At 44.6% G+C, this 1,096,895-nt stretch overlaps 24 protein-coding genes across 32 annotated transcripts; 13 read left to right on the top strand and 11 right to left on the bottom strand.

Moving 5' to 3' along the window:
• Positions 1–36,480: 36,480 nt before the first annotated feature.
• LOC119648634 (trypsin theta-like) lies at positions 36,481–37,203 on the bottom strand. Its single transcript, XM_038050404.1, has 4 exons — positions 37,078–37,203; positions 36,863–36,979; positions 36,668–36,808; positions 36,481–36,612 (listed from the first exon to the last, which is right to left on the bottom strand). Exons 1-4 carry the CDS (start codon positions 37,174–37,176, stop codon positions 36,481–36,483), a joined length of 489 nt encoding a protein of 162 aa, XP_037906332.1. The 5' UTR covers positions 37,177–37,203.
• An 11,157-nt stretch (positions 37,204–48,360) lies between these two features.
• Positions 48,361–83,817, top strand: LOC119648740. Its single transcript, XM_038050557.1, has 3 exons — positions 48,361–48,813; positions 70,995–71,190; positions 83,223–83,817. The coding sequence occupies exons 1-3, from the start codon at positions 48,808–48,810 to the stop codon at positions 83,492–83,494; spliced, it is 474 nt and encodes a 157-aa protein (XP_037906485.1). The 5' UTR covers positions 48,361–48,807; the 3' UTR covers positions 83,495–83,817.
• Positions 83,818–111,078: 27,261 nt separating this feature from the next.
• On the top strand, positions 111,079–141,577 carry LOC119649424 (ninjurin-1). The gene is made up of 5 exons (XM_038051571.1): positions 111,079–111,608; positions 111,678–111,758; positions 140,360–140,447; positions 140,512–140,960; positions 141,161–141,577. Exons 2-5 carry the CDS (start codon positions 111,699–111,701, stop codon positions 141,338–141,340), a joined length of 777 nt encoding a protein of 258 aa, XP_037907499.1. The 5' UTR covers positions 111,079–111,608; positions 111,678–111,698; the 3' UTR covers positions 141,341–141,577.
• A 9,963-nt stretch (positions 141,578–151,540) lies between these two features.
• LOC119650120 (early nodulin-75-like) lies at positions 151,541–153,972 on the top strand. The gene is made up of 5 exons (XM_038052646.1): positions 151,541–151,648; positions 151,741–151,852; positions 152,119–152,378; positions 152,435–153,441; positions 153,658–153,972. The coding sequence occupies exons 1-5, from the start codon at positions 151,634–151,636 to the stop codon at positions 153,806–153,808; spliced, it is 1,545 nt and encodes a 514-aa protein (XP_037908574.1). The 5' UTR covers positions 151,541–151,633; the 3' UTR covers positions 153,809–153,972.
• Positions 153,973–169,664: 15,692 nt separating this feature from the next.
• Positions 169,665–172,149, bottom strand: LOC119648750 (alkaline phosphatase-like). Its single transcript, XM_038050573.1, has 4 exons — positions 171,908–172,149; positions 171,076–171,392; positions 170,001–171,006; positions 169,665–169,940 (listed from the first exon to the last, which is right to left on the bottom strand). Exons 1-4 carry the CDS (start codon positions 172,002–172,004, stop codon positions 169,747–169,749), a joined length of 1,614 nt encoding a protein of 537 aa, XP_037906501.1. The 5' UTR covers positions 172,005–172,149; the 3' UTR covers positions 169,665–169,746.
• An 8,655-nt stretch (positions 172,150–180,804) lies between these two features.
• LOC119648633 lies at positions 180,805–181,662 on the top strand. Its single transcript, XM_038050403.1, has one exon. The coding sequence runs from the start codon at positions 180,805–180,807 to the stop codon at positions 181,660–181,662; it is 858 nt and encodes a 285-aa protein (XP_037906331.1).
• A 20,800-nt stretch (positions 181,663–202,462) lies between these two features.
• On the top strand, positions 202,463–231,100 carry LOC119648107 (importin-7). The gene is made up of 15 exons (XM_038049622.1): positions 202,463–202,794; positions 216,672–216,907; positions 216,973–217,073; positions 217,136–217,532; positions 217,597–217,773; positions 217,841–217,986; positions 218,056–218,322; positions 218,381–218,911; positions 218,981–219,204; positions 219,291–219,467; positions 229,169–229,314; positions 229,417–229,619; positions 229,688–229,809; positions 229,878–230,031; positions 230,100–231,100. The coding sequence occupies exons 1-15, from the start codon at positions 202,705–202,707 to the stop codon at positions 230,294–230,296; spliced, it is 3,168 nt and encodes a 1,055-aa protein (XP_037905550.1). The 5' UTR covers positions 202,463–202,704; the 3' UTR covers positions 230,297–231,100.
• A 10,588-nt stretch (positions 231,101–241,688) lies between these two features.
• On the top strand, positions 241,689–246,680 carry LOC119648199. Its single transcript, XM_038049795.1, has 5 exons — positions 241,689–241,825; positions 241,888–243,770; positions 243,832–244,028; positions 244,092–244,229; positions 244,291–246,680. Exons 2-5 carry the CDS (start codon positions 241,895–241,897, stop codon positions 246,622–246,624), a joined length of 4,545 nt encoding a protein of 1,514 aa, XP_037905723.1. The 5' UTR covers positions 241,689–241,825; positions 241,888–241,894; the 3' UTR covers positions 246,625–246,680.
• A 6,281-nt stretch (positions 246,681–252,961) lies between these two features.
• LOC119647477 (fat storage-inducing transmembrane protein) lies at positions 252,962–254,833 on the bottom strand. The gene is made up of 2 exons (XM_038048417.1): positions 254,683–254,833; positions 252,962–254,624 (listed from the first exon to the last, which is right to left on the bottom strand). Exon 2 carries the CDS (start codon positions 254,444–254,446, stop codon positions 253,262–253,264), a length of 1,185 nt encoding a protein of 394 aa, XP_037904345.1. The 5' UTR covers positions 254,447–254,624; positions 254,683–254,833; the 3' UTR covers positions 252,962–253,261.
• A 67-nt stretch (positions 254,834–254,900) lies between these two features.
• LOC119647476 (eukaryotic translation initiation factor 3 subunit L) lies at positions 254,901–260,507 on the top strand. The gene is made up of 3 exons (XM_038048416.1): positions 254,901–255,057; positions 258,744–260,204; positions 260,264–260,507. Exons 1-3 carry the CDS (start codon positions 255,028–255,030, stop codon positions 260,399–260,401), a joined length of 1,629 nt encoding a protein of 542 aa, XP_037904344.1. The 5' UTR covers positions 254,901–255,027; the 3' UTR covers positions 260,402–260,507.
• Positions 260,508–269,085: 8,578 nt separating this feature from the next.
• On the top strand, positions 269,086–285,133 carry LOC119649368 (tumor susceptibility gene 101 protein). The gene is made up of 10 exons (XM_038051484.1): positions 269,086–269,328; positions 269,405–269,489; positions 269,549–269,614; positions 269,689–269,852; positions 269,912–270,020; positions 270,162–270,203; positions 270,265–270,461; positions 270,521–270,733; positions 270,793–270,926; positions 284,537–285,133. Exons 1-10 carry the CDS (start codon positions 269,284–269,286, stop codon positions 284,721–284,723), a joined length of 1,242 nt encoding a protein of 413 aa, XP_037907412.1. The 5' UTR covers positions 269,086–269,283; the 3' UTR covers positions 284,724–285,133.
• An 8,231-nt stretch (positions 285,134–293,364) lies between these two features.
• Positions 293,365–293,956, bottom strand: LOC119649674 (transmembrane protein 258). Its single transcript, XM_038051933.1, has 2 exons — positions 293,800–293,956; positions 293,365–293,744 (listed from the first exon to the last, which is right to left on the bottom strand). The coding sequence occupies exons 1-2, from the start codon at positions 293,806–293,808 to the stop codon at positions 293,505–293,507; spliced, it is 249 nt and encodes an 82-aa protein (XP_037907861.1). The 5' UTR covers positions 293,809–293,956; the 3' UTR covers positions 293,365–293,504.
• Positions 293,957–294,145: 189 nt separating this feature from the next.
• On the top strand, positions 294,146–295,239 carry LOC119649673 (2-aminoethanethiol dioxygenase). The gene has a single exon (XM_038051932.1). The coding sequence runs from the start codon at positions 294,334–294,336 to the stop codon at positions 295,030–295,032; it is 699 nt and encodes a 232-aa protein (XP_037907860.1). The 5' UTR covers positions 294,146–294,333; the 3' UTR covers positions 295,033–295,239.
• Positions 295,240–312,462: 17,223 nt separating this feature from the next.
• On the bottom strand, positions 312,463–900,300 carry LOC119649404 (potassium voltage-gated channel protein Shab). 5 transcript variants are annotated; one of them, XM_038051534.1, is made up of 17 exons: positions 900,163–900,300; positions 898,266–898,600; positions 834,258–834,275; positions 737,771–737,812; positions 639,296–639,450; positions 564,980–565,346; positions 563,744–564,914; positions 510,502–511,351; positions 438,964–439,175; positions 438,659–438,901; positions 438,035–438,058; positions 414,098–414,217; positions 339,850–340,693; positions 339,536–339,729; positions 328,406–328,691; positions 327,966–328,104; positions 312,463–314,751 (listed from the first exon to the last, which is right to left on the bottom strand). In XM_038051534.1, exons 7-16 carry the CDS (start codon positions 564,902–564,904, stop codon positions 327,977–327,979), a joined length of 4,062 nt encoding a protein of 1,353 aa, XP_037907462.1. In that variant the 5' UTR covers positions 564,905–564,914; positions 564,980–565,346; positions 639,296–639,450; positions 737,771–737,812; positions 834,258–834,275; positions 898,266–898,600; positions 900,163–900,300; the 3' UTR covers positions 312,463–314,751; positions 327,966–327,976. The 5 variants fall into 5 exon arrangements, with proteins under 5 accessions (XP_037907462.1, XP_037907466.1, XP_037907465.1 ...); XM_038051538.1 differs by having other exon boundaries at positions 328,502–328,691; XM_038051537.1 differs by having other exon boundaries at positions 438,964–439,100.
• Positions 852,198–899,600, bottom strand: LOC119648632 (nuclear valosin-containing protein-like). Its single transcript, XM_038050402.1, is given in 5 exon segments — positions 852,198–852,332; positions 853,857–854,131; positions 854,133–854,577; positions 854,639–855,350; positions 899,376–899,600. Coding segments are annotated over 5 exon segments (1,782 nt in total). The 3' UTR covers positions 852,198–852,207.
• A 20,143-nt stretch (positions 900,301–920,443) lies between the features above and the next one.
• Positions 920,444–921,056, top strand: LOC119648752 (39S ribosomal protein L36, mitochondrial). The gene is made up of 2 exons (XM_038050576.1): positions 920,444–920,559; positions 920,619–921,056. The coding sequence occupies exon 2, from the start codon at positions 920,621–920,623 to the stop codon at positions 921,008–921,010; it is 390 nt and encodes a 129-aa protein (XP_037906504.1). The 5' UTR covers positions 920,444–920,559; positions 920,619–920,620; the 3' UTR covers positions 921,011–921,056.
• Positions 921,057–935,213: 14,157 nt separating this feature from the next.
• On the bottom strand, positions 935,214–965,014 carry LOC119649229. Its single transcript, XM_038051288.1, has 11 exons — positions 964,815–965,014; positions 964,513–964,758; positions 949,992–951,468; positions 948,927–949,920; positions 948,717–948,868; positions 937,473–937,595; positions 936,762–937,417; positions 936,337–936,702; positions 935,877–936,271; positions 935,619–935,808; positions 935,214–935,550 (listed from the first exon to the last, which is right to left on the bottom strand). The coding sequence occupies exons 1-11, from the start codon at positions 964,836–964,838 to the stop codon at positions 935,422–935,424; spliced, it is 4,752 nt and encodes a 1,583-aa protein (XP_037907216.1). The 5' UTR covers positions 964,839–965,014; the 3' UTR covers positions 935,214–935,421.
• Positions 965,015–971,358: 6,344 nt separating this feature from the next.
• On the bottom strand, positions 971,359–973,406 carry LOC119650095 (lariat debranching enzyme). The gene is made up of 3 exons (XM_038052613.1): positions 973,004–973,406; positions 972,763–972,938; positions 971,359–972,640 (listed from the first exon to the last, which is right to left on the bottom strand). Exons 1-3 carry the CDS (start codon positions 973,198–973,200, stop codon positions 971,502–971,504), a joined length of 1,512 nt encoding a protein of 503 aa, XP_037908541.1. The 5' UTR covers positions 973,201–973,406; the 3' UTR covers positions 971,359–971,501.
• Positions 973,407–974,953: 1,547 nt separating this feature from the next.
• On the bottom strand, positions 974,954–976,351 carry LOC119649370 (protein ALP1-like). Its single transcript, XM_038051487.1, has 4 exons — positions 976,243–976,351; positions 975,614–976,186; positions 975,424–975,559; positions 974,954–975,190 (listed from the first exon to the last, which is right to left on the bottom strand). Exons 2-4 carry the CDS (start codon positions 976,135–976,137, stop codon positions 975,005–975,007), a joined length of 846 nt encoding a protein of 281 aa, XP_037907415.1. The 5' UTR covers positions 976,138–976,186; positions 976,243–976,351; the 3' UTR covers positions 974,954–975,004.
• A 769-nt stretch (positions 976,352–977,120) lies between these two features.
• Positions 977,121–978,646, top strand: LOC119649371 (transcription factor BTF3 homolog 4-like). Its single transcript, XM_038051488.1, has 2 exons — positions 977,121–977,661; positions 978,100–978,646. Exons 1-2 carry the CDS (start codon positions 977,383–977,385, stop codon positions 978,310–978,312), a joined length of 492 nt encoding a protein of 163 aa, XP_037907416.1. The 5' UTR covers positions 977,121–977,382; the 3' UTR covers positions 978,313–978,646.
• An 8,722-nt stretch (positions 978,647–987,368) lies between these two features.
• On the bottom strand, positions 987,369–999,342 carry LOC119649509 (tRNA (guanine(37)-N1)-methyltransferase). 2 transcript variants are annotated; one of them, XM_038051680.1, is made up of 3 exons: positions 999,204–999,342; positions 997,455–997,612; positions 987,369–988,017 (listed from the first exon to the last, which is right to left on the bottom strand). In XM_038051680.1, exons 2-3 carry the CDS (start codon positions 997,590–997,592, stop codon positions 987,841–987,843), a joined length of 315 nt encoding a protein of 104 aa, XP_037907608.1. In that variant the 5' UTR covers positions 997,593–997,612; positions 999,204–999,342; the 3' UTR covers positions 987,369–987,840. The 2 variants fall into 2 exon arrangements, with proteins under 2 accessions (XP_037907608.1, XP_037907609.1); XM_038051681.1 differs by having other exon boundaries at positions 999,135–999,209.
• On the bottom strand, positions 997,640–999,128 carry LOC119649508 (tRNA (guanine(37)-N1)-methyltransferase). The gene has a single exon (XM_038051678.1). The coding sequence runs from the start codon at positions 999,122–999,124 to the stop codon at positions 997,706–997,708; it is 1,419 nt and encodes a 472-aa protein (XP_037907606.1). The 5' UTR covers positions 999,125–999,128; the 3' UTR covers positions 997,640–997,705.
• A 5,689-nt stretch (positions 999,343–1,005,031) lies between the features above and the next one.
• Positions 1,005,032–1,040,660, top strand: LOC119647791 (transportin-1). Of its 4 annotated transcripts, none has more exons than XM_038048990.1 (11): positions 1,005,035–1,005,202; positions 1,005,717–1,005,826; positions 1,016,391–1,017,242; positions 1,017,314–1,018,114; positions 1,018,172–1,018,279; positions 1,018,340–1,018,513; positions 1,018,577–1,018,748; positions 1,018,809–1,018,904; positions 1,030,631–1,030,706; positions 1,039,984–1,040,158; positions 1,040,248–1,040,660. In XM_038048990.1, the coding sequence occupies exons 2-11, from the start codon at positions 1,005,728–1,005,730 to the stop codon at positions 1,040,353–1,040,355; spliced, it is 2,661 nt and encodes an 886-aa protein (XP_037904918.1). In that variant the 5' UTR covers positions 1,005,035–1,005,202; positions 1,005,717–1,005,727; the 3' UTR covers positions 1,040,356–1,040,660. The 4 variants fall into 4 exon arrangements, with proteins under 4 accessions (XP_037904919.1, XP_037904918.1, XP_037904917.1 ...); XM_038048989.1 differs by lacking the exon at positions 1,005,035–1,005,202 and adding an exon at positions 1,005,244–1,005,491 and having other exon boundaries at positions 1,040,248–1,040,380; XM_038048988.1 differs by lacking the exon at positions 1,005,035–1,005,202 and adding an exon at positions 1,005,244–1,005,548 and having other exon boundaries at positions 1,040,248–1,040,380.
• A 23,494-nt stretch (positions 1,040,661–1,064,154) lies between these two features.
• On the top strand, positions 1,064,155–1,071,647 carry LOC119649771 (putative glycerol kinase 5). Its single transcript, XM_038052071.1, has 9 exons — positions 1,064,155–1,064,443; positions 1,069,647–1,069,740; positions 1,069,802–1,070,061; positions 1,070,129–1,070,241; positions 1,070,295–1,070,421; positions 1,070,480–1,070,911; positions 1,070,971–1,071,134; positions 1,071,201–1,071,334; positions 1,071,405–1,071,647. Exons 1-9 carry the CDS (start codon positions 1,064,339–1,064,341, stop codon positions 1,071,557–1,071,559), a joined length of 1,584 nt encoding a protein of 527 aa, XP_037907999.1. The 5' UTR covers positions 1,064,155–1,064,338; the 3' UTR covers positions 1,071,560–1,071,647.
• The last annotated feature ends 25,248 nt before the right edge of the window (positions 1,071,648–1,096,895 follow it).

Genomic DNA, 1,096,895 nt, shown 5'->3' with positions numbered 1-1,096,895 from the left:
TAGCGTGTTACGCAATTGCTCCAACGCAATAACTTTATCTCCATTACCACAAAGCACCGTTCATTGTCTTTGATAGTCTGCCAGCCCTCAGAACCATAGAGGGCGAAATGCGGATAACATGCATTACAAAGCGCTCCAGTTGTGGAAAACCACTTCTTCCAAGTTGCCCTGATGCCTGGAGCAATTTCATCACGCAGTTCAACGTTGCCTCAGAGCATTATTCGAGATATTTAAAACATTGAGTTCCCGGCAGTTGACGTCACTAACAGTTATAGTGTCTATTTCATTGGGGTCGGTCGCCAAAAACTTTATTTTGTTCTGATTGAGCCCATGCTGCATAAGACGATCACTCCACTTTTGGACAAGTTGTTCGAATAAAGCTCTCTTATGAGACATTAAGAGAGGAGTTTTGATGTACCTGTCATACTTCGGATCGCAGTAAAGCAATTGTCACCGCGCGCAAATTTTTCTGACACTAGGTATTCCCGCAAATCATACCCGGCTTGGATCATGGTTGCTTGAACAATGTCGCAAATACAGTTGTTAAGAATAGGTTCACTGAGCCAGAATGTTGTATTCTTGTTTTCCCCAAATTCTGTCATCTGATTGCTTCGTGCTGACAGATGCACATCAGACAAGCCCGGCGGTTTAATCCATTTAAGTGCATTGATAGCGGAGATGATTTCCCTTCTCCTTGGAGGAACAGTCGATATTCGTATATTGCGGGTACTAGCGGTTTCTTCGACAAGAGGAGGAACTTCACTGGATTTGGTAAGGTTAAGGAATGCACATTATGTTGAACTTCTAGGGATTTCCCTTGGCATTGGAGTTTAAGTACGTTATATTTAATATAAATACACACTCGCATCACTCATAGCTGTCAATGGAGGTTTGTTCATCGATCTGCTTTCACGATTCCGCAGCCAGCCACTTCTCGTGACACCCTTTCTGGACATAGCCAACGACCTGGGTAATCCCCAAGTAAGAGCGTTTTTAATTGCAAGTCCAAAACTCATCAATATTCTTAGGGGATTACTCAGTGTATCTGCCGTTCGATCAACAAGATCACTATCTCACTATCAAGCGACACCTGGATCATACAAGTGGTTGATGTTGAACTTCAGGGGTTGCAAAGAAGACAACTCCTAAGTTTGCTACTGATCGCAAATTGGTCAATTAGATTGCTTGTACAGTGTTGGTAAATTGAAGCCCAACGGACTTTGCGACAGGCTCTGTGCTGGCATAATGTTGCACCAATGACCAGGCAGTACCAGCTGTATCCATTATCGATCGCTACCGTCCTTTTCCATCTCTTGTCCGAGGTGTTGTCAGAGCTCAACATGGCATTCATCACGATCACAGTGTGGGATCCCAGAAGACCCGGAGCATGTGCTGTTTGAGTGCCCAAGATTCCAGGGAAGTCGTGAACCCCCAAAACTTAATCCGGGAAATGTTCAAGTTGCAGGCAAACTGGACTTCGGTCATCCACACAATTGTGCCGATACAGACCCAACTCCTGGGAGAAGTACGCGAAAGAAGAGCGCAAAAAATGGAAAAGCTATACCCTAAGGCCAGAATGGAGCTGCTGAAGGTAGCAAAGAAGTGTAAGACTACAGAGTTGGAAAGATGAAGGCCTACGGAAGGCAAGCCCGCCCCGCAAAGTAATGCCTAAATGGTGGTCCCGTGGGGCGAAGGCAGGAGTGAAATGGGGGTACGAATCCCACACTACATCCATGCCAGCTTAGACGTTCACACAGGAGAGCTGGAATGGATGTATTTTTCTAAGATTTTTTAACACCGCCGTGTATTGAAAAAAAAGCAAGTGTCGACTTCAGGAGAGCCATGACTTCCGCCCACGTCTTATTTGGGGCCTTGCAGGCAAAACTTTCAAGTAACATAGGGTTTGGGCTGAGGATTTGTACTCAATCCTTATGAATAGAAATGACGTTGATGTAATCGTTAGTATTCTTCCCCCTGCAGGAAAAGAAATTTCACCGTGTTCGTTTATCAATAAGGTTACATCCAAGGAGGAAGACGTTGAGTTAGGCAGTGTAGCCAAGCTCAACTTAATAGTAACCAACAAATGTCAAGGACATTTGAAGACAAGGGCCAAAAACAAAAAATACGTCAGAAGCCACTCTCTGAGACGTCAGGAAGGAGATAGGTTTCAGCGGTGCAGGAGCTGAATGGTATCTGCGCTTTCTGAAAAAAGACCAAAAGAGGCTAAGGATAGACCAAAGCCTTCAACAGCGAAATGGATTATGAAGGAATCAAAGGAAATCAGCCTACAAAAGGGGAATCCTTCTAAGAAAGATAAATTTGAAACAAAGAGTGGCAAAATCCCGGGTAAATCAAGGATGAAGGAGCCAGGAAGCCCGCCGTTAGACATTCTAATGTGGTGAAGGGCATTCTCGAAATGTGCTGGAGATCATACATCAGAGCACATTGGGTGGGATGCCTATCAAGATCCCCCAAAAATCGGGGAGGTGACAGAGGCCAAAAGGGCAGGATCGACCATGGAACAGCTCTACTACCAAACCCTATCTCCACCTCCACGTGGTGACCGCTGGGAGCTCTTTCTTAATGAAAAGCTGCAGACGGAGAAGGATGAAGGCGAGTCTCCCGTGCCTAAAAACGGGACAAATTGTACCAACTGGTCCTCCAGATTGGGGGTTGGGTGGGGCTGAAAACGCTACACGGAAAACAACTCGTTACGAAGCCACAGACAGAAGAAAATATTTCCGTTGAATTCTGCTTGGAGCATTTTCGCCCGCTGCCCATTGCGGTCCTTGAGCAAAGAACTCTTCTGTCATTAATGCAGCAGTAGTGTTCGGTATCCTGTGCGATGTGTAGATACACATCTCTCTCACCATTCCCAATGTCCAGTTTATCATAATAATTTCTATAATGGGAGGGGAATCGGTGGATAAAGATTAATTATAGGAAGAGAAACTAAAAAATTGAAACAAACATGGAAGGAGAGAAAGATATGTTTTTAACGATGCAGGCCTTCAGAAAAACGCAAAAGTGTCAAGTGATAAAGTTACTCTAAGGACATACTTCAGATAGCATCATTTCGGTCAGCATTCGGTTAGCGACATGCACCAGTCAACATAATAGTTCAACATATAAGGTCGCTGTTTTCCTTTAATGTAAAGTATCTGAATGTGATTCTGGGTCCTAAGTAAAATCCAAGGTTGAACATACAAATGAGGGTTAAGGTGGCCTGCATAGTATTTTAAGCCTGCAAGAGGACCTTTGTAAGGAAGTGGGATCTTCGGCTGAGGATAATTCCCAACGGATTATGCAATACGCAACCCGCACTTCAACGGTAATTTTGCAGTGGACTTTTCAATGTATTGCGAGGCTTATGACATAGTGTTCTTCCCCGATGGATGTGATGATCTTCTAGGAGTCATTAGTGTATTCTAGGCAGAAGTATTGGCGATACTGAAAGCCTGTCGATGGCTGGAATATAGTCCGAGCTCTAAATGGGGGGATGAAAATAGACTTCGAGCTCCGCGAAGGGCACGTTGAAAATATCTGCGTTACGTGTGTCATAAGACGCAGGACGGCAGGTGATCTCGTCAGCGGCGGAGCAGACCATCAGGCCCGAGGAAAGTTTAAAGAATGTGCATAGATCCAGATAGGATCTACGCTGTTGTAGGAAGGGAAGGTTTAGAAAGCGGAGGCGAGAGGGATAATCCACACGAGGGAAGCTTTTCTTAAAGAAGAGAGAACGGGTGAATTTACGTTGCACATTTTCAAGGGCAAGACAATCACAGTTACGAGTGGGTGACCAGATCACGGAGCAATACTCGAGGGTATTCCTCACCACGGAATTGAAGAGAGCTAAGGAGGGTTGAATGGAGTCAAAATCAGAGGAGGAGCGAAGAATAAAGCCTGACAATTTTGCTGCTCGATTGATGACATCGAGGCAATGGGTGTCAAAGCGGAGCTTATTGTCGAAAGTGACTCCGAGGTCTTGAGTGGAATTTAAGCAGGATAAGGAATGTCCGTCAAGCGAGTATGAGAAAGAAGTGGGTGAAGATTTTAGGGAGTAGCACATAGAGTGACACTTTCTGACGTTTAGCGCTGAACCATTAGTCGAGCACCAACGAACCAGAGTGTCCAGGTTATTATGAAGGGAAACACAGTCTATAGGCGACGATATAGCGGAGAACAGCTTAAGGCCGTCTGTATAGAGCAAACAGGGACAAGTAAGGAGGGGAGGAAGGTCGTTAATAAAAAATAAAAATAGCAAAGGACCCAGAATAGACCCCTGTGGGCAGCCAGAAGAGGGGGAGAAGGAGCGGGAAGTACAGCCGTCAAAAGAGACGCGGCAGGATCGGTTGGAAAGGTAAGAGGCAAGCCATAAAACAAGTGGTATGGGAACGTTTAGGGACGAGAGTTTGGATAGAAGTATCTTGTGATTTACAGTGTCGAAGGCTTTCGCGAAGTCAGTGTAAATGGTATGCAATTCTTGCCGTGAATTTAGACATTTGGCGACAAAGTTGGTAAAGTCAAGCAGGTTGGAGGCAGTGGACCTACATTTAACGAAGCCGTGCTGTTCTTTCACTATGTGATGGCCAAAGTGGGCGGACAACCAGTCGCTGACATATCTTTTCAGGATTTTGGAACAGGAGGAGAGGAGGGAGATGGGACGGTAATTCTCGGCAAGCGAACGATCGCCACTTTTGTGAATGGGGATAATGAGAGCCTCTTTCCACAAGCTGGGAAAATGATTCTCTTCAAGGCTTTTGTTGAAAATAAGAGATAGGGGAAGGGAGATTACCAGTTTTAAGCAAAAAGAGGTTTGGAAGACCATCGTGGCCAGGTCCGACCTTGGCATCAAGTTCGCCAATCAGGTATTCGACAAGGACAGGGGTAAGTAGAGGAATGGTAGGCGATGCGGGGCAGGCTACATCTACTATCGGGAGGGAATCGGAGGAAGGGGGAGGAACATATACTGACGAAAAGTAGCGGCAGAGTAAATCACAAGATCGTTGGGGGGAGTTAGCTGAGAAGCCAGAGAATTTAATGGACGGAGGGGATAACTGGGCAGGGCAGCGGGAGTTGCGAATGTGGGACCAGAAAGGTTTCAAATTTCCGCGCTTTAATGAGTCTTCCACGCTGGACAAATATTCGTGTCTGGACTTACGTATTAAAGATTTGACCGAGGAACGAAGGGATTTGAAAAAAACTAAGTCAGCAACGTTTCTAGAAGACAGGAACTTCTTTCTCGCAGTCTGTTTTTGACGTAGTTTTTTGTGAATTTCAGTGGTGAACCAGACGGGATAAGAGCGTAAGCACTTAGGAGAGGAGGTAACGTAACAAGGAAGAAGTTCAGATAAAATGGTATAGAAAGTGTTGAGTGCTTGGTGACATGTAAATGGAGAGAGCAGGGGGACCCAGTTGATTGACGCCAGGGCTGAGTTCAGACCTTCGAAGTTCGCCTTACGAAAGTTGAACTTGGTAGGCTTGCGAGCGACAGAAGAGTGGAGTCGGGATATCTGAACATCGAACTCGAGAGCAGGATGATGGGCGTCAGGGGCAACGTAAGACGGAGCATGAACGGATTGGGAAAGATAACGTACAGGAAGGTTAGAGAGGACAAGGTCAAGAGTGCGATCTAAGTGATTTCTAGAAAGGTTAAATTGGAGGGCCCCACAGGTGTACATGAAAGTGGATAGAGGAAGGGAAGGGTGTGTCGAGTTATTAGGGAGGGAGGGATATAGTTGGTGTGGTGAGATCTACTCACATTCTTAACACTCATTGGCGAAGGCTCACCATCTTCGTCAAGCTGGGGTGGATTTGGCCCTCCTTTAACAAAAATTGATTGCGACAGCTTGTAGGCCAGACGCAAATACATTGCGGAAGTTGCGGGGAAAAGGGAGAAAACCTCATTCATTTCTTGACGGTTGCCCAGCTCTAACTAGAGCCAGGCTACGAAACCACGTAAACTATTTTTTGGGGGGCTCAAAGAGATCTCTGATTGCAGGCCGGAGAGAAGAGGCTCCAAAGATTTCAACCAGCTGCGTTCAGCTCCCTATTAATCTTCCCACATCAGTCATGAACTTAGAAGTTTTTGAAGTCAAAAAAGCACACCACCACGCTAATTGGACTCCTCGGAGTGCCACAGATACCTACCTACCTGCCCTAGCTGAGAAGGTCAACAGAGGTGCTCAACAATCAACTATAACCCAATTTTTTTGAAGGTTTCAATGTCAGCGAAGCTATGTACTAATTCTACTTCAATTAGTGCCCTCACAACTACTTATCTACCTGTTCGCGCTTGACAGTCAATGACTCAAATTACAGTCAAAGTCTTCATCCCCCTATAAAAATGTTTTTCTTCTCGTTAGTGTATGTTGGATGAAGGAACATGGCATTAACACAAATCAATGTTTTCAAACATACAACATCATTCTCAATTGTCACATTGTCTTGAAAAATCGTTTAATTGGTGTAATCATGCTTTATGTGGTTCAGCTGAAAAGTTACACATGGACGTAGACTCAGATTAAGGAGATAGTGAGAGTTATTCCCGGTTATTCTTCCCCGGATTGGCACTGCTTTGGGAGTACTTAAGCGTATCAGGGCTTCAGATAGGTAGAGGCATGTTTCTTTGATTTTTCGAAACCCCAGGTCAAACTAATATTGCTATATAATGGGAATTAAATTTTGAGAGGCGGGTTTTCTATAATTTAGTTATGTTATTTATGCTGACAGGAATTCATAGATAAGACTGATCCGAACATCCAAGTTGATTGGAAAAGACATAGGGTCTGTTGACTGAAACAGCGGTGGCTTTATACATTAGGTGATCATTTGAAAACCTTTAGATTCCATCAAGACTAAGCTTCCAACCGACGTAACCAAACCAATCCAGACGACCGGGCCCCAATGGCAAGTGGGACGATAAAGAATGGGCTCCCCACACAGAATTCACAAACAGACTTTGAGTCACCCAGGAAAATGAATTATGTATACAGAAATTCCAACGAACTGACTGGTCGATTAATATCATTCCAGCAAAAACAAAATCCGCTACCAGCTCTTTCCAAGTAGTGTTTTAGATACCTCGGAATTCCTGAATACAAATATCATATAGCTGTAACCGTATCATTACATCATAGACTTTCCCAGTTATTCGTTATTTTGAATGATAATGTAAAAAGAAAAAAAAAAAACAAAAATAAACAGAGAAAACAATCAATCAATAGTGAAATATCATTGTCAAAATCGTATTATCAAACGTTATTATGCATCTGATGATGTTTTAATCATCTTCATCTGATTATCTTGCTTTGTCATTACATTTGTAAAATTCAACAACTTGTATCATATATTTCACGCTTATTCACAGTTCAAACTTTTAAGGTTTTGTATGAAACTAAGAAGGTGCTTGACTGTTTCTTTCCTGGTCCATTAATCTATCCATCTTTTGAATTTCATTGATGGAATTGTGGTGAATAACAAATCGGAATTGCTTGGTATAGTGCAACATCATTGTCTAGTGTTGATGTTAATATCAATTATTATTAATATCACTTGTCTGTTACGTCTCTATGGGTTTAACATGAGTACCTGTACGCGGTCCTCTTAAGACACAGATTGATTTTGTGACCACAATCAGAGCACCGCTGAGGCACGCATAACGGTAGCAGTCTATATTAAGTACGTGGCTGAGGTTATTCATACTGGCGGATACAAGACCTATCTAAATCTCTAGCGAAGTTTGGAGTGTAGCATCCGTGTTGAACCGCAACACCACGTTTGAGGCCCGAAGGTCTCTTGTTTGCTTGAACGTAAACAAAAACCCCCGTGAAGCTCCCACCAGGGGGCCAATCGCAAACAACCGAGCTGAATTAACATCCTCCGGAAACATGTGAATTTAAGGGTTATCCCTGTTCCCATGGTGGCAGTATACCTCTGGCAAAGTTTCGTAACCGTAACCAGTTCGGATGAGCCCCTGTGCAGACTTTGGTCTGAACGCCCTACATAGGCCATGAAGCATTCGTCTACGTCATCGGAATATAGCGTTTCCCTGTGCCACCACGAGGAGGTTCCCCACAGCCACTTGGTTTTGGTTTGGTCGACAGGGTTGCTACCCCGTCTTCCTCAACGCCACCTTGAGCACCACTTGTCTGGAGTGCAAGAAGAAATGTAAGACGTTTTCGATCGCTGATTACGAAAGTTTGTTATCAACCACGGCAAAATTGAGAATACACGCCGCAAACCGAACAGTCAAAAGTCCAGCACCTTATCTCTTGGTTTGATGATAACAAACAAAATATAGTAAATTTTCAAAGTATGTCGATCTTTCCCGTCGGCTCATCTGAATCTCTCAGTCATAAGCTTCATGCGGGTGGAATCTGGAGGTTCTATATATTACTGGTTTGGTTACCCTTTGAATAACTTCCCACGTATATGTTCAAGCCAATCTTAGCTAGCAAATTTCATGAAAATACCGTCGAAGATACCTTTTTCCTAGTTTCTTCACAACACAACGCCAAATCTATCGTGAATATCTTAATTTTCGGCATGATCGTAGCGTAGCGTAGCGTATTTCATTGGCTGCGGAGCAACGTCCATTCCCTTTAGTGTCGTCAATAATCGGGAAATAAAGAGTAACAGTTAAAGCGTTGGTAGACACATTGATCGCAAAGGACTCCAGTTGGAGTACTAATTAAAACCATTCCTTTGATGAAGAAAAATGTACACTGCGAGTTTAAAGAGTACTCCCCATACATGCAGAAGGATGTGTGGGGAGTCCTCTTTAAACTTGATATAAATTCATCTATGCATGCGTGTGATTTTATATTTCCCATATGTCCACCGAATTTCGATTGAAGCGATGTAGTCATTTTCGGGAAAAGTGCATGTGACACACAAACAGACACTCCGTCAACCGATTTGCTCCATATCTCCGACAGATTTGGTTGGCGCGAGTGAGCAGAAGGCTTTTCACTTTTTGAGCCGTTTTATGGCTGCAGTTTCAAATCTTTCTATATTATTGCGAGATTTGATCCTAGAGACCACTTGTTCAATTGTATCCAGCGTCAAGTTCTCCAGCTTGAAAAGATACTGAAGTATTTCCTCGTTGCTCAAGTTCCTATCACCCGGCGCAATTGTACTATCTTTTTCCCCATCAAAAGGTGGGCATTCCTATCGATATCCCCGAATAAACTTCTATCGCTATCTATCGGTAGAAGGCGAACTCTTCGTCCATCAAACAGAACCTCAATAAAAATAGCATTATGGTCGCTATCAGAAGGAAGGAAGGAGTCTGTAGTTTCCGTTGAGGATTCCTAAAATTAAAGTTCAGGCGTGCGTCAGCAATGCACAAATTCAGACTATCTGACCCGTATAATTCGCATTTATACTCTATCTGGTATTACTCTATCCAAGATTTGAGGAATACCTCTCTGGGATTGTTTGTGGCGTTTAGCCACGAGGTATGCTTAGCACTCAAATCACCGGCTATAATATAATAATTATGCAGCCTGTTCAGTTCGAGTATCATAAACAGAGAATGGAATTCCTCCTTGAGCTTGGCTCGATTTGGTCCGGTCCAGTATTAAGTTGATGCGGACTTAGGACCCCATCATTCTCAAAACGAATATTTTGGCTCGATTGTTTCCCACTGCACAGATTGACAGAATGTATAAATTCCCTCCTCCTCAGAGACTTCCATACATTCAAGGGTTTCAAATTTAGACCTATTAATATGCCTGAAACGATAATGCGACCCACAAGTATTCCGGTACCACCTCCCCCATCACAATTTCGTCTATCCTTGAATGTTATGGAATGCCTCGGACTGAGGTGAGTTTCTAAAGTCAAGACAATGTCAGGCCCTAGCAGTAAAATTAAGGAGCTCCGCTCCTGGATTCCCCCGATAGAATTCACAATTAATCACGATGATTAGGAGACCATCCAGTGGAACCGCTACGATTACAGACCTAGCGACCGGCATGCTGTTTGTATAAATGTTTATTTTTTATTGTATATGTGTAGTGTATGCTGCATATTTTCACAAATGATTAGTATTTTATTGAGGATGGTGTTCATCCCGCCACTTGCAAGATGCAAGTACAAGTTGGGGCTCCTTAGTTCCCTCTTGTCGGACTACTTCTGCAAACGGGATCCCCGGGACAATTGATGCCGAAGGGACGGTACCGTTCAACACCGCTGACGCCTTCGTCCTTTCGACCGATCTCGGCGCCTACTGCCTTGTGGCCTTAATATTGCGGTATACAAGACAACCTACTGTCCGAATAGCTGAGTGGTTAGAGCACAAGGTTCAAATCTCACTCGTGGCAGTGGGATTTGTATCGTCATTTGATGTCGGATACCAGTCGACTCAGCTGTGAATGAGTACCTGAGTCAAATCAGGGTAATAATCTCGGACGAAGCGCAATGATGACCACATTGTCTGCTACAGCGTACTACTGGAGTGTACAGTTACGATCTTGAGTGAAGTGCTCTAACACACTTCAAGGCCCTGATCCAATATGGATTGTTGCGCCAACAATTATTATTATTATTATGCAAGACATCGCCGGTACGAAGCTGGATGCGCTCCGCTGACATAGAAGGTTTTTTCTTTGCCCTCTGCTTCAGTCAGCGAACACTGAGTTTCGACATGGCGTTCCCTCCACTTAACACACCGTAGGGTCATTTGTCAGTTCACTGCCGATTGACCATAGCGCTAGCATCTTCGGCACTAGGATATTTCGCTCCTTCAGCAGGCGCTCAATACGAATTGCCTGGTAATTAAGCGACCTGATGCCGATGAGATCGCTTCCCCGGCTCTCCGACTTATCTGCACGAGGAAGTGTGGTAGAATTCGTTTTTCCAGAACGGATCGGCTCGTACTAACACAACACTGAGAGGAGCTTGATCTCAGTTCTCGTCTTCCGGAGCACTTTGAACACCTCATCGGACTCTTCCTCCGCATCCGAGCCTTTCAGAAAGAAGGTTTCTACTTTCTCTTCCTTTTGGTTATGGTTGAAGTAAGGAACCTTCGTTTGCTCGAAGACCTCCGGTGCTTTCTCGTAATCCTCTATTTTTTATATTTGATTTAAACTCTCTCGCCCCCGTCTTTTTGATAATAAAATTCGAGAGCCCCCCGCTCCCATTAAGTAGAGTGGCTAAATCTCTACCACCTAATTCATAGACATTAATGGGGGAACCCTTTCCCCTTTTCTTTATTTCGGGCGCTCATTGTGGCGTCCGACCATTTTTTAAATTTTCAGTCTACTTGTGTTATTCTTTTCATCAGTTGTAATTTTTTCAACATTTTTGATTTTCTTTCTTAATTTTTTTGATACAACTCAACCAGTTTTCCTTCTTCAGGGCTATAATTGCCGCACTTGTTACCTGCAACCAGCATGCTCTTCTGGGACATTTACAGCGCCATCGTTGTTAATGTCTCTCGTACCGTCAGCATGCTCGTTTTCTATGTCCTCCATACGGACAGATTCGCTGTCGCAAACTTGTTCGCCCTCAAGACAGTCCGGCTCCTCCATGGCTACAGAAATATTCGAAGAAAGCTTCACTTTTTTCCTGGCTACCTTTAGAGATGGAGGGCTCACCTCCCCAGCCGTTAGCTGCTCCATAAGCTTTCCATTTTTCTCTATCAATATTGACATATGATTTCTAAGATCTTCGAATGTCTTCGCCAGCTCGCCATTTCTTCTTTCAAGGTTGGCTATCCTTATTTTAGCTCTTTTGAGATCTGGATCCTCCTCGTTGAAGATTCCACGACCGATCCGAGTGACCCTAGGTCTTATGGTGGAGGCCGGTCTAACCCGTCACCCGTCGGCGGTTCGCTGCTCATAACCGTCAAGCAACACACAAGTCAGAAAAACTTTTTTGACAACATTCTTTTAAATTATATTGTATTAATTAAGTAAAGTTGTTACTAATATTAATATGTTTTTATATTATTAATAAAATTTAATTTAATTTAAATTTTAAACTCTTTTTATTAATAATCACGTACACCATCCATCCAAATTTATCACAATAATTAACAACTTGATTGACATCAAACAATAAATAGGGGAACGAAAAGGACATTTACTCAAGATCTGTACGAACTACTTCATCAACATCATGTATTGGTTCGGTTGTTCATTGATTCTGAGGCGGTTCGGAATTCATTGGATCAGCTCATCTATGATACAAAACATAAATCCTATTAACCAGATTTTGCTCTTGTAAAATAAACTCAGGTGGTCAAAGAATAGTATAGGTCTCAGCGCGAAACGTGGATTGGTACCCACGATGGAGCATAAAACCTGGGAAATGCCTGCTGAAACAACACCAACAGCTCTACTACCAAACCCTATCTCCACCTCCACGTGGTGATCGCTGGGAGCTCTTTCTTTACGAAAAGCTGCAGACGGAGAAGGATGAAGGCGAGTCTCCCGCGCCTAAAAACGGAACAAATTCTACCAACTGGTCCTCCAGGTTGGGGGTTGGGTAGGGCTGACAATCCTACACGGAAAACAACTTGTTACGAAGCCACAACAGGAGCCTCGGGCTGGACGGATTATACAACGACGAACCCGGCAACGACAACGGAATAACGATTTCCGCATTTTCTCATGGAACGTGTGCTTCCTGGACAGAGAAGAAGCTGCCAAGCAACTAGCCGATACCCTATATTGTAGGGCTGATTTAACAGCGTTACAGGAAATGCGTTGGGCAAGGACCGGTTTCCTGGAGAAGAGTCGCTACACCATATATTATAGCGGCCATCCAGTAAACCATGTACTCGGAGTAGGTTTCTTAGTCAGCCAAAAAATGAAACCTGCTGTCATCGGCTTTAGAAACATAAGCGAAGGAGCCCGTACTCAGGCGATACAATACAAATGATAACGGACTGTGGATTATTCAATTAGCAGGGTCACACGAAATGGTTGTTGGAAGTACCTGGTTTGCGCGGAAAGCGGTCCACAAACATACGTGAGCCTCTCCAGACGGGACCACTTTCAACCAAATTGACCACGTGTTGATCGAACGCCGCCACCTCTCAGCCTTGATGAATATCAGAACATATAGGGGGGCCCATATAGACTCGGATCACTATCTCGTTGGCATGGTGCTCACAGCTCGAATAACAACACCACCTAGAATCTCCTCTGACAATCAGGTGAGAGTTAACACTGAAGCCATCCATAACACAGCCCTCCGCGACACCTATAAGAGGGAAATGGGTGCCGCAATAACCGCGGAGGAAATGGAGATGAAGCATCAACAAATGATCTTCACAACCCCCTCAAGAACGTTATCATGGCTACGGCCACAAACATACTTGGTCCCAGCCGCAAGAGGAGTCGGGCCGGTTGGTTTGACGATGAGTGTAAGCTAGCAACGGAACAGAAGAATGCTGCATACCAAGTACTGGTGCATTCTCAAAGAACGCGGGCATGCGCAGAGACTTATCACGAACTCCGTCGAGCGGAGAAGCGACTTCACAGACGGAAAAAGAAAGCCTGGGAGAAGCAACAAGTCTGTGAACTAGAAAAATACAGGGAGCAACCGCACCAGGCGCGCAAGTTTTACCAACAAGTCAGCAGGATGAAGCCTTATACACCTCGATGTTCATCCTGCCGAGACAAAGAGGGAAATCTGATTTCCGACAGAATGGGCATATTAGAGTGATGGGTTGAGTACTTTGATGAGGTACTGTACAACCAGAACATCGGCGAGTTAGAGGTCCCGCCAACTGAATACGACGGACAAATACTGCCACCACCAAGTTTAGGAGAAACAGTCCGTGCAATTCATCGGCTAAAAAATCATAAGTCGCCAGGAGCCGATGGAATTACAGCCGAATTGGTTAAATATGGAGGCGATCACCAAGTGGTTCATCAACTTGTGCTCAAGGTATGGGACAGCGAATCAATGCCTGACGATTGGCAACGAGGCATTATCTGTCTCATACATTAAAAGGGAGATATCACACAGTGCAGCAATTATAGAGGTATCACGTTGCTGAGTACCATCTATAAGATATTCTCCGCTATCTTGCTAGGCTGGATAGCCCCATATGCCCAGAACATCATTGGCGCATACCAAAGAGGCTTCACTCCAGGCAAATCAGCAACAGATCAGATTTTCTCGGTGCGGCAAGCGATGGAAAAACTGTTAGAATATGGACAACAGTTGCACCATCTGTTCATCGATTTTAAAGCCGCCTATGATAGCATAGTCAGGGTAAAACTGTACACGGCCATGAGAGAATTCGGTAGCCGGACGAAATTAATAAGACTGACTAGGCTGACCCTGACCAATGTGCGAGGCCAGATAAAAGCAGCAGGATCACTCTCAAGATCATTCAACATCAACAACGGTCTACGACAAGGGGATCATGCGTCCTCTTTAATCTGGCCCGCGAGAAAGTGATTCGTGATGCTGAGGTAAATGCAAGAGGTTCGATCCTCTTTAAGTCCACCCAACTACTGGCCTATGCTGACGATATCGACATCATGGGAAGAACCACCCGAGACGTACAAACTGCCTTCATCCAGATCGAGCAGGCGGCAATCGGGGCGAGATCTTGGGCTGCACATCAATGAAGGCAAGACAAAGTACATGGTGGTAACGTCAGCACCGAAGACGACCCAACCAAAAACATCAAACCGCACTGGTCAAACACGAAGAAGAATAAGGATAGGAGAATACAACTTTGAAACCGTTGACAATTTCTCCTATGTAGGGTCGAAAATCACAACCGATAACAACTACGATGATGAAATCTGCGCACGATTGTTGTCAGCCAACAGAGCCTATTTCAGCTTACAAAGACTGTTCCGCTCGAAACGTCTCACCATAGGGTCAAAGCTCTTACTGTACAAGACAATGATCTTGCCAGTCCTCATGTATTCCTCGGAAACTTGGGTTCTTAGCGAGAAAAATTGCGAACTCTTGGCCGCCTTCGAGAGAAGAATCCTCCGAAGAATTTTTGGCCCCCTACATGAGGATGGACGATTCCGTAGCCTACATAACAACGAAATCTATGAGCGCTACCGTACGGTTGTGGATAAAATCCGGCTCAATGAGGATGATCCCACCCGGAAAGTCTATGGTAGAAAAAGAAGACGAGACAAATCCTGCCTGAGATGGAGCAATGGCGTAGGCCAGGACGCCAGACAGCTTTTAGAGATATCGAATTGGTGGACCTCGGCCCAAAACCGGGATGTCTGCAGTTCCTTATTAAGGCAGGCCTAGACCGGATACCGGTTGTTGCGCCGTAGATGATGATGATGAAAATAAACTCGAAGGTATCCCTAGACAAATTCTTGCGTACATTCCTGGTATAATGAGTGGGTCATTGGTATTCTGCCGTCCCGAAGGCTACTTAAGTATCACGACATTGCTTCTGAAAACCTAAGTAAGTGATTCAAATCAAATATTCTTCAACCACTATACTTTTGATGTCGATGCTAACCTTTATGCAATATAATAAGTTCATCCTTCCTCCAGTTTGTGAGTGAAAATATTTTGCACATACCCCCTTTAAATATCCTCAATTAAATTTTTCTCTCCACACATTTCGTACTTAATATTGAATGACGAAGCTGGCATATCAATTTCTATAAACCCTAGAATGTCTATTCGTATATGCATATCGATTCACCTATATACAAGGTCCTTCTTTTAAATTTGAATTAATTTCTTACTAAAGTACCAACAGCGAATCTCTTGCCGTTCAAAGAATCATCCCCAGACGAATTTCTCATGAAACCAATAGCGTCTGAATTACCTGCAATATTGCAATATGACTAATTCTCTGCGAAATTGGTTTACACCATTATCCCTTTGAAAATACATAAATTTCATCAGACATAGGTCGATATACTTTACCCTTTTCACAAGAATCCGCCGAAGAAGTCATTGCCATTTTGGTTCTTTCTAACAAAAAATCCACTCAATATTTCATCAGAAATCGAAAACTCCTTGATTACGGATGAATTACAGGTTCCACGCAGAAGTTGCCACTTTCGATAACAAAGAGTACGTGATCTTTATCTTGTACCTCAACAAGGGAACGGTCTTACTCACCTGAGAATCCTTAAATATTCCGTGAAATGATCACGATGCTACTAAGAAAAATTGAACAGGTACATCTTAAATGCTTATATGTATGTGCATATGTATAAAAAACACTGAATTTACTTACATATTCATGTGTATTTATATATCGGAAGTCCACAAACGATGGTCTGAATCATGTCTGTGGCTTGCAGATAAGCCTTCCAAGGCATTTCCGTTTGGCATTTAATACACGAGGCCGCTGTGACGATTCAAAGAAAACTCCAGCTACGTAACACACATGTGTATATACATAGTCGTACTGCTTGCATCTAAGTATAGAGTCCGAATCGTTAGATTCTGATGGTTTTTGAACTGGAGCCACAATTTAATATAATAAGAACCAAAAAGCAATAAAAAGGAGATCAGATTGACTGCCGCGGACTGGTTGAAGATGTGAGAATGGTCGTTGGATGCTGATGACTGTCTGCGAATGCGTGCAGCACAATGGTGGAACTTAGTCAAAGCGGCGTAAAGAATTCTGTTCCCAATGCTAATAATATTCTCCTTCAGCACATTTCACTTTATGAAACATCGTGTTAAGTGCTGAAATTACCATTGAAAAATTGGTTGACAGTAAAGACATTTTTTACTAATTTCTATGAAGAACATTTGAACAAATGAACAGTCATAAAACAAGTCGGGAAACCGGAAGCTGGACGCTTCAGGTACGAAAGGTTTTGTGTATTTCTTAGGACGTAGCACGTAATATATGCATATGTCCAATTTCGGGTGATATTGACATTGATAGTCTTCAATTTTCAAAGAAGCAACAACTTCGACGTATTATAAATTTGTTAGTAATAGTGCGATTTCCATCAAACTTGGTATGATCATGCTCTACATTATAGCCTACATCACGTGCCGCTAGGATGAATTTAAGGGGGGTTTCCAGCCAATTCCAAAAAATTATAGTAATATACTATTATTAACTTTCTTTGAACAGATATCGGTATGAAAGTTATTTCGGAGCCAAGGCACCATATAGTGGCAGCCTCCTGATTTTTTTCAGATTTGTCGGTTTGGTAGTTTCTGAGAATGGCCCCCTTAAAGAAATGATCACTTTCAACCCCCCACACTGCCCACGTTTCCAAGAAATGTCAAAACTGAGACCGACTTCCAAAAGTACTAATTGAGACCTTTAATTTGATACCCCACGTGACTATATTTGATGACAAAAAATTTTACACCTCCCTTTTGCATGAATGGGGACACCCCCTTAAATTCACCGTAAAAGGATGTAACTCACTATATGTGTGAGCGTTCACAGTTCCCACCTTTCTACCAAATTTGGTGTCAATCGCTATAACCGCCTCCGAGAAAAATGCGTGTGACGGACAGACAGACAGACGGATAGACAGACAGACAGGCAGACGGTGTAGCAGAAACCGGTCTGAGTCTGAAGAGTTGCACAACCAATATAAGAAGGCGAGGAAAGCATTGCAAGCAGCCATCTCTAGAAGTAAAACTGAACACTTCAAGAGATTATGCAAGGAAGCGGACTTCGACCCATGGGGAGATGCATACAAGGCAGTTATGGGAACAATCAAGGGAAAGCGCTCACCGCCGATCACCAACTCTGATTTGCTGCGGGAAATCATTAGCACTTTCTTCCCATACGTTTCAAGTGAGTCGAACCTACCCACTGTCCAGGTAGATCCCGGTGAAATTCCCGAGGTAAGCACGAAAGAAGTCCTGGAAGCCGAGAAGAAGGTTGCCGAAAATAAAGCCCCAGGTTTAGACGGCATTCGGAATAAAGCACTGACAGTGGCCGTCAAGACAGTTCCAAGGTGGTTCTCTGAAACATTTACCACGTGCCTCAAAGATGGGATTTTCCCGGAAGAGTGGCGGAAACAGAAGCTTGTGCTAATCCCGAAGCCAAATAAACCTTTGGGTGAATCTTCGTCTTATAGACCTATATGCCTGCTAAACGGCATCAGCAAACTTTTCGAACGGATCATCTTCAATAGGCTTGTACCAATCACAGAAAGGGAGGGTGGTCTCTCAGACAGGCAGTTCGGATTCCGAAAGGCAAGATCTACTGTCAATGCCATCAGCACGGTGACGGAAATTGCGGAGAAAGCAATGGAAGCCAATAAATCTTGCGCGGTAGTTACTCTCGATGTGAAGAATGCCTTTAATACGGCAAAATGGAACAAAATAATTGCGGCTTTAACCAAATTGGGCGCTCCTAAATATCTGGTGCACATAGTCATGGAATTTCTCCGGGAGAGGATATTGTGTTACGATTCGGATGATGGACCTAAAACGTATACAACAACCTGCGGGGTTCCACAAGGATCAGTCCTCGGTCCTCTCCTGTGGATAATAATGTATGACGGAATTCTAAAGTTGCAACTACCCAAAGGAGTGACACTTATTGGCTTCGCAGACGATATCGGAGTAACTATCGTCGCACAAGACATTGATGAGATCGAGGTACTCACAAACGAGGCAATTTTTGAAATCAGGTCTTAGCTAGAGGAAGCTGGTCTGACACTCGCGGAGCATAAAACCGAGGTAGTTTTGATTACAAAGCGAAGGAAGCAGACGTCGATAAAGATCAGGATTGGAGACCACATAATACAGTCGCAGCCATCGCTTAAATACCTAGGAATTATGGTTGACCAAAGACTGAAATTCAAGTCTCATCTTGAAAATTTAGCCAGAGTGGCTACATTGTTGGCAAGAATGTTTCCAAATATAGGTAGTCCTAGGCAAAGTCGTCGGCTCCTGATCTCGAGAGTTGTTAGCTCCATCTTGCTTTATGCAGCTCCAGTCTGGGCATCGTCTTTGAAAGTGGAAGTAAACAGAAGAAAAATCGCAGCCCCATACCGATTGAGCGTATTACGTACGTCATGCGCTTACCGTACAACTTCAGATGAAGCAGCTTGTGTCATAGCCGGCATGATCCCCATCGACATCTTGACGAATGAGGGTCGACGCCTGTATGACCCATCATATGCAATCGGTGAGTCTTATACCAATCGTCGGCAATTGGCGCGAAGTGATTCTATTTTGGAATGGCAGAAAAGGTGGGATGATTCACCTAAAGGACGCTGGACACACAGGATTATTCCAGATGTCTCTAAATGGATCAAGCGAAGACACGGTGAGGTTAGTTACCACCTAACTCAATTCCTAAGCGGACACGGAGGGTACCGTGCATATCTTTATCGCTTCGGGCGTGATGACTCCCCGTATTGCCCAACATGCGTGATGATTCCGGAAGATGCGGAGCATGCTGTTTTTAACTGCCCGCGGTTCGCTGCACGCAGAGCGGAGGCGGAAATTGACGCCGCGACACGGTTGACACCCGAGAATATCGTGGACTACATGCTAGCCTCTGAAACATCTTGGAGGGCGGTGGAAAAAGTATTGAAGGCGATCCACAATCTACTGAGGAGGGAGGAGCTTCGGAGGAAAGTGACAAATAACGACAGAAGTCGCAGTTCATAACTGATCCTACCCCGCGATGTAATACCGAAATGGCAGTCCCGCGGGGTAAGCGAAGGAGAAGGAGGTGGTTTTAGTGAGTAAAAATCTCACATAACCGTATGGCAGGAGCCAGCGGTAGGTTTTGAACCTTTCCACCTTCCAACGTATAAAAAAAGCCAGACAGACGGTAAACCGATTTTAATAAGGTTTTGTGTTTATACAAAACCTTAAAAATAACTTCTAGTTCGACACAGTCCAAGTGAAACATTTCGGAAGAACCAACCAAGATTATTATTTCCTTTACGGTATAAGATTTGTTCTATTTTTAAATTTTCGCAGGGCATCGGTGCAGAATGTATCTGGAGTACAGATGAGGCAATCCAACAAATTTGCATTTTATCACCAATTCTATTTTTTCTTCTTATCTTTGTCGGTCTTCATGCTAACTTGACGGTTGATGTGGAATCATAACATGACATCAGATATAAGGTATTAAACAGTTTGTATATTGTATTTGAAAAGAGGGGTGTCTTAATACCAACATCAAAGTGAGGTTGTTCCGCGACAGTGTTTTATTCTGTTCCATCTTATTTTTCTTCAGCCTTTGTCCCGTTCACAAGCGGGGTCGGCTCGTCGTGATCGGTTTCGCCATTTGGCTCTATTGAATGCCTGATCTGGGTGCAATCTCGAGGCTTTCAAATCCCCATCCAGCGTATCAAGCCACCGTTGCTTAGGTCTGCCTTTTGGTCGTTTACCATCGACTTCGATGTTCAGACCAATCTTGGCAAGTGAATTCTCGTTTGCACGAATTGCGTGACCATACCATCGAAGACGCCTCTCTCGCAACTTTTCGATAATGATCGCGGATATCCTCATTTCGGATGTGATCTAAATGTGTGACGCCACTAGTCCAACGTAGCATCTTCGTCTCCATTACCGCAAGACGCCGTTCATTGTCTTTTATGGTTGGCCAACACTCAGAACCATAGAGAGCGACTGGACGGAGGATATTGCGTTTTATTCTGTTCCATCTATGCTGCAATATAAGAGAAGCATGCAGAAAATAACCACTGCTGCCAGTCGAAACCTGTAAACTTTCATCGACATTTGTCTCTATCGGAGTACTCTATTTTGGCATAACCTCCAACAAACAGTTAAGGAGGCGTGCAATTTTCTCGAAAAGTTCTGGAGGCAACTGAAGCGTATTTTCAAAAACTGAAAATAAGATTGATACAAGTTAATCTCAGTCAATTTGAGCTGGTTCAGTACTTTCATAGTCCTCAGTCCTATCGGAGCAATAAATGTGAGAAAATGCAGCCCAAAAAGCACAACCGACGATAAATGGAAAAGAGCAGCCTCGCGACAAATATCAAAGGATTTGGCCTCTTTGCTCTGGGGCGTATAATGAACCCTGAGCATACATTACCAAAGAAAAGGCACCACAAAGCTCGGCACTAAACTACCTACAATTAGGGGGAGGGGGCTCCACCGCCGTTCTCTACCAGCTAACGCAAGGGTTCGCAGAATAATTGATAAAAACTTTGCCTTATTTATAACTACAATGATAATATTAGAACAAGCATGTGCAAACTTGGTATTTAAAGTATAAAAATATTTTTCCTAAATTAATTACCACTGTCAAATTATGATTAAGTATCATACGGTACGGAAAATTTTTCTAAGCTACGCTGGTAACAATACCAACCAATTAATGGTGGAAAGACCGAACCAGGATAACCCTCCGAGTCCGCATGTCAAAGATGAATCCCTGTGGGAATTTCATGGTGGCTGTGATTGTGCTCACACGGCAGACAGAGCTCCTTGTCTGCTCAAGACTGAGTTATTACGTTGTGCAGCTTGGGCGCGGTCCTTCTTAGCTGTGGTAGGAGCCGGTGGTAGGTAGAACTTGCATCCATCGATATGAATACTGAACCTGTACTCAGTGTAGACTGGCACCGCTGTGCCAACCACAGCAGGGCTCTGATTGAGGTCTCCAAATCAATTCCTGTCCGAAGGGGACCATGGGGTTAGACCAATAAGTAGGGTACTTCAGGGGGGGTGGTGGTTAAGTCCTGGTAAAATCACGAGAACTTAACAACCCAATAATAATAGCTGGCTAACACTTGGGTTGAAAATTGGTGCATTCGAGTAAAGAAGTAGAATCAGATTTTCGAGAAACTATATTTTTGTAAAGATACAGAGAGCATGTGACTCTTCATACCAAGCCACATTGTATTCAAGAAACGAATGCTCAATTTTTGTTAGAATTTATAAATCGAAGAAGCCAAGAGATGAAAAAATTGCATCCAGGCATTTCTAGTAACAAAACTAATCACTTCAAAAGATTATATAAAGAAGTGAATTTCGATTTATGTGGTGAAGTGAGGTGCCTACAAGGTGGTCATCATTTAAGCGTAAAAGTCACGGGCCGTCACCAATCCTGATATGGTGTGGGACATCATTACCATTCTTTTCCCAGTTCCGAATGAAGAACATCTATCACTGTTCAGACAAATTCCACTGAAATTTCCGACATAACCATGAAATCAGTCCATCAGACCGCGAAGGAAAGTACCCCAGACTTAGATAGTATCCTGAATAACAGACTGTCACGCCCAAATTGGTTTGTACAAACATTTGCAGCATGCTCGAAACAGGAGCTTGGGCAAACTATTCGAACGTGTTTATTTACAATAGACTTACGTTTATCGCAAAAATCGAGGATGATCTCTGAGACAGGTAGTTCGGATTTCGAAAGCCGAGATTTCAATGCCCTCACTACGGTAACGATGGTGCCTTTAATTGTGCGATATGGAGCAGAATAATTGAACTTTTAATCAAATTAGGCGTTCCCAAAAGTCTGGTGCTTACCGTCCCTTTGAAGAAGCTAGTTGGATTACGATTCGGACAGTGGATTTGAAACATATCAGACAACCTGCGAGGTTCCACAAGCATCGGTTCCCTGTTCTCTCCTGCGGGTACTGTATACCGACATTTTTGCGTCACAGCTCTCTAAAGAGATGTCAGCATTCACTTTGCAGACGATATCAAAATCACTACCGTAGTACAACATGTCAAGGGAATGGAGAACCTCACGAGACTATACAATTCGGTGTAATTAAATCGGAAATCGCAACTAGTGCGCAAATACCTGGAAGTTATGGTTGAATAGAAACTAAACTTCAAAGCATATCTTTCATTTCCATACCGACTATGCATCTGACGAAGTAACATGTTATATATCAGACGTCGTTCCCAAGGGCACTTTGACGAACGAGCGTCAATGCTCTTATGATTCAAACGGCAGACCTCATACCTTTTTTTCTTTGTGCGTAAACGGAGGTGGAAAATCTTAGAAAGACACGTCGCCGCAGCTCCGCCGCCCAAACGGCGGAACTACAGCTGGCGCGTGTGGGATTCACACCCACTAAAAACCACCCCGGTCTCTCCAGCCCCAGCCCCGCGGGACCACCATTGAGGTATTACTTCGCGGGGTAGGTTTACTCTTAGGCACTCATCCTTCTCCTATTTGCAGCTTTCCTCCTTCTTTGTTCCTTCTGCAACTCCTCCTGCATTTGGATGATTGCGGAGCCAACCGCAAGCCACTTCTGCTCGGACTCCAGCATCTCAGTAACCAAGCTCTCCGGGGTCCCGCTCCTGCCCGGCACCTGGTTTAAGCTCCTTCTTTCCATCGCAAATCGTGGGCAGTGAAACATCACATGCTCTGGATCCTCCGGTATGCTATCGCATCTGGGACAGTTCGGAGAATCATCCAACCCAAAGCGGTGCAGATACTGCCTGTAGCAACCACCGTGTCGCATGAGGAACTGGGTAATGTGGTAGTTGGTCTCCCCATGTTTTCGCTCAAGCCACACCCCAATGTTGGGAATGAGCCTGTGCGTCCACCGACCTTTCGCAGACTCGTCCCATCTGCGTTGCCAGAGATCAAGCGACTCTGACCTTGCCGCATTTCTACGCTGTGCATGCCCCTCCATATGTCTTGCATTGTACAGGACACTCATTTCTTTGGCCAGAATGTCAACCGGGATCATGCCTGCCACCACCAATACTGCCTCATCTGATGTGGTTCTAAAAGCACTGCAAACCCTCAAAGCCATCCGCCGGTAAACCGAGTTAACCTGCTTCCGTCTCTGAGAGTTTGCAAGCGCCTCTGCCCACACAGGCGACGAGTAGAGCAGAATGGAGCGCACCACTCCGGCTAGCACCAACCTCCGCCAATGTTTCGGCCCACCAATATTTGGCAACATTTTTGCAAGTGCCGTGGTGGCACTGGCTACCTTTTGGCATGCATATTCTAGGTGTTCCCTAAAACTCAATTTGGTATCAATTATTACCCCCAGGTATTTGATAGCCGGTTTTGATACGACCGTATGTCCACCGACCTCCACTTTTACAGTGTTATTTTTCCTGCGTTTCGTTATTAAGACCGCTTCCGTTTTCGCGTCCGCCAAGGTCAGCCCGGCCTTTTCTAGCCAGGACTTTACCGCTCTCACTGTTTCTGTTGGGTAAACCTCCACATCTTCTGGGTGTTTTGCTGCAACAACCACAGCTAGGTCATCAGCAAAGCCGACAATCGTAGTCCCCTCTGGGACGGGAAGAGCAAGCACCCCTTTATACATGATATTCCACAACAGGGGACCAAGTACCGATCCCTGTGGTACTCCGGCTGCGACAATGTACTCTTTGGGGCCCTCATCCGTCCCGTACCAGAGAGTCCTCTCTGAGAGGTAGTTTTCCACCAAATTCGCTAAGTATCCGGGGACACCTATGTCAGCCAACGCCCCTTTAATTCTATTCCAGTTGGCCGAATTGAATGCGTTTTTGACATCCAACGCCACCACGCCACAGCAGCCGCCAGAAATCAGTGCACCTTTTGCCAGGTTTACCACCATGCCAATTGCGTCCACCGTAGAGTGGGCGCGTCGGAAACCAAACTGGCGTTCCGACAAACCATTGCTGGCTTCGACTGTGGGCAGGAGTCTGTTGTAGATGACTCTCTCCATCATCTTCCCCATTGTATCCAACAGGCAGATAGGACGATAAGACGCTGGGTTTCCAGGTTGCTTGCCAGGCTTCGGAAGCAACACCAACTTTTGCTTTTTCCACTGGGCAGGGAATATTCCTCCTTTTAGGCACGCCTCGAAGGTGTTGGCGAAAAGGTCGGGCCTAGTCTTCACTGCCAGTTTCAAAGCTCGGTTGGGGATGCCATCGCAACTTGGAGCCTTGTTGTCACCGAACCTACCACATATTTCCCGCAGCTTCTCCACAGTTACATTATTATGCCGACATTTGGCTGGACAAAAATTTGCCTTCCCCTATTTTCATGGTGAGGGGACAGAGTGGTAACAATCTGTTTCAGGAGGCGCGGACAGGACACCTGGGGTGATTTCCGCAGCCTTTTCATCACCACTCTGTAAGCCTCGCCCCAAGGGTTTATGTCGGTATGGTCGCACAGCTGTTTGAAGCAGTTCTTTTTGCTCCTCCGAATGGCTTCTTTTAGGCGGCCACGCAATTGCTTGTGTGCCTCCTCTCGACCGTCGCCACCGGGTTTTCCCCTGAGCCTCTGGCAAAGCCTCCTTGCCCGAAAACATGCGGCTCGCAAACTTGCGATTTCGTTGTTCCACCAGTAGTTGGGTTGCCTATTGGGGAGCAATCGCCTTCTGGGCATAGTAGCATCGCATGCTTCCGTCACCCATCGAGTGATCTGGGTGACTTTCTCTCCAGCCGTACCATTCAGGGATATGTCGGATTTGAGCACCGCGGAAAACATGTCCCTCTCGAACGCCTTCACTGTTCAGCCAGGCATACCACCCGGCATTTTACGAAAACTCTTTTTCGAGCTCGATCCGCCCTTGATCTCTATGCAGATTGCCTGGTGGTCGCTGTGAGTTTAGTCCTCACTGACATGCCAGGCGATTGTACTGGCTAAAGTGGCACTCACGTATGTCAGGTCCACTATAGACCCCAGGCCCCTTCCCCGGAAAGTGTACGAAGACCCAACATTCGCCAGTACCACGTCCAGCTCCGCGAATGCTTCGAGGAGAACACGTCCCCTGACATTAGTTATCCGGCTGCCCCATTCAAGAGACCTCATACCTATCGTCGAAGTTAACTACGACCTAATTTAATTCCCAAACACTCGAAATTTGTCACGCATATGGCAAAAATGGAAGCGGTTGCCGAGACGCTGCTGTCACAGAGAATATCGTGGCGTATACTGGGTTCAGAATTTCAAAAATTTCCAGGAAAGATAATTAATACCAACATAACTACCAACAACTGATCCTGCCCCGTCATGTAATAAGGTAATGACAATTCCGCGGGGTAAGCGAAGGAGAAAAAGGTGGTTTTAATGAGTAAAAGTCTGATCTAGTCAGATGGCGGAGCTGGCGGTATGTCTTTAACTTTTTCACTCACAGGCAGATATTAAATAGATTTGACGCAATAAGAATCATTTCCTATGATGTTAGGCTCAAGATAGCGAAGTTGGTTGGGCACGAAACCTTACAGGCCGCGCCAGTTTTAGAACTTTTTTGAGGCATCTGACGAAAATGGAATCCTTTTTGCCTCTCTTAATTCCCTTAATCGCCGCCTATGGCTTCGAGTCTTCTGGCTAGGTACGCAGTTTTTCTTATTATTAACTTTTCGAAGTTCACTTGGAATTCATGGAATTTGCGATCTGGTACGTATCTTTATATTTTCGGATAGCCTTGCGCGAGTAATTGGCCATAACCAATCAAAGCCAGTCGCCGATTACAATGCGTTCAATTTTTGATTCGGATGCAATGGTATTTGGTCACTAATCTGTTCATTCATTCCCCATTTATGTATAATCCTAATACTTATAACACTTCTCGCAACTTCACAACTGCCAAGAGGAAGTTTACTCCCAAATCAAAGTAAGTCTTTATTGATTAACTGAAGCAACTTAAACAATTACCTGAAAAAAAAATTTATACAAAAAATACGAACCAATGCACCCTAATCTTCTCTAATTTTTTTCTATTTCATTCATAAAACTTTTTTTCTGGCTCCTACATTTCCAAGAATAGCTTAAAGAACTAGAAGACCTACTAGCAAACTGATGACCATCCTACATATCTTTTTTGGTCAACAACGAGATCTTGAACTCGTAGATTCTGAATGAAGACAAATTTCCAGCAACAATTGAGTTTCGTCACAACTTCTCAAAAGCCACATGTGAACCACTCTGGTGCCGTCACTAACACGTTACTGTTACCCCAGCATTGATCTCGAGGCGAGTCCATTAAAAAAGGAAGGTCAGCTATTCCACGATACAAATCTGTTAGAAAATATTCTTCATCATGGAAATGAGTTACCATAGACACTTTTGGGTATAAATTCGCTTCATGGAATTTCTGCCACTTAATTAACTATTCAAGAACAAATTCTTACTCACCTAATCCGGGCGGTCAGTCGCCACTCAAGATGTTCTTCAAGACAGGATCCAGTATGAAACCAAGATTTATAGACGATGATTCACATTAGCTTGTAAGGCGTCAAAGAACAAGCGAAGTCTATAAAATTAATTTAGAATTAGTTGGTGGGTGTACGTACTGTTCTTTTTCTATGAAAAAGAGATAAATCAGTTGACTCAAATTATTAGCTTCATCAGTTCAAACTGCAGATTAAACTGTTGGTTGAACGTCATCCTCTCGATATCGTATTTTATGTATGTATTTCCATTGTTGGTCAAAGGTGGTCAAAGGGTAGTATAGGTCCCAGGGCGAAACATGGATTGGTACCCACGATGGAGCATAAAACCTGGAAAATGCCTGCTGAACCAACACCAACAGCTCTACTACCAAACCCTATCTCCACCTCCACGTGGTGACCGCTGGGAGCTCTTTCGTAACGAAAAGCTGCAGACGGAGAAGGATGAAGTCGAGTCTCCGGCGCCTAAAAACGGGACAAACTGTACCAACTGGTCCTCCAGGTTGGGGGTTGGATAGGGCTGACAACCCTACACGGAAAACCGAAGTTACGGAGCCACGAAAGGAGCCTCGGACAGGATGGACTTTAAAACGACGGACCCGGCAACGACAACGGATCAACGATCTGCGCATTTTCTCATGGAACGTGCGCTCCCTGTACAGAGATGAAGCTGATGACAAGCTAGCCGATACCCTGTCCCAATATAGGGCTGTTATAGCAGCATTACAAGAGATGCGATGGACAGGAACCGGTTTCCTGGAGAAGAGCCACTACACCATAGCGGTCATCCAGTAAACCATGTGCTCGGAGTAGGTTTCTTAGTCAGCCAAAAAATGAAACCTGCTGTTATCGGCTTTGAAAACATAAGCGAACGGCTATGCACTCTGCGCATGCGAGGCAAGTTTAGATATATAAGCCTCATTAACGTTCACGCCCCTACAGAGGAGACTGCAGAGTCGGAGAAGGATACCTTCTACGAGGCAGTAGAACGAACCCTCGAAGCCTGTCCCAGATATGATATCAAAATCATACTTGGGGATTTTAACAGCCAAGTAGGGAAGGAGCCCGTATTCAGGGGATACGTTGGCTCCCATAGCTTACCCGAAAACACAAATGATAATGGACTGCGGGTTATTCAATTAGCAGGGTCACACGAAATGATTGTTGGAAGTACCTGGTTTGCGCGGAAAGCGGTCCACAAACATACGTGGGCCTCTCCAGACGGGGCCACTTTCAACCAAATTGACCACGTGTTGATCGAACGCCGCCACCTCTTAGCCTTGATGAATGTCAGAACATATAGGGGGGCCAATATAGACTCGGATCACTATATCTGGGATGGTGCTCCAAGCTCGAATAACAATACCACCTAGAATCCCCTCTGACAATCAGGTAAGAGTGAACACTGAAGCCATCCACCACACAACCCTCCGCGACACCTATAAGAGAGAAATGGATGCTGCAATAACCGCAGTCAACAGAGGACCTGGAGATGAAGCATCAACAAATGATCTTCACAACCACCTGAAGAACGTTATCATGGATACGGCCACAAGCATACTTGGCCCCAGCCGCAAAAGGAGTTCGAACGACTGGTTTGACGATGAATGTAAACTAGTAACGGAACGGAAGAATGCCGCAGAGACTTATCACGAACTCCGTCCAACGGAGAAGCGACTTCACAGCCGGAAAAAGGCAGCCTGCGAGAACCAACAAGTCTGTGAATTAGAAAAGTAAAGGGAGCAACCGTACCAGGCGCGGAAGTTTTACCAACAAGTCAGCAGGATGAAGCCTTATATACCTCGATGCTCATCCTGCCGAGAAAAAGAGGAAAATCTGATTTCCGACAGAATGGGCATATTAGAGCGATGGGTTGAGTACTTTGATGAACTACTGAACAACCAGAACATCGGCGAGTTGGAGGTCCCGCCAACTGAAGACGACGGACAAATACTGCCACCACCAAGTTTAGGAGAAACAGTCCGTGCAATTCATCGGCTAAAAAATCATAAGTCGCCTGGAGCCGATGGAATTACAGACGAATTGGTTAAATATGGAGGCGACCAGTTACACCAAGTGGTTCATCAACTTGTGCTCAAGGTATGGGACAGCGAATCAATGCCTGACGATTGGCAACGAGGCATTATCTGTCTCATACATAAAAAGGGAGATATCACACAGTGCATCAATTATAGAGGTATCACGTTACTGAGTACCATCTATAAGATATTGTCCGCTATCTTGCTAGGCCCCATACGCCCAGAACATCATTGGCCCATACCAAAGAGGCTTCACTCCAGGCAAATCAGCAACAAATCAGATTTTCTCTGTGCGGAAAGCGATGGAAAAACTGTTGGAGTATGGACAACAGTTGCACCATCTATTCATCGAATTTAAAGCCGTCTATGATAGCGTAGCCAGGGGAAAACTGTACACGGCCATGAGAGAATTCGGTATCCCGACGGAACTAATAAGACTGACTAGGCTGACCCTGACCAATGTGTGAGCCCAGATAAAAGAAAAGAGTGTTCCGCTCGAAACGTCCCACCATAGGATCAAAGCTCTTACTGTACAAGACTATGATCTTGCCAGTCCTCATGTATTCCTCGGAGACTTCGGTTCTTAGCAAGAAGAATTGCAAACTCTTGGCCGCATTCTAGAGAAGAATCCTCCGAAGAATTGTTGGCCCCCTACCTGAGGATGGACGATTCCGTAGCCTACATAATGACGAAATCTATGAGCGATACCATGACCGTCCGGTTGTGGATAAAATCCAGCTCAATAGGTTACGGTGGGCGGGTCACTTAATCCGTATGGATGAGGATGATGCCACCCGGAAAATCTATAAGGGCAATTTCTATGATAGAAAAAGAAGACGAGGCAGACCCTGCCTAAGATGGAGCGATGGCGTAGGTCAGGACGCCAGACAGCTTTTAGGGATATCGAATTGGTGGACCTCGGCGCAAAACCGGGATGTCTGGAGTTCCTAATTAAGGCAGGCGTAGACCGAATACCGATTGTTACGCGGTTGATGATGATGATGATTTCCATTGTTGCACAAAGTTATCAACAAGGAACATACTTAGGAAAAGAATTGAACTTTGTAGCAGCGATAGCAAAAAGTCCGAGCAAGCCCCTAACGCTTTAATTATTGCAATTGCGCGAAACTTTTCCTGGATCCCTCTAAATATTATCTTATTGGGGCAGAAAGTAACCAAAAGCTAATAGTGTGCAGTGGCATGTCTACAAAACAATCATAAACATGACAAACAAAAAACAACCGACAATATATGATACATACAATGCGACGCTCCTCGTCAGAAGAAAGATATGAGATTTCCGCTACGCATATTCTTCACCTACTTTCTTATCTAAGCAAAGTTATCTGATCATTCGAATCTCATGCCACATCCATCGAGCCTGCCTACATACATATAGTATGTACACCATTGATATCCATATGATAAACATTTGAGATAATCTAGTCAGCAAAAAAGTTATGAACTTGAATGTTTCCTTCATTATTTCCTTTTTGGAACGTATTAGATAATTCGCTGATTAACCGGGGATTGAGAGTTAAGAGTCTTAAATTTCAAAAGGTGTTGTAGTTGTCTCAAGAAAAGTCATTGGTTTTATGAATGTTTCGAATCCAAAAGAGATTTCAAATTAAAATGTAAAGAATGGTCCATGAGCAGTGTTTTTCATAATTACTTTTATTTCGCAACATTAAACAGAAATACGGTTACATTTTTTGGATAGATTTAAAAGCCAAGTAACTTGCACCGAAAGTTAAACTTTTGCATAATTTGCTGTGTTTTTGAGCTTAATTTAAGGATGTAAGGATGGGTAGTATGCAGGATACGAATGCGGATAGTCCCCACCAAGGGCTACAGGTGTCTCGACTATGGACACACGTCAGCAGCTTGCAAGGGTCCGAACAGGAGAACAGCATGCCGGAGATGCTGCCAAGTGGGTCATCAAGTGAAGACTTGCAAGGAAAGCGAAAGTTGTGTTCTCTGCAGGGATCGTGGCGCGTCTGGCGAAAGCGTCGCACACACTGCGGGCTCGGGACGGAGTCCGATCTTCAGGATGGAATTGGAGAGGGCTAGGGTGCGAACGCCATGATCCGCATTTTGCAAATTAACATGCACCGGAGTGCAACCGCTCACCAGTTGCTGGCACAGTTCGCTGCGGAAGTAAAGTGATCTAGTGCTGATTAGCGAGCAATACCGAAACAAGGACCCGTCCTCATGGTATCTCGCCTTATCGGGCACCACTGCCATCTGGGTTCGGGACAACGTTCGACTTTGTGTTCTTGCCGAAGGCCGGGGGGACGGATTTGTCTGGATCCGGTGTTTAGGGATAACGTTTTTTAGCGTTTACCTGACGCCAAATGAGACGACTCTCGGCGCCGGCTTGATGCCCTGGAGGACGCCGTTTCGAACACGGGGGGACGAATCCTGGTTGGCGGTGATTTTAATGCCAGGGCTCTAGAATGGGGCATGCCTCAATCAGACTCCAGAAGGAAACGGATTCTGGAAATGGCGGCGGGAACCGGGCTCGTGATTTCAAACATCGAATCCACGCCAACTTTTCGGCGCCCAGGTTGTGAAGGTAGCATTCCTGACATCACTTTTGCGTCGGAATTTCTGGCATCACCGGTGGACGGGTGGCGAGTCCTAGAAGACTTATCGGCAAGTGATCATCAGTACATTGCGTTCGAAGTGTTTGGTACTACTTGCCGGCGAGCACCAATACGACGTTCCCCTTGCGTGTGGAACGTCGCGAGGGTGAACATCGGAAAGTTCGTCGAAGCTCTTGGAGCAGGTAGGGCCCCGCTGGGAGCACTCCGGGGGAGGGGGAGGGGGGGGGGGGTAGTGTCGCAGCGTCGTAAGTTCAGTGATGAATCTGATAACGATGGCGTGTAAGGCTTCCATGCCCCGGAGAGGCCCCATGCGCGACAAGCCTTCTATGTACTTGTGGACGGCAGAAATTGCCGACCTACAGAAGGAGTGTCATAAGCTCCGCCGTTTCGCACAACTTTTGCACGCCAATGAGGAGGCATGTGCCATAAAGGCACAATATAAATCAGCAAAAAGGAGACTCCGCAGCGCTATAAATAAAAGTAAAGCTCGCGGCTGGCAGAATCTTGTTAATGAGGTGAATGAGGACCCGTGGGGACTTGACTATAAGCTTGTCACTCGGAAAATCGGGGCTCTGCGGAAGGCCTGCATACTGAGCACCGACCAGATGGACCGCATTGTGCAGGCATTGTTTCCCAGACACCCTGTACGGGTTGATGTAAATGGCGCGGAAAGCGTTGTGGACTGCCCCCTTTTCACAATGAGAGAGCTCGAAGAAGCGGTTCTCACTATGAAAAATAGGAAGGCGCCAGGTCCTGATGGCATCCCGGCGGAAGTTTACAAACTGGTGTTCCGCCAACGGCCAGAATTGCTGCTTGAAGTGTTCAACGCGTGCTTGAAGGAGGGCGTTTTTCCATGTCGCTGGAAAGTGGCCAGACTCGCATTGATTAGTAAGGGTAAAGGAGACCCGGAGCTCCCGTCTGCATACCGACCGCTGTGTATGCTTGACGCAGCCGGAAAAGTGCTCGAGAAGCTCATCAAGGGTAGACTCGCTGAAGCGATCCGTGCTGCCGGGGACTTATCCGCAAGGCAGTTCGGGTTTAGAACAGGGAAATCTACAGTGGATGCTGTTATGGAGGTCGTAGATGCGTTTAATCGAGCCGGGGCACACAACCGCCAATCTCGACGGATAGTGCTCCTCATAACGCTTGATGTCAGAAATGCCTTCAATTCCGTAAGATGGACAGATATGCTAGGCACACTAGAGAACTCCTTTCACGTGCCAAGCTATCTCTTGCGAATATTGAGGGATTATCTGAAAGACCGCTCCCTGCTCTATGAGACGCTAGAGGGCCAGAGGAGGATGGAAATCACGTCGGGAGTAGCACAGGGGCCGGACCTCTGGAACGCTTCCTACGATAGTCTGCTGAGACTCGATATGCCCAAAGAGTCGCGCCTGGTCGGTTATGCAGACGACGTTGCGGTACTTGTTGTCGGACGCACTGTTCAACAAGCGCAAAGCAGACTTGGCATATTGATGCGACGGGTAAGCGGATGGATGACTGCTCACGGTTTCAACCTTGCGCTGGAAAAAACCGAAGTAGTCATCCTGGCCAGAAGAAGAATTCCGACCCTGCGTCCCATATCGATCAAGGAGTTGATTATAAAGTCAAGACCAGCGATTAAATACCTTGGTTTAATGCTCGACTCGAAGATGAGCTTCTTCGAGCAAATCAAAGCAGCAGTGGACAGAGCTGCAGCTGGAGTCGCGGCCTTCAGTCGGCAAATGGCGAATGTCGGGGGCCCTATATCAACTAGGAGACGTCTTCTCATGAGAGCAACGCAGTCCGTTCCTTTCTATGGTGCGGAGGTATGGACTGATGCCCTTGACAAGGAGGTGCATCGTAAACGCCTCGCTCAAGTGCAGAGGCGGGAAGCTTTGTGAGTAGCGTCTGCTTATCGCACCGTCTCCGAACCGGCTGTGATGGTGATTGCGGGAGTGATCCCCGTTGCCCTCCTTGCCAAGGAGCGCAAAGCTATCTATCGCCGTAAGGGCGAAAACTTAAGAGAAGTGGTTGCCCGTGAAGAACGTCAACGCACCCTTAGCGAGTGGCAACTTTCTTGGCAAAATGAGCCAAGGGGCAAGTGGACTGCGCGGCTCATCGACAAATTAGACCCATGGTTGAACAGAACGCACGGTGAGATTGATTACTTCCTTACCCAACTTCTAAGTGGGCATGGAGGTTTTCAGTCTTACCTGCACAGGATTGGAAAGGCGCGATCTCCTGATTGTGTGTTCTGCAATGGAGTGGCGGATGACGCTGAACACACGTTTTTCTCTTGCGAGAGGTGGGACGGCCTTCGCCAGCAGCTTTATGCAGACGCAGGGGAGCTCTCTCCAGACAAAATTGTGCGAGAGATGCTGAAGAGCGCTGGCAGCTGGAATCGTATTGCGCATTATGTTCGGGCTCTTCTTATTACGAAGAAGATTGAACTCGACCGGCGGATGGATCGGACGGTAAGGGGTTCTCTGAACTAACAAAAACTCCCTTCTTCCTCTCCCCTCCCGTTGGTGAAAGGAATTCCCTGACTTGAAGGCTCCCAAAGCTGGGAGAGCGGGAGGGCTAGCCCGAAGTAATGTGTCAAACGGTTCCAGGCTAGTTCTCTGATGACAGGGAGGTGTTTAGTTGGTAGTTCGCCAGCGTACTGTTGCGGGAGTCCAACACTCTTTGCGTAAACGCATTCACCTACCCTATTTCCGAAAAAAAAGGATGTAATAAAAATCTTATTATGAACTCTATTTAATATCGAAATGGTCTGCATTATAGAGTTGTAGAGTTTTCTATAGAAAAATGGTCATTATTTATATAGTTGACTCTCGATAATTCTAAATCCAAGGAACCACCGAAAAGTTTGAATTATCAAGACGAACAACTTTCTAAGATAACAAATACACAAATGTATTTTAAAGCTTTATTAATACAGGGCAATTAATTATAACATATAAAGTGTATTAATTAAAGTAATGGATTTTTAAATACAAGTGGGGATTTACGTATGTTATTATGTGCAAGCCTAGCTTTAATTAGTCTTTAAAAAATATTCAAGCTTGCTGTGTACGATCTAAAGAATTTTCGAACATGACGATTATCGTCTACATCATTTTTCAAAAAGAAATTTCGAAATATCTCCAATAATTTCGTAGCCTTACTTGATGATGCAGATGGTCTGGACTCAAATTTGTCAACATCGTCTTCCTCATTTTCTGTAACACTGGCTAATATGTCGATGTCAGACCACAAGCCGCCAACGGCTACATCATCGTCAAAATGTGTCTATTCATCGAAAGTCAAATCCGTGTATATTTCAGCAAGCAGCTGTCAAGTGTATATCATCTGTGTCTGTGACATCCTTTTCTGTTCTTTCAATTGCCTGCACCTCCTATGGAATCTGTGAATCCCTGATGAAACCGCATTTCATGAAGCAGTTTGATAAGGTAGACTGCATGGTGTTCTTCAACGCTTTATCAATCGTCATCATTGCTGTTAGTACAGAGATGTTTACGGTTTCATTATTTTGAATACCGTCCAGAATAATTCTGACAACTTTTTTTCTATAATAGTTTTCACATTTTGAATTATTCCTTAATTTAGGAGTTTTATCGTAATTTAGAAGTCATGTTCGTTGGGGAAAAAATCAATTTTATGTTTTGTAACTTGGGTGGGTTATTATGGACGGTTCAATTATCCAGAAAAAGGAGGATATTTCTGTTTTGTTTTTTGAAATCGTTATCAAATTTTAGAAGCCAATCATTGGTATCTCTGTAGTCATCCACGCTTTTTTATTTGCTTCCTAAAAAGTAGAAAAAGTCTTGATACTTTTGAAGCATCGAGGGATTTTCGCCTTACCCAGAACTAAGGGTTTCAGTTTTTCCGTCCCATCCATGTTGTTGGCAAGCAGCAACGTAATTCCTTCTTGGCCAGATTTAACGTATACAATATTTTGACATATTGTTCTTATATCTTGTTCAGGTACATATTTGAGAAAATTACCTGGCATAATTTGGGTATTGTTGTGCATTTTCGACAAGATTTTCCAGTCAGTTTAATTGTTAAACAAAGTTCATTTTGGTTATGAATATCTACATTAGAATAGGCCACGACTACGTCTGTTACCATCAATTTGTTCGACAATAATGAAGATGAGCCCTAAATTAGCGACAGATTTTTTAAGAAGTCATCTCAGTAGTAAGCCTTGCTGTAAATTAATTCCTTTTCTGTGTTGAAAAGATCTGCTGTTCTTAAATTTAATATGTGTATCCACTTAGCGGTTTTTGTTAAAAAAAAAAAGTTTTCTTGAAAGAAAGACTTATTAAAGAAATGATTACTCGATCTGTCTACTGTATGCAAAAAATTAATAAAAGATTGGAAACTATGAAACTTGGACGTGAACAATATAGTATTATAGTCTTGATGGTAACGTTGTTAAAAATTTTAGAGTATAGCCTGCTAGGTACACTATTTGTCCTTTTTGGGAAATATATTAAAACTATTACCGATTATAAAATAACCGATTATAAAATCTTAAAGACAAATGATATTTTGCTAAAATTAACATGACTCTAGCGAAACTATGTTAAGATACTCCCAACAAATTTTGACTTCTCCTGACAAACAGTATTTCTCGATCCTGCTAAATTTCACTAATGTTGATACAAATTAGATCTAAGTTTGAGTAATTTTATTATTGCTAAACTCATCTAGAAGATACTCTAGATAAGCTCTAGAAGATACTCATCTAGAGATGTTTTTAGGGTGCATTTTCACATTTTACTTATTCACGTAAATGTGTCTAGCTATTCAAGACCATATTATATTAAACACACTTTCATATTATTTCTCGATCCCCAACCAACAATTTGACAAACAATTCCAGAAAGAGTTGGACCTCCCTGTCGACTTACATGGCTCAAGGCAAAAGAAGGCTTCACGCTATTTGTAAGCTGGAAAAAATCACCATTAGTAAAACATGTAACTCTTAAAAATAGTTCAATTTACGCGCATGAGGGCAACGTTATGCGTTTTAGTTTTGGGGTTGAAAAGTTCGTGAATGATGACAGTGAAACCAAAGCGTTGCCGCGTTGCCGCCACAAAGCCTACACTTTCGTATAAATAAATGTCTCCACCCATGATCTCAAACTTTAAGAAAATTCTTTTAGTTCAAGATTTGTTTCACAAATGACAATAACTGACTCCAGAGGTGTTATCTTTGATCGGATATAGGCAGCACGCAGCTGTAATTGCATGGATGGTGTCTACCAATGATCCACCGCAAAAATGAGTTTGGTTTTGTTTTGAGCGTATTGAAATTTAAATAGGAGCAAAGTCGTTTCGAAATTACTGTTCTAGATAGTCGCTGGCCAAAATAAAATTAATAAAATTTCTAAAAAATCACATGGCAGCATTACCGTAGATGGATATTCACCCACTTTCGCAAATCTAAAGGCCACAAAGACATGTTTTATGCATGTGAAATAAAATAGTATAAATCGCAAAAGTAAAATCATTTCCAAGAGACTAAAACACCGACTAACTGCAAATTATCGATCGAATTCAAAACTCTGTAACTAAAACGTCTACTTTTTTGGCAGCCCCAAAAAGTCTTTCAATATTTGATTTCATATTTATGTTCGTTTTGAGGAGACTGACAATTGTAATCATCATACTAGCACATCACCTAAATTATATTGTTTCGTAGTTTTGCGTATCGCGGTCAGGGTGAAGAAATTACTATTTATCCAAATCAAATGTGAAATTACTTTTCATTTCTGGTCGTTCGAATAGTTATTCTTTTTTAAATATCTTGAAAAGCACCAAAATTATTATTGCTACAATTTGAGATAATACATTAATAATAGTAATCGCTGGCGCGACAATCCATTAAGTTTCTTGGAAAGCACTTCCCCCGTAACATTTTTCATTTTAAGTTGTTAATGTGCAAAGACATTTAAAGAAAGGACCTGTCTCATCTGTATTGAAAATATGGTGCATAATTTTGTATGAAATTCTTTAGTTTGACTTTCCATTCCAACAAACATCCTCATTGACACTTTGAAAAAAATGTCGTATCGAGTTTGGAAATTGGTCAGTCATACTTTGCTTGCTTTGAAAGAGAAATTTCCAATTGTGAAGCGTATTCAAGAGATTTTGACGTTATTAAAGACCCTCCAACAGGTAAATTTTGACATCTACATTGTCTAAACCACTTGATAAAGGAGTCCTCTAAAAGTGGAAACCCGTCTCTGGCCCGCTTGCGCTTGTCATGCAATCTGCTTCCCAAAATGATCGCTTTGTTTTTGAGAATTTTAGATAACGTGAATGATGGAATTGGGGACCCATTTTGACGGGAAACTATGGACGGACTAACAGAAAAATGACTTATCTGAAAGGGAAAACAATTAGCGGAACCCGAGGGTCCCAAGGGTAAACATCACTTCGAAAAGTTCAAATTAAGGGGGGGTGGGGGGTCAATTTCGAATTAACGAGTGGGCACTATACAGAATTTGTGAATTGAATTGTGAATTATTGTAGTTATCGAGGTTCGACTATATATTCTATGAAGATTCTAGAGACCGCTGTATTGGCTCCATTTTGAACCTACGTTTTCTTTAAACTATCGTCGAAAAGGGAAGTATTAATCCATACTAATGGTCCTTTAATAAATATTCCAGAATAGTTCGGAATATTCTACGGAAAAAGAAAAAGTTATTTACCACAGACATCTAGGAAGATTGATTGACAGACGACAAATGGATCTAAATACGGCTTTAGTTTATATGAATGAAAACATTAAACGTTAATAATTTCAGTTATGTTTCAAATTTTGTCATCTTAATAATGAATGCAAGCCCTATGGAAATTGTTTTCAAAAACACGTTTTGATTCAACGGGCACGAATAAACATCAGCGCACATAATTTCAAAATATTCACATATTTCAAATTTTACTACGCGGAAATATCCAAAATTTAGATAGACTTTACGTTATAAAAGCTATGAAGAGTTGTGTTATTAGTACGTGCATAGTGCACAGTAGTATCTAATCCATGTTATTATTTAGTGTTTACTACTCGAGGCAATGATTGCAACTACGCAGTATCTATGTTAATGAATATCTATTCTTTTATTCTATCATTAAATATGATTCGAAATAGTTGGGTCAATAGGTAATATACACTGTGCCTATTAAGTCATTACACAGAGACGAATTAACAATTAAATTAATTAAATTAATTGGCGCAGTGCATAATAAGTTAGAGGGTGAAGTATCATAATAAATTCCCCATTCGTAATGATCAGAGCAGAGTAAAACAAAGGTAAAAGCTTCAAAGGTAGAAGCTTCAGAAAGTCCCATATCGGTCCTTGATCTTCCGAAATTTCTATCTCAATTCTCCTTGGTCAAGTGACCATATCCCTCCCTTCTGTTTCGCGGTTTTCCTGGGGTTCGTATAGCTCTTACCTCACACATGGGAATCCTTTCGACGTCCATACGTTCTACACGACCTCTTCTTTGGAGTTTTAGAATCCTAATATGAATTCAACTTCATCGTGTAATAGGTGTAACCCGCTGTTGTATTTCATTTGGCATCTCACCCCACCATCTCACCCACATTAGGCCTAAAATTCTCTGACTTATAAACCATCCCTCTCGCTGCTGTAACACAGAAAGGGCCAAATCAAAGATTTATTGTGTTTCCCTGCATTAGCATTGTCAGTATGAGATAGAATGAAAAAAACAGTTTTTTTCTTGCCGCAAATACGTTTTTCGGAAGCTATTCACTTCCTTCTTCAGTGCTCAGTTATTAAATTATTGCCAAGGAAACCCAATTACCAATATTGGGTTTCCTATCGGGGTTGATTTTTTCTAACTCCGTTACTAGCCTAACATCTCAATCCAACCGGAACTACCACGAAAATTTTAGAAGTCTTGCTTACTTTTAATTGCTTTAAGTTTTGATGCACACACAGAACAGGGTCTTATGGTATTCCCCAATAAATTGTTGAGTAAGTAACACTGTGACAAAATACTCACCACAACTTCAGGATAAACAGTGAGCGAAAACAGAGGTGGTCAAAGGGTAGTATAGGTCCCGGGGCGAAACGTGGATTGGTACCCACGATGGAGCATAAAACCTGGGAAATGCCTGCTGAACCAACACCAACAGCTCTACTACCAAACCCTATCTCCACCTCCACGTGGTGACCGCTGGGAGCTCTTTCTTGACGAAAAGCTGCAGACGGAGAAGGATGAAGGCGAGTCTCCCGCGCCTAAAAACGGGACAAATTGTACCAACTGGTCCTCCAGGTTGGGGGTTGGGTAGGGCTGACAACCCTACACGGAAAACAACCTGTTACGAAGCCACAACAGGAGCCTCGAATAGGACGGATTTTAAAACGACGGACCCGGCAACGACAAAGGAACAACGATTTGCGCATTTTCTCATGGAACGTGCGCTCCCTGTACAGAGATGAAGCTGATAAACAGCTAGCCGATACCCTGTCCCAATATAGGGCTGATGTAACAGCGTTGCAAGAGATGCGATGGACAGGGACCGGTTTCCTGGAGAAGAGCCACTACACCATATATTATAGCGGCCATCCAGTAAACCATGTGCTCGGAGTAGGTTTCTTAATCAGCCAAAAAATGAAACCTGCTGTTATCGGCTTTGAAAGTATAAGCGAACGGCTATGCACTCTGCGCTTGCGAGGCAAGTTTAGAAATATAAGCCTCATAAACGTTCACGCCCCTACAGAGGAGACTGCAGAGTCGGAGAAGGATACCTTCTACGAGGCAGTAGAAAGAACCCTCGAAGCCTGTCCCAGATATGATATCAAAATCATACTTGGGGATTTTAACAGCCAAGTAGGGAAGGAGCCCGTATTCAGGCGATACGTTGGCTCCCATAGCTTACACGAAAATACAAATGATAACGGACTGCGGACTATTCAATTAGCAGGGTCACACGAAATGGTTGTTGGAAGTACCTGGTTTGCGCGGAAAGCGGTCCACAAACATACATGGGCCTCTCCAGACGGGACCACTTTCAACCAAATTGACCACGTGTTGATCGAACGCCGCCACCTCTCAGCCTTGATCAATGTCAGAACATATAGGAGGGCCAATATAGACTCGGATCACTATCTCGTTGGCATGGTGCTCCGAGCTCGAATAACAACACCACCTAGAATCCCCTCTAACAATCAGGTGAGAGTGAACACTGAAGCCATCCACAACACAACCCTCCGCGACACCTATAAGAGGGAAATGGATGCCGCAACAACCGCAGTCAATAGAGGACCTGGAGATGAAGCATCAACTAATGATCTTCACAACCACCTGAAGAACGTTATCATGGATACGGCCACAAATATACTTGGCCCCAGCCGCAAAAGGAGTCGGAACGGCTAGTTTGACGATGAATGTAAGCTAGCAACGGAACGGAAGAATGCCGCATACCGAGTAATGTTGCATTCTCAAAGAACGCGGGCACGCGCAGAGACTTATCACGAACTCCGTCGAGCGGAGAAGCGACTTCACAGACGGAAAAAGGAAGCCTGGCAGAACCAACAAGTCTGTGAACTAGAAAAGTACAGGGAGCAACCGCACCAGGCGCGGAAGTTTTACCAACAAGTCAGCAGGATGAAGCCTTATACACCTCGATGCTCATCCTGCCGAGACAAAGAGGGAAATCTGATTTCCGACAGAATGGGCATATTAGAGCGATGGGTTGAGTACTTTGATGAGCTACTGAACAACCAGAACATCGGCGAGTTGGAGGTCCCGCCAACTGAAGACGACGGACAAATACTGCCACCACCAACTTTAGGAGAAACAGTCCGTGCAATTCATTGGCTAAAAAATCATAAGTCGCCAGGAGCCGATGGAATTACAGCCGAATTGGTTAAATATGGAGGCGACCAGTTACACCAAGTGGTTCATCAACTTGTGCTCAAGGTATGGGACAGCGAATCAATGCCTGACGATTGGCAGCGAGGCATAATCTGTCTCATACATAAAAAGGGAGATATCACACAGTGCAGCAATTATAGAGGTATCACGTTGCTGAGTACCATCTATAAGATATTCTCGACTATCTTGCTAGGCCGGATAGCCCCATACGCCCAGAACATCATTGGCCCATACCAAAGAGGCTTCACTCCAGGCAAATCAGCAACAGATCAGATTTTCTCTCTGCGGCAAGCGATGGAAAAACTGTTGGAATATGGACAACAGTTGCACCATCTTTTCATCGACTTTAAAGCCGCCTATGATAGCATAGCCAGGGTAAAACTGTACACGGCCATGAGAGAATTCGGTATCCTGACGAAATTAATAAGACTGACTAGGCTGACCCTGACCAATGTGCGAGGCCAGATAAAAGCAGCAGGATCACTCTCAAGACCATTCGACATCAACAACGGTCTATGACAAGGGGATGCGCTATCATGCGTCCTCTTTAACCTGGCCCTCGAGAAGGTGATCCGTGATGCTGAGGTGAATGCAAGAGGTACGATCCTCTTCAAGTCCACCCAACTACTGGCCTATGCTGACGATATCGACATCATGGGAAGAACGACCCGAGATGTACAAACTGCCTTCATCCATATCGAGCAGGCGGCGCGAGATCTTGGGCTGCACATCAATGAAGGCAAGACAAAATACATGGTGGCAAGTCAGCACCGAAGACGAATCAACCAACAACATCAAACCGCACTGGTCAAACACAAGCACGAACAAGAATAAAGATAGGGGAATACAACTTTGAGACCGTTGACAATTTCTCCTATCTAGGGTCGAAAATCACAACCGATAACAACTACGATGATGAAATCCGCGCACGGTTGTTGTCAGCCAACAGAGCCTATTTCAGCTTACAAAGACTGTTCCGCTCGAAACGTCTCACCATAGGGTCAAAGCTCTTACTGTACAAGACTATGATCTGGCCAGTCCTCATGTATTCCTCGGAAACTTGGGTTCTCAGCAAGAAAAATTGCGAACTCTTGGCCGCGTTCGAGAGAAGAATCCTCCGAAGAATTTTTGGCCCCCTACATGAGGATGGACGATTCCGTAGCCTACACAATGACGAAATCTATGAGCGATACCATGACCGTTCGGTTGTGGATAAAATCCGGCTCAATAGGTTACGGTGGGCGGGTCACTTAATCCGTATGGATGAGGATGATCCCACCCGGAAAGTCTATAAGGGCAATATCTATGGTAGGAAAAGAAGACGAGGCAGACCCTGCCTAAGATGGAGCGATGGCGTGGGCCAGGACGCCAGACAGCTTTTAGGGATATCGAATTGGTGGACCTCGGCGCAAAACCGGGATGTCTGGAGTTCCTTATTAAGGCAGGCCTAGACCGGATACCGGTTGTTGCGCCGTTGATGATGATGAAAACAGAGCGTTACTAGCTGACTAACATTCTAAGATTGTTACGGTGTACATACCTCTCGTTATGGCTCACCTACGAACATCCAACATTCAGCTCATGCATTTCTCAGACAAGCTTGAGATAACAGCCAATCATATATAAAACTTTAGAAATTTGCATCTTTCCCGATAACCAGGCTTTATCTAGGTTTTACTGTTACCATATTTTTCTGGATTGGCAATCAAATAAAAAAACTTCCTTTAAGGGTAGGCTGTTGCGTGTCGGGGAAAACAAGCAAATTTTAAGAACTAAAGTATCCCTCAATTGTACATCTCATAAACTTATTATTAGCCAAAACGTGAATTAGAGCTTATATTTAGACATTTTTCCCATTTTAGCTCTTGAGTGTGTCATTTTTAAGGCCTCAGAGCCCTTTTCAACAAAACAGAAAAAGTCGTTTTTTTCAATTTCTATTATCGCCTAATCCCTTACTTCCCCAAACTTTTGTGTCTGTTTATCAACCGTGGCTGTTAGTAACTCGGTCATACTAATCGTTCTCTGATTTTCCTTACTTATTTAGCAGACTCTTTCATATCAGATAATTGTGAGTTTGATATGCGCTGACTTATCTCAGCAATTTGAAGCTTTAATTGCAACATTTATTTCGTTTATTCGTTACCTGTGTTTTTTTTTCTAGTAATGCAGCTCTCCTTGCCCAAAACACTTTCTCTGAAATTAGAGAGAGCTTTAAAAATCTGTTTCTTTTATTGTGAGTTATATAGGAAAGCGCATGAGTTCCATTTGCATCTAGCATTCCATCCGGGAAATTGATTTTGATATTCTCTACGGTTTCCAAGGATAAACTTTTGAAATTCTTATTCTGTTTATCTATATTGACAAAAGATGAATGTGCAATAAACATTACAAGATTTCTCTCAGATTTTTTCTCGATGTGGTCAAATTTTCTTTAAATCTTCCACTTTCCACCTAATGCCAGGTAACCATATAATATCTACTGTACTTTCCTATTAGGAAATAATTTTCGAATACTTGTGAGAGGGTGTCCTTTTCATAGTTCCAGCATGATCCTCTATCCGCGATGTGAATAACTTTTCACGAACAAGCTGGTTTACAAAGTTTTTAGCTCACAAATTGGTCCTCACCCATCTAAACCGCATTTATAACCCTTCATTCGAATAGATGTAGTAACAACATGATGGTCTTTATTGACACGTGCTATGTTCGTCACCTATTTGAGGCGCCTAGGGATTTTTTGGTTATTCAGATGACAGTGATTGGCTTCTTGTCGCCTTTCAAAAGAGGCCAACTCAGACAATAAATTTCGAAATCGGAATGGTGCGAAGAAATTTCATAGAAGTGATGATTGGTGTCAAAAGTATCTCTTTCTTGTAAGCGTTTAACAGGTTGTACTTTTTCGAAATCTGAGAATACGAAGAAGCCAAATTTTTCCAATAACGTACCTTAAAATACTGTGAGGGCACTGAATGCTCAATACGGGGGACCCTGTTGACAAACAGTGGGGCTTTCTCCTTTGCCGGGTACTCATGGTGCAGGCTGCAGGTGGAGATGATCTCATCGACAGATGTCCGAAGCCAAGCGGTATATTTTGTTGTGTGAAGTAAAATCCTTTTTGTAATACAGGTTGGCCTACACTTTTGAGTTAATCAACGCGGTAGATGCAGAGAAGATATCAAGTAAGAGGTATTGTGAAAATTCAGCTCTTTCTCTTTGATGTCTCTTTATATCAGTTTCATGTTGGCTCTGGTTAGGATTTCTCAGTGGAGAAACACAACCTTTTTTTCGATTCGAAATCTTTTGGTAAAAAGCAATTGAAGTATTCCTCATCAGTAATATAGAATTATTGTTTGGATAGTGAAATTATGAAGTATTTATTTGACGTTTTATTTCAATTGCTTACTTCCTTTCTGAAATGTTTAATTTTGTGGCTTGCTCTTGGCTAAGGGTTTTGAGAGATTGAGTTTTTCTCATTTGTCTCAGATTGAATTTAAACAAAACTGAATTTTTGACGACCGATCCCCATGAAACAGGCACAATCACTGTCAGCGGCAGTGATCTGCCCAGAACTGAGCGATTTAAATACCTCGGGTCAACGCTATCAGCCAATGGAGAGCTGCGTTATGAAATTGCTTCACGCATTAACGCAACCTGGATGAAGTGGCGTTCCACAACTGGTGTCCTTTGTGATCGACGTATCAACGAACGTCTCAAATCTAAAATTTACCGCAATGTCGTCCGTCCAGTCGCTCTCTATGGTTCTGAGTGTTGGCCGACCATAAAAGAGAATGAACGGCGTCTTGCGGTAATGGAGACGAAGATGCTACGTTGGACTAGTGGCGTCACACGTTTAGATCACATCCGAAATGAGGATATCCGCGATCGTTATGGGGTTGCACCGATCGTGGAAAAGTTGCGCGAGAGGTATCTTCGATGGTATGGTCACGCAATTCGTGCAAACGAGAATTCACTTGCAAAGATTGGTCTGAACATCGAAGTCGATGGTAAACGACCAAAAGGCAGACCTAAGCAACGGTGGCTTGATACGCTGGACGGGGATTTGAAAGCCTCGAGATTGCACCCAGATCAGGCATTCGATAGAGCCAAATGGCGAAGCCGATCACGACGAGCCGACCCCGCTTGTGAACGGGACAAAGGCTGAAGAAAAAGAAGAAGAATTTTCAGCCTTTGCGATGTGTTAATCTCTCTCGCCTACCAAGGTGTACCATTACTGAATTGAGCTTTTTTGTAATAGCTAGATATTGAATTTGAAGTCCAGATTAGCATTAGGCAAACTTTACAGAGAAAGGGTTTATATTGAAGGCCTTGTTTAGAACTTTTATTTAGATGCCAATACATACTTTCAGCTTCAGTTGCTCTTGTCTCTTTCTAGGTAGTCTATCCAGGTATATAACAAACAATTTTTGACAAAGCGAAATTTCTTTCATTCCTCCGCCTGGTAAACCTGTTTTTAATTCATCCTAAATGAATTTGTAGATTTTTTAACGCAACTCTACTCAGAATGTTATAATCCCGAGACATATAGTATGTGTATATAATTTACTGTAAATTCACGCTCCAAGAGGAAACATTCAATAACTGCTTCATTTTGCAAATCAGTCCTTTTCACCAAAAACTTCCGAACGCTTACGCCACATCTAAGAAAGCAACTAAAACAGTATTTTCTAGCCTTCAGAGACATATCTTACCTCAAAACTAATTCTGCACACTAACTTTCCAAACAAACTGACTTTCCAAACTAGTGATTTTTCGAAAGGAGGGGTGGAGCTAACTTCTGAGTATGTAGGATGAAATCTTTCAAGTTCTGGAGTAATAGCCGAAAAAGAAGATTACGTTGTGGATGATTGTAGTCGCTGTAGGTTCAGTCCGAGGTTCCTGTTGTGACTTCATAACAGGTTGTTTTCCGTGTAGATTTGTCAGCCCTACCCAACCCCCAACCTGGAGGACCAGTTGGTACAATTTGTCCTGTTTTTAGGCGCGGGAGACTCGCCTTCATCCTTCTCCGTCTGCAGCTTTTCGTCAAGAAAGAGCTCCCAGCGGTCACCACATAGAGGTGGAGATAGGGTTTGGTAGTAGAGCTGTTGGTGTTGGTTTAGCAGGTGTTTCCCTGGTTTTATGCTCCATCGTGGGTACCAATCCACGTTTCGCCCTGGGACCTAAACTAGGGACCTAAAGAGATAGCCATCCCAAATTATTATTCGTTTCTCTATGTACTTTTAACCAAACATAACACTAGGCTGTCGTACGGGAAGTCGTGGTTCAAATCTCACAGGTGGCTTATAATTACAAGACTAAAGGTAGCATCTGAAAAAAAATCTGCATCGAAAACTCATTACAAATAAAAAAATAATTTATAAAATAGTTTGCTTCATTGGTTAATTGTAATTTGAAGCACACAAATATGTATTTCAGGGACCAACTGTCCCCTTTCTTAATGTTTTATCTTAGCCAATAAAGGAAATTATGTTCCAAATCAATCTTTCACTTAACATTTTGGTTAACTAACCACCTCTTAATTCAAACCAAAAGCCCATTATATTCTCGACGAAATTTTCAATTATGTCTATTACATACAACTCAAACCACTCACTATTATGAAAAAAGAACTTTCTGAAATCTTTAGAATCCATCAAATTTCAAAATTATCACGATGGATTCTCTAACAGCTATTCTAAATATGTATACACTTTTATACCAAGCTTCTATTACATGTATTATATATTTCTAAATTATCCGCAAAGGTATATATTATACAATTGTAGAGCGCCAATTGTCTTTCGTACAAATAACGCAACTACCACTGTTTGCTTAGATCGCAATAACCCACAAGTTTACTTTGATTTTTTTCTTGAACTTGGACCAGTTAAAGAAATATTTAAATTTGAAATTTAATTTCATTTAAATTTTTCCCTTAGCAACCACAAACCTAATTAAAGGTTGAAGGACTGTGTAAAAACAAACGATTTAAGCCAGTAACTTTCTTTCCTACTCAGGAATTTTGTATGCTTTTGAAGGAAAATTTTTCCGAACAAATAAAACAAGAAATGTAATTTGCATATTTTATTTATTGATTTATTTATTCAACAAGGTTTAGTAATATTCGCAATGAACAGAATGAAGGGGAATTGTATTATATAAATATAAAAAATAAAAAATTCGCATAGCTTTAATAATATTTTATTTAATTAACCAAAAGATTGAGCCTTCGTGAACATGTCTAAATATATTCCAGCCTAAAATTCGTGCGTGCACCCACTTGACCTTATTCAATATTGTACTGCGTAACACGTGGCGTTTGATGTAATTCACTGCATTTTCGCCGTAAGCATATTCTATAAGTACCATCAAAAACTATTCATTATTTTCATATATGAAACTAGACTATGACACTGAACAAATATTAACAATATCAATTCATGAATTTATACTCTCCACACCGATATTTATTGCACAAATGAATCACGAACTGAAACAGTCGTACTATCCGGAAAACTAATCGCGATAATACTCCCAAACAAACTGCAGATCTGTGTTTCAGAAGTATCTCTGTTGCAATGCAGATCTTGCATCTTCATCTTCATTCACTTTCTGTGCGCTCTCCGTTCACTCTTAAGTTTGGCACGCGTTTATGTTCAATATCACAGAAACTATATGGCCCAGTTGGGTTGATAAAATCCAAAGTCCCTGCCCCACCACCACCCTCACTCTTTTCGGCCGATCGATATTTCTCCAGCCGTTCACATTCTGTACGATTGGAAACATATTGTGAGGCAGATAGATGTATCTTTTGGGGAGTAAAAAGTCAGTTTTATAAGAAGTTTCAAGAAATTCCGCAAACATAGTTCCAACACAATAAGTATTACACGTAGTATATAAAAGAGGAAGCAATCCATCTTTTTAGGTCATTTAAAATTTTTAGCTAATATGAAATGGTGGTGTAAGATCCTATTGAAAGCGTGTATTATACTCAAATTTATTTATTATTTTAATTCCTAATCCCCATAGTGCGTGCGTGTGAAAAAGTTTTGTGAAGTATTAACAATATTTTTTTAAACATTTGTTTTCAATTGTTGTGATTCAATCATTCTGAGAAAACTTTAATCCGGAGGAAGTTATTTGAATTATTCAAGTTGTGTGAATTTTAAAGAAAAGTTGAATCCATTCCGGCCAACGTTCTCAAGTTTCTGCATTAAAAAAAGAAGATCAAAATGAAGGTAGGTGATGGTTTCAATTTAAAACGAACAAAAGCTATGACAAATATTCAGAGCGAGAAATATACCAGTATCTTAAAAGAAATGTTAAATAAATTCCTTGCCAATGACTCATGATGGATACTAAACGTTCCGCTTTCAGGTTCCTAAACTCATTCTTAAAAAAAAAAATGAAATATTAATTAGATTTTGCCTAGCAACAGATTTAGAATTTAGACCCATGCTTACGTCTCAAAATTTTTTTGATTTGAGTGACGTTCAAGTTTTAAGTTATTGCAAAAAATTAGAAATTTATAGTTTCTAACATGGTGACTTTCTCAGTATAATCAATTTTGATAATTTTTCAAATTAATTTTTTTATTTTTTCAAAATTAGTGTGTGTGAAATGGTTTGATTCATTCATACATTACTTTTGATTAAAATATCAAAAAAAAAACTAAATTGTCAGCAATTATAATTAGTTGGAGAAGTAGAATATACAATTATCTTTTTGAAGTTCATTTATGTATATAGAACTGTTGATATGTCGGAAAATTGTTTGATTGTTTGTAAATTAATATATTAGCTGAGATGCTGCACTTCTTCATAAACTGATATCCAAAAAATTCCATAAACACAGATTTCGTTTTTCGTGTTTAGAATGAATGCGCTAACAATCCACGCTTTGATCGATGCTACTACTCTTTCAAGGTTTTCCTCTGTCAAGAAGCTGAAAATGCTAATCCTTAATTATATTCTAATTTAATTATCTCCTCTGGGGCATCATTGAAAACAGACATGAGTGCGCTTTACTCATATCTGTGTCCAGACGGTGCTCTTTATGCTCTTTCCGATGGAAAAGCTCTCGTAAGGGTTCAATTTGTTATGTTTAACTCCTTTGAACACCATTAAGATACCTCCTCCATTTTATGACTTTGTTCCACGATGTGCCTTACGTCCTTAGAAGTGATGTGAGTTTTTCGGCACTGTTCTGCTAATTTAGCTTCTTTTAAATGATCTTTTCACTGTTGACTAAGAGTTTGGTTTACCTTATTTAGGTGCGTGGGAAATCCTCGTTTCTTAGAATTTTGTCGATGCCTAATAACCCTCTGAGCGTGTGATTTCTGCTTGATCATTCCTTCTTTGGCCATAATATGTCGCAAGGAGGGGGATATTTCCGCCGAGTATGTTTAACTGGCTCATTTTATGTCTTTCTTCATTCTCTTTTGTTTAAAAAAAGTTATCAAGCGATTCCGTTCCATCGTTTCTTTACTTTACTAGTAGAACTTGCTCACGTTCACTATTTTCCTGCTTGTGGATGGCCTACCCAATTGCAGTTCTTCCTCCATGGATTCTTTGATATCCATAAAACATACAAACCAATCGAATACCAGTTTTCTACTCATACTATTCCGCTTGTAAGCTTACACCATCATTTCCTGCATTTCCTTTGCTATTTTTCTCAATTTGAAGCAGAAGTTAATGTTGACTCGCTGGTCATAACTTTTCAAAGTGAGCTGATTCAAAAACTCCAATCAAATGATTCAGGAATATGCTACGAAGAGGCTCGCATGATCTTGACTTATGAATATATGTCCATATACGAGAATTTTCTCTGGCCACATAGGGCATCAACTGAAAGGCTTTAATTAGAAGGTACTTTATAAAATAGGGCCTAGTTTTGAAATTGGATGTAAACTGTGAGAAATCTTCTTCTTTTTCTTCAGCCTTTGTCCCATTCACAAGCAGGATCGGCTCGTCCTGATCGGTTTGGCCTTTTGGTTCTATCAAATGCCTGATCTGGATGTAGTCATGAGGCTTTTAAATCCTCATCCAAGCCTCAAGCCTCCGTTGTTTCGGCCGCCTTTTTAGTTGCTTACCATCTGCTTCGGAGTTCAGACCAATCTTGACGAGTGAATTCTCGTAAGCGTAGCGGAATTAAATTTTTCGAAACACAATAGACTACAACGATAGAAGTGAATAAGCAGTATACCTGCTCGACAGCTTTCCTAGCGTCCGCCCCTCCCAGAGCTACAGAAAGGACAGGAGATTAACTAGACAATAACTTCTAAAGTTTGGCTCAGATCGATTTAAAATTTTGGGAAAATATTCTTCAAATATTTAACAATAAGCATCGATTTTTTGAAAGTGCAAACCCTTAACTCTACGCCCCCGCCCCCCCTTAATGCATGCTATTGCCAAGTATAAAGGCGATCAAGCGACCATGGACGATGGATTCGTCAATTTCAAGCTGTTGACACGAATAGACAATTTGCATGTTTTGAAAAGGAATGCATTGCTTTCATTGTAAAGAAGAAATAATATTTTTTGAAAAGGATTCTCAGGGTTGAGGTCCTAAGAAGTTTCCCAAAAACACAGAAAATGTTGCACTGTTCATTTTGACAGTAAAAAGAAAGGTATATAACAGATAATCAAATATAAAAGTGTTTCTCAAAGAAATATTTAAAAGCAAAAAACCACCAATTTTCACGCAAACAGATGTCCTCAGCGTAAGGATTTGAGGAAAGATGCCATCGTCATTTTCCAGGCAAAGGACGTATGGCATCAATAACAAGAAGAAATAATATCGGTTAAAAGATGCAGCCCTGACGGACTCCACTTTGCAGAACGTGACATTTTGTAGCTTCAGATGTCATTCTGATAATAGCCGTAATGCTCTACACGAAGGGAAGGGGGGGGGGAGAAACACTCCAAAGACGCTTTTGAAAGCGCGAACAGGGCGCTATCGAAAGCTTTCTCGAAATCGATGAAGAGCGGGTGAAGCGATGTTCTAAACTACGTGCACTGTTCTAAGATGATCTCTAGGGTGCTGATGTGATCAATGCGTTGGAGGATCTGGAGAGCGAAAACCAGCCTGCTCTTCATCGATCAAACTTTCGGAATGTTCTTTAATGCATTCCAGGATAATTTTAGTTATTATCTTTGCAAGGGTAGGGAGCATGCAGACACCTCCTTAATTTTCACACTCAAAACGTGTGGAATCTTAACGATCATCCCCTGCTTCCACTCTCTTGGAAAGGCCTTTCCGTATAAGAGGAAATGTCAAATCTGCAATAGCTGCAGTACAGCAATAAATAACTCGGTAATTAGCCTTTTCATCCACAAGAGGAGGATCTCACGGGATGTGATACGGTTAAGAGCCGTGGTGAAGGGTTCTTTCTACCTCTTCATTGAAAAAGAGAAGTCGACCATTAACGTGCTTCACAGGACCATCGAATGATGTGTTACCCCATGCAAGCTCTTTAGTGATGGGTGTACACCCCTGAAATCATGGCATTCTGCAGCATTTCCTGCTTCCCTGACCAGCGCAGTAGCAAGTTTCCACACACTACACAGAACTTCTCGGTAATTAGTTCGGTATCGGAGGTGATCAGTCTCACTATCACTCATTGATGATTGCTGATTTTAAATTAATTAATGACCTACCAGCTGCTTACCTTTATTCAGCATCATTCCAATTTAGGATATCTTCCATGGATCCATAGATGTTCATCCTTGTAGTTCCTTGTAGTTTATTTGTCAGCATGTGGACGGATTGCGGCCCTGTCGCCGCCTACCGCTTTTTTATGTGCTCTATCTTCCAAAACCCATCCTGAACACATGTATGATTTAACCTACTACATTCCACACTTTTTGTAGAATTATCATCTCAACTAGTTGCTTTTGTTCAATTGGACAAAACTCCAGGAATTCATAGCGGCAGTCAACAAGATGAGTAACACATTAAAGAAGCCACGGGCGAGCTAAGCTCAACGACCGAGTGGGAGGACCTCCGCAAACTCCAACTATTAGGTTGTTGCATATGAAATGGCCGTTTTGGCAATCAAGTGAAGTTAATAAAGATTTGGGTGTATCAAACCATCACCAGTTGGCGTTGTTGGTGTTGAATATTGAAGTATACATACTCCTACACTTAATCAAGGAGTCATTTCAGTTTTGACCATCGTTGGGATAACAGGGAATAGAAAGGAAAAAAAGGATGGAAAAGAGCCAAGAACGTATACTTTTTCTGTATGAGTTCAAACTCGGTCATAAAGCGGCGGAAGAGATCAAAAATATTAACAGCGCATTTGGAGCTGATACGGTAAGCGAACGAACCACACGGCGGTGGTTCGAAAAATTCCGGTCAGGGGACATAAACCTTCAAAGTGGGCCACGTGGACATTAAGAACCATCGATTGACAAGGACGAGCTGCGTTTGCTAGTCGAATCCGACACACGCCAGTCTACCAGAGATATTGCAGAGAAACTGGGCGTACACTATTCGACAGTTTCCCGGCACTTGCAACAACTTGGAAAGGTGAAAAGCTCGACAAATGGGTTCCGTATGCCCTTACGGAGCAAAACATGGCGATTTGAATGGAAATTTGCAGTTCTTTACTCTCTTGCAACAGAAGCGATCCCTTTTGGCACAGAATAGTGACATGTGATGAAAAGTGGATATTATACGACAATCGTCGCTGAATCGCCGCCGATCAGCACAATGGCTGATGCTGATGAGCCACCGAAGCACATGCCGAAACCGAGCCTCCATCCGAAGAAGATAATAGAGACTGTTTGGTGATCTACAGCTGGAGTTATCCACTATTCTTTCTTGGCACCTGGAGAAATGATAAGTGTTCAGAAATACTGTGCCCAACTCGAGGGAATGCCCCAAAAGTTGAGTATTCAACGGCCGAGATTAGTCAACAGCGATGGTGTGATACTCCTTCACGACAATGCACGACCTCATGTTTCCAGAACAACGGTTCAAACGTTGAACCAATTGCAGTATGAGACTTAACCTCATCCATCATATTCACCGGACTTTTCGCCAACCGACTACCACTTTTTTAAGCATTTCGATAATCTTTTGGCGGAATAACAATTGAGGAAAGAAGAGGTCATCAAAATTGCCTTCAATGAATTTATCAACCCCTGAAAATTGGACTTCTACGAAACTGGCATAAATGCTCTTGAATCTCGCTGGGAAAAGTGTTTTGAATCGAGTGGCACCTATTTTGATTAAATAAATAAATTTTTGTAAGCTTTACAGTCATTTCAAATTTTTGTACAAAAACGGCCATTTCATTTGCAACAATCTAATATGAGAGCATTGGTATTAAAATCATCGAATGAACACTCAGATAAAGACCAACAAAAAAGTCCAGAAGCTCTAAACAGGCAGTATCGGAAAAGTTTAATGTTCCAGAACATAATGGAAATGAAGAAAGAAAAAACCTCATCCGGAAGACGTGTGAAGAGCAAGGAGAACCTTGTCTACGCAGAGGAGAGAACTCGTTAAAGAACTCCAGAAAACGAAGGACAAAAAGATGTCCAACCCCCAAAATTTGGTAGGTAGATACTCAGGAAAGGAAGATGCAGCTAACCTACGAAGCACCTATGATGTGCAGGGACCTCAACGAGTTTACAATGAAACATATATGGAAGAACCTCGTGCACAATTTCAAATTCCAAACGAAAGTGTTAACTCAATAACAAACTTGCGAAACGCACACGACAGTAGTCAAATAGCAATCATCAGCATGCTATCTGTAAGGGTAAATAAATTGGTAAAGTACGCGCCGCCAATACTAGCGTCTCACCTTGTGATATTGGAAAGATCATAGCTAGGGTTACTTTTTTTTTTATGGATGGAGGTGGAAATCTTAGAAAGACGCTGCTGCGCCAGGTTGCAGCAGTGTGTGGGATTCGCACCCACTAAAACCACCCCCACTCTTCCGCCCCTCCCCGCGGGACCACCGTGAAGTATTACTTCGCGGGGGAGGCTCTGATTCGCTATACCAGCTCGTCCATGTCACGTCTCCGTCGAGCCGCCTTCCGAGCTCGATCCAACTCCAGGAGTTTTGTCTGCACCACGGCTACTGCCTCATTTACCGCCATCCAGTTTTCCTCCGACTTCAGCATCTCTTCTACCAGGTTGGAGGGCTCGATGTCCGCCCCTAAGATGCTGTTCAACCTCCTTTTCTGCTGCAGAAATCTGGGACAATGGAACATAACGTGCTCCGGGTCCTCGGGTGTAGCACCGCATTCAGGACAGTTGGGAGACTCGTCCAACTCAAAGCGATGCAAGTACTTCCTATAGCCACCGTGTCCTGTAAGGAACTGTGTCAGGTGGTAATTCAATTTTCCGTGCTTTCGGTTGACCCATTTCTCGATACACGGGATCAATGTATGGGTCCACCGGCCCTTGTCGGAGTTATCCCATCGTTGTTGCCACTTGCCACACAACTCTCTCCTGATGGCTTTTCGGAAATCCGCATTCACCTCGGCTGGATTTGCCTTCTGTTTTTCGTAGAGCAAGTGCGCCTCGTCCGCTAGAAGATCTATAGGGATCATTCCTGCGATGACACACACTGCCTCCGTCGACGCCATCCTAAATGCGCTGCACACCCTTAGCGCAATCGCCCGGTATGCCGAACTTATCTTCCTCCGGTTGACAGCGTGGTTCAACGCTCCCGCCCAGACAGGGGCCGCGTATAGCAGGATCGACCTCACTACTCCCGCGATGAGTAGCCTGCGACTATACTTCGGCCTCCCACGTTAGGCATCATCCTTGCAAGGGATGAGCTGGCATTTGCTGCCTTCTCTCGCGCACAATCCAAGTGTCCCTTGAAACTCAGTTTGGCATCGATCATCACCCCCAGGTATTTTACAACCGATTTTGAGACGACCTCACGATTACCAACCTGGATGGTAACCGTGTTGTTCTTCCTACGGTTGGTAATGAGGACCGCCTCCGTCTTTTCGTCCGCCAGGTCCAGCTTGGCCATTCGTAACCATGACTTGATGGTATGAATGGCTTCATTTGCATAAAGCTCCACGTCCTCGGGATGCTTTGCAATTGCAACTACCGCCAGGTCGTCCGCAAAACCAATCAGCGTTGTCTCCTCCGGCACGCGAAGGCCAAGCACTCCGTCGTGCATTATGTTCCACAGCAGCGGTCCCAATACAGAACCTTGAGGCACACCTGCTGTCACAATGTACTCCTTCGATCCGTCGTCCGTTTCGTACCAGAGAAGTCTGTCCGAAAAGTAACTCTCGATGAGCCGAGCCAAGTAGCTAGGAACACCCAGTTTGGCCAAAGCGCCCTTAATCCAGCCCGAGTTGGCTGAGTTAAAACCATTTTTGACGTCCAACGTCACCAGAGCACAACATTTGCCCATGACCATTGCATTTCGAGCCAATTCCACGACCTTTGCTACTGCATCGACCGTAGAACGGGCTCGCCGAAACCCATATTGCCTCTCTGAAAGACCACCCACAAGCTCGATGAACGGGAGCAGCCTGTTGTATATCACCCTCTCCAACATCTTCCCCATGGTGTCTAAGAGACGAATAGGGCGATATGAAGAGGGCACGTCGGGTTGTTGTCGAGACTTCGGTAGCAACACCAACTTCTGCCCCTTCCACTGGGCGGGAAACACTCCTCCTAGCTAGGGTTACTTACCTGAATAAGTGTTGTCGATCCAATTATTTCTATTCATTTTCATGCAAAGATATTCGTAAATATATAGATACGTAGCTATTTCAGGCTGTACTGATCGTAAACCATTCCTTGCAGCTTAAATGCTGCAAATATCATGACAAACAACTTTGTAATTGCAAGCAATGTCGCAATATGATATAAGATTAGTAAAAGCAGTAAACGAATAAATATTTAGCAAATATTATCTTCACTCTTTAATGAGGTATTAAATTGAAATTATGAAGAATGCATTTTTTTCGAGTAAGAAGCAAAGTTCCAAGTTTGTAGTATGTACTACATGTTTGAATACATGCATATAACACGATTGAGCTTCGTGGTCAACATACACGATATATATAAAAATGGATTAACTTCCATAAAATAGCTACCGCATTTATCTACGTCAGGAATTCCCCATGATGTTGTTTCTGATAGCTGCTTATCTGAAATTACATTATACTATGCCACCTGCTAATTTCTATTTGATACGATTCATTATGACAATCAGCGAGATTAACTTATGTTTCTAAATTAAGATTTTAATTTTCTAATGAGTAAAGATTTATTTTTAAAAAGAAATGTTAGACAAACATTGAATAATCTGCTACTGATTAACAGCCATTTTTCATAAAACATTTTTAATTCGATATTCCCTGAAATTTATGATATAGATAGATTTTCTTACAAACCACGCTTTTCTACTACGAGTCCAACCGCCTACCATGATAACTATTCTAGATTAAAATCACGGAAATTCCATTTTGGTTCACCTTTAGAAATTATTTTCGAACCCCAATCTTCCTACTGGGCGAAAGCCCAGATGGTCCTGGTGGTCCTGCCCTCATATTGGGGGGCGCATTCTGGACAATCAAAGAACTCATCCAATGCGAAAAAAATATTTCCTTTTCCAACAACCGGTATCCGGTCTAGGCCTGCCTTAATAAGGAACTCCAGACATCCCGGTTTTGCGCCGAGGTCCACCAATTCGATATCCCTAAAAGCTGTCTAGCGTCCTGACCTACGCCATCGTTCCATCTTAGGCAGGGTTTGCCCCGTCTTCTTTTTCTACCATAGATATTTCCCTTATAGGCTTTCCGGGCTAGATCATCCTCATCCATACGAATTAAGTGACCCGCCCACCGTAACCTATTGAGCCGGATTTTATCCACAACCGGACGGTCATGGTATCGCTCATAGATTTCGTCGTTACGTAGGCTACGGAATCGTCCATCCTCATGTAGGGGGCCAAAAATTCTTCGGAGGATTCTTCTCTCGAACACGGCCAAGAGTTCGCAAATCTTCTTGCTAAGAACCCATGCCTCCGAGGAATACATGAGGACTGGCAAGATCATAGTCTTGTACAGTAAGAGCTTTGACCCTATGGTGAGACATTTCGAGCGGAACAGTTCTTGTAAGTTGAAAGAGGCTCTGTTGGCTGACAACAACCATGCGCGGATTTCCGCATCGTAGCTGTTATCGGTTGTGATTTTCGACCCTAGATAGGAGACATTGTCAACGGTCTCAAAGTTGTATTCTCCTATCCTTATTCTTCCTGTTTGACCAGTACGGTTTGATGTTGTTGGTTGGTTGGTTTTCGGTGCTGACGTTGCCACCATATATTTAGTCTTGCCTTCATTGATGTGCAGCCTAAGATCTCGCGCCGCCTACTCGATCTGGATGAAGGCAGTTTGTACGTCTCGAGTGGTTCTTCCCATGATGTCGATATCGTCAGCATAGGCCAGTAGTTGGGTGGACTTAAAGAGGATCGTACCTCTTGCATTTACATCAGCATCACGAATCACTTTCTTGAGGGCCAGATTAAAGAGGACGCATGATGGGGCATCCCCTTGTCGTAGACCGTTGTTGATGTCGAATGGTCTTGAGAGTGATCCTGCTGCTTTTATCTGGCCTCACACATTGGTCAGGGTCAGTCTAGTCAGTCTTATAAGTTTCGTGGGGATACCCTGGATCTGGATATCTTGCTCACAACTGTCTTGATTTGGCGACAGCGGCTTCAGTTGAAACAATCAAGTAAGTCTGTCTCCACTGTTCTCCCACCGCATACCTGGCTTTTTAATACCTACACCTACTACACATCCTGATATCTAGCATTTGTTAGTTAGTTGATATCTAGCATTTGTTAGTTAAGTCCTTGGGTGTTTAACGTAGGTACTTGTCGTGGAGACTTAATCCTACGGTCTTCTTAAGACACGGATTGATTTTGCGACCACAATCAGTCTATACCAAGTGCATGGCTTAGCATTCATACTGGTGGATGCAAGAATTACCTAAATCTCTACCGAACTAAGGAGTACGGCACCCGTGTTGAAACGCAACACCACGCCTAGGCCCAAAGGTCTCTTCTCGCTTGAGCATCACCACAGCCCCCAGGAAGCTCCCACTAGGGGGCCAACCACAAACAACCGAGCTGTACTCATATACGACAGGAATTCTCCCGAAGTATTATATATGAGTCCAGAGGCTACCCCGGTTCCCATGGTACCAGTATACCCCTGGTGAGGTTTCGTTACCAATTACCACTTCAGACGAGTCCCCGTGCAGACTCGGGTCTGATCGTCCTAATTAAGCCTTGGAGCATTCGCCTACTGCATCACGGCCGGCAAGCCAATGCGATACAGCGTTTCCCGGTGCCACCACGTGGAGGTTCTCCTCGGCCACTTGGTTTTGGTTCAGCCGACAGGGTTACCGTCCCGTCTTCCTCCCCGCCACCTCGGAGCACCAGCATTTGTTAGTGATAACCATTAAATAATACAGTTCACCTTGTACCTAAAACGTCACACATCTCCTTATATTACGGATTCACAAATTTTCCGATGGAACCATGATCTTTGAATGGTGTGGTCACCAAGGAAGCTGGGCATCATCCTTTCAACCTCCAGTTTTAATTTTCATCCTTGATTACGTAATGAATTTTTGCATTTGCCTTTATGCGAGTCCCACTGCTATAGGATACACAGCATCGAACACATCGAAATTATTGCCCACGCACCAAGCTTGTAATGGTTGCTAGGTATACCATTCTGTTCTTTTAAAAAGTTTGTTTGACTTAGAAGATTCGAATATTCTTACTCCGCTACCGTGTAATTTGGGTTTCTTTTGGCAGGACTGATGATTTATTCTGCGCTATTGTTCTTTTAGTGCTGTTACCTCTTTTTAAATTTATCGGGAAGTTTTCTGACATCCACGTGGACAACCCAGATACATAGAATATTCTCGCTCTCTTTACTTAAATCTTCTTTTCTTAGTTTCTGTTTTCTCCAATATTAAGTATTACAGTCAATCCTAGCAGTAATAAACACAAATTCTCTCTATGTGCTGCTTAGAATTAAGTCCTCCGTCTATCATTTGATGGCCAGCTTGGAAGTGATGATACGATTCGAGGCGTAATTTCTTTTCCGGCGCTTAGTGATGAGACCCTTTCCGTCTTTTTTTCCTCTAACCAAGCCTTAACAACACTGATTGCTTCGCTTGAGTACAACTCAGCATCCTCGAGATGTTTTGCGACCACAACCAGTGCTATATCATCGGCGTAACCCACCACCGTGGCCTCCTCCGGAACCGGAAGGTTAAGTACATCATTATACATGATGTTCCACAGTAGTGGGCCTAGTACAGAGCCCTGTGGGACACCCGCGGAGACAACGTACTCCTTGGGTCCAACATCGGTATTATACCAGAGTGTTCGCTCATGCAAATAGCTATCTATAATAGCGGCGAAGTAGGTGGGAACACCAATGGCCGCCAGAGACTTTTGTATAAGGTTCCAATTGGCCGAGTTGAATTCATTCCTCACATCCAGGGTGACCACCACACAACATTTGCTGGTACAACCCCTTCCGTGAATTGCATTTTCGGCCAAGCCAGTAACCATTTGGATGGCAGCAATGGTTGATCTGGCTTTACTGAATCCATACTGCCTATCTGAAAGGCCCCCTTAGCTCTTGACGACTGGGAGTAGTCTGTTATAAATAACCCGCTCCAATATTTTCCCCATAGTGTCTAGAAGATATATAGGTCTATAGGAGAACGGTTCCCCTGGCGGTTTGCCAACCTTAGGCAGCTGCACCAGCTTTTGCCGCTTCCACGGTGCTGGAAAGATACCCTCGGACATGCACGTTTCGAACAGCTCCGTGAACATATCTGGTGTACATTTGACGGCAAGTTTGAGGGCCTTATTCGGTATGCCGTCCAGATACGGGGCTTTGCTGTCGCCTATTCGACTGCAGATCTCCAGCAGCTTCAGGGCACGCTGGAAAGTGTCAGTACCCCCTCTTGTTGGGGAAATAACTCCTGGATTATTTTTAACATGAGTATAGGGCACGTGATCTGCGGAGATGATCGGCCTCTAAATCACCCTGTCACGATTTTATAGGCGCTACCCCACGGATTTATGTCCGCTTCCAAACAGAGCTCCTTAAAACATTCCCCCTTACTCCGCTGGATGGCGAGCTTGAGGTTTTTGCGAGCTTCCCTATAGGCATGCTCCTTTTGCCCTTGATCGATTCTTCCTATTGCCCTCTGAGCCGTTCATCTGGCTCTATGGCAAATCGATCGAAGACTGGCAAGCTCACTATTCTACCAATAATTGGGTCTTCTAGTGGAGAATGAGCATCTCCTAGGCATCGACGCGTCACATGCCTTAGAGATGCTTTGTGTAACATGGAGAGCTCTATCAGTGGAGGTGCCTGCTTTGCTAGGCAGGTCTAGCCACACTTCCATGAATGTTTGCTCATCCATCGCTTTTGCTGACCATCCTGGTGTTCTTTGGATTTCGGCCTCCTGAGTGCGGGTATTCTGCCTTGTGGTTCCGTCCTCAGTTCAAAGGTGATAGCTTGGTGGTCGCTGTACGTGAAGTTCTCGCTAACTTGCCAGGACATGTCACATGGCAGCGCATCAGTCAAATCTACAATTAAACCAGATCCCCCTTTCCGATAAGTGTTTACATCGCCTTCGTTGGCCAGAACTACATCTAACTGGGCAAATGCTTTTAATAAGCACCGCCCCCTTGCGTTAGTCTCTTTGCTGCCCCACTCAGTAGCCCACGCATTAAAGTCACCGGCTATCACCTTTGGACCTCGTCCCCTTGCGTCGTGAACAAGATCGTCTAACAGTTCTTCAAACTCAGGAAGTGTGAGGCTCGGTGGGGCGTAGCAGCTGTATACGAATATACCGCTTATTTTTGCCCATACTACCCCCACTAGCCGCCTGACGCATGCTATATTGTATGGCTTGACAACCGCACGCCCATATCGCCACTCCACCAGTCGAATCTGTGTGTGTGATACACCCCCGTAGAGATTTCTGTACGGTTCACTAATGATAGCGACCTCCATCGCGAATTCGTAAGTGATCTGCGCTAGCAAATCTTGTGCGACCCTGCAATGATTAAGGTTTATTTGTATTAGCTTAATTTTTTCACAGCAGTTAACGCTTTCCTAAATTCCGGGCATTTACCGCTTCCGGCAATACGTCGGTTATCCTGTCCCTCCTTTCCTTCGCAAAAAATGCATCTGGGGTCTCCATTGCACTCCTTGGCAATATGTCCCTTCTCCCCACACCTCCGACATCGATCGGACCGATCGATGCCGCTAGTGCATGTCGTCGCGAAGTGTCCAAACATTAGGCATTTAAAGCACCTCTTTAAAGAGATCTGTTCCCTTAGCCGGCAAACAACACTGCCACATTCTCTCTCTCTTGATCTGGAGTTGCTTTCTGACATGATCATGACTGCAGTTCCAGGGTATAGAGTATCACACCCACCGATGTAAACTTTTGAAGAAAAAGAACAATTACATGCACTTAAAGAATGACTTCTTAAGGGTGTCATTGAGATTATTATGGATGATCTGAATGCTACGGTGGGCTCAAACAACACCTTCCTCAGACATGTGATGAAGAGGGATGACCTTGGTTACTGTCACGACAACGATGAAATGTTTATAGATTTAGCTACTTTCACTACCTCGTCATAAGCGTCATTGACAATAAACTATTCAAGCACAAAGCTGAACACAGTTTCAACTGGGTTTTGAGTAACCTCATCAGATTGACCACCAAAACCCAGGTTCTCAGTCTGACTGGTTATCAGACTTTTCCTGTTTACGTTAATGGACACAACATCGAAGGCGTCGATCAATTTGTATATCTAGTAGCGTCCTTTCTGTTGGCGGTGGCATCTACTTTGATGTCATTCCACCCATTGACATCTACTCTCACAATTTTATTCAAAATCTAGAAATGTCTCTGTCTCAACACCAATAGCAACTGGTCGCTGTTTCATTCCAAATTGCAAGCTCTCGTTAATCCATGTCTAGCTCCTGTCATTGGAGTATCCTAGCCTCAGACAATAACTAATGACGAGCTTGTACTGGTCGGATACCCCTAGCCGTGTTGATCAGAAGTGAAAATGGATGGATCGCTCATTAAAAAGGAGCGATAACTCCTTTACCGGTAATTCCACCCAAGGAACCCACTATCCCAAGATCACCGAAGACTAGGTCGCCCTAGAACTACGTAGCGTAGAACAGTGGAGTAGGAGGGCGAAATTTGCATTATTGGATAAACTCCTTTCTATCACACTTACTTTGCGCGCCAGATTCCAATCTCTCGGTTGAGGGCTGTATGCACCTGTTGGCCCCGAGATTAGATTTTGAATGCTGCCTGGGAAGTGTACTTCAAGCAAATGGTTTGCCGTTTCTTCATCGCTTTCTGTGTACTTCCCATTCTGTAAACGTAAATAACCCAGTTTCTGGGTACGTTCTTTGACCAGAATCCGCTTCAGCTTTGAGGTTGCCTCAAGGGAGTTGGTCTCTTCGAAAAAGCGTCTCCAAGATGATCGTTTAGCCGATCTTCTGCTCTTCTTTAGAGCTTTCTGTGCCTCTTTATAGCGATTCCAGCTAGTGCCTGATTCACCCTTCAGAGCACGGTTGAGTAGCATCCTTGTCGTTCTCCTCTGTTTTGCCAAATACGAGTGCCACTATGGTGTTTTACCCTTCTTTGACATCTTGAGTGGACAGCTTTCTTCGAAAGTTTTTCTCATGCTAGTTGTGATCATCTCGGCTGTCTTCTCAATTCCAGCAATGGATTTAATGCGCTTCCCAGGGATCGTGACTCGGGCGCTCAATTCTATTTAATACATCACCCAATCTGTCTTCCTCGGATTCCGAAATGGAGTGGGTGGAGGTGGATCCATGCCCATAACGAAATCAATGCGTCTGTGATCCGAGAGTGTGATATCGTTTGATACTCTCCACTCTCCGATCAGAGACGCGATGTCAGGAGATGCCATCGTGATGTCGATGACCTCTCGCCTGACCACGTTGAAGAAAGTGGGTTCATTACCCACATTTAGGATCTGCAAATCGGCTCCTACTAGATACTCCAATAGTCTCGATCCTCTTACATTGATGTTCGAACTTCCCCAGCATATGTGGTGAGCGTTGACATCACATCCTGCTATTACCCCCATGCCTCTACTTTTGGCATATTGGATAGTTCTGATGAATGTTCCACTGGGAAAGTCTTCTGCGTCGTAGGGAAAATATGCAGAGCACCATAGTATCTCCTTATCTCCCTATTGACTTTTTATGGTTAGCTTAGCCGATGTGATGTCGTCATCACATAGGTCGTTAACCAAATTAGCCTGGAAGTCTTTAGGGACTACCATGCAGGTGCGGGCTCGCTCGCTTCCATTGGCATACAAAAGGTCAGCATGTTGGAAGTTTAGGTCACTGACTACCCGCCAACAACCCACGGTTCTTTTATGAGGTATATAAATGTCTTGCAGCTATTGATCCGACGACTGATGAGTGCAGTCGCCGCTTTACAATGTTGCAAATTTATTTGGGAAATGAGGCACCTCATCTACGTTTCAGATGAAAATGTCGAGGGCTGCATGTCCCCTTCAATGGTTTTAGGAGCCGACACTTGTAACGTGACGGTCCCCAACCCATAGTAGAGCCGGCAGCCCGATTTTTCCCGAACCTTCTTAACATCGGGTTCGGGAACGCCGCTAGTGAAAAAAGTTCCCGGCCTATCGGCTCTCTCTCCTGTTTTGCTACCTAGCAGCAACCAGGTGGAAGTGTTGAGATTGTTCTGTACACCAAGTTGTTCCAGAACCCCAACACCATTTCGCTCTTCTTCTGGAAGCCAGACAAAGCACTTTTTGATCGTCGGAAGCTCAGAGACCCTTTTCAAGATTAGTCGCGCACCCTCCCACACATCGTTAAGGGAGGAGCAGTACTGCCTGTGCCACTCATTCGTGTCTTCGTCGGCAAAGTTCAGCCGTAACATTTTACGGTATACACTTACCGACTCAAAGCAAAGCTTAGTGCCTTGCGCGGACGCAGCCCTTACAGCTAGGAGGAGTTTCCTCCTAAGCTGTTCGCACTGCTCAGTATCGTAGCCGGATGGATTAGAGTCGTCATACAGGACCCATCCATCGGTTTCGATAGCCTTGGCTGCAAATGAAGGCCTAGCCGTTACCGGCCGAGCCCTCTTTGCTGCCTTTTGTGTCGAAGAGTTAGGATCGTCTGAGGACCGCTGCCGCTTCGGTTTCCCATTAGCCGCAGGTGCCCCGAATGCTCCTTTCCTCTCAACCTTGGATTGTGCGTTGCCCGGAGGCGGTTTGCCCGCAGGCGGTTTGCCCGGAGGCGGTTTGCTCGGAGGCTGTTTGCCCGAAGGCGGTTTGCTGTCCGTGGACAGGTGCTTACCCATGGGCAAGACTTTAGCATCAGCAGGTAGCGCCGATTGGAGCCTGGGGTCAGGAGTGCTGACAGAAGGGTCCTGCTTCGGCTCCTTCGTTAAGGACTGGGTCCCAATTGGATTGGTTCTCACTTGAGTCTAGACTCAGGTTCTCCATCGATGAGCTCAGGGTAGTCCCTTCATTTGGAGTTGGATCGTCACGATCGAAGTTTAACTGTGTTTACTTATGTTTTTTTTGTTTTTTCATAGTTGGCTGCCATGGCCTCAATTTTTTCCGGGGAAAGTAAGTCAATCTCGGCAGAGCCCCTTTTTGCCGAGACAAGGCTAGTTGAAACTGGGGGTCGCCTGGTACCCAGAGTTCACCGTTTACGGCCACATCTTAACCCCTGTGACCATTCAGCCCTCGGCACGGTAGTCACACCTTGGCTTGGGGTTTTGATTACCGCTTGGCTTCAGGTGTCACCTCCCGTTTCCTGGAGGATCTTCCTTACTGAGCTCTCTCACCTCGACAAGGTAGGTAATCGTCGAGGGAGAAGTCCAGTGCTTACTTTAACTCCCTAATTTAATGTGTAAACTTACAAAACTGCTAATTCATCGATATATGTATAATGTGTATATCATATATGGTAGAAGCGCATGAATGAATAGTAAACTTCCATCCATTCATATGCACATCCAACTTAGTTTGACTTCTTTTGTCTCTGCAACCTCTATAAAACCATCAGATTCCACATGCATGATAATCAGAAAACCTCCAACCTCATAAGAAGACTCCAATCTTCCATCAGTAGACATAATCCCAGACAGCAGCAGATCATTAAAACCACTTTTCTCTGCCCATAATTCCAGACCTTGCAAGAAGGACGATGCCGTATCGGTGAACCATTGAACCTGATCTTTTCAAAAAACCGCAAAAGTTCATTAGCCGACACCGTTCTGCTGGTCAACTGGTTTCCAAGATTCCTTTACCCCATCGCATGTACGCTATAGACGTACTGATCCAGTCGGTGTCCGATCTTACGGGAATATCATGTTTTAAACAATTGGTTATATAAAAAGATTGAAAACGATGTATCTGAGGTAGACGTACCTTTACGCCTTCTAAATGTACTTTTTACCCTGTCCGATCCGCATGAAATCGCTGCTGACATTCATCGCTCCTGGCGGTCTTGAAGATACCACAAGGTTGACTGGGTATCTTAATATCTTCTGCTTGGAATTGAAGGAAAAACGAACGGAAAGAAATTGAAAGCCATTCAAGGAAACTCCATATGTATACCAACAACTAATGACGATGCTGATTCATGCGGAATTCATATCAGAAAGTCTAAGGCACTCGGACGGAAGAAACGTTTCTGGAATCGCAAAGCCACCTCAAATTCTGAATTTCGGATTAATGTCTTTTAAATAAAGCTTGGAATATCTTATCACGTCTACATTCGGAAGACTATTTCGATCGGTCAGTGGTACAGACAATAAAATTTTAAAAAGAAGCAAAGATCAAAAACCATTCGCGCTTCCCCAATTTTTTAATTTCTGGTGATTTTTGTGGAATATCAATTCCGATATATGCAATTCATGAAGTCATCGTGGACTTACCCCATTGTGTTCACCATAAATTGCGAAAGGTGTTTTTGTGATAGTGCTTGTGTTTTATGACGCCTCACTGGAATTTCTCGATATTAGGCCTACTTTGGTTAGTTAACATTAATAAGGTTAGTTTGAAGCTTAACAATCTGATTTTAAAGGACAAACCATGACAGCATTTTCGATAGTCATCATCATCAACGGCGCAACAACCGGTATCCGGTCTAGGCCTGCCTTAATAAGGAACTCCAGACATCCCGGTTTTGCGCCGAGGTCCACCAATTCGATATCCCTAAAAGCTGTCTGGCGTCCTGGCCCACGCCATCGCTCCATCTTAGGCAGGGTCTGCCTCGTCTTCTTTTTCTACCATAGATATTGCCCTTATAGACTTTCCGGGTGGGATCATCTTCAGCCCGAGATCTCGCGCCAATCACCGCCTGCTCGATCTGGACGAAGGCAGTTTGTACGTCTCGGGTGGTTCTTCCCATGATGTCGATATCGTCAGCATAGGCCAGTTGTTGGGTGGACTTAAAGAGGATCGTACCTCTTGTATTTACATCAGCATCACGGATCACTTTTTCGAGGGCCAGGTTAAAGAGGACGCATGATAGGCCATCCCCTTGTCGTAGACCGTTGTTGATGTCGAATGGTCTTGAGAGTGATTCTGCTGCTTTCATCTGGCCTCGCACATTGGTCAGAGTCAGCCTAGTCAGTCTTATTAATTTCGTCGGGATACCGAATTCTCTCACGGCCGTGTACAGTTTTACCCTGAATATGCTATCATAGGCGGCTTTAAAGTCGATGAATAGATGGTGCAACTGTTGCCCATATTCCAACAGTTTTTCCATCGTTTGCCGCAGAGAGAAAATCTGATCTGTTGCGGATTTGCCTGGAGTGAAGCCTCTTTGGTATGGACCAATGATGTTCTGGGCGTATGGGGCTATCCGGCCTAGTAAGATAGTGGAGAATATTTTATAGATGGTACTCAGCAACGTGATACCTCTATAATTGCTGCACTGTGTGATATCTCCCTTTTTATGTATGAGACAGATAATGCCTCGTTGCCAATCGTCAGGCATTGATTCGCTGTCCCATACCTTGAGCACAAGTTGATGAACCACTTGGTGTAACTGGTCGCCTCCATATTTAACCAATTCGGCTGTAATTCCATCGGCTCCTGGCGACCTATGATTTTTTAGCCGATGAATTGCACGTATTGTTTCTCCTAAACTTGGTGGTGGCAGTATTTGTCCGTCGTCTTCAATTGGCGGGACCTCCAACTGGCCGATGTTCTGGTTGTTCATTAGTTCATCAATGTACTGAACCCATCGCTCCAATATGCCCATTCTGTCAGAAATCAGATTTCCCTCTTTGTCCCGGCAGGATGAGCATCGAGGTGTATAAGGTTTCATCCTGCTGACTTGTTGGTAAAACTTACGCGCCTGATGCAGTTGCTCCCTGTACTTTTCGAGTTCACAGACTTGTTGGTTCTCCCAGGCTTCCTTTTTCTGTCTGTGAAGCCGCTTCTCCGCTCCACGGAGTTCGTGATAAGTCTCTGCGCGTGCCCGCGTTCTTTGAGGATGCAACATTACTACCGTTGCTAGCTTACATTCATCGTCAAATCAGCCATTCCGACTCCTTTTGCGGCTAAGGCCAAGTATGTTTGTGGCCGTATCCATGATAACGTTCTTCAGGTGGTTGTGAAGATCATTTGTTGATGCTTCATCTCCAGGTCCTCTGTTGACCGCGGTTATTGTGGCATCCATTTCCCTCTTATAGGTGTCGCGGAGGGTTGTGTTGTGGATGGCTTCAGTGTTCACTCTCACCTGATTGTCAGAGGGGATTCTAGGTGGTATTGTTATTCTAGCTCGGAGCACCATGCCAACGAGATAGTGATCCCAGTCTATGTTGGCCCCCTATATGTTCTGACATTCATCAAAGCTGAGAGGTGGCGGCGTTCGATCAACACGTGGTCAATTTGGTTGAAAGTGATCCCGTCTGGAGAGGCCCACGTATGTTTGTGGACTGCTTTCCGCGCAAACCAGGTACTTCCAACAACCATTTCGTGTGACCCTGCTAATTGAATAATCCGCAGTCCATTATCATTTGTATTTGCGTGTAAGCTATGGTAGCCAACGTATCAATGCAATTGCTGCTTGCTCCTGTTAATCATTGGTACCAATCCTGTTTGCTGTTGCAAATTTGTCGTGCTATGGCATTATGAGTTAAAGATGGCACTTGATTATGTATGAGTATATTGGAACTGCGTCGGCTATGAATGAATACCTGAGCCAAATCAGGGTAATAATCCCGGCCCCGCACAATGTTCATCACATTTCCTGTTACATTTCCATTACAGTCTTAAAACGAATCATCCTAAGATGCTTCAAGGCCAAAAGGATTGTCAGTCAATCGGGACAGAACCAAATGATTGATCACCTTACTGAGATTTTTCTTCGAACTTCTTTTTTTCATAGCCTCGCTGTACCGATTTAAATCTCCAGTTTTTTGTGGCTCAATTAAGAAGTGCCCTTGCTATTCTTCTGGACTATATGTCTACCATAACTGAGAAGGCAGCTTCTCCCAAGTGCTTTCTTTTTTATGATGCCGGTAATCATATGGGTTGCATTCTCAATTTCGCAGGGGTCGTAAATGAGGAGCAATGCGAGTTTTGATTTTGCCTATTTGTCTTCTACGGATTTCAAAATGGACGACCTGCATATGGTTCTGTATCAACAAGAAACCAATGCGTCTGTGGTCCAAAGCTCATAACTCCGTCTAGAGTTGCTATGCCAGAAGACTGTGTTATCGATGACTTATGTAAATGTATTGACCAAAGTGGATACATCATCTAAGCTAAGGGCCTACTATTGTTAATGCTAGAACCTTCCTAGCATTAATGGTGGGCGCTAACATCAAAGCCCGCTATTAGCTGCATACCTATACTCTTGGCATACTCAGCAGCGTTCCGCCAAGAACTTCGTCCTTTTCTCATCTAAAATAAATAGAGCAACAAACAATTTCTTTATCTCTCTGTTGACTGTTTACGGTTAGTTGGTTAGTTGTGTTATTGTCATCACATGGGTCATTAATCAGGATAGCCTAAATATCTTTGAAAATCACCATGCAAGAGTAGCGTCTAACATTTCCGTTAGTATACAATAAATCCTCCGCATATAATTTCCCAATCATTCATGGTAGGTGGTTGATACAATAACTGACTAGTTCGCTTTTCAATGATGCAAATTAATCTGTGATTTATAAAAACGTATTTACGTTTTACATGGAGGTGTTTTGGGCTGTCCACCCACCTCACTATCTCTAAGGGCCAATACTTATAAGTCGCGATGATGAGCTCATAGAAGGCATAGTAGTCCGTTTGCTCCCGACCCTTTTTAACGTCAGCCTTGGAAACGTAGTTAGGAAAATTCGGTCCAGTTTCTCTGCCTCCTATCTAGCAACATCTAAATGGTGGTTTTAAGTTTTTTCAACACACCGAATCGCTCCAAAACTTCAGGGCAATTCCGTTCCTTTTTATGTAAGCGTGAAAAAGCGCTAGTTGAAAGGCGGCACTTCAGTAACTTTCGTCAGGGTTAGCCATGCCCACTCCCAAATATCAATTAAAAAAGAGCGGTTCTACTTGAACTATCCGTTCGTGCTCCCGTCCTCAAACTTTAATCATATCATTTTACAGTATGCACCTACCAACTGCAAGCAAATTCTAACATTCCTTAGGCTATTCGAAGCACCACCTATCGTATTCCGATGGGTGGGTGCCGGGCTTTGATAGTCTAAGCTACAAATGTAAACTTAGCTACTGCCTTCCGAACCTTCCTTACTGCTATTTAAGTTGACGAAGTAGAATCGTCTGAAGTTCTCCCACGCTTACCGGTTTACCTATAATCACCGGTGCCTAGACGGATTCTTTCTCCTCGCCTTGAACAACCTTTGGCTTGTGGGGCCCTAAGGTGGTTTACCTCGAGGCGATTTTCCTGAAGGTCTCTTGTCTGGAACTCAAAATTCTCCTATTGCTCAGGGTTTGGTCATTCAGATAGAAGTTTTGTTTTCTATTTCGGGGAGTCAGTTTTTCCAGATTATTGAGTAGGTCTCACCAAAATCCCTTTCTACCGGGGTAAAGCTAACTGAAGCTGAAAATCCCCCGGTACCCACATTCATTCCTACATCTTGAATCCTGTGATCGGTTCAGTTTTCCCCTACAATTGTCCCGGGAATATCTTCTGCCAAAAACCCTTACCACTGTAAGATAGTTATCCAATTCCTTACACTTTGAGTCAAGCATAATTGCAAACATAACATACAGCACAATATGAATAAGCTAATACCGACAAGTATGTCATGAGTTATTTCTGGTCAGTTAATTAATCACTACATCCATTCTTTACAGATTCAAATGCGAATATTAGTTGCAATGAGTGTCATCACACTAAGCATACAAAAGTCAGTGAGCACTGGTTCGAGAAGAGTCTGTACATTGGATGAAATGCGTGAATTGGCTGCTAATGCCTGTGATCATATGTTTATGCGAGAAAAGCGACAAATTTCTAATAGTCTTCTGAATTCGTGGGATCATCCAAAAAGTGGTAAGTTCTAGTAAATGTTCAAACTTCCAGCATGTAGGCCTGGCAAGAGAGGGATGGAAAGAGAAAGATTTCCCATCTCAATGGAACAAACTGGAAAATGGGGGAACTTCCATCATTTTACAGCCAGGGTTGTATATTTTTCATGCCGGGCCTGAGGATAAAAATTTGTAGGCTAGTTACCTGCAAAATTCGAAATTCTATTGTTGTCGAAACGTCAATAACGCCTGAATGTCTGCAGATTACATGCTTTCTACAGCTCGAGCGAGAATCTGGAGAGTACTCCTCTTCTCCTTGCGAAATTGTGCGTTTATATTGTTAAAGACCAAGTGGTAGCATGCGCGAATCTGATGTCGGACGGCCTCTAACGACTATTGTACTGATTATCGGTGACGTTCTTCATATGATACACTAATGCAATCTTTTAGCTCTCTCACCGACTTATGGACATTGGAAAAATGGATCTGGAAAAGGAAGCAGAGCTGAACTGAATATATACACCTACAAAACCGAAGTTCTCAGTCTGACTAGTCATCGCGATGGTGCCACTTACATCAATGCGTAGAACGTCGGGGATGTTGATCACTTTCTATGTTTAGCGAGCGTTTTTTCTGCCGACAGCGGTACTATACTAGATGTCCTTCGACGCATTTACGAAACCTCATCATATTTAGAATTCATCATCATCAACGGCGCAACAACCGGTATCCGGTCTAGGCCTGCCTTAATAAGGAACTCCAGACATCCCGGTTATGCACCGAGGTCCACCAATTCGATATCCCTAAAAGCTGTCTGGCGTCCTGACCCACGCCATCGCTCCATCTTAGGCAGGGTCTGCCTCGTCTTCCTTTTCTTTTTCTACCATAGATATTGCCCTTATAGACTTTTCGGACGGGATCATCCTCATCCATACGGATTAAGTGACCCGCTCACCGTAACCTATTGAGCCGGATTTTATCCACAATCGGACGGTCATAGTATCGCTCATAGATTTCGTCATTGTGTAGGCTACGGAATCGTCCATCCTCATGTAAGGGGCCAAAAATTCTTCGGAGGCTTCTTCTCTCGAACGCAATCATCAAGTTCGTCAAAATATGTATTTAAAGCACTGATAACTCTCTTATTTGTCCCCAATTTTTCACCCCCATTCCACTTTTTGAGGTGAGGGAAAAAAACAAATGATTCTCGCTGGGGACCAAATCCAATGCATATGCTGGATGGGAGAACAATTCGAAATTCAACTCGTTGATGGGTTGGTGTGTCGATGTCGCCTAGATGGTTTTCTTAACTGTGTTTCCCAATCCTATCCAAACGGGAAACAGATGCATTCAAAAGATTAATCTTGGATGCATCTACTTATTTGCTTCTCACTTCCTAGGAGAGTCACCGTGGATCTTTTGCCCAGAATGTTGCGCGTGTTTGCTTCGACCAAGCTTCCCATAGAGGAATTTCAAAGCATCACTCGCTCAGTGATTCCATTAAGATCCATTAGCATTAATCCGAAGTAGAACTTTAAGGAAGCTCTGCCTTTGGTTGCCACTGGAATTTGCGAAGCCATAAACAGTTGTGCAACGTCTATTGTTATCACAGCAACTGGCAACTATGTGCTTGCAACCACATGAGCGCACACAAATGCACACATACGTTACATACACGGCACTCGGACCGCAATTTCCATCGCGATCGAAGATGTGCAATGGTTTCCCGTTACCATAAAATTTCAAACAATGTCCTGGTTATTCCTTTTGCATCCCACAGACCTGTCGCAATAACCATGGTTACCAAAAATAATGTTTTTACTTCCTTAGTCATTGGTTCACCTGTCCAATCCCTTGTTTTGCTATTATTTGCTTTCAGAAGTGGAATAGTGAACCCGAATTTCATCCATACATTTTATTTATACAAAAATTTCCCGAAATTTTGCTTGTAAAGTGTCAAATCCGCGATTTAAACAGTTTTCCAGCTTAACTTCTGACCAATCGTTTACTAACGCAGCAACTAGAAAGGGAGCTCCTTCTTGTGAAAATGTTCATGTAAGATATTGCGCCCACGTTCAGTTGATTTCCTGGTTTTCTTAGCTATCTGACTTTCTTCTAATCGGTGGTCTTTAACCACAATTTTAAAATTTTTTTCCGACAGTCGTGACCTCAACCAGGCGTCCTGAATTTGATGCGTCGTCAGGGCTTGTCCGATTTTTTCAAATTCAAAATCCCACTATTTAACTGTTGAATATCATGGGGAGGAATCTTTCAATGTTGAATCCATCTTTTCTTTGATTTGAAATGGTGTTAGACCTTTCAAATAGAAGTATTTGAAGAGAACTCGTTTCTCTGTTTCCTCCATTTTCACGTACACAGCCAAGGCGTGTTTTTCAATAAACTCCCAAACGTATATTAACCGAGCAATCGTCCTGAAAGTTGGTATATCAACTAGTCAGAGATATACTTATAGAATACTGGTAAACATCAGACCCCGATTCTTATTCACTCCATCCTCGTATGTGCAAAAATTTCTAACAGGAAACATTTCTGTGGTAGCGTCTGATGAGTTGCCTCTGCTCTGGACGAAACCTTTTTCGTTCTTTTTTGAAAACTTGGGTTCAACTCAAAAAAGAGAAGTCCGTGGACTACAAAAGAGAAAGTAAGTTGTTTCCCAAGTGGTCCGGTCCGTCGCCAAGTGGGTGCGGACTCAGGACTCCCAGCATCCTCAACAAAAAAAAAATACTTCGGCCTAGGTCTGGACTTATGACGGATTTCACTTGAATATATTTCGTACCCATTATGTATTTGCGATTATATTTAAGTGGAGCGATTTCCATCTGTCGTTACTTTCAATCACGCTGCTCTCAGGGCAGAGGTGAGACAGCGTCTAATGAGTTGCCAGGGCAGAGGTGAGCCAGCGTCTGATGAGTTGCCTCTACCCTGGACGAAACCGTCAGTTAGCTTTTTCGTTCTTTTTTGAAAAAGTTGGGTTTAACTGGAACAAATCGGGAAACCGGAAGCTGGACGCTTCAGGTAGAAAAGGTTTTGTGTATTTCTTTTATAAAGACATTTGAGTGTGAATTTATCCCATTAGTACGTAACACATAATATACGCATATATTATATGAGAATATCCACTTCCGGGTGATATTAACATTCAAAATCTTGAATTTCCAAAGAAGTGACAATTTGACCTATTATAACTATGTTAGTAATACTGCGATTTTCACCAAACTTGGTAGGATCAGACTCTATATTATAGCCTACATCACTGCAATATCGTGGTGTTAGGGGGGTTCTGCAGCCAATTACTGAAAATTATGGTAATATACAGTTATTAACTTTATTTGAAGGGATATCGGTATGAAAGGTATTTCGGAGCCTAGACACCATGAAATGGCAGCCTCTTGATTTTTTTTTCAGATTTTTTGGTTGGGCTGTTTCTGAAAATGACCCCGTTCAATAAATTATCAATTTCGACCCCCCGCACTCCGTACCTTTCCAACCAATATCAAAACTAAGACCGGCTTCGGAAAGTACTAACCCAGGCCTTTCATTTGGTACCCCACATGATTATACTTGGTGAGAAAAAAATGTACACTCCCCTTTTGCATATATGGGGACCTCTCCTTAAATTCAACGTAAAAGGATGTAACTCACTGTATGCCTGAGCGGTCACAGTTCCCACCTTTCCACCAAATTTGGTATCAATCGCTGAAAAAGGATCGTTTTCACCCTAAATCTTTCAGACCAATTTGCCTAACATCGTTTGTACTCAAAACGGTGGAGAAGGTCATCGACAACTATATTAGAACTAACGTTCTAAAGCGTAATCCCCTACATCACTGTCAGCACGCCTACCGGGCAGGACGGTCAACTGAAACTGCTCTGTATCAGCTGACAGAGGTACTACGGGATGCCATAGAAACAAAAGAAATTGCAATGTGCGCGTTTTTGGATATCAAAGGAGCATTCGACAACACATCGCACACAGAGATACAGGATGCCCTGAGCCGCAAAGGAGTGGGAAACACCTTGGCACTCTGGATGGGTAAAATGCTAGAAAGCAAACAAATAGAGGTACAAACAGGTACAAATTCTATTATCATGAACACCACTCAAGGCTGTCCACAGGCTGGAGTACTATCGTCGCTGATGTGGAGTATGGTAGTGGATGAACTCCTGGACGTGTTAACTAATACTGGAATACAAGTCCAGGGCTACGCGGACGACATTGTTTTAATCTGTAGGGGCAAATATGAAGATACCCTATGCGATAGAATCCAAACTGGATTAAGGGTTACTAGTGCCTGGTGCAGGAAGGTGGGACTGCGGATCAACCCAACCAGAACCACCATAGTACCATTCACTAGGAGGCGTAAGCTGGATCACCTGAAAGCCATAACATTACATGATATGGAGGTGAAACGAGAAACAGAGGTAAAATATTTGGGAATTACGCTAGACCAAAAATTATTCTGGAAGACACATGTCGGAAAGCTACGAGGGCTCTGATGACTTGCAGATCCATAGCAGGAAAAAATGGGGTTGCAGCCCGAAGATACAACTTTGGATATATACTGCAATAGTAAGGCCAATGATTACCTATGGAGCGGTAATCTAGCCAGAAAGAACCGAACTCAGCACATAAGCCAGGGAATTACATAAGCTCCAAAGGCTGGCTTGCGTGTGTATCAGTGGGGCAATGAGGACATGCCCAACGGCATCCCTGGAGATCCTTCTGGGATTAACCCCTCTCCATCTGCACATACAGATGCAGGCAAGGAGATCAATATTCAGGATGGCCGGTAGTATGAGTGAGGCGGGGAGCTGCCTAAATCAAAGGAAGATTGATATCCTTTCTAGGCGGTATCCCGAATTACTGATACCAAGGGATAACATGACAACGAGGTTTCACTACGATAAGAAGTTTGAAACACGTTGGAGTAACAAGGCAAATTGGGAGAGCATGGCTGCTACATACGGCTTAAACCAGCAACTGATTACTTGGTACACTGACGGATTCCTCACGGCAATGGGAGCGGGTGCCGGTGTCATTAGTCCAAGGAAAATGTACTTTGAGCCAATGGATAGGTACACTAGCATATTCCAGGCGGAAATATACGCCATAGACAAATATGCCTCCTTTAATCTGCAAAGGAACTACAGGGGGCAGAACATAGCTATTCTCACCGATAGCTAAGCAGAGATCTAGGCACTTAGGTCCAACCAGGAGAACTCTAAACTGGTATGGGAATGCCTTGAGAGACTAAATACACTCGGCTCGTCCAACAAGGTCTAGATACTTTGGGTTCCAGGCCATGCTGAGTTGGAAGGCAACAAAGTAGCGGACGAACTAGCCAAGAAGGAAGCAGGGATGCCTTTACACGGGCCAGAACCCTTCTGTGGAATCGGAAACGGTTTCATGGCTATGAATGTAAGAAATGAAGAGAAACGGTTGAGGGAACTATACTGGGTGAACCTACCAGGGATGGATCAGTCCAAGGTGCTTATTGGAGGATACAAACCCATGCGCACAAAGGATTGCTTAAACCTCACCAAAAAGAACCTCCGAATCATAGTGGTGACTTTAAACTAACAAAGATTTCAACCGACCGACCCAATATTATCAAAATCCTTGAATTTCTTCCTACGAGCATGTGTTTTGAGTGCAGCTTCATAAACTGCCTTGACGTCACCAACGTCACTAACAAAATAAGATAAATTAGTTATCAAAGTAAATATTCTTAATCTCCATAGATATCGTAGATAAATGAAAATCTTAATATTTTATCTTTGGGGACAACCAGTTTACTCAAAAAACCGCAAACAATATTGTCTAAGGTCGTGTGTATCAATGAAAATCGAGAGTCACTCGCATTCTGAAGCCAACGCAAATTGATTCATTAAAGTTCGAAAAGAATTTATTATAGTCAACGCCAACGATCCGATTATGCAAATTATCATTGAATTGAAAAACCCCCTATGAATATTTATAAATTAATGGAGACGTAGATATAAAAATAAAATGTTCTAGTCGCAAAACAATTTCGAGAAAATGTTCATGAGTGAATGATACCGGCAGACCTCGACGAAAGTATTGAACTTCAAAATTTCATTTCCTTATTGTTCGGTTTGCAAATCAAACTTGCTTATTAGCAATAATTTGTGCATTCTAAGGTTACTAACTGGCTAGTGTTCTTAGTGCGCTAATACTTGACGGCGAGAGGGTCGACTGCACGTCAAGCTTAATTCAATCTTGTCTGTATAATTTGCATTAATAAATGCACAAAATAAACTGTTGATCTTTATTTGGAAGCACTCGTCTAAATTTATAAAATAAATCTAATTCAAGGATATCGAAACGATCGCAGCTTTCAGGAAACACCTGGTCATTGATTTCCATTCTATATTTCAAGAAGAACCACTTACATATCCTATTCCATCTAAATTCCAAAAAGTACACATTCGAGTTATGCAAGAAATCTTTCCAGACTGTCATTTTCAGATTTACATACTATCTAGCTTCATACCCGCATTCCCTTGAACCCCAGAAATGAACGCCCGTGTAAATTTATCGCTTTACTATTGGCAGTCATCCATTATGCATGCGAAATTTGTTTCAATGGTTCCGTGGACACTGGCACTTAGCGAGTTTAGTAACTTGTAATAAATACTGTAAATCGGAAGTTACATTCGCGAAATAATTTCTCTTTCGCACATTCCATATTTACAAATGCATTCACACGGGTTCAGTTCAAAATTCAATGGCCGACCAGTTGCGACCATGGCCAAGGCTTGACATTGATTTGTTTACGTAAATAAATTTTATTGACTTTTACATTAATGCCATTTTCGGAACTCCGGCATGCTATTAACATAGTATGCTGGTCCCAAGCCCAGGTAAAGGAAGAGGGTTTGAGGCAACGTACTCTGTACTATCCTCAGTAAAACAAAAATAAAATGCTGAGATCAGGGAAAGAGATAAATAGAGTATAGTTGGAGTTATTCTACTATGCTAAATCCTACCTGATCTCTCTTGGTGACAGGCCCCGCGACAGGTCGACCAAGAAAATGCATACAATGTCGTTACAAACATGATGATCGAATTGAGTCACAAGCCTCGGAGAAATGCTAGGGCGTCCACCTCAGTCGACGCGGCAGGACGGGCCCCGGTCCTGTCGAGAAATGAGCAAGGGTTCTTGACGCATGGACGGCGTCAGGACGTAAACAACTTAGTCCGAACACAACGAACTAAACAAATACGTGTCTGCACGCTAAAAGTTGGTACCCTAACTGGAAAGACCGAGGAACTCACAAAAGCCCTTCGGAAAAGGCGCATTGATATCTGCGCTCTGCAAGAAACCCGATGGTCTGGTGCCAAAAGCTGTGACATTGAACGCGAACGCGGTAAAAATGGCTACAAACTTCTCTATTTTGGTAACCCACACACTCAATATCGTGCTGGCATTGCCATCTCAGAGGGTTTCCGTGATGCCATTAAAGAAGTCGAAACGATTTGATGATCGGCTGATGAAGCTCACCATTATATCAGCTGATCGCACTATTCACTTCTTCACCGCGTATGCACCACAGACAGGTCGACCTGATGCCGAGAAAGATGCCTTCTGGCAACTTTTCGATGAAAAGACTTGCCACGTGCCTGCTGGCGATTATATAATCATTGCCGGCGACCTTAATGGTCATGTGGGTGAAAAGGCAGACGGTAACAGGTGCCATGGGGGAAGGGGGTTCGGAGCGCGCAATGAGGGTGGCGAGCGTATAATCAATTTTGCGGACACCCATGACCTTGTACTTATGAATACATGGTTCATCAAACGATTGTCTCATCTTCCCACATTTTATAGTGGGAACAGTAAAACGCAAATCGACTATATTCTCATAAGACGCCAACATTTTACCACTGTCACTGATTGCAAAGTCGTTCCCCATGAGACCATCGCACCTCAACATCGGCCGTTGATTGCTGTCCTGCGAATTAAGCCACCGATAAAACATCGTGAGGAACGCACTAGCCCGCCGCGCATTAAATGGTGGCGATTTGGTGAGAAGAAAGAAGAAACGATCTCACTCATACAATTGCCAACCATTACGAGTGTGGAAGAATCATGGAACCAAATGAAAGACACGATCCACAAAGCGGCCTCTGCAACCCTCGGGGTCACCAAGCCGGGTAAGCGGTACATCAACCGAGATACTTGGCTTTGGAATGATGATGTTAAAATGAAGGTCCGTGAAAAGAAACGCCTCTACCACAAATTTCTCGACGATAAAACGCCTGCTAATTGGCAAATTTATAAGAATGCCAACCGGGAAGCAAAGAAAGCAGTCGCTGTTACCCGAGCGAACCATTTCAAAAATCTTTACGATAAACTGGACACTCGGGATGGTGAGAGAGATCTGTATCGACTTGCTAAAAGCCGTAATGAACGCATACATGATCACTTCTGTTGCGTTAATGACAAGAACGGTACTTTGCTTACCAACCGTCGAGCCGCAACGGATAGATGGCGAGAATACTTCGAGCAGATTTGAACTGAAGAATTTGCTCATCCTCCACTTCCACTATCATTGCCGACATTTGGAGCAGTTCCACCAGTCAGCGCAACTGAAGTCGAGCAGGCAATAAAACAAATGAAATCGGGGAAAGCAACAGGACCTGACGACATCGCATCTGAGCTCTGGAAAGCAAAGAGCTAGGACCCAACACTGTGGCTCACTGAATTCTTTAACCGGGTTATTCAGGAAGGGGGAACACCATCTGACTGGCAAGAAAGTACCACTGTTCCAATATGGAAAAAGAAAGGTAGTCCAGCAGAATGTTCAAATTACCGTCCGATCCGGTTACTTTCCCATACCATGAAGATTTTTGAACGCATTCTTGACAACCGTATTCGCGAAATCGTTGAAATAACCGTGAATCAAGCCGGATTTGTCAAGAACTGCGGAACTACTGACGCAATACAGGCTGCGTGGTTACTCATGGAGAAACACCGTGAGAAGCATCGCCCTCTTTACATTGCCTTTCTGGATCTAGAGAAAGCGTTTGACCGTGTACCACACGAACTCATCTGGTATGCTTTACGACAACACTTCGTGCCAGAAGAACTCGTGCGCTGGGATTCAATTGCTCTATCACGATTCGAAAAGTAAAGTTCTAAGTATGGCGGGTGTATCAAAACCGCTTCGTGTCTCTGTTGGTGTTCATCAAGGAAGCGCCCTCTCACCACTCCTCTTTGTTCTTATTATGGACACCGTCACACGGGATATCCAACGTCCAGCGCCCTACACACTGCTTTATGCAGATGATGTTTTCCTAGCATCTGATAGCAAAAATGATCTCGAGCAACTTGTTCAAAAATGGAATGATCGCCTCATGCAACACGGTCTCAGATTGAATCTAAACAAAACTGAATTTTTGACGACCGATCCCCCTGAAACAGGCACAATCACTATCAGCGGCAGTGATCTGCCCAGAACTGAAGGATTTAAATACCTCGGGTCAACGCTATCAGCCAATGGAGAACTTTGTTATGAAATTGCTTAACGCATTAACGCAACCTGGATGAAGTGGCATTCCACAACTGGTGTTCTTTGTGATCGACGTATCAACGAACGTCTCAAATCTAAAATTTACCGCAATGTCGTCTGTCCAGTCGCTCTCTATGGTTCTGAGTGTTGGCCGACCATAAAAGACAATGAACGGCGTCTTGCGGTAATGGAGACGAAGATGCTACGTTGGACTAGTGGCGTCACACGTTTAGATCACATCCGAAATGAGGATATCCGCGATCGTTATGGGGTTGCACCGATCGTAGAAAAGTTGCGAGAGAGGCGTCTTCGATGGTATGGTCACGCAATTCATGCAAACGAGAATTCACTTGCCAAGATTGGTCTGAGCATCGAAGTCGATGGTAAACGACCAAAAGGCATACCGAAACAACGGTGGCTTGATACGCTAGATGGGGATTTGAAAGTCTCGAGATTGCACCCAGATCAGGCATTCGATAGAGCCAAATGGCGAAGCCGATCACGACGAGCCGACCCCGCTTGTGAACGGGACAAAGACTGAAGAAAAAGAAGAATATTAATGCCATTTTCGGATTATTCATTCGAAATAGCCAAAAAGACACCGCTCTGCTGGCGTCAAAAAAAAAAACAAATATAATTTTCGTCCAGCAATAACATGTGTGTGTGTGTGTATGGTGGGGAGAAGCTACAGCTTCTGAGCACTCAGGCCGTGTTGGCCCATTGTACTCGCCTCCCCCGTCTAACGGAATATTCCGGACTCGTTAACGTATGCCAGGATTTCCGTTAGAGGATGTGATGCTACCGTCGCAATTGGAGAACATCGGCACCAAAGATCTGATGCCTGATGCGTCCATAGGCAAGGCATTCACATAGGAAATGCTCCGTGGATTCCGCTTCATCATTACAGGAGGGACACGTATCATCTTCGGTAATTCCTATTCTGAACATATGCCCAGCTAGTGAATTATGGCCTGTCAGAATGCCCACAATACACCTGCAAGTCCTCCTGCTTTTCGACAGGATAAACTTTGCGGTACGTATGTTCAGTTTGGTGTGTCGAGCAGCATTTAGGCTCCTGTCCACCTGCCATTACAGGAAGCTTGTTCCCAGTTTTTGAAAACAGACTTAGCCAATGCCACTGATACTCCAATTGCTGGCTCCGGTCCCGGCATAGGGGAGATTGACCCCTCTTTCGCTAAAGTGTCAGAGATTTCATTTCCCTCTACGCCACAGTGACCAGGTACCCAGAGTAGTTCCACCGTGTTGAATCTAGACATAGAGTTCAAACGGTTTCTGCATTTCTGAACCATTTTCGAGGTGATCAAAGGACTGCTCAATGCCCTCAGTGCAGCTTGACTGCCACTGCAGATTGCGATGCGCCTGCCCTTCAACTGCTCGTCAATCACCCAGTTTGCCACCCTTAGGATCGCATAAACTTCGGCTTGAAAAACCGTTGCATATTGTCCCAAAGGAAAAGCCCACTTCTCGTTTTTATTCGAGAGGTAGACTCTGACTCCAGAACCCTCTTCTGTTTTTGAGCCATCGGTGTAGAAGACTTCCGTATATCCCGCCACACATTCCCCTAGGTCTTCCCAGTCCTCTCTACGCTTCAGGGTAACTTCATATCTTCTACCAAACAGATGTATGGGGACACGAGAATCAGAAGGCATTGTAAAAATTGGAATCAGTCCTCCCAGTAACTCTTCCAATGCCCCCCAACATCCGTTGTTTTCCCATAGATCTAATCGAATTAGTCTATGAGCTGCTCTCATTGCAGTGCTTTGGATAAATATATCCAGGGGCTGCAAATTGAGTAGTGCATTCAGAGTTGCGCCGGATGTCGTGCTCATGGCACCAGTGATACCCAGACACACAGTTCTTTGCAGTGCGGCTAGTTTACGGTGAAAACCTTTTTGTCTCACCTTAACCCACCACACTACGGATGCATATACGAACATCGGCCTAATGATGGCAACATATATCCACATTACCACATGAGGCCTGAGTCCCCATGTCGAGGCAAAGGTCCGTCTGCACAGCCCATAAGCTGTGAGATCTCGTTTCATCTTTACCTCTACATGTTTGTTCCAGAAGTTTTTTTATCTAGAGTGACTCCCAGATATTTCATTTCTTCGGAGAGTTGAAGGGTAGTACCCCTCATCTCAGGGAGGCAAAGTCCATCCAGTTTTCTCCTTTTTGTGAATAAAACAATTGCGGTTTTATTTGGATTATGTCTGAGGCATCAGCTGTCTGTGTGCAAAAGCACACTTCTTTGGAGCAGCCGTTCGTTGCTTCTGCCGTCAGGTAGCGATCGACACCTACCTCAGCGCCCAGCAATCTCTCCGTTAGCATAGCATGGATCCACTTAATTAAAGCATCATCAACACCATGCGCTCTGGCGGCATCACAAATTTTTTGAAAAGGCGCAGCAATAACATAATATTTGTATTAAGGATGTCTGAATTTGAATAACAATTAATAATTTTCTTCTCTACTTTGTAGGTACTGCACACCTCCACCACCCCAGCAAAGGAGTGAAAGTGCGGCGTCGTGACTTTCCTGATGGAGGGTACCTCATTATCGAGCACAAATACGCCAAAATTCTAAGTCAGCGAAGTCAAAAACCAAAATATCACGTGGTCGACTGGCATTCCAAAAAATTCGCCAACATGGACTATCGCAGTAAACGCGCAAATAGTGCAGGAATCGGGGTGACCTATTGCTGTACGCATAAATGTTCACCCCTAGACATATGTTTAGCTAGCAGAAAGTAAATTTATTTTTTTTCTTTAATAAGTTTTATACTATTTATGAGTATGGAGTATGTTTAGAAAAACTACATAACAGTGAAAGCAAGAGAAGAAAATATTTATTAAAACATTTAAATTAATGTTCGTCAGTATTACGATGCATCGAGTGTATCTTAGTTTTTTTCCTCATTTCATTTTGTTTTATTAAATATTTTTATTACACGTGCCATCACAATTTACGCATTGTGAAGTGTTAAGAATCAAATTTGTGATTTGAAATACTTAATTTTACTGAATTAATTGTAAGGTAAATTTTTGTGATTAAAATTTCAAATTGTGTATTATTATTGTTTTTTTACTTTTGAAGGAAGTTCCACATCGCTTTAACTTCAAGTCCCAAAGGCAAAAGGGGAAGAGACACTACAGGATGAACCTCCCCCCCCCCTACGAATGATTAGAACATTGTCAAATTCAATCCAGCGAATGTCTTACTAGAGAAGGTATTAACGCCCTACCTTATTTTACAATATATAACATTTAAAGTGGCGGAAACAATAAGGCTGAAACACCGCCTCAGCCCACCTTCTCTGTACATCCTCTGTGGGGACTTTTAATCTTCCTATGCTTTCCTGGCCCATTACTCCTAGCCTTGCCTCACTCTCTACCCTTCCTTTATCTACTTTCATATGACCCGTGCCGACCTCCAGTTTAACCTTTCTAGAAATCACTTAGATTGTACTCTTCACCTTGTCCTATCTAACCTTTCTCTAACCCGTCATCTTGTTCTCGAGTTCGATGCTCAGATATCCCGACACCAGTCTCCCCTTATGATTCCAGGATTGAATGTGATGAAAAGATGAACTTAAGGGGCTGTATATGTACTAATATACTGTTCCTTTGAGCGCTTTGATCCCTCACGCTTCATTACTAAAAACCAACGTGTCTATTCCGATGCGTGGGTCCGCAACGGATTCTAAACTCGACACTAATTAGGATTTCGCGACGGCCTATCGAATGAAAAACAGAACGCGAAATAAATTGGAAAATAGAAAAGAGAAAAAAAAAACCGGCTCGATCGCGCGCGTGGAGCCGTAAGTCTCCGGACCCGAGTGCCGCGATCAAGGAGGGGAAGATCCACGACGGATCACCGTCTCAATTGCTGTCTCTTCCGCCTCAGATCTTGTATGAGGCGCGGCCTCTGAGATTCCCACCCTTCCTCGACATCCTCAGGCCAGTTATTCACTTTGAGGATGCCCCTTGATAGAAATTCCGCGGGAGTAAGGAGGAACGAAAGGGAGGAAGTCCTCAAACTACGATAAGATTAGTCAACCACCATTGTTCGTTGTTCAAGCATTCATTAATTATTACAAAAAAAAAAATGAAAATAAAAATAAACAAAATGTAAAATTTAAAGAAAAAATGAAAATAAAAATAAACAAAATGTAAAATTAAAAGAAATAAAATCATAGAAAAAAAAGAAAATAGAAAAGAAAATAAAAAACAATGACTTACCCAGATGTCACTCTGAGCTCGGATTGATGCTGGTTTACTTTGTTCAAAGTTGCTTACTCTCTATTTTTAAGTAATTGCTTGGACGCCTTTCTACATTATGTTCTTATTCTAGTAACCTTAGTATTATGTGATGCAGATGAACAGCAGCACACTGAAGTCGTCCTGACGCCAGGAAGTATATGAAACACTTTTACTGAATATTCATCCAGATATCAAAATTCCAAGCCTCAGTACAGGGAACTGAAATGATTGGGGAGGACAGTACTGCAAAAACCAGATCTGCGTGCGTCCTCCAATTGAAAGCTCGAACTTATTGTGCCAAAAAGAAGTGAATTACCAACCTACGCCCGACTCCAACAGGACAGGACGAGAGATTTTGTAAGTTGAGTTTGGAATTCCGTCCTGGTCAAAATGTAGGTGGGAAAACTCAATTTACACAAGATTTTCGTTTGTTTTCGGGGAGTGTTTAACTTGCACCCCGTTCACTTCAAGGAGGGAGTGCTAGCAAGTCCACGAATAGTCCTGGAATGGACCCCGTCAAACATTTGCAAAATCACTGAATTCACTCAGCGAAAGTTCCGCTCATCCATAAAATAACGTATCGAACCAGTTATTCCCACAAACTGTTCTGGCGGTTCTGCTATAAGTAGGCGAGGTGAAGTTTTAAGTATCTTACGGAATCACAACGCAACTGGCAAATCACTCTACTACGCTCACGACCCTTCATGCACTCTTTGAAGCCGGCGTTCAACCCTTTCTTCTGCAAAACGTCACTTCCTTTCTTCGATCCCAAAACTTCCTATTTCCTTCCTTCGATCCCAAAAACTTCTTTGTCCTCTCCACTCCGCCAAAAATCCAACCCCCGGTTATTTTTCCGCGCAACGCTTTCCAATCCACATTATAAATTAATCTCAGGAATGTTCATGACCATAATGAACTTCTAGCAACCTTCTCCTCACTCCATATTCAACCTCCGCAGAACTCACGGATGACCAAAAAACCATCCCAACCTCATAATTTTTTTCATCTGTGTGCAGAAAACTTCCACACACAGTGTTTTTCCAAGAAGAGACAACAATCGAGCTGCTCCCCGTTGCGGATCTTCCCCTCCTTGATCTGTCTGACCCAAAAACTTTTGAAATGGGGCCTTATTATAGGTGGGCCAATTCCTCCTTAACAGTGGATGCTAAATAGTTCCAGCGAGATACGACTAAGAACAGGCTCTTCCTGGACAGTCCGTTACCCCCCTCATTTCCTTCTATGTTCTTATAACCAGGAACACTAAGGGGGATGACTTTAAGCGTATCATCCAAACTGTTTAGTGCGTCCCTGTACTACCCCATCAGCGTGAAGTATGTCGCCAGGGAGTACAAGGCATTATTGACTTACTGCCTGGGGGTCAGAACGAAGTAAATCGCCAAGGAGTATAAAGCCTCCGGTTGCCTGTTGGCCAGAATGACTAGCCGTCGACAGGCTGCCGGTACTTTCACCTGGAATATACTAACAAATGCAAACACCACAAACACATCCAAAAACAACACGATTCGACTACACTGTGACCCGCTCTTCTTATAAATGGTCCTCTTGCTGACGTAGAACGCTACGTAGACCTTCTTAACATTTCCTAATTAAACTTGGGATCTACTTCGTTCACATTATAAGAAAGGACCGACCTTTGTTCATTTAACCGCGGGAGGTGAATAATTAGGATGCTCTTTTCGTGATGATAAATTGCATCAGTTCCTTTTTGTTGGATTTATGCCGACTCTACATCTTGCAGCCCAAAGGTAAATTTTTTCCAACGCGCCCTCCATGGTTTCACTCACCACGGAGGGAAACATCTTGATATCACCAAGTCGTCTGCATATGCCACCGCCTTCGCGCCGCTCCTGTCCAATATTCGTAGAATTTCATCTATCACTATTAACTGGCTACCTTCCAGATCAGATTGGATTACCATGGTTCTTAGCGTTTATACTATCTACTCCAATCCTATTCTGGTAAGAGCTTCATTGATGGCTTTGGTCATTGTTGCTCAATCTATACCCAGAAAGGAAGCTAGGGTATATTGCTTGTAGTAGAGCGACCGCTCAACAGCCCAAATTATCCACATGACGCGAAAATTTTCAGAGACGGCATAAAACGATGATGACAACCGTCCCTCCAAAGTTTCCATGTGCTTTTATTGCTAGTGAACGATCCTTGCGAGAAAACCTATAATAACTCTTTGAGTCCCCAAAAGTAGACATCCCCACGAGCATACAATAAGTTCCGAGAGCATAAGAGGGTGTTCTAATGATTCTACTGTCATTCTAACCGCTTTCTAAAACTCTTCAAAATTTTCCAAAGATGTTACTATTCGCCGGGAAATTAGATTCAATAGACCCTGATCTGGCACTGAGTCCCCGTCATGTCCTTCTGATGCCACCTACTAAACGGTAATGCCTCTAATACTCCTTCAATTGTTACTTAGCGTAGAACGTACAAAGTTCCGCCATCGACCTGACGGTCACCCGAACCGGTTGAGAAGAAATTTTCTTCTATAATTTGTCTTCCATGGACCCCTCTGCCCTTAGTTAACAGTCAATTTCATGCATCTGAGCTCTTGGAATTTTATTGAAAGGTTGACAGTTACACTTTGGGTTTAGTACCCCAAGTACTAGCAAAGCTGAGATAGCCCTCTATCATTGGCGTTGGAAGACCAGTTTGTTTCGGTTCGACGACGATCAGGAGAAAAGTACTAGCCTTCCTGCCTTTAAGTAGCCGTATAAAACACTCTCTTTCAATGATGGTTTTGACGTGGTATTGAATAAAACTCCTGGACCTTTGCACTTTGTGGAAGGCAGCAATAACATTTAAAAGTATTAAAGGATGGTCTTTCGTCATTTAAACAAAGAAACATTGAAGACTCTTCAATCTTTATGCAAGATAATGCGCTCTGCAATATCGCAAAATGCCACCCTTCCCAAGTCTCCTGATATTAACCCAATTAAAAATGATTGAATTGTTTCAAAACAACCCCCAACCCAGAGGCAACCCTACCAAGAAAATGTAACGCAAAATACTCAGGAAGTGTGCATTGGCAATGCATTTATCTCCTAATGCATAATGCAATTTTCGACTCCTCCTAATATGCACGCGGTGCATATTAATAATGGTTGGCGCAACAATCCAATTGGATCAGTGTCTTGAAGTGTGTTAAAACACTTCATTCAAGACCGTAACTGGACACTACAGGATTACAATACCCTATAGGAGGCAATGTGGTCAGCATTGCGCTCGCCCGAAATTATTACCCTGATTTGAACAAATTCCACTGTCACCAGTGTAATTTGAACAGCGATCTTCCGTACGATAGCCTTGTGCTCCAACCACTCAGCTATCCAGTGCATATTAAAAACAGATCGGAATACCGGAAGCTGGCGCTTCGTGGTTGGATCAACATGATAAAGCAGGCGCCTCAACGGAAAGAGCTGTCCATCTGGCTCAATGCATCGCCAAAGCATGTGACGCGTCCATGCCTAGGATCTACTCATTCTCCAGTAGAAGACCAAACTACTGGTGGAATGATGAACTAACCCGCCTTCGATCAGCTTGCCACCGAGCCAGAAGAGCGGCTCAGAGGGCGGTAGGTAGAATCGATCAGGGGCAAAAAGAGTGCGCATATAAGGCAGCCCGCAAAACCCTCAAGCTCGCCATCCAGCGAAGCAAGAGAAAATGCTTTACGGAGCTCTTCTCAGACGCCGACATAAACCTGTAGGGGAGTGCTTATAGAATCGTGATGGGACGATTCAGAGGTCGTTCCTCTCCGCAGATCACGTGTCCCACCCTCTTGCTGAAAATCATTCAGGGGTTATTCCCCCAGCAAGAGGAGAGCACCGACATATTCCAACCACCTCTGAATGTGACGGCAATTCCCCCAGTCACCAGAGACGAACTGCTGGAGATCTGCGCAAGAATAGGAGACAATAAGGCACCGGGTCTGGATGGCGTTCCGAATAGGGCCCTTAAGCTTGCCATGAAATCCAGGCCGGACATGTTCACTGAGTTGTTCGAAGCGTGCATGTCCGAGGGAATATATCCAGCGGTGTGGGAGCGGCACAAGTTGGTGCTTCTGCCTAAGCCTGGTAAGCCCCCAGGTGAACCATCCTCATATCGACCCATATGTCTTCTGCACACGGTGGGGAAAATGTTAGAGCGGGTAATCCATAATAGATTACTCCCGGTTGTTGAGAGCCAAGGCGGCCTTTCAGATCGGCAGTATGGATTCCGTAAAGCGAGATCAACCATTGTTGCCATCAAATTGGTTACTGGCTTGGCCGAAGATGCAATCCACGGAAAGGGTAGTACCAGCAAATATTGCGTGGTAGTAACCCTGGATGTGAAAAATGCATTCAATTTGGCCAATTGGAATCTAATACGCAAGTCCCTAGCGAAGATTGGTATTCCCGCCTATCTCGCCGCAATTGTCGACAGTTATTTAACTGAAAGGAGGCTCTGGTACGACAGTGATGATGGACCGGAGTACATCGTTTCAGCCGGTGTCCCGCAGGGCTCCGTTTTGGGCCCACTACTGTGGAACATCACATACAATGATGTACTTATTCTTCCCCTTCCGGAAGAAGCCACAGTGGTGGGTTACGCTGACGACATAGCACTGGTTGTTGTCGCAAAGCATCTCGAAGATGCTGAGTTATACTCAAACGAGGCAATCAGTGCTGTTAAAAGTTGGCTAGAGAGCTCAGGTCTGACACTGGCGAAGGAAAAAACCGAAGCAGTCCTCATCACCAAGCGCCGGAAGAGAAACTACGCCTGTATAAGAATCGGGAATCATATCATCACTTCCAAGCCAACCATCAAATACTTGGGGGTGGTGATAGACAGGGAGCTCAGTTATAAGCAACACGTGCAGTATTTTTGCGATAGATCGTCCACTGTTAATATGGCCCTGGTGAGGGTGATGCCGAATGTGGGAGGGCCACGGTATACCTCTAGGTTGCTTATAGCCAGGGTGGTGACCTCAATCATGTTCTATGCCACCCCAGTTTGGAGGGAGGCGTTGCAGACGTCAGTTAACACTAACAAACTGAGTGCAGTATACAGAAGGACAGCCTTGAGGGTATGCTCTGCCTTCAGGACTGTCCCAGATGATGCAGCATTCGTCATCTTTAGAATGATGCCGATTGACATCTTGGCAGATGAGATGGCGAATATATACAACACGAAGCCAATTTCTTCCTTATTACAGACGAAGAACACTGAGAGGGAGAGATCCATAAATAGATGGCAAGAGCGGTAGGAATGATCGGGAAAGGTTCGGTGGACTCACAGGCTCATTTCTGCCATCAAGGAGTGGTTGGAGAGACGACACGGTGTGATTAATTATAATCTCACCCAGTTTCTCACGGAGCATGGAGAATATCGCCAATACCTGCACAGGTTTAAATTGGAGACCTCACCCGACTGTCCAAATTGTGATGGAGTCCCAGAGGACCCAGAGCATGTATTCTTCCACTGCCCGGGATTTGTGGAACAAAAGAGGAAACTAGAGGACACTCTAGGAGAAGTGCTGGTACCAGAAAATCTGGTGCCAAAAAGGCAAGCACATCAAGAAAATTGGGATGCGGTCAACTCCATGATTGCATCTATCCAAACCAAACTGCGAAAGGCAGAGGAGAGGAGAAAAGCGCGGTCGCGTGCGCCGCGTATAGATGAAAGGTGACGAAGCTAGAATGAGCTGACTCCGCCCCGTGATGTAATACCTTATGGTGGTTCTGCGGGGCAGGGAGGGAGTCGGGGGTGGTTTTAGTGGGTAAAAATCCCACACGCTGGTGTGTCCAGACCAGTGTCTTTTGACGATTTCCACCTCCTCAAAAAAAAAAAAGACAGACAGACAGACAAACAGACGGACAGACAGACGTCGACTCGATTCTAATAAGGTTTTGTTTCATACAAAACCTTAGAAAGTGGCAGACAAACTACTCCTTGTCATGGTTTATAAAATTAAATAATTCGATGCCAAAACCCAATCAATCAAACCACGTTCGAAATCAAAGAAGGATAACCCATTGAGAGAACAAAAGGTGCTATGCATTCGCCAAAAACTCAAACCTATTTGTCATTTCTTAACAACATAAAAGATATATTGTGTAAAGTTTAGCATCTGAAGTGAAGAGGGATATCATTCAGCAAAAAGGCAAAGAATGACACCTCTAAGAAATTCGAACTGGAAATAATTTTCAGTGTGTATTATTATTATTATTTTGTTAAGGGAAAGTCGCACCGCGTCCTTCAAGAACTATTGTGCCCCTTTTACTGGTTATAGTGTACCTATTGATCATAGTATCTCAAGCAGGCCTGTAACCGTTAGGAACTTTAGTATGTTCCCCACTTCCAGATGTTTCAGCTTTGCATCTGGTATTAAGTGTTCTCCCAGATGTCTCGACCTACTTTGCACAAGTGCCGGACACTGTCCCAGGATGTGCATATAGGTTTCGTCCTCCTCCTCACAAAACCTGCAGGCAGTGTCCGTAGATATCCCTAGCTTCCCTAGGTGATAGTTCAGCCGACAATGACCAGTGAGAATTCCCACTATGATTCGGAGGTTCTTTTTGGTGAGGTTTAAGCAATCCTTGGTACGCACGGGTTCGTATCCCCCAATAAGCACCCTGGACTGCTCCATCCCTGGTAGGCCCGCCCAATATAGTTCCCTCAACCGTTTCTCTTCGTTTCTTAGATTCATAGCCATGAAACCGTTTCCGATTCCACAGAAGGGTTCTGGCCCGTGTAAAGGCATCCCTGCTCCCTTCTTGGCTAGTTCATCCGCTGCTTCGTTGCCTTCCAACCCAACATGGCCTGGAACCCAAATATCCAGACCTCGTTGGACGAGCCGAGTGTATTCAGTTTCTCAAGGCATTCCCATACCAGTTTAGAGTTCACCTGGTTAGACCTAAGTGCCTTGATCGCTGCTTGGCTATCGGTGAGAATAGCTATGTTCTGCCCCCTGTAGTTCCTTTGCAGATTAAAGGAGGCACATTTGTCTATGGCGTAAATTTCCGCCTGGAATATGCTAGTGTAGCTGCCCATTGGCTCAAAGTACATTTTTCTTGGACCAATGACACCGGCACCCGCTCCCTCTGCTGTGAGGGATCCGTCAGTGTACCAAGTAATCAGTTGCTGGTTTAAGCCGTATGTCGCAGCCACGCTCTCCCAGTTTGCCTTGTTACTCCAAACTTCTTATCGAAGTGAAACTTCGTTGTCATGTTGACCCTCGGTATCAGTAATTCGGGATACCGCCTAGAAAGAATATCAATCTTCCTTCGATTTAGGCAGCTCCCCGCCTCACTCATACTACCGCCATCCTAAATATTGATCTCCTCGCCTGCATCTGTATGTGCAGATGGAGAGTTGTTAATCTCAGAAGGACCTCCAGGGATGCCGTTGGGCATGTCCTCATTGCCCCACTAATACACACGAAAGCCAGCCTTTGGAGCTTATGTAATTCCCTGGCTTGTGTGCTGAGTTCGGTTCTTTCTGCCCAGATTACCGCTCCATAGGTAATCATTGGCCTTACTATTGCAGTATATATCGAAAGTAGTATCTTCGGGCTGCAACCCCATTTTTTTCCTGCTATGGATCCGCAAGTCATCAGAGCCCTCGTGGCTTTTCGACAAGTGTTTCCGACATGTGTCTTCCAGAGTAATTTTTGGTCTAGCGTGATTCCCAAATATTTGACCTCTGTTTCTCGTTTCACCTCCATATCATGTAATGTTATGGCTTTCAGGTGATCCAACTTACGCCTCCTAGTGAATGGTACTATGGTGGTTTTGGTTGGGTTGACCCGCAGTCCCACCTTCCTGCACCAGGCACTAGTAACTCTTAATCCAGTTTGGATTCTATCAAATAGACCCTAGAAAGGAGAAATAATCAATGGTTTCAAAGTTGCACTCTCCTATCTTAATCTTTCTCAGCTGACCAGCGATATTTGTTGTTGTTGCTTTGTTTTTGATGGACTTGGTGATCTTGTTATATACAATAAATTATTATTGAGTTCAGATCATCCTTCAATTAACGTGAACCAAAGAAAGGAAAGAAATTGGAAATTAGATATATTTTTTGTTCCATAAAATTTTATATTTTTTTCGTTCTTTCTTTTTGTATCTTATTTTTTCACCTTTTGGTCGGACACATATGACATTTTAAGAAAGGACAATAAATTCCATAAAGATACATAATTTACACTATAAAATAAATACCTAAATCAGGCAAATCACAAATTTCTGGTTCCCCGTATAAATCGAATCCTAACGATGAGAATCCATACCTTCTACGGTTAAATAATTTTCAAAGTATCTTTCACTAATAAAAGTTCACATAATCCATGGCGGAATTATTTTAATTAATTATTTTGCTTTTCCATATTTTAGATCAAATATGTTTGAAAGCTCTCAGTTTGCAAAAACCATTAATAAAATGAAAGCTCAATTAGAAACTTTTACGGTAAGCTGGGAATAGGGAAAGCACAGAATCAGATAATACAGTTTTAATTTTCATGGAAAGAGTTATTAATGCTGGTAATAAATCCTTTTCAACATTGGCCCCTGTTGAATCGAAACACCTGGAAATCATGTATTCTAAAAATAATGTACTCGAGAGCCGGTATGGACCAGTGTTTTGTTATGCACATGACCCAGCCCACCATAAGGGCACCCTAGATTTGCTTTTTTTCAGTATGGAATAAATTCGCAATCATATCTCCATTTTTCACGCCTTCTATATAAAAAATATAAAGTACAACTGAATGAGGCATAAGGAAGGAAGTTTTGCACCGACACTATTACTCGATAGCTCCAAATCTTTGTCGACACTCGTCTATGTGTCATGGGGGCACTCTGCTTTGTCACAATTTCAAGCGAAGAACTTCGCCGGCTGACGGATCAAATACCCGTAAGCGTGTTGATCAGAAGGTGAAAGTGGCGGTCCGCCAGGTTGGGGGTTGGGTAGGGCTGACAACTCTACACGAAAAACAACTTGTTACAAAGCCACAACAGGAGCCTCGGACTGGACGGATCATACAACGACGAACCCGACAACGACAACGGAATAATGATTTGCGCATTTTCTCGTGGAACGTGCGCTCCAGAAGATGCGTTGGACAGGGACCGGTTTCCTGGAGAAGAGTCGCTACACCATATATTATAGTGGCCATACAGTAAACCATGTGCTCGGAGTAGGTTTCTTAGTCAGCCAAAAAATGAAACCAGCTGTTATCGGCTTTAGAAACATAAGCGAACGGCTATGCACTCTGCGCTTGCGAGGCAAGTTTAGAAATATAAGCCTCATTAACGTTCACGCCCCTACAGAGGAGACTGCAGAGTCGGAGAAGAATACCTTCTACGAGGCAGTAGAACGAACCCTCGAAGCTTGTCCCAGATATGATATCAAAATCATACTTGCGGATTTTAACAGCCAAGTAGGGGAAGGAGCCCGTACTCAGGCGGTACGTTGGCTGTCTTAGCTTACACGAAAATGCAAATGATAATGGACTGCGGATTATTCAATTAGCAGGGTCACACGAAATGGTTGTTGGAAGTACCTGGTTTGCGCGGAAAGCGGTCCACAAACATACGTGGGTCTCTCCAAACGTGATCACTTTCAACCAAATTGACCACGTGTTGATCGAACGCTGCCACCTCTCAGCCTTCATGAATGTCAGAACATATAGGGGGGCCAATATAGACTCGGATCACTATCTCGTTGGCATGGTGCTCCGAGCTCGAATAACAATACCATTTAGAATCCCCTCTGACAATCAGGTGCGAGTTAACACTGAAGCCATCTACAACACAGCCCTCCGCAACACCTATAAGAGGGAATAACCGTAGTCAACAGAGGACCTGGAGATAAAGCATCAACAAATAATCTTCACAACCATCTTAAGAACGTTATCATGGATACGGCCACAAACATACTTGGCCCCAGCCGCAAAAGGAATCAGAACGGCTGGTTTGACGATGAATGTAAGCTGACAACGGAACGGAAGAATGCCGCATACCGAGTAATGTTGCATTCTCAAAGAACGCGGGCACGCGCGGAGACTTATCACGAACTCCGTCGAGCGGAGAAACGACTTCACAGACGGAAAAAGGAAGCCTGGGAGAACCAACAAGTCTGTGAACTAGAAAAGTACAGGGAGCAACCGCACCACGCGCGCAAGTTTTACCAACAAGTCAGCAGGATGAAGTCTTATGCACTTCGATGCTCATCCTGCCGAGACATAGAGGGAAATCTGATTTCCGACAGAATGGGCATATTAGAGCGATGGGTTGAGTACTTTGATGAGCTATTGAACAACCAGAACATCGGCGAGTTGGAGGTCCCACCAACTGAAGACGACGGGCAAATACTGCCACCACCAAGTTTAGGAGAAACAGTCTGTGCTATTCATCGGCTTAAAAATCATAAGTCGCTAGGAGCCGATGGAATTACAACCGAATTGGTTAAATATGGAGGCGACCAGTTACACCAAGTGGTTCATCAACTTGTGCTCAAGGTATGGGACAGCGAATCAATGCCTGACGATTGGCAACGAGGCATTATCTGTCTCATACATAAAAAGGGAGATATCACAAAGTGCAGCAATTATAGAGATATCATGTTGCTGAGTACCATCTATAAGATATTCTCCGCTATCTTGCTAGGCCAGATAGCTCCATATGCCCAGAACATCATTGGCCCATACCAAAGAGGCTTCACTTCAGGAAAATCAGCAACAGATCAGATTTTCTCTGTGCGGCAAGCGATGGAAAAACTGTTGGAATATGGACAACAGTTGCACCTTCTGTTCATCGACTTTAAAGCCGTCTATGATAGCATAGCCAGGGTAAAACTGTACACGACCATGAGAGAATTCGGTATCCCGACGAAATTAATAAGACTGACTAGGCTGACCTTGACCAATATACGAGGCCAGATAGAAGTAGCAGGATCACTCTCAAGACCATTCGACATCAACAATGGTCTACGACAAGGGGATGCGCTATCATGCGTCCTCTTTAACCTGGCCCTCGAGAAAGTGATCCGTGATGCTGATGTAAATGCAAGAGGTACGATGCTCTTCAAGTCCACCCAACTACTGGCCTATGCTGACGATATCGACATCATGGGAAGAACCACCCGATACGTACAAACTGCCTTCATCCAGATCGAGCAGACGGCAAGACAGAATATATGGTGGCAACGTCAGCACCGAAGACGAACCAACCAATAACATCAAACCGCACTGGTCAAACAGGAAGAATAAGGATAGGAGAATACAACTTTGAGACCGTTGACGATTTCTCCTATCTAGGGTCGAAAATCACAACCGATAACAGCCACGATGATGAAATCCGCGCACGGTTGTTGTCAGCCAACAGAGCCTATTTCAGCTTACAAACACTCAACAACGTCTCACCATAGGGTCAAAGCTCTTACTGTACAAGAGTATGATCTTGCCAGTCCTCATGTATTCATCGGAAACTTGGGTTCTTAGCAAGAAAACTCTTGGCCGTGTTCGAGAGAAGAATCCTTCGAAGAATTGTTGGTCCCCTACATGAGGATGGATGATTCCGTAGCCTACAAAATGATGAAATCTATGAGCGATAACATGACCGTTCGGTTGTGGATAAAATCCGGCTCAATAGGTTACGGTGGGCGGATCACTTAATCCGTATGGATGAGGATGATCCAGCCGGGAAAGTCTATAAGGGCAATATCTATGGTAGAAAAAGAAGAGGAGGCAGACCCTGCCTAAGATGGAGCGATGGCGTAGGCCAGCACGCCAGACAGCTTTTAGGGATATCGAATTGGTGGACCTCGGCGCAAAACAGGGATGTCTGGAGTTCCTTATTAAGGCAGGCCTAGACCGGATACCGGTTGTTGCGCCGTTGATGATGATGATGATAATAATTGCGCTTAAATATGATTGACGGGCTCTGATAACATTTAGGGGTAAAAAACACCCATGGACATAAACCGTTTGAGAAAATTATTCTCGGATACATCTTTCCAATTTTTTTTATCTTTCAAAGTAAATACCTTTTTACACTAAGTTTCGCCCCCTACGGTTCCACCCAATTTACTTTTACTATTGACTGACTACTTACTACTGACTACTATTCTGTGTACTCTTATTCAGATCACAGTGTATTCTCATAGTGAACACACTTCGTAACTTAATAGGTAATACTCCCATTTGCGTTACGTTCGTTTTACGCTACTACAAATGTGGTTTGAAAAATTTCAATCTCACACTCCCCCACCCTCACTTTAGCGAAAGAGGGGTCAATCTCCCCTATGCCGGGACCGGAGCCAGCAATTGGGGTATCAGTAGCATTGGCTAAATCTGTTTTCAAAAACTGGGAACAAGTTTCCCATAACGACCGGTGGCAGAACTTAAATGCTGCTCGACACACCAAACTTTTCCTGCCAGAACCGAACATACGTACCGCAAAGTTTATCCTGTCGAAAAGCAGGAGGACTTGCAGGTGTATTGTGGGCATTCTGACAGGCCATAATTCACTAGCTGGGCATATGTTCAGAATAGGAATTACCGAAGATGATACGTGTCCCTCCTGTAATGAGGAAGCGGAATCCACGGAGCATTTCCTATGTGAATGCCCCGCCTATGGACGCATCAGGCATCAGATCTTTGGTGCCGATGACCTCCAATTGCGACGGATAGCATCACATCCACTAAAGGAAATCCTGCGATACGTTAACGAATCCGGAATATTCCGTTAGACGGGCGAGGCGAGTACAATGGGCCAACACGGCCTGAGTGCTCAGAAGCTGTAGCTTCTCCCCCACCATACACACACACACACACACACCCACCCTCAGTTCCCGACTTCCAGCGTGCAAACTGGAAACATATCAACCTGGCCCTCAAAACCAAACTTCAACCTCTTCTACTCCCATCCTACGGTTGGCCCCTAATGAATCCATCGATCTGACAGTCCGCCAATACACCGAAGCAGTTCGGCAAGTATGCGACGAACTGATCCCTTCCCGCCCCTTAAATTACCGCAACCTAATCATCCTTCCCGACGATATCCTATCCGATATCCAATTCAAAAAGACCCTCAGGCGGAGATTATTTAGGAATAGATACTCTTCGCAATCTTCCCACCTCCTCGCCGAAATCCGCGAACTGGACAAGTCCATTCGCGGACGAATCCTCACCCTATATTCCCAATATCTACACAACCGCCTCTCCAACACTGAACTGAACCCTGGTACATACAGGGAATTCAGAAAGACCTGCCCGTGTTTGGGCAAGTCAGTCCAACAAAACGCGATCCTTCCCCAAAACATCCCATTCAAAGAAAAAGTGAAAGTCCTCGCTGACCACTTCCTACAAGCTCACCACTGCACCCTCCACTTCCGTGAACCAAGTTTCGATAACGAGGTAAACGGAAAGATCTCCCAACTTCTAACCCACCCTTCCTACCTCATTCCCCAACCCGCACAAAATCCCTTCACCCATGCCCTCACCGACCCAAGTCAGCGAGAGAATATCCTACCCATTCAATTTGTCAATCCAGACTCCGTCAGGGCGACCATCGCCGCCTCCAAAAACAAGAAATCGGTTGGGCTTGACAAAATCCTCTCCATCGTCCTTAAGAAATGCGCCCCAAGCATTGCCCCCATTATGTTTTCCATCATCAACCACTGCCTTATCAACGCCCACTTCCCAACAGATTGGAAGAGTGCTCGAATTGTTCCTATCCCCAAAAAAAACCGAAACCCACTAAATCCCGATAGCTACAGGCCTATCTCAATCCTCTCATCCTCCGCCAAGATTTTCGAGCGGATCATCAAATTCATTATCGACGAGCACTGTGACTCCAACCATTCAATCCCACAATTCCAATTCGCCAACCGCCCCAAACACTCAGTCGAGCATGCACTACTCGTGCTCAAATCGGACGTCCTCCTCGGCCTCAACCGGAACGCATCGACCATAGCCCGTCTCCTCGACATAAAGAAAGCTTTCGACTCCGTATGGCAATACGGACTCGCATACAAGCTTTCTGAAGTCCTCCAGTTCCATCCGCACCTCTGCAAGCTAATTCTTAGCTTTCTTGATGGGCGGAAATCCCAAGTCCAACTCCGTGAACACCTCTCCTCCCCATATTCTAGCCCGGCTGGCATCCCTCAGGGGTCAGTCCTCTCTGCTACCCTCTTTTCCCTCTTTACCCCCAGACTTTCCTAAACCAACTCCTCACCCAAATCCAATCCGAATCCTTCAATACGCGGATGATCTCATCCTCTACACCTCCACCAGAAACATCCCTGCCGGTGAAGCCCGCCTGAATTCCTATTTGGACGAGCTCTACCGGTATTTCACCCGCTGGAAACTGTCCCTAAATCCACAAAAATGCGAAACCATCGTATTCCGTGGTACCGCTAAGATCACGCCGAATATGAGGAAGGACATTTCAACCCTATCCCTGAAGATCCACAACGACACCATCCCAACCGTCAAAGAAGTCACTTACCTTGGGGTGACAATCAATTCCCGCCTATCCCACGTCCCACATATCACGAAGGCACTGAACCGTGCAACAGGTGCCTTCAAATCCCTCTACCCAATCCTAAAATACAGTAGCCCAACACCTCAGAAAGTCAAGCTGGGCGTAACCTCCTTTTCGACCCCGGCGGTAGAGTAATCTTCTACAACGGCATCTACTCCTCATCCCAGTTTTCAAAACCTACCCATCCTTAGCGCCACTCCTAGCTTCCTTTCCCAAACCCCTCCTGCATGCCCCCCATCCCAACCCACATCCTAGTTCCTTCCCCGCCCGCCCGCTTTTCCCAGATAACTTTTTATGTAGTTTCAAATTTATTCTTTAGTGATAAGTTAGTTTAAGCCATAGTTTGTATCTTAGATTAAGCTCAGCTGTTAAGGTAGTACATAAGTTAGGTTAATTTAGAATTGTATTATTATAGGTTGAATAAAAAAATTGTTGTTTTTTTAATCTCACACTCGCCTACATCAACACAAATGTAAACATCTACATAAGAAGATACGCTTCATTTGATTGCCCACAAGATTGTATTTGGAGAGAATATTTTAAAATAAATTAATTCATTTAAACACAAATCAACATAATGTTGTTTACACCTGTGCGATTTCATACCTCATATCCCCGAGAACTAGCCCCACAATTGGCCGCGGCAGACAGTGAGATTCCACCAAGTCTTAACAAATATCTAAAATAAATTTAGATCAATAGAAGATGTATAGAAACTATAGGCAGAATTTCGAAGAAAGCTCGCATCTGTATCCATGCAGTCTGCAACCAATTAATCTGGCACATATCTACAAATGTATGTATGTTTTTATTTACGATTTCCCGTGACGCCTGCCAGTTTCCGGACGGGGAATTCCACATCATGATGCAACATAACGTTTGGGAAAATCTGTCTTTCACCAACGGTATTCATATGCGAGATAGATAAAGCGGTTCAGTTTTAGCACATCATCCGCTAGACCAGTTTTCGGTCCATTACTGCGGTCGATTTACCTTGAATGATTCACGCTGATGACGCCGGGGAATACACGCTTCTGGCACAACAATGTTAACAATTTAGTTAGCATCAAGTTCATTAACGTCATTCGAATATAGTGCACCGTGTGAAAGTGAAAAGCCAGATTTTATCTTGCAGGTTCTTATGCGATTGTTAGATGACGAATACTTGGAAGCTGGCCAAGTCATGTTTACAGAGGGAAGAACTCTTTTCCATATTGTGAAATCTTGTGTAGTTTCATCAGTGTTTACAGGGGACTTTTTATTTAGAACTCGAGCATCCCCTTTTATGAATCCATATTTAGATTTATTTCAATACATTTGTAATTATGCATATTTTTGGAAATGCAAATGCAATCAAAACATTGCACTTAACACGCGCAATAAGTTAATTTTGTGAATATCCAATTGCTTTCAGTTATGGTTCCGTGAAAACTGTCCAGAAATATTCCATCTGTCAGCAGTCCTCAGCATCTCTTCAACAATGTTGTCTGGAGAGAGATCCCCTGTGTTTAAATAGAGCTGCTGACGAACCCCATCCCACCTTCCACAAGAAAAAAAGTGTGTTGGGCGTCGTCCACAACTCCATTGCAAAATACACAATCCGGAGAACGCGCCTTTCCAATCTTGTGCAGGTAAGACTGAAAACTTCCATGTTCACTTAAAAATTGGGTAAGGAAATAGTCTCACCATGCTTCCGATTCACCCACGCACCTAAGTTGCCGATGAGCCCCGCAGTCAATCTGCCTCTAGTTTCATTTTGCCACGAGAGCTGCCACTCGTCTAGAGTGTGATGCCGTTCTTCGCGAGCCACCACCTCCCTTGGCTCATCTCCCTTGCGCTTGTATATGGCCTGACGCTCCCTAGCAAGAAGGGCAACGGGGATCACTCCCGCGATCACCATCACGGCCGGTTCAGAGACAGTGCGGTACGCAGACGCCACCCGTAAAGCTCCCCGTCTCCGTACTTGCGCGAGGCGTTTACGATATACCTCCTTGTTAAGAGCGCCAGCCCATACCTCTGCGCCGTAGAGCAACTGCGTTGAGCTCATCAGGAGACGTCGCCTACTGGACGTAGGACCACCCCCAATGTTTGCCATTAGCCTACTTAACGCCGAAACTCCAGCCGCAGCCTTGTTCGATGCTGCTTTGATTTGCTCAGAAAAGCTTATCTTTGAGTCAAGAGTCAACCCGAGGTACTTTACCGATGATTTTGATTCGATTATCGACTCGCCGAACGATATGGGATGCAGGTTCGGAATTCTCTTTTTAGTCTTTTAGGATGACTACTTCGGTTTTATCCAGTGCAAGGTTGAAACCATGAGTAGTCATCCATCCGCTTACCCGTTGCATCAATATCCCTAGTCTGCTTTGCGCCTGTTGGACAGTGCATCCAGTAACAAGCGCTGCGACATCATCTGCATAGCCGACCAGGCATGTCGAGTTTAAGTAGACTGTCATAGGTAGCATTCCAGAGGTCCGGCCCTAGGATGGATCCCTGTGCTACCCCCAACGTGACCTCTATCCACCTTTGACCCTCTAGTGTTTCATAGAGCAGGGAGCGGTTCCTCAGATAGTCCCTCAAAATCCGTAAGAGATAGTTCGTCACGTTGAAAGTATTGTCTAGTGTGCCTAGAATGTCTTTCCATCTTACGGAATTAAAGGCGTTTCTGACGTCAAGTGTTATGAGGAGCACCACCCGTCGAGTTCAGCGGCTATGTGCCTCTGCTCGTCGAACGGCGTCCACGACCTGCATGACAGCATCAATTGTCGATCTCCCTGCTCTAAAACCAAACTGCCGGAGAGATAAATCTCCGGCAGCGCGTATCGCTTCAGCGAGTCTACTTCTAATGAGCTTTTCGAGCACTTTCCCAGCAGTGTCAAGCATACATAGTGGGCGGTATGAAGACGGCAATTCGGGGTCGCCTTTCCCTTTATGGATCAGCGCAAACCTCGCAGCTTTCCAACGAGCAGGGAAAGTGCCCTCTTTCAGGCAAGCGTTGAATGCGCCCAGCAGTAGGTCTGGCCGGCGTTGGAATACCAGTTTGTATACCTCTGCTGGAATACCATCGGGTCCTGGCGCCTTCTTGTTTTTCATAGAGAGGACTGCCTGTTCCAACTCTCTTATAGAGAAAAGTGGACAGTCCTATGCGCTCTCCGCGCCGACGTCACCATCCCATTCGAGGTGCGCAGGGAAGAGTGCCATTACAATGCGGTCCATCTGCTCGGCCTTAAGTGAACAGGGTTTCCGCAGAGCCCCGATTTTTCGGGACACCAGTTTGTAACCGAGTCCCCACGGTTCCCCGTTCACCTCGTCGACCAGATCTTGCCAGCAGCGAGCTTTGCTCTTGTTTATTGCGCTGCGGAGTCTCCTTTTGGCTTATTTGTACTCCATCATTATGGTACATGCCTCCTCCCGATCGCCTAGTCGTTGTGTTAAGCGTCGGAGCCTGTGACACTTCTTCCGGAGCTCTGCGATTTTCACTGTCCACCAATACATGGAAGGTTTGCCGCGCCTCGATGTCTTCCTGGGCATGGAGGCTCCGCAGACCGTCGTTATCAGGTTTATAACTAAATTTACGACAGTGTCAGCTACGGCGACACCGCCCCCAGGAGTACCCTCCAGCGTGGCGCCACCTGTTCCCAGAGTTTCGACAAACTTCCCGGTATTCACTTTCGCGACGTTCCATGCACAGAAAGATCGCTGGGGTGGCGCACACCGAGAGTTTGTGTTTAGAACTACCAGTCCTGTTCTCGACTTCGCGCCGCCATTTTCAGAATTCGTTTCCCTCTGGAATCTGTGTGAGGCATGCCTCATTCAAGTGCCCTAGCATTGAAGTCTCCCACGACTAGGATCCGCCCATCCGTGCTTAAGATAGCGTCCTCCAAAGCATCAAGCCTCCGACGAAAGTCCGGCATCGTCTCATTCGGCGTAAGATAGACACTAAAAAACGTTATCCCTGAACACCGAATCCACACAAAGCCGTCCCGTCGGCCTTGGGCAAGAACCCTAAGGAAGGTGCCGTCCCAAACCCAGATGGCAGCGGTACCTGATATGTCTGGGTGCCATGAAACTGGGCCCTTGCTTCGGTACTGGTCACTGATGAGTACTAAATCAGCTTTGGTCTCCGCAGCGAACTGCGCTAGTAACTCGTGAGCGGTTGCACTCCGGTGCATATTGATTTGTAAGGTGCGAATCATGTTGACCGTGTCCTAGCTCTTTCCAGTTCTGCTCTGAAAACTGAACACCGCCCCGATCCCGCAGTGTGCGCAACGCTCTCATCAGTCACGCCACGGTCCCTGCATAGGACGCAGCTTTCTTTTTCATTGCAGGTGTTCACTTTATGGCCTGCCTGACCGCATTTACGGCATGTTGCCCTTCTGTCAGGTCTCCAACAGTTTGCAGATGTGTGCCCATAATCTAAACATCTGTAACATTTGGTTGGGGCGGCCCGAATTCGTATCCTACACACTACCCAACCAATTCTTATTTTCCCGCTGTTTAGAAGCTTCCTCGCGTATTGCTCGGTAACTTCCACCACAGCGAGTTTTTGGCCTCGGGAGTTCGCGGAGGTGATACCAATCCGGACATTGGTTACCTCCGGGCATTCGCGTTTGATGTCCTCTTCTACCTCGTTCTTTTCCGTGAAATAGTCAAGGTCTCGGATTTCCAAAGCACACGTGGGTTCCAGGCTGGGAACCAAAGCTTTTTCTCCCAGAAGCCCCTTGACTGCTTCACAGAACGTTCTTCCAGGTTTTTGCGATCCTATTGTATCCCCGTAGCACTGTATTCGTGGATTCCATTAACTTATCGTTGATCCTGTACTGTTGATTATTGTTAGAGGTAATGTCGTTTTGACTTTTTAATATAGAGTCCCAGTCAGCCAGTGGCGTCGGGTGATCCCGCTACCCATTTCCACGCGGATCCTAGCCAATTGATCGATCTTTTGCTTTGTTCTCTAAGCTCGTAGATCACACGTTATTTGGTGTTCCAATTGGGGTTTCAAGATGCTGGATTTACGCTTCCACTAATCACTCGTCCGTTTCCATATTTAACTCTCGCTAGTTGCCCAGAAGATTTGAATATGTTGGTCGACCGGGAGGCATGTATTAGTAATAATCTGAAATGGAATTTTCCTTACCAGGGGTATACTGGTACCATGGGAACCGGGATAGCCCCTGGACTCTCACACTTCGGGTGAACTCCCGTTGTATGTGAGTACAGCTAGGTTGTTTGCGGTTGGCCCCCTAGTGGGAGTTTCATGGGGGTTGTGGTTGTGCTCAAGCGAGAAGAGACTTTCGGGCCTGGTGTTGCGTTTCAACACGGATGCTGTACTCCTTACTTCGGTAAAGATTTAGGTATGTCTTGCAACCACCAGTACGAATGCTAAGCCATGCACTTGGTATAGACTGGTACCGTTGTTGCTTGTCTCAGCGGGGCTCTGATTGTGGTCACAAAATCAATCCCTGTCTTAAGAAGACCGTGGGATTAAGTTGTCCAAACAGGTGCTCACGTTAAACCCTCAAGTACTTAACTGTCCTTTTTATCTGTTCTGGGGTGTCCTGTAATGCAGGTTTGTGCGGATAGCGGTCGTATTTGCTAGTGTTACAGATTTCGCAGTTTTTCACGTAGTTTTTAATTTTCCTTGCCATTTGCGGGAAATAGTACTTTTCCAGGATTTGAATTTTATTTTCTTCTGGGCTTCCATGGGCGCTTTTTATATTTTCCGCAATTCTTTGGGTCCAATGAATCTTGAATTTACCGAAATGCTCCCGGTATATATTCTAAACTTATTGAATATGATGTTCGGGTACCTTGAGTCCGTTTAGGATGTTCGGGTTCAATTTTTTCTTGAACGTTTTGATGAGAGCTTCTGGAGTTATTTGCCGATGGTTTCTCATAAGCGTAGATATCTTTCCCTTCCAAAATAATTAGCTGGTTTTTAAATGTATTAATTGGAGCTTGGCAAGAAGGAATGAGATCCGTACTATCTTCTTCGGCGTTATGCATCGTCTTGGCTGAGGATGTCAGAACGTTGGCTTCGGTCTTTAATCTGGATAATGCTTGTTGCTCTTGTTACTGAGGCTAAACGTAAGAGGTTGATGGTCCGTTAATATCTTAATTTTCTTAGTCCCGTAAAAATAATTCCTTAGATTATCCAAAGTCCACACTATCGTTAACATCTCTTTTTCGTTAGTAGCGTAGTTTTCTTCGGTCTTATTGAGTGATCGCGAGATATAGATGATAAGGTTTGTCCTTTCCGATTTCTCCTTGAAAAATCACAACTCCAATAGCTTAGTCGGAAGCATCCGATGTTAGGATGTAGGGTTTTGTAAAGTCGGGGAAGATCAATATCTCGAGAGACGATAAAAGTTCCTTTAGGTCATTGAATGCCTTGAGTTCTTTTTCGACCATAAGAATTTTCACTTTCTTTGACTGATTAGATTTTATTTGTCCATTATCCTTATCCCTTTGTAAGAATTGTCAACGGCTTGGCGATTTTGGAGAAGTCTTTAATAAAGCGACGATAATAAGATGTTAATCCGAGAAAACTTTTCAACTCCTTGAGATTTTCTGGAGGCTTAATGTTCTTTATTGCTGCTACCTTTCTTTCATCTGGTTTAATTCCCTTGTTGGTAATTTTGTAGACCAGAAATTCTGTTTCTGTTTTTAGGAATTCTATTTTATCAAGATTTACCCGTAGGTTAGCCTTTTCTAGTCTTTCGAATACCTTTTCGATATTCGTTTTGAGAATGATGGGGTCCTAAGTCCGCATCAACTTAATGCTGGACCGGACCAAATGGGGAGCAACTTACTCCCTCTTTCCTGGTCCACGAACCCCTCGTTCAGGGCTTGCACCCAAACTTTTAAAAAAAGTCAAGCGACGACGGCTTTACGGTTTCTTACCAGGGCAGAGGCAAATCGTCAGACGCTACCTCACCTCTGCCCTGGGAGCAGGGCAGACGCGTGTCACGCGTAAACGACGTAAAGCCGTCATCGCTTGACTTTTTTTAAAACCTTTTCGATGTTATTTAGATGTTCGGCTTCCGTTCCACCAAATGTGATTATGTCGTCGATATAGACATAACATATTTTTCCTATGCATTCCTTAAGTACATCATCAGAGGGCAATCTCTGGAATATAGATGGAGCGTTTTTTAACCTGAATTCATCGTGAAGAAGACTGTTTTCGGAATGTCCTTTTCATTCATTTTAATTTGGTGGAATCCAGAAGAGAGGTCGAGAATTGTGACAATTTCCGAGGCTGGCCATAGCGCTGAATATATCTGGTGTGGGGTAAGTGTCAGATACGGTTACAGGATTCAATTTCTTGTAATCCATTACCACACGATATTTTTTCACATCTGATTTGTCTATCTTTTTCTCAACAACCCAAATAGGAGAGTTTTACGGGCTTTTTGATGATCTTGTTATTCTATCACTTAACAAATGTTTAATTTGATTTTCCACTTCTTGCCTCATATTAGCCGAATAGGGATTGGATTTTGAATAAATTGCTTCAAGGTGGTTGTCTCTGAATTAGATGCTATTGACCTGAATCGATAGCTTCTATTTTAAAATAACCGTGATATTCGGTTTGATTTTTAACAAATTGTTTTTCCTATCGGTGGTGGCCTCTAGTTCCTTTAGGGTGTCGTCTCCTTTAATTCCACCGAAGCTCTTCATGCCAGGGAGAATAAAGAAGCGGATAATTGTAACACATCGTTCAATAAGTCCCGGGACTAACTATGAAAACAACATTTTATCGGCAAAATTCTTTATTATTCATCAACATAATCTCCTTCGAGGGTTATACAATCATTCCAACGCTTCTCTAACTTTTCAATGCCATGTTTGTAGAACGATTTGTCTTTTGACTCAAAATGAGCCTCAGTAGCAGCGGTCACCTCCTCATTTGAGCCAAATCTTTTTCCCTGGAGCATCTTTTTGAGATCCGCAAAGAGCCAGCAGTCGCTAGGGGCCAGATCCGGCGAGTACGGAGGATGAGGAAGCAGTTGGAACTCTAATTCGTTGAATTTGGTCATCGTTTTGATTGACTTGTGGCACGGTGCGTTGTCTTGATGAAAGATGACTTTCTTCTTCTTCATGTGTGGGGGTTTTTTCGCTATTTCGGCCTTCAAACGATCCAATAACACCATGTAGTAGTCGCTATTGATGGTTTTTTCTTTTCGAGGTAGTCAATGAAAATTATACCATTCGCATCCCACAATACGGACGCCATCACTTTACCGGCCAACTGCTGTGTTTTTGGGCGCTTCGGGCGGCTTTCACCGTTTGTACGCCATTCAGCTGACTGCCGACTTGACTCCGGAGTGAAATGGTGAATCCATGTTTCGTCCACTAACACATATCGACACAAAAAATCCTGCTTATTGCAAGTAAACAGTGCCAAACAGCTCTCCGAATCATTGATACGTTGTTACTTTTGTTCCATTGTGAGCAAACGCGGCACCCATTTGGGAAAACCTTTTTCATAGCCAATTTTTGGTGCAAAGCAGTAAATGCACTACCAGTTGATATATTCACCATCTTAGCTATCTCGCGCACTTTCATTTTGCGGTCACCCATCACGATTTTCAATACTTACTTGGTGTTTTCGGGAGTTACTGCCTCATTTGGCGGACCCGAACGTTCCGCATCATTTGTATCAGCACGACCGCGTTTCAAGTCAGCATACCACCGACAAATGGTTGTTTTCGACGGAGTAGAGTCCGGATAACGTTTTTCAAGCCATTGCTGAGCTTGAACAGTGTTTTTTCCCCATTAGAAAACAATGTTTTATCAACACACGAAACTCGTTTTGGTCCATTTTTTCACGACTGCAAAGGTAGCGTCACTTTAACCACTATAGCTTTCTTGATTATGTTTCGAATTACATCAAATTTTGACACATCTTATCTGAAGGTTGGTACTTCTGGACCGTGGTATATAAATGGCATTATTAGCGCCATCTCTACGATAGTCCCGGGACTTATTGAACGATGTGTTATTTATCTTGAGTTCGACTCCGTTTGCCTCCTACCTCAATTTGGTCAAGGTCCATGTTTTCGTGGGAGAGCAAACAGACGTCATCAACTTCCTCAGAAACTAATAGCAATAGAACCGCGAACCCTCCTTAATGTGTGACCTAACCACTACCACTTCCGCCTACCACACACTGCGATAGGTGGCAGGCCTGTGGGATGACGCGTACTACAATGATACGTGGCAGAAAGGTGTTGACAAAGCCTTAGAGCTTTCGAGTGATAGTAGTGCTCACTTTTCTTGAATACAGAAATACAGAAAGAACACTAGCGCAGAATGGTCTGAACATGATCTTGGTATAAACATAACTGCATCTAACAGAATCTAACGTTTTTAATGCATCGAGCGACATCTAGTTCGGCAGGAATCACGTTTTTTAGGAATAAAAGTCAATCGACGTGTGTGATGCTCTGCTCATTATAGAAGGTAAAGGGAGGGAGTGATGACCAGCCAGACTGTCATAATCTTAGTTGAGGTGTTTGAAAAAAGATATTATAGTCAACTGAACTTCTCCACGTTCTCCAGATATGGTATCATAAAGAACGTTGCTGCTGACAAAACGAAATAATATCGGCGATAACGTGCAACCCTGACGGGCTCCGGTTTGGACTTCAAACTCATTTGAGTTTTTACCTCATAGTTCACAGTTTCTCCGGAATGCCCCTCCTGCGTAAAGTACGCCAAGTTAGACTGACCAGTCGGAACTTTTTGTATCCGTGGTGGTGGATTGTAAACGGCCATGGGAGAATTCGGTATCCCGATGAAATTGATAAGACTAACTAGGCTGACCCTGACCAATGTGCGAGGCCAGATAAAAGCAGCAGCATCACTCTGAAGACCATCTGACATCAACAACGGTCTACCACAAGGCGATGCCCTATCATGCGTGCTCTTTAACCTGGTCATCGCAATCCGTGACGCTGAAGTAAATGAAAGAGGTACGATCCTCTTTAGGTCCACCTAACTACTGGCCTATGCTGACGATATCGACATCATGGGAAGAACGACCCGAGACGTACAAACTGCCTTCATCCAGATCGAGCAGGCGGCGCGAGATCTTGGTCTGCACATTAATGAAGGCAAGACAAAATATATGGTGGCAACGTCAGCACCAAAAACCAACCAATCAATAACATCAAACCGCACTGGTCAAACGGGAAGTATAAAGATAGAAGACTACAACTTTGAGACCGTTGAAAATTTCTCCTATCTAGGGTCGAAAATCACAACCGATAACAGCTACGATGATGAAATCCGCGCACGATATAAGGGCCATAGCTATGGTAGAAAAAGAAGACAAGGCATACCCTGCCTGAGATGGAGCGATGGCGTAGGTAGGGATATCGAATTGGTGGACCTCGGCTTAAAACCGGGATGTCTGGAGTTTCTTATTAAGGCAGGCCTAGACCGGATACCGGTTGCGTCGTTGATGGTGATGATTATGTATTATGATGATAATACAATGGGCCTATTGTAGTCTGAAATCTTGGAAAAGCAATTTCTCTAGTTATCATAATTCTACATATGTACCTAAATTAACACCCTACTCTCTTTGCAACAAAGTTAGCGCTTAACGTGGGACCATAGTTATTGCGTACTTAACAGAGTTGGCGCCCAATGTGGGGCCACAGTTGTTGCGTACGTAATGAAGATCATCCACCCCGTTGTGACAAAAAACCAAGCACATTACAAAAAATGATAATGGAGACGATGACACAGTTAAGAGTACTTTGGTGACCATTCAAAATATTGATTAATATATCAATATATTTTGTCATTAAAAGTAAAAGGAGCTACATACAACGATGATGTGTACTCTATAATAAGAACAATCACAGAATGGGTACTTGTCCACGAAGTGCAAACGATTTTGGTAAAAGATGACTGAACCGAAACTGCAGACTATCCATAATTTACCCACAATCTTAGTCATATTCATCCCGTTTCATCCAGATGCTAATATTTTCGACACTTGCGGCGAGGTGCACCCACACCCAAATTCGAATAAGGAACCATGGTTGAGATACTTGCTTCTAGGTATTACCAAAACTAGTTAAGGCAATGATAACCTACTTATTAAATATTATCTGTTGACTCAAGAACTACTAGTATATGCTAAGGGTCCCATTGAACCTACCCACACGCATGAATCAATAGCCGGTTTTTTGTATATGGTTCATTTTAATTTTCAAAGGCTCTGCCGTTATTATGCGCGAACTTGGAAGAACCCAATAAAATTCACATGATATCATCAAAAGGTTTCCCCGAATCAACAGAGAACAATAGCGATGCAACAAATTGCCTGCAATTCGAGGGAAGACATTTGCGTGGTTTGTAAAGTTGCCAATTAGTGTCACGCTTACTGCACGCTATATACAGTATCTTTCACTAGAAGCTTTTTATCGTATGCAGTGCATTATCTAAAATTATGGATGTGGCACACTTCTAGCTAGTTCTTTTATAAAAACTTATCCGAGCGGTTAGCCAACATTACACTATTCAAACTTCAGCAGCACAGTTGGGTTTAGTTGTGTATCTTAACACGAAAGCTTCTGGTGTTCGCTAGAGAAGAAGAATTCAAATCAGATAAATCTAATTTTGAACAAAGTTTTCCCCGGAAAATTCGAAAAAGTAGCTGAACTGACCTGTGGTACTTTCTGCAGAGTCAATAGCAAAATCCAAACTACGTTTCACAGATTTCCTCAAATTTTGGACAAAAATAAATCAAAGACTCATTGGTCCACGGTCCGGGGAGCCCCGCAAGCTTTGAATGTATTCTTAGTACAGAGTTGTCGGTACAACGAATCTACAGACGCAACCGAACTTTTATATGAAACTTAAAGATTTAAGCTGAGATCAGTGCTAATCGAGGAGTCAAGTTTTGCTGGTGTTTCGGCGGATTGCTAAGAGGCCACGCGCAAAGAGAACCTGTTCTTGGTAGAAACGCATTTTGAATATTTTATTAGAATTGTCGGGAGTGCCCGAAAACCGGCAGTGAAAATTTAGTGAGTTAATCCGATCGGAGCAGAAAAGCTGGAAAAGTGTTGATAATATTAACTTGTGCATTTGCCTAGTTTGCTGAGTTGGCTGCAACAATGGAGAAAAACGGACAAGTTACAATAAACATGGGGATTTTTGAAAAGAACGCCGAAAACGTAAGTAGAAATACTGGAATAGTGCCATTAAGTTTTTTTTAAAGTTTCAAGCCAAAGAAATATGGTTGTGCTAAAATATTTGAAAAAATGTTGAACCGTGGCATTTTTGGCAAACTACATACAACAGACAAACAGATACCCATTCGTTCGGCAAATTCAATTACGACTAACATTCTTATTCGAGTTGAGTTAATTTATGCAATTTAATGAGACGACATGCGTATTCATGGAACTATTGACTTCTTTATAATAGTCTGTGGCTGACTCAGTGTTTAGACTTGCCGGCTTTGATGGATGACTTTTAAGTTAGTCGGCTGTAACCCTTTATCACCCGTTTTCAACGTGACTAGAAACCACATAGATATGCTCGTATACATGCATATACATATATACCCGGGCCAAGCAGCGCTGTGGACTTGTGGAGAACAAGCCTTCCAGGAAATAATGGAGCACCCGGAGGAGGGCTTCATCAGAGCGAAGGTGAAGGGCATCCACATCTACAGCGCTACACTCGTCGAGTATTAGCGGATGCTTGCCGCTCTTGTTTTGGATGCAAGAGGACGTTGGCCGATCATAATAGGAGGCGATTTCAATGCGTGGGCTCTTGAATGGGGCAGCCGGATAACTAATGTCAGGGGACGTGTTCTCCTCGAAGCATTCGCGGAGCGGGACGTGGTACTGGCGAATGTTGGGTCTTCGTACACTTTCCGGGGAAGAGACATGGGGTCTATAGTGGGCCTGACATACGTGAGTGCCACTTTAGCCAGTAGAATCGCTTGGCATGTCAGTGAGGACTATACTCACAGCCACCACCAGGTAATCTGCATAGAGATCAAGGGCGGATCGAGCTCGAAAAAGAGTTTTCGCAGAATACCGGGTGGTATGCTGGACAGTGAAAGCTTTCGAGGGAGACACGTTTTCCGCGGTGCTCAAATCCGACATATCCCTGAATAGTACGGCTGGAGAGAACCCAGATCACTCGATGGGTGACGGAAGCATGCGATGCTACTATGTCCAGAATGCGATTGCTCCCTAGTAGGCAACCCAACTACTGGTGGAACAACGAAATCGCAAGTTTGCGAGCCGCATGTTTTCGGGCAAGGAGGCTTTGCCAGAGGCTCAGGGGAAAACCCGGTGGCGACGGTCGAGAGGAGGCACACAAGGAATTGCGTGGCCGCCTAAAGGAAGCCATTCGGAGGAGCAAAAAGAACTACTTCAAACAGCTGTGCGACCATCTGACATAAACCCTTGGGGCGAGGCTTACAGAGTGGTGATGAAAAGGCAAATTTTTGTCCAGCTAAATGACGGCATAATACCGCCTGTAACTGTGGAGGAACTGCGGAAAATATGTGGTAGGTTCGGTGACAACAAGGCCCCAGCTTTGGATGGCATCCCCAACCGAGCTTTGAAATTTTCAGTGAAGACTAGGCCCGACCTTTTCGCCAACATCTTCGAGGTGTGCCTAAAAGAAGGAATATTTCCTGCCCAGTGGAAAAAGCAAAAGTTGGTGTTGCTTCCGAAGCCTGGCAAGCCACCTAGAAACCCAGCGTCGTATTGTCCTATCTGCCTGTTGGATACAATGGGGAAGATAATGGAGAGAGTCATCTACAACAGACTCCTGCCCATCGTCGAAGTCAGCAATGGTTTGTCGGAACGCCAGTTTGGTTTCCGACACGCCCACTCTACGGTGGACGCAATTGGCATGGTGATAAACCTGGCAAAAGGTGCACTGATTTCTGGCGGCTGCTGTGCCGTGGTGGCGTTGGATGTCAAAAACGCATTCAACTCGGCCAATTGGAATAGAATTAAAGAGGCGTTGGCTGACACAGGTATCCCCGGATACTTAGCGAATTTGGTGGAAAACTACCTCTCAGAGAGGACTCTCTGGTACGGGGCGGATGAGGGCCCCAATGAATACCTTGTCACAGCCGGGGTACCATAGGAATCGATACTTGGTCCCCTGTTGTGGAATATCATGTATAATGGGGTGCTTGCTCTTCCCGTCCCAGAGGGGACTACGATTGTCGGCTTTACTGATGACCTAGCTGTGGTTGTTGCAGCAAAACACCCAGAAGATGTGGAGGCTTACGCAACGGAAACAATGAGAGCGGTAGTCCTGGCTAGAAAAGGCCGGGCTGACCTTGGCGGACGCGAAAACGGAAGCAATCTTAATAACGAACCGCAGAAAAAATAAGACTGTGAAAGTGGACATAAGGTCGTATCAAAGCCGGCTATCAAATACCTGGGGGTAATAATTGACACCAAATTGAGTTTTAGGGAGCACCTAGAGTATGCATGCCAAAAGGCAGCCAGTGCCACCACGCCACTTGCAAAAATGTTGCCAAATATTGGTGGACCGGAACATTGCCGGAGGTTGGTGCTAGCCGGAGTGGTGTGCTCCATCCGACTCTACTCGTCGCCTGTGTGGGCAGAGGCGCTTGCAAACTCTCAGAGACGGAAGCAGGTGAACTCGGTTTACCGGCGGATGGCTTTGAGGGTTTGCAGTGCTTTTAGAACCACATCAGATGAGGTAGTACTGGTGGTGGCAGGCATGATCCCGGTTGACATTCTGGCCAAAGAAATGAGTGTCCTGTACAATGCAAGACGTATGGAGGGTAGAAATGCGGCAAGGTCAGAGTCGCTTGATCTCTGGCAACGCAGATGGGACGAGTCTACGAAAGGTCGGTGGACGCACAGGCTCATTCCCAACATTAGGGTGTGGCTTGAGCGAAAACATGTGGAGACCAACTACCACATTACCCAGTTCCTCACGGGACACGGTGGTTGCTATAGGCAGTATCTGCACCGCTTTGGGTTGGATGATTCTCCGAACTGTCCCAGATGCGATGGCATACCGGAGGATCCAGAGCATGTGATGTTTCACTGCCCACGATTTGCGATGGAGAGAAGGAACTTAAACCAGGTGTTGGGCAGGAGCGGAACTCCGGAGAGCTTGGTTACTGAGATGCTGGAGTCCGAGGAGAAGTGGCTTGCGGTTGGCCCCGCAATCATCCAAATGCAGGAGAAGTTGCTGAAGGAACAAAGAAGGAGGAAAGCTGCAAATAGGAGAAGGATGAATGCCTAAGAGCAAACCTACCCCGCGAAGTAATACCTCAATGGTGGTCCCGCCGGGCTGGGGCTGGAGAGACCGGGGGTGGTTTTTAGTGGGTTTGAATCCCACACGCGTACGCTGTAGTTCCGGCGTTCGGGCGGCGGAGCTGCGGCGGATGTGTCTTTCTAAGATTTTCCACCTCCGTGTACGTACAAAAAAAAAAATATATACATATATACCATTATGAAACTATAAATTAGAGAAGCATATAATTTTGAACCTGATAAAAATAGGAGTATAGAGTAAACTCAAGACCCAATGATATGACAAAATTCCCAAATTTCAATTCGATTTAAAAACACTCCTCACAATTAAAGTGGCATAGCGGAAATGGACAAACGATTGGCTATCATGATTATTAACTGAAGGATTAAAAGCATACCTTAGCCTTTGAATAATTTTAACGATAGTGCCATAAACAGTGGTTCCTACCACTCTAACTGTTTTCTATCACATATAAGACTACGCTTATGTCAAAAGACATGAAAGTTTGTCAAAACTTGCAGCATGTCCAAACCTCTTCCTTTCTATTGACAGCAGGGCTGACAAAGTTGCAAGACTGTCCTTGATATCTTTCTGGTACAAAAGCAATGGATTCAGTCTAGGATCTTTCATGATGAAGGATCCACAAGATCGACAACCTATGTCGAGATGCCAAATTTGTTAGAAGCAAAAATACTGTGGTCAACGGTAAAATTGACTAACGTACGCTTCTACCCTGTATGCTTCTCTGTATCCTCCGCCGACGCTAGAGATCTTAGGTTGTGATACAAACACTCAACATATTGGGTCTAATGACTACAGGCGTACAGTATAGCCCAACGTTCGCCAGGCCAAGGGGAAATGAAGTAATTGTAATGATCAGGAACTGGGTAGGGACCTTAAACCGTTTGGAACCATTTGCAAAAGATTGGATTCCAAAAAAAACTGTATGTTTGGGTGCCACACGAGTTGAGTTGAGTCTTGGACCGAATCAACGCCTGCAACGCACTGCTGAAACGGAATGAATTCGACCCATTTTTTAAGTGGACCACGTACGAAAATCTCAAGCCGAAAAGATTGTGGTCGAAGCGCGGCGAGCCGGCCCAAACGATCACCTAGCCCGGATTGACGACCAGAAAGGTTTTGCTGTGTGTTTGGTGGTATTGGAAGGGGTTCCAATTACTTCCAGTAACCACGGTACCCCACAAGAAAGTGTGTCAGATTGTATTTGTGTTTTCATATTTTCACTCCACCTATCTCTCAATACACGGTCCTTCCCTGAATTATCCCACCGTTCCTGCCATCTCCTGAACAGCTTTCTGGTGACTTTTCCGCAGCCGGTAGTTAAATCGAGCAGATTCGCCCTTCTTTTCTCGTAGAAACAATGCGCCTCCTTTGCTAGAAGATCCAAGGAAACCATTCTCGCGATGACACACACTGCCTTACATTGTCTTATGGCCCCCAACACCCTTGAGAAACACCTGCTGTTACAACATATTCTTTCAGTCCGTCTCATATCAAAGAAGTCCCTCCGAGAGTTATCCCTCTATTATCCGAGCTAAGTCAAGGAGCCCTTAGTCCAATCGAAACCCATACTGCCGCTTCGATAGACCACCCGCTAACACGAGGAATTGAAGCACCCTGTTCTATACCCTGTCCAACATCCTCCCGATGGCATCTAAAAGAAAAGGCGATATGAAGAAAGTGCGGCAGATGGTTTTTAGGGCTTCGGTGGCAAAACCAACCTTTGCCTGGAAGGGAAACACTCTTCCAATTAGGTGAAATTTAACTGCGTTTATGAACCATGTGGAACTGATTTCAGCAGTAAGCTTCAGTACTTTGTTCGGTATCCCGTCCAACCTCAGAACTTTATTATCCCCAATTCTTCCACAGAGTTGTAGTTTCTCCTTGGTCACCCCAAGGATCGAAAAGACGTCCTGTTGAACTAAAAGAGAGTTGCAATTATATTGATTAACTGTTGAGTGTTAGTCATTAACGTAATCAAAGTTTCCATGATTTTTCCCTGGACATGACTGATTCTATCTGGTGAGTTCGTACATAGTTTTCTTTGTAATCGTCGGTATAACAGTGCGATAGTCGATACAGTTGAGCGCAAGTCTTGCGATCTCTTCGCCCAAGGTTCAAACCCCGCTTCGTCACGGATGTTTATCTTCGTCTTTACACTGTCCTACTCTTGTGGGTTTATCATTCACACAGCATTAAATGTGATGATAATGAAATTGACCTAAAACTGGGATTATATAGATGTCCTTTACTCTACAAACGAGTGTTACCTCAGCATAGGATTGTTGCTGATGGACGCTCCCTATCGAAACTACCGGGTCTTCAGGTTGTTCCGTGGTACTTGGTTGGAGAGTGTACTGCCAAGATCCAGTATTATTTTAATAAAGACTGAACGTCTTCCGTAATGAGCCCTATAGTTGCTGATGCAGTAATTACACAGTATTGCAAAATGGGATATTCCTTGTTGGGTTTCTCGATCGTGAATTTTTCTATATGGAAGATATTCTGGCCTGCAAATGAGGTGGACTTTGTTTTTTGGAAGCTGGCTTTAGTCAGGAGAAAGCTTGACTTCGAATTAGGGCTGAGGAAGTTTATATTTATTTAATAACTTATGAACTGACTTGAAAACGTAACTTTGTATTTTCTAGTATACTTGAGGGTTGAATCAGTTCTTCAAAATTTATTTATTTACTAAGCCGAACAAGGCATAATACATAAAAAAACTTAATGCAAATTGTTCAGTAGGTAACCTTGTCTAAAGTTTAGGTCAACGCAGAAGAAAGGAAAAACCATCTATGAATTTGTATGATAATATATACACGGGGTCAATGATGATGAAAAAATTGGCTAACCAAGGTTGGTCTCTTCATTTTAACCCTCAAACCCTTCTGTTATCAGCTATTAGGCATCTTTACTCAAACTCGCTTCTTTGATTTTTTAGTAGCCTCACAATTTTTACTGATGAACTCTCTTCATAAATTTCATTTAAAATCTGTGGTTTTTATCGTGTTGTAAATGATCAGTTAAACTATTCAAAAGAAAACTACCAGCAAATCTAGCACATGCGAAAGATGAATGAATTTATTTAGAATGCTAGATGAAAATTTGTACTCTTTTTACTAGTTATTTATAGATAGGAGCAAAGTAAATAATGTTTGTATTCATATTGCAAGTATTTTTTATATTGGCTTTGAAAAAACTGTTCATTAAATTATGAAATCACTTCATAATTTTGTGGATTAAAATACTAAAATTCCTGTAATTAACATAAATGGCAATAAATAATAATATATTAGCATTTAGAAGAAGAAGTTAATTTTTGCCTATCGTATCTATATTGTATTGTATCTGCATCTCTTCATTTCGGGGTTTGAGGGTTAAAACTGATGCCAAAGAGTGCAGTTGAAACCTTGTTTTTTTTTTCATTAGTGAGATTGACTTATTTCCTGTGTATTCTTAACGCTAGGCTTTGCTAAATAATTTATGAAAATAAAAATATGAAAAATAGGATTCTGGATGACGACTATCTAGAAATATTGCACTTCAGAATGAAGCAAGTGGTTTTATGTAAAGTGAAATGAGTAATAACCTAGTTAGGCGGATATCCCCTGGTATAAAAGCATTTGCTAGAAGCAAACCCAGGAAACAATAGGTTGCGACATCCATAACACATAGAATAATAAAGTATTACGTACCTGCATGCAATATTAAGGGGGTCATCCCGTGTAAATGCTGTTTTTAAGGTTTTGTGTAAAACAAAACCTTATTAAAATCGATTCAATGTCTGTCTGTCTGTCTGTCTGTCTGTCACACGCATTTTTCTCCAAAACGGCTAAACCGATCCGAACGAAATTTGGTGGACAGATGGGAACTATGAAATCCCACGCATACAGTGAGTGGCATAAATTTAGGTGGAGTAAACTCCAAGGGGGGCTGGGGGGTGGCGATTCAAAAATTTTTTTCACCGGATATAGTTGTGTAGGGTATCAAATGAAAGGTCTCGATTTGCACTTTCCGAAACTGACATTGGTTTTGGCATAAATTGCAAAGTGCGTGAGTAAGGAGTCAAAATGTACGCACTTGAAGTGGGACAGGACTCATTTTCGGAAACTACTCAACCTAAAAATCCGAAAAAAATCAGAGTGGTGCGTCTAGATGGAATCTAGGCGCCAAAATATGTCCCATTCCGATATCTGCTCAAATAAACTTACTAATAGTATATTAGTATTAGAAATTTACTGAAAAACCCCCCTCAGATTCATCCTAGGACTTCCGAATTTTGTACCAGCATAGGGGACAATATTTCGTATATACGTGCTAAATTTCATGGAAATCAGGTAATTAACGCCAAAGTTATAGCAGTTCAAACTTAGCAATTTCGCAGGAGTTTACTGCTTCCAAAGCCATGCAAATCAGATGCTGACGTCATAATTACCCGGAATAATTGACATTCGAGTGGAATATTAAAGTCACATTTATGAAGAATCTATTTATCTGCAGCCCTTTTTAAGGTTTTTTGTAAAACACTTATGTGAAATCTAATCTTCGAGAGATGTCCCATTCCGGTATCTGCTCAAAAAATTTACTAATAGTATATTATCAACTTTTAGAAATAGACTAAAAAACTCTCCTTAAGTTCATCCTAAGTGTACTAAATTTTGCACCGACATAGAGGACAGCCTTGTGCATACACATGCCAGGTTTCATGAAAATCTAACTATTAGTGGGAAAGTTATAGCAGTTCAAACTTATCAATTTCGTGCTAATTAACAGCATACAAAAAGCCATACAAATAAGATGCTGACGTCATAATTAACGAGAATAATTGAAATTCGAGTGAAATATTAAAATTCCATTCAAGAAGAATCTAATTCTCCCTAGCCCTTTTTTATATTTGATGTTGGTTAAATTGTTGGCATTTTCTAATAATATTAAACTCAGAGTGTGAAGCGTATGAGGTTGACCATTATCAACACAGGGCTTTCCATCAAATGATTTACTTAAATCGCTTACTAGAAAATGGAGGGCAATGGAATTTTTAGCTATATTACACGGAGCTGTCATGCACTCGTCGCTCTTCACATCTTTTTCTTTTTCTTCAGCCTTCAGTTCACAAACGGGGTCGACTCGTCGTGATCGGTTTCGTCATTTTATTTTATCAAATGCCTGATCGGGATGTAATCGCGAGACCTTTAAATCCAGCGTATCAGGCCACCATTGTTTTGGCCGGCTTTTTGGTTGCTTTCCATTGCTTTCGATGTTCTGACCAATGTGTGTGTGTGTATGGTGGGGGAGAAGCTACAGCTTCTGAGCACTCAGGCCGTGTTGGCCCATTGTACTCGTCTCCCCCGTTCTGACCAATACTGGTTGATGAATTCTCGTTAGGGTGAATTACGTGACCACACCATCGAAAACGCCTCTCGCCACCAGTGCAATGCAACATCTTCGCCCCATTACCGCAAGACACCGTTCATTGTCCTTTATAGTCGACCAACACTCAGAACTATAGAGAGCGGCAGACGGACGACATTGCAGTAAATTTTAGATTTGGGGCGTGCGCTGATACGTCGATCACAAAGAACACCAGTTGGGGAATGCCACTTCATCCAGGCTGCATTAATGCGTGAAACAATTTCATCACGCAGTTCTCCATTGGCTGATAGCATTGACTAGAAATATTTAAATCGCTCAGTACTGGCAATGGCAGTAATCTGCCCTTCGAGATATTAAAATCGCTCAGTTCTTGCAATGGCAGTAACCTGCCCAGAACAGAGCGATTTCAATATCTCGGGTCAATGCTTTCAGCCAATGGAGAACTACGTTACGCTCCTTACATAGGGAAACACAAAACCTTTTATACCTGAAGCGTCAAGTTTCCGGTTTCCCGACTTGTTTTTGCCTTTCTTTGAAAAATTATTTTGGAGGACTGGATGAAGATAGAAACGTGACTTTTTCACCATATGTTTATTGAAGTAATAAAAACTTGTTGTTTCTTTTTCGTTGGTGTGGGTATTTATTCTTGCAAATACCGATATTTCGGGAACCACTTGTTCCCTTCATCAGTGCTAACAAGTTTGCTCATCTGTAGACATTAAGGTTCTATTTATACTATTCTAAATCTATACTATATAGTATGATATTATAATTATGACTAAAAGCTTATATCTAGGTCCTGAAAAAGAAATAAATATTTAATTAACTTCCTAATAGCTAATTTATCTATCCTAAAACTAGAAGAGATTATTTTACTTTAAGAGTTTTCTAAACAATGGGGAATAGCAGTTACCCAAATCTGAGTTCAACCTAGTGTCAAGCGGTTATTTGCTAATGAACCAGCTTTCATAAGCATCCAGCTGGTTAATCTTTCTTACCTGCTTTAGGACCTTCAATTCCTCAGCGCTTACTTTATGGCCGCATTCGACTATATGTTTTGCCACCATAGATTTAGCGGGTTTTCGGGAGTGCTCTACAGCCAGCTCTGCCTCCTTCATGTACTCTCTAAATCTGGTGGTTGCCAATCTTTTTGTTTGCCCGATATACACCTTCGGACAATCTGAGCAGGCGATTTTATAAATGCCGCTCATCTCTTCTACCGTTTTTCGATCTTTTTCCCCCGCCAGCTGGGATTTTAGCTGGTAGATACGGCTTGATCCTACCAGCTGTATGTCAAACCTTTTCAATGTTCTTTGTATGTGTTTGGACAGATTTGAGAAGGTGACACTTGATCTTTTTTGAGCAATTAAGGGTAATTGTTGGCTATAGAGTGTAGTAAGATTACTACGTTCTAACCTTCGGGTGTGTTTCTTAATCATTGTTTCTATGGTGGCGCTGGGGTACCCGTTCTTCATAGCCGTGTCCAAGATGTAGAGTTTTTCGCTCTGGTAGTCTTCCTCTGTGAGAGGAATTGTTAGGAGGCGGTGGATCATAGTGTCATAAGCAGCCATTTTGTGCTAAATACCCACACCAACGAAAAAGAAACAACAAGTTTTTATTACTTCAATTAATTAATCGTTGGAAACACCGCATAATTTCACTCTGATATGTTTATTAATATCTCTGGTATATGCGATAAATTTTCAGCTTGATATCGTAGCTAGTTTTCGGAATACATGTCAATTTATGCAACCATCTCCAAAAAAAGGTGTTTTTCTGCTGCCACGCTGGAGGGCGCTGTGTTCATCTGAGGAAAAAAAACTAAACGGCATTTTAATATGGACAATATTCTACGGTCCGCAAACTAGGATAATTAGAAAATATTAAAAGGTAAATTTTTGGTGGGCTTTTAAAGTTAATTTTTTGGATTTTAGCGTTTTTTTACCGCTTTTTTATGAATAAAAAAAACGACCCGTCCGATTGCAATTATCCTAGTGTACGGACCGTAGAAATATGTACAGGGTGCGGCAGCATAACTTCCTTTTTTCAAAACTCAGTAAAAACTATTGTATGCATCGGAAAATATTTATTTATTTTTTATAATGTAGGTACATGTCTAAAGTTTTTATTTACATTGTTTTGAAGATCAAATCTGTTAGGTGACGTCTCCCATTCTCCATACATTGCGTAAACCGATTTCTGGCGTTTGTCATGACTCTTGTTAGCATAGCAGGTGTTATGTTGGCAATTTCTTCTTGGATGTTGGTCTTCAAATCTTGTAGGGTTCTTGGACGGTTCACATAAACACGGGATTTCAAAAAACCCCATAGAAAAAAATCACAAGGGGACAGATCGGGAGACCGTGCCGGCCATTCCAAATCGCCTCTAATTGAGATAAGGCGCTCTGGAAAGTGTTCCCTCAAAACAGCCATCGATGCTCTTGAAGTGTGTGCTGTTGCACCGTCTTGTTGGAACCAAGTGTCCCCCAAATCCAAATTTTCTAGCCGTGGGAAAAAAAATTCTGTAGCATGTTTACATACCGGTCCGAATTCACTGTCACTGTAACCTCATTTTCCTCAAAAAACCAGGGAGCAATAATTCCAGCCGAGGAAATTGCACACCACACTGTGACTTTGGGTGAATGGAAAGGGTTTTGATGCAATTCTCGAGGATTGGTGTCAGCCCAGTAGCGTATGTTTTGTTTGTTAACCGACCCACACAAATGAAAATGGGCTTCATCGCTAAAAAAAACAATAACACCCTCGGGAACGACATCAAGAAGAAGCTCACACGCGTTCATCCGAGAATTGAAGTCACGTTCTGAAAGTTCCTGCACTATCGCCATCTTATAGGGATGAAAATGAACATCATCACGAAGAATTCTTCTCACAGAACGATCGGATAGTCCAATGGCAGCTGCGTGTTTGCGCGCAGAACGCCGTGGCGATCGCAACATTGACGCTCTCACTGCTTCAATGTTCTCAGGTGATCTAACGGGCCGAGGGACTCCAGTTCTTCCTTTTGTCGCACTTGCAGTTTGTCTGAATGTAGTGACCCATGTAACAATTGATTTGCGGTCTGGGACGGGAGCCAACGGGGCCAAATTAAAGCGATTCCGAAATGCACGCTGTGTTGCAATAACCGAACATCCGCTTGAAAAGTAAACCTCAACGGTAAAGGCACGCTCCTCATTATCCCAACGCATGATGGCGACTGAACCGTGTCGGGACAAAACTTTACAGTATCCCCTCTTGAACTAGATCACTAGCGCTCCGCTATGACATCAACTAACTGAGTGGCGCGTATTTTAAAAAAGGAAGTTATGCTGCCGCACCCTGTATTAAAAAAGTCGTGAAAATTTCAAAGAATTTGGTTGGATAGATTTTGAGCTATGGTGGCAGCCGATTTTCAAAATGCAGTTTCGAGAAAAACGCATCTGAAAATTTAAATGTGATTATCAACAGTAAAATTTTAACTCAACATTAATCTGCTATACCTGGTCCATAGAGAGCACCCTACGTTTCTTCAAAAAAGTCTTGTAAGGCCGATTGTTGCTCTCTGGTTTCAATTCTGGCTCTTTTAGCGAGGTCAGTCGATCGTCGTTCGGACCGCCAAATTCGTGCTTCATTACGGCGGTTGACATAAACCTGACATATGTGACCAACTTGACATCCCATTGTCACTAGGATTTTGAGAATGCCATTGAATCTTTCATTGAAAATAATTACAGTCAGAAAAGTGGCTATTTATACTACCTTGGCCCCAGAATGAAGGTGTTTAGGAGCGAAAATCCAGATCAATGCATTTAACGACTCATTGTTATTCTGGGTCTCTGTTCCTAAACATCTGTTCAAGCCGTTCAAGCTGTTCTCGTGACAAATCTTCGTAGATTGGTTTGATGACTGTTTGAACTTCTTCAGTCAAAGGTGCCTTCTCGTGGTGGAAACTATCCAGTTCTCCTTTAGCTTCCACTTTGCGCCATTTGCACCAACTGTCCTCGCCTGCTGGACAATTTTGATGCTGAGAATTTTCGTCTGTAGAACATTTATTGAAGAAAGTTGCCCAAATTTTTTGATTCATTCATTCTATCGAATTTGCGTGTCGACGAATAGCTAGCCCAAAAAATGTAGTGAGGTCGTTGATAACCTTATCAGTAAGTTTTCCAGCCCCTTTTCCACCAATGTCTTTGTGATTCTTTTTTGCATTTCTAAGCCGCCCTTTGCGCACAGATTCTCCACTATATACAGATACAATTCATACAAAAAAAAAATCGATTTCTCCAACCCGACACACGGGATGACCCCCTTAAGTGGTCATACTAAGCGCAGATGCACTCAAAGATACTTCGTCACGCGAAGCCTGAACACAAAAAATTTACTCTGGACGCTCTTCATGGGAAATTTATATTTAGTATTCTGGGTAAAGTTGATGGCACAGCCAAATATATAAAATTAGTGTTCAGTAGAAATGTTATTGATGCAAAATTTCTTATCACGGCCCATACACATACCCACATATGAATGGTTCTTATGTATAGAAAAGAATGCTCTAAAGAATCTCTAAAAATAGGATGAGTTCATAGGTAATCTTGAACGCTTATCAGGTTTTCAGTACTGCACAGAATGGCTGTGTATTCAGAGCTTTGTACTGCTTTTAATTTAAGTAGATATATAAACAATTCAAATGATCATAAACAAACATTTGGGCACTTAGAAACAAAACGGGTATACATTATTTTCAAAAGGCTGATCAAATGCTGAATTAAAAGACCCACAAATGTTTGTATCTAGATACCCAGCAATGGTATCGGAATGCTGCCAGCTGGTGTTGTCTAGTTCTGTCCGAATAGCCATTCATACTTGCAAGCCGGTTCTCAGGTTACTTAAGTAAGTGTATTCCACACAACTGTCCAAAAGATGTTCACATGAATGTATGTGCCACCATTGTATCTTTCGATTACCAGTAAATTAATTTACTAGAAATGTTTGTCGTACTCTGCTGGCGGTTCGTGTTCATTGCATGAACTCTTGCGTCAATAGTTGTTTTCCCAAACATGATTTTCAGTTCAAGGTAAAGAAACAGTCTTAAAAGGTGGTAAATCTTATTAATAATAAATATCTATTGGACAACCTAAAACTCTGTATATTTCTAAACAGGGAGCTTTCTTAGAAGAACATTATTTTAATTTCACGGTGCACAATCAAATTCCCAAAATCATTATTAATAATCCGCTTTAATAATTAAATAAACAGAGAATAACAACAGAAAAAAAACAGGAAGCGCAGTATTTGCCTAAAAGTGTTACACCTTTTAAACACATCACTTGTCTTATACAGATTTTAAATGGCTCAGCAACAAAAAAAAATGTAGCGTGTCTGACCTCGTTAAAATTTTGGAATCAGACTAATGTAAAGTTTGAAGAACTTCTCATGTCTGTCAAGGCTTTCAATTCTGGTTAAAAAACAGTACAGTGCCACTGGTAAAAACTGCAACGTCTCAATTTTCTAAAGTAATCTTCCCTCGCTACTTCCTTCCACTTCGAAAAGTAACTCTCGATGAACCGAGCCAAGTAGCTAGGAACACCCAGTTTGGCCAAAGCGTCCTTAATCCAGCCCGAGTTGGCTGAGTTAAAAGCATTTTTGACGTCCAGCGTCACCAGAGCACAGCATTTGCCCATGGCCATTGCATTTCGAGCCAATTCCACGACCTTTGCTACTGCATCGACCGTTGAACGGGCTCGCCGAAACCCATATTGCCGCTCTGAAAGACCACCCGCAAGCTGAACGGGAGCAGCCTGTTGTATATCACCCTCTCCAACATCTTCCCCATGGTGTCTAAGAGACAAATAAGGCGATATGAAGAGGGCACGCAACACCAGCTTCTGCCTCTTCCACTGGGCGGGAAACACTCCTTCCGCCATGCACGATTCGAATGTGCTTGCGAACCACCTTGGTCTGGCCTTGACCGCCACCTTCAGAGCCCTGTTCGGAATTCTGTCCAATCCCGGAGCCTTGCTGTCCCCAGTACGTCTGCAAATTTCCCAAAGTTCCTCTTCGGTAACATCAGGGATCGAGAAGACGTCCTGCTGAGCTGCCAGTTGGGGTTCTCTTTCGTCCTGCTCCTGCTGCGGGAAAAGAGTTGTAATTATTTGCAACAAGAGCCGTGGGCATGTCACCTGAGGTGATTTTCGCCCGCGGATCTTCTTTATTACAACTAGGTAGGCTGTACCCCACGGATTCGTATTAGCCTCCATGCAGAGCTTCTGGTAGCATTCCCGCTTGCTTCTCCGAATCGCCTTCTTAAGGTTGCTTCGCAGATCCCTGTATTCCTCCTCACGCTCCTGGTGCTCCGGCCTTCCCCTTGTCCTGTGGGAAAGTTTCCTCGCTCGGAGACAAGAGGATCTCAAGGCAGCGATCTCCGTGTTCCACCAGTAATTTGGCCTCTTGCTGTGGTGCAAACGTCGTCGTAGCATCGTAGCGTCGCATGCTTCGGTTACACGCTGAGACAGCTGTGTGACCCTTTCCACCGCTGTTCCATCCGAATCATGGGCTCCCTCCAATGCGGCCAGGAATGTCTCCTCGTCGAAAGCTCCGATAGACCAGCCAACCGCCTTAGCCTTTCCACCTCCAGAGCGTCGTTGACTGCTTCCCCGGTTCCTAATGCGGAGGAAGATGGTCTGGTGGTCACTGTGGGTGTAGTGCTCACTCACTTGCCAAGCCATCTCCCTCACCAATGAAGTGCTAACAAATGTCAGGTCAACGATCGAACCCGACCCTCCTCCTCGAAAGGTGGGCACAAATCCAACGTTGGCCAGCACGATATCCAGCTCCGCAAATGACTCCAACAGTACCTCTACTTGAATGGATTTGGAGTCTAGAGTTATCGGAGCAAGCATGAAAGCTACATCCAAACAAACGCGAGGCTAAATTGGGAAGAAAACAAAATGACGGCTCGACCACGCACTTAGCCGGAAAACCCCCGAGCCCTAATTGCATTCGAGATATGGAAGATCAATGATGAATTGTATCATAGCTTCATTCGATACTTCGTACTGCTTCAGATGACGTTGATTTAGTTCGGCCGGTGGAAATCCCACCTTTCGTTGGCTCCTCAAACATGAAAAACATGACGTTTTTGTTTTATTGGGTTCATAGACATGACGGTAACTGTCGAGTTCTCATTCGAAATGACGAGTAACTGAATAGCTGATTAGATTTTCGTCTGCTACTTGTAGTCCAGCCTAAAATTAAAGTTACTTCTTTGTAGCTGTACTGAAGAAGGCGAAATTGTAGTTTGGAGAAAGCTTGCCCCCTCCTTGTCTATTAATTTTGAAGAGGTAGAAAAAAACTTCATTGCGTGGTGAGGTAAGGTTCCTCCCCTCTTGGATGAAAAGGCTAGTCACCGTGACATATCGATACGGACTGTTGCTCCAAGAAGAAGAGAAATCATTTCGGCCATGAATGCACTCAAACGGAGTAAAGTCGCTGGACTTGACGGTGTCGCCGCAGAATTATTTATCACTGCATCTGCAGTTACTGGAGACCTGCTCGTTCGATTCGTACGGAAATCCTGGAAATCCGAGACCTTTCCCAGAAAGTGAAGGAAGGAGGAGATCGTTAAAATACCAAAGAAGGTCACGCGCTATGAGTGTGACAATTGCATGAGTATCTGGATGCTCCCTGCCGCGATAAAAGCTACGATAGTAGATAATAGCTAAATAATTCTGGAACGCATCAAAGAACATTTCGAAAGTTTGATGGAAAGAGAGCAGGCCAGTTCCCGCTCCAGATTTTTTACCAATGCGCAGAGTTTTGATTTTCGCTTCATCTGCTTTCTATCGATTTCGAAAAACTTTCAATAGTGTATTCAGGGCCACTCCAGAGAAACTAATAGCCATTATCAGAGCGACATATAACGGCGCAAAGTGTCCCGTGCTGCAACGAGATACAATCGCAGAGAATTTTGAGGTCCAAAGCGAAGTTCATCAGGATTGCATCTCGTCACCGAAATAATATCTTATTATCGTGGATGTTCTTCAGACTGGCTTGCCCAAAAGACGTGCAAGAGTTTAATGGATTATGTTATGACATCTTTCCTTAAACATCTCGACAACGCTGATGACATATGTTTGCTCTCTCACCGAGTCATGGATGTTGGCCAATTGGCCCGGATTAGGTAGGAGAGCCAGGTAGAGTTGGATCGAAGATAAACGCCAACAAAATCAAGATTCTCAGTTTGAAGGGTCATCGCACTCTCTCTATCTGCATCACTGGGCAGGGCATCGAAGGCGTCGATCATTTTATATATCTGGGAAAGTGTGACGGCGACACCGACCTAGATGTTCCCCGATACATTAACAACGCGAGATCCCGTTTCTCTACCTTCTCCAAAATCTGAAAATGCAGTTATCTCAACGACAATATTAAAGTGAGACTATACTTTCTGTGTTGCTATATGGGAGTGACCCCCACTGTTACTTAAAAGCTCCAAACCTTAGTCAACACCTATGTCGTATCATCGGAATACGCTGACCTGATACAATTACGAACTAAGAACTTGGTCAGCGCACAGGCTTGGCACCTCTACGCATTGTGATCGGAATGCGGAAGTGGCAGTGGATAGGTCGGACATTAAAGATTAGCGACAATTGCTTTGCTGTATATACCATGCAGTGGAATCCACTCTCCCAAGATGGTGCCTCAAAGGCGCTTGGCGCAGAGAAATAGAGAACGAGTGCAGGCGTCTCTCTCTTATATACATATGTAAACACAAAACCTTATTAAAATCGATTTACTGTCTGTTTGTCCGTCTGTCTGTCTGTCTGTCCGTCACACGCATTTTTCTCGGAGACGGTTATAGCGATTGACACCAAATTTGGTACAAAGATGAGAACTGTGAACGCTCACGCATACAGTGAGTTACATCATTTTACGTCGAATTTACATGCAAAAGGCGGATGTAAAATTTTTTTTCATCAAATATAGTCATGCGGGGTATCAAATTAAAAGTCTCGGTTAGTACTTTTCGAAGCCGGTCTTAGTTTTGACATTTGTTGGAAAGGTGGGGAGTTCGGGGGGTTAAAAGTGATCATTTTTTTAAGGGGGCTATTCTCAGAAACTGCCAAACCGAAAAATCTGAAAAAAAAATCAGGAGGCTGTCACTATATGATGCCTAGGCTCCGAAATACCTTCCATACCGATATCTCTTCAAATAAAGTTAATAATAGTATATTACTATAATTTTTAGTAATTCGCTGCAAAACCCCCCTTAACTTCAACCTGGTACCACAAAATTGCAGTGATGTAGGCTATAGTGTAGAGCATGATCTTACCGAGTTTGGTGGAAATCGCACCATTACTAACAAAGTTATATTACTTGCCCAATTGGCATCTACAAAGGCTTTTAATTTAGAATTACTATCAGCAGTATATCTTAAACAATAGCTTTTGGTTGTTTTTAAATACTTTAAAACTCTTTTAGCGTATGCCCAATGATTCTCACCATAACATTTATTGAACTGACTTAAATAATTTACTGAAAAAACAATATCTGGTCTAGTTAATATTGCTAAATACATCATACAACCAATCAGCTGTTGATAAGGATATTGAGTATTACAATTTTCACTTTTATCTAAATTTAATTTAGGCTCTATAGGTTTTTTTATAGATTTACAATTCTTTACATTGAACTTTAACAACAATTTTTCAATATATTGTTCTTGATCCAAAGTTATTGTTCTATTTACCTTATCCACATTGACTCTCATACCTAAGCAGTATTTTACAAATCCTAAATCCTTTATTCTGAATATGGAAGATAAATTATTCTTAGAGATTCTGTTTCCAACTGACTGTAACTATCTTTATTTTATCATCCATTTTAGTATAAAAGCATGGCTCTAATGGAGATCTTTTAAAACCAATTTTCCGCAAAAAATCATTCACCCTGTCATACCAGGCACGAGAGGCCTGCTTTACAGGCACGAGAGGCCTGCTTTAATCCATAAATTGCCCGTTTTAATTTAAGAACTTTATTGCTTACATTTTGACAGTTTAAACCCACTGGTATTTTCATAAACACAGTCTCATTTGAAAAACCATTGAGGAATGCAGTCTTAACATCAAGATGAGTTATATCAAGATTCATTTCAACTGCCAAGGCAAACAGAAGTCTCAATGAGGAATGTCTCAAAACAGGCGAGAAAGTCCCATCGAAATCTATACCGGGTCTTTGGACAAATCCTTTAGCTACTAACCTAGCTCGATATGTAATGTTATTGTCACTATCCACTTTACGTTTGAAAACCCATTTGCATGGCACTACAGTACTATTAACAGGTAAGTTCACAACTTCCCAAGCATCAGTCTGTTCAAACGAATCAAGTTCTTCCACTGAACACTTTCAGGTCCATTGAGAGCTTCTTCTAAAGTAATTTCACCACAGTCTATTCCACTGTTCGCACAAACACTTGAAAAACCATACCTGTCCGGCTGCTTTTGAACTCTGGTCGGTAGTGAAGTCTCTTGTTCTTCAGGCACTCCCACGGGCTATTCAGTGTCCGAAACATCTACAAACTCTTCATCTGCAGTACTATTATGACTACTGACCGGAGCATCCCCCTGTGTTACACTTGACGAAGGTTCTCCATCTTCTTTACTTTCTTCTGGTACAACTTCTTGTTTCACACTTGTTTCTTCTGGTGACTTTTTTCCCACTTGATCTGGTATCACCTGATTCGTGTCACCTGAAGTCTCTGCACTCACTTCTGGCATTTCCTTCTTTACTTCAAAATTGATACTTTCCTGGCTTATATGTACTGGAACCACTTCATCTTGTTCCTTCTCAATCCCCTCCTCAATCGGATGAGGGAATGTTGTAAATCTGAATTTCGAATTCAACATGTATTTTTATACATTTTTCATAAATAAATGGTTCGTTGTAAGAATTTAATCTTATTGTCCTGTATTCAAATTTCGATCCATTATGGATATTTGCGTTCGTCTTTGTCCTCTCCCGCTCGCCAAAACTCTGATTTATTCCTCTTAAACTATCCCAAAAGACTATAACAATGCTCATTCGAAAGCCTAATGTGACTAGCACATTTTTTGGAGTGGATAACGTCTGTTATAAGTCTAAATTTAATTTAACGATCGTGTTTATAGTTTTTAGCCGTCGGGAATGTTAGTCGTCACCCAATATGGTGACCAGCAACCATATTACTAGCATACGGTAATTGTTACTGGCTGCCTTTGACATGGAGTTACCTCCGCAATTGTAAAGATGCAAAACAAAGTATGGTAAATAGTCTTCCCGCAGGATCAGAGCTGGAGAGATTTTTAGTGGATGCGAACACACACCGACACTAGCTTTAACATTCATGTAACAAAACTGAAGCATCGACTTCGATGTTCAGACCAATCTTGGCAAGTGAATTCTCGTTGGCACGAAGTGCGTGACCATACCATCGAAGACGCCTCTCTCGCAACTTTTCCACGATCGGTGCAACCCCATAACGTTCGCGGATATCCTCATTTCGGATGTGATCTAACCGTGTGACGCCACTAGTCCAACGTAGCATCTTCGTCTTCATTACCGCAAGACGTCGTTCATTGTCTTTTATAGTCGGCCAACACTCAGAACCATAGAGAGCGACTGGACGGACGACATTGCGGTAAATTTTAGATTTGAGACAAATCTAAATTAAGTCCATTATTTCATTAATTATATAATAAAGTGTCAGTTATGATTCCTTAAGAAATTCCACTATACTTTCATCTGAAATGTTTGCATTTGAAAATATTTTTATTTTACTCTTTTCTTCCTTCCGTATCTACATCCGCTAGGGCGTCTTTATCAAAAATATATACATTTTATCTATGAATCGGATCAGTTCGTATTAATTAATTTCCGCCAATAAAAGTCTTGAAAAAAACTAAAAAGCCCCATTTTCTATGCACTTGCGGTCACCATCTTATCGTAACAGGAAATTCTGGTTTTATTGTGAGATTATTAAGAAACGAAACAAGTAAAACATTTGTACAGAAAAAGATTATGTGAAAATGTTTAATTCTAGTCCCCAATAAATTCAAAAGAAGAGTTTTGGCATTCCAAATAAAATTAGACACAGACACAGTCTTGATTACTTCAGATGAAATCCTCAAAATGTAGCTTCTTGATTTTTTTAATCAAATTCAAACTGTCCACGAGGAGTTTTGAATATGTCGCAAAAAATGCAATATATATAATGCAAGGAATTTTTTTAATCATATCCAATGAGGAGATCAGAAAAGTATATCTTTTATTTTCGAAGCGAGAGCTTTGAAAAAGTCGTCATATTTCATACAACTTGTGTCTGCCATTAATAGCCGCCTACGTCTGTCGAAAAGATATTCAGCATCACAGATGCCTATTGGCATCGTATAGACATAAAACCAGAAATGAGAATGGTTACTGAAAATCATGGTCCAGCTTCTTTACGATACCACGAATTTTTGCTTCCAGCATTGATTACGAACAAGTTCAAGGTAAATTTCATCTAGAAAAGATCCGAAATCGGGAGTCAATGTACTGAAAAGCTTTAGTGAATTTTCTGCCATGGAGATGATGATGTGGGCACATGTTTACATTTGCTTTTAGACCATCAACCAAATGTTTGCTAATAATGGAGTCAATAGTATGAAAAAAGTGAGTTTGTAAATAACATTAGAAGCACTTGGGTGGAATTTATTCCAAGAAATTCCCAACTCTACTCAAATTCAATGGTACTTGGAACTACAATCGGAAGATTGTATAGAATCCCCAATCCTTCAACAATAGAATCCAACCCGCTTCGTTAGGCACTCATTTAAAGAACGGTTGACGTTCGTCTTGCCACCACTTCACTTCAAGATACTTTTCATGTAGCTATTGTTTCTATCTCCGAGTTTCCCGCGCCTAAAAACGGGGCCAAATGTACCAACTGGTCCTCCAGGTTGGGGGTTGGGTAGGGCTGAAAACCCTACACGGAAAACCGATGTTACGAAGCCACGAAAGGAGCCTCGGACAGGATGAATCTTACAACGATGAACCCGGCAACGACTACGGATTAACAATTTGCGCATTTTCTCATGGAACGTGCGCTCCCTGTACAGAGATGAAGCTGATGGGCAGCTAGCCGATAACAGCGTTACAAGAGATGCAATGGACAGGGACCGGTTTCCTGGAGAAGAGCCGCTACACCATATATTATAGCGGCCATCCGGCCAATATAGACTCGTACCACTATCTCGGTGGAATGGTGCTCCGAGCTCGAATTACGGCACCACCTACAATCCCCTCTGGCAATCAGGTGAGAGTGAATACTGAAGCCATCCACAACACAGCACCTATAAGAGGGAAATGGATGCCGCAATAACCGCAGTCAACAGAGGTCCTGGAGATGAAGCATCAACAAATGATTTTCACAACCACCTGCAGAACGTTATCATGGATACCGCCACAAACATACTTGGCCCCAGCCGCAAAAAAGGTCGGAACGGCTGGTTTGACGTTGAATGTAAGCTAGCAACGGAACAGAAGAATGCTGCATACCGAGTACTGTTGCATTCTCAAAGAATGCGGGCACGCGCAGAGACTTATCACGAACTCCGTCAAGCGGAGAAGCGACTTCACAGACGGAAAAAGGAAGCCTTGGAGAATCATCAAGTCTGTGAACTCGAAAATTACAGGGAGCAGCCGCACCAGGCACGGAAGTTTTACCAACAAGTCAGCAGAATGAAGCCTTATACACCTCGATGCTCATCCTGCCGAGATTAATTAATTAAATATGGAGGCAACCAGTTACACCAAGTGGTTCATCAACTTATGCTCAAGGTATGGGACAGCGAATCAATGCCTGACGATTGGCAACTAGGCATTATATGTCTCATACATAAAAAGGGAGATATCACACAGTGCAGCAATTATAGAGGTATCACGTTGCTGAGTACCATCTATAAGATATTCTCCACTATCTTGCTAGGCCGGATAGCCCTGTTATGAAGGAATCCAAGGTCAGGGATTCCCAACAATGATTGCTTCCGGAGGAGGTGATGATCTGGTCGAATTATTCGCTGTTCCAGTTGATCAAGTGAACTTCCTTCTTCTAGTAAAAATAGACACAGATCTAAATTATTTCCGGAGTAAGTTTTATTTAAGGTTCCAAACCGACAGAGCTTCCGCTGAAGTTAGTTAATAAAAACTGGGCGACATGTCTAGCCCGCAAGCTACATTTAAAAGAAAAAACCGATTACTAAGCATTATTGAATTTGGAAAAGGAATGAATTCCAAAGTCTGCGAAAAAATTGAACGTAGACAAAAATTTTAAAGCGCGTGTAATCAAGTCACGTTTTTCTTCAACGTGATAATGTGATTTTAGAATCGTAACAACTCCCCTTTGTTACACGGAAGTTGGTCCCTCAACTTAATGAAATTTTGTATCCTTTTGTAATTGCTTTTTCCTTTTCACATTATTCTTTACAAAAATATTTACTTTCTTATTTTCTAGAATTTTACAGTATTTTATTACAATTAATCATTTTTTAGTTCACATAAGTTACAGGTTGATCCTTAGACGTGGTAGATTCTCAATAGTTGTTTCTCTAGATGTGTTTTCTTTCAAATATTCTACCTTTGGATGAATAGCAAGTTTTTTCTTTCTGTTTATACAAAAGCACTTCTTGAACAAGGTGAATTTAGCATTTTCTCGAAAACAGCACTTAACTACAGAATAGATGATACCAATTGCAATTATAGTTCCAAAAGTTGTACTATACCATTTATTTTCATACATCAATTTAGGCAAAGGTTTGATATTATTTTCCCAAAAATTGGATTGTTCTGCTACTTCAGCCGTTAAGTCTTTCAACTCATGGATATTATCAGATGCTAATTTATTTATTTTAACGTTACTTTGCTTTATATCATCAAGATTCAAATTGAAACAACAATTTTCTAGTTCTACTAGTCGGTCTTTTACAGAATTTACTTGTTCTCCTTTCTTAACTGGGATATAATCATGGTTTACATAATGTATAGAACAATCTTCGGCAAGTGTTACTAAGTAAGTTCCTAATAGTTTTGAATTTTCAGTTTTATTACATCGATGTTCGTAATTAGTTTCAACTGAGTTAGAGATAATGAGTTGTAAATTGTTTATTTTGTGCATTATATCTAATTCAAGGTTTAGTGTTCGAAATTGACAAAATTTATCATGATGTCTAAAATACAGTTCTGTGATACAAGTTTTTGAATAGATAGATTTTACAGGTATTGGTCTACAAATATTTTTATTTATGAAAATTTTACAATCAATGTCATTTGACGTTGCATAATGTTCATGATCTTTGCTGACTATTAAATATCTTGGAAGATTTTCTAGAGTTATTACATTATTTTCTTTTATATACGGGAAGATAAGAACTTCGTATAAATCAAAATTTTATTTCGTGACTGTATCTATGCTTATCACAACATATACTTTCTTTTCTTTAATAAAAGCTTTCAATTTTAGATCCTTCATTAATTGTTGGTAGTTACTTTAATAAGTAGGATCAATGGCTAAATTATCTTTTTCCTGCAATTTGTTCAGTTGTTCCAGAAGTTGCTCCGGTTCTAAAATAAACGGATGTAGAATTCCCGTTTGTAAAAATAATAGAGAGTCTCGAAAAGTTTCAATTTTCATATCAGTAACCTCGATTTTATGATTTATTTTTGAGAAAAGTTCTTCGTAGTATAATCAGTTTTTCATGATCATTTGCATGATTATTAGCTTCCTCGATTTCATTGATGATTTCATTTATCCGTGATTTAATTGTGTCCTGTTCCATATTTATCATTTTAGACTGTTTATTGATTTCTTTTATCAAAAGTAAATTTTTCTCCATCCCGATTTTAACATTGAGCTCATTCTTTTCAACTGTGTCTAAAACTGCTCTAATTTTTTCAGAGTCGGTTGCATCCATAGTACCAAATAAAAATTTCAAGCCTGAGCCCACCAAATTAACGAGTCCACGTTTGAGTCGAATGTTTGGGCTGATTCCCAAAAGACCATAGACGCTATTTAAGTTATTATTTAGTCTTCGAATATGAAGTTCACTGTTTAATTTAAGGGTTTTACATTGTTTAAGTTCCTCGATACATAGCTTATTAATACTCAAAGCTAATTGTCTTATATTCGCTATTTCCATTTCTATTTCCGTTATGTCTAATGTTCTGATTAAACTTACTTCACTATTTATGAAATGAGTTTCCCCCATATGTTTAAAATAAACGCCAGGAAAGTCCCACTTTCTAATATTCAAGGCCTCGATGGTCCAGGTTGCGGCGATTCTGTAATATGTTCATCGTTACGTTTCATATACGATTTAATATTTTTTTTATTAAAAGTTTTAAATTTATTGCGAGTGTCTCTTGAATCTTTTATAACTACACTATGTGGTCCTAACTTAACTATCCTATAAGGTCCGATCCATTTTTGTTTAAGTTTATTATTTGAAATGGCTAAGTTTTTCGCAAATACTAGTTGACCTAGTTCATAGTTAATGGTTTTACTAGTTGTTTTCTTGTCATATCTTTCCTTGGATTTATTTTTCTTATTTAAGTCATTTTTGGAAGCATTTTTTCTTATGTTTCCTAAGTGGTTTGTAATGACATCGATTCTGTCCTCTGCTATGTCCCTGGTATGTGGAACTTTAAATACGTTAGGCTTAATACCAAATAGTAATTCATGAGGAGAATAGCAGGTCGTGCTGTGTATTGTCTGGTTGTAACAAAGACAAGCAAGACTCAACCTAGTCTCCCAGTCCATGTCATCTTTTAATTCATCCATTGTTGTTCCTAAATATTCGGCTAGTCTGGCGTGTGAGCGTTCTACTGCTCCATTTGTTTGTGGATGATAGGAGCTGGACGATATCATATTTATTCCCAGCTTCTTACAAAATTTTTGCAAGCAACCAGCTGTCAGATTTGGTGCATTATCTGACAGTATTTCAACTGGAGCTCCAAAGTATGAGATCCAATATTTCAAGATTGTTTCCATTACTGTCTCGCCAGTTGTATCCTGCAATGGTGCGAAGCGAATATACTTAGAAAGATTATCCTGTATGGTAAGGCTATAGATAGCGCTACTATTCGCCCCCGAGTATCTGTATGGTCCCGCGATGTCGATTGATATACGCTCGAAAGGTTGACCTTTCAGTTCACTAACTACCATTGGTAAGTTCTTATTTTGGCGTATGATTTTAAATTTCTGACAATGTTCACAATTTTTCATGTATTCTGAAATATCTTTATGCATACTAGACCAATAATAATTTTCCTTTATGGCTGTTTCCACCGCGTTTATGCCTCGGTGCCCGCCGATGTATCCATCATGATGCTTCTTTATAAGTTGCAGTCTGTCTGTTTTGTCTACTACAATAATTTTATGGTCTGGAATTTTGTCTAATTTTCCTTTAGAAACTCTGTTACCACCTATTGTTCTGGGATTGCTATCAATTTCTTCGAAGGATAATTCATGATTCTCTGGTTGATTGTGATCATCAGACTTGGTAACCCCTTTGTTGGATTCGCCCCGGTCATCGATCACGTTGGTTATCATTATGTTTCTGTTACGACTTAACTCGTCGGCAATATAATTTTCTTTTCCAGGCAGATACTTAATTTCGTAGTCATATTCCTCTAAAATTGTTCGCCATCTACCTTGTCGACTACTAGGTTCTTTTAAGTTTTTGAGCCACTGAAGTGGTCTGTGATCTGTCTTGATCACAAATAGCATTCCGTAGAGGTAAGGTCGGCATTGCTTTACTGCCCATACGACAGCAAGGCATTCCTTCTCATATGTGCAATAGTTTTTCTCGGCTAAATTCAAGGATCTGGATAGGAACGGAATTGGAAGGTCTTTCCCATCGTATTCTTGACTAAGGACCGCTCCAATGCCGTATCCACTGGCATCAGTCGTAAGTGTAAAAGTTTTCTCGAAATTGGGATATTTTAATATTGGTTCCTCTGTAAGTTTTTGTTTAATGATGTCAAATGCCTTTTGGCATTCGTTCGTCCAAACGAATTCAGTATCTTTCTTTAGTAATTTATTAATGGGATTGACAATTTTTCCATAATCCTTCATGAATCTCCTATAGTATCCCGTCATACCCAGGAAGGATTTCACTTCCTTTTGTGTCCGGGGTGGCTCTAGCGTTACCACCGCTTGTATCTTTTTCGGGTCCATTTTAACTCCATCTTAGGTAATGATATGCCCTAAGTAGGCAACCTCCTTGCGTAAAAATTCGCATTTGTCAGGTTGTAGGCGCAGATTATTAATTTTTAATCTCTCAAACACTTCGCGTAATCTAGTATTATGATCTTCGAGATCATAGCCGTACACAACAATGTCGTCCAGGTAAACGAAACATCTCGTTCCTTGGAGACCGCTATCACCTTTGATTTGTGTTTGGATGTACCGAAACAACACAGGCTTTTGCTCCTCTGTGGCCAATTCCATGGCCTGCGTACAACTGTTTAAAAAGTTGAACACATCGTCAGATTTCCCTGAGAAGGTCTGAACAAACTTGAACAAATCCCCTAAAGAGCACATACTGTTTTCAGTAATCGTTGTTTCACCACGTGTATCCGAATCGGAACTCAGACTATTAACACAACGGTTACCGATTTCACTAAATGTGGATCTACCGTAAAATGTGATTTTAGAATCGTAACAGCCCCATACGCCCAGAACATCATTGGCCCATACCAAAGAGGCTTCACTCCAGGCAAATCAGCAACAGATTAGATTTTCTCTCTGCAGCAAGCGATGGAAAAACTGTTGGAATATGGAAAACAATTGCACCATCTATTCATCGACTTTAAAGCTGTCTATGATAGCATAGCCAGGGTAAAACTGTACACGGCTATGAGAGAATTCGGTATCCCGACGAAATTGATAAGACTGACTAGGCTGACCCTGACCAATGTGCGAGGCCAGATAAAAGCAGCAGGATCACTTTCAAGACATCAAGACCACAACAACGGTCTACGACAAGGGGATGCCCTATCATGTGTCCTCTTTAACCTGGCCCTCGAGAAAGTGATCCGTGATGCTGAGGTAAATGCAAGAGGTACGATCCTCTTTGAGTCCATCCAACTACTGGCCTATGCTGACGATATCGACATCATGGGAAGAACCACCCGAGACGTACAAACTGCCTTCATCCAGATCGAGCAGGCGGCGCGAAATCTTGGGCTGCACATTAATGAAGGCAAGACAAAGTATATGGTGGCAACGTCAGCATCGAAAACCAACCAACCAACAACATTAAACCGCACTGGTCAAACAGGAAGAATAAGGATAGGAGAATACAACTTTGAGACCGTTGATAATTTCTCCTATCCAGGGTCGAAAATCACAACCGATAACAGCTACGATGAAGAAATCCGCGCATGGTTGTTGTCAACCAACAGAGCCTATACCAGCTTACAAAAACTGTTCCGCTCGAAATGTCTTACCATAGGGTCAAAGCTCTTACTGTACAAGACAATGATCTTGCCAGTCCTCATGTATTCCTCGGAGACTTGGGTTCTTAGCAAGAAGAATTGCGAACTCTTGGCCGCATTCTAGCGAAAAATCCTCCGAAGAATTTTTGGCCCCCTACTTGAGGATGGACGATTCCGTAGCCTATATAACGACGAAATCTATGAGCGATATCATGACCGTTCGGTTGTGGATAAAATCCGGCTCAACAGGTTACGGTGGGTGGGTCACTTAATCCAGCCCGGAAAGTCTATAAGGGCAATATCTATGGTAGAAAAAGAAGACGATGGGTGAGGATAATCCAACCCGGAAAGTCTATAAGGGCAATATCTATGGTAGAAAAAGAAGACGAGGCAGACCCTGCCTAAGATGGAGCAATGGCATAGGTCAGGACGCCAGACAGCTTTTAGGGATATCGAATTGGTGGACCTCGGCGCAAAACCGGGATATCTAGAGTTCCTTATTAAGACAGGCCTAGACCGAATACCGGTTGTTGCGCCGTTGATGATGATGATAATTGTTTCTATTTCGGAAAAAAAGCTAACTAGTATCGTTTCTTTTCAGGCTGATCGGCGTGCAAGAAATATTGAACTGGCAGAAGAAGACGCTGAACCTCTAGTGCCTAAAGACCCTACAAAACCTCCGATTGCCCGTAAGTCCTGCCCACAATTACTCCAAGCATTAGACCTATAGTATAACACAATTTTTTTTTTCAGATCCTGAACATGATTCTGATGAAGGTCCAGACGATGATGTACCATTCACTCCAGACGCACGTCCAGGTATCGACGACGGTTTCTTTCCGCCCGACACAGATATACCACCATCATTCCCCGAAAATCCTGACACCGAATTATCACCTGAAGAACCAAATGGTATTGTACCACGAGGTCCTGGCGGCGACGAAACCGACTCAGATCGTCCTGGACAGCCATTCCCTTTTGCACCAGAGTTCGGTCCAAATGTTGTCAACGTGAATGGCGTACCGACGATTATTCCAGATGTAAATGAATACCAGCATAAGAAAACTTTGGCACAAGGGATGATGGACTTGGCGCTACTTTCGGCAAATGCAAACCAACTTCGATACGTACTGGAATCATATAAAAGACATCCCTATTATTATGCCAGTCTCATTTTCATTGTAATGAGTTTAGTGTTCCAGGTAAGGATCCAACGCTCTCCCTTTAGTTATTGTTATTAAGTCAATCTATTCGCTGGAGTATTCACCAGAGGATTCTATTTGCATGCTACATACCATATACTTTGCAAATTTTCTTTTCTTGCAAAATTCAAAAATTTCCTTTCTAAAATTATTGTAAATCTATCTTAAATATTCTCTAATTCTCCACTTCAATCTTCCAGATTGCCGTTGGCGTTGGACTCATTCTGAACAGTCGTTATAATGTGAAAGACAAGAAGGAGATATGCAAAGCAAACAGAATCAACAATTTCACGATAATTGGCATTTTTATCGTAACAATAGTGAATGTCTTCATATCGGCATTTGGGGTTGCTGACCCGCCCCCAGAAATGAGGGCATAATTTTGTTTGGAATTTGTTTTCGTTTATAGCGTAGGATCTAGTTGTTAAAATTAAATTTAAGATACTGAAACATTATTTATATTTTTTTATGAATGCCATTATTTGATCAAAATGATTTATATGGAATATTGTGTGATATATACTTTAAGTATAGAAATATGTTAAGGAAAGAATATTGTGCAAAGTTTTGGACGAAACTCATGCTTTAAATACAAAAGTCATAAATTTAAGTTTGAATGTTTGTTTGAATTACAATCGTATTATGTTTCCTAAAAATAAAATGTAGATAAAAATCCAACTTGAAAGATATTAGAAAACGCCACCTGCAACGCAATCAGGAAAATATTCAATATAAATCCTTCAACCATTCTTCTGAAAGGAATCAAAACCTAATAACGTTAACAAACTCCAGAAGGGTGAAATTAAGTGCAAGGACATTTCTCAACCGAACTCTGAAGGTCGATCAACTGAGAACTAGAATCAATACAAATAGGTTAGGAACGCTCTGATGAAGAGCATTTTCTTCTAAAAGGATTGGGAAGATCAAAGGGGGGAAGATACACCTGTCCATAAGGGATATATATGTATCTTTCCAAGTCGTCACTTCTTTGCAGGAAGCATGTCCACTAGAAAGGCCAATCCATGGAGGCGGCAATTTACGAGCTCACATCGAAAACCAGAGGGTGATATCCGAAAAGGTATACGCCTTGGGCGTGTTCATGGACATCACTTTATTCACAACGATTTGCTACATATTTCAACGGAGATTGATTTGTAGTTGCAGGACTGGAATAGCCAGGATCTGGGGACTATTGCCACAACCGGTTCACTGGTTCACTGGAAGCTAAATTTTTTTATTAGCAGGAAGTCGTTAACATAGGCTCAGAAATGCATTGGTGGAGTGACGGCAACTACACCGGTACAGGTGAAGCAAAAAGTAGTTATTGACGCATGTAGGCTTAGTACCACTGGCACGCAGAAAAGCCATTAATCGGTCTTACATCCATGCAACTATTTCAAAATTCTCCCGTTCTGATCATCACCGATATCCGCTCTAGGTCCGCTTTAATAAGGAACTCCAGACATTCTGGTTTTGCGCCGAGGTCCACCAATTCGATATCCTTAAAACCTGTCTAGCGTCCTGGCTTACGATATCGCTCCATCTCAGCCAGCCAGTGCTCGATCTAGATGAAGGTAGACTGTACATCTCGGGTTGTTCTTCCCATGATGTCGATATCGTCAGCGTAGGCCAGTAGTTGGGTGGACTTTAAGGGGGTTGTGCCTCTCGCATTTACATCGGCATCGCGAATCACTTTCTCGAAGGCCGACGCATGATAGGGCATCCCCTTGTCGTAGACCGTTGTTGATGTCGAATGGTCTTGAGAGTGATTCAGCTGCTTTTATCTGACCTCGCACATTGGTCAGGGTCAGGCTAATCAGTCTTATCAATTTCGTTGAGATACCGAATTCCCTCATGACCGTGTACAGTTTTACCCTGGCTATGCTATCATAGGCGGCTTTAAAGTCGATGAAAAGATGGTGCAACTGGAGTCCATATTCCAGCAGTTTTCCCAACGTTTGCCGCACAGAGAAAATCTGATCTGTTGCTGATTTGCCTGGAGTGAAGTCTCTTTGGTATGGGCTAATGATGTTCTGGGCGTATGAGGCTATCCGACCTAGCAAGATAGTGGACACTATCTTATAGATGGTACTCAGCAAAGTGATACCTCTATAATTGCTGCTATTGGTCCAGGCTTCCTTTTTTTGTCTGTGAAGTTGTTTCTCCAATCGACAGAGTTCGTGATAAGTCTCTGCGTATGCCCGCGTTCTTTAAGAATGCAGCATTACTCGGTATGCGGTATTCTTCCGTTCCTTTGGTAGCTTACATTCATCGTCAAACCAGACGTTCCGATTTTTTTTTGTGGCTGGGGCCAAATATCTTTGTGGCCGTATCAATGATAACGTCCTTCAGGTGGTTGTGAAGATCATTTGTTGATGTTTCATCTTCAAGATATCTGTTAGCTACGATTATTGCGGTATCCGTTTCCCTCTTATAGGGATTACAGAGGGCTGCATTTTGAATGGCTTCAATATTCACTCTCACCTAATTGTCAGAGGAAATTACAGGTGATGTCGTATTTCGAGCTCGGAGCACCATGCCAACGACATAGTGATCCGAGTCTATATAGCCCCCCTATACGTTCTGACATTCATCAATGCTGAGAGGTGACGGCGTTCGATCAACACGTGGTCAATTTGGTTGAAAGTGGTCCCGTCTGGAGAGACCCACGTATGTTTGTGGACCGTTTTCCGCGCAAACCAGGTACTTCCAACAACCATTTCGTGTGACCCTGCTAATTGAATAATTCGCAGTCTGTTATCATTTGTATTTTGATGTAAACTATGGGAGCCGAGGTATCGCGTGAATACGGACTGCTTCCCTACTTGGCTGTTAAAATCCCCAAGTATGGTTTTGATTCATATCTGGGACAGACTTCGAGGGTTCGTTCTACTGCTTCGTAGAAGGTATCCTTCTCCGACTCTGCAGCCTCCTCTGTAGGGGCGTGAACGTTAATGAGGCTTATATTTCTAAATTTGCCTCACAAGCCCAGAGCTCATAGCCGTTCGCTTATGTTTTCAAAGCCGATAACAGCAGGTTTCATTTTTTTTGGCTGACTAAGAAACCTATTCCGAGCACATGGTTTACTGGATGGCCGCTATAATATATGGTGTAGCGACTCTTCTCCAGGAAACCGGTCCCTGTCCAACGCATCTCCTATAACGCTTTTACATTAGCCTTATATTGGTACAGGGTATCGGCTAGCTGCTCATCAGCTTCATCTCTGTACAGGGAGCACACGTTCCATGAGAAAATGCACAAATCGTTATTCCTTTGTCGTTGCCGGTTTCGTCGTTGTGTAATCCGTCTAGTCCGAGGCTCCTTTTGTAGCTTCATAACTTCGGTTTTCCATGTAGGGTTTTCAGCCCTACCCAACCCCCAACCTGGAGGACTAGTTGGTACAATTTGCCCCGTTTTTAGGCGCGGGAGACTCGCCTTCATCCTTCTCCGTCTGCAGCTTTTCGTTAAGAAAGAGCTCCCAGCGGTCACCACATGGACGTAGAGATAGGGTTTTGTAGTAGAGCTGTTGGTGTTGGTTCAGCAGGTGTTTCCCAGGTTTTATACTCCATCGTGGGTACCAATCCACGTTTCTCCTTGGGCTCTATACTACCCTTTGGCCACCCAGCAAAAGTGTGGCGTTTAAAAACGACGACCTATTTCGGTCTATTTTGATAATCGACATTTTGTAACATAGTGACTGATTGATTGACACCCATTGCCTCATGCTTGTTTGTGGCTTGCATGGTTGCTGATTTCGAGATAATCCAAAGATATCAAATTGATGTTAGCCGCGATGATGTTGAGGTTGGGAAGAACAATGTGGGGGTTGGTAAATGAATGTTAATTTTATTTAGTTTTGGTTGAGGACATTAATGTTGATTCTGCATTAATCACAAAAAAGATATTCACGAAGCAGCGAGGATAGGAACGTGCTGGAATTGGGTCTGCTTTGATAGTAATAAGGATGAATTTTTTATGAGATTTGTTTTCTTCCGCCTGACTTTATTCTGAGACCAACTGAAATCTTTTAAATTTCCATCAAATTGAATATTTCATCAATACCCGAAAAACAAGGCTGAATGACCGGTTTGTTGTATACAGCCCCTTCATCATTAGGACCACAGCGACTTTTTCACATTTCTTCGAAATTTTTGTCGCTGACATTATAATATTACGGGATTTTCTAATAACGGTAATTTTATGTTATTTGGGTGACGATTGTAAGCAGTAGAAAATTATCAAGTGTCTCTAATATCGTTTTTCCTTTTTTCGAAGACTCTTTTTTTCATCCAACTTCCTTTTCGCTTGTCATCCAAAATGTTCACAAATATATTTAAACTTATTTATACGACGTAAATTCCCCATTATTTGGCAGATATTTAAAAGTTTAATACCAGTCAACCACAGAAGAGTGTGTTAAAAGTGAAAAAGAGTAAGTTAAGTGAATTAAAAGAAAAGAAAGTGGTTTTAGTCGGATAAGAATAAACATTTAGAAGTGCTTTGGATTATATATATAAATTCGAAAATGGGTAAACGTAAAGACATTAATTCTGAAAAAATAAGTTCAATAACTTCATTATTGGAGATGAAAATGTTTAGCTTTCGAGATATCGCTAGAAGGGAGAAAGTTTCTCACCAAACTGTTAGCAGAATCAATCAGGCGAATTTGGCTAACAAAGGACAAGTCGAAAACAAACGACAAAATTGCGGTCGTAAAAGGAAAACAACGCCTCGAACGGACCTCAGAATTGTTAATCAAGCTTGCGAAAAGCGTTTTTCTTCCTTGAGGAGCTTACATCAGGATCTCCAAGAGGAAGGGATACATGTTTCGCAAATGACTTTAAGGAGAAGACATTACGAAGCCAATCTTCGGTCGAGAAGGCCTGCAAAGAAGCCTAAGCTGACCGCTGGAATGAAGAAAGCCAGGCTAGAGTTTGCAAAGCGTTATCGGCACTATTCCGTTGATGACTGGAAAAAAGTGAATAAGATATAATTTTAATATATATAATCGCCTAATCCCCCAAAAGCATATTTTTAAAAAACAAAACATATTTTTCTCCCCATTTAGGTAGCTTTTAGCGACGAATGCAGGCTGGAAGCTGTTACAGAAAGGCTGCAGTATGTTCGCAGAAGACCATCGGAGCGATATCAGGAAGACTGCGTCGTAAGAACTATCAAACACCCTCCAGCAGCGATGATATGGTCCCTTATCTCAGCCGATGGACCAGGACCGCTATATTTTGTAGAGGGAACAATGGATGCCTGCCAATACCAGTTTTTGATTGACGACATTTTGTGCCCTCATTTTAATTACCTGCGATGCTGCCGACATTCAACAACCTTTATGCAAGATGGTGCACCTTGTCATCGTGCTAAATCTACAATTAATATGTTGAAAAGATGTGACATTCCGATTCTAGCGTGGCCTGGTAATTCCCCGGACCTCAACCCCATCGAGAACGTTTGGAGCCTATTAAAAGCTAAGGTTTACGCCTCTCCTAATTCAAGTTTAGATGTTTTAAAATTAAAAATTGCCGATTTCTGGGAAAATGACGATGAAATCAAGCAAATGATAGATCGATGCTATGAAAGTATGCCTGACAGAATAAGGGCAGTTATTGACACTAGAGGTAGTTTCACAAAGTATTAGTGTTTAAGTCAGATTCCTTTTGATTAAATGAATTATATATAAGATAGGGAATCTAAAAATAGCATTTTCTATTTTATCTCTATTTTCTGTAATAAGCTTTGGAAGAAAGAAAACCAAATTTCGGAAAAAAGTAGTGTGGTCCGAATTTAATGAACAGGGTCTGTAAGGCAAACACTGCACTCACCACAGTAAAGATAGCTGATTTCACTATCGAGAGCGAAAATTTAAGTATAGACCATTTGACAAATGATAAGTACCTCTGCTTCTACAATCTATTATTATTATTATTATTTTGTTAAGGGAAAGTCGCACCGCGTCCTTGAAGAACTATTGTGCCCCTTTTACTGGTTATAGTGTACCCGTTGATCATAGTATCTCAAGCAGGCCAGCAACCGTTAGGAACTTTAGTATGTTCCCCACTTCCAGAAGTTTCAGCTTTGCATCTGGTATTAAGTGTTCTCCCAGATGTATCGACCTACTTTGCGCAAGTGCTGGACACTGTCCCAGGACGTGCATAGAGGTTTCGTCCTCCTCCTCACAGAACCTGCAGGCAGTGTCCGTAGATATCCCTAGCTTCCCTAGGTGGTAGTTCAGCCGACAATGACCAGTGAGAATTCCCACTATGATTCCCACTAGGTTCTTTTTGGTGAGGTTTAAGCAATCCTTTGTGCGCATGGGTTCGTATCCCCCAATTAGCACCCTGGACTGCTCCATCCCTGGTATTCTACAATCTAACTTTACTTATATAAATATTTTTGATGCCTCTTATATTTGTATCAAACAGCTTAAATTCTTCGTTTCCTAGTCATGTACCTACGATACAACGCACTCATTTTACGACTCCTTTCTTCTGAGATATAGTTAGTTAGTTTAGTTAACTGGGGGGAGCCGCAGCTCCGAGCACTCAGGCCATTATTAGGACCATTGTACTATCCCCGTAAGTTGCCTATTCAACGGCTTCCCGCCTACGCTGTTCGCAGGCTTTAGCGAATCTGAGAACATTCTCAAGAAGCAGAGAGTGTGCAGATTCTTCATTGAAGAAAATTTTGCCAAGGTGTCTTCGTCTGAGATCTGAGGATGCCGGGCAGCTGCATAAAAAGTGCAGGGCTGTCTCCTCCTCCTCCTCACATTGGCTGCACACAGCCGAAACCACTACCCCAATCTTTTCCATATGGCACATGGAAAGTTTAAGGGGCAGTGTCCCGTCAAAAGCCCTACCAGGGTTTTCGTGTCCCACTTCTTAAGGGACAACAAAAATGCCGTTCTAGTGGCCCTAGTCTCTTTCACAAGGATTTTCGCTTGCCGGCAAGAGTCCAAATTTCTCCACTGGGTTGCGTGAATCCTTGCAATTTCACTCTTCAGAGTAGACTTGACAATAGATGGTCGGATTCCAAAAGCTAGTTCTGGCCCCACCATTGTGGATCCAGGCCCTCGGCGAGCCCAGTCTATCAGCCTCCTCATTACTGGCGATGTTAGAGTGCCCTGGCACCCACATCAGGAATGTTTCGTTCAGTCGGCCAAGTTTCAGCAGCACCTGATGACAACTCCACACCAACTGGCTTGATATGTTGTTGCCATTTAGTGCTGATAATGCCGCCCGACTGTCGGAACAGATTCGAATGGTGCGTCCCCTCCATTTTTGTCGCAGACATTCTTCTGCTGCCAATGAAATGGCATACATCTCCGCCTGGAATATGGTCGTCATTTTTCCGAGGGGTCGGGCCAGTTCTATAATCGGATTCTCCGAGAACACACCTGCACCCGATCCATCCTCCTTGACTGACTCGTCGGTGAAGATTATTAGGTCTGTAATCTGAAAAGACTCATGGCCACTTGTCGACCATTCTTCTCTTTCGGTGATTACGACAGTGTATGCCTTTTCAAAGACGAATCTGGAAACCATATGATCGGTCGGCATCAGGACTACCGGATGTTTTTCAAGGAATTTCCATATAGACGCATGCCCGTTGGATTGGCCGCCTTTCCACGCCCCAATGGTATCGAGCCTATATGAGTCGTTGGCCGCTTTCCGTTTCACCTCCAAGTGAATGGGGGGTAAATTTAGAATAGCTTCAAGTGCCGCAGTCGGCGTAGTACTCATTGCTCCAGTAATACTTAGGCAACCAAGTTTCTGAATCTGCGTTAGCAGCTTCCTGCTGTTAGCAAAGTTCAATCTTTTCCACCAGACGATGCATGCATACATCAAAATGGGTTTTATTATGGATGTATACATCCAATACATCCGTTAAGGTGAAAGTCCCCAGGTCTTACCTATCGCATTCCTACAGCACCAGAGCAATCTGCAGGATTTCTGATATTGTTTCTGGATATGATGCTTCCACGTTAACTTGGAGTCGAAATGTACGCCCAAGTACTTGACTGTTTGTGCCAGCTGGATTTCTGCCCCTGCTAAGGTGGGTAGCGTATAGCTGCCCCACCTGACGTTCCTAGTGAACATAACTAGTCCAGTCTTCCTAGCGTTCACCGTGAGTCCATTGCGGAGGCACCAGCTGTGGATTACATGCAGAGTTGCATTCAAGCGGTCACATACTGTGTCCACAAACTTGCCGCAAACTTACGGCTAGGTCGTCCGCAAATGCTCGCGCGAAGACTTTTTTGTCCTCCAGGAGCCACAGCAGGGTATCCATCACCAAGAGCCATAACAGTGGAGACAGAACCCCTCCCTGTGGGCAGCCCCTGAGACATCCTGCTTCAATAGACTTCTGGCCGACCGAGATGTGGATTTTTCTCCACTCTAGCATGTGAAGGATCCAACTGATTAGCAGCGGTTCGATTCCATGCTGTCTTGCCGCATCACAAATTGCCGCAAATGAGGCATAATTGAAGGCACCTTCGATGTCCATGAATTCGCCTAAGGCGTATTCTTTCTCGGGCATCGCCTTTTCAATTTTTGCCGTAAATTCATGGAGTGCTGTCTCCGTGGATTTGACTTTCTGGTAGGCGTGTTGCCTATGGTGAAGTGGCCATTTAGGAATGTATGTATCCCTTATGAACCGATCTACTAGTCTTTCTAGTCCTTTTAGCAGAAAGGACGTTAGGTTGATCGGTCGAAAGCTTTTTGCGTCTGTGTAGGTGGGTTTTCCTGGTTTGGGAATGAACAACACCTTCACATCCCGCCATTTAATTGGAATATAAGTGTGTGCTAGGCATGCACAATATATATTCCGAATGTGTAAACCCAGGGCATCAATTCCTTCTCTTACCAGCGCAGAGATGATGCCATCCGGACCTGCAGACTTGTATCTATGGAACGAGTTAAATGCCCATTTCACTCGCTCCAGTGATACTACTTTGCATGCCAAATTCCAGTCTCTCGATTGAGGGCTGTATGCACTTGTTGACCCCGAGATTAGATTTTGGATGCTGCCTGGAAAGTGTACTTCAAGCAAATGATTTGCCGTTTCTTCATCGCTTTCTGTGTACTTCCCATTCTGTAAACGTAAATAACCCAGTTTCTGGCTACGTTCTTTGACCAGAATCCGCTTCAGCTTTGAGGTTGCCTCAAGAGAGTTGGTCTCTTCGCAAAAGCGTCTCCAAGATTATCGTTTAGCCGATCTTATGCTCTCCTTTAGAGCCTTCTGTGCCTCTTTATATCGATTCCAGCTAGTGCTTGATTCACCCTTCAGAGCACGATTAAGGAGCATCCTTGTCGTTCTCCTCTGTTTTACCAAATCCAAGTTCCACCATGGTGTTTTAGCCTTCTTTGGCATCTTGAGTGGACAGCTTTCTTCGAAAGCTTCTCTAATGCTAGTTGTGATCATCTGGGTTGTCTTCTCAATTCCAGCAATGGATTTGATGCGCCTCCCAGGGATCGTGACTCGGGCGCTCAATTCTGTTTGATACATTACCCAATCTGTCTTCCTCGGATTCCGAAATGGAGTGGGTGGAGGTGGATCTATGCCCATAACGAAATCAATGCGTCTGTGATCCGAGAGTGTGATATCGTTTGATACTCTCCACTCTCCGATCAGAGCCGCGATGTCAGGAGATGCCACCGTGACGTCGATGACATCTCGTCTGACCACGTTGAAGAAAGTGGGTTCATTACTCACATTTAGGATCTGCAAATCGGCTCCTACTGAATACTCCAGTAGTCTCGATCCTCTTGCAGTGATGTTCAAACTTCCCCAGCATATGTGGTGAGCGTTGACATCACATCCTGCTATTACCCCCGTGCCTCTACTTTCTGAGATATAGCCGGAAACTCGTGTAGCAAACAAATCCTTGTCTATGCATCACACACTTTTCGGCCAAGAATATACTAATTTTTTTACCCACAAATACGTGTACATGTAAAGCTGGAAAAGCTCGATTTCAATGAGTAAAGGCATCACGTAAAGTAGTTAAGTACTTCCCAGGTTAATTTCGTTAGTATTGAAGGCGGTACTTCAAAAGCCTGCCAATGCAATTCGAAAGGTCAAGTTTATTTATGCAGCTTAAGACATTTTCGCAAGAACTCACGAATCTGAAATATTCCACTGTACGTCATTTCTCCTTTCTCCTATCTTAAAGTTAATCTTTTGTCATATCTAAATGGTTGCTATTTAAAATTGAACCCAAGAAAATGCTTCTCCGCACCAAATATTTCTGTGAGGAATAAACAAATTACCCTGCATGGCCACGTACTACAAAAAATCATATATTTGATTCCCAACATTACCATCACATGATCATTGGGTTTGCATGAATACTCCGTCAATGGTCCATACACGAATATCTTTTTACATAAAGCAGCTTAAAGCAGCTTTCACTCGTATCTACCACCAATAAAGTAACACCAGTATATTTGTCCAAATCCTTTGAATCCCTCTTATAAACCTCCCCTCAGATAACAGTTAGATAGTGATGCTGTGGTACGTAGATGTATCTACCATTTTTGCTGATAAGTAAGGAGATATAAAAGAGAATGCTATGGCGTAATTACGAACCAGTTTTGATTTTTTAATGAAACTCGAAAAATAGTGTTACGAACAATCGTATAGGGTGTGCTTCGAATGCAAATATGCAAAAGTTGGCAGTAAGTGTAGCGGATTCCCTCTCTTGAATATCTGCAATTCCGGCAAAGTCAGCAGATATATGTGTTCCTGGCTCATGTGTATTTTCTTGTAGATTGTTGTAATTGCTGCAGTCCTCACTGTCGGCTGGGCGGAATTCTGCAATGTTTGTCATCCGGCAGGATTCGCTTGTGATTCCGAAACCTCATACAGAGTATGTACTGGAGGTAATGTGTTTGGAATATATGGTGAAGTGGAAATCTTATGAATAAATTATATTTGCACCAGTGAGTGGAGAAATGGCCGCTTACGCTTTGGAGATTAGTAAATGGATAAAAAAACAATGAAAACCTATATTATTATCTATTTTCCCATAGTAACAACTCCGGTGTACTGATTGCGCAATATATATGTACAAATCGCCTTTTTATATGGCAAATCTTCGGTTCATTCTGGGTAATAGATAATATACCATCTGCTTTTCATTATTTAGGTAAAATGATCGGGAAATCGATACAATGCGAATATGGAATGAATTGTACTGATCATCCTCAAATTTGTGCATTGAGTCGACCGGCATGTACCTACAAGTGCGGCAAATGTAACGAAGGAGGAGGAATTGCATGCGTGGGTCCCAACACGTTCGCCTTATGTTATGGTGGATCAACACCATCAACCATGAGAATTGACTGTCCTGAAAATGGTGTTTGCAACAATTATCTTGAAGGTGATTTCTGTGGTCCACCTACACCAGTAAGTTTTGCACACTTTAAAGAATATTAACACTAACTAACACAGTTATTTGCCAGGGTTATCGGGAAGCAGTTTGCAAAGAGAATTTGCCTTTACTACAGCCTACCCAACCGACACAACCACAGCATCCACATATGCCATCGCATCATTTACCTCACCACCCTCCCCCTCTTCAACCGCCTCAGATGTCATCTCAGATGCCTCAAATGCCTTCCCATCAAATGCCCCAGCATCCATCACAACAACTCCCACCGCAACAGCACCAGCCCCAACAGCACCAGCCTCAACAGCACCAGCTCCAACAACATCAACCCCAACAACATCACCCCCAACAACTTCAGCCTCAACAACACCAGCTCCAACAGCTCCAGCCTCAACACCAACCACAAGAACACCAGCCACAGCAACACCAGCCACAACAACACCAGCCACAACAACACCAACCACAACAACACCAGCCACAACAACACCAGCCACAACTCCACCAACCTCAGCCTCATCAGCCTCCTCATTATCAACCCATTCAGCACCAACCCTCCCATCAGCAAACGCCGCATCAGCCGTCACATCAATCCCCCCTCCAACCCTCATTTCAATCTCCCCATCAACCGTCACTCCAATCCCCCCACCAACCTTCGCACCAGGCCCCCCTCCAACCAACTCACCAGCAGCCTCATCAACAACCTCTCCAACCTTCTCATCAGTCCCCTCTTCAACCAAGTCATCCATCCCATCATCAGCCGTCTCTCCAGCAGCCCCATCAACCTTCACATCAATCACCCCATCAACCTCAACATCAGTCTCCCCATCAGCCTCTTCCTCCACCCCATCAAGCACATCAACAACCTCACCAACAGCCCCCACATCATCAGTTACCCATCCACACCACACCAGCCCCCACTCCTCAAACTACACTCGGATATCCCACCACCTTCAACTACCCGTATCACACATCAGCCCCCACAACTGCTGCACCGCCTTCGAAACCCTTAACTCCACAACAGCGGTGCTCTGTACGTGGCAGGCCAGGAAGATATCCCGTCGACGCATCAATGTGTAGAAGGTAGGTATCGATGAAACTTGCCTATTATCAAATAATCCTTCAACGCATCAGAGAACCCTAGCCATCGGTAAAGCCATAATGGCATCACTACCCCACAATATCATATCTTCGATTTCCTTACCACATCCTTCCCAAAAAATACTCGTATACAATTCAAACTTTATCTCATCCAGATTTTGAGAAAAAGAATAAATCCAAACTATCTATCTATTGCAGCTATTTGTACTGTTATGTAACTGGTGGTTCTCTGACCGGACAAGAGCTCAAATGCCCAGGAACAACCGCATTTAACGCCGACATGCAAAAATGTGTTCCACCGGATACGTACTCTTGTACTGGCGGGGGTACCGCAGGACAATTTGTCTAACCTTAACTAAAGCTGTAACTGCAACAAATAACAAATTAAGTTAATGAAATTGTTAGAGTTTATTGCATTGTTTAAATATAACGAAAAGAGTGAATTGTTAATAAATAATAAAGTTATAAATGATTCGTTTCCAGGAGGCATTAACTGGAAGGAATAGTGCAAAATTCATGTCGAAACAGCACTTACTAATGTTTGGTTTATGTATTCGAACAGACGGACCGACGGACAGATGGACAGATGGACAGAACTAAAACAAAGTAGTGAAGGGAAGAAACAGGGAGAAACAGCAGCACTGCAGGCAACGCCTAGAGTCCTGCTTCCATCTAGGGACAGCCCCTTCACTATTAAGGAAACTCCGGAGCTCCGTAAAAGACCGAGAGAATCTAATGGGGAACCGGAATCTCCTCGACGTAGCCAAAAACGCAAAATGGAGAAAACGCCTCCACGGCAAATTCGCGAAAGACTACTAGAGCCTACGGCGAAAGACGGTAACTCCAATCAAGGTTCCACTTGGACTAAGGTGGAAAAGAAGAAAAAGCTGCAGAAGAGAAGCAGGCCCGATGCGCTAATAATAACAAAAACAAGTGAGCTTACGTACGCTGATATTCTGCGCAAGGTCAAAACAGACACCTCGTTAATGGAGCTAGGTGAAAGTGTGAACCGCATAAGGCGAACACAGAAGGGCGACCTATTGCTGGAATTCAAACCAGGCGAAAACAAGTCAGAAGACTTGCAGAAAAAAATCGAGTCGTCACTGGGTGAGGCAGCAGAAGTGAAGCTCAGTCAAAATCGAGTGGTTATTGAGTGTAAAGACTTGGACGAGATCACAACGAAGGACGAAATTTGTCAAGCGCTACGATCCCAGTTGGGAATACAGTCGGTCCAGGAGCGAGATATTCTACGGCTGAGGAAGGCATATGGCGGCACACAAACTGCGTCCATAAGCCTAACACTTGAAGCGGCCAAAAGGGCTATCACAGCCAGTAAAGTTCGGATTGGCTGGGTCGTCTGCCGACTACGAGATCAGATAACTCTGAAAAGATGCTTCAGGTGTTTGGAATTTGGGCACGTGGCGAAGAGATGTACTAGCGTTCACGATAGGTCCGACCTGTGTCGTAAATGCGGAAATAAAGGCCACATTGCAAAAGCCTGCGAAGAAAAACCCAATTGTCTGTTCTGCAGGCAAATAAACGACATTGACAGCGCCCATGTCACAGGCAGCAGCACATGTCCGGTGTATAGGAAGGCGATCAACACTATGCGCAAATGAGGTTCCTACAGCTAAACCTGAACCATTGCCAAGCGGCTCAGGACCTGCTCTCCCAGGCGATATTCGAAAACAAAATCAACGTTGCTATTATCTGCGAGCAGTACAAAAACCTAGACAGTGGAGTATGGGTCGCGGATAAGAGCGGAAAGGCAGCGATATGGACATGCGGAAATCGGGCATAGAAGGAACCACCAAGATCCTCGAGAATGGCTTCACTAGAACAAAAATAGGCGGAATATCTATTTACAGCTGTTATGCGGCTCCAAGCCTTACGACAGAGGAGTTCCATTCTTTGGTGGAGAGGCTAGCAACAGACGTACACAACCATAGTCCTAAGATAGTGGCTGGAGATTTCAACGCATGGGCTGAAGAATGAGGCAGCCGAGAAACGAACGCAAGAGGACGAATATTACTCGAAGCTCTTTCTCGTCTGAATCTTGTAGTGGTTAACACTGGATGCGTGAACACTTTTCGTAAGAGAGAAATGGGGTCCGTGATAGATGTCACTTTTGTTAGCGATGTTTTAGCTAAGGATCTGCAGTGGTATGTCAGTGACGAATATACACATAGCGACCACCAGGCCATCATTTTTGAAATCAGACATGGAAAACGAATGAAACGGTCTCGGACGAGAGCTGAAAGGTGGGCAGCTAATAGGTTTGACGAGGAGATTTTCGAAGAAGTTCTGCAGCAAAATACAGCGCTTGAAGGAAGCGCAGAAAATAAAGCTCTGCAGATTGGCGAGAAGTTGCAACGAGCACAGAAGCGAGTTCCGAACTTTTGGTGGAATTCTGAAATCGGAGAATGCCGCAAGGCCTGCCTCAAGGCCAAAACGCACAGTCAGCGAAATAGAAACCGATCTGGAACACGAGCAATTACATGAAGAATATAAAAACGCTCGGAAGAAACTACATGTGGCCATCATGAAAAGTAAAAGCGAACACTTTAAGCGACTGTGTAATGAAGCTGATACGAACCCCTGGGGTGGCGCCTATAAAACCGTAATATCGAAAGTTAAAGGCAAACGCTCCCCACCGATCTCTTCCCCTACTCTGCTTAATGAAATAGTAACGGATCTTTTCCCACAGAATGTGAGTACCGCTGACCTTCCCACTGTCGAGATAGACACCCCCGAAGTTCCAATGGTAAGCGAAAAGGAGGTCCTCGAAGTTGCGGATAAAATTGTTGGAAACAAAGCACCTGGCTTGGATAGCATCCCCAATAAAGCTCTGAAGGCAGCAGTAAAAATAGCTCCAAATATGTTTGCCGAGGCGTTCACCACATGCCTTAAAGAAGGAGCATTTCCTACACAATGGAAGAAGCAAAAATTAATTCTAGTCCCCAAGCCAAACAAACCTTTGGGTGAAGCTTCGTCCTACAGGCCGATATGCCTTCTAAATAATACTGGCAAACTATTCGAACGAGTAATCTATAACAGATTAATTCGAATTGCCGAAAAGGATGGCGGTCTCTCCGAAAATCAGTTCGGTTTTCGAAAGGGGAGGTCTACAACCGATGCACTTGTCCTAGTAGCTAACACAGCTAAGACCGCACTTGACGAGGGCAAATGTTGTGCAGTGATTACACTTGATGTGAAGAATGACTTCAATTCCGCTAGATGGAGCAAGATACTTGAGTCCCTAATCAACTTAGGCGTGGCGAAGTACCTGGTGCGTATTGTTGCCGACTTCCTAATCGATAGGACTCTGTGCTGCGAGTCAGATGAAGGAATGAAATCCTACCAAACGACATGCGGAGTTCCACAAGGGTCTGTCCTAGGGCCACTCTTGTGGATTATTATGTATAACGGGGTACTGACCCTAGACCTTCCTACTGGTGTGGCCTCCATTGGTTTCGCGGACGATATTGGTGTGACGGTTGTTGCACGCCTTCTCGAGGAAGCCGCGCTCTATGCAAATGAAGCAGTCTATGAGATTAAATCCTGGTTAGAGAATGCTGGTCTACAGCTCGCAGAGCATAAGACGGAAGTAGTACTTATTACCAAGCGGAGAAAGTGCACTTCCATGAAGATCAAAGTTGGAAGGCAAACAATTTATTCCAAGCCTGCACTTAAGTACTTAGGTGTAATGATTGACCAGAGGTTGAATTTCAGATTGCATGTGGAGGGTGCAGCAACCAAGGCATATAATATCGGAGCGCTGGTTGCGAGAATGCTACCAAATATAGGTGGCCCAAGGCCGAGCCGTCGACTCCTTATTTCAAGGGTGGTCAGTTCGATCCTACTGTATGCAACCCCAGTATGGGCAGATGCACTGGAAAATACAATAAATAAGAAAAAGATTGGAGCTGCGTATCGCATAAGTGTACTCCGAACATGTTGCGCTTACAGAACAATATCTAATGAAGCAGCTTGCGTGATAGCAGGAATGATCCCGATTGAGATTCTGGCGAAAGAAATACAACGACTTTACGATCGAACGTACCTCACCAGAGAATCTCCTGCCCGTCGGCGACAATTCGCACGAGGTGAAACTGTCGCGGAATGGCAAGAGAAGTGGGACGAGTCAGAAAAAGGCCGTTGGACTCACAAAATCATATGGGATATCCGGAAATGGATCGAACGACCTCACGGCGAAGTAGGTTTCGACCTAACTCAATTCTTGAGCGGACACGGAGGCTATCGAGCATATCTGTATCGATTTGGGCGTGATGATTCGCCATATTGCCCACAGTGTGCAAACATTCCAGAGGACGCAGAACACGTCTTTTTTCACTGCCTCAGATTCGAAACCCAAAGGGCTACATTAGAAGCTACAACCGGGGAGCACTTTACACCCGAAAATATCATGGAGCTTATGGTGAAAGCCAAGGGGATATGGACCGAAGTTGAAAAAGTTATTACAGCCATCGGAAAGAAGCTTAGGCAGGAGGAAGTCATCCGAAAGAATGAACGCGAGAGGAACACGAATGTTGACATGAGCGCAGAATAAATTCTGATCCAGCCCGCGACGTAATACCAAACGGGAGTCCCGCGGGGAGAGTGGAAGGAGAGGGAGGTGGTTTTAGTGGGTAAGAGTCCCACATAACGGTGTGGCAGGAGCCTGCGGTAGCTTTTGAAGCTTTCCACCTTCCATCGGGACAAAAAAAGGACAGACGGACAGACGGACAGACGCACAGACGGACAGACGGACAGACGGACAGACGCACAGACGGACAGACGGACAGACGGACAGATGGACAGGCGGACAGACGGACAGACAGACAACCTTAATAAAAAATGACAGCAGTTTTTCCAAGATATCATAAAAAGCTGAGACATACTGGTTGCAAGACAGATTATGGAGGGCAGTGGTCAGTCAACCGAGCTAAGGAAGAAATTCCTTAGGGACACGAAGTAGGCTTTGTGGAAGCTGAGTTTTGGACCCTCTAAGAGAGGAGATGGTGTGCAAGATAAGGTAAGATAAGCGGATTTATTGCGAGATACTAAGAAATGAAAGTGAAGAATGTTGGAGAAATTAGATCGAGGAGGCCGTTATTATGATCGGAATGGATGTTAAATTGTCAAGGCGTAGCACGAGCAAGAATTCATGAATGTTAAGAGAGCTTGGGACGAGAGGGTGATATGTTTACGGAGAACGGGCAGTCCGAGAGAGAGCATTCGCCAACGCATCAAAATATTCTTCCACTAGAGAAGCTGGACAACATCGCGGAAAATGAAGACAGGAAATAATGAACGAGGCACAATTCAAAGGAGAAATATGAACAGTGATTGCCTCATGGGGGCGAATACTTAACAAGGCGATAGGTAAAAGAAACGGCTGTTTCACGGGAACTAAATCATGTCCATCTATGAGTTTGCCCGAACCTTGCACATAGAGAACGAAGAATTGAGAACCCATCAAGAAGCTCAGAGTATCGTGCAATACGGACGTGGCCGATGTCCGCAGATCTAGCAGCTTAGTTCTGAGTCCTCTGACTTTTCGATATTGTGAACCGAGCCGCCACTCAGGGCATTCAAGGTTAAATGGTCAGATACGATCAGGTCTCAGTTGGTTTAATGATGATTTCGAGATCCACGGATAGAGCTGCGATAAGTTCACAGATGGGAAAGGTTATAGAGTAGGCGGCGAACATAAAGGATAGGAAATGAATATTGAACCTTGGGTCCTGGGAACCCGGGGAAAGAAATTAGCCCATGGTGAAATATAGTGGGCAATCATCAACCTCTAGGCGGAGGAGGTGGTTATGCTGGTAGTGGAAAGGGTAGCGAAGATATATTGAATATTCGATCTTCTTATGAAGCTGGGAACGTGATTATAGATAAAAGCTATACAGCAACTACCTCCTATTCAATGCTATTTAGAGAGATGGAACGCTTAATGATAGCTGATGACGAGCAACCATCTGGATCGACTATGGTAATCCATGTACCAAATTATAGAATACATGTAAGCACTTATAAGGCAATCTGAAAGACATTATAAGGAGGAACAAAAATTAATTCAAAAAGTTTTGTGAGAAGGTAGATATGAAACATTGAAGGATGGTTTACATTATAAAGAGGTTATGGCAACAAAGGGTGCTCTGCTTTCACCCTGTTCAGAGAATAATACTTGTCCTTTCTCTTCACCAACAGAACTGCAGATATCAAACTTCTGAGCAATTGAAGGAGTACATCTCGAAGATATCGCATCTTTAGTTATTTCGATAGAGTTTGTCAATAAAGAGTTTGTCAATAACGAGCTCTTCGCTTGGATGGTATTCCCAATAAAACTTTGAAGGTGATTGTAAAGTTTAGGCCCGACTTCTTTGAAAAGAATCTTGAAACCGTGTATGATATCCTATGAAAAACCAGGGATTGATACTGTTATCTTAATCTAGTCAACCTCCAGGGCATTTAGTATCAAATTGCGCTATTTGCCTGCTGGATACGGTAGGTAAAATTACAGATAAGTTCATTAACAATAGGCTTGCCCAATTTGTTGAAACCAGTTTCATAGTGTTGTACGCATTTCGGGGTGCTTTCTTCACAGTGAATACAATAAGTAGGTGTTGGGAACATGGCAAGAAGCGCAGGCAATCAGTCCTGGTCACAGTTATGTTGTTTTGATGTTGGAGCCGAGAAATCTGCATATTTCCCCAAATCAAAGATACATTGGCTGAAGAAGATGTTTCTGGGTACATGGTAGGGTTACATTTTGGTGTTGATTGTGGTACGGAAAGATCGATGCTCCTAGAGAGTACATACGTCGTCATAGTGTTGTGTAATGGAGTTCTCGTATTTTTCGTCCTTGAATAGGTCAAATTCGCAAATAATTTGATTAAATTTGTTACCATAAAATATTTGAAAGGTATAGGAGGTTACATAACGTAGACAGTTACTGGGAAATGCTGATTTCAGTCTGAATGAGAATACGGAAGTAGATATGATTACGAATGATAGGAAGGGAAATCCTATCACAGTAAAAGTTTTCAATTCGGTTATGAAAGCTAGGGGTAGTGATTGATGCAGAGTTGAAGTTCGCGGAGCCTCTAGGGTATGCCAGTTAAAATGGCGCCAATGTCATCACGGGATATGTACTATAGGTATGCTGTCGGATGTCAGTGGGCCGAACGACAAACAGAGATTAGTCACACGCTGTTCAATTAGTCGTCCGTATGGGCAAAGAACTTTGAAAAATTCGATAGAAAAAGAAAGAAGTGCGTTTAAGATTCCATCAGAGGAGGTAGTGCTGGTTATAATTCATCTGTTCATCTGGAGAAAACGGAGAATCTTCTGCAGCGTGTACAGAACAGAAGGATGTTAGGCAGTATGCCATCGTGTAAAGGATGATGAACAAACAAACTCGCCACAAATATATAGAGAATGTATAAAATGATCTCAAGTGGGAAATTTAAATACAGTTCATCATAGGACCTGGCAGCTGGTATGAATCGTGTCTGCATCATTTTTAGTTAGACGATTCTTTGAATTATCCTGGCTGCACAAGCAAGGCTAGAGGACCCAAAGCACATGCTTTTCTATTGCCCCAGATTCGGTGCAAGGCTATCCCACGAAGTTACATTTAAATGATGGGAGTAAAGGCTGGAGTGACAGAGGTGCTTTTTGGAAAATGAACTTCTCAAAAATGTCTTGTCTAAATTAGCCGTCGCCTTTAGATACTCCAACTGAATCGGACGGATGTTTTTAAAATGTGTACACCTCCATGCCACAAAGAGGGAACATTTAACGATATCGGGGACTTGCCTTTCAGATTTTACTTTGAAAAACCTACATAGAAAATTGTATGCCAACAGCTTTTCGCACTGAGGCCTTCAGCTGGCTGTTATTGGTTATAATAATTAGGTTGTCATAATGGCGAAAGGAAACGAGTGCTCCTTAATTACTATAAAGTTGAGCAGATAAAATGCCCGTCAAACCCATGAGCGTTGACGATTTCGTAAACTTTGATCTTTGTTTGATCAATCAAATCCTCTAGTTGGCTCGCTAATAAATCATAAAAATCAAAATCATTACGCTTTCATGCATTCTCGCTAAGAACCGAGTCGCAAAAAGTCATTCCCTCGCCGAAGGATAATTGTCCTTAGCGAATTCGGTTTTAGTTCGCGTTGCCGTTGCTCCTCGCATTCAAGGTCGCCGCATTATCCGCACCCGCCCTTCAGCATAGATAAAATCCAACACTGACATATCTCCAATTTCAACTCTTACGCTACCCAAGTCCATAGTTTGGTGAAAGTTTATCGAATTAAGGATTGGATCAATATGACTTCGGGACTAAAATAAAAACGTGAAAAAGTCTGTCGAAGGAGGCGACTGGCATGAGGATAAGCGGATTTGAGGGATGACACCCCGTTGGAGCACAAAGTCGGATCCTGATCTTCCAGTCAAAGTTTTTTGCCTTCAGTTTCGTTGGAGAGCATGACTTTAACATTCTACGTCACCTACGCAGACGGATTTCGATACGGAGGGTTCATGGTGGTTGCGGTGATGGGATTTTCTTTGCAATAGAATCGTATACCTACTTTGAAGCGTGCTAAATGGTTAACGTCCTGATGTATGCATCCTGTGTACATATGGGCGTGTGTGAAATTTCATCAAATTAAATTTAGGAACGTGGTGTGGTTTTGTGCGAGCTACAAAGTTCTCAATTGGGGGGATTTCGATCCACGTTCGCTGACAAAGATGCGGGAGTTAATGGCCGGTAGGAGGAGTAAGTTGGAAATTCATTATCCATTGATTTTCATTGTCGGTTTTTTGAATGAGAGCGGATCATTTGAATTTTGGAAATTTATCTGGGGGTAATTGCGCAACGGTAATTTCCACAATGACTTCGAATTCAGCAAAGGAATTTTGTATAATTATCCTGGGAAAGTTTGCTAAGGAGAACCCACGTTATCTGGAACGCATTTAATATTACATTAGCCGAGTTCACTTTGAAGGTTTAGACCGGGGAAGTGAGTCAATGCTAAATTAAGGACGAGGAAATATTGTGGCATAATCAAATTTAATCGAGGCCGATCTTGGAACTGCTGACGTGGAGGACCTTGTTAAATTCCAGGTATTACATAAAATATAATTTATTAAAATATGATTATCTGCGAAGAAGATTAACGAGCTATGTTTTAGCCGGGGTCAATTACACTATCAGAAGGAATTAAGGGCGACCTACATGCGTACGACATTCTTTCAAAATCTTCTTTTTCTTCTTCTTTTTCTTCAGCCTTTGTCCCGTTCACAAGCGGGGTCGGCTCGTCGTGATCGGTTTTGCCATTTGGCTCCATCGAATGCCGGATCTGGGTGCAATCTCGAGGCTTTTAAATCCCCATCCAACGCATCAAGCCACCGATGTTTCGGCCTACCTTTTGGTTGTTTACCATCGACTTCGATGTTCAGACCAATATTGGCAAGTGAATTCTCGTTACCACGACTTGCGTGACCATACCATCGAAGACACCTCTCTCGCAATTTTTCCAAGATCGATGCAACCCCATAACCATCGCGGATATCCTCATTTCGGATGTAATCAAAACGTGTCAGGCACTAGTCTAACACAACATCTTCGTCTCCATTACCGCAAGACGCCGTTCATTGTCTTTTATAGTTGGCCAATACTTAGACATTCTTTCAAAATATTTAAGCAAATTACACAAGGTACACCGTCAGGTGTTTGGTGAATGCTCGTGCATGTATGTATTATATCAAATCTTTCTATAATGCCAAAAAGGATTTGAAATTCTATATCAGAAACCACAGTGAACTGTAAATCTTTCATTCTTCCCATACTTTTAATCTATTTTTCTGTATATTCCCGGTAATTGCTACAGACATGTGTCATGCTCAAGAATCTACATTTTCCTACATTTCTAATAAGTCTAATCACATCATCGGATACATTTGATATTTCACCAAAATGCTACCCAGCATTGAAAACAAAAGCCTGGAACGTTCCCTAATCGTCTACTAAAATCTACTAAAAGTAACGGCAGTGGGAGGGTACAGTGCACAGAGGCAACTAATCAAACGCTACCTCACCTCTGCCTTAGAAGCAGCGCAACTCTCTACAATTGGTCCGGTGGTAAGACTCACGACTCATCCAAAAACGAAGTGATATTTTCCTAAGCCAGCCTCGCGCTGACAGACGTGGCGGTGAATGTGCACTGCCACAGAAGGCGCGTCTGTTATCTTAGTATACCCAACTTATCTTAAAATAATCTTGGCAAAGCCGCAAGTACTTTTAATTCAAAAATATTATTAATTAATTAAATTGAAAGTACTATTAATAATCGTTAGCGTGTCAATCGTAATGGTACACTATAGAACTTCGATGCACTGTAGGAGGTAATGAGGTCAGCGTTTCGCTCGCCCCCGTTTATTACCCTAGTTTGTCTCAGGTACTGATTCATAGCTGAGTCGATTGGTATCCGACATCCAGGCACCATACAAATCCCTCTGCCACCAGTGTGATTTGAACCACGACCTTCCGTATGACAGCTTGGCAACAACAAAAATACCAACCGACAAAACCAGAAGAACCTCTGAGCCGAATGATACACCTTTTTATGAAGTTCTCAAACAGATAGTGGCGAAGTTCCTCACCGAAAAAGGTAAACCTCATCTGGCACATAGGAGCAGAGAAGGACAGCATATTCAAGAAGTGCTGAGCGGTCTTAAAAAAAATCTAGCACCATCGCACAGGGTCCCACTGACGATAGAGAAACTGTTGAACTTTAATGTATACCTTTAAAGCTGCCATAGCCCCCAGTTGCGTGAAATAACAGACGAAATAAAGAGAGGATTAAAACGACGAATGTGGCCTTTAAATTTTGCAGTACCCTTTATACTTTCTTATCCCCGCCTCTCACATCCTGCACAAATTATGACAAACTGAGATCCGCTTCACAAAATACTAATCAAGAATTTCATTTGATGCCCACACGACTATATTCTGAAAAAAAATGTAGATCACTTTTTTGAATGCATGCGACCCCTCTTGAACTTAACCTGGAACGGTGGCAATCACAGTTCGGCTTTCCCACCAAATATGGTAATAATAGATGTAGCCGTTTCTGAAAAAAGTAGGTGTGACAAGCAAATAAATACTAAACTGATTTTAATACACATTATTAAGATGCAAGATACTAATATCTGGTCACTTGTGGCCACGCTGGCAGCATTCTTGCTAATTGGAAACTACCAGTACTCCTGCTTAAACAAAGTTCATTTATTAATACCGTTGCCAATGATGGGCAATGTATCGCTTCTTTCCCGAAGTTCAACAATTCCGAAAACTTACACTATTTCAACTGTTCTACACCATGTGGCCGTAGGTCGACTCATTTGTAGATTCAGAGACCCCGCCCTTTTTGCCGCCTCCTTTTTGTCCACTAGTGAACCCCGCAATAGAGTTGTCGCTGTTTCACCCTGTGTGACATATTCACTTCCACTTTTGCCTTCTAATCAGCATTTCTACAAGTATATGACTTCGACGAAGTTCTTTATTTTTTACTGTCTCAATGACACAGAAATATATATTGGTGGAAACTTGAAGCTTTCCATTAACAGTGGCTATCACTTTACATGTACTATTACCATATAGAAGTTTGAAGGGAAGATTGGCACGGAATATTCCCAGCTTTATTTTAGTACTGAAATAGCTATGTTTACAGATCCTAGTATTTAGTTCGTATTTATCTCCAATCTGAGTTCACTTTCTCCAAATCCAGACTTATTTAATCAATATCCATAGCTCAGTATCATCAACCTAATCCTACTCTTTGAAAATAGATTACATCGTCCATTTAACCAGCTACGGCCTTCAGTTAAGGCAACACGATCGATGCCATTGGAAACAAGAAGAAGAAGTAGCAGTGGCATAATGCAACTGTGGCGCACTCAACTTTGGACTTCAAATTCCGAAGTGCTCGATGCAGGAAGCGACAGTTTTTTCATCATATGAGCAGGGTCTAAACTGTGCGCATTGGCCAACGATGATGCGAAGCGCGTTCATTTGTAGTAGGCCATTCACCCACCTGATGTCTGGATTGCATGTCATACTCATTAACTCATGTACCGTTTGCAGCATTGTAAAGCGGCGACTGCACTTATCAGTCGTCGGATCAATAGCTGCAAGACATTTATATACCTCATACAAGAACCGTGGGTTGTTGGTGGGGCAGTCAGGGGCCTAAACTTCCAACATGCTAACCTATTGTATGCCAATGGAAGCGATCGACCCCGCACCTGCATGGTAGTCTCCAAAGACTTCCAGGCTAACCTGGTTAACGACCTATGTGGTGGCGACACCACATCGGCTAAGCTTACCATAAAAAGTCAACAGGGAGATAAAGAGATACTATGGTGCTCTGCATATTTCCCCTACGACGCAGAAGACGTTCCCAGTGGAACATTCATCAGAGCTATCCAATATGCCAAAAGTAGAGGCATGGGGGTAATAGCAGGATGTGATGTCAACGCTCACCACATATGCTGGGGAAGTTCGAACATCAATGCAAGAGGATCGAGACTACTGGAGTATCTAGTAGGAACCGATTTGCAGATCCTAAATGTGGGTAATGAACCCACTTTCTTCAACGTGGTTAGGCGAGAGGTCATCGACAGAGAGTGGAGAGTATCAAACGATATCACACTCTCGGATCACAGACGCATTGATTTCGTTATGGGCATGGATCTACCTCCACCCACTCCATTTCGGAATCCGAGGAAGACAGATTAGGTAATGTATCAAACAGAATTGAGCGCCCGAGTCACGATCCCTGGGAAGCGCATCAAATCCATTGCTGGAATTGAGAAGACAACCCAGATGATCACAACTAGCATGAGAGAAGCTTTCGAAGAAAGCTGTCCACTCAAGATGCCAAAGAAGGGTAAAACACCATGGTGGAACTCGGATATGGCAAAACAGAGGAGAACGACAAGGATGCTCCCTAATCGTGCTCTGAAGGGTGAATCAAGCACTAGCTGGAATCGCTATAAAGAGGCACAGAAGGCTCTAAAGAAAAGCATAAGATCGGCTAAACGATCATCTTGGAGACGCTTTTGCGAAGAGACTAACTCACTTGAGGCAACCTCAAAGCTGAAGCGGATTCTGGTCAAAGAACGTAGCCAGAAACTGGGTTACACAGAAAGCGATGAAGAAACGGCAAATCATTTGCTTGAAGTACACTTCCCAAACAGGATCCAAAATCTAATCTCGGGGCCAACAGGTGCATACAGCCCTCAACCGAGAGACTGGAATCTGGCATGCAAAGTAGTATCACTGGAGCGAGTGAAATGGGCATTTAACTCGTTCCATAGATACAAGTCTGCAGGCCCGGACGGCATCATCCCTGCGCTAGTAATAGAAAGAATGGATGCCATGGGTCTATATATTCGGAATATATATCGCGCATGCCTAGCACACGCTTATATTCCAATTAAATCGCGTGATGTGAAGCTGTTGTTCATTCCCAAACCAGGAAAACCCACCTACACAGACGCAAAAAGCTTTCGACCGATCAGCCTAACGTCCTTTCTGCTAAAAGGACTAGAAAGACTAGCAGATCGGTTCATAAGGGACACACACATTCCTAAGTGGCCACTTCACCATAGGCAACACGCCTACCAGAAAGGCAAATCCACGGAGACAGCACTCCATGAACTTACGGCAAAAATTGAAAAGGCGATGTCCGAAAAAGAATACGCCTTAGGCGCATTCATGGACATCGAAGGTGCCTTCAATTATGCCCCATTTGCGGCAATTTGTGATGCGGCAAGACAGCATGGAATCGAACCGCTGCTAATCAGTTGGATCCTTCACATGCTAGAGTGGAGAAAAATCCACATATCGGTCGGCCAGAAGTCTATTGAAGCAGGATGTCTCAGGGGCTGCCCACAGGGAGGGGTTCTCTCTCCACTGTTATGGCTCTTGGTGATGGATACCCTGCTGTGGCTCCTGGAGGACAAAAAAGTCTTCGCGCAAGCATTTGCGGACGACCTAGCCGTAATAATTACCGGCAAGTTTGCGGACACAGTATGTGACCGCTTGAATGCAACTCTGCATGTAATCCACAGCTGGTGCCTCCGCAGTGGACTCACGGTGAACGCTAGGAAGACTGGACTAGTTATGTTCACTAGGAACGTCAGGTGAGGTAGCTATACGCTACCCACCTTAGCAGGGGCGGAAATCCAGCTGGCATAAACAGTCAAGTACTTAGGAGTACATTTCGACTCCAAGTTAACGTGGAAGCATCATATCCAGGAACAATATCAGAAATCCTGCAGATTGCTCTGGTGCTGTAGGAATGCGATAGGTAAGACCTGGGGACTTTCACCTAAACGGATATATTGGATGTATACATCCATAATAAAACCCATTTTGATGTATGAATGCATCGTCTGGTGGCCAAGACTGAACTTTGCTTACAGCAGGAAGCTGCTAACGCAGATTCAGAGGCTTAGTTGCCTAAGTATTACTGGAGCAATGAGTACTACGCCGACTGCGGCACTTGAAGCTATCCTAAATTTACCCCACATTCACTTGGAGGTGAAACGGAAAGCAGCCTACGACGCATATAGGCTCGATACCATTGCGGCGTGGAAAGGCGGCCAATCCAACGGGCATGCGTCTATCTGGAAATTCCTTGAAAAACATCCGGTAGTCCTGATGCCGACCGATCATATGGTTTCCAGATTCGTCTTTGAAAAGACATACACTGTCGTAATCACCGAAAGAGAAGAATGGTCGACAAGTGGCCATGAGTCTTTTCAGATTACAGACCTAATAATCTTCACCGACGAGTCGGTCAAGGAGGATGGATCGGGTGCAGGTGTGTTCTCGGAGAATCCGATCATAGAACTGGCCCGACCCCTCCGGAAAATGACGACCATATTCCAGGCGGAGATATATGCCATTTCATTGGCAGCAGAAGAATGTCTGCGACAAAAATGGAGGGGACGCACCATTCGAATCTGTTCCGACAGTCGGGCGGCATTATTAGCACTAAATGGCAATAACATATCAAGCAAGTTGGTGTGGAGTTGTCATCAGGTGCTGCTGAAACTTGGCCGAATGAACGAAACATTCCTGATGTGGGTGCCGGGGCACTCTAACATCGCCGGTAATGAGGGGGCTGATAGACTGGCTCGCCGAGGGTGTGGATCCACAATGGTGGGGCCAGAACCAGCTCTTGGAATCCGACCATCTACTGTCAAGTCTACTCTGAAGGGTGAAATTGCAAGGATTCACGCAACCGAGTGGAGAAATTTGGACTCTTGCCGGCAAGCGAAAATCCTTGTGAAGAAGCCTAGGGCCACTAGAGCGGCATTTTTGCTGTCCCTTAAGAAGTGGGACATGAAAACCCTAGTAGGGCTTTTGACGGGACACTGCCCCTTAAACTACCATATGGAAAAGATTGGGGTAGTGGTTTCGGCTGTGTGCAGCCAATGTGAGGAGGAGGGGGAGACAGCCCTGCACTTTTTATGCAGCTGCCCGGCATCCTCAGATCTCAGACGAAGACACCTTGGCAAGGTTTTCATCAATGAAGAATCTGCACACTCTCTGCCTCTTGAGAATGTTCTCAAATTCGCTAAAGCCTGCGAACACCGTAGGCAGGAAGCCATTGAATAGGCAACTACGGGGATAGTACAATGGGCCTAATAATGGCCTGAGTGCTCGGTGCTGCGGCTCCCCCCAGTTAACTAAACTAACTAACCCATGTACCGTCTTTAGTTGGGGCTCGTTTGATCAATTTTGGATCAAATTCATACATGGAAATTATGTCTTTGTCTCGCAAAATTTGATACAAGCTCGTTGTTGTAAATTTAATTTCATTTTTAGCATTGAAACAAATTTAAAACACGTCCTCAAACAGAGGAGATGAAAGGTGCTAAGGCCTGTATAGAGATTTTGTGTAAAGCTTTTGTGTAAAATGGAATTTTTTAGTTAAACATGCACAGACAGATGACGTACCATTACGGCTTGAATATTAGAAATTTAAATGATTTCTTAGCAAAATACACAGCTTCTGGGAATTCTTGACAAGGATCCTTGTTTTAGACAAGGCAGGAGACTATTCTACATCGCAAGTTTTTCCCTGAGGGGTTTGAACGCCAAATATTAGAAACAGTCATTTTAAAACGTATTTAGTTCATATAGTTTATTACCTAACTTAACATATTATTCTACAAAACAACATCATACGAGTCTCCTCAGTTCTTTTTACAAATTGTAAAACCGTCTCCAATACAAGCTGCATAAGCCACAATATGTGGTATAACATTCTGCTCCATGACACCTGAGACCAAATGAGCTTGAGGACCCAAAGCGAAAATTCCAACATCATCTCCACCGTGGGTTTCAGCTGGCAACGGAGCTAAGCTTGGATACTCATAATCCTTGTTGGCTGTAAAAAAAAAAAGTAAATTTGTGCATCTTTTCTGAAATCACAAAGTGGAAAACTTACTCATATCTTGTCTTCTCAAGTCCAATCGTCCATTCTGCTCAGCACGATACCCGGGACCGTTCGCATAAGTTAGTGTCGCATATGGCAAACCATCGATTGGGCTGATTTCACTATTCACACCCAAAATATCTGTACCACGGAAGGAGTAACCGGCAAGGGACATACAATGTGCGTGATCTGAGGTGACTATGATGAGTGTATCTTCACGATTGGTCAACTGAATTGCACGGTCGATGGCTTTCGAGAACTCAACAGTTTCATCTAAGGCTTTTCTAGCTTTGGTCTCATGATGAGCATGATCGATACGACCACCTTCAATGAAAACAAAGTATCCATTTCGGTCTTTCTGCAACATTTTAATGGCAGCTTCGGTCATTTCAGCCAAGCTAGGTTGATCGGTTTGTGCTGTCTTATCCAAATTGTATTGCAGATGACTTGGATCGAACAGACCGAGAAGGTATTGAGTCCTATCGTAATCAGTTTGCAGCAAGCCCTTTCGATTGTACACGTAAACTCCATTACTATGTTTTCGTTTCCATTCGTCGATCAGATTCACACCGTCTTCACGTTCGCCAGCGTTGCCTTGTTCATCTTGCATGCTATTGGGCAGGAACTTGGTACGTCCACCACCAAGAATCACTTTGAACTCTGTACCAGTTCTATTGTTAACTAACTGACTTGCAATATCTTGGCAAATTGCGGGATTGTGTCCATATGTCCTTACATCAGCATCGCACTCATATTCACGATTGGCGACGTGGGCATAGGCTCCAGAAGGACTTGCGTGGGTAACGCGAGCCGTTGTAACAATACCAGTTGATTTTCCTGCTTTCTGAGCCCAAGCGGCAAGGGAATCCACCTGATTGGCGGGATCGGCCTGTATCCCACATTGATTGTAGCGAACTTTTGCAGTTACTCCGATTGTACCATAATTGGCTTTAACTCCGCATAGATAAGCTGTTGCCGAGCAAGCAGAATCGGCTACTTGACGGTCCACGCAATATGTCTGTAAATATATTTTTTTTTAGTAATACCGACGAACGTTATCAATGTAAAATAAAAAATCTCCGTGTACCTTCGATAATCCGGTGTGAGGGAACTTATCAAACGCCAATTGGGATTCTTCACCTCTCAATTTCTGTTGCTGCCCCATGTAAGCTCGACTAGCTGCATAGGTGGGAATAGACATACCGTCACCCAAGAAGAATATAACATTCTTGGCTACGTTCAGATTCGGTCTACGGAACACTTGCTCCCGAAGTCGATCCTGCGCCAGAGAATTCCAGAAAGCAGCATTTTCTTCCTCGGCATCCACATGTTGCCAGCGATTTTCAACTAAAACTTCTCCAGCTTCGTTTAGTGCGGGTTGTGGATGGTATGGATCCTTCGGGACTGTATGGAGTGAATAATATAAAATTATAATTTTCCTTTCGATCGAAGAGCAAATTTATGGACCTAACAGAGTTTATTTTTTTTTTATTGCAAATTTTGCATCGAAATAAATTTAATAATAATCGTTGGCGCAACAATCCATGTTGGATCAGGGCCTTGAAGTGTGTTAGAGCACTTCATTCAAGACCGTAACGGTACACTAGGAGGCAATGTGTTCAGCATTGCGCTCGCCCCCCGAGATTATTACCCTGATTTGACTCAGGTAGTCATTCACAGCTGAGTCGACTGGTGTCCGACGTCAAATTACGATACAAATCCCACTGCCACCAGCAAAATTTGAACCGCAACCTTCCGTACGACAGTCTTGCGCTCTAACCACTCAGCTATCCGGACAACCGGATAAATAAATACATTTAATTGCAATAATTGGTAGGTACAGGATCACGACAAGATTTACACAGCAGATAATGCAAAATTCAGGATGTTCACAAAAGTCACAAAAATCAAACACTTACCAAATTTACTAATCTGCCTCTTTTCACGGATTGAATGACCCAACGCCAGCACAAAACATCCCAAAACCAGGAGAAACCTCTTCAAAATGTACCCCATTTTGACTTAAAACGCAATCACCGTTTCACTCAACACTCCCAGAATTAAATTCTATGGGAAAATCACTTTAAACAAAATTGCGAATTTACTCGGGAACAACACTAACCCACGCAGCTCAATTGACCAAATGGCATTACTTTTCAGATTGTTACAAACTTTTATACACAATTCAAGGCGCTAAGGTTATCAACAAGTTTTTTTTTCGTATGCAAAACTTGTCTCCCAATGTCTCACGTCGGCCGTTGGGGAATTCTAGATTCATAAAAACAGATTAAAGTGAAAAGTTCTTACTTTCTTTATTTTTTTTCCCCAGGGGCCGATTATTCTTCTTAGATTTTTTACAGGAAAACATGTATGAGTCAAATTTCAAGGGTGTGAACCGTATTCAGATTTAAGATACAGAAGAGTTACTGGCCGCCTTGTGAGACACAATAGGCGCCTGTGATCTACCCTTACCTGCGTAAGTCAGCTTTGATATGACTCTATTGGAAATTCGGAACAACTAACCACAGGGGTTACCCTAATTTAGATTCTAGATAGTATTGTCTTAAGGAAGATAACACCGAAATAGTTCATTGATAGTTTGAAAATGTTTTTGGTGTTTGGAAGTCCGATTACCTGTACTCCAAATATGATTATAGATAATTACCTCCCCGACTCAAAGGCGCTCTTTTGGAGAGCCGAATGAATGCGGTTGGAATATTCTCCGTAGCTAATTGAGTTTAAAGTGCATTATGAAACAAAAAGACTAGAAAATGCGACAGGAACCGGTTGAACGCTTCTTGATCTTGTAGATACATTAAAGGCAGCAGCAACAATCTTAATAAATTATGAGGAGTTGTAAGAGATGATAAATCCAGACGCTTTTATTCTATTCCTTTTAAATTCCGTAGTGGTAGACTTGCTGTTATTAATTACCGCGGAAAACCTGTCGGTATATTTACTTGAATGAAGTTAAGATGCTTTTCTCGTTTGTTTGCCACTTACCGGTCAGTCTCTAGATTAGTAATTTCATCCAGATTCTATGGTGCTTATTAAATATGAATATGTTCTAAATCGATTTTTAATTATAAGAAAAATAAAATGCAGTAGCTACTTTTTACAAAAATACCGTATTTCTATTCAATTCGTTTGATCGATCTCAAAACTGAAATTTCGAAAATCTCACCCCAGTCAATAACAGACTCTCAAACATGGGGAGAGTACTATTTGTATTAGAATAAAAGTAATCTGCTTCATCTGTAAAGTTGATTTTCCCTGTCAATTTTCGAAAATTGATAAGTTTTTGAATTAATTTAACCCCACAAGATTGGCAGCCATAGTATACAAAGGGCGGAACACTTCTTAAGGGGGTCATCCCGTGTAAAAGCCGTTTTTTGCCTTTTTTTAGAATGTGTTTGTGAAGAACTGGATAAAGATACAAATATGAATTTTTCACCATAGATTTATTAATATCTTGAGCGGGCATAGTAATTTTTCCAGCCCGATCGCATAGTTCATTATTGAAATACAGAGCAATCTATACACCCATCTCCAAAAAAAGATCTTTTTCTGCTACCACGCTGGAGGGCGCTGCGATCATCTTAGAGAGAAAAAGTAAACGGCATTTTAACGTACAGACTTAACTATAGTCCGCAAACTAGGATTATTAAAAGATATTAAAAGCTAAATTTTTGGTGCCCTGTTAAACTTTTTTTTGTGAATTTTGGTGTTTTTTCACGGCTTCTTCAATGAATAAAAAAAACTTCTGAATGTATTATAGTTTGCGGACCGTAGAAATATGTTCTGAATAAGTTCTGAAAATTTCAAAGAATTCCGTTGGATAGATTTTGGACTACGGTGGGAGCCGATTTTCAACATGCAATTTCGAGAAAAACGCATTTAAAAAGTAAAATGCGATTTTTAGCCATAAAACCTTAACTGACTATTAATCTGCCATACACCTTAGGTTTCTTGAAGAAACACATGTACGGCCTTGGTTTCAATTCTTGTCCTTTTAGCCAACTCATTCGAACGTCATTCAGACCGATAAATACGAGCTTTATTACGGCGATCGACATAAATTCGGTATGTGACTTATCACGTGGTTAACACTATAATTTCCGAACGCCTCCGAATATCAAAAAAACACTTCTTTTTTTTTGAGGGAGGGGGAGGTAAGGTAGGTGGATGCATTTACGCACACAGTGTTGGACCCCCGATTCGGTACGTCGTCGGACTACCAACTAAACACCTCCCCATCGTCAGAGAGCTAGCCTGGAACCGTTTGTCACATTACTTCGGGCTAGTCCTCGAACTCTCTCGCCTTGGGGAGCCTTCAAATCAGGGAATTCCTTTCACCAGCGGGAGGGGAGAGGAGGAAGGGATCTGTCAGTTCAAGGAACCCCCTGCCATCCGACTCCTCCACCGGTCGAAATCTATCTTCTTAGCAACGAGAAGGGCCCGAATGTAATGGGCAACAAGATTCCACCTGTCAGCAGTCCTCAGCATCTCTTCCACAATGTTGTCTGGTGAGAGATCCTCTGTGTTTAAATAGAGCTACTGACGAACCCCATCTCACCTTCCACAAGAAAAAAAAGTGTGGTGGGCGTCGTCCACAACTCCATTGCAAAACACACAATCCGGAGAATGCGCCTTTCCAATCTTGTACAGTTAAAACTGAAAACTTCCATGCCCACTTGAAAATTGGGTAAGGAAATAGTCAGTCTCACCATGCTTCCGATTCAGCCACGCACCTAAGTTGCCGATGAGCTGCGCAGTCCATCTGCCTCTAGTTTCATTTTGCCAAGAGAGCTGCCACTCGTCTAGAGTGTTTTGACGTTCTTCGCGAGCAACCACTTCCCTTGGCTCATCTCCCTTGCGCTTGTATATGGCCTGACGCTCCCTAGCAAGAAGGGCAACGGAGATCACTCTCGCGATCACCATCACGGCCGGTTCAGAGACAGTGCGGTACGCAGACGCCACCCGTAAAGCTCCCCATCTCAGGAGATCAAAAAATCACTTTGCCCATATATTCTACACTATATCTAGATATAACTGATGTCAAAAAAAAAATTCGATTCAGCGGATCCGACACACGGGATGACCCCCTTAAATAAAAGTTGACATGGTATCGCATTCAAAACCTAGTGATCGACTTCTTTAAGAAAGTAAATATCAACCACAAAGTATGCATGCCCGGAACAGTGTATACAGAAAGTCGATTGCTTCAGCTAAAAAAAACTTTTCGAACTCCTAGATAATACCCCAGACCATCAAAAGAAGCAATGAAAAGGAAATGTTCATTAGCAATTACAAAATTATTATCCGTAATAAAAATATTTGATCACTTTTCTATGTAATGGGTTTCGTCTGAGTGGAGCCCCTTAAATCATCATTTAGCGTATCAAGCCATCGTTGTTTCGGTTGACATTTCCATCGATTTCGATTTGGCCATTGAGTTGATCATAACACTGAAAAATACTTCTCCACGATGGGTGCAACCTCATATCAATTGCAGATGTCATCGTTTCGGACATGATCATGGCGAGTTATACCAGTAACTGATCGCAACATCTTCTTCTCCATTACCGCAACGCGGCGTTATTTGTCTTTGGTAACCGACCAGCGCTCAGAACCTTATATAACCAATGGCCAAGAGCTTCAATACGAAATACCTAAATTGCTCAGTTCTGTGCAGAATCTGCCATTGGGATCAGTCGTTAAGAACTCTATTTTATCCAAATTTAGAGACTGCGCTGTATGAGGTGCCCTCTTCGAACTTTGTTTTTCAGATCGCCGTAGACGGTTTAACCCATCGCACGAGTTCGTTGGTCAAACCTGTTCTCTGAATCCAGGAATGTCATATAGAGAGAGGGATACTTCTCACGGTGTTTCCAACGAGTAAACGATTAACATACCTTTCGTCAGTAGTTCCTTAGTTATTGACAAACCCGACTTGGTTCACGTTGATTTCATTGATATTGCGAATGCTAAAAATCTTCAGTGCCTTAAAGAACAATTGTATTGGATAGTAATTTGAACATTCTACCGTACTGCCTTTCTTTTTATATATTGGAACGGTCATGCTCTTTTACCAATCAGATAGTTGTTTAGGATTTTTTTTTTTTTTGGAGTAGGGTAGGTGAATGCGTTTACGCACAGAGTGTTGGACTCCCGCAACAGCACGCTGGCGGACTACCAACTAAACACCTCCCTGTCATCAGAGAACTAGCCTGGAACCGTTTGACACATTACTTCGGGCTAGCCCTCCCGCTCTCCCGGCGTTGGGAGCCTTCAAGTCAGGGAATTCCTTTCACCAACGGGAGGGGAGGGGAGGAAGGGAGTTGTTGTTAGTTCAGGCAACCCCTTACCGGCTGATGCCTCCGCCGGTCGAGTTCAATCTTCTTCGTAGTAAGAAGAGCCCGAACATAATGCGCAATACGATTCCAGCTGCCAGCGCTCTTCAGCATCTCTCTGACAATGTTGTCTGGAAAGAGCTCCCCTGTGTCTGCATAAAGCTGCTGGCGGAGGCCATCCCACCTCTCGCAAGAGAAAAAGGTGTGTTCAGCGTCATCCGGCACTCTATTGCAGAACACACAATCAGGAGATCGCGCCTTCCCAACCCTGTGCAGGTAAGACTGAAAACCTCCATGCCCACTTAGAAGTTGGGTAAGGAAGTAATCAATCTCACCGTGCTTTCTGTTCAACCACGGGTCTAATTTGTCGATGAGCCGCGCAGTCCACTTGCCCCTTGGCTCATTTTGCCAAGAAACTTGCCACTCGTTAAGGGTGTGTTGACGTTCTTCACGGGCAACCACTTCTCTTAAGTTTTCACCCTTACGGCGATAGATAGCTTTGCGCTCCTTGGCAAGGAGGGCAACGTGCCTCCCGCAATCACCATCACAGCCGGTTCGGAGACAGTGCGATAAGCAGACGCCACTCGCAAAGCTCCCCGCCTCTGCACTTGAGCTAGGCGTTTACGATGCACCTCCTTGTCAAGGGCATCAGCCCATACCTCCGCACCATAGAGAAGGACGGACTGCGTTGCTCCCATGAGGAGACGTCTCCTAGTTGATATAGGGCCGCCCACATTCGCCATTAGCCGACTCAAGGCCGCGACTCCTGCTGCAGCCCTGTCCGCGGCTGCTTTGATTTGCTCGAAGAAGCTCATCTTCGAGTCGAGCATTAAACCAAGGTATTTAATCGCTGGTTTTGACTCTATAGTCAACTCGCCGATCGATATGGGACGCAAGGTCGGGATTCTCCTTCTGGTCAGGATGACTACTTCGGTTTTCTCCAGCGCAAGGTTGAAACCGTGAGCAGTCATCCATCCGCTTACCCGTCGCATCAATATGCCAAGTCTGCTTTGCGCCTGTTGAACAGTGCGTCCGGCAACAAGTGCCGCAACGTCGTCTGCATAACCGACCAGGCGCGACTCTTCAGGCATATCGAGTCTCAGCAGACTATCGTAGGAAGCGTTCCAGAGGTCCGGCCCTAGGATGGATCCCTGTGCTACTCCCGACGTGATTTCCATCCTCCTCTGGCCCTCTAGCGTCTCATAGAACAGGGAGCGGTCTTTCAGATAATCCCTCAATATCCGCAAGAGATAGCTTGGCACGTGAAAGGAGTTCTCTAGTGTGCCCAGCATATCTGTCCATCTTACGGAATTGAAGGCATTTCTGACGTCAAGCGTTATGAGGAGCACTATCCGTCGAGATCGGCGGCTGTGCGCCCCGGCTCGATTAAACGCATCTACGACCTCCATAACAGCATCCACTGTAGATTTCCCTGTTCTCAACCCGAACTGCCTTGCGGATAAGTCCCCGGCAGCACGGATCGCTTCAGCGAGTCTACCCCTGATGAGCTTCTCGAACACTTTTCCGGCCGTGTCAAGCATACACAGCGGTCGGTATGCAGACGGGAGCTCCGGATCTCCTTTACCCTTACGGATCAACGCGAGTCTGGCCACTTTCCAGCGAGAAGGAAAAATGCCCTCCTTCAAGCACGCGTTGAACGCTTCGAGCAGCAATTCTGGCCGTTGGCGGAACACCAGTTTGTAAACTTCCGCCGGGATGCCATCAGGGCCTGGCGCCTTCCTGTTTTTCATAGTGAGAACCGCTTCTTCGAGTTCTCCCATTGTGAAAAGAGGGCAATCCACGAGGCTTTCCGCGCTGTTTACATCAACCCGTACAGGGTGTCTGGGGAACAATGCCCGCACAATGCGGTCCATCTGGTCGGTGCTCAGTATGCAGGGCTTCCGCAGAGCCCCGATTTTCCGAGTGACAAGCTTATAGCCAAGTCCCCACGGGTCATCATTCACCTCATTAACAAGATTTTGCCAGCCGCGAGCTTTGCTTTTATTTATAGCGCTGCGGAGTCTCCTTTTTGCTGATCTATATTGTGCCTTTATGGCACATGCCTCCTCGTTGGCGTACAAACGTTGTGCCAAACGGCGGAGCTTATGACACTCCTTCCGTAGGTCGGCAATTTCCGCCGTCCACCAGTACATAGAAGGCTTGTCGCGCCTGGGGCCTCTCCGGGGCATGGAAGCCTCACACGCCGTCGTTATCAGATTCATCACTGAATTTACGACGGTGTCAGCTGCGACACCACCACCCCCCGGAGTGCTCCCCAGTGCGGCCCTACCTGCTCCAAGAGCTTCGACGAACCTTCCGATGTTCACCTTCGCGACGTTCCACACGCAGGGGGAACGTCGTGTTGGTGCTCGCCGGCAAGTAACGTCAAACACTTCGAACGCAATGTACTGATGATCACTTGCCGAGAAGTCTTCTAGGACTCGCCACCCGTCCACCGATGATGCCAGAGATTCCGACGCAAAAGTGATGTCGGGAATGCTTCCTTCACAACCTGAGCGCCGAAGCGTTGGCGTGGATCCGGTGTTTAAAATTACGAGCCCGGTTCTCGCTGCCATTTCCAGAATCCGTTTCCCTCTGGAGTCTGATTGAGGCATGCCCCATTCAAGAGCGCTGGCATTAAAATCACCGCCAACCAGGATTCGTCCCTCCGTGTTCGAAACGGCGTCCTCCAGAGCATCAAGCCGGCGTTGAAAGTCCGGAATCGACTCATTCGGCGTGAGGTAAACGCTAAAAAACGTTATCCCTAAACACCGGATCCAGGCAAATCCGTCCCCCCGGCCTTCGGCAAGAACACGAAGTCGAACGTCGTCCCGAACCCAGATGGCAGCGGTGCCCGATAAGTCCAGATACCATGAGGACGGGTCCTTGTTTCGGTATTGCTCGCTGTTTAGGATAGTGAGGGATCCTAAGTCCACATCCACTTAATGTTGGACCGGACCAAATGGAGAGCAACTTATTCTCACGTTTTTCGGTCCACGGATCCCTCGTTTGTGGCATGGCACCCAAGCATTTAAAAATAGGGACTAACGGTTTCGTCGAGAGCAGAGGCAAATCATCAGACGCTGCCTCATCTCTGCCCTGAGAGCAGCATGACCCTAAGTGGCAACAGATAGAAAACGCTCCTATTCGCAAAAACACGCCAAAGGTGCGAATTATATCCAAGTGAAATCGGCAATAGTTTGAACCTAAGCTAGGTTAAAGCTAAATTATTGTTTAGGATAGTGAGGGATCCTAAGTCCACATCCACTTGATACTGGACCGGACCAAACTATTCAATGCGTTTTCTTAGTCAATCTGTTACACTCTGACCTATTATAGCGTTGGTAGTAACAGCGCGATTTCTACCAAACGCTCTGTATTATAAGCTATATTGCTCTAAATTTCATAATTCTAGAATAACATATTAGAGTTTTGTAGCCAATTTCTCAAAAATATAGTCGCATACTATTATTAAACTTATTCGAGAAAATGTCCGTATTTGATACCCCACATACATATATTCAGTGAGAGCACTGGATGGGAACCATTTCTCCCCCTCACTGGATGCGTACAGGTTCACATCTCAGGCAGAGTCTGTTTCGTCTTCTTTTTCTACCATCGATATTGCCCTTATAGACTTTCCGGGCTGGCTAATCCTCATCCATACGGTTTAGGTGACCCACCCACCGTAACCTATTGAGCCGGATTTTATCCACAACCGGACGGTCATGGTATCGCTCATAGATTTCGTCATTATGTAGGCTACGGAATAGTCCATCCTCATATAGGCGGGGAGTCTGGAGTTCCTTATTAAGACAGGCGTAGACCGGTTACCGGTTGTTGCGCCGTTGATGATGATGTGGCGCGGCAGGATTCGCAGCACTTCAGAGCCTCAAATCCAACCCCAAATACAAATTTCGGGAGTTGCCCATCTTCGGCTCGAACTTCTCTCTCTGCTGCGAAGACTCGGAAGAGGGACCTCCGCCATACATTCCGGCCACCTTTCGCAAGGAAGTGTTCCACGCAGTTCACGACTTAGCGCATCCAGGCATCAGGGCAACAAATCGGCTAGTCACCGAGAAATACTTCTGGCCCTCTATGAATAAGGATGTCAATTCCTGGGCCAGAGAGTGCATCGCATGCCAGAAGTGTAAAGTCAGTCAGGCATGTAAGGAAAGAAGTGGGCTCATTCCCCCGCACTACCAGGCGGTTCCACACAATACACCTCGACATAGTAGAGCCTTTGCGAGACTTTGCGAGGTTATAGGTATTGTCTCACAATCATCGACAGGTTTAGGCGGTGGCCTGAGGCAATACCTCTGAAAGATATTACGCCGCAATTATGTGCCGAAGCCCTCTATCAAGAGTGGATACCTCGCTTTGGCGTCCCTGCAGTGGTCATCACTCATGTATTGATGAGATGGAGAACGCATCGATACGTGATAGCCGCTGACATAGAAAAGATGTACCGACAGATAAGTATACATCCTCAGGATAAGGACTATCAACGAATCCTGTGGCGAAGTCATCCATCCGAACCGACTAAACATTTTAAGTTAACAACAGTTACATATGGCACGGCCAGCGCCCCGTACTTGGCGGTGCGCACTGTGCATCAGCTATCGGATGACGAAAGGGTGCACTATCCAAAAGCGTGTCGAGCCATTAAAGAAGACTTTTATGTGGTTGATGTCCTAACAGGCGGAGATACAATCAAGGAAGCGCAGACCTTACAGCAAGACCTTATCAAAGTACTACAAAAGGGAGGGTTTAAATTACGGAAATGGGCAGCAAATTTCGATAGTCTGTTGGAGTCAATTCCTGTTTCCGATAGAGAAGCGAACCCACTGTTAAGCATCGACGAGGAAGATCACATCAAGACTCTAGGACTACGATGGCATCCAGCAAGGGATTGCTTCTTCTTCAAGGTTACCTTAGAAGAGATCACAGGTACTGTGCTCACGAAACGAAAATTGCTTTCTGAGGTAGCAAAATTATTCGATCCAATGGGATGGTTGCAGCCGTGTATTGTCGTAGGGAAAATAATGATGCAGCAGCTGTGGTTACAACACAGAACCTGGGATGAACCAATCACAGAAGAACTTGATGCGATATGGCGAAACTTCCGTTCACAGTTGCCGTTTCTCCAGGAAATTACTATTCCAAGGTGGCTACACTGTAATGATACTGTAACTATTCAAGTCCATGGATTTTGTGACGCCTCAGAAGCAGCATATGCGGCAGTCATCTATGTACGCATTGAGGAACGTGACGGTTCCACAACTGTTCAACTCATAACGTTGAAAGTCGCACCGTTATAGGTCCAATCGATTTCACGGTTGGAGCTGTGCAGCGCTACGCTCTTGTGCGACCTGATGTCAACTACGTTAGAAGCCCATGGTTGGAAGGATGTCATTCCCTATTATTGGACAGATTCGATGGTCGCACTACAATGGCTCCAAAGTCCAGCAGCTAAATGGAAAGTGTTTATCGCCAATAGAGTCAGCCACATTCATTCCTCCTCCGATTCCAATTTCGAATGCTGCGAATCGAACAAATAGATGTGGCGCGGCAGGATTCGCAGCATTCGAAATCTATTTCGAATGTTGCGAATCCTGCTGCGCCACAATGAGGATTATCCTCTTTAAGTCCACTCAACTACTGACTTATGCTGACGATATCAACATCATGGGAAGAACAACGCGAGATCTCCTCCGAAGAAGTTTTTGCCCCCTGCATGAGCATGGAGAATTCCGTAGACTACATAACGATGAAATCTATGAGCGATACCATGACCCTCTGGTTGTGAATACAATCCGGCTGAATCAGTTGCGGTGAAGGGGTCACTTAATCCGTATGGATTAGGATTATCCAGCCCGGAAAGTCTATAAGGGCAACATCTATGGTCGAAAAAGAAGATGCCTGGAATGGAGCAATGGCATAGGCACAGGACGCCAAATAGTTCTAGGGATATCGAATTCGTGCACCTCGGAGGAAAACCGGAATACTTGCAGTTCTTTATTAAGACAGGCCAGTGGATGCCGGTTGTTGCGTCGTTGATGAAGTTAAAAAAACAGAGAGACAGTAAGCCGACTTTAATAAGGTGTCGTTTTACACAAAGCCTTAAGCAGGACGAGGAAAAAGTAACGACTTCGTGTATTTGTACTTAGTACTATATGCCATTATTATTATTCTGTTAAGGGAAAGTCGCACCGCGTCCCTGAAGAACAATAGTGCCCCTTTTACTGGTTATAGTGTACCTGTTGATCATAGTATATCAAGCAGGCCTGTAACCGTTAGGAACTTTAGTATGTTCCCCACTTCTAAATGTTTCAGCTTTGCATCTGGTATTAAGTGTTTTCCCAGATGTATCGACCTACTTTGCACAAGTACCAGACACTGTCCCAGGACGTGCATAGAGGTTTCGTTCTCCTCATCACAAAACCTGCAGGCAGTGTCCGTAGATATCCCTAACTTCCCTAGGTGATAGTTCAGCCGACAATGACCAGGGAGAATTCCCACTATGATTCGAAGGTTCTTTTTGGTGAGGTTTATGCAATCCGTTGTACGCATGGGTTCGTATCCCCCAATAAGCACCCTGGACTGCTCCATCCCTGGTAGGCCCGTCCAATATAGTTCCCTCAACCGTTTCTCTTCATTTCTTAGATTCATAGCCATGAAACCGTTTCCGATTCCACAGAAGGGTTCTGGACCGTGTAAAGGCATCCCTGCTCCCTTCTTGGCTAGTTCATCCGCTGCCTCGTTGCCTTCCAACCCAGCATGGCCTGGAACTCAAAGTATCCAGACCTTGTTGGATGAGCCGAGTGTATTCAGTCTCTCAAGGCATTCCCATACCAGTTTAGAGTTCACCTGGTTGGACCTAAGTGCCTTGATCGCTGCTTGGCTATCGGTGAGAATAGCTATGTTCTGCCCCCTGTAGTTCCTTTGCAGGTTAAAGGAGGCATATGCTAGTGTACCTGCCCATTGGCTCAAAGTAAATTTTCCTTGGACCAATGACACCGGACACCGCTCCCTCTGCTGTGAAGGATCCGTCAGTGTACCAAGTAATCAGTTGCTGGTTTAAGCCGTATGTCGCAGCCACGCTCTCCCCGTTTGCCTTGTTACTCCAACGTGTTTCAAACTTCTTATCGAAGTGAAACCTCGTTGTCATGTTGTCCGTCGGTATCAGTAATTTGGGATACCGCCTAGAAAGAATATCAATCTTCCTTCGATTTAGGCAGCTCCCCGCCTCACTCATACTACCGGCCATCCTGAATATTGATCTCCTTGCCTGCATCTGTATGTGCAGATGGAGAGGGGTTAATCCCAGAAGGACCTCCAAGGATGCCGTTGGCCATGTCCTCATTACCCCACTGATACACACGCAAGCCAGCCTTTGGAGCTTATGTGATTCCCTGGCTTGTGTGCTGAGTTGGGTTCTTTCTGCCCAGATTACCGCTCCATAGGTAATCATTGGTCTTACTATTGCAGTATATATCCAAAGTAGTATCTTCGGGCTGCAACCCCATTTTTTTGCTGCTATGGATCTGCAAGTCATCAGAGCCCTCGTGGCTTTCCGACAAGTGTTTCCGACATGTGTCTTCCAGAGTAATTTTTGGTCTAGCGTGATTCCCAAATATTTGACCTCTGTTTCTCGTTTCACCTCCATATCATGTAATGTTATGGCTTTCAGGTGATCCAGCTTACGCCTCCTAGCGAATGGTACTATGGTGGTTTTGGTTGGGTTGATCCGCAGTCCCACCTTCCTGCACCAAGCACTAGTAACCCTTAATCCAGTTTGGATTCTATCGCATAGGGTATCTTCATATTTGCCCCTACAGATTAAAACAATGTCGTCCGCGTAGCCCTGGACTTGTATTCCAGTATTAGTTAGCACGTCCAGGAGTTCATCCACTACCATAGTCCACATCAGCGGCGATAGTACTCCACCCTGTGGACAGCCTTGAATGGTGTTCATGATAATAGATTTTGTACCTGTTTGTACCTCTATTTGTCTGCTTTCTAGCATTTTGCCCATCCAGAGTGCCAGGGTGTTCCCCACTCCTTTGCCGCTCAGGGCATCCTGTATCTCTGTGTGCGATGTGTTGTCGAATGCTCTTTCGATATCCAAAAACGCGCACAATGCAATTTCTTTTGTTTCTATGGCGTCCCGTAGTACCTCTGTCAGCTGATACAGAGCAGTTTCAGTTGACCGTCCTGCCCGGTAAGCGTGTTGACAGTGATGTAGGGGATTACGCTTTAGAACGTTAGTTCTAATATAGTTGTCTATGACCTTCTCCACCGTTTTGAGTACGAACGATGTTAGGCAGATTGGTCTGAAAGATTTAAGGTGAAAAGGATCCTTTTTACCCGCTTTCGGAATAAAGACCACTTTTGCCCTTCTCCATGCCCTTGGTATGTAACCCAGTGCTATGCTCCCCCTTACCACCCTCAGAAGAGACTCTAAGATAATTCCTAGGCCTCTCTGGATAAGTGCTGGGAAAATGCCCTTCTACTCCGGGAGATTTCATGGGTTTAAAAGCTCCCACTGCCCATCTTAGCCTAGCTTCTGAGCATACCTCTTTTGCTAGTTTCCGGCTCTCGTTCCTTCCCCTTTTATACGTTGTTGGGGTGCCAGGCAGATTGTTGTCGGCTGCCGCCGAGGGGTAGGACCCCGGGAAATGAGTTCTGAGAAGCAGGTGTACCCTGTCCTCCTCATTCTCGGTGAATGTCCCATCTTCCTTTTTCAAGCAGACAGAGGATATTAACCCGTCTTTGGCTACAGCCATGTACAGCCTGGTTGCTTCTGTGATCTGTTCAATCCCTTCACAGAATTCCCTAAAGCTGTTCCGTTACGCTTCCCTGATCGCGTTGCTATACGCAGTCAGTGCATTTTTATACCTCCGCCAGTCGCCGGTTTGTTTTGCCCGGTTAAACAGTTTTCGTACCTCTGTTCTCATTCTGGCTAGGTTCTTGTTCCACCATGGTACATCCCTTGATGACTTGACTGTCTTGGCAGGACAGCTGGCCTCATATGCGTCAATGACGATTGTGTTAAGGTTTTCCACCACCGTTTCTAATTCCAGTTCGCTCCTGATGTCACCGCCCCCTTGAAGGTGGGCAATGTTGTTGCTCAGATGCGTTGTGTAGGATTCTCAATCCGTTCTCTTGGGATTCCTTATTATTCTTTTTATTTCGGAGTTACCCTCAATGTCGAATCTGATTATCCTGTGATCAGACATTGAGGGTTCATCCGACACCCTCCAATTCCTGACCATCCCGTTCATTAGGGTATTTCCTAGAGTTATATCTAGTACCTCTTGTCTGGTACTGGTCACAAATGTTGGAGTGTTCCCTACGTTGTATATTTTTAACTTATTGCTAAGAATAAATTCGAGAAGGTACTCACCTCTACGATTAGTGTCGCTGCTTCCCCATACTTCGTGGTGGGCGTTGGCATCGCAGCCGAGAAGAAGTGGTAACGCCCTCTCCTCGCAATACTTCGTCAGCTTTGCAACTTGTTCCGGTGGAGTCCGGCTCTCGTCTCCTGGGAAATATCCCGATGCTACAACTGCCTCTCGAGTGCTCCTCCCGGCTTCCAATGAGACTTGGATAGCCACAAGGTCCCCGGTTAAGAACTCTGAAAGACATATGTATTTTAAATTACGTTTGAGAATTATGCAAGCTCTCGGTTTTTCACAAGAGGAGTCCCAAATTACCTCCATGTCTCCTCCTTGCAGACCGCGAATCTGCCCCCGGTACACCCTGGGCTCCTGAGCCAGCACTATTCCAATGTTCTCCTTGGAATTTGCCCTTGCAATCACTGCAGATGCAGCTCTCGCATGGTGGAGGTTTATCTGGGCTGTCTTAGTGCTGGCCATTGGCTCCGTTATTGTTTGGAGCTCTTCTCCACTGTCGGAGTGTCACCCTCCTCCTCCGACATGGCGCTTTCCTGCGCGTCGCTGTCCACCCCGAGCCCTAGGAGTCCTAGGTCTAGGTCGTCCAGCTTCTGCTCTTCACTGGGCAGTAGGTCTATTTCCCTGGTTGATCCAGTTCTTTCCGCCTCTATGGCTTCCGCGACTTCTTCAGGGACCTCGGTAAGTTTTTCACCCGATGCCTCCTCCGAGGTCTCTTTCCTTGGCTTTTCCTTGTGCACATGCACGGGTATGTTGCCAAATCGGTAGTTGATCATAACTCCGACGTTTAATTGCCTCCAGGGATCGGTCATTTACCCCAATCGTGAGGAGTTTACCCTTGCCCTCCGTCTTGCTTCTGAAGACTCTCCATAGTCGAGTATGGAGATCTTCATTCTGAGCAATTAGAAGTCTCATAAGGTCTTCCGTTTCTATTGCCGCGGCCTTTGGCAGAAAAACTGTCACCATGTGGGCTCCTGGTATATCATCCCCAGCACATGTCGACAGTTCTACCCCTTTCCAGCCTGGCAATCTAGGAACTATGGTTCTAACCCATTCTGCGGTTCCTTCCGTCGCACAGTCCACCAGTATAAGGCCTGGTCGAAAGCGTATCCCGGTGAACACCAGTTTCGACGTCCAAATCTTGATCATCTGCTTGACGACAAGTTCCTCAATGATTTCCTGTTCCTCCCGAGTGAGTATTTGCTCGGGAAACCTTTTAGGCAGTATGGCCAGTCGAATGCCCTTGACCGCACTAGTATAGCTAATGGCGGGCTTCCTGGGTCCTGCCTTCACTCCTGACCTGCCCGGGTTTTCTCCTCCCTTGGGTTCAGGTCTGGATTTTTTGGGAGCATTCCCTTCATGCGGGCTGATCTCTGCTGCTCCCCGCTTTCTCGGCTCCGGTAGAAATGGCTTAGGTCTGTCCTGAGCCTTCTTAAGGGTCTCTTCTGGTTTCAGGCCCTCCTTCAGATAGCGCAGGTAACCCCGGCGCCACTGAGACCTGTCACCTTCCTGACGTCTGTTATATTTATCTCAGACGTGCTTTTGCTGGTCCCTGCTCTTTAAGCAGTGGTGTTCGTTGGCTGTAGTCCACGCAGTATACCAATGCTCACCTTGGATCCACTGCTTGACGACCCAACTTCTCCCTTCTTGGGGGTAGTCACCTGGCTTTCAGTAATTCGGAGACGTGCCTCCGCCTGATTAACCAGTTTTGCTGCGGTACGGGGCCCCGCTTTTTAAGGTTTTGTGTAAACACAAAACCTTATTAAAATCGATTTACTGTCTGTCTGTCCGTCTGTCTGTCTGTCTGTCCGTCACACGCATTTTTCTCGGAGACGGTTATAGCGATTGATACCAAATTTGGTAGAAAGGTGGGAACTGTGAACGCTCACGCATACAGTGAATTACATCCTTTTACGTCGAATTTAAGGGGGGGTCCCCATACATGCAAAAGGGGGGTGTAAAATTTTTTTTCACCAAATATAGTCATGTGGGGTATCAAATTAAAGGTCTCGATTAGTACTTTTCAAAGCCGATCTTAGTTTTGACATTTGTTGGAAGGGTGGGGAGCGCGGGGGGTTGAAAGTGATCACTTCTTTAAGGGGGCCATTCTCAAAAACTACCCAACCCAAAAATCTGAAAAAAGTCAGGAGGCTGCCACTATAGGGTGCCTGGGCTCCGAAATACCTTCCATGCCGATATCTGTTTAAGTAAAGTTAATAATAGTATATTACTACAATTTTTTGTAATTGGTTAGAAACCCCCCTTAAGTTCATCTTAGTACCATGAAATTTTGTAGTGATATAGGCTATAATATAGAGCATGATTTTACCAAATTTGGTGGAAATCGCACTATTACTAACAAAGTTATAATACCTAAAATTTGTTGCTTCTTTGAAAATTGAAGACTTCATAGTCAATATCACCCGAAAGTGGATACTCTCACATAATATATGGATATATTACGTGCTACGTACTAAGAAATACACAAAACCTTTCGTACCCGTAAGGAAAGGACTGGGATAGGATGGGTGAGGTGCGGGGGAGGGATGGTAATTAAAAGCTGGGAGGGGTGCTAATGATGGGAAGGTTTAAAAAATTGGGAGTCGGAGAAGTTGCCCGTGTAGAAGACTACTCTGCCTAGGGAATCGAACAGATGGTTCTGTGACTGGAGGGAAAGGAGGATCTGGGGAAACAGATGAGTCCGGAGAAGGTTATCTTCAACGATCTCAATCTGCATGGCATTGGCGACAAGAGGATTGGGATGGGATTGGCACTTGGCCAAGAAGTTGAGGGCAAGACGAGCAAGGAAGGCGTCGATGCGTGGGGTTTGGCAGGATTCATAGAGGATCTGGTTGGAAATGTACTTGGAGCGGTCCTCGTTCTTAAAGATGTTGGCGCAATGGCGAAAGATCCTGCGCTCTCTGAGGCGGACTCGCTCCATTTGGGATGGGGAGCAATCGGACCAGAAAATGAAGCCGAAGATGAGGAGTGGGCGGATGAGCTATTTATAGCAAAACAGCTTAACTCTTTTTTGGAGTTGGGATGTTGTATTTAAGAATAGGATACAGGGACCGGAAGGCACCAGTTGCACGGCCTAGTGACTTCGTTATGTGTGGTACGTGGGAGAGGCGGGAGTTCATTGTCACCCCGAGGTAGGTAACTTCTTTAACAGTGGGAATGGGCTGGTCGTGGATTGTGAGTGATAATGATCTAGTGTCACTCCGCATCTTCGGAGTCATCCTCATGTCTCCATGGAAGACGATGGTCTCACACTTTTCGGGATTTAGGGAAAGTTTCCAAAGCGTGAAATAGTGGTAAAGTTCGTCTAAATAAGCATTCAGACGCGCTTCACCACGGGAGATGTGTTTGGTGGCCGTGTATATGATTAGGTCATCCGCGTATTGGAGGATCTGGATGGGACACGGGTGTGGAGGTGGTTTGGGGATGTCTGCGGTGAACAGAGAGAAAAAGGTTGCAGACAGGACTGAACCCTGGGGAATGCCGGCGGGGCAAGTATAGGACGAGGAAAGGTGCTGCTGGATGTTGACTGAGGATTTCCGCCCATCTAGAAAGCTAAGAATTAGCTTGCAGAGGTGCGGATGGAAGTTGAGGACTTCGGAAAGCTTATACGTGAGTCCGTATTGCCATACGGAGTCGAAAGCTTTCCTTAGGTCACGGAGACATGCTATGGTAGGTGTCCTCCGATTGATACCTAGTAGGATATCAGTCTTGAGGACAAGCAGTGCATGCTCAACCGAGTGTTTAGTTCGGTTGGCGAATTGGAACTCGGGCAGGGTGTTGTTAGAAGTGCAATGCTCATCTATGAGGGATTTGATAATCCGCTCGAAGATTTTGGTGGATGAAGAAAGGATGGAGATAGGCCTGTAGCTATCAGGATTAAGTGGATTAAGGTTCTTTTTTGGGACGGGAACTATGCGAGCATTTTTCCATTCGGTGGGGAAGTGTGCGTTGAGGATGCAGTGGTTAATGATCGAGGAGAGTGTGGTGGAAATGTTGGGGGCGCACTTTTTCAAAACTATGGAGGGGATTTTGTCGAGACCCACTGATTTTTTGTTCTTGGAGGCTGCAATTGCAGCTTCCACTGAACTTGGGCTGACAAAGTGGATGGGAGAAACATTATCATGTTCATCGGAGTGGATGAGGGGTTGGACGAAGAGGTTTAGGTTGGGACTGGGTTGGTGGGAAGTGGGTGTGGATTGGAGTTTTTCTATGGTTTCGCTCACAACACTTTCGAAGTGTTGATCGCGAATGTGGAGAGTGCAGTGGTGCGCTTGAAGGAATTGGTCGGCTAGGATGTTCACCTTTTCGGGAGTTGAGATGTTCTGTGGGAGGATGGTTGTTTGTTGGAAGGACTTGCCTAGACGAGGACAAGTTTTTTTGAGTTCGCTGAAGGTATCAGGGTTCAGCTCAATGTTGGAGAGGCGCTTGTGGAGGTGTTTGGTGTAGAGGGTTAAAATTCTATTGCGGATTGACCTGTCAAGGGAAAGGATTTCGTTGCGGAGTGGAGAGTATTGCGGAGAGTATCTATTCCTAAATAGCCTCCGCCTTAGGGTACGCTTGTATCTGATATCCTCGAGGATAGCGTCCGGGAGAGAAATAAGGTTGCGGTAGTTGAGGGACTGAGATGGTATCAGCTCGTCACATACTTGCTGAATTACTTCAGTGTACTGACGAACTGTCCAATCTATAGTGTCGTTGGAAACTGTTTCGTTGGTAGGGAGGAGGAGAGGTTCAAGTCTTGATTTAAGGGTGCGGTTGATGAGTTTCCTGTTCGCCTTCTGGAAGTCAAGGACTAAAGCGGGTGAGGGCCTGGTGGCTCTGTCGGGGAGTGAAACCTCTAAGACCACGGCATCAACCTAGCCGAAGCGTTTGGCGAAAAAAGATATATATAGCCTTTCGAGAATCTAACTCGAACCTAGTCTGGTCAGTGGTAAACTTTTCATATACTGTTAAATATGCAAGTGTTAATAGATTATCAAGAAAACAACATTTGTCTCATTTGATAGGAAAAATATTTCACGCAATTACAATCTCAATCGCATCAACCTTTCAACTGAATAATTTTCGATTTAAGTATCTCTTACTCATAAAATAAATTATTTGCTAATTAACATTTAGTTATTCTCTTATTTCTGTTATTTACAACAAAAGCTGGTAAACAGAATCAAAAACGAGTTTGAGAACTTCACCCGAGAAAATTTGGCGTAATTAGAGCTTTTAAAGATACCCCGCCAGCTGAAGGTTAAATCTCTACGCATTTCGCCACTGGACCCCTTATAAACTGGAACATATTAATTAGAAAAACCTAGATACAAACGGAAAAATCTGTACTTTCCATGTCTCCACTAATATTCGCTTCTCGGAATTCCCACTCTGTGTCGATAGTATTACTAAGAAAATAGATTCAGATTTATTCTACTTAGATAAGTGAATCAAACTAAAGTAATATTTTATACGTATTAAAACTGGTTTAGTGCTCCCTCGCGTTCTATCCATTTCCATGAGTAAGAGTCTCCAATATTGAATGGCTCGCAGTTGATCTTAGCGTGATCTTTCCGTACCTACCTCGGTTTTCTCACTGCATCATAAACAAGCAATAAATAATCCTGAAAGCCTTGAACTTGTAAGATTAATTTAAATCTTCTTCGTATTCACTGAGCGTTGTCGCGCTGAGAGCATACCAAGTGTACATAAGCAGATGAAATTTAGTAGATAACAGAATCATTCACGTGATGGGAGAATAAAAATTCTTTAAGCTACATTTTATGCACGTCAACTTCTTGGTGTGAAATGTTCCATGAATCGCTCCTATGTTCCGGAGGCATGAATTTTATTATAGTAAGTTACCTCATCTCAACTTCTGACACCGCTGCTTACCTGAAGACATGGTGAGTTCCGAGTCGTTTGAAACAAAATCGGTTTGAACCTTTCGGAGGATGGGTAGGTAGGTATCAGTGGCCGCTCCGAGGAGCCCAATTAGCGCTTTGGTGCGCCGTTTTGATGCCACAAACTCCTAAGACCGTGACTGTTGTTATAGGAACAGGGAAGCGGAGTCCAGCTGGCTCGGATCTTCAGAGCCAGCCCGTAGCATTCACGAAGGAAAGCAGCTCTCCGACCCTGCAGCTAGAAATCTGACTGAGGTCCCCAAAGAATGGTTTACCCAGTGTCCGCAGCCTGACTCGAGCCAGAGCTGGGCAATCGCAGAGAAAGTGCATGAGGGTTCCCTTCCTTCTCCGCAGCTCCGGCAATGCGAGTTGTAGGGTAAGCCGAGCCTAACGGCATGGTCCCCAATGGGCCAGTGCCCCGTGCAGACCGCCGTAATCTTGAATGCATTTGCACGCGTCTGGCACAGGAGCTCTCGTGATCGGGCCATGTTATAAGCGGGCCAAATTCTCCTTGATTTGGCACAGCTTGTAAGCCTTCGCCATCTCAGGCCCGCGGCTGTTAGGTAGTGCAAGTAGATTCGGCCCCCGACAGCCGCCAGCGGAACACCGACTGTATTCCCCGAGGGACTGCCAAGAGCAGAGCCTTGCCTGGACAATCCGTCAGCCCGCTCATTCCCCTCTATGTTCCTATGCCCGAGAACCCAGAGGAGAGTGATCTTGAGCGTGCCGCCCAGATGGTTGAGCGCGTCTCTGCACTGCCCCACCAACCGGGAAGATGTCATCGTTGAGTACAAGGCCTTGATGGCCGCTTGGCTGTCGGTCAGAATGGCTATGTTACGCTTGGGGCTCGAATCACGCTCTAGCCATCGACAGACTTCCAATATCGCCAGTACTTCCGCCTGGAATACACTGGTGAAACCTGGGAGACCATACGACTTGGATACACCGTGTATATTCGAGAAAACCCCCACGCCGACTCCATAGGCCATCTTTGATCCGTCCGTAAAGAATACCGTGTCATAGTCTTGCAACACGCCGCCGATCTTCCACTTTGCCCTAGTTGGAAGGTCCACAGCAAAGTTTCTCGTGAAGTTCAGCTTGCGTGTGACATAGTCCGTGGGGGATGCCAAGATTTCTCGGGGTATTTCATCTAGGATGCTGCTGTGGCCGTAGGAGTTCGCTGCCCAGCATTCGGGCTCACGTAGTCTGACGGCACTACATGCTGCAACATATTTGATGTGGAGGTCTAGGGGGAGGAGATGCAGGAGTACATTGAGAGCATCTGCCACGCAGGACTGCAGAGCCCCCGTAGCACCTGCACACGCGGTTCTTTGAATCCTATTAAGCTTCGTTCTATTGTATTTCTTCTTCAAAGCCTGCCACCATACAATAGAGCCATACGTCAGGATCGGACGCACTACAGCGGTGTACATCCAGAGAACCATCCTCGGCCGGAGACCCCATTTCTTTGCAAAGGTTCTCTTACAGGCATAGAAGGCTATACAGGCCTTCTTAACCCTCAGTTCTATGTTCAACCTCCAATTTAGCTTAGGATCCCGGATTACACCCAGATATAATACTTTACATTAGAGGAAAGAACCAATCTTTGTTCATTCAGCCGTGGTAGATGGAATTCAGGTATCCTTGTCTTGGTGGTGAATAGCATCAGTTGCGTTTTGGTTGGATTTATGCTGAGTCCGCATCTTGCGGCCCACAGGCACACCTTTCGCAACGCTCCTTCCATGATGTCGCTCATAATGGACAGAAACATCCCTGCTACTAATATCACCAAGTCGTCAGCATACGCCACCACCTTCACCCCGCTGCTGTCCAATGTACGTAAAATTTTGTCCATTACTATTAACCAGAGTACCGGTGAGATGGCACCACCCTGGGGCGTGCCTCTGTTCACAGCTCTGGTCAAGTGGTTGCCTCCCAGATCGGACTGGATTATCCTGGTACTCAGCATGAATATAATCCAATGCGTGAGATACCCCTCCAATCCAATACCGGTCAAGGCTTCCTTGATGACGTTGGTACTGACGTTGTTGAAAGCTCCTTCTATATCCAAGAAGGCAGCAAGGGTATACTGCTTGTACTACAGCGACCGCTCAACCGTGCCAATTTATTCGTGGAGGGCGGTTTCTGTGGATTTTCCTTTGAGGTAGGCATGCTGGGACTTAGAGAAAGGCGTTCTCTCCATAATCGTCCTTAAGTGAATGTCCAGGACGCGTTCAAGGGTCTTCAGCACGAAAGAGGTAAGGCTGATTGGCCGAAAGTCCTTCGCGGACTCATGACCGCGCCTACCCGCTTTCGGTATGAAAACCACCCGTGCGCGCCTCCAGGACAGCGGTACGTATCCTAAAGTGATGCAGCTCCGGTAAATCTCAACAAGCCACGGCACAACCCTTTCCTGCTGCTTCTGTAGCATGACTGGCATTATGCCATCTGGGCCTGGAGATTTGTATGCGGAGAAGCTGTTTATAGCCCAGCCGATCCTATCCCCGGTAATTACCGATTTGATAGCCTCGCACAGCTGGGGTTGCCGCAAACCCTCCAAGCGAGGTTCTGACTCACAGTCCTCCTCGCTGGAGGGAAAGTGCATTTGCACCAGCAGCTCCAAGGTTTCGCTAGAAGATTCCGTCCAGGAGCCCTCCGACTTTTTAAGGAAGGATGGACTCTTATGTTCCTTGGACAGAATCTTACTGAGCCTCGCGGATTCACTAGTGCTTTCAATGTTCTGACAATAGTCTAGGCAAGACCGCCTCTTGGCGGTCCTGATGGCCGACTTGTACTTCTTTAGGCAGTCCTTGTATGGCTGTCAGTATTTTTGCCTGTAGCAGATGTCGAAGATTTCTCTGGTCAGCTTCCTGAGACTAGAGAGATCTTCGTTCCACCACGGTGGCAGGGTCTTTTTGGTGTACTTAGCAGGGCACGAGACTTTGAAGGCGGTATCAAATGCCTTCTCCAGAGCCCCAACCTTTGACTCCAGTTCGTCTGTCGTGCCAATCCTACCAATTTGCGCACCGGAGAGTTTGTTCTTAATTACCTGACCAAACTTTCTCCAGTCGATCCTCCTGGGGTTTCTAAAGGGCTTGAAGACCTCTGCGGCGAGATCTAGACTGAAGAGTATCCAACTGTGGTCAGAGAAGGATCTCTGGTCAGACACTCTCCAGTCCTCCACCCCAAGAATCCCGTTGTCGGTTATTAGGGTGATATCAAGGACCTCCTCCCAACCGTCACAGTTCTCCGAGCAGGGGAAATGAAAGGTTGGTGTACTGCCCCTGTTACACACCGATAGATTTGAAGTAATAATAAAATCAAAGAATGACTCACCTCTTTCGTTGATTTCGGAGCTGCCCCAAAGCGTATGCCTTGCATTCGCGTCGCACCCTATCAGCAGGTTGACTTTCTTTGCTGTTATGGTGTTCGTCAGATGTTGTAGTTCTTCTGGCGGAGCTAATCGGTCGTGAGCCATGTACGCCGAGGAAATATACACGTTCTCTGGCCCCACCTGCTCCAGCTTGACCACAACTAGGTCACTGGAACTCAGGTCCGGGCACAGGAAAGCGTGCAGACTCTTCCTCGCAAGAATACATGCTCTAGGTTTAGCCTGATCAGCGTCTCCTGTGCTGTGGAATAGATTAAAATATTTGCTTTGGAGCCCTTTGATGGTTCGGTCGCTTCCGACCCAGGGCTCCTGTATTAATGCGATGTCGATGTCTTCCTCTAAGAGGAAGACAAGCAGATTAGCCGAGGCGCACTTCGAGTACTGCAGATTTATCTGCGTTACCCTCAGCATGATGTGCTTGCGTGGGGGGTTTGTCAGCCCCCGTCGGACCGTCGATCGTCATCACCTCCAACAGCTCGTTGGCGGCGTCGATTGGGTCAAGGTCGTCGTCCGGTTTTGCAGAGCGGGACACTTTTACTTTGGCATTCCTGACTCCGAACCACACTTTATAATCAGCCTTTTTCAGTGCCTCCAGGCACTCCTCGTTTATGCGGAGTAGTACGGGCTGGCTGTTTATCTGAGGCTCCTCCTCCTTTATAACAACCCAGTCGTCCATGGGAATCCCGGGGTTGTGAAGGCGCAGGAAAAGGACGAGCTTGTCCTTCTCCATGCGGATCTTCGGCAACCAGATGCGAGCGACCGGTCTCCTGGGAATCTCGTCGTAAGGGATAATCTTGAGCTTAACGCCCTCCCAGGCGTCGCTGATCTTAGCGACACACGAACCGAGAAAGTCCTTAGAGAACTGGTCTATGCAAGCTATTACGTGGAACCCACGAACCACCTGAGATGAATCAAAGTGGGGAGTGAGTCCCGGGTGTTTGCCTCCGGTCTTCACGAGATGTTCATAGACCATGCCCGACAGCCTAGCCTCAACACTGGTCCACACCTCCAGCGTTAGTTTGCCGCTAGCAGAATTGCCATCCGCCAGCGCCACACGTAAGTGACTCCTGGCCACGTCGCTGAAGGGCTTCGCAGTACTTGACCCGCCGGCTGACTGTTGCTGTACAATTTCCTTCGTATGTTGCTTGGCGTCTGCGCTCTTGCCCACTCTGCTCCGCTTCTTATCTTGTTCGACCTCGTCTTGAGATCGGTTGCGTTTTAGAGCGATGGGCTTCGCCTTCTGCTCGTCAGCCCGGCTTTTGCTGTTGTATTCATCAACAATCGCCTGGTATTTAGCGAGGTCTTTTTCATCCCGCTCGTCGACAGTACCGGCCTCCCTATTCTTGGCAATCTTGCCGAGAATATGCATGGCCTTCTGGTAATGGCTCTTGAGCAGGACACCCGTGGACCTTCGCTTCTTAGCCGGTTTCCGGCGACCGACATTATTGTCGGTTTTCGCTTTCGAGGGATCCCCCGACGCTGAGCGCTTCGGGTCAAGAGTACTATGTCTGGTACTCGCTACACCCAGCTTGACGGCAGTGGGTTCCAGACTGAAAGCCACTAGTCCATCTGACGCCTCGCTCCGGGAGGTCCCAGCGGGTGGTTTCAGCACAACGGTGTTACGGCTGGCACCGAGTGTACTGCTCTCGACGACCACTGTCTCCTGGCTGGAGGCCAGCAGCTCGTCCTCCGATGATGCGCCTGGCATCATCGCCTCCTCTTCTATCGTCGTTTTAGTTTTTTTGTTAATGTAAGGGTCTTATTGAAACTGAAGGTGCCCGAGGTATTCAGAGTTCGCATACTAAAGACCAAGCTCCCCATTGGCCACGCAGCCCTCGGCGTATGCTGTTCCACCTTGGCTTGGGGTCCTATTAGCACCTTCTCCGGTGCAGGGAGGACGATCCCCGGGCTGTTGCTTCAGTCCATCCCCCCGCCAGATCTACTTGCCCCTAACACATGACCAGCAGACAAGCAGATCCTCGTCAGTTGGATGAGCCTACTCCCAGCCCGGCCCTACACACTCTTGGCCCGCCCGAAGACGGTTTCCAGCGGCCACCACGCGGAGGTCGTATGAGGGCTTGCCGAATTATGCAACTTTAACCTATCAGACCGGGCAGAATCTTACATTAGCTAAGAACGCTTTGAGTTATCGAATTGTTTCCATAAAATGCCAATACGCCAATTAATTCCCTCAGTCGAGTAGGCCCCGAATGCTGGTCGAATTTCATGCTTCCTAAGGTATAATAATACGAAACGAAATAAAGCACTTGATGAGTTGTCCATGCTGCTGGATGACCAGTTTTTATTTTCGATTATTGAGTGCTTCCTAGTATCCGCATCTTTTCTTTCAGATTATTATTTATTTTTAATTCATTTTTGATTGCGACTACATTTCAACTTGATTATCTTCAAAATTATTGGTGCTCCAGTGATAAGCCTTCACCCATGACCTAAACTGCTACTGGAAGCTGGACATAGCTGTTCACGGGCGTTCCCATAAGGCCACTGTTCCGTCAAAATAAAACAATAAATTTGCAATTAAGCAATCCCCATCGATATCTAAAACTTGGTCAATTGAAAAAAGTGGCAAGCGGTCAAAATCCCCAATAAATTAATAATAAATTTATGAAGTAAATCTTTGATAATGACATCAAAATTGACGATGTCATTATTATCAATTGTAACTTTCCAAATATTTTTTTCGGAAAAAAAATAAATTCATAATCAATTTAGAAACTATTAACATTTATAATATTTTTTCTGAACTAATGCTTTTCATGAAAATAAATCAAAAAAACGTTTGTTTTTTGTACTTTACGTTCTTAGAATTGATAAAGGAAAATCCTAAACTTTGTAACAATCACAAGGTTTTCATCTAAAATGATAATCTAATTTTAGAGTCAACAACCGTCAGTGCTTCTAAACAACTGAAAAGAACAAAAATCACTATAATACAAAATCAAAAAATGGAATGGCTGTACGCCACCGCAGCGTCTCAGGGGGTAGGTGAGGAAAGTGCAGGAACTCGTAATGGACAGCACGGCGTCGAAACCGCTAGTCGTGGGGCGATTCGACGTCTAGGCGCTACGACGACCAGGAGCACAGCTCCGCCTGCTGCAGCTGTTTCGCCACAATCTGCGGCGACCACTTCAGCAGGTTCGCGTAGGAAGCGGATGAAATGGACTGAAGAAATGAACCTCTTCATCATCCGCTCCTACTACGAAATAACGGCGGGGGCGGGTACAACATCTTACCGCCCCTTGTTGCACCAGAGATTCGTCGAGCGTTTCCCGCAATTCGCGCACGTGACTGTGCAGCGAGTCGCAGACCAGTACCGCTTTATTACTCGCAGCGACACAATCTCCACCGTCCAGCTGAGATTTCCGCTGAGGTTCGGGACAAATTCCAAAGAGCGTGTATCAAATTCTCGGATATGGATCCTTTGCGTAGACCAGGTGCTCCCAGACTCTATGCATCTCCAGCAACTCCGGGAATTCTATCTCAAATCAATGATGAGATTGCATCTCGACTGTGTGCTGATATGTCGCTGCTGCAACTACAATCACTTGTGTATTGTGGTGCAGTTGCGGCTATCAGATTGCACAGTCAGAAGATTCGCTTTCGCGTTATTGGTTTGAGTGACAAAAGAGATTCACCATGGAAAATTCGTCTGGAACGTCGGCAGGACTCACTAAGGCAGGACATTGCTAGACTGATTCAGATCAGCACTGGCAACGCCAGCCGGCGGGTGAGAAATAAAGTGCAGAGGGTTTACCGGAACTATGCCATCCCCTGTGAGACACCCGTAGTTGAAATTCTGGACACACTAAAACAGAAACTTTCTGTCATATGCAGTCGGTTACGACGGTATGGCGAAAGTTATTCCAGACGTGTCCAGAATGCAACATACGCGAAGAACCAGCAGAGCTTTTTCAGATCTCTCAACGAATCCCAACAGAGCGCCCAGACAATACAGTTCTCGGTGACGGAAGCGAAAGAGTATTGGGGTGGACTTTGGGGGTTACCTGCCCAGCATGCTGAGTGGATCACCGCTGAAGGCACCCGCCATGCCAATCCACCTGGCATGAATTTCCCGGATGTTACCGAAGAGGAAGTTCGACAAGCCATAAACATCTCGAAGAACTGGAGGGCCCAGGTCTGGATCGGGTGCAGAATTTCTGGTATAAGAAATTTACCAGCGTACACAGTCGGTTGGCACGCAGTATAAATGAGGTCATGAGTCGGCCGGAGGAATTTCCACCTTTCCTCACTGCGGGAATTACCTACCTTATCCCTAAGAAGGACACGGTTCAGGACCCCGCAGATACAAGACCGATCACTTGCTTACCCACCCTCTACAAATTCATCACATCCATTATTAGTGGAAGGATCAATGCGCACCTCGAGACCAACAACATTCTGTCCGAGGAGCAGAAGGGCTGCCGAGTTGGGTCAAGGGGTTGCAAAGAGCAACTCACTATCGACTCGGTAGTTGTAGGACAAGCAACTAGAGGTCAAAGAAACCTCTTCAGTTGCTATATCGATTATGCCAAGGCTTTTGATAGCGTTCCGCATACCTGGCTAATCGACATCCTACATCTGTATCGCATTGATCCGAAACTAATAAAGTTTTGGCGACAGTCATGGAAGGGTGGCATACCACCTTATCAGTCCGTACATTTGAGGGTGCTAATACCTCAAACCCCAAACGGAGGGGCATCTTCCAGGGGGATTCATTGAGTCCTCTTTGGTTTTGTATAGCACTGAACCCCCTTTCATGGCTACTGAATGATGCTAGAGGGCATGGTTTTGCAATAAAATATGACCTACGTGCTAAGTGCGAACTGACACACTTGATGTACTTAGATGACATCAAGCTGTATGCTGGTACTGACAACCATCTTAGAAGTCTGTTGCGAATAATAGACATGTTCAGCCGTGATATTCGGATGGAGTTTGGATTAGACAAATGTCGAATCCAAGCCATCCGCAAAGGTCATCACGAGCTGCATGCCGGACATAGCATTGGTGACCTCCACATCGAAGCTATGACCGAGACAAACTTCTACAAGTACCTAGGAATTCTGCAAGGAACCCATGCTCGAGTTGGTGATCTGAAGGAAGCTCTGCTGTCCGATTTCCTGCGACGTGTAAAGCTGGTGCTGAAATCACATCTCTTGGGGAAGAATAAAATAAGCGCGTTGAATGTATTCGCTATCCCTTAACTGGCTTATGCTTTCGGAATATTGCCGTGGACGAAGACCGACCTGGAAAACGTCCAGTGGCGGATACGGACAACTATGTCCAAATTCCGGATGCATCACCCAAAGTCTGCCGTGGAGCGGATGAACCTGCCTCGTGACATCGGAGGTACGGGCGTGGTTGACGTGGCGGCACAACATCATCGCCAAGTCGACTCGCTGCGCGCTTATTTTTGCAGTAAAGAGCAGGCGAGCCCCTTGCATGCGGCTGTCTGTAAGGCAGACTGTGGACTGACTCCACTTAACTTGAAGGATCGATCTTTCAATCCTCTGAGTGGGGTGAAGTCGGACCAGGAGCGGATCGAGGAATGGAAGTCGAAGGCAATGCACGGTAAACACGTGAATTGTCTTTGGCAACCATTTGTCGATTTGCATTTGTCGAACAGATGGCTGTGTGCTGGGGAGCTCTTTGCTGAGACGGAGGGGTTCATGTGTGCCATTCAGGATGGCGTGGTCGCCACCCGAGCTTATAAAAAGCTCATCATGAAAGAACGGGTGGAGAACGACCAGTGCAGAATGTGTGGTTCGACGTTAGAGACGTTGGACCATCTCATTTCTGGCTGTACTGTTATGGCACCGGTGCAATACATCACTAGGCATAATGCTGTATGTAAGGTTATCTATCAAAACCTTGCATATAAGCATGGGCTGATCACGGGAACATGTCCGGTTTACCGATATGAGCCGCAGGCAGTACTTGATAGTTCTGCTTACAGCATGTATTGGGATCGGCAAGTTCTGACTGATCGCCATACCGCACACAACAAGCCTAACGTACTGTTAGTTGACAAGACGGGTCGCTCCGCGTATATTATTGATGTTGCTATTCTCTATAATCGCAACGGAAATACGTGGAGAAGAAGGTGAACTATGAGCCATTGGCTCGTGAAATCAAAAAAATTTGGCGTCTCGAGCGGGTGGTTGTAATTCCCATAATATTGTCAGCTACAGGTATTGTACCTAAATCCCTGACGGCTTCTCACCGTTGTTATTACGGTCCCTAGGGGCGGGTTTGTTCATCGAGACAACTTTCACAATCCCAATGTCATCTTTCCAAACCATAAGAAAATTCTTTTGTGTTTTACACAAAACTTATTTTGTGCAGAACAAAGGCTGATTAAAGTCGGTTCAACATCTGTCTGCCCGCCTGTTGGTATGCCACAGCATATTTAGTCGGATACAGCTGAAGTTATTGTCATTTAGAAAATTTGATGAGGATATGTGTGCGAAACGAAATGGTCGTGTTGAGAGATCCTAAGTCTAGGAGAAATGTTAGGGCGTTACCCTTAGTCGATGCGGTAGGACGTATCCCGGCCCTGTCGGGAAATAGGCAAGGGTTTTTCATACATGGACGGCGTCAGGACGTAAGTAAATTAGTCGCGTCTGCACGCTAAATATTGGCACTGTCCCTGGAAACACCGAGGAAAAGGCCTTCGGAAAAAGTGCATTGATATCTACGCTCTGCGAGAAACCCAATAGTCTGGCGCGAAAAATTGCGACATAAAACGCGAACACGATAAAAATCGCAACAAACTTCTTTATTTTGTAGTCCACAGACTCAATACGATATTGGCATTGCCATCTCTGAGGATTTCCGTGGTGCCATTAAAGAAGTCGAAGTATTTGATGACCGGCTGATGAAGCTCACTATTTAATTCTTCACTGCACCCCACAAGGCTACATTCATTGGGGAAATTGACCCCCACTCCCTTTTTTTGAGCATGAGGACGTTCCCCGATCCCTTTAAACTAAACGGAAAATGATGTTACCCTCTGAGAGGGATTTGAAGGTTCACAGTTCCAACCTTGCCAACAAATTTCAATGTCATTTCAATGAATCGATGCCAATACAATATTGTTTAAGAGCTTTTAATTCGAAGTAGTATTAAACGGCCAAACCTTTACGTAGAATTATCTCAACGTTCAACTACCGAATCGAATTTAATACAACTCAAGTCCCGCCAAAATTGCCAGTCGAACTGCATATCCAGCAATTCGTTGAGCTTGCAAAATCAACTCCACGACGATGCATGCAACAGGGAACCGAAATACGTCAGTGCATCTATATCACCATCCCGTTCGCACCAGCAGATTTACTGTCATTTAGCCAGCTGGCATCTCCTTCACGACTGCTCGCCATATTTCTTGACGAAGCTCTTGTCGGAGCAGCATACAGGTCGCCGTGGTCGGACGTCCGTGTGAGTGTAGCGCAAAAGTCGTCGTCTGCTTGAGCCGGGGAATCGCCGCCGCGGCTTTGCTCGACAAAGTTTTCCTCATTTTGACGTTGAAAAGTAGACTTTAGAATAATTTGGTGTTCGCGTGCCGGACAGTAGCAGTTCCCGGGAGCATTTTTGTGGCGGAGCACAGTGAAACGCTGAGAACAAGGCAAAATGGACCCACGCAAACTGACTGAGCTTCTACGGGCCACCATTGATCCCGTTCCCGAACAACGAAAACAGGCAGAGGAACAATTAACACAGGTTCGTCCTCGCTCCAGCGAGTAGTTGTCCGCCGTGGGCGATAATTGCATGCTAATTAGGTTGCAGTGCATCGTAATTTAAGTGAAATTTCGCGATCTTCCGGATGAGCGATTGCGGGCTTTGTCCGCCGCGTGTTGACCATGTGGTTTTGGTGGAAATGTCAAAAGCGCCGCAATCAGCCGCGGTAGCGGGTCGTACTTTGTGCGGGGGTTAGTAAATGGTGCAGTAATCTGCCAGGGAGGCATAGGAAAGGGGGCTGAGCACTAAATCCTAAAGTCCAGAATCTCCTACCCCCTAGGATTTTAAAAAGAATCTTATTGGAATCATCGTCGCAGCGAGCCATTCACGGCGAAGTTACTCACGCACACATCTGCGAGTCGAAGTGACAGCAGAGATGACATTGGCTTACTTTTCGCCGCGAGTTTCGCACACGCCGGCACTTCGGCCGAAATTGAAAACAAAAAAAATCTGAAAAGTGTTTCGTATCGCTCTGGTTTTCTCCATAACTGTCATCTCTCCTGCATCGACCTAAGATGCTTAGCATTTCGTTACGAAACATCACGACAACGACCTGAATGATTTGCACAGTTTTTTATCCAATAAACTTGGTGAATTTAGCGCCGCCTACCCAGCGGGTTAATCGCTCGCGGAGACGTTCAGTTTTCCGTGCATGCTTTATGCGATGACCACGTCGATCTGCAATTATCGCGCTAAATTTAGCTCGGTACAGAGAAAAGCTTATGACCTCGTCGCCATTCTCATCTCATAGTGAACGTGACACAAATTTTTGATTTCCTTGTTCCATTTCAAAACGAGCAACCATCCCATTTCGTCGAGCACTGCCATCATATCATCGGTGACTGCCTGCCTGATTGACTTCATCGCTGCGGCTCTCCCATAAAGATTGCACAAATAGAACGTTCCAAGCTGTTTACTAATTACTATTTGAAATCGACAATGACATGATGGCGAACACGAGGTGCGATGACATGCCGACTTGCTCTGGAGTGCCGTCAGCCGATCCCACGACGAGAAAGTTAAGACTTGCGGTCGATAGTCGACCTTGACAATTCTACGCCCAAGGGGACTGAATTATTGAGAATGTTATCCACCCTAGTTGACGGCCCGAAAGGGGTTGAACTCTTAACAAAACATCGATCAAACATAATTTCGGTGGCGACGTGACCTTCACGTGATGTCGGATTTGCGTTCCGGGTTGAACGTTATCTGGCTGCTCCATCGTATGTGGTAATTGGAATGTTGGATCTCGGGTCAAGGGAAGACCTTGGACAGTAAGATCTAATACTGATGCTGAACATGAAAAAGCGCTACTGTTCTGCGAAACGTACAATGGAAGCAAGACTAATCAAGCTTGTGCCCATGATTCATCATTTAAGCATATGGTGATGACGGAGATGGAGTATGTACACAGATAACATTATTTGTATTCCTCGCGGGAGGGGTAGGAGTATGTGGCGCTCGCCTGTATTGTCTATAATTGAGTTATCTGTTGCCGTAATCAATTTTATTATCCGCGCTGTGGAGGCCGGAAGATTTCAGCGATTGAATAATTCTATTTTAGTTTCTCCTCTCAAATACTCCAAATGAATTTCCATGCCTACATAGAGTGGATTTTTACTCCTCTGAAGGGCAGTGCTATGAACATAGTATGCTGGTCCCAAGCCCAGGTAAAGGAGGAGGGTTTGAGGCAACGTACTCTGTACTATCCTCAGTAAAACAAAAATAAAATGCTGAGATCAGGGAAAGGGATAAATAGAGTATAGTTGGAGTTATTCCACTATGCTAAATTCTACCTGACCTCTCTTGGTGACATGCATACAATGTCGTTATAAACATGATGATCGAATTGAGTCACAAGCCTCGGAGAAATGCTAGGGCGTCCACCTCAGTCGACGCGGCAGGACGGGCCCCGGTCCTGTCGAGAAATGGGCAAGGGTTCTTGACGCATGGACGGCGTCAGGACGTAAGCAAGTTAGTCCGCACACAACGAACAAAACAAATACGTGTCTGCTCGCTAAATGTTGGTACCCTAACTGGAAAGACGGAGGAACTCGCAAGAGCCCTTCGGAAAAGGTGCATTGACATCTGCGCTCTGCAAGAAACCCGACGGTCTGGTGCCAAAAGCTGCGACATTGAACGCGAACGCGGTAAAAATGGCTACAAACTTCTCTATTTTGGTAACCCACACACTCAATATGGTGTTGGCATTGCCATCTCAGAGGGTTTCCGTGATGCCATTAAAGAAGTTGAACGATTTGATGATCGGCTGATGAAGCTCACCATTATATCAGCTGATCGCACTATTCACTTCTTCACCGCGTATGCACCACAGACAGGCCGACCTGATGCCGAGAAAGATGCCTTCTGGCAACTTCTCGACGAAAAGACTTGTCACGTGCCTGCTGACGATTGCATAATCATTGCCAGCGACCTTAATGGTCATGTGGGTGAAAAGGCAGACGGTAACAGGTGCCATGGGGAAAAGGGGTTCGGAGCGCGCAATGAAAGTGGCGAGCGTATAATCGATTTTGCGGACACCCATGACCTTGTACTTATGAATACATGGTTCATCAAACGATTGTCTCATCTTCCCACATTTTATAGTGGGAACAGTAAAACGCAAATCGACTATATTCTCATAAGACGCCAACATTTTACCACTGTCACTGATTGCAAAGTCGTTCCCTATGAGACCATCGCACCTCAACATCGGCCGTTGATTGCTGTCCTGCGAATTAAGCCACCGATAAAACAGCGTGAGGAACGCACTGGCCCGCCGCGCATTAAATGGTGGCGCTTTGGTGGGAAGAAAGAAGAAACGATCTCACTCATACGATTGCCAACCATTACGAATGTGGAAGAATCATGTAACCAAATGAAAGACACGATCCACAAAGCGGCCTCTGCAACCCTCGGGGTCACCAAGCCGGGTAAGCGGTACATCAACCGAGATACTTGACTTTGGAATGATGATGTTGAAATGCGTGAAAAGAAACGCCTCTACCGCAAATTTCTCAACGATAAAACGCCTGCTAATTGGCAAATTTATAAGAATGCCAACCGGGAAGCAAAGAAAGCGGTCGCTGTCACCCGAGCGAACCATTTCAAAAATCTTTACGATAAACTGGACACTCGGGATGGCGAGAGAGATCTGTATCGACTTGCTAAAAGCCATAATGAACGCACACAGGATATCCAACATTTCTGTTGCGTTAATGACAACAGCCGCAACGGATAGATGGCGAGAATACTTCGAGCAGATTTCAACTGAAGAATTTGCTCATCCTCCACTTCCACAATCATTGCCGACATTTGGACCAGTTCCACCAGTCAGCGCAACTGAAGTCGTGGAGGCAATAAAACAAATGAAATCGGGGAAAGCAACAGGACCTGACGACATCGCATCTGAGCTCTGGAAACCGAAGAGCTGGGACCCAACACTGTGGCTCAGTCAATTCTTTAACCGGGTTATTCAGGAAGGAAGAACACCATCTGACTGGCAAGAAAGTACCACTGTTCCAATATGGAAAAAGAAAGGTAGCCCAGCAGAATGTTCAAATTACCGTCCGATCCGGTTACTTTCCCATACCATGAAGATTTTTGAACGCATTCTTGACAACCGTATTAGCGAAATCGTTGAAATAACCGTGAATCAAGCCGGATTTGTCAAGAACTGCGGAACTACTGACGCAATACACGCTGCACGGTTACTCATGGAGAAACACCGGGAGACGCATCGCCCTCTTTACATTGCCTTTCTGGATCTAGAGAAAGCGTTTGACCGTGTACCACACGAACTCATCTGGTATGCTTTACGACAACACTTCGTGTCAGAAGAACTCGTGCACTGGGTTCAATTGCTCTACCACGATCCGAAAAGTAAGGTTCGAAGTATGGCGGGTGTATCAAACCGCTTCGTGTCTCTGTTGGAGTTCATCAAGGAAGTGCCCTCTCACCACTCCTCTTTGTCCTTGTTATGGACACCGTCACACGGGATATCCAACATCCAGCGCCCTACACACTGCTTTATGCAGATGATGTTTTCCTAGCATCTGATAGCAAAAATGATCTCGAGCAACTTGTTCAAAAATGGAATGATCGCCTCATGCAACACGGTCTCAGATTGAATTTAAACAAAACTGAATTTTTGACGACCGATCCCCATGAAGCAGGCACAATCACTGTCAGCGGCAGTGATCTGCCCAGAACTGAACGATTTAAATACCTCGGGTCAACGCTATCAGCCAATGGAGAACTGCGTTATGAAATTGCTTCACGCAGATCAAGCATTCGATAGAGCCAAATGGCGAAGCCGATCACGACGAGCCGACCCCGCTTTTGAACGGGACAAAGGCTGAAGAAAAAGAAGAAGTGAACGGACCAAAGGCTAAAGAAAAAGATAGGTCACTTACTCGATCAGCCTCGATGAAGTCAAGTCATTATATTGAACCAGCAGATTCAAATGCATCCGATTTAGATGAATAGTTCCCCAAACGTATCCTTTCTCGGCTAACTATCGACGATAGAACGTTTAAACCTCTTCATATGCTGGAATGGTGTGAATCGAAGTCATATAGGAAGCTTTGCGGATTGAAATTCACTTCCACTGTGTTCCTAAAGATAAACTGTGATAGTATTAAGAGGAAACCACATAGTTATCTTCCATCATAAGGTTGAAAGCATTTTTTTAGAAGAGTTGGCATTACCGAGCAAGATCTATTTATGTTTTAAACAAGTCGGAAACCGGAAGCTTGACGCTTCAGGTACGAAAGGTTTTGTGTATTTCTTAGTACGTAGCACGTAATATATCCATATATTATGTGACAGTATCCACTTTCGGGTGATATTGACATTCACAGTCTTGAATTTGCAATGAACCATCAACTTTGACGTATTATAACTTTGTTAATAATAGTGCGATTTCCACCAAGATGGTAAGATCATGCTCTATATTATAGCCTATATCTTTGCAAAATTTCATGGTAGTAGGATGAACTTAAGGGGGGTTTCTAACCAATTACAAAAAATTGTAGTAATATACTATTATTAACTTTATTTAAACAGATATCGGCATGGAAGGTATTTCGGAGCCCAGGCACCATATAGTGGCAGCTTCCTGATTTTTTTCAGATTTTTCGGTTTGGTAGTTTCTGAGAATGGCCCCCTTAAAGAAGTGATCACTTTCAACTCCCCGCGCTACCCACCCTTCCTACGAATGTCAAAACTAAGATCGGCTTTGAAAAGTACTAATCGAGACTTTTAATTTGATACCCCACATGACTATATTTGATGAAAAAAAATTTACACCCCCATTTTGCATGTATGGGGACCCCCCCTTAAATTCGACATAAAAGGATGTAATTTACTGTATGCGTGAGCGTTCACAGTTCCCACCTTTCTACCAAATTTGGTATCAATCGCTATAACCGTCTCCGAGAAAAATGCGTGTGACGGACAGACAGACACAGTAAACCCATTTTAATAAGGTTTTGTTTTTACACCAAACTACCAAACCGAAAAATCTGAAAAAAGTAGTTATTCAACCCGGTTCCAGTGAAAAAAAACCAAAAAGATATAAGGCCTACAAATAAGTTCTGTCGGTTTTCACAATAGATGGCGTAGCTTGTTTTTTATTCCATTGATCCACATTTCCAAACATTCATCGGAAAGCTACTGTCAATAGGCACAAACGTCAGTATAAATTATTTAATTAAAGTGTAAACAACACTACTTTTTTCATCAACGAAAATGGCCAATTTTGTACCAAATAATGTGTTTTTGGCGGGGAGTTCTACTTCATAATTTCAATATGAAGAAAAAAGCAACCGAAAGTCATCGCATTTTGATGGAAGTTTATGGTGACCATGCTCTATCTGAACGAACGTGTCAGAGGTGGTTTGGACGGTTTAAAAGTGGCAATTTTGACTTAGAAGACGAAGAGCGCGCCGGACGGCCAACAATTTTTGAAGATGAAGAATTAGAGGCATTGCTCGACCAAGATCCATCGCAAACGGAAGAAGAACTTGGAAAAACACTTGGAGTCACTCAGCAAGCCATTTCCAACCGTTTAAAAGCAACGGGAATGATCCGAAAGGTCGGAAATTGGGTTCCGTATGAACTGAAGCCAAGAGACGTCGAACGCCGTTTTTTCACGTGGGAACATCTGCTCCAACGACAAGAAAGGAAGGATTTTCTGCATTGAATAGTTACTGGCGATGAAAAGTGGATCCATTACGATAATCCCAAGCGTCGGGCAACGTGGGGATACCCCGGCCATGCCTCATCATCGACGGCCAAAGCGAATATTCATGGTGAGAAGATCATGCTGTGTATATGGTGGGACCAGCTGGGTGTGGTATACTATGAGCTGCTAAAACCGAACGAAACGGTCACGGGCAAACTCTACCGACGTCAAATGATGCGTTTAAGCCGCGAACTCAAGAAAAAACGGCCGCAATACCAGCAAAGGCATGATAAAGTTATTTTGCAACATGACAATGCTCGTCCACATGTTGCACAGCCCGTTAAAACATATCTAGAAACGTTGAAATGGGAAGTCCTACCCCACCCGCTGTACTCTCCAGACATTGCTCCTTCTGATTACCATTTGTTCCGGTCAATGCAACATGACTTGGCTGACCAGCACTTCTCCAATTACGACGGACTCCAAAAATGGCTCGATGAGTGGATAGCGGCCAAGCAGGCCAATTTTTGGCGCGATGGTATCTATGAATTGTCTGAAAGATGGAAGAAAGTTGTGGCTAGCGATGGGCAATACTTTGAACAATCAATGTATAACCAATTTTTCACAATAAAGCTTCAAATTTAAAGAAAAAACCGACAGAACTTATTTGTAGGCCTTATATAAACAGCAAAAATCATCAAGGGAAAAATTAAAACGCGATTAAAATGATGTTATTTACCTTAACACAAAAAAAAAAACCGCAAAGGCCGGAAAAGAGCTCGCTCTCCGGTGGAAATCCTGGGGGTGTAATCATTTGGCCCCAAGATTGCAAAGGCAAGAAAGTTGCTCTTTGTGGCACCTTTTCGTAGTAGTGAGGCCAGTAGAGGCAAGAAGATACGCAATATTATCAAAGAAGTAGAAACGTTGGTCGTCAAGTTATTTTTGATAAATAATTTGACAATAAGGGGAGCAGAAATATCTTCTCCGAACGTGCTGTCCACATATCCCTAAATACTACAAGACAAGAAAACACAGAAGAGCCCAAGAAGACATCTATTGTAACTGATCCAAAGATAATTTCATAAATGAATCGTTCTTTTGGCTATCCTTCTTTTTCTTAGCCTTTGCACCGTTCACAAGCGGGGTCGGCTCGTCCGGATCGGTCCCATTTTGTTTTATCAAAAGCCTGATCTGGATCTACGTGACCATATCATCGGTATTGATTTATTCTGCGTACAGGCTAAGCATTCGTACCAGCGGATGCTGCCTGCGATGTAGGCATTATCACTGCCACCATGAAACTCCCACAAGAGGGCCAACCGCCTCCTGGAGCATGTGTTCTCAGAGGGCATCCCGGTTCCCATGTTACCAGATAACCGCCGGTGAGGCTTCGTGGCAAGAGCCACTTCAGATGAGTCCCTTGCAGACTCGGATTGGACCAGATCGCCTCGAGTACGTGGGAACGGTACTGCCCAACGGGTTGACTGGAATTAGAGTTGTGCTGACAGTTACGTCTCTGTGCTTTACGTGGGTACCTGTCTCGGGGACTTAATCCCACGGTCTTCTTAAGACATGGATTGATTTTGTGATCTACAGCGGTATTAGTCTATACCGAGTGCATGGCTTAGTATTCATACTGGTGGACACAAGATCTACCTAAATCTCTACCGAACTAAGGAGTACGGCACCCATGTTAAAACGCAACCCACGTCGAGGCCCAAAAGTCTCTGTTCGCTCGAACGTAACCAACAACATCCATGAAACTCCCACTAGAGGGCCAACTGCAACAAACAACAGGAATTCTCCTAAAGTATGTGAATTCAGGAGGGTTCCGGTTGCCATGGTGGTAAAGTGTCGTAACCTATTGCCACTTCAGATGAGTCCCCGTGCAGACTCGGGTCTGATCGCCTTAATTAGGCCTTTGGAGCATTTGCCTAATGCATCACGGCCGGCAAACCAATGTGGTATAGTGTCTCCCGGTGCCACCATTATGGAGGTTCTCCCTGGCGTCTTGGTTTTGGTTCGGCCGACAAGGTTGCCGCCCGTCTTCTTCATCGCACCAGTTGTGCTCACAGGTGTAACTACTCCAAATGTCGGCCATGCTTGTGGAAGTGGAAGATGAATCCTTTGTTCCTTTGAAATCTGGTCGAGATATTCTCGCCATCTATCCGTCACTGCGCGATGGTCGATAAGTAAAGTTCCGTTCTTGTCATTAACGCAACAGAAATGTTCGATATCCTCTGTTCTATCTTCCCCAATAACTAACAGCGAGTGTCATTCCAAAGCCAAGTATCTTGGTTGATTTGATTCCTCTATACCCATCATTGAACATCCTGCGGAGGTCCAAGTCTAAGTCAACTTAGAAAATGTGGAAAATTGTATATACCTAGGTGTACAACTGACGAAGAATGGAAAGGAACCTGATGAAATAAAATGCTGAATTTAACTCGCAAACAGCCGAGTATACAAAACGATAATATGACCTATGCTACGAAAGTGAATGACGGACCCTAACAGAAACTTCCGAAAACTAGTCAATACTTCGAGAGGAGGTCCTGAGGAGAATAATAGGAGCTACACGAGACGACGTCAAATGACCAATCAGATACAACCATCAAAGATTTGAAGACCCTGAAATCTCGAAATTAATAAAACTTCTGAGATTACAATGCGCAGGCTACGTTTAACGTATGGACGATACTCAGATGTCTAAAATTCCGACACGAAGGCCGACAGGAAAACCCCCAAAATTGCTCAATATTTTCTGTTGACGAAGATAGTGCATCGCTGTATGGATTTCAAAATTAAGGACACGATCGATGGATCGAGATTGTTGGAATAAGGATATCCTGAAGGCCAAGGCCCGAAATGGGCTTTAGAGCCTCGATGACGATAAATGCAGTAGTCTCTCGAAATAACGAACCCCAATAAGCGGACGCCCGTTTTTTCTACATTGGGTGCTCTAAATATCACTCAAGCCCAGGTAAAGGAGGAGGGTTTGAGGCAACGTACTCTGTACTATCCTCAATAAAACAAAAAGAAAATGCTGAGATCAGGGAAAGAGATAAATAGAGTATAGTTGAAGTTATTCTACTATGCTAAATCCTACCTGATCTCTCTTGGTGACAGGCCCCGCGACAGGTCGACCAAGAAAATGCATAGAATGTCGTTACAAGCATGATGATCGGATTGAGCCACAAGCCTCGGAGAAATGCTAGGGCGTCCACCTCAGTCGACGCGACAGGACGGGCCCCGGTCCTGTCGAGAAATGGGCAAGGGTTCTTGACGCATGGATGGCGTCAGGACGTAAGCAAGTTAGTCCGCACACAACGAACAAAACAAATACGTGTCTGCTCGCTAAATGTTGGTACCCTAACTGGAAAGACGGAGGAACTCGCAAGAGCCCTTCGGAAAAGGTGCATTGACATCTGCGCTCTGCAAGAAACCCGACGGTCTGGTGCCAAAAGCTGCGACATTGGACGCGAACGCGGTAAAAATGGCTACAAACTTCTCTATTTTGGTAACCCACACACTCAATATGGTGTTGGCATTGCCATCTCAGAGGGTTTCCGTGATGCCATTAAAGAAGTTGAACGATTTGATGATCGGCTGATGAAGCTCACCATTTTATCCGCTGATCGCACTATTCACTTCTTCACCGCGTACGCACCACAGACAGGTCGACCTGATGCCGAGAAAGATGCCTTCTAGCAACTTCTCGATGAAAAGACTTGTCACGTGCCTGCTAACGATTATATAATCATTGCCGGCGACCTTAATGGTCATGTGGGTGAAAAGGCAGACGGTAACAGGTGCCATGGGGGAAAGGGGTTTGGAGCGCGCAATGAAGGTGGTGAGCGTATAATCGATTTTGCCGACACCCATGACCTTGTACTTATGAATACATGGTTCATTAAACGATTGTCTCATCTTCCCACATTTTATAGTGGGAACAATAAAACGCAAATCGACTATATTTTCATAAGACGCCAACATTTTACCACTGTTACTGATCGCAAAGTCGTTCCCTATGAGACCATCGCACCTCAACATCGGCCGTTGATTGCCGTCTTGCGAATTAAGCCACCGATAAAACAGCGTGAGGAACGCACTGGCCCGCCGCGCATTAAATGGTGGCGATTTGGTGAGAAGAAACGGTCTCACTTAAACGATTGCCAACCATTACGGATGCGGAAGAATCATGGAACCAAATGAAAGACACGATCCACAAAGCGGCCTCAGCAACCCTCGGGGTCACGAAGCCGGGTAAGCGGTACATCAACCGAGATACTTGGCTTTGGAATGATGATGTTGAAATGCGTGAAAAGAAACGCCTCTACCACAAATTTTTCGACGATAAAACGCCTGCTAATTGGCAAATTTATAAGAATGCCAACCGGGAAGCAAAGAAAGCGGTCGCTGTCACCCGAGCGAACCATTTCAAAAATCTTTTCGATAAACTGGACACTCGGGATGGCGAGAGAGATCTGTATCGACTTGCTAAAAGCCGTAATGAACGCACACAAGATATCCAACATTTCTGTTGCGTTAATGACAACGGCCGCAACGGATGGATGGCGAGAATACTTCGAGCAGATTTCAACTGAAGAATTTGCTCATCCTCCACTTCCACAATCATTGCCGACATTTGGACCAGTTCCACCAGTCAGCGCAACTGAAGTCGAGGAGGCAATAAAACAAATGAAATCGGGGAAAGCAACAAGACCTGACGACATCGCATCTGAGCTCTGGAAAGCGAAGAGCTGGGACCCAACACTGTGGCTCAGTGAATTCTTTAACCGGGTTATTCAGGAAGGAAGAACACCATCTGACTGGCAAGAAAGTACCACTGTTCCAATATGGAAAAAGAAAGGTAGCCCAGCAGAATGTTCAAATTACCGTCCGATCCGGTTACTTTCCCATACCATGAAGATTTTTGAACGCATTCTTGACAACCGTATTAGCGAAATCGTTGAAATAACCGTGAATCAAGCCGGATTTGTCAAGAACTGCGGAACTACTGACACAATACACGCTGCGCGGTTACTCATGGAGAAACACAGTGAGAAGCATCGCCCTCGCCCTCTTTACATTGCGTTTCTGGATCTAGAGAAAGCGTTTGACCGTGTACCACACGAACTCATCTGGTATGCTTTACGACAACACTTGCCACGTGTCAGAAGAACTCGTGCGCTGGGTTCAATTACTCTACCACGATCCGAAAAGTAAAGTTCGAAGTATGGCGGCTGTATCAAAACCACTTCGTGTCTCTGTTGGTGTTCATCAAGGAAGTGCCCTCTCACCACTCCTCTTTGTCCTTGTTATGGACACCGTCACACGGGATATCCAACGTCCAGCGCCCTACACACTGCTTTATGCAGATGATGTTTTCCTAGCATCTGATAGCAAAAATGATCTCGAGCAACTTGTTCAAAAATGGAATGATCGCCTCATGCAACACGGTCTCAGATTGAATTTAAACAAAACTGAATTTTTGACGACCGATCCCCATGAAACAGGCACAATCACTGTCAGCGGCAGTGATCTGCCCTGAACTGAGCGATTTAAATACCTCGGGTCAACGCTATCAGCCAATGGAGAACTGCGTCATGAAATTGCTTCACGCATTAACGCAACCTGGATGAAGTGGCGTTCCACAACTGGTGTCCTTTGTGATCGACGTATCAACGAACGTCTCAAATCTAAAATTTACCGCAATGTCGTCCGTCCAGTCGCTCTCTATGGTTCTGAGTGTTGGCCGACCATAAAAGACAATGAACGGCGTCTTGCGGTAATGGAGACGAAGATGCTACGTTGGACTAGTGGTGTCACACGTTTGGATCACATCCGAAATGACGATATCCGCGATCATTATGGGGTTGCACCGATCGTGGAAAAGTTGCGAAAGAGGCGTATTCGATGGTATGGTCACGCAATTCGTGCAAACGAGAATTCACTTGCCAAGATTGGTCTGAATATCGTCGTCGATGGTAAACGACCAAAGGGCAGACCTAAGCAACGGTGGCTTGATACGCTGGATGGGGATTTGAAAGCCTCGAGATTGCACCCAGATCAGGCATTCGATAGAGTTAAATGGCGAAGCCGATCACGACGAGCCGACCCCGCTTGTGAACGGGACAAAGGCTGAAGAAAAAGAAGAAGGTGCTCTAAATACCAAACAACAAGTCGATACAGAATACGAAAAGGACTTTTCTAAATGTGTATCTGCATAGTGAACTGTATGACTGAGTGCAAGCTATATGCAATAAGAAATCTTTCAGAAACCATTGAATAATTTTAAACCCGATGTGCACATTAATCAGGAGAGTTACTAAACCTGAACACAATCTCCACTCATCAAAGTAGTCAAGAATGCGCTAAAATGCGTAAAAAAGCGCCGAATGTTAGATACGGTGGGTAATAAGAGTTACCGTAAATATATAAGACAAAATACCCGCACCTCCCCTACTTCTTACAAGTTATATACACAAAAACACATTAGTAGGTCATCAAGAGCTTCAGCCCTTCTAGAGTAATAGAAACAAGAATTGGACCCTTTTCAAAGAGAATTGCCGATAATTAACAGGGAAGGAGAATTCTGGAGTAATTTTAGCAGCCTGAACTAGATCGCTTCACGCTTCAAGCTGCAGATGGGGTAGGTAGGTATCAGTGGCCGCTACGAGGAGCCCAATTAGCGCTTTGGTACACCGTTTTGATGCCACAAACTCCTAAGACCGTGACTGCTGTTATGGGAGCAGGGAGGCAGAGTCCAGCCGGTTCGGATCTTCAGAGCCAACCCGTAGTATTCACGAAGGAAAGCAGCTCTCCGGCCCTGCAGGTAGAAATCTCTCTGAGGTCCCCAAAGAATGGTTTACCCAGTGTCCGCAGCCTGACGCTAGCCAGAAAGTGCATGAGGGTTTCCCTTCCTTCTCCGCAGCTTCGGCAATGCGAGTTGTAGGGTATACCGAGCCTAGCGGAATGGTCCCCTATGGACCAGTGCCCAGTGCAGACCGACGTAATCTTGAATGTATTTGCACGCGTCTGGCACAGGAGCTCTCGTGATCGGACTATGTTATAAGCGGGCCAAATTCTCCTTAACTTGGCACAGCTTGTAAGCCGTCGCCATCTCAGGCCCGCGGCTGCTATGTAGTGCGAGTAGACTCCGCCGCCGACAGCCGCCAGCGGAACATCGACTGTATTTGCCGAGGGACTGCCAAGAGCAAAGCCTTGCCTGGCCAATCCGTCGGCCCACTCATTCCCCTCTATGTTCCTATATCCGGGAACCCAGAGGAGAGTGACCTTGAGTGTGCCGCCCAGATGGTTGAGCTGCAGATAAACCCAAATAAATGCTGTTGACCAAATGTCTAAAATTATTAAATGGTATAATCGGATTAAAGATAAAACGAGCCAAATTCCTGAATCGAGCTCTGCGGACTGGTGACGCAAATTCTATTTAGTCTTCTTTTCTCATTTCGATAAAAATGGAGAATTATTTGTTTTGTTATCGGCCGCACACACCTCACCTTACAATTTATTATATCAAGTAAAATCCATTGTGTATCCGAGGAATCACTGAATTCCAATTTCTAAACTCCAAAGTTCCCATTTGTGGAACAAACGACGTTCTTTCTGATAAAAACAGGAATAATGAAATTGCGCGTTACATTTACAGATTCACAAAATAATCGGTTTTGTTCCTACACTTTTGCAAATTGTCATGCAAAATGATCTGGATTTACCAGTGCGACAGGCGGGTGCTATCTACCTCAAAAACTTAATTACCCAAAACTGGTGGGATCGCGAAACAGAAGCTGGTGAACCAATGGTATATTCTATACATGAACAGGATCGGGCCATGATACGAAATAGTATTGTTGAAGCTATAGTTCACGCCCCTGACTTGATAAGGTATGTGCTCTGCAGTTCTACTAGTTTTCGCAATGGTGCTCACTACTTTTTTCGTGAAATTCCAGGCTTCAGCTGGCGGTCTGTGTGTTTCATATAATCAAATATGATTTTCCAGGACGTTGGACTCAGGTAGTGGATAAAATTAGTATATATTTACAAAATTCAGGTAAGTTAAGATGTCGGATGGGCTTCAGTTCATGTAGATCACTTGGAATCTTGAAATTTCAGACGTTAATGCATGGAACGGAGCTTTAGTTACAATGTACCAATTAGTTAAGAATTATGAGTATAAAAAGGCCGACGATCGAACTCCACTCACCGAAGCTATGAATCTTCTATTACCATTGCTTTACAACTTGATGGTGAACTTAATGGGCGACCCATCCGATCAAAGCCTTCTTCTGCAAAAACAAGTTCTAAAAATCTACTACGCCTTGACTCAGTACTCACTCCCATTAGAATTAATAACGAAAGAGATGTTCTCGCAATGGATGGAGATATGCAGGCAAATCGCTCATCGGGACGTGCCTGACTCGTCGCATATTGATGAAGACGAGCGGCCCGAATTGCCTGCATGGAAAGTGAAAAAATGGGCCTTACATATAATGGAGCGAATGTTTGAGAGGTAATTAGGCGTTAATCTTATCTACATGACCATATCATCTACTTTGCTTATATGAACTCTTCAGATACGGAAGCCCAAAAAATACGGTCGAAAAGGAATATTCGAAATTCGCGGAGTGGTATTTGGCGACGTTCACTGCTGGTGTTCTAGAAGTGCTACTTAAAATCTTGGATCAATATCGTAATAAGATCTACGTTTCACCTAGGGTTCTAACTGACACATTGTCGTATTTGAAGAATGCGTAAGTTGAAAACAAAACTTTTATGTTAATTTCCTGTGCATTGACGGCTTTTCTTACTTGCTCACAGTGTTTCTCATGCACTATCTTGGAAACTGATTGAACCACATATAGGTGCTATCATTCAAGACGTTATATTCCCAATTATGTCATTTACGGAAGCAGATCAGGAACTTTGGGATACGGACCCCCATGAATACATCCGTTTAAAGTTCGGTAATAGAAAGCTTTACAACCTGTTGCTACTGAGATATTACATGCTTACCTTTTTCCTTGCTTGTTTAGATGTTTTTGAAGATTACGCGACTCCCGTGCCGGCAGCTCAGACCCTGTTGCATGCCGCATGTAAAAAACGGAAAGGTGTCTTGCCGAAAGCAATGGAAGTTATCAAGCAAGTCATCACATCACCAAATGCAGACGATAAGCAGAAGGATGGCGCCCTTCATATGACGGGCACACTTGCTGAGATCTTAGTAAAGAAAAAAGCGTACAGTGATAAATTGGAGCCGATGATTGTAAATTATGTGTTTCCGGAATTTAATAATCCGCATGGTAAGTAGATATAGACACTTTGCTCAAAGTAGCACCCTAACGAGATATTCCTCATCAGGACACATGCGAGCTCGTGCCTGCTGGGTATTACATCATTTGTGCGAAACTCCACTGAAAAACCCGCAAATTCTACCGGAAATTATGAGACTAACGTCGAATGCACTTCTGAACGACGACAACCTACCTGTGAAAGTGGAGGCAGCAATTGCCTTACAAATATTCCTATCATCCGACGATAGAACTGCACCCTATATTGAGCCGAAAATTAAGGAAATTACTGAGGAACTATTAAAAACCATTCGTGAGACTGAAAATGAAGATTTAACGAACGTTATGCAGAAAATAGTTTGTACATTTGCTGACCAATTGCAACCCATTGCCGTGGATATTTGTCAACACTTGGCAACGACATTCAGCCAGGTACTGGAGAGTGAGGAAGGCTCTGACGAGAAGGCAATAACAGCAATGGGATTGCTCAACACCATAGAAACACTACTGACAGTTATGGAAGAGCAACCAGCTATTATGGATAGATTACGACCAATTGTAATAAATGTCGTAGGACACATATTCACACAAAACATAACTGGTGAGTTGATGACCACACATCACCAAATTTTTCGAAAATCCTGCTGAATTCGTCAATTGTCCATTTCAGATTTCTATGAAGAAACCTTCTCGCTTGTGTTCGATCTAACTTCAAAAACGATTTCGCCGGAAATGTGGCAGATGTTAGAGTTGATCTATCAAGTATTCAAGAAGGATGGTCTGGATTATTTTGTTGACGTGATGCCAGCGCTTCATAATTATGTCACAGTAGATACCAACGCGTTCTTGGCCGACCCGAATCGATTATTAGCTATATTCGATATGTGTAAAACGGTGAGTAAGAGTTTGTACAAATGCCGGGACGTTCTTTAAGAAGAAGCAGAATTTTTAATAATAAATTGTAAATTATCTACTCATAGGTAATGACTAGTGATGCCGGGGACGATCCAGAATGCCATGCAGCTAAACTCCTGGAGGTCATAATTCTGCAATGCAAAGGGCAAATAGATACAGTAATTCCATTATTTGTTGAATTAGTGCTGTCACGCCTCACGCGACAGGTTAAATCGTCGGAGCTTAGGACAATGTGTTTACAGGTTCGTAATTTTAATAGAAATGTAAACATAGGTTGAAAGAGAAATTTACTGAAAAAAATGTTTCGAATTATAACTGAGAGCCAATCAAGTTCGATTAACGCGAAGGTGCACGCTATTGAATAAGCCACTTCAAATTTCTGGATGATTTTCTCTTCCAGGCAAATATGATAAGTTAAAGTCGTTCTAGTAACAGAAATCATCATCATCAACGGCGCAACAACCGGTATCCGGTCTAGGCCTGCCTTAATAAGGATCTCAAGACATCCCGGTTTTGCGCCGAGGTCCACCAATTCGATATCCCTAAAAGCTGTCTGGCGTCCTGACCTACGCCATCGCTCCATCTTAGGCAGGGTCTGCCTCGTCTTCTTTTTGTACCATAGATATTGCCCTTATAGACTTTCCGGGTGGGATCATCCTCATCCATACGGATTAAGTGACCCGCCCACCGTAACCTATTGAGCCGGATTTTATCCACAACCGGACGGTCATGGTATCGCTCATAGATTTCGTCATTGTGTAGGCTACGGAATCATCCATCCTCATGTAGGGGGCCAAAAATTCTTCGGAGGATTCTTCTCTCGAACGTGGCCAAGAGTTTGCAATTTTCTTGCGCAGAACCCCCCTGGGAATGCATAAGGGGTGACAAGATCATAGTCTTGTACAGTAAGAGCTTTGACCCTATGGTGAGACGTTTCGAGCGGAACAGTCTTTGTAAGCTGAAATAGGCTCTGTTGGCTTACAACAACCGTGCGCGGATTTCATCATCGTAGCTGTTATCGGTTGTGATTTTCGACCCTAGATAGGAGAAATTGTCAACGGTCTCAAAGTTGTATTCTCCTATCCTTATTCTTCTTCGTGTTTGTGTTTGACCAGTGCGGTTTGATGTTGTTGGTTGATTCGTCTTCGGTGCTGACGTTGCCACCATATACTTTGTCTTGCCTTCATTGATGTGCAGCCCAAGATCTCGCGCCGCCTGCTCGATCTGGATGAAGGCAGTTTGTACGTCTCGGGTCGTTCTTCCCATGATGTCGATATCGTCAGCATAGGCCAGTAGTTGGGTGGACTTAAAGAGGATCGTACCTCTTGCATTTACCTCAGCATCACGGATCAATTTCTCGAGGGCCAGGTTAAAGAGGACGCATGATAGGGCATCCCCTTGTCGTAGACCGTTGTTGATGTCGAATGGTCTTGAGAGTGATCCTGCTGCTTTTATCTGGCCTCGCACATTGGTCAGGGTCAGCCTAGTCAGTCTTACCAATTTCGTCGGGATACGGAATTCTCTCATGGCCGTGTACAGTTTTACCATGGCTATGTTATCATAGGCGACTTTAAAATCGATGAATAGATGGTGCAACTGTTGTCCATATTCCAACAGCTTTTGCATCGCTTGCCGCAGAGAGAAAATCTGATCTGTTGCTGATTTGCCTGGAGTGAAGCCTCTTTGGTATGGGCCAATGATGTTCTGGGCGTATGGGGCTATCCGGCCTAGCAAGATAGTGGAGAATATCTTATAGATGGTACTCAATAACGTGATACCTCTATAATTGCTGCACTGTGTAATATCTCCCTTTTTATGTATGAGACAGGGAATGCCTCGTTGCCGATCGTCAAGCATTGATTCGCTGTTCCATACTTTTTTTTTTTTTTTTTTTTTTTTTTTTTTTTTTTATAGGGTAGGTGAATGCGTTTACGCACAGAGTGTTGGACTCCCGCAACAGCACGCTAGCGGACTACCAACTAAACACCTCCCCGACATCAGAGAACTAGCCTGGAACCGTTTGACACATTACTTCGGGCTAGCCCTCCCGCTCTCCCGGCTTTGGGAGCCTTCAAGTCAGGGAATTCCTTTCACCAACGGGAGGGGAGGGGAGGAAGGGAATTGTTAGTTCAGGGAACCCCTTACCGTCCGATCCCTCTGCCGGTCGAGTTCAATCTTCTTCGTAGTAAGAAGAGCCCGAACATAATGCGCAATACGATTCCAGCTGCCAGCGCTCTTCAGCATCTCTCTGACAATGTTGTCTGGAGAGAGCTCCCCTGTGTCTGCATAAAGCTGCTGGCGGAGGCCGTCCCACTTCTCGCAAGAGAAAAAGGTGTGTTCAGCGTCATCCGCCACTCTATTGCAGAACACACAGTCAGGAGATCGCGCCTTCCCAACCCTGTGCAGGTAAGACTGAAAACCTCCATGCCCACTTAGAAGTTGGGTAAGGAAGTAATCAATCTCACCGTGCTTTCTGTTCAACCACGGGTCTAATTTGTCGATGAGACGCGCAGTCCACTTGCCCCTTGGCTCATTTTGCCAAGAAAGTTGCCACTCGTTAAGGGTGCGTTGACGTTCTTCACGGGCAACCACTTCTCTTAAGTTTTCGCCCTTACGGCGATAGATAGCTTTGCGCTCCTTGGCAAGGAGGGCAACGGGGATCACTCCCGCAATCACCATCACAGCCGGTTCGGAGACAGTGCGATAAGCAGACGCCACTCGCAAAGCTCCCCGCCTCTGCACTTGAGCGAGGCGTTTACGATACACCTCCTTGTCAAGGGCATCAGCCCATACCTCCGCACCATAGAGAAGGACGGACTGCGTTGCTCCCATGAGGAGACGTCTCCTAGTTGATATAGGGCCGCCGCCATTCGCCATTAGCCGACTCAAGGCCGCGACTCCTGCTGCAGCCCTGTCCGCGGCTGCTTTGATTTGCTCGAAGAAGCTCATCTTCGAGTCGAGCATTAAACCAAGGTATTTAACCGTTGGTTTTGACTCTATAGTCAACTCGCCGATCGATATGGGACGCAAGGTCGGGATTCTTCTTCTGGTCAGGATGACTACTTCGGTTTTTTCCAGCGCAAGGTTGAAACCGTGAGCAGTCATCCATCCGCTTACCCGTCGCATCAATATGCCAAGTCTGCTTTGCGCCTGTTCAACAGTGCGTCCGGCAACAAGTGCCGCAACGTCGTCTGCATAACCGACCAGGCGCGACTCTTCAGGCATATCGAGTCTCAGCAGACTATCGTAGGAAGCGTTCCAGAGGTCCGGCCCTAGGATGGATCCCTGCGCTACTCCCGACGTGATTTCCATCCTCCTCTGGCCCTCTAGCGTCTCATAGAACAGGGAGCGGTCTTTCAGATAATCCCTCAATATCCGCAAGAGATAGCTTGGCACGTGAAAGGAGTTCTCTAGTGTGCCCAGCATATCTGTCCATCTCACGGAATTGAAGGCATTTCTGACATCAAGCGTTATGAGGAGCACTATCCGTCGAGATCGGCGGCTGTGTGCCCCGGCTCGATTAAACGCATCTACGACCTCCATAACAGCATCCACTGTAGATTTCCCTGTTCTAAACCCGAACTGCCTTGCGGATAAGTCCCCGGCAGCACGGATCGCTTCAGCGAGTCTACCCCTGATGAGCTTCTCGAGCACTTTTCCGGCCGTGTCAAGCATACACAGCGGTCGGTATGCAGACGGGAGCTCCGGATCTCCTTTACCCTTACGGATCAACGCGAGTCTGGCCACTTTCCAACGAGAAGGAAAAATGCCCTCCTTCAAGCACGCGTTGAACGCTTCGAGCAGCAATTCTGGCCGTTGGCGGAACACCAGTTTGTAAACTTCCGCCGGGATGCCATCAGGACCTGGCGCCTTCCTGTTTTTCATAGTGAGAACCGCTTCTTCGAGTTCTCCCATTGTGAAAAGGGGGCAATCCACGACGCTTTCCGCGCTGTTTACATCAAGCCGTACAGGGTGTCTGGGGAACAATGCCCGCACAATGCGGTCCATCTGGTCGGTGCTCAGTATGCAGGGCTTCCGCAGAGCCCCGATTTTCCGAGTGACAAGCTTATAGCCAAGTCCCCACGGGTCATCATTCACCTCATTAATAAGATTTTGCCAGCCGCGAGCTTTGCTTTTATTTATAGCGCTGCGGAGTCTCCTTTTTGCTGATCTATATTGTGCCTTTATACATGCCTCCTCGTTGGCGTACAAACGTTGTGCCAAACGGCGGAGCTTATGACACTCCTTCCGTAGGTCGGCAATTTCCGCCGTCCACCAGTACATAGAAGGCTTGTCGCGCCTGGGGCCTCTCCGGGGCATGGAAGCCTCACACGCTGTCGTTATCAGATTCATCACTGAATTTACGACGGTGTCAGCTGCGACACCACCACCCCCCGGAGTGCCCCCCAGCGCGGCCCTACCTGCTCCAAGAGCTTCGACGAACCTTCCGATGTTCACCTTCGCGACATTCCACACGCAGGAGGAACGTCGTGTTGGTGCTCGCCGGCAAGTAGCGTCAAACACTCCGAACGCAATGTACTGATGATCACTTGCCGAGAAGTCTTCTAGGACTCGCCACCCGTCCACCGATGATGCCAGAGATTCCGACGCAAAAGTTATGTCGGGAATGCTTCCTTCACAACCTGAGCGCCGAAACGTTGGCGTGGATCCGGTGTTTAAAATTACGAGCCCGATTCTCGCCGCCATTTCCAGAATCCGTTTCCCTCTGGAGTCTGATTGAGGCATGCCCCATTCAAGAGCCCTGGCATTAAAATCAGCGCCAACCAGGATTCGTCCCTCCGTGTTCGAAACGGCGTCCTCCAGAGCATCAAGCCGGCGTTGAAAGTCCGGAATCGACTCATTCGGCGTCAGGTAAACGCTAAAAAACGTTATCCCTAAACACCGGATCCAGGCAAATCCGTCCCCCCGGCCTTCGGCAAGAACACGAAGTCGAACGTCGTCCCGAACCCAGATGGCAGCGGTGCCCGATAAGTCGAGATACCATGAGGATGGGTCCTTGTTTCGGTATTGCTCGCTAATCAGCACTAGATCAGCATTTACTTCCGCAGCGAACTGCGCTAGCAACTGGTGAGCGGTTGCACTCCGGTGCATGTTAATTTGCAAAATGCGGATCATGGCGTTCGCACCCTAGCCCTCTCCAATTCCGCCCTGAAGATCGGACACCGTCCCGAGCCCGCAGTGTGTGCGACGCTTTCGCCAGATGCGCCACGATCCCTGCAGAGAACACAACTCTCGCTTTCCTTGCAAGTCTTCGCTTGATGACCCGCTTGGCCGCATCTCCGGCATGCTGTCCTCCTGTCCGGACCCTTGCAAGCTGCTGATGTGTGTCCATAGTCCAGACACCTGTAGCACTTGGTGGGGACTATCCGCATTCGTACCCTGCATACTACCCATCCGATTTTGATTCTCCCGCTGTTAAGGAGTTTCCTCGCATATTGCTCGGGGACATCCACCACGGCAAGTTTTTGGCCTCGAGCATTTACAGAGGTAATACCTACCCGGGCATTGGTTACCTCTGGACATTCACGCTTTAGCGCCTCCTCTACTTCGACCTTTTCTGTGAGGCAGTCAAGATCCCGTATTTCCAGAGAGCACATGGGTTCTAGGCTGGAAACAAGGGCCTTCTCCCCCAATAGCCCCTTGACCGCTTCGCAGAACGTGCTCTTGTCGGTCGTCTTTGGGCCCAGTTCGACGAGAACTCCACCACTCCTCGTTTTCCGTATCGAAGACACCTCTGCTCCGTTCTCCTCGGGTTTCATCCTGTAGCGGATTTCACTAAGGACTTCCGCAAATGTCTTGCCTTCCGTCGGCTTAATGAGCAGAGCCGACGATCTAGTCCTTCTTCGTTTCCTCGTTTTTTCCGCTACTGGCTTTGGGTTGGCAGCCTCCTTGTTTTTGGACAGACGTGTCTCTGGCGCCGGAGTCCGTTGTTTCTTTTTATCCTTTTTCGCCTTCTTTTTTTGGGCCTTGGAGACTACTTCGATAAAGTCTCCTTCAGGCACGTCGTCCTCTTTCCGCTTTTTCCCCTGTTCACTTTGCAGAGGGCTATCTGCGGTCCGTTTGACGCAAGCAGCATTCTCAGCGGGGAGTGCGACTGTTTCTGCTCTACAATCGTCTTCCGCTGCTCTCCACGTGCGTCTATAATTGCTGCACTGTGTAATATCTCCCTTTTTATGTATGAGACAGGGAATGCCTCGTTGCCGATCGTCAAGCATTGATTCGCTGTTCCATACCTTGAGCACAAGTTAATGAACCACTTGGTGTAACTGGTCGCCTCCATATTTAATTAATTCGGCTGTAATTCCATCGGCTCCTGGCGACTTATGATTTTTTAGCCGATGAATTGCACGGACTGTTTCTCCTAAACTTGGTGGTGGCAGTATTTGTCCGTCGTCTTCAGTTGGCGGACCTCCAATTCGCCGATGTTCTGGTTGTTCAGTAGCTCATCAAAGTACTCAACCCATCGCTCCAATATGTCCATTCTGTCGGAAATCAGATTTCCCTCTTTGTCTCGGCAGGATGAACATCGAGGTGTATAAGGCTTCATCCTGCTTACTTGTTGGTAAAACTTGCACGCCTGGTGCGATTGTTCCCTGTACTTCTCGAGTTCACAGACTTGGTGGTTCTCCCAGGCCAGCGATAACAACAAGTAACCTTAAAAGTCGGTCGATTGAGATTTCAAGATACTGAAACTTGCCTACTTACACTACCTGCAGGATCGAAAGAGCGCTAAATTTGAGCTAAGACCTCAATTCATTCCATCGTCTACCTCAGTTCAGCAGTACTGAATTGATCCTCGTGCTATCTCACGGCAAAATATTAGGTTGAGGAAAAAGTTATGGCGCGGCAGGATTCGCAACATTCAAAATCACCAGTCCATTTTGAACGCGTACTTGTCTGGCCCCAAAACTAAGGACACACGAGAGATCGTGTGGTCTGAAGAGGCGATCCGCGCGTTTGACAAATCCCGTCAACAACTGGCCGACGCTACACTCTTGGCATTCCAGATGCACCCCTAGCCGTTTTTGTTGATGCCTCTGACATCGCAGTAGGTGCTGCCCTTCACCAAAAGGTGGATCAAGTTTGGCAGCCGTTGAGCTTCTTCTCGAAGCAGTTGAATTCCGCTCAACGGAACTACAGTACCTACGATCGCGAACTGCTCGCCGCGTACTTGAGCATCAAATACTTCCGTTTCTCCCTAGAAGGCAGGCCGTTCACAGTGTTCACGGACCATAAGCCTCTCACGTATGCTTTGAAACAGAAGCCCGACAAAGAGTCCCCTCGTCAGCTTCGACATCTGAGCTTTATAAGCCAGTTTACGTCAGATATCCAGCACGTGTCCGGCAGGGACAACATAGTTGCTGACGCTTTGTCTCATGTCTCCGAGGTTAACATCCCCGCCTCACTCGATTTCTCGGCTATTGCCAAGGCGCAGGAGGATGACGCAGCACTTCAGAGCCTCAAATCCAACCCCAAATACAAATTTCGGGAGTTGCCCATCTACGGCTCAAACCTCTCTCTCTGCTGCAAAGACTCGGAAAAGGGACCTCGGCCATACATTCCGGCCACCTTTCGCAAGGAAGTGTTCCACGCAGTTCACGACTTAGCGCATCCAGGCATCAGGACAACAAATCGGTTAGTCACTGAGAAATATTTCTGGCCCTACATAAACAAGGATGTCAATTCCTGGGCCAGAGAATGCATCGCATGCCAGAAGTGTAAAGTCTCCAGGCATGCAAGGGAAGAAATGGGCTCATTCCCCCGCACTACCAAGCGGTTCCACACAATACACTTCGACATAGTAGGGCCTTTGCGAGACTCGCACGGTTATAGGTATTGTCGCACAATCATCGACAGGTTTACGCGGTGGCCTGAGGCAATACCTCTGAAAGACATTACGGCGCAATCATGTGCCGAAGCCCTCTGTCGAGAGTGGATACCTTGCTTTGGCGTCCCTGCAGTGGTCATCACTAACCAGGGAATGCAATTTGAGTCCACCCTTTTCTTCGAGTTAGGCAAACTCCTTTGTTTTAAACGCCAGCGGACTACTGCATACCACCCGCAATCCAATGGGATGCTAGAACGTTGGCACCGGACGCTGAAAGCCGCCATTATGGCACGCGACGATCCGTCCTGGTCCCAAGTCTTGCCTCTCGTCCTACTCGGCCTACGTACAACCCGACGAGAGGAATTTGCTGCCAGCCCCGCAGAGCTGGTATACGGGGAGAACCCGAGACTCCCAAGCGATCCGGTCTTCGACAAGAGATCGGGTCTCACAGATTCGGGGTTGGTGCGTCTGCTGAGAGACAATTTCCGACGCATAAAAGCCCACCACCCACCCGACACTCGTCCACACCTGCCTGTTCGCCCAAGGAACTGGACACGTGCACGCACGTTCTGGTCAGGACGGATGCCGTCCGGAAGCCGCTGCAGCCTCCACCGTACCGCGTTCTCGAGCGGGGAGAACATTTCTTCCAGCTCGAGATCGGTGGACACAGGAAGGCGGTCTCTCTGTCCAGGCTGAAACCCGTGTCTGCCCCGAAGCAGCGTCGTGTCCGTTTTGTGGATTGACGGTGAACGAAGTTCCGGGATCAGTCGCCGAAACCCCTAGGTTTCGTCTGGGGGCGGAGTGATGTGGCGCGGCAGGAAAGTAATGTCGTAGTTTGTCAATAGGTGGCGACACTTAAACATATCTTGTGTTGTACTTATCGCATCGGGTCATACTATACGGCGATTTGAAGACGACAATCTGGGCTAAAGGTGTTTTTTTTTGACAGTTTTATGATCGTACGTTTCAGTCTCAAGTTATAGCGCGTCAAAGATGGGGTCCACTAAGGGAAAAAATCGTCATATTTTACATTTTTACTAATTGAGAGGTAAAAATGCAACGAAGGCGGCCAAAAAAAATTGTGAAGTTTATGGGTCCGATACTGTAACGATTCGCACAGTACAGCGTGTTAGTTCGATCGATTTGGTTCTGGTGTAGTGGATGTCGAAGATACACCCCGTACTGATAGGCCAATCGTCGTAGAAACCGATAAAATCGTCGAAATCATCCAAGTAGACCGGCATGTAAGCATTCGCTCGATTGGTCAGGAACTGGGTATAGATCATAAAACCGTTTGGAACCATTTGCAGAAGATGGGATTCCAAAAAAAGCTGGATGTTTGCGTGCCGCACGAGTTGACGGAAAAAAATCTCTTGGACCGAATCAACGCCTGCGATGCACTGCTGAAACGGAACGAATTCGACCCATTTTTGAAGCCGATGGTGACTGGTGATGAAAAGTGGATCACGTACGAAAATCTCAAGCGAAAAAGATCGTGGTCGAAGCGCGGTGAGCCGGCCCAAACCATCGCCAAGTCCGGATTGACGGCCAGGAAGGTTTTGCTGTGTGTTTGGTGTAATTGGAAGGGAGTCATCCACTATGAGCTGCTCAACTATGGCCACACCCTCAATTTGGTCTTCTACTGTAAGCAACTAGACCGTTTGAAGCAGGCGATTGACCAGAAGCGGCCAGGATTGGTCAATAGGAATGGTGTTCTGTTTTACCAGGACAATGCTCGGCATAACACATCTTTGATGACCCGCCAGAAGCTGCGGGAGCTCGAATGGGATGTCCTATCGCACCCACCGTATAGTCCGGACCTGGCACCAAGTGATGCAAAACGCTCTTGGTGCTACTAAGTTCGCCTCAAAAGAGGCTTGCGAAAACTGGCCGTCTGAGTTTTTTGCAAATAAGAAGGGGGGGTTATAAGAGGGGGATAATGGAGTTGCCTTCTAAATAGCAACAAGTTTGCGAACAAAACGGCGCATATACGACACAACATTCATTTTTTTCCAAACTATTTAACAAATTTTCCAATTTAACCCTCCTTTGCTTCAAAATCGAGTCAAGCCGAGTAATCCTTGCTCATTGCAGGTTGTCATAGCCGCCCTTTATTATAATCCACAATTATTGCTGCAAATTTTACAAAATATGCAAACACAAATGGGACAGCCAAATGCCGAACCAATAAGTTCGCATTTCATCAAACAATGGCTTCACGACACAGACTGCTTTTTAGGGTAAGTAGGAAACTGGCGACTCCATCATCCAACGACAGTCCAGTACCAGATAAATTTTTAAACCGTTGACAAACATTATACTGTGTTTTCTTTTCGACGCAGTGTTCACGATCGAAAAATCTGTGTTTTGGGCCTATGCACGTTAATATCATTAGGAGATGCTAAGCCGAAAGTTTTAAGCGAAATAGCTGCTGAGATTATTCCAAAATTAATTTTACTTTTCGATGGCTTGAAGCGTGCTTATCATTCGCGTGCACAAGAAGAGGAGGAAGAAGAGACCGATGAAGAGGATGATGACTGTGAAGGTTAGTATCCAAGAGTCTTCTGGATTGTAAAAAGAAATCTAATCTTTTTTTGTTCTCTGAACGTACAGAGGCGTTATCAAGTGACGAGGACGCCATCGACGATTTCGCGCCGGGCTATTTAGAACAAATTGGAGATTTTGCGAAAAAGAAGGCCGATGAAGCTGGTTTCGAAATGAAAGTTGAATACAAGGTAAACTGGTGCTAAGAAAATGAATTATTGTCCTTTTTGCGAATTCACACTATTTTGTCAATGCTCAGGATGACGAAGAAGATTCTGACTCCGATGACGATGATCTATCAGACGCAGATCTAGTAGAAACTGCTTTGGAAAGCTATACAACACCGATCGATAATGAGGAGGATCTGGAGAACGCTGTTGATGAATACGTCAGCTTTAAGGAAGTAATGTCCGGTAAGTACACAGAAAAACGACGGCTTAAGCTGTATGAAAAATATTCAAATTGTTCTTCTTACCAACAGCTATATCCTCACAAGACCAAGCCTGGTATGCACTTCTCACTAGCAGCCTAACACAAGAACAGGCCAAGTCTCTTCAAGAGATTATGGTCACGGCGGATCAAAAGAAGGCTCAACGAGAATCAAAAATCATCGAAAAGCGCGGTGGCTTCGCTTTCACGCAACAAACAATTCCCACATCATTTAAGTTCGGCTCTTAATGTTTAATAGTATGTTATTGGTTTTAATTACTTTTTGTCCTAAATATATTATAATTAATTTCTCTTTAATTTGATCAAATTAAGCAAAAATGAAAAACAGCTCTACAGCTATTCAAAACAAAATATATAAAATTATTTTAAATAAAACAATGTTTTGTATCGAGTACGGAGGGAAGGCAATTCGGCAGCACCGAGTTTGCGAAACTGTTGCATTCTGGCGCTTAGCGGAATACCGTGGAAGTATTCTTACCACTGAATCTTCATAATTTCGCTTTCCACCGTCTTAAAAAACCAAACAATTGAAAAGGCCATTCTAAAAGCAGTTAAAACTCGAAATTCAAATAATTGTTTCTAGCATTAGCAAAATTTCGATAATTGTAAAAAAAGAATAACCGACCAATAAGAAAGTGGTGAATAACTGAGAAGATAGAAGTTGCTTTGTAGCTTCTTTGTTTCATCTACACACCACACAACTACATACACTCATTTTTTTAATATTTATTATTAAACTTCTTTTTGTATTACTTTTGCATAGTACACACTAACGAACGATTGAAAATATTGAACCGGTGGACTACCAACCATTTTTTTACTCGTTTTCGAACACTTAGAACCCCTGCAAATGGTAGTTTTGCAGACACGATCAATGAAAACAGATTTAATGAAAATTGTATGTAATGGCTGAAAGCAAATTTCAACTTGTGAAAGTATAAACAGATATATAGAAACAAGTCATATTTATATTTTGTAACAACCTTACGTGGAAAGAAAAGAAAGAAAATTATTACGCTTGCAAAAAGTCCATACAATGATTTTTTATTTGTGAAACATTTCTGATTTTACCATGATCTATTCATACCAGAAAGTTGAATAGGATCCCTCTGCCTCCCGTGGTAATTTCAATTAACTTCTCAATAGTTGTAAACCATACCTTGATCATCATCATCAACGGCGCAACAACCGGTATCCGGTCTAGGCCTGCCTTAATAAGGAACTCCAGACATCCCGGTTTTGCGCCGAGGTCCACCAATTCGATATCCCTAAAAGCTATCTGGCGTCCTGACCCACGCCATCACTCCATCTTAGGCAGGGTCTGCCTCGTCTTCTTTTTCTACCATAGATATTGCCCTTATAGACTTTCCGGGTGGAATCATCCTCATCCATATGGATTAAGTGGCCCGCCCACCGTAACCTATTGAGCCGGATTTTATCCACAACCTGACGGTCATGGTATCGTTCATAGATTTCGTCATTGTGCAGGCTACGGAAACGTCCATCCTCATGTAGGGGGCCAAAAATTCTTCGGAAGATTCTTCTCTCGAACGCGGCCAAGAGTTCGCAATTTTTCTTGCTAAGAACCCAAGTTTCCGAGGAATACATGAGAACTGGCAAGATCATAGTCTTGTACAGTAAGAGCTTTGACCCTATGGTGAGACGTTTCGAGCGGAACAGTCTTTGTAAGCTGAAATAGGCTCTGTTGGCTGACAACAACCGTGCGCGGATTTCATCATCGTAGTTGTTATCGGTTGTGATTTTCGACCCTAGATAGGAGGATCGTACGTCTTGCATTTACCTCAGCATCACGGATCACTTTCTCGAGGGCCAGGTTAAAGAGGACGCATGATAGCCCATCCCCTTGTCGTAGACCGTTGTTGATGTCGAAAGTTCTTGAGAGTGATCCTGTTGCTTTTATCTGGCCTCGCACATTGGTCAGGGTCAGCCTAGTCAGTCTTATTAATTTCGCCGGGATACCGAATTCTCTCATGGCCGTGTACAGTTTTACCCTGGCTATGCTATCATAAGCGGCTTTAAAGTCGATGAACAGATGGTGCAACTGTTGTCCATATTCCAACAGCTTTTCCATCGCTTGCCGCTGAGAGAAAATCTGATCTGTTGCTGATTTGCCTGGAGTGAAGCCTCTTTGGTATGGGCCAATGATGTTCTGGGCGTATGGGGCTATCCGGCCTAGTAAGATAGTGGAGAATATCTTATAGATGGTACTCAGCAACGTGATACCTCTATAATTGCTGCACTGTGTGATATCTCCCTTTTTATGTATGAGACAGATAATGCCTCGTTGCCAATCGTCAGGCATTGATTCGCTGTCCCATACCTTCAGCACAAGTTGATGAACCACTTGGTGTAACTGGTCGCCTCCATATTTAATTAACTCGGCTGTAATTCCATCGGCTCCTGGCGACTTATGATTTTTTAGCCGATGAATTGCACGGACTGTTTCTCCTAAACTTGGTGGTGGCAGTATTTGTCCGTCGTCCTCAGTTGGCGGGACCTTCAACTCGCCGATGTTCTGGTTGTTCAGTAGCTCATCACAGTACTCAACCCATCGCTCTAATATGCCCATTCTGTCGGAAATCAGATTTCCCTCTTTGTCTCGGCAGGATGAGCATCGAGGTGTATAAGGCTTCATCCTGCTGACTTGTTGGTAAAACTTCCGCGCCTGGTGCGTTTGCTCCCTGCACTTTTCTAGTTCACAGACTTTTTGGTTCTCCCAGGCTTCCTTTTTCCGTCTGTGAAGTCGCTTCTCCGCTCGATGGAGTTCGTGATAAGTCTCTGCGCGTGCCCGCGTTCTTTGAGAATGCAACATTACTCGGTATGCGGCATTCCTCCGTTCCGTTGCTAGCTTACATTCATCGTCAAACCAGCCGTTCCGACTGTGGCCAAGTATGTTTGTGGCCATATCCATTATAACGTTCTTCAGGTGATTGTGAAGATCATTTGTTGATGCTTCATTTCCACGTTCTCTGTTGACAGCGGTTATTACGGCATCCATTTCCCTCTTATAGGTGTCGCGGAGGGTTCTGTTGTGGATGGCTTTAGTGTTCACTCTCACCTGATTGTCAGAGGGGATTCTAGGTGGTATTGTTATTCGAGCTCGGAACACCATGCCAACGAGATAGTGATCCGAGTCTATATTGGCCCTCCTATATGTTCTGACATTCATCAAGGCTGAGAGGTGGCGGCGTTCGATCAACACGTGGTCAATTTGGTTGAAAGTGGTCCCGTCTGGAGAGGCCCACGTATGTTTGTGGACCGCTTTTCGCGCAAACCAACTTCCAACAACCATTTCGTGTGACCCTGCTAATTGAATAATCTGCAGTCCGTTATCATTTGTTTTTTCGTGTAAGTTATGGGAGCCAACGTATCGCCTGAATAGGGGCTCTGTCCCTACTTGGCTGTTAAAATCCCCAAGTATGATTTTGATATCATATCTGGGACAGGCTTCGAGGGTTCGTTCTACTGCCTCGTAGAAGGTATCCTTCTCCGACTCTGCAGTGCCCTCTGTAGGGGCGTGAACGTTAATGAGGCTTATATTTCTAAACTTGCCTCGCAATCGCAGAGTGCATAGCCGTTCGCTTATGTTTTCAAAGCCGATAACAGCAGGTTTCATTTTTTGGCTTACTAAGAAACCTACTCCGAGCACATGGTTTACTGGATGACCGCTATAATATATATATAATATATATAATATATATCTTCTCCAGGAAACCGATCCCTGTTCATCGCATCTCTTGCAATGCTGTTACATCACCCCTATATTGATACAGGGTATCGGCTAGCTGCTCATCAGCTTCATCTCTGTACAGGGAGCGCACGTTCCATGAGAAAATGCGCAAATCGTTATTCCGTTGTCGTTGCCGGGTTCGTCGTTTTAAAATCCGTCCTGTCCGAGGCTCCTGTTGTGGCTTCGTAACAAGTTGTTTTCCGTGTAGGGTTGTCAGCCCTACCCAACTCCCAACCTGGAGGACCAGTTGGTACAATTTGTCCCGTTTTTAGGCGCGGGAGACTCGCCTTCATCCTTCTCCGTGTGCAGCTTTTCTTTAAGAAAGAGCTCCCAGCGGTCACCATGTGGAGGTGGAGATAGGGTTTGGTAGTAGAGCTGTTGGTGTTGGTTCAGCAGGCATTTCCCAGGTTTTATGCTCCATCGTGGGTACCAATCCACGTTTCGCCCCGGGACCTATACTACCCTTTGACCACAAAGCATACACTGGTCCTAAATTAGTGTCTCACGATCTACAAAAAAAATCGCTAACAATGGATAAAGAAATGTGGGGAAAGAGACGTTTATGTTTAACAGGAATTTAATATAAAGAATGTAAGATCTAAAAACCTCTTATTGGTAGTGCTAAAGGTCAGATGATTTCGAGGCGACAACTTCCCTTGCAAATGTGAAGCCCAGAGCTTATTGCAATTTGAGTAATAGTGCACTTCTGCCAATTGATGAAGCCAGAAAAGTGGTTCAGAGAAGCTAAACGCTAAGTTGAAGACAGAGCGCGGATCACAAAAGCCAGGGATAGGTCGTGATCGTTTTACACGCAGTGGGGATTATGCGATTCATGTATTAAGAATTGATGATGACAGCTTGAGAGCGTCGAAAATCAGAGGTTGGAGAGGTTCTCTTGATTTGCCTCAGTTAATGTTCAAAGACATAAGTAAGCGGTTGACAAACGCAAAGGCCAATCCAAACAGAGCTACAGCGTAGCGAAATCGACTAATTAAAACTGATCTCTGACAACCTGAAATTCGAACAGTGACGCTAAATGATTTGATTGATAATGGCTTACTAGCAGCATCTGTCAGGATAACACGGGCGGATGGCAATGAGTGAGACTTATAAATTGCCTCAAGCTTAGGCGGATTCACAACGCGTGAAAGGCGAAGACGGAGTAACCCTTAATCGACGGTGAATAACTATGACATGATGAACTTGAAGATGAGCTTCTCAAGAACACCGTAGACAAAGCCGCTTTTGGAATGTTTGGATATGGTTATGGTGGGTAATGTTAGAAGTTCCAACGGCTTCTTTTACTTGTAAGCAGTAAATAGGTATACCCCAAACGCCTATCGTGGATATATCGTCTGGAAACTGCGAGCAGTAAGCAAGTAGTCATCGTTTTTGTAATAGCAGGAGCGATTCCAATCGTTCTTTACGCTGTGGAGTGGAGGCCTTTATACATCTGAGTTGGAAGCACGGTGTTAATTGCATGATGGAACCCTCTGTCTCTCGACTGTATTCATAGCAAGGAGGGCCCCGGTGGAGAAACTTTGAAAATCCTTTTTCCATTTTCCAGATTTTGAAATAAGAATAGTAAGACATTGGGACATTATACGAAATATTGAATATAACAAGTCGTGATAAATCCAGTGCTGACCTATGAAGCACTAGTGTGGTTGGCACTAATGACGGAAATCACTCCTATAGTCTGAAAATCCCGTGCCATGTTGTGTAACGTCACAAGTCAAGTCATGAAATTTCGGTGGACCGGCAGTTAGCAGTTAAAAATCAAATTCTTAAAATTAATTTCGGCCTTGAAATGTCAAAAAGGACGGTAAAATATTGTTTCATACCTTGCTCCACAAATAATTCAACAAACTGCACTCCTGTACCTTAGTAAGGAGCTCAAGACATTCCGGTTTTTCACCAAAATCCGCCAATTCGATATCCCAAAAACTGTGCGGCGTCCTGACCTATGCCATTGTTCCATCTGAAGCAGGATCTGCCACATTTTCTTTTTCTACCATAGATATTGCCCTTATAGACACCCATACAGATTAAGTGATCTGTCCACCGCAAGCTATTGAGCTGGATTTTATCCACAACCAGAAGGTCGTGGTATCACTCATAGATTTCGTCGTTATGTAGACTATGGAATCGTCCATCCTTATGAAGGTGGCCAACAATTCTTCGGAGGAGGAGGAGGCCAAGGAATGCATAAAGATTGGTAAGATCGTTGTCTTGTACAATACGAGCTGTGGCCTTATGGTGAGATGTTTCAGGCGAAACAGTTTTTGCAGCCAACAATCGTGCACGGATTTCATCATCATAGCTGTTATCGGTTGTGATTTTCGACCCTAGATAGGATAAATTATCAAAGGTCTCAAAGTTATAGTTTTCTATCTTTATTGTTCTCCTTTGACCAGTGCCAGTTGATGCTGTTGGTTCTTTCGTTTCTGGTGTTAATATTGCCACCACGTACTTCGTCTTGTGCAGCCCAAAATTTCGCGCTGACTATTCGATCTGGATGAAGACAGACCGTACATCTCGGGTTGTTCTCCCCAGGCGTTGGGTGCACTAGAAGAAAACGGTACGTTTCGTACTAACATTTACATCGCGAATCACTTTTTCCAGGGCCAGATTAAAGAGAACCCATGATAGGTCATCATCTCAAACAAAACGTTAACGCTCTGGCGGCTCTGGAGGAATATCGGAGCACAAAGGCACTGAATTTGCATCCAGTTGTAGGATCGAAACTCACATTCATTCATAATATAGAAAATTAGTCTTCAGTCGTTTTGCTTTTCCTTTTGAATGGGTATGGGCATTGATAGACTAAATTAGAAAGAGAATTTGCTCATATTGAACTCTTCCTTGTGCTGAATATCTATCAATATTCTGAAGGTTCCAAGTTTTGAACATTTCGCATGCTTTTTCTATCGAAATTTGGGTTCAATCTCATCATTAGGCACAATCATTCAAGAAGAAGGAACCCTTGTGACTAATATAGATGCAATCAAATGGGATTAGATTTTAAAATACTTCCCAACAAAGGCTTGGTATCAAAGGAAACATTTGCGACACCAAGACACAAAAAAAACAAACAACGAATGACCATTCTAGTGTGATCAAAGGTATTCGGAGCACAAAAATGTCGTTTACTTGTGATAGGAAAAGCAAGAAGGAAGGAGACCCAGAGTTACCGGGCTACTAACCTCTTCCAAAACTCAGAAATTAACTTGAAGGAATAAAACGTCGAATCCAGCTCGCAAAGAGAACCTACTACTCGGTTTTACCGATCTTAAAAGCTAGCAGCATACACAGAAAAAACGAAGCTCCGAGTATACCAAACTATAATAAGACCTGTGGTATGCTACAAATGTGAAACATGAACCCTAGCACTAACTTCAGAAAAACTGGATACTTTCGAGAGGAGGGTCCTGAGGAGAATAGTAGCAGCTAAATGAAAACACGACCATTCGCGAATCAGATACATGCATGAGATATGGCAAATATTTCGAGACACTGAAGCCTCCATGTTAATAAAACTTCGGAAGTTGCAATGGGCTCGACACGTTCAGCGTATGGACGACATTCGGATACCTAAAATGTATTGGAAGGGAGAGACCCCAAAATCCCTGGGCAGATTCTGTTGACGAAGATAGCGCATCACTGCTCGGGTTTTAAAATTGGAGGATTGATCCGCCGATTGATCGAGATAGTCGGGGGAAGGACATTCTACAAACCAATGCTATTCTGGCCTGTAGCTGGCTGTAGTGTCTCAGCGACGACGAGGAATAAAAAATATCTGATTACATGAAAATATACATCCGGATCAACCAGGGAAATAGACCTGCTGCCCAGTGAAGAGCAGAAGCTGGACGGCCTAGACCTAGGACTCCTAGAGCTCGGGGTGGACAGCGACGCGCAGGAAAGCGCCATGTCGGAGGAGGAGGGTGACACTCCGACAGTGGAGAAGAGCTCCAAACAATAACGGAGCCAATGGCCAGCACTAAGGTAGCCCAGATAAACCTCCACCATGCGAGAGCTGCATCTGCAGTGATTGCAAGGGCAAATTCCAAGGAGAACATGGGAATAGTGCTGGCTCAGGAGCCCTGGGTGTACCGGGGGCAGATTCGCGGTCTGCAAGGAGGAGACATGCAGGTAATTTGGGACTCCTCTTGTGAAAAACCAAGAGCTTGCACAATTCTCAAACGTAATTTAAAATACATATGTCTTTCAGAGTTCTTAACCGGGGACCTTGTGGCTATCCAAGTCTCATTGGAAGCCGGGAGGAGCACTCAAGAGGCAGTTCTAGCATCGGGATACTTCCCAGGAGACGAGAGCCGGGCTCCACCGGAACAAGTCGCCAAGCTGACGAAGTATTGCGAGGAGAGGGCGTTACCACTTCTTCTCGGCTGCGATGCCAACTCCCACCACGAAGTCTGGGGAAGCAGCGACACCAATCGTAGAGGTGAGTACCTTCTCGAATTTATTCTTAGCAATAAGTTAGAAATATACAACATAGGGAACACTCCAACATTTGTGACCAGCATCAGACAAGAGGTACTAGATATAACTCTAGGAAATACCCCTAATGAACGGGATGGTCAGGAATTGGAGGGTTTCGGATGAACCCTCAATGTCTGATCACAGGATAATCAGATTCGACATTGAGGGTAACTCCGAAATAAAAAGAATAATAAGGAATCCCAAGAGAACGGATTGGGAATCCTACACAACGCACCTGAGCAACAACATTGCCCACCTTCAAGGGGGCGGTGACATCAGGAGCGAACTGGAATTAGAAACGATGGTGGAAAACCTCAATACAATCTTCATTGACGCATATGAGGCCAGCTGTCCGGCCAAGACAGTCAAGTCATCAAGGGATGTACCATGGTGGAACAAGAACCTAGCCAGAATGAGAACAGAGGTACGAAAACTCTTTAACCGGGCAAAACAAACCGAGGGCTGGCGGAGGTATAAAAATGCACTGACTGCGTATAACAACGCGATCAGGGAAGCGAAACGGAATAGCTTTAGTGAATTCTGTGAAGGGATTGAACAGATCACAGAAGCAACCAGGCTGTACAAAGCTGTAGCCAAAGACGGGGGAATATCCTCTGTCTGCTTGAAAAAGGAAGATGGGACATTCACCGAGAATGAGGAGGACAGGGTACACCTGCTTCTCAGAACTCATTTCCCGGGGTCCTACCCCTCGGCGACAGGCGACAACTATCTGCCTGACACCCCAACAACGAATAAAAGGGGAAGGAAAGAGAGCTGGAAACTAGCAAAAGAGGTATGCTCAGAAGCTAGGCTAAGATGGGCAGTGGGAACTTTTAAACCCTTGAAATCTCCCGGAGTAGATGGCATTTTCCCAGCACTTATCCAGAAAGGCCTAGGAATTATCTTAGAGTCCCTTTTAAGGGTGGTAAGGGGGAGCATAGCACTGGGATACATACCAAGGGCATGGGGAAGGGCAAAAGTGGTCTTTATTCCGAAAGTGGGTAAAAAGGATCCTTTTAACCCTAAATCTTTCAAACCAATCTGCCTAACATCGTTCGTACTCAAAACGGTGGAGAAAGTCATAGACAACTATATTAGAACTAACGTTCTAAAGCGTAATCCCCTACATCACTGTCAACACGCTTACCGGGCAGGACGGTCAACTGAAACTGCTCTGTATCAGCTGACAGAGGTACTACGGGACGCCATAGAAACAAAAGAAATTGCATTGTGCGCGTTTTTAGATATCGAAGGAGCATTCAACAACACATCGCACACAGAGATACAGGATGCCCTGAGCCGCAAAGGAGTGGGAAACACCCTGGCACTCTGGATGGGCAAAATGCTAGAAAGCAGACAAATAGAGGTACAAATTCTATTATCATGAACACCACTCAAGGCTGTCCACAGGGTGGAGTACTATCGCCGCTGATGTGGAGTATGGTAGTGGATGAACTCCTGGACGTGTTAACTAATACTGGAATACAAGTCCAGGACTATACGGACGACATTGTTCTAATCTGTAGGGGCAAATATGAAGATACCCTATGTGATAGAATCCAAACTGGATTAAGGGTTACTAGTGCCTGGCGCAGGAAGGTGGGTCTGCGGATCAACCCAACCAAAACCACCATAGTACCATTCACTAGGAGGCGTAAGCTGGATCACCTGAAAGCCATAACATTACATGATATGGAGGTGAAACGAGAAACAAAGGTCAAATATTTGGGAATCACGCTAGACCAAAAATTACTCTGGAAGACACATGTCGGAAAGCCACGAGGGCTCTGATGACTTGCAGATCCATAGCAGGAAAAAAATGGGGTTGCAGCCCGAAGATACTACTTTGGATATATACTGCAATAGTAAGGCCAATGATTACCTATGGAGCGGTAATCTGATCAGAAAGAACCGAACTGAGCACACAAGCCAGGGAATTAAATACGCTCCAAAGGCTGGCTTGCGTGTGTATCAGTGGGGCAATGAGGACATGCCCAACGGCATCCCTAGAGGTCCTTCTGGGGTTAACCCCTCTCCATCTGCACATACAGATGCAGGCAAGGAGATCAATATTCAGGATGGCCGGTAGTATGAGTGAGGCGGGGAGCTGCCTAAATCGAAGGAAGATTGATATCCTTTCTAGGCGGTATCCCGAATTACTGATACCGAGGGACAACATGACAACGAGGTTTCACTTCGATAAGAAGTTTGAAACACGCTGGAGTAACAAGGCAAACTGGGAGAGCGTGGCTGCGACATACGGCTTAAACCAGCAACTGATTACTTGGTACACTGACGGATCCCTTACAGCAGAGGGAGCAGGTGCCGGTGTCATTGGTCCAAGGAAAATGTACTTTGAGCCAATGGGCAGGAACACTAGCATATTCCAGGCGGAAATTTACGCCATAGACAAATGCCATACTGGGTTGGAAGGCAACGAGGCAGCGGATGAATTAGCCAAGAAGGGAGCAGGGATGCCTTTACACGGGCGAGAACCCTTCTGTGGAATCGGAAACGGTTTCAAGGCTATGAATCTAAGAAACGAGGAGAAACGGTTGAGGGAACTATATTGGGCGGGCCTACCAGTGGTGGAGCAGTTCAGGGTGCTTATTGGGGGATACGAACCCATGCGTACAAAGGATTGCTTAAACCTCACCAAAAAGAACCTACGAATCATAATGGGAATTCTCACTGGTCATTGTCGGCTGAACTATCACCTAGGGAAGCTAGGGATATCTACGGACACTGCCTGCAGGTTTTGTGAGGAGGAGGACGAAACCTTTATGCACGTCCTGGGACAGTGTCCGGCACTTGTGCAAAGTAGGTCGATACATCTGGGAGAACACACCAGATGCAAAGCTGAAACATCTGGAAGTGGGGAACATACTAAAGTTCCTAACGGTTACAGGCCTGCTTGAGATACTATGATCAACAGGTACACTATAACCAGTAAAAGGGGACACAATAGTTCTTCAAGGACGCGGTGCGACTTTCCCTTAACAGAATAATAATAATGTTGATGAGATCACCAAATTTGTATTGCTGGCAAACTTTATGATTTCAGTTAATGTTCGGTAACGAACGCTACAGTCCCTAGTGTTTCAATTGAAGAAAAACACCTTTCCAAACTCATTAAAAATTTTGAGCACCTTGCAGTTTCCCGTTCAAACCAAGAAATATTTACTATTTCTTTTCGTGAAAACTTTTACGTTCATTTTCCTTAAAAGAAACATATAGCCCAAGTCCCATATAATTTATTTCATATATTTCAGCACAACTGCAATGGCTGTTGAAAAAAATATTTTCCTTTCAAATCAAACTGATTTCCGGTTTATGGTTATGGTCTTCATTGCGAAACCAGCGCCACGTTTGACCGACTGGCCATAACCTGTCCTCTCTTCGACTGTCATCTTCTCAAATTTGTCGCGTGTTCTAGACGGGCAAGTGTATCGCTTCTGTCTAAAATTTTCCTTTGTTGAATCACTAAACTAATCGTATGTCAAGTAAGTTGTATTTCTTAGTAAAACCGCACCTGTAAGCTGTCAACAATCGATGCATATTCTAGGAAAAGTATGGAAAATGACGAAGATTTGCAAGAACTAGAAGTGCGCCTTTACAGTCAAGTGCATCATGACGCGGTCGAGCCTGGGGAGACGGCGGCAGCTGAAAATGCTGTCGACCTTGGGCAGTCGACCGGTCCTGTGAATGACAATGGGCAATCAGGTAATGTAGTTGATAACAGCAGCCGATATTGGGCGAAGGGAGATAAGCCAGCGGTCTCGCAACACAGGAAATTCGTGAGAAGTGGGCCGGAGAGCTCCATAGGGGCTACAGCCTCAACGTCAGGCGCCGCTGCTCCACCATTTGAGGCAGTCGTAGACAATGAACCGGACGCTGGGGCCACCCTTTTGGCTTCTGGGGGTGGTCCAGAGAAAAAAAGAAGCATTAATCCATTCAGCGTAGCAAATGCACGCAAGAAACCGAAGTCTAAAGGGGCGGCCCAAATTAACCAGAAAAGTCGTCCCGGAAATTTTGAGGACAGGAAACTGCGTAAGCTCGAACAAAACAAGAAAATCCATCAGAAGCGCCTCAAATCACGGATGGCGCGAATGAAAAGCAAGAAGACCCAAGAGACGATTGTTCTAGAGTCGTCGGATGAGGATGATGGTGACGTAGTGGTTGTGCCCATTCCGCCGCCTCCTATAGTAACCTTAGAAAGCTCTGATGAAGGCGAAGACGACGGCAATGGAGAGTCGTTTGCTAAACCATCCGATCCGAGACAGCCTAGCGAGCGGAAAGTAGGCACGGGCGGTTCGCGATGCAACAGTCCTAACTCTGTTATGTCTGACGATTTTATTGGGCAGCAAGACAAAACCCGCCTTCTGAGCGAGACAAACATACCCGATGACCACGAATTGCAATGTCCCACCTCCGAACCAGGCTCTGCTCACGGATCGGAAAAGGTTCTCGACAGTGCAAGTCACCAGTCAGGAAATTTTGCCACTCCTACGAAAAGGGTAAGTAGACTGACACGGCAGAAACAGGCTAGCGATTATCAAGTCACTCAAGCGAACATCGGGGCAGTGGATGTTTACGAAAGCGAGAGCTCGGATATGCCAGAGAGCGTGTACCAGAAAGGCAACCGGAACAAAGTGGGCGCAGTGAACAAATCATCTGGTTCAGATGTAGAGGAAGTAGAGGCCGTTGCAAAAACGAAAAGACTGCGGAAGAGGCGGGCGTCCAGCAGTAACAAAGGATCAGAGCCGAACGATGATTCCACAGATTCTGAGGAAGGAGATCATTCCGCTACATCCATTCCGTACATTGCTCGTGGCGAGGCGATAGAAAACTGCAAGCGGAAGATGAAGAGTCGAACAATTTCAAGTCGAGATGCCATCAACGCTGACGACAGGGAATTCATCGATAAGTTGTCGAACATTGCACGCGGCCATGACGACACTGTAGCCGATTTGGATGAAAGCCACGGATCTAATCATAGTGCCGAAGCTGACATAACGGCTCGGGAGATCGCGGAGGACGTTCTGAAGCAAGCAAACAAGGAATCAAACAGCAACGATGACGAGAACGCAATTCCTAGCGATGCTATAAAGGATTTGGCGTTGTTCGACGTAATTGATACGATTAGCACTCAGTTGGACGATTTCAAAGAGCCGCCAAGGCACGGCCGTGACCCTACTCCCGAGCTGCAATTCGAAGACCTTACAGAGAGATACCTTTCATCAGACGAAGGGAACAGTGCGCTTGGGGTTGTTGCGGAGAAATCGCCATCTGCTCCGAAAGTAACTGACGAAAACAAGTTGGATTTCATGCATGTTGTGTACACGAATCGTGATCACGTCACTTGGAATGAGGAAATGGTGCGATTCTATGAACATTCTTGGCAACAGGAGCGATTCAACGTTGACAGGATCCTCAGGCTTATGGATCGTGGGTGTCGAATATGTTTTCATTATAATTTTACATTCTAATTCGATACTTCTTATTAAAGGACGTGCCGACTGGCATATACTTAACGCAGACAGATTCCCAGTATCTAGAAAATTCACGAATATGAAGTGCAACAACTGCTGCGAGTTCGGACATCATCGCAATAAATGCCCTCTCCCACGGAAGGATCTCACCTGTTTCGTGTGTGGTGACGTTGGCCACAAAGAGCCCAGGTGTCCTAATGCGGTCTGCCTACGAGTAAGGCAATATCCGGATTTGATTTTAACTTTAAGGATTACTTTTTATTATTATTATTTGCAGTGTGGAAAGAAGACCAACGTTTTTACCCGGTCCTGTCAGAATTGTATTATGGAGAATTCAAAGATATGCCCGATTTGTAAAATTCGTGGTCACAGTATTGACCTATGCCCGGACAAGTGGCGCCGCTACCACTCCACGGTAATTTTATTTATTATTCAGTAATGCCTTCATCAACAGATGCGTGCCAATCTCTTTTCAGACTGCCATCAACGAGCACCCGAACTCTCAAGTATTCTACAACGAGCGCAAGGCTTGTTGCATTTGTGGGGGGCGCGGTCATTTGCCAGAGCATTGTAGAAGCTCAAACAAGTTAAACGAATACCATGCACCGCTCAGCGAAATCCGGTACCATTCGAAAACCTACGAAGACATCAAGATTAAGGAACCCTTTTTCAGCGGAGCTATTGGAGTTCACTTAATGTCTTCACCAGAAGAAACGGTGACTTTTCCTTTCTCAAAGAAAGTAACCAAAAATCAATATTACGGACGTTTTCTGGCTGCAGTAGATCTTTTCGATGCTCCAGAATCGAAAATTGTGCGAAATTACGTTCTGAACCCATTCGCGAAAAGGTTAAAAAAAGAGGACAAAAAGATTATGAAAAAACAAGCGAAACGTAGGAAACTCGATAAGGACGATAACAGCATCCAGTTGAATATAAGCGGAGGGGTGGAAGCACGCGAAGAGATGGATGTCACGGAGAATGTCGATGTTAACCTTGATGAAAATGCGTTGGATGCTTTAGAACAAAATAAAGTCGGAGTTACTGAGGATTCTGCTGAAAGAAAATCTGTCCAGGAAGGAGGCAAGGCTATCGACGTGGTAGCTTTAGACACTGATTCAAATTACAGCTTCTCTGAACACTTTCCCAGTAATGAAAAGAATGATGGTGAGTCACTGTCTACACTTAAAATCGACAGAAGTAAAAGTGTAGGTCAGTTGCCGGATTTCATACCGATTTCCGGCGACTCGGAAATGGAAACCGCTACCAAAAGTGAAAGAAAAGTCGGACCATTACCTGACTTCATATCATTAGGCGACTCAGATGAAGATAATGATAGTAAGACTCTAAACCCCGAGGGAGAGAATATCGAAGGAAAGGGACAGTCAGAAGAATCTTGCGAAGGTAAAATCTACCCGAGCAAATTCCACAGTCAATTCCTACTATCGCCAGAAGGGACAAAGTTTTTGGTAGAGTCATCGCGAGAACATAATGTAAAGGTGATAATGGACTGGTCGGCGGTCGGCAATGTTCTAGTTATCCACGGACTACCAAGTAATCAGGACAAATTCCACACCGCACTTATGGAAAAAATGAAAGCTGTATCGGACGATAAGAACCGCAAGACCCTGGAGCAATCGCAAAAGTTGCCGCGAGCCCGCGATAATCTGATCAAGGTGTTGCAGGAAAGTATTCTACAGCTGGAAAAGGACCTTGGAGATGTCATCGATTTGCATAAGAAAATGAAGTTCAATGAGGGTCGCTCATCAAAATCCAACTTTAAATTAGCTGAGAAGTATCGTCGCACTTTGAATATGGTCTTGATGGGGCAAGCAGGGCTACGCGATGGCCAAATGCATTTATCGAATCTTCAGGATAAGCTACGAGAGCTAAAAGGATGCACAAACAATGAGCCTGTGACGCTCGACCTACGCGAACAGATTGAGAAGCACTATCGGTATATTTTCTCATCCTTCCAACATGGTTGCTATGAGCAGCTTATTCGTGTGTATATGAACATGAAGAAGACCAACAACCTGCCAGAGTTGAAACTGGATTATAAATTGCTTGGGAAGAAAGTCTTGGATACCAATTTCACGAAGGAACAAATGGAAAAGCTGATGCAGCCGCCACAACCTCCTAAAATTAACCAAAATATTAAACAAGAGCAAACTTTCGAATCAATTAAAACCCCAAGAACTGAATTTGGCCTGAGTCCGCAGAAACAAGTAGGACATGCCCGGCAAAAATCTGGAAACCAGAGTCAAACTCCGTCTCGTCAACAGCAGCAGGCTGGGCAAAGTCCACTTTTCAGGAGGAAAAATCAATTCCAGAATGTGCCGCTTCCCCCACCATTCCATATCCAGCAGCCGACCACATCTAATTCACCAAATTACCAGCACCCTTCTCCCAATATGTTGAGCCAACCAATGAAGCCCTCACATCGACAGTTTCCATTTAATGCAGGCCCAAGAAGCGGCTCTGGCACTTTTGTCGCCAACAAAATACGCGAGATCAACAAGAAATGGGACAACGAGACCAATAATTTGTTGAATCAGGTGTCATCGACTCCAATGAAACCCGGCATGAAACCATCGAAAAATTCATCATGTTTCTGGTCCAGGGAATGTTTGAAGTTTATAGCCCATTGTATGAGCATTCAGGGTCTACAAGACTCTATTACGGAGAAGCTAAATCAACTATCGCAACGAGCGGCAGGGAATATGCTGTCCTTCGCAGATTTTAAAGCGGTAAAGCGAATTTATTTCAACTTATTGAAAGCGGAACAGAAATCGCTTCATAGTAATCGATAAACCTTAGAAGTAGTCTGTAAGAGAGTGGTCGAATAAAGAATATCCATTTCACAATGTTTGTGTGTTCTGAATTCTCGAAATTAGCATTGTGCATTCGAAATGATACCCACAGCAACAACACATCAAATCACCGATGCAACAGCTCATATTCGACTTTTTCCACTATGTCGGAGTAGTTACTTACAAAGGGAAAATTACTTAGTTCAGGGAAGGCAAAAGTTTTGATAATTTGCAGCTAGACAGGCTCGGAAATGCGGGGGGAGAGGGCTCATCTGAGCGCTTCGATCTCTCACGTGTCATTTGCACAAAAATTTACGTGTTCTTGCCGGTGCGTGGATGTGCACCGGATCCTGACAAATGTTCAACCATGGAAATTCGCATGCCCCTAACGTAAAAAACACACGCGAGCTAAACCTTAAAATAAAAAAAAAATATTTCCAGGTTTAGCTTGCATATGTCTATTTCGTTGGGTCCACGCGAATCCCCACGTTTTTTTAAGTATTTTTCAGGTTCCGTTCCGGACCCATCGACCCATAATATTTTTATATTTTTTTCTACTCCTACTTATTTTCTCGGGTCGATGGAACACTTCGATTGGAGCTTCCAAGATTTGCGGGCTTACCTTTACGGTCAATTTCAACAACTTTTGCTTTTTAGGTTTTTGGAATAGCTCTCTCCTCTAGGTCGTCTCCGGCTGCTCAGGATGGTCGTTTGGCCATCAGCAATCCCATTTTTCGTCATTATAAACAAATAACTCGGTTGTATGTAATGTAATTAACAAGTCAGGAAACCGGAAGCTGGACGCTTCAGATACGAAAGGTTTTGTGTATTTCTTAGTACGTATCACGTAATATATCCATATATTATGTGAGAGTATCCACTTTCTGGTGATATTGACATTCATAGTCTTCAATTTTCAAAGAAGCAACAAATTTGAGGTATTATAACTTTGTTAGTAATAGTGCGATTTCCACCAAACTTGGTAAGATCATGCTCTATATTATAGCCTATATCACTGCAGTTTCATGGTACTAGGATGAACAGTTTCATGGTACTAGGATGAACTTAAGGGGGGTTTCTATCCAATTACAAAAAATTGTAGTAATATACTATTATTAAATTTATTTAAACAGATATCGGCATGGAAGGTATTTCGGAACCCAGGCACCATATAGCGGCAGCCTCCTGATTTTTTTCAGATTTTTCGGTTTGGTAGTTTCTGAGAATGGCCCCCTTAAAGACGGGATCACTTTCAACCCCCCGCGCTCCTCACCCTTCCAACGAATGTCAAAACTGAGATCGGCTTTGAAAAGTACTAATCGAGACTTTTGATACCCCACATGACTATATTTGATGAAAAAAAATTTTACACCCCCCTTTTGCATGTATGGGGACTCCCCCTTAAATTCGACGTAAAAGAACGTAATTCACTGTATGCGTGAGCGTTCACAGTTCCCACCTTTCTACCAAATTTGGTGTCAATCGCTATAACCGTCTCCGAGAAAAATGAGTGTGACGGACAGACAGTAAACCGATTTTAATAAGACTTTGTGTTTACACAAAAGAAAAATGCGTGCGACCGACAGACAGACAGACAATAAACCGATTTTAATAAGGTTTTGTGTTTACACAAAACCTTAAAAATGGTTGTTGAAGAGTGACTGGAACGATAACTCTTTGGTTTTAAAAATGTATCCTCGGGTAGAGAATTTAGTTTGGATTTCGATTGGCCTTTGTTCTTTAGTTTCTCCACAAATTTTCCAATCTCTGGATCCCTCAATATTTCTAAATTGAGAACGTGGGGATTGTGCTAATTTTTTCATCAAAGATCTAGTGTACTCTGCCATAAAAGAAGCTTTCCATTTGTTGCAACGGTTGAATTGAAATTCCCGAAAAGTAATTGCTCTAGAACATTTGGTTGTAGAATCCAGTCAGAAAGGCTTCGTAGGAATCCACTTGTGCCGCAACCTTGGGAGAGGTGGCGGAAAAACCGACATAAAACCAGTGGATGGATTTTCGAAGGATCAAAATTAGAAAGAATACACGGTCTTTGCTGTGTAGATCTTCCTCAGTCTTTCTTCGGAGAAGTTGTACTTCTGACTTTGTAGTCTTCGCAGAGATTTCATTTTTCTCCTTTCCTTGTAATAATGAGAAATGATAAATCCCACTCGCTTGACTTGTTTTTAGTCATAATTATTGCCCCTTCCAGTCGGTGCAGCTTCACCTTCGAATTATGAATATTTGGCTTCACAAATGATGTATGGCCGCACATGCCCCTTTCACGTAGAATTATCACATTATAACCATTTTTTTTCGCTATGCATGATGCAATGCAAAAAAAAATGTTTTCTACTGAAAGCAAAACAGTTGTTCACATGTGAAAAGTTGTTGTTAGACATCGTTCGGCTGTAATTTGTATGGCAATAAATGTCCTGGTTTGATGATTGAATTCTTTATTGTTTCGTAAAATATTCGAATATTTCGGAACCGTTGTGTGATTAGCTTTTAATGATTCTTCAATCTTTTTCTTTTCATAAGAGTATTTTTCATCTTCAAAATCATTATGTTTGAAGCGTTTAAATTTATTTGTTCCAACAAAGCAACAAAGCTTACACGAAAAAAACAAATGATAACGGACTGCGGACTATTCAATTAGCAGGGTCACACGAAATGGTTGTTGGAAGTACCTGGTTTGCGCGGAAAGCGGTCCACAAACATACGTGGACCTCTCCAGACGGGACCACTTTCAACCAAATTGACCACGTTTTGATCGAACGCCACCACCTCTCAGCCTTGATGAATGTCAGAACATATAGGGGGGCCAATATAGACTCGGATAACTATCTCGTTGGCATGGTGCTCCGAACTCGAATAACAATACCACCTAGAATCCCCTCTGACAATCAGGTGAGAGTGAACACTGAAGCCATCCACAACACAACCCTCCGCGACACCTATAAGAGGGAAATGGATGCCGCAATAACTGCAGTCCACAGAGGACCTGGAGATGAAGCATCAACAAATGATCTTCACAATCACCTGAAGAACGTTATCATGGATACGGTCACAAACATACTTGGCCCCAGCCGCAAAAGGAGTCGGAACGGCTGGTTTGACGATGAATGTAAGCTAGCAACGGAACGGAAGAATGCCGCATACCGAGTAATGTTGCATTCTCAAAGAACGCGGGCACGCGCAGAGACTTATCACGAACTCCATCGAGCGGAGAAGCGACTTCACAGACGGAAAAAGGAAGCCTGGGAGAACCAACAAGTCCATGAACTAGAAAAATACAGGGAGCAACCGCACCAGGCTCGCAAGTTTTTCCAACAAGTCAGCAGGATGAAGCCTTATACACCTCGATGCTTATCCTGCCGAGACAAAGAGGGAAATCTGATTTCCGACAGAATAGGCATATTAGAGCGATGGGTTGAGTACTTTGATGAGCTACTGAACAACCAGAACATCGGCGAGTTGGAGGTCCCGCCAACTGAAGACGACGGACAAATACTGCCACCACCAAGTTTAGGAGAAACAGTCCGTGCAATTCATCGGCTAAAAAATCATAAGTCGCCAGGAGCTGATGGAATTACAGCCGAATTGGTTAAATATGGAGGCGACCAGTTACACCAAGTGGTTCATCAACTTGTGCTCAAGGTAAGGGACAGCGAATCAATGCCTGACGATTGGCAACGAGGCATTATCTGTCTCATACATAAAAAGGGAGATATCACACAGTGCAGCAATTATAGAGGTATCACGTTGCTGAGTACCATCTATAAAATATTTTCCGCTATCTTGCTAGGCCGGATAGCCCCATACGCCCAGAACATCATTGGCCCATATCAGAGAGGCTTCACTCCAGGCAAATCAGCAACAGATCAGATTTTCTCTCTGCGGCAAGCGATGGAAAAACTGTTGGAATATGGACAACAGTTGCACCATCTGTTCATCGACTTTAAAGCCGCCTATGATAGCATAGCCAGGGTAAAACTGTACACGGTCATGAGAGAATTCGGTATCCTGACGAAATTAATAAGACTGACTAGGCTGACCCTGACCAATGTGCGAGGCCAGATAAAAGCAGCAGGATCACTCTCAAGACCATTCGACATCAATAACGATCTACGACAGGGGATGCGCTATCATGCGTCCTCTTTAACCTGGCCCTCGAGAAAGTGATCCGTGATGCTGAGGTAAATGCAAGAGTTACGATCCTCTTCAAGTCCACCCAACTACTGGCCTATGCTGACGACATCGACATCATGGGAAGAACCACCCGAGACGTACAAACTGCCTTCATCCAGATCGAGCAGGCGGTGAATGGCGTGAGATCTTGGGTTGCACATCAATGAAGGCAAGACAAAATATATGGTGGCAACGTCAGCACCGAAGACGAATCAACCGCACTGGTCAAACGCAAACACGAAGAAGAATAAGGATAGGAGAATACAACTTTGAGACCGTTGACAATTTCTCCTATCTAGGGTCGAAAATCACAACCGATAACAGCTACGATGATGAAATCCGCGCACGGTTGTTGTCAGCCAACAGAGCCTATTTCAGCTTACAAAGACTGTTCCGCTCGAAACGTCTCACCATAGGGTCAAAGCTCTTACTATGTATACAAGACCAGTCCTCATGTATTCCTCGGAAACTTGGGTTCTTAGCAAGAAAAATTGCGAACTCTTGGCCGCGTTCGAGAGAAGAATCCTCCGAAGAATTTTTGGCCCCCTACATGAGGATGGACGATTCCGTAGCCTACACAATGACGAAATCTATGAGCGATACCATGAACGTCCGGTTGTGGATAAAATCCGGCTCAATAGGTTACGGTGGGCGGGTCACTTAATCCGTATGGATGAGGATGATCCCACCCGGAAAGTCTATAAGGGCAATATCTATGGTAGAAAAAAAAGAAGACGAGGCAGACCCTGCCTAAGATGGAGCGATGGCGTAGGTCAGGACGCCAGACAGCTTTTAGGGATATCGAATTGGTGGGCCTCGGCGCAAAATCGGGATGTCTGGAGTTCCTTATTAAGGCAGGCCTAGACCGGATACCGGTTGTTGCGCCGTTGATGATGATGATGAACAAAGCAGGGTCATCAAATAATTTCATCCTCATAGCTGTTATCGGTTGTGATTTTCGACCCTAGATAGGAGACCGGTCTCAAAGTTGTAGTCTCCTATATTTATTCTTTTCGTTTGACCTTCTTTGGTTTTTGGCGCTGATGTTGCCACCATGCACTTCATCATGCCTTCATTAATGTCCAGTCCGAGATCTCGCGCCGCTTGCTCGATCTGGACGAAGGTAGACTGTATCTCGGGTTGTTCTTCCCATAATGTCAATATCGTTAGCATAGGCCAGTAGTTGGGTGGAGTTGGGAAGGATGGTGCCTCTCGCATTGTCATCTGCGTCGCGAATCACATCTACAGGGCCAGGTTGAAGAGGATACATTTTTGATACTATGAAAAAAAAGTTGTTATCACTTCGATAGCTGAGTGGTTAGAGCGCAAGGCTGTCGTACGGAAGGTCGCGGTACAAATCTCGCTGGTGGCAGTGGGATTTGTATCGTGATTTGACGTCGGACACCAGTCGACTCAGCTGTGAATGAGTACCTGAGTCAAATCAAGGTAATAATCTCGGTCGAGCGCAATGCTGACCACATTGCCTCCTAGTGTACCGTTACGGTTTTGAATGAAGTGCTCTAACACACTTCAAGGCCCTGATCCAACATGGATTGTTGCGCCAATGATTATTATTATTATCACTTCGACACCCAGAGCAGTAGAGAAAACATCTGGCCCCGGGGGAACATTATGAGGAAAAACGAGGCTCGGGGTAAAAACTATATAGATCGGGGGTGAACATTATGTGGGGCCTCCTATTACCTCTTTTTATCATAGAAATTTCTATTCCGGGCCCTCAAGAAAACTCCGGATTCGGAGGGAATCCCCCTGCCCCCTGATTACTGCCTTAAATTCATTCAAAGTTCTAACAATATCTTAAAGTACGTTACAATGACTACAAAAGGCCAGATTGTGTTTCCGGTTTTTTTTAAGAGCACGCCGTAACTGGTCCTTAATATTTCGAAATCCTTCTTCACTTCTAATCAAATTAATCACGACTGTACGAGCGTAAAAATTGAAACCAAGCGGTCGTTCAAATTAAGCTAATCTGCGCTACGCTACGTTTGCGATGTGCGCAGTATCAAAGAAACAATGGGTTTGGAAAGACACCCGCTTAGCTACGCTGTTCGTTTGCGCTCGGCTTTAGCCTCAGTTTCAAAATAACACATTCTGCAAGCACAACAAGGACTAAGGTAAAACTCATCAATTTCTATGTCAAATACATTTTTATTTACAGAACTCTCCACCTTAGGACAATTTAACATTGGGACCACACAAAAATTAAAAACCTTCACATTATTGAACCCAATAAAGGACCAACAAACCACCAACAGTAATTTAACAAGTTAAGTGTGCCGTGCAACCGTGAAACTAATATTTAAAACAAGACCGAATACAACTAACGAATCTCCAATAAATAAACAATTATGGGGCAAATGAATGAAACCTTTAAATGAATGTTTCTTAGGTAACTAATAGCTTTATTATATTTAAAACAAGGCGAGCATCAAGTGGCTAAGTCGGTTGTGATGACTGAACTAGGATTCGTTGCGCTAGGGTTCGGTTGTTGTTGTGTAGCCCGTCCCGGTGGGCCTGTGTACAGTGGCATACCCATAAACTTGGGTACTTGTTGACGCGACGAAGAAGTTGATGTAGACGATGCACTAGGTGTCAAGACAGATTGGCGCCTCATTGGTACGGATTCAACCTTTCCCCGTTGATATGTGAAGTTTCCGCTGCCAGCAGGATCAGGAAGTAAGCTCGTCGACGGGTACCAGGCACGATAAGTAAAAAACCATGTTAGGATTGCTACAATCCCGCTTACAACTTTCTCGATCATTTTGTGATAATAAAGCATTGTGCAGACCAACATCACGTCCCACAGCACCTGCAAAATGGTCATTCCAATGAAGAGTGTGCGAATGGCGGGCGTGTAGCGCTTGTATAAATATTTCAGCGTTTGAATTTCTTCGTCGGACAAGTGTCGCAGAGGATTGTTACTTGAAGTTTCAGCCACACTCCGACTGTACTGCTCGTTGCGCAGATAATCACTGATTGATTCCCACTTGATGATGGGTTTAGCCTCTTCTATCAAAACCAGGCTTGAATATATGAGGATGAATGCGTGGCCAGAAATATCGAAACCATGCCAAAAGTGACCTGCCTTTAGGCAGCTTGATTTCGAGGAGAAATTCTTCACATTACAGCGTCCATATGCCACCTCGACTACGTTGAACAATTTTGTCCACACGAACCAAAAAACCGTCGCTATTATAATCCGAGGCAGGTGATGTTTCGCAAATTTGACTATGTCTCCGCAACAAAGTGTGTAGGACGTCATGAACAGGAACGGGCCACTAAATGCTAGGGTCCAGGCCCAGCCCATCTTAACAAAGTAAACATTGAATAGGTTGTCGGACCGCGCGAAGTAGGTCTTCGGGAAAGGTATAAAGTCTCCTATGAGGGAAATAAAGAAAAGACAGCCTAGATAGAGAGCAACTTTCAAGTTGGTGTCGAAGAATATAGCTTTCTTGCAAACATGCAACACCATCATGATGAGCACTTCTTTGATCGAGGTAGGCTTAGCCGTGGGCCGTGTCCCACGGGCTTCTGCCTTGGTCGTCTCCGGACCAGGGGGTCTGAAGTTCATATTGGTCGCTTGACCGTGCAAAGGTCGACGTTTCGTAGCCATGATTATGCAGTTAGCATGCAATTGTGATGTTTCAACTGTTCGTCTATTCCACCTCTGTCAGCATTCAAATATTATTCCTACTATAGTCTTTGGAAAATGCAGATGTCCACTTACATTACTGCGAGTTGTCTTAATGTGTATTTTGCTTTGTCTTGTCTGTTTTGGACAATGAAGGCGCCTGCAATGAAAACGAGAGTTGGGAATAGTTGTTATATTCAGAATGACGTAGGATTAACCTTTCTATCCATACATCCAAAAGGGAAAGTATGAAGTTCCAACAGGAACGGGAACACGTAAATGTAGGCGAATGCCAAATTGGAGGTAGTTGTCATGATGACATGCTCATCTGGGATCTGGGTAAAACTGAACGAACGGCAAATCTACTTCTTTTATTTTTCGTTGTATTTTTTAGATCGAATTTGGTTGACATTGCCGATCCGCTTAGTGTACACTTCATTGATAAATCACTTGTCTCTTCCTTCATTTGTGTAAGTGACACGGTGCAGCGTGTCGTTGTCATTTTGCAGTTTGGTATTTTTGGTGATTTTTCCGGGCTAAACGTGTAACTTACGCATCAGAAAATGTATACTAACGATGAATATGGTGGCCCGGTAAGTATAAATACATTTCAAATGTTATAATGCGAATATTAATAGGGAATTTTGTAAGAAATGGGGCTTGGTTCGGGCAACATAACCTGAACGAGTCTGCCTTGACTCGCTGTCACTTTCGTGAAGAATTCTGGATTAATTTGCCGGCCACAAAGCTAGCTATGGATACGTATTCGGCGGATAGTTAATGAACAGTTTATGCAGTCGAATGATCCTCTGTGAAGACTGAACAGCATATGCATCGTTAGATATTGATTGAGTGCTTGTAAACATTCGCGGTTTCTTTCCAAAATTCTAAATATGTCGGATGCGTCCCTTCTAAATTTATGTTTTAATTTATTGAGTCAAACTATTCTCCTGGGTTATACTTAAAATAAACGCTATAGTAATGACTCAACTACAGAGATCAGGGAAAGAGATAAATAGAGTATAGATGGAGCTATTCTACTATGCTAAATCCTACCTGGTCTCTCTTGGTGACAGGCCCCGCGACAGGTCGACCAAGAAAATGATGATCGGATTGAGTCACAAGCCTCGGAGAAAAGCTAGGGCGTCCACCTCAGTCGACGCGGCAGGACAGGTCCCGGTCCTGTCGAGAAATGTGCAAGGGTTCTTGGCGTATGGACGACGTCAGGACTTAAGCAAGTTAGTCCGCACACAACGAACAAAACAAATACGTGTCTGCACGCTAAATGTTGGTACCCTAACTGGAAAGACCGAGGAACTCGCAAGAGCCCTTCGGAAAAGGTGCATTGACATCGGCGCTCTGCAAGAAACCCGATGACCTGGTGCCAAAAGCTGCGACATTGAACGCGAACGCGGTAAAAATGGCTACAAACTTCTCTATTTTGGTAACCCACACACTCAATATGGTGTTGGCATTGCTATCTCAGAGGGTTTCCGTGATGCCATTAAAGAAGTTGAAACGATTTGATGATCGGGTGATGAAGCTCACCATTATATCAGCTGATCGCACTATTCACTTCTTCACCGCGTATGCACCACAGGCAGGTCGACCTGATGCCGAGAAAGATGCCTTCTGGCAACTTCTCGATGAAAAGACTTGTCACGTGCCTGCTGACAATTACATAATCATTGCCGGCGACCTTAATGGTCATGTGGGTGAAAAGGCAGACGGTAACAGTTGCCATGGGGGAAAGGGGTTCGGAGCGCGCAATGAAGGTGGCGAGCGTATAATCGATTTTGCGGACACCCATGACCTTGTACTTATGAATACATGGTTCATCAAACGATTGTCTCATCTTCCCACATTTTATAGTGGGAACAATAAAACGCAAATCGACTATATCCTCGTAAGACGCCAACATTTTACCACTGTCACTGATTGCAAAGTCGTTCCCTATGAGACCATCGCACCTCAACATCGGCCGTTGATTGCCGTCCTGCGAAAAAACAGCGTGAGGAACGCACTGGCCCGCCGCGCATTAAATGGTGGCGATTTGGTGAGAAGAAACGATCTCACTCATACGATTGCCGACCATTACGAATGTGGAAGAATCATGGAACCAAATGAAAGACACGATCCACAAAGCAGCCTCTGCAACCCTCGGGGTCACCAAGCCGGGTAAGCGGTACATCAACCGAGATACTTGGCTTTGGAATGATGATGTTGAAATAAAGGTCCGTGAAAAGAAACGCCTCTACCACGAATTTCTCGACGATAAAACGCCTGCTAATTGGCAAATTTATAAGAATGCCAACCGGGAAGCAAAGAAAGCGGTCGCTGTCACCCGAGCGAACCATTCCAAAAATCTTTACGATAAACTGGACACTCGGGATGGCGAGAGAGATCTGTATCGACTTGCTAAAAGCCGTAATGAACGCACACAGGATATAGAACACTTCTGTTGTGTTAATGACAAGAACGGTACTTTGCTTACCAACCGTCGAGCTGCAACGGATAGATGGCGAGAATACTTCGAGCAGATTTCAACTGAAGAATTTGCTCATCCTCCACTTCCACAATCATTGCCGACATTTGGAGCAGTTCCACCAGTCAGCGCAACTGAAGTCGAGGAGGCAATAAAACAAATGAAATCGGGGAAAACAACAGGAACTGACGACATCGCATCTGAGCTCTGGAAAGCGAAGAGCTGGGACCCAACACTGTGGCTCAGTGAATTCTTTAACCGGGTTATTGAGGAAGGAAGAACACCATCTGACTGGCAAGAAAGTACCACTGTTCCAATATGGAAAAAGAAAGGTAGCCCAGCAGAATGTTCAAATTACCGTCCGATCCGGTTACTTTCCCATACCATTCTTGACAACCGTATTCGCGAAATCGTTGAAATAACCGTGAATCAAGCCGGATTTGTCAAGAACTGCGGAACTACTGACGCAATACACGCTGCGCGGTTACTCATGGAGAAACACCGGGAGAAGCATCGCCCTCTTTACATTGCCTTTCTGGATCTAGAGAAAGCGTTTGACCGTGTACCACACGAACTCATCTGGTATGCTTTACGACAACACTTCGTGCCAGAAGAACTCGTGCGTTGGGTTCAATTGCTCTACCATGATCCGAAAAGTAAAGTTCGAAGTATGGCGGGTGTATCAAAACCGCTTCGTGTCTCTGTTGGTGTTCATCAAGGAAGCGCCCTCTCACCACTCCTCTTTGTTCTTGTTATGGACACCGTCACACGGGATATCCAACGTCCAGCGCCCTACACACAGCTTTATGCAGATGATGTTTTCCTAGCATCTGATAGCAAAAATGATCTCGAGCAACTTGTTCAAAAATGGAATGATCGCCTCATGCAACACGGTCTCAGATTCAATTTAAACAAAACTGAATTTTTGACGACCGATCCCCATGAAACAGGCACAATCACTGTCAGCGACAGTGATCTGCCCAGAACTGAGCGATTTAAATACCTCGGGTCAACGCTATCAGCCAATGGAAAACTGCGTTATGAAATTGCTTCACGCATTAACGCAACCTGGATGAAGTGGCGTTCCACAACTGGTGTTCTTTGTGATCGACGTATCAACGAACGTCTCAAATCTAAAATTTACCGCAATGTCGTCCGTCCAGTCGCTCTCTATGGTTCTGAGTGTTGGCCGACCATAAAAGACAATGAACGGCGTCTTGCGGTAATGGAGACGAAGATGCTACGTTGGACTAGTGGCGTGACACGTTTAGATCACATCCGAAATGAGGATATCCGCGATCGTTATGGGTTTGCACCGATCGTGGAAAAGTTGCGAGAGAGGCGTCTTCGATGGTATGGTCACGCAATTCGTGCCAACGAGAATTCACTTGCCAAGATTGGTTTGAACATCGAAGTCGATGGTAAACGACCAAAAGGCAGACCTAAACAACGCTGGCTTGATACGCTGGAAGGGGGTTTGAAAGTCTCGAGATTGCACCCAGATCAGGCATTCGATAGAGCCGATCACGACGAGCCGACCCCGCTTGTGAACGGGACAAAGGCTGAAGAAAAAGAGGAACTACAGAAGTACGACAATCGCTTAGGGGCCGACTTTCGATTTCGATAACACTGGCCCCGCTCGTTTCGTACTGAAATTACCTTTGACTAAGTGAGCTGACAAAATCTGTCACTGCTACAATTCACCATCCCCAAACGCATTATTAGAGTTACTTCTTCTATGAAAACATAAACGTTTCATCTTTTTATGGCAACTAATGAGAATACTTCCCGCAGGACTACTACGATGACTACGGTCATACAGGAGACCCGCACTTGGACATGGAGTACGAACGGGCGTACTATTCAAACCGCATGCCGGAAAATGTGAAAACCTTCATTCTTAACTTTCGGGCTGCCATCAACGAGGGCGTGATGTTCGATATCCAAAACATGTACGAGAACACATTCCCCCAACTGAGCGATCACCATTTCGACAAGAGCGCCTGGCCCGATGAGACAGAAGTTGGACCCCTCGTTGATAACGACAAGGTCTTCATGATTCTGTACAAGGAATTGTACTATCGTCACATTCACGCACGAATCCCAGGTGGACCGAAACTTGAGCAACGCATTAATTCGTTCTTCAACTACTGCGACTTCTTCAATTTGATCTTGTCGTCGAAGAAGCCTGTGCTGTTGGAATTGCCCGACATTTGGCTTTGGGAATTGGTCGATGAATTTGTTTACCAATTCCAGAACTTCGCACAGTATCGCGCTCGGCTGACGGATAAAACGCAGGAGGAAATGGAACAATTGTTGAACAACAATAGCAATGTCTGGAATATCCTTTGTATTCTCAACGTTCTGCATTCACTTGTAGACATTTCGAATATTAAGCAGCAACTGGAAGTTGAGACGAATGGAGGCGATCCTGCCACCGTAGCAGGCGAGTTTGGCAGCCAATCGCTGTATAAAATGTTGGGGTACTTCTCGCTTGTGAGTTTATTGCGGGTACATTCGTTGCTCGGCGACTACTACCAAGCCATCAAGGTTTTGGAGCCCATTGAAATCCACAAGAAATCACAGTATTCGCATATTCCGGCTTGTCAAATTTCGACTTCGTACTACGTTGGGTTCGCGTACATGATGATGCGTCGCTACGCCGACGCCATTCGCACATTCTCCTCTATTTTGTTGTACATTCAGCGCACGAAGCAACTATACAGCGCCCGGTCGTACCAAAACGATCAAATCAACAAACAAACGGATCAAATGTACCATCTGCTCGCTATTTGCTTGGTGCTCCACCCTCAATGCATCGATGAATCTATTCAGCAAGTGTTGCGCGACAAGAACTACCACGACAACATGTGCAAGATGCAATGTGGTGATTTGGATGCCTTCAAGAGTTTCTTCATATTTGCCTGCCCGAAATTCGTTAGTCCATGCCCCCCACCAGCAGACGCCCCGTTCGAAGACTACGTCAAGGATGCGATGGAGCATCAACTGCAAGTGTTTATGGATGAAGTGAACCAACAAAAGGATTTGCCAACCATTCGTTCGTATCTGAAGTTGTACACAACCCTTCCGCTTGGCAAATTGGCAGCGTTTATGGATCAAAGCGCAAATGAGGCTGACCCACGCGAAATCGCCAACTTGATGATCCATCTGCTATGCTTCAAACATAAAATGAAGAACATCGTCTGGACGAAGGGTTCAAGCGGGTTAGAGGGAAAGTTCCAGTCTGGCTCGGAGGTAAGTCTGACGGTGATGTAGGCTTTGCTATATTTGACGAATGAACTGTTTGTTTTCAGTTGGACTTCTACATCGACAACGACATGATCCACATCGCTGATACGAAGGTGGCACATCGATATGGCGACTTCTTCATTCGGAAAATTGTTAAGTTCGATGACTTGAATCGACGACTACATAACATCAACATCAAATAGAGTCTTGGATTATTTCAAATTTTGTGATTGCATCTGATACATTAATGTTTTGTAAAATTTTACCACCACTTTGGGTCGTAATAAAATATATTACGATTCCAAGATTGGTTTTCCTTTAATTTGTATTGATAGATTAAGCGAGAGGTACAGAGCAAATTATTGAGTTGATCCCTGTATGGAAGCTTATATACTTATAAACGCGAAATAGTAAAACACATTTGTCAATTTTGTTTTGTATCGTTTGGTATAATCATTCCCTAGATGGGATAGTGACTACCACATATTCTATGAGTTTTAGTCGGGAATTGCGAAGTTTGATCGGACAAAGAAGGCAGCACTATCCTCCTGATTCTAAAAAGTAGCGTCCACCACTTATGGATGGAATTAGGGCCTGCAATCTTTTGTTTGTTGAATTGCCGATCAGCGTCACGAAAATATGGAACTTCATGTTCAGGGGAAAGCTAGCTTAACTGTGTGTCCGGATAGCTGAGTGGTTAGAGCACAAGGCTGTCGTGCGGCAGGTCGCGGTTCAAATCTCACTGGTGGCAGTGGAATTTGTATCGTGATTTGACGTCGGATACCAGTCGACTCAGCTGTGAATGAGTACTTGAGTCAAATCAGGGTAATAATCTCGGGCGAGCGCAATGCTGACCACATTGCCTCCTAGTGTACCGTTACGGTCTTGAATGAAGTGCTCTAACACACTCCAAAGCCCTGATCCAACATGGATTGTTGCGCCAACGATTATTTCCGAGTTATCACAATCTCGGCAGATGCCGGATTTTACCTAATACTAGCACTAAGTGCCAAGCATTTAGGCTCGGACGATCCTACCTACTTAAAAACTAAAGGGGCACTGGTGGTGGTGGCCGGTGGTAGGTCAGGGGGAGAATCCGTCGAGTACTCCCCGCAACATCGAGCACGTATGCAGAATGGTGTACTTCTACAAGGTTTGAACCAAACTGTGCGAAAGTCCCAGGACATCAAGGGAAGCCGTCAGGGATTTAGGTACAATACCTGTAGCTGACAATATTATGGGAATTACAACCACCCGCTCGAGACGCCAAATTTCTTTGATTTCCCGTGCGAATGGCTCATAGTTCATCTTCTTCTCCACGTATTTCCGTTCAATGTTGCTATTATGGGGGATAGCAACATCAATACAATAATATACGCGGAGCGACCCCTCTTGTCAACTAACAGTACGCCAGGCTTGTTGTGTGCAGTATGGCGATCAGTCAGAACTTGCCGGTCCCAATACATGCTGTAAGCAGAACTATCAAGTACTGCTTGCGGCTCATATCGGTAAACCGGACATGTTCCCGTGATCAGCCCATGCTTATATGCAAGGTTTTGATGGATAACCTTACATACAGCATTATGCCTGGTGATGTATTGCACCGGTGCCATAACAGTACAGCCAGAAATGAGATGGCCCAACGTCTCTAACGCCGAACCACACATTCTGCACTGGTCGTTCTCCAACCGTTCTTTCATGATGAGCTTTTTATAAGCTCGAGTAGCGACCACGCTATCCTGAATGGCACACATGAACCCCTCCGTCTCAGCAAAGAGCTCCCCAGCACACAGCCACCTGTTTGACAAATGCAAATCGACAAAGGGCTGCCAAAGACAATTCACGTGTTTACCGTGCATTGCCTTCGACTTCCATTCATCGATCCGCTCTTGGTCCGACTTCACCCCACTCAGAGGATTGAAAGATCGATCCTTCAAGTTAAGTGGAGTCAGTCCACAGTCTGCCTTACAGACAGCCGCATGCAAGGAACTCGCCTGCTCTTTGCTGTAAAAATAAGCGCGCAGCGAGTCGACTTGGCGATGATGTTGTGCCGCCACGTCAACCACGCCCCTACCTCCGATGTCACGAGGCAGGTTCATCCGCTCCACGGCAGACTTTGGGTGATGCATTCGGAATTTGGTTGTCCGTATCCGCCGCTGGACGTTTTCCAGATCGGTCTTCGTCCACGGCAATATTCCGAATGCATAAGCCAGTGAAGGGATAGCGAATACATTCAACGCGCTCATTTTATTCTTCCCCGAGAGATGCGATTTCAGCACCAGCTTTACACGTCGCAGGAATTCGGACAGCAGAGCATCCTTCAGATCACCAACTCGAGCATGGGTTCCTTGCAGAATTCCTAGGTACTTGTAGAAGTCTGTCTCGGTCATAGCTTCGATGTGGAGGTCACCAATGCTATGTCCGGCATGCAGCTCGTGATGACCTTTGCGGATGGCTTGGATTCGACACTTGTATAATCCAAACTCCATCCGAATATCACGGCTGAACATGTCTATTATTCGCAACAAACTTCTAAGATGGTTGTCAGTACCAGCATACAGCTTGATGTCATCTAGGTACATCAAGTGTGTCAGTTCGCACTTAGCACGTAGGTCATACTTTATTGCAAAACCATGCCCTCTAGCATCATTCAGTAGCCATGAAAGGGGTTTCAGTGCCATACAAAACCAAAGGGGACTCAACGAATCCCCCTGGAAGATGCCCCTCCGTATACGGATGGGCATCTTCCGTTGAGAGATCTGAAAAAGGTCCGCTGGTTCCTCGCGTATGTTGCATTCTGGACACGTCTGGAATGACTTTCGTCATACCGTCTTAACCGACTGCATATGACAGAAAGTTTCTGTTTTAGTGTGTCCAGAATTTCAACTATGGGTGTCTCACTGGGGATGGCATAGTTCCGGTAAACCTTCTGCACTTTATTTCTCACCCGTCGGCTGGCGTTGCCAATGCTGATCTGAATTAGTCTAGTAATGTCCTGCATTAGTGAGTCCCGCCGACGTTCCAGACGAATTTTCCATGGTGGATCTCTTTGGTCACTCAAACCAATAACAAAATAGCGAATCTTCTGACCGTGCAATCTGATAGCCACAACTGCACCACAATACACAAGTGATTGTAGTTGCAGCAGCGACATATCAGCACACAGTCGAGACGCAATCTCATCATTGATTTGAGATAGAATTCCCGGAGTTGCTGGAGATGCATAGAGCCTGGGAATGCCTGGTCTATGCAAAGGATCGATATCCGAGAATTCTATACACGCTCTTTGGAATTCGTCCCGAACCTCAGCGGAAACCTCAGCTGGACGGTGGAGAAGAGTGCTTCGTTGCGCCAACGATTATTATTATTAGCTTAACTTTCTTGACTTGTCGTCCGTCAACCACCTTCCTCCTTTTCCAATCACCACTCAAAAGACAAGGGAAGATTGTGTTATGTATTTGTGAGGGAGAAGCATAATCTCTGAGAACTTAGACCGCAGTGGTCCATTGTACTCGACTCCCTCTCTAATGGAATATCCCAGATATTTCTTTAGTGGATGTGATCCTACCCATTGCAAGTTGAGAATATCAGCGCCAAAGATTTGATGTCTTATGAGTCCATCGGCGGGGCATTTACGTAGAAAATGCTTTGAGGTTTCCGCCTTCTCATTACAGCCCATCCTGAAGGTAGACTCCTGCTCCAGAACCCCGTTCTGTTTTGGAGACAGAAGTTTTTTACCTTAAAATAGAAAAGTTGGGTATTCAATACCATTATGGTCTTATTTGGATTTACTGAAAGTCCATGCCTAACTGCCAACTGTCAATGAAATCAACAGCGTCACCTGCATAAGCTTGACCGTGTCTTTGGAGATTATAAAGTTCACATAGTAGTGAGCCGATCAATATACTCCACAAAAGTGGCTATACCTCCTTGGAGGTCGTTGGTTTTCATGTAATGGGTGCGATCCTAGCACTCCTAACATTTCAGTAAGAATGATTTTAACCTGATCTGTCCGAAGTTTTTTGGGTTTGAATAGTCATATTTATCAGGCTTAGGTATGAAGGCTACCTTAACCTTCTGTCCAGAGCAAGACCTGCTAGAAAAATATTTCTTAGCACAGCCACTCGAACATCTATGCTTTTCTTTAGCATTGCTGGATAGATGCCTTTGAAGTGCTTGATGGACGGCATAGCAGCTCTCATTGTTTCATTGGTAACCACCGCTCCCACAGTGTTTCAATTTCCTTTTCAACACTTTCGTGTTGAAAGATTTGCCGAAACTGCTCTGTCCCTTTCCCAGTTGGGTTACCCACAGATGGTGTACTTCCAAAAAAAATTTAGACTGATTCAACTCTGGAGTTCATGAAAATTCCATCTGGTTTTCTAACAGAGGCAGACTCATCTTACTTTGCAAAGGAAATTTATCTTTGGCCTTCCAGTTCTAAAGTAGTCTCGTTCCGAGTACTTAAATAGCTTCTTATATTCACGCTGTTCGAGACGCTTAACCAGTCCCATTCTTAAGATTCAGAAGTTGTTGCTTGAAGAAAAAATTAGTACGAAAGCTATAGGTGCCGTGGTAGCAAACAAAACTATCCCTTCCCGTTAACCAAGCCTACGCGACATCATTGTTGAAATGTGTTTCAATTCCCTCCAAGACTTCCCGCAAACACAACACAAATGTACCTCTATTAATATTCTTAACAAAAGAAATTGTGAACTTTTGGCCACGTTCGAAAGAAGAATCCTCCGAAGAATTTTTATGCCCCCTACAGGAAATCGGCAATTCCATAGCCTATATAACGATCGATTTTGTGAACGATATCACAACCGGTTGGTCGTGGTTGGTGGGGTTAACAGTTAACCCGTACGGATGAGGACAAGCCAACCCAGTCCAATCATCTATAACATTTTCAAGGCTGACGTTTTGACTTCTGGGAGCGGTACCGATCAGATTCAAATTCCCTTCCTTGACGATTCTCTGTTTCTTCACACTGGGAAAGAATTTTAATATCCTGGATTTACAAATAAGTGGAGAAATTATAGGGACTACATATAATATGCGCATGAAGACCGTCAAAGCTATCAACTGTGCTCCCTTTAAGTGCGTTGATGGCAGAGATGATTTTACTTTTACTTAGAGCAGTACTCCGTATCCACATATTACGGCGTTTACCATATCATCTCCAACATTCACGATTGAAAATCGTGGTGACGTGCTTTTTTTGACTTTTCTGTTGCTCATCAAGAGCATCGACCAGCAAATCTAGCCTGTAGCCGTGGATTTTAGACAACTATTCCTTCATCATCATCATCAACGGCGCAACAACCGGTATCCGGTCTAGGCCTGCCTTAATAAGGAACTCCAGACATCCCGGTTTTGCGCCGAGGTCCACCAATTCGATATCCCTAAAAGCTGTCTGGCGTCCTGACCCACGCCATCGCTCCATCTTAGGCAGGGTCTGCCTCGTCTTCTTTTTCTACCATAGATATTGCTCTTATAGACTTTCCGGGTGGGATCATCCTCATCCATACGGATTAAGTGACCCGCCCACCGTAACCTATTGAGCCGGATTTTATCCACAACCGGACGGTCATGGTATCGCTCATAGATTTCGTCATTGTGTAGGCTACGGAATCGTCCATCCTCATGTAGGGGGCCAACAATTCTTCGGAGGATTCTTCTCTCGAACGCAGCCAAGAGTTCGCAATTTTTCTTGCTAAGAACCCAAGTTTCCGAGGAATACATGAGAACTGGCAAGATCATAGTCTTGTACTGTAAGAGCTTTGACCCTATGGTGAGACGTTTCGAGCGGAACAGTCTTTGTAAGCTGAAATAGGCTCTGTTGGTTGACAACAACCGTGCGCGGATTTCATCATCGTAGTTGTTATCGGTTGTGATTTTCGACCCTAGATAGGAGAAATTGTCAACGGTCTCAAAGTTGTATTCTCCTATCCTTATTCTTCTTCGTGTTTGCGTTTGACCAGTGCGGTTTGATGTTGTTGGTTGATTCGTCTTCGGTGCTGACGTTGCCACCATATATTTTGTCTTGCCTTCATTGATGTGCAGCCCAAGATCTCGCGCCAATCGCCGCCTGCTCGATCTGGATGAAGGCAGTTTGTGCATCTCGGGTCGTTCTTCCCATGATGCCGATATCGTCAGCATAGGCCAGTAGTTGGGTGGACTTGAAGAGGATCGTATCTCTTGCATTTACCTCGGCATCACGGATCACTTTCTCGAGGGCCAGGTTAAAGAGGACGCATGATAGCGCATCCCCTTGTCGTAGACCGTTGTAGATGTCGAATGGTCTTGAGAGTGATCCTGCTGCTTTTATCTGGCCTCGCACATTGGTCAGGGTCAGCCTAGTCAGTCTTATTAATTTCGTCGAGATACCGAATTCTCTCATGACCGTGTACAGTTTTACCCTGGCTATGCTATCATAGGCGGCTTTAAAGTCGATGAACAGATGGTGCAACTGTTGTCCATATTCCAACAGTTTTTCCATCGCTTGCCGCAGAGAGAAAATCTGATCTGTTGCTGATTTGCCTGGAGTGAAGCCTCTTTGGTATGGGCCAATGATGTTCTGGGCGTATGGGGCTATCCGGCCTAGCAAGATAGTGGAGAATATCTTATAAATAGTACTCAGCAACGTGATACCTCTATAATTGCTTCACTGTGTGATATCTCCCTTTTTATGTATGAGACAGATAATGCCTCGTTGCCAATCGTCAGGCATTGATTCGCTGTCCCATACCTTGAGCACAAGTCGATGAACCACTTGGTGTAACTGGTCGCCTCCATATTTAACCAATTCGGCTATAATTCCATCGGCTCCTGGCGACTTATGATTTTTTAGCCGATGAATTGCACGGACTGTTCCTTATGATCCACAAATAGGTTGGACAAGGTAGCGCGCTATTTTCCCGTCTGTGGAAGGGAGAAGGGAGCCCACAACCACGTGGATTATTTAAAACAGACAACACACCATATGAGGTGATTATGAGCTCATAGTTGTGAGAAGATGGCCCCCCGCAGTGAAAGCACTGCGGGATCGGACAAGACCATTTTATGAGTATCAATAATTGCTGGAAGGGTTAAGAGAGTACGGCAAGCAGCTCCGCGTACTTACAGCACAGCCTCTATTTAATAAGGAAGTGGGCAGTAAGAGCCACTGACCGAAAATGCTCGAACCTAGTTTCAAATAAAACTCTTATACATACTGCTTTCTATTCCCTACCTTTGCGATATTAATTAATTAATATTGAACTAGGCCAGAGAATGTAGATCCTGAAGATATAAAAACACGGACGAACATAGTAGAAAATCATTTTAATGCATAATTTTTAATTAAAACTAGTAATCGGATACATATATGTCTTTGCCTGCATTACTACTAACACGTTCAAACTATAACCGCACCGCGATGGGATTCGTTTTGCTATGCTATGCGATGCTGCCTTGGATGAAACCACAAGTCATATACTTTTTGCAACTTAAGGTGGATCATATGCATGTTGTTTTCCGGTTCGGTCGTCATCAAATGTATGGCGGACTCAGGAACCCCTCAGGAATTCTCAAATAAAAGAGCATGAAGGCAGTTTTTTTTGGCTTTATCTAGAAATTTTTTGTGAAGAACTGGATACAAATACAAATTTTTCACCATAGATTTATTAATATCTTGAGCGTGCATAGTAATTTTTCCACCCCGATCGCATAGTTGGTTATTGAAATACAGGGCAATTTATGCACCTATCTCCAAAAAAAGGTGTTTTTCTGCTGCCACGCTAGAGGGCGCTGTGATCATTTTAAAAAAAAAAGTAAACGGCATTTTAACGTACAGACTTAACTACAGTCCGCAAACTAGGATTATTAAAAAATATTAAAAGCTAAATTTTTGGTGCCGTATTAAGCTTTGTTTCGCGAATTTTGGTGTTTTTTCACGGCTCCTTCAATGAATAAAAGAACGCTACTGAACGAATCGGAATTATTCTAGTTTGCGGACCGTAGAAATATGTTCTAAATAAATCGTGAAAATTTCAAAGAATCTCGTTGGATAGATTTTGGGCTATGATGGTAGCCGATTTTCAACACGCAGTTTCGAGAAAAACGCATTTAAAAAGTAGAATGTGATTTTTAGCCATACAACTTTAACTGACCATTAATCTGCTATACCTAATCCATAAACTTTAGGTTTCTTCAAGAAACACATGTACAGCCTTGGCTTTAATTCTTGTCGTTTTATTGAAGTAATTCGAACGTCATTCGGATCGATAAATACGAGCTTTATTACGGCGATCGACATAAATCTGGCATGTGACTTATCACGTGTTTAACACTATAATTTCCGAACGACTTCGAATATCAAAAAATCACTTTGACCATATATTCCACACTATATCTAGATACAATTGATGCAAAAACAAAAAAAAATCCGACTCCGCAAATCCGACACACGGGATGACCCCCTTAATACCTACACGGCGACTTCCCTTCTAGAAAGACAGTAGATTGCTCGCTCTAGCTTAGCCATATGAATAAATTTGCATATTAATATCCTAGCCTGAAAAGCGACAGTGCCCAATAAAATGAAATATATATGCAAGACGGATATATTCGGACAAGCCATAGGTTTGTCATAATTAGGGAATGCTTATAATTTTCAGACTTGAATTTGCACAAGGGTCTCTGGGCATTTATATACTTGGCAAGTATAGGAAAAGGCACCAGGGAATCAATAAGATTTCAAACTCAGATATATTTGTAATTCAGATTTAGCTAATAAACATATATATTGAGTAGAGTAGATGTTGAAGGTCTATGGGTGTCTTAAATTATTTTTGTTATTCAGCAAATGAAAGACTAACCATAACCACAAGCGTGGCCAACTTCATAAGCAAATAACTTTCAGAGAAAAGTATGTTCTTGATGAATTAATCATCTGTCAATGGAAATGGAAAAATCGCAGTAGAAGTCTCCACTGAGTTACAAGAGTGTACAGACCAGTTTGCGTTGGAAACTAAGAAAAGTGAAAACTACGTGAACTTCATCACCCGCCGCCAGGCTAGTGTTAAACACCCCAGACTGCAAGATGATGCCTTGGGAAGAAACTAAAATCGTAAAATGTTTATCCAAAGTAAGATTTGTGAAGCAGCTTGGGTTGCATTGTTTTTATCTTTACTTCAAATTTCAATTGCCTACTTCCTTTCCAGTATAAAAACGTACAAGAAACAAAGAAAGATGTTATCGACGCACTCACAAACTACAAAAGCCTCGTTTATCAGCTGGAGAAGTTTGGTAAGAATATTGACAGGTTTTGGTGGTTTATTGATGATTTAACAATTATTCCCATGTAGTTTTCAACGACGGAGTCGTGCGAGATCTTTTCAATCTGCAGGGGACCATACCGGTGATTTATAAGAGTTAGTATTTGACGACGATGACTAATCAAGTACCGAGCACCTGGCATTGATTTGATTGTTGCGATTCATTTCAGATAACACGTATCACATTCCGATTTGCATTTGGCTGATGGACACTCACCCCCTGAACGCGCCAATGTGCTACGTGAAGCCGACCCCCACGATGGAGATCAAGGTCTCCATGTATGTTGACCATACGGGGAAAATCTACTTACCATACCTGCACGACTGGAAGCCGGTAATTAGAGCCTCTGCTTTTGATTGAGTGAGTGAATAAACTTTTGTTGCATTCTACAGTCGAATTCGGACTTACTCGGGCTGATACAAGTGATGATAGTGACGTTTGGCGAATATCCTCCCGTTTATTCCAAACCTAAGGACCACACGACTCCGTATCCTCCACAACGTGAGTTTCGGTACATTTCGGTAGTTTGGTTGGTGAACGTTGTACTGCAGAACTGCATTTTTACATTCTCATTTAATTCCACCAAACTACTTTGTGATTTCTGTTAATATAGTTGTCACCCCGTAAATTCTTCTTTTGCAGCGGTAGCTGATAGCCATGGTGGCGTACCATACCCCAATCAATGTAAGTCTGCAAACTGCGCTGACTTGAACCTAAATTCATTTAATCAAATTCGTCCTTGCAGCTTTTATGCCCATGCCGAATAATTCGTATCTGCCATACCCGACGACAGGATCAGGTTTCCCGCCGTATCCTACCTCGAACTCAATGTTGCCGTCGCTGCCCGGCTATTCAAACCAGACTTTCGGTAGCAGTGGCGGCAGTACGGGCGGTTATCCTCCCTACATGCATAACTTCCCACAACCGCCTCATTCCAATTTTGTAAGTATTTTTGTGGTGTTTGTCAAGTTGGCAGAGTTTACTGTGTTGGATCTCATTAGGACCAAGGATCGAATACGAATCAAGGAACGATAACGGAAGAACACATAAAAGCTTCATTAATTAGTGCCGTCGAGGATAAATTGCGACGTCGAATTCAGGAGCATGTGAATCAATGCCAAGCGGAAATCGACACACTCAATAGAACCAAGCAGGAATTGACGGAGGGGCGATCGAAAATTGACTCCATTATATCGCGTTTGGAGAGGGAAGAGGTTCGTGGGTTAATATGATTATCGGGACCGTTTCCACATTTGCCATTTTGCCATTACAGGTGGAATTGAAGAAGAATATCGCTGTCTTGAAAGATAAAGAGCAGGAGCTAGAGAAGAGTTTAGAATCTTTGGAGAAAACAGATGGAATCGACGTAGATGAAGCTGTTGTGACGACAGCGCCCTTATATAGACAGTGAGTACATTTGTTAGTATTTACATTCATAGAATGGATATTCGATTTTATTGGAAGATCTTAGAAACCTCGTTTTTATCATCATCATCAACGGCGCAACAACCGGTCTAGGCCTGCCTTAATAAGGAACTCTAGACATCCCGGTTTTGCGCCGAGGTGCACCAGTTCGATATCCCTAAAAGCTGTCTGGCGTCCTGACCTACGCCATCGCTCCATCTTAGGCAGGGTCTGCCTCGTCTTCTTTTTCTATCATAGATATTGCCCTTATAGACTTTCCGGGTGGGATCATCCTCATCCATACGGATTAAGTGACCCGCCCACCGTAACCTATTGAGCCGGATTTTATCCACAACCGGACGGTCATGGTATCGCTCATAGATTTCGTCATTGTGTAGGCTACGGAATCGTCCATCCTCATGTAGGGGGCCAAGGGGCCAAAAATTCTTCGGAGGATTCTTCTCTCGAACGCGGCCAAGAGTTCGCAATTTTTCTTACTAAGAACCCAAGTTTCCGAGGAATACATGAGGACTGGCAAGATCATAGTCTTGTACAGTAAGAGCTTTGACCCTATGGTGAGACGTTTCGAGCGGAACAGTTTTTGTAAGCGGAAATAGGCTCTGTTGGCTGACAACAACCGTGCGCGGATTTCATCATCGTAGCTGTTATCGGTTGTGATTTTCGATCCTAGATAGGAGAAATTGTCAACGGTCTCAAAGTTGTATTCTCCTATCCTTATTCATCTTCGTGTTTGTGTTTGACCAGTGCGGTTTGATGTTGTTGGTTGATTCGTCTTCGGTGCTGACGTTGCCACCATATATTTTGTCTTGCCTTCATTGATGTGCAGCCCAAGATCTCGCGCCAATCGCCGCCTGCTCGATCTGGATGAAGACAGTTTGTACGTCTCGGGTGGTTCTTCCCATGATGTCGATATCGTCAGCATAGGCCAGTAGTTGGGTGGACTTGAAGGGGATCGTACCTCTTGCATTTACCTCAGCATCACGGATCACTTTCTCGAGGGCCAGGTTAGAGAGGACGCATGATAGGGAATCCCCTTGTCGTAGACCGTTGTTGATGTCGAAAGTTCTTGAGAGTGATCCTGCTGCTTTTATCTGGTCTCGCACATTGGTCAGGGTCAGCCTAGTCAGTCTTATTAATTTCGTCGGAATACCGAATTCTCTCATGGCCGTGTACAGTTTTACCCTGGTTATGCTATCATAGGCGGCTTTAAAGTCGATGAACAGATGGTGCAACTGTTGTCCATATTCCAACAGTTTTTCCATCGCTTGCCGCACAGAGAAAATCTGATCTGTTGCTGATTTGCCTGGAGTGAAGCCTCTTTGGTATGGGCCAATGATGTTCTGGGCGTATGGGGCTATCCGTCCTAGCAAGATAGTGGAGAATATCTTATACACTAATGATAAAAAAAAAGTGGCCACCCAAACTTTTTCCGAAAATCCAAACTTGAACCCTAGTTTCTCCCCAATTGATAACAATTTCAAATATCTGTTTTACAAATACTATGGTAGGAAGTGTAAAGGCTATTTATAAATAAAAAACAAATTTTTTATTATTAATAAGAGGTATGTCCTCCTTTATTTTTAATAACATTATCAATTTTGTTTGGCATAGAATTAATTAGTACTTCTAAATACTCCTCGGAGATTCTATTCCAGGCACCCAAAACAGCTTCCCATAGCTCGTTTAAGTTGTTAATTGTCTTGTCGTGAATCTCACGATCAATATGGTCCCATATATTTTCGATGGGATTTAAATCAGGGCTTTGAGCAGGCCAATCAAGAGTCCTTATATGTTTTTGGGCCAACAAATCGGATATGAGCCTTATCTTATGGCATGGTGCATTATCTTGTTGGAAAGTTAATAGGCGAGGTGTTCTGAACCTCGCTAGACTTGGTACCAGTGATGTTTCTAAAATATTTTTATATTCAGCTGAGTTGATTTTTGTATTCACTGGTACCCGGTGCAGTACACCTACTGTTTTTGAGGAAAAACAGCCCCATACCATTATTCCAGGGTTGCCTTTCTGCGTTTCCTGGATGCAATCCTCACTGTATTCCTCGCCTGACCTACGAAGACAGCGTTGCGGCCTGTCCGATCGAAGGCAAAATCTTGATTCGTCCGACCAAATGATTTTAGTCCAGTCGGTGTTTCGATGGTCTTTGGCCCAAACCAATCTTGCAGCTTTGTGCCTCGGTTTAAGAGCCGGAACTTTTCGACAGCGCCGACTGCGAATGCCAACATCTTTCAAACGGCGTGAAATCGTGTGGCGACTTACTAAGTTTCCGCTGGCTGGCACAAAATCTTTAGATATTTGTGCGATCGACGATTTCCGATTCCTCAGCGCGTGTTGTTCCAACGCTCTCGTGTCTCTGCTATTCATTTTTCGTGGTCTTCCGGAGCCTTTCTTACGTGCTACACTGCGGCTTCATCCTGCTGACTTGTTGGTAAAACTTCCGCACCTGGTGCGGTTGCTCCCTGTACTTTTCTAGTTCACAGACTTGTTGGTTCTCCCAGGCTTCCTTTTTCCGTCTGTGAAGTCGCTTCTCCGCTCGACGGAGTTCGTGATAAGTCTCTGCGCGTGCCCGCGTTCTATAACAATGCAACATTACTCGGTATGCGGCATTCTTCCGTTCCGTTGCTAGCTTACATTCATCGTCAAACCAGCCGTTCCGACTCCTTTTGCGGCTGGGGCCAAGTATATTTGTGGCCGTATCCATGATAACGTTCTTCAGGTGGTTGTGAAGATCATTAGTGGATGCTTCATCTCCAGGTCCTCTGTTGACTGCGGTTATTGCGGCATCCATTTCCCTCTTATAGGTGTCGCGGAGGGTTGTGTTGTGGATGGCTTCAGTGTTCACTCTCACCTGATTGTCAGAGGGGATTCTAGGTGGTATTGTTATTCGAGCTCGGAGCACCATGCCAACGAGATAGTGATCCGAATCTATATTGGCCCCCCTATATGTTCTGACATTCATCAAGGCTGAGAGGTGGCGGCGTTCGATCAACACGTGGTCAATTTGGCTGAAAGTGGCCCCGTCTGGGGAGGCCCACGTATGTTTGTGGACCGCTTTCCGCGCAAACCAGGTGCTTCCAACAACCATTTCGTGTGACCCTGCTAATTGAATAACCCGCAGTCCGTTATCATTTGTTTTTTTGTGTAAGCTATGGGAGCCAACATATCGCCGGAATACAGGCTCCCTCCCTACTTGGCTGTTAAAATCCCTAAGTATGAGTTTGATATCATATCTGGAACAGGTTTCCAGGGTTCGTTCTACTGCCTCGTAGAAGGTATCCTTCTTCGACTCTGCAGTCTCCTCTGTAGGGGCGTGAACGTTTATGAGGCTTATATTTCTAAACTTGCCTCGCAAGCGCAGAGTGCATAGCCGTTCGCTTATGTTTTCAAAGCCGATAACAGCAGGTTTCATTTTTTGGCTGACTAAGAAACCTACTCCGAGCACACGGTTTACTGGATGACCGCTATAATATATGGTGTAGTCGCTCTTCCCCAGGAAAGCGGTCCCTGTTCATCGCATCTCCTGTAACGCTGTTATACCAGCCCTATATTGGGACAGGGTATCGGCTAGCTGATCATCAGCTTCATCTCTGTACAGGGAGCGCACGTTCCATGAGAAAATGCGCAAATCGTTGATCCGTTGCCGTTGCCGGGTCCGTCGTTTTAAAGTCCATCCTGTCCGAGGCTCCTTTCGTGGCTTCGTAACTTCGGTTTTCCGTGTAGGGTTGTCAGCCCTACCCAACCTCCAACCTGGAGGACCAGTTGGTACAGTTTGTCCCGTTTTTAGGCGCGGGAGACTCGTCTTCATCCTTCTCCGTCTGCAGCTTTTCGTTAAGAAAGAGCTCCCAGCGGTCACCACGTGGAGGTGGACATAGGGTTTGGTAGTAGAGCTGTTGGTGTTGGTTCAGCAGGCATTTCTCAGATTTTATGCTCCATCGTGGGTACCAATCCGCGTTTCGCTCTGGGACCTATACTACCCTTTGACCACAGTCTTTACAGTCTCTTAATTCTTGTCATAGAGAGTTGGTTAATAGACAGAAAAGTAAACTTCGAAGTATGACATGTATATCAAAGCCGCTTTATGTCTCTGGCGGTGTTTATAAAAAAAACGTCTTCTCGGCACTCCTCTTTGTTCTTGTCATGGCCCCTGTAAAGCATTCGGCGCTCTAAACACTGCCCTATGTAGACGGTTGCCTAGCATCTCATAGCAAAGCTCAAATTAAACAACTTGTCCAAAAGTGGAATGGAGTATCAGTGCAAATTAGTTGAGGTAGCTTTGCACAACGATGGTTTTTTTGTAATTGACGCATGAACTAACGTTTCAAATCCAAAATCAGCCGCTATGTCCTTGTTGGCTTAAACAATTTTGTGTGTTGGCAATGAATATCGCCTTGCGGTAATGGAGAAGAGAATGCTGTCTTGAATTGGTAGCGTAGCACATATACACGATTGATGTAGGGTTGCACACATCTTCGGAAGTCGGGTAGTCTTCGAATTCGTTGGGGAAAACACTAATAAGCCGACCGAAGTAATGGTGATGATTTTAGATTCTGCCGATTCTACCAGAATCAAGCCTATAATCGGGAGAAGTGGCGAATCCAAACTAGCCCAGCGACAGCACTACCGAACGGAGTAAATGCTAAAGAAGAAGCAGTTCTAAGAGTCGCTTTTGTATCTATGATTTTCTATCAGAAATTCACTTTCATTGTCCGCCCCATGTAAGCCAAATTCATCCCTCCTGAAGTCATTGCCTATACCTTTCAGGCAAACTGCATACAGCAGAAGAGCGACTAATCGACTACACAACTTCAAAGGCAACTCCCTCCTGATTTTGCTATTTAATTTAAAACAATTTCACGATAGCCGAGGTGGGTGTTAGGAGAATCATTTTACTATTTGGACGGCCTCCAGTCGGCAATGGAAGTTTTTGGTGAATATTAGGAGTAGCTCATTAGACTATTTCAATTAGTGTTTGATCCCCAGTGAAGTCCTCGGTGTTTAACGTAGGTACCTGTCTTGAGACTTAATCCTACGGCCCTCTTCAGGCACGGATTGATTTTGTGACCACAATCAGAGCCCCGCTGAGACAAGCACAACGATACCAGTCTATACCAAGTACATGGCTTAGCATTCATACTGGTGGATGCAAGAATTACCTAAATCTCTACCGAACTATGGAGTACGGCACCCGTGTTGATACGCAACACCACGTCGAGGCCCGAAGGTCTCTTCTCGCTTGAGCACAACCACAGCCCCCATGAAACTCCCACAAGGGGGCCAACCGCAATTAACCGAGCTGTACTCAGATACGACAGGAATTCTCCTGAAGTATAAGAGTCCAGGGGCTACCTCGGTTCCCATGGTACCAGTATACCCCTGGTAAGGTTTCGGGACCGAAGCCACTTCAGATGAGTCCCCGTGCAGACTCGGGTCTGATCGCTCTTACTAGGCCTCGGAGCATTCGCCTACTGCATCACGGCCGGCAAGCCAATGCGATACAGTGTTTCCCGGTGCCACCACGTGGAGGTTCTCCTGGGCCACTTGGTTTTGGTTCAGCCGACAGGGTTGCCGCCCTATCTTCCTCCCCGCCACCTCAGAGCACCTGTTTGATCCCCATTAAAAAAATACTTTTGATTTGATTGATTACTCAATCTTTAGTTGCTTAGAGGCGGCGAACCTATGACTCTAAGGTGCAGTCGTTGCCAATCAACTATATTAAGTCCGAGTTGTTCATACAAGACAACACGAGACCTTTTACTATTCCTCCAAAAATGAAAAGGTAAAAACGGAATCCTTAACCCCTTGATTACGCTGATGACATTTGTTTGTTCTCTGGTCGAATTATTGGCCTTGGTCAAATGGCTCTGGTTTTGGAAAGAGAAGTAAGTATAGTTGGACCGAAGATAAACACCAACAAAACCAAGATTCCGTATCTGTGTTAATGAGCAGAGCATCGAAGATGTTGATCAATTTGTATATCTAGGCGATGTGATCGGAAGGCGAAAGTGTCTAGCGCTGTTAGCCCGTGGGGCAACACCCAGTTCGGTGCCACCGTCGGATGAAACCACGCTTAGATATATAAATTGATCAACGCGTTCGATAATAATAATCGTTGGCGCGAGGATTCGAATAGGTATAGGGGTGTGTGTGTGTGTTAGGGCATCTCATTCAAGGCTGAAACGCTACAGTGCAGGATTGCAGTACCCTATAGGAGGCAATGTGCTCAACATTGCGCTCGCTCATGATTATAACGCAGATTTGACTCAGGTACTCATTCACAGCTGGCGTCAGTGAGATTTGATGGGGGGCGTCAAACCCAGTCGCTTTACTCCGTGTGAATGCATCGATGGCCGAGATGATTTCTCTTCTGATTGAAGGAACAGTCCGTAGCTATATGTTACGGCAATAGTCATTCATCCACAAGAGGGACCTCAGTGGATGTGATACGGTTAAAAACCGTGGAAAAGTGTTCTTTCCACCTCTTCAGTTGCACGTCATCGTGAAAGAGGAGTCGATCGTTAACGTCTTTCACAGGACCATCGAGAGATTTGCGACCGCATGCAAGCTCTTTCGTGATGTAGTATATATACACTTCTGAAATCATTGCATTCTGCGGCATCTTCTGCTTCCCTGACTAGCGCAATAGCAAATTCGCCCATATCACGTCGCACACTACGTTGAATTTCCCGCGATTTCGATCGGTATTGAAGTTCGAACACTCACGCCCATCATCACTTGCACCAGTCCATAGAGCTTTCAATCCCTTCTGATCATCGATTCACTTCCTCAATTCCGTAGTCACCCACGAGGGTGGTTCCAAAAGTAATGCACATAGTCACTGTATGCTGTTAAACAGTTATGAAAACGAGGGCGAGGAATTCCTAAAACGTATCGTCACTGTCGACGAAACATGGATTTGCAACTTCGAGCCGGAATTAAAGTCACAGTCAATGGGGTGGAAGGGGAAAGGCTCGCCGCGTGCCTCGAAATTTCGTTTCCAGCCGATGAAAGTGCAGCAGATGGTAATTATGGCGTATGATTGGGAAAGTATCGGCGCAATATAACTTTTGTTTCTTATGCTACTTGCTACTCTCACCCCAAATTTCATGTCAATCGGTCCTGACTTTTTCAGCTTCAAAGACTGGAGAATTAGTGGCTGGATCCTGGACTGGAGGATTAGTGGCTCCAGCCTGATTGCTAGTCTCAATTTGAGAAGTAGATTGTCATATTTGGCCTTAGGAAGCCTTATGCCCCTGCATGTGCTACGTCCAGTTTAGCTATTATTTTTCGCGTCCTGTGTATATAAACTGACCGACGCCTTCAATCCTCTGCCTATTAATTGGGGTAGGAATCGTGCGACGACTCAACAGACAGAACCTTGGCTTTGCTAGTATTAATTTTCAGTTTAAATCTGCTTGTTTCCTTTATATTCAACGCTATCTGGCGAAGGCTCAATTTTCGGTGGACTTTCCTTTAAGCTGGGGTTTAAAAATACGATCAAGATATTCTTTGCTGTTCATAAAAGGCGATGATTGGCAGCTAAAGGAATGGAAGGAGCACTTCACGATTTTGAATCGTATAAGATCCAGTGAACCCCCAGTTTTACGCTGATTTATTGTCTCTGTAGAATTACTCATTCGTAAATATTCGAATTCGGAGATCTTTCCCGGTGAGTGGAAAAAGGAGATGATCGTTAATTTGCCGATGAAGGCCATCCGGCTTGAGTGCGACAACAGGAGGGATATTTTTTTATTTTTCTTGTCGTTGCCATGTTGATACCTAAAATAGCCCTGGCACGTATCAAAGGGCACTTGAAAAACTTGAGAGCAAACTGGTTTCCGTTTCGGGAAATCCTATACCAAACACATCAACATGTTTCGGATTATTCTGCAGCAGTTTATATAGTTTAAATCCTGCTTTTCATCAATGTATAGAAAGCGTTCGACGGGATCAACAGGGAGAGTATTAGGAATGCTTTACGTAAGAAATACATTTTGGAGACACCAGCGATTGTTATCAGAGTGACGGCAGAGGAAGCGGAGTTCGTTAGGTTTGCATTTTGTCATTGATCATTTTTCGTATCATTACGTCCTTCATGCTGCTTGGCTAGAGGACGTGGTGGGGTTCAGTGGACCATGTCATCTTTCCTGAAAAACTTGTGACTACGTTGAATACATTTGGTTTCTGTCTCATGAGGACAAGAACCTTGACCAAATGCTTTTGGATTTGGAGAGGTAGGCAATCAGAGTCGGACCGAAGATAAGCATCAACAAACACAAAAATGTCGGCCTGATTGGCCATTGGACTTTTCCTATCTGCATTAATGACGTTGAACGGTAGCGGAGGAGGGGCGAAGGCATTTCGGAGTGAGGCAGCTGCAGATCATTGCCAGGGACCGACAGTGATCATACGTAGGCATAGTTGACGTGGTATCCCCACATAAGAGATTATGGCAACCATATGTATGTCCTCCGGAAAAAGCGGTATGAAGAAATCTTATCAATGACAAGATGCAACGCCCGAAAAGTCACTCCTGCACAGAGCATTTCATATACACGCCGTTCACGTACCTTTACAGTTAGAGGCCACCAAGAATAGTCTGACTTGGGTCAGTTATCACGAAAAATGGTTGGGCCGCATGATAATGTGGCAACGTTTAGGGGCTTGACAGGCTGTGTCCACTAGTTTCAGAATGTACGGATTGACCAGGCGCTTAATTCTACTTTCATTCCGATTGCGACTGTATGCTGAGACAGGTGCAGGCTTAATGTTATTCTTGAGTTGCAACTGCACTTTAGTTCTCACGCATTTTCTCAACGAGTTTTCGAATAATTGGTAGTTGCAAATGTTTCGTGTGTCCCAATTAAAAGCCTCTGTATGACAAGAAGTCTACATAACGACGAAATCTATGAACGATACCATGACCGTCAGGTCGTGGATAAAATCCGGCTCAATAAGTTACGGTGGGCGGGTCGCTTAATCCGTATGGATGAGGATGATCCACCCCGGAAAATCTATAAGGGCAATATCAATGGTAGAAAAAGAAGACGAGGCAGACCCTGCCTGAGATGGAGCGATGGCGTAGGTCAGGACGCCAGACAGCTTTTAGGGATATCGAATTGGTGGACCTCGGCGCAAAACCGGGATGTCTGGAGTTCCTCATTAAGGCAGGCCCAGACCGGATACCGGTTGTTGCGCCGTTGATGATGATGATGTATGACAAGAATAGAATCCTTTAACGTTTCGTTAGCTTTTTGCGTGTTTACTAATCAATAGTCCAATTTGGACCCAAGCTTTGAATCATGTTAGAGCACTTCATTTCGAGTCCCCAATAATACGCTAAAAGTCAATGCAGTCAGCAGTGCGCTCGTGCCAAGTTATTAGCCTAACTTCATTAAAATAACATGTTAGATATCGCCTTCAGTTTGTAGTTAAGTCCAAAATTAATAGACCATTAGCTTAATCCCAACTACAATTTTATTTTATTATGTATATATATATTTCGGGAGCAACTTACTCCCTTCATCAGTACAAAGCTAATGAAAACAATTACGATTCTATGGTTCTATTTATACTAAAAACACTAATTACCTAAATTACTTTTACCAAGAAAGAAAATAGAAAAAAGAAAAAACATTAAATTATTAACTTAATTATCTATTAATTACCGCGGCAAGTCTTATTAGTTTTGAGGGGCAATTACCGGAATCTGTATTTAATAACCGCGTCGCGTCTTCTCTTAGAATTTCCAGACTTTCCCAAGGGTCCAGGGTTGTCGTTCGGTTTGTATGCCTCAAGAGCTCAAGGTTATCGCGTTGGATGCTATGGGCTTCTTCGACTATGTGCGCTGCCACTGATGACCTTATGGACGATTTTTGTTTCCGAACACAATTTACCGCTTCCCTAATATGCTCGTCAAATCTCATCGTTATCAGGCGTTTCGTTTGTCCTATGTATATTTTGTTGCAGTCGCTGCACGTTATTCGGTAAATCCCACTTTTCTCGTTCGCTCCCAAGGGATCCTTAACGCTGCCCAGTAAACTCCGCAAGGTGGATGATCGACTGGAACCTACGATTTCCAGTTGGTACTTTTTTGCCCAATTCTTGATGTTGTTGAATAGGTAGGAGTATGGGATACTTATTCGTCTAGTGGTTGCCTCCTTCTGCTGCGAAAATAGCGTTGTATAGGCATGCCTATTGTGTTGCCTAACTTTCCTTCCAATCAATTTCTCAATGGTCTGGGAATTATACCCATTTTTAACAGCGGTGTCAATAATGTACTCTCGTTCTTTATTGAAACCACTTATTGAAAGAGGGTATGTGATCAGTCGGTGAATCATGCAATTATAGGCAGCCATTTTTTGGGAAAACGTGTGATGTGAAGTTACCGGTATCGTTCTCTGCGTTGCTGTAGGCTTACGGTATATCTCGAACTTAAGCTTTCCGTTAGAGTTGACGACATTTAGATCCAGGAACGGTAGAACCCCATCCTTTTCTACCTCTAGTGTAAACTCGATTTTATTATGAATCTTGTTTATAGAGGAGATGACCATGTCTATGTCATCCCTACTAACGATCGCAAATACGTCGTCTACATACCTAAACCATACTTTAGGCATTATTCCCCTCGATTCAATTTCTTCTTCGATCGATGACATAAACCTTTCAGTGAGTAATGGCGAGAGGGGGTTCCCCATCGCTACACCCGAAGTAGTTTTGTAGAATTTGTCCCGAAATGTAAAATAGTTTTCGTTCATGCAGAGCCTGGCAAGGTTAGCATAGATACGAACTTTTCTTCTCCATTCCGGGCCAGATCCAAACTGGTTCAGCCATCTTTCGAGTTCGAAAATTGACTCTTTTACTGGTGTGTTGGGAAACAATGCCTTTACATCAAACGACACCATCACCTCGTCATCACCCATCCTCTCAATGCGTTGCAGCTTCTCTATTAATTCATGGGAGTTAGCAACTGAGTACTTGCTATTCGTCGTCCCCAGGTTCTGGCACTCATTAATCAACCACTTGGCTATGTTGTACGTCGGTGAGTTCGAGTCAGCAATAATTTCTCGCATCTCATCTCCTTCCTTGTGGATCTTCGGCTGACATCTGATTCTTGGAAGCGCAGGATTAGGCATTCGGAGTCGTCCAATATTCGGGAACACCGCACTAGCTTCCTTCAATGCTCGATCAACCCTTTTGATGGATTCGGGCAGTGGATTGTTCCTTAGTTCGAAGAAATTGCCACTCTCCAATTTTCGAAAAACAGCCTGGTCATACTTCGTTTTTTCCATGACAACGACGTTGTTCCCCTTGTCCGCCTTGAGAAAGTATAGCGGCTTCTCACGAAGTTCACGTATTGTTTTTAATTCGCGTTTACAAATCTTTAACGGCGCGTTATTCCGAATGATTTTTGTCAGACCCGAACGAATTTCATCCTTGGTTTCGTTATCCAAGAATTTTATACCCGCCTCAATATTTACCACGGTTTCGTCGACAACCTTGGTTGGTGGTACCGCGAACGCAAGCCCGTTGTTTAACAATTTAATTTCGTTATCAGTCAGTTCAATATTCGTTTTATTTATTACAAAGTTATCGATATGCGCGACGTTATTAGTATTTGCCTGCGGACTCGATTGGTTTTTTAGGGTGGCGAATTTTTTGTTTAGAACGCGGCGTCTTTTTATAATTTCACATTCAAAAGCCCGGTGTAGTTTCGCGTTTAGGTATGTAGACGACGTATTTGCGATCGTTAGTAGGGATGACATAGACATGGTCATCTCCTCTATAAACAAGATTCATAATAAAATCGAGTTTACACTAGAGGTAGAAAAGGATGGGGTTCTACCGTTCCTGGATCTAAATGTCGTCAACTCTAACGGAAAGCTTAAGTTCGAGATATACCGTAAGCCTACAGCAACGCAGAGAACGATACCGGTAACTTCACATCACACGTTTTCCCAAAAAATGGCTGCCTATAATTGCATGATTCACCGACTGATCACATACCCTCTTTCAATAAGTGGTTTCAATAAAGAACGAGAGTACATTATTGACACCGCTGTTAAAAATGGGTATAATTCCCAGACCATTGAGAAATTGATTGGAAGGAAAGTTAGGCAACACAATAGGCATGCCTATACAACGCTATTTTCGCAGCAGAAGGAGGCAACCACTAGACGAATAAGTATCCCATACTCCTACCTATTCAACAACATCAAGAATTGGGCAAAAAAGTACCAACTGGAAATCGTAGGTTCCAGTCGATCATCCACCTTGCGGAGTTTACTGGGCAGCGTTAAGGATCCCTTGGGAGCGAACGAGAAAAGTGGGATTTACCGAATAACGTGCAGCGACTGCAACAAAATATACATAGGACAAACGAAACGCCTGATAACGATGAGATTTGACGAGCATATTAGGGAAGCGGTAAATTGTGTTCGGAAACAAAAATCGTCCATAAGGTCATCAGTGGCAGCGCACATAGTCGAAGAAGCCCATAGCATCCAACGCGATAACCTTGAGCTCTTGAGGCATACAAACCGAACGACAACCCTGGACCCTTGGGAAAGTCTGGAAATTCTAAGAGAAGACGCGACGCGGTTATTAAATACAGATTCCGGTAATTGCCCCTCAAAACTAATAAGACTTGCCGCGGTAATTAATAGATAATTAAGTTAATAATTTAATGTTTTTTCTTTTTTCTATTTTCTTTCTTGGTAAAAGTAATTTAGGTAATTAGTGTTTTTAGTATAAATAGAACCATAGAATCGTAATTGTTTTCATTAGCTTTGTACTGATGAAGGGAGTAAGTTGCTCCCGAAATATATATATACATAATAAAATAAAATTGTAGTTGGGATTAAGCTAATGGTCTATTAATTTCATTAAAATATTCATTCTCACTTATTTGGACTGATTTTCGACATTCAGCCTCTGATAAAAATCACTTTGCCATTAGAGATAATTGGACCTCAATTTTTCCGTTGTCACGGATTGGCGATCTAATCAGTAATACCATCCAGACACTGCCTTAATTAAAGTTATTCGAATTTAGATGTTTAAGCGTTCGGTGACTGACAAATAGGGAACCCTCTCAGAAAATTAAATAATTTATGGGGACTTGAGGGAGTCAGGCTGCGGACACTGGGTAAACCATTCTTTAGGGACCTCAGAGAGATTTCTAGCTGCAGGGTCGGAGAGCTGCTTTCCTTCGTGAATGCTACGGGCTGGCTCTGAAGATCCAAGCCGGCTGGACTCTGCCTCCCTGCCCCCGTAACAACAGTCACGGTCTTAGGAGTTTGTGGCATCAAAACGGCGCACCAAAGCGCTAATTGAGCTCCTCGGAGCGGCCACTGATACCTACCTACCTACCATGGGGACTTCCAGTATAAAATCAAAGGGTGGAGTGTGCATGATGAGCCTCATAGATAGTTTTTGCATATTGGGAAGCATTCGAAAAGGTTCTACATATAACTCATGGAATAGGTTTAGAGATCTTTGAGGAGCTTTCGATATTTTGTTAATTGAAAACTGTCCGAAATTGAAATGCAATTTCTTCCCGTTTTTTTTCTCCCTTCAGATTACTCAACGCTTATGCCGAAGAAGCAGCTACTGAGGACGCAATCTACTATTTAGGTGAAGCTTTACGGAGTGGTGTTATCGATCTAGAAGTGTTCCTAAAACATGTTCGACAATTATCCCGTAAACAATTCATGTTGCGTGCGATTATGCAAAAATGTCGACAAAAAGCTGGTCTTGCCGGCTGATAAGGAAGGAACAAATCAAATACAACGAACAATTCGTGTGTGTGTATGTGCAGGAAACCGGAACAAATTAGAAAGCACCTTGAGGAAGAGACGATGTGAACTTACCGCGGAAATCTATTATTAATCGCAAGACTTTGTTATTAGTGATTGTTGAGATTAGTGGAGGAAGAAGGCGAAAGGGCTGAAAGAGTGTATTAATATAGAGAAATTATTAAAAAGAGCACGTTGCCATCCCAATTATTATATAGAAATTTTACTCTATCTTTTCCTGCGATTTTACCATGATTATTTCCACAAAGAACTTTTGTTGTCAACGTATTTCGGTTTCATCTTATAAATATGGGAAAGTGTCATGTTTACTCTCAATTTAACTGCTATTTTTATATTATATATTAAAATATTGAACACAGCAATGTGTCCTTTTATTTAGAATGAAAAAATATACAGAAATGATATAAAAGTTATTTAGTGAGTTTCGTGTTGCAAGGGCGTTTCAGAAGACTTCTCTGAGACAGAAGATTCGAGACGTTGTGTTACTGGCGAACTTAACCTATGACAGAAAACCTCCTATTTAATGGACCGGAGCATCATGCTCAAAGGTATGTTGGCAACATCAAAATAATGATACCGGGAAAGTCCCTAGGGTTTGTGTAAAGAACTCTGCGTTATGTCCCGGAAAAACTTATGATAAAGCTTTGAAAGGATCAGCCTCTTGGTGTGGACCAAAAGGAGTAAACTGGATAAACTCAAATTATTAAATATTACTACTATTAAAAAGTAGTTGTTTAGGCTCAGACCAGCAGAAGTTGCAAGCTGGCGGTTTCGGTCAATATGGTTCATACCCTTGCCAGTTTTTTAAATTAACATATACGGAGCCAATAACACCAGTCGACGACATGGAACCGCCTTAGAAGAGTCGACAGCATCGAGCCGCCTCAATTGATGCGACAGCACAATCTCAACGGCACAGTGAGCACGCTACACACCCGGCTCAGCAAGATGCGAGTCGACTCATTTAGATGGCTTGTAGATGTCCTGTCTAAAATCTGGAAATGCAGTTAACTCAACACCAACAACATCGAGTTAAGACTGTGTTGTACTAGTGTTTTTTCTGTGTTGCTCTATGGGAGTAGCACATGGAAAGTGAACTCCCCTGTTACTCAGAAGCTCCAAGCTTTCGTCAATATCTGTCTGCATCGTGTCATCGGAGTGCGCTGGTCTGACAATATCTTAAACAAAGAACTTGGCCGGCGCACAGGCCTGTCATTCGTACGCCCTATAATCGGAAGACGGAAGTGACAGTGGAGAGGTCACACTTTAAGAAGGGGCGACGATTGCATTGCGCGCTACGCCATGCAGTGGAATCCACCCTGTCAAGATGGCCGACAAGTGGGGTGTCTCAAAGGCAATTGGCGCAGAACAGTAGAGGGTTGAATGGTAACCATGTATATAAATGCATCCAATATGAGCATTGTACGTAGGTATGTTTACAGGGCAATCTCGTACCGTGCACGTCGAAACGATCATTTTAAGGTTATGTGTAAAAACAATTATAAGTTGAAATGTGTTATGAACAAAATGTGTACGAATTTCAATGTGGGATGAAGTAGATAACTTAAATATTCATAGATTCGAAATGTAATATTACATATGAGCGACATTTTAGCAAGTCGAAAACGTATCACGTTTTAGTAAACAAGATGAGATAATAAATACACACATGCATGCTATTGTCGGAAGCAGGAGCAATGTAAAATATGGAGACTCGAATGAAACAACTTGAATTTCGGAATTGTATCTTTTTTTATTCACGGTTTGAATGCAACTAATTACTATTTCACTTGTTAATTGAAACGTTACCTCATTACGGAAATGCATAATAAGTGTTGCATTTTATTTAAAACGTTTAGGGCATACGTTATTCGATCGCGGGAAAAGATCTCTAGGTAAATTCGCTTGAATTTTATAGTTTTTGGAGTATGGAAGTGGACCGAGTGATTGTATGTAGGTAGAAGTGGAAAATATCGTTCTTGGAATTGAGGTATGTGCTTCTTGAGTTTATCGTGTGAATTACAGGTAAGTGCTGAATGGAAGAGTGTGTTTATTGGGGCAAAGATAGGAATGTGTTAATTTTTATACTATAACCCCAGCACACCTAGACTCACACTCAAAAAATAAATCTATTTGAAATAATAAAAACTTGTTTCTCCTAATCGCTAGTGTTAGTTTATTGGTCTTGCAAATACCGATATTTCGGGAACCACTTGTTCCCTTCATCAGTGCTAGCAAGTCCGGTATTTGCAAGACCAATAAATTAACACTAGCGATTAGGAAAAACAAGTTTTTATTATTTCAAATAATTTAATCGCTAGAAGTACCGCGTAATTACACTCAAATAAATCTATTGTTTTCCAAGACTTCTTTCTAATTTCTGAATGTCAAATACTAGGAAACAGAAATCACAATATATTAGGCAAACTGGTAGTTCTGAAATTAATTTAGAGGTGTTTAAGCTGATTTTCAGATTACGATACGATTCATAGTGCTATTGACGAAGTGAAAATAATGTTGACTCTTTTGAGGCACTTTTTTGTGTCGGCTCAGCTAAGTGAGCGAGTCGAAATGAGTCGACTCACGAAAAAGAGTCATATTTCCCACCACTAGAGCAAAATATGATGAATGCGAATGCAAATGATGAGATGTTCCAGGAGTTTAGTTGTTAGGTATGAGGCGGTGCTTTGTTCAAGTTGAAGTTGATTAGAGGCAGTTGGTCGAGGTCTGTTGCTGGGGTAGCAGTGTCTTTGTGGTTTCTGATTTCTTAAAATCTGGATCCAATGTAAGTGAAGTGGTTTCGGTATGAAATTTGCTTACTTCAACTGAAGTAGAGATAGTTGTAAAGTGTTCTAGAGATAGTTGTAAAATATTGAGTCTGGGATGTGACGAGAGAAGACCAGAAAAATTAAAAAAAAAGAAATCGAGCGGCAGGTACAGAAATGTTCGCGCAAAATACTGCGGCTTTTTTGTTTGCTTAAAGGTTTTTTCCCTAGTGGCCCGGAAGGGCATTCAAATGAGGAAGAGTGAGTGATTGTTAGTGGGAGCCTTGGATTTTCTATAAGAAAGGAAGAGGCATAGATAGTTGTACATCAGCTGAAGAGATTGTAGAAGTACTGCAATCCGATATCCTGCGACGTTGACGAAGGGAAATACATGAATCAATTACAACTACAATTTCTTCCATCTGATTTATGCAACTATGCTTAACGGTTGTGACGTGTATTTAAAGCTTCGTCTTGGCTTACCTCCTTTGCGACATGTACATCTTTTTGGAGTACAACCTCTTCTTTTTCTTCAGTCTTTGTCCCGTTCACAAGCGGGGTCGGCTCGTCGTGATCGGCTTCGCCATTTGGCTCTATCGAATGCCTGATCTGGGTGCAATCTCGAGGCTTTCAAATCCCCGTCCAGCGTATCAAGCCACCGTTGCTTAGGTCTGCTTTTTGGTCGTTTACCATCGACTTCGATGTTCAGACCAATCTTTGCAAGTGAATTCTCGTTTGCACGAATTGCGTGACCATACCATCGAAGACGCCTCTCTCGCAACTTTTTCACGATCGGTGCAACCCCATAACGATCGCGGATATCCTCATTTCGGATGTGATCTAAACGTGTGACGCCACTAGTCCAACGTAGCATCTTCGTCTCCATTACCGCAAGACGCCGTTCATTGTCTTTTATGGTCGGCCAACACTCAGAACCATAGAGAGCGACTGGACGGACGACATTGCGGTAAATTTTAGATTTGAGACGTTCGTTGATACGTCGTTCACAAAGAACACCAGTTGTGGAACGCCACTTCATCCAGGTTGCGTTAATGCGTGAAGCAATTTCATAACGCAGCTCTCCATTGGCTGATAGCGTTGACCCGAGGTATTTAAATCGCTCAGTTCTGGGCAGATCACTGCCGCTGACAGTGATTGTGCCTGTTTCATGGGGATCGGTGGTCAAAAATTCAGTTTTGTTTAAATTCAATCTGAGACCGTGTTGCATGAGGCGATCATTCCATTTTTGAACAAGTTGCTCGAGATCATTTTTGCTATCAGATGCTAGGAAAACATCATCTGCATAAAGCAGTGTGTACGGCGCTGGACGTTGGATATCCCGTGTGACGGTGTCCATAACAAGGATAAAGAGGAGTGGTGAGAGGGCACTTCCTTGATGAACTCCAACTACAAACTGCCGATCGTATCACTGTTAACATATAGGAGCTTTTGGACAAGAATTTCTCGTTATATAGTTGTTATATACATGGAATAGGCAACGGCATGTATACTTAATCCACGTTGAATAGAGTCTATAATTTTCTTGAGGAAATGAAGTAGAAGTTTTCATTTTGGTTTTGTTCGTTCATCGAACACATTGTTTCTGTGCTTTAGCATCACATATAAAAAAAGGAACATCCCTGACAAGAAATTATCATCAATCAAGCAACCAGTAAACACATCGAGGATGTCTCTTGCTGCGAATAACTAAACGTTTGTCTTCGTATCTTTTCGCCGACTATAAGTTCGGAACGTTGTTTTCCAAGCGAAACAACGTCGGCAGGAGGTGGAAAAGAAGGAGTACAATGATGGGGATTTAAGCAAATGGCATATCCAGTGGCATTTCCTGACATTCAGTGTCAGCTTGTTAACCGAATTCCAACGGACCAGAGTATCAAGGTTGGACTGCAAGATAACACAGGCAAATAGTTTAAGGTCGTCGGCGTAAAGCAAACACGGCCCAGCAGAAACCCTTCAGGAACAATATGAGAGATGGGAGGAAATTCCGGAAGATGATTTAGGGAGGGAAGTTGAGTAAAGAGGGTTTTGAGACGATCAGTATAAAATAGCATGTACCCCTGGTCGTGAATTAAAGAATTTAGCATCGAAATTGTTAAAGACCAAAAGGTTTGAAGCCGTAGATCTATGTTTCACGAAACCATGCTACTCTTTGACAATGTAGTGACGGAGGTGGAGCAACAGGAGCGAGATGGATCGGTAGTTCACAGCACGAGAAAGGTTTCCGCTTTTGGGGATAGGGATGATAAGCGCTTCTTTCCAGAGATGGGGAAAGTAGTATTCTTCTAGACTTTTGTTGCAGATTATACATTTGGGGAAATGTTCTTTTTATAGTTAAGAAAGAAGAGATTAGGAAGCCCATCGGGACCAGGACCAACATTGGCGTCAAGATTACCAATGAGGAACTCAAAAAAGAAAGGCGTAAGGAGAGGAGTTGCCAAAGATTTGGAGCAGTCTGCAGTTAGAAGAGGCGTAGAGGGTGGAGTGGTCGAGGGAGAAAACACGAAGGAGAAGTAAGAGCAGAAGAGGTTGCAAGATGTTGTGGGGAGTTGGTAGTGGATGGAAGAAGGAAGGGATTGTGAGAATAGCGAGTGTGGGGCCAAAACGATTTCAAGTTACTGCAGGCAAGGGCGGCATCCACGCTCAACAAGTACCTTTTATGCGTTTTTTTAATCGTGGACTTCACAATGGAGCGCATAATCTGAAAGTGAGCAAGGTTGGCGTCCTTCTTAGAAGCCCGGAACTTCTTCCGCAATGCATGTTTTAGGCTTTTTTGTTATTAAGGACCTCCGTTGTGAACCAAGTTGGGTACTTACGCAGGCAAGCACGAGAAGAAGGGACATTACAGCAAAGGAGATTGGACAGGATATTGTAAAAGGTGCTAAGAGCTTGGTAACACGTTGAGGCTGGCAAAGTTAGCATTGTAGAAGTTGATCTTAATAGATTTACGCGCACTTCTGGAGTTTGAGCGGGGAGCTCCGCTTCAATTTCAAGTGGGGGGCTGGTGAGCGTCAGTTTTGAAATACGGGGATGTGCAAGGAAATAAAGAGAGGTGGCGTTCGGGGAGGTTGGAAAGGAAGAGATCGAGAGTACGGGTCAAGAAGTTTTTGCTGATATTGAAAGGAAGAAAGTAGACGGGAAGAATGGGAAAGGTTTTTGGAAGGAATTGTAAAAGGGATGAGCGGACTTGGAATGAATTATGACGCGGTTAACATGATTTACATCCTACAGATCAGATACGATTAACATGATACCCATCGTATCGGAATGCACCCGCTCATAAGCTACTTAGGCAGTTCGCGGGGGTAAAAGTTGATCTAGTGCTAATCAGTGAACAGTATCAACACAAGGACCCAGCTTCATAGTATCCCGACCCATCAGGTGCCCCTGTCATCTGGGGTTCGAAACGGCATCCCCCTTAGGATTCTTGCCCAACGCTGAGGGGAAAATTTTTTCTGGATTTGATGCTTAGGGATAACGTATTTCAGCGTCTATTTAAAATCGAATGAGGCGATGTTGGATTCTCGAGACAAGCTTATATGCTCTGGCGGACGTTGTCTTGATCACCGGACGGCGGATTCTGGTGGCAGATACTTTAATGCTAGGGCACTTTAATGGGGCATGCCTCAACCAGATCCCAATGGGAAACAGAAATTCGAAATGGCGGCAAGAATTGTTAGTCTTGAACACCGGACCCACGACAAGGTTTCGGCGCTTAGGCTGCGAAGAAAGCATTACCGATGTAACCTTCGCATCAAAATGTGTCGCTGGTGGTTGTGTGGTGAGTTCTGAAAGTTCGGCAAGCGACATAGCGTTTGAAGTGGTTGGCGCTACTTTTCGAATGCACTAGCCAAGCGCTCTCGCTGCAGGTGGAACGTCATGAAAGTAAACACCAGGCAATCTATCGAAACTTTTCAGACAGGTAGACCTACCCTAGAGGACAATCCGGGGAGGTGGTAGCACTAAAGCTGACACAAAAATTTAGCTATGAACCTGCTGGGTAGATGACGGAAACTGCCGAGCTCCGGAAGGAGTGTCGCAAGCTCCACCGTTTGACACGGAAGGCCAGGATGACGCACGCAACACAATGACAGAGTACAGATTATCGTAAAAAAGCTCGTTGCTGGCAGGGCCTAGTGGACTTCCCTTACGGGTTGATGATAGCAGCGTGGAAGGCGCTAAGGACTTTTCTCCATAAAAGAGTTGGAAGAGGCAGTCCTCTCTATGAAAAAACAACCAAGGCCCGATGGTATCCCGGCAAAGCTATATAAAACGATGTTTTACCTTAGGCCTACTGCTCAGTGCATTCAACGCTTGTCTGAAAAAGGGCATTTTTCTTTCCTGCTAGAAGGCAGTGAGGCTTGCTGTAATTAGCACACGGAAAGGATACCATGAGCTGCAATCTGCATACCAACCACTCTGTGAGGTGGACATCAAAAAGTTCATAAGGAGCAGATTTGCTAAAGCGGTACGTGTTACCCGGTAACTATCTCCAAATCAGTTCGCATTTAGAGCGGGGATATCGAAAGCGGATGCTGTCATGTAAGTCATGGAGTTGGTTCATCAACCTGAGACACATAGCTTGCGCATTGGACTTTCCTCGTAACGCTTGATGTGCTAGGCACACTGGATAATTCATTCCATGTTATGGACAATCTCCTGACGATATTGAGGAATTACCTGAGAAACCTACTCTGTGAGACGCCACAGGGCCCCAAGAGGATGCATGTCACTATGGGGGTAGCGCAGGCATCCATCCTAGGGCCCTCCTATGATAGTCTGCTAAGACTGAACATGCCAGAAGAGTCGCGGCTGGTTGTCTTTGCAAATGCAGACCTTGTTGCCGAACGCACTATTGAACCGGCGCCAAGTAGACTCGGTAGATTGGTGCGACGGGCAAGCTGATGGTCATGGTTTCAGCCTTGCGCTTGAAAAAAACTGAAGTAGTCATCCTGACTAAAATGTCGATTGGTGAGTTGATAATCGAATCAAAACCAATGGTCAAGTGCCTTGGAATGACGCTCAACTCAAAGATGAGCTTTTTTGAGTAAGTCGAAGCAGAAGCTGACAAGGCTGCAACTGAAGCCTTAAATTAAACGTCCTACTTCTACCAGAGGACGTCTTCGAATTGGTGCAACGCAGTATTTTTTGCTTTACGACCCCGATGTAGGAGCTGATGCTCTTGGCAAGGAGGTATATCGTAAACACTGTTTGTAAATACAGAGACGGGGAGCGTTGCGGGTGGCGTCTGCCTAACGCATTATCTGTGAACTGACTGTGATCGCGGGAGTGATTCCCGTTGCACTTTTTGCAAAAGAACGTGAAGCCATGTACAAGCGTAGGGGAGAAGACTCAAATGAGGTCATTGCTCGCCAAGAATGACAACACACACTAAATGAGGAAGGAGGGAATGGAATCCGCCAGGAAGGAGTTCAGACAAACTGTCAAATAATTGTTTGTGTTGGTGAGAAGGGCACTCACAGGGGACGTATATACAAGATACCATGAACGGGAGGGTGTTGGGCAGGGAGACATGAAGAGCAACACAGTCTTATGGTGAGCCGGAGGAGGAGAAGACGAGTTCGGGGCGGAATGCATGTTTTATTGCAATTAGGACCCCACCGACGGTGGACTTACGAGATGCATTCCGGTCCCTGTCATAGCGGAAAGTGGAGTACCTTTCGGGGAGCTTGGAATTCAATATGGTATCGTCTAGCCAGTTTTCGGGGATACAAATGGATTGGTGTTGCTCATCCAGTGCGAAAGAATCGAGCCTAATATAAAAAGGATTAACTAAAAATCCGACCGTCGATTTCACAAACTAGTGAAGAATTTATTGCAATACCTTTGGTGGTTACACAAGGATATCAAAAATGAGAAAGTGGACAAATCACCAGACTATCTTATGGAAAATCAGAGGAGGCTATTCTAACTTACAAAAATCTTCTTAAACATAAATCCCCACAGACAGACACAGGAACAGGATGCCAACACCTAAAAATATTGCAGCGAAGAAGCTTATCGCTAGCTCCTTGACAATAGCTTCTTTTCCATTGGTTTTCGGCCGTGAAACTTCCAACACGAAAAACCACGCAGTGAAGAATGTCCCAATGGCTAGCAGGACAGTAGCCAGATGAGGGAAAACTGCAGGGTTTACGGGAGACACGTACCTTTCGTAAGATTCCATCTGAAAGTAGACATCTTGTACATGGCGCTTATCAAATTATTTTACGGCAACTTACTTTTAACATTCGAATAAGTTACAAATTAGGAATTCCTGATATTAAACAATACGTGGCCCGCCCGGCAATTTGGATAGAAATGTCAAATGGTGGCTGAATTGCTGTCGCAGCCGGTATGGCGTTACCAGACATCAATATATTCAAGAATTCAACAATAATTTTGATTTTTTCCAGCTAAAGGAAGTTTTTTATAAAAATTTCATATTTATGAGCAAATTAAGGATAATCAGATTAATTTAATCCATTGAAAATAACAATATCATGCTAATGATATTAAATTTGTGTACACAACACGCTGAATTGCGTGTACGAAAACTTGGTGCACTTACATTTTTATTGTAAGAAGAACTGTCACGATGACAGTGAATAGTTTGGCAACTGTCGAACGTCTCTGCTTGAACCGGTAAATTGGATTTAGGAAAATTGTGGACATTCGCTTGTTCTCGTTGAAAAGTAAGAACAGGAGATTACTGGTTCCGAAAGAATTGCAACTGCGCCATTAGCTCCGGCCGCTTTTATGATCCTGCTGTCTAAATGTCTCAACTATTCGCTCGAGTTGTCCGTCAAGCTATCGCCACGTTCGACAGGAAGAATGTAGCGTCCTTTAATAAGAATTTTAGTGTTCTCAAGCAACTAGTCGACCAACTAACCCCTTGTGATATCAACCTGAATATGGACCTGACCACTGACGAGGCTTTCAGCCGTGTCGGCAAAGCACCAGTAACCTACGTAAACCTGATGGAAGACGAGGAGTTCGAGTTCAGTGTGTTTATCCTCCGTTCTGGGTTCACTATGCCGCTCCACGATCATCCTGTTATGCATGGCATCTTGAAAGTAATGAGCGGCAGCGCGATGATTGAATCGTTCACAAAAGAAGAGGCTACAGGCTCTGCTGGGCAGCAGTTACTTTACGACCCGGACGCTGTTCGCATTGAAGTCGTTCAGGACGAACCGAGGCTCTGTACAAATAATGACGAAAGCGTAGTATTAACGCCGACCAAAAGGAATTACCACGAAATCACGGCGGTTGGGGGTGTCGCCGCATTTTTCGATATACTCAGCCCTCCGTACGATAGCAACATCCCCTTTTATGGTCGTCGGAAGTGCAGTTATTACAGGGTGATTCCCAGGAATGGTGAATCAGGGAAGCGGACCCTAGAACGGATACCGCCGCCGCGGGACTTCTACTGCGATAGGGGAAATTACGAGCCGCCTGATTTCCTGCGGGCATAGCCCAGTGCATTTATATATCATACTCAAGGACGTATGTTTGCTGTCTGAACAACTTTTTTTCTAAGCTAAGCTTCAATGTTGGTCAAGAGGTCTAACTTCCTTTTTTTGTTCAGTCTTATTAGTATTAAAGGTAAAATCCAGATGTTTTTAATATATTTACACACACATCACTTTAAATAAATTATTCGAATCAAATTTAATTTGAAACATTTCGTTTTACTGTGGGAGCGGCCTCCCTGACTGGGAATTAAAGGAAATTTAAGAGGTAAGTGCGAAGCACGATAGCCTACTCAGCCTAGATTTGCAGGAAAGCTGAGTATTGAGACAAGGACTGCATTGCATATTGATTTCACGAGGTTAAGTTAGGTGTAAGGGATAAACGGGCTATGGAAGGCAATTTTTTCCACTAAGTGCCTCAGGCAGGTTAATCCAAAGCATCTTCTCCTGGAATTTATGACCGAAAGCAATAAACCGTTGATCGACTATATTCTTATAAGGCGTCGTCATTTTTAAGGTTTTGTGTAAAACAAAACCTTATTAAAATCGATTCAATGTCTGTCTGTCTGTCGCACGCATTTTTCTCCAAAACAGCTAAACCGATCCGAACGAAATTTGGTGGACAGATGGGAACTATGAAATCCTCCATACAGCGAGTGGTATAAATTTAAGTGTAGTTTAAAGGGGGGCTCTTCATACATGCAAAGGGGGTTTTAGTTTAGTTTTTAAAGTCATTTTTATTTTTAAGAAATAGGTAACAATAGTATATAGATTGGAAAAATGAACAATAAAAAACAATCCTTTAAAATAACAAAAATAACTTAAATCTAATGGCCACTGTTGGCTCTCAAAGTTTTCGAATAACAATTTACAGACAGAGAGAACAGTTAGAAATAAAAATCTAATTTTACAATAAGTTGTCGGGAAATGGTCAAAAACCCGACAGGATTCACTTGGCCTTAGTGGCAAATAAAGAAATATAAAAGTAATAATAAATATTTGATCGCTTCAAAAAATACTTTTAACTTAAATTATTGTTCTTAAAACTATCATAATTATATATTTTATTTTATATATTTTTTTTCAAATCAGCACCCGTTCAATATGTACATATTTACAAAGCCCCACCAAGAAACAAATGGCAGAACTGAGCACGGCCACCGCTAACCGGCATCCCGCAGCCACCAGTACCAAGATTTCTCTTTTTCATCCCGCTTAATATCAATTGCTCTCGCTCTGGAGTATCTCCAGTCGAATCCCAGAGCCCCCACTGTCAAATTCGGGGGGTATTCTATCCTTTTGTCCGTGGCCCGTCTATGTATATGATACATAACCGGATCACCGGCAGAATCAAGAATTAGACCATTCCTGTCAAGATACACGAAAGCTTCGGAAGGAATGAAGCCTGTCGTGAGAGTTTTCTCGAAATACCCATCATTTGAGTAGAACGGCTGCGAAACCCAAGGGTTCTCACCATGCGAAGCAGATCGCACTATATGATTCCGAATCAATCTGACGATAACTGTGTCGATTCTTGGCACAGCAGCAGCTGCATACATCACTTCATTAGTTATATAGTGCTCATAGTTTGACGAAGCAGTCCTATTAAGACCCGTGCAAGCACGCAAACATTTCCTTTCAAAGATCCTTATTTTCTCCATTTGGCTAGCACTCAAATTAAACCAGATAGCACACCCGTAGGTGAGCACCGGTCTAACCAAAGTAAGATAGCAAATAATCTTAACCTTCCGGCTAAGATGTGGAGCATAAAAGAGTCCTCGAAGAGACATGAATGCCTTGCGAGCGCTCCCTAGCGCGACTTTAACGTGCTCGTTAAATTGGAGACGCTCGTCAAGACGCACACCCAGGTATCTAACGCACTTCTTATGAGGAATGCCTGAAAATCAGTCCACCCAACCAGACGGTATCAAAGGCTTTCTCCATGTCTATAAGGCAAGCGCCTACGCACTTACCATTGTTAATCCGCCAGCAAATATCAGATGTTACCTTCGTTATTGCATGTATTGTGGAATGTCCAGATCGAAATCCGAATTGGGCGTTCGGCAATAATTCCTTCTTCTTGATATGCCCGTTCAAGGCTTTGCTGATGTTAGGCAGCAAACTGATTGAGCGGTAGCTTTGAGGGCTGGATGAATCCTTCCCTCTCTTTAAAATCGGGAATACTCAGGCTTTCTTCCATTGTCCTGGAAAGAAGGAATTGTTCAATAAATTATTGAACAAAATGCAAAAATTACGAATGGCGATGTCTGGTAAATGCCTGAGGACTACGTTGGGAATGCCATCCATACCGGATGATCTCTTATTGTTTACTCTTCTGAATATGGAAGTTAACTCAACACATGAGACAAAGTAATCAAGCAGATTATCACTCGGTATGAGATCAGCCTGCAACGCAGAACTAAATTGGAGAACTGTGGTGCCGTTCAGGCTATATTTGAAATTGTGGACATCTCGTTCTACAATTTCCGAAAGTCGCGTTGGCTCTAAGTCCGCTCTGGGCCGATGCACCGATTCAAAGTGCTCCCCTATAAGTTCGAGTTTCAGAGCATCATCCATCACGATGTAATTGCCTTGCGCATCAGCAGTTACACTATTCGTGTCTATACCTGAGTCAATAAGGTGTTGTATCTTGCTGCCACCGACTTTAATTCTCGGCACAGTTATTCGTGACTTCTTCCGGAATAACGTATTTATCTTAGTAAACATGGAATTTGGATCGCTTGGTGAAATACCCTTTAACTTCTCCCGCCATTGGAAGTTCACTTCATTTACGTAATGTTGACGGATAAGATCCCGCGCGATCTTTAGAAGTGATTTGAACTCAACCAATATGGGATGATGATAGTCCCCATATCTCCGATAGATTTTGTTGACGCGAGTGAGCAGAAGGCTTTTCACTTTTTTCAACCGTTTTATGGCTGCAGTTTCATATCCTTCCATATTATTGCGAGGTTTAATCTTAGGGATGACTTGTTCAATTGTTTCCAGCGTCTAGTTCTCCAGCTTGAGAAGATACTGAAGTATTTCCTCGTTGCTCAAGTTCCTGTCACCTGGTGTAATTGTACTATCGTTTTCCCCATCAAGAGGTGGGCATTCCTCTCGATATCCCCGAATAAACTTCTCTTGGAATTTCTTCCAATTTGTTTGTTTAATGTTCAGCCTGTGGACGCCACTGTCCATCGGCAGAAGGCGAACTCTTCGTCCATCAAACAGAACTTCAATAAGAATAGCGTTATGGTCGCTATCGTAAGGAAGAGTCTGTAGTTTCCGTTGAGGATTCCTAAAATTAAAGTTCAAGCGCGCGTCAGCAATGCACAAATCCAGATAGGAATTTGCCCTGGGCCATATTGGACTCTCTGACCCATATAATTCGCAGTTATACTCTATCTGGTATTGCTCTATCCAAGATTTGAGGAATACCCCTCTGGGATTGTTTGTGGGGTTTAGCCACGAGGTATGCTTAGCATTCAAGTCGCCAGCTATAATATAGTAATTATGCAGCCTATTCAGTTCGAGTATCGTAAACAGAGAATGGAATTCCTCCCTGAACTTGGCTCGGTTGTTTCCCACTGCATAGACTGACAGAATGTATAAATTCCATCCTCTAGGCAGTGAAAACAGAATACATGAGACTTCGATACACTCAAAGGTCTCAAATTCAGGCCTATTAATATGCCTGAAACGATATTGGCGACCCACAAGTATTCCGGTACCACCTCCCCCATCACAATTTCGTCTATCGTTCCTCACGAATTCAAAATCCTTGAATGTTATCGAATGCCTCGGATTGAGGTGGGTTTCTGAAATCAAGACTATGTCAGGCTGTTGTCTGGCAGCGAAATCAAGGAACTCCGCTCTTCGATGGATTCCTACGATGGAATTCACATTAATCGCGATGATCCGGAGACCATCCAGTGGTACCGCTGTGACTGCAGACCTAGCAGCGGGCATGCTGTTTGTGTAAATATTCTGTTATGCTATTTATTTTTGTATTGTGTACGTGTAGCGTATGCTGCATATTTTCACACATGGTTAGTATTTTATTGAGGATAGTGTTCATCCCGCCACTTGCATATTGTTGGGGCTTCTTAGCTCTCCCTTGTCGAACTACTTCTGCAAATGGGATCCCCGAGACGATTGGTGCCGAAAGGACGGTACCGTCCAACGCCGCTGACACCTTCGTTCTTTGGGTCGATCTCGGTGCCTGCTGCCTTGTGACCTTAACATTGCGGTATGCAGGACATCCACGGTACGAAGCCGGATGCCCTCCGCTTCCGCAGTTAACACAGAAAGTTTTTTCCTTGCCATCTGCTTGAGTCAGCGAACATTCAGCTGCGGTATGGTCTTTCCCGCACTTTACACATCGTAAGGTCATTTGACAGTTCACTGCCGAGTGACCATAGCGCTGGCATCTTCGACACTGGACTATTTCGCTCCTTAGCAGGCGCTCAAAACGAATGGCCTAGTAATTAAGCGACCTGATGCCGATCAGATCGCTTCCCCGGCTCTCCGGGCTTATCTGCACGAGGAAGTGCGGCAGGATTCGCTTTTTCAAAACGGATCTCCTCGTACTAAACCGTGACACTGAGAGGAACTTGACCTCAGTTCCCGTCTCCCGGAGCATTTTGAGCACCTCATCGGGCTCTTCCTCCGCATCCAAGCCTTTCAGAAGGAAGGTTTGCACCTTCTTTTCCTTTGGAGTGTAGGTGAAGTGAGGAGCCTTCACTCGCTCGAGGACCTCCCGTGCTTTTTTGTAGTCTGCAATTTTATTACATTTGACTTGGGCTCTCTCGGCCCCCGTCTTTTTAATAACAAAATTTGAGAGCCCCGCGCTCCTATTAAGTAGAGTGGCTAAATCTCTACCACCTAATTTATAAACATTAATGGGGGGCACCCTTTCCCCCTTTTCTTTATTTCGGGTGCTAATTGTATCCCCAGTCGGACCATTTTTTAAATTTTCACTCGTACTTGCATTATTTTTTAAATTTTCACTCGTACTTGCATTATTTTTTACATTATTTAACATATTTACTTGAGTTTTGTTTTTTTTCTTTAATTTTTTGGAAACATAGACCAAAAACTCACCCAATTTTCCATCTTCACTACTGCAACTTGCCTGGTTAGCATCCTCTTCTGGGACATTTCCATCGCCACCATTGTCGCTGACTCTCGTATCGTCTGCTTTACTGCTCTCTATGTCCTCCATACGGACAGATTCGCTGTCGAGAACTTGTTCGCCCTCAAGGCAGCCCGGTTCCTCCATGACTGCAAAAGTAGTCGAACAAAGCTTAACCTTTTTTCTGGCTACCTTTGGAGACGGCGGGCCCGCCTCCCAAGCCATTAGCTGCTCTGTAAGCTTTCCATTTTTTTTTATTAACATTGTCATTTGTTTTTTTAAATCTTCGAGTGTCTTCGCCAACTCGCCATTTCTTCTTTCAAGATTGGCTATTCTCACTTTGGCTATTTTCAAGTCTGGATCCTCCTCGTTGCGGACTCCACGGTCTGGTCCGCCACCCGCCGGCGGCTCGCCGCTCATTCCCGCCAAGCCAAAAAAACGAATTTTTTCTCAAAACTTTTTAAGAAAAAGTAACTTAGATAACAACTCAAAAGTAAATTAGTTTCAATTAAGTTTTAAATTATATATTATTAATTAGGTAATATAAGTATCTTTTTATATTCTTGATAAAAGTTAATTTAATTTCAATTTTAAATTATTTTTATTAATAATATCAATTTGTAGACACGTCCGTTCTCTATAAATGTCAGCCTACTCCCCATGCAAAGGGGGGATTCAAAAATTTTTTTCACCGGATATAGTTGTATAGAGTATCAAATGAAAGGCCTCGATTTGTACTTTCCGAAGCTGACATTAATTTTAGCATAAATTGCAAAGTGCGTGAGTAAGGAGTCAAAATGTACGCACTTGAAGTGAGACAGGACTCATTTTCGGAAACTACCCAACCTAAAAATCCGAACAAAATCAGGGTGGTGCGCCTAGACGAAATCTAGACCTCAAAATATGTCCCACTCCGATATGCTCCGAGATGCTCAAATAAACTTACTAATAGTATATTACTACTTTTTTGAAATTTAATTAAAAACCTCCCTTAAATTCATCCTAGGACTTCCGAATTTTGTACCAGCATAGAGGACAATATTTCGTATATGCTTGCTAAATTTCGTGGAAATTTGACAATTAACACCAAAGTTATAGCAGTTCAAACTTAGCAATTTCGCGCGAATTTACCGCTTCCAAAGCTATGCAAATCAGATGCTGACGTCATAATTACCCGGAATAATTGACATTCGCGTGAAATAATAAAGTGGCATATATGAAGAATCTATTTATCTGCAGCCGTTTTTAAGGTTTTGCATAAAACACTTATCTGAAACGTAATCTTCGAGATATGTCCCATTCCGGTATCTGCTCAAATAAATTTACTAATAGTATATTATCAACTTTTAGAAACTGACTAAAAAACTCCCCTTAAGCTCATCCTAGGTGTACCGAATTTTGCACCGGCATAGAGGACAGTCTCGTGCATACACATGCCAAGTTCCATGAAAATCCAACTATTGGTGTCAAAGTTATAAAAGTTCAAACTTATCAATTTCGTGGTAATTAACAGCATCCTAAGCCATACAAATAAGATGCTGACGTCATAATTAACGAGAGTAATTGAAATTCGAGTGAAACATTAAAATTCCATTCAAGAAGAACCTAATTCTCCCTAGCCCTTTTTAATATTTGATGTCAAAACACAAGCTATACACTTGCCCTCAGACGCTGACACCCTCAGATCTCAAGATCACAAATCAGATTCCTTTTCATTATTTCGTAAGTACTAAGCGAGAAATTAACGTTTAAATCCTCGAAAAGGGATTTTTCAGCTTTTCCCCCATTTTCTTCACCTTGTGTTAAATTCTTGGCATTGGCTTATTAATATTAAACTCAGAGTGTGGAGCGTATGAGGTTGACCATTATCAACACAGGGCTTTCCATCAAATGATTTATTTAAATCGCTTTCTAGAAAATAGAGGGCAATGGAATTTTTAGCTATATTACATGGAGCTGTCGTGCACTCGTCGCTCCTCACATCTTTTTCTTTTTCTTCAGCCTTCAGTTCACAAGCGCGGTTGGCTCATCATTTTATTTTATCAAATGCCTGATCAGGAAGTAATTGTGAGACCTTTAAATCCCCATCCAGCGTATCAAGCCACCATTGTTTTGGCGGGTTTTTTGGTTATTTACCATTGCTTTTGATGTTCTGACCAATACTGGTTGTTGAATTTCCGTTAGCGTGAATTACGTGACCACACCATCGAAAACGCCTCTCTCGCAGTTTTTCCACGATGGGTGCAAACCCATATCGATCGCCAATATTCACATTTCAGACGTAATCAAAGCGTGTCATGTCACCAGTGCAATGCAACATCTTCCTCTCCATTACCGCAAGATGCCGTTCATTGACCTTCCAATACTCAGAACTATAGAGAGCGGCAGACGGACGACATTGCAGTAAATTTTAGATTTGGGACGTGCGCTGATACGTCGATTACAAAGAACACCAGTTGCGGAATGTCACTTCATCCAGGTTGCATTAATGCGTGAAACAATTTCATAACGCAGTTCTCCATTGGCTGATAGCAGTGACTCGAAATATTTAAATCGCTGAGTTTTGGCAATGGCAGTAACCTGCCCAGAACTGAGCGATTTCAATATCTTGGGTCAATGCTATAAGCCAATGGAGAACTACGTTATGCTCCTCACATAGGGAAACACAAAACCTTTTATAACTGAAGCGTCAAGCTTCCGGTTTCCTGACTTGTTCATTGCTGCTGGTGGCAAAATTTTACATCCTAACATCAACCGTTGCTATTCTGCGCATTAAGAGGGAAGATACCTGTAGCCGGTTAAAAATACTCAGGATTTCTTTTCCATCTAAATCCTTATTTAATGACCCTAAAAATTTGAATTCGAAATGATTTTGAAGTGATACTGTTCGAAGTGTCAGCACCAAACAAACCAAGGTTTTCAGTTTGACAAGTCATAGCACTCGCCTTATCTACATTAATGGGTAGAGCATCGAAGGCGTTGAGCAATTTATAATCTAGGAAGCCGATGGTGGTTCACCGATGCAATAACAGCGCTAGATCTGCCTTCGCTGTTTTGCATGAAATCTGGAAATGCAGTTACCTCAACACCAATCTTAAGTTGAGACTGTTCTGTGCAAATGTTTTTTTCTGTGTTGCTATATGGAAAGTGATCTCTACTGTTACTCAAAACCTCCTAACCATCGTGAACACGTGTCTGCGATGTGTCAGCGGGATAGCCTGGCCTGAGTTGATCAGAATGCGGAAGTGGCAATGGATACGTCACATATTAAGGAAGGGCGACAATTCTGTTGCTGTAAACGCCATAAAGTAGAACCGATTCTTTCAAGATGGTCGACGAGTGAGTCTCCCCAAGATCTATTGGTGCAGAACAATAGAGGACAAGTGGAGGGTATTCAGGAAGTCCTGGAACGAGGTGCTATCAAATTAGTGAACCACTACGGGATGAGTAGCAATCATATATGCATATGATATCAATTTAAAATAGTCTTTCTAATGCAATTTTGGCAAATTTGAATATTTTTAAATGGAATAAGGAATATCTATATCTTCCTTTATGTATTTATTAAAACAACTAATTCGAATATTTACATCCCTAATATTAACATATTATTTAAAAAAATATAATTAATGAAGAACAAATAAAATTTTCACATTATTTTTCCAACTTTCTCCAATGTTGCTTGTATTCAAATAGGTTCACATTTCCTTATACAAACGAGGGGAGACACGCCTGATTGCTCCAGTTTTTCTTGACTGTTCTCAGGAAAAGTACCACATTTGGTTTGATTTCTACAAATATAATACTTATCGTAGTCGTGAATGTGCAGCATCGTAAAGAAAAAATCGGGCCCGGGGGTGAAAATTGTGTGGAAGGATGGAGTTGGGGTGAAAACTACGCGGCAGACTTGACATGACGTAATAGTGTTTTGCTGCTAGTTTCGCTTTTTTGATATGTTCTTCGAATGTATTGTTATCGACGGTTTAGTCTGGCCTATATATATACTGGTGCATTCCGGGATGTGATCTTATAGATTCCGCTCTTTTCTTCCTTAGATTTCTTGTCCTTTACGCTCCAAGGTCGAGTTTTAAGTTGCGCATGCCTGCTTATTGGATTGCCTCTATTTTAAATTCTTTAAGTGAATTATTAATCCTCGGCCACAACGAGGTATATGTAATGTTGGATCTCACTGTTGTCTTGTCGTTGGTGCCTAGCAATGACGTCAATTGTTTCCTATTATTGACATCCTGTTTCTTCCTTATTATTGCGTCTATAATGTTGGCGTTGAATCCGTTCCTTTTCGCGGTGTCTTGCATATAAGCCAATTTTTTAATATATATCGTATCATGCTGTGGAAAATCGCAAATTTATGCTGATATGAATGGAAGGAGCTGCTAGGAATGACTCGTTGTGCCTCTGTGGATTTCCTGAATATACCGAACTCGAAGTTTTCCCCATTTCTAATTATTTTGATGCCCAGGAATGGTATTTCTCCCATTTGTTTAGTCTCTATAATAATAATAATAATAATCGTTGGCGCAACAATCCATATTCTATCAGGACCTTGAAGTGTGTTAGAACACTTCATTCAAGACCGTAACGCTACACTACAGAATAGTCTGTAGGAGCCAATGTGGTCAGCATTGCGCTCGCCCGAGATTATTACCCTGATTTGATTCAGGTACTCATTCACAGCTGAGTCGATTGGTATCCGACGTCAAATCACGATGCAAATTCCACTGCCACCAATGAGATTTGAACCGCGATCTTCCGTACGATAGCCTTGTGCTCTAAACACTCACCTATCCGGACATTCTCTATGGTGAATGTTATATATATTAGCCCCATAAAAGCTGATTGATTTTTTCTAGCAATCCATTCTACAGCGATTTGTCCACAATGGCGAGTACGCCATCGAAATATCTAACTCAAAACCGGTATTTATCCCACGCTGTTCCTCCAGGTCTGCCATAAACATTTCATGCGTTACCATTGCCGTGTCTACGGTGGTTTTTTAATATTCTTTCCAAAAGGTGAAGCAGTTTTCACTCATACATAGTGACATTAGCTTTGTACAATGGCGTTTCTCCTGTCTTTCCTTGGTTTTGGCATGATGTTTGTTAAGCCTGTTTAACAGGTACACTCGGAAAAAGTGCTTTTACATCAAACGAAACTAGAATTTCATGTTGCCTAATCTTAGCATCCTTCAGCTTCTTGACCACCTGGAAGCTGTTTTTACGGCATATTTGCTATGATAATCACCGGTAGCGTTAACTTCTTTTAGTAGTCATTTCGCCATATTGTGGGTAGGGAAATTAGTGTCCGCGATAATCTCCCGTGTTTCGTTACTATTTTTATGTATTTTGGGTTGTATTCTGAACCTAGGCGTAGAGGATTACGCATGCATAATACGACTATATTCTTCACAAGGTCCGCAGAACACTAAGGGATCTAATCGACTTTTGTAGATTATTTGTTCTTAGCTTGAAGAAGTTGCCGTTATTTAATTTTTGGAGTTCCAGGTTTTTGTATGTCGTGCGATCTAGTATTACCAGTTTGTTATCCTTGGCGTCTATAAACGTGTCTTCGACGTTCTTCTTCGAGCCCGGTGTTGCGTAGTTTAATATTTTATTCAATAAAACAATAAAACAGGAAGTCATCGCAACCGTTATCAATCTAAAAATGCTTTTAAGTTAATTGACTTAAACATATTCGCAGTCCAATTAAATCGAACTGGGATCGAAGTCCACTGAACTTCCTCAGGGATAGAGTGTACAAAATGTAGTAGCGCAATGGCCTCAAGAGAGTGTACTCAGTTCCATTCTCTTCAATATCGCAACCAAAAGGTTGTACTCCATCGTAGGTGCGGAAAATAAACTGTTCCAATTCGCGGACTATTTCCTTTCGAAAATTTCGAAAGACTGGCTGCCAAATTTGTTACAATAATAGAAGCGCTGTGCCTTAATGAGCAAAAGCTTCAGTTTATAATTTTCAATAGAGTCAGAATCACCAGCAGAACAGTCAAGAGGTTAGATATTGTCTTCTATTTGTAGGCAAGCTTTAAAATTGATAGATCAGTAGCTTACTCCAAACTACATTTTTTTTTATTTTTCAGTGTAAATATATATTTCGGGAGCAACTTACCTTCTTCATCAGTACTAAGGTGGCACTGAAAAATAAAAAAATGTAGTTTGGAGTAAGCTACTGGTCTATCAATTTTAGAACAGTCAATTTAGCATTAAATATCTGGGTTTTCGCCTCAACAATATCCTAAGCTGCTACAGACACTATCAGGAAGTTATAAAAACCAACTACCTTCCCGTAAAACCTTTCATTCTGTCAACGGCAACAAAGACGGTCTTTCCCCTTCTAAATGTCTATGGATGTACAAAACTTCCATCAGACCCACGATATCATGTCCAAGCAACATGCTAAAATCTACACGCAACAAACTTGTCGCTTTCAACAATAAATTTGTAAAGAAAGTCCTTGGATTTACTCCACAAGCCCCACACTATTCACGCCTTAATTAATGAAATGCCACCCAAATACAGGGCAGATTTCATCGCAGCAAAAGAAATTGCGAAAGAGATCCTCTCCATTGAGAACTCCAAAGAGTCACTGGGCACTAGTCATAGTCCACGAAGCAGATGCCAACCATCTGCGACCACCATCAAACAATTCAATAGATAACGAGATCTGTAGTCCTTCCTGGAATAATATCACATTGGGTAAACAAACCCCCGACCTTCCTGGAACATTATCACCATGGGTAATAAAAGTCTTAACCCATATAGTAATAAAGATCGCAGGTCATAGGGAAACATGTTTTGTATAATTTCCCTGTGTTAAAGATAAGATATACAATAAGAACCCTGAGTCATAAGGAAATATGTGTTGTATTATATATTTCCCTATCGATTCATTAGTAAGTAAGACGTAGTATTTAAGGAGGTGTAGAAACGGAGATCATTCTTGAGAGTTCAGCCGAACGCAGCAGACGTCTTTGGACAGCAGCAGAGTGGCAAAAGTTTTTGAGAATTTTTAATTACAAATTTATTTTCTTTTTTCAGGAGTGGTTATCTTTTAGGTACCCTTTAGTGATAAGCGTGGATAGTGTTAAGTTTTTGTGGGTAGAAAATAGTTTTTGTTTTTGAAGAATTTTTCAGCAGAAATCGTTATGGAGACGAGGGCCCAGAAAGCCCCAGAGGTCCGATTACTATCGGACCAATCCCAAGAAAAGCTAATCGCCAGTCTGCAACGCAGTCTGGACGAAATTAACAAGCAGCTAGCCGCTGCGAAAATTGAGATAGAGGAGCAGCGGAAGCAGAACGAGGGTCTGACAGCCCTCATTAAAAGCTTGCAGGAGTCAATAGACCTGCAAAACAGGGAGAAGAAAGAAAACGGCAAGCGTTTGCGTATCGAGAGTCCACAAGTGTCGGACTCTGAAAGTAACTCCTGATCGGAAGAGGAGATGTCCACCGACAACACGGACAACACCGCCACCGAGGAGGAGGAAGATGTGGACTTTCCACCTCTGCCGCCACCGAAACCAGTGCCAACTCTTCCGCCCACTTTTTCTTAAAAAAACCGTAGTGAAGTCACCGGAAAAGTCAAAGCCTTCAGGACAAGAAAGTCCTAAGGCTAAAGAAGCCGAAAAGGGCACGGTACCCTTGATTTTAAGGCAGCCATCAAAATGGCCAGCCATCGAGAAAGAGTTGCGAAAAAGGAAAATTAATATCCTTCACGCGAGGAGGATACACCTGGGAGTGAGAATAACTCCAGAGCAGCCGAGGGACCACCGGAAGATCACTAAATTCTTTAGAGAAAGTGGAATTCAATTCCACACATATCTTCTCCCAGAAGAGAAGAACATCAACATTATAATTAGGGGGCTCGAGGGAATAGCGCCCGAAGATGTGAAGGAAGACCTTGAGGATCAGGGCTTCCATCCTATAGAGTGTTTCTTCATAAAAATGTAGAACGGGCCCTCCAGACTGTTAAAAGTGTTAATGCCGAAAAACGAAACCGGCATATACAATGTCAAATCGATCTGCCACCTGATCGTGAAAATCGAGTCCCAAAAACCGAGGACTTCCCAATCGCAGTGCCATAACTGTCAGCAGTTTGGACACTCTACGAACAACTGTTTCGCCGACGCACGTTGCGTTAAATGCGAGGGATCGCATCACTTTTCCAAATGCGAGAGGAAGCAGGAGCAGAAGGCAACCTGCACCAATTGCAAAGGGGATCATCCAGCCAGCTACGGCGGATGTCCAAAAAACCCTAAAAATATTAAGAAAACCTTCGCCCAGATGGCGAAATCTAATTCTTCTCCACAGGTATCACAGGTAACACAACCAATCAACAAACCGACAGGAAAAACTCTAACAGCACCGAAAACTCCCTCTTCCTCAGCGAACCCGAAGCCTGTGCAAATGGATCAAGTGCTGAGCAGCATGCAAGCACAGATACAAAACATGATGGAGTCAATGATGACTAAAATGATCCAAAACTTGTTTAGCTCTCAGATCCCTCTAGGCAACCCAACTAAGAACCACCATGGTAAACATTAAGCTTAACATTATCTCATGGAACGCAAATTCCGTAAAAGGAAAAATGGGAGAATTGAAAGAATTCCTTTACGAGGCAGAAGTAGATATACTACTCATCCAGGAAACGTTCCTCAAACCAACAGACCCACTCAAAGTACCCAACTACGACATATATAGAAACGACCGACTTACTGGCCGTGGAGGAGGAACCGCAGTCCTCATTAAGAGAAGCATCGAGCATCACCGCCTGGAAACACCACTCATCACTGGAATGGAAGCTACAGTCATCGAGGCAAGGACAGGACCAGCTGATATAAAAATTATATCAGCCTACCGTCCACCATCAGCAGATAATTTTTCAGAGGACCTTCAACTGCTACTCAACGAGGACAAACCGACTTTTCTCGCCGGGGATCTCAACGCGCGTCATCGAGACTGGGGAGCAACCCGAAACACCAAAGCGGGGAGAGAACTGCTCACTTTCCTAAACGGAAACGAAGCAACTATCCACGCACCAGAGGAACCAACACATTATGGACGCAGCACGACCGGCACCATAATCGATGTGGCTATTACAAAGAATTACAACAACCACATCACAATCAACGTGTTGGACGACCTCTCGTCGGACCACAAACCGGTGTTATTTTCAATATACAACATATATATTGAAAATCCGTCGAAAATGGTAAAAAGCACCAACTGGGATACCTACCGCCACATTCTAAGATAATACACCACAACCTCAAAACTAGAAACTTCAGAGCAGGTAGAGACAGAGATTCAAAACCTAACCGCCCAACTAACTTCAGCCAAGCAGGAGAGCTCAACGGAGACAGAAGTAAACGACCAACAATACTTCCGGCTCCCAAGAATTATTAAAGAAAGAATAAGGGAGAGAAATCGCATCAGAAAAAGAGGAAGAATGACAGGAGATCCCAATCTGAAAAGAGAAGCGAATCGGCTCACTAACGTTATCAGAGCTGACATTGACCGATTCAGGAACGAACAGTGGGAATACTTTCTCCAAAACCTAGAGCCGGGAAGCAACAACTTCTGGCGGCTCAGCAAATATTTTAAAAGAGGCTCGAGAAGGCAAATGCCTACAATTCATGGTCCCAATGGCCTTGAATTTTATAAAGAGGGAAAGGCCGAAGCGTTCGCGGACTCACTTGAACTCCAGTTCAGGGAGAACACCGCATCGGACGACGAATCTGAAGAAGAGTACGAGTCAGAAACAGAGACACAAGGTGACTCAACACAAAGAGAAGACTGGGAACTGCAAACAGATCAGGTGGAAGTCCAAACCATCATCCATGGACTAAGCAGCAAAAAAGCCCCAGGATGGGATATGCTTACAAACGAATGCATCAAGAATGCACCGAATAACATCGCCGAATCAATCACCGCAGTAATAAATGCAGTACTCCGTCTCAGAACATATCCAAAAGCATGGAAAAAGTCCATCATCATCCTTCTGCCGAAGCCGGGAAAGAACCCAACCTTCCCACAGAACTGGAGACCCATCAGTCTACTTCCAACAATTGGAAAAATTGCAGAAAGGGTAATACGGAGCAGACTGCAGGATCAACTCAACGAGCTCAACATCATCCCAGAGGAACAATACGGATTCCAAAGAGATCATTCATGCGAGCTTCAACTGGCCAGAGTAGTCCAGCACATTCGCAGTGGTTTGAACAAGCGGAAATCGACCGGACTAATAATGTTCGATATATCGAAAGCTTTCGATAAAGTCTGGCACGCAGGGCTCGTAGCCAAACTAAAGAAATTTGAAATAACTGATTCAATGATAAGACTGATCCAATCCTTTATTGCAGATCGAAGTTTTAGGGTGGCACTGGAGGGGCACCAATCAACGGAAAAAAGAATAGAGGCAGGAGTACCCCAAGGATCGCCGCTTTCCCCGCTGTTATACACAGTATTCACGGCGGAAATTCCAAGAAAATTTAACCGCTTCACAGGGATCTCCTTATTCGCGGACGACACATGCCTCTTCCACACATCGAAACAGGCACGCCTCATCACTAGCAATCTTCAGAAGGCAACCAACACAATGTTGGAATACTTCAAAAAGTGGAAGATAAAAATAAACCCGGAGAAGACCCAGGCAATCTTCATCACAAGAAAGAGAGAACAGAAACCGGGGAAAATCAAAATCGAAAATCAGCCCATCGATTGGAAACCAACAGCGAAATATTTAGGACTGACTTTCGACAGCAGGCTAAATTGGAGAAAACACATCAAGTTGAAAAGAGATGCATGCACAGGTACGGTGAATTCCCTTTACCCTTTAATTAGATCTAAGAAACTAAACATTAAGAATAGACTTTTAATTTATAAACAATTAATTCGCCCATCTCTGCTATACGGGAGCAGTATTTTTTACCAAACATGTAAGACATATAAAAAACAACTGCAAATATGTCAGAATATAGCTGTAAGAAAAATTTTCAATGTCCCGCATTATATAAGAAACCTAGACATACATAGCGATCTAAGATTAGAAACTATAGATAAGTATATTAAAGATAAAGCCCTGAAATTGTTCCAAAAAATTGATTCCCCCGAGAATAAAACTCTAAATATTTTAAAAACAGAAAATCGGAAAAAAGAAACTTATCCTAGCCTAAGGGCATTAGTATTATAAGAATATATAGTATTTTAAGGTAATTAGTGTTATAAAGTAATAGTGTTAATATTGTTAGTTAAGATAAGATAAAATTATTATTATTATAAGTATTGTAAGTAATTTATAAATAGTATAAGATATACGTATTATAACGTTTGGAAAAAAGGGGGGAAAAAAAAAAGAAAGAGGAACGATAACCAACCAGAGTAAAGATGGACAACAATGTCCACAGCGAAAAGGGGAGCAAAGGTGTCGAACACCAGCTCTAGATTCATCACAGTTCCAAGCGGATATCAGGGGGTTCCCTCGAGTACTACCAGAGCGTAAGCACTCTGGCCCTCGTGAATAAGAGAATACAAAAACAAGTACCGTCTTATCTGTTAACTCACTATAGCCGCGGGCCTAAGATGACGAAGGCTTACGAGCTGTACCAAGTCAAGGAGAATTTGGCCCGCTTATGACATAGCCCGATCACGAGAGCTCCTGTGCCAGACGTGTGCAAATGCATTCAAGATTACGGCGGTCTGCACGGGGCACTGGCCCATAGGAGACCATGCCGCTAGGCTCGGCATACCCTACAATTCGCATTGCTGAAGCTGCGGAGAAGGAAGGAGGGAAGGAAGAAGTGTCCAGCTCTAGCTAGAGTCAGGCTGCGGACACTGGATAAACCATTCTTTGGGGACCTTGGAGAGATTTCTAGCTGCAGGGTGGGAGAGCTGCTTTCTTTCGTGAATTCTACGGACTGGCTCTGAAGATCCGAGCCGGCTGGATTCTGCCTCGTTGCTCCCATAACAACAGTCATGGTCTTAGGAGTTTGTGGTATCAAAACGGCGCACCAAAGCGCTAATTGGGCTCCTCGGAGCGGCCACTGATATCTACCCACCCCATAGCCCACCTCACAAAAATCACATGGGGGTAGGCTTAGCTTTCATAGTACTAGAAAGTAATGGAGATCTACACAGCCAGTGAGACCTCCAATTAGATAGACACATCAAATTGGGAATGTGGTAAAAGTCGGTCAGCCATATACTACCTTTCCTTAGATTTTACTATTTGTAGCCAGCTTCGATTGCAAACCAAACTAAGTTAAATTTCTTTATTCGCATTTATTTATCATCTGATTTAACTTTTAACTTCTTTTATAATAATTCTTTTCAAGTAATAATATTTTCCTTTCACTTCATCATTATCATTTTTCATAGTAATCACAGATAAAAGCCATAAAATTTAATGTGATTTAATAATAAAAATAATTGTTGAATATTAATAAGTATTTCTATATAGTTCTTTCTTGTTCTTGTAATATTATATATTAAAAACTTCTTAGTAATAAGTTGTAGTCTGCTTAATTTGTTTTCTTTTTTTTTTCAATCGCATTAGAGCTCCATATTTGTTATATTTGAAAGAAATAAACGTTTACATTGCATTGCCTTTTGTATTCGTGTCAATTCTATGTTAATTACCAAATAAATATCTTAACTATTAAATAAAATATATTTCAAGCCATTCTTAACTGAATATTCGAGATACGAAATGGAGTTTATAGTTTCTGAGGAGTATTAAATCTTAAATGGGTCGATCTGAATTAAAGTTAGAATTGTATCTGAAAGTTAGGTTGCTTCTGATAGTTTTGAGGATTCTTTTTGAGGGAGATGTCCTGGAAAAGTTTGTTAAGACCTCTGCGGTAAAGTTTGCTTATCAACGGTTCTAGCTTCTGGATTGTTCAGAAAGTATAGGCCACTTGAATGTAGGTTTATGGTGTCGCACTTCAGGCACTGGAATTTTGAATCTAAAGGACATTTATTCTCCTGAGGAAGTAGTTTTGATTGTTTTCAAATTGGGGGATCAAATTAATGGATGAATTCGAAGAGGTTTGAACGTTTTTGAATGAAAATTTGGATTTATTGCTGTGTTATAGGTCAGATCAGAAGAGAACGTCTGGACTAGTAAGAATAAGACTTGAAAGTTCCTTTGTTGTTGGCCTCTGGATGAAAAGATAAACTTCATTGCATCTCTCGGATACCCTCGAATGGTTGAAATTCAAAGCACTTAGCCTACTCACAGGTGTCCATTTGGAAACAATATTTACAAAATGTAATAAATTAAGAGAATATACACGGAATTCAATAATAAAATTACAACGTAGTGTATATTATGCATTCGCGAACTAGATTAAAAATATTAAACAGTGTTTTAGGGTAAGTAAACGGGTTTCATTACGTATTTACATTGCTATCAGTTTAACCCTACGTTTTGCTCAATTGCCTTCCTAGCACTTTAACTGACACAAAAACCGTAAGTAAGTAGAACACAATTGAACTTATGTTTCCATACTATTCGCAGTTACACGAAATCTAACGTACGACCTACATTCGAAGTTGCTTCTTTTCACCATTATCATAATTTGTTTGTTTTGTTCTGCTCTGATGTTAAGCTTGTCGCTAACTCCCAGTTAAATTTATATAATAATTACTGCTTCTGAGTAACCCCTCCTTCTCGAAATCTGCTAGTATTATTTATAGATAATTTACAGCATTACGGAAATACCTAAATAATGTCACACAATCCTCTCCTTTCTTGCTGTGGTAAGGATAATTTTTATTGCTCTCAAAATGAAATTCCTATTGACTCTTTAGTTCTGCAGTTTAGTATTTCTAGTTATATTCTATTACAAATATGCATAATAATAAATCTCGGATAATTGTTGTCCTAGGCTATGACCTCCCCTAAAATTCTGCTTATAATATTTGCAGTTCTATTCACTCACTTTCCTATAGTCGTCCATGCTCAACGTGACTCGCAAGTCGCCATTTTATCAATTCAGAAGCGGATATAAGCAGCAATGTGTTTAGATATAATTGTTTATCACTTTCCTTAGTTTTTTAAGTTCTCTTCTTCAGATATTTTAATGTAAACGTTTGGTTTTACTACGAAGAATATAAGTAACGGATCTCGCTTGTCTATTATGTAAAATAGTATTAAAAACATTGTTCTTTGTTTATACAGAAATCTTGCAAATTTTTAGTTGCATTTAAATTTTATCTATTTGTTTAATAATAGCCTACTTAGAATATAACGGTGTGATATTGATTTGTTCTGCTTTTACATTATCTTACTCTTAGTTTTATGTCTCGTAGTTTCCCTTTTTACGCTTCTAGTGTGAACATACTAAGTCCTTATCATAGTACTTTTACGTTTCTGCTCCTTTCAAAGTGATAGTTATGCAGGTGTGGTTGCAGGAGTCCGCAATGGCCCCCTGGCTTGGTACAATGATGATGATGCTCGCAGAGTTGAAATGGTCAATTGGTATAGAAAGTGATTTCAATATCGATGTCTTATTATACATAGAGTAGTCATTTAGTGCGGGTGTTTTAAAAAATCTGGAAAAGAAAAAGTGAGTCAGTACCGTTTCATTCTAGTGCTGTTCAGTGTAGTTTCACTCAATAGGATTCATAGAACCGCGAGTGCAGGTGCTACTAGGGCTCTGTAGTCCTGCCCGACAGATGCTCTCAATGTACTCCTGCCCTCCCCCTACACCTCCACATTAAATACGTTGCTGCAATGGTGTCAGACTACGTGAGTCCGGATGCTGGACAGTGAAGCCCTACGGCCATATTAACATCCTAGACGAAGTACCTCGGGAAATCTGAGCATTCTCCACGGACCATGCTACACAGTTGAACTTCACCAGAAACTTTGCTGTGGACTTTCCAACCAGGGCAAAGTAGAAGACCGGCGGCGTGTTGCAAGATTATGACTCAGTACTCTTTACCGACGGATCAAAGATGGCCTGTGGAGTTGGAGCTGGGGTTTTCTCGAATACACACAGTGTATCAAGTCTTATGTTCCCCAAGTTACGCCAGTGTATTTCAAGCAGAATTACTGGCGATATTGGAGAGCCAGCTAGACTCTGCCCCCAAGCTCCCATAACAGCGCTGTCGCGCTGTGGTGCGGCGTTTGTGGCATCAAAACGGTGCACCACAGCGCTAATTGGGCTCTTCGGAGCGGCCACTGATACCTGCCTACCCACCCTTCAGTCAATTTTGAAAAGTGTACAGTCTCTGCTGTTTTGTGTCCTGCCGAAGGATAGTATGATATGGACAGTCTGTATACATAAATTGTTCTTTTATATTATAATAAGTGCATAATCTGCAGACGTATTGGGGACAGCAAGGCCCCGGGATTGGACGGAATTCCGAACAGGGCTCTGAAGGTGGCGGTCAAGGCCAGACCAAGGTGGTTCGCAAGCACATTCGAATCGTGCATGGCGGAAGGAGTGTTTCCCGCCCAGTGGAAGAGGCAGAAGCTGGTGTTGCTACCGAAGCCCCGAAAACCACCCGGCGTGCCCTCTTCATATCGCCCTATTTGTCTCTTAGACACCATGGGGAAGATGTTGGAGAGGGTGATATATAACAGGCTGCTCCCGTTCATCAAGCTTGCGGGTGGTCTTTCAGAGCGGCAATATGGGTTTCGGCGAGCCCGTTCTACGGTCGATGCAGTAGCAAAGGTCGTGGAATTGGCTCGAAATGCAATGGCCATGGGCAAATGCTGTGCTCTGGTGACGCTGGACGTCAAAAATGCTTTTAACTCAGCCAACTGGGGCTGGATTAAGGGCGCTTTGGGCAAACTGGGTGTTCCTAGCTACTTGGCTTGGCTCATCGAGAGTTACTTTTCGGACAGACTTCTCTGGTACGAGACGGACGACGGGCCGAAGGAGTACATTGTGAAAGCAGGTGTGCCTCAAGGTTCTGTATTGGGACCGCTGCTGTGAAACATAATGTACGATGGAGTGCTTGGCCTTCGCGTGCCGGAGGAGACAACGCTGATTGGTTTTGCGGACGACTTGGCGGCAGTTGCAATTGCAAAGCATCCCGAGGACGTGGAGCTTTATGCAAATGAAGCCATTCATACCATCAAGTCATGGTTACGAATGGTCAAGCTGGACCTGGCGGACGAAAAGACGGAGGCGGTCCTCATTACCAACCGTAGGAAGAACAACACGGTTACCATCCAGGTTGGTAATCGTGAGGTCGTCTCAAAATCGGTTGTCAAATACCTGAGGGTGATGATCGATGCCAAGTTGAGTTTCAAGGGACACTTGGATTATGCGCGAGAGAAGGCAGCAAATGCCAGCTCATCCCTTGCAAGGATGATGCCTAACGTGGGAGGGCCGAAGTATAGTCGCAGGCTACTCATCGCGGGAGTGGTGAGGTCGATCCTGCTATACGCGGCCCCTGTCTGGGCGGTAGCGTTGAACCACGCTGTCAATCGGAGGAAGATATGTTCGGCATACCGGCCAATTGCGCTAAGGGTGTGCAGCGCATTTAGGACGGCGTCGACGGAGGCAGTGTGTGTTATCGCAGGAATGATTCCTATAGATTTTCTAGCGAGCGAGGCACACTGGCTCTACGAAAAACGGAAGGCAAATCCAGCCGAGGTGAATGCGGCTTTCCGAAAAGCCATCAGGAGAGAGTTGTGTGGCAAGTGGCAACAACGATGGGATAACTCTGACAAGGGCAGGTGGACCCATACATTGATCCCGTGTATCGAGAAATGGGTCAACCGAAAGCACGGAGAATTGAATTACCACCTGACACAGTTCCTTACGGGACACGGTGGCTATATGAACTACTTGCATCGTTTCGAGTTGGACGAGTCTCCCAACTGTCCTGAATGCGGTGCTACACTCGAGGACCCGGAGCACGTTATGTTCCATTGTCCCAGATTTCTGCAGCAGAAAAGGGGGTTGAACAGCATCTTAGGGGCGGACATCGAGCCCTCCAACCTGGTGGAAGAGATGTTGAAGTCGGAGGAAAACTGGATGGCGGTAAATGAGGCAGTAGCCGTGGTGCAGACAAAACTCCTGGAGTTGGATCGAGCTCAAAAGGTGGCGCGACGGAGACGCTACATGGACGAGCTGGTACAGCGAACCAGAGCCTCCCCCGCGAAGTAATACTTTACGGTGGTCCCGCAGGTAGCGGCGGAAGAGTGGGGGTGGTTTTAGTGGGTGTGAATCCCACACACTGCTGCAACCTGGCGCAGCAGCGTCTTTCTAAGATTTCCACTTCCATCTATAAAAAAAAAAAAATATTATAATAAGTGATTCGACCATCAGGGGTTGTCTGGGTTCCTTAATGGGTCGTTCACGATAACGGTATTGTCGTTCTCGAGATATTTGAAACAGTAGTTTTCACCGCCTAAATGGTATACCTAGGTATTATCCTTTAGAACGTTTCTCGGTGAAGAGTGAAGCACATCAATGGGGTGATGCAAGCTACCGGTATGAATAGACGGCGTCGCCCCGAACAAGCCCTCATCCGTCCATGAGTTTCGGAATCAGTTGAGCTTAAGCCAGCATGGGGTATCAGGCAGGGTATGCACGGTCAAATACAGAGGAAATTTCATGAAGTAATGCGCCCGCCGTACAGTGCATCGTTTAGTGGACCAAAAACGAAAATCGAACTATAGTTTGACGAGTTTTTTACTAGTTGGTATTAATAAGGGGACCTTAGACAGTTGTTAAATTCGAATGTGCCATAGTTTACATTTCTTATTAAGCCGGTAACAATGGCGAAAGTTAGGCAATCGTTCTTTTCAAACTTTTGTGTGAAACAAAAGTTTATTAAAATCGATCCAATGTCTATCTGTCCGTCTGTCTGCTTTTTTTTTGTAAGGAGGTGGAAATCTTCAAAAGACTCTGGCCTGGACACGCCAGAGTGTGGGATTTTTACCGAATAAAACCACCCCCAAATACCCCTACCCCATGGAACCACCATAAGGTATTACATCACGGGGTGGAGTTAGCTCATATTAGCTATTTCTTCACACTGCTATGCGCGACGTTTTCTCACACCTTCCTCACCTCTTCCGCTTTTCGCAGTTTGCCCTGGATTGATGCGATCATTGACTTGATCGCATCCCAATTTTCCTGCGATGTTAGCATTCTCCTCACCGCATTTTCCGGTACCACTGCTCCACCTAAAGTTGTTTCCTCTAGATTTCTCCTCTTGTCCATGAATCTGGGACGTTGGAAGGAAATGGGCTCTAGGTCCTCGGCGACTTCCTCGCAGCATGGACAGTTGAGCGAATTGTCCAATTTCAACGTGTAGAGGTACTGGCGATATACCCCATGCGTCGTCATAAACTGGGTGCGATTATAATTAATCTCCCCCATGTTGTCTCCCCAGCCACGCTTTGATGTTTTCCGAGTTTTCCCAACGCTCATGCCATCTATTTACAGATCACTCCTTTTCGGCGTTCTTCGTTGCCAAAGAGAGACTGACTTCGACTGCGAAGATGTCAATTGGCATCATTCCGGAGATGACGAATGCAGCCTCATTGGAGACGTAATGCAGCCTCATCTGAGACGGAGACAGAGCATACCCTTAGGGCTGTCCTCCTGTAGACCGCACTCAGTTTAAGAGCATTACATGATATGCGAAATGCCTTTCCCCAAATAGGAATGGCATAAAGCAAGATGTAGCTCACTACTTTGGCAATAAGTAGCTTACAAGTATATCGTGGCCCTCCCATATTCGGCATTACTCTTTCCAGGGCCATACTCGTCGTATACAAGCAAGCATATTGCACGTGTTGTTTAAAACTTGACTTTGTATCTATCATCATCCCCAAGTATTTGATTTTCGGCTTAGAAGTGACGATGTGATTGCTGATTCTAATTCGGACGTAATTTCCCTTCTGGTGCTTGGTGATGAGAACCAAGGTCCCAATTGGCCGAATTAAATACATGCTTCACGTCTAGGGTCACTACCACGCAATATTTGCAGGTACTGCCCCTTCCACGAATTGCATTTTCGGCAAAGCCCATACTGCCGGTTCGAAAGGCCACCCTGCCTCTCGACGATCGGGAGTAATCTACTATAAACTACCCGCTCCAACATTTTCCCCATAGTGTCTAGAACGCATATGGGTCTATACTAGGGTGGTTCACTTTGAAGTTTAGCAGCCTTAGGCAATAGTACCAGCTTCTGCCGCTTTCATGCTGTAGGGTATATCCTCTCGGACATGCATGCTTCGAACAATTCAGCGAACATGTCCGGTCTGGATTTTATGGCGAGCTTAAGGGCTCTGTTCGGTATGCCGTCCAGGCCCGGAGCTTTGTTGTCACCTATTCTACTGCAGCTCTCCAACAGCTCATCCGTAGTTAGGAGTGACCACCTCCTACGCATGGATGCGTCACATGCCTTGGCGATGTATTGTGTGACATGAAGAGTTCTCTCCGTGGGACCTCCTGCCTTAGTAGGTTGGCCCAGCCATACTTCCAAGAAGCTTTCCCCGTCCAATGCTTTTGCAGACCAGCCTGATGCCATTCTCTGCTTTAGGTATCCCGTTTCTCTGGACTGTCGCTCCCTCCTCAGTTCAAAGACGATTGCCTGGTGATTGCTGCCGGTGTAATCTAGCTAACGTGGCAGGACATACCACGTACCAGTGCAAGGCTGACGATTGGGTGTTTGTATCACCTTCATTGGCCAAAACCAAATCCATCTGGACAAAAGCGTCTAAAAGGCTTTGGCCCCTTGCACTACTCTCCCTGCTTTCCCATTTGGGGGCCCAAGCGTTGAAGTCACCGGCAATCACCTTTGAACTTTGTCCCTTTGCATCGGGAAGAAGGTTGTCCAACATGTGTACATATTCAGCCAATGTGAGACTGGGCGGGGCGTACCAACTGTACACGTACACACCGCTTATTTTCGCCCACACAAAATCACAGGCCGACTGACTCATGGAGCATTGGATAGCTTGGCGACCGCACGCCCATATCGCCGCTCCACTAGTCGAATCTGTAATCCTGAATCTGTAGGGTTCACTTATGATAGTAATTTCGATCTAAGATTCATTTGGTACCTCATTAAAATGTTGGTATGCTCGCGCAGATTTTTTGTAAATTTTCCGCGAATTATCTCGTAGTTGGCTTCTATAAGAGAAATCTCTTCGCGGAAGTCAACTAAGAGTTAATTCGCAGCCAGACACCCTTCGACCTGTTGCTTCTCCAAAGTTGAATCATATATACTCGTCCATATTCGTCAGTAGTATCTCATCGCGGATTCTTGAGAGTTCAGCTGAACGCAGCAGACGTCTTTGGACAGCAGCAGAGTGGCAAAAGTTTTTGAGAATTTCTAATTACAAATTTATTTTCTTTTTACAGGAGTGGTTATCTTTTAGGTACCCTTTAGTGATAAGCGTGGATAGTGTTAAGTTTTTGTGGGTAGAAAATAGTTTTTGTTTTTTGAAGAATTTTTTCAGCAGAAATCGTTATGGAGACGAGGGCGCAGAAAGCCCCAGAGGTCCGATTCTTATCGGACCAATCCCAAGAAAAGCTAATCGCCAGTCTGCAACGCAGTCTGGATGAAATTAACAAGCAGCTAGCCGCTGCAAAAATTGAGATAGAGAAGCAGCGGAAGCAGAACGAGGGTCTGACAGCCCTCATCAAAAGCTTGCAGGAGTCAATAGACCTGCAAAACAGGGAGAAGAAAGAAAACGGCAAGCGTTTGCGTATCGAGAGTCCACAAGTGTCGGACACCGAAAGTAACTCCTCATCGAAAGAGGAGATGTCCACCGACAGCTCGGACAACACCGCCACCGAGGAGGAGGAAGATGTGGACTTTCCACCTCTGCCGCCACCGAAACCAGCGCCAACTCTTCCGCTCATTTTTTTTTTAAAAACCGTAGTGAAGTCACCGGAAAAGCCAAAGCCTTCAGGACAGGAAAGTCCTAAGGCTAAAGAAGCCGAAAAGGGCACGGTACCCGTGATTTTAAGGCAGTCATCAAAATGGCCAGCCATTGAGAAAGAGTTGAGAAAAAGGAAAATTAATATCCTTTCCTGCGAGGAGGATACACCTGGGAGTGAGAATAACTCCAGAGCAGCCGAGCGACCACCGGAAGATCGCCAAATTCTTTAGAGAAAGTGGAATTCAATTCCACACATATCTTCTCCCAGAAGAGAAGAACATCAACATTATAATCCGGGGGCTCGAGGGAATAGCGCCCGAGAATGTGAAGGAAGACCTTGAGGATCAGGGCTTCCATCCTATAGAGTGTTTCTTCATAAAAATGAAGAACGGGCCCTCCAGACTATTAAAGGTGTTAATGCCGAAAAACGAAACTGCCATATACAATGTCAAATCGATCTGCCACCTGATCGTGAAAATCGAGTCCCAAAAACCGAGGACTTCCCAATCGCAGTGTCATAACTGTCAGCAGTTTGGACACTCTGCAAACAACTGTTTCGCCGACGCACGTTGCGTTAAATGCGAGGGATCGCATCACTTTTCAAAATGCGAGAGGAAGCAGGAGCAGAAGGCAACCTGCACCAACTGCAAAGGGGATCATCCAGCCAGCTACGGCGGATGTCCAAAAAATCCTAAAAATATTAAGAAAACCTTCGCCCAGATGGCGAAACCTAACTCTTCTCCACAGGTATCACAGGTAACACAACCAATCAACAAACCGATAGGAAAAACTCCAACAGCACCGAAAACTCCCTCTTCCTCAGCGAACCCGAAGCCTGTGCAAATGGATCAAGTGCTGAGCAGCATGCAAGCACAGATACAAAACATGATGGAGTCAATGATGACTAAAATGATCCAAAACTTGTTTAGCTCTCAGATCCCTCTAGGCAACCCAACTAAGAACCACCATGGTAAACATTAAGCTTAACATTATCTCATGGAACGCAAATTCCGTAAAAGGAAAAATGGGAGAATTGAAAGAATTCCTTTACGAGGCAGAAGTAGATATACTACTCATCCAGGAAACGTTCCTCAAACTAACAGATCCACTTAAAGTACCCAACTACGAAATATATAGAAACGACCGACTTACTGGCCGTGGAGGAGGAACCGCAGTCCTCATTAAGAGAAGCATCGAGCATCACCGCCTGGAAACACCACTCATCACTGGAATGGAAGCTACAGTCATCGAGGCAAGGACAGGACCAGCTGATATAAAAATTATATCAGCCTACCGTCCACCATCAGCAGATAATTTTTCAGAGGACCTTCAACTGTTATTCAACGAGAACAAACCGACTTTTCTCGCCGGGGATCTGAACGCGCGTCACCGAGACTGGGGAGCAACCCGAAACACCAAAGCGGAGAGAGAACTGCTCACTTTCCTAAACGGAAACGGAGCAACTATTCACGCACCAGAGGAACCAACACATTATGGACGCAGCACGACAAAGAATTACAACAACCACATCACAATCAACGTGTCGGACGACCTCTCGTCGGACCACAAACCGGTGCTATTTTCAATATACAACATATATATTGAAAATCCGCCGAAAATGATAAAAAGCACCAACTGGGACACCTACCGCCATATTCTAAGACAATACACCACAATCTCAAAACTAGAAACATCGGAGCAGGTAGAGACAGAGATTCAAAACCTAACCGCCCAACTAACTTCAGCCAAGCAGGAAAGCTCAACGGAGACAGAAGTAAATGACCAACAATACTTTCGGCTCCCAAGAAATATTAAAGAAAGAATAAGGGAGAGAAATCGCATCAGAAAAAGAGGAAGAATGACAGGAGATCCCAATCTAAAAAGAGAAGCGAATCGGCTCACTAACGTCATCAGAGATGACATTGACCGATTCAGGAACGAACAGTGGGAATACTTCCTCTAAAACTTAGAGCCGGGAAGCAACAACTTCTGGCGGCTCAGCAAATATTTTAAAAGAGGCTCGAGAAGGCAAATGCCTACAATTCATGGTCCCAATGGCCTTGAATTCTTTAAAGAGGGAAAGGCCGAAGCGTTCGCGGACTCACTCGAACTCCAGTTCAGGGAGAACACCGCATCGGACGATGAATCTGAAGAAGAGTACGAGTCAGAAACAGAGACAGAAGATGACTCAACACAAAGAGAACACTGGGAACTGCAAACAGATCAGGTGGAAGTCCAAACCATCATCCATGGACTAAGCAGCAAAAAAGCCCCAGGATGGGATATGCTTACAAACGAGTGCATCAAGAACGCACCGAATAACATCGCCGAAACAATCACCGCAGTAATAAATGCAGTACTCCGTCTCAGAACATATCCAAAAGCATGGAAAAAGTCCATCATCATCCTTCTGCCGAAGCCGGAAAAGAACCCAACCTTCCCACAGAACTGGAGACCCATCAGCCTACTTCCAACAATTGGAAAAATTGCAGAAAGGGTAATACGGAGTAGACTGCAGGATTAACTCAACGAGCTCAACATCATCCCAGAGGAACAATACGGATTCCAACGAGATCATTCATGCGAGCTTCAACTGGCCAGAGTAGTCCAGCACATTCGCAGTGGTGTGAACAAGCGGAAATCGACCGGACTAATAATGTTCGATATATCGAAAGCTTTCGATAAAGTCTGGCACGCAGGGCTCGTAGCCAAACTAAAGAAATTTAAAATATCGGATTCATGGATAAGACTAATCCAATCTTTTATTGCAGATCGAAGTTTTAGGGTGGCACTGGAGGGGCACCAATCAACGGAAAAAAGAATAGAGGCAGGAGTACCCCAAGGATCGCCGCTTTCCCCGCTGTTATACACAGTATTCACGGCGGACATTCCAAGACAATTTAACCGCTTCACAGGGATCTCCTTATTCGCGGACGACACATGCCTCTTCCACACATCGAAACAGGCACGCCTCATCACAAGCAATCTTCAGAAGGCAACCAACACAATGTTGGAATACTTCAAAAAGTGGAAGATAAAAATAAACCCGGAGAAGACCCAGGCAATCTTCATCACAAGAAAGAGAGAAGAGAAACCGGGGAAAATCAAAATCGAAAATCAGCCCATCGATTGGAAACCAACAGCGAAATATTTAGGACTGACTTTCGACAGCAGACTAAATTGGAGAAAACACATCAAGTTGAAAAGAGATGCATGCACAGGTACGTTGAATTCCCTTTACCCTTTAATTAGATCTAAGAAACTAAACGTTAAGAATAGACTTTTAATTTATAAGCAATTAATTCGCCCATCTCTGCTATACGGGAGCAGTATTTTTTACCAAACGTGTAAGACATATAAAAAACAACTGCAAATATGTCAGAATATGGCTGTAAGAAAAATTTTTAATGTCCCGCATTATATAAGAAATCTAGACATACATAGCGATCTAAGATTAGAACCTATAGATAAGTATATTAAAGATAAAGCCCTGAAATTGTTCCAAAAAATTGATTCCCACAAGAATAAAACCCTAAATATTTTAAAAACAGAAAATCAGAAAAAAGAAACTTATCCTAGCTTAAGGGCATTAGTATTGTAAGAATATATAGTATTATAAGGTAATTAGTATTATAAAGTAATATTGTTAATATTGTTAGTTAAGATAAGATAAAATTATTATTCTTCTTCTTTTTCTTCAGCCTTTGTCCCGTTCACAAGCGGGGTCGGCTCGTCGTGATCGGCTTCGCTATTTGGCTCTATCGAATGCCTGATCTGGGTGCAATCTCGAGGCTTTCAAATCCCCATCCAGCGTATCAAGCCACCGTTGCTTAGGTCTGCCTTTTGGTCGTTTACCATCGACTTCGATGTTCAGACCAATCTTGGCAAGTGAATTCTCGTTTGCACGAATTGCGTGACCATACCATCGAAGACGCCTCTCTCGCAACTTCTCCACGATCGGTGCAACCCCATAACGATCGCGGATATCCTCATTTCGGATGTGATCTAAACGTGTGACGCCACTAGTCCAACGTAGCATCTTCGTCTCCATTACCGCGAGACGCCGTTCATTGTCTTTTATGGTCGGCCAACACTCAGAACCATAGAGAGCGACTGGACGGACGACATTGCGGTAAATTTTAGATTTGAGACGTTCGTTGTTACGTCGATCACAAAGGACACCAGTTGTGGAACGCCACTTCATCCAGGTTGCGTTAATGCGTGAAGCAATTTCATAACGCAGCTCTCCATTGGCTGATAGCGTTGACCCGAGATATTTAAATCGCTCAGTTCTGGGCAGATCACTGCCGCTCACAGTGATTGTGCCTGTTTCATGGGGATCGGTCGTCAAAAATTCAGTTTTGTTTAAATTCAATCTGAGACCGTGTTGCATGAGGCGATCATTCCATTTTTGGACAAGTTGCTCGAGATCATTTTTGCTATCAGATGCTAGGAAAACATCATCTGCATAAAGCAGTGTGTAGGGCGCTGGACGTTGGATATCCCGTGTGACGGTGTCCATAACAAGGACAAAGAGGAGTGGTGAGAGGGCACTTCCTTGATGAACTCCAACAGAGACACGAAGCGGTTTTGATAAAATTATTATTATTATAAGTATTGTAAGTAATTTATAAGTAGTATAAGACATATAATAAGTATTATAACGTTTGGAAAAAAAAAGAGGAACGATAACAAACCCGAGTAAAGATGGACAACAATGTCCACAGAGAAAAGGGGAGCAAAGGTGTCGAACACCAGCTCCAGATTCATCACAGTTCCAAGACAGTAGTATCTCAGAAATTGTTGAGTGCATTACATTTACGTGTTTCTTGGGAAGTCGTCTCCGAACCTGAAGTTGATTCTGAATCTTAAGACAATGGCGATGATTTCCACCCAACAGCATCAAAAGCGAATCATAATTTGTGGACAGAAAATCAACAAAATCCTGAATTATTTATTTTCCAAGAAAATGTTGGTGTGAAATTTGGTAGGACAAAATTTACATTATAAACGCTAGTGGACTGCTTTTTCCGATGAATGCTGCACAAGAAATTGAAAAACGCATAGCAATAAAAAAATCTAATAAAAGATGAAAATTTTCATTGGACTTTTCTTGCAAATGGGACCAACAATTGAACATTATTGGAGCACAAACAAGCTTTATAATGTAAACTTTTGGTGCTCACATATGAGTCGAAATCGCCCCCCATTCCGCTCATTGATGGGATCTTGAGTCGGTTGCCTAAGGCTCAATACATTTCCAGAATGGACTCCAAGGACGCCTTCTTGCAGATACCCCTCGATGATTGTGCAATGTTTCACAGTCATTGTGTAAGTTTATGGACAAGGATTCCAGGCCATCTGAGGAATCAAGTGTTCGTCTATCTGGATGATTTGTTGGTCGTGTCTGAGACGTTCTAGGACCACATCCTCATCCTTCAACAGGTTGCGGCTCATCTGAAGTACGCGGGTTTGACTATCAATGTGGACAAAAGCCATTTCGCATGAAAGGAGCACGCCAGCATGCGTTTTCCAGCCTGATAGCATGGTTCATTATTGAAATATAGAGCAACTTATACACCCTCCAAAAAAGTGTTTTCTGCTGCTACGCTAGAGGGTGCTGTGCTCATCTTAAAGAAAAAAAATATAAACGGTATTTTAATGTGCGGACTTAACCACAGTCCACAAACTAGGATTATTGAAAAATATTGAAATATTGAAAATTTTTGGTCCCTTGTTAAACTTTTTTTTGTAAATTTTGATGTTTATTTCAAGGTTTTTTAATGAATAAAAAAAGTTACTGAAAGAATCGCAATTATCGGAATTATCCTTAGAAATATGTTCTGAATGAGTCTTGAAAATTTCAAAGAATTTTGTTGGATAGACTTTGTGCTATGGTGGCAACAGACTTTCAACATGCAGTTTCGAGAAAAACGCATTTAAATACTACAATGCGATTTTTAACCATAAAATCTTAACTGACCGTTAATCTGTTATACCTAGCCCATAACCTTTGGTTTTTTGAAGAAACACAAGTAAAGCCTTGGCTTCAATTTTTATGATTTTAGCGTAGTCATTCGAATGTCATTCGGACCGATAAATACCCGTTTTATAATGGCGGTCGTGACATTTAACCTGTTTAACACTTTAATTTCTGAACGACCCCGAATATCAAAAAGTCACTTTATCCATATATTCTACACCATATCTAGATACAATTGATGCCAAAAATCGATTCCTCGGATCCGACACACGGGATGACCCCTTTAAAGCAGGCGTAGGCGACGGCATGGTAGTTCTAAGAAAAAGTCTCGGATGGTTTACGAGTTGGTGCTGATCAATTCCTAGATAATATAATATGAAGGGTGGTGATATGAAATGGAAACTGCCTCCACACCTGCAAGTCCCTCTGCTATTAAACCAGGTTCCTACTTCAATTTCTACCTTGATTTGTTTGAAGCAGATGCATGTACTGCAATGGACGTATTCCTAACATTCCTGCATCAAGGCCGAAGTCACAGGTGGTAACCTAATCATGGTTTATTGATGAAAAGTTGAAAATTCCAGGAGGTTCTAGGAAAATTTCAAAATATTCTATAGTAGCTGAGGATATGATCGAAATTCATTAGTATGGGAGGACCTGTTGCCCCAAATTTTCAGGACCTAGTAAGTTTCCTTCCAAGTTTTCTACTGCGGTAATTGGGTTGGTTTGCATGATAACTCTGGAACTTTGACCTGAGTTCAAGTTACTTTCCCAAACTTTCGACATTGTGAAAATAATGCATTTTAAATGACACATTCATGCACTTTTATTGTGCTTTTATTGCAAGGATAAACTGATATAAACGTTTTGATAAAGTTTGGGCTTGCGGCTGAAAGGGAGGCACTGGATTGATGGACTTACATGTGCTAGTGCTACGATGTTGTTCCTGATTCCGATTTTTCGTATGAACTTCCACGGTGTAAAAGAGATCTGTTCTCGTCGCTGGACCCTCCGCCATCATCCCGGTCTCTTCCGCCTGATATGAATGCCGTTTCAGATTCTGCGGGAGTAATATCAGATACACTTTGAAAATAGGCAGGATGTGATGATTGCATGGAATGGTTAATGGACTTAAATGTTGTGAGCGATGGATTTTTAACATGTGGTTGCGGCTTGAATGGAACGTGCTCTTAGCTATGAATTGCATAATTTACTCGCCCGACTGGCGATGAATTGTAAATGGTTGTATCTATCTATGAAACTCGAATCTTGTGATAATGAGAATTTTGAAATTGCAGAAAGCCAGATAGAGTGATGATCGTGATTTTAACTTTCTCATAAGTTCTAGTTTCCAAGCTTACCCAAACTACTCTCTCTGGTGACGGATTCCGCATGATAATCTCTAGTTAACTGTTCGACGTTGTTATAGCCCAGTGACCTGGACATTGATGGCTTACCTTGTCGGGCCATTTGTTCCTCCGGATAGCGGGGTACCTGGAATTTAGATGGTTTCGATGATGATTGTAATGTAGCCGGACCTGAGCGTTGCTGTATGAGTGTTCGATGTCTTAATGGTGGCGGCGATGTAGATTTGGCTAAAACACTATGAGGTAATTTGTTTGGTGAATAGTCACTACCTGTGTCGCCCTGTTGAAATATAAAAGTACAATTTTTGAACATTTTTATCAGTGATAGGGTTAAATGTGAAACAATTGTAAAAACTGAGATAAGATAACTTTAGATAGGTCATTTTGGGGCCAGCTTGTATGTAGGCGACAGCGAGAATCTAGTAGTGGACCCTTTCAAAAGAAGCTTGATCCTCTAGAACTTTCCACTTAAAAGGATAACAAACTTTCAAGTTCGACGTGATTCTAGAGGGCATAGAACGAGTCTATTTCAGCGCACAAAAACTGTTCCGCTCGAAACGTCTCACCATAGGGTCAAAGCTCTTACTGCACAAGACAATGATCTTGCCAGTCCTCATGTATTCCTCGAAGACCTGGGTTGTAAGCAAGAAGAATTGCGAACTCTTGGCCGCGTTCAAGAGAAGAATCCTCCGAAGAATTTTTGGCCCCCTACATGAGGATGGACGATTCCGTAGCCTGTGTGAAGCTGACGAAGGATGGCTCTCTTGACCGAGTGATAGCTTCCTTCAAAGTGACTTCGATGCTAGCGTCCAATCTTCCTTTTGGCCACAGGGGGTCTTCGTTAAGCCTTATCAGAGGTCTAAGCTTCGTGAAAATTTCCGGCCCGCCCGCCTGCCTCGCCGAACTTGAATGATTCCAATAACTATACGCTATTTTATCAAAATGTAAGGGGTCTAAGGATCAAGCTGTCGGATTTCAAACTGTCTGCCTTACCATTCCAACATCATGTCATCTGTATTTGTGAAACCTGGCTGGATGACAGGATTTTAGATTCTGAGCTCCTCGAAGGTTACTCTGTGTTTCGTTGTGACAGAGACTGCGTTGCGCTTGGCAAGACAACTGGCGGAGGTGCCCTAATAGCTGTTAAGTCTCCTCTCCGTGCCGAAATCATCTTTTCCTCCTCCTCCTCCTCCTACGATTCTGTTACCATACGTGTCCTTCCGCCAAACGTATGTCCCTTTATCATATCGTGTGTATATTTTCCCTGCCTAAGCCCGCCTTCTCTGTACGAGGATTTCTTCGATAGATTATCGAAGGCCCTAATCGTTTTGTTTTCCTCACTTCCTTTCATCTTCTGTGGTGACGTTAATCTTCCTATGCTCTCCTGGCCTTGCCTCCCTCCTCGACCCACCCTTCCCTTCCTTTATCCACTTTCATGTACACCGGTGGCGCCCTCCAATTTAACCTTCCTAGAAACCACTTAGATCGCACTCTTGATCTTGTCCTCTCTAACCTTCCTGTACGTTCTCTTTCCCAATCCCTTCATGCTCCGTCTTACGTTGCCCCTGACGCCCATCATCCTGCTCTCGAGTTCGATGTTCAGATATCCCGACTCCACTCTCCTGTCGCTCGCAAGCCTACCAAGTTCAACTTTCGTAAAGCGAACTTCGAAGGTCTGAACTCAGCCCTGGCGTCAATCAACTGGGTCCCCCTGCTCTCTTCATTTACGTGTGACCAAGCACTCAACACTTTCTATATCATTTTATCTGATCTTCTTCCTTGTTACGTTCCCTCCTCTCCTAAGTGCTTACGCTCTTACCTCGTCTGGTTCACCACTGAAATTCACAAAAAAACTACGTCAAAAACAGACTGCGAGAAAGAAGTTCTTGTCTTCTAGAAACGTTGCTGACTTAGTTTCTTTCAAATCCCTTCGTTCCTCGGTCAAATCCTTAATACGTAAGTCCAGAAACGAATATTTGTCCAGCGTGGAAGACTCATTAAAGCGCGGAAATCTGAAACCTTTCTGGTCCCACATTCGCAACTCCCGCTGCCATGCCCAGTTATCCCCTAGGTCCATTAAATTCTCTGGCTTTTCAGCTAACTCCCCCCAACTATCTTGTGATTTACTCTGCCGCTACTTTTCGTCAGTCTATGTTCCTCCCCCTTCCTCCTATTCCCTCCCGATAGTAGATGTAGCCTGCCCCACATCGCCCACACTTCCCCTTCTTATCGCTATCCTTGTCGAATACCTCATTGGCAAACTTGATGCCAATGTCGGACCTGGCTACGATGGTCTTCCAAACCTCATTTTGGTCAAAACTGGTAAGTCCCTCCCCCTTCCCCTATCTCTTATTTTCAACAAAAGCCTTGAAGAGAATCATTTTCCCAGCTTGTGGAAAGAGGCTCTCATTATCCCCATTCACAAAAGTGGCGATTGTTCGATTGCCGAGAATTACCGTCCCATTTCAATCCTCTCCTCCTGTTCCAAAATCCTGGAAAGATATGTCAGCGAATGGTTGTCCGCCCACTTTGGCCAACACATAGTGAAAGAGCGACACGACTTCGTTGAACGCAGGTCCACTGCCTCCAACCTGCTTGACTTCACCAACTTTGTCGCCAAATGTCTAAATTCACGGCAAGAAGTGCATCTGGGGGCAGAGGAATTTGTTATCGTGATTGGATGTCGGACACCAGTCGACTCAGCTGTGAATGAGTACCTGAGTCAAATCAGGGTAATAATCTCGGGCGAGCGCAATGCTGACCACATTGCCTCCCACAGTGTACTGTGGTGTACCGTTACGGTCTTGAATGAAGTGCTCTAACACACTTCAAGGCCTAGATCCAATATGGATTGTTGCGCCAACCATTATTATTATTATTAAGAAGTGCATACCATTTACACTGACTTCGCGATAGCCTTCGACACTGTAAATCACAAGATACTTCTATCCAAACTATCGTCCCTAAACGTTCCCATACCACTTGTTTTATGGCTTGCCTTTTACCTTTCCAACCGATCCTGCCGCGTCTATTTTGACGGCTGTACTTCCCGCTCCTTCTCCCCCTCTTCTGGCGTCCCACAGGGGTCTATTCTGAGTCCTTTGTTATTTTTATTTTTTATTAACGACCTTCCTCCCCTCCTTATTTGTCCCTGCTTGCTCTATGCAGACGACCTTAAGCTGTTTTCCGCTATATCGTCGCCTATGGACTATGCTTCCCTTCAGAATAACCTGGACACTCTGGTTCGTTGGTGCTCGACTAATGGTTTAGCGCTAAACGTCAGAAAGTGTCACTCTATGTGCTACTCCCTAAAATCCTCACCCACTTCATTCTCCTACTCGCCTGACGGACATTCCTTATACTGCTTAAATTCCACTCAAGACCTTGGAGTCACTTTCGACAATAAGCTCCGCTTTAACACCCATTGCCTCGATGTCATCAATCGAGGAGCAAAATTGTCAGGCTTTATACTTCGCTCCTCCTCTGATTTTGACTCCAAACTTCCTTAGCTCTCTTCAATTCTCTCGTGAGGAATACCCTCGAGTATTGCTCCATGATCTGGTCACCCTTCCGTAACTGTGATTGTCTTGCCCTTGAAAATGTACAACGTAAATTCACCCGCTCCCTCTTCTTTAAGAAAAGCTTCCCCCGTGTGGATTACCCCTCCCGCCTCCGCTTTCTGAACCTTCCCTTCCTACAACAGCGTAGATCTTATCTGATGGGCTGCTCCGCCGCTGAGGAGATCACCTGCCGTCCTGCGTCTTATAACATACGTAGCGCAGACATTTTCAACGTGCCCTTCGCAGAGCTCGAAGTCTATTTTCATTCCCCGATTCCCAGGCTTTGCCGAAATTATAATGTAAAACAGCTTGGTCCTTTTAACTTCCCTACTTTAAGTAGTTTTAAACGTAGGATAAGTTTTTTGCTTTCTCCTCCTCCTGAGGACAATAATTAATTGTAATTTTCTCTGTTTGTTGTCCGTTAATTAAATAAATAAATAAATAATGACGAAATCTAAGAGCGATACCATGACCGTCCGGTTGTGGATAAAATCTGGCTCAATAGGTTACGGTGGGCGGGTCACTTAACCCGTATGGATGTGGATGATCCAGCCCGGAAAGTCTATAAGGGCAATATCTATGGTAGAAAAAGAAGACGAGGCAGACCCTGCCTAAGATGGAGCGATCGCGTAGGTCAGGATATCAGACAGCTTTTAGGGATATCGAATTAGTGGACCTCGGCGCAAAACCGGGATGTCTGTCCTTATTAAGGCAGGCCTAGACTGGATACCGGTTGTTGCGCCGTTGATGATGATGGTGATGATGATAGAACGAAGGTTTGGCGTCCTTACCGAGTGGGAACTCTCTTGGTATAATGAGCCAAGAGGCAAATGGACTGCGCGCTCATCGACAATTTAGACATGTGGCTGAACCGAACGCAAGGTGGGATTGATTACTTCCTTACACAAACTCTAAGAGGAAATGGAGGTTTTCAGTCTTACCTACACAGGATTGGGAAGACGTGATTTCCCGATTGTGTGCTCTGCAACGCAGTGACGGCAGACACAGAGGAGCTCGCTCCAGACAACATTGTCGGAGAGATGCTGAAGAGCGCTGGCAGCTGGAGTCATGTTGCACATTATGTTCGGGCTCTTCTTATTGCGAAGAAGATTGAACTCGGCAAGGGGTTACCTGAACTAACAACTTCCCTCTCCTACCGTTGGTGAAAGGGATTCCCTGATTTGGAGGCTCCCAATGCCGGCCGAGCGGGAGGACTAGCCCCTAGTACTGTGTTAAACGGTTCCAGGCTAGTTCTGTGATGCTAGGGAGGTATTTAGTTGGTAGTCCAACAGCGTACTGTTGCAGGAGTCCAACATTCTGTGCGTGCTGTCTTTCCTTGAATAGACAACGTGTCGTGCGGATTTTTAGCTGTTTCTCGAAAAATGACTAACCTCGTCTTGAAAGCTGATGGATTTGTCAAGTATGAATTAGTCGAATTCACCGTACTCCTTCTCCTCCCCCTTCCGTGATTTCCAAGATGACCGCACCTGAATCTTGTTAATGGTCATTGACAGGGTTCTAGAAAGGAAAATCGGGATTTGTGAAAATTATGCGGGCTCTTCTATTATCCCTTTAGCTTTCGCCATTTCGTTATGTCGCAATTTTAGGCCTCCGAGAAAATTCCGCATTTATGGAAAACCTCCCTCTCTTTCCTCCTCTGCTCAGGGGTGACCAATCTAAAAGTATGCCGTATATCTTTTGTGTCCGGCATACGGTCATTTCCTGTTTTGTAACTAGTATTCTGTTGGAGGAGCTAGAAATTGGCATCATTTCTCTTATAGTGTTTTGTTGATTTTGGTTGTCTTTACATGAGTTCAATTTGACATCTAGACGTTTTTGTGAAAATAACCAATGCTGTCTTTGGCCTTATCCGTCGTAGAGGTATCCTAAATATTGGGTACACCGTTGTACATGAAGTTATACAATAGCAAGCACAGTACAGAGCCCTATTGTAAATCTGCGGAGACAATATAATCTTTGACTCCATTATCAGTGCCGTATCAGAGCCACCTTTCTCCTCCGGGCTGTCAACGAAAGCATTGAGATAACTGCAAATATCAGTCGTCATTAAGGATTACCCAATGTGGTTCCTACCAAATTGGTTACAACCCAAACATCTAGACTTTTCCAGCTAAGCCAGTAACCAATTTTTTGGTTTTGGTTTCCTCTAAAAAAGTTCGGTGGTCCATTGTTCTCGCTGAATAGTTCCAGGTTCCCCCTATTTTAGGCTGAAAGGCCTACTTCCTTCCTAGCTTGAATAAAATTACCTATTGAGCACTGTGGAGCTAATCCCCATTATGTTATGTCCCCTTGATCGCCAGTTCCACAACTGAATCAAAACCACCACCATTTTCTTTGGACATTATCATGTCTAACTTTGAAGAGCCGAACTATGTCCTTGGGCTACTAAGCTAGGTAGCTTTGTACTGAAGCAGGGGGTAAGTGCCTATTGATTTAAGGCTGGACTACAAGCACTACGAAAATCTAATCTCAGCATTTTCAGGCCTAGATACCATGTGCGTGCACGCCATATTTTTTTCAGATATTTAGAAGACCTGTTTCTGAGATAATAGGTGTGGCACACGGACAGACGGACGGACAGAGGTTTTGTTTTAGACAAAACTTTAATAAGAAAGGAGGGGGTCTGAGGTGAATATATCTAGTTTGGTAGTGTCTATTGAGGGCCTCTGAGAAAACTCTGAGCCCTGGGGGGGGGGGGGGGTTTACCTCCTTGCCTCCTCCCTCTCGTCAGGTCTGGTCATTGGCTAGCATGTACGAGAATAGTAACCAGTGTCGTCATTATTTTCGTTGATTTGAATTTCAAGACAAAATCGAGGTTGAAATATGTGAGTTGATCAGCGTAATTAGCCATCGGTGCTGGTTATTGCTTTGTTAGTTGCTGATTGTCATGTTAGCTGCGGTGAAATTAGGATGGTCTTGATATGCTCATACGCTTCGCCGGTATTTTTATTCCAGTGGAAAATACTTTCCTTCGGCAGGTTTCGTAACGAGTCGACTATAGAGTGTGGACTTCTCAGTCTACTGTCTGTTTGACGAAATGCACATGTGGTGCAATCGACTTGTGAAATGATTGATCCATTTTCGTTTCACCAATCTGACGAAGTTACGCTCTGTGACATTGAGGTTTTGCTTCCCTGTTGATCCTCCAACGGTGACCTTGATGAGTACTTGTCCCAGAAGGTGGATTTTATGCCCATTTTGTTGTGTTTGATTCTAGGCTTGATAAGTTGCAACGTTTTCTCGTGGGAGATTGTAATAGCTCGTGGTCTGCCATTCTGTTTTCCACTTCCAGCAACACTTTTACTTCTCGAGTCCTTTATTTTAGTACACAAGTTGACAGCCAAAATATGAGGTTAAAGTTACTGAATTGAATGTCAGCAACAATATAGCAGCCAATTTGAATGCCCCTGTGCTGGCCGCAAAAGGCGACCAAACGGGATGAAAATTTGTGGGCTGGCAACCTACAAATGTCGAAACTTCACTGCTACCGAAACGTCAACAACGCCTCCAGCGTCATTATCTTAACATGGCTAACGAGAAGGTCGCTCCAAGAGCACTTGGCGCAGATCAGTAGAGGAGTTTGGGCGTCTTGGTTAGTCTCGGGGGGAGTTGACGCGCATTTCAGCGTACTGCAAGCGATGGCGCGAGGATGTGGTTTACGCGGTATACCCCAAATGGACAAAAAGCAACCACATAGAATCCGAATGATTGGCGGAACTGTTTGCCATATTTGAATATTAGATTATTATATTCAAATGTGGAAAACAGTTAGGAACTCCAGTTTTTCAGATCTAATCGCTATAAGCTCCCTCGGAATTTATATGAAAGACAGCGATTTGGAGGTGACCATTTCAATTTGATAAAACACCATCATGATTTGCACACTATGACATGATATTAAGGCTAGATTTAATGCAATGGAGCCCTGGGTGTACCGGGGGCAGATTCGCGGTCTGCAAGGAGGAGACATGCAGGTAATTTGAGACTCCTCTTGTGAAAAACCAAGAGCTTGCATAATTCTCAAACGTAATTTAAAATACATATGTCTTTCAGAGTTCTTAACCGGGGACCTTGTGGCTATCCAAGTCTCATTGGAAGCCGGGAGGAGCACTCGAGAGGCAGTTGTAGCATCGGGATACTTCCCAGGAGACGAGAGCCGGGCTCCACCGGAACAAGTCGCAAAGCTGACGAAGTATTGCGAGGAGAGGGCGTTACCACTTCTTCTCGGCTGCGATGCCAACGCTCACCACGAAGTGTGGGGAAGCAGCGACATTAATCGTAGAGGTGAGTACCTTTTCGAATTTATTCTTAGCAATAAGTTAGAAATATACAACACTCCAACATTTGTGACCAGCACCAGACAAGAGGTACTAGATATAACTCTAGGAAATACCCCAATGAACGGGATGGTCAGGAATTGGAGAGTGTCGGATGAACCCTCAATATCTGATCACAGGATAATCAGATTGGACATTGAGGGTAACTCCGAAATAAAAAGAATAATAAGGAATCCCAAGAGAACAGATTGGGAATCCTACACAATGCACCTGAGCAACAACATTGCCCACCTTCAAGGGGGCGGTGACATCAGGAGCGAACTGGAATTAGAAACGGTGGTGGAAAACCTCAACACAATCGTCATTGACGTATATGAGGCCAGCTGTCCGGCCAAGACATTCAAGTCATCAAGGGATGTACCATGGTGGAACAAGAACCTAGCCAGAATGAGAACAGAGGTACGAAAACTGTTTAACCGGGCAAAACAAACCGGGGACTGGCAGAGGTATAAAAATGCACTGACTGCGTATAACAACGCGATCAAGGAAGCGAAACGGAACAGCTTTAGGGAATTCTGTGAAGGGATTGAACAGATTACAGCAGCAACCAGGCTGTACAAGGCTGTAGCCAAAGACGGGGGAATATCCTCTGTCTGCTTGAAAAAGGAAGATGGGACATTCACCGAGAATGAGGAGGACAGGGCACACCTGCTTCTCAGAACTCATTTCCCGGAGTCCAACCCCTCGGCGGCAGGCGACAACAATCTGCCTGACACCCCAACAACGAATAAAAGGGGGAGGAAAGAGAGCTGGAAACTAGCAAAAGAGGTATGCTCAGAAGCTAGGTTAAGATGGGCAGTGGGAACTTTTAAACCAATGAAATCTCCCGGAGTAGATGGCATTTTCCCAGCACTTATCCAGAGAGGCCTAGGAATGATCTTAGAGTCTCTTCTGAGGGTGGTAAGGGGGAGCATAGCACTGGGTTACATACCAAGGACATGGGGACGGGCAAAAGTGGTCTTTATTCCGAAAGCGGGTAAAAAGGATCCTTTTCACCCTAAATCTTTCAGGCCAATCTGCCTAACATCGTTCGTACTCAAAACGGTGGAGAAGGTCATAGACAACTATATTAGAACTAACGTTCTAAAGCGTAATCCCCTGCATCACTGTCAACACGCTGACCGGGCAGGATGGTCAGCTGAAACTGCTCTGTATCAGCTGACAGAGGTACTACGGGACGCCATAGAAACAAAAGAAATTGCACTGTGCGCGTTTTTGGATAGCGAAGGAACATTCGACAACATATCGCACACAGAGATACAGGATGCCCTGAGCCGCAAAGGAGTGGGAAACACCCTGGCACTCTGGATGGGCAAAATGTTAGAAAGCAGACAAATAGAGGTACAAACAGGTACAAATTCTATAATCATGAACACCACTCAAGGCTGTCCACAGGGTGGAGTACTATCGCCGTTGATGTGGAGTATGGTAGTGGATGAACTCCTGGACGTGTTAACTAATACTGGAATACAAGTCCAGGGCTACGCGGACGACATTGTTCTAATCTGTAGGGGCAAATATGAAGATACCGTATGTGATAGAATCTAAACTGGACTAAGGGTTACTAGTGACTGGTGCAGGAAGGTGGGACTGCGGATCAACCCAAGCAAAACCACAATAGTACCATTCACTAGGAGGCGTCAGCTGGACCACCTTAAAGCCATAACATTACATGATATGGAGGTGAAACGAGAAACAGAGGTCACATACTTGGGAATCACGCTAGACCAAAAATTACTCTGGAAGACACATGTCGGAAACACTTGTCGGAAAGCCACGAGGGTTCTGATGACTTGCAGATCCATAGCAGAAAAAAAATGGGGTTGCAGCCCGAAGATACTACTTTGGATATATACTGCAATAGTAAGGCCAATGATTAGCTATGGAGCGGTAATCTGGACAGAAAGAACCCAACTCAGTACACAAGCCAGGGAATTACATAAGCTCCAAAGGCTGGCTTACGTGTGTATCAGTGGGGCAATGAGGACATGCCCAACGGCATCCCTGGAGGTCCTTCTGGGATTAACCCCTCTCCATCTGCACATACAGATGCAGGCAAGGAGATCAATATTCAGGATGGCCGGTAGCATGAGTGAGGCGGGGAGCTGCCTAAATCGAAGGAAGATTGATATCCTTTCTAGGTGGTATCCCGAATTACTGATACCGAGGGACAACATGACAACGAGGTTTCACTTCGATAAGAAGTTTGAAACACGTTGGAGTAACAAGGCAAACTGGGAGAGCGTGGCTGCGACATACGGCTTAAACCAGCAGCTGATTACTTGGTACACTGACGGATCCCTCACAGCAGAGGGAGCGGGTGCCGGTGTAATTGGTTCAAGGAAAATGTACTTTGAGCCAATGGGCAGGTACACTAGCGTATTCCAGGCGGAAATTTACGCCATAGACAAATGTGCCTCCTTTAATCTGCAAAGGAACTACAGGGGGCAGAACATAGCTATTCTCACCGATAGCCAAGCAGCGATCACTTAGGTCCCACCAGGTGAACTCTAAACTGGTATGGGAATGACTTGAGAGACTGAATACACTCGGCTCGTCCAACAAGGTCTGGATACTTTGGGTTCCAGGCCATGCTGGGTTGGAAGGCAATGAGGCAGCGGATGAACTAGCCAAGAAGGGAGCAGGGATGCCTTTACACGGGCCAGAACCCTTCTGTGGAATCGGAAACGGTTTCATGACTATGAATCTAAGAAACGAAGAGAAACGGTTGAGGGAACTATATTGGGCGGGCCTACCAGGGATGTAGCAGTCCAGAGTCCTTATTGGGGGATACGAACCCATGCGTACAAAGGATTGCTTAAACCTCATCAAAAAGAACCCCCGAATCATAGTGGAAATTCTCACTGGTCATTGTCGACTGAACTACCACCTAGGGAAGCTAGGGATATCTACGGACACTGCCTGCAGGTTTTGTGAGGAGGAGGACGAAACCTCTATGCACGTCCTGGGACAGTGTCCGGCACTTGTGCAAAGTAGGTCGATACATCTGGGACAACACTTAATACCAGAGATATCGAATTGGTGGACCTTTTTGCAAAACCGGGATGTCTGGAGTTCCTTATTAAGGCAGGCCTAGACCGGATACCGGTTGTTGCGCCGTTGATGATCATGATGTTGTGGATTTAATTTTCAATGAGGGTTGACTACTAAGGAAGGAACATAATCTTATTTTGAGCTAAACTTACCATCACAGTTCCATTATCTGATATGCCTGAGCCTGACATGTTGTCAGCCAAAAGTCGTTCACTTTCCGGATCGGCTAGGATCTTTGCTGCGTCCGATTTGTTTTTCAGGATCGACTTCGAACGTCGATGATGTTCGAGGTTCGGTGAAGCATCGATCGAGTCAATCGATGACGAATGCTTGCTTTCAAGTTTGGCTAAGATGAGAAGAAAAATATTCAATTTTTGTTTTTATTAGAGTTTAGATGCTCAATGACTCCCATCTTTTTATTTAATCCTTAATATGAATTTCAATCGAATTGAACTAGGGTGCTCACCTTTTGATCCCAGACTTTGTATACCGAACAAATGCTGATTGATAAGTTTCGTCGCTGATGCTAAACTTTTGGCCGGCATGAAGGAAGCACGACGTTTTTTACCTTCACCTAAACTCTCTTGAGATGCTTTAGAATCTTCGAAACGTGCTCGTGGTTTTGAGCTCTGCTGGAATCTTGTTTTCCGATGTTTTGGCACTGGCGTCTCATTTAAGCTAACTCGACTTCCACGCTCAGGAGCATCGAAATGTTGGAAGCCTTCGTCCATTGGGCTTGCACCTAAGCTTCGAAGAGCCGTATCGCCCGATGCACTCTTCTTGACTTGCGAACGAATCGTTCCTGTGGCTGATGATATCGGAGGGGTACTGTGAAGGGCAGTTGAGGTGGCGGGATCCTTTTCAAGTGGGTTTATATACAGATTGTTCATATCAATGTCTAGAGCGCATGCTTCATCGACATCGGAAGTGAGGTCACCTTGTGACAAGAATGGGTGGGTTTGACAACTGGCATAGGTATCTGAGCTATCTACACTGGCTAGGTCGGCGTTATTGTTGTAGTTTATTGCAGCACCTCCACCCATACCATTCGCTCCTCCGTTTCCAGTGTGATTGTTGTTATGGTAGAAGGTTCCATTCGTATTTAGAACTGCGTTTCGAAGTGGTGTTTCCAGTGGCAGGGTCACCGTGCTTTGTCCGTATGATAGCGAGGCCACTGGAGCAGGCATCAACCCCAAGTAGCCATTGTTCTGGGCACTCTTAATTGTCCGCATTTCTAAGCAAACGGGTTTGCGGAAGTCTGACGTGGGAAGCGGCATTAGCCCTTCAGCATCGATAAACTCTTTATAGTCCTGTGAACAAATAGTTAAGACAAATTATGCATTCACGCGAAAGTCTACCGGTATCGATTGACTGACATGGAGCTGAGTGCCTCACGCTAAGCCAACTTTTAACACTTCATTCAAAGAATGGAAAACATACTTACTTGTTGCACGGATTGCACTCTTTGATCACTTGGGTGGCATGTTTGGCTTGTTTTCAAACAAACAGAACAAAGTGTAAATGGCGACCATTCTACAAAGGACGCAAATTGTAGTTTGTGCTCGTATCTTACAGGGCTAATCTGCTACTATTTTTGAAAATTCAGTTTGCATGCAACCTACCCCCTTGGTGGTATGTTTTTAAAAGGGACCTGTTACATCATTGTATCCTATTTAATGGGTTCCAGAGCTTGCGAACGTGAGGGATTCTAAGGATTTGGGAATACGTTCTGATGTATCAGCTCCCTCAAAGGACTAGGTGCTGCGGCTGGATTGAGGGCGCTTTGGCCAAACTGGGTGTTCCTAGCTACTTGGCTCGGCTCATCGAGAGTTACTTTTCGGGCAGACTTCTCTGGTACGAGACGGACGACGGGCCGAAGGAGTACATTGTGACAGCAGGTATGCCTCAAGGTTCTGTATTGGGACCGCTGCTGTGGAACATAATTCGCGTGCCGGAGGAGACAACGCTGATTGGTTTTGCGGACGACCTGGCGGTAGTTGCAATTGCAAAGCATCCCGAGGACGTGGAGCTTTATGCAAATGAAGCCATTCATATCATCAAGTCATGGTTACGAATGGCGAAGCTGGACCTGGCGGACGAAAAGACGGCGGCGGTCCTCATTACCAACCGTACCAAATATCTGGGGGTGATGATCGATGCCAAGCTGAGTTTCAAGGGACACTTGGATTACGCGCGAGAGGAGGCAGCAAATGCCAGCTCATCCCTTGCAGGGATGATGCCTAACGTGGGAGGGCCGAAGTATAGTCGCAGGCTACTCATCGTGGGAGTGGTGAGGTCGATCCTGCTATACGCGGCCCCTGTCTGGGCGGGAGCGTTGAACCACGCTGTCAACCGGAGGAAGTTAAGTTCGGCATACCGGCCAATTGCGCTAGGGGTGTGCAGCGCATTTAGGACGGCGTCGACGGAGGCAGTGTGTGTCATCGCAGGAATGATCCCTATAGATCTTCTAGCGGGCGAGGCACACTGGCTCTACGAAAAACGGAAGGCAAATCCGATTTCCGAAAAGCCATCAGGAGAGAGTTGTGTGGCAAGTGGCAACAACGATGGGATAACTCCGACAAGGGCCGGTGGACCCATACATTGATCCCGTGTATCGAGAAATGGGTCAACCGAAAGCACGGAGAATTGAATTACCACCTGACACAGTTCCTTACGGGACACGGTGGCTATAGGAAGTACTTGCATCGCTTCGAGTTGAACGAGTCTCCCAACTGTCCTGAATGCGGTGCTACCCCCGAGGACCCGGAGCACGTTATGTTCCATTGTCCCAGATTTCTGCAGCAGAAAAGGAGGTTGAACAGCATCTTAGGGGCGGACATCGAGCCCTCCAACCTGGTGGAAGAGATGCTGAAGTCGGAGGAAAACTGGATGGCGGTAAATGAGGCAGTAGCCGTGGTGCAAACAAAACTCCTGGAGTTGGATCGAACTCGGAAGGCGGCGCGACGGAGACGTGACATGGACGAGCTGGTATAGCGAACCAGAGCCTCCCCCGCGAAGTAATACTTCACGGTGGTCCCGCGGGGAGGGGCGGTAGAGTGGGGGTGGTTTTAGTGGGTGCGAATCCCACACACTGCACACTGCAACCTGGCGCAGCAGCGTCTTTCTAAGATTTCCACCTCCATCCATAAAAAAAAAGGACTAAGTACCTATCATTTTTCGAAAGACGGCAATGCTTTTAAATAAAGCTAGAGGTCCTTTCGAGAAAATAAAATTAGGTTCTCTTTCGCAACACTTTTGCATTCGTATGGAAATATACGCCTACGAACAATGAGAATTTAAATTATTTCTTCGATACTATTCCAACAGTTCTATAATAGTTGAATTATTAGGCCAAAGTGAGAGGAACTGAAACTGCCCTAATTTTACTGGCCTAAAGGAAATGGAGGCGCTACAATTCTACCGATAACAAAGCAAAGTTTCACAATTTATTGGCACCGGAAGGGGGTTAAGTGCTGAGGTTGCGTGTGTTAAGTTCCGAACAGGCTACTTACTCAAGTCCATGGTTTATTTCAGCCCCAAACATATGTTTGCATACGTTTGGTGCTATGTCCTGGAAATGAACATTGAAAAACGTGCCAAGTGTGATTTAGTTAATGTGCAAACTATTACGGAATTGCAATGGCTTAGGATGTCTGTTTGTATAGCATTCGTATCTTGTTGGGATTTCTCGTGGTTACATTAGAAATAAGATGATATCTCCTCAATTCAGCCTCATTTAGGCATATTCAAATGAGTTGCATTCCTGTGGAAATGAAGAATTGCATTCCTAAGGAAAAGAGTTAAACACCATCAGATCCTTTTTCATCAAGCCACCGACTGTCGGTCTGGGGTATAAATTTTAGAAGAATAGTCACGCCGTCAGTGAAGCTAGCGGATGCCTCGTAAGGACGAAATCCCTCCAGCGGGACTCTTGTCGAGTTTTGGTCAACCACTTTTTATTATGAGCATCTTGAAAACGAAAGTTTTGGTATTCAATTCGAGCTCACTTGCAACTAAGATGGAAGGGAGATAGACTGTCTTGTGGAGGAGGCTCTCAAATCAAGTTGGGACATACGACACGTTTGTAGTGACTAATTAAAATTGGTCGCTACAAAGGGCGCCCAATGTGGGGCCCCTCAGGGATCGTTAACGATCCTTCACGGGTCGTTTACGATACGGGGAGTGGCGTCCCCAAGGTGCCCGAGCAAGTAGTTCTGACCCCCTAGCTGGCATAATACTTGCGTCCTAGGTAGTAGCTCCGAGAAAATTTCTCGGTGAAGAACGAACTGCTAATGACCGATACACGCCAGGACACACTGGGAGTCCCCGGAGCCGTCGACAACTCCCTGTCGACGTCGATGGGGTGATGTGAGCCTAGCTCTGCCAAGGTGGTAGTTGTGGTGTGTATCAGGAGCCAATCCCTTCGGGACCCTGGTCGGGTAGTGTGCATTGAACCCGTTTTAGTAGACCGCGTTGCCCCTAGCGAGCGCTGATCCGTCCGTGAATTCCGGGATCAGCTAAGCGTAGGTCAGGCCTCAGGGAACTGGGGTAGGAGCTGTGTCCCCGAGGGTATACCCGTTCCTGACTATTACGCCCCGCTCCTTTAAACACGATGCGCTAGTAAACAACTCAAATGGAGAATAAAAACGAACGAAACGAGGAGATAGTGGAAATGGAGAGTGAGCTGGCTGCGTTTATTCGCAGCACGAAAATGCGCCGTTCGCCCCAGCGCCCAGCGAAGGACGCAACAAGGGTTGAAATACCCGACGAGACATCGGGACGCGCAGACGGAGAGAAAGACTCGGAAATTGATGCGGCACCTGCAACACAGATACCATACCGCACAGTGCTTTAATTGGGGAAAGAGGCACAGTGGAAACTGCCGAAACTAATAAAATGGTTTCGAATATAAGCCGAGTGGGAGGACTGTCGATTACTTTGGCGCAAGCTGAAGAGGAAAGACTTATTAAGAAATGCACGGCAGTTGTGTAGCACATGCGATCTGCGACGTTCCTCCAGAAAAACGTCGGCAAGGGGGTGAAAAACGGGCTAATGGAACTGGAAGAGCTCCTGGACAGGATTTCATACTATAGGCGAACATGGAAAGTAAGACAAAATCCGCAGGAAGCAGAAACAACCGCGCTTCCCGAGGAGAACACCACGAGTACCAAACGGGTCGCTGACAGCCCATTGCAGAGCGAACTTGATAAAAAACGAAAGGAGGAAGGGACATCTGAAGGAGACTTCACTCAGGTACTCTCCAGGGCTGAAAAGAAGAAGGCGAAGAGGATCAAAAGACAACAACCCGTCGCGCCATTAGAAAAACCTCTGCCTAAAATTAAGGCGGACACGAATGACGGAGTACCAAAAGAAAAGGTGGGGAGACGAAGGAGGACTAGACCGCCAGCTTTGCTTATTAAGCCGGCGGAAGGCAAGACTTTTGCGGAAGTCCTCAGCGAAATCCGTTACAAAATCAAACCCGAAGACAACGGAGCGGAAGTGTCTTCCATACGTAAAACGAAGGGTGATGGAGTATTAGTCAAACTAGGCCCGAAGACTATAAATAAAGTCACGTTCTGTGAAGCAGTCAAGGGGCTTCTGGGAGAAAAAGCTTTGGATTCCAGCCTGGAACCCACGTGTGCTTTGGAAATCCGAGACCTTGACTGTCTTGACTCTGGAAAAGAACGAGGTAGAAGAGGACATCAAACGCGAATGCCTGGAGGTAACCAATGTCCGGATTGGTATCACCTCCGCGAACTGCCGAGGCCAAAAACTCGCTGTGGTGGAAGTTGCCGAGCAATACGCGAGGAAGCTTCTAAACAGCGGGAAAATAAGAGTTGGTTGAGTAGTGTGTAGGGTACGAATTCGGGCCGCCCCAACCAAATGTTACAGATGTTTGGATTATGGGCACACATCTGCAAATTGTCGGGGACCTGACAGAAGGGCAACATGCCGTAAATGCGGTCAGGCAGGCCATAAAGCGAACACCTGCAATGACAAGGAAAACTGCGTCCTATGCGGGGACCGTGGCGTGACTGATGAGAGCATTGCGCACACTGCGGGATCGAGGCGGTGTCCAGTTTTCAGAGCAGAACGGGAAAGAGCTAGGATACGGTCAACATGATTCGCATCCTACAAATTAATATGCACCGGAGTGCAACCGATCACGAGTTGTTAGCGCAGTTCGCTGCGGAGACCAAAGCTGATTTAGTACTCATCAGTGAGCAGTACCGAAACAAGGGCCCAGTTTCATGGCACTCAGACATATCAGGTACCGCTGCCATCTGGGTTCGGGACGGCACCCTCCTGGGGGTTCTTGCCCAAGGCCGAGGGGACGGCTTTGTCTGGATTCGGAGTTCAGGGATAACGTTTTTTAGTGTCTATCTTACGCCGAATGAGACGATGCCGGATTTTCATCGGAGGCTTGATGCTTTGGAGGACGCTATCTTAAGCACAGATGGGCGGATCCTGGTCGGGGGTGACTTCAATGCTAGGGCACTTGAATGGGGCATGCCTCACACAGATTCCAGAGGGAAACGAATTCTGGAAATGGCGGCGAGAAGGCGAGAACAGGACTGATAGTTCTAAACACCGGATCTACCCCAACGTTCCGGCGCCCGGGCTGTGAAGGAAGCATTCCAGACGTAACCTTCGCGTCGGAATCGCTGGTGCCGCTGGTGGACGGGTGGCGAGTTCTGGAAGACTTCTCCGCAAGTGACCACCAATTCATTGCTTTCGAAGTGGTGGACACAAACTCTCGGTGTGCGCCACCCCAGCGATCTACATGTAAATGGAACGTCGCGAAGGTGAACACCGGAAAGTTTGTCGAAACTCTGGGAACGGGTGGGGCCACGCTGGAAGGTACTCCTGGGGGCGGTGGCGCCGCAGCTAACACTGTCGTAAATTCGGTCATGAACCTCATAACGACGGTCTGCGGAGCCTCCATGCCTAGGAAGACATCGAAGCGCCGCAAACCTTCCATGTATTGGTGGACAGTGGAAATCGCAGAGCTCCGGAAGGAGTGCCACAGGCTCCGCCGTTTAACACAACGTCTAGGCGACCGGGAGGAGGCATGTACCATAATGATGGAGTACAAATCAGCCAAAAGGAGACTCCGCAGCGCAGTAAACAAGAGCAAAGCTCGCTGCTGGCAAGATCTGGTCGACGAGGTGAATGGAGATCCGTGGGGACTCGGTTACAAACTGGTAACCCGAAAAATCGGGGCTCTGCGGAAACCCTGTTCACTTAAGGCCGAGCAGATGGACCACATTGTGGGGTACTCTTCCCCGCCCACCCCGTATGAGATGGCGACGTCGGCGCGGGGAGCGCAGAGGACTGTCTACTTTTCTCTATAAAAGAGCTGGAACAGGCAGTCCTCTCTATGAAAAACAAGAAGGCGCCAGGACCCGATGGTATTCCAGCAGAGGTATACAAACTGGTATTCCAACACCGGCCAGACCTACTGCTCGGTGCATTCAACGCTTGTCTGAAGGAGGGCATTTTTCCTGCTCGTTCGAAAGTTGCGAGGCTTGCGCTGATCCCTAAAGGGAAAGGCGACCCCGAATTGCCGTCTTTATACCGCCCGCTATGTATGCTTGACACTGCTGGGAAAGTGCTCGAAAAGCTCATCAGAAGTAGACTCGCTGAAGGAATACGCGCTGCCGGAGATTTATCTCCCCGGTAGTTTGGTTTTAGGACAGGGAGATCGGCAATTGATACTGTCATGCAAGTCGTGGACGCCGTTCGACGAGCAGAGGCACATAGCCGCCGAACTCGACGGGTGGTGTTCCTCGTAACGCTTGATGTCTGAAACGGCTTCAATTCCGTAAGATGGAAAGATATTCTAGGCACACTAGACAATACCTTCAACGTGCCGAACTATCTCTTACGGATTTTGAGGGACTTTCTGAGGAACCGCTCCCTGCTCTATGAAACACTAGAGGGTCAAAGGTGGATGGAGGTCACGTCGGGGGTAGCATAGGGATCCATCCTAGGGCCGGACCTCTGGAACGCTACCTATGACAGTCTGCTTAAACTCGACATGCCAGAAGAGTCGCGCCTGGTCGGCTACGCAGATGATGTCGCAGCGCTTGTTGCTGGACGCACTGTCGAACAGGGGCAAAGCAGACTCGGCATTTTGATACGACGGATAAGCGGATGGATGACTACTCATGGTTTCAACCTTGCACTGGAAAAAACCGAAGTAGTCATCCTGACTAAAAAGAGAATTCCGACCCTGCGTTCGGCGAGCCGATCTTCGAGTCAAAATCAGCGGTAAAGTACCTCGGGTTGACTCTTGACTCAAAGATGAGCTTTTCTGAGCAAATCCAAGCAGCAGCGAACAAGGCTGCGGCTGGAGTTTCGGCGTTAAGTAGGCTAATGGCAAACATTGGGGGTCCTACGTCTAGCAGGCGACGTCTCTTGATGAGCTCAACGCAGTCTGTCTTGCTCTACGGCTTGCTCTTAAAAAGGCTTTACTTGTGGCGTCTGCGTACCGCACTGTCTCTGAACCGGCCGTGATGGTGATCGTGGGAGTTATCCCCGTTGCCCTTCTTGCTAGGGAGCGTCAGGCCATATACAAGCGCAAGGGAGATGAGCCAAGGGAGGTGGTTCCTCGCGAAGAATGGCAACACACTCTAGACGAGTGGCATCTCTCTTGGCAAAATGAAACTAGAGGCAGATGGACTGCGCGGCTCATCGGCAACTTGGGTGTGTGGCTGAATTGGAAGCATGGTGAGACTGACTATTTCCTTACCCAATTTTTAAGTGGGCATGGAGGTTTTCAGTCTTACCTGCAGAAGATTGGAAAGGCGCGTTCTCCGGATTGTGTGTTTTGCAATGGAGTTGTGGACGACGCCCACTACACTTTTTTTTTCTTGTGGAAGGTGGGATGGCGTTCGTCAGTAGCTCTATTTGAACACAGGGGATCTCTCTCCAGACAACATTGTCGAAGAGATGCTGAGGACTGCTGACAGGTGGAACCGTGTTGCCCATTACGTTCGGGCCCTTCTCGTTGCTAAGAAGATAGAACTCGACCGGTGGAGGAGCCGGATGGCAGGGGGTTCCTTGAACTGACAGTTCCCTTCCTCCCGTTGGTGAAAGGAATTCCCTGATTTGAAGGCTCCGCAAGGCGGGAGAGTTCGGGGACTGGCCCGAAGTAATGTGACAAACGGTTCCAGGCTAGCTCTCCGACGATGGGGAGGTGTTTAGTTGGTAGTCCGACGACGCACCGAATCGGGTGTCCAACACTGTGTGCGTAAAGGCATTCATCTACTCTAACCAAAAAAAAAAAAAATGTGGGGCCCCAACGTATTCAAGATGCAGACATACACATTTCGTAATTTCAGGTTCTTTGAATTAGTGAAAGGTAGTGAATTTCGGCCCACAACTTCGTTTTGTTGGTTCGGATAGAGAAGCAAAAGTTTGTCGATATTGTTCCCGCATAGGTTCCGCGTGCACTTGTCTTCATCTTTCAAGCTTTAGGTTTCACACTTTTTCCCGAGAAGCAAGTGTTCCTCAGCCTCAATTTTCCTTCCCACCTTGTAGAGTTTCCTGTCCTATGTCCTTGGTAGTATATCACAAGAGTTGGTCGTTTGTTGTGTTTGTCGTTGAGATATACCGTCTCGTCGGTGATTGCCTTCCAGAAGTATCTTGATCTACGGGGCCTTTGCGACTATATACCGAAAGTTACTGCCGTTCGAGCTTCTGAGGTGTGTCTTTCCTTACTTTTGAACGGTTATCTCTTCGGTTCAGAAATTCAAAATTTAATATTCTTTGTTTAGGATATGGGGGATCCTGAGTCCACATCCACATGATGTTGGACCGGACCAAATGGGAAGGAACTTACTCTCACGTTTTTTGGTCCACGGATCCCTAGTTTGGGGCATAGCACCCAAGCATTCAAAAACCAAAAAAAAAAAAAACAAAAAGGGACTAACGGTGACGCAGCGTCTGAAGAGTTGCCTCTGCCCTGGACGAAATCGTTAGTCCTTTTCTGTTTTTGTTTTTGGTTTTTTTAATATTCTTTCTTCTTCGTAGGGAAGAAATGACGGGTGAGATGAACCTTTGATGGAATATGGAGGTAGTCGGCTACATGCTGTGCCGTTCCAAACGAAGAAGATTGAATTCTCGCGATCCTTTTTTATTTGATTTATTTTCAATTAGTCTGCGAGTGGGGGGGGGGGGGAGGACAACTCGCTTGATATTCCTCCGTCAATAAGCACTGTGAGCGGAAGTAGTTTTCTGCACACATGTGGCAGCAAATTTATGAGGCTGGGATCGCATTTTCGTCATCCATGAGTTTTGCGGGAGTTGATTAAAAGAGTTGACAATTTAGGGTGAAAGGAGTCCTTGAAGTTTATTGTTGAGAATGATCGTTGATGTGATTTTTCTCATTCTTTTCGTTATTTTTATTTTCTTTGGCTTCTTATCGTTTTCTTTGATTTTTGCTTCACGAACATAACGACAGATCCGAACTCAACTATATGCACGACATTTATGACTCTGACGATTCGCCTTTTGGATATCAGACACGACCGATTAATAAATTCTCAACGGATTGCATCCTGTGATCTGGTCTTTGATGGCACATCAACATCTTTGGCTATCAACCAGCTCCTCTTCCGTGTGAAGGCTTTGACATGCTCTACCCTACAGGGGTATTTCGACCTGCTATGTACTTATGAATACACTCCTTTCAGAGATAGAACAGCAGATTGGTACTGGGATTACCTCCAGTTTGTCGGACGAGTCGAGTAGACCTCTTTTCGTGGGGCTAGTGGGGATTTCCTGAGTGTGAGACCGCTCGCAAGGCCCGTCCGAAGACTTCGACAGCTTTTATAAAGCTGTATGTTCGCTAGCCAATCATCATCATCATCAACGGCGCAAAAACCGGTATCCGGTCTAGGCCTGCGTTAATAAGGAACTCCAGATATCCCGGTTTTGAGCCGAGGTCCACCAATTCGATATCCCTAAAAGCTGTCTGGCTTCGCTAGCCAATAGGCTAGATAATTGCTTGACGGAAAACAAAAAGGTTGAATTGCTACGTCGTGGGCTGAGACCCGACGTTCAGAGGTAACTTCTCTACTTTCTGTCTAGTACGTTCGCGAGCTGCGTAAGTTAGTGCAGCAGAGCGAAATTTTAGAGGAGCGTCTCACAAGCAGGTTTTCCAACCAATTGTGCAGCTATTCTGCTGAATATGGAGAGGGTGTAGACATGAAGTGCATCTCAGGAAATCCCCAGTCTGAGATTCAGAGGTGTGACTTAGATTTGGTCTGCTGGAATTGTCGCCCGATTGGACATTTGTTCGAGGACTGTTGGAAGGATCTCAAAGTCCTCTGTTACGGTTGTGGGCTCCAGAATACGCATAAGCCCCTATGTCCAAACTGCTGAGTCCCAGAGCCCAACCTCAGCCATCACGGCGTTCCTGTATTGGACGCAGGTGACTGCGAAGGCATTGCGACTATGTCTTCCACAGTAACTCCAAAAGTTACCGTATTGAAATGGTCTGACAATTTATAATTGACCTATCTGGATTTGACCTCATCACCTATTATTTCTATGATGGAAAACCGATGTAGTTCTGAGTCCGTTGCATGTCAGACTGCAACAATACAAGCAACCAGAGAACAGATGTTCGGAGTAGTAAAGGTGACAATGCAAAAACCTAAGCTCTCTACGCTTGACTTACGTCAATACTGGCTGCGAATAATGCGCAACCATCGTCGTCTCCACTACTCTGTCGTTCTCGCAAGTCGACCCAGCAATGATATTCGCGCGTGTGCGGATGTCAGGTATTCTTCAGGATCCGGACACGTGAAATTTTGTATAATGATAGGCGAGGGATCGAAGTGCTAAAAGGACCCTCCACATTCCTGAGCTTGGCTAGCAGAGAGGCGTGGAAGCACGGAGCACTTCGATGAAGCTTCAAAATTTGCGGGCGGATCTTCACAATCAATTTAGCCAATTTTTTTCGACTTCTGGGATACCTTTTCTTTCTAGGTTGTTTCCAGCCATTCAGGATGGTCGTTTGACCGCCGCAAGACCAATTTGTTCATTATAAATGTCCCCACGTTGGGCCAGCCTATTTCTGGTATGTAGGAGATAAATGTTCGCTAGGCTGTAGGAGGTGAAAAAGACGCTCAGCTTAGCCCCGGGACAGACCAATTAAGAAGACGTCCCAAATATTTTTAAAATTCGATCCAGCAATTTAGCAAGTCGCCGAAAATTGCAAAAGCGTACACCTCAGTCGCCACGGTTGGACGAGCCCCAATTTTAGTTCGCCGTGCATGATCTCATTCGCGCAACCGATCATTACGAACATCGAAGAAATGTGGAACCAAGCTCCGCTTTGGGAAGTGTCTTAAAGGTTGACGAAGTAGCAATGGCTTGATGCGCTGGATGGTGAATTGTAACCCCCTCAACTCTATTTGGAGCAAGCCTGATCGAGGAAAATTGTGAATTCGATCTAGACGAGCGCACCTCTCTACTGAAGGGGAGAAAGGTTAAAGAAAGGAAGAAGTACATGAGCCAAATTCCAGCCAGTTTGGAGTCAAGAGAAATTGTCAACAGAAACAAAAGTTGGGTTATTATTCTCCGAGACTTCATCCATTTCCGTGACTATGATAAGTCATGCAATCAGCAGATGCCTCAGTTTTAAAGCTTTTTCAAATTAGGAATTCAAAATCTTCTGAAAAGCTGTAGGAACAAAGGCTGGATAGATCAAAGTGGTCCTTGACCTGGTGCTGAAGGGGTGATCTCAAGTTGAGTATGACGCAATTTTCGTCATTGGCTGGAATTTATCCCGTACTCAATGCGAAAATATCGGGGTTCCCTCGGTTCTATTATGAACATGAATGAATTTGCGCCGCATATCAAAGAATTTGCGCCGCATATCAAAAAATTTGCGCCGCATATCAAAGAATTTGCGCCGCATAATAGTTTTGATCTTAACTCCTCTGTCGCACGAATGATTTCCGTCAATATATATATATATAGGTGGGCAAACTGTTTTAAAGGAAACTAGGGCAATCAAGGAAGAATTTTGAAATGCTGAAAGATAGTTGGCCTTTCAATGCGTGTTATAAGAACTAGGCAGGTCGTATCCATCTTACGGAGGCTGCCAAACAGATTTGAAAATCACCTTAAGTTGTATGCTACCAGATAGTATCACATCCTGTGCGGAGTTGCTAAATCTCCCATCAAGCGCGTCCCTTCGTGCGGATAAGGGAATGCTCGGCGAATGAGTCATGGGCATGCACATGCACGCATCCGGAGATGTGCGTGTATGGGCATGCTTATGCGCAGGCCGGGTAGGTGGGAAGTAAACGCCCACCCGCGGATCAAAATTGGCTATGGGAAGGACACCCAGCAATTATACCAAATATGGAAGAGGAGAAAAGTAGTTTTTTTACGGTGCAGCGCTTCGGAAACCCAGTGCCGGCGGTTTTTGGGAGTGAGCAAGCGGGCTCCCGGCCGTCGATATCCAACGACCGCAGTGCCTCAGTGGTGGGAAACTTGGCTACTGTGGCATCTAATGCTACAAGAGATAATGGTGGAGTGGAAATTAGGTCCACACCGGATCCTTTTAGGAGGAGTTCGAAGCTTGGGAGATCACCACCATCTTTTTGGTAGTCGAGATTCGTCGCGGGACTCTGAAAGAAACACGAATAGTCCCTTAATCGACATCATTCCTTGTGGCGCAAGGCGCGAAAGCAAACGGGAACATACCGGAATGGCGTTCGTTACACTCGGGGAACGAATAAATGAACTGTGCGAGTTCATCAAGGAGAGGCGGAATATCCACCAAAATATTCGAGCCTTGATAAGAGGCATTAAATTGTCTTATATCAAGGCACACGAAGAAAAGAATTCCCAAGCGTCAGTTGGCAAGGTCACAAGGGAAACGCAGCTGACGCCTCCCCATGATAAGGCAGGCGGGAAGACAGGAAAACGGGCTAGACATGGTACCAGCGAGCCTTTTGGACCACAGCAAGTCCCGAAGAAGAAAAAAGCCTCTTCACCAAAGAAGGCGGAGCCGGCGAGAGTACCCGCGAAAGTCGGTAATCCCACGATTGCAGCCACAACACCTACAAAAGTGGAAGAAACCAACGCCCAGAGGCCTGACCAATGGACTAAGGTGAGCAACAAGAGGAAAAAGGACAAAAAGAAGCTCCGCCCGGAAATAATAATTATTTCCAAGAAGGGAAATATGTCATATGCCGACATCCTCCGAAAGGTGAAGTCAGACTCGGACTTGAAGGATTTGGGGGATAGTGTGAGCCGTATCAGGTGAACACAGAGAGGGGATCTGATGCTGGAGTTAAGTAGATCCGCCGACAAGTCGGCCGATAACTTCCGCGGGCAGGTGGAAAGTGTACTAGGAGAGGAGGCTGAGGTAAGAGCTCGAAAACAGGAGATAGTGGTTGAATGCAAGGACCTAGATGAGGTCACCTCACGGGAGGACATCTGTGCTGCGCTAAAGCAACAGTTCAACCTCAACGATATAGACCAGAGTGCCATAAAAAGGATGAAGAAGGCATATGGTGGCACACAGACCGCTATTATTAGTTTGCCGGCGGAATCAGCTATTAAGTTAATTACCGTGGGCAAGGTAAGAGTAGGTTGGGTCGTGTGCAGGCTCAGGGAGCAAATATCTCTAAAGAGATGCTTCAGATGCCTCGATTTCGGCCATTTCGCGGCGGCATGCACTAGCCAGCATGATAGGTCGAGGAGTTGCAGGAAGTGTGAGGAAGAGGGCCACCTCATCAAAGATTGCACCGGAGATCCACGGTGTGTGCTATGTAGTGGGAAAGAGGGCGTGGACGACCGGCATGTTGCGGGAAGCAGCAGATGTCCGGTATATAGGAGGGAGCTGAACCGCACAGGCAAATGAGATTGATACAAATCAATTTCAATCACTGTGAGGCAGCTCAGGACCTGCTCTCGCAAACCATTCGAGAGTCGAATGTGGATGTCGCGGTTATTTGCGAGCCGTACAGAAATCAAGGCGGTGCGACTTGGGCGGTGGATGCGTCTGGCAACGCCGCAATCTGGGTGTACGGAAGACAGGCCATTCAGGAAGTCATGACCACCCCGGCAGCCAGTTTTATAAGGGCGAAGGTCAACGGTGTCCATATTTACAGCTGCTACGCTCCTCCTAGTGCAATCTTAGCACAATATGAGGAGATGTTAGACAGTCTGGTGTTGGACGCTAGAGACCGCAGCCCTAAAATCGTTGCGGGCGATTTCAACGCGTGGGCCCTGTAGTGGGGAAGCCGATCGACGAACACCAGAGGTCAAATTCTGTTGGAGTCATTTGCGGAGCTGGACATCGTGCTGGTTAACGTTGGATGCGTGCCCACCTTTCGAGGAAGAGGGTCGGGTTCGATCGTTGACCTGACATTTGTTACCACTTCACTGGTGAGGGAGATGGCTTGGCAAGTGAGTGAACACTACACCCACAGCGACAATCAGGCCATCTTCCTCCGCATTGGGAACCGGGGAACCAGTCAACGACGCCCTGGAGGTGGAAAGGCTAAGGCGGTTGGCTGGTCTATCGGTGCTTTCGACGAGGAAACATTCCTGGCCGCATTGAAGAGAGCCCATGATCCGGATGGAACAGCGGTGGAAAGGGTCACACAGCTGTCTCAGCGTGTAACCGAAGCATGCGACGCTACGATGCCACGACGACGTTTGCACCACGGCAAGAGGCCAAACTACTGGTGGAACACAGAGATCGCTGCCTTGAGATCCTCTTGTCTTCGAGCGAGGAGACTTTCCCACAGGACAAGGGGAAGGCCGGAGCACCAGGAGCGTGAGGAGGAATACAGGGATCTGCGAAGCAACCTTAAGAAGGCCATTCGGAGAAGCAAGTGGGAATGCTACCAGAAGCTCTGCATAGAGGCTAATACGAATCCGTGGGGTACAGCCTACCAAGTTATAATGAAGAAGATCCGCGGGCGAAAATCACCTCAAGTGACATGCCCACGGCTCTTGTTGCAAATAATTACAACTCTTTTCCCGCAGCAGGAGCAGGACGAAAGAGAACCCCAACTGGCAGCTCAGCAGGACGTTTTCTCGATCCCTGATGTTACCGAAGAGGAACTTTGGAAAATCTGCAGACGTACTGGGGACAACAAGGCTCCGGGATTGGACGGAATTCCGAACAGGGCTCTGAAGGTGGCGGTCAAGGCCAGACCAAGCTGGTTCGCAAGCACATTCGAATCGTGCATGGCGGAAGGAGTGTTTCCCGCCCAATGGAAGAGGCAGAAGCTGGTCTTGCTACCGAAGCCCCGAAAACCACCCGGCGTGCCCTCTTCATATCGCCCTATTTGTCTCTTAGACACCATGGGGAAGATGTTGGAGAGGGTGATATACAACAGGCTGCTCCCGTTCATCGAGCTTGCGGGTGGTCTTTCAGAGCGGCAATATGGGTTTCGGGGAGCCCGTTCTACGGTCGATGCAGTAGCCAAGGTCGTGGAATTGGCTCGAAATGCAATGGCCATGGGCAAAAGCTGTGCTCTGGTGACGCTGGACGTCAAAAATGCTTTTAACTCAACCAACTGGGGCTGGATTAAGGGCGCTTTGGCTAAACTGGGTGTTCCTAGCTACTTGGCTCGGCTCATCGAGAGTTACTTTTCGGACAGACTTCTCTGGTACGAGACGGACGACGGGCCGAAGGAGTACATTGTGACAGCAGGTGTGCCTCAAGGTTCTGTATTGGGACCGCTGCTGTGGAACATAATGTACGACGGAGTGCTTGGCCTTCGCGTGCCGGAGGAGACAACGCTGATTGGTTTTGCGGATGACTTGGCGGTAGTTTATGCAAATGAAGCCATTCATTCCATCAAGTTATGGTTACGAATGGCCAATCTGGACCTGGCGGACGAAAAGACGGAGACGGTCCTCATTACTAACCGTAGGAAGAACAACACGGTTACCATCCAGGTTGGTAATCGTGAGGTCGTCTTAAAATCGGTTGTCAAATACCTGGGGGTAATGATCGATGCCAAGCTGAGTTTCAAGGGACACTTGGATTATGCGCGAGAGAAGGCAGCAAATGCCAGCTCATCCCTTGCAAGGATGATGCCTAACGTGGGAGGGACGAAGTATAGTCGCAGGCTACTCATCGCGGGAGTGGTGAGGTCGATCCTGATTTACGCGGCCCCTGTCTGGGCGGGAGCGTTGAACCACGCTGTTAACCGGAGGAAGATAAGTTTGGCATAGGGTGTGCAGCGCATTTAGGACGGCGTCGACGGAGGCAGTGTGTGTCACCGCAGGAATGATCCCTAAAGATCTTCTTGCGGGCGAGGCACACTGGCTCTACGAAAAACGGAAGGCAAATCCAGCCGAGGTGAATGCGGATTTCCGAAAAGCCATCGGAAGAGAGTTGTGTGGCAAGTGGCAACAACGATGGGATAACTCCGACAAGGGCCGGTGGACCCATACATTGATCCCGTGCATCGAGAAATGGGTCAACCGAAAGCACGGAGAATTGAATTACCACTTGACACAGTTCCTTACGGGACACAGTGGCTATAGGAAGTACTTGCATCGCTTCGAGTTGGACGAGTCTCCCAACTGCCCTGAATGCGGTGCTACGGCCGAGGACCCGGAGCACGTTATGTTCCATTGTCCCAGATTTCTGCAGCAGAAAAGGAGGTTGAACAGCATCTTAGGGGCGGACATCGAGCCCTCGAACCTGGTGGAAGAGATGCTGAAGTCGGAGGAAAACTGGATGGCGGTAAATGAGGCAGTAGCCGTGGTGCAGGCAAAACTTCTGGAGTTGGATCGAGCTCGGAAGGCGGCGCGACGGAGACGTGACTTGGACGAGCTGGTATAGCGAACCAGAGCCTCCCCCGCGAAGTAATACTTCACGGTGGTCCCGCGGGGAGGGGCGGAAGAGTGGGGGTGGTTTTAGTGGGTGCGAATCCCACACACTGCTGCAACCTGGCGCAGCAGCGTCTTTCTAAGATTTCCACCTCCATCCATAAAAAAAAAAGATAGTATCACATTAGATCAGGGCATAGTATGCCATGTATCTATAGTTGAACTTTGAGCAAATGGAATGGTTTGAAGTAGTAGTTTCCGTTTGACCCTATTTTTTGTCCTTGTAGAGTAGAATGTATCTTTGCAGTCGCCTTCTGCGGATCCGCGTTTCAAGATCCATGAAAGGGTATTCAGATAATATGCCTTCTAATGGGCAAACTTTCAGCAGAATTAGAGAAAGTTTTTATATTTGGAATATCTTAAAAAGATAAAATCAATTTTCTTCTAAACTGGTAGACATTTCACCGTTTTAGAATGAAATAATATTTAAAAAGAATCCTGTGGTGTGGTGTGGTGTTTCGCAAGTGGCTTGGCCATATCTGAGTGTTGCTAAATAACTGACTCTTTTAAGAAGTAAACCTAGACCCTATTAGAGACAGATATTGAATAAAATATGCGAATTGGAATAAATGCAATTGAAGATCAACATTGAGTTCATCAAGAAGGTGGAAGCATTCTACCAACAGGTTCGTGTGTTGTTTGAATCCGAGATATTTTTGAAATCAACCCTTCGTGGATTTCCTTAAAAAGATATTGGAAAGAAAGAACTAACACAAATACACGTGTAGAATGTTCTAAAGGACTTTCAGTATTTGGATCACGTCCTTCATCTGACACATTAAAGTTTAGTTTCGAGAGACAAACGATGAATTTTAAATTCGATTCAGCGATACGTACGCAATCAATATCGTGGCTGTCCTGGTTGTTGTTCTGCGGTGAATAGTGTGTTATCCTTTTGCTGCCAGCTCGCTTGAAGTAATCATTTGACTGAGGTTAGGTTTATAAAAATGGGTTTCCTTAAAACTGCCGGGCTTTTTTCAGAATTCTTGTGGGTTCTGAGTATTATCACTAACTATTGAATCTATCCTCACATATATGTATATATGTTAATATCGACTGAAGATACTCGTTATATACAATGCTATTCAAGACTAATTTGCCTGCAGACACCCTTAACATTCGCCGTGGAATCACAGGCCAAAGAGTAAACATATCAGTGGTGCCTCCCTTCCGGATCATGCAGCCACTCGTAGCTCATCTATCACCACTATCCTTGCTATCATCCAAATGAGCAACCATTCAGCATTCTGCCGTCGATAAATCCCGAGATAACTAGAAACGTATATGTTATTTTCATTATAATATGAATTATTCTGTGTGATGTGACATCCTTCTGTCGTCTGAAGTGGGATTAGTGTTGTACGTGTGCAAACATTGGAAGATTTCCAAAAGGGTTCCTTCGCTTCAAATTACCTCGTTCGATTTACAGAGGCATGGGGGGCAGCGGAAGGATTCATGAATGTCCTAATCCGCTGTTAAATCGCTTTAAATTGTTCTGTTTCTTCGAATAAAACGAGCATCATCCCCTTCTGGGCTTAGTGTTTTGAAGGACATTTTCTTTGCGTTTGCAGAATGTGATTGGAGGCGGATTGAATTATTCTTAACTTCTTTATTCCTTTTCAGCTTTATGCGGAGATTCTTATATGTATAATTTTGATGGGAATCTACATACGTATGCGGAGCGGAAAGTGGAAGGATCGATAGATTTTTGCATAAATTGTCGGCAATGGAGGTGCCGGATTTGAGGCAAGTGTTTATTTCGTCGGCAGCCGTTGATCCTGGAATTACTGGGAGTGTTTGGCGGAAATCGCCAGACAATGAAATCATTGCGCCACCATTTCCATCATCAATTGCCTTCATTAATGTATCATAAACTTCCTTTTGTTGGGGATTCAACAGTGGTACATCCGTTTGAACGACTAAAGCTAATTCCTGGTGATCATACTCACATTCCCGTTCCAATTCTCGATTAAATACGTCATTCATTTCGCGATTTGGCGCTGACATTCCTAACCTGACTAATAAACTACCGCACATAAGGTAACACATGTCTTCGATCAAGAGTAAAGCCCGATTATGTATCTCCTCATTCATCTCAAGATCGGGATTTCTGAAACTGACACGTATTTGATCTCAAATATCTTCTGACATATGACATATGACCTCGCAGTAAAGCAAAGTTCGTGCAAACGGATCGCTTTCGGGGATCGCAAAGAAACTGGTCAATGTTGTTGCTGGAGGTGTTTCAGCACGTTGAACGACATTCGAAGGCGTGAAATATACTCGTTGACCATTCGTTGCACCGCCAAATGCACAAAAATAGGATGACGTTCGTGAATAGGGAATGCAAATATACGCCAAATCGCTTCATTGCAGTTCACGTAACGATCAACTTGATAGCGCGCAATTTCATCGTTGGTATTGGAGGATTGGATGCCAAAAATCGCCATATCGCTGTCTTTCGTGACATATTTGCAAATGTATTTTATGGACTTTACTGAATTGCAATACTCAACGTTGCAATGTGTCTTGATCGTTTTGGAAATATGTGGCGAACATGGAACAATTCAACTGTCGTCGACAACGAAATTCATTCTTTTCAATTTTGTTGTGACAGTTCGACCGTTATCATCGGGTGATCGACGGCGATACAGCGGATAACCATCGTTGCCAGTGATGGTCTTCGCCGTTAATTTCCATGGTTATCGTTTGGAATACTTGCCGTCGATCATATATCGAAACGCTGCTCGATTCAAATCAGCACTTGATAAATCTCTTCTTGTGCGTCGAAAATTATCTACTTGTTGATCTCTGTTATTCGCTCGATGATTTCGCATTGCCAACCGAGCCGTTCCACGGGCTGCCTCGCTTTGCTCTTGTGATTGAGAAGCACGAAGTCGAGCCATACTAACGCGGCGCTCTTCAGGGCAATTCCTTGTGCTTCTTCAGTCACTTCATTCGTAATGTTTCGTATCCTTCTTGCATTACGGCTTTGTCGGGAAAGATTCGATCGTCTTGGTCGCGGCATTGTTAATAATGATTCAAAGAGAATACAAATTACTTATATGATATTTCTGACAAAATTTATATTATCAAACTTTCTACTTAACGTCCAGTCGCTCTCTATGGTTCTGAGTGTTGACTGACTATAAAAGACAATGAACGGCGTCTTGCGGTGATGGAGATGAAGATGCTACGTTGGACTAGTGGCGTTACACGTTTAGATCACATTCGAAATGAGGATATCCGCGATCGTTATGGGGTTGCACCGATCGTGGAAAAGTTGCGAGAGAGGCATCTTCGATGGTATGGTCACGCGATTCGTGCAAACGAGAATTCACTTGCCAAGATTGGTCTGAACATCAAAGTCGATGGTAAACGACCAAAAGGCAGACCTAAACAACGCTAGATGGGGATTTGAAAGCCTCGAGATTGCACCCAGATCAGGGGGACAAAGACTGAAGAAAAAGAAGAAGAAAGTTTCTACTTAACCATAGACAAAATTACGTTTAACCGTCAATTGCGTTTTGTTATTCCATGTCAGATGCGTCTTTACTATACCACGTTTTATAGGGACTTCACGGAAACGCGGTCGAGCGAGATAAAAAGTATCCTATGTCCGCCTCCTGGTTCTAAGCTATCCTTTCACCAATTTTCAGCCAAATCGGTTCAGCCATTCTTGGGTTATAAATAGTGTAACTAACACAACTTTCTTTTATATATATAGATATATGCTCTATGGAGGGAAGTTGTTACAACAGCAAATATAAATATAAACATTCTCTGAAGTTTGATTGCCCTAGACAGTTTCGTCCGCATTTGGTTTGTTAAAAATAATGAAAAATTGAAATCTGTAAATACATTTTTGTATAGTGAGTGTGCTCCTTTTGAATAAACGATGAGACAATTGAGGATTCCACAATTGCCCAGAGGGCAGGAGGTGCCCTTCACTTGCTTCGCGAAGAGACATTCGTCGATGGGTTAGAAAAATCCAGGATTCTCCGTCTAAACACGATTTTACTACGATGCATAACGTTTCAGTCAAAATGTGCGAGTCGGTGTTACTGTCGTTTACAAAGCAGTTTGACCATGTGCCGCACAAACTCATCTGGTATGCTTTGCGGCAATACCCAGTCTCAGAGGAACTCGTGCGCTGGGTAAGATTGGTCTATCGCAATCGTATGACAGGTATATGAAAATTGCTTCATGTCTCTGTCAGTGTTAGTCAAGGAAACATTCTGTCGCTTGTTATGGAGACGGTCATACGAGACATTCAAAATGCAGCGCCCTATATACCGCTCTATGAAGATGATATTTTCCAGATATCGCAAAACAAAGATGATTTCGAGCCCCTGCCCAAAAGCAAAACAATGATCCTATGTGGATTTCATGGTGATTTCCATGTTCTGGCAACAGTCCAACCAAGAGCGCCTCTTGGCGGTCTTGATGCCTGATTTGTACTTATTAATGCAGTCCTTGTATGTCTGCTAATATTTATGCTTGTAGCAGATGTTGAAGATCTCCGTAGTCAGCTTCCTGAGGCTGGACAGGTCTGGTGTCTCTGAAGGGTTTGGAGACCTATGATCTGAGAAGGATCTCTGGTCAGACGCTCTCCATTTCTCCACCCATTCCCATTGTCGGTTAATAGGGTGATATCAAGCACGTCCTCATAGCCGACACAGCCCCCGACCCCAAACCGCACCTGACAGTCTACCTTTTTCAGTACCTCCAGGCACTCTCCGTTTATACAGAGCAGGAAAGGTTGGTTGTTCGTCTGAGGTTCCTCTCCTTGATAACTACCCAGTCGTCTATGGGAATCCTGGCGATTTAAAGCCACACACGTGGAACTCCCGGACCATCTAAGACGAATCAAATCAGGGGATGGACTCCGTGTGTTTCTCTTTGGCGTCCAGGAGATTCTGACCACCTCCGACAGTCTAGCCGCAACGGTGGTCCACACCTCTGGCACTAGTTTCTCGCTAGCGAAATTGCCATCCGCTTCTGGCCACGTCGCTGACGGATTTTGCAGTTTGTGGCAAGTCGGCTGGCTGTGGCGACCGAGCACTTGTCAACTCCGCTCCCCTTGGGCTTCTGTTCGACTTCGTCTTGAGATCGATTGCGTTTGAGAGCGATGGGCTAGTAATATACTATTATTAACTTTATTTCAACAGATACCAATATAGAAGGGTTTTTCGGAGCCTAGGTACCATAAAATGGCAGCTTCCTGATTATTTTCAGATTCTTCGGTTGGGTAGGTTCTGAGAATGGGCCCGTGAAAGAAATGACCATTTCCCAGCCCTCGCGCTCCCCCTTGTGAATTCAATGTCAAAACTGAAACCATACCTTTCATTTGATACCCCATATGACTACATTTGGCGGAAAAAAAGTTATGCCCCTCTTTTGTATGTATGGGGACCCCCCTCAAATTCCAAGTAGAACGATGTAACTCACTTATGTGTGAGGGTTCACAGTTCCCTCCTTCCCATCAAATTTGGTGTCAATAGTTGTAACCGTTTCCAAGAAAAATCCCTGTTACAAACAAACGGATGGACAGACAGACAGTAAACCGATTTTAAAAAGGTTTTATTTTAAGCAAAACCTTAAAACTGACTAGGCTCGGATTCATGGTCTGAGTTTGCGACGTACAGTTTCTGCGTCGGCGTATGCATAGGCGCGATTGACAGCGGATAGGTCACATATTCAGAAAGGAAAAGAACTCTATTGCTAGCTATGCAATACATGTTATCTCTATCGCATGATCTTCCTAGAAGAGTAGGACTACGTAGTACCTACAATAGTCGAGGACGAGCTTAGGTGCTTCAGGCTATCTTGGAAGGTGTAGAAATTTATTATCAGAAGCCCCAGAACCAGAATTAGAATAGAAACAAATTACATAATTTCACTCACTAATGCACTCATTTGCGACCAAGGTTTCAAGTCGGAGGTCTGCGAATTCTAATTCGCTCCTACATCATTCCTGCAAACAGATGTCTTATAGACCCATTTTTACTCACCCACTAGGATATTGCAGGTTAGTCGAAGCGTCCATCACTATGCTAAGATACTTCTTACTGGGGGACAGTGATAACCTCTGGCAAATGGGCTACTAATGAGCAGAGAAAAACTGATATCCAGTATTTTGCTTTTCGTAGTGACAGCATCGTGATCTGGTTTAGCTCGTAGCCAACGAGTAAACCTTAACGTATATCAAGGTCCGTTGATAGGCAGAAAATCGCCCGATCTCCTTTGTTGGAGGTGGTGACAAGAGCCATCATTACTGACAAAGCCTGGATCGGTTGAGTCACCTGCGCCTGGTGCTCGGTCTTTTTTCCGAATTCTGTTTCAGTTTCCATTTTCTCCATTTGTAGCCGTGGGGTAGGTAGGTAGGTATCAGTGGCCGCTCCGAGGAGCCCAATTAGCGCTTTGGTGCGCCGTTTTAATGCCACAAACTCCTAAGACCGTGACTGTTGTTATGGGAGCAGGGAGGCAGAGTCCAGTCGGCTCGGATCTTCAGAGACAGCCCGTAGCATTCACGAAGGAAAGCAGCTCTCCGACCCTGCAGCTATAAATCTCACTGAGGTCCCCAAAGAGTGGTTTACCCAGTTTCCGCACAGCTGTGATTTGGCACAGCTTGTAAGCCTTCGCCATCTCAGGTCCGCGGCTGCTAGGTAGTGCGAGTAGACTCGGTCCCCGACAGCCGCCATTTGTAGTCATATTCAAGTTTTTTTCTTTGGCTAATGTTGGTGAATATGTCTCCCAATGAGTGTTAGACTCTCGTAACCGTGAACCGTGGCAGTACCAGCTAAACATCTCCCATCGCTGGAGAAGTAGCCTTTAACCGTTTGACACATTACTTCAAGTGACCAAGTAGGGGCGACTCCTCTGTCTTAGCAGAGCATCGTATTGTATCAATTAGTGTCAGAGATCCTAGAGGGCCTAGGGTGGGTGTTTGTGCTGCCTCCGACGTAATTTCTCAATTAATGCCTCAAAATCCAGGCAGAGGCAACCAGAATGTGGAATTCATTTTCTAGCATGCCTAGTATATATCTATATATGTAGCTGATGGAACCGAAGGTATTTTTGATATCAAGCGTTACAAGGGGCTAAGCTGGGTACCTCAGCTCAACGAACGACACTTACAACTTCTATAACCGCATTCGCTATATATCTCCCTGTTATAGGACGGCAGCATGTATCGCTTCGGCGAGTCTAATAGGCCTTTCGAATATTTTCCGGCTGTGTCAGGCACAGAGTGGACATAATGCCTTCCACGTTTTTGTCATCAATCCAAATGAGATCCATTGGGAATTATGTCCGCACAATTTTTTTGTGGGGTAGGGTAGGTGAATGCATTTACGCACACAGTGTTGGACTCCCGATTCGGTACGTCGTCGGACTACCAACTAAACATCTCCCCATCGTCAGAGAGCTAGCCTGGAACCGTTTGTCACATTACTTCGGGCTAGTCCCCGAACTCTCCCGCCTTGCGAAGCCTTCAAATCAGGGAATTTCTTTCACCAACGGGAGGGGAGAGGAGGAAGGGAACTATCAGTTCAAGGAACCCCCTGCCATCCGGCTCCTCCACCGGACAATTCGGGCTAATAGTTCGGCGTTAAGTGAACCGCGTTTCAATATTCTGGGTTTATGACTGAGTTTCCATGATTACTCATCCACCTCGTCGACTAGCTCCTACTAACAGCGAGCTTTACCTTTTGTTTTTCGTGCAGCGGGATCTGATTTTAGCTGATCTCTACCTTGCTTAGGTGGTACATGCCCCGGTCGTATAAACCTTGTAGTAAAGGACGGAGTTTATAACACTCGTTTTGCAGGTGAGCAATTTCCGTCGTCCACCAATATGTAAAAAGCTTGCCATGGACGGGTGTTCCGGGTCATGGAAACTCCGAAGGCTGTCATTCCCAGGTTCACAACTGAGTTTACGACAGTACCAAATGTAGCGCCACCACGGTCTAAAGATTTTTCTAATGCGGCTCTGCCTGATCGACGAGTCTCCCGATGATCCTTTTGTGACATTCCATGCGCAAGGAGAGTACGGGGTTGATGAACGCCGCAATCTATTGGTGGAAGTCTTCCACAATTTTCTACCCGCCCATCGACGGCAGCATTTATTTTGACGCGAAAGTTCCGTCGGGAATGCTTCTTTCGTAGCCTGGATCGCGGAACATTGTCTGGTATTATTCTGGCATTGAAGTTAAGTTGGCCGCGTTCGAGAGAAGAGTCCTCCGAAGAATTTTTGGCCCCCTACATGAGGATGGACGATTCCGTAGCCTACACAATGACGAAATCTATGAGCGATACCATGACCGTCCGGTTGTGGATAAAATCCGGCTCAATAGGTTACGGTGGGCGGGTCACTTAATCCGTATGGATGAGGATGATCCAGTCCGGAAAGTCTATAAGGGCAATATCTATGGTAGAAAAAGGAGACGAGGCAGACCCTGCCTAAGATGGAGTGATGGCGTAGGTTAGGACGCCAGACAGCTTTTAGGGATATCGAATTGATGGACCTTGGCGCAAAGCGGGATGCCTGGAGTTCCTTATTAAGGCAAACCTAAACCGGATACCGGTTGTTGCGCCGCTGATGATGATGATTGAAGTTAAGGTTACAGTCTGCAAAGTTATTCTATTTTTAAAGCTTATCTGGGATTCCGTTTCTCAAACTGTACTGCAATAGAGGTGAAAGAATGGTTTGCATTACTGTGTCGATAGCACTGTCATAAAATGGCCGTGGAAAGTGACTTTTAAGGAAAGGACAAAGTCCCATTTGCTATTCTTAGGCTTAGGCAAGGAGCATAGGACTGTTAAAACTTGTGGAATAGGTAGATCATAAGTATGCAAGGATTTATGATTCTTGTAGGAAGTAGGAGCTTGGGTGGAATGATGTTGTTCGAGTCGACGACGAAAATCACTTTGGGAAAAATATGTGTGACGTCAATTTAAATCGTAGCGAGGACACTCTAATTGTATAACGGTAGGGCAAATATTTAATTAGGATAATTGTTAACAGATAACTTTAATGCCAGTAAAGAGATCTTGTCAAAGGTGGAAAGCAGATTTTTAGGAACGTATTTGCATGCCTTTAAAGGGCCGGAGGGTCAGTTCGTTCTGAGTTCTCCTAGAGGAGCTATCATCAGAAGAAGAGGGAAACATGAATCATTCGTAACAGAAGGAAGACAACGCGAGCTTCCGTGAGTAAATCGAGGAACTGAAGTAGGAAAAGGTCGCCATGGCCCAGTAATTGGATTGCGAGCAGAGAATTATTAAACAATTGGAACAGCGCTTGGCCCCTCTCGAAGGGAGAATGCCGGTTAACAAAGTCGGAGCAGCAGAAACAACAACGTCAACAAAAACAGGAGCAGCAACAAGAACAATAACAACTCCAAGATGGAGCAGAGTTGTGCTTGGAAGTACTAATCGAACAAGAGGAAGGCGACAAATTCAACTTCGTGCAGCGGAAGAAGAGAAGAATGGAAAAAGATAAGGTCAGTGTTAGTCGTGTAAGTGCCCCTTCGATAAACTCACAGGCACCCTTCTCCCCAAATACCCGCCCAAAAAAAAAAGAAATAAATCCCCCGATAACTGAGTACAAAATTAATTTACTTCATTTCCTTCGAATATCAAAAGAAAAAGGGTTGAAAACAACCCTAAAGAATACAAGGGCCGACAGGACCCTCCTATTCGCACAGAGCGTTGAAGATCATTCGGCGATCTTCAATCTTATTAAAGAAAAGGGGTTACACGCCACAACAAACACCCCACCAGCCTTAAAGACCCAGTCCTTGCTAATTCGCACTAATTATCCCCAGAGAGACAGACTCGGCTGACATAATGCGAGAGCTCAATGAAGAGCACCCGCACTTGAAAGTCAAAAACGTGTCGAACCGGGTCACGTGAGCTGACAAGCATCTCCATAGCCAAAACCCAACGTTCTCGTTGAAGTCGTAATCGCTGTTGTTCATGGCAACCTTCGAGCCCTCTCTAGAGTTCAATGAGACTAATTCGCTAATTGCTAATTCGCACTAATTATCCCCAGAAAGACAGACTCGGCTGACATAATGCGAGAGCTCAATGAAGAGCACCCGCGCTTGAAAGTCAAAAACGTGTCGAACCGGGCCACGCGAGCTGACAAGCATCTCCATAGCCAAAACCCAACGTTCCCGTTGAAGTCGTAATCGCTGTTGTTCATGGCAACCTTCGAGCCCTCTCAAGAGTTCAATGAGACATTCAAGGTGAAGTATATACTCCACCCAAAAATTTCGCTTGAGAAAGTCAAACCTATCCAGGAAGTGCAGTGCTACAGCTGCCAAAACTTCGGGCAGATTGCCTTCAATTGCTGTGCACAGGTGGGTGAAGTGCATAAAAACCCATGTGCGAGGGGAATGGCCAGAGCCAACATGCGGGGACTCAGATGTTACAAAGCTTGGCCCAATCAGGCGTATCTTACGCTTAAGCAGCCAAAAATACTCTTCCTAGAGCTGCAGGCCCTTAAGTTTCGTAAGGCAACAAATTCGCCTTCAAAAACTCCAACTTATAATAAGTCAATGGAGTTAAAAATTGTCATATTTAACTCCGCATTATTGGTCTCACGCGCTCAACGTGCCACCGTTTACCACAAGAGTTGGTGAATTCTCTGAAAGCCAACCTCTACTGGGTTTCAGAGGCACGATTAAGAAGCAGGCACAATATAAACTTTACCGACACCAACTGCGATACCGCCTCTGTTAGTCAGAAAAGACTGTGAATTTGAGGGAGTTGCCATCGGCAACCTGGAAACCTATTCCGCGACAGCGACTTTGGTTATAACCACCGACAATAGACGCATTTTGATAGCTGCAGTCTAATGTCTATAGAAGCTACACTCACATTACAGGTGTTAACGTGCAAAACCTTGCCAGGCATGTCCGATCACTTTGCAGTTGAGCTCAAACTTTCCTTCGCCTCTTAACTACAGAAGCGAGTACCCAACAAAATTAGATACTTCGCCCACACTAAGATAAGATGGGATAAGTTTAGGCCAGTATCAGCACCAGAGTTGCACCTGAAAAAAAACTCACAGTCTCGCGAAATCTAACGGACGAAGAAATGGATAAGGCCATCACTTTGGCTACCGATGCTATACGCAGAAACACAAAGCTCCTCAAAGTCCATGAGATTCAGTTTAATAAACTGCCGCAGGAAATAATGAAGCATCTGAAACTCAGGCAGATTTGGCACAGAAATCTCAGCAGCAGACTTAACACCGAATATAAGGTATTAATTTCTCGGATCAACTGCCTGAGCACACTAACTCGTCAAATGGCTGGACAATTCCGTAACAAGGAACTCATTCGCAAGCTAGCAGATGTGAAGCTGGGACCTAATATGTTTGGACACATAAGTAGGTTGACAGACAGAAACAGTTCCAGAAACTTCGTTCTCACCAAGAAGGATGAAAACATCTGCAATGACGTTAGGAAAGCTCAAGTATTAGTGGAAAATGGCTCAAGCTCAAGTAGTAGGAAAATGTCTTCCCTTTGGGACTGATTTTCATTTTTCCGCTTTTCGAATAAATATTATCCACCTTCCTTGTCCTTGTAAAGAACTTCTATCGGCTACTGCAGGGTCTCCAGCTTAGATTTCCGTTTTCTTGGATTGACAATATTTGACAATTGCCAATTTGAATTTAAAGATCTGGCCAAATTTTGATCAGTTGATCCTGCTGAGGTTCCAGAAAGGTTTCGGAAGTTTCGGAAGTGGTCAAAGGGTAGTATAGGTCCCAGGGCGAAACGTGGATTGGTATCCACGATGGAGCATAAAACCTGGGAAAAGCCTGCTGAACCAACACCAACAGCTCTACTACCAAACCCTATGTCCACCTCCACGTGGTGATCGCTGGGAGCTCTTTCTTAACGAAAAGCTGCAGACGGAGAAGGATGAAGGCGAGTCTCCCGTGCTTAAAAAGGGGACAAATTGTACCAAGTGGTCCTCCAGGTTGGGGGTTGGGTAGGGCTGACAACCCTACACGGAAAACAACTTGTTACGAAGCCACAACAGGAGCCTCGGACTGGACGGATTACACAACGACGAACCCGGCAACGGCAACGGAATAACGATTTGCGCATTTTCTCATGGAATGTGCGCTCCCTGTACAGAGATGAAGCTGATGAGCAACTAGCCGATACCCTGTCCCAATATAGGGCTGATGTAACAGCGTTACAGGAGATGCGTTGGACAGGGATCGGTTTCCTGGAGAAGAGCCGCTACACCATATATTATAGTGGCCATCCAGTAAAACATGTGCTCGGAGTAGGTTTCTTACTCAGCCTAAAAATGAAACCTGCTGTTATCGGCTTTGAAATAACCGCAGTCAATAGAGGACCTGGAGATGAAGCATCAACAAATGATCTTCACAATCACCTGAAGAACGTCATCATGGATGTTTGTGGCCGAAACATACTTAGCCCCAGCCGCAAAAGGAGTTGGAACGGCTGTTTTGACGATGAATGTAAGCTAGCAACGGAATGGAAGAATGCCGCATACCGATTAATGTTGGATTCTCATAGAACGCGAGCACGCGCAGAGACTTATCACGAACTCCATCGAACAGAGAAGCGACTTCACAGACGGAAAAAGGAAGCCTGGGAGAACCAACAAGTCTATGAACTTGAAAAGTACAGGGAGCAACCGCACCAGGCGCGCAAGTTTTACCAACAAGTCAGCAGGATGAAGCCTTATACACCTCGATGCTCATCCTGCCGAGACAAAGAGGGAAATCTGATTTCCGACAGAATGGGCATATTGGAGCGATGGGTTGAGTACTTTGATGAGCTACTGAATAACCAGAACATCGGCGAGTTGGAGGTCCCGCCAACTGAAGATGACGGACAAATACTGCCACCACCAAGTATAGGAGAAACAATCCATGCAATTCATCGGCTTAAAAATCATAAGTCTCCAGGAGCCGATGGAATTACAGCCGAATTGGTTAAATATGGAGGCGACCAGTTACACCAAGTGGTTCATCAACTTGTGCTCAAGGTATGGGACAGCGAATCAATGCCTGACGATTCGCAACGAGGCATTATTTGTGTCATACATAAAAAGGGAGATATCACACATATCACACATCAGCAAGGACTGCGGAGCTGACCCAAATTGTCTACTGTGCAAAGGAAAGGAGGGTGTGGACCATCTGCACATTGCAGGCAGCAGCAGGTGCCCGGAATACAGGAGAGCCCTTAGCACAAATCGCAGATGAGGTTAATACAAATCAACCTCAACCACTGCGAGGCGGCGCAGGATCTACTCGCGCAAACCATCCGCGAGAAAAACGTCGATGTGGCCATACTAAGTGAACCATACCGAAACCGCGGTGGTAGCGTTTGGGTCAAAGACCAAACGGGCCAACCAGCGCTGTGGACTTGTGGAGAACAAGCCTTCCAGGAAATAATGGAGCACCCGGAGGAGGGCTTCATCAGAGCGAAGGTGAAGGGCATCCACATCTACAGCTGCTATGCTCCACCCAGCGCTACACTCGTCGAGTATGAGCGGATGCTTGCTGCTCTTGTTTTGGATGCAAGAGGACGTTGGCCGATCATAATAGGAGGCGATTTCAATGCGTGGGCTCTTGAATGGGGCAGCCGGGTAACTAATGTGAGGGGACGTGTTCTCCTCGAAGCATTCGCGGAGCTGGACGTGGTACTGGCGAATGTTGGGTCTTCGTACACTTTCCGGGGAAGGGGCCTGGGGTCTATAGTGGACCTGATATACGTGAGTGCCACTTTAGCCAGTAGAATCGCTTGGCATGTCAGTGAGGACTATACTCACAGCGACCACCAGGCAATCTGCATAGAGATCAAGGGCGGATCGAGCTCGAAAAAGAGTTTTCGCAGAATGCCGGGTGGTATGCTTGGCTGGACAGTGAAAGCGTTCGAGGGGGACACGTTTTCCGCGGTGCTCAAATCCGACATATCCCTGAATGGTACGGCTGGAGAGAAAGCCACCCAGATCACTCGATGGGTGACGGAAGCATGCGATGCTACTATGCCCAGAAGGCGATTGCTCCCCAGTAGGCAACCCAACTACTGGTGGAACAACGAAATCGCAAATTTGCGAGCCGCATGTTTTCGGGCAAGGAGGCTTTGCCAGAGGCTCAGAGGAAAACCCGGTGGCGACGGTCGAGAGGAGGCGCACAAGAAATTGCGTGGCCGCCTAAAGGAAGCCATTCGGAGGAGCAAAAAGAACTGCTTCAAACAGCTGTGCGACCATACCGACATAAACCCTTGGGGCGAGGCTTACAGAGTGGTGATGAAAAGGCTGCGGAAATGACCCCAGGTGACCTGTCCGCGCCTCCTGAGACAGATTGTTACTGCTCTGTTCCCTCACCACGAAAATAGGGGAAGGAAAATTTTTGTTCAGATAAATGACGGCATAATACCGCCTGTAACTGTGGAGGAGCTGCGGGAAATATGTGGTAGGTTCGGCGCCAACAAGGCCCCAGGTTTGGATGGCATCCCCAACCGAGCTTTGAAACTGGCAGTGAAGACTAGGCCCGACCTTTTCGCCAACACCTTCGAGGCGTGCCTAAAACAAGGAATATTCCCTGCCCAGTGGAAACAGCAAAAGTTGGTGTTGCTTCCCAAGCCTGGCAAGCCACCTGGAAACCCAGCGTCGTATCGTCCTATTTGCCTGTTGGATACAATGGGGAAGATGATGGAGAGAGTCATCTACAACAGACTCCTGCCCATCGTCGAAGCCAGTAATGGTTTGTCGGAACGCCAGTTTGGTTTCCGATGCGCCCACTCTACGGTGGACGCAATTCACATGGTGATAAACCTGGCAAAAAGTGCACTGATTTCTGGCGGCTGCTGTGCCGTGGTGGCGTTGGATGTCAAAAACGCATTCAACTCGGCCAACTGGAATAGAATTAAACGGGCGTTGGCTGACATAGGTGTCCCCGGATACTTGGTGGTGGAAAACTACCTCTCAGAGAGGACTCTCTGGTACGGGACGGATGAGGGCCCCAAAGAGTACATTGTCACGGCCGGGGTACCGCAGGGATCGGTACTTGGTCCCCTGTTGTGGAATATCATGTATAATGGGGTGCTTGCTCTTCCCGTGCCAGAGGGCACTACGATTGTCGGCTTTGCTGATGACCTAGCTGTGGTTGTTGCAGCAAAACACCCAGAAGATGTGGAGGTTTACGCAACGGAAACAGTGAGAGCGGTAAAGTCCTGACTAGAAAAGGCCGGGCTGACCTTGGCGGACGCGAAAACGGAAGCGGTCTTAATAACGAACCGCAGAAAAATAACACTGTGAAAGTGGAGGTCGGTGGACATACGGTCGTATCAAAGCCGGCTATTAAATACCTGGGGGTAATAATTGACACCAAATTGAGTTTTAGGGAACACCTAGAGTATGCATGCCAAAGGGCAGCCAGTGCCACCGCCGCACTTGCAAAAATGTTGCCAAATATTGGTGGACCGAAACATTGCCGGAGGTTGGTGCTAACCGGAGTGGTGCGCTCCATCCTGCTCTACTCGTCGCCTGTGTGGGCAGAGGCGCTTGCAAACTCTCAGAGACGGAAACAGGTGAATTTGGTTTACTGGCGGATGGCTTTGAGGGTTTGCAGTGCTTTTAGAACCACATTAGATGAGGCAGTATTGGTGGTGGCAGGCATGATCCCGGTTGACATTCTGGTCAAGGAAATGAGTGTCCTGTACAATGCAAGACGTATGGAGGGGCATGCACAGCGTAGAAATGCGGCAAGGTCAGAGTCGCTTGATCTCTGGCAACGCAGATGGGACGAGTCTACGAAAAGTCGGTGGACGCACAGGCTCATTCCCAACATTAGGGTGTGGCTTGAGCGAAAACATGGGGAGACCAACTACCACATTACCCAGTTCCTCACGGGACACGGTGGTTGCTACAGGCAGTATCTGCACTGTTTTGGGTTGGATGATTCTCCGAACTGATGGCATACCGGAGGATTCAGAGCATGTGATGTTTCACTGCTCACGATTTGCGATGGAGGGAAGGAGCTTAAACCAGGTGCTGGGCAGGAGCGGGACCCCAGAGAACTTGGTTACTGAGATGCTGGAGTTCGAAGAGAAGTGGTTTGCGGTTGGCTCCGCGATCATCCAAATGCAGGAGGAGTTGCAGAAGGAACAAAGAAGGAGGAAAGCTGCAAATAGGAGAAGGATGAGTGCCTGAGGGCCTTAATGGTGGTCCCGCGGAGCTAGGGCTGGAGAGACCGGGGGTGGTTTTTAGTGGGTGTGAATCCCACACGCACCCGCTGTAGTTCCGGCGTTCGGGTGGCGTCTTTCTAAGATTTTCCACCTCCGTGTACGCACGAAAAAAAAAAAAAAAGATTGTTACAGTCTTCAATATCTAGGTATTGCTATCTCAGTGAACCTTTCAGATAAATGTCCTGAAACTTGTTTAGTGATAATATATTTAGGGTCATTCTAAGATCAAAATCAAGACATGTGAGTTTACTTTTCTGAGGTAAGAAGGGTCTCCAGTTACAAGGTTCTCTTATTGCACTTATTAGGGCCGAAGACCTTGTAAGGAACTTCTATCGCCTTCTGCAGGGTCTCCAATGTAGATTTCAGTTTTCCTGGAGTGACAATATTTGATAGTTGCCAATTTAGATTTAAAGATCTGGCCAAATTTTGACCAGTTGATCCTGCATAGGTTGCGGAAAGGTTTCAGAACCTTCATTTTAAGATTCACATTGAAGAGTATGAAGTTGTGGTTCTAAAAAATCTTTTCTGCTGCATGCTCACCGTATTGCTCGCTACAAAACAGGGAATGACGCGTGCCAGTAGAACTTTTATGAATTTGCTTCGTGTAAATTTCCTGTAAAAATTAATCAACCATTTTGAAGATGTAGGAACATTCTTTTTAAAAATCCACAAATCATCTGTTCAATATAAGCTGGTGGTAGACCATCTTTCCTTAGATTTTATTTAATCCACTTTTGCAGAAATAAATAGTCACCGAATATTTTGCAGTTAGTAAAGGTTTAAGCCCATTCCCACCTTCAGGGTATTCTGTCGAATCTTTTAAGAGTGCAATTTACCATAAAATGTGGTATCGGTGCTCTATGATCATTCGCTATTCATGCAAACCAAAAGGCAAGATACATTCACACCAAGAGCAAAAATCTAAATATCTAAACAATACTCACCAACTTTAGATACTTCTCGTCGCTGTGGTCAGTGTGAGCGAGTGCGTAGTCTAGGATATCGTATTTAAATTTTTTCGGAACACATCTCATTCTATATTTCTGCCAAAAAAGGTGCAAACTATAATTAACTATTTAAATTTAGATCCAGCGGAAAAGTTGGTTGAACATGATCTTGAGTTCTTCGAGGGGGGGGTTAGTGTACAAGTTCTGCTGGATGGCTCTCTAGATTCTTCTGTTTGACTATGTATTAGTAGAATAGCTGTCCGGACTTGAAGTCGGTACGAGAATTGAATCTTTTTGAATGTAGATCGGCTTGTACGCCTTCAGAAAATTTGAATCGGACATGTTGGAATTTTCAAATAATAACGGTCAGTGGGAAACAGCGTTCCCGCTTATGTGTGTAGGACACAAAGTGCTCTTTCTCTCCTTTCAGGTGCACGCACACTATGTAGATTATTTGAATATTTTACGTAAAAGTAAAAAATGATTATTCTGAATTAGTCATATCGGATTTCGTTGTTATTTCGTTTAAATCAATTAAGTTGGGTTTTGATTTTTCAACTTATGATAGTTTATAAGCTCATAATCAAGGTTCGGGTCGAATTTTTAAACGCTGTTTGCTCGAAGCGGAATACATTCGCCTTGACATCCATCACTTTCCTTTAAATGAAAAAAGAAATTAAATATAATATAAAACGTATGGAAAAATACGGTCAAAAGAAAATAAGGTTTAAAAGAAAACATAGACTGTGTAAGGTAACTATAAAGTGATCAGGTCTTAAATGTTAGTTTTTATTCACTGAACCGCTTCCAAGTTCTATCTTTCATGACCAATTTGAAGATAGAATATTCGAAGCAGTTTTGTACTCAAGTTTGGAAAACTAGTGAAAGCTATAAACACTTTTCATTTTGCATTTGTTTTGGACAAACTTGAGTACAATATTTTTCGAGATTCTGCGCTTATGTCCATATTTGTTTAGGTATTTAATTGTAGTGCCATTTAAACACATAATTATGTTACAAATAAAATTACCGAAATTAAAAATATCCTAAATTAAATTCAATCATAAGTACAGTACTGTGTGATGTAGCAAGTATTTGGTATGGAGGTATAGTCACTGAAAAATGGAATTAGTGACAATTTGTGTGAGAAAATAATGATCAGTATTAAATTGTTAGGTTTGATGGTAAATGGCTCGTATATAATATGATCAGAGTCAATCCCGAGACTAATACATATACAGATGTCACCTCCAATAGTTCAAACTTTTGTCAGTTAGTTTCAAAATGCATATGATAAGTACTAAACTTGGATGACAATTCGTCCTTATAAAACTGTCCTGGATAAATGTAAAAAACATTTGGTTGAATTGGATTGATATCGTAAAGACAATAGGGGAACGTATAAGTTACACCGTTTCGATGATTTAGGACGGGACAAATAAAGGGAGTTATTATGCTGAATGTAGCAACGAATAAAGTCCCGATCAACCGCGGATTCGTATTTTGTCGCCATAATATTTTGGTTTTTAACACATCGTTCAATAAGTCCCGGGACTAGCGTAGAAATGGCGCTAATAATGCCATTTATATACCAAGGTTCAGAAGTACTAACCTTCAGATAAGATGTGTCAAAATTTGATGTAATTCGAAACATAACCAAGAAAGCTACAGTGGTTAAACTGACGCTACCTTTGCAATCGTGAAAAAATGGACCAAAACGAGTTTCGTGTGTTGATAAAACATTGTTTTTTAATGGGGAAAAAACACTGTTCAAGCTCAGCAATGGCTTGAAAAACGTTATCCGGACTCTACTCCGTCGAAAACAACCATTTGTCGGTGGTTTTCGACGTGAAACGCGGTCGTGCTGATACAAATGATGCGGAACGTTCGGGTTGGCCAAATGAGGGAGTAACTCCCGAAAACACCAAGCAAGTATTGAAAATCGTGATGGGTGACTGCAAAATGAAAGTGCGCGAGATAGCTAAGATGGTGAACATATCAACTGGTAGTGCATTTACTATTTTGCACCAAAAATTTGCTATGAAAAAGGTTTTCTCCAAATGGCTGCCGCGTTTGCTCACAATGGAACAAAAGCAACAATGTATCAATGATTCGGAGAGCTGTTTGGCACTGTTTACTCGCAATAAACAGGATTTTTTGCTTCGATATGTAACAGTGGACGAAACATGGATTCACCATTTCACTCCGGAGTCAAGTTGGCAGTCAGCTAAATGGCGTACGACCGGTAAAACCCGCCTGAAGCGTCCAAAAACACAACAGTCGACCGGCAAAGTGCTGGCGTCCGTATTCTGGGATGCGAATGGTATAATTTTCATTGACTACCTCGAAAAAGGAAAAACCATCAATAGCGACTACTACATGGTGTTATTGGATCGTTTGAAGGCCGAAATAGCGAAAAAAACGCCCACACATGAAGAAGAAGAAAGTCATCTTTCATCAAGACAACGCACCGTGCCACAAGTCAATCAAAACGATGACCAAATTCAACGAATTAGGCTTCCAACTGCTTCCTCATCCTCCGTACTCGCCGGATCTGGCCCCCAGCGACTACTGGCTCTTTGCGGATCTCAAAAAGATGCTCCAGGGAAAAAAATTTGGCTCAAATGAGGAGGTGATCGCTGCTACTGAGGCTCATTTTGAGTCGTAGTTAGTCCCGGGACTTATTGAACGATGTGTTATTTCTGAGTTTTCGAATGGATAGTCTCCGATACTCCCGACTCACCTCCTTTATAGCTAATATCAAAAGTAAGAGCTCCTTCGGGAATGCCTTCAATTTGGGGCCCCCGTGCCTATATTCGTAGAAATAAATTGTAGACCAACGTAAGATGGTGCCATTCATAGTTATTTCACTAAATTCTGTGTCAATAGGGGAAGCGTTTTCGAATAAATCGTATGTGATAAATGGACAGGAGTGCAGCCAGTTAGACAAGAGCAAATTTATAAGGAACATCCAGATAGCTTATTAAATACGCCTCTGAGTGTCCTATCTGGATGTAAGGTCTAAGATTAAGTCAAAAAGGGGCAAAGGGGGGAGGGAATATTAGAGTTCGCCTCAAAGCAATTGTCATTTGAAGCATCAGCAGTAGGTCTCACGCAGACGTATTGAAGAAGGGTAAAATCAGATCCTGATCTAAAGGACTTCGGGGAAAAGATACTTGCTGCGCATCTTCAAAACCATATTCATGGAGTGAAAGTATTTGAATGAGGTGGGGAGTCGTAGATTCTCCTCGTAAATCATATCCGTAGGACTGACCGTGGACTCCTCTCGATGGGCGACTGTGCGAAGGCCGAGGATGACGAAAGGTAAGGACTGGATCGTAGCGAGCCATTAAGGTGGCTTTTTACGTCCGATACCAACGTTCCAGCATCTCATTGGACTTCGGATATTATGCAGTGATCCTCCGAGAAACGAGATGACTCAAACTGCATTCCCTGGTTCGTGTTGATTACGGCTGATACACCGAAGTGCGGGATCCATTCTCGACAGAGGGCTTCGGCACATTATCGTGCCGTAATGTTAGACTTAGGTATTGTGTTCAGGCCATCGCGTAAACCTGTTGAAGATTGTCAGGCCTAGATCCCTTGTCTGAGGTCTCGCAGAGCAAATAGGAATTCGAGCCGAAGATAGGAAACTCCTTAAACTTGTGTTTGGAGTTTGTCTAGGCTCTGAAGGTCTGCATCGTCTTTCTGTACCTCGGCGATTGCCACATAATAGGCCGCGACGGGGTCTACAACCTTCGAGATTCGTGACATAACATCTGCAACGACGCTGTCTTCTCCATACACGTGTTGGATAGCGTAACATCAACAAGTTGTTGTTTCACAGTTTCAAATGCCTGAAAGGCCTCAATTAAGCGTTGATGATAGTTTGGTGATGAGCGGCCTTGGGCAGGAAACGACGAAAGAACTTTAACATGCTCAAGAACCTTCGCAAATCCTTCCCCGTGGTAAACAGAGGAAAGTTTTTGATCGCTTCCACCGAGTTTGGGTCTGGTTGAATTTCATCAGGGTGATAATGTGGCTGCGAAATTTCACCTGCTTCTGCAGAAATTTGCATTTTTCAGTGTTTAGGATGGTTCGGTTTCAAGGAGACGTTGAAAAATGCTCTAGAGATAGTCCACAAATTTATATTCGGAAGAAGAGGCGACCAAAACCTAATCCATGTAGACGAAACAGAAGTTTAAATTTTGTAGGACAGAGTGGATGAATCTCTGAAATGTCCCCACATCGTCACACAAGCCAAATGTCATCTTGGTGAACTCGAAGAGTCCGAAAGGTGTGCAGATAGTCGTTTTCGGTATGTGTTCGGGAGCAACAGGGATTTGGTGATACGCTTTAGCCAGATCCAAAGTCGTGAAAACAAACAAACAGCAAGAATAGTGCAAAAGTTCCTGGACATAAGGAAATTTCGAGAATAGAATGGAAACGAGGCACACTACTGGAAACCGCAAGAGTCTTAAGTTAAAAGGGGCGTCTACCACGGTGCGAAAACCAGGTTGTTTCAAACCCAATTTAGCTATTGCAGGAACGCACAAGATTTTTTCTTGAGTTGGTTGTAGTGAGGCGGTGCAAGAGGGCGTTATCTTTTTGAAGTCTGAGGTTAGACATTATTGTGGCTAACGTAGTTGAAATTAGTATCGCCATCGTGCGATATGTCCTGGAAGATTAAATACATAGCGATCGTTTTCAATCTGAAAGTAAGCCAGGCGGTTACCCAAAAGGAGGATGATGTCTGGGTGGCATGCGGAAGCAACGGATGACTTAAGCATTTATGGAAGCTTCGTTGAACCAGGACATCAAACTGGACAAATCCTTGTAGAAGCTCTATCGTATCATGATGGCATCCGAATCTAATACTGGTTAGTGAGTGAGTGCTTGTGAAAAACTGAGTCGTTTGACTTTCGTCATGTCAGCGTACTAGAGATGAGCCGCCAAGAAAGAAATACGTATCATTTACCTGGAGCTGGAGGATGGTTCTCTGGATGTACACCGCTGTAGTGCGTCCGATCCTGACGTACGGCTCTATTGTATGGTGGCAGGCTTTGAAGAAGAAAAACAATAGAACGAAGCTTAATAGGATTCAAAGAACCGCGTGTGCAGGTGCTACGGGGGCTCTGCAGTCCTGCCCGGTAGATGCTCTCAATGTACTCCTGCATCTCCTCCCCCTAGACCTCCACATCAAATATGTTGCAGCGTGGAGTGCCGTCAGACTACGTGAGTCCGGATGCTGCGCAGCGAAGTCCTACGGCCACAGCAACATTCTAGATAAAATACCTCGAGAAATCCGGGCACCCCCCACGGACTATGTCACACGCAAGCTGAACTTCACGAGAAACTTTGCTGTGGACCTTCCAACCAGGGCAAAGTGGAAGACCGGCGGCATGTTGCAAGACTATGACACGGTATTCTTTACGGACGGATCAAAGATGGCCTTTGGAGTCGGCGCGGGGGTTTTCTCGAATACACACGGTGTATCCAAGTCGTATGGTCTCCCAGGTTTCACCAGTGTATTCCAGGCGGAAGTACTGGCGATATTGGAAGTCTGTCGATGGCTGGAGCGTGATTCGAGCCCGAAGCGTAACATAGCCATTCTGACCGACAGCCAAGCGGCTATCAAGGCCTTGTACTCAACGACGGCATCCTCCCGGTTGGTGGCGCAGTGCAGAGACATGCTCAACCATCTGGGCGGCACGCTCAAGACCACTCTCCTCTAGTTTCCCGGGCATAGGAATATAGAGGGGAATGAACAGGCTGACGGATTGGCCAGGCAAGGCTCTGCTCTTGGCAGTCCCTCGGGGAATACAGTCGGTGTTCTGCTGGCGGCTGTCGGTGGCCGAGTCTACCCGCACTACCTAGCAGCCGCGGGCCTGAGATGGCGAAGGCTTACAAGCTGTGCCAAATCAAGGAGAATTTGGCTCGCTTATAACATAGCCCGATCACGAGAGCTCCTGTGCCAGACGCGTGCAAATCCATTCAAGATTACGGCGGTCTCCACGGGACACTGGCTCATAGGGGACCATGCCGCTAGGCTCGGCTTACCCTATAACTCGCATTGCCGAAGCTGCGGAGAAGGAAGGGAAACCCTCATGCACTTTCTCTGCGATTGCCCAGCTCTGGCTCGAGTCAGGCTGCGGACGCTGGTTAAACCATTCTTTGGGGACCTCAGTGAGATTTCTAGCTGCAGGGTCGGAGAGCTGCTTTCCTTCGTGAATGCTACGGGCTGGCTCTGAGGATCCGAGCCAGCTGGACTCTGCTTCCCTGTTCCTATAACAACAGTCACGGTCTTAAGAGTTTGTGGCATCAAAACGGCGCACCAAAGCGCTAATTGGGCTCCTCGGAGCGGCCACTGATACCTACTTACCTACCTACTTGGAGCTGAGGGAGTATATCTACAGGGAAGCTTGCAAAAACTTGAAGCTAGGGTTTCAAACAATTTTTAAGCTAAGATTTTATCTAGACTGCTGCGCATGAAAAATTTTCTTTCACTACTTTACTCTCTTCTGGGTATTGGTGAAACTTGAACCACACGTGAGGTAGCAGTACTAGAATCGAGGAAGATCATTGACGTTATGGTACCTATTACAAAGAAACTCTATTTCACGTTATAGCTTGTGAATCTTCGAGACTAACTAGGCTGACCCTGACCAATGTGTGAGGCCAGATAAAAACAGCAGGATCACTCTCAAGACCATTCGACATCAACAATAGTCTACGACAAGGGGATGCCCTATCATGCGCCCTCTTTAACCTGGCCCTCGTGAAAGTGATCCGTGATGCTGAGGTAAATGCAAGAGGTACGATCCTCTTTAAGTCCACCCAACTACTGGCCTAAGCTGACGATATCGACATCATGGGAAGAACCACCCGAGATGTACAAACTGCCTTCATCCAGATCGAGCAGGCGGCACGAGATTTTGGGAGGGGGGCTAACTACGACACTGCTCTAACTAAGTTAGGACAACATTGAAAGAGGAAAAGAACTTATGCCCAATAATTATTCTAGTTTGATAAAGATTTTTATGGCTTTTAAATCTTTCATGAATCTGTTCATCATTGTGTGAGCATAACTAGTTAGAAGACCCGGATCTATCAGTCTGACATGCCAAGCAGCCAAGGTCCATCAGATTCAAGGATAAAAGATGTCGAAATTTCGAAAAGTCTTTACTGATCCCCGGAGGAGGCGGTACCCACAAACCTCAATTCTGATACAGGGTTGGGTTGCAAAGTTTAACGTTTCCAAATATTTTTCATTATTTTTTTTGTCAACAGGTCAAGGGAGAGTCTTGAGGATTCGAAAGAATTCTAATAAAATATTGAGAAATTAGTTTCGAAACCGTTCAGGGGAAGGAACTAGTTATCTATGATGAAAAAAGGTTAGTCTCAAACTGGTAGCGCAAAGCTATCTATCGCCGTAAGGGCGAAAACTTAAGAGAAGTGGTTGCCCGTGAAGAACGTTAGCGCACCTTTAGCGAGTGGTAACTTTCTTGGCAAAATGAGCCAAGGGGCAAGTGGACTGCGCGGCTCATTGACAAATTAGACCCATGGTTGAACAGAAAGCACGGTAAGATTGATTACTTCCTTACCCAACTTCTAAGTGGGCATGGAGGTTTTCAGTCTTACCTGCACAGGATTGGGAAGGCGCGATCTCCTGATTGTGTGTTCTGCAATAGAGTGGCGGATGACGCTGAACACACCTTTTTCTCTTACGAGAGGTGGGACGGCCTCCGCCAGCAGCTTTATGCAGACGCAGGGGAGCTCTCTCCAGACAACATTGTCAGATAGATGCTGAAGAGCGCTGGCAGCTGGAATCGTATTGCGCATTATGTTCGGGCTCTTCTTACTACGAAGAAGATTGAACTCGACCGGCGGAGGGATCGGACGGTAAGGGGTTCCCTGAACTAACAACAACTCCCTTCCTCCCCTCCCCTCCCGTTGGTGAAAGAAATTCCCTGACTTGAAGGCTCCCAACGCCGGGAGAGCGGGAGGGCTAGCCCGAAGTAATGTGTCAAACGGTTCCAGGCTGGTTCTCTGATGACAGGGAGGTGTTTAGTTGGTAGTCCGCCAGCATGCTGTTGCGGGAGTCCAACACTCTGTGCGTAAACGTATTCACCTACCCTACTTTCAAAAAAAAAAAATGGGCGAAAGATCCTCAATAATTTTCCAAATTTCAAATTATTTTCCTGAACTTCTCAATCATCTCAATGATTGCAAAATAATATCCTTTTTCGAAAAGATAGTTTTGAATGTTAGAAGGAATCTAATAATTCACATAAGGCTCGAGTACACCTTTGGAGTGTAGCAAGCTGCCCCTGAAGTGAATATTAAAGGAGCGCGCTTACTGGGACCGACACGATACGACAATTTTGCTAACGCCCACTAAGAACGGCACGATACGACAGGTTTACTAACGCCCACTGGGGACGACACGACACGACAGACAGAATATTGTCTAGTGTATTTGCAAGGTAAACATATTGAAAACACTATTTTTAACTTATGTTTATCGTAGGAAAATGCCTCAGGCTGCCTCAGATAACAGACACACAAATGTCTGCGTCAGACAGATAGGTCTGTAAGAGGTTGACTCACTTGGACGTTTATCAGCGTTAGGCAATAGTACTAACTTATGGTGCTTCCATGATGCAGGAAATATCCTCCCGGGCATGCACGAACAACCCAACGACATTTCCGGTCTGGATTTCACGGCAAGCTTAAGGGCTCTATTCGGCACACCACCCAGCCTCGGAGCTTTGTTATCTCCTATTCTAGCGTAGATGTTTAGCAGTGCGTCACTGGTGACCAGCGATATTGCCGTCATATTCATAGGTCGCTGGAAGCTGTCAGTGCCCTCCTTTTGTTGGAGGAATAACCCATGGATAATTTTTAACAAGAGTGAAGGGCACGTGATCTGCGTAGATGAACGGCCTCTAAATCGCCCCATCATGACTCTATAGGCGCTCCCTTACAGGTTTACATCGCAGAGTTCCTTAAAGCATTCCCTGTTGCTCCGTTGAATGGTGCGCTTGAGGATTTTGCGGGCTTCCTTATAGACGCGTTCTTTACAGACTGCTCTTCGTCTGTTTCGCACAAAATTTTTTTCTGCAACAGACAAATGTCTCAGTGTGTCTCACGTATCAAACAGACCTTTGTCAGACAAATGTCTGAGCCAGAGTCAGACATCAGACCACGCTGGCTGAGACATTTGTCTGACAATTGTCTGTTTGATGCATGCAGAAAAAGAATTTGTGCGAAACAGACATTTGTCTGACATGACGCATCTGATGTCTGAAACATGTACAAACATTTGTCTGTCTGTTGTCCGAGGTAGTCTGAGGCATTTTCCTACGCCAAACATAAGTTAATAATAGTGATTTCAATATGTTTACCTACATTAGGGAATATTCTGTTGTGTCGTGTCGTTCCCAGTGGGAGTTAGCAAATCTGTCGTGTCGTGTCGGTCCCAGCGTCTTGTCATGTCGTGTCGGTCCCAGTGTACGCGTTCCTCAAGTGTTGCTTAATGGAAACGTGTCATATTCTGCAGCTAGGACTGTGGGTATCTGATGTTTGCAGATAGATAGTTCAGCAGGTTTCGTAGAGCTTTAAATGTTTAAAGGCTATGTATGCTAACGCTAATTCCCTTTGATAATTTAAAACGAGCTTACAATGCATTTGAAAAAGCCAAGGTGACACCATCGATAATTAAGTCGCAAGACAGTTATCACTCACAGTACTGTACCAGATTCTCTCCTAAAACAAAGCCCTTGATAATGAACATTTACAGCAGATTTGTTTCTGATAAAGCTAAGCACACCTTTGCCTTCAAGCGAATGAAATTTGGACAAGTTCTATGAAGATGACTCCACAAATACAAAATGTATTTTGTGCAATACAGAAAGCGTTTTTCAGTTCAGCTCGAAAGGACTCTCACAAAAGCATAGTTTTTTTGTTATCTAACACATCGACATGATTTTCATAATACATTTAAGCCATATATGTATATATACGATATTTCCATTGAAAAATAAAACACGAAATAGTATCAAGAATACTTTGTCAGTTAGTCCTGCTACTTAAAGTAAAATCCTTAATGTCTTCCTGAGGTTGTAGATACATTATAGTTACACGTTATGTATATACAGAAGAGAGCACTAATTACAGCAACAATTTTTCGGTTACTTGGTTACCGGACTTATTAAAAAAAATTACTCAAGTTTCTTACAAATCTCACCTTATCAATATCATTTTGGAGATAGTAACAAGAATGTGGAGGATGGAAGGTCTGATTCCTATCACAATATTCACAAACAGTCGCGGTACCGTCAGTTGAGGTTGGGTAGTATGGCAGAGTGCTCGTCGTTTCCTGCTATAAAATGGAATTTCAAATAAGATACTTTCCTCGAATACTTATCTGAAGTTTGTAAGATCAAGTCGATTAGCTCTGTTAGTACTCAATATTCTTTGCTTTGCTAGTACCAACAGTAGTTAGTAGTGGAACACGAGTTAGTTCGGGTCAATGTTATGTAAAGCCTGCTTCATGTTAAGTTCTTAATTTCATTCTTACAATTCGCCACTTACAATAATATTGCTATAAAATTATTTTATTTTGTAGACTATCCGCAATCTGTGTTTTAAAAAACTGTACTAAAGAGTTCAATTGATCTCAGATTTTTGTTACGACAATTACTGTCTTTGTAGTAAAAATAGTTGAAATTCGTTCGAAAGCATGATAACTACTACGAAGAGACATTGCTTGTATTTCTTTGTCGAATTAGTAATTCGACGAGGAAAGGGAAGAGGGCCACCTCATCAAAGATTGCACCCGAGATTCACGGTGTAGTGGGAAAGAGGGCGTGGACGACCGGCATGTTGCGGTAAGCAGCAGATGTCCGGTATATAGGAGGGAGCTGAACCGCACAGGCAAATGAGATTGATACAAATCAATCTCAATCATTGTGAGGCAGCTCAGGACCTGCTCTCGCAAACCATTCGAGAGTCGAATGTCGATGTCGCGGTTATTTGCGAGCTGTACAGAAACCACGGCGGTGCGACTTGGACGGTGGATGCGTCTGGCAGCGCCGCAATCTGGGCGTGCGGAAGACAGGCCATTCAGGAAGTCATGGCCCCCCCGGCAGCCGGTTTTATAAGGGCGAAGGTCAACGGTGTCCATATTTACAGCTGCTACGCTCCTCCTAGTGCAACCTTAGCACAATATGAGGAGATGTTAGACAGTCTGGTGTTGGACGCTAGAGACCGCAGCCTTAAAATCGTTGCGGGCGATTTCAACGCGTGGGCCCTGGAGTGGGGAAGCCGATCGACGAACACCAGAGGTCAAATTCTGTTGGAGTCATTTGCGGAGCTGGACATCGTGCTGGCCAACGTAGGATGCGTGCCCACCTTTCGAGGAAGAGGGTCGGGTTCGATCGTTGATCTGACATTTGTTAGCACTTCACTGATGAGGGAGATGGCTTGGCAAGTGAGTGAACACTACACCCACAGCGACCATCAGGCCATCTTCCTCCGCATTGGGAACCGGGGAACCAGTCAACGACGCCCTGGAGGTGGAAAGGCTAAGGCGGTTGGCTAGTCTATCGGAGCTTTCGACGAGGAGACATTCCTGGCCGCATTGGAGGGAGCCCATGATTCGGATGGAACAGCGGTGGAAAGGGTCACACAGCTGTCTCAGCGTGTAACCGAAGCATGCGACGCTACGATGCCACGACGACGTTTGCACCACGGCAAGAGGCCAAACTACTGGTGGAACACGGAGATCGTTGCCTTGAGATCCTCTTGTCTCCGAGCGATGAGATTTTCCCACAGGACAAGGAGAAGGCCGGAGCACCAGTAGCGTGAGGAGGAATACAGGGATCTGCGAAGCAACCTTAAGAAGGCCATTCGGAGAAGCAAGCGGGAATGCTACCAGAAGCTCTGCATGGAGGCTAATACGAATCCGTGGGGTACAGCCTACCAAGTTGTAATGAAGAAGATCCGCGGTCAAAAATCACCTCAAGTGACATGCCCACTCCTCTTGTTGCAAATAATTACAACTCTTTTCCCGCAGCAGGAGCAGGACGAAAGAGAACCCCAAATGGCAGCTCAGCAGGACGTCTTCTCGATCTCTAATGTTACCGAAGAAGAACTTTGGGAAATCTGCAGACGTTTTGGGGACAGCAAGGCTCCGGGATTGGACGGAATTCCGAAGGTCAAGGCCAGACCAAGGTGGTTCGCAAGCACATTCGAACCGTGCATGGCGGAAGGAGTGTTTCCCGCCCAGTAGAAGAGGCAGAAGCTGGTGTGGCTATCGAGCGTTGAACCACGCTGTCAACCGGAGGGAGATAGGTTCGGTACACCGGCCAATTGCGCTAAGGGTGTGCAGCGCATTTAGGACGGCGTCGACGGAGCCAGTGTGTGTCATCGCAGGAATGATCCCTATAGATCTTCTAGCGAGCGAGGCACACTGGCTCTTCGAAAAATGGAAAGCAAATCCAGCCGAGGTGAATGCGGATTTCCGAAAAGCCATAAAGAGAGAGTTGTGTGACAAGTGGCAACAACGATGGGATAACTCCGACAAGGGCCGGTGGACCCATACATTGATCCCGTGTATCGAGAAATGGGTCAACCGAAAGCACGGAGAATTGAATTACCACCTGACACAGTTCCTTACGGGACACGGTGGCTATAGGAAGTACTTGCATCGCTTCGAGTTGGACAAGTTTCCCAACTGTCCTAAATGCGGTGCTACACCCGAGGACCCGGAGCACGTTATGTTCCATTGTCCCGGATTTCTGCAGCAGAAAAGGAGGTTGAACAGCATCTTAGGGGCGGACATCGAGCCCTCGAACCTGGTGGAAGAGATGTTGAAGTCGGAGGAAAACTGGATGGCGGTAAATGAGCCAGTAGCCGTGGTGCAGACAAAACTCCAGGAGTTGGATCGAGCTCGGAAGGCGGCGCGACGGAGACGTGACATGGACGAGCTGGTATAGCGAACCAAAGCCTCCCCCGCGAAGTAATACTTCACGGTGGTCCCGCGAGGAGAGGCAGAAGAGTGGGGGTGGTTTTAGTGGGTGCGAATCCCACACAATGCTATAACCTGGCGCAGCAGCGTCTTTCTAAGATTTCCACCTCCATCCATGAAAAAAAAAAGTAATTCTCAGCTTCTGCTAGCCTTGTCTTGACAAAACTGGGCATTGTCTAGAATTTAACCAAGCTCCATGACTTGGCGAGAGATCAAGCAGATGTCATCAGTGTAGCCAAGGCGTTTGGGGAAAGGTGAGAACGGTTGGTAACGGAACCGTACCGAATTCCGCTTCGAACTTCAAGTCGTCTGAGATTTTACCTCGATGTAGTATATGCCATTTTGGGTCATCATATTTAGCTCTGATAAAGCAATAATTTTCTCCGGAATGCCTGCGCTCACCCTCGCTTGTAGGCACCAATAGAGACCTTAGACTCCTACCTTCATCGATTCGCCTCCATGTTTTCACAATCTGCCAGGAATTCTAGCTTCTTTTTGAGGCGTGATCGATAACTTTATCCTCACCATAGATAAAGGCCTAGGTGATTCTGCCTTTTGGGCAGTAAGAAGATTTTCCTACTGTTGGGCGACAGCTAGATCGCCGAAAAGTATTGAATTTGGAAACCAATGCTCTCTTCTGTTGGTGGGTAGTCTTGCAGTGAGGAATCAGTCACAAACCGGTTTCCTGGTTAAGAATACATATTTTACGGTAGTCGTCAGCAGGAGTCTGATACCGGATTCGCGCAAGAGGGAGAGGGGTACTCTCCAGAGTCCCACAATTTTATTTCGTCCAGTCCCAGAATGTCCAGCTTGAATCGCTGAATTCCTCGTCGAAGTTAGAGAAAGCGTGCATCCTAAGGTTCCTCGATAACGTTGTCGATAAGCGTGCATATATTCAAGAAACCAATCATAAATCGTTTTCCAAACAAAAAAAGTCGAGCCTGTGAAGTCAATTCCTGCTTGAGGTGTTGATGACGTTTCGGCAGCAATAGAGTTTTTAGTTAAGAGTGTATTCTTGAGCTCCAACTCATTTAAAAGAAAATTGGGCTGAAAATTTTCTTAGCTGTGAGGACTGTATCATCAGAAGGCGTCATCGCTCATCGTATTTGTTGAGAAAGTTTTAACATCTTTTTAGAAACTAAAACTAGACACCGTCTCCTTCGCTGGAAGTATTTTTTATTTGGCATATATCGATATTTCGGGAACAACTTGTTCACTTCTACAGTTCCGGGTGTATATTTAATGTTTTAACATCAACACGTGGAGATTTACACTTCCAGGATATCTAATATGAAGGGGTTTATATATCCTTAACTTAGGCAATAAGACCCCTTTCATTGATACGGTCAGGCGAGAAATTATAGATACCGCTTTATAAAATATGGTAATCTTTTTCTTTTTCTTCGCAAGACGCCGGTCATTGTCTTTTATAGTCGGCCAACACTCAGAACCATAGAGAGCGACTGGACGGACGACATTGTGGTAAATTTTAGATTTAAGACGTTCGTTGATACGTCGATCACAAAGAACACCAGTTGTGGAACGTTACTTCATCCAGTATGGTAATATGCCACTATTAACTTTGAGTAGATATGTTTGTGATTTGTTTCAGATTTTTCGGTTGTATAGGTTCTGAGAACGAGACCTGTTTCATTACTGGGGGCTCACACTTTGCGTCGTCATTCCCCTATGTTTCACTAATTATCAGAATGAAAAGCACTTTCGAAAAATACTGGTTGAGCTCTTTGATTTGATTTACCTCTTTCCGAATGTTCTTGCCAAATTTCGTGAAAATCGGTTCAGCCATTTCGGAGTAAATTGGGTGTGATAGACAGACAAACATTGAATCGATTTTAAGATGGTTTCGCTTCACATAAAACCTTAAAAATGATAGGGTTGCGTAAAAAACCTCAGAAAAAAATGCAAGGACGTTCACCTGAGTCCACGTGGCAGGACGGGACCCGGTCCTATCAGAAAATGGGCATGGGTTCTTGACATATAGACGGTGTTAGGGCGTAAGTAAATTAGTCCGAACCAAACAATTACGTATCAGTACGTGACATATTGGCATTCTTACTGGAATCAGTTTAGGTTTGTTGATATTTATCCTCAACAAGCAACTCGAAGGTGTGGTGCCAAAAGCTGCGACATAGAACCCGGACGCGGTAAAAATGACTCTAAACTTTTTTGATAGCGCATTCAAGATGGTTTCGGCATTGTCATCTCAAAGGGTTACTCTACTATCCCAAATCCTGAGAAACGCACCATGATGCGGATTAAATGGTAGCGATTTCGTGGTAAAAAAGGAGAAATGATCTCACTTACGTGGTAATCGCTTAAGTGTTGAAGATGACGAATGCTGAAAAATCGTGGAAGCAAAGTGGCCTATGTAACCCTCGGGGTCATCAAGCCAGGTAAGCGATTCATTCATTCAACTTGTAATGATAGGAGTGCAAATAGGAGATCAAATCGATCATCCTAAGTGGCCGATAACGACCTAGAGGGCAGAGCTATCCCAAAAATCTAAACAAATTGGCTAAATTGACCGTGAAGGTTCGCCCACAAAGATTGAAGCTCCATCAAAGTGCTCGGTCGACACGTTCTTGCACGCCTCTGTGCTAGCCAGGCTCGGGAATGTGGGGGAGTCCTTTGAGCGCTTTGATCCCTCACGCTTCATTACTCAAAACAACGTGTCTATTCCGATGCGTGGGTCCGCACCGGATTCTACAATAGACGTTAATATGGATTTCGCGACGGCCTATCGAATGATAAATAGAACGCGAACTAAAATTGGAAATTAAAAGAAAAAAAAAAACACGGCTCGACCGCGCGCGTGGAGCCGCAAGTCTCCGGACCCGAGTGCCGCGATCAAGGAGGGGAAGATCCATGACGGATCACCGTCTCAATTATTGTCTCTTCCGCCTCAGATCTTGTATGAGGCGCGGCCTCTGAGGTTCCCACCCTTCCTCGACATCCTCAGGCCAGCTATTCATTTTGAGGATGTCCCCGGGTGTCACCTCCACGTGTCGACCGAGCACTTTGATGGAGCTTCAATCTTTGTGGGCGGACCTTCACGGTCAATTTAGCCAATTTGTTTAGATTTTTGGGATAGCTCTGCCCTCTAGGTCGTTATCGGCCACTCAGGATGATCGACCTGATCTCCTTTAGCTTTACGGGTGGCGTCTGCGTACCGCACTGTCTCTGAACCGGCCGTGATGGTGATCGCGGGAGTTATCCCCGTTGCCCTTCTCGCGAAGAACGGCAACACAGTCTAGACGAGTGGCAGCTCTCTTGGCAAAATGAAACTAGAGGCAGATGGACTGCGCAGCTCATCGGCAACCTAGGTGCGTGACTGAATCGGAAACATGGTGAGACTGACTATTTCCTTACCCAATTTTTAAGTGGGCATGGAGGTTTTCAGTCTTACCTGCACAAGATTGGAAAGGCGCGTTCTCCGGATTGTGTGTTTTGCAATGGAGTTGTGGACGACGCCCACCACACTTTTTTTTCTTGTAGAAGGTGGGATGGGGTTCGTCAGCAGCTCTATTTAAACACAGGGGATCTCTCTCCAGATAACATTGTCGAAGAGATGCTGAGGACTGCTGACAGGTGGAACCGTGTTGCCCATTACGTTCGGGCCCTTCTTGTCGCTAAGAAGATAGAACTCGACCGGTGGAGGAGACGGATGGCAGGGGGCTCCTTGAACTGACAGTTCCCTTCCTCCTCTCCCCTCCCGTTGGTGAAAGGAATTCCCTGATTTGAAGGGTCCGCAAGGCGGGAGAGTTCGGGGACTAGCCCGAAGTAATGTGATAAACGGTTCCAGGCTAGGTCTTTGACGATGGGGAGGTGTTTAGTTGGTAGTCCGACGACGTACCGAATCGGGAGTCCAACACTGTGTGCGTAAATGCATTCACCTACCCTACCTCAAAAAAAAAAAAAAAATAACAAGAACGGTATTCTGCATGCCGACCGATCACCCGCGACGGATAGGCGGGAATATTTCGAACAGGTTTCAACGGAAAAATTTGTTCATCATCGACTTTCACAGGCACTGCCGGTATTTGGATAAAGCCCTCTCTCACTGGACACTGTCAGATGGGACATCCAATATCTAGCGCTCAACACAATACTCTATCCAAATGGTGTATTCCTAGTGTCTTACAACAAAGCTGATCTCATCCAACCTGTCTAAAAGTGTAATGATCGCATCATGTCACATTATCTCAGACTGAATCAGAATAAAACAGAAATTTTAACAACTGACCCCAATAAAACAGGCACTGCCAGTGTTAGTGGCAGGTAGTGAGCGATTAAAATATCTCGGATCAATGCCAATTGTGAACTATTTTACGAGATTGCTTCACGTGTTCTTTGTCAAACATTTATCGCAGTGTCGCTCACCCTGTCACCCTCTCCGGTTGTGTGTGAGTGATTGGGAGTGTTGACCGACTATAAAAGGCAATGAACGGCACCTTGCGGTGAAATGTGTCGCTGGACCAAAGTTGAAACGCGCTATAATCATATTAGAACTGAGGATATTCGCATTCGATATGGGGTTGCACTTTTCGTAGAGAAATTGCTAGAGAGGCATCTTCGATGGTATGGATATGCAATTCGTGTTGATGAAAACTCACTTGCCAAGATTGGTCTGAGCATAGACATCAGTGGAAAACGATCGAACTTCGGCCGAAACAACGATGATATAAAAGATGGTGATTTGAGAGCGTCCCAATTCGATCCAGATCAGGCATATGGACGAACCAAATGGCGTAACCGAACAAGACAAGCCGACTCTGCTTTCGAACGGGAGAAGTGCTGAAGAAGAAAGAGATAAAATGGCATCTGGAGGCTTGAATTGAGAAAACAATCCAACAGATGACTATTAGTATGAGAGAACCTTAGCTTAGTTCGTACACTAAAGAATGGGAAGAAAGGCAATGGCACCAAACTTTCAGCATCAAGCAGGCTAAACGACCCTCATGAAAGGCTAAGAGCCACGATCTTACGGTTAACATTAAGAAGGCTGACTTGGATTCATTTATGGATTTCGAAACTGCCTACGGCTCATTCGAAGCATTTTGTTAGGCAGAAAGACAGTATGGTATCAATATAGTGTTAATCAGTTGGATTCTCTACATTCTAGAATGGAAGATAATCCAGATTGTGGTTAAACGAAAGCCCGAAATGGAGGAGTTCTCTCTTTATAACTGTAACTTCTGATAATAAAAACCGCATGCTATGACTTCAGAAGGACGAAAGGATCTTTTCAAAGCGTGAGGGTGAATTAGCTGTAGTAACTATCGGCAAGATGGAGCCTAAGATGGAGCGATGGCGTAGGTCAGGACGCCAGACAGCTTTTAGGGATATCGAATTGGTGGACCTCGGCGCAAAACCGGGATGTCTGGAGTTCCTTATGAAGGCAGGCCTAGACCGGATACCGGTTGCTGCGCCGTTGGTGAGGATGAACTATCGGCAAGTTTGCTTGCTGCAATCTCACCGCTGGTGAACCAGCTTACGCTCCAGGGTGACTGTTAGGAAAACTAAACTAGTTAGGTTCATTAGGGAAGTTGAACGGAGCAGTTACACGTTACCCACTTTCTCCGCTTGTGGGAGGGAAGGGGGTGACAATTAGTAAGTCGTCTCTGTTTTCAACGAAACTGCGAGTCGCTTTTCAAAAAAATTGGCGGTCTACCTGTAATAAGTGCCTATATAACGACACAATTTACGAGCGATACCAAGACCGTCCGATTTTGAATAAAGTCCGACTTAGTAGTTCGCGGTGGGCATTCGTATGAGCGAGGATGATCTAACCTGCAAAGTCTGCAAGGCCAATCTCTAAAGAAGACATGGCAGACCATGACTCAGATGGAGCGATGCGTAGGACAGGATGACAGATTGCTTTTAAGGATATCGAATGCAGTGATATGATTAAAGCTTAGTTAAGGTACTTTCTGGATTTAGAATTGCGATACCAATATCTATTTCAACCCCAAGTTAATTTACCCATTTCTTGCAACATCTAGTATACCAATTTCCACAACAGTAACCTATTAATATTAAGCCACAAAACTAGGTTATGTGAAAACTTTTCTGTTTGATCCGATGCCAAGCCGATAGACGACAGGAGAATTCAAAAGTATATACACAGATTCCATCTCGCGACTCCTTTAAGGATAACCCTAAACCCTCACGTGCATATGGACGAGTAGTTTCTGTATTCGAGCCGTCTGGTTGGGATTCAATACATTCCCGGAAGTTTTATTAAAGGAACAATGCACTTTTTACACAATATAGGGGTTGAAATCTGTTGGCGTTACAACATCCTTCCAATTTACAGAGAACTCGTTAAATGGCAATATTCACGCTGATGGAATATTAAATTTTCGCAGCAGGGATTATTATTTTGTACTGGAGAATATATGTATATACGAGTATGTTCCTAAGCTTAGTAAGAGCAGGATTATGGAGCTTTTGCAGTCTGTTTTCTGGGCCTTTAGTTAGTTGCACTTCCACATATCCGATGAACATTATAACAAAAATCAGATATTGTGCACTTCACAAGACGAGTAGGATTACGATTTGAAGCAGGAAGCGCAATGTAAACCTAATATTGTCATTGAAAATGGATGCTCAGCAAATGACCCGATTATTTAACTGCACTCCATTCATGTTCCCGGGAAGTTTTCCTCTTTCTAGCTAAGTCTGTCATTGTATATGATAAATTCAGTAACGACAAAAAACTTTCAGGTGACAAACAGCAGAAAGTTAGGGGGTGGAGCAGAAAAGGTAAAGTTTTTGTTTAATCAAAATCAGAGATACTATACTTGGTAAAACGCTGCCTGTGGCGGTCGAAGAATAAATCATGGAGGAGTGCACGTCGATGAAGGATACAATTATATTCTGAAATAATTTCAATGAAGGAATTTTATTCAATAACGGAAATTATCTTGAAATTTGTTCCTTTTCCTTAGTTAATAATAATAATTGTTAGCGCAACAATCCATATTGGATCAGGGCCTTGAAGTATGTTAGAGCACTTCATTCAAGACCGTAACGGTACACTACAGGATTACAGTACCCTGAAGGAGGCAATGTGGTCAGCATTGCGCTCGCCTAATATTTTATTGTTCAATTATCTTCCATAACATACCCAGTACTGTTATACGTATAAATAATATCAAAATTGTTGAGATCAGGGAGAGAGATAAATAGATCACTATCCTAAATTCTATTGATGACAGATCTGGAGATAAACTGACCAGAAGAAAGCATTCAATGTCGTTAAGAAAAATGATCATGTCACTGAATAATATCAGCAAGAAGAGCGCGGAGTTACCAGCATGTGGTGCTCCTGCTGACTATTGTTAGATTTCCATATCTGCTCAAATATTCCCTTCAAATTTCAGCATTATAGCTCAAGAGTGGTGAAAGCGACACCGTGTTGAGTACATCTGGATGCGTGTGTTTTCAATTGAATGGAATTGAACTTGTAACAACGAATTTGTATTAAATTTGGTGAGAAGAAGATATAATCTCTATTGCTGAATCCAATCCATTAGTGGAGATGAGATATGGGTTTATAAGTATCTAGAAATTCAGTGGGTGAATGACCTTCTATGAATAAAACGGGAACGAAAAAGCCACATTTTACGCCCAAAAAGAAGGTGATACTCAACTCCACAACTTATGCCAGAATTTCAGAATGTATTTATGAAATTCTTTGTATTAAATTAAATTTCAGAAACTTTTTGATTGAGGTAGTATAAATAATTCCGGAAAAATTCTAGAGCGCCTCAGTCAGCTCCTACTTCTATTAACTGGAAAATATACCAGATTCCCAGGATTTTGCAATAAATAGAAGTAGAATGTTCCCCCTGGAGACTGTCAAGCCTGTTTCCACTTGAGTGTATTGATGGCACAGTTGATTTCGCCTCCGTTTGGAAAAATAGTTTGTAGTCTATATCATCTATGAGATGTGGAACTTCACCAGATATTATACGCCTTTAGCTATTCACCTTTGTGGTTGGGATACCTACCATTAGCGTTCTTCATAGGACATCCAAAGACCTTCAATTACCGCCAAGTTTTTTTGTGGTGCTCTATGAGCAAACCTACCACACTCATGTAAGTGCAGGAGACTCTTAGATAATGGTTCCTTTCAAGGCCGAAGCCAGCACGCCTTTGGTAACCCAAATTCAGAAGACCATCTCATGAGATTAGTCGAAACCCAGCTGATCTTATTGTATGCCTTACACTGGAGCAGTGTATCGCCCATGACGAGATGGTAAAACCTTTTATCGTTGCTGTTGTGGTCAGTAAAATCGTGCCTCCTCACCACATGCCGGAAAAAGGTGTTGCTCATAGAAAATATTTTTCTCCTTTATATTGGAAATTCTCATTGGCCCGTAGCAGTGCACAAGTGTCATGCTCCTTAACTAGGATTGAAATCTCGCAGTTTTGATGAGAAACCTACTCCCTGGTTATGACAGAGCCTTGCAGCAATAGTCTAATACCGGATTCACCTCTACTACCACAAGGTTTTCGAAAGTATACATACACATAGTGCTCTTGAAGTTCCACCAGGGTCAGAAAATTTTGCCGATATCGACCGGAAATATCGGACAGGTTGGAAAAAACGAGTAGTCTGGAAACTCCAGTCGAGGAAAATCGTTTTTGGTAGTCAAAAGAAATACTCTGTAAGTCCCCATCCGGAACCAGAATATTTCGAATTACGTAGGATTTTTGTTCGCAAATTTCAATCCTTTGAGGGCAGTCGCTTTTTCTAATAAGCATGTGTATTCTTAATCCCCAGCTCAATGAGCTTGACTTGATATGTTTTATCAAATTAGGTTGATTTGGAAGCTTACTGGATGCTGGATTCAGTATCAATAAAGAATGTCCTCGGTTAATTTGTGATGCAGATAAAGGAATAGAAATAGAAACAACCTAAGCTAAAGAGAATGAGTTATGAATCCCTTCCGTTAGGACTCATATTAGCTACTTCGTGATTGTCCTGCAAGTGATTTGGTGGACTGAAAGAGGAGAAGAAGAAGTGGTGCTGAATATTTTTGAAGGTCATATGTGGAGTTGGAAGCGTTTCCCTTGGGGCGAATAAGGGAATGCTCGGCGGATGTGTTATACGCAAGTACATATACCCTTCTGGAGGGATGGGTATTTGGGTAAGCTTATGCGCAGGCCGAGTAGGTGGGAACAAAACGTCCAACCGTGGAAAAAAATTGGCTATAGGAAGGATATCTAGAAATAAAAGCAAACATGAAGGAGCGGAAGAGGAATAAAGTTACGGGGTCGGAGCCGTTACGACAGCTTTTGGGAGTAGGAAAGCGGGGTCTCGGCCGTCGATATCCATCCCTCCATCCGCAGTAATTCAGCAGTGGTAATCTTGGCTAACGTGGTATCCAATGTTACGAGCGTGCAGGACAGGCTAGAACGGAAGCGGAAGGTGTGTAGGGGAAGTATATGTGATTTCACCAAGGAGCGCCAAAATATTCACCGGAATATAAGGACCATGATAAGAGGCATCTACTTGGCGCCTGACAAAGTCCAAGATGAAAGAGAATTCCCAATTGAGCGAGAAAGTCAGCCAGACGACAAAAGTCACGCTTGTTCAAAACATGAGGGGGAGAAACCGGAGAAGAGGCTCAACTCTCAAAAAAATGGAACACGTAAAAGAATAGGTTGAGTTATGTATCGGCTCAGGGAGCAGGTGGCGCTGAAGCGATGCATTGCCTTCGGCCTTGGCTTCGGTCACATTGCGAAGGCATGCACCTGTCCAAATGACAGATTGAAATCATGCATGAAATGCGGAACGGAAGGCCATATCAGCAAGGACCGCGGAGCAGACCCAAATTGTTCACTGTGGAAAGGGAAGGAATGTGTGGACCATCGGTGTATTGCAGGCAGCAGCAGGTTCCTGGAATACAAAGGAGTCCTCAATTGCTGCCATTTGCCTATAATTAAAGAGCCATATCAAGGTGATGGCATTTGGGTCAAAGACCACAAATGAATGTAGCCCCGGAGGAAGGATTCGCCAGAGCAAAAGTGAAAGGAATCCACATATCTAGCTGCTATGCTCCACTCAGCGCTACACTTGCCGAGTATGAACAGATGCTGAGTGCTCTGGCTCTGGAGGCAAGAGGAAATTGTCCAAAAATCATAGCGGATGAGTTTAAGGCATGGGCTCTTGAATGGGGCAGCCGAACAACAAATGTGAGAGGACGTGTTCTCCTTGAAGCATTCGCCGGGGGTTTATAGTAAACTTGAAATACGTGATCGCTGCTTTAATCAGTAGAGAAGCTTGGCAAATTGGCGAGAATTATACTCACAGTGCGCACCAAGTAATCTGCAAGGAAATCAAAGGCGAATCGACCTCGAAAAACAGCTTTTGGGCGGAAGGTCAGAGTCAAATGATCTCTGGCAACGGAGGTGGGATGAGTCTACGAAAGTTCGCTGGACGCATAGGCTCATTCCTCCGTTTTTGGTTGGATGATTGACCAAATTGTCCTAGATACAGTGGCATGCTGGAGGATCCTGGGAAAGTGATGTTGCACTGACCAAGGGTCGCAATGGAGAAGAGACATCTTAACCAAGCATTGGGCAGGAGTATGAGTCCGGAGTATATCGTTGTAGGGATGCTGAGGTCAAAGGAGAATTGGCTCACGGTTTCGTCCGCAATCGTAAAAATACAGTAGGAGTTGCTGAAGGGAGAAAGACGAAGGAAAGCAGATACAAGCAGAAGTACGAGTGCCTAATGACGAACCCATCCCGTGAAGTAATACCTACTTGGTGACCCCGCGGGGTTGGGTCTGGAGAGACCGGAGGTGGTTTTTGGTTTTTAGTGCGACATTCTAGGTGGCGGAGTTGGAGCGGACGTGCCTTTCTAAGATTTTCTACCTACGTGCACGAAAAAAAATATTACCGAAGGTCGGACATCATTATTATCTTCTTATATTTACGCTAAAATCAGCAGATTGTCATAGTTTAGTTAATGAGCGTTATGCAATTTTTGATTGTCCCTGGTGTAGATGAGCATAGAAAATGGTCATTAACTGGAACAATGGATAAGACGACGAAGGAAAGATGCTCAGCGCGCCATTATCTATTCTTGCTCAGCACTACGCGTACAAATGGTGTCCCCGATACAAGAGCCTCATTCAAACTCCTTACACTACTCTATTGCCCTCCAGCTTTCCAATATGAGGTTATGAAATCAATATTTCTTTCATAAGACACAAGAGCATACGAACGTATCCACATAAATTGCTTAAGCTCTCGTATATCGTCCTAGAGAGTGTTCTTACATTATTATTTAATCTGGAAGGAAGAAATCTTTTTGTTTAGATGATGCCTGTTACAATCGATTTAATGAATAAATAAAGAGAACTGTTGTGGAGAGGTTCCATGGTACTCATATACGTGTACACATGTCGCCTACGATTTTGTATTGTATTTACGTGTATGGCTGATATTCGGCGAGTGGATGTCATGTTTATATGAGATTGCGAAAGGATATATGGAACAATACTATTTTTAGCAGGGAAATGCTTAAGATTTGTTAAGTGGGTATACTTGGTTCAAGAGCTCCCGCTTACAATACAAGCATAGTATGCACATCAACTTAAAAAGAGCAATATCAGCCAAAAATTCGAATACTTTTACAATGGGGAGTGTCACTTGCTGCGATGATATAGTTGGAGGAATTCATTAGCTTACGTAATACCCAAGATTAGTACCTTGAATATGGTTAGATGATTATTATGGACTCCGTAAGGTCTTACACGTAGGCCGTCAGATCAAGTGTTCTTCTCCATTCCTTCCTTGGATAGATTTGATTTCGTTGCATTTTCTTTAAAAATTTATTGATTCATTATTAGTTGATTTCGAGGAATTAGAGATATTCAGATTCACTGAATTTAGTCTAGCAAGGATACCAAGCGAACTAAAAATTTTGAGCCTTGTGTGGGAGAAGTGGTTTTGTAGCTTTATACTATCTATTACATAAGAGCGTGGTCACTGTTAAATAATAACAACAATTGATATTTCGAAAATTCGGAAATTTATTGATAATTTGGTCGTCAATACTCAATGCAAATATCTCAGTAGCAAGTCCAATCTCCTCATCATCATCAACGGCACAACAACCGGTATCCGGTCTAGGCCAATCTCCTGCATTGTCAATTATGGCCTGGCACCGTCGGGGCATACTTTCCACCAGTTTTTCTGCATATTCTATCGGAAAAGACCTCCAAATTTTCCGAATTTGTCGAGAAAGTTCATGTAAATTACATGGCTTGCGTCTGCAAAGCTGCATTTTCATCAGAGCCCACACATTTTCTATGGGATTTGCATCCGGTGACTGAGATGGCCAATCTAAAGTGACAACTCCGTTTTGCGCCTTCCACTCGCTACACGCTCGACTCCGATGTTTCGGATCGTTGTCCTCTTGAAGGATCCAGCTTTCATTTTTCTTGATATACCATTGCTTAGCAGATGGTAACAAAGCGTTTTGATATATTTTATTCATTTTTTCGGCATTTAAATTCTCGGTAAATAAGAACAAAGTACCGAAACCTTTGTTTGAGAAGCACCCCCAAACATGGACCTTGACGGGGTATTTAATAGTCCGTTGAAGCCTCCTACTGGTGGAGGTTGTCCAGGCGTGTTTGATGCTCGGAAATGCCCAGAAGGAGGATTCATCAGAAAAAATCACGTTGCTCCAATCGCGGTCCAAGTTTTCCTTCGCCCATTCCACTCGTTTTTCAACGTGTTTTGCACTCAACATTGGTTTTTCCAAAGTACTGCGATATTTCAGTTTATTGGCAAGCAAGTGCCTGCAAATCGTTCCGTAAGATATGTCAACACCTTTTGCTTTCAATTTCACAGCAGCTCCACGTAAAGTCAAAGTTGGATCTTTCGAGAACAATGCGAGAATCTTTTTTTCGTCTTTTTTTGAGACTTTGCTTGCACTTCCGCGATCAGGAAAATCATCAACGTTATCGACCTCTTTATAGCGATTTATCCACTTGCTAACGAACTGCTTCGACTTTCCCATATATTTCGCAGCAGCAGTTTGCGTTAATTTGGGTCCTTTTTCATGCAAACATAGAAAAATTGCTTCAAAGCGAGACGCGTAAACAGCACTCATTTCGAAAAACCACTCAAGTGAAGACTAAATTTGACAGAGAGCTGACTTTTTATAAAAAGCATTGTAGCGACATGGTAATGACATGACAGCACCAACATGGCAACACCTTTCAACAGCTGATATGCTCAACAAAGTAGCGTCACTATATGGATCGGCAAGGATATAAATTCGACGTCATCCGACTCTTTTACACACTCTTTCCCTCGACCTTCTCGGTGTTTGTTGAATAAATGGGTAGAACCTTAAAAACATACTTTTTCATGTTTCTACATTGGTGACCCCGACGAGTAGAGTTAAAATAAAAAGTGCAGTGATCTTAAATTTCCATACGTTTAATCGACACCAAGCGCGAGTTTCAAAATGACCACCGAATCCAAATCGCCAGAAACGCCGAAAACATCCCTTCAGAGTGATTTCCTGCCGTCGATAGCTAATCGACCAGCAGGCGTATTCGTGGAAGCGGCACGCATACAAAAATTTCCGTCATTTTATCGACTCGACCCGGCATTTTGATTTGAGCAAGGAGAGGATATTGGCAGCATTTGCAGAGTCCGCCGAATCCAAGCTGAGACGACTTTTCCAAGGGAAGAATTTGGAAGGAAAGAGACCATCGCATTACCTGCAGGACTTGCGAAACACTGGCGGAGAGCAGGTAACTGACGCCATGCTAAGATCGTTGCTACTTGAGCAATTGCCCGAAAATATTCGAATGGTGTTAGCGATTTCTAACGAAGCAGACGTCCATAAATTGGCGAAAATGGTGGATTTAATGATCGAGATGCAACAACTGCCTTGCATTTCCACCGTTCAGAAGGCATCCACGGAAAATGATGTCTTGGAGCAAATATTGAGCTGAATTGACCGGCTGGAAATCACGACACGCAACCGGTCCCGATCCAAACAACGGAGCACCAGGAGGCAAAGATCAGGTTCACGGAATCGAGGGTTTTGCTTCTTTCATCAACGGTTTGGGAAACAAGCGCGTAATTGCCGACCGCCATGTAAGTGGCAAAATAATTCCGCGACTTCGGAAAACTAAATTCGTCGTCCCGAATTTCGGCAGTCGAGGACGACCCCTCTCACAGTAAACCCAGCCGATTATTAGTACTCGATCGGAAAAGCGGCATGCATTTACTGGTGGATACCGGTGCTGATATTTCAGTTTTGCCTAAAGACAAAAATCAGCACACGCCAATGCAATTTCAGCTTTATGCCGCCAACAATACGCCGATCAAAACATATGGACATCGCATCATAACGCTCGACCTCGGCTTACGACGACCGTTTACCTGGAGGTTCGTTTTAGCGGATGTTCGTCAACCAATAATCGGTGTCGACTTGCTGCGCTATTATGGCTTATTAGTGGACCTACGCAGGAGGAGGATAATCGACGAAAAGACCAACTTATCCTGCATCGCAAAGCTCACCGGCACCATAACTTGTGGTATGACAACACTGAAGTCTAGCGAAAGTTATCATGACATTCTGAGAGATTTTGTCGACATCACAATTCCATCTGACCGAGCGAAAGTGATGGCTCATGATATCTACCACCATATCCTGACTAAAGGACCGCCTGTTTTTGACCGATCCAGACGATTAACGCCCGAAAAACTGCGCGAAGCACAGGCCGAATTTGACTACATGCTACAACAGGGAGTTTGCCAACCATCGAGTAGCCCATGGGCGAGCCCGTTACACTTGGTACGGAAGAAAAACGGACAATGGAGACCATGTGGAGATTATCGGCGTTTGAACGCTATCACCGTCCCAGATAAGTACCCCATCGCTCACATTAGTGACTTTGTGCACAAACTGAGTGGATGCAAGGTATTTTCCACGATTGATCTGACGAGAGCATACCACCAGATTCCTGTAGCACCCGAGGACATTCCCAAAACAGCTGTCATTACTCCTTTTGGGCTTTTTGAGTTCCGAGTAATGACGTTCGGTCTACGTAATGCCGCACAAACTTTCCAGCGGTACATTGATCATGCACTCCGCGGATTGGACTTTTGCTATGCATACATCGATGACATTCTTATCGCTTCTAAATCGAACGAGGAGCATCGGAAGCACTAATTGACGATATTTAATCGACTCCGTGAATACGGATTATCCATCAATGTCGACAAATGCAGCTTCGGAAAATCTTCTGCCGAATATTTAGGATATTTGGTGAGCGAAAATGGCATCAAGCTCCTTCCAGGACGCGTGGAAACCATTTTGAATTTCGGAAAACCGTCAACAATTGCCGATCTGCGACGATTTCTAGGAGCTGTTAATTTCTATAGAAAATCGTTGCAGAATGCAGCCGAAATTCAAGCACCTCTTCACGAGTATCTCATTGGTGCAAGGAAACGGGATAAACGCAAAATCGAATGGAATCCACGAGCAGATGTCTCATTTGAAAAGTGCAAACAGCAAATTGCCAACGCTGCGTTACTACGACATCCCATTGAGAATGCACCATTGGCCATCAAATCAGACGCATCGGACACGGCTATGGGAGCAGTTCTCGAACAGTGGAACAACGATGTTTGGGAACCGCTCGGGTTCTTTTCGAAGAAGTTCGCCGATACACAACGTAGGTACAGCACTTACGATCGAGAACTCCAAGCAATCTACAGTGCAGTCAAGCTTTTTCGCTACATGGTCGAAGGTCGTCAGTTATTAATCAAAACCGATCATAAGCCGATAACGTTTGCCTTCCAACAGAAAGCCGATAAAGCTAGTCCACGGCAATTAAGGCAACTGGACTATATCGGCCAATTCTCGACCAATATCATATACGTCACTGGCGAGGAAAACGTTACAGCAGACGCCTTGTCCCGAATTAGTGCTGTTACATTGCCGGTTGCCATAACGCCCGAAGAATTAGCTACAGCGCAACGAAACGATGAGGAACTCCAACATCTATTGCGTTCTGAAACGACCTTGGATTTGAAAAAGTTGCGAGTTGACGACAAGGATACAATGTTGTACTGCGACGTGTCAACTTCCCAAATACGGCCGTATATCCCAATACTTCTCAGGAGGAGAATATTTGAGATTACTCACCGACTATCTCATCCCAGCGGACGCGTCACGAAGAAGCTGATTTGCCGAAAATATGTCTGGCCTAGTATGTCCAAGGACATTCTCGAGTGGGCACGAACATGTCTAGCGTGTCAACGAAGTAAGATTGGACGACATGCAAAACCATCGCAATGGCCAAATCGATATGCCGGACACGAGATTCAGTCACGTACATATCGATATTGTCGGACTGCTAACGCAATCACAAGGTCACTCGTATGTATTGACTATGATCGATAGATTTACGAGATGGCCTGAAGCGGTTCCGATACGATCAATTACGGCAGATGTTATCGCAGACGCATTCTACACCAACTGGATTTCACGATTTGGTGCACCTACTATATTAACATCGGACCAAGGATCCCAGTTCGAATCCTTGATCTTCCAGTCGCTGACGTACTTAGTGGGTTGCAAAAAGATTCGAACCACTGCATACCATCCTGCTTCTAACGGATTGATTGAGCGATGGCACCGATCGATGAAAGCAGCTATTATGTGCCACAACAACCGTGAATGGGTCGAAGTTTTGCCAACGGTTTTGCTCGATCTTCGTACAAGCGTTAAGGAGGATATTGGCGCAACAGCTGCTGAACTAGTCTATGGGACAACGATTCGTATTCCTGGAGAGTTTTTTCTTGACGAGGAAATGCCTCCCGATCCGAAATTTTTCGTTGAGAAATTTCGTCACCATATGACGCAAGTTCGTGCAACGCCAATCTCTCGACATGATAGAAGGAAGGTGTTCGTCTACAAGGATCTTTCTACATGCTCACACGTGTTCGTGCGGATTGATCGAGTGAAGAAGCCGCTAGAGCATCCGTACGAAGGACCATATAAGGTGTTAGAAAGACTTTCCGACAACGTTTTTAAAATGGAAATTCAGGGCAAAGCAACAAATATCAGCGTCGAGCGACTAAAACCTGCCTATTTCGAAGTAACATCTGATCCAACGGAAGCAGCCCAACGACCAATAAGTTTGGCTCCCAAAACGTATGTAGGACCAAGAGCGAAACCAGCAAGTGAGAGGCGAGTAATATTCGATACGTAGTTTTCCAGCCGTTAACCGTCAAAACTACTCAGGAGGGAGCAGTGTAGCGATCAGGAAAATCATCAACGTTATCGACCTTTTTATAGCGATTTATCCACTTGCTAACGAACTGCTTCGACTTTCTCATATATTTCGCAGCAGCAGTTTGCGTTAATTTGGGTCGTTTTTCATGCAAACATAGAAAAATTGCCTCAAAGCGAGAGGCGTAAACAGCACTCATTTCGAAAAACCACTCAAGTGAAGAATAAATTTGACAGAGAGCTGACTTTTTATAAAAAGCATTGTAGCGACATGGTAATGACTTGACAGCACCAACATGGCAACGCCTTTCAACAGCTGATATGCTCAACAAAGTAACGTCACTATATGGATCGGCAAGGATATAAATTCGACGCCATCCGACTCTTTTACACACTCTTTCCCTCGACCTTCTCGGTGTTTGTTGAATAAATGGGTAGAACCTTAAAAACATTCTTTTTCATGTTTCTACAGCATGAAGGACTGAGGTGCCCTCTATGTCATAGAAAAAGAAACAGGACGCTCTGATTTTTTATCTACGTGTAACAGTGACCACGCTCTTATGTAACAGACTGAATGAGTGTGTAGTGTATGACTTAATGATTCTATTACCAAATGTATAAGAAGAATATAAAATCAAATAAATAAGAAAAACTAATTTGTTGATATTAACAAAAAATCAATATTATTCGAAACTGCTGAGCGCTACTAACTAAATTCCCGCCCTTTATTACTTTCTTTCAGAAAAGAGAGAAAGAGGTGGACAACTAGTTTCAATTTTGATATTTCCAAGAAATTCCTTGGACAGTAGCACTTCAGGGAAGTTATCTCTGGGATTATGGAACAGACATTGTAGTGGAACGTCGTTATTACAATCGTTGGGGAGTGGCTACCTCACAAATCTTCAAGGCTAACATAAATTGAGTTTTCCTTCGTACCGACGAAAAAATTCTAAAGATCACTTAAATATTACAAAAATGTCCTGTGAAAATTATATAATTGCCGAAATTCCCTCTTGACTACCGCCGTTGCCTGATAACGATTGATTAAAAAAGTGAGAAAAATCGCGATAAAATTTGTAAGCATGCGAGAATGAAATTAATTTGCAAGCAATCAATACAGACGTAACAAGAAAATGAACTACTCTAATTAAATATGCATAATTATATGGCACCATTTTCAGGATAGTATTGTCCTTATTTCCACTGTTTCATTTAAATTCTAAGCGGATCTATTGGCAGAACCCTTATCATGGGAGAGGAAATCATTTTGAAGGAGACATTCGTCCCCATTCCAAGGTGGGTAAAGTATAGAGAGAGCATACGTGTTGATTAGATTTTTTCACATTTTAGTAGGCACTCATCAAGAAGATTATACACAGGAAGCGAACCTGCCCACCAAAATGCTTTTTGGTGTCGGCTTAGCCTTGAATTTTTACGTGACAAAAAAAAATGGCGTCCGGTGGGCGGGACTTTACAGCCAGACTGGTCGTGCAGAATCACTTCGTTTTCCGCAAGCTATGGTGTAAGTTTTTAAACCCATACCTTATGGAGGATGGGTAGTAGACTTATAGGCCGGTAGGATGCAGCATGGGGTTGATTCTCCCAACATTTAGTTTACATCCTGTTAACTCCTTTGTCGTGTATAGGGCATCCACCCAGTCTATTCGTTGTTATTGTTATTTTGACTACTTTTTATTTTCAAGTATTATAGATTGTGCTTCAGTTTTGTTAGCATCACATTTAATGCTGTGCAAGTGATAATGTTATAGCAGCGGAGATAAGAATAAAGACCAACGTAACACCATTAAGACCGAAGTTCGAACCCGGTGCAACGGGGTCGAGAGACTTACGCTTTACCCCCTCAACCATTGCGCCGTGGGATAATAAGTGGGACCCAGAATCGCATGCATAGTAAACTATACGTATAGTATCTTGATGTGTCTAAACCCAAATTTTAAATGTCAGTATTTCTGAAGGCTCCCTGGACCAAAACAATAGGTAAACGATAAAATCGAAAGTAAGACTAAACAATGATTTTAATAAAAATAACCCCCAAACAAAAAGCACTTGAAAAAAACCAAGTGACTGAAAGGTGTGCAATGCTATAGGTCCTGTTCGGTCAACAGCCATAGCACCCTATTTATAGTTATGTCTAATGGCAACGGCGATGTAGATATTGACGGAATCCGCGAAACTGATGAAGTCCAGGACAATAGTGAAACTGGCGGCCACAAAGTTAAATATCATATAAAATCCATACTAACTGATATATATGCTGGTTAGTGCCGGGAACGTGCTCTGCTTTATTGGAGGATCTAAACCTCATCTGGTGCAATTTAAGTCCGCCTGAGAACTAGTCTATTATTAGGGTGATCATCATCCCCAAAACCTTTAAGGAACCCGAACATTTGACTAATCAATTAGCCACTGGAAATGATTGGAATTCGGCCTCCAATTGTTTGGAAATACAGATGAAAGCGATCGTGGCTGAATCTCACAGATTGGGCCTACCTTTTAATCTAATCAAATACAAATCTATCTCTTTTAAAAGAAGCAGGGTAACACCCCTACTCATGCAAATTAATGACCATACCCTCACCCATGTTAAATTCATCGCCTTTTTAGGTAGAGAGATAACGAGGCCGTGGTCTGTAAGAGACCATTTGAACTCTATCAATCCTGAAACCCTCAACGGTGGTAGGTTGATCAATTTTTCAACTGGTTTTTTGGGGTTTTCCAACCCCAGCGGCTATTAACCTCTAAAGATCTTTGGTAACGCCCATTATAGAATATGCCGCCACTTCCGCCATGAACCCTTCAAAGTACTTTGAAAACAAACTCAACTCAAAATCTCCTTGTACGTTGAGAAGATGTCTGGGGCTGACCAGAAACACCGCTTTACACCTGGTCTTTGCACTGGCTAAAGAGTCACCACTTCGTTTCAGAAGGCCTTTTCTGGCGGTCAAGGCACTTCTTAAACTAAAGGAAAGGAATCCTAAAACCTATCAATTGGTGGTGCAACACCCAGATGCTGACAATGATCTGCCCTTGATTTATAAGTTTTTTAAAAGCTAGTTCGATACTGTAATTCCCAATGTTATTCGCACAACCTCAAATTAGTTTCAGGTTATCCTGTCCTATGACTTGGGTGGCACTTGTGGCAGAGCCCGTGTGGGCCGTGAAGGGCCTCAAATTAAGGGGTTTGGAAACATAGGGTCGGACAAATGTAACACATAATTTTTTGGTGTAAGGATTATGACCAGGTTCCGGTTAATACTCTTAAACAAATTTTTTGGGTAGATGCATGTTTGATTACCTTATATATTTTTTAAAGAGGCTAGATTCAGACACATGTGGGGTCTTTTCACAGTTTCACGGCACAACATTTCCTACCCTCCTCTTTTCCCTTTTCTGCATTGACCTATTCTTTGGATTTATTCCACTATGCTAAATCCTACCTAACCTCTCCTGGTGACAGGCTTCGCGACAGGCCGGCCAAGAAAATGCATCCAGTGTCGTTAGAAACAAGATGATCGGATCGAGTAATGAGCCTCGAAAAAATGCTAGGGCGTCCAGCTTAATCGACGCGGCAGAACCCGGTCCTTTCGAGAAAGGGGCAAGGGTTCTTGGCGCAAGGACGGCTTGAGGACGTAAGCAAGCTAGTCCAAACAAAAAAATTACGTGTCCGCACGCTAAATATTGGCACCCTAACTGCAAAGACCGAGGAACTCGCAAGAGCTCTTCGGAAAAGGCGCATTTATATCTGCGCTCTGCAAGAAACTCGATGGTCTAGCGCCAAAAGCTGCGATATTGAACGCGCACGCGGTAAAAATGGCTATAAACTACTCTATTTTGGTAGCCCACACACTCAATACGGTGTTGGCATTGCCATCTCGGAGGGTTTCCGTGATGCCATTAAAGAAGTCGAACGATTTGATGATCGGCTGATAAAGCTCACCATTATATCAGCTGATCGCACTATTCAGTTCATCACCGCGTACGCACCACAGACACGTCGACCTGATGCCGAGAAAGATCCCTTCTGGCAACTTCTCGATGAAAAGACTTGTCATGTGCCTGCTGACGACTATATTATCACCGCCGGCGACCCCAATGGTTATGCGGGAGAAAAAGCAGACGGTAACAGGTGCCATGGAGGAAACGGGTTTGGAGCGCGCGATGAGGGTGGCGAGCATATAATCGATTTTGCTGACACCCATGACTTTGTACTTATGAATACATGGTTCATAAAACGATTGTCTCATCTTCCTACATTTTATAGTGGGAACAGTAAAACGCACCGTCACTGATTGCAAAACCGTTCCCTATGAGACCATCGCACCTCAACATCGGCCGTTGATTGCCATCCTGCGAATTAAGCCACCGAGAAAACAGCGTGAGGAACGCACTGGCCCGCGGCGCATTAAATAGTGGCGGTAAAGAAGAAGTGATCTCACTTACGCGATTACCAACCATTACGAATGTGAAAGACACTATCCACAAAGTGGCCTCTACTACCCTCGGGATCACCAAGCCAGGTAAGCGGTACATCAACTGAGATACTTGGCTTTGGAATGACGATGTTGAAATGAAATGAAAGAAATGAAAGAAACGCCTCTACTACAAATTTCTCGACGATAAAACGCTCGCCAATTGGCAAATTTATAAGAATGCCAATCGGGAAGCAAAGACAGCGATCGCTGTCACCCGAGCGGACCATAACAAAAATCTTCACGATAAACTGGACACTCGGGATGACGAGAGAGATCTGTATCGACTTTGCCAAAAAACCGTCGAGTCCTAACGAGAATATTTCGAACAGATTTCAATTGAAGAATTTGCTCATCCTCCACGCAGCTGAAGTCGAGGAGGAAATAAAACGAATGAAATCGGGGAAAACCACAGGACCTGACGATATCGCATCTGAGCTCTCGAAAGTGAAGAGCTGGTACCCAACACTGTGGCTCAGTGAATTCTTTAATCGGGTTATTCAGGAAGAGAGAATACCATCTGACTGGCAAGAAAGTGCTACAGTCCCAATATAGAAAAAGAAAGGTAGTCCAGCAGAATGTTCAAATTACCGTCCGATCCGGTTACTTTCACATACCATGAAGATTTTTGAACGCATTCTTGACAACCGCATTCGCGAAACCGTTGAAATAACCGTGAATCAAGCCGGATTTGTCAAGAACTGTGGAACTACTGACGCAATACACGCTCAGCGGTTACTCATGGAGAAACACCGTGAGAGGCAGCACCCTCTTTACATTGCATTTCTGGATCTAGAGAAAGCGTTTGACCATGCACCGCACGAGCTCATCTGGTATGCATTACGACAACACTTAGTGCCAGAAGAACTCGTGCGCTGGGTTCAATTGCTCTACCACGATCCGAAAAGTAAAGTTGGAAGTGTGGCGGATGTATCAAAACCGCTTCGTATATCTGTTGGAGTTCATCAAGGAAGTGCCCTCTCACCACTCCTCTTTGTCCTTGTTATGGACACCGTCACACGGGATATCCAACGTCCAGCGCCCTACACACTGCTTTATGCAGATGATGTTTTCCTAGCATCTGATAGCAAAAATGATCTCGAGCAACTTGTTCAAAAATGGAATGATCGCCTCATACAACACGGTCTCAGATTGAATTTAAACAAAACTGAATTTTTGACGACCGATCCCCATGAAACAGGCACAATCACTGTCAGCGGCAGTGATCTGCCAAGAACTGAGCGATTTAAATACCTCGGGTCAACGCTATCAGCCAATGGAGAGCTGCGTTATGAAATTGCTTCACGCATTAACGCAACCTGGATGAAGTGGCGTTCCGTAACTGGTGTCCTTTGTGATCGACGTATCAACGAACGTCTCAAATCTAAAATTTACTGCAATGTTGTCCGTCCAGTCGCTCTCTATGGTTCTGAGTGTTGGCGGACCATAAAAGACAATGAACGGCGTCTCGCCGTAATGGAGACGAAGATGCTACGTTGGACTAGTGGCGTCACACGTTTAGATCACATCCGAAATGAGGATATCCGCGATCGTTATGGGGTTGCACTGATCGTGGAAAAGTTGCGAGAGAGGCGTCTTCGATGGTATGGTCACGCAATTCGTGCAAACGAGAATTCACTTGCAAAGATTGGTCTGAACATCGAAGTCGATGGTAAACGACCAAAAGGCAGACCTAAGCAACGGTGGCTTGATACGCTGGATGGGGATTTGAAAGCCTCGAGATTGCACCCAGATCAGGCATTCGATAGAGCCAAATGGCGAAACCGATCACGACGAGCCGACCCCGTTTGTGAACGGGACAAAGGCTGAAGAAAAAGAAAAAGAAGATTACCAACGTAAATAGCAATCCCTCTTTGGAGAGAGAAAAGAGGCACTAAGTGGTAATCAGGGACGTAGTACTGGTTAATAGCAGCATATGGGCTGACCTTAGTTTCACTTAATGAAAAAATAGCCGGTTTACGGGTAGTCAAGAGCACATATACCGACAAAAAATTCTCCCTTATCTCGGGAATGTTACAAAAATTGACACAGAATTTCTGCGTCATAATTCCATTAGAAAATCAATAGGAATAAAAATAGACTACAATAAGGTGGAATATTATACTTAGTAGTGGTGGAAAACTACCTCTCAGAGATGACTCTCTGGTACGGGACGGATGAGGGTCCCAAAGAGTACATTGTCACGGCCGGGGTACCACAGGGATCGGTACTTGGTCCCCTGTTGTGGAATATCATGTATAATGGGGTGCTTGCTCTTCCCGTCCCAGAGGGGACAACGATTGTCGGCTTTGCTGATGACATAGCTGTGGTTGTTGCAGCAAAACACCCAGAAGATGTGGAGGTTTACGCAACGAAAACAGTGAAAGCGGTAAAGTCCTGGCTAGAAAAGGCCGGGCTGACCTTGGCGGACGCGAAAACGGAAGCGGACTTAATAATGACATACGGACATACGGTCGTATCAAGGCTGGCTATTAAATACCTGGGGATAATAATTGACACCAAATTGAGTTTTAGGGAACACCTAGAGTATGCATGCCAAAAGGCAGCCGGTGCCACCACGGCACTTGAAAAAATGTTGCCAAATATTGGTGGACCGAAACATTGCCGGGGGTTGGTGCTAGCCGGAGTGGTGCGCTCCATCTTGCTCTACTCGTCGCCTGTGTGGGCAGAGGCACTTGCAAACTCTCAGAGACGGAAGCAGGTGAACTCGGTTTACCGGCGGATGGCTTTGAGGGTTTGCAGTGCTTTTAGAACCACATCAGATGAGGCAGTATTGGTGGTGGCAGGCATGATCTCGGTTGACATCCTGGCCAAAGAAATGAGTGTCCTGTACAATGCAAGACGTATGGAGGGGCATCCACAGCGTAGAAATGCGGTAAGGTCAGAGTCGCTTGATCTCTGGCAACGCAGATGGGATGAGTCTACGAAAGGTCGGTGGACGCACAGGCTCATTCCCAACATTAGGGTGTGGCTTGAGCGAAAACATGGGGAGACCAACTACTACATTACCCAGTTCCTCACGGTGGTTGCTACAGGCAGTATCTGCACCGCTTTGGGTTGGATGATTCTCCGAACTGTCCCAGATGCGATGGCATACCGGAGGATTCAGAGCAGCCCGCTGTAGTTCCTGGCATTGGCATTGGCTCTGGCATTGGCACTTTACTAAAACTAATTTAGTGCAATAGAAACTAGATTAAGTTTTGCAGAGATGAAGAGCGATCCCGGTGCACGTCCGCTCCATTTGACAGTACAACTTGAACTCCCCCTGCGTCCCAGGGGACAAACAAAAATCGACAACAACAACGAATGTTTTCTCAGACCCATGATTTGGTACAATAAGGGAAAATGGTGCCACATAAAACTGCAAATCTACGAAATTATTAAAACTGTGAAATTTTGCATAAACAAACACTCGGACAAATATCAACTGTTGAAACTCGGACAAATGTCAACTATTTGAATTATTCTACGTCTTTCTACTGGCATTCTCCTACTACAATACAAGAAGAAAAAAATGTAAAAACTTCACGATTAGCTACTTGGAACATATTCAAAATCACTTACTTTCAGTGTCCAACCATTTTGTTATTGTAATTTCGCCCGAACTCGTCTAACTTTTGCATTATATTCAATTTAACGGGCATGCACAGCGCTTCTCTGAAGTTATCTTACATTTGAATGTTTGTGTTTGTCTGAATGCAGAAAACAAGGTGCAGAAGGGTGGGCTGTAGGTGACCAAATGTCGTTCAGGCTTTTGCATTTCATGCGGAAAAAAAGCTCCTTTTCTTACTATTATTCTGAAGAACATTCCTATGGCATTCATTGGTTGTTGGTATGAGACTTGTTTGAAATTTAGTTTGTGACGAAATAAAATGACAAACAATTTTGTCTCCCCAATGGAGGAAACCAGGCGACTGGAAAATCAACTTGAAAAAAAATTACTTTAAGGGGGTCATCCCGTGTGTCGGATCGAATTTTTTTTTTGGCATCAATTGTATCTAGATATAGTGTAGAATATATGGGCAAAGTAATTTTTTGATATTCGGAGTCATTCGGAAATTATAGTGTTAAACACGTGATAAGTCACATGCCAGATTTATGTCGATCGCCGTAATAAAGCTCGTGTATAAACTGCTCTGTATTTCAATAACAAACTATGCGATCGGGCTGGAAAAATTACTGTGCGCGCTCAAGATACTAGTTAATCTATGGTGAAAAATTCGTATTTGTATCTTTATCCAGTTCTTCATAAAAAAATTCTAAAAAAGGCCAAAAAAAACGACCTCACACGGGATGACCCCCTTAAGTTATAATAACAAAAATTTTGATAAAATTTAATTAAAAATTTCTGTGTAAAGTAGGGTTTTGATTGAGGACGTTTACTGTAAAACTGGTTGTTTCTAGCGTTTAGGAGGATTTGTTGAAAATATTCTGGGTTCTTTTTGTGTAAAAGATTGATGTATCTTCGGATTGCCCAGTTATGCATGGAGATTTCCTTTACCTAATTCGCTTTTCACGATTTACTTTAGGCTAGGATGCTGAATAAGCTGGGAACCAGGCGAAGAACTTGGAGGAGGCACAAACAAACAAATTGAAGTTAACTATCGAAGGGTGCATTTCATGAATAACTTTTGACTTGGAAGGGACACTCGGAATCATGAAGTCACAAAAAAATGGAAATGGTTGCTCCACTGAAAGTGAGTTGCGAGTACTGCAGTCTCTAAAACAACTTCAACTCTACGAATTTTTGTTAGTGAGAGGTTAACAAGAAACAAATACCTTTGTAGTACAAAAGCAACACTCAAACTCGGTTGGAACGTCTGATTCAACTTTGTCCTTCTTTAGGCCGTGCGCTTGTATCTTTTCGATGGCGACCTGACGTCGTAGCTCGGCTACCTCCTATAATGGGTTCGATTTCGGGAAGGTTTTTGTTTAGAATTAATGTGAACGCAAGTTTAAAATAAAAGCATTGATGATTTTAATATTTTGACAATTTTTTTTGACGATTTACATATTCTGATTCTAAAAATTCTATGGACTAATGGAAATTAAATGTCGAAAGTAGAACTGAATAAGATAAATATCTTTGTAGCAGGAATGACGCTGTGTGTTTTGTGTAAACATCGTTAGTTCTAGCTTGCACTAAGAAAAACTGCAGAAATGGCTAAACTACGGAAAGCAAAAAAGAAAATCCACTTTTGGTACGGTGGACAATAGACACCTCCTCTGCATTATTATGAGCTGCAGGCGGGGCGAAATTAAAGAATTGGTCTGAAAGCTAAAATGTATATGAAAATGGGGCTTTTCTGATAAGAAAATAAATTTATATCTATGACTGCAAAGCATAAATATGATAATGCGACATGGGCGAATAGCTAAGCGATAGATTAATAAACAAAAATTGTGCTGCTTCTCACCTTTGGACAGAGACAGTTCCGATTGTGCAAGCAGACAAACACAGGACAGGGAACACTGGTTAAAGGAGTTTTATTTCTTCACAAAGAAAACAGTCATAAGTCCATTCAAAAAGAAAGACAAGTCGGGAAACTGCACCTCCGGAAACCGGCACCATATAGAGACAGTTTCGTGATTTTTTTCAGATTTTTCGGTTGGGTAGTTTCTGAGAATGGGTCCGTTAAAGAAATCATCACTTTCCACCCCTCCCACTCCCCGCCTTTTTAACAAATCTAAAAACTAAGACCGGCTTCGAAAAGTACTAATTGAGACCTTTCATTTGATACCCCACATGACTATATTCGATGAAAAAAAATGTTACACCCCCCTTTTACATGTACCCCCCTAAATATCAGCATAAGAGGATATCACTCACTGCATGTCTGGGCGTTCACAATTCCCACCTTTTCACCAAAATTGCCTGTCAATTGGTATAGCTGTTTCTGAGAAAAGTGCGTGTGACAGACAGACAGGCAGACATACCTGAGAGGAGTGGCCAGATCTCCCATCAGGCGCGACTCCAGCTGGCGGATTGGGGCATACCTACTGATGTGTAAATATGTGTTCATGCACTTTTCTTTTCTGACTGTGCATGGGCTAGTGTTTGGTCATCTCTGGTGCGTGGACCAAAATGGCTATGGGAAGGATACCCAGAACATAAAACCACCATGGAAGACGAGAGAAGGTGGAAACTTACAGTGCGGGGGCTCAGAACCTCAGTACCAGCGGCTTTTGGGAGTGAGTACGCGGGCTCCCGGCCGACGATATCCCTCGACCGCAGTGCCTCGGTGGTGGACAACTTGCCACCTTGGCATATAATGTTACAAGTGATTTGGATCCGGAGAAGGGGGTATTGAAGCGAAGTACGACCTTACCGAGAACACCAGTAGCAGAGATGAACTGAAGGCAGATCGTTGGACGACAAAAACCGTGATAACATCCACCGCATATGTTCAAGATGCGCAACAGCAGGAGGTGCTCCAGGAACAAGAAAGGGATCCATTCAAAAAAAGCTCATCAACTTTGAGATCTCCAGCAATGCTAAAGACGGTGAAGGATACAGTACAGGCAAGATCAATAAACGCCAAAATTGAAGCAGCATATAAAAGGAGTAACCCTGTCGGGGCTTATATGGAGCAGAATTCCGACCCCGAGGAATTACCCTTTATCTAGTTTGGGGCAAAAATAGTTGAGCTGTCCGAGTTCATCAAGGACAAGCACACCAAGTCATAAAGAATATGGTGAGGACTATTAGAGTCCTCTATAATAGATCGCAGATGGAGGAAAAGAATACTAAGGATACGCCAGACCCCGCTGCACCAACAGCGCCACAAGCGACCCAAGTGACACCTAACCGTACTACCATCGAATCACGGCGAAATAAGCGAGTACCTGAAAAAGAGGGGATCCTGTAAAAAGTCAGCAGGCGCCTAAGAGGAAAAAAGGCCGACAGGAAACTCTGAAAATCAGCACAAATAGCTCTGAAGAAGGAAAGCGTACAGCGAATGTAGGAAGTTCGACCAGCGTTGCGTTGCCCAAGACGAACGGAAACGATGGATGGAATTAAGGTTACGAGCAAAAAAACGAAAGGAAAAGCAAAAGTACGAACCCGTCCAGATACGATTGTTATCTCCAGTAAGGGCAATCTGTCCTACGCGGAGATACTCAGAAAGGTCAAAGCGGATCCCGACCTAAAAGATCTGAGCGGAAATGTGAATCGAATCCGAAGAACCCAGAAAGGGGATCTCATGTTCGAACTGAAAAGATCCAGCGGGGCCAAGGCTGATGACTTTCGGACTCGGGTGAAGGACTCACTTGGGGAGAATGCCGCAGTGCGTACCCAAAAACATGAGATCTACATACAATGTAAGGATCTCGATGAAGTGACATCGAAAGGAGAAATTTGTACTGCTCTGAAGGAGCAATTCAAGTTGGAAGAACTTGCCGAGGACGAAATGCCTATGGCGGTACTCAAACGGCCACAATACGAGTGCCAGAGGAGGCAGCGCAGAAGTTGTTGGCGGCCGGAAAAGTTCGGATTGGATGTGTTGTCTGCCGTTTAAGAGGACAGACTTCATTAAAGAGGTGCTTTAAATGCCTCATGTTTGGGCACTTTGCGAAGGTATGCACCAGCAGCATTAATCGATCCGATCGATGCAGAAGGTGTGGGGAGAAGGGCCATATTGTCAGAGAGTGCAATAGCGACCCCAAATGCCTATTGTGCGAGGTGAAGGAGGGACAGGATAACCGGCATATTGCCGGAAGTAGTAAATGTCCGGAATTTAGGATGGCGCTCACTGCAGTAAGAAAATGAGGTTTATTCAAATAAACGTCAATCATTGCAGGGTCGCTCAAGATTTACTTGAGCAGACCACGTTCGAATCTGAGATGAAAATCGCCATCATAAGTGAGCCGTACATAAACCGTCACGGTGGCATATGGATCACAGATTCAACTGGCGGAGCGGCGATATGGGCTTACGGTCGACAGGCCATACAATGTACTGCAAGTCAGGCAGCCAGTGGCTTTGTGTGGGCAAAAATAAGTGGTGTATATCTATACAGCTGCCACGCCCCACCAAGTTTGACACTGTCTAAATTCGAGGAAATGCTTGATAATCTTGTTCTCGACGTCCCAAGTCCAAAGGTGATTGCTGGTGATTTCAACGCTTGGGCCCTTGAGTGGGTAGCAGAGAATCAAATGCCAGGGGTCGCAGTTTATTAGAAGTCTTTGCGCAGATGGACATAGTTTTGGCTAACGAAGGTGCTGTGAACACCTTTCAAAAAAGGGCGCCCTGCGCTGGCGCGTGGTATGTCCTGGTGCGTCTGCGAACGCTACACCCACAGCGATCACCAGGCGATCTTCTTTGAGACATGTATCCAGCCACAGGGCAAAGACTCATAATGCCCGAAACAGAGAAAGATTTCAGGCTGGTCTGCAAAAACTTTGGATCGGCAGACCTTCATAGAGGTGTGATTAGATCAACCTGATAAAGCAGGTCCCTCTACGGAAAGAGCCGTCCATGTGGCCAAATGCATCGCCAAAGCATGTGACGCGTCCATGCCTAGGAGGTGCTCATTCCCCAGTAGAAGACCAAACTACTCGTGGAATGGTGAACTGGCTGGTCTTCGATCAGCCAACCACCGAGCCAAAAGAGCGGCTCAGAGGGCGGTAGGTAGAGTCGATCAGGGACAAAAAGAGCGCGCCTATAAGGCAGAACGCAAAAACTTGAAGCTCGCCATCCAGTGAAGCAAGAGGAGATGCTTTAAGGAGCTCTGCTCAGAAGCGGACATAAACCCGTGGGGGTGTGCCTACAGAATCGTGATGGGACGATTCAGAAGCCGTTCATCTCCGCAGATCACGTGTCCTACCCTCTTGCTGAAAATCATCCAGGGGTTATTCCCACAGCAAGAGGAGGGCACCGACACATTCCAACTACCTCTGAATGTGACGGCAATTCCGCCAGTCACCAGAGACGAGTTGTTGGATATCTGTGGTAGAATAGGAGACAATAAAGCGCCGGGACTGGACGGAGTACCGAATAAGGTCCATAAGTTTGCAGTGAAATTCAGACCGGACATGTTCGCTGAGTTGTTTGAAGCGTGCATGTCCGAGGGGATATTTCCAGCGGCATGGAAGCGGCAGAAGCTGGTACTTCTGCGTGAGTCTGGTAAACCTCTAGGTGAACTATCCTCATACCGACCCATATGTCTTTTGGATACTGTGGGGAAAATGTTAGAGCCGCTAATTTATAATAGATTAAACCCCGTTGTTGAGAGCCAAGGCGGCCTTTCAGATCGGCAGTATGAGTTCTGTAAAGACAGATCAACCATTGATGCAATCAAATTGGCTACTGACTTGGCTGAACATGCAATTCACGGAAAGGGTAGTACCAGCAAATATTAAGTGAGTACTAACCTTGGATATGAAAAATGCATTCAATTCGGCCAATTGGAATCTAACGCGGAAATCCCTAGCGCTGCTATCTTTGCTAGTAATTTAGCTGAAAGGAGGTTACTGGCTTGGCCGAAGATGCAATTTACGGAAAGGGTGGTACCAGCAAATATTGCGTGGTAGTAACCCTAGATGTGAAAAATGCATTCAATTCGGCCAAATGAAATCTAATACGGAAATCTCTAGCGGAGGTTGGTATTCCCGCCTATCTCGCTGCTATCGTCGATAGTTATTTAACTGAAAGGAGGCTCTGGTATAACACCGATGACCCAAGGAGTACGTTATTTCCGCGGGTGCCCCGCAGGGCTCCGTATTGGGCCCACTACTGTGGAACATCATGTACAACAATGTACTTAATCTTCCCTTTCCAGAGGAAGCCACAGTGGTGGGTTACGCTAACGACATAGCGCTGGTTGTTGTCATATAGTATCTCTAAGATGCTGAGTTATACTCAAGCGAGACAATCGGTGCTGTTAAAAGTTGGCTAAAGAGGTCTGGTCTGATACTTGCGGAGGAAAAAACAGAAGCGGTCCTCATAACTAAGCGCCGGAAGAGAAATTACGCCTGCATTAGAATCGGAAATCATATCATCACTTCCAACCCGACCAACAAATACTTGGGGGATAGACAAGAAGCTTAGCTATAAGCAACATGTGCGGTATGTTTGCGACAAATCATCAACTGCAAGTATGGCCCTGGAAAGGATGATGCCGAACGTGGGAGGGCCACGGCATACCTCTAGGTTGCTTATAGCCAGGGTGGTGACATCGATCATGCTCTATGCAACCTCAGTTTGGAGGGAGGCGTTGCGGATGCCAGGGAATGCTACCAAAGTTCAGTAGAGTTCAGTCTACAGGAGGACAGCCCTGAGAGTATGCTCTGCCTTCAGGACTGTCTCAGATGATGTAGCATTCGTCATCGTTGGAATGATGCCGATTGACATCTTGGCAGATGAGATGGCGAACATACACAATACGAAGCCAACCTCTTCCCCATCGCGGACGAAGAAGACTGAGAGGGAGAGATCCATAAATAGATGGCAGGAGCGGTGGGAACGCTCGGGAAAGGGTCGGTGGACTCACAGGCTCATTCCTGCTATCAAGGAGTGGTAGGAGAGACTGCACGGTGAGATTAACTATAATCTCTCCCAGTTTCTCACGAGGCATGGAGGATATCTCCAATACCTGTCCAAATTGCGATGGAGTCCCAGAGGACCCAGAGCATGTATTCTTCCACATGCGCCGCGTATAGAAGAAAGGTGACTAATCTAGAGTGAGCTGACTCCGCCCCGTGATGTAATACCTTATGGTGGTTCCGCGGGGCAGGGAGGGTGTCGGGGGTGGTTTTAGTGGGTAAAAATCCCACACGCTGGTGTGTCGAGACCAGTGTCTTTTGAAGATTTCCACCTCCTCAAAAAAAAAAAGACAGACAGAGAGACAGACCTACATTGAACCGATTTTAATAAGGTTTTGTTTTGCAAACAAAACCTTCCCTTAGGGAAGACGATATAAAAACCGCAGTACACCCAATAACACTGGACTAAGTCTTGCGCCGCAAACAGTTTCTTTGGATCTCCTGACCTGCATGTCGCACATCGTTTTCACTGGTGCAAATTGTGCATATCCCGACACTAAACTCAACAACTCACTTGAACTTAAAGAACCTGATCCTGCAAAAAGCGTGTAAAGGGTTTTGTCCCCTTGCACAGCCGACCCGCACTCAGCTATTGCAGCTACCACAGGAAAGCCTTTGTCCTTTCCATTTCTCTCCGCAGAATTAACGTTAACACTAAATACGTTCGGGGGAAACTTGCTTTGTGTTTTTGGCCCTACAACCGAAAACTCCCAACTTTATATCATAATTTTCTGTACGAAGAGGAAATTATTTTTGGGGTTGATTTTGTAGGTAAAATGGAAAGGGGGTGTGGATATGCGATGATTAATTACCATCCAATAAGTGGCATTACAAGATGAACAAGGTCCGGGAAAGGCTCATTTGGGTCAGCGGTTGGTGGGCTGGGGAGGGGTTCATAATCGTACAATCTTGGAAAGTTTCCTGGCGGCTATATGGTGCCACGATTTGTGTTTTGCAAGGATATTTGCTTATGGAAAATTTAATGTATTTTTGATTTATACGAAAATATGTGTGAATTGGAGGAAATAAGAATCTGATAAAGAGAAATATCAGTTTTTGGGGATGACTAATGAGCAACATGACTTTCTTACAACTTTCAACCAGAGTGTAATCATTGAAAACCAGCGACAAAGAGCATGCTTGATGATGGGGGGTGATTTCCCCGATGTGGGGGTTATATCGGAGGCTCGGAAAGGAGATTTTGATAAAATACAGGATTTCGATAGAAAGAAATTCATTGGAGTAACCTTGGCAATAGTACATGATTCGGAGACTCGTTTGTAAACATTTTTACCCTGAAAGATTGAGTTTGAAAATTCGACCTAAATGATGACCTCTCTCTAGTAGTGTTCAAGGATCGACGAACACCAGAGGTCAAATTCTGTTGGAGTCATTTGCGGAGCTGGAGATCGTGCTGGCCAACGTCAGATGCGTGCCCACCTTTCGAGGAAGAGGGTCGAGTTCGATCGTTGGCCTGACATTTGTTAGTACTTCACTGGTGAGGGAGATGATTTGGCAAGTGAGTGAGCACTACACCCACAGTGACCACCAGGCCATCTTCCTCCGCATTGGGAACCGGGGTACCAGTTAACGACGCTCTGGAGGTGAAAAGGCTAAGGCGGTTGGCTGGTCTATCGCAGCTTTCGACGAGGAAACATTCCTGGCCGCATTGGAGGGAGCCCATAATCCCGATGGAACAGCGGTGGAAAGGGTCACACAGCTGTCTCAGCGTGTAACCGAAGCATGCGACACTACGATGCCATGACGACGTTTGCACCACGGCAAGAGGCCAAACTACTGGTGGAACATGGAGATCGCTGCCTTGAGATCCTCTTGTCTCCGAGCGAGGAGACTTTCCCACAGGACAAGGGGAAGGCCGGAGCACCAGGAGCGTGAGGAGGAATACAGGGATCTGCGAAGCAACCTTAAGAAGGCCATTCGCAGAAGCAAGCGGGAATGCTACCAGAAGCTCTGCATGAAGGCTAATACGAATCCGTGGGGTACAGCCTACCAAGTTGTAATGAAGAAGATCCGCGGGCAAAAATCACCTCAAGTGACATGCCCACGGCTCTTGTTGCAAATAATTACAACTCTTTTCCCGCAGCAGGAGCAGGACGAGAGAGAACCCCAATTGGCAGCTCAGCAGGACGTCTTCTCAATCCCTGATGTTACCGAAGAGGAATTTTGGGAAATCTGCAGACGTACTGGGGACAGCAAGGCTCCGGGATTGGACGGAATTCCGAACAAAGCTCTGAAGGTGGCGGTCAAGGCCAGACCAAGGTGGTTCGCAAGCACATTTGAATCGTGCATGGCGGAAGGAGTGTTTCCCGCCCAGTGGAAGAGGCAGAAGCTGGTGTTGCTACCGAGGCTCCAAAAACCGCCCGGCGTGCCTTCTTCATATCGCCCTATTTGTCTCTTCGACACCACGGGGAAGATGTTGGAGAGGGTGATATACAACAGGCTGCTCATCGAGCTTGCGGGTGGTCTTTCAGAGCGGCAATATGGGTTTCGGCGAGCCCGTTCTACGGTCGATGTAGTAGCAAAGGTCGTGGAATTGGCTCGAAATGCAATGATCATGGGCAAATGCTGTGCTCTGGTGACGCTGGACGTCAAAAATGCTTTTAACTCAGCCAACTGGGGCTGGATTAAGGGCATTTTGGCCAAACTGGGTGTTCCTAGCTACTTGGCTCGGCTCATCGAGAGTTACCTTTCGGACAGACTTCTCTGGTACGAGACGGACGACGGGCCGAAGGAGTACATTGTGACAGCAAGTGTGCCTCAAGGTTCTGTATTGGGACCGCTGCTGTGGAACATAATGTACGACGGAGTGCTTGGCTTTCGCGTGCCGGAGGAGATAACGTTGATTGGTTTTGCGGACGACCTGGCGGTAGTTGCAATTGTAAAACATCCCGAGGGCGTGAAGCTTTATGCAAATGAAGCCATTCATACCATCAAGTCATGGTTACGAATGGCCAAGTTGGACCTGGTGGACGAAAAGACGGAGGCGGTCCTCATTACCAACCGTAGGAAGAACAACACGATTACCATCCGGGTTGGTAATCGTGAGGTCGTTTCAAAATCGGTTGTCAAATACCTGGGGGTGATGATCGATGCCAAGCTGAGTTTCAAGGGACACTTGAATTATGCGCGAGAGAAGGCAACAAATGCCAGCTCATCCCTTGCAAGGATGATGCCTAACGTGGGAGGGCCGAAGTATAGTCGCAGGCTACTCATCGCGGGAGTGGTGAGGTCGATCCCGCTTTACGCGGCCCCTGTCTGGGGCGGGAGCGTTGAACCACGCTGTCAACCGGAGGAAGATAAGTTCGGCGTACCGGCCAATTGCGCTAAGGGTGTGCAGCGCATTTAGGACGACGTCGACGGAGGCAGTGTGTGTCATCGCAGGAATGATCCCTATAGATCTTCTAGCGAGCGAGGCACACTGGCTCTACGAAAAACGGAAGGCAAATCCAGCCGAGGTGAATGCGGATTTCCGAAAAGCCATCAGGAGAGAGTTGTGTGGCAAGTGGCAACAACGGTGGGATAACTCCGACAAGGGCCGGTGGACCCATACATTGATCCCGTGTATCGAGAAATGGGTCAACCGAAAGCACGGAGAATTTAATTAATTCATACCACCTGACACAGTTCCTTACGGGACACGGTGGCTATAGGAAGTACTTGCATCGCTTCGAGTTGGACGAGTCTCCCAACTGTCCTGAATGCGGTGCTACACCCGAGGACCCGGGGCACGTTATGTTCCATTGTCCCAGATTTCTGCAGCAGAAAAGGAGGTTGAACAGCATCTTAGGGGCGGACATCGAGCCCTCGAAACTGGTGGAAGAGATGCTGAAGTCGGAGGAAAACTGGATGGCAGTAAATGAGGCAGTAGCCGTGATGCAGACAAAACTCCTGGATTTGGATCGAACTCGGAAGGTGGCGCGACGGAGACGTGACATGGACGAGCTGGTATAGCGAACCCCCCCCCCCTCCCGCGGGGAGGGGCGGTAGAGTGGGGGTGGTTTTAGTGGGTGCGAATCCCACACACTGCTGCAACCTGGCGCAGCAGCGTCTTTCTAAGATTTCCACCTCCATCCATAAAAAAAAAAAAAAATTTGCTGGAATGGATTCCCAAGTCAGTCGCCAAATGAAAATGGACGGCCTTCATAATAGTTCATGTTAGTACAAAAGAGACTGTAGAGTCGAGAGGGAGCCTATATTTAGATAATATCTCGCTACTTATGACTTTCATGAATGTACCAATGACAACGGGTTTCGGACCGTTCATCTTGGAGTACTACAAGAAATGGTCGCGAAAAGAGATAAAGAAAAAAGATTTTTTATTTTTAAATATCAAAATATACAGGGGGGGAGAAGGTAGAGTCTTGTTGGAATGGTGCTATTTGCACAAATAATCACCTCACACCCTCTATGACAATTATAAGTCGAAAATGGATGCCGAAAAACCTCAGCTAGGAGATATCCTGGAGATGAAGCACCAATAATCGGCCATATAGTGGCAACCTCTTGATGTTTTTCAGATTTTTTGGTTGGGTAGTTTTTGAGAATGGGTCCATGAAAGATGTCAAAACTAAAACCGGTTTCGGAAAGTACTAACCGAGACCTTTCATTTGATACCTTACATGACTATATGCCTTTTGCATGTATTGACATCCCCCCCCGAATTTGACGTAGGATGATGATTCAAGCTGCCACCTTCACGTCAAATTTGGTATCAATCGCTATATCTGTTTCTGGAAAAAAAAAGCGTGTGACAGACAGTCATACTAAGAAGTGTGAAAGTTGACCCTGATCTCTAAGACTTGGGGGGAATGTTAGTAGGATCCGGAGGAACCAAAAGCAATATCTCATGTTGGAACTAAAAAGAGCAAAGTCGAAGGTTTCCACAACCAAGTCACTAATTTATTTGGGGAAAGTGTTGCCGTGCCTGTTCAAAAGCATGAGGCCGTTATAAAGTGCAACGACCTAGATGAGGTCACTTCTTAGGGGGAAATCTGCACTGCCTTAGCGGAGCAGTTCAGGCTGCACGGATTGCAGCAGGCATCCATTGTAAGCCTTAGAAAGGAGTATGGAGGTACACGGACGGCGACCATCCGGCTACGAACAGAAGCTGCGCATAAGCTGCTGGATGTCGGGTAGTCTGTCGTCTTATAGAGCAAATCTCGTCTCTTGTACGGACATTTAGTGAGAGTGTGTGCAAGTGCTGCTGATCGGTTTGACTGATGTAGACGTGGTGGAGAAACAGATCACACTGCTCGATATTCTAACAAGGATCCCAAATGCATGTTGTGTGATGAAAAGGAGGGCCTGGACAGCGGGCATATTGCTGAGTTCAAAATGGCGCTAAATGCAAGGAAAAAATTAGGTTGATCCAAATCAACTTCAATCACTGTAGGGTCGCTCAAGGCTTGCTCTCGCAGAACACCAATGAATCAGAACTGCAAGAAGCTATAATAAGCGAACCCTATAGAAACCCTAGCAATAATGTATGGGTAGATGATCCAACAGGTGGGGCGGACTTGTGGACATGCGGGGACCAAGCCATACAGGAATGTATGAGGCAATCTACAAGTGGGTTTGTATGGGCAAAGTTAGACGGCATATACGTCTGCAGCTGCTATGGTCCTTCAAGCCCGACTTGGGTAGAATTCGAAGACATGTTGAATAGATTGGTCTTGGATGCAAAAGGACGGAAACCAAAAGTCATCGCCAGTAACCTCAGTGCATGGGCCACAGAATGGGGGGAAGTTCACTGGCGAATGCAAGAGGACGTTGTCTTTTGGAGACTTTCGCGCAATTAGATATCATATTGGCTAACGACGGTCAGGTTATTACTTACCGGAAAGGGAGGTCCGGTTTGGTTGTGGCTATAACCTTTGTTAGTCGTTCACTAGTTCGCGATATGTCCTGGAATGTCAGTGAACAGTACACCCACAGTGATCACCAGGAAATAGTCTTTGATCTGAAGAGCAAGTCTAACGGTTGGAAATCTGCTCGTCCAAAAATGAGGAGAATGTCAGGTTGGTCTTCGAAAGCAATTGACGAGCAAACATTCATAGATGTGTGGTTGGACCAGGACACTATGCTAGGTACACACCCGGAAAGATCCCTCCATATCACTGAGTGTATGGCGAAGGAATACGACTCATCGATGCCGAGACGTTATACTTTCCCCAGTAGAAGGCCCAACTGTTGGTGGAATAGTGAATTGTCTGATCATTGGTCGGCGTGTCATCAGGCTAGAGCGGCTCAAAGAGCAATGGGTGTGGGAGCAGGAAGTGAAGCAGCGAGCTTACAAGGAAGTTCTAAGGCACCGTGCTTCAAGCAACTCTGCTCAGAGGCGGATATAGACCTATGTGGAAGCGCCTAAAGGGGCTGTGATGGGGAGATTTAGAGATCAGGCAGCTCCGCAAATTACACGTCCCGATTTTCCACTGAAAATCGTTGACTGGAATTGCTGGTAAAATGCACGAAATGGCATAGAACTCCCCAAGGGAGAGATGATTACCAGGGTGTCATCTAAAAAGAAGAGAGAGAGAAGGTGAAGATGCGACCGGAGGTGATCACCATTTCAAAACAAGATGAAAGGTCATGCGCCCAGATTGTCAGAAGAGTCGAGGCAGATCAAGAATTTACCAGGTAGCGAGACATAATGGTTAACAGATAGGAGGTCACTAGACAGTAAAAAAGAAGGATAAGATCGCGGGCCATTGGAGAAGGAGTCCGTAGATAATAGATGCAAATTAAACTCAACCACTGCGGGGTGATGCTGGATTTAATACCGCAGACCACCCGTGAGAATGATATCGATGTGCCACTGTAACTAGTGAAACAAGTGCGGGCCAAACAGATAGTAAACAAGGCGAGTATCGTTATGGGTTTTCAAAGCCTAGGTCTTTCAAGCTTCACAAAGTGAAAGGTATCAGCTCGAGAGGGAATAGCTTGAAAGTTATAATGGCATAGGGTTTGAGTTTGAGGTCACGTTAACTAGGAAAGTTGGTACTCCGAGTAACACCAAGTAATGGTGATCAAAAGGAAATCGAGCAGCAACAAAAAGGTGGGGAGGTTGTTCGACCCAATAGTGAAGGCCTTTGAAGAAGACACGCTTTCCGCGTTGCTTCAGGTCGATTTGGCCTCATGTTTGGATGTCATTTCTGATACAACTTTCAAGCTGACAGTGGATACTTGTTTTAACCTATTCGCCAACACTTTTGAGACATGTTTAAAGAAAGAATATTCCCAGTCCATCTGCAAAAGAAAAAGTTGGTGCTGTTTTCCAAAACTAATAAATAAATCACTTGGAGACCTAGCCTGATATTGTGCGATTTGCTTGTTAGATACAATGGAAAGGACGATGGATCGACAACCGGGATGACCTCTTGGGGCGACTTTATGGCTTTTGGCGGGCTCCCTGCACCGTGGATACAGCAAACACGGTGGTGAACCAGGTAACGCAGTGCATTCTAGGAGGTTTTGTGCCGTGATTACGTTAGATGTAATAAAACCCATTTAATTTCGCCAGCTAGAGCCAAATTAAAAGCTTATTGACTGAAGTTGGTGCTGCTGGATTCTTGACGAAGTCTTTCCAGGATTGCCTCTGATATGAGACGGATGAGGGTGGGAAGTACGTCGTCGCATCGCTAGATGGTATCACAACGTTTGGTGTTGAGTCTTTTGTTGTGGTATATGGCGTGCTTGTGCTTCCTGTCCCAGAGGAGGCCACGATTGGCGGCTATGCGATTTTATTTGGTAAGGATGGTAAAAACACGGCCAGAAAGGGTCGGCCCACATCTAGTTGATGAGAAAACGGAGTCAGTCTTGTTCATGGTCAACAAAAAACGAAAAAAAAAAATCGTTGCCAATCTGTACTGTAACTCAGCACTCTAAATAGAGAAGAACAAGTCGGGAAACTGGAAGCTAGACGCTTCAAGTATGAAGGGTTTTGTGTATTTCTTTTATGAAGAGATTTGAGTGTGCATTTGTCCCATTAGTACATAACACATAATATATGCATATATTATGTGCAAATATCCACTTTCAAGTGATATTGCAAGGAAGCGACAGCTTTGACCTATTATAACTTTGTTAGTAATAGTGCGATTTTCACCAAATTTGGTAGGATCATGCTTTATGCTGTAACACTACTGTAAAATTTCGTGACTCTAGGATGAACTTAAAGGGGCTTTTCTGCCAATTACTAAAAATTATAGTAAGGTACTCTTATTAACTTTATTTTGACAGATATCGATGTAGGGTATTTCGGATCCTAGGCACCATATGGTGGCAGCCTCTTGATTGATTTTTTTTCAGATTTTTTGGTTAAGTAGTTTCTGAGAATGGGTCCGTTAAAGGAATGAGCACTTTCAATTCATTTACATTACCGCCAAACCGCCCAGGACTTGCTAGAACATAAATTATATGAAAAGGAAACCGATGTTGCTATTGTCTGCGAGCAATACAAAAGCCTCCATCACAGCGTCTGGGAAACAGACATAAGTGGAAAGGTTGCGGTGTGGGTTTGCAGTAATCAAGCCTTACAGCAAGCAATGAAGCACCGCGAACATGATTTTGTAAGGGTAAGATCGATGACCTCTAGATATACAACTGTTATGCCCTTCAAGTATGACAATATCAGAATATTGCAACATTCTAGATAGACTGGAGAGAGACGCCAGAGATCACAACCCCAAAATTATTGCTGGCAACTTCAAAGCTTGGGTAATGGATTGGGGAAGCCAGAAAACAAATGAAAATGGAAGAATCCTTCTCGAGGTTTTCTCCTGCCAAAACGTCACCCAGGCTAACATCGGAAGCGTAAACACCTTTAAGCGTGGAGAGCTAGGCCACGCTTCTATGCCAAGACGTGCCTACTCTCGGAAGCGCAACCCTAACTTCTGGTGGAACGCTGAAATAGCGAAGTGTCGTACGGAATGCTTGAAGGCCAGAAAGCGGAGTCAACGCCGAAGAAACCTGCCAGAGTATGAACAAGGGTACTTCGAATATAAACAGGCACGAAAAAAGTTGCAGGGGGCCATCACGAAAAGTTATAATTATTGCTTCAAGCGACTCTGTGATGAAGCAGAGTCCGATCCATGGGGAGAAGTGTATAAGTCCGTTATGTCAGCAATAAAAGCCAAAAGGTCCCCTCCTATTATGTGCCCTAGATTATTGTGGGAGATAGTTTCGACGTTGTTCCCCCAACATCCGGAAACAATCTTCTCAATGATGCCAATGGGCATCGAAGACATACCTCCAGTAACCACAGATGAAGTCTTGGACGCAGTGAAAATAATCCGGGATGTCGCAGCCCCCGGCATTGATCGAATCCCCAACAAGGTCCTGAAACTAGCAATGAGAATGGCATCAAGTATGTTTGTACGGATATTTACAGACTGCCTAAAAGAAGGGTCCTTTCCCGCAGGGTGGAAAATACAAAAGCTAGTATTGATCCCGAAGACAGATAAACCGATAGGTGAACCAACATCCTATAGACCTATCTGTCTTCTGAATACAATAGGCAAGGTCTCGAGCGGGTAATCTATAACCGGCTATATCCATTAATTGATAGTGGCGTTTATTTATCGAATAGGGTTCCGGAAGACTCGATCAGCGGTTGATGCTACCAAATTGTTTTTTTGGCTAGCCAGAAAAGCCTATGACAAACGGAAAGGGGGAATGCGCACTAGAGATTCTTGACATCAAGAACGCGTTCAATTCTGCCAGATGGAACCATATAATCTGTTGAAATTTGCATCGGGGCGCATGTTGTTAGCTCTCAGCTATCGCTGAAATATCTGGGAGTAATATTCGACCCCAAGCTGAGCTTTAAACTCCACTTAAAACTTACTGAGCAGAAAGCGGTGACTATCAGTTCAACACTGGCAATGTAGGCGGCCCGAAGCACAATTGACGATTACTCTTATCGCCAGTCGTCAGCCCTGAATTTTATACGCGGCACCAGAGAATCAGGAAGCGAGCCTAAACAAGCAAAGTGAGCGTATGCGGTCATTGGCTCCATGGCAAACAGCATGGGACCAGGCGAAGAATGGCCGGTGGACACACAGGCTTATCCCAGACATAAGTATGTGGACTATTCAGTTCTTTACCGGACACGGTGGATACAGGAATTACCTCTATAGGTTCGGTCAAAATGAATCGCCCGATTGTCCTACGTGTGAACGTGCAGCCGAAAATGCAGAACATGTTTTCTTCGCCTGCCCAAGATTTAAAAGTTCAAGGAGAAAGCTGAAATCTGATAAAGTGGATGGTGCAATCAAATACAGCATGGGACGCGGTAGTTGCAATGGTGAAACGAATCCACCAGCAGCTAAAAGCAGCAGAATCGCAACGGAGACACAGAAGAGAAACTATTGCAATTAACGGTGGTCCCGCGGGGAGAGTATTTTTGTCGGTCAGAGTCGGACATGCGTGTCCTAGATTCCAGATACGTATCCATGATGGATTTCCTCCAGCCAAAAAAAAAAAACAAGTCAGGAAAGCGGAAGCTTGACGCTTCAGGTATAAAAGGTTTTGTGTTTCTCTATGTAAGGAGCATAACGTAGTTCTCCATTGGCTTATAGCATTGACCCGAGATATTTAAATCGCTCAGTTCTGGGCAGGTTACCGCCATTGCCAGAACTCAGCGATTTAAATATCTGGAGGGGCAGATTACTGCCATTGAAAGAACTGAGCGATTTAAATATCTCGAGTCAATGCTATCAGCCAATGGAGAACTGCGTCATGAAATGTTTCAAGCATTAACGCCACCTGGATGAAGTAGCATTCCGCAACTGGTGTTCTTTGTGATCGACATATCAGCGCACGTCCCAAATCTAAAATTTACTGCAATGTCGTCAGTATGCCGCTCTCTATAGTTTGAGTGTTGACTATAAAGGACAATGAACGGCGTCTTTCGGTAATGGGGAGGAAGATGTTGCATTGCACTGGCGGCATGACACGTTTTGATCACGTCTGAAATGAGAATATCCACGATCGATATGAGTTTGCACCGATCGTGGAAAAACTGCGAGAGAGGCGTTTTCGATGGTGTGGTTACGTAATTTACGCTAACGAGAATTCAACAACCAGTATTGGTCAGAACATCGAAGTCAATGGTAAGCAACCAAAAAGCCGGCCAAAACAATGGTCGCATGATACACTGGATGGGGATTTGAAGGTCTCGCGATTACATCCTGATCAGGCATTTGATAAAATAAAATGACGAAACCGATCACGACGAGCCGACCCCGCTTGTGAACTGAAGGCTGAAGAAAAAGAAGAAGATGTGAGGAGCGATGAGCCTGACAGTTCCGTGTCACATAGTTAAAAATTCGATTGGCATCTATTTTTTAGAAGGTAATTTAAATAAATCATTTGATGGAAAGCCCTGTATTGAAATAGTCAACCTCATACGCTTCACACTCTGAGTTTAATATTATTAGCAAATGCCAACAATTTAACCAACATCAAATATAAATAAAAAAGGGCTAGGGAGAACTAGATTCTTCTTGAATGGAATTTTAATGTTTCACTCGAATGTCAATTATTCTCGTTAATTATGACGTCAGCATCTTATTTGTATGGCTTAGAATGCTGTTAATTAGGACGAACTTGATAAGTTTGAACTGCTATAACTTTCCCACTAATAGTTGGATTTTAATGAAACCTGGCATGTGTATGCACAAGGCTGTCCTCTATGCCGGTGCAAAATTTAGTACACTTAGGATGAACTTAAGGGGAGTTTTTTAGTCAATTTCTAAAGGTTGATAATATACTATTAGTAAATTTTTTGAGCAGATACCGGAATGGGACATCTCTCGAAGATTAGATTTCACATAAGTGTTTTACACAAAATCTGAAAAAGTGCTGCAGATAAGTAGATTCTTCATAAATGCGACTTTAATATTTCACGCGAATGTCAATTATTCCGGGTAATTATGACGTCAGCATCTGATTTGCATGGCTTTGGAAGCAGTAAATTCGCGGGAAATTGCTAAGTTTGAACTGCTATAATTTTGGCGTTGATTGCCAGATTTCCACGAAATTTAGCACGTATATAGGAAATATTATATTCTATGCTGGTGCGAAATTCTGAAGACCTAGGATGAATTTAAGGGGGGTCTTACAGTGAATTTCTAAAAGTCAGTAATATACTATTAGTAAGTTTATTTGAGCAGATACTGGAATGGGACATATTTTGAGGCCTAGATATCATCTAAGCGCACCACCCTGATTTTTTTCGGATTTTTATGTTGGGTAGTTTCCGAAAATGAGTCCTGTCTCGCTTCAAGTGCGTACATTTTGACTCCTTACTCACGCACTTTGCAATTTATGCCAAAACTAAGGTCAGTTTCGGATAGTACAAAGCGAGACCTTTCATTTGATACCCTACACAACTATATCTGGTGAAAAAAATTATTGCATCCCCCTTTTGCATGTATGGGGAGCCCCCCTTTATACTCCATCTAAATTTATGCCACACGCTGTATGCGTGGGATTTCATAGTACCCATCTGTCCACCAAATTTCGTTCGGATCGGTTTAGCCGTTTTGGAGAAAAATGCGTGTGACAGACAGACAGACAGACAGACAGACAGACAGACAGACCTGTGCGGAGTTGCCAAATCTCCCATCAGGCGCGTCCCTTCGTGCGGATAAGGGAATGCTCGGCGGATGCGTAGGAATATGCACATATACGCATTTGGAGGAGTGCGTGTATGGGCATGCTTATGCGCAGGCCGGGTAGGTGGGAAGTAAACGCCCGCCCGTGGATAAAAATTGGCTATGGGAAGGATACCCAGAAATAAAACCAAACATGGAGGAACAGAAGGAGAATAAAGTTACGGTGCAGGGCTTCGGAAACCCAGTACCGGCGGCTTTTGGGAGTGGGCAAGCAGGCTCCCGGCCGTCGATATCCCTCGACTGCAGTGCCTCGGTGGTGGATTACTTGGCTACCGTTGCATCAAATACTACAAGTAGCCTGGAGAAAGAGGCATTTAAAAGGAGTGCAACGCTCCCGAGAACGCCTGTTCAAAACCCAAGAAAAGATGGGGCACAAACTGGTCAGGTATTAGCCCATAGCGGTGCAACTACACCTGGTCGAAATATGTCGCAGGACTTAGTGGTTGATCCATTTAAGAGAAGCTCGACGATAGTGCGATCTCCTCCGAAACCAACCTTGATGAAGGAAGGAAATCTGGGAAGCATTCGGAAGGCTAATAAGTACGTAAGCGCCCAATGTGAAAACCAAGCGGAGGAGCTATGTCAGAGTCCGGAAGAATCATCGTTTGCCCTACTTGGAGGTAAAATAGTAGAGTTGTCTGAATTTATTAAGGACAAACACAACGTGCACCAGGCCATCAAAAACATGGTGCGTACCATTCGGGTACTATACAATGGTGCCAAGGAAGAAAAAAACGCCCCGAAGAAATCAAGCGTCACCCAGGCAACACAAGTGACACCCCCTCAACATCCAAAGGGCGGTAAACTTGAAAAGAGGAGTAGAGAGTGCGCGAACGATTCTTTCGGATGCTCACAGGACGCGAAAAGGCAAAAAGGCCTCTCACCGGCAAAAGGCAAGGGAAACAAAGTTACCAACATCGTGGAAACTGCGGCGCCGGCTCCAATTGACCCAAGGTAGGCAAAGCCTCAAAAAGGGACCAAGGAAGCATGGACCAAGGTTGGTGGAAGGAAAAACACGACGCAGAAAAGAAGATTACGGCCCGAATTAATCATCATCTCCAAAAAAGGGGATATGACTTACGCCGATATCCTTAGGAAGGTCAAATCCGATCCTGAGCTGATGGACCTTGGAGAAAACGTCAGCCGAATCAGACGCTCCCAGAAAGGAGACTTGATGCTGGAGCTGAAGAAGTCTCCGGGCAAAACGGTAGAAAATTTCCTCGGCAAAGTGGAGAAGTCCTTAGGAGAAGAAGCTCAAGTACGGGCCAGAAAGCAGGAGCTTGTCATAGAATGCAAGGACATTGACGAAATCACGACCAAGGAGGATATCCGTGACGCCCTAGAAAAGCAGTTCGGACCACTTGGCTTGCAAGATTCCGCAATCAGGGGACTGAGGAAGGCATACGGAGGCACGCAAACGGCAACTATAAGCTTACCAACTGAAGCAGCGTTCAAACTGCTGGCGGCTGGGAAAGTAAAAATAGGTTGGGTCGTTTGCCGACTCAGGGAGCAGGTATCCCTTAAGCGCTGCTTTAGATGCCTGGAATTCGGCCACATAGCGGCGAAATGCACCGGTGACTGTGACAGGTCAAAATGTTGCAGAAAATGTGGGGGAGAAGGCCATATGTTCAGGGAATGCAAGGCTGAGCCTGAATGCATGCTCTGCAAGGAAAAAAAGGGCGTCGACTGTCGGCACGTTGCAGGCAGCAGCAGATGCCCAGTGTTTAGGCGAGCCTTGAATGCAGTAAAAAAATGAGGTTGATACAAATCAACCTCAACCACTGGGAGGCAGCGCAAGACCTTCTCTCGCAGACCATCTATGAGAAGGGATTCGAAGCTGCCATAATCAGCGAGCCCTATCGCAACAATAAGAGCGGTGCCTGGACTGCAGATGAAACTGGTAAGGCGGCAATATGGGCGTGTGGAAATCAGGCCATTCAAGAAGTGATGGAGTTTCCAGAAGTAGGATTCGTCAGGGCAAAAATAGCTGGTATCTATATTTATAGTTGCTATGCTCCACCAAGCGCGACGATAACAGAATTCGAAGGAATGCTAGGTATGCTAGTCTCGGATGCAAGAAGTCGAAACCCCAAGATCATAGCTGGTGATTTCAACGCGTGGGCCGTGGATTGGGGCAGTCGCACTACGAATACCAGGGGCCGTATCCTGCTCGAGGCTTTCGCGGAGCTAGATTTGGTGCTTGCCAACACGGGAAACGTTTCCACTTTTTGTGGGACAGGGTCGGGCTCAATAGTCGATCTGACATATGTGAGTACCACATTGGCGAGGAGAGTGACATGGTTTGTCAGTGAGCATTATACTCACAGCGACCACCAGGCGATTTTCCTCCAGATCGAATATGGGCCATGCGTCGATACGTGTTCCCGTGAGGCTGGAAACCGGGGCTGGTCCGTGAAGGGGCTTGAGGAGGATGCATTCATAGAGATGCTATTGGGAGGCCAAAGTCCCGGTGGTGCGGCTACGGAAAAGGTAGAGCAAATGATGGGACGCATAACAAGAGCATGCGACGCTGCTATGCCGAGGCGACGAGTTCTCGCAAAAAGGCGCTCAAACTATTGGCGGAATAAAGAGATCGCGGTGCTACGGAATGCATGTTTTCGTGCTAGAAAGATCTGCCAACGAGCTAGAGCAAGACCAGACTTCGACGAGAAACGGCTAGCATATGTGAACCTTCGAGGTAGGCTTAAGCAGGCTATATGGACCAGCAAGCGAGAATGCTTCAAGCAGCTTTGCACAGAGGCAGACCAAAGCCCCTGGGGAACAGCGTACTGGATAGTTATGAAGAAGATGAGAGGGCGAACACCACAATTGACCTGTCCGCATCTTCTGCTCGATATCGTGACGGCGCTCTTCCCCCCGGATAAAGGGGAGCGCAAACAACACAAGCGAGCACTCGACGTCTACACCACACCTGCGGTAACTGAGGAGGAACTTATGCAAATTTGCCGGAGAATTGGTGATAACAAAGCACCCGGTCTGGATGCTGTTCCCAATAGAGCCCTTAAACTCGCTGTTAAGACCAGACCCGACTGGTTTATCAGCGTGTTTGAGACATGCATGATAGAAGGAATTTTCCCCGATCGGTGGAAGAGGCAAAAACTAGTTTTGCTCCCGAAGCCGAATAAACACCCAGGACACCCTTCATCATACCGACCGATTTGCCTTATCGACACGGCAGGAAAGATGCTCGAAAGGGTCATCTACAACAGACTGCTCCCTATCATCGAATACAAGGATGGACTATCGGAGCGACAATTTGGATTTCGTCAAGCCCACTCAACGATCGACGCCGTAGACGTTGTTTTGAAGCTGGCTCGAGACGCGATGTCGTCTAAAAAATGCTGTGCCGTAGTGACATTGGACATCAAAAATGCTTTCAATTCCGCAAGCTGGGAATGGATAAAAAGTTCACTGGCTAACACGGGTGTCCCTAGTTACTTGACTAAGCTCCTCAACAGTTACCTTTCGGAGAGGACACTTTGGTACGTCACGGATGAGGGATCCAAGCAGTACACCGTCACCGCAGGAGTACCACAGGGCTCAGTGTTGGGTCCTCTCCTGTGGAACGTCATGTACAATGGGGTCCTTGTCCTTCCCGTGCCAAAGGAGGCCACGATAATCGGTTTCGCAGATGATCTAGCTGTGGTTGTCGTCGCGAAAGAACCTGAAGACGTCGAAATGTACGCTAACGAAACCATTAGCGTCATAAAAGCGTGGCTGGAGATGGTTCAGCTTGACCTTGCGGAACAAAAGACGGAGGCGGTCTTGATTACCAATCGTAGGAAGAGAAATACGATTAATATTCGCGTTGGTGGTCACGTCATCACTTCGAAGCCGGTTATCAAATACCTGGGGGTGATGATTGACGCTAAGATCAATTTCAGGGGACATCCGGACTATGCCTGTGAGAAAGCGGCAAATACCAGCGTATCATTAGCGCGGATGATGCCTAACATTGGAGGTCCAAGGTATAGTCGCAGATTACTTATGGCCGGAGTGGTTCGCTCCACACTATTATACGCGGCACCAGTTTGGGAGGAAGCATTAGCGTGTGAGAGTAATCGTAGGAGAGTAAATATGACTTACCGCTTAGTGGCGCTAAGGGTGTGCAGCGCCTTCAGAACAATATCAGGCGAGGCAGCGTGTGTTATTGCGGGAATGATCCCGATAGACATTCTGGTAAGTGAGACACGCTGCCTGTACGAGACAAGGAAAATGAATCCTCTTGAAAAGGATGCAGAACGCCAAAAGGCGGCAAGGCGAGAGTCGCTGGAAAAGTGGCAGAAACGGTGGGATGACTCGCAGAGGGGTCGCTGGACCCACACTTTGATTCCCCGTATTGAAGAGTGGATCCAGCGACGACACGGTGAGATTAACTACCATCTGACGCAATTCCTGTCAGGACATGGCGGTTACAGGAAGTACCTGCACCAATTCAGGCTGGATGATTCTCCCTTGTGTCCTGAATGTGGTTGCACACCTGAGGACCCGGAGCATGTTATGTTCCACTGTCCACGATTTCTCTCAGAAAGCAGGAGTCTGGAAGACTCCCTGAAAACCACTCTAAGCCCGCAGAACATCGTCGGGGAAATGTTGAAATCGGAGGAAAACTGGTGTGCGGTGAACACCGCCATCAAACGAATACAAGAAGAACTGGCAAGAGCGGAGCGCGAAAGGAGGACGCGAAGAACGGAAGGCATGGTCGCGTAAAGCACAGTCCACCCCGCGAAGTAATGCTTTGCGGCGGTCCCGCGGGGAAGGAAAAAGGAGAAAGTGGGGGTGGTTTTAGTGGGTGAGAATCCCACACGCTGCTGCAACCTGGCGCGGCAGTGTCTTTCTAAGATTTCCACCTCCATCCATAAAAAAAAAAAAAAAAAAAAAGACAGACAGACAGACATTGAATCGATTTTAATAAGGTTTTGTTTTACACAAAACCTTAAAAAGACGCTAACCAAGGTGGATGGAAATGATACATCTTGGAGACTAAATCCACTATAATAAAGGCTTAGGAAACTCATCAAATTATGCTCTCAGATTTTCATACAGTCCTTCGTCCTATTAAAATCCTTAGCAAAAAGGAATTCTGTCACTTGGTGCAGAGATAATAATTATGAAAGAAAAGATACATTTGCGCTAGTAGCGGTGCAGAAAGCAGGAAATATAAATGCAGATTTAAGCTTAAAATGTTTATTGTTGTAACATGGGCAAATGAAATTTAGCACACGAAAATGCTAGCGTGAGAAAGCAATGGTGTGACAAAATAGTGGGTACTAAGTATCTAATTTTCGTAACGTTAGAAACGAGCTTTTCTTGGTTACCGACAAAGCAATGAATTTTGTCACACCTTCTGCTTCTACTGATGTGCATATACCACCTTGTTCTGAATGGAAAATGTGGCGAAATAAAACTGACAAAATACTTGTGACAATTGAAAAAAAGATGAAATCGAAATCACCTCTTCACTCCTTGCCTGTAAGTACTAAAACAGTTAAGAAAGATATAAATACAAGATACACATATAAAATATCATTCATAGTTTGGGGATGGTGGGAGATTTTTGGCTGGGGATAATTCAGGACTTGTTTATGGACAATTCCAACTAAACATCCAAAGAACATCGAAACCATAGAAACGAGGAAATAAATCGAGCATGTGTTCTAAAAAGTACACCCTGAAATCACTCTACCAATTGCAAATGCTAATTTCGATCTACCAATCAGAACTTTTTACAGAGTCAGTGAACCAAACTAAAGATTGATCGAAAAGTAAACAGAACATCAGTTTTCAACATGAACGCTTCCATATGTATCTTTGTATCTACATTTCATATTTATACTCGTAAAATAGAAACACAAAATTTTGATATACAACATCAAAGGCTACATTGAAACATTTTGAGACACATTAGCTGGTTGTCGATAGCTCAAACGAAATATTTATACAGAAAATGATAAAAGTAGGAACAGAACGTTTTGGTGTTAGGTTTAAGATACAGATACTTTCTTTAAATCGAAACTTTTTAGTTAATTCAGAGAATTAGCTTTAGAGATTGATTGTTTGCTGTAAGATGGGTACTTACCGCTGGCGTGACCATCATCTGGTTGGGCAACTGTGAGGGAGTATCGTCGCCTGTTAGGGGTAAGTTTTCATCAAAATCAACGTCTCGGTAAGCGTCCATTAACATCAGCGCCTGGTGGTTGTGATGTTGCAGTTGCTGTTGTTGCATCTGTTGAAGTTGTTGCTGTTGTTGTTGATAGTGTTTGTGTTGCATTTCAGGACTATAAGGTGGTACGGCTTCCTGGTCAGGTACTGCGATTTGTTGCTGGAATTGGAAGATTGAAAGGTTGTAATGGGATGATATTCGCGGGTGTAGGAGATACAAACCTGCGAAACACTGTCTGTTCGGTGCGCGGCTACGTGGTCGAAATTCTTATAGCATCCAGTCCCCGTATTGGATGGATTTCGTCCAGTTGTGGATTCACCTTCTGTACTATTCCCGTCAGCCTGTGAGAGGTTATGTCCTGTGGGTAATCCGCGTATCGCTTGAGTCAATCGTTTCCAATTTAAAAGCGACTTATCGCGTGTTTTACGCTCATCTACATTTTTTTTTTGTTTTTTTTTTTGTTATATGTGTGAATATTAGTTAAAAATTTTCATTATTTTTTTTTTCAAAGTAAGGATGCGTGTTCCATATTATTTTCGTTAATATTTTTATAAGCATTTGTTTTCCGATTTTTGCCGATTTGTAGATGTGACGATTTTACATTTTTTTTTCAGAGAGGATTCGAATTTTCCGATGCATTTTGAATTTGATTTGGTTTGAAATCCAATTTTAATTTGTATTTGGATTTGTTTTTCGATGAAATCGAAAAGAAGAAAAAAAAAAAAAAGAGAAAACATTTCAATTAGTTTGGTTTGAGAATTGCATTCAATTTTGTTTCAATTGCAAGCGTTACACGACATAAAATGCTCACACTTAACACAGTCGATGTGGAGACGAGCGTAGTTTGGTTTGTATCTACAGGGATGTAAATTTATGTCGACGGGATGTCCCTTTTCCTGAAGGTATTTGATTGATTATTTGGGATGAGGTGCCAAAAAGAACAGTTCGGCTTTTTTTTGGGAAGGGTCAAAGCTAGGACAATGCATGGATCCGTTCATAATGGGGGAGGGTGCCTAAGTATAGCCAACTGAATTATTGACTGTTTGAATGGGGAAGTATCCGTTGATGGTTTTGTACGTACACTAAGTATGGACATATATCAGAATGTAGCTTATGTGTGGCCAACTGATGACAAACGACTGAGGTACAATTTAAAACGCGGCGTGAAGGAAGGATCACTGTCAGCACGCTTACCGGGCAGGACGGTCAACTGAAACTGCTCTGTATCAGCTGACAGAGGTACTACGGGACGCCATAGAAACAAAAGAAATTGCACTGTGCGCGTTTTTGGATATCTAAAGAGCATTCGACAACACATCGCACACAGAGATACAAGATGCCCTGAGTCGCAAAGGAGTGGAAAACACCCTGGCACTCTGGATGGGCAAAATGCTAGAAAGCAGACAAACAGAGGCACCGACAGGTACAAATTCTGTTATCATGAGCACCACTCAAGGCTGTCCACAGGGTGGAGTACTATCGCCGCTGATGTGGAGTATGGTAGTGGATCAACTCCTGGACGTGTTAACAAGTACTAGAATACAGGTCCAGGGTTACGCGGACGACATTGTTTTAATCTGTAGGGGCAAATATGAAGATACCCTATGTGATAGAATCCAAACTGGACTAAGGGTTACTAGTACCTGGTGCAGGAAGGTGGGACTGCGGATTAACCCAACCAAAACCACCATAGTACCATTCACTAGGAGGCGTAAGCTGGATCACCTGAATGCCATGACATTACATGATATGGAGGTGAAACGAGAAACAGAGGTCAAATATTTGGGAATCACGCTAGACCAAAAATTACTCTGGAAGACACATGTCGGAAACACTTGTCGGAAAGCCACGAGGGCTCTGATGACTTGCAGATCCATAGCAGGAAAAAAATGGGGTTGCAGCCCGAAGATACTACTTTGGATATATACTGCAATAGTAAGGCCAACGATTACCTATGGAGCGGTAATCTGGGCAGAAAGAACCCAACTCAGCATACAAGCCAGGCAATTACATAAGCTCCAAAAGCTGGCTTGCGTGTGTATCAGTGGGGCAATGAGGACATGCCCAACGACATCCCTGGAGGTCCTTCTGGGATTAACCCCTCTCCATCTGCACATACAGATGCAGGCAAGGAGATCAATATTCAGGATGGCCGGTAGTATGAGTGAGGCGGGGAGCTGCCTAAATCGAAGGAAGATTGATATCCTTTCTAGGCGGTATCCCGAATTACTGATACCAAGGGATAACATGACAACGAGGTTTCACTTCGATAAGAAGTTTGAAAAACGTTGGAGTAACAAGGCAAACTGGGAGAGCGTGGCTGCGAGATACGGCTTAAACCAGCAACTGATTACTTGGTACATTGACGGATCCCTCACAGCAGAGGGAGCGGGTGCCGGTGTCATTGGTCCAAGGAAAATGTACTTTGAGCCAATGGGCAGGTACACTAGCATATTCCAGGCGGAAATATACGCCATAGACAAATGTGCCTCCTTTAATCTGCAAAGGAACTACAGGGGGCAGAACATAGCTATTCTCACCGATAGCCAAGCAGCGATCAAGGCATTTAGGTCCAACCAGGTGAACTCTAAACTGGTATGGGAATGCCTTGAGAGACTGAATACACTCGGCTTGTCCAACAAGGTCTGGATACTTTGGGTTCCAGGCCATGCTGGGTTGGAAGGAAACGAGGCAGCGGACGAACTAGCCAAGAAGGGAGCAGGGACGCCTTTACACGGGCCAGAACCCTTCTATGGAATTGGAAACGGTTTCATGGCTATGAATCTAAGAAATGAAGAGGAACGGTTGAGGAAACTATACTGGGTGGGCCTACCAGGGATGGAGCAGTCCAGGGTGCTTAGTGGGGGATACGAACCCATGCGCACAAAGGTTTGCGTAAACCTCACCAAAATGAATCTCCGAATCATAGTGGGAATTCTCACTGGTCAATGTCGGCTGAACTATCACCTAGGGAAGCTAGGGATATCTATGGACACTGCCTGCAGGTTTTGTGAGGAGGAGGACGAAACCTCTATGCACGACCTGGAACAGTGTCCGGCATTTGTGCAAAGTAGGCCGATACATCTGGGAGAACACTTAATACCAGATGCAAATCTGAAACTTCTGGAAGTGGGGAACATTCTAAAGTTCCTAACGGTTACAGGCCTGCTTGAGATACTATGATCAACAGGTACACTATAACCAGTAAAAGGGGCACAATAGTTCTTTAAGGATGCGGTGCGACTTTCCCTTAACAGAATAATAATAATAATGAAGGAAGGATACAAAAAGCAGGGAATCGAAAAGAAGTACAGGAAGAGTCAGGACCATTTTTTGCATCAAGGCTCTTTTGTTTCGGTGTCTTTTAATGACAAAATGGAATTGCGATAGTCAAAAGACCATCCTGAGTGGCCGGAGACGACCACAAGGGGAAAGCTAATCAAAAAAAAAAAATTTTGAAGCCCCATCGAAGTGCTCCGTCGACATGTGGTTGCACTTCTCTACCCTAGGTAGGCGCGGGAATGTGCTTCGATCCCTCACGTGTCATTTTTACAAAATTTCACGTGTCCCTTCCGGTGTGTGGGTTTGCACCGGATCCTGCAAAATACTCAACCATGGGTAGACGCGTGCGCGGATTGGCCAGGCGGGGCTCTGTTTTTGGCAGCCCTTCGGCTCGCTGGCGACTGTCAAGGGCGGAATCCATTCGGACTACTTGGCAATCGTGGACCTTAGATGGCGAAGGTTAACCACCTGTGGTAAGTCAAGGAGGATCTGGCCCACTTATAACATAGCCCGGCACCGCAACTTCTGTGCCAGAGGGGTGCGAATGCATACAAGATTATGATGGTCTGGACCTGGTTCTGGCCCATAGGGGACTATACCGCACAATTCGCTTTGCCGAAGTTGCGGAGAAGTGGGGGAAGCCCTCACGCATTTCCTCTGCCTTGGCCCAGCTCTAGCTAGAGTCAGGGTACGGACACTGATTAAACCATTTTTTTGGGGACTTCAAAGAGATTTCTAGCGACAGGATGAGAGAGCTGCTTTTCTTCATTAATGCTACCGGCTGGCTCCCTGCTCTCATAGCAACAGTCACTATGTTTGGAGTTTTTGGCATCAAAACGGCGCATCACAGCGCTAATTGGGCTCTTCGGAGCTAAGAATGTTAGTTATTTCTTGAACGGCAAGGTAATGTCTCGCAACCGCGTGCTGAGGATGAAAAGGACTTTACATGATGTTCTTCTAGTTTTATTATCAACGTTTATTTTATGGCTTCGATTTCATTATATTCAATTTGAAATAAATCTGAAGGAACTTGCATTTAGGTAGAATTCTTTGGCGTTTATGACAGTACGAATAGTATCGTCTTCAAATTGTAAGCTACTTAAAAATTCATCATCTACTTTAAAATCCTTGGAGTACCATCCCCTTTCATTGACATAAGAGGAAATTAGAATTTGTTTATTTTATAACCCTCATTCTTCGTTGGTGGTGGTGGTCAAAGTAGAGTAGCATAGGTCCCAGGGCGAAACGTGGATTGGTATCCACAATGGAGCATAAAACCTGGGAAACGCCTGCTGAACCAACGCCAACAGCTCTACTACCAAACCCTATCTTCACCTCCACGTGGTGACCGCTGGGAGCTCTTTCTAAACGAAATGCTCTAGAGGGAGAAGGATTAAGGTCTCCCGCGCTTAAAAATGGGACAAATTGTAGCAACCGGTCCTCCAGATTGGGGGTTGAGTAGGGCTGACAACCCTACACGGAAAACCGAAGCACCGAAGCCACAGAAGGAGCCTCGGACAGGACGGACTTTGCAATGGCGAACCCGACAACGACAACGGATTAACGAATTACGCATTTTCTCATGGAGCGTGCGCTCAAAGTTTCGAATTTGCACAGAAGCGACAACTTTGACCTATTATAACTTTGTCAGCAATGGTGCGATTTCCACCGAACTTGCTAGGATCATGCTCTATGTTATAGTTTACAGTTCGTGGTTCAAGGATGAACTTAAGGGGGGTTTTGCAATCAATTACTGAAAATTGAGGTAATATGCTATTATTAACTTTGTTTGAACAGATATCGGTATGAAGAGCATTGCGGAGCCTCGGCATCATATAATGGCAGACTCTTGTTTTTCAGATTTTTTCGTTGGTTAGCTTCTGAGAATGGGACCGTGAAAGAAATCCCTTCTCACATTCCCAACAAATGTCAAAACTAAGATCAGCTTCGGAAAGTGCTAACCGAGACCTTTTATTTGAGTCCTCCCCCCCCCCCCGCACATGATTATATTTCATACAAAAAAGTACACACTCCCCTTTTGCATGTGTGGAGACTCCCCTTAAATCCGACGTAGAATAATGTAATACACTGTATGCGTGAAGGTTCACAGTTCCCTCCTTTCCACCAAATTTGGTGTCAAACGCTATAACAGACAGACCGACGGACGGACAGATAGTAAACCGATTTTAATAAGGTTTTGTTTTACACCCACGCATCGGAAAGTAGACGAGAATTTTTGTGAAAACGATACGTGAGAGATCGAAGCGCTCAAAGGACCCTCCCCACATTCCCGAGTTTGGCTAGCACAGAGGTATGCAAACACGTGTTGACGGAGCACTTTGACAGAGCTTCAATATTTGTGGGCGTGATGAAATTGGTACACAATACTTTGGGTGCTTATAGCGAGTCTTGAGGAACACACTCGCCAAATTTATATTAAAGAAATCGCACAGTTGAACAGTGTGGGGAACTGACATAATTGAGCAATCCTGTGGCTTGGATTCTTCTTTTTCTTCAGCCTTTGTCCCGTTTACAAGCGGGGTCGGTTCAAATCCTGTGGCTTGATTATACCAGGTTAATATATTTACCCAGCCACTCCGTATTATGGAGAAATGCAGAGGCAGCCACATCTTCTTCTTTTTCTTCAGCCTTTGTCCCGTTCACAAGCGGGGTCGGCTCGTCGTGATCGGTTTCGCCATTTGGCTCTATCGAATGCCTGATCTGGGTGCAATCTCGAGGCTTTCAAATCCCCATCCAGCGTATCAAGCCACCGTTGCTTAGGTCGGCCTTTTGGTCGTTTACCATCGACTTCGATGTTCAGACCAATCTTGGCAAGTGAATTCTCGTTTGCACGAATTGCGTGATCATACCATCGAAGACGCCTCTCTCGCAACTTTTCCACGATCGGTGCAACCCCATAACGATCGCGGATATCCTCATTTCGGATGTGATCTAAACGTGTGACGCCACTAGTCCAACGTAGCATCTTCGTCTCCATTACCGCAAGACGCCGTTCATTGTCTTTTATGGTCGGCCAACACTCAGAACCATAGAGAGCGACTGGACGGACGACATTGCAGTAAATTTTAGATTTGAGACGTTCGTTGATACGTCGATCACAAAGGACACCAGTTGTGGAACGCCACTTCATCAATATTCCACCGAGGACAACAAAAAACATTCTGTCTACAAAGAAATGTTTTCTTGAATCAACGGAGTCCGCATATATAACTTGCTTGAATTACGTCGAAAGAAGCGATAAACTCACTCTTGACAGGTACACATCAGCATACTCAGTGTGGAAATGGTTTCCTTTCAGGTAACCCCCCTTTTTTTTGGACTGGGCCGAAAATGAAAGAATACAAAGTAAGAGTACGTAATACAAGCAAGTTTGAGATATCATCACGGTTACTGAGGAGTAACTTGCGGAAATTTGCCAGAGTATCGGTGGCCCTTATTTTTGCTGGTTTATAAGCGTAGGTGAGACATGAATGGTGGAAGGATATTTCTTCTTCAGCGGAAGAGGCGGAGTATATTTTTGCTTCCGAAGTCCAATATGAAAACAGGGCCCTGTCAATACATCAATCTAATTGACAGACACGATATGGAAGATGTTAATCAAGACTTTCGCGATGGAATGGCCCTAATGTGTATCCTGGAACGAAAAAGTCGCAAAATAGCGAAGAGCGGTCAAACAAAAAGTATTGAAAATGATGGGGTAATTGTCAAAGGGTCGTTGGGTAGTCAGCGATGACAGGCTGAAGTTAACTACCGCCTGACGCAGTTATTGACAAGAAAACTTGTTCTGGTTCAGGCAGGATGATTGTCGCTTTGGGTCTGAATATGATGACCTACCTGAAGGCCCAGGCAGGTGATGCTCCACTGTTTGCGTTTTCAGTAGTGATGAGGATTCAGGCGAAGCTTCACAAGGCGGAACGTAGAAGAAATTCACGAAAAGGAGAGATGGTGGGGTGTAATGATATGAGTGGAAATAGGGGGATCAGGTCGATCATCCTGAGTGGCCGACAACGACCGCGGAATTTCTACAAGGGACATCCTCAAAATGAATAACTGGCCTGAGGATGTCGAGGAAGGGTGGGAACCTCAGAGGCCGCGCCTCATACAAGATCTGAGGCGGAAAAGACAATAATTAGGACGGTGATCCGTCGTGGATCTTCCCCTCCTTGATCGCGGCACTCGGGTCCGGAGACTTACGGCTCCTCGCGCGCTGTCGAGCCGTTTTTTTTCTTCTACTTTCCAATTTTAGTTCGCGTTCTGTTTATCATTCGATAGGCCGTCGCGAGATCCTTATTAATGTCTAGTTTAGAATCCGGTGTGGACCCAAGCATCGGAATAGACACGTTGTTTTTTGTGGTAGTGAAGCGTGAGGGATCAAAGCGCTCAAAGGACCTCCCCCACATTCCCGAGCCTGGCTAGCACAGAGGCGTGAAAGAACGTGTCGACCGAGCACTTTGATGGAGCTTCAATCTTTGTGGGTGGACCTTCACGGTCAATTTAGCCAATTTGTTTAGATTTTTGGGATAGCTCTGCTCTCTAGGTCGTTATCGGCCACTCAGGATGATCGACCTGATCTCCTATTTCCACGCCTATCATTACAGGGGGTTTTATTTTATTGGGTATGAATCTTAGATACTGTTGCAACTTTGACTCATAAGGAAGAAAGACAACAAAGCAGGATGCATTGCAAGTGTCCTTTAGGTACTTCGCTCCATGGAAATATCGAGTTAATGAAAAGGAGTCGAACTTTCAATTGCTTTTTGCCTCACCCCCCAAATATTCAATCAAATTACATTCATGCCGAAATTGTGCTGTTTTGGAAGGGAGAAAGTCATATACAAGGAAATAATTCGGAGTCCACTGGAAGACTCCTTCATTCGTACGGAGTTCGTATCTCTTCTCAGATGATACAATCGATACTCAGTTGTATCTACAAATACGGCAAATCACCATGACACGACATTTACTTCTGTATGTACGTAGGCGTAAAAGTGCTACCTTATTCGCAATATATTCGGATGTTTTACAAGAATAAGAAGTGTTAATAGATTATTATACTTTAATCATCTTTGTCTGTGAATACTTTCCAAAGTTTATCGAAATTTTAGTAACGTGTATATGCTGTGGCGTGACGCGGATAGTGTGGGTGGCACTTCTAATTTTGCTTTGTAATATATTCCGGAGCCAAATGATTAGTCACATGGACACAAACAAGGATCATGCTACAGATATTTTAGCAATTTCTTTCCAATTTATGCAGTCTTTCGCCAGAAAGGCTCCCGACTCGACAGGGTACAGAATATCCTTTATTTGCAACTCATCATTCTGTTCCGGACTATAATTCGTGTAGTGCGGGAAAGTAGTAGTGTTTTGAGTTAATGTTAAAAATGAAACACATTTCATCAGATACAATTAATCATGATCATTCTATATAAATCTGTTTTTTGTTTGTCTCTCGGTCATGCTGTAGCGAATGGTTTAGTGAGAAGGAAGTAGAGCTAAGTAATATGGATGAATGGTAATCATGAAGAAATGCAAAAATAGCAGAAGAGATGTAATATTCAATTGGCGGAAACTAGCACAGATTTGCACGAATTTCGAAAAGGGCGAAATGTATCTTGAATTTGATAGTGGTGGTGTGTACAGATCGATTTGTTTAGAGTTTAATAGATCGGTATCGAAGGTATCGAAGGATCTAGCCGCGCATTCTACACACCTACATATACCGCAAAACATTGAGCACGTTACAAATTTGAGAAGCAACAAAACATGGGAAAAATGAATAGATCGCAAAAAAACGAGCAACTGAAATTGGTGATAAATTATGATATGCAAATGCTGTGCAATGGAGCTTTGTGATTTAAGTGATTTATTTACTGTGAGCCACAAGGACTGTGTTTTATATTAGTAATGGGAAGACAAGAACATCGCATTGCCATCAAGCTACCCATTGTGTAAGCTTAGTTAATTTTTTGAAGTCCCTTATGAGACGGAGCGAGGCGTCAGACGGACTAGTGGCTTCGAGCCTGGAACTCACTGCCGTCAAGTTGGGTGTAGCGAGTACCAGACATAGTACTCCTGACACGAAGCCCTCAGCGTCGGGGGATCCCTCGAATGTGAAAACTGACAAGAATTTCGGTCGCCGGACACCGGCTAAGAAGCGAAGGTCCACGGGTGTCCTGCTCAAGAGCCAGTACCAGAAGGCCATGCATATTCTCGGCAAGATTGCCAAGAATAAGGAGGCCGGTACTGTCGACGAGCGGGATGAAAAAGACCTCGCTAAATACCAGGCGATTGTTGATGAATACAACAGCAGAAGGCGAAGCCCATCGCTCTAAAAGGCAACCGATCTGAAGACGAGGTCGAACAAGATAAGAAGCGGAGCAGAGTGGGCAAGAGCGGAGACGCCAAGCAACATACGAAGGAAATTGTACAGCGACGTGGCCTTCAGCGACGTGGCCTTCAGCGACGTGGCCTTCAGCGACGTGGCCTTACGACGAGATTCCCAGGAGACCGGTCGCTTGCATCTGGTTGCCGAAGATCCGCATGGAGAAGGACAAGCTCGTCCATTTCCTGCGCCTTCACAACCCCGGGATTCCCATGGACGACTGAGTTGTTATAAAGGAGGAGGAGCCTCAGATAAACAGCCAGCCCGTACTACTCCGCATAAACGAGGAGTGCCTGGAGGTACTGAAAAAGGCTGATTATAAAGTTTGATTCGGAGTCAGGAATGCCAAAGTAAAAGTGTTCCGCTCTGCAAAACCGGACGACAACCTTCACCCAATCGATGCCGCCAACGAGCTGTTGGAGGAGATGACGATCGACGGTCCGACGGGGGCTGACAAACCCCCCACGCAAGCAGATCATGCTGAGGGTAACGTAGATAAATCTGCAGCACTCGAAGTGCTCCTCGGCTAATCTGCTCGTTTTCCTCCTAGAGGAAGACATCGACATCGCATTAATACAGGAGCCCTGGGTCGGAAGCGATCGAACCATCAAAGGGTTTCAAAGCAAATATTTTAATTTATTCCACAGCACAGGAGACGCTGATCAGGCTAAACCTAGAGCATGTATTCTTGCAAGGAGGAGTCTGCACGTTTCCCTGTGTCCGGACTTGAGTTCCAGTGACCTAGTTGTGGTCAAGCTGGAGCAGGTGGGGGCAGAGAACGTGTATATTTCCTCGGTGTACATGGCTCACATGCTACAGATACAGATACAGATTAGCTCCGCCAGAAGAACTACAACATCTGACGAACACCATAACAGCAAAGAAAGCCAACCTGCTGATAGGCTGCGACGCAAATGCAAGGCATACGCTTTGGGGCAGCTCCGAAATCAACGAAAGAGGTGAGTCATTCTTTGATTTTATTATTACTTCAAATCTATCGGTGTGTAACAGGGGCAGTACACCAACCTTTCATTTCTCCTGCTCGGAGAACTGTGACGGTTGGAAGGAGGTCCTTGATATCACCCTAATAACCGACAACGGGATTCTTGGGGTGGAGGACTGGAGAGTGTCTGACCAGAGATCCTCCTCTGACCACAGTTGGATACTCTTCAGTCTAGATCTCGCCGCAGAGGTCTCCAAGCCCTTTAGAGACCCCAGGAGCATCGACTGGAGAAAGTTTGGTCAGGTAATTAAGAACAAACTCTCCGGTGCACAAATTGGTAGGATTGGCATGACAGACGAACTAGAGTCAAAGGTCGGGGCTCTGGAGAAGGCATTCGATACCGCCTTTAAAGTCTCGTGCCCTGCTAGGTACAGCAAAAAGACCCTGCCACCGTGGTGGGACGAAGATCTCTCTAGTCTCAGGAAGCTGAATCTTCAACATCTGCTACAGGCAAAAATACTGGCAGCCATATAAGGACTGCCTAAAGAAGTACAAGTCGGCCATCAGGACCGCCAAGAGGCGGTCTTGGCTAGACTATTGTCAGAACATTGAAAGCACCAGTGAATCCGCGAGACTCAGTAAGATTCTGCCCAAGGAACATAAGAGTCCATCCTTCCTTTAAAAGTCGGAGGGCTCTTGGACGGAATCTTCTAGTGAAACCTTGGAGCTGCTGGTGCAAACGCACTTTCCCTCCAGCGAGGAGGCCTGTGAGTCAGAACCTCGCCTGGAGTGTTTGCGGTAACTCGAGCTGTGCGAGACTATCAAATCGTTAATTACCGGGGATATGATCAGCTGGGCTATAAACAGCTTCTCCGGACACAAATCTCCAGGCCCAGATGGCATAATGCCAGTCATGCTACAGAAGCAGCAGGAAAGGGTTGTGCCGTGGCTTGTTGAGATTTACCGGAGCTGCATCACTTTAGGATACGTACCGCAGCCCTGGAGGCGCGCACGGGTGGTTTTCATACCGAAAGCGGCCAGGCGCGGTCATGAGTCCGCGAAGGACTTTCGGCCAATCAGCCTCACCTCATTCGTGCTGAAGACCCTAGAACGCGTCCTGGATATTCACTTAAGGACGATTATGGAGAGAACGCCTTTCTCTAAGTCCCAGCATGCCTACCTCAAAGGAAGATCCACAGAACGGCCACAGTAACATCCTAGATGAAATATCTCGAGTAATCTGTGCATCCCCCACGGACTATGTCACACGCAAGCTGAACATCACGAGAAACTTTGCTGTGGACCTTCCAACCAGGGCAAAGTGGAAGACCCGCGGCGTGTTGCAAGACTATGACACGGTATTCTTTACGGACGGATCAAAGATGGCCTATGGAGTCGGCGCGGGGGTTTTCTCGAATATACACGGTGTATCCAAGTCGTATGGTCTCCCAGGTTTCACCAGTGTATTCCAGGCGGAAGTACCGGCGATATTGGAAGTCTGTCGATGGCTGGAGCGTGATTCGGGCCCCAAGCGTAACATAGCCATTCTGACCGACAGCCAAGCGGCCATCAAGGCCTTGTACTCAACGACGACATCTTCCCGGTTGGTGGGGCAGTGCAGAGACGCGCTCAACCATCTGGGCGCCACGCTCAAGATCACTCTGCTCTGGGTTCCCGGGCATAGGAACATAGAGGGAAATGAGCGGGCTGACGGATTGGCCAGGCAAGGCTCTGCTCTTGGCAGTTCCTCGGCGAATACAGTCGGTGTTCCGCTGGCGGCTGTCGTGGGCCGAGTCTACTCGCACTACCTAGCAGCCGCGGGCCTGAGATGGCGAAGGCTTACAAGCTGTGCCAAATCAAGGAGAATTTGGCCCGCTTATAACATTGCCCGATCATGAGAGCTCCTGTGCCAGACGCGTGCAAATGCATCCAAGATTACGGCGGTCTGCACGGGGCACTGGCCCATAGCGGACCATGCCGCTAGGCTCGGCTTACCCTACAACTCGCATTGCCGAAGCTGCGGAGAAGGAAGGGAAACCCTCATGCACTTTCTCTGCGATTGCCCAGCTCTGGCTCGAGTCAGGCTGCGGACGCTGGTTAAACCATTCTTTGGGGACCTCAGTGAGATTTCTAGCTGCATGGTCGGAGAGCTGCTTTCCTTCGTGAATGCTACGGGCTGGCTCTAAAGATTCGAGCCAGCTGGACTCTGCTTCCCTGTTCCTACAACAACAGTCACGGTCTTAGAAGTTTGTGGCATCAAAACGGCGCACCAAAGCGCTAATTGGGCTCCTCGGAGCGGCCACTGATACCTACCTACCCCCTTATGAGAAGGATGTCATTCAGGAAGAAATTCTTTTAAGTGTAAAAAAGTGGCATTTGCTAACACATGACCTTGACCGAAGACCGGTCGAAACTTCAGTCAGCCAATTGTATGATTATGAAGCATCATTCGCTTAGTGATTCCATTAAGACCCATTGCCACTAATCCGAAATGAATCCTTAAATTAACTCTCCCTTATGCGTGGAATTTGCCTCACGGAACTCCCGGCGCGGTGGAACAAGTGCAAGACTTTTCCGTCTCTATAAAATTTCTAAAAATGTGTTGGGAGATGACACTCCGGGGTATCATGTCAGAGCCTAGTGTGGAATATTGAGTCCACAATTGTATGTCAAACGGAAAGATTTACTTTACATTGCAAACCCAAAAGCACCAAGTTTTAAAAACACGTAAATTTTTGTATGAAGTATATTGGATTAAAATTTTCAAACAACTTGATCCCGCTTGATGAGTTTGGCTAGAATAGAGGTGCACTCTGCTGCTGGCAAAACTGCGCGGCCGATTTAAACCACTTTTTTTTTGGATTTTAAGAAAGCTCGGTCCTTCGTAGTTGTAATTTCAAATCAACTTGAAGCTCGAACCTATGACCTTGAGCTTAAGAGTCAGTCGGGAAAACACGAACGAGGGGCTCAGACAGTCCTGCTCTTCTCCCTTGCGATGTGTGAGAGGGGTCTCTGAAAGGGTCTCTAAACTGCCATGGTTCAAAAAGTGTTTTCTCTGGGTTCCAAAAAAGAGGAGTGTAAAAGTGCTGAGGTTTGGGAAAAACTTGGTGTCCAGAATAGCCCCAACACGTTCACCTGGATGTTGCCAGGCAGCAAAGCAGGAGGGAGAGTCGATAACCCGGGAACTACCTTACTATCGGCGTTGATGAATCGATTCGGGAGCAAACGGCCTGACGGCCCTACTACAACTTTTCCTCAGGTGAGAGACCATCGACATCACGGTGACATCCCCGGATATCGCGGCTTTTATTGGAGAGTGAAGAATATCAGACGATATCACACTTTCGGATCATAGTCGCATTGATTTCGTAATGCGGATTGGGTCCATCTCCACTACTCCATTTAGGAATCGGAGGAGGACAGATGTCGACATTTAAAATAGAATTAAGCGCTCGGGTTACGATTCCTTGGAGGTGCATCAAATCGATTGCTGGAATTGAGGAAACAGCCCAGATGATCACAACTAGGATGAAAGAAGCTTTCCACCCAAATCACCAAAGTAGGGAACTTGAATTTGGCAAAACTGAGGAGAACGAAAAGTCTCTAAAGGCTGTAAAGTCTGATTTAGTGGCTGGCTGGAATCGGCACAAACAGGCTCAGAAAGCTCTTAAAAACGGCACACCATTTGCTCAAGGTGCACTGCCTAGGCAGGATTCAAAATTTAATTTCGGAGTCGACGGATCAGTTTAGCCTCATTTATACTAAAAGGTCCGTAAAGGCTAGGCTAATAGGTTCTTAAAGGATATATACATTTGTAAGTGGCTACTTCGTTGTACGCAACATGCCTACCAGAGAAGCAAATCCACGAAGGCAGCCCTCTATAATCTTATGGCGAAAATTGATAGGACGATGTCCACAAAAGTATACGCCTTAGGCGCATTCATGGATAAGGTGCCTTCAATTATGCCCCTTTCGCGCTGATTTGTGACGCTGCAAGTCAGCATTGATTCGATCCGCTGTTAATGAGTTGGATCCTTCACAGGCTGGAGCGGAGAAAGGTCATGCATACACATACTGGTCGCACAGAAGTCTATTAAAGCAGGATGTCTTAGAATCTATCCACAGGGCAAGTTAGTCCCTTACGAACGTTAAGTGGGGCAGCTACACAGTGCCCACCTTATCAGGGGCGGAAATCCAACTGGTGCAAGCAGTGAAGTATGAAGGAGTACATCTCGACTCCAAGCTAAGGTGGAAGCACTACATCTAGGAATAATATTATATTAGAAATCCTGCAGAATGCTCTGTTGCTGCTGAACTGCGATAGGTAAACCGGGGGACTTTCACCGCAACGGATTCATTAGATGTATACATCCACAAAAAATCCATTTTGATGTATACCAGCATCGTCCGGTGGCCGTGAGTGAACCTTGGTAACAGCCGAAAGTTGCTGGCGCTGATTCAAAGGCTCGGATGCTTAAGTATTACTAGAGCAATGAGTCATACATCGACCGAGGCACTCGAAGCTATCCTAAACCTACCCCCTATTCACTTGGAGGTAAAACGGAAAAGAGCTAAGAGGCTCGGAAAGGCGGTCAATCATACGGTCATACGTTTATCTGGAAATACCTTGATAAACATTAGGATCTATTGCCTATCAATTATATGGCTGTAACATTCGTCCTTGGACATACTCCGTAGTAATCACTAAAAGAAAAGAATGAATCTTTTGGGATTACAGACCTTATCATTTTCGCCGACGGGCTAGTCAAGGAACATGGATTGGGAGTAGGGGGAATTCAATTCTGGAACCAACCCGATCCCCGGAAAAATAACGACCAAATTCCAGGCAAAGTTCCAGTTCATTGGCAGCAGAAGAATGTTTGTTACAAAATGGCGGGTCGCACCATTGGCAATAACGTTAAACAATTATAACATATTGGGCCAGTTGGTGTAGAGTTGTTGCTGAAACTTGGCCGACCGAACAGAACATTCCTGATGTGAGCCCTAGGCCACTAAAACATCACTGGAATTGAGGGAAGCTGACAGGCTGGCTGGTCACCTCTGAGGAGTGGCCAGATCTCCCATCAGGCGCGACCCCAGCTGGCGGATTGGGGCATACCTATTGATGTGTAAATATGTGTTCATGCACTTTTCTTTTCTGACTGTGCATGGGCTAGTGTTTGCTCATCTCTGGTGCGTGGACCAAAATGGCTATGGGAAGGACACCCAGAAAATAAAACCAACATGGACGAATTGAGAAGGGTTAAAGTTACGGTGCAGGGGCTCGGAACCCCAGTACCGGCGGCTTTTGGGAGTGAGCAAGCGGGCTCCCGGCCGTCGATATCCCTCGACCGCAGTGCTTCGGTGGTGGACAACTTGGCCACCGTTGCATCTAATACTACAAGTGTTTTAGATTTGGAGAAGGAGGTGTTCAAACGAAGCACAACTCTGCCAAGAACACCAATTGCGAAGGCAAAGAATGATGGGCTAAAAGGAGAGAGCTGGCCAAAAAAGGCGATTTCGACACCCATCGGATCTGATCAAGAGGTACTCCAGCAGCAGCAAATAGATCCATTCAGGAGAAGCTCATCAATTTTACGATCTCCTCCGATATCAAAGCCGGCAAAAGAGAAAGCTCATGGGAGCTCAGCAACTGAAAAAGGTGAAGGAGTCAGTAAAAGGAGTAGTCTGGCCAGGACTCACCGAGAACAGAGCCCTGACCCAGAAGAACTACCTTTTATGCAGCTTGGGACTAAAATAGTTGAGCTGTCCGAATTCATCAAGGACAAGCACAACGTGCACCAAGCCATTAAGAACATGGTGAGAGCCATCAGGGTGCTTTATAATAGATCACAGGAAGAAATAAGAAAGCCTAAGGAAAAGCCGGACATCCCAGCCTCAACAGTGTCACAGGCGACCCAAGTGACACCCAAGCACAAAGTCGCCGACCTTCGCTCAAGTAAAAGAGTGAGAGACAAGGAGGGGGAAGCTTTGGCGAATCAACAGGCCCCAAAAAGGAAAAAAGGGGTCTTGACCAGTCCAACAAAGGGAACTAAAAGTTCAGAAGGGCCCAAAGTACCAAAAGTAGGAAAGTCGGCTAGCGAACCGAAACTGAAAGAAAATAAGAACGATGGTTGGACTAAGGTCGTGAATAAAAAAAGAAATAAGAAACCAAAGGTGCGAATTCGCCCGGAGGCAATTGTAATCTCCAGCAGAGGACATCTAACATATGCGGAGATACTGAAGAAGGTGAAATCTGACCCCGACCTAAAAGACCTAGGCGGAAATGTTAGCAAAATCCGGAGGACCCAGAAAGGTGATCTCATGTTTGAGCTGAAAAAATCCAGCGTGGGTAAAACTGACGACTTTCATAACCAAGTTTTAAACTCACTTGGGGAGAATGTCGCGGTTCGATCCGAAAAACATGAGATCTATATTCAGTGCAAGGATCTCGATGAGGTAACATCCAGAGAAGAGATCTGCACTGCCTTGAAGGAACAATTCAAGTTGGAGGATTGCAGGGAAGAATCCATCCTGAGCCTAAGAAAGGCTTATGGCGGTACTCAAACGGCTACAATGCGACTGCCAGTGGAGTCAGCGCAGAAGTTGTTGGCCGTGGGGAAGGTTCCGATTGGATGGGTTGTTTGCCGACTAAGGGAACAGATCTCCTTAAAAAGGTGCTTCAAATGCCTAATGTTTGGACACTTCGCGAAGGCATGCACTAGCGGCATCGATCGGTCCGATCGATGTCGAAGATGTGGGGAAAAGGACATATTGCCAAGGAGTGCAATAGAGACCCCAAATGCATTTTGTGCGAAGAAAAGGAGGGAAGGGATAACCGACATATTGCCGGAAGTGGGAAATGCCCAGAATTTAGGAAGGCGTTAACTGCAGTGAAAAAATGAGGTTAATACAAATAAACCTTAATCATTGCAGGGTCGCACAAGATTTGCTTGCGCAGACCACTTATGAATCCGCAATGGAGATTGCTATCATTAGTGAACCGTACAGAAATCTTGACGATGCTGTATGGGTCACAGATTCGACTGGTGGAGCGGCGATATGGGCGTGCGGTCGTCAAGCCATACAATATAGCATGGGTCAGGCGGCTAGAGGCTTTGTGTGGGCAAAAATAAGCGGTATATTCATATATAGCTGTTACGCCCCACCGAGCCTCACACTGCCCGAGTTTGAAGAACTGTTAGACGATCTTGTTCACGATGCAAAGGGACGGAGTCCAAAGGTGATAGCCGGTGACTTTAATGCGTGGGCTATCGAGTGGGGCAGCAAAGAGACTAACGCCCAGTTGGATGTGGTTCTGGCCAACGAAGGCGATATAAACACTTTTCGGAAAGGGGGAACTGGGTCAATTGTAGATCTGACTTTTATCAGCCCTGCGTTAGCACGTGACATTCCTGGCAAGTTAGTGAGGACTTCACGTACAGCGACCGCCAGGCAATCACCTTTGAACTAAGGATGGAGCCACAAGGCAGGACACCCGCACCCCGGAAGCCGAAATCCAGAGGAACACCAGGATGGTCTGCCAAAGCGATGGATGAGCAGACATTCATGGAGGTGTGGCTAGACTTGCCTAGCAAAGCAGGCACCTCCACGGATAGAGCTCTCCATGTCACACAGAGCATCTCTAAAGCATGTGACGCGTCGATGCCTAGGAGATGTTCATTCCCCACTAGAAGACCCAATTATTGGTGGAATAGTGAACTTGCCAATCTTCGATCGATTTGCCACAGAGCCAGACGAATGGCTCAGAGGGCAATAGGTAGGATCGATCAGGGGCAAAAGGAGCATGCCTATAGGGAAGCTCGCAAGAACCTCAAGCTCGCCATCCAGCGGAGTAAGAGGGAATGTTTTAAGGGGCTCTGTTCGGAAGCGGACATAAATCCGTGGGGTAGCGCCTATAAAATCGTGACAGGACGATTCAGAGGCCGATCGTCTCCGCAGATCACGTGCCCTATGCTCTTGTTGAAAATAATCCAGGGGTTATTTCCCCAGCAAGAGCGGGGTGCTGACACCTTCCAGCGCCCCTTGAATGTGACGCCGATTCCACCAGTCACCAGTACTTGAAAGAGCGGACACTCTGGTATGATACCGATGACGGATCCAAAGAGTACGTTGTCTCCGCGGGTGTCTCCCAGGGCTCTGTACTGGGCCCACTACTGTGGAACATCATGTATAATGATGTGCTCAACCTTCCGGTTCCGGAGGAGGCTACGGTGGTGGGTTACGCCGATGATATAGCACTGGTTGTGGTTGCAAAGCATCTCGAGGATGCTGAGTTGTACTCAAGCGAAGCAATCAGTGTTATTAAGGCTTGGTTAGAGAGTGCTGGACTGGCACTCGCGGAGGAAAAGACGGAAGCGGTCCTCATCACTAAGCGCCGCAAAAGAAATTACGCCTGCATTAGAATCGGGAATCGTATCATCACTTCCAAGCCGGCCATCAAATACTTGGGTGTGATGATAGACGGAGGACTTAATTTTAAGCAGCACATAGAGCATACTTGTAAACGAGCATCCACCACGAGTATTTCTCTGGCAAGGATAATGCCGAACGTAGGAGGCCCGCGGCTTACTTGCAGGCTGCTCATAGCCAGGGTGGCGAGCTCTATCATGCTGTATGCAGTCCCAGTTTGGGGAAAAGCACTGCATGTTTTAGGCAATACACATAAACTGAGTGCGATCTACAGAAGAACATCCCTAAGGGTGTGTTCTGCCTTCAGGACCGTCTCAGACGATGCAGCGTTCGTCATCTCGGGAATGATGCCGATTGACATCCTGGCAACCGAAATGATGAACATTTATAACACCAGGTCCATCTCTCCCTTATCTCAGGTGAAAAACGCCGAAAGGGAGAGATCCATAAGCAGGTGGCAACAGCGATGGGACCAGTCAGAAAAGGGTCGTTGGACTTACAGGTTGCTCCCTTCCATCGGGGAGTGGCTGGAGAGAAAGCATGGGGAGATCAATTATAATCTCACCCAGTTTCTCACCGGCCATGGAGGATACCGTCAATACCTGTACAGGTTTAAATTGGACACCTCGCCTAATTGTCCAAATTGCGGGGTCGCAGAGGACCCGGCGCACGTTTTCTTCCAGTGTCCTAGGCTCGTGGAAGAAAGGAGGAACCTGGAGGAAACTCTAGGTGAAGTGCTATCACCGGAAAATTTTTTCCGAAGAATGGTAGCCTGTCAGGAAGACTGGGATGCGATCAATTCTATGATCGCTGTCATCCAGGAAAAACTGCGAAAAACAGAAGAAGTGATTAAGACGCGGTTACGAACCCCGCGGGTAGACGGAAGGAGACCTAGCTAAAGTAAGCTAACTCCGCCCCGTGATGTAATATCTAAAGGTGGTTCCACGGGGTAGGGAGGGAGTCGGGGGTGGTTTTAGTGGGTAAAAATCCCACACTCTGGCGTGCCCAGGCCAGAGTCTTTTGAAGATTTCCACCTCCTCAAAAAAAAAAAAAAAAGGCTGGCTCGTCAAAAGCCTGGATCGACAATGCTGGGGCCAAAGCCAGTTTTGACATCCGCCCATCCACTGTCAAGTTTACTTTCAAGGGTGAAATTGTAAGGATTCACGCAGCCGATGGGGAAATTTAAACTCTTGCCGACAGGCAAAAATCTTTATTAAAGAACCTGTTTTCGCTATAGCGGCATATTTGTCGTACCTCAGTAAGGTACGGTTATCTTCAACGAGAATCTGTCTCTGGAGAATGTTCTCAGATTCGCGAAAGCACCCTTACGTCACAGGCGGGAGGCCAATGAACAGACGATAGTACTGTAGGACCAACAAAAGGTCTGAGTGCTTGGAACTGCGGCCCCCCCCCCAACTAAACTACTAGGGACTGTTGTTTCACACTCCCCCTAAATCCCACGAAGGCTAGAATATTTTAAAAAGGGCATTTCCATCAAATGTGGCTAAAAGTTGCCCAAAGATGATACTGGAGAAGTATCGGATGGGGATGTGATCCGTGGTAGATTTTTCATCCGATGAACACGGGCTTCGGGTTTCATAGTAGATCTTCAAGTATGCAGAAGGGTCAGGGTATATCACATGGCTATATTCGGAAAAAAATTGTTCACCCCATCCCCATTCAACGAGCCCCTTAAATTCAGTCGAAATTGATGTCATTTACTGCATTCATGAGGATTAAGGATTTCAATATCCTCACTATGTCAATAGGTGGCATAGTTTTCGGGAAAGCTGCATTTGATAGCCAGATGGCTGAATGGAGTAGGGAGTTGCTCGATTTTCCATCACGTTGCTTTTAAATCCTTGGTGTGTGACCAACATGGCAATGGGAAAGATACCCAGAACACAAAACCAAAATGGAAGAGGAAAGAGGGAGAATACTTACGGTGCAGGGACTCGCAGACCCAGTCCTGATCGGCCTTCGGGACTGAGAAAGTGGGTTCCCGGCTGTCGATATATCTTGACCGGACCACTATAAGTGATTTAGAGAAGGCAAATCAACAACAGATCAGATTTTCTCTCTGCGGCAAGCGAAACATCTCATAATAGGGTTAAAGCTCTTACTGTACAAGACAATGATCTTGCCAGTCCTCATGTAGTCCTCGGAGACTTGGGTTCTTAGCAAGAAGAATTCCGAACTCTTGGCCGCGTTCGAGAGAAGAATCCTCCGAAGAATTTTTGGTCCCCTACATGAGGATGGACGATTCCATAGCCTACATAACGACGAAATCTATGAGCGATACCATGACCGTCAGGCTGTGGATAAAATCCGGCTCAATAGGTTACGGTGGGCGGGTCACTTAATTCGTATGGATGAGGACGATCCAGCCCGGAAAGTCTATAAGGCCAATATCTACGGTAGAAGAAGAAAAAGAAGTCGATGCAGATCCCGCCTGAGATAGAGCGATGGCGTAGGTCAGTACTTAGGCGCAAAACCGGGATGTCTGGAGTTCCTTATTAAGGCAGGCCTAGACCGGATACCGGCTGTTGCGCCGTTGATGATGATGCCCTAGTGGCCCAATCGTTGTAGAAGCTTTGGAAGAAAAGGTATATCGCGAATGACTGCATCAAAAAAATAAGAGACGGTATAATCGACATGTTGTCAAAAGTTATCGGCAACTTCAACGTTTAGGTCCTTGAGTATGAAACTAGGAAGACAAGCGGAAAGGGACATAATTTACAAAGAGCTTTTATGCAGTGTCCGGATAGCTCAGCGGTTAGAGCGCCGGTTCAAATCTGACATCTGCTCATGACTTGTCGTCAGATATCAGTTGACTCAGCTGTGAATGAGTACTTGGGTCAAATCAGGGTGAAAAGATAGATATACCGGCGAACGCAATGCTGATCACAATATCTCCAACAGGGCTCTAAAATACTGTAGTGTACCGCGACGGCCTTGAATTAAGTGTTTGGACAAACTTTAAGGCCCAGATCTGATTGGATTGTCGTACGAAGATTATTTTATTATTTTAGGGAGTGCAGTGGAATTTAAATAGGATCAGCGAGGGTGTGGAAAGAGGGGTATTTCCTCGGGTCTGAACTTCTATCGGGGGCCTAAAATAGAAATTTTAATGAAAACAGGAGGTAATATGGGTCCCGGCATATTTGTTTTCCAGACTCGCATAATTTTCAAACCGGATCCGATTTTTTTGAATAGTTTTCACCACGGATCCAGATATCCTCTGTGAGGCCCTTCCGTGGAGATAGTTCTCGCATCATGAAAGTTGGCAGGCTCCCAGGGGGTAGTTTGGTCCATAGTCCCATATGTGTTTTAGGCACTGTAGCAAAAATTTTCGAGCGGGAGATCTGCAATAGATTCCTCCCAGTTGTCAAGGGGCAAATCTGTCAGATCGCAAACATTGCTGCCATATAAATGGATAAACCTTTCTTTTTCGCCTTTTTTTCAGCTTCGAATTGATGCAATCGATTTGGTTACTGGGTTAGCTGAAATGTCATTCACGAAAAGGGTAGCATTATCAAACATTGGATAGTTGCCAACCTGGTCGTGAGAAATGCATTTAATTCGGAAATTCGTTGTTTAAATTAAGGTCCTTGCGGCACTGCTATTTCTGATAGCTATTTAGAAAAAATAAGGGTCTGGTTTGATAGTGACAACTGAAGAAGTATGTTGTCCCCGCCGGTGTTCAATAAGGTGTGTTACTGGTCCCTTTGTTGTGGAATGTGACTTATTAAGTAAGACGACAGGCGGTTATGTCTAAGGCGGAGGCAGTGGCTATAAGCTGTGGGGCTTGTCACTCGGAAAATCGGGGCTCTGCGGAAGCCCTGCATATTGAGCATCGACCAGATGGACCGCATTGTGCCGGCATTGTTCCCCAGACACCCTGTACAGATTGATGTAAATAGCGCGGAAAGCGTCGTGGATTGCCCCCTTTTCACAATGGGAGAACTCGAAGAAGCGGTTCTCACTATGAAAAACAGGAAGGCGCCAGGTCCTGATGGCATCCCGGTGGAAGTTTACAAACTGGTGTTCCGCCAACGGCCAGAATTGCTGCTTGAAGTGTTCAACGCGTGCTTGAAGGAGGGCATTTTTCCTTGTTGCTGGAAAGTGGCCAGACTCGCGTTGATCAGTAAGGGTAAAGGAGACCCGGAGCTCCCGTCTGCATACCGACCGCTGTGTATGCTTGACACGGCCGGAAAAGTGCTCGAGAAGCTCATCAGGGGTAGACTCGCTTAAGCGATCCGTGCTGCCGGGGACTTATCCGCAAGGCAGTTCGGGTTTAGAACAGGGAAATCTACAGTGGATGCTGTTATGGAGGTCGTAGATGCGTTTAATCGAACAGGGGCACACAGCCGCCGATCTCGACGGATAGTGCTCCTCATAACGCTTGATGTCAGAAATGCCTTCAATTCCGTAAGATGGACAGATATGCTACGCACACTAGAGAACTCCTTTCACGTGCCAAGCTATCTCTTGCGGATATTGAGGGATTATCTGAAAGACCGTTCCCTGCTCTATGAGACGCTAGAGGGCCAGAGGAGGATGGAAATCACGTCGGGAGTAGCACAGGGATCCATCCTAGGGCCGGACCTCTGGAACGCTTCCTACGATAGTCTGCTGAGACTCGATATGCCCGAAGAGTTGCACCTGGTCGGTTATGCAGACGACGTTGCGGCACTTGTTGCCGGACGCACTGTTGAACAGGCGCAAAGCAGACTTGGCATATTGATGCGACGGATAAGCGGATGGATGACTGCTCACGGTTTCAACCTTGCGCTGGAAAAAACCGAAGTAGTCATCCTGACCAGAAGGAGAATCCCGACCTTGCGTCCCATATCGATCGGCGAGTTGACTATAGAGTCAAAACCAGCGATTAAATACCTTGGTTTAATGCTCGACTCGAAAATGAGCTTCTTCGAGCAAATCAAAGCAGCCGCGGACAGGGCTGCAGCAGGAGTCGCGGCCTTGAGTCGGCTAATGGCGAATGTTGGCTGCCCTATATCAACTAGGGGACGTCTTCTCATGGGAGCAACGCAGTCCGTCCTTCCCTATGCTGTGGAGGTATGGGCTGATGCCCTTGACAAAGAGGTGCATCGTAAACGCCTCGCTCAAGTGCAGAGGCGGGGAGCTTTGCGAGTGGCGTCTGCTTCTCGCACCGTCTCCGAACCGGTTGTGATGGTGATTGCGGGAGTGATCCCCGTTGCCCTCCTTGCCAAGGAGCGTAAAGCTATCTATCGCCATAAGGGCGAAAACTTAAGAGAAGTGGTTGCACGTGAAGAACGTCAACGCACCCTTAGCGAGTGGCAACTTTCTTGGCAAAATGAGCCAAGGGGCAAGTGGACTGCGCGGCTCATCGTCAAATTAGACCCATGGTTGAACAGAAAGCACGCTGAGATTGATTACTTCCTTACCCAACTTCTAAGTGGGCATAGAGGTTTTCAGTCTTACCTGCATAGGGTTGGGAAGGCGCGATCTCCTGATTGTGTGTTCTGCAATAGAGTGGCAGATGGCGCTGAACACACCTTTTTCTCTTGCGAGAGGTGGGACGGCCTCCACTAGCAGCTTTATGCAGACTCAGGGGAGCTCTTTCCAGACAACATTGTCAGAGAGATGCTGAAGAGTGCTGGCAGCTGGAATCGTATTGCGCATTATGTTCGGGCTCTTCTTACTACGAAGAAGATTGAACTCAACCGGCAGAGGGATCGGACGGTATGGGGTTCCCTGAACTAACAACAACTCCCGTTGGTGAAAGGAATTCCCTGACTTGAAGGCTCCCAAAGCCGGGAGAGTGGGACGGCTAGCCCGAAGTAATGTGTCAATCGGTTCCAGGCTAGTTCTCTGATGACAGGGAGGTGTTTAGTTGGTAGTCCGCCAAAAAAAAGGTGGAGGCAACTCATTGGCTGCCTCAGGTTGACCGAAGCAGATTTTGTGTTTAAGGATTCAGGAGAAGCAGTATACGATGCAGTTAAAAAAATGGGGGAAACAACACATGACTCTGTTTAAATAAATCACTTAATGGATAAGATGGAACATTGACAAAGATATAACATACACAACATAGAATTACACAGTTCACTTGAAATTTGAGAATTAGTTAAAACGGAAAAATAATTACATAAAGAAGTCTGATTAGAGCAGGCACAAAAATATAAAAAAAAAAAAAACATTTAAAGGCAATGATGTGAAATTGAAACAGTATTTAAATGAAATTGGACTTTTTATTGTTACTTTTGAGTTGACTTATACCAAATTTTTCGATTTTAGATGAATTATTTTTGAAATAACCTCACACTTTGAATACATATGTCTCTACATATACGTATCTCTCGTTAATACAATGTATGTACTATACAACAACGTAGCATATATAACTTCTCTCTATTTATATACGTCTAGGCATTCGTCCTGCTATATAAATAGCAACTCAAATGGTTCGATTTATGTATACATTTATCACTAGCTGTAAATTTTCTTCTATTTTTTTTTATATAAACGATTTTTCAGATATATAACAATGTTGGATGCGATTCTATTAGTTACTTCTGTTGCTTGTCATTGTTTTCTTTTTATATAATAATATTTTACAAGGGTAATTGCCTTTCAATTGCCGGATAATCTGTTTTTATTCTGTCTTGGTTTCAAGATTTGCTTTTGTTATGTTTCAGTTGAGAGTGTTGGTGTTCTGAACAAATTCAATTTTCAGATAAGGATATCTTTTTTCGACGATGTGGGTCTGCATCGAAGGGGATACTACAGAGGACACAGAAGTACATGCAAGACTGGCTTGGTTTTGGATTTATTTGATTAGCCTATAATTTATTCGCCAGTCGCTCGTTAATTTGATTGTCAAGGTGTTTGATTTCTATTTAGCCCATTACGTTTAGAGGTCCAGTGCTAAGCATCTTTGGAGGTGAGGATGATTACAAAGTTTGCAACAATTTTTCAAGGGTTTCATTGCAGTTAACGGAAAAATATTGACGAAAATGTATAACGATTTTCCGGAAAGTAATGCATAAATCCTTTTAGATTGCAGTTTTTGGATAAATTAGGAATAAACTTTGATCCTTTCAATGAATGCTAACACATCGTTCAATAAGTCCCGGGACTAGTGTAGAAATGGCGCTAATAATGCCATTTATATACCAAGGTTCAGAAGTACCAACCTTCAGGTAAGATGTGTCAAAATTTGATGTAATTCGAAACATAACCAAGAAAGCTATAGTGGTTAAAGTGACGCTACCTTTGCAATCGTGAAAAAAATGGACCAAAACGAGTTTCGTGTGTTGATAAAACATTGTTTTCTCATGGGGAAAAAACACTGTTCAAGCTCCGTCGAAAACAACCATTTGTCGGTGGTATGCTGACTTGAAACGCGGTCGTGCTGATACAAATGATGCGGAATGTTCGGGTCGGCCAAATGAGGGAGTAAATCCGGAAAACACCAAGCAAGTATTGAAAATCGTGATGGGTGACCGCAAAATGAAAGTGCGCGAGATAGCTAAGATGGTGAACATATCAACTGGTAGTGCATTTACTATTTTGCATCAAAAATTGGCTATGAAAAAGGTTTTTTTCCAAATGGCTGCCGCGTTTGCTCACAATGGAACAAAAGCAACAACGTGTCAATGATTCGGAGAGCTGTTTGGCACTGTTTACTCGCAATAAACAGGATTTTTTGCGTCGATATGTGACAGTGGACGAAACATGGATTGACCATTTCAGCTGAATGGCGTACGACCGGTGAAAGCCGCCCGAAGCGTCCAAAAACACAACAGTCGGCCACCAAAGTGATGGCTTCCTTATTCTGCGATGCGAATGGTATAATTTTCATTGACTACCTCGAAAACGGAAAAACCATCAATAGCGACAAAATAGCGAATGAAGAAGAAGAAGAAGAAAGTCATCTTTCATTACGACAACGCACCGTGCCACGAGTCAATCAAAACGATGACCAAATTCAACGAATTAGGCTTCCAACTGCTTCCTCATCCTCCGTACTCGCTGGATCTGGCCCCCAGCGACTGATGGCTCTTTGCGGATCTCAAAAAGATGCTCCAGGGAAAAAGATTTGGCTCAAATGAGGAGGTGATTGCTGCTACTAAGGCTCATTTTGAGTCAAAAGACAAATCGTTCTACAAACATGGCATTGAAAAGTTAGAGAAGCGTTGGAATGATTGTATAACCCTTGAAGGAGATTATGTTGATGAATAATAAAGAATTTTGCCGATAAAATGTTGTTTTCATAGTTAGTCCCGGGACTTATTGAACGATGTGTTAGCAGTTTTAAAGAGAAACATGTCCTTAAATATGATGTGCAAATTGCAAACAGTACTTGATGAAATTAACGAAAGGATTATGGTTGACAATAAAGTTTTGAAATCGTGGAGGATTCTCCGTTTGTTTTCGATCCTCAAAGGCGCAAATTAATCCATATACAATACTTGAATTATTACCTAATTTTTTTCACGTATTTGATTCTATGATTGGCAAAATTTTTCAAAATTTTCCAAAAAAATTTCACTCAGTCTTTACGTTGAGAAAAATTTAAAATTTTGGAGGGAGTTGAGTTTCACTATTAATTAATATAATAAATATCATTCATGTATGAGTGATATTTGAAAAGTTTGGAAGGATGCGCAATAAAATTAAAATAGATATAGTTCTTTGATGATTATTGGGATCGACTAATAGCCAGAATATATATGATCGAAAAGACGTAAATACAAGCAGCAAAACTATGTATTCTTATTCCCTGCTTGTGAATATGAATTATGAATACTTCAATCAGATGAATGAGTAGTTTTTTCCTACTTAAGCTATTGGAAGGACATCAGATTTTTGTAGCTTTGAATATAGATTGCCATCATTCTCATACTTTCAAAATCGCAACTATACAAACATATTTTCTGTTACTTAGTTCTGAGCCACACATAAAAATGATACTATTAGAGTTTAAGTACTTTGTTGATTGATAATTCCTGATTATCTTGTTGCATTCTTGTTATGTTTAGCAGTTAGAATCGTGTAAATGGTAACAACGATGTTCCAGAAGTTTTGCAGTTTGGTATCCGTTTTAATAGCTACATACATTGCAAGCAAGTCTCTTTTAGGCGAAGCAAATGTTGCTATATTACATTATAATATTAATTGAAGCACAAAGTTATGGTGAAATGGAATATATACGAAGGCACAAAGCGCGGTTACTATTTGGTTAAATTAGCAATAAGGAGAAGTTTTGCCTTTTTGGTCAACAAAAGTTCGTAGCGACCCAACATGGTATGGTTTGCAAGGGCAGAGGCGCAGTTCTGTACTCCCAAAGTTAACATGGAAGTCCTTGTGACTCTTGAACGGAATCTTCTAGCGAAACCTTGGGACTGCTGGTTCAAAGGCACTTTCCCTCCAGCGAGGAGGACTGTGAGTCAGAACCTTGCTTGGAGAGTTTGCGGCAACACCAGCTGTGCAAGACTATCAAATCGGTAATTACCGAGGATAGGATCGGCTGGGCTATAAACAGCTTCTCCGCATACAAATCTCCAGGCCCAGATGGCATAATGCCAGTCATGCTACAGAAGCAGCAGGAAAGGGTTGTGCCGTGGCTTGTTGAGATTTACCGGAGCTGCATCACTTTAGGATACGTACCACAGTCCTGGAGGCGCGCATGAGTGGTTTTCATACCGAAAGCGGGCAGGAGCGGCCATGAGTCCGCGAAGGACTTTCGGCCAATCAGCCTGACCTCTTTTGTGCTGAAGACCCTAGAACGCGTCCTGGACATTCATTTAAGGATGATTATGGAGAGAACGCCTTTCTCTAAGTCCCATCATGCCTACCTCAAAGAAAAATCCACCGAACCCGCCCTCCACGAGGTAATTGGCATGGTTGAGCGGTCGCTGCAGTACAAGTAGTATACCCTTGCTGCCTTCTTGGATATAGAGGGAACTTTTAACAACGTCAGTACCAATGCCATCAACGAAGCCTTGACCGGTATTGGATTGGAGGGGTATCTCACGCATTGTATTATATCCATGCTAAGTACCAGGATAATCCAGTCCGATCTGAGAGGCAACCACTTGAGCAGAGTTGTGAACAGAGGCACACCCCAGGGTGGCGCCATCTCATCGGTGCTCTGGTTAATAGTAATGGACAACATTTTACGCACATTGGACAGCGGCGGGGTGAAGGTGGTGACGTATGCCGACGACTTGGTGATATTAGTATCAGGGATGTTTATGTCCATTATGAGCGACATCATGGAAGGAGCGTTGCGAAAGATGTGCCTGTGGGCCGCATGATGCGGACTCAGCATAAACCCAACCAAAACGCAACTGATGCTGTTCACCACCAAGACAAGGATACCTGAATTCCATCTACCACGGCTGAATGAACAAAGATTGGTTCTTTCCTCTAATGTAAAATATCTGGGTGTAATCCTGGATCCTAAGCTAAATTGGAGGCTGAACATAGAACTGAGGGTTAAGAAGGCCTGTATAGTTTTCTATGCCTGCAAGAGAACCTTTGCAAAGAAATGGGGTCTCCGGCCGAATATGGTTCTTTGGACGTACATCGCTGTAGTGCGTCCGATCCTAACGTACAGCTCTATTGTATGGTGGCAAGCTTTGAAGAAAAAATACAATCGAACGAAGCTTAATAGGATTCAAAGAACCGCGTGTGCAGGTGCTACGGGGGCTCTGCAGTCCTGCCCGGCAGATGCTCTCAATGTACTCCTGCATCTCCTCCCCCTAGACCTCCACATCAAATATGTTGCAGCGTGCAGTGCCGTCAGACTACGTGAGTCCGGATGCTGGGCAGCGAAGTTCTACGCCCACAGCAACATCCTAGATGAAATACCTCGAGAAATCTGGGCATCCCCCAGGGACTATGTCATATGCAAGCTGAACTTCACGAGAAACTTTGCTGTGGACCTTCCAACCAGGGCAAAGTGGAAGACCCGCGGCGTGTTGCAAGACTATGACACGGTATTCTTTACGGACGGATCAAAGATGGCCGATGAAGTCGGCGCGGGGGTTTTCTCGAATACACACGGTGTATCCAAGTCTTATCGTCTCCCAGGTTTCGCCAGTATATTCCAGGCGGAAGTACTGGCGATATTGGAAGTCTGTCGATGGCTGGAGCGTGATTCGAGCCCCAAGCGTAACATAGCCATTCTGACCGACAGCCAAGCGGTCATCAAGGCCTTGTACTCAACGATGACATCTTCCCCGCTCAACCATCTGGGCGGCACGCTCAACGTTACTCTCCTCTGGGTTCCCGGGCATAGGGACATAGAGGGGAATGAGCGGGCTGACGGATTGGCCAGCCAAGGCTCTACTTTTGGCAGTCCTTCGGCGAATACAGTCGGTGTTTCGCTGGCGGCTGTCGGGGGCGGAGTCTACTCGTACTACCTAGTAGCCGCGGGCCTGAGATGGCGAAGGCTTACAAGCTGTGCCAAGTCAACGAGAATTTGGCCCGCTTATAACACAGCTCGATCACGAGAGCTCCTGTGCCAGATGCGTGCAAATGCATTCAAAATTACGGCGGTCTGCACGGGGCACTGGCCCATAAGGGACCATGCCGCTAGGCTCGGCATACCCTACAACTCGCATTGCCGAAGCTGCGAAGAAGGAAGGGAAACCCTCATGCACTTTCTCTGCGATTGCCCAGCTCTGGCTCGAGTCAGGCTGCGGACACTGGGTAAACCATTCTTTGGGGACCTCAGAGAGATTTCTAGCTGCAGGGTTGGAGAGCTGCTTTCATTCGTGAATGCTACAGGCTGGTTCTGACGATCCTAGCCGGCTGGACTCTGCCTCCCTGCTCCCATAACAACAATCACGGTCTTAGGAGTTTATGGCATCAAAACAGGGCACCAAAGCGCTAATTATGCTCTTCGGAGCGGCCGCTGATACGTACCTACCTACTTTGAATATCATGTTGTGAAAATATTCGCACGATCTGATGACACTGAACTTTGGGACCTTTATACTGACGAACACCAAGCCCACACCTCCGCAGTACTTAGGTGGAGTCAGCGAAGTATCTCGAGGTTAACAAATCAAAATCTTACGGATACAAAGTTGCCTGTGCGGTTACAGGCTGTCTTTTCCATTTTCATCACTTCTCGATACGGTAAATATCAAGATTGTCCTCTCCGGGACACACGGATCTGGATCCATTGTTTTCAACTTCTGCATATCATAGCATTTTAGAGTATTTCAAGCATTAAACGAGTTGTTATCGACATATTGCGAACTCCGCCATGCTATTAACATAGTATGCTGGTCCCAAGCCCAGGCCCAGGTAAAGAAGGAGGGTTTGAGGCAACGTACTTCGTACTATCCTCAGTAAAACAGAAATAAAATGCTGAGATCAGTGAAAGAGATAAATAGAGTATAGTTGGAGTTATTCCACTATGATAAATCCTACTTGATCTCTCTTGGTGACAGGTCCTGCGACAGGCCGACCATACAGTGTCATTAGAAACAACATGATTGGAAAAATACTAGGGCCATCTCAGTCGACGCGGCAGGACGGGCCCCGGTCCTGTGGAGAAATGGGCGAAGGTTCTTGACATATGGACGGCGTCAGGACGTAAGCAAGTTAGTCTGAACAAAACAAATACGTGTCTGCACGCTAAATGTTGGCACTCTAACTGGAAAGACCGAGGAATTCGCAAGAGCCCTTCGGAAAAGTCGCATTGATATCTGCGCTCTGCAAGAAACCCGATGATCGCGGTAAAAATGGCTATAAACTTCTCTATTTTGGTAGCTCACACACTCAATATGGTGTTGACATTGCCATCTCATAGGGTTTCGGTGATGCCATTAAATCGGGGAAAGCACCAGGACCTGACGACATCGCATCTGAGCTCTGGAAAGCGAAGAGTTGGGTCCCAACACTATGGCTCAGTGAATTCTTTAATCCGGTTATTCAAGAAGGAAGAACACCATCTGACTGGTGAAAAAGTATGTTCTAATATGGAAAAAGAAGGCATTGCACAGGACAGCTGGCACAGCAGGAACACGTTAGGATGGCCGACTAACTATTCGAACAAATATAGCTGGATTTAGTTGAGACAAATTCCTTGCGAAGGCGAGGAGCTGTATCTATTATGAGCCCAAGGGCACAAATTTCCACGTCCTTTTCGCGCGGTTGACCCACGAACCATAACGCTTCAAGGACAATAAGCCAAGGATTTGGCTCCAGTTAAACACGAAGAAAGGGGAATATCATTAGCAGGGAAAGTCAACTGCAGTTTCAAACCTTGGTATCTCCGATATAAAATCCGCTAAAATAATTGACAAACGCTGGTTCAACAATTCATCAGCGTTTCGAAGATCCAAATACCAGTTGTGTCCTCACCATCTAATTTCTAACTTAGTTCATCGGCTTTGGTGAAAGCGCCTCTCGATCTCGTTGCAATGGGTTCAAATCCCAGTCATCCTGGATATTTGTGTTCGTCTTTTGTTGTGGACGAGACAAAAGATATAGTCCCGTTACTTGCGAGTTCAGCATTTTTGTCCTCCCACAGCTTACGGTGAAGTTAGTATGTTCGAGTTGTGACTGGTGGCAACACCCCAAAATTGTGATTTTAACATGGAAGACAAGGATAATACTGGAAGAAACGAGGCTTTGGAAGATACAGAATTGGAAGTATTACTTGATCAAGACTCACGACAAAAGCAAAAGAAATTGACTCGTATGAAAAGCTAGTAATGGAGGTTATTTTATTATCTCTAAACTGAGGGGGGGGGGGGGGGGGGAGGAGATATACAGAATAATAAAATGTATTTAAAGGCATAAAACTATGGTTTTCTTATACATAGTAGTACCAACAGTTCTGTTAGTAACAAAGAGAAGAATTAGAGCCACAAAAATGGCAACACTTCTAAAGGAAGGGTGTTAACTCTGATGACATCCCTCAATGAGAATTGAATGTGACTATCTACATTAGACGTACGTGGTGAACTCCGATAGTTTCGTTAAACTTGGGTTAAACGCAGAAAATTCAGTAATAACCGAATTCAGAATAGGATATGTCAATCAAATGTCATAGGAAATGTCATTTGAAATTTGTGTGGTGGAAGCCAGTGAGAAATGAGATGTTCGAAACGTCAAGTCGAAATGATAAGTATTTAAGCGAGCCTATGCCATTATGGGCGAGAATGAGTTTTGATAGATCTCTAATTTACGTTCGTTAAAATTTTGACATTTTGAAATGCGCATTATATGTGTATGGTAGTTCCGACTTAAAGTCATCAGTGTGGGCTATCTCACAAAAGAATAATATGGAGTGGGGTGTCTGCGAGAATCGTAGCGCAATGATTGTGAAAACGTTAAGTTCGCTCAGTATCAAAGAATGACTGGTGTTTCAAACATTCGCTTTTTCGGCAAGGTCCAAGGAAATTAACGACTTGTCTGATCAACCCGGGTCTGGTTAGCCTCCTTGGAACGGAAGAAGTGGTACGGGTTGTGAGTAGATGGGTGTGGGGGAATCCCGTTCTCAAACAAATAATCATGGCCCCAAAGATGCCAGAGAGAGATATTAAAGATATTGAAGAAGCATTCAATAAACAAAACGATTGCCTATATTGCTCAATCATCGTGCAAACCAGGAAGAAAGTGATATGCGTCCAGCGCGGACCCTTTTCTGCGAGCGTAATAGTCTTGCTCAGAGTCAATTGGTGATGCAGTTTCACCGACCTTTGCTTTTGTTAGAAAGGAGTATGTTAAAACACTGGAGGGACAACTCAGGCCTGGTTCCAGCGAAATGTGGTTTATCGCTACGGAGGAGTGGTCTAGCGGCGGTCTAGGTTTGAATCCAGTGGGTTATTCCATATGGGCAAGAATCAAGTCGACATTGGCGTAAAAACTACGGTAAAAAAAATGCGGTTCCTAGTTTCGTTTCACGTAAAGATTCTGGATTGAAATCGTTATCTCTGAGGCCAGATAGATATTAAGCAGAGATTTGAAGGCGTTTGTTCATGTGGCGTGGATTGGATTTCAGAACACCATCTTAGTATCTGTAGACCTCTCAATAAAGAATTTGGAGCACGAATGAGCAACACGGCAGATAGGGAGAGTGTTAACAAGCCTCTACTGCTTATACCAAGCAATGATAGTTTTGCAGAAAAGAAAGCAGCAAAATATTTGAGTCAATTCCCTGAAAAAACAACCACAACATGACCAAGAAAAACTAAAAGATGCTATACATGGTACGAGGAAAACGGACGTTGAATATCCTGGAAAGTTTGGAGATCTTCGGGCTACCGCAGTGGAAAAGGAAAAATATGGACCTTGGGATCGTTTCGTCATGGCTTTTCAGCTTTTACTGACAATGTATTTTAACACTCCTCTGGTTTTTGGTGAAACATACTGGCATGATCCGAACCTAACTTTCCGCTGGAAGATGACTAGAGACGTAGGCTGGCAAGATCGATCTTGGCTTTGGTCTGTTTGTTCTGCATTTAGAGAAGGAGGCAAGCAGAGTCAGTTCCAAGACAAACATCAATAAAACCAAGACCCTTGGTCTGGTTGGCTATTGCCTTGTTCCTATTTGCATTAGGGGAAGAATATCGAAGGTGTCACTTGATGCATTAACGGAGATAGGTCCGATTTTTGTGTTTTGCGCAAAATCTGATAATGCAGATATCTCAACATCCATATTACCTTAAGATTACACCGTACTAACTCTCTCTCTCTCTCTCTGTCCAGCTATATGGGAATAGCAAATAGAAACTGAGCAAGACTGTTACTTGAACGCTATAAGGCTTCACTAACATCAGTTTTTGTCTCCATTGTATTATCGGGATACCTAGGTTAAAAACTTCCGAATGAATATCTATGTCGGTATACGGACCAGGTACCGGTCGATATGTTGACTAAAAGTCAAAAGTGACAGTAGATAGGTCACATTGTTCCAGAGTGGTCGCCGAATATGTCGCCTCCGAAACCCTGCGATGGTGTGTGGGCTTGGTTGAGGCGCTATGTCTAATTAAGGGGGAATACCATACAAGGGCCAAACTTCATCGCTTCTCTCTCCAAATGCTAAATTGAATATTAAAAAACCGTTGGAGTATCGCAGCATCAAATTTCCCAAGTGCAAAGTCAGCCGGAAGCTAATGATAGTGTGAGCCAGAAGTGGAAGCACTTGAAAAATGCAGTAAAAAGCGCACTGGAAAATTCCATCGAAATCGTTGCGAAAAAAGGGGATGAAACGATGAGGAATGGCAGACTCAAAACCACAAACTCAAAAAAAAGTTGTTAATAAACAATATACAGGGTGCCCTACAAGGGCCAGATATGTCGAGATTTGGTAAAAAAAAGGGCAACGACTGCTGTTAATTGAACAATGACTTTAGAGAAAGACTTTAAGATCCGCCCACCTTCCAAGCGTAAGTCGAGAGGATTTTAACTTCGGAGGATATAATGTAAAGTAGGTAAGACTCTTCTCCCTCTTCTTAAGCCTTTGTTCCGTTTGGTAACGTATCGATCAAGTTCGGCATTTTTCTCGGTTATAGGCCCGATTCGACTCGTGAAAAAAAAAATTATTTGACATATGTATATGCTGCAGGGTCGGAGAGCTGCTTTCCTTCTTCAACTGTCATGGTCTTAGGAGTTTGTGGCATCAAAACGGCGCACCAAAGCACTAATTGGGATCCTCGGAGCGGCCACTGATACCTACCTAGAGAATGATCGTCAAAATTCCGAAACAACACCCAAGTGCTGACGGGGGAATTTGCATGATCTCTTTCATCCCAAAGAATATTTTGCTTCTGTCGACAGTGCCAACGAATTTGCTTCGATGTTTTTTTCAAAATCTGGAAATGCAAGTATCCCATTACTAACTAATGTTGGTTGCAAGAAAGAAGCGAGGAAGAAGCTTCAGGCTGTCATTAAATCATATCTACTCTCTCTAAATCACGAACCTCGTTGGTACCCTAACCACGGCTATCTAGACAAGTTGATTAGAAGCCGAAAGTGGCAGTGGATAGGTCACATATTGAGAAAGGTAAACCCTTTATTCCATGATGGGCAGCAAGTAGGAGCTAGATTTCGCAGAACAGTTGGAGAAGAGTGCACGGTACTCGCAACGTTCAAGGTGGAGGACATTACTAGGAAACAAAACAACAACGACATGTGGGCGTGGTTGGCGTGCTATGGGGAATATAATATGAAGAATGAAGGGATGAAACTACTGCAGGCTTTCATTACATTGCGACCAAGCGTTAAGTTGGAATTGTTGAAGAAGGAGGAAAATTTCGTTCCTCATTGCTCTTTAGGAATTGAGGCGCAACCTGGTAGCACTCCATCTACGCAGTGAGCGCTCGTCTCAGGAGAAAATACGCAAATTGTTAACTTATTTTCGTTGCCGGGTTCGTTGTTGTGTGGTCAATCCAGTCTGAGTTTTCTTTTGTGGCTTCGTAACAATTTGTTTTCTTGTAGGATTTTCAGTTTTACCCAACCCCAACGTGTTGGTCCAGCAGGCGTTTCCCAGCTTTTATACTCCATCGTGAGTACCAATTCCCACTTCGCCCTGGGACATATACTACTCTTTGGCCAACAAGATCTTTTTGTTTGCTGATTATGTGGCAAGTGGAAGCAACAATCCGGGAACCGTTTTGCCGGGGCGCTTTGAATACCTTAGGCACCTTCAGTTTTAAGTAAGACCCTTATACTCGTAGTCGGAGTTATGAAATAGTGTTGAAACCAAGCTGGCGCAAATAGTTATCGAGCATCTCCTGGACGGTAAGGATTCCTCCCAGGTTACGGTTCCCTACCTATCTATGTATATGCATATAGAGAAGGGGAAAAACTTTGTTGCGAAAATTACAGATACTTTTTATTGTTGCCCATAATTGGTCAAGATGTGGTCAAAAATGATTGGAAAACGTATAGGGCCTTACCGAAGGAATACAACTGACGAATATCACGTAAGATTGCAGCTAGACCAACCGAAGATCAAGTAAATGGTCTCAGTGATATCTCATATATAAAATGTTACTAGAGATTGGAGTCCTGTCGAAATTGGTCATATTCATTGGCATGACTATAGGTCAATCATCAGGTAAAGGTTCAAAGCCATTTGGCCCGAAGGTTCAGTATAAAATTTCCGCTCAAACATAGAGGCTCTGGGGAAAATAGCGTAATGCAAATAGACGAAGCAATGAGAATAGTCGTCCTGACAATAAACGAGAATTAGACGAAAACGAATATATTTCACAGTTAGAAACACAACTTGTCGCTATCTAAGTCCCACTGGAACTCGGGAGAAGCACTCAGGAGGCAGTCGTGGCATCGGGCTACTTCCTAGGCGACGACATCCGGATCCTACCGGAGCTATTCACTAGACTGGTGAAGTATTGCGAGAGGAGGGCATTACCGCTTCTCCTCGGCTGCGATGCTAACGCAGCGCACGAAGGGGAGAAGAAGGGAAGCAATGACATCAATCGACGAGCAATAAGTACGAAAGATATATAATATAGGGAGGACCCCAACATTCGTGACCAGCACTAGACAAGAGGTACTAGACATCACTCTAGGGAATACTCTGATGATCGTACTGGTTGGGAATTGGAGGGTATCGGATGAGCCCTCTATGTCGGATGACAGAATAATCAAATTCGACCTTGAGGGCAACTCCGAAATAAAAAGAATAATAAGAAATCCCAGAGGAACGGATTGGGATGCCTATGCAATGCACCTGGTTCACCTTCAAAGGGGCGAACTGGAACTATACAGAATGCTGAAAAACATCACATATGAGGCTAGTTGTCTCGATAAGAAAGTTAGCTCAACTGATGTACCCTGGTCGAATAGCAACCTAGCCAGAATGACAACAGAGGCACGAAAACTCTTCAAGCGGAGAAAATAAACCGGAGACTGGTCGAGGTACAAAATGCACTGACAGGGACGCAAAACCGAATAGCTTCAGGAAACTCTGTGAAGGGATCGAACAAACCACAGAGCAACCAGCCTATAGAAAGCTATAGCCAAAGATGGGACAATTTCTTCTGTCTGTCTGAAAAAGACGGATGGGATTTTCACCGAGAGGTGAAAATGGAGAGGATGGAGGATGGAGAGGACAGAGTACATCTATTTCCCGAGGTCCTACCACGGTGGAAGGCGACAATATTCTGCCTGACACACCAACAACGAATAAAAGAGGAAGAAAGGAGAACTGGAAACTAGCAAAAGAGGCATGCTCGGAAACTAGGGTAAGATGGGTGAACTTGTAGACCACTAAAATCACCCAGAGTAGATGGCATCTTCTCAGCACTAATCCAGAGGGACCCTGGGATATATACAAAAGGGTGGGCAAAAGTGGTCTTTATTCCGAAAGCGGGTGAAAAGGGTGATTTTCACCACAAATCTTTCAGATAAATTTGCCTAACATCATTCGTCCTCAAAACGGTGGAGAAGGTCGTAGACAACTATATTAGAACTAACGTTCTAATGGGCGGTCCCTTACATCAATGTTAACACGCTCATCGGGCAGTATCGACAGGTACAAATTCTATTGTTATGAATACAGAAAATAGGTTCTGGGTTACGCTGACGACATTATTTTAATCTGTAGGGGCAAATACGAGGATAGCCGGTGTGAGAGAATTCAGACTGGCTTAAGGGTTACTAGTGCCTGATGCAGGAAGGCGAGGCTGCGTATTAATCTAGCCAAAACTAACATAGTACCATTCATTAGGAAGCGTAAGGTTGGTCACCTAAGTGCCATAAGGTTACATGGCATGGAGGTGAAACGAGACACGCAACATGTTCGGAGAGCGCTTAACCGATATGCAGCTTGAAGCTGACAGCAATTTTTATACTAGTGCCGCGTATAGGGCTAAAGACTCGCGATAAAAGTAATCGTCGATTGTGTTTCGGGTCACCTACATTTGTAAGCATCGTTGCCAGTGTTGAGCCGCTTTCTGCCCAATAAGCTTCAAGTGGGGTTCGAAGCTCAGCTTGGAGTCTAATGCCACTCCCAAGTATTTCAACGATGGCGTTAACGACACGCACCCCGATGCACCAACTCCGTCTTGTATACGGGAAGCTCCAGCCCGTGGGCTTTAAGTCAGGACTTGAACTCCCATATAGTCTTGTTCGCATAGATCTATACTTCGTCAGGGTGATTGGATGTGATGACCATTCCAATGTCATCCGCGAAACCGACAGCAATGGTTTGTTTAGTTACTGGAAGCCGCAAAACGACATTATACTTTAAGTTCCATAGCAAAGGGTCCAGAACAGACCCCTGCGGAACTCCTGCCGTTATTACATACATCTTCGACCCTTCGTCCGTATCAAAAGTAGCTTCCACTGTCGGAAATAATCGAAGATTATATTTAATATATATAATAGTTTGGCGTTTGTGCCGTGATGAGCACTTCAATGATATGGTTCCATCTGACAGAATTGAGCGCGTTCTTCATGTCAAGAGTCACCAGTGCGCAGTATTTCTCTTCGTCGTATGTTAGGCTTTTCTGGTTAGCTCAAAAACCAGTTTGGTAGCATCAACCACTGGCCTAGCCTTCCGAAAGCTAAACTGCCTATTTAATAAATAACCACCACTATCAGTTAATTGATATAGCCGGTTAATGATTACCCGCTCGCTGTTGTATTTAGAAGGCAGATAGGTCTATAGGATGTTGTTTCACCTATTGGCTTACCTGCTTTCGGGATCAATACAAGCCTTTGTATTTTCCACTCTGCGGGGGAGAACCCTTCTTTTAGGCAGTCGGTAAATACCCGTGCGAATATCCTTGGTGCCATCCTCATTGCCCGTTTCAGCGCGTTGGTCAGGATTCGATTTTTGTCGGACCCTTTTCACCGCGTCCAAGACTTCGTCTGTGGCTACTGTCTTCGGCGCTAATTGGTATCATTGGGAAAATTGTTTCCGCATGTTGTGGGAACAGTGTCGAAATTACCTCCTAACTATCTGTCTGTCTGTCCGTCACACGCGTAACCCGTTGGAGAGTTTCGTCCCCACGTACACGAGGAGGGCGATCAGACCCGAGTCTGCAAGGGTGTCATTTGAAGTGGCTCCGCCACGAAGCCTCACCGGAGGTTATCTGGTACCATGGGAACCGGGATGGCCCTCTGAGAGCATATGCTCCAGGAGAATTTCTGGAGATGTTTTGGTTATGCCTACATCGCGGGCAGAACTCCTCGGAGCTCAAGTGTGAAGTTGCGCTGACCAACTCGGGTACCGTACCCCCTAATTGCAGCAGAGGTGCTAGATAGACCTCGCATCCACTGGTATAAATGCTGAGCCTGCACTCAGTACAAACCAGTACCGCTGTGCTAGTCATGGCGGGGCTCTGATTGTGATCCCAAAATCAATCCGTGTACGAAGAGGACCGTGTGATTATGCCTACACGGCAGGTACTCACGTTAAACCTCCTCAGGATTTTCATGTCCGTCACACGCATTTTTCTTGGCGACGGTAATAGCGATTGTAAATTTTTGTGTAAATTTTTTTTACATCAAATATAGTCATGTGTTGTATCAAATGAAAGGTTCCTGATTAGTGATTTCCGAAGCCGGTGTTAGTTTTCGCATTTGTTGGAAAGGAGGGAAGTGGGAGGTGGAAAGTGATCATCTCATTAACGGGCCTATCATCACCCCTTCCCTCCCACCCCTAGGCTCCGAAATAGCCCCCAAAATGATGTCCTTCCCTCAGAGGTCGTTAGCGACCTTTAACGAGTCGGGTTGTTGGGAAGTTATGCATGTCAGAACCACTTGTCGGAAACCTACGAGAGTTCTGATGACTTGCAGGTCGATAGCAGGAATAAATGGAGTTGCACCCCAATGTACTACTTTGGATATATACTGCAGTTGTAAGGTTAATGCTTACCTTTGGGGCGATAAACAGGGCAAAAAAGAATTCAACTCAGCACACAACCCAGGGAGTTACATAAATTCCAAAGAATGGCTTCCAGCATCCCTGGAGGTCCTTCTGGGATTGACCCCTCTTCATCTGCTTATACAGATGCAGGCAAGGCGGCTGTGATATATGGCTTAAACCAGCTGATTACTTGGGACACTGACAGATCCCCACAGCAGAGGGAACGGGTGCCGGGGCCATTGGCCTAAGGAAAATGTACTTGGAGCCAATGGGTAAACACACTATCACATTTTAGGTGAAAATATATGCCATGAACAAATGTGCCTCCTTTTACCTCGCAAGGAACTACAGGGGGCAGAACATTGCTATTCTGACTGACAGCCAAGCGGTGATCAAGGCACTTAGGTCCAATCAGGTGAACTAGAAAACTGCTCAATAAAGGTATGAGCTACGCTGTTAGACCTGTACTACCAATTGAAACTACAATAATGGATATTGAGGGTAAGATAAAACATTTCGAAGCAGAGAAAAAATACAACATAAGAGGGAGGAAGTGGCCAAAGTTGCAAAATCGGTGGTTTACAGTAAGCCCAGTTTCTCTTCCACAACTGAAGTAAAAGGACGCATACTATTTAAAACCGGACAAAGGTAACGCGTTGGTAGTTATGGACAAACAGGAATATGACAGGCGAGCATTCGAAAAACTAAAATCTAAAAACTTGGAATGTCTAACCTGGCTCTTCCAAGAAGTAGGTTCCAACCGAAAATTCACAAAGATGGGGAAGAAATGAGATAATAGCAGATACGAACTCCCCAACATACAACATAGCCATATGGGTGATATGTGAAATGTAGAAAACTGGTGGTATTTGCAATACCACAACAGTAAGAGACACAGCAAAAGTCGTGGAGAGATTGAAGCAGTGCCGTATAGAGAACGACGGAATCTCGGTCTCATACGATGTAAAGACACTTTTTCTGAGCAGTCCGGTGAAAGAAGCTCTAGGTAAGCTAGAAGCATGGATTGAACAGCACGATAGTAGTCCGGAGGGTAAAAGAAAGCCCCTTCCCCCCGCCCCCTCACAACTATTAAGTGAAATTTTCATGGTAGCCCTAGAAAAGAAAATGGAACGACAGACGACCAAACCTAGAGTTTGGTTACACAATGTGGATGACGTTTTGGTCATTGTAAAAGAGGGGGATAAGCAAGTTATACTAGATCAAATCAGCAAGTGGCACTCTAATATAAAATTCAGGATAGAAAAAGAATCAAACGGTGGCATCCCCTTCCTCGACATCAAAATGCTAAAGAGGAATAACGTGAAAGAGGAGACATGAGATCCAAACTGGTATGGCAATGCCTTGAATACGCCCGGCTCGCATAATAAGCGCTGGATGGGAATGAGGCAGCGGAGGAACTGGCCAAGAGGGGAACAGGGATGCCTTTACACGGGTCAAAACCCTTCTGTGAAATTGCAATGACATTAAACAAATCGAGAAGCCGGAAGCTGGACGTTTCAGGTATCTTTCATACCTGAAACGTTTTGGGTATTTCTTTTATAAAGACATTTGAGTGTGCATTTGTCCCATTAGGATGTAGCACAGATATATGCATATATTATGTGAGAATATCCACTTTTAAGTGATATTGACACACAAAATCTTGAATTTGCAAAGAAGTGACAACTTTGACCTGTTATTCTAGATGAAATATATTCTAGATGAAATTCCTCGAGAAATCTGGGCATCCCCCACGGACTATGTCACACGCAAGCTGAACTTCACGAGAAACTTTGCTGTGGACCTTCCAACCAGGGCAAAGTGGAAGACCGGCGGCGTGTTGCAAGACTATGACACGGTATTCTTTACGGACGGATCAAAGATGGCCTATGGAGTCGGCGCGGGGGTTTTCTCGAATACACACGGTGTATCCAAGTCGTATGGTCTCCCAGGTTTCACCAGTGTATTCCAGGCGGAAGTACTGGCGATATTGGAAGTCTGTCGATGGCTGGAGCGTGATTCGAGTCCCAAGCGTAACATAGCCATTCTGACCGACAGCCAAGCGGCCATCAAGGCCTTGTACTCAACGACGACATCTTCCCGGTTGGTGGGGCAGTGCAGAGACACGCTCAACCATCTGGGCGGCACGCTCAAGATCACTCTCCTCTGGGTTCCCGGGCATAGGAACATAGAGGGGAATGAGCGGGCTGACGGATTGGCCAGGCAAGGCTCTGCTCTTGGCAGTCCCTCGGGGAACACAGTCGGTGTTCCGCTGGCGGCTGTCGGGGGCCGAGTCTACTCGCACTACCTAGCAGCCGCGGGCCTGAGATGGCGAAGGCTTACAAGCTGTGCCAAATCAAGGAGAATTTGGCCCGCTTATAACATAGCCCGATCACGAGAGCTCCTGTGCCAGACGCGCGCAAATGCATTCAAGATTACGGCGGTCTGCACGGGGCACTGGCCCATAGGGGACCATGCCGCTAGGCTCGGCTTACCCTACAACTCGCATTGCCGAAGCTGCGGAGAAGGAAGGGAAACCCTCATGCACTTTCTCTGCGATTGCCCGGCTCTAGCTCGAGTCAGGCTGCGGACACTGGGTAAACCATTCTTTGGGGACCTCGGTGAGATTTCTAGTTACAGGGTCGGAGAGCTGCTTTCCTTCGTGAATGCTACGGGCTGGCTCTGAGGATCCGAGCCAGCTGGACTCCGCTTCCCTGTTCCTATAACAACAGTCACGGTCTTGGGAGTTTGTGGCATCAAAACGGCGCACCAAAGCGCTAATTGGGCTCCTCGGAGCGGCCACTGATACCTACCTACCTACCTACCCTTGACCTGTTATAACTTTGTTAGTAATAGTGAGATTAGTAATAGTGAGAATCATGCCCTATATCATAGCCTATATTGCTTGGTGCTAGGATGAACTTAAGGGGGCTTCTGCGTCCAATTACTGAAAATTATAGTAATATACAATTAACTTTATTTGAACAAATATCGGTATGGAATGTATTTCGGAGCCTAGGCACCATATAGTGGCAGCCTCTTGATTTTTTTTTCAGATTTTTCGGTTGAGTAATTTCTGACAATGGGCCCGTTAAAGAAATGATCACTTTCAACCCCCCTCATTCCCCACCTTTCCAATAAATGTCAAAACTAAGACCGGCTTCGAAAAGTACTGATCGAGACCTTTCATTTGATGACTATATTTGGTGAAAAAAAAATGTACACCCCCCTATTGCATGCATGGAGACCCTCCCTTAAATTTGAACTAGAATGATGTAACTCACGGTATGCGTGAGCGTTCACAGTTCCCACCATTCCACCAAATTTGGTATCAATCGCTATAACCATCTCCTAGAAAAATACGTGTGACAGACAGACAGAGACGTTTCTGTCATTGCTCCGGATTCGAAGCCCAAAGGGACATTGGAAGCTACAACTGGGGAGCACTTTGCACCTGAAAATATAATAGAATTGATGGTGAAAGCAAAAGGGAAATGGACCGAAGTCGAAAAGGTGATTGCAGCCATCAGAAAGAAGTTTAGGCGGGAAGAAGTTATCCGAAAGAATGAACGCGAGAGAAACACAGATATCAATACGGGTGCAAAATAAATTCTGATCCGGCCCCGCAATGTAATACCAAATGGGAGTCCCACAGGGAGAGTGGAAGGAGAAGGAGGTGGTTTTAGTGGGTAAGAGTCCGTGTGGCAGGAGCCTGCAGTAGTTTTTGAAGCTTTCCACATTCCATCGGCAAAAAAAGACAGATAGACAGATGGACAGTCGCTTAAATATTTGGGAGTAATAACTGACAAAAGGCTCAACTTTAAAAAACACATTGAGTGTGCTGCAACTAAAGCGTCTTCCATCGCTGTAACAGTTTGGAGGATACTACCGAACATTGGTAGATGACAAAGTCAACGTCGTCTTATTTCAAGGGTAGTTAGTTCCGTGTTACTCTATGCAGCTCCAGTTTGGGCAACTGCTCTCGAAAACAAATCAAACTGCGGAAAACTAGGAATGGTGTATCGACTAAGTGCACTCTGGGTATGCATTGCTTATCGAACAACATCAGGAGAAGCAGCATATGTACTGGAAGGGACAATCCCCATAGACATCTTGGTGAATGAAAGTCGGCGTCTTTAGGACAAAATGTATACAATCGGGGAGCCTTATCGTATTTCAACAGCAACTAGCACGGCAGGAATTCATTACAGAATGGCAAAAGAGATAGAACGAGGCACGAACTGGCCGTTGGACTTACCGTATCATTCCACACATTCAAAGAAAGATTGAAAGGAGCCACGAGGAACTAAGCTACGAGCCAACACAGTTTTTAAGTGGACATGGAGGTTATCGGGCTTATCTACATCGATTTGGACACGACGAGTCACCACGCTGCCCAAGATGTGATAACGTGGCTGAGAATGCGGAGCATGTTGTATTTGAGTGCCCAAGGTTTACAGCGCACCGAACTAGACTGGAGGCCATGTTTTATACAAAACCTTAAAAATGAAGAGGAACGGCTGAGGGCACTATAATAGGCGAGCCTACCAGGAATTTAGCAGCCCAGGAAGCTTATTGAGAGATACGAACACAAGTGCACAAAGGACTGTTTAAATCTCATCAAGAAGAACCACCGAATCATGGTAGGAATACTCACTGGTTACTGCCGACTAAAATATCACCTAGGGAAGCTAGGTATATCTACGGGCATCGCCTGCAGGTTGTGTGCAGAGTGTGTCAAAAACTCAGTGGACAGTGTCCGGCACTTGTGCAAAGTAGGTGGTAGAATACGTAATGCCAGATGCTAAGTTGAAAAATTTAGATGTAGGGAATACACTAAAATTCCTAGCGGTTATAGGCTTGCTTGGCATAGTTAAGAGGTACACTATACCAGTAAAAGGGGCACAATAGTTCTTTAATGACTATTCCATTTCTATGTTATCACAAAAACTACCATAGGTCCACCACATGAAATGGATGGGCGATCCGAGGATTCTTAGACGACTTCTGAAAGGAAAAATGTTCATAGAAAAGCAACTATCTGGGAATCTGCGAAACAGATGGGGGGGGGGGGCGGGGTTCGATTAATAAGGCAAGCTATGGATTGCTATGCTTTTCAAATTGGAGGACACTGTTGCGTGATATTGATGAATGGAGGAGAATCTTTCGAAAGCGTCCTAGAAGAAGACCTGTTTTGATTATCAAACTCAGGATTCTGAACTGGGTGGAATGTTATTCTTTTCCTTAGGCAAGGTCACCTTCATTTGTGGTAATCGGTATTCGAAGAGCAGCCTTTTAAAATGTATATATTCAAGAGATGATATGAACAAAAAAGAAAATACATCAAAACAAGAACATCAAAAAAGCCAATAAGATACAATTCGTAAGCAACAAAGGTTCAAATCTGTCTACGAATTTTAGATAATTTTCAGATTTTCCTGATACGAAGATTGTAAACCTTGAATTTTCTTTGAACAAAAAAAATAATTTGAAGTAAAATACCGAATTTTAGGGTGTAAGTTCTTATAGAGAAGTTTTGAAGTTGTCCTGATGTGACAGCTGACTGCGGCATGATATCATGATAAAGCATAGTATCTAGTTATATTAGAGGAGCCAGTCGTGAAGATGAATCATTATATACATAAAATGGTTTCGTGGAGATGTTTTAAAGAAATTTTATAGCGTCTTCATTTAGTTCTGCCTCCGTTCTATTGAAATATAATAAATGTCACTCCTTGGTGGAGCATAGGGCATAGTTAATTTTCCTTAATATTACTATTTCTGTACGCATTAACTACGAGACAGTATAGAATTAAATCTAACAACGTTTATGTTGTCGATCTTGTTGCCAACTGTTAGCAACTTGTATGCCACAGTTGAGTTTTGAGTGGTCATCATTGGAATGCTCTATTTTAATATGCGATCGTCCAAGTTGACAACAGTCAAGGTGAACGTTGTTAGATACAGACATTGAGGACTCAACCAGAATTTAATGCTAATGCAAGTTCGACAGGCTGCGTTCAACCAGTTTGGCCATCATGTGATACTTTTTGGCAATTTGGGATGTGTGTAGATCACATTACGTTACGCCTTTGGCCAACGATTAAACGCGATTGCAATAGATGTTACGCCCAGCTCGCGTTGAATACTATGTATGTATGCTTGGAATAGGATGTGTTGTACAAGTGGAACTAAGCAGATAAGGACGGTATATGCAAAGTAGTTTGTAAGAGGACTGTACTTTGTATATTTCCACTTTACCAAATTCGCGTGAGTTAGAACTGCAAAACTTCATGGAACAATAATTTCGTACTAAAGTAATATTCCATATGTCTATGTAATCACTAATTAAGCTCATGATTTGCAGTCATCTATAGTTTTTCATTAATTCGTAGATCAAGATACAAATTTCGTTTTTCTCGACATTTCACGGATTTTATCCGGGACTGTTTCGTAATAGCTAAAGCCGTAAAATCATATGCAACAATTGAAGCTCCGATCAAGAGAAACTAATCCGTTAAATCTTAATAAGAAAGGAATCCTCTAAACAGGGACATCTCTTTTACAGTATCAAATGCATTTTTTTTGTGGATTCGCTATGGCCACATCTGGCACTTCTTGATTTTCCTCAATTTTTTCTTATTCTTATTTTAGTTTTCGTGTAAATTTCTCATTCTAGGACTATCTGCAGTCGATTATGTTTTGCTCCTCCTCATGTTCGTTGAGAATGCTTTTGTTCAGCTCTTGAATGCGGGCTGATAGTGCACGGCGACGCGGCGTACTGGACATTTGCGGTGGTTGCGTCTCTATTAGGACATTCTTATCACCTATTTCGCAAAAGTTTAAGATAGAAACAGAAAAGAAGAGAAGAAGAAGAAAAAAGTGATGAACATATTTCAGGGGAAATCGGCTAGGAAGTATCTTTTTTTGTTGATTTTTTTTATGTGTACAAAATAGATGGAAATATTGCGAACATGAAGTATCAAATTAAAAGGAAAACGTTGGGATCATATTTGCCAATTTGCTGTTTCCGAATTGAAAATGAAATTGTCATGTCACAAAACAAATTTGATATTAAAGTGAAACGCGGAACGGTGGAGTCGGTGGGGTTGTGGGGATGAAAGGAGAATGTTCTGCAGTGGCCTCTGAATCTGCATACACAAAATATGTACATAACCACCTACGTATGTATATCCTTTATATAAAACTCAACATTGCCTCACTCTCGACTTTCCCTTTTTAAAGAGAATTGGGAAAAAGATTTGAAACTGCGGATATCGGAATGTAATTTTATTTGAATTTTCTCCCACAACCCTGAAGATGCAGAAATTTAGGAGCGCGTATGGTCCGAAATTTGTTTTGTGATGCAAGGATTGCTAAATCTAACATCTTTCCGAACTGTGCCCAGAATTTGTAGGAAAATGAGTGTGGTGTGGTCGTGATGATTTTCAAATTGTACTGTAACTGTGATCTCATGCTGGAACTCTATATTTCAATTAATCTAAGTGATAAAATCTTTTATGATCTTCAATTAACTCCTAATTTGTCGAGAGTTCAGAGTTGTCCTTCACGTTAAGCTAGATACTTTCGTTATCTTTATATCGACAATTGGATAAGTTCCATTTTCGATTTGAAATTATTTGTAACGTCATGCAATAACTAGATATTCAACTGATTTGCTACTTTCCAAAGTTTTACTGGTTCAATACTTAAGTATGTATATATGTTAACACCGAGAGGCAGCTCCTAGGTAATTTATAATACAATTGTATGTATAAAAGCTAGTGTGCTAGTACGAATTAAATATAACCTTTGTTGCTTACGATTTATGTAAAATATAATATGTAATCCAATTATCTTTTTTCTCGAACTTAAATATACATATCTCTAGAAACTCTAGTGATTAACTTTTTTGTTCATTTCAAATTGTAGATATATATGTAAAATATCAGAATAGAAATATCATTGTGACTTTTTCCAACTGCAAAATTGAATGAATCTTTGCTAAATGATAGAAACAAATGCAGAAAACAGCAATGAAAAGCGAAAACAATGAATCGTTTTTCCCTTAAAATGAATTTCCAATCATCCTGAAATCGCAAAAAAATTGATTTATGAAATATGGGAATACTTCTATTTGGGAACAAAATACGATGATCTTTGAATGGATAACAGATAGCTTGATTGATTCCTTCATATACGAGTTTCAATCAAGGAAATTAACCTATCAGAACAGAAGATAACACTATCAGAAAGTCTTAAATGTCTTCAACATCTTCGAGAGACTAAAATACCAATATCAAAATTCTAAAGCTGTTAAAGCCAGTTTTAGAATTTTGAAATGGATATTTCAGTCCCTTGAGGATGTTGGAAACATCTAGAAATATTCGTGTTGCCAACTTGTTTGCTACAGCAAGCTTTGAGTGCAACAAGTGGGCAACAGGTCGAAAACAGGTCCGCGAAAGTTGCAGCAACGGTGGTAAAGGCTATGCAACCGATTTTTCAATATTCGAAGGAAATAATTCTAATGGAACTTTCGGAAAAAAAAAGAATGTTCACGGACCCATCCAAAAGTTTTTGCGGTTGATATGATGAGAATTGAAAAAGACGTCAATGTCCATCGCTGCAACGTCTGGACAGATTGTCGCAGGAATTAATAACTAATTGCGAACTATTTAAGCTCGGACGACCCTACTTATTTAAAAGATAAAGGGGCGCTGGTGATGGTGGCCGGGGGTAGGTTAGTGGGGGAATCCGTTGAGAACTCCCCGCAACATCGAGCACGTATGCAGAATGGTATACTTCTACATGGTTTGAACCAGATTGTATGTGACTGGATGCCAAATTTCTTTGATTTCCCGAGACAGTGGCTATAGTTCACCTTCTTCTCCACGTATTTCTGTTCAATGTGGCTATTATGGAGGATCGCACCATCAATGACGTCAGCTTTGGCCAAATACGTGCTGTAAGCAGAACCATCAAGTACTGCTTCCGGCTCATATTGGCAAACCGGAAATGTTCCCGTGATTAGTCCAAGCTTGGATGCAAAGTTTTGATCAATGACCTTACAGACAGCATTATGCTTGGTGGTGCAGTCCAACGGTGCCATTGCAGTACAGCCAAAAATGAGATAGTACAATGTCTCAAAAGGAAGGCCTGAAACCAGAAAAGGCCTTTAAGAAGGCTCAGGATAGCCCTAAGCCACCTTTACCGGAGCGGGAGTAGCAGAGATTAGCCCGCATGAAGGGAACGCTCCTAAAAAATCCAAACCTGAACCTAAGGGGTGAGAAAACCCGAGCAGGTCAGGGGTGAAGGCAGGACTCAGGAAGCCTACCATTAGCTATGCTAGTGTGGTCAAGGGTGCCAAATACTGCCAAAAATGTTTCGCGAGCAAATATTCGCTCGTGAAATTGCCAGGCTGGGAAGGAGTAGAACTGTCAACATGTGCAGGGGATGATATACCAGGAGCACACATGGTAACAGTTTTTCTCCCAAAAACCGCGACAATAGAGACGGAAGATCTCATAGGCCTCCTAATCGCTCAGAATGAGGATCTCCATACACGATTACGGAGAGTCTTCAGAAGCAAGGTCGAGGGTCAAGGTAAACTCATCACGATCGGAATAAATCACCGATCCCTGGAGGCAATCAAACGTCAGAGTTTCCATATCAACTATCGATTTGGCAACATACCCGTGCATGTTCACAGGGAAAAGCCGAGGAAAGACACCGCGCGAAAAGCATACTGAGGTCCCCGAAGGAGTCTCGAAAGCCATAGAGGCGAAAAGGACTGGATCAACTAGGGAAATAGACCTGCTGCCCAGTGAAGGGCAGAAGCTGGACGACCTAGACCTAGAACTTCTCGGGCTCAGGGTGGACAGCGACACGCACGAAAGCGACATATCGGAGGAGTAGGGCGATACTCCGACAGGGAAGAAGAGTTCCAAACAATAACGGAGCCAATGGCCATCACTAAGACAGTCCAGATAAACCTCCACCATGCGAAAGCTGCATCAGGGGAATTGCAAAGGCAAGTTCCAAGGTAATTTGGGACTCCTCTTGTGAAAAACCAAGAGCTTGCATAATTCTTAAACGTAATTTAAAATATATATGTGATTCAGAGTTCCTGACCGGGGACCATGTGGCTATCCAAGTCTCATTGCAAGCCAGGAGGAGCACTCGAGAGGCAGTCGTGGCATCGGGATACTTCCCAGACGAAATCCGGGCTCCACCGGAACAAGTCGCTAAACTAGTGAAATATTGTAAGAAGAGGGCGTTACCACTTCTTCTCGGCTGCAATGCCTACGCCCATCACGAAATCTGGGGAAGCAGCGACACCCATCGACGAGGTGTGTACCTTCTACAATTTATTCTTAACAGTACGTTAGAAATATATAACTTAGGGAATACTCCAACATTTGTGACCACTAGACAGGAGGTACTAGACATAACTCTAAGGAATACTCTAATGAACGGGATGGTCAGGAATTGTAGGGTGTCGGATGAGCCCTCTATGTCTGATCACAGAATAATCAGATTCGACATTGAGGGCAACTCCGAAATAAAAAGAATAATAAGGAATCCCAGAAGAACGGATTGGGAATCCTATGCAATGCTCTTGAGCAATAACAAACCAGCAATTGATTACTTGGTACACTAACGGATCCCTAGGAGCAGAGGGAATGGCTGCCGGTGTCATTGGTCCAAGGAAAATGTACTTGGAGCCAATGGGTAGGTACACTAGCATATTCCAGGCGGAAATATACACCATAGACAGATGTGCCTCCGTTAATCTTCAAAGGGACCCCTGGGGCAGAACATTGCTATTCTCACCGACAGTCAGGCAACGATCAAGGCACTTAGGTCCAACCAGGTGAACTCTAAACCGGTATGGGAATGCCTTGAGGGACTGAATACGCTCGGCTCGTCCAACAAGGTCTGGATGCTCTGGGTTCCAGACCATCCTGAGTTGGAAGGCAATGAGGCAGCGGACGAACAAGCCAAGAAGGGAGCAGGCACGCCTTTATACGGGCCAGAACCCTTCTGTGCCATGCAAAACTAAAGGAGACTCAAAGAATCCCCCTGGAAGATGGCTCTCGTAGTTTAAATTTATTTTTTTTTTACGATCTGCAGGAGATTCCACCCTTAGGGAGTGCTGAAATTGGCATGATCAGTGTGGTAAGTCTACCACCGCCTAACTTTATCTCAAGTTTACGATTGTAACAGAAAGTACGATGCTTAAATGATAAAAATCCTTTGCAAGGTAGCATTAAATCAGAATCCACAGTTAAATAGCGTTCTTGTCTGGATTTTGGACTTCTGTACTACTGGTTTTCAGTATTCCATGCATTGTTAGATATAATGCTTTCCAGAGGTTAATAAACGTATAGGAGTGGATTGGATAAATTCGATTTGTCACCCCTATCATGAATGAAGGTCGAATGTTAGAACACATTAAGGAATGAGCCAAACAATTAACAAAAAGGGAATTATGACGGTCCAAGCTCAAGCACACTCCTCATATTAACAGATACTCGAATGGAGAAATAATTAAAACCACTGCCACCCTGGTACTGGTGATTTTTGGAAGCGGATAGATGGCTCCTGGCTGTCGATATTCAATGACCGCATTACCTTAGTAGTGGGAAAGTTGGCTACTTTGGCATCTAATGCTGCCCCTTTCGTAAGAGTGTGGCGCGGCAGGATTCGCAGCATTCGAAATTTATTTCGAATGTTGCGAGTGCGAGCAAATAGATGGCGCGGATCTATCCACTTTGCGTGGCACGCCAAGGGAGTGGAAGATCTCAAAAAAAAGTGTGCGATGAATAATTTTGTTTTAGGAGACCTGTCACAAATTAAATATATCAAGTTGGGAATTGAACACCGAAGTCTTTTTGAGTTCGTTGAATTAAAAAGTAATGTTAATTGTATATTAATGAAAATAACATATGAATTGTTAATTTAAAAATATCTTAAATATTTATAAGAATTAAACTTAGAATTTCAAAAATACATATATGTAAAAAATTACTTAATTGGTGACCCCGGAACTCGCACCAAAACATCAACTACGTAGAAAAGAACCTCGAAGACTCCAAAGACTACTTCAAACGGAAAGTGGATTACGTCCAAGAACAAATCGAGAAGATCGATATGCTCCAAATGCAGAAGTCTCAATTCCTCAATGCTGTGCACGAGGTGTCATATAATTGAAAAACTCAAGCACATCATCATCCCCATCAACAAACCTTCTCTACACAGTGTACTGCGCGACACACGTCGGACCATCACCAGAAGTGGATTTTCACGCGACTTCCCGTACGCACGTCCTCCTGCACAACACCCTTTTCTACTTTCGCTACCATTAAAACGGCAGCCCCACCGCTTGCGGGGAGCGCCCGTCGCAAGATCTAGACTCATCACCATCAGATTACTCGGCTATCGGAATAAGAAGACCCCACGACGAAATACATACCAAGTGTAACCGCTGCAACTTAACGACCTGAGGAAATTCTCTTTAGTTTTACTTTAAAATGCTCGCGTGGCACGCATGTATTTTTCACTCTTCTTTAAGCGTAATGAGTTTGTCCCAACTTTTTGTATAAATAATAATAAAAAAATTGAAATCGCTGCAAGAGACGGCGTGCAAGTGTTTAACATTGCGACCCCTCCATTCTCATTGGTGGTGTTTTTGGTCTGCGCTGGATAGCCTCCGCTTCGTTTTTTTTTCGTTTCGTGCGTGCATTTGTGGGTGCGGCCTGCCGTGTCGGTGTAAAGTCCACCGCGTTTCAGAATAAACTCACCGCGTTTGCATTTCAATCTCGTACTTTTCGTGAAACAAGATGTCTTTTGACAATAGGGACGCGGCGGGCCCATCGAACCCGCAAGTGACCGCCCTCGCCGTACGCGTTCCTCCGTTTTGGCGGCGGAACCCCGAACTGTGGTTCGTGCATTTGGAAGCACAATTCCAAATGTCCGGCATCACATCGGACGCGACCCGCTTCAACTACGCGGTGGTCGGCCTGGACGAAGAGTCCATACTTCTGGTGTCCGACGTGGTGAAGTCGACATCGTATGTGCAGCTCAAGAGCGAGTTGATCAGGCGCCTGTCGGCAAGCGAGTCGGCAAAATTAGACCACTTGCTGGCAGGTTTAACCTTAGGTGATCGAACTCCCAGCCAATTGCTTCGTGAAATGAGGCAATTGGGTGGGAGTAAAATCGGCGAAGACCTGATCAAGTCGCTCTGGCTGCGTCGGCTCCCGGAGGGCACCCAGGCGATCCTCGCTTGCGTCTCCGGTTCCTTGGAGGAACTGGCAGCGACGGCCGACCAGGTTCAGGAGGTGTACGTACGCCCAACCTTGGCGGCCGTTCAACCACCGTCGGATGAGGTGGGTGAATTGAGGCGCGAGATTGCTGCATTAACAGCCAGTATGGCCGAGATGCGGGCGACGTTGGACGCTCAGCGTTCGGGCGCCAGATCGCGAGCACGCTCGCGGTCTGCCATCCGAAAAGGGCGATCAGGTAGCAGGTCGTCAAGACAGTCCACGGACCCAGGGATTTGCTGGTACCACCGCAGATTCGGGGATAAAGCGACAAGATGTACGCTACCGTGTAGATTCTCTTCTACCGCAAAAAACTAGGTCCGCGGGGGGTTTTGGCGGCGGCCACCCAGAACGCAGCACCACGTCGCCTAACTATTTTTGACCCCCTCAGCAGGCGCAACTACCTCGTCGACACGGGTGCGGAGGTTTCGGTTCTTCCCGTACCCCAGCATCATCAACTTTTCCCTCAACCGCTCAAACTTGCGGCAGCAAATTCCTCCCGCATAAACACGTACGGGTATAGGCAAGTGGACGTGAGTCTTGGCTTGCGTAGGACGTTTTCGTGGCGTTTCATCCTGGCGGATGTCAGCTTCCCCATACTAGGCGCAGACTTCCTGTGTCACTATGGATTGCTGGTGGACTTGCAAAACAAGTCTCTTATAGATTCCACGACCAAACTTAATTCGTCGGGACATATGGTATCTCACCCAGGCAATAATCTTTCCGTTCTTTTAGAAGACATTACCGACTCTCGTGTTCGGGCACTTCTCCAAAAGTTCAGCCAGATTACTACCAACTGTAGTCTCTCCAAACCAGTGAAGCACAATGTGCAGCACCACATTATCACTACTGGTTCCCCGATCTTCTCGAAGGTGCGTCCTCTACCATCTCAGAAACTGGCAATTGCACGGAAAGAGTTTGAACAACTCGTTCAACAGGGTATCTGCAGGCCCTCAAACAGCTGTTGGTCTTCCCCACTGCATATGGTCCCTAAGCCAAACGGCGAATGGCGCCCATGTGGGGATTACAGAAGACTAAATGCACAGACTGTTCCTGACCGATATCCAATTCCACTCATCCATGACTTTGCGCATCACCTCGCGAATTGCCGCATCTTTTCGACCTTGGACTTAACCAAGGCTTATCACCAAATTCCAGTAGCTCCTGAAGACATTCCAAAGACGGCAATATGCACACCCTTTGGACTCTTCGAGTTCACCCGAATGACTTTCGGATTGTGCAATGCGGCGCAAACCTTTCAAAGGTTCATTCACTCAGTCCTGCGAAACCTCGAATTCTGTTTCGTATATTTGGATGATGTTTTGGTCGCTTCTACCACTGAGTCTGAGCACTTAGCCCATCTCGAGTGCATTTTTCAACGTCTCCTTGAGGCCGGTTTAGTCCTAAACGTTGAGAAATGCAAATTCCTTCAACAACAGGTGAGATTCCTCGGCCATTTCATTTCCCCTGAAGGAATACAGCCCGACCCAGACAAGGTGCAAGCGATATCAAGCTTCCCGCGTCCAAAGACAGTGAGGGAGTTGAGGAGGTTCTTGGGCATGCTGAACTTCTACCGTCGTTTCCTGCCCAAGGCCGCCCATCTCCAGTCCATTTTGAACGCGTACTTGTCTGGCCCCAAAACTAAGGACACACGAGAGATCGTGTGGTCTGAAGAGGCTATCTGCGCGTTTGACAAATCTCGTCAACAACTGGCTGACGCTACGCTCTTGGCATTCCCTCTGCAAGATGCACCCCTAGCCGTTTTTGTTGATGCCTCTGACAACGCAGTAGGTGCTGCCCTTCACCAAAAGGTGGACCAAGTTTGGCAGCCGTTGAGCTTCTTCTCGAAGCAGTTGAATCCCGCTCAACGGAACTACAGCACCTACGATCGCGAACTGCTCGCCGCATACCTGTCCATCAAATACTTCCGTTTCTCCCTAGAAGGCAGGCCGTTCACAGTGTTCACGGACCATAAGCCTCTCACGTTCGCTTTGAAACAGAAGCCCGACAAAGCGTCCCCTCGTCAGCTTCGACACCTGAGCTTCATAAGCCAGTTTACGTCGGACATCCAGCACGTGTCCGGGAAGGACAACATTGTTGCTGACGCTTTGTCTCGTGTCTCCGAAGTTAACATCCCCGCCTCACTCGATTTCTCGGCTATTGCCAAGGCGCAAGTGGATGACGCAGCACTTCAGAGCCTCAAGTCCAACCCCAAATACAAATTTCGGGAGTTGCCCATCTTCGGCTCAAACCTCTCGCTCTGCTGCGAAGACTCGGAAAAGGGACCTCGGCCATACATTCCGGCCACATTTCGCAAGGAAGTGTTCCACGCAGTTCACGACTTGGCGCACCCCGGCATCAGGACAACAAACCGGTTAGTCACCGGAAAATACTTCTGGCCCTCCATGAATAAGGATATTAATTCCTGGGCCAGAGAGTGCATCGCATGCCAAAAATGTAAGGTCTCCAGGCATGTTAGGAAAGAAGTGGGCTCATTCCCCCGCACTACCAAGCGTTTCCACACCATACACCTCGACATAATAGGGCCTTTGCGAGACTCGCACGGTTATAAGTATTGCCTCACAATCATCGACAGGTTCACGCGGTGGCCTGAGGCAATACCTCTGAAAGACATCACGGCGCAATCATGTGCTGAAGCCCTCTGTCGAGAGTGGATACCTCGCTTTGGCGTCCCTGCAGTGGTCATCACTGACCAGGGAATGCAATTTGAGTCCACCCTTTTCTCCGAGTTAGGCAAACTCCTTGGTTTTAAACGCCAGCGGACTACGGCATACCACCCACAATCCAATGGGATGTTGGAACGTTGGCACCGGACGCTGAAAGCCGCCATTATGGCACGCGACGACCCGTCCTGGACGCAAGTCTTGCCTCTCGTCCTACTCGGCCTTCGAACAACCCGCCGAGAGGAGTTTGCTGCCAGCCCCGCGGAGCTGGTTTACGGGGAGAACCCGAGACTCCCAAGCGATCCGGTCTTCGACAAGAGATCGGGTCTCACGGAGTCGGGGTTGGTGCGTCTGCTGAGAGACAATCTCCGACGCATCAAAGCGCCACCACCCACTCGACACTCGTCCATACCTGCCTGTTCGCCCAAGGAGCTGGACACTTGCACGCACGTGCTGATCAGGACGGATGCCGTCCGGAAGCCGCTGCAGCCTCCATATGAGGGCCCGTACCGCGTTCTCGAGCGGGGAGAACATTTCTTCCAGCTCGAGATCGGTGGTCACAAAAAGGCGGTCTCTTTGTCCAGACTGAAACCCGCGTGCGCCCCGAAGCAACGTCGTGTCCGCTTTGTGGATTAACGGCGAACGAAGTTCGGGGATCAGTCGCTGAAACCCCTAGGTTTCATCTGGGGGCGGAGTGATGTGGCGCGGCAGGATTCGCAGCATTCGAAATTTATTTCGAATGTTGCGAGTGCGAGCAAATAGATGGCGCGGATCTATCCACTTTGCGTGGCACGCCAAGGGAGTGGAAGATCTCAAAAAAAAGTGTGCGATGAATAATTTTGTTTTAGGAGACCTGTCACAAATTAAATATATCAAGTTGGGAATTGAACACCGAAGTCTTTTTGAGTTCGTTGAATTAAAAAGTAATGTTAATTGTATATTAATGAAAATAACATATGAATTGTTAATTTAAAAATATCTTAAATATTTATAAGAATTAAACTTAGAATTTCAAAAATACATATATGTAAAAAATTACTTAAAGAGCTCGAAGTTTAGCAGGTCATCATCGAAGGCAATGGTACCTCTTGATAGCTGAAATTCGTGACGGCACTCGGAAAGAAATGCGGGTAGTCCACGGACAGTAATCACGATGTTTTCTATCAGAAAATTAAAGTGGACCCAAAATTGACAGACTTAGACGGTAAAGTGAGTCGTGTCAACCGGCCAGGTGGAAAACCTGCTCGATGAGCAAGCAAAAGTGAAAGCTCGAAAGCAAGAGATAGTAATCGAATGGAAGACCCTAGACGAGGCTACATCACGGGAGAGTATCTGTATTGCGCGTAGGGAACAATTGATCCTTAGCGGTATGGACCTAGAAGAGAATGCGATTAAGAGGATATATGGGGTACATAGACCGCTATTATTAGCTTACCGGTGGAACCAGGGGTTGAACTGATTACCATATACGGACTTAATGAGCGAGTATCACAAAGGAGATCTTTCAGATGTCTCGATCTCATTCACTATGCAGCAGCATATACTACCCAGCACGATGTACCGAAAAGGTGCAGGAAGTTGTGGAGAAGAGGACCATGTTATCATAGATTGTACTGGAGACATACGGTGCATGTTGTGAAATGGAAAGAGGAAGTGAATGACGGCACGTTGCAGGTGCCTCACATATAGGAGAGAACTGAATTGTAGGGCTAAGTTAGCCCGATTGTACTAACCAACATTAGTTGCGTGCTCGCCTTCCAAGACACAGGGTTAGGCTCTATCGTCGGTGTACTTTAGTAATTCGTTGGCGAGAGGAATAGTCTGGTGAGTAAGTGAACATTACACCCACAGTGTGCACCAGGCCATCTACCTCCACATTAAAAACGAAGGAGGCAGCCGGTCCATGCGTACTGCAGCGCATGCAGAATGTGGAAAAACCCGGGTAGGTTGCTGGCCTATTGGCACTTTCGAGATTGACACAACCCCAGAACATCAACATAAGAGAAAGAATAACCAGATCTTAAGAGTAGTCTTAAGATGGCCATATGGAAAAGTAAGTGGAATGGCTACATTAGCTGTGTCCTGAGGTAAATGCGAACCCGGGGAATACTGCCTACAAGATTGTAATGAAGAAGATTCCTGGGAAAAAATCACTCCAATGTACATACCTGGAGGTGCTGCTCAAAATAATTGCTATTCTTTTCCCTTAACACGAAGAAATTGGAACTCAGCTAACAATTCAACAGGGTGTCTCTCGATTCTTCTCGGTGCAGCCGAGGAGGAACTACAAGAGATCTGTGGGCGAATTGGAGATAATAGGTCCCGGGATAGGACGGAATTTCGAATAAAGCATTGAAATTAGCTGCTTAAATCAGGCCCACATACATAAGTACTTTTGAATCGAGCATGGTGTAGGGAGTGTTTCTCGCCCAGTGGAACAGGCAAAGGTGGACTGTGCTGCAAAAGTCCTCAAAGCTATCTGGCGCACCAGCTCCATATTGCCTTATATGGCTTTTTAACATTATAGGGAAGATGTTGGAAAGGATGATATATAAATATTACTTTTGTTTGTCGAGCAGCATGGGTTTCGGCGAGCCCTTTTTACGGTCGATGCAATACAAACAGTCATGGATCTGACTGGAGAGGCGTTGGCCGTTGGTAAGTGCTGCGCGGTGGTGAAATCTATCCCATTGTCTGAGGGGGATCATTATACAACGTGGTAAACCGGAGAAGGGTGAGCTCAGCATACTAGCCAATCACGATGAGGGCGTGTAGCGCATATGAGACAGTATTGGGTAGGGCAGTGAATGCCATTGCGGGAATGATTCCTTTGTATCTTCTAACGCATTGCCTCCCATTTGCTTCATTGACTGTGGACTTCCGAAGAGCTACTAGGATACACAGGAAATGGCAGGAGCGGTGAGTTAATTCCAGAAAGGATGCTGGACCCATACACTGATCCCATGCACTGAAAGATGGGTCAATGGAGTTCGCCGACTTCCCCTAATGCACCACAACACCCGAGCACTCGGAGCATGTTATATTCCCTTGTCATATATTAGCGGATGAATGAGGGGGGTTAATCGAGGAGGAGATGCTGAGGTAAAAAATCAAATTGGAGACGGTAAACATAATAATAACTGCGATACAAGAAAAATTCCAGGAATTTTATCGAATTCTGAAAGCCCGAAGGACGTGGGATTTAATCGTTCTGGTGTAGATCAGAGCTCGACCCGCGAAATCACACTTCACGATGGTCCCCCGAGGATATGGATGGAGAAGGGAGGGTCATCGTATGCACCGGTTGCTTGGAAAGGGTTGATACTTCTTTACGATAAGGGCCACCCAACCAACATGGGGACTCTAGGATTTCATATAACCGAAATAAATAACCTTATTTCCCATTGCCAAAAGTATATTGATTCTAATTCTTTGAACTAAGATACATACGTATATGAATTTGGATTTGAAGGTTGAAACCCGCAACAACTTCCTTAACAATCTAATAGGTATGTTGTTATCTCGCCTTTGGTAAATGGTTATATCGTGAGTACTTACTTACTCGTAGCTCAGCATAGCATTTAACTTCCGTCGAACTACATATGGCATGTACAGTATATCGAATTTCAGTACGCAGATTGCCTACATAGAATAGCAGCCATGACTTGAGGCTCACACCGCTTAGCCCCTATCAAGTTAAGCGTAGGCTCAAATGTTAGCTAAATATTGGTGTAACGTAATCCCGTCCTTAGCTGGCTCTTAATCCGCATTTCATCCAATTGCGACAAGTGCTTAGAAGTGTCATTCCGTTCCATCGCTCGTTCAATGGAGAAAATGGGGAAAATAGAAAAGATGGAAAACGTACAAAATAGAAACGACGACACTCGAAATTGAAAGGTGCTCAAGCGTAACGGTGGCATTATGATTTAAAATATTTAGTGATGTGTACAGAAGAGTTTAGGAGGCCCCTCCAGGATTTCGCAAGCGACGCCCCGCACTATAGATACAACGGAATCCGTTCTCCTAACAAAATGGATGTGTGCAAAACCTTTTATTTCTTCACAAACGTTTGTCTGCTTTCTGCTTTTTTCCTCCATTGTAAGAGAATACTTCTGTGCCCTTTTGTCTGGTTAGGCTATTGTCTAGGATGGAGTCTTGTTTGCCGTTCCATGCAAATGAGCACATTTGCCCCGTCTCTACGTAAACACGAGTTAGTTTTTATTGTATATATAAAAGGAAGTGCAGATTGTGATTATAAATAACAATAACTAACAAAGCACGCATTGAAGACACTAAATGGGGGCTTTCATCTCTTTGTCTCGAAGATTAGGCGTTTGAAGAGGAAGACTGCGGGAAACAAGGGAGCAAAGACAGAAGGTAACCAACTTTGTTACAATCCCTGCGGCAGTACTGCTACATTGTAGCACACAGTGCAGGAAGTAATTCGTTTGCTTCAGGATTTGCCCTTGCTGGGGAAGTAGAGATGCTAAACCGTGAGACTGTAATGGTGCTTGCTCCTTAGCGAGTCCTCGCACGTCAATAGTAGGGAAGGACTTATTGGGACCGTTAATTAATGATTGGTTATTTAAGGGAACGACTCTTGGAAATTAAGGGTAAGCCACTTGGATTCAAACCAGCATCATTTGCATATTTCACCTTCCGCTAATTAACTTCCGGCATTTGACCTCCTGGAAATAATGGCAGCATTTTAAAATGCGACCTTCGAGATATTTCAAAACTATTTAGGCTTCATGCCCTTTTGTTAGGCGGCTAGTGCAATTATGTTGCACCCTTTCCCCACTGAGGATTGTAGAGCGTGCTCTTTTGGAGAGCCTATACGAGGCTGCATTCAGAATAGATTAATCGACCGTACGACGTTTGCTTCCTTTTGGTGTTCCCATTTTGCCTTAAAGTAACCTTGAAACCGTTTCGAGGATTTATGCGCATCTTTACACTCTATCGCCGCTATCATGTGTATGGACGATGAGTGCAGCCACTAGTCCGAAAGTATGTACACGTTTACTGGACTAGGACTTTCTATGAATAGATAGAAGACGACGCGTTTCAAGGCGGACTCGGTAAATTATAGGAGAAGGAATTAAGGAAATAAATGGCTTCGAATTTACCACTCAAGTAGTGAGGACTAACTTTGCCTTGATTACTTCTGGATGGATCAGTGTTACATTCCCAGGACTATTTTCTTTTGTGTGTGAAATGGAAATGTTCTAGGGTCAGATATCTTCTTTAAAAAAAAAAACACAAAAAGTATACATTGGTCCGGAAGTTTGAAAGCGGAGACCTACAACCATAGTAATATCCTAGACGAAGTACCTCGGGAATTCTGGGTATTCCCAACGGACTAGGGCCACACGCAAGCCGAACTTCATGAGGAACTGTCGCGACATTCTCCAGGCTGGGGGAGCAGTTCACGACCGTGCTGAATATTCTGGGCGGTACGCTCAAAGTCCCCTTCCTCAGGTTTCCTGGTCATAGGAATATATGGGATTGAGCGATCTTACGGACGGTATTTGCACTACTTAACAGCCGCTGACTTCAGATGGCAAAGGCTCACCATTTGCACCAAGTCAAGCAGGGTTTGGTGCACCTATAACAAGACTCGACCGCAAGAGAATTTGGGCCAGACGCGTGCAAATGCGTGAAGGATAACGTCGGTCTGCATGCTGAAGCAAAAGGGAAAACCCCTCAGGTACTTTTTTTTGCTATTGTCCAGCTAGTGCTAGGCTGTGGACGCTAGGTTAACAATCCTTTGGAGACCTCAAAGAGATCTCTAGTTGTAGGATTGGGACGGTGGTATTCTTTATGGATGTGTGTAGTGGGGGAGAAGCTACAGCTTCTGAGCACTCAGGCCGTGTTGGTCCATTGCACTCGCGCTTTTCTTCTTCTTCTTTATGGATGCTACGGGCTAGATCTGAGCCGGTTAGAGTCTATCTCGTGTTCTTGCTCTTTCAACAGCAGCCCCGGTCTTAGGAGTTTGTGGCATCAACATGGCACACCACAGCGCTAATTGGGTTCCTAGGAGTGGTCACTGATACCCACCTACTCCATGGTATATTAACTTCATTCAAATAGATGTCGGGATTCAAGATCCATTTTACTAGTCCTAGATTTTAATTTAAATTTACCTTTTTTCACCTTTGTGACCATTTATATTTGATAAGACTGACTAGGCTGACCCTGACCAATGTGCGAGGCCAGATAAAAGCAGCAAGATCACTCTCAAGATCATTCGACATCAACAACGGTCTACGACAAGGGGATGCCCTATCATGCGTCCTCTTTAACCTGGCCCTCGAGAAAGTGATCCGTGATGCTGATATAAATGCAAGAGGTATGATCCTCTTTAAGTCCACCCAACTACTGGCCTATGCTGACGATATCGACATCATGGGAAGAACCACCCGAGACGTACAAACTGCCTTCATCCAGATCGAGCAGGCGGTAATCGGGGCGAGATCTTGGGCTGAACATCAATGAAGGCAAGGCAAAGTATATGGTGGCAACGTCAGCACCGAAAACCAACCAACCAACAACATCAAACCGCACTGGTCAAACAGGAAGAATAAAGATAGGAGAATACAATTTGAGACCGTTGATAATTTCTATCTAGGGTCGAAGATCACAACCGATAACAGCTACGATGATGAAATCCGCGTACGGTTGTTGGCAGCCAACAGAGCCTATTTCAGCTTACAAAAACTGTTCCGCTCGAAACGTCTCACAATAGGGTCAAAGTTCTTACTGTACAAGACAATGATCTTGCCAGTCCTCATGTATTCCTCGGAGACTTGGGTTCTTAGCAAGAAGAATTGCGAACTCTTGGCCGCGTTCGAGAGAAGAATCCTCCGAAGAATTTTTGGCCCTCCGCATAAGGATGGACGATTCCGTACCTTACATAACGGCGAAATCTATGAGCGATACCATGACCGTCAGATTGTGGATAAAATCCGGCTCAATAGGTTACAGTGGGCGGGTCACTTAATCCGTATGGATGAGGATGATCCAGCCCGGAAAGTCTATAAGGGCAATATCTATGGTAGAAAGAAAAGACGAGACCGATCGTGCCTAAGATGGAGTGATGGCGTAGGTTAGGATGCCAGACCGCTTTTAGAGATATCGAATTGGTGAATCTCGGCGTAAAACTGGGATGTGTGGAGTTCCTTACTAAGGCGGGCCTAGACCGGATACTGGTTGTTACGCCGTTGATGATGATGATGATAGTTGAGCACTGGGATTTGCTGCTCCAAATGAACGATTATTGAGTGTAGATCTTCCTTTCGTTTTTATGGAGAGCAAAAGGGCAATCATTTGGGCGTAAATTTTACTTGACAGAAATTGAATTTATATTATCAATTTACACAATGAATAAATGGGCCAACCAACAAAATGTCAGGATAAAAAGGTATTATTTAATGAAAATGCAGGTCAGCTGATGGAAACATTTATGCATGCGTTAGAGGTTAACATAATGCCGGTCTGCAAAGGCTTAGAAAAGGAGGCGGATACTGTAAGAATTCCAAATTTAAAAGCATGCAACCAAATTTGGAACTGTCTTAGAAAATATTCGGGTTAGCCTAAGCCAATCACTCACATTCATTTCATTTACTTGCGCTTGAAATTCTGTGAGCTGAAACTGAAAAGTTCAGAAGAATTTTGAATCTAAGCTAAGTGAGATTCAAACACTGGACCAGAACTTAATGTTACTCATTGGTAAAACTAAACAGCGTTGTTAGGTTGACGTGAGAGGAAGTATGGTTAAGTAGTGAAAGTTTAGGACAGACTAAAGCAAATATAGCTCTCCGTGGGCTTTGGGTACTTATTTGCCAAGATTGCAAATGTATACTGACTAGCCACATTATAGAAGTTATAGTGTTAGACCTCTGTTTGTGTACCCACTGGATAATTTGAGACTAGGGAGTAATTGACTATATTTAGCCAGAGCCTCACTAATGCCTAGTCGTCTTAGTGAGAAATTCCTGCTGCGCTGTCAGCGGCTTTACATTGCGTAAATCTTGGCCCTAAATTTGTATATATCCAGTCAAATAAACGCAAACAAGAATAAGAAAACTAACGAATATCCAAACGAGACTCAATTACCTCGTCAATCTGGGCTACCGGGTCAAGCCAATATTAATAACTATGAATTGATATCAAAAGGAATAGAAGGTGGGTACTTAAGAATGATGCCCAAGCTCAACACTGGTACGAAGATCGTTACTGACGCGAAACAGCGAATTAGGTATACCAGACGTCAGAAAAAAGTTAGGTTTGGTAGGCACAGAAGCTAAATTGAATCTGCTTTATTTGAAACTAAGTATGTAACCAGAAGAAGCCCTCAAAACGGTTCACGAACCACGTGGACCTTTGATATCAAAACCGAAAAAACTGTAAGATCAAAATTAAAGTGAAGTGATGAAGCCTCGGGGAGCTCAAGAGTGGAGGCAGAAGACAGAAGATCGGCATTAACTACGCTAGTGCTGTCAAAGGTGTCGACTGGCAACAATACAGAAGCTGCATGCGGAGCCAAGGAAAATCAAGAACCTTATCATTGAGTACATGCAGGTATTAGGATAGAAAACGTTGCTCATCTTCAACGGCAAATATTTTCGAAATAGTCCAATACAGGCGCACTGTACGACGGAGTACATAGGCAACTGCCTTAAGACCATAGTTCCTTACTCATTTAGCTGAGAGTAGAAAGAAATATCGACACATGCTGGAGGCGATATACCAGGGGTACCCATGCTGACGGTTTGTCTGCCTGAAACCATAGGAATCTAGATGAAGAAGCTCCTCCATTATTGATCAAAAGGAGGGTCTCCAGATACAATTATGAAGAGTATTCAGGAACAGGAATGAGGGCCAAGATAAGTTGCTCACGATGTGGATGAATGATTGGTTACTAGAGGTAATTAAAAGGAATACCTAGTCAAGGAGATATAGATTCGGCTTCATTCTAGTGAAGGTGCACAAGAGGAAATCGAAAAACGAAGCTTCTGGAGAAACATTGGTTAATAACCATTCCGAAATCTCCCAAGGAATTACTAAACAAATGGAAACCGATGGAGCAGAAGGCAGCAAGGAGATATAGCGTAGACTTGCTCAAGACTATGACAATGAAATAAGGTTCTAGAGTAGTGAGTGGCTAACACAACAAACTGGTATCGCGCTACTTCCCAGGTGACGACTCTCGGTTAGCCCGGAGCAAGTTGGTAGACTGGTAAATTTTCTTGAGTGGACGTTATTATCACTTCGGATTGGCCCCGATGCCAATACACATAACAAAGGAAGTAATGACACCAAAGAGGCTATTTGAAAGCCTCACGACTGCATCCAGATCACACTTTTGACAGACAGAATCAATCAAGATCGGCTGGCTCCGATTCTGAACGGGACAAAGGCTGAGGAAGAAGAAGAAAAAAAATCAAGAGTGCAAAAAAAAATCCCAGGCAAAAAGGGGTTGGAAATCAATCCGGTGAAGATCGGACTAGAGTCAGGAAACCAAGAGAAATTAAGGACCATTAAGTTACCAAGTACTACTGAGAAGCAGGAAACACAAGTGCTGATCACTTTAGACCTAATTTCGTTTGGATGAACCTATGTCAGCAACATACGTAAGAAACTCACTGAAGCATTAATGATATGTAGGTTCAGCGCAGGTAAAATTTTTGTAATTACTAAAGATTCGGCAGAGAGAGAATTCCAGTACAGAAAACAAGAAACTAAATAATCCTGAGAGAATAACATATGTTGGTATTACCAGGTCTATGCGAACAACCCTTGCGATTGATTCCTCTTCACATCTGTATACAGATGCAAGCGAAGAGGACTTGGCAATCTTCAAAACATTTAGACGTAGGGCCTAAGTCTAAAAGCTTGATATCTTTTCCAGGCAATACTGATATTGAAGCGCCGCAGCATCATTTTACCAAGGGGCTTGAGGCTGAACATCTAAGCCAGCAAATGATAGTCTGGTATTCAAACGAATCTTTTATAGAGAGGAAGACAGCGCACCAAGGAGAAAATACCTTGAGCCAATGAGGTATGTTTACCAATAATTTTCAGGCGAAAAAATACGCCAAGAATAGGTGCGCTTACTCAACGTCAAAAGGAACTTTAGGAAGTAGAACATTGCTATTTAAAGTGATAATCGGCAGTCATTGGAGCCTTCCAATCTAGTTTCCAGATTGTTATGAAAGTACCTTAACAACCTACTTAAATACTCTCGTTTAGTAAAACGAAGCCTGGTCATTCCGGGTTCCGGGTTCATATTGGATAGACAGATGCTGGTTGAACTAGAATCGGTCTGGGGGTAGTTGGGAAGAGACCCAAAATCAATCAGTTCAAGGGCAAAGAAGACCAATGGAGTAAACCTGCGTGGGATGAAACTATCAGAAACGCTCGCGGCTCTTTTGGAAGCATATAAACCAAAGCAAAATAAGCGCGCCTCGCTTATAGTGGGTATACTTATTAATGTTGGGCATTAGACTATCTTCTATCTTAATTGGAGGAAATATTTGTAGATTCTGCGAGGAGGGCATTGAAACTTCCGTGTATAGTCTTGGACAATGTCAAGCACAGCCAAAAACTTCACCTGAAAATCTACGTAATACCAGGCGAGCTAGATGATATTATAAATTGTCTGTTGATTATATGATATATATATATATATACATATATATATTATACATCCCGTGTGGAGTTGCCAGAGCTTTTTTTCGTTAACACCTTTGAGGCATGCCAAAAAGAAGGAATATTCCCTGTCCAGTGGAAAAAGCAAAAGTTGGTGTTGCTTCCGAAACCTGGCGAACGACTTGGAAACCCAGCATCGTATCATTCAATCTGCCTGCTGGATATGGAATGGGGAAGATGATAGAGAGAGTCATCTACAACAGACTCCTACCCATTGTCGAAGCCAGCAATGGTTTCTCGGAACGCCAGTTTGGTTTCCGACCTGCCAGCTCTACGGTGGACGCAATTAGCATGTTAGTAAACGAGGCAAAAGGTGCTGGATGTCAAAAACGCCAACTGGAATAGAATTAAAGGAGCGTTGGCTGACATAAGTGTCCCAGGATATTTAGCAAATGGTGGAAAACTACCTCTCAGAGAGGACTCTCTAGTACGGGACAGATCAGGGCCCCAAAGAGTACAACGTCACAGCCGGGGTTCCACAGGGATCGGTACTTAACCCCCTGTTGTGAAATATCATGTATAATGGAGTGCTTGCTCTTCCCGCCCCAGAAGGGACTACGATTGTCGGCTTTGCTGATGACCTAGCTATAGTTGTCTACGCGACGGAAGCAGTGAGAGCGGTAATGCCCTGGCTAAAAAAAGCTGGGCTGACCTTGGCGGACGCGAAAACGGAAGCGGTGTTAATAAGCAACCGCAGGAATAATAACAAGATGAAAGTGGAGGTCGGTGGATATACGGTCGTATCAAAGCCGGCTATCAAATACCTGGGGGTAATAATTGACATCACAATTGAGCTTTAGGGAACACCTAGAATGTGCATGCCACCTAGAGTATGCATGCCAAAGGTGCCACCACAGCACTTGCAAAAATGTTGCCGAATATTGGTGCGCCGAAACACTGCGGGAGGTTGGTGCTAGCCGGAATGGTGCGCTCCATCCTGCTCTACCTGTCACCTGTGTGGGCAGAGGCGCCTGCAAACTCATAGAGACACACCATGCAAGAAGTATGGAGGGGTACGCAGAGCGTAGAAATACGGCAAGGTCAGAGTCGCATGATATCTGGCAACGTAGATGGGACGAGTCTACCAAAGGTCGATAGACGCACAGGCTCATTCCCAACATGTGGCTTGAGCGGAAACATGGGGAGACCAACTACCACATTACCCAGTTCCTCACGGGACACGGTGGTTGCTACAGACAATATCTGCACCGTTTTGAATTGGATGATTTTCTGAATTGTCCCGGATGAGATGCCATACCGGAGGATCCAGAGCATGTGATGTTTCACTGCCCAAGATTTGCAATGGAGAGGAGGAGCTTAAACCAGGAACGTGACCTCGGAGAGCTTGATTGCGGAGATGCTGAAGTCCGAGGAGAAGTGGTTTACGGAAATGCAGGAGGAGTTGCTGAAGGAACAAAGAAGGAGGAAAGCCGCAAATAGGAGAAGGACGAGTGAAAAGCAAAGAATGGGATCCCATGTCGAATGTTACTTCAGTCCAACAGAAGATCGACATGTAGAAAGAAAAACTCATTGACGGAGGTCATATCAAAAAATTTTATTGCCAGGCATTGACATCGAAGCCTCCAACAAATGTTTGACTAAGCTGTACTTTTCTATGAGACCGAAGCATTCCTAACTTCAATTCAGGATGCTTCGCTCCCAACAAAAAAATACAAACGGTACATTTTTCATGTCTCCTCAATCACCAACTCCAGTTGTGGGTTATGCAACTGTGAACAGGACACCATCCAGCACATGACATCTGCGTATAGGATGTTGAATAGCACCGAGTACACTAATCGTCATAACTCCGTCTGTAAGATACTTCATCAAAACCTTGCGTTGAAGTATAACTTAGTGGCAATTTACCATCCTTACTATAACTATACTCCGGAAAATGATCGGGTCAAACTACTGTGGGATCACACTATTGCCACCGACCACAGTGTTAATCACAATAGACCCGATCTGGTTCTGTTTCTCAAGGAACTTCATAATCGATGTAGTCGTACAGTTAGACCGGAATACTGTTGAAAATAGCAAGAGAAAATCCGGAACTATGGCTCCTTGGCGGATGATATGAAGCAGACTTGGAGACTACAAAAAATCGAAGCAGTCCCAGTGGTAATTTCAGCGACGGGATTAGTCCCCAAAGATATACATAAAGCGCTGAAAACGTTCGTTCAAAGGGCCGGGCTATAGATGGAGATGCAAAAAGCGGTTATCCTAGCAACCTGTGCTATAGACCGAAGAGTCCTGTCCGGTAACAATCTGACCTAATGGGCTTCAGTCTTGATTCGTACTGTGTTCCACTTAGGATCCATGTCTCTGTAGTATAGAACCACGCATCATCGCTGTGATACTGGCCTTTGGATGTTGCCTTCGGCCCATTCTTAGGTTGGTCGGACCTCGGTCCGGTTGGGTGGGAAGAGGGTCCGCGGGCTTTTTTAAATATATATATGATGAGCTGATATAGGAACACTAGGTTTTCATAACACGGTTCTGCGCAGAAGGGGGGGAGAAGGACCCTGACAACTGTCAGAGACCCCAAATAGTAATTTCAATGAGAAAAAGAGGGCGGATTTTCATCGCGGGCTCGGATTTTCTCCCTAGACCCTGACCAATCCGTGTATTTCCCAGAAAAGATCGTCGGAAGCCGAAATACATCGCATCGATAGTTTTCTATGGCAGGCGGGGGTACTGCCATTTTGAAGCACATTCCTCAAATACCACATGGAAGAAGTTGATTTAAAACAGTGAATGAACTTTTTGGATTGGGGACAGATTACTGAAAAATTTAGATGTTTGTATCTTTTAGTCATAAACAACTTAAAATGAATATATTCATCAGTTTTTTGCTGATATGAGGGCTCTTACTAGTCAGAACGCCGTTGCGGTATCGGAAGATTCTAGGAAGAGCACCTGGTTTGTGAATAATGACGTTTAGGGTCAGAAATGACAAGAACTCCCTCTATTCCCTCGACTCAGCTGCCAAAGTAAAATGCAGTCGCGTGGCAATTGAAGCTTATCAGGAGCTACAGTGAAGGTCTTCTAGCCTCTTCAAAAATCGAGGTTCCTTATAATTTCGATAATATTTAGAATTATATCGGAGCAATAATGAACAAAAAAAAAAAACAACGTATAACTTCGGAATATTTTGATATAGTTTTCTAAAATTGCGACTGTGATTATACTGTGGAGCCATTGAAAGGCCTAGATGAAGATACGTTGTAACGGTGCGATAGTTAAGGTGGCAATTCCGCAACCTTGGCCTCGTGGCCCAGGTTCTAAACTCAACCGGATTCATGGATTTTGTGCTACCTATACAATGGGACCCGTTAAAGGTCTGAGTACTGACATTATGGTTCTTCCCCTTTTGAAAGCCACAAATCTATGGTAATTCTACTTTAAAAATCCCAAAATCTTACTTACTACTGATAAGGCCTATGCGGTACCCTAGCTGAACTTGTTCTATTGCTATTTTTGAGTAATTTAAAAAATCCTGGGGTACTGAAAGCAAAATAAAGTAAACTGGAAGCAACGATCGTTATTTTGTTAGCATAGTTGACCTAACTGTGGATACCTAATTTTAGAGATTTTTTTATTTTCTTTCTGTTATCAATCGAAGTTTTTTTGAAAGCTGAAAGCCGCTTCTGGATGACAAACTAAAAATCAGATGGTAACTACTAACGCGCACTATTTATGAGAAAATGATCAAAAGTAATAATAAAAGTTGCCAATTTCTCTTTTCGATATTTTAGAACCGACTTAGGTCCTTGTTGCCTGCAAAGCCCGTTGAACGGGTTCCAAATGTGACCGTTTACATGATGCCTGACGGTACGAAGAGGATGATTAAGAAATGATAATAACAAATGTAAGATAAGCAGAGCGAATGGAATATGAGAACTGTATTTACATGAAGCACTGACAACAGGCTACTAGTACGCATGCAGTGGAGGCGGCTGTCCGCTCCGGTGTGAAACATTAGTGGGTGTTTGAAAAGCTACGACTGTGACGGTGGAAGGTACAGGACTGTGAGGCTGTGAATCTTATGCTTAAGGTATCTAAAGTAGTGTAGGTGTGGCTATGTCTACTGGAGAGTGGCAAAAGGATCGGGACTTACCTGTGTCGACTATGACATCGATGAGGTCCATGCTCTTGGCGAAGGCGTCTCTCAGGTTGATATGGTGAAACGACACGATGCTGCCCTCTCGCTTGGCTCGGTCCAGCGCCTCCCTACGCTTAAGTGCTTTTTCTCTACGCATCTGATTTTTATAAAATTCGGCAAAATTGTTAACGATGATGGGAATAGGCAAAGCGATTACCAGTACACCGCATATGCAACACACAGAACCAATAACCTTTCCCAGTGCAGTAGTGGGATAGATGTCCCCGTAGCCAACCGTAGTCATTGTAATACCCGCCCACCAAAATGTTTCCGGTATCGAAACAAATTTAGTCTGGGGCTCATCCTTTTCGGCAAAATACGCCAGCGACGAGAATATGAGAACGCCCATTGCCAGGAACAACATAAGTAGACCAAGTTCCTTGTACGAGTTACGGAGCGTAAAGCCTAACGACTGCAGGCCCGTGGAATGACGGGCCAGCTTAAGGATTCGCAGGATGCGCATAATGCGAAATACTTGCACTACCCGGCGCACATCCTGGAACTGGTCCGTTGCATTTTTATTCGTTTCTAATAAAAATAACGAAACAAAATATGGTAAGATGGCCAGAAGGTCAATGATGTTGAGGCCGCCCTTGAAGAATTTCCATTTATCGGGCGAAGCACTGAATCGCAGGACATATTCGAGTGTGAACCACGATATGCACACGGCCTCGACCATAGCCAATTGGGGATTATCCTGCGGAGTGCCATTGTTTTCGGACTGATGTTGGAGTTGCGGTATCGTGTTCAGTGTCAGAGCTATGGTCGAGAGAACTATGAACAGGATCGATATCACCGCGATCACCTGCAAATTTAATGTCACGTGAATTTTTTCCAAATATTTTCCAATCGAGTTCGTTGCCAATATGATTTCCTTAAGTGATTTTCTTAAAAACGATCCTACACGGTCTGTTTTGATATTTTTATAGTAGTAGTGGGTAGTGGGGAAACAAAAAGCACAAACGCTTGGAGGATAGAAGAAGTAGTTGTGAGGTTACAGCAGATACTCAAACGCAATAAATCATACAAAGAAAAACGTTTCAACTCAAAGGTTAATGCGAGTTAGACACAGTCACAAGAAGATTGTTGGTCGAGATGTTGCGACTTCGAAACTCCTCTGATCTCTTCGCGGAGCTGCTGTCCATTGGGATCTGTTTAGTGTGACCAATTCGTTACTAAAGATGAAAACTCATAAATGTACAATGTCGTTAAATAAAACCATCTCCAAATCAGGTACTATCGGCTAACTTAGTACTGGGGAGAACGAAACGCAATCGGTAATGTTACGCCTACTTGTCTATGGATACTTGGCCTGGGGCGAACTTTCAAAATAAACAGGTTCGGGGGATGGAAGTCATGACAAAATTTTGAACGGTCGTTTGCTGTAAGTCTGATTGCTACTTCGCCAGGAGTGGTGAATTTCGTGTAGCTCCTCGGAAGAAGGCTACTGAGTTGCGCAGGGAACTAGGGGTTTAGTGCTTTAACTTTAATGTGATATTGGTAGTTACTTAGGGGGTGTAAAACTAGAACTTTCTTTAGTTGAGCCGATATACATATAAGACTTTAAAAATGCCGGGAGCTGTTAGGTACATTGACGTCAAGGATCAAGTCGGTCTTCTATTGATGGTGTCGGGAATTTTGAATGAATTTTGAACCGATTTCAGGACTTGGTATCCTTCTGATCTGCTAGTGAATGATAAAACCCACTGAAAAGGGTTACTTCCTCCTTGGTTTAGTAGACTTGATTAGCACTTCACATTTGCATGTTAGAGTTCCGTAAACCCTACATTAACAGACAAACAGCAATCGAGCGAGAACACTCATTCGGAATTTAGTCGCCAACTTGAAAACTGATTTGAAACAATTTTACAATGGAAAATAGCTCGGAAAACAACAACTAAAACTACATTTGACAGAGAGGCGAACTCAATTTTAAAATCATACAAAATAAAGTACATTTTCGTGTCATTGTCTAGAGAAAAAAAATAATAATCGTTTTTGTGGGCACAAATAAGTAAATTTGATTTGCAATACACGCCAAAATTTCGCTCTAATTTTACTCTAATGTGATGTTTTAATTGGAGTCTCATCTACGCAATTTCTACGCAAAACTATCTAATTGCTGTGGTGATGAGGGACGGATGGGATTTCTCTCACTTCTATTGTTATGTAATCAATTATGTGACTAGGATGAATGCTAAATTTTCTAATGAATAAAACGTTGGCTCTACATGAATATAAGATTCAAATCTATACAATGCGGACACTACGAGTTTTGAGTATTTTGTTTGAATTATTTTTATCGATTGTCTGTATTTTGGCTTATTATTATTATTTTTTTTTTTTTGTGTGGATAAGGCTACCTTTTTCGAGTTCGCTGTTCTACATTCAGCTTTTGTATCTTAAAATTAAAATTTTATCTTGGTTTCCCTCTTTTGTTTCGTAAGGGAACAAATTTTTACTTTTGAAATTCATCAGAATCTCAGTACGTTTTCTCATTTTTAAGTACTTTTTTAGAACTTTCTAGTACTTTTTAATATAAACCCAAACGAAATTAATATTTGGCAATATCTGGTTTTTCTGAAAAGGCAGGCCGAAACAGCGGTGGCTTGATACGCTGGATGGTGATTTAAAAGCCTCGAGATTGGATCCAGATAAGGCATTTGATAAAGCCAAATAGCGAAACCGATCACGACAAGCCAATCCCGCTTGTGAACGGGGCAAAGGCTGAAGAAAAAGAAGATCAGATTTTTCTGAATGATAAAATGACCGAAAATTTGAGCGGGTAACGCTACGCTGCGTGTGGTCAAGTCATGAACTGGATGGAAATTTTCATAAAATGACAAAAGAAATTATAGAGAATATTCAGATGGTTGCAAGAATAATTTAGACAATACTCAATGTCTGATTGTCTGCAGGACTGCATGACTTAGTGGGTGGATTTTGGTACCCTGTCCTAGTACTTAGCGTTTTTGGACGATTTTTGATCAATATGCCTCGAAAGAATGTCTTCAAAAGCGTTTTAGCGTTTACCTGACGCCGAACGAGACGATGCCGGACTTTCGGCGCTGGCTTGATGCTCTGGAGGAGGCCATTTCGAGCATGGAGGGACGAATCCTGGTAGGGGGTGATTTTAATGCCAGGGCCCTTGAATGAGGCATGCCTCAGTCAGACTCCAGAAGGAAACGGATTCTGGAAATGGCGGCGAGAATCGGGCTCATAGTTTTAAACACCGGATCCACGGCGCCCAGGCTGTGAAGGAAGCATTCATGACATCCCTTTTGTGTCGGAATCTCTGGCATCATCGGTGGACGGGTGGTGAGTCCTAGAAGACTGTTTGGCAAGAGATCACCAGAACATTGCGTTCGAAGTGGTAGACGCTACTTGCCGGCGAGCACCAATGCGACGCTTCCCTTGCCTGTGGAATGTCGCGAGGGTGAACATCGGGAAGTTCGTCGAAGCTCTTGGTGCAGGGAGGGCGGCAGCGGACACCGCCGTAAATTCAGTGATGAACCTGACAACGACGGCGTGAGAGGCTACCATTCTCCGGAGGAGCGAAAAGCCTTCTATGTACTGGTGGACGGCAGAAATTGCCGACCTACGGAGGGAGTGTCATAAGGTCAGCCGTTTGGCACAACATTACCTGACGGGCTGATATTCAACCAAATATACCACGTCCTTGTCCAAAAAAAAGCTACCTCAAACATATTGGACCTGAAGACGCTACGAGTTGCTAACTGTGACTCGCAGCATTTCCTGGTTAGACGAAAATACCGCCGTCGAATAGCCAAAAACTGCGACAGTAGTTGGAGCTGGACTCCAAAGATCAACGTTGAAAATTTGAACATGATCAAAGTGGCTTACAACTCCACAATCAAGGCACATTTCGAAAAACTAGCCCATTCTGGTCCTGAGGAAAGTTGTGACAAAATGTGACGAAAAATTAGGGATGGAATCCAGAGAGCACTTAAAACCTCTTTGGGCATGTAAGACGGATGGACCGTAACGAATGGTTCAACGATGCCTGCTTGGAAGCGGTAAATCGAAAGAAGAACCCGAGTCAGAGAAGACAAATATCGCGAACTAAGGCGATATGCTAAGAAGATCTGCAGGCGAGAACAACGAAAGTTCAATAACACTTAATGATAGCTTAAAAAAGAATGGTATACGAGTAGCATTTAGCACAGTGAAACAGATGAGAATAGGTTTTAAACTGCAAATCACCCTCTGTAGAGATCAGAAATGCAATATCATCAGCAATGAAACTTAAATAAAAGCAAGATTGGTTCAGTATTTTCGAGGCTCTTTAACTCAATGGGGACACATTCCCACCCCTTTGTTATTCCGGATGACTTAAACGGAGAATAAGTGCTCACACCCCTGACTTTGTATGAAGTGGAGATAGAATTTTTTTTAAATTGAAATCACATGAAGCTCCCGGAATCGATGGCGTCCCACCCGAGCTCTTAAAAGATGGGGCAACGGAGCTCACCAGTTGAATCTACATACTAATCAGCAGAATCTGGACAACCGAATAAATACCTGACGACTGGATGAAAAGTGTAATTTGTTCAGTTTGCAAAAAGGATATTGCCAAAAGTGCAGGGGGATCTCTATCGAACGACTACTGAGAGAGTATACAGACAACATCATCGGGGCATACCAAGGCGGCGCAACCAGGCGCGGAGGGAGGGGATACTTGCTCCAGTTGAAGGTGTTACGACGGACACCGCTAAATTCCACCACGCATTAGTCTGCCTGGATGAAGAATCCATCACACTCGTCGCCGATGTGCTGAGCGAATGCTTCTACGGACTACTAAAGCACTAGCTTATCAGGCGGTTATCAGTAAGTGAGACAGCCAAGCTGAATCCCTTGCTGATAGATTTAACGCTTGGCGACCACACGCTCAACCAGCCGTTTCGACGAAAGAAGCAGCTGGGTGAGACAAGCTCGGTGCGGAGCTCTCGAAGTCCTTGTTGTTTCAACAACTGCCGCAGCGCACGTATAGCCGACAACGGTTATCTCGAAGGTTTGACCCCGACTGTGGACAAGATACACGACGTCCACGCATGCCCCATGGGAACGGAGGTGCCCCAGGAGGCCGGCAGCGGCAGTGGATATATTGCGTTCAAGAGAGCGGCCTTAAACTCGTTCAAGGGCCGCTTCGAGAAATGCGCGTTCGGGTACCGATTGTCGAAGGTCCATATTGAACTCCGTCTATCCGAAGTGCAGCAACACGTCACCTTGCAGTGTAGAAACCCCTTAACAGGAGTAATTAACTGGTAGATACAAACGCGGAAGTCTCGGTTCTCTCCGTCTCCAACAAACTATTTCTCCAGCAGCTAAAATTAGCGGCAGCAAATTCCAGGCCCATCGCAACTTATGCCTACAGGCTTGGCTTGCGTTGGACCTTTTCGTGTCGATTCATTTCGACTGACATCAGTGTCACCATATTAGGCGCAGACTTCCTGTATTACTGGGGGCTGCTGGTAAATACGCAGCATAGGTCCCTGATAGACCCCCAACCTCTCTTTGGAACACTACTGGTTAACCAATCTTCTCGAAGGGTGGTCATTTGCCACTACAGAAGCTCGCTGTTGCACGGGAAGAGTTTGAACAAGTACTTAAGCAGGGTAAATGGAGACCGTTCAACATCAATTGGTCATCTCCACTCCATTTGTTCCCAAAGCCCCATGGCGTGTGGCAACTTTGTAGAGGTTATTGACACCTAAATGCTCAGACGATTCCTGACCGGTCCCCCATTTCATTTATCCAAGACTTTGCACATTATTTGGCAAACTATTGTATTTTCTCGACCTTGGATAAGGTCTAAGATCAAACCCCCCTGTAGCCGTTTTGTCGACGTGACAGGTGGTCAAGTACAGGCTCCGAAACGCAGGATAATGTTTTATTGTGAATTAAAAGAGAAATTGCGGAAAAATTCTATGATGGAATATCCCAAGCGTCCACGCCTTATAAACATGCAGTAGCACAGGCATTGTTCTGTAAGCCTGTGTCTTTTGTTATTTTTCATATATAGGCCTGATTAATAGTAGAATCAGAGGAGCTTGTGTGTTGGGCTAAGTTCCTCTACCGCGATTTGAAAGGTAAAGTTCGAAGTGTGGGGGGCCTGTCAAAACCGCTTCATGCCTCTGTTGGTGTTCGTCAAGGAAGCGCCTTCTCACCGCTCCTCTTTGCTCTTGTAATGGACACTTTCATCCGGAACATTTAACGTCCAACACCCTATGCACCCTAACTGGTAAGACCGAGGAACTAGCAAGAGCCCTTCAGAAAAGACGCTCTGCAAGAAACCCGATGGTCTGGTGCCAAAAGCTGCGACATTGAACGTAAACGCGGTAAAAGTGGCTATAAACTTCTCTAATTTGGTAGCCCACACACTCAATACGTTGATGGCATTGCCATTTCAGACGGTTTCTGTGATTCCATTAAAGAAGTCGAACGATTTGATGATCGGCTGATGAAGCTCACCATTATATCAGCTGATCGCACTGTTCAAAGCAAGCAAAGAAAGCAGTCGCTGTCACCCGAGTGGACCATTACAAAAATCTTTACGGTAATCTGGACACTCGAGATGGCGAGGGAGATCTGTATGGACTTCCCAAAAGCCGAAACGAACGCACACAGAATAACGAACACTTCTGTTGCGTCAATAACAAGAACGACATTTTGCTTACCAACCGTCGAACCGCAATGGATAGATGGCGAGAATACCTCGAGCAAATTTCAATTGGAGAATTTGCTCATCCTCCAATCATTGCCGATATTTGGACGAGTTCCACCTGTTAGGGCAAATGAAGTCGAGAAGGCAATAAAACGCACGAAATCGGGGAAAGCCACAGAACCAGACGACATTGCATCTGAGCTCTGGAAAGCTAAGAGCTGGAACCCGGCACTGTGGCCCAGTGAATTCTTCATTCGGGTTATTCAGGAAGGAAGAACACCATCTGTCTGGCAAGAAAGTGCCACTGTTCCAATATGGAAAAAGAAAGGTAGTCCAGCAGGAGGAGACAAGTGTCGAATCCAAGCCATCCCCAAAGGTCATCACGAGCCGCATGCCGGACATAGCATTCTACAAGTACCTAGGAATTCTGCAAGGAACCCATGCTCGAGTTGGTGATCTGAAGGATGCTCTGCGGTCCGAATTCCTGCGACATGTAAAGCTGGTACTGAAATCGCATCTCTTGGGGAAGAATAAGATAAGCGCGTTGAATGTATTCGCTATCCCTTCACTGGCTTATACATTCGTAATATTGCCGAGGACGAAGGCCGACCTGGAAAATGTCTAGCGGCGGATACGGACAACTATATCCAAATTCCGAATACATCGTCCAAACTCTGCCGTGGAGTGGATGAACCTGCTTCGTGACATTGGAGGTAGGGGCGTGGTTGACGTGACGGCATAACATCATCGCCAAATCGACTCGCTGCGCGTTTTTTTTGTACAGCAAAGAGCAGGCGAGTCCTTTACATGCGGCTGTCTGTAAGGCAGACTGTGGGCTGACTTCACTTAACTTGAAGGATCGATCTATCAATCCTCTGAGTGGGGTGAAGTCGGACCAAGAGCGGATCGATGAATGGAAGTCGAAGGCAATGCATGGTAAACACGTGAATTGTCTTTAGTAGCCATTTGTCGATTTGCATTTGTCAAACAGATGGCTGTGTGCTGGGGAGCTCTTTGCTGAGACGGAGGGGTTCATGTGTGCCATTCAGGACGGCGTGATCGCCACTCGAGTTTACAAAAAACTCATCATGAAAGAACGAGTGGAGAACGACCAGTGCAGAAAGTGTGGTTCGGCGCTAGAGACGTTGGACCATCTCATTTCTGGCTGCACTGTTATGGCACCGATGCAATACGTATGTAAGGTTATCCATCAAAACCTTGCATATAAGCATGGGCTGATCATGGGAACATGTCCGATTTATCGATATGAGCCGCAAGCAGTACTTGATAGTTCTGACTGGCAAGTTCTGACTGATCGCCATACTCTACATAACAAACCTGATGTACTGTTGGTTGACAAGACGGGTCGCTCCGTGTATATAATTGACGTTGCCATCTCCCATAACAGCAACATCGAACGGAAATACGTGGAGAAGAAGGTGAACTATGAGCCACTGGCTCGGGAAGTCAAAGAAATTTGGCGTCTCGAGCGGGTGTTTGTAGCTCCTATAATATTGTCAGCTACAGGTATTGTACCTAAATCCCTCACGGCTTCTCTGATGTCCTGGGACTTTCGCACAGTTTAGTTCAAACCATGCAGAAGTAGACTATTCTGCGTACGTGCTCGATGTTGCGGGTAGTTCTCGACGGATTCTCCCATTAAGCTACCAACGGCCACCAGCACCAGCCTCCCTTTAGTTTTTAAGTAGGTAGGATCGTCAGAGCCTAAATGCTTGGCACTTAGTGCTAGTATTAGGTAAAATCCGACATCTGCCGAGATTGGGGGGCTCTCGGTCGTCGATATCCCTCGGCCGCAGTGCCTCGGTGGTGGACAACTTGGCCACCTTGGCATATAATATTACAAGTAATTTGGATCCGGAGAAGGAAGTGTTCAAGCGAAGTACGACCTTACCGAGAACACCAGTAGCAGAGATGAACTGAAGGCAGATCGTTGGACGACAAAAATCGTGATAACATGCACCGCATATGTTCAAGATGGGCGAAAGCAAGAGGTGCTCCAGGAACAAGAAAGGGATTCATTCAAAAGAAGCTCATCAACTTTGAGATCTCCACCAATGCTAAAGACAATGGAGGATAAAGTACAGGCAAGATCAATAACTGCCAAAAGTGAAACAGCGAATAAAAGGAGTAACCTTGTCGGGGCTTATAGGGAGCGGAGTCCCGATCCGGAGGAATTACCCTTTATCCAGCTTGGGGCAAAAATAGTTGAGCTGTCCGAGTTCATCAAGGACAAGCACAACGTGCACCAACCCATAAAGAATATGATGATGGCTATTAGAGTCCTCTATAATAGATCGCAGATGCAGGAAAAGAATACTAAGGATACGCCGAACCCCGCTGCACCAACAGTGTCACAAGCGACCACGTTCGAATCTGAGATGGAAATCGCCATCATAACTGAGCCGTACAGAAACCGTCACGGTGGCGTATGGGTCACAGATTCGACTGGTGGAGCGGCGATATTGGCTTGTGGTCGACAGGCCATATAATGTACTGCAAGTCAGGCAGCCAGTGGCTTTGTGTGGGCGAAAATAAGTGGTGTATATGTATACAGCTGCTACGCCCCACCAAGTTTGACACTGCCTGAATTCGAGCAAATGCTTGATAATCTTGATCTCGACGCAAGGGGACGAAGTCCAAAGGTGATTGCTAGAGATTTCAATGCTTGGGCCCTAGAGTGGGGTAGCAGAGAACAAATGCTAAGGGGCGCAGTTTAATAGAAGCTTTCGCGCAGATGAACATGGTTTTGGCTAACGAAGGTGCTGTAAACACCTCCCAGGGTCAGGGGTCACGCTCAGTTGTAGACCTGAGCTTAGTCAGCCCTTCGCTGGGGCGTGGTATGTCCTGGTGCGTCAGCGAACGCTACACCCACAGCGATCACCAGGCAATATTCTTTGAGACATGTGTCAAGCCTCAGGGCAAAGAGCTATCATGCCCGAAACCGAAAAAGATTTCAGGCTGGCCTGCATAATCTTTGGATGAGCAGACCTTCATAGGTTCTGGCTCAATGCATCGCCAAAGCATGTGACGCGTCCATGCCTAGGAGGTGCCTGTAGAAGACCAAACTATTGATGGAATGATGAACTGACCGGTCTTCGATCAGCCTGCCACCAAGCCAGAAGAGCGGCTCATATGGCGGTAGGTAGAGTCGATCAAGGGCAGAAAGAGTGCGTCTACAAGGCAGCCCGCAAAACCCTCAAGCTCGTCATCCAGCGAAGTAAGAGGAAATGCGTTAAGGAGCTCTACTCAGAAGCGGATCCGTGGGGGAGAGCTTATGGAATCGTGATGGGACGATTCAGAGGCCGTTCATCTCCGCAGATCACGTGTCCCACCCTCTTGCTGAAAATCATCCGGGAGTTATTCCCCCAGCAAGAGGAGAGCACCGACACATTCCAACCACCTCTGAATGTGACGGCAATCCCGCCAGTCACCAGAGATGAGCTGCTGGAGATCTGCGGAAGAATAGGAGACAATAAAGCGCCGGGACTGGACGGAGTACCGGAGCAGTGAAATTCAGACCGGACATGTTCGCTGAGGTCTTCGAAGCGCGCATGTCCGAGGGGATATTTCCAGCGGCATGGAAGTGGCAGAAACTGGTACTTCTGCGTAAGCCTGGTAAACCTTTAGGTTAACCATCCCCATACCAACCCATATGTTTTTTGGACACTGTGGGGAAAATGTTAGAGCGGTTGTTGAGAGCCAAGGCGCCTTTCAGATCGGCAGTATGAGTTCCGTAAAGCCAGATCAACCATTGATGCCATCAAATTGGTTACTGGCTTGGCTGAAGATGCAATCTACGGAAAGGGTAGTACCAGCAAATATTGCGTGGTAGTAACCCTAGATGTGAAAAATGCATTCAATTCAGCCAATTGGAATCTAATACGGAAATCTCTAGCGGAGGTTGGTATTCCCGCCTATCTCGCTGCTATCGTCGATAGTTATTTAACTGAAAGGAGGCTCTGGTATGAGACCGATGACCCTAGGAGTACGTTATTTCCGCGGGTGTCCCGCAGGGCTCCGTATTGGGCCCACTACTGTGGAGCATCATGTACAACAATGTATTTAATCTTCCCCTGTCTCAGATGACGCAGCATTCGTCATCTCTGGAATGATGCCGATTAGCATCTTGGCGGATGAGATGGCGAATATATACGATGCAAAGCCAATCTCTCCCTTATTGCAGACGAAGAACGCAGAGAGGGAGAGATCCATAAATAGATGACAAGAGCGGTGGGAATGCTCGGGAAAGGATGGGTGGACTCACAGGCTCAGGTTGGAGAGACGACACGGTGAGATTAATTATAATCTGACCCAGTTTCTCACGGGACATGGAGAATATCTCCAATACCTTCACAGGTTTAAATTGGAGACCTCATCCGACTGTCCAAATTGCGATGGAGTCCCAGAGGACCCAGAGCATGTATTCTTCCACTGGCCGAGATTTGTGGAAGAAAGGAGGAATCTAGAGGAGACTCTAGGAGAGGTACTGATACCAGAAAATCTGGTGCCGAAAATGCTAGCACATCAAGAGAATTGGGATGCGGTCAATTCCATGATCGCGTCTATTCAAGATAAATTGCAAAAGGCAGGGGAAAGGAGAAAAGCGCGGTCACGTGCGCCGTGTATAGAAGAAATGGAATTAAGCTAGAATGAGCTAACTCCGCCCCGTGATGTAATACCTTATGGTGGTTCCGCAGTCCAGACCAGTGTCTTTTGAAGATTTCCACTTCCTCAAACAAAAAAAAAAGATAGGTCTTGCAAGTAATGAGTAACTTATCCTGTGTGTTTTAGTCCTTTAGAAGGCACCACACCCTGGTCTCCTTGGAATCCTGGAATGTTGTTGAAATTCATTGGAACTGGAAAAAATGTGTTGCCGAACCTGTTAAACATTATCATTCTGGGTATTTTTCATAAAATTTTCATTTCTTGGAGTACGTCAAAAGTTCTGCTGAAATCTGATTTGCCTACGAAAATCCCAATACCAATTTTTATACAGACAAACTCGAAAAAGATATTATTTTCTGATACTGGAAATCAACTTTCTTAGTCGCGCCACATGAAATTTCATAAATATTTCTTTTAGAATTAAAAATGATAAATATAACTAAAATTTAGGTGTATTATCGGAAGCGAATGTGGAATGTGTTAGGGGGGGGGTTAACATTTGCGTGTTTATTTTACTAGAAAAATATTGGTACAACTATTTATAACTCGGGTCTGCAGTCGATAATAAAAAGGCCCTTTCTTTATCTAATTAAAATATGCTTAAAAATCTACACTGAAATTTGCATTTTAACAAATTCTTGTGTATGAGAAATGCAATTCAATCTCAATTCCAATTTGATTTGGTACTTGAAGATATTTTCCAGAATTTTACAGAACAAAAATTTGATTTTCGTGGATGCAATAAGATACTTTTTCAATGCGGTAATTGTTTTTATTTTATTATATTTTTTTCTCTTATTTTTTGCTATTGTTTCTATTTCTGGGAAGACGAATATTGTTGGAAAGGTCAAGAATATACTTTTGTATTCCACTAAGACAATGGACGATCACAATTGTGGTTGATAAAGTGTGTCCAAAACAAGTTATAATGATATCAACTAATTTAAACATAATAAAGTGGGATAGGAGCAAGTTACTTTGCTCCATGACTATGATATGTAGGGGGATTTTAAATAAAAAAACTTCAGTAAATTTGAGTCTACGACAAAGATAACTAGAGAAATTTGATCAGCTAATTTTTATTTAAGAAATGGATCGAAAACTTATTATACTGTTTACTCTAAGGAAGCCTTTCACTAGCAACTACAAGAAATTCACTTTGTACGTGTGGGAACTATGAGGATTACCAATTTGTCTGGTGCCACAAAACTCTATAGCAAAGACTACTCAGTTCCATTCTTATTTAGATAAATTCTATGGGAGATGAATATCTGAACTTTCTACGTGTTATAAAAAAGGAAATTAAGAAGATAAACTCAAAGCCTAAGTTATTTCGCGGCACCAATCATGCAAATGCAAATTCGAAGTTTCATTCATTGGCAAAATATGTCGTTTTGGGTTGTGTATTGAAATGGGTGGAATGGATTTATATTGGGTTTGGGGAAAAAGAAATGTCGTATTTTGTCAATAGATGGCAACACTTAAACATATCTTGTGTTGTACTTATCGCATCGGGTCATACTATACGGCGATTTGAAGACGACAATCTGTGCTACATGTGTCTCTTTGACAGTTTTGTAACCATACGTTTCAGTCTCAAGGTATAGCGCGTCAAAGATGGAGTCAACCAAGCAAGAAATTCGTCATATTTTACGTTTTTACTACTTGAGAGGTGAAAATGCAACGAAGGCAGCCGAAAAAAATTGTGAAGTTTATGAGCCCGATACTGCAACGATTCACACAGCACAGATTCGATAGATTTCGTTCTGGTGCAGTGGATGTCGAAAATACACCCCGTACTGGTAGGCCAATCGTCGTAGAAACCGATAAACTCGTCGAAATCATCCAAGTAGACCGGCATGTGAGCACTCGCTCGATTGGCCAGGAATTGGATATAGACCATAAAACCGTTTGGAACCATTTGCAGAAGATTGGATTCCACAAAAAAAAAAGCTGGATGTTTGGGTGCCGCACGAGTTGACGCCAAAAAAAATCTCTCGGACCGAATCAACACCCTGGGATGCACTGCTAAAACGGAACGAATTCGAACCATTTTCGAAGCCGATGGTGATTAGTGATGAAAAGTGGATCACGTACGAAAATCTCAAGCGAAAAAGATCGTGGTCGAAGCGCGGCGAGCTTACCCAAACCATTCCCAAACTCGGATTGAGGGCCAGGAAGGTTTTGCTGTGTGTTTGGTGGGATTGGAATGGAATCATCCACTATGAGCTGCTCAACTATGGCCAGATCCTCAATTTGGTCCTCTACTGTGAGCAACTTGACCGTTTGAAGCAGGCGATTGACCAGAGGCAGACAGAATTGGTCAACAGGAATGGTGTTGTGTTCCACTAGGACAACGCTCGGCCTCACATATCTTTGATGACCCGTCAGAATCTACGGGAGCTTAGATGGAATGTCCTATCGCACCTACCGGATAGTCCGGATCTGGCACCAAGTGTTTATCATCTCTTTCGGTCCATGCAAAACGCTCTTGGTGCTACTAAGTAGGCCTCAAAAGAGGCTTGCAAAAACTTGCTGTCTGAGTTTTTTGCAAATAGGGAGGGGGGTTTTATAAGGGGGGGATAATGAAGTAACCTTCTAAATGGCAACAAGTTTGCGAACAAAACGGCGCATATTGGACTAAAGGGGGTCATCCCGTGTGTCGGATCCGCGGAATCGAATTTTTTTTTTTTCGGCATCAATTGTATCTAGATATAGTGTAGAATATATGGGCAAAGTGATTTTTTTGATATTCGGAGTTGTTCGGAAATTATAGTGTTATGCACGTGATAAATCACATGCCAGATTTATATCGATCGCCGTAATAAAGCTCATATTTATCGCTCCGAATGATGATGGAATGACTTCGCTAAACAGACAAAAATTGAAGCCAAAGCTGTACATGTGCTTCTTGAAAACAACCTAATGTTTATGGATTAGGTATAGCAGATTAATGGCCAATTAAGGTTTTATGGATAAAAATCGCATTCTAAATACTTTTTAAATGTGTTTTTCTCGAAACTGCATGTTGAAAATCGGCGGCCACCATAGCCCAAAATCTATCCAATGAAATTCTTTGAAATTTTCACAACTTATTCAGAACATATTTCTACGGTCCTCAAACTAGGATAATTGCGATTCATTCAGTAGTAGGGTGAACTTAAGGGGGCTTTACTGCCAATTATTAAAAATTATAGTAATCTACTATTATTAACTTTATTTGAACAGTTATCGGTATGGAGGGTATTTCGGAGCCTAGGCACCATTTAGTGCCAGCCCCCTGATTTTTTTCAGACTTTCCGGTTGGGTAGTTTCTGAGAATGGGTTCGTTATAAAAATGATCACTTTGAACTCCCCGTACTCCTCACCTTTCTAAAAAATGTCAAAACTAAAAGTACTAACCGAGACCTTTCATTTGATACCCCACATGACTATATTCGACGAAAAAAAAATTTACACCCCCATTTTGCACGTATGGGGACCCCCCCTTAAATTCGACGTAAAAAGATGTAACTCACTATATGCGTGAGCGTTCACAGTTCCCATGTTTCTGCCAAATTTTGTGTCAATCGCTACAACCATCTCTGAGAAAAATGCGTGTGACGGACAGACAGACAGACAGACAGACGGACAGACAGACAGACATGATTGAAAAAAAGACTCCAGGACCAGATGAAATCCCTAACATTGCCCTGAAGGTAGCAGCCAGGACAGCACCAGGTATGTTTGCCCAAGTTTTCACGGCATGCCTTAGGGAAGGAGAATTCCCCGAGCAATGGAAGGTACAAAAGCTAATACTCATTCCGAAGGCAGGTAAACCATTGGGTGACCCCTCCTTTTATAGGCCGATATGTCTGGTCAATACCATTGGCAAACTATTTAAACGAGTAATATATAACAGACTGCTCGCTGTTGTGGAAAAGGAAGGAGGCCTTTCCGATAAACAATTCGGATTTCGTAAGGCAAAATCAACTGTCGACGCAATCAGTACGCTGACTGGCTTGGCTCAGGCTGCAATAGAAGAAGGAAAAAGCTGCGCAGTAATAACCCTCGACGTAAAAAATGCGTTCAATAGTGCAAAATGGAATAAAATCATCGAGGCACTCGACAAGATACAAGCCCCGAAGTACATTGTACGCATTGTAGTCGAGTTTCTCCTTGGGAGAAGACTTTACTGCGACTCGGACGATGGGCTAAAAATATTCCCGACAACTTGCGGAGTGCCACAGGGTTCTGTCCTGGGTCCCTTGCTGTGGCTAGTTATGTACGATGGAGTGTTGACGCTACGCCTACCGGACAACGTGACAACTATTTGCTTCGCCGATGATATCGGAATAACGGTGGTTTCAAAGCACCAAGACGAGATCGAGATCTATGCAAATGAAGCGATATGGGAGATCAATTCCTGGTTGAGAAATTCTGGCCTTTCACTTGCCGAGCATAAAGCAGAAGTAGTTCTCATTAGCAAGAGAAGAAAGAACACAACTGTGAAAATCAAAGTTGGCGGAAAAACAATTTACTCCCAACCATCGCTCAAATACTTGGGAATAATTATTGACAGAAGACTCAACTTCAAAAGATACATTGAGTACGCCGCAACTAAAGCGTCTTCCATCGCTACAACGATCTCGAGGATACTACCGAACATTGGTGGGCCAAGACAAAGTCGACGTCTTCTGCTCTCCAGGGTAGTCAGCTCCGTGCTACTCTACGCAGCTCCAGTTTGAGCAACTGCTCTGAATAACAAAGTGAACTGCCGAAAATTGGGAATGGCGTATCGGTTAAGTGCACTCCGGGAGCTCCAGGAGAAGCGACATATGTACTAGCAGAGATACTCCCCATAGACATCTTGGCGAAGGAAAGTCGGCGACTCTACGACAAAACGTATGCAGCTGGAGAGTCTAGCGCATTTCGACGGCAGCTGGCACGGTGGGAATCTATCGAACGGTGGCAACAGCGATGGGACGAGTCCCAAACTGGTCGTTGGACATACCGCATCATTCCGGATATTCGGAGATGGTTTGAATGAAACCATGGGGAATTAAGCCACGAGTTAACACAATTCTTGAGTGGACATGGAGGTTATCGTGCTTATTTGCATCGATTTGGTCACGACGAATCACCATGCTGCCCAAGATGTGGTAACGTGGCTGAGAATGCGGAGCATGTCATATTTGATTGCCCCAGGTTCACCGCGCACCGAACAAGAATGGAAACGGTCGCAGACAGGCGTTTAACACCCGAAAACATTGTGGAGTTTATGCTGGAGTCAACGGATGCCTGGAACCAGGTTGTAAGGGAACTGCAAGCTATTCACCAACAGCTTAGGCAGGAAGAACTACGACGAAAACAAGGAAGGGAGAGAACCATAATGAGCCGCAGCTAAAAGCTGATCCAGCCCCGCGATGCAATACTTGATAGGAGTTCCGTGGGGAGAGTGGAATGAGAAGGAGGTGGTTTTAGTGAGTGGAACTCTCACATAACTGCGTGGCAGGAGCCAGCAGTAGGGTTTGAACTTTTCCACCTTCCAACGCCGAAAAAAAAAAAAAAAAGACAGACAGACAGACGAACAGACAGACACACAGTGCGATCGCCTCCAACGAAATCGAGTGAGAGGCAGATGTCGCATCAAAGGAGCAGCAGCGGTGGAGTCAATTCTTTAAATGAGGCTGACGCGTTCACACAGCTGGGAGCAATGATCCAAAATCTGATGGAATACGTTGGTCAGCGAAATAACGTCCATCACGCTATCAAAGACCAAGTGCGTTCTATCAGGGCGACGTACTTTAAGGCTAAAGAGGATGTAAAAGCACGTGAAGAAGGTATACTGCCGAAGAGCCAACAGAAAGTGATGGTTGCTGAAGCAATACAAACTATGGTGAAAACATCTCTTCCCAAGAGGCTCTTTGACAAAGAAGGTATCCAAGGTGAAAGAGACATCTCAGCAATGCGCAATAAGCGACAAAGAGATCTCAACGAAGAAGTACAATCACCCCAACGGACAGCGAAACGGAAATTCCGGCGCAACCTAGGAAGACAGGAGACGGAAGCTTATCGGCCCACCCGGAAAAGGCCACTAACCGCGCCGAAGAATCTACCTGGACTAAAGTAGAAGGTAAGAAACGGTTGCAAAGGAGAGCCAGGCCAGACGCGCTGATCATAACAAAAACTAGCGAGCTGACGTACGCGGAGATTTTGCGTAAAGTAAAAGCAGATACCTCCCTGACTGAACTAAGTGGTAATGTTACGCGTATCAGACGTACGCAGAAAGGTGATCTGTTGCTGGAGCTTAAAGCGGGTGAAGATGTAGGCGAAAACCGAAGTGGCACTAGGTGAGGCTGCGGCAAGGACGGCGGTAAGGACTTGGATGAAATCGCCACGAAGTCGGAGATCTGTGAAGCCTTGCAATCTCAATTAGGACTACAGTCAGTGAGCGAGGCTAACGTGCTGCGACTTAGGAAGGCGTACGGGGATACACAGATAGCGTCGATAAGTCTTCCTGTCGAAGCAGCAAAAAAGGCGATAGTAGCAGGTAAAGTTCGTATTGGATGGGTGGTTTGCCGGATACGAGAGCAAAGTCAGGTGCATAAATGTTTTAAGTGCTCGCAGTTCGGCCTGTACCAGCTCACAAGACAGATCTAGTCGGTGCCGCAAGTGCGGAGAGCAAGGCCATTTTGCGAAGGATTGCAAGGGAAAGCCCAAATGCGTGTTATGTGTCGAAATGAAAAATAGCGACAGCGCCCACATTGCAGGAAGCAGCCCCAGTATTCAGAAAAGCGTTCATAAATAAGCACAAATGAAGTTTATGCAACTAAATCTGAACCATTGTCGAGCGGCCCAAGACCTGCTCTTCCAGAGCGTGTTTGAAAATAATGTCGACGTAGCTATTGTATGCGAACAATATGAAAATCTTCATAACGGAGTATGGGTAGAGCGACAAAAACAGCAAAGCCGCTATAGAAGAAAACACAAAACCTTAAAAAACAGCCTTCACACGGGATGACCCCCTTAAATCGGATAATTCTATAATATGTTAAATAAATCGTCAAATTTCGATCACAAATACGACATTTCTTTTTTCCCCAAAACCCAATATGTTATTAAGTATCTTTTCTCCTATCAAGTGGCAGATGGATTGCAGTTTAGATTTATAATTTCACAATTTATTTATCTTGGGGAGGCTGAGTATTGCGTCTATAGTAGGTGAGTCCTGAATCTGATAAGTAATTACAGGACTAGATTTTATCTGATCTTCAAGTGGATATGGTGCATCTTCAGCAAGATATTTTTAGTTGATCCTATTCTGTATTTACATTAAACTGATTGTTTGCAATAGCACTAATGTGTAACTGTGAATTTGCAAAAGATAATTTTCTATCTTAGATTGTCATTTTACATATTAACATTTTGAGCGAGTCCTACTTTCGGTCTGCGATTTTCTCTATTAATTTTTAGGAGTGATGCAGCTGGATTTTCGTGAAATTTTCGGAAAGGACATAAATTGAAATTTATTTAGTCTAGATTAGTTTGTAAATAAATGTTATTTCCTACAAGGAAGCTATGTATATTAGCCTTCAAGACAATGCTCGTATTAGTAGATGACCTTCGCGTCCTTCATTGGGCTTGAAGGTTCGTGTCAAAATGTGTCCTAGGATTCATTCTGATGATCGTTGTATCTTTGCATATACAGGTATCATAACATAATAGTAAATTACGCTTTTTACAGATAAAAATGAAAAAATTGACAAAGCTAAATATTGTGTTTTAACGAAATGTATGTGCACAGTAGCTGCAGCGTGACTTAAGCAAAATATCTGGTTTTATGCAGAAGCAGAAAAATCTACTTTTATGGATACAAAGGATAACGCTCGTTATGCATATTTACATACACTCGTAGACACTCATCATTATATGATGCTCTGGGATTACCAAATCAGATGCATCCATGCATTTCAATGGAGGACGGATTTTGGGACATGAAAACTAGACTCCAATCTATTGAAAGTTGGATGCAAAGGGTACTTTGAAGGATAATCCATCTAACAGGTTCATGAACGTCTAGAGTTTCAAGTCCATCGGACATCTGTACATATATACATTCACTAGATACATTTATACAATATACAACATGCAGAATCAAATCAAATTTACTATCATGCTTCTCGGTGTTGGCTTGAAAATCAAAAAATTCGAGGAGGATCCTTTTTGAAGGGGATGGAAATAACCAAACGAACGAAATGAGTAGAATGGAAACATTCGTTTTTTTGAACGGGAAACACAATAGACTAAACAAAAAGTGAAAGAAATGACAATTTTCTTTTAAACTAAAAAAAAGGAATTTGAGTAAACAAGGGAAAGGACGAAATCTTGTTATTAGCAAAAAAATCGTTATCGTCATTGAATACATTTTGCTACTGCGGGAGTCGTTCTCATAAAATAGGCTCGTTGGCGGTACTCTCATCACATTTGAATGGAAGAACTAAACTCAGATTGTTACTATTTGTTAAGTGAGGATATCTTTTTGCTCTGAATCAAACTGAAAAAACAAATTATATTGAAGCTCCGGAATGGAAAGCAATACCAGATTAAAGGAAGAATAAGTTCTGAACTAACCGGAAACTATCTTTGTATTCGTTCAAAAAAAAAACAAAAAAACAATCTTTTAGTATTGAAAAACTGAAGCTGAATGCATTTAAAAAATGTTTGATTTTTTCCCTTTCGTTGAGTAATAACTACATCCCATGAACTCTGATGATTTTTCATTTTATCTTTTTCTAAACTAGCGGAAATAATACAATTGTAGTGAAATGAGATAGAAAATGTAACTGAAAATTTATCTACGAGTAATTGTAAAAAATATCTGAAGAGGGAGAAATTGAAATTGAAATAAAATTGAAAGATTTGAAAAAGGTGTTTGTGTTTTCTTTTTTTGTGAAAAATCGTCGAGACATGCACCCAATCGTGTTGTAATTTTCAATTTTTCTTCTGAATATTTCTGTAATTGTTTGTGTTTTTCTCTGATATTGAGCAATGTTAGTAATAAAATTACAACAACCATGGCTGCTTATCCCCAGAGTTCATATTTGCTATACAACAAAATAATTTTTGTTCGAGGATTTCTACAGCACACCTGCTGACTGGTCATATCGCTTAGTGCCCATTCCCAGCACCTTTCTATTCTGTTTTTTATTGAAAGACGAGACCTTTCAAAGTCCAAGTTTTACTAGAATTTATCTATTTTTTCAATAAAGGATGATACTGAGAAAATCAATTATCGAAAAAAAGACAAACTTCTTAAACTTCTTTTGTTTTTGTTTTTTTTTTGGGTTATTGATTCCATATGAAAGATGTTTTAGTAAGAATTGAGTTAATCACTGAATTTTAAGTTGTCTACATAAATAAAATGTTATATAGTTCGTTAGAAAGGCGGAAATTTCAAGAATATTTCAGCTTCTAGTTGGCAAAATTCAATAGAAAAAAAAGACGGAAAATTTGAGACAGAAATTGTCTGAACGAAATTTTAAAACGAAAACAAATTAGAAGCAACAAAACTCAAACATAATTAACAAAAAAAATATATAATCACATATATACAAATCCGCTCGTACGGGTGAACCTGAACCTTTTTACAACATTTAGACTTAAAATCAAAAAACGTGAACATCCAATTCATGTTTCAAACTTGTAATGTTTGCATGTCTTATGATAATTAATAAGAAAATAACTGAGCTCTCGAGGTACTAAGCAAGTAGAACTGCTAACATGATCGATCTTATGTAACCATAAAACTAGGACGAAAGAATCCACAAAATTAGACCTTAACCAAGAACACTATGTCTAAAGAGGAGTACAAGTCTGGAACCAAGACCCGAATTTCTTAGGACCAAAAAATGTTGGGAATGGTGGAGTCTTTTGTGGTAACTTACACATTTTGTACTCCCAGAGTGATCTTAAAGGGGGTTTCCAGGAAAATTTCCAAAATATAGTAATATACTGTTGTAAGTTATGTATTTTGTGGCCGATAGTTGGTAGTCAATGGGTAGTATAGGTCCCAGGGCGAAACGTGGATTGGTACCTACGATGAAGCATAAAATCTGAAAACGTCTGCTGAACCAACACCAACAGCTCTACTACCAAACCCTATCTCCACCATTACGTGTTGACCGCTGGGAGCTCTTTCTTAATGAAAAGCTTCAAACGGAGAAGGATGAAGGCGAGTCTCTCGCGCCTTAAAACGGGACAAATTGTACCAACTGGTCCTCCAGGTTGGGGGTTGGGTAGGGTTAACAACCCTAAACGGAAAACATCTTGTTACAAAGCCACAAAAGAAGACTTGGACTGGACTGAGGACACAACGACGAACCCGGCAACGAAAACGAAATAACGATTTGCGCATTTTCTCATGGAACGTGCGCTCCCGGTACAGAGATGAAGCTGATGAATAGCTAGCCGATACCCTATCCCAATATAGGGCTGATGTAACAGCGTGACAGGAGATGTGTTGGACAGGGAACGGTGTCCTGGAGAAGAGCCACTACACCATATATTATAGCGGCCATCCAGTAAACCATGTGCTCGGAGTAGGTTTCTTAGTCAGCCAAAAAATGAAACCTGCTGTTATCGGCTTTGAAAACATAAGCGAACGGCTATGCACTCTGCGCTTCCGAGGCAAGTTTAGAAATATAAGCCTCATTAACGTTCACGCCGCTACAGAGGAGACTGCAGAGTCGGAGAAGGATACCTTCTACGAGGCAGTACAACGAACCCTCGAAGCCTGTCCCAGACATGATATTAAAAACATGATAATAATAATCGTTGGCGCAACAATCCATATTGGATCAGGGCCTTGAAGTGTGTTAGAGCACTTCATTCAAGACCGTAACGGTACACTAGGAGGCAATGTGGTCAGCATTGCGTTCGCCCGAGATTATTACCCTGATTTGACTCAGGTACTCATTTACAGGTGAGTCGACTGGTATCCGACGTCAAATCACGATACAAACCCCAATGTCACCATTGAGATTTGAACCGCGATCTTTCGTACGACAGCCTTGCGCTCAAACCACTCAGCTATCCGGACATCAAAACATACTTGGCCAGTTTAACAGCCATACTTGAGGATTTTAACAGCCAAGTAGGGAAGGAGCCTGTATTCAGGCGATACGCTGGCTCCCATAGCTTACACGAAAATACAAATGATAATGGACTGCGGACTATTCAATTAGCAGGGTCATACGAAATGGTTGTTGGAAATACCTGGTTTGCACGGAAAGCGGTCCACAAACATACGTGGGACTCTCCAGACGGGACCACTTTCAACCAAATTGACCTCGTGTTGATTCAACGTCGCCACCTCTCAGCCTTGATGAATGTCAGAACATATAGGGGGGCCAATATAGACTCGGATTACTATCTCGTTGGCATGGTGTTCCGAGCTCGAATAACACCACCACTCTGAATCCCCTCTGACAATCAGGTGGGAGTTAACACTGAAGCCATCCACAATACAACCCTCCGCGACACCTATAAGAGGGAAATGGATGCCGCAATAACCACAACCAACAAAGGACCTGGAGATGAAGCATCCACAAATGATCTTCACAATCACCTGAAGAACATTATCATGGATACGGCCACAAAGATATTTGGCCCCAGCCGCAAAAGGAGTCGGAATAGCTGGTTTGACGATGAATGTAAGCTAGCAATGAAACGGACGAATGCCGGATACCGAGTAATGTTGTATTCTCAAAGAACGCAGGCACGAGCGGAAACTTATCACGAACTCCGTTGAGCGGGGAAGCGACTTCACAGACGGAAAAAGGAAGCCTGGGAGAACCATCAAGTCTGTGAACTAGAAAAGTATAGAGAGCAACAGTACCAGGCGCGGAAGTTTTACCAACAAGTCAGCAGGATGAAGCCTTATACACCACGATGCTCATCCTGCCGAGACAAAGAGGGAAATCTGATTTCTGACAGAATGGGCATATTGAAGCAATGGATTGAGTACTTTGATGAGCTACTGAACAACCAAAACATCGGCGAGTTGAAGGTCCCGCCAGCTGAAGACGACAGACAAATACTGCCACCACCAAGTTTAGGAGAAACAGTCCGTGCAATTCATCGGCTAAAAAATCATAAGTCTCCAGGAGCCGATGGAATTACAGCCGAATTGGTTGAATATGGAGGCGACCAGTTACACCAAGTGGTTCATCAACTTGTGCTCAAGGTATGGGACAGCAAATCAATGCCTGACGATTGGCAACGAGGCATCTTCTGTCTCATACATAAAAAGGGAGATATCACACAGTGCAGCAATTATAGAGGTATCACGTTGCTGAGTACCATCTATAAGATATTCTTCGCTATTTTGCTAGGCCGGATAGCCACATACGCCCAGAACATCATTGGCCCATCCCAGAGACGCTTCACTCCAAGCAAATCAAGAACAGATCAGATTGTCTCTCTGCGGCAAACGATGGAGAAACTGTTGGAATATGGACAACAGTTGCACCATCTTTTCATCGACTTTAAAGCCGCTTATGACAACATAGCCAGAGTAAAACTGTACACGGCCATGAGAGGATTCGGTATTCCGACGAAATTAATAAGACTGACTAGGCAAACCTAGGCCAGATAAAAGCAGCAGGGTCACTCTCGAGATCATTCGACATTAACAACGGTCTACGACAAGGGGATGCCCTATCATGCGTCCTCTTCAACCTGACCTTGGAAGAAGTGATTCGCGATGCAGATGTAAATGCGAGAGGCACCAAGTCAAGTCCACCCAACAAACCAACTACCTTCATCCAGGCGGCGCGAGATCTTGGGCTGCAACGAACAACATCGAATCGCACTGGTCAAACGAAAACAATGAAGATAGGAGACTACAACTCTGAGACAGTTGACAATTTCTCCTATCTAGGGTCGAAAATCACAACCGATAACAGCTAAGATGATGAAATCCGCGCACGGTTGTTGACAATCAACAGAGCCTATTTCAGCTTACAAAAACTGTTCCGCTCGAAACGTCTCACCATAGGGTCAAAGCTCTTATTGTTCAAGACTACGATCTTGCCAGTCCTCATGTATTCCTCGGAAACTTGGGTTCTTAGCAAGAAAAACTGTGAAGTCTTGGCCGCGTTCGAGAGAAGAATCCTCCGAAGAATTTTTGGCCCCCTACATAAGGATGGACGATTCCGTAGCATACATAACGACGAAATCTATGAGCGATACCATGACCGTCCGGTTGTGGATAAAATCCGGCTCAGTAGGGTACGATGGGCGGGTCACTTAATCCGTATGGATGAGGATGATCCCACCCGGAAAATCTATAAGAGTAATATCTATGGTAGAAAAAGAAGACGAGGCAGACCCTGCCTAAGATGGAGCAATGGCGTAGGTCAGGACGTCAGATAGCTTTTAGGGATATCGAATTGGTGGACCTCGGCGCAAAACCGGGATGTCTGGAGTTCCTTATTAAGGCAGGCCTAGACCGCGGTTATTGGGCCAATGATGATGATGATGATAGTTTATATTGGTTCAAAATTTTAATTTTTTTGCCAATTTTCTCAAAGTTTGACTTCGCACTCACCTATTTTGTAACTAGTATCGAAGTTAACACCTTTTGCAATAAAAACTCAAGGCCGGTTCACTTCACTTTAGCCTATAGTATTTTAGGAGGAAAAATGTTCTCCCATTTCGTTTATATAGGAACCACCCTTAAAGTCAACGGAAAATTATATCATTTGCTGTATGCGCCGAGTTATATGTCGGATTCACACACTTGCCAAACGAACGTGTGAATAGAATGTTTGGCTTGGTCTGTGCAGATTCACAAGCACTTGCAACCCATCAGACCAAGAGTGGTATAAATCAAAGGGAAATTCCTTGCCTACCCAGAAAACACTAACGCACTTACAAAGTATGGATAGCGATGTTTGGTCCCCAAAATCTAGCCAAACGTTTCTGGTGGTTTGAACTTTGCGGCATATACCAATCGTGAGAAGCCGGCAATACAGTTTTCATATTTCCACTAAATTTGCCAATAGATTCCCCCGTTCTTTAGAGAAGTGCCCATTACAGACGAACTACAACAAATTATCACAAATACCACAATTTGGATCTACTGTAGCCTTGTTAATAATAGCAGGACTCCCACCAAACTTTTCAGTGTTATGTTTTACATAAGAGATGCATATCGAAGCCTAGATATAATTTAGGGGAATCCCCGTATATATTTTTTCAAGTAGGCGCTTTCTGAAAATGAGTCCCACATTTAGCAACTTTCCCCCTTCCATTAAAATTAAGACCCGTTTCATAACGTACAAGTTGAAGCTTTTTATTTGATATCCCACATAGCTACATATATTTAGGATAAACAAGTCTGAACGCTTCAGTTATGAAAGGTTTTGTGTATTTGTTATGTATTTGATTGGAAATTGATCGTATTTGTACTTAGCTCGTCATGTTTATGCATTTAGTATGTCAGACAATTCACTTTAATGTGATCTTGACACATTCAAAATCTTAGATTGCTACCTTATTTCATAGCCTAGCTTGGTTCTAGAATGAGTATTTTGAGCCTTTGGTACGATATACGGCCCCTTTTACAGTTAATGCCAAAACAAATACTGGCTTTGAAAAGTACTAATCGAGCCCTTCCATTTGATACCCTACATAACTATATTCGATAAAAAAATGTACACCCCTCTCTTGCATATATTGGAATTCCTCCCTCTTAAGTTCAACGTACAGCGACCTTCCCAAAAACCTTCTTGCCAAAAGATATAACCGTTTCTAAGAAAATTGCGTCTATCACACAAACAGACAGAGAAAATACAAAACCTTAAAAAACGTATACCGTGTGGGAGGGGCCTCTGTTAAATTGAATATAAAATGTAGATAGATTGGTGAAACAAGTTGTAGTTACGCTACCCGAAGGAAAATTTACCCTTTTAGTGGTGTATAGCGAATCAATCACACCTACGCGGCGTCGCTCGTGGTTACCTGAAATGCGCTTCAGCTCCCCCCACGATTTCCTGATACGCCTGCATTCCTTCTTCACTGTTTTGTGACAAGTCCCCTTGCGGCGACTTATACGTCGGCCATCTTGGATTCCACTGTATGGCAAAGCTCGCAATACCATTTTCGCTCCTCCTTAATCTTAATATGTGACCTATCCATTGCCAAGTTTGTCTTCCGATCACAGTAGGTATGAACGCCAGGCCTATGCGCCAGCCAATTTCTTCGTTTCAGAAAATGTCGGGTTAGCGTACTCCGATAATACGATGCAGACAGATGTTCACGGAGGCTCGGAGCTTTTGAATGACAGTGGCACCCACATTTCACTGGCACAGAATAGTCTTGACACACAACTTGATAAAGATCAATCTAGATGAAGCTCATAAATTATTAGATATTCTCCAAAATTTAGAACAGTGAAAGATATAGACCAGAGGAGTACTCTGAACACCCCGAGATGTATGGAAGCGGGGGAAGGCAGAAATATGTGCATGCCAAAGATATATTTGTGATACGCTCTACATCTGTTCTTTTGTTCACGGTGTTACGGAAGATCTTCAGCGTTGTCCTTTGGCCAGTATGGCGTTCCTTGGCCAGTATTTGAACCTCATCAAAAAGTGGTACTTGGTTCTCACTGAGACAACGACAATGATGGGTGCTGTTTTAGGCCTGTCTTCGTTTTGTTGTTTCAACATATAAATTTCTTGTTGAATTTCCCTCTGCATGATTGGCTTTGGAATTTTTCGGAGTTCTGCAATACATTTTCTTGTTTACGAAGCCTTGTAGGATACAGAAGGTATAGAGAAAGGGGTCATATTTTCAGGGAGTGTGACAGAAGCTCTAAATGCGAGCTACCTCGAAATAAACGATCTGGATAGTAGGCACACTGGCGGAGCCAGTAAGCTTCCTCAGCTCAATAAAGCACCAGCTGCAAAGGGATAATGAGCTTGATTCCAATCAGCCTCAACCCCTAGCCTACCTTCAAATCAGAGACAGAAATTGTCATTATAAGTGGGCCCCAAAAAAACCTTGACAATCTGTACTGTAATGATCATACGGTAACCAAACCATAGGGGAAGGTATAAAGCTACGAACAAGCGGTTGGTATGGTTATCTAAACCTCACATTGGAAGATTTTGAGAACATGTCAGCCAGCATGGTCTCTCACGTTAAAAAAACGGAAAGCAACAGCCGTTCCCAGAGACTTCAATGCATAGGCCATAGACGGAGGAGGACAATACTTCATAGAATTTTTGCGCAGCTAGAAATGACATTAGGTAACGAAGAAAGAAAAAGGAGGGCGGTGCGGTTATAAATTTACCTTTTGAACTTAACTTTCCTCAGTCTTTCGCTTGCGATATGTCTTCAAACGGTAATGATCACCAGATAATCACCTTAGATGAAACAAATTAAGGAGTTTTGACCCCCTGGTGAGAGTTCTTCATATGACAGAGTGGATCACGGATGATACATATTCCTTGGTAGAAGGGTCAATTGCTGTTAGAATGGTGAATTCTTTGACTTTCGATCGGCATAGAGCTATATTGGAGGAATGACCGAGATAGTAATAGATAGGACGTACCACGAGGTTAAAGCCATTGAAGCTAACAGGAACTCAAGTTAGCTATATAAATCAAGAGGGATAGAAGGAGGATGAGCAGAGGCAGATATGGATCCGTAGGAAAGCGCCTACAAAGTCGTAATGACAGGATTTAAAAGCCTTAGGGTTCTACGAATCATAGCCATGAATACTACCTTCAGAGACCGTTGGACGCGTTAACATTTTTTTAGTCAAGAGGAAAAAACTAGTTGATATTTGCGGAATGATTGCTGACAACAAAGGCACGGGCACACTGATATACCCAATAAAGCTTCTAAGCTGGTTATCAAGTCGAGGCCGGATGTTTGGGGAATCTTTCCTGGCATTCTTTATGAAGAACATTTAGACAGGTGAGAAATAAAGTGCAGAGGGTTTACCGGAACTATGCCATCCCCAGTGAGACACCCATAGTTGTAATTCTGGATACACTGAAGCAGAAGCTTTCTGTCATATGCAGTCGGTTACGACGGTATGGCGAAAGTCATTCCAGACGTGTCCAGAATGCAACATACGCGAGGAATCAGCGGAGTTTTTTCAGATCTCTCAACGAATCCCAACAGAGCGACCAGACAATACAGTTCTCGGTAACGGAAGCGAAAGACTGTTGGGGTGGACTTTGGGGGTTACCCGTCCAGCATGCTGAGCATGCTGAGTGGATCACCGCCGAAGGCACCCGCCATGCCATTACGCCTGGCATGAATTTTGCGGATGTTACCGAAGGGGAAGTTCGACGAGCCATAAACAGCTCGAAGAACTGGAGGGGTCCAGGTCTGGATCGGGTGCAGAATTTTTGGTATAAGTAATTTACCAGCATACACAGTCGGTTGGCACGCAGTATAAATGAGGTCATGAGTCGGCCGGAGGAATTCCCACCCTTCCTCACTGCGGGGATTACCTACCTTATCCCTAAGAAAGACACGGTGCAGGACCCCGCAGACACAAGACCGATCACTTGCTTACCAACCCTCTACAAATTCATCACGTCCATTATTAGTGGAAGGATCAATGCACACTTGGAGACTAACAACATTCTGTCCGAGGAACAGAAGGGCTGCCGAGTTGGTTCTAGGGATTACAAAGAGCAACTCGTTATCGATTTGGTAGTTCTAGGACAACCAACTAGAGACCAAAGAAACTTCTTTAGTTGCTTCATCGATTATGCCAAGGCTTTTGATAGCTGGCTGATCGATATCCTGAATCTCTATCGCATTGATCCGAAACTAATAAAGTTTTTGGCGACAGTCAAAGGGGCATTTTCCAGGAGGATTCCCCTTTGGTTTTGTATGGCACTGAACCTCCTTTCATGGCTACTGAATGATGCTAGAGGGCATGATTTTGCAATTAAATATGACCTACGTGCTAAGTGACACACTTGATATACTTGGATGACATCAAACTATTATACATACTGGTACTGGTGACCATTTTAGAAGTCTGCTGCGAATAGTAGACATATTCAGCCGTGATATTCGGATGGAGTTTGAATTAGACAAGTGTCGAATCCAAGCCATCCGCAAAGGTCATCACGAGCCGCATGCCGGACATAGCATTGGTGACCTCCACATCCAAGCTATGACCGAGACAGAATTCTACAAGTACCTAGGAATTCTGCAAGGAACCCATGCTCGAGTTGGTGATCTGAAGGATGCTCTGCTGTCCGAATTCCTGCGACGTGTAAAGCTGGTGCTGAAATCGCATCTCTCGGGGAAGAATAAAATGAGCGCGTTGAATGTATTCGCTATCCCTTCACTGGCTTATGCATTCGGAATATTGCCGTGGACGAAGACCGATCTGGAAAACGTCCAGCGGCGGATACGGACAACTATGTCCAAATTCCGAATACATCATCCAAAGTCTGCCGTGGAGCGGATGAACTTGCCTCGTGACATCAGAGGTAGGGGCGTGGTTGACGTGGCGGCACAACATCATCGCCAAGTCGACTCGCTGTGCGCTTGTTTTTACAGCAAAGAGCAGGCGAGTCCCTTGCATGCGGCTATCGGTAAGGCAGACTGTGGGCTGACTTCGCTTAACTTGAAGGATCGATCTTTCAATCCTCTGAGTGAGGCGAAGTCGAACCAAGAGCGAATCGATGGATGGAAGGCGAAGGCAATGCCCGATAAACACGTGAATTGTCTTTGGCAGCCATTTGTCGATTTGCATTTGTCGAACAGATGACTGTGTGCTGGGGAGCTCTTTGCTGAGAGGGAGGGGTTCATGTGTGCTCAGAACGGCGTGGTCGCCACCCGAGCTTATAAAAAGCTCATCATAAAAAACGGGTGGAGAACGATCAGTGCAAAATGTGTGGTTCGGCGTTAGAGACGTTGGACCATCTCATTTCTGACTGTACTGTTATGGCACCGGTGCAATACATCACCAGGCATAATGCTGTATGTAAGGTTATCCGTCAAAACCTTGCATACAAGCATGGGCTGATCACGGAAACATGTCCGGTTTACCGATATGAGCCGCAAGCAGTACTTGATAGTTCTGCTTACCACATGTATTGGGGACCGGCAAGTTCTGACTGATCGCCACACTCTACACAACAAGCCTGACGTACTGTTAGTTGACAAGACGGGTCACCCTGCGTATATTATTGATGTTGCTATCCCCCACAATAGCAACATTGAACGAAAATACGTGGAGAAGAAGGTGAACTATGAGCCATTGGCTCGGAAAATCAAAGAAATTTGGCGTCTAGAGCGAGTAGCTACAGGAATTGTACCTAAATCCCTCATGGCTTCCCTTAATGTCCTGGGACTTTCGCACAGTCTGCTTCAAACCATGCAAAAGTACACAATTCCTTATACGTGCTCGATATTGCGGGGAGTTCTCGACGGATTCTCCCATTGACCTACCACCGGCCACCACCACCAGCGCCCCTTTAATTTTTAAGTAGGTAGGATTGTCAGAGCCTAAATGCTTGGCACTTAGTGCTAGTATTAGGTAAAAAGTCTATAAGGGCAATATCTATGGTAGAAAAAGAAGACGAGGCAGACCCTGCCTAAGATGGAGCGATGGTGTGGGCCAGGACGCCAGACAGCTTTTAGGGATATCGAATTGGTGGACCTCGGCGCGAAACCGGGATGTCTGGAGTTCCTTATTAAGGCAGGCCTAGACCGGATACCGGTTGTTGCGCCGTTGATGATGATTAGGTAAAATCGGGCATCTGCAGAGATTGTGATAACTCAGAAATAATAATCGTTGGCACAACAATCCATATTGGACCAGGGCCTTGAAGTGTGTTAGAGCACTTCATTTAAGACCGTAACGGTACACTACAGAACACTGTAGTAGGGAATGTGGTCAGCATTACGCTCGCCCGAAATTATTACCCTGATTTGACTCAGGCACTCATTCACAGCTGAGTCGACTGGTATCCGACGTCTAATCACGATACAAACCCCACTACCGCCAGCCAGATTTGAACCGCGACCTTCTGTACGACAGCCTTGTGCTCTAACCACTCAGCTATCTGGACACAGTGATGAGAATGCAAGAAGGTTATGGAGAAAATGTTACTACGAGTAATTTGTAACATACTGCCCTCCATTGTTGAACAATTTGGTGTCTCAAGATGGGATTGACAACTGGTAGCCCTAAATTGGTTATTGAGTTGGTTGAAAATGCAATGCGCGGAAAGGGTAGTGTCAGCCAGTACTACACAGTGATCGCTTTGAATATGCAAAATGCTTTCAATTTAACTAAGAACAACCTAATAGGGAGACGACCAGTGTATACAGCTCCCTGACTGTACTTATCGACATCTATCTGAGAGAAAGATGGCACTGGTACGACATGGATGACGGAGTCAAGGAGTTTTCCGAGGGTGTCTCACAAGGCTATCTGTTGGATCAATTCTTTGGGGGCATCATGTATTCTGATCGAGAGAGTGTCGAAGGGCCTTCGGACTGATTGGTATTGTCGAGGTCTGGTCGTTCCACGGCGAAGCGGCGAAAAGTGTGTGTATTTTGAAGATTTCCGATTTAAATGTAAGGTCTTGTTTCAGATAAAACCTTAAAAAGTATCAGCCTTGACTACACACCGTTGAAATTCCAAGGTAATACCGCAATGACCGAGTTGGTTGCCCAGGTTCGTCATGGTCGTTTATATACCTATTATGAGTGCAGTATTAAATGTGACGAGGGGATGTAGGATAGGTGAAATAATATGGAAAAGGAATAAACAGGAGACATATACTTATTTGGTATAGTTAGTGAGGCTTCCGTCGAACAGGATTAATAAATCAATGTTGTAAATTGAAGTTTATGGAAATTGGGGTGGAGTAGCAATCTTATATATAAAAATCAATTGCTGTTCGTTAGTCTCGCTAAAACTCGAGAACGGCTGAACGGATTTATCTTATCTTGGTTTTGAAATGTCCGTGGAGGTCTAGGGAAGGTTTAAAAGGTGAGAAAAATTCGAATCATTGCCGGTAAAACCCTAAAAACAGCACTTTTCTTCTTCCCATATAAACTTTTTTTTTTCTAAATAAAATTTAGAGTCATTTTGAACTTTATTGATATTCAATAAGGTTCAGTCACTCACTGTGTTCATCGGACCTCATATTACAGCTATGAAACGGACAAACTTTTTTTAACGCAACTAGAAATATTTGACAACCAAGTGATAATCTTTTATTTCTAAAAAGACAAAAGACATCAAATGTTTGACAGCTCAGAACATGTTGTATTGGAAAATATAATAGAATTTCTGTTTTTAGTATTTTTGTTTCTCACCGTTTAAAACTTCTCTGAATTTCCATAAATATTTTAAGACCAAACTAGACTACCTCGACCTAGACTAGATATTAAGTTTTGTTACAAATTAAATTTCTGAACGCAACAATAATATTTGACATTAGATTTGACAACCAACTAATATGTCAATCCATCCTGTTGCACTTTAGAACACGGAAAGAAGTATCATATTACGATATTGCGTTACGATATCTATGAGTGCGCGAGAACTTTCTTTACTTTGGCGATCCTTTATGACTTTGATTATTTACAATTTACCATGCCAAGGAGAAGACGACCTGACTTAGGTCGTCGCAGTCAATCAAATGTGCGAAGAGCTACCTAACGTGCTAACCGCACTGATGACCAGAGAGAGACAGATCAAGAAAATAGTCGTATTGCTATGTCAGAATCGCGTTATTTAGTGAGTGATAATGAAGTAGATAAGCTTAGAATGCAACGAGTTCGTGCACACCAAACACAACAACAGCAATCACGACATAATGAAATTGATCGAATCCGCAGACGAAATGCTTCACAATATGCTTTTTTATTATAATAAATACGGATTCGTTATTTTATACAAAAGTTTAGGTCTTTTATAATATTTATCGATTGAGGCAGTACAAAGTCTTTCGGGTCAGCTAGTACATAATAAATTTGGAAGACGAAGAAATTATCAATAAGGCTGAAAGCCTCGGTGTTGGAAGAAAATTTCAGGACCATCTACGCGCTCCTGACAGACGAACAACTATAAAAATGCCCTTGAGACCAATTGATCGGAATCCTTTCACTTATTTTTAAAACATTTTAAATCTTCATGATTATGGGCGGATATCTAAAATCTTTAAAAGAGCTCAATTATTTTCTTATCATCTATTCCATTTAAAAACGTTTTGTTTGCCACGAAATCGTGAATCAGTTATCGTTCAACTTGGCAAATATTGTACTCGTTTTGTGTTCATAACCCAGTGACGAACAATTTGTACGAAAAACTTGTGTTCAGCACACATCAACAAATAAACATTCAAATATATCTAAAATCTTTTCAAATATATGCAAAGAAAAATGTCCTTGTAAACTAAACAAGCCAATTGGAGTCATGTTTCTTAAAACGTATTTTGAAAACATATATGTATACTCTTGCAAAATATATTTAGCGTATGAATATCGTAAAAAAGGTTTTACCTGCAAAGAAATGGTTAAATTGCTTTGTTAAATAAGATGCCGTCATCCTTTATTTTATGTTTATATTCAAAGAAATTGAGTTTGTCAAAGTATTGCAATTAATTGAAAATATACTTTTGTGAAGTAGTGTTAAAAACTTCGTAAAAAAAAAGTAATTCATAAACGAGACTCGCTCAATTCTAAGATGTTAAATTTAAAAAGTTTTCAAACGGAATCGTGGAATAAGTACAACAAAATATCGGGTGCGTTCGGTGAATAATAAGAAAAATTTAAATTTGAATTTGAATTGAAAAACGGTCAAACAAAAACTATATGAGAACGATATGTGGAAAATTATTGTGTGGGGTGACTGTGATTCACATGGTGGAAATGTTAGAGGGACCATATTTATATTATATACAGAATCGTATTGTGTAACTTAAAATAGATCCAAAAAGCGTATTTCGTAGTAAAAGTGTTTTGAATATTTAAGATTATTATAAATTGCTTATGTAGTTGCAATAGATATTCTGTGGCGCAAAATTTTAAAGCTTGTATTTGTACAGCTTTATACAATTGTTACATGTATGTATGAGTATCTGATTTGGTTGAATTTCGAAGAGAGTGGAACTAAGGTGTGTGTAAGTCCTCAACCCTTAATACATATCTAAGTATCGGTGAAAGATAGTCTGTTTTTTAGGGAACAGCAAAGGAACTAGGAACTGTAAAAACTACCACTGGAAATCCAGCAAAAAGGTGTAAATTTCAGTTCAAAGAAATGTTTACACCATATATAGTAAAAGTTTGGATTTCTGAACGCTCGCGAGTCTCGTGGTTTGGGTCGAACTGTCAGCATTATTTGTAAACGTCAGTTTTCGCTCGTGACGACCCATGTCCGTTGCTGGGTCATTAATTCAAACACATTGAGACGAAATGTCAAACTAGGAATTAATTCTTCTCGATACCCAAAAGGACGAGATTGTTGAGATAGTCGTACCACCAAAGCAACGATGGCTAGATACGCTAGATGGTGATTTGAGAGCATTTTGAAAGTATCCGAACTAGGCCTATGATCAACAAATATGACGAATTCCAATCGGACGAACTGACCCTGTTTCGAGCAAAATACAGGCCAAATAAGAAGAAATTGGTGATTTCCTCAATCAAATTCGTATTTTACAAACCGATTATGTAATTTCTCCGACGAATTTCTCAATTATTGTACGACCATAAAATGACACGACCATAAAATGACGCGACTATAAAATTAAGCTTTTGGGAAAACAAATCATCTGCAGACAGATAGTTTTCTAGATGTTTGCAATTATTTTTATTTTTGCTTTTTTGTTTAAGATTTGAGATATCTCAAGTCCGCATCCACTTGATGTCAGACCAGTCAAGAAGCTTCGGCCTTAAGTTTAAGGATTTACGTTCAATTTAATTCGCACTCACGTCGTGTTTTGCGTTTTGCGTTTAATATGTGGGAGCCGCTACGGTCAGGATGCTCCCAGGGCAAAGGTGAGCCAGCGTTTGACGAGTTGTCTCTGCCTTGGTACAAAATCGTAAAACCACCTTCGCTTCTTAACTTTTTAGCATATTTCAAACTTCAATTAAGATTTATTTTGATAGACAAAAATTAGATCCTTTCTAAGTTTGTTTGTAGTAATTAAGATAATTTAGACTTCAAAGGGCAAAATTCAATTTATGAATCTATTTCGGTGGGTCGGAAAAAGTTCCAATTACTTCAACAGAAGACCCTTTCATAAAGAATTATATTTAACCCGGATCGAATTATCAGTCCTCACTTCTTCAGAAAATGTGGATAGCCTAAAACTCATGCGTTTTGTGAAGCAATTGACGAAGATTGGAATTCATTAAAATGGTCCCAACTGAAAGACCAACTTCATTAATCGACTTATCCAACACAAGATATAAGACAACGATGATCGTCGTTTCTCGAGTCCATGGACGTTAACATGCAGGGAGATCTATCAATAACTATGATCCTTTAGAGCGTTGCCATTTCGAATATGTCATAGAATTCCGCGGCACATTACCTAATCCATTCAAGTCCAGATACTCAGTGAAAGCGATGCCCGCTTCCACACAAAGACGAAGTCCTGGGAGTATCATTCGTCAACATCCAGTCGGGTCCTCGAAAATCTAGCGAGCTTATGTAGCTTTTTCCCTCTAAGATAGGCATAGATAGGTAAGAACAAAAATATTGTGGTAGGAATAGATCGTGCAGTTCCTGTATTGTCCCAAGGCACTAGGAATCCAAACGATGGACAAAAGATCGACGGACGCTTAGACGCGAATCGGACAATCTTCTTTCTGATGACAATCAAAAACAACACGAAGTACTGGTGCAAGGACGCGATATTTCTCGTGGGCGAGCGAGGACAGCGAATCAATGCCTGACGATTGGCAACGAGGCATTATCTGTCTCATACATAAAAAGGGAGATATCACACAGTGCAGTAATTATAGAGGTATCACGTTGCCGAGTACCATCTATAAAATATTCGCCACTATCTTGCTAGGCCGGATAGCCCCATACGCCCAGAACATCATTGGCCCATACCAAAGAGGCTTCACTCCAGGCAAATCACCAACAGATCAGATTTTCTCTCTGCGGCAAGCGATGGAAATCTATTCATCGACTTTAAAGCCGCCTATGATAGCATAGCCAGGGGCCCGACGAAATTAATAAGACTGACTAGGCTGACCCTGACCAATGTGCGGGGCCAGATAAAAGCAGCAGGATCACTCTCAAGATCATTCGACATCAACAACGGTCCACGGCAAGGGGATGCCCTATCATGCGTCCTCTTTAACCTGGCCCTGGAGAAAGTGATCCGTGATGTTGAGGTAAATGCAAGAGGTACGATCCTCTTTAAGTCCACCCAACTACTGGCTTATGCTGATGATAGCGACATCATGGGAAGAACCACCCGCGAGATCTTGGTCTGCACATCAATGAAGGCAAGACAAAGTATATGGTGGCAACGTCAGCAGTGAAAACCACCTAACTAACAACATCAAACCGCACTGGTCAAATAGGAAGAATGAGGGTAGGAGAATACAACTTTGAGACCGTTGACAATTTCTCCTATCTAGGGTTGAAAATCACAACCGATAACAGCTACGATGATGAAATCCGCGCAAGCTTGTTGTCAGCCAACAGAGCCTATTTCAGCTTACAAAGACTGTTTCGTTCGAAACGTCTCACCATAGGGTCAAAGCTCTTACTGTACAAGACTATGATCTTGCCAGTCCTCATGTATTCCTCGGAAACTTGGGTTCTTAGCAAGAAAAATTGCGAACTCTTGGCCGCGTTCGAGAGAAGAATTCTCCGAAGATTTTTTGGCCCCCTACATGAGGATGGACGATTCTGTAGCCTATGTGACGACGAAATCTATGAGTGATACCATGACCGTCCGGTTGTGGATAAAATCCGGCTCAATAGGTTACGGTGGGCGGGTCACTTAATCCGTATGGATGAGGATGATCCCACCCGGAAAGTCTATAAGGGCAATATCTATGGTAGAAAAAGAAGACGAGGCAGACCCTGCCTAAGATGGAGCGATGGCGTAGGTCAGGACGCCAGACAGCTTTTAGGGATATCGAATTGGTGGACCTCGGCGCAAAACCGGGATGTCTGGAGTTCCTTATTAACCTAGACCGGATACCGGTTGTTGCGCCGTTGATGATGAGGAAACATTTCTTCGTAAACTCAACCTCGTCAGCAACGCCAAAAGTTTGGGTGAAGCGAAAGGAGACATCAAGAGTACCGCCTTCAACGATGGAGGAAAGAAAACTATCACGCTGAAGAACCTTTTGCACCAAACTTTATAGCAATGAGAAGATACCATCTCAATCTTTTCCTTTTGTTCAAACAGATCTTAAGAGCTGCTCCAGGTGATCTAAACAGGTTTCTGAAGACCAAAGAGTGTGACTTTTCCAAATCAAATGTGAATTAACTGGAAAATTCTTCCAGTTAATGAGTCAGAAAAATAGAAAGCCTGGTACCGGCTAGTGGAAAAGAGTACGTAAACCTTGGGGTCTCAAAAATTCTTAAAGAGTGAGGATTCAGTAAAGCCTGACCACTGCATATACTTCATAAGAAAACGACGACGCTAAACGGGAGAATAGGGCCCTGATCGAGGCAGCTCATGCCTAATCATACACTCGGACTGCTATTATCCTTCTGGCCATAAGTAATTACAATCAGATGGATTCATACCCAACTTCGAATTCCTCATGAGGCGTGGATCGGAACGCCTCGAATCCAGGCATATATGTTCGATAATTTCAACGACTACTCGCAAAATTCGATGGCATACATAATCTGGTTCCAAGAAGCAAAGAAAGTCATCGTCTCTAGGGCCGTTAAATTCTTGGAGGGTTTCGAGGTCATGAATCGTCGATAAGAGCCCTCAAAATGGAAAAGGTTCTCCTCTCGCCAAAAATATTTAAAGAGCGCCCTGGCAGACCAGATTGAACTAATCCAAGCGTTCCTTGGAAAACGATGAAGAACGGGTAAACATCAAAAATTGGACCCCAATGTCACTGGACAACGCCGTCAAAGAAGATAAGGAGGCTATGTAACACATGGGTCATTAAGTCCCGAGATTAAAACACACATCGCGCCGTGAATGCCGGTATATTTCAGGAGTGTTGTGTTTTTCGGTAGAACCAACTTTTAGAGGACCTGTGTGAAAATTTCATGGCATTAAGTTTCGTAGTTCTTGGGATATTGAAGGCTAAGTGAACTTTAAACATGGTCACACATCTACCGAAGACGCAGAGCGCCCAGGTTGCCCAATTGAGGTGACTGCACACGAAAACATCCAAAAAGTCCTAAAAATCTCGTTGGAGAACATGGGTAAGATCCTGAAAATGTCAAAGGGCATTGTGTCCAAAATTGTGCATGACAGTTTGGATATCAAAATGTTTAGTTCCAAATGGGTGCCGGGTTTGCTCCCAGTGGACCAAAAACCACAACGAATTGATGATGCAGAGCGCTGTTTGCAGCTGTTTACGTGGGACAGGAAAGGTTTTTTGCGTCGGTACGAAACCATGGATGAAACGTGGATTCATCGTTATTCTCCGGAGTGAAAAAATTTGTCAGCCGAATGGAGACGAAAGGGCGAGACCTGACCAAAGCGCCCGAAGACAAAACATTCAGCAGCCAAGGTCATGGCCTCTGTGTTTTGGGACATCCACGGAATTATCTCCTTGGACTTTATTGCGAAGGGTCAGACGATCAACAGCGACTACTCAATTGAATTATTGAACAGATTGGTTGACACAATTCAGCAGAAAAAGCCTCACACTGCAAAGAAAAAATAACCAGGATCACCAGGATAATACGCTGATTCACAAGTTGATGAAAACGATGGGGAAATTGCTCCCACACCCCGCACCAGATCTGATCCTATTTGACTTCTGCTTGTTCAAAGATGTCAAATGAAGCTCCAGGGAAAGAGATTCGGCCCCGGTGGTGAAGTTATAGTCGCAAACCAAGGGCCTATTTTCAGGTTTAAGACACAGTGCATTAACTGCTTTATAAGAAAGGAAGCGATCCAAACAAAGATCATGGAGCCTCACGGCAAAGTAAAAATCGTTGGGTGCCGAATTATCAAGATGACAAGACTATCAAATGACGAAGAGCCAGGTTGATGACAAAAGCATTCGCCCAGAGAGCAGGGATAAATTTTAATGGTACTTGTGCGCCGGTTGCAAGGTTGAGCAAGGTTATCACTGGTAGGAACTGGTGCATGGTATGAGGATCTCAAGGCTCATCGTACTGCGCCAGTTAGGGCTCCGATAGTATGAGAGACCAAACCAGGCTGTAGAAGGTTTAGGATTTGTACCGACTAACGAAGAGATATGTTTCGATTTTGGTTAGTGCAAATCATTTCACACCCCTTTAACGCTAGAAGTTGAGTCATTGCGGAGAATGACTGCGAGATCGATGCGATGAGTGCACATAAGTATCTCGTACCATGGATCCCTCAGGGGTCGTTAGCGATTTTTAAACGGGTCGCTTACGATACGGGGTGTGACGTTCCCGAGGTGCCCGAGTAAGTAGTTCTGCCCCCTAGCTGGCAGCATATCTGCGTCCTAGGTAGTAGCCTCGAGAAAGCTTCTCGGTGAAGAGCGAACCGCGAATGACCGGTACACGTCGGGACACACTGGGAGTCTCCGGAGCCGTCGACAACTCTTTGTCGGCGTTGACGGGGTGATGTGAGCGTAGCTCTGCCAAGGTGGTAGTTGCGACGTGTATCAGGAGCCAGCCCCTTCGGGACCCTGGTCGGGAAGTGTGCATTGAACCGGTGTTAGTAGACCGCGTTGCCCCGAGCGAGCGCTAATCCGTCCGTGAATTCCGCGATCAGCTAAGCGTAGGTCAGGCCTCAGAGAACTGGGGTAGGGGCCGTGTCCCCGAGAGTATATCCGTTCTTGACTATTGCGGCCCGCTCCCTTGCACACGATGCGCTGGTACCTTTTTCATGGAGAATATTCAGAAAATTATAAAAAAAAAATGACGAAACAACAGACAAGGAGGAAGAGCTGGGTGCGTTTGGGCGGAGCACAAAAATGCGTCATTCACCGCAGCGATCAGTGTAAGAGGCTACGAGGGCTGATATACCCGATGAGACACCGGGGCGCCCAAATAAAGAGGAAGCCTCATCAAGTGGCGCGACTGACCATGCGGAGATGGCAACTCCATTACCTTGCAGTGCCCCTGTTTTAGAAGTAAGCTCAGTGAGAAACGCTAGTTCTGAGCAGATGGATTTGGACACAAATCGAGTGGAAGTGCATTCGACCGTCCTCGCTAGAGCCGAAGAGGAAAGGCTCATCAGAAAGTGCGCAGCAGTGGTGAAACGTATGCGGTCGGCAACGTTCCTTCAGAGGAATGTCAGCAAAGGCGTCAAAAACGGGCTAATGGAACTGGAGGAACTACTGGACCGCATTTCCTTTTATAGACGTACGTGGAGAGCAGCGGAAGACAATTGTAGAGCAGAAACAGTAGCACTCCCCGCTGAGAATGCTTGCGTCAAACGGACCGCAGATAGCCCTCTGCAAAGTGAACTGGGGAAAAAGCGGAAAGAGGACGACGTGCCTGAACGAGACTTTATCGAAGTAGTCTCCAAGGCCCAAAAAAAGAAGGCGAAAAAGGATAAAAAGAAACAACGGACTCCGTCGCCAGAGACACGTCTGTCCAAAAACAAGGAGGCTGCCAACCCAAAGCCAGTAGCGGAAAGAACGAGGAAACGAAGAAGGACTAGACCGTCGGCTCTGCTCATTAAGCCGACGGAAGCCAAGACATTTGCGGAAGTCCTTAGTGAAATCCTCTACAGGATGAAACCCGAGGAGAACGGAGCAGAGGTGTCTTCGATACGGAAAACAAGGAGTGGTGGAGTTCTCGTCGAACTGGGCCCAAAGACGACCAACAAGAGCACGTTCTGCGAAGCGGTCAAGGGGCTATTGGGGGAGAAGGCTCGTGTTTCCAGCTTAGGACCCATGTGCTCTCTAGAAATACAGGATCTTGACTGCCTCACAGAAAAGGCCGAAGTAGAGGAGGCGCTAAAGTGTGAATGTCCAGAGGTGACCAATGCCCGGGTAGGTATTACCTCTGTAAATGCTCGAGGCCAAAAGCTCGCTGTGGTGGAAGTCTCCGAGCAATATGCGAGGAAACTCCTTAACAGCGGGAGAATCAAAATCGGATGGGTAGTATGCAGGGTACGAATGCGGATAGTCCCCACCAAGTGCTACAGGTGTCTGGACTATGGACACACGACAGCAGCCTGCAAGGGTCCGGACAGGAGGACAGCATGCCGGAGATGCGGCCAAGCGGGTCATCAAGCGAAGACTTGCAAGGAAAGCGAGAGTTGTGTTCTCTGCAGGGATCGTGGCGCGTCTGACGAAAGCGTCGCACACACTGCGGGCTCGGGATGGTGTCCGATCTTCAGGGCGGAATTGGAGAGGGCTAGGGTGTGAACGCCATGATCCGCATTTTGCAAATTAACATGCACCGGAGTGCAACCGCTCACCAGTTGCTAGCACAGTTCGCTGCGGAAGTAAATACTGATCTAGTGCTGATTAGTGAGCAATACCGAAACAAGGACCCGTCCTCATGGTATCTCGACTTATTGGGAACCGCTGCCATCTGGGTTCGGGACGACGTTCGACTTCGTGTTCTTGCCGAAGGCCGAGGGCCGGATTTGTCTGGATTCGGTGTTTACGTTTTTTAGCGTTTACCTGACGCCGAATGAGTCGATTCCGGACTTTCGGTGCCGGCTTAATGTTCTGGAGGACGCCGTTTCGAGCAGGGAGGGACGAATCCTGGTTGGCGGTGACTTTAATGCCAGGGCTCTTGAATGGGGCATGCCTCAATCAGACTCCAGAGGGAAACGGATTCTGGAAATGGTGGCGAGAACCGGGCTCGTAATTTTAAACACCGGATCCACGCCAACGTTTCGGCGCCCTGGTTGTGAAGGAAGCATTCCTGACATCACTTTTGCGTCGGAATCTCTGGCATCATTGGTGGGCGGGTAGCGAGTACTAGAAGACTTCTCGGCAAGTGATCATCAGTACATTGCGTTCGAAGTGTTTGACGCTACTTGCCAGCGAACACCAACACGACGTTCCCCCTGCGTGTGGAATGTCGCGAGGGTGAACATCGAAAGGTTCGTCGAAGCTCTTGGAGCAGGTAGGGCCGCGCTGGGGGGCACTCCGGGGGGTGTTGGTGTCGCAGCTGACACCGTCGTAAATTCAGTGATGAAACTGATAACGACGGCGTGTGAGGCTTCTATGCCACGAAGAGGCCCCAGGCGCGACAAGGCTTCTATGTACTGGTGGACGGCGGAAATTGCCGACCTACGGAAGGAGTGTCATAAGCTCCGCCGTTTGGCACAACGTTTGTACGCCAACGAGGAGGTATGTGCCATAAAGGCACAATATAGATCAGCAAAAAGGAGACTCCGCAGCGCTGTAAATAAAAGCAAAGCTCGCGGCTGGCAAAATCTTGTTAATGAGGTGAATGATGACCCGTGGGGACTTGGCTATAAGCTTGTCACTCGGAAAATCGGGGCTCTGCGGAAGCCCTGCATATTGAGCACCGACCAGATGGACCGCATTGTGCGGGCATTGTTCCCCAGACACCCTGTACGGGTTGATGTAAACAGCACGGAAAGCGTCGTGGATTGCCCCCTTTTCACAATGGGACGCGTGCTTGAAGGAGGGCATTTTTCCTTGTCGCTGGAAAGTGGCCAGACTCGCGTTGATCAGTAAGGGTAAAGGAGACCCGGAGCTCCCGTCTGCATACCGACCGCTGTGTATGCTTGACACGACCGGAAAAGTGCTCGAGAAGCTCATCAGGAGTAGACTCGCTTAAGCGATCCGTGCTGCCGGGGACTTATCCGCAAGGCAGTTCGGGTTCAGAACAGGGAAATCTACAGTGGATGCTGTTATGGAGGTCGTAGATCCGTTTAATCGAGCCGGGGCACACAGCCGCCGATCTCGACGGATAGTGCTTCTCATGACGCTTGATGTCAGAAATGCCTTCAATTCCGTGAGATGGACAGATATGCTAGGCACACTAGAGAACTCCTTTCACGTGCCAAGCTATCTCTTACGGATATTGAGGGATTATCTGAAAGACCGCTCCCTGTTCTATGAGACGCTAGAGGGTCAGACGAGGATGGAAATCACGTCGGGAGTAGCACAGGGATCCATCCTAGGGCCGGACCGCTGGAACGCTTCCTACGATAGTCTGCTGAGACTCGATATGCCCGAAGAGTCGCGCCTGGTCGGTTATGCAGACGACGTTGCGGCACTTGTTGCCGGACGCACTGTTGAACAGGCGCGAAGCAGACTTGGTATATTGATGCGACGGGTAAACGGATGAATGACTGCTCACGGTTTCAACCTTGCGCTGGAAAAAACCGAAGTAGTCATCCTGACCAGAAGGAGAATCCCGACCTTGCGTCCCATATCGATCGGCGAGTTGACTATAGAGTCAAAACCAGCGATTAAATACCTTGGTTTAATGCTCGACTCGAACATGAGCTCCTTCGAGCAAATCAAAGCAGCCGCGGACAGGGCTGCAACAGGAGTCGCGGCCTTGAGTCGGCTAATGGCGAATGTCGGCGGCCCTATATCAACTAGGAGACGTCTACTCATGGTAGGAACGCAGTCCGTCCTTCTCTATGGTGCGGAGGTATGGGCTGATGCCCTTGACAAGGAGGTGCATCGTAAAGGCCTCGCTCAAGTGCAGAGGCGGGGAGCTTTGCGAATGCGTCTGCTTATCGCACCGTCTCCGAACCGGCTGTGATGGTGATTGCGGGAGTGATCCCCGTTGCCCTCCTTGCCAAGGAGCCGTAAGGGCGAAAACTTAAGAGAAGTGGTTGCCCGTGAAGAACGTCAACGCACCCTGAGATGACGGTGAGATTGATTACTTCCTTACCCAACTTCTAAGTGGGCATGGAGGTTTTCAGTGTTACCTGGACAGGGTTGGGAAGGCGCGATCTCCTGATTGTGTGTTCTGCAATAGAGTGGCGGATGACGCTGAACACACCTTTTTCTCTTGCGAGAGGTGGGACGGCCTCCGCCAGCAGCTTTATGCAGACACAGGGGAGCTCTCTCCAGACAACATTGTCAGAGAGATGCTGAAGAGCGCTGGCAGCTGGAATCGTATTGCTCATTATGTTCGGGCTCTTCTTACTACGAAGAAGATTGAGCTCGACCGGCAGAGGGATCGGACGGTAAGGGGTTCCCTGAACTAACAACTCCCTTCCTCCCCTCCCCTCCCGTTGGTGAAAGGAATTCCCTGACTTGAAGGCTCCCAAAACCGGGAGAGCGGGAGGGCTAGCCCGAAGTAATGTGTCAAACGGTTCCAGGCTAGTTCTCTGATGACAGGGAGGTGTTTAGTTGGTAGTCCGCCAGCGTGCTGTGGCGGGAGTCCAACACTCTGTGCGTAAACGCATTCACCTACCCTACTCCCAAAAAAAAAAAAAAACCATGGATTTTGTATCACGAATTTTACCACAGTTACATGGTGAACATTATGCATGCTTCAAGTATACTTAAGGGATGAAAATGCAACTTCAGGAAAACCCACTAGTCAGCTGTAAAGCAAGCCTCAAAGTGCTTTCCGGTGTTCGCATCATCAAAGAGACGAGAAATTTGATGGAGAATTTTGGCTTTGCAGGACAGTCTAATCTAGTGAATTATAATTAATCTAAGTGTAATCTCGCGGGGTTTCTAACGATTAAATTATCTAAAATAATTAAGACTTGCGTTTTCTTTTCGCTAGTAATATTTATTAACCTTGCGTCTGGAAGTATAGCACTGATGAAGGGAGGAAATGGTTGCCGAAATATCGGTCTTAGTCATTTCAGATATTCCAAGTAAATTTCGATCATAAACTTCAAGGAAGACAATCTATCAAAGGAGTATATAGGGCTAAGATTTAAAGATATTTTTTAAAAGTTCCTTAGTTCCACCCTTTTCGTTTTGTGCTCTAAAATGTAGAAGAAACTCGGCGGTTTCTTATAGTGTAATTTGCAGTCAAGGAAAATACCGATTTTCTGGTTGAATGATTTTTACTTTTGTTGATGATTTTCAATCTGTACAGTCAATGCATATCTTATTTGCCAGTTTTAGTTTCATGGCGGAGGTGCATATCTGATATTTCTCAAAATTAAATTAATTGGAATTTTATTTATTGGAAATAACGGCAATAAATATATTTGAGCGCGTAAATACATGGAAAGCAGTTAATGCATTTCACTTATTTAGCAACAATGCAACATCTTTGTAGAAATTATAAGCGTAAATATCTTAAAAAAATGTCCATTTATCGAAAAATTGCATTCAGATACTTTCAGTATATATTCTAAAATGCGAATCTAACGAGGAATGAAGAAGGATTTATTGAAATCCAAAGGACGAAAATCATTCAACACGTGTTTGTATCATCTTTGTGTATGTGAGAACTTGTAAAGAATAAACTGTTGAACACATATGTATGTAAAATAAAAAAAAAAAATAAACATCACAACGGTAATAACGATGTAAAAACGAATGCCTATATCCTTTCAAAACATACGTAATTCAACCATTAAGAGGGTGAAGTGTTCAGGAAAATGAGATGACATTGTTCATTCGTAATTCTTAGAAAAGTCTCCCCCAAACTAGTTTGTAGTTAACATTTGTTTGACAGACAGACAGACAGACAGCGGCGAAATGCACCGGTGACTATGACAGGTCAAAAAATTGCAGAAAATGTGGGGGAGAAGGCCATATGTTCGGGGAGTGCAAGGCTGAGCCTAAATGTATGCTTTGCAAGGAAAAAAAGGGCGTCGACTGTCGGCACGTTGATGCAAATCAACCTCAACCACTGCGAGGCAGCGCAAGACCTTCTCTTGCAAACCATCTATGAGAAGGGAATCGACGCTGCCATAATCAGCGAGCCTTATTGCAACAATAAGAGCGGTGCCTGGACTGCAGATGTAACTGGCAAGGTGGCAATATGGGCGTGTGGAAATCAAGCTATTCAAGAAGTGATGGAGTTTTCAGAAGTTGGGCAGGGCAGGGCAAAAATAACTGATATCTATATATATAGTTGCTATGCTCCACCAAGCGCGACGATAACAGAATTCGAAGGAATGATAGATATGCTAGTCTCGCATGCAAGAAGTCGAAACTCTCGACTGATGCTTGCCAACACGAGAAACGTTTCCACTTTTCGTGGGACAGGGTCGGGCTCAATAGTCGATCTGACATATGTCAGTACCACATTGGCGAGGAGAATGACATGGTTTGTCAGTGAGCATTACGCCACCAGGCGATTTTCCTCCAGATCGAATATGGGCCATGCATCGATGTGCCTTCCTGTGAGGCTGGAAACCGAGGCTGGTCCGCGAAGGGGCTTGAGGAGGATGCATTCATAGAGATACTATTGGGAGGCCAAAATCTCGGTGGTGCGGCTATGGAAAAGGTAGAGCAAATGATGGGACGCATAACGAGAGCATGCGACGCTGCTATGCCGAGACCACGAGTTCTCGCAAAAAGGCGCTCAAACTATTGGTGGTATGGAGAGATCGCATGCTAGAAGGATCTGCCAACGATCTAGAGGAAGACCAGACTTCGACGAGAAACGGTTAGTATATGTGAACTTTCGAGATAGGCTTAAGCAGGCTATACGGACCAGCAAGCGAGAATGCTTCAAGGAACTTTGCACAGAGGCAGACCAAAGCCCCTGGGGAACAGCGTACAGGATAATTATGAAGAAGATGAGAGGGCGAACACCACAACTGACCTGTCCGCATCTTCTGCTCGATATCGTGACGGCGCTCTTTCCCCCGGATAAAGGGGACCGCAAACAACACAAGCAAGCATTGGATGTCTACACCATACCCGCGGTAACTGAGGAGGAACTTATGCAAATTTACCGGAGAATTGGTGATAACAAAACACCCGGTCTGGATGCTGTCCCCAATAGAGCTCTGAAACTCGCTGTTAAGACCACACCCGACGATCAGCGTGTTGGATACATGCATGATAGAAGGAGTTTTCCCCGACCGGTGGAAGAAACAAAAACTAGTTTTGCTCCCGAAGCCGAATAAGCATCATTCCGACCGATTTGCCTTATCGACATGGCAGGAAAGATGCTCGAAAGGGTCGTCCACAACAGACCGCTCCCTATCATCGAATATAAGGATGGACTACCGGAGCGACAATTTGGATTTCGTCAAGCCTACTGAGCGATCGACGCCGTAGCTGGCTCGAGACGCGATGTCGTCTAAAAAATGCTGTGCCGTGGTGGCGTTGGACATCAAAATTGCGTTCAATTTCGCAAGCTAGGAGTGGATAAAAAGCTCACTGGCTAAAACGGGTGTCCCTAGTTATTTGATTAAGCTACTCAAAAGTTACCTTTCGGAGAAAACACTTTGGTACGACACGAATGAGGGATCCAAGCAGTATACCGTCACCGCAGGAATACCACAGGGCTCAGTGTTGGGTCCTCTCCTGTGGAACGTCATGTACGATGGGGTCCTTGTTCTTCCCGTGCCAAAGGAGGCCACGATAATCGGTTTCGCAGATGATCTAGCTGTGGTGATCGTCGCGAAACAACCTGAAGACGTTGAAATGTACGCTAACGAAACCATTAGCGCCATAAAAGCGTGGCTGGAGATGGTTCAGCTTGACCTTGCGGAACAAAAGGTGGAGGCGGTCTTGATTACCAATCGGTTAATATTCGTGTTGGTGGTCACGTCATCACTTCAAAACCGGTTATCAAATACCTAGGGGTGATGATTGACGCTAAAATCAATTTCAAGGGACATCTGGACTATGCCTGTGAGAAAGCGGCAAATACCAGCGTATCATTAGCGCAAATGATGTCTAACATTGGAGGCCCAAGATACAGTCGCAAATTACTTGTGGACGGAGTGGTTCGCTCCACACTATTATCCGCGGCACCAATTTGGGAGGAAGCACTAGCGTGTGAGAGTAATCGTATGAGGGTAAATATGACTTTCCGCTTAGTCGCGCTAAGGGTGTGCAGCGTGGTCGCTTAAAGCACAGTCCACCCCGCGAAGTAATGCTTTGCGGCGATCCTGCGGGGGAGGAAAAAGGAGAAAGTGGGGGTGGTTTTCGTGGGTGAGAATCCCACATACTGCTGCAACCTGGCGCGGCAGTGTCTTTGTAAGATTTACACCTCCATTCATAAAAAAAAAGACAGACAGACAGACAGACGGACAGACTTCACGTACAGCGACCACCAGGCGATCACTTTTGAACTAAGGACCGAGCCACAAGGCAGGAGACCCGCACCCCGGAAGCCGAAATCCAAAGGAACACCAGGATGGTCTGCAAAAGCGATGGATGAGCCAACATTCATGGAAGTGTGGCTAGACCTGCCTAACAAAGCCGGCACGTCCACGGATAGAGCTCTCCATGTTACACAAAGCGTCTCCAAGGCATGTGACGCGTCGATGCCTAGGAGATGCTCATTCTACACTAGAAGACCCAATTATTGGTGGAATAGTGAACTTGCCAGTCTTCGATCGATTTGCCACAGAGCCAGACGAACGGCTCAGAGGGCAATAGGTAGGATCGATCAAAGGCAAAAGGAGTATGCCTATAGGGAAGCCCGCAAGAACCTCAAGCTCGCCATCCAGCGGAATAAGAGGGAATGTTTCAAGGAGCTCTGTTTAGAAGCGGACATAAATCCGTGGGGTAGCGCCTATAAAATCGTGACAGGACGATTCAGAGGCCGATCATCACCGCAGATCACGTGCCCTATGCTCTTGTTGAAAATAATCCAGGGGTTATTTCCCCAGCAAGAGCGGGGTACTAACACTTTCCAGCGTCCCCTGAATGTGACGTCGTTTCCACCAGTCACCAGGGACGAGCTGCTGGAGATCTGCAGTCGAATAGGCGACAGCAAAGCCCCGGGTCTGGACGGCATACCGAATAAGGCCCTCAAACTTGCCGTCAAATGTAGACCGGATATGTTCGCGGAGCTGTTCGAAGCGTGCATGTCCGAGGGTATCTTTCCAGCGACGTGGAAGCGGCAGAAGCTGGTGTTGCTGCCTAAGGCTGGCAAACCGCCAGGGGAACCGTCCTCCTATAGACCCATATGTCTTCTAGACACTATGGGGAAAATGTTGGAGCGGGTTATTTATAATAGACTACTCCCAGTCGTCGAGACCCAAGGCGGCCTTTCAGATAGGCAGTATGGGTTCCGCAAAGCCAGATCAAACATTGATGCCATCAAAATGGTTACTGGCTTGGCCGAAAATGCAATTCACGGAAGGGGTTCTACCAGCAAATATTGTGTGGTGGTCACCCTGGATGTGAGGAATGCTTTTAACTCGGCCAATTGGAACCTTATACGAAAGTCTCTGGCGACGATTGGTGTTCCCACCTACCTTGCCACTATTTGCACGAGCGAACATTGTGGTATAATACCGATGATGGACCCAAGGAGTACATTGTCTCCGCGGGTGTCCCACAGGGCTCTGTACTGGGCCCACTACTGTGGAACATCATGTACAATGATGTGCTTAACCTTCCGGTTCCGGAGGAGGCCACGGTGGTGGGTTACGCCGATGACATAGCACTGGTTGTGGTCGCAAAGCATCTCGAGGATGCTGAGTTGTACTCAAGCGAAGCAATCAGTGCTGTTAAGGCTTGGCTGGAAAGTGCTGGACTGGCACTTGCGGAGGAAAAGACGGAAGCGGTCCTCATCACTAAGCGCCGCAAAAGAAATTACGCCTGCGTCAGAATCGGGGATCGTATCATCACTTCCAAGCCGGCCATCAAATACTTGGGGGTGATGATAGACGGAAAACTCAATTTTAAGCAGCACATAGAGCATACTTGTAAAAAAGCATCCACCACGAGTATGGCTCTCGCAAGGATGATGCCGAACGTAGGAGGACCGCGGCATACTTGCAGGCTGCTCATAGCCAAGGTGGTGAGTTCTATCATGCTGTATGCAGTCCCAGTTTGGGGAAACGCGCTGCAGGTTTTAGGAAATGCATATAAACTGAGTAGGGTTTCCAGAAGAACAGCCTTAAGGGTGTGTTCTGCCTTCAGGACCGTCTCAGACGATGCAGCGTTCATCATCTCGGGAATGATGCCAATTGACATCCTGGCAACCGAAATGATGAACATTTATAACACCAGGTCCATCTCTCCCTTATCGCAGGTGAAAAAAGCCGAAAGAGAGAGATCCATAAGCAGGTGGCAACAGCGATGGAACCAGTCAGAAAAAGGTCGTTGGACTTACAGGTTGATCCCTTCCATCAGGGAGTGGCTGGAGAGAAAGCATGGGGAGATCAATTATAATCTCACCCAGTTTCTCACCGGTCATGGAGGATACCGTCAATACCTTTACAGGTTTAAATTGGACACCTCGCCTAATTGTCCAAACTGCGACGGGGTCCCGGAGGACCCAGCGCACGTATTCTTCCAATGGCCTAGGTTCGTGGAAGAAAGGAGGAACCTAGAGGAAACTCTAGGTGAAGTGCTATCACCGGAAAATTTTGTCAGGAGAATAGTACCTTGCCAGGAAGACTGGGATGCGATCAATTTCATGATCGCAGTGATCCAGGAGAAACTGCGAAAAGCAGAAGAAGTGAGGAAGGCGCGGTTACGGACCCCGCGGGAAGACGGAAGGAGACCTAGCTAAAGTAAGCTAACTCCGCCCCGTGATGTAATACCTAAAGGTGGTTCCACGGGGTAGGGGTTGAGTCGGGGGTGGTTTTAGTGGGTAAAAATCCCACACGCTGGTGTGTCCAGACCAGTGTCTTTTCAAGATTTCCACCTCCTCAAAAAAAAAAAAAAAGACAGATAGACAGACAGACAGATGGACAGACAGGCAGACATTGATGTGAAGAATGCCTTCAATTCCGCCAGATGGAGCAAAATACTAAACTCCCTAATCAACTTAGGCGTGGCGAAGTACCTGGTGCGTATCGTTGCCGACTTCCTGATCAATAGGATTCTGTGCTGCGAATCAGATGAAGGAAGGAAATCATACCAAACGACATGCGGAGTTCCACAAGGGTCTGTCCTAGGGACACTCTTGTAAATTATTATGTATAACAGGGTACTGACGTTACACCTTCCTACTGGTGTGGCCTCCATTGATTTCGCAGACGATATTGGTGTGACGGTTGTTGCACGCCCTCTCGAAGAAGTCGAGCTTTATGCAAATGAAGCAGTCTATGAGATTAAATCCTGGTTAGAGAATGCTGGTCTACAGCTCGCAGAGCATAAGATAAAAGTAGTACTTATTACCAAGCGGAGAAAGTGCACTTCCTTGAAGATTAAAGTTGGAACGCAAACAATTCATTCCAAGCCTGCACTTAAGTACTTAGGGGTAATGATTGACCAGAGGTTGAATTTTAGATTGCATGTGGAGGGTGCAGCAACCAAAGCATATAACATTGGAGCGCTGCTTGCGAGAATGCTACCAAATATAGGTGGCCCGAGGCCGAGCCGTGGACTCCTTATTTCGAGGGTGGTCAGTTCGACCCTACTGTATGCAGCCCCAGTATGGGTGGATGCACTGGAAAATATAGCAAATAAGAGAAAGATTGAAGCTGCGTATCGCATAAGTGTACTCCGAACATGTTGCGCTTACAGAACAATATCTAATGAAGCAGCTTGCATGATAGCAGGAATGGTCCCGATTGAGATTCTGGCGAAAGAAATACAACGACTTTACGACCGAACGTACCTCACCGGAGAATCTCCTGCCCGTCGGCGACAGTTCGCACCAACTGAAACTGTCGCGGAATGGCAAGAGAAGTGGGGCGAGTCAGAAAAAGGCCGCGGGACCCACAAAATCATATCATGGATCGAGCGACCCCACGGCAAAGTAGGTTTCGACCTAACTCAATTCTTGAGCAGACACGGAGGCTATCGAGCATATCTGTATCGATTTGCGCTAGATGATTCGCCATATTGCCCAAAGTGCCCAAATATTGCAGAGGACGCAGAACACGTCTTTTTTCATTACCCCAGATTCGAAGCCTAAATGGCTACAACCGGGGAACACTTTACACCCGAAAATATCATGGAACTTACGGTGAAAGCCAAGGGGATATGGACCGAAGTCGAAAAAGTGATTGCAACCATCGGAAAGAAGCTTAGGCAGGAAGAAGTCATCATCATTCAAACAAAACCTTAAAAAGAGATTCGCCCCTAAATTGGCTTTTTCTCTGCCAGGCTGTACTGCATTTTTCATGTAACGCTTGAGGGGACAAGAAGACACCAGTGAGGCTGATAAACTAAAACGTTCCAATGAGATGGGAGAGAAGGTACTCCATACCAGCTGGCATGCATGGCGGGGTTTCACTGTGCGAAACCCTGTTTTTAAGTTACTAATTTGGTGGAAGACGATGAAGCTTCAGCTCCAACCAAAGTCTTTTTGGGGCCTCATTTGTTTTGTTTCTTACATCGGAGTTAGGGTTTGTTACAGCCTGAAGGGAACTTCAGAAAAAAAGTTAGATTTGATTCTTGAATGGAACTCAAACTCTTATCGCTACAATGATAGTTGAAAGTCTCTTTCCGGGATGCTTTCCCAGGTCATGCCTCTTGCAGGCTCTCATGATATTCTGAATGAACACCTAATACACCAGAAGAGTGTGAGATGAAGGTATGGAATGATAAATGGTCGTTAGTATTAAAACATGAGTAGAATTCAATAAAACAAAAAATTAAATAAATTTACAGAAATGAAAAATATACAGTCATCGCTCGACAACTCACCCTGGCCGCTAAACTTGTGTTGGGCTTCTCCAGCAACTCCCAAAGGTACTTTTGGTACTGGGCGCACTTGCCGTCGCCGAACTCCTCCTCTTCGCGCTGTCGCAAGCTCTCCGCCTCCTTGCGCATCTCCTCGTGCACGTGCTCCTTGCGCTGATGGTACTTGTGTTGGCAACAGGATTCCAGGTACAGTTCGTCCACGCCCCAATACTCGAGATCGTCACTAAACGCTAGCACGCACATTTCGTCTACTAAGTGTAATTTACCGGTACGATAAAAATTTAAAATTGAACTAAAACTCTTCGGGTGCCTATCGAAAAAATATTCGTTGTCAACTAAGGAATAGTCGTCGCATAGCTCTGAGATCGCTTCGTGTGTTGTACATTCGCGCAAGCGTCCGAGGCGTGTGTGCGGCAACCGCTCGAGCGTTCGCCACAACACCTCGTGCTTGACCCCGCCCACGTTAATCGAGACGCGACGGTTCATAGCCTTGGATCGCGCTATCATAAACGGCTCAGGCGGTATGGAGGACATGGATCTGGAATGTGCTCGCTGCAGTGTGGCAGCCGGGGCCGTGTGGGTGGCCACCGGATTCGAATGCGTGGGGGAGGTGGCAACCGGAAATGGGGCATAACGTACTTCCTTACCGGCGCCGGCGCCAGCGGTACCTGATGCGCTGGTGTTCGAAGTTGCATAAGCAACGCTCCCGCCAGGAGCTCCAGGGCCAGGATTAGGCCCACCACTGTTGCCACTGACTCCGCCCCAACCGTAGCCCCCACTACCGTTTGCTCCAGCACCGCCCCCACTTCCGCCCCAACCGACGTTACTGGCACTCCCGCCGATCCCACCACTAACGCTAGTATAATTTCTATTCCAAGCACCATCGCAGCTGTAGCTTTGGTGCTGGTGTGCTCCGCCTCCCCCACCCGCGCCTCCGACGCCGATCGTCCCATCCTCGACCCAATGCTGAGTTGCTGATTGTTGTTGTTGCTGCTGCTGTAGAAGATGTTGTTGCTGATGCTGCTGATTTTGTTGTTGTCCAACAGCCTGTCCACTACACAGTGTACCGACCATTTGTGGTCCGCCATTATTAATTGGGGGCGGTGTAGAATCGCCCAATTCCCAGCGCACCGCTTCACGGTCTCTGTCGCGTTCGCCCACCATAGGGCCGTTACTGTAAAAATCACCATAAATTCCGTGAGGGCCTGTTGCAGTCAAGGACTACGTCAGCTCAATTACCGCTACATGAAATCACTCATCCCTCTTATTCAGCTTCGTACTACTGAGTCCGTTACTACTTCTTTGATGTCAATTGATTCGAAAAGTCGTTCGATTAAGTATCCGCCACTCTCTACCGATGTAGTCGATTCGAGGTCAGCGTTTTCACAGGTTGAATTCGATTCGGTCCGCTTGATTCGATGATTGCCCCCGCAGCAAGTGTGCAGTCGCCAACTCGTCATCGTCTTTCGTCGAGTAACTAGTTATACTACTATTTCGAAACTACACCTTCCTCAGATTCTGCATGAGTCGGTGCGATCCCAGGACCTCACCTGCAGCTAACCCATCGCAAGGTCATTTGGTTTCTTCACAGCATTCGTGGAAAAACCTGAAAAGAAAGATTCAAGATAATCTTTAATTTGGCTGAGTAAATTCTTTTCGTAAAAGTAATAATTAGTTATGAAACTTGTCCTTAAAGCTGAGGTATTGACAGTTTTTAAAACCTTATTTATATAACATGTTGTCCTCAAGAAAAAAGAGGAAGGTTAGAGGAAATGTTTCCAGCTCTATCCTCACTAAAATAAACCTGTTGAGATCAGGGAAAGAAGTGAATAATGGTATACTAATTAGGTGATATCATTTTCAGATGTCCGTCTGTCTGTCTGTCACACACAATTTTCTTATAAATGGTTACACCTGCTGACATGAAATTTGAAGGAAAAGGGTAACTGCCCACGCTTGCAATGAGCTACATCATTCTACATTGAATTAAAGGGAGGTCCCCATACATGCGAAAGGGGGAGCAATTTAAGAGCAGCATCACTACTGACACAGTACACCTCCAGAATGCCTTTCGCGATTTAAAGAAGACCCTGAATGAAACCCATCATTGTCAATAACACCGAGTTACTCAGAACCCAGCGATTTGAGGTGATCATCAATCAAAGGTCATCAATCAATTGTCAACTGCGCCATGAAATTAGGTCATGTGTCAGGACCACCTCAATGACCAATATTTAGCCTTTTATGACCGATGCATCAATGCTTCAAATATCGATCCGAATCCCATACTCGCACCAATTATAATCAATCCCGCTTTAAGGTTGTCGAGTTAAAGATGGTACACATAACCCACAACGATCATGCCCGAAATGAGTAAGATCGGTACTGCAGTTATGAAAAGTTTTGTTTTTTTTCTATGTATTCGAGTCGGCATTTGTCCCAATAGATTCCCCGCCTTATTTTCACTAATGACGGAAATCACTTCTATGATGCAATCTAACAAAAATCTCCAAGACCTTTTTTGTGTTTGAAATTATCTGTGTGTGTGTGTGTGTGTGTTTTTGATTTGTCCCACGTTGTCCCGGCAGGCTAACGATGTATACCACCAGATACCACCTACGATGACTCCGTGACACGGTTGGCTAGACTGTTGTCTATGTTGCCAGCATGACTACGAAAAATATGGGCTACTGGGCCTTATATTGCTTTGTAAATTTTCAATTTGTTAACGTGATTGAGTAGTAAGAAGTAAGATTCATTTTGCATATTTTGACTTATAACCGTAAAAATTTAGGCTGCTCCACAGAGTTGATGGATCTATCCCAGTTAAAATTATTTCTGATTTGGATATACTTAGTACATTTGAAGAGGATGTGGTCTAAGGTTTCCTGCGCATTGCATGTATTGCAACTGTCATTTCTTATGATTTTCATCTTTTTGAGCCATGGTTTATTATAGGAGTGACCTGACATAATTCTGTTGGCAGTTTTTATCCGCGACACCTTTTGTTTGGAAAGGTCTTTCGGAGATTTTATGGGTACATGGGGGAATATTTTTGCAAAGAATTTCCCTTTGGAGCGAATGTCATTTTGATAGCTTGAGTCCCACTCCTCTGCTATTTGGTTGGCAACCAGAAGGTTTAAATCAATGGGTGCTAGGTGACAGTTCATGAGCGTGGCGCTGTTCTGGCCTTCGGTAGCTGCCAGATGTGCACTTTCATTTAATTTGATGCCACTCCTTGCCGGGCACCACATTATGACTACTTCTTCACCGTTCATGCATTTGATGTTGTTGTGGATTTCGTTTACCATGTAGTGAGTGGTAGACTCTTTGCCCAAGATCCGGCACGCATGTAGGGAATCAGTAATTATGACCACTTTCTTATGACCTTTATCCAACGCGTATTTAGTGGCTAGCCAAACCGCTTGGAGTTCTGCTGATAATGTTGTGATTTGGTTTAGCCTGTGCTGCCCCACCATTTCAGCATGATCATTGACCACTGCAATGCTTACATCACCTCCTCTGACAGAGGCATCTGTGGCAAATATTTCGAAATTCCTGGATTTGTAGTTGCATATGGAGGCATTGATCTCATTTGCTAAAGCCGTTTTTGGAATGTTTATGCCTGACGCCTGAGTTATAACCACTTGTAAGGTATGTGGAGGGCTTGATTTTATGTCAGCTCTCAGGAGGTCAAAGAGGTGAGAGAAACGTTTGTAAGTTGCAGAGAGGCCATTTTTAGCATCTGCACTCTCTTGGACATTCCGAAAGACATGAGGTCGATTTGCATGGAGCCTTATTAGCTCCTTAGTTGCTAAAAATGTTATTTTGAGGTGGGGCGGCGGTTCATTTGCCAGAGCAAAGGTGGACAGGTGGGGAGCAGTTTTGGTAAGCCCTAGGCATCTTTTTAGGATTGTGGCCGCTATTGAGGTGATTTTGTTATTCAGGTATTTGGGTGCTAATACAGATGTGGCAGCGGCATAATCTAGGATGGGTCGTATTAGCACTCTGAACAATTTGATGCTATTTTCGGGAGGAAGGCCCCAAGAATGCCCAGTAGAGAAATTGATGACTCTAGCAGCTTTTTTAGCCTTAGAGATGGTGTCAATTGTTTGGTCTTTTAATATTAAAGATGAGTTAATTGTCTTGCCAAGGAAGGTTATCGTTTTGAATTGCTGTATGCTGATATTGCCAAGATTCAAGGGGTGTAGTGTACTACTATTTCTTTTAAGGGTTATGAATTTTGATTTTTCCGGATTTATGTGAAGATTTAGGCTTTTGCATTCGTCAATGAGGGCTACTGTTTGGGCTTTAATGGAGACTTCAGTTTCCATAATTGTTTTGCCAGTGGCTAATATGAAAAAATCATCACTGGTTTATGAAGTGAGGCCGTGTAAATATTGAATAGCCTGGGACTCAAGACACATCCTTGGGGTATACCATTGCAAATCCCCACCGTCGCATCACCTAGGATTAGATTCCTGTTAGCCAGGAACCGTGAGATCCAGATAATGATTTCGGCTGGTATTTTATGAAAGATCATTTTAGATTCAAGGGTTTTTAGATCTACACTTTCATATGCTTTGGATACATCAAGAACTACTGCTTGCGCCTGCAGTTTGTTTGCTTTGGCTATGGAGATTGCGAGAAGGATGTCATTTAGACATGTCACAGTGGATAATCCGCTCTGATAGGCATGACTGTTGGGAGGGAGAATTTTGTGCTCTAGAATGAAATGGTTTAGTCTGTTTTTGACAAGTGTGTTGAGGATTTTGGCGAAAACATTAATTAGAGATATGGGTCTGAAGTTTTTAATGTCTGACAGATCTTTATTTATTTTGGGTATGGGAACTATCTTAATAACAGACCACTCCTGTGGAGGGTTTAAATTTTGCCAGGTTTCATTAATGGAGGTAAGCAGAGCAGATTTGACCGGAGGGCTAAGCCACTGAATGTAGGTGTACGTAATTTGGTCATTACCCGGTGCGGAGTTCTTTTTCCGTTTGTTGAGGACCAGAGCGAATTCCTCAGGAGTAAAATTTTGTTGCAGCGATGGTGGCGGTAAGTGGGATGTAATATTATTTGGAGTTGGCTTGTTGTAGCTTGAGCTTAGAAAGTCTAGGTATTTCTGGTCATTTTCAGAATCCCAAATCCGGTTGCTGGTTTCTTCCTCTTGAAAATTTTTAAAGTTTTTTATGCTTTTCCAGAATACCTTAGTGTCTTTTTCGACACTCAGTTCTACCCAAATCTCGTCCCAGGTTTTTTTCTTAGCCGCTTTCACCGCTTGTAACCAATTTTTGTTTGCAACCGAGAAAGACATGAAGTTGGTGTGGTTGGCATCCCTGTGGTAGGCTCTCAGAGCTTGCCTTTTCTCTACAAATAGTGTCTTCAGATCACTGTTCCACCATGGTTTATGGGAGGAGCCCTTGCGGATTTTGAATGTCGACTCTTTAATTTTGCTTTGGATTTCTGCTGTCAGACCGTTCAAATTCTCCGTGGGAGGGATGGACTGCAAGGCAGTTTTTAGATGTAGGAGGCCTATTTTGTATTTCTGTTGAATTACAATGGTGTTACTGTGGATGGCAATTGGTTTATGCTTGCTTTTAGAGATCGGTTGTGCCAGCGCGTTCCAGGACCAGGATATAGTAATAGAATTAGTGAGGATGATATCTCGTGCAGATGCTCTTGTTTTGCCGTTTGTTACCTGGTCCACAAAGGTAAGTGAACCGTTGTTGAGTAGTCTAAAGTCAGATCTGCATAGTGCGTTTGAGAGATGCTTCCCTTTAGATTTCTTGTAGGGATAGTATGTCATAGCCGTGAGTATTAGCAAAGTATTCAATTTCAGACTTATTGTTAGCTAGACTTTGAATGTTATATTGTAGGATGTTTACCATTTGCAATTTCTACGAACGTCAAGTCGCTTGTGATGTTGAGTTTATCAGTCTGTTTTTTTATTTTTTGCATGTCTTCTGCCAAAGATGGATCTTGTATCTTTGAAGAGATGCTGTTCATGAGTTTGATGATTTGCGACAGTATTTTCTGGTACTCAGATACAACCGTGTACGTTGGGTGTTCGAAAACAGTTTGATTTGGCGTAAGTGGTTCTTGATAGTCACCTTTGGGAAAGGGTGTTCTGGTGTTCTGGCGTAGATTTGATTTGACAGCAGAACTGAATTTTTTGCTCCCTCTGATGGTTCTGTTGAACTCATCTTGAGGATTCCTTGTCCAGTTGTTCTGACTTTCTCTTTTTTCCAGCGGAGGGTAGGCAACGTCACAGTCAACATCGCAGTCCAGTGAGTCGTAATAATTTTTCACTTCTTTAGTGGCTTCCCTCATGGAGATATTTTTAATTGCTGCCGTCTTGATAATCGCCAGGTGTTCGACCCAGATGGTGCACTTCCTGTCTCTGGCGTCATGGTCAGACTTACCACATAAAGCACATTTTTTCCCGCATGTGTTGCCATCGCACTGATCTTTTGGACCACTGTAATTTAAGCATCTACTCACTTTCGCTTTGCAGTTAGTGGCAATGTGGCCCAATCTGCCACAAGCAAAACATTGCCTCGGTCTGTTTAAATAATGATCAACCTCAACCCTCACGCTACCGATTGATATATGTTTGGGGATGTCAGAGCCAACGAAGGTTAATTTGACTGTTCGAGATGGAAAGAAGACATCTTTGTTTTCCTTAGATCTGAAGTTCAGCCTTTGAACTTTCGCCAGTTTTATCGGGGAGTTAATGTCCTGAAGTATTTCATCTTCTGTGAAATCTGTGGGGATGCCTTTAATAATCCCAAATCTATGGGTATCTCTCAAGGAAATATATGCTTTTAGCCCTAATGTGACCAAGCGATTGTCGGATGCCAAATTGTTCGCGCAGGACGCTGATTTGCAATAAACTTTTATCCTCGTAGGCCCATCTTCCTTGACCGTAACTACCTGGTCTTTGAGGTTGAGACGCCTCGTAAGTTTATGGAAATTGAGGGGTTTGAAACCCTCAATTCTTTCCTGTCCGTTAACCTTATCTATGTATGTCATGGGGTTGCTTCTCTCCACACATACTGTGTACGCTTTGCATTGAGCGTTCTCGCTGTACCTGTACACTGGGGCTGTTTGCTCCATCGGAACTATTTTTTGTTTTTCCATTGGTGAAAGGGTCTTGCTTTGGTCCTGAGACTGGGTGACCTCAGGGAAAGCTTTGAGTTGAGTCGTGGCTGGTAGAATTCCAGAAACCTTTTGTTGTTTAATCGTGGGAGACTGGATTGGGGATCTTGACAGGCTCCTCGAAGCCCTTCGCTCTTTCCTGGTTAGGACATAGCCACCGATTTCAGTTGGGCTTTTGAACTGTGGCAATACAGGTGCCTGAGGAGATGTTGGCATTTGGGAAACAGACCGGTCGAAATTTATTTTCCCCTTGTCCGGGGGTTCACACTCCCTAACCTCCATGGCCTATCTTGACAGATGCCAGAATGCCTGTTTACAGGGGAAAAACCACCAAAGGATACAGGGGCAGATTTCTACTTACAAGATTGATTGGGTGAAGAAGCAGAAATAAAACTAAGGCACTTACCTTTTTCCTTAAGCAGGAACCGATTCACCGCCAAAACTATCAAAACAGAAGGAAACACGGTTTATTACACCCACGCGGATAGGCAAAAAGAAAATTAGCTTCAAACTAAAAACGCACTGTCGATACAAACACGAAATGCGTCTGCCCACGGCAGACGCAAGTGTGTTTGAAATTATCAGCATTTGAAATTTCAACCAAATTTAAACAGTTTTCAGTCTGTCATTATCAATAAATAAGTCAGTCTGCTTGCACCATGTTATGTGACGTCACAACTCGAGCCGAAAAACTTCAGTCGGCAACTGTCAGTTGCTCATAAGAATATAAAACTGTCAAAATTAATTTGCTTTGTGCCTTGCTGCATAATTAACTCCACAAAAACCCCACAAAAACTTTCTTGGCTGTTGCGAAAGGAGATTTTCAGAAAAAGTGTATTGCCATCGTCCGATACAATCCAGTTTCTTTGTAGTCAGGTTTAAATAGTGAGGATCACTTCAATGTGAGTTAACATTATTTGCGTTAGAATTTTTTATCACTATTATTTAAATCCAAATCAAGTCACAAAAGAAGAAATATCACAGAATATTCAACCCGATCCAAGGTTCGAGTTCTACTCAGTGCATGTCCATTTTTTGTGGCCTCAGATGCGATTTACCACCGCCCAGGTAAAAATGTCAAAATTTGCTATATAGTTTGTTACCATTACTGCTAAAACGTAAAGTAAATTGAAGGATTGTCCAATCACGCATTAATTTCTTCCACGGACCCATTCATAGAAACCACCCAATCATATAATCTGAATAAAGTCACGAAACTGCCACTATATGTTATCAAAGATGCGTAACACTCTCCATATCGATACCCTACTTAACCCTTTTGCATGTACCTAGAACGATCCTACTCGCTGCATGCGGTAGGGTTCATATCAATAGGAATGATTGCTAATTAGAAAAGCGCGTTTGGCAGACAGACAGATAGACAGTCAACCGATTTTAATAGGGTTTTGTTTTAAGCAAACCTTTAAAAAGGAGGCAAAAAGAAGATCGCCCACAGGCAAGGTACCAACAAACTCCAAACCTATAGCAGAAGGCTCGACATTCACCCAAACAGCATTCAAAAATGTCCACCCCGCGGTGAATCCTTAAACTGAGACCTTTTTGTACATTCATTGTCCAACCTTTGTCAGAATCCAGCAGCGACTAATGGTGCAAATCATTTGATCTTTGAATTTTGTCCAAAGGCGAGGTCCAACTGGACGTCTTGATAATCTCAAGCAAAGGCGGAACAATGTATTTTGACATTTTCTTGGGTGAAACGAAAACTACAGCAAAGAGCAGGCGAATCCCTTGCATGCAGCTGTTTGTAAGGCAACTGTGGGCTGACTCCACTTAACTTAAAGGATCGATCTTTCAATCTCCTGAGTGGGGTGAAGTCGGACCAAGAGCGGATCGATGAATGAAAATCGAAGGCACAGTGAACACGTGAATTGTTTTTGGCACCCATTTGTCGATTTGCATTTGTCCAACAGATGGCTGTGTGCTGGGGAGCTCTTTGCTGAGCGCCACATACCACACGACAAGTCCGACATGCTGTTAGTTGACAAGACGAGTCGCTCCGCGTATATTATTGATGCTGCTATCCCCCATAATAGCAACATTGAACGGAAATACGTAGAGGGGAAGGGGAACTATGGGCCACTAGCTCATAATATTGTCAGCTCACGGTTGCCCTTGATATCCTGGGACTCGTACATAGTCTGGTTGAAACTGCGCAAAAGTACACCATTCTACATACATGCTCGATGTTGCAGGGCGTTCTCCACGGATTCTCCCACTAACCTACCAGCGGCCACCATCACCGGCGCCCCTTTATCTTTTAAGTAGGTAGGATCGTCCGAGCCCAAATGCTTGGTACTTAGTGCTAGTATTAGGTAAAATCCGGCATATGCTGAGAGAAATTATTCAAAACTTAGGCACGACAAATTTCCAAACTCTTTTATGAATCTTCCTGAAAAATGTCCCCTCGACGGACTGACTGTGATGAGAGAGTTTTCACCTAATTAAAAAGAATTTTTCCTTTTTCGCCTTTGCCCCTTTCAGGGGCCGGGTCGGCTCGTCTTCATCGGAGCCTTCACGGTAAAAGGGCTTTTCACAATCCCAGAATTGTTGGTTACAAAGCAAAGAGCAGCAAAAGCTCCTTGCGTGGAAAAGTTCAATGGTCTTGCGGCGCGACGTTAAGTGTGGAAAGGTGCCACGACGAACGGAACTGCAACGAAACGTTGACATTGAAACAACCTGCTTCTGCAGAGATAATCCTCATAAAGTGGTAAGGCAAGTTATGCCCCAGCGCAACGTTAATGAAGAATCACGTCCACCTTTCCAGTACCTATTCATATCATCACTGGCTAATACCATATTCAATTGCGCGAAACCTAGCAATAAACGGCGCTCCCTTGGGTTTTCGACAGTTATCAGTGTCGACGGGCATAGTGGAGCAGGTTACTGGCAAATGTTCTCGAACTTTCTCAGAATAAGACTTGGAGGATAGTAACAGTTGTGCAGAACCCCATACGTTTAGCTGCTGAATACTTATGATGTGGCTTCATCAGTCTAATCGATGATCCATACATCGTTGCAAAAATTCTAGTAGGCTTCACTTAGGTGTTCTGGAAATCTAAATACTGAGCGACCCTTCATTGATTGAGGTCAACTTAACATAATTTTCCTATTGCAGTTAACAAGCAGCAGCAGTTCTAGGTATCTGGCGCTACCAGCAATTATATCAACTTTCGAATTCGAGGTCAAGTGTCACTCATTGGCGATACGCTCCTTATCCCCACAAGTTCTGCGTCGACCGATAGGTCAATAATGGTCATGATTTCACAAAGTATTCATACGTGATCAGGGCTATAGAAAGAAAATCAAAACTTGGGGTCCGGGGAGAATCTTCAGACCTGATGACGACAGTTCCGCGGACGAAGATGGGGATGCTACCAAACCGTATATAACAATTTCAGCCCCATACAACTATTATGTCAAATCAAATCTCAGCCATTTTGTTGAAATCTGAACTATCTGGGTATGTGAAGTTCTTCAACACATCGGCATAGAAGAATGGTAATGCGTTAAATGATATGCCTACTAGTTGGGTGTCCTATGAAGAGAAGGAGATAAATAAATGTGAACCGTTCAGAGAGGGGTGGACTCCTGCACGCATGTAGCGCGATTCTCTCGCCTCAAATATCTACAGCGTGTTCTGCTTTGAATAACCCTCGACTATCATTAACCCCATTTGCATCGCATAATAATAATGGGTAGACACCAGCCGTAAACACAAAATTGCCACTAGAATCAGCATTTTGCAATGTAAATGCCACAAGGATAATTGAGTCGACAGGTTCACTGAGCTCCAGCATTGATAATAGCAGTTGCAGCACGCAACGCTCAGAAGGCAACGTGCACTTTAACAAAATATTCATAATCGATATGTGCACCCAAGCCACAGCTACGACGAAATATTTCCTGACCCCAGCATGTCGACAAATATGCTCCCGCAAATCGAATCCTTTTTTGCACTAGTTTGGACAGCTTGCATACACGAAATGAAAACTAATCGATCAATATTTCGCCATATTGCGGGATACAAGTTTCATTGGGACAGGGAGATCAGATGGGGGAGGATGGTAGGATTTTTGAGGTGCTGAGGGTGGGTGGTAATTCTCATTGACTAAAGTAGGATGCAATTTGGCTTTTTGTAGGTCAGGTAAGCGACTTCGCTTAAAACGATTGGAGATTTTATCTTCTTGCTAAGCACGCTCAAAACTAAATCCAAGAAGGGTCTCATTCCAAGTTTCTGGGAGGCGACCCTCAAACTGTGCCGTCATAATTGCAGTCAAAATCAATGCATGAGGACTCATTCCCTCAAAATTCCATCATGTCAATTATCCAATTTCAAGTTTTCCCATAAACCCAATCATTCACACCACCAGCACTGTAAGCACGAAAGGGAGTCCTAGCTCAACATCGGTGTCTGTATAATGGCGAATAAATGTTCGAATGAGGTAAGTTTGAAAGTATGAAAAAAACTGGAATAGCCACGTCCTTTAGAGTTTCGACGCCACACCAGATTTTCGCTCGTTTTCTGGCCATTTCCGTGACAGAGTGGCTTTTTCTCTCAATCCTCTGTGATACATATCCTTTAATGCTGAAGTACCAACATTCATATATTGGAACGTTCGTATTTTATTCATCGTCCTGTAACTGGGGAAATAAAATTCAGATCGTTTCTGCCGCGGGCCCTAGTTTAATTTCCGATTCAATTCGTTCATGCCATCGTCGTACCGTTTTTACTTCCTTTACTTTTTGTCCTTAATCTTTTTCCTTTCACTGGTCTATAGGAATGAAATTAAACAGAAAATATTGAGCAGATGGACGGATTTTTTCCTGCAGTAATGAGGGGACTTTTTCCTTGGTCTTCGATGTGATATTACAGCTGTTCTAGATAGCAGGGTTTCATGCTATCTCTGTTGAGAGGAGACACTATCGCCATATTCGATCATTTAGTCGTTCGTGGAACCCCGGAATTATTATTGAATGACTAGCTGACCCGACGGACTTCGTACTGCCTCAATCGATAAATAAAAGGCCTAAACTTTTGTATAAAATAATTTTAAAACAAACAAAACGAATCCGTATTTAATAAAAAAGCATATGAAGAATTCCGTCTGCGGATTCGATCAATTTCATTATGTCGTGATTGCTGTTGTTGTGTTTGATGTGCACGAACTCGTTGCATTCTAAGCCTATCTACTTCATTATCACTCACTAAATAACGCAATTCTGACATAGCAATACGACTATTTTCTTGATCTGTCTCTCTCTGGTCATCAGTGCGGTTAGCACGTGAGGTAGCTCTTCGCACATTTGATTGACTGCGACGACCTAAGTCAGGTCGTCTTCTCCTTGGCATGGTAAATTGTAAATAATCAAAGTCACAAAAGATCGTCAAAGTAAAGAAAGTTCTCGCGCACTCATAGATATCGTAACACAATATCGTAATACTTCTTTCCGTGTTCAAAAGTACAACAGGATGGATTGACATATTAGTTGGTTGTCATCTAATGTCAAATATTATGGTTGTGTTCAGAAATTTAATTTGTAACAAAACTTAATATCTAGTCTAGGTCGAGGTAGTCTAGTTTGGTCTTGAAATATTTATGGAAATTCAGAAAAGGTTTGAACGGTGAGAAACAAAAATACTAAAAACTGAAATTCTATTTGCCAATACAACATGTTCTGAGCTGTGAAGCATTTGATGTCTTTTGTTTTTTTAGAAATAAAAAATTGTCACTTGGTTGTCAAATATTTCTAGTAGCGTTAAAAAATTTGTCCGTTTCATAGCTGTAATATGAGGTCCGATGAACACAGTGAGTTATTGAACTTTATTGAATATCAATAAAGTTCAAATTGACTCTAAATTTTATTTATGATAGAAAAAAACGTTTATATGGGAAGAAGAAAAGTGCTGTTTTTAGGGTTTTACCGGAATTATTCGAATTTTTCTCACCTTTTAAACCTTCCCTAGAGCTTCACGGACATTTCAAAACCAAGATAAGATAAATCCGTTCAGCCGTTCTCGAGTTTTAGCGAGACTAACGAACAGCAATTGATTTTTATATAGAAGATTCTGGTCCGAAAATGTTTCACACATTTTCGAGTTCAATATGCATTTGTTCACTTTATTGAGCGGCTGCCTGAAATTATAAAGTTTTTCTATATGGTACATGGGGGTGAGAAGCCGCATGTTTTTTAGAAACCCCATAATTTGCGGAATGTGCCTTCCTCCCGTCTGTTTCGTAGGTAGGGGTAGGTAGGTATCAATGGCCGCTCCGAGGAGCCCAATTAACGCATTGGTGCGCCGTTTTGATGCCACAAACTCCTAAGACCGTGACTGTTGTTATAGGAACAGGGAAGCAGAGGCCAGCTGGCTCGGATCTTCAGAGCCAGCCCGTAGCATTCACGAAGGAAAGCAGCTCTCCGACCCTGCAGCTAGAAATCTCACTGAGGTCCCCAAAGAATGGTTTACCCAGTGTCCGCAGCCTGACTCGAGCCAGAGCTGGGCAATCGCAGAGAAAGTGCATGAGGGTTTACCTTCCTTCTCCGCAGCTTCGGCAATGCGAGTTGTAGGGTAAGCCGAGCCTAGCGGCATGGTCCCCTATGGGCCAGTGCCCCGTGCAGACCGCCGTAATCTTGAATGCATTTGCACGCGTCTGGCACAGGAGCTCTCGTGATCGGGCTATGTTATAAGCGGGCCAAATTCTCCTTGACTTGGCACAGCTTGTAAGCCTTCGCCATCTCAGGCCCGCGGCTGCTAAGTAGTGCGAGTAGACTCGGCCCCCGACAGCCGCTAGCGGAACACCGAGTGTATTCCCCGAGGGACTGCCAAGAGCAGAGCCTTGCCTGGCCAATCCGTCAGCCCGCTCATTTCCCTCTATGTTCCTATGCCCGGGAACCCAGAGGAGAGTGATCTTGAGCGTGCCGCCCAGATGATTGAGCGTGTCTCTGCACTGCCCCACCAACCGGGAAGATGTCGTCGTTGAGTACAAGGCCTTGATGGCCGCTTGGCTGTCTGTTAGAATGGCTATGTTACGCTTGGGGCTCGAATCACGCTCCAGCCATCGACAGACTTCCAATATCGCCAGTACTTCCGCCTGGAATACACTGGTGAAACCTGGGAGACCATACGACTTGGATACACCGTGTGTATTCGAGAAAACCCCCGCCCCGACTCCATAGGCCATCTTTGATCCGTCCGTAAAGAATACCGTGGCATAGTCTTGCAACACGCCGCCGGTTTTCCACTTTGCCCTGGTTGGAAGGTCCACAGCAAAGTTTCTCGTGAAGTTCAGCTTTCGTGTGACATAGTCCGTGGGGGATGCCCAGATTTCTCGAGGTATTTCATCTAGAATGTTGCTATGGCCGTAGGACTTCGCTGCTCAGCATCCGGACTCACGTAGTCTGACGGCACTGCACGCTGCAACATATTTGATGTGGAGGTCTAGGGGGAGGAGATGAAGGAGTACATTCAGAGCATCTGCCGGGCAGGACTACAGAGCCCCCGTAGCACCTGCACACGCTGTTCTCTGAATCCTATTAAGCTTCGTTCTATTGTATTTCTTCTTCAAAGCCTGCTACCATACAATAGAGCCGTACGTCAGGATCGGACGCACCACAGCGATGTACATCCAGAGATCCATCCTCGGCCGGAGACCCCATTTCTTTGCAAAGGTTCTCCTGCAGGCATAGAAAGCTATACAGGCTTTCTTAACCCTCAGTTCTATGTTCAACCTCCAATTTAGCTTAGGATCCAGGATTACACCCAGGTACTTTACATTGGAGGAAAGAACCAATCTTTGTTCATTCAGCCGTGGTAGATGGAATTCAAGTATCCTTGTCTTGGTGGTGAATAGCATCAGTTGCGTTTTGGTTGGGTTTATGCTGAGTCCGCATCTTGCGGCCCACAGGCACACCTTTCGCAATGCTCCTTCCATGATGTCGCTCATAATGGACAGAAGCATCCCTGATACTAATATCACCAAGTCATCGGCATAACTACGCCACCACCTTCACCCCGCTGCTGTCCAATGTACGTAAAATTTTGTCCATTACTATTAACCAGAGCACCGGTGAGATGGCGCCACCCTGGGGCGTGCCTCTGTTCACAGCTCTGGTCAAGTGTTTGCCTGCCAGATCGGACTGGATTATCCTGATACTCAGCATGGATATAATCCAATGCGTGAGATACCCCTTCAATCCAATACCGGTCAAGGCTTCCTTGATGGCATTGGTACTGACGTTGTTAAAAGCTCCCTCTATATCAAAGAAGGCAGCAAGGGTATACTGCTTGTACTGCAGCGACCGCTCAACCGTGCCAATTACCTCGTGGAGGGCGGTTTCTGTGGATTTTCCTTTGAGGTAGGCATGCTGGGACTTAGAGAAAGCGTTCTCTCCATAATCGTCCTTAAGTGAATGTCCAGGACGCGTTCTTGGGTCTTCAGCACGAAAGAGGTCAGGCTGATTGACCGAAAGTCCTTCGCGGACTCATGACCTCACCTGCCGGCTTTCGGTATGAAAACCACCCGTGCGTGCCTCCAGGATTGCGGTACGTATCCTAAAGTGATGCAGCTCCGGTAAATCTCAACAAGCCACGGCACAACCCTTTCCTGCTGCTTCTGTAGCATGACTGGCATTATGCCATCTGGGCCTGGAGATTAGTATGCGGAGAAGCTGTTTTTATAGCCCAGCCGATCCTATCCTCGGTAATTACCGATTTGATAGTCTCGCACAGCTGGGGTTGCCGCAAACCCTCCAAACGAGGTTCTGACTCAGAGTCCTCCTCGCTGGAGGGAAAGTGCGTTTGCACCAGCAGCTCCAAGGTTTCACTGGAAGATTCCGTCCAGGAGCCTTCCGACTTTTTAAGGAAGGATGGACACTTATGTTCCTTGGGCAGAATCTTATTGAGCCTCGCGGATTCACTAGTACTTTCAATGTTCTGACAATAGTCTAGCCAAGACCGCCTCTTGGCGGTCCTGATGGCCGACTTGTACTTCTTTAGACAGTCCTTATATGGCTGCCAGTATTTTTGCCTGTAGCAGATGAAGATTTCTCTGGTCAGCTTCCTGAGACTAGAGAGATCTTCGTTCCACCACGATGGCAGGGTCTTTTTGCTATACTTAGCAGGGCATGAGACTTTAAAGGCGGTATCAAAAGCCTTCTCCAGAGCCCCGACCTTTGACTCCAGTTCGTCTGTCGTGCCAATCCTACCAATTTGCGCACCGGAGAGTTTGTTAATTACCTGACCAAACTTTCTCCAGTCGATCCTCCGGGGGTCTCTAGGTTTCGTAGGAGTACTAGAATAATGGAAGTCGATGACATTTCTTCTAAATATTTCTTCGGCGTACACTGGTTTATAAGGGACTAGACCTACAGACTAGGCATACCTTATAGTTCGCATTGCCGAAGCTGCGGAGAAGAAGAAGAAACCCTCAGGCATTTCTTTTGCGATTGCTCTACACTAGCTAGAGCTAGGCTACGAACACTAGGAAAACCATTCTCTGAGCACCTCAGGGAGATTTTTAATTGCAGGGCTGGCTTTGAAGATCTAATCTGGCTGGACTCTGCCCCCCCCCCCCCGCTTACTCTTACCGCAACAGTCATGGACTTAGGAGTTAGTGGCCCACCATAGAGCCAATTGGGCACTCGGAGCAGCCACTACTTCTAATAGTTACCTACATACCCTACACCGGAGCGGTTAGCTTTTTGTAATCTTTTTAAAGTTTTCTGTAGAACAAAACATTATTAAAATCGGTTTGCTGTCTGTCTCTCTCTCCGTCTCTCTGTCTGTCTATCACACGCATCTTTCTCGGAAACAGTTAAATCGATTGACACCAAATTTGATGGAAAGGTGGGAACAGTGAATGCTCACGCATGTAGTGAGTTATATCATTCTACCTCGAATTTAAGGGCAAGGGGGGGGGTGCCTATACATGCGAAAGGGGGGTACATATTTTTTCACCAAATATAGTCATGTGGGGTATCAAATTAAAACACTTGGCTAGTACTTTTCGAAGTCTTAGTTTTGATATTTATTGGAAATGTGAGGAGTGTGAGGCTCGAAAGTGATTCTATCTTTCACGGACCCATTCTCAGAAACTACCCTACCGAAAAATCTGAAAAAAATTAAGAGACTGCCACTATATGATTCCTAGGCTCTGAAATACCCTCCATGTCGGTATCTGTTCATATAAAGTTAATAATAGTAAACAAGTTTTGCATTTTTAAGGGCCAAAAAATTACATCTGCTGGGTGGGATTTTTCAGTCAAGGTTGCAGATGCGTTCTACGCGTCTTCGCGTAGACGGATTGGTTTCTTTTTGTGTGATAAACTGATGGTGTTAGCGTAGGTGGTTGACTACTTATAGAAATTTTCCAGCTAAGTGCCAAATCGATAGTAGGCGGCGACCCGAACGATATCACAATGCCACTTCGTCAATTCCCATTCGGCTATTTGTAACTTACTGCCAGGTTACATGGATTTGCATACAAATACACTATCGGTTGTTATAGCAGCACAACAGACGCCAAACGCACCAGCGTCCTTGACTTGATTTGATTTCAAAATAATGTCTCTGAAGTCTCTTCTAAACAATATCATCCTAAAAAGCTAGCTTTTTTGGGGTAAGGTACATGAATGCGTTTACACACAGAATATAGGACTCCCACGTCGGTACCTCATAAACTATAAATTCAACAACTCCTTGTCATCAGAAATCAGCCTGGAATCGCTTGTCACATTACTTCGGGCTAGCCTTCCTATTCTCCCGCCTTGCGGACCCTTCAAGTCGAGGAATTTCTTTCACCAACGAGAGGGAGAGGGAACAGTTAGTTCAAGGAACCCGCTGTTAGCCAGCTCCTCCACTGGTTGAACTCTTTATCTTTTTTGCAACGAGGAGAACCCAAACGTAATGCGCAGTACAGCTCCACCTGTACGCATTCCTTAGCATCTCCCCGACAATGGTATCTGGAGGGAGATATTTTTTTGAGAATTGCGGGGTGCTAAGTCCACATTAACTTGATGCCGGACCGGACCAAATGGAGAGTAGCTTACTCCCTCTTTTTTTGGTCCACGGACCCCTCGTTTTGGACTTTCAAAATATTAGGCGATGACGGCTTTATGGTTTCTTACCAGGGCAGAGGCCAATCGTCAGACGCTACCTCACCTCTACCCTGGGAGCAGCGTGACCGAAGCGGCTCGTAGATCTTAAATGCTCCTTTATATAATTCGCAGAACACAAGTCCTAAGTCCGCATCAACTTGATACCGGACCGGACTAAATGGAGAGCAACTTACGCTCAATATAATTCGTAGTTATGTTGTGGTCTGCGAATTATATAAAAGAGCATTTAACATCTGCGAGCCGCTTCGGTCACGGCATCGTCTGACGATTCGCCTCTACCCTGGTAAGAAACCGTAAAGCCGTCATCACCTAATATCTGCAAGGAGCTCCCCTATGTGTGAAATAAAGTTGTTGACGAATCCCATCACACTTTCCGATGTTATCCACAACCCCATCACAAAACACATAGACTGATATGCACTCATTAGAAGACATCGCCTTTTAGATGTAAGACCCCCCATTGTATGCTTATAGCCAATTTGAGGCCGAAACTCCACCAGCAGCCTTGTCCGCTGGTGCTTTGATTTGCGCAATCTCGAGTCGAACGTCAATTTAAGGTACCAACTATTGTAAGAAGGGTTCCAGAAGTCGGCCCTAGGATAGAACTCTGCACTATTCCCGAAATTATATCCTTTGGCCCTTTAGCGTCTCATAAAGACGATATTGGTTTCTTAGATATTCCGCTTACATCCAAAAGAGATAGCTCGGCAAGTGGAATGTATTGTCTAGTGTGCTTAGAATGTCTTTCAATCTTACGGAATCAAAGGCATGTGGACATCAACGCTCCCTGCTCTAAAACCGAACTCTCTTGGGAGTAAATCTCCAACAGCGCGTATCGTTTCACTGGACCTTCTCTTAATGAATTTTTCGAACTCTTTCCTAGCCATGTTAAGCATACAATCTTTTTTGCAACGAGGGGAACCCAAACGTAATGCGTAGTACAGCTCCAGCTGTCATCACTCCTTAGCATCTCTCCAAAAATGGTATTTGCAGGGAGTTCCCCTATGAGGAAATAAAGTTGTTGGTCAATCCCATCCCACCAAAAAAAAAAAATGTGTGGTTTGTGTCGTCCACAACCCCCATCGCAAAACACGTAGTTAGGAGATCGTGCCTTCCCAATCTTGTGCAGATAAGACTGAAAACCTCCGTGCTCGGTTAGGAACTGTCCATCACCCACCTAAGTAGCCAATGAGTCGCGCATTTCATCGGCCTCTTTTCTCGTTTTACCAAGAGAGTTTTCGCTCGTTGTGTACAGGTTGCGGTTCTTCACGGGCAACCACCTGTCTTGAGTCTGTTTCCTTCTGCTTGTATATGACTTTACGCTCCTTAATAAGAGTGGCAGAGGGGATCACACTACAGCCGGTTCAGAAACATTGCTATCCATAAGAGATGGCTCGGCAAGTGGAATGTATTGTTTAGTGTGCTTAGAATGTCTTTCAATCTTACGAAATTAAAGGCACTTTGACATCAAGCGCTCCCTGCTCTGAAACTGGGAATAAATCTCTAACAGCGCGTATCGTTTCACTAGGTCTTCTCTTAATCAGTTTTCCAAATTTCCCAGCCATGTTAAGCATACAAAGTGGCCGGTATGCAGATGGAAAATCAGGCTCACCTTTCGCTTTGCTAATCAGCGCAACATTCGCCATATTCCAGCGGGATGGGAAAATGCGCTCCTTCAGGTAAGCGTTAAATGCGACGAGCAGTAGGTTTGGCTAATGTTGGAACACCAAATTGAATACCATCGCTGGAATGCCTTTGGGTCCTGAGGTCTTCTTATTTTCCATAGACAGGACTGATTCTTCCAACTCTTTTATAAAGAAAAGTGGGCAATTCTCGGCGCCTTCCACGCTGCTGTCATGAACCCGTATATCATGTGCTGAGGATAGTAGTCCATCTGCTTGGCCTGCGAACAAAGATTCCGCAGAGCCCCGATTTTTCGGGTTACTGTCAAAACCAGGGTCAGCGTTACAACCTCCTCACCTTCGCGATTTTCCACGCATAGTAAGAGTGCTGGGCTGGTGCTTCAACCACTTAGAACGCAATGTATTGATGGTTGCTTGCTGTGTATCTCTGTTGATGTTCATCAAGGAAGCACCCTCACATCACTCCACTTTGTTCACCGTCACACGGGACATCAAACGCCCCATACACTGCTTTATGCAGATAATGTTTCCTAGCAACTTGTCCAAAAATGGAATGATCGCCTCATGCAACGCGATCTCAGATTGAATCTGAATAAAACTGGATTTTTGACGACCGATCCCTAAGAAACGAGCACTATAACTGCCAGTAGCAGTGACCTGCCCAGAACTGAACGATTTAAATATCTCGGGTTAATGCTATCAGCGAAATTGCTTCACACATTAGCACAGCTTAGATAAAGTTCTAGTTCACAGCTGGCGTTTTGATCGACGTATCAACAAAGGTCTCAAATCTAAAATGTATCGCAATGTCGTCCATGCTGTCGCCCTTTATGGCTCTGAGTGTTGGCCGACTATAAAAGACAATGAACGGCGTCTTACGGTAAAGGAAACGAAGATCCTGCGTTGTAATTTTGGCGTGACACGCCTTGATCACATCCAAAATGAGGATACCCGTGATCGGTATGGAGATGCATCGATTGTGGAAAAATTGCGAGAGAGGCGTCTACGATGGCACGGTCATGTAATTCGCGCTAAAAAGAATTTACTCGTCAAGATCGGTCTGAACATCGAAGTCGATGGTAAGCGACTAAAAGGCCGGCCGAAGCAATGATGGCTTGATGATTTAAAGGTCTCATGGCTACATACCGCTCACGCCTTTGATAAAATAAAATGGCGCAATCGATCACGACGAGCTGACCCTGTTGCATTAGCACAATACAATAGCCTGCGGTTAACCACTATGAGTCCCTACCAGGCCAGGAGTGCCAAAGAGTGAGGATTTTCGGTTTTAATATTGAACTTACGATTTGAGAGGGCCTTAGAAATGGGGCCAATGGGGTTATTTTACCTTGTTGGCAGAATAGCCGAATTAGTCAATTAGGGTGGCCCTCCCCTCCCTCGAAAAATTTTTCCAGGAGGTTGAAACCTTTTCGACCCGGTTTAATATTCACCGATCTTCCAATCATAAGACAGGCCACTACAAGTTCTTAGAATGCGGCCTTCGAATCGTTCGCATTATGCCATGACATTGTTGGAGTACGTGATCCAAGTAGGTACTCTATAGCAAATAATGGGCCAGTAACAGGCTCAGTTTAGCTTTCTCACAAAGAAGAGAGTAGATGCTACTAACTGGGCTGCATGCCTTGCTGGTAGTGAGCTGAAGGTGTAGGTTAAACTTAAGGAGCTCATGCAGTTTTACTCCAAGGAATTGGAAAATTTGTCCCCCAGGGTGATAGATTTTCACTCAGAATATTTGAGATATCGTCAGGTCCGGGTCACTGTTTAACGTTCAAATTGCTGATTAAGGTAGTGAGCTGCGATAAACTCAGAAAGTTCTGCGAATCCGATGGTTTGACTGAAGGGTTCCTTGTAGAGACATTTGCAAGGCTATTAGAGTGATCAGAGACAAATGTTTTGATTGTTGGCTCATCATTTAACCGGGTTCTTTTGAGGCGGAGTGGTAATGAGCTGAGTCTCAAAAGACTCCTCAACGAAACCAATCTTTCAGCGAAGCGTCTCATACCCAAAAAGTTGGTTAAAATTCCATGAACGGTAATTTTATCAATACTCAACTCAGAAGTCAACGCTTTAACACTACAATGACAATTTTCAAGCAATAATTTCTTCATTGTGTCGATGTTATTATCAATGGTAGAGATTGAAAGCCGTCTGGAACGAGGCAAATTTTCCACCACTTCACGCCCTTCTTTGAACGATTTATACCACTCGTATGCTCGCGTTTTCGATACAGCACCAGAAATTTCGTTTGCAACACAAAATTTGAGGCAAACTCTTTCTTCAACTATTTTATCCGTAGTAAAATTGACAGAGCATTTTTGAGGTGGACTGACATTGACAGCTGCTGTAAACATACAAGCTATACAAGTTGACAGATTGCGCTCTCTTTTGGTAATTAAGCAAAGGTGCAACAACTTAGGGAAAAAAATGTTACTGATTTCTTTTGAGAGGTTATTTTAAATTACCGTTTCCTGGTACTTCTTATACAGGCGAACAATATCCCAACTACCCAACAATTACCCTACCATAATTTCTTCGCTGGCTTACCACTTAACTTTTACATCTTATTCTTCACGAATTTTCTTCGTGTCAACAGGCCATATAAATTTATTTTCATTTCTGGAATGAATCCCATCACACTAATAAATATGCTAAATTGAATAGTTTTCTTACTTTCTATATGAAAGTAATTAAATCATGAGTCAACATCACGGAAAATTCTCTCCGTTACAATCTGACATGTACATACACTTATGCATATGTACATAAATCTGGTCATTAACAAGTACGGACGCCGCAATCTCGTAACAGTTGGAACATTCAAATGAAAATTATAATAAATTTAGCTTAAAATTACGTGAAGAAAAGTTTTTATTGCATAGCTCTTGGTTGATTAATTGTTATTATAAGTGGAGTCAATTAAGCAAACACAGTGTATCTTGGTAGTGGGTGCCAAGGAAGAAATGCAAATTTGCTAATTTGAATATCTTTTCAACGGTTCACAAAACCTAAGGATACGAGTTCGGAGGTTTACTGCAGAATTGAAGGAGTTGCATAGAGTATTATCTTTACTGGTAAAGCTTGTATCGGAAAGAAACGCATAAACAGTACTTCGGGAACCAACTGTCCCTTCTTCAGTATGCTCTGTTGGCTCCCGAAATACTGTATATGTGTTTCTTAACGCTGGAACTGCTTAATGTTGTTTAACTTTAGGTTAACAAACAACCTCCTAACTTGAAAAACAGTCTTAGCAGGCTGAGTCTCGGTTACCAATTAACTGGACACAGGAGTCTGTAACTATAGCCCGTGTACAGTTCCCTGAACACTTATATTAACGTTTCATACCTGAAACGGTCACCAGTCACATGCATGCGGTATTGCGCAACTATATAGTATAGATGCGTGAAATATTACCTTAGGTCATCATCATCAACGGCGCAACAACCGGTATCCGGTCTAGGCCTGGCTTAATAAGGAACTCCAGACATCCCGGTTTTGCGCCGAGGTCCACCAATTCGATATCCCTAAAAGCTGTCTGGCGTCCTGACCTATGCCATCGCTCCATCTTAGGCAGGGTCTGCCTCGTCTTCTTTTTCTACCATAGATATTGCCCTTATAGACTTCCGGGCGGGATCATCCTCATCCATACGGATTAAGTGACCCGCCCACCGTAACCTATTGAGCCGGATTTTATCCACAACCGGACAGCCATGGTATCGCTCATAGATTTCGTCATTGTGTAGGCTACGGAATCGTCCATCCTCATGTAGGGGACCAAAAATTCTTCGGAGGATTCTTCTCTCGAACGCGGACAAGAGTTCGCAATTTTTCTTGTTAAGAACCCAAGTTTCCGAGGAATACATGAGGACTGGCAAGATCATAGTCTTGTACAGTAAAAGCTTTGACCCTATGGTGAGACGCTTCGAGCGGAACAGTCTTTGTAAGCTGAAATAGGCTCTGTTGGCTGACAACAACCGTCCGCGGATTTCATCATCGTAGCTGTTATCGGTTGTGATTTTCGACCCTCAAAATTGTATTCTCCTATCTTTATTCTTCTTTGTGTTTGACCAGTGCGGTTTGATGTTGTTGGTTGATTCGTCTTCGGTGCTGACGTTGCCACCATATATTTTGTCTTGCCTTCATTGATGTGCAGCCCAAGATCTCGCGCCCAGAATGAAGGCAGTTTGTACGTCTCGGGTGGTTCTTCCTATGATGTCGATATCGTCAGCATAGGCCAGTAGTTGGGTGGACTTAAAGAGAATGGTACCTCTTGCATTCACCTCAGCATCACGGATCACCTTCTCGAGGGCCAGGTTAAAGAGGACGCATGATAGCGCATCCCCTTGTCGTACACCGTTGTTGATGTCGAATGGTCTTGAGGATGATCCTGCTGCTTTTCTCTGGCCTCGCATATTGGTTAGGGTCAGCCTAGTCAGTGTTATTAATTTCGTCGGGATACCGAATTCTCTAATGGCCGTGTACAGTTTTACCCTGGCTATGCTATCATAGGCGGCTTTAAAGTCGATTAACAGATGGTGTAACTGTTGTCCATATTCCAACAGTTTTTCCATCGCTTGCCGCATAGAGAAAATCTGATCTGTTGCTGATTTGCCTGGAGTGAAGCCTCTTTGGTATGGGTCAATGATGTTCTGGGCGTATGGGGCTATCCGGCCTAGTAAGATAGTGGAGAATATATTATAGATGGTACTCAGCAACGTGATACCTCTATAATTGCTGCACTGTGTGATATCTCCCTCTTCATGTATGAGACAGATTGCCAATCGTCAGGCATTGATTCGCTGTCCCATACCTTGAGCACAAGTTGATGAACCACTTGGTGTAACTGGTCGCCTCCATATTTAACCAATTCGGCTGTAATTCCATCGGCTCCTGGCGACTTATGATTTTTTAGCCGATGAATTGCACGGACTGTTTCTCCTAAACTTGGTGGTGGCAGTATTTGTCCGTCGTCTTCAGTTGGCGGGACGTCCAACTCGTCGATGTTCTAGTTGTTCAGTAGCTCATCAAAGTACTCATCCCATCGCTCCAATATGCCCATTCTGTCGAAAATCAGATTACCCTCTTTGTCTCGGCAGGATGAGCATCGAGGTGTATAAGGCTTCATCCTGCTGACTTGTTGGTAAAACTTTCGCGCCTGGTGCGGTTGCTCCCTGTACTTTTCTAGTTCACAGACTTGTTGGTTCTCCCAGGTTTCCTTTCTCCGTCTGTGAAGTCGCTTCTCCGCTCGACGGAGGTCGTGATAAGTCTCTGCGCGTGCCCGCGTTCTTTGAGAATGCAACATTACTCGGTATGCAGCATTGTTCCGTTCCGTTGCTAGCTTACACTCATCGTCAAACCAGCCGTTCCGACTCCTTTTGCGGCTGGGGCCAAGTATGTTTGTGGCCGTATCCATGATAACGTTCTTCAGGTGATTGTGAAGATCATTTGTTGATGCTTCATCTCCAGGTCCTCTGTTGACTGCGGTTATTGCGGCATCCATTTCCCTCTTATAGGTGTCGCGGAGGGTTGTTGTGGATGGCTTCAGTGTTCACTCTCACCTGATTGTCAGAGGGGATTCTAGGTGGTATTGTTATTCGAGCTCGGAGCACCATGCCAACGAGATAGTGATCCGAGTCCATATTGTCCCCCCTATATGTTCTGACATTCATCAAGACTGAGAGGTGGCGGCGTTCGATCAACAATTTGGTTGAAAATGGTCCCATCTGGAGAGGCCCACGTATGTTTGCGGACCGCTTTCCGCGCAAACCAGGTACTTCCAACAACCATTTCGTGTGACGCTGCTAATTGAATAATTCGCAGTCCGTTATCATTTATATTTTGATGTAAACTATGGGAGCCAGCGTATCGCCTGAATACGGGCTTCTTCCCTACTTGGCTGTTAAAATCCCCAAGTATGATTTTAATATCATATCTGGGACAGGCTTCGAGGGTTCATTCTACTGCCTCGTAGATCTATCCTTCTCCGACTCTGCAGTCTCCTCTGTAGCGTAATAGTGCGATTTCCACCAAACTTGGTAAGATCATGCTCTATATTATAGCCTATATCACTACACTATTTCATGGTACTAGGATGAACTTAAGGGGGGTTTCTAACCAATTACAAAAAATTGTAGTAATATACTATTATTAACTTTATTTAAACAGATATCGGCATGGAAGCTATTTCGGAGCCCAGGCACCATATAGTGGCAGCCTCCTGATTTTTAGGTTGGGTAGTTTCTGAGAATGGCCCCCTTAAAGAAGTGACCACTTTCAACCCCCCGCGCTCCCCACCCTTCCAAAGAATGTCAAAACTAAGATCGGCTTTGAAAAGTACTAACTGAGACCTTTAATTTGGTACCCCACATGACTATATTTGGTGAAAAAAAATTTTACACCTCCCTTTTGCATGTATGGGGACCCCCCCTTAAATTCGACGTAAAAGGATGTAATTCACTGTATGCGTGAGCGTTCACAGTTCCCACCTTCCTACCAAATTTGGTGTCAATTGCTATAACCGTCTCCGAGAAAAATGCGTGTGACGGACAGACAGACAGACAGACAGACAGACAGACACTGCCCGAGTTTGAAGAACTGTTAGACGATCTTGTTCACGATGCAAAGGGACGGAGTCCAAAGGTGATAGCCGGTGACTTTAATGCGTGGGCTATCGAGTGTGGCAGCAAAGAGACTAACGCAAGGGGGCGGTGCTTATTAGAAGCATTCGCCCAGTTGGATGTGGTTCTGGCCAACGAAGGCGATATAAACACTTATCGGAAAGGGGGAACTGGGTCAATTGTATATCTGACTTTTATCAGCCCTGCGTTAGCACGTGACATGTCCTGGCAAGTTAGTGAGGACTTCACGTACAGCGACCTTCAGGCAATCACCTTTAAACTAAGGATGGAGCCACAAGGCAGGAGACCCGCACCCCGGAAGCCGAAATCCAGAGGAACACCAGGATGGTCTGCCAAAGGGATGGATGAGTAGACATTCATGGAGGTGTGGCTAGACCTGCCTAGCAAAGCAGGCACCTCCACGGATAGAGCTCTCCATGTCACACAGAGCATCTCTAAAGCATGTAACGCGTCGATGCCTAGGAGATGTTCATTCCCCACTAGAAGACCCAATTATTGGTGGAATAGTGAACTTGCCAGCCTTCGATCGATTTGCCACAGAGCCAGACGAACGGCTCAGAGGGCAATAGGTAGGATCGATCAAGGGCAAAAGGAGCATGCCTATAGGGAAGCTCGCAAGAACCTCAAGCTCGCCATCCAGCGGAGTAAGAGGGAATGTTTTAAGGGGCTCTGTTCGGAAGCGGACATAAATCCGTGGGGTAGCGCCTATAAAATCGTGACAGGACGATTCAGAGGCCGATCGTCTCCGCAGATCACGTGCCCTATGCTCTTGTTGAAAATAATCCAGGGGTTATTTCCCCAGCAAGAGGGGGGTGCTGACACCTTCCAGCGCCCCCTGAATGTGACGCCGATTCCACCAGTCAGCAGAGACGAGCTGCTAGAGATCTGCAGTCGAATAGGCGACAGTAAAGCCCTGGGTCTTGACGGCATACCGAATAAGGCTCTCAAACTTGCCGTCAAAAGTAGACCGGATATGTTCGCGGAGCTGTTTGAAACGTGCATGTCGGAGGGTATTTTTCCTGCACCATGGAAGCGGCAGAAGCTGGTACTGTTGCCTAAGGCTGGCAAACCTCCAGGTGAACCGTCCTCCTATAGACCCATATGTCTTCTAGACACTATGGGGAAAATGTTGGAGCGGGCCATTTATAATAGATTACTTCCAGTCGTCGAGAGCCAAGGGGGCCTTTCAGATAGGCAGTATGGATTCCGGAAAGCCACATCAACCATCGATGCCATCAAAATGGTTACTGGCTTGGCCGAAAATGCAATTCACGGAAGGGGTTGTACCAGCAAATATTGCGTGGTGGTGACCCTAGATGTGAGGAATGCATTTAACTCGGCCAATTGGAACCTTATACGAAAGTCTCTGGCGACGATTGGTGTTCCCACCTACCTCGCCGCTATTATCGATAGCTACTTGAAAGAGCGGACACTCTGATATGATACTGATGACGGATCCAAAGAGTACGTTGTCTCCGCGGGTGTCCCCCAGGGCTCTGTACTGGGCCCACTACTGTGGAACATCATGTATAATGATGTGCTCAACCTTCCGGTTCCGGAAGAGGTCACGGTGGTGGGTTACGCCGATGATATAGCACTGGTTGTGGTCGCAAAGCATCTCGAGGATGCTGAGTTGTACTCAAACGAAGCAATCAGTGTTATTAAGGCTTGGTTAGAGAGTGCTGGACTGGCACTCGCTGAGGAAAAGACGGAAGCGCCGCAAAAGAAATTACGCCTGCATTAGAATCGGGAATCGTATCATCACTTCCAAGCCGGCCATCAAATACTTGGGGGTGATGATAGACGGAGGACTTAATTTTAAGCAGCACATAGAGCATACTTGTAAACGAGCATCCACCACGAGTATTTCTCTGGCAAGGATGATGCCGAACGTAGGAGGCCCGCGGCATACTTGCAGGCTGCTCATAGCCTGGGTGGTCAGCTCTATCATGCTGTATGCAGTCCCAGTTTGGGGAAAAGCACTGCAGGGTTTAGGCAATACACATAAACTGAGTGCGGTCTACAGAAGAACATCCCTAAGGGTGTGTTCTGCCTTCAGGACCGTCTCAGACGATGCAGCGTTCGTCATCTCGGGAATGATGCCGATTGACATCCTGGCAACCGAAATGATGAACATTTATAACACCAGGTCCATCTCTCCCTTATCTCAGGTGAAAAAAGCCGAAAGGGAGAGATCCATAAGCAGGTGGCAACAGCGATGGGACCAGTCAGAAAAGAGTCGTTGGACTTACAGGTTGATCCCTTCCATCGGGGAGTGGCTGGAGAGAAAGCATGGGGAGATCAATTATAATCTCATCCAGTTTCTCACCGGCCATGGAGGATACCGTCAATACCTGTACAGGTTTAAATTGGACACCTCGCCTAATTGTCCAAACTGCGAGGTCCCAGAGGACCCGGCGCACGTTTTCTTCCAGTGTCCTAGGTTCGTGGAAGAAAGGAGGAACCTGGCTTGGAGCCTGTCAGGAAGACTGGGATGCGATCAATTCCATGATCGCTGTAATCCTGGAAAAACTGCGAAAAACAGAAGAAGTGAGGAAGACGCGGTTACGAACCCCGCTGGTAGACGGAAGGAGATCTAGCTAAAGTAAGCTAACTCCGCCCCGTGATGTAATACCTAAAGGTGGTCCCACGGAGTAGGGGGGGAGTCGGGGGTGGTTTTAGTGGGTAAAAATCCCACACTCTGGCGTGCCCAGGCCAGAGTCTTTTGAAGATTTCCACCTCCTCCTCCTCAAAAAAAAAAAAAAAAAAAAAAAAACAGACGGACAGACAGACAAACAGAAGAAAGTGCTGGGGGGTTTAACGTGAAGGCATAATCCCACGGTCCTCTTCGGACACGGATTGATTTTGAGATCACAATCAGAGCCCCGCCATGCAAGCACAGCGGTCCTGGTTTATACTGAGTGCAGGCTCAGCACTCATACCAGTGGGTGCGAGGCCTATCTAACACCTCTGCCGGAACTAGGGGATACGGCACCCGAGTTGTACAGCGCAACTCCACGCTTGAGCTCCGAGGAGCTCTGCCCGCGATGTAGGCATAACCACAACCACCATGAAACTCTCACTAGGGAACCAACCGCAAATAACCGGGCCGAGAACACATCCTCCAGGAATTCTCCTGGAGCATATGCTCTCAGAGGGCCATCCCGGTCCCCATGGTACCAGATAACCTCCGGTGAAGCTTCGTGGCACAGCCACTTCAGATGAGTCCCTTGCCGACTCGGGTCTAATCGCCCTCCTCGAGTACGTGGGGACGGAACTCCCCAACGGGTTAACTGGAAAGACAGACAGAAGAGGAAATTTTTGATGCAGCAAGGATATTCGCTGAAAATAAAACCCCAGGGCCAGATTAAATTCCGAATATCGCTCTGAAAGTGGCAGCCAGGTCAGCACCAGGTATGTTTGCCAAAGTTTTTACGGCATGCCTTAGAGAAGGCGAATTCCCCGAGGAATGGAAGCTGCAAAAGTTGATACTTATTCCGAAGCCAATTAAACCATTGGGAGACCCCTCCTCATATCGACCGATATATTTGGTCAATACCATTGGTAAACTATTTGAACGAGTATTATACAACAGGCTGCTCACTGTTGCGGAAGAGGAAAGAGGCCTATCCGACAAGCAATTCGGATTTCCTAAAGGGAGATCAACCGTCGATGCAATCAACATGGTGACTGGCCTGGCTCGCGCTGCAATACAAGATGACAAATGCTGCGCCGTGGTGATACTCGATGTAAAAAATGCATTCAACACTGCAGAAAGGACGAAAATCATAAAGGCTCTAACCAAACTACAGGCTCCGAAGTACATTGTACGTATCGTTGTTGCATTTCTTCTTGCAAGAAGATTATATTGCGACTCGGACGATGGACAGAAGTTATTCCCAATGACGTGCCGCGTACCACAGGGGTCTGTCTTAGGTCCTTTACTGTGGTTAATTATGTACAATGGAGTGCTGACGCTACGCCTTTCTAACGACGTGACAACTATTGGCTTTGCGGACGATATCAGAGTAACAATAGTGGCAAAACGCTTAGACGAGATCGAAATCTATGCAAATGAAGCGATATGGGAGGTCAATTCCTGGTTGAAAAGGTCCGGTCTATCACTTGCTGAACATAGAACGGAACTAGTGCTGATTCAGCAAAAGAAAGAAAGACACGACCGTCTCTTATTTCAAGGGTAGTTAGTTCCGTGGTACTCTACGCAGCTCCAGTTTGGGCAACCGTTCTGGAAAACAAATCAAACTGCGGAAAACTAGCAATGGCGTATCGACTAAGTGCACTCCGGGTATGCAGTGTTTATCGAACGACATCAGGAGAAGCAGCACATGTACGGGCAGGGACAATCCTGACAGACATCTTGGCGCATGAAGGTCGGCGTCTCTATGACAAACTGTATAGGGGAGTCTATTGTACTTCGGAGGCAACTAGCACGGCGGTAATCCATCGCAAAATGGCAAAAGAGATGGAGCGAGGCACAAACTGGCCGTTGGGCCTACCGTATCATTTCACACATTCGAAGATGGATTGAAAGGAGCCACCGGGAACTAAGCTACGAGCTAACATAGTTATATATAGACATGGAGGTTATCGGGCTTATCTATATCGATTTGGACACGACGAGTCACCATGCTGCCCAAGATGTGGTAACGTGGCTGAGAATGCGGAATATATTGTATTTGAGTCCTCAAGGTTTACAGCACTCCGAACTAGTCCGGAAGCGATCGCAGACAGACGCTTAACACCTGGAAATATAGCGGAGTTTATGTTGGAATAAACAGAGGCTTGGAATCAAGTGGTAATTGAGCTGAAAATGATTCATCAACAGCTAAGACATGAAGAACTGCGAAGAAAGCAAGAAAGGGAACGAACAATAATGCGCCGCAGTTAAGAACTGATCCAGCCCCGCGATGCAATGTTTATAGCAGTCCCGCGGGGAGAGTGGAAGAAAAACGAGGTGAGTAGGAGTCTCACATAACTGCATGGCAGGAGCCAGCAGCAGGTTTTGAATCTTTCCACCTTCCAACGATGAAAAAAAAGACAGACAGACATTGAACCGATTTTAATAAGGTTTTTTTTTTGCAAACAAAACCTTAAAAACGAAATATTTTCACAATTTATCTTCTTTTTCTTCAGCCCTTGTCGGGGGTCGGCTCGTCGTGATCGACTTCGCTATTTGGCTCTATCGAATGCCTGATCTGGGTGTAATCTCGAGGCTTTCAAATCCCCGTCTAGCGTATCAAGCCATCGTTGTTTAGGTCTGCCTTTTGGTCGTTTACCATCGACTTCGATGTTCAGACCAATCTTGGCAAGTGAATTCTCGTTTGCACGAATTGCGTGACCATACCATCGAAGACGCCTCTCTCGCAACCTTTCCACGTTCGGTGCAACCCCATAACGATCGCGGATATCCTCATTTCGGATGTGATCTAAACGTGTGACGCCACTAGTCGAACGTAGCATCTTCGTCTCCATTACCGCAAGACGCCGTTCATTGTCTTTTATAGTCGGCCAACACTCAGAACCATAGAGATGATGAAATGAAATTAGATTATGTGTTTATTATCTTTCTGGTTAGGTTTAATAAACCTTCTAAGGAGGCTAAAGAATCAGCCCTTCTTGACGCAGGCTCTGGCGTCAGAATTAAGTGGATGCTAATGAATTCCTAAATTTAAATGAAAATCTTTTCCCAGCAAAGTCTTTTGCGGTAGTTATAATACAATACAATGCTAATTTGAGTGGGAGATTCTGACTTTTTCTAATTTATACTGGCACCAGGGGAAAATCAATATGAAAAAAAAGTTAGATTTCCATCCTCCCTTTCTGTGATTCCACTGCAAACTCCGCCATTACACATGTGACGCATATCATGCGAAAAAGCCAACTAACAAATTGTCCCATGAAATATCTAGAACCCTTACCCGTTCCGATTTATTTCCTGTTACAACACAAGAAAAGAAATATCCAGGCTTGAAATTTTATAGTTATGTTGACGACAGAGCTACGTCAATAATCCACGACGACAGTCGTCCTCTATCATTTCGAAACTTATTGCCGTCGACATTTTATTTGTTTGGTGGCTGCTTTCCAAAGTGGCTCAGGCGGTTCTATAAAGTCATTCGAGCCGAGAAAAGTTCTGATTGATAAATATCCTGAATACTTCAGCTTCCATCAGTTCAGGCATCAATCAAGTTGATGATATTGGAAATGAGAGCAATCTAAAGGATTATTTTTTATAGAAGCGTCGAGGCAAAAGGTAGGCCTGTTCCCAGCAAATGAATCGCGCTCAGAGGTTCATCCTTTTCATTTCCATCCACTAAGCTTTTGAAATGAGACTCGGTCGTCATCTATTGTCCATTCTATGGGTTGAATTAAGAGGACGACACAATGAATACAATGAATCACTGAAAGTGGATAGCATCTCTCATCAGCCTCGTAATGGCTCTGGCTGGCGAATCAGTTCAGATATTTGGGAGCACGAAAGGACGCCTTGCTCGAACCCCAAATCGCCGGTGATTTTAATACCATGCGCGTCCTTGCCTCCCCTTGCTGTTACCCTGTTCAGCCAGATTTAGCGAAGGAACGAGTGAATATACTATATTTATTGTGGTGAAACGACAAGCCTGCTTTTCTAGGCTCAACTTCATTCTAAGGTGAATCCATTTTCCGCTACATTGCATCTTCAGAGAAAGGGGCTGATTCCGAGCGACACAGCACTTTTGGGATGACTCAATTCATCAACATGACCATTGCGATACCAGGTTCGATATTTAGATATAATAAAGAAGGTTGTCTTCGGTTGATGAAATATACAAACCACTTTTAGCATATCAACATTTCAATGGTACATCCCTGATGATATGCTCAATTCAGGATGAAATACTCGTCGCCTATCTGGGACCAAGGAATAGAATGATAATATTCCCACACCAAACATAATTTTCGACGAATCAAAACTATAAGGATATGATTGCAGAAATAATTATTAATTCACGAAACTTATGTTCTCGTTTATATCCTTTTGATGTCCGCGTTTGTATAAAACTTGTCCTCCATGAGGAACTCAGCAATCCTGTTTGAGCTCCCCAGGCCTTCTAAATAATGCATGCATTCACGTTTCCAGAGAGACTCTCGTTTCGTTGTTTCCAGCAGCTAAAAATAGTTGCGGCAAAGGGAATTCGAACAGACACTTGACGGCTGGAACTCCACAAATAATGATCCTTGCGAAGGACTTTCACGTATTAAAGGTAGATGTTTGCATATAGTCTTGTATGGTAATGAGTACAAGGTCCTCATGGTGATACTGAATTATGATAAGAAAGGCAGAATCATTTAAAGTAAAGTAAATTGAGAATACATATCAGGAATCAAAATCACTTCTAAAAAGGATATTTATTTAGCTTCAACCATTCCAAACACTCACAGCGAAAGGAAAAAACCCGCACCGCGTCCTTGAAGAACTATTGTGCCCCTTTTACTGGTTATAGTGTTCCTATTGATCATAGTATCTCAAGCAGGCCTGTAACCGTTAGGAACTTTAGTATGTTCCTCACTTCTAGATGTTTCAGCTTTGCATCTGGTATTAAGTGTTCTCCCAGATGTCTCGACCTACTTTGCATAAGTGCTGGACACTGTCCCAGGACGTGTATAGAGGTTTCGTCCTCCTCTTCACAAAACCTGCAGGCAGTGTCCGTAGATATCCCTAGCTTCCCTAGGTGATAGTTCAGCCGACAATGACCAGTGAGAATTCCCACTATGATTTGCAGGTTCTTTTTGGTGAGGTTTAAGCAATCCTTTGTGCGCATGGGTTCGTATCCCCCAATAAGCACTCTGGACTGCTCCATCCCTGGTAGGCCCTCCCAATATAGTTCCCTCAACCGATTCTCTTCGTTTCTTAGATTCATAGCCATGAAACCGTTTCCGATTCCACAGAAGGGTTCTGGCCCGTGTAAGGGCATCCCTGCTCCCTTCTTGGCTAGTTCATCCGCTGCCTCGTTGCCTTCCAACCCAGCATGGCCTGGAACCCAAAGTATCCAGGTCTTGTTGGACGAGCCGAGTGTATTCAGTCTCTCAAGCCATTCCCATACCAGTTTAGAGTTCACCTGGTTGGACCTAAGTGCCTTGATCGCTGCTTGGTTATCGGTGAGAGTAGCTATGTTCTGCCCCCTGTAGTTCCTTTGCAGATTAAAGGAGGCACATTTGTCTATGGCGTATATTTCCGCCTGGAATATGCTAGTGTACCTGCCCATTGGCTCAAAGTACATTTTCCTTGGACCAATGACACCGGCACCCGCCCCCCCTGATGTGAGGGATCCGTCAGTGAACCAAGTAATCAGTTGCTGGTTTAAGCCGTATGTCGCAGCCACGCTCTCCCAGTTTGCCTCGTTACTCCAACGTGTTTCAAACTTCTTATCGAAGTGAAACCTCGTTGTCATGTTATCCCTCGGTATCAGTAATTTGGGATACCGCCTAGAAAGGATATCAATCTTCCTTCGATTTAGGCAGCTCCCCGTCTCACCCCTGAACATTGATCTTCTTGCCTGCATATACAGGCAGATGGAGAGGGGTTAATCCCAGAAGGACCTCCAGGGATGCTGTTGCGCATGTCCTCATTGCCCCACTGATACACACGCAAGCCAGCCTTTGGAGCTTAATTCCCTGGTAATTCCCTGGCTTGTATGCTGAGTTGGGTTCTTTCTGCCCAGATTACCGCTCCATAGGTAATCATTAGCCTTACTATTGCAGTATATATCCAAAGTAGTATCTTCGGGCTGCAACCCCATTTTTTTCCTGCTATGGATCTGCAAGTCATCAGAGCCCTCGTGGCTTTCCGACATGTGTCTTCCAGTGTAATTTTTGGTCTAGCGTGATTCCCAAACATTTGACCTCTGTTTCTCGTTTCACCTCGATATCATGTAATGTTATGGCTTTCAGGTGATCCAGCTTACGCCTCCTAGTGAGTGAATGGTACTATGGTGGTTTTGGTAGGGTTGATCCGCAGTCCCACCTTCCTGCACCAGTCACTAGTAACCCTTAATCCAGTTTGGATTCTATCACATAGGGTATCTTCATATTTGCCCCTACAGATTAGAACAATGTCGTCCGCGTAGCCCTGGACTAGTATTCCAGTATTTGTTAACACGTCCAGGAGTTCATCCACTACCATACTCCACATCAGCGGCGATAGTACTCCACCCTGTGGACAACCTTGAGTGGTGTTCATGATAATTGAATTTGTACCTGTTTGTACCTCTATTTGTCTGCTTTCTAGCATTTTGCCCATCCAGAGTGCCAGGGTGTTTCCCACTCCTTTGCGGCTCAGGGCATCCTGTATCTCTATGTGCGATGTGTTGTCGAATGCTCCTTCGATATCCAAAAACGCGCACAGTGCAATGTCTTTTGTTTCTATGGCGTCCCGTACTACCTCTGTCAGCTGATACAGAGCAGTTTCAGTTGACCGTCCTGCCCAGTAAGCGTGTTGACAGTGATGTAGGGGATTACGCTTTAGAACGTTAGTTCTAATATAGTTGTCTATGACCTTCTCCACCGTTTTGAGTACGAACGATGTTAGGCAGATTGGTCTGAAAGATTTAGGGTGAAAAGGATCCTTTTTACCCACTTTCGGAATAAAGACCACTTTTGCCCGTCTTCATGCTCTTGGTATGTAACCCAGTGCTATGCTCCACCTTATCAACCTCAGAAGAGACTCTAAGATAATTCCTAGGCCTCTCTGGATAAGTGCTGGGAAAATGCCGTCTACTCCGGGAGATATCTTTGGTTTAAAAGTTCCCACTGTCCATCTTAGCCTAGTTTCTGAGCATACCTCTTTTGCTAGTTTCTTCTTCACAGGGTTACATTAATACATTTTTTGACACAGTCAACAAATTTACCGAAATAGAAGATAATGATAAAAAGAGTCATAAATCGGGCATTGGTAGATATCATCATCCCCTCTTTATAATTAGCCATTCGTTTCCCCCCAGCTTCTCGTACGCAATAGAATTTTTCGACAGCTCGCTGAAAAAGGACATCATCTTCGAAGTTTTTTCAGCTTCTGCCACCATAAGGAGTGGAGTTGCACTTTGCACCATCAACTAATATTATAAATAATGAATAACGCACGTGCACCCCGTTCAACGTGCCGAAACTTGTGCTGCCAACTATCATACTCAGATTTTTCGGTTTGGCAGAAAATGGTCCCATCAACTTACCAGCCACTGCACTCCCCCTTCACAATTAATGTCAAAACTAATACCGACTTCGTAAAGTACTAATAGATACCTTTTGTTTGATACCCCGCATGGCTAAGTTTGGCGAAAAAATTGTACACCCCCTTTGGCATGTTTGGGGGCGCCCTCCTAAACTCAACGAAGAATGGTGTTGTGGACGTTCACAGTTCCAGCCTTCCCACCAAATTTCATGCCAATTACTACCGCTATTTTTGAGAGAACTATGTGCGACCGACAGACAGACAGGCAGTAGCACCACTGGTCCTCTGAGGAGTGGCCAGATCTCCAATCAGGCGCGACCCCAGCTGGCGGATTGGGGCATACCTATTGATGTGTAAATATGTGTTCATGCACTTTTTTTTCGGACTGTGCATGGGCTAGTGTTTGCTTATCTCTGGTGCGTGGACCAAAATGGCTGTGGAAAGGACACCCAGAAAATAAAACCAACATGGACGAATTGAGAAGGAGTAAAGTTACTGTGCAGGGGCTCGGAACCCCAGTACCGGCGGCTTTTGGGAGTGAGCAAGCGGGCTCCCGGTCGTCGATATCCCTCGACCGCAGTGCATCGGTGGTGGACAACTTGGCCATAATGTTACAAGTGTTTTAGATTTGGAGAAGGAAGTGTTCAAACGAAGCACAACTCTGCCAAGAACACTAATTGCAAAAGCAAAGAATGATGGGCTAAAAGGAGATAGCTGGCCAAAAAAAGCGATTTCGACACCCACCGGATTTGATGAAGAGGTACTCCAGCAGCAGCAAATAGATCCATTCAGGAGAAGCTCATCAATTTAACGATCGCTCCCAATACCAAAGCCGGCAAAAGAGACAGTCTCTGAGAACTCAGTAGTTGAAAAAGGCGAAGGAGTCAATAAAAGGAGTAATCTGGCCAAGACTCACCGAGAATAGAGCCCTGAGCCAGAAAAACTACCTTTTATGCAGCTTGGGACTAAAATAGTTGAGCTGTCCGAATTCATCAAGGACAAACACAACGTGTACCAAGCCATTAAGAACATGGTGAGAGCCATCAGGGTGCTTTACAATAGGTCCCAGGAAGAAGTAAGAAAGCCTAAGGAAAAGCCGGACATTCCAGCCCCAACAGTGTCACAGGCGACCCAAGTGACACCAAAGCACAAGGTCACCGATCTTCGATCAAGTAAGCGAGTGCGAGAAAAAGAGGGCGAAGCTTTGGCGAATCAACAGGCACCAAAAGGAAGAAAGGAGTCTCGACTAGTCCAATAAACGGAACTAAAAGTTCAGAAAGGCCCAAAGTGCCCAAAGTAGGAACGTCGGCTAGCGAAGTGAAACGGAGAGAAAATAAGAGCGGTGGTTGGCCTAAGGTCGTAACAAGAAAAGAGCCAAGAAAACAAAGATGCGAATTCGCCCGGAGGCAATTGTAATCTCCAGCAGAGGACATCTAACGTATGCGGAGATACTGAAGAAGGTGAAATCTGACCCCGACCTACAAGACCTAGGCGGAAATGTCAGCAAAATCCGGAGGACCCAGAAAAGGGATTTCATGTTTGAACTGAGAAAATCCAGCGTGGGGAAACTGACGGCTTTCGTAACCAAGTTTTAAACTCACTTGGGGAGAATGTCGCGGTTCGTTCCCAAAAACATGAGATCTATATTCAGTGCAAGGATCTCGATTAGGTAACATCAAGAGAAGAGATCTGCACTGCCTTGAAGGAACAATTTAAATTGGAGGAATTCAGGGAAGAATCTATTGTGAGCCTAAGAAAAGTTTACGGCGGTACTCAAACGGCTACAATGCGACTGCCAGTGGAGTCAGCGCAGAAGTTGTTGGCCGTGGGAAAGGTTCCGATTGGATGGGTTGTTTGCCGACTAAGGGAACAGATCTCTTTAAAAAGGTGCTTCAAATGCCTAATGTTTGGACACTTCGCGAAGGCATGCACTAGCGGCATCGATCGGTCCGATCGATGTCGAAGGTGTGGGGAAAAAGGACATATTGCCAAGGAGTGCAATAAATACCCCAAATGCATTTTGTGCGAAGAAAAGGAGAGAAGGGATAACCGGCATATTGTCGGAAGTGGGAAATGCCCAGAATTTAGGAAGGCGTTAACTGCAGTGAAAAAATGAGGTTATTACAAATAAATCTTAATCATTGCAGGGGGTCGCACAATTTTTGGTCCACTAGAAGAACCAATAATTGGTGGAATAGTGAACTTGCCAGCCTTCGATCGATTGGCCACAGAGCCAGACAAACGGCGCAGAGGGCAATAGGTAGGATCTATCAAGGGCAAAAGGAGCATGCCTATAGGAAAGCTCGCAAGAACCTCAAGCTCGCCATCCAACGGAGTAAGAGGGAATATTTCAAGGAGCTCTGTTTGGAAGCGGACATAAATCCGTGGGGTAGCGCCTATAAAATCGTGACAGGGCGATTCAGAGGCCGATCATCTCCGCAGATCACGTGTCCTATGCTCTTGTTGAAAATAATCCAGGGATTATTTCCCCAACAAGAGGGGGGAGGGGTACTGCCACTTTCCAGCGTCCCCTGAATGTGACGTCGATTCCACCAATCCTAGGAGCGAGCTGCTGGAGATCTGTAGCCGAATAGGCGACAGTAAAGCCCCGGGTCTTGACGGCATACCGAATAAGGCCCTCAAACTTGCCGTCAAATGTAGACCGGATATATTCGCGGAGAGGTTCGAAACGTGCATGTCTGAGGGTATCTTTCTAGCACCGTGGAAGCGGCAGAAGCTGATGCCAGGAGAACCGTCCTCCTATAGACCCATATATCTTTTAGACACTATAGGGAAAATGTTGGAGCGGGTTATTTGTAATAGACTACTCCCAGCCGTCAAGAACCAGATCAACCATTGATGCCATCAAAATGGTTATTGGCTTGGCCGAAAATGCAATTCACGGAAGGGGTTGTACCAGCAAATATTGTGTGGTGGTGACCCTGGATGTGAGGAATGCATTCAATTCGGCCAATTGAAACCTTATACGAAAGTTTCTGGCGACGATTGGTGTTCCCACCTACCTCGCCGCTATTATAGATAGATATTTGCATGAGCGAACATTCTGGTATGATACCGATGATGGACCCAAAGAGTACGTTGTCTCTGCGGGTGTCCCACAGGGCTCTGTACTGGGCACACTATTGTGGAACATCATGTATAATGATATACTTAACCTTCCGGTTCCGGAGGAGGTCACGGTGGTGGGTTATGCCGATGATATAGCACTGGTTGTGGTCGCAAAGCATCTTGAGGATGCTGAGTTGTACTCAAGCGAAGCAATCAGTGTTGTTAAGGCGTGGTTAGGGAGTGCTGGACTGACACTCACTGAGGAAAAGACGGAAGCGGTCCTCATCACTAAGCGCCGCAAAAGAAATTACGCCTGCATTAGAATCGGGAATCGTATCATCACTTCCAAGCCTGCCATCAAATACTTGGGGGTGATGATAGACGGAAAACTCAGTTTTAAGCAGCACATAGAGAATACTTGTAAAAAAGCATCCACCACGAGTATGGCTCTGGCAAGGATGATGCCGAACGTAGGAAAACCGCGGCATACTTGCAGGCTGCTCATAGCGAGAGTGGTGAGTTCTATCATGCTGTATGCAGTCCCAGTTTGGGGAAACGCACTGCAGGTTTTAGGCAATGCATATAAATTGAGTACGGTTTACAGAAGAACAGCCTTAAGGGTATGTTCTGCCTTCAGGACCGTCTCAGACGATGCAGCGTTCGTCATCTCGGGAATGATGCCAATTGGCATCTTTGCAACCGAAATGATGAACATTTACAACATCAGGTCCATCTCTCCCTTATCGCAGGTGAAAAAAGCCGAAAGAGAGAGATCCATAAACAGATGACATCAGCGATGGGACCAGTCACAAAAGGGTCGTTGGACTTTCAGGTTGATCCCTTCCATCAGGGAGTGGCTGGAGAGAAAGCATGGGGAGATCAATTATAATCTCACCCAGTTTCTCACTGGCCATGGAGGATACCGTCAATACCTGTACAGGTTTAAATTGGACACCTCACCTAATTGTCCAAACTGCGACGGGGTCCCAGAGGACCCAGCGCACTTATTCTTCCAATGTCCTAGATTCGTGGAAGAAAGAAGGAACCTAGAGGAGAATGGTAGCTCGCCAGGAAGACTGCGATGCGATCAATTCCATGATCACAGTAATCTAGGCGTGTCCAGGTCTTTTGAAGATTTTCACCTCCTTAAAAAAACAAAAACAAAAAAAAAGGTAGCACCACTGGTAGATCCAAACTGTGTTGAAGATGTGAAGATGCGGAGGGGAAAATAATTTGACGAAGGACCACGCTAAGAATCCTGACTGTTTTCTATGTAGAGAAACCAAGGATTACGATTGCAGCCATATAATGAGTAGCATCAGGTTTGAAGAAGATAGTTTTAAGTACCCTACATAAATGAGAGTGAACTTAAACCACTGCCGGCCCGCTTAGGACCCGCTAACACAGAAAGTGTATGAAAAGGAAATTGATATTGCTATTGCAGGTAAACAATACGAACATTTCTTAAGGCGTTTGGGAAACGGACATGAGTGGAGAGAATATGATGTGGTTTTTTTGCGGTAATCGAACTTCGCAGGCAGCAACGAAGCACGTGACCTTTACATTGATAGCTGTTATGCTACTCCAAGTATGACAATACCTGGGCATACCAATACCTGCTAGGCAGACTAGCGAGAGACGCTACAAAGTAAAACCACAAAATTATTGCTGGCTTTAACCCCTGCGGGGAAGCCAGGAAACAAATTAAAGGAAAAGAATGCTACCCGAGGTGTTTTCCTGCCTTACTCTATCCAATGTCGTAAACGTAAACCCGAAAAACAATAAATCCTCACCTGAAGAGACCAGAAATAGGTCATCAAGATCACTTGATAAGGATACATTTCCAGAGGGATGGTAGTGGAATACCAATTTTACTGGAACGGCTGTAGATTAAGCGTAACTGCTGTCCCAATGAACATATCGCGCATTTGACACTCCCATGCCAGGACATGCACACTATCAGGAATGCAACCTTAATTACTGGTAGAATACTGAAATAGGAAAGGTCGCACGGAAGGCGAAGTTCACGCTGAAGAAAGAGGCCAAAGGACGAACAACAATACCTCGAGTATAAACACGCAAGCAAGGAGTAGCAGTGAGACATCACGAGAAGTAAAAAGTATTGCTTTAAGCGTAATGAGGCAGATTCTGACCGGTGGGGAGGTGCGTATAAGCCGGCTATGTCAGCAATGTGAAAGGTCCCTTCCTATCATGTACCTCAGATTGCTGAGGGACATAGATTCGACATTTCTCCTTAATATCCGGAAACTTCCTCCCCAACGATACCAATGAGCACCGAAGATATCTCTCCAGTAGTCGTAGACGAAGTTCTGGATGCAGAGAAAAGGATCCAGGATACTGCAGCGCCCCCTGATTGATCAAATTTCCAACAAAGCGCTGAAACTTGCAATTAGAATGGCACCAAGCATATTCGCACAGGTGTTCACAGACTGCCTAGAAAGAGGGGTTTTCCCCGCAAAGTAGAAATTACAAAAGCTCCTCCGATCCTGAAGCCAGATATTCTGATTGGTAAGCCAACATCCTATAGACCTATTTGTCTTCTGAATACAATATTGGCTCTTGGTTCTTGACTGGATAATCTATAACCGACTATATTCAATAATGATAGTGGCGATTGCTTATCAAATAGGCAGTTTGGCTTCCGCGAGGCTCAGTCAGCGGTTGATGCTACCAAAGTTGTTTTGAGCTAGCCAGGAAAGCCTTTGACGAAGGGAAATACTGCGCACTGGTGACTTTCATCATCAAGAACGCATTCTATTCGGCGAAATGGAACCGTATCATCGAGGTGAAATCTACGACGAAGGATCAAAAGGGTACGGCATAAAGGCAAGGGTCTATTCTGCATCCTTTGCAATGGAACATATTGTATTATGGCGTTCTACGGCTTCCAGTACCTAAGCAAGTCAATGTCGTCGGATTCGCAGTTGACGTTGGTGTGATCATAACATCCAATCTACCTGACGGAGTAGAGACCCATGTGAGCGATGGTAGGTAGGTAGGTATCAGTGGCCGCTCCGAGGAGCCCAATTAGCGCTTTGGTGCGCCGTTTTGATGCCACAAACTCCTAAGACCGTGACTGTTGTTATAGGAACAGGGAAGCAGAGTCCAGCTGGCTCGGATCTTCAGAGCCAGCCCGTAGCATTCACGAAGGAAAGCAGCTCTCCGACCCTGCAGCTAGAAATCTCACTGAGGTCCCCAAAGAATGGTTTACCCAGTGTCCGCAGCCTGACTCGAGCCAGAGCCGGGCAATCGCAGAGAAAGTGCATGAGGGTTTCCCTTCCTTTTCCGCAGCTTCGGCAATGCGAGTTGTAGGGTATGAGAGAGATACTTCGGGCTGAAGCTTGCCGAACACAAGGCGGGATTGGTACTTTTTAAAAAGCGGCGGAGAGAGGAAACTGTTTAAATTCGCATCCCTATACATATTTTTCACTCACAGTCATCGCTGAAATACCCCATTTAAAGCACACATCATCGCTGAAATATCCCATTTAGGACAGAAAGCAACGATCATCAGCTCAAATATGGGTGAACACGGTGAGTGCAAGAAGTACCTTTATTGGTTCGGTTTTGATGGATCACCTGATTGTCCTATGTGTGAAGGTACAAAGGTACAACTGAAGGTGCGGAACAAGTCTAAGATTTGAAAGCTCAAGAAAAAACCTCGAAACTGAGTTAAATACCCATTTAACGTTGGAAAATCTGGTAAAGTATCATAAATGGTGCAATCAAATGCAGTATGGGCCGAGATAGTTGCAATGGTGAAACGGATCCACCAGCGGCTAAAAGAACCAGAAGGGGTGCAGAGGCATAGAAAGGGAGCTACTGCATTTAACACAACGCAAAGTGGTAGCAGCTCGTGTCGATTGAACAGCTCACAACTGAATAGCCCCGCGGAGCAATACCAGAATGATGGTCTCGCGGAGAAGGGGTGGTTTTAGTCGGTAAAAGGCCGGCATGGAGTCCTCAATTCCAAATGCGTATCCATGATTTCCCTCAGGCAGGAAAACAAAATAAACTTCTTCGTTTTTCTTCATCCTTTGTCCCATTTGCAACTGAGGGTCGGCTCGTCGTGATCGGTCTCGCAATTTAGCCCTATCAAATGACTGATCTGGGTGCAATTTCGAGGTTTTTAAATCCCCATCCAGCGTATCAAGCCACCATTGTTTCGGCCGACCTTTTAGTCGTTTACCATCGATTACGATGGTCAGACCAATTTTGGCAAGTGAATTCTCGTTAGTGCGGATTACGTGACCAAACCACCGAAGACGCGGCTCTCGCAGTTTTTCCATGATCAGTGCAACTCCATATGGATTGCGGATATCCTCATTTCGGATGTGATCAAAACGTGTCAAGCCACTAATCCAAAGCAACATCTTCGACTCCATTACCGCAAGACGCCGTTCATTGTCCCTTATAGTCGACCAACACTCAGGATCATAGAGAGCGACAGGACAGACGAAGAGAGACAAAGACACATTAAACCGAGTTCAATAAAGTATCCGCGTAGTTGGTCTCTCTTCTATGCTGGACTCGTATTACCAAAAAAGCAAAAATCCAGATGAATCCAGATCGTCAATACCAGCGCGGTACTGCACTTTTTAAATGTCCATACCAATCTGCGTTTAGTAAACAAGATGATAAATAAAATTGATTAGAATAGTTTCGACCTGGCAAAAACTTCAGATTCAGGGCCATATAGCTGACGTTTCTGTTGAGATATTTCAGCAGCCAAAAATGAAGCCTTCTTCATATAAACTTTAAAAACTTAGTTGGTGACATCAAAATTAATAGCAATGAAAACACGAGTGGGGCTAAACCCAGTTGCGAGAGTGAAAGTTGCGACGTAGATGAACAACTCTTTAGGTTTCATACCCATATCTCAGGTGATCGCTCCACCCAGGTCTAACTGTTACACATGGGTTTATATCCAGACCTAATATGCATGGGTTTATATTTTTTCGAAACGACTCGAATAGGTAAGCGAAGTCAAAAAAGCATCATTTCTTTCTGGGAGCAATGTAACCGATAGCGGTTGTCAGATGTCGGCCCTTAGTTTCGACAAAGCAGCAATTTTTGAAAAATGGCGACTACTTTCGAAAGCAGTGCTCTCAGGACAGAGGTGAGACGGCCTCCCATTAATTACTGCATAACCAATCTATTTGGTATGAACTGAGTGCAGTGAAGACTGCACCATTGGAAGTTACATTGAGAAATTGGAAAGCCTTGACTGTCAACATTCCCTATTTGAAGTTAGAATAATCGTTGGGGCAAAGTATAAATAGAGGTAAACATGAAGCTGACGGTCCTCTTGGGAAAAAGAAGGGCTGTTATAGCTTGATAACCCCGGGCTTTAATTGACAACCAGAAATTCACTTCATCAAGACGTTTGTTCCAATCGTCCGCATGAGCATTATGCTCAGCCTCTTTTGACTATATTGTAAATGAGATTTGAGACTTTTTCAAAGGAAACTAAGGGACATCTTCTAGATATAGGCCCCGAACGAACTTAGCGATCTTCTTCTTTTTCTTCAACCTTTGTCCCGTTCACAAGCGGGGTCGTGATCGGCTTCGCCATTTGGCTCTATCGAATGCCTGATCTGGATGCAATCTCGAGGCTTTCAAATCCCCATCCAACGTATCAAGCCACCGTTGCTTAGGTCTGCCTTTTGGTCGTTTACCATCGACTTCGATGTTCAGACCAATATTTGCAAGTGAATTCTCGTTTGCACGAATTGCGTGATCATACCATCGAAGACGCCTCTCTCGCAACTTTTCCACGATCGGTGCAATCCCATAACGATCGCGGATATCCTCATTTCGGACGTGATCTAAACGTGTGATGCCACTAGTCCAACGTAGCATCTTCGTCTCCATTACCGCAAGACGTCGTTCATTGTCTTTTATGGTCGGCCAACACTCAGAACCATAGAGAGCGACTGGACGGACGACATTGCGGTTGAAAAGAAGTGGAAATGTTCCTGTTTAAGAAATATTGTTGGAAATTGTTCTTGGACTCAATCTGCCTTCCACAATTATGATTGCCTCACTACTGAAGTCATACAACATAAACTCATCCGATCTGTCTTTTTTAAGTACTTCTTTCACGTGACCTACCTTACCCACCACCGCATCATAAATCTCATTTTCCGGTAACAACCGAGAACCTTCTTTTTAAGCTTTCGCATCGTTTAGTAGCGAGATCGGCTGGTTTCGATCGATTGCGCCATTTTTTTTTGGTAAAAGGGCTGATCAGGTGGAGTCAAAAGGCCCTCAAATCATCACCCAGCTTGTTTCGATCGGGCTTTTGGTCTTTCTCATCGATTTCGATGCTCAATCCAATACCAATTGTTGCAATTGCTATAGAATTTTTCTTATTTTGCAGTATGAACCAACATCAACAGCTACTACCGAACCCTATCTCTACCTCCAGAAGAACCAGTCCGTACAATCCACCGGCTTAAAAAGTCGCTAGCAGCCAATGGAATTACAGCTGAATCGGTTAAATATGGAGGGGATCAACTGCCTGACGATTGGCAACGCGGCATCATTTGTCCCATACACAAAAAGGGGGACATCATGCAGTACAGTAATTATAGAGTTATCACGTTGCTGAATACCATTTATAAGATATTCTCCACTATCCTGCCAGGCCGGATAGCCCCATACACCCAGAACATAATTTGCCCATATCAAAAAAGGCTTCACTCCGGACAAATCAGCAACAGATCAGATTTTCTCTGTGCAGCAAGCGATGGAAAAACTGTTGGAATATGGCCATCAGTTGCACCATCTTTTCATCGACTTTAAAGCCGCCTATGATAGCATAGCCAGGGTAAAACTGTACACGGCTATGAGGGAATTCGGTACCCCGGCGAAATTGATAAGACTGACTAGGCTGACCCTGACCAATGTACGGGGCCAGATAAAAGCAGCAGGATCACTCTCAGGGCATCATTGGATACCCTACCATGCGTCCTCTTTAACCTGGCCCTGTAAAAAGTGATCCGTGATGCTGAGGTAAATGTGAGGGGTACGATGCTCTTCGAGTCCACCCAACTACTGGCCTATGCTGACGATATCGACATCATAGGAAGAACCACCCGAGACGTACAAACTGCCTTCATCCAGATTGAACAGACGGCGCGAGATCTTGGGCTGCACATCAATGAAGGCAAGGCAAACTATATGGTGGCAATGCCAACATCACAAAACCAACCAACCAACGACATTAAACCACACTGGTCAAATCGGAAGGATAAAGATAGGCGCCTACAATTTTGATACCGTTGATAATTTCTCCTATCTAGGGTCGAAAATCACAACCGATAACAGCTACGATGATGAAATCCGCGCACGGTTGTTGTCAGCCAACAGAGCCTTTTCCAGCTTACAAAAACTGTTCCGCTCAAAACGTCACGACAGTCCTCATCTATTCCTCGGACACTTGGGTTCTTAGCAAGAAAAGTTACGAACTCTTGGCCGCGTTCGAGAGAAGAATCCTCCGAAGAATTTTTGGCCCCCTATATGAGGATGGACGGGGTCAAGCAGTGTACTGCAGGATAGACTGATGCGGAACATAGCTCCCTGAGGCCAACCTATCTTTCTCTAAGGATGAGTTGTCTCTCCTCTGGGACGGTGTGTGCCTTTTCAGGGGCCAAGCCTCTCGTCTACCAAGACCGTTAGTGAGTGGTGATAGCCACACCCTGTACGAGGTGACCCTACTATTAACAAAACGCTACGGATCTAGACTGGGGAGTCGAAAAACACCTCCCCCAATCCAGGGTGTCATGCGAACCGTGCCCATTGGATAGTTTGCAGTCGGGGGTAACTGACTGTATTCGAACGGAGCCTCACTGATACCTGGTCGCCTCAGTGAGTAAGTTAGATCTTACCGTGCTACGGGGGGCTATGGCACGGCGGACCTCTTAACCCCCATACTCGTGGGAATCGAATGAGTACAAAACTGAAAAAAAAAACAAAAACCAAAAAAGCGGGGCCCTGTACCGCACCAAAACTGGTTAATCAGGCGGAGGCACGTCTCCGAATTACTGAAAGCCAGGTGACAACACCCAAGAAGGGAGAAGTTGGGACGTCAAGCAGTGGATCCAAGGTGACCATTGGTATACTGCATGGACTACAGCCAACGAACACCACTGCTCAAAGAGCAGGGACCAGCAAAAGCACGTCTGAGATAAATATAACAGACGTCAGGAAGGAGACAGGTCTCAGTGGCGCCGGGGTTAAATGGTACCTGCGCTATCTGAAGGAAGGCCTGAAACCAGAAGAGGCTCTTAAGAAGGCTCAGGACAGACCTAAGCCATCTCTACCGGAGCCGAGAAAGCGGGGAGCAGCAGAGATCAGCCCGCATGAAGGGAATGCTCCCAAAAAACCCAGACCTGAACCCACGGGAGGAGAAAACCCGGGCAGGTCAGGAGTGAAGGCAGGACCCAGGAAGCCCGGCATTAGCTATGCTAGTGCGGTCAAGGGCATTCGACTGGCCATACTGCCAAAAAGGTTTCCCGAGCAAATACTCACTCGGGAGGAACAGGAAATCATTGAAGAACTTGTCGTCAAGCAGATGATCAAGGGTTGGACGTCGAAACTGGTGTTCACCGGGATACGATTTCGACCAGGCCTTATACTGGTGGACTGCGCGACGGAAGGTACCGCAGAATGGGTCAGAACCATAATTCCTAGATTGCCAGGCTAGGAAGGGGTGGAACTGTCAACATGTGCTGGAGATGATATACCAGGAGCCCACATGGTGACAGTTTTTCTCCCAAAGGCCGCAGCAATAGTAACAGAAGACCTTATGAGACTCCTAATTGCTCAGAACGAAGATCTCCATACTCGACTATGGAGAGTCTTCAGAAGCAAGGTGGAGGGAAAGGGTAAACTCCTCACGATCGGGGTAGATGACCGATCCCTAGAGGCAATTAAACGTCGGAGTTGTCATATCAACTACCGATTTGGCAACATACCTGTGCATGTGCACAAGGAAAAGCCAAGGAAAGAGACCTCGGAGGAGCCATCGGGTGGAAAACTTACCGAGGTCCCTGAAGAAGTCGCGGAAGCCATAGAGGCGGAAAGAACTGGATCAACCAGGGAAATAGACCTGCTGCCCAGTGAAGAGCAGAAGCTGGACGACCTAGACCTAGGACTCCTAGGGCTCGGGGTGGACAGCGACGCGCAGGAAAGCGCCATGTCGGAGGAGGAGGGTGACACTCCGACAGTGGAGAAGAGCTCCAAACAATAACGGAGCCAATGGCCAGCACTAGGATAGCCCAGATAAACCTCCACCATGCGAGAGCTGCATCTGCAGTGATTGCAAGGGCAAATTCCAAGGAGAACATTGGAATAGTGCTGGCTCAGGAACCCTGGGTGTACCGGGGGCAGATTCGCGGTCTGCAAGGAGGAGACATGCAGGTAATTTGGGACTCCTCTTGTGAAAAACCAAGAGCTTGCATAATTCTCAAACGTAATCTAAAATACATATGTCTTTCAGAGTTCTTAACCGGGGACCTTGTGGCTATCCAAGTCTCATTGGAAGCCGGGAGGAGCACTCGAAAGGTAGTGGTAGCATCGGGATACTTCCCAGGAGACGAGAGCCGGGCTCCACCGGAACAAGTCGCAAAGCTGATGGAGTATTGCGAGGAGAGGGCGTTACCACTTCTTCTCGGCTGCGATGCTAACGCCCACCACGAAGTGTGGGGAAGCAGTGACACTAATCGTAGAGGTGAGTACCTTCTCGAATTTATTCTTAGCAATAAGTTAGAAATATACAACGTAGGGAATACTCCAACATTTGTGACCAGTACCAGACAAGAGGTACTAGATATAACTCTAGGAAATACCCTAATGAACGGGATGGTCAGGAATTGGAGGGTGTCGGATGAACCCTCAATGTCTGATCACAGGATAATCAGATTCGACATTGAGGGTAACTCCGAAATAAAAAGAATAATAAGGAATCCCAAGAGAACGGATTGGGAATCCTACACAATGCACCTGAGCAACAACATTGCTCACCTTCAAGGGAGCGGTGACATCAGGAGCGATTTAGAATTAGAAACGGTGGTGGAAGACCTCAACACAATCGTCATTGACGCATACGAGGCCAGCTGTCCGGCCAAGACAGTCAAGTCATCAAGGGATGTACCATGGTGGAACAGAAACTTAGCCAGAATGAGAACGGAGGTACGAAAACTCTTTAACCGGGCAAAACGAACCGGGGGCTGGCGGAGGTATAAAAATGCACTGACTGCGTATAGCAACGCCATCAGGGAAGCGAAACGGAACAGCTTTAGGGAATTCTGTGAAGGGATTGAACAGATCACAGAAGCAACCAGGCTGTACAAGGCTGTAACCAAAGACGGGAGAATATCCTCTGTCTGCTTGAAAAAGGAAGATGGGACATTCACCGAGAATGAGGAGGACAGGGTACACCTGCTTCTCAGAACTCATTTCCCGGGGTCCTACCCCTCGGCGGCAGGCGACAATAATCTGCCTAACACCCCAATAACGAATAAAAGGGGAAGGAAAGAGAGCTGGAAACTAGCAAAAGAGGTATGCTCAGAAGCTAGGCTAAGATGGGCAGTGGGAACCTTTCAACCAATGAAATCTCCCGGAGCAGATGGCATTTTCCCAGCACTTATCCAGAGAGGCCTAGGAATTATCTTAGGGTATCTTCTGAGGGTGGTAAGGGGGAGCATAGCACTGGGTTACATACCAAGGGCATGGAGACGGGCAAAAGTGGTCTTTATTCCGAAGGCGGGTAAAAAGGATCCTCTTCACCCTAAATCTTTCAGACCAATCTGCCTAACATCGTTCGTACTCAAAACGGTGGAGAAGGTCATAGACAACTATATTAGAACTACCGTTCTAAAGCGTAATCCCTTACATCACTGTCAACACGCTTACCGGGCAGGAAGGTCAACTGAAACTGCTCTGTATCAGCTGACAGAGGTACTACGGGACGCCATAGAAACAAAAGAAATTGCACTGTGCGCGTTTTTGGATATCGAAGGAGCATTCGACAACACATCGCACACAGAGATACAGGATGCCCTGAGCCGCAAAGGAGTGGGAAACACCCTGGCACTCTGGATGGGCAAAATGCTAGAAAGCAGACAAATAGAGGTACAAACAGGTACAAATTTTATTATCATGAACACCACTCAAGGCTGTCCACAGGGCGGAGTACTATCGCCGCTGATGTGGAGTATGGTAGTGGATGAACTCCTGGTCGTGTTAACTAATACTGGAATACAAGTCCAGGGCTACGCGGACGACATTGTTCTAATCTGTAGGGGCAAATATGAAGATACCCTATGTGATAGAATCCAAACTGGATTAAGGGTTACTAGTGCCTGGTGCAGGAAGGTGGGACTGCGGATCAACCCAACCAAAACCACCATAGTACCATTCACTAGGAGGCGTAAGCTAGATCACCTGAAAGCCATAACATTACATGATATGGAGGTGAAACGAGAAACAGAGGTCAAATACTTGGGAATCACGCTAGACCAAAAATTACTCTGGAAGACACATGTCGAAAACACTTGTCGGAAAGCCACGAGGGCTCTGATGACTTGCAGATCCATAGCAGGAAAAAAATGGGGTTGCAGCCCGAAGATACTACTTTGGATATATACTGCAATAGTAAGACCAATGATTACCTATGGAGCGGTAATCTGGGCAGAAAGAACCCAACTCAGCACACAAGCCAGGGAATTACATAAGCTCCAAAGGCTGGCTTGCGTGTGTATCAGTGGGGCAATGAGGACATGCCCAACGGCATCCCTGGAGGTCCTTCTGGGATTAACCCCTCTCCATCTGCACATACAGATGCAGGCAAGGAGATCAATATTCAGGATGGCCGGTAGCATGAGTGAGGCGGGGAGCTGCCTAAGTCGAAGGAAGATTGATATCCTTTCTAGGCGGTATCCCGAATTACTGATACCGAGGGACAACATGACAACGAGGTTTCACTTCGATAAGAAGTTTGAAACACGTTGGAGTAACAAGGCAAACTGGGAGAGCGTGGCTGCGACATACGGCTTAAACCAGCAACTGATTACTTGGTACACTGACGGATCCCTCACAGCAGAGGGAGCGGGTGCCGGTGTCATTGGTCCAAGGAAAATGTACATCGAGCCAATTGGCAGGTACACTAGCATATTCCAGGCGGAAATTTACGCCATAGACAAATGTGCCTCCTTTAATCTGCAAAGGAACTACAGGGGGCAGAACATAGCTATTCTCACTGATAGCCCAGCAGCGATCAAGGCACTTAGGTCCAACCAGGTGAATTCTAAACTGGTATGGGAATGCCTTGAGAGACTGAATACACTCGGCTCGTCCAACAACGTCTGGATACTTTGGGTTCCAGGCCATGCTGGATTGGAAGGCAACGAGGCAGCGGATGAACTAGCCAAGAAGGGAGCAGGGATGCCTTTATACGGGCCAGAACCCTTCTGTGGAATCGGAAACGGTTTCATGGCTATGAATCTAAGAAACGAAGAAAAACGGTTGAGGGAACTATATTGGGCGGGTCTACCAGGGATGGAGCAATCCAGGGTGCTTATTGGGGGATACGAACCCATGCGCACAAAGGATTGCTTAAACCTCACCAAAAAGAACCTCCGAATCATAGTGGGAATTCTCACTGGTCATTGTCGGCTGAACTACCACCTAGGAAAGCTAGGGATATCTACGGACACTGCCTGCAGGTTCTGTGAGGAGGAGGGCGAAACCTCTATGCACGTCCTGGGACAGTGTCCAGCACTTGTGCAAAGTAGGTCGATACATCTGGGAGAACACTTAATACCAGATGCAAAGCTGAAACTTCTGGAAGTGGGGAACATACTAAAGTTCCTAACGGTTACTGGCCTGCTTGAGATACTATGATCAACAGGAACACTATAACCAGTAAAAGGGGCACAATAGTTCTTCAAGGACGCGGTGCGACTTTCCCTTAACAGAATAATAAAATGAGGATGGACGTAGCCTACATAACGACGAAATCTGTGAGCGATACCTCATGGTATCGCTCAGGTTGTGGATAAAATCCATTTCAATAGGTCACGATGGGCGGGTCACCTAACCCGTATGAATGAAGATGATCCAGCCCGAAAAGTCTATAGGGTAGTATCTATGGTAGAAAAAGAAGACGATGCAGACCCTGCCTGAGATGGAGTAATGGCGTATGCCTGGACGCCAGCCAGCTTTCAGGGATATCGAATTGGTGAATCTAGGCGCCAAATTGGGATGTTTGGATGTCCTTATTAAGGCAGGGCTAGACCGAGTACCGGTTGTTGCGCCGTTGATGATCATTCAGTAGCGCGATTAGCTCAGGAGGCTCTCAAATCATCATCCAGCTTGTTTCGACGGGGTTTTTGGTGGATGCCCAGTCCAATACCAGTTGTTGCAATTGCTATAAAATTTTACTTATTTTGCAGCATTTATTACGTGTTCCTTCCAAAAATTAAAAGAGAACACTACGCTGATCTCAGGTCAGAGGTGAGGCAGCACCTGATGAGTATCCTTTGCCCTGGTACGAAACCGTAACCGTAAAAACATTCTTCGACCCTTCTGGTTTCAAACCTGCAGTGCAAACGAGGCGCTGACAATTTTGAAGTTCCTCCCAAAGGTCGATGTCTATGCGCACTTTTACTCCCAAATGCCGAAATTATATTGATAGTATAATGCCTTAGAGCTTAGTTTTTTTGAATCTTCGGTAGTCCCTAGGGAGACAGTTATGTAATTGGATTCATCCCCTCTAAAAAAAGGATAGAATTATTATTTTTCCTATCAAGGATCCTGCAACAGTCAGAAACTGGTTATGCATTAAATTTACACAAACATTTCCGAGTCGATTGGTATTGACCAGTTCGAGCGCTTCGTTATATGATTTGACCGACACCAGTTCTTGCAATAAGTCCTTAGTAACGCGTATTCTATTTGGTAATATACGAGTACACCGGGTTGCATTCACTTTTGTTTCTCATCAAGAACAAATTTGAAGTCGAATGATTTCCAAAGAATTTATATTTTCCAACATTCATGCTTTCACTCGTTATCGGATCCTTACTCAGCCCTGCAAGTCATCCTCTTACGCGTTCTTCTCTCATACACAGCAACTGTTGCAATATCAGCTTCACACAAGATTGACTTCGGAACACGTAAAGTACACAAATGGCAAGAATACCTGTCGTCCTGTACCCCCACCGAGAAAATGGCAAAATTTGTGTACCATATCGACCTTCGATAATTTCCTCCTCCCACCGGGAGCCAAATGATAAAAAAGTGGCTCCGCAGGATATCTGTAACGTGGATGCAAGCAAGAAGCAGTTTGGATTCTGTACGAGCTCCAGGACGCCGGAATGAAGAAATCTCGAGTTGGCACAGCATCACGTCTACTTTGTAAAGAAGTAAACCTCCCGCCTAGACTGGCTGTCTGCAAGAGAGTTTTACCGAATGAGGTCAAATATTGTTTCCCCAAAATCCCTCATTTACGCTAAACGTCTACGTAAGCAACGAGAACATCAATCTCTCCCATCTCGACCACCTTAAAGAGTTTTCGTTTTGCCTGGGCCGAGGAGGGGGGTGGCTCCATAGAAGGAATTAAGGAGCTTAGGGAAATTAATTTCTTCTCAATGTTTCCCAAAACTGAGGGTGCTCCACAATTGAACGATTCTGGGCGTGATATAAGTCGACATCAAATCTGTTCCAAGTAGAAAGGATTTTTCACAAAACCGCAGATTAACATTCCCAAAAAAGGGGGAGGGAGTATTTTCCATGAATTGGAGGGTTTGTGAATATACAAGCAAAAGTTCTACGGACAGGGTTTCTTTCGCCCCTACTGCCTGAAAAAAATACCGCAACATGCATTACGTGAAACCGGACTCCTTACGCATAATTTCACCAGGATTAATTTTCATCATAATTTTGTTGGTATTGCCTCTAATTGCATTTCAATTTCGACACTTCACAGAAGCATCCACTGGAATGGCATAGCAGCAATGCCACAATGTAAATTGACACCCTCAACTTCTTGAGTGCTAGTCCTCGAACAAAGAAATAGGAAGAGTATTCTCAGCCTGCCGTGTCTACACTCCCATCCTTCCGCCCGCTTGCTAGGACACTTATTGAACTCAATGTCGACAGGTATTTCGAGACATTCCTCCGAAGGCGATAGTTTGTTGTGAACTTATTGGAAAATCGATAGACAATTTACGAAATGTATACATATATTGAAACAGGGGTGCGAGTAATGGGGTAACCTGGTGGCTTCGTCCTGGGAAATACTAGACGATGTCAAGTGCGTCCTTCTGTGTATCTCATCCGATTTTGAATTTGCGCCATTGAACTAGTCTAGCGTTTATGAGACGAAATCAATCAAAATGCCGTTTACTTAAGCGAAAATTGCTTTCCAGGAGGGTGCCGTGAATAAAGTCAACACTCAGTAAACCTTCAATTTGAGAAAACAATAAACTGCGTTCAAAGTTCAGTGGAAGCAACGTGGTTTTAGCTGAAAGCGGATTCGTTTGTTCTCAGTTCGTGGAAGCATACAAACAAATATTTGTAATTTTATAAAGTGGCGCTAAAGTTAAGATAAACAGACAATATTGGGTAGTTCATTGACTTTACCTAATTATACCCCTTCCTGTTCGCTCTTTTATGGAGTATCGGATGTCCTGTTTTTCCTTAACTGCGATCCTCAACAAATGCCTAAATAATGCAACTACAATTCTACTAAAGAATCCTACTCTGACCTTCGCATTCTACTACAGAATCCTACTCTCACCTTCTCACCACTGCAAAGCAGCGGACGAGAGGGACTAGCTTAACGTCAATACGTCATTCATTTTGAGGAAGTTGTCATCGAGAACTTACTGGTCTGTTCCGCTGCAGCGACAATAGTAAAAACCAATGTTAATAGACGGATTTTGGTAGTTCCTGACTACATTAAATGCAATTCTTGAACTGAGCAACTGAACCATGACTTAAAAGCCTTGGGCAATCTCCAATTAAAATCCAAATACCTTATCCTCGGTGGCGACTTTAAGTCGAGTCACAACTCCCGGGCGAGAAGGCAGAAAGTTCAAATGGGAAAATCCTGCTCAAGTGAATCCACGTCCCTTTTATGCGAGCCAATTTTTGAGGTGGTTTCGTCGGGTTCCCTAACAAGGCCCACTAGTCCATCATTGACTTTTTCCTATTGTCTGACGAAGCCAAACAAAGTTTTCAAGTAACTTCCTGTAAAACTTTGTGAGGCATGTCCGACCGTTTTGCAGAAGCGATTTAACACAAACATCACCAACAGCACCAAAGCGAACTTGAAGAAACTCGCTTCAGATCGTAAGGAGCCGGAATCTATTCGCTCCAAATTTTTAGACTGCGATGGGTACTGTGGTGCGACCTTCCACGCCAAGTGCTTGGGTATTCCCTCTGCGTTTATAGATATTCGGGTTAAATTTTCCCCTAACGTTACGTATCGTTGTAACGCCTGCTGCGATACCACGCTATCGGATGCAATTCAGCTGCTGCATCAACATACGGCGACTTTGGCATCGATTCAACTTGCAGTTTCAAAATTGCCGACAATTCTGCCCCCGAAAGCTGCTGCTTTATCGAGCACCAGCGTAGCCTCAGCTCCTGAGATGTCGCTGACTGGCTCTGCTTATACCTCGCCGGCGACTGCAGCCAACAAAGCTGGCGCCATAGCTAAGTCCCCCCGGTCGACTAATTTTAATTCTCTGCCTCTATCTGCCTCGCTTAATTCCAGTGTGTCCATAAAAGATGGTATCAACCCGATGACGTCCGCTAGCCTACTGAAAAATCCTCCATCCGAGGGACAAGTTCCCTACGCAATATCGGATGCGCAACGAAGTTCTGGCGTTTATCCTACAGTCGCTACATTAGCACCACCGCACGCTTCCTCCTGTGTATCATCGACGTCCGCCACCGCTGAACCGCAGGCCCTTCCGACCTCATGTCGTCCGAGCGGCCCCCAATTGAACGTCGCCTCGCCACCGAAACAGCTGTTCGTGTCAAGGCTAGCGTACTCCACTACGCCCGACGAAATTCTGGCCTATATCAGAAGCAAAAGCAACTCAACTTTATCACCTCTTTCCTGTGTGAAGCTGACGAAGGATGGCTCTCCTGACCGAGTGATAGCTTCCTTCAAAGTGACATATCCCCATGACTTCGATGCTATCGTCCAATCCTCCTTTTGGGCACAGGGGGTCTTCGTTAAGCCTTATCAGAGGTCTAAGATTCGTGAAAATTTCCGGTTCGCCCGCCTGCCTCGCCGAACTTGAATGATACCAATAACTATACGCTGTTTTATCAAAATGTAAGGGGTCTAAGGACCAAGCTGTCGGATTTCAAACTGTCTGCCTTAGCATTCCAACATCATGTCATCTGCATTTCTGAAACCTGGCTGGATGACAGGATTTTAGATTCTGAGCTCCTCGAAGGTTACTCTGTGTTTCGTTGTGACAGAGACTGCGTTGCGCTTGGCAAGCAAACTGGCGGAGGTGCCCTAGTAGCTGTTAAGTCCCCTCTCCGTGCCGAAATCATCTTTTCCTCCTCCTCCTCCTCCTACGATTCTGTTACCATACGTGTCCTTCCGCCAAACGTATGTCCCTTTATCATATCATGTGTATATTTTCCCTGCCTAAGCCCGCCTTCTCTGTACGAGGATTCCTTCGACAGATTATCAGAGGCCCTAACCGTTTTGTTTCCCTCACTTCCTTTCATCCTCTGTGGTGACTTTAATCTTCCTATGCTCTCCTGGCCCGTTACACCTGGCCTTCCCTCCCTCCCTAATAACTCGACCCACCCTTCCCTTCCTCTATCCACTTTCATGTACACCTGTGGGGCCCTCCAATTTAACCTTTCTAGAAACCAATTAGATCGCACTCTTGACCTTGTCCTCTCTAACCTTCCTGTACGTTATCTTTCCCAATCCCTTCATGCTCCGTCTTACGTTGCCCCTGACGCCCATCATCCTGCTTTCGAGTTCGATGTTCAGATATCCCGACTCCACTCTCCTGTCGCTCGCAAGCCTACCAAGTTCAACTTTCGTAAGGCGAACTTCGAAGGTCTGAACTCAGCCCTGGCGTCAATCAACTGGGTCCCCATGCTCTCTCCATTTACATGTGATCAAGCATTCAACACTTTCTATACCATATTATCTGATTTTCTTCCTTGTTATGTTCCCTCCTCTCATAAGTGCTTACGCTCTTACCCCGTCTGGTTCACCACTGAAATTCACAAAAAACTACGTCAAAAACAGACTGCGAGAAAGAAGTTCCTGTCTTCTAGAAACGTTGCTTCGTTCCTCGGTCAAATCTTTAATACGTAAGTCCAGACACGAATATTTGTCCAGCGTGGAAGACTCATCAAAGCGCGGAAATCTGAAACCTTTCTGGTGCCACATTCGCAACTCCCGCTGTCCCGCCCAGTTATCCCCTCCATCCATTAAATTCTCTGGCTTCTCAGCTAACTCCCCGCAACTATCTTGTGATTTACTCTGCCGCTACTTTTCGTCAGTCTATGTTCCTCCTCCTTCCTCCGAATTTCTCCCGATAGTAGATGTAGCCCGCCCCGCATCGCCTACCATTCCCCTTCTTACTCCTATCCTTGTCGAATACCTCATTGGCGAACTTGATGCCAAGGTCGGACCTGGCTACGATGGTCTTCCAAACCTCTTTTTGATCAAAACTGGTAAGTCCATCTCCCTTCCCCTATCTCTTATTTTCAACAAAAGCCTTGAAGAGAATCATTTTCCCAGCTTGTGGAAAGAGGCTCTCATTATCCCCATTCACAAAAGTGGCGATCGTTCGCTTGCCGAGAATTTCCGTCCCATTTCCCTCCTCTCCTCCTGTTCCAAAATCCTGGAAAAATATGTCAGCGACTGGTTGTCCGCCCACTTTGGCAAACACATAGTGAAAGAACAACACGGCTTCGTTAAACGTAGGTCCACTACCTCCAACCTGCTTGACTTTACCAACTTTGTCGCCAAATGTCTAAATTCACGGCAAGAAGTGCATACCATTTACACTGACTTCGCGAAAGCCTTCGACACTGTAAATCACAAGATACTTCTATCCAAACTCTCGTCCCCAAACGTTCCCATACCACTTGTTTTATGGCTTGCCTCTTAGCTTTCCAACCGATCCTCCCGCGTCTCTTTTGACAGCTGTACTTCCCGCTCCTTCTCCCCCTCTTCTGGCGTCCCACAGGGGTCTATTCTGGGTCCTTTGTTATTTTTATTTTTTAATAATGACTTTCCTCCCCTCCTTACTTGTCCCTGCTTGCTCTATGCAGACGACCTTAAGCTGTTTTCCGCTATATCGTCGCCTATGGACTGTGCTTCCCTTCAGAATAACCTGGACACTCTGGTTCGTTGGTGCTCGATTAATGGTTTAGCGCTAAACGTCAGAAAGTGTCACTCTATGTGCTACTCCCTAAAATCCTGACCCACTTCTTTCTCCTACTCGCTTAACGGACATTCCTTATCCTGCTTAAATTCCACTCAAGACCTCGGAGTCATTTTCGACAATAAGCTCCGCTTTGACACCCATTGCCTCGATGTCATCAATCGAGCAGGAAAATTGTCAGGCTTTATTCTTCGCTCCTCCTCTGATTTTGACTCCATCCAACCCTCCTTAGCTCTCTTCAATTCCCTTGTGAGTAATACCCTCGAGTATTGCTCCGTGATCTGGTCACCTACTCGTAACTGTGATTGTCTTGCCCTTGAAAATGTACAACGTAAATTCACCCGTTCTCTCCCTCGTGTGGATTACCCCTCCCGCCTCCGCTTTCTAAACCTTCCCTTCCTACAACAGCGTAGATCCTATCTGGATCTATGCACATTCTTTAAACTTTCCTCGGGCCTGATGGACTGCTCCGCCGCAGACGAGATCACCTGCCGTCCTGCGTCTTATAACACACGTGACGCAGATATTTTCAACGTGCCTTTCGCGGAGCTCGAAGTCTATTTTCATTCCCCGATTCCCAGGCTTTGCCGAAATTATAATGCAAAACAGCTTGGTCCTTTTAACTTCCCTACTTTAAGTAGTTTTAAACGTAGGATAAGTTTTTTGCTTTCTCCTCCTCCTGAGGACAATAATTAATTGTAATTTTCTCTGTTTGTTGTCCGTTAATTAAATAAATAAATAAATAAATCTGTCGGGCAAAGAAATCAACGCTATCATTTTGGCTACAGACGCCTTCGATACTGTACAAGCAGGAATACCAAGCTGTCATCAAAGTTGATGAGTTTGTATGTAGCAAACCTCCTCCTGACATCATGCTACACATGAAGGTCGGACCGATTTGGCACAGGAACCTCAAGCGCAACTTCCCTAGCTATGGAAATAAAGCCAATGCTGAATATAAAGCATTACTTTTCCGGAATAATTGCCTAAATACCAGTATCCGACAAATGGTGGCACAATTGCGCAAAACAGGATTGATCTATGAACTACCAGATATCTAACCCGGGCCAGAAATGTTTCAACATATAAATAGGCTAAGGGGGAAACACAAGTCTCGCAATTTTGTTCTTACCAGGAACAGCGAACCAATCTGCGGAGACGCCAGAAAGGCGCAAGTTCTTGCGGAATCATTTGAGTCTCAGATCAATACCCCTCCACCTCAAAATAATTTGGCAATAACGTCGATCATTGAAACAACTATTGCCCACTTCATCTCCAGGCACTCGCAACTCAGTGCCTTCATCTCAAACCTAAACGATAGAAAGTCAGCCGGACCAGATGAAATTTCAAATTTCGTCAATAAACAACTTCCCCGATTTTTCATGATATTTCCATTGGCACCATTCCACCTAGAAAGTCGCTGTGACCCGGAAAAAAGTGGCTCTAGTGAGCCTAACAAATTTAGACACGCGTATTTATTGTCTAATCTAGGCAAGCTTTTTGAGAGAGTATGGACAATCAGGCTACTTTGTACCACATCTTCAGGGCTGACGTCCCAACTCCCGCGGCGGAGAACCTTCGAGATTCGCAACAAAGCCCAACGGTTACGAGGTTTGGTTCACCCGTTGGTGAAAAGTGGAGCCTACTGCTGTGTCCAAATCATCGACAGACACAGCTAGGAGTGCATCTGGCCGAGGAAATGCCAGTGGTGTAGCATCAGCAAGCTGTCTTTTGACAGTTTCAAACGCCACCAGAACAGCTTCAGGAGACCACGCAACCTCGCAGGGTTCTTTGGTTTTGGGCCCAGAAAAAAAAGTGCTGAGGATGGCGGCCTTAAGTAGGAAACAACCATAGAAGTTTGTCTTTCCTCTACCGTGGTTTGCAACATCTAGTTTCTGAAGTGATAGGGGACGGATCTTTGAGAAGATCGGGGAGCCGGTAGTTTTGATGTGGTGCTGCACATCGTGCTTAACCGGCTGGGAGAAACTACTTTCAGCAGTAACTTTGCGATATTTTCAGAGGAGTGCGCGAATGCGGTGGTGGGCAATGTCCTCGAAAACAATGGAAAGAGTGTCGTTTTTCCAGGTGGGAATTTCTCCTGACGGCTGCGATGAAGTTGTGGGGTCTATTAAGGCTTTGTTCTGCAGGTCCACCAATGGCTCATAGTGACATAGCGAGTTTCCGCCTAAAATGGGGTGCTAATTTCAGCTAAATCGAATCGCTACGGAAATGTCTACCTGTCTGTAGCTATATGTGCAGATAGGAGAGAAATTTGGGGCAGCTAGTCGCAAGTTTTGCGGTACTAAGATGTTTGGACAGGGCATGGGGAGAAACGACACCTCCTTGTCCTCGTGTCGACCAGACAGCAACGCCTGCTCAGAGGGTCACAAATTATAAGGCGACGTGGTACTGCGGTTCGGGTAGCCACGGCCGAGGCACCTAGTGAGCCTAGTTTTTTATTATATTGGAATTGCATCCGGTAGAACATTTAGTCGTTTGAGCTCCGAATATACGGTGGTACACATATGGTGGTGGGGCCGATGAGGCTCCCAGCGTCCGATTACCCGAACGGCCTTTTTGGGAAGCATACCTCGAGCGTGACTGCGATCGAGATCTACCTCCTGAAGGCAAAGTACCTTCAGTCGCCGCAAGCTTACAAACTTGGGGGCTTATTCAATATGCCGATGATACCCTAATTTTCCCTTCAAGATTCCACCCCAACAGGGCAGAAATGGAACATCGAAATTAATGAGGTCAAACGCGCAGATCTAGATACCTAGGTTTTAGAGGAATCCATGAAAAAGCTAAACGTTTAAAAATGAAGACCGGAAGCAGATCACAACCCTCAAAATACTTAGGAGTTAAGCTTCATGAGCTTCTTAGCTTAAGCCACACCTCAAGTTTGCAATCGGTAAGGCACGCGGTGCGTTCAGCAGGTTCTGTTTTATTTCTCGAAAGAAAGTAGGACTCAGCACCAAGGCCAAACTGATTCTTTACAAGACCCTGATCAGACCCATTCCCTGTTATGGATCGCCCAGGTGATTCACTTGCTCTACCCACACCATATCCAAATGCAAGGCATTCGAATGCCGAATTTTAAGATACTGCACTGATCTTTCCTATCATTGGAAAACCATGAAGGTCGGGAAATACACCGAAGTATATCGGTGAGCCAAAGTAAAACCTCTTCGAGAATACATTCTCAACTTGGTGAAACGATTCTTCCAAAGAACGGAGGATCACCCAATTCCACTAATTTGGAACTCTACCAACAGGGTTAAGAGCTTGTTCACCGTAAAACTAGACGATGTAAGGTGTATCGCTGACGAAATCTGCAAAAAGAAGGAACTCAAACATATAAGTGGTAGGATGTACAGAGGGAACGACTTTAAAAGACTTCATTTAAGATCCTCTTATAACTTGTCGAAAAGAATAACAACCGAATTCCTACCTAAAGCCATATTTTGTAGGAATGCAGTTGGGAATTTTATTGGAGACATGGCGCAGTTTAAAAATCGATGGACTCAATATTTCGGGGAGCGAATGGGTGCCACAATCTCCGCATATAGAAAGAGCAAAGGCAATATACCTCACATCACCTACACTTGAAGAAGCCAGGGATGAAATTTATAAGTACTTTGTATGGACATTTGGCGAGCAACTAGTGGCATTATTTGCATCCGCCAGTATGACACTCGGCAAATGGGCAGGGAATGAACAGCAACTTTTGCAAGGCTTGACATCAACGTCTCTGCGCGGGGGGTAGGTGTCAAACTGGATGAGGTAATATCCGCCCTTGGGCTCAAGTGGCTCCCCAAGGACAATGCTTTAATGTTTAAAACCTCAGCTGCGCCTTATAAAATGAAGAAAACAAAGCGATCAATTTTATCTGGGATCGCCCATCTTTTTGATCCATTAGTCTGCCTTGCTCCCATGATTGTCAGAGCCAAGATCATTATGCAGGACTTGCGGCTGGACAAGCTGAATTGGGACTCCGTTTTGCCGCAACCTTTTGAAAAGGATCGTTGGACACAATTTCAAGGCGACTTGACTTGACTCCACCATTCGCATCCCCAGATGTCTCGGTATGTTTGAGAACGACAACCGGCACCTTCATGGATTTGCAGACGCTTCGGAACGAGTTTATGCTATCTACGCGGTCGTTCCTTGTCATGCATCTACGCTTTTAACAGCAAAAACGAAGGTTGCTCCAACAAAGGTTCGATCCTTACATCGATTGGAACTTTGTGCAACAACGTTTCTCGCTCGATTGATCTCGCATATCCCCGATGCAGCGCAGCAACCACCGAAGGTGACTCACATGTGGTCAAACTCCCGAGTCGTGCTGGAATAGCTCAAAAGCAAACCTTTATTGCCAACCGCACAAGTGAGATCATTACTCGGCTTCCTATGGCTACCCATCACCATTGGTGGCATTGACCAGGTTGGTTGGCGCAACCAGAAACCAATTGGCCATCCTCAACGTCTGCCGACTCGCACGCCACCGAGGACGTGCACTCCCCTTGCTACCTTGGAAGATAAAACAAATAAACCTTCAAAGCCGTCTACATGCAATTGTTTCCGTTGACTTTGTACTTTTGAAAAGCCAACGCATTGGGCAGAGAATGGAGCCTCACTCGTGTATTTTTTTTCAGAGGCGTTCGACTTCAACATTTCAAAGACGAGCGACGAAGAGGGTGCATCACCATTAGACGTCTCATCGAGGACGCACACCAATTGACCTTGCATGGCGGCGTTCAACTTATGCTATCGCATCTCTACTGCTCGTTGTTGATAACGAGATGTTCAGCAGTCGCCACCGGAGTACTTCGTCAATGCGTTCGCTGCATTCGATTCGACGACAGAAGACCTGTGCAGCAAATAGGCCCGTTACCCCTCGTCGCTTACTCATGATCCTGCGCTCGCCGAGGAGCGAGAAGTTCTACTCCGACAATGGTACAATCTTCAAGGGCTCCGACAAGGAGTTACAAACTCCTTTCGTCAAGTCGTTGCCCTTCATGGACAGCGTGACCACGGTCTTGGCTTTCCGAGGTACCGAGTGATCATTCATACCACCTCGCGATCCACACTTTGACACCTTTGGGAGGCAGCGATGCGCAGCTTCAAGCAGCACTTTCGCTGAACTATCGGAGACGTCGGCCAATTTGTTAATTGGATCAGCCTCGTTGTGCTCTCCCGAACCTTATAACAACTCAGACCAGCGTACGCTCATTAATAACCTGGGTAACTCCTTCTGAGCTCACTGGAAGAAGGTCTTACATCACATGCAACGCCGCAATAAATGGCTGAAACCGAAACCCAAATTACAAGAAGAAGATATCGTCTTTTTGAAAGCTCCCCCCCCCCCCCCCCTACTCAATAGCCCCTCGGCTTGATTAGCAAGACACATCCAGGTGCTATCGGCCTTGTGCGAGTCGTCGCGGTGAAGACACACTACAACTCACCCTCACATTCCGAAAACTAGGATGACTATCTGAATGATGCTCTGGTCCGTCTTCCTCTTAATCCGAGCATCTACAGCATTTCGAGTGCATTTTTCAACGTCTCCTTAAGATCGGTCTAGTACTCAGCATTCTTGCAATCGCAGATGATGCCTCGCCCTCCTGATTACCCCTGGAAATATCCAACCGGACCCATTCAAAGTGTAAGCGACTTCGAGCTTCCTACTTCCGAAAAAAGTTAAGAATCTGAGATGCCTCAGATGTCACCCTGATTGCTCCTCATCAACAAAAAGTTAACCAAATCCCGAAACTGTTGGGCTTCTTTTCCAAGCAGCTGAACCTCAATACAGTACCTAAGAGGGTGACTTATTAGCGGCGAACCTCGCAATTGAATACTTCCGATATTCCTTTGGAGACAGACCGTCAAGAAGGTTCACGGAAAATAAGCCATTCACTGTTGCTTTGAAGTGAAAGCCCGACAAAACTTTATTAGCCAGTTCACTTCCGACATTCAACACGCATCTGGAAAAGATGATGTAGTTGCTGACACTTGTCATGTGTTACAGAAATCAAGACACCCGCCAACATAGATTTTCCGGCAGCGCGGAGACGCAGGAAGATGACAGAGCCTTATGACCAACTTCAAATACACAGTTCCTGTTTTCGGGTCAACGTCCAGCATATACTGAGGCACCTCAGACAAGGGGCCAAGGCTATTCTGGCCCATTTCCCCAAGGCATCCCGATAATTAATCGATTGGTCCTTTGTGAGATTCTCATGGTGTGAGGTATTGCCTCACAATTATTGATAGGTCCACGTGATGACCTGAGGCGATACCTCTGAAAGACATTTCCGCAGAATGTTGTACTGGAGCCCTCTCTCTCGGGAATTAGAATCACCAAGAAGGGAATGTAGTTTGAGTCCTCCCTTTTCTCAGAGTTGGCCAAACTCCCCGACTTTAAACCGCACCGGACAAGTGCGTACTACCCGTGATCTAAGGAGATGTTTGAAAGGTGGCACAAAATACTGAAAGACTCTATAATCGACCAAGACGACCTTTCTTGGTCGGAAGTCCTGCCACTCATTCTACTTGACCTCCGGGCAGTCAGTCGCGAGGAATTTGCTACAAGTCCCGCGGAGCTTAGGTCCGGAATTAACGCCAATGAGACGTCAACCTGAAGCCACCACCAAACATGCGAAAAAAGTAGCCAACCTACTCAGAGATCTCGATTGGTGCACGGATGTTCGAACTAAAACGGACGCCACCCAGAGGGCGCTTCAGCCACCTTACGAAGACTGTGAGAAAGAAGAGTGACATTGGAAAATTGTGGGGCGTTGTAGGACCGGCATAGCCTCGGGATCGGAGAGTGAAAGTAAATCTCGAGCTCCGCGAAGGGTACATCAAAAATGTCCGCACTACGTGTGTTATGGGAGGCGATGCGAAAAGTAATATCCGAGTTGGCAGAGCAGTCCATTAGGCATTACAGAGTTTGAAAAGGGTACACATATCAAGGAAGATACGGCGTTGCTGTAGGGAGGGGAGATTGAGGGTGCGGAGTCGTGACGGATAGTCAACCCGTGAAAGGTTCTTTTTATAAAACAGGGTCCGGGTGAATTTGCGTTGTACAACTTCAAGAGCAAGGCAGTCATGAATGTGAAAGGGGGCCCAGACTACACAGCAATATTCAAGGATGTTTTTGACAAAGGAATTGAAGAGTGTTAAGGAGGGCTGAATTGAGGTGAAGGATAAAACCAGACATTTTGAAAGCTCTATTGATGATGTCAACCAAGTGGGAATTGAAACGAAGTTTGTCGTCGAATATCATACCCAGATTTTGGAAGGAGGTCAGTAGTGAAAGGGGTTGTCCACTGAGAGAATAGGGAAAGGATGTTGGGGAGAGTTTAAGCGAATAGAACATCCAGTGACATTTGTTGTTATTCAGAGTTAGCTTGTTCAGCGAACCAGATGTAACCCCTGTTCACGATAGAACATTAAGTGGTAGTTTGGCCTTCTAAAGATTTCCGCTATTAGAGAAAGGATATACATACATACAAACGAGTTCCGCCCCACACAAGGTCAAGTATGGTTAGTTGATTCTGCGCAGACTACTGCCTCGTACCAACCGTCGTCATCTTGTATGAACTTACAAGCGTTTGGCACAAGCCATACGACTAGACAACGCTGCGATTATCCAAGAAAACCCCCCACACCGACTCCACTGTCCTTGATCCTCCGGAGAATACTGTGTCATATTCCCAAACCTTGCCAGCAGCAAAACCCTTCGTGAAGCGTGTCTTCGTTGTACAACATCCAAACTCACGTAGGCTGACCGCAAGCGGGCATGCTCCATACAATAAATTATATTAGATTGTAACTCTAGGATAAACTTAAGGGAGTTTTCCAGTCGATTTCCCCAAAAATATAGTAATATACTATGATTAGCTTAATTTGAGCAGATATCGATATGGAGAGTATTTTGAGGCCTGGATAACGTATAGAGGCACCTTCATTTTCTTTCAGATTTGTCGGTTGGGTAGTTTTTGAGAATGTGTCCATTAAAGAAATCATCAATTTCGATTTCTCGTACCCCCTGACTTTCAAACAGATGTCAAAGCTAAGACTATCATCGAAAAGTACTAATCAAGACCTTTCATTTGATACCCAATATGACTATATTCGGTGAAAAAAAATTTACACCTCCCCCTTTTGCATGTATGAGGACCCCCATCCCTTAATCTCAACGTAGAAGGATGTCTACGCGTTAACAGTTCCCAACTTCTCACCAAATTCGTGTCAATTAGTATAGCCGCTTCTGAGAAAAGTGTGTGTGACAGACAGACAGACCAACAGACAGGCTTTTGGGAGTGAGCAAACGGGCTCCTGGTCGTCGGTATCCCTTGAACGCAGTGCCCCGGTGGTGGATAACTTGGCCACTGTGGCATCTAATGCTACAAGTGATTTGGATCTAGAGAAGGAGATGTTCAAGCGAAGTACGACCTTACCGAGAACACCGGTAACAAGACCAAACAGGGATGAAGTGAAGGTAGATCGTTGAACAACAAAAACCATGATAACACCTACCGCATATGTTCAAAATGCGCACCAGCAGGATGTACTCCAGGACCAAGAAAGAGACCCATTCAAAAGAAGCTCGTCAGCTATAAGATTTCCACCAATATCAAAGACGGTAAAAGGCAAGGTACATGCAAGGTCAATAAGCGCCAAAAGTAAAAGAACGTATAAAAGGAGTAACCCTGTCGGGTCTCAGCAGAGTCCCCATCCGGAGGAATTACCGTTCACCCAGCTTGGGGCAAAAACAATTGAACTGTCCGAGTTTATCAAGGACAAGTACAACGTGCACCAAGCCATAAAGAATAAGCTGAGAGTTATTAGAGCCCTTCATAATAGATCACAGAAGGAGTAAGAGAATTCTAAGGAACCCTGCTGTACTAAAAGTGTCACAAGCGGCCCAAGTGACGTCTAACCGCACTGCCACCGAACCACGCCGAAATAAACGGATACGCGAAAAGAGAGAAGAAGGCGAAATTCTGAAAACCAGCACTAATAGTTTACAAGAAGGAAAGCAATGAATGCTGGGAAGTCAACTAGCGTTGCGAAGCGCAAGACGAACGAATTCGTCCAGTAAGGGCAATCTGTCCGAGATCCTCCGAATGGTCAAAACTGATCGCGACTTAACAGATCTGAGCGGAAAGGTGAGCAGAATCCGAAGAACCCAGAAAGAGCAAAACTGAGAGTTAAAAACTCCCTTGGGGAGAATGCCGCCCTGTGGGTCCAAAAACATGAGATCTATATACAATGTAACGACTTCGATGAAGTCACATCGAAAGGAGGAATTCGTATTGCCCTGAAGGAGCAATTCAAGTTGAAAGAACTTGCCAGGAGTCTGTTGTGGGTTTACGGAGAACCTATCGCGGTACTCAAACGGCCGAAAAGTTCGGATTAGATGGGTTGTCTGTCGTTTAAGACAACTAACTTCACTAAAGAGGTGCTTTAAATGCCTCATGTTTTGGCAAAGGGACCACCAACGGCATTAATCGATCCAATCGATGCAGAAGATGTGGGGAGAAAGGCCATATTGCCAGGGAGTGGAATAAGGACCCCACATGCCTGTTGTACGAATTAAAAGAGGGACAGGAAAATCGGCATATTGCCGAAAGTGGTAAGTGTTCGGAATTTAGGGAGGTGGCGACTGCAATGAGAAAATCAGGTTTAGTAAAATAAACCTCAATCATTGCAGGGTCGCTCAAGGATTTACTTGAGCAGACCACGGTCGGATCTGAAATGGAAATTGGCATTATCAGTGAACGGTATACAAACCGTCAAGGTCCACATGCAGGTAGGGATGATGATTTTATAATTTTTGCGTTAATGACCACCAATTATCAGTTAGTGGGTGGTGCGGTCCCAATATTTATCAGCAAGTTTTTTAATTAGCCTTGATGCACAGTTCCCCCCATCCGTTTTCATCAATTTTGTCGCATCCTTTCGCAGTATTTCAAAGCTCTCCCATGCGTCCAAGGTATGTGGCTTATTCACTTGCCGTATCAGCTCCAGAATGACCCTCCTCAATGACGTGCATAGCTACCGATGTTCGCATCTATAAAAGTATTTGGACAATGGTATGCTAACCCATTTTGTATCGACTAGAGTGCTTTCTTGTTTGAAGGATATTGAGTGTTGGTTCTTCCATATAAAAGTGGTCGGATCCAGCAGAGACGCAACACTTAAAAGATAATTAGGAAGCGAAAAGGACAAGGACATGTACATCGATGCACTTAATCTTCCTCTTTTGGTGGAAGCCACGGCGGTGGGTTGGTCGTAGTCGCAAAGCATCTCGGAGACATCTATTGCCTTGTTGGTGAGCCTGTACAAAAGCCAGGATCTGAATCCTTAAACCCATCTTTCCCATAATTCCACAGCAGAACTGTTTCCATGACATTAAAGTTCATTAGAGTCAAGAATTTACTATGGTTAGTATGGTTGCAGTAGGGGTCAAGCAGTGTACTGCAGGATAGACTGATGCGGAACATAGCTCCCTGAGGCCAACCTATCTTTCTCTAAGGATGAGTTGTCTCTCCTCTGGGACGGTGTGTGCCTTTTCAGGGGCCAAGCCTCTCGTCTACCAAGACCGTTAGTGAGTGGTGATAGCCACACCCTGTACGAGGTGACCCTACTATTAACAAAACGCTACGGATCTAGACTGGGGAGTCGAAAAACACCTCCCCCAATCCAGGGTGTCATGCGAACCGTGCCCATTGGATAGTTTGCAGTCGGGGGTAACTGACTGTATTCGAACGGAGCCTCACTGATACCTGGTCGCCTCAATGAGTAAGTTAGATCGTACCGTGCTACGGGGGGCTATGGCACGGCGGAACTCTTAACCCCCATACTCGTGGGAATCAAATGAGTACAAAAGTAGAAAAGAAGACAAAAACCAAAAAAGCGGGGCCCCGTACCGCACCAAAACTGGTTAATCAGGCGGAGGCACGTCTCCGAATTACTGAAAGCCAGGTGACTACACCCAAGAAGGGAGAAGTTGGGACGTCAAGCAGTGGATCCAAGGTGAGCATTGGTATACTGCGTGGACTACAGCCAACGAACACCACTGCTCAAAAAGCAGGGACCAGCAAAAGCACGTCTGAGATAAATATAACAGACGTCAGGAAGGAGACAGGTCTCAGTGGCGCCGGGGTTAAATGGTACCTGCGCTATCTGAAGGAAGGCCTGAAACTAGAAGAGGCCCTTAAGAAGGCTCAGGACAGACCTAAGCCATCTCTACCGGAGCCGAGAAAGCGGGGAGCAGCAGAGATCAGCCCGCATGAAGGGAATGCTCCCAAAAAACCCAGACCTGAACCCACGGGAGGAGAAAACCCGGGCAGGTCAGGAGTGAAGGCAGGACCCAGGAAGCCCGGCATTAGTTATGCTAGTGCGGTCAAGGGCATTCGACTGGCCATACTGCCAAAAAGGTTTCCCGAGCAAATACTCACTCGGGAGGAACAGGAAATCATTGAAGAACTTGTCGTCAAGCAGATGATCAAGGGTTGGACGTCGAAACTGGTGTTCACCGGGATACGCTTTCGACCAGGCCTTATACTGGTGAACTGCGCGACGGAAGGTACCGCAGAATGGGTCAGAACCATAATTCCTAGATTGCCAGGCTGGGAAGGGGTGGAACTGTCAACATGTGCTGGAGATGATATACCAGGAGCCCACATGGTGACAGTTTTTCTCCCAAAGGCCGCGGCAATAGTAACAGAAGACCTTATGAGACTCCTAATTGCTCGACTATGGAGAGTCTTCAGAAGCAAGGTGGAGGGAAAGGGTAAACTCCTCACGATCGGGGTAGATGACCGATCCCTAGAGGCAATTAAACGTCGGAGTTGTCATATCAACTACCGATTTGGCAACATACCTGTGCATGTGCACAAGGAAAAGCCAAGGAAAGAGACCTCGGAGGTGGCATCGGGTGGAAAACTTACCGAGGTCCCTGAAGAAGTCGCGGAAGCCATAGAGGCGGAAAGAACGGGATCAACCAGGGAAATAGACCTGCTGCACAGTGAAGAGCAGAAGCTGGACGACCTAGACCTAGGACTGCTAGGGCTCGGGGTGGACAGCGACGCGCAGGAAAGCGCCATGTCGGAGGAGGAGGGTGACACTCCAACAGTGGAGAAGAGCTCCAAACAATAACGGAGCCAATGGCCAGCACTAGAATAGCCCAAATAAACCTCCACCATGCGAGAGCTGCATCTGCAGTGATTGCAAGGGCAAATTCCAAGGAGAACATTGGAATAGTGCTGGCTCAGGAGCCCTGGGTGTACCGGGGGCAGATTCGCGGTCTGCAAGGAGGAGACATGCAGGTAATTTGGGACTCCTCTTGTGAAAAACCAAGAGCTTGCATAATTCTCAAACGTAATCTAAAATACACGTGTCTTTCAGAGCTCTTAACCGGGGACCTTGTGGCTATCCAAGTCTCATTGGAAGCCGGGAGGAGCACTCGAGAGGTAGTTGTAGCATCGGGATACTTTCCAGGAGACGAGAGCCGGGCTCCACCGGAACAAGTCGCAAAGCTGACGGAGTATTGCGAGGAGAGGGCGTTACCACTTCTTCTTGGCTGCGATGCCAACGCCCACCACGAAGTGTGGGGAAGCAGTTACACTAATCGTAGAGGTGAGTACCTTCTCGAATTTATTCTTAGTAATAAGTTAGAAATATACAACGTAGGGAACACTCCAACATTTGTGACCAGCACCAGACAAGAGGTACTAGATATAACTCTAGGAAATACCCTAATGAACGGGATGGTCAGGAATTGGAGGGTGTCGGATGAACCCTCAATGTCTGATCACAGGATAATCAGATTCGACATTGAGGGTAACTCCGAAATAAAAAGAATAATAAGGAATCCCAAGAGAACGGATTGGGAATCCTACACAATGCACCTGAGCAACAACATTGCCCACCTTCAAGGGAGCGGTGACATCAGGAGCGAATTAGAATTAGAAACGGTGGTGGAAGACCTCAACACAATCGTCATTGACGCATATGAGGCCAGCTGTCCGGCCAAGACAGTCAAGTCATCAAGGGATGTACCATGGTGGAACAGGAACTTAGCCAGAATGAGAACGGAGGTACGAAAACTCTTTAACCGGGCAAAACGAACCGGGGACTGGCGGAGGTATAAAAATGCACTGACTGCGTATAGCAACGCGATCAGGGAAGCGAAACGGAACAGCTTTAGGGAATTCTGTGAAGGGATTGAACAGATCACAGAAGCAACCAGACTGTACAAGGCTGTAGCCAAAGACGGGGGAATATCCTCTGTCTGCTTGAAAAAAGAAGATGGGACATTCACCGAGAATGAGGAGAACAGGGTACACCTGCTTCTCAGAACTCATTTCCCGGGGTCCTACCCCTCGGCGGCAGGCGACAATAATCTGCCTGACACCCCAACAATGAATAAAAGGGGAAGGAAAGAGAGCTGGAAACTAGCAAAAGAGGTATGCTCAGAAGCTAGGCTAAGATGGGCAGTGGGAACCTTTCAACCAATGAAATCTCCCGGAGCAGATGGCATTTTCCCAGCACTTATCCAGAGAGGCCTAGGAATTATCTTAGAGTCTCTTCTGAGGGTGGTAAGGGGGAGCATAGCACTGGGTTACATACCAAGGGCATGGAGACGGGCAAAAGTGGTCTTTATTCCGAAGGCGGGTAAAAAGGATCCTTTTCATCCTAAATCTTTCAGACCAATCTGCCTAACATCGTTCGTACTCAAAACGGTGGAGAAGGTCACTGTCAACACGCTTACCGGGCAGGAAGGTCAACTGAAACTGCTCTGTATCAGCTGACATAGGTACTACGGGACGCCATAGAAACAAAAGAAATTGCACTGTGCGCGTTTTTGGATATCGAAGGAGCATTCGACAACACATCGCACACAGAGATACAGGATGCCCTGAGCCGCAAAGGAGTGGGAAACACCCTGGCACTCTGGATGGGCAAAATGCTAGAAAGCAGACAAATAGAGGTACAAACAGGTACAAATTCTATTATCATGAACACCACTCAAGGCTGTCCACAGGGCGGAGTACTATCGCCGCTGATGTGGAGTATGGTAGTGGATGAACTCCTGGACGTGTTAACTAATACTGGAATACAAGTCCAGGGCTACGCCGACGATATTGTCCTAATCTGTAGCGGCAAATATGAAGATACCCTATGTGATAGAATCCAAACTGGATTAAGGGTTACTAGTGCCTGGTGCAGGAAGGTGGGACTGCGGATCAACCCAACCAACACCACCATAGTACCATTCACTAGGAGGCGTAAGCTGGATCACCTGAAAGCCATAACATTACATGATATGGAGGTGAAACGAGAAACAGAGGTCAAATACTTGGGAATCACGCTAGACCAAAAATTACTCTGGAAGACACATGTCGGAAACACTTGTCGGAAAGCCACGAGGGCTCTGATGACTTGCAGATCCATAGCAGGAAAAAAATGGGATTGTAGCCCGAAGATACTACTTTGGATATATACTGCAATAGTAAGACCAATGATTACCTATGGAGCGGTAATCTGGGCAGAAAGAACCCAACTCAGCACACAAGCCAGGGAATTACATAAGCTCCAAAGGCTGGCTTGCGTGTGTATCAGTGGGGCAATGAGGACATGCCCAACGGCATCCCTGGAGGTCCTTCTGGGATTAACCCCTCTCCATCTGCACATACAGATGCAGGCAAGGAGATCAATATTCAGGATGGCCGGTAGTACGAGTGAGGCGGGGAGCTGCCTAAATCGAAGGAAGATTGATATCCTTTCTAGGCGGTATCCCGAATTACTGATACCGAGGGACAACATGACAACGAGGTTTCACTTCGATAAGAAGTTTGAAACACGTTGGAGTAACAAGGCAAACTGGGAGAGCGAGACTGCGACATATGGCTTAAACCAGCAACTGATTACTTGGTACACTGACGGATCCCTTACAGCAGAGGGAGCGGGTGCCGGTGTCATTGGTCCAAGGAAAATGTACTTTGAGCCAATGGGCAGGTACACTAGCATATTCGAGGCGGAAATTTACGCCATATACAAATGTGCCTCCTTTAATCTGCAAAGGAACTACAGGGGGCAGAACATAGCTATTCTCACCGATAGCCAAGCAGCGATCAAGGCACTTAGGTCCAACCAGGTGAACTCTAAACTGGTATGGGAATGCCTTGAGAGACTGAATACACTCGGCTCGTCCAACAAGGTCTGGATACCTTGGGTTCCAGGCCATGTTGGGTTGGAAGGCAATGAGGCAGCGGATGAACTAGCCAAGAAGGGAGCAGGGATGCCCTTACACGGGCCAGAACCCTTCTGTGGAATCGGAAACGGTTTCATGGCTATGAATCTAAGAAACGAAGAGAAACGGTTGAGGGAACTATATTGGGCGGGCCTACCAGGGATGGAGCAATCCAGGGTGCTTATTGGGGGATAAGAACCCATGCGCACAAAGGATTGCTTAAACCTCACCAAAAAGAACCTCCGAATCATAGTGGGAATTCTCACTGGTCATTGTCGGCTGAACTACCACCTAGGGAAGCTAGGAATATCTACGGACATTGCCTGCAGGTTCTGTGAGGAGGAGGACGAAACCTCTATGCACGTCCTGGGACAGTGTCCGGCACTTGTGCAAAGTAGGTGGATACATCTGGAAGAACACTTAATACCAGATGCAAAGCTGAAACTTCTGGAAGTGGGGAACATACTAAAGTTCCTAACGGTTACAGTCCTGCTTGAGATACTATGATCAACAGGTAAACTATAACCAGTAAAAGGGGCACAATAGTTCTTCAAGGACGCGGTGCGACTTTCCCTTAACAGAATAATAATAATGGTTGCAGTAGCCTCACCATGCAACTCCTTCAAAACGATTGGCATACTCGCATTATCATCCAAGCTGTTACGGCAATTACAGTTTGTCCGTGGAACTGCATAGAAATTTGAACTCTTTGGAATACTAATGAACAACATCCACCAACCCTCTCCATAGTCATACTTTTCTTTGTTCGGACCAGGATAAACAGGACGAGGTAGAATCCAGTCCATTTTGAGATGTGCGGTTTCTATTTGCTTGCTTGGATAAACGGTCCATTCTGAATGATCTGGGAAGGCCCAGAGGAACCTTATGGTGTCTGGGAACATTAGCGTTTTTTGCTCACCTGAAATCTATTCAATGGCGTGCAGCGAATCCTCCCTAGCAGGCACTACTCGGTATACACACATATACAAAGTACACAGGTGTATATCGATCGATTCGATGTGTCGGTTGTCGATGCTCCTCGCTCCGTTCAGAAACTTTCAATTGCGCCGTGACCTAAAAAGAGAAAATTGAAATTGTATTGTATGTGCCATGAATTTTTTCAGTTACGTGGAATAACAAAGCAATAGCAGGACCAACAGTGGAGGGAGAGCCACTTTCTTCTTGTATTTGAACGTCCCGAAAAAAAGTGAGTACATTACAGGCTCAGCCACCAGGAAGCCAACAGGTTAATGAGGGGAGCAGTTAAGGTGACAATATGAGTAAAAAGGCGGCCCACGTCTATTACTCATGCAATGAATCAACTTGACCATGTGTATCGATTGCGACTGAGGTTTTCCCCAAAGTCCGTAAAAACCAAGAGGCTGGGAAATGGTAGGTGAGCCCCTTTCTCCATGGGGCTAGAAACGCATAACTTCCACTTTCACTGAAAGATTTCCGTGGCAAACTCGTGGGGCTCCATTAATAAATTGATTTCGTTACCATTCAGGCTGACGAGTACTGTGGAAGGTCCCGGCCCATTCCATTGATTTGCCATAGAAAGCTCACCGGCCGTTGAAACTATCTTATTGATTCTAATTGCCCATCCTCCACTAGTTCGAATTACGATTAATTTTTGATATAGCGCCCGGGAAGCTTGGCGAGCATGCAGCCCAAGCAGCACCAGACAAAGGACGACTTGTAGGTGAGCGTGAGCAACGAACATAACGAACAATGAATGGAGTAATGACCCAGACTCTATGAAAAGAACGCAATATTCAAGTAGATGATTAAAAGAATGATAATGCGGTCGCATTGGGGGTAGCCTTTGAAAATGTTTGTTCGGTGTCCTTGATAGATTCCCCAAACACCTTCATCGGTTCCCTGAAGGAATAATTGCGGGTTATTTCTGAATATGACGAAGATGGACTAATACAGTCTGCGTGGGGAGTAGTCGGGTGGGTGGACGTCCATCTTTTCAAAGAAAGGGAGCAGGTGACTAGGACGACGCTAGTGCAAAGCGGCCAAAAAGGTTTCATAACCATTGACTTTTCAACAAAGGAGCACAAAAACTGAGCGAGCTTAATGCATTTCCAAAGTAATCCTCGATGAAGCTTCCTTTTCTCCCCGTGCAGCAGGACCTCCCCGCTTAGGACGACGGCCAGAAAAGGTCACACAACATGTGAAAATCAACAGTTAAGGCTCCCACTCTACTGCTTCGTCCTGAAAGTCGCACTTGGCGCTCTCATGAATATGCAAATTCCATCTGCGGTGCTGAAGCCTCGTGTCTCTAGTGGAAAATTTAAATGTCATCCAACGCAATGGTCGATTTCAGTCAGGAGCCAGAACATTTTAAGACTTTTAAGACGAGAAGCTGCTAACTTTGCAGCAATAGGACATGGTACCCAGGTCAGGGGTGAACTTCTCAACCTACACACACACATATTAGCGGAACACCGTCTTCAGCTATTGTTTCCTTTTGGTTGCTTCCACTTTTTAAGGTTTTGTGTGAAACAAAACCTTATTAAAATCGATTCGATGTCTGTCCGTCTGTCTGTCTGTCTGTTTGTCTGTCTGTCTTTTTTTTATACGTTGGAAGGTGGAAAGGTTCAAAACCTACCGCTGGCTCCTGCCATACGGTTATGTGAGACTTTTACTCACTAAAACCACCTCATTCTCCTTCGCTTACCCCGCGGGACTGCCATTTCGGTATTACATCGCGGGGCAGAATCAGTTCGTTATTTGCCACTTTCCTCCCAAGCTCCTCCCTCCTCAGCAGATTGTGGATCGCCTTCATTAATTTTTTCACCGCCCTCCAAGATGTTTCAGAGGCTAGCATGTAGTCCACGATATTCTCGGGTGTCAATTTCCGCTTCCGCTCTGTGTGCAGCGAACCGCGGGCAGTTAAAAACAGCATGCTCTGCATCTTCCGGAACCATAACGCATGTTGGGCAATACGGGGAGTCATCACGCCCGAAGCGATAAAGGTATGCACGGTACCCTCTGTGTCCGCTTAGGAATTGAGTTAGGTGGTAACTAACCTCACCGTGTCTTCGCTTGATCCATTTAGAGACATCTGGAATAATCCTGTGTGTCCAGCGTCCTTTAGGTGAATCATCCCACCTTTTCTGCCATTCCAAAATAGAATCACTTCGTGCCAATTGCCGACGATTGATATAAGACTCACCGATTGCATATGATGGGTCATACAGGCGTCGACCCTCATTCGCCAAGATGTCGATGGGGATCATGCCGGCTATCACACAAGCTGCTTCATCTGAAGTTGTACGGTAAGCGCATGACGTACGTAATACGCTCAATCGGTATGGGGCTGCGATTTTTCTTCTGTTTCCTTCCACCTTCGAAGACGATGCCCAGACTGGAGCTGCATAAAGCAAGATGGAGCTAACAACTCTCGAGATCAGGAACCGACGGCTTTGCCTAGGACCACTCCGGAAGCCTTGGTTGCTAAATTTTCAAGATGAGATTTGAATTTCAGTCTTTGGTTAACCATAACTCCTAGGTATTTAAGCGTTGGCTGAGACTGTATTCTGTGGTCTCCAATCCTGATCTTTATCGACCTCTGCTTCCTTGGCTTTATAATCAAAACAACCTCGGTTTTATGCTTCGCGAGTGTCAGACCAGCTTCCTCTAGCCAAGACCTGATTTCAAAAATTGTCTCGTTTGTGAGTATCCCGATCTCATCAATGTCTTGTGCGACGATAGTTACTCCGATATTGTCTGCGAAGCCAATAATTGTCACTCCTTTGGGTAGTTGCAACTTTAGAATTCCGTCATACATTATTATCCACAAGAAAGGACCGAGGACTGATCCTTGTGGAACCCCGCAGGTTGTTGTATACATTTTAGATCCATCGTCCGAATCGTAACACAATATCTTCTCCCGGAGAAATTCCATGACTATGTGCACCAGATATTTAGGAGCGCCCAATTTGGTTAAAGCCGCAATTATTTTGTTCCATTTTGCCATATTAAAGGCATTCTTCACATCGAGAGTAACTACCGCGCAAGATTTATTGGCCTCCATTGCTTTTTCCGCAATTTCCGTCACCGTACTGATGGCATTGACAGTAGATCTTGCCTTTCGGAATCCGAACTGCCTGTCTGAGAGACCACCCTCCCTTTCTGTGATTGGTACAAGCCTATTGAAGATGACCCATTCGAAAAGTTTGCCGATGCCGTTTAGCAGGCATAGAGGTCTATAAGACGAAGGTTCACCCAAAAGTTTATTTGGCTACGGGATTAGCACAAGCTTCTGTTTCCGCCCCTCTTCCGGGAAAATCCCATCTTTGAGGCACGGGGTGAATGTTTCCGAGAACCACCTTGGAACTGTCTTGACGGCCACTGTCAGTGCTTTATTCGGAATGCCGTCTAAACCGGGGGTTTTTTCTTTCGGCAATCTTCTTCGCGGCTTCCAGGACTTCTTTCGTGGTTACCTCGGGAATTTCACCGGGATTTACCTGAACAGTGGCTAGGTTCGACTCACTTGAAACGTATGGGAAGAGAAAGCTAATGATTTCCCACAGCAAATCAGAGTTGGTGATCGGCGGTGAGCGCTTTCCCTTGATTGTTGCCATAACTGCCTTGTATGCACCTCCCCATGGGTCGAAGTCCGCTTCCTTGCATAATCTCTTGAAGTGTTCAGTTTTACTTCTAGAGATGGCTGCTTGCAATACTTTCCTCTTCTTCTTATATTGGTTGTGCAACTCTTCAGACTCAGACCGGTTTCTGCTACATTGGCTGTGTCTTCTGGCTTTAAGGAAAACTTTACGAAGTTCTTTGATTTCGGCATTCCACCAGAAGTTGGGCGGCGAGGCATGGAAGCGTCACAAGCTTTTTATAACTTTTCAAGGACCTGCGCCACCTTTTCTCGTGCATTTCCCACCGGCATCGCTTCCTGCAGAAGTATTTCCTCGAACATTTCTTCATCAAGTTTTTTGGAGGTCCAGCCCAATATTGCAGTGTTCTTGATTCGCTTTGCTCCTGTCGTACGCTCCATCTGGAAGATGATAGCCTGATGGTCGCCAGCTATTATTATTGGGTTGTGGCGGCTTGCTTCGGAAGCTAATTTTTCCAACATCAATGCGAATTCATCTAGCGTGAGGTTCGGCGCAGCGTAGCAGCTGAATACGTGAATGCCGCCTACCTTAGCCCGTGAGAATCCGTCTTCTATCTTATTGCCCGTATTTTCGATCGCTCGGTTTCCGCAAGTCCAGAGTGCCGCTTTGCCGCTTCTGTCTGATACAAAGACACCACTGTGGAAGTCTTTGTAATATTCGCATATAATGGCAACGTCAATTTAAGGTTCCAGTACGCTTTGAGAAAGCAGCTCCTGAGCTGCCTGACAATGGTTTAAATTCAGCTGTAGGAATTTCATTTGCGAAAAGCGGAAATCGCCTTTTTAAACGCCGGACATCGGTAACTGCCTAGACATGATCGACGTTACCCTCCTGTGTTTCTCTGCATAGCAGGCATTTAGGATTCGCATTGCACTCTTTGGCAATATGCCCTTCTTCTCCACATCTTCGGCACAACTTAGATCTATCGTACTTGCTTGAACAGTTTCTCGATATGTGTCCAAATTCCAGGCATTTGAAACATCTCTTTGGCGATATCTGTTCTCGCAGTCGACAGCTGACCCAGCCGACGCGTATTTTGCCAACAGTAATAGCCTTTTTTGCTGCTTCGAATGGTAGAGCTATTGTGGCCGTCTGAGTACCACCATATGCTTTTCGGAGCCTTATCACATTGGACTCAAGGATCGAATCTAGCCCGGGTTGAGTCTTTAAGGCCTCGCAGATCTCCGCTTTTTGGTGATCTCATCCAGGTCCTTGCATTCAATTAGCATTGAGTCCTGGCTCACCTTTACCTCAGCTACTTTGCCCAGTGATGACTCGATCTTCTTATGTAAATCGTGGGACTTACTCTCTCCTGGCCTAAGCTCAAGGAGCAAATCGCCTTTTGTTGTCTGTCTGTCTGTCCGTCACACGCATTTTTCTCGGAGACAGTTGTAGCGATTGACACCAAATTTGGCAGAAAGGTGGGAACTGTGAACGCTCACGCATATAGTGAGTTACATCCTTTTACGATGGATTTTAGGGGGAGATCCCCATACATGCAAAAGGGGGGTGTAAATTTTTTTTTCATCAAATATAGTCATGTGGGTTACCAAATTAAAGGTCTCGGTTAGTACTTTTCGAAGCCGAAGTCTTAATTTTGACTTTTGTTGAAAAAGTAGGGAGTGCGGGGGGTTGAAAGTGGTCATTTTTTTAACGAACCCATTCTCAGGAACTACCAAACCGAAAAATCTGGAAAAAATCAGGGGGCTGCCACTATATAGTGCCTAGGATCCGAAATACTCTCCATATCGATACCTGTTCAAATAAAGTTAATAATAGTACATTACTATAATTTTTAGTAATTGACAGGAAAACCCCCCTTAAGTTCACCCTAGAATAACAAAATTTTGCAGCAATTTAGGCTACAGTATAGTGCATCCTGCCAAATTTGGTGGAAATCGCCCTATTACTAACAAAGTTATATTAGGTCGAATCTGTCGCTCCTCTGTAAATTCAAGACTATGAATGTCAATATCATTTGAAAGTAGCTATTTTCACATAATATATGCATATTTTACGTGCTACATGCTAATGGGATAAATGCACACCCAAATCTCTTTATAAAAGAAATACACAAAACCTTTCATACCCGAAGCGCGAGCTTCCAGTATTCCGACTTGTTTCCTTCTGCTCGCGCTCTTGCTCAATTAAGTCTGGAGGCATCATGGCCACTTTGTGTGTAGCATTCACGACAGACTGAGCAAATTACAATTTTTCATTCCATCCCGAAATGGGTGACAGTTTGAATTATGATTGCCATTGCTGGCGGAGAAAGGCTGCCACATTAAAAACTCAATTATGATGCTAATCATTGCTATATTGAGCGTGCAGGGTACTCAGCAGAGCGTCGTCATGGTCAATTCCACCGTGAAATCGATTCCATTTTCCATGAATCCAGAAGAGTTGAACGTGAAATACAGCCTTAGCACGATTAAGGAAAGCACCATTGTTTGAATAAGAAGCATTTGGTCAACTCCGGAGGGGAGGGGGAGGGTGCTAAAGTGATTGAATCGATGTTTGCTAAGTAAAGACGTTCGAACGGGTCGCAACTAACAATTCCATCGTCACAGTATGTTATCCTGTTGCTGTAGTTTCTGCAATTTCATTTGGGCGCGGGTTGATGTGTACTGAGTAACACGACACTATCGGAATGGCGGCGGATAACCCTTGACCTCCGCTGCGGCAATCTTATTAAGTGAATTGCACGGGAGAGTAGAGGAACTGCTCTTCTTGGCCACAAGGACATGGACAAGCCCTCCCCATATTAATGGAATAAGACAGTGTGAGCACGAGTAGGAAAGAGGAGCTCAGAAGTAACCTTCACTATGCATGAAAGTGCATCCGCAAATGAACCAACAATTTTATTTACTGGAATTTACTGGGAAACCGGAAGCTTCACGCTTCAGGTATAAAAGGTTTTGTGTTTCTCTATGTGAGGAGCATAACGCAGTTCTCCATTGGCTGATAGCATTCACTCGAGATATTTAAATCACTTAGTTCTGACAATAGTAGTACCCTGCCCAGAACTGAGCGAATTAAGTATCGCGGGTCAATGCTATCAGCCAATGGAGAACTGCGTAATGAAATTACTTCACGTATTAATGCAACCTGGATGAAGTGGCATTCCCCAACTGGTGTTCTTTGTGATCGACTTATCAGCGCACGTCAAAAATCTAAAATTTACTGCAATGTCGTCCATCTGCCGCTCTCTATAGTTCTGAGTGTTGGCCGACTATAAAGTACAATGAACGGCGTCTTGGGGTAATGGGGACGAAGATGTTGCATTACACTCGTGGCGTGACACGTTTTGATTATGTCTGAAATGTGAATATTCGCGATCGATATGGGTTTGCACCGATCGTGGAAAAACTGCAAGAGAGGCGTTTTTGATGGTGTGGTCACGTAATTCACGCTAACGAGAATTCAACAACCAGTATTGGTCAGAACATCGAAGTCAATGGTAAGCAACCAAAAAGCCGGTCAAAACAATGGTCGCATAATACACTGGATGAGGATTTGAAGGTCTCGCGATTACATCCTGATCAGGCATTTGATAAAATAAAATGACGAAATCGATCACGACGAGCCGACCCCGCTTGTGAACTGAAGGCTGAAGAAAAAGAAGAAGATGTGAGGAGCGATGAGCCTGACAGTTCCGTGTCACATAGTTAAAAATTCGATTGGCATCTATTTTTTAGAAAGCGATTTAAATAAATCATTTGATGGAAAGCCCTGTATTGAAATAGTCAACCTCATACGCTTCACACTCTGAGTTTAATATTATTAGCAAATGCCAACAATTTAACCAACATCAAATATAAACAAGTCGGGAAACCGGAAGCTGGACGCTTCAGGTACGAAAGGTTTTGTGTATTTCTTAGTACGTAGCACGTAATATATGCATATATTACGTGAGAATATCCACTTTCGGATGATATTGACATTCATAGTCTTGAATTTGCAAAGAAGCGACAACCTTGACGTATTATAACTTTGTTAGTAATGGTGCGATTTCCACCAAACTTGGTAAGATCATGCTCTATGTTATACCCTATATTGTTGCGAAATTTCGTGGTCCTAGCATGAATTTAAGGGGGGTTCTGCAGCGAATTACACTAAAAATTATAGTAATATACTATTATTAATTTTATTTATACATATATCAGTGTGGAAGGTATTTCGGAGCCCAGGCACCATATAGTGGCAGCCTCTTGATTTTTTTCAGATTTTTCGGTTTGGTAGTTTCTGAGAATGGCCCCCGTAAAGGAATGGTCACTTTTAACCACCCGCGCTCCCCACCCTTCCAACCAATGTCAAAACTAAGACCAGCTTCGAAAAGTACTGACCGAGACCTTTAATTTGATATCCCACATGACTATATTTGATGAAAAAAAAATTTACACCCCCCTTTTGCATGTATGGGGACCCCCCCTTAAATTCGTTGTAAAAGGATGTAATTCACTGTATGCGTGAGCGTTCACAGTTCCCAGCTTTGCACCAAATTTGGTGTCAATCGCTACAACCGTCTCCGAGAAAAATGCGTGTGACGGACAGACAGACAGACAGACCTGTGTCGTAAATGCGGAAATAAAGGCCACATTGCAAAAGCCTGTGAACAAAAACCCAATTGTCTGTTCTGCAGGCAAATAAACGACATTGATAGCGCCCATGTCACAGGCAGCAGCACATGTCCGGTGTATAGGAAGGCGATCAACACTATGTGCAAATGAGGTTCCTACAGCTAAACCTGAACCATTGCCAAGCGGCTCAGGACCTGCTCTCCCAGACGATATTCGAAAACAAAATCGACGTTGCTATTATCTGCGAGCAGTACAAAAACCTAGACAGTGGAGTATGGGTCGCGGATAAGAGCGGAAAGGCAGCGATATGGACATGCGGAAATCGGGCCATAGAAGGAACCACCAAGATCCTCGAGAATGGCTTCACTAGAGCAAAAATAGGCGGAATATCTATTTACAGCTGTTATGCGGCTCCAAGCCTTACGACAGAGGAGTTCCATTCTTTGGTGGAGAGGTTAGCAACAGACGTACAAAGCCATAGTCCTAAGATAGTGGCTGGAGATTTCAACGCATGGGTTGAAGAATGGGGCAGCCAAGAAACGAACGCAAGAGGACGAATATTACTCGAAGCTCTTTCTCGTCTGAATCTTGTAGTGGCTAACACTGGATGCGTGAACACTTTCCGTAAGAGAGAAATGGGGTCCGTGATAGATGTCACTTTTGTTAGCGATGTTTTAGCTAAGGATCTGCAGTGATATGTCAGTGACGAATATACACATAGCGACCACCAGGCCATCATTTTTGAAATCAGACATGGAAAACGAATGAAACGGTCTCGGACGAGAGCTGAAAGGTGGGCAGCTAATAGGTTTGACGAGGAGATTTTCGGAGAGGTTTTGCAGCAAAATACAGCGCTTGAAGGAAGCGCAGAAAATAAAGCTCTGCAGAGTGGCGAGAAGTTGCGACGAGCATGTGACGCATCCATGCCAAGGTATGTTGTATCACAGAAGCGAAATCCGAACTTTTGGTGGAATTCTGAAATCGGAGAATGCCGCAAGGCCTGCCTCAAGGCCAGAAGGCGCAGTCAGCGAAATAGAAACCGATCTGGATACGAGCAGTTACATGAAGAATATAAAAACGCTCGGAAACTACATATGGCCATCATGAAAAGTAAATGCGAACACTTTAAGCGACTGTGTAATGAAGCTGACACGAACCCCTGGGGTGGCGCTTATAAAACCGTAATATCGAAAGTTAAAGGCAAACGCTCCGCACCGATCTCTTCCCCTACTCTGCTTGATGAAATAGTAACGGATCTTTTCCCACAGAATGTGAGTACCGCTAACCTTCCCACTGTCGAGATAGACACCGCGGAAGTTCCCACGGTAAGCGAAAAGGAGGTCCTCGAAGCTGCGGATAAAATTGTTGGAAATAAATCACCTGGCTTGGATAGCATCCCCAATAAAGCTCTGAAGGCAGCAGTAAAAATAGCTCCAAATATGTTTGCCGAGGCGTTCACCACATGCCTTAAAGAAGGAGTATTTCCTACACAATGGAAGAAGCAGAAATTAATTCTAGTCCCCAAGCCAAACAAACCTTTGGGTGAAGCTTCGTCCTACAGGCCGATATGCCTTCTAAATAATACTGGCAAACTATTCGAACGAGTAATCTATAACAGATTAATTCGAATTGCCGAAAAGGATGGCGGTCTCTCCGAAAATCAGTTCGGTTTTCGAAAGGGGAGGTCTACAACGGATGCACTTGTCCTAGTAGCTAACACAGCTAAGACCGCACTTGACGAGGGCAAATGTTGTGCAGTGATAACAGTTGATGTGAAAAATGCCTTCAATTCGGCTAGATGGAGCAAGATACTTGAGTCCCTAATTAACTTAGGCGTGGCGAAGTATCTGGTGCGTATTTTTGCCGACTTCCTAATCGATAGGACTCTGTGCTGCGAATCAGATGAAGGAATGAAATCCTACCAAACGACATGCGGAGTTCCGCAAGGGTCTGTCCTAGGGCCACTCTTGTGGATTATTATGTATAACGGGGTACTGACCCTAGACCTTCCTACTGGTGTGGCCTCCATTGGTTTCGCGGACGATATTGGTGTGACGGTTGTTGCACGCCCTCTCGAAGAAGTCGAGCTTTATGCAAATGAAGCAGTCTATGAGATTAAATCCTGGTTAGAGAATGGTGGTCTATAGCTTGCAGAGCATAAGATGGAAGTAGTACTTATTACCAAGCGGAGAAAGTGCACTTCCTTGAAGATCAAAATTGGAACGCAAACAATTCATTCCAAGCCTGCACTTAAGTAATTAGGGGTAATGATTGACCAGAGGTTGAATTTCAGATTGCATGTGGAGGGTGCAGCAGCCAAGGCATATAACATCGGAGCGCTGGTTGCGAGAATGCTACCAAATATAGGTGGCTCAAGACCGAGCCGTCGACTCCTTATTTCAAGGGTGGTCAGTTCGATCCTACTGTATGCAGCCCCAGTATGGGCAGATGCACTGGAAAATATAATAAATAAAAAAAAGATTGGAGCTGCGTATCGCATAAGTGTACTCCGAACATGTTGCGCTTACAGAACAATATCTAATGAAGCAGCTTGCGTGATAGCAGGAATGGTCCCGATTGAGATTCTGGCGAAAGAAATACAACGACTTTACGACCGAACGTACCTCACCGGAGAATCTCCTGCCCGTCGGCGACAGTTCGCACGAGCTGAAACTGTCGCGGAATGGCAAGAGAAGTGGGACGAGTCAGAAAAAGGCCGTTGGACTCACAAAATCATATGGGATATTCGGAAATGGATCGAGCGACCTCACGGCGAAGTAGGTTTCGACCTAACTCAATTCTTGAGCGGACACGGAGGCTATCGAGCATATCTGTACCGATTTGGGCGCGATGATTCGCCATATTGCCCACAGTGTGCAAACATTCCAGAGGACGCAGAACACGTCTTTTTTCACTGCCCCAGATTCGAAACCCAAAGGGCTACATTAGAAGCTACAACCGGGGAGCACTTTACACCCGAAAATATCATGGAGCTTATGGTGAAAGCCAAGGGGATATGGACCGAAGTTGAAAAAGTGATTACAGCCATCGGAAAGAAGCTTAGGCAGGAGAAAGTCATCCGAAAGAATGAATGCGAGAGGAACACGAATATTAACATGAGGGCAGAATAAATTCTGATCCAGCCCCGCGACGTAATACCAAATGGGAGTCCCGCGGGGAGCGTGGAAGGAGAAGGAGGTGGTTTTAGTGGGTAAGAGTCCCACATAACCGTGTGGCAGGAGCCTGCGGTAGCTTTTGAAGCTTTCCGCCTTCCATCGGGAAAAAAAAAAAAAGACAGGCAGACAGACAGTAAACCGATTTTAATAAGGTTTTGTTTTACAAACAAAACCTTAAAAAGGGCTAGGGAGAATTAGATTCTTCTTGAATGGAATTTTAATATTTTACTCGAATTTCAATTATTCTCGTTAATTATGACGTCAGCATCTTATTTGTATGGCTTAGAATGCTGTTAATTAGGACGAACTTGATAAGTTTGAACTGCTATAACTTTCCCACTAATAGTTGGATTTTTATGAAACCAGGCATGTGTATGCACAAGGCTGTCCTCTATGCCGGTGCAAAATTTAGTACACTTAGGATGAACTTAAGGGGAGTTTTCTAGTCAATTTCTAAAAGTTGATAATATACTATTAGTAAATTTTTTGAGCAGATACCGGAATGGGGCATCTCTCGAAGATTAGATTTCACATAAGTATTTTACACAAAACCTTAAAAAGGGCTGCAAATAAATAGATTCTTCATAAATGTGACTTTAATATTCCACGCGAATATCAATTATTCCGGGTAATTATGACGTCAGGATCTGATTTGCACGGCTTTGGAAGCAGTAAACTCGCGCGAAATTGCTAAGTTTGAACTGCTATAACTTTGGCGTTAATTGCCTGATTTCCATGAAATTTAGCACATATATACGAAATATTGTCCCCTATGCTGGTATAAAATTTAGAAGTCCTAGGATGAATTTAAGGGGGGTTTTTCAGTAAATTTCTAAAAAGTAGTTATATACTATTAGTAAGTTTATTTGAGCAGATGTCGGAATGGGACATATTTTGAGGCCTAGATTTCATCAAGGCGCATCACTCTGATTTTTTTCCGATTTTTAGGTTGGGTAGTTTCCGAAAATGAGTCCTGTCTCACTTCAAGTGCGTACATTTTGACTCCTTACTCACGCACTTTGCAATTTATGCCAAAACTAATGTCAGTTTCGGAAAGTACAAATCGAGACCTTTCATTTGAGACCCTACACAACTATATCCAGACAGACAGACAGACAGACATTGAATCGATTTTAATAAGGTTTTGTTTTACACAAAACCTTAAAAATCAACCACTTCATAAAAGTAATTAAATGAGATAACGGTAGCGAGGGTTCTTCAACTTGGGCGGGAATTCGAGCAATATGAGCTGAACATTCTGGATCTAAGCGAAGTAAGGTGGTAAGGCTCTGGAGAGTAAGCATCAGTGGCCGCTCGGAGGAACCAAATTAACGCTGTGGTGGGCCGTTTTGATACCTTGAACTCCTAAGGCCGTGACTGCTGTTATGAATGCAGGGAGGCAGAGTCCAGCCAGCTCAGATATTCAGAGCCAGCCATACGTTGTGTGTATTGGAGAAAACCAGAAACCAAAGTCCAGAGACCATCTTTGATCCATCGGAGAAGAATACAGTATCATAAACTTGCACCGGTTTTCCACTCTGCCCTGGTTGGAAACACCCTAAGCGAGGGGTCCGTCGACCAGGAAAGAGGGAGTGTTAGTGAATTTTCGTTAGAGCAAATTGCGTGACCATACCATAGAAGACGCGTCTCTTGCAACTTTTCCGCGATAGATGCAACCCCATATCGATTGCGGATATCCTAATTTTTCAGATGTGATCAAAACGTGTCACACCACTAGTTCAATGCAACATCTTCGTCTCCATTACCGCACGACGCCGTTCATTGCCTTTTATAGTCGGCCAACACTCGGAACCATAGAGAGCGACTGGACGGACGACTCCAGTTGTGGAACGCCACTTCATCCAGGTTGCGTTAATGCGTGAAGCAATTTCATAACGCAGTTCTCCACTGGCTGATAGCGTTGACCCGAGGTATTTAAATCGCTCAGTTCTGGGCAGATCACTTCCGCTCACAGTGATTCTGCCTGTTTCATGGGGATACGTTGCCAAAAATTCAGTTTTGTTTGGATTCAATCTGAGACCGTGTTGCATGAGGCGATCATTTCATTTTTGGACAAGTTGCTCGAGATCATTTTTGCATGTGATGCTAGGAAAACACCATCTGCATAAAGCAGTGTGTAGGGCGCTGGACGTCGGATATCCCGTGTGACGGTGTTCATGACAAGAACAAAGAGGAGTGGTGAGAGGGCGCTTCCTTAATGAACACCAACAGAATCACGAAGCGATTTTGATGCACCCGCCATACTTCGAACTTAACTTTTCGGATCGTGGTAGAGTAATTGAACCCAGCCCACGAGTTCTTCTGGCACTAAGTGTTGTCGTAAAGTATACCAGATGCGTTCGTGTGGCACGTGGTCAAACGCTTTCTCTAGATCCAGAAATGCATGTAAAGAGGGCGATGCTTTTCACGGTGTTTCTCCATGAGTAACCGCGGATCGTTGGGTCCCAGCACTTCGCTTTCTAGAGCTCAGATGCGATGTCGTCAGGTCCTGTGGCTTTCCCCGATTTCATTGGTTTTATTGCCTCCTCGACTTCAGTTGCGCTGATAGGTGAAACTGCTCCAAATGATACAGATCTCTCTCGCCATCCCGAGTGTCCAGATTATCGTAAAGATTTTTGCAATGGTCCGCTCGGGTGAAAGCAGTTCTTTACCCCCGGTTGGCATTCTTATAAATTTGTCAATTGGCCAGTGTTTTATCGTCGGGAAATTTGTGATAGAGGCGTTCTTTTTCACCGACCTTCATTTCAGCCAAGTATCTCGGTTGATGTACAGTTTACCCGGCTTGGTGAACCCGGGGGTTGCAGAGGCTGCTTTGTGGATCGTGTCTTTTATTTGGGTCCACGATTCTTCTACATTCGTAATCGTTGGTAATCGCGTAAGTGCGATCATTTCTTCTTTCTTCTCACGAAATCTCCACCATTTAATGCGGTCCGGGCCAGTGTGTTCCTAACGCTGCTTTATCTATGGCTTAATTCACAGGTCGGCAATCAGCGGCCGATATTGAGGTGCGACGAGCTCATAGAGAACGGCTTTGCAATCAGTGACGGTGGTAAAATATCGTGCGTCTTATGAGAATATAGTCGATTAGCGTTTGGCTGTTCCCACTATAAAATGTAGGAAGATGAGACAATCGGTTGATGAACCATGTATTCGCAAAATCGATTATACGCTTGCCACCCTCATTGCGCGATCCAAACCCATTTCCCCCATGGTACCTGCTACCGTCTACCTTTTCATCAACGTGACCATTAAGCAAGCCGGCAATGGTAATATAGTCGTCAGCAGGTACGTGACAAGTCTTTTCCTCGAGAAGTAGCCAGAAGGCATTTTTCTCGGCATCAGGTCGACCTGTCTATGGTGCATACACGGTAAAGAAGTGAATAAGTGATCAGCTGATATAATGGTGAGCTTCATCAGTCGATCATCAAATCGTTCGACTTCTTTAGTGGCATCACGGAAACCCTCTGAGATGGCACTACCAACATCATATTAAGTGTGTGGGCTACCAAAATAGGGAGCGTTCAATGTCGCTGCTTTTGGCACCAGATCATCGGGTTTCTTGCAGAGCGTAAATATCAATGCGCCTCTTTTCGAACGGCTCTTGCGAGTTCCTCGGTCTTTCCAGTTAGCGGGCCAACATTTAGCGTGCGGACACGTATTTGTTTTATTCGTTTTGTTCGGACTAACTTGCTTATTTCCTGACGCTGTCCATGCATCAAGAACCCTTACCCATTTCTCGACAGGACTGGGGCCCGTCCTGCCACGTCGACTGAGGCTGATGCCCTAGCATTTTTCCGACGTTTGTGACTCAATCCGATCATCTTGTTTCTAACGACATTGTACGCATTTTCTTGGTCGACCTGTCGCGGGTCCTGTCACCAAGAGAGATCAGATAGGATTTAGCTTAGTGGAATAACTCCGGTTTTCGTCTTCAATTCTGTTTTTTTTTTTAGGGTAGGGTAGGTGTGCATTTACGCACACAGTGTTGGACTCCCGATTCGGTACGTCGTCGGACTACCAACTAAACACCTCCCCATCGTCAGAGAGCTAGCCTGCAACCGTCTGTCACATTACTTCGGGCTAGTCCCCGAATTCTCCCGCCTTGCGGAACCTTCAAATCAGGGAATTCCTTTCACCAACGGGAGGGGAGAGGAGGAAGGGAACTGTCAGTTCAAGGAACCCCCTGCCATCCGGCTCCTCCACCGGTCGAGTTCTATCTTCTTAGCAACGAGAAGGACCCGAACGTAATGGGCAACACGGTTCCACCTGTCAGCAGTCCTCAGCATCTCTTCGACAATGTTGTCTGGAGAGAGATCCCCCCGAGAACGCGCCTTTCCAATCTTGTGCAGGTAAGACTGAAAACCTCCATGCCAACTTAAAATAGTCAGTCCCACCATGCTTCCGATTCAGCCACGCACCTAAGTTGCCGATGAGTCGCACAGTCCATCTGCCTCTAGTTTCATTTTGCCACGAGAGCTGCCACTCGTCTAGAGTGTGCTGCCGTTCTTCGCGAGCAACCACCTCCCTTGGCTCATCTCCCTTGCGCTTGTATATGGCCTGACGCTCCCTAGCAAGAAGGGCAACGGGGATAACTCCCGCGATCAACATCACGGCCGGTTCAGACACAGTGCGGTACGCAGATGCCACCCGTAAAGCTCCCCGTCTCTGTACTTGCGCGAGGCGTTTACGATATACCTCCTTTTTAAGAGCGCCAGCCCATATCTCTGCGCCGTAGAGCAGGACAGACTGCGTTGAGCTCATCAGGAGACTTCGCCTACTAGACGTAGGACCCCCATGTTTGCCATTAGCCTACTTAACGCCGAAACTCCACCCGCAGCCTTGTTCGCTGCTGCTTGGATTTGCTCAGAAAAGCTCATCTTGGAGTCAATAGTCAACCCGAGGCACTTGACCGCTGATTTTGACTCGAAGATCGACTCGCCGAACGATATGGGACGCAGGGTCGGAATTCTCTTTTTAGTCAGGATGACTACTTCGGTTTTTTCCAGTGCAAGGTTGAAACCATCAGTAGTCATCCATCCGCTTACCCGTCGCATCAATATGCCAAGTCTGTTTTGCGCCTGTTCGACAGTGCGTCCAGTAACAAGCGCTGCGATATCATCTGCGTAGCCGATCAGGTGCGACTCTTCTGACATGACGGCCATCATTATGGTAAATGCTTTCCTTTTCATTGCAGGTGTTCGCTTTATGGCCTGCCTGACCGCATTCAGAGCATGTTGCCCTTCTGTCAGGTCCCCGACAGTTTGCAGATGTGTGCCCATAATCCAAACATCTGTAACATTTGGTTGGGGCGGCCCGAATTCGTATCCTACACACTACCCAACCAATTCTTATTTTCCCGCTGTTTAGAAGCTTCCTCGCGTATTGACTGGCAACTTCCACCACAGCGAGTTTTTGGCCTCGGGAGTTCGCGGAGGTGATACCAATCCGGACATTGGTTACCTCCGGGCATTCACGTTTGATGGCCTCCTCTACCTCGTTCTTTTCCGTGAGACAGTCAAGGTCTCGGATTTCCAAAGCGCACGTGGGTTCCAGGCTGGAAACCAAAGCTTTTTCTCCTAGAAGCCCCTTGACTGCTTCACAGAACGTGACTTTATTTATAGTCTATGGGCCTAGTTCGACTAATACTCCACCACCCTTCGTTTTAAGTATGGAAGACACTTCCGCTCCGTTGTTTTCGGGTTTGATTTTGTAACGGATTTCGCTGAGGACTTCTGCAAAAGTCTTGCCTTCCGTCGGCTTGATAAGCAAAGCTGGAGGTCTAGTCCTCCTTCGTCTCCCCACCTTTTCTTTTGGCACTCCGTCCTTCGTGTCCGCCTTAGTTTTAGGCAGAAGTCTTTCTGATGGCGCGACGTGTTGTTGTCTTTTGATCCTCTTCGCCTTCTTCTTTTCAGCCCTGGAGAGTACCTGAGTGAAGTCTCCTTTAGATGTCCCTTCCTCCTTTCGTTTTTTATCAAGTTCGCTCTGCAATGGGCTGTCAGCGATCCGTTTGGTACTCATGGTGTTCTCCTCGGGAAACGCGGTTGTTTCTGTTTCCTGCGGATTTTGTCTTACTTTCCATGTTCGGGTATAGTATGAAATCCTGTCCAGGAGCTCTTCTAGTTCCAATAACCCATTTTTCACCCCCTTGCCGACGTTTTTCTGGAGGAACGTCGCAGATCGCATGTGCTTCACAACTGCCGTGCAAGTCTTTCCTCTTCAGCTTGCGCCAGAGTAATCGACATTCTTCCCACTCGGCTTATATTCGAAACCATTTTATTAGTTTCGGCAGTTTCCACTGTGCCTCTTTCCCCAATTATAGCACTGTGCGGTATGGTCTGGGTTCCTATCTGTGTTGCAGGTGCCGCATCACTTTCCGAGTCTTTCTCTCCGTTTCCGCGTCCCGATGTCTCGTCGGGTATTTCAGCCCTTGTTGCGTCCTTCGCTGGGCGCTGGGGTGAACGGCGCATTTTCGTGCTGCGAATAAACGCAGCCAGCTCACTCTCCCTTTCCACTATCTCCTCGTTTCGTTCGTTTTTATTCTCCATTTGAGTTGTTTACCAGCGCATCGTGTGCAAGGAAGCGGGCCGCAATAGTCAGGAGCGGGTATACCCTCGGGGACACAGCCCCTACCCCAGTTCCCTGAGGCCTGACCTACGCTTAGCTGATCTCGAAATTCACGGACGGATCAGCGCTCGCTCGGGGTAACGCGGTCTACTAACACCGGTTCAATGCACACTACCCGACCAGGGTCCCGAAGGGGCTGGCTCCTGATACACGCCACAACTACCACCTTGGCAGAGCTAGGCTCACATCATTCCATCGACGTCGACAGGGAGTTGTCAACTGGGGTCAACTGGCTGCGTTTTAAAAATTTGAAAGAAAGGAAGGTTATGCTTCTGCAATAAAATTCGACTTCCCACCAGATCCTAACTAATAGTTCCTGATTCAGGCCTTTTCGTTTACCCTTTTCACTTAATATGGATGGATAAGTCCCTCAAAAATTCGGTTAAATTAAGAACTGAGAGAAATGAATGGGTTCAGAGAGAAATAAATGGAGAAAGTACAATAAAAACAGACCAAGAAAAGTAAGTATATTCACATAAGATTTCAATGAAAAGCTGTTAAAATTTATTCTAGGAAGACATCAAATTTTAGTGAGCGATGCCCCAACAAAATTTCTGAGGAAAAATCTTTCATAGTAAAAAATGTTGTTTAATCAAAGCCACAAATAATTTGGATTCGCTTATTTCTTACTTTTTACTACTGTTTAGAAAAGTCCACCATATTTTGGTTACATATGCATTTTGATGCCCGTGTCCACGCGGATATGAGTCACGTGAAAATTCCCTGCTCCACGCCATTGGGGACTCTAATTTCTAAAGAATTTCGATTTATCGGAACAACTTATTTTGTCTAATCAAAATACCACGATGTCATCCTTTCGAGGCATGAATTTCCCAACGACTTGCTGCAGAAGCTGCTAATTTTCTAAATTGTCTCCTCCATTACTAATTCGCTAGAGTAGCTCTCAAAAATTTGCATGATTCTCTATGCTCTTTTTGAAATACACGCCACTGTGTATGTAGGAGCAATTTCCGCAACGTGACGTTCCAAAAATAAACATTTCCACGTTTGCTTCGAGCTCGCTCTTATTTTCGTAATGCAGCACGTCGTGAATAGTTTAAGTTTTCACTATGACGTCATGTCAGTTCTAAAATCATAACTTGGTGTTTTGAGATGGCCAGCATAATGTGGGAAATTGCTAAGGGGGTCCACAGGGGCAAATTAGAAGAATTAAACTCAATAAAATGAAAGATACTTTGTGAAAGGGAACTCGCTTATATCTAGAATGAATGATGCAGGGAAATCTGAAGTGATTTTAAAGTATTAGGTTATTGCATATGAAATGGCGGATTTGGCAATCAAGTGAAGTTAGTTGCGATTTGCTGTATCAAACCACCACCAGTTGGCGCTGTTGGTGTCGGATAATGAAGTATAAATACTCCTACATTCAATCAAGGAGTCATTTCATTTTTGACCATCGTTGTGATAACAGGGAATAGAAAGGAAAAAAGGATGAAAAAAAGCCAAAAACGTATACTTTTTCTGTATGAGTTCAAACTCGGTCATAAAGCAGCGGAGGTGACCAGGAACATTAACAACGCATTTGGAACTGATACGGTAAGCGAACGAACCACACGGCGATGGTTCGAAAAATTCCGGTCAGGCGACGTAAACCTTCAAAGTGAGCCACGTGGACATCCAGGACCATCGCTTGATAACCACGAGCTGCGTTTGCTAGACGAATCTGACACATGTCAATCTGTGAGAGACATTGCAGAGAAACTGGATGTATACTATTCGACAGTTTCCCGGCACTTGCAATAACTGGGACAGGTGAAAAAACTCAACAAAGGGGTGCCACAAGCCGTTACGGAGCAAAACATGGCGCTTCGAATGGAAATTTGCAGTTCTTGACTCTCCCGAAACAGAAGCAACCCCTTTTTGTGATGAAAAGTGGATATTATACAACAATCGTCGCCGATCAGCACAATGGTTAGATCCTGATGAACCACCGAAGCATATACCGAAACCGAGCCTCCATCCGCAGAAGGTAATGGTGACTGTTTGGTGGCCGAAATTAGTCAACAGAGATGTTGTGATACTCCTGCACGACCTCATGAATCCAGAACAACAGTTCAAAAGTTAAATGAATTGCAGTATGAGATTCTGCCTCATCCACCATATTCACGGGACCTTTCACCAACCGACTATCACTTTTTTAAGTATTTGGATCATTTTTTGGAAGAAAAACAATTGAGGAACGAAGAGACTGTCAAAATTGCCTTCGACGAATTTATCAACACCCGACAGTTGGACTTCTATGAAACTGGAATACATGCTCTTGAATCTCGCTGGGAGAAGTGTTTTGAATCGACTGGCATCCATTTGGATTAAATAAATAAATTTTTGTAAGCTTTACAGTCGTTTCAAATTTTAGTACAAAAACGGCCATTTCCTTTGCAACAATCTAATAAAATTCGTTCAGAAAATCATCTGAAAAATGTAGCGCGAAGTTTAATTCTAGGTCCCTCAGTTTTCTCAACTTATTTTCTGGTTGTTCGCAGTGTGATCCGCTCCTTTCGACAATTTTTTGGAAAATCTTGCATTTCGCCTCTAAAACTCTGATCTACATTTTTTGTAGCGGCGCACTTACGTCCCCATAGACACCTTTATATGCAACCATTAGCAGTTGCAGTGCTTTGCCTTTAAAAATTGATGCGATTTCAGGGGGTCCGGTAATTTCTATCCTGGGCCCGATGTTTTTCTTCTATGATCCTGATTGCTACAAATCGTACTCTTCATAGTCTAACTCAACCGCCACTGCCGGATTGGCTCTCTCAGTTTAACAATCAATGTATTCGGGCTGAATAAAATGTCAGCACTTTTCAGCACATCAGCACCAAGTTTAGTCTAGTTAACTGGGGGGAGCCGCAGCTCCGACCACTCAGGCCATTGTACTACCCCCGTAAGTTGCCTATTCAATGGCTTCCCGCCTACGGTGTTAGCAGACTTTAGCGAATCTTAAAACATTCTCCAGAGGCAGAGAGTGTGCAGATTCTCCATTAAAGAAAACCTTGCCAAGGTGTCTTCGTCTGAGATCTGAGGATGCCGGGCAGCTGCATAAAAAGTGCAGGGCCGTCTCCTCCTCCTCCTCACATTGGCTGCACATAGCCGAAACCACTACCCCAATCTTTTCCATATGGTAGTTTAAGGAGCAGTGTCCCGTCAAAAGCCCTACTAGGGTTTTCATGTCCCACTTCTTAAGGGACAACAAAAATGGCGCTCTAGTGGCTCTAGGCTCTTTCACAAGGATTTTCGCTTGCCGGCAAGAGTCCAAATTTCTCCACTCGGACGCGTGAATCCTTGCAATTTCACCTTTCAGAGTAGACTTGACAGTAGATGCTGGGATTCCAAAAGTTGGTTCTGGCCCCACCATTGTGGATCCAGACCCTCAGCGAGCCAGTCTGTCAGCCTCCTCATTACCAGTGATGTTAGAGTGCCCCGGCACTCACATCAGGAATGTTTCGTTCAGTCGGCCTAGCTTCAGCAGCATCTGATGACAACTCCACACCAACTGGCTTGATATGTTGTTGCCATTTAGTGCTGATAAGGCTGCCCGACTGTCGGAACAGATTCGAATGGTGCGACCCCTCCATTTTTGTCGCCAATGAAATGGCATATATCTCCGCTTGGAATATTGTCGTCATTTTTTGGAGGGGTCGGGCCAGTTCTATAATCGGATCCATCCTCTATGACTGACCCGTCGGTGAAGATTATTAGGTCTGTAATCTGAAAAGACTCATGGCCACTTGTCGACCATTCTTCTCTTTCGGTAATTACGACAGTGTATGTCTTTTCAAAGACGAATCTGCAAACCATATGGTCGGTCGGCATCAGGACTACCGGATGTTTTTCAAGGAATTTCCAGATAGACGCATGACCGTTTGATTGGCCCAATGGTATCCAAGTGAATGGGAGGTAAATTTAGGATAGCTTCAAGTGCCGCAGTCGGTGTAGTACTCATTGCTCCAGTAATACTTAGGCAACCAAGTCTCTGAATCTGCGTTAGCAGCTTCCTGCTGTTAGCAAAGTTCAGTCTTGACCACCAGACGATGCATGCATACATCAAAATGGCAAGATTTGCCTTTCTGGTCGGCATGTTGCCTATGGTGAGGTGGCCGCTTAGGAATATGTGTATCCCTTATGAACCGATCTACTAGTCTTTCTAGTCGTTTTAGCAGAAAGGACGTTAGGCTGATCGGTCGAAAGCTTTTTGCGTCTGTGTAGGTGGGCTTTCCTGGTTTGGGAATGAACAACACCTTCACATCCCGCCATTTAATTGGAACATAGGCGTGTACTAAGCATGCACGATATATATTCCGAATGTGTAGACCCAGGGCATCCATTCCTTCTATTACTAGCGCAGGAATGATGCCATCCGGACCTGCAGACTTGTATCTATGGAACGAGTTAAATGCCCATTTCACTCGCTTCAGTGATACTACTTTGCATGCCAGATTCCAGTCTCTCGATTGAGGGCTGTATGCACCTGTTGTCCCCGAGATTAGATTCTGGATGCTGCCTGGGAGGTGTACTTCAAGAAAATGTTTTGCCGTTTCTTCATCGCTTTCTGTGTACTTCCCATTCTGTAAACGTAAATAACCCAGTTTCTGGCTACGTTCTTTGACCAGAATCCGCTTCAACTTTGAGGTTGCCTCAAGAGAGTTAGTCTCTTCGCAAAAGCGTCTCCCAGATGATCGTTTAGCCGATCTTATGCTCTTCTTTAGAGCCTTCTGTGTCTCTTTATAGCGATTCAAGCTAGTGCCTGATTCACCCTTCAGAGCACGATTAAGGAGCATCCTTGTCGTTCTCTTCTGTTTTGCCAAATCCGAGTTCCACCATGGTGTTTTACCCTTCTTTGGCATCTTGAGTGGACAGCTTTCTTCGAAAGCTTCTCTCATGCTAGCTGTGATCATCTGGGTTGTCTTCTCAATTCCAGTAATGGATTTGATGCGCTTCCCAGGGATCGTGACTCGGGCGCTCAATTCTATTTGATACATCACCCAATCCTCCTTCCTCGGATTCCGAAATGGAGTGGGTGGAGCGTTAACCAGGTTAGCCTGGAAGTCTTTGGAGACTACCATCCAGGTGCGGGGTCGATCGCTTCCATTGGCATACAATAGGTCGGGGGCGGGGAAGGAGCTAGGATGTGGGTTGGGATGGGAAGCATGCGGGAGGGGTTTGGGAAAGGAAGCTAGGAGTGGCGCTGAGGATGGTTGGGTTTTGAAAACTGGGATGAGGAGTAGATGCCGTTGTAGAAGATTACTCTACCGTCGGGGTCGAACAGGAGGTTTCGGGACTGGAGAGATTTGAGGGAACAGATAAGTTCGTAGAAGATTCTCTTCGACGATCTCGATCTACATGGCCTGGGAGATAAGTGGATTTGGATAGGATAGGCATTTGTCGAGGAATTTGAGGGTGTGACGGGCTTGGACGGCGTCGATGCGGGGCGTTTGACAGGAGTCGTAGAGGATCTGGTTGGAGATGTATTTGGAGCGGTCTTCGTTCTTGTAGAAGTTGGAGCCGTGGCGTAGGATTCTGCGCTCTTTCAGACGGAGTCGTTCGATTTGGTGGGGGGAAGTGTCGGACCAAAAGACGACGCCGAAAATGAGGGGGGGGGGCGGATAACCTGTTTGTAGCAAGACAGCTTGACTTTCTGAGGTGTTGGGCTGCTGTATGTTAGGATTGGGTAAAGGGATTTGAAGGCACGAGTTGCGCGACTTAGTGCCTTCGTGGTGGAGGTGGGATAGACGGGAATTCATTGTCACCTCAAGGTTGGGATGGTGTCATTGTGGATCTTCAGGGATAGGGTTGATATGTCGTTCCTCATTTTCGGTGTCATTTTAGGGTTACCGCAGAATACGATGGTGTCGCACTTTTGAGGGTTAAGGGACAGTTTCCAGCGGGTAAAATACCGGTAAAATTCGTCCAAATAGGAATTCAGGCGGGCTTCACCGGCTGGGATATTTCTGGTGGAGGTGTAGAGGATGAGGTCATCCGCGTATTGGAAGATTCGGATTGGATTTGGGTGTGGAGTTGGTTTGGGAAGATCTGCGGTAAACAGGAAGAAAAGGGTAGCGGAGAGGATTGATCCCTAAGGGATGCCAGCCGGACTAGAATATGGGGAATTGGGATTTCCGTCCATCAAGAAAGCTAAGAATTAGCTTGCAGAGGTGCGGATGGGGCAATTCGGAAAGCTGGTATGCGAGTCCGTATTGCCATACGGAGTCGAAAGCTTTCTTTATGTCGAGGAGACAGGCTATGGTCGGTGCGTTCCGTTTGAGGCCGAGGAGGACGTCCGATTTGAGCACGAGGAGTGCATGCTCAACCGAGTGTTTTGGTCGATTGGTGAATTGTGGGATTGAATAGTTGGAGTCACAGTGCTCGTCGATAATGAATTTGATGATCCACTCGAATATCTTGGCGGTGGATGAGAGGGTTGAGATAGGTCTGTAGCTATCGGGGTTTAGAGGATTTTGGTTCTTTTTTGTGATAGGAACAATTCGAGCACTCTTCCCATCTGTTGGGAAGTGGACGTTGATAAGGCAGTAGTTGATGATGGAAGACATAATGGGGGTAATGCTAGGGGCACATTTCTTGAGGACGATGAAGGGAATTTTGTCAAGTCCAATCGATGTTTTGAGGTAGGAGGGGTGGGTTAGGAGTTGCTAGATCTTTCCGCTTAACTCGTTGTCGAAACTTGGTTCACGGAAGTGGAGGGTGCAGTGGTGGGCTTGGAGGAAGTGGTGAGCGAGGACGTTCTCTTTTTCTATGGGTGGGATGTTTTGGGGTCAGATCGCGTTTTGTTGGACTGATTTGCCTAAACGCTGGGGTCTCGTTGTGAACGTTTTACGAGCCTCTTATATTCACGCTGTGAGTACCGGAACATTAATTAGTCTTCATTCTTATTGCTTTTCCAAGCACGATTCAGAAGTCGTCTGGTTGATTTCTTGAGTCTTTGCAGTTTTCGGTTCCATCATGGAACCGTTTTACCAATGCCCTACCTCGGGACCCCTACTTTCGTGGGTCACCCTACGTTCGCGGTAATCAGACCAGCTGATATGAAGACTAGTTGTACCATTGTTTTGGTCGTCTATAATATTAGTACAGAGTATTGGAGGGTGGGCTGAGTTGCGTTATGTTCAATGTATCTAGGAAAACACTTTAGTATTAGAAATAATTGAGTGAAATGGTTTCTTTTGTAAGTTTAGTGAACTTTACTTCACCTCAGCGGTCCTATTAGCTTCTTGAGCAGTTTTCTTAAACCTTTCAAACTGTTGTAAATTACCCCAGTGACGCAAAGCAGACAAGTGCTGACAAAGGCTTAGAGCTTTCAATTAACAGTGGTGGTCACTTTCCGTGCATTTAGGAAGGTCTGATAACACAGAAAAAATATTAACACGGAGCTGCCTTATGTTGGTGTTAAGATTTCTTCCTTTCTTAGATGAGGCAGCGAATGCGGATTTAGTTTTAGGCTTGCTAGTTATTCAAACTTGTCAATACCTTCAATGTTCTGGCCATTTTTAGGGACAGGACTGATTTGAGCATACTTCCAGGTCGCAGAGTAGTGGACGTTCAGCAGAGAATTATTAATAAGAGAGGACAGGAAAGTATTAATGGTTGCAGAGTATTTTTTAAGGACAATAGGTATGATTTAGTCAAGCCTGCTTGACTTTTTTATTTTTACTCCGCTTAATGGACTTTGCGACCAATTTGGGCTCGATGAAGTAAATCGATTGGGTTGTGGATTTGAGGAAGTGGTTCGCAAGAAAGTTTGCTTTTTTCAGGGGGGTGGATGTTTGGGGTGTGATGCTGTTGCAACTGGCAGCTTTGTCCAGTCGTAGAGAGATTTTACGAAGCCCCTTCACGTATTTGGATTCAGTTCTATATTAGACAAGTGGGTATGGAGGTGGTTAATATACAACGTGAGGATCCTATCACGAATAGAAGTGTCGAGGTTGCGGAGTGGTTTCATCACTATAAGGTCATCAATGGTATGTAGGCGAAACAGTCTTGGGTTCAAAAATAGGTCTTCCGGTATACCAACAGCAAGTTCGTTATCTAGGAGTTTTATTGAGAAGCACATGTTTTTTAATTTTCGTCCTCAGCTCATTACGTTTTACAAGAAATATTGGCTAGGGATCAATTTTTGGAACTGGGGTCATGCATATAAACGCCTTTGCATCTGGAAGCTGGAAAGTAATTTATAGATGCCTCGTGAAGAGATCTGGCTTATCCTTTGCCGAACGTTCCCGTTTTCTTGTTTAATAGTGGGAATTGTTGTGAGCTGGGAGTTGATTCAGTGGACAGTATATTGACGAGATCTTCACCCCTTCTCCGCTACCTTGCTTGCTGGGTGCCTTGCGTGGTAGGAACAAAAGCCATGGATTTTAGTGTTAATGGATCCCGTAAGGTGGCTTTCTGCCGTCACTTCACTTTTTTTAAAAAAGTTTGGGTGCAGGCCCAGCGAGGGGTCCGTGGACCAGAAAAGAAGGAGTAAGTTGCTCCTCAATTGGTCCGGTCCTGCATTAAGTTGATGCGGACTTAGGACCCCTCTTCATTCTCAAAACGAATATTTCAGCCATGGCCAGCTTTGGTCAGCAAGGCGGATTTGCGCTCAATATAATTCGTAGGCATGTTGTGTTTTACGAATTATATAAAGGAGCATTCAACATCTGCGAGCCGCTACGGTCACGCTGCTCCCAGGGCAGAGGTGAGGCAGCGTCTGACGATTTGCCTCTGTCCTGGTAAGAAACCGTAAAGCCGCCGTCACTTCACTTTTTTTAGAGAAAGCAAGTCCCCCAAGTGCGAGCTCCGGCAATCGACTCGACAAAATCTAAGGGGAATGAAACAGGTGGATGGACCAAGGTAGTTAAGAAAAAGGCGAAGAAAAAGGCAAAAGTGCGAATTCGCCCAGAAGCGATTGTAATCACCAGCAATGGAAGTTTGTCTTACGCGGAGATACTGAAAAAGGTCAAAGCTGACCCCGACCTAAAAAATCTAGGCGGAAATATCAGCAAGATTAGAAGGACCCAAAAGGGTGACCTGGAGGAAACCACAGTGGTGGACTACGCCGATGATATAACGCTGGTTGTTGTCGCAAAGCATCTCGAAGATGCTGAGTTATACTCATGCGAAGCGATCAGTGCTGTAAAGGGTTGGCTAGAGAGTTCTGGTCTGACACTTGCGGAGGAAAAAACGGAAGCGGTCCTCATCACAAAGCGCCGTAAAAGAAGTTTTGCCCGTATTCAAATTGGCAATCATAACATCACTTCTAAGCCTGCGATCAAATACTTGGGAGTGATGATAGATAGGAAGCTTAGCTATAAACCACACGTGCAGTATGTATATGACAAAGCATCCACTGCGAGTGTGGCTCTGGCAAGAATGATGCGAACGTGGGAGGGCCACGGCATGCTTCCAGGTCGCTTATAGCTAGGGTAATGAGTTCGATCCTGCTCTATGCAGCTAAAGTTTGGGGAAAGGCATTGCAGGTTACATCTAACGCTAACAAACTGAGTTCAGTCTACAGAAGAACAGCCCTAAGGGTGTGCTCGGCACTCAGGACTGTCTCAGATGATGCAGTATTTGTCGTCTCTGGAATGATGCCCATTGACATCCTGGCAGATGAGATGACGGATATATATAGTGCGAAGTCTATCTCTCCTTTATCGCAGACGAAGAACGCCGAAAGGGAGAGATCTCTAAATAGATGACAAGAGCGTAGGGAACGCTCGGGAAAGGGTCGGTGGACACACAGGCTCATCCCTGCCATCAAGGAGTTGTTGGAGAGACGACACGGTGAGATTAATTATAATCTTACTCAGTTTCTCACGGGGCATGGAGGATATCGCCAGTATCTGTTCAGGTTTAAACTAGATACCTCACCCGATTGTCCAAACTGCGATGGAGTCCCACAGAACCCAGAGAATGTATTCTTCCACTGTTCAAGGTTTGTGGAGGAAAGGAAGAACCTACAGGTGACTCTGGGTGAGGTGCTCGTACCAGAGAATCTGGTGCGAAGAATGCTAGCATGTCAGGAAGGCTGGGGTGCGATCAACTCCATGGTCGTATCTATCCAGAGCACACTGCGAAAGACAGAGGAGACCAGAAAAGCGCGGTTACGTACGCCGCGTAGAGACGAAAGGGGACCAAGCTAAAATAAGCTGACTCCGTCCCGTAATGTAATACCATACGGTCGTTCCACGGGGCTTGGGGGGAGTCGGGGGTGGTTTAAGTGGCTAAGAATCCCACACGCTGGCGTGTCCAGGCCAGTGTCTTTTGAAGATTTCCACCTCCTCAAAAAAAAAAGGAGAGAACCGGTCTCTTTTAACTCTCTCTTTACTTTTGATGGATTCCAACCGACGGGGACATTTTGAGGGATTGGTTCGGTGAAGCGTTTATAGCGTAAATTAAGACCGTTTTTCGAAAGCATTCCAACACTTTCTTTACCCCCTTAATAACACCACGAATCCGATAGAAATAAGAGAATGAATGCAGCGATTTCGAGATATGCTAGAATGCAAACATCATGAAGAAAATATTTCTGAGTGGCTCCGCGGCCAAGTGAAATTTAGCACGACCCTAAAGATAGATCATAACGTCATCGTCTGACTAACAATAGTACTGATTCGATGAAGGTTCCGCACTCTAATTATACACTAAGTACACATCCAATAGTTGTTGAATGCAGACTAGATACGTCGGCCAGCATGCAGTATGCGAAACACTGACCTAACGCTCGGCAATTGAACAATGACGCCTTCGAATTGAATCCCACGGGAAGATGCATTCCAAGGATAGGGATCACAGCTGCGGGCAACGGCATGAAGCATGAAGTATTCATTTCGTTTTGCCTCCTTCTGTGGAATCTATTTTAATTAGGCCAGGTTTTATTAGATATGATAATTTCAAGAAAGGTAAAAATGCCAGGTTTCTTTTCAGGCTTTTTTTCCCAGGAATCATTGAAAATCTTTGGAAAGAAAAAGTAAGCTTAATTGCGTACTTGAGGGAAGATAAAGGATATTAGTGGGGTGTTTTCCTCGAGCAGATTATTTCCCTTTATTCAAATTGTTTCCATCTGCTGTAGGAAAATATAAAGCTATTGAAAAAGGAATCGTTAGAGAGAAGATTTTTCTTACTTGAACCAATAAGTGGAAGGTAGGGGTTGCTTTTCTGGTGTTTTTTTTCTCTGTTTATTAGCACAGGTTGATGGTAAGGGAGGAGAGAAGATTAGGGATGACAGGGCTGATTAAAGCGGCTGATATTCTTAAGAGTTCAATAACCCTTCTTTTAAGGTAGTATTACCTTCATAAGTCATGAATCCTTTGTAGATGCTTGATTAGATACCATCAACGAGTTCTGGATATAACATTTATTTAACAAACATGGTAAACATCTACAGTAAGTTAGCAAAAAAATTGCGTACAATATAGTGAAATGCATTACGGAAGATACTACAGATAATGAAATCCGAATCGCATTTTTCTGTTTTTTTTTTCTGTTTCTTTACTTATCTATGCATTTCGATGTTCACTAAGTCCTTAAAGAACTATGCCCTTTTTACTAGTGTACCTATTAACTATAGTACGTCATGCAAGCGTTCCTATAACCGTTAGGAATTTTAGTATATTCCCTACCTACCCTTCCAAGTCTTTCAACTTTGTATCTGATATTAGGTATTCTCCCAGGTGCCACAAGGTACTATATATCGAGGTTTCGACACACTCCCCACAGAACTTGCAGGTAGTGTCCGTAGATATCCCTAGTTTCCCTAGGTGATAATTTAGTCGGCAGGGACCAGCGAGAATTCTCACTATGATTCAGAGGTCCTTCTCGGTGGGGTTTGAACAGTCCTTTGTGCGCTTGGGTTCGTATCCCCTAATAAACACCCTGAGCTGTTCCACTCCTGGCAGGCTCACCCAGTATACTTCTCTAAGCCCTCCTTCTCCATTTTTAATGCAATGATGAATAATGAACCTGTTTCCGATTTCACCGAAGGGTTCTGGCCCGTATAAAGGCATCCTTGCTCCCTTCTTGACCAGTTCGTCTGCTGCCTTATTGCCTTCTAACACAACATGGCCTCGAACCCAGAGTATCCAGACGTTATTGTGCGGGTCGATCGTATTCGATTTTTCAAGGCGTTCCCATATCAGTTATGAATTCACCTGGTTGGACATAAGTGCTTTGATCGCCGCTGGGCTGTCAGTCAGAACAGCAATATTCCGTCCCCTATAGGTCCTTTGGAGTTTAAAGGAGGCACATCTGCGTATTGGATATATTTCGGCCTGGAATGTGCTAGTGCACTTGCTCATTGGCTCTAAGCACATTTTCCTTGGACCAATGACCCAGGCATCCGCTGCCTCTGCTGTGAGGGATCCGTCAGTGTACCAAGTAATCAGCTGCTGGTTTAAGCCGTATGTCGCAGCCACACTCTCCCAGTTTGCTTTGTTCCTCCAACGTGTTTCAAATTTCTTATCGAAGTGAAACCTCATTGTCATATTATCTCTTCGTATCAATAATTCGGAGTACCGCCTCACTGATACTCTCGGCCTGAAGATTGCCCTCTTTGCTTGCATCTGTCTGTACAGATGCAGATGGATTCATCCAGAGGTGCCGGCAGCCAGTCTTTTGGATTTGTTTAACTCTCTGGCTTGTGTGCTGAGTACAGTTCTTTCTGCCCGAATTAGCGCCCCATAGGTAATCATTGGCCTTACATTTGCAGTGTAAACTATTCACTTCGCGGTGCAAATCCATTTTTTCCTGCTATGGATCTGTAAGTCATCTGAGCATTCTAGCTTTCCGAAATGCATCTTCCAGAATAATTTTATGTCCAGCGTATTTCCCAAATATTTGAGCTCTTTTTCTCGTTTTACCTCCGTGCCATGTAATCTTAGGGCTCATGTGATCAAACTTACGTTTCATAGGGAATGGTATTATGGTGCTTTTGGCTGGATTGATACGCAGGCACTAGTAACCCTTAATCAAGTTTGAATTCTACCACATGAGGGGGCAAATATGAGGGCCCCTACAGATTAAAGTCATATCGTCGGCGTAACCCTGAACAGTTTGTATTCAGTGCTCATTTCACATAAAAAAGAACTCGTCCAGGTTTAACAACTCATCATTATGTAAGGTCAAAACCTAAACTGAACCGTGAGTATGTGAAAGCCCTGATTGCTTTTTGTTCCCTGCACACGAATTCGAACTATATTGAAACCTGATAAAACCTATTCATGTCGTGGAAGCATTCGGTTCTATACGGTTTCAATTAGATGCAGAAGAGACATCGGATTAAAACCGAAACACTATTTTACACTTTTTGGCAATGACCTAAATTAAACCTAAAATGAACTGAACCGAATGGATCGTATATGTGTGAAATGAGCCTTATGGTCTTTAATGAACTGCTCTGACACGCATGAAAGCTCGGATCCATTTGGATTGTCGCGTCAACCATTATTATTATTATTTTTCTTTTTCTTTAGACTAAGCTAGTAGGAGGGTGGGAAGCCACGTTCCCCTGCTTGCAAGTGTTGACCTTGCGGCTTTTTTCTTTTGCTCGGTTTGCACAACACCGTAATGGGATGACGATCGTTTGCTAGTTGAATATTATGTTAAGGATTGATCCGGCAGTTATTCTGTTGGGGTGTCAATTCCTAGTTCTGTACTAAACGGTAAGCTTCGCTGTCGTACACTTTGCAATGTTGTATAGTGGGAAAATACCTTGGAATTAAAGCTGAAGCAACTTTTGGATCACTACAGTTGTCGTAGATCGTTCGGCACCTCCCACATCAAGAAATAAATCTCCGAACTGTATGTTTTTGTGGCTAGGTCTGATGCGAGCTTTAGAGCGTTTTCGATGCCATGTAAACAAAAATTACTACGTAAGCCTTATTGGTTACGCTCCACACCTTCCGTTTCAATTGATAGTGGGCCAATCAAGCCCTGTTTCCATGAAGGGTTTTTCCAATCTTACTCGGACCAGAGCTAGGTAATTGTTGTCCGGGTTTATCTATTGTTTTAATGATGAGGGACTCGTGTATATTCAGCCCGTACTAGCGAATGCCCTCTAATTATCCAGTATTATAGCCGTTCATGTGTGTGTGTGTGTGTCAGTGTGTCGATGGCGCCTAAATGGTTTTCTTGTGTGTGTGTTTTGCTTACAACCACGTGACCGCACCCCAATGTTAATGTGCCATTTTTTCACGTGAAAGTGTTTGAAAAACTTCAAACCTGTGCAGTGCTTTTCTTCCAGCGTACTAATTCAAGCAATGTGCCAAGGAATGAATCTCCTGTATGTGGACTTTTTGCATTAGTGGGAGTTGATTCCGCACAAGGAGCCAGTCTTCTATAATCTCATCTTCTAAGAGACCATCCCAATCCCATTTTTCGTTATTGTCTTCTGCCATTATATTTTGTTGAATGGTTGGCGCAGCGAGAAGTAGATCATTCAATCGTTTGCCACTATAACTCTTTTGCGATGCATTGAACTCAGTTGCGCATAGTTTATGGTAAATAATAGCTGGTCTTAGTTCAATATGAAGTTTAGGTATTTCCCACATGTGTTCCATCTTGGCATATTCCTTTATGAGAGCTTTGTATTATTCATTAAAACCTGGACCTCGTGCTAAATGGTCCTTTAGTTGCATCAACCGAATGTATGCAATCCGTTGAGAGTCACAAATCTCTGTCATTGAATTTGCGCGTGACTTGAATGGCAGTGTTACAGATCAGGCAACTGCTAGTAAAGGACTTGTTGTTTGAGTGTACGAGATTTCGGCTTCCTTGTCCCGAACTGACCATTGACTAGTTAACGTCCTAGCCTCCCGGAATCTAAGTAATGTTCCTTCTAACTCAACATGTGACACCAATGTCCGCATAGACTGCCCATAACTTGGTTCCTGAGTTGGTCCACACCCAGCTGAGTTTAATACGCTCCTTATTTACCTGATTTAAATTTCCTCATTTACTTGATTTCATTTTCATGTTCGTATAACAATTAATTTTTGAAAGGGATTGTCAATCGCTGTTTGACGAACCCTACGAACTATGACAATGGCGGAATTTAGGTGTTGTTGGTATCTCTTGAGAGACTCTGGGTCCAGTTTCAGGCTAAGCATGAAGGCTACTACTCAGTCGAATGCTTCGGCTGTGTATGCCTTGATACTACCCAATAGTTGAGAAATGACATCCAACATTCATCTAAAACCTATTGAAGTCGTTGTGGGAGCATTTCTGAATATCCCAGAAATATTGCATAATTTGCTATGTCCCTTTCATTAGGGGATTGTCGCACCGCGTGATAGCGCTCCTTCGCTGCACATTCAGTTCAGTCCGAGGCTCTTTACGTGGTTGTGTGGAAGATTTCTTTTATGTAGAGTTGTTAGCTACACCAACCCTCCTGCTGCTAATTATAAATCCGATGTGAACTTCTTGTTATCATTTCTTCTCAGTTTTTGGTGCGAATGGATAATTTGTCCCAATCCTCTTTCAATATACTTGATCTTGCCTCACACTATCCATCTTCCATTCCTTTTTTGAACGTTAGTGGTCTAGATAACTTTGTAAATCTCTTTCTTAAAAATGTTTGCAGGTGTTTTTCTAGCAATGAAGTTCTTATCAGTTTCTTAGATAATAATGACGACATTACTTTGATCGTTGTCACTCTTTTCCTCTATCTACAAATTCTACTGTGGTAAGTGAAATGCAGGTACCTTTTTGCAACTCCAATTCAGTTCCATTTGGGTTGGGTTTATGCCCAGTCCGCATCTTGCGGCTCACAGGCATCCTTTTCGCAGCGTTCCTTCCATGCTGTCACTCATAATGGAAGGAAACATCCCCCACCAAGTCGTCGACATATGCCACTACCTTCATCCCGCTGATGTCTAATGTTCACAAAATTCCGTCCATCACTATTAACCAGAGCACCGGAGAGATGGCGCCATCTTGGTTAAGTGGTTGCCTTCCAGATCCGACTAGATTATCTTGGTTCTTAGCATGGATATAATCCAATGCGTAAGACACTCCTCCAAACCAATACTGGTAGTAATATTGTTGAATACTCCCTTTATATCCAAGAAGGCAGCTAGGGTATACTGCGGAGAGCGGTTTCTGTAGATTTGCTTTTGAGGCAGGCATTCTGGGATTTAGAGGAAGACATTACCTCCATAATCGCCCTTAAGTGGATGTCCAGAATATGCTCTAGAGTTTTTAGCACGAAAGAGGTGGGGCTGATTGTTTGAAAGTCCTTCGCGGACTCATGGCTGCGCCTGCCCGCTTTCGGTATGAAAACCACTGGTGCGCGTCTTCAAGACTGCTATAGCTTTGGTAAATGACTGGCATAATGCCATCCGGACCCCGAGATTTATATGCGAAGAGGCTGTTTATAATCCAGCCGATTTTATCCTTGGTAAATATCGATTTGATAGTTTCGCACGGGGGTGGCTACCATCCTTCCAAGCAAGGCTCTGACTCACATTCCTCCAGCTCCAGCTCCAAGGTTTCACCAGAAGATTCTGTCCAGGAGCCTTTCGACTTTTTAAGAAAAAAAAGGGCTCCTGTGTTCATCCTGTGGACAGAATCATACTGAGCCTTGCGGATTTGTTGGTGTTTTCAATTATCTGACAATAGTCCAACCAATTCTTGGCAGTCCTGATGGCTAACTTGTACTTCTTCAGGCAGCCCTTGTATGGCTTGAGGCTGGACATATTTTCATTCCACCACGGTGGCAGTGTCTTCTTGCTCTCTTTAGCAACGCTCGAACCAGGAAAGTTCCTGGAGAATTGGTTTTCGCAAGCTATAAAGTGGAACCTATAGACCAACTGGGAGGAATCCAAGTAGGAGATGACCGTCTTCGATAGACTGGCCTCAACGCTGGTCCACACCTCCCCGCTATTTTGCTGCTAGCGGAATTGCCATCCATAAGTGGCTCGTGGTCACTTCGCTGAAGGTTTGCACACTTTGTGACTCGTCGGCTAGTTGTTGTCGCTTATCTTTCTTCGGAGATTGCTTAGCGTCCCAGGTCTTGCTCACTCTGTTCCGTTTTTGTTTTTGTTGGACCTCGTCTTGAGATCGATTGGCTTTGAGAGCGGTGAGCTTCACCTTCTGCTCGTCTGCCAGGTATTTGCTGTTATATTACTCAATAATAGCTTGTTATTTAGCGGGGTCCTTTTCATCCCGCTCGTCGATAGTAGCGGCCTCCTTATTCTTAGCAATCTTACTGACAATATGCATGGACTTCTCATACTGATTCTTAGCCGGTTTCTGATGACCGAAGTTTTTGCCGGCCTTTACTTTTGGGGGTCCTTCGACGTCGACGCTAGGAATACTATGTCTGGTACTTGCTACACCCAGCTTGACGGCGGGGGCTGGAAACCACTTGTTTGTCTGCCGTCTCGCTCCAGGAGGTCCCTGCGTTTGGTTTCAGCACAGAGGTACTACGGCTGGCATCGATTGTACTGCTCTTAACGGCTACTGTCTCCTGACTGGATGCCAGCGCCATCTCCTCTTCTCTTGTCGGTTTGTTATTTTGTTTTTTTGTTAATTGCGCCCACGTCTTGCTCCCACGAATAGTCCGGGAAGAATGTCCACCTTGGCTAGCCTGGCTGAGGTGAGGGTCTTGTTTGAAACTGAAAGTGCCCAAGGTATTCAGAGTTCGCATACTAAAAACCAAGTTCTCCATTGGCCACGTAGCCCTCGGCGTATGCTGTTCCACCTTGGTTTGAGGTCTTATTAGCATCTTCTCCAGTACAGGGAGGACGATCCCCGGGCTGTTGTTACAGCTCATCCCCCTGCCAGATCCACTTGCTTCTAACACATGACCAGCAGTCAAAGAGATCCTTGTCGGTTGGTGAGCCGACTCCCAGCGATCAGAATATGGTGCTGGAAATAGGATTTGTTAGCAGAGCTGTTGGTGCTATTTCAATGGGCGTTTCTTAGGTTTTTTGGTCCATCGTGGGTACGTACATATCTACCGATTTTCCTTGGAATCTATATTAACTTTTGAACACGGCAAAGCTTACCGGTCTCTTATTAAGGTTTGCCGAACCAGCTTGCTGACCTCTTGACTTGATTATCACAGATGAAGTGAGAGACAAATGGAGCTCAAACTGAAAAACCGGCCATTGTCACCAAAAATTCGGTGGCAAACAACCAGTGCACTGACCGACGTGGGTTACTTCTTTTCGTCCTCGAAAGTGGAGTTGGGGCTGCTATTGAAGGAGCTAAAGGGCTGTACCATAAGATACCTATAAAAATCTTTTATAGGTTCACAATTCTGACCAAGTGCGGGGCTAACTCCTCAGAGCTTACATGTTGATTGGTTCAGGCTCGTCCAGAAAGCGAAGAGCAAACCAATTTTAAAATCTAGGGCGGGTGTTACACATGTGTAAAGTTAGACCAATTTTACCTAACTTAACTCTGGAGCAATTAACACAGCCGACAAAACAACCCCCAAAATGTTCCTCAGTCCACAACAAACTTACAATAATTTGATGTCGTCGACCCCATTGCGATGACTGCGCTATTACTGAGTACACCTTAAGGACGTACATTTCGTAAATTTTTAATGTCACCCCCAATATGGTTGCGCGGTACATTCGTTCTGCCCGGATCGATATGGATGGCGTGCAGCTTTCATTCCGCCGTCGATAACTTTCATTCCTTCTTCTAATTAATAAAATACATGCTTTCTAAATATTCTTGGGTTTCTCCTTCGGTAACTTCTTTTTTTGAATAAAATTTGTAACTATGCACACAAGGATCCTATAGCAAGTACTCATGTATTGCCGTAATTAACTCTCCACGGTCAAACAGCGGCAAACAAACGTTTTCATTATCGCCAGTCGTCGCCGCTTTCCAATTTTATCGGTGGAACGCCATTTTTATGCCACGAAAGCATGACTTTGAATTGCTCTCGGGGAGAGCTATAAAATTTTCCAAAGTATATTTTTGTTTGTTTATTTGTTTACCTATTAATTACCGCTCGTTCCAGGGACCACTTGCCGGATTGGACCCCGCAGTTTTAGAGTATTCCCCCGCTAAAAGATACGCTTCGGAATAACCAAGACGGGGGCGGTTACACCTTGTTGCAAAAATTTGAGATTTCTTTTTGTCTGAAGTATTTTTATTTTGTTTTATAGTCTTTGCCTTAGATTTTTAACTTTAATAGTCCAATTCTTTGCAAATAACAGTAATTTTATTCAAGGATATCCAGGTATATCACCTTACGATTAGCGAAAATAAACTTAACTCATTATTTAACTAATTCACTAAATTTCACTTTATTAAATAATTTATTTAAAGAATGAAGAAAAAGTGAAGTGACTATTTGCTCGTTAGAGACAGAAAAGAATAATCATCTCCTTCATGTGTTTCTTTTCTGCCCCTAACTCATGGCACACTTTTCTCGCCAGTCCTCCACTCCCGTGGCGAGCTCTGCAAAGTGGATAGTTCCGTGCCATCTATTTGTTCGCATTCGCAACATTCGAAATAAATTTCGAATGCTGCGAATCCTGCCGCGCCACAGATTCTTCTCAAAATGTACGTAAATAATTTGCTCCTTTTTATCATTTATTCATAGATTTTTCAAGTGAATGTCTGTGCCAATGTGCGGAAAAGTTGTCGATTTTCATTTTGGTTTTAGCCTTGCCATTGAATGTTGAAGTTTGCATGCGCACCTTTTTTATTTGGGGTAAGGTAGGTGAATGCATTTAGGCACAGAGTGTTGGACTCCCGCAACGGTACGCCGTTGGACTACCAACTAAACACCTTCCCATCGCCATCGGTTCTTACATTACTTCGGACTAGCCCCCGAGCTGTTCCACCTCGCGGAGCCTTCAAATCAGGGAATTCCTTTCACTAAATGGGAGGGGAGAGGAGGGAGGGAACTGTTATTTCAAGGAAACCTCTGTTATCCGGAACCTCAATCGAGCTCTATCTTCTTTGCAGCGCGAAGAACCTGAACGTTAAATGCAGTACGACTCCACGTGTCACCACTCCTCAACATCTTCTCGGCAATGTTGGAGAGAGATCCCTTATGTTTAAATGGAGCCGCTGACGAATCCCATCCCGTTTTTCCTAAGGAAAAAAGATGTGATAAGCGTCGTCCACAGCTCCATTGCAGAACCCACAATGTTCACAATCTGCAGTCAAGACTGGAAACCTCCATGCCCACTTAGGAGCTGGGTAAGGAAATAGTCAGTTTCATCATGTTTCTGATTCAGTCAAGCTCCTAAGTTGCTAATGAGCCGCGCAGTTCATCTGCCTCTAGTCTCAATTCATCAAGAGTGTTGACATTCATCTAGTATACGTCGCCATTCTTCACGAGCCACCTTAGCAAGAAGGCCAACGAGGGTCACTCCGGCGATCGTCATCACGGCCGGTTCACAGACCCTACAGTAGGGGGATGCTCCCCGTCTCTGTACTTATGTAAGATACTTACGATACCTTCTTGCCAATAGGGTCAACCCATACCTCTGCGCCGTAGAGCAGAACATACTGCGATGAACTCATCAGCAGACGTTGCCTGCTAGACGTAGTACCTCCAATATTTGCCATTAGCCGACTAAGGCCAAAATTCCAGCTGAAGCCTTGTTCGCTACTGCTTTGAGTTGCACGAAAAAGCTTATCTTTGAGTCAAGAGTCAGCTCAGGGGGTCCAGCTCCGGCACTGAGCAGTATGTCTGGCCGATGTTCCAGCACCAGCTCTGCTGGGATACCATCGTGTCCTGGCGCCTTCTAATTTTTCATAGAGAGGACCACCTCTTGCATCTCCTTCACCGAAAAAGTGGGCGGTCTTCGGCGCTCTCCGCACTACCGTCATCATTCCGTAAGGGATGCACAGGAAATAGTGCCCGCACAATGCGGTTCATCTGTGCGGCCTTAAGTCAGTTTGTCAGGGTCCCGATTTTTCGGGTTACCGAATGTAACCCGGTGCTCATGGGTCTCCATTCACCTCGTTGACAAAATCCTGCCAACGGGTTTTGCTCCTTTTGGCTGATCTGTACTCTGCGAGTATGGCACATGTCTTCACACGGTCGTTTTGAAGTTGCGCCAAGCGGCGGAGTTTGGGACACTCCTTCAGGAGCTCTGCAATTTCCGCTGTCCATCAATACATAGAAGGCTTACGCTTATGGGCATAGAAGCTCTTGAATTTACGACACTGTCAGCTGCAACCTCCACCACCCCCAGAAGTGCCCTCAAGCACGGTCCCACCTGTTTCAGGCGTTTCGACAAACCTCCCACCTTCGCGATGTTCAACGCAGAGCACTGGAGTGGCATACACCAAAAGTTAGTGTCATCCCCTTCGAAGACAATATATTTTAAGTCTCTTTCCGAAAAGTTTTATAGAATTCGCTACCCCTCCACCAACGAAACCAGTGACTCTGACGCAAAGATTACGCCGTGGTTCGTGGGTTCGGTATTTAAAACGACTGCTCTGTCCTGTCTCGTTGCCATTTTGAGATTCGTTTCCCTCTGGGGTCTGGAGACATGCTCCATTCAAGTGCCTTGGGGTTTCCCGACCAGGATCCGCTCCAATGTGTCCAAGATAGCATCCTCCAGCGTCAAGCCTGCGTCGAAAATTCGGCATCGTCTAATTTGGCATTAGATAGACCCTGAAAAACATTACCTCCAAACATCGGACACAGACAAAACGATCTCCTCGACACTGGGCAAGAACTCTGCCGTTTCGAACCCAGATGGCAACGGTACTAGATATGTCGGGGTACCATGAAGCTGGAGTCCTGTTTCGGTATTGCTCACTGATGAGCGCTAGATCAGTTTTGGTTTCTGCAGAGAACTGTGGCAGGAAGTCATGAGAATGCGGATCATGTTGATTGCGTCCTAGCTCTCTCCAGTTCTGCTCTGAAGACGAAGCGACACTACTAAACCAATGGTTCAAATTTGGCGAATTTTATATTTAGGGAATGCAATTAGCGAATTGGGTATAAACGCCTTAAAGCGGGGTGTTGTGGGCTTGTTACCTCCAGCAAAGTGACGGAAATTTTTTATAAAAGGCGAAGGATTCGACCTCTTTGAAAGCTGTTCGAGGCCGAGGAAGACTATCGATAGTAGCTCGGCGCAGGCGCGTTGAAGGTTAAAATGTCGCTCAGCATGCAGTGGGCGTCAGTGCCCAATAGTTTCAGTGCTTGCCTAGAGTTTCCGAGTGATGATGCATTTCCTCTTCACTCGCGAGGGCGTCGGGGGTCGTTTCCGCATTGAATGTTGATAGCATAGTAATGACGCACGTGTGCGAAGGGACGTATTGACGTTGACCGTTCCCTGGGCGAACTTGAAGACTGCCTCGTGCTGCAGGATATATTCTGTCTGGGTGAGGCTTGTCTGAGCTGGGTGGCGTAGACCAGTGGTCAATGATCGGTACGAACTGTAAAGAAGGAGTCTTCCAGAAAGCGTTGAAATTGCTTAATGGCAGCGTACTCGCTGTAACGGCTGTCCCTGTTCGATAGTTTTTTGCAGAAGAAACCCAAGGGGCGCCAGTTACCATGGGAAAATTGATAAGGTCCACGTATGTGAGTGCTGTTTTCCTTCTTCTAAATGCAACCTCTAATTCTCTCGTCCAGACTGGTGCGTTGGAGCGACTGGGCTGCATTTCGAATATCCGCGCATAGCCGGGTGAATTCTAAGCGGCCGGGGGGAGTTGTAATCTCTGCCTTTGGAAAATTTTCTGGAATAAGGAAAAGGCCTTGCCTCAAATGTCCAGTAGCAAGTCTCCGATGATTGGCAACGGAAAATTATCTGGAGTTATACAAGCGTCCAGATGCCTGTAGTTGCTAGTGATTCGCCATGTACCGTCTGACTTTGAGACAAGGTGAAGCGGACTGTCCTACTGACTGGATGATGATCAAATGATACCCTGCCCCTGTAAATCGCAGCTTTGAGATGAGATCTGACAAATCTGCGTGGTCGTTTGAAGATCGGTGGCTAATTGTGTGAAACTCGTAATTTACTAACTCGTCTGGAAACGGGATGGCTGTATTCTGGGGGAAGCAGACGTCCTTGAATTCTTCTCAGAGAGTCGCGTAATGACGATCCTTCGAAGGTGTTGCAAATTCCGCTGTGGACGGAATGTGTAATTTCTTAAATCGGATGTTTCCCATGACGTCGCAGACCCAAATTCAGCGTCACCATTTCTGCACCGAACATGGCGATCGCCGATGCATGGGCTGCGTGAAGAGTGAGAAACTGGGATTAGAGTTACTTCCTCATGATGATAGCCCTGGAAAGCAGGGAGATGACAGAACTTGCGTCAGTCAGGAACTTGATAATGGTGTTGAGGTCGATCTCTGCCGGCTAAGTCAGAGGTGGTTTCACCAATTTTCCTGGTTGCTGTTGCTTAAAGAGCGCCTTGCATGACTGGTGATACCAACATTAGTGTAGGAAATTTGTGTCGGCTCTTTGGTCGACTATGTTTCCTCGATCTAGGAGTAGGTAGGAGAGTGGCCATGAGGTAATTGAGGAGGGGAAATTGAGCAGACAGAGTTTAGGGAGTAGTATATTATGGTTGATGATATTAAGGCTCTCCTCCTAGGTATTTCTTTTGACATAATTTTTGATTTGATGGCTAATATTTGTTGCCTTCCCTAACTCCAAGAATAGGGCTCATTTTTGTCAGTAGTATTTAGAAAAGGAGATCTAGCTTCGTTCGCATCCAAATATCTTCAACGGTTTTCTCCACTGCCTCGGCAATAGGGGGGGGGGGGCTGAATCCTTTGGGATTAGTTCAACTGCCACCAGGACAATTGCTTCCAATTCGCTATTTAAAGTGTTCGCTTGTATATTTCCGTGTAAATGTCAGGAAAACAAACATTATCTACCAATTAAGCACTTGTTGCCATTCTGCTAGGACATGAAACACTTCATACAAAGTCCCTGAATGGTAGATCTTAAATCGTATGTGTTGCTTTTCAAAGTCGCCAGCTTGTTACCCATTTGTGGCCACTCAAATGTTTCATTTTAAAGCGACTCGACACGCTGGCAAGGAATTTCAGCAGAAACTTTTTTACAATGGACTTCTCCCGTGTAATTGGTTGCATGGAGTTTGGTTGCACTTATCGTGACTGTCGGCCATTTATATGGAATTTGTTTCGGAAGAAGTGGAAACGAGAATGTGTGAATTCAGAAAAAGTGACAGAATTCGCTGTAGGCACCACTCCTGTCACCCTGTTGCACACTAACGGCAGCCAATTAGGACAAGTGCTGCAAATTACTGAAAGTGGTTGTTCGTGAACATCAGCGCTGCTAACTTACTGAATTATATCCCGTCCCGGTCCGTCGGGTCTTTTATGAATCCGATTAACACATGAGTACCTTAACGAACATGCAGGCGTACAGCTCATACACATGCTTCATATGAATATGAATGACACATTACTTTCCTTTATTGATATCCTGCCTTCGAAGACCAATTTATTGGCCTAGCCATGTCTTCCGGCTGGAGCTCGTTGACGAGCCCATTGATTTTTTCTTAGCCGGCAACGAAGTCCGGAAACCCAGAAGCCCCACTGGGCCTAATGGTGTCTATCAACCAGGCAAAGATTAATTGGATGGATAACAATTGTTTCGAGCGGATTTAATGAGAATTTGTTCAATTGTTCGAATAAAGTAATCATTGGTTGGGGATAACGAGCGACGAGTACAAAGAATTTTCCAGAGTTTGAGGAATAAATTTGTTTCGTTGTTAGTCTTTGTCATTGCATGACTGTTTTTTTATGAGGGTTTTAGCAGAAAGCTTATCCAATAAAGATTTTAGCGAGGTACTTATAGTGTTCAGTAAGTATGTGTGCGCTCTGCAGTCCTCAGGATAGCTTCAGGGCGTGAAATGCATGATTGCTTTTCAGAAGCATCAGGAGATCCTTGCCTTCAATCGATAAGCCTACAACAGCGGGATAGCACAAAGACGGATGCAAAAATTCATGACAAGCCGGGAGCGTGACCGTAGCGGCTCGCAGATGTTGCAGATGCTGCTCCCAGGGCAGAGGTGAGGCAGCGTCTGACGATTTGCCTCTGCCCTGGTAAGAAATCGTAAAGCCGCCATCGCTTCATTTTTTTGAGAAGTTTGGGTGCAAGCCCTAAGCGCATTTGGTCCGGTCCAGCATTAAGTTGATGCGGACTTAGGACCCCATCATTCCTAAAACGAAAATTCACTTGTTAAGATTGGTCTGAACATCGAAGTCGATGGTAAACGACGAAAAAGCTGACCAAAACAGCGGTGGTTTGATACGCTAGATAGGGATTTAAACGCCTCGTGATTGCATCCAGATCAGGCATTTGATAAAGCCAAATGGCGAAATCGATCGCGATGAGCCGGCCTCGCTTGTGAACGGGACAAAGGCTCAAAAACAGAAAGATCCTCGTGCTCTAGCCACTCAGCTATCCGGACACATTTGATAATAGCGTAAAGTGTAAATCTGTGGATTTCAACGATCTTTTGAACCAGTACAGCATCCAACATATCTACATCTCATTGAACTCCCCACAGGCAAACGCATCGAAGCGTTGGCTGCTGACAACTCAATGCCATGCATTATATGAACCTGAAAGTCTGCCCTCAGTATATATTCGCTATTCTCAGGAGAGAAATCCAAATGCGCAACCTGTGTCTCCCATACAGGAGAAGATTTACAGCTGGCGATCTCAAGCTCGTGAATTTCAGTTATGGAGATATCGTGTATTAGTGCCTCTTCAATGCCGAGCTAGACCCTCTGGTCTTGGAAGTTGGAGGTTTTTGAAAACCCTTCATTTGCACACAAAAGACGTCAAAGCCTAAATCATCACCTTGATCTTCAACTCTTTTTCCTCGAACGAGCCAGGGAAATTGAGCTGCCCTATAAGTAAAAACTGCATCGATTTTGGTCTTCAATTGTTTTCCTTCGAGCAGGTAATGTTCGTGGTTTCGCATTATCTGCATCATTTCGCCCGTTTTGTCCTGTGACGAACTGACAAGAAGATTCATCTACTAGTATGCACTTAGCCTCATTCGACACTTCTACTCTCCATTCAATTTCCTACTTCCCATCCTGATATTCACTTCTCCAAATTTTATTCACAAACCCCTCTCACTCCCTTTTGAATTTCTCGAAAGCCTAAAATCCAATCCAAAAATCCATTTTAATATGCGCACAATTTTTTAATATTCCAAGACGATCTTCAACCCATCTTTTTGTTGTTGTCTTCGGCATGCATTGATTATGCTGTGTACTGATTTCGGTGAAAGGACACGTGAAGTTTTGCATAATAACACATGAGAGACTGAAGTATTTCAAAAGGATCCTGCCCTATATTCCCGAGCCAGTCTAACACAAAGGCATACAAGCGCGTCGAGAGTACATTGCAATCGAGCCTTAATATTAGCGAGCGGAACTTCACCGCCCGTTTCGCTAAGTTTTTAGGCTTTTCAGATAGCTCTCCCCTATAGGTCGACTCATAACCCTCTGATGGTCATTTGACTACTACCAAACCCCTTAAATCATTACATCCTTGTTTGTCATAATTCAGTAGATCATCTCGAGAACGATCTAAACTAAATTAGGTACAATTAGCTGATACAATATTCTTAATGTCTCAAGTTTTGACATCTTTGGAGCGGACTTTCATGGTTCGAGTATTGTTTACATGCAGAATACTCCTACGGTACAGTAATTAATTTTAACTTGCTTATTTCTGGGCTTCTCCAGCATACATCATCAACAATCTTGTTCAAAATTCTACCTAAAAAAATCAGTCAAAATTAATTAGGAATAAAAAGAGTGGCACTAAAAGAGAATCAGGATATTAGCACATACTGGTACCATGGGAACCGGAAAAGCCCCTGGACTCACATACTTCGGGAGAATTCCTGTTGTATGTGAGTACACTTCGGTTGTTTGCGGTTTGCCCGCTAGTGAGAGCTTCATGGGGGTTGTGGTTATGCTCAAGCGTAAAGAGACCTTCGGGCCTCGGTGTAGTGTAGCGTTTCAACACGGGTGCCGTACTCCTTAGTTCGGTAGAGATTTAGGTAAGTCTTGCATCCACCAGTATGAATGGTAAGCCATGCACTTGGTATAGGCTGGTACCGTTGTTGCTTGTCACAGCGGGGCTCTGATTGTGGCCACAAAATCAATCCGTGTCTTAAGAAGACCGTGGGATTATGTCTCCCTTACAGGTGCTCACGTAAAACCCTCAAGGACTCACTGCACACAGTGCACTGTTCGGGCTCTAAACTAAGTTTTTTCGAATTCCCAGCATCTTACTACAGTTTGAAATGCCACCGACAGATACCTTTTGAAGCATTCTACCATTCTTCCAGGTTCCTAAAATCGTCATTGTAAACTGAATTGAATTTGACAAATCCCCACAGAAAAATATCACAAAGGGCCAAATCAGGAAAATGCGTTGGTCAGTTCAAATTTCCTATTAAAGGTATAAGACGTCCGCGGGACCTTGCTGTCAAAAAGTCCTTGACAATCCTTTTTGTACTGTGGCTCCACCCTGCTGAAAGCAGGTAGAAATGTGGCCCGTCCGAAAAGAAAATGACGGATTCCCTCGGGAGGGCAACATGCATGTTTTTCACCAGTTGCCCCACGTGGCACCAATTCACGGATGACTACTATTTTGTAAGATGTTCTTTAACTAGTCGCTGAATGGGGGGGGGGGGGGGGGTAATGTGCCTTTTTAAAATAGGCTTTCATATAAAACGTGCGCTCTTGCACAGACCGCTCTTTGTTGCCGACTGAGTGAGTCAAAACAAACCTCCCATCCTCATCTGTCGAATGATACCACCACCCACCACCCAGATCTGCTACAAGAGGAATGCCCCACTTTCAAATTCATCTGTCAGTGGCAGTCCACCCTATACAAACATTCACTGGGGAGTACGGTTTGTCATGAATAATCCCCGGAATCGGATTGTTCTATTATTTGAGCGAGTATGCTATGGGAAACCTCTGTACCCCACCCTAGGAAAGGGTTTTCTTCACTCTGGAAGATATCCATCACTCAATTTAGGTAAATCATTACAAAAGTAAGCTGGCATACACCTCACTAAAGCAGGTTTTCAATGGTTTCGCAGAAGTTAACAGAGCTGCAATTAAGTTTAGGACGTTTACTACTCTTTTCACAGCAATTGGTATGACCTTAAATCAATAGAGGTCCTTGAATAGTGCCGGTAGAACTGGGATTGACAATGCTCCTGAGTCATTGGCAACGCTCCTCGACGAAATTGAAAACTGTCTTTTTTTTTGGGCAGCATGCTTAGTAGAACGCCTTTAACGTAAGATATCTCGCCATGAAGAGAGTTGCGGGTCTTAAAGCTCAACATCAGGAAGGTGACGCCTCTATGCTGACCATGGGGTAGGTAGGTAGGTGTCAGTGGCCGTTCCGAGGAGCCCAATTAGCGCTTTAATGCGCCGTTTTGATGCCACAAACTCCTTAGAGCGTGACTGTTGTTATGGGAGCAGGGAAGCAGAGTCCAGCCGGCTCGGATCTTCGGAGCCAGCCCGTAGCATTCACGAAGGAAAGCAGCTCTCCGACCCTGCAACTAGAAATCTCGCTGAAGTCCCCAAAGAATGGTTTACCCAGTGTCCGCAGCCTGACTCGAGCCAGAGCTGAGCAATCGCAGAGAAAATGCATGAGGGTTTCCCTTCCTTCTCCGCAGCTTCGGCAATGCGAGTTGTAGGGTATGCCGAGCCTAGCGGTATGGTCCCCTATGGGACAGTGCCCCGTGCAGACCGCCGTAATCTTGAATGCATTTGATGCTGACCATATTCGGAGTCCTTTTGAACACTTCGGACCCTCTCGTGTTTTTTACCGATGCGTGGATCTATACCCAAGTTCTAAGCGAGGATTTCGACAAGTACCTTTAAATTGTACGTTCGTTAGGCGATAGTCAAGAAAATTCCTTTTACAGAAGACAAATTGGTAGAATTGTTGAGTGGACTAAGACCTGACGTTCAGAGGCAATTTTTCTGTTTTTCGGCTATTATGATTTACGGTTGCTGGAATTGTCGGCAGATTAGACATATGTATGTATGAGGACTGTTTGGGAGATTCCAAGCCCTACACTTCGCATACGTCAATATAGGCGGCGAATAATACGTAACCGTAGTCTCTTCTACTCTGCTGTCTTCACTAGTCGGTTTATAATGTCCAACCTTACGCGGATGTCAGAGTCTTCACTGAAGATGTCTTAAAATTGATCGATACCGGAGCTGGGGATTTTTAGGCACCTCCCGAAGGCTAGATAAATTTGAATGTGGGTTATTGCAAATTACTCTCAATGGGACGTCTGAGGATAAGACTGCCTTCACAGATCCAGAGTGAAGTCTCTATAAGTCCGTAACCGTAGTGTTTGGATTCTACAGTGCACCCTAAACCAAGAAGTGGTTGATGGAAGTCATTCCTGCCCACTCGAGTATTCATCTACTTGGATGATTTGCTGCTCAACGCAGAGACATTCGACCAGCACTTGCTGCTCTTAAGCGAACTAGTTTTCTGTGTGAGCCGCGCTACTGGGACAATTTGTACCGATCCCGAGGAAGTTCGTACCATCACGAATTTCGAATCTGCCTCGGTTCCTTGGAACTAGTGGATATTATCAATGGTGGGTGCCAAATTACGCTTCGCTGACTACACCATTGACAGATATGTTTCAAAGGAAGCGCCAGTTTTGCCGGTTTGAAGAGGCATATCCTAGACCTAACGCCGGATACATTGTTGCAATAGTTGCTCTTGATTCTCTCTTGAAATGTTCATTCGTAAAACTGGTTAGACGGTTTACCGAGAACATGCTCACAGAATACTTGTAGAACAGAATGTTCCATGTGTTTGGAATTTCAGAAACAATCGATAATAGAATACAGTTTAAGTCTACAGCGTCCAACATTGAACTTCCCATAGGCAAACGCATCGAAGCTGGTGAATCGCCCACTATTGGCTGCTATACGCGCTTGTAATGATCCTAATCCAGGGGGTTAGAATAACAAGTATGCTAGTTTACCAGTTGTGCTCTTCATTTAGCAAAGAATGCCTCAATTGGGACGCCTTTCTATCACGTAGTCACACTTTTGCGACAACTGAATCCCTTGCATAATGTGGACCCGGAAGTCTGTCCTCAGTATAAATTTGCTATTATCAGGAAAGAAATCCAGAAGCGCAACCTACAAGTAAGAGAGACACAGGAGAAGATTTACAACTGGCGATCTCATGCTCGTGAATTTCAGTTGGGATATATCGTGTATTAGTGCCTGTTCAAATCTCCCGCTTCTCATCAAAGTCAAAATGGATTTCAAGCGGCAATTCACCAGGACATTTTACAGCGGTTCTCGTTCTACATCTCCGCTTGACGTCTATCATATCATTTTTGATGCTCAAATTCGCTGTTTACTGTTTTCTCGTTTTGCGTTTTCTTTTTTCTCATCCTGCTTTGTGCGGGCAATAAAACTAATCAAAATTAATCTTAGTTTTTTTTTTTGATATCAACTGAGAGAGAGTGAGAATGCAACCGTGAATTTGGTTGAATGTCCAAAGAAGTCCGATCCCAGTATTTTCTAAGAACGCGTTTTTCAGACATTATTTTTGAAGCGTTTATCGAACAGTGCCTCTTCAACCTCAGAAGTGCAGCAATGCCGAGCTAGAACAGAAATTCTTGAAAGCCTTTCATTTTCAATTGCTGTGGCTTTTTCATCGGTACAGAGCAACTCACACAAAGGACGTCAAAGCCTAAATCATCACCTTGATCTTCAACTCTCTGTCTTCGAACGAGTCTCGCGTCTCAGCTGCCCTATAGTAATAACTGCATCGATTTTGGTCTTCAGTTGTTTTCCTTCGAGCAGGTCTCGGGAACCCAGCTGCACTGCAATGTCCTTGGCCTGGCATTATCTGCATTATTTCGCCCGATTTGTCCTGTGATGAGCTGTCGAGAAGATACATCCTAAAATCCAATCCAAAAACCAATTTTCATATGCGTAAAATTTTTTAATATTCCAAGACGATCTTTAACCCATTCTTTTTGTTGTTGTCTTCGACATGCATTGCTGTGTACTGATTTCGGTGAAAGGACACGAGAAGTTTTGCATACTGGCACTAAAAGAGAATCAGGATATTACCACAATAGAGGGAAACAATTTTAAAATTCATCGCCACTAACTTCATCATTCACCCCATAGAGCTCGGGGCTGAAAAACCATTGATTGATATTTGGATATAGTTCCAGCTTTCAGTGGATCAATTCCACGCAAGAAGCCCAGCATAGTCCCAGGTATCACCACAATAACATGCAATCACTATTGTTCCAGGAAAAGTCACCCAGCCCCCCCACCCCCCACTATCCAGGACTATTCACAAAAACAGATTCCCCGAAAAATATTATTTGCTTTACTACTTGCCAGGCAGTCAACGCCGGGAAAAGTAAACGAAAGCCTCAATATTTTTTCCGTGGTTGAATGATGAGTGATTGGAACTGATGACTAGGACTAGGACTAGGAGGACGTGGATCCACTTTCACCCGGGCAATATGGAAAGCGCCCTTCCGCGCCCAACGTGAGGTTTATCAAAACTGATTCCATCATACATATTTATTCATATGTGTATGTATTTTGATGAAGCGTACGAATACATTATGTGGAAAACAACTTATTGTCGGAACTATGCACTGAGTATATCCTCATCTGAAATTCGATGAGGTTGAAATAGCATTTCCATTTCAATATGTACGTAAATCGCTTGTGGCCAGGGACTGTGTCTTTTCGTCCAGGTAGTTGGAGCCATACTATATGTGATAGGCATGAACTGGGCTGGACGGGCGACGAGGGGGTTGTTTATGCTGGGAAAATAAGTAAATATACAATTCCCTTGTAGTCATTATGTTCGCCTCGTATGTGCGGGTGGTAAAAGCGTAGTTCCTGTGGTATCCGAAAGGAGTTTCGATGAACTCACAAATTTGTTTTTTATATTGAATATTGGTTTTGTCAAACTACTTTGTATCTCTTTATGGAACTTCCTTCCATGTTATTCGAGAAAGGGAGGGTTGTTTTTCAAATTTACGTCCGACGTCAGTTGTTCTATATTCCCTTGATTCTATTCATTCATGGTTGATGCCTTGAATGTTACTAAAGAGGAATTGTAGTTGTTTTCTCTTCCTTGATTATGCTTGAAGCGCCTTAAACCACCTCCCTGCAGTGGCCGCAGGGGACCGTCTATGGTTGAGCCAAGAGTTTGAAGGACCGGACTGGAAGTACCTTCATCCAACTAATAAGGATCTGTTTGCCTGATGGTCATGTGTTAGAAGCACACGGACCTGGCGGACGATGGACCGAAGGAACAGCCAGCCCAGGGATTGCTCTCTCTGCAATAGAAAAGGTTGTAATAAGACCCCTAGCCAAAGCAGAATAGCATACGCCCAAAATTGCGGGGTCAACGAATGTGAATATTACAATTGCAAGTAAGATCCTTACCCTGATGGGCGGGATAGCCAGGGTGAACATTTTTACCGGATTACCCGTGGGACCAAGATATGGACTCAAGAAACAAAAACCAAAGACCAGCAATGATGGAAGATGATGTGGTGATGCCAGGCGTACCATCGGAGGACGAGCTGCTGGCATCCAGGCAGGAGACCGTAGCCTTCCAGGGAGGTACAGTCGATACCAGCTGTAGCATCGCTATGATAAAACCAACAGAGAGCTCGGCGGCAGACGGAGTAGTGATTTCCCTGTGGGAAACCACTGTCGTCAAGCTACGCATAACGAACACCAGCTATAGTCAGGTAACCACCGAAAGACAGAAAAGGGCGGAGTACTCTTGATGAGCAAGGAGGAGTCCAAAAAAATGAAGAAATCCAACTCTAGAAACCGGCAAATTTGTGCGAATTAGCCGGAAATACGAATAATCGATGTACGAATTATCGGAATTCTACTGTATTACAATTTATTCCAGAGCACAAGAAGCATTGATCGGGACAAGCCTAGAGAATATATCCTAGCCAGGATAAGAGTGTGTTGGGACCTGAGTTCCAGCGACCTAACTATAGTTAACCTGGGGCAGGTCAGAGCGACGAACGAGTAGATCTCTTGGTTTACATCATGACTGATCAGCTCCACCAGAAAAACTGCAGCATTTGACATCCACCGTCGCAACAAAGAAGGGAATCCTTTTCACAAGGCATACGCTTTTGGGCAGCTCGGAAATCAACGAAAGAGATGAATCCTTATTTGATTTTATTATTAGCACAAATATATCACTGTATAACCAGGGATATAATCAATCTTCCATTTCCCCAGCTCGGGAAACAGTGACAGTTAGGAGGAGGTCCTTGATATCACCGTACTAACCGACAATAGGACTTTTAAGATAGAAAACTGAAGGGTATCTGACCAGAGATATTTGACAGTTGGATACTTTCCATTTTAAATCCCAGAGGTGCAGAGGTTTCCAACAACTTCAGGGACCCCAAAAGAATCGACTCGAGAAGGTTTGGCCAACTTGTCAAGAACAAACTCTCCGATGCGACAAATTGCATTTGTCAAGCTTCACTTGTTACGAATGCAACAAATGTCGCTCCACGTTGGGCGCCGACTCTGTTACGATGACAGTACGGCGTTGCATCACCTTGGCGCCAACATGGTCACCAAGATTGTTAACCAACCAAATTCCCTTAATACGTTTGCCAGTCGTGAACACCGACTACGCGAGGTAATCTGAGGGACCGGACGGCACGTGTTGGAGCTAACCCGAATGCTAGGTTCGGTGAAATGAGGGTTGACGTTCTTGGTGATAAAATCTCTGTATCCTGACAGGGAGGTAATATTTCAGAATCAAGAACCTTGGTCCTCCTCTCGCCGAACTGCTAGGATTCGGGTTAGCTCCAGCACGTGCCGTCGGGTTCCTAATATTATCTCGTGCAGTCAGTGCTCACGACTGGCAAATTTGTTAGGGGAGTTTGGTTGATTGGCAGCCTTGGTGACCATGTTGATACCTAGATGATGCAAAGCCGTACTCTCATCGTAACAGACTTTCAGATTTTTTCCCTGCGGCAAGCTGTTTACGATAGCATGGCTAGGGTAAAACTATACACGGCCATGAGAAAAATCGTTATCCCGACGAAATTGATAAAAGTGACTAGGCTCACTCTGAAGAATGTGCTAGACCAGGTAAAAGCAGCAGGATCACTCTCGAGACCATTCAACATCAATAACGGTTTAACACAAGGGGACGCCCTATCATGTATCCTCTTTAACCTGACCTTGGGGAAAGTGATCCGCCCAGCTAATGTGAATGCGAGAGGCACCATATCGGCGCAAAACCGGGATGTCTGGGGTTACTACTTAGGCAGGCCTAGACTAGATACCGGTTGCTGGGTCGTTGATGATGATGATATAAGGACTGCCTGAAAAGGTACAAGTCAGCCATCAACACTGCCAAAAAGCAATCCTGACTGGACTATTGTCATAGCATTGAAATCAACTCAGTAAGTTTCTGGCCAAAGAACATAAGAGCCGATCCTTTCTTAAATAGTCGGAAGGCTCCTGACCCTGAACCTTCAAGTCCAAATGCCCTTGGTTGGAGGCTATACAGCCGCAGCCATACAAGCACTACAGTCTAATTACCTAACTGGATATAAAGGGAGCATTCAATAACATTAGTACCAACGCCATCAAGGAAGCCTTAACCAGAATAGGATTAGAGAGGTATCCTACACATATCATGTATAATGGGGTGCTTGCTCTTCCCGTCCCAGAGGGGACTACGATTGTCGGCTTTGCTGATGACATGGCTGTGGTTGTTGCAGCAAAACACCCAGAAGATGTCGAGGTTTACGCAACGGAAACAGTGAGAGCGGTAAAGTCCTGGCTAGAAAAGGCCGGGCTGACCTTGGCGGACGCGAAAACGGAAGCGGTCTTGATAACGAAACGCAGGAAAAATAATACTGTAAAAGTGGAGGTCGGTGGACATACGGTCGTATCAAAGCCGGTTATCAAATACCTGGGGGTAATAATTGACACCAAATTGAGTTTTAGGGAGCACCTAAAGTATGCATGCCAAAAGGCAGCCAGTGCCACCACGGCACTTGCAAAAATGTTGCCAAATATTGGTGGGCCGAAACATTGCCGGAGGTTGGTGCTAGCCGGAGTGGTGCGCTCCATCCTGCTCTACTCGTCGCCTGTGTGGGCAGAGGCGCTTGCAAACTCTCAGAGACGGAAGCAGGTGAACTCGGTTTACCGGCGGATGGCTTTGAGGGTTTGCAGTGCTTTTAGAACCACATCAGATGAGGCAGTATTGGTGGTGGCAGGCATGTTCCCGGTTGACATTCTGGCCAAAGAAATGAGTGTCCTGTACAATGCAAGACATATGGAGGGGCATGCACAGCGTAGAAATGCGGCAAGGTCAGAGTCGCTTGATCTCTGGCAACGCAGATGGGACGAGTCTGCGAAAGGTCGGTGGACGCACAGGCTCATTCCCAACATTAGGGTGTGGCTTGAGCGAAAACATGGGGATACCAACTACCACATTACCCAGTTCCTCACGGGACACGGTGGTTGCTACAGGCAGTATCTGCACCGCTTTGGGTTGGATGACTTTCCGAACTGTCCCAGATGCGATGGCATACCGGAGGAACCAAAGCATGTGATGTTTCACTGCCCACGATTTGCGATGGAGAGAAGGAGCTTAAACCAGGTGCTGGGCAGGAGCGTGACCCCGGAGAGCTTGGTTACTGAGATGCTGGAGTCCGAGGAGAAGTGGCTTGCGGTTAGCTCCGCAATCATCCAAATGCAGGAGGAGTTGCTGAAAGAACAAAGAAGGAGGAAAGCTGCAAATAGGAGAAGGATGAGTGCCTAAGAGTGCCTACCCCGCGAAGTAATACCTCAATGTTGGTCCCGCGGGGCTGGGGCTGGAGAGACCGGGGGTGGTTTTTAGTGGGTGTGAATCGCACGGACGTGTCTTTCTAAGATTTTCCACCTCCGTGTACGCACAAAAAAAAAAAAAAAAAAAAAAGGTATCCTACACATTGGTCAATATCAATGCTCAGAATTAGCATCCAAAGGATGTTTCCCCAATTTTCATTTTAACGAAAGGGAGATTTGACTAAATTCCTAAGCTATCCTCCTTTTGGTCTGTTGATTCGGAATCAGCTTAGTGAATGCTTGCAGTCGAAGCATCCTCTTTCGTTTGTTGATCAAGTTGCCGTTGGTCAGGTCAGTGTATTCATTGATCACGCCTTCCTAGGAAGTGCAAAGGCTAAGCATTTGGTAGACCATGTGGTTAAAAAAGGCCTCCTTGTGATGATATTCTATCCTCGTTGAGTATCTGTAACTTTTCAGTAGATTGAGTGGACTACCGGACTATGAAGACCCAAGCCCGAGAGAAGTCTTTTCCATAACAGATAATTCCGGCGTCTAAAAAGGACAAATATCTTAATAAATTTAGTTGCCCCCTCGTGTGTGTGTGTGTATGGTGGGGAAGAAGCTACAGCTTCTGAGCACTCAGGCCGTGTTGGCCCATTGTACTCGCCTCCCCCGTCTAACGGAATATTCCGGATTCGTTAACGTATCGCAGGATTTCCGTTAGTGGATGTGATGCTACCCGTTGCAATTAGAGAACATCGACACCAAAGATCTGATGCCTGATGCGTCCATAGGCGGGGCATTCACATAGGAAATGATCCGTGGATTCCGCTTCCTCATTACAGGAGGGACACGTATCATCTTCGGTAAATCCTATTCTGAACATATGCCCAGCTAGTGAATTATGGCCTGTCAGAATGCCCACAATACACCTGCAGGTCCTCCTGCTTTTCGACAGGATAAACTTTGCGGTACGTATGTTCGGTTCTGGCAGGAAAAGTTTGATGTGTCGAGCAGCATTTAGGCTCTGCCACCTGTCGTTATGGGAAACTTGTTCCCAGTTTTTGAAAACAGATTTAGCCAATGCTACTGATACCCCAATTGCTGGCTCTGGTCCCGGCATAGGGGAGATTGACCCCTCTTTCGCTAAAGCGTCCCACATTTCATTTCCCTGTACGCCACAGTGACCAGGTACCCAGAGTAGTTCCACCGTATTGAATCTAGACATAGAGTTCAAACGGTTTCTGAATTCCTGAACGATTTTCGAGGTGATCAAAGACCTGCTCAATGCCCTCAATGCCGCTTGGCTGTCACTGCAGATTGCGATGCGCCTATCCTTCAACCGCTCGTCAATCACTCAGTTTGCCGCCCTTAGGATCGCATAAACTTCGGCTTGAAAAACCGTTGCATATTGTCCCAAAGGAAAAGCCCACTTCTCGTTTTTATTCGACAGGTAGATTCCGGCTCCAGAACCCTCTTCTGTTTTTGAGCCATCGGTGTAGAAGACTTCCGTATATCCCGCCACGCATTCCTCTGGGTCTTCCCAGTCCTCTCTACGCTTCAGGGTAACTTCATATCTTCTACCAAACAGATATATGGGGACACGAGAATCGGAAGGCATTGTAAGAAATGGATTCAGTCCTCCCAGTAACTTTTCCAATGCTCTGTGCCCCCCACATCCCTTGTTCCCCAAAGATCTAATCGAATTAGTCTATGAGCTGCTCTCATTGCAGTGCTTTGAATAAATATATCCAGGTGCTGAAAATTGAGTAGTGCATTCAGAGCTGCGCCGGATATCGCGCTCATGACACCAGTGATACCCAGACACACAGTTCTTTGCAGTGCGTCTAGTTTACGGTGAAAACATGAACACTTAATTAAAGCATCATCAACACCATTCGCTCTGGCGGCATCACAAAGTTTTTGAAAAGGCGCACAGTCAAAAGCCCCTTCAATGTAAACGAACACCCCCATCGCGTACTCACCATTCAAAGTTGCATCCTCTATCTTTGTGACCAAAGAATGAAGAGCAGACTCACAGGACTTTCCACGTTGGTAAGCATGTTGATTTTCACTAAGTGGGTGTGACCTAAGTGCGTTTCCACGAATGCGACCCTTCACCAGTCTCTTCTTCTGGATTGGAATAGTCATCTTTCCCAGGTTTCGGTATGAAAACTACCTTAACCTGTTGCCAACTAGAAGGCACGTAGCCCAGAGCAAGACATCCTGGAAAAATATTTCTTAGAGGTCGCTCTAAATGCTCCATACCCTCCTTTAGCATTGCCGGATAGATGCCATTCATGCCAGGTGCTTTGAAATGTTCAAAGGACAGTATGACAGCTCTCACCTTTTTATGAGTAACAACCGCTTTCCAGTGTTCCAGTTCCCCTTGCAACGCTTGCGTGTTGAAGGGGTTGCAAGAACCGTCAACTCTCCCCCTACCACTTCTCTCACCCGTTCTCCCGGGTGGTGTACCTCTAGGAGGGTCTGTACTGAATCCAGTCTGGAGCTCGTAAAAGTACCGTCGGGTTTTCGAAGAGAATCCAACTTGGCCGACTCATCCCTTTTGAGGACTCTGCACAGCCTTGAAGTCTCTCTTTCGTCTTCCAGTTCCTCACAGTACGCTCTAAATGAGTCTCGTTTCGAACACCTAACGAGCCTCTCATATTCACGTTGTTAGTTCCTGAAATTTAACCAGTCTTCGTTCTTGTTACTTTTGCAAGCACGGTTTAGAAGTCGCCTGGTTGATTTCCTGAGTTTTTGCAGTTCTCGGTTCCACCAAGGAACCGTTTTACCGCTTTGGCCTCGGGAAATAGGACAAGCCTCTTCATAACACTTTAAAAGTGTGCAGTTCAGAGTTTACAATTCATCTTCCAGCGCCAAAAGAGTCCTTAATCGCCTAGGGAACTGTACTTTATTGCCAAGAAGTTCATTGAACTTTGCCCAATCCGTTTTCCTAGGGTTCCGTCTTTGTACTGCGGACTGTTCGCCCGCAATAGTCAGATTGAATTCTAGATATCGGTGATCTGACAGTGAGACCTCGTCTAGCACTCGCCAGTGTGTAATCAACTCTAACAATTTTGAGGTATAGATTGTTAGGTCAATTACTTCGCTTCTTCTCGGTCCCACGAACGTAGGGGCGCACCCTACGTTTGCAGTCATAAGACCAGCTGAAGTGATGAAATCAAATAGCTTCTCCCCTCTTGGATTGCATTTGCTACTGCCCCAACAAATATGTTGAGCATTCGCATCGCAACCTATTAAAAGTTCGAGATCACTTGATTCTGCATACGCCACCAGATCCCTAAGCTCTTGTGTCGGTGGAGGATACAAAGAATCATAGGGTAAACAAGCGGAGGCAACTATGATGTTTTTCCTCTCGCCATTTATCTGGTATTGTATGATGACCGTAGCTAAGTCCTGGGAACAATATTGTCTCAGCATAGTTGCCTCTAACCGTCTTGACATCAGGACGCAAGCTCTCGGTCTTATGGATCTTTCGTCGTAGAAGATCCTAGCCCGCTTTACTGATCCAATGCCACAGATTCTGTTAAATCGAACCCACGGTTCTTGCACCAGAAAGATATAGGGGAAATCCTGTAGCTTTGTCATTCTCGCTGTAGGAGGTAGGAGGAAGCTTTGGCATGCTGCAGGTTGATTTGACCAATCTTTATGTTTTTCGACATAAACTTAGTCTATTGTCTTATGGAAAACAGTTAGAAGCTTATGCGGCAGTCCGCGTGTGGCAACCGCCAGAGACTCGATCTCCTCGTGATTGATTTCTCTGAGAAAAACCGTACTTGGAAGTACCGCAGTTCCCATGTTCTCATTCACGAAAGATCTCATCTCATCCCGCAGAGCATTTGTCTGCTTTCCACTTAGCACCTTAATTGGTTTGCGGTGTCCGGGTTGCATAGATTCGATCACTCGAACTGGCATCAAGTCTCTGGCTTCCCTTCCTTCCGCCTGTTCCTTGGAAGGTGTAGGAGAAGTTACTAGCAGGTAGGATTCACTCTGTGGTCCCTTCCCCAGTGCGAGCTCCCATACGGGGGTTCCGCCCCTGTATGCACCGAAGATGCTGCAATTTGCTTTATGTTGTGTGAGTCGAAGACCATCATTGTTCTTCGCTCTCAAAATGGAGATGATGCCCTACAGTTTCCTGATATGACTAAATTTCAGTCTATATAGGAAAAAGTGGAGCACCATATGGTGACTTTCCCTGAGCACATTCAGACTCTGTTGGTCCAGTTCGAATACCAAGTTGAAACCCTCCACGTTTGTAGATTTGTCCTTCCTGGCATTCATGAACTTTACCCTCCAGTGTCCAAAGTCCATGCCCGGGTTCTGTTCACCCAGCATGCGGATGATGTCCTCTGCCTTCCTTCGAGAGCCCGGTAGCCAACATCAGACATGTTCTGTCCTGCGTAGCTCAGTGTTCACAGTAGTGAACTTGAGCCGACCGCCGGAACTCAAAGTTGGGATTACCTGCTAGAGCCAGTTTAAGGCAGCCTCATCAGTGCACTCCAAATGGAGAAGCCCATCACGAAAACCTTGATTGTTAAATCGTGGCTTCGTTCCAGGCTCCAGCATTTTTTTCCACAGGCATTCCCGGAGGATGGTAAATTGTCCCTCTGATATTTTGCCATCCTTGGAGGAAACTCCCACGGCAGCAGTCAGAACAAAAGCTGCAGCTTGCGCATACGTCCTCTTCCATCCCGCCTTCGTGTTCGTATTCCTGTGGGAGGGACCAGCTTCATTGAGATCTCTCTCGCTGAGTTGATCACCTCCCGGCACACCGGTCCTAATCCCCGCGAAACGCGTGGATATATGCCCTGGTGCGGAGCACAATAAAGCGTTGGCCACAGCAGATGTGTTGGTCTTACGCTTCTTGGGCGCATTACCGCTGACAGAAGAGTCTGGTGCATCCAGTGTGGATCTTACCGGGGTTTCCAGTTTATCCCCACCTTCCGCCGGAGATTCCGCTTCCTTGCGTCCGATTTTTCTGGGCTTTACCGCGCCTAATGGTACAGCCACGTCCATTTCCTCATTCCCAAGGTGCTTCATCTTCCTTCGCAGTGCTCTCTTCTGCCGTCGGCTTCGGCCCTTTCCAGGTTCACGGTGTCCGGACCGCTTGGATCCATTTCCACACACCGGCGTTAAACTAGTAGCGTCCACGTCACCAGCTTCCCGTTCTTCCGCTCTTCCTGGTAAGGATGAAGGAGAAGGTTCTGACAGGCAGAATTCAGCCGTAGTCGGATTTCTAGTTTCTCCCAATTTGAAAGTTTCCGTACTTTCCTTTCTGGCTAACTTCGCCGTAGGCACCAAGTGCAAACTTTCCACTGAGTCGGAAAGCATGGCTTCTACAGATTGATCTGTAGGCGAGAATGAATGTGGTGAGGCCTCCGAAATCCGCGCCTTCGCCGCGACATGATTGCTCATGGTCGCGGGTGGATTCGAAGTCTGTGACTTCTTACCACTTGGAGAGTTTATATCCATCGTTTCTATATTTATATTTTGGACACCCTTAGTGTAATAGTAAACTACTACAAGCTCCCCCACCACGACAAGGTGATGTGCGAGAAGGAGCCCCCTTAGTTAGTCGAAAGATCGGGGTAATAAATATTGTATATTGTTTAAAAAAATATATATGAAGACTAACTACCTGGAATGATTGTCATTTCATCATCATCATCATCATCTATTCCCACTCGTAATCTATTATATTTGATCGGCCTTCCCATGGCAGACCATCAATGTTTCTTGGAGACATAAGATATAAAGTGAAATTCAGAAACCGATGCATCCAATTAAAACGTGGCTATCCATTGAAAAAGGTCGAAATGGATGAATGCCAGCGCTATTCTGGCGGAAACGTGAAAATGGGAATCCCACCTAAACCATACATATCTCAATTCAAATTGAAAACGTGATACGATGGCGTTAAAAAGGAAGCATCTACATTCACAGGTCCGTATATCCTTGCACATAGTGACTAGCTAGAAAGCTTCGAACAAAGCAAACATTAAAGACTGAACTTTGACTACATCGTCTAGTGCATAGTCCACGAGGCTCCCGTCCCTGGCATCGGACCATCCCATGTAGATAATTGAAAACCGCACCTTTACCGCCATCAGAAACATTGATCAGTGGCGGGCAACATATAATTCTTGAAATTTCCATTTATTTGGGTGGGGTCCTGTTGCGATACGATGCGATGCTATCCGTACAAGTTTTTCTTCCTCCACGTTCTGGGCCATTCATTTTCCGCCCTTGTTACAACTTCTTCGCCTTTCTTGACACTCAACTGCCAAGAAATACCACGCGACTGCCTATGTATGTATGCCGTGTTGTTTGAGTCGGCAAAATTTCTCTCCGATTTTCGTCCTTGTCTTCAAGTGCAAATGTACCCAAACTGAAACGGAAATGCGCAGGACGAAACGCAGCGGCAACAACAGTAATGGCAAAAATCGTTGTAGAAACATCGTCCAAGATACAGAGGAAAATCTGGAGAGAAAATCAAAAGTTCTACATAGAATCTTTCGTATATACTGAAAGGATATCAACAGTGACGTCATCTACGATTGTGGCGACGGCAGCGTCCTAGTTTTACCCATTTGAATCCTGCACGCTTCTAACATTTCGACTAGACTTGCTGACTGGCTTCTCCTCCTTTTCCTTTAGTAATCTGTGACGTAAAAGTCCACACGTTTCTTTCAACAGTTCAATAGACTTTTCGTTGGTGAAAGGATGTACTGTTGTGATGAGGATGAATGGAACTGGGGCAGGACGAGAGATTGCCGCGAGGAATAGATTCTTGAGCTGAACACTGAACAAATAAGTATACATTTTGGCTTGCAAATATTATGTGGGAATAGTTCCATTCCTCCGTCTATTATTCTAAAGGTCCTTTAGATGATAAGCGAACTTTCTGACGAAAAAAATTACATAAAAGGATGAGGATATTTTCAATCTGAGATAATATATAAAACTGTTTTAGCATATCCTCCTTTTATTGCTGTCAAAGTCAAGTTTATGGGAAGGGATTACGCCTTAATAACGAATCCGAATAAACAACTGAGCATATTGTTTGAGAAAACAAGTCTCCTGGCCCCAGATATCGAAGGAAGAGTCACTCTTTTTCCTTATTAAAGTGGTCGTATTTTATTTATTTATTACCAAACAAGGTATACAACATACAATATCAACGAACGTCTCAAATCTAAAATTTACCGCAATGTTGTCCGTCCAGTCGCTCTCTATGGTTTTCAGTGTTGGTCGACCATAAAAGACAATGAACGGCGTCTTGCGATAATGGAGACGAAGATGCTTCGTTGGACTAGTGGCGTCACACGTTTAGATCACATCCGAAATGAGGATATCCGCGATCGTTATGGGGTTGCACTGATCGTGGAAAAGTTGCGAAAGAGGCGTCTTCGATGGTATGGTCACGCAATTCGTGCAAACGAGAATTCACTTGCCAAGATTGGTCTGAACATCGAAGTCGATGGTAAACGACCAAAAGGCAGACCTAAACAACGGTGGCTTGATACGCTAGATGGGGATTTGAAAGCCTCGAGATTGCACCCGGATCAGGCATTCGATAGAGCCAAATGGCGAAGCCGATCACGACGAGCCGACCCCGCTTGTAAACGGAACAAAGGCTGAAGGAAAAGAAGAAGAATACAAAATACAATAATACAAAAATCCGCGTAGCTGGTCCCTAGCCCGGTTGTGAAAGGAGGCGGAATGGATAGCTTCAGTTTGAATGGATGTACGCCACCGCAGTGTCTCATGGGGTAGGTGAGGAAAGTGCAGGAATTTTACCGTCTTGCTGATTACTCACTGAGGAAGCTATCACCGCACCTGGCAGCTAAGGATAAAACGCACCACCAAAAATGAAAAGAAGGAGAATTTTAAGGTCTGTTATGAATAAGCGGCAAAAGTCCTCTGGCTTGGTGACTAGGTTTAGTTTTTAAAATCATTTTTATTTTTAAGAAGTAAGTAACAATAGTATGTAGATTGGAAAAATGAACAATAAAAAACAATCTTATAAAATAACAAAAATAACTTAAATCTAATGGCCACTGTGGGCTCTCAAAGTTTTCGAATAACAATTTACAGGCAGGGAAGAGAAACAGTAAGAAATGAAAATCTAATTTTACAATAACTTGTCGGGAAATGGTCAAAAACCCGACAGAATTCACTTGGCCTTAGTGGCAAATAAAGAAATATAAAAGTAATAATAGTAATAAATGTTTTATCGCTTCAAAAGATACTTTTAACTTAAATTATTGTGCTTAAAGACTATCATAATTATATATTTTATATTACATATTTTTTTTTATTTTTTTACAATAACATCCATAGTTAGAAAAGGTAATAATAACAGTTGTAATATATAGAAAGAAACAAAGAATAATAACGTATGTATGTATAAGTTATTATACAACTGGAGGCAAAATCAGCACCCGATCAATATGTACATATTTACAAAGCCCCACCAAGAAACAAATGGTTCGTGAAGAACTTAATATCATTGAACATCTTTTGAAGTTCAACTTGCACCTCAGTTACCTTCTTGTGTGCCGTGTAGGCTATCAGATCGTCACCAAAAGCAACCAACGACCTTTTAGGAGATTTATTAAAATCGAAAGAGTTTAGTAATTCGCCGGCAAATACCGCAAAAAGTGTAGGCGCAGTCACTGTCCCTTGCTGTAGAAGAACATGAAATTCTCTGCTAGTAGTGAGATTTCCGTCCGTAATGACAAATCACTTGCCATACAGCATACTACACATCATCGCTACGAGGTGGCTGGGAAACTCATTCTTCAGGAGCCTGAAATTCAGTCCATCCAACCAGACGGTATCAAAGGCTTTCTCCATATCTGTAAGGCAAGCGCCTACGCACTCACCATTGTTAATCCGCCAGCAAATATCAGACGTCACCTTCGTTATTGCATGTATTGTCGAATGTCCAGATCGAAATCCGAATTGCGCGTTTGGCAATAATTTCTTCTTCTTGATATGCCCGTTCAAAGCTTTCAATACCAAAACCTCAAACACCTTGCTGATGTTAGGCAGCAAACTGATTGGGCGGTAGCTTTGAGGGCTGGATGAATCCTTCCCTCTCTTTAAAAATCGGGAATACTCGGGCTTTCTTCCATTGTCCTGGAAAGAAGGAATTGTTCAATAAATTATTGAACAAAATGCAATAATTACGAATGGCAATGTCTGGTAAATGCCTAAGGACCACGTTGGGAATGCCATCCATACCGGATGATCTCTTATTGTTTACTCTTCTGAATATGGAAGTTAACTCTACACATGAGACAAAGTAATCAAGCAGATTATCACTCGGTATGAGATCAGCCTGCAACGCAGAGCTAAATTGGAGAACTGTGGTGCCGTTCAAGCTATATTTGAAATAGTGGACCCTTTAACTTCTCCCGCCATTGGAAGTTCACTTCATTTACGTAATGTTGACGGATAAGATCCCGCCCGATCTTTAGAAGTGATTTGAACTCAACCAATATGGGATGATGATAGTCCCCATATCTCCGATAGATTTTGTTGACGCGACTGAGCAGAAGGCTTTTCACTTTCTTCAACCGTTTTATGGCTGCAGTTTCAGATCCTTCCATATTATTGCGAGGTTTAATCTTAGGGACGACTTGTTCAATTGTTTCCAACGTCAAGTTCTCCAGCTTGAGAAGATACTGAAGTATTTCCTCGGTGCTCAAGTTCCTGTCACCTGGTGCAATTGTACTATCGTTTTCCCCCATCAAGAGGTGGGCATTCCTCTCGATATCCCCGAATAAACCTCTCTTGGAATTTCTTCCAATTTGTTTGTTTAAAGTTCAGCCTGTAGACGCCACTGTCCATCGGCAGAAGGCGAACTCTTCGTCCATCAAACAGAACTTCAATAAGAATAGCGTTTTGGTCGCTAACGTAAGGAAGAGTCTGTAGTTTCCGTTGAGGATTCCTAAAATTAAAGTTCAAGCGCTCGTCAGCAATGCACAAATCCAGATAGGAATTTGCCCTGGGCCAGGTTGGACTCTCTGACCCATATAATTCGCATTTAAACTCTATCTGGTATTGCTCTATCCAAGATTTGAGGAATATCCCTCTGGGATTGTTTGTGGCGTTTAGCCACGAGGTATGCTTAGCATTCAAGTCGCCAGCTATAATATATAATAATAATTATGCAGCCTATTCAGTTCGAGTATCGTAAACAGAGAATGGAATTCCTCCTTGAACTTGGCTCGGTTGTTTCCCACTCCATAGACTGACAGAATGTATAAATTCCCTCCTCTAGGCAGTGAAAACAGAATACATGAGACTTCGATACACTCAAAGGTTTCAAATTCAGGCCTATTAATATGCCAGAAACGATAATGGCGACCCACATGTATTCCGGTACCACCTCCCCCATCACAATTTCGTCTAACGTTCCTCACGAATTCAAAATCCTTAAATGTCGGACTGAGGTGGGTTTCTGAAATCAAGACTATGTCAGGCTATTGTCTGGCAGTGAAATCAAGGAGCTCCGCTCTTCGATGGATTCCTACAATGGAATTCACATTAATCGCGATGATCCGGAGACCATCCAGTGGTACCGCTGTGACTGCAGACCTAGCAGCAGCCATGCTGTTAGTGTAAATATTCTGTTATGCTATTTATTTTTGTATTGTGTACGTGTAGCGTATGCTGCATGTTTTCACACATGGTTAGTATTTTATTGAGGATGGTGTTCATCCCGCCACTTGCATCTTGTTGGGGCTTCTTAGCTCCCCCTTGTCGAACTACTTCTGCAAATGGGATCCCCGAGACGATTGGCGCCGAAGAGACGGTACCGTTCAACGCCGCTGACACCTTCGTTCTTTGGGCCGATCTCGGTGCCTGCTGCCTTGTGACCTTAACATTGCGGTATGCAGGACATCCACGGTACGAAACCGGATGCCCTCCGCTTCCGCAGTTGACACAGAAAGTTTTTTCCTTGCCATCTGCTTCAGTCAGCGAACATTCGGCTGCGGAATGGTCTTTCCCGCACTTTACACATCGTAAGGTCATTTGACAGTTCACTGCCGAGTGACCATAGCGCTGGCATCTTCGACACTGGACTATTTCGCCCCTTAGCAGGCGCTCAAAACAAATGGCCTGGTAATTAAGCGACCTGATGCCGATCAGACCGCTTCCCCGGCTCTCCGGGCTTATCTGCACGAGGAAGTGTGGCAGGATTCGTTTTTTCAAAACGGATCTCCTCGTACTAAAGCGTGACACTGAGAGGAACTTGACCTCAGTTCCCGTCTCCCGGAGCATTTTGAGCACCTCATCGGGCTCCTCCTCTGCATCCAAGCCTTTCAGAAGGAAGGTTTGCACCTTCTCTTCCTTTGGAGTGTAGGTAAAGCGAGGAGCCTTCACTCGCTCGAGGACCTCCCGTGCTTTTTTATAATCTGCAATTTTGTTACATTTGACTTGGATTCTCTCGGCCCGCGTCTTTTTAATAACAAAATTCGAGAGCCCCGCGCTCCCATTAAGTAGAGTGGCTAAATCTCTACCACCTAATTTATAAACATTAATGGGGGACACCCTTTCCCCCTTTTCTTTATTTCGGGTGCTAATTGTATCCCCAGTCGGACCATTTTTTAAATTTTCACTCGTACTTGCATTATTTTTTACATTATTTAACATTTTTTCTTGAGTTTTGTTTTTTTTCTTTAATTTTTTGGAAACATAGACCAAAAACTCACCCAATTTTCCATCTTCACTACTGCAATTTGCTTGGTTAGCACCCTCTTCTGGGACATTTCCATCGCCACCATTGTCGCTTACTCTCGTATCGTCAGCTTTACTGTTCTCTATGTCCTCCATACGGACAGATTCGCTGCCGAAAACTTGTTCGCCCTCAAGGCAACCCGGTTCCTCCATGACTGCAAAAGTAGTCGAAGAAAGCTTAACTTTTTTTCTGGCTACCTTTGGAGACGGCGGGCCCGCCTCCCCAGCCATAGCTGCTCCGTAAGCTTTCCATTTTTTTTTATCAATTTTGTGATTTGATTTTTCAAATCTTCGAGTGTCTTCGCCAGCTCGCCATTTCTTCTTTCAAGATTGGCTATCCTCACTTTGGCTATTTTCAAGTCTGGATCCTCCTCATTGCAAACTCCACGACCGATCCGAGTGCCCCTAGGCCTTATGGTGGGAGGCCGGTCTGGTCCGCCACCCGCCGGCGGCTTGCCGCTCATACCCGCCAAGCCAAAAAAAGCGAATTTTTTCTCAAAAATTTTTAAGGAAAAAGTAACTTAGATAACAAATCAAAAGTAAATTGATTTCAATTAAGTTTTAAATTATATATTATTAATTAAGTAATATAAATATCTTTTTATATTCTTGATAAAAGTTAATTTAATTTCAATTTTAAATTATTTTTATTAATAATTTGGTGACTAAGTCGGGCTCCCATAATGGACCACACGGTGTCGAAAGCGCTAGTCGTGGGGCGGTTCGACATCTAGGCGCCACGACGACCATCAGAGCATTGTTCCGCCTGCTGCAGCTGCCTGGCCACAATCTGTGGCGACCACTTCAGCAGGTTCGCATGGGCGGCCAATGAAGTGGACTGAAGAAATGAACCTCAACTGCTCCTACTGCGAAATAACGGCGGTGGCAGATACCCGGCCCTTGTTGCACAAGAAATTCATCAGGCGAATTCCCCAATTCGCGCATGTGACTGTGCAGCGAGTGGCAGACCAGTACCACTTTATAACTCGCAATGATACAATCCCGGCCATCATCAGGGAGCGTGTTCGACTTGAGGGCATCGCGGAAACTAGTGACCAAGAGTCGACGGGGGCAGAGACGGCGGAATGAACAACACCACGCCGCACTGCAGGCAACAGTTTCCGCTGAGGTTCGGGATAGATTCCAAAGAGCGTGTATAGAATTCTCGGAAATTCTCGGATCCTTTGCATATACCAAGTATTCCCAGGCTCTATGCATCTGCAACAAGTCCGAGAGTTCTATCTCAAATCAATGATGAGATTGCATCTAGGCTGTGTGCTGATATGTCACTCCTGCAACTACAATCACTTGTATGCTATGGTGCAGTTACGACTGTCAGATTGCACCGTCAGAAGATTCGCTTTTGCGCTATTGGTTTGAGTGACCTTAGAGATCCACCGTGGAAAATTCGTCTGAAACATCGACGAGACTGACTAAGGCAGGATATTGCTAGGCTGATTCAAATCGGCACTGGGAATGCCAGCAGATGGGTGCAAAATAAAGTGCTGAGGGTTTTTACAGGAACTATGCCATCCTCAGTGAGATACCCGTAGTTGACATTCTGGACACACTAAAACAGAAAATTTTTGTCATATGCAGTCGGTTACGACGGTATGCCAAGTCACCCCAGACATGTCCAGGATACAACTTACGCGAAGAATCAGCGGAGTTTTTTCAAATCACTCAATGCATCCCAACATGGCATCCAGACCGTACAGTTTTCGGTGATTGGGGTGGGTTTTGGGGGTTACCCGCTCAGCATGCTGAGTGGATCGCCGCCGAAGGCACTCGCCATGCCAATACGCCTGGCATGAATTTTGTGGATGTTATCGACGAGCCATAAATAGCTCGAAAAACTGGAGGGGCCCTCCTCTGGATCGAGTGTAGCATTTCTGGTATAAATTTACCAGCGTTGACATATAGCATAAATCAGGTCATTAGTCGGCCGGAGGAATTTCCACCCTGCTTCACAGCGGGAATCTCTTACCTTGTCCCAAAAAAGGATATGGTGCAGGACCCCGCAGACACAAGACCGATTACTTGCTTACCAACCCTCTACAAATTCATAACGTCCATTATTAGTGAAAGGGTCAATGCGCACCTCAAAACCAACAACATTCTCTCCGAGGAGCACAAAGGCTGCCGAGTCGAATCAAGGGGTTGCAAAGAGCAACCCATTATCGACTCGGTATTTGTAGGACAAGCAACTAGAGGCCAAAAATACCTCTTTAGTTGCTATATCGATTATCTCAAGGCTTTCGATAGAACTATACCAAGGTCGATGACATGATCGACTCTGTTCGGTTTCACGTTATCGATAGAGTAGGGATGATTCATAGTTAAACCCTTGCGAGAGAAGCTTATCCTGTTGCATTTATTAGCATTTAAGTGGGGATTATTATGGATACGCCAATGTTCCAGAGATTGCTGCCTGGATTGAAGAAAGTATGCATCAGATTGACTGCGGATAGTATGGTACATTTTTAAGTCGTTAAATAGAAGAGGACCCAAATGACTACCTTGCGGAACTCCACAAGACACGAAAACCCTCTTGGATAGATGTCCTTCAAACTTAACGAATTGAGTTCAATCCAGAAGATAGAATTGAAGCCAATTGAGTAAGGAACCCAATATACCGAAGTTACGTAATTTTCTCAATAGAACATAATGATCGATACGATCATTAGCCTGTATAGATAGCGTCCACTGGGTGTCCTTTTTCCAATTTACAGAGGATGTTAGAAACTAGAATGATGAGATTAGAGGAAGTCGACCCACCTTTTCGAAACCCATGTTGTTGTTTGTTGAAAAGAGGGTCAGTGACAGGAGTGAGTTTATCATAGATCAGCTTCTCGAATAGTTTAGGGATAGTTAACAAGGTAGCAACACCTCGGTAATTTTCAACCGACCGTCTGCGACCACTCTTAAAGATGGGCGTGAGATGAGTAGACTTCCAGATGAATGGAAAAGTGCCCATGGATAGCGATTTGTTAAAGATCGAATACAGAGGAGTATTGTCAGTTGGTCTATGCACTGCGCAAAAAAGTAGGAGGGGATTAGAGCGGGGCCGGGAGCTTTGTTGACGTCGAGCTCCTGAATAACTTTGCGGATCTCATCATGAGTTAAAATATGTCACCAATAAGCCATGCCGGAAACAGTCAACGTGGTAGGCGGTGGGATAAGAGGTAGCCAGAAAGGAGGAAACTAGACAATTCCGATAAAAAGATAGTGTTTGCCTAGGAGGACTCTTGCAAATTTGTATTCAAAAGAAGAAATTATTAATATCAGTCGAAACAATCTCACTAGAAAGGGAATTATGAATTGCGATGAGAATACCGCCTCTCCTGGAAGCACAGGTATTAGCATACTTACGGTCAGCTCTATAAATTGACCAACAGCTGTCAAGGAGTTCTTCGTTTTTATATAAGTCATGCAACCAAGTCTCGGTAATCGCAATTACATTAAAATGGAAAGATTTAGCGATGGTCTCTCAATCTAGACAGAAGATACCTACTTTCTAGATCGTCTTTGAAGTTGGCAGTGATCTTAACAACAGGTGGCACCAGAGGATCAAGAAATTTCGGAGCGGACGGTTCGCAGGCGAAAGGACTTGGCAAGTGAACTAAGCTCGAAGTAGATGGCATCTGAACATCACCACTAACAAAATTAGGATATTTAGCAGTAGTGGTGGCACTTGCATTCAATAGATTCTTAGACAGGTTTTCAGACGTAGATACAAGTGATTTTAAGAGTATAGCAGGCTGTGCAATGTTATGGTTTCTACCTGAGGATGAAGCAGTTGTACCATAAGTCACCACCATGATATTTTTCTGACTGTCGAATAAATTATTTGTACCGCGAGTCTTCACCATGTTATTTTTATGACTTTTGGATGAGGGGATGAGCGGTGGCTTGCCAACCGAAGTAGCTGCGACGGGGTGCATGGCCGTTTTTTGCTTTTGTCGTTGTAGCTGCTCTTTACCATATTTTCTGCTGATCGTTCCATTGGTGTACTTGTTCCGCCACAACCTGAACTCCATTTCTTTCCATTTGTATGGACCTTTACTATTCCGATGATTACATAGAAGCCATCCTCGCTGCGTAGGTACCGATAGTTTGAAGCACTTTCCTTGTTTTGTCTTATTTATCGGAGAACCGAAGGGTAAAGCTTCGCATTTACAGTCAATTATGCGTAGTTCCTGTTTCAGAATCCCACGAAGCCAGGTGTCAGTTGCGAAGATAGGCGCACTTTTCACGAAGAACTTGATCGAATTTGTAACATTGTGGCCACTTATTTCAACTTTTCAGTCACTTAATGCCTCATCATCCGATGAAATCCTTCTAATTAGAGCATTCCATTCATTTTGAATCCAAGAAGTACCAAATCTTGAAATTGATGGCAACACAGGTCTTACGAAAGCTGACAGCGGGGTGGAAATAGACACACGTCGTTGAAGGATCGCAGGAGGTGCAACAATATCCGTAGAAAACAGGATATTTTCAGGAGTAGTCATCCAGATCGAGCAGGCAGCGCGAGATCTTGGCTGTACATCAATGAAGGCAAGACAAAATATATGGTGGCAACGTCAGCACCGAAAACCAACCAACCAACAACATCAAACCGCACTGGTCAAACGGGAATAATAAAGATAGGAGACTACAACTTTGAAACCGTTGATAATTTCTCCTATCTAGGGTCGAAAATCACAACCGATAACAGCTACAATGATGAAATTCGCGCACGGTTGTTGACAGCCAACAGAGCCTGTTTCAGCTTACAAAAACTGTTCCGCTCGAAACGTCTCACCATAGGGTCAAAGCTCTTACTACACAAGACAATGATCTTCCCAGTCCTCGGAGACTTGGGTTCTTAGCAAGAAGCATAACGACGAAATCTATGAGTGATACCGTACCAGGTTCTGGATAAAATCCGGCTCAATATGTTACGATGGGCGGATCACTTAATCCGTATGGATGAGGATGATCCAGCCCGGAAAGTCTATAAGGGCAATATCTATAGTAGAAAAAGAAGACGAGGCAGACCATGCCTAAGATGAAGCGATGGCATAGGTCAGAACGCCAGACCGCTTTTACGGATATCGAATTGGTGGACCTCGGCGCAAAACCGGGATGTCTGGAGTACATTATTAAGGCAGGCCTAGACCAGATACCGGTTAATGCGCCGTTGATGATGATGAGTCGATGATCGGTCCGGAAGTGTCGTTTCAGATGATTCGCCAGATGATGAGAAAAGAATAGAAGCTGTGGGTACTCGCTCTGAGGCGTACTTTTCAGCAGCAATTACCCAAGGACTGGTCATTTTTTTATGTTAATTCTTCCTATTTCTTTGAACTCTATTACTATAAATAAGTCCAAATAATCTTACTCACCCAATTCAGATTTCCTGTTCAAGTTTTCCATGCATTATTGTGAAAACACTCACTGAACCGATTTTAATAAAGTTTAGATTTACACAATAACTTAAAAACCATACATAGAAAGACGATCTGCCGTTGAAAATTGAATTGCCAGTGGTTAAAATATACAATGATTCCGTGCAGATCGGGTACAAAGATTGTTCAGTCTCTAATATTAGGTTGTTGCAAATGAAATGTCGGATATTTGAGTAAAATTTCAAAAAACTATAACTTTTATGAAAACTAATTTTATTAGTCAAAATAAGAACCAGCAGCTTCAATGCACTTCTCCCAACGAGATATAATACAAGGGCATTTATTCCAGTTTCGTAAAAGTCTGGGTTTCTAGAGCTAAGAAATTCTTCAAAGGCACTTTTGACAGCTACTTCATTGCTGAATTGTTTCCCCGCCAAAAAGTGATCCAAATGCTTAAAAAAGTGGTAGTCGGTTGGCGAGAGGTCGGGTGAATATGGTGGATATTCATTTAATTTTTGGACCGTCATTCTGGAAACATGAGGTCGGGCGTTATCATGGAGCAGTATCACTCCATCTCTGTTGACCAATCTAGGCCGCTGAACACGTAATTTCTCGTGCATTTCATCAAGTTGGCCACAATATTTCTCTACATTAATTGTTTCACCACGCTCCAAAAACGAATAATGAATAATTCCAGCTGCAGACCACCAAACAGTTACCATTACCTTCTTCGGGTGAAGGCTCGGTTTTGGCATGTGTTGTGGAGGCTGATCGACATCTAGCCATTGCGCTGATCTGCGACGGTTGTCGTACAATATCCACTTTTCATCGCATGTCACTATTCTGCGCAAAAAGGGATTGTTCCTGTTGCGGTTGAGTAGAGAACTGGATATTTCCATTCGCAGCGCCATGTTTTGCTCGTTGAGTTCATGCGGAACCCACTTATCAAGCTTCTTCACCTTTCTAAGCTGTTGTAAGTGCCGAGATACTGTCGAATAGTGTACGCCTATTTTCTCTGCAATGTCACGAATCGATGATCGGGGATCAGATTCCACTATCAAACGCAACTCGTCGTTGTCGATCGATGGTCCTGGGTGTCCACGAGGTTCACTTTGGAGGGTCATGTCGCCTGATCGGAATTTTTCGAACCACCGCTGTGTCGTTCGTTCGTTTGCTGCGTCAGCTCCAAATGCTCTGCAAATGTTTCTGGTTGCCTCCGCTGCGTTGTGACCAAGTTTAAATTCATATAGAAAAAGTAGACGTTTTTGACTCTCTTCCATGCTTTTTTCTTTGAGTTTTACTTGGAACTTCAATGACGATTGAAACTGAAATGACTCCTTGATCGAACGAACGACTATTTATACTCAATTATCCCATACCACCAGAGTCACCTTGCGGCAGTTTTAAACATTAAAATCATAACTAACTTCACTTCATTCATTTGCAACAACCTAATAGTTCTACAATCGATGAGCGAATCTAATGACTTCAGTGGAAGGCCTAAATATGTGTTCCGTAAGGGTACGAAAAAATAGTGTCGCCCACGTCACAGGTACCAGTAAGTGTTTAATGTTAGGGTTAGTAACTATAAGCACAAATGTACTTAACGCAACTAAATTTGAAATGCCGTTGAGCAGCCCAAAGCCTGTTTTTCTGGAGCGAATACGTAACGAGTACCTTTTAATATAATCTAAATATCCAGAATTAGATATTGCCACCGATGGATGAACATCTTTTCATTTTTGATTTTTCTTGCTAGCTCTGAATCTACATGCCCTACGGTGATTTGATGTATCACATTAGTTGGTAGCTGATTAGCTGCACGCCATATACGAGTAACGAGATAAAATCGAATGTAAAAAAGAATTTTATTCAGTACATTTGATAGAGCGATAGATGAAGGGGTTGAGCGTCAGCATCCCAATCTCGTTACTTTGGGTTTAGATCTCAATCGTCGTAGATGGCTGTGTTCATCTCATATTTGTCTCACTGTTTTGAGCTTATCACTTGCACAGCCTTAAGTGTGATAGAAATAAAACTGGAGCAAAGCCTGGTTGTAGAAATGAAGTATAAAGAAATAAGAACAAGAACTGCATGCTGCGATAGATAGTGAACAGGAAACAAAACACAACATTTGACAGTCTTTTTGCAAATGACAATCTAAAGTCAAGTACATGTGCATACATGAATTTGCATTTAGTATTCGCATAGGATATTTAAATGTGCGAAATTTCTGTACGGGAAACCTCTCAGTGAAGAAACGTATCAATCGCTGATTACACTAATTAATTGATATCTACAACATAAAAGTTGAATTATCTTCTCCTTTTATCACTTTCACCTCACCATTCAAACTTTCTGAATAAACTTAACCACTCCTTCTGGCCATCCCTTTTGCCGAATCCATATTTCCCGTGAAACACTATTAAACAATTAATTCTCCGACAGATTTCCGTTCGTATTTCGCTTTATTAATGTTCATAAAGTTTTCCTGCCAAGTTTATAACTCTCGCCAAGCATATGACTGAAATAACAATGAAAAAGTTTTATTTTTCATCTTCGCTGTTTATATTTCTGTTTTTGTACTTCGTACACTTGAGATGAGTTCAGGATTATCAATTTCTGTCTGCAAATAGACAACATACATGTCGCATTTGGGGTGTTATTGACGGAATTACGAGATGTTCAGAACAGCAGGAAATTATGTTATTAGACCTTTAGCAGGAATTTAAGATGGACTGATTTCGGCGCCTTAAGATAGACGGAAGATTGTCAATAGGTCTGTGCAAAAGATGAGGGAGGAAGAGTTTCATTTTCACACAGGACTATTAATGATACTTTACATCTGCGGAATTGTCGTCCGGCTCCAATCGTGCAGTAACGCTTAGCATAAGACACAATATCCAATGACCATTCGAAAAAATAGGCCAAATTTTTTCAAATAAAGGACATCAGCGGGGATATACCCAGAACTATTAAGAACACTCAATCAGAAGCTGGTCGTTTCAGGTGTCAAAGGTTCTATGTATTTCCTATATAAAAATATTTGAATGGACATTTATCGAAAATATGTCCTTTCACCCGTGACGCTACCAAAAAGTTCTCCTCCCACTCCTTGTATGAGTGTGCCTGAATGGCCTTCAAACATCAACAGGAGAAGGCTCGACGAATCTCGTGGGATACGAACCCAAAGACTTACGAACTTCTACATGGGTCAATTCATTTACTGGGTACCTCACATGAGCCGGGTTCTAGAAAATTTTCAGTGACTTAAAGCAGGGGTCAGAAGACAAGGCATGTATTTTGCCCACTAGGTAGTGTGATCGCAAAGTTTGTTTGAGTAATTTACAAGTTTGGAGAGTGTGTAATGATGGCAACCTTCTCCTCACCCATTCTGAAACCTACCTTGGTCGCCTGAAAGACAGCAAAAAGTTCAGCCGCCAAAACGGAGCAAACATTCAAAGGAAACCGTGAGACCTGGGTTCCGTCAGGACCAACCACCGCCAGGCCGAACCATCACATCTGAAGTTAGTATCCGACATCAGAACCAGAAAGCCTCTAGATTTAAGGTCATCGCCCAACCTATCATAGACAAGATGACCTGAACCTTATTTGAAATCACGGAAACTTCATTGGGAACTACAGTGTCAGACAGGCTCCGCAACGACCAATGGATCGAGGACAGACCATTTTCAGCATCCGGGTTATAGGTTTTGCAATTCTTTTCTTTTATTTTAAGAAGTTCCTTTTTTCAAAGTATCTGGGCGGATTCATGGTGGACGTAACAGCATACTCTAAGATAGGCCTTACCACCGATCTATAGAGATTGATGGCCTTCTGGGGTGTGGGGCCCCAAGAAAAAACAGCTGCAATTGTTAATCAGCTTGTCGGCCTGTAAGGTTTTCAGGATAATAGAATGCAAATGATCTCTGACCGAAAAAATCCTCGCTATTTCCTTGCCCAAGATGGACTGGGCATGAACAAGGGTGTGATTACTAACTTTAATGAGCAGGGGTGTGACCCTGCTTCGCTTAAAGGATATAGACTGGGATTTGGTTGTGTTGATTGGTAGGTCCAATCTACGGGTTTCATCAATAAAGAGATTAACTTGTCTTTGCAGACATTTGGAGGTCGAAATCCAATTGTCTCTGGTTGCCAAAATAAGGTAATCGTTCGCATATTGGAAGATTTCAATACTATTAGAACATTTACCGTGCAGGGATGCTGTATAAGGGTTGAACAACATTAGACTTGGACAGCTATCGAGATGTACAACAGAACATAATTAACGCAAGCAAACGTAGATTTGCCTGCAGGTCAGTATGCAGAACAAATTGATTGATCCTTCTGAAACGCATACTGGTTTGAAGCAGGACGGCGGACTTGCGCCGACGCTCTTCAACCTAGCTCTCGAATACACTATCCGAGCAATGGATACCAGTACCAGCGGGAGGCTACTCATCACGTTAGCGTAGGTAGATAAAATCAACATCCAGTCTTGAAAACTGACCAACGCAGAGGATCTTCTGCATTCTCTTGACGCTGTTGCGAAAGAAGTTACACTGCGTGTCAATGAGGACAAAACGAAAATAATGATGCAATCGAGAAGTAGAACGCCAGCTCATTCGAACATCAACGTAAGGGACCTTAACCTCGCATTTGGACACAGCTTTATATATCTCGGTAGCAGCCTGTCAAAGGGCGCCAATGAAACTGACGAGATTAAGCGACGGATACGGCTAGCAAATATGACTTTCTTCTCGGTCCTTGCCATAATGAAATCGAAGCATGTGTACAGGAACACGAAACTCCGGATATACAAAACCATCATGCGATCAGTGCTATGCCATGGGTGTGAAACCTGTACCCTAACCCAAGCCTCCAAAAATTTGCCAATCACATTCGAAAGGAAAATCCTTCGGCGAATTTCCAGAGCAGTTCACGACGGTGATGGATGGCGCATTCGACACAGTGTGAATATGAACAGTATGAACTGTACGATGAGCTAGAAGCCTTGAAATTCATTAAACTACGACGTCTTCGGTAGGCAGGACATGTCCAACGAATGAGCCACGATCGCATGCCTAAAAAGATTTTGAACGGACGACGCGTTGACGGAGCGAGACTACGAGGAAAACCGAGAGGACGATGGGAGAGCACAATATATACAGACGCCGAGAAACTACTGAGCTTCTAAGATTGGAGGACGCGGTCACGTGACCGAGGTAATTGGAGGACAACGATCTAGGCGGCCAGCGCCTAACGTCGGACTGTAATGCCACGATAAGATAATGAAAACCTGCGCTGGAGATAACCAATTCATAGCTGTGAAAGCCAGGTAGGAGTAGGAAATCAATCACTTTGTTCATTGATAAGAAGTAACAGTGAACTATAGGCGTACCAAATTCATGTTACAGAGAATGGTCAGCAAACAAAATTTTGCCGAAATGCTCGAATTGAATCCAATCCAAATAAGAAGAAGATATGTTCAATGACCGGTCGCTGTCCTCTATAGAGACTAAATGTACAGACTTTGCTGTGAGGAGCACGAGGCAGCCTATCATATCATAAATATCGCCTCGCACAGTAGAGATATACTATTGGAGGAATAAGAAACCCGGAAAAGAGGGTTGACCAGACGCAACTGGTCGAACCCGGTGAGGGTCATCTTACAGAAGTTACCTATATCAACCCATCCAATGGGCAAAAGTAAACAATTCTTTTGAGGAAGAACCCATGGTCGTCAACCTCTCCAAAAAAAACTGACCCCACACGAAACCAGCAGGAATTAGCTAGATGGTGGCTTCTATATAAAACTAGATCAAGGCGTGGTGCGAGGTCCTCCGTTCTACCCAATGAGAAAATGTTAACTAGGATTCCGTACAATGCCACACTTCCACCAACAATGTCGGGCCCATAACTTATCCACTTTATGCTCTAAGTCGTAATTCACAAAACTCATATGCAAAGCGGACGTACATAAAAAATTCAAATGCATAATGTCGCTACGTACGCTCCTCCTTTCGTCCTTGCCACTTTACGGCCCCCCGGCATAACAAGTTCTAATCGATTTTCCATGAAATTCACTTGGTCTCATAAAAACGCGGAATTATTGCAATTCTCATTCAAGAGAGATAACCAATTTAAGTACGTATAAAAGCTGACAAGTGAAAGGTCCTTCGTATTAGGTCGCCAGTTAATAAATTTAAAATTTCAAATCAAATGGCTCATGCAATGACGAGGTCATTTTCATATTTTGTCAAGTGGAAAATGACCGGAATCACAGTGTTTTTTGGAATATTTATGTGCATAATTCTACGCGAATTGCAGCGAAGGATCTGACGGAATGCTTAAGCGAGGACTGAAAATAAAGGATATCCATATTAGCCGAATCAAAACCAGAGAACACAGTTAAATATGATATAAAACTTGATTCGGATAGAACGAAGTCCTTGTAGCACATACAGTGCCTTAGAAGGGGCTGGTAATGCAGTAGTGAACTTGCAAATATCCACCCAGGGACACACGTCCTTTTCACACGCTCCCCTAGTCTCAGAGTCGTATATCCTCCTCAGTGGACGCAAGTCTTTTGTGATCTGTTTTATTACTGCAGTCCTTTATGGATTGGATTATGGACGTAATATTTTATCTGATGCATTGGGAAACAAAGGCAGCATCCCATGTACCGCTCTCCTGCCGAGCTCCTCAGGCGTTTGTCCACTCCTGGCCGTATTTAATGTAACGGAATGGAAATCAATTTTTGGGATGATAATATCTGGAAAGTTATTTGTTTGCACTGTGGGGAATATCCTGGTGATGCGCATCATCCACTCATGCTATTGATGATGATGATGAGGACGATAGGAGCAGTAGTCATACCCTGAGTGCGCCCCAGTCGCTGAAAGTAGCGGATTTTATTAGAATTTATTAACTTGGCCGTATAATGGAATTTGGAGGAATAATTTGTCATGGGATAGGGTTTGGGCTGTTTGATGTGTGCCTGGAGAATGCCATGGTTTCGCTTCTCTTATTAGCCTTTTACGATTTAGTACATTTATAGGCCATGTCATTTCTTCGTAATGAATATTTGGACCACTTATGGCATTGGCTTTTCCTCTAGGTATGACTAGTTGTGACTGAGATTTTCTGTTGGATTTACCTATTTATTAGTCCGGTTATAGCAAACGAAGTAACTTAATTAAGCTATTTTTTTTATTTTATTTAATTGTAAATAATTGGCAACATCACAACTTATCAGACGCTGCCTCACCTCTGCCCTGGGTGCAACGTGACGACAGATGGTAATCGCTCCATTTAAATATAATCTTAAACACGTAATGGGTTCAAACCTAAACCAGGCCGAAGTAAATTTTTTTGTTGAGGATGCTGGGAGACCTGAGTCCGCACCCACTTGGTAATGGACCGGACCACTTGCGTCACTTTACTTTCGGTCAAGCTGCTCCCAGGGCAAAAGTTAGGCAACGTCTGATGGGTTGCCTCTGCCCTGGACCAAACAGTCAGTCAACTGTTTCGTCCTTTTTTGAAAAATTGCGTGTCTAACCCAAAAAAGAGAAGTCCGTGGACTACAAAAGAGGAAGTAAGTAAGCTTCCCAAGTGGTCCGGTCCGTCACCAAGTGGGTGCAGACTCAGGATTCCTAGCATCTTCGACAAAAAAAAACACAACTCAGTCTACCTCTAACATCGACAAGTAATCCAGCAGCTCAGGTGAGTTACCCTGCACTACTTTGGAGTGGTGCTCGGGTGAATCTCCGCTAAACAACTCCACACTGCAGGGCCTCCACACCATCTCACCCCCAGCTTATACTGGGTTTCAACGACAAAATCCGACCCCTGGTCCAACAATTTTAGGGGCGCAGATGAAATCTCACGCACCCTGCATCTTTCTTCCCCGAGACGTTAGCCCCAGGGACCAAAGGCTTTAGCCTGGACATGGAGACGTTCTTAGGCCTGCCGTCGACGTCAAGCTTGGAAAAGTCGCCCCATCTGTTTAATACTTCATATGGGCCTGGGCCCTCATATGATGATTGCAGAGGCTTCCGGGAAGCATCCACGCGAACCAAGATCTGTGTGCAGACATCCAGGTCCTTGGAGGCATTAGCCTTCGTCGAAGAATGACGGGATGGCGGGGGTGATTTTAATTTGCCCACGGCATCCCGGAGCAAGCGCAAAAGTGGTGGAAAGGACTGACCTGGTATCGAACACAAGATTGCTAGGGAGTCTCAAATTCTCCATGTATACCAGCTCGGTGGACCTATCGACAAACTCCTCACGCTGGTTTGTACGTAAGGGTAAGTAGAACAAAAGGCAGGCGACTTTCAATGTCCTATGTCAGAGTTCCAATATCCCATTGGATTGCGGGTGGTCCGCGGGTCGTCCGATGGCTGTTGAAACTTATGAGTTTGCCTAACTCCGAGAACAGAGTAAGCTCGAACTGCATTCAATGGTCAGTAATGACTTCGGCTGGTACTCCAAAGCGTGGGATCCATTCAGGACAAAGGGCCTCGTCGCACAATTGTCGGAAATGTCGGCCAGAGGTGTTGTCTCAGGCCACCGCGTAAACCTATCGATGATTCTGAGGCAATACTTGAAGTCATGCGAATCTTGCAAGGGGTCAACGATGCCAATGTGGATCGTGCGAAAACGCTTTGTAGACCGAGGGAATAAGCCTACTCCTCCCTATACGTGCTTAGTGACTTTACACTTCTGGCATGCGATGCATTGTTTGGTCCAAGAGTTAACATCCTTATTCATTGAAGGCCAGACATATTTTCTAGTGACCGGTCGATTCGTTGCCCGAATGCCTGGGTGCGCAAGATCGTCTACTGCATGGAATATTTCCTTGCGAAAAGTAGCCGGAATATATGGCCTAGGTCCTTTTTCAGAGGTCTCGCAGAATATTTCGAAGGTTGAGCCGAAAAGGGGGCAACTCCCGAAATTTGTACTTGGAGTTGTCCCTGAGGCTCTGAAGCACTGCGTCATCCTTCTGTCCCTCGGCAATTGTTGAAAAATCGACCGTGCCAGGGATTTTGACTTCTGAAATGTGTGGCAAAGCATCTGCAACTACATTGGTCTTCCCGGACGTGTGCCGAATGTCCGAAATAAACTGGCTTATGAAGTTCAGGTGGCCAAGTTGACGAGGAGACGCTTTGTCGAGCTTCTGCTTAAAAGCGAAGGTAAGAGGCTTGTGGCCCGTGAACACTGTGAACGACCTGCCTTCTAGCGAATATCAGAAGTATTTGATTACGATGTAGGCGGCTAGTAGCTCACGATCGTATTCAATATTTGTTGAGCTGTATTCAATTTCTTGGAAAAGAAGCTCAACGGCTGCCAGATTTGATTCACCTTTTGTTGAAGAGCAGCACCTATTGCGATGTCTGAGGCATCGATGAATATGACTAGAGGTGTATCTGATTGAGGGAATGCCAGGATTGTAGCATCCACCAGCTGCCGTTTGGCTAGCTCAAATGCCTGGATGCCCTCTGCAGACCACGCAATCATGCGTAAGCCTTTGGTCTTCGCCCAGAGAAGTAGACGTTGAGAATCGCTTGTTGTTGTGCGGCTTTGAGGAAGAAACGACGATAGAAGTTTAACATACCCAAAAACCTTCGCCGATCCTTGACTGTTTTAGGTTGTGGGAAGTCGGTGATGACCGGTGGATTTCCTCAGGGGAAACCGTGTGGCATAAAAACTTCGTCTGCTGTTGAAGGAATTTGTATTTCTCAAGTATAAGACCGGCCCCAAGGAGACGTTAAAAAATGCATTCGAAAGGTTCCAAATGCTCAGATTCAAAGGAAGAGGCAACCACAACATCATCCAAGTACATGAAACAAAAGTTAAGGTTTGGTTTCGCAAGACAGAATGAACGAACCTCTGAAAAGTTTGTGTGCATTGCACAGGCCAGACCGTGTGAATTCGAAGAGTCCGAAGGGTTGCATATTGCTGTTTTTGGAATGTCTTCTGGAGCTACAGGGATTTGATGGTACGCCTTGATTAAGTCCAAGGTCGTGAAAAGTGGTGGACACAAACTCTCGGTGTGCGCCACCCCAGCGATCTTTCTGTGTATGGAACGTCGCGAAAGTGAACACCAGGAAGTTTGTCGAAACTCTGGGAACAGGTGCGGCCACGCTGAAGGGTACTCCTGGGGACGGTGGCGCCGCAGCTGACACTGTCGTAAATTCAGTTATGAACCTGATAACGACGGTCTGCGGAGTCTCCATGCCCAGGAAGACATCGAAGCGCGGCAAACCTTCCATGTATTGGTGGACAGTGGAAATCGCAGAGCTCCGGAAGGAGTGTCACAGGCTCTGTCTCTTAACACAACGTCTAGGCGACCAGGGGTAGTCATGTACCATAATGATGGGAGTACAAATCAGCCAAAAGGAGACTCCTGAGCGCAATAAACATGAGCAAAGCTCGCTGCTGGCAAGATCTGGTCGACGAGGTGAATGGGGATCCGTGGGGACTCGGTTACAAACTGGTAACCCGAAAAATCGGGGCTCTGCGGAAACCCTGTTCACTTAAGGCCGAGCAGATGGACCGCATTGTGAGAGCACTCTTCCCTGCGCACCCCGTATGGGATGGTGACGTCGGCGCGGAGAGCGCAGAGGACTGTCCACTTTTCTCTATAAAAGAGTTGGAACAGGCAGTCCTCTCTATGAAAAACAAGAAGGCGCCAGGACCCGATGGTATTCCCGCAGAGGTATACAAACTGGTATTTCAACACCGGCCAGACCTACTGCTGGGCGCATTCAACGCTTGCCTGAAAGAGGGCATTTTCAATGCTCGTTGGAAAGTTGCGAGGCTTGCGATGATCCCTAAAGGGAAAGGCAACCCCGAATTGCCGTCTTCATACCGCCCACTATGTATGCTTCACACTGCTGGGAAAGTGCTCGAAAAGCTCATCAGAAGTATGATAGACTCGCTGAAGCGATACGCGCTGCCGGAGATTTATCTCCCCGGCAGTTTGGTTTTAGGACAGGGAGATCGACAATTGATGCTGTCATGCAGGTCGTGGAGGCCGTTCGACGAGCAGAGGCACATAGCCGCCGAACCCGACGGGGAACGCTTGATGTCAGAAACGCCTTCAATTCCGTAAGATGGAAAAACATTCTAGGCACACTAGACAATACCTTCAACGTGCCGAACTATCTCTTACGGATTTTGAGGAACTATCTGAGGAACCGCTCCCTGCTCTATGAAACAATAGAGGGTCAAAGGTGGATGGAGGTCACGTCGGGGGTAGCACAGGGATCCATCCTAGGGCCGGACCTCTGGAACGCTACCTATGACAGTCTGCTTAAACTCGACATGCCAGAAGAGTCGCGCCTGGTCGGCTATGCAGATGATGTCGCAGCGCTTGTTGCTGGACGCACTGTCGAACAGGCGCAAATCAGACTCGGCATATTGATGCGACGGGTAAGCGGATGGATGACTACTCATGGTTTCAACCTTGCACTGGAAAAAACCTAAGTAGTCATCCTGACTAAAAAGAGAATTCCGACCCTGCGTTCGGCGAGTCGATCTTCGAGTCAAAATCAGCGGTCAAGTACCTCGGGTTGACTATTGACTCAAACATGAGCTTTTCTGAGCAAATCAAAGCAGCAGCGAACAAGGCTGCAGCTGGAGTTTCGGCGTTAAGTAGGCTAATGGCAAACATTGGGGGTCCTACGTTTAGTAGGCGACGTCTCCTGATGAGCTCAACGCAGTCTGTCCTGCTCTACAGCGCAGAGGTATGGGCTGGCGCTTTTAAAAAGGAGGTATATCGTAGACGCTTCGCGCAAGTACAGAGACGGGGAGCTTGACGGGTGGCGTCTGCGTACCGCACTGTCTCTGAACCGGCCGTGATGGTGATCGCGAGAGTTATCCCCGTTGCCCTTCTTGCTAGGGAGCGTCAGGCCATATACAGAGGCAGATGGACTGCGCGGCTCATCGGTAACTTAGGTGCGTGCCTGAATCGCAAGCATGGTGAGACTGAATATTTCCTTACTCAATTTTTAAGTGGGCATGGAGGTTTTCAGTCTTACCTGCACAAGATTGGAAAGGCGCGTTCTCCGGATTGTGTGTTTTGCAATGGAGTTGTGGACGACGCCCACCACACTTTTTTTTCTTGTGGAAACACAGGGGCTCTATCTCCAGACAACATTGTCGAAGAGATGCTGAGGACTGCTGACAGGTGGAACCGTGTTGCCCATTACATTCGGGCCCTTCTCGTTGTTAAGAGATAGAACTCGACCGATGGAGGAGCCGGATGGCAGGGGGTTCCTTAAACTGACAGTTCCCTTCCTCCTCTCCCCTCCCGTTGGTGAAAGGAATTCCCTGATTTGAAGGCTCCGCAAGGTGGGAGAGTTCGGGGACTAGCCCGAAGTAATGTGACAAACGGTTCCAGGCTAGCTCTCTGACGATGGGAAGGTGATTAGTTGGTACGTCTGTAATCACCACATGGTCTCCATTCTTGGGCTTTGGGATTATGTGAAATGAAGAAGATCAGTAGCTATTTTATGGCGTGAAAAAATCCTACTTTAAGAATACGTCGAATTCTTTCTTGGCAACAATGAGCTCCTGGGGTGGTAATGGAGGATGCAGATGTGGTACCGTAGGTTGGCTGGCTGCGAGATACTACTTTCGGTAGTTATACTGCTATATTTTGGAAGGAGCACGCAAATGCGAGGCTCGATTCCTTCTTAAAAAATGATAAAAAAAACTGACGGCAGAGTAGAACAGGTGGCAAGTTTTCATGAAAACTTTAGCGAGATTACGGGGTCTATAAGAGACCTATTCTGCAGATCCACTGACAATCCACAGTGGCCTAGAAAGTCGGCATCTAATATGGAAATACTGTTGTCCATGAAAGCGTTCATCCAAGTCATAGACTTATGTCCACTTGCCTGTAGCCGTAAGTATGTATGGTAGAGGAGTTTTCCGCCGCTAATTTCAGTTGTTGTGGAATCATTTTGTAACTCCGCGATGCCAGGAGAACTGAGACGTTTGCGCTTGTGTCAACTAGTTGATGGCGCTTGCTCAAAGGATCATAGATTGCTAGGCGGCGTGGAGTTGCTTTCTGAGTAGTTACTACCGGAGCTCGGAACGAGTTCAGTTGTTTGATGCCGTAAACGTGCTCGGGCTGATACACTTATTTGCCTTATCGGCATAGATGCGGTGACATCAGCAAATTGCAGGACTCGCTGAAGTCTCCGACGTGCGACTAGCCGATCGCCCATTTCGGTTGGCAGACCGCGAATGAGTCCAGAACCTACCTCCCGAACGCAAAGCTAACACAGTTGCCGCTAGCTTAAAGACGGTAGCCGTGAGGGTTGTCACCACCTACTGAAGCTCGGTAATTTGGCCCGTGGCCTCTCTTGCCACTTCGCTGGCCTCGGGGCGCGTATGCAGCTCGTGGATTTAGGCAACGGTATTCGCTAACACCTGCAAAGATCCCCGAGTCCGCAGAGGCCAAGATGGCTTGGGTGTTCCCCGGGAGTCATCCCCTCTTTTAAGACTGGCAATCGCCAATGTTGAAAACTCAGTTCCTCTTCCAATTCCCTTGAAAAATAAAGACCAAATCAAGTTATAAAAATTTTTGAATTGAACCTCGCAACCACCCCCACACCACCTTTATCAATATGTGCATTACCTTGACTGACTGATGCACACTTTCAAGACTTTGAAGCCATCATTACCTAAAAATAGACCACCCTCTATCTGCCTGTTCAATTCAAAGCCATTCGGGATCCTTGAATTGTGTCCCAAATATCTAGTTGTTGAAATTATTTTATTTGTTAACTAGAATCACCGAACAGATTGTGTGCATCACTGCGCCATCAATAATATCATTCCTGAATGATTGACTCACTTAGCATTCTTCGAACCCGTTGAAGGCAAGAAAAAGTTTCAGTGCCAAAAATTGAAAAGAATTTTTAGTGAAACTATCTCACATTCATGCATGCATAGGCGTGTGGGGTAGATGCGAAGAATCAATGTTTACTGTTGGACATTCTACACATATTTCTCCACTGCGTCTTCCATTTTCCGTTGCACATCCAGGAGGTGCCTGTCATAACACATCGAGCCTACGCATGCTGTATCTTCCCGCGAGTTACAACAAAAGGCTGACAAGCACACAGATTCCAAGATGTCCCACTCTCCGAAAGTATAGAGAGAATCCATTTTGGACGCCTCGTCACGTCACCACCACTTCTATTTGAGATTGAAATGGGTCTTATTGCTTAAGCAAGATTAATCTTAGATGTAGCGGAACCTTCAAAAAGGAGCCGTATCTTAAGAATAGACGCATCACTCGCGCCCATTTGCATCTCGCAAACAAATTTCAAATAATCAACGGAATAGAGCCGGTGGTTGGATTGGGATCTTCCCGATGTAGTGAGCAAGAAATTCAGTTCGTTATGTTGCCAAAAACCACCTGACTTTCTCCGTTCTCAGTGCTAAATATAAACATGCACAAGATACATTCACAGCCATGCGAGCGTTTCTTGAATTAATCCATTTTCTGGCTTGTTCCAAATCTACATTTCTTTTCTCCCTCGAAGTCACTAAATTAAATATTTACGCTAGTAAGCAAGTAGCAAATAGCGCGAGCAAGATCAGCGATACGGAAGCTTCCAATGAGGTGTTTTCATTCGATCACTTTTGATTTTCTGGTCTATGCAAACTCATCTGAGAAAGCAAAAATCAATCTTAGCGTATCATCATCAGATGGCGAAGAACCGAATGTAGATCCGATAGTAGATAGTAGATAGTTTAAGGGGCAGTGTCCCGTCAAAAGCCCTACTAGGGTTTTCATGTCCCACTTCTTAAGGGACAACAAAGGGACACAAGGACTTTCGCTTGCCGGCAAGAGTCCAAATTTCTCCACTCGGTTACGTGAATCCTTGCAATTTCACCCTTCAGAGTAGACTTGACAGTAGATGGTCGGATTCCAAAAGCTGGTTCTGGTCCCACCACTGTGCATCCAGACCCTCGACGAGCCAGTCTGTCAGCCTCCTCACTACCGGCGATGTTAGAGTGCCCCGGCACCCACATCAGGAATGTTTCGTTCAGTCGGCCAAGTTTCAGCAGCACCTGATGACAACTCCACACCAACTGGCCGCCCGACTGTCGGAACAGATTCTCGCACTGGCTTGTCGGCCGTGATGCAGTAGGCGAATGTTCCGAGGCCTAGCAAAGGCGATCAGACCCGAGTCTGCACGGGGACTCATCTGAAGTGGCTTCGGTCACGAAACCTTACCAGGGGTATACTGGTACCATGGGAACCGAGGTAGCCCCTGGACTCTTATACTTCAGGAGAATACCTGTCGTATCTGAGTACAGCTCGGTTGGTTGCGGTTGGCCCCCTTGTGGGAGTTTCATAGTGATTGTGGTTGTGCTCAAGCGAGAAGAGACCTTTGGGCCTCGATGTGGTGTTGCCCATCAACACGGGTCCCGTAATCCATAGTTCGGTAAAGATTTAGGTAATTCTTGCATCCACCAGTATGAATGCTAAGCCATGCACTTGGTATAGACTGGTACCGTTGCACCGTGATGTCGATGACCGCTCGCCTGACCACGTTGAAGAAAGTGGGTTCATTACCCACATTTAGGATCTGCAAATCGGTTGCTACTAGATACTCCAGTAGTTTCGATCCTCTTGCATTGATGTTCGAACTTCCCCAGCATATGTGGAGAGCATTGACATCCTATCCTGCTATTACCCCCATGCCTCTACTTTTGGCATATTGGATAGCTCTGATGAATGTTCCACTGGGAACGTCTTCTGCGTCGTAGGGGAAATATGCAGAGCACCATAGTATCTCTTTATCTCCCTGTTGACTTTTCATGGTTAGCTTAGCCGATGTGGTGTCGCCATCACATAGGTCGTTAACCAGGTTAGCCTGGAAGTCTTTGGAGACTACCATGCAGGTGCGGGGTCGATCACTTCCATTGGAATACAATAGGTCAGCATGTTGGAAGTTTAGGCCCCTGACTGCCCCACCAACAACCCACGGTTCTTGTATGAGATATATAAATGTCTTGCAGCTATTGATCCGACGACTGATAAGTGCAAGTTATATATATATATCTGTACATACCTACTATGAGCCGTAGTGTTTCCAGTTGATTACCCTGCATTGACTATTAAATATCCTTCGCATCCCCCTCCTCCCAACGGTCCGCGATCGGCTTTAGAATCGACAACATTGCAACCGGGTTCCGGAAGTCTTCATTCCGAAAACTGGTTAAAAAATTCTTTTCACTCTGAATCTTTCTTGCCCAGTTGCCTTAAATATCTACTTTATACGGAAAACAATAAGAAAGGCCTTGGTCAACTACATTAAAACTAACGCATAAGCCCTTACGGCAATGTAAACATGCTTACCGAGTAGGATGATCAGTTGATGCCTTGAACACTAGATAAATGTCTTCCATGATATCGTCACGCTTCAGGTGCCTGAATTTGGACCATACGTTGGCTGACTGTTGGGCAAAAGACTACGTATGCGCTCGTTGCTCACAAAGTGGCCATTTGGTCTCTTCTTCCAGTAACGAGGTGCACCGCCGGAACGGTCCTACTCCTTTTACGCCGCAAGTCTGGCAAGGGTTAATTTCCACTACTAAGGGCCATGTCGGTCAGATTGATACAATTGAATGAGCCAGAGTAACTGCCATAAAGAACGATCTTCGGCAACACATCCGCAAACATAGTGCTGCAGCACAGGGGAGACGTGAACCACCGACTGCACCGCCAGCAGGGTAAACGCCACCGCCAATGCACTGAACTACCGGTCACGAGTCTCGAAGGTTACAGTCCCCTCCACAGTCGATTATAATGCATGACCCAGAGCTTCGAAGCCTGAAGACAAACTCCAAATACTAGTTCAAGGAGTTTCCTACCTTCGGCTAAAACCCCTACTAAGTCTGCGAGCCCTCAGACAAGGGACCTACGCCATTTATTCTGGCCAATTTTTGCAAGGAAGTATTACACGCAGTACACGATTTAGCGCACCCAGCCATCAGCACAACGAACCGACTAGTCACCGGAAAATACTTCTAGCCGTCCATGAACAAAGACGTAAATTTTGGGACAGACCGTGCATCGCGTGCCAGAAGTGTAAGGTCAACAAGGACGTAAAAAAGCGAGTAGGCGTATTCTCTCGGTCAACCAAGCGCTTCGACACCATCCACCTCAACATCATTGGCCCTTTGCGAGACTGGCACGGATACAAATATTACCTCACAATCATCTACAGGTTTACGCGGTGGCCTGAAGCGATACCTCTGACTAACATTACGGCCGAGGCCCTGCGTCGAGAATGTATCCTGCGCTTCAGTGTACCAGCCGTAATCATCACGGACCAGGAAATGCAGTTTGATTTTACTCTTTTCTTGAAGTTAGGCAAGCTCCCGGGTTTCAAACGCCACAAGACCACTGCATAGCATCGCAGTCCAATGGGATGCTGGAACGCTGGCACCGCACGCTAAAGGCCACCTTAATGGTTCACGACGATTCGTCGTGATGCTAGTCCTTGCCTTTCATTCTCTTAGGCCTTCACACAGTCTATCGAGAGCAGTTCACGGCCAGTCCCGCAGAGATGGTGTACGGGGAGAATCTGCGGCTCCCCGCCAACCCTGTGCTGGATAGCAGAGCAGGGCTAAGCGACTACCCGATATAGCATAGCAAAATTGCCCAACCCACATCTGGCCTTTGTGCTATACGTAGGGGAGGGATATTGTCCGAAATGTTTGTCAAGAACGAATTGTTTTGCTTGAATGCCCTGTCGAAAGCGTATACTTTTGAGAACCCCAGGGGCTTTCGTGACATTGACGTTACTTGAGTAAACGTTGCAGAAAAGAAGTTTGTCCAGTAATGGAGGTTGTTGAATGGATGCGGTATTAATTACCGCACTTCCGTTGAGATCATGCTGGTCAATAGACATGTGAATATTAGTGTTCGTCCCCCACTTACGCCAATCCATTGGAATACGAGTGGCTGTAACTGGGTGGTATGTGTTACTCAGATGGAGGAGTTAGCCAACCGTTCTCCCTTCTCTGAGTTTGTGCTTCCGTCCGTGGAGAAGAAAGTTGTGCTGAATGTGTGTTTTCCGTGTATGCTGATGAGCTAAGGAAGATCGCAAGGAAGACCCCAAAGCCAGATACGCAATAAACGAAAGGAAACCTGTCATTTAGGGAAGAGATTCCACAGGGCGTGCCGCGAAGATGAAGTTAATCCCCTTATTGATGTTGACCAACTTAGGCACGGTTACAGGCGAGGCATTTCTTGTTATAAAAAGATGAAGCAGTCGATGTAAAAAGACTGGAGGCGTTTCGTTGGTGAGCATAGCAATAACTCTTTTTTTTTTGGGGGTAGGGTAGGTGAATGCATTTACGCGCAGAGTGTTGGACTCCCGGTTCAGTTTGTTGTCGGACTACCAACTAAACACTTCCTCATCGTCAGAGAGCTAACCTAGAACCGTTTGTCACATCACTTCGTGCTAGTCCCCGAACTCTCCCGCCTTGCGGAGCCTTCAAATCAGGGAATTCATTTCATCAACGGGCCGTCTCCTCCACCGATCGAGCTATATCTTCTTAGTAACAAGAAGGATCCGAACGTAATGGGCAACACGGCTCCACCTGTCAGCACTCCTCAGCATCTCTTCGACAACGTTGTCTGGAGAAAGATCTCCTGTGTTTAAAGAGAGCTACTAACGAATCCCATCCTACCTTCTGCAAGAAAAAACAAGTGTGATGGGCGTCGTCCACAACTCCATTGCAAAACATACAATCCGGAGATCGCGCCATTTCAATCTTGTGCAGGTAAGACTGGAAACCTCCATGCCTACTTAAAAATTGGGTAAGGAAATAGTCTCACCATGGTTCCGATTCAGCGACGCAGTTAAGTTGCTGATGAGTCTCGTAGCCCATCTGCCTCTAGTGTCATTTTGCCATGAGAGCTGCCACTCGCCTAGAGTGCGTTGCCGTTCTTCACGAGCAATAACCTCCCTTGGCTCATCTTCCTGGCGCTTGTATATGGTTTGACGCTCCTTAGCAAGAAAAGCAACGGTGATCACTTCCGCGATCACCATCACGGCCGATTCAGAGACAGTGCGGTACGTGGAGGCCACCCGCAAAGCTACTTACGCCATCCGATCGAACTCAGGACACGTTTGTCGAAATTGGTGTATATGTTGAGGCCTGTTTCGAAGTGTAAATGGGGTCTCAGAAGGAGAGATCTGCTATGTGGGGCTCTTTGTTGTGTGTTCTAGGTACGGTTTTCTCTGTTGAATGACTTTGTGATGATGGTACTGGCCAGGAAACTGCTCTACACTGATGTGCCACGACCTATAGGATAAGGACTTTCGCAGATCTAGTTAGTTGCGACCAGAGTTTTTATGAAAAGATTACGACCGTATAGTAAACTGTATCCTTGATGTTAACCAGCGCTGTGATCCGTTTCGATGCACTAATGCGTAGACGCGTGTTTCACCCGTCGAAGGAGGAAGCTACTCCATCTGCAGTACCATATGATGAGCCGTAGCGGCGTTGGTAATCAGCTACCAGTTCCAGTGTTGTATTTTATGCAGAGCAGTAGTTGACTGGGTGATAGGCTTTGTTACGGTTTTTCGCCCCGGACTGATTCCAGTCAAGCCGTTAAGGAGTGACATACCCATGTGCTCGCCGAGGACGATCAGAAAGAGTTCATAAGTAATTCACCTGAAGTGACCCTTCCGAGGAAACCTCACTGGACGTTATCTGGTATTATGGGAATCGGGATGGACTCTTGAGAGCATAAGCTCCGGGAGAACTCCTGCAAGATATGTGTGTCTTAGTTGCAGTAAAGGTGTTAACATAGATAGGCCTCGCATCCACTGCTATGACTTCGGAGCCTGATCTCAGCATAAACCAAACACTGCGATACTAGTGTTCAGTATTGCGTGAGTACTCTGGTCTCATATCTGTTAGCTGCTACGAAACTGCAACTTCCAAAAAGACTCCTGAGAACATAATAATTTCCTTCCGAACAAACGCAGATGTTTGTCTAGAAGCGAATGAAAATGCACGTAAAATGATAGCGTCACTTATATTTGTTAAGGGATACGCTTTCAGCGTCAGGTGCCAACGTTCTAGCATCCCATTGGATTGCGGGTGGTATGCAGTAGTTCGCTGGCGTTTAAAACCCAGGAGTTTGCCTAACTCCGAGAAAAGGGTGGATTCAAATTGCATTCCCTGGTCAGTGATGACCACTGCAGGGACGCCAAAACGAGGTATCCACTCTCGACAGAGGGCTTCAAGATTGCGGCGTAATGTCTTTCAGAGGTATTGCCTCAGGCCACCGCGTAAACCTGTCGATGATTGCAAGGCAATACTTATAACCGTGCGAGTCTCGCAAAGGTCCTACTATGTCGAGGTGTATGGTGTGGAACCGCTTGGTAGTGTGGAGGAATGAGCCCATTTCTTTCCTTGCATGCCTGGAGACTTTACACTTCTGGCATGCGATGCATTCTCTGGCCCAGGAATTGACATCCTTGTTCATGTAGGGCCAGAAGTATTCCTTAGTGACTAACCGATTTGTTGTCCTGATGCCTGGATGCGCCAAATCGTGAACCGCGTGGAACACTTCCTTAAGAAAGGTGGCCGGAATGTATGGCCGAGGTCCCTTTTCCGAGTCTTCGCAGCAGAGAGAAAGGTTTGAGCCGAAGATGGGCAACCCCCGAAATTTGTATTTGGGGTTGGATTTGAGGCTCTGAAGTGCTGCGTCATCCTGCTGCGCCTTGGCGATAGCCGAGAAGTGGAGTAAGGCAGGGATGTTAACCTCGGAGACACTAGACAAAGCGTCAGCAACTATGCTATCCTTGCCGGACACGTGCTGGATGTCTGACGTAAACTGGCTTATAAAGCTCAGGTGTCGAAGCTGACGAGGAGACACTTTGTCGGGCTTTTGTTTCAAAGCATATGTAAGAGGCTTAAAGTCCGTGGACACTGTGAACAGCCTGCCTTCTAGGGAGAAGCGGAAGTATTTGATGCTCAAGTACGCGGCGAGCAGTTCGCGATCGTAGGTACTGTAGTTCCGTTGAGCGGGGTTCAACTGCTTAGAGAAGAAGCTCAACTGCTGCCAGACTTGATTCACCTTTTGGTGAAGAACAGCACCTACTACGATGTCAGAGGCATCAACAAAAACGGCTGCATCTTGCAGAGGAAATGCCAAGAGTGTAGCGTCGGTCAGTTGTTGAAGGGATTTGTCAAACGCGCGGATAGCCTCTTCAGACCACACAATCTCTCATGTGTCCTTAGTTTTGGGGCCAGACAAGTACGCGTTCAAAACGGATTGGTGTTGGGCGGCCTTGGGCAGGAAACGACGATAGAAGTTTAGCATGTCCAAGAATCTCCTCAACTCCTTCACTGTCTTCGGACGCGGGAAGCTTGTAATCGCTTGCACCTTGTCTGGGTCGAGCTATATTCCTTCAGGAGAAATGGAGTGGCCGAGGAATCTCACCTGTTTTTGAAGAAATTTGCATTTCTCAACGTTTAGGACTAAACCGGCCTCAAGGAGACGTTGAAAAATGCACTCGAGATGGGCTAAGTGCTCAGACTCAGTGGAAGAGGCGACCAAAACATCATCCAAGTATACGAAACAGAAACCGAGGTTTCGCAGGACTGAGTGAATGAACCTTTGAAAAGTTTGCGCCGCATTGCACAATCCGAAAGTCATCCGGGTGAACTCGAAAAGTCCAAAGGGTATGCATATTGCCGTCTTTGGTATGTCTTCTGGAGCTACAGGGATTTGATGATAAGCCTTGGCTAAGTCCAAGATCGAAAAGATATCGGTCAGGAACAGTCTGTCCATTTAGCCTTCTGTAATCCCCACAGGGGCTCCCGAGCAATATGCGAGGAAACTCCTTAACAGCAGGAGAACCCAAATCGGATGGGTAGTATGCAGGGTACGAATGCAGATAATCCCCACCAAGTGCTACAGGTGTCTGGACTATGGACACACGTCAGCAGCTTGCAAGGGTCTGGACAGGAGGACAGCATGCCGGAGATGCGGCCAAGTGGGTCATCAAGCGAAGACTTGCAAGGAAAGCGAGAGTTGTGTTCTCTGGAGGTATCGTGGCGCGTCTGGCGAAAGCGTCGCACACACTGCGGGCTCGGGACGGAATTGGAGAGGGCTAGGGTGCGAACGCCATGATCCGCATTTTGCAAATTAACAAGCACCGGAGTGCAACCGCTCACCAGTTGCTACCACAGTTCGCTGCGGAAGTAAATGCTGATCTAGTGCTGATTAGCGAACAATACCGAAACAAGGACCCGTCCTCATGGTATCTCGACTTATCGAGCACCGCTGCCATCTGGGTTCGGGACGACGTTCGACTTCGTGTTCTTGCCGAAGGCCGGGGGGACGGATTTGTCTGGATTCGGTGTTTAGGGATAACGTTTTTTAGCGTTTACCTGACGCCGAATGAGTCGATTCCGGACTTTCGGCGCCGGCTTGATGCTCTGGAGGACGCCGTTTCGAGCACGGAGGGACGAATCCTGGTTGGCGGTGATTTTAATGCCAGGGCTCTTGAATGGGGCATGCCTCAATCAGACTCCAGAGAGAAACGGATTCTGGAAATGGCGGCGAGAACCGGGCTCGTAGTTTTAAACACCAGATCCACGCCAACGTTTCGGCGCCCAGGTTGTGAAGGAAGCATTCCTGACATCACTTTTGCGTCGGAATCTCTGGCATCATCGGTGGACGGGTGGCGAGTCCTAGAAGACTTCTCGGCAAGTGATCATCAGTATATTGCGTTCGGAGTGTTTGACGCTACTTGCCGGCGATCACCAACACGACGTTCCCCCTGCGTGTGGAATGTCGCAAAGGTGAACATCGGAAAGTTCGTCGAAGCTCTTGGAGCAGATAGGGCCGCGCTGGGGGGCACTCTGGGGGGTGACAACTGACACCGTCGTAAATTCAGTGATGAATCTGATAACGACGGCGTGTGAGGCTTCCATGCCCCGGAGAGGCTCCAGGCGCGACAAGCCTTCTATGTACTAGTGGGCGGCAGAAATTGCCGACCTACGGAAGGAGTGTCATAAGCTCCGCCGTTTGGCACAACGTTTGTACGCCAACGAGGAGGTATGTGCCATAAAGGCACAATATAGATCAGCAAAAAGGAGAATCCGCAGCGCTATAAATAAAAGCAAAGCTCGCGGCTGGCAAAATCTTGTTAATAAGGTGAATGATGACCCGTGGGGACTTGGCTATAAGCTTGTCACTCGGAAAATCGGGGCTCTGCGGAAACCCTGCATATTGAGCACCAACCAGATGGCATTGTTCCCCAGACACCCTGTATGGGTTGATGTAAATAACGCGGAAAGCGTCGTGGATTGCCCCCTTTTCACAATGGGAGAACTCGAAGAAGCGGTTCTCACTATGAAAAACAGGAAGGCGCCAGGTCCTGATGGCATCCCGGCGAAAGTTTACAAACTGGTGTTCCGTCAACGGCCAGAATTGCTGCTTGAAGTGTTCAACGCGTGCTTGAAGGAGGGCATTTTTCCTTGTCGCTGGAAAGTGGCCAGACTCGCGTTGATCAGTAAGGGTAAAGGAGACTCGGAGCTCCCGTCTGCATACCGACCGCTGTGTATGCTTGACACGGCCGGAAAAGTGCTCGAGGAGCTCATCAGGGGTAGACTCGCTGAAGCGATCCGTGCTGGGTTTAGAACAGGGAAATCTATCATACAATGGATGCTGTTATGGAGGTCGTAGATGCGTTTAATCGAGCCGGGGCACACAGTCGCCGATCTCGACAGATGGTGCTGCTCATAACGCTTGATGTTAGAAATGCCTTCAATTTCGTAAGATGGACAAATATGCTAGGCACACTAGAGAACTCCTTTCACGTGTTAAGCTATCTCTTGCGGATATTGAGGGATTATCTGAAAGACCGCTCCCTGCTCTATGAGACGCTAGAGGGTCAGAGGAGGATGGCAATCACGTCGGGAGTAGCGCAGGGATCCATCCTAGGGCCGGACCTCTGGAACGCTTCCTACGATAGTCTGCTGAGACTCGATATGCCCGAAGAGTCGCGCCTGGTCGGTTATGCAGACGACGTTGCGGCACTTGTTGCCGGACGCACTGTTGAACAGGCGCAAAGCAGACTTGGCATATTGATGCGACGGGTAAGCGGATGGATGACTGCTCACGGTTTCAACCTTGCACTGGAAAAAACCGAAGTAGTCATCCTGACCAGAAGGAGAATCCCAACCTTGCGTCCCATATCGATCGGCGAGTTGACTATAGAGTCAAAACCAGCGATTAAATACCTTGGTCTAATGCTCGACTCGAAATGAGCTTCTTCGAGGAAATCAAAGCAGCCGCGGACAGGGCTGCAGCAGGAGTCGCGGCCTTGAGTCGGCTAATGACGAATGTCGGCAGCCCTATATCAACTAGGAGACGTCTCCTCATGGGAGCAACGCAGTCCATCCTTCTCTATGGTGCGGAGGTATGGGCTGATGCCCTTGACAAGGAGGTGCATCGTAAACGCCTCGCTCAAGTGCAGAGGCGGGGAGCTTTGCGAGTGGCGTCTGCTTAGCGCACCGTCTCCGAACCGGCTATGATGGTGATTGCGGGAGTGATCCCCGTTGCCCTCCTTGCCAAGGAGTGCAAAGCTATGTATCGCTGTAAGGGCGAAAACTTAAGAGAAGTGGTTGCCCGTGGAGAACGTCAACGCACCCTTAGCGAGTGGCAACTTTCTTGGCAAAATGAGCCAAGGGGCAAGTGGACTGCGCGGCTCATCGACAAATTAGACCCATGGTTGAACAGAAAGCACGGTGAGATTGATTACTTCCTTACCCAACTTCTAAGTGGGCATGGAGGTTTTCAGTCTTACCTGCACAGGGTTGGGAAGGCGCGATCTCCTGATTGTGTGTTCTGCAATAGAGTGGCAGATGACGCTGAACACACCTTTTTCTCTCCTCCGCCAGCAGCTTTATGCAGACACAGGGGAGCTCTCTCCAGACAACATTGTCAGAGAGATGCTGAAGAGCGCTGGCAGCTGGAATCGTATTGCGCATTATGTTCAGGCTCTTCTTACTACGAAGAAGATTGAACTCAACCGGCAGAGGAATCGGACGGTAAGGGGTTCCCTGAATGAACAACTCCCTTCCTTCCCTCCCCTCCCGTTGGTGAAAGGAATTCCCTGACTTGAAGGCTCCCAAAGCCGCGAGAGCGGGAGGGCTAGCCCGAAGTAATGTGTCAAACGGTTCCAGGCTAGTTCTCTGATGACAGGGAGGTTTAGGTGGTAGTCCGTCAGCGTGCTGTTGCGGGAGTCCAACACTCTATGCGTAAACGCATTCACCTACCCTACTCCCAACAAAAAAAAAAAAATCCCCACAGGGGCGCCATTCGCCGTTTGGCTTAGGGACCATATGCAGTGGGGAAGACCAACAGCTGTTTGAGAGCCTGCAGATACCCTGTTAAACAAGTGGTTCAAATTCTTTCCGCGCAATAGCCAGTTTCTGGGGTGCTAGAGGACGCACCTTCGAGAAAATCGGGGAACCAGTAGTGTTAATGTGGTGCTGCACATTGTGCTTTACTGGTTTTGAGAGACTACACTCGGTAGAAATCTGGCTGAACTTTTGGAGAAGTGCCCGAACACGAGAGTCGGTAATGTCTTCTAAAAGAACGGAAAGATTATTGTCTGGATGAGATGCCATTTGGCCCGACGAATTAAGGTTGGTCGTGGGACTCATAGGGGACTTATTTTGCAAGTTCACCAGCAACCCATAGTAGCACAAGATGTCTGCGCCTAGTATGGGGGAAGTTGACATCCGCCAGGCTCTCCACTTCTGTGGCGAGTTCTAAAATGCGTGGAGAGCGCCGGTGCGCCATCTACCCGCTCGTATTCACAATATTCGAAATGAATTTCGAATGCCGCGAATCCTGCTGCGCCACAGTCCCACTAAAATGGTTTAGGTGGAGATATATCTGTACCCCTATACCACCACCTCTGAAAGAAAATTCCAAAACGAATAACAATGCTACTGTTCCCATATTGAATCTCATGAATGACAGGCTAATCCTTAGGCAATGATATTCCCTATAAAAAGTTCGTATTGGAAACTCCTACAAAACAGGCAATACGAAATGGAAACATCAACATTCTATCCATAAATGCCAATCGATAAATCGCGGCCTTAAATACACACGGCGCCGTTCGAATCCATAAAATCAATCACAACACATCCCCTAGCCCACTTTTCACTTTTCATCCCCCAAACCAGTGCTGATCCACCGGGCTCGGCTACTTTAGGTCGTTTTCAATATTTCCAATGTAATAAAATTTTAATCGTGTCCATACATTTCCACGGTATTCATCGTGTTTTTCTTCCACATTTTATTAGACAGACCTGCTGAAATGTAAACTAGTTGTCTAACCGGCCACCGGCCATTATTCCCACGGAAATCGGGGACTCGCAATGGGAGCCGTGTCGTCTCCGACTCTGAAGTCCATTTCAAAACTAATTGGGAGATGAATTATCACACTTTGATACAGTAGTGGAAAATGCTGAATTAATTTTCCGGCTTTCCATGCTTCTATTGTGCGCGGAGTAGATACAGAATGTTCATTTCGGCATTGAGATTCTGAGGAGAATAATTGGGATATGTTTACGTAGCGGACGAGCGACTCGTGTAAACAAATGCTTAGAGTAATGCATAATCATAAAAATTGTTTGTAATTTTCACTTGAATGTGTCCAGGATTTTTAATTGGATATTATGGATTTACTAGTTGGTGTGGGCGGGGAAATGCGTGGGTTTATAAGTGCCCCGTTGGTTCTCTTTGTTCGTCCATATAAAAGATGGAGGAAATATTCGATGACTCCAAACAATTTCGAGCAACCCACCTAACTCGGAAAGCGTAAAATTCAGTATTTGGGTAGATGGAAATGCCAGCCAATCCGTGAAAATTCCAATTTATTCCGGATTCAGTTAATTACTTCCGAGTTGTAAACAAAAACAAAAAACCGCTGCCAATCAAGCGAATCGATTTGCAACATATTAAAGGGCACTTAGTATGGTCGAGATATTACGGTCACATACATATTATGGAAGTCCTGTCACATATGGAAACATAGATTAAGCGATCCGAACGATTATCTTATCTAATCGCACATTTGTTCATAAGTTCCTGAGCTGATACTATCTTGCTTGCGACAATCTCTGCATGGGTTCATAGTTTACATCTGAACTTACATAAGAGGGTGTGATATTGATTTACTGAAATCAGAGTAGCACACCTGGTTCATTTATCTGTATCTTTATATGTTCTTATTCTAATCAAATGAATATATTTGACTTTTACCAAAATCACACTGCAGAAGACCCTACGTTGTTGCACTCCTTCCTGAAAAGAAAAGAAAAATTCACGGTAAATATCTATCATCTATGGTTGAGGTGCATGTTTAATATTATAAATAACAAGTCGGGAAACCGGACGCTGGGCGCTTCAGATATGAAAGGTTTCGTTTGCTTCTTCTGTGTTCCTGTTATGTATATGCATATGAACACCATATAGAGCAGCTTCATGATTTTTTTCAGATTTTTCAGTTGGGTAGTTTTTGAGAATGGGTCCGTTTAAGAAATCATCACTTTCCACCCCTCCCACTCCCCGCCTTTCTAACAAATCTCAAAACTAAGACCGGATTCGAAAAGTACTAATCAAGACCTTTCATTTGATATCCAACATGACTATATTCCGTGAAAAAAAATGTACACCTCCCTCTGTCACTACATGTCTGGGCGTTCACAGTTTCCACCTTCTCACCAAATTTAGTTCCAATCGGTATAGCCGTTTCTGAGAAAAGTGGGTGCGACAAACAGACAGACGGACAGAGATCAAGTAAGCGAGTGCGAGACAAAGAGGGGGAAGCTTTGGGGAATCAACAGCCACCGAAAAGGAAAAAAGGAATCTCGACCAGTCGTCCAACAAACGGAACTAAAAGTTCAAAACGGCCTAAAGTGCCCAAAGTAGAAACATCGGCTAGCGAAGCGGTGGTTGAACCAAGGTCGTGAACAAGAAAAGAGACAAGAAACCAAATGCGAATTCGCCCGGAGGCAATTGTAATCTCCAGCAAAGGACATCTAACGTATGCGGAGATACTGAAGAAGGTAAAACCTGACCCCGACCTAAAAGACCTAAGCGGAAATGTCAGCAAAATCCGGAGGACCCAGAAAGGGGATCTCATGTTTGAACTGAAAAAATCCAGCGTGGGGAAAACTGACGGCTTTCTTAACCAAGTTTTAAACTCACTTGGGGAGAATGTCACGGTTCGTTTCCAAAAACATGAGATCTATATCCACTGCAAGGATCTCGATGAGGTAAGATCCAGAGAAGAGATCTGCACTGCCTTGAAGCAACAATTCAAGTTGGAGGAATTCAGCGAAGGATCTATCGTGAGCCTAAGAAAAGCGTATGGTGATACTCAAACGGCCACAATGCGACTGCCAGTGGAGTCAGCGCAGAAGTTGTTGTCCGTGGGGAAGGTTCGAATTGGATGGGCTGTTTGCCGGCTAAGGGAACAGATCTCTTTAAAGAGGTGCTTCAAATGCCTAATGTTTGGACACTTCGCGAAAGCATGCACTAGCGGCACCGATCGGTCCGATGTCGGAGGTGTGGGGTGAAAGAACCTATTGCCAAAAAGTGCAGACCCCAAATGCATTTTGTGCTAAGGAAAGAAGGGACGGGATAACCGACATATTGCCGGAAGTGGTAAATGCCCGGAATTTTGGAAGGCATTAACTGCTGCGAAAAAATGAGGTTAATACAAATAAACCTTAATGAACCGTACAGAAATCTCTACGGTGGTGTTGGGATTCGACTGGTGGAGCGGCGATATGAGCATGCGGTCGTTATGCCATTCAATATAGCATGGGTCAGGCGGCTAGTGGCTTTGTGTGGGCAAAAATAAGCAATATATTCGTATACAGCTGCTACGCTCCACCGAGCCTCACACTTCCTGAGTTTGAAGAACTGTTAGACGAGCTTGTTTACGACGCAAGGGGACGAGGTCTAAAGGTGATAGCCGGTGACTTTAATGCGTGGGCTATCGAGTGAGGCAGCAAAGAGACTAACGCAAGGAGGCGGTGCTTATTAGAAGTTTTTGCCCAGTTAGATGTAGTTCTGGCCAACGAAGGTGACGTAAACACTTATCGGAAAGGGGGAACTGATTCAATTGTAGATCTGACATTTGTCAGTCCTTCGCTGGCATGTGATATGGCCTGGTAAGTTAGCGAGAACTTCAATCACCTTTGAACTAAGGACGGAGCCACAAGGCAGGATATCCGTACCCCGGAAATCCAAAAGAACACCAGAATGGTCTGCAAAAGCGATGGATGAGCAAACATTCATGGAAGTGTGGCCAGACCGGCCTAACAAAGCAGGCACCTCCACGGATAGAGCTCTCCATGTTACACTAAGCATCTCTAAGGCATGTGTCGCGTCGATGACTAGGAGATGCCCATTCTCCACTAGAAGACCCAATTATTGGTGGAATAGTGAACTTGCCAGCCTTCGATGGATTTGCCATAGAGCCAGACAAACGGCTCAGAGGGCAATAGGTAGGATCAATCAGGGGCAAAAAGAGCATGCCTACAGGGAAGCTCGCAAGAACCTCAAGCTCGCCATCCAGCGGAGTAAGAGGGAATATTTCAAGGAGCTCTGTTTGGAAGCGGACATAAATCCGTGGGGTAGCCTATAAAATCGTGAAAGGACGATTCAGAGGCCGATCATCTCCGCAGATCACGTGCCCTATGCTCTTGTTGAAAATAATCCAGGGGTTATTTCCCCAACAAGAGGGGGGTACTGACACTTTCCGGCGTCCCCTGAATGTGACGCCGATTCCACCAGTCACCAGGGACCAGCTGCTGGAGATCTGCAGTCGAATAGGCGACAGCAAAGCCCCGGGTCTTGACTTGCCGTCAAATGTAGACCGGATATGTTCGCGGAGCTGTTCGAAACGTGCATATCCGAGGGTATCTTTCCAGCACCGTGGAAGCGGCAGAAGCTGGTGCTGCTGCGTAAGGCAGGGAAACCGTCCTCCTATAGACCCATATGTCTTCTAGATATTATGGAGAAAATGTGGGAGCGGGTTATTTATAATAGACTACTCCCAATCGTTGAGAGCCAAAGGGGCCTTCCAGATTGGCAGTATGGGTTCTGTAAAGCCAAATCAACCATTGATGCTATCAAAATGGTTACTGGCTTGGCCGAAAATGCAATTCACGGAAAGGGTTGTACCAGCAAATATTGTGTGGTGGTGACCCTGGATGTGAGGAATGCATTCAACTCGGCCAATTGGAACCTTGTACGAAAGTCTCTGGCGACGATTGGTGTTCCCACTTACCTCGCCGCTATTATAGATAGCTATTTGCATGAGCGAACACTCTGGTATAATACCGAGGAGTACGTTGTCTCCGCGGGTATCCCACAGGGCTCTGTACTGGGCCCACTACTGTGGAACATTATGCATAATGATGTGCTTAACCTTCCGGTTCCGGAGGAGGCCACAGCGGTGGGTTACATCAATGGTATAGCACTGGTTGTGGTCGCAAAGCATCTCGAGGATACTGAGTTGCATTCAAGCGAAGCAATCAGTGTTGTTAAGGCTTGCTTAGAGAGTGCTGGACTGGCACTCGCGGATTAAAAGACGGAAGTGGTCCTCATCACTAAGCGCCGCAACAGAAATTACGCCTGCATTAGAATCGGGAATCGTATCATCACTTTCAAGCCGGCCGACAAATACTTGGCGGTGATGATAGACGGAAAACTCAATTTTAAGCAGCACATAAAGCATACTTGCAAAAAAGCAGCCACCACGAGTATGGCTCTCGCAAGGATGATGCCGAACGTAGGAGAATCGCGGCATACTTGCAGGTTGCTCATAGCCAGGGTGGTGAATTCTATCATGCTGTATGCAGTCCCAGTTTGGGGAAACGCGCTGCAGGTTTCAGGCAATGCATATAAACTGAGTACGGTTTACAGAAGGACAGCCTTAAGGGTGTGTTCTTCCTTCAGGACTGCTTCAGACGATGCAGCGTTCGTCATCTCGGGAATGATGCCGATTGACATCCTGGCAACCGAAATGATGAACATTTCAGCAGTCGGGAGTGGTTTTAGTGGGTAAAAATCCCACATTCTGGTGTGGCCAGGCGAGAGTCTTTTGAAGATTTCCACCTCCTTAAAAAAAAAGACAGACAGGCAGACATTGAACCGATTTTAGTAAGGTATTGTTTTGCAAACAAAAACTATGTTTTCTGAAAATAAGAATACTAATTTTAGGAGGGATTTAGGAGGGACTAGGCAGTCGTTGCAGGCTTTTAAGTTGGAAGATTTGGGAATTCTCGCTTCTCGCTACCAACCATCGAAATCTGCTTTCATCTCGCGCGATCCAGTATTGGCAAGTCAGGAACTCCCCACTTTTCTCCGTCATAGTCTTGATCCGATTGGAGCCGAGAGCCCATCACTGCTTCGATATGCGATTGGGTCCTTTCCCACCGACTTCGATTTTCGTGCAATTTTAGCTAGTAAATTCTAGTCAACGCGAATCTGATGATCATACCATTGAAGGTGGTTCCCTTACAAGTTTTCCACAATGGGTGTACTTCTATTTCGACCACCTGTGTCCTAATTTTTAATGTGATCATAACATAACATATTTCGCTACGGATCAAATGCAACATCGTTATCTCCATTACCACCAGACAGCGTTCATTACCGTTGATACTCGACTAGCACTCACAATCTTAGAAAGCAACAGCGCGAAAGACACTGTTATAGATTTTCGATTTGGAACCATTTTCAAATCATATAGGCTACATTCATACCAGAAGCAATTGTAAAGCGCAACTCTTCGTTCATTGATCCAAGATGCTTATAGCGCTTAGTTCACGGAAGTTCACTATCACTAGTAGTGATACCACTTTTTGATTGGTATCTGTTCTCAAAAAGTCTGTTTTATGCAGAGTCAATCAGAGACTGTCCAATTTTGGATAAGTTGCTGTAGATTAGCTTTATTGTGAGAGCTAGGAAAACATCATCTGCATACAGAAATGTGTAGGCGCTGTAGATTGAATCGCCTACATGATAACGACATGCAAAAAAAAACAAAAAAAAAGGAGATACAGAGCGCTTTCTTGATGAATAGGATCGCGCTGGCATTAAGTCTTGTCGCAATGCAAACCATATCCCTTAATTCGAGAATGCAATGCAAAGAGGGCGATGCTTCTCCTTGGGTAACCATATAGCACCTATTATGTCAGTAATTCCACGCCGGTCTGCCTTACTTCCAACATTGTTTTCTTGCCAATCAGATAGTATTCTACCCTCCTTAGCAACACGATTGAAGAACTTATGTCCTATGGCCTCTCCCGGTCTCATTCGTCTAATTGTCTATTCAACCTTTGTGATCTGCTGACAAGTGCAATACCTTCAATACCGCTGGGAATCGGGTTGCTGTCGCATACCATGAAGATTTTTGACCGCATTATCGTTCAAAAAATTGTGAATAAAGCCGGGTTTATGAAGAACTGCAGAACTACTGACGCAATACACTACACTCATCTGGTATGCTCTAGAACAACACTTAGTGCCAGAACAATTCGTCCGGTGGGTTCAATTGGTCTACCACAATCCGAAAAGTACTCGTAAAGTTCGAAATGTGGCGGATGTATCAAAACCGTTTCGTAGCTCTGTTGGTCTCCATCGCCTTCTCACCACTCCTCTTAGTTCTTATTGTAGACACTGTCACACGGGACATCCAACGTCCAGCGCCCTACACACTGCTTTATGCAAATGATGTTTTCCTAGCGTCTAATACTAAAAATGATCTTGAGCAATCTGCCCACAAATGGAATAAGCGTCTCAGATAGAATCGAAAAAAATCTGAGTTTTTGACAATCGATCCACACGAAACAGGCAGCGGCCGTGCCCTGCCAGAACTGAGCGATTTAAATATCTCGGATCAATGCCATCAGCCAATGGAGAACTGCGTTATGAAATTACTTCGCGCATTAACGCAAACTGGATGAAGTGGCGTTCCACAGCTGGTGTTCTTTGTGATCAACTTATCAACGAACATCTCAAATCTAAAATTTATCGCAATGTCCTGCGTCGTATCACCTCTCTATGATTCTGAATGTTGGGCGACTATAAAAGACAATGAGCGGCGTATTGCTGTAATGGAAACGCAACGAAGGCGTCTTCGATGGTATAGTCATGTGATTCGCGCCAACTAGAATTCATTTGCCAAGATGGGTTGGAACGTCGAAGTAAATGGCAAGCGATCGAAAGGTTGCTTGATATGCCGGATGGTAATTTGAAAGCTTGGCGACTGCATTCAAATCTGGCTATAGATAGCACAAAATAGCACAACCGACCAAGATGAGCCGAACCCTCTTGTGAAAAAAAGAACAAGCTTACCAGGATTGGTAACTTCAAGGTTTGCGCTTTATGAATTGTATTTTTGGTTTCATTTATTGTTCCCTCGACGCTCTTGTTGCTTCATCTTACCAGTAAGAATACCAATATTTAGTGGGCGGACGCGGATTTACGTGACATGAACTAGTTCGCTTACATACTGACACCGCTCCTGTAGCAAGAACCCTTGCTCATTCCTCGATAGGACCTGCCGCGTTGACTGAGGTGGACATCTTAGTATTTTTTCGAGACTTGTCAATTGACATAAAACGGAATGCTTATCCCAAGCAAGTTGCTTTCACAATGAACTGAAGGAGTTAGAGTCGACAATAAAAGAGAGAGAAAGGGAATAACTTCATAAGTGGAATGAAGTTGATGGCATCCTCACCTACCCGGAAACCAATGTCCGATGACGGGGTCCGAGGTTGAAAAGGGACCAAAAATCTGTTCGAATAACTGCAATAACCTGCACTACTTCGTAGCATTGACAGAATGTTACGATTCCCAATAAAATGTCTCTGCAGGACGACATCATCAAAAAACGGTCTCCTCTAATGAACTAAACCAAAAAATCGTTCCGCGAGACTAATGAGAAATAAAGCATCACCAGGAATCACATTTGCATCCCCTTTCCCACCAAAACCGATAAAAGACCATAAAACGGATAATGGTTTCCAATATGACGACTCAATTAAGCTGCCTCAATTTTATTTTAGCTTTCCATCCCTTTCCTGAGGTTGCAGTTTCTGCCCGGTGTCAGCTCCCCGCCTTAGAAATCCTAATAGCTTCCACTTATCTATCGATTCAATCATTCCGGCCGACTAATTTACACAGATCCCCACAAAACCGATTATCCGGGAGGTTGGAAGCCTTCATAGTCCATGTAGTAGTCTAGGCCAGTCGCTCAGTAATCATACGTTCGTTATTGTACAGTGAATAACACCAAGGATGGGTAATCGAACGAGTCAATATGGCGAAGTAAACAAAATTCGCCGCTTGAGCAACTAATAGAGAAAAAACTCCGAAAACAGTGAATTGACATTGATATTTATCTTTTTTTTTCGGGGCACTAGCTGGGTGAGTTTTATTGACTCCGCTTCACTACAGTGGCCGACCGAACTTTAATTTAGAAACAACCAATCACTCGCCTTCATTGGGTCATTCACTGTATGATGATGATAATATTCACAGTAATTATGGTGGGGGACTCGAACGTGCGTCGCCTGGAATGATACGTAATTTAGCTAACAGGATAGCCAAGGGACATGGTGATAGTGAAGACTGGCTGGGCACATTACTAGTAGTAAAAAGCTGGAAACAATCTATCCAAAGGCAAGGTAGGTCAAAGCCCTCCTACCTACAAACGCCGAAAAGAAAAAGGACTCAACTCCCAAAAAGGCGGAGTTCATGAGAAGTACATCTGAAGCTGCCAGTGAAAATATTGTAGTGGCTACCTCGAGAAAAGGGATCGAACCTTCAAAGGCGGATGCGGAAGCTTGGAGGAAGGTAGAACCGCGGAAAAGAAATGAACGGAGGAAGATAAGACCGGAGGTGATTTTCATTTCCAAACGAAGCGAAGGATCATACGCCGACATTCTCAGGAAAGTGAATTCAGACCCCGAACTCACCAATGTGGGAGACAACATCAGCCGCATTAGACGATCCCAGAAGGGAGATCTTATGTTGGAGCTTAAGAAATCCAAGAATGCAACCGCGGACAAATTCTTAAGCCAAATCGGGAAGACTTTAGGGCAGGAAGCCGACATAAGAGCTAGCAGGCCGGAGATCACTATAATCTGCAAAGATATAGATGAAATCACGACGAAGGAGGAGGTTCGCGAAGCGTTGGAGAAACAGTTCGATCTTGCCGGACTACAAGAGTCAGTGGCGAAAACGCTAAGGAAAGCCTATGAGGGAACACAAACCGCCATCATCAGCCTACCAGTGGAGAACGCACTCAAACTGTTAGCAGCAGGGAGAGTGAGAATAGGCTGAGTTATGTGTCGCCTTAGGGAACAGGTGGCGTTAAAACGGTGCTTTAGATGCCATGGCTTTGGTCATATTACGAAGGCATGCACTAGTCCAAATGATAGGTCAAAACAATGCAGGAAATGCGGAGTGGAAGGCCATATCAACAAGGACTGCGGAGCTGACCCAAATTGTCTACTGTGCAAAGGAAAGGCGGGTGTGGCCCATAAGCACATTGCAGGCAGCAGCAGGTGCCCGGAATACAGGAGAGCCTTTACCACAAATCGCAGATGAGGTTGATACAAATCAACCTCAACCACTGCGAGGCGGTGCAGGATCTACTCGCGCAAACCATCCGCGAGAAAAACATCGATGTGGCCATACTAAGTGAACCATACCGAAACCAAGGTGGTAGCGTTTGGGTCAAAGACCAAGCGGGCCAAGGAGCGCTATAGACTTGTGGAGGACAAGCCTTCGAGGAAATAATGGAGCACCCGGAGGAGGGCTTCATCAGGGCGAAGGTGAAGGGCATCCACATCCACATGCTATGCTCCACCCAGCCCTACACTCGTCGAGTATGAGCGGATGTTTGCCGCTCTTGTTTTGGATGTTTCAATGCGTGGGCTCTTGAATGGGGCAGCCGGATAACTAATGTCAGGGGACGTGTTCTCCTCGAAGCATTCGCGGAGCTAGACGTGGTACTGGCGAATGTTGGGTCTTCGTACACTTTCCGGGGAAGGGACCTGGGGTCTATAGTGGACCTGACATACGTGAGTGCCACTTTAGCCAGTTGAATCGCTTGGCATTTCAGTGAGGACTATACTCACAGCGACCACCAGGCAATCTGCATAGAGATCAAGGGCGGATCGAGCTCGAAAAAGAGTTTTCGCAGAATGCCGGGTAGTATGCTCGGCTGGACAGTGAAAGCTTTCGAGGGGGACACGTTTTCCGCGGTGCTCAAATCCGACATATCCCTGAATGGTACGGCTGAAGAGAAAGCCACCCAGATCACTCGATGGGTGGCGGAAGCATGCGATGCTACTATGTCCAGAAGGCGATTGCTCACCAGTAGGCAACCCAACTACTGGTGGAACAACGAAATCGCAAGTTTGCTAGCCGCAAGGAGGCTTTGCCAGAGGCTCCGGGGAAAACCCGGTGGCGACGGTCGAGAGGAGGCACACAAGCAATTGCGTGGCCGCCTAAAGGAAGCCATTCAGAGGAGCAAAAGAACTGCTTCAAACAGCTGTGCGACCATGCCGACATAAACCCTTGGGGCGAGGTTTATAGAGTGGTGATTAAAAGGCTGCGGAAATCACCCCAGGTGACCTGTCCGTGCCTCCTGAAACAGATTGTTACCGCTCTGTTTCCTCACCACGAAAATAGGGGAAGGCAAATTTTTGTCCAGCTAAATGACGGCATAGTCCCGCTTGTAACTGTGGAGGAACTGCGGGAAATATGTGGTAGGTTCGGTGATAACAAGGCCCCAGGTGTGGATGGCATCCCCAACCGAGCTTTGAAACTGGCAGTGAAGACTAGGCCCGACCTTTTCGCCAACACCTTCGAGGCGTGCCTAAAACAAGGAATATTCCCTGCCCAGTGAAAAAAGCAAAAGTTGGTGTTGCTTCCGAAGCGTGACAAGCCACTTGGAAACCCAACGTCCTATCGTTCTATCTGTCTGTTGGATACAATGGGGAAGATGATGGAGAGAGTCAACAACAACAGACTCCTGCCCATCGTCGAAGCCAGCAATGGTTTGTCGGAACGCCAGTTTGGTTTCCGACGCGCCCACTCTACGGTGGACGCAATTGGCATGGTGGTAAACCTGGCAAAAGGTGCACTGATTTCTGGCGGCTGCTGTGCCGTGGTGGCGTTGGATGTCAAAAACGCATTAAACTCGGCCAACTGGAATAGAATTAAAGGAGCGTTGGCTGACGTAGGTGCCCCCGGATACTTAGCGAATTTGGTGGAAAACTGCCTCTGAGAGAGGACTCTCTGGTACGGGACGGATGAGGGTCCCAAAGAGTATATTGTCACGGCCGGGTACCACAAGGATCGGTACTTGGTCCCCTGTTGTGGAATATCATGTATAATGGAGTGCTTGCTCTTCCCGTCCCAGAGGGGACTACGATTGTCGGCTTTGCTGATGGCCTGGCTGTGGTTGTTGCAGCAAAACACCCAGAAGACATGGAGGTTTACGCAACGGAAACAATGAGAGCGGTAAAGTCCTGGCTAGAAAAGGACAGGCTGACCTTGGCGGACGCGAAAACGGAAGCGGACTTAATAACGAACAGCAGAAAAAATAACACTGTGAAAGTGGAGGTCGGTGGACATACGGTCGTATCAAGGCCGGCTATTAAATACCTGGGAGTAGTAATTGACAACAAATTGAGTTTTAGGGAACTGTGTGTGGGCAGAGGCGCTTGCAAACTCTCAGAGACGGAAGCAGGTGAACTCGGTTTACCGGCGGATGGCTTTGAGGGTTTGCAGTGCTTTTAGAACCACATCAGATGAGGCAGTATTGATAGTGGCAGGCATGATCCCGGTTGACATTCTGGCCAAAGAAATGAGTATCTTGTACAAAGCAAGACGTATGGAGAGGCATGCACAGCGTAGAAATGCGGCAAGGTCATAGTCGCTTGATCTCTGGCAACGCAGATGGGACGAGTTTACGAAAGGTCGGTGGACGCACAGGCTCATTCCCAACATTAGGGTATGGCTTGAGCGAAAACATGGGGAGACCAACTACCATATTACCCAGTTCCTCACGGGACACGGTGGTAGCTACAGGCAGTATCTACACCGCTTTGGGTTGGATGATTCTCCGAACTGTCCCAGATGCGATGGCATACCGGAGGATCCAGAGCATGTGGTGTTTCACTGCCCACGATTTGCGATGGAGAGAAGGAGCTTAAACCAGGTGCTGGGCAGGAGCGGGACCCCGGAGAGCTTGGTTACTAAAATGCTGGAGTTCGAGGGGAAGTGGCTTGCGGTTGGCTCCGCAATCATCCAAATGCAGGTGGGGTTGCTGAAGGAACAAAGAAGGAGGAAAGCTGCAAATAGGAGAAGGATGAGTGCCTAAGAGCAAACCTACCCCGCGAAGTAATACCTTAATGGTGGTCCCGCGGGGCTGGGGCTGGAGAGACCGGGGGTGGTTTTTAGTGGGTGTGAATCCCACACGCACCCGCTGTAGTTCCAGCGTTCGGGCGGCGGAGATGAGGCAGACGTGTCTTTCTAAGATTTTCCACCCCCGTGTACGCACAAAAAAAAAATATGACTATATTTAGTGTTTTGCGTGTACGAGGTCCCTTCTTAAACTCAACATAGAATGGTATTCACAGCTTCCACCTTTCCACGAATCTGATATCAAGAGGAGTAACCACTTTTGAAAAAATGGGTGTGACAATCAGATGGGCAGAGAGACACTCCCGCTTGAATGTGGTACTTGCGATCTCTGGGAGAGTCAACACATACCGGAGAGGGAAATTTCAATCTGTAATGTACCTCAAAATACCCTTATGAAAAACTGGCAGTGGCATGCCAGCAAGGAGTACATATACAGCGCTCATCATCTCTCAAACCTCGCATTGAAATTATGAGAAGCCTTCAAACAGAATAACGATCTGCTAGGTAACAACGAAATTTGACGCAAAAATGTACTTTTAAAAGACACATTGTTATGGGGAAGCGCCAAAACAAAACATTCAACAGGTCGTCGAAAAATTGCAACGGACATGTGATGCCAGAACGTAGCGCTTTCTGAAGACGAAATCCCAACTTCTACAATTCAGAAATCAGGGAATGTCGGAAAAACTAGGAAGCTAGAAGCCGCTCCCAGCGCAGAAAAACCACCTAATATCGAGGAACTAAGAACAAATCAGAAAACTTCAAGTGGAAGTGTACTGAAGGTGACCTTAACGACGTGGCGTGCAGGTCGGTAATGTCATTACTGAAGGGCAAATGCTCCCCACCGATTACTTATGTTAAGTTACTGCAGAATATAGTGAACATTCTCTTTACGAAAGATGTAAACTATACGAATCTTCCTGCAATACATGTCAACCCCGACGAAATTCTTGTATTGGTAGATAAGGAAGTTCTAGATGCAACAATTCGGAGAAAATAAGTCCCAGGATCGGATGGAATTCCGAATTTCGCCCTAAAACTGGCAGCCAGAACAACACCAGATATGTTTGCCTAAGTTTTTACCGCATGGCTTAGAGGAAGGAAATCCCCTGAGAAACGGAAGCTACAAAGCTGATATTCATTCCGAACCCAGGTAAGCCATTGGATGATATTGACTGATATGTTTGGTCAATACCATTGGCAAACTATTTGCACGAGGTGGCCTTTCTGAAAAACGATTCGGATTTCGTAAGGCGAGATCAACTGTCGACGCATTCACCAAGTAACTAGCCTGACTCGGAATGCAATGCGCTATGACAAATGCTGCGCAGTGGTAACCTTAAAAAGACGTTCAACATTGCAAAATACACGAAGATCGTAGTGGCCCTAACCAAACTATATGCCCCGAAATACATTGTCTGCATTCTTGTTGAATTTTTTCTTGATTAAAAAAGACTACAGTCACTCAAATGATGGACTGAAATTATTGCCGAAAATCTGCTGGGTACCACAGGGTTCTGTCCTAGATCCCTTACTGTGGTTGTGTACGATGGAGTATTGACACTACCCCTTCCAAACAATGTGACAACCATTGGCTTTGCGGATGATATCGGAACTACAATAGTTGCAAGACGACTAGAAAGGATCGAGATCTACGCAAATGAGGTGATATCACCTCCATGGTACACAGCTCCAGTTTGGAAAACAAATTCTTCTTTTTCTTCATCCTTTGTCCCGTTTACAAACGGGGGTCGACTCGTCGTGATCGTGGTTTCGCCATTTGGTTCTATCCAATGCCTGATCAGCATGCAATTGGGAGGGTTTCAAATCCCTATCCAATGTATCAAGCCACCGTTGGTTCGGCCGGTTTATGGTCTCTTACCGTCGACTTCTCTGTTCAGACCAATCTTGGCAAGTAAGTTCTCCTTAGCACGAATTGCGTGACCATACAATCGAACATGCCTATCTCGCAATTGTTCCACGAGCGGTGCCACCCCATATCGATCGCGGATATCCTTATTTGCTCCCCACAGACATCTCGCCGAAGGGAGGCCGGCATGTCTAGGACAAACCGTGTGAAATGGGGGAGTCTAGCGTATTTCGACGACAGCTAGCATGGTGGGAATCTATTACAAAATGGCGATTAGCATTCCCACCTACGTCACTGCTATTGTCGATAGCTATTTAGCAGAAAGGCAGCTTTTGTATGATGATACCGATGACAGACGTCAAGAGTTCTTTGTCTCTACAGGTGTCCCACAGAGCTATGTACTGGGCCCACTACTGCTTCCAAGCCGGCTATCAAATACTTGATAGTGATGAGAGATACGAAGTTAAATTTTATACCACACGTGCAGAATGCTTGTGATAACACATCCATGGCGAGTATGGCCCTTGCAAGAATAATGCTGAATCTGGGAGGGCCGCGGTATGCTTGTAGACTACTCATTGCCTGAGTGGTGAGCTCGATCCTGCTTAAACCTCTTTGGGAAAAGGCATTTCACATATCATGCAATGAGGTTAGATATTGTCTTCTATTTGTAGTCAAGCCCAGTAGCTTACTGCAAACTACAATTATTATTTTACTGTGTATATATATATTTCGGGAGCAACTTACCCCCTTCATCAGTACAAAGTACTGGTCTTTCAATATCATGCAATGCCCATGAACTGAGTGCGGTCTGTAAGAGAGCAGCCCTAAGGGTGTGCTCTGCCTTCACAACTGTCTCAGGAGAGATAACATTTATCATCTCGGGAATGATACCAATTGACATCTTGGCAGATGACACGACCAGCATATCCAACCTGAAGTCAGTTTCTTCTTTGTCGCAGATGAGGAACGCAGAAAGGTAGAGATCTGTAAATAGATGGCAGGAGCGTTGGAAGTACTCGGGGAAGAGCCGATGGACATAGAGGATGATCCCCACTATCAAGGAGTGATTTGGGATATTAATTATAATATCACCCAGTTTCACATGGGATATGGAGGATACCGCCAGCACTTCTATAGGTTAAAATTTGACAATTCGTCCAACTGTCCAAGTTTGGGGGGTGTTTCCGGAGACCCAGATCACGTATTCTTCCAATGCCCGAGATTCATGGACGAAAAGACAAACGTGAAGGAAACTTTAAGTGAAGCCCTAATACCGGAAAATGCGGTCAGAAGAATGTCAGCATCGCTGGAGAATTAGGGTGCATCAACTCAACATCGGGATGTTTGAACTTACTTCCTGGGGTATGCCTGGCGAGGCGCATGCGAGGACCGCTTGGGTGCCCTCCGGGAATCGCTGCAGCCAGAGTGTTTTTAGCAAGTCGTCGTCGATCTTGCTCCCACCCAATTACCTCATTTCGTGGACCAACCACAGTTCCGGATTCTGTCGCCAAAATCGAGGGACGCGGACAGCGAGGGCGGTTACGTGAAGGTCTGATGGACCTGTTGCGTCTAAGTTAACGACACGGGTGTTGAGTTTGTCTCGCCGAACTGGCTCCAATCGATTTGCTGTAAAATTATATGATGCCGACGACCGGGCAATCGCTCCTAGTTCGTGTTCTCAACACCGCTGACCTCACACAAGATTTGAAGCACAAATTGGGTGAAAATATCCAAATATCACCGGTAGACTTCTGCCAAAAAAAAAATTGCAGACACACCAGTGTGCAAGATCGTTAAGTAGAGCCTCGAATTCGAAAAAGGGGCAACGAAAATGTCCGCCGGTGGCACTTTGACACTTCAGGCCATGGTGGCAGCTTTTCTTTACTCCACTCGGACGATCACGTCGGGGTCACCACTTTTGTTATGCAAGACGAACTAAACTTTTCTTCAACTCTCTTACTTAATTCACAAATCAAATTGACACCGAATTCAATTTTTTTTAATTCCATTATTTTTTTACTAAATCACGGCCTGCTCCGCCACGGAGAACACCGGTGGTGACCACTGTCAATCGAACCCCGCTACACCATATGATATCGTTATAAACCTTCACTTTCCACCCTTCGAAAAGAGAAGTTTCATGGGCCTTGGAAGTGGGCCCTTCCAGATTGACCGACACAAGTCCATAGAAAAGTTGGCAGCTCATTTGTCCCCGAACTTCTTAACATCCGGTTTAGGGACGCCGATGTCCAGTATGTACCCAACCTGTCAGCTCTCTCGCCTGTTCTGCTGCCTGACTGCGTTCAGGAGGGAGTTGGCCTAGAAACCAATTTGTTCCAGAGTCTCAGACTTAGTGCGCTCTTCATCTATCTGGAAGCCAATGGAAGTTAAAAAAAGGACTTGTTGGAGGATGGCAACCTTTTGAAGGTCTTTTCAATGTTAGTCGTTCACCCTCCACCGCATCGTAGAGGGAGGAATGGAGGAGGTACTTTCGTCGGCAAAGTTTAGCTGTATCATTTTATGGAGTACACCTACCGACTCCAAGCAATTCTTGATGCTTTGCGGTAATACAATATTTGTAGTTACGAGCAATTTATTTCTGAGCTGTCGGCACCATTCTCTATTGGGATCTGATGGATTAGCGTCGTCTTACAAGATCTATCCATTGGCTTCGATAGTCTTGGCTGGGTCCTCTGGGACCCCGTCGCAGTTTGGACAATTAGGTGAGGTGTCCAATTTAAACCTATACAGGTATTGACGGTACCCTCCATGGCCGGTTAGAAACTGGGTGAGATTATAATTATTGATCTCCTCATGCTCTCTCTCCAGCCACTCCCTGATGGAAGGGATCAACCTGTAGGTCCAACGACCCTTTTCTGACTGGTTCCATCGCTGTTGCCATCTGCTTATGGATCTCTCTCTTTTTTTGGGCTTTTTTCACCTGGGATAAGGGAGAGATGGACCGGGTGTTATAAATGTTCATCATTTCGGTTGCCAGGATGTCAATCGGCATCAATCCCGAGATGACGAACGCTGCATCGTCTCAGACGGTCCTGAAGGCAGAACACACCCTTCAGCCTGTTCTGTAAACCCAACTCAGTTTATACTCATTGCCAAAAACCTGCAACGCGTTTCCCCAAACTGGGGCTATGAGCAGCCTGCAAATATGTCGCGGTCCTCCTACGTTCGGCATCATCCTTGTGACAGCCATACTCGTGGTGGATGCTTTTTTCTCAGAAACGGATATACCGATTGACACGAAATTTGGTGAGAAGGTGGGAAGTGTGGACCCCCAGTCATGCAGTGATATCCTCCTACGTAGAGTTTAGGGGGGGGGGGGATAGTCTAATTTAGATTCTTTCTTCTTAGACTCTTCTAAGCTCTCACAAATCAAAGTGCAATTCTATTGGGTTGTAACCACTTGTGTCGAATGAAAGTCAATTATTCCACCAGAGAATTTGCCTACTGGACGCTCGTGTTAAATCAGAAATTATATAGAAATTATCTAATCGATAATATTCCAAGAATTGCAACGTTCACTTGACCCATAGGCCTCCACATACCCCTCAGTATTTTAAAGTTTGGTATACTAAGGGTGCATTCAAGTGTAATTTATTGGAAATTTATTCTCACTTAATCGGTTTTAGTACTTCCGTTGAACTGCATGGCCAAACATGCATGTTGGAGCTGAGAATGATGGAAACAGTGAAGTGGTTGTAATTCAAGGCGATATTTAGTGGTATAACTGGTTCTTACTTCGAAGTTTTGAATTTAATTCAAACCCCAATTAAGTTTCATTCTACATCAGATTAAAACAAAAATAGCTCTAAAGGTTTCAGCAGCCTGAAGAGGAGGCATAGTAGTTGGTATTACTCAGCAACTTCTTGTCAACACCCCATGCCATCGAAATCGGAAATCATTTTCGTACTCCATTCGATTTTTTTAAACATGACTGGAAGGACCACCTCCAACAAAGTCTCTCCCAAACCAGCCGAACGGATTCTCATTGTCTCCGTGTATATTAGGTGCCACTCTAGAAATGAGGAACTGGGCCATGACTTAAAAGTCTTGAGCGATCTCCAGTTGAAATCTAATTACCTTGTCTTTGGAGGCGACTTCAACTCCAGGCACACTCACTGGGGTGACACGGCCATTAACTGTAATAGGAAAACCCTGCTCAAATGGATCCACGACCCTTTCTCGCCTACCAATCTCGTGATGGTCTTGCCAAATTCTCCGTCAAGGCCCAGTAGTCAATCTATATTAGACTACTTCCTTCTGTCTATGGAAATGAAGCAAAGCTTTCAGGTAATATCATGTGATACCTTACCTGGCATGTCCGACCATTTCGCGGTCAATCTCAAACTGTCCTCACCTCTTTCTCTGAAAAGAGGGTAATGACCACAATTAGGTCTTTCGCCCACACTGACTGGGATAAATTCAGGGCTGAGTTAGCACCAAAGCTCAACTTGAAAAAGCTCTCAAATAATCGCAATCTGTCAGATAAAGAAATGGACGAAGCTATTAACTTGACATCTGACGCTATTGACACTGCTACACGCAGGAACTCTAACCTGATAAAAGTCGATGAGTTTGAATTCAATTCTCTTCCACATGAGATAATGCTCCACTTGAAAGTTAGGCAAATTTGGAGGCGTAATCTCAAGCGCAAATTTCACGAGCACGGGAATAAAATAAATGCGGAATATAAAGCATTTCTTCGAGCGGCAGATCAACGCAACACCCTCCGAGCAACAGAACGGCTCTCACTAAGACTATTGATTCAACAGTCAGAGATTTCACTTCTAGGAACTGCTACAGACTCACGTCTTTTTCTGCCCAGAACCTTTCCAACAAGCCTACTGATTCGAGTAAATTTCTGAGTTTATCACAACTCGCTGCTATTACCCATAATCATAACGGTAAAAAGTCAGCAGACCCAGATGGAATTACGAATTTCGTCTTAAAAAATCTTCCAGTAGCCTCCATTAAGTTCTGCTTGCGGTTTTTTAATAATTGCTACTTCCCATCCACCTGGAAAATAGCCAGAATTATAGCCATTCGGAAAGAAGATGTCTCCTGTGAACCTGGTAACTTCAGACCCGTTTCACTTCTATCTAACCTGGGGAAGCTTTTTGAGAGAGCATGGACCGTAGGGCTGGTCTAACACTGCAATCTTAACAACATTATTCCAGACCATCAGTTCGGTTTCCGTGCTAAACACGGAACACAGCACGCCCTGAGCTACCTCCACGATACTGTGGCCAGCAGACTTAACGTCAATAACAAATGCTGGATGCTGGGAGTCCTAGGTCCGCACCCACGTAGTGACGGACCGAACCACTTGGAGAGCAACTTACTCCCTCTTTTGCAGTTCTCGGACTCCTCTTTTTTGAGTAAAACCCAATGTTTACAGAAAACCTCCCAGGGCAAAGGTGAGGCAGCGTCTGATGAGTTGCCTCTGCCCTGGACGAAACCGTCTGTCAACTTTTTGTCTTTTTTTCTGTAAACCCACGGTAGCTTGCGCTCTGGATTTAGAAAAGGCCTTTGATTCCATCTGGATAAACGGGCTAATCTATAAACTGATCAAATACGAATTCCCAATCCCGACAATCAGACTTGCCACAGTTTCTTCGAGGATAGACATTTTTACGTCAGTGCCGGAAATGAGACTTGCGATCTCTTGCCGGTTACTTCTGGGGTGCCGCAGGGATCCATTTCTAGTCCTACTTTATACAACATTTTTCAGTGCTGATGTCCCCTCCCCTGAAGTCGGTACAGAACTTATGACGACACACTCGTCTACTCCTCTAATTTTCGCCCAGACAAGGCAGTTAGCCATATAGAGGATTACTTGATTGACCTCTGCTACTACTACCAGAGTTGGGGCATTAAAATTAACTAAACCAAGACACAAGTCTGCATCTTCAGGAGGAAATCTAGATACTGTGGATCTAGATCCATCCACAGGAAGGCTAAACGCGTGAAACTGGAAATCGGGAATGCAATAGGAAAAGGATCGAAATCGCGCAGCTTTGAAAACAGGTTAAGTAAATTAAATACCTCAGGGATCGTAAACGATCCTTCACGGGTCGTTTACGATACGGGGAGTGGCGTCCCCGAGGTGCCCGAACAAGTAGTTCTGACCCCCTAGCTGGCATAATACTTGCGTCCTAGGTAGTAGCCTCGAGAAAGTTTCTCGGTGAAAAGCGATGACCGATACGCGCCGGGACACACTGGCAGTCCCCGGAGCCGTCGACAACTCCCTGTCAAGGTCGATGGGGTGATGTGAGCCTAGCTCTGCCAAGGGGGTAGTTGTGGCGTGTATCAGGAGACTGTCAATCACTCTGGCGCAAGCTGAAGAGGAAAGACTTATTAAGAAATGCACGGCAGTTGTGAAGCACATGCGATCTGCAACGTTCCTCCAGAAAAACGTCGGCAAGGGCGTGAAAAACGGGCTAATGGAACTGAAAGAGCTCTTGGACAGGATTTCATACTATAGGCGAACATGAAAAGTAAGACAAAATCCGCAGGAAACAGAAACAACCGCTCTTCCCGAGGAGAACACCACGAGTACCAAACGGATCGCTGACAGCCCATTGCAGAGCGAACTTGGTAAAAAACGAAAGGAGGAAGGGACATCTGAAGGATTCTTCACTCAGGTACTCTCCAGGGCTGAAAAGAAGAAGGCGAAGAGGATCAAAAGGCAACAACACGTCGCGCCATCAGAAAAACCTCAGCCTAAAACTAAGGCGGACCGTTCTTCGTGTCCGAGTGCCAAAAAAAAGGTGGGGAGACGAAGGAGGACTAGACCGCCAGCTTTGCTTATTAAGCCGACGGAAGGCAAGACTTTTGCGGAAGTCCTCAGCGAAATCCGTTACAAAATCAAACCCAAAGACAACGAAGCGGAAGTGTCTTCCATACGTAAAACGAAGGGTGGTGGAGTGTTAGTCGAAGCAGTCAAGGGGCTTCTAGGAGAAAAAGCTTTGGTTTCCAGCCTGGAACCCACGTGTGCTTTGGAAATCCGAGACCTTGACTGTCTCACGGAAAAGAACGAGGTAGAGGAGGCCATCAAACGCGAATGCCCGGAAGTAACCAATCTCCGGATTGGTATCACCTCCGCGAACTCCCGAGGCCAAAAACTCACTGTGGTGGAAGTTGCCGAGCAATACGCGAGGAAGCTTCTAAACAGCGGGAAAATAAGTATTGATTAGGTAATGTGTAGGATACGAATTCGGGCCTCTCGAGTTGCTAGCGCAGTTTGTTGCGGAGACCAAAGCCTATTTAGTACGCATCAATGAGCAGTACCGAAACAAGGGCCCAGTTTCATGGCACCCTGACATATCAGGTACCGCTGCCATCTGGGTTCGCGACGGCACCCTCCTGAGGGTACTTGCCCAAGGCCGAGGGGACGGCTTTCTCTGGATTCGGTGTTCAGGGATAACGTTTTTTAGTGTCTATCTTACGCCGAATGAGACGATGCCGGACTTTCGTCGGAGGCTTGATGCTTTGGAGGACGCTATCTTAAGCACGGATGGGCGGATCCTGGTCGGAGGTGACTTCAATGCTAGGGCACTTGAATGGGGTATGCCTCACATAAATTCCAGAGGGAAACGAATTCTGGAAATGGCGGCGAGAAGACGAGAAGAGGACTGGTAGTTCTAAACACCGGAACCACCCCAACGTTCCGGCGCCCGGGCTACGAAGGAGGCATTCCAGACGTAACCTTCGCGTAGGGAATCACTGGTGGACGGGTGGCGAGTTCTCGAAGACTTTTCGGCAAGTGACCACCAATACATTGCTTTCGAAGTGGTGGACACAAACTCTCGGTGTGCTACCCCAGCGATCTTTCTGTGTATGGAACGTCGCCAAAGTGAACACCGTCGTAAATTCAGTTATGAACCTGATAACGACGGTCTGCGGAGCCTCCATGCCCAGGAAGGCATGGCGGCGCCGCAAACCTTCCATGTATTGGTGGACAGTGGAAATCGCAGAGCTCCGGAAGGAGTGTCACAGGCTCCGCCGCTTAACACAACGTCTAGGCGACCGGGGGGAGTCATGTACCATAATGATGGAGTACAAATCAGCCAAAAGGAGACTCCGCAGCGCAATAAACAAGAGCAAAGCCCGCTGCTGGCAAGATCTGGTCGGCGAGGTGAATGGGGATCCGTGCGGACTCGGTTACAAACTGGTAACCCAAAAAATCGGGGCTCTGCGGAAATCCTGTTCACTTAAGGCCGAGCAGATGAACCGCATTGTAAGGGCACTCTTCTCTGCGCACCCCGTATGGGATGGTGACGTCGGTGCGGAGAGCGCAGAGGACTGTCCACTTTTCTCTATAAAAGAGTTGGAACACGCAGTCCTCTCTATGAGAAACAAGAAGGCGCCAGGACCCGATGGTATTCCGGCAGAGGTATACAAACTGGTATTCCAACACCGGCCAGACCTATTGCTCAGCGCATTCAATGCTTGCCTGAAAGAGGGCATTTTCCCTGCTCGTTGGAAAGTTGCGAGGCTTGCGCTGATCCCTAAAGGGAAAGGCGATCCCGAATTGCCGTCTTCATACCGCCCACTATGTATGCTTGACACTGCTGGGAAAGTGCTCGAAAAGCTCATCAGAAGTAGACTCGCTGAAGCCATACGCGCTGTCGGAGATTTATCTCCCCGGCAGTTTGGTTTTAGGACAGGGAGATCGACAATTGCTGCTGTCATGCAGGTCGTGGACGCCGTTCGACGAGCAGAGGCACATAGCCGCCGAACTCGACGGGTGGTGCTCCTCGTAACGCTTGACGTTGGGGAGGTGTTTAGTTGGTAGTTAGATGACGCACCGAATCGGGAGTCCAACACTATGTGCGTAAATGCATTACAATTTGTTTTTACACAATAAAGTTAATTACAGAGAAGGTCGGGTAGGCCAAACAATGTATAGCCACCCATTGTAATAATTCTAAGATGTAAGACACTAATTGGAACTAAATAAAATGAAAAAAAAAATGACTGGAAGGAATTTATTGTCTCCATATTTCGCCTATAGGTACTCGTAGCTTGTAGCTTCCTGTATATCCTTTTTATTGTAACTGCAGAAGGAAACTCTATCATTTTCCCAGTATCCTGTCAGAGTCCCGGCAACATTCTTCTTAAATTCTCACTACTCCATCCAACAGTGTAAAATGAAACGTGCTCGGAACTCCCTATTTGACCCAATTTTTCAGTCATGAGTTTAATCCGCTCCTTGTCTCCCATTGGCATCCTATTCGATGCAATTTTCCACAGGATTCGGATAGCGCACGGAGAAAACTGTTGAGGACGAAATTCCGAGAGACAAATACGAATGACAACGACCACATGTGGTTGAAGATTAACGGCACGGTTGCCGTAGTTTCACGGTTCCGAGCACATTTATTCCTATTTTTGCGAAGAACGCAATGACTCCTCTTGTTCCACTCCACTTGCTCCTTGAGACTATAGTCATCCGTTGAGGGTAGTTCGCGTGTTTCTGCGAAATTGCACGACTTGTCTGAGCTATTGCTGTTCCACCGGTCGGAAATAGAAAGGGGTTGAAGTTGGAACAAGAGTTGACGAATGCCAGTCGGGTATAGGGGGAAGGACAACTGCAACAGAGCGTATGAGGGTCAGAACATAGACTTCCACCCCCATTGGAATTATGTTCAAATTAAAGATAGGATCGACTATGCATTTTTCACACCGCATTAGCTGCATTTTCACAACGGTGTAAAACAATTTGGGATTGCATTTTTAAGCACTTTATTGGCGAAGCACATACAATTCAGCGTGCCCGCCTACGACCGCTAAATGGCTGCTATGGTGGCGATGGTTTGTAGTATCTTTGAAAGCTTTCGATTGGAAACAATATTAGCGGGAAGAGGTTTTGAGGTCACCCCATTCTCATACTCATACCTCGGAAAATGCATTAACCAAACGAACAAGCGGTCTAATTATGCTTGACTTTTATGGGAAATTGTGATGCAATCACATAATGATTATGGGCAAACGCATTCTATAGATTACATAGAATTTACCATACCCATGAAGAGCCAACTATATTCGAGGTTGAATATATTGAGTTGGGGAAAAAGAAATGTCGTATTTTGTCAATAGACAGCGACAACTTTGCGTTGTTGTAGAAACATGAAAAAGTATGTTTTTAAGGTTCTACCCATTTATTCAACAAACACCGAGAAGGTCGAGAGAAAGAGTGTGTAAAAGAGTCGGATGGCGTCGAATTTATATCCTTGCCGATCCATATAGTGACGTTACTTTGTTGAGCATATCAGCTGTTGAAAGGCGTTGCCATGTTGGTGCTGTCATGTCATTACCATGTCGCTACATTGTACTTATCGCATCGGGTCATACTATACGGCAAAAATTTGTGAAGTTTATGGGCCCGATACTGTAACGATTCGCACAGCACAGCGTTGGTTCGATCGATTTCGTTCTGGTGTAGTGGATGTTGAAGATACACCCCGTACTGGTAGGCCAATCGTCATAGAAACCGATAAAATCGTCGAAATCATCCAAGTAGACCGGCATGTGACCATTTGCTCAATTGGCCAGAAACTGGGTATGGACAATAAAACCGTTTGGAACCATTTGCAGAAGATTGGATTCCAAAAAAAGCTGGATGTTTGGTGGCCACACGAGTTGACGGAAAAAAATCTCTTGGACCGAATCAACGCCTGCGATGCACTGCTGAAACGAAGCGGATGGTGACTGGTGATGAAAAGTGGATCACGTACGACAACCTCAAGCGAAAAAGATCGTGGTCGAAGCGCGGCGAGCCGGCCCAAATCATCGCCAAGCCCGGATTGACGGCCAGGAAGGTTTTGCTGTGTGTTTGGTGGAATTTGAAGGGAATCATCCACTATGAGCTGCCCAACTATGGCCAGACCCTCAATTCGGTCCTCTACTGTGAGCAACTCGACCATTTGAAGCAGGCTATTGACCAGAAGCGGCAGAATTGGTCAATAAGAATGGTGTTGTGTTCCACCAGACCAACGCTCGGCCTCACACATCTTTGATGACCCGCCGGAAGCTACGGGAGCTCGGATCGGATGTCCTATCGCACCCACCATATAGTCCGGATCTGGCACCAAGTGATCACCATCTCTTCCGGTCCATACAAAACGCTCTTGGTGCTACTAAGTTGGTCTCAAAAGAGGCTTGCGAAAACTGGCTCTTTGAGTTTTTTGCAAATAAGGAGATCTTTTTCCCCAACCCTATGTGTATGCCCCCGGTTTAACGAGAATCTATCCACATATTTTCCACCACCTAACAGCATTGATTAAAAGAGTTCATTGAATATCCGAAGCACCTGCGTCCAATGGAATGCACCAACTCGTTCATGGTTGCAGTTGAGTTTACTTCCAATGGCAGCCCGTAACTAAATCATTTCTTATCCTTTCTGTTTTCAAGCGCTAACTTTCTATATTTCTTTGTCCTTTTGAGTTAATTAAATCTTATTTAGTATTTCGGATGAAGTTTGTATCTACATTAAAAATTATGTTTGCACATTGACTGCATTTGGGTTTCTCGCAATTCTACGAGTAGACAAATCCTAAAATGATACTGAACAACCTCCTGGCGTCAATATATCACCGGCCATTGGATCATCCCCCCGCGCAAAATACGGGTGCAATACCTAACTCCCGCGGTGCACGTAACCCGCCTTCGCACTGCTTTGGTGCGCCTCCGATAGTTTCCCTCCGAACCTTCCAGCCCAAACTTCGCCCGTCGAACGGATGAGGCTGTTGTTCATCCGCCGATAGGAGTACTTGGTAGATCCATAATTTTTCCAGTAGCAGCTAACCTATCTTCAGCTTGCTATCTTTCCACCTGATTATCCATCCCTTCCGTCGCAGTGCACCCGACATCAGCCGCCTTCATTCCGAGTTCCTCTCGGGTGGCCCTCTGCTGCAAGTCGCATCACTCCCTTAGAAACTTTTCGTTACCAGACTTGCCTATTCTACTTCTTCTGATAAAGTTCTTAATTACATCAGAAGTAAAGCTGGTTTATCTCCTCTTTTGTGCGTGAAACTGACGAAGGATGGTTCCTCCGACCGCGAAATTGCATCCTTCAAAGTGACGTATCCTCATGACTTCGATACCGTCGCCCACCCTCCTTTTGGCCGCAAGGAGTATTCATTAAGCCTTATCAGCGAAATAAATTACGTACAAATTTTCGTGTCGACCGCCTGCCTCGTCGTCCAGCATAAGCAACTTGTCAAGCCAGGCGTATAAAGCCGTAGTGTTTCAATCTTTCTGCCTTGGCTTTCCAACACTATCTCACCTGTATCACTGAAACGTGGTTGGATGATAAGATTTTAAGCTCTGAGCTCCTCGAGGGTTTCTCTGTTTTTCACTGCAGCAAAGACCGCGAAGCTTCAGGTAAGTCAGTTGGCGGAGGTGCCTTGACCGCGGTTAAATCCCCACTACGAGCCGAATCGTCATCTACCACCCCCTATGGTTGTAACACCTTATGTGTTTGCCCTCCCAACGCCGGTCTTTTTATTTTATGTTGCGTATACTTCCCTTGCCTCAGTCCCTCCTATTCTTCTATTCTAAAATTCTTCGACAGTCTTTCAGAAGTCCTAACTGTAACTTTCCCTTATCTTCCCTTCATTGTCTGTGGTGATTTTAACCAATCTTCGCTCTTCTGGCCTAACATTGCCCAACTCCCAAACTGTTCCTCTCATCCGTCTCTCCCTTTATTCACTTTCATGAACACCTATGCTGCTCTTCAGTTCAACCGCACCACAAATCATCATCTATCTCTCGATCTAGTCCTCTCCAACATGCCCGAACGACTCCTTTCTCAATCTTCTCTTGCTCTTCCCTATGTTATTCCTGAAGCCCATCATCCTGCTCTTGAGTTCGAGGTACAACTGCTATGCCTCAACTCCCATGCTAGGCGCAAGCTCTTTAAACTCAACTTTCGTGAGGGCAACTTTGAGGGTTTGAACTTAGCTCTGGCGTCAATCAACCGGACTCCCATTCTCTCACCATAAACCTGCGACCAAGCCCTCCTCTCCTTTTATTCCATTCTGTCTGACCTCCTTCAGCTTCTACCCACTGAAATCCACAAAAACTTCGCCTGAAGCAAGCTGCGAGGAAAAAGCTTTTATCCACCGGAAGCCGTGCAAACTTTGACCATCTCAGCGCTCTGCAAACTTCAAAGTAAGTTGCTGATAGTTAAGTCTGGGAAAAATTATCTGTACAGCGTTCAAGTCAAATTGGCGCGTGGTAACTTGAAGCCTTTCCTGGCCTCAGATCGGTAATGCCCGCAATGCCTCTCGGTCCCCTCCTACTTTCATCAAATTCTCTGGCTCCACTGCTACCTCCCCTCAGCTATCCTATGATTTACTTAGCAGTTACTTCTCCTCAGTGCATAACTCTTTTTCCTCTCTCTCCCTTCTAAATATAACTTCCTCCGAACCTGCTATTCCCCTCCTTACTCCCTCTTTGGTGAAGTAACTCATTGACAACCTTGATGCCAATGTCGGACCCGGCCCCTATGATCTTCCCAACCTCTTCCTGATTAAAACCTCTTAATTCATTTCCCTTCCTCTGCATTATTTCCAATGATAGTCTCAAAGAGTGTCATTTTCCCAGGCTGTCGAAAGGTGCCCTCATTTTTCCCATTCACAAAGGCTATTTCGCCTTATTTCGCTCCTCTGATCTTGCTCCAAGATCCTCGAGAGGTACGTCAATGACTGGTTTGGCCACCTTATAGCTAAGGAGCACCACAACTGCATAAAACGTCGATCCACTGCTAGCATCTTCTGGACTTTACCAATTTTGTGATCAAATACCTCAACTCTCGGCAGGAAGTCTACGTCATTTACACGGACTTTTCTAAGGCGTTCGATTCCATTAACCACGAGATACAATTGTTCAAACTCGCCTCTCTCAACATTCCTCCTTCACTTATTACATGGCTTGCCTCCGACCTCCCCTTCTGATTCTGTAGCGTTTCCTTTGATGGTTGCACTTATAGTTATTTTCCCCCTACCTATGATACACCACAAGGATCCCTTCTAGGACCTCTTCTTTTTCATTCTTTATTAACGACCACCCCTCTGTCCTCAATTGTCCTTACTTGTTATACGCCGATGACCTCAAGCTGTTTTCCTCTGTTTCGTCTCCAATGGATTGCGCTTTCCTGCATGCAAATCTGGATACTTTGGTCCATTGGTGCACAGTTAATAACTTGGCTCTTAATATCAACAAATGCCACTCGATGTGTTACTCGATTAAAACCTCTCAAAACCCCTTTCTCCTTCTCTCTTGATGGTTGCTCTCTGCCTATCTGAACTCTATCCTCGACCTGGGCGTAACCTTCGATGATCCGTTTTGACAGTCACTACTTCAATATCACCAACCATGTTTCCAAGATGTCAGGTTTCATACTGCGTTCCTGTACTGATTTCACCTCGGTCTAACCCTCCATAATGTTTTTTAACCTCCTCGTGAGAAGTATTCTTGAGTATTGTTTAAGGCTAATAGCAACTCGGGGGCGCCGATTAGGAAGTTGATGTGAAGGCAGCGAAAACATCCCTGCCATATGCAGTCTTCATCAGGGTGGAATCAATGGGTAATGCTCTGAACCCGAAAAATTCGGTCAATCGGTCCGCAACGCTACAGAACAGCATCGAGTAAGGCAGTGGGATCGTCCTCCCTGCACCGGAGAAGGTGCTAATAGGACCCCAAGCCAAGGTGGAACAGCATACGCCGAGGGCTGCGTGGCCAATGGGGAGCTTGGTCTTTAGTATGCGAACTCTGAATACCTTGGGCACCTTCAGTTTCAAATAAGACCCTTACCCTGGTAGCCGGGCCAGCCAGGGTGGACATTCTTCCCGGACTACTCGTGGGACCAAGACATGGACTCAATTAATAAAAAAACCAAAACGACGATAGAAGAGGAGGCGATGATGCCAGGCGCATCATCGGAGGACGAGCTGCTGGCCTCCAGCCAGGAGACAGTGGCCGTCGAGAGCAATACACTCGGTGCCAGCCGTAGCACCGTTATGCTGAAACCAACCGCAGGGACCTCCCGGAGCGAGGCGTCAGACGGACTAGTGGCTTCTAGCCTGGAACCCAGCGAGTACCAGACATAGTACTCCTGACCCGAAGCCCTCAGCGTCGGGGGATCCCTCGAAAGCAAAAACCGACAAGAATCGCCGGAAACCGGCTAAGAAGCGAAGGTCCACGGGTGTCCTGCTCAAGAGTCAGTACCAGAAGGCCATGCATATTCTCGGCAAGATTGCCAAGAATAAGGAGGCCGGTACTGTCGACGACCGGGATGAAAAAGACCTCGCTAAATACCAGGCGATAGTTGATGAATACAACAGCAAACGCCGGGCTGACGAGCAGAAGGCGAAGCCCATCGCTCTAAAACGCAACCGATCTCAAGACGAGGTCGAACAAGATAAAAAGCGGAGTAGAGTGGGCAAGAGCAGAGACGCCAAGCAACATACGGAGGAAATTGTACAGCAACCGTCAGCCGGCGGGCCACGTACTGCGAAACCCTTCAGCGAGGTGGCCAGGAGTCACTTACGTGTGGCGCTGGCGGATGGCAATTCTCATCATCATCATCATCATCATCAACGGCGCAACAACCGGTATCCGGTCCAGGCCTGCCTTAATAAGGAACTCCAGACATCCCGGTTTTGCGCCGAGGTCCACCAATTCGATATCCCTAAAAGCTGTCTGGCGTCCTGACCCACGCCATCGCTCCATCTTAGGCAGGGTCTGCCTCGTCTTCTTTTCCTACCATAGATATTGCCCTTATAGACTTTCCGGGTGGGATCATCTTCATCCATACGGATTAAGTGACCCGCCCACCGTAACCTATTGAGCCGGATTTTATCCACAACCGGACGGTCATGGTATCGCTCATAGATTTCGTCATTGTGTAGGCTACGGAATCGTCCATCCTCATGTAGGGGGCCAAAAATTCTTCGGAGGATTCTTCTCTCGAACGCGGCCAAGAGTTCGCAATTTTTCTTGCTAAGAACCCAAGTTTCCGAGGAATACATGAGGACTGGCAAGATCATAGTCTTGTACAGTAAGAGCTTTGACCCTATGGTGAGACGTTTCGAGCGGAACAGTCTTTGTAAGCTGAAGTAGGCTCTGTTGGCTGACAACAACCGTGCGCGGATTTCATCATCGTAGTTGTTATCGGTTGTGATTTTCGACCCTAGATAGGAGAAATTGTCAACGGTCTCAAAGTTGTATTCCCCTATCCTTATTCTTGTTCGTGCTTGTGTTTGACCAGTGCGGTTTGATGTTGTTGGTTGATTCGTCTTCGGTGCTGACGTTGCCACCATGTATTTTGTCTTGCCTTCATTGATGTGCAATTCTGCTAGCGGCAAACTAACGCTGGAGGTGTGGACCAGTGTTGAGGCTAGGCTGTCGGGCATGGTCTATGAACATCTCGTGGAGACCGGAGGCAAACACCCGGGACTCACTCCCGACTTTGATTCATCTCAGGTGGTCCGTGGGTTCCACGTAATAGCTTGCATGGACCAGTTCTCTAAGGACTTTCTTGGCTCGTGTGTCGCTAAGATCAGCGACGCCTGGGAGGGCGTTAAGCTGAAGATTATCCCTTACGACGAAATTCCCAGGAGACCGGTCGCTCGCATCTGGTTGCCGAAGATCCGCATGGAGAAGGACAAGCTCGTCCATTTCCTGCGCCTTCACAACCCCGGGATTCCCATGGACGACTGGGTTGTTATAAAGGAGGAGGAACCTCAGATAAACAGCCAGCCCGTACTACTCCGCATAAACGAGGAGTGCCTGGAGGCACTGAAAAAGGCTGATTATAAAGTGTGGTTCGGAGTCAGGAATGCCAAAGTAAAAGTGTTCCGCTCTGCAAAACCGGACGACGACCTTGACCCAATCGACGCCGCCAACGAGCTGTTGGAGGAGATGACGATCGACGGTCCGACGGGGGCTGACAAACCCCCCACGCAAGCAGATCATGCTGAGGGTAACGCAGATAAATCTGCAGCACTCGAAGTGTGCCTCGGCTAATCTGCTCGTCTTCCTCTTAGAGGAAGACATCGACATCGCATTAATACAGGAGCCCTGGGTCGGAAGCGACCGAACCATCAAAGGGCTCCAAAGCAAATATTTTAATTTATTCCACAGCACAGGAGACGCTGATCAGGCTAAACCTAGAGCATGTATTCTTGCGAGGAAGAGTCTGCACGCTTTCCTGTGCCCGGACCTGAGTTCCAGTGACCTAGTTGTGATCAAGCTGGAGCAGGTGGGGGCAGAGAACGTGTATATTTCCTCGGCGTACATGGCTCACGACCGATCAGCTCCGCCAGAAGAACTACAACATCTGACAAACACCATAACAGCAAAGAAAGCCAACCCGCTGATAGGCTGCGACGCAAATGCAAGGCATACGCTTTGGGGCAGCTCCGAAATCAACGAAAGAGGTGAGTCATTCTTTGATTTCATTATTACTTCAAATCTATCGGTGTATAACAGGGACAGTACACCAACCTTTCATTTCTCCTGCTCGGAGAACTGTGACGGTTGGGAGGAGGTCCTTGATATCACCCTAATAACCGACAACGGGTTTCTTAGGGTGGAGGACTGGAGAGTGTCTGACCAGAGATCCTTCTCTGACCACAGTTGGATACTCTTCAGTCTAGATCTCGCCGCAGAGGTCTCCAAGCCCTTTAGAGACCCCAGGAGGATCGACTGGAGAAAGTTTGGTCAGGTAATTAAGAACAAACTCTCCGGTGCACAAATTGGTAGGATTGGCACGACAGACGAACTGGAGTCAAAGGTCGGGGCTCTGGAAAAGCCTTTTGATACCGCCTTCACAGTCTCGTGCCCTGCTAAGTACAGCAAAAAGACCCTGCCACCGTGGTGGAACGAAGATCTCTCTAGTCTCAGGAAGCTGACCAGAGAAATCTTCAACATCTGCTACAGGCAAAAATACTGGCAGCCATACAAGAACTGCCTAAAGAAGTACAAGTCGGCCATCAGGATCGCCAAGAGGCGGTCTTGGCTAGACTATTGTCAGAACATTGAAAGCACTAGTGAATCCGCGAGGCTCAATAAGATTCTATCCAAGGAACATAAGAGTCCATCCTTCCTTAAAAAGTCGGAAGGCTCCTGGACGGAATCTTCTAGTGAAACTTTAGAGCTGCTGGTGCAAACGAACTTTACCTCCAGCGAGGAGGACTGTGAGGCAGAACCTCGCTTGGAGGGTTTGCGGCAACCCCAGCTGTGCGAGACTATCAAATCGGTAATTACCGGGGATAGGATCGGCTGGGCTATAAACAGCTTCTCCGCATACAAATCTCCAGGCCCAGATGGCATAATGTCAGTTATGCTACAGAAGCAGCAGGAAAGGGTTGTGCCGTGGCTTGTTGAGATTTACCGGAGCTGCATCACTTTAGGATACGTACCACAGTCCTGGAGGCGCGCACGGGTGGTTTTCATACCGAAAGCGGGCAGGCGAGGTCATGAGTCCGCGAAGGACTTTCGGCCAATCAGCCTGACCTCTTTCGTGCTGAAGACCCTAGAACGCGTCCTGGACATTCACTTAAGGATGATTATGGAGAGAACGCCTTTCTCTAAGTCCCAGCATGCCTACCTCAAAGGAAAATCCACAGAAACCGCCCTCCACGAGGTAATTGGCACGGTTGAGCGGTCGCTGCAGTACAAGCAGTATACCCTTGCTGCCTTCTTGGATATAGAAGGAGCTTTCAACAACGTCAATACCAACGCCATCAAGGAAGCCTTGACCGGTATTGGATTGGAGGGGTATCTCACGCATTGGATTATATCCATGCTGAGTACCAGGATAATCCAGTCCGATCTGGGAGGCAACCACTTGACCAGAGCTGTGAACAGAGGCACGCCCCAGGGTGGTGCTATCTCACCAGTGCTCTGGTTAATAGTAATGGACAAAATTTTACGTACATTGGACAGCAGCGGGGTGAAGGTGGTGGCGTATGCCCACGACTTGGTGATATTAGTATCAGGGATGTTTCTGTCCATTATGAGCGACATCATGGAAGGAGCGTTGCGAACGGTGTGCCTGTGGGCCGCAAGATGCGGACTTAGCATAAACCCAACCAAAACGCAACTGATCCTATTCACCACCAAGACAAGGATACCTGAATTCCATCTACCACGGCTGAATGAACAAAGATTGGTTCTTTCCTCTAATGTAAAGTATCTGGGTGTAATCCTGGATCCTAAGCTAAATTGGAGGTTGAACATAGAACTGAGGGTTAAGAAGGCCTATATAGCCTTCTATGCCTGTAAGAGAACCTTTGTGAAGAAATGGGGTCTCCGGCTGAGGATGGTTCTCTGGATGTACACCGCTGTAGTGCGTCCGATCCTGACGTACGGATCTATTGTATGGTGGCAGGCTTTGAAGAAGAAATACAATACAACGAAGCTTAATAGGATTCAAAGAACCGCGTGTGCAGGTGCTACGGGGGCTCTGCAGTCCTGCCCGGCAGATGCTCTCAATGTACTCCTGCATCTCCTCCCCCTAGACCTCCACATCAAATATGTTGCAGCGTGCAGTGCCGTCAGACTACGTGAGTCCGGATGCTGGACAGCGAAGTCCTACGGCCACAGCAACATTCTAGATGAAATACCTCGAGAAATCTGGGCATCCCCCACGGACTATGTCACACGCAAGCTGAACTTCACGAGAAACTTTGCTGTGGACCTTCCAACCAGGGCAAAGTGGAAGACCGGCGGCGTGTTGCAAGACTATGACACGGTATTCTTTACGGACGGATCAAAGATGGCCTATGGAGTCGGCGCGGGGGTTTTCTCGAACCTCAGTGAGATTTCTAGCTGCAGGGTCGGAGAGCTTCTTTCCTTCGTGAATGCTACGGACTGGCTCTGAAGATCCGAGCCAGCTGGACTCTGCTTCCCTGTTCCTATAACAACAGTCACGGTCTTAGGAGTTTATGGCATCAAAACGGCGCACCAAAGCGCTAATTGGGCACCTCGGAGCGGCCACTGATACCTACCTACCTACCTACCCAACAACCCTCGTTTTTATAATTGGATGGGTTGTTTGCCGACTAAGTGAACAGATCTCTCTAAAGAAGTACTTCAAATGCTTGATGTTTGGATACTTCGTGAAGGCACGCACTAGCGGCATCGATCGGTCCGATCAAGTGGTGGGGCAGCAAAAAGACTAACATAAGGGAGCGGTGCTTCTTAGAAGCATTCGCCCAGTTGGATATAGCCCTGGCCAACGAAGGTGATGTAAACACTTATCGGAAAGGGGATCTGACTCAATTATGGATCTGACTTTTGTCAGCCCTGCGCAATCACCAGGTACCTTTGAACTAAGGACGGAATCACAGGGCAGGAAAACCGAACCCCCGAAAGCCGAAATCCAAAGAAACACCAGGATGGTATGCAAAAGCGATGGACGAACAAGCATTCATAAAAAAGCAGCCACCTCCACGGATAGAGCTCTCCCTGCCACACAAAGCATCTCTAGAGCATGTGACACATTGATATGCCTTGGAGATGCTCATTCCCCATTAGAAGGCCCAGTTATTGCTAGAATAGTGAACTTGCCAGCCTTCGATTAATTTGCCACCGAAACAGACGAACGGCTTAGAAGGCAATAGGTAGGATCGCTCAAGGGTAAATCGAGCATGCCTATAGGGAAGCCCGCAAATCCGTGGGGTAGCGCCTGTAGAATCGTGACAGCACGATTCAGAGGCCGTTCATCTCCGCAGATCATATTCCCCATCCTCTTTTGAAAAAAAAAATTCAGGGGTTATTTCCCCATCAAGAAGGGGCCACTGACACCTTTCAGCGGCCCCTTAATGTGACACCGATTCCACCAGTCACCAGGGACGAGCTACTGGAGATCTGCAGCCGACGGCATACCGAATATGGGGAACGTTGGAGCGGGTGATTTGTAATAGATTACTCCCCGTCGTCGAGAGTCAAGGGCGCCTTTCAGATCGGCACTATAGGTTCCGTAAAGCCTGATCAACCTTTGATGCCATCAAAATTGTCACTAGCTTGGCCGAACATTTCTAGTGCTGAAGATGATGATCCTTCCCCATCTTTTCCTATAGGATCCTCTCCAAATAACCCCGGGCCCGAATTCCCATACTGTAAGATGCATTATTGCGCTAGGACCAGCCATATAGCCAACCACCGCAGATTTCTTCACCCTAAATTCAAATGCGAATGCATCCCCTTGATAAGTAGAAATTAAAACCAAAAACTTTGAACTTCTAATCTTATTTACGTGACAATCATTAAATATTACTTGAGTATCGCTTGGCTCCTCCGAAGCAAACCACTCTCAAAACTGCCGTCTAAATATAGTTCCAATTACTCTGCCCGAACTAATCGATCATTCAGCATCCCACCCACGGAACTCTTCGAAATAGAATTATTTAGAGTATCCAACCTACAATGAAAGCCTCACATATGTTGCTCCCCGATACAACGGCTCGCAATGTTGACTCCCAATGACAATGACACGGCAATACAAGATGTTGCGATCTGAAAAAAGACTCCAACAGCATTTTTGACAAGGGAGGGGCGTCGTCGGTCGTAGTCTTTATTTTGTAAACTCATCGAAATGATGGAATTCTCTCCACAAAAGAAACGAACGTCCTCGCTTATAGATGAGAAGTGCCGCCGAGGGCGAATCCGCTGTATCAGATTCAAAGTCATGGCAAATTTTCGAAATGATGGAAGTGACTCACAAAGCATTTATAGATGATCAGCATCATTTGGACCACATTCTCGTATTTGATTCCACGTGTCGTTGATGACTTCTGAAAGAATTAGTCAAAGGGCCTTGGCTGATACTGCAGAAAACGCTCATCGCTGTACGGTGTTAAAATGGTTCACCATATTATGTTTTATAAACAATATTCTTTTGTATCTAGAAAAAAAAGTAAAAAAAACGAATCTATCTTAAGTCCCATGTGAACTATCTTCTGCTCCTCGTTCTATAAAAATGATTATCCCGTTCACAAGTGGGGCCGGTTCAATCTACTGGATGCAACTTGTGTTCTTTTACATCGTTCCATCCAATTCCCGTGAGAAATGAGCAAGGGTTCTTGACACTTGGGCGACGTCAGGATGTAAACAAAAATGTCCGAACAATGAAAATCCATGTTTGCACGCTAAATATTGGTACCATTACCGATACAACCTCAAACAAGAGCCCTTCGGAAGAGATGCATCTACACCTGAATTCTGTCAAAAACTCTGTGGTGTACTGTAAACATCTGTTCTTTCGTAGCCCATACAGTCAATATATTGTCGGCATTGCCATCTCTAAAGATACGTAACGATATTAAAGAAGTTAAACGAGTTGTTGACCGGTTGACGGACCTCACCCTTGTGTCAACGGAAACAATGACATGTAAAATACCTGTCAAAGTAGCGCTGTGTTAGGTGTACAAAATGACAAAAAATGAGGGTGAAAAATTGTACATTACGATCAGAAAATTTAAGTTGAGTAACAGATTTGAGTTAACTAGGCCTGCAATAAGCAAAATTTTGAGTGTTTATCAGGCCACTGGATACATTTAATGGAAAAAAAGGATCCGGAAGAGCGAAAATCACCGCTAAAAAAAAATGGCTTGCTAAAACGAATGTCTTTGCGTGAACAGTCAAACTAGCCATTTCTGGAGTAACGTTGGTGGTCAGCTTTTTAGATGAAAAGAAAGAGACAAATCTACCTTTATTGGCTATAATTTTCTTTACTGAAACAAATATCGTATTTCAGATCTCCGTAATTCCCTTCCATAGTATTTTGCTCCTTCATGTATTTGTGTTAACAAAGAAAATTGTAGCCAACAAAAAGCTTTTCATTTGAAGCCGTTTTGTTGCAGAGGATGGGGCAGAATAAAGCACAGAGACGCTTCAACGAAGGCTGCAGAAGGCTGGCCTACGTGCCCGAAGGTCTGTCAAAAAGTCCCTTTCAACCATTCGTTCGAATTCCCGTGAGCCAAGTCGGGTTCGCCAAAGCTGCGGCACTACTTACCACTGTGCGATTACTCATGGGAAAACATCATCAGAAATATCGCCTTCTCTACATTGCACTCCTGGATCTAGAGAAGTTTTTTGATCAGGTGCCTCACAAACAAATCTGGTATACTTTGCGACATCTAACTTCAGAAAAACTCGTCCGCTGAGTTAAATTGTCGTTCTGTGATCCGATGAAAAAAGTTCGAAGCGCGGCACCACTAGGAGTCTCTCTTCTGGGTCTGGGCTTGCTTTAGTAAGGAGTTCCACGCATCACAGTTTTGTGTCTAAATCCATCAATTCGATATCCATAAAAGCTGTCTGGCGTCCTGGTCTACGTCATCGCCCCCTCTAATGCAGGTTCTACCACGCCTTCTTTTTCTACTGTAGATATTACCCTCCTTATCTATGTGCCTTCGTGGTATCGCTTATAAACTTCGTTCTCATATAGCCTAAGGAATCGTCCATCCTCAAGTAAAGGACGAAAAATAAAGGAAAGGAAGATTTTTACAGAGTCCAAATCTTCTGCACTGTCGTTCGTCCTGTCACCCGACAATCTAAGACGATGGACACCACTTCACGGCAATGAAAATAAAGAACCTTACGTTCGATCAATGACACAATACCATGACCATGGCGGTCACATCCGAAATGAGATGATCTGCGATCAATATAGAATTGCACATATTGTGGAAAAGTGCAATAGAGGCGTCTTGAACGGCATGCTTTTGGCGTTTGCCAAAATAAAGATAAATTTTAAAGCCTCTCGAGCCAACAAATATCAAAGTTAGGACTGGTTTCGAAAAGTACTAATCGAGACCTTGCATTTGACACCCAACATGACTATATTCGGTGAAAAAAATGTTTCTTCCCCCGCCCCTTGCATGTATGAGGACCACCCCCCTGAAACTCAACATAAAAAGATGTAACTTATTACATTCTAGCCAAATTTCGTGTCAATCGGTATAGCTGTTTCTGAAAAAAGCGCGTGTGACAGACAAATAGACGCTATAAAGTGCAAGGACCTAGATGAGGTCACTTCTAACGCGAAAATCTGCACTGCCTTAGCGGAGCAGTTCAAGCTGCACGACTTGCAGGAAGCATCCATTGTCAGGCAGTGATTAATCAAGCGGTGAAGCAGCAGGCTTACAAGGAAGCTCGAAGGAACTTGAAGCTGGCTATACAGCGAAGCGAGAGGGACTGCCTCATGCAACTATGCACAGAGGCGGATATATACCAATGGCAGAGCGCGTACAGGGCTGTGATAGGGAGATTTAGAGGTCAGGCAGTTCCGCCAATTACATGTCCCGATCTCCTACTGAAAATCATTCAAGGTTTATTTCCTCAGGAGAGCACTGGCATTTACAGTGTACAGACATCTTTAGATAGAGGCTGTAATACCTCCAGTAACGACAAAAGAATTTCCAGAGATTTGCGATATGCTGAGAGACAACAAAGCGCTGGGCCTCGACGACATATCAAACAAAGTCCTTAAGCTGGCCATTAAGTTGAGACCAGAAATATTCGTACAGTTGTTCGGATCATGCTTGGCGGATGGAATCTTTCCCGAGACATGGAAAAGACAAAGGTTGGGATTGTTGTCTAAACCTGGTACGCTTCCTGATAAACCATCTTCCTGCAGACCTATATGTCTATTGGACACTATGAGGAAATCTTTGGAAATGAGACAGGTTGACCTACGACAGATTGCTCCCGGCTGTAGAGAGTCCGGGAGGCTCATCAAACTGACAATTCGGCTTCCGTACGGCCAGATCAACCGTCGACGCCATCAAACTGGTCACTGGCTTAGCTGAAAGTGCGATGCACGGAAAAGGTGGGACCAGCAAGTTGGAACCTCATAAAAAAATCATTGGCAGCGATTGATGTACCCAGTTACTTTACTGCACTAGTCGACAGCTATTTAAAAGATAGAAGACTCGGGCACGACACAGACAATGGAACCAAAGAATACATTGTCCCCGCGGGTGTTCCACAGGGCTCTGTTCTGGAACATCAAGTATAACGATGTCCTCAACGTCCCAATTGCTAACGAGGGCACAATAGTGGGTTACGTCGATGACATAGTGGTGATTGTTGTTGTAAAACATCTCGCGCGCCGCTGCGCAGCCAACAATCGCACCAACGACACCAACAACAACAGCTGAGGTGATGGACACCACTGTCCACACCGAGCAGACATCGCCGGCGCCACTCGCTCTACCATCCGGGACGCAACCCGAAGCCTTCCCTTCCCTGAACGAAGCGAATAAACACCAGCCAGCCAGTGCAGCTAGACAGCCGACGACCAGACAACAGCAGCCGAGACCATCTGTTGCAGTGCCATCCAAAAAGGAGGTAAGTCGAAAGATTCCTCCACTAGTTGTAGTTGAGCCGCTAACTTCATTTAAAACTATTAAAGACTCAATTGCGCGTGGCCTACCTAACAGTTACCTGATTTAAAAATCAGGTAACTCTCATCAAATCATTACCCAAACGCCTGAAGACTACTCTGTAGCCAAAAAAATCCTGGTGGAGAACAAGAACAAGTTCTTTACTTACACCCTTCCCTCGGAAAAAACCACGAGTCTCATCCTCAGGGGCCTGGACGCTTCTTTCTCGCCTGCCGAGATTCTGGAAGAACTGAAGGCACAAGGAGCCTCCAGTGCAATGAGTGTGAAGCCTTTCGTCACAACTTGTGCGAAAACCATGAATGTGCAGCTAGATCTGTGGCTGGTCACATTCGACTCCTCGTTTTCGGAGCAATAGATCTCAAGCATCAGGGCGATCCAACATACCCTGGTGCGCTTCGTACAAATTAACAACAAGCAGGTCTTGCAATGCAAGAACTGCCAACGAGTGGGTCAAGCAGCGACAAACTGTCACCTCACGTACCGCTGCGTCAAGTGTGACGTAGTTCATGGTCCGGGCGAGTGCTCAAAAACACCTGAGCAGGCACCAAAGTGTGTAAACTGCGGGGGCAATGACCACCCCGCAAATTATAGAAACTGCGCAATGTTCGTCCGAGTTGTGGCGAGGAGGAATGCTCAAAAACGAGCACCACCCACCCGTCCCATTCCGATTCCCAGAAAAAATCGAAAACCCTGCTTTCACACGGCCATCTGTGTCCTTCGCAGACACCGTGCGGAGCAGACACCCGTCCGCCCCAGCATCCCAACACCCAAAGCCCGCGAACATTTCCAACCCCGATTTCCTCGAGTTCGCCAGGAAATCACAGGAATTCCTACAAATGTTCAACGCGATGGTCGATATTTTAACGTCCAATAATGGATGTTAAGATCATCGAACATTAACTCGATCATCGGCCGTGCCCGCAGGCATGAACTTGAGCTATTTCTTGGCGAGCATAAGCCCCACATAGTTCTCCTGTGTGAAACCAGACTGAACTATAGACATAGACCCATTTTCCCAGATTTCAACCTATACAGAACTGACCGTCCAATCCACTAGGCCGAGACACCTGTGGTGGAACGGCCATCCTTATTTCCGATAAATTCCTTTCCAAACAACTGTTCCCACCGCCCAATAGCTTTAAATCTATTGAGGTTAGCCTTATTTCCTTCGAAACTCAATCATCCCTGGTCTTCGTAGCTGCTGTCTACTGTCGCGACCAATCCTTTGATACCCATGACATCCGTTCGATCCTAGCCTACTGTGCCGCTCAACCGAGAGCAAACAAGTCCTGGTACATAATTATAGGGGGAGACCACAACGCCAGGCACTCGTCATGGTTCGATGTACGGTCGAACCAGAACGGGGAAAAGCTCCACCGTTTCCTAACCACCTCTAATCCCAATATTAATCTCTCCCACTTCAGCCCTGCCCTCCCTTCATTTAATAAAGGGTACTACCATTCCTACCTTGACCACTTCCTAATCAGCAGCAACCTCACCATCAAACCCAATCCCAATACTTATCCCTTCCTAGAAACAGCCCCCGGTATCAATGACCATGATGCCGTGGTCTTAGAAGTTTCACTCCTCGACAGAGCCACCAGGCCCTCACCCACTTTAGTCCCTGACTTCCAGAAGGCGAACTGGAAACTCATCAACCGCACCCTTAAATCCAGACTTGAACCTCTCCTCCTCCCTACCAACGAAACAGTTTCCAACGACACTATAGATTGGACAGTCCGTCAATACACTGAAGCAATTCAGAAAGTATGTGACGAACTGATACCTTCTCGGTCCCTTAACTACCGCAACCTTATTTCTCTCCCTGACGCTATCCTCGGAGATATCAAATACAAGCGTACCCTAAGGCGGAGGCTATTTAGGAATAGATACTCTCCGCAATCCTCTCCTCTCCGTAACGAAATCCTTTCCCTTGACAGGACAATCCGCAACAGAATTTTAACCCTCTACACCAACCACCTCCACAAACGCCTCTTCAACATCGAACTGAACCCCGATACCTTCAGGGAAATCAGAAAAACTTGCCCCCGTCTAGGCAAGCCCTCCCAGCAAACCGCCATCCTCCCACAGAACATTTCAACTCCTGAAAAGGTGAACATCCTAGCCGATCACTTCCTTCAAGCGCACCATTGCACCCTCCACATTCGCGATCAACACTTCGAAAGTGTTGTGAGCGAATCCATAGGAAAACTACAATCCACTCCAACTTTTTACCAACCCAGTCCCAACCTAACCCTATTTACTCAGCCCCTTATCCATCCCGATGAACATGATAATGTTTCTCCCATCCACTTTGTCAGCCCAAGTTCAGTGGAAGCTGCAATTGCAGCCTCCAAGAACAAAAAATCAGTGGGTCTCGACAAAATCCCCTCCATAGTTCTAAAAAAGCGCGCCCCAACATTTCCACCACCCTCTCCTCGATCATCAAGCACTGTATCCTTAACGCTCACTTCCCCACCGAATGGAAAAATGCTCGCATAGTTCCCGTCCCAAAAAAGAACCTCAATCCACTCAATCCCGATAGCTACAGGCCTATCTCTATCCTTTCTTCCTCCACCAAAATCTTCGAGCGGATTATCAAATCCCTCATAGACGAGCATTGCACTTCCAACAACACACTACCAGAGTTCCAATTCGCCAACCGAACTAAACACTTGGTTGAGCACACGCTACTTGTCCTCAAGACTGATATCCTCCTGGGTATCAATCGGAGGACACCCACCATAGCCTGTCTCCTTGACTTAAGGAAAGCTTTCGACTCCGTATGGCAATACGGACTCACGTACAAACATTCCGAAATCCTCAACTTCCGTCCACACCTCTGTAAGCTAATACTTAGCTTTCTAGATGGGCGGAAAGCCTTAGTGAGCATCCAGCAGCACCTTTCCTCGTCATATACTTGCCCAGCCGGCATTCCCCAGGGTTCAGTCGTCTGCAACCCTTTTCTCGCTGTTCACCGCAGACATCCCCAAACAACCTCCACACCCGTGTCCCATCCAGATCCTCCAATACGCGGATGACCTAATCATCTACACAACCACCAAAGACATCTCCCGTGGTGAAGCGCGTCTGAATGCTTATTTAGACGAACTTTACCACTATTTCACCCGTTGGAAACTTTCCCTAAATCCCGACAAGTGTGAGACCATCGTCTTCTATGGAGACATGAAGATGACTCCGAAGATGTCGAGTGACACAAGATCACTATCACTCACAATCCACGACCAGCCCATTCCCACTGTTAAAGAAGTCACCTACCTCGGGGTGACAATGAACTCCCGCCTCTCCCACGTACCTCACATAACGAAGACACTAGGCCGTGCAACTGGTGCCCTTCGGTCCCTGTATCCTATCCTTAAATACAACATCCCGACCCCAAGAAAGGTTAAGCTGTTTTGTTATAAACAGCTTATCCGCCCACTCCTCATCTTCGGCTTCATTTTCTGGTCCGATTGCTCCCCATCCTAAATGGAGCGACTCCGCCTCAGAGAGCGCAGGATCTTTCGCCACTGCGCCAACATCTTTAAGAACGAGGACCGCTCCAAGTACATTTCCAATCAGATCCTCTATGAATCCTGCCAAACCCCACGCATCGACGCCTTCCTTGCTCGTCTTGCCCTCAACTTCCTGGCCAAGTGCCAAGCCCATCCCAATCCCCTTGTTGCCAATGCCATGCAGATCGAGATCGTTGAAGATAACCTTCTCCGGACTCATCTGTTCCCTCAGATCCTTTTATCCCTCCAGTCCCAGAACCGTTTGTTCGATTTCCTAGGTAGAGTAGTCTTCTACACAGGCAATTACTCCGACGCCCAATTTTTTAAACCTTCCAATCATTAGCACCCCTCCCAGCTTTTAATTCCCATCCCTCTCCCGCACGCCTCCCATCCTACCCCAGTCCTTTTCCCTCCTAGTCCCATCCCGTTTTTATATATGCTCAACGAGTGGAGGTTTTTTTCGACTTTTCCTCCAAAATAAAATGTCAATAGCTTTTCACATAACCTTTTTAGTAATAAGTTAGTTTAAGCTTTATGTCATACCTTAGATTAAGTTTAACTGTTAAGGTAGTCGCTAAGTTAGCTATAAGTTTATATTCATTCATTATAGTAAATAAAAAATTGTTGTTTTGCGAAAATTGTTGTTTTGCGATCCCCTAACCACCTAGTGGAAAGGTTTCTTGAGTACCATAAACATGACTGAAGTTGGAGTTTCTTCTATTTAAAGTTGAAATTGAAAGAACTCAAAAATTTTCTTATTTTCTATTTCAATAAAGGCTTGCCCCGAAATCATAAAGATACAATTTATGACCCTCTCCCCAGGCTGTCCTAAAAGTATAAGGCCTACAAATAAGTTCTGTCGGTTTTCACAATAGATGGCGTCGCTTGTTTTTGATTCCATTGATCCACATTTCCAAACATTCATCGGAAAGCTACTGTCAATAGGCACAAACGTCAGTTTAAATTTTTTAATTGAAGTGTAAACAACAATACTTTTTTCATCAACGAAAATGGCCAATTTTGTACCAAATAATGGGGGGGGGGGCAGTTCTACTTCATTATTTCAATATGAAGAAAAAAGCAACCGAAACTCATGGCATTTTGGTGGAAGTTTATGGTGACCATGCTTTATCTGAACGAACGTGTCAGAGGTGGTTTGGACGGTTTAAAAGTGGCAATTTTGACTTGGAAGACGAAGAGCGCGCCGGACGGCCAACAATTTTTGAAGATGAAGAATTAGAGGCATTGCTCGACCAATATCCATCGCAAACGCAAGAAGAACTTGGAAAAACACTTGGAGTCACTCAGCAAGCCATTTCCCACCGTTTAAAAGCAATGGGAATGATCCGAAAAGTCGGAAATACATAAAACTAAATACAACCCTTCAAACTGTCTTTCCTCATCTTTCAGTAGGAACAGTCCCACTGATCTCAACCACTTTGAAATATAATCCACAAGTGAATTTGATTTATTTATTTTTCAATGAATCAATTACTCAACTGGCAAGTAGGAGCTATGTCGAACTAACAAATTTGATCCCATTAAATCTGATAAATAGTATCAATAGCTTTCTCTCCATACAACAAAAAGCAACAACATGTTGATCATGTTGACCCTCATCTTGATCGCTCAGTCATGCGCGGCACTAAAATTAGATCCACCCAGAAACTCCTTCCCTACTCAGTTTATCTAAACATCCATTCAATCGCCTATCAATCCATCACCAGCATTGATCCCAGTCTATCTAACAAATTTAATTGCTCACTTTCACACAATTTATACGAGACTCGTAGTTTAGTAAGATCTTCTATTTATGTCGGAATTGGGGGAGAGTTTTGCCAAAATTGGCGCAAAAAAACCCAATTCTGATGTCAGTTGATCCGAGAGAGAAAAGATAAATCTTAAACTTGACCTTGCAGAGCGTCGTCATCAGTTGAACAAATTTAGATACACATGCTGCAAATCGAATTCTATGCGTCACATAGTGTGGAAATATGACGGAATATCTGTCTTCAGATATTTATTTAATGAACAAATAGGATTTTTTCATCCCGGCAGTATTTATCCCGAGTGAGACATGATATCTTCGCCTTTAATTTAAAATCACACAATTGGGAATGCACTCCATATGGGAAATTGCCTGGAAATTCATCACCGACTCCTTATGAAAATGTTTTGAAAAGTCCAAGATAAATTGAAGTGGAACGTATGGTCTTAAAAAATGTGTGTTATATTTTGAATTAATCAACTTATGATTCTTGATAGATTTTATCCAAGAAAACATCCACAAGACTCAGATAATATTAAAGAAAAGCAAACCTGGAAGTTGAGTCGGCATTCTTGTGCAATGAGATTACTGAAAACATATCCGCAAACTATCATACTTAGGACTTTTTTTTCCAATGATCTTGGATCTCCATACATCTGTTTGGCAAAAGATATGAAGTCAGCCTGAAACGAAAAGAGAACTGGGAAGTGCCAGAGGAATGCGTGGCGGGATATAATCCGGTGGCTCAAAAACAGAACAGGGCTCTGGAGCCGGAGTCTACCTTTGAATGGGCTTTTCTTTTGGGATCATAGTGGGAAGTATATGCGATCCTTAGGGCGCCAAACTGGGCGATTGCCAGTGATAGCGAGGTTGCATTGGAGGCGTTGAATAGTCCTGTGATCTCCTCGAACATCGTTCAAGAATGCAGAAACCGTTTGAACTCTAGCTCTAGATTCAATACGGTGGAACTACTTTGGGTACACTGGTGGTTCAATTTTCTCCAGGCAGGACCGGAACCAGCAATCGGAGTATCAGTAGCATTGGCTAAGGCTGTCTTCAAAAACTGGGAACAAGCTTCCCATAATGACAGGTGACATAGCTTAAATGCTGGTAGACAAACTAAACTTTTCCTGTCAGAACCAAACATGCATACCGCGAAGCTTATCATGTCGAAAGGCAGGAGGACTTGCATGAGTATTGTAGGAATTCTGAGAAGCCATAATTCACTAGCTGGACATAAGTTCAGAATAGGAATTATTCAAGATGATACATGTCTCTCCTATCATGAGGAAGCGGAATACGTAGAGCATTTGCTATGTGAATGCCCCGCCTATGGACGTATCAGATCTTTGTTGCCAATATTCTCCAGTTACAACGGGTAGCATCACATCGACTAATGGAAATCCTGCGATACATTAACGAATCCGGAATATTCCGTTAGACGCGGGAGGCGAGTACAATGGGCCACCACGGCCTGAGTGCTCTGAGGCTATAGCTTCTGCCCTACCCCAAACACACACACACACTCAACAATGAAAGGTTGTGAACTAGAGTTTGAATGAAATTCTCATTATCTATTCTTCTAACTTCAATTTCCCGCCGCACCATTGAAATTAGTTCTTTTTATTCTACCATTTTTATTAGCATACAGAACAACATGCATAACACGAACATCGACTTCATTCAGTGCTCAACATAGTTGAGAAGGTATCACTTTTTCAGCATTAATTTTCATCGCTGAATTGAATACGGAATTTGTAATGACTAAATTGGATTGGACAATGACCATAATCTGGGTACGTCTTCGCGTCGTTACTCCAAAGATTCGTTCCCTCGTCGCTTACAGTCCCACGTCCAACGACCGCAAAACCGAAAGTATCGGTTTCCAAAAAACTATAGATGGTAAGGTCAAACTCGCGTTAATTAAAGTTGAAAGGTCCGGCCGACAAGCGTCTGAAACAGGAACGCTCTGATGGCTTGGGCTGGGTTCCGGAACTCGTTATTTTGAACACAAGGACTTAGACGTACCTAGAAGCCCGCAAACATAGCAGAAGGGAGTTTTGGGTCTTCCAAACAGTCCTAGTACATATGTCCAGTCTGCCGACAATTCATGCAGGCTAGATCAGAAACAAAATCATGATCCATAGGCTAAGGACTACCTGATATGCAGTACATGTTCACCTCCAATTTAGATTTAGCAGAATACGATTGGTCAGAGAGCAAGCTTGAGAGACCCGAAACGCACTACCCGGAAAGCAGAGAAGTTGGCCCTGAACATTTGGTCATTTGGTCAGAGGCTCACTCAACTTGTCCAATAAACTGAAGGCAATTCCAACAGCTATATGCTGCTCCACCTCTGTAAAGTATACAGCAGATCAAAATTCCCCTGTAGGTTTGAGTGAGCCAAAGCCTCCATGTGCGAAAGGAACTGATTCATTGGCGGAGATCTAGGTGTGCCATCAAAAACCAGGGCCCAGGATACGACAATAATGTAGACACGACCCGCTGAGATAGTAGTAAGCAGTCGTGCCTGACATCCGAGAAGCGTCAGGTCCGACTGTGCCGTTAAGTCCATACAAATTATTGGATTCGAACATACTATAAAGTCTGTAAACATTGGCAGGACTATCTCCATCGTCATGTCTGTCATTCAAATGTGCCGCACGAGTCGAGGAATCGCGAGTATTCAGTCTTTTTTGTTTGGAATCCGCGAACAAAGAGAAGGTGAAACGTTGAGAACGAAATAAACGTACCTTTAGGCCGACTGTCTCCGTCTTCTACCAAGGCTTCATCTCACCCGCCTCGTCATACCGTTTCAAACAAAGGTAGGGTAAGGCACCTCTCAGAAGTCATAGTTCCATAGACATCTACACTTGCTTCTGAGGAAAAGGTGTGTAACCTACAACTTGCAAAATGGTGTCGAGTGTATATGAAGCCTAGCCAGAAGCAAAATTGAGAAATTTGGGAGTTGAAAAAAATTAAAGACCCACCAAAGTGTTCAGTCGACACGTGAACGCATGCCTCTCCTTTGGACACTTCCTCTAAAGTAGAGGGATGACGATGTTGGCTACGTGGTCAGTAATCTCGTTATAACATATTTGTGTTACCTGAAACCCAATACCAACCAAAAGAGGACAGACAATTACCTCATCATCATCATCAACGGCGCGACAACCGGTATCCGGTCTAGGCCTGCCTTAATAAGGAACTCCAGACATCCCGGTTTTGCGCCGAGGTCCACCAATTCGATATCCCTAAAAGCTGTCCGGCGTCCTGACCTACGCCATCCCTCCATCTTAGGCAGGGTCTGCCTCGTCTTTTTTTTCTACCATAGATATTGCCCTTATAGACTTTCCGGGTGGGATCATCCTCATCCATACGGATTAAGTGACCCGCCCACCGTAACCTATTGAGCTGGATTTTATCCACAACCGGACGGTCATGGTATCGCTCATAGATTTCGTCATTGTGTAGGCTACGGAATCGACAATTACCTCAATTGATAAAAAAGTCAAAATGGAGTTACAAAAAATGGAGATGTGAATATCAAGGAAAATAAGGCTTAATAATTAGTCGCCATTGTTGTCAGTACCTGATGATGTGCTTCCACTCCTTCCATGGCTTTCCGAGAAGTTTGCACTCTTCCTCCACTTTTCTATGCTATGTGGTTCTAGGACGACTCATTCGCCGACCATCCTGCGATAGTGGGTTCCATTGCAGGTGCAGTGGAGTTGTCGTCCTTTTCCAATATGTAATCTATACACAACCATTTTTGCCTTCTAATCAACCCCTCTGAAAGCATCTGGCCCGTTCCCCAGCAAAGTTCTTCTTTTGTTATTGTTTCCGACCAAACCACCGCCTTGACACGATGCAATATGAGTTGATGGAAGGTAGGAGCTCCCTAACTTTCCATATATTTTTTCGATTTAACAACACAGAAAGAACATTGGCGCGAAGTAACCTCAACATAATGTTGGTAATGAAATAGTTGCATTTGCTGATTTTTTACAAAACAACGGAGACGGGTTTAGGGATGTTATTGAGTCATGCGGCATCAAGTTCGGCGACGCCATTGGCAGAAGCAATCTGGATATACAAATTGGTCCACCCCCCCGATTTTCTACACTTTAATGCAAATGAGGCGAATACAATAACTTGTCAGATTGAGAACCTTGGTTTTGTTGGTGTTTTTCTTGAGTTCTTCCCCCAATCCAGAGTCATTCAATCAAGATTCTTGACTCTGTCAAAAAGCAAAGAGATGTCATTAGCGTACTCGAGGTGTTTGAAGAAAGGTAACATCGTCCATGAAAATCGTCCACGTCCTTCAGTATATAAAACGTCTTTGATAACGAGAAGAAAAAGCATCGGTGGTAAGACACAACCATGGGGGCTCCGGTGGCAACGTCAAATTTCTCTGAGATCTTACCTACACATACAGAATGTGACATTTTGTCTCAGAAAACCGTACGGCAGGAGCCAGTGACAGGTTTTGAACCTTTTCAAGTTCCAACGTTTAAAAAGAAAAGTAACCCAATTTTAATAAGGTTAGTCCTTAAACAAGTCGGGAGACCGCAAGCTGAACGCTTCAGGTACGAAAGGTTTTGTGTATTTCTTAGCACGTAGCACGTAATATATGCATATATTATGTGAGAGTATCCACTTTCGGACGATATTGACATTCATAGTCTTAAATTTTCAAAGAAGCAACAACTTTGATGTCTTATCACTTTGTTAGTAACAGTGTGATTTCCACCAAACTTGGTAAGATCATGCTCTACATTATAGCCTACATTACTTCAAAATTTTGTGATGCTAGGGTGAATTTAAGGGGGGTTTCCAACCAATTACAAAAAAATTATAGTAATATACTATTATTAACTTTATTTGAAAAGATATCGGTGTGAAAGGTATTTCGGAGCCCAGGCACCATGTTGTGGCAGCCTTCTGAATTTTTTCAGATTTTTCGGTTGGGTAGTTTCTGAGAATGGCTCCCTTGAAGAAATGATTACTTTCAACCCCCCGCACTCCCCACCTTTCCAACAAATGTCAAAACTAAGAGCGGCTTCGAAAAGTACTAGGCCTTTAATTTGATACCCCCCATGACTATATTAGATGAAAAAAATGTTACACCCCCCTTTTGCATGTATGGGGATCCCCCCTTAAATTCAACGTAAAAGAATTTAACTCACTGTATGTGTGAGCGTTCATAGTTCCCACCTTTCTACCAAATTTGGTATCAATCGCTATAACAGTCTCCGAGAAAAATGCGTGTGACGGACAGAAAATCATCCAGGGGTTATTCCCCCAGCAAGAGGAGAGCACCGACACATTCCAACCACCTCTGAATGTGACGGCAATCCCACCAGTCACGAGAGACGAGCCGCTGGAGATCTGCGGTAGAATAGGAGACAATAAGGCGCCGCGCCTGGACAGAGCACCGAATAAGGCCCTAAAGATTGCCGTGAAATCCAGACCGGACATGTTCGCTGAGTTGTTCGAAGCGTGCATGTCGAGGGAATATTTCCAGCGGCATGGAAGCGGCAGAAGCTGGTACTTCTGCGTAAGCCTGGTAAACCTCCAAGTGAACCATCGTCATACCAACCCATATGTCTTTTGAACACGGTGGGAAAAATGCTAGAGCGGGCAATCTATAATAGATTACTCCCGGTTGTTGAGAGCCAAGGCGGCCTTTCAGATCGGCAGTATGGGTTCCGAAAAGCCAGATCAACCATTGATGCCATCAAATTGGTTACTGGCTTGGCCGAAGATGCAATTCACGGAAAGGGTAGTACTAGCAAATATTGCGTGGTATGATAGTAACCCTGGACGTGAAAAATGCATTCAATTCGGCCAATTGGAATCTAAGGCGCAAATCCCTAGCGAAGGTTGGTATTCCCGCCTATCTCGCTGCTATCGTCGATAGTTACTTAACTGAAAGGAAGCTCTGGTATGACACCGATGACAGACCCCAGGAGTACGTTTTTTCTGCGGGTGTCCCACAGGGCTCCGTACTGGGCCCACTACTGTAGAACATCATGTACAACGATATTCTTAATCTTCCCTTTCCGGAAGAAGCCACAGTGGTGGGCTACGCTGACGACATAGCACTGGTTGTTGTCGCAAAGCATCTCGAATATGCTGAGTTATACTCAAGCGAGGCAATCAGTGCTGTCAAATGCTGGTTAGAGAGCTCTGGTCTGACGCTTGCGGAGGAGAAGAAAGAAGCGGTCCCCATCACGAAACGCCGGAAGAAAAATTACGCCTGTGTTAGAATCGGGAATCATATCATCAGTTCCAAGCCGACCATCAAATACTTGGAGGTGGTGATAGACAGGAAGCTCAGCTAAAAGCAACACGTACAGTATGTTTGTACAGTATCCACTGCTAGTATAGCCCTAGCGAGGATGATGCCGAACTTGGGAGGGCCACGGCATACCTCTAGGTTGCTTATAGCCAGGGTGGTGACCTCAATCATGCTCTATGCGACCCCAGTTTGGAGCAACATGTTGGGGATGTCAGTTAACACTAGCAAACTGAATGTAGTCTACAGGAGGACAGCCCTGAGGGTATGCTCTGCCTTGAGGACTGTCTCAGATGATGCAGCATTCCTCATCTCTGGAATGATGCCGATTGACATCTTGGCAGATGAGATGGCGAATATATACCATGCGAAGCCAAACTCTCCCTTATTGCAGACGAAAAACGCTGAGAGGGAGAGATCCATAAATAAATGGCAAGAGCGGTAGGAACGCTCGGGAAAGGGTCGATGGACTCACAGGCTCATTCCTGCCATCAAGGAGTGGTTGGAGAGATGACACGGTGAGATCAATTATAATCTCACCCAGTTTCTCACGGGTCATGGAGGATATCTCCAATACCTTCACAGGTTTAAATTGGAGACCTCACCCGACTGTTCAAACTGTGATGTATTCTGAGCATGTATTCTTACACTGTCCGACATTTGTGGAAGAAAAGAGGAATCTAGAGGAGACTCTAGAAGAGGTGCTGGTACCAGAAAATCTGGTGCCGAAAATGCTAGCACATCAAGAGAATTGGAATGCGGTCAACTCCATGAGCGCATCTATTCAAGATAAATTGCAAAAGGCTGAAAGGCTGAGCTGACTCCGCCCCGTAATGTAATACCTTATGGTGGTTCCGCGGGGCAAGGAGGGAGTCGGAGGTGGTTTTAGTTGGTAAAAATCTCATACGCTTGTGTGCCCAGACCAGTGTCTTTTGAAGATTTCCACCTCCTCCAAAAAAAAAGACAGACGGACAGACAGACAGTAAACCGATTTTAATAAGCGCTTAATAACTTTGTCAATAGCGGGCTGACGGGCTCAACTATGAGAATGTTCTTCCAAAGAGAACCAAATGCGCATGCATAGTGAATTACTCCCAAAAATAGCCAACTTGATAATAAATTATGCTAGGAATAACCAACCATCAAATCTCTCACTGCGGAAACTTAATGCTGAACTTATTTTTGAAAAAATATCTTATTTCTCAAAATGAATTTTTCTAATTCATTTACCCAGTATTCCTCAATCAAAGCGGCAAAAAATAATATCGATAAAATAATAATAACAAAAAACTAATAAAAGACACCCATAATGATTGCACATTGAATATTGGCGAGATATTTGAATGGTTACAAAACAAGCATAAAATAATAAATGGAAGAAAGAGGAGTTGATTCCTTTGAAGCTTCTCTAGCCCATTTGGCAAAGTTCCAAACAGTCAAAAAATATTCTTTCCACAAGCTCCAACCAAACATACGGAATATCATTTTCCACACATTTAAATTTTACATGACTAAAGTGCTTTCAAGGCTGTGTTAGTTATAGTTGATGTTATCACGCCTCTGATTGAATTAGTACTCATTCATTTTATATCATATTAAAACCTAATTGGATAATTATGCTAGTGAAGCGGTTGGAGCGAAGTAAAGAAATTTAATGTTAATGATCGTTTTTAATTTTTGGGAATTTTTTCATCACCAGCTTTTGTTTTTCTTCCCTTCCTCCTTGATAGTTCCATACCGAGAAAACATTGTTTTTCACTAATTGTTGGTTTACTCATAAGATAGGAGGCGCTTCTCACAGAGAACATTATAATTTGAGGACGTAATATTTTGAAGATTTGGCTAATTTGACGACGACCAGTGGCATTAACCAACCCACAAAAATGAAACATTTTCTCAAGCCCGTTCTCATTATAATGACCTCTGGTATTTTTCTAGCGAGTTTATTTATTTATTTATTTATTTAGTTATTTATTTATTTATTTAATGAGGACAATACACAGAAAGCAAATTTCTTATTACATATTGTCCTCAGAGGGAGGAGCAAGTGAATGGCTTATTTTACGCTTAAAGCTAGAGAGGGACATAGAGTCAAAGGACCCAAGTTGTAGGGCATTGTAGGACCGGCAAAACCTCGGGATCGGAGAGTGAAAGTAAATCTCGAGCTCCGCGAAGGGCACATCAAAAGTGTCCGCACGAGGCGATACGGAAAGTAATATCCGAGTTGGCGGAGCAGTCCATCAGACCATTGCAAAGTTTGAAAAGAGTACACATATCAAGGAAGATACGGCGTTGCTGTAGGGAGGGGAGATTGAGGGTGCGGAGTCGTGACGGATAATCAACCCGTGGAAGGTTCTTTTTGTAAAAGAGGGTCCGGGTGAATTTGCGTTGCCCAGCTTCAAGAGCGCGGCAGTCACGGATGCGGTAGGGGGACCAAAATACACAGCAATATTCAAGGATGTTTCTGACAAGGGAATTGAAGAGTGTTAAGGAGGGCTGGATAGAGGTAAAGTCGGAGGAGAAACGTAGGATAAAACCAGACATTTTGAAAGCTCTATTGATGATGTCAACCAAGTGGGAATTGAAAGGAAGTTTGTCGTCAAATATCATACCCAGGTTTTGGAAGGAGGTCAGTAGTGAAAGGGATTGTCCACTGAGAGAATAGCAAAAGGATGTGGGGAGGGTTTAAAGGAATAGCGCATCCACTGGCATTTGTTGACATTCAGTGTTGGCTTGTTGACCGAACACCAACGGGCTAAATTATCAAGGTTGGACTGTAAGAGAGCACAGTCCAACGGAGACGAAACAGAGACAAACAATTTAAGGTCCTCTGCGTAAAACAAATACGAGCAGGTGAGGATGGAGGCGAGGTCATTAATAAAAAACAGGAAGAGTAGGGGGCCAAGTATAGAACCTTGAGGAACACCAGAGGAAGGAGAGAAAGAACCAGATGAGTTACCATGAAAAGAAACTTTGTAGGAACGGTATGAGAGATAGGAGGAAAGCCAGGAGATGACTGAAGGAGGGAAGTCTAGTAATGAAAGTTTGGAGAGGAGAATGTTATGGTCAACGGTGTCAAAGGCTTTGGAGAAATCAATATAAATAGCATGTACCTCCTGTCGTGAATTCAAGCATTTAGCAACAAAGTTGGTAAAGACCAGAAGATTAGAAACCGTTCATCTATGTTTCACGAAACCATGCTGCTCTTTGACAATGAGGTGACCGAAATGCGCGGTCAACCAGTCGTTGACGTATCTTTCAAGGATTTTGGAACAAGAGGAGAGAAGAGGATAGGAATGATAAGCACCTCTTTCCAGAGACGGGGAAAGTAGCATTCATCTAGACTTTTGTTGTAGATTATACACAGGGGGAGGGAAATGTGTTTTCTACAGGAAAAGATTAGGAAGCCCATCGGGGTCAGGTCCGACAATGAGGAACTCAACCAAAAAAGGCGTAAGGAGAGGAATGGCTAGAGATTCGGAGGAGTTTATAGTTATGAAAGGTGTAGAGGGTAGAGGGCTTTCTCCCTCGAGCCCTCTACCCTCTACACCTTTCACACTGAAGAGAAGTAGGTGCAAAGAAGGTCGCAGAGGGGGGGGGGGGGGGGGGAGTTGGCAGTGAAGTCAGCGAAGCTGATATAAAAAGAGAGAGATTGAGTTGGATTATGAGAACTGCGAGCGTGAGACCAAAAGGGTTTTAAGTTACCGCGGGCAAGGACGGCTTCGACGCTCAATAGGTACCTTTTACGCGCTTTTCTGACCATTGACTTCACAGTAGAGCGTATAGTCTTAAAGTGAGCAAGGTTGGCGTCATTCTTAGAAGCCCGGAACTTCTTCCGCAGTGTATGTTTCAAGCGAATGTTAATAAGAATTTCACAACGAACCAAGTTGGGTACGATCGTAGGCAGGGAAGAGAAGAAGTGACATAACAGAAGAGGAGATCAGAGAGGATATTGTAGAAGGTGCTAAGAGCTTGATCACATGATTTATTTATTTATTTAATTAACGGACAACAAACAGAAAGAATTCCAATTAATTATTGTCCTCAGGAGGAGGAGAAAGTAAAAAACTTATCCTACGTTTAAAACTACTTAAAGTAGGGAAGTTAAAAGGACCAAGCTGTTTGCATTATAATTTCGGCAAAGCCTGGGAATCGGGGAATGAAAATAGACTTCGAGCTCCGCGAAAGGCACGTTGAAAATATCTGCGTTACGTGTGTTATAAGACGCAGGACGCCAGGTGATCTCGTCAGCGGCGGAGCAGTCCATCAGGCCCGAGGAAAGTTTAAAGAATGTGCATAGATCCAGATAGGATCTACGCTGTTGTAGGAAGGGAAGGTTTAGAAAGCGGAGGCGGGAGGGGTAATCCACACGAGGGAAGCTTTTCTTAAAGAAGAGAGAACGGGTGAATTTACGTTGCACATTTTCAAGGGCAAGACAATCACAGTTACGAGTGGGTGACCAGATCACGGAGCAATACTCGAGGGTATTCCTCACAAGGGAATTGAAGAGAGCTAAGGAGGGTTGGATGGAGTCAAAATCAGAGGAGAAGCGAAGAATAAAGCCTGACAATTTTGCTGCTCGATTGATGACATCGAGGCAATGGGTGTCAAAGCGGAGCTTATTGTCGAAAGTGACTCCGAGGTCTTGAGTGGAATTTAAGCAGGATAAGGAATGTCCGTTAAGCGAGTAGAAGAAAGAAGTGGGTGAGGATTTTAGGGAGTAGCACATAGGGTGACACTTTCTGACGTTTAGCGCTAAACCATTAGTCGAGCACCAACGAACCAGAGTGTCCAGGTTATTCTGAAGGGAAACACAGTCCATAGGCGACGATATAGCGGAAAACCGCTTAAGGTCGTCTGCATAGAGTAAACAGGGACAAGTAAGTAGGGGAGGAAGGTCGTTAATAAAAAATAAAAATAGCACAGGACCCAGAATAGACCCCTGTGGGACACCAGAAGAGGGGAAGAAGGAGCGGGAAGTACAGCCGTCAAAAGAGACGCGGCAGGATCGGTTGGAAAGGTAAAAGGCAAGCCATAAAACAAGTGGTATGGGAACGTTTAGGGACGAGAGTTTGGATAGAAGTATCTTGTGATTTACAGTGTCGAAGGCTTTCGCGAAGTCAGTGTAAATGGTATGCACTTCTTGCCGTGAATTTAGACATTTGGCGACAAAGTTGGTAAAGTCAAGCAGGTTGGAGGCAGTGGACCTACGTTTAACGAAGCCGTGTTGTTCTTTCACTATGTGTTGGCCAAAGTGGGCGGACAACCAGTCGCTGACATATCTTTCCAGGCTTTTGGAACAGGAGGAGAGGAGCGAAATGGGACGGTAATTCTCGGCAAGCGAACGATCGCAACTTTTGTGAATGGGGATAATGAAAGCCTCTTTCCACAAGCTGGGAAAATGATTCTCTTCAAGGCTTTTGTTGAAAATAAGATATAGGGGAAGGGGGAGGGACTTACCAGTTTTGAGCAAAAAGAGGTTTGGAAGACCATCGTACCCAGGTCCGACATTGGCATCAAGTTTGCCAATGAGGTATTCGACAAGGATAGCGGTAAGAAGGGGAATGGTGGGCGATGCGGGGCAGGCTACATCTACTATCGGGAGGGATTAGGGGGAAGGGGGAGGAACATAGACTGACGAAAAGTAGCGGCAGAGTAAATCACAAGATCGTTGGGGGGAGTTAGCAGAGAAGCCAGAGAATTTAATGGACAGAGGGGATAACTGGGCGGGGCAGCGGGAGTTGCGAATGTGGGACCAGAAGGGTTTCAGATTTCCGCGCTTTAGTGAGTCTTCCACGCTGGACAAATATTCGTGTCTGAACTTGCGTATTAAAGATTTGACCGAGGAACTATGGGATTTGAAAGAAACTAAGTCAGCAACGTTTCTAGAAGACAGGAACTTCTTTCTCGCAGTCTGTTTTTGGCGTAGTTTTTTGTGAATTTCAGTGGTGAACCAGACGGGGTAAGAGCGTAAGCACTTAGGAGAGGAGGGAACGTAACAAGGAAGAAGATCAGATAATATGGTATAGAAAGTGTTGAGTGCTTGATCACATGTAAATGGAGAGAGCATGGGGACCCAGTTGATTGACGCCAGGGCTGAGTTCAAACCTTCGAAGTTCACCTTACGAAAGTTGAACTTGGTAGGCTTGCGAGCGACAGGAGAGTGGAGTCGGGATATCTGAACATCGAACTCGACAGCAGGATGATGGGCGTCAGGGGCAACGTAAGACGGAGCATGAAGGGATTGGGAAAGATAACGTACAGGAAAGTTAGAGAGGACAAGGTCAAGAGTCCGATCTAATTGGTTTCTAGAAAGGTTAAATTGGAGGGCCCCACAGGTGTACATGAAAGTGGATGGAGGAAGGGAAGGGTGGGTCAAGTTATTAGGGAGGGAGGGAAGGCGAGGTGTAACGGGCCAGGAGAGCATAGGAAGATTAAAGTCACCACAGAGGATGAAAGGGCGTGAGGGAAACAAAACGGTTAGGGCCTCTGATAATCTGTCGAAGAAATCCTCCTACAGAGAAGGCGGGCTTAGGCAGGGAAAATATACACACGATATGATAAAGGGACATACGTTTGGCGGAAGGACATGAATGGTAACAGAATCGTAGGAGGAGGAAGAGGAGGAAAAGATGATTTCGGCACGGAGAGGGGACTTAACAGCTACTAGGGCACCTCCGCCAGTTGTCTTGCCAAGCGCAACGCAGTCTCTGTCACAACGAAAGACAGCGTAACCTTCGAGGAGCTCAGAATCTAAAATCCTGTCATCCAGCCAGGTTTCAGAAATGCAGATGACATGATGTTGGAATGCTAAGGCAGACAGTTTGAAATCCGACAGCTTGGTCCTTAGACCCCTTACATTTTGATAAAACAGCGTATAGTTATTGGTATCATTCAAGTTCGGCGAGGCAGACGGGCGGGCCGGAAATTTTCACGAATCTTAGACCTCTGATAAGGCTTAACGAAGACCCCCTGTGGCCAAAAGGAGGATGAATTGCTTAATATATGTACCCAGTTGAAAGACGCTAAAGCTGAATTCAGACCCGTCAAAATTGGCTTTGCGGAAGTTGAACTTAGTGGGTTTACGCTTGGTTTTTGGTTTTGAACGAGGGAGCTCCGCAGGGTGATGAGCGTCGGTTTTGACATACGGGGATGTACAGGGAAATAAAGAGAGGTGGCGTTAGGCGAGTTAGATAGGCACCTAGTTGGATACATACAAATTTTCAACCCCAGATAACATAATTTCTGCCTTACTGACACAATTTTAATCTTATCCTTTGTGCCTTCTATTATATATCACTGTCATCTCGGGAATCAAATAGATTAACATTTAAAATCGTCTTGTATCTAAGATTGTGTGACTGCAGAGGCATTTATTTTCACCCAATCCAGCTTAACCTTGTAGTATTTGATTCGTACCTGCACATGATCTGGTGGTTCTTCTCCGATTAACAAGTCTTGGACTAGGTGCTCGTCTAAAAGAATATTGATCTCGAGAAAACAACAGATGGACCTGTCTACTCTCCCGTCAACGGTAAATCTCCCTTAAAGTTTCAAGATTGGGCGTGCCAGCTCCTCCTCCTGTGCATATTTCCCTACGCATGGTTTATCACTTCCACTACTTTTAACGGCCTTCTGTGTATACCTTTTCCTTATGCATAGAACTTCCCAGGTGGACCTTACTCCCGCAATCGCAGTAGTATTCTACAGTCTTCTTTAGGATCATGATGACAGTTGTCTCACTTTAACGTTGCGTTCCGTTCTTCGTCGTTTTATTTCTTCTGCAGGACACTTTTTTGTTCGCTTGTAGTTCCTCCTCCCACTTAGGTCTCGCTGTCAAATTTATTTCGCTATTTTCGACAATTTCATCTGTTCAATTATTACAACCACGGTCTCTAGCAGCCTATCTTGACGGCACTTCAAATAGTCCTGGGACAAGCGAGCTTCCCTTTAAACGGGCCTAGTTGTTCTGTCTAATTAGGATTTTTCTAGTCACGAATTTTCCTACTATTTTCCTGCAGTTTTCCACCTCGAAGCTTTATCTTTCGAAAAAGTTTTTAAATTATTTTATATATATGCCAGATAACCTTAAATTAGCGTTGTTCCCCAAGAGATGACAGTGCCTGCATGCACGTTTACCTGCTCATTCCTACATTGATCCCTAGTCCTAACGCACTATCGATATTATCTTCATATAGTATATCGTCGAATATAATGACTTAATGGGTTGAACGATGAGCAAGAAACGACTATAGGTGACCAAAATTGACCTAGAGGGGAGGGCTATCCCCAAAACTTAAAAAAGTTGGCGAAGTTGTCCGTAAAAATCCGTCCGGAAATATTAAAGCTTCGTCGGAGTGTCCCTTTTGGATATTTCAGTCCCACAATGCGTGGGTCAGCACCGGACCCAGAAAAAGAAACAAATGTAAAAATATCGCGCGAACTTAGCGGAACACAGGAGCTAACGCTGGAAAGAAGAAAAATAATGGCTCTACCGCGCTCGTGGACTCATTCGAGACTCGAGTGTCGATCATGCTATGCTACTCCAGCAAGAGACACAATCAAATCCCTAGTCAGCTGACTTGCCGGCCCATCCTCCTGCCCAATGTCCCGTTAATATTTCGGCCGTGATAGCACAAAAAGCTACTTGATTTCTTCTATACTTCATATGGGGCCGTCCTTCATTGAACCGGCCTCTACTGATTAACAAAAATCGCCGCAATGTCCTAGCATTTCCATGCATAGTATTGCGCACTAGCCCGAAGCACACGCTAAAAATCTATTTAGTAATATTCAAAATAATAATAGGGTCAACAATCAATGTAGCAACAACAAAATTGTTAATGATCGTTTTTGAAATAATTGTAAATTTCTTTCTTATTATTAGAAATATTTAAATAAATTTTAGGGTTCCCGGATATTTGAAAGATGAGAAGATTTTGTGAATCAAATTTGTCGAAAGAAAAATAAAAATGATCACTTGTAAATCAATATTTTAAAATAAGGAACTGTCAGGAGGGGTTTTAAGGATTTGAAAGGAAAGTAATGGAGGAGTTAAAGCAAACAAAGTAAGAAAAAGGAAAAATGCTGCATACTAGCCAATAAATCCCCTGCTAATCCGCCCTGCGATACACATGTCCGAAAGCGAAGACACTACAATCGTTTAGCGTATAGGCCAGTATTCGCCAAAGCGTTTTTATTATCACTTTCATAAATGACACGCCTACCAAACTGTGAATGATATCTCAGAAATTACCAAAGATGTTTAGCGTAGTATCTTCTGCTAAACGTCTTTCTGAATACACCAATTTATAAGTCATGAACGGGGCATGCCAAAGGATCACTAGATAGCTTTTGCAGCAGCATCCTTGACGGTATGTCGAAAATCAAATGGCCAAAAGAGCACCTCCTGGCTAGGCTAGACGTCCTTTTATATTCCGTCTTCTGCGGTTTCAGGAGGAGTTTTTCTTTCCGGCCTTTTCTGATTCTTCTGAACTTATCACCCAAGCTGCTTAACGTCGGATGCTATTTGACATTCTGCAGATTCTCAGCGTGAGAGGTACGTCTGGACAGGCCTTTTTTCATTTGACATTCTTTTCGCATTTATAGTAGTCCAAACAGTTGCCTTCATATTTTGAGAATGATGGGGTCCTAAGTCCGCATCAACTTAATGCTGGACCGGACCAAATGGGAAGCAACTTATTCCCTCTTTCCTGGTCCACGGACCCCTCGCTTAGGGCTTGCACCCAAACTTCACAGAGTAGTCATGTTCTACGAATTATATCATCATCATCATCAACGGCGCAACAACCGGTATCCGGTCTAGGCTTGCCTTAATAAGGAACTCCAGACATCCCGGTTTTGCGCCGAGGTCCACCAATTCGATATCCCTAAAAGCTGTGTGGCGTCCTGGCCCACGCCATCGCTCCATCTGAGGCAGGGTCTGCCTCGTCTTCTTTTCCTACCATAGATATTGCCCTTATAGACTTTCCGGGTGGGATCATCTTCATCCATACGGATTAAGTGACCCGCCCACCGTAACCTATTGAGCCGGATTTTATCCACAACCGGACGGTCATGGTATCGCTCACAGATTTCGTCATTGTGTAGGCTACGGAATCGTCCATCCTCATGTAGGGGGCCAAAAATTCGCGGTGCGGTTTGATGTTGTTGGTTGGTTCGTCTTCGGTGCTGACGTTGACGAATTATATAAAAGAGCATTTAACATCTGCAAGCCGCTTCGGTCACGCTGCTCCCAGGGCAGAGGTGAGACAGCGTCTGACGATTTGCCTCTGCCCTGGTAGGAAACCGTAAAGCCGTCATCGCTTGACATTTCAGTTGTCTTCATTTTCTCTTTGTCAATGAAAGGTAAATGAAGTCCTCCGCGAAGGGAGGGCAATAAAAAGCTACTCTGAATTATAAAGTGGGTAGGGATCAACACCTGCAAATCATCACGATTATCGGATAATGGTTACGAGGTCAAAAACTCGCTGTGGTGAAAGTCCCCGAACAATATGCGAGGAAACTCCTTAGCATCGGGAAAATCAAAATTGGATGGATAGTATGCAGGTAACGAAAGCGGATAATCCCCATCAAGTGCTACAGGTGTCTCCACTATTGGCACACGTCAGCAACTTATAAGGGATCTGACAGGATGACAGCATGCCGCAGATGCGGTCAGGTAGGTCATCAAACGGAGACCTGCAATGAAAGCGAAATTTGTGGTACGTCTGGTGAGAGGGCCGCACACACTGCGGATTCGAGACAGTGACCAATATCGACTTATCAGGTACCGTTGCCGTCTGAGTTCGGGATGACGTTCGATTTCGTGTTCTTGCCCAAGGCCGAGGGAATGGGTTAGTCTGGATTTGGTGTTTAGAGATAACGTTTTTTGGGGTTTATCTGACGCCAAATGAGACGATGCTGGATTTTCGGGCCGGCTGGATGTTCTTGAGGGCGCCGTTTCGGACACGGAGAGGCGAATCCTGGTAAGCGTTGATTAGAAAACTAGAGTCCTTGAATGGAGCATGCCTCAGATAGACTCCAGAGGGAAACGAACCTTGTAAATGGCGGCGAGAACCGGCGCGCAGGCTGCATCATCACTTTTAGTTCGCAATCTCTGGCACCACCGGTGGACGAGTAGCAAATTATGAAAGACTTCTTGGCGAGTGATCACCAGTACATCGAAGTGGTTGAAGCTACTTGTCAGGGTGCACCAACCCGAAGCTCTTCCTGCTTGTGGAATGTCACGAGGGTGAATATCGGGAAATTCATCGAAGCTCTTGGAACAGGTAGAGTCGCGCTAGTGGAAGCGTTGCAGCTGATATTGTCGAAAACTCAGTGATGAATCTGATAACCACAGCGTATGAGGCTTCCATGCCGCAGAGGGACCCCAACGATGATGCATGGAGAGTATAGATCAGCAAAAAGGAGATTCCGCAGTGTGATAAAAAAAACAAAGCTCGCGGCTGGCAGAATCTGGTCAACGAGATGAATAAGGACCCGTGGGGGCTCGGCTATAAACTTGTCACCCGGAAAATCGGAACTCTGAGGAAGCTGCATACTAAGTACCGACAAAATGGGCCGCATTGTACGAGCATTATTCCTCCTGTCAATAGCGCGCAAAGCGTCGAGGATTGATCCCTTTTCACAATAAGAGAGCGCCAAAAAGCGATTCTCTGCATGAAAAACAAGAAGGTGCTAGGTCCTGTTGGTATCCCGGTGGAAGTTTACAAACTGGTGTTTTTGCAAAGGTCAGACTTGCTGCTCGGGACGTTCAATACTTGATTGAATGGGTGCATTTTTCTTTGCCGCTGGAAGGTGGCAAGACTCGCGCTAATCACCAAGGGAAAAGGAGACCCGGAGCTGCAGTCTGCATGCCGATCGCTGTGTATGATTGACCCCGTCGGGAAAGTGCTCGAAAAGCTCATTAGGAGTAGACTCGACAAAGCGATCTGCACTGACGGGGACTTATTCTCAAAGCAGTTCGGGTTCAGAACAGGGAGATCCATGGTGGATGCTCTTATGGAGGTCGTAGATGCGCTTCATCGCGGCGAGGCACATACCCGCTGATATCGACGGATAGTGCTCCTCATAATGCTTAATGTCAGAAATGCCTTCAATTCCGTAAGATGAATAGACATGTTAGGTACAATAGAAAGTAGAATCTCTTGCGGGATATTGAAGGATTATCTGATCTGGGGTCCAGAGGAGGATTGAGATCAAGCTGGGAGTAGCACAGGAATCCATCCTAGGGCCAGACCTCTGGAACGCTTCCTACGATAGTCTGCTAAGACTCTTCATACCTGGTCGGTTATGTAGATGACGTTCCAGCACTTATTGTTGGACGCACAGTTGAACAGACGCAAAGCAGACTTGGTATATGTATTCGACGGGTAAGCGGATGGATGACAGCTCATAGTTTCAGCCTTGCGCTGGGAAAAAAAAAGAAGTAATCATCTTAACCAGAAAGAGAATCCTGACCCTGTGTTCCATATGGACCGACGAGTCGACTATAAAGCCAAAACCAGCGGTTAAATACCTTGGTTTAATGCTCGACTCCAAGATGAGGTTCTGGGAGCTTTGCGAATGCACAATATTGGGAAGGCGCGATCTCCTGATCCTGTGTTCTGCAATGGAGTGGCGGACGACGCTGAACACATCTTTTTCTCTTGTGAAAAGTGAGACTGCTTTCGTCGGGAGCTTTATGCAGACACAGGGGAGCTCTCTCCAGACAAATTGTCAGAGAGATGCTGAAGAGCGCTGACAGATGGAGTCATGTTGCGCACTATATTCGAGCTTTTCTTATTGCGAGGAAGATTGAGCTTGACCGGCGAAGGGACCAGATGACAAGCCTCTCCTCCCATTAGGGAAAGGAATTCCCTGACTTGAAGGCTCCCAAAGCCGGAGAGCGGGAGAGCTAGCCCGAAGTAATGTGTGAAACGGTTCCAGGCTATCTCTCTGATGACAGGGAGGTGTTTAGTTGGTAGTCCGACGGCGTTCTGTTGCAGAAGTCTAACTCTCTGTGCGTAAACGAAGTCACGAAGTCAGAATGGTCCCGCACGATGTCTCTTGTGATATACCCTATCTGTCAATAGAGTTCTTCTCGTATAAGATGATGACATGGTATTCTACACTAATGTTTCTAATTGGGACATATTTTCCGCCTAAAATGGCAAAATGAGTCGCGTTTAGACACAGTACCATCCAAATGGGCCACTAAACCTGAAACACACCGTTCAATCTGCTGAAACACCTCTTAATTAAAGGATTCTTTTCACTAATTATTTTCTCGTTCTATCGATTCCACGCAACATTATAGTCAACATGATTCGATTATGGCGTTTTTACCACCCAACAATGCAATTAAAAACGTTGCGAATTAAACAATACTTCTCCAAAGTCGCTGTAAACTTTGCTAAATCCATTAATTTGCCATTTGGTCGCCATGTAAGATTTTATGATTGCCCACATGATATATTCTAGCCATAATAAAACTGCATACATTGGTTCGTCCATAACGTACCCTCGCACATTCAGGCGATTATCTTTACACCTGAGGGTGGAAAACGAATGCTGAAAGAATTAGATGACTCGTTTGCCAATTCGGAATCGTTTGGAGACGGTGCGATGATCACAAGAACGGATGATGCGAAAAACAGCTTAACGATGAAAGTTGCAATAAATTCATTCTTATGAAGATGTTAATGGGGCGATTCAAGCCAGGCAATAGAGGAAATCAATTTCGAGACCATAATACACATATGTGGGGGTAGTTAATGTTCATGCAGCAATTGGGTGATAATTGAGTTTTTGGCCTACGGCTGGAAGGCGTATGCTTCGAAGATGTGTCTATATGTATAGTAAGACCTGTGTGGAGTCGCCAAATCTCCCATCAGGCGCGTCCCTTCGTCCGGATAAGGGAATGCTCGGCGAATGTGTCATGGCCATCCAGAGATGTCCGTGTATGGGCATGTTTATGCGCAGGGGTGGGATTTAAACGCCCAGCCGTGGATAAAAATTGGCTATGGGAAGGATACCCAGAAATAAAAGCAAACATGGAGGAGCAGAAGAAGAATGAAGTTACGGGCAGGGCTTCGGAAACCCAGTACCGGCGGTTTTTGGGAGTGAGCAAGCGGGCTCCCGGCCGTCGATATCCAACGTCCGCAGTGCCTCAGTAGTGGGAACCTTGGCTACTGTGACATCTAATGTTACAAGCGTACGGGAGGAACTTGAACTGGCTCCAGTGACGGACCCGTTCAAAAGGAGCTCGATTTTTCGCAGATCCCCTCCTACACGGGCACAAGCCCCCACGATCGCTACCCCCAGTGGGAAGCGTATAGTGGGAGTCTTCGATGAGGAAGAATCGCTGATGCCGATTCACCCGTGCGATGTTTTGGGTAATGATCAGTCTGGAGCTGCCTTTACTGCCCTCGGTAAAAAGATCATGGAGCTGTGTGAGTTTATAAAGGACCGCAGGAACATTCACCAAAATATAAGGGCCATGATAAGAGGCATCCGTTTGACGTACGGCAAGGCCCAGGATGAACGAGTAGGGAAGTCGCCGATTGGAAAAGTGAACCAGGCAACTCAAGTAACGCCGGTTCAAAACACAAAAGGGGAGAAACCGGGGAAGAGGCTACGCGAGAAGCTGAATGACTCAACAGGCCAGCAAACCCCGAAAAGAAAAAAGGACTCAACTCCCAAAAAAGCGGAGTTCATGAAAAGTACGTCTGAAGCTGCCAATGAAAATATTGCAGTGGATACCTCGAGAAAAGGGATCGAACCTTCAAAGGCGGATGCGGAAGCTTGAAGGAAGGTAGAACCGCGGAAAAGAAATGAACGGAGGAAGATAAGACCGGAGGTGATTTTCATTTCCAAACGAGTCGAAGCGTCATACGCCGACATTCTCAGGAAAGTGAAGGCAGACCCCGAACTCCCCATTTTTGAAGACAACGTCAGCCGCATTAGTCGGTCGCAGAAGGGAGATCTTATGTTGGAGCTTAAGAAATCCAAGGATGTAACCGCGGACAAATTCTTAAGCCAAATCGGGAAGACTTTAGGGCAGGAAGCCAACATAAAAGCTAGCAGGCCGGAGATCACTATAATCTGCAAAGATATAGATGAAATCACGACAAAGGAGGAGGTTCGCGAAGCGTTGGAGAAACAGTTCGATCTTGCCGGACTACAAGAGTCAGTGGTGAAAACGCTAAGGAAAGCCTATGGGGCAACACAAACCACCATCATCAGCCTACCAGTGGAGAACGCACTCAAACTATTAGCAGCAGGGAAAGTGAAAATAGGCTGGGTTATGTGTCGCCTTAGTGAACAGGTGGCGTTAAAACGGTGCTTTAGATGCCTTGGCTTTGTCACATTGACAGGTCAAAGCAATGCAGGAGATGCGGGGTGGAAGGCCATATCAGCACGGACTGCGGAGCTGACCCAAATTGTCTACTGTGCAAAGGAAAGGAGGGTATGGACCATCGGCATGTTGCAGGCAGCAGCAGGTGCCCGGAGTACAGGAGAGCCTTTACTACAAATCGCAGATGAGGTTTATACAAATCAACCTCAACCACTGCGAGGCGGCGCAGGATCTACTCGCGCAAACCATCCGCGAGAAAAACATCGATGTGGCCATACTAAGTGAACCATACCGAAACCACGGTGGTAGCGTTCGGGTCAAAGACCAAACGGGTCAAGCAGCGCTGTGGACTTGTGAAGACTTGTGAGCTAGACGTGGTACTGGCTTATGTTGGGTCTTCGTACACTTTCCGGGGAAGGGGCCTGGGGTCTATAGTGGACCTGACATACGTGAGTGCCACTTTATCCAGTAGAATCGCTTGGCATGTCAGTGAGGACTATACTCACAGCGACCACCAGGCAATCTGCATAGAGATCAAGGGCGGATCGAGCTCGAAAAAGAGTTTTTTGCAGAATTCCGGGTGGTATACTTGGCTGGACAGTGAAAGGGGGACACGTTTCCGCGGTGCTCAAATCCGACATATCCCTGAATGGTACGGCTGGAGAGAAAGCCACACAGATCACTCGATGGGTGACGGAAGCATGCGATGCTACTATGCCCAGAAGGCAATTGCTCACCAGTAGGCAACCCAACTACTGGTGGAACAACGAAATCGCAAGTTTGCGAGCCGCATGTTTTCGGGCAAGGAGGCTTTGCCAGAGGCTCAGGGGAAAACCCGATGGCGACAGTCGAGAGGAGGCACACAAGCAATTGCGTGACCACCTAAAGGAAGCCATTCGAAGGAGCAAAAAAAACTGCTTCAAACAGCTGTGCGACCATGCCGACATAAACCCTTGGGGCGAGGCTTACAGAGTGGTGATGAAAAGGCTGCGGAAATCACCCCAGGTGACCTGTCCGCGCCTCCTGAAACAGATTGTTACCACTCTGTTCCCTCACCACGAAAATAGGGAAAGACAAATTTTTCTCCAGCTAAATGACGGCATAATACCGCCTGTAAATGTGGAGGAGCTGCGGGAAATATGTGGTAGGTTCGGTGACAACAAGGCCCCAGGTTTGGATGGCATCCCCAACCGAGCTTTGAAACTGGCAGACTAGGCCCGACCTTTTCGCCAACACTTTCGAGGCGTGCCTAAAACAAGGAATATTCCCTGCCCAGTGGAAAAAGCAAAATTTGGTGTTGCTTCCGAAGCCTGGCAAGCCACCTAGAAACCCAGCGTCGTATCGTCCTATCTGCTTTTTGGATACAATGGGGAAGATGATGGAGAGAGTCATCTACAACAGACTCCTGCCCATCGTCGAAGCCAGCAATGGTTTGTCGGAACGCCAGTTTGGTTTCCGACGCGCCCACTCTACGGTGGACGCAATTGGCATGGTCATAAACCTGGCAAAAGGTGCACTGATTTCTGGCGGCTGCTGTGCCGTGGTGGCGTTGGATGTCAAAAACGCATTCAATTCGGCCAACTGGAATAGAATTAAACGGGCGTTGGCTGACATAGGTGTCCCCGGATACTTAGCGAATTTGGTGGAAAACTACCTCTCAGAGAGGACGGATGAGGGCCCCAAAGGGTACATTGTCACAGCTGGAGTACCACAGGGATCGGTACTTGGTCCCCTGTTGTGGAATATCATGTATAATGGGGTGCTTGCTCTTCCCGTCCCAGAGGGGACTACGATTGTCGGCGTTGCTGATGACCTAGCTGTGGTTGTTGCAGCAAAACACCCAGAAGATGTGGAGATTTACGCAACGGAAACAGTGAGAGCGGTAAAGTCCTGGCTAGAAAAGGCCGGGCTGACCTTGGCGGACGCGGAAACGGAAGCGGTCTTAATAACGAAACATGGGAAAAATAACACTGTAAAAGTGTAGGTCGGTGGACATACGGTCGTATCAAAGCCAGCTATTAAATACCTGAGGGTAATAATTGACACCAAATTGAGTTTTAGGGAACACCTAGAGTATGCATGCCAAAAGGCAGCCAGTGCCACCACGGCACTTGCAAAAATGTTGCCAAATATTAGTGGACGAAACTTTGCCGGAGGTTGGTGCTAGCCGAAGTGGTGCGCTCCATCCTGCTCTACTCGTCGCCTGTGTGGGCAGAAGCGCTTGCAAACTCTCAGAGACGGAAGCAGGTGAACTCGGTTTACCGCCGGATGGCTTTGAGGATTTGCAGTACTTTTAGAACCACATCAGATGAGGCAGTATTGGTGGTGGCAGACATGATCCCGGTTGGCATTCTGGCCAAAGAAATGAGTGTCCTGTACAATGCAAGACCTATGGAGGGGCATGCACAGCGTAGAAATGCGGCAAGGTCAGAATCGCTTGATCTCTGGCAACGCAGATGGGACGAGTCTGCGAAAGGTCGGTGGACGCTCAGGCTCATTCCCAAAATTAGGGTGTGGCTTGAGCGAAAACATGGGGAGACCAACTACCACATTACCCAGTTCCTCACGGGACACGGTGGTTGCTACAGGCAGTATCTGCACCGCTTTGGGTTGGATGATTCTCCGAACTGTCCCAGATGCGATGGCATACCGGAGGATCCAGAGCATGTGATGTTTCACTGCCCACGATTTGCGATGGAGAGAAGGAGTTTAAACCAGGTGCCGGGCAGGAGCGGGACCCCGGAGAGCTTGGTTACTGAGATGCTGGAGTCCGAGGAGAAGTGGCTTGCGGTTGGCTTCGCAATCATCCAAATGCAGGAGGAGTTGCTGAAGGAACAAAGAACGAGGAAAGCCGCAAATAGGAGAAGGATGAGTGCCTAAGAGCGAACCTACCCCGCGAAGTAATACCTCAATGGTGGTCCCGCGGGGCTGGGGCTGGAGAGACGGGGGTGGTTTTTAGTGGGTGTGAATCCCACACGCGGCCGCTGCAGTTCCGCCGTTCGGGCGGCGGACGGGTCTTTCTAAGATTTTCCACCTCCGTGTACGCACAAAAAAAAAAATATGTATAGTAAGATGCCGAAGAAACTATATTCTGGCGCGTGAAAGCCACTGGTGAGGATTAACAAATACTTATAGACTCTATTGGCGCTTTGAACCATATCCGGAAATATTTCCGGAATATTCATATCCACCAATCTACTGGATGAGAAGCACCCACCCCTTCCCAATAGCCCATTGCTAACAAGTTTGGCTACGTCGATGCAGAGAACTAAAGAAATTCACCTCCTTCTATCTACTAAGTCTTTCGCTGTTATTTTAAGTCTCGAAAAAAAATACTCTCGAAAATAAATAAGTCAATAGCTCCAATATTTCGCTGCCAATAAACAGACTCCATTACCCAAGTTAGCTGACTCTAGTGTATATAATATGTCAAAATAACATCCTATTCGTCGTTGTAGATTCAACCATAATTCCTCACAATTGACTACTTGAGGGTGGACAACTGCTCCCGCCGAGCGCCGAGATTGCTGGTAGTTTTTCCCGCTTCACCCCATTCTCGCCGTTAAGTACACAAAAATCCCGGAATACCCGTGACCAAATAAATAGATGCCCATCTAATCAGAGCCCATCGATGAACTTTATCCACTTTATCCCCTTTTCAACTATTGTTGTTGCTCGTCATTTCAGTCAGGCCGACCCCAGTCTTCCTACACTTTTGGTATGACTACAACGCGTCAGTTGGATCCCACAACCCCCTCCGATGGCTTCATATCACTCTGCTCTATTTTCCTCAATCCAAAGCAAGAAAAACACCACCAGAAAGACAAATCGAAGCGAATCGAATATTATCTTGATCCTGTATGGCGACTGGACTGTTGACTTCTCCGAAAAAGAGGCCGTTCTCATTCAGTCAGATGAGATATCAGAAACTTTTACAAAATATCCATGTAGAATGTCTAGACTTGAAGATTTTATTGGATGCTGGTGGCCTAAATAATACCATCAAAGCACATACGCGCTGATTTTTCCTCTAAAACGGTCCATTGCTGCCTGGGAAAAGGACGAAAAAATATCCATAATAAACTATGTTCGGGGTAGATAGTAGCGAAATAGATTTGTCGTAAGGGAAGGGCTTCTAGAAAAGGGAGGGAGAGTCATCGGGCAGTTGAGCTCCTGGTAAAAATCAATTTTCGGCATCATGCCAAAGTGCTATGTGGGATAATCTCTGTTGCCGCCATTCAGAATCCTTTTGTGTATTTTCTATTTTTCGCTGTTTTTTCTATGTCTCCCAGGAATGCGATTTTCTTCGTTTGTTCAAATTTGCTACATAAGAGGTTTTAGGTTATATAAATGAAATGTTTCCCCACCAACTGAAAACTTCTTATTAAATGGAATGACGTAGCTTGTATTGTCTGACAATTAAGTTTAATATTAATATTCCAGGTTCCAGCAAATTTACACAAAAGAAATAGCTTTAATAACTTTGTCAACAGGCGTGGGATTTTCACCAAACTTTTCACGTATGCTTTATATCATAGCCTATATTACTGGTGGGAAGTCCCCAACCAAAATTCCGCCCGAATTTCGCCATTGAAGACTAGAATGTCGTAAATTCCAGACTCGCAAGCGAAATTGATCAAATAGATCTCCCAATCCACCCCTCTCCTGAGCAGTTTGACCGTGCAATAATGGATTACACTAATGCTACAGGAAAAGTTTGCAATTAAACAATTCCCAACAGACCATTCTTTTAATTCAAAGCATCTTCACCCTACCAACAGAAACCCTCAATTTAATAAAAGAAAAGGCACTACGTCGTCAGCTACATAGAAATAGATTTAATCCACAAACCATCCACTTAAAATCCCGCATATTTTTCCTGACCGACAGAATCAGAAACCGAATCCAAACCCTTTATGCTGAGCACTATGCCGCTCATATCAGCATCCCCCCCCCGAATCAAACTTTTTCCCGACTCCGCCAAACCTGTCCTCACCTGGCAAAACCCCGAACCGCAGCCAACACCAAGGACAAAGCTAATCAATTAGCTGAAGCCTTCCACTTAAAATCCTGCATATTTTCCTAACCGACAGAATCAAGAACCAGATCCAAACTCTTTGTGCTGAGCACTATACCGCTCAGCATGCAAAAATCTCCCTTAACAACCAAACCTTCTCCCGGCTCCGTCAAACCTGTCCTCGCCTAGCAAAACCCCAAACCGTATCCGCCATCTCAAATGATATATCCCCCAAGGACAATCATTTAATCAATTAGCCGAAACCCTCCTTAATACACACAAAATCACACTTCACCTATCCGATCCAATCTTAGAACAGAAAGTTAAAAAGCATGTTGACCGACTAAGAGTCAATCCAGTCACGAACCTAACACTCCCCACCCGTCCGCCTGACGGAATAACTGCTAACTGCGCGCCCATCGAGGCCATAACCAGCAGCACCGTCAAATCCATAATCATATCCCGTAACATCAAAAAATCCTCAGAGCCTGATCAAATCCCAAATGTATTATTAAAGAAATGCGCTAGAACCATTAGTCCCTTCCTCACCAAAATATTTAACGCCTGGCTGGAAACAGGACACTCCCCCTAACCCTTGGAAACAAGCCCTTATACTCCCCATACTGAAAAGCAAACAATTCACATCAATTTGCAAACAAACGACAACGCAACACCTCCTATGCACCTCCTCGTCCTCAAAACAGATATCGCAAAATATCTCAACTTTAAAGCCCCTCCCATGGCTTGCCTGTGGGACATACCAAAAGCCTTCCATTCCGTATGGATCGAAGCACTAATATGTAAAATGTCCCATACTTTCAATTTTCATCTTCATCTCTGTCGTCTCCTTCTCCATTACCTAACCAATAGGCAAGCATGTGTCCGTGTTAACGACGCCCTCTCCAATCTTTACTTTTCTCAAACGGGTATCCCCAGGGGTCTGTTCTTTCTACGTCGCTTTTCTCCATATACACCGCCGATATTCTTTTAGAAAATTCCCCCAGCAACCCTCAACCAGCCTCAATTAACCTGCAGACGCCGCCAAAACCTCTCCCTCCAAATACTCAACTCCTACCTCAAATCCTGGAAACTCCTTCTGAATCCAGCGAAGTACGAAGTCATAATCCTTCCAAATTTACACGGAGGAGAATGATTGACGCACGAAAAATAAACGTACATTTTGACACCACCCAAATCCCATGTATTACGTCCACCAAGTGCCTTCGCGTTGAACTTAATACCCACCTTTCCACGATTCCTCATGTGAGTCATATTCTAGACAAAACAAGCTTAGTCTCAAAAACCTCTGGCCCCTCCTCAATAAGAACTCCCCTCTCCGATCGGAAGTCAAATTCGACCTCTTATCTCTTATGGTTTTGACGCTTGGTGCGACCTTTCATCGCACCAAATGGAAAGCCTTAGAACAAGAGAGAGAGAGAGAGGATTCCTCGACGTAGCCCTGAATTCCGACCACCCTCTAAAAAACCAAGACGTCTATCACGCGGTGAAAACCATCCGCATAAAGGTAGACCTTGGCATGATACCTACGAGTATTTCTGGTTTATTCCTCTGCCGAGCCATCTATTCGGATCCTTCAGGACACTTCCCAGTTTGTTCGTCACGACCCCCTGAATAATACGATGACAGCTGCATTGTCGAGCCTCTTAACGTCATGAAAAGCTCAAAAAGGAACGCTGGATTTCATTTAATTGAAGGCACTGCACCAGGACCAATACTTACGAATATTAGAAAGCCGGTTGCTTCCACAAATGTGAGAATTGGTGTCGAAATGGAGACCTGTACATTGTTTTCAGGGCTCGCAACATGTCATTGAAAAACCAAAAGTTATGAAATTTTTGAAAAACTACAAATTAACCATCTTGGATTAGCCTGGGAGTATCCCAGACCTTAATCCAATTGAAAATAACTGGGCGAGGCAAAAAACATAAACCAGCAGGGAGAATACGATCAACCGACGATCCAACCCCGCTTTTGAATGCGATAAAGACTGAATAAGAAGAAAAGGATATTTTGAGTCCTGGACACCATATTCCTGAAAGAAATAATCACTTTTCCCCCGCAGCTTGCCCCCTTTAACAACTAACACAAAACTAATACTGGCTTCGGAAGGTACTAATAAGGATGCGTGAACGTTCATAGTCCTAACTTTAACCATTTCTGAGAAATATGAGTCTGACAGAGAGATATGAAAGTCCTGGGGGTTTAACGTGAATACCTGCCGTGAAGGCATAATCCCACAGTCCTCTTCGGACACGGATTGATTTTTGGACCACAATCAGAGCACCGCCATGCAAGCACAGCAGTCTTGGTTTATACTGAGTGCTGACTCAGCATTCATACCAGTGGATGCGAAGCCTATCTAACACCTCTGCCGCAACTAAGGAGTACGGCATCCGAGTTGTACAGCGCAACTCCACGCTCAAGCTCCGAGGAGCTCTGCCCGCGATGTAGGCATAACCACAACCACCATGAAACTCCCACTAGGGGGCCAACCGCAAATAACTGGTCCGAGAGCACATCCTCCAGGAATTCTCCAGGAGCATATGCTCTCAGAGGGCCATCCCGGTTCCCATGGTACCAGATAACCTCCGGTGAGGCTTCGTGGCAGAGCCACTTCAGATGAGTCCCTTGCAGATTCGGATCTGATCACCCTCCTCGAGTACGTGGCGACGGAACTCCCCAACGGATTAACTGGAATCAGCGGAGAACCGCAACGGAACCTTTCACCAGCTAACTACCGCTCCGCGTACAATACAACACAAAGGACATCACAAGACAACACTAATACCAAACACACAAGACTGGTGGCTAACCGCCGCGGCCACTAGGCCATTCGCCCATTAGCTGCAAGCAAAGCAGCGTCGAGAAGCTCCCTCCTTCGTCGGAAGGCAACACGAGCGAACGCATTAGCGCATTTAAATGTCCCACTGCTAGCAAGGCACTGGCTAACATCGTAGATACCGTTCAATACATGAACGCCCATGTCATCTAGATTGCGGATGTCGCTGTACGCTGGACAGACACAGAGAACATGTAGCCAGTCCTCCGAATCAGCCCCACATAAAACACAACCCTGATTGGAGGCAAGGTTGCGCTCGAAGAGGAACTCATTCAAGCTACCATGCCCAGTCAGAAGGAAGCACATCTCAAGCCCAAAGTCCACGACGGAACTTCTTCTGGCAGACACACATCTGACGTACTTATATATGACCCGACCTTTCCCACATTCTTCCCATCTAACTTAGATGTTACCCTCACGTCTAACACCTTTTTGACCGCAAGCGGCCCTAGCCTTTCAACCTGGTTCAAACTAACTAAATCTGTTTGCAGCAAAGGTACGCCCCTCCTGATAATGTAGGCCGTGGCACGCCGAACTACCTCCAGATCAAGAGGAGGAACACCCAACAAGACCTGCATGGCGTCGGTTAAGACCGTACGATACACTAGAAGACACGCTAACAAAGCCACTCGCTGACAAGCGTAGAGCAGCTTCCTGCCCTTCACCGTCAGCGCCAAATCGCACAACATAGGGGACCCATACGTAGAACATGCAAGGAAGAGCCCCACATAAATGGATCTAGCAGCTCTCCTGCTTAGACCCCACTCACACCTCATCACTCGCCTCAACATACACACCAATTTAGTCAACCGTAGCCTAAGCTCGCGCAGATGTGCAACCAAGGACATGCGTTCCGCGATCGTAACTCCCAAGTAGGTCACTTTCTGCCGGATCTGTAAAGACAGTCCATTCAACTTTGCGTAAGGCGGACGACGTAGGATGCCTTTTAGCATCATCGCAACGGTCTTCTCCGTTGAGATCGCGACACAGACTTTAATGGACCACGCGTTAACGACGCGTATGTATTCGGCAGCCTGCTGCTCGAGCTCACGGCGAGTGCTCCCCTCAACAAGAATGAGGAGATCATCCGCGTACGCTACACATTCAGGCACGGAAGAAAGCTCACCCAACAGTTCGTCCATCATCAGGTTCCATATAAATGGACCCGCGATAGATCCCTGTGGGCAGCCGCGCTCAAAACTCACCCACACACGCTCACTGACACCTTGGACGAATGCTCTTCTGCCATGGGAGTAGCTCTTCCACAGAGCCAATTCCTGGCAGTTACACTCACAAATTTTGGACAACACAGACGACCAACTTAGGTAGTCAAATGTGCCTTTGAAATCAACAAAGATTCCAAGGACGTACTTGCGAGGACAACGGACAACGAAGTTCTTAACATGTATCAAGGCGTCGTCGGTGGACCTACCAGTACGGAAGCCATACTACCTGTCAGACGTCAGAGATGGGATGATTTCACCGCCAGTCGCTGGACCATAATCCTCTCCAGGACCTTGCCAAGGGTCGGGAGAAGAGATATCGCCCTATACGACCGAGGACTACTCTTATCCTTCTCTGGCGACTTCAGGAGCACAACCGCACTGGCAGTCTTCCAGAATGCAGGGAAATAGCCCTCCCGAAAACAACAATCAAACAAACACTGGACATGAGATGAGACGGCCTGCTAGATGGCTTTGCACATCTCGCCTGTCATCCCATCCCAGCCAAGCGACTTCCGAGACCTGAGCCTCCCTGAACGCGACCATCCGGAGACACCGAAGGCTCGGATCGCGGAAAGAGTTCACCTAGCAGAGCACAAACACTGTCACGCCAAGTCAGCATCGGTTCACCGTTCAACATGATGCCAGCTATGTCGTGACTTCGCTTCCCTCTGCTGACAGAGAGACAGACAAACCTGTGCGGAGCTACCGGTGGAAAAATTGAAGAGTTGTCCAGCACACCATTAAAAACATGGTCAAAGACATTAGAGTTCTGTACTGTACTAACCGAGACCTTTCATTTGATATCCCACATGACTATATTTGGTGAAAAAGAAACCCCTTTCATATATGGGAATCCCCCCCCACTAGAAAAAACAGTTTTGACATTTGGTTTGTAAGAGCTGGAATTTAAACTGCTCGCAGTTGGTAAAGTGAAAATAGAATGCAACCCCAGAGAGCAGGTGTTCCTCAAACACTATTTCGAATGTCTTGAATTTAGACAAATAGCCGGAATATGCGCCGGAGACTGTGATAGGTCAAAAAGATGCAGGAAATCTGGAGAAAAAGGTCGTATATTTAAGGAGTCCAAAGCCCACTTTAAATGTACGCTTTGCATGAGAAGAAAGAGCAGGTGAGCTTTGGACGTAATGAAGAAATTAGATTGGTATAAATCAGTAGCAGCCATTGTGAGGCAGCGTAAGACCTACTCTTAGAGACCACACAAACCATCTATGAGAAATGAGTTGAAGAGGCCATAACCAGCAAGCCTTATCGCAATATGGGCATGTCATCCAAGGAGTGATGAAGTTTGCAGAAGTTGGATCTTCAAGGCGAAGAAAGGTGCCATATACGTACACGACGAGGCAGACCCTGCCTAAGATGGAGCGATGGCGTAGGTCAGGAGGCCAGACAGCTTTTAGGGATATCGAATTGGTGGACCTCGGCACCAAACCGGGATGTCTGGAGTTCCGTATTAAGGCAGACCTAGACCGGATACCGATTGTTGCGCCGTTGATGATAATACGTGCATATATAGAGGCTATGTTCCACTAGATAGGCTACTATCGGATGCAAGAAGTCGAAAGCCCGAAATCATATCGATTAACTTCAACGCGTAGACAGTGAATTGGGGCAGCGGAACTACTAACAGGCCCGATTTTCCACGAGACTTCCGCTGAACTAGACTTGGTGCTTGCCATCAAATTGGCAAGGAAAATGGTCTGGTTTGTCTTACGGCATTATGCTCATAATGGCCAGCACGATCACGCGACTGGAGTTTCCCCTATCTCAGATGTATGGTGAGACGCAGCCACTGAGGTTCCCGCTCTACCTTGACGATCGGCAGTATGTAGTTTTTGGTGTTATATTCCGTCTATTCGAATTTTATTGGACATCAATCACCAAAGGATCCAACGAGCCCGTACTATGTTAGTTCACCATTTATGCGTACTTCTGGTTTTTTGTTTGTGTGGTCAACCATCACGTGTTTTCCTCTATATAATCTCGCGGTTTAGTTACATTCTACAAATTATATTATGCATCAAAAACGTATTCCCTTTAATTACTCTTTTCTTCAAGAGAAATGGCCACTACCGACCGACCGAACAAAACTCCAAAACTTCCACGAACTTTTAATCAGCCAATCTCCAAATCCCCGGTCCAGCTCATCAGCTGTCCCTCTAATCAGCCGACAAAATCATATCTTATCAATTCCCCTTCATTATCGCCAGCATCCATAACACCATAATACCACCGCCAATAACCCCGCCACCCTTTCAACTAACTTTGAGAGCTAATCAAATGCAACGATCAGTGCAACATTAACATGAGGAAATTGCATACGACCAGCGAAATTGTGACGATGCACGTTGATAGTATCTGGTCTTCAACACATCAATGTAAAATGGCAGGGCTTTCAGCTTTCAGAAATTTATGTTGAAACTCGTTTGCCTTCAAATAGCTGTGAGGAGGAAATAGCATCAATTGGAATTGGCCTGAATGGAGCGAATTTGTATATGCATTCATTCACTATTCAATGACGGTATCGTGAACATAGGGGATATGCCATCAATTGAAATACGCATCGAGGATTCATATAAAAAACGCTATTCGCTAGCTCCGCTTGCATATTGAATTAATTCACAATAAATCCGTTTCCGTAATTTCATGGGAGCTGATGTGGCAGATGCAGCTTTGACTTTTTTCATTATTAGTCAAGGACTAAAACTGAGTGTCATAAAAGCTTCAATTTTTAAGCAGGGTAGGTAGGTAGGTATCAGCGGCTGCTCCGAAGAGCCCAATTAGCGCTTTGGTGCGCCGTTTTGATGTCACAAACTCCTAAGACCGTGACTGTTGTTATGGGAGCAGGGAGGCAAAGTCCAGCTGGCTCGGATCGTCAGAACCAGCCCGTAGCATTCACGAAGGAAAGCAGCTCTCCGATCCTGCAGCTAGAAATCTCTCTGAGGTCCCCAAAGAATGGTTTACCCAGTGTCCGCAGCCTGACTCGAACCAGAGTCGGGCAATCGCAGAGAAAGTGCTTGAGAGTTTCCCTTCCTTCTCCGCAGCTTCGGCAATGCGAGTTGTAGGGTAAGCCGAGCCTAGCGGCATGGTCCCCTATGGGGTTAATTTATTTAGAACTGCAGGCCTAACGGTTGATCTAGTTGAAGCGAGTGGGATTGCATTTTTTGCAGGGAAATTAGCGGTACCGAAACCGGCTGATCGATGAACAGCGGAAAGTCTGGACCGGCAGTCGATTCAAGGCAAATCGATTGATAAAGTGTATTAAGTTAAAAAGTGACAGTGAAATTTACACGAGAAGGCTTAGGCAAACGACATATTCGAAAGCGTCTTGTCACCCCCTAAAAGAAGTGTTTTCGATAGTAATCAGGAAAGTGCAAAACAATTTTATTGTTCTAGAAGAAATCTGACGTGCACCCCGACGCATCTGATAAGTTGCCTCTACCATGGACGAGACGGCAAGTCAAATACTTTTTGCAATTTGGATGCTTTCCCAAGAATGAGAGGTCCGTGGACCAGAACCTTGGAAGAATGTTGCTTTCCAACTGATCCGGTCCGCCATCAAGTGAATAACGAACTTAGGAATCCCCCGATCCTCAAACAAAAGTCTGGATTCGACAAATCTGGATTCCTATTTTCGAGCTCCACCAATAGTGAATGTTTTTGATATCTCCAAGGACAACGAGGATGATGCATTCAGTGTAGTTATCTAAGCAGAGAGTGGTGTACACAAATTGCATTGGCAAGAAAGCTGTTGATAAAGTCGTTGAAGTCCTCGGCATCTGGTGATCGCTTCGTCGCTAATTTTCCAATCGTTTCTAATTGAACGCTTGCCCCGATCGGAAGGAATCCAACCTCTTTTGTTCCGTCCCAGGAGGTCCCGATGGCGTTCTGCCATTTGTAGAGTTGCTTGACTTTGCTGTCTAAACGCCTGCTCTGAACATGTGAGTCAGTATCAGAAACTTTGAGGTCGTGCCTCACAAAAGATAGGTGCACCCAAATAACCATGTTTGTGTATTTTCCAAGATCCAGTGCGGGCTCACATACCGGAAAAGACACGTGGTTTCTTGCGAAATGACAAGTGGGGGATCGAAGTGTTCGAAGTGACGTGGATCACGATTGCCCTAGATGGCAAGAACATCTTAGCCTGCTCCAGTTTGCCGTCATACGAAATACATTTCTTAGTGACAAATCTTTGACAAACTCTTTTAAAGAGCTGAACTCCGACAAGGCGCTCGATTCTAATACGGTCAAAGAACCGGAAACTCTTGGAAAATATTCAAACCGATGCTAAGCAAATACTAAGCAGCACAAAAGACTTTCTCCAAAGTTGTCGCGGTTAAGGTTCCGAAAAAGGAAAAGGCGAGGCAGGTTAGGCCTGTCATCCCCTCTCAGACTCCGAGCCCCAATCCAGTCTTCACCAGCCCTACATATTATACAGTCTTAGAATATCAGCTTACTAATACCTCGAGAAACCGGGAAATTCACGAAGTCTATAACAACCTAAAGAGCAATATTGACAGTCTAAACATTAATACCCTGAGTCTCCTTAAAAATAACCCGTTGGTTGAATTGTATGCTAACTCCAATAACATCGATACTATAGCTCTTCAAGAAATCTTTAAGATAAATCTCAACTCCGGCCATAACCGAATTTCAGGTTTCAACTTTATTGACAAGTCTAGAATGAACTGGTACGATGTAGACGCCATTGTATTTAGTAAGGAGATTCGCTTCCGTGAATTCCATTACCATAGAGACATGGATATTATTATTGCTAAAAAGACAAATTTAACTCGTAATCTGATCATTGTGTCGAGATATTTCCCCGCATCCTAAAGGGTTTTGGGGGCAGATTAACCGGTTAAAGTCACTCCAGGATCACAATGAACACCTTGATTTCTGGGATAACCCAAAGCGCCTCTACTTTCTGAGCCTCATGAAAAACCATTACAAGACCTTTTCCTCTGGTCCAGAGAGCCTCTTACAACTCTCTACCTTTTCCCCTCCCATGAGTTTTAAGAAGTCCTCCACAAGCTTAAAATCCGGTCCCCCTGGCACCGGCGGAATCATTTGCACTTACGTACAATGATTATCACCTGCGGCACGTGACGTACTCCTTGAGGCGTTGAATAAGATCTGGTTCAACCAGCCACCTCCCAAGGGCTGTCGTAAGGTCAAACTGGCCCCGATTCTTAAGAAGGGAAAAGCTCAAAACAATCTTAATAGCTTCAGAACGATCTTGCCCGTTAATGTGTTCTCCAAGTTAGCCTCAATCAGTTTTTCGATGACCTACCCTCCCTGATAATGGTTTCGCCTAAAGGAGGCATAAGACCACCTCCTCTTGGCTTAGCTCAAGTATCCATTGACAAGGCCTACGAAAGAGTAGACCTACCGCTCTGTTTCTGCTTTTTCGCTATTACTATTATTATTTTTTTATTCGCATATAGCGATATTTCGGGAACCACTCCTCAGAAAAATTGGGCTTACCTTGAAAAGTCTAACTATCCCCTCGATACCAACCCAAGCTCGATGCTGGTCCCAAGCTCAGGTCAAGGGGCAAGATTTGAGGAAACCTATTTAGTACAATCCTCAGTGAAAGAACCAGTGATCGGAGAGAGCAAGAAAAAAGTAATCGTGAAAATCCAGCTTAGTTGGGATAATTTCGCCATTCTGCATCCTTCCTGATCACCCCCTCCGCCAAGGAGATCTAATTCGATTGACCTGGTTCTCCAGATTAGGGTTCGAAGCGATGGGCCTACAACCCGTCGTCCACCTTTTTGGCATCATCAAGCATCATGTACAGAAACAAGGTGAACAGCCTCGGACAGGATTGATATGAAGGAAACAAATTAATGGCTACACCCTTGGACCCTGAAATGTTAAAGCAACAAATCTCGTGCTGTCAAAGACACCAGGAAAAGAATTCGAATGGTTGCTAGATAACCGACATGAGGCTTCACACAATCTTGTGGGGGTTATCAGGGAAACGTGAGTTTGGAGTCGCTTTCATCGTACATAGGAACTTTAAAGCCAATGTTATCGATTTCAAACCCATACAGGAAAGATTGTGTGCGCTTCGCAACAAAGTTTTTTAAGACGAAATTAAAACAAAACCCGCATCAAACTAGACTTCAATGGTCGAAGCCAGGAGATTGACAAAAGGTCAAGTATCAGGCACATCCTCCAACCAACCGCCTCCCTCTCCCTCTCCTCCTTCCAAAAACGAAGAAAGGACACCTCTTCAATATATTATGGTAATTGAAATGCAAACATCTCTTCCACCAATCAGACATTAGCTTCTACAGACAATCAGAAACAAGTTGGGAAACCGGAAGCTGGACGCTTCAGGTACGAAAGGTTTTGTGTATTTCTTAGTACGTAGCACGTAATATATCCATATTTCTGGTGATATTGACATTCATAGTCTTCAATTTTCAAAGAAGTAACTAATTTGAGGTATTATAACTTTGTTAGTGATAGTGCAATTTCCACCAAACTTGGTAAGATCATGCTCTATATTATAGCCTATATCACTGCAAAATTTCATGGTACTAGGATGAACTTAAGGGAGGTTTCTAACCAATTACAAAAAATTGTAGTAATATACTATTATTAACTTTATTTAAACAGATATCTGCATGGAAGGAATTTCGGGGCCCAGGCACCATATAGTGGCCAGCAGAATGGCCCCCTTAAAGAAGTGATCACTTTCAACCCGCCGCGCTTCCCATCCTTCCAACGAATGTCAAAACTAAGATCGGCTTTGTAAAGTACTAATCGAGACCTTTAATTTGATACCCTACATGACTATATTTGATGAAAAAAAATTTTACACCCCCCTTTTGCATGTATGGGGACCCCCCCCCCCCTTATATTCAACGTAAAAGGATGTAATTCACTGTATGCATGAGCGTTCACAGTTCCCACCTTTCTACCAAATTTGGTGTCAATTGCTATAACCGTCTCCGAAAAAAATGCGTGTGACGGACAAACAGACAGACCTGTGAGGAGTGGCCAGATCCCCCATCAGGCGCGACCCCAGCTGGCGGATTGGGGCATACCTATTGATGTGTAAATATGTATTCATGCACTTTTCTTTTCTGACTGTGCATGGGCTAGTGTTTGCTCATCTCTGGTGCGTGGACCAAAATGGCTATGGAAAGGATACCCAGAACATAAAACCACCATGGAAGATGAGAGAAGGTGGAAACTTACGGTGCAGGGGCTCGGAACCCCAGTACCGGCGGCTTTTGGGAGTAAGCAAGCGAGCTCCCGGTCGTCGATATCCCTCGACCGCAGTGCCTCTGTGGTGGACAACTTGGCCACCTTGGCATATAATGCTACAAGTGATTTGGATCTGGAGAAGGAGGTATTCAAGCGAAGTACGACTTTTCCGAAAACACCAATAACAAGAGCAAACAAAGATGAACTAAAAGCAGCTTTTTGGACAACAAAACCCGTGACAACACCCACCGCACATGTTCAAGATGCTCGACAGCAGGAGGTGCTCCAGGAACAAGGAAGAGATCCATTCAAAAGAAGCTCATCAACTTTGAGATCTCCACCAATGCCAAAGCCGATGAAGGATAAAAACCCTGCCGGGACTTATAGGGAGCAGAGTCCCGACCCGGAGGAATTACCCTTCACCCAGCTTGGGACAAAGATAGTTGAGCTGTCCGAGTTTATCAAGGACAAACACAACGTGCACCAAGCCATAAAGAATATGGTGAGGGCTATTAGAGTCCTCTATAATAGATCACAGATGGAGGAGAAGAATAATAACAACACGCCGAACCCTGCTGTGCCAACAGTATCACAAGCGACCCAAGTGACACCTAACCGTACTACCATCGAATCCCAGCGAAATAAGCGAGTACGTGAAAAAGAGGGGGATCCTTTAAATAATCAGCAGGCGCCTAAGAGAAAGAAAGGCGGACAGGACATCCTGAAAACCAACACCAACAGCTCAGAAGGAGGAAAGCATACAGCGAATCTAGGAAACTCGACCAGCGTTGCGAAGCCCAAGACGAATGAAAACAATGGATGGACTAAAGTAACCAACAAAAAAGCGAAACGAAAAGCAAAAGTGCGAACTCGTCCAGATGCGATTGTTATCTCCAGTAAGGGCAATCTGTCCTACGCGGAGATACTCAAAAAGGTCAAAGCTGATCCCGACCTAAAAGATCTGAGCGGAAATATGAACAGAATCCGAAGAACCCAGAAAGAGGATCTTATGTTCGAGCTGAAAAGATCCAGCGTGCGCAAAACTGATGACTTTCGCACTCAAACTCACTTGGGGAGAATGCCGCAGTGCATGCCTAAAAACATGAGATCTATATACAATGTAAGGATCTCGATGAAGTTACATCGAAAGGAGAAATTTGTACTGCTCTGAAGGAGCAATTCAAGTTGAAAGAACTTACAGAGGAGTCTGTTGTCGGTCTACGGAAAGCCTATGGTGGCACTCAAACGGCCACTATACGAGTGCCAGCGGAGGCAGCGCAGATGTTGTTAGCTGCCGGAAGGGTTCGGATTGGATGGGTTGTCTGCCGTTTAAGGGAGCAAACTGCCTCATGTTTGGGCACTTCGCGAAGGCATGCACCAGCAGCATTGATCGGTCCGATCGATGCAGAAGGTGTGTAGAGAAAGGCCATATTGTCAGAGAGTGCAATAGGAACCCCAAATGCCTATTGTGCGAAGCCAAAGAGGGACAGGATAACCGGCACATTGCCAGAAGTGGCAAATATCCGGAATTTAGGAAGGCGCTCACTGCAATGAGAAAATGAGGTTTATTCAAATAAACCTCAATCATTGCAGGGTCGCTCAGGATTTACTTGAGCAGACCACGTTCGAATCTGAGATGGAAGTTGCCATCATAAGTGAACCGTACAGAAATCGTCACGGTGGCGTATGGGTCACAGATTCGACTGGTGGAGTGGCGATATGGGCTTGTGGTCGACAGGCCATACAATGTACTGCAAGTCAGGCAGCCAGTGGCTTTGTGTGGGCGAAAATAAGTGGTGTACATGTATACAGCTGCTATGCCCCACCAAGTTTGACACTGCCTGAATTCGAGCAAATGCTTGATAATCTTGTTCTCGACGCAAGGGGCCTCTACAGAAAGAGCCGTCCATCTGGCTCAATGCATCGCCAAAGCATGTGACGCGTCTATGCCTAGGAGGTGCTCATTCCCCAGTAGAAGACCAAACTACTGATGGAATGATGAACTGACCGGTCTTCGATCAGCCTGCCATCGAGCCAGAAGAGCGGCTCAGAGGGCGGTAGGCAGAGTCGATCATGGGGCAGAAAGAGTGCGCCTATAAGGCAGCCCGCAAAACCCTCAAGCTCGCCATCCAGCGAAGCAAGACGAAATGCTTTAAGGAGCTCTGCTCAGAAGCGGACATCAACCCGTGGGGGAGTGCTTATAGAATAGTGATGGGACGATTCAGAGGCCGCTCCTCTCCGCAGATCACGTGTCCCACCCTCTTGCTAAAAATCATCCAGGGGTTATTCCCCCAGCAAGAGGACATATTCCAACCACCTCTGAATGTGACGGCAATTCCTCCAGTCACCAGAGACGAACTGCTGGAGATCTGCGGTAGAATAGGAGACAATAAAGCGCCGGGCCTGGACGGAGTACCGAATAAGGCCCTTAAGCTTGCCGTGAAATCCAGGCCGGACATATTCCCTGAGCTGTTCGAAGCGTGCATGTCCGAAGGAATATTTCCGGTGGCTTGGAAGCGACAGAAGTTGGTACTTCTGCCTAAGCCTGGTAAACCTCCAGGTGAACCATCGTCATACCGACCCATATGTCTTTTGGACACGGTGGGGAAAATGTTAGAGCGAGTAATCTATAATAGATTACTCCCGGTTGTTGAGGGTCAAGGCGGCCTTTCAGATCGGCAGTATGGATTCCGAAAAGCCAGATCAACCATTGATGCCATCAAATTCGTTATTGGCTTGGCCGAAGATGCAATTCACGGAAAGGGTAGTACCAGCAAATATTGCGTGGTAGTAATGCCTGGACGTGAAAAATGCATTCAGTTCGGCCAATTGGAATCTAATACGCAAATCCCTAGCGAAGGTTGGTATTCCCGCCTATCTCGCTGCTATCGTCGATAGTTACTTAACTGAAAGGAGGCTATGGTATGAAACTGATGACGGACCGCAGGAGTACGTTGTTTCTGCCGGTGTTCCACAGGGCTCCGTATTGGGCCCACTACTGTGGAACATCATGTACAACGATGTACTTAATCCTCCCCTTCCGGAGGAAGCCACAGTGGTGGGTTACGCTGACGACATAGCGCTGGTTGTTGTCGCAAAGCATCTTGAAGATGCTGAGTTATACTCAAGCGAGGCAATCAGTGCTGTCAAATGCTGGTTGGAGAGCTCTGGTCTGACGCTTGCGGAGGAAAAAACAGAAGCGGTCCTCATCACTAAGCGCCGGAAGAGAAATTACGCCTGTGTTAGAATCGGGAATCATATCATCACTTCCAAGCCGACCATCAAATACTTGGGGGTGGTGATAGACAGGAAGCTTAGCTATAAGCAATATGTACAGTATGTTTGCGACAAATCATCAACTGCAAGTATGGCCCTGGCAAGGATGATGCCGAACGTGGGAGGGACACGGCATACCTCTAGGTTGCTTATAGCCACGGTGGTGACCTCAATTATGCTCTATGCAACCCCCGTTTGGAGGAAGGCGTTGCGCATGTCAGGGAACGTTACGAAACTGAGTTCAGTCTACAGGAGGACAGCTCTGAGGGTATGCTCTGCCTTCAGGACTGTCTCAGATGATGCAGCATTCGTCATCTCTGGGATGATGCCGATTGACATCTTGGCAGATGAAATGGCGAACATATACAATGCGAAGCCAACCTCTTCCTCATCGCGAACGAAGAAGACTGAGAGGGAGAGATCCATAAATAAATGGCAAGAGCGATGGGAACACTCGGGGAAAGGGTCGGTTGACTCACAGGCTCATTCCTGCCATCAAGGAGTGGTTGGAGAGACGACACGATGAGATTAATTATAATCTCATCCAGTTTCTCACGAGACATGGAGGATATCTCCAATACCTTCACAGGTTTAAATTGGAGACCTCACCCGACTGTCCAAATTGTGATGGAGTCCCAGAGAACTCAGAGCATGTATTCTTCCACTGTCCGAGATTTGTGGAAGAAAGGAGGAATCTAGAGGAGACTCTAGGAGAGGTGCTGGTACCAGAAAACCTGGTGCTGAAATTGCTAGCACATCAAGAGAATTGGGATGCGGTCAACTCCATGATCGCATCTATTCAAGATAAATTGCGAAAGGCAGAGGAAAGGAGAAAAGAGCGGTCACGTGCGCCGCGTGTGGAAGAAGGTTGACAAAGCTAGAGTGAGCTGACTCCGCCCCGTGATGTAATACCTTATGGTGGTTCCGCGGGGCAGGGAGGGAGTCAGGGGTGGTTTTAGTGGGTAAAAATCCCACACGCTGGTGTGTCCAAACCTCAAAGAAAAAAAAAAGACAGACAGACAGACAGTAAACCGATTTTAATAAGGTTTTGCGTTTACACAAAACCTTAAAACGAACTAGTAACCCCATCATCATCATCATCAACGGCGTAACAACCTGTATCCGGTCTAGGCCTCCCTTAATAAGGAACTCCAGACATTCCGGTTTTGCGCCGAGGTCCACCAATTCGATATCCCTAAAAGCTGTCTGGCGTCCTGACCTACGCCATCGCTCCATCTTAGGCAGGGTCTGTCTCGTCTTATTTTTCTACCATAGATATTTCCCTTATAGACTTTCCGGGTGGGATCATCCTCATCCATACGGATTAAGTGACCCGCCCACCGTAACCTATTGAGCCGGATTTTATCCACAACCGGACGGTCATGGTATCGCTCATAGATTTCGTCATTGTGTAGGCTACGGAATCGTCCATCCTCATGTAGGGGGCCAAAAATTCTTCGGAGGATTGTTCTCTCGAACGCGGCCAAGAGTTCGCAACTTTTCTTGTTAAGAACCAAAGTTTCCGAGGAATACATGAGGACTGGCAAGATCATAGTCTTGTACAGTAAGAGCTTTGACCATATGATGAGACGTTTCGACCGGAACAGTTTTTGTAAGCTGAAATAGGCTCTGTTGGCTGACAACAACCGTCCGCGGATTTCATCATCGTAGTTGTTATCGGTTGTGATTTTCGACCCTAGATAGGAGAAATTATCAACGGTCTCAAAGTTGTATTCTCCTATCCTTATTCTTCTTCGTGTTTGACCAGTGCGGTTTGATGTTGTTGGTTGATTCGTTTTCGGTGCTGACGTTGCCACCATATATTTTGTCTTGCCTTGATTGATGTGCAGCCCAAGATCTCGCCCCCTTTGCCGCCTGCTCGATCTGGATGAAGGCAGTTTATTCGTCTCGGGTGGTTCTTCCCATGATGTCGATATCATCAGCATAGGCCAGTAGTTGGGTGGACTTGAAGAGGATCGTAACTCTTGCATTTACCTCAGCATCACGGATCACTTTCTCGAGGGCCAGGTTAAAGAGGACGCATGATAGGGCACCCCTTGTCGTAGACCGTTGTTGATGTCGAATGGTCTTGAGAGTGATCCTGCTGCTTTTATCTGGCCTCGCACATTGGTCAGGGTCAGCCTAGTCAGTCTTATTAATTTCGTCGGGATACCGAATTCTCTCATGGCCGTGCTACCTATGCTATCTTAGGCGGCTTTAAAGTCGATGAACAGATGGTGTAACTGTTGTCCATATTCCAACAGTTTTTCCATCGCTTGCCGCAGAGAGAAAATCTGATCTGTTGCTGATTTGCCTGGAGTGAAGCCTCTTTGGTATGGGCCAATGATGTTCTGGGCGTATGGGGCTATCCGGCCTAGCAAGATAGTGGAGAATATCTTATAGATGGTACTCAGCAACGTGATACCTCTATAATTGCTGCACTGTGTGATATCTCCCTTTTTATGTATGAGACAGATAATGCCTTGTTGCCAATCGTCAGGCATTGATTCGCTGTCCCATACCTTGAGCACAAGTTGATGAACCACTTGGTGTAACTGGTCGCCTCCATATTTAACCAATTCGGCTGTAATTCCATCGGCTCCTGGCGACTTATGATTTTTTAGCCGATGAATTGCACGGACTGTTTCTCCTCAACTTGGTGGTGGCAGTATTTGTCCGTCGTCTTCAGTTGGCGGGACCTCCAACTCGCCGATGTTCTGGTGGTTCAGTAGCTCATCAAAGTACTCAACCCATCGCTCTAATATGCCCATTCTGTCGGAAATCAGATTTCCCTCTTTGTCTCGGCAGGATGAGCATCGAGGTGTATAAGGCTGACCTTGGCGGACGCAAAAACGGCAGCGGTCTTAATAACGAAACGCAGGAAAAATAACACTGTGAAAGTGGAGGTCGGTGGACATACGGTCATATCAAAGCCGGCTATCAAATACCTGAGAGTAATAATTGACACGAGGTTGAGTTTTAGGGAACACCTAGAGTATGCTTGCCAAAAGGCAGCCAGTGCCACCAAGGTACTTGAAAAAATGTTGCCAAATATTGGTGGACCGAAACATTGCCGGAGGTTGGTGCTAGCCGGAGTGGTGCGCTCCATCCTGCTCTACTCGTCGCCTGTGTGGGCAGAGGCGCTTGCAAACTCTCAGAGACGGAAGCAGGTGAACTCGGTCTACCGGCGGATGGCTTTGAGGGTTTGCAGTGCCTTTAGAACCACATCAGATCAGGCAGTATTCGTGGTGGCAGACATGATCCCGGTTGACACTCTGGCCAAAGAAATGAGTGTCCTGTACAATGCAAGACATATGGAGGGGCATGCACAGCGTAGAAATGCGGCAAGATCAGAGTCGCTTGATCTCTGGCAACGCAGATGGGACGAGTCTACGAAAGGTCGGTGGACGCTCAGGCTCATTCCCAACATTAGGGTGTGGCTTGAACGAAAACATGGGGAGACCAACTACCACATTACCCAGTTCCTCACGGGACACGGTGGTTGCTACAGGCAGTATCTGTACCGCTTTGGGTTGGATGATTCTCCGAACTATCCTAGATGCGATGGCATACCGGAGGATCCAGAGCATGTGATGTTTCACTGCCCACGATTTGCGATGGAGAGAAGGAGCTTAAACCAGGTGCTGAGCAGGAGCGGGACCTCGGAGAGCTTGGTTACTGAGATGCTGGAGTCCGAGGAGAAGCGGTTTGCGGTTGGCTTCGCAATCATCCAAATGCAGGAGGAGTTGCTGAAGGAACAAAGAAGGAGGAAAGCTGCAAATAGGAGAAGGATGAGTGCCTAAGAGCAAACCTACCCCGCGAAGTAATACCTCAATGGTGATTCCGCGGGGCTGGGGCTGGGGAGACCAGGGGTGGTTTTTAGTGGGTGTGAATCCCACATCAATTCCCGCTTCCTTTCATATTGGCTAACTTATAACCATTTCGAAAAACACCCATTAGAAAATACACGTGGAAACATATTGTTATTGTCAAACAACAGCAGATTATACTGTAATTCATATAACAGAAACCAACAACCTGCTTCCGTACTTACAACCTTATTATTCCGAGTCTGTGCCTAGCCACATCTGTTATTTCACTAAATAAGGTCACGACATTCATGACATTTTTTTGCTTCTTCCTTTTACCATTGACGGCCGCTTTAATAGGATTGATGCCGTCGAATGAAACAGGAACCCTCTCCAAGGGTAACTTCAAAGAGCACGTGTCATTTTCTCATTATTAGAAAGAGAGCTGCTTCCTAAGCAGTTGCTCAATCTCGACAATCTGTACAACAATTTCGCAACAGTCACTTTGTACCAGAGATAGCCACCACCCCACAAAATTGGTTTTAACATTTTAGAAAAAAATACCCATGTTTGATTCCCAATAATCCGAACATGACCTCAACCCACTCCAGTAATCCGAACATGACCTCAACCCACTCAAATCTAATAAATGTGCTGAGGTCGCTCAGAAAGCACCTTTCACCTTTCGGAATAATGCATGGTCGAATTAGCTCGTTGCTGCATACTTTACATATTTTTACTCATAATCTTCCCGGAAGCCATACATGCCTCTCCGTCTCCATATTGTAAAGTCACCAGGCCAAGGAACGGGGAACAGCAAGTGCAACCGGAACGTGACAAATTAGAATAACACAATTTTCCCGGGCACTCCCTTACCGCACCTCCGCTGTGTATGTGATTATGAAAGGCGACTCCTAATTTGTAATTTGTGCATCTAAAAAAAAGAGGAAAATATAACAAAAATATACATTTCCCATCTATAAACGTATATAAAACCCCCAACCACTTGGAGCCGTCAAGAGCCTGGAAAGTGTGTGCCCAGCAAAAGAAAGCCACCGCTAATGGGAAAATCTGAAAATATCCTCCTCCTCCTTTCACGTAAAAGTTTTTCGAGAATCTCTAGGAGGTAAATGTACGTGGGGTATATGTGTGCGAACGCTCGTTATTCCTCACAATTCGTCTTAACGACGACAATATGGAAATTTAAAGTGTGGACGACTACTTGGACAGGGAAAACAGCAAGACGCAAGGAGAAAGTGTCGAAAGCACAGAAAAAGGAAAAACTTTAAGCCAGAAATAAGGGAAAACCATTTAATGAGGTATTTTATTGTTGTTTGATGAGCGCTTTTCCTGTGCCAGAAATTTTCCTATCGATTCTTGTGATTTTCCGGCGTTTTCGCGAAAATTAACTTTTCCAGTAAAGCAAATGGAACGCAGGAGGGAGCGCCCCAAAACTGATGGAGTTTCAATTACTTTCACTTTGGCATTTTCAGAATCATTAGTCAATGGCTCCCAAGTAGGAAAAAGAAAATTTCATCTACGAATAAGATTGGTTTCCACCACCTGCAAATTAAAGGACTGTGTGCCTCGAAAAGTATCCTTTAATTCTGTAATGTAGTGTTCCTAGTGTGACTGATTATTCTAAGCACTTCAATTTTTTGGCCTTTGCTTTTTTTTTTGATAATTTTCAGATACACAAAAATATTTGGTATCCTCCAGGATACCACGAAGAAGGCAGATCAGAGAAAACGGGTCGCGATCGATTCGTCGCATCCTTGCTGAATTGCTTCAGTTTATTGGCGAACTGGGAGGTCAATCATACCGTTGAAGACTTGGCTCTTGGAAATTTGGATTTGAGGGGTGCATTTATCCATCTCCTGGGAGTCTCCAGGTCTCTGGATGGGGGGTACGGCTCTGTCGAGGAGTCCTCTGTCCTGTGTCCTTTGTCCTCTCTCTTCTGTCCTCTGTTGTGTCTCCTCTGTCCTCTGTCCCCTGTCCTCTGTCCTCTGTCCTCTGTCCTCACTCCTTTGTCCTCTGCCCTCTGTCCTCTGCCCTCTGTCCTCTCGGTCCTCTCGGTCCTCTATCCTCTGTCCTCTGATCTCTGTCCTCTGTCCCGTGTCCTATGTCCTCTGTCCCCTGTCCTCTGTCCTCTCTCTTCTGTCCTCTGTCCCCTGTCCCCTGTCCTCTGTCCTCTGTCCTCTCAGTCCTCTGTCCTCTGTCCTCTGATCTCTGTCCTCTGTCCCGTGTCCTATGTCCTCTGTCCTCTGTCCTCTGTCCTCTGTCCTCTGTCCTCTGTCCTCTGCCCTCTGCCCTCTGTCCTCTGTCTTCTGTCCTATGTCCTCTGTACAGGGTACAGAATGTCGAGGATTATAACATCGCATTCACTGATGCCTGGGACTGTTTTTTTTTATGCATGGAAGTGGAAATCTTAGAAAGACGCTGCTGCGCCAGGTTGCAGCAGTGTGTGGGATTCGCACCCACTACAACCACCCCCCCCCCTCTTCCGCCCCTCCCCGCGGGACCACCGTGAAATATTACTTCGCGGGGGAGGCTCTGGTTCGCTATACCAATTCGTCCATGTCGCGTCTCCGTCACGCCGCCTTCCGAGCTCGATCCAACTCTAGGAGTTTTGTCTGCACCACGGCTACTGCCTCATTTACCGCCATCCAGTTTTCCTACGACTTCAGCATCTCTGCCACCAGGTTAGAGGGCTCGATGTCCGCCCGCAAGATGCTGTTCAACCTCCTTTTCTGCTGCAGAAATCTGGGACAGTGGAACATAACGTGCTCCGGGTCCTCGGGTGTAGCACCGCATTCAGGACAGTCGGGAGACTCGTCCAACTCGAAGCGATGCAAGTACTTCCTATAGCCACCGTGTCCCGTAAGGAACTGTGTCAGGTGGTAATTCAATTCTCCGTGCTTTCTGTCGACCCATTTCTCGATACACGGAATCAATGTATGGGTCCACCGCCCCTTGTCGGAGTTATCCCACCGTTGTTGTCACTTCCCACACAACTCTCTCCTGATGGCTTTTCGGATATCCGCATTCACCTCGGCTGGATTTTCCTTCCGTTTTTCGTAGAACCAGTGTGCCTCGTTCGATAGAAGATCTATAGGGATCATTCCCGCGATGGCATACACTGCCTCCGTCGACGCCGTCCTAAATGCGCTGCACACCCTTAGCGCAATTGGCCGGTATGCCGAACTTAACTTCCTCCGGTTGACAGCGTCGTTCAACGCTCCAGCCAAGACAGGGGCCGCGTATAGCAGGATCGACCTCACCACTCCTACGATGAGTAGCCTGCGACTATACTTCGGCCCTCCCACGTTAGGCATCATCCTTGCAAGGGATGAGCTGGCATTTGCTGCCTTCTCTCGCGCATAATCCAAGTGTCTCTTGAAACTCAACTTGGCATCGATCATCACCCTCAGGTATTTGACAACTGATTTTGAGACGACCTCACGATTACCAACCCGGATGATAACCGTGTTGTTCTTCCTACGGTTGGTAATGAGGACCGCCTCCGTCTTTTCGTCTGCTAGGTCCAACTTGGCCATTCGTAACCATGACTTGATGGTATGAATGGCTTCCTTTGCATAAAGCTCCACGTTCTCGGGATGCTTTGCAATTGCAACTACCGCCAGGTCGTCCACAAAACCAATCAGCGTTGTCTCCTCCGGCACGCGAAGGCCAAGCACTCCGTCGTACATTATTTTCCACAGCAGTGGGCCCAATACAGAACCTTGAGGCGCGCCTGCTGTCACAATGTACTCCTTCGGCCCGTTGTCCGTATCGTACCAGAGAAGTCTGTCCGAAAGGTAACTCTCGATTAGCCGAGCCAAGTAGCTACACCCAGTTTGGCCAAAGCACCTTTAATCCAGCCCCAGTTGGCATTTTTGACATCCAGCGTCACCAGAGCACAGCATTTGCCCATGGCCATTGCATTTCGAGCAAATTCCACGACCTTTGCTACTGCATCGACCGTAGAACGGGCTCGTCGAAACCCATATTGCCGCTCTGAAAGAGAGAGAGAGCGGCCTGGGACGGCTTCAAGGAAAAGGAAAGTTTTGACGATTAGGTTGAGACTAATATTACTGCTAATGAGGAAATGGTCGAGGTAGAAATAAGCAAACCTTTTGTTGAAAATGGGAAGGGGTGCGTAGGACAGATTAATGCTGAGGTGGGAATTGATGGAGGTGCGTCTCACTTTAGTTCTCCCATAAATCGAACCAGGATAGATGTATAGCGTCCAGGTTTCCTCCAATTATGTAAATCCAGGTTTCGCAGAGTGTGCAGGATTGGGCTGAGAAGGAATTTTTTGCAGGTCGTTGGTTTCGGGGGATCGATTAGGCCAGTGGATGATTGCTACAAAAACCGTGGAAGACGGAATTTTAAAGGAGATGAGGGTGATTTCAATAGAATTGAAATTGTTGGAAATCTAGACAAGTTATGAGAATAGGAATTTCTCGGAAGCGAGAATGAACATTCCATCGCAGGTAAGATGAAACCCCAATTCAATTGCTATTTGGAGATTGGGCAAAGACCTCCATTCGTTCAACGCATGGGAACTATCTCCCAGAAAAGTGTCTACAAATGAAAAATTCTGTGCCATAGTGGCTAAAGAACTTAATTTGAATTCGAATCTTCCATGGCGGCGATTTATCATATTATTATCAATGGGACAAATATTGAAAATCGAAGAACAAACAAGTCGGGAAACCGGAAGCTTAACGCTTCAGGTATGAAAGGTTTTGTGTATTTCCACCCTGCCACCGTGGTGGAATGAAGATCTCTCTAGTCTCAGGAAGTTGACCAGAGAAATCTTCATCATCTGCTACAGGCAAAAATACTGGCAGCCATACAAGGACTGCCTAAAGAAGTACAAGTTGGCCATCAGGACCGCCAAGAGGCGGTCTTGGCTAGACTATTGTCAGAACATTGAAAGCACTAGTGAATCAGCGAGGCTCAGTAAGATTCTGTCCAAGGAACATAAGAGTCCATCCTTCCTTAAAAAGTCTGAAGGCTCCTACACGGAATCTTCTAGCGAAACCTTGCAGCTGCTAGTGCAAACGCACTTTCCCTCCAGCGAGGAGGACTATGAGTCAGAACCTCGCTTGGAGGGTTTGCGGCAACCCCAGCTGTGCGAGACTATCAAATCGGTAATTACCGGGGATAGGATCGGATGGGCTATAAACAGCTTCTCTGCATACAAATCTCCAGGCCCAGATGGCATAATGCCAGTCATGCTACAGAAGCAGCAGGAAAGGGTTGTGCCGTGGCTTGTTGAGATTTACCGGAGCTGCACCACTTTAGGATACCTACCGCAGTCTTGGAGGCGCGCATGGGTGGTTTTCATACCGAAAGCGGGCAGGCGCGATCATGAGTCCGCGAAGGACTTTCGGCCAATCAGCCTGACCTCTTTCGTGCTGAAGACCCTAGAACGCGTCCTGGACATTCACTTAAGGACGATCATGGAGAGAACGCCTTTTTCTAAGTCCCAGCATGCCTACCTCGAAGGAAAATCCACAGAAACCGCCCTTCACGAGGTAATTGGCACGGTTGAGCGGTCGCTGCAGTACAAGCAGTATACTCTTGCTGCCTTCTTGGATATAGAAGGAGCTTTCAACAACGTCAGTACCAACGCAATCAAGGAAGCCTTGACCGGTATTGGATTGGAGGGGTATTTCACGCATTGGATTATATCCATGCTGAGTACCAGGATAATCCAGTTCGATCTGGGAAGCAACCACTTGACCAGAGCTGTGAACAGAGGCACGCCCCAGGGTGGTGCCATCTCACCGGTGTTCTGGTTAATAGTAATGGACAAAATTTTACGTCCATTGGACAGCAGCGGGGTGAACGTGGTGGCGTATGCCGACGACTTGGTGATATTAGTATCAGGGATGTTTCTGTCCATTATGAGCGACATCATGGAAGCAGCGTTGCGAAAGGTGTGCCTGTGGGCCGCAAGATGCGGACTCAGCATAAACCCAACCAAAACGCAACTGTTGCTGTTCACCACCAAGACAAGGATACCTGAATTCCATCTACCACGGCTGAATGAACAAAGATTGGTTCTTTCCTCTAATGTAAAGTATCTGGGTGTAATCCTGGATCCTAAGCTAAATTGGAGGTTGAACATAGAACTGAGGGTTAAAAAGGCCTGTATAGCCTTCTATGCCTATAAGAGGACCTTTGCAAAGAAATGGGGTCTCCGGCCGAGGATGGTTCTCTGGATGTACACCGCTGTAGTGCGTCCGATCCTGACGTACGGCTCTATTGTATGGTGGCAGGCTTTGAAGAAAAAATACAATAGAACGAAGCTTAATAGGATTCAAAGAACCGCGTGTGCAGGTGCTACGGGGGCTCTGCAGACCTGCCCGGCAGATGCTCTGAATGTACTCCTGCATCTCCTCGCCCTAGACCTCCACATCAAATATGTTGCAGCGTACAGTGCCGTCAGACTACGTGAGTCCGGATGCTGGACAGCGAAGTCGTACGGCCACAGCAACACCCTAGTTGAAATACCTCGAGAAATCTGGGCATCCCCCACGAACTATGTCACACGCAAGCTGAACTTCACCAGAAACTTTGCTGTGGAAGACCGGCGGCGTGTTGCAAGACTATGACACGGTATTCTTTACAGAAGGATCAAAGATTGCCTATGGAGTCGGCGCGGGGGTTTTCTCGAATACACACGGTGTATCCAAGTCGTATGGTCTCCCAGGTTTCACCAGTGTATTCCAGGCGGAAGTACTGGCGATATTGGAAGTCTGTCGATGACTGGAGCGTGATTCGAGCCCCAAGCGTAACATAGCCATTCTGACCGACAGCCAAGCGGCTATCAAGGCCTTGTACTCAACGACGACATCTTCCCGGTTGGTGGGGCAGTGCAGAGAGGCGCTCAACCATCTGGGCGGCACGCTCAAGATCACTCTCCTCTGGATTCCCGGGCATAGGAACATAGAGGGGAATGAGCGGGCTGACGAATTGGCCAGGTCGGTGTTCCGCTGGCGACAGTCGGGGGCCGAGTCTACTAGCACTGCCTAGCAGCCGCGGGCCTGAGATGGCAAAGGCTTACAAGCTGTGCCAAATCAAGGAGAATTTGGCCCGCTTATAACATAGCCCGATCAAAAGAGTTCCTGTGCCAGACGCGTGCAAATGCATTTAAGATTACGGCCGTCTGCACGGGGTACTGGCCCATAGGGGACCATGCCGCTAGGCTCGGCTTACCCTACAACTCGCGTTGCCGAAGCTACGGAGAAGGAAAGGAAACCCTCATGCACTTTCTCTGCGATTGCCCAGCTCTGGCTCGAGTCAGGCTGCGGACACTGGGTAAACCATTCTTTGGGGACCTTAGTGAGATTTCTAGCTGCAGGGTCGGAGAGCTGCTTTCCTTCGTGAATGCTACGGGCTCGCACTGAAGATCCGAGCCAGCTGGACTCTGCTCGCCTGTTCCTATAACAACAGTCACGGTCTTAGGAGTTTGTGGCATCAAAACGGCGCACCAAAGCGCTAATTGGGCTCCTCGGAGCGGCCACTGATACCTACCTACCTACCCTCTCTTTGTGTGTGTACTGTGAAATCTTTCCCATTACCTGCTTGCACGGCTAGTCCTGAAAAAAAAAGAATATATTTTTGAGAAAAACATTTTAATCGCATTTCATGGATTTCAAATAGAAAAAACAGTATTCCCAAGTCCATATATTCTTTAAAAATGCTATGGTCAACGGTGTCAAAGGCTTTGGAGAAATTAGTATAAACAGCGTGTACCTCCTGTCATGAATTCAAGCGTTTAGCAACAAAGTTGGTAAAGACCAGAAGATTTGAAGCCGTTGATCTATGTTTCAGGAAACCATGCTGCTCTTTGACAATGAGGTGACAGAAGTGCGCGGTCAACCAGTCGTTGACGTGTCTTTCTAGGATTTTGGAGCAAGAGGAGGAGAGAAGAGAAATGGGGCGGTAGTTCACAGCAAGGGAAGGGTCTCCGCTCTTGAGGATAGGAATGATAAGGGCCTCTTTCCAGAGACGGGGAAAATAGCATTCGTCTAGACTTTTGTTGTACATTATACACAGGGGGAGGGAAATGTGTTTTCTACAGTTAAGGAGGAAGAGATTAGGAAGCCCATCGGGGCCAGGTCCGACCATGGGGTCGAGATTACCAATGAGGAACTCAACCAAGGAAGGCGCAAGGAGAGGAATGACTAATGATTCGGAGGAGTCTGTGGCTATGAAAGGTGTAGAGGGTGAAGGGCTCGAGGGAGAAAACACTGAAGAGAAGTAGGTGCAGAGAAGGTCGCAGGATTGTTGTGGGGAGTTGGCAGTGGAGTCAGCGAAGCTGATAGAAGAAGGGACAGATTGAGTTCGATTACGAGAGTTGCGATCGTGAGACCAAAAGGGTTTTAAGTTACCGCGGGCAAGGACGGCTTCGACGCTCAATAGGTACCTTTTACGCGCTTTTCTGACCATTGACTTCACAGTAGATCGTATAGCCTTAAAGTGAGCAAGGTCGGCGTCATTTTTAGAAGCCGGAAACTTCTTCCACAGTGTATGTTTCAAGCGAATGTTAATATGAAGTTCCGTTGTGAACCAAGTTGGGTACGAATGTAGGGAGGGAGGGGAAGAAGGGACATAACAGGAGAGGAGATCAGAGAGGATATTGTAGAAGGTGTTAAGAGCTTGATCACACGATGAATTGCTTAATATATGTACCCAGTTGAAAGACGCTAAAGCTGAGTTCGTTCAGACCGTCAAAATTGGCTTTGCGGAAGTTGAACTTAGTGGGTTTACGCTTGGTTTTGGGTTTTGAACGAGGGAGCTCCGCTTCAAATTCAACCGCGGGATGGTGAGCGTCGATTTTTACATACGGGGATGTGCCAGGAAATAAAGAGAGGTGGCGCTCGGGGAGGTTGGAAAAGAAAAGATCGAGAGTGCGGCCCAAGGAGTTTTTGGTGGTATTGAAATTCAGGGCAGAGCAAGTATACATAAAGGAAGAAAGTGGGAAGGAAGAATGGGAGAGGTTGTTGGAAGGAATTGGAAGACTAGGATGATTAGGCCAGTTGAGCATGGGGAGGTTGAAATCTCCACAAAGGAAGAAAGGGAGGGAAGGGAATCTGACGGTAAGGAGTTCAGACAAACTGTCAAACAATTCTTCATACAGGTGAGAAGGGCTAGCACAGGGGACATAAACACAAGAAACAATGAACGGGAGGAAGTTGGGCGGGGAGACACGAAGAGCAACACAATCAAAAGGAAAGCCAGAGGAGGAGGAGAAGACGAGTTCAGCGGGGAGTGAATCTTTTATAGCAATTAGGACTCCACCGCCAGTGGACTTACGAGAAGCATCTCTTCGGCGAGCTCCAAGTATAATATGGCATCGTCTAGCCAGGTTTCGGAGATACAGATGGCACGGTGTTGCTGAGCCAGCGCGGATAAATTGAAGGCTCCCAGTTTGGTTCTTAAACCCCTGACGTTCTGATAAAACAGACGGACAGTAAACATGGATCCAGTTATATAGCTCGGCGAGGCAGGCGGGTTGCCCTGAAGTTTACCCGCGAATTGATGAATACACCTTCAGGCCAGAAAGAAAAGTTGCCGAGGACATCAACTTCGTGTGGATAAGTAACCTCGAAAGATGCAATCACCCGATCGGTGTTGTCGTCTTTTGTGAGTTTAATGCAGGACAGAGGAGAGAGTAAACCAACTTTGCTCCTTATATACTCCAGAACATCGTCCGTAGAAGTTGTGAACGCTAGCCTGGAGATGAAGAGCTGTTTAGGACGCCACCTTTAACTTGGGGCCACTGGTATGGATGGATGAAGTGCCAGGATATATGGCGGTAGCGGGAAGCGGAGCTTCGTTGGCGACAGGAACGATGTCAGAAAGTGGGGCGGCTGTGTTCCGATTCGACACTTGCTGAAGAGGCTGCGGATATTATCCCGTCGTAGGCGCGATGGAGCGAGACAGGATCGAAGGCTCGGTGGACCGTAACTCGTCGCATGGAGGCCGCTGGATTAGGGGTGTAAAGCCAGTGGAAGCAACCCTGATGTAGGAGCGCATTGCAGGCGAATTCAACACAGATTGAAAGGCCTGGTGCATAGACCCTGAGATGATGTTGAAGTTACATTGTTATGCACAGTAGGAAGCGCCTTTTCGGAAGTCACAGTCTCGTCTAACGGATTCCTGAGTCGTCGGGAACACGCATGTTGATTAAAGCCAATCGGAATTCAGCACTATTTCAAACTAGTAGAAGTTGACGTCTCTTCCCCCGGTTAAATCTCAACCCAATAGCTACACACGGACAATATTATCAATCTTGTTAAGTCTTTAAGATTTACTGATAACGAATGGCCACAATTTCCTTTCAAATACATCGGCTTTCATAGAACGCTACACGCAACAAAACAGCAAATAGGAAAGGAAAAGATTTCTGGGCGTTTTCTCAATGGAACAATGTCGTTTTAGTCCACTCGTATCCAATATATTCTTGTCTGTCGTACACAATCGACTGAAAATGTTACCTCCTCACCTAATATCCTGACCACAGAACTTCTCCATTTACACAGAAATAAATTATCGTATCCTATCGTATCCCGAAAGTAGGATACTTATATGATGTTCTCGCTGCTTCTCATTCTATTATTGCCAACATTTCGCCTTCGCATTGAAGCTTTTCCCACACTTAATTCGATTATTCCCACAAGGGAACGAACTCCAAATGTAAAAGGCAATAGCCATCAATAGGTATACCAATGTGTAGATATATACTAATCTAAGGATGCGCCAGTACACCCATAGTCACATAGAGTCTGTATCGTAAGAGTTCTTGATTTTTAAGTAGCAAACCGCAAATGGCTGGTCCAGGTAAAAAGAAAAATTTTAAAAAAAGACGAATGTCAGTTCAGTAGTACGTTAACACCGTATCCGAAAAACGACTTACATAGTCCAAAATGGTTTTCAGTTGCACACTAGCTCGTGATGGGCGTTGCCCCCGATAAATAGCTTTCAACTTTCCTCATCCAGCAATCCGTACTACTAGCGTACTATGCCACTAGTCCAACGCAACATCTTCCTCTCCATTACCACAAGAGACCGTTCATTGTCTTTTATAATCGACCAACACTCAGAACCATAGAGGGCGACAAGGCGGACGGTACTGTGTTTGCAAAACGGTTATCCCAAGGTTGACAGAAGTTCAGGGAGAGCTGATAAACGTGGATTGAAAATATTTCACCCACAGTCAATCGTATATTTCTGAAGTCACCCCGATACTGACCAGAGATATTTTGTACGAATGCCCTGAGTTGCTTTTCCGTTGTTATTCTCCTCCTAACGCAGCTGTTGGTCTCTTCATAATTGGCAGCACATGCACAAAAGTATATCTCTATATGGTTTCCCCTTCTGGTCGCCAAATCTTACCGATCAGTCGCAGAGCGAACTTGGTAAAAAACGAAAGGAGGAAGGGACATCTGAAGGAGACTTCACTCAGGGCTGAAAAGAAGAAGGCGAAGAGGATCAAAAGACAACAACACGTCGCGCCATCAGAAAAACCTCTGCCTAAAACTAAGGCGGACACGAAGGACGGAGTGCCAAAAGAAAAGGTGGCGAGACGAAAGAGGACTACACCTCCAGCTTTGCTTATCAAGCCGACGAAAGGCTTGACTTTTGCGAAAGTCCTCAGCGAAATCCGTTACAAAATCAAACCCGAAGACAACGGAGCGGAAGTGTCTTCCATACGTAAAACGAAGAGTGGTGGAGTCTTAGTCGAACTACGCCCGAAGACTATAAATAAAGTCACGTTCTGTGAAGCAATCAAGGGGCTTCCAGGAGAAAAAGCTTTGGTTTCTAGCCTGGAAACCACGTGTGCTTTAGAAATCCGAGACCTTGGCTGTCTCACGGAAAAGAACGAGGTAGAAGAGGCCATCAAGTGCGAATGCCCGGATGTAACCAATGTCCGGATTGGTATCACCTCCGCAAATTCCCGAGGCCAAAAACTTGCTGTGGTGGAAGTTGCCGTGTCCAGTTTTCAGAGCAGAACTGGAAAGAGCTAGGATACGGTCAACATGATTCGCATCCTACAAATCAATATGCACCGGAGTGCAACCGCTCACAAGTTGTTAGCGCAGTTCGCTGCGGAGACCAAAGCTGATTTAGTACTCATCAGTGAGCAGTACCGAAACAAGGGCCCAGTTTCATGGCACCCAGCCATATCAGGTACCGCTGCCATCTGGGTTCGGGACGGCACCCTCCTGGGGGTTCTTGCCCAAGGCCGAGGGGACGGCTTTGTCTGGATTCGGTGTCCAGGGATAACGTTTTTTAGTGTCTATCTTACGCTGAATGAGACGATGCCGGACTTTCGTCGGAGGCTTGATGGTTTGGAGGACGCTATCTTAAGCACGGATGGGCGGATCCTGGTCGGGGGTGACTTCAATGCTAGGGCACTTAAATGGGGCATGCCTCACACAGATTCCAGGGGGAAACGAATTTTGGAAATGGCGGCGAGAAGGCGAGAACAGGACTGGTAGTTCTAAACACCGGATCCACCCCAACGTTCCGGCGCCCGGGCTGCGAAGGAAGCATTCCAGACGTAATCTTCGCGTCGGAATCACTGGTGTCGCTGGTGGACGGGTGGCGAGTTTTGGAAAACTTTCCGGCAAGTGACCACCAATACATTGCTTTCGAAGTGGTGGACACAAACTCTCGGTGTGCGCCACCCCAGCGATCTTTCTGTGTATGGAACGTCGCGAAAGTGAACACCGGGAAATTTGTCGAAACTCTGGGAAAAGGTGGGGCCACGCTGAAGGGTACTCCTGGGGGCGGTGGCACCGCAGCTGACACTGTCGTAAATTCAGGTATGAACCTGATAACGACGGTCTGCGGAGCCTCCATGCCCAGGAAGACATAGAGGCGCCGCAAACCTTCCATGTATTGGTGGACAGTGGAAATCGCAGAGCTCCGGAAGGAGTGTCACAGGCTCCGCCGCTTAACACAACGTCTAGGCGACCGGGGGGAGTCATGTACCATAATGATGGAGTACAAATCAGCCAAAAGGAGACTCCGCAGCGCAATAAACAAGAGCAAAGCTCGCTGCTGGCAAGATCTGGGCGACGAGGTGAAAGGGGATCGTGAGGACTCGGTTACAAACTGGTAACCCAAAAAATCGGGGCTCTGCGGAAACCCTGTTCACTTAAGGCCGAGCAGATGGACCGCATTGTGAGGGCACTCTTCCCTGCGCACCCCGTATGGGATGGTGACGTCGGCGCGGAGAGCGCAGAGGACCGTCCACTTTTCTCTATAAAAGAGTTGGAACAGGCAGTCCTCTCTATGAAAAACAAGAAGGCGCCAGGACCCGATGGTATTCCAGCAGAGGTATACAAACTGGTATTCCAACACCGGTCAGACCTACTGGTCGGCGCATTCAACGCTTGCCTGAAAGAGGGCATTTTCCCTGCTCGTTGGAAAGTTGCGAGGCTTGCGCTGATCCCTAAAGGGAAAGGCGATCCTGAATTGCCGTCCTCATACCGTCCACTATGTATGCTTGACACCGCTGAGAAAGTGCTGGAAAAGCTCATCAGAAGTAGACTCGCTGAAGCGATACGCGCTGCCGGAGATTTATCTCCCCGGCAGTTTGATTTTAGGACAGGGAGATCGACAATTGATGCTGTCATGCAGGTCGTGGACGCCGTTCGACGAGCAGAGGCACATAGCCGTCGAACTCGACGGATGGTGCTCCTCGTAACGCTTGACGTTAGAAACGCCTTCAATTCCGTAAGATGGAAAGACATTCTAGGCACACTAGACAATACCTTCAACGTGCCGAACTATCTCTTACGGATTTTGAGGGATTATCTGTGGAACCGCTCCCTCTATGAAACACTCGAGGGTCAAAGGTGGATGGCGGTCACGTCGGAGGTAGCATAGGGATCCATCCTAGAGCCGGACCTCTGGAACGCTACCTATGACAGTCTTCTTAAACTCGACATGCCAGAAGAGTCGCGCCTGGTCGGCTACGCAGATGATGTCGCAGCGCTTGTTGCTGGACGCACTGTCGAACAGGCGCAAAGCAGACTCGGCATATTGATGTGACGGGTAAGCGGATGGATGACTACTCATGGTTTCAACCTTGCACTGGAAAAAACCGAAGTAGTCATCCTGACTAAAAAGAGAATTCCGACCCTGCGTCCCATATCGTTCGGCGAGTCGATCTTCGAGTCAAAATCAGCGGTCAAGTACCTCGGGTTGACCCTTGACTCAAAGATGAGCTTTTCTGAGCAAATCCAAGCAGCAGCGAACAAGGCTGCGGTTGGAGTTTCGGCGTTAAGTAGGCTAATGGCAAACATTGGGGGTCCTACGTCTAGTAGGCGACGTCTCCTGATGAGCTCAACGCAGTCATTCGGCATTATGTGATATGTGACACAGCACACTTGTTGGCCTCCGGATTGGGAATTGTCTACCTTTGATGGATTTAGCAAATCCCAAATTATTCAACCAATCTACATTTTATGTAGGTAGCGTTCTTCGTTATGCAACCATTTGGGTCCTCACAGAGAGTTATTTTTTAGTCACATTCATCATTGACAGATTGAACGTCCATTCGAGGCTTAAGCTCCAAAATATTGAGCATCTATCAATCTCAGCAGTGCAATATCCTCCTTTCGGGAAATCTTAAAAGCATCTGCATCGACTTCCCTACTCTTGGTTCTATATAACGAGTCTGAGATGCTTCCCTCGCGTGACCACAGCATTGCTGATTCACTCCTTCCTGACGGCTTCGTATAGGTCGCACAACTCATTGTGGTAACGGATTAGCCAGTTTGATCCTTCTTTGATTGGTCCTAATGTTCGCTATTCAAATACATCTAACTTTCTTGGACACTTCGATAAAAAGTCATGTTTGGTAGCCATATAGTAGCACTGGTTATGCGATGGTATTATACCATTACCGGAAAAACCTGATTATAAGCTTTCTTCGAAGTGGCGATTTATCGCTTCATTTCATCCTTTCCATAATAATCCCTTATAAGGACCAATCTAGGGTACACTGAAGTGTCCTCATCCTTCAAATTTTTTTCGCAAGTCGTCAGATTGACGCCTTTTTCCTACTTCAGGTTTAGTTTCTTTCACATCAACCCTTAATTCCACCTCCTTAACGTCGACACCTAGCGTATTTAGTCATTGTTTTCCCGATCCGCTTTTTGGTCATTTCCCATCGACTTAAATCTTCAGACCAATCTTGGCAAGTGAGCTTTCGTTAGCGCTAATTACATTTCCATACCATCGAAGACGCCTCTATCGCAATTTTTCCACGATTGATGCGTCCTCATTTGCAGATGCGACCACTAGTCCAACGAAATATCTTGTTCACCATTACCGCGAGGCACCGTTCATTGTCTTTTATAGTCGGCAAGCACTCAAAACCATAGTGGGCGACAAGACGGACGATATTGCGCAAAATTTTAGGTACGAGACGTTCGTTGATGTTTATATTGCGAATTCGGCATTATTTTGAATAGTATATTTTAGAAAGATAAAAGAAAGGACGAAAACTCTATTACAGGGTATGTCATGCAATGGTATCCTCTAAGCCACATCGCAAAAAAACACAGGTAGAGAGCAGACAAACGACCTGAAAGAAACTAAGGCATATTGTCAGGAACCAAAAGCAATTGCTCGCTATGCTCTAAATAAGGCATTAAAACAGCCGCATAAAATAAGCAACTACGCTTTTTCAACCACCAAATATACTGGCCTACTGAAAATCGAAGCATTGCGAAATCACGATCCTTCAATAAAATAACTGCTTTCCTACATAGGCACCCTGGGTCCGACCATAACCTCCTCTACTATGTCGTTAGCTGTAATGCCCCTCTTGATTTCTGCGGTGACATTTTGCAACATGATTTCGGCGGCGACCTTCTAACGCACCAATAAAATCCTTAAACGTCTCGTAAGTTCACTAGCTCAAAAGATAATAAAGCGGCTCTGCTCTCCTCCAACCATGCCTAACTGTTGTTAAATATGTGAAATTCCAGATCTATTTCACTACAAAACGGCCCGCTACCTTAATATCTCCTCCTTTAATCTGCAAAGGAACTACAGGGGGCAGAACATAACTATTCTCACCGATAGCCAAGCAGCAAGCAAGGCACTTAGGTCCAACCAGGTGAACTCTAAACTGGTATGGGAATGCCTTGAGAGACTGAATACACTCGGCTCGTCCAACAAGGTCTGGATACTTTGAGTTCCAGGCCATGCTGGATTGGAAGGCAACGAGGCAGCGGATGAACTAGCCAAGAAGGGAGCAGGGATGCCTTTACACGGGCCAGAACCCTTCTGTGGAATCGGAAACGGTTTCATGGCTATGAATCTAAGAAATGAAGAGAAACGGTTGAGGGAACTATATTGGGTGGGCCTACCAAGGATGGAGCAGTCCATGGTGCTTATTGGGGTATACGAACCCATGCGTACAAAGGATTGCTTAAACCTCACCAAAAAGAACCTCCGAATCATAGTGGGAATTCTCACTGGTCATTGTCGGCGGAACTATCACCTAGGGAAGCTAGGGATATCTACGGACACTGCCTGCAGGTTTTGTGAGGAGGAGGACGAAACCTCTATGCACGACCTGGGACAGTGTCCGGCATTTGTGCAAAGTAGGTCGATACATCTGGGAGAACACTTAATACCAGATGCAAAGCTGAAACATCTGGAAGTGGGGAACATACTAAAGTTCCTAACGGTTACAGGCCTGCTTGAGATACTATGATCAACAGGTACACTATAACCAGTAAAAGGAGCACAATAGTTCTTCAAGGACGCGGTGCGACTTTCCCTTAACAGAATAATAATAATACCTTAATATCTAATGACCCAGAAGTTTCAAAGTTCAGCTCCAGTAGTCCTTCCTAAAGCTACTCGACTATCTACTAGTCTCGTCTGGCGCTCTGGCAGCTAGCCGAACATAATTTCTAGCATCTTTAGCAACAGTAGTCCAAACAATCCCTCTAACACCATCAAGCGATTGACAAGTGGCACCGTGAAGATTACGAGCTCAAACTCCTTAGATAGATGAACGTTTTCCTCAAGTTCGATGTCTATTAGCTCGACTAATCGAAGTTTATCCCGAAAAGGATGGTCTGCTCAGAATCGTAACAATCAAGAGGACAACGCTAAGACCGCGACACGGGACCTTAATTGATAAAACAAAGACTTTGTATTGTCATCTAAAAAGTTCTGTAAAATATTTATAGAATAGCAATCGGTATGAGCACCACTAGGTTTTCCAGCAGAAAAACTCTTCTCAGATAGCCATCTAGAGTGGTCCCCAAATAGGAGTCGGGCGCTGTAACTAACTAACTCGTTCTGTGGTTGCAGCAGCAGTTGACAATATATCCGGCCAAGGCAAACATATCTGGACAGTTGCCAGCCCCCTCTAGACCAAGACCAACGCCTACTCAGTCGAAGATCGCAGCCCTCCATCAAACAGCGGCCGGACGTCATCCAAGGACAGCCATTACTTTAGCCCAGTACCGGGCCCGGCATCCCACAGGCAGGCAAAATTCAGTAGGCGGGACCTTCGAGAATTGAAGCGGAAGCAGAAATTAAAAAAATTAGAAGGACGAGCTGAACAAGCAGCCAACCTGTCGGGGCATCAAAAACCAACTGGTGCCGAAGGTGCGGAGGAGCCGCACGTGACGCCTCTGGATCCCGAGGCCCTACACGAAATAGATGTAGCCATCAAAGCCCTATTGAATTAAAAAATAATAAAGAAAGAAAAGGAATTTATTTGTCCAAAAAGAATAACATTCGATCGGATCGGTGGCAAGCGCTTGCAAACCTACACAATCCAAGCCTAACACTCTATTCTCACTTCTGAATTTGCGGTGGCTTATTAAGATTTGCCAAACATGTGGATCAGATATTACGGAGTAGGAAGACGGAATACTGACTTGAAAAAACAGTCTTGAAATAGCGACTATGCTCTGACTTTAACACATCTTCACAATGTAATATTGGTTGCACTCCAAGGATACCATCATCATCAACGGCGCAACAACCGGTATCCGGTCTAGGCCTGCCTTAATAAGGAACTCCAGACATCCCGATTTTGCGCCGAGGTCCACCAATTCGATATCCCTAAAAGCTATCTGGCGTCCTGACCTACGCCATCGCTTCATCTTAGACAGGGTCTGCCTCGTCTTCTTTTTCTACCATAGATATTGCCCTTATTGCCTTTCCGCGGTGCTCAAATCTGACATATCCCTGAATGGTACGGCTGGAGAGAAAACCATACAGATCACTCGATGGGTGACGGAAGCATGCGATGCTACTATGCCCAGAAGGCGATTGCTCCCCAGTAGGCAACCCAACTACTGGTGGAACAACGAAATCGCAAGTTTGCGAGCCGCATGTTTTCGGGCAAGGAGGCTTTGCCAGAGGCTCAGGGGAAAACCCGGTGGCGACGGTCGAGAGGAGGCACACAAGCACTTACGTGGGTGCCTAAAGGAAGCCATTCGGAGGAGCAAAAAGAACTACTTCAAACAGCTGTGGGACCTTGCCGATATAAACCCTTGGGGCGAGGCTTACAGTAAGGCTGCGGAAATCACCCCAGGTGACCTCCTGAAACAGATTGTTACCACTCTGTTCCCTCACCACGAAAATAGGGGAAGGCAAATTTTTGTCCAGCTAAATGACGGCATAATACCGCCTGTAACTGTGCAGGAGCTGCGGGAAATATGTGGTAGGTTTGGTGACAACAAGGCCCCAGGTTTGGATGGCATCCCCAACCGAGCTTTGAAACTGGCAGTGAAGACTAGGCCCGAACTTTTCGCCAACACCTTCGAGGCGTGCCTAAAAGAAGCAATATTCCCTGCCCAGTGGAAAAAGCCTGGCAAGCCACCTGGAAACCCAGCGTCTTATCGTCCTATCTGCCTGTTGGATACAATGGGGAAGATAATGCAGAGAGTCATCTACAACAGACTCCTGCCCATCGTCGAAGCCAGCAATGGTTTGTCGAAACGCCAGTTTGGTTTCTGACGCGCCCACTCTACGGTGGACGCAATTAACATGGTGGTAAACCTGGCAAAAGGTGCACTGATTTCTGGCGGCTGCTGTGCCGTGGTGGCGTTGGATGTCAAAAACGCATTCAACTCGGCCAACTGGAATAGAATTAAACGGGCGTTGGCTGACATAGGTGTCCCCGGATACTTAACGAATTTGGTGGAAAACTACCTCTCAGAGAGGACTCTCTGGTACGGGACGAATGAGGGCCCCAAAGAGTACATTGTCACAGCCGGGGTACCACAGGGATCGGTACTTGGTCCCCTGTTGTGGAATATCATGTATAATGGGGTGCTTGCTCTTCCCATCCCAGAGGGGACTACGATTGTCGGCTTTGCTGATGACCTAGCTGTGGTTGTTGCAGCAAAACACCCAGAAGATGTGAAGGTTTACGCAACAGAAACAGTGAGAGCGGTAAAGTCCTGGCTAGAAAAGACCGGTTTGACCTAGGCGGACGCGAAAACGGCAGCGGTCTTAACAACGAAACGCAGGAAAAATAACACTGTAAAAGTGGAGGTCGGTGGACATACGGTCTTATCAAAGCCGGCTATCAAATACCTGGGGGTAATAATTGACACCAAATTGAGTTTTAGGGAACACCTAGAGTATGCTTGCCAAAAGGCAGCCAGTGCCACCACGGCACTTGCAAAAATGTTGCCAAATATTGGTGGGCCGAAACATTGCTGGAGGTTGGTGCGCTCCATCCTGCTCTATTCGTCGCCTGTGTGGGCAGAGGCGCTTGCAAACTCTCAGAGACAGAAGCAGATGAACTCGGTTTACCGGCGGATGGCTTTGAGGGTTTGCAGTGCTTTTAGAACCACATCAGATGAGGCAGTATTGGTGGTGGCAGGCATGATCCCGGTTGACATTCTGGCCAAAGAAATGAGTGTCCTGTACAATGCAAGACATATGGAGGGACATGCACAGCGTAGAAATGCGGCAAGGTCAGAGTCGCTTGATCTCTGGCAACGCAGATGGGACGAGTCTGCGAAAGGTCGGTGGACACACAGGCTCATTCCCAACATTAGGGTGTGGCTTGAGCGAAAACATGGGGAGACCAACTACCACATTACCCAGTTCCTCACGGGACACGGTGGTTGCTACAGGCAGTATCTGCACCGCTTTGGGTTGGATGATTCTCCGAACTGTCCCAGATGCGATGGCATACCGGAGGATCCAGAGCATGTGATGTTTCACTGCCCACGATTTGCGATGGAGAGAAGGAGCTTAAACCAGGTGCTGGGCAGGAGTGGGACCCCGGAGAGCTTGGTTACTGAGATGCTGGAGTCCGAGGAGAAGTGGCTTGCGGTTGGCTCCGCAATCATCCAAATGCAGGAGAAGTTGCTGAAGGAACAAAGAAGGAGGAGCAAGCTGCAAATACGAGAAGGATGAGTGCCTAAGAGCAAACCTACTCCGCGAAGTAATACCTCAATGGTGGTCCCGCAGGGCTGGGGCTGGCGAGACCGGAGGTGGTTTTTAGTGGGTGTGAATCCCACACGCGCCCGCTGTAATTCCGCCGTTCAGGCGGCGGGGATGCGGCGGACGTGTCTTTCTAAGATTTTCCACCTCCGTGTACGCACAAACAAACAAAACAAAAAAAGATATTGCCCTTATAGACTTTCCGGGTGGTATCATCTTCATCCATACGGATTAAGTGACTCGCCCACCGTAACCTATTGAGCCGGATTTTATCCACAACCGGACGGTCATGGTATCGCTCATAGATTTCGTCATTGTGTAGGCTACGGAATCGTCCATCCTCATATAGGGGGCCAAAAATTCTTCGGAGGATTCTTCTCTCGAACGCGGCCAAGAGTTCGCAATTTTTCTTGTTAAGAACCCAAGTTTCCGAGGAATACATGAGGACTGGCAAGATCATAGTCTTGTACAGTAAGAGCTGTGACCCTATGGTGAGACGTTTCGAGCGGAACAGTTTTTGTAAGCTGAAATAGGCTCTGTTGGCTGACAACAACCACGCGCGGATTTCATCATCGTAGCTGTTATCGGTTGTGATTTTCGACCCTAGATAGGAGAAATTGTTAACGGTCTCAAAGTTGTATTTTGTCTTGCCTTCATTGATGTGCAGCCCAATATCTCGCACCGCCTGCTCGATCTGGATGAAGGCAGTTTGTACGTCTCGGGTGGTTCTTCCCATGATGTCGATATCGTCAGCGTAGGTCAGTAGTTGGGTGAACTTGATGGGGATCGTACTTCTTGCATTTACCTCAGCATCACGGATCACTTTCTCGAGGGCCAGGTTAAAGAGGACGCATGATAGGGCATCCCCTTGTCGTAGACCGTTGTTGATGTCGAATGGTCTTGAGAGTGATCCTGCTGCTTTTATCTGGCCTCGCACATTGATCAGGGTCAGCCTAGTCAGTCTTATTAATTTCGTCGGGATACCGAATTCTCTCATGGCCGTGTACAGGCCGGCATCCCACAGGCAGGCAAAATTCAGCAGTAAGTGAGAAAAAGGAGTGGCGATCCAAGAACGACCGAAAGGTGCGGCGCGGGTGGACAGGCGCATGCTGCATCCACTCCGGGAGAATACGACGAGCCCGGAAATGAAACAGCAGATCGGGCGGGACCTTCGAGAATTGAAGCGGAAACAGAAATTAGAAAAATTAGAACGACGAACTGAACAAGCAGCCAACCTGTCGGGGCATCAAAGACCAACTGGTGCCGAAGGTGCAGAGTAGCCACACGTGACGCCTCTGGATCCCGAGGCCATACACGAAATAGATGTAGCCATCAAAGCCCGACGCAAGAGCTTAGGGATCTGGTGGCGTATGCAGAATCAAGTGGTCTCGAACTCTTAATAGATTGCGATGCGAATGCTCAACATATTTGTTGGGGCAGTAGCAAATGCAATCCAAGAGGAGAGAAGCTATTTGATTTCATCACTTCAGCTGGTCTTATGACTGCAAACGTGGGGTGCGCCCCTACGTTCGTGGGACCGAGAAGAAGCGAAGTAATTGACCTAACAATCTGTACCCCAAAATTGTTAGAGTTGATTACACACTGGCGAGTGCTAGACGAGGTCTCACTGTCAGATCACCGATATCTAGAATTCAATCTGACTATTGCGGGCGAACAGTTAGCAGTACAAAGACGGAACCCTAGGAAAACGGATTGGGCAAAGTTCAATGAACTTCTTGGCAATAAAGTACAGTTCCCTAGGCGACTAAGGACTCCTTTGGTGCTCGAAGATGAATTGAAAACTCTGAACTGCACACTTTTAGAGTGCTATGAAGAGGCTTGTCCTATTTCCCGAGGCCAAAGCGGTAAAACGGTTCCTTGGTGGAACCGAGAACTGCAAAAACTCAGGAAATCCACCAGGCGACTTCTAAATCGTGCTTGCAAAAGTAACAAGGACGAAGACTGGTTAAATTTCAGGAACTCACAACGTGAATATAAGAGGCTCGTGAGGTGCTCGAAGCGAGACTCCTTTAGAGCGTACTGTGAGGAACTGGAAGGCGAAAGGGAGACTTCAAGGCTGTGCAGAGTCCTCAAAAGGGATGAATCGGCCAAGTTGGATTCTCTTAGAAAACCCGACGGTACTTTCACGAGCTCCAGACTGAACTCAGTACACACCCTCCTGGAAGTACACCACCCGGGAGAACGGATGAGAGAAGTGGTAGGGGGAGAGTTGACGGTTCTTGCAACCCCTTCAACACGCAAGCGTTGCAAGGGGAACTGGAACACTGCGAAAGCGGTTGTTACCCATGAAAAGGTGAGAGCTGCCATACTGTCCTTTGAACATGGACCTGGCATGGATGGCATCTATCCGGCAATGCTAAAGAAGGGTATGAAGCATTTAGAGCGACCTCTAAGAAATATTTTTCGAGGATGTCTTGCTCTGGGCTACGTGCCTTCTTCTTGGCAACAGGTTAAGGTAGTTTTCATACCGAAACCTGGGAAAGATGACTATTCTAATCCAAAGAACTTCAGACAGATCAGGTTGACTTCATTCTTGCTGAAAGGTTTGGAGAGACTGGTGGAGCGTCACATTCGTGGAAACGCACTTAGGTCACACCCACTTAGTGAAAACCAACATGGAACCAACGTGGAAAGTCCTGTGAGTCTGCTCTTCATTCTTTGGTCACAAAGATAGAAGATGCAACTTTGAATGGTGAGTACGCGATGGGGGTGTTCGTGGACATTGAAGGGGCTTTTGACTGTGCGCCTTTTCAAAAACTTTGTGTTGCCGCCAGAGCGCATGGTGTTGATGATGCTTTAATTAAGTGGATCCATGCTATGCTAACGCAAAGATTGCTGTGCGCTGAGGTAGGGGTCGATCGCTACCTGACTACGGACGCAACGAAGGGCTGCCGCCAAGGAGGTGTGCTTTCGCCGCTTCTGTGGAGTATGCTGATCGACTCACTGCTATGCGAACTGCAAAATTTGCCAATACACGCTCAAGCTTATGCTGATGACGTGGCTGTACTTGCTGTTGATCGGGATCTTGGAACGGTGTGTAGGAATATACAGCGTGCCGTTGATTTGATAGACAGCTGGTGCCTTAGACATGGTTTGTCAGTTAATCCAAATAAAACCACAATGGTTTTATTCACAAAAAGAAGAAAACTGGATGGACTTTGTCTCCCTAAGATGAGGGGTACTACCCTTCAACTCTCCGAAGAAGTGAAATATCTGGGAGTCACTCTAGATAAAAAACTTCTTTGGAACAAACATGTAGAGGTAAAGATGAAACGAGCTCTCACAGCTTATGGGCTGTGCAAACGGACCTTTGCCTCGACATGGGGACTCAGACCTCATGTGGTAATGTGGATATACGTTGCCATCATTAGGCCGATGTTCGTATATGCATCCGTAGTGTGGTGGGTTAAGGTGAGACAAAAAGGTTTTCACCGTAAACTAGACGCACTGCAAAGAACTGTTTGTCTGGGTATCACTGGTGCCATGAGCACGACATCCGGCGCAGCTCTGAATGCACTACTCAATTTGCAGCCCCTGGATATATTTATTCAAAGCACTGCAACGAGAGCAGCTCATAGGCTAATTCGATTAGATCTATGGGAAAACAACGGATGTGGGGGGCACAGAGCATTGGAAGAGTTACTGGCAGGACTAAATCCAGTTCGTACAATGCCTTCCGATTCTCGTGTCCCCATACATCTGTTTGGTAGAAGATATGAAGTTACCCTGAAGCGTAGAGAGGACTGGGAAGACCCAGAGGAATGCGTGGCGGGATATACGGAAGTCTTCTACACCGATGGCTCAAAAACAAAAGAGGGTTCTGGAGCTCCACTCCAAGGATACCATGCTCACAACAATGTTGGGTGCTTCACACAATTTTCGGTTTTTACACGATAAACCACTTACAAACCTCTTTCAGTGTAGACTGTAACCAAAGAATTCACAAAAATGTTATTCCTTTGTCCTGGAGGATGACAATAGTAAATAGGTAAAGTGTATGTTAAGCCACAGTGCTTAGTCGGCATCTTGTGGTTATCATGTCCTTTCGTACACTTTTCGATTCTCCTTTCAAGAAAATGTCGTCCACCACTAAACTAGTGAAAATACCACAAGCATTTTCCCTTGAAAGCGAAGCACGTTGCATGTCACAACTCTGAATACCATCTCCTCTTCAAGGATCATGCTCCGAAAAAAAAAGCAAACCCAATAGCCTGAATGTCCTGACCGAATCGATATACACAAAGGTACATGCCACGATGAGTTTCTATTGCCCTCTGTGTTTTTGCTTACTTTAATAATTGATGGTTCTTGGTAAAAACATAAAGTTAGAGGAGCAGGAAAAAAGCAAACAAACATGAGGAGGCAACTTTCACATCGACAGGATTATCTCGAGGGAGTCCTTAGTATGAGTTCTCATGTTATGCCCTTTGCTGTTTTTCTTGCTCGTGTTTTCCTTGTATATATTTTTGTTGCTTCCCACCACCTCATTCAGCCGATTTTCATACGTCTAAGTAGGATGCCAAGGAGCACGGCCAAGATGGTAAGAAGCAAGCAGATAGTGGCTATCCTTTCCAGCCTGGCCTGCAGATGTTAGGCGGAAAGATATAAACTCAAGTAGTGTTGATGATTACTTTTTTCGTACTCTAATTCCAGATGGGAGTCTTAAGTGATTAAGGTAACCACTAAAGTGGGTTCTTCATTGCTTCAAATATTCATTATATTATGCATTGTTTTTTCAGCTTCTTCTTTGTAGGAGGGCTTCACATACATTTGTCCATAAGGAAGCACGAGAAAATGGGAACTTTAAACGCAACAGTTTGAACGGAATCGTATTGCATATAACGTTGGCACCACAAATATTTGGCGCGGCAGGATTCGCAGCATTCGAAATTTATTTCGAATTTTGCGAATGCGAACAAATAGATGGCGCGGAACTTTCCACTTTGTAGAGTTCGCCACGGGAATGGAGGACTAGCGAGGAAACTGTGCCATGAGTTAGGGGCAGAAAGAAACAAAGAAGGGAGATCATTCTCTTGTTTTTTGATTCTATTATTCTTGCATTTGTGTTGATCGCGGTGCAGCGTACTTCAGCCTTAGTTTTTTGTAGATTTTCTGGTCCTCCGCGCTAACAGACGGTTTCGTTAGGCTCAGAGCTTGTACAAAATGTTTATTGTCTATGGTAGAAAAAGAAGGTGAGGCAGACCCGATCTGATATGGAGCGATGGAGTAGGTCATCCTTAGTAAGGCAGACATAGACCGGATACCGGTTGTTGCGCCGTTGATGATGATGATGATGATTACGTTGCTGGGTGCCTATAAGATATTCTCCACTATCCTACTCGGGAAAACATCATTGGTCCATATTACCAAGCCTCCCCTTCAGGAAAATCAACCACTGATCAGATATTCTCTCCAAGGCAGTCGATATTAGTAGGTTAGTAGAGTTGAACGGGTTCAGACAGACAGGACGACAACGATTCTTGTTATTTCTGAACCAAGTCGACTCATACCGCCCAGTTGGCAGCCCCGGATAACCACTAATCAAGCTGGTGTTGAATTAACGTGAGCGGCGGCAACGACGAAGACCTGCCATGGCATTGACTTATCATTTGGCAAACAATTCGGAACAGGTTGCACATGAGCTGACAGCTGTGGGATTCTGTTACCTTAGTACACGAGTGTGACATCTCGTCGAACCGACTTTCAGGTTAATGTTACAGCTGCGTCCGTCCCGATAATAACCTTGGCAACGCCGCAAGTACGTTCAAAGCTCCCATAAGGATTTGTGTCAATCCCCATCTCCCTGCTCGCACAGACAATCTCACGGGGAACATTTAAGGCGACTGTCCTTTCCAGCGGAGATAGCGGTTTGCGACCCAAATTAAAATGACAGCAACAACAAACACGACGATACAATCGCGCTCACCGCTTCTGGCAGCTAAAATGGGAGATCCCACTAGAAATCCCTTTGCAAGAAACGCCAAGTTCAGACAGCCACGTACTGAAAAAGTAGAAAAGACCACTGTTTCAACGGTGAAAGCGGGTGACGAACCCTCCAATCAGGCGGAAATGAAGTCATCTCACCGGAAAGGATGGACCTCATACGAAACACAGAAGTAGAAGAAAAAAGGCCACTCAAAAGCTGCGGGGTGATCCTACGGGAAATGAAGGCTGCTACCATTGCCCAGCGAAACATATCCATGGATTTCAAGAATGAAGAACTACTGGACCCTATTGCATACCAGCGAAACTCCTGGATGACAGCCGAAGAGGAGCTGAGAAAAAAGCACATCGATAGTGCAGCCTCTAGTTGCGTAAAACGCAAAAAGCCGAACGAGGGGAGATCTTTTGAGAAAATTCTTCGAGAAGTCCGCAACAACGCCAAATCAGAAGACTCTGGGATAGATGTTAAATCTGTCCGGCAGACGCGAATTAGCGATATACGAGTACTTGTAGAGCTTGAATCGGAAACGGAAGAAAAAGTAAGCAAACTTGTTAGCACTGATGAAGGGAACAACTGGTTCCCGAAATATCGGTTTTTGCAAGAATAAATATTCACACCAACGAAAAAGAAACAACAAGTTTTTATTATTTCAAACAAACGAAACTAGTTGCTTCCAGGCTAGAACCCATGTGCACTCTTGAAATAAGGGATCTGGATTGTCTCACTAACACGGAAGAGGTGGAGAGGTGATCACCATCTTCCGTGTTCCCTGAAATGGATTCCTTTAGCCTTAACAGAGCTGCTTGCCTTATTAGTCCTGATAGATCGGCTCCCGTGAAACCTTCTGTCATGTCTGCTATTTCGTTGAGATCGACGTCTTCGTCTAATGCTGGCTCTGATCCGTTCTTTGTGAGCGCTTGGATGATTTCTATTCTGTCCTGTCTCTTGGGCAATCCAACATACAAAACTGTGTCTAATCGGCCTGGTCGCAGCACGGCAGGGTCAATAATGTCTAGCCGATTACTGGCTGTCTTCTACTCCGTCCATTTCTGTGAGCAGTTGGTTCACCACCCTTGCTGCTGAACCGCCATCAGTCGCATCAGATCGTCTCGGAAAAAGTGAGTCAAATTCATCGAAGAATATGACACATGGCTGAGAGTTTCGCGCTTTTTGGAAACATTGTCGAACAGCGCGTTCACTTTCGCCAACGTACATGTTCATAAGTTCAGGTCCTTTCACTGATATAAAATTAATGCCAGCCTCATTTGCAATAGCTTTGGCAAGCAAGGTTTTCCCACAACCGGGCGGTCCGCACAACAACACCCCGGACGGAGCCGTCAATCCGAGTGCCTTCAACTTCTCCGGGAATTTAACGGGAGCCAACACGGCCAATTGTAATTCTTCTCGAATGTTACGCAGTGAGCCGATATCGTCCCAACTAACATCGGGAACTGTGATGAATCCTTCACGTTTGGCTGGTTTTGAGAGCATTTTTGAAGTCCTCCAGCGTTATGAAGATATTGTCCAACTGATTGCCCATAATCACATCTGTATCCTCCTGTAGCCAACCTAATAATTCAAATAGTGTGATGTCTTTACTTCTTGGTTTCTCTGCTGTTTGTTCAGGTTCGTCGGGAAGTTCATCTAAGTCAATAGCATCCACCACCTCTTCAGCCGGTGCAGTCTTTTCATCCTTGTCAATCTGTTTGTCATTTGTGGCAACAACTCCATCGGCTTGTTCTGTCTCCATTTTTTCTGTACCTTCGTCTTTCTTTTCTTCTTCACTTGCTTGGAGAGCGACTCCTGCATCGGTCGTAGTCACTTCACTTGTTGTCTTTTCACCGTCTCCATTCGCCTTAGCCTCCCCAGTACTCTCTGCTTTGGCATCACCTGTTTCTTGTACCTCTTTCGGTGCACTGGTACCATCGGATGATGGTTTTTCAGTTTGCGGTTCTTCACCGTCTACAACCACGTCGTTGTCTGTGATAATCGTAACTTCTAAATTTTCCGGATCTTCACTCGGTGCTTCAACTTGTGTCGATTCTTTCTCGACACTTCCCTGAGTTTGCTTATTGCCATTTTCTTTAGCGGATTCGGTATCTTCGAGTAAATCAACGATTGGGATATTCTTCGCAGCCTCCTCTTGCTTTTTTTGATGTACTTCCAAGAAAGCCCTTTTAATGGCCAACGATGCCGCTCTAGCTGTAAGCGCTACTAAATCAGCACCAACGTATCCTGATGTCAATTCCTGGGCCAGAAGTGTAAAGTCTCCAGGCATGTAAGGAAAGAAGTGGGCTCATTCCCCCGCACTACCAAGCGGTTCCACACAATACACCTCGACATAGTAGGGATCTTTGCGAGACTCGCACGGTTATAGGTATTGTCTCACAATCATCGACAGGTTTACGCGGTGGCCTGAGGCAATACCTCTGAAAGACATTACGGTGCAATCATGTGCCGAATCCCTCTGTCGAGAGTGGATACCTCGCTTTGGCGTCCCTGCAGTGGTCATCACTGACCAGGGAATGCAATTTGAGTCCACCCTTTTCTCCGAGTTAGGCAAACTCCTTGGTTTTAAACGCCAGCGGACTACTGCATACCACCCACAATCCAATGGGATGCTAGACCGTTGGCACCGGACGCTGAAAGCCGCCATTATGGCATACGACGATCCGTCCTGGTCCCAAGTCTTGCCTCTCGTCCTACTCGGCCTACGTACAACTCGACGAGAAGAATTCGCTGTCAGCCCCGCGGAGCTGGTATACGGGAAGAACCCGAGACTCCGGTCTTCGACAAGAGATCGGGTCTCACAGAGTCGGGGTTGGTGCGTCTGCTGAGGGACAATCTCCGACGCATAAAAGCCACACCACCCACCCGACACTCGTCCACACTTGCCTGTTCGCCTAAAGAACTGGACACGTGTTGCACGTTCTGGTCAGGACGGATGCCGTCCGGAAGCCGCTGCAGCCTCCATATGAGGGCCCGTACCGCGTTCTCGAGCGGGGAGAACATTTCTTCCAGCTCGAGATCGGTGGACACAAAAAGGCGGTCTCTCTGTCCAGGCTGAAACCCGTGTGCGCCCCGAAGCAGCGTCGTGTCCGCTTTGTGGATTGACGGTGAACAAAGTTCCGGGATCAGTCGCCGAAACCCCTAGGTTTCATCTGGGGGCGGAGTGATGTGGCGCGGCAGGATTCGCAGCATTCGGTTCATCTGTCATATGAGCAGTTCTGTGATTTGCTCTGCTTCCGAGTGAAGGAGGTGTACTAGGACATAGGGGACATGCATATTCTTGGCCAGAAATCCAACTGTGACGATAACCACCGATGGCATGCTAAACAACAGGGGCTTGATACGCTGGATGGGGATTTAAAAGCGATGAACAAATCGTCGCGGGCAAGGTCGTCAATCAGTGAAATCAGTCAGTGGAGATGGGACACTTTGGTGAATATCAAGGTTTAGGGGATGACGGGTGGGAGGAGATGAAACCACTTGATTCTGATTATGTGATTGACAACGGTAAATCCAGTCAATGTTATCATGTGACGAGAGAGCTAGAACTGCTCGCAACTGATCAACAGAGTTGAATAAATATTTTAAAATCTATGCCTTGAAATAGTCGCACCTGTCTATGTCTGGTAGATTTAAAAATTGAAGATAGACTAAATTCTTATAAACCACGTTTTCGGACTTCCCAAAAGAATGGCAAATGCACCGGCGAAATGGCCATCATTTCCGATGGAGTTTACTTCGCTAGGTATCTACTATTGCCAGAGAATTTATGAGACGCTTCATGGTCATCTTCAACAAGAAACATACTGTTCAAGGTGTCATTTTTCTTCGTTATAGCACAAGCTTACAGTCACCCTGGATACACAAACCGTGCATTTCTTCCAATAGGACTCATCTACTAAAGTAAAATTAAATAAAGGATTTTGGTTTCCACAAGGGCTTCTGGAAATCATAATGCGATAGCGGACCGAATAAAATTTAACTCCAATACCCATCTAAAATCCACCATATTATACAAATAAAATTAAAAGGTTTAGAGGGAATGTGCTTGCCATTATCCTTAATAAAACTACTATTAGGGCAAGCGATAAAAAACCTAAAGTAGGCAGATACCACGGCTGGAATCCCGCCCCTTCCTCGACAGACATTAGAGCTATGGACGAATTTGAGTTAGTCGGGTTATAAAGCATTGGGCACTGCTGAAATCCCTGCTTCTTTTTCTTCAGTCTTTGTCCCGTTCACAAGCGGGGTCGGCTTGTTGTAATCGGTTTCGCCATTTGGCTCTATCAAATGCCTGATCTTGATGCAATCGCGAGGCTTTTAAATCCCCATCCATCCCGTATCAAGCCCCTGTTGTTTCGGACGGCCTAAGTTCATTCAATTAATCATGTAATAGATGTATGGGCGGCCTGGTCAGATTATGCTTCAGGTTAAAGTTGCATAATTAGGCAAGTCCTCACACGACCTCCGCGTGGTGGCCGCTGGAAACCGTCTTCGGGCGGGCCAAGAGTGTGTAGGGCCGGGCTGGGAGTAGGCTCATCCAACTGACGGGGATCTGCTTGTCTGCTGGTCATGTGTTAGGGGCAAGTAGATCTGGCGGGGGGATGGACTGAAGTAACAGCCCGGGGATCGTCCTCCCTGCACCGGAGAAGGTGCTAATAGGACCCCAAGCCAAGGTGGAACAGCATATGCCGAGGGCTGCGTGGCCAATGGGGAGCTTGGTCTTTAGTATGCGAACTCTGAATACCTTGGGCACCTTCAGTTTCAAATAAGACCCTTACCCTGGTGGCCGGGCCAGCCAGGGTGGACATTCTTCCCGGACTACTCGTGGCACCAAGACATGGACTCAATTAATAAAAAAAAACCAAAACGACGATAGAAGAGGAGGCGATGATGCCAGGCGCATCATCGGAGGACGAGCTGCTGGCCTCCAGCCAGGAGACAGTGGCCGTCGAGAGCAGTACACTCGGTGCCAGCCGTAGCACCGTTATGCTGAAACCAACCGCAGGGACCTCCCGGAGGGAGGCGTCAGACGGACTAGTGGCTTCCAGCCTGGAACCCACTGCCGTCCGGCTGGGTGTAGCGAGTACCAGACATAGTACTCCTGACCCGAAGCCCTCAGCGTCGGGGGATCCCTCGAAAGCGAAAACCGACAAGAATGTCGGTCGCCGGAAACCGGCTAAGAAGCGAAGATCCACGGGTGTCCTGCTCAAGAGTCAGTACCAGAAGGCCATGCATATTCTCGGCAAGATTGCCAAGAATAAGGAGGCCGGTACTGTCGACGAGCGGGATGAAAAAGACCTTGCTAAATACCAGGCGATTGTTGATGAATACAACAGCAAACGCCGGGCTGACGAGCAGAAGGCGAAGCCCATCGCTCTAAAACGCAACCGATCTCAAGACGAGGTCGAACAAGATAAGAAGCGGAGCAGAGTGGGCAAGAGCGCAGACGCCAAGCAACATACGGAGGAAACTGTACAGTAACCGTCAGCCGGCGGGCCACGTACTGCGAAGCCCTTCAGCGATGTGGCCAGGAGTCACTTACGGGTGGCGCTGGCGGATGGCAATTCTGCTAGCGGCAAACTAACGCTGGAGGTCCAGTGTTGAGGCTAGGCTGTCGGGCATGGTCTATGAACATCTCGTGGAAACCGGAGGCAAACACCCGGGACTCACTCCCCACTTTGATTCATCTCAGGTGATTCGTGGGTTCCACGTAATAGCTTGCATGGACCAGTTCTCTAAGGACTTTCTCGGCTCGTGCGTCGCTAAGATCAGCGACGCTTGGGAGGGCGTTAAGCTCAAGATTATCCCTTACGACGAGATTCCCAGGAGACCGGTCGCTCGCATTTGGTTGCCGAAGATCCGCATGGAGAAGGACAAGCTCGTCCATTTCCTGCGCCTTCACAACCCCGGGATTCCCATGGACGACTGGGTTGTTATAAAGGAGGAGGAACCTCAGATAAACAGCCAGCCCGTACTACTCCGCATAAACGAGGAGTGCCTGGAGGCACTGAAAAAGGCTGATTACAAAGTGTGGTTCGGAGTCAAAGTAAAAGTGTTCCGCTCTGCAAAACCGGACGACCTTGACCCAATGGACGCCGCAACGAGCTGTTGGAGGAGATGACGATCGACGGTCCGACGGGGGCTGACAAACCCTCCACGCAAGCAGATCATGCTGAGGGTAACGCAGATAAATCTGCAGCACTCGAAGTGCGCCTCGGCTAATCTGCTCGTCTTCCTCTTAGAGGAAGACATCGACATCGCATTAATACAGGGGCCCTGGGTCGGAAGCGACCGAACCATCAAAGGGCTCCAAAGCAATTATTTTAATTTATTCCACAGCACAGGAGACGCTGATCAGGCTAAACCTAGAGCATGTATTCTTGCGAGGAAGAGTCTGCACGCTTTCCTGTGCCCGGACTTGAGTTCCAGTGACCTAGTTGTGGTCAAGCTGGAGCAGGTGGGGGCAGAGAACGTGTATATTTCCTCGGCGTACATGGCTCACGACCTATCAGCTCCGTCCAGAAGAACTACAACATCTGACGAACACCATAACACCAAAGACAGCCAACCTGCTGATAGGCTGCGACGCAAATGCAAGGCATACGCTTTGGGGCAGCTCTGAAATCAACGAAAGAGGTGAGTCATTCTTTGATTTTATTATTACTTCAAATCTATCGGTGTGTAACAGGGGCAGTACACCAACCTTTCATTTCCCCGGCTCGGAGAACTGTGACGGTTGGGAGGAGGTCCTTGATATCACCCTAATAACCTACAACGGGATTCTTAGGGTGGAGGACTGGAGAGTGTCTGACCAGAGATCCTTCTCTGACCACAGTTGGATACTCTTCAGTCTAGATCTCGCCGCAGAGGTTTCCAAGCCCTTTAGAGACCCCAGGAGGATCGACTGGAGAAAGTTCGGTCAGGTAATTAAGAACAAACTCTCCGGTGCGCAAATTGGTAGGATTGGCACGACAGACGAACTGGAGTCAAAGGTCGGGGCTCTGGAGAAGGCATTTGATAGCGCCTTCAGAGTCTCGTGCCCTGCTAAGTACAGCAAAAAGACCCTGCCACCGTGGTGGAACGAAGATCTCTCTAGTCTCAGGAAGCTGACCAGAGAAATCTGCAACATCTGCTACAGGCAAAAATACTGGCAGCCATACAAGGACTGCCTAAAGAAGTACAAGTCGGCTATCAGGACCGCCAAGAGGCGGTCTTGGCTAGACTATTGTCAGAACATTGAAAGCACTAGTGAATCCGCGAGGCTCAATAAGATTCTGTCCAAGGAACATAAGAGTCCATCCTTCCTTAAAAAGTCGGAAGGCTCCTGGACGGAATCTTCTAGTGAAACCTTGGAGCTGCTGGTGCAAACGCACTTTCCTTCCAGCGAGGAGGACTGTGAGTCAGAACCTCGCTTGGAGGGTTTGCGGCAACCCCAGCTGTGCGAGACTATCAAATCGGTAATTACCGGGGATAGGATCGGCTGCGCTATAAACAGCTTCTCCGCATATAAATCTCCAGGCCCAGATGGCATAATGCCAGTCATGCTACAGAAGCAGCAGGAAAGGGTTGTGCCGTGGCTTGTTGAGATTTACCGGAGCTGCATCACTTTAGGATACGTACCGCAGTCCTGGAGGCGCGCACGGGTGGTTTTCATACCGAAAGCGGGCCGGCGCGGTCATGAGTCCGCGAAGGACTTTCGGCCAATCAGCCTGACCTCTTTCGTGCTGAAGACCCTAGAACGCGTCCTGGACATTCACTTAAGGACGATTATGGAGAGAACGCCTTTCTCTAAGTCCCAGCATGCCTACCTCAAAGGAAAATCCACAGAAAACGCCCTCCACGAGGTAATTGGCACGGTTGAGCGGTCGCTGCAGTACAAGCAGTATACCCTTGCTGCCTTCTTGTATATAGAAGGAGCTTTCAACAACGTCAGTACCAACGCCATCAAGGAAGCCTTGACCGGTATTGGATTGGAGGGGTATTTCACGCATTGGATTATATTCATACTGAGTACCAGGATAATCCAGTCCGATCTGGGAGGCACCCACTTGACCAGAGCTGTGAACAGAGGCACGCCCCAGGGCGGTGCCATCTCACTGGTGCTCTGGTTAATAGTAATGGACAAAATTTTACGTACATTGGACAGCAGCGGGGTGAAGGTGGTGGCGTAGTTATGCCGACGACTTGGTGATATTAGTGTCAGGGATGTTTCTGTCCATTATGAGCGACATCATGGAAGGAGCGTTGCGAAAGGTGTGCCTGTGGGCCGCAAGATGCGGACTCAGCATAAACCCAACCAAAACGCAACTGATGCTATTCACCACCAAGACAAGGATACCTGAATTCCATCTACCACGGCTGAATGAACAAAGATTGGTTCTTTCCTCTAATGTGAAGTATCTTGATGTAATCCTGGATCCTAAGCTAAATTGGAGGTTGAACATAGAACTGAGGGTTAAGAAGGCCTGTATAGCCTTCTATGCTTGTAAGAGAACCTTTGCCAAGAAATGGGGTCTCCGGCCGAGGATGGTTCTCTGGATGTACACCGCTGTAGTGCGTCCGATTCTGACGTACGGATCTATTGTATGGTGGCAGGCTTTGAAGAAGAAATACAATAGAACGAAGCTTAATAGGATTCAAAGAACCACGTGTCCAGGTGCTACGGGGGCTCTGCAGTCTTGCCCGGCAGATGCTCTCAATGTACTCCTGCATCTCCTCCCCCTTGACCCCCACATCAAATATGTTGCAGCGTGCAGTGCCGTCAGACTACGTGAGTCCGGATGCTGGGCAGCGAAGTCCTACGGCCACAGCAACATTCTAGATGAAATACCTCGAGAAATCTGGGCATCCCCCACGGACTATGTCACACGCAAGCTGAACTTCACGAGAAACTTTGCTGTGGACCTTCCAACCAGGGCAAAGTGGAAGACCGGCGGCGTTTTGCAAGACTATAACACAGTATTCTTTACGGACGGATCAAAGATGGCCTATGGAGTCGGCGCGGGGGTTTTCTCGAATACACATGGTGTATCCAAGTCGTATGGTCTCCCAGGTTTCACCAGTGTATTCCAGGCGGAAGTACTGGCGATATTGGAGGTCTGTCGATGGCTGGAGCGTGATTCGAGCCCCAAGCGTAACATAGCCATTCTGACCGACAGCCAAGCGGCCATCAAGGCCTTGTACTCAACGACGACATCTTCCCGGTTGGTGGGGCAGTGCAGAGACACGCTCAACCATCTGGGCGGCACGCTCAAGATCACTCTCCTCTGGGTTCCCGGGCATAGGAACATAGAAGGGAATGAGCGGGCTGACGGATTGGCCAGGCAAGGGTCTGCTCTTGGCAGTCCCTCGGGGAACACAGTCGGTGTTCCGCTGGCGGCTGTTGGAGGCCGAGTCCACTCGCACTACCTAGCAGCCGCGGGCCTGAGATGGCGAAGGCCTACAAGCTGTGCCAAATCAAAGAGAATTTGGCCCGCTTATAACATAGCCCGATCACGAGAGCTCCTGTGCCAGACGCGTGCAAATGCATTCAAGATTACGGCGGTCTGCACGGGGCACTGGCCCATAGGGGACCATACCGCTAGGCTCGGCTTACCCTACAACTCGCATTGCCGAAGCTGCGGAGAAGGAAGGGAAACCCTCATGCACTTTCTCTGCGATTGCCCGGCTCTGGCTCGAGTCAGGCTGCGGTCACTGGGTAAACCATTCTTTGGGGACCTCAGTGAGATTTCTAGCTGCAGGGTCGGAGAGCTGCTTTCCTTCGTGAATGCTACGGGCTCGCTCTGAAGATCCGAGCCAGCTGGACTCCGCTTCCCTGTTCCTATAACAACAGTCACGGTCTTAGGAGTTTGTGGCATCAAAACGGCGCACCAAAGCGCTAATTGGGCTCCTCGGAGCGGCCACTGATACCTACCTACCTACCAGACCTTAAAAGCCCTAAAAGTAGAAATATGAGCACAAACGTCCGTGACGAATCGGACGTCGAATCGAAGAGAGAAGATTGAAAGCTCGACTAACTTGACGATAGCACCGGCACTGGGAGTTGAGTGTTTGAAAAAAACCAATACAACGAAAAAAGAAATTTTATACTTTTTTCAGTTTTTAAGTTTTTGCCTTTTCAGAGAATTAGAATTTTAACTAGAGAAAGTTAAGAATAAAATTTGGCAAGACTTTATACATACTTTAAAAGTTTTTATTAAGCATAATCGAATTCCCCGGCCCCTTCAAATACAGGATGCGGCAGCATAACTTCCTTTTTTCAAAACTCAATAAAACCTATTGTATGCATCGGAAAATATTTATTTATTTTTTATAATGTAGGTGCATGTCTAAAGTTTTTATTTACATTGTTTTGAAGATCAAATATGTTAGGTGACGTCCCCCATTCTCCACACATTGCGTAAACCGATTTCTGGCATTTGTCATAACTTCCATTCCAAATCGCCTCTAATTGAGATAAAGTGCTCTGGAAAGTGTTCCCTCAAAACAGCCAGTTCCTGCACTATCGCCATCTTATGGGATGAAAATGAAGATCATCACGAAGAATTCTTCTCACAGAGCGATCGGATAGTCCAAGGGCAGATGCGTGTTTGCGCGCAGAACGCCGTGGCAATCGCAACATTGACGCTCTCACTGCTTCAATGTTCTCAGGTGATCTAACGGGCCGAGGGACTCCAGTTCTTCCTTTGTCCTTTGTCGCATTTCCAGTTTGTCTGAATGTAGTGACCCATGTAACAATTGATTTGCGGTCTGGGACGGGAGCCAACGGGGCTAAATTAAAGCGATTCCGAAAAGTAAACCTCAACGGCAAAGACACGCTCCTCACTATTCCAACGCATGATGGCGACTGAACCGTGTCGGGACAAAACTTTACAGTATCCCCTCTTGAACGAGACCACTAGCGCTCCGCTATGACATCAACTCACTGAGTGGCGCGCATTTTAAAAAAGAAAGTTATGCTGCCGGACCTTGTATTTGCCTCCCAAAAGCAAAGAGAAAATTTCTTAGCCATCATATTCGGAGAACAATCCCACTAGAAACGAGTATTATATTCCAAGTTTTCTACATAATTTCATGTGAATCTAATGTAAATTAATTTTACGATTACTCCACAGTCTCGTATTACCATTTTTTCGTGCTTTATGCGGATCAGATGAAAATAAAACAACAACGAACCCCGAAGGCGATTATTCTTCACGAAACGAATCCATCTTTTTGCATTCATATCTGCTTGAGTATCTAGACTCAGTGTCGTCTCATTGTACAGTCCAGAATATTTAATGAAAACTTAATACCATACAGAGAAGGATATCCGACTACAACACATCCACTGGCATTTTATTCGGAATATAAATCCAGGTGGATTTATAAGTTCCTTCTATGCATGTACATATGCGGGTACATTACGACGGTGGCTTTGCTTTCTCTGCTTCGTCTAAGAGCTTTGGCGTACCACAGCCGACCTACTACGTCTACCTAACAAACCGCAACAATAAAACGGAAAACTGGAGTACTTTATAGTATAAAATGTTACTGTGGAAATGGCATTTCTACAATCGCTGTTGGCTGCTTCTAATGTGAGGTTCTCACGTCTATGCCACCGTGGATCCTTTTGTCTTGAAACTTAACGGCCGCTCTCAAAGTAAATTGCTCCACACCCTCGTTTCGTGTTGTACGGATGTACTATGTTCACGCCAGCATACCCTTCAAATTGCTACCAACCGCTTTCTACCTCTTTTTCCTTTTACGAACTTTCATGTTGTGCCATCTCATGCACATGAAAAAAAGATTGTTGTTGGGTTATTTTTTCGAATGTGATTTTTTCTCTTAACACTGTTGAACTTCCGCTTCATTTAATTAGAGAAAAAGAAGGAACGAGTTTAATGGGTTCTAGGGCTCAAAGGAATTGTTATGTGCGAAATTCAATTTTAAGGACGACAATTTCAATTATAATTTCAATTTATTCAAAAAAGATATCGGAGGATGAGCAGATATAGTCACATTAAGGCTCGCAATCATCCCTCGATGATTACTTACCTTGTCGTCGTGAGGGAGCTCAGTGAGGAGGATCCTCCACGAAACCAGAGGTGATACCTGAAGCTACGCGTAATCAAAGCCCTTAACCAAGGTTTGATTACCGTGCCGAGGGTCACAGGCATTAAGATGTGGCCGTGAAGGTGAACTCTGAGTACAAGGCGACCCCCAGTTTCAACTGGCCTTGTCTCGGCAAAAAGGTGCTCTGTCAGGATCGACTTATTTTCCCCGGTAAAACAGAGGCCAAGACAGCCAAATATGAAGAAACGAAAACCTTAAAAGCAAAAACAAAAGAATTCAACAGCACTTGGATGATGGCGATCCAACCCTGAGCTCTTCGATAGATAACCTGAGTCTAGGCTCAGATTCGCCACTTATTCAAGTCGGGACCAACCCTATTGGGACCCAATTTTTAACGAAGCAGCAGTCCTCTACTGTCAACATTCAGGACTCCGGGCTAATCGCACCACCTGCTGAGACTAAAGTTTTACCTACGGGAAAGCATCTATCTTCGGGCAAAACAATGTCTCCGGGCAAACCGTCTTCGGACAGACCGCCTTCAGGCAAAAAATGCCAATGTTGAAGGGAAAGTATTCTCTGGACCATCTGCGACAAGGACGAAGGGCAAACCGAAGCGGCAGCGGTCTTCTGACGATCCCAATTCTTCAACCCAATTGACTGCAAAGTCAAGAGCAAAGCTCGCTGCTGGCAAGATCTGGTCGACGAGGTGAATGGGGATCCGTGGGGACTCAGTTACAAACTGGTAACTGCAGAAACCCTGTTCACTTAAGGCCGAGCAGATGGACCGCATTGTAAGGGTACTCTTCCCTGCGCACCCCGTATGCGGTGGTGACGTCGGCGCGGAGAACGCTCCACTTTTCTCTATAAAAGAGTTGGAACAGGCAGTCCTCTCTATGAAAAACAGGAAGGGGCCAGGACCCGATGGTATTCCAGCAGAGGTTTACAAATTGGTATTCCAACACCGGCCAGACCTACTGCTCGGCGCATTCAATGCTTGCCTGAAAGAGGGCATTTTCCCTGCTCGTTGGAAAGTTGCGAGGCCTGCGCTGATCCCTAAAGGGAAAGGCGACCCCGAATTGCCGCCTTCATACCGTCCACTATGTATGCTTGACACTGCTGGGAAAGTGCTCGAAAAGCTCATCAGAAGTAGACTCGCTGAAGCGATACGCGCTGCCGGAGATTTATCTGCCCGGCAGTTTGGTTTTAGGGCAGGGAGGTCGACAATTGATGCTGTCATGCAAGTCGTGGAGGCCGTTCGACGAGCAGAGGCACATAGCCGCCGAACTCGAAGGGTGGTGCTCCTCGTAACGCTTGGCGTCAGAAACGCCTTCAATTCCGTAAGATGGAAAGACATTGTAGGCACACTAAACAATACCTTCAACGGGCCGAACTATCTCTTACGGATTTTGAGGGACTATCTGAGAAACCGCTTCCTGCTCTATGAAACACTAAAGGGTCAAAGGTGGATGGAGGTCACGTCGGGGGTAGCATAGGGATCCATTCTAGGGCCGGACCTCTGGAACGCTACCTATGACAGTCTGCTTAAACTCGACATGCCAGAAGAGGCGCGCCTGGTCGGCTACGCAGATGATGTCGCAGCGCTTGTTTCTGGACGCACTATCGAACAGGCGCAAAGCAGACTCGGCATATTGATGCGACGGGTAAGCGGATGGATGACTACTCATGGTTTCAACCTTGCACTGGAAAAAACCGAAGTAGTCATCCTGACTAAAAAGAGAATTCCGACCCTGCGTTCGGCGAGTCGATCTTCGAGTCAAAATCAGCGGTCAAGTACCTCGGGTTGACTCTTGACTCAAACATGAGCTTTTCTGAGCAAATCCAAGCAGCAGCGAACAAGGCTGCGGGCGTTTCGGCGTTAAGTAGACTAATGGCAAACATTGCGGGGTCCTACGTCTAGTAGGCGACGTCTCCTGATGAGCTCAACGCAGTCTGTCCTGCTCTACGGCGCAGAGGTATGGGCGCTCTTAAAAAGGAGGTATATCGTAAACGCCTCGCGCAAGTACAGAAACGGGGAGCTTTACGGGTGGCGTCTGCGTACCGCACTGTCTCTGAACCGGCCGTGATGATGACCGCGGGAGTTATCCCCGTTGCCCTTCTTGCTGGGGAGCGTCAGGCCATATACAAGCGCAAGGGAGATGAGCCAAGGGAGGTGGTTGCTCGCGAAGAACGGCAACACACTCTAGACGAGTGGCAGCTCTCTTGGCAACATGAAACTAAAGGCAGATGGACTGCGCGGCTCATCGGCAACTTAGGTGCGTGGCTGAATCGGAAGCATGGTGAGACTGACTATTTCCTTACCCAATTTTTCAGTGGGCTTGGAGGTTTTTAGTCTTACCTGCACAAGATTGGAAAGGCGCGTTCTCCGGATTGTGTGTTTTGCAATGGAGTTGTGGACGACGCCCACCACACTTTTTTTCTTGTGCAAGGTGGGATGGGGTTCGTCAGCAGCTCTATTTAAACACAGGGGATTTCTCTCCAGACAACATTGTCGAAGAGATGCTGAGGACTGCTGACAGGTGGAACCGTGTTGCCCATTACGTTCGGGCCCTTCTCGTTGCTAAAAAGATAGAACTCGACCGGTGGAGGAGCCGGATGGCAGGGGGTTCCTTGAACTGACAGTTCCCTTCCTCCTCTCCCCTCCCGTTGGTGAAAGGAATTCCCTGATTTGAAGGCTCCGCAAAGCGGGAGAGTTCGGGGACTAGCCCGAAGTAATGTGACAAACGGTTCCAGGCTAGCTCTCTGACGATGGGGAGGTGTTTAGTTGGTAGTCCGACGACATACCGAATCGGGAGTCCAACACTGTGTGCGTAAATGCATTCACCTATCCTACCCAAAAAAAAAATTGACTGCAAAGAAGGCTCGGCCGGCAACGGCCAAGTCTTCATTTGCAGCCAAGACTATCGAAGCCAACGGATGGGTCTTGTATGACGACACGAATTCTTCCGGTTACGATACAGAGCAATGTGGGCAGTTTAGGAGGAAATTCCTCCTAGCTGTAAGGACTGCATCCTTGCAAGGGATTACACTAAGCTTCGAGTCGGTAGGTGTATACTATAAAATACTACGGACAAACTTTGAGTGACTTAGACCGCGCCTCCTTCGACGATGTGTGGAATGGTGCGGGAGTGACCCTGAAGAGGGTTTCAGAGCTACCATCGTTTAGAAAGTGCTTTCTCTGGCTTCCAAAAGAGGAGCGTACCGGTGGCGAGGCCCTGGAACAACTTGGAGTCCACAGTAACCTCAACAGCCTCACCTGGATGCTACTAGGCCACCGTGAAGAATGGTCGATAAATGGCCACGAATCTTTTGGGGTTACAGACTTAATAATCTTCACCAAAGCGTCAGTCATGGAAAACGTATCGGGCGCAGGGGTGTTCTCGAGAAATCCGAGTATGGAACGGGCTCGACTTCTCGAAAAAATAACGACCATATTCCAGACCGAGGTATATGCCATTTAATTGGCAGCAGAAGAATGTTTGTGGCAAAAATGGAGGGTTCGCACCATTCGAATCTGTTCCGACAGTCGGGCAGCACTATAAGCTGTAAACAGCAGCAACATATCAAGCCAGTTGGTATGGAGGACCAGCTTTTGGCATCCGGCCATCTACTGTCAAGTTTCCTCTGAACGGAAAATGGCAAAGATGCACACGCTGAATGGATAAATTTGAACTTCTACCGGCAGACGAAAATCTTTGTGAAGGAACCCGGAGCCGCTAGAGAATTTTGGTTGTCCCTTAATAAGTGAATACCCTAGGACACTGCTTCTTAAACTACCACGTGGAGAAAATCGGCCACATGCAGCCAATGCGAGGAGGAAGAAGAGACGGTCCTGCACTTCGTATGCAGCTGCCCGACCTCCTCATAGGAAGAGGTTTTCTTCAGCGAAGAGTCTGCGCATTCTCTATCTCTGGAGAATATTCTCAGATTCGTGAAAGCCTGCGAATACCGTCGGCGAGCGGCAGATGAATAGGCGGTATCCGGGGATAGTACAATGGGTCTAGCAAAGGTCTAAACGCTTAGAGCTGCGGCGTCCCCCACTAAACTAAACTAACTAACTAAGGTTCTAAACTGTAAAGCACAGGTGTTCGTTGAAGATACAATGATTTCATTTTCCAAATCAAAGAGAATATACAGTGAACTTCCCTCGGAAACTACCTAGACGTAGTGGGGTAGTTTATAGTAGTTCATTACTACAATAATTGCAGCTAAGAATATTGGCTCTCCAAGTGATAAAACGTCACAAAATTTGAAGCGGCAACTATGAGCTTTCAACCCGCGGCCGAGGCATGGATTTTCAAGACCTCATAAGATTCATGTTCCTTTATATAAGGATCTGTGGAATCTGTGTCCCTACACCCCAATCACCCAAAAAGGAGACTACGAGATCCATTTACGGCCGGGCCGTCCACAGCCTTGTTGTCTAAACCCCCTAGAGGAAGGTTCGACAGAAGGAAACTCTAACCAATAAGGAAGAGGGCCCACTTTAAACGCAGCAGATTATTCCTTCAGTGGCAATGCACCTAAAAGGCGTAAACCTAATATTTCTGTGGTGACCAGCACTTTGAAATGTTCTACCCTAGGGCATTAAAGGGTGTTAGTGCCGTGAACGAAGTTGGCTTGATATCAATTTGTGGACCTGTACTGACCAGACATAGTGAATCATAGTCAACAGAAAAATACTTTGTGTGAAAAGACGAAGTCCTTTGTGAAGAAGACATAGGTAGGTGTTGCACAATTAAATATGACAATTCTCAGAGAACCGAGAAACCGATCGTAAGCGGGCTGAGTGAAAAACTTGGGGGCACCAGTCGAATTCAAATTAATCATAGTGTACGCTTTTAACTATTTTCCATCACATCCATGTCAAAAAACATAAAGATTGGTCTAGATTTCTACTGGTAGCAAGCCTGACAAAGCTGCGACTAGCGAAGCAGCCTCAGGACATTGAACCGTATGGAAGGGAAATCATTCATGCCATCCAAGCATGGCTCTAAATGATGAAACTGGACCTGGTGAAAAATAAGGCGGTCCTTATTATCAATCGCAGGAAAAACAATACTGTCAAAATTCGGGTTGGTAATCATGTCAAAATCGAGCATAAGATACCTGGGGATAATGATCGATGCCAAGCTGAGCTTCAAGGGGCACCTAGATTATGCGCGCGAAAAGACACCAAAGGCTAACTCACCTCTAGCAAGGACGTCTAATATTGGAAGGCCAAAACGCATTTATCGGACCCAACAATGTGGCGGTAGAGATGCTGAGGTCGGAAGGACATTAAAATGCGATAAACGCAACAGTAACTGCCATACAGGAAGAATAGAGCCCGGAAAGCGCGACGGACGCGTCACTTAGTTGTGCTAGTTTAAACCGGAGCCCTCCTTGTGAAATAATATTTCACGGTGGTCCCGCAAGGATATGGACGGACAAGTGGGGGTGGTTTTAGTGAGTGAGAATTCCACACACTGCTGTAACCTGGCGCAGCAGGGTCTTTTTCAGACTTCCACCTCCACTCATTAAAAAAAACCATAGTGCATCCACCATCCTAAACTTTGCAGCATTGTAAAGCGGCGACTGCACTTATCAGTCGTCGGATCAATAGCTGCAAGACATTTATATACCTCATACAAGAACCGTGGGTTGTTTGTGGGGCAGTCAGGGGCCTAAACTTCCAACATGCTGACCTATTGTATGCCAATGGAAGCGATCAACCCCGCACCTGCATGGTAGTCTCCAAAGACTTCCAAGCTAACCTGGTTAACGACCTATGTGATGGCGACACCACATCGGCTAAGCTTACCATAAAAAGTCAACAGGGAGATAAAGAGATACTATGGTGCTCTGCATATTTCCCCTACGACGCAGAAGTCGTTCCCAGTGGAACATTCATCAGAGCTATCCAATATGCCAAAAGTAGAGGCATGGGGGTAATAGCAGGATGTGATGTCAACGCTCACCACATATGCTGGGGAAGTTCGAACATCAATGCAAGAGGATCGAGACTACTGGAGTATCTAGTAGGAACCGATTTACAAATCCTAAATGTGGGTAATGAACCCACTTTCTTCAACGTGGTCAGGCGAGAGGTCATCGACATCACGGTGGCATCTCCTGACATCGCAGCTCTGATCGGAGAGTGGAGAGTATCAAACGATATCACACTCTCGGATCACACGGATCACAGACGCATTGATTTCGTTATGGGCATGGATCCACCTCCACCCACTCCATTTCGGAATCCGAGGAAGATAGATTGGGTAATGTATCAAACAGAATTGAGCGCCCGAGTCATGATCCCTGGGAAGCGCATCAAATCCATTGCTGGAATTGGGAAGACAACCCAGATGATCACAACTAGCATGAAAGAAGCTTTCGAAGAAAGCTGTCCACTCAAGATGCCAAAGAAGGGTAAAACACCATGATGGAACTCGGATTTGGCAAAACAGAGGAGAACGACAAGGATGCTCCCTAATCGTGCTCTGAAGGGTGAATCAAGCACTAGCTGGAATCGCTATAAAGAGGCACAGAAGGCTCTAAAGAAGAGCATAAGATCGGCTAAACGATCATCTTGGAGACGCTTTTGCGAAGAGACTAACTCTCTTGAGGCAACCTCAAAGCTGAAGCGGATTCTGGTCAAAGAACGTAGCCAGAAACTCGGTTATTTACGTTTACAAAATGGGAAGTACACAGAAAGCGATGAAGAAACGGCAAATCATTTGCTTGAAGTACACTTCCCAGGCAGCATCCAAAATCTAATCTCGGGGCCAACAGGTGCATACAGCCCTCAGCCGAGAGACTGGAATCTGGCATGCAAAGTAGTATCACTGGAGCGAGTGAAATGGGCAGTTAACTCGTTCCATAGATACAAGTCTGCAGGTCCGGATGGTATCATCCCTGCGCTAGTAATAGAGGGAATGGATGCCCTGGGTCTGCACATTCAGAACATATATCGTCCATGCCTAGCACACGCTTATATTCCAATTAAATGGCGGGACGTGAAGGTGTTGTTCATTCCCAAACCAGGAAAACCCACTTACACAGACGCAAAAAGCTTTCGACCGATCAGCCTAACGTCATTTCTGCTAAAAGGACTAGAAAGACTATTATATCGGTTCATAAGGGATACACACATTCCTAAATGGCCACTTCACCATAGGCAACACGCCTACCAAAAAGGCAAATCCACGGAGAGAGCACTCCATGAACTTACGGCAAAAATTGAAAAGGCGATGTCCGAAAAAGAATACGCCTTAGGCGCATTCATGGACATCGAAGGTACCTTCAATTATGCCTCATTTGCGGCAATTTGTGATGCGACAATACAGCATGGAATCGAACCGCTGCTAATCAGTTGGATCCTTCACATGCTAGAGTGGAGAAAAATCCACATATCGGTCGGCCAGAAGTCTATTGAAGCAGGATGTCTCAAGGGCTGCCCACAGGGAGGGGTTCTCTCTCCACTGTTATGACTCTTGATGATGGATACCCTGCTGTGGCTCCTAGAGGACAAAAAAGTCTTGACGCAAGCATTTACGGACGACCTAGCCGTAATAATTACCGGCAAGTTTGCGGACACAGTATGTGACTGCTTGAATGCAACTCTGCATGTAATCCACAGCTGGTGCCTCCGCAATGGACGCACGGTGAACGCTAGGAAGACTGGACTAGTTATGTTCACTAGGAACGTCAGGTGGGGCAGCTATACGCTACCCACCTTAGCAGGGGCGGAAATCCAGCTGGCACAAACAGTCAAGTACTTAGGAGTACCTTTCCACTCCAAGTTAACGTGGAAGCACCATATCCAGGAACAATATCAGAAATCCTGCAGATTGCTCTGGTGCTGTAGGAATGCGATAGGTAAGACCTGGGGACTTTCACCTAAACGGATATATTGGATGTATACATCCATAATAAAACCCATTTTGATGTATGCATGCATCGTCTGGTGGCCAAGACTGAACTTTGCTAACAGCAGGAAGCTGCTAACGCAGATTCAAAGACTTGGTTGCCTAAGTATTACTGGAGCAATGAGTACTACGCCGACTGCGGCACTTGAAGCTATCCTAAATTTACCCCCCATTCACTTGGAGGTGAAACGAAAAGCAGCCAACGACGCATATAGGCTCGATACCATTGGGGCGTGGAAAGGCGGCCAATCCAACGGGCATGCGTCTATCTGGAAATTCCTTGGAAAACATCCGGTAGCCCTGATGCCGACCGATCATATGGTTTCCAGATTCGTCTTTGAAAAAACATACACTGTCGTAATCACCGAAAGAGAAGAATGGTCGACAAGTGGCCATGAGTCTTTTCACATTACAGACCTAATAATCTTCACCGACGGGTCAGTCACGGAGGATGGATCGGGTGCAGGTGTGTTCTCGGAGAATCCGATTATAGAACTGGCCCGACCCCTCGGAAAAATGACGACCATATTCTAGGCGGAGATATATGCCATTTCATTGGCAGCAGAAGAATGTCTGCGACAAAAATGGAGGGGCTGCACCATTCGAATATGTTCCGACAATCGGGCGGCATTATCAGCACTAAATGGCAACAACATATCAAGCCAGTTGGTGTGGAGTTGTCATCAGGTGCTGCTGAAATTTGGCCGACTGAACGAAACATTCCTGATGTGGGTGCCGGGGCACTCTAACATCGCCGGTAATGAGGAGGCTGATAGACTGGCTCGCCGAGGGTCTGGATCCACAATAGTGGGGCCAGAACCAGCTTTTGGAATCCGACCATCTACTGTCAAATCTACTCTGAAGGGTGAAATTGCAAGGATTTACGCAACCGAGTGGAGAAATTTGAACTTTAGCCGGCAAGCGAAAATCCTTGTGAAAGAGCCTAAGGCCACTAGAGCGGCATTTTTGTTGTCCCTTAAGAAGTTGGACATGAAAACCCTAGTAGGGCTTTTGACGGGACACTGCCTCTTAAACTACCATATGGAAAAGATTGGGGTAGTGGTTTCGGCTGTGTGCAGCCAATGTGAGGAGGAGGAGGAGACAATCCTGCACTTTTTATGCAGCTGCCCGGCATCCTCAGATCTCAGACGAAGACACCTTGACAAGGTTTTCTTTAATGAAGAATCGACACACTCTCTGCCTCTGGAGAATGTTTTAAGATTCGCTAAAGTCTGCGAACACCGTAGGCGGGAAGCCATTTAATAGGCAACTTACGGGGATAGTACAATGGGCCTAATAATGGCCTGAGTGCTCGGAGCTACGGCTCCCCCCAGTTAACTAAACTAACTAACCATTCCAAACGCCATAGCTTTCTGTTTCAACTTCCCCCCCCCCCACCACCCTTTTTTTAATGTGTGACCTATTCACGGCCATTTCCGCCTTCGGGACAGCTTGCTCACTGGTATCCACTACGCACTCCGTAACACATCAACAAAAAAGTTTACGTCATGTGATTGAAGCATTTACTTCATAGACGCTAGTGGAAAGAGTGACCCGTACGCGAGGGCGAATTATCACCACCCCATTTGCATTCTAATAAAGCAACTCCTATTTTAGTAGTTAATTCCACTGTTTCAGTCAGCTATGGACAATACATAAAACCGAACTAATGAGGACGATTTCCATCAAAACGACTGGAAACTTGAATGTGGTAATTTTGCTCACAACTAATTTTCAAATTCACACCCTTCAGCGAATATATGTCATCATAACAGGTCACGTATGAAGGAAATATTGTCCATAATGCATGTATGAGGCCCCAAAGCTCATCACTTGTGAACCTCAAAAATGGGTTATTGGGTCACATGGGCAAGCTCCTATTAAATTTCACACGGAGTTACTTCTCTCCTTTGAAAGTAGCAAAAACTCAAACTGTAATAAAAAAGCGTAAAAAACGTGTCCAGAAATTCCTTGCAAATAATAAAAAAAAAATACACGCTGGGGCCACGGTGGCTATGGATATTATTAAAAGGTTGGGCAGGGCCGACGGCAACGATAATTTTTTTTTTTGCAGTTTTGAAGAGTGGGGGTGGCAAGAAAGTAAAAGACGTGACGGTGGGTCTTCGCGTAAAGGTTAAGGGCTTTTTTCCATCCTCCTTTATCGTTTATGACTCGAACGAGGGTTCCGCTGAAATGTCTTTATGTCACGAATTATTTACTAGTTGGGGTTTAAAACGTGGTATGTCGAGAAATATAACTGATTGTCGACAGTTTCAGGTACAATTGAATAAACTCGATGCAGGAATATACATATATTTAGTATCAATATGTATTTTGAAATTCATTGTTGGGTAAATATAGTAACATTTCAGAGAACCTCGTATTTTGAGGAACATAATCTGTTTTTTTTGCCATAGTATAATCATTCATCGGAAAGGTCAATGTTAATAGGATACATGTTGTGACAAGGCAGCACAAATAAGGTCTAATTCGGTCATACTAGTTGGGAAGTTGGCGATATAAGAAAACAATTTAAGTCTACAGAAATCCTCAAATCATTTGAAACCAGTTTCTGCTTAGCACCCGTGAATCCAACAAACCCCAAAATCAAACCTCATCATCATCAATGGCGCAACAACCGATATCCAGTCTAGGCCTGCCTTAGTAAGGAACTCCAGACATCCCGAGCGCCGAGGTCCACCAATTCGATATCCCTAAAAGCTGTCTGGCATCTTGACCTACGCCATCGCTCCATCTCAGGCAGGGTCTGCCTCGTCTTATTTTTCTACCATGGATATTGCCCTTATAGACTTTCCGGGCTGAACTATCCTCGTTCATACAGATTAGGTGACACCGCAACCTGTTTCGTCCACAACCTGACTGTCGTGGTATCGTCCACAGATTTCGTCGTTATGTAGGCTACGGAATCGTCCATCCTCATGTGGGGGGGCCAAAAATTCTTCGGAGGATTCTTCTCTAGAACTTTCGCAATTTTTCTTGCTAAGAACCCAGGTCTCCGACAAATACATAAGGACTGGCAAGATCATAGTCTTGTACAGTAAAAGCTTTCAAAAAAAACCAAATGCAATTCCTATTTCTCAAATTCCTCGTGCGACCATCGAAATGCCTATAACCAGCTAGTTGGTGATGCATTATATGGGCACTAAACATTGTTATTTGTGGACGCTTCTGCGTCTCTGGCCATCGCGATAATGGAATTCTTTTTGTCAAAGCGTAACGTATCTGTCAATACCCCTTCTTTCACGCAATTCAGAAGAGTTCTTCGAAATATATTGTTAATCGCGAAGTAGCCGATCTAGTTAAATGTTTGTCACCAGTCAGTCGAAACTCAACTGACCTTATAGCAGGTTTCGTGCTCGAATTGTATGTCACCAGTAACGATGTGGTCAAAGTTACATAAGTCTTGGCTTTATAAAAATCCACCTTGACATCACAATCACCTTTAGCAAGCCTCTCCTGAATTGCGTGCAGTGGCTTATAAATAGCATCCCCCTCCTCCTATGTATTGGCAATCAAGACTAGACAGCTGCAACTAGCTCTCGGCCGAGACGGTCGATTGTATCAGTCAGAGTTGTTTGTGCGAGTTTGTGGCATCTGTCCACAGCAAAACTAAAAATCGAGTGTTAAAAACAACTTAAGCAGTGAAAAACATTTAAAATAGTGAAAAGTAAGATAAGACATGAGTGAGACGGACGCAACCGGGTTCACGAAGGTGACCCGGAAGAAGCGCAGGAAGGCGATGAATCTAAAAACGCAAACTCTGACGATGGAATGGAGACCGCGTCTGCGACTGCGGCATCTTGCGACCGTCATCAAGTCGCTCGAAGCAACCATCGCCCGCACGTTCGGAACGTCAACCGCTCCTCCTGCACCAACCACACCAACGACAACAGCTGAAGTGATGGACACCACTGTCCACACCGAGCAAACATCGTCGGCGCCACTCGCCCTACCATCCGGGACGCAACCTGAAACCTTCCCTTCCCTCAACGATGTGAGAAAACGACAGCCCGCCGGTGCAGCTAAACAACCAATACCAAGACAACAGCAGCCGAGACTTCCATCAAATTATAACTCAAACGCCAGAAGACTACTCGGTAGCAAAAAAAATCCTGGTGGAGAACAAGAACAAGTTCTTCACCTACACCCTTCCCTCAGAAAAAACCACAAGCCTCATCCTCAGAGACCTGGACGCTTCTTTCTCGCCTACCGAGATTTTAGAAGAACTGAAGGCGCAAGGAACCTCCAGCGCGATGAGTGTCAAGCCTTTCGTCACAACTTGGGCGAAAACCATGAATGTACAGCTAAATTTGTGGCTGGTCACCTTCGACTCCTCGTTCTCAGAGCAACAGATCTCCAGCATCAGGGCGATCCAACATACCCTGGTGCGCTTCGAGCAGACAAACAACAAGCAGGTCTTGCAATGCAAGAACTGCCAACGAGTGGGTTGCAATGCAAGAACTGCCAACGAGTGGGTCACGCAGCAACAAACTGCCATCTCACGTACCGCTGCGTGAAGTGTGACATACTTCATGGTCCGGGCGAGTGCTCAAAAACACCTGAGCAGGCACCAAAGTGTGTGAACTGCGGGGGCAATGACCACCCCGCAAACTACAGAAACTGCCCAATGTTCGTCCGAGTTATGGCGAGGAGGAATGCTCAAAAACGAGCACCACCCACCCATCCTATTCCTACTCCTAGGAAAATTGAAAACCCTGCTTTCACGCGGCCATCTGTGTCCTTCGCAGCCACCGTGCGGAGCAGAAACCCGTCCACCCCAGCATCCCAACACCCAAAGCCCTCGAACATTTCCAACCCCGATTTCCTCGAGTTCGCCAGGAAATCGCAGGAATTCCTGCAAATGTTCAACGCGATGGTCGGTATTTTAACGTCCAATAATGGATGTTAAGATCATCGAGTTGAACATTAACTCGTTCATCGGCCGTGCCCGCAGGCACGAACTCGAGCTATTTCTTGGCGAGCATAAACCCCACATAGTGCTCCTGTGTGAATCTAGGCTGCACTACAGACATAGACCCATCTTCCCAAATTTCAACCTGTTCAGAACCGACCGTCCTCAATCCAATCCACTAGGCCGAGACACCTGTGGTGGAACGGCCATCCTTATTTCCGACAAATTCCTTACCAAACTGTTCCCGCCGCCCAATAGCTTCAAATCGATTGAGGTTACTCTTATTTCCTTTGAAACCCAATCCTCCCTGGTCTTCGTTGCTGCTGTCTACTGTCCCGACCAATCCTTCGATACCTTTGACATCCGTTCGATCCTATCCTACTGTGCCGCTCAACCAAGAACAAACAAGTCTTGGTTCATAATTATAGGGGGAGACCTCAACGCCAGGCACCCGTCATGGTTCGATGTACGGTCGCACTGGAACGGGGAAACTCTCCACCGGTTTCTAACCACCTCTAATCCCAATATTAACCTCTCCCACTTCAGCCCTGCCCTCCCTTCATTTAATAAAGGGTACTACCATTCCTACCTTGACTACTTCCTAATCAGCAGCAACCTCACCATCAAACCCAATCCCAATACTTATCCCTTCCTAGAAACAGCCCCCGGTATCAGTGACCATGATGCCGTGGTCTTAGAGGTTTCACTCCCCGACAGAGCCACCAGGCCCTCACCCACTTTAGTCCCGGACTTCCAGAAGGCGAACTGGAAACTCATCAACCGCACCCTTAAATCCAGACTTGAACCTCTCCTCCTCCCTACCAACGAAACAGTTTCCAACGACACTATAGATTGGACAGTTCGTCAGTACACTGAAGCAATTCAGCAAGTATGTGACGAACTGATACCTTCTCGGTCCCTTAACCACCGCAACCTTATTTCTCTCCCAGACGATATCCTCGTGAATATCAAGTACAAGCGTACCTTAAGGCGGAGGATATTTAGGAATAGATACTCTCCGCAATCCACTCCTCTCCGTAACGAAATCCTTTCCATTGACAGGTCAATCCGCAATAGGATTTTAACACTCTATACCAACCACCTCCACAAACGCCTCTCCAACATCGAACTGAACCCCGATACCTTCAGGGAAATCAGAAAAACTTGCCCCCGTCTAGGCAAGCCCTCCCAGCAAACCGCCATCCTTCCACAGAATATTTCAACTCCTGAAAAGGTGAACATCCTAGCCGACCACTTCCTTCAAGCGCACCATTGCACCCTCCACATTCGCGATCAATACTTCGAAAGTGTTGTGAGCGAATCCATAGAAAAACTTCAATCCACACCAACTTTTTACCAACCCAGTCCCAACCTAAACCTTTTCACTTAACCCCTTATCCATCCCGATGAACATGATAATGTTTCTCCCATCCACTTTGTCAGCCCAAGTTCAGTGGAAGCTGCAATTGCAGCCTCCAAGAACAAAAAATCAGTGGGTCTCGACAAAATCCCTTCCATAGTTTTAAAAAAGTGCGCCCCCAACATTTCCACCACACTCTCCTCGATCAACAACCACTGTATCCTCAACGCTCACTTCCCTACCGAATGGAAAAATGCTCGCATAGTTCCCGTCCCAAAAAAGAACCTTAATCCACTCAATCCCGATAGCTACAGGCCTATCTCTATCCTTTCTTCCTCCACCAAAATCTTCAAGCGGATTATCAAATCCCTCATAGACGAGCATTGCACTTCCAACAACACACTACCAGAGTTTCAATTCGCCAACCGAACTAAACACACGGTTGAGCACGCGCTACTTGTCCTCAAGACTGATATCCTCCTGGGTATCAATCGGAGGACACCCACCATAGCCTGTCTCCTTGACCTAAGGAAAGCTTTCGAGTCCGTATGGCAATACGGACTCACGTACAAGCTTTCCGAAATTCTTAATTTCCATCCGCACCTCTGCAAGCTAATACTTAGCTTTCTAGATGGGCGAAAATCCTTAGTGAGCATCCAGCAACACCTTTCCTCGTCCTATACTTGCCCCGCTGGCATTCCCCAGGGTTCAGTCCTGTCTGCAACCCTTTTCTCTCTGTTCACCGCAGACATCTCCAAACCACCTCCACACCCGTGTTCCATCCAGATCCTCCAATACGCGGATGACCTAATCATCTATACGGCCACCAAAGACATCTCCCGTGGTGAAGCGCGTCTGAATACTTATTTGGACGAACTTTACCACTATTTCACCCGTTGGAAACTTTCCCTAAATCCCGACAAGTGTGAGACCATCGTCTTCCATGGAGACATGAGACACCGAAGATGTGGAGTGACACCAGATCATTATTACTCACAATCCACGACCAGCCCATTCCCACTGTTAAAGAAGTCACCTACCTCGAGGTGACAATTAACTCCCGCCTCTCCCACATACCTCACATAACGAAGGCACTAGGCCGTGCGACTGATGCCTTCCGGTCCCTGTATCCTATCCTTAAATACAACATCCCGACTCCAAAAAAGGTTAAGCTGTTTTGTTATAAACAGCTTATTCGCCCACTCCTCATCTTCGGCTTCATTTTCTGGTCCGATTACTCCCCATCCCAAATGGAGCGACTCCACCTCAGAGAGCGCAGGATCCTTCGCCACTGCGCCAACATCTTTAAGAACGAGGACCGCTCCAAGTATATTTCCAACCAGATCCTCTATGAATCATGCCAAACCCCACGCATCGACGCCTTCCTTGCTCGTCTTGCCCTCAACTTCCTGGCCAAATGCCAAACCCATCCCAATCCTCTTGTCGCCAATGCCATGCAGATCGAGATCGTTGAAGATAACCTTCTCCGGACTCATCTGTTCCCCCAGATCCTTTTATCCCTCCAGTCCCAGAACCGTTTGTTCGATTCCCTAGGTAGAGTAGTCTTCTACACAGGCAATTTCTTCGACTCCCAATTTTTTAAACCTTCCCATCATTAGCACCCCTCCCAGCTTTTAATTCCCATCCCTCTCCCGCACGCCTCCCATCCTACCCCAGTCCTTTTTCCCTCCTAGTCCCATCCCGTTTTTATATATGCCCCAATCGTCGAACGTTGTAGCATGATACCCAATATTGGAGAATCAAAACCACTGAGGAGGCTGTTACTAGCCAGAACGTGTTCATCCATTTTACTGTAACTATGCAGCACCAGTTCGGACAAAACCCTTTAATATTCAGGCGTATAGGAGAAAATTATCATCAGTATATCGTCTGAGTGTGTTAAAAGTCACTAGCGCATTCAGAACAACGTCAAACGAAGCAGCTTCCGTGGTCTCGGGAATGATGCCCATTGATATTTTGGGCTGAGGAAATGCGAATCTCATACAATTGGAAAGCACGCAGTGACCATAATGCCGAAGGTCCACGAGGAGAAGAGAGAGAGAGCGCGCACAATTAGGGTATGACAGGAACGTTGGGATAAATCTCACAAGGGAAGGTGGACACACAGCCTGATCCTAAATATCCAGTTTTAAATTATGCACAGCCATGGAGATGTCCACTATCACTTGACCCAGTTTTTAACTGGGCATGGTGGATATTATTGGTATTTACATCGTTTTGAACATGACGATTCTCCCTTCTGTCCTGAGCGTATAAACGAATATGAAGACCCCGAGCACATACCCTTCGTATGTCCAAGATTTGTAAATGAGAGGGAATAGTTTCAACTCTTGACAAGACCCGTACAAGTAGATACGATCATTCCGCAAATGATCGAGTTCCAATAAATGTGGAAATGCGGCGCCATAAGCTGTATTCAGGAGGGGCTTTGAAGATTAGAGCGCTTACGAAGGAGCGACAAGGAATGAACAATTCTCAGCGCAGGAGTAAGCGAGTAGGGCTTTAACCCGCTCTAGATAGTTCCATGGGGCATAGCGGGTGAGAAGAGGTGACTTTAGTGGGTTAAGCCTCACACTGTGGCTTTCGATGCTTTCCACCTATACATCTGAATCTTGTAGTGGCTAACACTGGATGCGTGAACACTTTTCGTAAGAGAGAAATGGGGTCCGTGATAGATGTCACTTTTGTTAGCGATGTTTTAGCTAAGGATCTGCAGTGGTATGTCAGTGACGAATATACACATAGCGACCACCAGGCCATCATTTTTAAAATCGGACATGGAAAACGAATGAAACGGTCTCGGACGAGAGCTGAAAGGTGGGCAGCTAATAGGTTTGACGAGGAGATTTTCGGAGAGGTTCTGCAGCAAAATACAGCGCTTGAAGGAAGCGCAGAAAATAAAGCTCTGCAGATTGGCAAGAAGTTGCGACGAGCATGTGACGCATCCATGCCAAGGTATGTTGTATCACAGAAGCGAGTTCCGAACTTTTGGTGGAATTCTGAAATCGGAGAATGCCGCAAGGCCTGCCTCAAGGCCAGAAGGCGCAGTCAGCGAAATAGAAACCGATCTGGATACGAGCAATTACATGAAGAATATAAAAATGCTCGGAAGAAACTACATGTGGCCATCATGAAAAGTAAAAGCGAACACTTTAAGCGACTGTGTAATGAAGTTGACACGAACCCCTGGGGTGGCGCCTATAAAACCGTAATATCGAAAGTTAAAGGCAAACGCTCCCCACCGATCTCTTCCCCTACTCTGCTTGATGAAATAGTAACGGATCTTTTCCCACAGAATGTGAGTACCGCTGACCTTCCCACTGTCGAGATAGACACCGCCGGAGCTCCAATGGTAAGCGAAAAGGAGGTCCTCGAAGCTGCGGATAAAATTGTTGGAAACAAAGCACCTGGCTTGGATAGCATCGCCAATAAAGCTCTGAAGGCAGCAGTAAAAATGGCTCCAAATATGTTTGCCGAGGCGTTCACCACATGCCTTAAAGAAGGAGTATTTCCTACACAATGGAAGAAGCAGAAATTAATTCTAGTTCCCAAGCCAAACAAACCTTTGGGTGAAGCTTCGTCCTACAGGCCGATATGCCTTCTAAATAATACTGGCAAACTATTCGAACGAGTAATCTATAACAGATTAATTCGAATTGCCGAAAAGGATGACGGTCTCTCCGAAAATCAGTTTGGTTTTCGAAAGGGGAGGTCTACAACGGATGCACTTGTCCTAGTAGCTAACACAGCTAAGACCGCACTTGACGAGGGCAAATGTTGTGCAGTGATTACACTTGATGTGAAGAATGCCTTCAATTCCGCTAGATGGAGCAAGATACTTGAGTCCCTAATGAACTTAGGCGTGGCGAAGTACCTGGTGCGTATTGTTGCCAACTTCCTAATCGATAGGACTCTGTGCTGCGAGTCAGATGAAGGAATGAAATCCTACCAAACGACATGCGGAGTTCCACAAGGGTCTGTCCTAGGGCCACTCTTGTGGATTATTATGTATAACGGGGTACTGACCCTAGACCTTCCTACTGGTGTGGCCTCCATTGGTTTCGCGGACGATGTTGGTGTGACGGTTGTTGCACGCCTTCTCGAGGAAGCCGAGCTCTATGCAAATGAAGCAGTCTATGAGATTAAATCCTGGTTAGAGAATGCTGGTCTACAGCTCGCAGAGCATAAGACGGAAGTAGTACTTATTACCAAGCGGAGAAAGTGCACTTCCATGAAGATCAAAGTTGGAACGCAAACAATTTATTCCAAGCCTGCACTTAAGTACTTAGGTGTAATGATTGACCAGAGGTTGAATTTCAGATTGCATGTGGAGGGTGCAGCAGCCAAGGCATATAACATCGGAGCGCTGGTTGCGAGAATGCTACCAAATATAGGTGACCCCCCCAGATGCACTGGAAAATACAATAAATAAGAAAAAGATTGGAGCTGCGTATCGCATAAGTGTACTCCGAACATGTTGCGCTTACAGAACAATTTCTAATGAAGCAGCTTGCGTGATAGCAGGAATGATCCCGATTGAGATTCTGGCGAAAGAAATACAACGACTTTACGATCGAACGTACCTCACCGGAGAATCTCCTGCCCGTCGGCGACAGTTCGCACGAGATGAAACTGTCGCGGAATGGAAAGGGAAGTGGGACGAGTCAGAAAAAGGCCGTTGGACTCACAAAATCATATGGGATATCCGGAAATGGATCGAGCGACCTCACGGCGAAGTAGGTTGCGACCTAACTCAATTCTTGAGCGGACACGGAGGCTATCGAGCATATCTGTATCGATTTGGGCGTGATGATTCGCCATATTGCCCACAGTGTGCAAACATTCCAGAGGACGCAGAACACGTCTTTTTTCACTGCCCCAGATTCGAAACCCAAAGGGCTACATTAGAAGCTACAACCGGGGAGTACTTTACACCCGAAAATATCATGGAGCTTATGGTGAAAGCCAAGGGGATATGGACCGAAGTTGAAAAAGTGATTACAGCCATCGGAAAGAAGCTTAGGCAGGAGGAAGTCATCCGAAAGAATGAACGCGAGAGGAACACGAATGTTGACATGAGCGCAGAATAAATTCTGATCCAGCCCCGCGACGTAATACCAAATGGGAGTCCCGCGGGGAGAGTGGAAGGAGAAGGAGGTGGTTTTAGTGGGTAAGAGCCCCACATAACCGTGTGGCAGGAGTCTGCGGTAGCTTTTGAAGCTTTCCATTTTCCATCGGGGGAAAAAAAAAAAAACCTATACAAAAAAACATGTGGTTTAGTGAATCCACCCGGACCAAGCCCATGACCGAGAGGAGTGGCGGTCCCGATCTTGACTAGTCGAGCCCGCTACGAAACGGGACGAAATTTAGCAATTCGTTTTTGGATTGCAAAACGTACTAATAAAGGGTCTCTCTCTTGGAATGTCGATGTCTACGAGCAATGAAATGCCCCTTGAAATAAAAAAAAACAATGTCCGATTTCAAAATTCCATCGGGCAAAGAAAAAGTTGAAACACTACAAATCAACGTTTTGCAATGCATTACGGATCGGTTAATGTACATGTATTTCAAAAATACCTGAAGTCCAATAATAAAAGGAACTATAAAATAATTCTCAGGAGGAATCTGGGGCCATATATTCTGAAGAACAATAAAACATCTCCAATAAAAAATATTTGTTTTTGACTACTGTAACATACACATAAGTGTAGCATAGCATATAGAGAGAAAGCAATTGAACCCATAAATTGATTATAAACATCTTCTCGTAAACAAGCCGTAATGGTGGTTAATCTATCAATGGAGCATCCGACGGAACTCCTTCGTTTTTCCTAAGAAAAAAATTTAATGTGTGCGATTTTGTTTTATCCCCGGGGCTCCGGCGAGTCATTGGTAAAAAACACGAGGTACAGGACACCCCAGAAGAACGAATGACAAGTTGTTGTCTATGACTAGCCATCGATGGGTTTAGTCAAAGTTGATGAAAAATTCTAGAACTGATATACAGAACTAGAAAGTGTACTCGTAAACTAAAGTGACAGCGAATAATAAATTATCAGAAGCGACCAAAAGCCTACGAAAACCTCTGAACGATGGAGCTCAGTAAAGTATGCAAAACTACCTCGGAGATTCAGCTTCGATAGTAAACACCGACTCTTTTTCTTCGGCCTTTGTCCGTCCGTCTCGTCGTGATCGGTTTCGCCATTTGGCTCTATCAAATGCCTGATTTGGGTGCAATCTCGAGGCTTTCAAATCCCCATCCAGCGTATCAAGCCACCGTTGTTTCGGCCTGCCTTTTTGTCGTTTACCATCGTCTTCGATGTTCAGACCAATCTTGACAAGTGAATTCTCGTTAACACGAATTGCGTGACCATACCATCGAAGACACCTCTCTCGCAACTTTTCCACTATTGGTGCAATCTCATAACGATCGCGGATACCCTCATTTCGGATGTGATCAAAACATGTGACGCCATTAGTCCAACGTAACATCTTCGTCTCCATTACCGCAAGACGCCATTCATTGTTTTTTAAAGTCGGCCAACACTCAGAACCATAGAGGACGACAGGGCGAACGACATTGCAGCAAATTTTAGACTATTCTCTCGAAACAAAAAAATATGACGGGGCACAAAGTGATGCTGACAAAAGTGCTGCATTAGCGACACTTTTGAAAAAGGGTCTTATACCCAACGTGGTGGAAAGTAATGTTCAACTTCCGGGATGCTCGCCTCATCCGCTAAAACGAATCTCCACTTCAAAGTTGATCCTAAGAAGGTATGTGGCTATGACAAAATTACAAGCAAAATGGTCGGAAAACTCCCTCTTCATACTATCAAGCACCTGATCACGATCTGCAGCACGATGACACATGGGGAGAAGTTGTTACGATTCCGATGCAAGTAACCAGATAAGCATGATTCCTATCCTATCAGAAGTGTTTGACAAACTGCAGGCATTAAAACTTGGATGGTTCTTAATAAACAGCAATATAACCCCCGATCATCAATTCAGCAAGACATGACACAATGGAATAGGTTGACAATATCTTTTCGGCAATAAGGCAAATAAGAAAAACCAAAAAGAAAAGACTATTTTTTCCCTGAAATGCCGAATAAGATCTAGGAAAATTCGACTATCAAAAACGAAGTATGACCGGTTTCTGGAATGTGCGCACGCACCTCGAGCGACGTAAGCTAGATATTCTGGCCTCAAGCGAAGTAAGATGGTGGGACTCTGGATAATACTGAGCGAAGTCCTGAAAAGTTCAGCATAATATGCACATTCTGGAGAAACTAATAGCTATTATCAGAGCGACATATGATAAGGTCCAAAACAAAGTCCGCCAGAGTGGCATCCTGTCCTGTATTATTTTTTCTTGTTATAGGTGACGTTCTTCATGCTGCTTTGTCCGGAGGACGTAGAGGAGTTCAATAGACTATGCCATCTTTCTTCAAACACCTCGACTATGCTGATAACTGGGCCAAATGACTCTGGATTTGGAAAGAGAGGCAAGTAGATTTGGACTGAAGATAAACACCAACAAAACCAGGGTTCTTCTCCCTATCTACATTAATGGGCAGAGCATGGAAGATGTCGATCAGTTTGTATATCTAAGAAGTGTGGTTTCTACTGACGGTGGCCCCAAGGTGGATGTTGGCCGACGCATTAACAACGCTAGATACGCCTTCGTTACTTTATCTAAAATCTTGAAATGCAGTTATCTCAACACCAAAATCAAATTGAAACTGTTCTGTGCTAGTGTTCTTTCTGTGTTGCTATATGGAAGTAGCACATGGAAAGTGAACTCAAACGTAGGGATTGGTCCACACACTCATATGCACTGTGTTTGGAAGGTGGAAGTGGCAGTGAATAGGTCACACATAAGGGAGGGGCGACAATTGCATTTATGACTACGTCATCTAGTAGAATGCACTCTCATAGGATGACCGAGGGGGGAATCCCAAGGCGCTTGGGGCAGAACAACAGGGAAGGAGTGCGGGTGTCTCGGAAAATCGTGGGCAGCGCTGAAGCACTTTTCATGTAACCGCGTACGATGGCGCGTTGGTGTAGTTGACGCGTTATACCTCACAAAGGAGTAATTGGCAACCATATATGCGTTAAGTGTGGACTTGTGAATTTCATTGAATAAGGGTATACGCTTTGAGATTAAACACTTTTATTTTAATTAAATCTTTATCTGCAAGCAAAAACATTCTCCCTTAAGGAGCCGGTTTCTCAGCAAGTAGAGAAGCTTGATTTATACGTATTTAGGAATGGAGAATGTAGTCAAATCTGCATATTCAAATTTGCTTCTGATGGGTCCATCAATTCTGCGACTTTCCCTGCGAAGGAGGTTGGAGGTACGTCCAGTGGAGAAATTTAATATGTTGCAAATTATTTCTTATGGACAAAGATCCGCTATATCCCCTACCTAGAAAGCCTTACGTGTTCAAGAATTTTTTTCTAAAAAAGTAGTGCTGGATTTGAAGATGTTTATTAATAATAATAACTCCGCCGAAGCCGGTCCCAAGCCCGGTTGTGAAAGGAGGAGGAATGGATAGCCTCAGTCTGAATGGCTGTACGCCACCGCAGCGTCTCAGGGGGTAGGTGAGGAAAGTGCAGGAACTTTGCAGTCTTGCAGGTTACTCACTAAGGAAGCTATCTCAACACCTGGCAGCTAGGGATAAAATGCACCACCAACAATGAGAAGAAGGAGAAATTTAAGGTCCGGTACGGATAACCGACGGGAGTCGTCTGACTTGGTGACTGGGTCGGGCTCTCGTAATGGACAGCACGGCGTCGAAACCGCTAGTCGTGGGGCGGTTCGACGTCTAGGCGCCACGACAACCAGGAGCACAGCTCCGCCTGCTGCAGCTGTTTCGCCACAATCTGTGACCACCACTTCAGCAGGTCCGCGTAGGAAGCGGATGAAATGGACTGAAGAAATGAACCTCTTCATCATCCGCTCCTACAACGAAATAACGGCGGGGGCAGGTACATCATCTTACCGCCCCTTGTTGCACCAGAGATTCGTCCAGTACCATTTTATTACTCGCAGACCAGTACCGCTTTATTACTCGCAGCGACACAATCCCGGCCACCATCAGGGAACGTGTTCGACTTGAGGTCATCGGGGAAACTGGTGACCGAGAGTCGATGGGGGCAGAGGCGGCGGCATCAACAACACCACGCCGCACTGCAGGCAACAGGTTCAGTACTCGCCGAAGCACTCTTCTCCACCATCCAGCTGAGGTTTCCGCTGGGGTTCGGGACGAATTCCAAAGAGCGTGTATAGAATTCTCGGATATGGATCCTTTGCATAGACCAGGCATTCCCAGGCTCTATGAATCTCCAGCAACTCCGGGAATTCTATCTCAAATCAATGATGAGATTGCATCTCGACTGTGTGCTGATATGTCGTGTGTGCTGGTGGTCAAAGGGTAGTATAGGTCCCGGCGCGAAACGTGGATTGGTACCCACGATTGAGCATAAAACCTGGGAAATGCCTGCTGAACCAACACCAACAGCTCTACTACCAAACCCTATCTCCACCTCCACGTGGTGACCGCTGGGAGCTCTTTCTTGACGAAAAGCTGCAGACGGAGAAGGATGAAGGCGAGTCTCCCGCGCCTAAAAACGGGACAAATTGTACCAACTGGTCCTCCAGGCTGGGGGTTGGGTAGGGCTGACAACCCTACACGGAAAACAACTTGTTACGAAGCCACAACAGGAGCCTCGGATAGGACGGATTTTAAAACGACGGACCCGGCAACGAAAAAGGAACAACGATTTGCGCATTTTCTCATGGAACGTGAGCTCCCTGTACAGAGATGAAGCTGATAAGCAGCTAGCCGATACCCTGTCCCAATATAGGGCTGATGTAACAGCGTTGCAAGAGATGCGATGGACAGGGACCGGTTTCCTGGAGAAGAGCCACTACACCATATATTATAGCGGTCATCCAGTAAACCATGTGCTCGGAGTAGGTTTCTTAGTCAGCCAAAAAATGAAACCTGCTGTTATCGGCTTTGAAAGCATAAGCGAACGGCTATGCACTCTGCGCTTGCGAGGCAAGTTTAGAAATATAAGCCTCATAAACGTTCACGCCCCTACAGAGGAGACTGCAGAGTCGGAGAAGGATACCTTCTACGAGGCAGTAGAAAGAACCCTCGAAGCCTGTCCCAGATATGATATCAAAATCATACTTGGGGATTTTAACAGCCAAGTGGGGAAGGAGCCCGTATTCAGGCGATACGTTGGCTCCCATAGCTTACACGAAAAAACAAATGATAACGGACTGCGGACTATTCAATTAGCAGGGTCACACGAAATGGTTGTTGGAAGTACCTGGTTTGCGCGGAAAGCGGTCCACAAACATACGTGGGCCTCTCCAGACGGGACCACTTTCAACCAAATTGACCACGTGTTGATCGAACGCCGCCACCTCTCAGCCTTGATGAATGTCAGAACATATAGGGGGGGCCAATATAGACTCGGATCACTATCTCGTTGGCATGGTGCTCCAACCTCGAATAACAATACCACCTAGAATCCCCTCTGACAATCAGGTGAGAGTGAACACTGAAGCCATCCACAACACAACCTTCCGCGACACCTTTAAGAGGAAAATGGATGCCGCAATAACCGCAGTCAACAGAGGACCTGGAGATGAAGCATCAACAAATGATCTTCACAATCACCTGAAGAACGTTATCATGGATACGGCCACAAACATACTTGGCCCCAGTCGCAAAAGGAGTGGGAACGGCTGGTTTGACGATGAATGTAAGCTAGCAACGGAACAGAAGAATGCCGCATACCGAGTAATGTTGCATTCTCAAAGAACGCGGGCACGCGCAGAGACTTATCACGAACTCCGTCGAGTGGAGAAGCAACTTCACAGACGGAAAAAGGAAGCCTGGGAGAACCAACAAGTCTGTGAACTGGAAAAGTACACGGAGCAACCGCACCAGGCGCGGAAGTTTTACCAACAAGTCAGCAGGATGAAGCCTTATACACCTCGATGCTCATCCTGCCGAGACAAAGAGGGAAATCTGATTTCCGACAGAATGGGCATATTAGAGCGATGGGTTAAGTACTTTGATGAACTACTGAACAACCAGAACATCGGCGAGTTGGAGGTCCCGCCAACTGAAGACGACGGACAAATACTGCCACCACCAAGTTTAGGAGAAACAGTCCGTGCAATTCATCGACTAAAAAATCATAAGTCGCCAGGAACTGATGGAATTACAGCCGAATTGATTAAATATGGAGGCGACCAGTTACACCAAGTGGTTCATAAACTTGTGCTCAAGGTATGGGACAGCGAATCAATGCCTGACGATTGGCAACGAGGCATTATCTGTCTCCTACATAAAAAGGGAGATATCACACAGTGCAGCAATTATAGAGGTAACACGTTGCTGAGTACCATCTATAAGATATTCTCCACTATCTTGCTAGGCCGGATAGCCCCATACGCCCAGAACATCATTGGCCCATACCAAAGAGGCTTCACTCCAAGCAAATCAGCAACAGATCAGATTTTCTCTGTGCGGCAAGCGATGGAAAAACTGTTGGAATATGGACAACAGTTGCACCATCTCTTCATCGACTTTAAAGCCGCCTATGATAGCATAGCTAGGGTAAAACTGTACACGGCCATGAGAGAATTCGGTATCCCGACGAAATTAATAAGACTGACTAGGCTGACCCTGACCAATGTGCGAGGCCAGATAAAAGCAGCAGGATCACTCTCAAGACCTTTCGACATCAACAACGGTCTACGACAAGGGGATGCGCTATCATGCGTCCTCTTTAACCTGGCCCTCGAGAAAGTGATCCATGATGCTGACGTAAATGCAAGAGGTACGATCCTCTTCAAGTCCACCCAACTACTGGCCTATGCTGACGATATCGACATCATGGGAAGAACCACCCGAGACGTACAAACTGCCTTCATCCAGATCGAGCAGGCGGTGAATGGCGCTAGATCTTGGGCTGCACATCAATGAAGGCAAGACAAAAATATGGTGGCAACGTCAGCACCGAAGACGAATCAACCAACAACATCAAACCGCACTGGTCAAACACGAAGAAGAATAAGGATAGGAGAATACAACTTTGAGACCGTTGACAATTTCTCCTATCTAGGGTCGAAAATCACAACCGATAACAGCTACAATGATGAAATCCGCGCACGGTTGTTGTCAGCCAACAGAGCCTATTTCAGCTTACAAAGACTGTTCCGCTCGAAACGTCTCACCATAGGGTCAAAGTTCTTACTGTACAAGACAATGATCTTGCCAGTCCTCATGTATTCCTCGGAAACTTGGGTTCTTAGCAAAAAAAATTGCGAACTCTTGGCCGCGTTCGACAGAAGAATCCTCCGAAGAATTTTTGGCCCCCTACATGAGGATGGATGATTCCGTAGCCTACATAATGACGAAATCTATGAGCGATACCATGACCGTCCGGTTGTGGATAAAATCCGGCTCAATAGGTTACGGTGGGCGGATCACTTAATCCGTATGGATGAGGATGATCCCACCCGGAAAGTCTATAAGGGCAATATCTATGGTAGAAAAAGAAGACGAGGCAGACCCTGCCTAAGATGGAGCGATGGCGTAGGTCAGGACGCCAGACAGCTTTTGGGGATATCGAATTGGTGGACCTCGGCGCAAAACCGGGATGTCTGGAGTTCCTTATTAAGGCAGGCCTAGACCGGATACCGGTTGTTGCGCCGTTGATGATGATGAATTAAATAATTGACAATTAAGATCTAGATTTAAATATTTAAAGGGCGCGCCCTGTGAATTGGCGCTTAAGAATACACTCCTTACAAGCCTTCCCTGCTTGTCGTAAGAGGCCACTAAAAGAGATAGAAATTTATGAGCTAACTACCTGCAAATTTTGAACATTTTTTGCTACCGACACGCCAACAACGCCTCGGATAGGGACTGACCTCACGCCGAATACCTTCGGCTATCAAAAACGGACTATGATTGGTTTATGGAATGTGTGCACGCTCCTCGACAACGGTAGCGGTGGTCCTCAAGAGTGCTCGCTTTCTCCAACTTTAGCAGAAATTCAAACGATATACCATAAGCTGGACATTCTGAGCTTAAGTGAAGCAAGATGGTGGGATTTCGGAGAGTACTCATCTCCCTTGCGGCAATACGCTTTTGCACTCTGGTAAACCAAATGGTAGCAGCTACGAATCCGGGTTGTTTCTGACGGCTACCGCAAGGCGCGCTCTATTAACCTGGGGACCTACAAGATTCCGCTCCAGGTTAAGGAGTATCATAATTATGTAGTGCTATTCACCAATAAAGCATCCGATATAATGGAGCAGTATGCTTTCTATGAGCAATTATATGGAGTTCAAGGAAGGTTTCCTAAAGCTAATATTGTGATCGTGATTCTCACAGGGTTGAGGAGCTGCGACCATCCAAGTCCAACATTAATCCAGCTGTAGTTCGGCAATGAGAAAGCTGTCTTACTCACGGCATGGCATATATACTGAGTAACTCACCTGAGAATATCGCTGAGCATCGGGATGCCATCAAAACTGCTCTTTTCTCGGGTACTAGACACATCATCGGCCACGTCCCGAAGGGGCGTCATAAGATCTAGCTAACTGCGGAATCGTAGAAACAGAACGATGTACAGAATGGGTTAAAAGTTGACCGTTGCAAGTGATGGCGGGCATGATGCGCTCGAACTCCTATACCGCGCGAAGTCCCGAGAAGTTTAGCGTAATGTGCACGTGGCAAGAGAGAATTTGCTATTACGCTGGTCAGGGAAACGGAAAACGCCACAGAACACAATGGTTTTAGAAATGTATACCACATCACGAAAGGGGGGAGGCGACATATGATGTCGCAAAATGCACCGAGGTAACATTTGAGAAGATTTTGAGGTCAAAATCGAACGCTAATGACATCTGTTTGCTCCCGCACTGGGTAATAAACCTTGGTCAAATGGCGCTGGATTTGAAAAGAGAGGCAAGTAGAATTGCACTGAAGATAAACATAAACAAAACCAAAGTTCTCAGCTTGACGGGTCATCGCATGCTCTCTACCTGCATGAATGAGCAGAGCATCGGAGAGCGACGGCCAATTTGTATATCTAGGAAGCGTGGTCTCCAAGGACACTTGGGGCAGAACAGCAGAGAAGGAGCGCGGGTATCTCGGAAAATCGTGGGCGGAGCTGCAGCACATTTCATGTAACCGCGCATGGGTGACGTGCTATACCTCACAACGGTGTAATTGGCAACCATATATATGGAAAGTGTGGACCTATGAATTTTATGGAATAAGGGTATACACTTTGGGATTAATCGCTTTTATTTAATTAGACAAGCAAAAACATTCTCCTTTAAGGAGCCGCTTTATCACCAAGTAGGGAAGCTTGATTTATACGTTTTTAGGAATGGAGAATGTAGTCTTCAAAATCGCTTCTGATCATGGATCTATCAATTCTGAAACTTTCCCTGGGAAGAAGTTTGTAAGTATGTCCAGTCGAGAAATTTAATATATAATTTTAATAGTTCCTTATGGACAAAGATCCACTTGCTCTCCTACTTAGAAAGGTTATAACCCTCATGTGTTCAAGAATCTTTTTTTTAAAAAAGTAATTTTGGATTTAAGAGATGTTTACTGGTAAATTTAATTTGATACATTCACATAAAAGTCTGGGAGCTTGAAGTTTTGAGACAACTGCTCTCTGAAGTGCCATCGTATAAAAAACCGGACTGAGTGCGCAACCTTGTGGAATCTCATTGTTAACTGTGATTGATTCATAATTTAAAATTAATTGTTTACAGGCTATGAAACCTGGAAAGCAGACAGAAATATCGGGTAGCATTTTAGGTATCGAAAATTGCAGCTATAACTTACTTGACAGGTCTTTAGCTATGAAAATGTATAAGGAGCAATCATTGATACAGGACGTGGTAGATCGACCTATCCCCTTATACTGCTTATACATAGGTAGGCACTGACCAGTTTCCAAAAAGTGCGTGAGTCTCTTCTTATAAAGACATTTCAAACTTTTTACAAAAATGTTTATTAAGGCTGAAGGAATAATCAATGTTAATTCGGGATTGTGATCCGAATTCAACCATTTGTAATTTTGGGGACTAAACTGTACACGTCCATGAAAGAATTCGGTACCCCGACGAAATTGATAAGGCTGACCCTGATCAATGTGCGAGGCCAGATAAAACCAGCCAGATCACTCTCGAGACCATTCAACATCGACAACAGTCTAAGACAAGGGGATGCCCTATCATGCGTCCTCTTTGACCTGGCCCTGGAAAATGTGTTCCGTGATGCTCAGATAAATGCCAGAGGCACCATCCTCTTTAAGTCCACATAACTACTGGCCATGTTATTAACATAGTATCCTGGTCCCAAGCCCAGGTAAAGGAGGAGGGTTTGAGACAACGTACTCTGTACAATCCTCAGTACAACAAAAATAAAATGCTGAGATCAGGGAAAGAGATAAATAGAGTATAGTTGGAGTTATTCTAGTATGCTAAATCCTACCTGATCTCTCTTGGTGGCAGGCCCCGCGACAGGTCGACCAAGAAAATGCATACAATGTCGTTACAAACATGATGATCGGATTGAGTCATAAGCCTCGGAGAAATGCTAGGGCGTCCACCTCAGTCGACACGGCAGGACGGGGCGCGGTCCTGTCGAGAAATGGGCAAGGGTTCTTGACGCATGGACGGCGTCAGGACGTAAGCAGGTTAGTCCGAACACAACAAACAAAACAAATACGTGTCTGCACGCTAAATGTTGGTACCCTAACTTTAAAGACCGAGGAACTCGCAAGAGCCCTTCGGAAAAGGCGCATTGATATCTGCGCTCTGCAAGAAACCCGATGGTCTGGTGCCAAAAGTTGCAACATTGAACGCGAACGCGGTAAAAATGGCTACAAACTTCTCTATTTTGGTAACCCACACACTCAATATGATGTTGGCATTGCCATCTCGGAGGGTTTTCGTGATGCCTTTAAAGAATTCGAACGATTTGATGATCGGTTGATGAAGCTCACCATTATATCAGCTGATCGCACTATTCACTTCTTCACCGCGTACGCACCATAGGTCGACCTGATGCCGAGAAAGATGCCTTCTGGCAACTTCTCGATGAAAAGACTGCGTGCCTGCTGACCATTATATAATCATTGCCGGCGACCTTAATGCTCATGTGGGTGAAAAGGCAGACGGTAACAGGTGCCATGGGGAAAAGGGGTTCGGAGTGCGCAATGAGGGTGGCGAGCGTATAATCGATTTTGCGAACACCCATGACCATGTACTTATGAATACATGGTTCATCAAACGATTGTCTCATCTTCCCACATTTTATAGTGGGAACAGTAAAACGCAAATCGACTATATTCTCATAAGACGCCAACATTTTACCACTGTCACTGATTGCAAAGTCGTTCCCTATGAGACCATCGCACCTCAACATCGGCCGTTAATTGCCGTCCTGCGAATTAAGCCACCGATAAAACAGCGTGAGGAACGCACTGGCCCGCGACGCATTAAATGGTGGCGATTTGGTGAGAAGGAAGAAGAAACGGTCTCACTCATACAATTGCCAACCATTACGACTGTGGAAGAATCATGGAACCAAATGAAAGACACGATCCATAAAGCGGCCTCTGAAACCCTCGGGGTCACCAAGCCGGGTAAGCGGTACATCAACCGAGATACTTGGCTTTGGAATGATGATGTTGAAATGAAGGTTCGTGAAAAGAAACGCCTCTACCACAAATTTCTCGACGATAAAACGCCTGCTAATTGGCAAATTTATAAGAATGCCAACCGGAAAGCAAAGAAAGCAGTCGCTGTCACCCGAGCGAACCATTTCAAAAATCTTTACAATAAACTAGACACTCGGCATGGCGAGAGAGATCTGTATCGACTTGCTAAAAGCCGTAATGAACGCACACAGGATATCGACAAGAACGGTACTTTGCTTACCAACCGTAGAGCCGCAACGGATAGATGGCAAGAATACTTCGAGCAGATTTCAACTGAAGAATTTGCTCATCCTCCACTTCCACAATCATTGCCGACATTTGGAGCAGTTCCACCAGTCAGCGCAACTGAAGTCGAAGAGGCAATAAAACAAATGAAGTCGGGGAAAGCAATAGGACCTGACGACATCGCATCTGAGCTCTGGAAAGCGAAGAGCTGGGACCCAACACTGTGGCTCAGTGGATTCTTTAACCGGGTTATTCAGGAAGGAAGAACAAGAACACCATCTGACTGGCAAGAAAGTACCACTGTTCCAATATGGAAAAAGACAGGTAGCCCAGCAGAATGTTCAAATTACCGTCCGATCGGGTTACTTTTACATACCATGAAGATTTTTGAATGCATTCTTGACAACTATATTCGCGAAATCGTTGAAATAACCGTGAATCAAGCCGGATTTGTCAAAAACTGCAGAATTACTGACGCAATACACGCTGCGCGGTTACTCATGGAGAAACACCGTGAGAAGCATCGCCCTCTTTACATTGCCTTTCTGGATCTAGAGAAAGCGTTTGACCGTGTACCACACGAACTCATCTGGTATGCTTTACGACAACACTTCGTGCCAGAAGAACTCGTGGGCTGGGTTCAATTGCTCTACCACGAGCCAAAAAGTAAAGTTCGAAGTATGGCGGGTGTATCAAAACCGTTTCGTGTCTCTGTTCTCTCTGTCTCACCATTCCTCTTTGTTCTTGTTATGGACACAGTCACACGGGATATCCAACGTCCAGTGCTCTACACACTGTTTTATGCAGATGATGTTTTCCTAGCATCTGATAGCAAAAATGATCTCGAGGAACGTCCAAAAATGGAATGATCGCCTCATGTAACACGGTCTCAGATTGAATTTAAACAAAACTGAATTTTTGACGACCGATCCCCATGAAACAGGCACAATCACTGTCAGCGGCAGTGATCTGCCCAGAACTGAGCGACTTAAATACCTTGGGTCAACGCTATTAGCCAATGGAGAACTGCGTTATGAAATTGCTTCACGCATTAACGCAACCTGGATGAAGTGGCGTTCCACAACTGGAGTTCTTTGTGATCTACGTATCAACGAACGTCTCAAATCTAAAATTTACCGCAATGTCATCCGTCCAGTCGCTCTCTATGGTTCTGAGTGGTGACCGACTATAAAAGACAATGAACGATGTCTTGCGGTAATGGAGACGAAGATGCTACGTTGGACTAGTGGCGTCACACGTTTAGATCACATCCGAAATCAGGATATCCGCGATCGTTATGGGGTTGCACCGATCGTGGAAAAGTTGCGAGAGAGCCATCTTCGATGGTATGGTCACGCAATTCGTGCAAACGAGAATTCACTTGCCAAGATTGGTCTGAGCATCGAAGCCGATGGTAAACGACCAAAAGGCAGACCTAAACAACGGTGGCTTGATACGCTAGATGGGGATTTGAAAGCCTCGAAATTGCACCCAGATCAGGCATTCGATAGAGCCAAATGGCGAAGCCAATCACGAAGAAGAAGAAGACGAGGTAGACCCTATCTGAGATGGAGCGATGGCGTAGGCCAGGACGCCAGACAGCTTTTAGGGATATCGAGTCGGTGAACCTCAGCGCAAAACCCGGATGTACCGGGACTGTAGTATGCTAGGGAGTTATGAATCATTCGCGTTGCTTAACGAACCTGTCAATACTTGGAAAAACATTGAAGGTGACATCTAGTAGTTTGTTTCACCGTGACTACCTCCTACTTGGAGGAGACTCTATTGTAAAAGTCAAAACACATATTTGGGCGGAATTTTCAATGATGGAGATGGACTTACCGTCTTGCCGATTATAGTAGTCAATTTTTGTATTTCTTATAACAGCACAATACACTAATCACACTTCAGCATTGCACCACAGCTCCTTTTCATCCTATTCGGGAATTTTCATCTGAACCTCTTCTGCTTTTGCTTCTTGTACGTAATAACCGGGCACTCGTTACTCGTATTAATTTTGACCACGCTCGCACTCAACACAATTCTGAACAGGATATTTCGACGCTTCGCTAGAATATTTCAGATTTCAGTTTCAGATGCACCAAGTTAAAATATTTATTAGATCCAGTACTAATTGAACAATTTCCACTGACTGTTCTTATTGACACTGTTTTTTGCTGAACCGAAATAGAGGAAGAGAATAAAAGGCAAACATTCAATTAAACTTCTGGAAATGCGGCCAGCACAAAGGTCGTCGACTGACAAAAAACAATTTTAAGGTCAAATCTTGAACAATTAAACCCAGAGGCCTGTCCCACACTGTCGTCAATAAAAATCCTGAGAATCTTAGAACAAAACACCGAAGGATCCAGTCAAACAGAAAGGACGAAGAACACACGAACAAAGGAGAATGAAATGCCAAAAATCCTAACAAGGACTATATTTGTGTAATAAATGAGAGACAACACAAAGGACACAAGTACCTAATTGTGTGATAAAATTAAGTCCTAGAAGGATTAGATAAACAACAAAATGTAAAGGAAAAGGAAAACAAAACGAAGGAAACCCTCAAATTATTATCTCGTTATGATATTCCGTGTGTTGTATGTGTGGGTAGCTTTGCATGCGATGAGGGCATCCACGACAACGATGGTTACACACTACATATCCTTACAAATAAAATAAAAAAATGAATACGCATCTACATGGAAAAGGATTCCAAGAAAGTAGTATCCAAAAAGAACGGAGAAATAAAATTGACGATGAAAGAAACGGAACTGGTAGAAACAAGGAAGGAAAGGGAGCTTTGGGATCACGGCGGATTCTCCGAGTACAACCTTCGAATCCTCTCAATTCTCTACATCCTTGCGCTCATAGAGGAGAGATCCCATTTCGTAGACAGCGCTCCCTGTGCACAGAATACAGGAACGTAAAACATAAATTCATATCTACATATCGTGGCATGATAAGCGGTACAGCCTTTTCAGGCTCTCGCAACGTCTCTCCTTCCTTGTCGCGTTTCTCACTTTGCCTATCTCTTTGCCAGGATATTCGGTCACTTCCTACATAATTGAAACATTCAAGTTTTACAACACAATAATTAGATTGGGACAGAATTCGACTGCTGCCTTCTATTTTACAGGACATCAGGCGTGAATGCAGAGCATCCTTGTGCATATTATCCTGGTGCAATCCAAGCCAACTTGCAGTATCGCAGCATTGTTTCGTGCTCCTGCTGCTGCCATTGCGTCTGTGTTGCGCGACAACTTTACCAGAAAAGCCAGGACTTTCCCTTACATCCAGGAAAATTGTCATGAAGCACGTTAAAATCTGGCTAAATTAGCAATCTATAAGTCACGCCGTTTCAGGGACCCTTCAAGGCAAGGTTCTGGTACTATAACCAAATTCCCGTCACTCCAATGTCACTTGCAACCCACTTTTCAAAGGCTTTCTCTTCACATTTTTTTTTTCGGTTTTCACACAACTAATCATGGACGTTTAGAAAAGGGATCGGCTGGTGGCAGATTAACGAGAGACGACTTCCGCTTCGCCCTAAGGCCAATTTTCCCGAGTTTTCATAGCTCTCAATGCATCACATCAAGTGGTCGAGCGTCTCCAATTGCTCGAAACGATACCAAACGAAAATGCATGGACTTCACAATCAAACCAAAATCGAATCGATATATCCAAATCGAACAAACCGTCTTCGAGAAAGAAAATTGAAAAGTCCAATACTAACCAAAAGAAAGTCAGTAAGGTTCACCAGGGAATTTCCGAGCAAAGTGTGGAAAATCCCTCCTCGAAACGAACGAAACGGTAGCCGACACTCCACTGAAAAATCATTCTCCGTCGAGAAATTTTCTTCGGCATTTTCCCCAGCACGCGTGAGAGCCACGAATTTTCCGTCTATTGATGGAAACATACATAAATATTTGTACGTTTCGGTACGTTTGTCCCCCATTGCGCATAGCGCGAAACAACAACTTTCCCCAACGGAAAAACCAAACGAAGAGGGGGGTTGGAAGCCATAGTCTCTCCCCAGAAGCGATTAAATGGGCTTGGGATCCGGTGAAAAGTGGGGTATTTTGTCATGACTTTCACATGCGATCATCAATTTTTCTTGTGATGAAAGAGGAGAAAGCTTTTCTTCAGTGGTGGCGGAATATGTTTTTCCTCTCTTTGTTAATGGGCTAAAAATGGAAAACAAAATGAACAGTAACACATCGTTCAATAAGTCCCGGGACTAACTACGAAAAAAACATTTTATCGGCAAAATCCTTTATTATTCATCAACATAATCTCCTTCAAGTGTAATACAATCATTCCAACGCTTATCAAACTTTTCAATGCCATGTTTGTATTATAGAACGATTTATCTTTTGATTCAAAATGAGCCTCAGTAGCAGCGATCACCTCCTCATTTGAGCCAAATCTTTTTCCCTGGAGCATCTTTTAGAGATCCGCAAAGAGCCAGCAGTCGCTGGGGGCCAGATCCGGCGAGTACGGAAGATGAGGAAGCAGTTGGAAGCCTAATTCGTTGAATTTGGTCATCGTTTTGATTGACTTGTGGCACGGTGCGTTGTCTTGATGAAAGATGACTTTCTTCTTCTTCATGTGTAGGGGTTTTTTCGCTATTTCGGCCTTCAAACGATCCAATAACACCATGTAGTAGTCGCTATTGATGGTTTTTCCTTTTTCGAGGTAGTCAATGAAAATTATACCATTCGCATCCCAGAATACGGACGCCATCACTTTGGTGGCCGACTGTTGTGTTTTTGCACGTTTCGGGCGGCTTTCACCGGTCGTACGCCATTCAGCTGACTGCCCACTTGACTCCGGAGTGAAATGGTGAATCCATGTTTCGTCCACTGTCACATATTGACGCAAAATAGAAATACGGGATCTTGACTGCCTCACAGAAAAGGTCGAAGTAGAGGAGGCGCTAAAGCGTGAATGTCCAGAGGTAACCAATGCCCGGGTAGGTATTACCTCTGTAAACGCTCGAGGCCAAAAACTTGCCGTGGTGGATGTCCCCGAGCAATATGCGAGGAAACTCCTTAACAGCGAGAGAATCAAAATCGGATGGGTAGTATGCAGGGTACGAATGCGGATAGTCCCCACCAAGTGCTACAGGTGTCTGGACTATGGACACACGTCAGCAGCTTGCAAGGATCCGGACAGGAGGACAGCATGCCGGAGATGCGGCCAAGCGGGTCATCAAGCGAAGACTTGCAAGGAAAGCGAGAGTTGTGTTCTCTGCAGGGATCATGGCGCGTCTGGCGAAAGCGTCGCACACACTGCGGGCTCGGGACGGTGTCCAATCTTCAGGGCGGAATTAGAGAGGGCTAGGGTGCGATCGCCATGATCCGCATTTTGCAAATTAACATGCACCGGAGTGCAACCGCTCGCCAGTTGCTAGCACAGTTCGCTGCGGAAGTAAATGTTGATCTAGTGCTGATTAGCGAGCAATACCGAAACAAGGACCCGTCCTTATGGTATCTCGACTTATCGGGCACCGCTGCCATCTGGGTTCGGGACGACGTTCGACTTCGTGTTCTTGCCGAAGGCCGGGGGGACGGATTTGTCTGGATCCGGTGTTTAGGGATAACGTTTTTTAGCGTTTACCTGACGCCGAATGAGGCGACTCCGGACTTTCGGCGCCGGCTTGATGCTCTGGAGGACGCCGTTTCGAGCACGGAGGGACGAATCCTGGTTGGCGGTGATTTTAACGCCAGGGCTCTTGAATGGGGCATGCCTCAATCAGACTCCAGAGGGAAACGGATTCTGGAAATGGCGGCGAGAACCGGGCTCGTAATTTTAAACACCGGATCCACGCCAACGTTTCGGCGCCCAGGTTGTGAAGGAAGCATTCCCGACATCACTTTTGCGTCGGAATCTCTGGCATCATCGGTGGACGGGTGGCGAGTCCTAGAAGACTTCTCGGCAAGTGATCATCAGTACATTGCGTTCGAAGTGTTTGACGCTACTTGCCGGCGAGCACCAACACGACGTTCCCCCTGCGTGTGGAATGTCGCGAAGGTGAACATCGGAAGGTTCGTCGAAGCTCTTGGAGCAGGTAGGGCCGCGCTGGGGGGCACTCCGGGGGGTGGTGGTGTCGCAGCTGACACCGTCGTAAATTCAATGATGAACCTGATAACGACGGCGTGTGAGGCTTCCATGCCCCGGAGAGGCCCCAGGCGCGACAAGCCTTCTATGTACTGGTGGACGGCAGAAATTGCCGACCTACGGAAGGAGTGTCATAAGCTCCGCCGTTTGGCACAACGTTTGTACGCCAACGAGGAGGCATGTGCCATAAAGGAACAATATAGATCAGCAAAGAGGAGACTCCGCAGCGCTATAAATAAAAGCAAAGCTCGCGGCTGGCAAAATCTTGTAAATGAGGTGAATGATGACCCGTGGGGACTTGGCTATAAGCTTGTCACTCGGAAAATCGGGGCTCTGCGGAAGCCCTGCATATTGAGCACCGACCAGATGGACCGCATTGTGCGGGCATTGTTCCCCAGACACCCTGTACGGATTGATGTAAACAGCGCGGAAAGCGTCGTGGATTGCCCCCTTTTCACAATGGGAGAACTCGAAAAAGCGGTTCTCACTATGAAAAACAGGAAGGCGCCAGGTCCTGATGGCATCCCGGTGGAAGTTTACAAACTGGTGTTCCGCCAACGGCCAGAATTGCTGCTCGAAGCGTTCAACGCGTGCTTGAAGGAGGGCATTTTTCCTTGTCGCTGGAAAGTGGCCAGACTCGCGTTGATCAGTAAGGGTAAAGGAGACCCGGAGTTCCCGTCTGCATACCGACCGCTGTGTATGCTTGACACGGCCGGAAAAGTGCTCGAGAAGCTCATCAGGGGTAGACTCGCTGAAGCGATCCGTGCTGCCGGGGACTTATCCGCAAGGCAGTTCGGGTTTAGAACAGGGAAATCTACAGTGGATGCTGTTATGGAGGTCGTAGATGCGTTTAATCGAGCCGGGGCACACAGCCGCCGATCTCGACGGATAGTGCTCCTCATAACGCTTGATGTCAGAAATGCCTTCAATTCCGTAAGATGGACAGATATGCTAGGCACACTAGAGAACTCCTTTCACGTGCCAAGCTATCTCTTGCGGATATTGAGGGATTATCTGAAAGACCGCTCCCTGTTCTATGAGACGCTAGAGGGCCAGAGGAGGATGGAAATCACGTCGGGAGTAGCGCAGGGATCCATCCTAGGGCCGGACCTCTGGAACGCTTCCTACGATAGTCTGCTGAGACTCGATATGCCTGAATAGTCGCGCCTGGTCGGTTATGCAGACGACGTTGCGGCACTTGTTGCCGGATGCACTGTTGAACAGGCGCAAAGCAGACTTGGCATATTGATGCGACGGGTAAGCGGATGGATGACTGCTCGCGGTTTCAACCTTGCGCTGGAAAAAACCGAAGTAGTCATCCTGACCAGAAGGAGAATCCCGACCTTGCGTCCCATATCGATCGGCAAGTTGACTATAGAGTCAAAACCAGTGATTAAATACCTTGGTTTAATGCTCGACTCGAAGATGAGCTTCATCGAGCAAATCAAAGCAGGAGCGGACAGGGCTGCAGCAGGAGTCGCGGCCTTGAGTCGGCTAATGGCGAATGTCGGCGGCCCTATATCAACTAGGAGACGTCTCCTCATGGGAGTAACGCAGTCCGTCCTTCTCTATGGTGCGGAGATATGGGCTGATGCCCTTGACAAGGAGGTGCATCGTAAACGCCTCGCTCAAGTGCAGAGGCGGGGAGCTTTGCGAGTGACGTCTGCTTATTGCACCGTCTCCGAACCGGCTGTGATGGTGATTGCGAGAGTGATCCCCGTTGCCCTCCTTGCCAAGGAGCGCAAAGCTATCTACCGCCGTAAGAGCGAAAGCTTAAGAGAAGTGGTTGCCCGTGAAGAACGTCAACGCACCCTTAACGAGTGGCAACTTTCTTGGCAAAATGAGCCAAGGGGCAGGTGGACTGCGCGGCTCATCGACAAATTAGATCCGTGGTTGAACAGAAAGCACGGTGAGATTGATTACTTCGTTACCCAACTTCTAAGTGGGCATGGAGGTTTTCAGTTTTACCTGCACAGGGTTGGGAAGGCGCCATCTCCTGATTGTGTGTTCTGCAATAGAGTGGCGGATGACGCTGAACACACCTTTTTCTCTTGCGAGAGGTGGGACGGCCTCCGCCAGCAGCTTTATGCAGACACAGGGGAGCTCTCTCCAGACAACATTGTCAGAGAGATGCTGAAGAGCGCTGGCAACTGGAATCGTATTGCGCATTATGTTCGGGCTCTTCTTACTACGAAGAAGATTGAACTCGACCGGCAGAGGGATCGGACGGTAAGGGGTTCCCTGAACTAACAACTCCCTTCCTCCCCTCCCCTCCCGTTGGTAAAGAGAATTCCCTGACTTGAAGGCTCCCAAAGCCGGGAGAGCGGGAGGGCTAGCCCGAAGTAATGTGTCAAACGGTTCCAGGCTAGTTCTCTGATGACAGGGAGGTGTTTAGTTGGTAGTCCGCCAGCGTGCTGTTGCGGGAGTCCAACACTCTGTGCGTAAACGCATTCACCTACCCTACTCCCAAAAAAAAAAAAAAAAAATCACTTTGGTGGCCGACTGTTGTGTTTTTGCACGCTTCGGGCGGCTTTCACCGGTCGTACGCCATTCAGCTGACTGCCGACTTGACTCCGGAGTGAAATGGTGAATCCATGTTTCGTCCACTGTCACATATCGACGCAAAAAATCCTGTTTATTGCGAGTAAACAGTGCCAAACAGCTCTCCGAATCATTGATACGTTGTTGCTTTTGTTCCATTGTGAGCAAACGTGGCACCCATTTGGAAAAAACCTTTTTCATAGCCAATTTTTGGTGCAAAATAGTAAATGCTCTACCAGTCGATATGTTCACCATCTTAGCTATCTCGCGCACTTTCATTTTGCGGTTACCCATCACGATTTTCAATACTTGCTTGGTGTTTTCGGGAGTTACTCCCTCATTTGGCCGACTCGAAACTTTCCGCATCATTTGTATCAGCACGACCGCGTTTCAAGTCAGCATACCACCGACAAATGGTTGTTTTCGACGGAGTAGAGTCCGAATAACGTTTTTCAAGCCATTGCTGAGCTTGAACAGTGTTTATTCCCATTAGAAAACAATGTTTTATCAACACTCGAAACTCGTTTTGGTCCATTTTTTCACGATTGCAAAGGTAGCGTCACTTTAACCACTATAGCTTTCTTGGTTATGTTTGGAATTACATCAAATTTTGACACATCTTATCTGAAGGTTGGTACTTCTGAACCTTGGTATATAAATGGCATTATTAGCACCATCTCTACGCTAGTCCCGGGACTTATTGAACGATGTATTAAATGATTGCAAAAAGCTACAAACACCTACTACATTAGATAACTGCGATTCGTTGCTTGTCCATTACACGCAGATTTCTCGACTACGCCAGGAGGTCTACCAATCAGATTATGACTTTTTTCAAAAGAAGAGTTGTTTTGGATCATAGAATATTGGGGAAAAAATAAATAAATAGGGAAACCGGAAGCTGGACACTTCAGATATGAACAGTTTTGTGTATTCCTTTTATAAGACCGTTCGAGTGTGCCATTTCCATCAAAGTCTTGAATTTGCACAGAAGCGACAACTTTGACATATTATAACTTTGTTAGTAGTAGTGCGATTTCCACCAAAATTGGTAGGATTTTGGCGTCCTCGCAGTGATCATAACTGACCAGGGAATGCAATTTGAGTCCACCCTTTTCTCGGAGTTAGAAAAACTCCTGGGGTTTAAACGCCAGCGGACTACTGCATACCACCCGCAATCCAATGGAATGCTAGCACGTTGGCACCGGACGCTGAAAGCCGCCATTATGGCACACGACCTTGTCCTACTCGGCCTACGTACAACCCGCTGAGAGGAATTTGCTGTCAGCCCCGCGAAACTGGTATACGGGGAGAACCCGAGACTCCCAAGTGATCCGGTCTTCGACAAGAGATCGGGTCTCACAGAATCGGGGTTGGTGCGTCTGCTGAGAGACAATCTACGACGCATCAAAGCCACTCCTCCCACCCAACACTCGTTCACACCTGTCTGTGCGCCCAAGGAACTGGACACGTGTACGCACACCCTGGTCAGGATGAATGCCGTCCGAAAGCCGCTGCAGCCTCCTTATGAAGGCCCGTACCGCGTTCTCGAGCGGGGAGAACATTTCTTCCAGCTCGAGATCGGTGGACACAAAAAGGCAGTCTCCCTGTCCAGGCTGAAGCCCGTGTGTACCCCTAAACAAAGGCGCGTTTGCTTCAAGGACTGATGGAGAACACAGTTCCGGATTCAGTCGCTGAAACCCCTCGGTTTCATCTGGAGGCGGAGTGATGTGGCGTCACCGGTGACGTTATCTGTCCGCTTGTATTCGCAACATTCGAAATAAATTTCGAATGCCGCGAATCCTGCCGCGCCACAGGATTATGTTATACGTTATTCCCTACATTGCTGCCAGGTTTCGTAGTTCTATTGTAAACTTAAGAGGGGGGGGGGATAAATTCTATAGTAGTATTAGTAGTAGTAGTAAAGTTTATTTGAATAGATATCGACATTAAATTTTGTTTTCTTTAAGGGCTATTACTTTTGCACATGACATCACTTGCCATGCTATTCTGTCCACCCGCCAATCTTAACTTATTTTGGTCTGCATTTTCAAATGTACATTTAGCTTATCAGCATTAGCTTTGCAATAAATTTCAATAAGCATTTTTCAATGGGCGTGGCACAATCTGTCAAAAATTCCAAAGAATTGATTGAAAGATTGAGTGAAGCGGGGGCTTTAGCGGATAATGACCGCCTAATGGCATTTGATGTCAAAGCCTTATTTGTTTGTGAAGAGTGGCTACTATGGTTTGGTTCGACCCCAGAAGGGAGAAGAAAGGCAAAACAATATGCGAAGTTGGCTTTAATCTGAACGAAAATTTTGTCACATTAAGGGTTGTCTTGACTCAGGTGTAGTGATGGGCAATCCTCTCTCCCCACTCCCAAGTGAAATCTTTGTGGCATCATTGGAGAATAAAATAGAGCAGGATCGATTATTGCCAAATATATGGTTGAGGTACGTGGATGACATTTTGGCAGTGATCCCAAAAAACAAGTATCAACATTATGTTGGATAGCATCAACACGCTACACCCAAATAACCTTCACTCATGAGATTAAAGTTAATAACCAATTGTCTTTCTTAGATATATCAATCAAACGTCACAACGGACAACTTTCTTTTTCTATTTACAAGAAACCAACCAGCACCAAGTGGGGAATCCCGGTCACTTCGTTCCATAGTCATCATCATCAACGGCGCAACAACCGGTATCCGGTCTAGGTCTGCCTTAATAAGGAACTCCAGACATCCCGGTTTTGCGCCGAGGTTCACCAATTCGATATCCCTAAAAGCTGTTTGGCGTCCTGACCTACGCCATCGCTTCATCTTAGGCAGGGTCTGCCTCGTCTTCCTTTTTTTTGTTTTTCGTTCTATAGTTACCAGCACAAAATGGCAGCCTAAGGCACAATGATCCACCCCCTTCTGACAATCCCACTCGCAGGGGAAGACGATGAGATCGAAAAACACTACATTATGGACACTACAAGAAAGAACGCGTGCATCAGCACCAAAATAGATACTGTGATAGGACATACGCACAAAAAATAAAACGTAGTAACACTGTACAGCCAACAATCGACTTCTCATCAACGGCGCAACAACCGATATCCGGTCTAGGATACGACTTCTACCAATTTAAAAAAATCAAGCGTCACCTTTTCTAATCTGTCCTAGCATATAAAACGCACATTAAAAAGGTTCCACATACAACTGGTAGGATCAAGTGGTATCTGCCAGCTTAAATCTCAGCTTGCTGTATTGTTGTATTATTTGAGGTATAAAGCAAGATGGCGTCCTCTAGACAACCGAGAACTGACGAGATAGCATCTCTTTTAGAAAATAACAATGACTGGGAGATATGTGATACCGACTCGGAAGGAGAAGATTGCGTGACTCAAGACGAAATCAGAAGTGACGTGGAAGACGAGGTAATGGCCTACGTTTACTGTTCAAACGAGTCAGCTAGCCAAGGAACTCTTGAAAACGATGGGGCGTCTCCGAGAAAAATGCGTGTGACAAACAGACATACAGACAGACATCCATACCAGCTCCTACAGCGATTGACGGTAAATGCATTCAAGGTTCCACTTGGAGTAAGGTGGAAAAGAAAAAAAAAAGGTTCAGAAACTACAAGACCAAAGCAGACGCCTCGTTGACAGAGCTAAGAAAAACTGTGAACCGCATAAAGCGAACGCAGAAAGGCGACTTATTACTGGAATTTAAACCAGGCGAGAACAAGTCAGAAAACCTACAGGAGAAAATCGAGCCATCACCGGATGAGGCAGTAGAAGTGAAGCTAAGTAAAAATGGCGTAGTTATTGAGTGTAAGGACTTGGACGAGATTACAACGAAGGAGGAAATTTGTCAAGCTCTACGATCCCAGCTGGGTATACAGTCGGTCCTGGAGCCACAAACTGTATTCATGGGTCTAGCATTCGAAGCGGCCAAAAGAGCTATCATTGCTAGTAAAGTCCGGATTGGTTGAGTCGCCTGCCGACTGCGAGAGCACATAACTCTGAAAAGATGCTTCAAGTGTTTAAAATTAGGACATGTGGCGAAAAAATGTACTAGCCTACACGATAGGTCGGACCTGTGCCGTAAATGCGGAAAAAAGACCACATTGCAAAACTCGGCGAAGAAAGACCCAATTGTCTGTTCTGCAGACAAAAAGGGAAGTTGACAGTTGACATCACAGGCAGCAGCACATGTCCAATATTTAGGAAGATGATCGACACTATGCGCAAATGAGGTTCCTACAGCTAAACCTGAACCATTGCCAACCGGCTCAGAACCTGCTCTCCCAGAATATTGGAAAACAGAATCGACATTGCTATTGTCTGTGAACAGAACAAAAATCTAGAGTTTGGGTTGCAGATAAGAGCGGGCGATATGGACTTGCGGAAATCGAGCCATAGAAGGAACAATGAAGATTCTTGAGAGCGGCTTCACTAGAGCAGGAATAGACAGAATATCCATTTACAGCCACTATGTGACACCAAACCTTACGAAAGAGGTAGAGAGAGATCCTATGGAAGGGAGGCCGGCAATGGATGCAAGCGACCATAGCCCTAAGATAGTAACTGGCGATTTCAATGCATGGGTTGAGAAACGGGCAGCCGAGAAACGAAGGCATGAAAACATGTATTACTTGAAGCTGTTTCTCGTCTGAATCTTATAGTTGTTAACACTGGATGCACAACACGTTCTGAAGGATAGAAATGGGATCCGTGATATGTGTCACATTTGTTAGCGATGTTTTAGCTAACGATCTTCAGCGGTACGCCAGTGAAGAATATACACATAGCAACCACGAATGAACTGGTCCCGGACGACAGTTAAAAGGTAGAAAGCCAATAAGTTTGACGAGGAGGTTATCAATGAAGTTCTGTAGCAAAATTCAGCGCTTGAAGGAAACGCAGAAAATAAAACTTTATAGCCCCGGGAAAAGTTACGACGAGCATGTGACGGCTCCATGCCAAGGTGTGTTGTATCCCAGAAACGAATTCCGAACTTTTGGTGGAATTCAGAAACGAACGAAACGAACCAAGGCCGAGCCGTCGACTCCTTATTTCGAGGGTGGTCAGTTCGAGTCATCCAACCCCAGAGTGGGGCGATGCACTGAAAAATACAATAAATAAAAGAAAGATTGGGGCTGCGTGTCGCATAAATATACGCCGAATTGCTGCGCTTACAGAACAATATCTAATGGAGCAACTTGCGTGATGGCAGGAATGAGGTCGATTGAAATTCTGGCGAAAGAGGGACAACGATTTTACAATCGAGCGTATCTTACCGGAGAATCTCCTGCCCGTCGGCGACAGTTCGCACGAACTGACACTATCACGGAATGGACGAGAAATGGGACGAGTCAAAAAAAGGCCGCTGGACTAACAGAACCATATGGGATATCCGGAAATGAATCGAGCAGCCCCCGGCGAAGTAGGTTTCGACCTAACTCAATTCTTGAGCAGACACGAAGGTTATCGAGAATATCTGTACCGATTTGGACATGATGATTCGCCATATTGTCCAAAGTGCCCGAAGGAAAAGTAGGTGGTTTTAGTGGGTAAGAGTCCCACATAACTATATGGAAGGACCCAGCGGTAGCTTTTGAAGCTTTCCATCTTCCATCGGCAAAAAAGGACAGGTAGTAAACCGATTTTAATAAGGTTTTCTTTTACACACTGACCTCTGGAAGGAAAGTGATGAAATTAATTATAGTCGCAATCCTGCGAAGGAAATTGAAAACTGTTTGAAGGGATGACCTTCTTCCGGAAAATATTGTGGAACAGTGGAGAAAGTTAAAAGTCGAGCTTCCAGAGCTATAATCTATTCGTATACCACGGTAGATCCATTATTCAATGAGAAACCAGTGCGAGCTTGTGATGCTTCGGAATCAACGTATGCTGCGGCCATCTATAGCAAGACAATAGATGGATTTGGGAAGCTGTCTGTATCCCTACTTTGTACAATGACTCGTGTAAGGCCTTTGAAAACGAAGATCACACTTCCAAAGTTAGAGCTGACGGGCGCCATGCTTCTAGCAATGGTGATGGTGAAATGGTGATTTTCACGAAATGGTGAAGCGGTGTATTGCCTTTGGGTCTCAACTATAGTTTTTAACTAGTTGAAGAAGAACCCAGCGAAGCTGGATAGTGACACCAAAGAGCTTGTGGGCCAGTTAAAAATCCTTGGCGGAGATTCCTGGACTTTAAGCCATGTCGGATCAAAGAACAAACCAGCAGATTAAGCTTCCAGGAGCATGAAACCTCGCAGTTTGGTGAATCCTCCTTTATGGTGGAAGAGCCCTCAATGGGTGGCGGACAGGGAAGTCAGTAAGGAGGTCATCAGCTCCATAGCGTCAATAACTTCTTTGATTTATTAGAACGATTCTCAAGCTAATAAGAGTCGTGGCTTATGCTATTCGCTACACGTTTAAGAGATCGAATTTCTCTCGGGGAGTCAGTGTGTACAGTGTCGACTTCGGGTTCTCCAATTAGGACAGAGGACTAAGTTTGCCAAGGAGACCGAAGATATCATTAAATAGAACTCCAAATCAATACAGAGAAAGCTACGAAACCTGCATCCATTCGTTGATAATCAAGGCCTACAAAAAGTAGGAGGTAGACTGCGTAATGCTGATATTACAAACGACCATAAACACCCGATTCAGCTGCCTCGACTACGCAGGTTCTTTGAGGGCACGGATATCCAAGGGCCGGTCTACTACTGTTCTGAAAGGATATGTTTACGTCTTCATATGCATGGTGACCAAGGCTGTGCATTTGGAACTAGTAAGCGACTTGTCTACCGAAGCTTTTCTTGCAGCATTCAAGAGATTCATTGCGAGAAGAGAACTTTGCTACGAGATATGTGTGCGGTGATCACGGTATTAACGTATGTGTGGTGATCATGGTACTAATTTCTTGGGAGCAGGCATTCAATTCGACAAGGAGATGCAGCAGGCGATAGAGGTGGCAACAAAGAAGGTCCGCGAAAGACGGTATTCGAAGAACTTGCGGCTATACTGTGCCAGGTGGAGGCTTGCCTGAACTCAACACCTCTAATTCCACTCTCAAACAATCGTAACGATTTCAAAAGGTTGCTGCCGGGACATTTTTTCGTGCAACGACCATTGATTGCAATTCCCGAGGTTGATAGGACTCAACGGAGTCTGCACGAGCAGTGGCAACAACTGAAGGTGATACATTAGACTTTCAGGCAGTTACGTCACCGGGCTTAAAGTGAGTACCTGTTTCGTAGACTTAATCCCACGATCTTCTAAGACACGGATTGATTTTGTGACCACAGTCAGAGCCCCGCCGCAGCAAGCTACGACGATACCAGTCTATACCGAGTGTATGGCTCAGTATTCATACTGGTGGATGCAAACCTATCAAAATCTCTACCGAACTAATGAGTACGGCACCCGTGTTGAAACGCAACACCACGCTGAGATCCGAAGGTCTCTGTTCACTTGAAAACAAACAACAACCCCCATGAAGCTCCCACTACAGACATACAACAGGAGTTCACCTGAAGTATGTGAATTCAGGGGCTATCCCGGTTCCCATGGTACCAGTATACCCCTGGTGAGGTTTCGTGACTATTGCCACTTCAGATGAGTCCCCGTGCAGATTCGGATCTGATCGCCCTAATTAGGCCTTTGGTACATTCGCCTACTGCATCACGGCCGGCAAGCCAATGCAATACAGCGTCTCCCGGTGCCAACACTATGCAGGTTTTCCTCGGCCACTTATTTGCCCCGTCTTCCTCATGCCACTTCTGAGCACCAGACTTTCGTGAAGTGAGTCCTTGAGGGTTTTACGTGAGCACCTATCAGGAAGACTTAATCCCGCGGTCTTCTTAAAACACGGATTGATTTCGTGACCACAATCAGAGCCCCGCTGTGACAAACAACAACGGTACCAGTCTATACCAAGTGCATGGCTTAGCATTCATACTGGTGAATGCAAAACCTACCTAAATCTCTACCGAACTAAGGAGTACGGCATCCGTGTTGAAACGCAACACCACGTCGAGGTCCGAAGGTCTCTTCTCGCTTAAGCATTACCACAACCCCCATGAAGCTCCCACTACTGGGCCAACCGCGAACAATTGCCACTTCAGATGAGTCCCCGTCCAGACTCGGGTCTGATCGCCCTGATTAGGCCTTTGGAGCATTCGCCTACTTAATCACGGCCGGCAAGCCAAAGTGATACAGCGTCTCCCGATGCCACCACTATAGAGGTGCTCCTCGACCACTTGGTTTTGGTTCAGCCGACAGGGTTGCCGCCCCGTCTTCCTCACCGCCACCTCTGAGCACCAGACTTTCGGGCGGATCAAAATGGATTGATGAGGCTTCTAACGTAAGCACGCCAACGAAATGGTCGTTGGCTCGATTCTAGAAGGTCCATCCAGGAAATGATGGGAGGATTCGAAGCACTACCATAGCTGCCAGGAGAAGCAGGTTGTCGTGGTGAAAATTTATTCCTTGCCGATTGGGGTTCCGGGAGTTCCGGAGATCATCCCGTCGTTAGAGGGAATGGTTCATCAGAAGCAGAAAAGGCGGTTTCCGAGCCCCAAGTAGTAACCGCAGGCGTATAAGTAACGAAGCAGCAATACGAGATTGATACGAATGATACTGTGCCGAAGCGTCCGAAAAAAAGACTCGGATGGCACCGTGCACCTGGGCACGGGCGTTATTAAACTTAATGATCCTGTTCCTGTCTTTCGGGATGATGTTCGCGTAGAATATATTTATGAGCAAGAATTCGTTGCTGGCTGCACCGTATGCATTAAATGCAAGTTTTTCATTGCAGTGGGAAGCATGCTTGCCACTAATTTCTTCATGAAGTGACATGAATTTATGGAAGCCTCCAAAATCCGCGCCCCAGTCGCGATTGCTCATAATTCCGGGTAGATTCAAAGTCCACTTGAAGAGTTCAAATCCAGAGATTCCCTTCGGTTTTGGACAGTGAAGCTTCAGACGAAATTGAAGGGAAGTCTTCTGATGATGAGGATGAAACGGAATATGCTTCGGATATTGTCAAAAGTAAGAATGGTCATAAATGGTTACTATTACCACCTGAACGATCCAGAACACAGGCTCGCAACCTTTTAAAAATACCAAAAGCTACGACGACTTTGAATGTTTCATCCAAACTCAGTTTTCTAAGCTTGCTTATTGATCAAACCCTAATTGAAATAATTGTTCAGTACACAAATATTGAAATAGGTATTCGGGCTGCAAAGTATTCTGGTCAACGATTCGTTCATGAAACAAATGAAATTGAAATAAAGGCTCTTATTGGAATATTGTACTTAGCTGGAATGAGGAAAGATGGTCATCTGAGCACTGAATAAATGCGGTCAGTATCCTCTGAATATAGATGTTATGAGCATAATGCGATTCTATATTTTGGTTGTTTTTTTGAGATTTGATGACAGAAATACACGTGACAGGTCTGACAAGTTTGCATCCATTCGCGCCTTCTTGTCTGTTTTTATTGATAACTGTCGCAAAAACTACACCCCTCACATATTTTTGACGGTTGACGAACAACTTCTTGGTTTTCGAGGAAAATGTCCTTTCAGAGTGCCTCTAAACCTGATAAATACGACCTCAAAATTGTAACAATATGCGACGCTAGAACGTTCTACGTTATTGATGCCATTCCTTACATTGGTAAGGAGAATCGCAGCACAACGGCTAGTCTTCCTTCATACTATGTAAAAACCCTAACAGAAACTGTGCGTGGAAGCAATCGGAACATAACTTGTGACAACTGGTTCACTTCGGTTCCCTTGGCAGAAGAAATTTCGTCTGACACTTGTTGGAACAATGCGCAAAAATAAGCGTGAAATTCCGCCTTCTTTTCTTCCGAACAAAAATAAACCAGTCCTGTCATCTCAGTTCGCTTTTGATGGGAAGACTACCATTGTCTCTTTCACCCCAAAGAAGAACAAATCTGTCATTTTGACCTCCACAATGCATGACCAGAAGGATATAAATGAGGTCACCAAGAAGCCAGAGGTAATTGACTTTTACAATTCTAACAAAGGCGGTGTAGATACTTTGGACAAAATGTTTCATGCTTATAGTGTTTCACGATGTACTAGGCGCTAGCCTCTTCGCATGTTGTACGGTATTTTTGATCAGGCAGGCATAAATGCGTTAATCCTGTACAAGCTTGCGAATTTTGGGGAAACAATTACAATGAAGCATTTTTTTTAAAGTTTATCTCAGGGGCTTTTCAAACCTCATGTTAAACAACGTCTCAGCAAGAACTTGCCACGTAAAATCACTGAGGATATTACGCAGTATCTCGGGAAGAAACGGTCACTAGAAGAAGAGGAAACAGTCCAGATGTCACATTTGTCCCAAAAATCAAGATAGAAAAGCCAAAACTGCCTGCACAAAATGCGGGAAACCTGCGTGCAGTGATCATCGCAAAGAGGTGTGCGCTAACTGCTTCAGCAATTAAGAGTTTTACTTAAACAATACGTATTAATCATGTTTCCATAATTTCAAAAGTGATTTAACTGTCAGTAAACGCATAAACAAAAAAAGATAGTTTTATTTACTTAATAACTCCTTGGGGTGAGGCATCACCCCATGTTATCTACCTCAGTAGCAAACATCATGAAGGTTAGACAAACGACGGGACTATAATCATATATATATATTTAAAATATCGTTTCTTATGATAGTTTAAATCGCATATATTTTTTAAAATATAAGATAATTTGTCCGCAATATATCTCAATTAAGGGGGTCACCCCGTATGAAGGCTGTTTTTATTCGCCTTTTTTAGATTTTTTTTTGTGAAGAACTGGATAAGAATACAAATGTGAATTTTTCACTATATGTTTACTAATATCTTGAGCATGCGTAGTAATTTTTCCAGCCCGATAGCATAGTTAATTATTCAAATACAGAGCAATTTATGCACCCATCACCAAAAAAATGTTTTTCTGCTGCCACGCTAGAAGGCGCTGTGATCATCTTAGAGGAAAATGAAAACGGCATTTTAACTTCTTTCTTTTTCTTCAGCCTTTGTCCCGTTCATAAGCAGGGTCGGCCTGTCGTCATCGGTTTCGCCATTTAGCTCTATCGAATGCCTGATCTGGGTGCAATCTTGAGGCTTTTAAATCCCCACCCAACATATCAAGCCACCGTTGTTTCGCCCGGCCTTTTGGTCGTTTACCATCGGCACTTTAACGTGCGAAGTTAACCACAGTCCATAAACTAGGAATATTAAAAAATATTAAAAGCTAAATTTTTGGTGCCGTGTTAAACTTTTTTTTTATGAATTTTCGCGTTTTTTCAAGGCTTCTTTGATGAATAAAAAAAAACTACCGAATGAATCGCAATTACCCTAGTTTGCGGACCGTAGAAATATGATCTAAATAAGTCCTGAAAATTTCAAAGAATTTCTTTAGGTAGATTTTGGGCTATGGTGGCACCAGATTTTCAACATGCAGTTTCAATAAAAACGCATTTAAAAAGTAGAATGCGATTTTTAACCATAAAATCTTAACTGACCATTAATCTGCTATATCTACTCCATAAACCTTAGGTTTCTTGAAGAAACACAAGTAAAGCCTTGGCTTCAATTCTTATGATTTTAGTGACGTCATACGAACGTCATTTGGACTGATAAATATGCGCTTTATTACGGCAATCAACATAAACCTGGCATGTGACATTTTACTTGTTTAACACTGTAATCTCCGAACTACTGCGAATATCAAAAAATGACTTTGTCTATATATTTCACACTATATCTAGATACAATTGATGCCAAAAAAAAATCGGTTCCTCAGATCCGCCACACGGGATGACCCCTTTAACACGTTCACTGCGGGTTCGAGGCAAACTAACTTTTTCATCCGCCTAACCAATTTTTTTGCGAATAAGCCTTCTTTAGAGTTGAAATGACATTGTCTTACATTTATTAATTATGTTCGAATGGATTAAAATAATTAATGAACGTCACCCTGTCGTCCGCCGCCCCGGAGAACAGTATTATGCGGTCAAACCCGCAACATTTGATTTTTTTTTAAGTATCTAATTCCACAACGTACAGTTACTGAACCAAGTTATTACAGTATTTCTCGGTTAATTGCGTCCCTTTTAATTGATTATCCCTTTTTATTGCATTAAAAGTAAGAGCAAATTTTTGTCCTTAAGAAAATGTCCACATGTCTTCCCGCTTAAATGCACAGCTAAAAATTGGTTGAAGAAATCGTAATAGACTTAAATGAATATTAGTTGTAATACAGAAAACCCAACAAATGTATATGGCATCACTGAAATGTTGTTTTATTTCTGTCAAATGTGTCACTTAAGCTTCCAGCGTTTATAAAGATTCTGCAAGTTCATAAAGCAAGTTAGGTGTTTAAATTTCTTGTGAAATAACGGAAAAATCTAAAGTGTACCTACTTTAACATTTAAGAAATGTACACATGGTGATAATATCTAAAGTGCAAAACTTTGCATATTTTTCAGAAACGAATGAGTCCTAATAGACACGTAACCTTATCTTTAAAACAAAAGATGCAAATCATTAAGGAAATCAAGTGTAAGGAAAAAACCAAACAGGAAGTGTGTGTCAAATACAAATGCTCAATGTCTACGATCAATAGAATTATCCAAAATGAAAAAAACATTTTAGAAAACTCCAAAATGCATAACCTGTCAAGCAAGCGAATTAGAAATGGTGCATGTTACGATGTTGACCGAGCTGTTTCAATTTGGTTTGATCAAATGAGAGCATCGGGTGCAATCATTTCAACAAATATGATTTTGGAAAAATCAAAACAGTTTGCTGTGACATTGAACAAGGATTTTAATCCCACTACCGGCTGGCTGTGGCGCTGGCAGAAACGTGAGGGAATATCCTTGAAAAAAATTCATGGAGAAGCTGCCTCTGCCGATTCGGAAAGTGCAAATAATTTCATCAACACACTTTTCCCGAATTTGATTGAAGGTTACAAATCATCAGATATATTTAACGCCGACGAGAGTGGTCTGTTTTTTAAAGCTTTACCGGTATCAACCCTAAGCAGAAAAGAAAGTCATAATAATGGATTTAAATCGTCAAAAGATCGTTTAACTTTGCTTTTCATATGTAATGCCACCGGTGATTATAAAAAAGTAATTATCATAGGTAAACCGAAAAATCCACGCTGTTTTAAAAATAAAATTGTGCCTCTTAAATACTATCCCCACCAAAAAGCGTGGATGACGAGGGAAATCTGGGAAAGTATTCTAATCTCTCTAGACGAGGAGATGGCCAAACAAAACCGTAAGATTATTCTGTTCGTGGATAATGCTGCATCTCACAAAACAACAAAAATTCTGAAAAACATTAATATTCAGTATCTACCGGCCAATACTACCTCCTTGATCCAACCATTGGATCAAGGGATAATACACTCTTTTAAAGCGTATTATAGGCAAATTATAATACGAAAACAGATTTCTGCTATTGAAAGTGGAAAGACTATTGGAGAATTTGCGAAATCTATAAATATTTTTAATGCATTGCATATAATTAAACATGCTTAGTGGTTAGTCAGACCATTGTCTATAACAAGGTGTTTCCAAAAGGTAAATAATTTCAGTAAGTTGTGCGTTTGAATTAGCTAAGTATTATACTTTCAGGCTAAATTCATTTCCGAATGTGACGCAGCACCATCTGCAGAAAATGAGCAGGAGGATATCATTGAAACCATCAGTGACTTATCAGGGGATGAATTCGACAACTACATCCGTTGTGACGACAATTTGGTGTGCTGTGGACAACTTACAGATGAAGAGATAGTAAAAGAAATTTCATTGGAAAAGGAAGACAATGAAGACTACTCCGATAGTGCTGCAGAGGATGAAATTCCTGATGAAATTCCTAGTCTTCCGAATGTGCTAAATTCCCTAACCGTCCGAAAGTTTTTATTGCCTCAAAATGAGTTCATACAGGAGCTGGAAAACATTGAGGAATATGTTTATAAAAACTATTTGAAAAAAATTACTCAGTCGAAAATTACTGATTATTTTAAAGAAACTCCTTCCTCAGAATGAAATTTTTGACGCATTCTCCTTTGTTTTATTAGATCTTCATATCCATTTCTGTGATTTTTGAGTTCCTTTATTTAATATGAATTTTTATGTCTTTGAGTTTTTAAATTTTTTAGTTGAAAATTAATGATTTGTTATTGGATTTCTTTCCTTTTTGTTTATGTTAATTTTTTTCATAAAATAAAATAAAACAACAAGAAGTGAGTTTACTTCAAATCCAGTGACCTTATTGAAAATGTTGTTTATTGCGTTAGACACGCAATTAACCAGGATTTCCGTAATTGCGTTAGGTACGCAATTAACCGGGATTTCCGTAATTGCGTTCCCCGCTTAAGAGGGTTGAAATTAGTGAAATTTTGCTGGATCAATTAACCGGGAAATACTGTATTTAGAAATGTGAAGGAAAACCTGGTCAACCCTTTTAGGAAGCCGACAAAAGGAGTTCAAAGAAAGAACGTGGTCAATTGATCCTTCTCGGAGCCTAGAGAGGACAGAACTAAACCTTTTAGAGGGCCTGCAAGGCAGGGGCCTTGGGTAAAGTAAATATGACCTGGACGTCACCGTGTCGTTCGCCGCAGTGGAGAACAAAAGACGGCTGACGTCACCGTGTCGTTCGCCGCAGTGAACGTGTTAAATAGAAATTGGTCCAGTGCAAAAACCGTTGAAGTCATTATGACCCTATAAGACAAAAAGCTGCCATATTCACTTCGGAAACGAAAAGGTATTCCCCGAACGCTGTGCAGTGTATTAAAATTATTTCAGAAGATAGTGTATGCTCACAGAGGACATCACAGAATTTCAAGCCATACGAATAATATTGTATTCGGGCGGCTTAGAAGTAGTCGTAATGGAAGGTCGCGGTTCAAATTTTATTGATGGCAAAGAGATTTGTATCGCGGCAGTTGGTCGAAAACTAATTGAGTCAACTGTAAATTGAGTCAAATGAGGGTAATAATCACGGGCGAACGCAATGCTTACCACATTTCCTTCCACAGTGTGCTGTAGTCCTGCAATGTATTGTTATAGCCACACCATCGATTACTATTATTATATAAATCATATTCATTACTTAAAGATTCAGCGGTCATTGGTTTTGAACAATTTCTCTTTCAATACATCAAGACTTATAGTTGAAGCAATTGAATGCGGTTTAATTGGCGCAAAACTTACAAGAACAAAAGAATCTCCAAAGCAGCCGCTAGCATTGGCATATCTATCAAAATTACCTGCATAGCTCGAGTAAACGAACTACTAGAATCCAGCTATGGGCCAAGGTACAGAGACGAGTTTAGTCTGTGTACACTGGCTTTGAGCGAAATGTCAGAAATAAGTCAAAATAGTTTTGAGGTTAAAGCGGCAACTCTGCTGTCATAACTGGGTAGAAGTAAGAAAAACACAATAAGTTAATATAAACATAAAACCGTATATTTCTCATAATTACAGAAATGTTAAAAACGTTGGTACAGAGATGGGCGCCGCTCCTAACAGCCCAGTCCCGGATTTTATCATCTCTAACCAGTCTAAGAAGTTTCCACTGCTTAACCCCTCCTGTAGGCAGCCTGCGATCCTTAACTCCGAATAGCCAGATCCCTATGGAACCGATTGCCAGCAGCCTTCTCCGCCCAACCGTACCTCTAGTGGAACAAGTTGCTGGTTTCAAAGTGAAAGGTCGGCTGAGGAGACGTTGCAAAGATTGCTATTTCGTTATCCGACAAGAGAGGCTTTATGTGATATGCAAAACCCATCCCAGACACAAGCAAATGGCCATGAAGCAGCGCGACTACAAGTCCTGGATTCTAACTCATGCGACACAGTCGAAAGTGAGACCATATTAGTAATAAATTGTAAAATGTACTGAGTAATAAAAGGTTAGAATAATGACGGTGAATTTCATTGGCTACCAATCGTGGACTACTGCAAAAGGCAAGGAATGATGAGAGGGGGGGGGAAGCGAACCATCCACTATTAGGAAGAACTCCATGTCATTTTCCCGCGCAAAGGATAACTGAGTGGACGTGGATTGGATCGAGGATCGAGGCGTACGCTTAAAGGCCTGTCACCTACGGATCGCTTCCAGCATTTTCGAAAATACAAGCTCTGCACAACTGTCTGACGGGTGGTAATTTTGCGTCATCTTGCTCTTTGAGAGAATGCAAAAAGTGCTCCAGTAAACACAACACACTGGTTCATTACAACCCCCGGACGGGGGCCGAACGCAGGGTCTTGCGAAAGACAGCTTGAGTCGAAAGGCGGCAATGAGAAAGCTCCTTTAGCCGTTGTTAGCAACGATAAAGCAAACGAGAAACTAGACACTATGTGTTCCTCAGTACAGCGTTAGTTAATCTAAAGGGATGAAACTACAGTTAGCTGTCGAGGGATCTTAGATTCCGGCTCTAAAGTCACCATCGTGTCAGAGAGACTATTGCGGAAATTAAGTATGCCACTAGCATGTAATTCAAGACCAATCCGGCTGCAAGGAGTTGGACATTCTAGGATAGAGACATTCTAAGATAGAAGGGTTGGCATCGAATTCCAGTCAGCAGTGACCAGTTATTCAGCGAGAATAGAGGCAATTGTTTTTCCTCAGATCGTGGCTGAACAACCGTCGTGGAGCTTTGATGTTTCTTCGTGGAATATTCCCAAAAATATCAAATTATCAGACGCAATGAATGGCGCCAACAGTTTTGCCACGTATTCCAAATTAATCACTCCTGTAGAGGAGCGTAGGGCAACCAAAAGGACCCTTGCGTCCAATATAGCAAGAATCATCGATCCACTTGGCATGGTGGAGTGGTAATTGTTGCAAAACTCTTCCTTCATGAGTTGTGGGCACTTCAATATGATTGGGATATGGCCCTCCTATTGTAATATAATATTTAAGCGTCTTCATGCTTCGCATTCGGACACAAATGCTCACCTTTTCCACTTCCAGTGAGACTTTCAAGGTTACAAGTTGACCATTCTTCGGTTGAGCGAGATTAAATGGTGGGATGCGCCCCTCCCCCTCATGGCATTGTGATCATAATGGGTGACCTGAATACCAAAGTGGGGTCTGACAATATTTTACTCGGACATATGAAGTAAAATAGAGTCCCTGCACTGCCTCATCTTTTATGAAACCTTTTTCTTGCGCAAAGCCTGAAATAAGTACAGTTGAATCTCAATTGATAAGTGGCGTTGAAGCAATTACATTGACCACAACGAAATGGAATAAGCCACCATTTAAATCGCTCCTTCTTCAGAGGGTACTCAAGCCATAAGTCACGTTCTGTGAAAATTTCGCCAGACCCGTCTGACTACGGAATAGTGGAAGCTGTTTGATGGACATACAGGTATTTAAGGGGCGCGCTCGAACTTAGATACCGTGAAAAATCTTAGGGAAATATAGGGTAGGGTTCACCACTACAAAATGAGAATTACTATTACTTTATTCTGGGTAGCGGAAGCGAGGAAGCTACCGCAAATAATAATGATCCTCTGGCCCATGTTTTCAAGCATTGTAAAGCCACCGCACTTCATCTGTGCAATTATTTACCGCAGCTGCAGCAGTTTCTGCAGAGCCGCTACTTACACCTTTCGGGAATCTCTCTCACGTCTCAGTGAGTGCAAAAAATTTTCTTGAAGGTGCCAGTTGGAAGCGTGTTTATCTGCTTCTTGCTATCGTAAAGGTATTGCCCAAAATAGTCCTTGAACGTATTGAAGAACACTGACGGAGATTAGGTTGGTCTTCGCTCTGGATTCTCCAGTATTGAGGACGCTTGTGTTAGCGCAGCGTCAATTTCGCCGCAGATATCCTGGCTGTCCGACACCAACTGGGCATTTGGCCACTCGCCATGAAGAGGCTGGGACAACACGAGAGATCCCCAAGGCTGTCCGCCCCGGAGCAGCCGTTCTGCTGAGAATATTGTTGCTGTTTGCCCAAGATGTCGAAAAGGCGCCCGGAATAGCGACCAGACGACGTGTCACGCCATTGAGCATTAGCCGGCCCGCGCAGAATTTTGGTGGAAAATGATGCTCCCTTACAAAATGCAGACAGTCCATCAGCTGTTTGCTGTCGGCCGCCAAAGGCGTCTAATCTACACTCAAGTCATCCTGAATCTCAACGAAGAGGAGGAACATTTTTCACCAAAAATTGTCATGAGCCTCATGCTCACCTCCATCTTAGCAGTTACGTGAATAAACAAAATAATCATCTCTGGGGCATCCAAAATTCGTGTATCACCCACAAAGAGCCATCACACCCGCTCAAAGTTTCTACATGGTGTGCTGTTTACGCTGGAGGAATCATCGGTCCATTTTTCTTTGAGAAAGCCGGGGGCCAAATGACGGCAGGAGGAGGCAGGAAAGGAATATTTTCCCTAGGTTTGCAATTATAATGCTCCTTCTACTATTTAAGGAGGAAGATACGGTCGAAACAATACATTTTTTTTACGGGCAATGCATATTAAATGGAAATAGTACAATATTATAGAATTACAAGTTAAGAATAGAAAATAGTTATCGTTCCGATGCATATCCGAAAACGAAACTATGTGGCTTCTCCTACTACAATATATTTTTATAATTTGTAAATCGATATTTCGAGAGCTACTTACCCTCTTCCACAGCTAAGCTTAAGCTATTAAATCATTGGAAAGGTTTTTCTGTGTTTAAATAAGAAAGGTTAAAGGTCAAAGACACATATGTAGGTACAAATTATAAACAGTAAAAAGGTCCACATACGGGTAAAGATGATCTTCTTTTTCTTCAGCCTTTGCCCCGTTCACAAGCGGGGTCGGGTCGTCGTGATCGGCTTCGCCATTTGGCTCTATCGATGATGATCTTATGATTTGTGCGTTAATGACCACCAATTGTGGGTGGTGCGTTTCCTATATTTGTATTCTCACAGTTCAAGACGGACACTGGAGCTAGTCGGTCACGACCAAGCTTCAGCCCTCAAGATCAACGGGAAGGAAAAACCTACAATAAAAGTTCGCTAAAAGTTCCACTCTTGGCGATGGTAAGCTATTAATATTTCTACTTTTATCATTTCAAACCTCAACTTTTAGCTCTAAAAGCTAAAAAAAGAAAAACAGGATGAGCGAAGCACCCACCGGCTCCAAACGCCGGAAAAGTAGCGGAGGCGCCACCGATGACGCCCCAATCAGCGAAGTCCTGAAGGGTGACATGGAGTTGAAGTCCTCCGTGCCATCCGAGGACGAATCCGAGTACGCGACGGACTCCGACAGTTCAACCTCGTCATGCGCCAGCGCCTCGGCGGTCGAAATTCAAAATTTTGTACGTGTCAAGAAGGAAAAGCGCGCTCTAGCTTCCAAGCTACGCGCTCGGGAAATGGAGGTGGAATCACTCCACGCAATCATCCGCGACCTGCAGCAGCAAGTCAACGCCCTGAGAACAGCGAAACCCGGCAACTGGACCGCAACGGCAACTCCGGCACCAAGGACGACGTCCATTCCGAGACCCAGCATCCCAGCACCTAAAGCAGCCCACCCGAGGCCATCGAGCAGCAACACCGCCACATCAGTCAACTAAGCCGGCCAACCGCAACACCACCTCATCCAACAACAACGCTTCCAAAGTGAGTAGAATTCCCCCCCCAGTGACTTCTCATCCACAAAGAGAACTCTTCAAAAATCGCTGCCCCATGATTTCCTTATTAAGAAATCTGGTTCCGAGTCCCACCAAATCCTCGTTAAAACCAAAGAGGAGTTTAATAACACCAAAAAACTTCTGGTCGATAGCAAGACCAAGTTTTACACGTACACGCTCCCTAGCGAGAAAACAACCAGCCTCATCATCAGAGGCCTGGATCGCACCTTTTCCCCCCAAGAAATTATGGACGACCTGCACGACCAAGGCGTCCATAATATCCTCTCGGTAAAGCCATACCAAACGACCCGTGCCAAGATCGAAAACCGCACGCTCGATTTTTAGCTCATCACCTTTGATGCTACCTTCGCCGAAGAGCAGCTCAAAAAGGTCAGAGCCGGCCAAGGGACCATTGTCCGTTTCGAAGAAATTCGAAACAGACAGCTACTGCAGTGCAAGAACTGCCAGAGAATTGGCCATGCCGCGCCAAACTGCAATCTTGACTACCGCTACGTGAAATGCGACCAAGTGCATCCACCAGCGGCCTGCCCCAAAACGGCTGAAGAAAAGCTGAAGTGCGTGAACTGCGGCTCAAACGAGCACCCGGCAAATTATCGAATTTGCCCCACCTTTACCCTGGTCACGTCTAAGCGCAACGGGCAGAGACGTACTCGCACACCTCAACCACCACAGAAACAAACACCTCGCCCAATCAATACTCCCTCCTTCGTACGTCCATCAGTGTCGTACGCAGACGCCACACGCACCCAAACGACCTCCTCGACACACACCGCCAGATCCTCTAACGCGGTACCAGCTAATGTTAACATGAAGCAGTTGTTCGACATGTTTTCCATGATGGTCAGCTCTCTAACCTCCAACAATGGACATTAGATTTATAGAGCTGAACATCAACTCAATCGTTGGCAGAGCACACCGGCACGAATTTGAGCTATTAAGACACAGTAGGTCCCCGCAACTCATCCTTGATCTCCTGGAGCGCGGCGACGTGTTCGATGAAGAAGGAAGAGTCATCCCCTACGCAGGCTCCTATTCCCCTTCACAATACGTGAAGCCCAAACCATGAACGCAGCAAACGTCTTTGGACAGCAGCAGAGTGGTAAAAGTTTTTGAGAATTTCTAATGACCATTTTTTATTTCTTTTTACAGGACTGGATATCTTTTAGGTACCTTTTAGTGACAAGCGTGGATAGTGTTAAGTTTTTCTGAGTAGAAAATAGATTTGTTTTTTGAAGAGTTTTTTCAGCAGAAATGGTAATGGAGACGAGGGCCCAGAAAGCCCCAGAGGTCCGATTACTATCGGACCAAACCCAAGAAAAGAGTCTAATCGCCAGTCTGCAACGCAGTCTGGAAGAAATTAACAAGCAGCTACCCGCTGCAAAAATTGAGATAGATGAGCAGCGGAAGCAGAACGAGGGTCTGACAGCCCTCATCAAGAGCTTGCAGGAGTCAATAGACCTGCAAAGCCGGTAGAAGAAAGAAAACGGCAAGGGTTTACGTATCGAGAGTCCACAAGTGTCGGACTCTGAAAGTAACTCCTCATCGGAAGAGGAGATGTCCACCGACAACACGGACAACACCGCCACCGAGGAGGAGAAAGATGTGGACTTTCCACACCACCGAAACCAGTGCCATCTCTTCCGCCCATTTTTAAAAAAGCAGTAGTGAAGTCCCCGGAAGAGTCAAAGCCCTCCGGACAGGAAAGTCCTAAGGCTAAAGAAGCCGCAAAAGGGTACGGTACGCGTGATTTTAAAGCAGCCATCAAAATGGCCAGCAATTGAAAAAGAATTAAGGAAAAGAAAAATTAATATCCTACACGCTAGGAGGATACGCCTAGGAGTGAGAATAACTCCAGAGCAGCCGAGCGACCACCGGAAGCTCACGTAATCTTTTAGGAAAAATAGAATTCAATTCCACACATATCTTCTCCCAGAAGAGAAAAACATTAACGTAATAATCCGGGGGCTCGAGGGAATAGCGCCCGAGGATGTGAAAGAAGACCTTGAGGATCAGGGCTTCCATCCAATCGAGTGTTTCTTCATAAAAATGAAAAACGGACCCTCCAGACTATTGAAAGTATTAATGCCGAAAAATGAAACCGGCATATACAATGTGAAATCAATTTGCCACCTGATTGTGAAAATCGAGTCCCAAAAACCGAGGACTTCGCAATCGCAGTGCCATAACTGCCAGCAGTTTGGACACTCTGCGAACAACTGTTTCGCTGACGCACGTTGCGTTAAATGCAAGGGATCGCATCACTTCTCAAAATGCGAGAGGAAGCAGGAGCAGAAGGCAACCTGCACCAACTGCAAGGGGGAACATCCAGTCAGCTACGGCGGATGTCCAAAAAATCCCAAAAATATGAAGAAAACCTTCGTCCAGATGGTAAAATCTAACCCTTCCCCACAGGTATCACAACCAACCAACAAACCGACAGGAAAAACCCCAACAGAATCAAAAACTCTTTTTTTCACAGCGAACCCAAAGCCCGTACAAATGGATCAAGTGCTGGGCAGCATGCAAGCACAGATCCAAAATATGATGGAGTCAATGATGACCAAAATGATACAAAACCTGTTTAACTCGCAGATCCCTCTAGGCAACCCATCCAAGAACCAGCATGGTAAGCATTAAGCTTAACATTACCTCATGGAACGCAAATTCCATAAAAGGAAAAATGGAAGAATTGAAAGAATTCCTTTACGAGGCAGAAGTAGACATACTACTCATCCAAGAAACGTTCCTCAAACCAACAGATCCACTTAAAATACCCAACCACGAAATATACAGAAACGACCGACTTACTGGCCATGGAGGAGGAACAGCAGTCGTCATCAAGAGAAATATCGAGCATCACCGCCTGGAAACACCGCCCATCTCAGGAATGGAAGCTACAGTCATCGAGGCAAGGACAGGACCAGCTGATGTAAAAATTATATCAGCCTACCGTCCACCATCAGCAGATAATTTTTCAGAGGACCTTCAACTGCTACTCAACGAGGACAAACCGACTTTTCTCGCCGAGGATCTGAACGCGCGTCGTCGAGACTGGGGAGCAACACGAAACACCAAAGCAGGGACAGAACTGCTCACTTTCCTAAACGGAAAGGGAGCAACTCTTCACGCACCAGAGGAACCAACACATTATGGACGCCGCACGACCGGCACCATAATCGATGTGGCTCTAATAAAGAATCACATCACAAGCAACGTGTTGGACGACCTCTCGTCGGACCACAAACCGGTGCTATTTTCAATATATTGAAAATCCGTCGAAAATTATCAAAAGCACCAACTGGGACACCTACCGCCACATTCCAAGACAATACACCACAACGACAAAACTGGAAACATCGGAACAGGTAGAGACAGAGATTCAAAACCTAACCGCCCAACTAATTTCAGCCAAGCAGGAGAGCTCAACGGAGACAGAAGCAAACGACCAACAATACTACCGGCACCCAAGAAATATTAAAGAAAGAATAAGGGAGAGAAACCGCATCAGAAAAAGAGGAAGAATCACAGGAGATCCCAATCTGAAAAGAGAAGCGAATCGGCTCACTAACGTCATCAGAGATGACATTGACCGATTCAGGAATGAACAGTGGGAATACTTCCTCCAAAACTTAAAGCTGGGAAACAACAACTTCTGGCGGCTCAGCAAATATTTCAAAAGAGGCTCGAGAAGGCAAATGCCTACAATTCATGGTCCCAATGGCCTTGAATTCTACAAGGAGGGAAAGGCCGAAGCGTTCGCGGACTCACTCGAACTCCAGTTCAGGGAGAACACCACATCGGACGATGAATCAGAAGAAGAATACGAGTCAGAAACGGAGACACAAGATGACTCAACACAAAGAGAAGACTGGGAACTGCAAACAGACCAACTGGAAGTCCAAACCATCATCCATGGACTAAGCAGCAAAAAAGCCCCAGGATGGGATATGCTTACAAACGAGTGCATCAAGAACGCACCGAATAACATCGCTGAATCAATTACCGCAGTAATAAATGCAGTACTCCGTCTCAGAACATATCCAAAAGCATGGAAAAAGTCCATCATCATCCTTCTGCCGAAACCGGGAAAGAATCCAACCTTCCCACAGAACTGGAGACCCATCAGCCTACTTCCAACAATAGGAAAAATCGCAGAAAGGATAATACGGAACAGACTGCAGGATCAACTCAACGAGCTCAACATCATCCCAGAGGAACAATACGGATTCCAACGAGAGCATTCATGCGAGCTACAACTGGCCAGAGTAGTCCAGCACATTCACAGTGGATTAAACAAGCAGAAATCGACCGGACTAATAATGTTCGATATATCGAAAGCTTTCGATAAAGTCTGGCACGCAGGGCTCGTAGCCAAACTGAAGAAATTTAAAATATTTGATTCACTGATAAGACTAATCCAATCCTTTATTACAGATCGAAGTTTTAGGGTGGCACTGGAGCAGCACCAATCAATAGAAAGAAGAATAGAGGCAGGAGTACCCCAAGGATCGCCACTTTCACCACTGTTATACACAGTATTCACGGCGGACATTCCAAGACAATTCAACCGCTTCCCAGAGATCTCCTTATTCGCGGACGGCACATGCCTCTTCCACACTTCGAAACAGGCACGCCTCATCACAAGCAATCTTCAGAAGGCAACCAAGACAACGTTGGAATACTTCAAAAAGTGGAAGATAAAAATAAACCCGGAGAAGACCCAGGCAATTTTCTTCTTCCGTTAATCACTTTATATAAATCGTGGCATAGAAACTGGTCCTGATTTGTTTGCGATGTTTACAGCAAATGGCTCGAATTAAAAGTGATGATGTCAATCACCGCAGCCGCTACATTCGCAGTTCCTGGCGAGATATTGCAACCTATAGACCTCTAATTACGCTGGTCTCCAATACTTGACCTGATCGAACTAACCACAAGCCAAAAACCAGCATTTCTGTCTCTAAGGTCAGACACGCGAAGAAGGATAGAGAACATGTAGTTAGTTTTCCAATTGCTAAAGAGTTAAGTACAACACTCACTCGGTAGTCTACTCACAGCCGTCACTTCGTGAACACCACAACGAGAAGCAGGGTCTATATTGGATTTAAATAAACAAATCAAATATATAAACACGGCTTTCAATCAACTTTTGCTATCAACCTCACCTGGTAATTCCCGAAGGGGTGACCCCGAGTTTAAAAAACGAAAATGCCGGGTTCAAAGTAAAAGTAGAAGCAGTGACAACGAGAATGCCGAGAACACGCGGCACGCCTACAAACAAGAATATGACTGCGACTGCGGTAAACTGATTAACAAGTTTTCAATATTTACAGTTCATAACGACATAAATACAGAGTCCGTGACAGACAGCTCATACAGCACCTTAAGCGAGCAATTAATAAAGCGGTTGTGCGCCAACCAGGAGGAGAAAATGAGACAGCTCATAGAGGATACATATATCGAGAAACCCTCCCAGTTTCTCGACGATACTACAGTTCCAGAGCCACTGATGAGAAGTATATGATTAAGATGCCTGCCATTTGCTCTTCAGCCGATTATTACAACAATTTATGGTCAGCCACTACAAACTGCAGCCAACCTGGCTAATAAGGACCACGCCACACTTTCGTGGAAGCAATATCAGAAATAACAACATTCTCGCCTTCAGCGGCGGAATCCAGTTTAAGGCTAGTCCAGCAATTATCAAGTCAGTTTGCAGAGCTGCGAACGGAACTACATACGGTCAAATAGGAGTCCTAACCCGAGAATTCTTTCGGACGCAAGTGTCGAGGCTCTCATTCTCAATCGTGTTCTTAGCTCAAATCCGAAAGTTTTCGTCCGCAAGGTATATGCTGATACCACTGGCGATTTAACGCCGAAGCCACAGTTAGATACTAGACAGCTACTACACCCCCCCCCCCCCCTTGCCCCTCAAGGGGGGGAATCAGTGCGAGTACGCAAGATTTCAAATTGTTTTGCCCTTGAGCATGAGCGAGATGTAACGAAAATCCGATCAGCTGTGTTTGACATACGGCCCGGATTTGCCAATGTATTGGTGAGATCGGCAAGTTTTTGCTTATGTATAAGTGAATACGTGAAAAAACTTTTTGCTATATCGGTGAGCACGCCGTAGTACCAGAATAGCAAAAGCTCACCAATCTCTCTCTTACCAATACGATTTGACGAAGATTATGCCTTTTCCTTGTTTAGCGTCTCTGATGTGTCAGATAAACTTCTGCAAGCACTTTCGCAAGTGGGGTCATTTTAGTGTGGGTACTGCCTATAGTAGATCTACTGTGGCCGAAGCAACCAAATGCGTGAAAGAGTGTAATTGGACTTTGGGAAACGGCATTGGGAGCCGTTAAAGGTGGCAAACGGCCCCACTTCATCGTCTCCCTGCCGCCTGTTTATTATCGACAAAAATACGAGAACACGGTTCCTCATAGATGCAGGTGCATTTATCCGCGCTCAAAATTCCAAGGGCCATTTAGAAAGGCACGATTCGAGCTTTCGGTTGCCAAGGGAACACCAATTGCCATTACAGAATGGCTAATCTCACACCCAACCTCGGCATTCGGCGAAATTTCCCATGGAGATTTGTTATAGCGGACGTTTCTAAACTCATATTTGGAGCAAATTTTTAGCACATTACGTACTCCTTTCAGATCTTCAGCACGGTTGTCTTCACAATTCAATAACTCACCTTACCTGCCAGAGAGAGATGACAAAATGCACAATCCCGACCATAATAACAATTATTGGAGGAGCATCTTATCATGATATCCTACATGAGTTTCCGGAAATAACTCGTCCGGACGGAACTGGAATAGTGGCGTGTCACCGAACTAAGCATCATATAGTCAAAACGCCAGGACCACCAGCTGCTTTCAAACCCAGACGATTAGCTCCATACATGCTGAACATCGGGAAAAAGGAATTCAATACCATGATGCAGCTAGGATTGGAACTCCGCCATGCTATTAACATAGTATGCTGGTCCCAAGCCCAGGTAAAGAAGGAGGGTCTGAGGCAACGTACTCAAGTAAGCAAGTTAGTCCGAACACAACGAACAAAACAAATACGTGTCTGCAGGCTAAATGTTGATACCCTAATTGGAAAGACCGAGGAACTCGCAAGAGCCCTTCGGAAAAGGCGCATTGATATCTGCGCTCTGCAAGAAACCCGATGGTCTGGTTCCAAAAGCTGCGACATTGAACGCGAACGCGGTAAAAATGGCTACAAACTTCTCTATTTTGGCAACCCACACACTCAATATGGTGTTGGCATTGCCATCTCAGAGGGTTTCCGTGATGCCATTAAAGAAGTCGAACGATTTGATGATCGGCTGATGAAGCTCACCATTATATCAGCTGATCGCACTATTCACTTCTTCACCGCGTACGCACCACAGACAAGTCGACCTGATGCCGAGAAAGATGCCTTCTGGCAACTTCTCGATGAAAAGACTTGTCACGTGCCTGCTGACGATTAGATAATCATTGCCGGCGACCTTAATGGTCATGTGGGTGAAAAGGCAGACGGTAACAGGTGCCATGGGGGAAAGGGGTTCGGAGCGCGCAATGAGGGTGGCGAGCGTATAATCGATTTTGCAGACACCCATGACCTTGTACTTATGAATACATGGTTCATCAAACGATTGTCTCATCTTCCCACATTTTATAGTGGGAACAGTAAAACGCAAATCGACTATATTCTCATGTCACTGATTGCAAAGTCGTTCCCTATGAGACCATCGCACCTCAAAATCGGCCGTTGATTGCCGTCCTGCGAATTAAGCCACCGATAAAACAACGTGAGGCCCGCCGCACATTAAATGGTGGCGATTTGGTGAGAAGAAAGAAGAAACGGTCTCACTCATACGATTGCCGACCATTACGAATGTGGAAGAATCATGGAACCAAATGAAAGACACGATCCACAAAGCGGCCTCTGCAACCCTCGGGGTCACCAAGCCGGGTAAACGGTACATCAACCGAGATACTTGGCTTTGGAATGATGATGTTGAAATGAAGGTCCGTGAAAAGAAACGCCTCTACCACAAATTTCTCGACGATAAAACGCCTGCTAATTGGCAAATTTATAAGAATGCCAACCGGGAAGCAACGAAAGCGGTCGCTGTCACTCGAGCGAACCATTTCAAAAATCTTTACGATAAACTGGACACTCGGGATGGCGAGAGAGATCTGTATCGACTTGCAAAAAGTCGTGATGAACGCACACAGGATATCGAACACTTCTGTTGTGTTAATGACAAGAACGGTACTTCGCTTACCAACCGTCGAGCTGCAACGGATAGATGGCGAGAATACTTCGAGCAGATTTCAACTGAAGAATTTGCTCATCCTCCACTTCCACAATCATTGCCGACATTTGGAGCAGTTCCACCAGTCAGCGCAACTGAAGTCGAGGAGGCAATAAAACAAATGAAATCGGGGAAAGCAACAGGATCTGACGACATCGCATCTGAGCTCTGGGAGGCGAAGAGCTGGGACCCAACAATGTGGCTCAGCGAATTCTTTAACCGGGTTATTCAGGAAGGAAGAACACCATCTGACTGGCAAGAAAGTACCACTGTTCCAATATGGAAAAAGAAAGGTAGTCCAGCAGAATGTTCAAATTACCGTCCGATCCGGTTACTTTCCCATACCATGAAGATTTTTCAACGCATTCTTGACAACCGTATTCGCGAAATTGTTGAAATAACCGTGAATCAAGCCGGATTTGTCAAGAACTGCGGAACTACTGACGCAATACACGCTGCGCGGTTACTCATGGACAAACACCGTGAGAAGCATCGCCCTCTTTACATTGCCTTTTTGGATCTAGAGAGGGTGTTTGACCGTGTACCACACGAACTCATCTGGTATTCTTTACAACACTTCGTGCCAGAAGAACTTGTGCGCTGGGTTCAATTGCTCCACAACGATCCGAAAAGTAAAGTTCGAAGTATTGCGGGTGTATCAAAACCGCTTCGTGTCTCTGTTGGTGTTCATCAAGGAAGCGCCCTCTCACCACTCCTCTTTGTTCTTGTTATGGACACCGTCACACGGGATATCCAACGTCCAGCGCCCTACACACTGCTTTATGCAGATGATGTTTTCCTAGCATCTGATAGCAAAAATGAGCTCGAGCTGCTTGTCCAAAAATGGAATGATCGCCTCATGCAACACGGCCTCAGATTGAATTTAACCAAAACTGAATTTTTGACGACCGATCCCCATGAAACAGGCACAATCACTGTTAGCGGCAGTGATCTGCCCAGAACTGAGCGATTTAAATACCTTGGGTCAACGCTATCAGCCAATGGAGAACTGCGTTATGAAATTGCTTCACGCATTAACGCAACCTGAATGAAGTGGCGTTCCACAACTGGTGTTCTTTGTGATCGACGTATCAACGAACGTCTCAAATCGAAAATTTTCCGCAATGTTGTCCGTCCAGTCGCTCTCTATGGTTCTGAGTGTTGGCCGACTATAAAAGACAATGAACGGCGTCTTGCGGTAATGGAGACGAAGATGCTACGTTGGACTAGTGGCGTCACACGTTTAGACCACATCCGAAACGAGGATATCCGCGATCGTTATGAGGTTGCACGGATCGTAGAAAAGTTGCGAGAGAGGCGTCTTCGATGGTATGGTCACGCAATTCGTGCCAACGAGAATTCACTTGCCAAGATTGGTCTGAACATCGAAGTCGATGGAAAACGACCAAAAGGCAGACCTAAACAACGGTGGCTTGATACGCTAGATGGGGATTTGAAAGCCTCGAGATTGCACCCAGAGCAGGCATTCGATAGAGCCAAAAGGCGAAGCCGATCACGACGAGCCGACCCCCCTTGTGAACGGGACAAAGGCTGAAGAAAAAGAAGAAGAAGATCCAGCTAGGATTGGCGCGTCCATCAAATAGTCCGTGGGCTGTACCCTTGCATATGGTGCCTAAAAAGAATAACGAGTGGAGACCGTGCGGAGGTTATCGCTCACTCAACGCCCGAACTTCCACCGACAAGTACCCATTTCGGCACATCCAAGATTTCGCCCAAACGCTCTATGGTAAAACTGTTTTTTCAACAATAGACCTGGTAAAAGTATTTAATTAGATCCCGGTAAGTGATGAAGACATACCAGAAACTGCCATCACAACACCGTTCGGCTATTACGAGTTTCCGTCTACGGAATGCTGCGTACATGTAGATAAAAATAAAGATCCCTACTTGAAGCATAGCACGTCTTCGAGGTAAATTTCTGCCAATATATATTCCGACAGTCCAGCAACAATTCCCAAAAACCCGACACTTTCCCTTCGTCGCGGTGCAACTGTGAATCCTCTAATGCAATGTATTTCGCAACAGCAATATATTTTCGCCCAATTCTCACCTGTAAGAAAGTAGACAAGAACAAATTGTTTTTACAAAAAAAAATATTTGTTCATTTTTATTGAGTGAACCAAATTATTAAAATATTTATCTTACTCTTAGGGAGTATCAAAATAGGTAATATCCTTTATAACAAGGAGCAACATCGAATCATATTGCCGTAAACATACATAACAAAACTTTTATATACACACTATATAACTGAAATTACCACTAAGTAAAAGAAAAACGATATTTTGTATCTCATGGCTGGTTTGGTTTCAAGTGGCACATAACTTTATTCTCAAAGTCATTAATGTCTTTGTCCCGAAAATGGAAGAACAAATTTCGTCGCTTTGCATTTTCTAGTAGAGATTTCCACACGGGTTCTCTCTGTAAAAGAAATGAAATAGTTCCCGAATTGGTTCAGGTTACAAAAAGGGGCTTAAAACCAAACTCACCATCAAACTGTTGAAATTCCCACACACAAAAAGGCACTTCCTCGCTCTTGTCAATGCTACATTCAACCGTTGGCAGTTACCCAAAAAACCTACTCCTTTCGTTCTCACACATGACATTATGATCACATCCTTTTCCTTACCCTGATAGGAGTCGATTGTGTTGACAGTAATACGTTTAATGCCAGCTTCACTGAAATAAAGAAATCAATAGCGATTGCCATACTCCCATATCTGGACCTATTAAAAGGTTCAACTCACTTGATTTTCCGCTGGAGATATTCTCGTTGATGAGCATATGGTGTTATGATTCCGTAGGTAAAATGTTCCGGTCGCATCATCTGAGCTAGTTGAGAAACCAAGGCAACCACAAATTTAGCCTCGAGGACATTGGTAAATTTCCCATTTTCCGAATCTGCGTCCTGTTTATACTCTAAACTCAGTACTGCATAGGGTTTAAGGACAAAGTTGGTTGTATTCGTCGACTCATCATTGATCAATACATTTTTGTAAAAATAGGAATTGGACCATAGACAAATTTCCGGATGCATGCGATACTGCGTCTTTAGAGTTGAAATCGGGAAGTTCTTATTTCCTTCTAAGCACTTTTGAATTCTCGTGAAAAGCGATGTGCCAAATCCTTTCTCTTCTGAAACCTGCGTATCGGGTATGCATAAATAAGTTGATCTCAAAATTCTTCACAAAATATTCAAAAGCTCACCGAAGACAGCACAGTAGCAGGTAACTGTTGAGTATCTCCAACTAGAACTAATGACGAAATACCAAATTGCAGAGGAATCAACGTGTAAGGTTCGGCGCACTGCGTTGCTTCGTCTATTATGCACACATCGAATTTCTTTGTATAATTTATCAACTTTATACAACTGGAGAGTGTTGTACAAACGATATTAGCTCTCTCTAGAAATCTTGGATAATGCTGCTCTAGTCCTGCCAACGAAACCGTTGCCCCCAGCATTTGATTAATCATATTGAGACGTTCCTTTTTCTTCTGGAGCTCATCGCGTGACACGTTGTCCGGTCCAGCAGAAAGACCAAGCTTCTCAATTTGGCTTTCAAGAAGCTTCCGCTGCAGTCAATGCCAAGAAATAATGTCATATTCAGATAAAACAAATAATTTCAACATACCTCATGCTTCAATATATTCCGATTTTCTTCAGTCTGTCGATCACGCAACTGTGATTGAACTAGAGACTGCAGTGATATGGAGCGTACATTCGGATCTATTCGTTCAAAAACACCAAAACGCACCAAGTTGAATTTGTCACGTTCCATTTTGCAGCGTATCTCCAGAAGCTTTTGAGCTATAATGTCAACTGCAGCATTGCTTTGTGCACATATTAGAATCTGTTTTCTTTCCCCCGATTTTCTTACTTCGTCACCATACAATATTTGCAATGCGAGGTTAGTTATAAGTCGTGACTTGCCCGTTCCGGGGGGCCCCTCTATCAGAGACAAATTATTCGACTTGTCACGATCAATACATTTCTGATATGACTCCAGGAGAATCGACATTTGATTGGGATTTAGCTCATTGTAGCCCTTGTATCGAGGCAGCTTCTGCGGTGCATTAACACCCTTAGTCAATTCAAAAGGATCCAGTATGCATTTACCGAGAGGCGAGATTTGGAGATTGTTGACTGCATTGTAGATGCCTACCTCGACACGCACATTGGTAACTGGTTTGATGAGAATATTACCATTTTTTTCAATGAACGATTTGTACTTTGGATTAGCATTAAGTTCAATTTGCAAGCTCATAATTTCTTGAGATGAATTTACCGCTGGAAAAACACTATTTTCATACCAAACTTATATTGATAATTTTACTAAAATTACCCAGGCACCTCATTGAAGTAATAATGCCAAAGCATTCGAATGGCTTTGATGTATTATTCCATTTTACCAAACACAACATCAACGATATGAAGTCCATCTTGTCTCGAATTAGTTTTGATGAAGCTATAAATGCAAAAGAGTTTAGTCTTAATAGAGTAGATATATTGAATCTACAGCTAAATCTAAAGAAAACAGAATTTCTGATGACAGATCTCAATGAAACCGGCACGATCACTGCCAATGATAGGTACTTGCTCAGAATTGAGGAAGTCATGTACCCTCAGACGGTGAAGCCCATGGTGTTTTACGTAGGCACCTGTCGTGAGACTTAAATCCTATGGTCCTCTTAAGACACGGATTGATTTTGTGACCACAATCAGAGCCCCGCTGAGACAAGCAACAACGGTACCAGTCTATACCAAGTGCATGGCTTAGCATTCATACTGGTGGATGCAAGAATTACCTAAATCTCTACCGAACTATGGAGTACGGCACCCGTGTTGATACGCAACACCACGTCGAGGCCCGAAGGTCTCTTCTCGCTTGAGCATAACCACAACTAGGGGGGGCAACCGCAAATAACCGAGCTGTCCTCACATACAACAGGAGTTCACCCGAAGTATGTGAGTCCAGGGGCTTTCCTGGTTCCCATAGTACCAGTATACCCCTGGTAAGGTTTCGTGACCAATTTGCCACTTCAGATGAGTCCCCGTGCAGACTCGGGTCTGATCGCCCTGATTAGGCCTTTGGAGCATTCGCCTACTGAATCACGGCCGGCAAACCAAAGTGATTAGTTTTGGTTTGGCCGATAGGGTTGCCGCCCCATCAGGAGTGACCATCAGGAATGGCCGAAGATGACCTAGAGGGAAGAGCTACCCCAAAAACGGAAGGCATACAAGCTTCGATGGAGCTTCAATATTTACGGACAAACCTTCATGGTCAATTTCGTCAACTGTTCAAAGGTTTTTGAGTTAGCTCTTCTCTCTAGGTCGTCTTCGATCACTCTTGATGGTCGTTTGATCATCCCAATCCCCCTTTAATCATTGCAAAGGATAGAGTACAGATTAGGCAAAAGACAAATCCCACAGCGCAATAAACAGGAGTTAAACTCGCTGCGGGCAGGACCCGATCGACGACGTCAATGAGGACTCGGTTACAAACTGGTTGCCCGAAAAATCGGGGATCTGCGGGAACACTGTTCACTTGAAGCCGGGCAGATGACCGCATTCTTCTTTTTCTTCAGCCTTTGTCCCGTTCACAAGCGGGGTCGGCTCGTCGTGATCGGCTTCGCCATTTGGCTCTATCGAATGCCTGATCTGGGTGCAATCTCGAGGTTTTCAAATCCCCGTCCAGCATATCAAGCCACCGTTGCTTAGGTCTGCCTTTTGGTCGTTTACCATCGACTTCGATGTTCAGACCAATCTTTGCAAGTGAATTCTCGTTTGCACGAATTGCGTGACCATACCATCGAAGACGCCTCTCTCGCAACTTTTCCACGATCGGTGCAACCCCATAACGATCGCGGATATCCTCATTTCGAATGTGATCTAAACGTGTGACGCCACTAGTCCAACGTAGCATCTTCGTCTCCATTACCGCAAGACGCCGTTCATTGTCTTTTATGGTCGGCCAACACTCAGAACCATAGAGAGCGACTGGACGGACGACATTGCGGTAAATTTTAGATTTGAGACGTTCGTTGATACGTCGATCACAAAGGACACCAGTTGTGGAACGCCACTTCATCCAGGTTGCGTTAATGCGTGAAGCAATTTCATAACGCAGTTCTCCATTGGCTGATAGCGTTGACCCGAGGTATTTAAATCGCTCAGTTCTGGGCAGATCACTGCCGCTGACAGTGATTGTGCCCGTTTCATGGGGATCGGTCGTCAAAAATTCAGTTTTGTTTAAATTCAATCTGAGACCGTGTTGCATGAGGCGATCATTCCATTTTTGAACAAGTTGCTCGAGATCATTTTTGCTATCAGATGCTAGGAAAACATCATCTGCATAAAGCAGTGTGTAGGGCGCTGGACGTTGGATATCCCGTGTGACGGTGTCCATAACAAGGACAAAGAGGAGTGGTGAGAGGGCACTTCCTTGATGAACTCCAACAGAGACACGAAGCGGTTTCGATACACCCGCCATACTTCGAACTTTACTTTTCGGATCGTGGTAGAGCAATTGAACCCAGCGCTCGAGTTCTTCTGGCATGAAGTGTTGTCGTAAAGCATACCAGATGAGTTCGTGTGGCACACGGTCAAACGCTTTCTCAAGATCCAGAAAGGCAATGTAAAGAGGGCGATGCTTCTCACGGTGTTTCTCCATGAGTAACCGCGCAGTGTGTATTGCGTCAGTAGTTCCGCAGTTCTTGACAAATCCGGCTTGATTCACGGTTATTTCAACGATTTTGCGAATACGGTTGTCAAGAATGCATTCAAAAATCTTCATGGTATGGAAAAGTAACCCGATCGGACGGTAATTTGAACATTCTGCTGGATTACCTTTCTTTTTCCATATTGGAACAGTGGTACTTTCTTGCCAGTCAGATGGTGTTCTTCCTTCCTGAATAACCCTGTTAAAGAATTTACTGAGCCACAGTGTTGGGTCCCAGCTCTTCGCTTTCCAGAGCTCAGATGCGATGTCGTCAGGTCCTGTTGCTTTCCCCGATTTCATTTGTTTTATTGCCTCCTCGACTTCAGTTGCGCTGACTGGTGGAACTGCTCCAAATGTCGGCAATGATTGTGGAAGTGGAGGATGAGCAAATTCTTCAGTTGAAATCTGCTCGAAGTATTCTCGCCATCTATCCGTCGCGGCTCGACGATCAGTAAGCAAAGTACCGTTCTTGTCATTAACACAACAGAAGTGTTCGATATCCTGTGTGCGTTCATCACGGCTTTTAGCAAGTCGGTACAGATCTCTCTCGCCATCCCGAGTGTCCAGTTTATCGTAAAGATTTTTGAAATGGTTCGCTCGGGTGGCAGCGACCGCTTTCTTTGCTTCCCGGTTGGCATTCTTATAAATTTGCCAATTAGCAGGCGTTTTATCGTCGAGAAATTTGTGGTAGAGGCGTTTCTTTTCACGGACCTTCATTTTAACATCATCATTCCAAAGCCAAGTATCTCGGTTGATGTACCGCTTACCCGGCTTGGTGACCCCGAGGGTTGCAGAGGCCGCTTTGTGAATCGTGTCTTTCATTTGGTTCCATGATTCTTCCACATTCGTAATGGTTGGCAATCGTATGAGTGAGACCGTTTCTTCGTTCTTCTCACCAAATCGCGACCATTTAATGCGCGGCGGGCCAGTGCGTTCCTCACGCCGTTTTATCGGTGGCTTAATTCGCAGGACAGCAATCAACGGCCGATGTTGAGGTGCGATGGTCTCATAGGGAACGACTTTGCAATCAGTGACAGTGGTAAAATGTTGGCGTCTTATGAGAATATAGTCGATTTGCGTTTTATTGTTCCCACTATAAAATGTGGGAAGATGAGACAATCGTTTGATGAACCATGTATTCATAAGTACAAGGTCATGGGTGTCCGCAAAATCGATTATACGTTCGCCACCTTCATTGCGCGCTCCGAACCCCTTTCCCCCATGGCACCTGTTACCGTCTGCCTTTTCACCCACATGACCATTAAGGTCGCCGGCAATGATTATGTAATCATCAGCAGGCACGTGACAAGTCTTTTCATCGAGAAGTTGCCAGAAGGCATCTTTCTCGGCATCAGGTCGACCTGTCTGTGGTGCATACGCGGTGAAGAAGTGAATAGTGCGATCAGCTGATATAATGGTGAGCTTCATCAGCCGATCATCAAATCGTTCGACTTCTTTAATGGCATCACGGAAACCCTCTGAGATGGCAATGCCAACACCATATTGAGTGTGTGGGTTACCAAAATAGAGAAGTTTGTAGCCATTTTTACCGCGTTCGCGTTCAATGTCGCAGCTTTTGGCACCAGACCATCGGGTTTCTTGCAGAGCGCAGATGTCAATGCACCTTTTCCGAAGGGCTCTTGCGAGTTCCTCGGTCTTTCCAGTTAGGGTACCAACATTTAGCGTGCAGACACGTATTTGTTTTGTTCGTTGTGTGCGGACTAACTTGCTTACGTCCTGACGCCGTCCATGCGTCAAGAACCCTTGCCCATTTCTCGACAGGACCGGGGCCCGTCCTGCCGCGTCGACTGAGATGGACGCCCTAGCATTTCTCCGAGGCCTCTGACTTAATCCGATCATCATGTTTGTAGCGACATTCTATGCATTTTCTTGGTCGACCTGTCGCGGGGCCTGTCACCAAGAGAGATCAGGTAGGATTTTGCATAGTAGAATAAATCCAACTATACTCTATTTATCTCTTTCCCTGATCTCAGCATTTTATTTTTGTTTTACTGAGGATAGTACAGAGTACGTTGCCTCAAACCCTCCTCCTTTACCTGGGCTTGGGACCAGCATACTATGTTAATAGCATGGCATAATTCCCTGCGTATCCCTTATAGTACGTACGATGACATGAACGCGAAGGACGCCGATAATTGCCCACTTATCACAATAACAGAATTGAAAGAGGCAGTAATCTCTATGCAAAACAAGAAGGCGCCAGAGCCCGATGGTATCCCCTGAAAGGTACCAGACCTACTATTCGGCGCATTAACGCTTGCCTAAAAGAGGGAATTTTCCCATCTCGTTGGAAAGTGGTGAGGCTTGTGTTGCTCAGCGAAGAGGAAGGCAGCCCTAAATTACCATCGTATGTTTGACTTTGCCGGAAAATTCTCGAAAAGCTCATCAGAAATAGACCCGTTGAAGCGGTACGTGCTGGCGGAGGCTTATCTCCATCCAGTTCTGCCTTAGAACAAGGAGATCCACAGTGAATGCTGACACGCAAGTCGTGCAAGCGGTTCATCGGAGCCGCTGAGCTCGGCGAGCGGTACCCCTCGTAACGCTTAACGTCAGAAATGCCTTTAATTCCATAAGATGGAAAGACATTCTACACACACTAGACAATATTTTCCTCGCACCGAGCCATCCCTTACAAATATTAATGGAGTATCTGAGGAACCGCTCCCTAGTCAATGAGCCGCTAGAGGATCGAAGAAGGATGGAGATAACCTCGGGAATAGGGCAAAGATCCATCCCAGAGCCAGCATCTCTGAAATGCTTCCTGCGATAGTCTTCTTAGACTCGACATTCCAGAAGAGTCGCGCCTGGTCGTTTATGTAGGTGATGTTGCCATGCTTGATACTGGACGCACTGTCGAACAGACGTAAAGCAGACGTGGCATATTGATGCCGGTAAGTGAATGGAATGCACTGAGTGAAACCGAAATAGTTATCCTGATTAAAAATGCAATCTCCTCTCCTGGTTTTGTGTCTTGCAATAGGGTTGTGGACGACGCCCATCACACCGTCTTTTATTTCTCGAAGTTGGGATGGGATTTGTCAACAACTTTATTTAAACACAGAGGACCTCTTTTCAGACAACATTGTAGGAGAGATGCTGTGGAGCGCTGACAGGTGGGGCCGTGTTGCACATTAAGTTCTTCTCGTTGCAGAGAATATAAATCTGGATCGATCCCTTCCTCTTCACCCCTCCCGTTGATGAAAGGAATTCCCTGATTTGAAGGTTCCCCAAAACGAGAGAACTCAGGGCTAGCCCGAATGAATGTGACAAATGATTAAGGCTAGCTCTCTAACGAAAAGGAAGTGCTAAGTTAGTAGTCTGACAGCATACCACTGTGGGAGTCCAAAACTCTCGGCATAAACGCAATCACCTACCCTCCCCTCCCAAACAAAAAAGCCCACCCCAAGCCAAGTGACAAATTCCGTGCTGACGGCTGAATAGTTCACAAGGGTTAAGATGTGGTCGTGGATAGTGAATTCTGAGCACCACGGTTTCAACAAACCCTGTCCCGATAAAAAAAGGGCTCTACCGAGATTGACTTACTTTCCCTGTAAAACTAAGTCAATTATGAAAAATCACAAAATAAAAAACTTAAAAGACAACAAAAACCATAACTAAATTTTGATCCTGACGATCCCTGAGCTCATTGATGAAGAACCTCACTCTAGACTCAGACGCTCCACTTATTCAAGTGGGAACCAATCCATTTGGGACCGAGTCGTTAGCAGACGAGCCGAATCAGCTTCTTTGTGTCCTGGCACTCCTGACCCCGGGCTCCAGTCGGCATTACCTGCTGAGTCTCCGTTCGCTGACCGTAGAAGTAGAAGATAAGCGTGGTCCACATTCCGCTCAAAAGACGCATCGCTGGAAGATGGAGCTTCCTGTTGCACCAGCAGTACCCTCAGACAATAATGATTTGCGCTATAAAATTGATTCATGTATCAACGCAACTTGAATGAAAAGACGTCCAAAAACTGACATGGTTTACCATCGGCGCGACAAACAACGTGCCAAATACAAATTCTGTCGACCACCGTTCGCCCTTTATCATCATCCACGGTTTTGGGCCGAGCTCCACCAATTCTCCATATCCCTAAAAGCTGTCTGGTGTCCTGGCCTACGCCATCGTTCCATCTCAGGCAGGCTCTACCACGTGTTTTTTTTTCTAAGATAGATATTGCCTTTATAGACTTTTCGGGCTGGACCATCCTCATCCATACGGATTAGGTGACCCGCCAACTGCAACCTATTGAGCCGAATTTTATTCACAACCTGACGGTCACGGTATCGCTCATAGATTTCGTGGTTATGTAGGCTACGGAATCGTCCATTCTCATGTATGGGGCCAAAAATTCTTCGGCGGATATTTCTCTCAAACGCGGCCAAGAGTTCGCAAGGATTGGCAAGATCATTGTCTTGAACAGTAAGAGCTGTGACCCTTTGATGAGACATTTCGAACGGAACAGTTTTTGTAAGCTGAAACAGGCTCTGTTGGCAGCCAACAACCGTGTGCCGATTTCATCATCGTAGCTGTTATCGGCTGTAATTTTCGACCCTAGATATCAGCGGTCTCAAAGTTGTAGTCTCCTATCCTTATTCTTGCCGTTTGAACAGTGCTTTTCAATATTGAAGATGCAGCTTTGTACATGATGTAAAGGAGACAGAAATGCCCCAAAGGACTCTCTCGTATTACTGAGTCTAGCAAGCCCAGAGGTATACAAGCGCGAGTCGACGTGACAGTTAATTAGAGCTGTACTGAGGTGCTGCCGAGCTCGTACGATCAACTTTCACCACATTTTCTGTTTTTGGCGTAGTTTCACTTTCGCAATTGACCAAAGGCAAAGCAGATGGCCATCATGACCATTCCCAGCATCTACGTTCATTACGTCTCTCTTCGTTCAGCAACAGCGTCAACAAATAATAACATTATGTTTCTGTGATAATTTTACAATCAATTCAAGATTTTTTCCTGGCTCCACTAAAACATGATTTACAGCTCTATCTGCAACCAAAACGAGTGCATCTCGTCCAATCTACCGGAATCTACCAGAAAAGAGTAACATCATGTAATGATAAGAGTGGAAATAGGAGATCAGGTCGATCATCCTGAGTGGCCGATAACGACCTAGAGGGCAGAGCTATCCCAAAAATCTAAACAAATTGGCTAAATTGACCGTGAAGGTCCGCCCACAAAGATTGAAGCTCCATCAAAGTACTCGGTCGACACGTTCTCGCACGCTTCTGTGCTAGCCAGGCTCGGGAATGTGGGGGGTAGGTGGGTCCTTTGAGTGCTTTGATGGAGCTTCAATCTTTGTGGGCGGACCTTCACGGTCAATTTAGCCAATTTGTTTAGATATTTGGGATAGCTCTGCCCTCTAGGTCGTTATCGGCCACTCAGGATGATCGACCTGATCTGCTATTTCCACTCTTATCATTACAAATGGCGCGCAACGTGGGGCCCGACATTTCCTGGATTCAGGCATAATTTCTTATTTGCAGGTTTCCTGAATCAAGTGGAAGATAGCCTATTCCGGCTCACAACTTCGTTTGATGGTGTCGGATAGAGAATCAATAGATTCTCAATATTGTTCCCGGCTAGGCTCCACGTACACTTGCCTTCAGATTTAGTTTTAGGTTTCACGCCTTTTTCCCCGGAAGCAAGTGTTCCTAAGCCTCAATTTCCTTTCCCACCTTGTAACGTAGAGTTTCCTGTCCTATCGTTGGTAGAATACCATAAGAGCTAGTCGTTTGTTGTGTTTGTCTTGAGATTTAACGTCTCGTAGGTGATTGCCTCCCAGAAGCCTCTGGATCTACGGGCCTTTGCGGCTATAAGCTGAAAGGTATTGCCGTCCGAGCTTCTGAGGAGTGTCCTTCCTTACCTTTATGTGAAACGGCTATTTCTTCGTTTAAGAATCTGAAGAAAATTATATATTCTTTCTTGATGGAATACGGAGGTAGTCGGCTATATGCTGTGCCGTTCCGTCCTCAATGATTCATCTTCACTTTGTTCTCTGACTCCCGACGAGGAAGATTGAATTCTCGCGATCCCTTTTTGGTTTGTTCTTTTGATTTAATATTCTGCGACGGGGAGCAACTCGATTGTTGTCTCTTCTTGGAAAAACACTGTGTTTGGACGTTTTCTGCACACAGATAAAAAAAATTATGAGGTTGGGATGGCTTTTTGGTCATCCGTGAGTTCTGCGGGAGTTGAGTATGGAGTGAAAATTTAGGGAGGGGGGAGTCCTCAGAGTACATTTTTACTGCACTTTTGGTTTTGCTGCATTTTTGGTTTTGTTTGAGCTATTATTTTTCTTTTTCTCCTTTGCTCTCGTTTTTCTTTTCCTTTCTTAGTATCTTCCTTATTTTTGCTGGAATTGATCATATTATCTAGCTGATAAATTTGCTTTTTTTTTGGGTTATTATTTATTTTTTTTTCTTCTCGTTCAAAAATCTCCGAGAACGAAGGTGACCCAATGCCGAATGGAGATGAACGAGAGGCAGGGGCCTGGGCGTCGACCCATAATCGAGGGGCACGAACAAAGCAGCGTTGGATTTCGGCAACCTGCGAAGACTCCGCTTATCCAGCAACAGACAACACCCAACAGGGAACTTCTAGCACGGCAACTCAAGTTAGAGGACCATATGATGTGACACCGGAATCGCCGTCGGTGTCATATCTAGAAGCCCGACTAATGTCGCGGTTAAGTATGTTTGTAAAGGAGGTGCTGGACGAGGAACAGCGTTCTTCCACGCTTAAAAATCCTCCGAGAGTGGATCGCCCCCTGGTACCTGTTTCTCTTTCATCGCCATTACCCCCGTTAACTCTGCCATCCAATTCATCGGGACGGCTACGCAGCATGATGTCCCCGGACAAAATAACTCACATCGTGAACTCGTGGGGTTTAAAATATGACGGCTCTGAGGGATCGCTGCCAATAGAGAAGTTCCTTTTTAGAGTTGAATCTTTGACTCATTCGACTCTGCAGGGGAACTTTTCTATTCTCTTGGAGTTCGCCTACACTTTGTTCTCTGGAGAGGCGGCAGACTGGTATTGGGAGTATCAGCAAGGCAACCCTGACGCGCAATGGACGAATCTGCGGGAGGCTCTCCGAGATCAATCCCGAGATCGTTTGCCGGACATTGATCTTTGGGAGCGGATTCGGAGCCGGACTCAAAAGGATCGAGAACCTTTCAATGAGTTTTATAAGGGACATCCTCAAAGTGAATAACCGGCCTGAGGATGTCGAGGTAGGGTGGGAACCTCAGAGGCCGTGCCTCATACCAGATCTGAGGCGGAAGAGACGATAATTGAGACAGTGAACCGTCGTGGATCTTCCCCTCCTTGATCGCGGCACTCGGGTCCGGAGACTTACGGCTCCACGCGCGCGGTCGAGCCGTTTTTAAGGTTTTGTGTAAACACAAAACCTTATTAAAATCGGTTTACTGTCTGTCTGTCTGTCTGTCCGTCACACGCATTTTTCTCGGAGATGGTTACAGCGATTGACACCAAATTTGGTAGAAAGGTGGGAACTGTGAACGCTCACGCATACAGTGAATTACATTCTTTTACGTCGAATTTAAGTGGGGTCCCCATACATGCAAAAGGGGGGTGTAAAATTTTTTTTCATCAAATATAGTCATGTGGGGTATCAAATTAAAGGTCTTGATTAGTACTTTCCAAAGCCGATCTTAGTTTTGACATTCATTGGAAGCGTGGGGAGCGTGGGGGGTTGAAAGTGATCACTTCTTTAAGGGGGCCATTATCAGAAACTACCACACCGAAAAATCTGCAAAAAATCAGGAGGCTACCACTATATGGTGCCTGGGCTCCGAAATATCTTCCATGCCGTTATCTGTTTAAATAAAGTTAATAATAGTATATTACTACAATTTTTTTTAATTGGTTAGAAACCCCCCTTAAGTTCATCCTAGTACCATAAAATTTTGCAGTGATATAGGCTATAATATAGAGAATGATCTTACCAAATTTGGTGGAAATCGCACTATTACTAACAAAGTTATAATACCACAAATTTGTTGCTTCTTTAAAAATTGAAGACTATGAATGTCAATATCACCCGAAAGTGGATACTCTCACATATGTTGACATATCACGTGCTACGTACTAAGAAATACACAAAACCTTTCGTACCTGAAGCGTCCAGCTTCCGGTTTCCCGACTTGTTTTTTCTTTTAATTACTAATTTACTAATTTTTAATTTTTTTAGTTCGCGTTCTGTTTGTCCTTCGATAGGCCGTCGCGAAATCCGTAGTAATGTCGAATTTAGAATCCGGTGCGGACCCACGTATCGGAATAGACACGTTGTTTCGAGTAATGAAGCGTGAGGGATCAAAGCGCTCAAAGGACCCCCCACATTCCCGAGCCTGGCTAGCACAGAGGCGTGCAAGGACGTGTCGACCGAGCACTTTGATGGAGCTTCAATCTTTGTGGGCAGACCTTCACGGTCAATTTAGCCAATTTGTTTAGATTTCTGGGATAGCTCTGCCCTCTAGGTCGTTATCGGCCACTTAGGATGATCGACCTGATCTCCTACTTCCACTCTTATCATTACAATCACATAAACTAGACAATTTGGCGCATTCGACGACCACAAAAACAAATTTTAGGGCTTGCCCCTCCGGTTGCCGAGACTTGTTGAGCCATGTCATGCAATTGTTCATAAAAGTTACATTTTACACCAAAATCATTCAATACAGATTTCATCTATAGCTTCAGTGCCTTTAGAAAAATCCCACGAGCCCACATAGAAACAAATCTGAATTTCGATCAATTTGTATCCCCTTAAGACTCGCAACTCATTTATAACGCAAACGATTTAATCTTACCTTCACAGTTAAGAACATAACGAGAATGTTTACCACGGCGTTCTGTAACACTTTGCGTAACCTGGAAAACCACGAAGTTGTTCTTGGCACGTCTTGTATAATCCTGTTCAATTGAATGCCATAGTTCAATTTTGAAAAGCGCTAAAACGATTCTGGAAAAAATGTGCCAATTAGAAGAACAGCCACCAACTCAACATTTAGCCATCTTACCTGGAAAAGATTTCGAAACTCGGGTATTGCTGCATCATTGGCATCAATATGTGGTCCGGTCCATTCACTTCGGGCCTCTTCGTTTCCAACCAGTTTGAATCCCAGCCAAGTATGTCAGACAGCATGTCCTCCGAGTAGTCGACTGCTGCTTTCACATCTCGCGTTCGTCTTTTCATATTTTCTAATTTCATATAAAAATTCATGTCTATTGGGATATCCTTGCAGTCGACTTTACGTTCAAGCTTATTGTCTGGGTCAATAATATAGAAGCGAGTTTCATGCTCCTCTTTGAATCGCACCGACTTTTTCACTTTCCCATGTGGTCTTGGAGGGGGTGACATTAAGATTGATTTAAGATCGCTAGTTTTTCGCCTTACTATCTCAGACTTATCGATTTGCATCGATTTTTTGTCACCTTCGATACTTTTTCGGGGTTGCTTTCTATCGCGTGTTTCGCACGATAATCTCGTTGTGGTTTTCAACGCATCTTCTTTACCGATATTGTCTTCTTTTATACTACCTGCGCTACTTCTACGTCGGACAGACGTTTGCTCATCGATGGCTGATAACGCCCGATTGAAGTCATTATTTGTGGCAGGAGTTGAACTTCTTCTTTTGTCATCTGGTTTGAGTTTGGGTATTTTCTTCGAAAGAACTTCATTTTTGGCTGCTTCATAAGTCAACCCTTCAGCTAAGAAAGCTCCTCGATTCTTTTGTGTTACTTTGACTTTTGGTTTTTTAGTCACCTTATTATCATCGCTTTCGGTTTTTCTTTTTTGTGCCTGCTTCTCAGCTAATTCCCTGAGCTTAACTTTACGCTCTTGTTGAATGTCCTGTTGACGACGTTTCTTTTCTTGACGTTCCAAAGACGGTTTCTGATGCCACTTCTCCTTCAGTGATTTCTCTTGATTGGCTATTCTGTCGTTCGTACGCAATGTCTGTAGTTTTTTCTCGATTTCTTTACGTGTGGTACAAACAGTTGAGATCGAACGCCCTGTGATTTGGATCATAATATGAAATGTAAACTGCAAATCATGGTGCCGTTGTACAATTCAACTAACTTACCTCGTAGTTTCCCACGGCCGGTAGGCAAGCTTGGTGGCTCAATCACTTCCGGCTTCTTGCGTTTCGGTTCAAAATGATTATCAGCGGCTTGCATTTCGTGAACGGATTGCTTACTGGTCGACGGAACCGCATCTAACCATTCTAATTTGTGCTTTTTACCTGCTTCCGCAAAATTACTATCTACAGTGTCAACTTGTTTTAGCGAAATTCGCCGATTTGATTTTGAAGAACTTCTCGTACGTGTTGTCTTGTCCTCCTTACGAGCGGACAGTCGAGTCTCCCGTTTAGTTTCCTGTTCGCTTTTCCTTGGCCGCAGATTTTCTTTTAGTGGTTCTGGTTGAACATCATTTTCAGTCGAAGGCTTTCGTATTTCTGCAGGGATCACGTCGGCTTCCTTTCGAATGCCGTCAGTACTAATTTTTTTCTCTTCAACTGCAGGATCAGGCAACGCGTGAACTTGGACCATTGATTTCTGAACAGTGTAGTTTTGAGATAATTTCTGTGCCCAAATAGAGAAAATTTCCTCTTCTTTCTCATCCTCTTCATCATCATCAATTATAAATATCGGCGAAGAGGTACTTCGATCAGCGGCAGTTTCAGACGGCGAAACTGCGTCTTTGTCATTTTGGTCAGAAGATACAGGGGCTTTCGACGAATGATCTTCGTCAAAAGTGGAAAACAAATCTTGAATTCCTTCCATGTCAAACGATTGCTCATGGTCGAAATCGGCAGCCTCTCGTTTTATATCGAGAAGAACCGACTGTGACAATGCAACGTCGACGTCACCTTCCTCGGGGTCTGCGAACCAGTTAAATCCTTCTTTAAAAAATTTAGGCCTCACAGGTAGTCCGGGCATTTCCAAGTTTGGTATCCTCCCGTTTTGGTCATGCATTACAGGATGATTGAGATTCTTTGTAGAATATGTTTCTGCGGACGTTTCAGATCTATCTCTTGACTCCATTGTCAAGAATTGAACTGCAGATGCTTCGGGGTCATGACTCGGTTGCATCGGCAAGAATTGAACTGCTGAGCCAGAGTCAAAGCCACTTACAATTGGTTGTGGCGTAACAACAGAGGAACTTGAAACCGGTGCTGCGGAAAGGAATTGAGGCGGTTCGTCAAAGCCATTCATCTCTGGCTTTATTACAACTGCAGATTCGTCTTTTACTTCCACTTCGACTGTTGGTTGTGCAGGTTCTTTTTCCTTGGTATACTTGTCCAAATCCAAGCAGTCATCGTCGTCATCACTTATATCTATCACATTTTCATCCGCAACACGACGATCTTCCACAGGTGGTGCCATTATTTCAATTTTAGGTTCAGGCGGTGTTTCCTTCCGTAACACATATATGGGCATATTCGCATTTGAAGGTGTATTTTCGAACCTCCAACACCCAATTCCAATTTTATCTCCTTCGAAAACGGTGATATTCAGGTTGATGAAGCATTTCCCATTCACGTAGGTCCCATTGGTAGACTGCAAAATGAGATATCCAGTGTAAAGGAGAATGCGTAAGTGGTTATTAACAAATAATTAAATACTAGTGAGCTTCCCAAACTCTGTTTTAACTATATTTATATAAATATGTTCTTAGCTTACTCTTTCAATAGCACAAATACCCTGGTAGATATCTATTTTGAAATTCTATCTCAAATTGTAACTAGTAAAATGTAAATTGTAAATTTGTAGTAGACCTTAAAAAGTGAATATTTGCGAAAGTTAATGAAGGTGTAAGAGGTGATAGATAAATTAGCTAAGAGAAATCAGTAGGAGTTATGACGCATGGAGGGGGTCAACAATAAGCAAACTAGTCCGAGCCAAATAAATCTGTCTGCACGCTAAATATGACTAATCTTATTGCCAAGTGCTCAGAGGTGGCGGTGAGGAAAACGGAGCGGCAACCCTCTCGGCCGAGCCAAAACAAAGCTGCCGAGAAGAACCCCCATAGTGATGGCACCGGGAGACGCTGTATCACATTAGTTTGCCGACGTAATGCAGTAGGCGAATGTTCCAAAGACCTAATTGGGGCATTCAAATCCGGGTCTGCACGGGCTCATCTGAATAGCAGTAGGTCACTGGTACCATGGGAACCGGGATAGCCCCTGAATTCACATACTTCAGGAGAATTCCTGTTGTATGTGCGTTCAGCTCGGTTGTTGCGATTGGCCCCTAATGGGTGTTTCATGATTATTGTGGTTGCGTTTAAGCGAACAAAGACCTTCGGGCCTCAACCTGGTGTTGCATTTCAACATGGCTACCGTAGTCCTCAGTTCGGTAGAGATTTAGGTAGGTCTTGCATCCACAAGTAAGAATGCTGAGCCATGCACTCAGTATAGACTGATACCGTTGTTGCTTGTGTCAAGGGGGCTGATTTTTTTTTTTTTGTGCGTACACGGAGGTGGAAAATCTTAGAAAGACACGTCCGCCGCAGCTCCGCCGCCTGAACGGCGGAACTACAACGGGCGCGTGTGGGATTCACACCTACTAAAAACCACCCCCGGTCTCTCCAGCCCCAGCCCCGCGGGATCACCATTGAGGTATTAGTTCGTGGAGTAGGTTTGCTCTTAGGCACTCATCCTTCTCCTATTTGCAGCTTTCCTCCTTCTTTGTTCCTTCAGCAACTGCTCCTGCATTTGGATGATTTCGGAGCCAACCGCAAGCCACTTCTCCTCGGACTCCAGCATCTCAGTAGCCAAGCTCTCCGGGGTCCCGCTCCTGCCCAGCACCTGGTTTAAGCTCCTTCTCTCCATCGCAAATCGTGGGCAGTGAAACATCACATGCTCTGGATCCTCCGGTATGCCATCGCATCTGAGACAGTTCGGAGAATCATCCAACCCAAAGCGGTGCAGATACTGCCTGTAGCAACCACCGTGACCCGTGAGGAACTGGGTAATGTGGTAGTTGTTCTTCCCATGTTTTCGCTCAAGCCACACCCTAATGTTGGGAATGAGCCTGTGCGTCCACCGACCTTTCGCAGACTCGTCCCATCTGCGTTGCCAGAGATCAAGCGACTCTGACCTTGCCGCATTTCTACGCTGTGCATGCCCCTCCATATGTCTTGCATTGTACAGGACACTCATTTCTTTGGCCAGAATGTCAACCGGGAACATGCCTGCCACCACCAATACTGCCTCATCTGATGTGGTTCTAAAAGCACTGCAAACCCTCAAAGCCATCCGCCGGTAAACCGAGTTCACCTGCTTCCGTCTCCGAGTAGAGCAGGATGGAGAGCACCACTCCGGCTAGCACCAACCTCCGGCAATGCTTCGGCCCACCAATATTTGGCAGCATTTTTGCAAGTGCCGTGGTGGCACTGGCTGCCTTTTGGCATGCATACTCTAGGTGTTCCCTAAAACTCAATTTGGTGTCAATTATTACCCCCAGGTATTTGATAGCCGGCTTTGATACGACCGTATGTCCACCGACCTCCACTTTTACAGTATTATTTTTCCTGCGTTTCGTTATTAAGACCGCTTCCGTTTTCGCGTCCGCCAAGGTCAGCCCGGCCTTTTCTAGCCAGGACTTTACCGCTCTCACTGTTTCTGTTGCGTAAACCTCCACATCTTCTGGGTGTTGTTTTGCTGCAAGAACCACAGCTAGATCATCAGCAAAGCCGCCAATCGTAGTCCCCTCTGGGACGGGAAGAGCAAGCACCCCATTATACATGATATTCCACAACAGGGGACCAAGTACCGATCCCTGTGATACCCCGGCTGTGACAATGTACTCTTTGGGGCCCTCATCCGTCCCGTACCAGAGAGTCCTTTCTGAGAGGCAGTTTTCCACCAAATTCGCTAAGTATCCGGGGACACCTATGTCAGCCAACGCCCGTTTAATTCTATTCCAGTTGGCCGAGTTGAATGCGTTTTTGACATCCAACGCCACCACGGCACAACAGCCGCCAGAAATCAGTGCACCTTTTGCCAGGTTTACCACCATGCCAATTGCGTCCACCGTAAAGTGGGCGCGTCGGAAACCAAACTGGCGTTCCGACAAACCATTGCTGGCTTCGACGATGGGCAGAAGTCTGTTGTAGATGACTCTCTCCATCATCTTCCCCATTGTATCCAACAGACAGATAGGACGATACGACGCTGGGTTTCCAGGTTGCTTGCCAGGCTTCGGAAGCAACACCAACTTTTGCTTTTTCCACTGGGCAGGGAATATTCGTTCTTTTAGGTACGCCTCGAAGGTGTTGGCGAAAAGTTCGGGCCTAGTCTTCACTGCCAGTTTCAAAGTTCGGTTGGAGATGCCATCTCTGATTGTGGTCACAAAATCAATCCGTGTCTTAAGAGGACCCTGGGATTAAGTCCCCGAGAAAGGTACACACGTTAAACCATAGAGACGTAACCTCACTGGCAACATGGAAGAAACGCGTTCCTTGATGCACAAGCGGGGCCCGTCGTGATCGGTTGCGCCATTTTGCTCTGTCAATTGCTTGATCTGGATGCAATCGCGAGGCTATCAAATCACAATCCAATGAATCAATCCATCGTTGTTTCGGCCGGCCTTTTGGTAATTTCTAATCGACTTCGATGTTCATACCAATCTTGAGAAGTTAATTCTTGAATTACGTGACCATAGCATCGAAGGCGCCTCTCTCACAATTTTTCCAAGATTGGTGCAACCCCATACGATCGCGGATATCCTCATTTCGTATGTGATCGATGCGTATTACCCCCCTGGTTCAAAGTAACATCTTCATCTCGATCGATCGATCATCGATTTTTACGTTTTGCTTGGAATTGGGGGAGTCGAATCGGACCAAATGGAAACCTTCTAACAAATTTCAGGTCCAGAATAATATCAAAAATTTTAAAAAAATCACAAGTAACTACCATTTCGGCCAGGGCAGAAGGAACTCATCAGACCCTGCTTCTCCCTCTACCCTGGGAACAACCGGAACGAAGTGGATATCAGCTGTTGTTCGCTCCCTTATAAACTCCGCCATGTTATATACATATATAGCATGCTGGTCTCAAGCCCAGATAAAGAAGGCGGGTTTTGGGCAACGAACTTTATACTATACGTAGTAAAACAAAAATAAAATACTGATATCAGGGGAAGAGATAAATAAAGTGTATTTGGAGTTTCTCCGCTATGCTAAATCCTACCTGATTTCTCTCTGGCCAACCAAGAAAACGTATTAAATGTCTTTAAAAACCAGAGAGAGATACCCAAAGCCTCAAAGATATGTTAGGGCGTTCACCTCAGCCGACGTTTTTTCGGCTTTGTAATATTTGCTAATGTGGCCCGGTCTGCCACACTTAAAACATTGAGACGCCCTACCATACCTCACCTCTCGAGAAGGAGAAAAAAATATGATCAGGTAGCTCATTACCCAGGAAGGTCTTCCTCACTGTAGTCGAGGGAATTCTTTCACCACCAGGATCATGACTTCTTCAGGATAAACTTTCGCCAAAAATAATGTTAACCGAACAGTCAGCGTTAATTATTGTTTCCATGTTGTAGCAGAGCAGGATGTTCTTGACAACACCATATCAATAAACACATCTAAATAGTAAGTGAAGTTCAAGGAGGTCAGTCTCATATCCTGGATCAGCATGTTAACGCTAGTTCCTCTATCTGGCCTGAACAGAATGAACCACATTTTGGAGATTAAGAGATATAATCTCATGATATAGCTGTAGAGAGTTTAGTTTAAAGGGAAGGTTTCGCATCGCTTTATTCTTTCAACTAAAACTGGAAAACTATTCCTCTGAGTTTCACTTTCATACAATAGCGGGATTTCAACCTCTCTAGAATCAACATGCTTACTAAGGGTTATTAGATCCGGCTTGAGAGCTTCCACAGGCCCAGCTTCCAACGATGGAAGGATAATCTCCTCAAAGATTAACAATGTTCAGGTTAAATGCGTGCAGGGAAGTGTCAAGCGGCTTTTTGTTTAGGACCAGTAGCCGAAGTTTTGGCTTTCACGACCTTTTCTCTTTTTTGGGATACCGCCATGAACCTCCTCAGGTGAAGGATCAGGCCCCTGGTGAGCCTCTATCCTTCTAAATAATTATCGAAAAATTTTGAGGAATATTAGGGACCAATGGGGCGCAATATCAAAACACATAAGCAACTAAAATCAAATGAAGGACAGAGTCACAATATATGATAACACAATTACCTGCATTGAAAAATAAGCAAAAACCGTTCACTAACGGTACTCACAACTTTAAAATAAAAAGGAAGCGGTTAACGGCACTTCCCACAGGCAGTATGCCCCCCCCCCCCCCGCATCGTGACTTCCCCTAGAAAAACGAAATACACGAAATCACGCTCCAATATGCCGTGTCCGCTTCCAAGAATGAGAAACAATACACAACAACAGAACAAAAACGACCGAGGCACAAGGTTAACAATCGATGAGCCGCGACGAATAAATAGCGAAAATATTTCGAGCGAATTTTAACAAAAGAATTTGATCATCCTCCACTTCCACAAGCACTACCAACATTCGGAGCAACACTACCTGCCGACCGGCGAAAGCCAGTAAGTTCGCCATTCCAATAAAAATAAAAAGAAAGGTAGTCCAGCAAATAACCATAAATCAAGCCGGATTTGTGAAAAAGTGCGAAACTTCTGAGGAAATACACACTACGCGGTTACTCATGGAGAAACTGTTAAAAGCATTGCCCTCTTTACATTGTACAGGGTGCGGCAGCATAACTTCCTTTTTTAAAATGCGCGCCACTCAGTTAGTTGATGTCATAGCGGAGCGCTAGTGGTCTCGTTCAAGAGGGGATACTGTAAAGTTTTGTCCCGACACGGTTCAGTCGCCATCATGCGTTGGAATAGTGAGGAGCGTGCCTTTGCCTTGTTACATGGGTCACTACATTCAGACAAACTGCAAGTGCGACAAAAGGAAGAACTGGAGTCCCTCGGCCCGTTAGATCACCTGAGAACATTGAAGCAGTGAGAGCGTCAATGTTGGGATCGCCACGGCGTTTTGCGCGCAAACACGCATCTGCCCTTGGACTATCCGATCGTTCTGTGAGAAGAATTCTTCGTGATGATCTTCATTTTCATCCCTATAAGATGGCGATAGTGCAGGAACTTTCAGAACGTGACTTCAATTCTCGGATGAACGCGTGTGAGGCTTCTTCTTGATGTCGTTCCCGAAGGTGCTATTGTTTTTTTTAGCGATGAAGCCCATTTTCATTTGTGTAGGTCGGTTAAGAAACAAAACATGCGCTACTGGGCTGACACCAACCCTCGAGAATTGCATCAAAAGCCTTTGCATTCACCCAAAGTCACAGTGTGGTGTGCAATTTCCTCAGCTGGAATTATTGGTCCCTGGTTTTTTGAGGAAAATGAGGTTACAGTGACAGTGAATTCGGACCGGTATGTAAACATGCTACAGAATTTTTTTTTCCCACGGCTAGAAAATTTGGATTTGGGGGACACTTGGTTCCAACAAGACGGTGCAACAGCACACACTTCAAGAGCATCGATGGCTGTTTTGAGGGAACACTTTCCAGAGCGCCTTATCTCAATTAGAGACGATTTGGAATGGCCGGCACGCTCTCCCGATCTGTCCCCTTGTGATTTTTTTCTATGGGGTTTTTTGAAATCCCGTGTTTATGTGAACCGTCCAAGAAGCCTACAAGATTTGAAGACCAACATCGAAGAAGAAATTGCCAACATAACACCTGCTATGCTAACAAGAGTCATGACAAACGCCAGAAATCGGTTTACGCAATGTATGGAGAATGGGGGACGTCACCTAACAGATTTGATCTTCAAAACAATGTAAATAAAAACTTTAGACATGCACCTACATTATAAAAAATAAATAAATATTTTCCGATGCATACAATAGTTTTTATTGAGTTTTGAAAAAGGAAGTTATGCTGCCGCACCCTGTATTTCTGGATCTAGAGAAGGCGTTTGACTGTGTGCCATACGAACTGATCTGGTATGCTCTGTGGACCTAATAACAGAAGAACTCGTGCGCTGGGTTCAATTACCCTACTACGATCCGAAAAGTAAAAGACAAAGTGTGACGAGCATATCAAAATCGCTTCGTGTCCCTGTCGATGTTTATCAAGGAAGCACCTGTCACCACCTCTTTGTTCTTATTATGAACACTGTCTCACGGGCCATCCAGCATCCAGCGCTCTATATACTGCTTTAGGCAGATGATGTTTTCCTAGCTGATCTCGAGCAACGTGCTCAAAAATGGAATGATCGCCTCATGCAACATGGTCTCAGATTGAATCTGAATAAAACTGAGTTTTTGACAACCGATCCCCATGTAAAAGGCACCATCGCTGTCAGAACTGATGGATTTAAATATCTAGGATTAATGCTATCAGCCAATTATGATTTGAATTATGAAATTGTTTCACGCATTAGCGCAACCTGGATGAAATGACGTGTCACAATTGGTGTTGTTGTGATCGACGTTTTAACGAACGTCTCAAGTCTAAATTTAACCGCAGTGTCGCCCGCCCTCTACGGTTCTGAGTGTTGGCCGACTATAAAAAACAATGAACGGCGTCCTGCGGTAATGCACGCGAAGATGTTACCTTAGAACAATGGTATAACTTGACACGATTACGTCCGGAGGTGATATGAGGTTTCACCGTTCGTGGAAAAAAAATGTGAAAGAAACATCTTCGATACCATGCAATTGGCGCTAGCGAGAACTTACAGACTAATATTAACCTGAACTTCCACTCAAAAGCCGACCGGAACAAAGACGGCTTGATAACCTCTCGACTTCACTTAAATCAAATCTTCTTCTCCTTCATCTTCGGTCTTTGCCCCTTTTGAGAAGCGGAGTCGACTCGATGCAGTAACGCTTTTCTGCTCAGTCATAGGCTTGATCTGGATGGTGACGCGAGGAGTGTCAAGCCATCGTTGTTTCGACCGTCCTTTTGGTCGCTTCTCATCGAGTTTGATTTTCAGACCAATCTTGGCAAATGTGTATCATGCATGGTGGAGTCAGAGTTGAAAACACAAAGAAGAGAACAAGAGGACAACGACAAACATAAAGCCAGAAAAAACACTTATTGTCTTGAAAAATTCGTAAAGTTCAATGTTGGAAGGCCCCCACAATCACTGGAATGGTCTCTACACAAAATTTATGGGGCATTCAGAAAAATCGGATTTATAACTGACAAAGTGCCCTCAAAGGGACGTACTCTGGGAACGTTCCAATGATGCATGGACTTCACTTGTCAAGATCGGAAACTTAAAAGCTACAGACGGAGAAGGATGAAAGCGAGTCTTCCGCGCCTAAAAACGGGACAAATTGTACCAACTGGTCCTCCAGGTTGGGGGTTGGGTAGGGCTGACAACCCTACACGGCAAACAACTTGTTACGAAGCCACAACAGGAGCCTCGGACAGGACGAATTTTAAAACGACGGACCCGGCAACGAACACGGAATAACGATTTGCGCATTTTCTCATGGAACGTGCGCTCCCTGTACAGAGATGAAGCTGATGAGCAGCTAGCCGATACCCTGTCCCAATATAGGGCTGATATAACAGCGTTACAAGAGATGCGATGGACAGGGACCGGTTTCCTGGAGAAGAGCCACTACACCATATATTATAGTGGTCATCCAGTAAACCATGTGCTCGGAGTAGGTTTCTTAGTCAGCCAAAAAATGAAACCTGCTGTTATCGGCTTTGAAAACATAAGCGAACGGCTATGCACCCTGCGCTTGCGAGGCAAGTTTAGAAATATAAGCCTCATAAACGTTCACGCCCCTACAGAGCAGACTGCAGAGTCGGAGAAGGATATCTTCTACGAGGCGGTAGAACGAACCCTCGAAGCCTGTCCCAGATATGATATCAAAATCATACTTAGGGATTTTAACAGCCAAGTAGGGAAGGAGCCCGTATTCAGGCGATACGTTGGCTCCCATAGCTTACACGAAAAAACAAATGATAACGGACTGCGGACTATTCAATTAGCAGAGTCACACGAAATGGTTGTTGGATGTACCTGGTTTGCGCGGAAAGCGGTCCACAAACATACGTGGGCCTCTCCAGACAGGACCACTTTCAACCAAATTGACCACGTGTTGATCGAACGCCGCCACCTCTCAGCCTTGATGAAAGTCAGAACATATAGACTCGGATCACTATCTCGTTGGCATGGTGCTCCGAGCTCGAATAACAATACCACCTAGAATCCCCTCGGACAATCAGGTGAGAGTGAACACTGAAGCCATCCACAACACAACCCTCCGCGACACCTATAAGAGGGAAATGGATGCCACAATAACCGCAGTCAACAGAGGACCTGGAGATGAAGCATCAACAAATGATCTTCACAATCACCTGAAGAACGTTATCATGGATACGGCCACAAACATACTTGGCCCCAGCCGCAAAAGGAGTCGGAACGGCTGGTTTGACGATGAATGTAAGCTAGCAACGGAACGGAAGAATGCCGCATACCGAGTAATGTTGCATTCTCAAAGAACGCGGGCACGCGCAGAGACTTATCACGAACTCCGTCGAGTGGAGAAGCGACTTCACAGACGGAAAAAGGAAGCTTGGGAGAACCAACAAGTCTATGAACTAGAAAAGTACAGGGAGCAACCGCACCAGGCGCCGAAATTTTACCAACAAGTCAGCAGGATGAAGCCTTATACACTCTCGATGTTCATCCTGCCGAGACAAAGAGGGAAATCTGATTTCCGACAGAATGGACATATTAGAGCGATGGGTTGAGTACTTTGATGAGCTACTGAACAACCAGAACATCGGCGAGTTGGAGGTCCCGCCAACTGAAGACGACGGACAAATACTGCCACCACCAAGTTTAGGAGAAACAGTCCGTGCAGTTCCTCGGCTAAAAAATCATAAGTCGCCAGGAGCCGATGGAATTACAGCCGAATTGGTTAAATATGGAGGCGACCAGTTACACCAAGTGGTTCACCAACTTGTGCTCAAGGTAAGGGACAGCAAATCAATGCCTGACGATTGGCAACGAGGCATTATCTGTCATACATAAAAGGGAGATATCACACAGTGCAGCAATTATAGAGGTATCACGTTGCTGAGTGCCATCTATAAGATATTCTCCACTATCTTGCTAGGCCGGATAGCCCCATACGCCCAGAACATCATTGGCCCATACCAAAGAGGCTTCACTCCAGGCAAATCAGCAACAGATCAGATTTTCTCTCTGCGGCAGACGATGGAAAAACTGTTGGAATATGGACAACAGTTACACCATCTGTTCATCGACTTTAAAGCCGCCTATGATAGCATAGCCACGGTAAAACTGTACACGGCCATGAGAGAATTCGGTATCCCGCCGAAATTAATAAGATTGACTAGGCTGACCCTGACCAATGTGCGAGGCCAGATAAAAGCAGCAGGATCACTCTCAAGACCATTCGACATCAACAACGGTCTACGACAAGGGAATGCGCTATCATGCGTCCTATTTAACCTGACCCTCGAGAAAGTGATCCGTGATGCTGAGGTAAAGCAGCGAATCGCTGCGAACAAGCTTATGAGATTGAAAGGATATCACGACAGATTGAGTTCCCGTCGAATATCCGATCCTTGGCCATAGCCCCGGCTGGCATACCTGCTCCAGGTGCAAAGCCACGATCACTGGTGAGGAAAGGAGAACTTGTACAACTGATTTGGCGTGGTGACGATGGCAAGCTAACGTTCGGGAAGAAATTCATCAAATCAAATATTTTCGCATTTCTTTTCACGGATCTTCTGGTGCTCACCAAACGAAAGGGCGAACAGCAATTTGTGGTATTTGATTATTGTTTGCGTTCAATGTTGACCGTTTCGTCGGGCGATGTGATCCCTCAACTACCAACCAAAGAAGTAGCCCAAGCAGGAAAGAATCTCATTTTGATGACTTTGTTGGAGAATCATGACGGGAAGACTGTTGAATTGGTAAGTTATCTGTCCGTCTGTTAAGCCCCGCGATACTTATCTTTATTTTGCAGATATTATCGTGTTCATCAGTTTCCGAGCGACAGCGCTGGCTTGAGGCAACCAAGCCCTTAAGAGTCCGAGGATCCCAACGAGACCCTCTACGAACAATGGGACTGCCCGCAAGTATTGGTTAAACATGAATTCACAGCGACTGAACCAGATATGTTGAGTCTGCAGCTCGGCGACGTTATCAATGTGAATCGTAAAATGGTCGACGGTAATATCTTTGTTGAAACTGGTGTTTGAATATTCTTAAATCTTAATGAAACCATTTGAAAAAAGTCGCAGTTTGCGCCCCATATGAGCGCGAATCATGCACTTCGAATGTAAAATCGATCATCCAAGAAAATCAGCTAAACTTCTTGGTCCAACCTTATCAACTTTTGGTCTTCTCTCACCAGCTTATACCCCGTTTCTTGCACATCATGAACAAACTAATCTTAAAGTTGTTTTTCGAATTTATCAGTTGCACAAGCGGCAATTGGACGTTTGTTATATATTGTACGTAGGCAATAAGCTATGAAATCACGGATGACAAAAAGTGAGTACCCTTTGTATGCGATCGTTGGAGCATGTTCCCACAGTTTACCTTTTGTCGAAGCTCCCGGGAAAGTATTGTTCAACTTTGATAGAGTCCCTGCAGTGTCAGGTGTTATGTTCCATCTCCGTGTCCTCCTGACTTCATCAGGAAAGCAGGGAAAAAGAAATGTCGTATTTGTGATCGAAATTTGACGCTTTATTTAACATACTTGGAATTATCCGATTTAAGTCAAATATGCGCCGTTTTGTTCGCGAACTTGCTGCAAGACCCCCCTTATAAACCCCCCCCCCCCCCCCATCTTTATTTGCAAAAAACTCAGACAGTCAATTTTCGCAAGCCTCTTTTGAGGCCAAGGTAGTAAGACCAAGAGCGTTTTGCATGGAGCGGAAGAGATGATAATCACTTGGTGCCAGGTTCGGACTATACGGTGGATGCGATAGGACATTGCATTTGAGCTTCCGTAGCTTCTGGCGGGTCATCAAAGATGTGTGAGGCCGAGCGTTGTCCTGGTGCAACACAACACCATTCCTATTGACCAATTCTGGCCGCTTCTGGTCAACCACCTGCTTCAAATGGTCGAGTTGCTCACAGTAGAGGACCGAATTGAGGGTCTGGTCATAGTTGAGCAGCACATAGTGGATGATTCCCTCCCAATATCACCAAACACACAGCAAAACCTTCCTGGCCGTCAATCCGGGCTTAGCAATGGTTTGGGCCCGCTCGCCGCGCTTCGATCACGACCTTTTTCGCTTGAGGTTGTCGTACGTGATCCACTTTTCATCACCAATCACCATCCGCTTCAAAAATGGGTCGAATTCGTTCTGGTTCAGCAGTGCATCGCAGGCGTTGATTAGGTCCAAGAGATTTTTTTGCGTCAACTCGTGTGGCACCCAAACATTCAGCTTTTTTTGGAATCCAATCTTCTGCAAATGGTTCCAAACGGTTTTATGGTCTATACCCAGTTCCTGCAATGCAAGAGGTACGATCCTCTTTAAGACCACCCAACTACTGGCCTATGCTGACGATATCGACATCATGGGAAGAACCACCCGAGACGTACAAACTGCCTTCATCCAGATCGAGCAGGCGGATATCGGCGCGTGATCTTGGGCTGCACATCAATGAAGGCAAGACAAAATATATGGTGGCAACGTCAGGACCGAAGACGAACCAACCAACAACATCAAACGCACTGGTCAAACGGGAAGAATAAGGATAGGAGAATACAACTTTGAGACCATTAAAAATTTCTCCTATCTAGGGTCGAAAATCACAACCGATACCAGCTACGATGATGAAACCCGCGCACGGTTGTTGTCAGCCAACAGAGCCTATTTCAGCTTAAAAAAACTGTTCCGCTCGAAACGTCTCACCATAGGGTCAAAGCTCTTACTGTACAAGACTATGATCTTGCCAGTCCTCATGTATTCCTCGGAAACTTGGGTTCTTAGCAAGAAAAATTGCGAACTGTTGGCCGCGTTCGAGAGAAGAATCCTCCGAAGAATTTTTGGCCCCCTACATGCGGATGGACGATTCCGTAGCCTACATAATGACGAAATCAATGAGCGCTACCATGACCGTCCGGTTGTGGATAAAATCCGACTCAATAGGTTACGGTGGGCGGGTCACTTAATCCGTATGGATGAGGATGATCCCACCCGGAAAGTCTATAAGGGCAACATCTATGGTAGAAAAAGAAGACGAGGCAGACCCTGCCTAAGATGGAGCGATGGCGTGGGTCAGGACGCCAGATAGCTTTTAGGGATATCGAATTAGTGGACCTCGGCGTAAAACCGGGATGTCTGGAGTTCCTTATTAAGGCAGGCCTAGACCGGATACCGATTGTTGTGCCGTTGATGATGATGAAACTTATTGAAAATATGGCGAATTTAGATTATTAATAAAAGGGAGATGGCAATGGCTGAAAGTTTCTTCTTTTGTTTTTTGTTTAGATAAATGGATTTTTGTATCGCGTTATCATTTGTATAGTATCCACTCGAAATATACACACTCTGTAATCGATTGTAATGTAAACAAACTTACGAAATCAACAATTTCGACATTGCCCGCCGAGTCCACAATGATGTTGCAATGCGACCTGGAGCAGTAGCTGGAATCCAAACGCAAAGTGCACCGGGGAGTGCGCCCCACGGACGTGACTCCTTCGACGAGGTTCACCCTTTGCTCGCCTGAAACCTCCTCCAGGAACCAGCCCATGGTGAGACCCGAACAAGAACACTTCGAACTAGGTAGATAGGAGGCGGACGTCGATAGCAATTTAAGCGGCAGCTAAGAAGTCCACCAAATATATTATTTTAGAAACAGAACATTCAAAAAGTATCCACCAAACGATCTGCAGTTCGCACCATCACTATAAGCCAGAGGAAACCCCATTGACTTCAGAGAAGTCATCAACGGCCACATGAACCATCCAGACACTTTTTACGTTAGATTTATCGATAATAAATTATAAATTAATATATTTCATCAAATTTATTGCGATTTATTGTTTAATTCCGCTTGGGTTGGCGCACGGTAACTTGAACTGTCAACAAATTCAAACGAGAGAGAACTATCAGAAGTCACCGGCATGGCCAGCAGCGAACAAAATTCCATCGCACACATCTCAAATTTCATTACGGCGAAATTTTCAAGGGTTCGCTTTGTTGGAATTTAAATATCAGCATTTGTTATTGAAACAAAACAAAAATTATCAGAAATTTATGGATCCTATTTAGATCAATCAAATAGTTTGGGTTTTATCTATATTCAAGCTTGGTCTCTTTCGGCAATGTATTTGCGCTACCGAAATAGACAAAGTAAATCGGGGAAACCCAGTTGTAAAAATAGGGGAAATTTGCATAACAATCCATTGCAATTTAGAGCAATAGTTCATCAATGCAGGAGACTATTCTTTTTATAAAACATTCATATATTGAATCTTTCGAAGGACGCGGTTTCTTTTTTTTATATCATGCCTAACAGTCCTCCCCCCTCCCTCCTTATTTCGCTTGAAACTAGTCCATCATTTTTTTTCGTCAATGTTTGAGCGAGATTCGATTCCAAGCAGGCGTTAACCACGGTGAATGATTTTAAACTTTTCATTTTTCGATTCGAGCATTGAGATAAAAATACAAACAGGAACGTCAATACAACAGGAATAATGTTCTTATAATATATATGGCTCCAATAAACTTAACTTAAAACTAAGGAAGAAGAAACGGTGATGGAAAACCTCAACATAATCGTCATTGACGCATATGAGGCCAGCTGTCCGGCTAAGACAGTCAAGCCATCAAGGGATGTACCATGGTGGAACAAGAACCTAGTCAGAATGAGAACAGAGGCACGAAAACTCTTTAACCGGGCAAAACAAACCGGGGACTGGCAGAGGTATAAAAATGCACTGACTGCGTATAGCAACACGATCAGGGAAGCGAAACGGAACAGCTTCAGGGAATTCTGTGAAGAGATCGAACAGATCACAGAAGCAACCAGGCTGTACAAAGCTGTAGCCAAAGACGGAGGAATATCCTCTGTCTGCTTGAAAAAGCAAGATGGGACATTTACCGAGAATAAGGAGGACAGGGTACACCTCCTTTTCAGGACTCATTTCCCGGGGTCCTACCCCACGGTGGCAGGCGACAACATTCTGCCTGACACCCCAACAACGAATAAAAGGGGAAGAAAGGAGAGCTGGAAACTAGCAAAAGAGGCATGCTCAGAAGCTAGGCTAAGATGGGCAGTGGGAACTTTTAAACCACTGAAATCTCCCGGAGTAGATGGCATTTTCCCAGCACTTATCCAGAGAGGCCTAGGAATTATCTTAGAGTCTCTTCTGAGGGTGGCAAGGGGGAGCATAGCACTGGGATACATACCAAGGGCATGGAGACGAGCAAAAGTGGTCTTTATTCCGCAAGCGGGTAAAAAGGATCCTTTTCACCCTAAATCTTTCAGACCAATTTGCCTAACATCGTTCGCACTCAAAAGGATGAAGAAGGTCATAGACAACTATATTAGAACTAACGTTCTAGAGCGTAATCCCCTACATCACTGTCAGCACGCTTACCAGGCAGGTCGGTCAACTGACACTGCTCTGTATCAGCTGACAGAGGTACTACGGGATGCCATAGAAACAAAAGAAATTGCACTGTGCGCGTTTTTGGATATCGAAGGAGCATTCGACAACACGTCGCACACAGAGATACAAGATGCCCTTAGCCGCAAAGGAGTGGGAAACACCCTGGCATTCTGGATGGGCAAAATGCTTGAAAGCAGACAAATAGAGGTACCGACAGGTACAAATTCTATTATCATGGACACCACTCAAGGCTGTCCACAGGGTGGGGTACTATCGCCGCTGATGTGGAGTATGGTTGTGGATGAACTCCTGAACGTGTTAACAAATACTAAAATACAAGTCCAGGGTTACGCGGACGACATTGTTTTAATCTGTAGGGGCAAATATGAAGATACCCTATGTGGTAGAATTCAAACTGGACTAAGGGTTACTAGTGCCTGGTGCAGGAAGGTGGGACTGCGGATCAACCCAGCCAAAACCACCATAGTACCATACACTAGGAGGCGCAAGCTTGATTACCTGAGAGCCATTACATTACATGATATGGAGGTGAAACGGGAAACAGAGGTCAAATATTTGGGAATATCGCTAGACCAAAAATTACTCTGGAAGACACATGTCGGAAAGCCACGAGGGCTCTAATGACCTGCAGATCCATAGCAGGAAAAAAATGGGGTTGCAGCCCGAAGATACTACTTTGGATATATACTGCAATAGTAAGGCCAATGATTACCTATGGAGCGGTAATCTGGGCAGAAAGAACACAACTCAGCACACAAGCCAGGGAATTACATAAGCTCCAAAGGCTGGCTTGCGTGTGTATCAGTCTGGCAATGAGGACATGCCCAACGGCATCCCTGGAGGTCCTTCTGGGATTAACCCCTCTCCATCTGCACATACAGATGCAGACAAGGAGATCAATATTCAAGAGGGCTTTAGTATGAGTGAGGCGGGGAACTGCCTAAATCGAAGGAAGATTGATATTCTTTCTAGGTGGTATCCCGAATTACTGATACCAGAGATAACATGACAACGAGGTTTCACTTCGATAAGAAGTTTGAAACACGTTGGAGTAACAAGGCAAACTGGGAGAGCGTGGCTGTGACATACGGCTTAAACCAGCAACTGATTACTTGGTACATTGACGGATCCCTCACAGCAGAGGGAGCGGGTGCTGGTGTCATTGGTGCAAGGAAAATGTACTTTGAGCCAATGGGCAAGGTACACTAGCATATTCCAGGCGGAAATATACGCCATAGACAAATGTGCCTCCTTTAATCTGCAAAGGAACTACAGGGGGCAGAACATAGCTATTCTCACCGATAGCCAAGCAGCGATCAAGGCACTTAGATCCAACCAGGTGAACTCTAAACTGGTATGGGAATGCCTTGAGAGACTGAATACACTCGGCCCGTCCAACAAGGTCTGGATACTTTGGGTTCCAGGCCATGCTGGGTTGGAAGGCAACGAGGCAGCGGACAAACTAGCCAAGAAGGGAGCAGGGACGCCTTTACACGGGCCAGAACCCTTCTGTGAAATCGGAAACGGTTTCATGGCTATGACTCTAAGAAATGAAGAGGAACGGTTGAGGGAACTAAACTGGGCGGGCCTACCAGTGATGGAGCAGTTCAGGGTGCTTATTGGGGGATACGAACCCATGCGTACAAAGGATTGCTTAAACCTCACCAAAGAGAACCTCCGAATCATAGTGGGAATTCTCACTGGTCATTGTCGGCTGAACTATCACCTAGGGAAGCTAGGGATATCTACGGACACTGCCTGCAGGTTTTGTGAGGAGGAGGACGAAACCTCTATGCACGTCCTGGGACAGTGTCCGGCACTTGTGCAAAGTAGGTCTAGACATCTGGGAGAACACTTAATACCAGATGCATAGCTGAAACTTTTGGAAGTGGGGAACATACTAAAGTTCCTAACGTTATAAGCCTGCTTGAGATACTATGATCAATAGGTACACTATAACCAGTAAAAGGGGCACAATAGTTCTTCAAGGACGCGGTGCGACTTTCCATTAACAGAATAATAATAATAAGGAAGAAGCCAGAGCCAAAGACCCAAACTGTAGAGGGTTGTAGAACGGACAGATTCCCTGGATCGGGGAGTGAAAGTAGATTTCAACCTCCGCGAACGGGACTTCAAAAATGTCTGCAATACGTACACTAGGAGAGACGATGCGAAATATAATATCGAAGTTAGTAGAGCTCTTCATCAAGTAATTACAGAGTTTGAGACGGGTACACATATCAAGGAAGATGCGACGTTTTTGCAGGGAAGGGAGATTGAGGGCGCGAAGTTGGGAAGGATAGTCCACACGGGAAAAGTTCTTTTTGAAAAAGAGGATCCCGGTGATTTTGCGTCATATAGCTTCAAGAGGGCGACAGTCATGGTTGCGGAGGGGGGGGCGAGACTACCTAACAATATTCAAGGATGTTTTTAACAAGTGAGCTAAGGTAAAGCCGGAGGAGGAACGCAGGATAAAACCACACATTTTGAAAGCGCGATTGATGATATCGATGAAGTGGGAATTGTCATCGAAACTTACATCTAAGTCTTGAAAGTAGGTTAGTAGTAATAGAGGATAGATAGCAGGAAAAGAATGTTGGGAAGATTTAAGCGAGTATCACATCCAGCGGCATTTGCTGACATTGAGTGTCAGCTTGTTAACCGAGCACCAACAGACCCGAGTATCTACGTTTGACTGCAAAACAGCACGGTCCAGCGGCGACAAATGATTTAAAGTCGTTTGTGTAAACCAAACACGGAGGGGGGGGGGGGGTGAGAATGGAGAGGAGGTAATTAATAAAGTATGTGGCCAAGTATAGAACTTTGAAGAACACCAGAGGAAGGACAGAAGAAACGGGATGAGTAACCATGAAGCTGATATAAACCAGAAAGTTTGAAGTAGTAGATCTATGTTTCACGAAATCATGATGCTATGATGTACATATAATAGGCAATCAACCACATGTAGATACTGCCAGATTTTGAGGGGCTTAGATGTGTACGGATAGGCTTTCCCAATACATTCACAAGTCCGGTCCATTGAGTGTGGGTACTGCCTGTTAGATATGTGCCTGTGACCGAAATATGTGATCAGCCATTCGTTGACTTGGAGCAAGAAGAGAGATCGAACGTTAGTTTACTGCTATAGTAGGGTCTTTGTTTTTGAGGATAGGAATAATAAGGGCCTCTTTTCCAAAGATGAGGAAAATGGCTTTCTTCGAGACTTTCGTTGAAAAGGGAAATGTATTGTTATAGTCAACAAGAAAGAGGTCAGAAAGCCCATCGGGACCAGGTCCGATTTTAGTAATAAGATTTCCAATGAGGAGCTCAACTAAGGAAGGGTTAAGAAGAGCAATGATGGAAGATTCAAAGCAGTCCGCACCTACTGGAGATGTAAAGGGCGCAGTGAACGAAGAAATAAACACGGAAGAAAAGTAAGAACAGAGTAGGTCACAGAATTCTTGTGATGAGTCGGTAGTGGAGTCAACAAAATTGATGGAAGAAAGGAAAGATTGGGTGAAGTTACGGAAATAGCGAGATTAGAACCAAAATGGTTTCAAGCCCTGCGAGTGAAGGTGGCCTCGGCGCTTGAAAAAAATATCTATTGGGCCCTTTTTTAATCATCGGTTTCACAATGTAGTGCATAGCAAATGTGCAAGGTTGACGTCATTCTTAGATGCCAGAAACTTCTTCCACAATGCATGCTTCAAGCGGATTTGGTAAACCTGATTCGGTAAGAAAATAGATAAGTGGGAGAAGATCGGCAAGGATATTCTAAGGATTTCTAAAAGTTTGATCATGTTGAGTTAAATAATACATGATCCTAGTTTATTGAAGCTAAAGTTGAGTTAAGGAAGTAAAAGTTGGAAAGTTCATAAGTTAATTTACGCGCAATTTTGGGGTTTGAACAAAAAAGATCCATCTCAAATTCCAATGGGGGATAGTGAGCGCCGATTTGAACATACGAAGATGTGCAATGTGGTACCTCTGTAATTGCTGCATTGCGTGATATCCGCTTGTTATGTATGGGACAGATAATGCCTCGTTGCCAGTTTCAGGCATTGATTCGCTGTCCCACACCTTGAGCATCAGGTAATGAACCGCTTGGTGTAATTGATCGCCTCCATGTTTAACCAATTCGGCTGCAATTCCATCCTCCGGGCGACTTATGGTTTTTAAGCCGATGGATTGCTCGCAATTTTCTCACACGCCTGGTGGCGGCAGCATTTGTCCGTCTTCAGTCGGCGGGACCTCCAACTCGCCGATATTTTGGTTGTCGAGCAGTTCATCAAAATACTCAACCCATCGATCTAATATGCGCATTCTGTCGGAAATCAGGTTTCCCTCTTTATCTCGAGCTTCGAGGTGTGGGAGGAGGTAAAACTTGAGTGTCTGGTGCGTCTGCTCTTTGTACTTTTAGAGTTCACAGATCTGTTGGTTCTCCCAGGGTTCCTTTTTCCGTCTGTGAAGTGTCTTCCACGCTCGGCGGCGTTCATGATAAGTCTAAACCCAAGGTAATCGATGATTTGGACGCTCTAAAAACGCATGCAATACCAAAAAAAAAAACAATAGTCCAGGCTTGATGACGTTGAAACAGCCGGAAATAGGCGATGATGGCGTATTATGCTTTACTTTAGCATCTTTCGGGAGGAAGCATACTTATTCAGCGTTCGGTAGAAAGCGGAACGACCTGGAATTGTTCGTTACCGAGGAAGCTCCCCAAAGAGATAAAAACGGAGTATTACAAAACCGGAGCAACACTATTCGATCGAGACACTCGCATCATATTCTCTATTTAAAACTTTTATTTGAAACCATGATACAGATTATTATATACAAAACCAATTTGGCTCTTCAAGATGCCGAAAACCGTAAAGTGATCTACCAATTTCCATAAAAATGAAAGTCCATACAATAAAATAATTCTCCCTTATTCATCCTCGTCAGCCGCATTATAAATGCTTTGATTTCTCCTTTTGAACTTCTTTACTGGCGGAGTGATGTCCGGCTGTCTTTCCTCGTCGTCCGCGGGTCCAGATTCAACCTTACCGGAGCTATCGATCACTTCTGTTCTCACAGGCTTTTCACCATCGATATCCAACTCATCGGGATTCGAATCGTCCGCTCTAGGTTTAGGCAGCATCGATAATAAAGATATTCTCTTCAATGGACTGCACTGACTGCTATTAACGCTGCAATCCAACTGTTCCGAACTGTCCATCAGAACGCTGGAATCATTCAAACTGTCATCAAAGGATCTTGAGTGACTCAACTCATGTCCGTTCATCACCATGGCCAGACTAAGCGGATCATCAATACCTAATCGGTCGCAGAAACTCATTGTTTGCGGATTAATCTGTGACTTCGGCTGCTCAAAATCCATCGAAACATCCAAGTTCTTTTGAATATTGTACGGTTCCACCGTGCGACAGAAATTATCTGGGATTTTCAGATCGCAGTCCAACTTATTCCTTACATGCTCCTTTTCCTCGTCCGTGGGGGTGAAATTATAGCGTCCTGACCCGTTCGGGCCCGGCATGTAGTTCGAACTGTTTTTCACGTGTACCAAGTGATTTGTAATGTGCAAAATTGTCAGCCATTCCAAATCATATTCGAATACCAAATCACCATCGTCCGGACAATCGGATTCTAGTTCTAATACTTGAAGAAAACGCCGTTTTGGTAGACATTTGTCCAAAGCTAGGAATTTTGTAACTTTTCCGGTATCTTCGTGGGGCACAAGCGCTGCAAACTTGCAATGTAAATGTGCTGCGAACCAATACGTGGGTTGCAATGAATTCAGAAGTTCCCCCAAAGGCGGACTGCCCAGTTGGTCCTGCTCAATGTCTTCCCTGAAGTGAGGCTTGAAGCGAACAAGCTGCTCGTGGTTACCGTAGTTGTGAATCCCGCGTGGCCAATCGTGCGATATGAATACATCAATATCGTCTGAAAGTTGCCTCAAACGAAACACCTCCAGCTGCCTTGTGTGGTATACACTTTTGCGAGTGCTTTCGTCGTACGGGGAAAATTCATGGTGACCGCGGTAGTAATCATAGCCTTTGTATATCCCTAGAATATGAAATGGTCTTGTTCAGTCTTCTCCAGTTCACCAAAAATGGGGCGAATGGGCAAATCGGAACTTTGTCTATTCCGAGGGACCGCCATGGCCAACCAAGGTCGCGATAACTCACCTGATATACCAGCAATTCGTATACCATTCACTCGCACTACACCAGCATAGCCTAAATAGTAAATCTTTGGAGCAACCCAGCCGCCGTATGGTAGCTCCTGCAAATAATTGGAAGCTTCGTGGTTACCTCCAATGAAAATGGTCAGAACAGGCGCAATTTTCTCGCCGCTGTAATATCTACAAACGGAGCATATTAAGATTATTTTCGATCCATTGGCTAACAACTGATCAATATCACATACTTATAAAATGTACATATATCCTGATACTTCTTCGGCACTGCCATCGTTTGCAAATCCTCTAAATTTCGAGTAGCTTGAAAGTCGCCGCAGCATATCAACAAGTCAATCTTGTAATTCTCGTGTTTCTCGATGGATTCAATTGTATTATATATTTTCTCCAGTTCGCCATGGGCACAGCCTTCTATTGCGATACGCATTTTAGTAACTAAATAGAATTTTCTCTTAAAAATTAAGGAATTAAATTCAACGGCTTGGCTTCTGCGGTAAACAATCAAGAACTATGACACTTGGGAATGTTTACAAATTCAGTGAGTGCGTTCTGAAACGATTGTCAATAGACTGGAGTTTGACCTCAAATTTTATATTCACCATATTCAGAATTTTATGAATGGATAAAAACGAAACGCATTTAATTCCAATAATTAAAAACCTTTTACGTTTGAAGTTTGAAAAATAATTTTCAACAGTTGTCTAGAACCAAGAAGCTAAAAGCAATAGTTCTAATAGCTAAAAATGCTTCATTATTCCTTAAAAGTTGGTAGAGGTTTGGCTCTTTAGTTTTAAAAAACACCTTTTTTATGGGATCAGCTAATTTATAATACAAGAATTGCGTCACGGCGTTTAATAACTCTTCAAAATATTGTGTTCTTCAGCATTAATGTGCTACATATCTTCTTTAAGATTGTCTGTCGTCTTTTTACATAAAAAATTTCTAGGTTGAATTTCTGCCCTAAAATTTTTTGTTAGGCTGTAGTAGGATCCCCTACGTTTGGAGCTTATAATTTAATCTGAAGATTTCAGCTTGTCAAATATGAACTAAAGTATGCGTATTTAACTATACTAACGATTTCAATCGAAAAAAAAATCCAGACATATCACACACAATATAATAAATCCAATTTGGTTTTTTCTTGATTAGAAAATCATTTTCCTGATCAGCTGATTATTTTTGAATGTTTCCTTTTCCAACCGTTCCACTGATAGTGTACCTGTCAAGAAAGTTTTACTGATCGTTTATAACCTCAAAGCGTTTTCGGGATTGTTATTTTCTTAAACGTTTTCGGCAAAAAAATATCGAAATGGATCGGAAAAATAGGAAGCGTCGATCACAAGAGGCCCGAAATATTAAAATTGAATTCGAAACCATGCTCATAATGGAAGTCGAAAGCCGTCAATGCTTATATGCAAAAGACAAAGAAGATTACAAAAATAAAACGAAGCGCGAAGACGCGTGGAAGGACATCTCCAGCATTCTAAATAGAAGTGGTAGGTAGATTATTATTATTAACTGGATTTAAACACTTAAAAACTTTATAAAAGTTTCAGAATGTCAATCGAAATGGAATATACTTCGAGACAGTTTTCGCGGCTACTATCGTTCGTTATGCAATACTCCAAGGGGATCGGGGGCAACAGAGACCGTAAAATGGCCACACTTCAAAGCGATGATGTTTTTGATTCCATATATTCGTGTGCCAGAAGAGTAAATGGTTTTCTGTTTCGTTCAATCAAATATTTATTTTTTATCTTCCCTAGTGATTGTGGGAATTACTCGAATAACTCGCCAGAACTATCCGCTAATACGATTTTGCAAAGCGAAGACAACTCTCGTGACTCCGAATACCACCAACCAGGCAATTTGTTTGCAAATAATAATAGCAAAAGAAAGAGAGATAGTTTCGACGAATCACTCGAAAAAGTGCTGCAAGTAATCGAAAATACAACTACCAAAAAATCAATAGAAAGTTTTTTCGAAAGTATTATTGAAACTATCGATAGCCTCCCGAAGAGCCGCCAACTCGAATTTCATGTCCTGGAACTTATACGCAAGAAATACACCGATGCGTAATTTTTATGCATCGGTGTAACTTTGATATTTTTTATCAATGTCTAAAACAAAATTCATTGAAATAAAAACACAATATTCCAATACATAGTCGTACTATTTATTATGTCATACATAAATTCGAAACAGTTGAAACCAATTGTCGTACATAAACTCTATACACGGCTGTATTGAAAAGGTAGATTGCCTTCGTTGATGAACCATTCTGCAAAAGAATTTCTAATTGTGACCGCAGTTGACACAGGTGGGGCCATCCTTGCTTCGTGGTTAACGTAAGCGCTTGGATCATGAGTTTGTACTTCTCGTATATTTTTTTTCAATTCTTTCATATTAAGTTTAATATAAAAAAAGTCAAGCGACGACGGCTTTACGGTTTCTTACCAGGGCAGAGGCAAATCGTCAGACGCTGCCTCACCTCTGCCCTGGGAGCAGCGTGACCGTAGCGGCTCGCAGATGTTGAATGCTCCTTTATATGATATAATTCGTAAAACACGACATGCCTACGAATTATATTGAGCGCAAATCCGCCTTGTTGACCAAAGCTGGCCAGGGCTCTCTCAAAACGAAGTTTAATATAGTTGTGCAAAATGCAACAACATAAGACTATCAGTTTCCCCAGTGCTGGCTGAACCTCAAGGGATTTCAATAGTATCCATGTATGCGCTAACATTCCGAATGCACTCTCTACGAGCCTTCTAGCCCTAGACAACCTAGATGAAGTAAATGGTCAATTTGATATTATTATGTAATTTATATATTAATACCTGTAATTAAATATTCTTTCACTCGTTGGTAGACAATTCCCGGAATATGGAGTCAGCAAATTATACGACAATCCGAATGCCTCATCTCCCACAAGAACAAATGGTTGTGGTGTTTGTGTTCCAGGTAGGCAACGATCAGCGGGAACTTTAAGTTGTTGGGGGCACTGCTTCCATGCCTTGCCAAAGTTAGATGCAGCAAATACGCTTGGATCCGCGTTGGAGCCATGAGCACCAATAGTAACCATTACAAACTGATAAGATGCATCCACTACTGCCATTAGTATGTTGGAAAAGAATTTTTTGTAGTTGAAGTCCATGCTTCCAGAATTATTTGGAGCGAACATTCGGATATGTTTCCCATCAACTGCCCCTAGGCAGTTTGGGAAATTCCATTTTTGTAAAAATTCATCAGATATTTTCATCCAGCTGGACAAATTTTGTTTGGGCATCACTATTTCCTCCAATTTACAATTAATAGCTTTTACGGTTTGCATTATGGACTTTCTAACAGTCGCTCGACCCATGTTGAAACGAAAAGCAAGGTCTGCGAAACTCGCTCCGGTGGCCAAAAATCTAAATAGGAATCTGATTGTTTTTACTACAGAATATTTGAACTTTAACATACGAACCTTAGAGTAAGTACTAATTTCTCCTTTGAAGAAATGAAGTCGCGTCTATAATTTAATACCGATGGTCGAATCAATGGATCAATTTTTTGGAGAAGAAGGTTAAATGCACTTCGACTCATACTCATAGAAGTATTCAAAAAATTTCATGGGGTATTGCACCAATCTGTTTATTAACGTGAAATATTCACCGTATTTTCTTCTTTCCATATTTAGCGGATGTACTTGACACTTTCTGGCTCTTTTATATTTTCTTCGAAAACAACAGAGAATTGCTAAGTACATTAAATATTTTCTCCTATTTTGTACTCGCATATTGATTTTCCTTTGTACTTTTCACTAGGTACTTGGAACCACAACAGTTCTTTTCAACTGACAGAAAATTGACAAGCTATAACCGGCATTCAAGTAAAATGATCAACAATTGCACTTTTCCATTTGTTCCAGAAATTTTTGTCAAGTTCTTGAAAGGCTATAACCAGCACCTTAGGCTGTAGTAGGATCCCCTACGTTTGGAGCTTATAATTTAATCTGAAGATTTCATCGTCTTTGTTTGTTATTTGTTTGTTTATAATATCCGGGTAAAGTCTCTAAGTAATTTGTTTAGAAACGATGAGCGATGTTCCCTATGGAAATGAAATTTCGTTTTAGGGGAAACTTATCTACATAATCCGTTCCCTAAGTTCTCAACTTTTGATAAATACTACTCTAAATTTCGTAGTACTGATTATTAGTTTTTTTATCAATAATTATTTGATAATCCCAAAGAATTTGCAATTTTCGAATTCTGTGGTGAGTTCGCACTTCGCAAAACTGGGCTGCTAACATGTGCTTTCGTTCAGTTCTCGAAACGGCGAGAAATAACTTTCGGCGAATCAACGAAGGAACTCTGGACGTCATTTTCCGAGTGGAGTCGCCGGAGTGCGGCACACTTTCATTTTCAACTTGTCGAGTGTTTTTAATTCATCGAATCCATCATAAACTCACATTCCACGGGCAAAGTGTAGAAGTGCGCCATAATCATTTTCACTACATTCCCAAGTTAAAAAGCATTCAATCAAGATCCGCTGAGTCGATCAATTAGTGAACGGCGTCGAAAAACCGTAAGCGGCGCGCAGCAAGTGTTTTATCACAAAGAAGAAAATGAATCCCGACAAGCTGAAAAAATTGCAAGCTCAGGTCCGCATTGGCGGCAAGGGCACCCCGCGTCGCAAGAAGAAGGTCGTGCACCAGGCAGCCGGCGCTGACGACAAGAAATTACAAGGAGTGCTGAAGAAAATCAACATCAGCCCCATTGCCGGCATTGAGGAGGCGAACATGATCAAGAATGATGGCACCGTGATTCACTTCAATAACCCCAAAGTGCAAGCTTCGCTGTCGGCAAACACGTTTGCCATAACTGGTCATGGTGAAACGAAGCGGGTGAGTGCGCAACAACTTTTTTCGAGCAAAGTTTCTTGCATTTAATTTAGAGATAAACGTCCATCTCTTTGCCTTAAAACCAGAAATTAGTAAGTTTGCGCAGTGCGCGCAGTATAAAACTAGGAATCTCTCTTGACAAGCATTTCAATGGATTAAATTAGGTGCATGGTCCCGCAACTTCCTTTGCTTGTGAAATTAGCTGCCCTTCCTCGAAATTTGAAACGCAATAGCAGCCATGTCGAAGGTTCTCCGAGTTTTGTTTATCCATGATTCACATCAGCATTAAAACAAGTTTTGCGATATTCTGGTGCGAAAATATAACAAACTTTCTGAGTATTTTTCACAACCTCTTGTCAAGCACGCGAGGCAAACAAAGAGGACTCAAAGAAACAGTCGCTCCTTCAATGACTTCAATTATCCAACTTAATATTTTTTCAGGCCCAGGACTTCTTGCCCGGAATCCTGTCACAGTTGGGAACAAGTGATTTCCGATCCTGGGGTCAGCTGGCAACAGAGCTGGCCGCAAAGACGAAACTTGCAGCCGCCGAGGACGACGACGTGCCCGACTTGGTGGAGAACTTTGAGGAAGTTGCCAAAAAGGACGAGCTGGAATCGATAACGAAGAAGACCGAGGAGATCACTGTTGCGTAAACTTTCCGTCATTTTATCATTCATGATATGTACTCTTTATACATTTATGAAGCATCTTATTCGCGCATTTATTCATATAGTGGATTTTTTCGTATACACACACCTTGGGGAAGAATAATATTAGTTTTGTTTCTTTAACATTGTTCATAACGAGAGCAGAAAGGGAGGTGAAACGCTGGCACAGGCTCCATATATTTGTACTGTACATATACATACATACATGCATAACACGAACAAGGGAAAATCTCGATTTATTATTTTGTATTATATTTGAGAAGTAGAAGATTGAATTATACATAATAATAATAATCAAGAAAATGTTAACCAAACCAAACATGTTGTTTTGCGTTCCTCACTTAGTGGCTTGGAAGCCTGAAGTAGCGGTGGTTGCGGTTTGACGCTGATTGGTGAGATACGAGCATGTGTTGCATTTGCTGAGGAGGCATTTCTATATTATTTAGCCGAGACGGCGATAAACATTGGTGGAGTTGTATGCGGTTGGTAAGTTTTTTGTGAAGACATGAATTTTCCTTGGGAGTGACTTTTATCTTCAGCCTTTGTCCCGTTCACAAGCGGGGTCGGCTCGTCGCGATCGGCTTCGCCATTTGGCTCTATCGAATGCCTGATCTGGGTGCAATCTCGAGGCTTTCAAATCCCCATCCAGCGTATCAAGCCACCGTTGTTTAGGTCTACCTTTTGGTCGTTTACCATCGACTTCGATGTTCAGACCAATCTTGGCAAGTGAATTCTCGTTTGCACGAATTGCGTGACCATACCATCGAAGACGCCTGTCTCGCAACTTTTCCACGATCGGTTCAATCCCATAACGATCGCGGATATCCTGATTTCGGATGTGATCTAAACGTGTGACGCCACTAGTCCAACGTAGCATCTTTGTCTCCATTAGCGCAAGACGCCGTTCATTGTCTTTTATGGTTGGCCAACACTCAGAACCATAGAGAGCGACTGGACGGACGACATTGCAGTAAATTTTAGATTTGAGACGTTCGTTGATAAGTCGATCACAAAGAACACCAGTTGTGGAACGCCACTTCATCCAGGTTGCGTTAATGCGTGAAGCAATTTCATAACGCAGCTCTCCATTGGCTGGTAGCGTTGACCCGAGGTATTTAAATCGCTCAGTTCTGGGCAGATCACTACCGCTGACAGTGATTGTCTCTGTTTCATGGGGATCGGTCGTCAAAAATTCAGTTTCGTTTAAATTCAATCTGAGACCGTGTTGCATGAGGCGATCATTCCATTTTAGAACAAGTTGCTCGAGATCATTTTTGCTATCAGATGCTAGGAAAACATCATCTGCATAAAGCAGTGTGTAGGGCGCTGGACGTTGGATATCCCGTGTGACGGTGTCCATAACAAGAACAAAGAGGAGTGGTGAGAGGGCACTTCCTTGATGAACACCAACAGAGACACGAAGCGGTTTTGATACACCCGCCATACTTCGAACTTTACTTTTCGGATCGTGGTAGAGCAATTGAATCCAGCGCACGAGTTCTTCTGGCACGAAGTGTTGTCGTAAAGCATACCAGATAAGTTCGTGTGGTACACGGTCAAACGCTTTCTCTAGATCCAGAAAGGCAATGTAAAGAGGGCGATGCTTCTCACGGTGTTTCTCCATGAGTAACCGCGCAGCGTGTATTGCGTCAGTAGTTCCACAGTTCTTGACAAATCCGGCTTGATTCACGGTTATTTCAACGATTTCGCGAATACGGTTGTCAAGAATGCGTTCAAAAATCTTCATGGTATGGGAAAGTAACCGGATCGAACGGTAATTTGAACATTCTCCTGGACTACTTTTCTATTTCCATATTGGAACAGTGGTACTTTCTTGCCAATCAGATGGTGTTCTTCCTTCCTGAATAACTCGGTTAAAGAATTCACTGAGCCACAGTGTTGGGTCCCAGCACTTCGCTTTCCAGAGCTCAGATGCGATGTCGTCAGGTCCTGTTGCTTTCCCTGATTTCATTTGTTTTATTGCCTGCTCGACTTCAGTTGCGCTGACTGGTGAAACTGCTCCAAATGACGGCAATGATTGAGGAAGTGGAGGATGAGCAAATCCTTCAGTTGAAATCTGTTCGAAGTATTCTCGCCATCTATCCGTTGCGGCTCGACGGTTGGTAAGCAAAGTACCGTTCTTGTCATTAACACAACAGAAGTGTTCGATATCCTGTATGCGTTCATCACGGCTTTTAGCAAGTCGATACAGATCTCTCTCGCCATCCCGAGTGTCCAGTTTATCGTAAAGATTTTTGAAATGGTTCGCTCGGGTGACAGCGACCGCTTTCTTTGCTTCCCGGTTGGCATTCTTATAAATTTGCCAATTAGCAGGCGTTTTATCGTCGAGAAATTTGTAGTAGAGGCGTTTCTTTTCACGGACCTTTATTTCAACATCATCATTCCAAAGCCAAGTATCTCGGTTGATGTACCGCTTACCGGGCTTGGTGACCCCGAGGGTTGCAGAGGCCGCTTTGTGGATCGTGTCTTTCATTTGGTTCCATGATTCTTCCACATTCGTAATGGTCGGCAATCGTATGAGTGAGACCGTTTCTTCTTTCTTCTCACCAAATCGCCACCATTTAATGCGCGGCGGGCCAGTGCGTTCCTCACGCTGTTTTATCGGTAGCTTAATTCGCAGGACGGCAATCAACGGCCGATGTTGAGGTGCGATGGTCTCATAGAGAACGACTTTGCAATCAGTGACAGTGGTAAAATGTTGGCGTCTTATGAGAATATAGTCGATTTGCGTTTTACTGTTCCCACTATAAAATGTGGGAAGATGAGACAATCGTTTGATGAACCATGTATTCATAAGTACAAGGTCATGGGTGTCCGCAAAATCGATTATACGCTCGCCACCCTCATTGCGCGCTCCGAACCCCTTTCCCCCATGGCACCTGTTACCGTCTGCCTTTTCACCCACATGACCATTAAGGTCGCCGGCAATGATTATGTAATCGTCAGCAGGCACGTGACAAGTCTTTTCATCGAGAAGTTGCCAGAAGGCATCTTCCTCGGCATCAGGTCGACCTGTCTGTGGTGCATACGCGGTGATGAAGTGAATAGTGCGATCAGCTGATATAATGGTGAGCTTCATCAGCCGATCATCAAATCGTTCGACTTCTTTAATGGCATCACGGAAACCCTCTGAGATGGCAATGCCAACACCATATTGAGTGTGTGGTTTACCAAAATAGAGAAGTTTGTAGCCATTTTTACCGCGTTCGCGTTCAATGTTGCAGCTTTTGGCACCAGACCATCGGGTTTTTTGCAGAGCGCAGATGTCAATGCACCTTTTCCGAAGGGCTCTTGCGAGTTCCTCCGTCTTTCCAGTTAGGGTACCAACATTTAGCGTGCAGACACGTATTTGTTTTGTTCGTTGTGTGCGGACTAACTTGCTTACGTCCTGACGCCGTCCATGCGTCAAGAACCCTTGCCCATTTCTCGACAGGACCGGGGCCCGTCCTGCCGCGTCGACTGAAGTGGACGCCCTAGCATTTCTCCGAGGCTTGTGACTCAATCCGATCATCATGTTTGTAACGACATTCTATGCATTTTCTTGGTCGACCTGTCACGGGGCCTGTCACCAAGAGAGATCAGGTAGGATTTAGCATAGTGGAATAACTCCAACTATACTCTATTTATCTCTTTCTTTGATCTCAGCATTTTATTTTTGTTTTACTGAGGATAGTACAGAGTACGTTGCCTCAAACCCTCCTCTCTTACCTGGGCTTGGGACCAGCATACTATGTTAATAGCATGGCGGAGTTGTTTCCTTGAGAGTGACTTGGTTGCTGCAATTCTGACTTTAGGAGGGCAAATTGTGCCAGCAAGCGAATAATATTAAATTAATTTGTTTGCAATGAGTGGCATGATTGTATTAAGCGGGAACCCCACGGATGTGGAAGGCGGGTGTCATTTCTTTTAACAGAATATAGTCATCTGGAGTACCAAATGAAAGGGCTCATTACTACTTTTTATAGCTGGCCTAATTTTTCTCAACAGCAAGAAGACAAGGTGGTTGGCGCCCAAAATGTACCCCTCTATAAAGTGTACGAGGTCGCGTTCTGACAACTTATCCAACCGAAAAATCAAGATAACGCACCTGTATAAAATCTAAACCTCAAAATACCTCGCATTCTATCTGGTCGAATAAAGTTAATTCATCATCATCGTGGCAATATCGCCCGACGTCACGCCCTGGCCACCCGGATCGTTGTCCTCCAATTACCTCGGCCAATCTTGGAAGAGTGTCCGGATAGCTGAGTGGTTAGAGCACAAGTCTGTCGTACGGAAAGTCGCGGTTCAAATCTCACTCGTGGCAATGGCAAATATCATGATTTGACGTCGGATGCCAGTTGACTCAGCTGTGAATGAGTACCTGAGTCAAATCAGGGTAATAATCTCGAGCGAGTGCGTTGCTGACCACATTGCCTTCTAGAGTGTACTACTGAAATGTATCGTTACGGTCTTGAATGAAGTGCTCTAACACACTTCATCCAATATGGGTTGTTGCGCCAACGATTGTTATTATTAATCATGGAAGCCTAGTAGTTGCTCGATGTCCGTATATAACACATTGTTCAATAAGTCCCGGGACTAACTATGAAAACAACATTTTATCGGCAAAATTCTTTATTATTCATCAACATAATCTCCTTCAAGTGTAATAGAATCTCCTTCAAGTGTAATAGAATCTAACTTTTCAATGCCATATTTGTAGAACGATTTGTCTTTTGACTCAAAATGAGCCTCAGTAGCAGCGATCACCTCCTCATTTGAGCCAAATCTTTTTCCCTGGAGCATCTTTTTGAGATCCGCAAAGAGCCAGCAGTCGCTGGGGGCCAGATCCGGCGAGTACGGAGGATGAGGAAGCATTTGGAAGCCTAATTCGTTGAATTTGGTCATCGTTTTGATTGACTTGTGGCACGGTGCGTTGTCTTAATGAAAGATGACTTTCTTCTTCTTCATGTGTGGGCGCTTTTTCGCTTTTTCGGCCTTCAAACGATCCAATAACACCATGTAGTAGTCGCTATTGATGGTTTTTCCTTTTTCGAGGTAGTCAATGAAAATTATACCATTCGCATCCCAGAATACGGACGCCATGCTTTGCCGGCCGACTGTTGTGTTTTTGGACGCTTCGGGCGGCTTTTACCGGTCGTACGCCATTCAGCTGACTGCCGACTTGACTCCGGAGTGAAGTGGTGACTCCATGTTTCCTCCACTGTCACATATCGACGTAAAAAATCCTGTTTATTGCGAGTAAACAGTGCCAAACAGCTCTCCGAATCATTGATACGTTGTTGCTTTTGTTCCATTGTGAGCAAACGCGGCAACCATTTGGAAAACACCTTTTTCATAGCCAATTTTTGGTGCAAAATAGTAAATGCACTACCAGTTGATATGTTCACCATCTTAGCTATCTCGCGCACTTCCAATTTGCGATCACCCTTCACGATTTCAAAACTTGCTTGGTGTTTTCGGGAGTTACTGCCTCATTTGGCCGACCCGAACGTTCCGCATCATTTGTATCAGCACGACCGCGTTTCAAGTCAGCATTCCACCGACAAATGGTTGTTTTCGACGGAGTAGAGTCCGGATAACGTCAGGTAAGTCATGGCCATCAGATTCTCAAAAGATTCCGATGTTTTCCTTCTGTGTGGTCTCATACCTGTGATTACTGGGTTGAATTTCAAAAGCAACCTGTAAATAAGATAAGGTTAGCTCGGCTGGAAAGTGCCATACACAGGACAATGGGAATTGTGCAGCAGTCAAAACAACACCTGCTTAACTTGTTTGTGCATTGAAACAAAACTTGAACTTTACTCGCCGCCGTTTATCGATTGCTATAATTAGTCCTTGATACATTAACCTGTAGGTGAAAATTTAAGTAGTTAAAAGAAAAAAAAGCAATAAAAGTAAAAGCGCTGCAAGGGTCGGCGGGAGGTCTTTGTGGTAGACAGTTCGGTGGAAAGTTTTAGCTCCGATTTCACTCACTAGCTGTTATGCCGTGAGAAGAGAAAGGCGCGGGATACGCGGCGGCACAATCCTCCCTGTAGCAACGGTAAGGTTCACAGTGCTCTCCTTTTGGCGGTGCAATCCGCTGGCGTGTTTTCGCCAATTGGAAGTAATTTTCCCTGGCTGGCATCACGACGGACGCCATGCGTTTCAACCACGCTCTTATCGGTTTCGAAAAGGAGGCCATTGGACTCGTCACGGACGTGTTGGAGGGCTGCTCCTATGTCAGGTTAAAGGAGTAACTCATACGCCGGCTTTCAGTGAGTAAGCGAAGCTGAATCACTTACTGAGCGAGCTGACGTTGGGCGACCGAACCCCCAATCAGCTGTGTGGGGATAAGGTCTGCTGCTGTTCACCACAGCCGATAAAGTCCACGAAGTATTCGCACGCCCCGTGGTCGCGGTAGTTGCATCTAGGGACACACACGGATGCACTTTGCAGCAAAAAACTAGGCTCCCTGGTTGTCGCGGCGGCGGCTACCCGAAACGTCGCCTTACAATATTCAATCCTCTGAGTAGGCTTCTGGTCGACACGGGTGTCGGTTATTCCCGTACCCCATCCAAACATGTTGATTCTGCAGAACTTGCGACTGCCGCGAACTCCTCTCCCATCTGCACTTACGGCTACAGGCAGGTGGACGTGAGTCTCGGACTGCGACTCGTTCTGGCGGCCATTAGCACCCCCATTTTAGGCGCAGACTTCCTGCGTTTCTATGGGCTGTTGGTGGACCTGCAGAACAAGTCCTTAATAGACACCACAACCTCTATATAGACGCCAAGGTGCCACCTGCAGAAACGACACTCTTTCGATTTTTTTCGAGGACGCTGCCGACCATCGCATTCGCGCACCCCTCAGAAAACATTACAGGCGTCTGAACGCCCAGACAATGCCCGACCGGTATTCCACTCATCCATTATTTCACCAAATCATTTGCAAACTGCCGTATTTTCACGGCCTTATATCTAGCCAAGTCGTGCCATCAAATTCCTGTCGCTCCCGAAGAAATACCGAAAGCGGCTATCTGTATACCTTTCGGATTCTTCGACTTCACCAGAATGACTTTCGGCTTCTGCAACGCTGCGCAGACATTCCAGAGATTCTTCCACTCTGTCGTGTGAAACTTAAGCTTTTGTTTCGTATACATGGATGAAATTTTGGTCGCTTCTTCTTTCAAATCTGAGCACTTGGACCTTTTCGAGTGCATTTTTCAACGTCTCCTTGAGGCCGCACTCGTTCCAAGCGTTGAAAAAATGTAGGTTCCTAAAGAATCAGGCGAAATTCCTCGGTCACATGATTACCCCTGACCCAGACAAGGTTGAAGCGAAGGTTCTTGGGTATGTTAAACTTCTATCGTTGTTTCATGCCAAAGGCCGCTCATCGCCAAGCGATCCTGAACGCTTATTTGCCTGGGCCCAAAACCGAAGACTCCCGCGAGGTTCTGTGGTCTACTGAGGCCGTCCCTGCGTTCGAAACGGTCAAACAATAGCTTGTTGGTGCATCACTGCTGGCATTTCCTCGGCTAGATGCACGCAGCGGTAGGCGCCGCTCTTCATAAACGGATGAATTGCACCTGGCAACCGTTGGGCTTCTTTTCGAAACAACTCAATCCAGCTTAACGTAACTGCAGCACCTACGATCGTCAGTTACTCGCCGCGTACCTCTCCATCAAATACTTCCATTTTTCCCCTGAGGGCAAGCCGTTCACAGTGTTCACGGACCACAAGCTCCTTGCGCTTAAACAAAAGCCCAACAAAGCGTCTCCTCGCAACTGAGTTCATTAGTCAGTTTACTTTCGACATCCAACACGTGTATGGAAAAGACAATGTCATTGCAGACGCTTTGTCTCGAATCTCGGAGGTCACAGTCCCTGCTGCGGTCGACTATACGGCAATCGCCGAGGCGTAGAAAGACGACGGACAGCTTCAGAGCCTGAAGGAACCTGCGCGCCTAGTTTTGCTTTTATATGTCGCGCAATCTGTCTCCCGCTAACTCTGAAAAGTATCATAAAATCTCCTCACCTCCCTATTGACTTTTTATATTTAATTTGACCGTGGTGGTCTCGTCATCGGGTCCTAGTTGTATCGACGCGAACATTTCGACGGCGCATAGGAGTTTTCTATTCCTTTTCTTACTAAACTTTATTTTATTATATGGATTCATGTTGTCTTGGATGAGGTATATAGCTTTTGATGCGACGACGGATGAGTGCGGTCGGAAATATTGCACTTTTGCACGGCACTTGTAACGCAACAGTCCTAAGCCTGTAGTTGACCCGGCGGTGTTTGCTCCAGAATCTTCTTAACATATGGTTCAAGAATGCCGATAGTATGATAGGTTCCCGGCCTATCAGCTCTACGACTTCGGATGGAAGTTATTCTAGAACGATTTAAATGATGACAGTTTGAAGACCTCCTTCGGCGTTAGTCCTGCACCCAACCACACATCGTTGAGGAAGAGCAGTACTGACTGAGTCAGACGCTAATCCATTCGTCGGCAAAGTTTACATTTTACGATATACATTGACCGCAAAGCTCGACTCCTTGCGATGATGCAGTCCTCGTAGCTAGGAGTTTCCTCCTGAGCTGTTCGTACCGCTCACAGACAGATTGGTGTCATCAAACAGGATCCATCCATCGACTTCTTAACTGCTGAAGAAGAGGGCTGAGGAGTTGAAATTGTCAGAGGACAACTGTGACTTTGGTTTGCTATTAGCCGCAGATGCAGGTGGGTCTTTACCCTAAGGTAGATGCTTGCTCGTTGGTAAGACTTTACCCTCAACTGGACTCAGCTCTAACAGACGGGACATGCTTTGGTTCGCCTGTTGGCGACTCGGTCCCCAATTCAACAAGTAGATAATTTGAGTCTAGACTCAGATTTCAAGTGTCTTCTTTGTCCATGGAATCCGCAAGTTTTAGTGTTTGCTATATTGCTCAAAAAAATCTTAGCAAGTGCTAGTTACCTACAAGACCCTATAAATCACTAAATGATCAAGCATCAAATCAGAATAAGTTTTACATAAATTTCATTTGTACTTATTTTTTCTTTTTATTTGATTATGTATCCGATTTTACATGTAATGTATGTATATAATGATTAGCTTTTTATATTTTAAAAACCATTATATGTTATATGAACCGTTATAGAACTCAGATTATTTTTAGGAAGATTCCCAAAACTCTTGACAGTATGCTGATTTGAAAAATTGACCGCTTACAGGTCTACCCCAACAGGGAAAATGCGATTCAAATAAAAATGAATGATTTATTGAGACAATTAATGCAAAACCAAAACAAAAATATTCACTCGAATAAAATGTAAATCCTTAGAGAAGAAAAAATTGAGGTAAACTAACGAAAGAAGTACCGAATGTGAAACTGATTTTAAATCTCCAGATTTTTTCCATAATCTGCATATTTGTGGGTAAGGAAACCGTTTTCGTTGACTATATCTAAATTCGGTCTAACACGTTGGGAGTGTTGATTTCTCCCTACACTAGACTTGGATTTTTCCTAACTTTTTCTGTATATTTTTCGTTTTCGCGCCACCCTTTTTATTTGCTTTCTTTGGCGTTGCTTTCGGTGTTTGCGGTTTCTTGACAACCATTTCCTGATGTAAATTTTTTAAAGTAGCATCCACTTTTTCTTGCTTTTCCTTGACGGCCGCTTTCAGCTGCAAAGAAAGAAAATTTGGGTAAAAATATAAACATTTTTGGGCCAGCAATATGCTAATTTTCATCATTATTGGTCCAGATAGGGACCGACTTAACAGCTACGCTCTTTGGCCATAAAGAATCCATCCGGAATCCAGTGTCAGGCTGATGCTAATAGTTACCAAAAGATTTCATGACATGGAAACCGATTTCTCACAGAATCTTGACTGTAGGATTCTACGCCAGACTAGGAAGCAACACAATTGTGCAGTGCTATTTACCAACGGAGGTTTCCTTTATAGAAGAGAAGGATGCTTTCTATGTATGAGCGAGAATGCACAGAGAAAATGCCTAAAAGTGACATTGCAAATGTGATGAGTGGCTTGGATGCTAAGGGCTCTGGGAACATTTTGATTTTCAGTACGATCTCTCTCTGTTATCCAGTGAGAAATCTTGTTTACTGCACGAATGGCAGGATCAAAAGTGCCTTTATTCCAAAAAGGAATAAGCTCTGGTTGATTGCATAAATGTAGCTCTATAGATCACTGCGATCGGAAGTGTAGTGTGACGTGCTAGAGTTCCGTCACCGCGACGAAATACGAGGAGTGTAACGTAAGGTGCGCCATGGCAAAAGGAATTTCATTATTGTATTGGTCATGCACGCAAAAGCTGCCGCAAATACCAATGAGTTTGCTACCGAACAACACATCATAACAGCTTGCAGGTGGTAGTTATGAGCTATTCGATGGACCTCTGAAGGACGTTAACGGTAGACTTCTCATGGTGGTGAGCAAGTGGAGAGGTGGAAGGAACACTTCATCAGCATTCTCAATCGTAATTTCTACTTCTCTTGTAACACATACGGATGCTCCGACAAATAACAGTGAAATCATTTCTGCCATCAATGAAATCAAGCAAAACAAAATCGACGACTTTTACAGTTTCCTCACGAAACTCCTTGAAGTCCCAGAAGTTCCTGTAGAGTTGATATTTCCAAATGGCAGTGAAGACGGCTTCACTATTTCGTATTAGGCCAGAAGAGAATCTGGTTCAGCTCTGCCCTGAGGAGTTGCTTCTGAGCTGATACGAAACTGTAAAGTCGTGTTCGCTTCCTTTTGAAAACTTGGATGCTACGCCCGAATTTAAGGGTCTGTGGAAAAAAGGGGATAAGTAACTCCTCATTTGGTCTGGTCGGACACCAAGTGAATGGGAACTTAGGATCCCTCAATCAAAATTTACCACTTTAATTTTTATACAAAAAAATCCTGGGAATCTGAAACGTTTTTCAGGAAGTGGAAAAAGAGAATGTTCGTTGAAATTCTGAAAAAAAGGCGACCATCTTGAGTGTGATAATTGGAGAGGTGATTATGTGCTTCGTAGGTCGCATAGATAATAGGTGAATTAACTCTGGAATATATCAAAGATGCTCTAGGTCCTCCTGTATTGACCACATTAACACCGGATCATTGCGAAATAATATACAAAGAATAGATCCCAGTTCTACTTGTTTTTATTCATTTTGGGAACGCTTTTGTAAGCGGCACTATGGACTGTATGTGAGATGCTCTATGCAGCAGGGGCAGTCCGAATAAGCTAACAACTCCTACCAAAGCGACTTGTGACGACGCAAAATGTATTGTGTTTTATTTCAAAATGAAGGCGGAATTTCAAGTTCACAATTTCCCGCCAGCGTCGTGTTCCATCACCGATACCTTTTCTTCCTTCATGCTTCTTTGGCTGAAGGACATGGAACCATGAAGAAAGTCGTCACTAGTAATGAAAATGTAACTGCGGCATGACACCAACTGACGTTCAAGCCCTGTCAGGGCCGCTCTCTTTTACGAGCACTGTTCAAAAAGTAATCATAATGGACGCATGGAGAGAACTGGAATGGGTAAGGTGGTAACATTGCAAACCCAAAATTTTTTCGAGGGCACAGAATAGAAATTTCAATAGAAAAAAAGAAAATAGGCCCCGCAGAATTTTTATCCCAGAGCCGTATAATTTTCACCTCGGGCATCGTTATCTCTACACCAACATCAAGTTGAGATCATTTCGTGCTAATAATAAATTCAGGGGTAGAGGTTTCCGACGCGAGCAGCTTGGATAAATTTGATTCGATTTCTAGAGCAGCGAGGAACCCTATATCATTTGCCTGTTTGATTTCTTTTTGGATCCTATTTTCTAGGGTGAAACTAAAAACTATCTTTCAGTTTTTAGCAACAAAATAAAATGTTTGGACTTAGCAGCACATGGAATATGTCCTCCACTGTTACTTGAAGCTTTGAAGCCTTCGTCTCCGCCGGTTCATCAAGTATTCTAGCCCGACAGAATCTCGATAGATAGTAGCAGAACCACGTCGGCATACGGGATAGATATCAGTAGACATGTTGGTTAGAGGGAGAGAGAAACAACGACAAATCCATTGCAACTAATGTTATACAACGGGCTCCGCTATCCCAGGATGGTTGATGAGTGAACCGCGCGTCCCTTACCTCCAACAACGGAGAATCTTCCTCTATCTTTCCACCTTCTTCAAACTCTCTACCGGCCTAATGGACTGCTCCGCCTCTACTGATATCGTTCCCCGTAAGACGTCATGCAATACGCGTAACGCTGACATTTTCGGTTTGCCCTTCGCGGCGCTCGAAGTCTACTTCCATTCCCCGATCCCGATATTATGTCGGAGTTATAATGCACTACAGCTTGGTCCCGTGGACTCCTTTTCGCGCTTTAGTTTTGAGTGTAAACTATGATCTTTGCTTTCTCCTCCTTCTGAAGGCAATATGTAATTGGATTATTTCTGTTTGTTGTCCGTTTAATAACGGACAATAAACCCCTCTTCCGAAAAAAAAGGATCACCTTATTCTCTGGCATTTCCAAAACATCAAAATTCAGACGATGCTCATCATGAGGATAGGGGAACAATCGGGCGCTATGAACATGCACATTTACACGTGCATAATTATGCTCAAATTAGGTAGGTGACTAAAATTGGCTATGAGAAAGAGACCTAGAAAAACTAATCAAAATCTGGAAGAAGAGACAGAATGCTTTTTACGGTAAACGGCTTCGAAACCCAATACCGGTGGTTTTGGGAAGTGAGATTTCCGGCTATCAATACCCAGCGACAACAATACCTCAGTAGTGCGAAATCTGACTAACGCCCCCATTAACAATCAAAACAGGTAATCGTCTAATGCAAATTGGATCCATAAAACATCCATTTCGAAAGAGTACAAGGTTTGGGAGACCAACAAGGAAAAAACTTTTCATCGAAAAAAGCTGATTTGGCGAAAGCGAATAATTTCACGATGGTGGCCTAATCGCGGACAAAAGTGGAAGAATCGGCGGCAGGTTGCTAATATACAGAAAGGAACCGAATTTTTCGGCTAAATGACATTGATAGAAATCAATCTCAACCGATGCCACGCCCAAGGTTGGTTTCCACAAAGCCTGAATGCAAATACGGCGGTAAGATACAAACCGTACATAAATTATGGTAAAGCTACTTAAACAAAAGATATTAAACAGTTCAGCCATAGACGCTAAAGACCGCAATCCTAGATTGCTGGCAATTTCAATATCTGAGGGAAAAGGACGAATAACGTACAAGGGTCAAGCCCTACTTGAAAATTCTGTGGATTTGGACCTCGTATAAGCCTACATTCCATACGAGCCCACTCACAAGGCACGAGAACGAGAGGCTAACGTTCAACCAACTTGACAAGTATACCGTCAAACTACTGGTATATTGTATGGTTGTTAACAGCGCTCTATGGCTGCTAATATACTTCAACTTACCTTACATTTTTCCGGGGAGCTTGTGCTGCTCCTGAACTGTTCCACGAATGAGGGCACTTTGTCAAAAGGGACGAGGAATGCGGAATACGAGGAGCTAGAAAAAGAATAGATCTCCAAAGTAGCCAGAAGGGAGTTGTGACTTGAGGCTAATAGCAACTCGGGGGCGCCGATTAGGAAGTTGATGTGAAGGCAGCGAAAATATCCCTGCCATATGCAGTCTTCATCAGGATGGAAAAAATGGGTAATGCTCTGAACCCGAAAAATTCGGTCTATCGGTCCGCAACGCTACAGAACAGCATCGAGTAAGGCAGTGTGTGTTATCGCGTGAATGATCGCTTCAGATTTTCTGTAGAATGGGGCCATTCTACCAGATAAGAAGAATCTTTCCGAATAGGCTGCGGACATACAAAAGAACACCAGAAAGAAGCTGTATAGAAGGCGACAGGAATGGTAAAAATGCTCATATCAGATGTGGATAAGATTGTAGTGAACGAAAACGCAGCCACAATACAGGAATTGGAACCAACCTGAAAAGCACGCAGGAAATGTGACCTACCCGTTTAGGTATCGACCAAAGCTGACCCCGCGAAGAAATATTTCACCATGGTTCCGCGGGAATATGGGTGAAAAAATGGGAGTGGTTTTAGTAGTTAAGAATCCCGCACACTATGCCAACCTCATGCAGCGACTTCTTTTTAAGTTTTCCACCCCCACCCATAAAAAAAGTTTATCACAATTGAAGTACGTTTTTTTCAGTCCTAAACGTTGCTTTCAACCACCGGAAAGACAATTCACGATCAACAAGTTGTTTTAGTCAACAACCCTCGTTTTTATAATTGGATGGGTTGTTTGCCGACTAAGTGAACAGATCTCTCTAAAGAGGTCCGATCAAGTCGTGGGGCAGCAAAGAGACTAACATAAGGGAGCGGTGCTTCTTAGAAGCATTCGCCCAGTTGGATATAGCCCTGGCCAACGAAGATGATGTAAACACTTATCGGAAAGGGGATCTGACTCAATTATAGATCTGACTTTTGTCAGTAGCGCAATCACCAGGCACCTTTGAACTAAGGACGGAATCACAGGGCAGGAAAACCGCACCCCCGAAAGCCGAAATCCAAAGAAACGCCAGGACGGTCTGCAAAAGCGATGGATGAGCAAGCATTCGTAAAAAAAGCAGGCACCTCCACGGATAGAGCTCTCCCTGCCACACAAAGCATCTCTAGAGCATGTGACACATTGATGCCATGGAGATCCTCATTCCCCATTAGAAGGCCCAGTTATTGCTAGAATAGTGAACTTGCCAGCCTTCGATTAATTTGCCACCGAAACAGACGAACGGCTCAGAAGGCAATAGGTAGGATCGCTCAGGGGTAAATCGCCATTCTGCAGAGTAAGAGGGAATGTTTTAAGGAGCTCTCTTATCCGTGGGGTAGCGCCTATAGAATCGTGACAGCACGATTCAGAGGCCGTTCATCTTCGCAGATCATATTCCCCATCCTCTTTTGAAAAAAAAAATTCAGGGGTTATTTCCCCATCGAGAAGGGGCTACTGACACCTTTCAGCGGCCCCTGAATGTGACACCGATTCCACCAGTCACCAGGGATGAGCTACTGGAGATCTGCAGCCGACGGCATACCGAATATGGGGAACGTTGGAGCGGGTGATTTGTAATAGATTACTCCCCGTCGTCGAGAGTCAAGGGCGCCTTTCAGATCGGCACTATAGGTTCCGTAAAGCCTGATCAACCTTTGATGCCATCAAAATTGTTACTGGCTTGGCCGAACCGACCGTGCGGTAAAATTCCCAAAAATATGAGCATAGAAGTTGTTTGCTTCGAGAAAAAAAAGTGCCTTTTACTTTCTATCTCAACTGTTTTCTCTACTTTTCTAGTGCTGAGGATGAGGATCCTTTCCCATCTTTTCCTATAGGATCCTCTCCAAATAATCCCGGGCCCGAATTCCCATACTGTGAGATGCATTATTGCGCTAGGACCAGCCATATAGCCAACCACTGCAGGTTTCTTCATCATCATCTTCATCTTCAAGAGAAAGCATCTCGGGAAGACCCACCCGAATGCCAGATATCTACTATAGGAAACCCATATAACATTCTGACAATTTAAAAAGTAGAATGCAGATATTTAGGTTACATTATGCTCGAGAAGGAGCGAATCATTTTCATATTATAGACTCCACAAGCAAGTCAATCTTTTTTATCTTTTATTAATGCTAGATGAACTCCATCCATCAAAGCTTGGACGAAAGAAGGGTTTGAGGTAATGCACCCTGCAATATCCAAAGTAAAATAAAATTGAGTTGAATGTTTTTACGGCACTGAAACCTCAACCCGTTGAGAAGTGCCGTCCCCACGTATGCGAGAAGGGCGATCAGACCTGAGTATGCAAGGGGCTCATCTGAAATGGCTCTTGCTACAAGGCTCACCGGAAGTTATCTGGCACCATGAAAGTATATGTGACAGGAGAATTCATGGGGGATATGTTTTCCGCCCAGTTATTTGTGGTTGGCCCCTTTGTGGGAGTTTCATGGTGGTTGCGCCCTTATTGCAGGCACAGCTCCTTGTGGGCTCAAGCATGGAGTTGCATCGTAGAACTCGGATCCTGAGTGGCGCAGCAGTAACTTGCGTGTCGAACGAATCGTGTTTGCCATAACATCGAAAAGAATTTTTGACAATTAAAATTGCTTCTTGATGTCAGAGTAGGACTGACTGTCACGGTTAACTAAACTGATAAATTAATTAAATAAAATGTAGGTAGGCCTTGTATCTACCAGTATGAATACTATTATTATTATTCTGTTCGCACCGCGTCCTTGAAGAACTATTGTGCCTCTTTTACTGGTTATAGTGTACCTGTTGATCATAGTATCTCCAGCAGGCCTGTAACCGTTAGGAACTTTAGTATGTTCCCCACTTCCAGAAGTTTCAGCTTTGCATCTGGTATTAAGTGTTCTCCCAGATGTATCGACCTACTTTGCACAAGTGCCGGACACTGTCCCAGGACGTGTATAGAGGTTTCGTCCTCCTCCTCACAGAACCTACAGGCAGTGTCCGTAGATATCCCTAGCTTCCCTAGGTGATAGTTCAGCCGACAATGACCAGTGAGAATTCCCACTATGATTCGGAGGTTCTTTTTGGTGAGGTTTAAGCAATCCTTTGTGCGCATGGGTTCGTATCCCCCAATAAGCACCCTGGACTGCCCCATCCCTGGAGTATGAATACTAAGTTTACACTCAGATACTTGTGCAACTCCTATTGTGATCCACAAATCAATCCGTGCCCAAAGAGGAAAGTGGAATTATGCATACACGGCAGGTACTCATATTAAACCCTGGGGTCTTCATTGCACTGAAACCTACTGAATGGTACCAAAAGGCGTATTTAGCAGGGCACTGCAATCAAATAAACATTATTTATAATGAACAAAAAACCAACCAACCCAAATTAAAATAAAGGGGGGTAAAGTTCTTAAAATTTTTTGTAGTTTTTTTTTGTTATAAGGCCTACACATAAGTTCTGTCGGTTTTTTTTTAAAATTTGAAGCTTTATTGTGAAAAATTGGTTATACATTCAGTGTTCAAATCCAATCGCCAATCGCTAGCCACGACTTTCTTCCATCTTTCAGGCAATTCATAGATACCATCGCGCCAAAAATTGGCCGGCTTGGTCGCTATCCACTTATCGAGCCATTTTTTGAGTTCGTCGTAATTGGAGAAGTGCTGGTCAGCCAGGCCATGCTGCATCGACCGGAACAAATAGTAATCAGAAGGAGCAATGTCTGGAAAGTACGGCGGGAGGGGTAGGACTTCCCATTTCAACGTTTCTAGATATGTTTTAACGGGCTGTGCAACATGTGGACGAGCATTGTCATGTTGCAAAATAACTTTATCATGCCTTTGCTGGTATTGCGGTCGTTTTTTCTTGAGTTCGCGGCTCAAACGCATCATTTGACGTCGGTAGCGTTTGCCCGTGACCGTTTCGTTCGGTTTTAGCAGCTCATAGTATACCACACCCAGCTGGTCCCACCACATACACAGCATGATCTTCTCACCATGAATATTCGCTTTGGCCGTCGATGATGAGGCATGGCCGGGGTATCCCCACGTTGCCCGACGCTTGGGATTATCGTAATGGATCCACTTTTCATCGCCAGTAACTATTCGATGCAGAAAACCCTTCCTTTCTTGTCGTTGGAGCAGTTGTTCGCACGTGAAAAAACTGCGTTCGACGTCTCTTGGCTTCAGTTCATACGGAAATTGGGTTCCGTACCTTTCGGATCATTCCCATTGTTTTTAAACGGTCGGAAATGGCTTGCTGAGTGACTCCAAGTGTTTTTCCAAGTTCTTCTTCCGTTTGCGATGGATCTTGGTCGAGCAATGCCTCTAATTTTTCATCTTCAAAAATTGTTGGCCGTCCGGCGCGCTCTTCGTCTTCTAAGTCAAAATTGCCACTTTTAAACCGTCCAAACCACCTCTGACACGTTCGTTCAGATAGAGCATGGTCACCATAAACTTCCACCAAAATGCGATGACTTTCGGTTGCTTTTTTCTTCATATTGAAATAATGAAGTAGAACTCCCCGCAAAAGCACATTATTTGGTACAAAATTGGCCATTTTCGTTGATGAAAAAAGTATTGTTGTTTACACTTCAATTAAATAATTTATACTGACGTTTGTGCCCATTGACAGTAGCTTTCCGATGAATGTTTGGAAATGTGGATCAATGGAATAAAAAACAAGCTACGCCATCTATTGTGAAAACCGACAGAAATTATTTGTAGGCCTTATAGATCACACCTCATACATGACTTAACGCAGACTCGTGGTTCGAATGGCAAAAAACTGCAGCTGCTAATGCATTGGATTCGTTCAAGCACACGTTCAGTGCTCTTTCCAAGGATGCTTTGGATACCATCAAGGCTATCTATTAAAAGCAGAGGAAGGATGCCTGCCTGAAGCTATGTTTCGGAGGTTTTATGCAAAACAATAATGAGAGTTCGAAGCAAATTATTTGGAAAATCTAGGTAAGGTAAGGTAAGGTATTAAGAAAGAAGCAGGAGGTTCTCTTTCCAAAACTCGTGGAAAAACGGGACGGCTACGTTCTCTTAAAAAATTATGACGCTTCTAATGGGGGTATTATGATATCATCATGTGAGAGGAAGGTCTCCATTTTCTTTACCACAGAATTGTGGCGATTATTCCCTGCCGGAACGTTATATCACACCGGCTTTTTGAGGGAGTGATCGTCACCAGTTTTTATTGAGGGGACAGCTCGTCTTTCCCCTCTATCAACTTTCCGCCCTCTTTCCTGGCTGGGGTTTGAAATTCAACCTTTTCTGAGGTATGTTAACTCTGTGTGGTTTTGTGACCAACCTCTACGTTAGTTTTTTCCAAATTCCTGATAAGTTTGAAATTGCAATTGAAGGTGCATTCCCTCAGCAGAATAAGGTCTGAATCTGAACAGTTTCCTCTGTCCTGGACGAAACCGTAGTTCACTTCTACTACGGTCAAATTGAGTCGCTTAGCAATCATAATCGTAAACACAATTCCATTACCGCTTGCGGAAGGTTTTTATATGCAACGAAACAATACCCAAAAACAATGTTTTCCTAGAATCAAAATCGCTTTCAATCCTTACCTTTTTCAATTTCACTTGAACTTCCTTCGGCTTCTTTTTGCCCTTGCCTTCAGCCACTTTGAACAGGTTTTTGTCTTTCTTTGTTTTCGTGGCTGTTTTCGTAGCGCCTGATTTCCCCGCTTTGTTTTTTCGTGCCATTGTTACGCAGTCAGCTTAACCTGAAACAAAAAATGCATTTTATTAGTCCAGAAGAAACAACACTTTTTCAATTTCAAGTAGAACTATTTATTCACAAGCAAAATATGTGTAAATTACGGACATGTCTTTTTTGCGTCAGTAGTTGTCGTACAAGGTGACTTTTGCCTTTTTCGGGAATAACTAAAAAGGATGTCTTTTGAGAGGCGAAAAGACACACGAAACATATCCTTATTTGGTGCTACGTTACGCACGAAATGAACGCCCAAGAGGTTGTCTGAAAGGGTTGACTTCAAGTTTGCTTCGACTGCTTCTATGGCGAGGGTTTCCTTGTCGGTGGTGCCTTTCACGAATGTGTAAACATGGACAACCGGGATGATCACATTTTGGAATTGCATTGGGTCTTCGGGAGCTAGTAAGTCTTGAAAAACATCGAGAAACTCAACTGCCATGGCGGGTAAGTTCATGACAATGTGGATTTTGTACTTGTCTTCTGGGCGAATGGTTTTCCAACGTTCTAGCAGATCCTCCCGAAGATCCTGCCGGATGAAATCTCTTCCGTCTTTATTGAATGTTTTGATTCGCGCACAGCATTTATTTTTCTTTGCGTTTACATTCAGCCATTTAAAACTCTCTGGGTTGAGGTCGTTGGCGAGAACGGTGCATTTCTTCTTAGCGGCGGCTGGAATACTAAAGGGACCCACACCCGCGAATACATCGTACAGGACATCGGATGGTTCGAGGAGATTCACTATCCTCTCGTGCTCTGTCGACAGTCTTGGATTCCAGTAGACTGATGCGAAGTCGAACTGAAATACCACGCCATGCTCTTTGACTTCTACTTGGTATTCAGGCTCGCCACATATCAGTTCCAGCTCAAAGTTCCGGTACGTGTTGTCTATGTTTTTTGTCTTGTTAACCACAGCCCGGCACCCAACCGTCTTATCCAGCAGAACTTCCCCGATCAATTTTTTAAAGGGCTCTAAGTGATCTCGCAGGTTTATGTGGACTACATGCCCGATCCGCGAGTATGAGGAAAACCCTTCCTGGTCCTCGGGAAGGACACTTTTAAGAATGTCGTCAGCTTTCCAGTTTTCGTAATTCAACTCCAAGTCGGTATGATAAAGGCTGGACTCGTCTAAGCCCAATGATGACAAATCGCTTGGTATCGACTCCCATCCGCTAACCGCCAGCGGGTGAAGGAGGATCTCCTTATCGGTGGGTTTGTCATTGCATCCATTACGTGTCGCCGCGGTCCTCACAGGCTTCAAATGTTCCATTTTCAATAAAAGTGTCTTCACGAGGGGCTGCACCTTGTTCAATAAGCACTCATTGACCCTCAGCGTTGGCACTCGGATTTGTTTTCTGAATGAATTTCTATCCAACATGGTCATGCCACGAACTTGGCTCGGCGGCCTCAAGTCAGCGTTCTCCATGTTCTTCCAAAAGTGCCTCTCGGCTTTTGATAAACGCCAGTAAGCGACTTTTACATAGAAGTTTACACGCGCACGTACGATTAATTGAAACGCAGACATAAAATCCTACCATTCACTCAAAAATGTGTGAAATTTGTTGATGTCTAACCTACAGAAAAATTGAATTGTCCAAATTTACCTCACACCTTCTCCTGACGTTTGACGCTATATCCCCTTGTAGTATGCAAATTAAGAGAAAGTTCACAATGGAGCTGATTTCGAAACAGTTTCTGAAGATTCGGTTTCTACGATTGTATTGTGAAGCGAATAGCGAGAGGAAGGGTTGCCGGAGTTCATTTTAAAGCTTTAATGGAGGGAATTCTCCTTTCAATAACGTATATAAATCGTAATATTGCTAGAAATGGCTCATATATACGTTCTCACGTTCATGAACTTTTGGTTGTGATCCTTGTAACGTAGGAAACATAATTTTTTTTGGGATACACGAAATCCTGAGTTCGTCATCCAATTTCCACTTTCCAACTTTTACTTTTTTTGATCGATGAACACCACTTTTGTGCTAAGCATCAAATTAATTAGATTTATTATGAGATTGTTAATCGATAGTTTTCCACTTCGGTGTGACTAATCAATTAGCAATCAACGTTTTACCAAAAAAAAATTAAGTAATTGAAAAAAAAATCATATTTTTGTTTAGGAATTGTTTAGCACTGGCCAAGCTTTGGTCTAAAGTGTGGGCGGATTTACGTTCTATATAATTCGCAGTCATGTTGCGGTTTGCGAATCATAAAAAGGAGCGTATTATACCTGCAAACCGTTTCGGTCACCCTAATCCCAAGGCAGAGATAAGGTAGCGTTCGATGAGTCGCCTCTGCTCTGGTAGGAAACAATCCTTTAAACTTCATATGTTTCACATCCTCATAATCAGTGAGACTGTGTAAGAAGGACAAGTTATTATAATTAAGTTCGAAACCAAACTTAAATGGAAAATAGTTCACATCCCAGAACGGGCTTTTCTTGTTCAGAACGTGTGCCCTCAGAATACTCATTCCTTCACAGGTTTGGCGATCTAAAAGCCGAAAGTACTGAGTATGCCGAAAGGAACATCAAATGACCAGAAGGAAGTGAAGCAAAAATAGTCTAAGAACGAATGAAGATAAAACTTAAATTATAACAATAATTTCAAGCAAAGAAAAAGCGTCATTAAACAGATAATTATTTTATGAAGAAACTGACAATATGAATGCCAGCTCTCATTCTCAAAATTTGATCATAAAACTTTAATTCAGTCGATCCTGTGCTACAGCACCGAAACATATTCTTAGTCAAAAATTGCCGGAATTGTCGTTTTTCCTCACCCGATTTGATTCCTGTTTATATTTTTTGTTACACCTCCATAATTTCCTCTAAACCTTTGCGTTGTGGCTCAACATGACAACATCTGTCCGTCGATTTTTCGATTTTTTATAGTTTTGAATATGGATTTGGATTTGCCAATAGAAGTTTGGATTAAATTTTGCGATACGCAGAAATGATTTAAGTAGCTTGATACGACTCAACATTGTTCATTTATTACTACTCATGGTTTCTATAGTTATGCATCGTGGAGTTTTTCAAGTAGTGAACAAGGACTTTTAATAATTATGAGAAGTTTCCAAGAAGCAGTTTGTAAAGAAAGAATGAGAATTTGATCAAGTGCTGACAACAATATGAGTACGGTGTAGTTGATTGAGATCATTTTGAAGGGAGCAATGTCGGTAGTATGTACTTTCAAATCTTAACTCGTTACAATCTAACATCTGAAAAAGACAACTACGGTTTCGTCCAAGGCAGAAGCAAGTCATCAGCAGCGTGATCGAAGTGATTATTGGTTGTAGTTCGCTCCCTTTTATTAATTCACAAACACGTCATGGCTACGAGTTATATCCAGGGGAAAAACCGCCTAGTATTTCTAGCAAAGGCTAGCCGAAACTGAAATATTTCTTGTTTGGAATGGAGGGAGCTCTGAATCCGCCATCCACTTGATTGCGGACCGAATCAATTGAAGAGAAACTGGCTCTCACTTTTCCGGTTTTGGGCTTACACCAGTGATGCAAACTCAAAAAAAATAAAATAAGTAGAATTGAGGAAAAAAATAAGTAGATTTGATGATAAAATAAGTAGATTTATTTTTGTGCCATTAAGAGCTCTGTTACCTCAAAAAAATTCGTAATATTATTTATAACTTTAATATATTCAAAGCATTAGGTACAGAACACAAAAAACATAACATAATTCAGAATTAATGATAAAATATAACAATAAATAAAATGTAAAATAATTCATTCAACATTGAAAAACAAAACTTAATTCCAAAATAAAAAAGGAACCAACAAAATAAAAATTCAATAAAAATTAAATTAAGTTGTTTGGGAATATCGTACATAGCTTTATTGCACTTTTTTCTCATCTCAGTAGTCACTTTGAAATTTGTGCAATCAGAATTTTGTAGTTTTAGTAACCCTTTCGTTTGTAAGCATGCTTTAACGGTTGCATTCTCTAATCGATTTCTGATTTTTGTTTTCATTAAATTTACTTGGGAAAATACCCTTTCAACATTTGCAGACGAATGTGGGAAGGACAAAATAGCAAATACTAGTTTAACTAAATTCGGGAATGCTTGCTCGTTACCAATTTCAATGCGAGCAACCATACGCCAAAATTCTTCAATGTCTAAAATTTGTTCTTTATCTTTTACGAAATTTATCAAAGTACGGTATTCCGAGTCAATTTCTTGTATATTGTCAGCTAGTAAACGTGGGACTTGTTGTAAAAGTGGAGCTATCGATTTATAGGTACAAGCGTATACATTGTCAGGTGCGATTATGGAAAGATTCCTAAAAAAAGAGTTATTCAAATCGAATCTTTTTAATATTTGCAGAACGGCCTCAATATAAAAGTTACGACACTTATTCTTAAAAGTATCTATTTCAATGACATTGATTTCATTCGTAATTAGAAAGCATTCAACTTTTATACCGAGGTATATACTTTCCAAATCTAACAAACATTCTGGAGGGAGATTAAATTCTGAGGTACTATCTAAAAACATTGTAATATAATCTTTCCTTACAAAGCACTCTAACAATGTTACTACTATTTCTTTAACCGAACTGTGCAACTTATGTATCTGTGAGCTTTCTGATTGAAAAAGTTTATTTAATTTAATGAAAAAAGGAAGTGCGAATTCTAAAAACAATAAATATAATTTAGTTATAGGATCTTTCAGCGACGTTAAAATATTTTTAGCTGTTTGTAGATTTTCCTCTTTGACTGCAATAGAAAAGTATGCTATAAGCACATCATACTGTTCTATTAAGCGACTTACGACTGCAGATAATGATAACCATCTCGTTTGAGAAGGGTGTAAAATTTTATTTGCTTTGAATTCAAAAAAATATTGTAAGGAAGAAAAATCTTTAAGACGTTTCGATGAACTCTTCAAATAATTGAAAATATTACGCGCCAAATCTTCTACTTCGCCAGGAAGTTTTTCGCATGCGTATGAGGCGCATAAGTGAAAACTGTGACAAACACATTTAAGAACGAACAGATCATTTATGTCTGCTTTCAATAATGTAGATACGGAATGATTCCTACCCATCATAACATTGGCTCCATCAGCTGCGAAACCAATCATGTTTTGTTTGTACATGATATTATTCTTCGTGAGACTATTGATTACAGCAGAAAACAGACTACTAGCATCTGCAGATTCAACTTCAATTAAATCAAAAAACAAGTCATGTACTTTAAAATTTTTACATACTCTAACCACCAAGCACAAGATTTTTACTAAAGATATATCTGTAGACTCGTCAATAATTAAAGAAAATTTATTGGCGTTTAACAAATCAACAATTTCTTCTATGTAAGATATTCCCAAAACGTTCCGTAAAATGTTTACCATTTTCGTCCTAGAACACTTTACTTTTTTGGCAATATTCGAATCCGGGGTAATTTTGTTAACGAATTGCGGTAAGTGACCCATTATTTGGAATGCCAAATTATGTTCCGCAACAAATACTGCCATCATAATCTCGGCATCAATGATAGCAGTCTTGGATGCTGAACTAAATAATGGTTCCATATTTTGTTGCACTAGGTTTAATGAAATCGTTCCAGCGTTTTTTGTATGTATTTGGGTGTTTGCATGGGATTTAATTGCACTTTTACCCATCTTCCCTATGTATACATCTACAGAGCACACTTTACAGAATGCATAATGACAGCCTTTTGTTCCCTCAGATAACCATTTAAATTCACTTTCCCAGTATTTTACGTACTTTTGTTCATATTTCTGCTTTTTCGATTTTTCACATTCCTTATCCTTTTCCGGACTTTCATTAATTCCTTCGGTGCTTTCCGAGTCAGGTTCAGAACTTGAAGATGCCCGCTGCGGGTCCTTCGAAACTACTTCGAAAAATCTTTTAATTTTCATGCCTAAAATTATCTTTCTTACAGTTACATGCTAAACTTAATTTTCAATTCTTACTTACGCAGCTTACGATTACATGAATAAATTTAAATTCCAATCTCATAGAATTCAAACGAAACCGACCGGCTCACCGGCGCTAAACAAAGTGCGGACAGTTAAACAAGTAAAAAACACAATCATGTCATGACACACTCTGACACATTTTGACACATTTTCCAACTGCAATTTATACACATGCACGGCCTCATGTCATGCATACACAAACCAAGTGACAAGCCACAAGCCTTGACCGTTGAACTACCATGGTAGTCTTTATACTACTGTTTTTAGTTCAGCATCAAGATCCATTCTACTCTAAACGAAAATTGTTGTAATATAACCTTCTACTTCAATGACTATTTATGCGCTTTGCAAAAATTGAAAAATCAATCATAGCGTGTAAAAATAAGTAGATTTCATGCAAAAATAAGGAGATAAGTAGATCGAGTCGAAAATAAGTAGATCTCCTTATAAATAAGTAGAGTTTGCATCCCTGGCTTACACCCAAAGTTAAAATTACTCTTAAAATACCCTGGAAGCAGCGTGACCGAAGTGGCTAGCAGATTCGCTCCGTTTAACTTTGTTTATAAGCCCAAAATCTGGAGCCTACACTTTATTTATCTCTTTCCCTGATCTCAGAATTTTATTTTTGTTTTACTGAGGATACTATGAAGTACGTTGCCTCAAACCCTCCTCCTTTACCTATACTATGTTAATAGAATGGCGGAGTTGGTGAGTAGTGCAAATAAGATCTTGATTAATGTTTTGTAATGAGAAAGCCGCCTCAAACACGCAGAAGCATCAAATTCTTCAAAAAGGGGTTACGATACCAGGTTTTTGGGATTTTAGAAAAATTTTCGGTCGATTGTCTCCAAACTGATCGAATAATAACAGGAGAATATTAATGCAATATTTTTGATTAGCTGGATGTGAAAGTACGTGAATAAAAGAACTGTTTTGGGAAGAAATAAATGGTTTTGTAGATGTACTTCAACTAGCACTAGGAATCCTTCTTTCTTTCTTTCCTTTTTCTTCAAATGAAGAAGCAAGTATAGCCGTAGAAGTATATTGAAGTCCTTTCGGAAAATTAGTTTATGGATGGAGCACATACATTGAAAAACCCCTGGAGAAATGTTAAGTGAAAATATATTGAAGATTAAAGCTTATTTCAATATCAAACTCTTAGTGTTTCATTTGAACGCCCGAAGCTTATTGTTTGGCTACGTGTAATGGATTTCTTCAAATTGCAATGCTCGCAATTTTCAGAATATTTTTAACTTAGAAACCATATTGAGGTAGAATAAATATATAATTAGGAGGCACTTATACTTAATTCTGAAGTAGAATAATACTTTTTTTAATTCTCTATAATAATTGTATTGATGTGGAAAATGCTGTTTATAGCAGTTTGAAAATATCCCTAATAATATTCACAATGGCACAATGAGAACTCCTCAATTCACCATACCGTTGCTGCCTGCAAAACACTATTCACCAGACTTCGTGATAACTTTGCGGTGTGTATACTTGTCGCAAGTGGAAAAACTTTCCACAAGTCATTGAATTTAATTTACGGGAGTTCCATGCGTTTTAAAGTGATTATTGCACGTGCAAATACTAACTAATCATCTAAAGTATATTTTTTACAAGTTTGCCTGAAGGTGAGTGAAGAGAATTGTTTATAAAATTGCCGGTGAAAAGAGCCCTTGTAGAACTCTGTTTCGATCGGTGTGAGATTGAAGTTTTGCTGAATGTAATCACGGCGGTGGTGTTTTTCACTTTGCAACGGGAACATATGAACAGAAAAAAGAAAGAAGGCACATTTTGCGACGGTACCGCAGACAGAGTGGAACCGTGAAAATCGGAGCGAGCGAAAAAGTCGCAAAATCGCAGTGGATTGCAATCTAAATGGAAAGGCATTGAAAAGAGACGGCGCGCTATTGTGAATTGGTGTGTGCAGAAAATTTGTTTTTAGGTGTCAGGAGCTCGGGGAAAAATTTCAATTTGGTTTGCCGAACGCATTTTTTCGTAGCTATTTCTGTGAAAACATAACATTTGATTAGAGAAGGCAGCGACGATCAAATGGAATTGTTTATTCAGACGAATTTTGAAAGTTAGATTTTAGTTGACGATTCTGACTAGTTTTTGTTTCTTTTTTTTTTCGGGCGAGTGCAGAGTGGAAGAAAATGACGTGGGAACCCCAGCCTGAAGGCTTACAGCAAATCATAACGATCTTGAAGGAATCTCAATCGCCGGACACTGCAACCCAACGATCCGTTCAACTGGTAAGTAGGAATTTGATAGTTTTTCCAGTAATCAGCATCTCCAAACAAAGGGTTCTCTCGGAGTTGACTTCCCAAGTGCCCCAACCTTTGTCCTCTGATCTTCACGTTATAGAGCTATTTTCTTGCTAATGATACCATTAGATAATTGATCTCAAATTATAAACTTTATACAATTAGGTTTTCCCTCACAAAACAGTAGAAATAAAACAATAAGTTTGGTGATGATTGCTTCTATGCATTTTTGAGTTCGAACATTTCCAGGGCAATCATGAAATACTCTCCTTGATTGCTATCAGGGGAGGAGTTAGAGGGCAAAGAATAGTGCCTGCAGGTTTGATAAAATAACTCCTAGATGTGCCCCCTCTTATGAGTGGTTACTTATGGACGATGTGCAATTATTTGCTCACAAAACGATGTAAAATGGGTATCAAATGAAATCATAAATACGCATACATATTGCGTTGAAAATTCGAATTTTGCGCACTGCTTGACTAAAAGATGAGATATGGGAAAACCTGAATTAAAATTCGTGGCCACATAATTCAGCAGAACCCGCAATAAATAATTTGATGAAAGGTGGTATACGCCTCTTGCACAGTGCTGTGTTGAGTGAGTCTTTAGTTTGGTTTATAGTTCATTTAAGAATACCTAAAAAACTGACTAGTCTGACCCTGACCAATGTGCGAGGCCAGATAAAAGCAGCAGGATCACTCTCAAGACCATTCGACATCAACAACGGTCTACGACGGATGCTCTATCATGCGCCCTCTTTAACTTGGCCCTCGAGAAAGTGATCCGTGATGCTGAGGTAAATGCAAGAGGTACGATCCTCTTCAAGTCTCCCCAACTACTGGCCTATGCTGACGATATCGACATCATGGGGAGAACGACCCGAGACGTACAAACTGCCTTCACCCAGATCGAGCAGGCGGCGCGAGATCAGTGAAGGCAAGACAAAGTATATGGTGGCAACGTAAGCACCGAAAACCAACCAATCAACAACATTGAACCGCACTGGTCAAACGGGAAGAATAAAGATAGGAGACTACAACTGTAAGACCGTTGACAATTTCTCCTATCTAGGGTCGAAAATCACAACTGATAACAGCTCTTCTTCTTTTTCTTCAGCCTTTGTCCCGTTCACAAGTGGGGTCGACTCGTCGTGATCGGCTTCGCCATTTGGCTCTATCGAATGCCTGATCTGGGTGCAATCTCGAGGCTTTCAAATCCCCATCCAGCGTATCAAGCCACCGTTGCTTAGGTCTGCCTTTTGGTCGCTTACCATCGACTTCAATGTTCAGACCAATCTTGGCAAGTGAATTGCATGACCATACCATCGAAGACGCCTCTCTCGCAACTTTTCCACGATCGGTGCAACCCCATAACGATCGCGGATATCCTCATTTCGGATGTGATCTAAACGTGTGACGCCACTAGTCCAACGTAGCATCTTCGTCTCCATTACCGCAAGACGCCGTTCATTGTCCTTTATGGTCGGCCAACACTCAGAACCATAGAGAGCGACTGGATGGACGACATTGCGGTAAATTTTAGATTTGAGACGTTCGTTGATACGTCGATCACAAAGAACTCCAGTTGTGGAACGCTACTTCATCCAGGTTACGTTAATGCGTGAAGCAATTTCATAACGCAGCTCTCCATTGGCTGATAGCGTTGACCCGAGGTATTTAAATCGCTCAGTTCTGGGCAGATCACTGCCGCTAACAGTGATTGTGCCTGTGTCATGGGGATCGGTCGTCAAAAATTCAGTTTTGTTTAAATTCAATCTGAGACCGTGTTGCATGAGGCGATCATTCCATTTTTGAACAAGTTGCTCGCGATCATTTTTGCTATCGGATGCTAGGAAAACATCATCTGCATAAAGCAGTGCGTAGGGCGCTGGACGTTGGATATCCCGTGTGACGGTGTCTATAACAAGAACAAAGAGGACTGGTGAGAGGGCGTTTCCTTGATGAACACCAACAGAGACACGAAGCAGTTTTGATACACCCGCCATACTTCGAACTTTACTTTTCGGATCATGGTAGAGAAATTGAACCCAGCGCACGAGTTCTTCTGGCACGAAGTGTTGTCGTAAAGCATACCAGATGAGTTCGTGTGGTACATGGTCAAACGCTTTCTCTAGATCCAGAAATGCAGTGTAAAGAGGGCGATGCTTCTCACGGTGTTTTTCCATGAGTAATCGCGCAGCGTGTATTGCGTCAGTAGTTCCGCAGTTCTTGACAAATCCGGCTTGATTCACGGTTATTTCAACGATTTCGCGAATACGGTCGTCAAGAATGCGTTCAAAAATCTTCATGGTATGGGAATGTAACCGGATAGGATGGTAATTTGAACATTCTGCTGGGCTACCTTTCTCTTTCCATATTGGAACAGTGGTACTTTCTTGCCAGTCAGATGGTGTTCTTCCTTCCTGAATAACCCGGTTAAAGAATTCACTGAGCCACAGTGTTGGGTCCCAGCTCTTCGCTTTTCAGAGCTCAGATGCGATGTCGTCAGGTCCTGTTTGTTTCCTCGATTTCATTTGTTTTATTGCCTCCTCGACTTCAGTTGCGCTGACTGGTGGAACTGCTCTAAATGTCGGCAATGATTGTGGAAGTGTAGGATGAGCAAATTCTTCAGTTTAAATCTGCTCGAAGTATTCTCACCATCTATCCGTTGCGGCTCGATGGTTGGTAAGCAAAGTACGGTTCTTGTCATTAACACAACAGAAGGGTTCGATATCCTGTGTGCGTTCATTACGGCTTTTAGCAAGTCGATACAGATCTCTCTCGCCATCCCGAGTGTCCAGTTTATCGTAAAGATTTTTGGAATGGTTCGCTCGGGTGACAGCGACCGCTTTCTTTGCTTCCCGGTTGGCATTCTTATAAATTTGCCAATTAGCAGGCGTTTTATCGTCGAGAAATTTGTGGTAGAGGCGTTTCTTTTCACGGACCTTCATTTCAACATCATCATTCCAAAGCCAAGTATCTCGGTTGATGTACCGCTTACCCGGCTTGGTGCAGAGGCCACTTTGTGGATCGTGTCTTTCATTTGGTTCCATGATTCTTCCACATTCATAATGGTTGGCAATCGTATGAGTGAGATCGTTTCTTCTTTCTTCTCACCAAATCGCCACCATTTAATGCGCGGCGGGCCAGTGCGTTCCTCATGCTGTTTTATCGGTGGCTTAATTCGCAGGACGGCAATCAACGGCCGATGTTGAGATGCAATGGTCTCATAGGGAACGACTTTACAATCAGTGACAGTGGTAAAATGTTGGCGTCTTACGAGGATATAGTCGATTTGCGTTTTACTGTTCCCACTATAAAATGTGGGAAGATGAGACAATCGTTTGATGAACCATGTATTCATAAGTACAAGGTCATGGGTGTCCGCAAAATCGATTATACGCTCGCCACCCTCATTGTGCGCTCCGAACCTCTTTCCCCCATGGCACCTGTTACCGTCTGCCTTTTCACCCACATGACCATTAAGGTCGCCGGCAATGATTATGTAATCGTCAGCAGGCACGTGACAAGTCTTTTCATCGAGAAGTTGCCAGAAGGCATCTTTCTCGGCATCAGGTCGACCTGTCTGTGGTGCATACGCGGTGAAGAAGTGAATAGTGCGATCAGCTGATATAATGGTGAGCTTCATCAGCCGATCATCAAATCGTTCGACTTCTTTAATGGCATCACGGAAACCCTCTGAGATGGCAATGTCAACACCATATTGAGTGTGTGGGTTACCAAAATAGAGAAGTTTGTAACCATTTTTACCGCGTTCGCGTTCAATGTCGCAGCTTTTGGCACCAGACCATCGGGTTTCTTGCAGAGCGCAGATGTCAATGCACCTTTTTCGAAGGGCTCTTGCGAGTTCCTCGGTCTTTGCAGTTAGGGTACCAACATTTAGCGTGCAGACACGTATTTGTTTTGTTCGTTGTGTGCGGACTAACTTGCTTATGTCCTGACGCCGTTCATGCGTCAAGAACCCTTGCCCATTTCTCGACAGGACCGGGGCCCGTCCTGCCGCGTCGACTGAGGTGGACGCCCTAGCATTTCTCCGAGGCTTGTGACTCAATCCGATCATCATATTTGTAACGACATTCTATGCATTTTCTTGGTCGACCTATCGCGGGGCCTGTCACCAAGAAAGATCAGGTAGGATTTAGCATAGTAGGATAACTCCAACTATACTCTATTTATCTCTTTCCCTGATCTCAGCATTTTATTTTTGTTTTGCTGGGGATAGTACAGAGTACGTTGCCTCAAACCCTCCTCCTTTGCCTGGGCTTGGGACCAGCATACTATGTTAATAGCATGGCGGAGTTAACTGATAACAGCTACGATGATGAAATTCGCGCACGGTTGTTAGCCAAAAGAGCCTATTCCAGCTTACAAAAACTGTTCCGCTCGAAACGTCTCACCATAAGGTCAAAGCTCTTACTATACAAGACAATGATCTTGCCAGTCCTCAGGTATTCCTCGGGGACTTGGGTTTTTAGCAAGAAAAATTGCGAACTCTTGGCCGCGTTCGAGAGAAGAATCATCCGAAGAATTTTTGGCCCCCTACATGAGGATGGACGATTCCGTAGCCTACATAACGACGAAATCTATGAGCGATACAATGACCGTCAGGTTGTGGATAAAATCCGGCTCAATAGGTTACGATGGGAGGGTCACTTAATCCGTATGGATGAGGATGATCCAGCCCCCCCAACAAAATCTATGGTAAAAAAAGAAGACGAGGCAGACCCTGCCTAAGATGGAGCGATAGCGTAGGCCAGGCCGCCAGACAGCTTTTAGGGATATCGAATTGGTGGGCCTCGGCGCAAAACCGGGATGTCTGGAGTTCCTTATTAAGGCAGTCCTAGACCGGATACCGCTTGTTGCGCCGTTGTTGATGCAAAAAATGAGTTGAAAAGATATATTTTACGTTCCTAGATGCCGATTTAGGGCATAGGAATCTTAAAAAATTATATTTGCTACTCGACCTTTCTTCTTCAGAACTTGTCCCGTTCGGAAGCGGGGTTGGGCTATTTTGAGGACAAATATCTGATCGGTCGGTCGTGAGACTTTCAAGTCACCATCCATCGTTTTAAGCTGTCGTTGTTTCGGCCGGTCTTTTGGTCGTCCCTCATCGACTTTTATGATCAAATTAAACTTGGCAAGTGATTTCTCGTCAGCGCAAATTATGTGTCCATGCCATCGCATACGTTGTTCTTGCAATTTTTCCGTGTTCGCGGCAACCCCTCACCGGTTATCCTAATTTCAAATGTGTTCATGGCGTGCTACTCCACTGATCTAACGCAAAATCTTCCACTACCGCGAAACACCGTTCATTGTCTTTTATAGTCTGCCAGAATTTATAACCATAGAAGGCGACGGGGCGAAAGAGGTACTGCGGAAATTCTTGGATTTGAGACGTTCATAAATATGTCGATTACAAAGAAAACACTTTGTGGATCGCCATTTCACCCAAATTTTGCTAACGCATAAAGCAATTTCTTAACCCATTCAACACGGCAGCCATTTTGGTGGCTTCATTCTGGAACTGCATTTTTTTCGGACTTTCTTATCCGACGGTAAATTTTTTACTACGGGATCGGCATTGTTAGGCCAAGTTAGTAGCAGTAAAAATAGTTAAAAAATCATTGATAATTAATTTAACATCAGAAAACGTCCGTCTGGGCCGAACCATGGCCTAAAACATTCACGGCAAAGATTTTACGTTAATATAAATTACGAATTAATATTATAGAAAAAAGTAAAATAATAAACAGCCTATTAAAACTTACCACAAACGGAAATTTCTCTAAAAAATATTGTGCTGCACGGATTTCGAAACGGCCAACGACACAAGGTCACCCAAGAAACTGAAAGCTTTCGTCAAACCCTGTTCACTCTACAAACGTTTAAACGAAACTAAAGGAGGACGCGTTTGTGAGCGCTCCGTGGCTGAGTAAGGGAGGGGATCCGCACGAGCGCGCTGTCAGTGTCTCGAAATGGACTCCATGACGCGTCAGTGCGCTCGCCGTGTGGAATGGGTTAAACGTACCACGTTTACCACTGTCTAATAGCATTGATCCGAGATAATTAAATCGCGCAGTTTTGGGAAAAACATTTGTTTTATTGAGATTCAGTCTAAGATTGAGTTGCACGAGGTGATCAATCAATTTTTGATAAAGTTCCTCAAGATCAGCTTTCGTCTACATAAGGTAGCATATATATATTGCATCAGCAGTTTCGCAACTCTTGACCAACCCGGCTTGATTCTCGGTTATTTGAACAATGTTACGAATAGTTAGATAAGAATGCGGTATGGGACAGTAACCGGATCGGATGATAATTTGAACATTCTGCTGAGACGTAGTGCTTTCTTGCCATTCAAATGGTGTTCTACGCTCAGTAATTCGGAAGAAATGTTAGGTCCCAGCCATTCGCTTTCCACAGCTCAGATACGATGTCGTCAGGTGTTGATATTCGTAATGTTTGGTAATCGCGTGAGTTCATTTTCTGGTGAGACAATCGTTTGATAAATCATGTATAAGATCGCGAGGGTCCGCAAAATCAACTATACGACCGCCACCCTCATTGCATGCTCCAAGACCTTTTCCCTCATGCCATCTTGCCTTCTGCCTTTTCATCCACATCCCCATTAAGATCGCCCACAATGACGATATACAGTCCCGAGCCAAAAAATTACAAATAAACATCTTTTTCCGAGTTGTCACAATCTAGGCAGGTGCCGAAATTGACCTAATTTTAGCATGCCAAGCATTTCGACTCGGACGAGTCCTAGTTGTAAGTTAATGGGAGAATCCGTCGAGATCTTCCCGCAACATCGAACATGTATGCGGAATGGTGTATTTCTGTATGATTTGGACCAGACTGTGTGAGAGTCTCAGAACATCAAGGGAAGCCATGAGTGATTTTGGTACAATACCTGTAGCTGACAATATTATGGGAACTGCAATAACTTTCTCGAGACGCCAAATTTCTTTGATTCGAGCTAGTGGCTTATAGTTCACCTCCTTCCCCACGCATTTCCTTCAATGTTGCTATTATACGCGGAGCGAACCGTCTTGTCAACTACCAGCACATCAGCCTTGTTATGTGGTATGTGCCGATCAGTTAGAACTTGCCGGTCCTAATACATGCTGTAAACAGAACTATCAAGTATTGCTTGCGGCTCATATCGGTAAACCGGACATGTTCCCTTGATCAGCCCGTGCTTGTATGCAAGGTTTTGATGAATCGCCTACAGCATTATGGCTGCAATGAGGTGGTTAAATGTCTCTAACACATTCTACACTGATCATTTTCCACTCGCTCTTTCATTATGTACTTTTTATAAGCTCGGGTGGCAGCCACTTGGCGGACACTTGTCTAATCCAACTTGCATTCGAATATCACGGTTGGACATGTCTCCTCTTCGCAACAGACTTCTAGGGTTTTCGTCAGTACCAGCACACAGCTTGCTGTCATCTAAGTACATCAAGTGCGTCAGCTTGTACTTAGCACGTAATAAGGGGATATGTCACCCCTGAATTACTGTCGCCAAAAACTTTATTAGTTTCGAATCAATGCGATACAGATGTAGGATATCGATTAGCCAGGTATGCGGGATGCTGTCGAAAGCCTTGGCATAATCGATATAGCCGCTAAGGAGACTTTTTTGGACTCTAGTTGCTACAACTACCGAGTCGATAATGAGTTGCTCTTTGGAACCCTTTGACTCAACTCGGCAGCCCTTCTGCTCCTCGGACAGAATCTTGCTGTCTCGAGATGCGCATTGACCATTCTAATAATGGACGTTATGAATTTGTAGAGGGTTAGTAAGCAAGTAGTCGGGCTTGTGTCCGCGGGATCCTGCATCGTGTCTTTTTAAGGAACAAGGTAGGAAATTCCCACAATGAGGAAGGGTGGAAATTCCTCCAGCTAGTTCCTCGCGTAAGTTGCATTCTGGACATGTCTGTATGACTTTCGCCATACCGTCGTAATTGACTGAATATGACAGAAAGTTTCTGCTTTAGTTTATCCAGATTTTCAACTACCGGTGTTTCATTGGAGATGGTTTAGTTCGTTTCTCACCCGTCTGCTGGCATTGCCAGCTTCTGCCCCCATCGACTCTTGGCCATCATTTTTGTCGATGACCTCGGTATTAGTTGCGACTCACTACACAGTCAAGTCCGCGAATTGCGGGAAACGCTCCACGAATCTCTGGGGCAAAAAGGGGTGTTAAGATGTTATACCTGCCCCCGCTGTTATTTCGTAGTAAAGGCGGATGCTGAAGAGATTCATTGCTTCACTCCAGTTCATTCACTGCCTACGTGAACCTGCTGAAGTGGTCGCAACAGATTGTGGCGAAACAGTTGCAGCAGGCGGAGCAATGCCCAATACTAGCGATTTCGAAGCCGTGCTGCCCATTACGGGAGCCCGACCGAATCACCAAGTCAGAGCTTGGTACCGGCTAAGGCGGAGTAATATTTATTTATTATTATTTTTTTATATTAATGTTTAGTGTTGCCACCCTTTGCTTTCTGCTTTGCTTTGCACCAAGCTATGAAGCACTCTTCTTAGGGGTCTCACGCCAATTTTTGTCAATTTGTGTTGTGCTAAATGCAATAAGGCCTGTCTATCTGTCCGTCACACGCATTTTTAGCGGAGACTGTAGCAGCAGTTGGCACTAAATTTGGTGGAAAGGTGGGAACTGTGAACGCTCACGCATACAGTGAGTTACATCCTTACATACATACAAAAAGAGTGTAAATTTTTTTTGATCAAATATAGTCATGTGGGGTATCAAGTGAAAGGTCTCGGTTAGTAATTTCCGAACCTCAATTCAATTTCAATTGAAGCAACAAACATCAGCATGCCGTGCATATACACAAACATATATTTTATTAATTAGTTCCTTTTGTAATGTTTTTCGTAATAACGTAAACTTTCTTTGATGGTAAGCATTTTTGTTGTCACCTTAATTCAGATGCATTTTATTGTTGCTTTTTAATTTTTCAAGAGGAAATTGTGAAATAGCTGGTAGTATCGCTATAGATGAGGTAAAAAATAGTGCTGATTCGTTTGACGCACTCTTGCAGTGGCTCAACAAAATGGGTGCGTCGAAAAGAGTCGACTCATCAAAGAGTTGTATTTCCCACCATTAAAAGCACGCCCCCTTTAGGGTTAGTCACGCATCCTCTCACAATTCGTTGATGTAAGAGCTTTATGGTTTGAGCAACCCATTCATTTTCTGATCGTACGTTTCACTTAACGTCTTGTGATCATTTGCCCCTCACTACTAAAAGGATATCTTGAAAACCACTTTGCACATATTCACTCCTTGGGGATATTTCACTCACTTGCTGCAATTTCTAGTCCCATAGAAGGAGTTAGTGTAGAGTAGAATGTGGATGATGCCTTTCGAATCTTTTTATTACAATGTGTTTATAACAGTAACGAATTATTTATCTACTGTATTTGGGAAAATCAAAAATTCTGGAATAATTCGAGTTATGTTCTCTGACGAACCACAATCACATTATGTATTCGAAAATCTATCAACAAACATATAGCTCATCTCTTCAAACTGGTTCGTAAGGCAAGAACTGTGGGCAAAATTCCTGAGCCCATAAGGTCATTTAGGCCAGACCAACTCGACATGCATACTGGCGACTAAGGTAACAAAATTCACAGACTTTCTCAAATAATTTCTATCACTTTGTTAGCATAGCAAGAACCTGTCTAGTGCGGAGAACATTGTCACGTTCACCAAAGTAAGACCCACAATTGGCAAAAATCGTCCACTTCCTTTGTGAGAAGCGTAATCAGACAGAATTAATTGTTAGTGAGTTAGTCCTAAAACCAGTCTTCCTGTAGTATTGAAAAAACTGAGTCGCAAATTATTTAAAAATGACCTAAATGAGAAATTCATGCACGGTAAATATAGAAATGTCTCGTCATAAATTACAAAAGTAGAGCTCGTACTCATTTGTAGCTTTTAGAATAAACCATTTTTAAGGTGTTGTGTAAAATAAAACTTTATCAAAATCGGTTTACTGTGTGTCTGTCATACGCACTTTTCTTATAAACGTTTGCACCGATTCAAATGAAATTTGGTGGACATCTACGAACTAGTGAATCCCACACACACAATGACATGGAGTTTAAAGTGACGCTCCCCATAAATACAAAGAGTCGATCTAAAACTTTTTTTTTACCGAATGTATCCGTGTTAGGAAACAATTAAAATTAAAGGTCTCAATTAGTACTTTCACAGGCAGATTTTAGTTTCGACCTAAATTTCAAATGTGTGAGTGAGGGATTAAAATGTGCAAACTTGAAGTGAAACATTATATATTTTCTGAAATAAGAGTTAAAACAAAATCTTTCATACCTCGAGCGTCCAGCTTCCGGTTTCCCTGACTTGTTTACATGTATTCAGAAAAAGAACTGTTTCCCGGATCCTTAAACCCGAATAATTTATCAACCGTCTTCTGCTTATTCCTAATAAATAGAAGCTACTTTTTGAATTGCAACCTTATTTCATTCATTATTTTCAGAAACTAGAGGAACTTAATCAATATCCAGATTTTAATAACTATCTCATATATGTATTGACCAAATTGAAATCAGAAGATGAACCGACACGCTCACTCAGTGGATTGATATTGAAGAACAATATTCGAGTACACGGCAACACTTTACAACCGGAAATCATCGAGTACATCAAACAAGAATGTCTGATGGCGGTTGGCGACCTGTCCCCATTAATCCGAGCAACTGTTGGAATTCTTATTACAACAATTGCCAGCAATGGAGGACTGATAAACTGGCCACAACTTTTACCGGCATTATGTGAAATGCTAGACTCCCAAGACTATAATGTATGCGAAGGAGCGTTTGGAGCATTGCAAAAAATTTGCGAAGATTCCGCCGACACATTGGACAGTGCAGAACTGAACAGACCACTGAATATCCTAATCCCAAAATTTTTACAATTTTTCAACCATACAAGCCCTAAAATTCGATCTCATGCTATCGCTTGTATCAATCAGTTTATAATAAACAGATCGCAGGCAATCATGTTGCACATTGATACGTTTATCGAGAATTTGTTCCAGTTGTCGGCGGATGATGATCACGAAGTTCGACGAAATGTGTGCCGTGGTTTAGTGATGTTGCTTGAAGTGCGCATGGATCGCTTATTACCGCATATGGGCCAAATTATTGAATATATGTTACTGAGGACGCAAGATGCAGACGAAACTGTTGCTTTGGAAGCATCCGAGTTTTGGTTAACTCTCGCAGAGCAAAGTGTCTGCAAGGAGGTTTTAGCATCTTATTTACCGAGACTTGTTCCGATTTTAGTTCGTGGTATGCGGTATTCAGAAATCGATATTATTCTTCTGAAGGTATGAATAGTTGCTATAATGAAAATGTTCAATGCTAATAATGACTCTATTAAAATATTGACAATTTCTAGGGTAATATTGAAGAAGATGAAATGATTCCCGATCGAGAGGAAGACATCAAACCACGTTTCCATAAATCCAAGCACACATTAAAATCAGAAGACGCCCCTGACGACGAAGACGATGACGATGATGGAATGGATGATGACAGTTCGCTTTCCGAATGGAATTTACGAAAATGTAGTGCGGCTGCGTTAGACGTTCTTGCTAATGTATTTAGAGAAGACTGTCTGCCTGTCGTATTGCCAATTCTGAAAGAAACACTTTTCCACCAAGAATGGGTCATAAAAGAGACGGGAATTTTGGCTCTGGGTGCGATAGCTGAGGGTTGTATGCAAGGGATGATTCCGCATTTGCCAGAATTAATTCCATATCTGATATCGTGTCTGTCTGACAAGAAAGCATTAGTTCGCTCAATAACCTGTTGGACGTTGTCCCGATATGCCAATTGGGTTGTGAATCAGCCGCATGATCAATATCTGAAACCATTGATGGAGGAGCTATTGAAGCGGATTTTGGATGCCAACAAACGTGTCCAGGAGGCTGCATGCTCGGCATTTGCAACACTAGAAGAAGAGGCTTGCACAGAACTAGTTCCATATTTAGAATATATTCTTAAGACTCTAGTTTTCGCTTTTTCCAAATATCAACACAAAAATTTACTGATATTATACGATGCAGTTGGGACTTTAGCAGATTCTGTTGGACATCATTTGAATACGCCAGCTTACATAAATATCTTAATGCCGCCTCTGATCCAAAAGTGGAATATGCTCAAGGATGATGACAAAGACTTATTCCCGCTTCTAGAGGTAAATTATTGTTTATTTTGCAACTAAAAAACAAACCAACAAAGTGGCAATTTTCAGTGTTTGTCCAGTATTGCAACTGCCCTTCAGTCTGGCTTCTTGCCGTACTGCGAACCTGTATATAGGAGGTGCATTTCACTGATAGAACAAACGATAAACCAGGATATGGTGAGGCTTTCGACAGTAATGTGTGTCCATATGTTAATGATTAAAGTTTCCATTCAATAGGCCAATAAACAGAATCCCGGACAATATGAACAACCAGACAAAGAAAGGATGATTGTTGCTCTGGATTTACTTTCAGGGCTCGCTGAAGGCCTGGACGGACACATTGAATCATTAGTTGCAAACAGCAATATTATGCAGTTATTATTCCAATGCATGCAGGATGTACTGCCGGAGGTAATGTGACTGTATTTTGAACTCGTCGGGCAATAAACTTCAATCTGCATTCTCCAATTTTAGGTTCGACAATCCTCGTTTGCATTACTGGGTGATTTAACAAAAGCATGTTTCCAGCATGTTCGCCCTTATATGCCGGAATTCTTTCCGATCCTTGGTCGAAATTTAAATCCAGATTATATTTCAGTTTGTAATAATGCAACATGGGCAATCGGAGAGATATGTATGAAATTAGGTGAGTGAATGCCAATTGTAGATGAACTTGTCCCTTACAATGTTTTCATTTGCTCCGTAGGTGAGGACACAAAACCCTATGCTCTTCTTGTATTGAAGGATTTGATAATGATTATTAACCGCCCAAATACTCCCAAGACTTTATTGGAAAATACGGGTAAGTTTTATTTAAAAATATTTTTTCGATTGCTATATAACAAATGAAATAGTGTTTGCGAGCGTTTAGATTAAAAGTTGGAATTATTTGGCATGCAGAGCTGATATTCACGCATAAGATTATATTTCGAACCTTATTCAGGTTGAGAGAGTTATAGGTGGAAAGATATCATCAGTTATTAGTTTTGTAAACCCTAATTTAGTAAAGCTTGTTTCTGGGGTTGAAAGATTCCTTCGTTTAAAAACTACTCAGTCGAAGTGATGATGACTGAAAATATGACGTTATTGTGAAATAGGGACCTTTGATCCTTTTCAACATTTTTTTTTTCGGATTTTCATGTCGACCCACCATAAACAAGCGATTTCCTTGGGTAATGCGGGTATTATGTGTGTTTATTTTTTGGACGATTAGTTTCTGCAGCTCGCCATTGTTGTGTAAGGCCAAGTGGGTTTCAACTGACCGACCCCCTCATTCGAGCAATCAGATTGGCCACATTGCGATCAAGAGTAGACTTAGGGGTTTTTTATTGTATGCGCGTAACAAGAGAGGCTGACATCGCCCTCGAAAGGGACCACCATCAGATGGTTGCTTACGTGTCGCGTTCGCCGCTTCTCTCAGGGTGGATAAATTGCTACTCCCCAAGTTCAATATTAACCGCCTGTATGATCCAGCCGTCGTTCGACAGAGGGAGAGCCATCTTCCTCATTGCGAATTGGGTCGCCATCAAAAATGCTCTTTTCTCGGGCGCTACGCAGGACGTCGACCACGTCTCGAAGGGGCGTCATAAAATCTGGCTGACGACGGAACTGTGTGCCCGTCGAAGCGGATCGATGAATGGAAGGGATTGAAAGCTCTATTCACCGCTGCGAGTGATGGCGGGCGTGGCGGGAATTTGCTATTGCGCTGGTCAGGGAAACGGAAAATACCGTAGAACGTAAGAATTTCAGAAGTATATATTACATCACGAAAGAACTTGCTTTAGGTCGCAAATGTTTCGATCGTCCTGTGAGGGAAGTTAACGGTCGACTTCTCATCCACGATGAGTACCTGAAGAGACGGAAAGGAGAGTTCATCATGATTCTTAACTGTATCACATCCGATGAGGTTCCTGCTCTTGTGGATGAAATGACTGTCACCGGATACAAACTGTTCCTCCAAGCAGAAGAAAAATCATTTCGGCCATCAAACGGATGAAAGCTGCAGAGTTACGCTAATTTTGGGAATCCAAGAGCTTTCTAAGAGAGTGAAGAAAAAGGATGATTGTTAAGATTCCAAAGAAGGGCACCCGTTTGAGTGTAACAATTACAGGGGTATCTACGTGCTCCTTGCCGTCACAAAGAAAATAGCTGAAATAATCCTGGAAGGCATCAAATAACACTTCGAAAGCTTGATCAACAGAGCAAATCGTTTGTGCTAACATTGGCACTGAACTGGATGTTACGCTAGATCCTAACTCTAGATCCACTTTCGCTGTCTTGTCACACTACACCAAGATAAAATTGAGATTTTTCCTAATTAGTGCTCTTTTTGTGTTGCTATATGCGAGTAGGACATGGAATCTGACCCCGCTGTTACTCGCCCTTCGTATCATTGTAGTACGCTGGTTTGATATTATTACAAACGAAGAATTTGTTGGGTGCACAGGTCTGACACAGCGAAGTGATCGGAAAACGGAAGTGGCTCTGGATAGGTCACCTATTAAGGAAGGCGACAATTGTTTTACTAACTACGCCATGAAATCCATTTCAGTACGTCGCCCCAAAAGCACTTGTCGCAGAACAGGAGAGAAGGAGTACACGCTTCTCGGGAAGTCCTGGGAGAAGCTGAAGCACATTTCGAGTAATCGCGAACGATGGTGCGTAGGTATGGTTGACCAGGTATAAATGGCAACCATATTCAGTTGTAATAAATCCTGTTCAGCTCATGCAGAAGAAGCCATCACAGTCTACCCGGAGGCATTTCGGAAGATGGTGGTGATGCCGAAGGGGGGAATGTCTTTTAAAGCATGGGCACAAAAAAAAACTCAATTTAAAAATACGTTTCTAACACGTTTCTATCTATACCAGGTTGTTCAAAAAGTTTTGCGGGTCGATAAGAAAAGCACAATTTTATGGGTTGAAATACACTTTATTATTCAGTGGTCTCCGTGAACATCAATACATTTGTTCCAACGAGATTCCAATTTATGGATTCCATACCTGAAGTGAGAATCTGGAAGGGCTGAAAAATACGCTTCCACAGCTGTTATGACCTCATCATCTGATGAAAAGCTCTTTCCACGCATGCATTTTTTAGGTTTGGAAACAGATGGAAGTCGCTAGGGACTGGTGAATACGGTGGTTGCTCCAACAATTTAAACTTGAACTCATAGATTTTAGCCATTGTCAAAATGCTCTTGTGACACGGTGCATTGTCCTGACAAAAAGGAATTTTTTTCTCTTGCAAACCTAGTCTTTTTCACGAATTTTTTCCTTCAGCTGGTCTAAAAGGTTACAATAATATTCAGAATTTATTGTTTTACCAGTTTGCAAGTAACCCACAAACAAAATTCCTTTTGCATCCCAAAAAACTCACTCCACTCTTTAGCTTCTTGTTTTGATTCAGGATGATGGTGATACACCCAAGTCTCATCCGTAGTAATAAATCGGCCCACATAATCCACTTTATCCTTTCGAAAACGATCTAAATGTTGCTGAAAAAATCGCATTCGAATGTGTTTTTGTTCCATTGCTAGCGAATGCGGCATCCATTGTGCACCCAGCTATCTGAAACCCAATACTTTAGGTCAAAATATTGCTTACGTTGCCTAATGAGATGCCTAGGGCTTCTACTAAATTTCTTTTAGTCACTCGATGATTTTCCGATACGATATACTGGATTTTTTCTACGATTCCTGGTGTTGTTGCTGTTTTTGGAGGTCCTTGGCGTGGATCGTTTTCAAGGCTTGTACAACCAAGTTTAAATTCAGCAACCAAACTTTCTACTGTACTAATCGAAGGCAAAGAGTCCTTATACACTTTCAACACCCTAAATACCTAGTATTTTGTGCTGTCTTGAAGTAGTTTGCCCGTCGACAGGTGGACACTTTTGATGGATTGTTGATACAATGCTTTGTTCCTGGACAACAGATACGTAAAATACGGTAAACGTCACATTTCTGTTGCAAACACCTGCATTGTACTCCCATGCTTTTGTGTTCCAATCTTTAGGTCAATTTGGAGTTCTTGTATATTTTTAAAGACAACACGAAGGCAATCCTCATTATTTCAGTGAATTTGAGTAACAAAAGTTTTCATTTTGAAAGTGACTGAATGCATTGGTTCCGCCGGAAGCCAAGACTTTAAATTCCGGTATGAGCAGTTCGTTAACTGTAACTGTGTATTTGTTCATTCAGTAGAATTTCACACAGTTCTTACTATTCCATTTGTTTATTCACTCAGATACCAAAAAAACTTTCAAATCTAACTTTCTCGCAACTACTCCCAATTTTACTTCTAAACCAATCCTACTGCTAACTTCTGGTCAAGAGCAATCCTAATAATAATAATAATCGTTGGCGCAACAATCCATGTTGGATCAGGGCCTTGAAGTGTGTTAGAGCACTTCATTCAAGACCGTAACGGTACACTAGGAGTCAATGTAGTTAGCATTGCGCTTGCCCTCATTCACAGCTGAGTCGACTGGTATCCGACGTCAAATCACGATACAAATTCCACCGCCACCAGTGAGATTTGAACCGCGACCTTCCGTACGACAGCCTTGCGCTCTAACCACTCAGCAATCCTAAGAGAAGTTTAAACGGTCTCTTTTTGTTTCGTAGTTTCCTGTTGTCTTTCCACTACATATTGAATGCTCTATTTCGCGCTTTACCCGGGAAAACTAGCTAGATATTGCTTCCTAACCCTGGTACCATGAGCACAACATCCGGCGCAGCTCTGAATGCACTACTCAATTTGCAGCCCCTGGATATATTTATTCAAAGCACTGCAATGAGAGCAGCTCATAGGCTAATTCGATTAGATCTATGGAAAAACAACGGATGTGGGGGCACAGAGCATTGGAAGAGTTACTGGGAGGACTGAATCCAGTTCTTACAATGCCTTCCGATTCTCGTGTCCCCATGCATCTGTTTGGTAGGAGCTATGTAGTTACCCTGAAGCGTAGAGAGGACGGGGAAGACCCAGAGGAATGCGTGGCGGGATATACGGAAGTCTTCTACACCGATGGCTCAAAAACAGAAGAAGGTTCTGGAGCCGGAGTCTACCTCTCGAATAAAAACGAGAAGTGGGCTTTTCCTTTGGGACAATATGCAACGGTTTTTCAAGCCGAAGTTTATGCGATCCTAAGGGTGGCAAACTGGGTGATTGACGAGCGGTTGAAGGGCAGGCGCATCGCAATCTGCAGTGACAGTGAAGCTGCACTGAGAACATTGAGCAGTCCTTTGATCGCCTCGAAAATCGTTCAGGAATGCAGAAACCGTTTGAACTCTATGTCTAGATTCAATACGGTGGAACTACTCTGGGTACCCGGTCACTGTGGCATAGAGGGAAATGAAATCTCGGACGCTTTAGCGAAGGAGGGGTCAATCTCCCCAACAATTGGAGTATCAGTAGCATTGGCTAAATCTGTTTTCAAAAACTGGGAACAAGTTTCCCATAATGACAGGTGGCAGAGCCTAAATGCTGCTCGACACACCAAACTTTTTCTGCCAGAACCGAACATACGTAAAATGTTAGATATTGCCTTCTGTTTGTAGTTAAGTCTAAAATTGATAGATTAGTAGCTTACTCCAAACTACAATTTTATTTTATTATGTATATATATATTTCGGGAGCAACTTACTCCCTTCATGTTCCTGTTCTATTTATACTAAAAACACTAATTACCTAAATTACTTTTACCAAAAAAGAAAAAACATTAAATTATTAACTTAATTATCTATTAATTACCGCGGCAAGTCTTATTAATTTTGAGGGGCAATTACCGGAATCTGTATTTAATAACCGCGTCGCGTCTTCTCTCAGAATTTCTAGACTTTCCCAAGGATCCAAGGTTGTCGTTCGGTTTGTATGCCTCAAGAGCTCAAGGTTATCGCGTTGAATGATATGGGCTTCTTCGACTATGTGCGCTACCACTGATGACCTTATGGACGATTTTTGTTTTCGAACACAATTTACCGCTTCCCTAATGTGCTCATCAAATCTCGTCGTTATCAGGCGTTTCGTTTGTCCTATGTATATTTTATTGCAGTCGCTGCACGTTATTCGGTAAATCCCACTTTTTTCGTTCGCTCCCAAGGGGTCCTTAACGCTTCCCAGTAAACTCCGCAAGGTGGATGATCGACTCGAACCTACGATTTCCAGTTGGTACTTTTTTGCCCAATTCCTGATGTTGTTGAATAGGTAGGAGTATGGGATACTTATTCGTCTGGTGGTTGCCTCCTTCTGCTGCGAAATAGCGTTGTATAGGCATGCCTATTGTGTTGTCTGACTTTCCTTCCAATCAATTTCTCAATGGTCTGAGAATTATACCCATTCTTAATAGCGGTGTCAATAATGTACTGTCGTTCTTTGTTGAAACCGTATTTTGAAAGAGGGTATGTGATCAGTCGGTGAATCATGCAATTATAGGCAGCCATTTTTTGGGAAAATATGTGATGTGAAGTTACCGGTATCGTTCTCTGCGTTGTTGTAGGCTTACGGTATATCTCGAACTTAAGCTTTCCGTTAGAGTTGACGACATTTAGATCCAGGAAAGGTAGAACCCCATCCTTTTCTACCTCTAGTGTAAACTCGATTTTATTATGAATCTTGTTTATAGAGGAGATGACCATGTCTATGTCGCCCCTTCTAACGATCGCAAATACGTCGTCTACATACCTAAACCATACTTTAGGCATTATTCCCCCCGATTCAATTTCTTCTTCGATTGATGACATGAACCTTTCAGTGAGTAATGGCGAGAGGGGGTTCCCCATCGCTACTCCCGAAGTAGTTTTGTAGAATCTGTCCCGAAATGTAAAATAGTTTTCGTTCATGCAGAGCCTGGCAAGGTTAGCATAGATACGAACTTATCTTCTCCATTCCGGGCCAGATCCAAACTGGTTCAGCCATATCTCGAGTTCGAAAATTGATACGTGTCCCTCTTGTAATGAGGAAGCGGAATCCACGGAGGATTTCCTATTTATTTATTTAATTTATTTATTTAATTAACGGACAACAAACAGAGAGAATTCCAATTAATTATTGGCCTCAGGAGGAGGAGAAAGCAAAAAACTTATCCTACGTTTAAAGCTACTTAAAGTAGGGAAGTTAAAAGGACCAAGCTGTTTTGCATTATAATTTCGGCAAAGCCTGGGAATCGGGGAATGAAAATAGACTTCGAGCTCCGCGAAGGGCACGTTGAAAATATCTGCGTTACGTGTGTTATAAGACGCAGGACGGCAGGTGATCTCGTCAGCGGCGGAGCAGTCCATCAGGCCCGAGGAAAGTTTAAAGAATGTGCATAGATCCAGATAGGATCTACGCTGTTGTAGGAAGGGAAGGTTTAGAAAGCGGAGGCGGGAGGGGTAATCCACACGAGGGAAGCTTTTCTTAAAGAAGAGAGAACGGGTGAATTTGCGTTGCACATTTTCAAGGGCAAGACAATCACAGTTACGGGTGGGTGACCAGATCACGGAGCAATACTCGAGGGTATTCCTCACAAGGGAATTGAAGAGAGCTAAGGAGGGTTGGATGGAGTCAAAATCAGAGGAGGAGCGAAGAATGAAGCCTGACAATTTTGCTGCTCGATTGATAACATCGAGGCAATGGGTGTCAAAGCGCAGCTTATTGTCGAAAGTGACTCCGAGGTCTTGAGTGGAATTTAAGCAGGATAAGGAATGTCCGTTAAGAGAGTAGGAGAAAGAAGTGGGTGAGGATTTTAGGGAGTAGCACATAGAGTGACACTTTCTGACGTTTAGCGCTAAACCATTAGTCGAGCACCAACGAACCAGAGTGTCCAGGTTATTTTGAAGGGAAACACAGTCCATAGGCGACGATATAGCGGAAAACAGCTTAAGGTCGTCTGCATAGAGCAAACAGGGACAAGTAAGGAGGGGAGGAAGGTCGTTAATAAAAAATAAAAATAGCAAAGGACCCAGAATAGACCCCTGTGGGACGCCAGAAGAGGGGGAGAAGGAGCGGGAAGTACAGCCGTCAAAAGAGACGCGGCAGGATCGGTTGGAAAGGTAAGAGGCAAGCCATAAAACCAGTGGTATGGGAACATTTAGGGACGAGAGTTTGGATAGAATTATCTTGTGATTTACAGTGTCGAAGGCTTTTGCGAAGTCAGTGTAAATGGTATGCACTTCTTGCCGTGAATTTAGACATTTGGCGACAAAGTTGGTAAAGTCGAGCAGGTTGGAGGCAGTGGACCTACGTTTAACGAAGCCGTGTTGTTCTTTCACTATGTGTTGGCCAAAGTGGGCGGACAACCAGTCGCTGACATATCTTTCCAGGATTTTGGAACAGGAGGAGAGGAGGGAAATGGGACGGTAATTCTCGGCAAGCGAACGATTGCCACTTTTGTGAATGGGGATAATGAGAGCCTCTTTCCACAAGCTGGGAAAATGATTCTCTTCAAGGCTTTTGTTGAAAATAAGAGATAGGGGAAGGGAGATGAACTTACCAGTTTTGATCAAAAAGAGGTTTGGAAGACCATCGTAGCCAGGTCCGACCTTGGCATCAAGTTCGCCAATGAGGTACTCGACAAGGATAGGGGTAAGAAGGGGAATGGTAGGCGATGCGGGGCAGGCTGCATCTACTATCGGGAGGGATTCGGAGGAAGGAGGAGGGACATAGACTGACGAAAAGTAGCGGCAGAGTAAATCACAAGATCGTTGGGGGGAGTTAGCCGAGAAGCCAGAGAATTTAATGGACGGAGGGGACAACTGGGCGGGGCAGCGGGAGTTGCGAATGTGGGACCAGAAAGGTTTCAGATTTCCGCGCTTTAGTGAGTCTTCCACGCTGGACAAATATTCCTGTCTGGACTTACGTATTAAAGATTTGACCGAGGAACGAAGGGATTTGAAAAAAACTAAGTCAGCAACATTTCTAGAAGACAGGAACTTCTTTCTCGCAGTCTGTTTTTGACGTAGTTTTTTGTGAATTTCAGTGGTGAACCAGACGGGGTAAGAGCGTAAGCACTTAGGAGAGGAGGGAACGTAATAAGGAAGAAGATCAGATAAAATGGTATAGAAAGTGTTGAGTGCTTGGTCACATGTAAATGGAGAGAGCAGGGGGACCCAGTTGATTGACGCCAGGGCTGCGTTCAGACCTTCGAAGTTCGCGTTACGAAAGTTGAACTTGGTAGGCTTGCGAGCGACAGGAGAGTGGAGTCGGGATATCTGAACATCGAACTCGAGAGCAGGATGATGGGCGTCAGGGGCAACGTAAGACGGAGCATGAAGGGATTGGGAAAGATAACGTACAGGAAGGTTAGAGAGGACAAGGTCAAGAGTGCGATCTAAGTGGTTTCTAGAAAGGTTAAATTGGAGGGCCCACAGGTGTACATGAAAGTGGATAGAGGAAGGGAAGGGTGGGTCGAGTTATTAGGGAGGGAGGGAAGGCCAGGTGTAACGGGCCAGGAGAGCATAGGAAGATTAAAGTCACCACAGAGGATGAAAGGAAGTGAGGGAAACAAAACGGTTAGGGTCTCTGATAATCTGTCGAAGAAATCCTCGTACAGAGAAGGCGGGCTTAGGCAGGGAAAATATACACACGATATGATAAAGGGACATACGTTTGGCGGAAGGGCACGTATGGTAACAGAATCGTAGGAGGAGGAGGAGGAGGAAAAGATGATTTCGGCACGGAGAGGGGATTTAACAGCTATTAGGGCACCTCCGCCAGTTGTCTTGCCAAGCGCAACGCAGTCTCTGTCACAACGAAAGACAGAGTAACCTTCGAGGAGCTCAGAATCTAAAATCATGTCATCCAGCCAGGTTTCAGAAATGCAGATGACATGATGTTGGAATGCTAAGGAAGACAGTTTGAAATCCGACAGCTTGGTCCTTAGACCCCTTACATTTTGATAAAATAGCGTAAAGTTATTGGAATCATTCAAGTTCGGCGAGGCAGGCGGGCGGGCCGGAAATTTTGACGAATCTTAGACCTCTGATAAGGCTTAACGAAGACCCCCTGTGGCCAAAAGGAGGATTGGACGATAGCATCGAAGTCATGGGGATATGTCACTTTGAAGGAAGCTATCACTCGGTCAGGAGAGCCATCCTTCGTCAGCTTCATACAGGAAAGAGGTGACAAAGTTGAGTTGCTTTTGCTTCTGATATAGGCCAGAATTTCGTCGGGCGTAGTGGAGTACGCTAGCCTTGACACGAACAGCTGTTTCGGTGGCGAGGCGACGTTCAATTGGGGGCCGCTCGGACGACATGAGGTCGGAAGAGCCTGCGGTTCAGCGGTGGCGGGCGTCGATGATACACAGGAGGAAGCATGCGGTGGTGCTAATGTAGCGACTGTAGGATAAACGCCAGAACTTCGTAGCGCATCCGATGTTGCGTAGGGAACTTGTCCCTCGGATGGAGGATTTTTCAGTAGGCTAGCGGACGTCATCGGGTTGATACCATCTTTTATGGACACACTGGAATTAAGCGAGGCAGATCGAGGCAGAGAATTAGAATTAGTCGACCGGGGCGACTTAGGTATGGCGCCAGTTTTGTTGGCTGCAGTCGCCGGCGAGGTATAAGCAGAGCCAGTCAGCGGAATCTCAGGAGCTGAGACTACGCTGGAGCTCGATAAAGCAGCAGCTTGCGGGGGCAGAATTGTCGGCGATTTTGAAACAGCAAGTTGAATCGATGCCAAAGTCGCCGTGTGTTGATGCAGCAGCTGAATTGCATCCGATAACGTGGTACCGCAGCAGGCGTTACAGCGATAGGTAACGTTAGGGGAAAATTTAGCCCGAATGTCTATAAACGCAGAGGGAATACCCAAGCACTTGGCGTGGAAGGTCGCACCACAGTACCCATCGCAGTCTAAAAATTTGGAGCGAATAGATTCCGGCTCCTTACAAATGGCACACAGAGTACCATAAATCGGTGAGGAAGTTGCCATAATAAATTTGAAAAAAGTTCACAATAGTTTATCGATAATAGTAATGTGAAGTTCAATTCAGAATGAAATTACGCGCACTCTGTAAAGATTCGGCAACAGTATAGTTTATTAGAGAAAAAAGAGAGTGTAGAGTGGGGCGTAGGAGGATCGAACTCAGTATCTAGCGCACAATAGGCGAGCGTGTTGTCACAGTACCACATAACACTTTCTGTATCCTCGACAACAGAGAAACAGGAATTAGTAACGAAGATCGCCTAAAATGCAAAAAAATCAGAGTTATTTACAAATCACTGCACTTCAAACAAAAGGTAATTGACCGGGGAACAGTAATTCCAAAATTAGATGTAAAATATTGTTTTCGGAAGAAAATTTTAAGTCTTCGAGAGCACACAAGAAGCGCGAGAATTAGCCGTTTCACTTGCGCGAGGTATTGATACAACGCACAGCACCAGGTTTCTCAGGGAAAGGCTCAGAGAATGCCCCGCCTATGGACGCATCAGGCATCAGATCTTTGGTGCCGATGTTCTCGAATTGCGACGGGTAGCATCACATCCACTAACGGAAATCCTGCGATACGTTAACGAGTCCGGAATATTCCGTTAGACGGGGGAAGCGAGTACAATGGGCCAACACGGCCTGAGTGCTCAGAAGCTGTAGCTTCTCCCCCACCATACACACACACACGCGCCTCCTTACCTTTGCTTTGTCCACTTTACGGTCTACTCTTCGTCTCCTTAAGAGGTGGGAATAACGAATTTAATTAAATTCGCGCTGTTTAATTTTTCTTCCTCCAACCATGATCACACTCAGATATGGCAAATATTATTATTAATTAGTTTAAGATTATTACCACGCTCACGCAAACGCTATTTCATAGTCACTGATAATTTTATTTGAAATTTGGCTCTAGCATATTTCGATATTGGTTTGACTAGCATACCTAATACATGTTTAATACTTTTCTTTCAATTATAAGCTAATCAGAGTAACATTTATTTTGAATGCGACATGTATATATATTTATATAATATTTTTACAGTTCCAAAATGTAAAACACATTTTTCATATTCATACCAATAGAAAGGACATATTAGCTATAAAATTTAATATTCTAGTTTTGAGAATTAAGAGCTTTTGGTAGCAATGAAACGTGTTTCCAAAAGGGAAGTCTTTAAACAGGGCTCCCTATTTTGAAGTCTTGTTTTTTGATTTCTTTACAAACACATCGGTCTTGTCACTTTCTTCTGGTCAACATTTTGTTCTGTGATGAAAGAATAGACGGATATCGATCACAATGGATAATATGTTCTGCTGGTGTTGTCATTTGAGTTATTTGTTTACTAATGATGTAAAGTAAAATGGATTCGTTGAGTTTGAATCGCTTATATGTCCGATTCTTGCAACCATTTAATTTTAAGCACTTTAGAATGATTAATAACAACGCAAACGAGATTTTATCTTATATTCATATATCAAATAAGCGCTATTCTATATACATCATTACATAATATTCTAACGAAGATTGCAGAACAATTTAGTTCGTTATATCTCTTTGAATTATCGTTATTTGTTTTTATGTGATTTTTATGTATATTATTTTTCTTTTTTTGTTGTTTTTAGCTATAACAATCGGTCGTCTAGGTTATGTGTGCCCCGTTGAAGTGGCTCCTTATTTACAAGAATTTGTACGGCAGTGGTGTGTAACAAATCCTTTTATTATGAATTATTACATTTATTAATATAATTTAGTTTTGATAAAAAGTAAATAGTAAATCATATAATCTCATAATTTCCTAAATTAAACGCTAACTTGCTTCATTTTTGCTGTATAACTATTTTCAAAATAATTTTCCAAATCGAACCTTGTTTGGCAACAAATAAGGAAATTGTTCTAACATTTTATTGTGTTTGTTTTTCTGTTTATTTTGAAATAAGTTATACAAATTAGTAATTGGATGCCATGAATGCTCTTTGTGGGTGCTGAATTCGATAATACCTAAACTTGTCGTTGAGTTAACTGATCACTAAACGTTGAAATATGGAGCTCACGAGCTTGTTAAAAAAATTCTATAGGTTTCATCATTTGCAAATATCGTGGAGTTTTAAATTCTTCGTTTTATAATCAACAGTTGCGAAAAGTTGAAACAGTCTGAGTTGTAGGAATTTTCTAAGCTCAGTACTTGGTCTGTAAATTCATTTTTTCCGAAAATCGCGCAACAGGATCATTCATTTAAGATTTAACTCGGCTGATTCAGACAGAGTTGGTAAATTTCATAAAAAATACAAAATGGTCAAGTAAAACGTGTTTTAGCATAAATTAAGTGTATATGCACCTCATAAAGAGCCTTCTTTGAACTTTATAGAAAATTAACTTTTTTAAATTCACTTGATTTTTCAATTGATTGAAAATTTGATTACGTTTTTGATTCTGTTGTCTTTAAAGCAATCGGATGTGAATTTCTCCCCTTAAGTGTTTTATAAGACAACTTAATAAAGCTTTCAGTGTTTTAAGCCATTATACGACAAATTACAACACAATTTTACTTTCATTCAAGATATGCACACAAAACGGCGTAACAAGCGAGAAAATTTAACTAAACAGCTGTAAACAAGTTTTCGCATTGAATTTGAGTTTTAGTAAGGCTTGTTCTCACTGATTTGTTTTCCGTTTGTTTGCCATTTCGTAAAAATGATTGTGACAGTATATTCCTCGTTTACGTGATAGATTTAAAGTTTTTGGAAAGTATTTACCATGCAGGATTATATCTTGTTCTTCTTTTTCTTCAGCCTTTGTCCCGTTCACAAGCGGGGTCGGCTCGTCGTGATCGGCTTCGCCATTTGGCTCTATCGAATGCCTGATCTGGGTGCAATCTCGAGGCTTTCAAATCCCCATCCAGCGTATCAAGCCACCGTTGCTTAGGTCTGCCTTTTGGTCGTTTACCATCGACTTCGATGTTCAGACCAATCTTGGCAAGTGAATTCTCGTTTGCACGAATTGCGTGACCATACCACGATCGGTGCAACCCCATAACGATCGCGGATATCCTCATTTCGGATGTGATCTAAACGTGTGACGCCACTAGTCCAACGTAGCATCTTCGTCTCCATTACCGCAAGACGCCGTTCATTGTCTTTTATGGTTGGCCAACACTCAGAATCATAGAGAGCGACTGGACGGACGACATTGCGGTAAATTTTAGATTTGAGACGTTCGTTGATACGTCGATCACAAAGGACACCAGTTGTGGAACGCCACTTCATCCAGGTTGCGTTAATGCGTGAAGCAATTTCATAACGCAGCTCTCCATTGGCTGATAGCGTTGACCCGAGGTATTTAAATCGCTCAGTTCTGGGCAGATCACTGCCGCTGACAGTGATTGTGGCAGTGAGAGGAGGATGAGGATTATGTCTTGTTCAGATTTTCAAATTATTGAACACAATTTCTCCCATGTGAGCAATTATCCAAGCGATTCGAGCCGACTGGACTTCTATAAGCATTTGCTCTAACTAGAATTTGAGGAAATCGAGGAATAATTGGGGGGTTCTCAGTGTCATACATCGCGGTTTGCTGCAACACTTATAGATCACAAATTTTCTTGAATTGATACCGTTTGAAAGGGATTATAACCTGAGTATGTGAGTTGCGTTGAGAATCAACTGGAATTATGCAGATGCAGTGGTTACTCTCATTTGGATATCATTTGGTGCACAGGTCTATGTGGAATTAGAAGGAATACGAAGTTTTATGGGAGTGTGAAATCATGCCCTGGTGTCTCACTAGCAAAAAGGATCTAAAATGTTGCCATTTACGTATAGGTGCAATTATATCTTAGATATGAGTCTTACCAGAGTTTATAACAATGTCTTGCTGTTTTCTATCAACCAAGTGTATATTGGAGGAAGTAGTGGCGCCTAACTCGCACGTTGGTTGTGCTAGTTTTTTCTGAATTGTATTTTTCTCAATAAATAATTGTCTTGAGATCTCCGATAATAATTTAGTGGACGTTTTAGTATCATAAAACTCCTAAAATTCTAATGTTGGGCACATTTTCATAATTATATTTTGTATCTTCATTTATTAATTGTTCTTATAGTTTCATGTTCTATATATACATATGTAAACAGTGTATCATTGTACCTTTTCCGAACATTTCCTATAATTTCTGTTAGAAATGTCCGATTATCCTTGATTGCCTTTTTCAGCTCCTCAATGTTGGTAAAATGGCGGCAATTGTAAATGTCTTGAACCATAATTGCCAATAGATTTTCTATTAGGTTTAAGTCAGGAAAAAGTGAAGGTCAATTTAGAATAAGTCCTTTAAAAGCGGCAAACCAGTCTTTTGTAGACTGCGGCCTATGAACTGTTGCGTTATCATGCAAAAAATTTAGCTTAGCCGATCGAAACCGCCTTAAGGGGGTCATCCCGGGTGAAGGCCGTTTTTTTTGCCTTTTTTTTGAAAAATTATTTTGGAGGACTGGATAAAGATAGAAACGTGATTTTTTCACCATATGTTTATTGATATCTCTAGTATATGTGACAAATTTTTCAGCTTGATTTCGTAGCTAGCTTTCGGAATACGTATCAATTTATGTACCCATCTCCAAAAAAAGGTGTTTTTCCGCTGCCACGCTGGAGGGCGCTGTGTTCATCTGAAGAAAAAAAACTAAATGGCATTTTAATGTGAACAATATTCTACGGTCCGCAAACTAGGATAATTAGAAAATATTAAAAGGTAAATTTTTAGTGGGCTTTTAAAGTTGATTTTTTGAATTTTGGTGTTTTTTACGGCTTTTTTATGAATAAAAAAAAACTACCTGTCCGATTGCAATTATCCTAGTTTGCGGACCGTAGAAATATGTACTAAAGAAGTCGTGAAAATTTCAAAGAATTTGGTTGGATAGATTTTGAGTTATGGTGGCAGCCGATTTTCAAGATGCAGTTTCGAGAAAAACGCATTTGAAAATTTAAATGTGATTATCAACAGTAAAATTTTAACTCAGCATTAATCTGCTATACCTGGTCCATAGAGAGCACCCTCCGTTTCTTCAAAAAAGTCTTGTAACGCCGATTGTTGCTCTCTGGTTTCAATTCTGGCTCTTTTAGAGAGCTCAGTCGATCGTCGTTCGGACCGCCAAATTCGCACTTCATTTAGGCGGTCGGCATAAACCTAACATATGTGACCAACTTGACATCCCATTGTCACTAGGATTTTGAGAATGCCATTGAATCCTTCATTGAAAATAATTACAGCCAGAAAAGTGACTATTTCTACATCCTTGGCCCCAGAATGAGGGTGCTTAGGAGCCAAAGTCCAAATCAATGCATTTAACGATTCATTGTTATTCTGGGTCTCTGCTCCTAAACATCTGTTCAAGAGATCATCTCGTGACAAATCTTCGTAAATTGGTTTGATGACTGTTTGAACTTCTTCAGTCAAAGGTGCTTTCTCGTGTTGGAAACTATCCAGTTTTCCTTTAGCTTTGCGCCATTTGCACCAACTGTCCTCGCCTGCTGGACAGTTTTGGTGCTGAGGATTTTTCGTCTGTAGCACATTTATGGAAGAAAGTTGCCCAAATTTCTTGCTTCATTCCTTCTATCGAATTTACGTGTCGACGAATAGCTAGCCCAAAAAATGTAGTGAGATCGTTAATAAACTTATCAGTAAGTTTTCCAGCCCCTTTTCTACCAATGCCTTTGTGATTCTTCTTTGCATTTCTAAGCCGCGTTCCCATTCCTTTCTCGACATGTCCTACGCATTCCTTTTTTACTACTACGTATATTTTATTATTTGCAGAAATTTGCAGAAACACCGGAGAAAACTCCAGCAAAATCCAATATACAATATGCAAAAGTTGTCGCAATTGGAACATCCATGTTCATGTTTGCTAAAAGTTTCTTTGCTGATGTTGATGCGAAGTCCTTTTTCTTCTCTGATAAGTATCGATTCCCATGAAATACTCGTTTTTTAGTGCGAGCATTACGTTGATCGTTAAAGCGATCTCTCTTCGTACGATCCATTTAAAAAAATCACTGAACACACAAACAGCACAATACTTACAACAAAATATAACTGAGTACAGCTTGAACGCCTTTCAGTGCTCACTCTAGACTGGATTATCCTTTTTATTTCAAACAGCAAATAAGTTTAGACAATTGATTGGTTTTCCATCTTTTTATCTTTATACCTGTATTCGAATTTATAAGGCTCAGGTAAAAAACTATCAGGTAAAAAAAGATTCGATGCTCTTTCTCATTGAATACTCTAGCGGTGGCTGCAAACTCCTTACCTGTTTAACACTAATTTCTGAACAACTCGAAATATCGGAAAATCCCTTTGCCCACATATTCTCCACTATATATAGATACAATTCATGCAAAAAAAAAATCGATTTCTCCAACCCGACACACGGGATGACCCCCTTAAATATGGTAACATGCTACGTACAGAATTTCTTGGTAATCTTCGATATTGATTTGGATGTCGATGATCGTTACATTTGTTACATTTGACACAGAGTTAAAATTTTTGTCGCTTCTCATAATAACTTTGGACTTGCGTGCTACCAGAAGATTTTCGCACACTCCAACCTTTAGGGACAACCAAAACTATCGCGATAATACCATGGATTCAGGACAAATGGCAAGAAATTTCAGAGTTGAAGTGCAAGAATTTGAACTTTCTCATATTTAACTTGAGGAGAGGCTTTAACACTTACACAATTGTTTGGCCTGGGGGTTGTAAAATTGAAAATAGAAATTTGAAAATCATGTTCGGCCTATCAGGGAGGAATGTTTACTGAACAAATGAAAAAAAAAATCAGTCGATTCGATAAATATTTAATGATAAAAAAACGGTATAAAACTTAATTGGGGAACTTACACATTAATCTGCTATATCAGGGCCGTAAAGCTCGCCCTCCTTGTCCCGAATTCGCTCCAGGTTGGCCATATTCCTCTCCCTCTGCATTTGGAGTGTTTCATCTGATGAAGTTCAGTGCTCCAAAGAGGCCCAAATGGCATTTTTCATGTCTTCGATGGAATCGGGGTTTCTACGAAACGCGAGCCTATCAGTTGTGTGCTGTCTATTAAGCTGATCAGTCAACGTAGTCGCGACCCCAAACGCTTCTCGACGTGACCGACGCACTGTTTTCTTTACAATTACCTCGTCTCCACACGGCCGCGAATCAAGAATCCCTTTGAAAGAAAGTCTTACTGTCGCCATGGCCGATGTATATATACGATGTATACCTGACACCGTGCTTCGGTTGAGACGCTTCAAACATGCTTACGGTCGCTAGATTTGATAAGCGTGTTAAACGCTTTCCCGCTGTAACTCCCAACAATCGTAGCCAAACAACGATGTAAAACCTCGTTTTTTTCCAAGAGCCAGGTAGGTTCCCGTGCGATGAGTTGAGCTCTTTCTCTTAATTTACATGGGACGCCTCAAAAGGCCAGAGATGCGTGCTTTCAAGGCTCCAGAAACTTGGGAAAGAATGTTTTCGGCAAAATCCTTTTAGTGGCATATTCGTAGATACAGATTAAAAAAAAAATGCAAAGGAAAATCGATTTGTTGAAAACGCAAGTGTAGAACCTCCCCTTAACGCACTTTTTCATCCTGCTGTGATTCTGCTGCTTTTATCTGACCTTGTACATTGGTCAGGGTTAGCCTAGTCAGTCTTATCAATTTCGTCGGAATCGCATGGCCGTGTGCAGTACTACCCTGGCTATGCTAACATAGGTGGCCTTAAAGTCGATGAAAACATGGTGCAGCTGATTCCAACAGTTTTTCCATCGCTTGCCCAGAGAGAAAATCTAACCTGAAGAGCATCCTGCGATCTCCCCCGCATGGGGTATGATTGCTCTCTACGTAGCAACAGATTGCGTTTAAATACATTCTTTTTCAAGGTGGAGTTAGATACTACAGTAACCAAGCTGTCCATCACTGAAACACTACAGTTGAGAAATATCAATAGGGAGTCTGCTTGTACTGGTGCTGCAAGTATAAATTAGTTAGGACATTTCATATTCAACAAATGCTCAAATAATGGATCTTTAATCTGATCTTCTTTAGCGTTGGCCCCGTTCAGTAGCGCGTGGTCGGCTCGTCTCAATCGATCGTGCCATTTTTCTGGGTCATAGGTCGGATCTAGTTAGAATAAAAAGACTCTCAAATTACTATCTAGCAAATCAAGCCATCGTTGTTTCGATTCCTTTTTGGTGTTTCCCTGCCCACTTCAATGTTCAGATCTATCTTAGTGAGTTCTGATCCGTGCGAATTACATGTACACCACCAACTCTCTTACATTTTTTTCCACAATGAATGCAGTCCAATATCAATTGCTGATGTCCTCATTTCGAATCATGTCGTGTTACGCCACTGGTCCAATGCAGCATCTTATATCTAGGTGTGGCATTCCTGTCTTTGATTGACAGACAACACTCAGAGCCTCCTCCTTTAATCTGCAAAGGAACTACAGGGGGCAGAACATAGCTATTCTCACCGATAGCCACAGCGATCAAGGCACTTTGGTCCAACCAGGTGAACTCTAAACTGGTATGGGAATACCTTGAGAGACTGAATACACTCGGCTCGTCCAACAAGGTCTGGATACTTTGGGTTCCAGGCCATGCTGGGTTGGAAGCCAACGAAGCAGCGGATGAACTAGCCAAGAAGGGAGCAGGGATGCCTTTACACAGGCCAGAACCCTTCTGTGGAATCGGAAACGGTTTCATGGCTATGAATCTAAGAAACGAAGAGAAACGGTTGAGGGAACTATATTGGGAGGGCCTACCAGGGATGGAGCAGTCCAGGGTGCTTATTGGAGGATACGAACCCATGCGTACAAAGGATTGCTTAAACCTCACCAAAAAGAACCTCCGAATCATAGTGGGAATTCTCACTGGTGATTGTCGGCTGAACTATCACCTAGGGAAGCTAGGGATATCTACGGACACAGCCTGCAGGTTTTGTGAGGAGGAGGACGAAACCTCTATACACGTCCTGGGACAGTGTCCGGCACTTGTGCAAAGTAGGTCGAGGCATCTGGGAAAACACTTAATACCAGATGCAAAGCTGAAAGATCTGGAAATAGGGAACATACTAAAGTTCCTAACGGTTATAGGCCTGCTTGAGATACTATGATCAATAGGTACACTATAACCAGTAAAAGGGGCACAATAGTTCTTCAAGGACGCGGTGCGACTTTCCCTTAACAGAATAATAATAATAATAACACTCAGAGCCATAGACAGCGATTGAAGGCGTTCGTTTGTGCGTCGATCACAAAGAGGGCCACTTGTGCATCGCTACTTCATCCAAGTTGCGCTGGTGCGTGAAGCAATTTTCATAGTGTATTTTACCATTTGCTGATAGCTTTGGTCCAATATATTTAAATCGCTCAGTTCTCTGCCTGTTTCATTGGGGTCGGTCGTCAAAATTTTGCTTGTCCAAATTCAATATGAGACTTCTGCATGAGGCGGTCATTCCACTTTTGGACAAATTAAACTGGAAATCAGCTTCGTTGTGGAGCGCTAAGAAAACATCTGCATAAGGGAGTGTGTATGGCGTTTGGATATGGGATGTTCCTTGTGAGAGTTTCCCGAAATCATTGCACCTAGGGTCACGAACTATATTATTAACGGTTCACTGATTGAATTAAAGTCCGTTAGTAACTGAAATTGTCGATCATATTCGTTGAGGTAATGATATGCTTGGTAAAGAGACAATCCTTCTGAGAACTACAATTCTGTTTGTGTTCGTTCAATTGGGATTACAGTTGGTAACTTTTATGAATTTAGTCTCTGGACTTCACCTTTCTGGAGTAAATTCTTGCAGTTTTAAAGTTTTTACTGCCAACTTGCTTTAGATGCATACATATTCAATCCCCTGTTGCTCCAAGATAAGACTGCACTTTAAGAAAATTTGTAGAGTTCCATTACTTGTATATTTTTGACCACTTTTATTGTTATCAGTCAAGTAATTTTGTTTTGGAAATTATATTAGGGGAATCGCTTATCAGTTAGCAGACATTACACTGTAGGTTCCCCGAAATATCCAGAATTGTCGTATTTTTTATGGTCAAATACAACGAACATTTTGAAACTTAGCACTTTTGCTGGAGAGAGGTTCTGAAATCGGTTAGGTGGAAAGAAATTGGATTGACGTCTTGTTAACTGTAAATATCAGTTTTAGGATTGCCTTTATACTTAACAATTATTTCAGAGATTGATCATGCTGTGTTTTTGAAATTACGCAAATCAAGTACGTACGAATCCGAGGTTGTCTCTTGATAACCCTCAGATGTAGTAAAAGGGCCCATAACAGAAATGCAATTCAAAATTTTGCTTTTCTATTTCTATTCACTATGTACGAACCCCCAAGTCTGATGAATGAGAGAATTAATAATCCAATGTGCAACCATTCCTTCCAAGGAAACAAAGTCCGATCTTGAAAGCTAAACATTCTTGTGAAAAATTTAAGGATATTTTAGGTACTCAAGGCTTGATTTGAAGAAAACGGCGTCATTTACTAATTAATTAATTAATGCTTTGATAATAGTCTTATTCAAAGTTTTAAGGCAGAATGAAGGGAGAAGGCACCAATTTGGGGTTAATATGGTGGAAAATTTGCTCAGTATATTCTCTGAAAAACTTTCATGTGTATGAAGTCTTGAAATCGCAGTCAACTATGTTATTGGCTAAATGTGGTCTCTACTAAGTATTAAGGAATATGTTCCAATATTCTGAAATTGATTTCAATTTGTAATTAATTGCATTGTGTTGTATCTTGTGGAATTAATGGCGTAAAAATTTAGTCAAATTTTCGTTCTGTTTGTTTCTAATTTTATTCTTTTTTTTCTACTTGTTTTCATGAAAAAAATAATATATTTATTTGATTTAATCATGATTTTAATTGAACTTGAATTTAGGCGCTAAAAGTTCATATTGAAACATATAATCTGTCTTAATATAGGTGTACGTCTCTACGTCATATAAGAGATAATGACGAGAAGGACTCAGCATTTCGCGGAATGTGCCATATGATCACCGTGAATCCGGCAGGAGTTGTGCCACACTTCATATTTTTCTGTGACGCTGTTGCATCATGGGTTAACCCACCAAATGATCTACATCACATGATACAAAAGGCATTTATCTCTTTACAATTTTCTTAAAATTGAACAAATTTAATCTTTAATTTACTTTTTTTCTGTTTTCTTTACTTTTTGCTATCTAGATATTGCACGGCTTCAAGACACAAGTTGGTGATGAGAATTGGCGTCACTTCGTGGATCAATTTCCGGCAGCACTATCGGAACGCCTGGCAACTATGTATACCGTATAAGATGTTATCTTACTTTCCCCCCTCATATTTTTATTTCATTAAATTTCGATATTTATTAGTTTTCTTTCTTTCATACACTACGATATGTGTATATTAAAGTTTAATTTCCATTTCATTTTTCTTTTTTCTTTCACATTATCTTTTAAATATTCTTTCACTTTATCTTTGATTGGCTTATTCGTTTCTTTCCTTTTTTCCGACTCACATGTAACAGCCTTTATTTTGTAGAACATTTTATCACTGAAATTTTATTTAATTTTCAAAGAAAAAATACTTTCACATGCATGCTTACATGATGTGTATTAGTTGCTCGTGTTTTTCATAAAAGTGCGAACTTTTGCTATTGTTTATATAAAAAAAACGAGTTGATATAAAGAAGGAAAAGTGACGACTACTAAATAGCGAAAACAAAGTAAACCCTCAAACCAAAAAGTAAACTTTAAATACATATACAACAAGGTTTCTTGAAATATTTCCAATAGCATAACATATACCATAAACTCGATATAAAATCAACACACAGAATCTTAGAAAGAAATAGTTATCACAAGTTGAACTGGAAAAGAGAAAGTCTAGCGGTTCGCTACTACTTTTTAATCAATGTCGTCTGTATTTGTATCGTTCAATGGACGCAAGATTTGGTGCGTGGAAAACTGAATGCTCTGGTAATTGTTCGTTCCTACAGAGGAATCTTATTATGAAATAGTTGCTAGAAAGGTAAAAGAAATGCCATTGGGTGACTTTGTATTTTATATTTCCTCAACCATATTTCCCACAATCAAAGACATTTTACATAAATCATTTAATACGACTTAATTCATTTCGTGTATAGCATTTTCACTTTTAATTAACGATACTCCAGAAAAAAAAAATCCGAATCAAATTCATGACTTCAGGGGGAGCTGAAGTGCATTTCAGCAAACGGATGGGGACGCGTTAGTATGGTTGACGCCATCGACGTGGGTTGATCAAATTATTAAAGAAAGAAAGAAACTGTGGATAAAATGTATCATCACATTTGCATTGTAAACAGACACAAGTTGGGGGTACTTTATTAAATCCTTAAGAGTACGGTCAAATGCAAGACGACTCAGAGTGTCCCAAGAGTATCCCTTTGATTTTTGAGAATGAATACCTTCTCAATTAGATTTATCAAAGGGGAATTGACGGTAAAGACGTTAAATTTAGTCGCGTACATTGTAATATTTCTTTGTCTTAAGTTTAGAGAATATGGGAGAGGGAGGTTGGCGGAAAAAGACACTTTTTTAAACATTTTTTTGCAAGATGCGAAATGAAAATATTACAATAATATAGAATAACATGTTACGAATATTTACTGACAATTTCAGCGAAAAATAAATTGTCTCATAATTATAAGGTCATTTTAAAAATCGCTTTATTTCCAAAATGGCAAGCTGTAGGGTAACATAATATTCAACAAAGATGATTACGAAGAAATGAAAAAAATATATTCTCTCCAAATTTGTTAAATTAGTTGTATTTTTTTATAATTCAATTTTACATACTACGCCCTTGTTTGAAATTTATAAGATCACATACATGTTCTTATTACTGACTTAACTAATCAATCAAATTTTCTGCCACTCATTGTGTACCGCCATTAGAAGCTCTTTAACCGTATCAAATTGCCGATTATCTTTATAAATCCGCTGTGTAAGCATGCCCCACAGGTTCTCAATTGAATTCAAATCCGGAGAGCACGCTGTTCACTCCATAACTATGATGGATTTTGACAAAAACTAAGTTTTTGTTTCGCGGCTGACATGAATTCGTGCGTTGTGTTGCTGAAAAGTCCATAGTGGGCAACCATTTTCATTTAAAAAGGGCACCAGGTTGTTTTCTAGGACTTGACATTAATTTCTGAATGTAATTCCTACTTTTCATTCGAGATGGAACGAGTTGCAGTGAAAGGCATCCATTTGCAGAAAATGCACCCCAAACTATCACGCTACAACCGCCGAAATTTCGTGTCGTAAAACGAAGCAGTTTCTTTCTAGTGTCACGCCAGTAGCTACGAAAACCGTCGGCCTCATCCAGATTCCATTTATTTTCTTGCTTCAGACATTTTTACTTTGAACTGTATAAGATAATGGTTACCGTATTCTAGTTTGTATCCAAATTTTTCAATGCGAATGCCACTGTAGCGTCCTTGTGACTTTGAGTTAACTTCGGTACTTGTTTCATTTTTTCATATCGAACTTTCTGAGCACGTTTTAGGGTCCTCCAAATAGTGGATCGTGAAACATTCACACCTGCTAAGCAACGCAAGCGTGTTAGGGACATTGTTGAAGTGCTGGCATTGCGCATAATTTGTCTTTCGATTCGCCCATCAAGATGTCTTTTACGTCCAGAGCGCTTCATTGTACCATACCTAGGACTTTTCAAAAAGTTTTGAACAACGCACAGACGACGCTCAATTTGCCGTGAAATTTTTCTCATACCGACTCCATTTTCCTTTAAAGACACTATTTTGCCTTTTTCGAAGTCAGTAAGTCCTTTACCACGCGGATTTTTGTGAAATTTACTTTAATTAAATCGAAAATACCTACTCGAGCACAATTTAAGTTGTAAACTGCAACGTAAACATCAAACCCTTGTAATTGTGAAAAACTAATAAAGAGAAGCTAACTTGATAAACAAAGTACCGTTACTTTTGCACATGCAGAAGTTATTTGTGTGTTTTTGTCTCTCGCCTCTCATCACTTTCGTTGGACATTATGTTACCCTACAGTCTGCCATTTTGGAAATAATGCGATTTTTAAAGTGACCTTATAATTATGAAACGCACCTTATTAAGCCGTTGGCAGCAAATCTGCTGAGATGTCTCGAAAAAAATTTGTTTTGCGGTGATGCCTGTAACTGGAGCACAAAAACTAAAGTGATTCTATTGGTATATGAGTTTCCCCAGGTAACGCTGTTGAGTTTTTCTTTTCGTAATTTTTTGATTTTTGGTAACATTAAAAAGTCGAAAAACGCGATTTTGGCTTAAAAGATAGTCATATTTGCTACTGTGAAATGAAAAATAAGTTTAAAAACAATCTCGACAGCGTTACCTCGTAAATTATACACGGAAAGTATGTACCAAATTTCAAAAGGCCGATGCAATAGACTAAACTACGGCCGTCACCGACTTTTAAAAGGTGAAGTGTGGGAAAATCGCTTTAAAGTTCAACAGATCGGTCGGAGTGATTCAGATCTTTGAATGGTTAAAATTGCATATCCCCGTTAGTTTTGCCTCAATCGCTGAGACAACATTCTTGAGATGTTGTGCATTCCACACGCACTCATAGTGGCATTTAATTGTATGAATTTCATAACATAAAATGCAGGAAGATGCATAAACTTGAATATTATATGCAATGCCGTAATTTTCTGCGCGGACAATCGCCTTGCGTGAATATTAAATTCAATTTTTATGAATGGAAGCGATGGGACTAATACAAGTCCCATTAAGGGAGGGGTAGGGTCAAGCGTGCAAAAAAAAACACTTTTTTTACAAATTTTTTTAGAAGATATAGTTAACGTAAATTTATTTTACTCTTCCCCCAACGATGCTTTTTTTATCATTTTTTGATTTTTTAATTTTTTCTGATTGTTTTAAGTCAAAATTGCGATTTTACACGGTAAATTTCGCCATTTTGAGGGTGGAAAACACCCTTAGAGGGGGAAAAAAAATAAAAAAGCATCGTTGGGGGAAGTAATTTTATATGTAGAAAGCGTGTGCCAAATTTGAAAAGATTCGGTCGAGTAGTTTTTTCAGGCAATTGAACACGGGAAAAAAAAAATGATTTCGAGAAAAACGCGTTTAAAGTTTTGAACTACAAAAAACTAAACAATAATGATGGAAAATTTTTTTTTTCTTTACCTTACACCGAGTCATCGATTCCAGCACCATAAAGGACAGTTCCCTCTGCAATATACTGATCTTCCTTCATTTTTTTGTCAAGTCTTTCTTGAATTCTCGCCTCTTTTGTCTGCGTAGTTGCATTGAATTCTGCCCTTCCAATTCGTTCTGCGCCAACTTCTTTTACGTAGGCGTGTGCACTCGATCCAAGGCCGATTCCCAAATCATGCATACAACTTAATAGAGCTCCTGAACCCTCATTGAATGTAACAGCTGCAATATTAGCTGCGAATTCAACGATTGGAAGGCTGCCAGATAACTTTTTCGGCGCAATTTGCCAAATCATATGATTCAGTGACTCGTTTGCATTTTGCGTGTAGCCACCAATGCATCTTTTCAGGAGTTTTTCATCTGTTAAATCTTTGTAGATTGGTTCGATTGCATCAATTACATCTTGTGGCAGCGGAAAATAATCATGTTTAAAGTTTTCTACGCCTGTTGTAGCTAACGCTCGCTATAAGGGCACCATGACTTTTCGCCGCTCATACATTTTTCATGTTGTGGGTGAGCGTCAGTTGATTGCTGGTGAAAAAATGTAGACCAAATGGCATCTTTCATCTTTTGAACTGAGTTACAGTTATTTCTAATAGCCGAACCGTAGTATCGACTAAGATAATCGATGGTTATTGCTGTAAGTTTGCCTTTACCTCCAAGAGTTTTAACTCTTCTTTTTTTCCAGCATTTTTACCTGTTTTGATGGGAACCTCCCTAACATGACTTTTAACTAAATCTCGAAGACGTGTGCCCATCCTCTTCTGCACGTGTCCCACGCATTCTTTTTTAGCTACAATCAAATCATCGCCGTAAGGCTTGGCTTTGATTAGATTGCCGTAAGTTTTGCTATCTCCATCGCCTACATAGTTGCCGATCTTGACGTCATGTTTTTCAACTGAACGTTTGAACATTTCAATAACTGCATTTACCTCCATATTACCGGATGCTCCTGAGTGATTAGCTGTACATTGACCACTACTCTCATGTTCTTCAAACCATTCCTCAAACTCAATTGGCGTCAGTTTTTTTCTCCAAATTACACACAGTTGACAAAATAGGCTACTGATAAAGATGTCGAAAACTTGTCCTGTCCAGTGACCAATCAGTGAAGTTACACCATACAAAGAATTAAATCCTTGTTTTTGCCAAGTTCCGTCGCCCGAAGCAGTTATCTCATCTTTATTTTCATACTTCTTAGTCAATTTTTTTTCTTCTTCAGCAGCAAATGAGAAAAAGTTTTCGGCTGTCTCCTTTACTTTAGTCACAATTCTATGAATATAGTCCGAATATGTGGTTTTCGTTACAAAATTTTTTGTCAAATCCATCAATCCACACAATTTGTTACAGCCGGCGAGTCCCAGTCCAAGTATTCTCATAACGAAAACAAATCTACTGTTTATTTCAAAGGTTCTACCAATTTTCGTACTTGATGGAACGTAGCGTGGATTACACTTAGCACATGTAACTTGAATATCAAAACCAAGCCCTTCTTTGCCAGTACATGTAAAATTAACTTTTTCACCGCAGTCAACACACTTCACCAAGGTAGAAATTGATGAGAAAACTAATAAAAAATCAATGATGCGGTAATATTTTTCTGGATCAGTTGGCACATTTTTTGCGGTACTCACTTTAATTTTACTTGCAGACGCACTACTCGTGTTTAAAGTTTCCCGTGGTGTTTTCTTCGGGTTTGGTCTTTTCTTTACTCTACACAAATAATTTCTTTCCTTACTTCTTTCCTTTCTAGAAACTTTATAATATATCGGCATTTTAATGTCTAAATAAATGCTGAATGATATTACTTCTCTCGAATACCAAAGGAACCGTATCCCAATAGTAAAATGGAGCGAAACAGCTATACCCAGTATACCTGTTCGACAGCTGCTCCGCGCACTCAGCTACGGCAGGTACGCTGTTAGAGTAGAGGGGACTAAAACGGCTATAACTTTAAGAGTTTTGCTCCGTTTGACTTGAAATTTTGACACAATATTTTTGAAATGTTTATCTACAAGAAAATGTAAAAAAAATCGATTTTCTGACCCTACCCCTTCCTTAATAATTAGCACTTGCAACGCAAATAGTGCCTTCCGAATTCATTCAAATTGATTACATTCAAAAGTAACAGCCGAAAACGAAAAGCGCTGCCAAATTGCAAATACCGTATCTGTCATCAGAACAAACCTTGCCGATGTAGAGCAAACTTTGCCCACCTGAAATCTTGATTGTACATTGAAACTGCGTGCGGATCGGAGCCTCTCTCGTGCACATTCTGCACGCATCTTAATTGTGTTTCCCGCTTTAGAAAATCAAAGATTGGAAGTGAATTTGATTTGAAAAACTGCTGGAAAGTCATAAATATTCGATCTGGAGAGTCGTTAAATTGATTTGGAAAATTATTTATTTCATCTGGAATGTCATTAGTTTGAAATGAAAATGCTATACATGAAGAACATCATCCCAAGTTGTATTTCGCGCCTTATGGATGAGCTTTTTTGCACATATTGAATGGGTTAAGCGTTCATGAAGGTCGTAACAATTAAACAGCTAACATTTTCAGGTCTGCCATAAATTGCAGCTGAAAATTTACAGTAACCGCTCGGAAGTTTATGTGACCCAGTACATATGGATGACGGGTTCCTAAGCGGCGAAAACTCATAAAGTGGATCATAATTGATATCAAACGAGATATCCCCTATGGGTTTGTTATCAGAATAAACTTTACTAGAAAGCTACACTGAACTCCAATAAATTCAGGTATTAAACCAGATCCTGCACTTAAATTAACACGTTGTTTGCGAGCGCCGTTAATGCTACGGCACTGAAAGTATCTTCTCAAACGTTAACACTGTATATGCTACGGCGCAATCCTACTTTGGGGATGTAGAACGCTTGCTGCATAGTGAACATTTGTGTTTCTGGCCTTACATAATAGGGACTTGCCAATTACAAAGCAGCTGTCCCTATTTTTTTATTGAAAAAACGTATTAATGTAATAAATATTTGATAATGCATTCATACTAACGTAAAACGAAGCCGCCAGAAAGCAGGGGTTACACTTATCCCCGCCCCCAATCAACCTGTTAATACCGTATGGTTCCGTAATTTATTAAATATTACCTTGGAATTTTTCTACAGTGTCTAATTAATCTCGTTTTCCCTCCCTCTCGACTACATGATGAGTTTGTTTCGCATTCGATCATGATGTCCTTAGTCCCATTAACTATTTTACGTTATATATATATCTTGCTCCAGGGTCCAGGGTGTTTCTTCCCGTTTCTCCTCATTCGAGATATGAATCTTAAGCTTCATAGTACTGCGTATTTATGCCAAAGGAGAAAATGTTAACAACAAACATATGCTGTACGAATTATTACGACCATTAAGGCATTTTTAACATTAGAAATTTCATCCATGATAGAGTAACCATTTACTAAAAACTTTTACAATTAAACAACATGCCATCCATTGAAAATTTCATTTTTATAATCAAGAATGAAAACATAAAACAAAAAGATTTTTCTCATAGTTATGGTAATAGAATTCAGAGGAAAATATTTAACGGGAATACTTTAGAATTGATTAATTCCTTAGATCGGTACCATTTAAAGTTTATATATTTTCCCAAATTGTGCTACGTTATCTTGTAGAGTTCATTCTCTCGGTGGTTAAAAGTGTTCTTTTTATTTCAGTGTGACGAAATGGAAAGAAATTTTTTGATTTTTTTTTAAACTAAAAAGAAATGATAATTCTGAGTTACAGACCTCTGTACTTAAATCAGTTATTTTTCATAAACGATTACAATTATCGTTTAAATGGCTTGTCGAAAGGCACTCAGAGGAAATTAAATTTTAGATTTTTATTATTGTCCCTAATAGTGCATTCCTTTTGGTAGTACCGATCGATTAGTATTTATTATTTGAATCTGCTGAATGAATTTCTATATTGGATTGAATCCCGTCGATAAGCCTAATAAAGAAGTAAAATGTTTCAAAGTTTATACATTTTGATAATCATAAACTACAAGGATAAAAAAACGTTAAGCAATAAGAATATCAATAAAAAATATGTCAGTGAGTAGTTAAATAGTAGTTGGAAACCTCCTGGTTGAATTTGTATAATCAAAATGCAAAGGAGATTTAGTGTCACTGCTTGTGATCTTCATCGATTCTGGATCAACTATCATTGATAAACTGAAAAACTTACCGTTGTCGAAACGGACAGGATCTTCTTTTTTTGTACTTGGAAGTTTTCCAAGTATGTTCTGCATAAATCTTTTATCTGTTTTAGTTTCAATGCAATTATATTCGAATTTTACTTGTGCTGCGCAAGGATTCGCACTCTGATTAGAAATAGCCCGTTATCTGAATCGCTTATTGTCGTTTAATGAAGATTTTAAAGATGTTTTCCGTTAATATGATTTTGCAGCATATTTTATATAGAATTAGATGTGAAATTTCAATTTTTGAAAAAAATTGTCATAAAGTAACCACTTTCAGTGTTGGCATTTTCGTCATCCTTCATTCATTTAAAATACAAACTTTTTACCAAAAAATTGAATGAAAATAAAAAAAATGGACAAATATGTGAACTAGAACTTCAATAATATGTCGCATATCGTTTCACAGTAATAACTGCACGACAGTGCTAAAGCATGGAGCCAACAAACCAAAAAATCAGATTCGTTGGAAGTCTCGTCTGCACTTACTGATTGGCGGTGTGTAGGTCGCTTGTTTTTTTGAAATAACGTTCCCTGACCTTTTGTCAATGATTTCCCAGGGATGTTCGATTGGATTCAAACGAGGGGTTTGTGCAGGTTATAGAAGGGCCTTTGCATGATTGTCGTCCAACCAACTTTTCGGCATTAAAGCTGAAAGTTTCGGTTTTTTGCCGTGTATAAAAAATTCAATCGTTGTCCAATTTGTTGTGAGAATAAACAAGATTGTACCATCAGAGATCCGCCTCCATGTTTAGCCGCGGGCACCTGGCATTTAACGTCCTAACGTCCTCCCAAAGGTGGTCGAACATGACGAATCCCTCCTGTTCAAAAGAAGTTAGATTTTGATTAGCCGAATCATAAGATATGGCGGTCCAACCTTTGCCACTCATTTTGCGTAACAGTTCTTTCTAATATTAATGGCTTTCGAGTTGGTCGAATAGCAAATGGTTTTGCATGCCTTGACATATAATAACATAAAGTGACATAAATAAGACATAAAAAACAAATTTCATTGTCCACCGTAAAATATTTCTAGCCGTACTTGTCGTGACTCCCAAATTGCTCAAGTTGTCAGTCTAATCTGCGATACGAGGACAACATTTTAAACGGATCTTTTCACACAATACGGATAAGCAGAAGGTCTTGGGCCTTAGCTGATTTCTTCAGATGTCCGCTACCCTTCTATCTTGCAACGGAGTTCGTATTACGGAATCGGACTGCGAAATGCTGAATTCCTTGGCAACTCTCCTCTCTGACTAGGGCCTTTTTAACCACTTTAACTATAAAGGTTTCTCCTTCTCGGACAATTGTTTTCTAACAACAGAACAAATCAACAATAAACTAAGAAAATTACTTTGAGCACGTTTTTGCTCCGGTAAATCAACCATAAACTGGATAAATTACTCTGAGGGAGGTTCTTTTTTCGCGGAAAAATTGGCAATACTGAAAGTTGTTGCTTTACCTTCTGTTCAAAATTGAACCGGACTGTGCAAATAAAACGACAACAATTAATTATTCTTCAATATTTATTTTATACCCTTCAAAGTAATCACCATCGGAATTAATACACATTTTCCAACGTCTTTTCCAATCTTCAAAACACTTTTTGTATGCTGATTTTGTAATGGCCTTTAGCTCCCTCTGCGAATTTTCTTTTATAACTTCAACTGTCTCAAAATGTTTTCCACGAAGCGCCAATTTAAGTTTGGGAAATAGGAAAAAGTCGCAAGGAGCCATATCGGGCGAGTATGATGCTTGTGGGACGACATTGACGTTATTTTTTTTCAAATAGTCACATACAAGCGCTGATGTGTGGGCCGGTGCATTGTCGTGATGCAGAAACCACGAATTGTCCTTCCATAATTCTGGCCTCTTTCGGCGAATATTTTCCCGTAAACGCTTCAGAACACTCAAATAATATTGTGCATTTACTGATTGACCTTCGGGAAGAAACTCCGAGTGCAAGACACCTTGACTATCGAAAAAAACAGTTAACATCACTTTAACCTTCGACCGACTTTGGCGTGGTCTCTTGGGTTTCGGCTCATCTGGATAGCGCCACTCCGAAGATTGTTGAGTAGTTTCAACATCATACTCGTACACCCAAGTCTCGTCACCAGTAATGATGTGCTGAATGTCCCTATCATCCATAGAAAGCATCTCTTCAGCCACAGTTTTCCGACGTTGTTTTTGAAGAGAATCCAGCAATTTTGGCACAAGCCGCGCGGTAACCCAACGCATCCCCAAAATATCATGTAAAATGCTGTACGCCGATCCAATCGATATGCCAAGTTCACTAGCTATTTCCCTTACGGTCACTCGACGATTTTCGGATACAATTTTCTTTACTTTTTCGATGTTTTCGTCATTTACCGATGTCGCTGGACGGGAAGCATGGGCCAAGTTCTCAATTGATGTACGGCCCTCTCTAAACGATTTATACCAGCTAAATACCTGCGTACGCGATAGAGCAGATCCACCATAGGTATTTTGCAGCATTTTTAATGCGTCTGGACAAGACATTCCGTTTATAAAACAATTTTTTAAACACACTCTTTGTTCAAGTTTTTTATCCATAATGAAATTCGCAAAAATATTTCGCCGCCTACTTTTTGCTAAGCGATTACAAAGAAATGACGTTGCAGATCACACTAAAAATTGACAACTAAAATCATTGCAGTCTTAGATCTCTTCATAAAAAAAAATTTAAACAATACGTCAACAACGGTTAATTTAAATGATACAGTCCGGTTCAATTTTGAACAGAAGGTATTACATTTTTTTTTTTCAAAAATTAAAATTACACATCTAATTCTATATAAAGTATGCTACAAAATAGAAGTATTCTTTTTTAACGGAAAACGTCTTTAAAAACTTGAGCACATTTTTTTCCGCCACTGCTGTTTCGGATAAATAACCGTCAAACGATATGTTTACAGATGCATATATGGTCTGTATACCCTATAAAGATATTCCACTTCTGAAAATGTTCAGTCTGCATATCGTTGGGAATCCGTTGACAAGCATAACTTGTATCTATGGCACAATAGAGGAATATGTGCAGAAAAAATTAAAGTAGATTTCGAAGAAATTTGCAGGAAAGGACATTTAAAAGGGATGTGTTTCGTCAAATCTAATGACCTAATATCCTAGAAACCCTTGATTCTTTCTATACTGCTTGCTGTGGGAACAAATCTGAAATACTGCAAATCATGAACTTGGAAAAAGCTTGTGGTATTCCTCGATATCTTTTTCTCAACTTCGATTGAGAGATGTGTGCAGGTTCCAGTGAGTTGTCTTTTTTTAAGGTTTATTACATTGTCCCAATTTTTTCTATTTTGAAGCAAACAGTGGTAACTTTCATGTGTTTATCAGCGTCAACGTTAGTTTGTTGATATGAAAAGGAAGAAATTTCAAAAAGCAAAAATTGTCTCATTCTGTTGAGAAAACATATACAGAGGTGCGAAAATTATTCGAAATTTTTTGACATAAAAAAATAATCGTTGGTGCAACAATCTATATTGGATCGGGGCCTTGAAGTATGTTTGAGCACTTCATTCAAGACCGGTACACTATAGTGCACTGTAGGAGACAATGCTCAGCATTGCGCTCGTCCGAGATTATCACCCTGATTTGACTCAGGTACTCATTCACAGCTTAGTCGACTGGTATTCGACATCCAGTCACGATAACAAATTCCTCTGTCGTCAGTGAGACTTGAATAGCAAGCTTCTGCTACGACAGCCCAACGCTCTAACCGCTTGAGCCATCTTGACCCACAAAAAAAAGTTCAAATAAACGTGATAAATTTATAAAGGATTTCTGTAATTGCCTAGGCATACATATTTTTGAATGCATTTTCATCACCTGGCCATTGTTGTTGGGAACAATTCTCCAGGCTGTGGCAGATATCTCTCTGTTTTAACTTTTTTCTACTGAGGTGGGTTCTTCATACTTTCCATAATGTATAAACGACCTGATCCACCCACTAGCGTGAGATTCCAATGTGAGTGAGATGCTTGGCTGCTTGAGCAGTATATTATTGGGCAAGTTTTTCTTCAGATGTTTTCCCGCCGTACTGACTGCGTTTTGACGGCTTTTAGGGTTTGTAATGGTGTTTTCGAAATCTGAATCGCATTCCTCAAAAAACATGTGGCCGTTGAATGATATTGATTGCAATTTGTTCCCAAAATACAGTCAAAAACGTCATCCCAACCGTTTTTATAACTTACTCGGTATAATTAGTTTTTTGCAGACGACTGAGTCACATAATATACATAAAAATTCATCAACTTTCAGTTCCCTGATTGTGGGCCTTCTTTTTTTTAACAAGTTTTCCTTTCCACTCTTGGGCTTAGTTTCTTTTATCTGCCACATTTAAAAGTTCTTGACACTGGATAATCGCTGCCCAGGACATGGCTTTTCCCTCACTTTTCAGCAATTCTTTTTTGCGACAACTATCCTATTTTTTAAGTAACACCAGATTAGTTTCCGTTTCATTAAGGAGAAATCACTTCTCCTGAACGTACAAAATGAGGGAAAACCATTGATATATATTTGGAAAAACACTTGAAAACTTGATTGTCCTTTTCATTTTTATTCTTAAAAAATGTCGGATAATCTACCAGCACCGCTTAAACGTGTCGCAAAAGTATATAAAAGCAACTTTACTGGTTATAGTATCCGGTCTAGGCCTGCCTTAATAACGAACTCCAGACACCCCGGGTTTATGCCGAGGTCCACCACTTCGATATCCCTAAAAGCTGTCTGTCGTCCTGATCTACGCCATCATTGCATCTCAGGCAGGGTCTGTATCGTCTTGTTTTTCTACCATAGATATTGCCCTTATAGACTTTCCGGGCTGGATCATCCTCATCCATACGGATTAGCTGACCCGCCCATCGCAACCTGTTGAGCCGGATTTTATCCACAACCAGATGGTCGTGGTATCGCTCATAGATTTCGTTGTTATGTAGGCTACGGAATTATCCATCCTCATGTAGGAAGCCAAAAATTCGTCGGAGGAACGCGGTGAAAATTTCGCAATTTTTTTTTTTTTGCTAAAAATCCAGAATTCCGAGGAATACATAAGGACTGGAAAGATCATTGTCTTGTACTTGCCTTGATTATAATATGCCATTTAAATTTAAAATCAACAGAAACTTTATTGTTGAAATAATAAAACTTGTTGTTTCTTTTTCGTTGGTGTGGGTATTTATTCTTGCAAATACCGATATTTCGGGAACCACTTGTTCCCTTCATCAGTGCAAACAAGTTCTGGACTATTCAGTAAAGTTCCCACAGTCGTTCCTCATCATTTTTAAAGTTTTTTGTGAAACAAAACCTTATTAAAATCGATTCAATGTCTGTATGTCCGTCTATTTGTCACATCCGATTTATTCGGAAACACATGAATTTATCGCAATCTAAGGAATGTATGACGTCATCACCATGTAAAATGAACTCATATGAACGGTGAAGTTGGATAGATCAGGGAATGTTTTGAATTTGTACGGATAGAAAAGCACGCATAGGAAATTCCTCACATAAGAAAAACACCAAACCTATATACCCGAAGTGGCCAGCTTCTGGTATTCCGACTTGTTCAATGTTGTAGCCATGAACCTCATTCCAACCCCACAGAATGGCTCTGGGCAGATCCAGACCTTATTGAACGAGTTGAGTGTGTTCAGTTCCCATACCAGTGTGGAATCTACCTGATAGAACCTTATTGCTTTGATAGCCGCTTGACTGTCAGTTAGAATAGCAATGTTCTGCCCCCTATAGTTCCTTTCGAGGCTGAAGGAGGTACATCTGTCTATGGCGTATATTTCCGCCTGAAATGTGTTGGTGTGGTGTAAAGTGCGTTTTCCTTAAACAAATTACTCCGGCGCCTCCTCCCTCTGCCGTACGGAATCGGTCAGTGTACCAAGTATTCAGTGGTTGAAAGATGTTTATAGATGAAATGGAAGTTTGACACCGAATCGATTCAGTCTTAGATTAGAATCTGAGTGAAATCAGGGTAATAATTACGGGCGAGCGGAATGCTGACCACATTGCTTCGGTGTACCGTTACGGTCTTGAATGAAGCATCAATATTTACCTTTTTAAAAATGGTTCCAACCTCTATGTGGCTGCAAATCAAAAATATCTCGTCTTTACAAAGGTGTTATATATTCGCTGATGTTGTAGAATGAATCACTCAGGGGTCTAGTACTATTACTTTTCCAACGGTTGAAAGGGAGTAACATGGTTCCAGATGAAACTTTGGATTTTATAGTCAAGGGGAAGACATTCGTAGCTGCGCTATAACCTCTCTTTTCTTTTTTTCTTTTGCTTTTAAGCAAAAATTCGCCCCGGTCCGGGGAGTAAATGGAACTTTTTTGCTGCTCCTCTTAAAATACGTTCTATTAAAACAAAGTTAGTTGGGTACTTTACAGCGAAAGTAAGGGCTGACAGTTTTTCATAACAATTGTTCTATAGTTTGCTTTTCCAGATCCGATCGCAATATGCCCATCCCACTAATGAACGGAACAAAGACTAAAAAAGGAAGAGAAGATATTGTCAGATTGTTACTTGTATTTGGACTCACGGTCATATACAACATTCCAAATCACAGAAAACACAATCTATTTGCCAATACCAGATTTTTTGTTTTGCATTGTTTCAACCTGATTTGGGGGTCGAAATCGTCGATATTCTGTTCTGAGACTTATTTGGTTAAATCTTAAATAAGAAGCGGGATAATACCTGTTAATGCGCTAATGAAAAACCCACCTCTGTATATGTCGAAGTTGACACCGCTTATAAAGCATTTTTAAAACACTGACAAAGCAGATTTAACTCATTTTAAATATTTACTTTGCGAGTTGATACTTATTTTCTCCGCAGAATTTTCGATGTAAGACACAAGCAGAAACTTTCGTACAATCTGTTACATAAGAGCGTGGTCACTGTTAAATAATAACAACAATTGATTTTTCGAAAATTCGCAAATTTATTGATAATTTGGTCGTCAATACTCAATGCAAATACCTCAGTAGCAAGTCCAATCTTCTGCGTTGTCAATTATGGCCTGGCACCGTCGGGGCATACTTTCCACTAGTTTTTCTGCATATTCTACCGGAAAAGACCTCCAAATTTTCCGAATTTGTCGAGAAAGTTGATGTAAATTACATGACTTGCGCCTGCGAAGCTGCATTTTCATCAGAGCTCATACATTTTCTATGGGATTTGCATCGCTACACGCTCGACTCCGATGTTTCGGACCGTTGTCCTCTTGAAGGATCCAGCTTTGATTTTTCTTGATATACCATTGCTTAGCAGATGGTAACAAAACCTTTTGATATATTTTATTCATTTTTTCCGCATTTAAATTCTCGGTAAATAAGAACAAAGTACCGAAACCTTTGTTTGAGAAGCACCCCCAAATATGGACCTTGACGGGGTGTTTAACAGTCCGTTGAAGCATTCTACTGGTGGAGATTGTCCAGGCGTGTTTGATGCTCGGAAATGCCCAGGAGGAGGATTCATCAGAAAAAATTACGTTGCTCCAATCGCGGTCCAAGTTTTCCTTCGCCCATTCCACTCGTTTTTCAACGTGTTTTGCACTCAACCTTGGTTTTTCCGAAGTACTGCGATATTTCAGTTTATTGGCAAGCAAGTGCCTGCGAATCGTTCCGTAAGATATGTCAACACCTTTTGCTTTCAATTTCACAGCAGCTCCACATAAAGTCAAAGTTGGATCTTTCGAGAACAATGCGAGAAGTTTTTTTTTCGTCTTTTTTTGAGACTTTGCTTGCACTTCCGCGATCAGGAAAATCATCAACGTTACCGACCTTTTTATAGCAATTTATCCACTTGCTAACGAACTGCTTCGACTTTCCCATATATTTCGCAGCAGCAGTTTGCGTTAATTTGGGTCCTTTTTCATGCAAACATAGAAAAATTGCCTCAAAGTGACAGGCGTAAACATCACTCATTTCGAAAAACCACTCAATTGAAGACTAAATTTGACAGAGAGCTGACTTTTTACAAAAAGCATGAAGGACTGAGGTGCCCTCTATGTCATAGAAAAAGAAACAGGACGCTCTGATTTTTTATCTACGTGTAACAGTGACCACGCTCTTATGTAACAGATTGCATTTGCCATTATCTGGAATCCACATTTCTATTCACATCGGGTCCAAATCCTGGAAATATGATTTTATATAACTCTGGGCAAAGGATTGTACCGTATTTGAAGAATGGAAAAAAAACATGTCACATAAATATTGTGTGAAGCTACTAAATGGAATGAATAGTGAGCAATTTCAGGTTCCGTAAAAGTTGTATTTCAGTTCCGATTATAAACTAGCCCACAGAGGACAATTTTAGGATAGTTTCCAGGCTAAACTACTCACTGATATTTTTTGTTGGAATAACTTTCGATTTCGTTGTAAAATATCAATCGCGTAAACAAAATAATAAATTCGGGTCGCGTCGCGTAATCAATTGAAAGAAATCAAATAATTAGTGACTAAAAGAAATCAATTAACATAAAATAACAAAACAAGTATTTATTTTTTTATTCTAACCAATTAGAAGTCTTAAAGAAGAAAATAATATTTCATTTCCACAAATTGTTATGTACGTGTAACTGATGAACCAATTCAATTGAAAGATTAATTACATTTGTATGTGTAGATTTTTATAAATAGCATTTCGTTTAGTTTTTTGTAAATAATTCATTCATTTCATTTTGATATAAATCGAAAACAAACGAAGGGAGCCAACTATTTATTATTTTTGCTTAGGAATATACTAAAAAAAAAACTAACAATGTAATATGTTAAAGAAGACTGAAAGATATCAATTTGTACAAATTACAAAAAAAAGATTCTATTATTAATCATGTGAAGTTTGGAGTTTAGAACAAATTAAGGGAAAGATATTTTCTGAATAGAAACGCAAAACGATAAAAGTTAAAATAGTTGCCACAAAATCGAATGAAATATTATTTTCTTATTGCAAAAATCATGAGCACAATAAAGAATAAATTTCACGTTGCGGACTGAATAGAGAGTACGCGTATATATTGGATTCTAAGTCTTGTTATTTTTTCTTAATATACTGAAGAAATTTTTTATGAATGTAAAAATACCAACAGTTTAGTGTGCCTGAATATGCGATTTTCATGAATATCATGTGTTTCTTAATCTTATTGCATTACATCTACATCTTTTGTATTATATCTGATAGATACAATCTACGAAAAATGTTACCTTTTTCATTGAATGGAATGATAGATCTTTATGCTAAGTCGAATTTCCGCCATGACAAAATTTATTCTTTGTTGCGTCTTCTACAACGGTTTCATCGGACTCCCACTGAAACACTTGATTAACTTTCAAAATCCATTGGAAAAGCAAAGCCAAGGTGGTTAATAATTATAGTGTTAGGCGTGGTAAAGTTACTAATCAACCAGTTGACTTTTGAATCAGTGAAAGGAGAATTTGGTTAAGAGGTCGAGAAGACATGTCGAAGTTCCTTAGTGTTTTTCTAAAACTATAATATTTCGGTTAAAAAGGTGTACAAATATGAACAAATCTTATTTATGCTTAGGTGAAAAGTAGTGTGGTAAGAAGTGGAGATTTTACACTGATTTAGAGTGGTTTCTATACGATGAATTTTCGTTTCCGTTTTGGTGTTGCCGTAGCAGTTGTCTCAGATATTAACTGCTCATTTATGGTTTAGACTAGCAGTTGAAATTTAATCAGTACTGTTTCAGTGTGGTATTCGGTGAAATCCATTTGTTGCTTATTCTTGGGAAAGGAAAATTTAAGCAGTATATAGATAAAAAAAAAACTAAACACAAATCGATACTAAGTAGAGCTAATAAAATGAAAAAAAAATTGTTGGGGAAAATTAAAAATTCGTGTGATCGTCGGTTCTCTCGTCGCGTGCATTTTTGGATCTCCGCCCCAAGATCCATTCGGGTAATCTCGTCGTCGTTCGTCTCGTTCGCTTTCGGCCTACCGACCTTAAAACATATTATGGGAATCGAGTCAAAATCCACTTGGCACAATATTCGTTAAGTTACTTTGTGATTCTCTCAAGTGCTATTTGTTTTGCATGTGATGATAACAGAAAAGATGGATTTGCGTTTTGACGAAAATTCCCATTTTATGGTAGCAGGTTAAGAACAATAGTCCTTTAATGAAGAGTGAATGGGTCCGTTGTTGCAGTGAATTGCATCCAGTTGTTTTGTAGTTATCAAGCAGATATGTATGTATGTTTTTCTAAACATGTGCAGTTCACGGGAACAAACCATTGCTTAATAAATAAATAAAACAAAAGAAAAATCAATCGTGATTTCGTATGTACCTAAACCAAATTCACGGGAATTTGGTCGCGTCGCGTTTTTTCGCGTTTAATTCGGGTGATCTTAATAATAATAAAAATAAGTAGACGTTAAAATTAATAAACACATATAAACACATTTTATAGGAATATTTTTTTTATTAAAAGAATTCTTTTTTGAATTTTTACACATACACAACACAATGTATTTAATTTACAAACGTAATAGTTTTTTCTAACAGGTGGTTCCTTTTTATTTTTTAACAAAATCTTTTTATTCATGGCCAAAACAATCATTTACCTCTTAAGAAAATGAAATGTCTTCAATGCTCATCTGCCTCTGTTCATTGTTTGTTTTTTTGCTTTTAACCTTTTTCATTATCGATGTATACATGCAGTTCGCTTCCGAGCATTTCGAAGACAGAACACAATACATTTTTAATCAGAAAAATTAAAAGCAAAAGAAAATTACATTCTACAAAATATATAACTGAACAGTTTGGATAATTCTATTCATAATTTCATCATGCGTTGTTCCTTGTATATTACATTTGAAGCTCTTTTCATATTGTCTAGTATTAACGAGAAAAGAAAGTAATAATGTAAGTTACAAATAACAGCAAATACTACAGTGAACTATATATTGCTATATGCTAATCAGAAATAAAAAGGAGAAAACTATGTTATATACATAAAATGTGACAAAGAAAAACACTAAAATGTAATTTCCATAATGTACTTTATTATTGTTTGAAGTGGACTTTGAAAACCTATAAATGATAGAGTGTATCAGAAATAGGAAAATCAGGAAATAAAATTGAAACTTTGAAACACTATAAATGTCTTTTGTATTAGAATAGAAACGCATTTTAGAATTTTGAGAGAAGGGAAAATTCAACGAAATCCAATGTTCGCTATTGCCAAGATTGAAGTTTCGACTTGGGAGTTTTTAAATAAAAAAATCGATTTTTTCGTCCAACTTTGTACACTTATTGGCCTACAAGAGAGTTTAATAAACGAAAGTGCATAAGATTGCATAAGGCAGATTTGAAACTCTGTTTCACTCGTAATTTGATTCAAGAAATAGATACGTAAAGACGATGATGACATTCACAACTCAAATCGTCTTGTCCAATCGTTATTGAACCCACGGCCAGAGAAAGTATCACGTATAATTTAGAAGAATAAGTTGCAATCCGATTGTCGGTGTTCCAGATAAATGATGAAGTAATTTCGTAATTCGTCAGTGATCAAAGGGTAGTATAGGTCCCAGGGCGAAACGTGGATTGGTACCCACGATGGAGCATAAAACCTGGGAAATGCCTGCTGAACCAACACCAACAGCTCTACTACCAAACCTTATCTCCACCTCCACGTGGTGACCGCTGGGAGCTCTTTCTTAACGAAAAGCTGCAGACGGAGAAGGATGAAGGCGAGTCTCCCGCGCCTAAAAACGGGACAAATTGTACTAACTGGTCCTCCAGGTTGGGGGTTGGGTAGGGCTGACAACCCTACACGGAAAACAACTCGTTACGAAGCCACAACAGGAGCCTCGGACAGGACGGATTTTAAAACGGCGGACCCGGCAACGAACACGGAATAAAGATTTGCGCATTTTCTCATGGAACGTGCGCTCCCTGTACAGAGATGAAGCTGACCAGCAGCTAGCCGATACCCTGTCCCAATATAGGGCTGATATAACAGCGTTGCAAGAGATGCGATGGACAGGGACCGGTTTCTTGGAGAAGAGCCACTACACCATATATTATAGCGGTCATCCAGTAAACCATGTGCTCGGAGTAGGTTTCTTAGTCAGCCAAAAAATGAAACCTGCTGTTATCGGCTTTGAAAACATAAGCGAACGGCTATGCACTTTGCGCTTGCGAGGCAAGTTTAGAAATATAAGCCTCATAAACGTTCACGCCCCTACAGAGGAGACTGCAGAGTCGGTGAAGGATACCTTCTACGAGGCAGTAGAACGAACCCTCGAAGCCTGTCCCAGATATGATATCAAAATCATACTTAGGGATTTTAACAGCCAAGTAGGGAAGGAGCCCGTATTCAGGCGATACGTTGGCTCCCATAGCTTACACGAAAAAACAAATGATAACGAACTGCGGACTATTCAATTAGCAGGGTCACACGAAATGGTTGTTGGAAGTACCTGGTTTGCGCGGAAAGCGGTCCACAAACATACGTGGGCCTCTCCAGACGGGACCACTTTCAACCAAATTGACCACGTGTTGATCGAACGCCGCCACCTCTCAGCCTTGATGAATGTCAGAACATATAGGGGGGCCAATATAGACTCGGATCACTATCTCGTTGGCATGGTGCTCCGAGCTCGAATAACAACACCACCTAGAATCCCCTTTGGCAATCAGGTGAGAGTGAACACTGAAGCCATCCACAACACAACCCTCCTCGACACCTATAAGAGGGAAATGGATGTCGCAATAACCGCAGTCAACAGAGGACCTGGAGATGAAGCATCAACAAATGATCTTCACAATCACCTGAAGAACGTTATCATGGATACGGCCACAAACATACTTGGCCCCAGCCGCAAAAGGAGTCGGAACGGCTGGTTTGACAATGAATGTAAGCTAGCAACGGAACGGAAGAATGCCGCATACCGAGTAATGTTGCATTCTCAAAGAACGCGGGCACGCGCAGAGGCTTATCACGAACTCCGACGAGTGGAGAAGTGACTTCACAGACGGAAAAAGGAAGCCTGGGAGAACCAACAAGTCTATGAACTAGAAAAGTACAGGGAGCAACCGCACCAGGCGCGGAAGTTTTACCAACAAGTCAGCAGGATGAAGCCTTATACACCTCGATGCTCATCCTGCCGAGACAAAGAGGGAAATCTGATTTCCGACAGAATGGGTATATTAGAGCGATGGGTTGAGTACTTTGATGAGCTACTGAACAACCAGAACATCGGCGAGTTGGAGGTCCCGCCAACTGAAGACGACGGACAAATACTGCCACCACCAAGTTTAGGAGAAACATTCCGTGCAATTCATCGGCTAAAAAATCATAAGTCGCGAGGCGACCAGTTACACCAAGTGGTTCATCAACTTGTGCTCAAGGTATGGGACAGCGAATCAATGCCTGACTATTGGCAACGAGGCATTATCTGTCTCATACATAAAAAGGGAGATATCACACAGTGCAGCAATTATAGAGGTATCACGTTGCTGAGTACCATCTATAAGATATTCTCCACTATTTTACTAGGCCGGATAGCCCCATACGCCCAGAACATCATTGGCCCATACCAAAGAGGCTTCACTCCAAGCAAATCAGCAACAGATTAGATTTTCTCTCTGCGGCAAGCGATGGAAAAACTGTTGGAATATGGACAACAGTTGCACCATCTATTCATCGACTTTAAAGCCGCCTATGATAGCATAGCCAGGGTAAAACTGTACACGGCCATGAGAGAATTCGGTATCCCGACGAAATTAATAAGACTGACTAGGCTGACCCTGACCAATGTGCGAGGCCAGATAAAAACAGCAGGATCACTCTCAAGACCATTCGACATCAACAACGGTCTACGACAAGGGGATGCGCTATCATGCGTCCTCTTTAACCTGGCCCTCGAGAAAGTGATCCGTGATGCCGAGGTAAATGCAAGAGGTACGATCCTCTTCAAGTCCACCCAACTACTGGCCTATGCTGACGATATCGACATCATGGGAAGAACGACCCGAGATGTACAAACTGCCTTCATCCAGATCGAGCAGGCGGCGCGAGATCTTGGGCTGGACATCAATGAAGGCAAGACAAAATATATGGTGGCAACGTCAGCACCGAAGACGAATCAACCAACAACATCAAACCGCACTGGTCAAACACAAACACGAAGAAGAATAAGGATAGGAGAATACAACTTTGAGACCGTTGACAATTTCTCCTATCTAGGGTGAAAAATCACAACCGATAACAACTACGATGATGAAATCCGCGCACGGTTGTTGTCAGCCAACAGAGCCTATTTCAGCTTACAAAGACTGTTCCGCTCGAAACGTCTCAACATAGGGTCAAAGCTCTTACTGTACAAGACTATGATCTTGCCAGTCCTCATGTATTCCTCGGAGACTTGGGTTCTTAGCAAGAAGAATTGCGAACTCTTGGCCGCGTTCGAGAGAAGAATCCTCCGAAGAATTTTTGGCCCCCAACATGAGGATGGACGATTCCGTAGCCTACATAACGACGAAATATATGAGCGATACCATGACCGTTCGGTTGTGGATAAAATCCGGCTCAATAGGTTACGGTGGGCGGGTCACTTAATCCGTATGGATGAAGATGATCCAGCCCGGAAAGTCTGTGTGGGCAATATCTTTGGTAGAAAAAGAAAACGAGGCAGACCCTGCCTAAGATGGAGCGATGGCGTAGGCCAGGATGCCAGACAGCTTTTATAGATATCGAATTGGTGGACCTCGGCGCAAAACCGGGATGTCTGGAGTTCCTTATTAAGGCAGGCCTAGACCGGATACCGGTTGTTGCGCCGTTGATGATGATGATGAAGGTGAAATTATTATTCCCTTTTGCACCTTAAAATTCCTAAGCCCCACGTTAGTTTGTGAATATACACCAACATACATGAATATAGAAAGATTTTTGATTTGTTCCGTAAAATCGACCCTTCGATTTCGGCTTAGAGGAATTGTAATGTATGCAGTATTTTCCCAAAGCTACAAAATATGATTCGATTAAGAGGAATTTTCTACTTAGAGGTTGAATGTTATATAGAAAATTGACGGGAACGCCAATGAAAAGTCAAGAAGATTAATTCGACTTAGAAGAATTTGCACTTAAAGAGGTTTGTCTGTATTTTGCTTTCAGAGTAGGAAGTCTCAGTCTTTCAATCACATTGGCATATTTCATTATGTATTTTTCATCCTTCAGCTCGTCATAAAACCTAATTTGCTTTGAACAATTACCATTTGTGTTAATTGTATGTTTGAAAGAGTTTCAACAACTGCAACTGCAAAGTACGAAAGGACTGTTAAGACTTTTTTATAATCCTCTTACTTTATAATTAATAAAGAGAACATTTAAAAATGATAATATAATAATCGTTTCCACAACAATCCATATTGGATCAGGGCCTTGAAGTGTATTAAAGCCTTCATTCAAGGCCAATATTTAACTCCGATAATAATATCGTTTGCTCGTTTTTACTGTAATCTATTAAAATCCAAGATCACTAGCACAGACTCGAACCTGATTTATGTATTTACGATATTTCGCGTGGTGTGGCATTCGTTGCCATGGTAGCGTTTGCATGACAGAAAATATCTGTAAATAGTGGTGGGAATTGTTGCTATCTGATAACAGCTCTTCAGCTAGTCGACATGTACTTTGATAAGTGCGTTTCACTAGAATATGTGCACAACGCCTAAGGCCCCTGGGTAGTAGCTTTCTCAGTGGAACTTGAGTGTGACCGAAGTTGAAAGTGATGACCGGTGAACTTTGATACGTGCAAAATGGGAAGTGATAAATACATTGCGTCCCTTGATGTTGGGACAACAACGATTCGTTGTTTTATATTCGATACAGATTTGAAGATCAGAGGAGCCGCTACTGAAAGGGTAAGATTTGCTGGAGGTTTCCCAATAGTTGTCTTCATCATTTTCTTCCACCTTTGATCTTAGAAAGTAGTGAAAGTTTTGCGCGGGCGATGTGCAATGTGGATAGAATAATGAACCTAAATAATAAAATACTTTGTGTTGAGATGTCGCAACTTGTTAAATTGGCTTCCCTTCCCTTCCCTCCCATTGAAATCTGTTCATTATTGCAAAATTGTGGGTCTCAGCTAGTGTTGTCGTAAGCGAACAATTCACTTAAAAAGGCGCCATAAAGGTACTATTACTGAATGAGTCCCAATAGTAAATTTATCTCTGTGGACGTACTTAAGAAAGGTGAAATTTACCAAATTTAATAAACCATTACGTGATTACAATGAAATTTTCATGATTTTATCATTTCAAATTGTTATTGAGTTTCCTTGATTAGGATTATAATCATGTAAGCATTATCATAACTGCGTAATCTTGTGGTGATATTCAATGCAATTGAGTATTTGTATATGGTATGTATGTAATTATGATCAGGTAAGTTATCAGAATCTAGTTGTGAGCCGTTATCTACACATTTTTCTTGATTCATAGACCTAACTCGATAACAAACTTGGTGAAGGTCGAATTTTCATTTCCACCCCCAAGGAAGGAAGGCAAGGCCTCTAGTCTGCAATTTCGATGAAAATTCGCAGCAGTCTTAGCTTATAATCAGAATGAAAGCTTTAATGGTATTTCCTTTTTGGTTGGATGTTCTTAGCAGATATTGAACTCCCCCAAATGAAGGTTGCTTGCGAACGTTACAGCTCCATCTCTCAAGAAAGAATATATCTAGTCAGCTGCATATAGCCGTTGTGACTTACATTTGGGACCTTTCGTTTCAGTACGGTGAGACGAGTATGGTGTATGAAACGTTATATGATAACGGCTTCACCTCTGCCCTAGTGCGCTCAAAGTGGCTAGAAGCTGGTGTTTGCTCCTGTTAGTGGATGTATACTGGCCTTTCAAAATTGCGTCCTCTATCTTTGAAATCAAAGAGAGAAGAGCAGACTTACAGGACTTTCCACGTTGGTAAGCGTGTTGGCTTTCATTTAGTGGGTGCGACTTTACCACCTTCTCTCGCTCAACCAGTCTCTCCAGACATTTCAGCGAAAATGATGTTAAGCTGATTTGGCTGAAGTTCTTTGGATTCGAATAGTCATCTTTCCCAGGCTTAGGTATGAAGACCACCTCAACCTTCTGCCCAGGGGAAGGCACGTAGCCATGCCACGCGCTAGTATAGCAGGTGTCGCCTTTCCATTGATAACAACCACTCTCGCAGTGTCGCAATTCCCCTTCCAACACCTTCGTGTTGAAAGGTTCAAGTCAGTAGATCTGCAAAATCTTTGTTATAATTTTCCTGCTCGCTTTCGAGGTTTGGAGATCCAAATTTGAAATTCCGATTTCAGTCAAGTTACGGTAACGGAAGGGAAATTTATCGTTGCAGCTGCCCGGGTCCGCTTTGGCGTGCTAGATGGCAGGGGAAGTTCTGTGGATAGGGAATAGATGTTCAGTCGCGAACAGAAAAAAGAGGGAATCTCCGGTGAGTCGAGTGAAGTTGCGTCGGGAATTGAGAAAAAAGTCTCTGTAAAGGGTAGAACTTTGCTTAAGGAGTGCTCCAAAACTTTGGAATATAGTCCCATTGGCAAATTGATGTGTGAAATAGCCGTTTCCAAGGCCAGAAGGCGAGTTCGTTCGGCGAGGAGTCGGCTCATTGGTGAACAGCTCGAGCCATGTTGTCGGAAGAAGTCGGGGATGATAGAGCGGCCATGCCACAGAAAGAGCTGTGGGCAGGTCGGTTTTGTATAGAGTGTTTCAATATTGTGTAATTCAATGGGAAAGGACTGATTATGAAATATGCATTATCTCCAAAGGCAAATAGTGCTTGAGTTTCTGAAACCAAAACGAGTTGACTAGACTTGTTAGCACTGATGAAGGGAACAAGTGGTTTCCGAAATATCGGTATTTGCAAGAATAAATATCTACACCAACGAAAAAGAAACAACAAGTTTTTTATTATTTCAGATAATTAATCGGTAGAAACAACGCATAATTACACTCAGACAAAACGAGTTGTTGAAAAGATTATAAACCCAGCAGAAATTATGTCATCCAACAAACATAATCAAAGAATGCCTCACAAAATCGATTCAAAAAACTTTTACAAAAACAAAGAGAAAAAACGTTATCCTTTGAAAAATGCGTATAAATGTTGAAATTAAATTTGGAAAGGATATGATAAATTCAAATATTAGTTTTATATGAATCGATCGGAAAATCATAGTTTATTCTGTTGCCAATGTTGATTATAGTATTAGGCTAGTTGACATATAAAGAGATAAATGAATTTGAATATTAAATTTAATCATGCATTGGCCTAAGTTTCTTTTGCTTTAATCCTGCCTAGGAAGGTGTCACTCCTTTCAAGTAATTAGAGTTCTTCCCACTTCATTGGAAGCGGCAGGGGGCGAACGTTTAGGTTGGGGTGGCCTACCACAGGGCCAACATGTCATCTGGCCCCCCATGAAGAGGAAAAGAAGATGGGGCCACCCGTCGCATAGATGCCTGAATCGGCTGGTCCTTCCTCGTCCATCCCGCAGGCGTTAAGTTTTATGTGATTTAGTTTCCTTCCTTATTAAGCCTTTTCGCAGTTTAACTTCTTTTACGAAGAAATTTTCGGTTTTATCAATCCGCCTCGCGACTACGTGTCTTTATTAGAGTAGTTTACCCAGAGTGGGTTTAGTTTTTTTTGCTATTGAGTCAAGGCACGTGATAAAATCTCTGACAGGGAGATAGTATTTGAAAACCAAGAGCCCCGGCCCTCAACTCGCTAAACTGCTAGCATTCGGGTTAGCTCAAGCACGTGCCATACGGTTTCATATATTATCTCGCACCAACGGTGTTCACGACTGGGAAACTTGTTAGGAGGAGTTTGGTTGGTTGACAGCTTTGGCGACCGTGTGGGTGCCAAAGTGATATAACGCCTGATTCTCATCGTAACACCTTTTAAGGAAATGTGTTTCATTGACGAATCTCATCTTTGGCAAGTGTAACCATGGGTTTAATAAATAGAATCCGAAAAAATGCAGATTATCTTTCAATCACAAATAAAGGAGGTCAACAACCAATTGTTTATAAAGGTAATGAAAGAACAATTTTGCGTAAACGCTCTATCAATTCAGACTTAAATATGACCATATCAGCTGAAAAAAAATCTACGAACACTACGAGACGTTTGTTTACAGGGAAGAGCTAAAATCAAAAACCCTTGTTATTAACAAGGCATAAGAAAGGACGTCTAGATTTCGCAAGAAAGTACTCGAAGTGGACTGAAGAGGTTTGAGGCAAGGTGATATTGTCGAATGAGTCCAAAATTAATTGTTTGGAATCGAATGGTCACGAGTGGGTGTGGAAAACTTCTAGTGAGGAATTACAGCCATGGCATGAAAAACCAAAATTTGGTTGAAGGTTCATAATGGTATGAGAATGTATGATGGCCAGAGGGGTTTGAACGCTTCGCAGAAACATCGGAATGAGGGTTGTATTTTAATATTATATTAATATTTTGAGAGCCGACTCGTAGAATATGCGGAAAATTTTAATGTGAATAACCATACTACCAAAGCAATAAAAGCATTGTTTAAAAATAATATTACAATTCTTGAGTAGTCTCAACAGTCTCCAGACCACTACCTTATAAAACACCTACGTGGGCTTTGAATAGGTCGATTATTGGAGAGACGAGAAATAAGGAAGAGCTGTGGGCAAAAATGTATCCTGCATGGCATCACATTTCAAGAAATGTGTGCAGGTATCTTCTTGATGGTATGCTAGAAAGAATTAAGGCTGTACTGGACGCAAAAGTGGATATAGAAGATATTGATGGCGAATAAACTGCCAAATGGTTAAAGTCACGAAACCGATCAAGCTAGTTTTTGATAATTTCATCTAATTTCTTGTTTCTGGATGATAATCATATGCAGTATAAGTTAGTTAATGCTTATGTTTAAAGAAGTAAATAAGCGATTGTTCCAAAAACCAATATGGAAAAATTAATCCCTGCCAATGTTGCATAAATGATGCGTGATCGGTTTTGAAAGTAACTCTATATATTATGGACGAACCTGTTGGTGCTACCATCGGCAAAAGCAACACTACGAAATGGAGGAATACCCACTAATGAAGGCGGGAAGAGTACGATGACCCATCCGACTGAAAATCTTCATATTGTGGATATTTATTTTCAGTGCGGTTCTGTTTGCCACTTTATCCAAATCCAGAGTCATTTGTGCAAGGTGTAAGACGGTGTGAAAGCAAGTAGGTGTCATTAGCGTATGTTTGAAGAGAACGTAATGGTCTGTTGAATCCCTCGTCGTCTTTCGGACAAGGTCATCGATGACGAGAAGGAATAGTAATAGCGACACAATGCACTCCTATCGGACTTCCTTTTGGACTTAAAATTCCACCTCGATACCGCATGTCATGTGTGAGTGAATGCAATGGAATCCACTATCATCAAATATTTTTTTATGCTATCCTCAACCCTCAATTTCTGTTTAAAGCCTGAACGTACGAGCATTCTATCGATAGAGCTTTTTATCAACCGTTTTGAAGATGGTCACAAATCACCACCAATTTTTTTGATAAGTTAAAAAACCGGGGGGGGGGGGGGGGTTTGGGGGGCAACTGACCAAACACAAAGAGGGATCAGAAATTGAAGAAGCTGGGACGGATGGCAGACGAAAATCAGGTCTCAGAAGAGAGACAGAAGCAATAGTGTAGGATAAAGAAAAGTCAAGCCTGGAAGAGGAAGGTGGAAGGGAGGATTTCCCTAATATAACACGGCTTTGGTGATACGGCTGGTAGTACAGAAGAAAGTCGCTAGAGAGATGGCAACGATTTCTGACAAGCAACGAACATTTAAAAGTGCTTGAGGTAGGATCACGTAGTCATGTTTTATTTACTGCGTATGATAAGTTTTCTTAGTGAATAAGATCTTTGCTGTTATATCAATTGTTGTCTGTTACTTGTTGTTGTGTTGAATTTTTTGAAGTGAAATCGGATTTATTGAGATCGATATTTCCTTTTCATTTGATCAGCTTTTCTGTTTGATCTGTAAGACTTCAACATTTATATTTTAATTTTCCTTTTTATTATCATTAGTTAATTGCTTTGCTAGGTTCACTTGCTCAACCCGCAGCCAGGATACTTCGAAATAGATCCCACTGATCTCTGGGAATCAATAGTAGTTGCAATAACTAATGCCATAAGAGGTGCATGTGCTTTTGTTAGATAGTTCTCTAGTTTTCCCTTAGTAATTCTTATCGTTTATAGAAGCTAGACTTACGGCCGCAGATATTACGTGCCTCGGAATTTCAACTCAGCGCTGTTCATTCATAACATGGGACAAAGATACCGAAGAATATTTCCATAATTTTATAACATGGAAGGACTTGCGTGCCGATTCCCTTGTGAAGCAATGGAATTCGAGCATTCGGCTCAGACTATTGAATAGTGCGGCGTACGTCTTGTACCTTATCACAAGAAGTAAACGATTTTTAGCGGGCGCCCTTTTAAAGTTGATGAATGGTCAGGTAGGCTTCCTCAAATATGTACATTTCTTTAAGTATTTTCAAATGCATTGTGCACGATCGGGTTCAGATTACCTTGCGGTTACTGTGGCAAATGAAAAACAATGAGAAACTGAAAAGTGCAATAGAACGCAAAACGGCTCTTTGTGGAACTTTAGACTCATGGCTTCTGTACAAACTCAGGTGAGGTTTTATTAAATGTGAATGTGTTTTATACTAAAATCCATATTTTCCAGAAAGGTCCGGGGTTCGAAGGAAGCGGTAGAACATATAAGCGATATTACATCGTGCACGGCGACGGGATTGTATGATCCATTTACACTGGGCTGGGCAGGATGGGCGCTGAATATGTTTTCTATAAATGTAGGCAAATACTTTCACAAATTCCCAAGAAAATTAACACGATGTCGATTTTTTGTAGCCAGAAATTTTGCCGCGAGTAGTAGAAAGTAATTACAACTTTGGTTATGTGCACGAATCAATCTTTGGAGCACGAATTAGGATAACTTGCTCGATGAGTGATCAGTCTTGCTCTCTATGGGGATCGAATTGCTTCGCTGATGGCGATATAAAAATGACACTTGGCACAGGATCCTTTATGAATGTGTACACAAATAAATATTGTCATGCTTCGGTGCATGGGCTTTATCCTTTAGTAGCGTGGCAGTTTAGACGAAATGGAGTGAATGATACAGTTTTTTGTATTGAGGGGTCGGTGAATGACACCGGTTCGATGATAAATTGGGCAATCAATTTTGGACTTTTTGATGACCCGGCAAGATCATCCAGTATTGCTGAATCCGTTCCCGATTCAGACGGTGTCTACTTTATACCTGCTTTCAGTGGACTTGGAGTACGTAAGAGATGAACATGTGAAAAGATAAATTTCACTACAAACGATTATTTTCACAGCCTCCAATAAACGATATACAGGCTGGTACTGGGTTTATCGGACTGCGATCATCTACGAGACAACCACATCTAGTTCGGGCTCTACTCGAAAGCATCGCCTTTCGCATAGCTCAATTGTTCTACTGTACATCATCGGAAACTAATTACAAATTCTCTCGCATCAAGTAAGTGTGGTCTTATCACAATGAAAGGTTCATCACATACAATATTGTTTCTCATCTTAATTACAGAGTCGATGGTGGAGTATCTAAAAACGACTTTCTATGTCAAACTCTAGCGGATATTACAGGAGTAAGAGTGGAACGCAGCAAATTTTCAGAATCAAGTGCCTTGGGAGCTGCATTCGTTGCAGGCTTGAATGCAAGTAAGTTGCGAAAAGTAATTTCTCACATATTGAAAGTCTAATGTTCGGTTTTTCGTTTTGGTAAAATTAGATATTTGGCCATCACAAACGCATCTAGAAAAATTCTATAGTATCGATAAAGTGTTTTTGCCAAGAGAAGAAATGAAATGTAAATATATGCAGCTTATTGGAGAATGGGAGCAGGCTGTGGAACGTTTTAAAAAGTGGTATGTTGGTGCTAAATAATGGATTTTTACTTTGTATTATAATTTGTTTCCAACTTTTCTGAAGCGTCTTAAGAAAAATCTTTTATATATTGTTCGCAATGATGCCTATTATAAAATAAATGAAAAAGTTTTTATTATAAATGTTGTTTCATATTCATTTTGCCTACAAACTATCATAATTAATATAAAGAAAATTCAAAGACCAGTTCCCTTTTACTTTGCTCAAAATTATGTTGCCTTCTTCAGTGCTAAGTAGTCAAACATTTGCTAATTATTAAATAATTTTTAGTAAAGTAAAAGGCACAAAGAGGCTCAAAAAACTCTAAAAAAGAGCATAAGGTTAGCCAAACCATTATCATGGAGACGTTTTTGCAAAGAGATCAACTCTCTTGAGCCAATAGAATGGGCATTTAACTCGTTCCATAGATACATGTCTGCAGGTTCGGATGGCACTATTCCTGCTCTAGTAATAAAGGGAATGGATGCCCTGAACCTACGCATTCGGAATATATACCGCGCTTGCTTAGCACACTCTTATATTCCAACCAGCTGGCGTGGTGTAAAGGTAATATTTATTCTCAAACCAGGGAAACCCACCTACACAGACGAAAAAGCTTCCGACTGATCAGTCTAACCTCCTTTCTGCTAAAAGGACTGGAAAAACTAGTAGACGGGTTTATATGGGATACATATATCTCTAAGTGGCCACTTCACTGTGGGTAATATGCCTACCAGAAAGGCAAATCTATGGAGATAGCACTCCATGAACTAACGAGAAAAATTGAGAAGACAATGTTCGATAATGTCATGAGCTAGTCATGGAAACTGGATTGAACACAGAGGTATTCTCGGCAAATCCGATTATGGAACTGGCTCAACCTCCTGGAAAAATGAGGATCATATTCCAGGCTGAGATATATGCCATTTTATTGGCAGCAGAAGAATGTTTCCGGCAAAAATGGTGGGGTCGGATCATTCGAATCTGTTCCGGCAGTCAGGCACCATTATCAGCACTAAACAGCAACGACATATCAAGCTAGTTGGTGTGGAGTTGTCATCAGATGCTGCTGAAATTTGGCTGACTGAACGAAAAATTCCTGATGTGGGTGCCAGGGCATTCAAATATCGCTGGTAATGAGGAAGTTGACCGACTGGCTCGCCAATATTCTGAATCAACAATGGTGGGATCAGAACCAGCTTTTGGCATCCAACCATCTACTGCCAAGTCTACTCTGAAGGGGGAAATGGCAACGATTCGCACGGCCGAATGGAGAAATTTGAATTTCTGGCGGCAGGCAAAAATCTTTGTGAACGAACCCGAGGCCACTAGAGCGGCATTTTTGTTGTCCATTAAGAAGTGGGACATGAAAACTCTAGTCGGGCTTTTAACGGGACACTGCTCCTTAAACTACCGCATGGAAAAAATCGGACTGTGGTCTCGGCCATATGCAGCCAATACAAGGAAGAAGAAAAAACGGCACCGCACTTCATATGCAGCTGCCCGGCCTCCTCAGACCTCAGACGAATATACCTTGGTAAGGTTTCCTTCAGCGAAGAGTCTGCGCATTCTCTGTCTCTGGGGGATGTTCTCAGATTCGCGAATGCTTGCGAACGCCGTCGGCGAGAGGCGATCTCCGGGGATAGTACAATGGACCTAGCAAAGGTCCGAGTGCTTGGAACTACGGCTCCCCACACTAAACTAACTAAACTAGTACATATTGTGGATTACATTTAAGAAAAAAAAATTAAAAAGGCGAGCCTACGGTTGTTTCTTAGGAGTGCCCTTTTTGGGAGTGGCTTGCTGTGGACACGAAAACTCGTTATTTTCTAGTTGTTGAATGTCAAAGTGCAAACTTTTAAAAAAATGCCGACGATTTACTTTTTGGAGGTCCAATTTTTTTTTTAATTTTGTTTGAAATGCGGTACGCGCATTTAAAGTTTCAAGTTTGTGTTTTTCATTTTTAATTAATTTATTTACTTACATCAAGTCGCCGATTAAAAGGCCAGGAAAGGAATATTGCTTCTGCAGACTCCAAAGCATCGGTTGGATGCTGCGAACAAGTCATTATACCTTGTTTGGTGGCTGCAATTACAAACACTATATACGACGATGAAGATTCAAAAGTGTAGACAATTACATTGGAGCAGCGACGTAACGCGTTATAAATAGTTATAACCTCGGAACTACTTATTGTTGGGATAAAGAATAAGCAGTAACAAATCTTCGACTTCCCCGATTCATCATGATCATCATCAACGGCGCAACAACCGGTATCCGGTCTAGGCCTGCCTTAATAAGGAACTCCAGACATCCCGGTTTTGCGCTGAGGTCCACCAATTCGATATCCCTAAAAACTGTCTGACGTCCTGACCTACGCCATCGCTCCATCTTAGGCAGGGTCTGCCTCGTCTTCTTTTTCTACCATAGATATTGCCCTTATAGACTTTCCGGGTGGGATCATCCTCATCCATATGGATTAAGTGACCCGCCCACCGTAACCTATTGACCCGAATTTTATCCACAACCTGACGGTCATGGTATCGCTCATAGATTTCGTCATTGTGTAGACTACGGAATCGTCCATCCTCATGTAGGGGGCCAAAAATTCTTCGGAGGATTCTTCTCTCGAACGCGGCCAAGAGTTGCTAGGAACCCAAGTTTCCGAGGAATACATGAGGACTGACAAGATCATAGTCTTGTACAGTAAGAGCTTTGACCCATATCGACGCATAAATTCGAGTTTTTTACGGAGGAAGAGCTTCAAATACTGCTCAGAATCGTCAACTTGTTGTTTTTGATCGATTGTGGGGTCGCGTGGAACCCATAGCTTCCAACTTTTCAACTCGTTCCTTTAATATCTTTAGAACCCCAGCTATTGTGGACTTCTTTGATGTTTTCGTCGGTAACTGCTTCTTTGTGTTGTTGTCCCTGCTACTCATTTCGCCTCATTTAAACTTATCAAACCATTTCTCAACGATGGATTTTCTGATGCAGAGTCCGAATAATATTTAAAAACCAAACCTTGGCTTCAGTAGTAGTATTTGTTTCGCTCAAAAGCTATGTTTTATTAACACACGAAATTCCTTTTTATCCATTTTCTTCAAGCTAACAAAAGTTGTTGTAGGTTTTAGTTGCCCCACGACGTCCCGGCAGGCTAACAGAGAGAGCTAAGAGAATTGGCCAGACCTTCGGCCTCCAATGGAGTTGAAAGACTTTCCAACTGAATTTGTTCCTAGCCACACTGTGCCTTCTACACCAAACAATAAAGTGGTCTATTATTTCTTGCACGCTACACTTTAGACAATTGTCTGTGTCAATTTTGCCTATCTTCCGAAGGAAAGGTTTGCTGTAGATATGGTTTGAGTAAAGTCTATTGAAAGTTTTTACAATTTCTACAATATTTGTTGAGATGAAAGCTGATATTTTAATGAGCAGTTCCGGGAAGATTGCCGCGAAATCTTTGCCTTTAATCTCGACGTTGCCTGATATTCATCTCGCTACTCCTTCTTAATTTTATTCTGCACCCCCCATAGTACATCCTCACAAGTAAATCATGGTGCTTCCGTTGATTAGGGCTTTGATGCTGAGTGCGCCATCTTGTTCAACATAATTTCACTTTTATCTGGCCCGCCAGAGCATAAGCTACATGATGCGGTGAAGACTGTTTCGCCCTTATGATTGTATTATTGACATGATCTTTCAGGGGTAGAGATTTCGTAATTGTCCTGCCCAGAAATGTTATCTCCGGTACCTGCTTTAGAGGGGACTGATGTACCAAAATACATGGTTAGCCATTATTTCTCCTAAAGACAATAACACTAGACTTACCTCTGTTTACTGGCAGTTTCAGGGTGTTACGTTTATTCATAAAAAGGTCAACTTGTAGCAGCCTATCCACCTGATCATCTCCTGTCCCCATAGCAAGGATGATGAAGTCATATGCATATTGGTATATGTCAGTTGAGTCATTGAGTTTGGAGTGAAGGGAGATTGTGTTCAGATTGAATAGTACCGGGCTTAAAACACTTCCTTGGGGTAGGCACTGCTTACCGAGCACGGTCCCTCAACCAGCTTCAGCTCCCTGAAGTGCACGGCCCAAGAGTGTATGTCAGATGGCACGTTTTTTTCCCTCAAGGTCAACTCTTTGGTATGCTTTGGTGATGTCAAAAGACACAGCTTTCACGACTCTGGCCTCAATCTTGGCTACAGAAATTTTCAGCAACAGGTCGTTTAAGCACGTCGTGGTGGATTCTCCTTTTCTATACGCATAACAATGCTCCGCAAGCCCGTTTTTTGTTTCAAGGAAGAAGGAAACTCTTTCTTTGACCTTACCGTTAAGAATTTTGGTGAAAGTGTTTATTTGGGATATAGGTCTGAAGTCCACGGTATTACCCAGATCAATATGGTTTTTGAATATTGGAATAATCTGAATAATCTTGATTGTCCTCCATCCTTGTGATGGTTGGAGCGCCCTCCAAGCTCCAACGAGGTGCTTTTTCTTCCCAGCCGTACTGTACTTTCCTTAGCTCCTGAGGATGTTATTCACATCTACAATTCTATCTCTTGAGTTCGTTTTTGTTTTGAGCTGCTCAATTTTAAAGGGGGAAAGTCATGTTGTATTCGACGTCATTGTCGATCGGCTTGTAATAATTTCTGATCGTGTTAGACGCTTCTTTAATGGTGGTATTCTTTACAGCGGCAATCTTAATGGCTTTTTTATACACCGTCCATTTAGGGCATGAAAGTCCTGGGGGTTTAACGTGAGTACCTGCAGGCATAGGCATGTAGGCATAATCCCACGGTCCTCTTCGGACACGGATTGATTTTGTGACCACAATCAGAGCCTCCCTGTGCCAATATAGGGCTGATATAACAGCGTTGCAAGAGATGCGATGGACAGGGACCGGTTTCCTGGAGAAGAGCCACTACACCATATATTATAGCGGTCACCCAGTAAACCATATGCTCGGAGTAGGTTTCTTAGTCAGCCAAAAAATGAAACCTGCTGTTATCGGCTTTGAAAACATAAGCGAACGGCTATGCACTCTGCGCTTGCGACGCAAATTTAGAAATATAAGCCTCCTTAACGTTCACGCCCCTACACAGGAGACTGTAGAGTCGGAGAAGGATACCTTCTACGAGGCAGTAGAACGAACCCTCGAAGCCTGTCCCAGATATGATATCAAAATCATACTTGGGGATTTTAACAGCCAAGTAGGGAAGGAGCCCGTATTCAGGCGATACGTTGGCTCCCATAGCTTACACGAAAAAACAAATGATAACGGACTGCGGACTATTCAATTAGCAGGTTCACACGAAATGGTTGTTGGAAGTACCTGGTTTGCGCGGAAAGCGGTCCACAAACATACGTGGGCCTCTCCAGACGGGACCACTTTCAACCAAATTGACCACGTGTTGATCGAACGCCGCCACCTCTCAGCCTTGATGAATGTCAGAACATATAGGGGGGCCAATATAGACTCGGATCACTATCTCGTTGGCATGGTGCTCCGAGCTCGAATAACAATACCACCTAGAATCCCCTCTGACAATCAGGTGAGAGTGAACACTGAAGCCATCCACAACACAACCCTCCGCGACACCTATAAGAGGGAAATGGATGCCGCAATAACCGCAGTCAACAGAGGACCTGGAGATGAAGCATCAACAAATGATCTTCACAATCACCTGAAGAACGTTATCATGGATACGGCCACAAACATACTTGGCCCCAGCCGCAAAAGGAGTCGGAACGGCTGGTTTGACGATGAATGTAAGCTAGCAACGGAACGGAAGAATGCCGCATACCGAGTAATGTTGCATTCTCAAAGAACGCGGGCACGCGCAGAGACTTATCACGAACTCCGTCGAGCGGAGAAGCGACTTCACAGACGGAAAAAGGAAGCCTGGAAGAGCCAACAAGTCTGTGAACTCGAAAAGTACAGGGAGCAGCCGCACCAGGCGCGGAAGTTTTACCAACCAATCAGCAGGATGAAGCCTTATACACCTCGATGCTCATCCTGTCGAGACAAAGAGGGAAATCTGATTTCCGACAGAATGGGCATATTAGAGCGATGGGTTGAGTACTTTAATGAGCTACTGAACAACCAGAACATGGGCGAGTTGGAGGTCCCGCCAACTGAAGACGACGGACAAATACTGCCACCACCAAGCTTAGGAGAAACAGTCCGTGCAATTCATCGGCTAAAAAATTATAAGTCGCCAGGAGCCGATGGAATTACAACCGAATTGGTTAAATATGGAGGCGACCAGTTACACCAAGTGGTTCATCAACTTGTGCTAAAGGTATGGGACAGCGAATCAATGCCTGACGATTGGCAACGAGGCATAATCTGTCTCATACATAAAAAGGGAGATATCACACAAGGCAGCAATTATAGAGGTATCACGTTGCTGAGTACCATCTATAAGATATTCTCCACTATCTTGCTAGGCCGGATAGCCCCATACGCCCAGAACATCATTGGCCCATACCAAAGAGGGTTCACTCCAGGCAAATCAGCAACAGATCAGATTTTCTCTGTGCGGCAGGTGATGGAAAAACTGTTGGAATATGGACAACAGTTGCACCATCTGTTCATCGATTTTAAAGCCGCCTATGATAGCATAGCCAGGGTAAAACTGTACACGGCCATGAGAAAATTCGGTATCCCGACGAAATTAATAAGACTGACTAGGCTGACCCTGACCAATGTGCGAGGCCAGATAAAAGCAGCAGGATCACTCTCAAGACCATTCGACATCAACAACGGTCTACGACAAGGGGATGCCCTATCATGCATCCTCTTTAACCTGGCCCTCGAGAAAGTGATCCGTGATGCTGAGGTAAATGCAAGAGGTACGATCCTCTTCAAGTCCACCCAACTACTGGCCTATGCTGACGATATCGACATCATGGGAAGAACCACCCCCCACAGACGTATAAACTGCCTTCATCCAGATCGAGCAGGCGGTGATTGGCGCGAGATCTTGGGCTGCACATCAATGAAGGCAAGACAAAATATATGGTGGCAACGTCAGCACCGAAGACGAATCAACCAACAACAAACCGCACTGGTTAAACACAAACACGAAGAAGAATAAGGATAGGAGAATACAACTTTGAGACCGTTGACAATTTCTCCTACCTAGGGTCGAAAATCACAACCGATAACAACTACGATGATGAAATCCGCGCACGGTTGTTGTCAGCCAACAGAGCCTATTTCAGCTTACAAAGACTGTTCCGCTCGAAACGTCTCACCATAGGGTCAAAGCTCAATACTGTACAAGACTATGATCTTGCCAGTCCTCATGTATTCCTCGGAAACTTGGGTTCTTAGCAAGAAAAATTGCGAACTCTTGGCCGCGTTCGAGAGAAGAATCTTCCGAAGAATTTTTGGCCCCCTACATGAGGATGGACGATTCCGTAGCCTACAGAATGACGAAATCTATAAGCGATACCATGACCGTCCGGTTGTGGATAAAATCCGGCTCAATAGGTTACGGTGGGCGGGTCACTTAATCCATATGGATGAAGATGATCCCACCCGGAAAGTCTATAAGGGCAATATCTATGGTAGGAAAAGAAGACGAGGCAGACCCTGCCTAAGATGGAGCGATGGCGTGGGCCAGGACGCCAGACAGCTTTTAGGGATATCGAATTGGTGGACCTCGGCGCAAAACCGGGATGTCTGGAGTTCCTTATTAAGGCAGGCCTAGACCGGATACCGGTTGTTGCGCCGTTGATGTTGATGATTTTTTACAGCGGCAATCTTAATGGCTTTTTTATAACCCGTCCATTTAGGATATGAAAGTCCTGGGGGTTGAACGTGAGTACCTGCAGGCATAGGCATGTAGGCATAATCCAACGGTCTTCTTCGGACACGGATTGATTTTGTGACCACAATCAGAGCCTCGCCATGACTAGCACAGCGGAACTGGTTTATACTGAGTGCAGGCTCAGCATTCATACCAGTGGATGCGAGGCCTATCTAACACCTCTGCCGCAACTAAGGGGTACGGCGCCCGAGTTGTTCAGCGCAACTCTACCCTTGAGCTCCGAGGAGTGCTGCCCGCGATGTAGGCATAACCACAACCACCATGAAACTTCCACTAGGGGCTAACCGCAAATAACCGGGCCGAGAACACATTCTCCAGGTATTCTCCTGGAGCATATGCTTTCAGAGGATCATCTCGGTTCCCATGGTACCAGATAAGCTCCGGCGAGGCTTCGTGGCATAGCCACTTCAGATGAGTCCCTTGCAGACTCGAGTCTGATGGCCCTCCTCGAGTACGTGGGGACGGAACTCCCCAACGGGTGTCCATTTAGGGCAGTCCATATTCCTTGCATTATGTTCCAGGCTTCCACAAAAGATATAATACATTTTTTTGTGTCGCAATCTTCGGACGAGCCACAGTTTAAGTATTTACTTTTAGATGTTTTACATATCTTAGCAATGTGTCCTAAGTGCCCACAATTGTACCACTGTCTTTCCCTCATTTCAAAGGAATCTACTTTGAAATAGGTTTTCCCAGTGATAGCTGACACCGGCAGCGATATTCCCAAGAAGGCTAATTTTATAGTGCTTGATTGGTTATCTTGACATTGAGAGATTAAACTTGTTAGCATGCAGGGTGCTCATAGGCGAGCACGTTTTGGGCACTTTGTTTTGAGGACGAGGTTTGAAGATACATGCACATTTCGCAGTAGCCCAAGATTTGGTATTTGGGACTCAGTTTGTGAAATTATGGAATATCTGAGTCTCCCTTGTGGTAACATTTCATGCATTTTTTTTATTTGCTTCAATATCAGTAAAACTAAAACATATTATGTTCATATCTTTATTAAATCGAAAATTATAAATTTTAATATTCCATACTCGCACTCCATTGCTACTCGATTTAAGTCTATGTCGTTTAATTCACTTTTCTCGTTCATATCGCAAAATATAAATACACATGAAATTCACAATTCATCATGGTAATATCTATGTATAATTTATATTAATTAATTCATAAGTTTAGACTTCATTTAATTTAGGGTCATAGCCATATTAATCTAAAATTTACATCGTGTCATTAATTTAATTCATTTAATTTTGTGTTTGTTGTTTTTTTTGGGAATTTTGAACTTTTATTTATTCTATATGTGTATATTGGGAGAACTAGAAAACGCTAGGCTTAAAATTATAGCAGTTATAAATCTAATTCCTTTGGAGAATAAATATTTAAGTGTGATATCATTGAACCTTGGATGACTTGAATATCATTAAATATTTCGCTATGTGTATTAGTAATAAATCCCTTAATTATCTTATTCTTTAAGTAGCAGTGTTAATTCTAATAAATTTCTTTTGTTTTTTTTTTCCAGTAGCACGTGAATGATAATATTAGCTCAATATGTTACATACAGAACCAAAGTACTAGATCCTCGCAAGGGATGAAGTCCTTGCAAGGGATGGGGTCATGTTTTATTCTTCTGATGTGCATATTTTCTGTATTACAATGATTACTTTATGAGATTATTATTTTGAATACCAAATTGTGGAGTATTTTGTGGTGATAAGTATTGCGTAGATGCGGCGGAGTTTGCTTTTTTAACGATTGGCTATGATGAAATGACAATGGTTTACAAGAATACATACAAATATCAAGTTAAATGTAATGGCAATGTTTGTCTTTCTGCTATAATAGTGTAGTTATAATGAAATTGCTTTTGTTTAAGGTATATTGGTTTCCATCTTGTCTCCTTTATTCCACTTGCATTAGTCGTAACAAAGCTATTCGAGTCACTTGAATAATCTACTGTTGTGCCTTATGGTGATGAAAGCTATATTTTCCATGAATGAATTCGAAACGTTTTGAATTAATTACCTAATTGCGGTCAATTATTGAGGATTATTTTGAAAAGAACAAACTGATTGTCACCGCGAATTTCTTCAATGTTCAAAGAAATGTTTTGTTAGTTTTAATGAATTGTACTTTTTGAGTTCTTCAATGAAATAAAACAGCAACCGCGAATAAAATGAAAATTAGCTTCCAAAAGTAGAGCAATCTATTATGAAAGACGCAATTAAGGTAGAAGTAGAAGCTCCTGAATGAACCCTTCAAAGTTAGATAGCTTTATTTGCCAATATCTCTTTCATTTTAATGAGAAATATTTATAAACCGAATCTAAGTTGGGCAGATTTATATTAATGAAATTTATACGAGGGTAGTTCAATAAGTCCTTAGAATGATCAACGGATGGCGCGCGAATCCCCCTAAATCATCTGTTTTTAGTCAGCGCCACTCCCGACTAGATATATAGTGCAGTCACAGTCCACGTCTTCTAAGTTTACGTGTTTTTATAATCAATTGAAAAAAAAATGTTTGTTAAAAAAAATGGAAAACAAGTCGGGAAACCGGAAGCTGGACGCTTCAGGTACGAAAGGTTTTGTGTATTTCTTAGTACGTAGCACGTAATATATGCAGATATTATGTGGGAATATCCACTTTCGGATGATATTGACATTCATAGTCTTGAATTTGCAAAGAAACGACAACTTTGACGTATTATAACTTTGTTAGTAATAGTGCGATTTCCACGAAACATGATAAGATCATGCTCTATGTTATACCCTATATTATTGCGAAATTTCGTGGTCCTAGCATGAATTTAAGGGGGGTTCTGCAGCGAATTACTAAAAATTATAGTAATATACTATTATTAACTTTATTTATGCAGATATCAGTGTGGAAGGTATTTCGGAGCCCAGGCACCATATAGTGACAGCCTCTTGATTTTTTTCAGATTTTTCGGTTTGGTAGTTTCTGAGAATGGCCCCCGTAAAGGAATGGTCACTTTCAACCACCCGCACTCCCCACCTTTCCCACAAATGTAAAAACTAAGACCAGCTTCGAAAAGTACTGACCGAAAACTTTAATTTGATATCCCACATGACTATATTTGATGAAAAAAAAATTTACACCCCCTTTTGCATGTATGGAGACCCCCCCTTAAATTCTAGGTAAAAGGATGTAATTCACTGTATGCGTGAGCGTTCACAGTTCCCAGCTTTCCACCAAATTTGGTGTCAATCGCTATAACCGTCTCCGAGAAAAATGCGTGTGACGGACAGACAGACAGACAGACAGACAGACAGACGGACAGCAGCGGTGGAGTAAATTCTTTAAATGAGGCTGACGCGTTCACACAGCTGGGAGCAATGATCCAAAATCTGATGGAGTACGTTGGTCAGCGAAATAACGTCCATCACGCTATCAAAGACCAAGTGCGTTCTATTAGGGCGACGTACTTTAAGGCTAAAGAGGATGTAAAAGCACGCGAAGAAGGTATACTGCCGAACAGCCAACAGAAAGTGATGGTTACTGTAGCAACACAAACTATGGTGAAAACATCTCTTCCCAAGAGGCTCTTTGACAAAGAAGGTATCCAAGGTGAAAGAGACATCTCAGCAATGCGTAATAAGCGACAAAGAGACCCCAACGAAGAGGTACAATCACCCCAACAGACAGCGAAACGAAAAAAGGAGAAACCAATTCCAGCGCAACCTAGGAAGACAGGAGACGGAAGCTTATCGGCCCACCCGGAAAAGGCCACTAACCGCGCCGAAGAATCTACCTGGACTAAAGTAGAAGGTAAGAAACGGTTGCAAAGGAGAGCCAGGCTAGACGCGCTGATCATAACAAAAACTAGCGAGCTGACGTACGCGGAGATTTTGCGTAAAGTAAAAGCAGATACCTCTCTGACTGAACTAAGTGGTAATGTTACGCGTATCAGACGTACGCAGAGAGCAGAGAAAGGTGATTTGTTGCTGGAGCTTAAAGCGGGTGAAGATGTAGGCGAAAACCTACGAAAAAAAAATCGAAGTGGCACTAGGTGAGGCTGCAGCAATCAAAATGAGTAGAGATTCAGTGGTGATAGAATGTAAGGACTTGGATGAAATCGCCACGAAGTCGGAGATCTGTGAAGCCTTGCAATCTCAATTAGGACTACAGTCAGTGAGCGAGGCCAACGTGCTACGACTTAGGAAGGCGTACGGGGATACACAGATAGCGTCGATAAGTCTTCCTGTCGAAGCAGCAAAAAAGGCGATAGCAGCAGGTAAAGTTCGTATTGGATGGGTGGTTTGCCGGATACGAGAGCAAAGTCAGGTGCATAAATGTTTTAAGTGCTGGCAGTTCGGCCACATTGCGAAAGCCTGTACCAGCTCACAAGACAGATCTAGTCTGTGTCGCAAGTGCGGAGAGCAAGGCCATTTTGCGAAGGATTGCAACGGAAAGCCCAAATGCGTGTTCTGTGTCGAAATGAAAAATAGCGACAGCGCCCACATTGCAGGAAGCAGTAATTGCCCAGTATTCAGAAAGGCGTTCATAAATAAGCACAAATGAAGTTTATGCAACTAAATCTAAACCACTGTCGAGCGGCCCAAGACCTGCTCTCCCAGAGCGTGTTTGAAAATAATGTCGACGTAGCTATTGTATGCGAACAATATGAAAATCTTCATAGTGGAGTATGGGTAGCTGACAAAAACAGCAAAGCCGCGATATGGAGCTGCGGAAGTCGTGCTATAGAAGATGTAAAAAAACATCCAGAGAACGGATTTACACGTGCCAAAATAGGAGGTATATACATCTATAGTTGTTACGCAGGCCCCGCGCCTCACGCTGGAGGAATTCACTTTGTTGCTTGCCAGCCGCTATAATCCCAAAATAATTGCCGGTGATTTCAACTCATGGGCAGAAGAATGGGGAAGCAGAAAAACAAATGCAAGGGGGCAAATACTGCTAGAGGCATTCTCGCGTCTAAATGTCGTACTTGCGAACTCTGGGGGAGCCAACACATACCGGAGGGTAGAATTACAATCGGTAGTAGACCTCACTTTCGTCAGTGACACCCTTATCAAAGACTTGCAGTGGCATGTTAGCGAAGAGTACACACACAGCGATCATCAGGCTATTGTCTTCCAAACCTCGCGTAGGAATTATATGAAGCCACAAAAAAGAATAACGATGAGCTGGGTAACTAACAAAATCGATGAAGAAATGTTCAAGGAGGTACTTCTAGATGACACATTGGTATCGGGAAGCGCACAAGAAAAAGCTTTACAGGCCGCGGAAAAATTGCAGCGGGCATGCGATGCCTCTATGCCACGGCGTAGCGCTTTCCGAAGACGAAATCCCAATTTCTGGTGGAATTCAGAAATTGAGGAATGTCGGAAAAACTGTCTCAGAGCTAGGAGATGCTCCCAGCGCAGAAGAAATCAACCTGAATTCGTTGAGCTGCACATGCAATACAAAAACGCGAGGAAAAAATTGCAAGTAGCTATCACGAAGAGCAAATCCGAACATTTCAAGCGGATGTGTACCGAAGCTGATTCTGATCCATGGGGTGGCGCCTACAGGTCTGTAATGTCATCACTGAAAGGCAAGCGCTCCCCACCGATTACCTGTCCAAAATTACTACAAAACATAGTGGACACTCTCTTCCCAGAGGATGTGAACTACACAAATCTGCCTAAAGTGCATGTAAACCCCGACGAAATCCCTGAAGTGGTAGAAGAGGAAATTTTTGATGCAGCAAGTAAATTCGCTGAAAATAAGACCCCAGGGCCAGATGGAATCCCGAATATCGCCCTGAAAGTGGTAGCCAGGTCAGCACCAGGTATGTTTGCCAAAGTTTTTACGGCATGCCTCAGAGAAGGAGAATTCCCCGAGCAATGGAAGCTGCAAAAGTTGATACTTATTCCGAAGCCAGGTAAACCATTGGGAGACCCCTCCTCATATCAACCGATATGTTTGGTCAATACCATTGGTAAACTATTTGAAGGAGGCCTATCCGACAAGCAATTCGGGTTTCGTAAGGGGAGATCAACCATCGATGCAATCAGCATGGTGACTGGCCTGGCTCGCGCTGCAATACGAGATGACAAATGCTGCGCAGTGGTGAACCTCGATGTAAAAAATGCTTTCAACACTGCAAAGTGGACGAAAATCGTAGAGGCTCTAACCAAACTAAAGGTTCCAAAGTACATTGTACGCATCGTTGTTGCATTTCTTCTTGGAAGAAGATTATATTGCGACTCGGACGATGGAGTGAAATTGTTCCAATGACGTGCGGCGTACCACAGGGGTCTGTCTTAGGTCCCTTACTGTGGTTAATTATGAACAACGGAGTGCTGACGCTACGCCTTCCTAACGGCGTGACAACTATTGGTTTTGCGGACGATATCGGGGTAACAATAGTGGCAAAACGCTTAGACGAGATCGAAATCTATGCAAATGAAGCGATATGGGAGATCAATTCCTGGTTGAAAAAGTCCGGTCTATCACTTGCTGAACATAAAACGGAACTGGTGCTAATCAGCAAACGAAGGAAAGACACGACCGTGAAAATTAAAGTTGGTGGAAAAACAATTTACTCCCAAGAGTCGCTTAAATATTTGGGAGTAATGATTGACAAAAGACTCAACTTTCAAAAACACATTGAGTGCGCTGCAACTAAAGCATCTTCCATCGCTGTAACGATCTCGAGGATACTACCGAACATTGGTGGACCAAGACAAAGTCGACGTCGTCTTATTTTAAGGGTAGTTAATTCCGTGCTACTCTACGCAGCTCCAGTTTGGGCAACCGTTCTAGAAAACAAATCAAACTGCGGAAAACTAGGAATGGCGTATCGACTAAGTGCACTCCGGGTATGCAGTGCTTATCGAACGACATCAGGAGAAGCAGCATATGTACTGGCAGGGACAATCCCCATAGACATCTTGGCGGATGAAGGTCGGCGTCTCTACGACAATATGTATGCAATCGGTGAGTCTATTGTACTTCGACGGCAACTAGCATGGCGGGAATCCATAGCAAAATGGCAAAAGAGATGGAACGAGGCACAAACTGGCCGTTGGACCTACCATATTATTCCACACATTCGAAGATGGATGGAAAGGAATCACGGGGAACTAAGCTACGAGCTAACACAGTTTTTAAGTGGACATGGAGGTTATCGGGCTTATCTTTATCGATTTGGACACGACGAGTCACCATGGTGCCCAAGATGTGGTAACGTCGCTGAGAATGCGAAGCATGTTGTGTTTGAGTGCCCAAGGTTCACAGCACACCGAACTAGGCTGGAGGCGATCGCAGACAGGCGCTTAACACCTGGAAATATAGTGGAGTTTATGTTGGAATCAACGGAGGCTTGGAATCAAGTGGTAATTGAGCTGAAAATGATTCATGAACAGCTAAGGCATGAAGAACTGCGAAGAAAGCAAGAAAGGGAGCGAACAATAATGCGCCGCAGTTAAGAACTGATCCAGCCCCACGATGCAATGCTTATAGCAGTCCCGTGGGGAGAGTGGAAGAAGAAGGAGGTGGTTTTAGTGAGTAGAAGTCTCACATAACTGTTTGACAGGAGCCAGCAGTAGGTTTTGAACCTTTCCACCTTCCAACGATGAAAAAAAAAAAAAAAAAAAGACGGACAGACAGTCAGACAGACAGACAGTAAACCGATTTTAATAAGGTTTTGTGTTTACACAAAACCTTAAAAACGAGTTCAGAGCGGTAATAAAACATTTTCATTTAAAGGGTTTAACTCCATATGAGATAAAAAATGAATTAGACTATTTGCCCCCGCTTTAGCAACGATTTATAATTGGGTAAATGAATTGAAGCGTGGTCGTAAATCAACAAGTGACGAACCACGTTGAGGAAGGCCCGTAGAAGTGACTACTCCCGAAATCATCAATAAAATCGACGATATGGTGTTGAAGGATAGAAGATTAAAAGTGCACGAGTAAGCTGTGGCCACAGGGATATCAATAGGTACAGTTTTTTAAATTATACATAAAAAATTAAGCATGAGAAAGCTATCAGCAAGATGGGTGCCGCGTTTGCTCTCAGCTGAGAATAAACGAAATAGAGTGGTCACCTCTGAGGCTCTTTTGGCGTGCATAAGTCGGAATCCTGAGGAATTTTTTCGTCGGTTTGTGACTGTGGATGAAACATGGATACAGCACTACACTCCTGAGACGAAGGAACAGTCAAAACAGTGGATCGGCACGGGTGAACCAGCTCCTAAGGAGATGCAGACCGTAAAGTCAGCTGGTAAGGTTATGGCTACAGTTTTTTTGGATGCCCGTGGAATTATTCTTATTGACTACTTGGAAAAGGGTAAAACAATTACTGGTGAGTATTATGCATCATTATTAGGGCAGCTGAAAGAAGAAATTCAGAAAAAAAAACCACATTTGGCGAAAAAAAAATTTTTTTTCATCACGACAACTCCCGAGTTCACACGTGCTTCGTTTCAATGGCTAAAATTGAAGAATTAAAATTTGAATTGGTTGAAGATCCACCGTGTTCACCAGATTTAGCCCCCAGTGACTTTTTCTTATTTCCAAACTTGAAAAAATGGCTCGATGGGCAGAGATTTACGGACAACGAAGACGTCATTGCCTCTGTAAGTGTTTATTTTGAGGGACTTCCGAAAACACACTTTTCTGAAGGATTAACAAAACTTGAAAAACGATTGACCAAGTGTATACAGCTCCAAGGAGATTATGTTGAAAAATAAAAAAAAAAATTACTCAAAAAAAATGTTTTTACACTTTATTCTAAAGACTTATTGAACTACTCTCGTATCTCTCTCGTTTTCTAGTGCGCAAGAATGTATGATATATGAAAGGAGCAACTGCACTTTAAATAGTTCGCGATGTTCTTCATAATGTTGTGTACGTTAGGTCACTTCACCATATATGAAAAGTACTACCGATAAAATAAGAGGGTCTTCTAAAAATGTTCATACTACCATCGGTAGTTGCCTCGCCTGTCAAAAAAGATACATTCCCTGTAGAAAAAGAATGAAGTATACAAGGTTCCATGAGAATCTTCAAATAAGGTATACCCTAGGAAAACAGCAAGGCGTCACGGTTTCAACCTTGCGCTGGAAAAAACCGAAGTAGTCATCCTGACCAGAAGGAGAATCCCGACCTTGCGTCCCATATCGACCGGCGAGTTGACTGTAGAGTCAAAACCAGCGATTAACTACCTTGGTTTAATGCTCGACTCGAAGACGAGCTTCTTCGAGCAAATCAAAACAGCCCTGTGGCTGCAGCAGGAGTCGCGGCCTTGAGTCGGCTAATGGCGAATGTCGGCGGCCCTATATCAACTAGGAGACGTCTCCTCATGGGAGCAACGCAGTCCGTCCTTCTCTATGGTGCGGAGGTATGGGCTGATGCCCTTGACAAGGAGGTGCATCGTAAACGCCTCGCTCAAGTGCAGAGGCGGGGAGCTTTGCGAGTGGCGTCTGCTTATCACACTGTCTCCGAACTGGCTGTGATGGTGATTGCGGGAGTTACCCTCCTTGCCAAGGAGCGCAAAGCTATCTATCGCCGTAAGGGCGAAAACTTAAGAGAAGTGGTTTCCCGTGAAGAACGTCAACGCACCCTTAGCGAGTGGCAACTTTCTTGGCAAAATGAGCCAAGGGGCAAGTCGACTGCGCGGCTCATCGACAAATTAGACCCATGGTTGAACAGAAAGCACGGTGAGATTGATTACTTCCTTACCCAACTTCTAAGTGGGCATGGAGGTTTTCAGTCTTACCTGCACAGGGTTGGGAAGGCGCGATCTCCTGATTGTGTGTTCTGCAATAGAGTGGCAGATAACGCTGAACACACCTTTTGCTCTTGCGAGAGGTGGGACGGCCTCCGCCAGCAGCTTTATGCAGACACAGGGGAGCTCTCTCCAGACAACATTGTCAGAGAGATGCTGAAGAGCGCTGGCAGCTGGAATCGTATTGCGCATTATGTTCGGGCTCTTCTTATTGCGAAGAAGATTGAACTCGACCGGCAGAGGGATCGGACGGTAAGGGGTTCCCCGGACTAACAACTCCCTTCCTCCCCTCCCCTCCCGTTGGTGAAAGGAATTTCCTGACTTGAAGGCTCCCAAAGCCGGGAGAGCGGGAGGGCTAGCCCGTAGTAATGTGTCAAACGGTTCCAGGCTAGTTCTCTGATGACAGGGAGGTGTTTAGTTGGTAGTCCGCCAGCGTTCTGTTGCGGGAGTCCAACACTCTGTGCGTAAACGCATTCACCTACCCTACTCCCAAAAAGAAAAGGTGTCATTAATACGCAAAAAATGATTCTTTGCCAGTACCACAACATACAATCCCCGAGAGCCATACGATGGATTTTGGAACGACTTTTGTCGTCGCAGTTTACTGGAGTATTCTCAAAAAATACTACATATATCAGCGTTCCTCAGAATCATTTTTGTGTGAATCTGTTATTCCGCACGGCTAAAGAGTCCACACGATATATACCGACGTACATCCCCACCTCCATTTTGAGCGTGCTATTGATGAAAGTTTGTTTGCACAGAATATGATTCCATGATCCGAGCCGACCCCGCTTGTGAACGGGACAAAGGCTGAAGAAAAAGAAGATGATTCCATGATCCATGAGTTTGCACGGAGTTTAAGGGGGGTCCCTATACAGAGGAAGAATTTTTCTATAAATGTAACCCTATGAGGTACCAAATGAAAGGTCTCGATTCGTACTTTGCAAAACACACCGTACCTTCAATTCTAAGCCACATTTATTTTCAATTTTCGTGCTTCAAAAAGGACGGTGCGTGTTAGATTCGATATGTTTTGGTTTCAACAGTAGCCGATAAGGCTTCTGCCCGTTGACTCCAGTTGAGTAAACACGTCTCCCCCCACAATGATCATCTGTTTATCCGTAGCTAGGTATGTGATCAGATTGCTTCGGTACCACCGATTTTGTTTGTTCACGTTGACGTTCACGATGACGGGAAATCCGTAAGTCCCACTACGAAGCGGCTTTCAAGCGGAATGTGATATTTTTTGAGGTAAGCAAGTGTAATGTGCGTTGTTGAAAAAAGGAGAAAAGAAAATTGTTTAGTTGCAAGGCATATGTAGGGTAAATGTTTTTCCAGCCCTCAGAAAGGTCGCTATCCTGATGTGGACGAAGCAGTATGCCAGTTCGGTACTGACCAACGAACAAAAGGCTTTCCCGTTTCTTGGCAAATGCTGATGTTGAAGGCAAAAGAACAAAAGAGCATTTTGGGCATTCAAAACTCTAATCCATCTAGGGGATGGTTTGATAAGTTCATGCTGCGTATGAACCTAAGTTTGAGACACGGAACATCAATTTGTCAAATATCGCCACCAGAGATAAGGACTAACGGTTTCGTCCAGGGCAGAGGCAACTCGTCAGACGCTGCCTCACCTCTGTCCTGGGAGCAGCGTGACCGAAAGTGGAAACAGGTGGAAAACGCTCCTTTATATATTCTATATATCTAGCTTTAGCCTAGCTTAGGCTCAAACTATTGTCGGTTTAGCTTGGGTATAATTCGCACTCTTGTCGTGTTTTTGCGATTAAATAAAGGGGCGTTTTCGACCTGTTGCCATTTTCGATCACGCCGCTTCCAGAGCAGAGATGAGGCAGCGTCTGATGAGTTGCCCTGGACGAAACCGTTAGTCCCTATTTTTGAATGCTTGGGTGCTATGTCCCAAACGAGGGTTTATGGACCAAAAACGTGAGAGTAAGTTGCTCTTCAATTTTGTCCGATCCAACATCAGGTGAATGTGCACTTAGGATACCTCATTACCCCCAAACAATTCCCACCACATTTTCGGAATAAGCCGATAAATTTTCAATTGTATGTGATTGGCTTGAGAAAGGAAAACAATTACGCACTATGCCATATAGAAAATAGGAAGATGAAACTCCAGTTTATTTAGACATGCCCTCAAATCATAGTGTTAATGAGAAGGGTGCAAAGGAGTTCAACGTGAAGACTACTCGCTATGGGAAACAAAGGGTAACTGTTATGTTATGCGTAACTGCCGATGGAAACAAACTGCCGCCTTACATCATACTTATTCGCAAGATAATTCCAAAAGAGAGTTTTTCCCAACGATTTTATCGTAAGAGTACAAGATAAAATTTGGATGACACGTGGACTAATGGAAGACTGGGTTCGGATGGTTTGGAATGCACGGCCAGGATCCCCTCGGGGCGTGTATTTGTATGTGTTTGATGTGGGGGAGAGGCAAAGTCTCTAAGAACTCAGAACTTATTGGTCCATTGAACTCGATTCCTCCGTCTTACGGAATATCCCGGATTCACTTATGTATCGCAGGATTTTCTTTAGTGGATGTGATGGTACACGCTGCAGTTATATGATAGCATATCAGCACCAAAAATCTGATATCTGATGCGTCCATAGGCGTGGATTCTGCCCCCTCATTACAGGATGGACACATATCATCTTGGATTCCTATTCTGAACATATGCCCAGCTAGTGAATTATGGCCAGTCAGAATGCCCATTATACTTCTGCAAGTCTTCCTGCATTTCGACAGGATAAACTTTGCAGTGCGTATTGAATCTAGAAACAGAGTTCAATCGAATTCTACATTCTTGAACGATTTTTGAAGTGATCAAAGGACTGCATAACGCTCTCAATGCAGCTTGACTATCGCTACAGATTGCGATGCGCGTGCCCTTCAACCGCCCGTCAATCATCCAGGTTATCGCCCTTATCACATACACTTCAGCCTGAAAGACCCGTTGTATATTGTTCCAAGGGAAAAGCCCACTTATCGTTTTTATTCGAGGGGTCCTGTTTTTGAGCCGTCAATATATCCTGACACGCATTCTCCTGCTACGTCCCAGTTTTCTCTTCGTTTCAAGATAACTTCATATCTTCCACCTAACAGATATATTGGGATCCAATAACTCTTCCAATATTCTGTGTCCCCATGTCCATTGTTTCCCCATAGATCTGATGGAATTAGTCTATGAGCTGCTCTCATTACAGTTCTATGAATGAACAAGGGTTGCATATTGAGTAATGCATTCAGAGTTGCCCCAAATGCCGAGCTCATTGCACCGGTGATACCCAGACATACAGTTTTTTGCAGTATGGCTAGTTTACAGTGAAAACTCGGGGTGTACTACTAACTACGTTCAGTCAATTTTGCCAAATGGGAACAGTAACATGGTTGTAATTCCCGCAGGTATGACCAGCCAGCTCCAACCTCTCGACGTGTCGATCAACAAACCATTCAGTGATTACTTGAGAGAAGAATACCTGAAGTGGCAAACCACCGACACCATCCGGCAAAATAGAGAAAGCACCTGCTTCTACAGTTCCTAAGTAGATCTCAATCGCATAGAGAAGAATTCGGGAAGAAGTGTGCAAAAATCATTCAAAGAATGTTGCATCTCAAATGCTTTGGACGGCTCTGAAAATCATGCTGTGTTTTCGTCTGCGGATGACACTGATAATTCAAGTGACGTTTGATGGTACCTAATATTATGTACTACCTAATAAATATATAAATAAAGTTTCGCCTGCGTATTACATTGGATGTCTGAAAAAAATTCCAAACTTGCTAAAGGAAAAAAACAGGGTGCGTCTTAGAATCGAAGTGATACTGTAATAACATAGAAGTGCTGACGGATACAAACTCTATTGTCATGAATACTACACAAGGCTGTCCACAGAGTGAAGTGTTAGCACCACTAATAAGGAGTATGACACTCCTAGGTGATCTAAAAAAGACTGGAATACTGGTCCAAGGTTACCCGGATGACATGGTTTTATTCTGTAGGGGTAAATATATGGATACCCTACGCCATAGAATCCAAACTGGAGGAAGAATTACTAGTACCTGGTACAAGAAGATGGAGCTGCACATCTATCCAGCCAAGGAAACCATAGTATTAATTACTAGGAAGCGCAAGCTTGATCACCTGAGGGCCATTAGATTACTTGACATGGAGGTTGAACGATAAAGAGAGGTTAAATATTTGCGAATTACACTAGGCCAAACATTAATCTGGAAGACACATGTTGGAAAGAGCACTGATGACCTGCAGGTCCATAGCAGGAACAAAATGGAGAGAAACCCCGAAAACTACTTTGGATATACACTGCAATAGTAAGGCCTATGCGACAGTAATCTGGGCAGGCTAAGTGAACTCAGCACAAAACCCAGGGAAATACACATCCTGCAAGAATTTTCTTGCGTATCATTGGGGCAATTAGGATATGCCCAACGGGATCCTTGGAGATCCTTCTGGGATAAACTCCATTTCATCTTCACATACAGATGCAAGCAAGGAGCGCGATCTTCAGAATGTCCGACAGTCTTAGTGAGGCGGAGAGCTGTCTTAACCACAGGAAGTTTGATACCCTTTCTAGGCGATATACCGAATTACAGATACCAAGCGATAGCATGATAATGATGTTTCATTTCGACAAGAAGTTTGAAATACGTTGGCGAATCCCTTACAGCATAGGGAGCCGACGGCAGGGTCACTGGTCTAAGGAAAACGTACTTTGAACCAATGGGTAAGCACGATAGTATACTCCAAGCGGAAATATACGCCATAGATAGATGTGCTTCCTTCAACCTCTAAGAGAACTATAAGGAGCAGGATATTTCTATTCTGACCGACAAGTAAGCGGTCATTAAGGCACTCAGGTCCAGGTGAATCGTACCATTATTAGCAAAGGTTTAGTAGATCAATAGCGAGTCAGATAGAATCTGACTTCACGGCTATGACCTTTGGCTATCGAAAACGACTTTTAGTTGGTTTCTGGAAAATGCATACGCTTCCCGACAGCGGTATTGAGAGTTTCTGGAATGTGCGTTTTATACAGCTTAAGTGAAAATATTCTTTCCATTATAGGCTGAATATTTTGGGCCTAAGCGAAGTGAGATAATGGGAGTTTAGAAGTACTCCTCTCCCTTCTAAAGCACTGTTCTTTTATACTCTAGAAAGTCATGTGGTATTACAGTCTGTTACATAAGAGCGTGGTCACTGTTACACGTAGATAAAAAATCAGAGCGTCCTGTTTCTTTTTCTATGACATAGAGGGCACATCAGTCCTTCATGCTTTTTGTAAAAAGTCAGCTCTCTGTCAAATTTAGTCTTCAATTGAGTGGTTTTTCGAAATGAGTGCTGTTTACGCCTCTCGCTTTGAGGCAATTTTTCTATGTTTGCATGAAAAAGGACCCAAATTAACGCAAACTGCTGCTGCGAAATATATGGGAAAGTCGAAGCAGTTCGTTAGCAAGTGGATAAATCGCTATAAAAAGGTCGGTAACGTTGATGATTTTCCTGATCGCGGAAGTGCAAGCAAAGTCTCAAAAAAAGACGAAAAAAAGATTCTCGCATTGTTCTCGAAAGATCCAACTTTGACTTTACGTGGAGCTGCTGTGAAATTGAAAGCAAAAGGTGTTGACATATCTTACGGAACGATTCGCAGGCATTTGCTTGCCAATAAATTGAAATATCGCAGTACTTTGGAAAAACCAATGTTGAGTGTAAAACTCGTTGAAAAACGAGTGGAATGGGCGAAGGAAAACTTAGATCGCGATTGGCGCAACGTAATTTTTTCTGATGAATCCTCCTTCTGGGCATTTCCGAGCATCAAACACGCCTGGACAACCTCCACCAGTAGGATGTTTCAACGGACTGTTAAACACCCCGTCAAGGTCCATGTTTGGGGGTGCTTCTCAAACAAAGATTTCGGTACTTTGCTCTTATTTACCGAGAATTTAAATGCCGAAAAAATGAATAAAATATATCAAAAGGCTTTGTTACCATCTGCTAAGCAATGGTATATCAAGAAAAATGAAAGCTGGATCCTTCAAGAGGACAACGATCCGAAACATCGGAGTCGAGCGTGTAGCGAGTGGAAGGCGCAAAACGGAGTTGTCACTTTAGATTGGCCATCTCAGTCACCGGATGCAAATCCCATAGAAAATGTGTGGGCTCTGATGAAAATGCAGCTTCGCAGACGCAAGCCATGTAATGTCTGTTATGGCACAAAACAAATAGCGTGAATTTATTTTCGGCAAGCAGGCACTTTTGTAATTTAATCGTGCCTGCAAATTAAAATCAAACAATAGTAATGTAGGCCATGGTCGCGTAAAGTACGCATAACAGCACGACGTTCGCATGCACTTTTGTTATGTAATCGTGCATGCAACCGAAAGTGCAACAAACCAACATAAATATTGTCCAGGCCGACCATGGTCAATAGCTGCTTCTGTTTACGGAAGACCTGTGCATGTTTTTGTTATGTAATTACTTGCACTGGCTTCCGTACGCGAAATTGCTGGCGGAATAGGTGGAATGATGAGTTGATTCTGTCGATTGATTCGAGTGAGTTTTTTGAACGGCAGGGCGCGAAGCCACAGTCTTCTAGACCAAAGGCAGTCCAAGATTTTAGTGCAATAAGAATAATTGTAAAAAGTTTTTGCAAAAGTAACAAAACTATGCGGGATAAAAGTAAAAGATGTTATGAATTAGATAAAAGTTGGTTGAGGATACGGTCTGGAAGAGCAGGTAAGTATTAGGCAATAAGAGAAAATTTACAGGGGAAAGGAGGTCACGCTGCTCCCAGGGCAGAGGTGAGGCAGCGTCTGACGATTTGCCTCTGCACTGGTAAGAAACCGTAAAGCCGTCGTCGCTTGACTTTTTTTAGAAAGGAGATCGTTGGCGGTCTCTAGGAAAAAAAACAACTCCGGGGATAGGACCAGGCGGCCAGGGAGCAGGCAGGCACGCTGGAGTTGCAGAGAGCAAGCGACTCCTTCAAACAAACCGATAAATGTCCACCTTTTATGGATGATAGGGGCGAAATTATATTGAACGTGGACTAAAGCCAACAGACTTGATGATCTCTCTGCAGAGCTGTTTCTTGTGGCCCCTACTGTTCCCGAAGAGACGCTATTTCTCCCTATTGTTATGTCTTGGGAATCTTTTTTAGTGAGGAAGAACGGGATTGTTCGTTAATATTAATAATGATTGCAACAATTGGAGGAACGTGTCTGATTGTTATAAAGTCCTTGGGGTTTTTAACGTAGGTACCTGTCGTGGAGACTTAATCCTACGGTCTTCTTAAGGCACGGATTGATTTTGGGACCACAATCAGAGCCCCGCTGCGACAAGCAACAACGGTACCAGTTTATGCAAGTGCATGGGTTAGCATTCATACTGGTGGATGCAAGATCTACGGCACCCGTGTTGAAACGCAACACCACGCCGAGGCCCGAAAGTCTCTTCTCGCTTGAGCATCACCAACAAACCCCATGAAGCTCCCACTAGGGGGCCAACCGCAAACAACCGAGCTGTACTCATATACGACAGGAATTCTCCCGAAGTATATGAGTCCAGGAGCTACCTCGGTTCCCATGGTACCAGTATACCCCTGGTAAGGTTTCGTGGCTGAAGCCACTTCAGATGAGTCCCCGTGCAGACTCGGGTCTGATCGCTCTAATTAAGCCTTGGAGCATTCGCCTACTGCATCA

This window comes from Hermetia illucens, chromosome 2 (assembly GCF_905115235.1).
Source record: "Hermetia illucens chromosome 2, iHerIll2.2.curated.20191125, whole genome shotgun sequence".
NCBI lineage: Eukaryota > Metazoa > Arthropoda > Insecta > Diptera > Stratiomyidae > Hermetia > Hermetia illucens.
This window is presented reverse-complemented; position numbering and strand designations above follow the sequence as displayed.

Excerpts from the sequence above, each read along its gene's own strand:
- LOC119648634 (XM_038050404.1), bottom strand. The coding sequence starts at position 37,176 with ATGATTTTACTTTTGCGATTTATACTATTTTATTTCACATGCATAAAA. Across the intron at positions 36,809-36,862 it reads TCAAAGATAACACCTCTGGA|TTTGAGATCATGGGTGGAGA; the intron begins GTCAGTTATTGT and ends ATTTTCTTAAAG. Across the intron at positions 36,613-36,667 it reads ATAACGTTGCCCTCATGCGC|CTTACAAATAGCGTGAAGCC; the intron begins GTAAATTGAACT and ends GATTTTTTCCAG.
- LOC119648740 (XM_038050557.1), top strand. Across the intron at positions 71,191-83,222 it reads GTGGGATCATCCAAAAAGTG|GTACTGCACACCTCCACCAC; the intron begins GTAAGTTCTAGT and ends TCTACTTTGTAG.
- LOC119649424 (XM_038051571.1), top strand. The coding sequence starts at position 111,699 with ATGGAGAAAAACGGACAAGTTACAATAAACATGGGGATTTTTGAAAAG. Across the intron at positions 111,759-140,359 it reads TTGAAAAGAACGCCGAAAAC|GCTGATCGGCGTGCAAGAAA; the intron begins GTAAGTAGAAAT and ends GTTTCTTTTCAG. Across the intron at positions 140,961-141,160 it reads TAATGAGTTTAGTGTTCCAG|ATTGCCGTTGGCGTTGGACT; the intron begins GTAAGGATCCAA and ends TCAATCTTCCAG.
- LOC119650120 (XM_038052646.1), top strand. Across the intron at positions 151,853-152,118 it reads ATACAGAGTATGTACTGGAG|GTAAAATGATCGGGAAATCG; the intron begins GTAATGTGTTTG and ends TTCATTATTTAG. Across the intron at positions 152,379-152,434 it reads TCTGTGGTCCACCTACACCA|GGTTATCGGGAAGCAGTTTG; the intron begins GTAAGTTTTGCA and ends GTTATTTGCCAG.
- LOC119648750 (XM_038050573.1), bottom strand. The coding sequence starts at position 172,004 with ATGGGGTACATTTTGAAGAGGTTTCTCCTGGTTTTGGGATGTTTTGTG. Across the intron at positions 171,393-171,907 it reads GAGGCAGATTAGTAAATTTG|TCCCGAAGGATCCATACCAT; the intron begins GTAAGTGTTTGA and ends CACTCCATACAG. Across the intron at positions 171,007-171,075 it reads CTCACACCGGATTATCGAAG|ACATATTGCGTGGACCGTCA; the intron begins GTACACGGAGAT and ends ATATATTTACAG.
- LOC119648633 (XM_038050403.1), top strand. The coding sequence starts at position 180,805 with ATGTACCGACAGATAAGTATACATCCTCAGGATAAGGACTATCAACGA.
- LOC119648107 (XM_038049622.1), top strand. The coding sequence starts at position 202,705 with ATGGACCCACGCAAACTGACTGAGCTTCTACGGGCCACCATTGATCCC. Across the intron at positions 202,795-216,671 it reads CAGAGGAACAATTAACACAG|ATTCACAAAATAATCGGTTT; the intron begins GTTCGTCCTCGC and ends TTACATTTACAG. Across the intron at positions 229,810-229,877 it reads AAATGAAAGTTGAATACAAG|GATGACGAAGAAGATTCTGA; the intron begins GTAAACTGGTGC and ends GTCAATGCTCAG.
- LOC119648199 (XM_038049795.1), top strand. The coding sequence starts at position 241,895 with ATGGAAAATGACGAAGATTTGCAAGAACTAGAAGTGCGCCTTTACAGT. Across the intron at positions 244,029-244,091 it reads CTAATGCGGTCTGCCTACGA|TGTGGAAAGAAGACCAACGT; the intron begins GTAAGGCAATAT and ends TATTATTTGCAG. Across the intron at positions 244,230-244,290 it reads GGCGCCGCTACCACTCCACG|ACTGCCATCAACGAGCACCC; the intron begins GTAATTTTATTT and ends ATCTCTTTTCAG.
- LOC119647477 (XM_038048417.1), bottom strand. The coding sequence starts at position 254,446 with ATGGCTACGAAACGTCGACCTTTGCACGGTCAAGCGACCAATATGAAC.
- LOC119647476 (XM_038048416.1), top strand. The coding sequence starts at position 255,028 with ATGTATACTAACGATGAATATGGTGGCCCG. Across the intron at positions 255,058-258,743 it reads ACGATGAATATGGTGGCCCG|GACTACTACGATGACTACGG; the intron begins GTAAGTATAAAT and ends TACTTCCCGCAG. Across the intron at positions 260,205-260,263 it reads AGTTCCAGTCTGGCTCGGAG|TTGGACTTCTACATCGACAA; the intron begins GTAAGTCTGACG and ends GTTTGTTTTCAG.
- LOC119649368 (XM_038051484.1), top strand. The coding sequence starts at position 269,284 with ATGATGCCTTGGGAAGAAACTAAAATCGTAAAATGTTTATCCAAA. Across the intron at positions 269,853-269,911 it reads ACCTGCACGACTGGAAGCCG|TCGAATTCGGACTTACTCGG; the intron begins GTAATTAGAGCC and ends TGCATTCTACAG. Across the intron at positions 270,927-284,536 it reads ACAGCGCCCTTATATAGACA|ATTACTCAACGCTTATGCCG; the intron begins GTGAGTACATTT and ends TTCTCCCTTCAG.
- LOC119649673 (XM_038051932.1), top strand. The coding sequence starts at position 294,334 with ATGTCTCAACTATTCGCTCGAGTTGTCCGTCAAGCTATCGCCACGTTC.
- LOC119649404 (XM_038051534.1), bottom strand. The coding sequence starts at position 564,904 with ATGGTGGGCGAACGCGACAGAGACCGTGAAGCGGTGCGCTGGGAATTG. Across the intron at positions 340,694-414,097 it reads GTTGCTTTTGTACTACAAAG|GACTATAAAGAGTTTATCGA; the intron begins GTATTTGTTTCT and ends ATTTGTTCACAG. Across the intron at positions 328,692-339,535 it reads CAGATAATGGAACTGTGATG|GGCGACACAGGTAGTGACTA; the intron begins GTAAGTTTAGCT and ends ATATTTCAACAG.
- LOC119648752 (XM_038050576.1), top strand. The coding sequence starts at position 920,621 with ATGTTAAAAACGTTGGTACAGAGATGGGCGCCGCTCCTAACAGCCCAG.
- LOC119649229 (XM_038051288.1), bottom strand. The coding sequence starts at position 964,838 with ATGGTGCGAACTGCAGATCGTTTG. Across the intron at positions 951,469-964,512 it reads ATGTCGAAATTGTTGATTTC|TCTACCAATGGGACCTACGT; the intron begins GTAAGTTTGTTT and ends CTCATTTTGCAG. Across the intron at positions 935,809-935,876 it reads TATCTCCAGCGGAAAATCAA|TGAAGCTGGCATTAAACGTA; the intron begins GTGAGTTGAACC and ends TCTTTATTTCAG.
- LOC119650095 (XM_038052613.1), bottom strand. The coding sequence starts at position 973,200 with ATGCGTATCGCAATAGAAGGCTGTGCCCATGGCGAACTGGAGAAAATA. Across the intron at positions 972,939-973,003 it reads GATATATGTACATTTTATAA|ATATTACAGCGGCGAGAAAA; the intron begins GTATGTGATATT and ends CTCCGTTTGTAG. Across the intron at positions 972,641-972,762 it reads ACGAATTGCTGGTATATCAG|GGATATACAAAGGCTATGAT; the intron begins GTGAGTTATCGC and ends TTCATATTCTAG.
- LOC119649370 (XM_038051487.1), bottom strand. The coding sequence starts at position 976,137 with ATGGGTCGAGCGACTGTTAGAAAGTCCATAATGCAAACCGTAAAAGCT. Across the intron at positions 975,560-975,613 it reads GAAAGAATATTTAATTACAG|GTTGTCTAGGGCTAGAAGGC; the intron begins GTATTAATATAT and ends TACTTCATCTAG. Across the intron at positions 975,191-975,423 it reads GTTGCATTTTGCACAACTAT|ATTAAACTTAATATGAAAGA; the intron begins ATTAAACTTCGT and ends GACTTTTTTTAT.
- LOC119649371 (XM_038051488.1), top strand. The coding sequence starts at position 977,383 with ATGAATCCCGACAAGCTGAAAAAATTGCAAGCTCAGGTCCGCATTGGC. Across the intron at positions 977,662-978,099 it reads GTCATGGTGAAACGAAGCGG|GCCCAGGACTTCTTGCCCGG; the intron begins GTGAGTGCGCAA and ends ATATTTTTTCAG.
- LOC119649509 (XM_038051680.1), bottom strand. The coding sequence starts at position 997,592 with ATGGCACGAAAAAACAAAGCGGGGAAATCAGGCGCTACGAAAACAGCC. Across the intron at positions 988,018-997,454 it reads TTCAAGTGAAATTGAAAAAG|CTGAAAGCGGCCGTCAAGGA; the intron begins GTAAGGATTGAA and ends CTTTCTTTGCAG.
- LOC119649508 (XM_038051678.1), bottom strand. The coding sequence starts at position 999,124 with ATGTCTGCGTTTCAATTAATCGTACGTGCGCGTGTAAACTTCTATGTA.
- LOC119647791 (XM_038048990.1), top strand. The coding sequence starts at position 1,005,728 with ATGACGTGGGAACCCCAGCCTGAAGGCTTACAGCAAATCATAACGATC. Across the intron at positions 1,017,243-1,017,313 it reads TCGATATTATTCTTCTGAAG|GGTAATATTGAAGAAGATGA; the intron begins GTATGAATAGTT and ends GACAATTTCTAG. Across the intron at positions 1,030,707-1,039,983 it reads CAAGAATTTGTACGGCAGTG|GTGTACGTCTCTACGTCATA; the intron begins GTGTGTAACAAA and ends GTCTTAATATAG.
- LOC119649771 (XM_038052071.1), top strand. The coding sequence starts at position 1,064,339 with ATGGGAAGTGATAAATACATTGCGTCCCTTGATGTTGGGACAACAACG. Across the intron at positions 1,064,444-1,069,646 it reads GAGGAGCCGCTACTGAAAGG|GTTCACTTGCTCAACCCGCA; the intron begins GTAAGATTTGCT and ends TTGCTTTGCTAG. Across the intron at positions 1,070,242-1,070,294 it reads TGGCTTCTGTACAAACTCAG|AAAGGTCCGGGGTTCGAAGG; the intron begins GTGAGGTTTTAT and ends CATATTTTCCAG.